This window comes from Scyliorhinus torazame, chromosome 23 (genome assembly GCF_047496885.1).
Source record: "Scyliorhinus torazame isolate Kashiwa2021f chromosome 23, sScyTor2.1, whole genome shotgun sequence".
In the NCBI taxonomy this organism is placed as follows: Eukaryota; Metazoa; Chordata; class Chondrichthyes; order Carcharhiniformes; family Scyliorhinidae; genus Scyliorhinus; species Scyliorhinus torazame.
Window position 1 is genome coordinate 70,930,078 of NC_092729.1, and position 1,115,971 is coordinate 72,046,048.

General features: G+C 50.3%; 2 protein-coding genes and 2 long non-coding RNA genes across 7 annotated transcripts; 2 read left to right on the plus strand and 2 right to left on the minus strand.

The window, feature by feature from the left end:
* Positions 1-381,513: 381,513 nt before the first annotated feature.
* On the plus strand, positions 381,514-406,761 carry LOC140399621 (uncharacterized). Its single transcript, XM_072489156.1, has 8 exons — positions 381,514-381,576; positions 388,427-388,459; positions 389,427-389,717; positions 390,678-391,010; positions 395,646-395,936; positions 396,896-397,228; positions 399,471-399,581; positions 404,087-406,761. Exons 1-8 carry the CDS (start codon positions 381,546-381,548, stop codon positions 404,161-404,163), a joined length of 1,500 nt encoding a protein of 499 aa, XP_072345257.1. The 5' UTR covers positions 381,514-381,545; the 3' UTR covers positions 404,164-406,761.
* Positions 406,762-410,008: 3,247 nt separating this feature from the next.
* On the minus strand, positions 410,009-969,183 carry LOC140399779 (uncharacterized). The gene is made up of 3 exons (XR_011937868.1): positions 969,137-969,183; positions 788,958-789,007; positions 410,009-410,116 (listed from the first exon to the last, which is right to left on the minus strand). It is a non-coding gene; the product is annotated as an uncharacterized lncRNA (long non-coding RNA).
* On the minus strand, positions 811,817-845,955 carry LOC140399778 (probable G-protein coupled receptor 139). Its single transcript, XM_072489264.1, has 3 exons — positions 845,871-845,955; positions 822,170-822,484; positions 811,817-813,944 (listed from the first exon to the last, which is right to left on the minus strand). The coding sequence occupies exons 2-3, from the start codon at positions 822,384-822,386 to the stop codon at positions 813,043-813,045; spliced, it is 1,119 nt and encodes a 372-aa protein (XP_072345365.1). The 5' UTR covers positions 822,387-822,484; positions 845,871-845,955; the 3' UTR covers positions 811,817-813,042.
* On the plus strand, positions 916,449-922,682 carry LOC140399622 (uncharacterized). Of its 4 annotated transcripts, none has more exons than XR_011937772.1 (2): positions 916,449-916,551; positions 922,381-922,682. It is a non-coding gene; the product is annotated as an uncharacterized lncRNA (long non-coding RNA). The 4 variants fall into 4 exon arrangements; XR_011937769.1 differs by lacking the exon at positions 916,449-916,551 and adding an exon at positions 916,558-916,856; XR_011937770.1 differs by lacking the exon at positions 916,449-916,551 and adding an exon at positions 916,852-916,912.
* Positions 969,184-1,115,971: the final 146,788 nt, after the last annotated feature.

A 1,115,971-nucleotide genomic window follows, 5' to 3' on the forward strand; every position in this document is an offset into this window, starting at 1 on the left:
GTGAGACAGTGTGTGATGGGAGAGTGAGACAGTGTGTGAGGAGAGAGAGTAAGACAGTGTGTGAGGAGAGAGAGAGTGAGACAGTGTGTGAGGAGAGTGTGAGACAGTGTGTGAGGAGAGAGTGAGACAGTGTGTGAGGAGAGAGTGAGACAGTGTGTGAGGAGAGAGTGAGACAGTGTGTGAGGGGAGAGAGTGAGACAGTGTGTGAGGAGAGAGAGTGAGACAGTGTGTGAGGAGAGAGAGAGCGACAGTGTGTGAGGCGAGAGAGTGAGACAGTGTGTGAGGCGAGAGTGAGACAGTGTGTGAGGAGAGAGAGTGAGACAGTGTGTGACGAGAGAGTGAGACAGTGTGTGAGGAGTGAGTGAGACACTGTGTGAGGAGAGAGTGAGACAGTGTGTGAGGAGAGAGTGAGACAGTGTGTGACGAGAGAATGAGACAGTGTGTGAGGAGAGAGTGAGACAGTGTGTGAGGAGAGATAGAGTGAGACAGTGTGTGAGGAGTGAGAGTGAGACAGCGTGTGAGGAGAGAGAGGGAGACAGTGTGTGAGGAGAGAGTGAGACAGTGCGTGAGGAGAGAGTGAGACATGGTGTGAGGAGAGAGTGAGACAGTGTGTGAGGAGAGAGTGAGACAGTGTGTGTGAGGAGACAGTGAGACAGTGTGTGAGGAGAGAGGGAGACAGTGTGTGAGGAGAGAGATTGAGACAGTGTGTGAGGAGAGAGAGTGAGACAGTGTGTGAGGAGAGAGTGAGACAGTGTGTGAGGAGAGAGAGAGTGAGACAGTGTGTGAGGGGAGAGAGTGAGACAGTGTGAGGAGAGAGAGTGAGACAGTGTGTGAGGAGCGAGAGTGAGACAGTGTGTGAGGAGAGAGTGAGACAGTGTGAGAGGAGAGAGTGAGACAGTATGTGAGGAGAGAGAGTGAGACAGTGTGAGAGGAGAGAGTGAGACAGTATGTGAGGAGAGAGTGAGACAGTGCGTGAGGGGAGAGTGAGACAGTGTGTGAGGAGAGAGTGAGACAGTGTGTGAGGAGAGAGTGCGACAGTGAGTGAGGAGAGAGTGAGGCAGTGTGTGAGTGGAGATAGTGAGGCAGTGTGGCAGGAGAGAGTGAGACAGTGTGTGAGGAGAGAGTGAGACAGTGTGTAAGGAGAGAGTGAGACAGTGGGTGAGGAGTGAATGAGACAGTGTGTGAGGAGAGAGTGAGGCAGTGTGTGAGGGGAGAGAGTGAGACAGTGTGGGAGGAGAGAGTGAGACAGTGTGTGAGGAGAGAGTGAGACAGTGTGTGAGGGGAGAGAGTGAGACAGTGTGTGAGGGGAGAGTGAGACAGTGTGTGCGGAGAGAGTGAGGCGGTGTGTGAGGAGATAGAGACAGTGTGTGAGGAAAGTGTGAGACAGTGTGTGAGGGGAGAGTGAGACAGTGTGTGAGGAGAGAGAGTGAGACAGTGTGTGAGGAGAGAGTGAGACAGTGTGTGAGGGGAGAGAGTGAGACAGTGTGTGAGGAGAGAGTGAGACAGTGTGTGAGGAGAGAGTGAGATTGTGTGTGAGGAGAGAGTGAGACAGTGTGTGAGGAGAGAGAGTGAGACAGTGTGTGAGGAGAGAGTGAGACAGTGTGTGAGGGGAGAGTGAGACAGTGTGTGTGGAGAGAGTGAGACAGTGTGTGAGGAGAGAGTGAGACAGTGTGTGAGGAGAGAGAGTGAGACAGTGTGTGAGGAGAGAGTGAGACAGTGTGTGAGGGGAGAGAGTGAGACAGTGTGTGAGGAGAGAGTGAGACAGTGTGTGAGGAGAGAGTGAGATTGTGTGTGAGGAGAGAGTGAGACAGTGTGTGAGGAGAGAGTGAGACAGTGTGTGAGGGGAGAGTGAGACAGTGTGTGTGGAGAGAGTGAGACAGTGTGTGAGGAAAGTGTGAGACAGTGTGTGAGGGGAGAGTGAGACAGTGTGTGAGGAGAGAGAGTGAGACAGTGTGTGAGGAGAGAGTGAGACAGTGTGTGAGGAGAGAGTGAGACAGTGTGTGAGGAGAGAGTGAGACAGTGTGTGAGGAGAGAGTGGGACAGTGTGTGAGGAGAGAGTGAGACAGTGTGTGAGGAGAGAGAGAGACAGTGTGTGAGGAGAGAGAGTGAGACAGTATGTGAGGAGAGAGAGTGAGACAGTGTGAGAGGAGAGAGTGAGACAGTATGTGAGGAGAGAGTGAGACAGTGTGTGAGGGGAGAGTGAGACAGTGTGTGTGGAGAGAGTGAGACAGTGTGTGAGGAGAGAGTGAGACAGTGTGTGAGGAGAGAGTGAGGCAGTGTGTGAGGGGAGAGAGTGAGACAGTGTGGGAGGAGAGCGTGAGACAGTGTGTGAGGAGAGAGTGAGACGGTGTGTGAGGAGAGAGAGACAGCGTGTGAGGAGAGTGTGAGACAGTGTGTGAGGGGAGAGTGAGACAGTGTGAGGAGAGAGAGTGAGACAGTGTGTGAGGAGAGAGTGAGACAGTGTGCGAGGAGAGAGTGAGACAGTGTGTGAGGAGAGAGTGAGACAGTGTGTGAGGAGAGAGTGAGACAGTGTGTGAGGAGAGAGTGAGACAGTGTGTGAGGAGACAGAGTGAGACAGTGTGTGAGGAGAGAGTGAGACAGTGTGTGAGGGGATAGTGAGACAGTGTGTGAGGAGAGAGTGAGATTGTGTGTGAGGAGAGAGTGAGACAGTGTGTGAGGAGAGAGAGTGAGACAGTGTGTGAGGAGGGAGTGAGACAGTGTGTGAGGGGAGAGTGAGACAGTGTGTGTGGAGAGAGTGAGACAGTGTGTGAGGAGAGAGTGAGACAGTGTGTGAGGAGAGAGAGTGAGACAGTGTGTGAGGAGAGAGTGAGACAGTGTGTGAGGGGAGAGAGTGAGACAGTGTGTCAGGAGAGAGTGAGACAGTGTGTGAGGAGAGAGTGAGATTGTGTGTGAGGAGAGAGTGAGACAGTGTGTGAGGAGAGAGTGAGACAGTGTGTGAGGGGAGAGTGAGACAGTGTGTGTGGAGAGAGTGAGACAGTGTGTGAGGAGAGAGTGAGACAGTGTGTGAGGAGAGAGAGTGAGACAGTGTGTGAGGAGAGAGTGAGACAGTGTGTGAGGGGAGAGAGTGAGACAGTGTGTGAGGAGAGAGTGAGACAGTGTGTGAGGAGAGAGTGAGATTGTGTGTGAGGAGAGAGTGAGACAGTGTGTGAGGAGAGAGAGTGAGACAGTATGTGAGGAGAGAGTGAGACAGTGTGTGAGGGGAGAGTGAGACAGTGTGTGTGGAGAGAGTGAGACAGTGTGTGAGGAGAGAGTGAGACATTGTGTGAGGAGAGAGAGTGAGACAGTGTGTGAGGAGAGAGTGAGACAGTGTGTGAGGGGAGAGAGTGAGACAGTGTGTGAGGAGAGAGTGAGACTGTGTGTGTGGAGAGAGTGAGACAGTGTGTGAGGAGAGAGTGAGACTGTGTGTGAGGAGAGAGAGTGAGACAGTATGTGAGGAGAGAGTGAGACAGTGTGTGAGGGGAGAGTGAGACAGTGTGTGTGGAGAGAGTGAGACAGTGTGTGAGGAGAGAGTGAGACAGTGTGTGATGGGAGAGTGAGACAGTGTGTGAGGAGAGAGAGTAAGACAGTGTGTGAGGGGAGAGAGTGAGACAGTGTGTGAGGAGAGAGTGAGACAGTGTGTGAGGGGAGAGAGTGAGACAGTGTGTGAGGAGAGAGAGTGAGACAGTGTGTGAGGAGAGAGAGAGCGACAGTGTGTGAGGCGAGAGAGTAAGAGAGTGTGTGAGGCGAGAGTGAGACAGTGTGTGAGGAGAGAGAGTGAGACAGTGTGTGACGAGAGAGTGAGACAGTGTGTGAGGAGTGAGTGAGACACTGTGTGAGGAGAGAGTGAGACAGTGTGTGAGGAGAGAGTGAGACAGTGTGTGACGAGAGAATGAGACAGTGTGTGAGGAGAGAGTGAGACAGTGTGTGAGGAGAGATAGAGTGAGACAGTGTGTGAGGAGTGAGAGTGAGACAGCGTGTGAGGAGAGAGAGGGAGACAGTGTGTGAGGAGAGAGTGAGACAGTGCGTGAGGAGAGAGTGAGACATGGTGTGAGGAGAGAGTGAGACAGTGTGTGAGGAGAGAGTGAGACAGTGTGTGTGAGGAGACAGTGAGACAGTGTGTGAGGAGAGAGGGAGACAGTGTGTGAGGAGAGAGATTGAGACAGTGTGTGAGGAGAGAGAGTGAGACAGTGTGTGAGGAGAGAGTGAGACAGTGTGTGAGGAGAGAGAGAGTGAGACAGTGTGTGAGGGGAGAGAGTGAGACAGTGTGAGGAGAGAGAGTGAGACAGTGTGTGAGGAGCGAGAGTGAGACAGTGTGTGAGGAGAGAGTGAGACAGTGTGAGAGGAGAGAGTGAGACAGTGTGTGAGGAGAGAGAGTGAGACAGTATGTGAGGAGAGAGTGAGACAGTGTGTGAGGGGAGAGTGAGACAGTGTGTGTGGAGAGAGTGAGACAGTGTGTGAGGAGAGAGTGAGACATTGTGTGAGGAGAGAGAGTGAGACAGTGTGTGAGGAGAGAGTGAGACAGTGTGTGAGGGGAGAGAGTGAGACAGTGTGTGAGGAGAGAGTGAGACAGTGTGTGTGGAGAGAGTGAGACAGTGTGTGAGGAGAGAGTGAGACTGTGTGTGAGGAGAGAGAGTGAGACAGTATGTGAGGAGAGAGTGAGACAGTGTGTGAGGGGAGAGTGAGACAGTGTGTGTGGAGAGAGTGAGACAGTGTGTGAGGAGAGAGTGAGACAGTGTGTGATGGGAGAGTGAGACAGTGTGTGAGGAGAGAGAGTAAGACAGTGTGTGAGGGGAGAGAGTGAGACAGTGTGTGAGGAGAGAGTGAGACAGTGTGTGAGGGGAGAGAGTGAGACAGTGTGTGAGGAGAGAGAGTGAGACAGTGTGTGAGGAGAGAGAGAGCGACAGTGTGTGAGGCGAGAGAGTGAGACAGTGTGTGAGGCGAGAGTGAGACAGTGTGTGAGGAGAGAGAGTGAGACAGTGTGTGACGAGAGAGTGAGACAGTGTGTGAGGAGTGAGTGAGACACTGTGTGAGGAGAGAGTGAGACAGTGTGTGAGGAGAGAGTGAGACAGTGTGTGACGAGAGAATGAGACAGTGTGTGAGGAGAGAGTGAGACAGTGTGTGAGGAGAGATAGAGTGAGACAGTGTGTGAGGAGTGAGAGTGAGACAGCGTGTGAGGAGAGAGAGGGAGACAGTGTGTGAGGAGAGAGTGAGACAGTGCGTGAGGAGAGAGTGAGACATGGTGTGAGGAGAGAGTGAGACAGTGTGTGAGGAGAGAGTGAGACAGTGTGTGTGAGGAGACAGTGAGACAGTGTGTGAGGAGAGAGGGAGACAGTGTGTGAGGAGAGAGATTGAGACAGTGTGTGAGGAGAGAGAGTGAGACAGTGTGTGAGGAGAGAGTGAGACAGTGTGTGAGGAGAGAGAGAGTGAGACAGTGTGTGAGGGGAGAGAGTGAGACAGTGTGAGGAGAGAGAGTGAGACAGTGTGTGAGGAGCGAGAGTGAGACAGTGTGTGAGGAGAGAGTGAGACAGTGTGAGAGGAGAGAGTGAGACAGTATGTGAGGAGAGAGAGTGAGACAGTGTGAGAGGAGAGAGTGAGACAGTATGTGAGGAGAGAGTGAGACAGTGCGTGAGGGGAGAGTGAGACAGTGTGTGAGGAGAGAGTGCGACAGTGAGTGAGGAGAGAGTGAGGCAGTGTGTGAGTGGAGAAAGTGAGGCAGTGTGGCAGGAGAGAGTGAGACAGTGTGTGAGGAGAGAGTGAGACAGTGTGTAAGGAGAGAGTGAGACAGTGGGTGAGGAGTGAATGAGACAGTGTGTGAGGAGAGAGTGAGGCAGTGTGTGAGGGGAGAGAGTGAGACAGTGTGGGAGGAGATAGTGAGACAGTGTGTGAGGAGAGAGTGAGACAGTGTGTGAGGGGAGAGAGTGAGACAGTGTGTGAGGGGAGAGTGAGACAGTGTGTGCGGAGAGAGTGAGGCGGTGTGTGAGGAGATAGAGACAGTGTGTGAGGAAAGTGTGAGACAGTGTGTGAGGGGAGAGTGAGACAGTGTGTGAGGAGAGAGAGTGAGACAGTGTGTGAGGAGAGAGTGAGACAGTGTGTGAGGAGAGAGGGAGACAGTGTGTGAGGAGAGAGATTGAGACAGTGTGTGAGGAGAGAGAGTGAGACAGTGTGTGAGGAGAGAGTGAGACAGTGTGTGAGGAGAGAGAGAGTGAGACAGTGTGTGAGGGGAGAGAGTGAGACAGTGTGAGGAGAGAGAGTGAGACAGTGTGTGAGGAGCGAGAGTGAGACAGTGTGTGAGGAGAGAGTGAGACAGTGTGAGAGGAGAGAGTGAGACAGTATGTGAGGAGAGAGAGTGAGACAGTGTGAGAGGAGAGAGTGAGACAGTATGTGAGGAGAGAGTGAGACAGTGCGTGAGGGGAGAGTGAGACAGTGTGTGAGGAGAGAGTGCGACAGTGAGTGAGGAGAGAGTGAGGCAGTGTGTGAGTGGAGAAAGTGAGGCAGTGTGGCAGGAGAGAGTGAGACAGTGTGTGAGGAGAGAGTGAGACAGTGTGTAAGGAGAGAGTGAGACAGTGGGTGAGGAGTGAATGAGACAGTGTGTGAGGAGAGAGTGAGGCAGTGTGTGAGGGGAGAGAGTGAGACAGTGTGGGAGGAGATAGTGAGACAGTGTGTGAGGAGAGAGTGAGACAGTGTGTGAGGGGAGAGAGTGAGACAGTGTGTGAGGGGAGAGTGAGACAGTGTGTGCGGAGAGAGTGAGGCGGTGTGTGAGGAGATAGAGACAGTGTGTGAGGAAAGTGTGAGACAGTGTGTGAGGGGAGAGTGAGACAGTGTGTGAGGAGAGAGAGTGAGACAGTGTGTGAGGAGAGAGTGAGACAGTGTGTGAGGAGAGAGTGAGACAGTGTGTGAGGAGAGAGTGAGACAGTGTGTGAGGAGAGAGTGAGACAGTGTGTGAGGAGAGAGTGAGACAGTGTGTGAGGAGAGAGAGAGACAGTGTGTGAGGAGAGAGAGTGAGACAGTATGTGAGGAGAGAGAGTGAGACAGTGTGAGAGGAGAGAGTGAGACAGTATGTGAGGAGAGAGTGAGACAGTTTGTGAGGGGAGAGTGAGACAGTGTGTGTGGAGAGAGTGAGACAGTGTGTGAGGAGAGAGTGAGACAGTGTGTGAGGAGAGAGTGAGGCAGTGTGTGAGGGGAGAGAGTGAGACAGTGTGGGAGGAGAGCGTGAGACAGTGTGTGAGGAGAGAGTGAGACGGTCTGTGAGGAGAGAGAGACAGCGTGTGAGGAGAGTGTGAGACAGTGTGTGAGGGGAGAGTGAGACAGTGTGTGAGGAGAGAGAGTGAGACAGTGTGTGAGGAGAGAGTGAGACAGTGTGCGAGGAGAGATGGAGACAGTGTGTGAGGAGAGAGTGAGACAGTGTGTGGGGAGAGAGTGAGACAGTGTGTGAGGAGAGAGTGAGACAGTGTGTGAGGAGAGAGAGTGAGACAGTGTGTGAGGAGAGAGTGAGACAGTGTGTGAGGGGAGAGAGTGAGACAGTGTGTGAGGAGAGGGTGAGACAGTGTGTGAGGAGAGAGTGAGATTGTGTGTGAGGAGAGAGTGAGACAGTGTGTGAGGAGAGAGAGTGAGACAGTGTGTGAGGAGAGAGAGAGACAGTGTGTGAGGAGAGAGTGAGACAGTGTGTGATGGGAGAGTGAGACAGTGTGTGAGGAGAGAGAGTGAGACAGTGTGTGACGAGAGAGTGAGACAGTGTGTGAGGAGAGAGAGAGCGACAGTGTGTGAGGCGAGAGAGTGAGACAGTGTGTGAGGCGAGGGTGAGACAGTGTGTGAGGAGAGAGAGTGAGACAGTGTGTGACGAGAGAGTGAGACAGTGTATGAGGAGAGAGTGAGACAGTGTGTGAGGAGAGAATGAGACAGTGTGTGAGGAGAGAGTGAGACAGTGTGTGAGGAGAGATAGAGTGAGACAGTGTGTGAGGAGTGAGAGTGAGACAGCGTGTGAGGAGAGAGAGTGAGACAGTGTGTGAGGAGAGAGTGAGACAGTGTGTGAGGAGAGAGTGAGACATGGTGTGAGGAGAGTGAGACAGTGTGTGAGGAGAGAGTGAGACAGTGTGTGTGAGGAGACAGTGAGACAGTGTGTGAGGAGAGAGAGTGAGACAGTGTGTGAGGAGAGAGAGAGTGAGACAGTGTGTGAGGGGAGAGAGTGAGACAGTGTGAGGAGAGAGAGTGAGACAGTGTGTGAGGAGCGAGAGTGAGACAGTGTGTGAGGAGAGAGTGAGACAGTGTGTGAGGGGAGAGAGTGAGACAGTGTGAGAGGAGAGAGTGAGACAGTGTGTGAGGAGAGAGATTGAGACAGTGTGTGAGGAGAGAGAGTGAGACAGTGTGTGAGGAGAGAGAGAGTGAGACAGTGTGTGAGGGGAGAGAGTGAGACAGTGTGAGGAGAGAGAGTGAGACAGTGTGTGAGGAGCGAGAGTGAGACAGTGTGTGAGGAGAGAGTGAGACAGTGTGTGAGGGGAGAGAGTGAGACAGTGTGTGAGGAGAGAGTGAGACAGTGTGTGAGGAGAGAGATTGAGACAGTGTGTGAGGAGAGAGAGTGAGACAGTGTGTGAGGAGAGAGAGAGTGAGACAGTGTGTGAGGAAAGAGTGAGACAGAGTGTGAAGGGAGAGTGAGACAGTGTGTGAGGAGCGAGAGTTAGACAGTGTGTGAGGAGAGAGTGAGACAGTGTGTGAGGAGAGAGAGTGAGACAGTGTGTGAGGAGAGAGTGAGACAGTGTGTGAGGAGAGAGAGTGAGACAGTGTGTGAGGGGAGAGAGTGAGACAGTGTGTGAGGAGAGAGTGAGACAGTGTGTGAGGAGAGAGAGTGAGACAGTGTGTGAGGAGAGAGTGAGACAGTGTGTGAGGAGAGAGAATGAGACAGTGTGTGAGGGGAGAGAGTGAGACAGTGTGTGAGGAGAGAGTGAGACAGTGTGTGAGGAGAGAGAGTGAGACAGTGTGTGAGGAGAGAGTGAGACAGTGTGTGAGGAGAGAGAATGAGACAGTGTGTGAGGGGAGAGAGTGAGACAGTGTGTGAGGAGAGAGTGAGACAGTGTGTGAGGAGAGAGAGACAGTGTGTGAGAGGAGAGTGAGACAGTGTGTAAGGAGAGAGAGAGACAGTGAGTTAGGAGAGAGTGAGACAGTGTGTGAGGAGAGAGAGTGAGACAGTGTGTGAGGAGAGAGTGAGACAGTGTGTGAGGAGAGAGAGTGAGACAGTGTGTGAGGGGAGAGAGTGAGACAGTGTGTGAGGAGAGAGTGAGACAGTGTGTGAGGAGAGAGAGTGAGACAGTGTGTGAGGAGAGAGTGAGACAGTGTGTGAGGAGAGAGAGTGAGACAGTGTGTGAGGGGAGAGAGTGAGACAATGTGTGAGGAGAGAGTGAGACAGTGTGTGAGGAGAGAGAGAGACAGTGTGTGAGAGGAGAGTGAGACAGTGTGTGAGGAGAGAGAGAGACAGTGAGTTAGGAGAGAGTGAGACAGTGTGTGAGGAGAGAGTGAGACAGTGTGTGAGGAGAGAGTGAGACAGTGTGTGAGGAGAGAGAGAGACAGGGTGTGAGGAGAGAGAGAGACATTGTGTGAGGAAAGAGTGAGACAGAGTGTGAGGAGAGATTGAGACAGTGTGTGAGGAGAGAGTGAGACAGTGTGTGAGGGGAGAGTGAGACAGTGTGTGAGGAGAGAGAGTGAGACTGTGTGTGATGAGAGAGTGAGACAGTGTATGAGGAGAGAGAGAGAGAGACAGTGTGTGACGAGAGAGTGAGACAGTATGTGAGGGGAGAGAGTGAGACAGTGAGTGAGCAGAGAGAGTGAGACAGGTGTGAGGAGAGAGAGAGACATTGTGTGAGGAAAGAGTGAGACAGAGTGTGAGGAGAGATTGAGACAGTGTGTGAGGAGAGAGTGAGACAGTGTGTGAGGGGAGAGTGAGACAGTGTGTGAGGAGAGAGAGAGAGAGACAGTGTGTGAGGAGAGAGTGAGACAGTATGTGAGGGGAGAGAGTGAGACAGTGAGTGAGCAGAGAGAGTGAGACAGTGTGTGAGGAGAGAGTGAGACAGTGTGTGAGGAGAGCGAGAGTGAGACAGTGTGTGAGGAGTTAGTGAGACAGTGTGTGAGAAGAGAGTGAGACAGTGTGTGAGGAGAGAGTGAGACAGTGTGTGAGGAGAGAGAGAGACAGTGAGTGAGGAGAGAGTGAGGCAGTTTGTGAGGGGAGAGAGTGAGACAGTGTGGGAGGAGAGAGTGAGACAGTGTGTGAGGAGAGAGTGAGACAGTGTGTGAGGAGAAAGTGAGACGGTGTGTGAGGAGAGAGAGACAGTGTGTGAGGAGAGTGTGAGACAGTGTGTGAGGGGAGAGTGAGACAGTGTGTGAGGAGAGAGAGTGAGACAGTGTGTGAGGAGAGAGTGAGACAGTGTGTGAGAGACAGTGTGTGAGGAGAGAGTGAGACAGTGTGTGAGGAGAGAGTGAGACAGTGTGTGAGGAGAGAATGAGACAGTGTGTGAGGAGAGATTGAGACAGTGTGTGAGGAGAGAGAGTGAGACAGTGTGTGAGGAGAGAGAGTGAGACAGTGTGTGAGGAGAGAGTGAGACATTGTGTGAGAGACAGTGTGTGAGGAGAGAGTGAGACAGTGTGTGAGGAGAGAGTGAGACAGTGTGTGAGGAGAGAGTGAGACAGTGTGTGAGGGGAGAGAGTGAGACAGTGAGTGAGGAGAGAGTGAGACAGTGTGTGAGGAGACAGTGAGGCAGAGTGTGAAGGGAGAGTGAGACAGTGTGTGAGGAGCGAGAGTGAGACAATGTGTGAGGAGACAGTGAGACAGTGTGTGAGGAGAGAGTGAGACAGTCAGTGAGGAGAGAGAGTGAGACAGTGTGTGAGGAGAGAGTGAGACAGTGTGTGAGGAGAGAGAGACAGTGTGTGAGGAGAGAGTGAGACACTGTGTGAGGAGAGAGTGAGACAGTGTGTGAGGAGAGAGTGAGACAGTGTGTGAGGAGAGAGTGAGACAGTGTGTGAGGAGAGAGAGAGACAGGGTGTGAGGAGAGAGAGAGACATTGTGTGAGGAAAGAGTGAGACAGAGTGTGAAGGGAGAGTGAGACAGTGTGTGAGGAGCGAGAGTGAGACAGTGTGTGAGGAGAGAGAGAGTGAGACAGTGTGTGAGGAGTGAGTGAGACAGTGTGTGAGGAGAGAGTGAGGCAGTGTGTGAGGGGAGAGAGTGAGACAGTGTGGGAGGAGAGAGTGAGACAGTGTGTGAGGGGAGAGAGTAAGACAGTGTGTGAGGGGAGAGTGAGACAGTGTGTGAGGAGAGAGTGAGACAGTGTGTGAGGAGAGAGAGAGAGAGACAGTGTGTGAGGAGAGAGTGAGACAGTATGTGAGGGGAGAGAGTGAGACAGTGAGTGAGCAGAGAGAGTGAGACAGTAGGTGAGGAGAGAGAGTGAGACTGTGTGTGAGGAGAGAGTGAGACAGTGTGTGAGGAGAGAGAGAGACAGTGTGTGTGGAGAGAGTGAGACAGTGTGTGAGCAGAGAGTGAGACAGTGGGCGAGGACAGAGAGTGAGACAATGTGTGAGGAGAGAGTGAGACAGTGTGGGACGAGAGAGTGAGACAGTGTGTGAGCGGAGAGTGAGACAGTGTGTGAGGGGAGAGAGTGAGACAGTGTGTGAGGAGAGAGTGAGACAGTGTTTGAGGGGAGAGTGAGACAATGTGTGAGGGGAGAGAGTGAGACAGTGTGTGAGGAGAGAGTGAGACAGTGTTTGAGGGGAGAGTGAGACAGTGTGTGAGGAGAGAGTGAGAGTGTGTGAGGAGAGAGAGAGACAGTGTGCGAGGAGAGAGTGAGACAGTGTGCGATGAGAGAGTGAGACAGTGTGTGAGGAGAGAGTGAGACAGTGTGTGAGGAGAGAGTGAGACAGTGTGTGAGGAGAGCGAGAGTGAGACAGTGTGTGAGGAGTTAGTGAGACAGTGTGTGAGAAGAGAGTGAGACAGTGTGTGAGGAGAGAGTGAGACAGTGTGTGAGGAGAGAGAGAGACAGTGAGTGAGGAGAGAGTGAGGCAGTTTGTGAGGGGAGAGAGTGAGACAGTGTGGGAGGAGAGAGTGAGACAGTGTGTGAGGAGAGAGTGAGACAGTGTGTGAGGAGAAAGTGAGACGGTGTGTGAGGAGAGAGAGACAGTGTGTGAGGAGAGTGTGAGACAGTGTGTGAGGGGAGAGTGAGACAGTGTGTGAGGAGAGAGAGTGAGACAGTGTGTGAGGAGAGAGTGAGACAGTGTGTGAGAGACAGTGTGTGAGGAGAGAGTGAGACAGTGTGTGAGGAGAGAGTGAGACAGTGTGTGAGGAGAGAATGAGACAGTGTGTGAGGAGAGATTGAGACAGTGTGTGAGGAGAGAGAGTGAGACAGTGTGTGAGGAGAGAGAGTGAGACAGTGTGTGAGGAGAGAGTGAGACATTGTGTGAGAGACAGTGTGTGAGGAGAGAGTGAGACAGTGTGTGAGGAGAGAGTGAGACAGTGTGTGAGGAGAGAGTGAGACAGTGTGTGAGGGGAGAGAGTGAGACAGTGAGTGAGGAGAGAGTGAGACAGTGTGTGAGGAGACAGTGAGACAGAGTGTGAAGGGAGAGTGAGACAGTGTGTGAGGAGCGAGAGTGAGACAATGTGTGAGGAGACAGTGAGACAGTGTGTGAGGAGAGAGTGAGACAGTGTTTGAGGGGAGAGTGAGACAATGTGTGAGGGGAGAGAGTGAGACAGTGTGTGAGGAGAGAGTGAGACAGTGTTTGAGGGGAGAGTGAGACAGTGTGTGAGGAGAGAGTGAGTGTGTGAGGAGAGAGAGAGACAGTGTGCGAGGAGAGAGTGAGACAGTGTGCGATGAGAGAGTGAGACAGTGTGTGAGGAGAGAGTGAGACAGTGTGTGAGGAGAGAGTGAGACAGTGTGTGAGGAGAGCGAGAGTGAGACAGTGTGTGAGGAGTTAGTGAGACAGTGTGTGAGAAGAGAGTGAGACAGTGTGTGAGGAGAGAGTGAGACAGTGTGTGAGGAGAGAGAGAGACAGTGAGTGAGGAGAGAGTGAGGCAGTTTGTGAGGGGAGAGAGTGAGACAGTGTGGGAGGAGAGAGTGAGACAGTGTGTGAGGAGAGAGTGAGACAGTGTGTGAGGAGAAAGTGAGACGGTGTGTGAGGAGAGAGAGACAGTGTGTGAGGAGAGTGTGAGACAGTGTGTGAGGGGAGAGTGAGACAGTGTGTGAGGAGAGAGAGTGAGACAGTGTGTGAGGAGAGAGTGAGACAGTGTGTGAGAGACAGTGTGTGAGGAGAGAGTGAGACAGTGTGTGAGGAGAGAGTGAGACAGTGTGTGAGGAGAGAATGAGACAGTGTGTGAGGAGAGATTGAGACAGTGTGTGAGGAGAGAGAGTGAGACAGTGTGTGAGGAGAGAGAGTGAGACAGTGTGTGAGGAGAGAGTGAGACATTGTGTGAGAGACAGTGTGTGAGGAGAGAGTGAGACAGTGTGTGAGGAGAGAGTGAGACAGTGTGTGAGGAGAGAGTGAGACAGTGTGTGAGGGGAGAGAGTGAGACAGTGAGTGAGGAGAGAGTGAGACAGTGTGTGAGGAGACAGTGAGGCAGAGTGTGAAGGGAGAGTGAGACAGTGTGTGAGGAGCGAGAGTGAGACAATGTGTGAGGAGACAGTGAGACAGTGTGTGAGGAGAGAGTGAGACAGTCAGTGAGGAGAGAGAGTGAGACAGTGTGTGAGGAGAGAGTGAGACAGTGTGTGAGGAGAGAGAGACAGTGTGTGAGGAGAGAGTGAGACACTGTGTGAGGAGAGAGTGAGACAGTGTGTGAGGAGAGAGTGAGACAGTGTGTGAGGAGAGAGTGAGACAGTGTGTGAGGAGAGAGAGAGACAGGGTGTGAGGAGAGAGAGAGACATTGTGTGAGGAAAGAGTGAGACAGAGTGTGAAGGGAGAGTGAGACAGTGTGTGAGGAGCGAGAGTGAGACAGTGTGTGAGGAGAGAGAGAGTGAGACAGTGTGTGAGGAGTGAGTGAGACAGTGTGTGAGGAGAGAGTGAGGCAGTGTGTGAGGGGAGAGAGTGAGACAGTGTGGGAGGAGAGAGTGAGACAGTGTGTGAGGGGAGAGAGTAAGACAGTGTGTGAGGGGAGAGTGAGACAGTGTGTGAGGAGAGAGTGAGACAGTGTGTGAGGAGAGAGTGAGACAGTGTGTGAGGAGAGCGAGAGACAGTGAGTGAGGAGAGAGTGAGACAGTGTGTGAGGAGAGAGTGAGACAGTGTGTGAGGAGAGAGTGAGTGAGACAGTGAGTGAGGGGAGAGAGTGAGACAGTGTGTGAGGAGCGAGAGTGAGAAGTGTGTGAGGAGAGAGTGAGACAGTGTGTGAGGAGAGAGTGAGACAGTGTGTGAGGAGAGAGAGAGTGAGACAGTGTGTGAGGGGAGAGAGTGAGACAGTGTGTGAGGAGCGAGAGTGAGAAGTGTGTGAGGAGAGAGTGAGACAGTGTGTGAGGAGAGAGTGAGACAGTGTGTGAGGAGAGCGAGTGAGACAGTGTGTGAGGAGAGAGTGAGACAGTGTGTGAGGAGAGAGTAGGACAGTGTGTGAGGAGAGAGTGAGACTGTGTGTGAGGCGAGAGAGAAACAGCGAGTGAGGAGAGAGTGAGACAGTGTGTGAGGAGACAGTGAGACAGTGTGTGAGGAGAGAGAGAGTGAGACAGTGTGTGAGGAGCGAGAGTGAGACAGTGTGTGAGGAGCGAGAGTGAGACAGTGTGTGAGGAGAGAGTGAGACAGAGTGTGAGGAGAGAGTGAGACAGTGTGTGAGGAGAGAGTGAGACAGTGTGTGAGGAGAGCGAGAGACAGTGAGTGAGGAGAGAGTGAGACAGTGTGTGAGGAGAGAGTGAGACAGTGTGTGAGGAGAGAGTGAGACAGTGTGTGAGGAGAGAGAGAGACATTGTGTGAGGAGAGAGAGAGACATTGTGTGAGGAAAGAGTGAGACAGAGTGTGAAGGGAGAGTGGGACAGTGTGTGAGGAGCGAGAGTGAGAAAGTGTGTGAAGAGAGAGTGAGACAGAGTGTGAGGAGAGAGTGAGACAGTGTGTGAGGAGAGAGTGAGACAGTGTGTGAGGAGAGAGAGAGACAGTGAGTGAGGAGAGAGTGAGACAGTATGTGAGGAGACAGTGAGACAGTGTGTGAGGAGAGAGAGAGTGAGACAGTGTGTGAGGAGAGAGAGTGAGACAGTGTGTGAGGAGAGATTGAGACAGTGTGTGAGGAGAGAGTGAGAGAGTGTGTGAGGAGACACTGAGACAGTGCATGAGGGGAGAGAGAGAGACAGTGTGTGAGGAGAGAGAGTGAGACAGTGTGAGAGGAGAGAGTGAGACAGTGTGTGAGGAGGGAGTGAGACAGTGTGTGAGGAGAGAGTGAGACAGTGTGTGAGGAGAGAGTGAGACAGTGTGTGAGGAGATAGAGAGACAAGGTGTGAGGAGAGAGAGAGACATTGTGTGAGGAGAGAGTGAGACAGATTGTGAGGGGGGAGGGAGACAGTGTGTGAAAAGAGAGAGTGAGGCAGTGTGTGAGGAGAGAGAGAGACAGTGTGTGAGAGGAGAGTGAGACAGTGTGTGAGGAGAGAGAGAGACAGTGAGTTAGGAGAGAGTGAGACAGTGTGTGAGGAGAGAGTGAGACAGTGTGTGAGGAGAGAGTGAGACAGTGTGTGAGGAGAGAGAGAGACAGGGTGTGAGGAGAGAGAGAGACATTGTGTGAGGAAAGAGTGAGACAGAGTGTGAGGAGAGATTGAGACAGTGTGTGAGGAGAGAGTGAGACAGTGTGTGAGGGGAGAGTGAGACAGTGTGTGAGGAGAGAGAGTGAGACTGTGTGTGATGAGAGAGTGAGACAGTGTATGAGGAGAGAGAGAGAGAGACAGTGTGTGACGAGAGAGTGAGACAGTATGTGAGGGGAGAGAGTGAGACAGTGAGTGAGCAGAGAGAGTGAGACAGGTGTGAGGAGAGAGAGAGACATTGTGTGAGGAAAGAGTGAGACAGAGTGTGAGGAGAGATTGAGACAGTGTGTGAGGAGAGAGTGAGACAGTGTGTGAGGGGAGAGTGAGACAGTGTGTGAGGAGAGAGAGTGAGACTGTGTGTGATGAGAGAGTGAGACAGTGTGTGAGGAGAGAGAGAGAGAGACAGTGTGTGAGGAGAGAGTGAGACAGTATGTGAGGGGAGAGAGTGAGACAGTGAGTGAGCAGAGAGAGTGAGACAGTGTGTGAGGAGAGAGTGAGACAGTGTGTGAGGAGAGCGAGAGTGAGACAGTGTGTGAGGAGTTAGTGAGACAGTGTGTGAGAAGAGAGTGAGACAGTGTGTGAGGAGAGAGTGAGACAGTGTGTGAGGAGAGAGAGAGACAGTGAGTGAGGAGAGAGTGAGGCAGTTTGTGAGGGGAGAGAGTGAGACAGTGTGGGAGGAGAGAGTGAGACAGTGTGTGAGGAGAGAGTGAGACAGTGTGTGAGGAGAAAGTGAGACGGTGTGTGAGGAGAGAGAGACAGTGTGTGAGGAGAGTGTGAGACAGTGTGTGAGGGGAGAGTGAGACAGTGTGTGAGGAGAGAGAGTGAGACAGTGTGTGAGGAGAGAGTGAGACAGTGTGTGAGAGACAGTGTGTGAGGAGAGAGTGAGACAGTGTGTGAGGAGAGAGTGAGACAGTGTGTGAGGAGAGAATGAGACAGTGTGTGAGGAGAGATTGAGACAGTGTGTGAGGAGAGAGAGTGAGACAGTGTGTGAGGAGAGAGAGTGAGACAGTGTGTGAGGAGAGAGTGAGACATTGTGTGAGAGACAGTGTGTGAGGAGAGAGTGAGACAGTGTGTGAGGAGAGAGTGAGACAGTGTGTGAGGAGAGAGTGAGACAGTGTGTGAGGGGAGAGAGTGAGACAGTGAGTGAGGAGAGAGTGAGACAGTGTGTGAGGAGACAGTGAGGCAGAGTGTGAAGGGAGAGTGAGACAGTGTGTGAGGAGCGAGAGTGAGACAATGTGTGAGGAGACAGTGAGACAGTGTGTGAGGAGAGAGTGAGACAGTCAGTGAGGAGAGAGAGTGAGACAGTGTGTGAGGAGAGAGTGAGACAGTGTGTGAGGAGAGAGAGACAGTGTGTGAGGAGAGAGTGAGACACTGTGTGAGGAGAGAGTGAGACAGTGTGTGAGGAGAGAGTGAGACAGTGTGTGAGGAGAGAGTGAGACAGTGTGTGAGGAGAGAGTGAGACAGTGTGTGAGGAGAGAGAGAGACAGGGTGTGAGGAGAGAGAGAGACATTGTGTGAGGAAAGAGTGAGACAGAGTGTGAGGAGAGATTGAGACAGTGTGTGAGGAGAGAGTGAGACAGTGTGTGAGGGGAGAGTGAGACAGTGTGTGAGGAGAGAGAGTGAGACTGTGTGTGATGAGAGAGTGAGACAGTGTATGAGGAGAGAGAGAGAGAGACAGTGTGTGACGAGAGAGTGAGACAGTATGTGAGGGGAGAGAGTGAGACAGTGAGTGAGCAGAGAGAGTGAGACAGGTGTGAGGAGAGAGAGAGACATTGTGTGAGGAAAGAGTGAGACAGAGTGTGAGGAGAGATTGAGACAGTGTGTGAGGAGAGAGTGAGACAGTGTGTGAGGGGAGAGTGAGACAGTGTGTGAGGAGAGAGAGTGAGACTGTGTGTGATGAGAGAGTGAGACAGTGTGTGAGGAGAGAGAGAGAGAGACAGTGTGTGAGGAGAGAGTGAGACAGTATGTGAGGGGAGAGAGTGAGACAGTGAGTGAGCAGAGAGAGTGAGACAGTGTGTGAGGAGAGAGTGAGACAGTGTGTGAGGAGAGCGAGAGTGAGACAGTGTGTGAGGAGTTAGTGAGACAGTGTGTGAGAAGAGAGTGAGACAGTGTGTGAGGAGAGAGTGAGACAGTGTGTGAGGAGAGAGAGAGACAGTGAGTGAGGAGAGAGTGAGGCAGTTTGTGAGGGGAGAGAGTGAGACAGTGTGGGAGGAGAGAGTGAGACAGTGTGTGAGGAGAGAGTGAGACAGTGTGTGAGGAGAAAGTGAGACGGTGTGTGAGGAGAGAGAGACAGTGTGTGAGGAGAGTGTGAGACAGTGTGTGAGGGGAGAGTGAGACAGTGTGTGAGGAGAGAGAGTGAGACAGTGTGTGAGGAGAGAGTGAGACAGTGTGTGAGAGACAGTGTGTGAGGAGAGAGTGAGACAGTGTGTGAGGAGAGAGTGAGACAGTGTGTGAGGAGAGAATGAGACAGTGTGTGAGGAGAGATTGAGACAGTGTGTGAGGAGAGAGAGTGAGACAGTGTGTGAGGAGAGAGAGTGAGACAGTGTGTGAGGAGAGAGTGAGACATTGTGTGAGAGACAGTGTGTGAGGAGAGAGTGAGACAGTGTGTGAGGAGAGAGTGAGACAGTGTGTGAGGAGAGAGTGAGACAGTGTGTGAGGGGAGAGAGTGAGACAGTGAGTGAGGAGAGAGTGAGACAGTGTGTGAGGAGACAGTGAGGCAGAGTGTGAAGGGAGAGTGAGACAGTGTGTGAGGAGCGAGAGTGAGACAATGTGTGAGGAGACAGTGAGACAGTGTGTGAGGAGAGAGTGAGACAGTCAGTGAGGAGAGAGAGTGAGACAGTGTGTGAGGAGAGAGTGAGACAGTGTGTGAGGAGAGAGAGACAGTGTGTGAGGAGAGAGTGAGACACTGTGTGAGGAGAGAGTGAGACAGTGTGTGAGGAGAGAGTGAGACAGTGTGTGAGGAGAGAGTGAGACAGTGTGTGAGGAGAGAGAGAGACAGGGTGTGAGGAGAGAGAGAGACATTGTGTGAGGAAAGAGTGAGACAGAGTGTGAAGGGAGAGTGAGACAGTGTGTGAGGAGCGAGAGTGAGACAGTGTGTGAGGAGAGAGAGAGTGAGACAGTGTGTGAGGAGTGAGTGAGACAGTGTGTGAGGAGAGAGTGAGGCAGTGTGTGAGGGGAGAGAGTGAGACAGTGTGGGAGGAGAGAGTGAGACAGTGTGTGAGGGGAGAGAGTAAGACAGTGTGTGAGGGGAGAGTGAGACAGTGTGTGAGGAGAGAGTGAGACAGTGTGTGAGGAGAGAGAGAGAGAGACAGTGTGTGAGGAGAGAGTGAGACAGTATGTGAGGGGAGAGAGTGAGACAGTGAGTGAGCAGAGAGAGTGAGACAGTAGGTGAGGAGAGAGAGTGAGACTGTGTGTGAGGAGAGAGTGAGACAGTGTGTGAGGAGAGAGAGAGACAGTGTGTGTGGAGAGAGTGAGACAGTGTGTGAGCAGAGAGTGAGACAGTGGGCGAGGACAGAGAGTGAGACAATGTGTGAGGAGAGAGTGAGACAGTGTGGGACGAGAGAGTGAGACAGTGTGTGAGCGGAGAGTGAGACAGTGTGTGAGGGGAGAGAGTGAGACAGTGTGTGAGGAGAGAGTGAGACAGTGTTTGAGGGGAGAGTGAGACAATGTGTGAGGGGAGAGAGTGAGACAGTGTGTGAGGAGAGAGTGAGACAGTGTTTGAGGGGAGAGTGAGACAGTGTGTGAGGAGAGAGTGAGAGTGTGTGAGGAGAGAGAGAGACAGTGTGCGAGGAGAGAGTGAGACAGTGTGCGATGAGAGAGTGAGACAGTGTGTGAGGAGAGAGTGAGACAGTGTGTGAGGAGAGAGTGAGACAGTGTGTGAGGAGAGCGAGAGTGAGACAGTGTGTGAGGAGTTAGTGAGACAGTGTGTGAGAAGAGAGTGAGACAGTGTGTGAGGAGAGAGTGAGACAGTGTGTGAGGAGAGAGAGAGACAGTGAGTGAGGAGAGAGTGAGGCAGTTTGTGAGGGGAGAGAGTGAGACAGTGTGGGAGGAGAGAGTGAGACAGTGTGTGAGGAGAGAGTGAGACAGTGTGTGAGGAGAAAGTGAGACGGTGTGTGAGGAGAGAGAGACAGTGTGTGAGGAGAGTGTGAGACAGTGTGTGAGGGGAGAGTGAGACAGTGTGTGAGGAGAGAGAGTGAGACAGTGTGTGAGGAGAGAGTGAGACAGTGTGTGAGAGACAGTGTGTGAGGAGAGAGTGAGACAGTGTGTGAGGAGAGAGTGAGACAGTGTGTGAGGAGAGAATGAGACAGTGTGTGAGGAGAGATTGAGACAGTGTGTGAGGAGAGAGAGTGAGACAGTGTGTGAGGAGAGAGAGTGAGACAGTGTGTGAGGAGAGAGTGAGACATTGTGTGAGAGACAGTGTGTGAGGAGAGAGTGAGACAGTGTGTGAGGAGAGAGTGAGACAGTGTGTGAGGAGAGAGTGAGACAGTGTGTGAGGGGAGAGAGTGAGACAGTGAGTGAGGAGAGAGTGAGACAGTGTGTGAGGAGACAGTGAGACAGAGTGTGAAGGGAGAGTGAGACAGTGTGTGAGGAGCGAGAGTGAGACAATGTGTGAGGAGACAGTGAGACAGTGTGTGAGGAGAGAGTGAGACAGTGTTTGAGGGGAGAGTGAGACAATGTGTGAGGGGAGAGAGTGAGACAGTGTGTGAGGAGAGAGTGAGACAGTGTTTGAGGGGAGAGTGAGACAGTGTGTGAGGAGAGAGTGAGTGTGTGAGGAGAGAGAGAGACAGTGTGCGAGGAGAGAGTGAGACAGTGTGCGATGAGAGAGTGAGACAGTGTGTGAGGAGAGAGTGAGACAGTGTGTGAGGAGAGAGTGAGACAGTGTGTGAGGAGAGCGAGAGTGAGACAGTGTGTGAGGAGTTAGTGAGACAGTGTGTGAGAAGAGAGTGAGACAGTGTGTGAGGAGAGAGTGAGACAGTGTGTGAGGAGAGAGAGAGACAGTGAGTGAGGAGAGAGTGAGGCAGTTTGTGAGGGGAGAGAGTGAGACAGTGTGGGAGGAGAGAGTGAGACAGTGTGTGAGGAGAGAGTGAGACAGTGTGTGAGGAGAAAGTGAGACGGTGTGTGAGGAGAGAGAGACAGTGTGTGAGGAGAGTGTGAGACAGTGTGTGAGGGGAGAGTGAGACAGTGTGTGAGGAGAGAGAGTGAGACAGTGTGTGAGGAGAGAGTGAGACAGTGTGTGAGAGACAGTGTGTGAGGAGAGAGTGAGACAGTGTGTGAGGAGAGAGTGAGACAGTGTGTGAGGAGAGAATGAGACAGTGTGTGAGGAGAGATTGAGACAGTGTGTGAGGAGAGAGAGTGAGACAGTGTGTGAGGAGAGAGAGTGAGACAGTGTGTGAGGAGAGAGTGAGACATTGTGTGAGAGACAGTGTGTGAGGAGAGAGTGAGACAGTGTGTGAGGAGAGAGTGAGACAGTGTGTGAGGAGAGAGTGAGACAGTGTGTGAGGGGAGAGAGTGAGACAGTGAGTGAGGAGAGAGTGAGACAGTGTGTGAGGAGACAGTGAGGCAGAGTGTGAAGGGAGAGTGAGACAGTGTGTGAGGAGCGAGAGTGAGACAATGTGTGAGGAGACAGTGAGACAGTGTGTGAGGAGAGAGTGAGACAGTCAGTGAGGAGAGAGAGTGAGACAGTGTGTGAGGAGAGAGTGAGACAGTGTGTGAGGAGAGAGAGACAGTGTGTGAGGAGAGAGTGAGACACTGTGTGAGGAGAGAGTGAGACAGTGTGTGAGGAGAGAGTGAGACAGTGTGTGAGGAGAGAGTGAGACAGTGTGTGAGGAGAGAGAGAGACAGGGTGTGAGGAGAGAGAGAGACATTGTGTGAGGAAAGAGTGAGACAGAGTGTGAAGGGAGAGTGAGACAGTGTGTGAGGAGCGAGAGTGAGACAGTGTGTGAGGAGAGAGAGAGTGAGACAGTGTGTGAGGAGTGAGTGAGACAGTGTGTGAGGAGAGAGTGAGGCAGTGTGTGAGGGGAGAGAGTGAGACAGTGTGGGAGGAGAGAGTGAGACAGTGTGTGAGGGGAGAGAGTAAGACAGTGTGTGAGGGGAGAGTGAGACAGTGTGTGAGGAGAGAGTGAGACAGTGTGTGAGGAGAGAGTGAGACAGTGTGTGAGGAGAGCGAGAGACAGTGAGTGAGGAGAGAGTGAGACAGTGTGTGAGGAGAGAGTGAGACAGTGTGTGAGGAGAGAGTGAGTGAGACAGTGAGTGAGGGGAGAGAGTGAGACAGTGTGTGAGGAGCGAGAGTGAGAAGTGTGTGAGGAGAGAGTGAGACAGTGTGTGAGGAGAGAGTGAGACAGTGTGTGAGGAGAGAGAGAGTGAGACAGTGTGTGAGGGGAGAGAGTGAGACAGTGTGTGAGGAGCGAGAGTGAGAAGTGTGTGAGGAGAGAGTGAGACAGTGTGTGAGGAGAGAGTGAGACAGTGTGTGAGGAGAGCGAGTGAGACAGTGTGTGAGGAGAGAGTGAGACAGTGTGTGAGGAGAGAGTAGGACAGTGTGTGAGGAGAGAGTGAGACTGTGTGTGAGGCGAGAGAGAAACAGCGAGTGAGGAGAGAGTGAGACAGTGTGTGAGGAGACAGTGAGACAGTGTGTGAGGAGAGAGAGAGTGAGACAGTGTGTGAGGAGCGAGAGTGAGACAGTGTGTGAGGAGCGAGAGTGAGACAGTGTGTGAGGAGAGAGTGAGACAGAGTGTGAGGAGAGAGTGAGACAGTGTGTGAGGAGAGAGTGAGACAGTGTGTGAGGAGAGCGAGAGACAGTGAGTGAGGAGAGAGTGAGACAGTGTGTGAGGAGAGAGTGAGACAGTGTGTGAGGAGAGAGTGAGACAGTGTGTGAGGAGAGAGAGAGACATTGTGTGAGGAGAGAGAGAGACATTGTGTGAGGAAAGAGTGAGACAGAGTGTGAAGGGAGAGTGGGACAGTGTGTGAGGAGCGAGAGTGAGAAAGTGTGTGAAGAGAGAGTGAGACAGAGTGTGAGGAGAGAGTGAGACAGTGTGTGAGGAGAGAGTGAGACAGTGTGTGAGGAGAGAGAGAGACAGTGAGTGAGGAGAGAGTGAGACAGTATGTGAGGAGACAGTGAGACAGTGTGTGAGGAGAGAGAGAGTGAGACAGTGTGTGAGGAGAGAGAGTGAGACAGTGTGTGAGGAGAGATTGAGACAGTGTGTGAGGAGAGAGTGAGAGAGTGTGTGAGGAGACACTGAGACAGTGCATGAGGGGAGAGAGAGAGACAGTGTGTGAGGAGAGAGAGTGAGACAGTGTGAGAGGAGAGAGTGAGACAGTGTGTGAGGAGGGAGTGAGACAGTGTGTGAGGAGAGAGTGAGACAGTGTGTGAGGAGAGAGTGAGACAGTGTGTGAGGAGATAGAGAGACAAGGTGTGAGGAGAGAGAGAGACATTGTGTGAGGAGAGAGTGAGACAGATTGTGAGGGGGGAGGGAGACAGTGTGTGAAAAGAGAGAGTGAGGCAGTGTGTGAGGAGAGAGAGAGACATTGTGTGAGGAGAGAGAGAGAGACAGTGTGTGAGGAGAGAGAGTGAGACAGTGAGTGAGGTGAGAGTGAGACAGTGTGCGAGGAGAGAGTGAGAAATTGTGTGAGGAGAGAGATAGTGAGTGAGGAGAGAGTGAGACAGTGTGTGAGGAGACAGTGAGACAGTGTGTGAGGAAAGAGAGAGTGAGACAGTGTGTGAGGAAAGAGTGAGACAGTGTGTGAGGAGAGAGTGAGACAGTGTGTGAGGAGAGAGTGAGACAGTGTGTGAGGAGAGAGCGAGACAGGGTGTGAGGAGAGAGAGAGACATTGCGTGTGGAAAGAGTGAGACAGAGTGTGAAGGGAGAGTGAGACAGTGTGTGAGGAGCGAGAGTGAGACAGTGTGTGAGGAGAGAGTGAGACAGTGTGTGAGGAGAGAGAGTGAGACAGTGTGTGAGGAGAGAGTGAGACAGTGTGTGAGGAGAGAGAGTGAGACAGTGTGTGAGGGGAGAGAGTGAGACAGTGTGTGAGGAGAGAGTGAGACAGTGTGTGAGGAGAGAGAGTGAGACAGTGTGTGAGGAGAGAGTGAGACAGTGTGTGAGGAGAGAGAATGAGACAGTGTGTGAGGGGAGAGAGTGAGACAGTGTGTGAGGAGAGAGGGAGACAGTGTGTGAGGAGAGAGAGTGAGACAGTGTGTGAGGAGAGAGTGAGACAGTGTGTGAGGAGAGAGAATGAGACAGTGTGTGAGGGGAGAGAGTGAGACAGTGTGTGAGGAGAGAGTGAGACAGTGTGTGAGGAGAGAGAGACAGTGTGTGAGAGGAGAGTGAGACAGTGTGTGAGGAGAGAGAGAGACAGTGAGTTAGGAGAGAGTGAGACAGTGTGTGAAGAGAGAGAGTGAGACAGTGTGTGAGGAGAGAGTGAGACAGTGTGTGAGGAGAGAGAGTGAGACAGTGTGTGAGGGGAGAGAGTGAGACAGTGTGTGAGGAGAGAGTGAGACAGTGTGTGAGGAGAGAGAGTGAGACAGTGTGTGAGGAGAGAGTGAGACAGTGTGTGAGGAGACAGAGTGAGACAGTGTGTGAGGGGAGAGAGTGAGACAGTGTGTGAGGAGAGAGTGAGACAGTGTGTGAGGAGAGAGAGAGACAGTGTGTGAGAGGAGAGTGAGACAGTGTGTGAGGAGAGAGAGAGAGACAGTGAGTTAGGAGAGAGTGAGACAGTGTGTGAGGAGAGAGTGAGACAGTGTGTGAGGAGAGAGTGAGACAGTGTGTGAGGAGAGAGAGAGACAGGGTGTGAGGAGAGAGAGAGACATTGTGTGAGGAAAGAGTGAGACAGAGTGTGAGGAGAGATTGAGACAGTGTGTGAGGAGAGAGTGAGACAGTGTGTGAGGGGAGAGTGAGACAGTGTGTGAGGAGAGAGAGTGAGACTGTGTGTGATGAGAGAGTGAGACAGTGTGTGAGGAGAGAGAGAGAGAGACAGTGTGTGAGGAGAGAGTGAGACAGTATGTGAGGGGAGAGAGTGAGACAGTGAGTGAGCAGAGAGAGTGAGACAGTAGGTGAGGAGAGAGAGTGAGACAGTGTGTGAGGAGAGAGTGAGACAGTGTGTGAGGAGAGAGAGAGACAGTGTGTGTGGAGAGAGTGAGACAGTGTGTGAGGAGAGAGAGTGAGACAGTGTGTGAGCAGAGAGTGAGACAGTGGGCGAGGACAGAGAGTGAGACAGTGTGTGAGGAGAGAGTGAGACAGTGTGGGACGAGAGAGTGAGACAGTGTGTGAGCGGAGACTGAGACAGTGTGTGAGGGGAGAGAGTGAGACAGTGTGTGAGGAGAGAGTGAGACAGTGTTTGAGGGGAGAGTGAGACAGTGTGTGAGGGGAGAGAGTGAGACAGTGTGTGAGGAGAGAGTGAGACAGTGTTTGAGGGGAGAGTGAGACAGTGTGTGAGGAGAGAGTGAGAGTGTGTGAGGAGGGAGAGAGACAGTGTGCGAGGAGAGAGTGAGACAGTGTGCGATGAGAGAGTGAGACAGTGTGTGAGGAGAGAGTGAGACAGTGTGTGAGGAGAGAGTGAGACAGTGTGTGAGGAGAGCGAGAGTGAGACAGTGTGTGAGGAGTTAGTGAGACAGTGTGTGAGAAGAGAGTGAGACAGTGTGTGAGGAGAGAGTGAGACAGTGTGTGAGGAGAGAGAGAGACAGTGAGTGAGGAGAGAGTGAGACAGTGTGGGAGGAGACAGTGAGACAGTGTGTGAGGAGAGAGAGAGTGAGACAGTGTGTGAGGAGAGAGAGAGAGACAGTTTGTGAGGAGAGAGTGAGGCAGTTTGTGAGGGGAGAGAGTGAGACAGTGTGGGAGGAGAGAGTGAGACAGTGTGTGAGGAGAGAGTGAGACAGTGTGTGAGGGGAGAGTGAGACAGTGTGTGAGGAGAGAGAGACAGTGTGTGAGGAGAGTGTGAGACAGTGTGTGAGTGGATAGTGAGACAGTGTGTGAGGAGAGAGAGTGAGACAGTGTGTGAGGAGAGAGTGAGACAGTGTGTGAGAGACAGTGTGTGAGGAGAGAGTGAGACAGTGTGTGAGGAGAGAGTGAGACAGTGTGTGAGGAGAGAGAGTGAGACAGTGTGTGAGGAGAGAGTGAGACAGTGTGTGAGGAGAGAGAATGAGACAGTGTGTGAGGGGAGAGAGTGAGACAGTGTGTGAGGAGAGAGTGAGACAGTGTGTGAGGAGAGAGAGACAGTGTGTGAGAGGAGAGTGAGACAGTGTGTGAGGAGAGAGAGAGACAGTGAGTTAGGAGAGAGTGAGACAGTGTGTGAAGAGAGAGAGTGAGACAGTGTGTGAGGAGAGAGTGAGACAGTGTGTGAGGAGAGAGAGTGAGACAGTGTGTGAGGGGAGAGAGTGAGACAGTGTGTGAGGAGAGAGTGAGACAGTGTGAGGAGAGAGAGTGAGACAGTGTGTGAGGAGAGAGTGAGACAGTGTGTGAGGAGAGAGAGTGAGACAGTGTGTGAGGGGAGAGAGTGAGACAGTGTGTGAGGAGAGAGTGAGACAGTGTGTGAGGAGAGAGAGACAGTGTGTGAGAGGAGAGTGAGACAGTGTGTGAGGAGAGAGAGAGACAGTGAGTTAGGAGAGAGTGAGATAGTGTGTGAGGAGAGAGTGAGACAGTGTGTGAGGAGAGAGTGAGACAGTGTGTGAGGAGAGAGAGAGACAGGGTGTGAGGAGAGAGAGAGACATTGTGTGAGGAAAGAGTGAGACAGAGTGTGAGGAGAGATTGAGACAGTGTGTGAGGAGAGAGTGAGACAGTGTGTGAGGGGAGAGTGAGACAGTGTGTGAGGAGAGAGAGTGAGACTGTGTGTGATGAGAGAGTGAGACAGTGTGTGAGGAGAGAGAGAGAGAGACAGTGTGAGAGGAGAGAGTGAGACAGTATGTGAGGGGAGAGAGTGAGACAGTGAGTGAGCAGAGAGAGTGAGACAGGTGTGAGGAGAGAGAGAGACATTGTGTGAGGAAAGAGTGAGACAGAGTGTGAGGAGAGATTGAGACAGTGTGTGAGGAGAGAGTGAGACAGTGTGTGAGGGGAGAGTGAGACAGTGTGTGAGGAGAGAGAGTGAGACTGTGTGTGATGAGAGAGTGAGACAGTGTGTGACGAGAGAGAGAGAGAGACAGTGTGTGAGGAGAGTGTGAGACAGTATGTGAGGGGAGAGAGTGAGACAGTGAGTGAGCAGAGAGAGTGAGACAGTAGGTGAGGAGAGAGAGTGAGACAGTGTGTGAGGAGAGAGTGAGACAGTGTGTGAGGAGAGAGAGAGACAGTGTGTGTGGAGAGAGTGAGACAGTGTGTGAGGAGAGAGAGTGAGACAGTGTGTGAGCAGAGAGTGAGACAGTGGGCGAGGACAGAGAGTGAGACAGTGTGTGAGGAGAGAGTGAGACAGTGTGGGACGAGAGAGTGAGACAGTGTGTGAGCGGAGACTGAGACAGTGTGTGAGGGGAGAGAGTGAGACAGTGTGTGAGGAGAGAGTGAGACAGTGTTTGAGGGGAGAGTGAGACAGTGTGTGAGGGGAGAGAGTGAGACAGTGTGTGAGGAGAGAGTGAGACAGTGTTTGAGGGGAGAGTGAGACAGTGTGTGAGGAGAGAGTGAGAGTGTGTGAGGAGAGAGAGAGACAGTGTGCGAGGAGAGAGTGAGACAGTGTGCGATGAGAGAGTGAGACAGTGTGTGAGGAGAGAGTGAGGCAGTGTGTGAGGAGGGAGTGAGACAGTGTGTGAGGAGAGCGAGAGTGAGACAGTGTGTGAGGAGTTAGTGAGACAGTGTGTGAGAAGAGAGTGAGACAGTGTGTGAGGAGAGAGTGAGACAGTGTGTGAGGAGAGAGAGAGACAGTGAGTGAGGAGAGAGTGAGACAGTGTGGGAGGAGACAGTGAGACAGTGTGTGAGGAGAGAGAGAGTGAGACAGTGTGTGAGGAGAGAGAGAGAGACAGTTTGTGAGGAGAGAGTGAGGCAGTTTGTGAGGGGAGAGAGTGAGACAGTGTGGGAGGAGAGAGTGAGACAGTGTGTGAGGAGAGAGTGAGACAGTGTGTGAGGAGAAAGTGAGACGGTGTGTGAGGAGAGAGAGACAGTGTGTGAGGAGAGTGTGAGACAGTGTGTGAGGAGAGAGTGAGACAGTGTGTGAGGAGAGAATGAGACAGTGTGTGAGGAGAGATTGAGACAGTGTGTGAGGAGAGAGAGTGAGACAGTGTGTGAGGAGAGAGTTAGACAGTGTGTGAGGGGAGAGAGTGAGACAGTGTGTGAGGAGAGAGTGAGACAGTGTGTGAGGAGAGAGTGAGACAGTGTGTGAGGAGAGAATGAGACAGTGTGTGAGGAGAGATTGAGACAGTGTGTGAGGAGAGAGAGTGAGACAGTGTATGAGGAGAGAGTGAGGCAGTGTGTGAGGGGAGAGAGTGAGACAGTGTGTGAGGAGAGAGTGAGACAGTGTTGGAGGAGAGAGTGAGAGTGTGTGAGGAGAGAGAGAGACAGTGTGCGAGGAGAGAGTGAGACAGTGTGCGATGAGAGAGTGAGACAGTTTGTGAGGAGAGAGAGTGAGACAGTGAGTGAGGAGAGAGTGAGACAGTGTGCGAGGAGAGAGTGAGACAGTGTGTGAGAGACAGTGTGTGAGGAGAGAGTGAGACAGTGTGTGAGGAGAGAGTGAGACAGTGTGTGAGGAGAGAATGAGACAGTGTGTGAGGAGAGATTGAGACAGTGTGTGAGGAGAGAGAGTGAGACAGTGTGTGAGGAGAGAGTGAGACAGTGTGTGAGGGGTTGAGAGTGAGACAGTGTGTGAGGAGAGAGTGAGACAGTGTGTGAGGAGAGAGTGAGACAGTGTGTGAGGAGAGCGAGAGTGAGACAGTGTGTGAGGAGTTAGTGAGACAGTGTGTGAGGAGAGAGTGAGACAGTGTGTGAGGAGAGAGAGAGACAGTGTGTGAGGAGAGAGAGTGAGACAGTGTGTGAGGAGAGAGTGAGACAGTGAGTGAGGAGAGAGAGTGAGACAGTGTGTGAGGAGAGAGAGTGAGACAGTGTGTGAGGAGAGGGAGACAGTGTGTGAGTAGAGAGAGTGAGACAGTGTGTGAGGAGAGAATGAGACAGTGTGTGAGGAGAGAGAGAGACAGTGTGTGAGGAGAGAGAGTGAGACAGTGGGCGAGGAAAGAGAGTGAGACAGTGTGTGAGGAGAGAGTGAGACAATGTGTGAGCGGAGAGTGAGACAGTGTGTGAGGAGAGAGTGAGACAGTGTGTGAGGGGAGAGTGAGACAGTGTGTGAGGAGAGAGTGAGACAGTGTGCGAGTAGAGAGTAAGACAGTGTGCGAGGAGAGAGTGACACAGTGTGTGAGGAGAGAGTGAGACAGTGTGTGAGGTGAGAGGGAGAGACAGTGTGTGAGGAGAGAGTGAGACAGTATGTGAGGGGAGAGAGTGAGACAGTCAGTGAGGAGAGAGAGTGAGACAGTGTGTGAGGAGAGAGTGAGACAGTGTGTGAGGAGAGAGAGACAGTGTGTGAGGAGAGAGAGAGACAGGGTGGGAGGAGAGAGAGAGACATTGTGTGAGGAGAGAGTGAGACAGTGTGGGAGGAGAGAGTGAGACAGTGTGTGAGGGGAGAGTGAGACAGTGTGTGAGGAGAGAGAGTGAGACTGTGTGTGAGGAGAGAGTGAGACAGTGTGTGAGGAGAGAGAGAGAGAGACAGTGTGTGAGGATAGAGTGAGACAGTATGTTAGGGGAGAGAGTGAGACAGTGAGTGAGGAGAGAGAGTGAGACAGTAGGTGAGGAGAGAGAGTGAGACAGTGTGTGAGGAGAGAGTGAGACAGTGTGTGAGGAGAGAGAGAGACAGTGTGTGTGGAGAGAGTGAGACAGTGTGTGAGCAGAGAGTGAGACAGTGGGCGAGGACAGAGAGTGAGACAGTGTGGGACGAGAGAGTGAGACAGTGTGTGAGCGGAGAGTGAGACAGTGTGTGAGGAGAGAGTGAGACAGTGTGTGAGGGGAGAGTGAGACAGTGTGTGAGGAGAGAGTGAGAGTGTGTGAGGAGAGAGAGAGACAGTTTGCGAGGAGAGAGTGAGACAGTGTGCGATGAGAGAGTGAGACAGTGTGTGAGGAGAGAGTGAGACAGTGTGTGAGGAGAGAGTGAGACAGTGTGTGAGGAGAGCGAGAGTGAGACAGTGTGTGAGCAGGGAGTGAGACAGTGGGCGAGGACAGAGAGTGAGACAGTGTGTGAGGAGAGAGTGAGACAGTGTGTGAGCGGAGAGTGAGACAGTGTGTGAGGAGAGAGTGAGACAGTGTGTGAGGGGAGAGTGAGACAGTGTTGGAGGAGAGAGTGAGAGTGTGTGAGGAGAGAGAGAGACAGTGTGCGAGGAGAGAGTGAGACAGTGTGCGATGAGAGAGTGAGACAGTTTGTGAGGAGAGAGAGTGAGACAGTGAGTGAGGAGAGAGTGAGACAGTGTGCGAGGAGAGAGTGAGACAGTGTGTGAGGAAAGAGTGAGACAGTGTGTGAGGAGAGAGACAGTGTGTGAGGAGAGTGAGAGTGAGACAGTGTGTGAGGAGTTAGTGAGACAGTGTGTGAGGAGAGAGAGAGACAGTGAGTGAGGAGAGAGTGAGAAATTGTGTGAGGAGAGAGAGAGACAGTGAGTGAGGAGAGAGTGAGACAGAGTGTGAGGAGACAGTGAGACAGTGTGTGAGGAAAGAGAGAGTGAGACAGTGTGTGAGGAGAGAGAGTGAGACAGTTTGTGAGGAGAGAGTGAGACAGTGTGTGAGGAGAGAGTGAGACAGTGTGTGAGGAGAGAGTGAGACTGTGTGAGGAGAGAGTGAGACAGTGTGTGAGGAGAGAGTGAGACAGTGTGTGAGGAGAGAGTGAGACTGTGTGAGGAGAGAGTGAGACAGTGTGTGAGGAGAGAGAGAGACAGGGTGTGAAGGGAGAGTGAGACAGTGTGTGAGGAGAGAGTGAGACAGTGTGTGAGGAGAGAGTGAGACTGTGTGAGGAGAGAGTGAGACAGTGTGTGAGGAGAGAGAGAGACAGGGTGTGAAGGGAGAGTGAGACAGTGTGTGAGAAGAGAGTGAGACAGTGTGCGAGGAGAGAGTGAGACTGTGTGAGGAGAGAGTGAGACAGTGTGTGAGGAGAGAGTGAGACAGGGTGTGAAGGGAGAGTGAGACAGTGTGTGAGAAGAGAGAGTGAGGCAGTGTGTGAGGAGAGAGAGAGACATTGTGTGAGGAGAGAGAGTGAGACAGTGTGTGAGGAGAGAGAGAGACAGTGTGTGAGGAGAGAGAGAGACAGTGTGTGCGGAGAGAGAGTGAGACAGTGTGTGAGGAGAGAGTGAGACAGTGAGTGAGGAGAGAGAGTGAGACAGTGTGTGAGGAGAGAGAGTGAGACAGTGTGTGAGGAGAGAGTGAGACAGTGTGTGAGGAGAGAGTGAGACTGTGTGAGGAGAGAGTGAGACAGTGTGTGAGGAGAGAGAGAGACAGGGTGTGAAGGGAGAGTGAGACAGTGTGTGAGAAGAGAGTGAGACAGTGTGTGAGGAGAGAGAGAGACAGGGTGTGAAGGGAGAGTGAGACAGTGTGTGAGAAGAGAGAGTGAGGCAGTGTGTGAGGAGAGAGAGAGACATTGTGTGAGGAGAGAGAGTGAGACAGTGTGTGAGGAGAGAGAGAGACAGTGTGTGAGGAGAGAGAGTGAGACAGTGTGTGAAGAGAGAGTGAGACAGTGAGTGAGGAGAGAGAGTGAGACAGTGTGTGAGGAGAGAGAGTGAGACAGTGTGTGAGGAGAGAATGAGACAGTGTGTGAGGAGAGAGAGAGACAGTGTGTGAGGAGAGAGAGTGAGACAGTGGGTGAGGAAAGAGAGTGAGACAGTGTGTGAGGAGAGAGTCAGACAGTGTGTGAGGGGAGAGTGAGACAGTGTGTGAGCGGTGAGTGAGACAGTGTGAGAGGAGAGAGTGAGACAGTGTGTGAGGGGAGAGTGAGACAGTGTGTGAGCAGAGAGTGAGACAGTGTGCGAGGAGAGAGTGAGACAGTGTGCGAGGAGAGAGTGACACAGTGTGTGAGGAGAGAGTGAGACAGTGTGTGAGGTGAGAGGGAGAGACAGTGTGTGAGGAGAGAGTGAGACAGTATGTGAGGGGAGAGAGTGAGACAGTCAGTGAGGAGAGAGAGTGAGACAGTGTGTGAGGAGAGAGTGAGACAGTGTGTGAGGAGAGAGAGACAGTGTGTGAGGAGAGAGTGAGACAGTGTGTGAGCAGGGAGTGAGACAGTGGGCGAGGACAGAGAGTGAGACAGTGTGTGAGGAGAGAGTGAGACAGTGTGTGAGCGGAGAGTGAGACAGTGTGTGAGGAGAGAGTGAGACAGTGTGTGAGGGGAGAGTGAGACAGTGTTGGAGGAGAGAGTGAGAGTGTGTGAGGAGAGAGAGAGACAGTGTGCGAGGAGAGAGTGAGACAGTGTGCGATGAGAGAGTGAGACAGTTTGTGAGGAGAGAGAGTGAGACAGTGAGTGAGGAGAGAGTGAGACAGTGTGCGAGGAGAGAGTGAGACAGTGTGTGAGGAAAGAGTGAGACAGTGTGTGAGGAGAGAGTGAGACAGTGTGTGAGGAGAGTGAGAGTGAGACAGTGTGTGAGGAGTTAGTGAGACAGTGTGTGAGGAGAGAGAGAGACAGTGAGTGAGGAGAGAGTGAGAAATTGTGTGAGGAGAGAGAGAGACAGTGAGTGAGGAGAGAGTGAGACAGAGTGTGAGGAGACAGTGAGACAGTGTGTGAGGAAAGAGAGAGTGAGACAGTGTGTGAGGAGAGAGAGTGAGACAGTTTGTGAGGAGAGAGTGAGACAGTGTGTGAGGAGAGAGTGAGACAGTGTGTGAGGAGAGAGTGAGACTGTGTGAGGAGAGAGTGAGACAGTGTGTGAGGAGAGAGTGAGACAGTGTGTGAGGAGAGAGTGAGACTGTGTGAGGAGAGAGTGAGACAGTGTGTGAGGAGAGAGAGAGACAGGGTGTGAAGGGAGAGTGAGACAGTGTGTGAGGAGAGAGTGAGACAGTGTGTGAGGAGAGAGTGAGACTGTGTGAGGAGAGAGTGAGACAGTGTGTGAGGAGAGAGAGAGACAGGGTGTGAAGGGAGAGTGAGACAGTGTGTGAGAAAAGAGTGAGACAGTGTGCGAGGAGAGAGTGAGACTGTGTGAGGAGAGAGTGAGACAGTGTGTGAGGAGAGAGTGAGACAGGGTGTGAAGGGAGAGTGAGACAGTGTGTGAGAAGAGAGAGTGAGGCAGTGTGTGAGGAGAGAGAGAGACATTGTGTGAGGAGAGAGAGTGAGACAGTGTGTGAGGAGAGAGAGAGACAGTGTGTGAGGAGAGAGAGAGACAGTGTGTGAGGAGAGAGAGTGAGACAGTGTGTGAGGAGAGAGTGAGACAGTGAGTGAGGAGAGAGAGTGAGACAGTGTGTGAGGAGAGAGAGTGAGACAGTGTGTGAGGAGAGAGTGAGACAGTGTGTGAGGAGAGAGTGAGACTGTGTGAGGAGAGAGTGAGACAGTGTGTGAGGAGAGAGAGAGACAGGGTGTGAAGGGAGAGTGAGACAGTGTGTGAGAAGAGAGTGAGACAGTGTGTGAGGAGAGAGAGAGACAGGGTGTGAAGGGAGAGTGAGACAGTGTGTGAGAAGAGAGAGTGAGGCAGTGTGTGAGGAGAGAGAGAGACATTGTGTGAGGAGAGAGAGTGAGACAGTGTGTGAGGAGAGAGAGAGACAGTGTGTGAGGAGAGAGAGTGAGACAGTGTGTGAAGAGAGAGTGAGACAGTGAGTGAGGAGAGAGAGTGAGACAGTGTGTGAGGAGAGAGAGTGAGACAGTGTGTGAGGAGAGAATGAGACAGTGTGTGAGAAGAGAGTGAGACAGTGTGTGAGGAGAGAGTGAGACAGTGTGTGAGAAGAGAGTGAGACAGTGTGTGAGGAGAGAGAGAGACAGTGTGTGAGGAGAGAGAGTGAGACAGTGGGTGAGGAGAGAGAGTGAGACAGTGGGTGAGGAGAGAGTCAGACAGTGTGTGAGGGGAGAGTGAGACAGTGTGTGAGGAGAGAGTGAGACAGTGTGTGAGGAGAGAGAGAGACAGTGTGTGAGGAGAGAGAGTGAGACAGTGGGTGAGGAAAGAGAGTGAGACAGTGTGTGAGGAGAGAGTCAGACAGTGTGTGAGGGGAGAGTGAGACAGTGTGTGAGCGGTGAGTGAGACAGTGTGAGAGGAGAGAGTGAGACAGTGTGTGAGGGGAGAGTGAGACAGTGTGTGAGCAGAGAGTGAGACAGTGTGCGAGGAGAGAGTGAGACAGTGTGCGAGGAGAGAGTGACACAGTGTGTGAGGAGAGAGTGAGACAGTGTGTGAGGTGAGAGGGAGAGACAGTGTGTGAGGAGAGAGTGAGACAGTATGTGAGGGGAGAGAGTGAGACAGTCAGTGAGGAGAGAGAGTGAGACAGTGTGTGAGGAGAGAGTGAGACAGTGTGTGAGGAGAGAGAGACTGTGTGTGAGGAGAGAGTGAGACAGTGTGTGAGGAGAGAGTGAGACTGTGTGTGAGGAGAGATTGAGACAGTGTGTGAGGAGAGAGAGACAGGGTAGGAGGAGAGAGTGAGACAGTGTGTGAGGGGAGAGTGAGACAGTGTGTGAGGAGAGAGAGTGAAACTGTGTGTGAGGAGAGAGTGAGACAGTGTGTGAGGAGAGAGAGAGACAGACAGTGTGTGAGGAGAGAGTGAGACAGTGTGTGAGGGGAGAGAGTGAGACAGTGAGTGAGGAGAGAGAGTGAGACAGTAGGTGAGGAGAGAGAGTGAGACAGTGTGTGACGAGAGAGTGAGACAGTGTGTGAGGAGAGAGAGAGAGAGACAGTGTGTGTGGAGATAGTGAGACAGTGTGTGAGCAGAGAGTGAGACAGTGTGTGAGCGGAGAGTGAGACAGTGTGGGACGAGAGAGTGAGACAGTGTGTGAGCGGAGAGTGAGACAGTGTGTGAGGAGAGAGTGAGACAGTGTTTGAGGGGAGAGTGAGACAGTGTGTGAGGAGAGAGTGAGAGTGTGTGAGGAGAGAGAGAGACAGTGTGCGAGGAGAGAGTGAGACAGTGTGCGATGAGAGAGTGAGACAGTGTGTGAGGAGAGAGTGAGACAATGTGTGAGGAGAGAGTGAGACAGTGTGTGAGGAGAGAGTGAGACAGTGTGTGAGGGGAGAATGAGACAGTGTGTGAGGAGAGAGAGAGACAGTGAGTGAGGAGAGAGTGAGACAGTGTGGGAGGAGACAGTGAGACAGTGTGTGAGGAGAGAGAGAGTGAGACAGTGTGTGAGGAGAGAGAGTGAGACAGTTTGTGAGGAGAGAGTGAGGCAGTTTGTGAGGGGAGAGAGTGAGACAGTGTGGGAGGAGAGAGTGAGACAGTGTGTGAGGAGAGAGAGTGAGACAGTGTGTGAGGAGAGAGTGAGACAGTGTGTGAGGGGTTGAGAGTGAGACAGTGTGTGAGGAGAGAGTGAGACAGTGTGTGAGGAGAGAGTGAGACAGTGTGTGAGGAGAGCGAGAGTGAGACAGTGTGTGAGGAGTTAGTGAGACAGTGTGTGAGGAGAGAGTGAGACAGTGTGTGAGGAGAGAGAGAGACAGTGTGTGAGGAGAGAGAGTGAGACAGTGTGTGAGGAGAGAGTGAGACAGTGAGTGAGGAGAGAGAGTGAGACAGTGTGTGAGGAGAGAGAGTGAGACAGTGTGTGAGGAGAGGGAGACAGTGTGTGAGTAGAGAGAGTGAGACAGTGTGTGAGGAGAGAATGAGACAGTGTGTGAGGAGAGAGAGAGACAGTGTGTGAGGAGAGAGAGTGAGACAGTGGGCGAGGAAAGAGAGTGAGACAGTGTGTGAGGAGAGAGTGAGACAATGTGTGAGCGGAGAGTGAGACAGTGTGTGAGGAGAGAGTGAGACAGTGTGTGAGGGGAGAGTGAGACAGTGTGTGAGGAGAGAGTGAGACAGTGTGCGAGTAGAGAGTAAGACAGTGTGCGAGGAGAGAGTGACACAGTGTGTGAGGAGAGAGTGAGACAGTGTGTGAGGTGAGAGGGAGAGACAGTGTGTGAGGAGAGAGTGAGACAGTATGTGAGGGGAGAGAGTGAGACAGTCAGTGAGGAGAGAGAGTGAGACAGTGTGTGAGGAGAGAGTGAGACAGTGTGTGAGGAGAGAGAGACAGTGTGTGAGGAGAGAGAGAGACAGGGTGGGAGGAGAGAGAGAGACATTGTGTGAGGAGAGAGTGAGACAGTGTGGGAGGAGAGAGTGAGACAGTGTGTGAGGGGAGAGTGAGACAGTGTGTGAGGAGAGAGAGTGAGACTGTGTGTGAGGAGAGAGTGAGACAGTGTGTGAGGAGAGAGAGAGAGAGACAGTGTGTGAGGAGAGAGTGAGACAGTATGTTAGGGGAGAGAGTGAGACAGTGAGTGAGGAGAGAGAGTGAGACAGTAGGTGAGGAGAGAGAGTGAGACAGTGTGTGAGGAGAGAGTGAGACAGTGTGTGAGGAGAGAGAGAGACAGTGTGTGTGGAGAGAGTGAGACAGTGTGTGAGCAGAGAGTGAGACAGTGGGCGAGGACAGAGAGTGAGACAGTGTGGGACGAGAGAGTGAGACAGTGTGTGAGCGGAGAGTGAGACAGTGTGTGAGGAGAGAGTGAGACAGTGTGTGAGGGGAGAGTGAGACAGTGTGTGAGGAGAGAGTGAGAGTGTGTGTGGAGAGAGAGAGACAGTTTGCGAGGAGAGAGTGAGACAGTGTGCGATGAGAGAGTGAGACAGTGTGTGAGGAGAGAGTGAGACAGTGTGTGAGGAGAGAGTGAGACAGTGTGTGAGGAGAGCGAGAGTGAGACAGTGTGTGAGGAGAGAGAGAGACAGTGTGTGAGGAGAGAGTGAGACAGTGTGTGAGCAGGGAGTGAGACAGTGGGCGAGGACAGAGAGTGAGACAGTGTGTGAGGAGAGAGTGAGAGTGTGTGAGGAGAGAGAGAGACAGTGTGCGAGGAGAGAGTGAGACAGTGTGCGATGAGAGAGTGAGACAGTTTGTGAGGAGAGAGAGTGAGACAGTGAGTGAGGAGAGAGTGAGACAGTGTGCGAGGAGAGAGTGAGACAGTGTGCGAGGAGAGAGTGAGACAGTGTGTGAGGAGAGAGTGAGACAGTGTGTGAGGAGAGTGAGAGTGAGACAGTGTGTGAGGAGTTAGTGAGACAGTGTGTGAGGAGAGAGAGAGACAGTGAGTGAGGAGAGAGTGAGAAATTGTGTGAGGAGAGAGAGAGACAGTGAGTGAGGAGAGAGTGAGACAGAGTGTGAGGAGACAGTGAGACAGTGTGTGAGGAAAGAGAGAGTGAGACAGTGTGTGAGGAGAGAGAGTGAGACAGTTTGTGAGGAGAGAGTGAGACAGTGTGTGAGGAGAGAGTGAGACAGTGTGTGAGGAGAGAGTGAGACTGTGTGAGGAGAGAGTGAGACAGTGTGTGAGGAGAGAGTGAGACAGTGTGTGAGGAGAGAGTGAGACTGTGTGAGGAGAGAGTGAGACAGTGTGTGAGGAGAGAGAGAGACAGGGTGTGAAGGGAGAGTGAGACAGTGTGTGAGGAGAGAGTGAGACAGTGTGTGAGGAGAGAGTGAGACTGTGTGAGGAGAGAGTGAGACAGTGTGTGAGGAGAGAGAGAGACAGGGTGTGAAGGGAGAGTGAGACAGTGTGTGAGAAGAGAGTGAGACAGTGTGCGAGGAGAGAGTGAGACTGTGTGAGGAGAGAGTGAGACAGTGTGTGAGGAGAGAGTGAGACAGGGTGTGAAGGGAGAGTGAGACAGTGTGTGAGAAGAGAGAGTGAGGCAGTGTGTGAGGAGAGAGAGAGACATTGTGTGAGGAGAGAGAGTGAGACAGTGTGTGAGGAGAGAGAGAGACAGTGTGTGAGGAGAGAGAGAGACAGTGTGTGAGGAGAGAGAGTGAGACAGTGTGTGAGGAGAGAGTGAGACAGTGAGTGAGGAGAGAGAGTGAGACAGTGTGTGAGGAGAGAGAGTGAGACAGTGTGTGAGGAGAGAGTGAGACAGTGTGTGAGGAGAGAGTGAGACTGTGTGAGGAGAGAGTGAGACAGTGTGTGAGGAGAGAGAGAGACAGGGTGTGAAGGGAGAGTGAGACAGTGTGTGAGAAGAGAGTGAGACAGTGTGTGAGGAGAGAGAGAGACAGGGTGTGAAGGGAGAGTGAGACAGTGTGTGAGAAGAGAGAGTGAGGCAGTGTGTGAGGAGAGAGAGAGACATTGTGTGAGGAGAGAGAGTGAGACAGTGTGTGAGGAGAGAGAGAGACAGTGTGTGAGGAGAGAGAGTGAGACAGTGTGTGAAGAGAGAGTGAGACAGTGAGTGAGGAGAGAGAGTGAGACAGTGTGTGAGGAGAGAGAGTGAGACAGTGTGTGAGGAGAGAATGAGACAGTGTGTGAGGAGAGAGAGAGACAGTGTGTGAGGAGAGAGAGTGAGACAGTGGGTGAGGAAAGAGAGTGAGACAGTGTGTGAGGAGAGAGTGAGACAGTGTGTGAGGGGAGAGTGAGACAGTGTGTGAGCGGTGAGTGAGACAGTGTGAGAGGAGAGAGTGAGACAGTGTGTGAGGGGAGAGTGAGACAGTGTGTGAGCAGAGAGTGAGACAGTGTGCGAGGAGAGATTGAGACAGTGTGCGAGGAGAGAGTGACACAGTGTGTGAGGAGAGAGTGAGACAGTGTGTGAGGTGAGAGGGAGAGACAGTGTGTGAGGAGAGAGTGAGACAGTATGTGAGGGGAGAGAGTGAGACAGTCAGTGAGGAGAGAGAGTGAGACAGTGTGTGAGGAGAGAGTGAGACAGTGTGTGAGGAGAGAGAGACAGTGTGTGAGGAGAGAGTGAGACAGTGTGTGAGGAGAGAGTGAGACTGTGTGTGAGGAGAGATTGAGACAGTGTGTAAGGAGAGAGAGACAGGGTAGGAGGAGAGAGTGAGACAGTGTGTGAGGGGAGAGTGAGACAGTGTGTGAGGAGAGAGAGTGAAACTGTGTGTGAGGAGAGAGTGAGACAGTGTGTGAGGAGAGAGAGAGACAGACAGTGTGTGAGGAGAGAGTGAGACAGTGTGTGAGGGGAGAGAGTGAGACAGTGAGTGAGGAGAGAGAGTGAGACAGTAGGTGAGGAGAGAGAGTGAGACAGTGTGTGACGAGAGAGTGAGACAGTGTGTGAGGAGAGAGAGAGAGAGACAGTGTGTGTGGAGATAGTGAGACAGTGTGTGAGCAGAGAGTGAGACAGTGTGTGAGCGGAGAGTGAGACAGTGTGGGACGAGAGAGTGAGACAGTGTGTGAGCGGAGAGTGAGACAGTGTGTGAGGAGAGAGTGAGACAGTGTTTGAGGGGAGAGTGAGACAGTGTGTGAGGAGAGAGTGAGAGTGTGTGAGGAGAGAGAGAGACAGTGTGCGAGGAGAGAGTGAGACAGTGTGCGATGAGAGAGTGAGACAGTGTGTGAGGAGAGAGTGAGACAATGTGTGAGGAGAGAGTGAGACAGTGTGTGAGGAGAGAGTGAGACAGTGTGTGAGGGGAGAGTGAGACAGTGTGTGAGGAGAGAGAGAGACAGTGAGTGAGGAGAGAGTGAGACAGTGTGGGAGGAGACAGTGAGACAGTGTGTGAGGAGAGAGAGAGTGAGACAGTGTGTGAGGAGAGAGAGTGAGACAGTTTGTGAGGAGAGAGTGAGGCAGTTTGTGAGGGGAGAGAGTGAGACAGTGTGGGAGGAGAGAGTGAGACAGTGTGTGAGGAGAGAGTGAGACAGTGTGTGAGGAGAAAGTGAGACGGTGTGTGAGGAGAGAGAGACAGTGTGTGAGGAGAGTGTGAGACAGTGTGTGAGGGGAGAGTGAGACAGTGTGTGAGGAGAGAGAGTGAGACAGTGTGTGAGGAGAGAGTGAGACAGTGTGTGAGGAGAGAGTGAGACAGTGTGTGAGGAGAGAGTGAGACAGTGTGTGAGGAGAGAGTGAGACAGTGTGTGAGGAGAGATTGAGACAGTGTGTGAGGAGAGAGAGTGAGACAGTGTGTGGGGGGAGAGAGTGAGACAGTGTGTGAGGAGAGAGTGAGACAGTGTGTGAGGAGAGAGTGAGACAGTGTGTGAGGAGAGCGAGAGTGAGACAGTGTGTGAGGAGTTAGTGAGACTGTGTGTGAGGAGAGAGTGAGACAGTGTGTGAGGAGAGAGAGAGACAGTGTGTGAGGAGAGAGAGTGAGACAGTGTGTCAGGAGAGAGTGAGACAGTGAGTGAGGAGAGGGAGTGAGACAGTGTGTGAGGAGAGAGAGTGAGACAGTGTGTGAGGAGAGGGAGACAGTGTGTGAGGAGAGAGAGTGAGACAGTGTGTGAGGAGAGAATGAGACAGTGTGTGAGGAGAGAGAGAGACAGTGTGTGAGGAGAGAGAGTGAGACAGTGGGCGAGGAAAGAGAGTGAGACAGTGTGTGAGGAGAGAGTGAGACAGTGTGTGAGCGGAGAGTGAGACAGTGTGTGAGGAGAGAGTGAGTCAGTGTGTGAGGGGAGAGTGAGACAGTATGTGAGGAGAGAGTGAGACATTGTGCGAGGAGAGAGTGAGACAGTGTGCGAGGAGAGAGTGACACAGTGTGTGAGGAGAGAGTGAGACAGTGTGTGAGGTGAGAGGGAGAGACAGTGTGTGAGGAGAGAGTGAGACAGTATGTGAGGGGAGAGAGACAGTGTGTGAGGAGAGAGTGAGACAGTGTGTGAGGAGAGAGTGAGACAGTGTGTGAGGAGAGAGTGAGACAGTGTGTGAGGAGACATTGAGACAGTGTGTGAGGAGAGAGAGAGACAGGGTGGGAGGAGAGAGAGAGACATTGTGTGAGGAGAGAGTGAGACAGTGTGGGAGGAGAGAGTGAGACAGTGTGTGAGGGGAGAGTGAGACAGTGTGTGAGGAGAGAGAGTGAGACAGTGTGTGAGGAGAGAGAGAGAGAGACAGTGTGTGAGGAGAGAGTGAGACAGTATGTGAGGGGAGAGAGTGAGACAGTGAGTGAGGAGAGAGAGTGAGACAGTAGGTGAGGAGAGAGAGTGAGACAGTGTGAGCAGAGAGTGAGACAGTGTGTGAGGACAGAGAGTGAGACAGTGTGGGACGAGAGAGTGAGACAGTGTGTGAGCGGAGAGTGAGACAGTGTGTGAGGAGAGAGTGAGACAGTGTGTGAGGGGAGAGTGAGACAGTGTGTGAGGAGAGAGTGAGAGTGTGTGAGGAGAGAGAGAGACAGTGTGCGAGGAGAGAGTGAAACAGAGTGCGATGAGAGAGTGAGACAGTGTGTGAGGAGAGAGTGAGACAGTGTGTGAGGAGAGAGTGAGACAGTGTGTGAGGAGAGCGAGAGTGAGACAGTGTGTGAGGAGAGAGAGAGACAGTGAGTGAGGAGAGAGTGAGACAGTGTGTGAGGAGAGAGAGAGACAGTGAGTGAGGAGAGAGTGAGACAGTGTGGGAGGAGACAGTGAGACAGTGTGTGAGGAGAGAGAGAGTGAGACAGTGTGTGAGGAGAGAGAGTGAGACAGTTTGTGAGGAGAGAGAGACAGTGAGTGAGGAGAGAGTGAGACAGTGTGTGAGGAGTTAGTGAGACAGTGTGTGAGGAGAGAGTGAGACAGTGTGTGAGGAGAGAGTGAGACAGTGTGTGAGGAGAGAGAGAGACAGTGAGTGAGGAGAGAGTGAGACAGTGTGTGAGGGGAGAGTGAGGCAGTGTGGGAGGAGACAGTGAGACAGTGTGTGAGGAGAGAGAGAGTGAGACAGTGTGTGAGGAGAGAGAGTGAGACAGTTTGTGAGGAGAGAGTGAGGCAGTTTGTGAGGGGAGAGAGTGAGACAGTGTGGGAGGAGAGAGTGAGAGAGTGTGTGAGGAGAGAGTGTGACAGTGTGTGAGGAGAAAGTGAGACGGTGTGTGAGGAGAGAGAGACAGTGTGTGAGGAGAGTGTGAGACAGTGTGTGAGGGGAGAGTGAGACAGTGAGTAGGAAAGAGAGAGTGAGACAGTGTGTGATGAGAGAGTGAGACAGTGTGTGAGGAGAGAGTGAGACAGTGTGTGAGGAGAGAGTGAGACAGTGTGTGAGGAGAGAGTGAGACAGTGTGTGAGGAGAGAGTGAGACAGTGTGTGAGGAGAGAGAGAGACAGTGAGTGAGGAGAGAGTGAGACAGTGTGGGAGGAGACAGTGAGACAGTGTGTGAGGAGAGAGAGAGTGAGACAGTGTGTGAGGAGAGAGAGTGAGACAGTTTGTGAGGAGAGAGTGAGGCAGTTTGTGAGGGGAGAGAGTGAGACAGTGTGGGAGGAGAGAGTGAGAGAGTGTGTGAGGAGAGAGTGAGACAGTGTGTGAGGAGAAAGTGAGACGGTGTGTGAGGAGAGAGAGACAGTGTGTGAGGAGAGTGTGAGACAGTGTGTGAGGGGAGAGTGAGACAGTGAGTGAGGAGAGAGAGTGAGACAGTGTGTGATGAGAGAGTGAGACTGTGTGAGGAGAGAGTGAGACAGTGTGTGAGGAGAGAGTGAGACAGTGTGTGAGGAGAGAATGAGACAGTGAGTGAGGAGAGCGAGAGTGAGACCGTGTGTGAGGAGTTAGTGAGACAGTGTGTGAGGAGAGAGTGAGACAGTGTGTGAGGAGAGAGTGAGACAGTGTGTGAGGAGAGAGAGAGTGAGACAGTGTGTGAGGAGAGAGAGTGAGACAGTGTGGGAGGAGAGAGTGAGACAGTGTGTGAGGAGAGAGTGAGACAGTGTGTGAGGAGAAAGTGAGACGGTGTGTGAGGAGAGAGAGACAGTGTGTGAGGAGTGTGTGAGGAGTGTGAGACAGTGTTTGTGTGGAGAGTGAGACAGTGTGTGAGGAGAGAGTGTGAGACAGTGTGTGAGGAGAGAGTGAGACAGTGTGTGAGGAGAGAGTGAGACAGTGTGTGAGGAGAGAGTGAGACAGTGTGTGAGGAGAGAGTGAGACAGTGTGTGAGGAGAGATTGAGACAGTGTGTGAGGAGAGAGAGTGAGACAGTGTGTGAGGAGAGTGTGAGACAGTGTGTGAGGGGCGAGAGTGAGACAGTGTGTGAGGAGAGAGTGAGACAGTGTGTGAGGAGAGAGTGAGACAGTGTGTGAGGAGAGCGAGAGTGAGACAGTGTGTGAGGAGTTAGTGAGACAGTGTGTGAGGAGAGAGTGAGACAGTGTGTGAGGAGAGAGAGTGAAACTGTGTGTGAGGAGAGAGTGAGACAGTGTGTGAGGAGAGAGAGAGACAGACAGTGTGTGAGGAGAGAGTGAGACAGTGTGTGAGGGGAGAGAGTGAGACAGTGAGTGAGGAGAGAGAGTGAGACAGTAGGTGAGGAGAGAGAGTGAGACAGTGTGTGACGAGAGAGTGAGACAGTGTGTGAGGAGAGAGAGAGAGAGACAGTGTGTGTGGAGATAGTGAGACAGTGTGTGAGCAGAGAGTGAGACAGTGTGTGAGCGGAGAGTGAGACAGTGTGGGACGAGAGAGTGAGACAGTGTGTGAGCGGAGAGTGAGACAGTGTGTGAGGAGAGAGTGAGACAGTGTTTGAGGGGAGAGTGAGACAGTGTGTGAGGAGAGAGTGAGAGTGTGTGAGGAGAGAGAGAGACAGTGTGCGAGGAGAGAGTGAGACAGTGTGCGATGAGAGAGTGAGACAGTGTGTGAGGAGAGAGTGAGACAATGTGTGAGGAGAGAGTGAGACAGTGTGTGAGGAGAGAGTGAGACAGTGTGTGAGGGGAGAGTGAGACAGTGTGTGAGGAGAGAGAGAGACAGTGAGTGAGGAGAGAGTGAGACAGTGTGGGAGGAGACAGTGAGACAGTGTGTGAGGAGAGAGAGAGTGAGACAGTGTGTGAGGAGAGAGAGTGAGACAGTTTGTGAGGAGAGAGTGAGGCAGTTTGTGAGGGGAGAGAGTGAGACAGTGTGGGAGGAGAGAGTGAGACAGTGTGTGAGGAGAGAGTGAGACAGTGTGTGAGGAGAAAGTGAGACGGTGTGTGAGGAGAGAGAGACAGTGTGTGAGGAGAGTGTGAGACAGTGTGTGAGGGGAGAGTGAGACAGTGTGTGAGGAGAGAGAGTGAGACAGTGTGTGAGGAGAGAGTGAGACAGTGTGTGAGGAGAGAGTGAGACAGTGTGTGAGGAGAGAGTGAGACAGTGTGTGAGGAGAGAGTGAGACAGTGTGTGAGGAGAGATTGAGACAGTGTGTGAGGAGAGAGAGTGAGACAGTGTGTGGGGGGAGAGAGTGAGACAGTGTGTGAGGAGAGAGTGAGACAGTGTGTGAGGAGAGAGTGAGACAGTGTGTGAGGAGAGCGAGAGTGAGACAGTGTGTGAGGAGTTAGTGAGACTGTGTGTGAGGAGAGAGTGAGACAGTGTGTGAGGAGAGAGAGAGACAGTGTGTGAGGAGAGAGAGTGAGACAGTGTGTCAGGAGAGAGTGAGACAGTGAGTGAGGAGAGGGAGTGAGACAGTGTGTGAGGAGAGAGAGTGAGACAGTGTGTGAGGAGAGCGAGACAGTGTGTGAGGAGAGAGAGTGAGACAGTGTGTGAGGAGAGAATGAGACAGTGTGTGAGGAGAGAGAGAGACAGTGTGTGAGGAGAGAGAGTGAGACAGTGGGCGAGGAAAGAGAGTGAGACAGTGTGTGAGGAGAGAGTGAGTCAGTGTGTGAGGGGAGAGTGAGACAGTATGTGAGGAGAGAGTGAGACATTGTGCGAGGAGAGAGTGAGACAGTGTGCGAGGAGAGAGTGACACAGTGTGTGAGGAGAGAGTGAGACAGTGTGTGAGGTGAGAGGGAGAGACAGTGTGTGAGGAGAGAGTGAGACAGTATGTGAGGGGAGAGAGACAGTGTGTGAGGAGAGAGTGAGACAGTGTGTGAGGAGAGAGTGAGACAGTGTGTGAGGAGAGAGTGAGACAGTGTGTGAGGAGACATTGAGACAGTGTGTGAGGAGAGAGAGAGACAGGGTGGGAGGAGAGAGAGAGACATTGTGTGAGGAGAGAGTGAGACAGTGTGGGAGGAGAGAGTGAGACAGTGTGTGAGGGGAGAGTGAGACAGTGTGTGAGGAGAGAGAGTGAGACAGTGTGTGAGGAGAGAGAGAGAGAGACAGTGTGTGAGGAGAGAGTGAGACAGTATGTGAGGGGAGAGAGTGAGACAGTGAGTGAGGAGAGAGAGTGAGACAGTAGGTGAGGAGAGAGAGTGAGACAGTGTGAGCAGAGAGTGAGACAGTGTGTGAGGACAGAGAGTGAGACAGTGTGGGACGAGAGAGTGAGACAGTGTGTGAGCGGAGAGTGAGACAGTGTGTGAGGAGAGAGTGAGACAGTGTGTGAGGGGAGAGTGAGACAGTGTGTGAGGAGAGAGTGAGAGTGTGTGAGGAGAGAGAGAGACAGTGTGCGAGGAGAGAGTGAAACAGAGTGCGATGAGAGAGTGAGACAGTGTGTGAGGAGAGAGTGAGACAGTGTGTGAGGAGAGAGTGAGACAGTGTGTGAGGAGAGCGAGAGTGAGACAGTGTGTGAGGAGAGAGAGAGACAGTGAGTGAGGAGAGAGTGAGACAGTGTGTGAGGAGAGAGAGAGACAGTGAGTGAGGAGAGAGAGTGAGACAGTGTGTGATGAGAGAGTGAGACTGTGTGAGGAGAGAGTGAGACAGTGTGTGAGGAGAGAGTGAGACAGTGTGTGAGGAGAGAATGAGACAGTGAGTGAGGAGAGCGAGAGTGAGACCGTGTGTGAGGAGTTAGTGAGACAGTGTGTGAGGAGAGAGTGAGACAGTGTGTGAGGAGAGAGTGAGACAGTGTGTGAGGAGAGAGAGAGTGAGACAGTGTGTGAGGAGAGAGAGTGAGACAGTGTGGGAGGAGAGAGTGAGACAGTGTGTGAGGAGAGAGTGAGACAGTGTGTGAGGAGAAAGTGAGACGGTGTGTGAGGAGAGAGAGACAGTGTGTGAGGAGTGTGTGAGGAGTGTGAGACAGTGTTTGTGTGGAGAGTGAGACAGTGTGTGAGGAGAGAGTGTGAGACAGTGTGTGAGGAGAGAGTGAGACAGTGTGTGAGGAGAGAGTGAGACAGTGTGTGAGGAGAGAGTGAGACAGTGTGTGAGGAGAGAGTGAGACAGTGTGTGAGGAGAGATTGAGACAGTGTGTGAGGAGAGAGAGTGAGACAGTGTGTGAGGAGAGTGTGAGACAGTGTGTGAGGGGCGAGAGTGAGACAGTGTGTGAGGAGAGAGTGAGACAGTGTGTGAGGAGAGAGTGAGACAGTGTGTGAGGAGAGCGAGAGTGAGACAGTGTGTGAGGAGTTAGTGAGACAGTGTGTGAGGAGAGAGTGAGACAGTGTGTGAGGAGAGAGAGTGAAACTGTGTGTGAGGAGAGAGTGAGACAGTGTGTGAGGAGAGAGAGAGACAGACAGTGTGTGAGGAGAGAGTGAGACAGTGTGTGAGGGGAGAGAGTGAGACAGTGATTGAGGAGAGAGAGTGAGACAGTAGGTGAGGAGAGAGAGTGAGACAGTGTGTGACGAGAGAGTGAGACAGTGTGTGAGGAGAGAGAGAGAGAGACAGTGTGTGTGGAGATAGTGAGACAGTGTGTGAGCAGAGAGTGAGACAGTGTGTGAGCGGAGAGTGAGACAGTGTGGGACGAGAGAGTGAGACAGTGTGTGAGCGGAGAGTGAGACAGTGTGTGAGGAGAGAGTGAGACAGTGTTTGAGGGGAGAGTGAGACAGTGTGTGAGGAGAGAGTGAGAGTGTGTGAGGAGAGAGAGAGACAGTGTGCGAGGAGAGAGTGAGACAGTGTGCGATGAGAGAGTGAGACAGTGTGTGAGGAGAGAGTGAGACAATGTGTGAGGAGAGAGTGAGACAGTGTGTGAGGAGAGAGTGAGACAGTGTGTGAGGGGAGAGTGAGACAGTGTGTGAGGAGAGAGAGAGACAGTGAGTGAGGAGAGAGTGAGACAGTGTGGGAGGAGACAGTGAGACAGTGTGTGAGGAGAGAGAGAGTGAGACAGTGTGTGAGGAGAGAGAGTGAGACAGTTTGTGAGGAGAGAGTGAGGCAGTTTGTGAGGGGAGAGAGTGAGACAGTGTGGGAGGAGAGAGTGAGACAGTGTGTGAGGAGAGAGTGAGACAGTGTGTGAGGAGAAAGTGAGACGGTGTGTGAGGAGAGAGAGACAGTGTGTGAGGAGAGTGTGAGACAGTGTGTGAGGGGAGAGTGAGACAGTGTGTGAGGAGAGAGAGTGAGACAGTGTGTGAGGAGAGAGTGAGACAGTGTGTGAGGAGAGAGTGAGACAGTGTGTGAGGAGAGAGTGAGACAGTGTGTGAGGAGAGAGTGAGACAGTGTGTGAGGAGAGATTGAGACAGTGTGTGAGGAGAGAGAGTGAGACAGTGTGTGGGGGGAGAGAGTGAGACAGTGTGTGAGGAGAGAGTGAGACAGTGTGTGAGGAGAGAGTGAGACAGTGTGTGAGGAGAGCGAGAGTGAGACAGTGTGTGAGGAGTTAGTGAGACTGTGTGTGAGGAGAGAGTGAGACAGTGTGTGAGGAGAGAGAGAGACAGTGTGTGAGGAGAGAGAGTGAGACAGTGTGTCAGGAGAGAGTGAGACAGTGAGTGAGGAGAGGGAGTGAGACAGTGTGTGAGGAGAGAGAGTGAGACAGTGTGTGAGGAGAGCGAGACAGTGTGTGAGGAGAGAGAGTGAGACAGTGTGTGAGGAGAGAATGAGACAGTGTGTGAGGAGAGAGAGAGACAGTGTGTGAGGAGAGAGAGTGAGACAGTGGGCGAGGAAAGAGATTGAGACAGTGTGTGAGGAGAGAGTGAGTCAGTGTGTGAGGGGAGAGTGAGACAGTATGTGAGGAGAGAGTGAGACATTGTGCGAGGAGAGAGTGAGACAGTGTGCGAGGAGAGAGTGACACAGTGTGTGAGGAGAGAGTGAGACAGTGTGTGAGGTGAGAGGGAGAGACAGTGTGTGAGGAGAGAGTGAGACAGTATGTGAGGGGAGAGAGACAGTGTGTGAGGAGAGAGTGAGACAGTGTGTGAGGAGAGAGTGAGACAGTGTGTGAGGAGAGAGTGAGACAGTGTGTGAGGAGACATTGAGACAGTGTGTGAGGAGAGAGAGAGACAGGGTGGGAGGAGAGAGAGAGACATTGTGTGAGGAGAGAGTGAGACAGTGTGGGAGGAGAGAGTGAGACAGTGTGTGAGGGGAGAGTGAGACAGTGTGTGAGGAGAGAGAGTGAGACAGTGTGTGAGGAGAGAGAGAGAGAGACAGTGTGTGAGGAGAGAGTGAGACAGTATGTGAGGGGAGAGAGTGAGACAGTGAGTGAGGAGAGAGAGTGAGACAGTAGGTGAGGAGAGAGAGTGAGACAGTGTGAGCAGAGAGTGAGACAGTGTGTGAGGACAGAGAGTGAGACAGTGTGGGACGAGAGAGTGAGACAGTGTGTGAGCGGAGAGTGAGACAGTGTGTGAGGAGAGAGTGAGACAGTGTGTGAGGGGAGAGTGAGACAGTGTGTGAGGAGAGAGTGAGAGTGTGTGAGGAGAGAGAGAGACAGTGTGCGAGGAGAGAGTGAAACAGAGTGCGATGAGAGAGTGAGACAGTGTGTGAGGAGAGAGTGAGACAGTGTGTGAGGAGAGAGTGAGACAGTGTGTGAGGAGAGCGAGAGTGAGACAGTGTGTGAGGAGAGAGAGAGACAGTGAGTGAGGAGAGAGTGAGACAGTGTGTGAGGAGAGAGAGAGACAGTGAGTGAGGAGAGAGTGAGACAGTGTGGGAGGAGACAGTGAGACAGTGTGTGAGGAGAGAGAGAGTGAGACAGTGTGTGAGGAGAGAGAGTGAGACAGTTTGTGAGGAGAGAGAGACAGTGAGTGAGGAGAGAGTGAGACAGTGTGTGAGGAGTTAGTGAGACAGTGTGTGAGGAGAGAGTGAGACAGTGTGTGAGGAGAGAGTGAGACAGTGTGTGAGGAGAGAGAGAGACAGTGAGTGAGGAGAGAGTGAGACAGTGTGTGAGGGGAGAGTGAGGCAGTGTGGGAGGAGACAGTGAGACAGCGTGTGAGGAGAGAGAGAGTGAGACAGTGTGTGAGGAGAGAGAGTGAGACAGTTTGTGAGGAGAGAGTGAGGCAGTTTGTGAGGGGAGAGAGTGAGACAGTGTGGGAGGAGAGAGTGAGAGAGTGTGTGTGGAGAGAGTGTGACAGTGTGTGAGGAGAAAGTGAGACGGTGTGTGAGGAGAGAGAGACAGTGTGTGAGGAGAGTGTGAGACAGTGTGTGAGGGGAGAGTGAGACAGTGAGTAGGAAAGAGAGAGTGAGACAGTGTGTGATGAGAGAGTGAGACAGTGTGTGAGGAGAGAGTGAGACAGTGTGTGAGGAGAGAGTGAGACAGTGTGTGAGGAGAGAGTGAGACAGTGTGTGAGGAGAGAGTGAGACAGTGTGTGAGGAGAGAGAGAGACAGTGAGTGAGGAGAGAGTGAGACAGTGTGGGAGGAGACAGTGAGACAGTGTGTGAGGAGAGAGAGAGTGAGACAGTGTGTGAGGAGAGAGAGTGAGACAGTTTGTGAGGAGAGAGTGAGGCAGTTTGTGAGGGGAGAGAGTGAGACAGTGTGGGAGGAGAGAGTGAGAGAGTGTGTGAGGAGAGAGTGAGACAGTGTGTGAGGAGAAAGTGAGACGGTGTGTGAGGAGAGAGAGACAGTGTGTGAGGAGAGTGTGAGACAGTGTGTGAGGGGAGAGTGAGACAGTGAGTGAGGAGAGAGAGTGAGACAGTGTGTGATGAGAGAGTGAGACTGTGTGAGGAGAGAGTGAGACAGTGTGTGAGGAGAGAGTGAGACAGTGTGTGAGGAGAGAATGAGACAGTGAGTGAGGAGAGCGAGAGTGAGACCGTGTGTGAGGAGTTAGTGAGACAGTGTGTGAGGAGAGAGTGAGACAGTGTGTGAGGAGAGAGTGAGACAGTGTGTGAGGAGAGAGAGAGTGAGACAGTGTGTGAGGAGAGAGAGTGAGACAGTGTGGGAGGAGAGAGTGAGACAGTGTGTGAGGAGAGAGTGAGACAGTGTGTGAGGAGAAAGTGAGACGGTGTGTGAGGAGAGAGAGACAGTGTGTGAGGAGTGTGTGAGGAGTGTGAGACAGTGTTTGAGTGGAGAGTGAGACAGTGTGTGAGGAGAGAGTGTGAGACAGTGTGTGAGGAGAGAGTGAGACAGTGTGTGAGGAGAGAGTGAGACAGTGTGTGAGGAGAGAGTGAGACAGTGTGTGAGGAGAGAGTGAGACAGTGTGTGAGGAGAGATTGAGACAGTGTGTGAGGAGAGAGAGTGAGACAGTGTGTGAGGAGAGTGTGAGACAGTGTGTGAGGGGCGAGAGTGAGACAGTGTGTGAGGAGAGAGTGAGACAGTGTGTGAGGAGAGAGTGAGACAGTGTGTGAGGAGAGCGAGAGTGAGACAGTGTGTGAGGAGTTAGTGAGACAGTGTGTGAGGAGAGAGCGAGACAGTGTGTGAGGAGAGAGAGAGACAGTGTGTGAGGAGAGAGAGTGAGACAGTGTGTGAGGAGAGAGTGAGACAGTGAGTGAGGAGAGAGAGTGAGACAGTGTGTGAGGAGAGAGAGTGAGACAGTGTGTGAGGAGAGGGAGACAGTGTGTGAGGAGAGAGAGTGAGACAGTGTGTGAGGAGAGAATGAGACAGTGTGTGAGGAGAGAGAGACACAGTGTGTGAGGAGAGAGAGTGAGACAGTGGGCGAGGAAAGAAAGTGAGACAGTGTGTGAGGAGAGAGAGTGAGACAGTGTGGGACGAGAGAGTGAGACAGTGTGTGAGCGGAGAGTGAGACAGTGTGTGAGGAGAGAGTGAGACAGTGTGTGAGGGGAGAGTGAGACAGTGTGTGAGGAGAGAGTGAGACTGTGTGAGGAGAGAGTGAGACAGTGTGTGAGGAGAGAGAGAGACAGGGTGTGAAGGGAGAGTGAGACAGTGTGTGAGAAGAGAGAGTGAGGCAGTGTGTGAGGAGAGAGAGAGACATTGTGTGAGGAGAGAGAGTGAGACATTGTGTGAGGAGAGAGAGAGACAGTGTGTGAGGAGAGAGAGTGAGACAGTGTGTGAGGAGAGAGTGAGACAGTGAGTGAGGAGAGAGAGTGAGACAGTGTGTGAGGAGAGAGAGTGAGACAGTGTGTGAGGAGAGAATGAGACAGTGTGTGAGGAGAGAGAGAGACAGTGTGTGAGGAGAGAGTGAGACAGTGTGTGAGGGGAGAGTGAGACAGTGTGTGAGGAGAGAGTGAGACAGTTTGCGAGGAGAGAGTGAGACAGTGTGCGAGGAGAGAGTGACACAGTGTGTGAGGAGAGAGTGAGAGAGTGTGTGAGGTGAGAGGGAGAGACAGTGTGTGAGGAGAGAGTGAGACAGTATGTGAGGGGAGAGAGTGAGACAGTCAGTGAGGAGAGAGAGTGAGACAGTGTGTGAGGAGAGAGTGAGACAGTGTGTGAGGAGAGAGAGACAGTGTGTGAGGAGAGAGTGAGACAGTGTGTGAGGAGAGAGTGAGACAGTGTGTGAGGAGAGATTGAGACAGTGTGTGATGAGAGAGAGAGACAGGGTGGGAGGAGAGAGAGAGACATTGTGTGAGGAGAGAGTGAGACAGTGTGGGAGGAGAGAGTGAGACAGTGTGTGAGGGGAGAGTGAGACAGTGTGTGAGGAGAGAGAGAGACAGACAGTGTGTGAGGAGAGAGTGAGACAGTGTGTGAGGGGAGAGAGTGAGACAGTGAGTGAGGAGAGAGAGTGAGACAGTAGGTGAGGAGAGAGAGTGAGACAGTGTGTGAGGAGAGAGTGAGACAGTGTGTGAGGAGAGAGAGAGAGAGACAGTGTGTGTGGAGATAGTGAGACAGTGTGTGAGCAGAGAGTGAGACAGTGTGTGAGGAGAGAGTGAGACAGTGTTTGAGGGGAGAGTGAGACAGTGTGTGAGGAGAGAGTGAGATTGTGTGAGGAGAGAGAGAGACAGTGTGCGAGGAGAGAGTGAGACAGTGTGCGATGAGAGAGTGAGACAGTGTGTGAGGAGAGAGTGAGACAATGTGTGAGGAGAGAGTGAGACAGTGTGTGAGGAGAGCGAGAGTGAGACAGTGTGTGAGGAGTTAGTGAGACAGTTTGTGAGGAGAGAGTGAGACAGTGTGTGAGGGGAGAGTGAGACAGTGTGTGAGGAGAGAGAGAGACAGTGAGTGAGGAGAGAGTGAGACAGTGTGGGAGGAGACAGTGAGACAGTGTGTGAGGAGAGAGAGAGTGAGACAGTGTGTGAGGAGAGAGAGTGAGACAGTTTGTGAGGAGAGAGTGAGGCAGTTTGTGAGGGGAGAGAGTGAGACAGTGTGGGAGGAGAGAGTGAGACAGTGTGTGAGGAGAGAGTGAGACAGTGTGTGAGGAGAAAGTGAGACGGTGTGTGAGGAGAGAGAGACAGTGTGTGAGGAGAGTGTGAGACAGTGTGTGAGGGGAGAGTGAGACAGTGTGTGAAGAGAGAGTGAGACAGTGTGTGAGGAGAGAGTGAGACAGTGTGTGAGGAGAGAGTGAGACAGTGTGTGAGGAGAGATTGAGACAGTGTGTGAGGAGAGAGTGAGACAGTGTGTGAGGGGAGAGAGTGAGACAGTGTGTGAGGAGAGAGTGAGACAGTGTGTGAGGAGAGAGTGAGACAGTGTGTGAGGAGAGCGAGAGTGAGACAGTGTGTGAGGAGTTAGTGAGACAGTGTGTGAGGAGAGAGTGAGACAGTGTGTGAGGAGAGAGAGAGACAGTGTGTGAGGAGAGAGAGTGAGACAGTGTGTGAGGAGAGAGTGAGACAGTGAGTGAGGAGAGAGAGTGAGACAGTGTGTGAGGAGAGAGAGTGAGACAGTGTGTGAGGAGAGGGAGACAGTGTGTGAGGAGAGAGAGTGAGACATGTGTGAGGAGAGAATGAGACAGTGTGTGAGGAGAGAGAGAGACAGTGTGTGAGGAGAGAGAGTGAGACAGTGGGCGAGGAAAGAGAGTGAGACAGTGTGTGAGGAGAGAGTGAGACAGTGTGTGAGCGGAGAGTGAGACAGTGTGTGAGGAGAGAGTGAGACAGTGTGTGAGGGGAGAGTGAGACAGTATGTGAGGAGAGAGTGAGACATTGTGCGAGGAGAGAGTGAGACAGTGTGCGAGGAGAGAGTGACACAGTGTGTGAGGAGAGAGTGAGACAGTGTGTGAGGTGAGAGGGAGAGACAGTGTGTGAGGAGAGAGTGAGACAGTATGTGAGGGGAGAGAGTGAGACAGTCAGTGAGGAGAGAGAGTGAGACAGTGTGTGAGGAGAGAGTGAGACAGTGTGTGAGGAGAGAGAGACAGTGTGTGAGGAGAGAGTGAGACAGTGTGTGAGGAGAGAGTGAGACAGTGTGTGAGGACAGATTGAGACAGTGTGTGAGGAGAGAGTGAGACAGTGTGTGAGGAGAGAGAGAGACAGGGTGGGAGGAGAGAGAGAGACATTGTGTGAGGAGAGAGTGAGACAGTGTGGGAGGAGAGAGTGAGACAGTGTGTGAGGGGAGAGTGAGACAGTGTGTGAGGAGAGAGAGTGAGACAGCGTGTGAGGAGAGAGAGAGAGAGACAGTGTGTGAGGAGAGAGTGAGACAGTATGTGAGGGGAGAGAGTGAGACAGTGAGTGAGGAGAGAGAGTGAGACAGTAGGTGAGGAGAGAGAGTGAGACAGTGTGTGAGCAGAGAGTGAGACAGTGTGTGAGGACAGAGAGTGAGACAGTGTGGGACGAGAGAGTGAGACAGTGTGTGAGCGGAGAGTGAGACAGTGTGTGAGGAGAGAGTGAGACAGTGTGTGAGGGGAGAGTGAGACAGTGTGTGAGGAGAGAGTGAGAGTGTGTGAGGAGAGAGAGAGACAGTGTGCGAGGAGAGAGTGAGACAGAGTGCGATGAGAGAGTGAGACAGTGTGTGAGGAGAGATTGAGACAATGTGTGAGGAGAGAGTGAGACAGTGTGTGAGGAGAGCGAGAGTGAGACAGTGTGTGAGGAGAGAGAGAGACAGTGAGTGAGGAGAGAGTGAGACAGTGTGTGAGGAGAGAGAGAGACATTGAGTGAGGAGAGAGTGAGACAGTGTGGGAGGAGACAGTGAGACAGTGTGTGAGGAGAGAGAGAGTGAGACAGTGTGTGAGGAGAGAGTGAGACAGTGTGTGAGGAGTTAGTGAGACAGTGTGTGAGGAGAGAGTGAGACAGTGTGTGAGGAGAGTGAGACAGTGTGTGGGGAGAGAGAGAGACAGTGTGTGAGGAGAGAGAGAGTGAGACAGTGTGTGAGGAGAGAGAGTGAGACAGTTTGTGAGGAGAGAGTGAGGCAGTTTGTGAGGGGAGAGAGTGAGACAGTGTGGGAGGAGAGAGTGAGACAGTGTGTGAGGAGAGAGTGAGACAGTGTGTGAGGAGAAAGTGAGACGGTGTGTGAGGAGAGAGAGACAGTGTGTGAGGAGAGTGTGAGACAGTGTGTGAGGGGAGAGTGAGACAGTGTGTGAGGAGAGAGAGTGAGACAGTGTGTGAGGAGAGAGTGAGACAGTGTGTGAGGAGAGAGTGAGACAGTGTGTGAGGGGAGAGTGAGACAGTGTGTGAGGAGAGAGAGTGAGACAGTGTGTGAGGAGAGAGTGAGACAGTGTGTGAGGAGAGAGAGAGACAGTGTGTGAGGAGAGAGAGTGAGACAGTGTGTGAGGAGAGAGTGAGACAGTGAGTGAGGAGAGAGAGTGAGACAGTGTGTGAGGAGAGAGAGTGAGACAGTGTGTGAGGAGAGGGAGACAGTGTGTGAGGAGAGAGAGTGAGACATGTGTGAGGAGAGAATGAGACAGTGTGTGAGGAGAGAGAGAGACAGTGTGTGAGGAGAGAGAGTGAGACAGTGGGCGAGGAAAGAGAGTGAGACAGTGTGTGAGGAGAGAGTGAGACAGTGTGTGAGCGGAGAGTGAGACAGTGTGTGAGGAGAGAGTGAGACAGTGTGTGAGGGGAGAGTGAGACAGTATGTGAGGAGAGAGAGAGACATTGTGCGAGGAGAGAGTGAGACAGTGTGCGAGAAGAGAGTGACACAGTGTGTGAGGAGAGAGTGAGACAGTGTGTGAGGTGAGAGGGAGAGACAGTGTGTGAGGAGAGAGTGAGACAGTATGTGAGGGGAGAGAGTGAGACAGTCAGTGAGGAGAGAGAGTGAGACAGTGTGTGAGGAGAGAGTGAGACAGTGTGTGAGGAGAGAGAGACAGTGTGTGAGGAGAGAGTGAGACAGTGTGTGAGGAGAGAGTGAGACAGTGTGTGAGGACAGATTGAGACAGTGTGTGAGGAGAGAGTGAGACAGTGTGTGAGGAGAGAGAGAGACAGGGTGGGAGGAGAGAGAGAGACATTGTGTGAGGAGAGAGTGAGACAGTGTGGGAGGAGAGAGTGAGACAGTGTGTGAGGGGAGAGTGAGACAGTGTGTGAGGAGAGAGAGTGAGACAGCGTGTGAGGAGAGAGAGAGAGAGACAGTGTGTGAGGAGAGAGTGAGACAGTATGTGAGGGGAGAGAGTGAGACAGTGAGTGAGGAGAGAGAGTGAGACAGTAGGTGAGGAGAGAGAGTGAGACAGTGTGTGAGCAGAGAGTGAGACAGTGTGTGAGGACAGAGAGTGAGACAGTGTGGGACGAGAGAGTGAGACAGTGTGTGAGCGGAGAGTGAGACAGTGTGTGAGGAGAGAGTGAGACAGTGTGTGAGGGGAGAGTGAGACAGTGTGTGAGGAGAGAGTGAGAGTGTGTGAGGAGAGAGAGAGACAGTGTGCGAGGAGAGAGTGAGACAGAGTGCGATGAGAGAGTGAGACAGTGTGTGAGGAGAGATTGAGACAATGTGTGAGGAGAGAGTGAGACAGTGTGTGAGGAGAGCGAGAGTGAGACAGTGTGTGAGGAGAGAGAGGGACAGTGAGTGAGGAGAGAGTGAGACAGTGTGTGAGGAGAGAGAGAGACATTGAGTGAGGAGAGAGTGAGACAGTGTGGGAGGAGACAGTGAGACAGTGTGTGAGGAGAGAGAGAGTGAGACAGTGTGTGAGGAGAGAGTGAGACAGTTTGTGAGGAGAGAGAGAGACAGTGAGTGAGGAGAGAGTGAGACAGTGTGTGAGGAGTTAGTGAGACAGTGTGTGAGGAGAGAGTGAGACAGTGTGTGAGGAGAGAGTGAGACAGTGTGTGAGGAGAGAGAGAGACAGTGTGTGAGGAGAGAGAGAGTGAGACAGTGTGTGAGGAGAGAGAGTGAGACAGTTTGTGAGGAGAGAGTGAGGCAGTTTGTGAGGGGAGAGAGTGAGACAGTGTGGGAGGAGAGAGTGAGACAGTGTGTGAGGAGAGAGTGAGACAGTGTGTGAGGAGAAAGTGAGACGGTGTGTGAGGAGAGAGAGACAGTGTGTGAGGAGAGTGTGAGACAGTGTGTGAGGGGAGAGTGAGACATTGTGTGAGGAGAGAGAGTGAGACAGTGTGTGAGGAGAGTGTGAGACAGTGTGTGAGGAGAGAGTGAGACAGTGTGTGAGGAGAGAGTGAGACAGTGTGTGAGGAGAGAGTGAGACAGTGTGTGAGGAGAGCGAGAGTGAGACAGTGTGTGAGGAGTTAGTGAGACAGTGTGTCAGGAGAGAGTGAGACAGTGTGTGAGGAGAGAGTGAGACAGTGTGTGAGGAGAGAGAGAGTGAGACAGTGTGTGAGGAGAGAGAGTGAGACAGTTTGTGAGGAGAGAGTGAGGCAGTTTGTGAGGGGAGAGAGTGAGACAGTGTGGGAGGAGAGAGTGAGACAGTGTGTGAGGAGAGAGTGAGACAGTGTGTGAGGAGAAAGTGAGACGGTGTGTGAGGAGAGAGAGACAGTGTGTGAGGAGTGTGTGAGGAGAGTGTGAGACAGTGTGTGAGTGGAGAGTGAGACAGTGTGTGAGGAGAGAGAGTGAGACAGTGTGTGAGGAGAGAGTGAGACAGTGTGTGAGGAGAGAGTGAGACAGTGTGTGAGGAGAGAGTGAGACAGTGTGTGAGGAGAGAGTGAGACAGTGTGTGAGGAGAGATTGAGACAGTGTGTGAGGAGAGAGAGTGAGACAGTGTGTGAGGAGAGTGTGAGACAGTGTGTGAGGGGAGAGAGTGAGACAGTATGTGAGGAGAGAGTGAGACAGTGTGTGAGGAGAGAGTGAGACAGTGTGTGAGGAGAGCGAGAGTGAGACAGTGTGTGAGGAGTTAGTGAGACAGTGTGTGAGGAGAGAGTGAGACAGTGTGTGAGGAGAGAGAGAGACAGTGTGTGAGGAGAGAGAGTGAGACAGTGTGTGAGGAGAGAGTGAGACAGTGAGTGAGGAGAGAGAGTGAGACAGTGTGTGAGGAGAGAGAGTGAGACAGTGTGTGAGGAGAGGGAGACAGTGTGTAAGGAGAGAGAGTGAGACAGTGTGTGAGGAGAGAATGAGACAGTGTGTGAGGAGAGAGAGACACAGTGTGTGAGGAGAGAGAGTGAGACAGTGGGCGAGGAAAGAGAGTGAGACAGTGTGTGAGGAGAGAGTGAGACAGTGTGTGAGCGGAGAGTGAGACAGTGTGTGAGGAGAGAGTGAGACAGTGTGTGAGGGGAGAGTGAGACAGTGTGTGAGGAGAGAGTGAGACAGTGTGCGAGGAGAGAGTGAGACAGTGTGCGAGGAGAGAGTGACACAGTGTGTGAGGAGAGAGTGAGACAGTGTGTGAGGTGAGAGGGAGAGACAGTGTGTGAGGAGAGAGTGAGACAGTATGTGAGGGGAGAGAGTGAGACAGTCAGTGAGGAGAGAGAGTGAGACAGTGTGTGAGGAGAGAGTGAGACAGTGTGTGAGGAGAGAGAGACAGTGTGTGAGGAGAGAGTGAGACAGTGTGTGAGGAGAGAGTGAGACAGTGTGTGAGGAGAGATTGAGACAGTGTGTGAGGAGAGAGAGAGACAGGGTGGGAGGAGAGAGAGAGACATTGTGTGAGGAGAGAGTGAGACAGTGTGGGAGGAGAGAGTGAGACAGTGTGTGAGGGGAGAGTGAGACAGTGTGTGAGGAGAGAGAGTGAGACAGTGAGTGAGCAGAGAGAGTGAGACAGTAGGTGAGGAGAGAGAGTGAGACAGTGTGTGAGGAGAGAGTGAGACAGTGTGTGAGGAGAGAGACAGACAGTGTGTGTGGAGAGAGTGAGACAGTGTGTGAGCAGAGAGTGAGATAGTGTGTGAGGGGAGAGTGAGACAGTGTGTGAGGAGAGAGTGAGAGTGTGTGAGGAGAGAGAGAGACAGTGTGCGAGGAGAGAGTGAGACAGTGTGTGAGGGGAGAGTGAGACAGTGTGTGAGGAGAGAGTGAGAGTGTGTGAGGAGAGAGAGAGACAGTGTGCGAGGAGAGAGTGAGACAGTGTGGGACGAGAGAGTGAGACAGTGTGTGAGCGGAGAGTGAGACAGTGTGTGAGGAGAGAGTGAGACAGTGTGTGAGGGGAGAGTGAGACAGTGTGTGAGGAGAGAGTGAGAGTGTGTGAGGAGAGAGAGAGACAGTGTGCGAGGAGAGAGTGAGACAGTGTGCGATGAGAGAGTGAGACAGTGTGTGAGGAGAGAGTGAGACAGTGTGTGAGGAGAGAGTGAGACAGTGTGTGAGGAGAGCGAGGATGAGACAGTGTGTGAGGAGTTAGTGAGACAGTGTGTGAGGAGAGAGTGAGACAGTGTGTGAGGAGAGAGTGAGACAGTGTGTGAGGAGAGAGAGAGACAGTGAGTGAGGAGAGAGTGAGACAGTGTGGGAGGAGACAGTGAGACAGTGTGTGAGGAGAGAGAGAGTGAGACAGTGTGTGAGGAGAGAGAGTGAGACAGTTTGTGAGGAGAGAGTGAGGCAGTTTGTGAGGGGAGAGAGTGAGACAGTGTGGGAGGAGAGAGTGAGACAGTGTGTGAGGAGAGAGTGAGACAGTGTGTGAGGAGAAAGTGAGACGGTGTGTGAGGAGAGAGAGACAGTGTGTGAGGAGAGTGTGAGACAGTGTGTGAGGGGAGAGTGAGACAGTGTGTGAGGAGAGAGAGTGAGACAGTGTGTGAGGAGAGAGTTAGACAGTGTGTGAGGAGAGAGTGAGACAGTGTGTGAGGAGAGAGAGAGACAGTGTGTGAGGAGAGAGAGTGAGACAGTGGGCGAGGAAAGAGAGTGAGACAGTGTGTGAGGAGAGAGTGAGACAGTGTGTGAGCGGATAGTGAGACATTGTGTGAGGAGAGAGTGAGACAGTGTGTGAGGGGAGAGTGAGACAGTGTGTGAGGAGAGAGTGAGACAGTGTGCGAGGAGAGAGTGAGACAGTGTGCGAGGAGAGAGTGACACAGTGTGTGAGAAGAGAGTGAGACAGTGTGTGAGGAGAGAGTGAGACAGTGTGTGAGGAGAGAGAGAGTGAGACAGTGTGTGAGGAGAGAGAGTGAGACAGTTTGTGAGGAGAGAGTGAGGCAGTTTGTGAGGGGAGAGAGTGAGACAGTGTGGGAGGAGAGAGTGAGACAGTGAGTGAGGAGAGAGTGAGACAGTGTGTGAGGAGAAAGTGAGACGGTGTGTGAGGAGAGAGAGACAGTGTGTGAGGAGTGTGTGAGGAGAGTGTGAGACAGTGTGTGAGGGGAGAGTGAGACAGTGTGTGAGGAGAGAGAGTGAGACAGTGTGTGAAGAGAGAGTGAGACAGTGTGTGAGGAGAGAGAGTGAGACAGTGTGTGAGGAGAGAGTGAGACAGTGTGTGAGGAGAGATTGAGACAGTGTGTGAGGAGAGAGAGTGAGACATTGTGTGAGGAGAGTGTGAGACAGTGTGTGAGGGGAGAGAGTGAGACAGTGTGTGAGGAGAGAGTGAGACAGTGTGTGAGGAGAGAGTGAGACAGTGTGTGAGGAGAGCGAGAGTGAGACAGTGTGTGAGGAGTTAGTGAGACAGTGTGTGAGGAGAGAGTGAGACAGTGTGTGAGGAGAGAGAGAGACAGTGTGTGAGGAGAGAGAGTGAGACAGTGTGTGAGGAGAGAGTGAGACAGTGAGTGAGGAGAGAGAGTGAGACAGTGTGTGAGGAGATAGAGTGAGACAGTGTGTGAGGAGAGGGAGACAGTGTGTGAGGAGAGAGAGTGAGACAGTGAGTGAGGAGAGAATGAGACAGTGTGTGAGGAGAGAGAGACACAGTGTGTGAGGAGAGAGAGTGAGACAGTGGGCGAGGAAAGAGAGTGAGACAGTGTGTGAGGAGAGAGTGAGACAGTGTGTGAGCGGAGAGTGAGACAGTGTGTGAGGAGAGAGTGAGACAGTGTGTGAGGGGAGAGTGAGACAGTGTGTGAGGAGAGAGTGAGACAGTGTGCGAGGAGAGAGTGAGACAGTGTGCGAGGAGAGAGTGACACAGTGTGTGAGGAGAGAGTGAGACAGTGTGGGAGGGGAGAGAGTGAGACAGTATGTGAGGGGAGAGAGTGAGACAGTCAGTGAGGAGAGAGAGTGAGACAGTGTGTGAGGAGAGAGTGAGACAGTGTGTGAGGAGAGAGAGAAAGTGTGTGAGGAGAGAGTGAGACAGTATGTGAGGGGAGAGAGTGAGACAGTCAGTGAGGAGAGAGAGTGAGACAGTGTGTGAGGAGAGAGTGAGACAGTGTGTGAGGAGAGAGAGAAAGTGTGTGAGGAGAGAGTGAGACAGTGTGTGAGGAGAGAGTGAGACAGTGTGTGAGGAGAGATTGAGACAGTGTGTGAGGAGAGAGAGAGACAGGGTGGGAGGAGAGAGAGAGACATCGTGTGAGGAGAGAGTGAGACAGTGTGGGAGGAGAGAGTGAGACAGTGTGTGAGGGGAGAGTGAGACAGTGTGTGAGGAGAGAGAGTGAGACTGTGTGTGAGGAGAGAGTGAGACAGTGTGTGAGGAGAGAGAGAGAGAGACAGTGTGTGAGGAGAGAGTGAGACAGTATGTGAGGGGAGAGAGTGAGACAGTGAGTGAGCAGAGAGAGTGAGACAGTGTGTGAGGAGAGAGAGAGAGAGACAGTGTGTGAGGAGAGAGAGTGAGACTGTGTGTGAGGAGAGAGTGAGACAGTGTGTGAGGAGAGAGAGAGAGAGACAGTGTGTGAGGAGAGAGTGAGACAGTATGTGAGGGGAGAGAGTGAGACAGTGAGTGAGCAGAGAGAGTGAGACAGTGTGTGAGGAGAGAGAGAGAGAGAGACAGTGTGTGAGGAGAGAGTGAGACAGTATGTGAGGGGAGAGAGTGAGACAGTGAGTGAGCAGAGAGAGTGAGACAGTAGGTGAGGAGAGAGAGTGAGACAGTGTGTGAGGAGAGAGTGAGACAGAGTGTGAGGAGAGAGTGAGACAGTGTGTGTGGAGAGAGTGAGACAGTGTGTGAGCAGAGAGTGAGACAGTGTGGGACGAGAGAGTGAGACAGTGTGTGAGCGGAGAGTGAGACAGTGTGTGAGGAGAGAGTGAGACAGTGTGTGAGGGGAGAGTGAGACAGTGTGAGAGGAGAGAGTGAGAGTGTGTGAGGAGAGAGAGAGACAGTGTGCGAGGAGAGAGTGAGACAGTGTGCGATGAGAGAGTGAGACAGTGTGTGAGGAGATAGTGAGACAGTGTGTGAGGAGAGAGTGAGACAGTGTGTGAGGAGAGCGAGAGTGAGACAGTGTGTGAGGAGTTAGTGAGACAGTGTGTGAGGAGAGAGTGAGACAGTGTGTGAGGAGAGAGTGAGACAGTGTGTGAGGAGAGAGAGAGACAGTGAGTGAGGAGAGAGTGAGACAGTGTGGGAGGAGACAGTGAGACAGTGTGTGAGGAGAGAGAGAGTGAGACAGTGTGTGAGGAGAGAGAGTGAGACAGTTTGTGAGGAGAGAGTGAGGCAGTTTGTGAGGGGAGAGAGTGAGACAGTGTGGGAGGAGCGAGTGAGACAGTGTGTGAGGAGAGAGTGAGACAGTGTGAGGAGAAAGTGAGACGGTGTGTGAGGAGAGAAAGACAGTGTGTGAGGAGAGTGTGAGACAGTGTGTGAGGGGAGAGTGAGACAGTGTGTGAGGAGAGACAGTGAGACAGTGTGTGAGGAGAGAGTTAGACAGTGTGTGAGGAGAGAGTGAGACAGTGTGTGAGGAGAGAGAGAGACAGTGTGCGAGGAGAGAGTGAGACAGTGTGTGAGGAGAGAGTGAGACAGTGTGTGAGGTGAGAGGGAGAGACAGTGTGTGAGGAGAGAGAGAGACAGTGTGTGAGGAGCGAGAGTGAGACAGTGGGCGAGGAAAGAGAGTGAGACAGTGTGTGAGGAGAGAGCGAGACAGTGTGTGAGCGGAGAGTGAGACAGTGTGTGAGGAGAGAGTGAGACAGTGTGTGAGGGGAGAGTGAGACAGTGTGTGAGGAGAGAGTGAGACAGTGTGCGAGGAGAGAGTGAGACAGTGTGTGAGGAGAGAGTGAGACAGTGTGTGAGGTGAGAGGGAGAGACAGTGTGTGAGGAGAGAGTGAGACAGTATGTGAGGGGAGAGAGTGAGACAGTCAGTGAGCAGAGAGAGAGTGAGACAGTGTGTGAGGAGAGAGTGAGACAGTGTGTGAGGAGAGAGAGACAGTGTGTGAGGAGAGAGTGAGACAGTGTGTGAGGAGAGAGTGAGACAGTGTGTGAGGAGAGATTGAGACAGTGTGTGAGGAGAGAGAGAGACAGGGTGGGAGGAGAGAGAGAGACATTGTGTGAGGAGAGAGTGAGACAGTGTGGGAGGAGAGAGTGAGACAGTGTGTGAGGGGAGAGTGAGACAGTGTGTGAGGAGAGAGAGTGAGACTGTGTGTGAGGAGAGAGTGAGATGGTGTGTGAGGAGAGAGTGAGACAGTATGTGAGGGGAGAGAGTGAGACAGTGAGTGAGCAGAGAGAGTGAGACAGTAGGTGAGGAGAGAGAGTGAGACAGTGTGTGAGGAGAGAGTGAGACAGTGTGTGAGGAGAGAGACAGACAGTGTGTGTGGTGAGAGTGAGACAGTGTGTGAGCAGAGAGTGAGACAGTGGGCGAGGACAGAGAGTGAGACAGTGTGGGACGAGAGAGTGAGACAGTGTGTGAGCGGAGAGTGAGACAGTGTGTGAGGAGAGAGTGAGAGTGTGTGAGGAGAGAGAGAGACAGTGTGCGAGGAGAGTGTGAGACAGTGTGCGATGAGAGAGTGAGACAGTGTGTGAGGAGAGAGTGAGACAGTGTGTGAGGAGAGAGTGAGACCATGTGTGAGGAGAGCGAGAGTGAGACAGTGTGTGAGGAGTTAGTGAGACAGTGTGTGAGGAGAGAGTGAGACAGTGTGTGAGGAGAGAGTGAGACAGTGTGTGAGGAGAGAGAGAGACAGTGAGTGAGGAGAGAGTGAGACAGTGTGGGAGGAGACAGTGAGACAGTGTGTGAGGAGAGAGAGAGTGAGACAGTGTGTGAGGAGAGAGAGTGAGACAGTTTGTGAGGAGAGAGTGAGGCAGTTTGTGAGGGGAGAGAGTGAGACAGTGTGGGAGGAGAGAGTGAGACAGTGTGTGAGGAGAGAGTGAGACGGTGTGTGAGGAGAAAGTGAGACGGTGTGTGAGGAGAGAGAGACAGTGTGTGAGGAGAGTGTGAGACAGTGTGTGAGGGGAGATTGAGACAGTGTGTGAGGAGAGAGAGTGAGACAGTGTGTGAGGAGAGAGTGAGACAGTGTGTGAGGAGAGAGTGAGACAGTGTGTGAGGAGAGAGTGAGACAGTGTGTGAGGAGAGAGTGAGACAGTGTGTGAGGAGAGATTGAGACAGTGTGTGAGGAGAGAGAGTGAGACAGTGTGTGAGGGGAGAGAGTGAGACAGTGTGTGAGGAGAGAGTGAGACAGTGTGTGAGGAGAGAGTGAGACAGTGTGTGAGGAGAGCGAGAGTGAGACAGTGTGTGAGGAGTTAGTGAGACAGTGTGTGAGGAGAGAGTGAGACAGTGTGTGAGGAGAGAGTGAGACAGTGTGTGAGGAGAGAGAGAGACAGTGAGTGAGGAGAGAGTGAGACAGTGAGACAGTGTGGGAGGAGACAGTGAGACAGTGTGTGAGGAGAGAGAGAGTGAGACAGTGTGTGAGGAGAGAGAGTGAGACAGTTTGTGAGGAGAGAGTGAGGCAGTTTGTGAGGGGTGAGAGTGAGACAGTGTGGGAGGGGAGAGTGAGACAGTGTGTGAGGAGAGAGTGAGACAGTGTGTGAGGAGAGAGTGAGACAGTGTGTGAGGAGAGTGTGAGACAGTGTGTGAGGGGAGAGTGAGACAGTGTGTGAGGAGAGACAGTGAGACAGTGTGTGAGGAGAGAGTTAGACAGTGTGTGAGGAGAGAGTGAGACAGTGTGTGAGGAGAGAGAGAGACAGTGTGCGAGGAGAGAGTGAGACAGTGTGTGAGGAGAGAGTGAGACAGTGTGTGAGGTGAGAGGGAGAGACAGTGTGTGAGGAGAGAGAGAGACAGTGTGTGAGGAGCGAGAGTGAGACAGTGGGCGAGGAAAGAGAGTGAGACAGTGTGTGAGGAGAGAGCGAGACAGTGTGTGAGCGGAGAGTGAGACAGTGTGTGAGGAGAGAGTGAGACAGTGTGTGAGGGGAGAGTGAGACAGTGTGTGAGGAGAGAGTGAGACAGTGTGCGAGGAGAGAGTGAGACAGTGTGTGAGGAGAGAGTGAGACAGTGTGTGAGGTGAGAGGGAGAGACAGTGTGTGAGGAGAGAGTGAGACAGTATGTGAGGGGAGAGAGTGAGACAGTCAGTGAGCAGAGAGAGAGTGAGACAGTGTGTGAGGAGAGAGTGAGACAGTGTGTGAGGAGAGAGAGACAGTGTGTGAGGAGAGAGTGAGACAGTGTGTGAGGAGAGAGTGAGACAGTGTGTGAGGAGAGATTGAGACAGTGTGTGAGGAGAGAGAGAGACAGGGTGGGAGGAGAGAGAGAGACATTGTGTGAGGAGAGAGTGAGACAGTGTGGGAGGAGAGAGTGAGACAGTGTGTGAGGGGAGAGTGAGACAGTGTGTGAGGAGAGAGAGTGAGACTGTGTGTGAGGAGAGAGTGAGATGGTGTGTGAGGAGAGAGTGAGACAGTATGTGAGGGGAGAGAGTGAGACAGTGAGTGAGCAGAGAGAGTGAGACAGTAGGTGAGGAGAGAGAGTGAGACAGTGTGTGAGGAGAGAGTGAGACAGTGTGTGAGGAGAGAAACAGACAGTGTGTGTGGTGAGAGTGAGACAGTGTGTGAGCAGAGAGTGAGACAGTGGGCGAGGACAGAGAGTGAGACAGTGTGGGACGAGAGAGTGAGACAGTGTGTGAGCGGAGAGTGAGACAGTGTGTGAGGAGAGAGTGAGAGTGTGTGAGGAGAGAGAGAGACAGTGTGCGAGGAGAGTGTGAGACAGTGTGCGATGAGAGAGTGAGACAGTGTGTGAGGAGAGAGTGAGACAGTGTGTGAGGAGAGAGTGAGACCGTGTGTGAGGAGAGCGAGAGTGAGACAGTGTGTGAGGAGTTAGTGAGACAGTGTGTGAGGAGAGAGTGAGACAGTGTGTGAGGGGAGAGTGAGACAGTGTGTGAGGAGAGAGAGTGAGACAGTGTGTGAGGAGAGAGTTAGACAGTGTGTGAGGAGAGAGTGAGACAGTGTGTGAGGAGAGAGAGAGACAGTGTGTGAGGAGAGAGAGTGAGACAGTGGGCGAGGAAAGAGAGTGAGACAGTGTGTGAGGAGAGAGTGAGACAGTGTGTGAGCGGATAGTGAGACATTGTGTGAGGAGAGAGTGAGACAGTGTGTGAGGGGAGAGTGAGACAGTGTGTGAGGAGAGAGTGAGACAGTGTGCGAGGAGAGAGTGAGACAGTGTGCGAGGAGAGAGTGACACAGTGTGTGAGAAGAGAGTGAGACAGTGTGTGAGGAGAGAGTGAGACAGTGTGTGAGGAGAGAGAGAGTGAGACAGTGTGTGAGGAGAGAGAGTGAGACAGTTTGTGAGGAGAGAGTGAGGCAGTTTGTGAGGGGAGAGAGTGAGACAGTGTGGGAGGAGAGAGTGAGACAGTGAGTGAGGAGAGAGTGAGACAGTGTGTGAGGAGAAAGTGAGACGGTGTGTGAGGAGAGAGAGACAGTGTGTGAGGAGTGTGTGAGGAGAGTGTGAGACAGTGTGTGAGGGGAGAGTGAGACAGTGTGTGAGGAGAGAGAGTGAGACAGTGTGTGAAGAGAGAGTGAGACAGTGTGTGAGGAGAGAGAGTGAGACAGTGTGTGAGGAGAGAGTGAGACAGTGTGTGAGGAGAGATTGAGACAGTGTGTGAGGAGAGAGAGTGAGACATTGTGTGAGGAGAGTGTGAGACAGTGTGTGAGGGGAGAGAGTGAGACAGTGTGTGAGGAGAGAGTGAGACAGTGTGTGAGGAGAGAGTGAGACAGTGTGTGAGGAGAGCGAGAGTGAGACAGTGTGTGAGGAGTTAGTGAGACAGTGTGTGAGGAGAGAGTGAGACAGTGTGTGAGGAGAGAGAGAGACAGTGTGTGAGGAGAGAGAGTGAGACAGTGTGTGAGGAGAGAGTGAGACAGTGAGTGAGGAGAGAGAGTGAGACAGTGTGTGAGGAGATAGAGTGAGACAGTGTGTGAGGAGAGGGAGACAGTGTGTGAGGAGAGAGAGTGAGACAGTGAGTGAGGAGAGAATGAGACAGTGTGTGAGGAGAGAGAGACACAGTGTGTGAGGAGAGAGAGTGAGACAGTGGGCGAGGAAAGAGAGTGAGACAGTGTGTGAGGAGAGAGTGAGACAGTGTGTGAGCGGAGAGTGAGACAGTGTGTGAGGAGAGAGTGAGACAGTGTGTGAGGGGAGAGTGAGACAGTGTGTGAGGAGAGAGTGAGACAGTGTGCGAGGAGAGAGTGAGACAGTGTGCGAGGAGAGAGTGACACAGTGTGTGAGGAGAGAGTGAGACAGTGTGGGAGGGGAGAGAGTGAGACAGTATGTGAGGGGAGAGAGTGAGACAGTCAGTGAGGAGAGAGAGTGAGACAGTGTGTGAGGAGAGAGTGAGACAGTGTGTGAGGAGAGAGAGAAAGTGTGAGAGGAGAGAGTGAGACAGTATGTGAGGGGAGAGAGTGAGACAGTCAGTGAGGAGAGAGAGTGAGACAGTGTGTGAGGAGAGAGTGAGACAGTGTGTGAGGAGAGAGAGAAAGTGTGTGAGGAGAGAGTGAGACAGTGTGTGAGGAGAGAGTGAGACAGTGTGTGAGGAGAGATTGAGACAGTGTGTGAGGAGAGAGAGAGACAGGGTGGGAGGAGAGAGAGAGACATCGTGTGAGGAGAGAGTGAGACAGTGTGGGAGGAGAGAGTGAGACAGTGTGTGAGGGGAGAGTGAGACAGTGTGTGAGGAGAGAGAGTGAGACTGTGTGTGAGGAGAGAGTGAGACAGTGTGTGAGGAGAGAGAGAGAGAGACAGTGTGTGAGGAGAGAGTGAGACAGTATGTGAGGGGAGAGAGTGAGACAGTGAGTGAGCAGAGAGAGTGAGACAGTGTGTGAGGAGAGAGAGAGAGAGACAGTGTGTGAGGAGAGAGAGTGAGACTGTGTGTGAGGAGAGAGTGAGACAGTGTGTGAGGAGAGAGAGAGAGAGACAGTGTGTGAGGAGAGAGTGAGACAGTATGTGAGGGGAGAGAGTGAGACAGTGAGTGAGCAGAGAGAGTGAGACAGTGTGTGAGGAGAGAGAGAGAGAGAGACAGTGTGTGAGGAGAGAGTGAGACAGTATGTGAGGGGAGAGAGTGAGACAGTGAGTGAGCAGAGAGAGTGAGACAGTAGGTGAGGAGAGAGAGTGAGACAGTGTGTGAGGAGAGAGTGAGACAGAGTGTGAGGAGAGAGTGAGACAGTGTGTGTGGAGAGAGTGAGACAGTGTGTGAGCAGAGAGTGAGACAGTGTGGGACGAGAGAGTGAGACAGTGTGTGAGCGGAGAGTGAGACAGTGTGTGAGGAGAGAGTGAGACAGTGTGTGACGGGAGAGTGAGACAGTGTGAGAGGAGAGAGTGAGAGTGTGTGAGGAGAGAGAGAGACAGTGTGCGAGGAGAGAGTGAGACAGTGTGGGATGAGAGAGTGAGACAGTGTGTGAGGAGATAGTGAGACAGTGTGTGAGGAGAGAGTGAGACAGTGTGTGAGGAGAGCGAGAGTGAGACAGTGTGTGAGGAGTTAGTGAGACAGTGTGTGAGGAGAGAGTGAGACAGTGTGTGAGGAGAGAGTGAGACAGTGTGTGAGGAGAGAGAGAGACAGTGAGTGAGGAGAGAGTGAGACAGTGTGGGAGGAGACAGTGAGACAGTGTGTGAGGAGAGAGAGAGTGAGACAGTGTGTGAGGAGAGAGAGTGAGACAGTTTGTGAGGAGAGAGTGAGGCAGTTTGTGAGGGGAGAGAGTGAGACAGTGTGGGAGGAGCGAGTGAGACAGTGTGTGAGGAGAGAGTGAGACAGTGTGAGGAGAAAGTGAGACGGTGTGTGAGGAGAGAGAGACAGTGTGTGAGGAGAGTGTGAGACAGTGTGTGAGGGGAGAGTGAGACAGTGTGTGAGGAGAGACAGTGAGACAGTGTGTGAGGAGAGAGTTAGACAGTGTGTGAGGAGAGAGTGAGACAGTGTGTGAGGAGAGAGAGAGACAGTGTGCGAGGAGAGAGTGAGACAGTGTGTGAGGAGAGAGTGAGACAGTGTGTGAGGTGAGAGGGAGAGACAGTGTGTGAGGAGAGAGAGAGACAGTGTGTGAGGAGCGAGAGTGAGACAGTGGGCGAGGAAAGAGAGTGAGACAGTGTGTGAGGAGAGAGCGAGACAGTGTGTGAGCGGAGAGTGAGACAGTGTGTGAGGAGAGAGTGAGACAGTGTGTGAGGGGAGAGTGAGACAGTGTGTGAGGAGAGAGTGAGACAGTGTGCGAGGAGAGAGTGAGACAGTGTGTGAGGAGAGAGTGAGACAGTGTGTGAGGTGAGAGGGAGAGACAGTGTGTGAGGAGAGAGTGAGACAGTATGTGAGGGGAGAGAGTGAGACAGTCAGTGAGCAGAGAGAGAGTGAGACAGTGTGTGAGGAGAGAGTGAGACAGTGTGTGAGGAGAGAGAGACAGTGTGTGAGGAGAGAGTGAGACAGTGTGTGAGGAGAGAGTGAGACAGTGTGTGAGGAGAGATTGAGACAGTGTGTGAGGAGAGAGAGAGACAGGGTGGGAGGAGAGAGAGAGACATTGTGTGAGGAGAGAGTGAGACAGTGTGGGAGGAGAGAGTGAGACAGTGTGTGAGGGGAGAGTGAGACAGTGTGTGAGGAGAGAGAGTGAGACTGTGTGTGAGGAGAGAGTGAGATGGTGTGTGAGGAGAGAGTGAGACAGTATGTGAGGGGAGAGAGTGAGACAGTGAGTGAGCAGAGAGAGTGAGACAGTAGGTGAGGAGAGAGAGTGAGACAGTGTGTGAGGAGAGAGTGAGACAGTGTGTGAGGAGAGAGACAGACAGTGTGTGTGGTGAGAGTGAGACAGTGTGTGAGCAGAGAGTGAGACAGTGGGCGAGGACAGAGAGTGAGACAGTGTGGGACGAGAGAGTGAGACAGTGTGTGAGCGGAGAGTGAGACAGTGTGTGAGGAGAGAGTGAGAGTGTGTGAGGAGAGAGAGAGACAGTGTGCGAGGAGAGTGTGAGACAGTGTGCGATGAGAGAGTGAGACAGTGTGTGAGGAGAGAGTGAGACAGTGTGTGAGGAGAGAGTGAGACCGTGTGTGAGGAGAGCGAGAGTGAGACAGTGTGTGAGGAGTTAGTGAGACAGTGTGTGAGGAGAGAGTGAGACAGTGTGTGAGGAGAGAGTGAGACAGTGTGTGAGGAGAGAGAGAGACAGTGAGTGAGGAGAGAGTGAGACAGTGTGGGAGGAGACAGTGAGACAGTGTGTGAGGAGAGAGAGAGTGAGACAGTGTGTGAGGAGAGAGAGTGAGACAGTTTGTGAGGAGAGAGTGAGGCAGTTTGTGAGGGGAGAGAGTGAGACAGTGTGGGAGGAGAGAGTGAGACAGTGTGTGAGGAGAGAGTGAGACGGTGTGTGAGGAGAAAGTGAGACGGTGTGTGAGGAGAGAGAGACAGTGTGTGAGGAGAGTGTGAGACAGTGTGTGAGGGGAGATTGAGACAGTGTGTGAGGAGAGAGAGTGAGACAGTGTGTGAGGAGAGAGTGAGACAGTGTGTGAGGAGAGAGTGAGACAGTGTGTGAGGAGAGAGTGAGACAGTGTGTGAGGAGAGAGTGAGACAGTGTGTGAGGAGAGATTGAGACAGTGTGTGAGGAGAGAGAGTGAGACAGTGTGTGAGGGGAGAGAGTGAGACAGTGTGTGAGGAGAGAGTGAGACAGTGTGTGAGGAGAGAGTGAGACAGTGTGTGAGGAGAGCGAGAGTGAGACAGTGTGTGAGGAGTTAGTGAGACAGTGTGTGAGGAGAGAGTGAGACAGTGTGTGAGGAGAGAGTGAGACAGTGTGTGAGGAGAGAGAGAGACAGTGAGTGAGGAGAGAGTGAGACAGTGAGACAGTGTGGGAGGAGACAGTGAGACAGTGTGTGAGGAGAGAGAGAGTGAGACAGTGTGTGAGGAGAGAGAGTGAGACAGTTTGTGAGGAGAGAGTGAGGCAGTTTGTGAGGGGTGAGAGTGAGACAGTGTGGGAGGGGAGAGTGAGACAGTGTGTGAGGAGAGAGTGAGACAGTGTGTGAGGAGAGAGTGAGACAGTGTGTGAGGAGAGTGTGAGACAGTGTGTGAGGGGAGAGTGAGACAGTGTGTGAGGAGAGACAGTGAGACAGTGTGTGAGGAGAGAGTTAGACAGTGTGTGAGGAGAGAGTGAGACAGTGTGTGAGGAGAGAGAGAGACAGTGTGCGAGGAGAGAGTGAGACAGTGTGTGAGGAGAGAGTGAGACAGTGTGTGAGGTGAGAGGGAGAGACAGTGTGTGAGGAGAGAGAGAGACAGTGTGTGAGGAGCGAGAGTGAGACAGTGGGCGAGGAAAGAGAGTGAGACAGTGTGTGAGGAGAGAGCGAGACAGTGTGTGAGCGGAGAGTGAGACAGTGTGTGAGGAGAGAGTGAGACAGTGTGTGAGGGGAGAGTGAGACAGTGTGTGAGGAGAGAGTGAGACAGTGTGCGAGGAGAGAGTGAGACAGTGTGTGAGGAGAGAGTGAGACAGTGTGTGAGGTGAGAGGGAGAGACAGTGTGTGAGGAGAGAGTGAGACAGTATGTGAGGGGAGAGAGTGAGACAGTCAGTGAGCAGAGAGAGAGTGAGACAGTGTGTGAGGAGAGAGTGAGACAGTGTGTGAGGAGAGAGAGACAGTGTGTGAGGAGAGAGTGAGACAGTGTGTGAGGAGAGAGTGAGACAGTGTGTGAGGAGAGATTGAGACAGTGTGTGAGGAGAGAGAGAGACAGGGTGGGAGGAGAGAGAGAGACATTGTGTGAGGAGAGAGTGAGACAGTGTGGGAGGAGAGAGTGAGACAGTGTGTGAGGGGAGAGTGAGACAGTGTGTGAGGAGAGAGAGTGAGACTGTGTGTGAGGAGAGAGTGAGATGGTGTGTGAGGAGAGAGTGAGACAGTATGTGAGGGGAGAGAGTGAGACAGTGAGTGAGCAGAGAGAGTGAGACAGTAGGTGAGGAGAGAGAGTGAGACAGTGTGTGAGGAGAGAGTGAGACAGTGTGTGAGGAGAGAAACAGACAGTGTGTGTGGTGAGAGTGAGACAGTGTGTGAGCAGAGAGTGAGACAGTGGGCGAGGACAGAGAGTGAGACAGTGTGGGACGAGAGAGTGAGACAGTGTGTGAGCGGAGAGTGAGACAGTGTGTGAGGAGAGAGTGAGAGTGTGTGAGGAGAGAGAGAGACAGTGTGCGAGGAGAGTGTGAGACAGTGTGCGATGAGAGAGTGAGACAGTGTGTGAGGAGAGAGTGAGACAGTGTGTGAGGAGAGAGTGAGACCGTGTGTGAGGAGAGCGAGAGTGAGACAGTGTGTGAGGAGTTAGTGAGATAGTGTGTGAGGAGAGAGTGAGACAGTGTGTGAGGAGAGAGTGAGACAGTGTGTGAGGAGAGAGAGAGACAGTGAGTGAGGAGAGAGTGAGACAGTGTGGGAGGAGACAGTGAGACAGTGTGTGAGGAGAGAGAGAGTGAGACAGTGTGTGAGGAGAGAGAGTGAGACAGTTTGTGAGGAGAGAGTGAGGCAGTTTGTGAGGGGAGAGAGTGAGACAGTGTGGGAGGAGAGAGTGAGACAGTGTGTGAGGAGAGAGTGAGACGGTGTGTGAGGAGAAAGTGAGACGGTGTGTGAGGAGAGAGAGACAGTGTGTGAGGAGAGTGTGAGACAGTGTGTGAGGGGAGATTGAGACAGTGTGTGAGGAGAGAGAGTGAGACAGTGTGTGAGGAGAGAGTGAGACAGTGTGTGAGGAGAGAGTGAGACAGTGTGTGAGGAGAGAGTGAGACAGTGTGTGAGGAGAGAGTGAGACAGTGTGTGAGGAGAGATTGAGACAGTGTGTGAGGAGAGAGAGTGAGACAGTGTGTGAGGGGAGAGAGTGAGACAGTGTGTGAGGAGAGAGTGAGACAGTGTGTGAGGAGAGAGTGAGACAGTGTGTGAGGAGAGCGAGAGTGAGACAGTGTGTGAGGAGTTAGTGAGACAGTGTGTGAGGAGAGAGTGAGACAGTGTGTGAGGAGAGAGTGAGACAGTGTGTGAGGAGAGAGAGAGACAGTGAGTGAGGAGAGAGTGAGACAGTGAGACAGTGTGGGAGGAGACAGTGAGACAGTGTGTGAGGAGAGAGAGAGTGAGACAGTGTGTGAGGAGAGAGAGTGAGACAGTTTGTGAGGAGAGAGTGAGGCAGTTTGTGAGGGGTGAGAGTGAGACAGTGTGGGAGGGGAGAGTGAGACAATGTGTGAGGAGAGAGTGAGACAGTGTGTGAGGAGAGAGTGAGACAGTGTGTGAGGAGAGAGTGAGACAGTGTGTGAGGAGAGAGTGAGACAGTGTGTGAGGAGAGAGTGAGACAGTGTGTGAGGAGAGATTGAGACAGTGTGTGAGGAGAGAGTGAGACAGTGTGTGAGGAGAGAGTGAGACAGTGTGTGAGGGGAGAGAGTAAGACAGTGTGTGAGGAGAGAGTGAGACAGTGTGTAAGGAGAGAGTGAGACAGTGTGTGAGGAGAGAGTGAGGCAGTGTGTGAGGGGAGAGTGAGATAGTGTGAGAGGAGAGAGAGTGAGACAGTGTGTGATGAGAGAGTGAGACAGTGTGTGAGGAGAGAGTGAGACAGTGTGTGAGGAGCGAGTAAGACAGTTTGTGAGGAGAGAGTGAGACAGTGTGTGAGGAGAGAGTGTGAGACAGTGTGTGAGGAGAGAGTGAGACAGTGTGTGAGGAGAGAGTGAGACAGTGTGTGAGGAGAGAGTGAGACAGTGTGAGAAGAGAGAGAGTGAGACAGTGTGTGAGGAGACAGTGAGACAGTGTGTGAGGAGAGAGTGAGACAGTGTGTGAGGAGAGAGTGAGACAGTGTGTGAGGAGAGAGAGTGAGACAGTGTGTGAAGAGAGAGTGAGACAGTGTGTGAGGGGAGAGAGTGAGACAGTGTGTGAGGAGAGAGTGAGACAGTGTGTGAGGAGAGAGTGAAACAGTGTGTGAGGAGAGCGAGAGTGGGACAGTGTGTGCGGAGTTAGTGAGACAGTGTGTGCGGAGAGAGTGAGACAGTGTGTGAGGAGAGAGTGAGACAGTGTTTGAGGAGAGAGAGAGACAGTGAGTGAGGAGAGAGTGAGACAGTGTGGGAGGAGACAGTGAGACAGTGTGTGAGGAGAGAGAGAGTGAGACAGTGTGTGAGGAGAGAGAGTGAGACAGTTTGTGAGGAGAGAGTGAGGCAGTTTGTGAGGGGAGAGAGTGAGACAGTGTGGGAGGAGAGAGTGAGACAGTGTGTGAGGAGAGAGTGAGACAGTGTGTGAGGAGAAAGTGAGACGGTGTGTGAGGAGAGAGAGACAGTGTGTGAGGAGAGTGTGAGACAGTGTGTGAGGGGAGAGTGAGACAGTGTGTGAGGAGAGAGTGAGACAGTGTGTGAGGAGAGAGTGAGACAGTGTGTGAGGAGAGATTGAGACAGTGTGTGAGGAGAGAGAGTGAGACAGTGTGTGAGGAGAGAGTGAGACAGTGTGTGAGGGGAGAGATTAAGACAGTGTGTGAGGAGAGAGTGAGACAGTGTGTAAGGAGAGAGTGAGACAGTGTGAGAGGAGAGAGTGAGGCAGTGTGTGAGGGGAGAGTGAGATAGTGTGAGAGGAGAGAGAGTGAGACAGTGTGTGATGAGAGAGTGAGACAGTGTGTGAGGAGAGAGTGAGACAGTGTGTGCGGAGCGAGTAAGACAGTTTGTGAGGAGAGAGTGAGACAGTGTGTGAGGAGAGAGTGTGAGACAGTGTGTGAGGAGAGAGTGAGACAGTGTGTGAGGAGAGAGTGAGACAGTGTGTGAGGAGAGAGTGAGACAGTGTGAGAAAAGAGAGAATGAGACAGTGTGTGAGGAGACAGTGAGACAGTGTGTGAGGAGAGAGTGAGACAGTGTGTGAGGAGAGAATGAGACAGTGTGTGAAGAGAGAGAGTGAGACAGAGTGTGAGGAGAGAGTGAGACAGTGTGTGAGGAGAGAGTGAGACGGTGTGTGAGGAGAGAGTGAGACGGTGTCTGAGGAGAGAGAGACAGTGTGTGAGGAGAGTGTGAGACGGTGTGTGAGGGGAGAGTGAGACAATGTGTGAGGAGAGAGAGTGAGACAATGTGTGAGGAGAGAGTGAGACAGTGTGTGAGGAGAGAGTGAGACAGTGTGTAAGGTGAGAGTGAGACAGTGTGTGAGGAGAGAGTGAGACAGTGTGTGAGGAGAGAGTGAGACAGTGTGTGAGGAGAGAGACCGACAGTGTGTGTGGAGAGAGTGAGACAGTGTGCGAGCAGAGAGAGTGAGACAGTAGGTGAGGAGAGAGAGTGAGACAGTGAGTGAGCAGACAGAGTGAGACATTAGGTGAGGAGAGAGAGTGAGACAGTGTGTGAGGAGAGAGTGAGACAGTGTGTGAGGAGAGAGACAGACAGTGTGTGTGGAGAGAGTGAGACAGTGTGTGAGCAGAGAGTGAGACAGTGGGCGAGGACAGAGAGTGAGACAGTGTGGGACGAGAGAGTGAGACAGTGTGTGAGCGGAGAGTGAGACAGTGTGTGAGGAGAGAGTGAGACAGTGTGTGAGGGGAGAGTGAGACAGTGTGTGAGGAGAGAGTGAGAGTGTGTGAGGAGAGAGAGAGACAGTGTGCGAGGAGAGAGTGAGACAGTGTGCGATGAGAGAGTGAGACAGTGTGTGAGGAGAGAGTGAGACAGTGTGTGAGGAGAGAGTGAGACAGTGTGTGAGGAGAGCGAGAGTGAGACAGTGTGTGAGGAGTTAGTGAGACAGTGTGTGAGGAGAGAGTGAGACAGTGTGTGAGGGGAGAGTGAGACAGTGTGTGAGGAGAGACAGTGTGTGAGGAGAGAGTTAGACAGTGTGTGAGGAGAGAGTGAGACAGTGTGTGAGGAGAGAGAGAGACAGTGTGCGAGGAGAGAGTGAGACAGTGTGTGAGGAGAGAGTGAGACAGTGTGTGAGGTGAGAGGGAGAGACAGTGTGTGAGGAGAGAGAGAGACAGTGTGTGAGGAGAGAGAGTGAGACAGTGGGCGAGGAAAGAGAGTGAGACAGTGTGTGAGGAGAGAGCGAGACAGTGTGTGAGCGGAGAGTGAGACAGTGTGTGAGGAGAGAGTGAGACAGTGTGTGAGGGGAGAGTGAGACAGTGTGTGAGGAGAGAGTGAGACAGTGTGCGAGGAGAGAGTGAGACAGTGTGTGAGGAGAGAGTGAGACAGTGTCTGAGGTGAGAGGGAGAGACAGTGTGTGAGGAGAGAGTGAGACAGTATGTGAGGGGAGAGAGTGAGACAGTCAGTGAGGAGAGAGAGTGAGACAGTGTGTGAGGAGAGAGTGAGACAGTGTGTGAGCGGAGAGTGAGACAGTGTGTGAGGAGAGCGAGAGTGAGACAGTGTGTGAGGAGTTAGTGAGACAGTGTGTGAGGAGAGAGTGAGACAGTGTGTGAGGAGAGCGAGAGTGAGACAGTGTGTGAGGAGTTAGTGAGACAGTGTGTGAGGAGAGAGTGAGACAGTGTGTGAGGAGAGCGAGAGTGAGACAGTGTGTGAGGAGACAGTGAGACAGTGTGTGAGGAGAGAGAGAGTGAGACAGTGTGTGAGGAGAGAGAGTGAGACAGTTTGTGAGGAGAGAGTGAGGCAGTTTGTGAGGGGAGAGAGTGAGACAGTGTGGGAGGAGAGAGTGAGACAGTGTGTGAGGAGAGAGTGAGACGGTGTGTGAGGAGAAAGTGAGACGGTGTGTGAGGAGAGAGAGACAGTGTGTGAGAAGAGTGTGAGACAGTGTGTGAGGGGAGATTGAGACAGTGTGTGAGGAGAGAGAGTGAGACAGTGTGTGAGGAGAGAGTGAGACAGTGTGTGAGGAGAGAGTGAGACAGTGTGTGAGGAGAGAGTGAGACAGTGTGTGAGGAGAGAGTGAGACAGTGTGTGAGGAGAGATTGAGACAGTGTGTGAGGAGAGAGAGTGAGACAGTGTGTGAGGGGAGAGAGTGAGACAGTGTGTGAGGAGAGAGTGAGACAGTGTGTGAGGAGAGAGTGAGACAGTGTGTGAGGAGAGCGAGAGTGAGACAGTGTGTGAGGAGTTAGTGAGACAGTGTGTGAGGAGAGAGTGAGACAGTGTGTGAGGAGAGAGTGAGACAGTGTGTGAGGAGAGAGAGAGACAGTGAGTGAGGAGAGAGTGAGACAGTGAGACAGTGTGGGAGGAGACAGTGAGACAGTGTGTGAGGAGAGAGAGAGTGAGACAGTGTGTGAGGAGAGAGAGTGAGACAGTTTGTGAGGAGAGAGTGAGGCAGTTTGTGAGGGGTGAGAGTGAGACAGTGTGGGAGGGGAGAGTGAGACAGTGTGTGAGGAGAGAGTGAGACAGTGTGTGAGGAGAGAGTGAGACAGTGTGTGAGGAGAGAGTGAGACAGTGTGTGAGGAGAGAGTGAGACAGTGTGTGAGGAGAGAGTGAGACAGTGTGTGAGGAGAGATTGAGACAGTGTGTGAGGAGAGAGTGAGACAGTGTGTGAGGAGAGAGTGAGACAGTGTGTGAGGGGAGAGAGTAAGACAGTGTGTGAGGAGAGAGTGAGACAGTGTGTAAGGAGAGAGTGAGACAGTGTGTGAGGAGAGAGTGAGGCAGTGTGTGAGGGGAGAGTGAGATAGTGTGAGAGGAGAGAGAGTGAGACAGTGTGTGATGAGAGAGTGAGACAGTGTGTGAGGAGAGAGTGAGACAGTGTGTGAGGAGCGAGTAAGACAGTTTGTGAGGAGAGAGTGAGACAGTGTGTGAGGAGAGAGTGTGAGACAGTGTGTGAGGAGAGAGTGAGACAGTGTGTGAGGAGAGAGTGAGACAGTGTGTGAGGAGAGAGTGAGACAGTGTGAGAAGAGAGAGAGTGAGACAGTGTGTGAGGAGACAGTGAGACAGTGTGTGAGGAGAGAGTGAGACAGTGTGTGAGGAGAGAGTGAGACAGTGTGTGAGGAGAGAGAGTGAGACAGTGTGTGAAGAGAGAGTGAGACAGTGTGTGAGGGGAGAGAGTGAGACAGTGTGTGAGGAGAGAGTGAGACAGTGTGTGAGGAGAGAGTGAAACAGTGTGTGAGGAGAGCGAGAGTGGGACAGTGTGTGCGGAGTTAGTGAGACAGTGTGTGCGGAGAGAGTGAGACAGTGTGTGAGGAGAGAGTGAGACAGTGTGTGAGGAGAGAGAGAGACAGTGAGTGAGGAGAGAGTGAGACAGTGTGGGAGGAGACAGTGAGACAGTGTGTGAGGAGAGAGAGAGTGAGACAGTGTGTGAGGAGAGAGAGTGAGACAGTTTGTGAGGAGAGAGTGAGGCAGTTTGTGAGGGGAGAGAGTGAGACAGTGTGGGAGGAGAGAGTGAGACAGTGTGTGAGGAGAGAGTGAGACAGTGTGTGAGGAGAAAGTGAGACGGTGTGTGAGGAGAGAGAGACAGTGTGTGAGGAGAGTGTGAGACAGTGTGTGAGGGGAGAGTGAGACAGTGTGTGAGGAGAGAGTGAGACAGTATGTGAGGAGAGAGTGAGACAGTGTGTGAGGAGAGATTGAGACAGTGTGTGAGGAGAGAGAGTGAGACAGTGTGTGAGGAGAGAGTGAGACAGTGTGTGAGGGGAGAGAGTAAGACAGTGTGTGAGGAGAGAGTGAGACAGTGTGTAAGGAGAGAGTGAGACAGTGTGAGAGGAGAGAGTGAGGCAGTGTGTGAGGGGAGAGTGAGATAGTGTGTGAGGAGAGAGAGTGAGACAGTGTGTGATGAGAGAGTGAGAGAGTGTGTGAGGAGAGAGTGAGACAGTGTGTGCGGAGCGAGTAAGACAGTTTGTGAGGAGAGAGTGAGACAGTGTGTGAGGAGAGAGTGTGAGACAGTGTGTGAGGAGAGAGTGAGACAGTGTGTGAGGAGAGAGTGAGACAGTGTGTGAGGAGAGAGTGAGACAGTGTGAGAAGAGAGAGAGTGAGACAGTGTGTGAGGAGACAGTGAGACAGTGTGTGAGGAGAGAGTGAGACAGTGTGTGAGGAGAGAATGAGACAGTGTGTGAAGAGAGAGAGTGAGACAGAGTGTGAGGAGAGAGTGAGACAGTGTGTGAGGAGAGAGTGAGACAGTGTGTGAGGAGAGAGTGAGACGGTGTCTGAGGAGAGAGAGACAGTGTGTGAGGAGAGTGTGAGACGGTGTGTGAGGGGAGAGTGAGACAATGTGTGAGGAGAGAGAGTGAGACAATGTGTGAGGAGAGAGTGAGACAGTGTGTGAGGAGAGAGTGAGACAGTGTGTAAGGTGAGAGTGAGACAGTGTGTGAGGAGAGAGTGAGACAGTGTGTGAGGAGAGAGTGAGACAGTGTGTGAGGAGAGAGACCGACAGTGTGTGTGGAGAGAGTGAGACAGTGTGCGAGCAGAGAGAGTGAGACAGTAGGTGAGGAGAGAGAGTGAGACAGTGAGTGAGCAGACAGAGTGAGACATTAGGTGAGGAGAGAGAGTGAGACAGTGTGTGAGGAGAGAGTGAGACAGTGTGTGAGGAGAGAGACAGACAGTGTGTGTGGAGAGAGTGAGACAGTGTGTGAGCAGAGAGTGAGACAGTGGGCGAGGACAGAGAGTGAGACAGTGTGGGACGAGAGAGTGAGACAGTGTGTGAGCGGAGAGTGAGACAGTGTGTGAGGAGAGAGTGAGACAGTGTGTGAGGGGAGAGTGAGACAGTGTGTGAGGAGAGAGTGAGAGTGTGTGAGGAGAGAGAGAGACAGTGTGCGAGGAGAGAGTGAGACAGTGTGCGATGAGAGAGTGAGACAGTGTGTGAGGAGAGAGTGAGACAGTGTGTGAGGAGAGAGTGAGACAGTGTGTGAGGGGAGAGTGAGACAGTGTGTGAGGAGAGACAGTGAGACAGTGTGTGAGGAGAGAGTTAGACAGTGTGTGAGGAGAGAGTGAGACAGTGTGTGAGGAGAGAGAGAGACAGTGTGCGAGGAGAGAGTGAGACAGTGTGTGAGGAGAGAGTGAGACAGTGGGTGAGGTGAGAGGGAGAGACAGTGTGTGAGGAGAGAGAGAGACAGTGTGTGAGGAGAGAGAGTGAGACAGTGGGCGAGGAAAGAGAGTGAGACAGTGTGTGAGGAGAGAGCGAGACAGTGTGTGAGCGGAGAGTGAGACAGTGTGTGAGGAGAGAGTGAGACAGTGTGTGAGGGGAGAGTGAGACAGTGTGTGAGGAGAGAGTGAGACAGTGTGCGAGGAGAGAGTGAGACAGTGTGTGAGGAGAGAGTGAGACAGTGTCTGAGGTGAGAGGGAGAGACAGTGTGTGAGGAGAGAGTGAGACAGTATGTGAGGGGAGAGAGTGAGACAGTCAGTGAGGAGAGAGAGTGAGACAGTGTGTGAGGAGAGAGTGAGACAGTGTGTGAGCGGAGAGTGAGACAGTGTGTGAGGAGAGAGTGAGACAGTGTGCAAGGAGAGAGTGAGACAGTGTGCGATGAGAGAGTGAGACAGTGTGTGAGGAGAGAGTGAGACAGTGTGTGAGGAGAGAGTGAGACAGTGTGTGAGGAGAGAGAGTGAGACAGTGTGTGAGGAGAGAGAGAGACAGTGTGCAAGGAGAGAGTGAGACAGTGTGCGATGAGAGAGTGAGACAGTGTGTGAGGAGAGAGTGAGACAGTGTGTGAGGAGAGAGTGAGACAGTGTGTGAGGAGAGCGAGAGTGAGACAGTGTGTGAGGAGTTAGTGAGACAGTGTGTGAGGAGAGAGTGAGACAGTGTGTGAGGAGAGCGAGAGTGAGACAGTGTGTGAGGAGACAGTGAGACAGTGTGTGAGGAGAGAGAGAGTGAGACAGTGTGTGAGGAGAGAGAGTGAGACAGTTTGTGAGGAGAGAGTGAGGCAGTTTGTGAGGGGAGAGAGTGAGACAGTGTGGGAGGAGAGAGTGAGACAGTGTGTGAGGAGAGAGTGAGACGGTGTGTGAGGAGAAAGTGAGACGGTGTGTGAGGAGAGAGAGACAGTGTGTGAGGAGAGTGTGAGACAGTGTGTGAGGGGAGATTGAGACAGTGTGTGAGGAGAGAGAGTGAGACACTGTGTGAGGAGAGAGTGAGACAGTGTGTGAGGAGAGAGTGAGACAGTGTGTGAGGAGAGAGTGAGACAGTGTGTGAGGAGAGAGTGAGACAGTGTGTGAGGAGAGAGCGTGAGACAGTGTGTGAGGAGAGAGTGAGACAGTGTGTGAGGAGAGATTGAGACAGTGTGTGAGGAGAGAGAGTGAGACAGTGTGTGAGGGGAGAGAGTGAGACAGTGTGTGAGGAGAGAGTGAGACAGTGTGTGAGGAGAGAGTGAGACAGTGTGTGAGGAGAGCGAGAGTGAGACAGTGTGTGAGGAGTTAGTGAGACAGTGTGTGAGGAGAGAGTGAGACAGTGTGTGAGGAGAGAGTGAGACAGTGTGTGAGGAGAGAGAGAGACAGTGAGTGAGGAGAGAGTGAGACAGTGAGACAGTGTGGGAGGAGACAGTGAGACAGTGTGTGAGGAGAGAGAGAGTGAGACAGTGTGTGAGGAGAGAGAGTGAGACAGTTTGTGAGGAGAGAGTGAGGCAGTTTGTGAGGGGTGAGAGTGAGACAGTGTGGGAGGGGAGAGTGAGACAGTGTGTGAGGAGAGAGTGAGACAGTGTGTGAGGAGAGAGTGAGACAGTGTGTGAGGAGAGAGTGAGACAGTGTGTGAGGAGAGAGTGAGACAGTGTGTGAGGAGAGAGTGAGACAGTGTGTGAGGAGAGATTGAGACAGTGTGTGAGGAGAGAGTGAGACAGTGTGTGAGGAGAGAGTGAGACAGTGTGTGAGGGGAGAGAGTAAGACAGTGTGTGAGGAGAGAGTGAGACAGTGTGTAAGGAGAGAGTGAGACAGTGTGTGAGGAGAGAGTGAGGCAGTGTGTGAGGGGAGAGTGAGATAGTGTGAGAGGAGAGAGAGTGAGACAGTGTGTGATGAGAGAGTGAGACAGTGTGTGAGGAGAGAGTGAGACAGTGTGTGAGGAGCGAGTAAGACAGTTTGTGAGGAGAGAGTGAGACAGTGTGTGAGGAGAGAGTGTGAGACAGTGTGTGAGGAGAGAGTGAGACAGTGTGTGAGGAGAGAGTGAGACAGTGTGTGAGGAGAGAGTGAGACAGTGTGAGAAGAGAGAGAGTGAGACAGTGTGTGAGGAGACAGTGAGACAGTGTGTGAGGAGAGAGTGAGACAGTGTGTGAGGAGAGAGTGAGACAGTGTGTGAGGAGAGAGAGTGAGACAGTGTGTGAAGAGAGAGTGAGACAGTGTGTGAGGGGAGAGAGTGAGACAGTGTGTGAGGAGAGAGTGAGACAGTGTGTGAGGAGAGAGTGAAACAGTGTGTGAGGAGAGCGAGAGTGGGACAGTGTGTGCGGAGTTAGTGAGACAGTGTGTGCGGAGAGAGTGAGACAGTGTGTGAGGAGAGAGTGAGACAGTGTGTGAGGAGAGAGAGAGACAGTGAGTGAGGAGAGAGTGAGACAGTGTGGGAGGAGACAGTGAGACAGTGTGTGAGGAGAGAGAGAGTGAGACAGTGTGTGAGGAGAGAGAGTGAGACAGTTTGTGAGGAGAGAGTGAGGCAGTTTGTGAGGGGAGAGAGTGAGACAGTGTGGGAGGAGAGAGTGAGACAGTGTGTGAGGAGAGAGTGAGACAGTGTGTGAGGAGAAAGTGAGACGGTGTGTGAGGAGAGAGAGACAGTGTGTGAGGAGAGTGTGAGACAGTGTGTGAGGGGAGAGTGAGACAGTGTGTGAGGAGAGAGTGAGACAGTGTGTGAGGAGAGAGTGAGACAGTGTGTGAGGAGAGATTGAGACAGTGTGTGAGGAGAGAGAGTGAGACAGTGTGTGAGGAGAGAGTGAGACAGTGTGTGAGGGGAGAGAGTAAGACAGTGTGTGAGGAGAGAGTGAGACAGTGTGTAAGGAGAGAGTGAGACAGTGTGAGAGGAGAGAGTGAGGCAGTGTGTGAGGGGAGAGTGAGATAGTGTGAGAGGAGAGAGAGTGAGACAGTGTGTGATGAGAGAGTGAGACAGTGTGTGAGGAGAGAGTGAGACAGTGTGTGCGGAGCGAGTAAGACAGTTTGTGAGGAGAGAGTGAGACAGTGTGTGAGGAGAGAGTGTGAGACAGTGTGTGAGGAGAGAGTGAGACAGTGTGTGAGGAGAGAGTGAGACAGTGTGTGAGGAGAGAGTGAGACAGTGTGAGAAGAGAGAGAGTGAGACAGTGTGTGAGGAGACAGTGAGACAGTGTGTGAGGAGAGAGTGAGACAGTGTGTGAGGAGAGAATGAGACAGTGTGTGAAGAGAGAGAGTGAGACAGAGTGTGAGGAGAGAGTGAGACAGTGTGTGAGGAGAGAGTGAGACAGTGTGTGAGGAGAGAGTGAGACGGTGTCTGAGGAGAGAGAGACAGTGTGTGAGGAGATTGTGAGACGGTGTGTGAGGGGAGAGTGAGACAATGTGTGAGGAGAGAGAGTGAGACAATGTGTGAGGAGAGAGTGAGACAGTGTGTGAGGAGAGAGTGAGACAGTGTGTAAGGTAAGAGTGAGACAGTGTGTGAGGAGAGAGTGAGACAGTGTGTGAGGAGAGAGTGAGACAGTGTGTGAGGAGAGAGACCGACAGTGTGTGTGGAGAGAGTGAGACAGTGTGCGAGCAGAGAGAGTGAGACAGTAGGTGAGGAGAGAGAGTGAGACAGTGAGTGAGCAGACAGAGTGAGACATTAGGTGAGGAGAGAGAGTGAGACAGTGTGTGAGGAGAGAGTGAGACAGTGTGTGAGGAGAGAGACAGACAGTGTGTGTGGAGAGAGTGAGACAGTGTGTGAGCAGAGAGTGAGACAGTGGGCGAGGACAGAGAGTGAGACAGTGTGGGACGAGAGAGTGAGACAGAGTGTGAGCGGAGAGTGAGACAGTGTGTGAGGAGAGAGTGAGACAGTGTGTGAGGGGAGAGTGAGACAGTGTGTGAGGAGAGAGTGAGAGTGTGTGAGGAGAGAGAGAGACAGTGTGCGAGGAGAGAGTGAGACAGTGTGCGATGAGAGAGTGAGACAGTGTGTGAGGAGAGAGTGAGACAGTGTGTGAGGAGAGAGTGAGACAGTGTGTGAGGAGAGCGAGAGTGAGACAGTGTGTGAGGAGTTAGTGAGACAGTGTGTGAGGAGAGAGTGAGACAGTGTGTGAGGGGAGAGTGAGACAGTGTGTGAGGAGAGACAGTGAGACAGTGTGTGAGGAGAGAGTTAGACAGTGTGTGAGGAGAGAGTGAGACAGTGTGTGAGGAGAGAGAGAGACAGTGTGCGAGGAGAGAGTGAGACAGTGTGTGAGGAGAGAGTGAGACAGTGTGTGAGGTAAGAGGGAGAGACAGTGTGTGAGGAGAGAGAGAGACAGTGTGTGAGGAGAGAGAGTGAGACAGTGGGCGAGGAAAGAGAGTGAGACAGTGTGTGAGGAGAGAGCGAGACAGTGTGTGAGCGGAGAGTGAGACAGTGTGTGAGGAGAGAGTGAGACAGTGTGTGAGGGGAGAGTGAGACAGTGTGTGAGGAGAGAGTGAGACAGTGTGCGAGGAGAGAGTGAGACAGTGTGTGAGGAGAGAGTGAGACAGTGTCTGAGGTGAGAGGGAGAGACAGTGTGTGAGGAGAGAGTGAGACAGTATGTGAGGGGAGAGAGTGAGACAGTCAGTGAGGAGAGAGAGTGAGACAGTGTGTGAGGAGAGAGTGAGACAGTGTGTGAGCGGAGAGTGAGACAGTGTGTGAGGAGAGAGTGAGAGTGTGTGAGGAGAGAGAGAGACAGTGTGCGAGGAGAGAGTGAGACAGTGTGCGATGAGAGAGTGAGACAGTGTGTGAGGAGAGAGTGAGACAGTGTGTGAGGAGAGAGTGAGACAGTGTGTGAGGAGAGCGAGAGTGAGACAGTGTGTGAGGAGTTAGTGAGACAGTGTGTGAGGAGAGAGTGAGACAGTGTGTGAGGAGAGAGAGAGACAGTGAGTGAGGAGAGAGTGAGACAGTGTGGGAGGAGACAGTGAGACAGTGTGTGAGGAGAGAGTGAGACAGTGTGTGAGGAGAGCGAGTGAGACAGTGTGTGAGGAGAGAGTGAGACAGTGTGTGAGGAGAGAGTGAGACAGTGTGTGAGGAGAGCGAGAGTGAGACAGTGTGTGAGGAGTTAGTGAGACAGTGTGTGAGGAGAGAGTGAGACAGTGTGTGAGGAGAGAGTGAGACAGTGTGTGAGGAGAGAGAGAGACAGTGTGTGAGGAGAGAGAGAGTGAGACAGTGTGTGAGGAGAGAGAGTGAGACAGTTTGTGAGGAGAGAGTGAGGCAGTTTGTGAGGGGAGAGAGTGAGACAGTGTGGGAGGAGAGAGTGAGACAGTGTGTGAGGAGAGAGTGAGACAGTGTGTGAGGAGAAAGTGAGACGGTGTGTGAGGAGAGAGAGACAGTGTGTGAGGAGAGTGTGAGACAGTGTGTGAGGGGAGAGTGAGACAGTGTGTGAGGAGAGAGAGTGAGACAGTGTGTGAGGAGAGAGTGAGACAGTGTGTGAGGAGAGAGTGAGACAGTGTGTGAGGAGAGAGTGAGACAGTGTGTGAGGAGAGAGTGAGACAGTGTGTGAGGAGAGCGAGAGTGAGACAGTTTGTGAGGAGTTAGTGAGACAGTGTGTCAGGAGAGAGTGAGACAGTGTGTGAGGAGAGAGTGAGACAGTGTGTGAGGAGAGAGAGAGTGAGACAGTGTGTGAGGAGAGAGAGTGAGACAGTTTGTGAGGAGAGAGTGAGGCAGTTTGTGAGGGGAGAGAGTGAGACAGTGTGGGAGGAGAGAGTGAGACAGTGTGTGAGGAGAGAGTGAGACAGTGTGTGAGGAGAAAGTGAGACGGTGTGTGAGGAGAGAGAGACAGTGTGTGAGGAGTGGGTGAGGAGAGTGTGAGACAGTGTGTGAGTGGAGAGTGAGAGTGTGTGAGGAGAGAGAGTGAGACAGTGTGTGAGGAGAGAGTGAGACAGTGTGTGAGGAGAGAGTGAGACAGTGTGTGAGGAGAGAGTGAGACAGTGTGTGAGGAGAGAGTGAGACAGTGTGTGAGGAGAGATTGAGACAGTGTGTGAGGAGAGAGAGTGAGACAGTGTGTGAGGAGAGTGTGAGACAGTGTGTGAGGGGAGAGAGTGAGACAGTATGTGAGGAGAGAGTGAGACAGTGTGTGAGGAGAGAGTGAGACAGTGTGTGAGGAGAGCGAGAGTGAGACAGTGTGTGAGGAGTTAGTGAGACAGCGTGTGAGGAGAGAGTGAGACAGTGTGTGAGGAGAGAGAGAGACAGTGTGTGAGGAGAGAGAGTGAGACAGTGTGTGAGGAGAGAGTGAGACAGTGAGTGAGGAGAGAGAGTGAGACAGTGTGTGAGGAGAGAGAGTGAGACAGTGTGTGAGGAGAGGGAGACAGTGTGTAAGGAGAGAGAGTGAGACAGTGTGTGAGGAGAGAATGAGACAGTGTGTGAGGAGAGAGAGACACAGTGTGTGAGGAGAGAGAGTGAGACAGTGGGCGAGGAAAGAGAGTGAGACAGTGTGTGAGGAGAGAGTGAGACAGTGTGTGAGCGGAGAGTGAGACAGTGTGTGAGGAGAGAGTGAGACAGTGTGTGAGGGGAGAGTGAGACAGTGTGTGAGGAGAGAGTGAGACAGTGTGCGAGGAGAGAGTGCGACAGTGTGCGAGGAGAGAGTGACACAGTGTGTGAGGAGAGAGTGAGACAGTGTGTGAGGTGAGAGGGAGAGACAGTGTGTGAGGAGAGAGTGAGACAGTATGTGAGGGGAGAGAGTGAGACAGTCAGTGAGGAGAGAGAGTGAGACAGTGTGTGAGGAGAGAGTGAGACAGTGTGTGAGGAGAGAGAGACAGTGTGTGAGGAGAGAGTGAGAAAGTGTGTGAGGAGAGAGTGAGACAGTGTGTGAGGAGAGATTGAGACAGTGTGAGGAGAGAGAGAGACAGGGTGGGAGGAGAGAGAGAGACATTGTGTGAGGAGAGAGTGAGACAGTGTGGGAGGAGAGAGTGAGACAGTGTGTGAGGGGAGAGTGAGACAGTGTGTGAGGAGAGAGAGTGAGACAGTGAGTGAGCAGAGAGAGTGAGACAGTAGGTGAGGAGAGAGAGTGAGACAGTGTGTGAGGAGAGAGTGAGACAGTGTGTGAGGAGAGAGACAGACAGTGTGTGTGGAGAGAGTGAGACAGTGTGTGAGCAGAGAGTGAGATAGTGTGTGAGGGGAGAGTGAGACAGTGTGTGAGGAGAGAGTGAGAGTGTGTGAGGAGAGAGAGAGACAGTGTGCGAGGAGAGAGTGAGACAGTGTGTGAGGGGAGAGTGAGACAGTGTGTGAGGAGAGAGTGAGAGTGTGTGAGGAGAGAGAGAGACAGTGTGCGAGGAGAGAGTGAGACAGTGTGGGACGAGAGAGTGAGACAGTGTGTGAGCGGAGAGTGAGACAGTGTGTGAGGAGAGAGTGAGACAGTGTGTGAGGGGAGAGTGAGACAGTGTGTGAGGAGAGAGTGAGAGTGTGTGAGGAGAGAGAGAGACAGTGTGCGAGGAGAGAGTGAGACAGTGTGCGATGAGAGAGTGAGACAGTGTGTGAGGAGAGAGTGAGACAGTGTGTGAGGAGAGAATGAGACAGTGTGTGAGGAGAGCGAGAGTGAGACAGTGTGTGAGGAGTTAGTGAGACAGTGTGTGAGAAGAGAGTGAGACAGTGTGTGAGGAGAGAGTGAGACAGTGTGTGAGGAGAGAGAGAGACAGTGAGTGAGGTGAGAGTGAGACAGTGTGGGAGGAGACAGTGAGACAGTGTGTGAGGAGAGAGAGAGTGAGACAGTGTGTGAGGAGAGAGAGTGAGACAGTTTGTGAGGAGAGAGTGAGGCAGTTTGTGAGGGGAGAGAGTGAGACAGTGTGGGAGGAGAGAGTGAGACAGTGTGTGAGGAGAGAGTGAGACAGTGTGTGAGGAGAAAGTGAGACGGTGTGTGAGGAGAGAGAGACAGTGTGTGAGGAGAGTGTGAGACAGTGTGTGAGGGGAGAGTGAGACAGTGTGTGAGGAGAGAGAGTGAGACAGTGTGTGAGGAGAGAGTTAGACAGTGTGTGAGGAGAGAGTGAGACAGTGTGTGAGGAGAGAGAGAGACAGTGTGTGAGGAGAGAGAGTGAGACAGTGGGCGAGGAAAGAGAGTGAGACAGTGTGTGAGGAGAGAGTGAGACAGTGTGTGAGCGGATAGTGAGACATTGTGTGAGGAGAGAGTGAGACAGTGTGTGAGGGGAGAGTGAGACAGTGTGTGAGGAGAGAGTGAGACAGTGTGCGAGGAGAGAGTGAGACAGTGTGCGAGGAGAGAGTGACACAGTGTGTGAGAAGAGAGTGAGACAGTGTGTGAGGAGAGAGTGAGACAGTGTGTGAGGAGAGAGAGAGTGAGACAGTGTGTGAGGAGAGAGAGTGAGACAGTTTGTGAGGAGAGAGTGAGGCAGTTTGTGAGGGGAGAGAGTGAGACAGTGTGGGAGGAGAGAGTGAGACAGTGAGTGAGGAGAGAGTGAGACAGTGTGTGAGGAGAAAGTGAGACGGTGTGTGAGGAGAGAGAGACAGTGTGTGAGGAGTGTGTGAGGAGAGTGTGAGACAGTGTGTGAGGGGAGAGTGAGACAGTGTGTGAGGAGAGAGAGTGAGACAGTGTGTGAAGAGAGAGTGAGACAGTGTGTGAGGAGAGAGAGTGAGACAGTGTGTGAGGAGAGAGTGAGACAGTGTGTGAGGAGAGATTGAGACAGTGTGTGAGGAGAGAGAGTGAGACATTGTGTGAGGAGAGTGTGAGACAGTGTGTGAGGGGAGAGAGTGAGACAGTGTGTGAGGAGAGAGTGAGACAGTGTGTGAGGAGAGAGTGAGACAGTGTGTGAGGAGAGCGAGAGTGAGACAGTGTGTGAGGAGTTAGTGAGACAGTGTGTGAGGAGAGAGTGAGACAGTGTGTGAGGAGAGAGAGAGACAGTGTGTGAGGAGAGAGAGTGAGACAGTGTGTGAGGAGAGAGTGAGACAGTGAGTGAGGAGAGAGAGTGAGACAGTGTGTGAGGAGAGAGAGTGAGACAGTGTGTGAGGAGAGGGAGACAGTGTGTGAGGAGAGAGAGTGAGACAGTGAGTGAGGAGAGAATGAGACAGTGTGTGAGGAGAGAGAGACACAGTGTGTGAGGAGAGAGAGTGAGACAGTGGGCGAGGAAAGAGAGTGAGACAGTGTGTGAGGAGAGAGTGAGACAGTGTGTGAGCGGAGAGTGAGACAGTGTGTGAGGAGAGAGTGAGACAGTGTGTGAGGGGAGAGTGAGACAGTGTGTGAGGAGAGAGTGAGACAGTGTGCGAGGAGAGAGTGAGACAGTGTGCGAGGAGAGAGTGACACAGTGTGTGAGGAGAGAGTGAGACAGTGTGTGAGGGGAGAGAGTGAGACAGTATGTGAGGGGAGAGAGTGAGACAGTCAGTGAGGAGAGAGAGTGAGACAGTGTGTGAGGAGAGAGTGAGACAGTGTGTGAGGAGAGAGAGAAAGTGTGTGAGGAGAGAGTGAGACAGTATGTGAGGGGAGAGAGTGAGACAGTCAGTGAGGAGAGAGAGTGAGACAGTGTGTGAGGAGAGAGTGAGACAGTGTGTGAGGAGAGAGAGAAAGTGTGTGAGGAGAGAGTGAGACAGTGTGTGAGGAGAGAGTGAGACAGTGTGTGAGGAGAGATTGAGACAGTGTGTGAGGAGAGAGAGAGACAGGGTGGGAGGAGAGGGAGAGACATTGTGTGAGGAGAGAGTGAGACAGTGTGGGAGGAGAGAGTGAGACAGTGTGTGAGGGGAGAGTGAGACAGTGTGTGAGGAGAGAGAGTGAGACTGTGTGTGAGGAGAGAGTGAGACAGTGTGTGAGGAGAGAGAGAGAGACAGTGTGTGAGGAGAGAGTGAGACAGTATGTGAGGGGAGAGAGTGAGACAGTGAGTGAGCAGAGAGAGTGAGACAGTGTGTGAGGAGAGAGAGAGAGAGACAGTGTGTGAGGAGAGAGAGTGAGACTGTGTGTGAGGAGAGAGTGAGACAGTGTGTGAGGAGAGAGAGAGAGAGACAGTGTGTGAGGAGAGAGTGAGACAGTATGTGAGGGGAGAGAGTGAGACAGTGAGTGAGCAGAGAGAGTGAGACAGTGTGTGAGGAGAGAGAGAGAGAGAGACAGTGTGTGAGGAGAGAGTGAGACAGTATGTGAGGGGAGAGAGTGAGACAGTGAGTGAGCAGAGAGAGTGAGACAGTAGGTGAGGAGAGAGAGTGAGACAGTGTGTGAGGAGAGAGTGAGACAGTGTGTGAGGAGAGAGTGAGACAGTGTGTGTGGAGAGAGTGAGACAGTGTGTGAGCAGAGAGTGAGACAGTGTGGGACGAGAGAGTGAGACAGTGTGTGAGCGGAGAGTGAGACAGTGTGTGAGGAGAGAGTGAGACAGTGTGTGAGGGGAGAGTGAGACAGTGTTAGAGGAGAGAGTGAGAGTGTGTGAGGAGAGAGAGAGACAGTGTGCGAGGAGAGAGTGAGACAGTGTGCGATGAGAGAGTGAGACAGTGTGTGAGGAGATAGTGAGACAGTGTGTGAGGAGAGAGTGAGACAGTGTGTGAGGAGAGCGAGAGTGAGACAGTGTGTGAGGAGAGAGTGAGACAGTGTGTGAGGAGAGAGAGAGACAGTGTGTGAGGAGAGAGTGAGACAGTGTGTGAGGAGAGAGAGAGACAGTGAGTGAGGAGAGAGTGAGACAGTGTGGGAGGAGACAGTGAGACAGTGTGTGAGGAGAGAGAGAGTGAGACAGTGTGTGAGGAGAGAGAGTGAGACAGTTTGTGAGGAGAGAGTGAGGCAGTTTGTGAGGGGAGAGAGTGAGACAGTGTGGGAGGAGCGAGTGAGACAGTGTGTGAGGAGAGAGTGAGACAGTGTGTGAGGAGAAAGTGAGACGGTGTGTGAGGAGAGAGAGACAGTGTGTGAGGAGAGTGTGAGACAGTGTGTGAGGGGAGAGTGAGACAGTGTGTGAGGAGAGACAGTGAGACAGTGTGTGAGGAGAGAGTTAGACAGTGTGTGAGGAGAGAGTGAGACAGTGTGTGAGGAGAGAGAGAGACAGTGTGCGAGGAGAGAGTGAGACAGTGTGTGAGGAGAGAGTGAGACAGTGTGTGAGGTGAGAGGGAGAGACAGTGTGTGAGGAGAGAGAGAGACAGTGTGTGAGGAGCGAGAGTGAGACAGTGGGCGAGGAAAGAGAGTGAGACAGTGTGTGAGGAGAGAGCGAGACAGTGTGTGAGCGGAGAGTGAGACAGTGTGTGAGGAGAGAGTGAGACAGTGTGTGAGGGGAGAGTGAGACAGTGTGTGAGGAGAGAGTGAGACAGTGTGCGAGGAGAGAGTGAGACAGTGTGTGAGGAGAGAGTGAGACAGTGTGTGAGGTGAGAGGGAGAGACAGTGTGTGAGGAGAGAGTGAGACAGTATGTGAGGGGAGAGAGTGAGACAGTCAGTGAGGAGAGAGAGTGAGACAGTGTGTGAGGAGAGAGTGAGACAGTGTGTGAGGAGAGAGAGACAGTGTGTGAGGAGAGAGTGAGACAGTGTGTGAGGAGAGAGTGAGACAGTGTGTGAGGAGAGATTGAGACAGTGTGTGAGGAGAGAGAGACAGGGTGGGAGGAGAGAGAGAGACATTGTGTGAGGAGAGAGTGAGACAGTGTGGGAGGAGAGAGTGAGACAGTGTGTGAGGGGAGAGTGAGACAGTGTGTGAGGAGAGAGAGTGAGACTGTGTGTGAGGAGACAGTGAGACGGTGTGTGAGGAGAGAGTGAGACAGTATGTGAGGGGAGAGAGTGAGACAGTGAGTGAGCAGAGAGAGTGAGACAGTAGGTGAGGAGAGAGAGTGAGACAGTGTGTGAGGAGAGAGTGAGACAGTGTGTGAGGAGAGAGACAGACAGTGTGTGTGGAGAGAGTGAGACAGTGTGTGAGCAGAGAGTGAGACAGTGGGCGAGGACAGAGAGTGAGACAGTGTGGGACGAGAGAGTGAGACAGTGTGTGAGCGGAGAGTGAGACAGTGTGTGAGGAGAGAGTGAGAGTGTGTGAGGAGAGAGAGAGACAGTGTGCGAGGAGAGTGTGAGACAGTGTGCGATGAGAGAGTGAGACAGTGTGTGAGGAGAGAGTGAGACAGTGTGTGAGGAGAGAGTGAGAGTGTGTGAGGAGAGAGAGAGACAGTGTGCGAGGAGAGTGTGAGACAGTGTGCGATGAGAGAGTGAGACAGTGTGTGAGGAGTTAGTGAGACAGTGTGTGAGGAGAGAGTGAGACAGTGTGTGAGGAGAGAGTGAGACAGTGTGTGAGGAGAGAGAGAGACAGTGAGTGAGGAGAGAGTGAGACAGTGTGGGAGGAGACAGTGAGACAGTGTGTGAGGAGAGAGAGAGTGAGACAGTGTGTGAGGAGAGAGAGTGAGACAGTTTGTGAGGAGAGAGTGAGGCAGTTTGTGAGGGGAGAGAGTGAGACAGTGTGGGAGGAGAGAGTGAGACATTGTGTGAGGAGAGAGTGAGAATGTGTGTGAGGAGAAAGTGAGACGGTGTGTGAGGAGAGAGAGACAGTGTGTGAGGAGAGTGTGAGACAGTGTGTGAGGGGAGATTGAGACAGTGTGTGAGGAGAGAGAGTGAGACAGTGTGTGAGGAGAGAGTGAGACAGTGTGTGAGGAGAGAGTGAGACAGTGTGTGAGGAGAGAGTGAGACAGTGTGTGAGGAGAGAGTGAGACAGTGTGTGAGGAGAGATTGAGACAGTGTGTGAGGAGAGAGAGTGAGACAGTGTGTGAGGGGAGAGAGTGAGACAGTGTGTGAGGAGAGAGTGAGACAGTGTGTGAGGAGAGAGTGAGACAGTGTGTGAGGAGAGCGAGAGTGAGACAGTGTGTGAGGAGTTAGTGAGACAGTGTGTGAGGAGAGAGTGAGACAGTGTGTGAGGAGAGAGTGAGACAGTGTGTGAGGAGAGAGAGAGACAGTGATTGAGGAGAGAGTGAGACAGTGAGACAGTGTGGGAGGAGACAGTGAGACAGTGTGTGAGGAGAGAGAGAGTGAGACAGTGTGTGAGGAGAGAGAGTGAGACAGTTTGTGAGGAGAGAGTGAGGCAGTTTGTGAGGGGTGAGAGTGAGACAGTGTGGGAGGGGAGAGTGAGACAGTGTGTGAGGAGAGAGTGAGACAGTGTGTGAGGAGAGAGTGAGACAGTGTGTGAGGAGAGAGTGAGACAGTGTGTGAGGAGAGAGTGAGACAGTGTGTGAGGAGAGAGTGAGACAGTGTGTGAGGAGAGATTGAGACAGTGTGTGAGGAGAGAGTGAGACAGTGTGTGAGGAGAGAGTGAGACAGTGTGTGAGGGGAGAGAGTAAGACAGTGTGTGAGGAGAGAGTGAGACAGTGTGTAAGGAGAGAGTGAGACAGTGTGTGAGGAGAGAGTGAGGCAGTGTGTGAGGGGAGAGTGAGATAGTGTGAGAGGAGAGAGAGTGAGACAGTGTGTGATGAGAGAGTGAGACAGTGTGTGAGGAGAGAGTGAGACAGTGTGTGAGGAGCGAGTAAGACAGTTTGTGAGGAGAGAGTGAGACAGTGTGTGAGGAGAGAGTGTGAGACAGTGTGTGAGGAGAGAGTGAGACAGTGTGTGAGGAGAGAGTGAGACAGTGTGTGAGGAGAGAGTGAGACAGTGTGAGAAGAGAGAGAGTGAGACAGTGTGTGAGGAGACAGTGAGACAGTGTGTGAGGAGAGAGTGAGACAGTGTGTGAGGAGAGAGTGAGACAGTGTGTGAGGAGAGAGAGTGAGACAGTGTGTGAAGAGAGAGTGAGACAGTGTGTGAGGGGAGAGAGTGAGACAGTGTGTGAGGAGAGAGTGAGACAGTGTGTGAGGAGAGAGTGAAACAGTGTGTGAGGAGAGCGAGAGTGGGACAGTGTGTGCGGAGTTAGTGAGACAGTGTGTGAGGAGAGAGTGAGACAGTGTGTGAGGAGAGAGTGAGACAGTGTGTGAGGAGAGAGAGAGACAGTGAGTGAGGAGAGAGTGAGACAGTGTGGGAGGAGACAGTGAGACAGTGTGTGAGGAGAGAGAGAGTGAGACAGTGTGTGAGGAGAGAGAGTGAGACAGTTTGTGAGGAGAGAGTGAGGCAGTTTGTGAGGGGAGAGAGTGAGACAGTGTGGGAGGAGAGAGTGAGACAGTGTGTGAGGAGAGAGTGAGACAGTGTGTGAGGAGAAAGTGAGACGGTGTGTGAGGAGAGAGAGACAGTGTGTGAGGAGAGTGTGAGACAGTGTGTGAGGGGAGAGTGAGACAGTGTGTGAGGAGAGAGTGAGACAGTGTGTGAGGAGAGAGTGAGACAGTGTGTGAGGAGAGATTGAGACAGTGTGTGAGGAGAGAGAGTGAGACAGTGTGTGAGGAGAGAGTGAGACAGTGTGTGAGGGGAGAGAGTAAGACAGTGTGTGAGGAGAGAGTGAGACAGTGTGTAAGGAGAGAGTGAGACAGTGTGAGAGGAGAGAGTGAGGCAGTGTGTGAGGGGAGAGTGAGATAGTGTGAGAGGAGAGAGAGTGAGACAGTGTGTGATGAGAGAGTGAGACAGTGTGTGAGGAGAGAGTGAGACAGTGTGTGCGGAGCGAGTAAGACAGTTTGTGAGGAGAGAGTGAGACAGTGTGTGAGGAGAGAGTGTGAGACAGTGTGTGAGGAGAGACTGAGACAGTGTGTGAGGAGAGAGTGAGACAGTGTGTGAGGAGAGAGTGAGACAGTGTGAGAAGAGAGAGAGTGAGACAGTGTGTGAGGAGACAGTGAGACAGTGTGTGAGGAGAGAGTGAGACAGTGTGTGAGGAGAGAATGAGACAGTGTGTGAAGAGAGAGAGTGAGACAGAGTGTGAGGAGAGAGTGAGACAGTGTGTGAGGAGAGAGTGAGACAGTGTGTGAGGAGAGAGTGAGACGGTGTCTGAGGAGAGAGAGACAGTGTGTGAGGAGAGTGTGAGACGGTGTGTGAGGGGAGAGTGAGACAATGTGTGAGGAGAGAGAGTGAGACAATGTGTGAGGAGAGAGTGAGACAGTGTGTGAGGAGAGAGTGAGACAGTGTGTAAGGTGAGAGTGAGACAGTGTGTGAGGAGAGAGTGAGACAGTGTGTGAGGAGAGAGTGAGACAGTGTGTGAGGAGAGAGACAGACAGTGTGTGTGGAGAGAGTGAGACAGTGTGCGAGCAGAGAGAGTGAGACAGTAGGTGAGGAGAGAGAGTGAGACAGTGAGTGAGCAGAGAGAGTGAGACATTAGGTGAGGAGAGAGAGTGAGACAGTGTGTGAGGAGAGAGTGAGACAGTGTGTGAGGAGAGAGTGAGACAGTGTGTGAGGAGAGAGTGAGACAGTGGGCGAGGACAGAGAGTGAGACAGTGTGGGACGAGAGAGTGAGAAGTGTGTGAGGGGAGAGTGAGACAGTGTGTGAGGAGAGAGTGAGAGTGTGTGAGGAGAGAGAGAGACAGTGTGCGAGGAGAGAGTGAGACAGTGTGCGATGAGAGAGTGAGACAGTGTGTGAGGAGAGAGTGAGACAGTGTGTGAGGAGAGAGTGAGACAGTGTGTGAGGAGAGCGAGAGTGAGACAGTGTGTGAGGAGTTAGTGAGACAGTGTGTGAGGAGAGAGTGAGACAGTGTGTGAGGGGAGAGTGAGACAGTGTGTGAGGAGAGACAGTGAGACAGTGTGTGAGGAGAGAGTTAGACAGTGTGTGAGGAGAGAGTGAGACAGTGTGTGAGGAGAGAGAGAGACAGTGTGCGAGGAGAGAGTGAGACAGTGTGTGAGGAGAGAGTGAGACAGTGTGTGAGGTGAGAGGGAGAGACAGTGTGTGAGGAGAGAGAGAGACAGTGTGTGAGGAGAGAGAGTGAGACAGTGGGCGAGGAAAGAGAGTGAGACAGTGTGTGAGGAGAGAGCGAGACAGTGTGTGAGCGGAGAGTGAGACAGTGTGTGAGGAGAGAGTGAGACAGTGTGTGAGGGGAGAGTGAGACAGTGTGTGAGGAGAGAGTGAGACAGTGTGCGAGGAGAGAGTGAGACAGTGTGTGAGGAGAGAGTGAGACAGTGTCTGAGGTGAGAGGGAGAGACAGTGTGTGAGGAGAGAGTGAGACAGTATGTGAGGGGAGAGAGTGAGACAGTCAGTGAGGAGAGAGAGTGAGACAGTGTGTGAGGAGAGAGTGAGACAGTGTGTGAGCGGAGAGTGAGACAGTGTGTGAGGAGAGAGTGAGAGTGTGTGAGGAGAGAGAGAGACAGTGTGCGAGGAGAGAGTGAGACAGTGTGCGATGAGAGAGTGAGACAGTGTGTGAGGAGAGAGTGAGACAGTGTGTGAGGAGAGAGTGAGACAGTGTGTGAGGAGAGCGAGAGTGAGACAGTGTGTGAGGAGTTAGTGAGACAGTGTGTGAGGAGAGAGTGAGACAGTGTGTGAGGAGAGAGAGAGACAGTGAGTGAGGAGAGAGTGAGACAGTGTGGGAGGAGACAGTGAGACAGTGTGTGAGGAGAGAGTGAGACAGTGTGTGAGGAGAGCGAGTGAGACAGTGTGTGAGGAGAGAGTGAGACAGTGTGTGAGGAGAGAGTGAGACAGTGTGTGAGGAGAGCGAGAGTGAGACAGTGTGTGAGGAGTTAGTGAGACAGTGTGTGAGGAGAGAGTGAGACAGTGTGTGAGGAGAGAGTGAGACAGTGTGTGAGGAGAGAGAGAGACAGTGAGTGAGGAGAGAGTGAGACAGTGAGACAGTGTGGGAGGAGACAGTGAGACAGTTTGTGAGGAGAGAGAGAGTGAGACAGTGTGTGAGGAGAGAGAGTGAGACAGTTTGTGAGGAGAGAGTGAGGCAGTTTGTGAGGGGTGAGAGTGAGACAGTGTGGGAGGAGAGAGTGAGACAGTGTGTGAGGAGAGAGTGAGACAGTGTGTGAGGAGAAAGTGAGACGGTGTGTGAGGAGAGAGAGACAGTGTGTGAGGAGAGTGTGAGACAGTGTGTGAGGGGAGAGTGAGACAGTGTGTGAGGAGAGAGAGTGAGACAGTGTGTGAGGAGAGAGTGAGACAGTGTGTGAGGAGAGAGTGAGACAGTGTGTGAGGAGAGCGTGAGACAGTGTGTGAGGAGAGAGTGAGACAGTGTGTGAGGAGAGATTGAGACAGTGTGTGAGGAGAGAGTGAGACAGTGTGTGAGGAGAGAGTGAGACAGTGTGTGAGGGGAGAGAGTAAGACAGTGTGTGAGGAGAGAGTGAGACAGTGTGTAAGGAGAGAGTGAGACAGTGTGTGAGGAGAGAGTGAGGCAGTGTGTGAGGGTAGAGAGTGAGACAGTGTGTGAGGAGAGAGTGAGACAGTGTGTGAGGAGTGAGAGTGAGATAGTGTGAGAGGAGAGAGAGTGAGACAGTGTGTGATGAGAGAGTGAGACAGTGTGTGAGGAGAGAGTGAGACAGTGTGTGAGGAGCGAGTAAGACAGTTTGTGAGGAGAGAGTGAGACAGTGTGTGAGGAGAGAGTGTGAGACAGTGTGTGAGGAGAGAGTGAGACAGTGTGTGAGGAGAGAGTGAGACAGTGTGTGAGGAGAGAGTGAGACAGTGTGAGAAGAGAGAGAGTGAGACAGTGTGTGAGGAGACAGTGAGACAGTGTGTGAGGAGAGAGTGAGACAGTGTGTGAGGAGAGAGTGAGACAGTGTGTGAGGAGAGAGAGTGAGACAGTGTGTGAAGAGAGAGTGAGACAGTGTGAGAGGGGAGGGAGTGAGACAGTGTGTGAGGAGAGAGTGAGACAGTGTGTGAGGAGAGAGTGAAACAGTGTGTGAGGAGAGCGAGAGTGAGACAGTGTGTGCGGAGTTAGTGAGACAGTGTGTGAGGAGAGAGTGAGACAGTGTGTGAGGAGAGAGTGAGACAGTGTGTGAGGAGAGAGAGAGTGAGACAGTGTGTGAGGAGAGAGAGTGAGACAGTTTGTGAGGAGAGAGTGAGGCAGATTGTGAGGGGAGAGAGTGAGACAGTGTGGGAGGAGAGAGTGAGACAGTGTGTGAGGAGAGAGTGAGACAGTGTGTGAGGAGAAAGTGAGACGGTGTGTGAGGAGAGATTGAGACAGTGTGTGAGGAGAGAGTGAGACAGTGTGTGAGGAGAGAGAGTAAGACAGTGTGTGAGGAGAGAGTGAGACAGTGTGTAAGGAGAGAGTGAGACAGTGTGTGAGGAGAGAGTGAGGCAGTGTGTGAGGGTAGAGTGAGATAGTGTGAGAGGAGAGAGAGTGAGACAGTGTGTGATGAGAGAGTGAGACAGTGTGTGAGGAGAGAGTGAGACAGTGTGTGAGGAGCGAGTAAGACAGTTTGTGAGGAGAGAGTGAGACAGTGTGTGAGGAGAGAGTGTGAGACAGTGTGTGAGGAGAGAGTGAGACAGTGTGTGAGGAGAGAGTGAGACAGTGTGTGAGGAGAGAGTGAGACAGTGTGAGAAGAGAGAGAGTGAGACAGTGTGTGAGGAGACAGTGAGACAGTGTGTGAGGAGAGAGTGAGACAGTGTGTGAGGAGAGAGTGAGACAGTGTGTGAGGAGAGAGAGTGAGACAGTGTGTGAAGAGAGAGTGAGACAGTGTGAGAGGGGAGGGAGTGAGACAGTGTGTGAGGAGAGAGTGAGACAGTGTGTGAGGAGAGAGTGAAACAGTGTGTGAGGAGAGCGAGAGTGAGACAGTGTGTGCGGAGTTAGTGAGACAGTGTGTGAGGAGAGAGTGAGACAGTGTGTGAGGAGAGAGTGAGACAGTGTGTGAGGAGAGAGAGAGTGAGACAGTGTGTGAGGAGAGAGAGTGAGACAGTTTGTGAGGAGAGAGTGAGGCAGATTGTGAGGGGAGAGAGTGAGACAGTGTGGGAGGAGAGAGTGAGACAGTGTGTGAGGAGAGAGTGAGACAGTGTGTGAGGAGAAAGTGAGACGGTGTGTGAGGAGAGAGTGAGACAGTGTGTGAGGAGAGAGTGAGACAGTGTGTGAGGAGAAAGTGAGACGGTGTGTGAGGAGAGAGAGACAGTGTGTGAGGAGAGTGTGAGACAGTGTGTGAGGGGAGAGTGAGACAGTGTGTGAGGAGAGAGTGAGACAGTGTGTGAGGAGAGAGTGAGACAGTGTGTGAGGAGAGATTGAGACAGTGTGTGAGGAGAGAGAGTGAGACAGTGTGTGAGGAGAGAGTGAGACAGTGTGTGAGGGGAGAGAGTAAGACAGTGTGTGAGGAGAGAGTGAGACAGTGTGTAAGGAGAGAGTGAGACAGTGTGAGAGGAGAGAGTGAGGCAGTGTGTGAGGGGAGAGTGAGATAGTGTGAGAGGAGAGAGAGTGAGACAGTGTATGATGAGAGAGTGAGACAGTGTGTGAGGAGAGAGTGAGACAGTGTGTGCGGAGCGAGTAAGACAGTTTGTGAGGAGAGAGTGAGACAGTGTGTGAGGAGAGAGTGTGAGACAGTGTGTGAGGAGAGAGTGAGACAGTGTGTGAGGAGAGAGTGAGACAGTGTGTGAGGAGAGAGTGAGACAGTGTGAGAAGAGAGAGAGTGAGACAGTGTGTGAGGAGACAGTGAGACAGTGTGTGAGGAGACAGTGAGACAGTGTGTGAGGAGAGAGTGAGACAGTGTGTGAGGAGAGAGTGAGACAGTGTGTGAAGAGAGAGAGTGAGACAGTGTGTGAGGAGAGAGTGAGACAGTGTGTGAGGAGAGAGTGAGACAGTGTGTGAGGAGAGAGTGAGATGGTGTCTGAGGAGAGAGAGACAGTGTGTGAGGAGAGTGTGAGACAGTGTGTGAGGGGAGAGTGAGACAATGTGTGAGGAGAGAGAGTGAGACAATGTGTGAGGAGAGAGTGAGACAGTGTGAGAAGAGAGAGAGTGAGACAGTGTGTGAGGAGACAGTGAGACAGTGTGTGAGGAGAGAGTGAGACAGTGTGTAAGGTGAGAGTGAGACAGTGTGTGAGGAGAGAGTGAGACAGTGTGTGAGGAGAGAGTGAGACAGTGTGTGAGGAGAGAGAATGAAACAGTGTGTGAGGAGAGACAGTGAGACAGTGTGTGAGGAGAGAGTTAGACAGTGTGTGAGGAGAGAGTGAGACAGTGTGTGAGGAGAGAGAGAGACAGTGTGTGAGGAGAGAGAGTGAGACAGTGGGCGAGGAAAGGGAGTGAGACAGTGTGTGAGGAGAAAGCGAGACAGTGTGTGAGCGGAGAGTGAGACAGTGTGTGAGGAGAGAGTGAGACAGTGTGTGAGGGGAGAGTGAGACAGTGTGTGAGGAGAGAGTGAGACAGTGTGCGAGGAGAGAGTGAGACAGTGTGCGAGGAGAGAGTGACACAGTGTGTGAGGAGAGAGTGAGACAGTGTGTGAGGTGAGAGGGAGAGACAGTGTGTGAGGAGAGAGTGAGACAGTATGTGAGGGGAGAGAGTGAGACAGTCAGTGAGGAGAGAGAGTGAGACAGTGTGTGAGGAGAGAGTGAGACAGTGTGTGAGGAGAGAGAGACAGTGTGTGAGGAGAGAGTGAGACAGTGTGTGAGGAGAGAGTGAGACAGTGTGTGGGGAGAGAGTGAGACATTGTGTGAGGAGAGAGTGAGACAGTGTGGGAGGAGAGAGTGAGACAGTGTGTGAGGGGAGAGTGAGACAGTGTGTGAGGAGAGAGAGTGAGACTGTGTGTGAGGAGAGAGTGAGACAGTGTGTGAGGAGAGAGAGAGAGAGAGAGACAGTGTGTGAGGAGAGAGTGAGACAGTATGTGAGGGGAGAGAGTGAGACAGTGATTGAGCAGAGAGAGTGAGACAGTAGGTGAGGAGAGAGAGTGAGACAGTGTGTGAGGAGAGAGTGAGACAGTGTGTGAGGAGAGAGACAGACAGTGTGTGTGGTGAGAGTGAGACAGTGTGTGAGCAGAGAGTGAGACAGTGGGCGAGGACAGAGAGTGAGACAGTGTGGGACGAGAGAGTGAGACAGTGTGTGAGCGGAGAGTGAGACAGTGTGTGAGGAGAGAGTGAGACAGTGTGTGAGGGGAGAGTGAGACAGTGTGTGAGGAGAGAGTGAGAGTGTGTGAGGAGAGAGAGAGACAGTGTGCGAGGAGAGAGTGAGACAGTGTGCGATGAGAGAGTGAGACAGTGTGTGAGGAGAGAGTGAGACAGTGTGTGAGGAGAGAGTGAGACAGTGTGTGAGGGGAGAGAGTGAGACAGTGTGTGAGGAGTTAGTGAGACAGTGTGTGAGGAGAGAGTGAGACAGTGTGTGAGGAGAGAGTGAGACAGTGTGTGAGGAGAGAGAGAGACAGTGAGTGAGGAGAGAGTGAGACAGTGTGGGAGGAGACAGTGAGGCAGTGTGTGAGGAGAGAGAGAGTGAGACAGTGTGTGAGGAGAGAGAGTGAGACAGTTTGTGAGGAGAGAGTGAGGCAGTTTGTGAGGGGAGAGAGTGAGACAGTGTGGGAGGAGAGAGTGAGACAGTGTGTGAGGAGAGAGTGAGACAGTGTGTGAGGAGAAAGTGAGACGGTGTGTGAGGAGAGAGAGACAGTGTGTGAGGAGAGTGTGAGACAGTGTGTGAGGGGAGAGTGAGACAGTGTGTGAGGAGAGAGAGTGAGAAAGTGTGTGAGGAGAGAGTGAGACAGTGTGTGAGGAGAGAGTGAGACAGTGTGTGAGGAGAGAGTGAGACAGTGTGTGAGGAGAGAGTGAGACAGTGTGTGAGGAGAGAGTGAGACAGTGTGTGAGGAGAAAGTGAGACGGTGTGTGAGGAGAGAGAGACAGTGTGTGAGGAGAGTGTGAGACAGTGTGTGAGGAGAGAGAGTGAGACAGTGTGTGAGGAGAGAGTGAGACAGTGTGTGAGGAGAGAGTGAGACAGTGTGTGAGGAGAGAGAGTGAGACAGTGTGTGAGGAGAGAGTGAGACAGTGTGTGAGGAGAGAGTGAGACAGTGTGTGAGGAGAGAGTGAGACAGTGTGTGAGGAGAGAGTGAGACAGTGTGTGAGGAGAGATTGAGACAGTGTGTGAGGAGAGAGAGTGAGACAGTGTGTGAGGAGAAAGTGAGACAGTGTGTGAGGGGAGAGAGTGAGACAGTGTGTGAGGAGAGAGTGAGACAGTGTGTGAGGAGGGAGTGAGACAGTGTGTGAGGAGAGAGTGAGACAGTGTGTGAGGAGAGAGTGAGACAGTGTGTGAGGAGAGAGAGAGACAGTGAGTGAGGAGAGAGTGAGACAGTGTGGGAGGAGACAGTGAGACAGTGTGTGAGGAGAGAGAGAGTGAGACAGTGTGTGAGGAGAGAGAGTGAGACAGTTTGTGAGGAGAGAGTGAGGCAGTTTGTGAGGGGTGAGAGTGAGACAGTGTGGGAGGAGAGAGTGAGACAGTGTGTGAGGAGAGAGTGAGACAGTGTGTGAGGAGAAAGTGAGACGGTGTGTGAGGAGAGAGAGACAGTGTGTGAGGAGAGTGTGAGACAGTGTGTGAGGGGAGAGTGAGACAGTGTGTGAGGAGAGAGAGTGAGAAAGTGTGTGAGGAGAGAGTGAGACAGTGTGTGAGGAGAGAGTGAGACAGTGTGTGAGGAGAGAGTGAGACAGTGTGTGAGGAGAGAGTGAGACAGTGTGTGAGGAGAGAGTGAGACAGTGTGTGAGGAGAAAGTGAGACGGTGTGTGAGGAGAGAGAGACAGTGTGTGAGGAGAGTGTGAGACAGTGTGTGAGGAGAGAGAGTGAGACAGTGTGTGAGGAGAGAGTGAGACAGTGTGTGAGGAGAGAGTGAGACAGTGTGTGAGGAGAGAGAGTGAGACAGTGTGTGAGGAGAGAGTGAGACAGTGTGTGAGGAGAGAGTGAGACAGTGTGTGAGGAGAGAGTGAGACAGTGTGTGAGGAGAGAGTGAGACAGTGTGTGAGGAGAGATTGAGACAGTGTGTGAGGAGAGAGAGTGAGACAGTATGTGAGGAGAAAGTGAGACAGTGTGTGAGGGGAGAGAGTGAGACAGTGTGTGAGGAGAGAGTGAGACAGTGTGTGAGGAGGGAGTGAGACAGTGTGTGAGGAGAGAGTGAGACAGTGTGTGAGGAGAGAGTGAGACAGTGTGTGAGGAGAGAGAGAGACAGTGAGTGAGGAGAGAGTGAGACAGTGTGGGAGGAGACAGTGAGACAGTGTGTGAGGAGAGAGAGAGTGAGACAGTGTGTGAGGAGAGAGAGTGAGACAGTTTGTGAGGAGAGAGTGAGGCAGTTTGTGAGGGGTGAGAGTGAGACAGTGTGGGAGGAGAGAGTGAGACAGTGTGTGAGGAGAGAGTGAGACAGTGTGTGAGGAGAAAGTGAGACGGTGTGTGAGGAGAGAGAGACAGTGTGTCAGGAGAGTGTGAGACAGTGTGTGAGGGGAGAGTGAGACAGTGTGTGAGGAGAGAGAGTGAGACAGTGTGTGAGGAGAGAGTGAGACAGTGTGTGAGGAGAGAGTGAGACAGTGTGTGAGGAGAGAGTGAGACAGTGTGTGAGGAGAGAGTGAGACAGTGTGTGAGGAGAGATTGAGACAGTGTGTGAGGAGAGAGAGTGAGACAGTGTGTGAGGAGAGAGTGAGACAGTGTGTGAGGAGAGAGTGAGACAGTGTGTGAGGAGAGATTGAGACAGTGTGTGAGGAGAGAGAGTGAGACAGTGTGTGAGGAGAGAGTGAGACAGTGTGTGAGGGGAGAGAGTAAGACAGTGTGTGAGGAGAGAGTGAGACAGTGTGTAAGGAGAGAGTGAGACAGTGTGAGAGGAGAGAGTGAGGCAGTGTGTGAGGGGAGAGTGAGATAGTGTGAGAGGAGAGAGAGTGAGACAGTGTATGATGAGAGAGTGAGACAGTGTGTGAGGAGAGAGTGAGACAGTGTGTGCGGAGCGAGTAAGACAGTTTGTGAGGAGAGAGTGAGACAGTGTGTGAGGAGAGAGTGTGAGACAGTGTGTGAGGAGAGAGTGAGACAGTGTGTGAGGAGAGAGTGAGACAGTGTGTGAGGAGAGAGTGAGACAGTGTGAGAAGAGAGAGAGTGAGACAGTGTGTGAGGAGACAGTGAGACAGTGTGTGAGGAGAGAGTGAGACAGTGTGTGAGGAGAGAGTGAGACAGTGTGTGAAGAGAGAGAGTGAGACAGTGTGTGAGGAGAGAGTGAGACAGTGTGTGAGGAGAGAGTGAGACAGTGTGTGAGGAGAGAGTGAGATGGTGTCTGAGGAGAGAGAGACAGTGTGTGAGGACAGTGTGAGACAGTGTGTGAGGGGAGAGTGAGACAGTGTGAGAAGAGAGAGAGTGAGACAATGTGTGAGGAGAGAGAGTGAGACAATGTGTGAGGAGAGAGTGAGACAGTGTGAGAAGAGAGAGAGTGAGACAGTGTGTGAGGAGACAGTGAGACAGTGTGTGAGGAGAGAGTGAGACAGTGTGTAAGGTGAGAGTGAGACAGTGTGTGAGGAGAGAGTGAGACAGTGTGTGAGGAGAGAGTGAGACAGTGTGTGAGGAGAGAGAATGAAACAGTGTGTGAGGAGAGACAGTGAGACAGTGTGTGAGGAGAGAGTTAGACAGTGTGTGAGGAGAGAGTGAGACAGTGTGTGAGGAGAGAGAGAGACAGTGTGTGAGGAGAGAGAGTGAGACAGTGGGCGAGGAAAGAGAGTGAGACAGTATGTGAGGAGAAAGCGAGACAGTGTGTGAGCGGAGAGTGAGACAGTGTGTGAGGAGAGAGTGAGACAGTGTGTGAGGGGAGAGTGAGACAGTGTGTGAGGAGAGAGTGAGACAGTGTGCGAGGAGAGAGTGAGACAGTGTGCGAGGAGAGAGTGACACAGTGTGTGAGGAGAGAGTGAGACAGTGTGTGAGGTGAGAGGGAGAGACAGTGTGTGAGGAGAGAGTGAGACAGTATGTGAGGGGAGAGAGTGAGACAGTCAGTGAGGAGAGAGAGTGAGACAGTGTGTGAGGAGAGAGTGAGACAGTGTGTGAGGAGAGAGAGACAGTGTGTGAGGAGAGAGTGAGACAGTGTGTGAGGAGAGAGTGAGACAGTGTGTGGGGAGAGAGTGAGACATTGTGTGAGGAGAGAGTGAGACAGTGTGGGAGGAGAGAGTGAGACAGTGTGTGAGGGGAGAGTGAGACAGTGTGTGAGGAGAGAGAGTGAGACTGTGTGTGAGGAGAGAGTGAGACAGTGTGTGAGGAGAGAGAGAGAGAGAGAGACAGTGTGTGAGGAGAGAGTGAGACAGTATGTGAGGGGAGAGAGTGAGACAGTGAGTGAGCAGAGAGAGTGAGACAGTAGGTGAGGAGAGAGAGTGAGACAGTGTGTGAGGAGAGAGTGAGACAGTGTGTGAGGAGAGAGACAGACAGTGTGTGTGGTGAGAGTGAGACAGTGTGTGAGCAGAGAGTGAGACAGTGGGCGAGGACAGAGAGTGAGACAGTGTGGGACGAGAGAGTGAGACAGTGTGTGAGCGGAGAGTGAGACAGTGTGTGAGGAGAGAGTGAGACAGTGTGTGAGGGGAGAGTGAGACAGTGTGTGAGGAGAGAGTGAGAGTGTGTGAGGAGAGAGAGAGACAGTGTGCGAGGAGAGAGTGAGACAGTGTGCGATGAGAGACTGAGACAGTGTGTGAGGAGAGAGTGAGACAGTGTGTGAGGGGAGAGAGTGAGACAGTGTGTGAGGAGTTAGTGAGACAGTGTGTGAGGAGAGAGTGAGACAGTGTGTGAGGAGAGAGTGAGACAGTGTGTGAGGAGAGAGAGAGACAGTGAGTGAGGAGAGAGTGAGACAGTGTGGGAGGAGACAGTGAGGCAGTGTGTGAGGAGAGAGAGAGTGAGACAGTGTGTGAGGAGAGAGAGTGAGACAGTTTGTGAGGAGAGAGTGAGGCAGTTTGTGAGGGGAGAGAGTGAGACAGTGTGGGAGGAGAGAGTGAGACAGTGTGTGAGGAGAGAGTGAGACAGTGTGTGAGGAGAAAGTGAGACGGTGTGTGAGGAGAGAGAGACAGTGTGTGAGGAGAGTGTGAGACAGTGTGTGAGGGGAGAGTGAGACAGTGTGTGAGGAGAGAGAGTGAGAAAGTGTGTGAGGAGAGAGTGAGACAGTGTGTGAGGAGAGAGTGAGACAGTGTGTGAGGAGAGAGTGAGACAGTGTGTGAGGAGAGAGTGAGACAGTGTGTGAGGAGAAAGTGAGACGGTGTGTGAGGAGAGAGAGACAGTGTGTGAGGAGAGTGTGAGACAGTGTGTGAGGGGAGAGTGAGACAGTGTGTGAGGAGAGAGAGTGAGACAGTGTGTGAGGAGAGAGTGAGACAGTGTGTGAGGAGAGAGTGAGACAGTGTGTGAGGAGAGAGTGAGACAGTGTGTGAGGAGAGAGTGAGACAGTGTGTGAGGAGAGATTGAGACAGTGTGTGAGGAGAGAGAGTGAGACAGTGTGTGAGGAGAAAGTGAGACAGTGTGTGAGGGGAGAGAGTGAGACAGTGTGTGAGGAGAGAGTGAGACAGTGTGTGAGGAGAGAGTGAGACAGTGTGGGAGGAGACAGTGAGACAGTGTGTGAGGAGAGAGAGAGTGAGACAGTGTGTGAGGAGAGAGAGTGAGACAGTTTGTGAGGAGAGAGTGAGGCAGTTTGTGAGGGGTGAGAGTGAGACAGTGTGGGAGGAGAGAGTGAGACAGTTTGTGAGGAGAGAGTGAGACAGTGTGTGAGGAGAAAGTGAGACGGTGTGTGAGGAGAGAGAGACAGTGTGTCAGGAGAGTGTGAGACAGTGTGTGAGGGGAGAGTGAGACAGTGTGTGAGGAGAGAGAGTGAGACAGTGTGTGAGGAGAGAGTGAGACAGTGTGTGAGGAGAGAGTGAGACAGTGTGTGAGGAGAGAGTGAGACAGTGTGTGAGGAGAGAGTGAGACAGTGTGTGAGGAGAGATTGAGACAGTGTGTGAGGAGAGAGAGTGAGACAGTGTGTGAGGAGAGAGTGAGACAGTGTGTGAGGGGAGAGAGTAAGACAGTGTGTGAGGAGAGAGTGAGACAGTGTGTGAGGAGAGAGACAGACAGTGTGTGTGGTGAGAGTGAGACAGTGTGTGAGCAGAGAGTGAGACAGTGGGCGAGGACAGAGAGTGAGACAGTGTGGGACGAGAGAGTGAGACAGTGTGTGAGCGGAGAGTGAGACAGTGTGTGAGGAGAGAGTGAGACAGTGTGTGAGGGGAGAGTGAGACAGTGTGTGAGGAGAGAGTGAGAGTGTGTGAGGAGAGAGAGAGACAGTGTGCGAGGAGAGAGTGAGACAGTGTGCGATGAGAGACTGAGACAGTGTGTGAGGAGAGAGTGAGACAGTGTGTGAGGGGAGAGAGTGAGACAGTGTGTGAGGAGTTAGTGAGACAGTGTGTGAGGAGAGAGTGAGACAGTGTGTGAGGAGAGAGTGAGACAGTGTGTGAGGAGAGAGAGAGACAGTGAGTGAGGAGAGAGTGAGACAGTGTGGGAGGAGACAGGGAGGCAGTGTGTGAGGAGAGAGACAGTGAGACAGTGTGTGAGGAGAGAGAGTGAGACAGTTTGTGAGGAGAGAGTGAGGCAGTTTGTGAGGGGAGAGAGTGAGACAGTGTGGGAGGAGAGAGTGAGACAGTGTGTGAGGAGAGAGTGAGACAGTGTGTGAGGAGAAAGTGAGACGGTGTGTGAGGAGAGAGAGACAGTGTGTGAGGAGAGTGTGAGACAGTGTGTGAGGGGAGAGTGAGACAGTGTGTGAGGAGAGAGAGTGAGAAAGTGTGTGAGGAGAGAGTGAGACAGTGTGTGAGGAGAGAGTGAGACAGTGTGTGAGGAGAGAGTGAGACAGTGTGTGAGGAGAGAGTGAGACAGTGTGTGAGGAGAGAGTGAGACAGTGTGTGAGGAGAAAGTGAGACGGTGTGTGAGGAGAGAGAGACAGTGTGTGAGGAGAGTGTGAGACAGTGTGTGAGGGGAGAGTGAGACAGTGTGTGAGGAGAGAGAGTGAGACAGTGTGTGAGGAGAGAGTGAGACAGTGTGTGAGGAGAGAGTGAGACAGTGTGTGAGGAGAGAGTGAGACAGTGTGTGAGGAGAGAGTGAGACAGTGTGTGAGGAGAGATTGAGACAGTGTGTGAGGAGAGAGAGTGAGACAGTGTGTGAGGAGAAAGTGAGACAGTGTGTGAGGGGAGAGAGTGAGACAGTGTGTGAGGAGAGAGTGAGACAGTGTGTGAGGAGAGAGTGAGACAGTGTGGGAGGAGACAGTGAGACAGTGTGTGAGGAGAGAGAGAGTGAGACAGTGTGTGAGGAGAGAGAGTGAGACAGTTTGTGAGGAGAGAGTGAGGCAGTTTGTGAGGGGTGAGAGTGAGACAGTGTGGGAGGAGAGAGTGAGACAGTGTGTGAGGAGAGAGTGAGACAGTGTGTGAGGAGAAAGTGAGACGGTGTGTGAGGAGAGAGAGACAGTGTGTCAGGAGAGTGTGAGACAGTGTGTGAGGGGAGAGTGAGACAGTGTGTGAGGAGAGAGAGTGAGACAGTGTGTGAGGAGAGAGTGAGACAGTGTGTGAGGAGAGAGTGAGACAGTGTGTGAGGAGAGAGTGAGACAGTGTGTGAGGAGAGAGTGAGACAGTGTGTGAGGAGAGATTGAGACAGTGTGTGAGGAGAGAGAGTGAGACAGTGTGTGAGGAGACAGTGAGACAGTGTGTGAGGGGAGAGAGTAAGACAGTGTGTGAGGAGAGAGTGAGACAGTGTGTAAGGAGAGAGTGAGACAGTGTGTGAGGAGAGAGTGAGGCAGTGTGTGAGGGGAGAGTGAGACAGTGTGTGAGGAGCGAGTAAGACAGTTTGTGAGGAGAGAGTGAGACAGTGTGTGGAGAGAATGTGAGACAGTGTGTGAGGAGAGAGTGAGACAGTGTGTGAGGAGAGAGTGAGACAGTGTGTGAGGAGAGAGTGAGACAGTGTGAGAAGAGAGAGGGTGAGACAGTGTGTGAGGAGACAGTGAGACAGTGTGTGAGGAGAGAGTGAGGCAGTGTGTGAGGAGAGAGTGAGACAGTGTGTGAGGAGAGAGAGTGAGACAGTGTGTGAGGAGAGAGTGAGACAGTGTGTGAGGGGAGAGAGTGAGACAGTGTGTGAGGAGAGAGTGAGACAGTGTGTGAGGAGAGCGAGAGTGAGACAGTGTGTGAGGAGTTAGTGAGACAGTGTGTGAGGAGAGAGTGAGACAGTGTGTGAGGAGAGAGTGAGACAGTGTGTGAGGAGAGAGAGAGACAGTGAGTGAGGAGAGAGTGAGACAGTGTGGGAGGAGACAGTGAGACAGTGTGTGAGGAGAGAGAGAGTGAGACAGTGTGTAAGGAGAGAGAGTGAGACAGTTTGTGAGGAGAGAGTGAGACAGTGTGTGAGGGGAGAGAGTGAGACAGTCTGTGAGGAGAGAGTGAGACAGTGTGTGAGGAGAGAGAGTGAGACAGTGTGTGAGGAGAGAGAGAGTGAGACAGTGTGTGAGGGGAGAGAGTGAGGCAGTGTGTGAGGGGAGAGATTGAGACAGTGAGTGAGGAGAGAGTGAGACAGTGTGTGAGGAGAGAGTGAGACAGTGTGTGAGGAGAGAGAGTGAGACATTGTGTGACGAGAGACTGAGACAGTGTGTGAGGAGTGAGTGAGACAGTGTGTGAGGAGAGAGTGAGACAGTGTGTGAGGAGAGAGTGAGACAGTGTGTGAGGAGAGAATGAGACAGTGTGTGAGGAGAGAGTGAGACAGTGTGTGAGGAGAGATAGAGTGAGACAGTGTGTGAGGAGTGAGAGCGAGACAGTGTGCGAGGAGAGAGAGTGAGACAGTGTGTGAGGAGAGAGTGAGACAGTGTGTGAGGAGAGATTGAGACATGGTGTGAGGAGAGAGTGAGACAGTGTGTGAGGAGAGAGTGAGACAGTGTGTGTGAGGAGGCAGTGAGACAGTGTGTGAGGAGAGAGTGAGACAGTGTGCGAGGAGAGAGAGTGAGACAGTGTGTGAGGAGAGAGAGTGAGACAGTGCGTGAGGAGAGAGTGAGACAGTGTGTGAGGAGAGAGTGAGACAGTGCGTGAGGAGAGAGAGAGTGAGACAGTGTGTGAGGGGAGAGAGTGAGACAGTGTGAGGAGAGAGAATGAGACAGTGTGTGAGGAGCGAGAGTGAGACATTGTGTGACGAGAGACTGAGACAGTGTGTGAGGAGTGAGTGAGACAGTGTGTGAGGAGAGAGTGAGACAGTGTGTGAGGAGAGAGTGAGACAGTGTGTGAGGAGAGAATGAGACAGTGTGTGAGGAGAGAGTGAGACAGTGTGTGAGGAGAGATAGAGTGAGACAGTGTGTGAGGAGTGAGAGCGAGACAGTGTGCGAGGAGAGAGAGTGAGACAGTGTGTGAGGAGAGAGTGAGACAGTGTGTGAGGAGAGATTGAGACATGGTGTGAGGAGAGAGTGAGACAGTGTGTGAGGAGAGAGTGAGACAGTGTGTGTGAGGAGGCAGTGAGACAGTGTGTGAGGAGAGAGTGAGACAGTGTGCGAGGAGAGAGAGTGAGACAGTGTGTGAGGAGAGAGAGTGAGACAGTGCGTGAGGAGAGAGTGAGACAGTGTGTGAGGAGAGAGTGAGACAGTGCGTGAGGAGAGAGAGAGTGAGACAGTGTGTGAGGGGAGAGAGTGAGACAGTGTGAGGAGAGAGAATGAGACAGTGTGTGAGGAGCGAGAGTGAGACAGTGTGTGAGGAGAGAGTGAGACAGTGTGTGAGGGGAGAGTGAGACAGTGTGTGAGGAGAGAGTGAGACAGTGTGTGAGGAGAGAGTGAGACAGTGTGTGAGGAGAGAGTGAGACAGTGTGTGAGGAGAGAGAGTGAGACAGTGTGTGAGGAGAGAGTGAGACAGTGTGTGAGGTGAGAGAGTAAGACAGTGTGTGAGGAGAGAGTGAGACAGTGTGTAAGGAGAGAGTGAGACAGTGTGTGAGGAGAGAGTGAGACAGTGTGTGAGGGGAGAGTGAGATAGTGTGAGAGGAGAGAGAGTGAGACAGTGTGTGAGGAGAGAGTGAGACAGTGTGTGAGGAGAGAGTGAGACAGTGTGTGAGGAGAGAGTGAGACAGTGTGTGAGGAGCGAGTGAGACAGTTTGTGAGGAGAGAGTGAGACAGTGTGTGTGGAGAGAGAGTGAGACAGTGTGTGAGGAGAGAGTGAGACAGTGTGTGAGGAGAGAGTGAGACAGTGTGTGAGGAGAGAGTGAGACAGTGTGAGAAGAGAGAGAGTGAGACAGTGTGTGAGGAGACAGTGAGACAGTGTGTGAGGAGAGAGTGAGACAGTGTGTGAGGAAAGAGTGAGACAGTGTGTGAGGAGAGAGAGTGAGACAGTGTGTGAGGAGAGAGAGTGAGACAGTGTGTGAGGAGAGAGTGAGACAGTGTGTGAGGGGAGAGAGTGAGACAGTGTGAGGAGAGAAAGTGAGACAGTGTGTGAGGAGCGAGAGTGAGACAGTGTGTGAGGAGAGAGTGTGACAGTGTGTGAGGGGAGAGAGTGAGACAGTGTGAGAGAAGAGAGTGAGACAGTGTGTGAGGAGAGAGTGAGGCAGTGTGTGAGGGGAGAGAGTGAAACAGTGTGGGAGGAGAGAGTGAGACAGTGTGTGAGGAGAGAGTGAGACAGTGTGTGAGGAGAGAGTGAGACAGTGTGTGAGGAGAGAGTGAGACAGTGAGTGTGGAGAGAGTGAGGCAGTGTGTGAGGGGAGAGTGAGACAGTGTGTGAGGAGTGAGTGAGATAGTGTGTGAGGAGAGAGTGAAACAGTGTGTGAGGAGAGAGTGAGACAGTGTGTGAGGAGACAGTGAGACAGTGTGTGAGGGGAGAGTGAGACAGTGTGTGAGGAGAGAGTGAGACAGTGTGTGAGGAGAGAGTGAGACAGTGTGTGAGGAGAGAGTGAGACAGTGTGTGAGGAGAGAGAGTGAGACAGTGTGTGAGGAGAGAGTGAGACAGTGTGTGAGGAGAGAGTGAGACAGTGTGTGAAGAGAGAGAGAGTGAGACAGTGTGTGAGGGGAGAGAGTGAGACAGTGTGTGAGGAGCGAGAGTGAGAAGTGTGTGAGGAGAGAGTGAGACAGTGTGTGAGGAGAGAGTGAGACAGTGTGTGAGGAGAGCGAGTGAGACAGTGTGTGAGGAGAGAGAGAAACAGCGAGTGAGGAGAGAGTGAGACAGTGTGTGAGGAGAGAGAGAAACAGCGAGTGAGGAGAGTGAGACAGTGTGTGAGGAGACAGTGAGACAGTGTGTGAGGAGAGAGAGAGTGAGACAGTGTGTGAGGAGCGAGAGTGAGACAGTGTGTGAGGAGAGAGTGAGACAGTGTGTGAGGAGTGAGTGAGACAGTGTGTGAGTAGGGAGTGAGACAGTGTGTGAGGAGAGAGAGTGGCAGTGAGTGAGGAGAGCGTGAGACAGTGTGTGAGGAGACAGTGAGACAGTGTGTGAGGAGAGATAGAGTGAGACAGTGTGTGAGGAGTGAGAGTGAGACAGTGTGTGAGGAGAGAGAGTGAGACAGTGTGTGAGGAGAGAGTGAGACAGTGTGTGAGGAGAGAGTGAGACACGGTGTGAGGAGAGAGTGAGACACGGTGTGAGGAGAGAGTGAGACAGTGTGTGAGGGGAGAGAGTGAGACAGTGTGTGAGGAGTTAGTGAGACAGTGTGTGAGGAGAGAGTGAGACAGTGTGTGAGGAGAGAGTGAGACAGTGTGTGAGGAGAGAGAGAGACAGTGAGTGAGGAGAGAGTGAGACAGTGTGGGAGGAGACAGTGAGACAGTGTGTGAGGAGAGAGAGAGTGAGACAGTGTGTGAGGAGAGAGAGTGAGACAGTTTGTGAGGAGAGAGTGAGGCAGTTTGTGAGGGGAGAGAGTGAGACAGTGTGGGAGGAGAGAGTGAGACAGTGTGTGAGGAGAGAGTGAGACAGTGTGTGAGGAGAAAGTGAGACGGTGTGTGAGGAGAGAGAGACAGTGTGTGAGGAGAGTGTGAGACAGTGTGTGAGGGGAGAGTGAGACAGTGTGTGAGGAGAGAGAGTGAGACAGTGTGTGAGGAGAGAGTGAGACAGTGTGTGAGGAGAGAGTGAGACAGTGTGTGAGGAGAGAGTGAGACAGCGTGTGAGGAGAGAGTGAGACAGTGTGTGAGGAGAGAGTGAGACAGTGTGTGAGGAGAAAGTGAGACGGTGTGTGAGGAGAGAGAGACAGTGTGTGAGGAGAGTGTGAGACAGTGTGTGAGGGGAGAGTGAGACAGTGTGTGAGGAGAGAGAGTGAGACAGTGTGTGAGGAGAGAGTGAGACAGTGTGTGAGGAGAGAGTGAGACAGTGTGTGAGGAGAGAGTGAGACAGTGTGTGAGGAGAGAGTGAGACAGTGTGTGAGGAGAGAGTGAGACAGTGTGTGAGGAGAGAGTGAGACAGTGTGTGAGGAGAGAGTGAGACAGTGTGTGAGGAGAGATTGAGACAGTGTGTGAGGAGAGAGAGTGAGACAGTGTGTGAGGAGAGAGTGAGACAGTGTGTGAGGAGAGTGTGAGACAGTGTGTGAGGAGAGAGTGAGACAGTGTGTGAGGAGAGAGTGAGACAGTGTGTCAGGAGAGATTGAGACAGTGTGTGAGGAGAGAGAGTGAGACAGTGTGTGAGGAGAGAGTGAGACCGTGTGTGAGGGGAGAGAGTAAGACAGTGTGTGAGGAGAGAGTGAGACAGTGTGTAAGGAGAGAGTGAGACAGTGTGTGAGGAGAGAGTGAGGCAGTGTGTGAGGGGAGAGTGAGACAGTGTGTGAGGAGCGAGTAAGACAGTTTGTGAGGAGAGAGTGAGACAGTGTGTGAGGAGAGAATGTGAGACAGTGTGTGAGGAGAGAGTGAGACAGTGTGTGAGGAGAGAGTGAGACAGTGTGTGAGGAGAGAGTGAGACAGTGTGAGAAGAGAGAGGGTGAGACAGTGTGTGAGGAGACAGTGAGACAGTGTGTGAGGAGAGAGTGAGACAGTGTGTGAGGAGAGAGTGAGACAGTGTGTGAGGAGAGAGAGTGAGACAGTGTGTGAGGAGAGAGTGAGACAGTGTGTGAGGGGAGAGAGTGAGACAGTGTGTGAGGAGAGAGTGAGACAGTGTGTGAGGAGAGCGAGAGTGAGACAGTGTGTGAGGAGTTAGTGAGACAGTGTGTGAGGAGAGAGTGAGACAGTGTGTGAGGAGAGAGAGAGACAGTGAGTGAGGAGAGAGTGAGACAGTGTGGGAGGAGACAGTGAGACAGTGTGTGAGGAGAGAGAGAGTGAGACAGTGTGTGAGGAGAGAGAGTGAGACAGTTTGTGAGGAGAGAGTGAGACAGTGTGTGAGGGGAGAGAGTGAGACAGTCTGTGAGGAGAGAGTGAGACAGTGTGTGAGGAGAGAGAGTGAGACAGTGTGTGAGGAGAGAGAGAGTGAGACAGTGTGTGAGGGGAGAGAGTGAGGCAGTGTGTGAGGGGAGAGATTGAGACAGTGAGTGAGGAGAGAGTGAGACAGTGTGTGAGGAGAGAGTGAGACAGTGTGTGATGGGAGAGTGAGACAGAGTGTGAGGAGAGAGAGAGCGACAGTGTGTGAGGAGAGAGAGTGAGACAGTGTGTGAGGCGAGAGTGAGACAGTGTGTGAGGAGAGAGAGTGAGACATTGTGTGACGAGAGACTGAGACAGTGTGTGAGGAGTGAGTGAGACAGTGTGTGAGGAGAGAGTGAGACAGTGTGTGAGGAGAGAGTGAGACAGTGTGTGACGAGAGAATGAGACAGTGTGTGAGGAGAGAGTGAGACAGTGTGTGAGGAGAGATAGAGTGAGACAGTGTGTGAGGAGTGAGAGCGAGACAGTATGCGAGGAGAGAGAGTGAGACAGTGTGTGAGGAGAGAGTGAGACAGTGTGTGAGGAGAGATTGAGACATGGTGTGAGGAGAGAGTGAGACAGTGTGTGAGGAGAGAGTGAGACAGTGTGTGTGAGGAGGCAGTGAGACAGTGTGTGAGGAGAGAGTGAGACAGTGTGCGAGGAGAGAGAGTGAGACAGTGTGTGAGGAGAGAGAGTGAGACAGTGCGTGAGGAGAGAGTGAGACAGTGTGTGAGGAGAGAGTGAGACAGTGCGTGAGGAGAGAGAGAGTGAGACAGTGTGTGAGGGGAGAGAGTGAGACAGTGTGAGGAGAGAGAATGAGACAGTGTGTGAGGAGCGAGAGTGAGACAGTGTGTGAGGAGAGAGTGAGACAGTGTGTGAGGGGAGAGTGAGACAGTGTGTGAGGAGAGAGTGAGACAGTGTGTGAGGAGAGAGTGAGACAGTGTGTGAGGAGAGAGTGAGACAGTGTGTGAGGAGAGAGAGTGAGACAGTGTGTGAGGAGAGAGTGAGACAGTGTGTGAGGTGAGAGAGTAAGACAGTGTGTGAGGAGAGAGTGAGACAGTGTGTAAGGAGAGAGTGAGACAGTGTGTGAGGAGAGAGTGAGACAGTGTGTGAGGGGAGAGTGAGATAGTGTGAGAGGAGAGAGAGTGAGACAGTGTGTGAGGAGAGAGTGAGACAGTGTGTGAGGAGAGAGTGAGACAGTGTGTGAGGAGAGAGTGAGACAGTGTGTGAGGAGCGAGTGAGACAGTTTGTGAGGAGAGAGTGAGACAGTGTGTGTGGAGAGAGAGTGAGACAGTGTGTGAGGAGAGAGTGAGACAGTGTGTGAGGAGAGAGTGAGACAGTGTGTGAGGAGAGAGTGAGACAGTGTGAGAAGAGAGAGAGTGATACAGTGTGTGAGGAGACAGTGAGACAGTGTGTGAGGAGAGAGTGAGACAGTGTGTGAGGAAAGAGTGAGACAGTGTGTGAGGAGAGAGAGTGAGACAGTGTGTGAGGAGAGAGAGTGAGACAGTGTGTGAGGAGAGAGTGAGACAGTGTGTGAGGGGAGAGAGTGAGACAGTGTGAGGAGAGAGAGTGAGACAGTGTGTGAGGAGCGAGAGTGAGACATTGTGTGAGGAGAGAGTGTGACAGTGTGTGAGGGGAGAGAGTGAGACAGTGTGAGAGAAGAGAGTGAGATAGTGTGTGAGGAGAGAGTGAGGCAGTGTGTGAGGGGAGAGAGTGAAACAGTGTGGGAGGAGAGAGTGAGACAGTGTGTGAGGAGAGAGTGAGACAGTGTGTGACGAGAGAGTGAGACAGTGTGTGAGGAGAGAGTGAGACAGTGAGTGTGGAGAGAGTGAGGCAGTGTGTGAGGGGAGAGTGAGACGGTGTGTGAGGAGTGAGTGAGATAGAGTGTGAGGAGAGAGTGAAACAGTGTGTGAGGAGAGAGTGAGACAGTGTGTGAGGAGACAGTGAGACAGTGTGTGAGGGGAGAGTGAGACAGTGTGTGAGGAGAGAGTGAGACAGTGTGTGAGGAGAGAGTGAGACAGTGTGTGAGGAGAGAGTGAGACAGTGTGTGAGGAGAGAGAGTGAGACAGTGTGTGAGGAGAGAGTGAGACAGTGTGTGAGGAGAGAGTGAGACAGTGTGTGAAGAGAGAGAGAGTGAGACAGTGTGTGAGGGGAGAGAGTGAGACAGTGTGTGAGGAGCGAGAGTGAGAAGTGTGTGAGGAGAGAGTGAGACAGTGTGTGAGGAGAGAGTGAGACAGTGTGTGAGGAGAGCGAGTGAGACAGTGTGTGAGGAGAGAGAGAAACAGCGAGTGAGGAGAGAGTGAGACAGTGTGTGAGGAGAGAGAGAAACAGCGAGTGAGGAGAGTGAGACAGTGTGTGAGGAGACAGTGAGACAGTGTGTGAGGAGAGAGAGAGTGAGACAGTGTGTGAGGAGCGAGAGTGAGACAGTGTGTGAGGAGAGAGTGAGACAGTGTGTGAGGAGTGAGTGAGACAGTGTGTGAGTAGGGAGTGAGACAGTGTGTGAGGAGAGAGAGTGGCAGTGAGTGAGGAGAGAGTGAGACAGTGTGTGAGGAGACAGTGAGACAGTGTGTGAGGAGAGATAGAGTGAGACAGTGTGTGAGGAGTGAGAGTGAGACAGTGTGTGAGGAGAGAGAGTGAGACAGTGTGTGAGGAGAGAGTGAGACAGTGTGTGAGGAGAGAGTGAGACACGGTGTGAGGAGAGAGTGAGACACGGTGTGAGGAGAGAGTGAGACAGTGTGTGAGGGGAGAGAGTGAGACAGTGTGTGAGGAGTTAGTGAGACAGTGTGTGAGGAGAGAGTGAGACAGTGTGTGAGGAGAGAGTGAGACAGTGTGTGAGGAGAGAGAGAGACAGTGAGTGAGGAGAGAGTGAGACAGTGTGGGAGGAGACAGTGAGACAGTGTGTGAGGAGAGAGAGAGTGAGACAGTGTGTGAGGAGAGAGAGTGAGACAGTTTGTGAGGAGAGAGTGAGGCAGTTTGTGAGGGGAGAGAGTGAGACAGTGTGGGAGGAGAGAGTGAGACAGTGTGTGAGGAGAGAGTGAGACAGTGTGTGAGGAGAAAGTGAGACGGTGTGTGAGGAGAGAGAGACAGTGTGTGAGGAGAGTGTGAGACAGTGTGAGGGGAGAGTGAGACAGTGTGTGAGGAGAGAGAGTGAGACAGTGTGTGAGGAGAGAGTGAGACAGTGTGTGAGGAGAGAGTGAGACTGTGTGTGAGGAGAGAGTGAGACAGTGTGTGAGGAGAGAGTGAGACAGTGTGTGAGGAGAGAGTGAGACAGTGTGTGAGGAGAAAGTGAGACGGTGTGTGAGGAGAGAGAGACAGTGTGTGAGGAGAGTGTGAGACAGTGTGTGAGGGGAGAGTGAGACAGTGTGTGAGGAGAGAGAGTGAGACAGTGTGTGAGGAGAGAGTGAGACAGTGTGTGAGGAGAGAGTGAGACAGTGTGTGAGGAGAGAGTGAGACAGTGTGTGAGGAGAGAGTGAGACAGTGTGTGAGGAGAGATTGAGACAGTGTGTGAGGAGAGAGAGTGAGACAGTGTGTGAGGAGAAAGTGAGACAGTGTGTGAGGGGAGAGAGTGAGACAGTGTGTGAGGAGAGAGTGAGACAGTGTGTGAGGAGGGAGTGAGACAGTGTGTGAGGAGAGAGTGAGACAGTGTGTGAGGAGAGAGTGAGACAGTGTGTGAGGAGAGAGAGAGACAGTGAGTGAGGAGAGAGTGAGACAGTGTGGGAGGAGACAGTGAGACAGTGTGTGAGGAGAGAGAGAGTGAGACAGTGTGTGAGGAGAGAGAGTGAGACAGCTTGTGAGGAGAGAGTGAGGCAGTTTGTGAGGGGTGAGAGTGAGACAGTGTGGGAGGAGAGAGTGAGACAGTGTGTGAGGAGAGAGTGAGACAGTGTGTGAGGAGAAAGTGAGACGGTGTGTGAGGAGAGAGAGACAGTGTGTCAGGAGAGTGTGAGACAGTGTGTGAGGGGAGAGTGAGACAGTGTGTGAGGAGAGAGAGTGAGACAGTGTGTGAGGAGAGAGTGAGACAGTGTGTGAGGAGAGAGTGAGACAGTGTGTGAGGAGAGAGTGAGACAGTGTGTGAGGAGAGAGTGAGACAGTGTGTGAGGAGAGATTGAGACAGTGTGTGAGGAGAGAGAGTGAGACAGTGTGTGAGGAGAGAGTGAGACAGTGTGTGAGGGGAGAGAGTAAGACAGTGTGTGAGGAGAGAGTGAGACAGTGTGTAAGGAGAGAGTGAGACAGTGTGTGAGGAGAGAGTGAGGCAGTGTGTGAGGGGAGAGTGAGACAGTGTGTGAGGAGCGAGTAAGACAGTTTGTGAGGAGAGAGTGAGACAGTGTGTGAGGATAGAATGTGAGACAGTGTGTGAGGAGAGAGTGAGACAGTGTGTGAGGAGAGAGTGAGACAGTGTGTGAGGAGAGAGTGAGACAGTGTGAGAAGAGAGAGGGTGAGACAGTGTGTGAGGAGACAGTGAGACAGTGTGTGAGGAGAGAGTGAGACAGTGTGTGAGGAGAGAGTGAGACAGTGTGTGAGGAGAGAGAGTGAGACAGTGTGTGAGGAGAGAGTGAGACAGTGTGAGGGGAGAGAGTGAGACAGTGTGTGAGGAGAGAGTGAGACAGTGTGTGAGGAGAGCGAGAGTGAGACAGTGTGTGAGGAGTTAGTGAGACAGTGTGTGAGGAGAGAGTGAGACAGTGTGTGAGGAGAGAGTGAGACAGTGTGTGAGGAGAGAGAGAGACAGTGAGTGAGGAGAGAGTGAGACAGTGTGGGAGGAGACAGTGAGACAGTGTGTGAGGAGAGAGAGAGTGAGACAGTGTGTGAGGAGAGAGAGTGAGACAGTTTGTGAGGAGAGAGTGAGACAGTGTGTGAGGGGAGAGAGTGAGACAGTCTGTGAGGAGAGAGTGAGACAGTGTGTGAGGAGAGAGAGTGAGACAGTGTGTGAGGAGAGAGAGAGTGAGACAGCGTGTGAGGGGAGAGAGTGAGGCAGTGTGTGAGGGGAGAGATTGAGACAGTGAGTGAGGAGAGAGTGAGACAGTGTGTGAGGAGAGAGTGAGACAGTGTGTGATGGGAGAGTGAGACAGAGTGTGAGGAGAGAGAGAGCGACAGTGTGTGAGGAGAGAGAGTGAGACAGTGTGTGAGGCGAGAGTGAGACAGTGTGTGAGGAGAGAGAGTGAGACATTGTGTGACGAGAGACTGAGACAGTGTGTGAGGAGTGAGTGAGACAGTGTGTGAGGAGAGAGTGAGACAGTGTGTGAGGAGAGAGTGAGACAGTGTGTGAGGAGAGAATGAGACAGTGTGTGAGGAGAGAGTGAGACAGTGTGTGAGGAGAGATAGAGTGAGACAGTGTGTGAGGAGTGAGAGCGAGACAGTGTGCGAGGAGAGAGAGTGAGACAGTGTGTGAGGAGAGAGTGAGACAGTGTGTGAGGAGAGATTGAGACATGGTGTGAGGAGAGAGTGAGACAGTGTGTGAGGAGAGAGTGAGACAGTGTGTGTGAGGAGGCAGTGAGACAGTGTGTGAGGAGAGAGTGAGACAGTGTGCGAGGAGAGAGAGTGAGACAGTGTGTGAGGAGAGAGAGTGAGACAGTGCGTGAGGAGAGAGAGTGAGACAGTGTGTGAGGAGAGAGTGAGACAGTGTGTGAGGGGAGAGTGAGACAGTGTGTGAGGAGAGAGTGAGACAGTGTGTGAGGAGAGAGTGAGACAGTGTGTGAGGAGAGAGTGAGACAGTGTGTGAGGAGAGAGAGTGAGACAGTGTGTGAGGAGAGAGTGAGACAGTGTGTGAGGTGAGAGAGTGAGACAGTGTGTGAGGAGACAGTGAGACAGTGTGTGAGGAGAGAGTGAGACAGTGTGTGAGGAAAGAGTGAGACAGTGTGTGAGGAGAGAGAGTGAGACAGTGTGTGAGGAGAGAGAGTGAGACAGTGTGTGAGGAGAGAGTGAGACAGTGTGTGAGGGGACAGAGTGAGACAGTGTGAGGAGAGAGAGTGAGACAGTGTGTGAGGAGCGAGAGTGAAACAGTGTGTGAGGAGAGAGTGTGACAGTGTGTGAGGGGAGAGAGTGAGACAGTGTGAGAGAAGAGAGTGAGACAGTGTGTGAGGAGAGAGTGAGGCAGTGTGTGAGGGGAGAGAGTGAAACAGTGTGGGAGGAGAGAGTGAGACAGTGTGTGAGGAGAGAGTGAGACAGTGTGTGAGGAGAGAGTGAGACAGTGTGTGAGGAGAGAGTGAGACAGTGAGTGTGGAGAGAGTGAGGCAGTGTGTGAGGGGAGAGTGAGACAGTGTGTGAGGAGTGAGTGAGATAGTGTGTGAGGAGAGAGTGAAACAGTGTGTGAGGAGAGAGTGAGACAGTGTGTGAGGAGACAGTGAGACAGTGTGTGAGGGGAGAGTGAGACAGTGTGTGAGGAGAGAGTGAGACAGTGTGTGAGGAGAGAGTGAGACAGTGTGTGAGGAGAGAGTGAGACAGTGTGTGAGGAGAGAGAGTGAGACAGTGTGTGAGGAGAGATTGAGACAGTGTGTGAGGAGAGAGTGAGACAGTGTGTGAAGAGAGAGAGAGTGAGACAGTGTGTGAGGGGAGAGAGTGAGACAGTGTGTGAGGAGCGAGAGTGAGAAGTGTGTGAGGAGAGAGTGAGACAGTGTGTGAGGAGAGAGTGAGACAGTGTGTGAGGAGAGCGAGTGAGACAGTGTGTGAGGAGAGAGAGAAACAGCGAGTGAGGAGAGCGAGAGTGAGACAGTGTGTGAGGAGTTAGTGAGACAGTGTGTGAGGAGAGAGTGAGACAGTGTGTGAGGAGAGAGTGAGACAGTGTGTGAGGAGAGATTGAGACAGTGTGTGAGGAGAGAGAGTGATACAGTGTGTGAGGAGAGAGTGAGACAGTGTGTGAGGGGAGAGAGTAAGACAGTGTGTGAGGAGAGAGTGAGACAGTGTGTAAGGAGAGAGTGAGACAGTGTGTGAGGAGAGAGTGAGGCAGTGTGTGAGGGGAGAGTGAGACAGTGTGTGAGGAGCGAGTAAGACAGTTTGTGAGGAGAGAGTGAGACAGTGTGTGAGGAGAGAATGTGAGACAGTGTGTGAGGAGAGAGTGAGACAGTGTGTGAGGAGAGAGTGAGACAGTGTGTGAGGAGAGAGTGAGACAGTGTGAGAAGAGAGAGGGTGAGACAGTGTGTGAGGAGACAGTGAGACAGTGTGTGAGGAGAGAGTGAGACAGTGTGTGAGGAGAGAGTGAGGCAGTGTGTGAGGAGAGAGAGTGAGACAGTGTGTGAGGAGAGAGTGAGACAGTGTGTGAGGGGAGAGAGTGAGACAGTGTGTGAGGAGAGAGTGAGACAGTGTGTGAGGAGAGCGAGAGTGAGACAGTGTGTGAGGAGTTAGTGAGACAGTGTGTGAGGAGAGAGTGAGACAGTGTGTGAGGAGAGAGTGAGACAGTGTGTGAGGAGAGAGAGAGACAGTGAGTGAGGAGAGAGTGAGACAGTGTGGGAGGAGACAGTGAGACAGTGTGTGAGGAGAGAGAGAGTGAGACAGTGTGTGAGGAGAGAGAGTGAGACAGTTTGTGAGGAGAGAGTGAGACAGTGTGTGAGGGGAGAGAGTGAGACAGTCTGTGAGGAGAGAGTGAGACAGTGTGTGAGGAGAGAGAGTGAGACAGTGTGTGAGGAGAGAGAGAGTGAGACAGTGTGTGAGGGGAGAGAGTGAGGCAGTGTGTGAGGGGAGAGATTGAGACAGTGAGTGAGGAGAGAGTGAGACAGTGTGTGAGGAGAGAGTGAGACAGTGTGTGATGGGAGAGTGAGACAGAGTGTGAGGAGAGAGAGAGCGACAGTGTGTGAGGAGAGAGAGTGAGACAGTGTGTGAGGCGAGAGTGAGACAGTGTGTGAGGAGAGAGAGTGAGACATTGTGTGACGAGAGACTGAGACAGTGTGTGAGGAGTGAGTGAGACAGTGTGTGAGGAGAGAGTGAGACAGTGTGTGAGGAGAGAGTGAGACAGTGTGTGAGGAGAGAATGAGACAGTGTGTGAGGAGAGAGTGAGACAGTGTGTGAGGAGAGATAGAGTGAGACAGTGTGTGAGGAGTGAGAGCGAGACAGTGTGCGAGGAGAGAGAGTGAGACAGTGTGTGAGGAGAGAGTGAGACAGTGTGTGAGGAGAGATTGAGACATGGTGTGAGGAGAGAGTGAGACAGTGTGTGAGGAGAGAGTGAGACAGTGTGTGTGAGGAGGCAGTGAGACAGTGTGTGAGGAGAGAGTGAGACAGTGTGCGAGGAGAGAGAGTGAGACAGTGTGTGAGGAGAGAGAGTGAGACAGTGCGTGAGGAGAGAGAGTGAGACAGTGTGTGAGGAGAGAGTGAGACAGTGTGTGAGGGGAGAGTGAGACAGTGTGTGAGGAGAGAGTGAGACAGTGTGTGAGGAGAGAGTGAGACAGTGTGTGAGGAGAGAGTGAGACAGTGTGTGAGGAGAGAGAGTGAGACAGTGTGTGAGGAGAGAGTGAGACAGTGTGTGAGGTGAGAGAGTAAGACAGTGTGTGAGGAGAGAGTGAGACAGTGTGTAAGGAGAGAGTGAGACAGTGTGTGAGGAGAGAGTGAGACAGTGTGTGAGGGGAGAGTGAGATAGTGTGAGAGGAGAGAGAGTGAGACAGTGTGTGAGGAGAGAGTGAGACAGTGTGTGAGGAGAGAGTGAGACAGTGTGTGAGGAGAGAGTGAGACAGTGTGAGAAGAGAGAGAGTGAGACAGTGTGTGAGGAGACAGTGAGACAGTGTGTGAGGAGAGAGTGAGACAGTGTGTGAGGAAAGAGTGAGACAGTGTGTGAGGAGAGAGAGTGAGACAGTGTGTGAGGAGAGAGAGTGAGACAGTGTGTGAGGAGAGAGTGAGACAGTGTGTGAGGGGAGAGAGTGAGACAGTGTGAGGAGAGAGAGTGAGACAGTGTGTGAGGAGCGAGAGTGAGACAGTGTGTGAGGAGAGAGTGTGACAGTGTGTGAGGGGAGAGAGTGAGACAGTGTGAGAGAAGAGAGTGAGACAGTGTGTGAGGAGAGAGTGAGGCAGTGTGTGAGGGGAGAGAGTGAAACAGTGTGGGAGGAGAGAGTGAGACAGTGTGTGAGGAGAGAGTGAGACAGTGTGTGAGGAGAGAGTGAGACAGTGTGTGAGGAGAGAGTGAGACAGTGAGTGTGGAGAGAGTGAGGCAGTGTGTGAGGGGAGAGTGAGACAGTGTGTGAGGAGTGAGTGAGATAGTGTGTGAGGAGAGAGTGAAACAGTGTGTGAGGAGAGAGTGAGACAGTGTGTGAGGAGACAGTGAGACAGTGTGTGAGGGGAGAGTGAGACAGTGTGTGAGGAGAGAGTGAGACAGTGTGTGAGGAGAGAGTGAGACAGTGTGTGAGGAGAGAGTGAGACAGTGTGTGAGGAGAGAGAGTGAGACAGTGTGTGAGGAGAGAGTGAGACAGTGTGTGAGGAGAGAGTGAGACAGTGTGTGAAGAGAGAGAGAGTGAGACAGTGTGTGAGGGGAGAGAGTGAGACAGTGTGTGAGGAGCGAGAGTGAGAAGTGTGTGAGGAGAGAGTGAGACAGTGTGTGAGGAGAGAGTGAGACAGTGTGTGAGGAGAGTGAGTGAGACAGTGTGTGAGGAGAGAGAGAAACAGCGAGTGAGGAGAGAGTGAGACAGTGTGTGAGGAGAGAGAGAAACAGCGAGTGAGGAGAGTGAGACAGTGTGTGAGGAGACAGTGAGACAGTGCGTGAGGAGAGTGAGAGTGAGACAGTGTGTGAGGGGAGAGAGTGAGACAGTGTGAGGAGAGAGAATGAGACAGTGTGTGAGGAGCGAGAGTGAGACAGTGTGTGAGGAGAGAGTGAGACAGTGTGTGAGGGGAGAGTGAGACAGTGTGTGAGGAGAGAGTGAGACAGTGTGTGAGGAGAGAGTGAGACAGTGTGTGAGGAGAGAGTGAGACAGTGTGTGAGGAGAGAGAGTGAGACAGTGTGTGAGGAGAGAGTGAGACAGTGTGTGAGGTGAGAGAGTAAGACAGTGTGTGAGGAGAGAGTGAGACAGTGTGTAAGGAGAGAGTGAGACAGTGTGTGAGGAGAGAGTGAGACAGTGTGTGAGGGGAGAGTGAGATAGTGTGAGAGGAGAGAGAGTGAGACAGTGTGTGAGGAGAGAGTGAGACAGTGTGTGAGGAGAGAGTGAGACAGTGTGTGAGGAGAGAGTGAGACAGTGTGTGAGGAGCGAGTGAGACAGTTTGTGAGGAGAGAGTGAGACAGTGTGTGTGGAGAGAGAGTGAGAAAGTGTGTGAGGAGAGAGTGAGACAGTGTGTGAGGAGAGAGTGAGACAGTGTGTGAGGAGAGAGTGAGACAGTGTGAGAAGAGAGAGAGTGAGACAGTGTGTGAGGAGACAGTGAGACAGTGTGTGAGGAGAGAGTGAGACAGTGTGTGAGGAAAGAGTGAGACAGTGTGTGAGGAGAGAGAGTGAGACAGTGTGTGAGGAGAGAGAGTGAGACAGTGTGTGAGGAGAGAGTGAGACAGTGTGTGAGGGGAGAGAGTGAGACAGTGTGAGGAGAGAGAGTGAGACAGTGTGTGAGGAGCGAGAGTGAGACAGTGTGTGAGGAGAGAGTGTGACAGTGTGTGAGGGGAGAGAGTGAGACAGTGTGAGAGAAGAGAGTGAGACAGTGTGTGAGGAGAGAGTGAGGCAGTGTGTGAGGGGAGAGAGTGAAACAGTGTGGGAGGAGAGAGTGAGACAGTGTGTGAGGAGAGAGTGAGACAGTGTGTGAGGAGAGAGTGAGACAGTGTGTGAGGAGAGAGTGAGACAGTGAGTGTGGAGAGAGTGAGGCAGTGTGTGAGGGGAGAGTGAGACAGTGTGTGAGGAGTGAGTGAGATAGTGTGTGAGGAGAGAGTGAAACAATGTGTGAGGAGAGAGTGAGACAGTGTGTGAGGAGACAGTGAGACAGTGTGTGAGGGGAGAGTGAGACAGTGTGTGAGGAGAGAGTGAGACAGTGTGTGAGGAGAGAGTGAGACAGTGTGTGAGGAGAGAGTGAGACAGTGTGTGAGGAGAGAGAGTGAGACAGTGTGTGAGGAGAGAGTGAGACAGTGTGTGAGGAGAGAGTGAGACAGTGTGTGAAGAGAGAGAGAGTGAGACAGTGTGTGAGGGGAGAGAGTGAGACAGTGTGTGAGGAGCGAGAGTGAGAAGTGTGTGAGGAGAGAGTGAGACAGTGTGTGAGGAGAGAGTGAGACAGTGTGTGAGGAGAGCGAGTGAGACAGTGTGTGAGGAGAGAGAGAAACAGCGAGTGAGGAGAGTGAGACAGTGTGTGAGGAGACAGTGAGACAGTGTGTGAGGAGAGAGAGAGTGAGACAGTGTGTGAGGAGCGAGAGTGAGACAGTGTGTGAGGAGAGAGTGAGACAGTGTGTGAGGAGTGAGTGAGACAGTGTGTGAGTAGGGAGTGAGACAGTGTGTGAGGAGACAGAGTGGCAGTGAGTGAGGAGAGAGTGAGACAGTGTGTGAGGAGACAGTGAGACAGTGTGTGAGGAGAGATAGAGTGAGACAGTGTGTGAGGAGTGAGAGTGAGACAGTGTGTGAGGAGAGAGAGTGAGACAGTGTGTGAGGAGAGAGTGAGACAGTGTGTGAAGAGAGAGTGAGACACGGTGTGAGGAGAGAGTGAGACAGCGTGTGAGGAGAGAGTGAGACAGTGTGTGTGAGGAGACAGTGAGACAGTGTGTGAGGAGAGAGTGAGACAGTATGTGAGGAGAGAGAGTGAGACAGTGTGTGAGGAGAGAGAGTGAGACAGTGTGTGAGGAGAGAGTGAGACAGTGTGTGAGGGGAGAGAGTGAGACAGTGTGAGAGGAGAGAGTGAGACAGTATGTGAGGAGCGAGAGTGAGACAGTGTGTGAGGAGAGAGTGAGACATTGTGTGAGGAGAGAGTGAGACAGTGTGTGAGGAGAGAGTGAGACAGTGTGTGAGGGGAGAGAGTGAGACAGTGTGAGAGGAGAGAGTGAGACAGTATGTGAGGAGCGAGAGTGAGACAGTGTGTGAGGAGAGAGTGAGACAGTGTGTGAGGGGAGAGAGTGAGACAGTGTGAGAGGAGAGAGTGAGACAGTATGTGAGGAGAGATAGTGAGACAGTGTGAGAGGAGAGAGTGAGACAGTATGTGAGGAGAGAGTGAGACACTGTGTGAGGGGAGAGTGAGACAGTGTGTGAGGAGAGAGTGAGACAGTGTGTGAGTAGAGAGTGAGACAGTGAGTGAGGAGAGAGTGATGCAGTGTGTGAGGGGAGAGAGTGAGACAGTGTGGGAGGAGAGAGTAAGACAGTGTGTGAGGAGAGAGTGAGACAGTGTGTGAGGAGAGAGTGAGACAGTGTGTGAGGAGTGAGTGAGACAGTGTGTGAGGAGAGAGTGAGGCAGTGTGTGAGGGGATAGAGTGAGACAGTGTGGGAGGAGGGAGTGAGACAGTGTGTGAGGGGAGAGTGAGACAGTGTGTGAGGGGAGAGTGAGACAGTGTGTGAGGAGAGAGTGAGATAGTGTGCGAGGAGAGAGTGAAACAGTGTGTGAGGAGAGAGTGAGACAGTGTGTGAGGAGAGAGTGAGACAGTGTGTGAGGAGAGAGAGACAGTGTGTGAGGAGAGAGTGAGACAGTGTGTGAGGAGACAGTGAGACAGTGTGTGAGGGGAGAGTGAGACAGTGTGTGAGGAGAGAGTGAGACAGTGTGTGAGGAGGGACAGGAATGGATGTTGCAGGTTCCGGGGTTTAGGTGTTTTAGTAAGCTCAGAGAAGGAGGCAAAAGAGGGGGAGGTGTGGCGCTGCTAGTCAAGAGCAGTATTACGGTGGCGGAGAGGATGCTAGATGGGGACTCTTCTTCCGAGGTAGTATTGGCTGAAGTTAGAAACAGGAAAGGAGAGGTCATTCTGTTGGGAGTTTTTTATAGGCCTCCTAATAGTTCTAGGGATGTAGAGGAAAGGATGGTGAAGATGATTCTGGATATGAGCGAAAGTAACAGGGTAGTTATTATGGGAGACTTTAACTTTCCAAATATTGACTGGAAAATATATAGTTCGAGTACAATAGATGGGTCGTTTTTTGTACAGTGTGTGCAGGAGGGTTTCCTGAAACAATATGTTGACAGGCCAACAAGAGGCGAGGCCACGTTGGATTTGGTTTTGGGTAATGAACCAGGCCAGGTGTTGGATTTGGAGGTAGGAGAGCACTTTGGGGACAGTGACCACAATTCGGTGACGTTTACGTTAATGATGGAAAGGGATAAGTATACACCGCAGGGCAAGAGTTATAGCTGGGGGAAGGGCAATTATGATGCCATTAGACGTGACTTGGGGGGGGGATAAGGTGAAGAAGTAGGCTGCAAGTGTTGGGCACACTGGATAAGTGGGGCTTGTTCAAGGATCAGCTACTGCGTGTTCTTGATAAGTATGTACCGGTCAGACAGGGAGGAAGGCGTCGAGCGAGGGAACCGTGGTTTACCAGGGAAGTGGAATCTCTTGTTAAGAGGAAGAAGAAGGCCTATGTGAAGATGAAGTGTGAAGTTTCGGTTGGGGCGATGGATAGTTACAAGGTAGCGAGGAAGGATCTAAAGAGAGAGCTAAGACGAGCAAGGAGGGGACATGAGAAGTATTTGGCAGGAAGGATCAAGGAAAACCCAAAAGCTTTCTATAGGTATGTCAGGAATAAGCGAATGACTAGGGAAAGAGTAGGACCAGTCAAGGACAGGGATGGGAAATTGTGTGTGGAGTCTGAAGAGATAGGCGAGATACTAAATGAATATTTTTCGTCAGTATTCACTCAGGAAAAAGATAATGTTGTGGAGGAGAATGCTGAGCCCCAGGCGAATAGAATAGATGGCATTGAGGTACGTAGGGAAGAGGTGTTGGCAATTCTGGACAGGCTGAAAATAGATAAGTCCCCGGGACCTGATGGGATTTATCCTAGGATTCTATGGGAGGCCAGGGAAGAGATTGCTGGACCTTTGGCTTTGATTTTTATGTCATCATTGGCTACAGGAATAGTGCCAGAGGACTGGAGGACAGCAAATGTGGTCCCTTTGTTCAAAAAGGGGAGCAGAGACAACCCCGGCAACTATAGACCGGTGAGCCTCACGTCTGTAGTGGGTAAAGTCTTGGAGGGGATTATAAGGGACAAGATTTATAATCATCTAGATAGGAATAATATGATCAGGGATAGTCAGCATGGCTTTGTGAAGGGTAGGTCATGCCTCACAAACCTTATTGAGTTCTTTGAGAAGGTGACTGAACAGGTAGACGAGGGTAGAGCAGTTGATGTGGTGTATATGGATCTCAGCAAAGCGTTTGATAAGGTTCCCCACGGTAGGCTATTGCAAAAAATACGGAGGCTGGGGATTGAGGGTGATTTAGAGATGTGGATCAGAAATTGGCTAGCTGAAAGAAGACAGAGGGTGGTGGTTGATGGGAAATGTTCAGAATGGAGTACAGTCACAAGTGGAGTACCACAAGGATCTGTTCTGGGGCCGTTGCTGTTTGTCATTTTTATCAATGACCTAGAGGAAGGCACATTAGGGTGGGTGAGTAAATTTGCAGACGATACTAAAGTCGGTGGTGTTGTCGATAGTGTGGAAGGATGTAGCAGGTTACAGAGGGATATAGATAAGCTGCAGAGCTGGGCTGAGAGGTGGCAAATGGAGTTTAATGTAGAGAAGTGTGAGGTGATTCACTTTGGAAGGAATAACAGGAATGCGGAATATTTGGCTAATGGTAAAGTTCTTGAAAGTGTGGCTGAGCAGAGGGATCTAGGTGTCCATGTACATAGATCCCTGAAAGTTGCCACCCAGGTTGATAGGGTTGTGAAGAAGGCCTATAGAGTGTTGGCCTTTATTGGTAGAGGGATTGAGTTCCGGAGTCGGGAGGTCATGTTGCAGCTGTACAGAACTCTGGTCCGGCCGCATTTGGAGTATTGCGTACAGTTCTGGTCACCGCATTATAGGAAGGACGTGGAGGCTTTGGAGCGGGTGCAGAGGAGATTTACCAGGATGTTGCCTGGTATGGAGGGAAAATCTTATGAGGAAAGGCTGACGGACTTGAGGTTGTTTTCGTTGGAGAGAAGAAGGTTAAGAGGGGACTTAATAGAGGCATACAAAATGATCAGGGGGTTGGATAGGGTGGACAGTGAGAGCCTTCTCCCGCGGATGGATATGGCTGGCACGAGGGGACATAACTTTAAACTGAGGGGTAATAGATATAGGACAGAGGTCAGAGGTAGGTTCTTTACGCAAAGAGTAGTGAGGCCGTGGAATGCCCTACCTGCTACAGTAGTGAACTCCCCAACATTGAGGGCATTTAAAAGTTTATTGGATAAACATATGGATGATAATGGCATAGTGTAGGTTAGATGGCTTTTGTTTCGGTGCAACATCGTGGGCCGAAGGGCCTGTACTGCGCTGTATTGTTCTATGTTCTATGTTCTAGAGTGAAATAGTGTGTGAGGAGAGAGTGAGACAGTGTGTGAGGAGAGAGAGTGAGACAGTGTGTGAGGAGAGAGTGAGACAGTGTGTGAGGAGAGAGTGAGAAAGTGTGTGAAGAGAGAGAGAGTGAGTCAGTGTGTGAGGCGAGAGAGTGAGACAGTGTGTGAGGAGCGAGAGTGAGAAGTGTGTGAGGAGAGAGTGAGACAGTGTGTGAGGAGAGAGTGAGACAGTGTGTGAGGAGAGCGAGTGAGACAGTGTGTGAGGAGAGAGTGAGACAGTGTGTGAGGAGAGAGTAGGACAGTGTGTGAGGAGAGAGTGAGACAGTGTGTGAGGAGAGAGAGAAACAGCGAGTGAGGAGAGAGTGAGACAGTGTGTGAGGAGACAGTGAGACAGTGTGTGAGGAGAGAGAGAGTGAGACAGTGTGTGAGGAGAGAGTGAGACAGTGTGTGAGGAGAGAGTGAGACAGTGTGTGAGGAGAGTGAGAGGCAGTGAGTGAGGAGAGAGTGAGACAGTGTGTGAGGAGACAGTGAGACAGTGTGCGAGGAGAGAGAGAGTGAGACAGTGTGTGAGGAGAGAGAGTGAGACAGTGTGTGAGGAGAATGTGAGACAGTGTGTGAGGAGACAGTGAGACAGTGTATGAGGGGAGAGAGAGAGACAGTGTGTGAGGAGAGAGAGTGAAACAGTGTGTGAGGAGAGAGTGAGACAGTGTGTGAGGAGAGAGTGAGACAGTGTGTGAGGAGAGAGTGAGACAGTGTGTGAGGAGAGAGTGAAACAGTGTGGGAGGAGAGAGAGAGACAGGGTGTGAGGAGAGAGAGAGAGACATTGTGTGAGTAGAGAGTGAGACAGAGTGTGAGGGGAGAGTGTGACAGTGTGTGAGAAGAGAGAGTGAGGCAGTGTGTGAGGAGAGAGAGAGACATTGTGTGAGGAGAGAGAGAGAGACAGTGTGTGAGGAGAGAGTGAGACAGTATGTGAGGGGAGAGAGTGACACAGTGTGTGAGGAGAGAGAGTGAGACAGTGAGTGAGGAGAGAGTGAGACAGTGTGCGAGGAGAGAGTGAGACAGTGTTTGAGGAGATAGAGAGACAGTGAGTGAGGAGAGAGTGAGACAGTGTGTGAGGAGACAGTGAGACAGTGTGTGAGGAGAGAGAGAGTGAGACAGTGTGTGAAGAGAGAGAGTGAGACAGTGTGTGAGGAGAGAGTGAGACAGTGTGTGAGGAGAGAGTGAGACAGTGTGTGAGGAGAGAGTGAGACAGTGTGTGAGGAGAGAGAGAGACAGGGTGTGAGGAGAGAGAGAGACATTGTGTGAGGAAAGAGTGAGACAGAGTGTGAAGGGAGAGTGAGACAGTGTGTGAGGAGCGAGAGTGAGAGAGTGTGTGAGGAGAGAGTGAGACAGTGTGTGAGGAGCGAGTGAGACAGTGTGTGAGGAGAGAGAGAGACAGTGAGTGAGGAGAGAGTGAGACAGTGTGTGAGGAGACAGTGAGACAGTGTGTGAGGAGAGAGAGAGTGAGACAGTGTGTGAGGAGACAGTGAGACAGTGTATGAGGGGAGAGAGAGAGAGACAGTGTGTGAGGAGAGAGAGTGAGACAGTGTGTGAGGAGAGAGTGAGAAAGTGTGTGAGGAGGGAGTGAGACAGTGTGTGAGGAGAGAGTGAGACAGTGTGTGAGGAGAGAGTGAGACAGTGTGTGAGGAGAGAGAAAGACAGGGTGTGAGGAGAGAGAGAGACATTGTGTGAGGAGAGAGTGAGACAGATTGTGAGGGGAGAGTGAGACAGTGTGTGAGAAGAGAGAATGAGACAGTGTTTGAGGAGAGAGAGTGAGACAGTGTGTGAGGAGAGAGTGAGACAGTGTGCGAGGAGAGAGTGAGAAATTGTGTGAGGAGAGAGAGAGACAGTGAGTGAGGAGAGAGTGAGACAGTGTGTGAGGAGACAGTGAGACAGTGTGTGAGGAAAGAAAGAGTGAGACAGTGTGTGAGGAGAGAGAGTGAGACAGTGTGTGAGGAGAGAGTGAGACAGTGAGTGAGGAGAGAGAGAGACAGTGTGTGAGGAGAGAGAGTGAGACAGTGCGTGAGGAGACAGTGAGACAGTGTGTGAGGAAAGAGAGAGTGAGACAGTGTGTGAGGAGAGAGAGTGAGACAGTGTGTGAGGAGAGAGTGAGACAGTGTGTGAGGAGAGAGTGAGACTGTGTGAGGAGAGAGTGAGACAGTGTGTGAGGAGAGAGTGAGACTGTGTGAGGAGAGAGAGAGACAGGATGTGAGGAACAAAGAACAAAGAACAAAGAAATGTACAGCACAGGAACAGGCCCTTCGGCCCTCCAAGCCCGTGCCGACCATGCTGCCCGACTAAACTACAATCTTCTACACTTCCTGGGTCCGTATCCTTCTATTCCCATCCTATTCATATATTTGTCAAGATGCCCCTTAAATGTCCCTATCGTCCCTGCTTCCACCACCTCCTCCGGTAGTGAGTTCCAGGCACCCACTACCCTCTGCGTAAAAAACTTGCCTCGTACATCTACTCTAAACCTTGCCCCTCTCACCTTAAACCTATGCCCCCTAGTAATTGACCCCTCTACCCTGGGGAAAAGCCTCTGACTATCCACTCTGTCTATGCCCCTCATAATTTTGTATACCTCTATCAGGTCTCCCCTCAACCTCCTTCGTTCCAGTGAGAACAAACCGAGTTTATTCAATCGCTCCTCATAGCTTATGCCCTCCATACCAGGCAACATTCTGGTAAATCTCTTCTGCACCCTCTCTAAAGCCTCCACATCCTTCTGGTAGTGTGGCGACCAGAATTGAACACTATACTCCAAGTGTGGCCTAACTAAGGTTCTATACAGCTGCAACATGACTTGCCAATTCTTATACTCAATGCCCCGGCCAATGCAGGCAAGCATGCCGTATGCCTTCTTGACTACCTTCTCCACCTGTGTTGCCCCTTTCAATGACCTGTGGACCTGTACTCCTAGATCTCTTTGACTTTCAATACTCTTGAGGGTTCTACCATTCACTGTATATTCCCTACCTGCATTAGCCCTTCCAAAATGCATTACCTCACATTTGTCCGGATTAAACTCCATCTGCCATCTCTCCGCCCAAGTCTCCAGACAATCTAAATCCTGCTGTATCCTCAGACAGTCCTCATCGCTATCCGCAATTCCACCAACCTTTGTGTCGTCTGCAAACTTACTAATCAGACCAATTACATTTTCCTCCAAATCATTTATATATACTACAAAGAGCAAAGGTCCCAGCACTGATCCCTGTGGAACACCACTGGTCACAGCCCTCCAATTAGAAAAGCATCCCTCCATTGCTACCCTCTGCCTTCTATGGCCTAGCCAGTTCTGTATCCACCTTGCCAGTTCACCCCTGATCCCGTGTGACTTCACCTTTTGTACTAGTCTACCATGAGGGACCTTGTCAAAGGCCTTACTGAAGTCCATATAGACAACATCTACTGCCCTACCTGCATCAATCATCTTAGTGACCTCCTCGAAAAACTCTATCAAGTTAGTGAGACACGACCTCCCCTTCACAAAACCGTGCTGCCTCTCACTAATACGTCCATTTGCTTCCAAATGGGAGTAGATCCTGTCTCGAAGAATTCTCTCCAGTAATTTCCCTACCACTGAAGTAAGGCTCACCGGCCTGTAGTTCCCGGGATTATCCTTGCTACCCTTCTTAAACAGAGGAACAACATTGGCTATTCTCCAGTCCTCCGGGACATCCCCTGAAGACAGCGAGGATCCAAAGATTTCTGTCAAGGCTTCAGCAATTTCCTCTCCAGCCTTCTTCAGTATTCTGGGGTAGATCCCATCAGGCCCTGGGGACTTATCTACCTTAATATTTTTTAAGACACCCAACACCTCGTCTTTTTGGATGACAATGTGACCCAGGCTATCTACACCCCCTTCTCCAGACTCAACATCTACCAATTCCTTCTCTTTGGTGAATACTGATGCAAAGTATTCATTTAGTACCTCGCCCATTTCCTCTGGCTCCACACGTAGATTCCCTTGCCTATCCTTCAGTGGGCCAACCCTTTCCCTGGCTACCCTCTTGCTTTTTATGTCCGTGGACAGGAGAGAGAGAGACATTGTGTGAGGAGAGAGTGAGACAGAGTGTGAGGGGAGAGTGAGACAGTGTGTGAGAAGAGAGTGAGACAGTGTGTGAGGAGAGAGTGAGACAGTGTGTGAGGAGAGAGTGAGACAGTGTGTGAGGAGAGAGTGAGACAGTATGTGAGGAGAGAGTGAGACAGTGTGTGAGGAGAGAGTGAGACCGTGTGTGAGGAGAGAGTGAGACAGTGTGTGAAGAGAGAGAGAGTGAGACAGTGTGTGAGGTGAGAGAGTGAGACAGTGTGTGAGGAGCGAGAGTGAGAAGTGTGTGAGGAGAGAGTGAGACAGTGTGTGAGGAGAGCGAGGGAGACAGTGTGTGAGGAGAGAGTGAGACAGTGTGTGAGGAGAGAGTAGGACAGTGTGTGAGGAGAGAGTGAGACAGTGTGTGAGGAGAGAGAGAAACAGCGAGTGAGGAGAGAGTGAGACAGTGTGTGAGGAGAGAGTGAGACAGTGTGTGAGGAGAGAGAGAGTGAGACAGTGTGTGAGGAGCGAGAGTGAGACAGTGTGTGAGGAGAGAGTGAGACAGTGTGTGAGGAGAGAGTGAGACAGTGTGTGAGGAGAGAGTGAGACAGTGTGTGAGGAGAGAGTGAGACAGTGTGTGTGAGGAGACAGTGAGACAGTGTGTGAGGAGAGAGTGAGACAGTATGTGAGGAGAGAGAGTGAGACAGTGTGTGAGGAGTGAGAGTGAGACAGTGTGTGAGGAGCGAGAGTGAGACAGTGTGTGAGGAGAGAGTGAGACAGTGTGTGAGGAGAGAGTGAGACACGGTGTGAGGAGAGAGTGAGGCAGTGTGTGAGGAGAGAGTGAGACAGTGTGTGTGAGGAGACAGTGAGACAGTGTGTGAGGAGAGAGTGAGACAGTATGTGAGGAGAGAGAGTGAGACAGTGTGTGAGGAGAGAGAGTGAGACAGTGTGTGAGGAGAGAGTGAGACAGTGTGTGAGGAGAGAGTGAGACAGTGTGTGAGGAGAGAGAGAGGCAGTGAGTGAGGAGAGTGAGACAGTGTGTGAGGAGACAGTGAGACAGTGTGTGAGGAGAGATAGAGTGAGACAGTGTGTGAGGAGTGAGAGTGAGACAGTGTGTGAGGAGAGAGAGTGAGACAGTGTGTGAGGAGAGAGTGAGACAGTGTGTGAGGAGAGAGTGAGACACGGTGTGAGGAGAGAGTGAGGCAGTGTGTGAGGAGAGAGAGTGAGACAGTGTGTGAGGAGAGAGTGAGACAGTGTGTGAGGAGAGAGTGAGACAGTGTGTGAGGAGAGAGAGAGGCAGTGTGTGAGGAGAGAGTGAGACAGTGTGTGTGAGGAGACAGTGAGACAGTGTGTGAGGAGAGAGTGAGACAGTATGTGAGGAGAGAGATTGAGACAGTGTGTGAGGAGAGAGAGTGAGACAGTGTGTGAGGAGAGAGTGAGACAGTGTGTGAGGAGAGAGTGAGACAGTGTGTGAGGAGAGAGAGAGGCAGTGAGTGAGGAGAGCGAGACAGTGTGTGAGGAGACAGTGAGACAGTGTGTGAGGAGAGATAGAGTGAGACAGTGTGTGAGGAGTGAGAGTGAGACAGTGTGTGAGGAGAGAGAGTGAGACAGTGTGTGAGGAGAGAGTGAGACAGTGTGTGAGGAGAGAGTGAGACACGGTGTGAGGAGAGAGTGAGGCAGTGTGTGAGGAGAGAGTGAGACAGTGTGTGTGAGGAGACAGTGAGACAGTGTGTGAGGAGAGAGTGAGACAGTATGTGAGGAGTGAGAGTGAGACAGTGTGTGAGGAGAGAGAGTGAGACAGTGTGTGAGGAGAGAGTGAGACAGTGTGTGAGGAGAGAGTGAGACAGTGTGTGAGGAGAGAGAGAGTGAGACAGTGTGTGAGGGGAGAGAGTGAGACAGTGTGAGGAGAGAGAGTGAGACAGTTTGTGAGGAGCGAGAGTGAGACAGTGTATGAGGAGAGAGTGAGACAGTGTGTGAGGGGAGAGAGTGAGACAGTGTGAGAGGAGAGAGTGAGACAGTATGTGAGGAGAGAGAGTGAGACAGTGTGAGAGGAGAGAGTGAGACAGTATGTGAGGAGAGAGTGAGACACTGTGTGAGGGGAGAGTGAGACAGTGTGTGAGGAGAGAGTGAGACAGTGTGTGAGGAGAGAGTGAGACAGTGTGTGAGGAGAGAGTGAGACAGTGTGTGAGGGGAGAGTGAGACAGTGTGTGAGGAGAGAGTGAGATAGTGTGTGAGGAGACAGTGAGACAGTGTGTGAGGGGAGAGTGAGACAGTGTGTGAGGAGAGAGTGAGACAGTGTGTGAGGAGAGAGAGAGACAGAGTGTGAGGAGAGAGTGAGACAGTGTATGAGGAGAGAGTGAGACAGTGTGTGAAGAGAGAGAGAGTGAGACAGTGTGTAAGGAGAGAGTGAGTCAGTGTGTGAGGAAAGAGTGAGATAGTGTGTGAGGAGAGAGTGAGACAGTGTGTGAGGAGAGAGAGTGAGACAGTGTGTGAGGAGAGAGTGAGACAGTGTGTGAGGAGAGAGTGAGACAGTGTATGAGGAGAGAGTGAGACAGTGTGTGAAGAGAGAGAGAGTGAGTCAGTGTGTGAGGCGAGAGAGTGAGACAGTGTGTGAGGAGCGAGAGTGAGAAGTGTGTGAGGAGAGAGTGAGACAGTGTGTGAGGAGAGAGTGAGACAGTATGTGAGGAGAGCGAGTGAGACAGTGTGTGAGGAGAGAGTGAGACAGTGTGTGAGGAGAGAGTAGGACAGTGTGTGAGGAGAGAGTGAGACAGTGTGTGAGGAGAGAGAGAAACAGCGAGTGAGGAGAGAGTGAGACAGTGTGTGAGGAGACAGTGAGACAGTGTGTGAGGAGAGAGAGAGTGAGACAGTGTGTGAGGAGCGAGAGTGAGACAGTGTGTGAGGAGAGAGTGAGACAGTGTCTGAGGAGAGAGTGAGACAGTGTGTGAGGAGAGAGTGAGACAGTGTGTGAGGAGAGAGAGAGGCAGTGAGTGAGGAGAGTGTGAGACAGTGTGTGAGGAGACAGTGAGACAGTGTGTGAGGAGAGAGAGAGTGAGACAGTGTGTGAGGAGAGAGAGTGAGACAGTGTGTGAGGAGAGAGTGAGACAGTGTGTGAGGAGACAGTGAGACAGTGTATGAGGGGAGAGAGAGAGACAGTGTGTGAGGAGAGAGAGTGAGACAGTGTGTGAGGAGAGAGTGAGACAGTGTGTGAGGAGAGAGTGAGACAGTGTGTGAGGAGAGAGTGAGACAGTGTGTGAGGAGAGAGTGAAACAGTGTGTGAGGAGAGAGAGAGAGACATTGTGTGAGGAGAGAGTGAGACAGAGTGTGAGGGGAGAGTGAGACAGTGTGTGAGAAGAGAGAGTGAGGCAGTGTGTGAGGAGACAGTGAGACAGTGTGCGAGGAGAGAGAGAGTGAGACAGTGTGTGAGGAGAGAGAGTGAGACAGTGTGTGAGGAGAATGTGAGACAGTGTGTGAGGAGACAGTGAGACAGTGTATGAGGGGAGAGAGAGAGACAGTGTGTGAGGAGAGAGAGTGAAACAGTGTGTGAGGAGAGAGTGAGACAGTGTGTGAGGAGAGAGTGAGACAGTGTGTGAGGAGAGAGTGAGACAGTGTGTGAGGAGAGAGTGAAACAGTGTGGGAGGAGAGAGAGAGACAGGGTGTGAGGAGAGAGAGAGAGACATTGTGTGAGTAGAGAGTGAGACAGAGTGTGAGGGGAGAGTGTGACAGTGTGTGAGAAGAGAGAGTGAGGCAGTGTGTGAGGAGAGAGAGAGACATTGTGTGAGGAGAGAGAGAGAGACAGTGTGTGAGGAGAGAGTGAGACAGTATGTGAGGGGAGAGAGTGACACAGTGTGTGAGGAGAGAGAGTGAGACAGTGAGTGAGGAGAGAGTGAGACAGTGTGCGAGGAGAGAGTGAGACAGTGTTTGAGGAGATAGAGAGACAGTGAGTGAGGAGAGAGTGAGACAGTGTGTGAGGAGACAGTGAGACAGTGTGTGAGGAGAGAGAGAGTGAGACAGTGTGTGAAGAGAGAGAGTGAGACAGTGTGTGAGGAGAGAGTGAGACAGTGTGTGAGGAGAGAGTGAGACAGTGTGTGAGGAGAGAGTGAGACAGTGTGTGAGGAGAGAGAGAGACAGGGTGTGAGGAGAGAGAGAGACATTGTGTGAGGAAAGAGTGAGACAGAGTGTGAAGGGAGAGTGAGACAGTGTGTGAGGAGCGAGAGTGAGAGAGTGTGTGAGGAGAGAGTGAGACAGTGTGTGAGGAGCGAGTGAGACAGTGTGTGAGGAGAGAGAGAGACAGTGAGTGAGGAGAGAGTGAGACAGTGTGTGAGGAGACAGTGAGACAGTGTGTGAGGAGAGAGAGAGTGAGACAGTGTGTGAGGAGACAGTGAGACAGTGTATGAGGGGAGAGAGAGAGAGACAGTGTGTGAGGAGAGAGAGTGAGACAGTGTGTGAGGAGAGAGTGAGAAAGTGTGTGAGGAGGGAGTGAGACAGTGCGTGAGGAGAGAGTGAGACAGTGTGTGAGGAGAGAGTGAGACAGTGTGTGAGGAGAGAGAAAGACAGGGTGTGAGGAGAGAGAAAGACAGGGTGTGAGGAGAGAGTGAGACAGATTGTGAGGGGAGAGTGAGACAGTGTGTGAGAAGAGAGAATGAGACAGTGTTTGAGGAGAGAGAGTGAGACAGTGTGTGAGGAGAGAGTGAGACAGTGTGCGAGGAGAGAGTGAGAAATTGTGTGAGGAGAGAGAGAGACAGTGAGTGAGGAGAGAGTGAGACAGTGTGTGAGGAGACAGTGAGACAGTGTGTGAGGAAAGAAAGAGTGAGACAGTGTGTGAGGAGAGAGAGTGAGACAGTGTGTGAGGAGAGAGTGAGACAGTGAGTGAGGAGAGAGAGAGACAGTGTGTGAGGAGAGAGAGTGAGACAGTGCGTGAGGAGACAGTGAGACAGTGTGTGAGGAAAGAGAGAGTGAGACAGTGTGTGAGGAGAGAGAGTGAGACAGTGTGTGAGGAGAGAGTGAGACAGTGTGTGAGGAGAGAGTGAGACTGTGTGAGGAGAGAGTGAGACAGTGTGTGAGGAGAGAGTGAGACTGTGTGAGGAGAGAGAGAGACAGGATGTGAGGAACAAAGAACAAAGAACAAAGAAATGTACAGCACAGGAACAGGCCCTTCGGCCCTCCAAGCCCGTGCCGACCATGCTGCCCGACTAAACTACAATCTTCTACACTTCCTGGGTCCGTATCCTTCTATTCCCATCCTATTCATATATTTGTCAAGATGCCCCTTAAATGTCCCTATCGTCCCTGCTTCCACCACCTCCTCCGGTAGTGAGTTCCAGGCACCCACTACCCTCTGCGTAAAAAACTTGCCTCGTACATCTACTCTAAACCTTGCCCCTCTCACCTTAAACCTATGCCCCCTAGTAATTGACCCCTCTACCCTGGGGAAAAGCCTCTGACTATCCACTCTGTCTATGCCCCTCATAATTTTGTATACCTCTATCAGGTCTCCCCTCAACCTCCTTCGTTCCAGTGAGAACAAACCGAGTTTATTCAATCGCTCCTCATAGCTTATGCCCTCCATACCAGGCAACATTCTGGTAAATCTCTTCTGCACCCTCTCTAAAGCCTCCACATCCTTCTGGTAGTGTGGCGACCAGAATTGAACACTATACTCCAAGTGTGGCCTAACTAAGGTTCTATACAGCTGCAACATGACTTGCCAATTCTTATACTCAATGCCCCGGCCAATGCAGGCAAGCATGCCGTATGCCTTCTTGACTACCTTCTCCACCTGTGTTGCCCCTTTCAATGACCTGTGGACCTGTACTCCTAGATCTCTTTGACTTTCAATACTCTTGAGGGTTCTACCATTCACTGTATATTCCCTACCTGCATTAGCCCTTCCAAAATGCATTACCTCACATTTGTCCGGATTAAACTCCATCTGCCATCTCTCCGCCCAAGTCTCCAGACAATCTAAATCCTGCTGTATCCTCAGACAGTCCTCATCGCTATCCGCAATTCCACCAACCTTTGTGTCGTCTGCAAACTTACTAATCAGACCAATTACATTTTCCTCCAAATCATTTATATATACTACAAAGAGCAAAGGTCCCAGCACTGATCCCTGTGGAACACCACTGGTCACAGCCCTCCAATTAGAAAAGCATCCCTCCATTGCTACCCTCTGCCTTCTATGGCCTAGCCAGTTCTGTATCCACCTTGCCAGTTCACCCCTGATCCCGTGTGACTTCACCTTTTGTACTAGTCTACCATGAGGGACCTTGTCAAAGGCCTTACTGAAGTCCATATAGACAACATCTACTGCCCTACCTGCATCAATCATCTTAGTGACCTCCTCGAAAAACTCTATCAAGTTAGTGAGACACGACCTCCCCTTCACAAAACCGTGCTGCCTCTCACTAATACGTCCATTTGCTTCCAAATGGGAGTAGATCCTGTCTCGAAGAATTCTCTCCAGTAATTTCCCTACCACTGAAGTAAGGCTCACCGGCCTGTAGTTCCCGGGATTATCCTTGCAACCCTTCTTAAACAGAGGAACAACATTGGCTATTCTCCAGTCCTCCGGGACATCCCCTGAAGACAGCGAGGATCCAAAGATTTCTGTCAAGGCCTCAGCAATTTCCTCTCCAGCCTTCTTCAGTATTCTGGGGTAGATCCCATCAGGCCCTGGGGACTTATCTACCTTAATATTTTTTAAGACACCCAACACCTCGTCTTTTTGGATGACAATGTGACCCAGGCTATCTACACCCCCTTCTCCAGACTCAACATCTACCAATTCCTTCTCTTTGGTGAATACTGATGCAAAGTATTCATTTAGTACCTCGCCCATTTCCTCTGGCTCCACACATAGATTCCCTTGCCTATCCTTCAGTGGGCCAACCCTTTCCCTGGCTACCCTCTTGCTTTTTATGTACGTGGACAGGAGAGAGAGAGACATTGTGTGAGGAGAGAGTGAGACAGAGTGTGAGGGGAGAGTGAGACAGTGTGTGAGAAGAGAGTGAGACAGTGTGTGAGGAGAGAGTGAGACAGTGTGTGAGGAGAGAGTGAGACAGTGTGTGAGGAGAGAGTGAGACAGTATGTGAGGAGAGAGTGAGACAGTGTGTGAGGAGAGAGTGAGACCGTGTGTGAGGAGAGAGTGAGACAGTGTGTGAAGAGAGAGAGAGTGAGACAGTGTGTGAGGTGAGAGAGTGAGACAGTGTGTGAGGAGAGAGTGAGACAGTGTGTGAGGAGAGAGTAGGACAGTGTGTGAGGAGAGAGTGAGACAGTGTGTGAGGAGAGAGAGAAACAGCGAGTGAGGAGAGAGTGAGACAGTGTGTGAGGAGAGAGTGAGACAGTGTGTGAGGAGAGAGAGAGTGAGACAGTGTGTGAGGAGCGAGAGTGAGACAGTGTGTGAGGAGAGAGTGAGACAGTGTGTGAGGAGAGAGTGAGACAGTGTGTGAGGAGAGAGTGAGACAGTGTGTGAGGAGAGAGTGAGACAGTGTGTGTGAGGAGACAGTGAGACAGTGTGTGAGGAGAGAGTGAGACAGTATGTGAGGAGAGAGAGTGAGACAGTGTGTGAGGAGTGAGAGTGAGACAGTGTGTGAGGAGCGAGAGTGAGACAGTGTGTGAGGAGAGAGTGAGACAGTGTGTGAGGAGAGAGTGAGACACGGTGTGAGGAGAGAGTGAGGCAGTGTGTGAGGAGAGAGTGAGACAGTGTGTGTGAGGAGACAGTGAGACAGTGTGTGAGGAGAGAGTGAGACAGTATGCGAGGAGAGAGAGTGAGACAGTGTGTGAGGAGAGAGAGTGAGACAGTGTGTGAGGAGAGAGTGAGACAGTGTGTGAGGAGAGAGTGAGACAGTGTGTGAGGAGAGAGAGAGGCAGTGAGTGAGGAGAGTGAGACAGTGTGTGAGGAGACAGTGAGACAGTGTGTGAGGAGAGATAGAGTGAGACAGTGTGTGAGGAGTGAGAGTGAGACAGTGTGTGAGGAGAGAGAGTGAGACAGTGTGTGAGGAGAGAGTGAGACAGTGTGTGAGGAGAGAGTGAGACACGGTGTGAGGAGAGAGTGAGGCAGTGTGTGAGGAGAGAGAGTGAGACAGTGTGTGAGGAGAGAGTGAGACAGTGTGTGAGGAGAGAGTGAGACAGTGTGTGAGGAGAGAGAGAGGCAGTGTGTGAGGAGAGAGTGAGACAGTGTGTGTGAGGAGACAGTGAGACAGTGTGTGAGGAGAGAGTGAGACAGTATGTGAGGAGAGAGAGTGAGACAGTGTGTGAGGAGAGAGAGTGAGACAGTGTGTGAGGAGAGAGTGAGACAGTGTGTGAGGAGAGAGTGAGACAGTGTGTGAGGAGAGAGAGAGGCAGTGAGTGAGGAGAGTGAGACAGTGTGTGAGGAGACAGTGAGACAGTGTGTGAGGAGAGATAGAGTGAGACAGTGTGTGAGGAGTGAGAGTGAGACAGTGTGTGAGGAGAGAGAGTGAGACAGTGTGTGAGGAGAGAGTGAGACAGTGTATGAGGAGAGAGTGAGACAGTGTGTGAAGAGAGAGAGAGTGAGTCAGTGTGTGAGGCGAGAGAGTGAGACAGTGTGTGAGGAGCGAGAGTGAGAAGTGTGTGAGGAGAGAGAGAGTGAGACAGTGTGTAAGGAGAGAGTGAGTCAGTGTGTGAGGAAAGAGTGAGATAGTGTGTGAGGAGAGAGTGAGACAGTGTGTGAGGAGAGAGAGTGAGACAGTGTGTGAGGAGAGAGTGAGACAGTGTATGAGGAGAGAGTGAGACAGTGTGTGAAGAGAGAGAGAGTGAGTCAGTGTGTGAGGCGAGAGAGTGAGACAGTGTGTGAGGAGCGAGAGTGAGAAGTGTGTGAGGAGAGAGTGAGACAGTGTGTGAGGAGAGAGTGAGACAGTATGTGAGGAGAGCGAGTGAGACAGTGTGTGAGGAGAGAGTGAGACAGTGTGTGAGGAGAGAGTAGGACAGTGTGTGAGGAGAGAGTGAGACAGTGTGTGAGGAGAGAGAGAAACAGCGAGTGAGGAGAGAGTGAGACAGTGTGTGAGGAGACAGTGAGACAGTGTGTGAGGAGAGAGAGAGTGAGACAGTGTGTGAGGAGAGAGTGAGACAGTGTGTGAGGAGAGAGTAGGACAGTGTGTGAGGAGAGAGTGAGACAGTGTGTGAGGAGAGAGAGAAACAGCGAGTGAGGAGAGAGTGAGACAGTGTGTGAGGAGACAGTGAGACAGTGTGTGAGGAGAGAGAGAGTGAGACAGTGTGTGAGGAGCGAGAGTGAGACAGTGTGTGAGGAGAGAGTGAGACAGTGTCTGAGGAGAGAGTGAGACAGTGTGTGAGGAGAGAGTGAGACAGTGTGTGAGGAGAGAGAGAGGCAGTGAGTGAGGAGAGTGTGAGACAGTGTGTGAGGAGACAGTGAGACAGTGTGTGAGGAGAGAGAGAGTGAGACAGTGTGTGAGGAGAGAGAGTGAGACAGTGTGTGAGGAGAGAGTGAGACAGTGTGTGAGGAGACAGTGAGACAGTGTATGAGGGGAGAGAGAGAGACAGTGTGTGAGGAGAGAGAGTGAGACAGTGTGTGAGGAGAGAGTGAGACAGTGTGTGAGGAGAGAGTGAGACAGTGTGTGAGGAGAGAGTGAGACAGTGTGTGAGGAGAGAGTGAAACAGTGTGTGAGGAGAGAGAGAGAGACATTGTGTGAGGAGAGAGTGAGACAGAGTGTGAGGGGAGAGTGAGACAGTGTGTGAGAAGAGAGAGTGAGGCAGTGTGTGAGGAGACAGTGAGACAGTGTGCGAGGAGAGAGAGAGTGAGACAGTGTGTGAGGAGAGAGAGTGAGACAGTGTGTGAGGAGAATGTGAGACAGTGTGTGAGGAGACAGTGAGACAGTGTATGAGGGGAGAGAGAGAGACAGTGTGTGAGGAGAGAGAGTGAAACAGTGTGTGAGGAGAGAGTGAGACAGTGTGTGAGGAGAGAGTGAGACAGTGTGTGAGGAGAGAGTGAGACAGTGTGTGAGGAGAGAGTGAAACAGTGTGGGAGGAGAGAGAGAGACAGGGTGTGAGGAGAGAGAGAGAGACATTGTGTGAGTAGAGAGTGAGACAGAGTGTGAGGGGAGAGTGTGACAGTGTGTGAGAAGAGAGAGTGAGGCAGTGTGTGAGGAGAGAGAGAGACATTGTGTGAGGAGAGAGAGAGAGACAGTGTGTGAGGAGAGAGTGAGACAGTATGTGAGGGGAGAGAGTGACACAGTGTGTGAGGAGAGAGAGTGAGACAGTGAGTGAGGAGAGAGTGAGACAGTGTGCGAGGAGAGAGTGAGACAGTGTTTGAGGAGATAGAGAGACAGTGAGTGAGGAGAGAGTGAGACAGTGTGTGAGGAGACAGTGAGACAGTGTGTGAGGAGAGAGAGAGTGAGACAGTGTGTGAAGAGAGAGAGTGAGACAGTGTGTGAGGAGAGAGTGAGACAGTGTGTGAGGAGAGAGTGAGACAGTGTGTGAGGAGAGAGTGAGACAGTGTGTGAGGAGAGAGAGAGACAGGGTGTGAGGAGAGAGAGAGACATTGTGTGAGGAAAGAGTGAGACAGAGTGTGAAGGGAGAGTGAGACAGTGTGTGAGGAGCGAGAGTGAGAGAGTGTGTGAGGAGAGAGTGAGACAGTGTGTGAGGAGCGAGTGAGACAGTGTGTGAGGAGAGAGAGAGACAGTGAGTGAGGAGAGAGTGAGACAGTGTGTGAGGAGACAGTGAGACAGTGTGTGAGGAGAGAGAGAGTGAGACAGTGTGTGAGGAGACAGTGAGACAGTGTATGAGGGGAGAGAGAGAGAGACAGTGTGTGAGGAGAGAGAGTGAGACAGTGTGTGAGGAGAGAGTGAGAAAGTGTGTGAGGAGGGAGTGAGACAGTGCGTGAGGAGAGAGTGAGACAGTGTGTGAGGAGAGAGTGAGACAGTGTGTGAGGAGAGAGAAAGACAGGGTGTGAGGAGAGAGAAAGACAGGGTGTGAGGAGAGAGTGAGACAGATTGTGAGGGGAGAGTGAGACAGTGTGTGAGAAGAGAGAATGAGACAGTGTTTGAGGAGAGAGAGTGAGACAGTGTGTGAGGAGAGAGTGAGACAGTGTGCGAGGAGAGAGTGAGAAATTGTGTGAGGAGAGAGAGAGACAGTGAGTGAGGAGAGAGTGAGACAGTGTGTGAGGAGACAGTGAGACAGTGTGTGAGGAAAGAAAGAGTGAGACAGTGTGTGAGGAGAGAGAGTGAGACAGTGTGTGAGGAGAGAGTGAGACAGTGAGTGAGGAGAGAGAGAGACAGTGTGTGAGGAGAGAGAGTGAGACAGTGCGTGAGGAGACAGTGAGACAGTGTGTGAGGAAAGAGAGAGTGAGACAGTGTGTGAGGAGAGAGAGTGAGACAGTGTGTGAGGAGAGAGTGAGACAGTGTGTGAGGAGAGAGTGAGACTGTGTGAGGAGAGAGTGAGACAGTGTGTGAGGAGAGAGTGAGACTGTGTGAGGAGAGAGAGAGACAGGATGTGAGGAACAAAGAACAAAGAACAAAGAAATGTACAGCACAGGAACAGGCCCTTCGGCCCTCCAAGCCCGTGCCGACCATGCTGCCCGACTAAACTACAATCTTCTACACTTCCTGGGTCCGTATCCTTCTATTCCCATCCTATTCATATATTTGTCAAGATGCCCCTTAAATGTCCCTATCGTCCCTGCTTCCACCACCTCCTCCGGTAGTGAGTTCCAGGCACCCACTACCCTCTGCGTAAAAAACTTGCCTCGTACATCTACTCTAAACCTTGCCCCTCTCACCTTAAACCTATGCCCCCTAGTAATTGACCCCTCTACCCTGGGGAAAAGCCTCTGACTATCCACTCTGTCTATGCCCCTCATAATTTTGTATACCTCTATCAGGTCTCCCCTCAACCTCCTTCGTTCCAGTGAGAACAAACCGAGTTTATTCAATCGCTCCTCATAGCTTATGCCCTCCATACCAGGCAACATTCTGGTAAATCTCTTCTGCACCCTCTCTAAAGCCTCCACATCCTTCTGGTAGTGTGGCGACCAGAATTGAACACTATACTCCAAGTGTGGCCTAACTAAGGTTCTATACAGCTGCAACATGACTTGCCAATTCTTATACTCAATGCCCCGGCCAATGCAGGCAAGCATGCCGTATGCCTTCTTGACTACCTTCTCCACCTGTGTTGCCCCTTTCAATGACCTGTGGACCTGTACTCCTAGATCTCTTTGACTTTCAATACTCTTGAGGGTTCTACCATTCACTGTATATTCCCTACCTGCATTAGCCCTTCCAAAATGCATTACCTCACATTTGTCCGGATTAAACTCCATCTGCCATCTCTCCGCCCAAGTCTCCAGACAATCTAAATCCTGCTGTATCCTCAGACAGTCCTCATCGCTATCCGCAATTCCACCAACCTTTGTGTCGTCTGCAAACTTACTAATCAGACCAATTACATTTTCCTCCAAATCATTTATATATACTACAAAGAGCAAAGGTCCCAGCACTGATCCCTGTGGAACACCACTGGTCACAGCCCTCCAATTAGAAAAGCATCCCTCCATTGCTACCCTCTGCCTTCTATGGCCTAGCCAGTTCTGTATCCACCTTGCCAGTTCACCCCTGATCCCGTGTGACTTCACCTTTTGTACTAGTCTACCATGAGGGACCTTGTCAAAGGCCTTACTGAAGTCCATATAGACAACATCTACTGCCCTACCTGCATCAATCATCTTAGTGACCTCCTCGAAAAACTCTATCAAGTTAGTGAGACACGACCTCCCCTTCACAAAACCGTGCTGCCTCTCACTAATACGTCCATTTGCTTCCAAATGGGAGTAGATCCTGTCTCGAAGAATTCTCTCCAGTAATTTCCCTACCACTGAAGTAAGGCTCACCGGCCTGTAGTTCCCGGGATTATCCTTGCAACCCTTCTTAAACAGAGGAACAACATTGGCTATTCTCCAGTCCTCCGGGACATCCCCTGAAGACAGCGAGGATCCAAAGATTTCTGTCAAGGCCTCAGCAATTTCCTCTCCAGCCTTCTTCAGTATTCTGGGGTAGATCCCATCAGGCCCTGGGGACTTATCTACCTTAATATTTTTTAAGACACCCAACACCTCGTCTTTTTGGATGACAATGTGACCCAGGCTATCTACACCCCCTTCTCCAGACTCAACATCTACCAATTCCTTCTCTTTGGTGAATACTGATGCAAAGTATTCATTTAGTACCTCGCCCATTTCCTCTGGCTCCACACATAGATTCCCTTGCCTATCCTTCAGTGGGCCAACCCTTTCCCTGGCTACCCTCTTGCTTTTTATGTACGTGGACAGGAGAGAGAGAGACATTGTGTGAGGAGAGAGTGAGACAGAGTGTGAGGGGAGAGTGAGACAGTGTGTGAGAAGAGAGTGAGACAGTGTGTGAGGAGAGAGTGAGACAGTGTGTGAGGAGAGAGTGAGACAGTGTGTGAGGAGAGAGTGAGACAGTATGTGAGGAGAGAGTGAGACAGTGTGTGAGGAGAGAGTGAGACCGTGTGTGAGGAGAGAGTGAGACAGTGTGTGAAGAGAGAGAGAGTGAGACAGTGTGTGAGGTGAGAGAGTGAGACAGTGTGTGAGGAGCGAGAGTGAGAAGTGTGTGAGGAGAGAGTGAGACAGTGTGTGAGGAGAGCGAGGGAGACAGTGTGTGAGGAGAGAGTGAGACAGTGTGTGAGGAGAGAGTAGGACAGTGTGTGAGGAGAGAGTGAGACAGTGTGTGAGGAGAGAGAGAAACAGCGAGTGAGGAGAGAGTGAGACAGTGTGTGAGGAGAGAGTGAGACAGTGTGTGAGGAGAGAGAGAGTGAGACAGTGTGTGAGGAGCGAGAGTGAGACAGTGTGTGAGGAGAGAGTGAGACAGTGTGTGAGGAGAGAGTGAGACAGTGTGTGAGGAGAGAGTGAGACAGTGTGTGAGGAGAGAGTGAGACAGTGTGTGTGAGGAGACAGTGAGACAGTGTGTGAGGAGAGAGTGAGACAGTATGTGAGGAGAGAGAGTGAGACAGTGTGTGAGGAGTGAGAGTGAGACAGTGTGTGAGGAGCGAGAGTGAGACAGTGTGTGAGGAGAGAGTGAGACAGTGTGTGAGGAGAGAGTGAGACACGGTGTGAGGAGAGAGTGAGGCAGTGTGTGAGGAGAGAGTGAGACAGTGTGTGTGAGGAGACAGTGAGACAGTGTGTGAGGAGAGAGTGAGACAGTATGCGAGGAGAGAGAGTGAGACAGTGTGTGAGGAGAGAGAGTGAGACAGTGTGTGAGGAGAGAGTGAGACAGTGTGTGAGGAGAGAGTGAGACAGTGTGTGAGGAGAGAGAGAGGCAGTGAGTGAGGAGAGTGAGACAGTGTGTGAGGAGACAGTGAGACAGTGTGTGAGGAGAGATAGAGTGAGACAGTGTGTGAGGAGTGAGAGTGAGACAGTGTGTGAGGAGAGAGAGTGAGACAGTGTGTGAGGAGAGAGTGAGACAGTGTGTGAGGAGAGAGTGAGACACGGTGTGAGGAGAGAGTGAGGCAGTGTGTGAGGAGAGAGAGTGAGACAGTGTGTGAGGAGAGAGTGAGACAGTGTGTGAGGAGAGAGTGAGACAGTGTGTGAGGAGACAGTGAGACAGTGTGTGAGGAGAGAGTGAGACAGTATGTGAGGAGAGAGAGTGAGACAGTGTGTGAGGAGAGAGAGTGAGACAGTGTGTGAGGAGAGAGTGAGACAGTGTGTGAGGAGAGAGTGAGACAGTGTGTGAGGAGAGAGAGAGGCAGTGAGTGAGGAGAGTGAGACAGTGTGTGAGGAGACAGTGAGACAGTGTGTGAGGAGAGATAGAGTGAGACAGTGTGTGAGGAGTGAGAGTGAGACAGTGTGTGAGGAGAGAGAGTGAGACAGTGTGTGAGGAGAGAGTGAGACAGTGTATGAGGAGAGAGTGAGACAGTGTGTGAAGAGAGAGAGAGTGAGTCAGTGTGTGAGGCGAGAGAGTGAGACAGTGTGTGAGGAGCGAGAGTGAGAAGTGTGTGAGGAGAGAGAGAGTGAGACAGTGTGTAAGGAGAGAGTGAGTCAGTGTGTGAGGAAAGAGTGAGATAGTGTGTGAGGAGAGAGTGAGACAGTGTGTGAGGAGAGAGAGTGAGACAGTGTGTGAGGAGAGAGTGAGACAGTGTATGAGGAGAGAGTGAGACAGTGTGTGAAGAGAGAGAGAGTGAGTCAGTGTGTGAGGCGAGAGAGTGAGACAGTGTGTGAGGCGAGAGAGTGAGACAGTGTGTGAGGAGTGAGAGTGAGACAGTGTGTGAGGAGAGAGTGAGACAGTGTGTGAGGAGAGAGTGAGACAGTATGTGAGGAGAGCGAGTGAGACAGTGTGTGAGGAGAGAGTGAGACAGTGTGTGAGGAGAGAGTAGGACAGTGTGTGAGGAGAGAGTGAGACAGTGTGTGAGGAGAGAGAGAAACAGCGAGTGAGGAGAGAGTGAGACAGTGTGTGAGGAGACAGTGAGACAGTGTGTGAGGAGAGAGAGAGTGAGACAGTGTGTGAGGAGCGAGAGTGAGACAGTGTGTGAGGAGAGAGTGAGACAGTGTCTGAGGAGAGAGTGAGACAGTGTGTGAGGAGAGAGTGAGACAGTGTGTGAGGAGAGAGAGAGGCAGTGAGTGAGGAGAGTGTGAGACAGTGTGTGAGGAGACAGTGAGACAGTGTGTGAGGAGAGAGAGAGTGAGACAGTGTGTGAGGAGAGAGAGTGAGACAGTGTGTGAGGAGAGAGTGAGACAGTGTGTGAGGAGACAGTGAGACAGTGTATGAGGGGAGAGAGAGAGACAGTGTGTGAGGAGAGAGAGTGAGACAGTGTGTGAGGAGAGAGTGAGACAGTGTGTGAGGAGAGAGTGAGACAGTGTGTGAGGAGAGAGTGAGACAGTGTGTGAGGAGAGAGTGAAACAGTGTGTGAGGAGAGAGAGAGAGACATTGTGTGAGGAGAGAGTGAGACAGAGTGTGAGGGGAGAGTGAGACAGTGTGTGAGAAGAGAGAGTGAGGCAGTGTGTGAGGAGACAGTGAGACAGTGTGCGAGGAGAGAGAGAGTGAGACAGTGTGTGAGGAGAGAGAGTGAGACAGTGTGTGAGGAGAATGTGAGACAGTGTGTGAGGAGACAGTGAGACAGTGTATGAGGGGAGAGAGAGAGACAGTGTGTGAGGAGAGAGAGTGAAACAGTGTGTGAGGAGAGAGTGAGACAGTGTGTGAGGAGAGAGTGAGACAGTGTGTGAGGAGAGAGTGAGACAGTGTGTGAGGAGAGAGTGAAACAGTGTGGGAGGAGAGAGAGAGACAGGGTGTGAGGAGAGAGAGAGAGACATTGTGTGAGTAGAGAGTGAGACAGAGTGTGAGGGGAGAGTGTGACAGTGTGTGAGAAGAGAGAGTGAGGCAGTGTGTGAGGAGAGAGAGAGACATTGTGTGAGGAGAGAGAGAGAGACAGTGTGTGAGGAGAGAGTGAGACAGTATGTGAGGGGAGAGAGTGACACAGTGTGTGAGGAGAGAGAGTGAGACAGTGAGTGAGGAGAGAGTGAGACAGTGTGCGAGGAGAGAGTGAGACAGTGTTTGAGGAGATAGAGAGACAGTGAGTGAGGAGAGAGTGAGACAGTGTGTGAGGAGACAGTGAGACAGTGTGTGAGGAGAGAGAGAGTGAGACAGTGTGTGAAGAGAGAGAGTGAGACAGTGTGTGAGGAGAGAGTGAGACAGTGTGTGAGGAGAGAGTGAGACAGTGTGTGAGGAGAGAGTGAGACAGTGTGTGAGGAGAGAGAGAGACAGGGTGTGAGGAGAGAGAGAGACATTGTGTGAGGAAAGAGTGAGACAGAGTGTGAAGGGAGAGTGAGACAGTGTGTGAGGAGCGAGAGTGAGAGAGTGTGTGAGGAGAGAGTGAGACAGTGTGTGAGGAGCGAGTGAGACAGTGTGTGAGGAGAGAGAGAGACAGTGAGTGAGGAGAGAGTGAGACAGTGTGTGAGGAGACAGTGAGACAGTGTGTGAGGAGAGAGAGAGTGAGACAGTGTGTGAGGAGACAGTGAGACAGTGTATGAGGGGAGAGAGAGAGAGACAGTGTGTGAGGAGAGAGAGTGAGACAGTGTGTGAGGAGAGAGTGAGAAAGTGTGTGAGGAGGGAGTGAGACAGTGCGTGAGGAGAGAGTGAGACAGTGTGTGAGGAGAGAGTGAGACAGTGTGTGAGGAGAGAGAAAGACAGGGTGTGAGGAGAGAGAAAGACAGGGTGTGAGGAGAGAGTGAGACAGATTGTGAGGGGAGAGTGAGACAGTGTGTGAGAAGAGAGAATGAGACAGTGTTTGAGGAGAGAGAGTGAGACAGTGTGTGAGGAGAGAGTGAGACAGTGTGCGAGGAGAGAGTGAGAAATTGTGTGAGGAGAGAGAGAGACAGTGAGTGAGGAGAGAGTGAGACAGTGTGTGAGGAGACAGTGAGACAGTGTGTGAGGAAAGAAAGAGTGAGACAGTGTGTGAGGAGAGAGAGTGAGACAGTGTGTGAGGAGAGAGTGAGACAGTGAGTGAGGAGAGAGAGAGACAGTGTGTGAGGAGAGAGAGTGAGACAGTGCGTGAGGAGACAGTGAGACAGTGTGTGAGGAAAGAGAGAGTGAGACAGTGTGTGAGGAGAGAGAGTGAGACAGTGTGTGAGGAGAGAGTGAGACAGTGTGTGAGGAGAGAGTGAGACTGTGTGAGGAGAGAGTGAGACAGTGTGTGAGGAGAGAGTGAGACTGTGTGAGGAGAGAGAGAGACAGGATGTGAGGAACAAAGAACAAAGAACAAAGAAATGTACAGCACAGGAACAGGCCCTTCGGCCCTCCAAGCCCGTGCCGACCATGCTGCCCGACTAAACTACAATCTTCTACACTTCCTGGGTCCGTATCCTTCTATTCCCATCCTATTCATATATTTGTCAAGATGCCCCTTAAATGTCCCTATCGTCCCTGCTTCCACCACCTCCTCCGGTAGTGAGTTCCAGGCACCCACTACCCTCTGCGTAAAAAACTTGCCTCGTACATCTACTCTAAACCTTGCCCCTCTCACCTTAAACCTATGCCCCCTAGTAATTGACCCCTCTACCCTGGGGAAAAGCCTCTGACTATCCACTCTGTCTATGCCCCTCATAATTTTGTATACCTCTATCAGGTCTCCCCTCAACCTCCTTCGTTCCAGTGAGAACAAACCGAGTTTATTCAATCGCTCCTCATAGCTTATGCCCTCCATACCAGGCAACATTCTGGTAAATCTCTTCTGCACCCTCTCTAAAGCCTCCACATCCTTCTGGTAGTGTGGCGACCAGAATTGAACACTATACTCCAAGTGTGGCCTAACTAAGGTTCTATACAGCTGCAACATGACTTGCCAATTCTTATACTCAATGCCCCGGCCAATGCAGGCAAGCATGCCGTATGCCTTCTTGACTACCTTCTCCACCTGTGTTGCCCCTTTCAATGACCTGTGGACCTGTACTCCTAGATCTCTTTGACTTTCAATACTCTTGAGGGTTCTACCATTCACTGTATATTCCCTACCTGCATTAGCCCTTCCAAAATGCATTACCTCACATTTGTCCGGATTAAACTCCATCTGCCATCTCTCCGCCCAAGTCTCCAGACAATCTAAATCCTGCTGTATCCTCAGACAGTCCTCATCGCTATCCGCAATTCCACCAACCTTTGTGTCGTCTGCAAACTTACTAATCAGACCAATTACATTTTCCTCCAAATCATTTATATATACTACAAAGAGCAAAGGTCCCAGCACTGATCCCTGTGGAACACCACTGGTCACAGCCCTCCAATTAGAAAAGCATCCCTCCATTGCTACCCTCTGCCTTCTATGGCCTAGCCAGTTCTGTATCCACCTTGCCAGTTCACCCCTGATCCCGTGTGACTTCACCTTTTGTACTAGTCTACCATGAGGGACCTTGTCAAAGGCCTTACTGAAGTCCATATAGACAACATCTACTGCCCTACCTGCATCAATCATCTTAGTGACCTCCTCGAAAAACTCTATCAAGTTAGTGAGACACGACCTCCCCTTCACAAAACCGTGCTGCCTCTCACTAATACGTCCATTTGCTTCCAAATGGGAGTAGATCCTGTCTCGAAGAATTCTCTCCAGTAATTTCCCTACCACTGAAGTAAGGCTCACCGGCCTGTAGTTCCCGGGATTATCCTTGCAACCCTTCTTAAACAGAGGAACAACATTGGCTATTCTCCAGTCCTCCGGGACATCCCCTGAAGACAGCGAGGATCCAAAGATTTCTGTCAAGGCCTCAGCAATTTCCTCTCCAGCCTTCTTCAGTATTCTGGGGTAGATCCCATCAGGCCCTGGGGACTTATCTACCTTAATATTTTTTAAGACACCCAACACCTCGTCTTTTTGGATGACAATGTGACCCAGGCTATCTACACCCCCTTCTCCAGACTCAACATCTACCAATTCCTTCTCTTTGGTGAATACTGATGCAAAGTATTCATTTAGTACCTCGCCCATTTCCTCTGGCTCCACACATAGATTCCCTTGCCTATCCTTCAGTGGGCCAACCCTTTCCCTGGCTACCCTCTTGCTTTTTATGTACGTGGACAGGAGAGAGAGAGACATTGTGTGAGGAGAGAGTGAGACAGAGTGTGAGGGGAGAGTGAGACAGTGTGTGAGAAGAGAGTGAGACAGTGTGTGAGGAGAGAGTGAGACAGTGTGTGAGGAGAGAGTGAGACAGTGTGTGAGGAGAGAGTGAGACAGTATGTGAGGAGAGAGTGAGACAGTGTGTGAGGAGAGAGTGAGACCGTGTGTGAGGAGAGAGTGAGACAGTGTGTGAAGAGAGAGAGAGTGAGACAGTGTGTGAGGTGAGAGAGTGAGACAGTGTGTGAGGAGCGAGAGTGAGAAGTGTGTGAGGAGAGAGTGAGACAGTGTGTGAGGAGAGCGAGGGAGACAGTGTGTGAGGAGAGAGTGAGACAGTGTGTGAGGAGAGAGTAGGACAGTGTGTGAGGAGAGAGTGAGACAGTGTGTGAGGAGAGAGAGAAACAGCGAGTGAGGAGAGAGTGAGACAGTGTGTGAGGAGAGAGTGAGACAGTGTGTGAGGAGAGAGAGAGTGAGACAGTGTGTGAGGAGCGAGAGTGAGACAGTGTGTGAGGAGAGAGTGAGACAGTGTGTGAGGAGAGAGTGAGACAGTGTGTGAGGAGAGAGTGAGACAGTGTGTGAGGAGAGAGTGAGACAGTGTGTGTGAGGAGACAGTGAGACAGTGTGTGAGGAGAGAGTGAGACACGGTGTGAGGAGAGAGTGAGGCAGTGTGTGAGGAGAGAGTGAGACAGTGTGTGTGAGGAGACAGTGAGACAGTGTGTGAGGAGAGAGTGAGACAGTATGCGAGGAGAGAGAGTGAGATAGTGTGTGAGGAGAGAGAGTGAGACAGTGTGTGAGGAGAGAGTGAGACACGGTGTGAGGAGCGAGAGTGAGACAGTGTGTGAGGAGAGAGTGAGACAGTGTGTGAGGAGAGAGTGAGACACGGTGTGAGGAGAGAGTGAGGCAGTGTGTGAGGAGAGAGTGAGACAGTGTGTGTGAGGAGACAGTGAGACAGTGTGTGAGGAGAGAGTGAGACAGTATGCGAGGAGAGAGAGTGAGACAGTGTGTGAGGAGAGAGAGTGAGACAGTGTGTGAGGAGAGAGTGAGACAGTGTGTGAGGAGAGAGTGAGACAGTGTGTGAGGAGAGAGAGAGGCAGTGAGTGAGGAGAGTGAGACAGTGTGTGAGGAGACAGTGAGACAGTGTGTGAGGAGAGATAGAGTGAGACAGTGTGTGAGGAGTGAGAGTGAGACAGTGTGTGAGGAGAGAGAGTGAGACAGTGTGTGAGGAGAGAGTGAGACAGTGTGTGAGGAGAGAGTGAGACACGGTGTGAGGAGAGAGTGAGGCAGTGTGTGAGGAGAGAGAGTGAGACAGTGTGTGAGGAGAGAGTGAGACAGTGTGTGAGGAGAGAGTGAGACAGTGTGTGAGGAGAGAGAGAGGCAGTGTGTGAGGAGAGAGTGAGACAGTGTGTGTGAGGAGACAGTGAGACAGTGTGTGAGGAGAGAGTGAGACAGTATGTGAGGAGAGAGAGTGAGACAGTGTGTGAGGAGAGAGAGTGAGACAGTGTGTGAGGAGAGAGTGAGACAGTGTGTGAGGAGAGAGTGAGACAGTGTGTGAGGAGAGAGAGAGGCAGTGAGTGAGGAGAGTGAGACAGTGTGTGAGGAGACAGTGAGACAGTGTGTGAGGAGAGATAGAGTGAGACAGTGTGTGAGGAGTGAGAGTGAGACAGTGTGTGAGGAGAGAGAGTGAGACAGTGTGTGAGGAGAGAGTGAGACAGTGTATGAGGAGAGAGTGAGACAGTGTGTGAAGAGAGAGAGAGTGAGTCAGTGTGTGAGGCGAGAGAGTGAGACAGTGTGTGAGGAGCGAGAGTGAGAAGTGTGTGAGGAGAGAGAGAGTGAGACAGTGTGTAAGGAGAGAGTGAGTCAGTGTGTGAGGAAAGAGTGAGATAGTGTGTGAGGAGAGAGTGAGACAGTGTGTGAGGAGAGAGAGTGAGACAGTGTGTGAGGAGAGAGTGAGACAGTGTATGAGGAGAGAGTGAGACAGTGTGTGAAGAGAGAGAGAGTGAGTCAGTGTGTGAGGCGAGAGAGTGAGACAGTGTGTGAGGAGCGAGAGTGAGAAGTGTGTGAGGAGAGAGTGAGACAGTGTGTGAGGAGAGAGTGAGACAGTATGTGAGGAGAGCGAGTGAGACAGTGTGTGAGGAGAGAGTGAGACAGTGTGTGAGGAGAGAGTAGGACAGTGTGTGAGGAGAGAGTGAGACAGTGTGTGAGGAGAGAGAGAAACAGCGAGTGAGGAGAGAGTGAGACAGTGTGTGAGGAGACAGTGAGACAGTGTGTGAGGAGAGAGAGAGTGAGACAGTGTGTGAGGAGCGAGAGTGAGACAGTGTGTGAGGAGAGAGTGAGACAGTGTCTGAGGAGAGAGTGAGACAGTGTGTGAGGAGAGAGTGAGACAGTGTGTGAGGAGAGAGAGAGGCAGTGAGTGAGGAGAGTGTGAGACAGTGTGTGAGGAGACAGTGAGACAGTGTGTGAGGAGAGAGAGAGTGAGACAGTGTGTGAGGAGAGAGAGTGAGACAGTGTGTGAGGAGAGAGTGAGACAGTGTGTGAGGAGACAGTGAGACAGTGTATGAGGGGAGAGAGAGAGACAGTGTGTGAGGAGAGAGAGTGAGACAGTGTGTGAGGAGAGAGTGAGACAGTGTGTGAGGAGAGAGTGAGACAGTGTGTGAGGAGAGAGTGAGACAGTGTGTGAGGAGAGAGTGAAACAGTGTGTGAGGAGAGAGAGAGAGACATTGTGTGAGGAGAGAGTGAGACAGAGTGTGAGGGGAGAGTGAGACAGTGTGTGAGAAGAGAGAGTGAGGCAGTGTGTGAGGAGACAGTGAGACAGTGTGCGAGGAGAGAGAGAGTGAGACAGTGTGTGAGGAGAGAGAGTGAGACAGTGTGTGAGGAGAATGTGAGACAGTGTGTGAGGAGACAGTGAGACAGTGTATGAGGGGAGAGAGAGAGACAGTGTGTGAGGAGAGAGAGTGAAACAGTGTGTGAGGAGAGAGTGAGACAGTGTGTGAGGAGAGAGTGAGACAGTGTGTGAGGAGAGAGTGAGACAGTGTGTGAGGAGAGAGTGAAACAGTGTGGGAGGAGAGAGAGAGACAGGGTGTGAGGAGAGAGAGAGAGACATTGTGTGAGTAGAGAGTGAGACAGAGTGTGAGGGGAGAGTGTGACAGTGTGTGAGAAGAGAGAGTGAGGCAGTGTGTGAGGAGAGAGAGAGACATTGTGTGAGGAGAGAGAGAGAGACAGTGTGTGAGGAGAGAGTGAGACAGTATGCGAGGAGAGAGAGTGAGACAGTGTGTGAGGAGAGAGAGTGAGACAGTGTGTGAGGAGAGAGTGAGACAGTGTGTGAGGAGAGAGTGAGACAGTGTGTGAGGAGAGAGAGAGGCAGTGAGTGAGGAGAGTGAGACAGTGTGTGAGGAGACAGTGAGACAGTGTGTGAGGAGAGATAGAGTGAGACAGTGTGTGAGGAGTGAGAGTGAGACAGTGTGTGAGGAGAGAGAGTGAGACAGTGTGTGAGGAGAGAGTGAGACAGTGTGTGAGGAGAGAGTGAGACACGGTGTGAGGAGAGAGTGAGGCAGTGTGTGAGGAGAGAGAGTGAGACAGTGTGTGAGGAGAGAGTGAGACAGTGTGTGAGGAGAGAGTGAGACAGTGTGTGAGGAGAGAGAGAGGCAGTGTGTGAGGAGAGAGTGAGACAGTGTGTGTGAGGAGACAGTGAGACAGTGTGTGAGGAGAGAGTGAGACAGTATGTGAGGAGAGAGAGTGAGACAGTGTGTGAGGAGAGAGAGTGAGACAGTGTGTGAGGAGAGAGTGAGACAGTGTGTGAGGAGAGAGTGAGACAGTGTGTGAGGAGAGAGAGAGGCAGTGAGTGAGGAGAGTGAGACAGTGTGTGAGGAGACAGTGAGACAGTGTGTGAGGAGAGATAGAGTGAGACAGTGTGTGAGGAGTGAGAGTGAGACAGTGTGTGAGGAGAGAGAGTGAGACAGTGTGTGAGGAGAGAGTGAGACAGTGTGTGAGGAGAGAGTGAGACACGGTGTGAGGAGAGAGTGAGGCAGTGTGTGAGGAGAGAGTGAGACAGTGTGTGTGAGGAGACAGTGAGACAGTGTGTGAGGAGAGAGTGAGACAGTATGTGAGGAGAGAGAGTGAGACAGTGTGTGAGGAGAGAGAGTGAGACAGTGTGTGAGGAGAGAGTGAGACAGTGTGTGAGGAGAGAGTGAGACAGTGTGTGAGGAGAGAGAGAGTGAGACAGTGTGTGAGGGGAGAGAGTGAGACAGTGTGAGGAGAGAGAGTGAGACAGTTTGTGAGGAGCGAGAGTGAGACAGTGTGTGAGGAGAGAGTGAGACAGTGTGTGAGGGGAGAGAGTGAGACAGTGTGAGAGGAGAGAGTGAGACAGTATGTGAGGAGAGAGAGTGAGACAGTGTGAGAGGAGAGAGTGAGACAGTATGTGAGGAGAGAGTGAGACACTGTGTGAGGGGAGAGTGAGACAGTGTGTGAGGAGAGAGTGAGACAGTGTGTGAGGAGAGAGTGAGACAGTGTGTGAGGAGAGAGTGAGACAGTGTGTGAGGGGAGAGTGAGACAGTGTGTGAGGAGAGAGTGAGATAGTGTGTGAGGAGACAGTGAGACAGTGTGTGAGGGGAGAGTGAGACAGTGTGTGAGGAGAGAGTGAGACAGTGTGTGAGGAGAGAGAGAGACAGAGTGTGAGGAGAGAGTGAGACAGTGTATGAGGAGAGAGTGAGACAGTGTGTGAAGAGAGAGAGAGTGAGACAGTGTGTAAGGAGAGAGTGAGTCAGTGTGTGAGGAAAGAGTGAGATAGTGTGTGAGGAGAGAGTGAGACAGTGTGTGAGGAGAGAGAGTGAGACAGTGTGTGAGGAGAGAGTGAGACAGTGTATGAGGAGAGAGTGAGACAGTGTGTGAAGAGAGAGAGAGTGAGTCAGTGTGTGAGGCGAGAGAGTGAGACAGTGTGTGAGGAGCGAGAGTGAGAAGTGTGTGAGGAGAGAGTGAGACAGTGTGTGAGGAGAGAGTGAGACAGTATGTGAGGAGAGCGAGTGAGACAGTGTGTGAGGAGAGAGTGAGACAGTGTGTGAGGAGAGAGTAGGACAGTGTGTGAGGAGAGAGTGAGACAGTGTGTGAGGAGAGAGAGAAACAGCGAGTGAGGAGAGAGTGAGACAGTGTGTGAGGAGACAGTGAGACAGTGTGTGAGGAGAGAGAGAGTGAGACAGTGTGTGAGGAGCGAGAGTGAGACAGTGTGTGAGGAGAGAGTGAGACAGTGTCTGAGGAGAGAGTGAGACAGTGTGTGAGGAGAGAGTGAGACAGTGTGTGAGGAGAGAGAGAGGCAGTGAGTGAGGAGAGTGTGAGACAGTGTGTGAGGAGACAGTGAGACAGTGTGTGAGGAGAGAGAGAGTGAGACAGTGTGTGAGGAGAGAGAGTGAGACAGTGTGTGAGGAGAGAGTGAGACAGTGTGTGAGGAGACAGTGAGACAGTGTATGAGGGGAGAGAGAGACAGTGTGTGAGGAGAGAGAGTGAGACAGTGTGTGAGGAGAGAGTGAGACAGTGTGTGAGGAGAGAGTGAGACAGTGTGTGAGGAGAGAGTGAGACAGTGTGTGAGGAGAGAGTGAAACAGTGTGTGAGGAGAGAGAGAGAGACATTGTGTGAGGAGAGAGTGAGACAGAGTGTGAGGGGAGAGTGAGACAGTGTGTGAGAAGAGAGAGTGAGGCAGTGTGTGAGGAGAGAGAGAGACATTGTGTGAGGAGAGAGAGAGACAGTGTGTGAGGAGAGAGTGAGACAGTATGTGAGGGGAGAGAGTGAGACAGTGAGTGAGGAGAGAGTGAGACAGTGTGCGAGGAGAGAGTGAGACAGTGTTTGAGGAGAGAGAGAGACAGTGAGTGAGGAGAGAGTGAGACAGTGTTTGAGGAGACAGTGAGACAGTTTGTGAGGAGAGAGACAGTGAGAGAGTGTGTGAAGAGAGAGTGTGTGACAGTGTGTGAGGAGACAGTGAGACAGTGTGTGAGGGGAGAGTGAGACAGTGTGTGAGGAGAGAGTGAGACAGTGTGTGAGGAGAGAGTGAGATAGTGTGTGAGGAGAGAGTGAGACAGTGTGTGAGGAGAGAGAGTGAGACAGTGTGTGAGGAGAGAGTGAGACAGTGTGTGAGGAGAGAGTGAGACAGTGTGTGAAGAGAGAGAGAGTGAGTCAGTGTGTGAGGCGAGAGAGTGAGACAGTGTTTGAGGAGCGAGAGTGAGAAGTGTGTGAGGAGAGAGTGAGACAGTGTGTGAGGAGAGAGTGAGACAGTGTGTGAGGAGAGCGAGTGAGACAGTGTGTGAGGAGAGAGTGAGACAGTGTGTGAGGAGAGAGTAGGACAGTGTGTGAGGAGAGAGTGAGACAGTGTGTGAGGAGAGAGAGAAACAGCGAGTGAGGAGAGAGTGAGACAGTGTGTGAGGAGACAGTGAGACAGTGTGTGAGGAGAGAGAGAGTGAGACAGTGTGTGAGGAGCGAGAGTGAGACAGTGTGTGAGGAGAGAGTGAGACAGTGTGTGAGGAGAGAGTGAGACAGTGTGTGAGGAGAGAGTGAGACAGTGTGTGAGGAGAGAGAGAGGCAGTGAGTGAGGAGAGAGTGAGACAGTGTGTGAGGAGAGAGTGAGACAGTGTGTGAGGAGAGAGTGAGACAGTGTGTGAGGAGAGAGTGAGACAGTGTGTGAGGAGAGAGTGAGACAGTGTGTGTGAGGAGACAGTGAGACAGTGTGTGAGGAGAGAGTGAGACAGTATGTGAGGAGAGTGAGTGAGACAGTGTGTGAGGAGTGAGAGTGAGACAGTGTGTGAGGAGCGAGAGTGAGACAGTGTGTGAGGAGAGAGTGAGACAGTGTGTGAGGAGAGAGTGAGACACGGTGTGAGGAGAGAGTGAGGCAGTGTGTGAGGAGAGAGTGAGACAGTGTGTGTGAGGAGACAGTGAGACAGTGTGTGAGGAGAGAGTGAGACAGTATGTGAGGAGAGAGAGTGAGACAGTGTGTGAGGAGAGAGAGTGAGACAGTGTGTGAGGAGAGAGTGAGACAGTGTGTGAGGAGAGAGTGAGACAGTGTGTGAGGAGAGAGAGAGGCAGTGAGTGAGGAGAGTGAGACAGTGTGTGAGGAGACAATGAGACAGTGTGTGAGGAGAGATAGAGTGAGACAGTGTGTGAGGAGTGAGAGTGAGACAGTGTGTGAGGAGAGAGAGTGAGACAGTGTGTGAGGAGAGAGTGAGACAGTGTGTGAGGAGAGAGTGAGACACGGTGTGAGGAGAGAGTGAGGCAGTGTGTGAGGAGAGAGTGAGACAGTGTGTGTGAGGAGACAGTGAGACAGTGTGTGAGGAGAGAGTGAGACAGTATGTGAGGAGAGAGAGTGAGACAGTGTGTGAGGAGAGAGAGTGAGACAGTGTGTGAGGAGAGAGTGAGACAGTGTGTGAGGAGAGAGTGAGACAGTGTGTGAGGAGAGAGAGAGTGAGACAGTGTGTGAGGGGAGAGAGTGAGACAGTGTGAGGAGAGAGAGTGAGACAGTTTGTGAGGAGCGAGAGTGAGACAGTGTGTGAGGAGAGAGTGAGGCAGTGTGTGAGGGGAGAGAGTGAGACAGTGTGAGAGGAGAGAGTGAGACAGTATGTGAGGAGTGAGAGTGAGACAGTGTGAGAGGAGAGAGTGAGACAGTATGTGAGGAGAGAGTGAGACACTGTGTGAGGGGAGAGTGAGACAGTGTGTGAGGAGAGAGTGAGACAGTGTGTGAGGAGAGAGTGAGACAGTGTGTGAGGAGAGAGTGAGACAGTGTGTGAGGGGAGAGTGAGACAGTGTGTGAGGAGAGAGTGAGATAGTGTGTGAGGAGACAGTGAGACAGTGTGTGAGGGGAGAGTGAGACAGTGTGTGAGGGGAGAGTGAGACAGTGTGTGAGGAGAGAGAGAGACAGAGTGTGAGGAGAGAGTGAGACAGTGTATGAGGAGAGAGTGAGACAGTGTGTGAAGAGAGAGAGAGTGAGACAGTGTGGAAGGAGAGAGTGAGTCAGTGTGTGAGGAAAGAGTGAGATAGTGTGTGAGGAGAGAGTGAGACAGTGTGTGAGGAGAGAGAGTGAGACAGTGTGTGAGGAAAGAGTGAGCCAGTGTATGAGGAGAGAGTGAGACAGTGTGTGGAGAGAGTGAGACAGTGAGTGAAGAGAGAGAGAGTGAGTCAGTGTGTGAGGCGAGAGAGTGAGACAGTGTGTGAGGAGCGAGAGTGAGAAGTGTGTGAGGAGAGAGTGAGACAGTGTGTGAGGAGAGAGTGAGACAGTATGTGAGGAGAGCGAGTGAGACAGTGTGTGAGGAGAGAGTGAGACAGTGTGTGAGGAGAGAGTAGGACAGTGTGTGAGGAGAGAGTGAGACAGTGTGTGAGGAGAGAGAGAAACAGCGAGTGAGGAGAGAGTGAGACAGTGTGTGAGGAGACAGTGAGACAGTGTGTGAGGAGAGAGAGAGTGAGACAGTGTGTGAGGAGCGAGAGTGAGACAGTGTCTGAGGAGAGAGTGAGACAGTGTGTGAGGAGAGAGTGAGACAGTGTGTGAGGAGAGAGAGAGGCAGTGAGTGAGGAGAGTGTGAGACAGTGTGTGAGGAGACAGTGAGACAGTGTGTGAGGAGAGAGAGAGTGAGACAGTGTGTGAGGAGAGAGAGTGAGACAGTGTGTGAGGAGAGAGTGAGACAGTGTGTGAGGAGACAGTGAGACAGTGTATGAGGGGAGAGAGAGAGACAGTGTGTGAGGAGAGAGAGTGAGACAGTGTGTGAGGAGAGAGTGAGACAGTGTGTGAGGAGAGAGTGAGACAGTGTGTGAGGAGAGAGTGAGACAGTGTGTGAGGAGAGAGTGAAACAGTGTGTGAGGAGAGAGAGAGAGACATTGTGTGAGGAGAGAGTGAGACAGAGTGTGAGGGGAGAGTGAGACAGTGTGTGAGAAGGGAGAGTGAGGCAGTGTGTGAGGAGAGAGAGAGATATTGTGTGAGGAGAGAGAGAGACAGTGTGTGAGGAGAGAGTGAGACAGTATGTGAGGGGAGAGAGTGAGACAGTGAGTGAGGAGAGAGTGAGACAGTGTGCGAGGAGAGAGTGAGACAGTGTTTGAGGAGAGAGAGAGACAGTGAGTGAGGAGAGAGTGAGACAGTGTTTGAGGAGACAGTGAGACAGTGTGTGAGGAGAGAGACAGTGAGAGAGTGTGTGAAGAGAGAGTGTGAGACAGTGTGTGAGGAGACAGTGAGACAGTGTGTGAGGGGAGAGTGAGACAGTGTGTGAGGAGAGAGTGAGACAGTGTGTGAGAAGAGAATGAGATAGTGTGTGAGGAGAGAGTGAGACAGTGTGTGAGGAGAGAGAGTGAGACAGTGTGTGAGGAGAGAGTGAGACAGTGTGTGAGGAGAGAGTGAGACAGTGTGTGAAGAGAGAGAGAGTGAGTCAGTGTGTGAGGCGAGAGAGTGAGACAGTGTTTGAGGAGCGAGAGTGAGAAGTGTGTGAGGAGAGAGTGAGACAGTGTGTGAGGAGACAGTGAGACAGTGTGTGAGGAGAGAGTGAGACAGTATGTGAGGAGAGTGAGTGAGACAGTGTGTGAGGAGTGAGAGTGAGACAGTGTGTGAGGAGCGAGAGTGAGACAGTGTGTGAGGAGAGAGTGAGACAGTGTGTGAGGAGAGAGTGAGACACGGTGTGAGGAGAGAGTGAGGCAGTGTGTGAGGAGAGAGTGAGACAGTGTGTGTGAGGAGACAGTGAGACAGTGTGTGAGGAGAGAGTGAGACAGTATGTGAGGAGAGAGAGTGAGACAGTGTGTGAGGAGAGAGAGTGAGACAGTGTGTGAGGAGAGAGTGAGACAGTGTGTGAGGAGAGAGTGAGACAGTGTGTGAGGAGAGAGAGAGGCAGTGAGTGAGGAGAGTGAGACAGTGTGTGAGGAGACAGTGAGAAAGTGTGTGAGGAGAGATAGAGTGAGACAGTGTGTGAGGAGTGAGAGTGAGACAGTGTGTGAGGAGAGAGAGTGAGACAGTGTGTGAGGAGAGAGTGAGACAGTGTGTGAGGAGAGAGTGAGACACGGTGTGAGGAGAGAGTGAGGCAGTGTGTGAGGAGAGAGTGAGACAGTGTGTGTGAGGAGACAGTGAGACAGTGTGTGAGGAGAGAGTGAGACAGTATGTGAGGAGAGAGAGTGAGACAGTGTGTGAGGAGAGAGAGTGAGACAGTGTGTGAGGAGAGAGTGAGACAGTGTGTGAGGAGAGAGTGAGACAGTGTGTGAGGAGAGAGAGAGTGAGACAGTGTGTGAGGGGAGAGAGTGAGACAGTGTGAGGAGAGAGAGTGAGACAGTTTTTGAGGAGCGAGAGTGAGACAGTGTGTGAGGAGAGAGTGAGGCAGTGTGTGAGGGGAGAGAGTGAGACAGTGTGAGAGGAGAGAGTGAGACAGTATGTGAGGAGTGAGAGTGAGACAGTGTGAGAGGAGAGAGTGAGACAGTATGTGAGGAGAGAGTGAGACACTGTGTGAGGGGAGAGTGAGACAGTGTGTGAGGAGAGAGTGAGACAGTGTGTGAGGAGAGAGTGAGACAGTGTGTGAGGAGAGAGTGAGACAGTGTGTGAGGGGAGAGTGAGACAGTGTGTGAGGAGAGAGTGAGATAGTGTGTGAGGAGACAGTGAGACAGTGTGTGAGGGGAGAGTGAGACAGTGTGTGAGGAGAGAGTGAGACAGTGTGTGAGGAGAGAGAGAGACAGAGTGTGAGGAGAGAGTGAGACAGTGTATGAGGAGAGAGTGAGACAGTGTGTGAAGAGAGAGAGAGTGAGACAGTGTGTAAGGAGAGAGTGAGTCAGTGTGTGAGGAAAGAGTGAGATAGTGTGTGAGGAGAGAGTGAGACAGTGTGTGAGGAGAGAGAGTGAGACAGTGTGTGAGGAGAGAGTGAGACAGTGTATGAGGAGAGAGTGAGACAGTGTGTGGAGAGAGTGAGACAGTGAGTGAAGAGAGAGAGAGTGAGTCAGTGTGTGAGGCGAGAGAGTGAGACAGTGTGTGAGGAGCGAGAGTGAGAAGTGTGTGAGGAGAGAGTGAGACAGTGTGTGAGGAGAGAGTGAGACAGTATGTGAGGAGAGCGAGTGAGACAGTGTGTGAGGAGAGAGTGAGACAGTGTGTGAGGAGAGAGTAGGACAGTGTGTGAGGAGAGAGTGAGACAGTGTGTGAGGAGAGAGAGAAACAGCGAGTGAGGAGAGAGTGAGACAGTGTGTGAGGGGAGAGTGAGACAGTATGTGAGGAGAGTGAGTGAGACAGTGTGTGAGGAGTGAGAGTGAGACAGTGTGTGAGGAGAGTGAGTGAGACAGTGTGTGAGGAGTGAGAGTGAGACAGTGTGTGAGGCGAGAGAGTGAGACAGTGTGTGAGGAGCGAGAGTGAGAAGTGTGTGAGGAGAGAGTGAGACAGTGTGTGAGGAGAGAGTGAGACAGTATGTGAGGAGAGCGAGTGAGACAGTGTGTGAGGAGAGAGTGAGACAGTGTGTGAGGAGAGAGTAGGACAGTGTGTGAGGAGAGAGTGAGACAGTGTGTGAGGAGAGAGAGAAACAGCGAGTGAGGAGAGAGTGAGACAGTGTGTGAGGGGAGAGTGAGACAGTATGTGAGGAGAGTGAGTGAGACAGTGTGTGAGGAGTGAGAGTGAGACAGTGTGTGAGGAGAGTGAGTGAGACAGTGTGTGAGGAGTGAGAGTGAGACAGTGTGTGAGGAGACAGTGAGACAGTGTGTGAGGAGAGAGTGAGACAGTATGTGAGGAGAGTGAGTGAGACAGTGTGTGAGGAGTGAGAGTGAGACAGTGTGTGAGGAGCGAGAGTGAGACAGTGTGTGAGGAGAGAGTGAGACAGTGTGTGAGGAGAGAGTGAGACACGGTGTGAGGAGAGAGTGAGGCAGTGTGTGAGGAGAGAGTGAGACAGTGTGTGTGAGGAGACAGTGAGACAGTGTGTGAGGAGAGAGTGAGACAGTATGTGAGGAGAGAGAGTGAGACAGTGTGTGAGGAGAGAGAGTGAGACAGTGTGTGAGGAGAGAGTGAGACAGTGTGTGAGGAGAGAGTGAGACAGTGTGTGAGGAGAGAGAGAGGCAGTGAGTGAGGAGAGTGAGACAGTGTGTGAGGAGACAGTGAGACAGTGTGTGAGGAGAGATAGAGTGAGACAGTGTGTGAGGAGTGAGAGTGAGACAGTGTGTGAGGTGAGAGAGTGAGACAGTGTGTGAGGAGAGAGTGAGACAGTGTGTGAGGAGAGAGTGAGACACGGTGTGAGGAGAGAGTGAGGCAGTGTGTGAGGAGAGAGTGAGACAGTGTGTGTGAGGAGACAGTGAGACAGTGTGTGAGGAGAGAGTGAGACAGTATGTGAGGAGAGAGAGTGAGACAGTGTGTGAGGAGAGAGAGTGAGACAGTGTGTGAGGAGAGAGTGAGACAGTGTGTGAGGAGAGAGTGAGACAGTGTGTGAGGAGAGAGAGAGTGAGACAGTGTGTGAGGGGAGAGAGTGAGACAGTGTGAGGAGAGAGAGTGAGACAGTTTGTGAGGAGCGAGAGTGAGACAGTGTGTGAGGGGAGAGAGTGAGACAGTGTGAGAGGAGAGAGTGAGACAGTATGTGAGGAGTGAGAGTGAGACAGTGTGAGAGGAGAGAGTGAGACAGTATGTGAGGAGAGAGTGAGACACTGTGTGAGGGGAGAGTGAGACAGTGTGTGAGGAGAGAGTGAGACAGTGTGTGAGGAGAGAGTGAGACAGTGTGTGAGGAGAGAGTGAGACAGTGTGTGAGGGGAGAGTGAGACAGTGTGTGAGGAGAAAGTGAGATAGTGTGTGAGGAGACAGTGAGACAGTGTGTGAGGGGAGAGTGAGACAGTGTGTGAGGAGAGAGTGAGACAGTGTGTGAGGAGAGAGAGAGACAGAGTGTGAGGAGAGAGTGAGACAGTGTATGAGGAGAGAGTGAGACAGTGTGTGAAGAGAGAGAGAGTGAGACAGTGTGTAAGGAGAGAGTGAGTCAGTGTGTGAGGAAAGAGTGAGATAGTGTGTGAGGAGAGAGTGAGACAGTGTGTGAGGAGAGAGAGTGAGACAGTGTGTGAGGAGAGAGTGAGACAGTGTATGAGGAGAGAGTGAGACAGTGTGTGGAGAGAGTGAGACAGTGAGTGAAGAGAGAGAGAGTGAGTCAGTGTGTGAGGCGAGAGAGTGAGACAGTGTGTGAGGAGCGAGAGTGAGAAGTGTGTGAGGAGAGAGTGAGACAGTGTGTGAGGAGAGAGTGAGACAGTATGTGAGGAGAGCGAGTGAGACAGTGTGTGAGGAGAGAGTGAGACAGTGTGTGAGGAGAGAGTAGGACAGTGTGTGAGGAGAGAGTGAGACAGTGTGTGAGGAGAGAGAGAAACAGCGAGTGAGGAGAGAGTGAGACAGTGTGTGAGGAGACAGTGAGACAGTGTGTGAGGAGAGAGAGAGTGAGACAGTGTGTGAGGAGCGAGAGTGAGACAGTGTGTGAGGAGAGAGTGAGACAGTGTCTGAGGAGAGAGTGAGACAGTGTGTGAGGAGAGAGTGAGACAGTGTGTGAGGAGAGAGAGAGGCAGTGAGTGAGGAGAGTGTGAGACAGTGTGTGAGGAGACAGTGAGACAGTGTGTGAGGAGAGAGAGAGTGAGACAGTGTGTGAGGAGAGAGAGTGAGACAGTGTGTGAGGAGAGAGTGAGACAGTGTGTGAGGAGACAGTGAGACAGTGTATGAGGGGAGAGAGAGAGACAGTGTGTGAGGAGAGAGAGTGAGACAGTGTGTGAGGAGAGAGTGAGACAGTGTGTGAGGAGAGAGTGAGACAGTGTGTGAGGAGAGAGTGAGACAGTGTGTGAGGAGAGAGTGAAACAGTGTGTGAGGAGAGAGAGAGAGACATTGTGTGAGGAGAGAGTGAGACAGAGTGTGAGGGGAGAGTGAGACAGTGTGTGAGAAGGGAGAGTGAGGCAGTGTGTGAGGAGAGAGAGAGATATTGTGTGAGGAGAGAGAGAGACAGTGTGTGAGGAGAGAGTGAGACAGTATGTGAGGGGAGAGAGTGAGACAGTGAGTGAGGAGAGAGTGAGACAGTGTGCGAGGAGAGAGTGAGACAGTGTTTGAGGAGAGAGAGAGACAGTGAGTGAGGAGAGAGTGAGACAGTGTTTGAGGAGACAGTGAGACAGTGTGTGAGGAGAGAGACAGTGAGAGAGTGTGTGAAGAGAGAGTGTGAGACAGTGTGTGAGGAGACAGTGAGACAGTGTGTGAGGGGAGAGTGAGACAGTGTGTGAGGAGAGAGTGAGACAGTGTGTGAGAAGAGAATGAGATAGTGTGTGAGGAGAGAGTGAGACCGTGTGTGAGGAGAGAGAGTGAGACAGTGTGTGAGGAGAGAGTGAGACAGTGTGTGAGGAGAGAGTGAGACAGTGTGTGAAGAGAGAGAGAGTGAGTCAGTGTGTGAGGCGAGAGAGTGAGACAGTGTTTGAGGAGCGAGAGTGAGAAGTGTGTGAGGAGAGAGTGAGACAGTGTGTGAGGAGAGAGTGAGACAGTGTGTGAGGAGAGCGAGTGAGACAGTGTGTGAGGAGAGAGTGAGACAGTGTGTGAGGAGAGAGTAGGACAGTGTGTGAGGAGAGAGTGAGACAGTGTGTGAGGAGAGAGAGAAACAGCGAGTGAGGAGAGAGTGAGACAGTGTGTGAGGAGACAGTGAGACAGTGTGTGAGGAGAGAGAGAGTGAGACAGTGTGTGAGGAGAGAGAGTGAGACAGTGTGTGAGGAGAGAGTGAGACAGTGTGTGAGGAGAGAGTGAGACAGTGTGTGAGGAGAGAGAGAGACAGAGTGTGAGGAGAGAGTGAGACAGTGTATGAGGAGAGAGTGAGACAGTGTGTGAAGAGAGAGAGAGTGAGACAGTGTGTAAGGAGAGAGTGAGTCAGTGTGTGAGGAAAGAGTGAGATAGTGTGTGAGGAGAGAGTGAGACAGTGTGTGAGGAGAGAGAGTGAGACAGTGTGTGAGGAGAGAGTGAGACAGTGTATGAGGAGAGAGTGAGACAGTGTGTGAAGAGAGAGAGAGTGAGTCAGTGTGTGAGGCGAGAGAGTGAGACAGTGTGTGAGGAGCGAGAGTGAGAAGTGTGTGAGGAGAGAGTGAGACAGTGTGTGAGGAGAGAGTGAGACAGTATGTGAGGAGAGCGAGTGAGACAGTGAGTGAGGAGAGAGTGAGACAGTGTGTGAGGAGAGAGTAGGACAGTGTGTGAGGAGAGAGTGAGACAGTGTGTGAGGAGAGAGAGAAACAGCGAGTGAGGAGAGAGTGAGACAGTGTGTGAGGAGACAGTGAGACAGTGTGTGAGGAGAGAGAGAGTGAGACAGTGTGTGAGGAGCGAGAGTGAGACAGTGTGTGAGGAGAGAGTGAGACAATGTCTGAGGAGAGAGTGAGACAGTGTGTGAGGAGAGAGTGAGACAGTGTGTGAGGAGAGAGAGAGGCAGTGAGTGAGGAGAGTGTGAGACAGTGTGTGAGCAGACAGTGAGACAGTGTGTGAGGAGAGAGAGAGTGAGACAGTGTGTGAGGAGAGAGAGTGAGACAGTGTGTGAGGAGAGAGTGAGACAGTGTGTGAGGAGACAGTGAGACAGTGTGTGAGGAGAGAGTGAGACAGTGTGTGAGGAGAGAGTGAAACAGTGTGTGAGGAGAGAGTGAGACAGTGTGTGAGGAGAGAGTGAGACAGTGTGTGAGGAGAGAGTGAAACAGTGTGTGAGGAGAGAGAGAGAGACATTGTGTGAGGAGAGAGTGAGACAGAGTGTGAGGGGAGAGTGAGACAGTGTGTGAGAAGAGAGAGTGAGGCAGTGTGTGAGGAGAGAGAGAGACATTGTGTGAGGAGAGAGAGAGACAGTGTGTGAGGAGAGAGTGAGACAGTGTGTGAGGAGAGAGTGAGACAGTGTGTGAGGAGAGAGTGAAACAGTGTGTGAGGAGAGAGAGAGAGACAGTGTGTGAGGAGAGAGTGAGACAGAGTGTGAGGGGAGAGTGAGACAGTGTGTGAGAAGAGAGAGTGAGGCAGTGTGTGAGGAGAGAGAGAGACATTGTGTGAGGAGAGAGAGAGACAGTGTGTGAGGAGAGAGTGAGACAGTATGTGAGGGGAGAGAGTGAGACAGTGAGTGAGGAGAGAGTGAGACAGTGTGCGAGGAGAGAGTGAGACAGTGTTTGAGGAGAGAGAGAGACAGTGAGTGAGGAGAGAGTGAGACAGTGTTTGAGGAGACAGTGAGACAGTTTGTGAGGAGAGAGACAGTGAGAGAGTGTGTGAAGAGAGAGTGTGTGACAGTGTGTGAGGAGACAGTGAGACAGTGTGTGAGGGGAGAGTGAGACAGTGTGTGAGGAGAGAGTGAGACAGTGTGTGAGGAGAGAGTGAGATAGTGTGTGAGGAGAGAGTGAGACAGTGTGTGAGGAGAGAGAGTGAGACAGTGTGTGAGGAGAGAGTGAGACAGTGTGTGAGGAGAGAGTGAGACAGTGTGTGAAGAGAGAGAGAGTGAGTCAGTGTGTGAGGCGAGAGAGTGAGACAGTGTTTGAGGAGCGAGAGTGAGAAGTGTGTGAGGAGAGAGTGAGACAGTGTGTGAGGAGAGAGTGAGACAGTGTGTGAGGAGAGCGAGTGAGACAGTGTGTGAGGAGAGAGTGAGACAGTGTGTGAGGAGAGAGTAGGACAGTGTGTGAGGAGAGAGTGAGACAGTGTGTGAGGAGAGAGAGAAACAGCGAGTGAGGAGAGAGTGAGACAGTGTGTGAGGAGACAGTGAGACAGTGTGTGAGGAGAGAGAGAGTGAGACAGTGTGTGAGGAGCGAGAGTGAGACAGTGTGTGAGGAGAGAGTGAGACAGTGTGTGAGGAGAGAGTGAGACAGTGTGTGAGGAGAGAGTGAGACAGTGTGTGAGGAGAGAGAGAGGCAGTGAGTGAGGAGAGAGTGAGACAGTGTGTGAGGAGAGAGTGAGACAGTGTGTGAGGAGAGAGTGAGACAGTGTGTGAGGAGAGAGTGAGACAGTGTGTGAGGAGAGAGTGAGACAGTGTGTGTGAGGAGACAGTGAGACAGTGTGTGAGGAGAGAGTGAGACAGTATGTGTGGAGAGAGAGTGAGACAGTGTGTGAGGAGTGAGAGTGAGACAGTGTGTGAGGAGCGAGAGTGAGACAGTGTGTGAGGAGAGAGTGAGACAGTGTGTGAGGAGAGAGTGAGACACGGTGTGAGGAGAGAGTGAGGCAGTGTGTGAGGAGAGAGTGAGACAGTGTGTGTGAGGAGACAGTGAGACAGTGTGTGAGGAGAGAGTGAGACAGTATGTGAGGAGAGAGAGTGAGACAGTGTGTGAGGAGAGAGAGTGAGACAGTGTGTGAGGAGAGAGTGAGACAGTGTGTGAGGAGAGAGTGAGACAGTGTGTGAGGAGAGAGAGAGGCAGTGAGTGAGGAGAGTGAGACAGTGTGTGAGGAGACAGTGAGACATTGTGTGAGGAGAGATAGAGTGAGACAGTGTGTGAGGAGTGAGAGTGAGACAGTGTGTGAGGAGAGAGAGTGAGACAGTGTGTGAGGAGAGAGTGAGACAGTGTGTGAGGAGAGAGTGAGACACGGTGTGAGGAGAGAGTGAGGCAGTGTGTGAGGAGAGAGTGAGACAGTGTGTGTGAGGAGACAGTGAGACAGTGTGTGAGGAGAGAGTGAGACAGTATGTGAGGAGAGAGAGTGAGACAGTGTGTGAGGAGAGAGAGTGAGACAGTGTGTGAGGAGAGAGTGAGACAGTGTGTGAGGAGAGAGTGAGACAGTGTGTGAGGAGAGAGAGAGTGAGACAGTGTGTGAGGGGAGAGAGTGAGACAGTGTGAGGAGAGAGAGTGAGACAGTTTGTGAGGAGCGAGAGTGAGACAGTGTGTGAGGAGAGAGTGAGGCAGTGTGTGAGGGGAGAGAGTGAGACAGTGTGAGAGGAGAGAGTGAGACAGTATGTGAGGAGAGAGAGTGAGACAGTGTGAGAGGAGAGAGTGAGACAGTATGTGAGGAGAGAGTGAGACACTGTGTGAGGGGAGAGTGAGACAGTGTGTGAGGAGAGAGTGAGACAGTGTGTGAGGAGAGAGTGAGACAGTGTGTGAGGAGAGAGTGAGACAGTGTGTGAGGGAAGAGTGAGACAGTGTGTGAGGAGAGAGTGAGATAGTGTGTGAGGAGACAGTGAGACAGTGTGTGAGGGGAGAGTGAGACAGTGTGTGAGGAGAGAGTGAGACAGTGTGTGAGGAGAGAGAGAGACAGAGTGTGAGGAGAGAGTGAGACAGTGTATGAGGAGAGAGTGAGACAGTGTGTGAAGAGAGAGAGAGTGAGACAGTGTGTAAGGAGAGAGTGAGTCAGTGTGTGAGGAAAGAGTGAGATAGTGTGTGAGGAGAGAGTGAGACAGTGTGTGAGGAGAGAGAGTGAGACAGTGTGTGAGGAGAGAGTGAGACAGTGTATGAGGAGAGAGTGAGACAGTGTGTGAAGAGAGAGAGAGTGAGTCAGTGTGTGAGGCGAGAGAGTGAGACAGTGTGTGAGGAGCGAGAGTGAGAAGTGTGTGAGGAGAGAGTGAGACAGTGTGTGAGGAGAGAGTGAGACAGTATGTGAGGAGAGCGAGTGAGACAGTGTGTGAGGAGAGAGTGAGACAGTGTGTGAGGAGAGAGTAGGACAGTGTGTGAGGAGAGAGTGAGACAGTGTGTGAGGAGAGAGAGAAACAGCGAGTGAGGAGAGAGTGAGACAGTGTGTGAGGAGACAGTGAGACAGTGTGTGAGGAGAGAGAGAGTGAGACAGTGTGTGAGGAGCGAGAGTGAGACAGTGTGTGAGGAGAGAGTGAGACAGTGTCTGAGGAGAGAGTGAGACAGTGTGTGAGGAGAGAGTGAGACAGTGTGTGAGGAGAGAGAGAGGCAGTGAGTGAGGAGAGTGTGAGACAGTGTGTGAGGAGACAGTGAGACAGTGTGTGAGGAGAGAGAGAGTGAGACAGTGTGTGAGGAGAGAGAGTGAGACAGTGTGTGAGGAGAGAGTGAGACAGTGTGTGAGGAGACAGTGAGACAGTGTATGAGGGGAGAGAGAGAGACAGTGTGTGAGGAGAGAGAGTGAGACAGTGTGTGAGGAGAGAGTGAGACAGTGTGTGAGGAGAGAGTGAGACAGTGTGTGAGGAGAGAGTGAGACAGTGTGTGAGGAGAGAGTGAAACAGTGTGTGAGGAGAGAGAGAGAGACATTGTGTGAGGAGAGAGTGAGACAGAGTGTGAGGGGAGAGTGAGACAGTGTGTGAGAAGAGAGAGTGAGGCAGTGTGTGAGGAGAGAGAGAGACATTGTGTGAGGAGAGAGAGAGACAGTGTGTGAGGAGAGAGTGAGACAGTATGTGAGGGGAGAGAGTGAGACAGTGAGTGAGGAGAGAGTGAGACAGTGTGCGAGGAGAGAGTGAGACAGTGTTTGAGGAGAGAGAGAGACAGTGAGTGAGGAGAGAGTGAGACAGTGTTTGAGGAGACAGTGAGACAGTGTGTGAGGAGAGAGACAGTGAGAGAGTGTGTGAAGAGAGAGTGTGAGACAGTGTGTGAGGAGACAGTGAGACAGTGTGTGAGGGGAGAGTGAGACAGTGTGTGAGGAGAGAGTGAGACAGTGTGTGAGAAGAGAGTGAGATAGTGTGTGAGGAGAGAGTGAGACAGTGTGTGAGGAGAGAGAGTGAGACAGTGTGTGAGGAGAGAGTGAGACAGTGTGTGAGGAGAGAGTGAGACAGTGTGTGAAGAGAGAGAGAGTGAGTCAGTGTGTGAGGCGAGAGAGTGAGACAGTGTTTGAGGAGCGAGAGTGAGAAGTGTGTGAGGAGAGAGTGAGACAGTGTGTGAGGAGAGAGTGAGACAGTGTGTGAGGAGAGCGAGTGAGACAGTGTGTGAGGAGAGAGTGAGACAGTGTGTGAGGAGAGAGTAGGACAGTGTGTGAGGAGAGAGTGAGACAGTGTGTGAGGAGAGAGAGAAACAGCGAGTGAGGAGAGAGTGAGACAGTGTGTGAGGAGACAGTGAGACAGTTTGTGAGGAGAGAGAGAGTGAGACAGTGTGTGAGGAGCGAGAGTGAGACAGTGTGTGAGGAGAGAGTGAGACAGTGTGTGAGGAGAGAGTGAGACAGTGTGTGAGGAGAGAGTGAGACAGTGTGTGAGGAGAGAGAGAGGCAGTGAGTGAGGAGAGAGTGAGACAGTGTGTGAGGAGACAGTGAGACAGTGTGTGAGGAGAGAGAGAGTGAGACAGTGTGTGAGGAGAGAGAGTGAGACAGTGTGTGAGGAGAGAGTGAGACAGTGTGTGAGGAGACAGTGAGACAGTGTATGAGGGGAGAGAGAGAGACAGTGTGTGAGGAGAGAGAGTGAGACAGTGTGTGAGGAGAGAGTGAGACAGTGTGTGAGGAGAGAGTGAGGCAGTGTGTGAGGAGAGAGTGAGACAGTGTGTGAGGAGAGAGTGAAACAGTGTGTGAGGAGAGAGAGAGACAGGGTGTGAGGAGAGAGAGAGAGACATTGTGTGAGGAGAGAGTGAGGCAGTGTGTGAGGAGAGAGTGAGACAGTGTGTGAGGAGAGAGTGAAACAGTGTGTGAGGAGAGAGAGAGACAGGGTGTGAGGAGAGAGAGAGAGACATTGTGCGAGGAGAGAGTGAGACAGTGTTTGAGGAGAGAGAGAGACAGTGAGTGAGGAGAGAGTGAGACAGTGTGTGAGGAGACAGTGAGACAGTGTGTGAGGAGAGAGAGATTGAGACAGTGTGTGAAGAGAGAGTGTGAGACAGTGTGTGAGGAGACAGTGAGACAGTGTGTGAGGGGAGAGTGAGACAGTGTGAGGAGAGAGTGAGTCAGTGTGTGAGGAGAGAGTGAGATAGTGTGTGAGGAGAGAGTGAGACAGTGTGTGAGGAGAGAGAGTGAGACAGTGTGTGAGGAGAGAGTGAGACAGTGTGTGAGGAGAGAGTGAGACAGTGTGTGAAGAGAGAGAGAGTGAGTCAGTGTGTGAGGCGAGAAAGTGAGACAGTGTTTGAGGAGCGAGAGTGAAAAGTGTGTGAGGAGAGAGTGAGACAGTGTGTGAGGAGAGAGTGAGACAGTGTGTGAGGAGAGCGAGTGAGACAGTGTATGAGGAGAGAGTGAGACAGTGTGTGAGGAGAGAGTGAGACAGTGTGTGAGGAGAGAGAGAAACAGCGAGTGAGGAGAGAGTGAGACAGTGTGTGAGGAGAGAGAGAGTGAGACAGTGTGTGAGGAGCGAGAGTGAGACAGTGTGTGCGGAGAGAGTGAGACAGTGTGTGAGGAGAGAGTGAGACAGTGTGTGAGGAGAGAGTGAGACAGTGTGTGAGGAGAGAGAGAGGCAGTGAGTGAGGAGAGAATGAGACAGTGTGTGAGGAGACAGTGAGACAGTGTGCGAGGAGAGAGTGAGACAGTGTGTGAGGAGAGAGTGAGACAGTGTGTGAGGAGAGAGTGAGACAGTGTGTGAGGAGAGAGTGAGACAGTGTGTGAGGAGAGAGTGAGACAGTGTGTGAGGAGAGCGAGTGAGACAGTGTGTGAGGAGAGAGTGAGACAGTGTGTGAGGAGAGAGTGAGACAGTGTGTGAGGAGAGAGAGAAACAGCGAGTGAGGAGAGAGTGAGACAGTGTGTGAGGAGACAGTGAGACAGTGTGTGAGGAGAGAGAGAGTGAGACAGTGTGTGAGGAGAGAGAGTGAGACAGTGTATGAGGAGAGAGTGAGACAGTGTGTGAGGAGACAGTGAGACAGTGTATGAGGGGAGAGAGAGAGACAGTGTGTGAGGAGAGAGAGTGAGACAGTGTGTGAGGAGAGAGTGAGACAGTGTGTGAGGAGAGAGTGAGGCAGTGTGTGAGGAGAGAGTGAGACAGTGTGTGAGGAGAGAGTGAAACAGTGTGTGAGGAGAGAGAGAGACAGGGTGTGAGGAGAGAGAGAGAGACATTGTGTGAGGAGAGAGTGAGGCAGTGTGTGAGGAGAGAGTGAGACAGTGTGTGAGGAGAGAGTGAAACAGTGTGTGAGGAGAGAGAGAGACAGGGTGTGAGGAGAGAGAGAGAGACATTGTGCGAGGAGAGAGTGAGACAGTGTTTGAGGAGAGAGAGAGACAGTGAGTGAGGAGAGAGTGAGACAGTGTGTGAGGAGACAGTGAGACAGTGTGTGAGGAGAGAGAGATTGAGACAGTGTGTGAAGAGAGAGTGTGAGACAGTGTGTGAGGAGACAGTGAGACAGTGTGTGAGGGGAGAGTGAGACAGTGTGAGGAGAGAGTGAGTCAGTGTGTGAGGAGAGAGTGAGATAGTGTGTGAGGAGAGAGTGAGACAGTGTGTGAGGAGAGAGAGTGAGACAGTGTGTGAGGAGAGAGTGAGACAGTGTGTGAGGAGAGAGTGAGACAGTGTGTGAAGAGAGAGAGAGTGAGTCAGTGTGTGAGGCGAGAGAGTGAGACAGTGTTTGAGGAGCGAGAGTGAAAAGTGTGTGAGGAGAGAGTGAGACAGTGTGTGAGGAGAGAGTGAGACAGTGTGTGAGGAGAGCGAGTGAGACAGTGTGTGAGGAGAGAGTGAGACAGTGTGTGAGGAGAGAGTGAGACAGTGTGTGAGGAGAGAGAGAAACAGCGAGTGAGGAGAGAGTGAGACAGTGTGTGAGGAGAGAGAGAGTGAGACAGTGTGTGAGGAGCGAGAGTGAGACAGTGTGTGCGGAGAGAGTGAGACAGTGTGTGAGGAGAGAGTGAGACAGTGTGTGAGGAGAGAGTGAGACAGTGTGTGAGGAGAGAGAGAGGCAGTGAGTGAGGAGAGAATGAGACAGTGTGTGAGGAGACAGTGAGACAGTGTGCGAGGAGAGAGTGAGACAGTGTGTGAGGAGAGAGTGAGACAGTGTGTGAGGAGAGAGTGAGACAGTGTGTGAGGAGAGAGTGAGACAGTGTGTGAGGAGAGAGTGAGACAGTGTGTGAGGAGAGCGAGTGAGACAGTGTGTGAGGAGAGAGTGAGACAGTGTGTGAGGAGAGAGTGAGACAGTGTGTGAGGAGAGAGAGAAACAGCGAGTGAGGAGAGAGTGAGACAGTGTGTGAGGAGAGAGAGAGTGAGACAGTGTGTGAGGAGCGAGAGTGAGACAGTGTGTGCGGAGAGAGTGAGACAGTGTGTGAGGAGAGAGTGAGACAGTGTGTGAGGAGAGAGTGAGACAGTGTGTGAGGAGAGAGAGAGGCAGTGAGTGAGGAGAGAATGAGACAGTGTATGAGGAGACAGTGAGACAGTGTGCGAGGAGAGAGTGAGACAGTGTGTGAGGAGACAGTGAGACAGTGTATGAGGGGAGAGAGAGAGACAATGTGTTAGGAGAGAGAGTGAGACAGTGTGTGAGGAGTGATTGAGAAAGTGTGTGAGGAGAGAGTGAGGCAGTGTGTGAGGGGATAGAGTGAGACAGTGTGGGAGGAGAGAGTGAGACAGTGTGTGAGGAGAGAGTGAGACAGTGTGTGAGGGGAGAGTGAGACAGTGTGTGAGGAGAGAGTGAGATAGTGTGTGAGGAGAGAGTGAAACAGTGTGTGAGGAGAGAGTGAGACAGTGTGTGAGGAGACAGTGAGACAGTGTGTGAGGGGAGAGTGAGACAGTGTGTGAGGAGAGAGTGAGACAGTGTGTGAGGAGAGAGAGAGACAGAGTGTGAGGAGAGAGTGAGACAGTGTATGAGGAGAGAGTGAGACAGTGTGTGAAGAGAGAGAGAGTGAGACAGTGTGTAAGGAGAGAGTGAGTCAGTGTGTGAGGAAAGAGTGAGATAGTGTGTGAGGAGAGAGTGAGACAGTGTGTGAGGAGAGAGAGTGAGACAGTGTGTGAGGAGAGAGTGAGACAGTGTATGAGGAGAGAGTGAGACAGTGTGTGAAGAGAGTGAGAGTGAGTCAGTGTGTGAGGCGAGAGAGTGAGACAGTGTGTGAGGAGCGAGAGTGAGAAGTGTGTGAGGAGAGAGTGAGACAGTGTGTGAGTAGAGAGTGAGACAGTATGTGAGGAGAGCGAGTGAGACAGTGTGTGAGGAGAGAGTGAGACAGTGTGTGAGGAGAGAGTAGGGCAGTGTGTGATTAGAGAGTGAGACAGTGTGTGAGGAGAGAGAGAAACAGCGAGTGAGGAGAGAGTGAGACAGTGTGTGAGGAGACAGTGAGACAGTGTGTGAGGAGAGAGAGAGTGAGACAGTGTGTGAGGAGCGAGAGTGAGACAGTGTGTGAGGAGAGAGTGAGACAGTGTCTGAGGAGAGAGTGAGACAGTGTGTGAGGAGAGAGTGAGACAGTGTGTGAGGAGAGAGAGAGGCAGTGAGTGAGGAGAGTGTGAGACAGTGTGTGAGGAGATAGTGAGACAGTGTGTGAGGAGAGAGAGAGTGAGACAGTGTGTGAGGAGAGAGAGTGAGACAGTGTGTGAGGAGAGAGTGAGACAGTGTGTGAGGAGACAGTGAGACAGTGTATGAGGGGAGAGAGAGAGACTGTGTGTGAGGAGAGAGAGTGAGACAGTGTGTGAGGAGAGAGTGAGACAGTGTGTGAGGAGAGAGTGAGACAGTGTGTGAGGAGAGAGTGAGACAGTGTGTGAGGAGAGAGTGAAACAGTGTGTGAGGAGAGAGAGAGAGACATTGTGTGAGGAGAGAGTGAGACATAGTGTGAGGGGAGAGTGAGACAGTGTGTGAGAAGAGAGAGTGAGGCAGTGTGTGAGGAGAGAGAGAGACATTGTGTGAGGAGAGAGAGAGAGACAGTGTGTGAGGAGAGAGTGAGACAGTATGTGAGGGGAGAGAGTGAGACAGTGAGTGAGGAGAGAGTGAGACAGTGTGCGAGGAGAGAGTGAGACAGTGTTTGAGGAGAGAGAGAGACAGTGAGTGAGGAGAGAGTGAGACAGTGTGTGAGGAGACAGTGAGACAGTGTGTGAGGAGAGAGAGAGTGAGACAGTGTGTGAAGAGAGAGTGTGAGACAGTGTGTGAGGAGACAGTGAGACAGTGTGTGAGGGAGAGTGAGACAGTGTGTGAGGGGAGAGTGAGACAGTGTGTGAGGAGAGAGTGAGATAGTGTGTGAGGAGAGAGTGAGACAGTGTGTGAGGAGAGAGAGTGAGACAGTGTGTGAGGAGAGAGTGAGACAGTGTGTGAGGAGAGAGTGAGACAGTGTGTGAAGAGAGAGAGAGTGAGTCAGTGTGTGAGGCGAGAGAGTGAGACAGTGTTTGAGGAGCGAGAGTGAGAAGTGTGTGAGGAGAGAGTGAGACAGTGTGTGAGGAGAGAGTGAGACAGTGTGTGAGGAGAGCGAGTGAGACAGTGTGTGAGGAGAGAGTGAGACAGTGTGTGAGGAGAGTGTAGGACAGTGTGTAAGGAGAGAGTGAGACAGTGTGTGAGGAGAGAGAGAAACAGCGAGTGAGGAGAGAGTGAGACAGTGTGTGAGGAGACAGTGAGACAGTGTGTGAGGAGAGAGAGAGTGAGGCAGTGTGTGAGGAGCGAGAGTGAGACAGTGTGTTAGGAGAGAGTGAGACAGTGTGTGAGGAGAGAGTGAGACAGTGTGTGAGGAGAGAGTGAGACAGTGTGTGAGGAGACAGTGAGACAGTGTGTGAGGAGAGAGAGAGTGAGACAGTGTGTGAGGAGAGAGAGTGAGACAGTGTGTGAGGAGAGAGTGAGACAGTGTGTGAGGAGACAGTGAGACAGTGTATGAGGGGAGAGAGAGAGACAGTGTGTGAGGAGAGAGAGTGAGACAGTGTGTGAGGAGAGAGTGAGACAGTGTGTGAGGAGAGAGTGAGGCAGTGTGTGAGGAGAGAGTGAGACAGTGTGTGAGGAGAGAGTGAAACAGTGTGTGAGGAGAGAGAGAGACAGGGTGTGAGGAGAGAGAGAGAGACATTGTGTGAGGAGAGAGTGAGACAGAGTGTGAGGGGAGAGTGAGACAGTGTGTGAGAAGAGAGAGTGAGGCAGTGTGTGAGGAGAGAGAGAGACATTGTGTGAGGAGAGAGAGAGAGACAGTGTGTGAGGAGAGAGTGAGACAGTATGTGAGGGGAGAGAGTGAGACAGTATGTGAGGAGAGAGAGTGAGACAGTGAGTGAGGAGAGAGTGAGACAGTGTGCGAGGAGAGAGTGAGACAGTGTTTGAGGAGAGAGAGAGACAGTGAGTGAGGAGAGAGTGAGACAGTGTGTGAGGAGACAGTGAGACAGTGTGTGAGGAGAGAGAGATTGAGACAGTTTGTGAAGAGAGAGTGTGAGACAGTGTGTGAGGAGACAGTGAGACAGTGTGTGAGGGGAGAGTGAGACAGTGTGAGGAGAGAGTGAGTCAGTGTGTGAGGAGAGAGTGAGATAGTGTGTGAGGAGAGAGTGAGACAGTGTGTGAGGAGAGAGAGTGAGACAGTGTGTGAGGAGAGAGTGAGACAGTGTGTGAGGAGAGAGTGAGACAGTGTGTGAAGAGAGAGAGTGTGAGTCAGTGTGTGAGGCGAGAGAGTGAGACAGTGTTTGAGGAGCGAGAGTGAAAAGTGTGTGAGGAGAGAGTGAGACAGTGTGTGAGGAGAGAGTGAGATAGTGTGTGAGGAGAGAGTGAGACAGTGTGTGAGGAGAGAGAGTGAGACAGTGTGTGAGGAGAGAGTGAGACAGTGTGTGAGGAGAGAGTGAGACAGTGTGTGAAGAGAGAGAGAGTGAGTCAGTGTGTGAGGCGAGAGAGTGAGACAGTGTTTGAGGAGCGAGAGTGAGAAGTGTGTGAGGAGAGAGTGAGACAGTGTGTGAGGAGAGAGTGAGACAGTGTGTGAGGAGAGCGAGTGAGACAGTGTGTGAGGAGAGAGTGAGACAGTGTGTGAGGAGAGAGTAGGACAGTGTGTAAGGAGAGAGTGAGACAGTGTGTGAGGAGAGAGAGAAACAGCGAGTGAGGAGAGAGTGAGACAGTGTGTGAGGAGACAGTGAGACAGTGTGTGAGGAGAGAGAGAGTGAGGCAGTGTGTGAGGAGCGAGAGTGAGACAGTGTGTTAGGAGAGAGTGAGACAGTGTGTGAGGAGAGAGTGAGACAGTGTGTGAGGAGAGAGTGAGACAGTGTGTGAGGAGACAGTGAGACAGTGTGTGAGGAGAGAGAGAGTGAGACAGTGTGTGAGGAGAGAGAGTGAGACAGTGTGTGAGGAGAGAGTGAGACAGTGTGTGAGGAGACAGTGAGACAGTGTATGAGGGGAGAGAGAGAGACAGTGTGTGAGGAGAGAGAGTGAGACAGTGTGTGAGGAGAGAGTGAGACAGTGTGTGAGGAGAGAGTGAGGCAGTGTGTGAGGAGAGAGTGAGACAGTGTGTGAGGAGAGAGTGAAACAGTGTGTGAGGAGAGAGAGAGACAGGGTGTGAGGAGAGAGAGAGAGACATTGTGTGAGGAGAGAGTGAGACAGAGTGTGAGGGGAGAGTGAGACAGTGTGTGAGAAGAGAGAGTGAGGCAGTGTGTGAGGAGAGAGAGAGACATTGTGTGAGGAGAGAGAGAGAGACAGTGTGTGAGGAGAGAGTGAGACAGTATGTGAGGGGAGAGAGTGAGACAGTATGTGAGGAGAGAGAGTGAGACAGTGAGTGAGGAGAGAGTGAGACAGTGTGCGAGGAGAGAGTGAGACAGTGTTTGAGGAGAGAGAGAGACAGTGAGTGAGGAGAGAGTGAGACAGTGTGTGAGGAGACAGTGAGACAGTGTGTGAGGAGAGAGAGATTGAGACAGTTTGTGAAGAGAGAGTGTGAGACAGTGTGTGAGGAGACAGTGAGACAGTGTGTGAGGGGAGAGTGAGACAGTGTGAGGAGAGAGTGAGTCAGTGTGTGAGGAGAGAGTGAGATAGTGTGTGAGGAGAGAGTGAGACAGTGTGTGAGGAGAGAGAGTGAGACAGTGTGTGAGGAGAGAGTGAGACAGTGTGTGAGGAGAGAGTGAGACAGTGTGTGAAGAGAGAGAGTGTGAGTCAGTGTGTGAGGCGAGAGAGTGAGACAGTGTTTGAGGAGCGAGAGTGAAAAGTGTGTGAGGAGAGAGTGAGACAGTGTGTGAGGAGAGAGTGAGACAGTGTGTGAGGAGAGCGAGTGAGACAGTGTGTGAGGAGAGAGTGAGACAGTGTGTGAGGAGAGAGTAGGACAGTGTGTGAGGAGAGAGTGAGACAGTGTGTGAGGAGAGAGAGAAACAGCGAGTGAGGAGAGAGTGAGACAGTGTGTGAGGAGAGAGAGAGTGAGACAGTGTGTGAGGAGCGAGAGTGAGACAGTGTGTGCGGAGAGAGTGAGACAGTGTGTGAGGAGAGAGTGAGACAGTGTGTGAGGAGAGAGTGAGACAGTGTGTGAGGAGAGAGAGAGGCAGTGAGTGAGGAGAGAATGAGACAGTGTGTGAGGAGACAGTGAGACAGTGTGCGAGGAGAGAGTGAGACAGTGTGTGAGGAGACAGTGAGACAGTGTATGAGGGGAGAGAGAGAGACAATGTGTGAGGAGAGAGAGTGAGACAGTGTGTGAGGAGAGAGTGAGACAGTGTGTGAGGAGAGAGTGAGACAGGGTGTGAGGAGAGAGTGAGACAGTGTGTGAGGAGAGAGTAGGACAGTGTGTGAGGAGAGAGTGAGACAGTGTGTGAGGAGAGAGAGAAACAGCGAGTGAGGAGAGAGTGAGACAGTGTGTGAGAAGACAGTGAGACAGTGTGTGAGGAGAGAGAGAGTGAGACAGTGTGTGAGGAGCGAGAGTGAGACAGTGTGTGAGGAGAGAGTGAGAAAGTGTGCGAGGAGAGAGAGAGGCAGTGAGTGATGAGAGAGTGAGACAGTGTGTGAGGAGACAGTGAGACAGTCTGTGAGGAGAGAGAGAGTGAGACAGTGTGTGAGGAGCGAGAGTGAGACAGTGTGTGAGGAGAAATTGAGACAGTGTATGAGGGGAGAGAGAGAGACAGTGTGTGAGGAGAGAGTGAGACAGTGTGTGAGGAGAGCGAGTGAGACAGTGTGTGAGGAGAGAGTGAGACAGTGTGTGAGGAGAGAGTAGGACAGTGTGTGAGGAGAGAGTGAGACAGTGTGTGAGGAGAGAGAGAAACAGCGAGTGAAGAGAGACTGAGACAGTGTGTGAGGAGACAGTGAGTGAGGAGAGAGTGAGACAGTGTGTGAGGAGACAGTGAGACAGTGTGTGAGGAGAGAGAGAGTGAGACAGTGTGTGAGGAGAGAGAGTGAGACAGTGTGTGAGGAGAGAGTGAGACAGTGTGTGAGGAGAGAGTGAGACAGTGTGTGAGGAGACAGTGAAACAGTGTATGAGGGGAGAGAGAGAGACAGTGTGTGAGGAGAGAGAGTGAGACAGTGTGTGAGGAGAGAGTGAGACAGTGTGTGAGGAGAGAGAGAGTGAGACAGTGTGTGAGGAGCGAGAGTGAGACAGTGTGTGCGGAGAGAGTGAGACAGTGTGTGAGGAGAGAGTGAGACAGTGTGTGAGGAGAGAGTGAGACAGTGTGTGAGGAGAGAGAGAGGCAGTGAGTGAGGAGAGAATGAGACAGTGTGTGAGGAGACAGTGAGACAGTGTGCGAGGAGAGAGTGAGACAGTGTGTGAGGAGACAGTGAGACAGTGTATGAGGGGAGAGAGAGAGACAATGTGTGAGGAGAGAGAGTGAGACAGTGTGTGAGGAGAGAGTGAGACAGTGTGTGAGGAGAGAGTGAGACAGGGTGTGAGGAGAGAGTGAGACAGTGTGTGAGGAGAGAGTAGGACAGTGTGTGAGGAGAGAGTGAGACAGTGTGTGAGGAGAGAGAGAAACAGCGAGTGAGGAGAGAGTGAGACAGTGTGTGAGAAGACAGTGAGACAGTGTGTGAGGAGAGAGAGAGTGAGACAGTGTGTGAGGAGCGAGAGTGAGACAGTGTGTGAGGAGAGAGTGAGAAAGTGTGCGAGGAGAGAGAGAGGCAGTGAGTGAGGAGAGAGTGAGACAGTGTGTGAGGAGACAGTGAGACAGTCTGTGAGGAGAGAGAGAGTGAGACAGTGTGTGAGGAGCGAGAGTGAGACAGTGTGTGAGGAGACATTGAGACAGTGTATGAGGGGAGAGAGAGAGACAGTGTGTGAGGAGAGAGTGAGACAGTGTGTGAGGAGAGCGAGTGAGACAGTGTGTGAGGAGAGAGTGAGACAGTGTGTGAGGAGAGAGTAGGACAGTGTGTGAGGAGAGAGTGAGACAGTGTGTGAGGAGAGAGAGAAACAGCGAGTGAAGAGAGACTGAGACAGTGTGTGAGGAGACAGTGAGTGAGGAGAGAGTGAGACAGTGTGTGAGGAGACAGTGAGACAGTGTGTGAGGAGAGAGAGAGTGAGACAGTGTGTGAGGAGAGAGAGTGAGACAGTGTGTGAGGAGAGAGTGAGACAGTGTGTGAGGAGAGAGTGAGACAGTGTGTGAGGAGACAGTGAAACAGTGTATGAGGGGAGAGAGAGAGACAGTGTGTGAGGAGAGAGAGTGAGACAGTGTGTGAGGAGAGAGTGAGACAGTGTGTGAGGAGGGAGTGAGACAGTGTGTGAGGAGAGGGTGAGACAGTGTGTGAGGAGAGAGTGAGGCAGTGTGTGAGGGGAGAGAAAGACAGGGTGTGAGGAGAGAGAGAGACATTGTGTGAGGAGAGAGTGAGACAGATTGTGAGGGGAGAGTGAGACAGTGTGTGAGAAGAGAGAGTGAGGCAGTGTGTGAGGAGAGAGAGAGACATTGTGTGAGGAGAGAGAGAGAGACAGTGTGTGAGGAGAGAGAGTGAGAGTGTGTGAGGAGAGAGTGAGACAGTATGTGAGGGGAGAGAATGAGACAGTGTGTGAGGAGAGAGAGTGAGACAGTGAGTGAGGAGAGAGTGAGACAGTGTGCGAGGAGAGAGTGAGAAATTGTGTGAGGAGAGAGAGAGACAGTGAGTGAGGAGAGAGTGAGACAGTGTGTGAGGAGACAGTAAGACAGTGTGTGAGGAAAGAGAGTGAGACTGTGTGAGGAGAGAGAGTGAGACAGTGTGTGAGGAGAGAGAGTGAGACAGTGTGTGAGGAGAGAGTGAGACAGTGTATGAGGAGAGAGTGAGACAGTGTGTGAAGAGAGTGAGAGTGAGTCAGTGTGTGAGGCGAGAGAGTGAGACAGTGCGTGAGGAGCGAGAGTGAGACAGTGTGTGAGGAGAGAGTGAGACAGTGTGTGAGGAGAGAGTGAGACAGTATGTGAGGAGAGCGAGTGAGACAGTGTGTGAGGAGAGAGTGAGACAGTGTGTGAGGAGAGAGTAGGACAGTGTGTGATTAGAGAGTGAGACAGTGTGTGAGGAGAGAGAGAAACAGCGAGTGAGGAGAGAGTGAGACAGTGTGTGAGGAGACAGTGAGACAGTGTGTGAGGAGAGAGAGAGTGAGACAGTGTGTGAGGAGCGAGAGTGAGACAGTGTGTGAGGAGAGAGTGAGACAGTGTCTGAGGAGAGAGTGAGACAGTGTGTGAGGAGAGAGTGAGACAGTGTGTGAGGAGAGAGAGAGGCAGTGAGTGAGGAGAGTGTGAGACAGTGTGTGAGGAGACAGTGAGACAGTGTGTGAGGAGAGAGAGAGTGAGACAGTGTGTGAGGAGAGAGAGTGGGACAGTGTGTGAGGAGAGAGTGAGACAGTGTGTGAGGAGACAGTGAGACAGTGTATGAGGGGAGAGAGAGAGACTGTGTGTGAGGAGAGAGAGTGAGACAGTGTGTGAGGAGAGAGTGAGACAGTGTGTGAGGAGAGAGTGAGACAGTGTGTGAGGAGAGAGTGAAACAGTGTGTGAGGAGAGAGAGAGAGACATTGTGTGAGGAGAGAGTGAGACAGAGTGTGAGGGGAGAGTGAGACAGTGTGTGAGAAGAGAGAGTGAGGCAGTGTGTGAGGAGAGAGAGAGACATTGTGTGAGGAGAGAGAGAGAGACAGTGTGTGAGGAGAGAGTGAGACAGTATGTGAGGGGAGAGAGTGAGACAGTGAGTGAGGAGAGAGTGAGACAGTGTGCGAGGAGAGAGTGAGACAGTGTTTGAGGAGAGAGAGAGACAGTGAGTGAGGAGAGAGTGAGACAGTGTGTGAGGAGACAGTGAGACAGTGTGTGAGGAGAGAGAGAGTGAGACAGTGTGTGAAGAGAGAGTGTGAGACAGTGTGTGAGGAGACAGTGAGACAGTGTGTGAGGGGAGAGTGAGACAGTGTGTGAGGAGAGAGTGAGACAGTGTGTGAGGAGAGAGTGAGATAGTGTGTGAGGAGAGAGTGAGACAGTGTGTGAGGAGAGAGAGTGAGACAGTGTGTGAGGAGAGAGTGAGACAGTGTGTGAGGAGAGAGTGAGACAGTGTGTGAAGAGAGAGAGAGTGAGTCAGTGTGTGAGGCGAGAGAGTGAGACAGTGTTTGAGGAGCGAGAGTGAGAAGTGTGTGAGGAGAGAGTGAGACAGTGTGTGAGGAGAGAGTGAGACAGTGTGTGAGGAGAGCGAGTGAGACAGTGTGTGAGGAGAGAGTGAGACAGTGTGTGAGGAGAGAGTAGGACAGTGTGTAAGGAGAGAGTGAGACAGTGTGTGAGGAGAGAGAGAAACAGCGAGTGAGGAGAGAGTGAGACAGTGTGTGAGGAGACAGTGAGACAGTGTGTGAGGAGAGAGAGAGTGAGGCAGTGTGTGAGGAGCGAGAGTGAGACATTGTGTGAGGAGAGAGTGAGACAGTGTGTGAGGAGAGAGTGAGACAGTGTGTGAGGAGAGACTGAGACAGTGTGTGAGGAGAGAGAGAGGCAGTGAGTGAGGAGAGAGTGAGACAGTGTGTGAGGAGACAGTGAGACAGTGTGTGAGGAGAGAGAGAGTGAGACAGTGTGTGAGGAGAGAGAGTGAGACAGTGTGTGAGGAGAGAGTGAGACAGTGTGTGAGGAGACAGTGAGACAGTGTATGAGGGGAGAGAGAGAGACAGTGTGTGAGGAGAGAGAGTGAGACAGTGTGTGAGGAGAGAGTGAGACAGTGTGTGAGGAGAGAGTGAGGCAGTGTGTGAGGAGAGAGTGAGACAGTGTGTGAGGAGAGAGTGAAACAGTGTGTGAGGAGAGAGAGAGACAGGGTGTGAGGAGAGAGAGAGAGACATTGTGTGAGGAGAGAGTGAGACAGTGTGTGAGGAGAGAGTGAGACAGTATGTGAGGAGAGCGAGTGAGACAGTGTGTGAGGAGAGAGTGAGACAGTGTGTGAGGAGAGAGTTGGACAGTGTGTGATTAGAGAGTGAGACAGTGTGTGAGGAGAGAGAGAAACAGCGAGTGAGGAGAGAGTGAGACAGTGTGTGAGGAGACAGTGAGACAGTGTGTGAGGAGAGAGAGAGTGAGACAGTGTGTGAGGAGCGAGAGTGAGACAGTGTGTGAGGAGAGAGTGAGACAGTGTCTGAGGAGAGAGTGAGACAGTGTGTGAGGAGAGAGTGAGACAGTGTGTGAGGAGAGAGAGAGGCAGTGAGTGAGGAGAGTGTGAGACAGTGTGTGAGGAGACAGTGAGACAGTGTGTGAGGAGAGAGAGAGTGAGACAGTGTGTGAGGAGAGAGAGTGAGACAGTGTGTGAGGAGAGAGTGAGACAGTGTGTGAGGAGACAGTGAGACAGTGTATGAGGGGAGAGAGAGAGACTGTGTGTGAGGAGAGAGAGTGAGACAGTGTGTGAGGAGAGAGTGAGACAGTGTGTGAGGAGAGAGTGAGACAGTGTGTGAGGAGAGAGTGAGACAGTGTGTGAGGAGAGAGTGAAACAGTGTGTGAGGAGAGAGAGAGAGACATTGTGTGAGGAGAGAGTGAGACAGAGTGTGAGGGGAGATTGAGACAGTGTGTGAGGAGAGAGTGAGACAGTGTGTGAGGAGACAGTGAGACAGTGTATGAGGGGAGAGAGAGAGACTGTGTGTGAGGAGAGAGAGTGAGACAGTGTGTGAGGAGAGAGTGAGACAGTGTGTGAGGAGAGAGTGAGACAGTGTGTGAGGAGAGAGTGAGACAGTGTGTGAGGAGAGAGTGAAACAGTGTGTGAGGAGAGAGAGAGAGACATTGTGTGAGGAGAGAGTGAGACAGAGTGTGAGGGGAGAGTGAGACAGTGTGTGAGAAGAGAGAGTGAGGCAGTGTGTGAGGAGAGAGAGAGACATTGTGTGAGGAGAGAGAGAGAGACAGTGTGTGAGGAGAGAGTGAGACAGTATGTGAGGGGAGAGAGTGAGACAGTGAGTGAGGAGAGAGTGAGACAGTGTGCGAGGAGAGAGTGAGACAGTGTTTGAGGAGAGAGAGAGACAGTGAGTGAGGAGAGAGTGAGACAGTGTGTGAGGAGACAGTGAGACAGTGTGTGAGGAGAGAGAGAGTGAGACAGTGTGTGAAGAGAGAGTGTGAGACAGTGTGTGAGGAGACAGTGAGACAGTGTGTGAGGGGAGAGTGAGACAGTGTGTGAGGAGAGAGTGAGACAGTGTGTGAGGAGAGAGTGAGATAGTGTGTGAGGAGAGAGTGAGACAGTGTGTGAGGAGAGAGAGTGAGACAGTGTGTGAGGAGAGAGTGAGACAGTGTGTGAGGAGAGAGTGAGACAGTGTGTGAAGAGAGAGAGAGTGAGTCAGTGTGTTAGGCGAGAGAGTGAGACAGTGTTTGAGGAGCGAGAGTGAGAAGTGTGTGAGGAGAGAGTGAGACAGTGTGTAAGGAGAGAGTGAGACAGTGTGTGAGGAGAGCGAGTGAGACAGTGTGTGAGGAGAGAGTGAGACAGTGTGTGAGGAGAGAGTAGGACAGTGTGTAAGGAGAGAGTGAGACAGTGTGTGAGGAGAGAGAGAAACAGCGAGTGAGGAGAGAGTGAGACAGTGTGTGAGGAGACAGTGAGACAGTGTGTGAGGAGAGAGAGAGTGAGGCAGTGTGTGAGGAGCGAGAGTGAGACAGTGTGTGAGGAGAGAGTGAGACAGTGTGTGAGGAGAGAGTGAGACAGTGTGTGAGGAGAGAGTGAGACAGTGTGTGAGGAGAGAGAGAGGCAGTGAGTGAGGAGAGAGTGAGACAGTGTGTGAGGAGACAGTGAGACAGTGTGTGAGGAGAGAGAGAGTGAGACAGTGTGTGAGGAGAGAGAGTGAGACAGTGTGTGAGGAGAGAGTGAGACAGTGTGTGAGGAGACAGTGAGACAGTGTATGAGGGGAGAGAGAGAGACAGTGTGTGAGGAGAGAGAGTGAGACAGTGTGTGAGGAGAGAGTGAGACAGTGTGTGAGGAGAGAGTGAGGCAGTGTGTGAGGAGAGAGTGAGACAGTGTGTGAGGAGAGAGTGAAACAGTGTGTGAGGAGAGAGAGAGACAGGGTGTGAGGAGAGAGAGAGAGACATTGTGTGAGGAGAGAGTGAGACAGAGTGTGAGGGGAGAGTGAGACAGTGTGTGAGAAGAGAGAGTGAGGCAGTGTGTGAGGAGAGAGAGAGACATTGTGTGAGGAGAGAGAGAGAGACAGTGTGTGAGGAGAGAGTGAGACAGTATGTGAGGGGAGAGAGTGAGACAGTGTGTGAGGAGAGAGAGTGAGACAGTGAGTGAGGAGAGAGTGAGACAGTGTGCGAGGAGAGAGTGAGACAGTGTTTGAGGAGAGAGAGAGACAGTGAGTGAGGAGAGAGTGAGACAGTGTGTGAGGAGACAGTGAGACAGTGTGTGAGGAGAGAGAGATTGAGACAGTGTGTGAAGAGAGAGTGTGAGACAGTGTGTGAGGAGACAGTGAGACAGTGTGTGAGGGGAGAGTGAGACAGTGTGAGGAGAGAGTGAGTCAGTGTGTGAGGAGAGAGTGAGATAGTGTGTGAGGAGAGAGTGAGACAGTGTGTGAGGAGAGAGAGTGAGACAGTGTGTGAGGAGAGAGTGAGACAGCGTGTGAGGAGAGAGTGAGACAGTGTGTGAAGAGAGAGAGAGTGAGTCAGTGTGTGAGGCGAGAGAGTGAGATAGTGTTTGAGGAGCGAGAGTGAAAAGTGTGTGAGGAGAGAGTGAGACAGTGTGTGAGGAGAGAGTGAGACAGTGTGTGAGGAGAGCGAGTGAGACAGTGTGTGAGGAGAGAGTGAGACAGTGTGTGAGGAGAGAGTAGGACAGTGTGTGAGGAGAGAGTGAGACAGTGTGTGAGGAGAGAGAGAAACAGCGAGTGAGGAGAGAGTGAGACAGTGTGTGAGGAGAGAGAGAGTGAGACAGTGTGTGAGGAGCGAGAGTGAGACAGTGTGTGCGGAGAGAGTGAGACAGTGTGTGAGGAGAGAGTGAGACAGTGTGTGAGGAGAGAGTGAGACAGTGTGTGAGGAGAGAGAGAGGCAGGGAGTGAGGAGAGAATGAGACAGTGTGTGAGGAGACAGTGAGACAGTGTGCGAGGAGAGAGTGAGACAGTGTGTGAGGAGAGAGTGAGACAGTGTGTGAGGAGAGAGTGAGACAGTGTGTGAGGAGACAGTGAGATAGTGTATGAGGGGAGAGAGAGAGACAATGTGTGAGGAGAGAGAGTGAGACAGTGTGTGTGGAGAGAGTGAGACAGTGTGTGAGGAGAGAGTGAGACAGGGTGTGAGGAGAGAGTGAGACAGTGTGTGAGGAGAGAGTAGGACAGTGTGTGAGGAGAGAGTGAGACAGTGTGTGAGGAGAGAGAGAAACAGCGAGTGAGGAGAGAGTGAGACAGTGTGTGAGGAGACAGTGAGACAGTGTGTGAGGAGAGAGAGAGTGAGACAGTGTGTGAGGAGCGAGAGTGAGACAGTGTGTGAGGAGAGAGTGAGAAAGTGTGTGAGGAGAGAGAGAGGCAGTGAGTGAGGAGAGAGTGAGACAGTGTGTGAGGAGACAGTGAGACAGTCTGTGAGGAGAGAGAGAGTGAGACAGTGTGTGAGGAGCGAGAGTGAGACAGTGTGTGAGGAGACATTGAGACAGTGTATGAGGGGAGAGAGAGAGACAGTGTGTGAGGAGAGATTGAGACAGTGTGTGAGGAGAGCGAGTGAGACAGTGTGTGAGGAGAGAGTGAGACAGTGTGTGAGGAGAGAGTAGGACAGTGTGTGAGGAGAGAGTGAGACAGTGTGTGAGGAGAGAGAGAAACAGCGAGTGAAGAGAGACTGAGACAGTGTGTGAGGAGACAGTGAGTGAGGAGAGAGTGAGACAGTGTGTGAGGAGACAGTGAGACAGTGTGTGAGGAGAGAGAGAGTGAGACAGTGTGTGAGGAGAGAGAGTGAGACAGTGTGTGAGGAGAGAGTGAGACAGTGTGTGAGGAGAGAGTGAGACAGTGTGTGAGGAGACAGTGAAACAGTGTATGAGGGGAGAGAGAGAGACAGTGTGTGAGGAGAGAGAGTGAGACAGTGTGTGAGGAGAGAGTGAGACAGTGTGTGAGGAGGGAGTGAGACAGTGTGTGAGGAGAGGGTGAGACAGTGTGTGAGGAGAGAGTGAGGCAGTGTGTGAGGAGAGAGAAAGACAGGGTGTGAGGAGAGAGAGAGACATTGTGTGAGGAGAGAGTGAGAGAGTGTGAGGGGAGAGAGAGTGAGACAGTGTGTGAGGAGCGAGAGTGAGACATTGTGTGAGGAGAGAGTGAGACAGATTGTGAGGGGAGAGTGAGGCAGTGTGTGAGGAGAGAGAGAGACATTGTGTGAGGAGAGAGAGAGAGACAGTGTGTGAGGAGAGAGAGTGAGACAGTGAGTGAGGAGAGAGAGTGAGACAGTGTGTGAGGAGAGAGTGAGACAGTATGTGAGGGGAGAGAATGAGACAGTGTGTGAGGAGAGAGAGTGAGACAGTGTGTGAGGAGAGAGAGTGAGACAGTGAGTGAGGAGAGAGTGAGACAGTGTGTGAGGAGAGAGAGTGAGACAGTATGTGAGGGGAGAGAATGAGACAGTGTGTGAGGAGAGAGAGTGAGATAGTGAGTGAGGAGAGAGTGAGACAGTGTGCGAGGAGAGAGTGAGAAATTGTGTGAGGAGAGAGAGAGACAGTGAGTGAGGAGAGAGTGAGACAGTGTGTGAGGAGACAGTAAGACAGTGTGTGAGGAGAGAGTGAGACAGTGTGTGAGGAGAGAATGAGACTGTGTGAGGAGAGAGTGAGACAGTGTGTGAGGAGAGAGAGAGACAGGATGTGAGGAGAGAGAGAGACATTGTGTGAGGAGAGAGTGAGAGAGTGTGAGGGGAGAGTGAGACAGTGTGTGAGAAGAGAGAGTGAGACAGTGTGTGAGGAGAGAGTGAGACAGCGTGTGAGGAGAGAGTGAGACAGTGTGTGAAGAGAGAGAGAGTGAGTCAGTGTGTGAGGCGAGAGAGTGAGATAGTGTTTGAGGAGCGAGAGTGAAAAGTGTGTGAGGAGAGAGTGAGACAGTGTGTGAGGAGAGAGTGAGACAGTGTGTGAGGAGAGCGAGTGAGACAGTGTGTGAGGAGAGAGTGAGACAGTGTGTGAGGAGAGAGTAGGACAGTGTGTGAGGAGAGAGTGAGACAGTGTGTGAGGAGAGAGAGAAACAGCGAGTGAGGAGAGAGTGAGACAGTGTGTGAGGAGAGAGAGAGTGAGACAGTGTGTGAGGAGCGAGAGTGAGACAGTGTGTGCGGAGAGAGTGAGACAGTGTGTGAGGAGAGAGTGAGACAGTGTGTGAGGAGAGAGTGAGACAGTGTGTGAGGAGAGAGAGAGGCAGGGAGTGAGGAGAGAATGAGACAGTGTGTGAGGAGACAGTGAGACAGTGTGCGAGGAGAGAGTGAGACAGTGTGTGAGGAGACAGTGAGATAGTGTTTGAGGGGAGAGAGAGAGACAATGTGTGAGGAGAGAGAGTGAGACAGTGTGTGAGGAGAGAGTGAGACAGTGTGTGAGGAGAGAGTGAGACAGGGTGTGAGGAGAGAGTGAGACAGTGTGTGAGGAGAGAGTAGGACAGTGTGTGAGGAGAGAGTGAGACAGTGTGTGAGGAGAGAGAGAAACAGCGAGTGAGGAGAGAGTGAGACAGTGTGTGAGGAGACAGTGAGACAGTGTGTGAGGAGAGAGAGAGTGAGACAGTGTGTGAGGAGCGAGAGTGAGACAGTGTGTGAGGAGAGAGTGAGAAAGTGTGTGAGGAGAGAGAGAGGCAGTGAGTGAGGAGAGAGTGAGACAGTGTGTGAGGAGACAGTGAGACAGTCTGTGAGGAGAGAGAGAGTGAGACAGTGTGTGAGGAGCGAGAGTGAGACAGTGTGTGAGGAGACATTGAGACAGTGTATGAGGGGAGAGAGAGAGACAGTGTGTGAGGAGAGATTGAGACAGTGTGTGAGGAGAGCGAGTGAGACAGTGTGTGAGGAGAGAGTGAGACAGTGTGTGAGGAGAGAGTAGGACAGTGTGTGAGGAGAGAGTGAGACAGTGTGTGAGGAGAGAGAGAAACAGCGAGTGAAGAGAGACTGAGACAGTGTGTGAGGAGACAGTGAGTGAGGAGAGAGTGAGACAGTGTGTGAGGAGACAGTGAGACAGTGTGTGAGGAGAGAGAGAGTGAGACAGTGTGTGAGGAGAGAGAGTGAGACAGTGTGTGAGGAGAGAGTGAGACAGTGTGTGAGGAGAGAGTGAGACAGTGTGTGAGGAGACAGTGAAACAGTGTATGAGGGGAGAGAGAGAGACAGTGTGTGAGGAGAGAGAGTGAGACAGTGTGTGAGGAGAGAGTGAGACAGTGTGTGAGGAGGGAGTGAGACAGTGTGTGAGGAGAGGGTGAGACAGTGTGTGAGGAGAGAGTGAGGCAGTGTGTGAGGAGAGAGAAAGACAGGGTGTGAGGAGAGAGAGAGACATTGTGTGAGGAGAGAGTGAGAGAGTGTGAGGGGAGAGAGAGTGAGACAGTGTGTGAGGAGCGAGAGTGAGACATTGTGTGAGGAGAGAGTGAGACAGATTGTGAGGGGAGAGTGAGGCAGTGTGTGAGGAGAGAGAGAGACATTGTGTGAGGAGAGAGAGAGAGACAGTGTGTGAGGAGAGAGAGTGAGACAGTGAGTGAGGAGAGAGAGTGAGACAGTGTGTGAGGAGAGAGTGAGACAGTATGTGAGGGGAGAGAATGAGACAGTGTGTGAGGAGAGAGAGTGAGACAGTGTGTGAGGAGAGAGAGTGAGACAGTGAGTGAGGAGAGAGTGAGACAGTGTGTGAGGAGAGAGAGTGAGACAGTATGTGAGGGGAGAGAATGAGACAGTGTGTGAGGAGAGAGAGTGAGACAGTGAGTGAGGAGAGAGTGAGACAGTGTGCGAGGAGAGAGTGAGAAATTGTGTGAGGAGAGAGAGAGACAGTGAGTGAGGAGAGAGTGAGACAGTGTGTGAGGAGACAGTAAGACAGTGTGTGAGGAGAGAGTGAGACAGTGTGTGAGGAGAGAATGAGACTGTGTGAGGAGAGAGTGAGACAGTGTGTGAGGAGAGAGAGAGACAGGATGTGAGGAGAGAGAGAGACATTGTGTGAGGAGAGAGTGAGAGAGTGTGAGGGGAGAGTGAGACAGTGTGTGAGAAGAGAGTGAGACAGTGTGTGAGGAGAGAGTGAGACAGTGTGTGAGGAGAGAGTGAGACAGTGTGTGAGGAGAGAGTGAGACAGTGTGTGAGGAGAGAGAGAGTGAGACAGTGTGTGAGGAGAGAGAGTGAGACAGTGTGTGAGGAGAGAGTGAGACAGTGTGTGAGGAGAGAGTGAGACAGTGTGTGAGGAGAGAGAGTGAGACAGTGTGTGAGGAGAGAGAGTGAGACAGTGTGTGAGGGGAGAGAGAGTGAGACAGTGTGTGAGGGGAGAGAGTGAGACAGTGTGTGAGGAGCGAGAGTGAGAAGTGTGTGAGGAGAGAGTGAGACAATGTGTGAGGAGAGAGTGAGACAGTGTGTGAGGAGAGAGAGAAACAGCGAGTGAGGAGAGAGTGAGACAGTGTGTGAGGAGAGAGAGAGGCAGTGAGTGAGGAGAAAGTGAGACAGTGTGTGAGGAGTGAGAGTGAGACAGTGTGTGAGGAGAGAGAGTGAGACAGTGTGTGAGGAGAGAGAGTGAGACAGTGTGTGAGGAGAGAGTGAGACAGTGTGTGCGGTGAGAGTGAGACAGTGTGTGAGGAGAGAGTGAGACAGTGTGTGTGAGGAGACAGTGAGACAGTGTGTGAGGAGAGAGAGAGTGAGACAGTGTGTGAGGAGCGAGAGTGAGACAGTGTGAGGGGAGAGAGTGAGACAGTGTGTGAGGAGACAGTGAGACAGTGTGTGAGGAGAGATAGAGTGAGACAGTGTGTGAGGAGTGAGAGTGAGACAGTGTGTGAGGAGAGAGAGTGAGACAGTGTGTGAGGAGAGAGTGAGACAGTGTGTGAGGAGAGAGTGAGACAGTGTGTGAGGAGAGAGTGAGACAGTGTGTGAGGAGAGAGAGAGACAGTGTGTGAGGAGAGAGAGAGTGAGACAGTGTGTGAGGAGCGAGAGTGAGACAGTGTGTGAGGAGAGAATGAGGCAGTGTTTGAGGAGAGAGTGAGACAGTGTGTGAGGAGAGAGTGAGACAGTGTGTGAGGAGAGAGAGAGGCAGTGAGTGAGGAGAAAGTGAGACAGTGTGTGAGGAGACAGTGAGACAGTGTGTGAGGAGAGAGAGACAGTGTGTGAGGAGAGATAGAGTGAGACAGTGTGTGAGGAGTGAGAGTGAGACAGTGTGTGAGGAGAGAGAGTGAGACAGTGTGTGAGGAGAGAGTGAGACAGTGTGTGAGGAGAGAGTGAGACACGGTGTGAGGAGAGAGTGAGACAGTGTGTGAGGAGAGAGTGAGACAGTGTGTGTGAGGAGACAGTGAGACAGTGTGTGAGGAGAGACTGAGACAGTCTGTGAGGAGAGAGAGAGTGAGACAGTGTGTGAGGAGAGAGAGTGAGACAGTGTGTGAGGAGAGAGTGAGACAGTGTGTGAGGAGAGAGTGAGACAGTGTGTGAGGAGAGAGTGAGATAGTGTGTGAGGAGAGAGTGAGACAGTGTGTGAGGAGAGAGAGTGAGACAGTGTGTGAGGAGAGAGTGAGACAGTGTGTGAGGAGAGAGTGAGACAGTGTGTGAAGAGAGAGAGAGTGAGTCAGTGTGTGAGGCGAGAGAGTGAGACAGTGTTTGAGGAGCGAGAGTGAGACGTGTGTGAGGAGAGAGTGAGACAGTGTGTGAGGAGAGAGTGAGACAGTGTGTGAGGAGAGCGAGTGAGACAGTGTGTGAGGAGAGAGTGAGACAGTGTGTGAGGAGAGAGTAGGACAGTGTGTGAGGAGAGAGTGAGACAGTGTGTGAGGAGAGAGAGAAACAGCGAGTGAGGAGAGAGTGAGACAGTGTGTGAGGAGACAGTGAGACAGTGTGTGAGGAGAGAGAGAGTGAGACAGTGAGTGAGGAGCGAGAGTTAGACAGTGTGTGAGGAGAGAGTGAGACAGTGTGTGAGGAGAGAGTGAGACAGTGTGTGAGGAGAGAGTGAGACAGTGTGTGAGGAGAGAGAGAGGCAGTGAGTGAGGAGAGAGTGAGACAGTGTGTGAGGAGAGAGAGTGAGACAGTGTGTGAGGAGAGAGTGAGACAGTGTGTGAGGAGAGAGTGAGACAGTGTGTGAGGAGAGAGTGAGATAGTGTGTGAGGAGAGAGTGAGACAGTGTGTGAGGAGAGAGAGTGAGACAGTGTGTGAGGAGAGAGTGAGACAGTGTGTGAGGAGAGAGTGAGACAGTGTGTGAAGAGAGAGAGAGTGAGTCAGTGTGTGAGGCGAGAGAGTGAGACAGTGTTTGAGGAGCGAGAGTGAGAAGTGTGTGAGGAGAGAGTGAGACAGTGTGTGAGGAGAGAGTGAGACAGTGTGTGAGGAGAGCGAGTGAGACAGTGTGTGAGGAGAGAGTGAGACAGTGTGTGAGGAGAGAGTAGGACAGTGTGTGAGGAGAGAGTGAGACAGTGTGTGAGGAGAGAGAGAAACAGCGAGTGAGGAGAGAGTGAGACAGTGTGTGAGGAGACAGTGAGACAGTGTGTGAGGAGAGAGAGAGTGAGAGTGAGTGAGGAGCGAGAGTTAGACAGTGTGTGAGGAGAGAGTGAGACAGTGTGTGAGGAGAGAGTGAGACAGTGTGTGAGGAGAGAGTGAGACAGTGTGTGAGGAGAGAGAGAGTGAGAAAGTGTGTGAGGAGAGAGAGTGAGACAGTGTGTGAGGAGAGAGTGAGACAGTGTGTGAGGAGACAGTGAGACAGTGTATGAGGGGAGAGAGAGAGACAGTGTGTGAGGAGAGAGAGTGAGACAGTGTGTGAGGAGAGAGTGAGACAGTGTGTGAGGAGAGAGTGAGGCAGTGTGTGAGGAGAGAGTGAGACAGTGTGTGAGGAGAGAGAGTGAGACATTGTGTGAGGAGAGAGTGAGACAGTGTGTGAGGAGAGAGTGAGACAGTGTGTGAGGAGAGAGTGAAACAGTGTGTGAGGAGAGAGAGAGACAGGGTGTGAGGAGAGAGAGAGAGACATTGTGTGAGGAGAGAGTGAGACAGAGTGTGAGGGGAGAGTGAGACAGTGTGTGGAGAAGAGAGAGTGAGGCAGTGTGTGAGGAGAGAGAGAGACATTGTGTGAGGAGAGAGAGAGAGACAGTGTGTGAGGAGAGAGTGAGACAGTATGTGAGGGGAAAGAGTGAGACAGTGTGTGAGGAGAGAGAGTGAGACAGTGAGTGAGGAGAGAGTGAGACAGTGTGCGAGGAGAGAGTGAGACAGTGTTTGAGGAGAGAGAGAGACAGTGAGTGAGGAGAGAGTGAGACAGTGTGTGAGGAGACAGTGAGACAGTGTGTGAGGAGAGAGAGATTGAGACAGTGTGTGAAGAGAGAATGTGAGACAGTGTGTGAGGAGACAGTGAGACAGTGTGTGAGGGGAGAGTGAGACAGTGTGTGAGGAGAGAGTGAGTCAGTGTGTGAGGAGAGAGTGAGATAGTGTGTGAGGAGAGAGTGAGACAGTGTGTGAGGAGAGAGAGTGAGACAGTGTGTGAGGAGAGAGTGAGACAGTGTGTGAGGAGAGAGTGAGACAGTGTGTGAAGAGAGAGAGAGTGAGTCAGTGTGTGAGGAGAGAGAGTGAGACAGTGTGTGAGGAGAGAGTGAGACAGTGTGTGAGGAGACAGTGAGACAGTGTATGAGGGGAGAGAGAGAGACAGTGTGTGAGGAGAGAGAGTGAGACAGTGTGTGAGGAGAGAGTGAGACAGTGTGTGAGGAGAGAGTGAGACAGTGTGTGAGGAGAGAGTGAGACAGTGTGTGAGGAGAGAGTGAAACAGTGTGTGAGGAGAGAGAGAGATACATTGTGTGAGGAGAGAGTGAGACAGAGTGTGAGGGGAGAGTGAGACAGTGTGTGAGAAGAGAGAGTGAGGCAGTGTGTGAGTAGAGAGAGAGACATTGTGTGAGGAGAGAGAGAGAGACAGTGTGTGAGGAGAGAGTGAGACAGTATGTGAGGGGAGAGAGTGAGACAGGGTGTGAGGAGAGAGAGTGAGACAGTGAGTGAGGAGAGAGTGAGACAGTGTGCGAGGAGAGAGTGAGACAGTGTTTGAGGAGAGAGAGAGACAATGAGTGAGGAGAGAGTGAGACAGTGTGTGAGGAGACAGTGAGACAGTGTGTGAGGAGAGAGAGAGTGAGACAGTGTGTGAAGAGAGAATGTGAGACAGTGTGTGAGGAGACAGTGAGACAGTGTGTGAGGGGAGAGTGAGACAGTGTGTGAGGAGAGAGTGAGACAGTGTGTGAGGAGAGAGTGAGATAGTGTGTGAGGAGAGAGTGAGACAGTGTGTGAGGAGAGAGAGTGAGACAGTGTGTGAGGAGAGAGTGAGACAGTGTGTGAGGAGAGAGTGAGACAGTGTGTGAAGAGAGAGAGAGTGAGTCAGTGTGTGAGGCGAGAGAGTGAGACAGTGTTTGAGGAGCGAGAGTGAGAAGTGTGTGAGGAGAGAGTGAGACAGTGTGTGAGGAGAGAATGAGACAGTGTGTGAGGAGAGCGAGTGAGACAGTGTGTGAGGAGAGAGTGAGACAGTGTGTGAGGAGAGAGTAGGACAGTGTGTGAGGAGAGAGTGAGACAGTGTGTGAGGAGAGAGAGAAACAGCGAGTGAGGAGAGAGTGAGACAGTGTGTGAGGAGACAGTGAGACAGTGTGTGAGGAGAGAGAGAGTGAGACAGTGAGTGAGGAGCGAGAGTTAGACAGTGTGTGAGGAGAGAGTGAGACAGTGTGTGAGGAGAGAGTGAGACAGTGTGTGAGGAGAGAGTGAGACAGTGTGTGAGGAGAGAGAGAGGCAGTGAGTGAGGAGAGAGTGAGACAGTGTGTGAGGAGACAGTGAGACAGCGTGTGAGGAGAGAGAGAGTGAGAAAGTGTGTGAGGAGAGAGAGTGAGACAGTGTGTGAGGAGTGAGACAGTGTGTGAGGAGACAGTGAGACAGTGTATGAGGGGAGAGAGAGAGACAGTGTGTGAGGAGAGAGAGTGAGACAGTGTGTGAGGAGAGAGTGAGACAGTGTGTGAGGAGAGAGTGAGGCAGTGTGTGAGGAGAGAGTGAGACAGTGTGTGAGGAGAGAGTGAAACAGTGTGTGAGGAGAGAGAGAGACAGGGTGTGAGGAGAGAGAGAGAGACATTGTGTGAGGAGAGAGTGAGACAGAGTGTGAGGGGAGAGTGAGACAGTGTGTGGAGAAGAGAGAGTGAGGCAGTGTGTGAGGAGAGAGAGAGACATTGTGTGAGGAGAGAGAGAGAGACAGTGTGTGAGGAGAGAGTGAGACAGTATGTGAGGGGAAAGAGTGAGACAGTGTGTGAGGAGAGAGAGTGAGACAGTGAGTGAGGAGAGAGTGAGACAGTGTGCGAGGAGAGAGTGAGACAGTGTTTGAGGAGAGAGAGAGACAGTGAGTGAGGAGAGAGTGAGACAGTGTGTGAGGAGACAGTGAGACAGTGTGTGAGGAGAGAGAGATTGAGACAGTGTGTGAAGAGAGAGTGTGAGACAGTGTGTGAGGAGACAGTGAGACAGTGTGTGAGGGGAGAGTGAGACAGTGTGTGAGGAGAGAGTGAGTCAGTGTGTGAGGAGAGAGTGAGATAGTGTGTGAGGAGAGAGTGAGACAGTGTGTGAGGAGAGAGAGTGAGACAGTGTGTGAGGAGAGAGTGAGACAGTGTGTGAGGAGAGAGTGAGACAGTGTGTGAAGAGAGAGAGAGTGAGTCAGTGTGTGAGGAGAGAGAGTGAGACAGTGTGTGAGGAGAGAGTGAGACAGTGTGTGAGGAGACAGTGAGACAGTGTATGAGGGGAGAGAGAGAGACAGTGTGTGAGGAGAGAGAGTGAGACAGTGTGTGAGGAGAGAGTGAGACAGTGTGTGAGGAGAGAGTGAGACAGTGTGTGAGGAGAGAGTGAGACAGTGTGTGAGGAGAGAGTGAAACAGTGTGTGAGGAGAGAGAGAGATACATTGTGTGAGGAGAGAGTGAGACAGAGTGTGAGGGGAGAGTGAGACAGTGTGTGAGAAGAGAGAGTGAGACAGTGTGTGAGTAGAGAGAGAGACATTTTGTGAGGAGAGAGAGAGAGACAGTGTGTGAGGAGAGAGTGAGACAGTATGTGAGGGGAGAGAGTGAGACAGTGTGTGAGGAGAGAGAGTGAGACAGTGAGTGAGGAGAGAGTGAGACAGTGTGCGAGGAGAGAGTGAGACAGTGTTTGAGGAGAGAGAGAGACAGTGAGTGAGGAGAGAGTGAGACAGTGTGTGAGGAGACAGTGTGAGACAGTGTGTGAGGAGACAGTGAGACAGTGTGTGAGGGGAGAGTGAGACAGTGTGTGAGGAGAGAGTGAGACAGTGTGCGAGGAGAGAGTGAGATAGTGTGTGAGGAGAGAGTGAGACAGTGTGTGAGGAGAGAGAGTGAGACAGTGTGTGAGGAGAGAGTGAGACAGTGTGTGAGGAGAGAGTGAGACAGTGTGTGAAGAGAGAGAGAGTGAGTCAGTGTGTGAGGCGAGAGAGTGAGACAGTGTTTGAGGAGCGAGAGTGAGAAGTGTGTGAGGAGAGAGTGAGACAGTGTGTGAGGAGAGAGTGAGACAGTGTGTGAGGAGAGCGAGTGAGACAGTGTGTGAGGAGAGAGTAGGACAGTGTGTGAGGAGAGAGTGAGACAGTGTGTGAGGAAAGAGAGAAACAGCGAGTGAGGAGAGAGTGAGACAGTGTGTGAGGAGAGAGTAGGACAGTGTGTGAGGAGAGAGTGAGACAGTGTGTGAGGAAAGAGAGAAACAGCGAGTGAGGAGAGAGTGAGACAGTGTGTGAGGAGACAGTGAGACAGTGTGTGAGGAGAGAGAGAGCGAGACAGTGTGTGAGGAGCGAGAGTGAGACAGTGTGTGAGGAGAGAGTGAGACACTGTGTGAGGAGAGAGGGAGACAGTGTGTGAGGAGAGAGTGAGACAGTGTGTGAGGAGAGAGAGAGGCAGTGAGTGAGGAGAGAGTGAGACAGTGTGTGAGGAGACAGTGAGACAGTGTGTGAGGAGAGAGAGAGTGAGAAAGTGGGTGAGGAGAGAGAGTGAGACAGTGTGTGAGGAGAGAGTGAGACAGTGTGTGAGGAGACAGTGAGACAGTGTATGAGGGGAGAGAGAGAGACAGTGTGTGAGGAGAGAGAGTGAGACAGTGTGTGAGGAGAGAGTGAGACAGTGTGTGAGGAGAGAGTGAGGCAGTGTGTGAGGAGAGAGTGAGACAGTGTGTGAGGAGAGAGTGAAACAGTGTGTGAGGAGAGAGAGAGACAGGGTGTGAGGAGAGAGAGAGAGACATTGTGTGAGGAGAGAGTGAGACAGAGTGTGAGGGGAGAGTGAGACAGTGTGTGGAGAAGAGAGAGTGAGGCAGTGTGTGAGGAGAGAGAGAGACATTGTGTGAGGAGAGAGAGAGAGACAGTGTGTGAGGAGAGAGTGAGACAGTATGTGAGGGGAAAGAGTGAGACAGTGTGTGAGGAGAGAGAGTGAGACAGTGAGTGAGGAGAGAGTGAGACAGTGTGCGAGGAGAGAGTGAGACAGTGTTTGAGGAGAGAGAGAGACAGTGAGTGAGGAGAGAGTGAGACAGTGTCTGAGGAGACAGTGAGACAGTGTGTGAGGAGAGAGAGATTGAGACAGTGTGTGAAGAGAGAGTGTGAGACAGTGTGTGAGGAGACAGTGAGACAGTGAGTGAGGGGAGAGTGAGACAGTGTGTGAGGAGAGAGTGAGTCAGTGTGTGAGGAGAGAGTGAGATAGTGTGTGAGGAGAGAGTGAGACAGTGTGTGAGGAGAGAGAGTGAGACAGTGTGTGAGGAGAGAGTGAGACAGTGTGTGAGGAGAGAGTGAGACAGTGTGTGAAGAGAGAGAGAGTGAGTCAGTGTGTGAGGCGAGAGAGTGAGACAGTGTTTGAGGAGCGAGAGTGAAAAGTGTGTGATGATAGAGTGAGACAGTGTGTGAGGAGAGAGTGAGACAGTGTGTGAGGAGAGCGAGTGAGACGGTGTGTGAGGAGAGAGTGAGACAGTGTGTGAGGAGAGAGTAGGACAGTGTGTGAGGAGAGAGTGAGACAGTGTGTGAGGAGAGAGAGAAACAGCGAGTGAGGAGAGAGTGAGACAGTGTGTGAGGAGAGAGAGAGTGAGACAGTGTGTGAGGAGCGAGAGTGAGACAGTGTATGCGGAGAGAGTGAGACAGTGTGTGAGGAGAGAGTGAGACAGTGTGTGAGGAGAGAGTGAGACAGTGTGTGAGGAGAGAGAGAGGCAGTGAGTGAGGAGAGAATGAGACAGTGTGTGAGGAGACAGTGAGACAGTGTGCGAGGAGAGAGTGAGGCAGTGTGTGAGGAGAGAGAGAGACATTGTGTGAGGAGAGAGAGAGAGACAGTGTGTGAGGAGAGAGTGAGACAGTATGTGAGGGGAAAGAGTGAGACAGTGTGTGAGGAGAGAGAGTGAGACAGTGAGTGAGGAGAGAGTGAGACAGTGTGCGAGGAGAGAGTGAGACAGTGTTTGAGGAGAGAGAGAGACAGTGAGTGAGGAGAGAGTGAGACAGTGTGTGAGGAGACAGTGAGACAGTGTGTGAGGAGAGAGAGATTGAGACAGTGTGTGAAGAGAGAGTGTGAGACAGTGTGTGAGGAGACAGTGAGACAGTGTGTGAGGGGAGAGTGAGACAGTGTGTGAGGAGAGAGTGAGTCAGTGTGTGAGGAGAGAGTGAGATAGTGTGTGAGGAGAGAGTGAGACAGTGTGTGAGGAGAGAGAGTGAGACAGTGTGTGAGGAGAGAGTGAGACAGTGTGTGAGGAGAGAGTGAGACAGTGTGTGAAGAGAGAGAGAGTGAGTCAGTGTGTGAGGCGAGAGAGTGAGACAGTGTTTGAGGAGCGAGAGTGAAAAGTGTGTGATGAGAGAGTGAGACAGTGTGTGAGGAGAGAGTGAGACAGTGTGTGAGGAGAGCGAGTGAGACGGTGTGTGAGGAGAGAGTGAGACAGTGTGTGAGGAGAGAGTAGGACAGTGTGTGAGGAGAGAGTGAGACAGTGTGTGAGGAGAGAGAGAAACAGCGAGTGAGGAGAGAGTGAGACAGTGTGTGAGGAGAGAGAGAGTGAGACAGTGTGTGAGGAGCGAGAGTGAGACAGTGTATGCGGAGAGAGTGAGACAGTGTGTGAGGAGAGAGTGAGACAGTGTGTGAGGAGAGAGTGAGACAGTGTGTGAGGAGAGAGAGAGGCAGTGAGTGAGGAGAGAATGAGACAGTGTGTGAGGAGACAGTGAGACAGTGTGCGAGGAGAGAGTGAGACAGCGTGTGAGGAGACAGTGAGACAGTGTATGAGGGGAGAGAGAGAGACAGTGTGTGAGGAGAGAGAGTGAGACAGTGTGTGAGGAGAGAGTGAGACAGTGTGTGAGGAGAGAGTGAGGCAGTGTGTGAGGAGAGAGTAGGACAGTGTGTGAGGAGAGAGTGAGACAGTGTGTGAGGAGAGAGAGAAACAGCGAGTGAGGAGAGAGTGAGACAGTGTGTGAGGAGACAGTGAGACAGTATGTGAGGAGAGAGAGAGTGAGACAGTGTGTGAGGAGCGAGAGTGAGACAGTGTGTGAGGAGAGAGTGAGAAAGTGTGTGAGGAGAGAGAGAGTCAGTGAGTGAGGAGAGAGTGAGACAGTGTGTGAGGAGACAGTGAGACAGTGTGTGAGGAGAGAGTGAGACAGTGTGTGAGGAGCGAGAGTGAGACAGTGTGTGAGGAGACATTGAGACAGTGTATGAGGGGAGAGAGAGAGAGACAGTGTGTGAGGAGAGAGTGAGACAGTGTGTGAGGAGAGCGAGTGAGACAGTGTGTGAGGAGAGAGTGAGACAGAGTGTGAGGAGAGAGTAGGACAGTGTGTGAGGAGAGAGTGAGACAGTGTTTGAGGAGAGAGAGAGACAGTGAGTGAGGAGAGAGTGAGACAGTGTGTGAGGAGACAGTGAGACAGTGTGTGAGGAGAGAGAGATTGAGACAGTGTGTGAAGAGAGAGTGTGAGACAGTGTGTGAGGAGACAGTGAGACAGTGTGTGAGGGGAGAGTGAGACAGTGTGTGAGGAGAGAGTGAGTCAGTGTGTGAGGAGAGAGTGAGATAGTGTGTGAGGAGAGAGTGAGACAGTGTGTGAGGAGAGAGAGTGAGACAGTGTGTGAGGAGAGAGTGAGACAGTGTGTGAGGAGAGAGTGAGACAGTGTGTGAAGAGAGAGAGAGTGAGTCAGTGTGTGAGGAGAGAGAGTGAGACAGTGTGTGAGGAGAGAGTGAGACAGTGTGTGAGGAGACAGTGAGACAGTGTATGAGGGGAGAGAGAGAGACAGTGTGTGAGGAGAGAGAGTGAGACAGTGTGTGAGGAGAGAGTGAGACAGTGTGTGAGGAGAGAGTGAGACAGTGTGTGAGGAGAGAGTGAGACAGTGTGTGAGGAGAGAGTGAAACAGTGTGTGAGGAGAGAGAGAGATACATTGTGTGAGGAGAGAGTGAGACAGAGTGTGAGGGGAGAGTGAGACAGTGTGTGAGAAGAGAGAGTGAGACAGTGTGTGAGTAGAGAGAGAGACATTGTGTGAGGAGAGAGAGAGAGACAGTGTGTGAGGAGAGAGTGAGACAGTATGTGAGGGGAGAGAGTGAGACAGTGTGTGAGGAGAGAGAGTGAGACAGTGAGTGAGGAGAGAGTGAGACAGTGTGCGAGGAGAGAGTGAGACAGTGTTTGAGGAGAGAGAGAGACAGTGAGTGAGGAGAGAGTGAGACAGTGTGTGAGGAGACAGTGTGAGACAGTGTGTGAGGAGACAGTGAGACAGTGTGTGAGGGGAGAGTGAGACAGTGTGTGAGGAGAGAGTGAGACAGTGTGCGAGGAGAGAGTGAGATAGTGTGTGAGGAGAGAGTGAGACAGTGTGTGAGGAGAGAGAGTGAGACAGTGTGTGAGGAGAGAGTGAGACAGTGTGTGAGGAGAGAGTGAGACAGTGTGTGAAGAGAGAGAGAGTGAGTCAGTGTGTGAGGCGAGAGAGTGAGACAGTGTTTGAGGAGCGAGAGTGAGAAGTGTGTGAGGAGAGAGTGAGACAGTGTGTGAGGAGAGAGTGAGACAGTGTGTGAGGAGAGCGAGTGAGACAGTGTGTGAGGAGAGAGTAGGACAGTGTGTGAGGAGAGAGTGAGACAGTGTGTGAGGAAAGAGAGAAACAGCGAGTGAGGAGAGAGTGAGACAGTGTGTGAGGAGAGAGTAGGACAGTGTGTGAGGAGAGAGTGAGACAGTGTGTGAGGAAAGAGAGAAACAGCGAGTGAGGAGAGAGTGAGACAGTGTGTGAGGAGACAGTGAGACAGTGTGTGAGGAGAGAGAGAGCGAGACAGTGTGTGAGGAGCGAGAGTGAGACAGTGTGTGAGGAGAGAGTGAGACACTGTGTGAGGAGAGAGGGAGACAGTGTGTGAGGAGAGAGTGAGACAGTGTGTGAGGAGAGAGAGAGGCAGTGAGTGAGGAGAGAGTGAGACAGTGTGTGAGGAGACAGTGAGACAGTGTGTGAGGAGAGAGAGAGTGAGAAAGTGGGTGAGGAGAGAGAGTGAGACAGTGTGTGAGGAGAGAGTGAGACAGTGTGTGAGGAGACAGTGAGACAGTGTATGAGGGGAGAGAGAGAGACAGTGTGTGAGGAGAGAGAGTGAGACAGTGTGTGAGGAGAGAGTGAGACAGTGTGTGAGGAGAGAGTGAGGCAGTGTGTGAGGAGAGAGTGAGACAGTGTGTGAGGAGAGAGTGAAACAGTGTGTGAGGAGAGAGAGAGACAGGGTGTGAGGAGAGAGAGAGAGACATTGTGTGAGGAGAGAGTGAGACAGAGTGTGAGGGGAGAGTGAGACAGTGTGTGGAGAAGAGAGAGTGAGGCAGTGTGTGATGAGAGCGAGTGAGACGGTGTGTGAGGAGAGAGTGAGACAGTGTGTGAGGAGAGAGTAGGACAGTGTGTGAGGAGAGAGTGAGACAGTGTGTGAGGAGAGAGAGAAACAGCGAGTGAGGAGAGAGTGAGACAGTGTGTGAGGAGAGAGAGAGTGAGACAGTGTGTGAGGAGCGAGAGTGAGACAGTGTATGCGGAGAGAGTGAGACAGTGTGTGAGGAGAGAGTGAGACAGTGTGTGAGGAGAGAGTGAGACAGTGTGTGAGGAGAGAGAGAGGCAGTGAGTGAGGAGAGAATGAGACAGTGTGTGAGGAGACAGTGAGACAGTGTGCGAGGAGAGAGTGAGGCAGTGTGTGAGGAGAGAGAGAGACATTGTGTGAGGAGAGAGAGAGAGACAGTGTGTGAGGAGAGAGTGAGACAGTATGTGAGGGGAAAGAGTGAGACAGTGTGTGAGGAGAGAGAGTGAGACAGTGAGTGAGGAGAGAGTGAGACAGTGTGCGAGGAGAGAGTGAGACAGTGTTTGAGGAGAGAGAGAGACAGTGAGTGAGGAGAGAGTGAGACAGTGTGTGAGGAGACAGTGAGACAGTGTGTGAGGAGAGAGAGATTGAGACAGTGTGTGAAGAGAGAGTGTGAGACAGTGTGTGAGGAGACAGTGAGACAGTGTGTGAGGGGAGAGTGAGACAGTGTGTGAGGAGAGAGTGAGTCAGTGTGTGAGGAGAGAGTGAGATAGTGTGTGAGGAGAGAGTGAGACAGTGTGTGAGGAGAGAGAGTGAGACAGTGTGTGAGGAGAGAGTGAGACAGTGTGTGAGGAGAGAGTGAGACAGTGTGTGAAGAGAGAGAGAGTGAGTCAGTGTGTGAGGCGAGAGAGTGAGACAGTGTTTGAGGAGCGAGAGTGAAAAGTGTGTGATGAGAGAGTGAGACAGTGTGTGAGGAGAGAGTGAGACAGTGTGTGAGGAGAGCGAGTGAGACGGTGTGTGAGGAGAGAGTGAGACAGTGTGTGAGGAGAGAGTAGGACAGTGTGTGAGGAGAGAGTGAGACAGTGTGTGAGGAGAGAGAGAAACAGCGAGTGAGGAGAGAGTGAGACAGTGTGTGAGGAGAGAGAGAGTGAGACAGTGTGTGAGGAGCGAGAGGGAGACAGTGTATGCGGAGAGAGTGAGACAGTGTGTGAGGAGAGAGTGAGACAGTGTGTGAGGAGAGAGTGAGACAGTGTGTGAGGAGAGAGAGAGGCAGTGAGTGAGGAGAGAATGAGACAGTGTGTGAGGAGACAGTGAGACAGTGTGCGAGGAGAGAGTGAGACAGCGTGTGAGGAGACAGTGAGACAGTGTATGAGGGGAGAGAGAGAGACAGTGTGTGAGGAGAGAGAGTGAGACAGTGTGTGAGGAGAGAGTGAGACAGTGTGTGAGGAGAGAGTGAGGCAGTGTGTGAGGAGAGAGTAGGACAGTGTGTGAGGAGAGAGTGAGACAGTGTGTGAGGAGAGAGAGAAACAGCGAGTGAGGAGAGAGTGAGACAGTGTGTGAGGAGAGAGAGAGTGAGACAGTGTGTGAGGAGCGAGAGTGAGACAGTGTGTGAGGAGAGAGTGAGAAAGTGTGTGAGGAGAGAGAGAGTCAGTGAGTGAGGAGAGAGTGAGACAGTGTGTGAGGAGACAGTGAGACAGTGTGTGAGGAGAGAGTGAGACAGTGTGTGAGGAGCGAGAGTGAGACAGTGTGTGAGGAGACATTGAGACAGTGTATGAGGGGAGAGAGAGAGAGACAGTGTGTGAGGAGAGAGTGAGACAGTGTGTGAGGAGAGCGAGTGAGACAGTGTGTGAGGAGAGAGTGAGACAGAGTGTGAGGAGAGAGTAGGACAGTGTGTGAGGAGAGAGTGAGACAGTGTGTGAGGAGAGAGAGAGAGACAGTGTGTGAGGAGAGAGTGAGACAGTATGTGAGGGGAAAGAGTGAGACAGTGTGTGAGGAGAGAGAGTGAGACAGTGAGTGAGGAGAGAGTGAGACAGTGTGCGAGGAGAGAGTGAGACAGTGTTTGAGGAGAGAGAGAGACAGTGAGTGAGGAGAGAGTGAGACAGTGTGTGAGGAGACAGTGAGACAGTGTGTGAGGAGAGAGAGATTGAGACAGTGTGTGAAGAGAGAGTGTGAGACAGTGTGTGAGGAGACAGTGAGATAGTGTGTGAGGGGAGAGTGAGACAGTGTGTGAGGAGAGAGTGAGTCAGTGTGTGAGGAGAGAGTGAGGTAGTGTGTGAGGAGAGAGTGAGACAGTGTGTGAGGAGAGAGAGTGAGACAGTGTGTGAGGAGAGAGTGAGACAGTGTGTGAGGAGAGAGTGAGACAGTCTGTGAAGAGAGAGAGAGTGAGTCAGTGTGTGAGGCGAGAGAGTGAGACAGTGTTTGTGGAGCGAGAGTGAAAAGTGTGTGAGGAGAGAGTGAGACAGTGTGTGAGGAGAGAGTGAGACAGTGTGTGAGGAGAGCGAGTGAGACAGTGTGTGAGGAGAGAGTGAGACAGTGTGTGAGGAGAGAGTAGGACAGTGTGTGAGGAGAGAGTGAGACAGTGTTTGAGGAGAGAGAGAAACAGCGAGTGAGGAGAGAGTGAGACAGTGTGTGAGGAGAGAGAGAGTGAGACAGTGTGTGAGGAGCGAGAGTGAGACAGTGTGTGCGGAGAGAGTGAGACAGTGTGTGAGGAGAGAGTGAGACAGTGTGTGAGGTGAGAGTGAGACAGTGTGTGAGGAGAGAGAGAGGCAGTGAGTGAGGAGTGAATGAAACAGTGTGTGAGGAGACAGTGAGACAGTGTGCGAGGAGAGAGTGAGACAGTGTGTGAGGAGACAGTGAGACAGTGTATGAGGGGAGAGAGAGAGACAGTGTGTGAGGAGAGAGAGTGAGACAGTGTGTGAGGAGAGAGTGAGACAGTGTGTGAGGAGAGAGTGAGACAGTGTGTGAGGAGAGAGTGAGACAGTGTGTGAGGAGAGAGTAGGACAGTGTGTGAGGAGAGAGTGAGACAGTGTGTGAGGAGAGAGAGAAACAGCGAGTGAGGAGAGAGTGAGACAGTGTGTGAGGAGACAGTTATACAGTGTGTGAGGAGAGAGAGAGTGAGACAGTGTGTGAGGAGCGAGAGTGAGACAGTGTGTGAGGAGAGAGTGAGAAAGTGTGTGAGGAGAGAGAGAGACAGTGTGTGAGGAGAGCGAGTGAGACAGTGTGTGAGGAGAGAGTGAGACAGAGTGTGAGGAGAGAGTAGGACAGTGAGTGAGGAGAGAGTGAGACAGTGTGTGAGGAGAGAGAGAAACAGCGAGTGAGGAGAGAGTGAGACAGTGTGTGAGGAGACAGTGAGTGAGGAGAGAGTGAGACAGTGTGTGATGAGACAGTGAGACAGTGTGTGAGGAGAGAGAGAGTGAGACAGTGTGTGAGGAGAGAGAGTGAGACAGTGTGTGAGGAGAGAGTGAGACAGTGTGTGAGAAGACAGTGAAACAGTGTATGAGGGGAGAGAGAGAGACAGTGTGTGAGGAGAGAGAGTGAGACAGTGTGTGAGGAGAGAGTGAGACAGTGTGTGAGGAGGGAGTGAGACAGTGTGTGAGGAGAGGGTGAGACAGCGTGTGAGGAGAGAGTGAGACAGTGTGTGAGGAGAGAGAAAGACAGGGTGTGAGGAGAGAGAGAGACATTGTGTGAGGAGAGAGTGAGACAGATTGTGAGGGGAGAGTGAGACAGTGTGTGAGAAGAGAGAGTGAGGCAGTGTGTGAGGAGAGAGAGAGACATTGTGTGAGGAGAGAGAGAGAGACAGTGTGTGAGGAGAGAGAGTGAGACAGTGTATGAGGAGAGAGTGAGACAGTATGTGAGGGGAGAGAATGAGACAGTGTGTGAGGAGAGAGAGTGAGACAGTGAGTGAGGAGAGAGTGAGACAGTGTGCGAGGAGAGAGTGAGAAATTGTGTGAGGAGAGAGAGAGACAGTGAGTGAGGAGACAGTGAGACAGTGTGTGAGGAGACAGTGAGACAGTGTGTGAGGAAAGAGAGTGAGACAGTGTGTGAGGAGAGAGAGTGAGACAGTGTGTGAGGAGAGAGTGAGACAGTGTGTGAGGAGAGAATGAGACTGTGTGAGGAGAGAGTGAGACAGTGTGTGAGGAGAGAGAGAGACAGGATGTCAGGAGAGAGAGAGACATTGTGTGAGGAGAGAGTGAGAGAGTGTGAGGGGAGAGTGAGACAGTGTGTGAGAAGAGAGTGAGACAGTGTGTGAGGAGAGAGAGTGAGACAGTGTGTGAGGAGAGAGTGAGACAGTGTGTGAGGAGAGAGAGTGAGACAGTGTGTGAGGAGAGAGTGAGACAGTGTGTGAGGCGAGCGTGAGATAGTGTGTGAAGAGAGAGAGAGTGAGACATTGTGTGAGGGGAGAGTGAGACAGTGTGTGAGGAGAACGAGTGAGATATTGTGTGAGGAGAGGGTGAGACAGTGTGTGAGGAGAGAGAGTGAGAAGTGTGTGAGGAGAGAGTGAGACAATGTGTGAGGAGAGAGTGAGACAGTGTGTGAGGAGAACGAGTGAGATATTGTGTGAGGAGAGGGTGAGACAGTGTGTGAGGAGAGAGTAGGACAGTGTGTGAGGAGAGAGTGAGGCAGTGTGTGAGGAGAGAGAGAAACAGCGAGTGAGGAGAGAGTGAGACAGTGTGTGAGGAGACAGTGAGACAGTGTGTGAGGAGAGAGAGAGTGAGACAGTGTGTGAGGAGCGAGAGTGAGACAGTGTGTGAGGAGAGAGTGAGACAGTGTGTGAGGAGAGAGTGAGACAGTGTGTGAGGAGAGAGTGAGACAGTGTGTGAGGAGAGAGAGAGGCAGTGAGTGAGGAGAAAGTGAGACAGTGTGTGAGGAGACAGTGAGACAGTGTGTGAGGAGAGATAGAGTGAGACAGTGTGTGAGGAGTGAGAGTGAGACAGTGTGTGAGGAGAGAGTGAGACAGTGTGTGAGGAGAGAGTGAGACAGTGTGTGAGGAGAGAGTGAGACACGGTGTGAGGAGAGAGTGAGACAGTGTGTGAGGAGAGAGTGAGACAGTGTGTGAGGAGAGAGTGAGACAGTCTGGGAGGAGAGAGAGAGTGAGACAGTGTGTGAGGAGAGAGAGTGAGACAGTGTGTGAGGAGAGAGTGAGACAGTGTGTGAGGAGAGAGTGAGACAGTGTGTGAGGAGAGAGAGAGTGAGACAGTGTGTGAGGGGAGAGAGTGAGACAGTGTGAGGAGAGAGAGTGAGACAGTGTGTGAGGAGCGAGAGTGAGACAGTGTGTGAGGAGAGAGTGAGACAATGTGTGAGGAGAGAGAGTGAGACAATGTGTGAGGAGAGAGTGAGACAGTGTGTGAGGAGAGAGAGAGACAGTGTGTGAGGGGAGAGAGTGAGACAGTGTGAGGAGAGAGAGTGAAAAGTGTGTGAGGAGAGAGTGAGACACTGTGTGAGGGGAGAGTGAGACAGTGTGTGAGGAGACAGTGAAGCAGTGTATGAGGGGAGAGAGAGAGACAGTGTGTGAGGAGAGAGAATGAGACAGTGTGTGAGGAGAGAGAGTGAGACAGTGAGTGAGGAGAGAGTGAGACAGTGTGCGAGGAGAGAGTGAGAAATTGTGTGAGGAGAGAGAGAGACAGTGTGTGAGGAGACAGTGAGACAGTGTGTGAGGAGACAGTGAGACAGTGTGTGAGGAAAGAGAGTGAGACAGTGTGTGAGGAGAGAGAGTGAGACAGTGTGTGAGGAGAGAGTGAGACAGTGTGTGAGGAGAGAATGAGACTGTGTGAGGAGAGAGTGAGACAGTGTGTGAGGAGAGAGAGAGACAGGATGTCAGGAGAGAGAGAGACATTGTGTGAGGAGAGAGTGAGAGAGTGTGAGGGGAGAGTGAGACAGTGTGTGAGAAGAGAGTGAGACAGTGTGTGAGGAGAGAGAGTGATACAGTGTGTGAGGAGAGAGTGAGACAGTGTGTGAGGAGAGAGAGTGAGACAGTGTGTGAGGAGAGAGTGAGACAGTGTGTGAGGCGAGCGTGAGATAGTGTGTGAAGAGAGAGAGAGTGAGACATTGTGTGAGGGGAGAGTGAGACAGTGTGTGAGGAGAACGAGTGAGATATTGTGTGAGGAGAGGGTGAGACAGTGTGTGAGGAGAGAGAGTGAGAAGTGTGTGAGGAGAGAGTGAGACAATGTGTGAGGAGAGAGTGAGACAGTGTGTGAGGAGAACGAGTGAGATATTGTGTGAGGAGAGGGTGAGACAGTGTGTGAGGAGAGAGTAGGACAGTGTGTGAGGAGAGAGTGAGGCAGTGTGTGAGGAGAGAGAGAAACAGCGAGTGAGGAGAGAGTGAGACAGTGTGTGAGGAGACAGTGAGACAGTGTGTGAGGAGAGAGAGAGTGAGACAGTGTGTGAGGAGCGAGAGTGAGACAGTGTGTGAGGAGAGAGTGAGACAGTGTGTGAGGAGAGAGTGAGACAGTGTGTGAGGAGAGAGTGAGACAGGGTGTGAGGAGAGAGAGAGGCAGTGAGTGAGGAGAAAGTGAGACAGTGTGTGAGGAGACAGTGAGACAGTGTGTGAGGAGAGATAGAGTGAGACAGTGTGTGAGGAGTGAGAGTGAGACAGTGTGTGAGGAGAGAGTGAGACAGTGTGTGAGGAGAGAGTGAGACAGTGTGTGAGGAGAGAGTGAGACACGGTGTGAGGAGAGAGTGAGACAGTGTGTGAGGAGAGAGTGAGACAGTGTGTGAGGAGAGAGTGAGACAGTCTGGGAGGAGAGAGAGAGTGAGACAGTGTGTGAGGAGAGAGAGTGAGACAGTGTGTGAGGAGAGAGTGAGACAGTGTGTGAGGAGAGAGTGAGACAGTGTGTGAGGAGAGAGAGAGTGAGACAGTGTGTGAGGGGAGAGAGTGAGACAGTGTGAGGAGAGAGAGTGAGACAGTGTGTGAGGAGCGAGAGTGAGACAGTGTGTGAGGAGAGAGTGAGACAATGTGTGAGGAGAGAGAGTGAGACAATGTGTGAGGAGAGAGTGAGACAGTGTGTGAGGAGAGAGAGAGACAGTGTGTGAGGGGAGAGAGTGAGACAGTGTGAGGAGAGAGAGTGAAAAGTGTGTGAGGAGAGAGTGAGACACTGTGTGAGGGGAGAGTGAGACAGTGTGTGAGGAGACAGTGAAGCAGTGTATGAGGGGAGAGAGAGAGACAGTGTGTGAGGAGAGAGAGTGAGACAGTGTGTGAGGAGAGAGTGAGACAGTGTGTGAGGAGAGAGAGAGACAGTGTGTGAGGGGAGAGAGTGAGACAGTGTGAGGAGAGAGTGAGACAGTGTGTGAGGGGAGAGAGTGAGACAGTGTGAGAGGAGAGAGTGAGACAGTATGTGAGGAGAGAGAGTGAGACAGTGTGAGAGGAGAGAGTGAGACAGTATGTGAGGAGAGAGTGAGACACTGTGTGAGGGGAGAGTGAGACAGTGTGTGAGGAGAGAGTGAGACAGTGTGTGAGGAGAGAGTGAGACCGTGTGTGAGGAGAGAGTGAGACAGTGTGTGAGGAGAGAGAGAGGCAGTGAGTGAGGAGAGAGAGAGAGACAGTGTGTGAGGAGAGAGAGTGAGACAGTGTGTGAGGAGAGAGTGAGACAGTGTGTGAGGAGAGAGTGAGACAGTGTGTGAGGAGAGAGTGAGACAGTGTGTGAGGAGAGAGTGAAACAGTGTGTGAGGAGAGAGAGAGACAGGGTGTGAGGAGAGAGAGAGACATTGTGTGAGGAGAGAGTGAGACAGAGTGTGAGGGGAGAGTGAGACAGTGTGTGAGAAGAGAGAGTGAGGCAGTGTGTGAGGAGAGAGAAAGACATTGTGTGAGGAGAGCGAGAGAGACAGTGTGTGAGGAGAGAGTGAGACAGTGTGTGAGGAGAGAGTGAGACAGTGTGTGAGGAGAGAGAGTGAGACTGTGTGTGAGGAGAGAGTGAGACAGTGTGTGAGGAGAGAGAGTGAGACAGTGAGTGAGGAGAGAGTGAGACAGTGTGCGAGGAGAGAGTGAGACAGTGTTTGAGGAGAGAGAGAGACAGTGAGTGAGGAGAGAGTGAGACAGTGTGTGAGGAGAGAGTGAGACAGTGTGTGAGGAGAGAGAGAGTGAGACAGTGTGTGAAGAGAGAGAGTGAGACAGTGTGTGAGGAGAGAGTGAGACAGTGTGTGAGAAGAGAGTGAGACAGTGTGTGAGGAGAGAGTGAGACAGTGTGTGAGGAGAGAGAGAGACAGGGTGTGAGGAGAGAGAGAGACATTGTGTGAGGAAAGAGTGAGACAGAGTGTGAAGGGAGAGTGAGACAGTGTGTGAGGAGCGAGAGTGAGACAGTGTGTGAGGAGAGAGTGAGACAGTGTGTGAGGAGAGAGTGAGACAGTGTGTGAGGAGAGAGTGAGACAGTGTGTGAGGAGAGAGAGAGAGACAGTGAGTGAGGAGAGAGTGAGACAGTGTGTGAGGAGACAGTGAGACAGTGTGTGAGGAGAGAGAGAGTGAGACAGTGTGTGAGGAGAGAGAGTGAGACAGTGTGTGAGGAGAGAGTGAGACAGTGTGTGAGGAGAGAGTGAGACAGTGTGCGAGGAGAGAGTGAGACAGTGTGTGAGGAGAGAGAGTGAGACAGTGTGTGAGGAGAGAGTGAGACAGTGTGTGAGGAGAGAGTGAGACAGTGTGTGAGGAGAGAGTGAGACAGTGTGTGTGGAGAGAGAAAGACAGGGTGGGAGGAGAGAGAGAGACATTGTGTGAGGAGAGAGTGAGACAGATTGTGAGGGGAGAGTGAGACTGTGTGTGAGAAGAGAGAGTGAGGCAGTGTGTGAGGAGAGAGAGAGACATTGTGTGAGGAGAAAGAGAGAGACAGTGTGTGAGGAGAGAGTGAGAGAGTATGTGAGGGGAGAGAGAGAGACAGTGTGTGAGGAGAGAGTGAGACAGTATGTGAGGGGAGAGAGTGAGACAGTGTGTGAGGAGAGAGAGTGAGACAGTGTGTGAGGAGAGAGTGAGACAGTGTGTGAGGAGAGCGAGTGAGACAGTGTGTGAGGAGAGAGTGAGACAGTGTGTGAGGAGAGAGTAGGACAGTGTGTGAGGAGAGAGTGAGACAGTGTGTGAGGAGAGAGAGAAACAGCGAGTGAAGAGAGACTGAGACAGTGTGTGAGGAGACAGTGAGTGAGGAGAGAGTGAGACAGTGTGTGAGGAGACAGTGAGACAGTGTGTGAGGAGAGAGAGAGTGAGACAGTGTGTGAGGAGAGAGAGTGAGACAGTGTGTGAGGAGAGAGTGAGACAGTGTGTGAGGAGAGAGTGAGACAGTGTGTGAGGAGACAGTGAAACAGTGTATGAGGGGAGAGAGAGAGACAGTGTGTGAGGAGAGAGAGTGAGACAGTGTGTGAGGAGAGAGTGAGACAGTGTGTGAGGAGGGAGTGAGACAGTGTGTGAGGAGAGGGTGAGACAGTGTGTGAGGAGAGAGTGAGGCAGTGTGTGAGGAGAGAGAAAGACAGGGTGTGAGGAGAGAGAGAGACATTGTGTGAGGAGAGAGTGAGACAGATTGTGAGGGGAGAGTGAGACAGTGTGTGAGAAGAGAGAGTGAGGCAGTGTGTGAGGAGAGAGAGGGACATTGTGTGAGGAGAGAGAGAGAGACAGTGTGTGAGGAGAGAGAGTGAGACAGTGTGTGAGGAGAGAGTGAGACAGTATGTGAGGGGAGAGAATGAGACAGTGTGTGAGGAGAGAGAGTGAGACAGTGAGTGAGGAGAGAGTGAGACAGTGTGCGAGGAGAGAGTGAGAAATTGTGTGAGGAGAGAGAGAGACAGTGAGTGAGGAGAGAGTGAGACAGTGTGTGAGGAGACAGTAAGACAGTGTGTGAGGAAAGAGAGTGAGACAGTGTGTGAGGAGAGAGAGTGAGACAGTGTGTGAGGAGAGAATGAGACTGTGTGAGGAGAGAGTGAGACAGTGTGTGAGGAGAGAGAGAGACAGGATGTGAGGAGAGAGAGAGACATTGTGTGAGGAGAGAGTGAGAGAGTGTGAGGGGAGAGTGAGACAGTGTGTGAGAAGAGAGTGAGACAGTGTGTGAGGAGAGAGTGAGACAGTGTGTGAGGAGAGAGAGAGACAGGATGTGAGGAGAGAGAGAGACATTGTGTGAGGAGAGAGTGAGAGAGTGTGAGGGGAGAGTGAGACAGTGTGTGAGAAGAGAGTGAGACAGTGTGTGAGGAGAGAGTGAGACAGTGTGTGAGGAGAGAGAGTGAGACAGTGTGTGAGGAGAGAGTGAGACAGTGTGTGAGGAGAGAGTGAGACAGTGTGTGAAGAGAGAGAGAGTGAGACAGTGTGTGAGGGGAGAGAGTGAGACAGTGTGTGAGGAGCGAGAGTGAGAAGTGTGTGAGGAGAGAGTGAGACAATGTGTGAGGAGAGAGTGAGACAGTGTGTGAGGAGAACGAGTGAGATATTGTGTGAGGAGAGGGTGAGACAGTGTGTGAGGAGAGAGTAGGACAGTGTGTGAGGAGAGAGTGAGGCAGTGTGTGAGGAGAGAGAGAAACAGCGAGTGAGGAGAGAGTGAGACAGTGTGTGAGGAGACAGTGAGAGTGTGTGAGGAGAGAGAGAGTGAGACAGTGTGTGAGGAGCGAGAGTGAGACAGTGTGTGAGGAGAGAGTGAGGCAGTGTGTGAGGAGAGAGTGAGACAGTGTGTGAGGAGAGAGTGAGACAGTGTGTGAGGAGAGAGAGAGGCAGTGAGTGAGGAGAAAGTGAGACAGTGTGTGAGGAGACAGTGAGACAGTGTGTGAGGAGAGATAGAGTGAGACAGTGTGTGAGGAGTGAGAGTGAGACAGTGTGTGAGGAGAGAGAGTGAGACAGTGTGTGAGGAGAGAGTGAGACAGTGTGTGAGGAGAGAGTGAGACACGGTGTGAGGAGAGAGTGAGACAGTGTGTGAGGAGAGAGTGAGACAGTGTGTGTGAGGAGACAGTGAGACAGTGTGTGAGGAGAGAGTGAGACAGTCTGTGAGGAGAGAGAGAGTGAGACAGTGTGTGAGGAGAGAGAGTGAGACAGTGTGTGAGGAGAGAGTGAGACAGTGTGTGAGGAGAGAGTGAGACAGTGTGTGAGGAGAGAGAGTGTGAGACAGTGTGTGAGGGGAGAGAGTGAGACAGTATGTGAGGAGAGAGTGAGACACTGTGTGAGGGGAGAGTGAGACAGTGTGTGAGGAGAGAGTGAGACAGTGTGTGAGGAGAGAGTGAGACAGTGAGTGAGGAGAGAGTGAGGCAGTGTGTGAGGGGAGAGAGTGAGACAGTGTGGGAGGAGAGAGTGAGACAGTGTGTGAGGAGAGAGTGAGACAGTGTGTGAGGAGAGAGTGAGACAGTGTGTGAGGAGTGATTGAGAAAGTGTGTGAGGAGAGAGTGAGGCAGTGTGTGAGGGGATAGAGTGAGACAGTGTGGGAGGAGAGAGTGAGACAGTGTGTGAGGGGAGAGTGAGACAGTGTGTGAGGAGAGAGTGAGATAGTGTGTGAGGAGAGAGTGAAACTGTGTGAGGAGAGAGTGAGACAGTGTGTGAGGAGACAGTGAGACAGTGTGTGAGGGGAGAGTGAGACACTGTGTGAGGAGAGAGTGAGACAGTGTGTGAGGAAAGAGTGAGATAGTGTGTGAGGAGAGAGTGAGACAGTGTGTGAGGAGAGAGAGTGAGACAGTGTGTGAGGAGAGAGTGAGACAGTGTATGAGGAGTGAGTGAGACAGTGTGTGAAGAGAGAGAGAGTGAGTCAGTGTGTGAGGAGAGAGTGAGACAGTGTGTGAGGAGCGAGAGTGAGAAGTGTGTGAGGAGAGAGTGAGACAGTGTGTGAGGAGAGAGTGAGACAGTATGTGAGGAGAACGAGTGAGACAGTGTGTGAGGAGAGAGTGAGACAGTGTGTGAGGAGAGAGTAGGACAGTGTGTGAGGAGAGAGTGAGACAGTGTGTGAGGAGAGAGAGAAACAGCGAGTGAGGAGAGAGTGAGACAGTGTGTGAGGAGACAGTGAGACAGTGTGTGAGGAGAGAGAGAGTGAGACAGTGTGTGAGGAGCGAGAGTGAGACTGTGTGAGGAGAGAGTGAGACAGTGTCTGAGGAGAGAGTGAGACAGTGTGTGAGGAGAGAGTGAGACAGTGTGTGAGGAGAGAGAGAGGCAGTGAGTGAGGAGAGTGTGAGACAGTGTGTGAGGAGACAGTGAGACAGTGTGTGAGGAGAGAGAGAGTGAGACAGTGTGTGAGGAGAGAGAGTGAGACAGTGTGTGAGGAGAGAGTGAGACAGTGTGTGAGGAGACAGTGAGACAGTGTATGAGGGGAGAGAGAGAGACAGTGTGTGAGGAGAGAGAGTGAGACAGTGTGTGAGGAGAGAGTGAGACAGTGTGTGAGGAGAGAGTGAGACAGTGTGTGAGGAGAGAGTGAGACAGTGTGTGAGGAGAGAGTGAAACAGTGTGTGAGGAGAGAGAGAGATACATTGTGTGAGGAGAGAGTGAGACAGTATGTGAGGGGAGAGAGTGAGACAGTGTGTGAGGAGAGAGAGTGAGACAGTGAGTGAGGAGAGAGTGAGACAGTGTGCGAGGAGAGAGTGAGACAGTGTTTGAGGAGAGAGAGAGACAGTGAGTGAGGAGAGAGTGAGACAGTGTGTGAGGAGACAGTGAGACAGTGTGTGAGGAGAGAGAGAGTGAGACAGTGTGTGAAGAGAGAGTGTGAGACAGTGTGTGAGGAGACAGTGAGACAGTGTGTGAGGGGAGAGTGAGACAGTGTGTGAGGAGAGAGAGTGAGACAGTGTGTGAGGAGAGAGTGAGACAGTGTGTGAGGAGAGAGTGAGACAGTGTGTGAAGAGAGAGAGAGTGAGTCAGTGTGTGAGGCGAGAGAGTGAGACAGTGTGTGAGGAGAGAGTGAGACAGTGTGTGAGGAGAGAGTGAGATAGTGTGTGAGGAGAGAGTGAGACAGTGTGTGAGGAGAGAGAGTGAGACAGTGTGTGAGGAGAGAGTGAGACAGTGTGTGAGGAGAGAGTGAGACAGTGTGTGAAGAGAGAGAGAGTGAGTCAGTGTGTGAGGCGAGAGAGTGAGACAGTGTTTGAGGAGCGAGAGTGAGAAGTGTGTGAGGAGAGAGTGAGACAGTGTGTGAGGAGAGAGTGAGACAGTGTGTGAGGAGAGCGAGTGAGACAGTGTGTGAGGAGAGAGTGAGACAGTGTGTGAGGAGAGAGTAGGACAGTGTGTGAGGAGAGAGTGAGACAGTGTGTGAGGAGAGAGAGAAACAGCGAGTGAGGAGAGAGTGAGACAGTGTGTGAGGAGACAGTGAGACAGTGTGTGAGGAGAGAGAGAGTGAGACAGTGTGTGAGGAGCGAGAGTGAGACAGTGTGTGAGGAGAGAGTGAGACAGTGTGTGAGGAGAGAGTGAGACAGTGTGTGAGGAGAGAGTGAGACAGTGTGTGAGGAGAGAGAGAGGCAGTGAGTGAGGAGAGAGTGAGACAGTGTGTGAGGAGACAGTGAGACAGTGTGTGAGGAGAGAGAGAGTGAGAAAGTGTGTGAGGAGAGAGAGTGAGACAGTGTGTGAGGAGAGAGTGAGACAGTGTGTGAGGAGACAGTGAGACAGTGTATGAGGGGAGAGAGAGAGACAGTGTGTGAGGAGAGAGAGTGAGACAGTGTGTGAGGAGAGAGTGAGACAGTGTGTGAGGAGAGAGTGAGGCAGTGTGTGAGGAGAGAGTGAGACAGTGTGTGAGGAGAGAGTGAAACAGTGTGTGAGGAGAGAGAGAGACAGGGTGTGAGGAGAGAGAGAGACATTGTGTGAGGAGAGAGTGAGACAGAGTGTGAGGGGAGAGTGAGACAGTGTGTGGAGAAGAGAGAGTGAGGCAGTGTGTGAGGAGAGAGAGAGACATTGTGTGAGGAGAGAGAGAGACAGTGTGTGAGGAGAGAGAGTGAGACAGTGAGTGAGGAGAGAGTGAGACAGTGTGCGAGGAGAGAGTGAGACAGTGTTTGAGGAGAGAGTGAGACAGTGTGTGAGGAGAGAGAGAGCGAGACAGTGTGTGAGGAGAGAGTGAGACAGTGTGCGAGGAGAGAGTGAGACAGTGTTTGAGGAGAGAGAGAGTCAGTGAGTGAGGAGAGAGTGAGACAGTGTGTGAGGAGACAGTGAGACAGTGTGTGAGGAGAGAGAGATTGAGACAGTGTGTGAAGAGAGAGTGTGAGACAGTGTGTGAGGAGACAGTGAGACAGTGTGTGAGGGGAGAGTGAGACAGTGTGTGAGGAGAGAGTGAGTCAGTGTGTGAGGAGAGAGTGAGATAGTGTGTGAGGAGAGAGTGAGACAGTGTGTGAGGAGAGAGAGTGAGACAGTGTGTGAGGAGAGAGTGAGACAGTGTGTGAGGAGAGAGTGAGACAGTGTGTGAAGAGAGAGAGAGTGAGTCAGTGTGTGAGGCGAGAGAGTGAGACAGTGTTTGAGGAGCGAGAGTGAAAAGTGTGTGAGGAGATAGTGAGACAGTGTGTGAGGAGAGAGTGAGACAGTATGTGAGGAGAGCGAGTGAGACAGTGTGTGAGGAGAGAGTGAGAGAGTGTGTGAGGAGAGAGTAGGACAGTGTGTGAGGAGAGAGTGAGACAGTGTGTGAGGAGAGAGAGAAACAGCGAGTGAGGAGAGAGTGAGACAGTGTGTGAGGAGAGAGAGAGTGAGACAGTGTGTGAGGAGCGAGAGTGAGACAGTGTGTGCGGAGAGAGTGAGACAGTGTGTGAGGAGAGAGTGAGACAGTGTGTGAGGAGAGAGTGAGACAGTGTGTGAGGAGAGAGAGAGGCAGTGAGTGAGGAGAGAATGTGACAGTGTGTGAGGAGACAGTGAGACAGTGTGCGAGGAGAGAGTGAGACAGTGTGTGAGGAGACAGTGAGACAGTGTATGAGGGGAGAGAGAGAGACAGTGTGTGAGGAGAGAGAGTGAGACAGTGTGTGAGGAGAGAGTGAGACAGTGTGTGAGGAGAGAGTGAGACAGTGTGTGAGGAGAGAGTAGGACAGTGTGTGAGGAGAGAGTGAGACAGTGTGTGAGGAGAGAGAGAAACAGCGAGTGAGGAGAGAGTGAGACAGTGTGTGAGGAGACAGTGAGACAGTGTGTGAGGAGAGAGAGAGTGAGACAGTGTGTGAGGAGCGAGAGTGAGACAGTGTGTGAGGAGAGAGTGAGAAAGTGTGTGAGGAGAGAGAGAGGCAGTGAGTGAGGAGAGAGTGAGACAGTGTGTGAGGAGACAGTGAGACAGTGTGTGAGGAGAGAGAGAGTGAGACAGTGTGTGAGGAGCGAGAGTGAGACAGTGTGTGAGGAGACATTGAGACAGTGTATGAGGGGAGAGAGAGAGACAGTGTGTGAGGAGAGAGTGAGACAGTGTGTGAGGAGAGCGAGTGAGACAGTGTGTGAGGAGAGAGTGAGACAGAGTGTGAGGAGAGAGTAGGACAGTGTGTGAGGAGAGAGTGAGACAGTGTGTGAGGAGAGAGAGAGAGACAGTGTGTGAGGAGAGAGTGAGACAGTATGTGAGGGGAAAGAGTGAGACAGTGTGTGAGGAGAGAGAGTGAGACAGTGAGTGAGGAGAGAGTGAGACAGTGTGCGAGGAGAGAGCGAGACAGTGTTTTAGGAGAGAGAGAGACAGTGAGTGAGGAGAGAGTGAGACAGTGTGTGAGGAGACAGTGAGACAGTGTGTGAGGAGAGAGAGATTGAGACAGTGTGTGAAGAGAGAGTGTGAGACAGTGTGTGAGGAGACAGTGAGACAGTGTGTGAGGGGAGAGTGAGACAGTGTGTGAGGAGAGAGTGAGTCAGTGTGTGAGGAGAGAGTGAGGTAGTGTGTGAGGAGAGAGTGAGACAGTGTGTGAGGAGAGAGAGTGAGACAGTGTGTGAGGAGAGAGTGAGACAGTGTGTGAGGAGAGAGTGAGACAGTGTGTGAAGAGAGAGAGAGTGAGTCAGTGTGTAAGGCGAGAGAGTGAGACAGTGTTTGAGGAGCGAGAGTGAAAAGTGTGTGAGGAGAGAGTGAGACAGTGTGTGAGGAGAGAGTGAGACAGTGTGTGAGGAGAGCGAGTGAGACAGTGTGTGAGGAGAGAGTGAGACAGTGTGTGAGGAGAGAGTAGGACAGTGTGTGAGGAGAGAGTGAGACAGTGTTTGAGGAGAGAGAGAAACAGCGAGTGAGGAGAGAGTGAGACAGTGTGTGAGGAGAGAGAGAGTGAGACAGTGTGTGAGGAGCGAGAGTGAGACAGTGTGTGCGGAGAGAGTGAGACAGTGTGTGAGGAGAGAGTGAGACAGTGTGTGAGGAGAGAGTGAGACAGTGTGTGAGGAGAGAGAGAGGCAGTGTGTGAGGAGAGAGAGAGGCAGTGAGTGAGGAGAGAGAGAGGCAGTGAGTGAGGAGAGAATGAGAGTGTGTGAGGAGACAGTGAGACAGTGTGCGAGGAGAGAGTGAGACAGTGTGTGAGGAGACAGTGAGACAGTGTATGAGGAGAGAGAGAGTGAGACAGTGTGTGAGGAGAGAGAGTGAGACAGTGTGTGAGGAGAGAGTGAGACATTGTGTGAGGAGAGAGTGAGACAGTGTGTGAGGAGTGAGAGTGAGACAGTGTGTGCGGAGAGAGTGAGACAGTGTGTGAGGAGAGAGTGAGACATTGTGTGAGGAGAGAGTGAGACAGTGTGTGAGGAGAGAGAGAGGCAGTGAGTGAGGAGAGAATGAAACAGTGTGTGAGGAGACAGTGAGACAGTGTGCGAGGAGAGAGTGAGACAGTGTGTGAGGAGACAGTGAGACAGTGTATGAGGGGAGAGAGAGAGACAGTGTGTGAGGAGAGAGAGTGAGACAGTGTGTGAGGAGAGAGTGAGACAGTGTGTGAGGAGAGAGTGAGACAGTGTGTGAGGAGAGAGTGAGACAGTGTGTGAGGAGAGAGAGAAACAGCGAGTGAGGAGAGAGTGAGACAGTGTGTGAGGAGACAGTTATACAGTGTGTGAGGAGAGAGATAGTGAGACAGTGTGTGAGGAGCGAGAGTGAGACAGTGTGTGAGGAGAGAGTGAGAAAGTGTGTGAGGAGAGAGAGAGGCAGTGAGTGAGGAGAGAGTGAGACAGTGTGTGAGGAGACAGTGAGACAGTGTGTGAGGAGAGAGAGAGTGAGACAGTGTGTGAGGAGCGAGAGTGAGACAGTGTGTGAGGAGACATTGAGACAGTGTATGAGGGGAGAGAGAGAGACAGTGTGTGAGGAGAGAGTGAGACAGTGTGTGAGGAGAGCGAGTGAGACAGTGTGTGAGGAGAGAGTGAGACAGAGTGTGAGGAGAGAGTAGGACAGTGTGTGAGGAGAGAGTGAGACAGTGTGTGAGGAGAGAGAGAAACAGCGAGTGAGGAGAGAGTGAGACAGTGTGTGAGGAGACAGTGAGTGAGGAGAGAGTGAGACAGTGTGTGAGGAGACAGTGAGACAGTGTGTGAGGAGAGAGAGAGTGAGACAGTGTGTGAGGAGAGAGAGTGAGACAGTGTGTGAGGAGAGAGTGAGACAGTGTGTGAGGAGAGAGTGAGACAGTGTGTGAGGAGACAGTGAAACAGTGTATGAGGGGAGAGAGAGACAGTGTGTGAGGAGAGAGAGTGAGACAGTGTGTGAGGAGAGAGTGAGACAGTGTGTGAGGAGGGAGTGAGACAGTGTGTGAGGAGAGGGTGAGACAGTGTGTGAGGAGAGAGTGAGACAGTGTGTGAGGAGAGAGAAAGACAGGCTGTGAGGAGAGAGAGAGACATTGTGTGAGGAGAGAGTGAGACAGATTGTGAGGGGAGAGTGAGACAGTGTGTGAGAAGAGAGAGTGAGGCAGTGTGTGAGGAGAGAGAGAGACATTGTGTGAGGAGAGAGAGAGAGACAGTGTGTGAGGAGAGAGAGTGAGACAGTGTATGAGGAGAGAGTGAGACAGTATGTGAGGGGAGAGAGTGAGACAGTGAGTGAGGAGAGAGTGAGACAGTGTGCGAGGAGAGAGTGAGAAATTGTGTGAGGAGAGAGAGAGACAGTGAGTGAGGAGACAGTGAGACAGTGTGTGAGGAAAGAGAGTGAGACAGTGTGTGAGGAGAGAGAGTGAGACAGTGTGTGAGGAGAGAGTGAGACAGTGTGTGAGGAGAGAATGAGACTGTGTGAGGAGAGAGTGAGACAGTGTGTGAGGAGAGAGAGAGACAGGATGTCAGGAGAGAGAGAGACATTGTGTGAGGAGAGAGTTAGAGAGTGTGAGGGGAGAGTGAGACAGTGTGTGAGAAGAGAGTGAGACAGTGTGTGAGGAGAGAGTGAGACAGTGTGTGAGGAGAGAGAGTGAGACAGTGTGTGAGGAGAGAGTGAGACAGTGTGTGAGGCGAGCGTGAGACAGTGTGTGAAGAGAGAGAGAGTGAGACATTGTGTGAGGGGAGAGAGTGAGACAGTGTGTGAGGAGCGAGAGTGAGAAGTGCGTGAGGAGAGAGTGAGACAATGTGTGAGGAGAGAGTGAGACAGTGTGTGAGGAGAACGAGTGAGATATTGTGTGAGGAGAGGGTGAGACAGTGTGTGAGGAGAGAGTAGGACAGTGTGTGAGGAGAGAGTGAGGCAGTGTGTGAGGAGAGAGTGAAACAGCGAGTGAGGAGAGAGTGAGACAGTGTGTGAGGAGACAGTGAGACAGTGTGTGAGGAGAGAGAGAGTGAGACAGTGTGTGAGGAGCGAGAGTGAGACAGTGTGTGAGGAGAGAGTGAGACAGTGTGTGAGGAGAGAGTGAGACAGTGTGTGAGGAGAGAGTGAGACAGTGTGTGAGGAGAGAGAGAGGCAGTGAGTGAGGATAAAGTGAGACAGTGTGTGAGGAGACAGTGAGACAGTGTGTGAGGAGAGATAGAGTGAGACAGTGTGTGAGGAGTGAGAGTGAGACAGTGTGTGAGGAGAGAGTGAGACAGTGTGTGAGGAGAGAGTGAGACAGTGTGTGAGGAGAGAGTGAGACACGGTGTGAGGAGAGAGTGAGACAGTGTGTGAGGAGAGAGTGAGACAGTGTGTGTGAGGAGACAGTGAGACAGTGTGTGAGGAGAGAGTGAGACAGTCTGGGAGGAGAGAGAGAGTGAGACAGTGTGTGAGGAGAGAGAGTGAGACAGTGTGTGAGGAGAGAGTGAGACAGTGTGTGAGGATAGAGTGAGACAGAGTGTGAGGAGAGAGAGAGTGAGACAGAGTGTGAGGGGAGAGAGTGAGACAGTGTGAGGAGAGAGAGTGAGACAGTGTGTGAGGAGCGAGAGTGAGACAGTGTGTGAGGAGAGAGTGAGACAGTGTGTGAGGAGAGAGAGTGAGACAGTGTGTGAGGAGAGAGTGAGACAGTATGTGAGGAGAGAGTGAGACACTGTGTGAGGGGAGAGTGAGAAAGTGTGTGAGGAGACAGTGAAACAGTGTATGAGGGGAGAGAGAGAGACAGTGTGTGAGGAGAGAGAGTGAGACAGTGTGTGAGGAGAGAGTGAGATAGTGTGTGAGGAGAGAGAGAGACAGTGTGTGAGGGGAGAGAGTGAGACAGTGTGAGGAGAGAGTGAGACAGTGTGTGAGGGGAGAGAGTGAGACAGTGTGAGAGGAGAGAGTGAGACAGTATGTGAGGAGAGAGAGTGAGACAGTGTGAGAGGAGAGAGTGAGACAGTATGTGAGGAGAGAGTGAGACACTGTGTGAGGGGATAGTGAGACAGTGTGTGAGGAGAGAGTGAGACAGTGTGTGAGGAGAGAGTGAGACCGTGTGTGAGGAGAGAGTGAGACAGTGTGTGAGGAGAGAGAGAGGCAGTGAGTGAGGAGAGAGAGAGAGACAGTGTGTGAGGAGAGAGAGTGAGACAGTGTGTGAGGAGAGAGTGAGACAGTGTGTGAGGAGAGAGTGAGACAGTGTGTGAGGAGAGAGTGAGACAGTGTGTGAGGAGAGAGTGAAACAGTGTGTGAGGAGAGAGAGAGACAGGGTGTGAGGAGAGAGAGAGACATTGTGTGAGGAGAGAGTGAGACAGAGTGTGAGGGGAGAGTGAGACAGTGTGTGAGAAGAGAGAGTGAGGCAGTGTGTGAGGAGAGAGAGAGACATTGTGTGAGGAGAGAGAGAGAGACAGTGTGTGAGGAGAGAGTGAGACAGTATGTGAGGGGAGAGAGTGAGACTGTGTGTGAGGAGAGAGAGTGAGACAGTGAGTGAGGAGAGAGTGAGACAGTGTGCGAGGAGAGAGTGAGACAGTGTTTGAGGAGAGAGAGAGACAGTGAGTGAGGAGAGAGTGAGACAGTGTGTGAGGAGAGAGTGAGACAGTGTGTGAGGAGAGAGAGAGTGAGACAGTGTGTGAAGAGAGAGAGTGAGACAGTGTGTGAGGAGAGAGTGAGACAGTGTGTGAGAAGAGAGTGAGACAGTGTGTGAGGAGAGAGTGAGACAGTGTGTGAGGAGAGAGAGAGACAGGGTGTGAGGAGAGAGAGAGACATTGTGTGAGGAAAGAGTGAGACAGAGTGTGAAGGGAGAGTGAGACAGTGTGTGAGGAGCGAGAGTGAGACAGTGTGTGAGGAGAGAGTGAGACAGTGTGTGAGGAGAGAGTGAGACAGTGTGTGAGGAGAGAGTGAGACAGTGTGTGAGGAGAGAGAGAGAGACAGTGAGTGAGGAGAGAGTGAGACAGTGTGTGAGGAGACAGTGAGACAGTGTGTGAGGAGAGAGAGAGTGAGACAGTGTGTGAGGAGAGAGAGTGAGACAGTGTGTGAGGAGAGAGTGAGACAGTGTGTGAGGAGAGAGTGAGACAGTGTGCGAGGAGAGAGTGAGACAGTGTGTGAGGAGAGAGTGAGACAGTGTGTGAGGAGAGAGAGAGAGACAGTGAGTGAGGAGAGAGTGAGACAGTGTGTGAGGAGACAGTGAGACAGTGTGTGAGGAGAGAGAGAGTGAGACAGTGTGTGAGGAGAGAGAGTGAGACAGTGTGTGAGGAGAGAGTGAGACAGTGTGTGAGGAGAGAGTGAGACAGTGTGTGAGGAGAGAGTGAGACAGTGTGTGAGGAGAGAGTGAGACAGTGTGTGTGGAGAGAGAAAGACAGGGTGGGAGGAGAGAGAGAGACATTGTGTGAGGAGAGAGTGAGACAGATTGTGAGGGGAGAGTGAGACAGTGTGTGAGAAGAGAGAGTGAGGCAGTGTGTGAGGAGAGAGAGAGACATTGTGTGAGGAGAGAGAGAGAGACAGTGTGTGAGGAGAGAGTGAGAGAGTATGTGAGGGGAGAGAGAGAGACAGTGTGTGAGGAGAGAGTGAGACAGTATGTGAGGGGAGAGAGTGAGACAGTGTGTGAGGAGAGAGAGTGAGACAGTGTGTGAGGAGAGAGTGAGACAGTGTGTGAGGAGAGAGAGAGGCAGTGAGTGAGGAGAGAGAGAGAGACAGTGTGTGAGGAGAGAGAGTGAGACAGTATGTGAGGAGAGAGTGAGACAGTGTGTGAGGAGAGAGTGAGACAGTGTGTGAGGAGAGAGTGAGACAGTGTGTGAAGAGAGAGTGAAACAGTGTGTGAGGAGAGAGAGAGACAGGGTGTGAGGAGAGAGAGAGAGACATTGTGTGAGGAGAGAGTGAGACAGAGTGTGAGGGGAGAGTGAGACAGCGAGTGAGGAGAGAGTGAGACAGTGTGTGAGGAGACAGTGAGACAGTGTGTGAGGAGAGAGAGAGTGAGACAGTGTGTGAGGAGCGAGAGTGAGACAGTGTGTGAGGAGAGAGTGAGACAGTGTGTGAGGAGAGAGTGAGACAGTGTGTGAGGAGAGAGTGAGACAGTGTGTGAGGAGAGAGAGAGGCAGTGAGTGAGGAGAAAGTGAGACAGTGTGTGAGGAGACAGTGAGACAGTGTGTGAGGAGAGATAGAGTGAGACAGTGTGTGAGGAGTGAGAGTGAGACAGTGTGTGAGGAGAGAGTGAGACAGTGTGTGAGGAGAGAGTGAGACACGGTGTGAGGCGAGAGTGAGACAGTGTATGAGGAGAGATAGAGTGAGACAGTGTGTGAGGAGTGAGAGTGAGACAGTGTGTGAGGAGAGAGTGAGACTGTGCGAGGAGAGAGTGAGACAGTGTGTGAGGAGAGAGTGAGACACGGTGTGAGGAGAGAGTGAGACAGTCTGGGAGGAGAGAGAGAGTGAGACAGTGTGTGTGAGGAGAGAGAGTGAGACAGTGTGTGAGGAGAGAGTGAGACAGTGTGTGAGGAGAGAGTGAGACAGTGTGTGAGGAGAGAGAGAGTGAGACAGTGTGTGAGGGGAGAGAGTGAGACAGTGTGAGGAGAGAGAGTGAGACAGTGTGTGAGGAGCGAGAGTGAGACAGTGTGTGAGGAGAGAGTGAGACACTGTGTGAGGAGAGAGAGTGAGACAGTGTGTGAGGAGAGAGTGAGACAGTATGTGAGGAGAGAGTGAGACACTGTGTGAGGGGAGAGTGAGACAGTGTGTGAGGAGACAGTGAAACAGTGTATGAGGGGAGAGAGAGAGACAGTGTGTGAGGAGAGAGAGTGAGACAGTGTGTGAGGAGAGAGTGAGACAGTGTGTGAGGAGAGAGAGAGACAGTGTGTGAGGGGAGAGAGTGAGACAGTGTGAGGAGAGAGTGAGACAGTGTGTGAGGGGAGAGAGTGAGACAGTGTGAGAGGAGAGAGTGAGACAGTATGTGAGGAGAGAGAGTGAGACAGTGTGAGAGGAGAGAGTGAGACAGTATGTGAGGAGAGAGTGAGACACTGTGTGAGGGGAGAGTGAGACAGTGTGTGAGGAGAGAGTGAGACAGTGTGTGAGGAGAGAGTGAGACCGTGTGTGAGGAGAGAGTGAGACAGTGTGTGAGGAGAGAGAGAGGCAGTGAGTGAGGAGAGAGAGAGAGACAGTGTGTGAGGAGAGAGAGTGAGACAGTGTGTGAGGAGAGAGTGAGACAGTGTGTGAGGAGAGAGTGAGACAGTGTGTGAGGAGAGAGTGAGACAGTGTGTGAGGAGAGAGTGAAACAGTGTGTGAGGAGAGAGAGAGACAGGGTGTGAGGAGAGAGAGAGACATTGTGTGAGGAGAGAGTGAGACAGAGTGTGAGGGGAGAGTGAGACAGTGTGTGAGAAGAGAGAGTGAGGCAGTGTGTGAGGAGAGAGAGAGACATTGTGTGAGGAGAGAGAGACAGACAGTGTGTGAGGAGAGAGTGAGACAGTATGTGAGGGGAGAGAGTGAGACAGTGTGTGAGGAGAGAGAGTGAGACAGTGAGTGAGGAGAGAGTGAGACAGTGTGCGAGGAGAGAGTGAGACAGTGTTTGAGGAGAGAGAGAGACAGTGAGTGAGGAGAGAGTGAGACAGTGTGTGAGGAGAGAGTGAGACAGTGTGTGAGGAGAGAGAGAGTGAGACAGTGTGTGAAGAGAGAGAGTGAGACAGTGTGTGAGGAGAGAGTGAGACAGTGTGTGAGAAGAGAGTTAGACAGTGTGTGAGGAGAGAGTGAGACAGTGTGTGAGGAGAGAGAGAGACAGGGTGTGAGGAGAGAGAGAGACATTGTGTGAGGAAAGAGTGAGACAGTGTGTGAGGAGAGAGTGAGACAGTGTGTGAGGAGACAGTGAGACAGTGTGTGAGGAGAGAGAGTGAGACAGTGTGTGAGGAGAGAGAGTGAGACAGTGTGTGAGGAGAGAGAGAGTGAGACAGTGTGTGAGGAGAGAGAGTGAGACAGTGTGTGAGGAGAGAGTGAGACAGTGTGTGAGGAGAGAGTGAGACAGTGTGCGAGGAGAGAGTGAGACAGTGTGTGAGGAGAGAGAGTCAGACAGTGTGTGAGGAGAGAGTGAGACAGTGTGTGAGGAGAGAGTGAGACAGTGTGTGAGGAGAGAGTGAGACAGTGTGTGTGGAGAGAGAAAGACAGGGTGGGAGGAGAGAGAGAGACATTGTGTGAGGAGAGAGTGAGACAGATTGTGAGGGGAGAGTGAGACAGTGTGTGAGAAGAGAGAGTGAGGCAGTGTGTGAGGAGAGAGAGAGACATTGTGTGAGGAGAGAGAGAGAGACAGTGTGTGAGGAGAGAGTGAGAGAGTATGTGAGGGGAGAGAGAGAGACAGTGTGTGAGGAGAGAGTGAGACAGTATGTGAGGGGAGAGAGTGAGACAGTGTGTGAGGAGAGAGAGTGAGACAGTGTGTGAGGAGAGAGTGAGACAGTGTGTGAGGAGAGAGAGAGGCAGTGAGTGAGGAGAGAGAGAGAGACAGTGTGTGAGGAGAGAGAGTGAGACAGTGTGTGAGGAGAGAGTGAGACAGTGTGTGAGGAGAGAGTGAGACAGTGTGTGAGGAGAGAGTGAGACAGTGTGTGAGGAGAGAGTGAAACAGTGTGTGAGGAGAGAGAGAGACAGGGTGTGAGGAGAGAGAGAGAGAGACATTGTGTGAGGAGAGAGTGAGACAGAGTGTGAGGGGAGAGTGAGACAGTGTGTGAGAAGAGAGAGTGAGGCAGTGTGTGAGGAGAGAGAGAGACATTGTGTGAGGAGAGAGAGAGAGAGACAGTGTGTGAGGAGAGAGTGAGACAGTATGTGAGGGGAGAGAGTGAGACAGTGTGTGAGGAGAGAGAGTGAGACAGTGAGTGAGGAGAGAGTGAGACAGTGTGCGAGGAGAGAGTGAGACACTGTTTGAGGAGAGAGAGACAGTGAGTGAGGAGAGAGTGAGACAGTGTGTGAGGAGAGAGTGAGACAGTGTGTGAGGAGAGAGATAGTGAGACAGTGTGTGAAGAGAGAGAGTGAGACAGTGTGTGAGGAGAGAGTGAGACAGTGTGTGAGGAGAGAGTGAGACAGTGTGTGAGGAGAGAGTGAGACAGTGTGTGAGGAGAGAGAGAGACAGGGTGTGAGGAGAGAGAGAGACATTGTGTGAGGAAAGAGTGAGACAGAGTGTCAAGGGAGAGTGAGACAGTGTGTGAGGAGCGAGAGTGAGACAGTGTGTGAGGAGAGAGTGAGACAGTGTGTGAGGAGAGAGTGAGACAGTGTGTGAGGAGAGAGTGAGACAGTGTGTGAGGAGAGAGAGAGAGACAGTGAGTGAGGAGAGAGTGAGACAGTGTGTGAGGAGACAGTGAGACAGTGTGTGAGGAGAGAGAGAGTGAGACAGTGTGTGAGGAGAGAGAGTGAGACAGTGTGTGAGGAGAGAGTGAGACAGTGTGTGAGGAGAGAGTGAGACAGTGTGCGAGGAGAGAGTGAGACAGTGTGTGAGGAGAGAGTGAGACAGTGTGTGAGGAGAGAGAGAGTGAGAGTGTGTGAAGAGAGAGTGTGAGACAGTGTGTGAGGAGACAGTGAGACAGTGTGTGAGGGGAGAGTGAGACAGTGTGTGAGGAGAGAGTGAGACAGTGTGTGAGGAGAGAGTGAGATAGTGTGTGAGGAGAGAGTGAGACAGTGTGTGAGGAGAGAGAGTGAGACAGTGTGTGAGGAGAGAGTGAGACAGTGTGTGAGGAGAGAGTGAGACAGTGTGTGAAGAGAGAGAGAGTGAGTCAGTGTGTGAGGCGAGAGAGTGAGACAGTGTTTGAGGAGCGAGAGTGAGAAGTGTGTGAGGAGAGAGTGAGACAGTGTGTGAGGAGAGAGTGAGACAGTGTGTGAGGAGAGCGAGTGAGACAGTGTGTGAGGAGAGAGTGAGACAGTGTGTGAGGAGAGAGTAGGACAGTGTGTGAGGAGAGAGTGAGACAGTGTGTGAGGAGAGAGAGAAACAGCGAGTGAGGAGAGAGTGAGACAGTGTGTGAGGAGACAGTGAGACAGTGTGTGAGGAGAGAGAGAGTGAGACAGTGTGTGAGGAGCGAGAGTGAGACAGTGTGTGAGGAGAGAGTGAGACAGTGTGTGAGGAGAGAGTGAGACAGTGTGTGAGGAGAGAGTGAGACAGTGTGTGAGGAGAGAGAGAGGCAGTGAGTGAGGAGAGAGTGAGACAGTGTGTGAGGAGACAGTGAGACAGTGTGTGAGGAGAGAGAGAGTGAGAAAGTGTGTGAGGAGAGAGAGTGAGACAGTGTGTGAGGAGAGAGTGAGACAGTGTGTGAGGAGACAGTGAGACAGTGTATGAGGGGAGAGAGAGAGACAGTGTGAGAGGAGAGAGAGTGAGACAGTGTGTGAGGAGAGAGTGAGACAGTGTGTGAGGAGAGAGTGAGGCAGTGTGTGAGGAGAGAGTGAGACAGTGTGTGAGGAGAGAGTGACACAGTGTGTGAGGAGAGAGAGAGACAGGGTGTGAGGAGAGAGAGAGAGACATTGTGTGAGGAGAGAGTGAGACAGAGTGTGAGGGGAGAGTGAGACAGTGTGTGGAGAAGAGAGAGTGAGGCAGTGTGTGAGGAGAGAGTGAGACAGTGTGTGAGGAGAGAGAGAGTGAGACAGTGTGTGAAGAGAGAGAGTGAGACAGTGTGTGAGGAGAGAGTGAGACAGTGTGTGAGAAGAGAGTTAGACAGTGTGTGAGGAGAGAGTGAGACAGTGTGTGAGGAGAGAGAGAGACAGGGTGTGAGGAGAGAGAGAGACATTTTGTGAGGAAAGAGTGAGACAGTGTGTGAGGAGAGAGTGAGACAGTGTGTGAGGAGACAGTGAGACAGTGTGTGAGGAGAGAGAGTGAGACAGTGTGTGAGGAGAGAGAGTGAGACAGTGTGTGAGGAGAGAGAGAGTGAGACAGTGTGTGAGGAGAGAGAGAGACAGTGTGTGAGGAGAGAGTGAGACAGTGTGTGAGGAGAGAGTGAGACAGTGTGCGAGGAGAGAGTGAGACAGTGTGTGAGGAGAGAGAGTCAGACAGTGTGTGAGGAGAGAGTGAGACAGTGTGTGAGGAGAGAGTGAGACAGTGTGTGAGGAGAGAGTGAGACAGTGTGTGTGGAGAGAGAAAGACAGGGTGGGAGGAGAGAGAGAGACATTGTGTGAGGAGAGAGTGAGACAGATTGTGAGGGGAGAGTGAGACAGTGTGTGAGAAGAGAGAGTGAGGCAGTGTGTGAGGAGAGAGAGAGACATTGTGTGAGGAGAGAGAGAGAGACAGTGTGTGAGGAGAGAGTGAGAGAGTATGTGAGGGGAGAGAGAGAGACAGTGTGTGAGGAGAGAGTGAGACAGTATGTGAGGGGAGAGAGTGAGACAGTGTGTGAGGAGAGAGAGTGAGACAGTGTGTGAGGAGAGAGTGAGACAGTGTGTGAGGAGAGAGAGAGGCAGTGAGTGAGGAGAGAGAGAGAGACAGTGTGTGAGGAGAGAGAGTGAGACAGTGTGTGAGGAGAGAGTGAGACAGTGTGTGAGGAGAGAGTGAGACAGTGTGTGAGGAGAGAGTGAGACAGTGTGTGAGGAGAGAGTGAAACAGTGTGTGAGGAGAGAGAGAGACAGGGTGTGAAGAGAGAGAGAGAGAGACATTGTGTGAGGAGAGAGTGAGACAGATTGTGAGGGGAGAGTGAGACAGTGTGTGAGAAGAGAGAGTGAGGCAGTGTGTGAGGAGAGAGAGAGACATTGTGTGAGGAGAGAGAGAGAGACAGTGTGTGAGGAGAGAGTGAGACAGTATGTGAGGGGAGAGAGTGAGACAGTGTGTGAGGAGAGAGAGTGAGACAGTGAGTGAGGAGAGAGTGAGACAGTGTGCGAGGAGAGAGTGAGACAGTGTTTGAGGAGAGAGAGACAGTGAGTGAGGAGAGAGTGAGACAGTGTGTGAGGAGAGAGTGAGACAGTGTGTGAGGAGAGAGATAGTGAGACAGTGTGTGAAGAGAGAGAGTGAGACAGTGTGTGAGGAGAGAGTGAGACAGTGTGTGAGGAGAGAGTGAGACAGTGTGTGAGGAGAGAGTGAGACAGTGTGTGAGGAGAGAGAGAGACAGGGTGTGAGGAGAGAGAGAGACATTGTGTGAGGAAAGAGTGAGACAGAGTGTCAAGGGAGAGTGAGACAGTGTGTGAGGAGCGAGAGTGAGACAGTGTGTGAGGAGAGAGTGAGACAGTGTGTGAGGAGAGAGTGAGACAGTGTGTGAGGAGAGAGTGAGACAGTGTGTGAGGAGAGAGAGAGAGACAGTGAGTGAGGAGAGAGTGAGACAGTGTGTGAGGAGACAGTGAGACAGTGTGTGAGGAGAGAGAGAGTGAGACAGTGTGTGAGGAGAGAGAGTGAGACAGTGTGTGAGGAGAGAGTGAGACAGTGTGTGAGGAGAGAGTGAGACAGTGTGCGAGGAGAGAGTGAGACAGTGTGTGAGGAGAGAGTGAGACAGTGTGTGAGGAGAGAGAGAGTGAGAGTGTGTGAAGAGAGAGTGTGAGACAGTGTGTGAGGAGACAGTGAGACAGTGTGTGAGGGGAGAGTGAGACAGTGTGTGAGGAGAGAGTGAGACAGTGTGTGAGGAGAGAGTGAGATAGTGTGTGAGGAGAGAGTGAGACAGTGTGTGAGGAGAGAGAGTGAGACAGTGTGTGAGGAGAGAGTGAGACAGTGTGTGAGGAGAGAGTGAGACAGTGTGTGAAGAGAGAGAGAGTGAGTCAGTGTGTGAGGCGAGAGAGTGAGACAGTGTTTGAGGAGCGAGAGTGAGAAGTGTGTGAGGAGAGAGTGAGACAGTGTGTGAGGAGAGAGTGAGACAGTGTGTGAGGAGAGCGAGTGAGACAGTGTGTGAGGAGAGAGTGAGACAGTGTGTGAGGAGAGAGTAGGACAGTGTGTGAGGAGAGAGTGAGACAGTGTGTGAGGAGAGAGAGAAACAGCGAGTGAGGAGAGAGTGAGACAGTGTGTGAGGAGACAGTGAGACAGTGTGTGAGGAGAGAGAGAGTGAGACAGTGTGTGAGGAGCGAGAGTGAGACAGTGTGTGAGGAGAGAGTGAGACAGTGTGTGAGGAGAGAGTGAGACAGTGTGTGAGGAGAGAGTGAGACAGTGTGTGAGGAGAGAGAGAGGCAGTGAGTGAGGAGAGAGTGAGACAGTGTGTGAGGAGACAGTGAGACAGTGTGTGAGGAGAGAGAGAGTGAGAAAGTGTGTGAGGAGAGAGAGTGAGACAGTGTGTGAGGAGAGAGTGAGACAGTGTGTGAGGAGACAGTGAGACAGTGTATGAGGGGAGAGAGAGAGACAGTGTGTGAGGAGAGAGAGTGAGACAGTGTGTGAGGAGAGAGTGAGACAGTGTGTGAGGAGAGAGTGAGGCAGTGTGTGAGGAGAGAGTGAGACAGTGTGTGAGGAGAGAGTGAAACAGTGTGTGAGGAGAGAGAGAGACAGGGTGTGAGGAGAGAGAGAGAGACATTGTGTGAGGAGAGAGTGAGACAGAGTGTGAGGGGAGAGTGAGACAGTGTGTGGAGAAGAGAGTGAGGCAGTGTGTGAGGAGAGAGTGAGACAGTATGTGAGGGGAAAGAGTGAGACAGTGTGCGAGGAGAGAGAGTGAGACAGTGAGTGAGGAGAGAGTGAGACAGTGTGCGAGGAGAGAGTGAGACAGTGTTTGAGGAGAGAGAGAGACAGTGAGTGAGGAGAGAGTGAGACTGTGTGTGAGGAGACAGTGAGACAGTGTGTGAGGAGAGAGAGATTGAGACAGTGTGTGAAGAGAGAGTGTGAGACAGTGTGTGAGGAGACAGTGAGACAGTGTGTGAGGGGAGAGTGAGACAGTGTGTGAGGAGAGAGTGAGTCAGTGTGTGAGGAGAGAGTGAGACAGTGTGTGAGGAGACAGTGAGACAGTGTGTGAGGAGAGAGTAGGACAGTGTGTGAGGAGAGAGTGAGACAGTGTGTGAGGAGAGAGAGAAACAGCGAGTGAGGAGAGAGTGAGACAGTGTGTGAGGAGAGAGAGAGTGAGACAGTGTGTGAGGAGCGAGAGTGAGACAGTGTGTGCGGAGAGAGTGAGACAGTGTGTGAGGAGAGAGTGAGACAGTGTGTGAGGAGAGAGTGAGACAGTGTGTGAGGAGAGAGAGAGGCAGTGAGTGAGGAGAGAATGAGACAGCGTGTGAGGAGACAGTGAGACAGTGTGCGAGGAGAGAGTGAGACAGTGTGTGAGGAGACAGTGAGACAGTGTATGAGGGGAGAGAGAGAGACAGTGTGTGAGGAGAGAGAGTGAGACAGTGTGTGAGGAGAGAGTGAGACAGTGTGTGAGGAGAGAGTGAGACAGTGTGTGAGGAGAGAGTAGGACAGTGTGTGAGGAGAGAGTGAGACAGTGTGTGAGGAGAGAGAGAAACAGCGAGTGAGGAGAGAGTGAGACAGTGTGTGAGGAGACAGTGAGACAGTGTGTGAGGAGAGAGAGAGTGAGACAGTGTGTGAGGAGCGAGAGTGAGACAGTGTGTGAGGAGAGAGTGAGAAAGTGTGTGAGGAGAGAGAGAGGCAGTGAGTGAGGAGAGAGTGAGACAGTGTGTGAGGAGACAGTGAGACAGTGTGTGAGGAGAGAGAGAGTGAGACAGTGTGTGAGGAGCGAGAGTGAGACAGTGTGTGAGGAGACATTGAGACAGTGTATGAGGGGAGAGAGAGAGACAGTGTGTGAGGAGAGAGTGAGACAGTGTGTGAGGAGAGCGAGTGAGACAGTGTGTGAGGAGAGAGTGAGACAGAGTGTGAGGAGAGAGTAGGACAGTGTGTGAGGAGAGAGTGAGACAGTGTGTGAGGAGAGAGAGAGAGACAGTGTGTGAGGAGAGAGTGAGACAGTATGTGAGGGGAAAGAGTGAGACAGTGTGTGAGGAGAGAGAGTGAGACAGTGAGTGAGGAGAGAGTGAGACAGTGTGCGAGGAGAGAGTGGGACAGTGTGTGAGGAGACAGTGAGACAGTGTGTGAGGAGAGAGAGATTGGGACAGTGTGTGAAGAGAGAGTGTGAGACAGTGTGTGAGGAGACAGTGAGACAGTGTGTGAGGGGAGAGTGAGACAGTATGTGAGGAGAGAGTGAGACAGTGTGTGAGGAGGAGAGAGAGAGACAGTGTGTGAGGAGAGAGAGTGACACAGTGTGTGAGGAGAGAGTGAGTCAGTGTGTGAGGAGAGAGAGAGAGACAGTGTGTGAGGAGAGAGTGAGACAGTGTGTGAGGAGAGAGTGAGACAGTGTGTGAGGACAGAGAGTGAGACAGTGTGTGAGGAGAGAGTGAGACAGTGTGTGAGGAGAGAGTGAGACAGTGTGTGAAGAGAGAGAGAGTGAGTCAGTGTGTGAGGCGAAAGAGTGAGACAGTGTTTGAGGAGCGAGAGTGAAAAGTGTGTGAGGAGAGAGTGAGACAGTGTGTGAGGAGAGAGTGAGACAGTGTGTGAGGAGAGCGAGTGAGACAGTGTGTGAGGAGAGAGTGAGACAGTGTGTGAGGAGAGAGGAGGACAGTGTGTGAGGAGAGAGTGAGACAGTGTTTGAGGAGAGAGAGAAACAGCGAGTGAGGAGAGAGTGAGACAGTGTGTGAGGAGAGAGAGAGTGAGACAGTGTGTGAGGAGCGAGAGTGAGACAGTGTGTGAGGAGACATTGAGACAGTGTATGAGGGGAGAGAGAGAGACAGTGTGTGAGGAGAGAGTGAGACAGTGTGTGAGGAGAGCGAGTGAGACAGTGTGTGAGGAGAGAGTGAGACAGAGTGTGAGGAGAGAGTAGGACAGTGTGTGAGGAGAGAGTGAGACAGTGTGTGAGGAGAGAGAGAGAGACAGTGTGTGAGGAGAGAGTGAGACAGTATGTGAGGGGAAAGAGTGAGACAGTGTGTGAGGAGAGAGAGTGAGACAGTGAGTGAGGAGAGAGTGAGACAGTGTGTGAGGAGAGAGTGAGACAGTGTTTGAGGAGAGAGAGAGACAGTGAGTGAGGAGAGAGTGAGACAGTGTGTGAGGAGACAGTGAGACAGTGTGTGAGGAGAGAGAGATTGGGACAGTGTGTGAAGAGAGAGTGTGAGACAGTGTGTGAGGAGACAGTGAGACAGTGTGTGAGGGGAGAGTGAGACAGTGTGTGAGGAGAGAGAGAAACAGCGAGTGAGGAGAGAGTGAGACAGTGTGTGAGGAGACAGTGAGACAGTGTGTGAGGAGAGAGAGAGTGAGACAGTGTGTGAGGAGCGAGAGTGAGACAGTGTGTGAGGAGAGAGTGAGACAGTGTGTGAGGAGAGAGAGAAACAGCGAGTGAGGAGAGAGTGAGACAGTGTGTGAGGAGACAGTGAGACAGTGTGTGAGGAGAGAGAGAGTGAGACAGTGTGTGAGGAGCGAGAGTGAGACAGTGTGTGAGGAGAGAGTGAGAAAGTGTGTGAGGAGAGAGAGAGGCAGTGAGTGAGGAGAGAGTGAGACAGTGTGTGAGGAGACAGTGAGACAGTGTGTGAGGAGAGAGAGAGTGAGACAGTGTGTGAGGAGCGAGAGTGAGACAGTGTGTGAGGAGACATTGAGACAGTGTATGAGGGGAGAGAGAGAGACAGTGTGTGAGGAGAGAGTGAGACAGTGTGTGAGGAGAGCGAGTGAGACAGTGTGTGAGGAGAGAGTGAGACAGAGTGTGAGGAGAGAGTAGGACAGTGTGTGAGGAGAGAGTGAGACAGTGTGTGAGGAGAGAGAGAGAGACAGTGTGTGAGGAGAGAGTGAGACAGTATGTGAGGGGAAAGAGTGAGACAGTGTGTGAGGAGAGAGAGTGAGACAGTGAGTGAGGAGAGAGTGAGACAGTGTGCGAGGAGAGAGTGGGACAGTGTGTGAGGAGACAGTGAGACAGTGTGTGAGGAGAGAGAGATTGGGACAGTGTGTGAAGAGAGAGTGTGAGACAGTGTGTGAGGAGACAGTGAGACAGTGTGTGAGGGGAGAGTGAGACAGTATGTGAGGAGAGAGTGAGACAGTGTGTGAGGAGGAGAGAGAGAGACAGTGTGTGAGGAGAGAGAGTGACACAGTGTGTGAGGAGAGAGTGAGTCAGTGTGTGAGGAGAGAGAGAGAGACAGTGTGTGAGGAGAGAGTGAGACAGTGTGTGAGGAGAGAGTGAGACAGTGTGTGAGGACAGAGAGTGAGACAGTGTGTGAGGAGAGAGTGAGACAGTGTGTGAGGAGAGAGTGAGACAGTGTGTGAAGAGAGAGAGAGTGAGTCAGTGTGTGAGGCGAAAGAGTGAGACAGTGTTTGAGGAGCGAGAGTGAAAAGTGTGTGAGGAGAGAGTGAGACAGTGTGTGAGGAGAGAGTGAGACAGTGTGTGAGGAGAGCGAGTGAGACAGTGTGTGAGGAGAGAGTGAGACAGTGTGTGAGGAGAGAGGAGGACAGTGTGTGAGGAGAGAGTGAGACAGTGTTTGAGGAGAGAGAGAAACAGCGAGTGAGGAGAGAGTGAGACAGTGTGTGAGGAGAGAGAGAGTGAGACAGTGTGTGAGGAGCGAGAGTGAGACAGTGTGTGAGGAGACATTGAGACAGTGTATGAGGGGAGAGAGAGAGACAGTGTGTGAGGAGAGAGTGAGACAGTGTGTGAGGAGAGCGAGTGAGACAGTGTGTGAGGAGAGAGTGAGACAGAGTGTGAGGAGAGAGTAGGACAGTGTGTGAGGAGAGAGTGAGACAGTGTGTGAGGAGAGAGAGAGAGACAGTGTGTGAGGAGAGAGTGAGACAGTATGTGAGGGGAAAGAGTGAGACAGTGTGTGAGGAGAGAGAGTGAGACAGTGAGTGAGGAGAGAGTGAGACAGTGTGTGAGGAGAGAGTGAGACAGTGTTTGAGGAGAGAGAGAGACAGTGAGTGAGGAGAGAGTGAGACAGTGTGTGAGGAGACAGTGAGACAGTGTGTGAGGAGAGAGAGATTGGGACAGTGTGTGAAGAGAGAGTGTGAGACAGTGTGTGAGGAGACAGTGAGACAGTGTGTGAGGGGAGAGTGAGACAGTGTGTGAGGAGAGAGTGAGTCAGTGTGTGAGGAGAGAGTGAGGTAGTGTGTGAGGAGAGAGTGAGACAGTGTGTGAGGAGAGAGAGTGAGACAGTGTGTGAGGAGAGAGTGAGACAGTGTGTGAGGAGAGAGTGAGACAGTGTGTGAGGAGAGAGAGATTGGGACAGTGTGTGAAGAGACAGTGTGAGACAGTGTGTGAGGAGACAGTGAGACAGTGTGTGAGGGGAGAGTGAGACAGTGTGTGAGGAGACAGTGAGACAGTGTGTGAGGAGAGAGAGATTGGGACAGTGTGTGAAGAGAGAGTGTGAGACAGTGTGTGAGGAGACAGTGAGACAGTGTGTGAGGGGAGAGTGAGACAGTGTGTGAGGAGTGAGTGAGTCAGTGTGTGAGGAGAGAGTGAGGTAGTGTGCGAGGAGACAGTGGGACAGTGTTTGAGGAGAGAGAGAGACAGTGAGTGAGGAGAGAGTGAGACAGTGTGTGAGGAGACAGTGAGACAGTGTGTGAGGAGAGAGAGATTGGGACAGTGTGTGAAGAGAGAGTGTGAGACAGTGTGTGAGGAGACAGTGAGACAGTGTGTGAGGGGAGAGTGAGACAGTGTGTGAGGAGAGAGTGAGTCAGTGTGTGAGGAGAGAGTGAGGTAGTGTGTGAGGAGAGAGTGAGACAGTGTGTGAGGAGAGAGAGTGAGACAGTGTGTGAGGAGAGAGTGAGACAGTGTGTGAGGAGAGAGTGAGAGAGTATGTGAGGGGAGAGAGAGAGACAGTGTGTGAGGAGAGAGTGAGACAGTATGTGAGGGGAGAGAGTGAGACAGTGTGTGAGGAGACAGAGTGAGACAGTGTGTGAGGAGAGAGTGAGACAGTGTGTGAGGAGAGAGAGAGGCAGTGAGTGAGGAGAGAGAGAGAGACAGTGTGTGAGGAGAGAGAGTGAGACAGTGTGTGAGGAGAGAGTGAGACAGTGTGTGAGGAGAGAGTGAGACAGTGTGTGAGGAGAGAGTGAGACAGTGTGTGAGGAGAGAGTGAAACAGTGTGTGAGGAGAGAGAGAGACAGGGTGTGAAGAGAGAGAGAGAGAGACATTGTGTGAGGAGAGAGTGAGACAGAGTGTGAGGGGAGAGTGAGACAGTGTGTGAGAAGAGAGAGTGAGGCAGTGTGTGAGGAGAGAGAGAGACATTGTGTGAGGAGAGAGAGAGAGACAGTGTGTGAGGAGAGAGTGAGACAGTATGTGAGGGGAGAGAGTGAGACAGTGTGTGAGGAGAGAGAGTGAGACAGTGAGTGAGGAGAGAGTGAGACAGTGTGTGAGGAGAGAGTGAGACAGTGTGTGAGGAGAGAGTGAGACAGTGTGTGAGGAGAGAGTGAGACAGTGTGTGAGGAGAGAGAGAGACAGGGTGTGAGGAGAGAGAGAGACAGTGTGTGAGGAGAGAGTGAGACAGTGTGTGAGGAGAGAGATAGTGAGACAGTGTGTGAAGAGAGAGAGTGAGACAGTGTGTGAGGAGAGAGTGAGACAGTGTGTGAGGAGAGAGTGAGACAGTGTGTGAGGAGAGAGTGAGACAGTGTGTGAGGAGAGAGAGAGACAGGGTGTGAGGAGAGAGAGAGACATTGTGTGAGGAAAGAGTGAGACAGAGTGTCAAGGGAGAGTGAGACAGTGTGTGAGGAGCGAGAGTGAGACAGTGTGTGAGGAGAGAGTGAGACAGTGTGTGAGGAGAGAGTGAGACAGTGTGTGAGGAGAGAGTGAGACAGTGTGTGAGGAGAGAGAGAGAGACAGTGAGTGAGGAGAGAGTGAGACAGTGTGTGAGGAGACAGTGAGACAGTGTGTGAGGAGAGAGAGAGTGAGACAGTGTGTGAGGAGAGAGAGTGAGACAGTGTGTGAGGAGAGAGTGAGACAGTGTGTGAGGAGAGAGTGAGACAGTGTGCGAGGAGAGAGTGAGACAGTGTGTGAGGAGAGAGTGAGACAGTGTGTGAGGAGAGAGAGAGTGAGAGTGTGTGAAGAGAGAGTGTGAGACAGTGTGTGAGGAGACAGTGAGACAGTGTGTGAGGGGAGAGTGAGACAGTGTGTGAGGAGAGAGTGAGACAGTGTGTGAGGAGAGAGTGAGATAGTGTGTGAGGAGAGAGTGAGACAGTGTGTGAGGAGAGAGAGTGAGACAGTGTGTGAGGAGAGAGTGAGACAGTGTGTGAGGAGAGAGTGAGACAGTGTGTGAAGAGAGAGAGAGTGAGTCAGTGTGTGAGGCGAGAGAGTGAGACAGTGTTTGAGGAGCGAGAGTGAGAAGTGTGTGAGGAGAGAGTGAGACAGTGTGTGAGGAGAGAGTGAGACAGTGTGTGAGGAGAGCGAGTGAGACAGTGTGTGAGGAGAGAGTGAGACAGTGTGTGAGGAGAGAGTAGGACAGTGTGTGAGGAGAGAGTGAGACAGTGTGTGAGGAGAGAGAGAAACAGCGAGTGAGGAGAGAGTGAGACAGTGTGTGAGGAGACAGTGAGACAGTGTGTGAGGAGAGAGAGAGTGAGACAGTGTGTGAGGAGCGAGAGTGAGACAGTGTGTGAGGAGAGAGTGAGACAGTGTGTGAGGAGAGAGTGAGACAGTGTGTGAGGAGAGAGTGAGACAGTGTGTGAGGAGAGAGAGAGGCAGTGAGTGAGGAGAGAGTGAGACAGTGTGTGAGGAGACAGTGAGACAGTGTGTGAGGAGAGAGAGAGTGAGAAAGTGTGTGAGGAGAGAGAGTGAGACAGTGTGTGAGGAGAGAGTGAGACAGTGTGTGAGGAGACAGTGAGACAGTGTATGAGGGGAGAGAGAGAGACAGTGTGTGAGGAGAGAGAGTGAGACAGTGTGTGAGGAGAGAGTGAGACAGTGTGTGAGGAGAGAGTGAGGCAGTGTGTGAGGAGAGAGTGAGACAGTGTGTGAGGAGAGAGTGAAACAGTGTGTGAGGAGAGAGAGAGACAGGGTGTGAGGAGAGAGAGAGAGACATTGTGTGAGGAGAGAGTGAGACAGAGTGTGAGGGGAGAGTGAGACAGTGTGTGGAGAAGAGAGTGAGGCAGTGTGTGAGGAGAGAGTGAGACAGTATGTGAGGGGAAAGAGTGAGACAGTGTGTGAGGAGAGAGAGTGAGACAGTGAGTGAGGAGAGAGTGAGACAGTGTGCGAGGAGAGAGTGAGACAGTGTTTGAGGAGAGAGAGAGACAGTGAGTGAGGAGAGAGTGAGACTGTGTGTGAGGAGACAGTGAGACAGTGTGTGAGGAGAGAGAGATTGAGACAGTGTGTGAAGAGAGAGTGTGAGACAGTGTGTGAGGAGACAGTGAGACAGTGTGTGAGGGGAGAGTGAGACAGTGTGTGAGGAGAGAGTGAGTCAGTGTGTGAGGAGAGAGTGAGACAGTGTGTGAGGAGACAGTGAGACAGTGTGTGAGGAGAGAGTAGGACAGTGTGTGAGGAGAGAGTGAGACAGTGTGTGAGGAGAGAGAGAAACAGCGAGTGAGGAGAGAGTGAGACAGTGTGTGAGGAGAGAGAGAGTGAGACAGTGTGTGAGGAGCGAGAGTGAGACAGTGTGTGCGGAGAGAGTGAGACAGTGTGTGAGGAGAGAGTGAGACAGTGTGTGAGGAGAGAGTGAGACAGTGTGTGAGGAGAGAGAGAGGCAGTGAGTGAGGAGAGAATGAGACAGCGTGTGAGGAGACAGTGAGACAGTGTGCGAGGAGAGAGTGAGACAGTGTGTGAGGAGACAGTGAGACAGTGTATGAGGGGAGAGAGAGAGACAGTGTGTGAGGAGAGAGAGTGAGACAGTGTGTGAGGAGAGAGTGAGACAGTGTGTGAGGAGAGAGTGAGACAGTGTGTGAGGAGAGAGTGAGACAGTGTGTGAGGAGAGAGAGTGAGACAGTGTGTGAGGAGAGAGAGACAGTGTGTGAGGAGAGAGAGACAGTGTGTGAGGAGTGAGAGTGAGACAGTGTGTGAGGAGAGAGTGAGACAGTGTGTGAGGAGAGAGAGACAGTGTGTGAGGAGTGAGAGTGAGACAGTGTGTGAGGAGAGAGTGAGACAGTGTGTGAGGAGAGAGTAGGACAGTGTGTGAGGGGAGAGAGAGAGACAGTGTGTGAGGGGAGAGAGTGAGACAGTGTGTGAGGGGAGAGTGAGACAGTGTGTGAGGAGAGAGTGAGACAGTGTGTGAGGAGAGAGAGAAACAGCGAGTGAGGAGAGAGTGAGACAGTGTGTGAGGAGACAGTGAGACAGTGTGTGAGGAGAGAGAGAGTGAGACAGTGTGTGAGGAGCGAGAGTGAGACAGTGTGTGAGGAGAGAGTGAGAAAGTGTGTGAGGAGAGAGAGAGGCAGTGAGTGAGGAGAGAGTGAGACAGTGTGTGAGGAGACAGTGAGACAGTGTGTGAGGAGAGAGAGAGTGAGACAGTGTGTGAGGAGCGAGAGTGAGACAGTGTGTGAGGAGACATTGAGACAGTGTATGAGGGGAGAGAGAGAGACAGTGTGTGAGGAGAGAGTGAGACAGTGTGTGAGGAGAGCGAGTGAGACAGTGTGTGAGGAGAGAGTGAGACAGAGTGTGAGGAGAGAGTAGGACAGTGTGTGAGGAGAGAGTGAGACAGTGTGTGAGGAGAGAGAGAGAGACAGTGTGTGAGGAGAGAGTGAGACAGTATGTGAGGGGAAAGAGTGAGACAGTGTGTGAGGAGAGAGAGTGAGACAGTGAGTGAGGAGAGAGTGAGACAGTGTGCGAGGAGAGAGTGGGACAGTGTGTGAGGAGACAGTGAGACAGTGTGTGAGGAGAGAGAGATTGGGACAGTGTGTGAAGAGAGAGTGTGAGACAGTGTGTGAGGAGACAGTGAGACAGTGTGTGAGGGGAGAGTGAGACAGTATGTGAGGAGAGAGTGAGACAGTGTGTGAGGAGGAGAGAGAGAGACAGTGTGTGAGGAGAGAGAGTGACACAGTGTGTGAGGAGAGAGTGAGTCAGTGTGTGAGGAGAGAGAGAGAGACAGTGTGTGAGGAGAGAGTGAGACAGTGTGTGAGGAGAGAGTGAGACAGTGTGTGAGGAGAGAGAGTGAGACAGTGTGTGAGGAGAGAGTGAGACAGTGTGTGAGGAGAGAGTGAGACAGTGTGTGAAGAGAGAGAGAGTGAGTCAGTGTGTGAGGCGAAAGAGTGAGACAGTGTTTGAGGAGCGAGAGTGAAAAGTGTGTGAGGAGAGAGTGAGACAGTGTGTGAGGAGAGAGTGAGACAGTGTGTGAGGAGAGCGAGTGAGACAGTGTGTGAGGAGAGAGTGAGACAGTGTGTGAGGAGAGAGTAGGACAGTGTGTGAGGAGAGAGTGAGACAGTGTTTGAGGAGAGAGAGAAACAGCGAGTGAGGAGAGAGTGAGACAGTGTGTGAGGAGAGAGAGAGTGAGACAGTGTGTGAGGAGCGTGAGTGAGACAGTGTGTGAGGAGACATTGAGACAGTGTATGAGGGGAGAGAGAGAGACAGTGTGTGAGGAGAGAGTGAGACAGTGTGTGAGGAGAGCGAGTGAGACAGTGTGTGAGGAGAGAGTGAGACAGAGTGTGAGGAGAGAGTAGGACAGTGTGTGAGGAGAGAGTGAGACAGTGTGTGAGGAGAGAGAGAGAGACAGTGTGTGAGGAGAGAGTGAGACAGTATGTGAGGGGAAAGAGTGAGACAGTGTGTGAGGAGAGAGAGTGAGACAGTGAGTGAGGAGAGAGTGAGACAGTGTGCGAGGAGAGAGTGAGACAGTGTTTGAGGAGAGAGAGAGACAGTGAGTGAGGAGAGAGTGAGACAGTGTGTGAGGAGACAGTGAGACAGTGTGTGAGGAGAGAGAGATTGGGACAGTGTGTGAAGAGAGAGTGTGAGACAGTGTGTGAGGAGACAGTGAGACAGTGTGTGAGGGGAGAGTGAGACAGTGTGTGAGGAGAGAGTGAGTCAGTGTGTGAGGAGAGAGTGAGGTAGTGTGTGAGGAGAGAGTGAGACAGTGTGTGAGGAGAGAGAGTGAGACAGTGTGTGAGGAGAGAGTGAGACAGTGTGTGAGGAGAGAGTGAGACAGTGTGTGAGGAGAGAGAGATTGGGACAGTGTGTGAAGAGACAGTGTGAGACAGTGTGTGAGGAGACAGTGAGACAGTGTGTGAGGGGAGAGTGAGACAGTGTGTGAGGAGACAGTGAGACAGTGTGTGAGGAGAGAGAGATTGGGACAGTGTGTGAAGAGAGAGTGTGAGACAGTGTGTGAGGAGACAGTGAGACAGTGTGTGAGGGGAGAGTGAGACAGTGTGTGAGGAGTGAGTGAGTCAGTGTGTGAGGAGAGAGTGAGGTAGTGTGCGAGGAGACAGTGGGACAGTGTTTGAGGAGAGAGAGAGACAGTGAGTGAGGAGAGAGTGAGACAGTGTGTGAGGAGACAGTGAGACAGTGTGTGAGGAGAGAGAGATTGGGACAGTGTGTGAAGAGAGAGTGTGAGACAGTGTGTGAGGAGACAGTGAGACAGTGTGTGAGGGGAGAGTGAGACAGTGTGTGAGGAGAGAGTGAGTCAGTGTGTGAGGAGAGAGTGAGGTAGTGTGTGAGGAGAGAGTGAGACAGTGTGTGAGGAGAGAGAGTGAGACAGTGTGTGAGGAGAGAGTGAGACAGTGTGTGAGGAGAGAGTGAGACAGTGTGTGAAGAGAGAGAGAGTGAGTCAGTGTGTGAGGCGAAAGAGTGAGACAGTGTTTGAGGAGCGAGAGTGAAAAGTGTGTGAGGAGAGAGTGAGACAGTGTGTGAGGAGAGAGTGAGACAGTGTGTGAGGAGAGCGAGTGAGACAGTGTGTGAGGAGAGAGTGAGACAGTGTGTGAGGAGAGAGTAGGACAGTGTGTGAGGAGAGAGTGAGACAGTGTTTGAGGAGAGAGAGAAACAGCGAGTGAGGAGAGAGTGAGACAGTGTGTGAGGAGAGAGAGAGTGAGACAGTGTGTGAGGAGCGAGAGTGAGACAGTGTGTGAGGAGACATTGAGACAGTGTATGAGGGGAGAGAGAGAGACAGTGTGTGAGGAGAGAGTGAGACAGTGTGTGAGGAGAGCGAGTGAGACAGTGTGTGAGGAGAGAGTGAGACAGAGTGTGAGGAGAGAGTAGGACAGTGTGTGAGGAGAGAGTGAGACAGTGTGTGAGGAGAGAGAGAGAGACAGTGTGTGAGGAGAGAGTGAGACAGTATGTGAGGGGAAAGAGTGAGACAGTGTGTGAGGAGAGAGAGTGAGACAGTGAGTGAGGAGAGAGTGAGACAGTGTGCGAGGAGAGAGTGAGACAGTGTTTGAGGAGAGAGAGAGACAGTGAGTGAGGAGAGAGTTTGACAGTGTGTGAGGAGACAGTGAGACAGTGTGTGAGGAGAGAGAGATTGGGACAGTGTGTGAAGAGAGAGTGTGAGACAGTGTGTGAGGAGACAGTGAGACAGTGTGTGAGGGGAGAGTGAGACAGTGTGTGAGGAGAGAGTGAGTCAGTGTGTGAGGAGAGAGTGAGGTAGTGTGTGAGGAGAGAGTGAGACAGTGTGTGAGGAGAGAGAGTGAGACAGTGTGTGAGGAGAGAGTGAGACAGTGTGTGAGGAGAGAGTGAGACAGTGTGTGAAGAGAGAGAGAGTGAGTCAGTGTGTGAGGCGAAAGAGTGAGACAGTGTTTGAGGAGCGAGAGTGAAAAGTGTGTGAGGAGAGAGTGAGACAGTGTGTGAGGAGAGAGTGAGACAGTGTGTGAGGAGAGCGAGTGAGACAGTGTGTGAGGAGAGAGTGAGACAGTGTGTGAGGAGAGAGTAGGACAGTGTGTGAGGAGAGAGTGAGACAGTGTTTGAGGAGAGAGAGAAACAGCGAGTGAGGAGAGAGTGAGACAGTGTGTGAGGAGAGAGAGAGTGAGACAGTGTGTGAGGAGCGAGTGAGACAGTGTGTGAGGAGAGAGTGAGACAGTGTGTGAGGAGAGAGAGAGGCAGTGAGTGAGGAGAGAATGAAACAGTGTGTGAGGAGACAGTGAGACAGTGTGCGAGGAGAGAGTGAGACAGTGTGTGAGGAGGCAGTGAGACAGTGTATGAGGGGAGAGAGAGAGACAGTGTGTGAGGAGAGAGAGTGAGACAGTGTGTGAGGAGAGAGTGAGACAGTGTGTGAGGAGAGAGTGAGACAGTGTGTGAGGAGAGAGTGAGACAGTGTGTGAGGAGAGAGTAGGACAGTGTGTGAGGAGAGAGTGAGACAGTGTGTGAGGAGAGAGAGAAACAGTGAGTGAGGAGAGAGTGAGACAGTGTGTGAGGAGACAGTTATACAGTGTGTGAGGAGAGAGAGAGTGAGACAGTGTGTGAGGAGCGAGAGTGAGACAGTGTGTGAGGAGAGAGTGAGAAAGTGTGTGAGGAGAGAGAGAGGCAGTGATTGAGGAGAGAGTGAGACAGTGTGTGAGGAGACAGTGAGACAGTGTGTGAGGAGAGAGAGAGTGAGAAAGTGTGTGAGGAGCGAGAGTGAGACAGTGTGTGAGGAGACATTGAGACAGTGTATGAGGGGAGAGAGAGAGACAGTGTGTGAGGAGAGAGTGAGACAGTGTGTGAGGAGAGCGAGTGAGACAGTGTGTGAGGAGAGAGTGAGACAGAGTGTGAGGAGAGAGTAGGACAGTGTGTGAGGAGAGAGTGAGACAGTGTGTGAGGAGAGAGAGAAACAGCGAGTGAGGAGAGAGTGAGACAGTGTGTGAGGAGACAATGAGTGAGGAGAGAGTGAGACAGTGTGTGAGGAGACAGTGAGACAGTGTGTGAGGAGAGAGAGAGTGAGACAGTGTGTGAGGAGAGAGAGTGAGACAGTGTGTGAGGAGAGAGTGAGACAGTGTGTGAGGAGAGAGTGAGACAGTGTGTGAGGAGACAGTGAAACAGTGTGTGAGGGGAGAGTGAGACAGTGTGTGAGGAGAGAGTGAGACAGTGTGTGAGGAGAGAGTGAGACAGTGTGTGAGGAGAGAGAGAGACAGTGTGTGAGGAGAGAGAGTGAGACAGTGTGTGAGGAGGGAGTGAGACAGTGTGTGAGGAGAGGGTGAGACAGTGTGTGAGGAGAGAGTGAGACAGTGTGTGAGGAGGGAGTGAGACAGTGTGTGAGGAGAGGGTGAGACAGTGTGTGAGGAGGGAGTGAGACAGTGTGTGAGGAGAGGGTGAGACAGTGTGTGAGGAGAGAGTGAGACAGTGTGTGAGGAGAGAGAAAGACTGGGTGTGAGGAGAGAGAGAGACATTGTGTGAGGAGAGAGTGAGACAGATTGTGAGGGGAGAGTGAGACAGTGTGTGAGAAGAGAGAGTGAGGCAGTGTGTGAGGAGAGAGAGAGACATTGTGTGAGGAGAGAGAGAGAGACAGTGTGTGAGGAGAGAGAGTGAGACAGTGTATGAGGAGAGAGTGAGACAGTATGTGAGGGGAGAGAATGAGACAGTGTGTGAGGAGAGAGAGTGAGACAGTGAGTGAGGAGAGAGTGAGACAGTGTGCGAGGAGAGAGTGAGAAATTGTGTGAGGAGAGAGAGAGACAGTGAGTGAGGAGACAGTGAGACAGTGTGTGAGGAGACAGTGAGACAGTGTGTGAGGAAAGAGACTGAGACAGTGTGTGAGGAGAGAGAGTGAGACAGTGTGTGAGGAGAGAGTGAGACAGTGTGTGAGGAGAGAATGAGACTGTGTGAGGAGAGAGTGAGACAGTGTGTGAGGGGAGAGAGAGACAGGATGTCAGGAGAGAGAGAGACATTGTGTGAGGAGAGAGTGAGAGAGTGTGAGGGGAGAGTGAGACAGTGTGTGAGAAGAGAGTGAGACAGTGTGTGAGGAGAGAGTGAGACAGTGTGTGAGGAGAGAGAGTGAGACAGTGTGTGAGGAGAGAGTGAGACAGTGTGTGAGGAGAGAGTGAGACAGTGTGTGAGGAGAGAGAGTGAGACAGTGTGTGAGGAGAGAGTGAGACAGTGTGTGAGGAGAGAGTGAGACAGTGAGTGAGGAGAGAGTGAGACAGTGTGTGAGGAGAGAGTGAGACACGGTGTGAGGAGAGAGTGAGACAGTGTGTGAGGAGAGAGTGAGACACGGTGTGAGGAGAGAGTAGGACAGTGTGTGAGGAGAGAGTGAGGCAGTGTGTGAGGAGAGAGAGAAACAGCGAGTGAGGAGAGAGTGAGACAATGTGTGAGGAGACAGTGAGACAGTGTGTGAGGAGAGAGAGAGTGAGACAGTGTGTGAGGAGAGAGAGAGTGAGACATTGTGTGAGGGGAGAGAGTGAGACAGTGTGTGAGGAGCGAGAGTGAGACAGTGTGTGAGGAGAACGAGTGAGATATTGTGTGAGGAGAGGGTGAGACAGTGTGTGAGGAGAGAGAGAAACAGCGAGTGAGGAGAGAGTGAGACAGTGTGTGAGGAGACAGTGAGACAGTGTGTGAGGAGAGAGAGAGTGAGACAGTGTGTGAGGAGCGAGAGTGAGACAGTGTGTGAGGAGAGAGTGAGACAGTGTGTGAGGAGAGAGTGAGACACGGTGTGAGGAGAGAGTGAGACAGTGTGTGAGGAGAGAGTGAGACACGGTGTGAGGAGAGAGTAGGACAGTGTGTGAGGAGAGAGTGAGGCAGTGTGTGAGGAGAGAAAGAAACAGCGAGTGAGGAGAGAGTGAGACAGTGTGTGAGGAGACAGTGAGACAGTGTGTGAGGAGAGAGAGAGTGAGACAGTGTGTGAGGAGCGAGAGTGAGACAGTGTGTGAGGAGAGAGTGAGACAGTGTGTGAGGAGAGAGTGAGACAGTGTGTGAGGAGAGAGAGAGGCAGTGAGTGAGGAGAAAGTGAGACAGTGTGTGAGGAGACAGTGAGACAGTGTGTGAGGAGAGAGTGAGACAGTGTGTGAGGAGAGAGTGAGACACGGTGTGAGGAGAGAGTGAGACACGGTGTGAGGAGAGAGTGAGACAGTGTGTGAGGAGAGAGTGAGACAGTGTGTGTGAGGAGACAGTGAGACAGTGTGTGAGGAGAGAGTGAGACAGTCTGGGAGGAGAGAGAGAGTGAGACAGTGTGTGAGGAGAGAGTGAGACAGTGTGTGAGGAGAGAGTAGGACAGTGTGTGAGGAGAGAGTGAGACAGTGTTTGAGGAGAGAGAGAAACAGCGAGTGAGGAGAGAGTGAGACAGTGTGTGAGGAGAGAGAGAGTGAGACAGTGTGTGAGGAGCGAGAGTGAGACAGTGTGTGAGGAGACATTGAGACAGTGTATGAGGGGAGAGAGAGAGACAGTGTGTGAGGAGAGAGTGAGACAGTGTGTGAGGAGAGCGAGTGAGACAGTGTGTGAGGAGAGAGTGAGACAGAGTGTGAGGAGAGAGTAGGACAGTGTGTGAGGAGAGAGTGAGACAGTGTGTGAGGAGAGAGAGAGAGACAGTGTGTGAGGAGAGAGTGAGACAGTATGTGAGGGGAAAGAGTGAGACAGTGTGTGAGGAGAGAGAGTGAGACAGTGAGTGAGGAGAGAGTGAGACAGTGTGCGAGGAGAGAGTGAGACAGTGTTTGAGGAGAGAGAGAGACAGTGAGTGAGGAGAGAGTGAGACAGTGTGTGAGGAGACAGTGAGACAGTGTGTGAGGAGAGAGAGATTGGGACAGTGTGTGAAGAGAGAGTGTGAGACAGTGTGTGAGGAGACAGTGAGACAGAGTGTGAGGGGAGAGTGAGACAGTGTGTGAGGAGAGAGTGAGTCAGTGTGTGAGGAGAGAGTGAGGTAGTGTGTGAGGAGAGAGTGAGACAGTGTGTGAGGAGAGAGAGTGAGACAGTGTGTGAGGAGAGAGTGAGACAGTGTGTGAGGAGAGAGTGAGACAGTGTGTGAGGAGAGAGAGATTGGGACAGTGTGTGAAGAGACAGTGTGAGACAGTGTGTGAGGAGACAGTGAGACAGTGTGTGAGGGGAGAGTGAGACAGTGTGTGAGGAGACAGTGAGACAGTGTGTGAGGAGAGAGAGATTGGGACAGTGTGTGAAGAGAGAGTGTGAGACAGTGTGTGAGGAGACAGTGAGACAGTGTGTGAGGGGAGAGTGAGACAGTGTGTGAGGAGAGAGTGAGTCAGTGTGTGAGGAGAGAGTGAGGTAGTGTGCGAGGAGAGAGTGGGACAGTGTTTGAGGAGAGAGAGAGACAGTGAGTGAGGAGAGAGTGAGACAGTGTGTGAGGAGACAGTGAGACAGTGTGTGAGGAGAGAGAGATTGGGACAGTGTGTGAAGAGAGAGTGTGAGACAGTGTGTGAGGAGACAGTGAGACAGTGTGTGAGGGGAGAGTGAGACAGTGTGTGAGGAGAGAGTGAGTCAGTGTGTGAGGAGAGAGTGAGGTAGTGTGTGAGGAGAGAGTGAGACAGTGTGTGAGGAGAGAGAGTGAGACAGTGTGTGAGGAGAGAGTGAGACAGTGTGTGAGGAGAGAGTGAGACAGTGTGTGAAGAGAGAGAGAGTGAGTCAGTGTGTGAGGCGAAAGAGTGAGACAGTGTTTGAGGAGCGAGAGTGAAAAGTGTGTGAGGAGAGAGTGAGACAGTGTGTGAGGAGAGAGTGAGACAGTGTGTGAGGAGAGCGAGTGAGACAGTGTGTGAGGAGAGAGTGAGACAGTGTGTGAGGAGAGAGTAGGACAGTGTGTGAGGAGAGAGTGAGACAGTGTTTGAGGAGAGAGAGAAACAGCGAGTGAGGAGAGAGTGAGACAGTGTGTGAGGAGAGAGAGAGTGAGACAGTGTGTGAGGAGCGAGAGTGAGACAGTGTGTGAGGAGACATTGAGACAGTGTATGAGGGGAGAGAGAGAGACAGTGTGTGAGGAGAGAGTGAGACAGTGTGTGAGGAGAGCGAGTGAGACAGTGTGTGAGGAGAGAGTGAGACAGAGTGTGAGGAGAGAGTAGGACAGTGTGTGAGGAGAGAGTGAGACAGTGTGTGAGGAGAGAGAGAGAGACAGTGTGTGAGGAGAGAGTGAGACAGTATGTGAGGGGAAAGAGTGAGACAGTGTGTGAGGAGAGAGAGTGAGACAGTGAGTGAGGAGAGAGTGAGACAGTGTGCGAGGAGAGAGTGAGACAGTGTTTGAGGAGAGAGAGAGACAGTGAGTGAGGAGAGAGTGAGACAGTGTGTGAGGAGACAGTGAGACAGTGTGTGAGGCGAGAGAGATTGGGACAGTGTGTGAAGAGAGAGTGAGACAGTGTGTGAGGGGAGAGAGTGAGAAAGAGTGAGGAGAGAGTGAGACAATGTGTGAGGAGATAGAGAGTGAGACAGTGTGTGAGGGGAGAGAGTGAGACAGTGGGTGAGGAGAGAGTGAGACAGTGTGTGAGGGGAGAGAGTGAGACAGAGTGAGGAGAGAGTGAGACAGTGTGTGAGGAGAGAGAGAGTGAGACAGTGTGTGAGGGGAGAGAGTGAGACAGTGGGTGAGGGGAGAGAGTGAGACAGAGTGTGAGGAGAGAGTGAGACAGTGTGTGAGGAGAAAGAGAGTTAGACAGTGTGTGAGGGGAGAGAGTGAGACAGTGTGTGAGGGGAGAGAGTGAGACAGTGTGTGAGGGGAGAGAGTGAGACAGTGGGTGAGGGGAGAGAGTGAGACAGAGTGTGAGGAGAGAGTGAGACAGTGTGTGAGGAGAGAGAGAGTGAGACAGTGTGTGAGGGGAGAGAGTGAGACAGTGTGTGAGGAGAGAGAGTGAGACAGTGTGTGAGGAGAGAGTAAGACAGCGTGTGAGGAGAGAGAGTGAGACAGTGTGTGAGAGGAGAAAGAGTGAGACAGTGTGTGAGGAGAGAGTGAGACAGTGTGTGAGGAGAGAGTGAGACAGTGAGTGAGGGGAGAGAGTGAGACAGAGTGTGAGGAGTGAGTGAGACAGTGTGTGAGGAGAGAGAGAGTGAGACAGTGTGTGAGGGGAGAGAATGAGACAGTGGGTGAGGGGAGAGAGTGAGACAGAGTGTGAGGAGAGAGTGAGACAGTGCGTGAGGAGAAAGAGAGTTAGACAATGTGTGAGGGGAGAGAGTGAGACAGTGTGTGAGGAGAGAGTGAGACAGTATGTGAGGACAGAGTGAGACAGTGTGTGAGGAGAGAGTGAGACAGCGTGTGAGGAGAGAGTGAGACAGTGTGTGAGAGGAGAGAGAGTGAGACAATGTGTGAGGAGAGAGTGAGACAGTGTGTGACGAGAGTGAGACAGTGTGAGGAGAGAGTGAGACAGTGTGTGAGGAGATAGAGAGTGAGACAGTGTGTGAGGGGAGAGAGTGAGACAGTGGGTGAGGAGAGAGTGAGACAGTGTGTGAGGGGAGAGAGTGAGACAGAGTGAGGAGAGAGTGAGACAGTGTGTGAGGAGAGAGTGAGACAGAGTGTGAGGAGAGAGTGAGACAGTGTGTGAGGAGAGAGAGAGTGAGACAGTGTGTGAGGGGAGAGAGTGAGGCAGTGTGTGAGGAGAGAGAGTGAGACAGTGTGTGAGGAGAGCGAAAGACAGCGTGTGAGGAGTGAGACTGAGACAGTGTGTGAGAGGAGAGAGAGTGAGAAAGTGTGTGAGGAGAGAGTGTGACAGTGTGTGAGGGGAGAAGTGAGACAGAGTGTGAGTAGAGAGTGAGACAGTGTGTGAGGAGAGAGTGAGTGAGACAGTCTGAGGGGAGAGAATGAGACATGTGTGAGCAGAGAGTGAGACAGTGTGTGAGGAGAGAGAGAGTGAGACAGTGTGTGAGGGGAGAGAGTGAGACAGTGGGTGAGGTGAGAGAGTGAGACAGTGTGTGAGGAGAGAGTAAGACAGCGTGTCAGGAGAGAGAGTGAGACAGGGTGTGAGAGGAGAGAGAGTGAGACAGTGTGTGAGGAGAGAGTGAGACAGTGTGTGAGGAGAGAGTGAGACAGTGAGTGAGGAGAGAGAGTGAGACAGTGTGAGGGGAGAGAGTGAGACAGAGTGTGAGGAGTGAGTGAGACAGTGGGTGAGGAGAGAGAGTGAGACAGTGTGTGAGGAGAGAGTGAGACAGTGTGTGAGGTGAGAGGGTGAGACAGTGTGAGGGGAGAGAGCGAGACAGTGTGAGGAGAGAGTGACACAGTGTGTGAGGAGAGAGTAAGACAACGTGTGAGGTGAGAGAGTGAGACAGTGTGCGAGAGGAGAGAGAGTGAGACAGCGTGTGAGGAGAGAGAGTGAGACAGTGTGCGAGAGGAGAGAGAGTGAGACAATGTGTGAGGAGAGAGTGAGACAGTGTGTGACGAGAGAGTGAGGCAGTGTGTGAGGAGAGAGTGAGACAGTGTGTGAGGGGAGAGAGTGAGACAGAGTGAGGAGAGAGTGAGACAGTGTGTGAGGAGATAGAGAGTGAGACAGTGTGTGAGGGGAGAGAGTGAGACAGTGGGTGAGGGGAGAGAGTGTGACAGAGTGTGAGGAGAGAGTGAGACAGTGTGTGAGGAGAAAGAGAGTTAGACAGTGTGTGAGGGGAGAGTGTGAGAGAGTGTGTGAGCAGAGAGAGTCAGACTGTGTGTGAGGGAGAGTAAGACAGCGTGTGCGGAGAGAGAGTGAGACAGTGTGTGAGAGGAGAGAGAGTGAGACAGTGTGTGAGGAGAGAGTGAGACAGTGTGTCAGGAGAGAGTGAGACAGTGGGTGAGGGGAGAGAGTGAGACAGAGTGTGAGGAGAGAGTGAGACAGTGTGTGAGGAGAGAGAGAGTGAGACAGTGTGTGAGGGGAGAGAGTGAGACAGTGGGTGAGGGGAGAGAGTGAGACAGAGTGTGAGGAGAGAGTTAGACAGTGTGTGAGGAGAGAGAGAGTGAGACAGTGTGTGAGGGGAGAGAGTGAGACAGTGTATGAGAGGAGAGAGAGTGAGACAGTGTGTGAGGAGATAGTGAGACTGTGTAAGGAGAGAGTGAGACAGTGTGTGAGGAGAGAGAGTGAGACAGTGTGTGAGGAGAGAGTGAGACAGTGTGTGAGAGAGTGAGACAGTGTGTGAGGGGAGAGAGTGAGACAGTGAGAGGAGAGAGTGAGACAGTATGTGAGGAGAGAGTGAGACAGTGTGTGATGAGAGAGAGAGAGACAGTGTGTGGGGAGAGAGTGAGACAGTGTGTGAGGAGAGAGTAAGACAGTGTGTGAGGAGAGAGTGAGACAATGTGTGAGGGGAGAGAGTGGGACAGTGTGTGAGGGGAGAGAGAGAGACAGTGTGTGAGGAGAGATTGAGACAGTGTGTGAGGAGAGAGTGAGACAGTGTGTGAGGAGAGAGAGTGAGACAGTGTGTGAGGAGAGAGTGAGACAGTGTGTGAGGAGAGAGTGAGACAGTGTGTGAGGAGAGAGTGAGACGATATGTGAGGAGAGAGTGAGACAGTGTGTGAGGAGAGAGTGAGACACTGTGAGGAGAGAGTGAGACAGTATGTGAGGAGAGAGAGAGACAGTGTGTGAGGGGAGAGAGTGAGACAGAGTGTGAGGAGAGAGTGAGATAGTGTGTGAGAGGAGAAAGAATGAGACTGTGTGTGAGGAGAGAGTGAGACAGTGTGTGAGGAGAGAGTGAGACAGAGTGTGAGGAGAGAGTGAGACAGTGTGTGAGGAGAGAGAGTGAGACAGTGTGTGAGGAGAGCGAAAGACAGCGTGTGAGGAGTGAGACTGAGACAGTGTGTGAGAGGAGAGAGAGTGAGAAAGTGTGTGAGGAGAGAGTGTGACAGTGTGTGAGGGGAGAGAGTGAGACAGAGTGTGAGGAGAGAGTGAGACAGTGTGTGAGGAGAGAGTGAGTGAGACAGTGTGAGGTGAGAGAATGAGACATGTGTGAGCAGAGAGTGAGACAGTGTGTGAGGAGAGAGAGAGTGAGACAGTGTGTGAGGGGAGAGAGTGAGACAGTGGGTGAGGTGAGAGAGTGAGACAGTGTGTGAGGAGAGAGTAAGACAGCGTGTGAGGAGAGAGAGTGAGACAGGGTGTGAGAGGAGAGTGAGACAGTGTGTGAGGAGAGAGTGAGACAGTGTGTGAGGAGAGAGTGAGACAGTGAGTGAGGAGAGAGAGTGAGACAGTGTGAGGGGAGAGAGTGAGACAGAGTGTGAGGAGAGAGTGAGACAGTGTGTGAGGAGAGAGAGAGTGAGAGAGTGGGTGAGGAGAGAGAGTGAGACAGTGTGTGAGGAGAGAGTGAGACAGTGTGTGAGGGGAGAGGGTGAGACAGTGTGAGGGGAGAGAGCGAGACAGTGTGAGGAGAGAGCGAGACAGTGTGTGAGGAGAGAGTAAGACAGCGTGTGAGGTGAGAGAGTGAGACAGTGTGCGAGAGGAGAGAGAGTGAGACAGTGTGAGGAGTGAGTGAGACAGCGTGTGAGGAGAGAGAGTGAGACAGTGTGCGAGAGGAGAGAGAGTGAGACAATGTGTGAGGAGAGAGTGAGACAGCGTGTGAGGAGAGAGAGTGAGACAGTGTGCGAGAGGAGAGAGAGTGAGACAATGTGTGAGGAGAGAGTGAGACAGTGTGTGACGAGAGAGTGAGACAGTGTGTGAGGAGAGAGTGAGACAGTGTGTGAGGTGATAGAGAGTGAGACAGTGTGTGAGGGGAGAGAGTGAGACAGTGGGTGAGGGGAGAGAGTGCGACAGAGTGTGAGGAGAGAGTGAGACAGTGTGTGAGGAGAAAGAGAGTTAGACAGTGTGTGAGGGGAGAGTGTGAGAGAGTGTGTGAGCAGAGAGAGTCAGACAGTGTGTGAGGGAGAGTAAGACAGCGTGTGCGGAGAGAGTGAGACAGTGTGTGAGAGGAGAGAGAGTGAGACAGTGTGTGAGGAGAGAGTGAGACAGTGTGTCAGGAGAGAGTGAGACAGTGGGTGAGGGGAGAGAGTGAGACAGAGTGTGAGGAGAGAGTGAGACAGTGTGTGAGGAGAGAGAGAGTGAGACAGTGTGTGAGGGGAGAGAGTGAGACAGTGGGTGAGGGGAGAGAGTGAGACAGAGTGTGAGGAGAGAGTTAGACAGTGTGTGAGGAGAGAGAGAGTGAGACAGTGTGTGAGGGGAGAGAGTGAGACAGTGTGTGAGGAGAGAGAGTTAGACAGTGTGTGAGGAGAGAGTAAGACAGCGTGTGAGGAGAGAGAGTGAGACAGTGTGCGAGAGGAGAGAGAGTGAGACAGTGTGAGGAGAGAGTGAGACAGTGTGTGAGGAGAGAGTGAGACAGTGTGTGAGGAGAGAGAGTGAGACAGTGTGTGAGGAGAGAGTGAGACAGTGTATGAGGGGAGAGAGTGAGACAGTGTGTGAGGAGAGAGTGAGACAGTGTGTGAGGAGAGAGAGAGACAGTGTGCCAGGGGAGAGAGAGTGAGACAGAGTGTGGGGAGAGAGAGGGCGAGAGATATTGTGTGAGGGGAGAGAGTGAGACATTGTGTGAGGAGAGAGTGAGACAGTGTGCGAAGGGAGAGAGAGAGACAGTGTGTGAGGAGAGAGAGAGACGGTGAGCGAGGAGAGAGAGAGCGAGACAGTGTGTGAGGGGAGAGACTGAGACAGTGTGTGAGGGGAGAGAGTGAGACAGTGTGTGAGGAGAGAGTGAGACAGTATGTGAGGACAGAGTGAGACAGTGTGTGAGGAGAGAGTGAGACAGCGTGTGAGGAGAGAGTGAGACAGTGTGTGAGAGGAGAGAGAGTGAGACAATGTGTGAGGAGAGAGTGAGACAGTGTGTGACGAGAGAGTGAGACCGTGTGAGGAGAGAGTGAGACAGTGTGTGAGGGGAGAGAGTGAGAAAGAGTGAGGAGAGAGTGAGACAATGTGTGAGGAGATAGAGAGTGAGACAGTGTGTGAGGGGAGAGAGTGAGACAGTGGGTGAGGAGAGAGTGAGACAGTGTGTGAGGGGAGAGAGTGAGACAGAGTGAGGAGAGAGTGAGACAGTGTGTGAGGAGAGAGAGAGTGAGACAGTGTGTGAGGGGAGAGAGTGAGACAGTGGGTGAGGGGAGAGAGTGAGACAGAGTGTGAGGAGAGAGTGAGACAGTGTGTGAGGAGAAAGAGAGTTAGACAGTGTGTGAGGGGAGAGAGTGAGACAGTGTGTGAGGGGAGAGAGTGAGACAGTGTGTGAGGGGAGAGAGTGAGACAGTGGGTGAGGGGAGAGAGTGAGACAGAGTGTGAGGAGAGAGTGAGACAGTGTGTGAGGAGAGAGAGAGTGAGACAGTGTGTGAGGGGAGAGAGTGAGACAGTGTGTGAGGAGAGAGAGTGAGACAGTGTGTGAGGAGAGAGTAAGACAGCGTGTGAGGAGAGAGAGTGAGACAGTGTGTGAGAGGAGAAAGAGTGAGACAGTGTGTGAGGAGAGAGTGAGACAGTGTGTGAGGAGAGAGTGAGACAGTGTGTGAGGAGAGAGAGAGACAGTGTGTGAGGGGAGAGAGTGAGACAGAGTGTGAGGAGAGAGTGAGATAGTGTGTGAGAGGAGAAAGAATGAGAGTGTGTGTGAGGAGAGAGTGAGACAGTGTGTGAGGAGAGAGTGAGACAGTGTGTGAGGAGAGAGTGAGACAGTGTGTGAGAGGAGAAAAAGTGAGACAGTGTGTGAGGAGAGAGTGAGACAGTGTGTGAGGAGAGAGTGAGACAGTTTGTGAGGAGAGAGTGAGAGTGTGTGAGGGGAGAGAGTGAGACAGTGTGAGGAGAGAGTGAGACAGTGTGTGAGGAGGGAGAGAGTGAGACATTGTGTGAGGGGAGAGAGTGAGACAGTGTGTGAGGAGAGAGTGAGACAGTGTGTGAGGAGAGAGTAAGACAGCGTGTGAGGAGAGAGTGAGACAGTGTGTGAGGAGAGAGAGTGAGACAGTGTGTGAGGAGAGAGTGAGACAGTGTGTGAGAGTGAGACAGTGTGTGAGGGGAGAGAGTGAGACAGTGAGAGGAGAGAGTGAGACAGTATGTGAGGAGAGAGTGAGACAGTGTGTGAGGAGAGAGAGAGAGACAGTGTGTGGGGAGAGAGTGAGACAGTGTGTGAGGAGAGAGTAAGACAGTGTGTGAGGAGAGAGAGTGAGACAGTGTGTGAGGGGAGAGAGTGAGACAGTGTGAGGGGAGAGAGTGAGACAGTGTGTGAGGAGAGAGTGAGACAGTTTGTGAGGAGAGAGTGAGACAGTTTGTGAGGAGAGAGAGTGAGACAGTGTGTGAGGAGAGAGTGAGACAGTGTGTGAGGAGAGAGTGAGACAGTGTGTGAGGAGAGAGTGAGACGATATGTGAGGAGAGAGTGAGACAGTGTGTGAGGAGAGAGTGAGACACTGTGAGGAGAGAGTGAGACAGTATGTGAGGAGAGAGTGAGACAGTGTGTGAGGAGAGAGTGAGACAGTGTGTGAGGAGAGTGTGAGACAGAGTGTGAGGAGAGAGTGAGACAATGTGTGAGGGGTAGAGTGAGACAGTGTCTGAGGAGAGAGAGTGAGACAGTGTGTGAGGAGAGAGAGTGAGACAGTTTGTGAGGAGAGAGTGAGACAGTGTAGAGGAGAGAGTGAGACAGTGTGTGAGGAGAGAGAGTGAGACAGTGTAGAGGAGAGAGTGAGACAGTGTGTGAGGAGAGAGTGAGACAGTGAGTGAGGAGAGAGAGAGTGAGACAGTGTGTGAGGAGAGAGTGAGACAGTGAGTGAGGAGAGAGAGTGAGACAGTGTGTGAGGAGAGAGAGTGAGACAGTGTAGAGGAGAGAGTGAGACAGTGTGTGAGGAGAGAGTGAGACAGTGTGTGAGGAGAGAGTGAGACAGTGTGTGAGGAGAGAGTGAGACAGTGTGTGAGGAGAGAGTGAGACAGTGTGTGAGGGGAGAGTGAGACAGTGTGTGAGGAGAGAGTGAGACAGTGTGTGAGGAGAGAGTGAGGCAGTGTGTCACGAGAGAGTGAGACAGTGTGTGAGGGGAGAGACAGAGTGTGAGGAGAGAGAGTGAGGCAGTGTGTGTAGAAGCCAAGTATTTCAAATACAACTAGTATAGGTAAAAGATAGCTGTTTAAGCATAAATGTTGAGCCCCAGTTTTAAATACCCATTTATACAGCATAATTCACTTTTACTGAAGTCCGTTGTTCTGGCAAATGCATATTTTCAAGATAATTTGACAATGCTTGTGCTAATTGTCAAGATGTGGAGATGCCGGCGTTGGACTGGGGTGAGCACAGTACGAAGTCTTACAACACCAGGTTAAAGTCCAACAGGTTTGTTTCGATGTCACTAGCTTTCGGAGCGTTGCTCCTTCCTCAGGTGAATGAAGATGTCTGTTCCAGAAACACATATATAGACAAATTCAAAGATGCCAAACAATGCTCGGAATGCGACCATTAGCAGGTGATTAAATCCTTACAGATCCAGAGATGGGGTAACCCCAGGTTAAAGAGGTGTGAATTGTATCAAGCCAGGACAGTTGGTAGGATTTTGCAGGCCAGATGGTGGGGGATGAATGTAATGCGACATGAATCCCAGGTCCCGGTTGAGGCCGCACTCATGTGTGCAGAACTTGGCTATAAGTTTCTGCTCGGCGATTCTGCGTTGTCGCGGGTCCTGAAGGCCGCCTTGGAGAACGCTTACCCGGAGATCAGAGGCTGAATACCCTTGACTGCTGAAGTGTTCCCCGACTGGAAGGGAACATTCCTGCCTGGTGATTGTTGCGCGATGTCCGTTCATTCGTTGTCGCAGCGTCTGCATGGTCTCGCCAATGTACCACGCTTCGGGACATCCTTTCCTGCAGCGTATGAGGTAGACAACGTTGGCCGAGTCGCACGAGTATGTACCGCGTCCCTGGTGGGTGGTGTTCTCACGTGTAATAGTGGTATCCATGTCGATGATCTGGCACGTCTTGCAGAGATTGCCATGACAGGGTTGTGTGCTGTTGTGGTCACTGTTCTGAAGACTGGGTAGTTTGCTGCAAACAATGGTTCGTTTGAGGTTGCGCGGTTGTTTGAAGGCAAGTAGTGGGGGTGTGGGGATGACCTTGGCAAGATGTTCATCGTCATCAATGACGTGTTGAAGGCTGTGAAGACGATGACGTAGTTTCTCCGCTCCGGGGAAGTACTGGACGGCGAAGGGTATTCTGTCGGTTGTGTCCCATGTTTGTCTTCTGAGGAGGTCGGTCCGGTTTTTCGCTGTGGCGCGTTGGAACTGTCGATCGATGAGTCGAGTGCCATATCCCGTTCGTACGAGGGCATCTTTCAACGTCTGTAGATGTCTGTTACGCTCCTCCTCGTCTGAGCAGATCCTGTGTATACGGAGCGCTTGTCCATAGGGGATGGCTTCTTTAATGTGTTTAGGGTGGAAGCTGGAGAAGTGGAGCATCATGAGGTTATCCGTGGGTTTGCGGTAAAGCGAAGTGCTGAGGTGACCGTCCTTGATGGAGACGAGTGTGTCCAAGAATGCAACTGATTTTGGAGAGTAGTCCATGGTGAGTCTGATGGTTGGATGGAACTTATTAATGTCATTGTGTAGTCGTTTCAGTGATTCTTCGCCGTGGGTCCAAAAGAAAAAAATGTCATCGATGTATCTGGTGTATAACGTCGGTTGAAGGTCCTGTGCGGTGAGTAGGTCCTGTTCAAACTTGTGCATGAAGATGTTGGCGTATTGGGGTGCGGATTTGGTCCCCATGGCTGTTCCGTGCGTCTGGATGAAGAACTTGTTGTCGAAGGTGAAGACGTTGTGATCCAGAATGAAGCGGATGAGTTGCAGAATTGGGTCTGGAGATTGGCAGTTGTCGGTGTTGAGTACTGAGGCTGTTGCAGCAATGCTGTCGTCATGGGGGATGCTGGTGTAGAGTGCCGAGACGTCCATTGTGACGAGGAATGTTCCTGGTTCAACTTGTCCATGGGTGCTGAGTTTCTGTAGGAAGTCCGTCGTGTCACGACAGAAGCTGGGTGTACCTTGTACGATGGGTTTCAAGATGCCCTCGATGTAAATAGAGTCTATGTAAAGAGTGCCTTACAGTAAATATTGTTCATGTAAACCGTACACTGCTGTATATGTAAATTGTGTCCAACTGTAAACTGTGTTTATGTAAAATGTAAACTACTGTAAACTACTGTAAATATGAACAGTGCCCTACAATAACCAGTATTTATGTGAACCGTACACCGCTGTAAACAACTCTATGTGAACTATCGTTTCAGGCAATGGGACCCTGTGTGAGAACCTCTCTGGCTACATCGAGGGCATCTTGAAACCCATCGTACAAGGTACAGCCAGCTTCTGTCGCGACACGACGGACTTCCTACAGAAACTCAGCACCCATGGACAAGTTGAACCAGGAACATTCCTCGTCACAATGGACGTCTCGGCACTCTACACCAGCATCCCCCATGACGACGGCATTGCTGCAACAGCCTCAGTACTCAACACCGACAACTGCCAATCTCCAGACGCAATTCTGCAACTCATCTGCTTCATTCTGGATCACAACGTCTTCACCTTCGACAACAAGTTCTTCATCCAGACGCACGGAACAGCCATGGGGACCAATTTCGCACCCCAATACGCCAACATCTTCATGCACAAGTTTGAACAGGACCTACTCACCGCACAGGACCTTCAACCGACGTTATACACCAGATACATCGATGACATTTTTTTCCTTTGGACCCACGGCGAAGAATCACTGAAACGACTACACAATGACATTAATAAGTTCCATCCAACCATCAGACTCACCATGGACTACCCTCCAAAATCAGTTGCATTCTTGGACACACTCGTCTCCATCAAGGACGGTCACCTCAGCACTTCGCTTTACCGCAAACCCACGGATAACCTCATGATGCTCCACTTCTCCAGCTTCCACCCTAAACACATTAAAGAAGCCATCCCCTATGGACAAGCGCTCTGTATACACAGGATCTGCTCAGATGAGGAGGAGCGTAACAGACATCTACAGACGTTGAAAGATGCCCTCGTACGAACGGGATATGGCACTCGACTCATCGATCGACAGTTCCAATGCGCCACAGCGAAAAACCGGACAGACCTCCTCAGAAGACAAACATGGGACACAACCGACAGAATACCCTTTGTCGTCCAGTACTTCCCCGGAGCGGAGAAACTACGTCATCTTCTTCACAGCCTTCAACACGTCATTGATGACGATGAACATCTTGCCAAGGTCATCCCCATACCCCCACTACTTGCCTTCAAACAACCGCGCAACCTCAAACAAACCATTGTTTGCAGCAAACTACCCAGTCTTCAGAACAGTGACCACGACACCACACAACACTGCCATGGCAATCTCTGCAAGACGTGCCAGATCATCGACATGGATACCACTATTACACGTGAGAACACCACCCACCAGGTACGCGGTACATACTCGTGCGACTCGGCCAACGTTGTCTACCTCATACGCTGCAGGAAAGGATGTCCCGAAGCGTGGTACATTGGCGAGACCATGCAGACGCTGCGACAACGAATGAACGGACATCACGCAACAATCACCAGGCAGGAATGTTCCCTTCCAGTCGGGGAACACTTCAGCAGTCAAGGGCATTCAGCCTCTGATCTCCGGGTAAGCGTTCTCCAAGGCGGCCTTCAGGACCCGCGACAACGCAGACTCGCCGAGCAGAAACTTATAGCCAAGTTCTGCACACATGAGTGCGGCCTCAACCGGGACCTGGGATTCATGTCGCATTACATTCATCCCCCACCATCTGGCCTGCGAAATCCTACCAACTGTCCTGGCTTGATACAATTCACACCTCTTTAACCTGGGGTTACCCCATCTCTGGATCTGTAAGGATTTAATCACCTGCTAATGGTCGCATTCCTAGCATTGTTTGGCATCTTTGAATTTGTCTATATATGTGTTTCTGGAACAGACATCTTCATTCACCTGAGGAAGGAGCAGCGCTCCGAAAGCTAGTGACATCGAAACAAACCTGTTGGACTTTAACCTGGTGTTGTAAGACTTCGTACTAATTGTCAAGGACAGGGACTGACTACACGGCAACATGAAGGCACCATTGTTCACAATGCAGATAACAGCTAGGTCAGAAAAGCTGATGTTGCACATTGAAGATGGACGGCTTGCCATCAAATCAAATGTGTTGGAGTCTAACCCAAACCAATTAGGATTATATTGGGATGTGATTAGATGACTTAAGACAGATATGAAAGTGTATAACTGAAAAGTTTCCCCCGCCAATTTAGTTTTTCGTGTGTTGTCTGTGGTTTTTAGTCTTTGAAAGTGTGTTGTCTGTGGTGTATTGTCTTTGGGGGTGTGTTGTGCTGTGTTGTCTTTCTGTTAGTTTAGTGTTTTTTTTTGCCTTTGATTCTCGTCTCCATTTTAGTTTATGTCTTTTGGGGGTTGTCAGTTTAACAGTCTGTGTCAGTGATGTTAGTCCACTTTTGACTTTGAGTTTGAGTTTAGCTGAAGATTAGCTCTCTCTCTTTCTCTCTCTTCATGTTTCATTGCCAGACTTTGACCTTTTAAAAGTTACTTTCGAGCTGTCTGCCTAAGCAAAGAAAGATAATGTCTGTAATTCTCTGAAAGCTTCGAATTGTCTACGAATTGCCTTTTAAATGACTTTCAAATTGTAATCAAGCGACTACAAATAAAACAATTCTTTTTGGCACCTGAGGAGTTTATACTGCAAATTTCTGCTGAGTTCCAGTATTCGCAAAGTGCTACTGATAACCGAATAGCAGAGATGATATAAATTCCTTCAACTATACACAGTCGAATAATACAAGGAATCGAACAACTTAACACAGTCTACAAATATTACAAATCTTACAACTTGTCGTATTGCGCCAGGACTTGATTCATCAACTAATCTTCCCCCAAACTTGGCGTAGTTCGACAGGTTAAGATCCCCATAATTTAAAGTTTCCTTCATTTTGGTGTAAAAGATTCCTTCATTTTGGCGTAGGAGACAGGTTAAGAATCTCTATAAATTATAGTTTCCTTTAATTGGCGAGCCAGCCAGGAGTCGAACCTAGAATCTTCTGATTACAAGTCATTCATTTTGGCGTAGTCAGTCAGTGGGGGGGAGTACTGAGGACGACCTTCGGAGGCCCAGGTGACGACGGAAAGCTTCGAAGATAATCGGAGGAGGTCGGGAACCTTCGGGAAGCTTTGGAGATAATCGGAGGAGGCCGAGAAGACAGCCGGAACCCACGGCTAGACTAGGGTAAGAAATATCTTTTTCACCCATTAAAAGTCTTAAAGCCGCATCAATCAGTACTTCGACCCTTGAAAAGAACATTTTTTATAGACTGTGTTAAATAAATCAAGTGCCAGTCGGTCAGACTATTAGACGTGACTGGAAGATTAGTCACTGCAGTAACTAAAATAAAACGGCAGTCAGCGATCAAGAAAAGTTATGGCTGATCCAATTCAAAGTGTAGATTCAGAGCCTTTAGCAGACAGAAAATTACTCCCCACTACATCCAAGGGGGGTGCTGGAATACCAGATGTTTCTGTTGAAGATATGTTGGGGGATTGTAGATCTTTCACTCGTAGACATTTTAACCTATGTGAAACCTGAAAAAAAATTGAATCAAAGTATGATATCCCCAGAGGACAGTGTTCCTTCAATAATATCAAGAGAGCATGGGAAAAATGCACACGATTACACGGTGCAGAACGTGTAAAATGGTCCCTGGTAATTACGGGACAGATACACAGTCAGCAAGAGATCATTGTTAAAAATAAAAGTGATCATCAGCTTCAGTCCACTAAAGACCAACTAAGTGCAGTTCTTGAAGATTTGCAAGATGCAAAATCCAAACTTGAGCATTATGATGAAATTAGAACAGATTTGCAAAATAAAACCTCTGAACTCCAGCAGTTATCTGTTCAAATCGGAGAATTTCAAAATCAAGTTTTTAAAGTGGAGTCAAAATACCAACAGTTGCAATTAAATACTGAACCAAGTGATGATGAGTATAGGTCTACTAAAAGGCAACTAATTGCAGTTGTTGAAGAATTGCAAGATGCAAAATCCAAACTTGAAACAGATTTGCAAGATGCAAAATCCAAACTTGAGCATTCTGATGAAATTATAACAGATTTGCAAGTTGCAAAATCCAAACTTGAGCATTATGATGAAATTAAAACAGTATTGCAAGATGCAAAATCCAAACTTGAAACAGAATTGCAAGATGCAAAATCCAAACTTGAGCATTCTGATGAAATTAAAACAGGTTTGCAAGTTGCAAAATCCAAACTTGAGCATTATGATGAAATTAAAACAGATTTACGAGTTGCAAAATCCAAACTTGAGCATTATGCTGAAATTAAAACAGATTTGCAAAACAAAACCTCTGAACTCCAGCAGTTATCTTTTCAAATAACAGAATTCCAAAATCAAGTCTTTGAAGTGGAGTCAAAATACCGACAATTGCAATTAAAAACTGAGCGAATTGAACTTGAAAATTGCAAGTTAGTGAAAGAAAGATGTGTTTTAGAAAGAAATATAACCAGCGTGACTGAACATTGCAATTCTTTGACAAACATGCTTTCTGTACAAAAGATTGAACAAACTCAGAAAGCATTCCAAGCCACCACCCAAGCCACCCACCTAGTGGCACAATCGGCAATTGCACAGCCGAGATCAATCGTTAAACATAAATCATTTTCTCTGTCGGATGAATCAGACGAAGATAGTGTTCCTACAATACAAAATACTAAAGCAATTCGACTAGCCCCTTTAAAACACAAACGGGTTAGAGTTGGAAGCAAAAAAATAGAAGAAGATGGTGAAACTATCACTGGAAACATATTTGACCACCAATGGGTTCATGAACAAATTGATCCTTCTAAAATTGACGAATGGTCCAAGGGTCTTCCACACCCTAAAAAGGGTGGTAAGACCACATGGGATGGAATTCACAGATTACAAGCCATTTACAGTCTCCACCCATTTGATGGAGTACAAATTCTGACTATCATGCTAGGTACTCGTATAAGTTCAACCCTTAAAAATGAAGTAGAAGTTGCCCTTGGAGACGATTTGCAAAATTTAGAAGCTGGTTGGCTAACAATCAAGAATTGGCTATTACAATTTCGCCCCCCGAGGACCAATTGGTCTAAGATCACAGCTTGCTTTCAAAAAAATGATGAAGATATTCAGGATTTTGAGGAAAGATTTTTACGTACTTGGATGGAATATTCAGGGATGACACTCGACCAGGAAAATGACACATGGGATGCAAGCACTTTAAGTCCATTAAAAACGGCTTTTATAGCTGGTGTTAAACCTGGAGTTTCTGCTGCCTTGAATTTGGTTTTACCAGCTTGGGCCACAGCTGGCACATACCGAGACATAGTTGACCGATGCATTCAGATAGATCGTGGTTTGCACAATCAGGCAACTTTTAACACTGCAGCTGCTCAAATGCAGCCTATTGCTCAAATCCAGCCCATGTTACCTGCTGCTCCAGCGGCGGCTGTTGCAGCACCTGCAGGAATATCAGCAGTAACTACAATTTCACCACCAGCGCTAGAACAAACATGTACCCTTGCTCCATTAAAATCACGTAAGAAAATACCACAATGTCTTTCCTGTGGTCGAGTAGGACACTGGATGGCAAAATGCTATCAAAAACAACGGATAGATTCAAGAGTTGATAATGAAGTAGACAATGTTCACTACAATACATCTCCGCCTCGTGGTCAACCATGGAACACGTACCAACAAGACACACCCAGTATGTCTTCTGGTCAGCAACACTGGCTAAGCAACTACAACCATGGTTTGCTTTTACAGTTAATCAACAACAGTATCATAATAGCCCAACTGTTTACACATGGCTTTACAGAATCATCTCAGGCAACTGCCTGTTCGGCCTGCCACCATTATCCAATATGAAGATTATGTTCTGATAACCTCCATCAATAAAGATGATCATGACAAAGACTTACGGGTGGTCTTGAACCATCTCAGTACTAACAGTCACAAAGCTAGCTTTCACAAAGCACAAATTGCCCAGAAAGATGTTTACTTGGGACAGAACATTTCCAAACGAGAAAGGGAACTTACTCAGAAGAGAACGGCTGCCATCAAAGCAGCTAAAGAACCCTCAATGTATCGCTAAAAAGTTGCCAAGAACTGTCAACTTAAGAAAACTGTCATTTTTCTGAACGTTGCTTTATTAATTTAAAGAAATTAACATATCTTGTTAGCTGTGTTTCCTTTAACAGAATCGACAAATTCATCTACAGAAAATCAAGATACAGCACAAGATTGGTTCAGTTATATATTTAATAAGTTATTGTATTTGATATTTTAAAATAAATGTTTAAAATTAGCCTGGAAATTAAAACTTCAAACAATGTGGAAGCTGGTTTTTAAAAAAAAAAACCAACAATCTTTGATTAAAAGCCAAAAGAACATATCGTTCAAAGAAATTTGAAAACGGGAATTTGGCAGCAATCCAACTTTTACTCCCAGTCCATTTGAGTGACAAAAAAAAGTTTAAAGATGCGAATGGCATCATTCCAAGCTTTACGCCTCTTTTTGTCTCTGTAAGAAAATTAACCCTTTCAACAAGCTTTTGTGTATTGTCCAGAAGATGTCAAAGACTTGACATCAATTTTGATAATCATTTTACCATTTATTACTAGATCATATGTTCAACTTTTTTTGTATAATCATTTTACAAGAAGTTATTATTAATTACCAATGTGATCAAATTTGATTAATTTATTAATTATAATAATTATTTTGAAATGCCTGTTGCAATGTTAATTCCATTTTATTGTTTAAAACTGCAATGATTCTTTGCGCTTTTACCTATCCTATCGCATTAATGATGTATTTTAATCTTTTCTGATATATCTCAATTTTTCGATTTATCAAAGGGCCGACTGTAGAAGCCAAGTATTTCAAATACAACTCGTATAGGTAAAAGATAGCTGTTTAAGCATAAATGTTGAGCCCCAGTTTTAAATACCCATTTATACAGCATAATTCACTTTTACTGAAGTCCGTTGTTCTGGCAAATGCATATTTTCAAGATAATTTGACACTGCTTGTGCTAATTGTCAAGGACAGGGACTGACTACACGGCAACATGAAGGCACCATTGTTCACAATGCAGATAATAGTTGGGTCAGAAAAGCTGATGTTGCTCATTGAAGATGGACGGCTTGCCATCAAATCAAATGTGTTGGAGTCTAACCCAAACCAATTAGGATTATATTGGGATGTGATTAGATGACTTAAGACAGATATGAAAGTGTATAACTGAAAAGTTTCCCCCGCCATTTTAGTTTTTCGTGTGTTGTCTGTGGTTTTTAGTCTTTGAAAGTGTGTTGTCTGTGGTGTATTGTCTTTGGGGGTGTGTTGTGCTGTGTTGTCTTTCTGTTAGTTTAGTGTTTTTTTTTTGCCTTTGATTCTAGTCTCCATTTTAGTTTATGTCTTTTGGGGGTTGTCAGTTTAACAGTCTGTGTCAGTGATGTTAGTCCACTTTTGACTTTGAGTTTGAGTTTAGCTGAAGATTAGCTTTCTCTCTCTTCATGTTTCATTGCCAGACTTTGACCTTTTAAAAGTTACTTTCGAGCTGTCTGCCTAAGCAAAGAAAGATAATGTCTGTAATTCTCTGAAAGCTTCGAATTGTCTACGAATTGCCTTTTAAATGACTTTCCAATTGTAATCAAGCGACTACAAATAAAACAATTCTTTTTGGCACCTGAGGAGTTTATACTGCAAATTTCTGCTGAGTTCCAGTATTCGCAAAGTGCTACTGATAACCGAATAGCAGAGATGATATAAATTCCTTCAACTATACACAGTCGAATAATACAAGGAATCGAACAACTTAACACAGTCTACAAATATTACAAATCTTACAACTTGTCGTATTGCGCCAGGACTTGATTCATCAACTAATCTTCCACCAAACTTGGCGTAGTTCGACAGGTTAAGATCTCCATAATTGAAAGTTTCCTTCATTTTGGCGTAAAAGATTCCTTCAGTGTGTGAGAGGAGAGAGAGTGAGACAGTGTTAAGAGAGAGAGTGAGACAGTGTGCGAGGAGAGGTGAGACAGTGTGTGAGGAGAGAGAGAGACACTGTGTGAGGACAGAGAGTGAGACAGTGTGTGAGGAGAGAGAGACAGTGTGCGAGGAGAGAGAGTGAGACAGTGTAGAGGGGAGAGAGTGAGACAGTTTGTGAGGAGAGAGTGAGACAGTGTAGAGGAGAGAGTGAGACAGTGTGTGAGGAGAGAGAGTGAGACAGTGTAGAGGAGAGAGTGAGACAGTGTGTGAGGAGAGAGTGAGACAGTGAGTGAGGAGAGAGAGAGTGAGACAGTGTGTGAGGAGAGAGTGAGACAGTGAGTGAGGAGAGAGAGTGAGACAGTGTGTGAGGAGAGAGAGTGAGACAGTGTAGAGGAGAGAGTGAGACAGTGTGTGAGGAGAGAGTGAGACAGTGAGTGAGGAGAGAGAGAGTGAGACAGTGTGTGAGGAGAGAGTGAGACAGTGTGTGAGGGGAGAGTGAGACAGTGTGTGAGGAGAGAGTGAGACAGTGTGTGAGGAGAGAGTGAGGCAGTGTGTGAGGAGAGAGTGAGACAGTGTGTGAGGGGAGAGACAGAGTGTGAGGAGAGAGAGTGAGACAGTGTGTGTAGAAGCCAAGTATTTCAAATACAACTAGTATAGGTAAAAGATAGCTGTTTAAGCATAAATGTTGAGCCCCAGTTTTAAATGCCCATTTATACAGCATAATTCACTTTTACTGAAGTCCGTTGTTCTGGCAAATGCATATTTTCAAGATAATTTGACACTGCTTGTGCTAATTGTCAAGGACAGGGATTGACTACACGGCAACATGAAGGCACCATTGTTCACAATGCAGATAACAGCTAGGTCAGAAAAGCTGATGTTGCACATTGAAGATGGACGGCTTGCCATCAAATCAAATGTGTTGGAGTCTAACCCAAACCAATTAGGATTATATTGGGATGTGATTAGATGACTTAAGACAGATATGAAAGTGTATAACTGAAAAGTTTCCCCCGCCATTTTAGTTTTTCGTGTGTTGTCTGTGGTTTTTAGTCTTTGAAAGTGTGTTGTCTGTGGTGTATTGTCTTTGGGGGTGTGTTGTGCTGTGTTGTCTTTCTGTTAGTTTAGTGTTTTTTTTTGCCTTTGATTCTAGTCTCCATTTTAGTTTATGTCTTTTGGGGGTTGTCAGTTTAACAGTCTGTGTCAGTGATGTTAGTCCACTTTTGACTTTGAGTTTGAGTTTAGCTGAAGATTAGCTTTCTCTCTCTCTCTCTCTCTTCATGTTTCATTGCCAGACTTTGACCTTTTAAAAGTTATTTTCGAGCTGTCTGCCTAAGCAAAGAAAGATAATGTCTGTAATTCTCTGAAAGCTTCGAATTGTCTTCGAATTGCCTTTTAAATGACTTTCCAATTGTAATCAAGCGACTACAAATAAAACAATTCTTTTTGGCACCTGAGCAGTTTATACTGCAAATTTCTGCTGAGTTCCAGTATTCGCAAAGTGCTACTGATAACCGAATAGCAGAGATGATATAAATTCCTTCAACTATACACAGTCGAATAATACAAGGAATCGAACAACTTAACACAGTCTACAAATATTACAAATCTTACAACTTGTCGTATTGCGCCAGGACTTGATTCATCAACTAATCTTCCACCAAACTTGGCGTAGTTCGACAGGTTAAGATCTCCATAATTGAAAGTTTCCTTCATTTTGGCGTAAAAGATTCCTTCAGTGTGTGAGAGGAGAGAGAGTGAGACAGTGTTAAGAGAGAGAGTGAGACAGTGTGCGAGGAGAGAGTGAGACAGTGTGTGAGGAGAGAGAGAGAGACACTGTGTGAGGACAGAGAGTGAGACAGTGTGTGAGGAGAGAGAGACAGTGTGCGAGGAGAGAGAGTGAGACAGTGTAGAGGGGAGAGAGTCAGACAGTGTGTGAGTAGAGAGAGAGACAGTGTGCCAGGGGAGAGAGAGTGAGACAGAGTGTGGGGAGAGAGAGGGAGAGAGATATTGTGTGAGGGGAGAGAGTGAGACATTGTGTGAGGAGAGAGTGAGACAGTGTGCGAAGGGAGAGAGAGACAGTGTGTGAGGAGAGAGAGAGACAGTGTGCGAGGAGAGAGAGAGTGAGACAGTGTGTGAGGGGAGAGAGTGAGACAGTGTGTGAGGGGAGAGAGTGAGAGAGTGTGTGAGGAGAGAGTGAGACAGTGTGTGAGGACTGAGTGAGACAGTGTGTGAGGAGAGAGTGAGACAGCGTGTGAGGAGAGAGAGTGAGACAGTGTGTGAGAGGAGAGAGAGCGAGACAGTGTGTGAGGAGAGAGTGAGACAGTGTGTGATGAGAGAGTGAGACAGTGAGTGAGGAGAGAGAGTGAGACAGTGTGTGAGGAGAGAGTGAGACAGTGTGTGAGGAGAGAGTGAGACAGTGTGTGAGGGGAGAGAGTGAGACAGAGTGTGAGGAGAGAGTGACAGTGTGTGAGGAGAGAGAGACAGTGTGCGAGGAGAGAGAGTGAGACAGTGTGTGAGGGGAGAGAGTGAGATAGTGGGTGAGGAGAGAGAGTGAGACAGTGTGTGAGGAGAGAGTGAGACAGTGTGTGAGGGGAGAGTGAGACAGTGTGTGAGAGGAGAGAGTGAGGCAGAGTGTGAGGAGAGAGTGAGACAGTGTGTGAGAGGAGAGAGTGAGACAGTGTGTGAGGAGAGAGTGAGACAGTGTGTGAGGGGAGAGCGTGAGGCAGTGGGTGAAGGGAGAGAGAGACAGTGTGTGAGGAGAGAGAGAGACAGTGTGCGAGGAGAGAGAGAGTGAGACAGTGTGTGAGGGGAGAGAGTGAGACAGTGTGTGATGGGAGAGAGTGAGAGAGTGTGTGAGGAGTGAATGAGACAGTGTGTGAGGACTGAGTGAGACAGTGTGTGAGGAGAGAGTGAGACAGCGTGTGAGGAGAGAGAGTGAGACAGTGTGTGAGAGGAGAGAGAGTGAGACAGTGTGTGAGGAGAGAGTGAGACAGTGTGTGACGAGAGAGTGAGACAGTGAGTGAGGAGAGAGAGTGAGACAGTGTGTGAGGAGAGAGTGAGACAGTGTGTGACGAGAGAGTGAGACAGTGAGTGAGGAGAGAGAGTGAGACAGTGTGTGAGGAGAGAGTGAGACAGTGTGTGAGGAGAGAGTGAGACAGTGTGTGAGGGGAGAGAGTGAGACAGAGTGTGAGGAGAGAGTGAGACAGTGTGTGAGGGGAGAGAGTGAGATAGTGGATGAGGAGAGAGAGTGAGACAGTGTGTGAGGAGAGAGTGAGACAGTGTGTGAGGGGAGAGTGAGACAGTGTGTGAGAGGAGAGAGTGAGACAGAGTGTGAGGAGAGAGTGAGACAGTGTGTGAGAGGAGAGAGTGAGACAGAGTGTGAGGAGAGAGTGAGACAGTGTGTGAGGGGAGAGAGTGAGGCAGTGGGTGAAGGGAGAGAGAGACAGTGTGTGACGAGAGAGAGAGACAGTGTGCGAGGAGAGAGAGAGTGAGACAGTGTGTGAGGGGAGAGAGTGAGACAGTGTGTGAGGGGAGAGAGTGAGATAGTGGATGAGGAGAGAGAGTGAGACAGTGTGTGAGGAGAGAGTGAGACAGTGTGTGAGGGGAGAGTGAGACAGTGTGTGAGAGGAGAGAGTGAGACAGTGTGAGGAGAGAGTGAGACAGTGTGTGAGAGGAGAGAGTGAGACAGAGTGTGAGGAGAGAGTGAGACAGTGTGTGAGGGGAGAGAGTGAGGCAGTGGGTGAAGGGACAGAGAGACAGTGTGTGAGGAGAGAGAGAGACAGTGTGCGAGGAGAGAGAGAGTGAGACAGTGTGTGAGGGGAGAGAGTGAGACAGTGTGTGAGGGGAGAGAGTGAGAGAGTGTGTGAGGAGAGAGTGAGACAGTGTGTGAGGACTGAGTGAGACAGTGTGTGAGGAGAGAGTGAGACAGCGTGTGAGGAGAGAGAGTGAGACAGTGTGTGAGAGGAGAGAGAGTGAGACAGTGTGTGAGGAGAGAGTGAGACAGTGTGTGACGAGAGAGTGAGACAGTGAGTGAGGAGAGAGAGTGAGACAGTGTGTGAGGAGAGAGTGAGACAGTGTGTGAGGAGAGAGTGAGACAGTGTGTGAGGGGAGAGAGTGAGACAAAGTGTGAGGAGAGAGTGAGACAGTGTGTGAGGAGAGAGAGACAGTGTGCGAGGAGAGAGAGTGAGACAGTGTGTGAGGGGAGAGAGTGAGATAGTGGGTGAGGAGAGAGAGTGAGACAGTGTGTGAGGAGAGAGTGAGACAGTGTGTGAGGGGAGAGTGAGACAGTGTGTGAGAGGAGAGAGTGAGACAGAGTGTGAGGAGAGAATGAGACAGTGTGTGAGGAGAGAGAGTGAGACAGTGTGTGAGGGGAGAGAGTGAGACAGTGTGTGAGGAGAGAGAGTGAGACAGTGTGTGAGGAGAGAGAGACAGTGTGCGAGGAGAGGGAGTGAGACAGTGGGTGAGGAGAGAAAGTGAGACAGTGTGTGAGGAGAGAGTGAGACCGTGTGTGAGGGGAGAGAGTGAGACAGAGTGTGAGGAGAGAGTGAGACAGTGTGTGAGGAGAGAGAGAGTGAGACAGTGTGTGAGGAGAGAGTAAGACAGCGTGTGAGGAGAGAGAGTGAGACAGTGTGTGAGGAGAGAGAGTGAGACAGTGTAGAGGAGAGAGTGAGACAGTGTGTGAGGAGAGAGTGAGACAGTGAGTGAGGAGAGAGAGAGTGAGACAGTGTGTGAGGAGAGAGTGAGACAGTGTGTGAGGGGAGAGTGAGACAGTGTGTGAGGAGAGAGTGAGACAGTGTGTGAGGAGAGAGTGAGGCAGTGTGTGAGGAGAGAGTGAGACAGTGTGTGAGGAGACAGTGAGACAGTGTGTGAGGAGAGAGTGAGGCAGTGTGTGAGGAGAGAGTGAGACAGTGTGTGAGGGGAGAGACAGAGTGTGAGGAGAGAGAGTGAGACAGTGTGTGTAGAAGCCAAGTATTTCAAATACAACTAGTATAGGTAAAAGATAGCTGTTTAAGCATAAATGTTGAGCCCCAGTTTTAAATACCCATTTATACAGCATAATTCACTTTTACTGAAGTCCGTTGTTCTGGCAAATGCATATTTTCAAGATAATTTGACACTGCTTGTGCTAATTGTCAAGGACAGGGACTGACTACACGGCAACATGAAGGCACCATTGTTCACAATGCAGATAACAGCTAGGTCAGAAAAGCTGATGTTGCTCATTGAAGATGGACGGCTTGCCATCAAATCAAATGTGTTGGAGTCTAACCCAAACCAATTAGGATTATATTGGGATGTGATTAGATGACTTAAGACAGATATGAAAGTGTATAACTGAAAAGTTTCCCCCGCCATTTTAGTTTTTCGTGTGTTGTCTGTGGTTTTTAGTCTTTGAAAGTGTGTTGTCTGTGGTGTATTGTCTTTGGGGGTGTGTTGTGCTGTGTTGTCTTTCTGTTAGTTTAGTGTTTTTTTTTGCCTTTGATTCTAGTCTCCATTTTAGTTTATGCCTTTTGGGGGTTGTCAGTCTCACAGTCTGTGTCAGTGATGTTAGTCCACTTTTGACTTTGAGTTTGAGTTTAGCTGAAGATTAGCTTTCTCTCTCTCTCTCTCTCTTCATGTTTCATTGCCAGACTTTGACCTTTTAAAAGTTATTTTCGAGCTGTCTGCCTAAGCAAAGAAAGATAATGTCTGTAATTCTCTGAAAGCTTCGAATTGTCTCCGAATTGCCTTTTAAATGACTTTCCAATTGTAATCAAGCGACTACAAATAAAACAATTCTTTTTGGCACCTGAGGAGTTTATACTGCAAATTTCTGCTGAGTTCCAGTATTCGCAAAGTGCTACTGATAACCGAATAGCAGAGATGATATAAATTCCTTCATCTATACACAGTCGAATAATACAAGGAATCGAACAACTTAACACAGTCTACAAATATTACAAATCTTACAACTTGTCGTATTGCGCCAGGATTTGATTCATCAACTAATCTTCCACCAAACTTGGCGTAGTTCGACAGGTTAAGATCTCCATAATTGAAAGTTTCCTTCATTTTGGCGTAAAAGATTCCTTCAGTGTGTGAGAGGAGAGAGAGTGAGACAGTGTTAAGAGAGAGAGTGAGACAGTGTGCGAGGAGAGAGTGAGACAGTGTGTGAGGAGAGAGAGAGAGACACTGTGTGAGGACAGAGAGTGAGACAGTGTGTGAGGAGAGAGAGACAGTGTGCGAGGAGAGAGAGTGAGACAGTGTAGAGGGGAGAGAGTCAGACAGTGTGTGAGTAGAGAGAGAGACAGTGTGCCAGGGGAGAGAGAGTGAGACAGAGTGTGGGGAGAGAGAGGGAGAGAGATATTGTGTGAGGGGAGAGAGTGAGACATTGTGTGAGGAGAGAGTGAGACAGTGTGCGAAGGGAGAGAGAGACAGTGTGTGAGGAGAGAGAGACAGTGTGCGAGGAGAGAGAGAGTGAGACAGTGTGTGAGGGGAGAGAGTGAGACAGTGTGTGAGGGGAGAGAGTGAGAGAGTGTGTGAGGAGAGAGTGAGACAGTGTGTGAGGACTGAGTGAGACAGTGTGTGAGGAGAGAGTGAGACAGCGTGTGAGGAGAGAGAGTGAGACAGTGTGTGAGAGGAGAGAGAGCGAGACAGTGTGTGAGGAGAGAGTGAGACAGTGTGTGACGAGAGAGTGAGACAGTGAGTGAGGAGAGAGAGTGAGACAGTGTGTGAGGAGAGAGTGAGACAGTGTGTGAGGAGAGAGTGAGACAGTGTGTGAGGGGAGAGAGTGAGACAGAGTGTGAGGAGAGAGTGACAGTGTGTGAGGAGAGAGAGACAGTGTGCGAGGAGAGAGAGTGAGACAGTGTGTGAGGGGAGAGAGTGAGATAGTGGGTGAGGAGAGAGAGTGAGACAGTGTGTGAGGAGAGAGTGAGACAGTGTGTGAGGGGAGAGTGAGACAGTGTGTGAGAGGAGAGAGTGAGGCAGAGTGTGAGGAGAGAGTGAGACAGTGTGTGAGAGGAGAGAGTGAGACAGAGTGTGAGGAGAGAGTGAGACAGTGTGTGAGGGGAGAGCGTGAGGCAGTGGGTGAAGGGAGAGAGAGACAGTGTGTGAGGAGAGAGAGAGACAGTGTGCGAGGAGAGAGAGAGTGAGACAGTGTGTGAGGGGAGAGAGTGAGACAGTGTGTGAGGGGAGAGAGTGAGAGAGTGTGTGAGGAGTGAGTGAGACAGTGTGTGAGGACTGAGTGAGACAGTGTGTGAGGAGAGAGTGAGACAGCGTGTGAGGAGAGAGAGTGAGACAGTGTGTGAGAGGAGAGAGAGTGAGACAGTGTGTGAGGAGAGAGTGAGACAGTGTGTGACGAGAGAGTGAGACAGTGAGTGAGGAGAGAGAGTGAGACAGTGTGTGAGGAGAGAGTGAGACAGTGTGTGACGAGAGAGTGAGACAGTGAGTGAGGAGAGAGAGTGAGACAGTGTGTGAGGAGAGAGTGAGACAGTGTGTGAGGAGAGAGTGAGACAGTGTGTGAGGGGAGAGAGTGAGACAGAGTGTGAGGAGAGAGTGACAGTGTGTGAGGAGAGAGAGACAGTGTGCGAGGAGAGAGAGTGAGACAGTGTAGAGGGGAGAGAGTCAGACAGTGTGTGAGTAGAGAGAGAGACAGTGTGCCAGGGGAGAGAGAGTGAGACAGAGTGTGGGGAGAGAGAGGGAGAGAGATATTGTGTGAGGGGAGAGAGTGAGACATGTTTGAGGAGAGAGTGAGACAGTGTGCGAAGGGAGAGAGAGACAGTGTGTGAGGAGAGAGAGAGACAGTGTGCGAGGAGAGAGAGAGTGAGACAGTGTGTGAGGGGAGAGAGTGAGACAGTGTGTGAGGGGAGAGAGTGAGAGAGTGTGTGAGGAGAGAGTGAGACAGTGTGTGAGGACTGAGTGAGACAGTGTGTGAGGAGAGAGTGAGACAGCGTGTGAGGAGAGAGAGTGAGACAGTGTGTGAGAGGAGAGAGAGCGAGACAGTGTGTGAGGAGAGAGTGAGACAGTGTGTGACGAGAGAGTGAGACAGTGAGTGAGGAGAGAGAGTGAGACAGTGTGTGAGGAGAGAGTGAGACAGTGTGTGAGGAGAGAGTGAGACAGTGTGTGAGGGGAGAGAGTGAGACAGAGTGTGAGGAGAGAGTGACAGTGTGTGAGGAGAGAGAGACAGTGTGCGAGGAGAGAGAGTGAGACAGTGTGTGAGGGGAGAGAGTGAGATAGTGGGTGAGGAGAGAGAGTGAGACAGTGTGTGAGGAGAGAGTGAGACAGTGTGTGAGGGGAGAGTGAGACAGTGTGTGAGAGGAGAGAGTGAGGCAGAGTGTGAGGAGAGAGTGAGACAGTGTGTGAGAGGAGAGAGTGAGACAGAGTGTGAGGAGAGAGTGAGACAGTGTGTGAGGGGAGAGCGTGAGGCAGTGGGTGAAGGGAGAGAGAGACAGTGTGTGAGGAGAGAGAGAGACAGTGTGCGAGGAGAGAGAGAGTGAGACAGTGTGTGAGGAGAGAGAGTGAGACAGTGTGTGAGAGGAGAGAGAGTGAGACAGTGTGTGAGGAGAGAGTGAGACAGTGTGTGACGAGAGAGTGAGACAGTGAGTGAGGAGAGAGAGTGAGACAGTGTGTGAGGAGAGAGTGAGACAGTGTGTGACGAGAGAGTGAGACAGTGAGTGAGGAGAGAGAGTGAGACAGTGTGTGAGGAGAGAGTGAGACAGTGTGTGAGGAGAGAGTGAGACAGTGTGTGAGGGGAGAGAGTGAGACAGAGTGTGAGGAGAGAGTGACAGTGTGTGAGGAGAGAGAGACAGTGTGCGAGGAGAGAGAGTGAGACAGTGTGTGAGGGGAGAGAGTGAGATAGTGGGTGAGGAGAGAGAGTGAGACAGTGTGTGAGGAGAGAGTGAGACAGTGTGTGAGGGGAGAGTGAGACAGTGTGTGAGAGGAGAGAGTGAGACAGAGTGTGAGGAGAGAGTGAGACAGTGTGTGAGAGTAGAGAGTGAGACAGAGTGTGAGGAGAGAGTGAGACAGTGTGTGAGGGGAGAGAGTGAGGCAGTGGGTGAAGGGAGAGAGAGACAGTGTGTGAGGAGAGAGAGAGACAGTGTGCGAGGAGAGAGAGAGTGAGACAGTGTGTGAGGGGAGAGAGTGAGACAGTGTGTGAGGGGAGAGAGTGAGAGAGTGTGTGAGGAGAGAGTGAGACAGTGTGTGAGGACTGAGTGAGACAGTGTGTGAGGAGAGAGTGAGACAGCGTGTGAGGAGAGAGAGTGAGACAGTGTGTGAGAGGAGAGAGAGTGAGACAGTGTGTGAGGAGAGAGTGAGACAGTGTGTGACGAGAGAGTGAGACAGTGAGTGAGGAGAGAGAGTGAGACAGTGTGTGAGGAGAGAGTGAGACAGTGTGTGAGGAGAGAGTGAGACAGTGTGTGAGGGGAGAGAGTGAGACAGAGTGTGAGGAGAGAGTGAGACAGTGTGTGAGGAGAGAGAGACAGTGTGCGAGGAGAGAGAGTGAGACAGTGTGTGAGGAGAGAGAGTGAGACAGTGTGTGAGGGGAGAGAGACAGTGTGCGAGGAGAGGGAGTGAGACAGTGGTTGAGGAGAGAAAGTGAGACAGTGTGTGAGGAGAGAGTGAGACAGTGTGTGAGGGGAGAGAGTGAGACAGAGTGTGAGGAGAGAGTGAGACAGTGTGTGAGGAGAGAGAGAGTGAGACAGTGTGTGAGGAGAGAGTAAGACAGCGTGTGAGGAGAGAGAGTGAGACAGTGTGTGAGAGGAGAGAGAGTGAGACAGTGTGTGAGGAGAGAGTGAGACAGTGTGTGAGGATAGTGAGACAGTGAGTGAGGAGAGAGAGTGAGACAGTGTGTGAGGAGAGAGTGAGACAGTGTGTGAGGAGAGAGAGAGTGAGAGACAGTGTGTGAGGAGAGAGTGAGACAGTGTGTGAGGGGAGAGTGAGGCAGTGTGTGAGGAGAGAGTGAGACAGCGTGTGAGGAGAGAGAGAGACAGTGTGTGAGGAGAGAGTGAGACAGTGTGTGAGGTGAGAGAGTGAGACAGTGTGTGAGGAGAGAGTGAGACAGTGTGTGAGGAGAGAGACAGAGTGTGAGGAGAGAGAGTGAGAGTCTGTGGGGAGAGAGAGTTAGACAGTGTGTGAGGAGAGAGAGGGAGAGAGATATTGTGTGAGGGGAGAGAGTGAGACATTGTGTGAGGAGAGAGTGAGACAGTGTGCGAAGGGAGAGAGAGACAGTGTGTGAGGAGAGAGAGACAGTGTGCGAGGAGAGAGAGAGTGAGACAGTGTGTGAGGGGAGAGAGTGAGACAGTGTGTGAGGGGAGAGAGTGAGAGAGTGTGTGAGGAGAGAGTGAGACAGTGTGTGAGGACTGAGTGAGACAGTGTGTGAGGAGAGAGTGAGACAGCGTGTGAGGAGAGAGAGTGAGACAGTGTGTGAGAGGAGAGAGAGCGAGACAGTGTGTGAGGAGAGAGTGAGACAGTGTGTGACGAGAGAGTGAGACAGTGAGTGAGGAGAGAGAGTGAGACAGTGTGTGAGGAGAGAGTGAGACAGTGTGTGAGGAGAGAGTGAGACAGTGTGTGAGGGGAGAGAGTGAGACAGAGTGTGAGGAGAGAGTGACAGTGTGTGAGGAGAGAGAGACAGTGTGCGAGGAGAGAGAGTGAGACAGTGTGTGAGGGGAGAGAGTGAGATAGTGGGTGAGGAGAGAGAGTGAGACAGTGTGTGAGGAGAGAGTGAGACAGTGTGTGAGGGGAGAGTGAGACAGTGTGTGAGAGGAGAGAGTGAGGCAGAGTGTGAGGAGAGAGTGAGACAGTGTGTGAGAGGAGAGAGTGAGACAGAGTGTGAGGAGAGAGTGAGACAGTGTGTGAGGGGAGAGCGTGAGGCAGTGGGTGAAGGGAGAGAGAGACAGTGTGTGAGGAGAGAGAGAGACAGTGTGCGAGGAGAGAGAGAGTGAGACAGTGTGTGAGGGGAGAGAGTGAGACAGTGTGTGAGGGGAGAGAGTGAGAGAGTGTGTGAGGAGTGAGTGAGACAGTGTGTGAGGACTGAGTGAGACAGTGTGTGAGGAGAGAGTGAGACAGCGTGTGAGGAGAGAGAGTGAGACAGTGTGTGAGAGGAGAGAGAGTGAGACAGTGTGTGAGGAGAGAGTGAGACAGTGTGTGACGAGAGAGTGAGACAGTGAGTGAGGAGAGAGAGTGAGACAGTGTGTGAGGAGAGAGTGAGACAGTGTGTGACGAGAGAGTGAGACAGTGAGTGAGGAGAGAGAGTGAGACAGTGTGTGAGGAGAGAGTGAGACAGTGTGTGAGGAGAGAGTGAGACAGTGTGTGAGGGGAGAGAGTGAGACAGAGTGTGAGGAGAGAGTGACAGTGTGTGAGGAGAGAGAGACAGTGTGCGAGGAGAGAGAGTGAGACAGTGTAGAGGGGAGAGAGTCAGACAGTGTGTGACGAGAGAGTGAGACAGTGAGTGAGGAGAGAGAGTGAGACAGTGTGTGAGGAGAGAGTGAGACAGTGTGTGAGGAGAGAGTGAGACAGTGTGTGAGGGGAGAGAGTGAGACAGAGTGTGAGGAGAGAGTGACAGTGTGTGAGGAGAGAGAGACAGTGTGCGAGGAGAGAGAGTGAGACAGTGTGTGAGGGGAGAGAGTGAGATAGTGGGTGAGGAGAGAGAGTGAGACAGAGTGTGGGGAGAGAGAGGGAGAGAGATATTGTGTGAGGGGAGAGAGTGAGACATGTTTGAGGAGAGAGTGAGACAGTGTGCGAAGGGAGAGAGAGACAGTGTGTGAGGAGAGAGAGAGACAGTGTGCGAGGAGAGAGAGAGTGAGACAGTGTGTGAGGGGAGAGAGTGAGACAGTGTGTGAGGGGAGAGAGTGAGAGAGTGTGTGAGGAGAGAGTGAGACAGTGTGTGAGGACTGAGTGAGACAGTGTGTGAGGAGAGAGTGAGACAGCGTGTGAGGAGAGAGAGTGAGACAGTGTGTGAGAGGAGAGAGAGCGAGACAGTGTGTGAGGAGAGAGTGAGACAGTGTGTGACGAGAGAGTGAGACAGTGAGTGAGGAGAGAGAGTGAGACAGTGTGTGAGGAGAGAGTGAGACAGTGTGTGAGGAGAGAGTGAGACAGTGTGTGAGGGGAGAGAGTGAGACAGAGTGTGAGGAGAGAGTGACAGTGTGTGAGGAGAGAGAGACAGTGTGCGAGGAGAGAGAGTGAGACAGTGTGTGAGGGGAGAGAGTGAGATAGTGGGTGAGGAGAGAGAGTGAGACAGTGTGTGAGGAGAGAGTGAGACAGTGTGTGAGGGGAGAGTGAGACAGTGTGTGAGAGGAGAGAGTGAGGCAGAGTGTGAGGAGAGAGTGAGACAGTGTGTGAGAGGAGAGAGTGAGACAGAGTGTGAGGAGAGAGTGAGACAGTGTGTGAGGGGAGAGCGTGAGGCAGTGGGTGAAGGGAGAGAGAGACAGTGTGTGAGGAGAGAGAGAGACAGTGTGCGAGGAGAGAGAGAGTGAGACAGTGTGTGAGGGGAGAGAGTGAGACAGTGTGTGAGGGGAGAGAGTGAGAGAGTGTGTGAGGAGTGAGTGAGACAGTGTGTGAGGACTGAGTGAGACAGTGTGTGAGGAGAGAGTGAGACAGCGTGTGAGGAGAGAGAGTGAGACAGTGTGTGAGAGGAGAGAGAGTGAGACAGTGTGTGAGGGGAGAGTGAGACAGTGTGTGAGGAGAGAGTGAGACAGTGTGTGAGGAGAGAGAGAGAGAGTGTGTGAGGAGAGAGTGAGACAGTGAGTGAGGAGAGAGAGTGAGACAGTGTGTGAGGAGAGAGTGAGACAGTGTGTGACGAGAGAGTGAGACAGTGTGTGACGAGAGAGTGAGACAGTGAGTGAGGAGAGAGAGTGAGACAGTGTGTGAGGAGAGAGTGAGACAGTGTGTGACGAGAGAGTGAGACAGTGAGTGAGGAGAGAGAGTGAGACAGTGTGTGAGGAGAGAGTGAGACAGTGTGTGAGGAGAGAGTGAGACAGTGTGTGAGGGGAGAGAGTGAGACAGAGTGTGAGGAGAGAGTGACAGTGTGTGAGGAGAGAGAGACAGTGTGCGAGGAGAGAGAGTGAGACAGTGTGTGAGGGGAGAGAGTGAGATAGTGGGTGAGGAGAGAGAGTGAGACAGTGTGTGAGGAGAGAGTGAGACAGTGTGTGAGGGGAGAGTGAGACAGTGTGTGAGAGGAGAGAGTGAGACAGAGTGTGAGGAGAGAGTGAGACAGTGTGTGAGAGTAGAGAGTGAGACAGAGTGTGAGGAGAGAGTGAGACAGTGTGTGAGGGGAGAGAGTGAGGCAGTGGGTGAAGGGAGAGAGAGACAGTGTGTGAGGAGAGAGAGAGACAGTGTGCGAGGAGAGAGAGAGTGAGACAGTGTGTGAGGGGAGAGAGTGAGACAGTGTGTGAGGGGAGAGAGTGAGAGAGTGTGTGAGGAGAGAGTGAGACAGTGTGTGAGGACTGAGTGAGACAGTGTGTGAGGAGAGAGTGAGACAGCGTGTGAGGAGAGAGAGTGAGACAGTGTGTGAGAGGAGAGAGAGTGAGACAGTGTGTGAGGAGAGAGTGAGACAGTGTGTGACGAGAGAGTGAGACAGTGAGTGAGGAGAGAGAGTGAGACAGTGTGTGAGGAGAGAGTGAGACAGTGTGTGAGGAGAGAGTGAGACAGTGTGTGAGGGGAGAGAGTGAGACAGAGTGTGAGGAGAGAGTGAGACAGTGTGTGAGGAGAGAGAGACAGTGTGCGAGGAGAGAGAGTGAGACAGTGTGTGAGGGGAGAGAGTGAGATAGTGGGTGAGGAGAGAGAGTGAGACAGTGTGTGAGGAGAGAGTGAGACAGTGTGTGAGGGGAGAGTGAGACAGTGTGTGAGAGGAGAGAGTGAGACAGAGTGTGAGGAGAGAGTGAGACAGTGTGTGAGGAGAGAGAGTGAGACAGTGTGTGAGGGGAGAGAGTGAGACAGTGTGTGAGGAGAGAGAGTGAGACAGTGTGTGAGGGGAGAGAGACAGTGTGCGAGGAGAGGGAGTGAGACAGTGGTTGAGGAGAGAAAGTGAGACAGTGTGTGAGGAGAGAGTGAGACAGTGTGTGAGGGGAGAGAGTGAGACAGAGTGTGAGGAGAGAGTGAGACAGTGTGTGAGGAGAGAGAGAGTGAGACAGTGTGTGAGGAGAGAGTAAGACAGCGTGTGAGGAGAGAGAGTGAGACAGTGTGTGAGAGGAGAGAGAGTGAGACAGTGTGTGAGGAGAGAGTGAGACAGTGTGTGAGGATAGTGAGACAGTGAGTGAGGAGAGAGAGTGAGACAGTGTGTGAGGAGAGAGTGAGACAGTGTGTGAGGAGAGAGAGAGTGAGAGACAGTGTGTGAGGAGAGAGTGAGACAGTGTGTGAGGGGAGAGTGAGACAGTGTGTGAGGAGAGAGTGAGACAGCGTGTGAGGAGAGAGAGAGACAGTGTGTGAGGAGAGAGTGAGACAGTGTGTGAGGTGAGAGAGTGAGACAGTGTGTGAGGAGAGAGTGAGACAGTGTGTGAGGAGAGAGACAGAGTGTGAGGAGAGAGAGTGAGAGTCTGTGGGGAGAGAGAGTTAGACAGTGTGTGAGAGGAGAAAGAGTGAGACAGTGTTATGAGAGAGAGTGAGTCAGTGTGCGAGGAGAGAGTGAGACAGCGTGTGAGGAGAGAGAGAGGCAGTGTGTGAGGAGAGAGAGTGAGACAGTGTGTGAGGAGAGAGAGACAGTGTGCGAGGAGAGAGAGTGAGACAGTGTAGAGGGGAGAGAGTGAGACAGCGTAGAGGGGAGAGAGTGAGACAGTGTGTGAGGAGAGAGAGAGGCAGTGTGCGAGGGGAGAGAGAGTGAGACAGAGTGCGGGGTGAGAGAGGGAGAAAGATATTGTGTGAGGGGAGAGAGTGAGACAGTGTGTGAGGACAGAGTGAGACAGCGTGTGAGGAGAGAGAGTGAGACAGTGTGTGAGGAGAGAGATACAGTGTGCGAGGAGAGGGAGTGAGACAGTGGGTGAGGAGAGAAAGTGAGACAGTGTGTGAGGAGAGAGTGAGACAGTGTGTGAGGAGAGAGAGTGAGACAGAGTGTGAGGAGAGAGTGAGACCGTGTGTGAGGAGAGCGAGAGTGAGACAGTGTGTGAGGAGAGAGTAAGACAGCGTGTGAGGAGAGAGAGTGAGACAGTGTGTGAGGAGAGAGAGTGAGACAGTGTAGAGGAGAGAGTGAGACAGTGTGTGAGGAGAGAGTGAGACAGTGAGTGAGGAGAGAGAGAGTGAGACAGTGTGTGAGGAGAGAGTGAGACAGTGTGTGAGGGGAGAGTGAGACAGTGTGTGAGGAGAGAGTGAGACAGTGTGTGAGGAGAGAGTGAGGCAGTGTGTGAGGAGAGAGTGAGACAGTGTGTGAGGGGAGAGTGAGACAGTGTGTGAGGAGAGAGTGAGGCAGTGTGTGAGGAGAGAGTGAGACAGTGTGTGAGGGGAGAGACAGAGTGTGAGGAGAGAGAGTGAGACAGTGTGTGTAGAAGCCAAGTATTTCAAATACAACTAGTATAGGTAAAAGATAGCTGTTTAAGCATAAATGTTGAGCCCCAGTTTTAAATACCCATTTATACAGCATAATTCACTTTTACTGAAGTCCGTTGTTCTGGCAAATGCATATTTTCAAGATAATTTGACACTGCTTGTGCTAATTGTCAAGGACAGGGACTGACTACACGGCAACATGAAGGCACCATTGTTCACAATGCAGATAACAGCTAGGTCAGAAAAGCTGATGTTGCACATTGAAGATGGACGGCTTGCCATCAAATCAAATGTGTTGGTGTCTAACCCAAACCAATTAGGATTATATTGGGATGTGATTAGATGACTTAAGACAGATATGAAAGTGTATAACTGAAAAGTTTCCCCCGCCAATTTAGTTTTTCGTGTGTTGTCTGTGGTTTTTAGTCTTTGAAAGTGTGTTGTCTGTGGTGTATTGTCTTTGGGGGTGTGTTGTGCTGTGTTGTCTTTCTGTTAGTTTAGTGTTTTTTTTTGCCTTTGATTCTAGTCTCCATTTTAGTTTATGTCTTTTGGGGGTTGTCAGTCTCACAGTCTGTGTCAGTGATGTTAGTCCACTTTTGACTTTGAGTTTGAGTTTAGCTGAAGATTAGCTTTCTCTCTCTCTCTCTCTCTTCATGTTTCATTGCCAGACTTTGACCTTTTAAAAGTTATTTTTGAGCTGTCTGCCTAAGCAAAGAAAGATAATGTCTGTAATTCTCTGAAAGCTTCGAATTGTCCACGAATTGCCTTTTAAATGACTTTCCAATTGTAATCAAGCGACTACAAATAAAACAATTCTTTTTGGCACCTGAGGAGTTTATACTGCAAATTTCTGCTGAGTTCCAGTATTCGCAAAGTGCTACTGATAACCGAATAGCAGAGATGATATAAATTCCTTCAACTATACACAGTCGAATAATACAAGGAATCGAACAACTTAACACAGTCTACAAATATTACAAATCTTACAACTTGTCGTATTGCGCCAGGACTTGATTCATCAACTAATCTTCCACCAAACTTGGCGTAGTTCGACAGGTTAAGATCTCCATAATTGAAAGTTTCCTTCATTTTGGCGTAAAAGATTCCTTCAGTGTGTGAGAGGAGAGAGAGTGAGACAGTGTTAAGAGAGAGAGTGAGACAGTGTGCGAGGAGAGAGTGAGACAGTGTGTGAGGAGAGAGAGAGAGACACTGTGTGAGGACAGAGAGTGAGACAGTGTGTGAGGAGAGAGAGACAGTGTGCGAGGAGAGAGAGTGAGACAGTGTAGAGGGGAGAGAGTCAGACAGTGTGTGAGTAGAGAGAGAGACAGTGTGCCAGGGGAGAGAGAGTGAGACAGAGTGTGGGGAGAGAGAGGGAGAGAGATATTGTGTGAGGGGAGAGAGTGAGACATTGTGTGAGGAGACAGTGAGACAGTGTGCGAAGGGAGAGAGAGACAGTGTGTGAGGAGAGAGAGAGACAGTGTGCGAGGAGAGAGAGAGTGAGACAGTGTGTGAGGGGAGAGAGTGAGACAGTGTGTGAGGGGAGAGAGTGAGAGAGTGTGTGAGGAGAGAGTGAGACAGTGTGTGAGGACTGAGTGACACAGTGTGTGAGGAGAGAGTGAGACAGCGTGTGAGGAGAGAGAGTGAGACAGTGTGTGAGAGGAGAGAGAGCGAGACAGTGTGTGAGGAGAGAGTGAGACAGTGTGTGACGAGAGAGTGAGACAGTGAGTGAGGAGAGAGAGTGAGACAGTGTGTGAGGAGAGAGTGAGACAGTGTGTGAGGAGAGAGTGAGACAGTGTGTGAGGGGAGAGAGACAGTGTGCGAGGAGAGAGAGTGAGACAGTGTAGAGGGGAGAGAGTCAGACAGTGTGTGACGAGAGAGTGAGACAGTGAGTGAGGAGAGAGAGTGAGACAGTGTGTGAGGAGAGAGTGAGACAGTGTGTGAGGAGAGAGTGAGACAGTGTGTGAGGGGAGAGAGTGAGACAGAGTGTGAGGAGAGAGTGACAGTGTGTGAGGAGAGAGAGACAGTGTGCGAGGAGAGAGAGTGAGACAGTGTGTGAGGGGAGAGAGTGAGATAGTGGGTGAGGAGAGAGAGTGAGACAGAGTGTGGGGAGAGAGAGGGAGAGAGATATTGTGTGAGGGGAGAGAGTGAGACATGTTTGAGGAGAGAGTGAGACAGTGTGCGAAGGGAGAGAGAGACAGTGTGTGAGGAGAGAGAGAGACAGTGTGCGAGGAGAGAGAGAGTGAGACAGTGTGTGAGGGGAGAGAGTGAGACAGTGTGTGAGGGGAGAGAGTGAGAGAGTGTGTGAGGAGAGAGTGAGACAGTGTGTGAGGACTGAGTGAGACAGTGTGTGAGGAGAGAGTGAGACAGCGTGTGAGGAGAGAGAGTGAGACAGTGTGTGAGAGGAGAGAGAGCGAGACAGTGTGTGAGGAGAGAGTGAGACAGTGTGTGACGAGAGAGTGAGACAGTGAGTGAGGAGAGAGAGTGAGACAGTGTGTGAGGAGAGAGTGAGACAGTGTGTGAGGAGAGAGTGAGACAGTGTGTGAGGGGAGAGAGTGAGACAGAGTGTGAGGAGAGAGTGACAGTGTGTGAGGAGAGAGAGACAGTGTGCGAGGAGAGAGAGTGAGACAGTGTGTGAGGGGAGAGAGTGAGATAGTGGGTGAGGAGAGAGAGTGAGACAGTGTGTGAGGAGAGAGTGAGACAGTGTGTGAGGGGAGAGTGAGACAGTGTGTGAGAGGAGAGAGTGAGGCAGAGTGTGAGGAGAGAGTGAGACAGTGTGTGAGAGGAGAGAGTGAGACAGAGTGTGAGGAGAGAGTGAGACAGTGTGTGAGGGGAGAGCGTGAGGCAGTGGGTGAAGGGAGAGAGAGACAGTGTGTGAGGAGAGAGAGAGACAGTGTGCGAGGAGAGAGAGAGTGAGACAGTGTGTGAGGGGAGAGAGTGAGACAGTGTGTGAGGGGAGAGAGTGAGAGAGTGTGTGAGGAGTGAGTGAGACAGTGTGTGAGGACTGAGTGAGACAGTGTGTGAGGAGAGAGTGAGACAGCGTGTGAGGAGAGAGAGTGAGACAGTGTGTGAGAGGAGAGAGAGTGAGACAGTGTGTGAGGGGAGAGTGAGACAGTGTGTGAGGAGAGAGTGAGACAGTGTGTGAGGAGAGAGAGAGAGAGTGTGTGAGGAGAGAGTGAGACAGTGAGTGAGGAGAGAGAGTGAGACAGTGTGTGAGGAGAGAGTGAGACAGTGTGTGACGAGAGAGTGAGACAGTGTGTGACGAGAGAGTGAGACAGTGAGTGAGGAGAGAGAGTGAGACAGTGTGTGAGGAGAGAGTGAGACAGTGTGTGACGAGAGAGTGAGACAGTGAGTGAGGAGAGAGAGTGAGACAGTGTGTGAGGAGAGAGTGAGACAGTGTGTGAGGAGAGAGTGAGACAGTGTGTGAGGGGAGAGAGTGAGACAGAGTGTGAGGAGAGAGTGACAGTGTGTGAGGAGAGAGAGACAGTGTGCGAGGAGAGAGAGTGAGACAGTGTGTGAGGGGAGAGAGTGAGATAGTGGGTGAGGAGAGAGAGTGAGACAGTGTGTGAGGAGAGAGTGAGACAGTGTGTGAGGGGAGAGTGAGACAGTGTGTGAGAGGAGAGAGTGAGACAGAGTGTGAGGAGAGAGTGAGACAGTGTGTGAGAGTAGAGAGTGAGACAGAGTGTGAGGAGAGAGTGAGACAGTGTGTGAGGGGAGAGAGTGAGGCAGTGGGTGAAGGGAGAGAGAGACAGTGTGTGAGGAGAGAGAGAGACAGTGTGCGAGGAGAGAGAGAGTGAGACAGTGTGTGAGGGGAGAGAGTGAGACAGTGTGTGAGGGGAGAGAGTGAGAGAGTGTGTGAGGAGAGAGTGAGACAGTGTGTGAGGACTGAGTGAGACAGTGTGTGAGGAGAGAGTGAGACAGCGTGTGAGGAGAGAGAGTGAGACAGTGTGTGAGAGGAGAGAGAGTGAGACAGTGTGTGAGGAGAGAGTGAGACAGTGTGTGACGAGAGAGTGAGACAGTGAGTGAGGAGAGAGAGTGAGACAGTGTGTGAGGAGAGAGTGAGACAGTGTGTGAGGAGAGAGTGAGACAGTGTGTGAGGGGAGAGAGTGAGACAGAGTGTGAGGAGAGAGTGAGACAGTGTGTGAGGAGAGAGAGACAGTGTGCGAGGAGAGAGAGTGAGACAGTGTGTGAGGGGAGAGAGTGAGATAGTGGGTGAGGAGAGAGAGTGAGACAGTGTGTGAGGAGAGAGTGAGACAGTGTGTGAGGGGAGAGTGAGACAGTGTGTGAGAGGAGAGAGTGAGACAGAGTGTGAGGAGAGAGTGAGACAGTGTGTGAGGAGAGAGAGTGAGACAGTGTGTGAGGGGAGAGAGTGAGACAGTGTGTGAGGAGAGAGAGTGAGACAGTGTGTGAGGGGAGAGAGACAGTGTGCGAGGAGAGGGAGTGAGACAGTGGTTGAGGAGAGAAAGTGAGACAGTGTGTGAGGAGAGAGTGAGACAGTGTGTGAGGGGAGAGAGTGAGACAGAGTGTGAGGAGAGAGTGAGACAGTGTGTGAGGAGAGAGAGAGTGAGACAGTGTGTGAGGAGAGAGTAAGACAGCGTGTGAGGAGAGAGAGTGAGACAGTGTGTGAGAGGAGAGAGAGTGAGACAGTGTGTGAGGAGAGAGTGAGACAGTGTGTGAGGATAGTGAGACAGTGAGTGAGGAGAGAGAGTGAGACAGTGTGTGAGGAGAGAGTGAGACAGTGTGTGAGGAGAGAGAGAGTGAGAGACAGTGTGTGAGGAGAGAGTGAGACAGTGTGTGAGGGGAGAGTGAGACAGTGTGTGAGGAGAGAGTGAGACAGCGTGTGAGGAGAGAGAGAGACAGTGTGTGAGGAGAGAGTGAGACAGTGTGTGAGGTGAGAGAGTGAGACAGTGTGTGAGGAGAGAGTGAGACAGTGTGTGAGGAGAGAGACAGAGTGTGAGGAGAGAGAGTGAGAGTCTGTGGGGAGAGAGAGTTAGACAGTGTGTGAGAGGAGAAAGAGTGAGACAGTGTTATGAGAGAGAGTGAGTCAGTGTGCGAGGAGAGAGTGAGACAGCGTGTGAGGAGAGAGAGAGGCAGTGTGTGAGGAGAGAGAGTGAGACAGTGTGTGAGGAGAGAGAGACAGTGTGCGAGGAGAGAGAGTGAGACAGTGTAGAGGGGAGAGAGTGAGACAGCGTAGAGGGGAGAGAGTGAGACAGTGTGTGAGGAGAGAGAGAGGCAGTGTGCGAGGGGAGAGAGAGTGAGACAGAGTGCGGGGTGAGAGAGGGAGAAAGATATTGTGTGAGGGGAGAGAGTGAGACAGTGTGTGAGGACAGAGTGAGACAGCGTGTGAGGAGAGAGAGTGAGACAGTGTGTGAGGAGAGAGATACAGTGTGCGAGGAGAGGGAGTGAGACAGTGGGTGAGGAGAGAAAGTGAGACAGTGTGTGAGGAGAGAGTGAGACAGTGTGTGAGGAGAGAGAGTGAGACAGAGTGTGAGGAGAGAGTGAGACCGTGTGTGAGGAGAGCGAGAGTGAGACAGTGTGTGAGGAGAGAGTAAGACAGCGTGTGAGGAGAGAGAGTGAGACAGTGTGTGAGGAGAGAGAGTGAGACAGTGTAGAGGAGAGAGTGAGACAGTGTGTGAGGAGAGAGTGAGACAGTGAGTGAGGAGAGAGAGAGTGAGACAGTGTGTGAGGAGAGAGTGAGACAGTGTGTGAGGGGAGAGTGAGACAGTGTGTGAGGAGAGAGTGAGACAGTGTGTGAGGAGAGAGTGAGGCAGTGTGTGAGGAGAGAGTGAGACAGTGTGTGAGGGGAGAGTGAGACAGTGTGTGAGGAGAGAGTGAGGCAGTGTGTGAGGAGAGAGTGAGACAGTGTGTGAGGGGAGAGACAGAGTGTGAGGAGAGAGAGTGAGACAGTGTGTGTAGAAGCCAAGTATTTCAAATACAACTAGTATAGGTAAAAGATAGCTGTTTAAGCATAAATGTTGAGCCCCAGTTTTAAATACCCATTTATACAGCATAATTCACTTTTACTGAAGTCCGTTGTTCTGGCAAATGCATATTTTCAAGATAATTTGACACTGCTTGTGCTAATTGTCAAGGACAGGGACTGACTACACGGCAACATGAAGGCACCATTGTTCACAATGCAGATAACAGCTAGGTCAGAAAAGCTGATGTTGCACATTGAAGATGGACGGCTTGCCATCAAATCAAATGTGTTGGTGTCTAACCCAAACCAATTAGGATTATATTGGGATGTGATTAGATGACTTAAGACAGATATGAAAGTGTATAACTGAAAAGTTTCCCCCGCCAATTTAGTTTTTCGTGTGTTGTCTGTGGTTTTTAGTCTTTGAAAGTGTGTTGTCTGTGGTGTATTGTCTTTGGGGGTGTGTTGTGCTGTGTTGTCTTTCTGTTAGTTTAGTGTTTTTTTTTGCCTTTGATTCTAGTCTCCATTTTAGTTTATGTCTTTTGGGGGTTGTCAGTCTCACAGTCTGTGTCAGTGATGTTAGTCCACTTTTGACTTTGAGTTTGAGTTTAGCTGAAGATTAGCTTTCTCTCTCTCTCTCTCTCTTCATGTTTCATTGCCAGACTTTGACCTTTTAAAAGTTATTTTTGAGCTGTCTGCCTAAGCAAAGAAAGATAATGTCTGTAATTCTCTGAAAGCTTCGAATTGTCCACGAATTGCCTTTTAAATGACTTTCCAATTGTAATCAAGCGACTACAAATAAAACAATTCTTTTTGGCACCTGAGGAGTTTATACTGCAAATTTCTGCTGAGTTCCAGTATTCGCAAAGTGCTACTGATAACCGAATAGCAGAGATGATATAAATTCCTTCAACTATACACAGTCGAATAATACAAGGAATCGAACAACTTAACACAGTCTACAAATATTACAAATCTTACAACTTGTCGTATTGCGCCAGGACTTGATTCATCAACTAATCTTCCACCAAACTTGGCGTAGTTCGACAGGTTAAGATCTCCATAATTGAAAGTTTCCTTCATTTTGGCGTAAAAGATTCCTTCAGTGTGTGAGAGGAGAGAGAGTGAGACAGTGTTAAGAGAGAGAGTGAGACAGTGTGCGAGGAGAGAGTGAGACAGTGTGTGAGGAGAGAGAGAGAGACACTGTGTGAGGACAGAGAGTGAGACAGTGTGTGAGGAGAGAGAGACAGTGTGCGAGGAGAGAGAGTGAGACAGTGTAGAGGGGAGAGAGTCAGACAGTGTGTGAGTAGAGAGAGAGACAGTGTGCCAGGGGAGAGAGAGTGAGACAGAGTGTGGGGAGAGAGAGGGAGAGAGATATTGTGTGAGGGGAGAGAGTGAGACATTGTGTGAGGAGACAGTGAGACAGTGTGCGAAGGGAGAGAGAGACAGTGTGTGAGGAGAGAGAGAGACAGTGTGCGAGGAGAGAGAGAGTGAGACAGTGTGTGAGGGGAGAGAGTGAGACAGTGTGTGAGGGGAGAGAGTGAGAGAGTGTGTGAGGAGAGAGTGAGACAGTGTGTGAGGACTGAGTGACACAGTGTGTGAGGAGAGAGTGAGACAGCGTGTGAGGAGAGAGAGTGAGACAGTGTGTGAGAGGAGAGAGAGCGAGACAGTGTGTGAGGAGAGAGTGAGACAGTGTGTGACGAGAGAGTGAGACAGTGAGTGAGGAGAGAGAGTGAGACAGTGTGTGAGGAGAGAGTGAGACAGTGTGTGAGGAGAGAGTGAGACAGTGTGTGAGGGGAGAGAGTGAGACAGAGTGTGAGGAGAGAGTGACAGTGTGTGAGGAGAGAGAGACAGTGTGCGAGGAGAGAGAGTGAGACAGTGTGTGAGGGGAGAGAGTGAGATAGTGGGTGAGGAGAGAGAGTGAGACAGTGTGTGAGGAGAGAGTGAGACAGTGTGTGAGGGGAGAGTGATACAGTGTGTGAGAGGAGAGAGTGAGACAGAGTGTGAGGAGAGAGTGAGACAGTGTGTGAGAGGAGAGAGTGAGACAGAGTGTGAGGAGAGAGTGAGACAGTGTGTGAGGGGAGAGCGTGAGGCAGTGGGTGAAGGGAGAGAGAGACAGTGTGTGAGGAGAGAGAGAGACAGTGTGCGAGGAGAGAGAGAGTGAGACAGTGTGTGAGGGGAGAGAGTGAGACAGTGTGTGAGGGGAGAGAGTGAGAGAGTGTGTGAGGAGTGAGTGAGACAGTGTGTGAGGACTGAGTGAGACAGTGTGTGAGGAGAGAGTGAGACAGCGTGTGAGGAGAGAGAGTGAGACAGTGTGTGAGAGGAGAGAGAGTGAGACAGTGTGTGAGGAGAGAGTGAGACAGTGTGTGACGAGAGAGTGAGACAGTGAGTGAGGAGAGAGAGTGAGACAGTGTGTGAGGAGAGAGTGAGACAGTGTGTGACGAGAGAGTGAGACAGTGAGTGAGGAGAGAGAGTGAGACAGTGTGTGAGGAGAGAGTGAGACAGTGTGTGAGGAGAGAGTGAGACAGTGTGTGAGGGGAGAGAGTGAGACAGAGTGTGAGGAGAGAGTGACAGTGTGTGAGGAGAGAGAGACAGTGTGCGAGGAGAGTGAGTGAGACAGTGTGTGAGGGGAGAGAGTGAGATAGTGGGTGAGGAGAGAGAGTGAGACAGTGTGTGAGGAGAGAGTGAGACAGTGTGTGAGGGGAGAGAGTGAGACAGAGTGTGAGGAGAGAGTGAGACAGTGTGTGAGAGTAGAGAGTGAGACAGAGTGTGAGGAGAGAGTGAGACAGTGTGTGAGGGGAGAGAGTGAGGCAGTGGGTGAAGGGAGAGAGAGACAGTGTGTGAGGAGAGAGAGAGACAGTGTGCGAGGAGAGAGAGAGTGAGACAGTGTGTGAGGAGAGAGTGAGACAGTGTGTGAGGACTGAGTGAGACAGTGTGTGAGGAGAGAGTGAGACAGCGTGTGAGGAGAGAGAGTGAGACAGTGTGTGAGAGGAGAGAGAGTGAGACAGTGTGTGAGGAGAGAGTGAGACAGTGTGTGACGAGAGAGTGAGACAGTGAGTGAGGAGAGAGAGTGAGACAGTGTGTGAGGAGAGAGTGAGACAGTGTGTGAGCAGAGAGTGAGACAGTGTGTGAGGGGAGAGAGTGAGACAGAGTGTGAGGAGAGACAGTGAGACAGTGTGTGAGGAGAGAGAGTGAGACAGTGTGTGAGGAGAGAGTGAGTCAGTGTGTGAGGATAGTGAGACAGTGAGTGAGGAGTGAGAGTGAGACAGTGTGTGAGGAGAGAGTGAGACAGTGTGTGAGGAGAGAGAGAGTGAGACAGTGTGTGAGGAGAGAGTGAGACAGTGTGTGAGGGGAGAGTGAGACAGTGTGTGAGGAGAGAGTGAGACAGCGTGTGAGGAGAGAGAGAGAGACAGTGTGTGAGGAGAGAGTGAGACAGTGTGTGAGGTGAGAGAGTGAGACAGTGTGTGAGGAGAGAGACAGAGTGTGAGGAGAGAGAGTGAGAGTGTGTGAGGAGAGAGAGTTAGACAGTGTGTGAGAGGAGAGAGAGTGAGACAGTGTTAAGAGATAGTGAGTCAGTGTGCGAGGAGAGAGTGAGACAGCGTGTGAGGAGAGAGAGAGAGAGAGACAGTGTGTGAGGAGAGAGAGTGAGACAGTGTGTGAGGAGAGAGAGACAGTGTGCGAGGAGAGAGAGTGAGACAGTGTAGAGGGGAGAGAGTGAGACAGTGTGTGAGGAGAGAGAGGGAGAAAGATATTGTGTGAGGGGAGAGAGTGAGACATTGTGTGAGGAGAGTGAGACAGTGTGCGAAGGGAGAGAGAGACAGTGTGTGAGGAGAGAGAGAGACAGTGTGTGAGGAGAAAGAGTGAGACAGTGTGTGAGGAGAGAGTGAGAGTGAGACTGTGTGAGGAGATAGAGAGAAAACGTCTGTGAGGAGAGAGTGAGACAGTGTGTGAGTAGAGAGAGTGAGACAGTGTGTGAGGAGAGAGAGACAGTGTGCGAGGAGAGAGAGAGACAGTGTTTGAGGAGAGAGAGAGACAGAGACTGAGGAGAGAGAGAGAGACAGAGTGTGAGGAGAGAGTGAGACAGTGTGTGAGGAGAGAGAGAGACATGGTGTGAGGGGAGAGAGTGAGGTAGTGTGTGAGGGGAGAGAGAGTGAGACAGTGTGTGAGGAGAGACAGTGAGACAGTGTGTGAGGAGAGACAGTGAGACAGTGTGTGAGGAGAGAGTGAGACAGTGTCTGAGGAAAGACAGTGAGACAGTGTGTGAGGAGAGAGAGTGAGACAGTGTGTGAGGAGAGAGTGAGACAGTGTGTGAGGAGAGAGTGAGACAGTGTGTGAGGGGAGAGTGAGACAGTGTGTGAGGAGAGAGTGAGACAGTGTGTGAGGAGAGAGTGAGACAGTGTGTGAGGGGAGAGAGTGAGACAGTGTGTGAGGAGAGCCAGTGAGACAGTGTGTGAGGAGAGAGAGTGAGACAGTGTGTGAGGAGAGAGTGAGACAGTGTGTGAGGAGAGAGTGGGACAGTGCGTGAGGGGAGTGTGAGACAGTGTGTGAGGAGAGAGTGAGACAGTGTGTGAGGAGAGAGTGAGACAGTGTGAGGAGAGAGACAGAGGCTGAGGAGAGAGAGAGAGACAGAGTGTGAGGAGAGAGTGAGACAGTGTGTGAGGAGAGTGAGAGACAGTGTGTGAGGAGGGTGTGAGACATGGTGTGAGGGGAGAGAGTGAGGCAGTGTGTGAGGGGAGAGAGAGTGAGACAGTGTGTGAGGAATGAGAGTGAGATAGTGTGTGAGGAGAGACATTGAGATAGTGTGTGAGGAGAGAGTGAGACAGTGTGTGAGGAGAGACAGTGAGACAGTGTGTGAGGAGAGAGAGACACAGTGTTTGAGGAGACTGAGACTGAGGAGAGAGAGAGAGACAGTGTGAGGAGAGAGAGACAGTGTGTGAGGAGAGAGTGAGACATGGTGTGAGGGGAGAGAGTGAGGCATTGTGTGAGGGGAGAGAGAGTGAGACAGTGTGTGAGGAGAGAGAGTGAGATAGTGTGTGAGGAGAGACAGTGAGACAGTGTGTGAGGAGAGAGTGAGACAGTGTGTGAGGAGAGACAGTGAGACAGTGTGTAAGGAGAGAGAGTGAGAGAGTGTGTGAGGAGAGAGTGAGACAGTATGTGAGGAGAGAGTGAGACAGTGTATGAGGGGAGAGTGAGACAGTGTGTGAGGGGAGAGTGAGAAAGTGTGTGAGGAGAGAGAGACAGAGGCTGAGGAGAGAGAGAGAGACAGAGTGTGAGGAGAGAGTGAGATTATGTGAGGAGATAGTGAGACATGGTGTGAGGGGAGAGATTGAGGCAGTGTGTGAGGGGAGAGAGAGTGAGACAGTGTGTGAGGAGAGAGAGTGAGATAGTGTGCGAGGAGAGAGAGTGAGACAGTGTGTGAGGAGAGAGTGAGACAGTGTGTGAGGAGAGAGAGAGACAGTGTTTGAGGAGACAGGGCCTGAGGAGAGAGAGAGAGACAGTGTGAGGAGAGAGAGACAGTGTGTGAGGAGAGAGTGAGACATGGTGTGAGGGGAGAGAGTGAGGCACTGTGTGAGGGGAGAGAGAGTGAGACTGTGTGAGGAGGGAGAGTGAGATACTGTGTGAGGAGAGACAGTGAGACAGTGTGAGGAGAGAGTGAGACAGTGTGTGAGGAGAGACAGTGAGACAGTGTGTGAGGAGAGAGAGTGAGACAGTGTGTGAGGAGAGAGTGAGTCAGTGTGTGAGGATAGTGAGACAGTGAGTGAGGAGAGAGAGTGAGACAGTGTGTGAGGAGAGAGTGAGACAGTGTGTGAGGAGAGAGAGAGTGAGACAGTGTGTGAGGAGAGAGTGAGACAGTGTGTGAGGGGAGAGTGAGACAGTGTGTGAGGAGAGAGTGAGACAGCGTGTGAGGAGAGAGAGAGAGACAGTGTGTGAGGAGAGAGTGAGACAGTGTGTGAGGTGAGAGAGTGAGACAGTGTGTGAGGAGAGAGACAGAGTGTGAGGAGAGAGAGTGAGAGTGTGTGAGGAGAGAGAGTTAGACAGTGTGTGAGAGGAGAGAGGGTGAGACAGTGTTAAGAGATAGAGTGAGTCAGTGTGCGAGGAGAGAGTGAGACAGCGTGTGAGGAGAGAGAGAGAGAGAGAGACAGTGTGTGAGGAGAGAGAGTGAGACAGTGTGTGAGGAGAGAGAGACAGTGTGCGAGGAGAGAGAGTGAGACAGTGTAGAGGGGAGAGAGTGAGACAGTGTGTGAGGAGAGAGAGGGAGAAAGATATTGTGTGAGGGGAGAGAGTGAGACATTGTGTGAGGAGAGAGTGAGACAGTGTGCGAAGGGAGAGAGAGACAGTGTGTGAGGAGAGAGAGAGACAGTGTGTGAGGAGAAAGAGTGAGACAGTGTGTGAGGAGAGAGTGAGAGTGAGACTGTGTGAGGAGATAGAGAGAAAACGTCTGTGAGGAGAGAGTGAGACAGTGTGTGAGTAGAGAGAGTGAGACAGTGTGTGAGGAGAGAGAGACAGTGTGCGAGGAGAGAGAGAGACAGTGTTTGAGGAGAGAGAGAGACAGAGACTGAGGAGAGAGAGAGAGACAGAGTGTGAGGAGAGAGTGAGACAGTGTGTGAGGAGAGAGAGAGACATGGTGTGAGGGGAGAGAGTGAGGTAGTGTGTGAGGGGAGAGGGAGTGAGACAGTGTGTGAGGAGAGACAGTGAGACAGTGTGTGAGGAGAGACAGTGAGACAGAGTGTGAGGAGAGAGTGAGACAGTGTCTGAGGAGAGACAGTGAGACAGTGTGTGAGGAGAGAGAGTGAGACAGTGTGTGAGGAGAGAGTGAGACGGTGTGTGAGGAGAGAGTGAGACAGTGTGTGAGGGGAGAGTGAGACAGTGTGTGAGGAGAGAGTGAGACAGTGTGTGAGGAGAGAGTGAGACAGTGTGTGAGGGGAGAGAGTGAGACAGTGTGTGAGGAGAGCCAGTGAGACAGTGTGTGAGGAGAGAGAGAGAGACAGTGTGAGGAGAGAGAGACAGTGTGTGAGGAGAGAGTGAGACATGGTGTGAGGGGAGAGAGTGAGGCATTGTGTGAGGGGAGAGAGAGTGAGACAGTGTGTGAGGAGAGAGAGTGAGATAGTGTGTGAGGAGAGACAGTGAGACAGTGTGTGAGGAGAGAGTGAGACAGTGTGTGAGGAGAGACAGTGAGACAGTGTGTAAGGAGAGAGAGTGAGAGAGTGTGTGAGGAGAGAGTGAGACAGTATGTGAGGAGAGAGTGAGACAGTGTATGAGGGGAGAGTGAGACAGTGTGTGAGGGGAGAGTGAGAAAGTGTGTGAGGAGAGAGAGACAGAGGCTGAGGAGAGAGAGAGAGACAGAGTGTGAGGAGAGAGTGAGATTATCTGAGGAGAAAGTGAGACATGGTGTGAGGGGAGAGATTGAGGCAGTGTGTGAGGGGAGAGAGAGTGAGACAGTGTGTGAGGAGAGAGAGTGAGATAGTGTGCGAGGAGAGAGAGTGAGACAGTGTGTGAGGAGAGAGTGAGACAGTGTGTGAGGAGAGAGAGTGAGACAGTGTGTGAGGAGAGAGAGACAATGTGCGAGGAGAGAGAGAGACAGTGTTTGAGGAGAGAGAGACAGAGACTGAGGAGATAGAGAGAGACAGAGTGTGAGGAGAGAGTGAGACAGCGTGTGAGGGGAGAGAGTGAGGCAGTGTGTGATGGGAGAGAGAGTGAGATAGTGTGCGAGGAGAGAGAGTGAGACAGTGTGTGAGGAGAGAGTGAGACAGTGTGTGAGGAGAGAGAGTGAGACAGTGTGTGAGGAGAGAGAGACAATGTGCGAGGAGTGAGAGAGACAGTGTTTGAGGAGAGAGAGACAGAGACTGAGGAGATAGAGAGATACAGAGTGTGAGGAGAGAGTGAGACAGCGTGTGAGGAGAGAGAGAGACAGTGTGTGAGGAGAGAGTGAGACATGGTGTGAGGGGAGAGAGTAAGGCAGTGTGTGAGGGGAGAGAGAGTGAGACAGTGTGTGAGGAAGGAGAGTGAGATAGTGTGTGAGGAGAGAGTGAGACAGTGTGTGAGGAGAGAGAGTGAGACAGTGTGTGAGGAGAGAGAGACAATGTGCGAGGAGTGAGAGAGACAGTGTTTGAGGAGAGAGAGACAGAGACTGAGGAGATAGAGAGATACAGAGTGTGAGGAGAGAGTGAGACAGCGTGTGAGGAGAGAGAGAGACAGTGTGTGAGGAGAGAGTGAGACATGGTGTGAGGGGAGAGAGTAAGGCAGTGTGTGAGGGGAGAGAGAGTGAGACAGTGTGTGATGGGAGAGAGAGTGAGATAGTGTGCGAGGAGAGAGAGTGAGACAGTGTGTGAGTAGAGAGTGAGACAGTGTGTGAGGAGAGAGAGTGAGGCAGTGTGTGATGGGAGAGAGAGTGAGATAGTGTGCGAGGAGAGAGAGTGAGACAGTGTGTGAGGAGAGAGTGAGACAGTGTGTGAGGAGAGAGAGTGAGACAGTGTGTGAGGAGAGAGAGACAATGTGCGAGGAGTGAGAGAGACAGTGTTTGAGGAGAGAGAGACAGAGACTGAGGAGATAGAGAGATACAGAGTGTGAGGAGAGAGTGAGACAGCGTGTGAGGAGAGAGCGAGACAGTGTGTGAGGAGAGAGTGAGACATGGTGTGAGGGGAGAGAGTAAGGCAGTGTGTGAGGGGAGAGAGAGTGAGACAGTGTGTGAGGAATGAGAGTGAGATAGTGTGTGAGGAGAGACATTGAGATTATGTGTGAGGAGAGAGTGAGACAGTGTGTGAGGAGAGACAGTGAGACAGTGTGTGAGGAGAGAGAGAGACAGTGTTTGAGGAGACTGAGACTGAGGAGAGAGAGAGAGACAGTGTGAGGAGAGAGAGACAGTGTGTGAGGAGAGAGTGAGACATGGTGTGAGGAGAGAGAGTGAGGCAGTGTGTGAGGGGAGAGAGAGTGAGACTGTGTGAGGAGAGAGAGACAGTGTGTGAGGAGAGAGTGAGACATGGTGTGAGGGGAGAGAGTGAGGCAGTGTGTGAGGGGAGAGAGAGTGAGACTGTGAGGAGGGAGAGTGAGATAGTGTGTGAGGAGAGAGAGTGAGACAGTGTGTGAGGAGAGAGTAAGACTGTGTGAGGAGAGACAGTGAGACAGTGTGTGAGGAGAGAGAGTGAGACAGTGTGTGAGGAGAGAGTGAGACAGTGTGTGAGGAGAGAGTGAGACAGTGTGTGAGGGGAGAGTGAGATAGGGTGTGAGGAGAGAGAGAGACAGTGTGTGAGGAGAGAGTGAGAGTTGGTGTGAGGGGAGAGAGTGAGGCATTGTGTGAGTGGAGAGAGAGTGAGACAGTGTGTGAGGAGAGAGAGTGAGATAGTGTGTGAGGAGAGACAGTGAGACAGTGTGTGAGGAGAGAGTGAGACAGTGTGTGAGGAGAGACAGTGAGACAGTGTGTGAGGAGAGAGAGTGAGACAGTGTGTGAGGAGAGAGTGAGACAGTGTGTGAGGAGAGAGTGAGACAGTGTGTGAGGGGAGAGTGGGACAGTGTGTGAGGGGAGAGTGGGACAGTGTGTGAGGGGAGAGTGAGAAAGTGTGTGAGGAGAGATAGACAGAGGGTGAGGAGAGAGAGTGAGACAGTGTGTGAGGAGAGAGAGTGAGATAGTGTGCGAGGTAGAGAGTGAGACAGTGTGTGAGGAGAGAGTGAGACAGTGTGTGAGGAGAGAGAGTGAGACAGTGTGTGAGGAGAGACAGTGAGACAGTGTGTGAGGAGAGAGAGAGACAGTGTTTGAGGAGACTGAGACTGAGGAGAGAGAGAGAGACAGTGTGAGGAGAGAGAGACAGTGTGTGAGGAGAGAGTGAGACATGGTGTGAGGGGAGAGAGTGAGGCATTGTGTGAGGGGAGAGAGAGTGAGACAGTGTGTGAGGAGAGAGAGTGAGATAGTGTGTGAGGAGAGACAGTGAGACAGTGTGTGAGGAGAGAGTGAGACAGTGTGTGAGGAGAGACAGTGAGACAGTGTGTAAGGAGAGAGAGTGAGAGAGTGTGTAAGGAGAGAGTGGGACAGTATGTGAGGAGAGAGTGAGACAGTGTATGAGGGGAGAGTGAGACAGTGTGTGAGGGGAGAGTGAGAATGTGTGTGAGGAGAGAGAGACAGAGGCTGTGGAGAGAGAGAGAGACAGAGTGTGAGGAGAGAGTGAGATTATGTGAGGAGATAGTGAGACATGGTGTGAGGGGAGAGATTGAGTCAGTGTGTGAGGGGAGAGAGAGTGAGACAGTGTGTGAGGAGAGAGAGTGAGATAGTGTGCGAGGAAAGAGAGTGAGACAGTGTGTGAGGAGAGAGTGAGACAGTGTGTGAGGAGAGAGAGTGAGACAGTGTGTGAGGAGAGAGAGACAATGTGCGAGGAGAGAGAGAGACAGTGTTTGAGGAGAGAGAGACAGAGACTGAGGAGATAGAGAGAGACAGAGTGTGAGGAGAGAGAGACAGCGTGTGAGGGGAGAGAGTGAGGCAGTGTGTGATGGGAGAGAGAGTGAGATAGTGTGCGAGGAGAGAGAGTGAGACAGTGTGTGAGGAGAGAGTGAGACAGTGTGTGAGGAGAGAGAGTGAGACAGTGTGTGAGGAGAGAGAGACAATGTGCGAGGAGTGAGAGAGACAGTGTTTGAGGAGAGAGAGAGACAGAGACTGAGGAGATAGAGAGATACAGAGTGTGAGGAGAGAGTGAGACAGCGTGTGAGGAGAGAGAGAGACTGTGTGAGGAGAGAGTGAGACATGGTGTGAGGAGAGAGTGAGACATGGTGTGAGGGGAGAGAGTAAGGCAGTGTGTGAGGGGAGAGAGAGTGAGACAGTGTGTGAGGAATGAGAGTGAGATAGTGTGTGAGGAGAGAGTGAGACAGTGTGTGAGGAGAGAGAGTGAGACAGTGTGTGAGGAGAGAGAGACAATGTGCGAGGAGTGAGAGAGACAGTGTTTGAGGAGAGAGAGACAGAGACTGAGGAGATAGAGAGATACAGAGTGTGAGGAGAGAGTGAGACAGTGTGTGAGGAGAGAGTGAGACAGTGTGTGAGGAGAGAGTGAGACATGGTGTGAGGGGAGAGAGTAAGGCAGTGTGTGAGGGGAGAGAGAGTGAGACAGTGTGTGATGGGAGAGAGAGTGAGATAGTGTGCGAGGAGAGAGAGTGAGGCAGTGTGTGAGGAGAGAGTGAGACAGTGTGTGAGGAGAGAGAGTGAGGCAGTGTGTGATGGGAGAGAGAGTGAGATAGTGTGCGAGGAGAGAGAGTGAGACAGTGTGTGAGGAGAGAGTGAGACAGTGTGTGAGGAGAGAGAGTGAGACAGTGTGTGAGGAGAGAGAGACAATGTGCGAGGAGTGAGAGAGACAGTGTTTGAGGAGAGAGAGACAGAGACTGAGGAGATAGAGAGATACAGAGTGTGAGGAGAGAGTGAGACAGCGTGTGAGGAGAGAGAGAGACAGTGTGTGAGGAGAGAGTGAGACATGGTGTGAGGGGAGAGAGTAAGGCAGTGTGTGAGGGGAGAGAGAGTGAGACAGTGTGTGAGGAATGAGAGTGAGATAGTGTGTGAGGAGAGACATTGAGATTATGTGTGAGGAGAGAGTGAGACAGTGTGTGAGGAGAGAGAGAGACAGTGTTTGAGGAGACTGAGACTGAGGAGAGAGAGAGAGACAGTGTGAGGAGAGAGAGACAGTGTGTGAGGAGAGAGTGAGATATGGTGTGAGGAGAGAGAGTGAGGCAGTGTGTGAGGGGAGAGAGAGTGAGACTGTGTGAGGAGAGAGAGACAGTGTGTGAGGAGAGAGTGAGACATGGTGTGAGGGGAGAGAGTGAGGCAGTGTGTGAGGGGAGAGAGAGTGAGACTGTGTGAGGAGGGAGAGTGAGATAGTGTGTGAGGAGAGACAGTGAGACAGTGTGTGAGGAGAGAGTAAGACACTGTGTGAGGAGAGACAGTGAGACAGTGTGTGAGGAGAGAGAGAGAGACAGTGTGTGAGGAGAGAGTGAGACAGTGTGAGGAGAGAGTGAGAAGTGTGTGAGGGGAGAGTGAGATAGGGTGTGAGGAGAGAGAGAGACAGTGTGTGAGGAGAGAGTGAGAGTTGGTGTGAGGGGAGAGAGTGAGGCATTGTGTGAGTGGAGAGAGAGTGAGACAGTGTGTGAGGAGAGAGAGTGAGATAGTGTGTGAGGAGAGACAGTGAGACAGTGTGTGAGGAGAGAGTGAGACAGTGTGTGAGGAGAGACAGTGAGACAGTTTGTGAGGAGAGAGAGTGAGACAGTGTGTGAGGAGAGAGTGAGACAGTGTGTGAGGGGAGAGTGAGACAGTGTGTGAGGGGAGAGTGAGAAAGTGTGTGAGGAGAGATAGACAGAGGGTGAGGAGAGAGAGAGAGACAGAGTGTGAGGAAAGAGTGAGAGTATGTGAGGAGAGAGTGAGACATGGTGTGAGGGGAGAGATTGAGGCAGTGTGTGAGGGGAGAGAGAGTGAGACAGTGTGTGAGGAGAGAGAGTGAGATAGTGTGCGAGGTAGAGAGTGAGACTGTGTGAGGAGAGAGTGAGACAGTGTGTGAGGAGAGAGAGTGAGACAGTGTGTGAGGAGAGAGAGACAATGTGCGAGGAGTGAGAGAGACAGTGTTTGAGGAGAGAGAGACAGAGACTGAGGAGATAGAGAGAGACAGAGTGTGAGGAGAGAGTGAGACAGCGTGTGAGGAGAGAGAGAGACAGTGTGCGAGGAGAGAGTGAGACATGGTGTGAGGGGAGAGAGTGAGGCAGTGTGTGATGGGAGAGAGAGTGAGATAGTGTGCGAGGAGAGAGAGTGAGACAGTGTGTGAGGAGAGAGTGAGACAGTGTGTGAGGAGAGAGTGAGACAGTGTGTGAGGGGAGAGTGAGACAGTGTGTGAGGGGAGAGTCAGACAGTGTGAGGAGAGAGTGAGACAGTGTGTGAGGAGAGAGTGAGACAGTGTGTGAGGGGAGAGTGAGATAGGGTGTGAGGAGAGAGAGAGACAGTGTGTGAGGAGAGAGTGAGAGATGGTGCGAGGAGAGAGAGAGAGACAGTGTGTGAGGGGACAGATTGAGACAGTGTGTGAGGAGAGAGAGTGAGACAGTGTGTGAGGAGAGAGTGAGACAGTGTGTGAGGGGAGAGTGAGACAGGGTGTGAGGAGAGAGAGAGACAGTGTGTGAGGAGAGAGTGAGACATGGTGTGAGGGGAGAGAGTGAGGTATTGTGTGAGGGGAGAGAGAGTGAGACAGTGTGAGGAGAGCGAGTGAGATAGTGTGTGAGGAGAGACAGTGAGACAGTGTGTGAGTAGAGAGTGAGACAGTGTGTGAGGAGAGAGAGTGAGAGTGTGTGAGGAGAGAGAGTGAGACATTGTGTGAGGAGAGAGTGAGACAGTGTGTGAGAAGAGAGTGAGACAGTGTGTGAGGGGAGAGTGAGACAGTGTGTGAGGAGAGAGTGAGACAGTGTGTGAGGAAAGAGAGAGACAGTGTGCGAGGAGAGAGAGAGAGATAGTGTGTGAGGGGAGAGAGTGAGACAGTGTGTGAGGAGAGAGAGTGAGACAGTGTGTGAGGAGAGAGTGAGACAGTGTGTGAGGGGACAGTGAGACAGGGTGTGAGGAGAGAGTGAGACAGAGTGTGAGGAGAGAGTGAGACAGAGTGTGAGGAGAGTGAGAGTGAGACAGAGTGTGAGGAGAGAGTGAGACAGTGTGAGGAGAGAGTGAGACAGAGTGTGAGGAGAGAGAGAGTGAGACAGTGTGTGAGGGGAGAGAGTGAGACAGTGTGTGAGGAGAGAGAGTGAGACAGTCTGTGAGGAGAGAGAGACAGTGTGCGAGGAGAGAGATTCAGACAGTGTGTGAGGAGAGAGAGAGACAGTGTTTGAGGAGACAGAGCCTGAGGAGAGAGAGAGAGACAGTGTGAGGAGAGAGAGAGAGACAGTGTGTGAGGAGAGAGTGAGACATGGTGTGAGGGGAGAGAGTGAGGCACTGTGTGAGCGGAGAGAGAGTGAGACTGTGTGAGGAGGGAGAGTGAGATAGTGTGTGAGGAGAGACAGTGAGACAGTGTGTGAGGAGAGAGTGAGACAGTGTGTGAGGAGAGACAGTGAGACAGTGTGTGAGGAGAGAGAGTGAGACAGTGTGTGAGGAGAGAGTGAGACAGTGTGTGAGGATGGTGAGACAGTGAGTGAGGAGAGAGAGTGAGACAGTGTGTGAGGAGAGAGTGAGACAGTGTGTGAGGAGAGAGAGAGTGAGACAGTGTGTGAGGAGAGAGTGAGACAGTGTGTGAGGGGAGAGTGAGACAGTGTGTGAGGAGAGAGTGAGACAGCGTGTGAGGAGAGAGAGAGAGACAGTGTGTGAGGAGAGAGTGAGAGTGTGTGAGGAGAGAGAGTTAGACAGTGTGTGAGAGGAGAGAGAGTGAGACAGTGTTAAGAGATAGAGTGAGTCAGTGTGCGAGGAGAGAGTGAGACAGCGTGTGAGGACAGAGAGAGAGAGAGACAGTGTGTGAGGAGAGAGAGTGAGACTGTGTGAGGAGAGAGAGACAGTGTGCGAGGAGAGAGAGTGAGATAGTGAAGAGGGGAGAGAGTGAGACAGTGTGTGAGGAGAGAGAGGGAGAAAGATATTGTGTGAGGGGAGAGAGTGAGACATTGTGTGAGGAGAGAGTGAGACAGTGTGCGAAGGGAGAGAGAGACAGTGTGTGAGGAGAGAGTGAGACAGTGTGTGAGGAGAGAGTGAGAGTGAGACTGTTGAGGAGATAGAGAAAAAACGTGTGTGAGGAGAGAGTGAGACAGTGTGTGAGGAGAGAGAGTGAGACAGTGTGTGAGGAGAGAGAGACAGTGTGCGAGGAGAGAGAGACAGTGTTTGAGGAGAGAGAGAGACAGAGACTGAGGAGAGAGAGAGAGACAGAGTGTGAGGAGAGAGTGAGACAGTGTGTGAGGAGAGAGAGACGCATGGTGTGAGGGGAGAGAGTGAGGTAGTGCGTGAGGGGAGAGAGAGTGAGACAGTGTGTGAGGAGAAAGAGTGAGATAGTGTGTGAGGAGAGACAGTGAGACAGTGTGTGAGGAGAGAGTGAGACAGTGTGTGCGGGGAGAGTGAGACAGTGTGTGAGGAGAGAGTGAGACAGTGTGTGAGGAGAGAGTGAGACAGTGTGTGAGCGGAGAGAGTGAGACAGTGTGTGAGGAGAGAGTGAGACAGTGTGTGAGGAGAGCCAGTGAGACAGTGTGTGAGGAGAGAGAGTGAGACAGTGTGTGAGGAGAGAGTGAGACAGTGTGTGAGGAGAGAGTGAGACAGTGTGTGAGGAGAGAGACAGAGGCTGAGGAGAGAGAGAGAGACAGTGTGAGGAAAGAGTGAGACAGTGTGTGAGGAGAGTGAGAGACAGTGTGTGAGGAGGCTGTGAGACATGGTGTGAGGGGAGAGAGTGAGGCAGTGTGGGAGGGGAGAGAGAGTGAGACAGTGTCTGAATAATGAGAGTGAGATAGTGTGTGAGGAGAGACATTGAGATAGTGTGTGACGAGAGAGTGAGACAGTGTGTGAGGAGAGAGAGAGTGAGACTGTGTGAGGAGAGAGAGACAGTGTGTGAGGAGAGAGTGAGACATGGTGTGAGGGGAGAGAGTGAGGCAGTGTGTGAGGGGAGAGAGAGTGAGACTGTGTGAGGAGGGAGAGTGAGATAGTGTGTGAGGAGAGACAGTGAGACAGTGTGTGAGGAGAGAGTAAGACACTGTGTGAGGAGAGACAGTGAGACAGTGTGTGAGGAGAGAGAGTGAGACAGTGTGTGAGGAGAGAGTGAGACAGTGTGAGGAGAGAGTGAGACAGTGTGTGAGGGGAGAGTGAGATAGGGTGTGAGGAGAGAGAGAGACAGTGTGTGAGGAGAGAGTGAGAGTTGGTGTGAGGGGAGAGAGTGAGGCATTGTGTGAGTGGAGAGAGAGTGAGACAGTGTGTGAGGAGAGAGAGTGAGATAGTGTGTGAGGAGAGACAGTGAGACAGTGTGTGAGGAGAGAGTGAGACAGTGTGTGAGGAGAGACAGTGAGACAGTTTGTGAGGAGAGAGAGTGAGACAGTGTGTGAGGAGAGAGTGAGACTGTGTGTGAGGAGAGAGTGAGACAGTGTGTGAGGGGAGAGTGAGACAGTGTGTGAGGGGAGAGTGAGAAAGTGTGTGAGGAGAGATAGACAGAGGGTGAGGAGAGAGAGAGAGACAGAGTGTGGGGAAAGAGTGAGAGTATGTGAGGAGAGAGTGAGACATGGTGTGAGGGGAGAGATTGAGGCAGTGTGTGAGGGGAGAGAGAGTGAGACAGTGTGTGAGGAGAGAGAGTGAGATAGTGTGCGAGGTAGAGAGTGAGACTGTGTGAGGAGAGAGTGAGACAGTGTGTGAGGAGAGAGAGTGAGACAGTGTGTGAGGAGAGAGAGACAATGTGCGAGGAGTGAGAGAGACAGTGTTTGAGGAGAGAGAGACAGAGACTGAGGAGATAGAGAGAGACAGAGTGTGAGGAGAGAGTGAGACAGCGTGTGAGGAGAGAGAGAGACAGTGTGCGAGGAGAGAGTGAGACATGGTGTAAGGGGAGAGAGTGAGGCAGTGTGTGATGGGAGAGAGAGTGAGATAGTGTGCGAGGAGAGAGAGTGAGACAGTGTGTGAGGAGAGAGTGAGACAGTGTGTGAGGAGAGAGTGAGACAGTGTGTGAGGGGAGAGTGAGACAGTGTGTGAGGGGAGAGTCAGACAGTGTGAGGAGAGAGTGAGACAGTGTGTGAGGAGAGAGTGAGACAGTGTGTGAGGGGAGAGTGAGATAGGGTGTGAGGAGAGAGAGAGACAGTGTGTGAGGAGAGAGTGAGAGATGGTGCGAGGAGAGAGAGAGAGACAGTGTGTGAGGGGACAGATTGAGACAGTGTGTGAGGAGAGAGAGTGAGACAGTGTGTGAGGAGAGAGTGAGACAGTGTGTGAGGGGAGAGTGAGACAGGGTGTGAGGAGAGAGAGAGACAGTGTGTGAGGAGAGAGTGAGACATGGTGTGAGGGGAGAGAGTGAGGTATTGTGTGAGGGGAGAGAGAGTGAGACAGTGTGAGGAGAGCGAGTGAGATAGTGTGTGAGGAGAGACAGTGAGACATTGTGTGAGTAGAGAGTGAGACAGTGTGTGAGGAGAGAGAGTGAGAGTGTGTGAGGAGAGAGAGTGAGACATTGTGTGAGGAGAGAGTGAGACAGTGTGTGAGAAGAGAGTGAGACAGTGTGTGAGGGGAGAGTGAGACAGTGTGTGAGGAGAGAGTGAGACAGTGTGTGAGGAAAGAGAGAGACAGTGTGCGAGGAGAGAGAGAGAGATAGTGTGTGAGGGGAGAGAGTGAGACAGTGTGTGAGGAGAGAGAGTGAGACAGTGTGTGAGGAGAGAGTGAGACAGTGTGTGAGGGGACAGTGAGACAGGGTGTGAGGAGAGAGTGAGACAGAGTGTGAGGAGAGAGTGAGACAGAGTGTGAGGAGAGTGAGAGTGAGACAGAGTGTGAGGAGAGAGTGAGACAGTGTGAGGAGAGAGTGAGACAGAGTGTGAGGAGAGAGAGAGTGAGACAGTGTGTGAGGGGAGAGAGTGAGACAGTGTGTGAGGAGAGAGAGTGAGACAGTCTGTGAGGAGAGAGAGACAGTGTGCGAGGAGAGAGATTCAGACAGTGTGTGAGGAGAGAGAGAGACAGTGTTTGAGGAGACAGAGCCTGAGGAGAGAGAGAGAGACAGTGTGAGGAGAGAGAGAGAGACAGTGTGTGAGGAGAGAGTGAGACATGGTGTGAGGGGAGAGAGTGAGGCACTGTGTGAGGGGAGAGAGAGTGAGACTGTGTGAGGAGGGAGAGTGAGATAGTGTGTGAGGAGAGACAGTGAGACAGTGTGTGAGGAGAGAGTGAGACAGTGTGTGAGGAGAGACAGTGAGACAGTGTGTGAGGAGAGAGAGTGAGACAGTGTGTGAGGAGAGAGTGAGACAGTGTGTGAGGATGGTGAGACAGTGAGTGAGGAGAGAGAGTGAGACAGTGTGTGAGGAGAGAGTGAGACAGTGTGTGAGGAGAGAGAGAGTGAGACAGTGTGTGAGGAGAGAGTGAGACAGTGTGTGAGGGGAGAGTGAGACAGTGTGTGAGGAGAGAGTGAGACAGCGTGTGAGGAGAGAGAGACAGTGTGTGAGGAGAGAGTGAGACAGTGTGTGAGGTGAGAGAGTGAGACAGTGTGTGAGGAGAGACACAGAGTGTGAGGAGAGAGAGTGAGAGTGTGTGAGGAGAGAGAGTTAGACAGTGTGTGAGAGGAGAGAGAGTGAGACAGTGTTAAGAGATAGAGTGAGTCAGTGTGCGAGGAGAGAGTGAGACAGCGTGTGAGGACAGAGAGAGAGAGAGACAGTGTGTGAGGAGAGAGAGTGAGACTGTGTGAGGAGAGAGAGACAGTGTGCGAGGAGAGAGAGTGAGACAGTGAAGAGGGGAGAGAGTGAGACAGTGTGTGAGGAGAGAGAGGGAGAAAGATATTGTGTGAGGGGAGAGAGTGAGACATTGTGTGAGGAGAGAGTGAGACAGTGTGCGAAGGGAGAGAGAGACAGTGTGTGAGGAGAGAGTGAGACAGTGTGTGAGGAGAGAGTGAGAGTGAGACTGTTGAGGAGATAGAGAAAAAACGTGTGTGAGGAGAGAGTGAGACAGTGTGTGAGGAGAGAGAGTGAGACAGTGTGTGAGGAGAGAGAGACAGTGTGCGAGGAGAGAGAGACAGTGTTTGAGGAGAGAGAGAGACAGAGACTGAGGAGAGAGAGAGAGACAGAGTGTGAGGAGAGAGTGAGACAGTGTGTGAGGAGAGAGAGAGGCATGGTGTGAGGGGAGAGAGTGAGGTAGTGCGTGAGGGGAGAGAGAGTGAGACAGTGTGTGAGGAGAAAGAGTGAGATAGTGTGTGAGGAGAGACAGTGAGACAGTGTGTGAGGAGAGAGTGAGACAGTGTCTGAGGAGAGACAGTGAGACAGTGTGTGAGGAGAGAGAGTGAGACAGTGTGTGAGGAGAGAGTGAGACAGTGTGTGAGGAGAGAGTGAGACAGTGTGTGCGGGGAGAGTGAGACAGTGTGTGAGGAGAGAGTGAGACAGTGTGTGAGGAGAGAGTGAGACAGTGTGTGAGCGGAGAGAGTGAGACAGTGTGTGAGGGGAGAGAGTAAGGCAGTGTGTGAGGGGAGAGAGAGTGAGACAGTGTGTGATGGGAGAGAGAGTGAGATAGTGTACGAGGAGAGAGAGTGAGACAGTGTGTGAGGAGAGAGTGAGACAGTGTGTGAGGAGAGAGAGTGAGGCAGTGTGTGATGGGAGAGAGAGTGAGATAGTGTGCGAGGAGAGAGAGTGAGACAGTGTGTGAGGAGAGAGTGAGACAGTGTGTGAGGAGAGAGAGTGAGACAGTGTGTGAGGAGAGAGAGACAATGTGCGAGGAGTGAGAGAGACAGTGTTTGAGGAGAGAGAGACAGAGACTGAGGAGATAGAGAGATACAGAGTGTGAGGAGAGAGTGAGACAGCGTGTGAGGAGAGAGCGAGACAGTGTGTGAGGAGAGAGTGAGACATGGTGTGAGGGGAGAGAGTAAGGCAGTGTGTGAGGGGAGAGAGAGTGAGACAGTGTGTGAGGAATGAGAGTGAGATAGTGTGTGAGGAGAGACATTGAGATTATGTGTGAGGAGAGAGTGAGACAGTGTGTGAGGAGAGACAGTGAGACAGTGTGTGAGGAGAGAGAGAGACAGTGTTTGAGGAGACTGAGACTGAGGAGAGAGAGAGAGACAGTGTGAGGAGAGAGAGACAGTGTGTGAGGAGAGAGTGAGACATGGTGTGAGGAGAGAGAGTGAGGCAGTGTGTGAGGGGAGAGAGAGTGAGACTGTGTGAGGAGAGAGAGACAGTGTGTGAGGAGAGAGTGAGACATGGTGTGAGGGGAGAGAGTGAGGCAGTGTGTGAGGGGAGAGAGAGTGAGACTGTGAGGAGGGAGAGTGAGATAGTGTGTGAGGAGAGAGAGTGAGACAGTGTGTGAGGAGAGAGTAAGACTGTGTGAGGAGAGACAGTGAGACAGTGTGTGAGGAGAGAGAGTGAGACAGTGTGTGAGGAGAGAGTGAGACAGTGTGTGAGGAGAGAGTGAGACAGTGTGTGAGGGGAGAGTGAGATAGGGTGTGAGGAGAGAGAGAGACAGTGTGTGAGGAGAGAGTGAGAGTTGGTATGAGGGGAGAGAGTGAGGCATTGTGTGAGTGGAGAGAGAGTGAGACAGTGTGTGAGGAGAGAGAGTGAGATAGTGTGTGAGGAGAGACAGTGAGACAGTGTGTGAGGAGAGAGTGAGACAGTGTGTGAGGAGAGACAGTGAGACAGTGTGTGAGGAGAGAGAGTGAGACAGTGTGTGAGGAGAGAGTGAGACAGTGTGTGAGGAGAGAGTGAGACAGTGTGTGAGGGGAGAGTGGGACAGTGTGTGAGGGGAGAGTGAGAAAGTGTGTGAGGAGAGATAGACAGAGGGTGAGGAGAGAGAGAGAGACAGAGTGTGAGGAAAGAGTGAGACAGTGTGTGAGGGGAGAGTGAGACAGTGTGTGAGGGGAGAGTGGGACAGTGTGTGAGGGGAGAGTGAGAAAGTGTGTGAGGAGAGATAGACAGAGGGTGAGGAGAGAGAGTGAGACAGTGTGTGAGGAGAGAGAGTGAGATAGTGTGCGAGGTAGAGAGTGAGACAGTGTGTGAGGAGAGAGTGAGACAGTGTGTGAGGAGAGACAGTGAGACAGTGTGTGAGGAGAGAGAGAGACAGTGTTTGAGGAGACTGAGACTGAGGAGAGAGAGAGAGACAGTGTGAGGAGAGAGAGACAGTGTGTGAGGAGAGAGTGAGACATGGTGTGAGGGGAGAGAGTGAGGCATTGTGTGAGGGGAGAGAGAGTGAGACAGTGTGTGAGGAGAGAGAGTGAGATAGTGTGTGAGGAGAGACAGTGAGACAGTGTGTGAGGAGAGAGTGAGACAGTGTGTGAGGAGAGACAGTGAGACAGTGTGTAAGGAGAGAGAGTGAGAGAGTGTGTGAGGAGAGAGTGGGACAGTATGTGAGGAGAGAGTGAGACAGTGTATGAGGGGAGAGTGAGACAGTGTGTGAGGGGAGAGTGAGAAAGTGTGTGAGGAGAGAGAGACAGAGGCTGTGGAGAGAGAGAGAGACAGAGTGTGAGGAGAGAGTGAGATTATGTGAGGAGATAGTGAGACATGGTGTGAGGGGAGAGATTGAGTCAGTGTGTGAGGGGAGAGAGAGTGAGACAGTGTGTGAGGAGAGAGAGTGAGATAGTGTGCGAGGAAAGAGAGTGAGACAGTGTGTGAGGAGAGAGTGAGACAGTGTGTGAGGAGAGAGAGTGAGACAGTGTGTGAGGAGAGAGAGACAATGTGCGAGGAGAGAGAGAGACAGTGTTTGAGGAGAGAGAGACAGAGACTGAGGAGATAGAGAGAGACAGAGTGTGAGGAGAGAGAGACAGCGTGTGAGGGGAGAGAGTGAGGCAGTGTGTGATGGGAGAGAGAGTGAGATAGTGTGCGAGGAGAGAGAGTGAGACAGTGTGTGAGGAGAGAGTGAGACAGTGTGTGAGGAGAGAGAGTGAGACAGTGTGTGAGGAGAGAGAGACAATGTGCGAGGAGTGAGAGAGACAGTGTTTGAGGAGAGAGAGACAGAGACTGAGGAGATAGAGAGATACAGAGTGTGAGGAGAGAGTGAGACAGCGTGTGAGGAGAGAGAGAGACAGTGTGTGAGTAGATAGTGAGACATGGTGTGAGGAGAGAGTGAGACATGGTGTGAGGGGAGAGAGTAAGGCAGTGTGTGAGGGGAGAGAGAGTGAGACAGTGTGTGAGGAATGAGAGTGAGATAGTGTGTGAGGAGAGAGTGAGACAGTGTGTGAGGAGAGAGAGTGAGACAGTGTGTGAGGAGAGAGAGACAATGTGCGAGGAGTGAGAGAGACAGTGTTTGAGGAGAGAGAGACAGAGACTGAGGAGATAGAGAGATACAGAGTGTGAGGAGAGAGTGAGACAGTGTGTGAGGAGAGAGTGAGACAGTGTGTGAGGAGAGAGTGAGACATGGTGTGAGGGGAGAGAGTAAGGCAGTGTGTGAGGGGAGAGAGAGTGAGACAGTGTGTGATGGGAGAGAGAGTGAGATAGTGTGCGAGGAGAGAGAGTGAGGCAGTGTGTGAGGAGAGAGTGAGACAGTGTGTGAGGAGAGAGAGTGAGGCAGTGTGTGATGGGAGAGAGAGTGAGATAGTGTGCGAGGAGAGAGAGTGAGACAGTGTGTGAGGAGAGAGTGAGACAGCGTGTGAGGAGAGAGAGAGACAGTGTGTGAGGAGAGAGTGAGACATGGTGTGAGGGGAGAGAGTAAGGCAGTGTGTGAGGGGAGAGAGAGTGAGACAGTGTGTGAGGAATGAGAGTGAAATAGTGTGTGAGGAGAGACATTGAGATTATGTGTGAGGAGAGAGTGAGACAGTGTGTGAGGAGAGAGAGAGACAGTGTTTGAGGAGACTGAGACTGAGGAGAGAGAGAGAGACAGTGTGAGGAGAGAGACAGTGTGTGAGGAGAGAGTGAGATATGGTGTGAGGAGAGAGAGTGAGGCAGTGTGTGAGGGGAGAGAGAGTGAGACTGTGTGAGGAGAGAGAGACAGTGTGTGAGGAGAGAGTGAGACATGGTGTGAGGGGAGAGAGTGAGGCAGTGTGTGAGGGGAGAGAGAGTGAGACTGTGTGAGGAGGGAGAGTGAGATAGTGTGTGAGGAGAGACAGTGAGACAGTGTGTGAGGAGAGAGTAAGACACTGTGTGAGGAGAGACAGTGAGACAGTGTGTGAGGAGAGAGAGTGAGACAGTGTGTGAGGAGAGAGTGAGACAGTGTGAGGAGAGAGTGAGAAGTGTGTGAGGGGAGAGTGAGATAGGGTGTGAGGAGAGAGAGAGACAGTGTGTGAGGAGAGAGTGAGAGTTGGTGTGAGGGGAGAGAGTGAGGCATTGTGTGAGTGGAGAGAGAGTGAGACAGTGTGTGAGGAGAGAGAGTGAGATAGTGTGTGAGGAGAGACAGTGAGACAGTGTGTGAGGAGAGAGTGAGACAGTGTGTGAGGAGAGACAGTGAGACAGTTTGTGAGGAGAGAGAGTGAGACAGTGTGTGAGGAGAGAGTGAGACAGTGTGTGAGGGGAGAGTGAGACAGTGTGTGAGGGGAGAGTGAGAAAGTGTGTGAGGAGAGATAGACAGAGGGTGAGGAGAGAGAGAGAGACAGAGTGTGAGGAAAGAGTGAGAGTATGTGAGGAGAGAGTGAGACATGGTGTGAGGGGAGAGATTGAGGCAGTGTGTGAGGGGAGAGAGAGTGAGACAGTGTGTGAGGAGAGAGAGTGAGATAGTGTGCGAGGTAGAGAGTGAGACTGTGTGAGGAGAGAGTGAGACAGTGTGTGAGGAGAGAGAGTGAGACAGTGTGTGAGGAGAGAGAGACAATGTGCGAGGAGTGAGAGAGACAGTGTTTGAGGAGAGAGAGACAGAGACTGAGGAGATAGAGAGAGACAGAGTGTGAGGAGAGAGTGAGACAGCGTGTGAGGAGAGAGAGAGACAGTGTGCGAGGAGAGAGTGAGACATGGTGTGAGGGGAGAGAGTGAGGCAGTGTGTGATGGGAGAGAGAGTGAGATAGTGTGCGAGGAGAGAGAGTGAGACAGTGTGTGAGGAGAGAGTGAGACAGTGTGTGAGGAGAGAGTGAGACAGTGTGTGAGGGGAGAGTGAGACAGTGTGTGAGGGGAGAGTCAGACAGTGTGAGGAGAGAGTGAGACAGTGTGTGAGGAGAGAGTGAGACAGTGTGTGAGGGGAGAGTGAGATAGGGTGTGAGGAGAGAGAGAGACAGTGTGTGAGGAGAGAGTGAGAGATGGTGCGAGGAGAGAGAGAGAGACAGTGTGTGAGGGGACAGATTGAGACAGTGTGTGAGGAGAGAGAGTGAGACAGTGTGTGAGGAGAGAGTGAGACAGTGTGTGAGGGGAGAGTGAGACAGGGTGTGAGGAGAGAGAGAGACAGTGTGTGAGGAGAGAGTGAGACATGGTGTGAGGGGAGAGAGTGAGGTATTGTGTGAGGGGAGAGAGAGTGAGACAGTGTGAGGAGAGCGAGTGAGATAGTGTGTGAGGAGAGACAGTGAGACAGTGTGTGAGTAGAGAGTGAGACAGTGTGTGAGGAGAGAGAGTGAGAGTGTGTGAGGAGAGAGAGTGAGACATTGTGTGAGGAGAGAGTGAGACAGTGTGTGAGAAGAGAGTGAGACAGTGTGTGAGGGGAGAGTGAGACAGTGTGTGAGGAGAGAGTGAGACAGTGTGTGAGGAAAGAGAGAGACAGTGTGCGAGGAGAGAGAGAGAGATAGTGTGTGAGGGGAGAGAGTGAGACAGTGTGTGAGGAGAGAGAGTGAGACAGTGTGTGAGGAGAGAGTGAGACAGTGTGTGAGGGGACAGTGAGACAGGGTGTGAGGAGAGAGTGAGACAGAGTGTGAGGAGAGAGTGAGACAGAGTGTGAGGAGAGTGAGAGTGAGACAGAGTGTGAGGAGAGAGTGAGACAGTGTGAGGAGAGAGTGAGACAGAGTGTGAGGAGAGAGAGAGTGAGACAGTGTGTGAGGGGAGAGAGTGAGACAGTGTGTGAGGAGAGAGAGTGAGACAGTCTGTGAGGAGAGAGAGACAGTGTGCGAGGAGAGAGATTCAGACAGTGTGTGAGGAGAGAGAGAGACAGTGTTTGAGGAGACAGAGCCTGAGGAGAGAGAGAGAGACAGTGTGAGGAGAGAGAGAGAGACAGTGTGTGAGGAGAGAGTGAGACATGGTGTGAGGGGAGAGAGTGAGGCACTGTGTGAGGGGAGAGAGAGTGAGACTGTGTGAGGAGGGAGAGTGAGATAGTGTGTGAGGAGAGACAGTGAGACAGTGTGTGAGGAGAGAGTGAGACAGTGTGTGAGGAGAGACAGTGAGACAGTGTGTGAGGAGAGAGAGTGAGACAGTGTGTGAGGAGAGAGTGAGACAGTGTGTGAGGATGGTGAGACAGTGTGTGAGGAGAGAGTGAGACAGTGTGTGAGGAGAGAGAGAGTGACACAGTGTGTGAGGAGAGAGTGAGACAGTGTGTGAGGGGAGAGTGAGACAGTGTGTGAGGAGAGAGTGAGACAGCGTGTGAGGAGAGAGAGAGAGACTGTGTGAGGAGAGAGTGAGACAGTGTGTGAGGTGAGAGAGTGAGACAGTGTGTGAGGAGAGACACAGAGTGTGAGGAGAGAGAGTGAGAGTGTGTGAGGAGAGAGAGTTAGACAGTGTGTGAGAGGAGAGAGAGTGAGACAGTGTTAAGAGATAGAGTGAGTCAGTGTGCGAGGAGAGAGTGAGACAGCGTGTGAGGACAGAGAGAGAGAGAGACAGTGTGTGAGGAGAGAGAGTGAGACTGTGTGAGGAGAGAGAGACAGTGTGCGAGGAGAGAGAGTGAGACAGTGAAGAGGGGAGAGAGTGAGACAGTGTGTGAGGAGAGAGAGGGAGAAAGATATTGTGTGAGGGGAGAGAGTGAGACATTGTGTGAGGAGAGAGTGAGACAGTGTGCGAAGGGAGAGAGAGACAGTGTGTGAGGAGAGAGTGAGACAGTGTGTGAGGAGAGAGTGAGAGTGAGACTGTTGAGGAGATAGAGAAAAAACGTGTGAGAGGAGAGAGTGAGACAGTGTGTGAGGAGAGAGAGTGAGACAGTGTGTGAGGAGAGAGAGACAGTGTGCGAGGAGAGAGAGACAGTGTTTGAGGAGAGAGAGAGACAGAGACTGAGGAGAGAGAGAGAGACAGAGTGTGAGGAGAGAGTGAGACAGTGTGTGAGGAGAGAGAGAGGCATGGTGTGAGGGGAGAGAGTGAGGTAGTGCGTGAGGGGAGAGAGAGTGAGACAGTGTGTGAGGAGAAAGAGTGAGATAGTGTGTGAGGAGAGACAGTGAGACAGTGTGTGAGGAGAGAGTGAGACAGTGTCTGAGGAGAGACAGTGAGACAGTGTGTGAGGAGAGAGAGTGAGACAGTGTGTGAGGAGAGAGTGAGACAGTGTGTGAGCAGAGAGTGAGACAGTGTGTGCGGGGAGAGTGAGACAGTGTGTGAGGAGAGAGTGAGACAGTGTGTGAGGAGAGAGTGAGACAGTGTGTGAGCGGAGAGAGTGAGACAGTGTGTGAGGAGAGAGTGAGACAGTGTGTGAGGAGAGCCAGTGAGACAGTGTGTGAGGAGAGAGAGTGAGACAGTGTGTGAGGAGAGAGTGAGACAGTGTGTGAGGAGAGAGTGAGACAGTGTGTGAGGAGAGAGTGAGACAGTGTGTGAGGAGAGAGACAGAGGCTGAGGAGAGAGAGAGAGACAGTGTGAGGACAGAGTGAGACAGTGTGTGAGGAGAGTGAGAGACAGTGTGTGAGGAGGCTGTGAGACATGGTGTGAGGGGAGAGAGTGAGGCAGTGTGGGAGGGGAGAGAGAGTGAGACAGTGTCTGAATAATGAGAGTGAGATAGTGTGTGAGGAGAGACATTGAGATAGTGTGTGACGAGAGAGTGAGACAGTGTGTGAGGAGAGAGAGAGTGAGACTGTGTGAGGAGAGAGAGACAGTGTGTGAGGAGAGAGTGAGACATGGTGTGAGGGGAGAGAGTGAGGCAGTGTGTGAGGGGAGAGAGAGTGAGACTGTGTGAGGAGGGAGAGTGAGATAGTGTGTGAGGAGAGACAGTGAGACAGTGTGTGAGGAGAGAGTAAGACACTGTGTGAGGAGAGACAGTGAGACAGTGTGTGAGGAGAGAGAGTGAGACAGTGTGTGAGGAGAGAGTGAGACAGTGTGAGGAGAGAGTGAGACAGTGTGTGAGGGGAGAGTGAGATAGGGTGTGAGGAGAGAGAGAGACAGTGTGTGAGGAGAGAGTGAGAGTTGGTGTGAGGGGAGAGAGTGAGGCATTGTGTGAGTGGAGAGAGAGTGAGACAGTGTGTGAGGAGAGAGAGTGAGATAGTGTGTGAGGAGAGACAGTGAGACAGTGTGTGAGGAGAGAGTGAGACAGTGTGTGAGGAGAGACAGTGAGACAGTGTGTGAGGAGAGACAGTGAGACAGTTTGTGAGGAGAGAGAGTGAGACAGTGTGTGAGGAGAGAGTGAGACAGTGTGTGAGGAGAGAGTGAGACAGTGTGTGAGGGGAGAGTGAGACAGTGTGTGAGGGGAGAGTGAGAAAGTGTGTGAGGAGAGATAGACAGAGGGTGAGGAGAGAGAGAGAGACAGAGTGTGAGGAAAGAGTGAGAGTATGTGAGGAGAGAGTGAGACATGGTGTGAGGGGAGAGATTGAGGCAGTGTGTGAGGGGAGAGAGAGTGAGACAGTGTGTGAGGAGAGAGAGTGAGATAGTGTGCGAGGTAGAGAGTGAGACTGTGTGAGGAGAGAGTGAGACAGTGTGTGAGGAGAGAGAGTGAGACAGTGTGTGAGGAGAGAGAGACAATGTGCGAGGAGTGAGAGAGACAGTGTTTGAGGAGAGAGAGACAGAGACTGAGGAGATAGAGAGAGACAGAGTGTGAGGAGAGAGTGAGACAGCGTGTGAGGAGAGAGAGAGACAGTGTGCGAGGAGAGAGTGAGACATGGTGTGAGGGGAGAGAGTGAGGCAGTGTGTGATGGGAGAGAGAGTGAGATAGTGTGCGAGGAGAGAGAGTGAGACAGTGTGTGAGGAGAGAGTGAGACAGTGTGTGAGGAGAGAGTGAGACAGTGTGTGAGGGGAGAGTGAGACAGTGTGTGAGGGGAGAGTCAGACAGTGTGAGGAGAGAGTGAGACAGTGTGTGAGGAGAGAGTGAGACAGTGTGTGAGGGGAGAGTGAGATAGGGTGTGAGGAGAGAGAGAGACAGTGTGTGAGGAGAGAGTGAGAGATGGTGCGAGGAGAGAGAGAGAGACAGTGTGTGAGGGGACAGATTGAGACAGTGTGTGAGGAGAGAGAGTGAGACAGTGTGTGAGGAGAGAGTGAGACAGTGTGTGAGGGGAGAGTGAGACAGGGTGTGAGGAGAGAGAGAGACAGTGTGTGAGGAGAGAGTGAGACATGGTGTGAGGGGAGAGAGTGAGGTATTGTGTGAGGGGAGAGAGAGTGAGACAGTGTGAGGAGAGCGAGTGAGATACTGTGTGAGGAGAGACAGTGAGACATTGTGTGAGTAGAGAGTGAGACAGTGTGTGAGGAGAGAGAGTGAGAGTGTGTGAGGAGAGAGAGTGAGACATTGTGTGAGGAGAGAGTGAGACAGTGTGTGAGAAGAGAGTGAGACAGTGTGTGAGGGGAGAGTGAGACAGTGTGTGAGGAGAGAGTGAGACAGTGTGTGAGGAAAGAGAGAGACAGTGTGCGAGGAGAGAGAGAGAGATAGTGTGTGAGGGGAGAGAGTGAGACAGTGTGTGAGGAGAGAGAGTGAGACAGTGTGTGAGGAGAGAGTGAGACAGTGTGTGAGGGGACAGTGAGACAGGGTGTGAGGAGAGAGTGAGACAGAGTGTGAGGAGAGAGTGAGACAGAGTGTGAGGAGAGTGAGAGTGAGACAGAGTGTGAGGAGAGAGTGAGACAGTGTGAGGAGAGAGTGAGACAGAGTGTGAGGAGAGAGAGAGTGAGACAGTGTGTGAGGGGAGAGAGTGAGACAGTGTGTGAGGAGAGAGAGTGAGACAGTCTGTGAGGAGAGAGAGACAGTGTGCGAGGAGAGAGATTCAGACAGTGTGTGAGGAGAGAGAGAGACAGTGTTTGAGGAGACAGAGCCTGAGGAGAGAGAGAGAGACAGTGTGAGGAGAGAGAGAGAGACAGTGTGTGAGGAGAGAGTGAGACATGGTGTGAGGGGAGAGAGTGAGGCACTGTGTGAGGGGAGAGAGAGTGAGACTGTGTGAGGAGGGAGAGTGAGATAGTGTGTGAGGAGAGACAGTGAGACAGTGTGTGAGGAGAGAGTGAGACAGTGTGTGAGGAGAGACAGTGAGACAGTGTGTGAGGAGAGAGAGTGAGACAGTGTGTGAGGAGAGAGTGAGACAGTGTGTGAGGATGGTGAGACAGTGAGTGAGGAGAGAGAGTGAGACAGTGTGTGAGGAGAGAGTGAGACAGTGTGTGAGGAGAGAGAGAGTGAGACAGTGTGTGAGGAGAGAGTGAGACAGTGTGTGAGGGGAGAGTGAGACAGTGTGTGAGGAGAGAGTGAGACAGCGTGTGAGGAGAGAGAGAGACAGTGTGTGAGGAGAGAGTGAGACAGTGTGTGAGGTGAGAGAGTGAGACAGTGTGTGAGGAGAGACACAGAGTGTGAGGAGAGAGAGTGAGAGTGTGTGAGGAGAGAGAGTTAGACAGTGTGTGAGAGGAGAGAGAGTGAGACAGTGTTAAGAGATAGAGTGAGTCAGTGTGCGAGGAGAGAGTGAGACAGCGTGTGAGGACAGAGAGAGAGAGAGACAGTGTGTGAGGAGAGAGAGTGAGACTGTGTGAGGAGAGAGAGACAGTGTGCGAGGAGAGAGAGTGAGACAGTGAAGAGGGGAGAGAGTGAGACAGTGTGTGAGGAGAGAGAGGGAGAAAGATATTGTGTGAGGGGAGAGAGTGAGACATTGTGTGAGGAGAGAGTGAGACAGTGTGCGAAGGGAGAGAGAGACAGTGTGTGAGGAGAGAGTGAGACAGTGTGTGAGGAGAGAGTGAGAGTGAGACTGTTGAGGAGATAGAGAAAAAACGTGTGTGAGGAGAGAGTGAGACAGTGTGTGAGGAGAGAGAGTGAGACAGTGTGTGAGGAGAGAGAGACAGTGTGCGAGGAGAGAGAGACAGTGTTTGAGGAGAGAGAGAGACAGAGACTGAGGAGAGAGAGAGAGACAGAGTGTGAGGAGAGAGTGAGACAGTGTGTGAGGAGAGAGAGAGGCATGGTGTGAGGGGAGAGAGTGAGGTAGTGCGTGAGGGGAGAGAGAGTGAGACAGTGTGTGAGGAGAAAGAGTGAGATAGTGTGTGAGGAGAGACAGTGAGACAGTGTGTGAGGAGAGAGTGAGACAGTGTCTGAGGAGAGACAGTGAGACAGTGTGTGAGGAGAGAGAGTGAGACAGTGTGTGAGGAGAGAGTGAGACAGTGTGTGAGGAGAGAGTGAGACAGTGTGTGCGGGGAGAGTGAGACAGTGTGTGAGGAGAGAGTGAGACAGTGTGTGAGGAGAGAGTGAGACAGTGTGTGAGCGGAGAGAGTGAGACAGTGTGTGAGGAGAGAGTGAGACAGTGTGTGAGGAGAGCCAGTGAGACAGTGTGTGAGGAGAGAGAGTGAGACAGTGTGTGAGGAGAGAGTGAGACAGTGTGTGAGGAGAGAGTGAGACAGTGTGTGAGGAGAGAGTGAGACAGTGTGTGAGGAGAGAGACAGAGGCTGAGGAGAGAGAGAGAGACAGTGTGAGGACAGAGTGAGACAGTGTGTGAGGAGAGTGAGAGACAGTGTGTGAGGAGGCTGTGAGACATGGTGTGAGGGGAGAGAGTGAGGCAGTGTGGGAGGGGAGAGAGAGTGAGACAGTGTCTGAATAATGAGAGTGAGATAGTGTGTGAGGAGAGACATTGAGATAGTGTGTGACGAGAGAGTGAGACAGTGTGTGAGGAGAGACAGTGAGACAGTGTGTGAGGAGAGAGAGAGACAGTGTTTGAGGAGACTGAGACTGAGGAGAGAGAGACAGTGTGTGAGGAGAGAGTGAGACATGGTGTGAGGGGAGAGAGTGAGGCAGTGTGTGAGGGGAGAGAGAGTGAGACTGTGTGAGGAGGGAGAGTGAGATAGTGTGTGAGGAGAGATAGTGAGACAGTGTGTGAGGAGAGAGTGAGACAGTGTGTGAGGAGAGACAGTGAGACAGTGTGTGAGGAGAGAGAGTGAGACAGTGTGTGAGGAGAGAGTGAGACAGTGTGTGAGGAGAGAGTGAGACAGTGTGTGAGGGGAGAGTGAGATAGGGTGTGAGGAGAGAGAGAGACAGTGTGTGAGGAGAGCGTGAGAGATGGTGTGAGGGGAGAGAGTGAGGCATTGTGTGATGGGAGAGAGAGTGAGACAGTGTGTGAGGAGAGAGAGTGAGATAGTGTGTGAGGAGAGACAGTGAGACAGTGTGTGAGGAGAGAGTGAGACAGTGTGTGAGGAGAGACAGTGAGACAGTGTGTGAGGAGAGAGAGTGAGACAGTGTGTGAGGAGAGAGTGAGACAGTGTGTGAGGAGAGAGTGAGACATTGTGTGAGGGGAGACAGTGAGACAGTGTGTGAGGAGAGAGAGTGAGGTATTGTGTGAGGGGAGAGAGAGTGAGACAGTGTGAGGAGAGCGAGTGAGATAGTGTGTGAGGAGAGACAGTGAGACAGTGTGTGAGGAGAGAGTGAGACAGTGTGTGAGGAGAGAGAGTGAGTGTGTGAGGAGAGAGAGTGAGACATTGTGTGAGGAGAGAGTGAGACAGTGTGTGAGGAGAGAGTGAGACAGTGTGTGAGGGGAGAGTGAGACAGTGTGTGAGGAGAGAGAGAGACAGTGTGTGAGGAGAGAGAGAGACAGTGTGCGAGGAGAGAGAGAGAGATAGTGTGTGAGGGGAGAGAGTGAGAAAGTGAGTGAGGAGAGAGAGTTAGACAGTGTGTGAGGAGAGAGTGAGACAGTGTGTGAGGGGAGAGTGAGACAGGGTGTGAGGAGAGAGTGAGACAGAGTGTGAGGAGAGAGTGAGACAGAGTGTGAGGAGAGTGGGAGTGAGACAGAGTGTGAGGAGAGAGTGAGACAGAGTGTGAGGAGAGAGTTAGACAGAGTGTGAGGAGAGAGAGAGTGAGACAGTGTGTGAGGGGAGAGAGTGAGACAGTGTGTGAGGAGAGAGAGTGAGACAGTCTGTGAGGAGAGAGAGACAGTGTGCGAGGAGAGAGATTCAGACAGTTTGTGAGGAGAGAGAGAGACAGTGTTTGATGAGACAGAGCCTGAGGAGAGAGAGAGAGACAGTGTGAGGAGAGAGAGAGAGACAGTGTGTGAGGAGAGAGTGAGACATGGTGTGAGGGGAGAGAGTGAGGCACTGTGTGAGGGGAGAGATAGTGAGACTGTGTGAGGGGGGAGAGTGAGATAGTGTGTGAGGAGAGACAGTGAGACAGTGTGTGAGGAGAGAGTGAGACAGTGTGTGAGGAGAGACAGTGAGACCGTGTGTGAGGAGAGAGAGTGAGACAGTGTGTGAGGAGAGAGTGAGACAGTGTGTGAGGATAGTGAGACAGTGAGTGAGGAGAGAGAGTGAGACAGTGTGTGAGGAGAGAGTGAGACAGTGTGTGAGGAGAGAGAGAGTGAGACAGTGTGCGAGGAGAGAGTGAGACAGTGTCTGAGGGGAGAGTGAGACAGTGTGTGAGGAGAGAGTGAGACAGCGTGTGAGGAGAGAGAGAGAGACAGTGTGTGAGGAGAGAGTGAGACAGTGTGTGAGGTGAGAGAGTGAGACAGTGTGTGAGGAGAGAGACAGAGTGTGAGGAGAGGGATTGAGAGTGTGTGAGGAGAGAGAGTTAGACAGTGTGTGAGAGGAGAGAGAGTGAGACAGTGTTAAGAGATAGAGTGAGTCAGTGTGCGAGGAGAGAGTGAGACAGCGTGTGAGGACAGAGAGAGAGAGAGACAGTGTGTGAGGAGAGAGAGTGAGACTGTGTGAGGAGAGAGAGACAGTGTGCGAGGAGAGAGAGTGAGACAGTGAAGAGGGGAGAGAGTGAGACAGTGTGTGAGGAGAGAGAGGGAGAAAGATATTGTGTGAGGGGAGAGAGTGAGACATTGTGTGAGGAGAGAGTGAGACAGTGTGCGAAGGGAGAGAGAGACAGTGTGTGAGGAGAGAGAGAGACAGTGTGTGAGGAGAAAGAGTGAGACAGTGTGTGAGGAGAGAGTGAGAGTGAGACTGTTGAGGAGATAGAGAGAAAACGTGTGTGAGGAGAGAGTGAGACAGTGTGTGAGGAGAGAGAGTGAGACAGTGTGTGAGGAGAGAGAGACAGTGTGCGAGGAGAGAGAGAGACAGTGTTTGAGGAGAGAGAGAGACAGAGACTGAGGAGAGTGAGAGAGACAGAGTGTGAGGAGAGAGTGAGACAGTGTGTGAGGAGAGAGAGAGGCATGGTGTGAGGGGAGAGAGTGAGGTAGTGTGTGAGGGGAGAGAGAGTGAGACAGTGTGTGAGGAGAGAGAGTGAGATAGTGTGTGAGGAGAGACAGTGAGACAGTGTGTGAGGAGAGAGTGAGACAGTGTCTGAGGAGAGACAGTGAGACAGTGTGTGAGGAGAGAGAGTGAGACAGTGTGTGAGGAGAGAGTGAGACAGTGTGTGAGGAGAGAGTGAGACAGTGTGTGAGGGGAGAGTGAGACAGTGTGGGAGGAGAGAGTGAGACAGTGTGTGAGGAGAGAGTGAGACAGTGTGTGAGGGGAGAGAGTGAGACAGTGTGTGAGGAGAGAGTGAGACGGTGTGTGAGGAGAGCCAGTGAGACAGTGTGTGAGGAGAGAGAGTGAGACAGTGTGTGAGGAGAGAGTGAGACAGTGTGTGAGGAGAGAGTGGGACAGTGCGTGAGGGGAGAGTGAGCCAGTGTGTGAAGAGAGAGTGAGACAGTGTGTGAGGAGAGATTGAGACAGTGTGGGAGGAGAGAGACAGAGGCTGAGGAGAGAGAGAGAGACAGAGTGTGAGGAGAGAGTGAGACAGTGTGTGAGGAGAGTGAGAGACAGTGTGTGAGGAGGGTGTGAGACATGGTGTGAGGGGAGAGAGTGAGGAAGTGTGGGAGGGGAGAGAGAGTGAGACAGTGTGTGAGGAATGAGAGTGAGATAGTGTGTGAGGAGAGACATTGAGATAGTGTGTGACGAGAGAGTGAGACAGTGTGTGAGGAGAGACAGTGACACAGTGTGTGAGGAGAGACAGAGAGACAGTGTTTGAGGAGACTGAGACTGAGGAGAGAGAGAGAGACAGTGTGTGAGGAGAGAGTGAGACATGGTGTGAGGGGAGAGAGTGAGGCAGTGTGTGAGGGGAGAGAGAGTGAGACTGTGTGAGGAGGGAGAGTGAGATAGTGTGTGAGGAGAGATAGTGAGACAGTGTGTGAGGAGAGAGTGAGACAGTGTGTGAGGAGAGACAGTGAGACAGTGTGTGAGGAGAGAGAGTGAGACAGTGTGTGAGGAGAGAGTGAGACAGTGTGTGAGGAGAGAGTGAGACAGTGTGTGAGGGGAGAGTGAGATAGGGTGTGAGGAGAGAGAGAGACAGTGTGTGAGGAGAGAGTGAGAGATGGTGTGAGGGGAGAGAGTGAGGCATTGTGTGAGGGGAGAGAGAGTGAGACAGTGTGTGAGGAGAGAGAGTGAGATAGTGTGTGAGGAGAGACAGTGAGACAGTGTGTGAGGAGAGAGTGAGACAGTGTGTGAGGAGAGAGAGTGAGACAGTGTGTGAGGAGAGAGAGTGAGACAGTGTTTGAGGAGAGAGTGAGACAGTGTGTGAGGAGAGAGTGAGACAGTGTGTGAGGGGAGAGTGTGACAGTGTGTGAGGGGAGAGTGAGAAAGTGTGTGAGGAGAGAGAGACAGAGGCTGAGGAGAGAGAGAGAGACAGAGTGTGAGGAGAGAGTGAGAGTATGTGAGGAGAGAGTGAGACATGGTGTGAGGGGAGAGATTGAGGCAGTGTGTGAGGGGAGGAAGAGTGAGACAGTGTGTGAGGAGAGAGAGTGAGATAGTGTGCGAGGAGAGAGAGTGAGACAGTGTGTGAGGAGAGAGTGAGACAGTGTGTGAGGACAGAGAGTGAGACAGTGTGTGAGGAGAGACAATGTGCGAGGAGAGAGTGAGAGACAGTGTTTGAGGAGAGAGAGACAGAGACTGAGGAGATAGAGAGAGACAGAGTGTGAGGAGAGAGTGAGACCGTGTGTGAGGAGAGACAGTGAGACAGTGTGTGAGGAGAGAGAGTGAGACAGTGTGTGAGGAGAGAGTGAGACAGTGCGTGGGGAGAGAGTGGGACAGTGCGTGAGGGGAGAGTGAGAGAGTGTGTGAGGAGAGAGTGAGACAGTGTGTGAGGAGAGAGTGAGACAGTGTGTGAGGAGAGAGATAGTGAGACAGTGTGTGAGGAGAGAGTGAGACAGTGTGTGAGGGGAGAGTGAGACAGTGTGTGAGGGGAGAGTGAGACAGTGTGTGAGGAGAGAGTTAGACAGTGTGTGAGGAGAGAGTTAGACAGTGTGTGAGGAGAGAGAGACAGAGGCTGAGGAGAGAGAGAGAGACAGAGTGTGAGGAGAGAGTGAGACAGTGTGTGAGGAATGTGAGAGACAGTGTGTGAGGGGAGAGAGTGAGACATGGTGTGAGGGGAGAGGGTGAGGTAGTGTGTGAGGGGAGAGAGACTGAGACAGTGTGTGAGGAGAGAGAGTGAGATAGTGTGTGAGGAGAGACATTGAGACAGTGTGTGAGGAGAGAGTGAGACAGTGTGTGAGGAGAGACAGTGAGACAGTGTGTGAGGAGAGAGAGAGACAGTGTGTGAGGGGAGAGAGTGAGGCATTGTGTGAGGAGAGAGAGAGACAGTGTGTGAGGAGAGAATGAGACAGTGTGTGAGGAGAGAGTGAGACAGTGTGTGAGGGGAGTGAGTGAGAGTGTGTGAGGAGAGAGAGTGAGAGTGTGTGAGGACAGAGTGAGACAGTGTGTGAGGAGAGACAGTGAGACAGTGTGTGAGGAGAGAGTGAGACAGTGAGTGAGGAGAGAGTGAGACAGTGTGTGAGGAGAGAGAGTGAGACATTGTGTGAGGAGAGAGTGAGACAGTGTGTGAGGGGAGAGTGAGACAGTGTGTGAGGGGAGAGTCAGACAGTGTGAGTAGAGAGTGAGACAGTGTGTGAGGAGAGAGAGAGACAGTGTGCGAGGAGAGAGAGAGAGACAGTGTGTGAGGGGAGAGAGTGAGACAGTGTGTGAGGAGAGAGAGTGAGACAGTGTGTGAGGAGAGAGTGAGACAGTGTGTGAGGGGAGAGTGAGACAGGGTCTGAGGAGAGAGAGAGACAGTGTGTGAGGAGAGAGTGAGACATGGTGTGAGGGGAGAGAGTGAGGCATTGTGTGAGGGGAGAGAGAGTGAGACAGTGTGAGGAGAGCGAGTGAGATAGTGTGTGAGGAGAGAGTGAGACAGTGTGTGAGGAGAGAGTGAGACAGTGTGTGAGGGGAGAGTGAGACAGTGTGTGAGGAGAGAGTGAGACAGTGTGTGAGGAGAGAGAGAGACAGTGTGCGAGGAGAGAGAGAGAGACAGTGTGTGAGGGGAGAGAGTGAGACAGTGTGTGAGGAGAGAGAGTGAGACAGTGTATGAGGAGAGAGTGAGACAGTGTGTGAGGGGAGAGTGAGACAGGGTGTGAGGAGAGAGTGAGGCAGTGTGTGAGGAGAGAGTGAGACAGTGTGTGAGGAGAGAGAGAGACAGTGTGTGGGGGAGAGAGTGAGGCAGTGTGTGATGGGAGAGAGAGTGAGATAGTGTGCGAGGAGAGAGAGTGAGACAGTGTGTGAGGAGAGAGTGAGACAGTGTGTGAGGAGAGAGAGTGAGACAGTGTGTGAGGAGAGAGAGACAATGCGCGAGGAGTGAGAGAGACAGTGTTTGAGGAGAGAGAGACAGAGACTGAGGAGATAGAGAGAGACAGAGTGTGAGGAGAGAGTGAGACAGCGTGTGAGGAGAGAGAGAGACAGTGTGTGAGGGGAGAGAGTGAGACAGTGTGTGAGGAGAGAGTAAGACAGTGTGTGAGGAGAGAGTGAGACATGGTGTGAGGGGAGAGAGTGAGGCAGTGTGTGAGGGGAGAGGGAGTGAGACAGTGTGTGAGGAATGAGAGTGAGATAGTGTGTGAGGAGAGACATTGAGATAGTGTGTGAGGAGAGAGTGAGACAGTGTGTGAGGAGAGACAGTGAGACAGTGTGTGAGGAGAGAGAGAGACAGTGTTTGAGGAGACTGAGACTGAGGAGAGAGAGAGAGACAGTGTGAGGAGAGAGAGACAGTGTGTGAGGAGAGAGTGAGACATGGTGTGAGGGGAGAGAGTGAGGCAGTGTGTGAGGGGAGAGAGAGTGAGACTGTGTGAGGAGGGAGAGTGAGATAGTGTGTGAGGAGAGACAGTGAGACAGTGTGTGAGGAGAGAGTGAGACAGTGTGTGAGGAGAGACAGTGAGACAGTGTGTGAGGAGAGAGAGTGAGACAGTGTGTGAGGAGAGAGTGAGACAGTGTGTGAGGAGAGAGTGAGACAGTGTGTGAGGGGAGAGTGAGATAGGGTGTGAGGAGAGAGAGAGACAGTGTGTGAGGAGAGAGTGAGAGATGGTGTGAGGGGAGAGAGTGAGGCATTGTGTGAGGGGAGAGAGAGTGAGAAAGTGTGTGAGGAGAGAGAGTGAGATAGTGTGTGAGGAGAGACAGTGAGACAGTGTGTGAGCAGAGAGTGAGACAGTGTGTGAGGAGAGACAGTGAGACAGTGTGTGAGGAGAGAGAGACAGTGTGTGAGGAGTGAGAGTGAGACAGTGTGTGAGGAGCGAGAGTGAGACAGTGTGTGAGGAGAGAGTGAGACAGTGTGTGAGGAGAGAGTGAGACAGTGTGTGAGGGGAGAGTGAGACAGTGTGTGAGGGGAGAGTGAGAAAGTGTGTGAGGAGAGAGAGACAGAGGCTGAGGAGAGAGAGAGAGACAGAGTGTGAGGAGAGAGTGAGAGTATGTGAGGAGAGAGTGAGACATGGTGTGAGGGGAGAGATTGAGGCAGTGTGTGGGGGAGAGAGAGTGAGATAGTGTGCGAGGAGAGAGAGTGAGACAGTGTGTGAGGAGAGAGTGAGACAGTGTGTGAGGAGAGAGAGTGAGACAGTGTGTGAGGAGAGAGAGACAATGTGCGAGGAGTGAGAGAGACAGTGTGTGAGGAGTGAGAGTGAGACAGTGTGTGAGGAGCGAGAGTGAGACAGTGTGTGAGGAGAGAGTGATACAGTGTGTGAGGAGAGAGTGAGACAGTGTGTGAGGGGAGAGTGAGACAGTGTGTGAGGGGAGAGTGAGAAAGTGTGTGAGGAGAGAGAGACAGAGGCTGAGGAGAGAGAGAGAGACAGAGTGTGAGGAGAGAGTGAGAGTATGTGAGGAGAGAGTGAGACATGGTGTGAGGGGAGAGATTGAGGCAGTGTGTGGGGGAGAGAGAGTGAGATAGTGTGCGAGGAGAGAGAGTGAGACAGTGTGTGAGGAGAGAGTGAGACAGTGTGTGAGGAGAGAGAGTGAGACAGTGTGTGAGGAGAGAGAGACAATGTGCGAGGAGTGAGAGAGACAGTGTTTGAGGAGAGAGAGACAGAGACTGAGGAGATAGAGAGAGACAGAGTGTGAGGAGAGAGTGAGACAGCGTGTGAGGAGAGAGAGAGACAGTGTGTGAGGAGAGAGTGAGACATGGTGTGAGGGGAGAGAGTGAGGCAGTGTGTGAGGTGAGAGAGAGTGAGACAGTGTGTAAGGAGAGAGAGTGAGATAGTGAGTGAGGAGAGACAGTGAGACAGTGTGTGAGGAGAGAGTGAGACCGTGTGTGAGGAGAGACAGTGAGACAGTGTGTGAGGAGAGAGAGTGAGACAGTGTGTGAGGAGAGAGTGAGACAGTGTGTGAGGGGAGAGTGAGACAGTGTGTGAGGGGAGAGTGAGACAGTGTGTGAGGAGAGAGTTAGACAGTGTGTGAGGAGAGAGTTAGACAGTGTGTGAGGAGAGAGAGACAGAGGCTGAGGAGAGAGAGAGAGACAGAGTGTGAGGAGAGAGTGAGACAGTGTGTGAGGAATGTGAGAGACAGTGTGTGAGGGGAGAGAGTGAGACATGGTGTGAGGGGAGAGGGTGAGGTAGTGTGTGAGGGGAGAGAGACTGAGACAGTGTGTGAGGAGAGAGAGTGAGATAGTGTGTGAGGAGAGACATTGAGACAGTGTCTGAGGAGAGAGTGAGACAGTGTGTGAGGAGAGACAGTGAGACAGTGTGTGAGGAGAGAGAGAGACAGTGTGTGAGGGGAGAGAGTGAGGCATTGTGTGAGGAGAGAGAGAGACAGTGTGTGAGGAGAGAATGAGACAGTGTGTGAGGAGAGAGTGAGACATTGTGTGAGGGGAGTGAGTGAGAGTGTGTGAGGAGAGAGAGTGAGAGTGTGTGAGGACAGAGTGAGACAGTGTGTGAGGAGAGACAGTGAGACAGTGTGTGAGGAGAGAGTGAGACAGTGAGTGAGGAGAGAGTGAGACAGTGTGTGAGGAGAGAGAGTGAGACATTGTGTGAGGAGAGAGTGAGACAGTGTGTGAGGGGAGAGTGAGACAGTGTGTGAGGGGAGAGTCAGACAGTGTGAGGAGAGAGTGAGACAGTGTGTGAGGAGAGAGAGAGACAGTGTGCGAGGAGAGAGAGAGAGACAGTGTGTGAGGGGAGAGAGTGAGACAGTGTGTGAGGAGAGAGAGTGAGACAGTGTGTGAGGAGAGAGTGAGACAGTGTGTGAGGGGAGAGTGAGACAGGGTCTGAGGAGAGAGAGAGACAGTGTGTGAGGAGAGAGTGAGACATGGTGTGAGGGGAGAGAGTGAGGCATTGTGTGAGGGGAGAGAGAGTGAGACAGTGTGAGGAGAGCGAGTGAGATAGTGTGTGAGGAGAGAGTGAGACAGTGTGTGAGGAGAGAGTGAGACAGTGTGTGAGGGGAGAGTGAGACAGTGTGTGAGGAGAGAGTGAGACAGTGTGTGAGGAGAGAGAGAGACAGTGTGCGAGGAGAGAGAGAGAGACAGTGTGTGAGGGGAGAGAGTGAGACAGTGTGTGAGGAGAGAGAGTGAGACAGTGTGTGAGGAGAGAGTGAGACACTGTGTGAGGGGAGAGTGAGACAGGGTGTGAGGAGAGAGTGAGGCAGTGTGTGAGGAGAGAGTGAGACAGTGTGTGAGGAGAGAGAGAGACAATGTGTGGGGGAGAGAGTGAGGCAGTGTGTGATGGGAGAGAGAGTGAGATAGTGTGCGAGGAGAGAGAGTGAGACAGTGTGTGAGGAGAGAGTGAGACAGTGTGTGAGGAGAGAGAGTGAGACAGTGTGTGAGGAGAGAGAGACAATGCGCGAGGAGTGAGAGAGACAGTGTTTGAGGAGAGAGAGACAGAGACTGAGGAGATAGAGAGAGACAGAGTGTGAGGAGAGAGTGAGACAGCGTGTGAGGAGAGAGAGAGACAGTGTGTGAGGGGAGAGAGTGAGACAGTGTGTGAGGAGAGAGTAAGACAGTGTGTGAGGAGAGAGTGAGACATGGTGTGAGGGGAGAGAGTGAGGCAGTGTGTGAGGGGAGAGAGAGTGAGACAGTGTGTGAGGAATGAGAGTGAGATAGTGTGTGAGGAGAGACATTGAGATAGTGTGTGAGGAGAGTGAGACAGTGTGTGAGGAGAGACAGTGAGACAGTGTGTGAGGAGAGAGAGAGACAGTGTTTGAGGAGACTGAGACTGAGGAGAGAGAGAGAGACAGTGTGAGGAGAGAGAGACAGTGTGTGAGGAGAGAGTGAGACATGGTGTGAGGGGAGAGAGTGAGGCAGTGTGTGAGGGGAGAGAGAGTGAGACTGTGTGAGGAGGGAGAGTGAGATAGTGTGTGAGGAGAGACAGTGAGACAGTGTGTGAGGAGAGAGTGAGACAGTGTGTGAGGAGAGACAGTGAGACAGTGTGTGAGGAGAGAGAGTGAGACAGTGTGTGAGGAGAGAGTGAGACAGTGTGTGAGGAGAGAGTGAGACAGTGTGTGAGGGGAGAGTGAGATAGGGTGTGAGGAGAGAGAGAGACAGTGTGTGAGGAGAGAGTGAGAGATGGTGTGAGGGGAGAGAGTGAGGCATTGTGTGAGGGGAGAGAGAGTGAGAAAGTGTGTGAGGAGAGAGAGTGAGATAGTGTGTGAGGAGAGACAGTGAGACAGTGTGTGAGGAGAGAGTGAGACAGTGTGTGAGGAGAGACAGTGAGACAGTGTGTGAGGAGCGAGAGTGAGACAGTGTGTGAGGAGAGAGTGAGACAGTGTGTGAGGAGAGAGTGAGACAGTGTGTGAGGGGAGAGTGAGACAGTGTGTGAGGGGAGAGTGAGAAAGTGTGTGAGGAGAGAGAGACAGAGGCTGAGGAGAGAGAGAGAGACAGAGTGTGAGGAGAGAGTGAGAGTATGTGAGGAGAGAGTGAGACATGGTGTGAGGGGAGAGATTGAGGCAGTGTGTGGGGGAGAGAGAGTGAGACAGTGTGTGAGGAGAGAGAGTGAGATAGTGTTCAAGGAGAGAGGGTGAGACAGTGTGTGAGGAGAGAGTGAGACAGTGTGTGAGGAGAGTGAGACAGTGTGTGAGGAGAGAGATAGAATGTGCGAGGAGATAGAGAGACAGTGTTTGAGGAGAGAGAGACAGAGACTGAGGAGATAGAGAGAGACGGAGTGTGAGGAGAGAGTGAGACAGCGTGTGAGGAGAGAGAGAGACAGTGTGCGAGGAGAGAGTGAGACATGGTGTGAGGGGAGAGAGTGAGGCAGTGTGTGATGGGAGAGAGAGTGAGATAGTGTGCGAGGAGAGAGAGTGAGACAGTGTGTGAGGAGAGAGTGAGACAGTGTGTGAGGAGAGAGAGTGAGACAGTGTGTGAGGAGAGAGAGACAATGTGCGAGGAGTGAGAGAGACAGTGTTTGAGGAGAGAGAGACAGAGACTGAGGAGATAGAGAGAGACAGAGTGTGAGGAGAGAGTGAGACAGCGTGTGAGGAGAGAGAGAGGCAGTGTGTGAGGAGAGAGTGAGTCATGGTGTGAGGGGAGAGAGTGAGGCAATGTGTGAGGGGAGAGAGAGTGAGACAGTGTGTAAGGAGAGAGAGTGAGATAGTGTGTGAGGAGAGACAGTGAGACAGTGTGTGAGGAGAGAGTGAGACCGTGTGTGAGGGGAGAGTGAGACAGTGTGTGAGGGGAGAGTGAGAAAGTGTGTGTGGAGAGAGAGACAGAGGCTGAGGAGAGAGAGAGAGACAGAGTGTGAGGTGAGAGTGAGAGTATGTGAGGAGAGAGTGAGACATGTTGTGAGGGGAGAGATTGAGGCAGTGTGTGAGGGGAGAGAGAGTGAGACAGTGTGTGAGGAGAGAGAGTGAGATAGTGTGCGAGGAGAGAGAGTGAGACAGTGTGTGAGGAGAGAGTGAGACAGTGTGTGAGGAGAGAGAGTGAGACAGTGTGTGAGGAGAGAGACAATGTGCGAGGAGAGAGAGAGACAGTGTTTGAGGAGAGAGAGACAGAGACTGAGGAGATAGAGAGAGACGGAGTGTGAGGAGAGAGTGAGACATGGTGTGAGGGGAGAGAGTGAGGCAGTGTGTGATGGGAGAGAGAGTGAGATAGTGTGCGAGGAGAGAGAGTGAGACAGTGTGTGAGGAGAGACAGTGAGACAGTGTGTGAGGAGAGAGTGAGACAGTGTGTGAGGAGAGACAGTGAGACAGTGTGTGAGGAGAGAGAGTGAGACAGTGTGTGAGGAGAGAGTGAGACAGTGTGTGAGGAGAGTGAGACAGTGTGTGAGGGGAGAGTGAGACAGTGTGTGAGGGGAGAGTGAGAAAGTGTGTGAGGAGAGAGAGACAGAGGCTGAGGAGAGAGAGAGAGACAGAGTGTGAGGAGAGAGTGAGAGTATGTGAGGAGAGAGTGAGACATGGTGTGAGGGGAGAGATTGAGGCAGTGTGTGAGGGGAGAGAGAGTGAGACAGTGTGTGAGGAGAGAGAGTGAGATAGTGTGCGAGGAGAGAGAGTGAGACAGTGTGTGAGGAGAGAGTGAGACAGTGTGTGAGGAGAGAGAGTGAGACAGTGTGTGAGGAGAGAGAAACAATGTGCGACGAGAGAGAGAGACAGTGTTTGAGGAGAGAGAGACAGAGACTGAGTAGATAGAGAGAGACGGAGTGTGAGGAGAGAGTGAGACAGCGTGTGAGGAGAGAGAGAGACAGTGTGCGAGGAGAGAGTGAGACATGGTGTGAGGGGAGAGAGTGAGGCAGTGTGTGATGGGAGAGAGAGTGAGATAGTGTGCGAGGAGAGAGAGTGAGACAGTGTGTGAGGAGAGAGTGAGACAGTGTGTGAGGAGAGAGAGTGAGACAGTGTGTGAGGAGAGAGAGACAATGTGCGAGGAGTGAGATAGACAGTGTTTGAGGAGAGAGAGACAGAGACTGAGGAGATAGAGAGAGACAGAGTGTGAGGAGAGAGTGAGACAGCGTGTGAGGAGAGAGAGAGAGTGTGTGAGGAGAGAGTGAGACATGGTGTGAGGGGAGAGAGTGAGATAGTGTGTGAGGAGAGACAGTGAGACAGTGTGTGAGGAGAGAGTGAGAGCGTGTGTGAGGAGAGACAGTGAGACAGTGTGTGAGGAGAGAGAGTGAGACAGTGTGTGAGGAGAGAGTGAGACAGTGCGTGAGGAGAGAGAGTGAGACAGTGTGTGAGGAGAGACAGTGAGACAGTGTGTGAGGAGAGAGTGAGACCGTGTGTGAGGAGAGACAGTGAGACAGTGTGTGAGGAGAGAGAGTGAGACAGTGTGTGAGAAGAGAGAGAGAGAGACAGTGTGTGAGGGGAGAGTGAGACAGTGTGTGAGGAGAGACAGTGAGACAGTGTGTGAGGAGAGAGTGAGACCGTGTGTGAGGAGACAGTGAGACAGTGTGTGAGGAGAGAGAGTGAGACAGTGTGTGAGGAGAGAGTGAGACAGTGCGTGAGGAGAGAGTGGGACAGTGCGTGAGGGGAGAGTGAGACAGTGTGTGAGGAGAGAGTGAGACAGTGTGTGAGGAGAGAGTGAGACAGTGTGTGAGGGGAGAGAGTGAGACAGTGTGTGAGAAGAGAGAGAGAGAGACAGTGTGTGAGGGGAGAGTGAGACAGTGTGTGAGGGGAGAGTGAGACAGTGTGTGAGGAGGGAGTGAGACAGTGTGTGAGGAGAGAGAGACAGAGGCTAAGGAGAGAGAGAGAGACAGAGTGTGAGGAGAGAGTGAGACAGTGTGTGAGGAATGTGAGAGACAGTGTGTGAGGGGAGAGAGTGAGACATGGTGTGAGAGGAGAGAGTGAGGCAGTGTGTGAGGGGAGAGAGACTGAGACAGTGTGTGAGGAGAGAGAGTGATATAGTGTGTGAGGAGAGACATTGAGACAGTGTGTGAGGAGAGAGTGAGACAGTGTGTGAGGAGAGACAGTGAGACAGTGTGTGAGGAGAGAGAGAGACAGTGTTTGAGGGGAGAGAGTGAGACATTGTGTGAGGAGAGAGAGAGACAGTGTGTGAGGAGAGAGTGAGACAGTGTGTGAGGAGAGAGTGAGACAGTGTGTGAGGAGAGAGAGTGAGACAGTGTGTGAGGAGAGAGAGTGAGACAGTGTGTGAGGACAGAGTGAGACATTGTGTGAGGAGAGACAGTGAGACAGTGTGTGAGGAGAGAGTGAGACAGTGTGTGAGGAGAGAGTGAGACAGTGTGTGAGGAGAGAGAGTGAGACATTGTGTGAGGAGAGAGTGAGACAGTGTGTGAGGAGAGAGTGAGACAGTGTGTGAGGGGAAGTGAGACAGTGTGTGAGGGGAGAGTCAGACAGTGTGAGGAGAGAGTGAGACAGTGTGTGAGGAGAGAGAGAGACAGTGTGCGAGGAAAGAGAGAGAGACAGTGTGTGAGGGGAGAGAGTGAGACAGTGAGTGAGGAGAGAGAGTGAGGCAGTGTGTGAGGAGAGAGTGAGACAGTGTGTGAGGGGAGAGTGAGACAGGGTGTGAGGAGAGAGAGAGACAGTGTGTGAGGAGAGAGTGAGACATGGGGTGAGGGGAGAGAGTGAGGCATTGTGTGAGGGGAGAGAGAGTGAGACAGTGTGAGGCGAGCGAGTGAGATAGTGTGTGAGGAGAGAGAGTGAGACTTGTGTGAGGAGAGAGTGAGACAGTGTGTGAGGAGAGAGTGAGACAGTGTGTGAGGGGAGAGTGAGACAGTGTGTGAGGAGAGAGTGAGACAGTGTGTGAGGAGAGAGAGAGACAGTGTGCGAGGAGAGAGAGAGAGACAGTGTGTGAGGGGAGAGAATGAGACAGTGTGTGAGGAGAGAGAGTGAGACAGTGTGTGAGGAGAGAGTGAGACAGTGTGTGAGGGGAGAGTGAGACAGGGTGTGAGGAGAGAGTGAGGCAGAGTGTGAGGAGAGTGAGAGTGAGTCAGAGTGTGAGGAGAGAGTGAGACAGAGTGTGAGGAGAGAGTGAGACAGAGTGTGAGGAGAGAGAGAGTGAGACAGTGTGTGAGGGGAGAGAGTGAGACAGTGTGTGAGGAGAGAGAGTGAGACAGTCTGTGAAGAGAGAGAGACAGTGTGCGAGGAGAGAGATTGAGACAGTGTGTGAGGAGAGAGAGAGACAGTGTTTGAGGAGACAGAGCCTGAGGAGAGAGAGAGAGACAGTGTGAGGAGAGAGAGATAGACAGTGTGTGAGGAGAGAGTGTGACATGGTGTGAGGGGAGAGTGAGGCACTGTGTGAGGGGAGAGAGAGTGAGACTGTGTGAGGAGGGAGAGTGAGATAGTGTGTGAGGAGAGAGTGAGACAGTGTGTGAGGAGAGAGTGAGACAGGGTGTGAGGAGAGAGTGAGACAGGGTGTGAGGAGAGACATTGAGACAGTGTGTGAGGAGAGAGAGTGAGACAGTGTGTGAGGAGAGAGTGAGGCAGTGTGTGAGGATAGTGAGACAGTGAGTGAGGAGAGAGTGAGACAGTGTGTGAGGAGAGAGAGAGTGAGACAGTGTGTGAGGAGAGAGTGAGACAGTGTGTGAGGTGAGAGAGTGAGACAGTGTGTGAGGAGAGAGTGAGACAGCGTGTGAGGAGAGAGAGAGAGACAGTGTGTGAGGAGAGAGTGAGACAGTGTGTGAGGTGAGAGAGTGAGACAGTGTGTGAGGAGAGAGTGAGACAGTGTGTGAGGGGAGAGTGAGACAGTGTGTGAGGAGAGAGTGAGACAGCGTGTGAGGAGAGAGAGAGAGACAGTGTGTGAGGAGAGAGTGAGACAGTGTGTGAGGTGAGAGAGTGAGACAGTGTGTGAGGAGAGTGAGACAGTGTGTGAGGAGAGAGTGAGACAGCGTGTGAGGAGAGAGAGAGAGACAGTGAGTGAGGAGAGAGTGAGACAGTGTGTGAGGTGAGAGAGTGAGACAGTGTGTGAGGAGAGAGTGAGACAGTGTGTGAGGGGAGAGACAGAGTGTGAGGAGAGAGAGTGAGAGTGTGTGAGGAGAGAGAGTTAGACAGTGTGTGAGAGGAGAGAGAGTGAGACAGTGTTAAGAGATAGAGTGAGTCAGTGTGCGAGGAGAGAGTGAGACAGCGTGTGAGGAGAGAGAGAGAGAGAGACAGTGTGTGAGGAGAGAGAGTGAGACTGTGTGAGGAGAGAGAGACAGTGTGCGAGGAGAGAGAGTGTGACAGTGAAGAGGGGAGAGAGTGAGACAGTGTGTGAGGAGAGAGAGGGAGAAAGATATTGTGTGAGGGGAGAGAGTGAGACATTGTGTGAGGAGAGAGTAAGACAGTGTGCGAAGGAAGAGAGAGACATTGTGTGAGGAGAGAGAGAGACAGTGTGTGAGGAGAAAGAGTGAGACAGTGTGTGAGGAGAGAGTGAGAGTGAGACTGTTGAGGAGATAGAGAGAAAACGTGTGTGAGGAGAGAGTGAGACAGTGTGTGAGGAGAGAGTGACAGTGTGCGAGGAGAGAGAGAGACAGTGTTTGAGGAGAGAGAGAGACAGAGTCTGAGGAAAGAGAGAGAGACAGAGTGTGAGGAGAGAGTGAGACAGTGTGTGAGGAGAGAGAGAGGCATGGTGTGAGGGGAGAGAGTGAGGTAGTGTGTGAGGGGAGAGAGAGTGAGACAGTGTGTGAGGAGAGAGAGTGAGACAGTGTGTGAGGAGAGACAGTGAGACAGTGTGTGAGGAGAGAGTGAGACCGTGTCTGAGGAGAGACAGTGAGACAGTGTGTGAGGAGAGAGAGTGAGACAGTGTGTGAAGAAAGAGTGAGACAGTGTGTGAGGAGAGAGTGAGACAGTGTGTGAGGGGAGAGTGAGACAGTGTGTGAGGGGAGAGAGTGAGACAGTGTGTGAGGAGAGAGTGAGACAGTGTGTGAGGAGAGCCAGTGAGACAGTGTGTGAGGAGAGAGAGTGAGACAGTGTGTGAGGAGAGAGTGAGACAGTGTGTGAGGAGAGAGTGGGACAGTGCGTGAGGGGAGAGTGAGACAGTGTGTGAGGAGAGAGTGAGACAGTGTGTGAGGAGAGAGTGAGACAGTGTGTGAGGAGAGAGACAGAGGCTGAGGAGAGAGAGAGAGACAGAGTGTGAGGAGTGAGTGAGACAGTGTGTGAGGAGAGTGAGAGACAGTGTGTGAGGAGGGTGTGAGACATGGTGTGAGGGGAGAGAGTGAGGCAGTGTGGGAGGGGAGAGAGTGAGACAGTGTGTGAGGAATGAGAGTGAGATAGTGTGTGAGGAGAGACATTGAGATAGTGTGTGACGAGAGAGTGAGACAGTGTGTGAGGAGAGACAGTGAGACAGTGTGTGAGGAGAGAGAGAGACAGTGTTTGAGGAGACTGAGACTGAGGAGAGAGAGAGAGACAGTGTGAGGAGAGAGAGACAGTGTGTGAGGAGAGAGTGAGACATGGTGTGAGGGGAGAGAGTGAGGCAGTGTGTGAGGAGAGAGTGAGACAATGTGTGAGGAGAGACAGTGAGACAGTGTGTGAGGAGAGAGTGAGAGATGGTGTGAGGGGAGAGAGTGAGGTATTGTGTGAGGGGAGAGAGACTGAGACAGTGTGTGAGGAGAGAGAGTGAGATAGTGTGTGAGGAGAGACAGTGAGACAGTGTGTTAGGAGAGAGTGAGACAGTGTGTGAGGAGAGACAGTGAGACAGTGTGTGAGGAGAGAGAGTGAGACAGTGTGTGAGGAGAGAGTGAGACAGTGTGTGAGGAGAGAGTGAGACAGTGTGTGAGGGGAGAGTGAGACAGTGTGTGAGGGGAGAGTGAGAAAGTGTGTGAGGAGAGAGAGACAGAGGCTGAGGAGAGAGAGAGAGACAGAGTGTGAGGAGAGAGTGAGAGTATGTGAGGAGAGCGTGAGACATGGTGTGAGGGGAGAGATTGAGGCAGTGTGTGAGGGGAGAGAGAGTGAGACAGTGTGAGGAGAGAGAGTGAGATAGTGTGCGAGGAGAGAGAGTGAGACAGTGTGTGAGGAGAGAGAGAGACAGTGTGTGAGGAGAGAGAGTGACACAGTGTGTGAGGAGAGAGAGACAATGTGCGAGGAGAGAGAGAGACAGTGTTTGAGGAGAGAGAGACAGAGACTGAGGAGATAGACAGAGACAGAGTGTGAGGAGAGAGTGAGACAGCGTGTGAGGAGAAAGAGAGACAGTGTGCGAGGAGAGAGTGAGACATGGTGTGAGGGGAGAGAGTGAGGCAGTGTGTGATGGGAGAGAGAGTGAGATAGTGTGCGAGGAGAGAGAGTGAGACAGTGTGTGAGGAGAGAGTGAGACAGTGTGTGAGGAGAGAGAGTGAGACAGTGTGTGAGGAGAGAGAGACAATGTGCGAGGAGTGAGAGAGACAGTGTTTGAGGAGAGAGAGACAGAGACTGAGGAGATAGAGAGAGACAGAGTGTGAGGAGAGAGTGAGACAGCGTGTGAGGAGAGAGAGAGACAGTGTGTGAGGAGAGAGTGAGACATGGTGTGAGGGGAGAGAGTGAGGCAGTGTGTGAGGGGAGAGAGAGTGAGACAGTGTGTAAGGAGAGAGAGTGAGATAGTGTGTGAGGAGAGACAGTGAGACAGTGTGTGAGGAGAGAGTGAGACCGTGTGTGAGGAGAGACAGTGAGACAGTGTGTGAGGAGAGAGAGTGAGACAGTGTGTGAGGAGAGAGTGAGACAGTGCGTGAGGAGAGAGTGGGACAGTTCGTGAGGGAAGAGTGAGACAGTGTGTGAGGAGAGAGTGAGACAGTGTGTGAGGAGAGAGTGAGACAGTGTGTGAGGAGAGAGTGAGACAGTGTGTGAGGGGAGAGAGTGAGACAGTGTGTGAGAAGAGAGCGAGAGAGACAGTGTGTGAGGAGAGAGTGAGACAGTGTGTGAGGAGAGAGTGAGACAGTGTGTGAGGGGAGAGAGTGAGACAGTGTGTGAGGAGAGAGAGTGAGACAGTGTGTGAGGACAGAGTGAGACATTGTGTGAGGAGAGACAGTGAGACAGTGTGTGAGGAGAGAGTGAGACAGTGTGTGAGGAGAGAGTGAGACAGTGTGTGAGGAGAGAGAGTGAGACATTGTGTGAGGAGAGAGTGCGACAGTGTGTGAGGAGAGAGTGAGACAGTGTGTGAGGGGAAGTGAGACAGTGGGTGAGGGGAGAGTCAGACAGTGTGAGGAGAGAGTGAGACAGTGTGTGAGGAGAGAGAGAGGCAGTGTGCGAGGAAAGAGAGAGAGACAGTGTGTGAGGGGAGAGAGTGAGACAGTGAGTGAGGAGAGAGAGTGAGGCAGTGTGTGAGGAGAGAGTGAGACAGTGTGTGAGGGGAGAGTGAGACAGGGTGTGAGGAGAGAGAGAGACAGTGTGTGAGGAGAGAGTGAGACATGGGGTGAGGGGAGAGAGTGAGGCATTGTGTGAGGGGAGAGAGAGTGAGACAGTGTGAGGCGAGCGAGTGAGATAGTGTGTGAGGAGAGAGAGTGAGACTTGTGTGAGGAGAGAGTGAGACAGTGTGTGAGGAGAGAGTGAGACAGTGTGTGAGGGGAGAGTGAGACAGTGTGTGAGGAGAGAGTGAGACAGTGTGTGAGGAGAGAGAGAGACAGTGTGCGAGGAGAGAGAGAGAGACAGTGTGTGAGGGGAGAGAATGAGACAGTGTGTGAGGAGAGAGAGTGAGACAGTGTGTGAGGAGAGAGTGAGACAGTGTGTGAGGGGAGAGTGAGACAGGGTGTGAGGAGAGAGTGAGGCAGAGTGTGAGGAGAGAGTGAGACAGAGTGTGAGGAGAGAGTGAGACAGAGTGTGAGGAGAGAGAGAGTGAGACAGTGTGTGAGGGGAGAGAGTGAGACAGTGTGTGAGGAGAGAGAGTGAGACAGTCTGTGAGGAGAGAGAGACAGTGTGCGAGGAGAGAGATTGAGACAGTGTGTGAGGAGAGAGAGAGACAGTGTTTGAGGAGACAGAGCCTGAGGAGAGAGAGAGAGACAGTGTGAGGAGAGAGAGATAGACAGTGTGTGAGGAGAGAGTGTGACATGGTGTGAGGGGAGAGTGAGGCACTGTGTGAGGGGAGAGAGAGTGAGACTGTGTGAGGAGGGAGAGTGAGATAGTGTGTGAGGAGAGACAGTGAGACAGTGTGTGAGGAGAGAGTGAGACAGTGTGTGAGGAGAGACATTGAGACAGTGTGTGAGGAGAGAGAGTGAGACAGTGTGTGAGGAGAGAGTGAGGCAGTGTGTTAGGATAGTGAGACAGTGAGTGAGGAGAGAGTGAGACAGTGTGTGAGGAGAGAGAGAGAGACAGTGTGTGAGGAGAGAGTGAGACAGTGTGTGAGGAGAGAGAGAGAGACAGTGTGAGGAGAGAGTGAGGCAGTGTGTTAGGATAGTGAGACAGTGTGCGAGGAGAGAGTGAGACAGTGTGTGAGGAGAGAGTGAGACAGTGTGTGAGTAGAGAGTGAGACAGTGTGTGAGGGGAGAGTGAGACTGTGTGTGAGGAGAGAGTGAGACAGCGTGTGAGGAGAGAGAGAGAGACAGTGTGTGAGGAGAGAGTGAGACAGTGTGTGAGGTGAGAGAGTGAGACAGTGTGTGAGGAGAGTGAGACAGTGTGTGAGGAGAGAGTGAGACAGCGTGTGAGGAGAGAGAGAGAGACAGTGAGTGAGGAGAGAGTGAGACAGTGTGTGAGGTGAGAGAGTGAGACAGTGTGTGAGGAGAGAGTGAGACAGTGTGTGAGGGGAGAGACAGAGTGTGAGGAGAGAGAGTGAGAGTGTGTGAGGAGAGAGAGTTAGACAGTGTGTGAGAGGAGAGAGAGTGAGACAGTGTTAAGAGATAGAGTGAGTCAGTGTGCGAGGAGAGAGTGAGACAGCGTGTGAGGAGAGAGAGAGAGAGAGACAGTGTGTGAGGAGAGAGAGTGAGACTGTGTGAGGAGAGAGAGACAGTGTGCGAGGTGAGAGAGTGTGACAGTGAAGAGGGGAGAGAGTGAGAGAGTGTGTGAGGAGAGAGAGGGAGAAAGACATTGTGTGAGGGGAGAGAGTGAGACATTGTGTGAGGAGAGAGTGAGACAGTGTGCGAAGGAAGAGAGAGACATTGTGTGAGGAGAGAGAGAGACAGTGTGTGAGGAGAAAGAGTGAGACAGTGTGTGAGGAGAGAGTGAGAGTGAGACTGTTGAGGAGATAGAGAGAAAACGTGTGTGAGGAGAGAGTGAGACAGTGTGTGAGGAGAGAGAGTGAGACAGTGTGTGAGGAGAGAGAGACAGTGTGCGAGGAGAGAGAGAGACAGTGTTTGAGGAGAGAGAGATACAGAGTCTGAGGAAAGAGAGAGAGACAGAGTGTGAGGAGAGAGTGAGACAGTGTGTGAGGAGAGAGAGAGGCATGGTGTGAGGGGAGAGAGTGAGGTAGTGTGTGAGGGGAGAGAGAGTGAGACAGTGTGTGAGGAGAGAGAGTGAGACAGTGTGTGAGGAGAGACAGTGAGACAGTGTGTGAGGAGAGAGTGAGACAGTGTCTGAGGAGAGACAGTGAGACAGTGTGTGAGGAGAGAGAGTGAGACAGTGTGTGAGGAAAGAGTGAGACAGTGTGTGAGGAGAGAGTGAGACAGTGTGTGAGGGGAGAGTGAGACAGTGTGTGAGGGGAGAGAGTGAGACAGTGTGTGAGGAGAGAGTGAGACAGTGTGTGAGGAGAGCCAGTGAGACAGTGTGTGAGGAGAGAGAGTGAGACAGTGTGTGAGGAGAGAGTGAGACAGTGTGTGAGGAGAGAGTGGGACAGTGCGTGAGGGGAGAGTGAGACAGTGTGTGAGGAGAGAGTGAGACAGTGTGTGAGGAGAGAGTGAGACAGTGTGTGAGGAGAGAGACAGAGGCTGAGGAGAGAGAGAGAGACAGAGTGTGAGGAGTGAGTGAGACAGTGTGTGAGGAGAGTGAGAGACAGTGTGTGAGGAGGGTGTGAGACATGGTGTGATGGGAGAGAGTGAGGCAGTGTGGGAGGGGAGAGAGTGAGACAGTGTGTGAGGAATGAGAGTGAGATAGTGTGTGAGGAGAGACATTGAGATAGTGTGTGACGAGAGAGTGAGACAGTGTGTGAGGAGAGACAGTGAGACAGTGTGTGAGGAGAGAGACAGACAGTGTTTGAGGAGACTGAGACTGAGGAGAGAGAGAGAGACAGTGTGAGGAGAGAGAGACAGTGTGTGAGGAGAGAGTGAGACATGGTGTGAGGGGAGAGAGTGAGGCAGTGTGTGAGGAGAGAGTGAGACAATGTGTGAGGAGAGACAGTGAGACAGTGTGTGAGGAGAGAGAGTGAGACAGTGTGTGAGGAGAGAGTGAGACAGTGTGTGAGGAGAGAGTGAGACAGTGTGTGAGGGGAGAGTGAGATAGGGTGTGAGGAGAGAGAGAGACAGTGTGTGAGGAGAGAGTGAGAGATGGTGTGAGGGGAGAGAGTGAGGTATTGTGTGAGGGGAGAGAGACTGAGACAGTGTGTGAGGAGAGAGAGTGAGATAGTGTGTGAGGAGAGACAGTGAGACAGTGTGTTAGGAGAGAGTGAGACAGTGTGTGAGGAGAGACAGTGAGACAGTGTGTGAGGAGAGAGAGTGAGACAGTGTGTGAGGAGAGAGTGAGACAGTGTGTGAGGAGAGAGTGAGACAGTGTGTGAGGGGAGAGTGAGAAAGTGTGTGAGGGGAGAGTGAGAAAGTGTGTGAGGAGAGTGAGACAGAGGCTGAGGAGAGAGAGAGAGACAGAGTGTGAGGAGAGAGTGAGAGTATGTGAGGAGAGAGTGAGACATGGTGTGAGGGGAGAGATTGAGGCAGTGTGTGAGGGGAGAGAGAGTGAGACAGTGTGAGGAGAGAGAGTGAGATAGTGTGCGAGGAGAGAGAGTGAGACAGTGTGTGAGGAGAGAGTGAGACAGTGTGTGAGGAGAGAGAGTGACACAGTGTGTGAGGAGAGAGAGACAATGTGCGAGGAGAGAGAGAGACAGTGTTTGAGGAGAGAGAGACAGAGACTGAGGAGATAGACAGAGACAGAGTGTGAGGAGATGGTGAGACAGCTTGTGAGGAGAAAGAGAGACAGTGTGCGAGGAGAGAGTGAGACATGGTGTGAGGGGAGAGAGTGAGGCAGTGTGTGATGGGAGAGAGAGTGAGATAGTGTGCGAGGAGAGAGAGTGAGACAGTGTGTGAGGAGAGAGTGAGACAGTGTGTGAGGAGAGAGAGTGAGACAGTGTGTGAGGAGAGAGAGACAATGTGCGAGGAGTGAGAGAGACAGTGTTTGAGGAGAGAGAGACAGAGACTGAGGAGATAGAGAGAGACAGAGTGTGAGGAGAGAGTGAGACAGCGTGTGAGGAGAGAGAGAGACAGTGTGTGAGGAGAGAGTGAGACATGGTGTGAGGGGAGAGAGTGAGGCAGTGTGTGAGGGGAGAGAGAGTGAGACAGTGTGTAAGGAGAGAGAGTGAGATAGTGTGTGAGGAGAGACAGTGAGACAGTGTGTGAGGAGAGAGTGAGACCGTGTGTGAGGAGAGACAGTGAGACAGTGTGTGAGGAGAGAGAGTGAGACAGTGTGTGAGGAGAGAGTGAGACAGTGCGTGAGGAGAGAGTGGGACAGTTCGTGAGGGGAGAGTGAGACAGTGTGTGAGGAGAGAGTGAGACAGTGTGTGAGGAGAGAGTGAGACAGTGTGTGAGGAGAGAGTGAGACAGTGTGTGAGGGGAGAGAGTGAGACAGTGTGTGAGAAGAGAGCGAGAGAGACAGTGTGTGAGGAGAGAGTGAGACAGTGTGTGAGGAGAGAGTGAGACAGTGTGTGAGGGGAGAGAGTGAGACAGTGTGTGAGGAGAGAGAGTGAGACAGTGTGTGAGGACAGAGTGAGACATTGTGTGAGGAGAGACAGTGAGACAGTGTGTGAGGAGAGAGTGAGACAGTGTGTGAGGAGAGAGTGAGACAGTGTGTGAGGAGAGAGAGTGAGACATTGTGTGAGGAGAGAGTGCGACAGTGTGTGAGGAGAGAGTGAGACAGTGTGTGAGGGGAAGTGAGACAGTGTGTGAGGGGAGAGTCAGACAGTGTGAGGAGAGAGTGAGACAGTGTGTGAGGAGAGAGAGAGGCAGTGTGCGAGGAAAGAGAGAGAGACAGTGTGTGAGGGGAGAGAGTGAGACAGTGAGTGAGGAGAGAGAGTGAGGCAGTGTGTGAGGAGAGAGTGAGACAGTGTGTGAGGGGAGAGTGAGACAGGGTGTGAGGAGAGAGAGAGACAGTGTGTGAGGAGAGAGTGAGACATGGGGTGAGGGGAGAGAGTGAGGCATTGTGTGAGGGGAGAGAGAGTGAGACAGTGTGAGGCGAGCGAGTGAGATAGTGTGTGAGGAGAGAGAGTGAGACTTGTGTGAGGAGAGAGTGAGACAGTGTGTGAGGAGAGAGTGAGACAGTGTGTGAGGGGAGAGTGAGACAGTGTGTGAGGAGAGAGTGAGACAGTATGTGAGGAGAGAGTGAGATAGTGTGTGAGGAGAGAGAGTGAGACTTGTGTGAGGAGAGAGTGAGACAGTGTGTGAGGAGAGAGTGAGACAGTGTGTGAGGGGAGAGTGAGACAGGGTGTGAGGAGAGAGTGAGGCAGAGTGTGAGGAGAGAGTGAGACAGAGTGTGAGGAGAGTGAGAGTGAGTCAGAGTGTGAGGAGAGAGTGAGACAGAGTGTGAGGAGAGAGTGAGACAGAGTGTGAGGAGAGAGAGAGTGAGACAGTGTGTGAGGGGAGAGAGTGAGACAGTGTGTGAGGAGAGAGAGTGAGACAGTCTGTGAGGAGAGAGAGACAGTGTGCGAGGAGAGAGATTGAGACAGTGTGTGAGGAGAGAGAGAGACAGTGTTTGAGGAGACAGAGCCTGAGGAGAGAGAGAGAGACAGTGTGAGGAGAGAGAGATAGACAGTGTGTGAGGAGAGAGTGTGACATGGTGTGAGGGGAGAGTGAGGCACTGTGTGAGGGGAGAGAGAGTGAGACTGTGTGAGGAGGGAGAGTGAGATAGTGTGTGAGGAGAGACAGTGAGACAGTGTGTGAGGAGAGAGTGAGACAGTGTGTGAGGAGAGAGTGAGACAGTGTGTGAGGAGAGAGTGAGACAGTGTGTGAGGAGAGACATTGAGACAGTGTGTGAGGAGAGAGAGTGAGACAGTGTGAGGAGAGAGAGATAGACAGTGTGTGAGGAGAGAGTGTGACATGGTGTGAGGGGAGAGTGAGGCACTGTGTGAGGGGAGAGAGAGTGAGACTGTGTGAGGAGGGAGAGTGAGATAGTGTGTGAGGAGAGACAGTGAGACAGTGTGTGAGGAGAGAGTGAGACAGTGTGTGAGGAGAGAGTGAGACAGTGTGTGAGGAGAGTGAGACAGTGTGTGAGGAGAGAGTGAGACAGCGTGTGAGGAGAGAGAGAGAGACAGTGAGTGAGGAGAGAGTGAGACAGTGTGTGAGGTGAGAGAGTGAGACAGTGTGTGAGGAGAGAGTGAGACAGTGTGTGAGGGGAGAGACAGAGTGTGAGGAGAGAGAGTGAGAGTGTGTGAGGAGAGAGAGTTAGACAGTGTGTGAGAGGAGAGAGAGTGAGACAGTGTTAAGAGATAGAGTGAGTCAGTGTGCGAGGAGAGAGTGAGACAGCGTGTGAGGAGAGAGAGAGAGAGAGACAGTGTGTGAGGAGAGAGAGTGAGACTGTGTGAGGAGAGAGAGACAGTGTGCGAGGAGAGAGAGTGTGACAGTGAAGAGGGGAGAGAGTGAGACAGTGTGTGAGGAGAGAGAGGGAGAAAGATATTGTGTGAGGGGAGAGAGTGAGACATTGTGTGAGGAGAGAGTGAGACAGTGTGCGAAGGAAGAGAGAGACATTGTGTGAGGAGAGAGAGAGACAGTGTGTGAGGAGAAAGAGTGAGACAGTGTGTGAGGAGAGAGTGAGAGTGAGTCTGTTGAGGAGATAGAGAGAAAACGTGTGTGAGGAGAGAGTGAGACAGTGTGTGAGGAGAGAGAGTGAGACAGTGTGTGAGGAGAGAGAGACAGTGTGCGAGGAGAGAGAGAGACAGTGTTTGAGGAGAGAGAGAGAGACAGAGTCTGAGGAAAGAGAGAGAGACAGAGTGTGAGGAGAGAGTGAGACAGTGTGTGAGGAGAGAGAAAGGCATGGTGTGAGGGGAGAGAGTGAGGTAGTGTGTGAGGGGAGAGAGAGTGAGACAGTGTGTGAGGAGAGAGAGTGAGACAGTGTGTGAGGAGAGACAGTGAGACAGTGTGTGAGGAGAGAGTGAGACAGTGTGTGAGGGGAGAGTGAGACAGGGTGTGAGGAGAGAGAGAGACAGTGTGTGAGGAGAGAGAGAGTGAGACAGTGTGTGAGGAGAGAGTGAGACAGTGTGTGAGGGGAGAGTGAGACAGTGTGTGAGGAGAGAGTGAGACAGCGTGTGAGGAGAGAGAGAGAGACAGTGTGTGAGGAGAGAGTGAGACAGTGTGTGAGGTGAGAGAGTGAGACAGTGTGTGAGGAGAGTGAGACAGTGTGTGAGGAGAGAGTGAGACATGGGGTGAGGGGAGAGAGTGAGGCATTGTGTGAGGGGAGAGAGAGTGAGACAGTGTGAGGCGAGCGAGTGAGATAGTGTGTGAGGAGAGAGAGTGAGACTTGTGTGAGGAGAGAGTGAGACAGTGTGTGAGGAGAGAGTGAGACAGTGTGTGAGGGGAGAGTGAGACAGTGTGTGAGGAGAGAGTGAGACAGTGTGTGAGGAGAGAGTGAGATAGTGTGTGAGGAGAGAGAGTGAGACTTGTGTGAGGAGAGAGTGAGACAGTGTGTGAGGAGAGAGTGAGACAGTGTGTGAGGGGAGAGTGAGACAGGGTGTGAGGAGAGAGTGAGGCAGAGTGTGAGGAGAGAGTGAGACAGAGTGTGAGGAGAGTGAGAGTGAGTCAGAGTGTGAGGAGAGAGTGAGACAGAGTGTGAGGAGAGAGTGAGACAGAGTGTGAGGAGAGAGAGAGTGAGACAGTGTGTGAGGGGAGAGAGTGAGACAGTGTGTGAGGAGAGAGAGTGAGACAGTCTGTGAGGAGAGAGAGACAGTGTGCGAGGAGAGAGATTGAGACAGTGTGTGAGGAGAGAGAGAGACAGTGTTTGAGGAGACAGAGCCTGAGGAGAGAGAGAGAGACAGTGTGAGGAGAGAGAGATAGACAGTGTGTGAGGAGAGAGTGTGACATGGTGTGAGGGGAGAGTGAGGCACTGTGTGAGGGGAGAGAGAGTGAGACTGTGTGAGGAGGGAGAGTGAGATAGTGTGTGAGGAGAGACAGTGAGACAGTGTGTGAGGAGAGAGTGAGACAGTGTGTGAGGAGAGAGTGAGACAGTGTGTGAGGAGAGAGTGAGACAGTGTGTGAGGAGAGACATTGAGACAGTGTGTGAGGAGAGAGAGTGAGACAGTGTGAGGAGAGAGAGATAGACAGTGTGTGAGGAGAGAGTGTGACATGGTGTGAGGGGAGAGTGAGGCACTGTGTGAGGGGAGAGAGAGTGAGACTGTGTGAGGAGGGAGAGTGAGATAGTGTGTGAGGAGAGACAGTGAGACAGTGTGTGAGGAGAGAGTGAGACAGTGTGTGAGGAGAGAGTGAGACAGTGTGTGAGGAGAGTGAGACAGTGTGTGAGGAGAGAGTGAGACAGCGTGTGAGGAGAGAGAGAGAGACAGTGAGTGAGGAGAGAGTGAGACAGTGTGTGAGGTGAGAGAGTGAGACAGTGTGTGAGGAGAGAGTGAGACAGTGTGTGAGGGGAGAGACAGAGTGTGAGGAGAGAGAGTGAGAGTGTGTGAGGAGAGAGAGTTAGACAGTGTGTGAGAGGAGAGAGAGTGAGACAGTGTTAAGAGATAGAGTGAGTCAGTGTGCGAGGAGAGAGTGAGACAGCGTGTGAGGAGAGAGAGAGAGAGAGACAGTGTGTGAGGAGAGAGAGTGAGACTGTGTGAGGAGAGAGAGACAGTGTGCGAGGAGAGAGAGTGTGACAGTGAAGAGGGGAGAGAGTGAGACAGTGTGTGAGGAGAGAGAGGGAGAAAGATATTGTGTGAGGGGAGAGAGTGAGACATTGTGTGAGGGGAGAGTGAGATAGGGTGTGAGGAGAGAGAGAGACAGTGTGTGAGGAGAGAGTGAGAGATGGTGTGAGGGGAGAGAGTGAGGCATTGTGTGAGGGGAGAGAGACTGAGACAGTGTGTGAGGAGAGAGAGTGAGATAGTGTGTGAGGAGAGACAGTGAGACAGTGTGTTAGGAGAGAGTGAGACAGTGTGTGAGGAGAGACAGTGAGACAGTGTGTGAGGAGAGAGAGTGAGACAGTGTGTGAGGAGAGAGTGAGACAGTGTGTGAGGAGAGAGTGAGAAAGTGTGTGAGGAGAGAGAGAGACAGAGGCTGAGGAGAGAGAGAGAGACAGAGTGTGAGGAGAGAGTGAGAGTATGTGAGGAGAGAGTGAGACATGGTGTGAGGGTAGAGATTGAGGCAGTGTGTGAGGGGAGAGAGAGTGAGACAGTGTGAGGAGAGAGAGTGAGATAGTGTGCCAGGAGAGAGAGTGAGACAGTGTGTGAGGAGAGAGTGAGACAGTGTGTGAGGAGAGAGAGTGACACAGTGTGTGAGGAGAGAGAGACAATGTGCGAGGAGAGAGAGAGACAGTGTTTGAGGAGAGAGAGACAGAGACTGAGGAGATAGACAGAGACAGAGTGTGAGGAGAGAGTGAGACAGCGTGTGAGGAGAAAGAGAGACAGTGTGCGAGGAGAGAGTGAGACATGGTGTGAGGGGAGAGAGTGAGGCAGTGTGTGATGGGAGAGAGAGTGAGATAGTGTGCGAGGAGAGAGAGTGAGACAGTGTGTGAGGAGAGAGTGAGACAGTGTGTGAGGAGAGAGAGTGAGACAGTGTGTGAGGAGAGAGAGACCATGTGCGAGGAGTGAGAGAGACAGTGTTTGAGGAGAGAGAGACAGAGACTGAGGAGATAGAGAGAGACAGAGTGTGAGGAGAGAGTGAGACAGCGTGTGAGGAGAGAGAGAGACAGTGTGTGAGGAGAGAGTGAGACATGGTGTGAGGGGAGAGAGTGAGGCAGTGTGTGAGGGGAGAGAGAGTGAGACAGTGTGTAAGGAGAGAGAGTGAGATAGTGTGTGAGGAGAGACAGTGAGACAGTGTGTGAGGAGAGAGTGAGACCGTGTGTGAGGAGAGACAGTGAGACAGTGTGTGAGGAGAGAGAGTGAGACAGTGTGTGAGGAGAGAGTGAGACAGTGCGTGAGGAGAGAGTGGGACAGTTCGTGAGGGGAGAGTGAGACAGTGTGTGAGGAGAGAGTGAGACAGTGTGTGAGGAGAGAGTGAGACAGTGTGTGAGGAGAGAGTGAGACAGTGTGTGAGGGGAGAGAGTGAGACAGTGTGTGAGAAGAGAGCGAGAGAGACAGTGTGTGAGGGGAGAGTGAGACAGTGTGTGAGGAGAGACTGTGAGACAGTGTGTGAGGAGAGAGTGAGACAGTGTGTGAGGAGAGAGATAGTGAGACAGTGTGTGAGGAGAGAGTGAGACAGTGTGTGAGGGGAGAGTGAGACAGTGTGTGAGGGGAGAGTGAGACAGTGTGTGATGAGAGAGTGAGACATTGTGTGAGGAGAGAGAGACAGAGGCTGAGGAGAGAGAGAGAGACAGAGTGTGAGGAGAGAGTGAGACAGTGTGTGAGGAATGTGAGAGACAGTGTGTGAGGGGAGAGAGTGAGACATGGTGTGAGGGGAGAGAGTGAGGCAGTGTGTGAGGGGAGAGAGACTGAGACAGTGTGTGAGGAGAGAGAGTGAGATAGTGTGTGAGGAGAGACATTGAGACAGTGTGTGAGGAGAGAGTGAGACAGTGTGTGAGGAGAGACAGTGAGACAGTGTGTGAGGAGAGAGAGAGACAATGTGTGAGGGGAGAGAGTGAGACATTGTGTGAGGAGAGAGAGAGACAGTGTGTGAGGAGAGAGTGAGACAGTGTGTGAGGAGAGAGTGAGACAGTGTGTGAGGGGAGAGAGTGAGAGTGTGTGAGGAGAGAGAGTGAGACAGTGTGTGAGGACAGAGTGAGACAGTATGTGAGGAGAGACAGTGAGACAGTGTGTGAGGAGAGAGTGAGTCAGTGTGTGAGGAGAGAGTGAGACAGTGTGTGAGGAGAGAGAGTGAGACATTGTGTGAGGAGAGAGCGAGACAGTGTGTGAGGAGAGAGTGAGACAGTGTGTGAGGGGAGAGTGAGACAGTGTGTGAGGGGAGAGTCAGACAGTGTGAGGAGAGAGTGAGACAGTGTGTGAGGAGAGAGAGAGACAGTGTGCGAGGAGAGAGAGAGAGACAGTGTGTGTGAGGAGAGAGTGAGACAGTGTGCGAGGAGAGAGTGAGACAGTGTGTGAGGAGGGACAGTGAGACAGTGTGTGAGGAGAGAGAGAGACAGTGTGTGAGGAGAGAGAGTGAGACAGTGTGTGAGGGGAGAGTGAGACAGGGTGTGAGGAGAGAGAGAGACAGTGTGTGAGGAGAGAGAGAGTGAGACAGTGTGTGAGGAGAGAGTGAGACAGTGTGTGAGGGGAGAGTGAGACAGTGTGTGAGGAGAGAGTGAGACAGCGTGTGAGGAGAGAGAGAGAGACAGTGTGTGAGGAGAGAGTGAGACAGTGTGTGAGGTGAGAGAGTGAGACAGTGTGTGAGGAGAGTGAGACAGTGTGTGAGGAGAGAGTGAGACAGCGTGTGAGGAGAGAGAGAGAGACAGTGAGTGAGGAGAGAGTGAGACAGTGTGTGAGGTGAGAGAGTGAGACAGTGTGTGAGGAGAGAGTGAGACAGTGTGTGAGGGGAGAGACAGAGTGTGAGGAGAGAGAGTGAGAGTGTGTGAGGAGAGAGAGTTAGACAGTGTGTGAGAGGAGAGAGAGTGAGACAGTGTTAAGAGATAGAGTGAGTCAGTGTGCGAGGAGAGAGAGAGAGAGAGACAGTGTGTGAGGAGAGAGAGTGAGACTGTGTGAGGAGAGAGAGACAGTGTGCGAGGAGAGAGAGTGTGACAGTGAAGAGGGGAGAGAGTGAGACAGTGTGTGAGGAGAGAGAGGGAGAAAGATATTGTGTGAGGGGAGAGAGTGAGACATTGTGTGAGGAGAGAGTGAGACAGTGTGCGAAGGAAGAGAGAGACATTGTGTGAGGAGAGAGAGAGACAGTGTGTGAGGAGAAAGAGTGAGACAGTGTGTGAGGAGAGAGTGAGAGTGAGTCTGTTGAGGAGATAGAGAGAAAACGTGTGTGAGGAGAGAGTGAGACAGTGTGTGAGGAGAGAGAGTGAGACAGTGTGTGAGGAGAGAGAGACAGTGTGCGAGGAGAGAGAGAGACAGTGTTTGAGGAGAGAGAGAGACAGAGTCTGAGGAAAGAGAGAGAGACAGAGTGTGAGGAGAGAGTGAGACAGTGTGTGAGGAGAGAGAAAGGCATGGTGTGAGGGGAGAGAGTGAGGTAGTGTGTGAGGGGAGAGAGAGTGAGACAGTGTGTGAGGAGAGAGAGTGAGACAGTGTGTGAGGAGAGACAGTGAGACAGTGTGTGAGGAGAGAGTGAGACAGTGTCTGAGGAGAGACAGTGAGACAGTGTGTGAGGAGAGAGAGTGAGACAGTGTGTGAGGAAAGAGTGAGACAGTGTGTGAGGAGAGAGTGAGACAGTGTGTGAGGGGAGAGTGAGACAGTGTGTGAGGGGAGAGAGTGAGACAGTGTGTGAGGAGAGAGTGAGACAGTGTGTGAGGAGAACCAGTGAGACAGTGTGTGAGGAGAGAGAGTGAGACAGTGTGTGAGGAGAGAGTGAGACAGTGTGTGAGGAGAGAGTGGGACAGTGCGTGAGGGGAGAGTGAGACAGTGTGTGAGGAGAGAGTGAGACAGTGTGTGAGGAGAGAGTGAGACAGTGTGTGAGGAGAGAGACAGAGGCTGAGGAGAGAGAGAGAGACAGAGTGTGAGGAGTGAGTGAGACAGTGTGTGAGGAGAGTGAGAGACAGTGTGTGAGGAGGGTGTGAGACATGGTGTGAGGGGAGAGAGTGAGGCAGTGTGGGAGGGGAGAGAGTGAGACAGTGTGTGAGGAATGAGAGTGAGATAGTGTGTGAGGAGAGACATTGAGATAGTGTGTGACGAGAGAGTGAGACAGTGTGTGAGGAGAGACAGTGAGACAGTGTGTGAGGAGAGAGAGAGACAGTGTTTGAGGAGACTGAGACTGAGGAGAGAGAGAGAGACAGTGTGAGGAGAGAGAGACAGTGTGTGAGGAGAGAGTGAGACATGGTGTGAGGGGAGAGAGTGAGGCAGTGTGTGAGGAGAGAGTGAGACAATGTGTGAGGAGAGACAGTGAGACAGTGTGTGAGGAGAGAGAGTGAGACAGTGTGTGAGGAGAGAGTGAGACAGTGTGTGAGGAGAGAGTGAGACAGTGTGTGAGGGGAGAGTGAGATAGGGTGTGAGGAGAGAGAGAGACAGTGTGTGAGGAGAGAGTGAGAGATGGTGTGAGGGGAGAGAGTGAGGCATTGTGTGAGGGGAGAGAGACTGAGACAGTGTGTGAGGAGAGAGAGTGACACAGTGTGTGAGGAGAGAGAGACAATGTGCGAGGAGAGAGAGAGACAGTGTTTGAGGAGAGAGAGACAGAGACTGAGGAGATAGACAGAGACAGAGTGTGAGGAGAGAGTGAGACAGCGTGTGAGGAGAAAGAGAGACAGTGTGCGAGGAGAGAGTGAGACATGGTGTGAGGGGAGAGAGTGAGGCAGTGTGTGATGGGAGAGAGAGTGAGATAGTGTGCGAGGAGAGAGAGTGAGACAGTGTGTGAGGAGAGAGTGAGACAGTGTGTGAGGAGAGAGAGTGAGACAGTGTGTGAGTAGAGAGAGACCATGTGCGAGGAGTGAGAGAGACAGTGTTTGAGGAGAGAGAGACAGAGACTGAGGAGATAGAGAGAGACAGAGTGTGAGGAGAGAGTGAGACAGCGTGTGAGGAGAGAGAGAGACAGTGTGTGAGGAGAGAGTGAGACATGGTGTGAGGGGAGAGAGTGAGGCAGTGTGTGAGGGGAGAGAGAGTGAGACAGTGTGTAAGGAGAGAGAGTGAGATAGTGTGTGAGGAGAGACAGTGAGACAGTGTGTGAGGAGAGAGTGAGACCGTGTGTGAGGAGAGACAGTGAGACAGTGTGTGAGGAGAGAGAGTGAGACAGTGTGTGAGGAGAGAGTGAGACAGTGCGTGAGGAGAGAGTGGGACAGTTCGTGAGGGGAGAGTGAGACAGTGTGTGAGGAGAGAGTGAGACAGTGTGTGAGGAGAGAGTGAGACAGTGTGTGAGGAGAGAGTGAGACAGTGTGTGAGGGGAGAGAGTGAGACAGTGTGTGAGAAGAGAGCGAGAGAGACAGTGTGTGAGGGGAGAGTGAGACAGTGTGTGAGGAGAGACTGTGAGACAGTGTGTGAGGAGAGAGTGAGACAGTGTGTGAGGAGAGAGATAGTGAGACAGTGTGTGAGGAGAGAGTGAGACAGTGTGTGAGGGGAGAGTGAGACAGTGTGTGAGGGGAGAGTGAGACAGTGTGTGATGAGAGAGTGAGACATTGTGTGAGGAGAGAGAGACAGAGGCTGAGGAGAGAGAGAGAGACAGAGTGTGAGGAGAGAGTGAGACAGTGTGTGAGGAATGTGAGAGACAGTGTGTGAGGGGAGAGAGTGAGACATGGTGTGAGGGGAGAGAGTGAGGCAGTGTGTGAGGGGAGAGAGACTGAGACAGTGTGTGAGGAGAGAGAGTGAGATAGTGTGTGAGGAGAGACATTGAGACAGTGTGTGAGGAGAGAGTGAGACAGTGTGTGAGGAGAGACAGTGAGACAGTGTGTGAGGGGAGAGAGAGACAATGTGTGAGGGGAGAGAGTGAGACATTGTGTGAGGAGAGAGAGAGACAGTGTGTGAGGAGAGAGTGAGACAGTGTGTGAGGAGAGAGTGAGACAGTGTGTGAGGGGAGAGAGTGAGAGTGTGTGAGGAGAGAGAGTGAGACAGTGTGTGAGGACAGAGTGAGACAGTATGTGAGGAGAGACAGTGAGACAGTGTGTGAGGAGAGAGTGAGTCAGTGTGTGAGGAGAGACTGAGACAGTGTGTGAGGAGAGAGAGTGAGACATTGTGTGAGGAGAGAGCGAGACAGTGTGTGAGGAGAGAGTGAGACAGTGTGTGAGGGGAGAGTGAGACAGTGTGTGAGGGGAGAGTCAGACAGTGTGAGGAGAGAGTGAGACAGTGTGTGAGGAGAGAGAGAGACAGTGTGCGAGGAGAGAGAGAGAGACAGTGTGTGTGAGGAGAGAGTGAGACAGTGTGCGAGGAGAGAGTGAGACAGTGTGTGAGGAGAGACAGTGAGACAGTGTGTGAGGAGAGAGAGAGACAGTGTGTGAGGAGAGAGAGTGAGACAGTGTGTGAGGGGAGAGTGCGACAGGGTGTGAGGAGAGAGAGAGACAGTGTGTGAGGAGAGTGTGAGACAGTGTGTGAGGAGAGAGTGAGACAGTGTGTGAGGGGAGAGTGAGACAGGGTGTGAGGAGAGAGAGAGACAGTGTGTGAGGAGAGAGTGAGACATGGTGTGAGGGGAGAGAGTGAGGCATTGTGTGTGAGGAGAGACAGTGAGACAGTGTGTGAGGAGAGAGTGAGACAGTGTGTGAGGAGAGAGAGTGAGAGTGTGTGAGGAGAGAGAGTGAGACAGTGTGTGAGGAGAGAGTAAGAGACAGTGTGCGAGGGGAGAGAGGGAGAGCGATATTGTGTGAGTGGAGAGAGTGAGACATTGTGTGAGGAGAGAGAGTGAGACAGAGTGTGAGGAGTGCCTGACCGGTACGCCTCAGGTTCAGATGTAGGCCATCCTGTCTGTAGAGGTCCCACCTTCCTCAGAAAGAGCCCCAGTTATCCAGAAATCTGAATCCCTCCCGCCTGCACCATCCCTGTAGCCACGTGTTTAATTGCTCTCTCTCCCTATTCCTCATCTCATTATCACGTGGCACGGGCAACAACCCAGAGATAACAACTCTGTTTTTTCTCGTTCTGAGCTTCCATCCTAGCTCCCTGAAAGCCTGCCTGACATCCTTGTCCCCTTTCCTACCTATGTCGTTCGTGCCAATGTGGACTACGACTTGGGGCTGCTCCCCCTCCCCCTTAAGAACCCGGAAAACACGATCCGAGACATCACGTACCCTTACACCTGGGAGGCAACATACCAAACGTGAGTCTCTCTCGCTCCCACAAAATCTTCTATCTGTGCCCCTGACTATCGAGTCCCCAATTACTAATGCTCTACTCCTCTCCCCCTTCCCTTCTGAGCAACAGGGACAGACTCCGTGCCAGAGGCCCGTACCCCATGGCTTACCCCTGGGGTAATTGCTTCACAGCTCCAGGGTCCCAGGTTCGATTCCGGCTTGGATCACTGTCTGTGCGGAGTCTGCACATCCTCCCCATGTGTGCGTGGGTTTCCTCCGGGTGCTCCGGTTTCCTCCCACAGTCCAAAGATGTGCAGGTTAGGTGGATTGGCCATGATACATTGCCCTACGTGTCCAAAATTACCCTTAATGTTGGGTGGGGTTACTGGGTTATGGGGATAGGGTGGAGGTGTTGACCTTGGGTAGGGTGCTCTTTCCAAGAGCCGGTGCAGATTCGATGGGCCGAATGGCCTCCTTCTGCACTCTAAATTCTATGATCTATGTGAACAGTGGCCATCAGTGAACAGAGTGAAAATAAACCGTACGCAACTGTAAACAGAGCCGCTGTAAATAGTGCCCTACAGTAAACAGAGTGAAAGTAAACCGAACTACTGTAAACAGAGTCTAGGTAAACAGTGCCCTCCAGTAAACAGTGTCTGTGCAAACCATACAATACTGTAAAGATGGTCTATGTAAACAATGCCCTACAGTAAACAGAAACAGAAATAAATTTAACCATGCTTTGCTTTAATCAGAGTCCATGCAAAATGTTCCTACAGTAAAACGTGTGTATAAAAGCCGTAGCCTGCTGTACACAGAGTCTATGTATATAGTGCCTTACAGTAAATATTGTTCATGTAAACCGTACACTACTGTAAATAGAGTCTATGTAAAGAGTGCCTTACAGTAAATATTGTTCATGTAAACCGTACACTGCTGTATATGTAAATTGTGTCCAACTGTAAACTGTGTTTATGTAAAATGTAAACTACTGTAAACTACTGTAAATATGGTACGAAGTCTTACAACACCAGGTTAAAGTCCAACAGGTTTGTTTCGATGTCACTAGCTTTCGGAGCGCTGCTCCTTCCTCAGGTGAATGAAGATGTCTGTTCCAGAAACACATATATAGACAAATTCAAAGATGCCAAACAATGCTAGGAATGCTTGAATTTGTCTATATATGTGTTTCTGGAACAGACCTCTTCATTCACCTGAGGAAGGAGCAGCGCTCCGAAAGCTAGTGACATCGAAACAAACCTGTTGGACTTTAACCTGGTGTTGTAAGACTTCGTACTGTGCTCACCCCAGTCCAACGCCGGCATCTCCACATCATGACTGTAAATATGAACAGTGCCCTTCAATAACCAGTATTTATGTGAACCGTACACCGCTGTAAACAACTCTATGTGAACAGTGCCCTAAATTAAACAGAGTTTATTCAATCGCATTGGAGATCTCTACTGCCTCCCCAAAATACACAAGGCCAACACACCAGGCCATCCTATCGTTTCAGGCAATGGGACCCTGTGTGAGAACCTCTCTGGCTATATCGGGGGCATCTTGAAACCCATTGTGCAAGGTACGCCCAGCTTCTGTCATGACACGACGGACTTCCTACAGAAACTCAGCACCCATGCACCAGTTGAACCAGGAACATTCCTCGTCACAGTGGACGTCTCGGCACTTTACACTAGCATTCCCCATGACGAGGGCATTGCTGCAACAGCTTCAGTACTCAACACCGACAACTGCCAATCTCCAGACGCAATTCAGCAACTCCTCCGCTTCATTCTGGATCACAATGTCTTCACCTTCGACAGCAAGTTCTTCATCCAGACGCACAGAACAACCATGGGGACCAAATTCACACCCCAATACGCCAACATCTTCATGCACAAGTTTGAACAGGACCTACTCACCGCACAGGACCTTCAACCGACGTTATACACCAGATACATCGATGACATTTTTGCCTTTGGACCCACGGCGAAGAATCACTGAAACGACTACATGTCACACCAATAATTTCCATCCCACCATCAGACTCACCATGGACTACTCTCCAAAATCAGTTGCATTCTTGGACACACTCGTCTCCATCAACGACGGTCACTTCAGCACTTCGCTTTACCGCAAACCCACGGATAACCTCATGATGCTCCACTTCTCCAGCTTCCACCCTAAACACATTAAAGAAGCCATCCCCTATGGACAAGCCCTCCGTATACACAGGATCTGCTCAGACGAGGAGGAGGGTAACAGACATCTACAGACGCTGAAAGATGCGACTCTGCGACAACGAATGAACGGACATCGTGCAACAATCACCAGGCAGGAATGTTCCCTTCCAGTCGGGGAACACTTCAGCAGTCAAGGGCATTCAGCCTCTGATCTCCGGGTAAGCGTTCTCCAAGGCGGCCTTCAGGACCCGCGACAACGCAGAATCGCTGAGCATAAACTTATAGCCAAGTTCCGCACACATGAGTGCGGCCTCAACCGGGACCTGGGATTCATGTCGCATTACATTTATCCCTCACCATCTGGCCTGGGCTTGCGAAATCCTACCAACTGTCCTGGCTTGAGACAATTCACACCTCTGTAACCTGGGGTTACCCCAATCTCTGGATCAGTAAACACTTAATTAACTGCAAATGCTCGCATTCTAAGCATTGTCTTGCATCTTTGAATCTGTCTATATATATGTTTCTGGAACATACCTCTTCATTCACCTGAGGAAGGTGCAGCGCTCCGAAAGCTAGTGTTTGAAAAAAACCTGTTGGACTTTAACCTGGTGTTGTAAGACTTTTTACTGTGCTGTAAACAAAGTCCATGTAAACACTGCCCGACAGTAAACAGTAAACCGGACACCACGGCAAACAGCGTTTATATGAACAGCGCCTTACATTAAACAGTGCCGTCGTAAACCGTACTCTGCTGTAAATATAGTATGAGCAAACAGTGTCCTGCAGTAAACAGTGTCTGTGAAAACCGTAACCTGCTGTAATAAGAGTCTTATGTAAACTGTGAACTACAGGAAGCAGTGTTTATGTGAACCCTGTTGTAAACAGAGTCTATGCAAACAATGTCCTACATTTATATACACCGCACACTGCTGTCACCAGAGTCTATGTGAACAATGCCGTGCAGTAAACAGAATGAAAGTAAACCGTGCACTAATGTAAACATATCTGTGTAAACAGAGCCCTACAGGAAGCAGTGTTTACGTAAACTGTACACAACTGTTAAAAGAGTGTGCAAACAATGTTGTACAGTAAACCGTGCTTATTAAAATGTACACTGCTGTAAACAGAGACTATGTAAACAGTGCACTACAGTAAACAAAATTTAAACAGTGCCCTACAGTTAACAGAGTCTATATAAAAAGTGCCAAACAGTAACCAGTATTTAAGCAATGCCCTACAGTAAACAGTCTAATTAAACAGTGGCAACAGCAAACAGTGCTAATGTGAACCATACACTGATGAGAGCCCTACGGTAAACAGCGTTTACGTTATCCGTACACTGCTGCAAACCGAGTATTTGTAATCAGTGACCTACTGGAAAGAGTTGTTATGTAAAAAGTACACTGCTGTCCTGAGCAGTGCTCCAAAAGCTAGTCATTTGAAACAAAGCTGTTGGACTTCTTACTCCGCTCACCCCAGTCCAACGCCGGCATCTCCACATTATGTAAACAGTGCCCTAGAGTAAACAGTGTGTATGTAAAATGTACACTGCTGTAAGGAAAGTCGGTGAAAACAGTGCCTTACAGTAAACAGAGAAATTAAACCGTACACTACTGGAAACAGTCTATGTAAAAGTGCCCTCCAGTAAACAGTATTTAAACAGCACCATACAGTAAACAGAGTGAAAGTAATCCTTACACTAATGTAAACAGACCCTTTTTAAACAGTGCCTTCTGGTTAAAAAGTGTTAATGTAAACCGGACAGTGCTGTAACAAGAGTCTATGTAATGGGTGCCCTCCAATAGCCAGTGTTTCTGCAAATTGTACTCTTTGTAAACAATGTCTGTGTAATCTGTGCCCGACACTAAACAGTGTTTATATAAACCATACACTGATGTAAACAGAGTCTACGTAAACAGGGCCCTGAAGTAAACATAGTGAAAACAAACCGTACACTAATGTCAACAGAGTCAGTGTAAACAGAACCTTACAGGAAGCAGTGTTTACGTAAACTGTGCACAACTGTAAACAGAGTCTGTGCAAACAGTGCCCTACAGTAAACCGTGCATATGCAAAATGTACACTGCTATAAACAAAGACTATGTACACAGTGCACTACAGTAAACACAATTTAAACTGTGCCCTACAGTAATAGAGTCTATGGAAACAGTGCCCTACAGCAAACAGGGTGCAAGTAAACCATATACGTCTGTAAACAGAATCGATGTAAACAGTGTCCTACAGTAAACAGTGTTTCAGTAAATCGTACACAGCTGTAAACAGAGTATATGTAAATTGAGTCCTACTGTAAACAGTGTTTATGTAAAATGTAAACTACTGTAAACAGAGTGAATGTAAACAGTGCCCTACAATAACCAGTACTTATGTGAACCGTACACCGCAGTAAACAACTCTACGAGAACAGTGCCCTCAATTAAACAGAGTTTATTAAGTCGTATGCTGCTGGAAACAAAGTCCATGTAACCACTGCCCTGCAGTAAACTGTGTTAATGTAAACCGGAGACCACGGCAAACAGCGTTTATGTAAACAGTGCCGTGCAGTAAAAAGTGCAGACGTAAACCATCCTCTGCTGTAAAAAGATTCTGTGTAAACAGTGTCCTGCAGTAAACAGTGTCTGTGAAAACCGTGCACTGCTGTAAGCGGAGTCTATGTAAGCAGCGCCCTGCAGCAAAACGTTTTTGAAAACAGTAACCTGCTGTAATAAGAGTCTATATAAACAATGCACTACAGTAAGCAGTGGTTATGTAAACCGCATTCTGTTGTAAACAGAGTCTATGTAAACAATGTCCTACATTTAGATACACCGTACATGGCTGTAACCAGAGTCTATGTAAACAATGCCCTGCAGTAAACAGAATGAAAGTAAACCGTGTACTAATCTAAACAGAGTCTGTCTAAACAGAGCCTTACAGGCAGCAGTGTTTACGTAAACTGTTACCAACTGTTAAAAGAATCTGTGTAAACAATGCCGTACAGTAAACCGTGCTTATGTAAAATGTACACTGCTGTAAACAGCGACTATGTAAACAGTGCGCTACAGTGAACAAAATTTAAACTGTGCCCTACAGTAAACAGTGTCTATGTAAACAGTGCCCTACAGTAAACAGGGTGAAATTAAACCATACACAACTGTAAACAGAGTCTATGTAAACAGTGCCCGACAGTAATCAGTGTTTCTGTAAATCGTACACTGCTGTAAACAGTGACTATGTAAACAGTGCCCTACACTAAACAGTCTATGTAAACAGTGCGCAACTGTAAACAATATTTATGTAAACCGTACACTACTGCAAACTGAGTCTTTGTACACAGTGCTCTGTAGTAAACAATGTTAAAGTAAATCATACACTACTGTAAACAGAGTCTTTGTAAATATAGCACTACAGCAAACAGTGTAAACGGTATACTGCTGGAAACAGATTCTATATAAACCGTGCTGTACAGTAAACAGATTTTATTTAAAATATTTATTGCTGTAAACAGGGTCTATTTAAACAGTGACCTACAGTAAACAGTGGTTACGTCAACCGTACAATACGGTAAACCTGGTCGATGTAAACAGTGCCCTCGAGTAAACAGAGAGAAAGTTAACCATGCACTGCTGTAAAAAAAGTCCACGTAAACAATTCCCTCCAGTAAACAGTGTTTATATAAGCCATACCCTGCTCTCAATCGAGTCTATGTAACAGTGCCCAATAGTAAATAATTTTTATGTAAACCGTACACTACTGTAAACTGTCTAGGTAAACAGTGCCCTCCAGTAAACAGTGTGTTTGTGATATCACAACATAATGTTTGATATCAACTTGGGCATTGTAGGTAAACGTCTCTTGCTTTGACCCTAGTAATCCAACATATAAAGGGATCTGTTTTACACCGCCCCTTACTAAATCTGTTTCGGGACCTCTCCAGTAGCTGTGCACATTTTAAAAGAGTAACATGGCTTCTACAGAGCCACGATAGCTCTCCTGGGTTCCATTGTTGGTCTAATTGTGCACCTTGTGTAATATGGTCTGGTTTGTATTTCCTGTCCATAGAGCTGAACGAATGGGGCAGTCTCTCTTTCAAATTACTGACCGGTTCCATTAACGCCTCATCCTTTTTATTGCACTGTGCCGCGAACACACTATCCCTGTAGCCGAATGTATTTAGAACCTTATACAACTCAATATTTCCTTCCTGAACTTAGTTCGGGATGTTATCAAAATACACCAGTAACCTCTCGCTCAAGGTTGGCTTATTCTTTAATCAAGCTCGTTAATGAGGCCTTTCCCAGTTAATACAATTTTGTCTCCTGACTTCAGTTCATACGTTTAACTATAATCTCAGTCTCTTGTTCTGTTATAGAGCTCGAGGTCAAGCCCTGAAGCTCTTTGGGACTTTCTTTCGTGCTGAAGGGATCTTCTCTGCTCTTTTCTGCAGTCCTAGTGACTTTTTTTAAAATCATGAACATTTTTTAATTCAGCTTTGTTCATATAACTTCACTTTCGATTCCTAAATACCAGCTATGCTTCAATATTACATCGCGACAGCACCATTCTGCCCCATTTGGTTATCCTATGGAGGTCTGGCCTCCGAACTGTTTAGAACTAGGCCTGACATTGTCAACGTGACTTCAACTACTGTCTGTCTCCGAGCCTCGGCCGCCTGCGCAATTTCCAGCCAGTCTAGCCCATATAAATGGCTCTGCAATCTATCCATTTGCCTTCTGTTGTGAGTTCTACTCTACAGACTTTTATGATACTTGACCAGACCGGCCTCAGGCAAGCTTGCAGCACTAAGAATGTTTGGTAAATAAATGATGCGCTCCCTTTGTGCAGAGCCAGTCCGACGATTCAATAAGAGTATCCTGCCGACTACATTAAATTGCTGTGGATGAATTCCAGAAATTAATCATTGAAGACTTGGGTACTGGTTTAGACTGCAGAATTCTTCCAGCCAGTAGGGAGAGTTCAAATCCAGAGAAGGATCCGATATGGCACTCTGCACATTTTAATATCTGACTATATTTATACAGCTAAAGTCATACATCCAGCACATTGCTGTCATTCCGAAAATTTTCACATCTAGGCTAAGCAGACGACTTTATCCAACCAACCGGTATTGTTTGTTTTTCACTGATCTCATGGAGCACACCTTACTTCTGCCTCCATATTTAACTTGTTGATGTATTGATCTGTTATGACTGAGTGCTGTCTTTAGGCTGACTAAGGCACTGGAGGAATGCACAGTTTTGGAAGGCAACTCGCCCTATTGATGTGTTTCCTGCAGGTTCACACGATTCAATTGATGTGCAGATAACTGGCAACATAAGCAAATCAGTTTTCTGGACAAGTTGGCCATAACTCTGTCTGATAAATATGGGAGCTCTCCTCCCTTGAATACAATGATTTTATGTAAACTCCCAATGCTGCCACCTGCATAAGCCAGCACAAATTTTAAACGACGCATACACCTCCTGAAATCTGTCATCTTGCCCCATTCTTTCTTTGTGAAACAGGTAAATATTGGAAACCTGTAAATCATTGTGTTCATTATGATGTACCAGGGCGTTTGTAGAAATAATCATCTGCTCCTATGTTGGAAATGTCATGTTGTATTCTTCACCTTCGTAAAATATATTCCATGATGTTTAAAACATTTCTGAGATATGATTGAATGCTGACAGTTTCTGAAGGACTACTGTCATCATCGACTCTCCGGAAGAGCGCCCTACATTAGGGCCCTATCCCCATAAACAACGCAACTTTGGACATAAAGGGACAATTTACCCTGGCCAATCCTCCGAAACCGCATGCCTTTGGCGTCTAGCGGCAATTTATCATGGCAAGTCAATCTAGCCTGCACATCTTTGGACTGTGGGAGGACACGGAGCACCCGGAGGAAACCCGCGCAGACACAAGGAGACCATGTAAACTCTAAACAGGCGGTCACCCAAAGCCACATTCGAAAGCGTGTCGCTGGCGCTGAGAGGCAGAAGTGCTAACCAATGTGTCGTCATGCTAATCTCGCATTATGAATTGAGTGTGCTGCAAATTATAGCTTGCAGTACTGGCTTGGGGATCTCTCCCACATTGACGACGTGCCGACGCAGCCTGATGAATTCAGGACAATTTTTTACCCCAAAAATAATACCCATATAAGTCCCAAGATGAAATAATTGTTGATGGCGGCAAACAGCCTCCATCAGCTGATGATTTCGTGAAACAAGGTTTATTTCAGAAAGATCCGGATCGAAAGTGTTTTATATATATATATATATATATTTGTGTTTGTGTGTGTGTTTTGCTAATTGCCGAATGAAGCATTGGTGTTCATTGTTCAGTCTCTTTACATATATGTGAGACAGAAAATGTAACGTGGCATTAGGATTGCTGTTTACTTGACCCGAAACTGCGGACTTTCAGTAATGAAGCCTGTTTAATCGCAATGACCACAACGAACTTCCCCATTGTGGGTTTGGATGAGTCTGTTTCCTTTCCCATCAGATAACTCCACTGACAGCAGGATGCAGTGGGCACGGTTGTCAGGTTGGGCAATACAAAGAGTGAAGTGAAACATGCAATCAAACGAGAAACTAGGCAACATACTGAGGTCTTGACATTAAGTTTCTGGACTGCCTGGTTGGCTATCTCTACAGTCAGTTCCACGCTAATCACGCACTGAAGACAGGCATTCGACTTTGCTAAGATGTGTTTCCAAGTTGTACCACGTTTCCCGATAATGTGTAATTTTGGAAAGAAATGGGAAGGGGACGTTGGCAGACTGACGGAATCATACGATTGCTATGGTGCAGAAGGTGGCCATTGGGCCATCGTCTTTTCAACTGCTCCTCAAATAGCATTCTGACTCAATGCCATTCCTGTCTTGTCCCTGCATTCCTTCATATTATTTATATTCCAGTAATTGTCGAATGCCGTCTAGAATGTTTCGACTGTATTCCGTCCCCACCTTCCAGGCAGAGCATTCCAGAACCAAACAATTGGTCCTGTCAATAAAGCACTTCTTGTTCTCCTCACATCACATTTGCTTCTTTTGCAAATATGCTTCAGTCTGACCCCCTCTGTTCTCAACCCCTTCACCGATGGGAACAGTGTTTCCATATCTACTCTTTCCAGCTCCCTCGTGATTTTGAACATCACCATCCAACAGGAATACAGGACCGGCATGTTCCTGTGAGGAAGAAAGATAAATACGGCAATTTTCGGGAACCTTGGATGACGAGTGATATTGTAGGCCTCGTCAAAAAGAAAAAGGAGGCATTTGTCAGGGCTAAAAGGCTGGGAACAGACGAAGCCTGCGTGGAATATAAGGAAAGTAGGAAGGAACTTAAGCAAGGAGTCAGGAGGGCTAGAAGGGGTCACGAAAAGTCATTGGCAAATAGGGTTAAGGAAAATCCCAAGGCTTTTTACACGTACATAAAAACCAAGAGGGTAGCCAGGGAAAGGGTTGGCCCACTGAAGGATAGGCAAGGGAATCTATGTGTGGAGCCAGAGGAAATGGGCGAGGTACTAAATGAATACTTTGCATCAGTATTCACCAAAGAGAAGGAATTGGTAGATGTTGAGCCTGGAGAAGGGGGTTTAAGATAGCCTGGGTCACATTGTGATCCAAAAAGACGAGGTGTTGAGTGTCTTAAAAAATATTAAGGTAGATAAGTCCCCAGGGCCTGATGGGATCTACCCCAGAATACTGAAGGAGGCTGGAGAGGAAATTGCTGAGGCCTTGACAGAAATCTTTGCATCCTCGCTGTCTTCAGGGGATATCCCGGAGGACTGGAGAATAGCCAATGTTGTTCCTCTGTTTAAGAAGGGTAGCAAGGATAATCCCGGGAACTACAGGCCGGTGAGCCTTACTTCAGTGGTAGGGAAATTACTGGAGAGAATTCTTCGAGACAGGATCTACTCCCATTTGGAAGCAAATAGACGTATTAGTGAGAGGCAGCACGGTTTTGTGAAGGGGAGGTCGTGTCTCACTAACTTGATAGAGTTTTTCGAGGAGGTCACTAAGATGATTGATGCAGGTAGGGCAGTAGATGTTGTCTATATGGACTTCAGTAAGGCCTTTGACAAGGTCCCTCATGGTAGACTAGTACAAAAGGTGAAGTCACACGGGATCAGGGGTGAGCTGGCAAGGTAGATACAGAACTGGCTAGGCCATAGAAGGCAGAGAGTAGCAATGGAGGGATGCTTTTCTAATTGGAGGGCTGTGACCAGTGGTGTTCCACAGGGATCAGTGCTGGGACCTTTGCTCTTTGTAGTATATATAAATGATTTGGAGGAAAATGTAACTGGTCTGATTAGTAAGTTTGCAGACGACACAAAAGGTTGGTGGAATTGCGGATAGCGATGAGGACTGTCGGAGGATACAGCAGGATTTAGATTGTCTCGAGACTTGGGCGGAGAGATGGCAGATGGAGTTTAATCCGGACAAATGTGAGGTAATGCATTTTGGAAGGTCTAATGCAGGTAGGGAATATACAGTGAATGGTAGAACCCTCAAGAGTATTGAAAGTCAAAGAGTTCTAGGAGTACAGGTCCACAGGTCATTGAAAGGGGCAACACAGGTGGAGAAGGTAGTCAAGAAGGCATACGGCATGCTTGCCTTCATTGGCCGGGGCATTGAGTATAAGAATTGGCAAGACATGTTGCAGCTGTATAGAACCTTAGTTAGGCCGCACTTGGAGTATAGTGTTCAATTCTGGTCGCCACGCTACCAGAAGGATGTGGAGGCTTTAGAGAGGGTGCAGAAGAGATTTACCAGAATGTTGCCTGGTATGGAGGGCATTAGCTATGAGGAGCGGTTGAATAAACTCGGTTTGCTCTCACTGGAACGAAGGAGGTTGAGGGGAGACCTGATAGAGGTCTACAAAATTATGAGGGGCATAGACAGAGTGGATAGTCAGAGGCTTTTCCCCAGGGTAGAGGGGTCAATTACTAGGGGACATAGGTTTAAGGTGAGAGGGGCAAGGTTTAGAGTAGATGTACGAGGCAAGTTTTTTACGCAGAGGGTAGTGGGTGCCTGGAACTCGCTACCGGAGGAGGTAGTGGAAGCAGGGACGATAGTGACATTTAAGGGGCATCTTGACAAATACATGAATAGGATGGGAATAGAGGGATACGGACCCAGGAAGTGTAGACGATTGTAGTTTAGTCGGGCAGCATGGGCGGCACGGGCTTGGAGGGCCGAAGGGCCTGTTCCTGTGCTGTACATTTCTTTGTTCTTTGTTCCTCTGAACGTTTATTTCTCCAAGCTCAACAGTCCCAACTTCGACAACTATACCTCATAACTGAAGTTTGTCATCGCAGGAACCATTCTTGTGAACCTCTTCTCTCTCGCCCCAATGAGTTCACATCCTTGCTATAGTGTCGCACCCAGATATGTACATAATACTCCAGCTGAGGTCCAACAGGTGTTTTTCGTAAATTCACCATAACTTCCTTGCTTTTGTACTCTCTCCACAGGTCCTGCCACCCTCAATGATCTCTGCACAGATGCACCCAGATCCCTTTGTTCTTCAAACGCTTTTATTATTCTACACCTTGTTCTACATTGTCGTTCCATTTTCTTCCCAAAATGTATGATTTTCCACGTATTCGCATCCATAGGATCGCTAGAGTGCAGATGGAGGCTATTCAGGTAATCGATTCTCCTCCTATCCTCTAAAAAAGCCTTGGCCCATAACTCCACCTAAACTTTTGGACAAAAATTGGCACATTTTCATGGTCAATGCGCCTCAACTGCACATCCTTGGATTGTCGGAGGAAACCGGAGCACTCGGAGAAACCCCACACAGGCAGGGGGAGAACGTGCGAACACCAGATCGGGAGTCACCCAAGGCCGAATTGAGCTGGGGCTTCTGGCGTTGTGAGACAGCAGTGCTATCCACTATGTCACCGTCTGTATGCATTCAACTTCATCTGCCACCTATCGGTCTGCTCCATCAACGTCGCTATGTCATTTTGCAGTGTACTTTTGGGCAATTAATGCTGACCCAGCGAGCGACCCCGAAATCCTAGAATTAATTAAAAAGCTACATCTTCAGATGTTGAAGCAAACATTGTGCTGATTCCTCTCGACGTAGACAATGTTAAGGCAACGTTTTGACCGTTGCACACAATGTTCTGGCTGCAGACCAAACAGGCAAACGTCACATCCATGTCGAGGAGGAATATACAACCAGTTCCTCTCGATTTCGAAAGTATCGGAATCGTGAGTTTCCCAAATACAACAAGGGAATTCAACGACAACGCGGGTGGTTAGGTAAGAAGCATTTAAAAAGCATTTAGACAGTTATATGGGAAAAATGGATATTGGATGGGTTTTGAGGGATATGACCCAATGCAGGCGATTGGGAAAAGCTTAGTGGTAAAAACTGTACGGCATGGTGAAGTTGGGCCGAAGGGCCTGTTTTCATGCTGTGAACCTCTTTGATGCCATATGACAAGCTTGCCTTCAATGAGAGGGGCAATACGTATAAAAATGACAAGTTATGCCGCAGCTGCAGAGAACCTTAGTTCGAACATGCTTGGACGATTGCGCACAATTCTGATCGCCACACTACCAGAAGTTGAGGCGACTTTGGAAAGGTTACTGATGAGTTTCCCTAGAATGTTGCCTGATTATGCATGGTATTAGCTATTATGAGAGGTTGGATTAACTCGAATTGTTCGAGATTCACAAATTATCAGTGGCCTGGACGGACTGCATAGTCAGGCTCATTTCCCAGAGTGGAAGAGTCAATTACGAGGGAACGCAGATTTAAGGTGCGAGGGTGTTGAGTGCCTGAAACTCGCTGCTGGTGAAGTGGTGGAAGCAGGAAAGACAGCAACGTTTAAGCGGCATCTTGACGAGGACATGCATAGAATGGGAGTCGAGGCTACCTGACCCCAGAAGCGCAGGTGGTTTTAGTTTCGAGAGGCATCATGTTCGAGGCACATTTGGAGGGCCGAAGGGCCTGTTGCTGTGCTGTATTATTCCTTGTATTCTTTGAATAGTAAAGTGGGAAACGTAGAAATTAGGAACAAGGGAATTCCATTTGACCCTTCGAGCCTGCTCCGTCTCTGAGCCTCTATGTCAACACCATGCTCCGGTGCTCTCCGCATACCCGTCGATACCTTTAGAATCTAGAACACTATCTATTTCCTTCTTAAATATATTGAGTGATTGCTTCTCCAAAACCTGCGGTGGGGCATTGTAGAGGAAAACCACAGCTCTTAGTGAAGAAATTCCTCCGTCTCTCGGCCAGGAAAGGCATACGACCTAGACTGTGGCCCCTTGTTCAAGACCCGCCAAACAGAAGCAAACTCTTTGATGCCTCTAGTCTCTCTCGACCTGTCTCAATTCCAATCAGGTCCCCTCTCATTCTTCTTAATTCCAGTTTATAGCGACCCCGTTGACCCCATCTGTCCTCATACAACAACCCTGTTATCCAGGTACTAGTCTTGTGAACTTTCGCTGCACTCCATCTCTGGCAAGAATATTGTTCTCTTCAGTAAGGACACCAGTCATTCCCATAATATTCCAGATGTGGTCTCCCCAGGGTACTGTCCGGCTGCAGAAAGCCACCATTTCTGCTGTACTGAAGTCTTCTCGCAATGAAGGTCAACATTCAATGTGTCATCCGAACTGTCTGTTGTACTTGTACGCTTGCTTTCAATAACTGGTGCACTGGGACATCAAGGACCGTTCTGCGGAAGAGATTCCCAAATCAACATTTATTTTATACTCTGCCATACTCTTTCTCCGGACAAAGTGGAGAACTTCACATTTATCCACGTTGTCTTTCAGGTGTTATCCCATTTACCCAGGGTCAAATGGTTCACACTTTTACATCACAGTGCCAGGGACCCGGGTTCAATTTCAGCATTGGATCTATGTCTATGTGGAGTTTACAAAGTCTCCCCCTCTCTCCGAGGCCTCCGGTTTCTTCCAACAGTCCAAATATGTTCAGGTGAGTTGAATTGGCCATGTTCCATTGCTCCTTAGTAATGTAAGGTTGAGATGGTTTTTCGGTGTTTGGGAGAAGGATGGACAGAGGTAGCATGCTCTTGTTGAGCCAAGTAGCCTTCTTCTGGATTCTATGTGTTGTATCTTTTAAAGCTTGAAGTCTCTCACCTTGCTCACCACACACATTCCGACCAATTTCAGTGTCAACATGAAACTTGAAAATGCTACATTTGGGTCTCCCATCTAAATAGTTGATGGAAATTACAAGGCTGTGGGACGGTCGAAAGTGATCTGCCATCCAATTAGATGATGGTGGATAATCTTACCTGAAAGCACCTTTCTCAGAATGTCATGTCATGCACATGAAGTTGCCCATAACTTTATTGACTATGCTCATTGACGCAACTTCCACAGCCCCGGGCATGAGGAAATTCCAAAGATTCAGCAAAACTGTTGGTGAAGATATCTGAAATGGCTTTCTCCTTATTGTGGGAAGCTTAGTCCCCTGGTTCGAAATCACCTACCGTCCGCAATCTCTCCCCGGGTCAGAATAGTTCAAGAAGGGTGGGTCAGTAAATTTGCTGATGACACCAAGATTGGTGGAGTAGTGGATGTAGTCGGGGGCTGTTGTAGGATGCAAAGAGACATTGATAGGATGCAGAGCTGGGCCGAAAATGGCAGGTGGAGTTAAACCCTGATATGTGCGAGATGATTCATTTTGGTAGCAAAAATTTGAATGCGGATTGCAGAGTCAATGGCATTGTTCTTATGAATGTGGAGGAACAGAGAGATCTTGGGGTTCATGTCCACAGATCTCTGAAAGTTGCCACACAAGTGGATAGATCCGTGAAGAAGGCCTTTAGTGTGTCAGCGTTTATTAACAGAGGGTTTGAGGTTAAGAGCCGCGGGGTTAGGCAGTAACTGTACATGACCCTTGTGAGACCACATTAGGAGTATTGTGTGCAGTTCTAGTCACCTCACTTTCGGAAGGATGTGGAAGCATTGGAAAGGGTGCAAAGGAGATTTACCAGGATGCTGCCTGGTTTGCAGGATAGGTCTTATGAGGAACGTTTGAAGGAGCTAGGGCTTTTCTCTTTGGAGCGGAGGAGGATGAGAGGCGACTTAATAGAGGCTTATAAGATGATGAGGGCAATAGATAGAGTGGACGTTCAGAGGCTATTTCCTCGGGTGGATGTAGCTGTTACAAGGGGCATAACTATAATGTTCAGGGTGGGAGATATAGGAGGGATGACCGAGGTAGGTTCTTTACTCAGATAGTTCTTAGGGGGTGGCATGGACTGCCTGCTGTGATACTGGCGTCGGACGCCTTAGGAACCTTCAAGCGGTTCTTGGATAGGCACATAGAGCACACCAGAATGACAAGGAGTGAGATGCTTGATCTTGGTTGCGGACAAATCTTGGCACAACATTGAGGGCCGAAGGGCATGTTCTGTGCTGCGCTGTTCTATGTTCATTGTTCCATGCATTGTGACCACCTCTTCTTCTTGGAAACTGTGCAGATTTCAGGGCCTGTTTTCGCAATCAAATCTGATAGCACAATCCCACCATCCCACGGTTGTTTCTTGAAATCCCGCTGTACTACCCCCGCCTGGCAAGAGTCGCGATCTTTTAACGAGGGATGAGAGGGAGGGGAAAGGCGCAAAGCCGGGCACAATATTCCAGGTGCGGTCGCACCGAGGATCAATACAATTAAAACATATATCGTTGTACTTAAAACCCCATGAGACCATTTCCATCATCCCATTCCCATTAATACAATATGGCTGCACCTACATGATAGCTTCTGGTTATTCGCGATCACAGAGAGACGTTCATTTGCTTCCCAAGAGTTCATCGCGTCAGAAATACCATCCCGTTTTCCGCGAAAGGACACTGACAAAGACCATTAGCCATAAGACATCGGAGCAGAATTAGGCCACTCGGCCCATCGAGTCTGCTCCACCATTCAATCATAGCTGATATTTTTCCCATCCCCATTCTCCCGCCTTTGCCCTATAAACCCTGAGTCCCTTATTAATCACGAACATATCTATCTCTGCCTCAAAGACACTCAGCGAATTGGCCTCCACAGCCTTCTGCGACAAAGAGTTCCACAGATTCTCCACACTGTGCCTAAAAAAAATCCTCCTCATCTCTGTTTTAAAGGATCGTCCCTTTAATCTGAGAAGGTGTCCTCCGGTTCTCGTTTTTCCTACAAGTGGAAAACTTGTCAGTGTTTTCCTACTTGTTTTCCTACAAGTGGAAAATTCCACGTCCACTCTATCCAGGCCTCGCAGTATCCTGTACTTTTCAATAAGATCCCCTCTCACCCTTCTAAACTCCAACGGGTGCAGACCCAGAGTCCTCAAACGTTCCTCATACGAAAGGTTCTTCATTCCAGGGACCATTCGTGTGAATTTCCTCTGGACCCTTCCCAAGGGGAGCATATCCTTGCTTAGATATGGGGCCCAAAACTGCTCACAATTCTCCAAATGGGATCTGACCAGATCCTTATACAGCCTCAGAAGTACATCCCTGGTCTTGTATTTTAGCCCTCTTGACATGAATGCTAACATTAAATTTGCTTTCTTAACTGCCGACTGAACCAGCACATTAACCTTAAAAGAATCGTAAACGACTCCCAAGTCCCTTTGTGCTTTCCGAAGCTTTTCCCCATTTCGCAAACAGTCCATGCCGAATTTCCTCCTTTCAAAGTGCATAACCTCACACTTTTCCACATTGTATTTCATTTGCCACCTCATTGCCCACTCTCCTAGCCTGTCTAAGCCCTTCTGTAGCCCCCTTGCTTCCTCAATACTACCTGTCCCTCTACAGATCTTTGTGTCATCTGCAAACTTAGCAACAGTGCCTTCAGTACCTTCTTCCAGATCATTGATGTATATTGTGAAAAGTTGTGGTCCCAGCACAGACCCCTGAGGCGCGCCACTACTCATAGGCTGCCATCCTGAAAAAAATCCCTTTATCCCCACTCTTTGCCTTCTGCCAGTCAGCCAATCCTTTATCCATGGCAGGATCTTACCCTTAACACCACAGGCTTTTAAATTATTTAACAGTCTCCTATGCGGCGCCTTGTCAAGGGCCTTCTGGAAATGTCCTTTGTCTCACTTGCTTGTTACCTCCTCAAAGAACTCGAACAGATTTTTTAGGCACGACCCCCTTTTGACAAAGCCGTGCTGACTCAGTCCTATTTTGCCATGCATTTCCAAGTGGTTCGCGATTTCATTTTAATAACAGACTCTAAGGGCAGCACCATGGCGCAGTGGGTTAGCACTGCAGTCTCACGACGCCGAGGTCCCAAGTTCGATCCCGGCTCTGCGTCACTGTCCGTGTGGAGTTTGCACATTCGCCCCGTGTCTGCGTGGGTTTCACGCGCACAACCCAAAGATGTGCAAGGTAGGTGGATTGGTCACGCTAAATTGCCCCTCAATTGAAAAAAATGAATTGGGTACTCTAAATTTAAAAAAAAAGTTAAATAAAATAACAGACTCTAAAATCTTACCAATCACAGGAGTCAGGCTAACCGGCATAAACTTTCCGGTCTTCTGCCTCCCTCCGTCTTAAACAGTGGTGTTGCATCAGCTACTTTCCAGCCCTCTGGGAACCTTCCTGCCTCCAGTGATTCCTGAAAGATCATCACTAATGCCTCCACAATGACCTCAGCTATATCTTTTAGGACCCTGCGGTGTCGTCCATCCGGTCCAGGTGACTTATTCACCTTCAGACCTTTCAGTTTCCCCAGAACCTTCTCCTTAGGTCACTGCACTCACCTCTGCCCCTTGGTTCTCCTGGAGCTCTGTCATCCCATTGGTGTCTTCCATCATGAAGACTGATGCAAAGTAACGAGTCAGTTCGTCTGCTATTTCTTTGTTTTCTATTTTTACTTCTCCAGCCACATTTTCTATTTTTGCCTCTCTCTTACCTTTTATATATTGAAGAAATCTCTTCCTATCTTCCTTTATATTACTAAATAGCTTGCACTCATATTTCATCTTCTCCCCCCCATATTGCTTTTTTAGCTGTCCTCTGCTCGCTTTTAATGGCTTCCCATCCTCTGGTTTCCCACTATTCCTCGCCACTTTATATGTTGTTTCCTCAGCCTTTATGCTGTCCTTGACATCCCTCGTCAGCCATGGATTCCTTGTCCTCCCCTTAGCTTGTTTCCACCTCCTTGGGATAAATTTCTGTTGTGCTCCCCGAATAATCCCCAAATACCCTTGCCATTGCTTTCCACTGTCTTCCCTGCTTGGTTCCTTCTCAAATCAACTCTGGCCAGCTCCTCCCTCATGTCTTTGTAGTTACCCTTGTTTAATTGTAATACTGTTACATCTGATTGCAGCATCTCCCTCTTTAACCGCAGGGTAATTTATATCATATTGTGGTCACTGCTCCCTCAGGGTTCCTTCACCTTAAGTTCCCTAATCAAGTCTGCCTCATTACACATCACCAAACCAATAATTGTCTGTTCCCTAGTAGGCTCTGTCACAAGCTGCACCAAAAAAACATCTCATAGACATTCTACAGATTCCATTTCTTTGGATCCACTACCAACCTGATTTTCACAGTCCACCTGCATATTGAAGTCCCCCATGAGGATTGTAATATTGCCTTTTTTACATACCTTTTCTATCTCCGATTTATTTTCTGCCCCACATCCTGACTACTGCTGGGGGGGCATGTACATAACTCCCATCAGGGTCTTTTTACCTTTGCGATTCCTCAACTCTACCCACAGATATGCTATGCCTTCTGATCCTATATCGCTCCGTGCTATCGATTAAACTTAATTCCTTACTAACAATGCAACCCTGCCCACTTTGCCCATCTGAATGCCCTTTCGATAGGACATGTGTCCTTGGATATTTAGATCCCAGCCCTGATCCCCTTGGAGCCACGTCTCTGTGGTGCGAACAACATCGTACCAGCCAATTTCAATGTGCGGAACAAGCACACTTACCTTGTTCCGTATACTGCGTGCATTTCGGTACAACGCCCTCAATCCTGCATTGGCCACGTCCCTTTTCACACTCTCCTCAGTCACTGTACCCTGTACTGTGGCTCTCTTTACTTTTTGTCTCTGGCTTCTCTGTCTTTCACTTTCCCCCTTACTGCTTTTTGTTTCTGGCCCCGTTTTACTTCCCTTCGACTTCCGACATTGGATCCCATCCCCCTGCCTCATTAGTTGACTAACATCAAGCTTATTTGCAATAAATATAATCATTCATCTTCTGACCCATTCACTTCAGCTGCCCACGTCGCAGGGAAACGTAACAGCATTTTGGACACAGCGTAGACCCCGAGCTAGTTTTCGGTCCTCAATACGCTTTGAAAAAGTGCATTTAGTCCCATCATCTAACACGCAACAAGTTTTGTCCCCAATTGTTTATTCCGGCACCTCATCATGAACAGAACGCAATTTGGGCTTGTTTATTGCGAGTTCGCAAACCACAGCCGTATGTAACCCGAAGACCGACCAAAGGCCAAATCTACCATCTACTGTGAACGTTATCAGAAGCCTCGTTAAAGTTCCTTTCACAAACTCTTGCTGTTTCTTTCCAATCTTATCAGTGTTTCCCAAATGCTTTCATTTCCTGACATTTGTAACAAATTTGAAGAATTATCCAACTGCAGAAAGATATCTGGCCTGTTTCCCGCTACAGGAACTGCGGTTTCCGTTCCAACATTCCTATCTTAAAGGAGCTTTCTGAACTCCACAGAATTTTAAATGACATTCGAAATGCAGCACTTATCTCAATAGCTAACCCTCTCTTCGCACATTACTTAATCGTAACAGGGTCGGGGGTCGTATAAACATCAATACATTATTTTGTCGAGAATTACTTCATTATTGGTGCAAATTTCCTTCAGGTGCTTTATCTCACAAGTCACTTGGTCGCAAATCCTGCATTTTTAACTGTGGTGGACAGATTGATCGACAGAAGATAAATCGATGGACAGACCGACAGAGACCGACGGGCAGGGAAGAAGAGATCGATAGGTAGACAGATAGACATATAAATAGATAGATAGATGATAGGTAGATACATAGCTTGATAGATAGACAGATAGACAGACAGATGGATAGATAGATAGATAGACAGATAGATAGACAGACAGATAGATAGATAGATAGATAGATAGATAGATAGATAGATAGATAGACAGATAGATAGATAGACAGATAGATAGATAGACAGATAGACAGATAGATAGACAGATAGATAGACAGATAGATAGATATACAGAGAGGCAGGAAGACACTGGAGGTGGAGGCATCACGAATATCCCCATCCTCAGTGATGGATGAGCCGAACACTTTTGTACAGAAGACAAGGCTGAGGCATTCTCAACAATCTTCAGCCACAAGTACCCAATGGATGAAGCATCTCGGTCTCCTCCGGCGATCCCCAGCATCATAGATGCCTATCTTCAGGCGGTATCATTCACTCCACGTGATATGAAGAAACGGCTGAATGCACTGGATAAAGCAAAGACCATGGGCGATGACAAAATTCCGGGAATAGGACTGAATACTTGTTCTCCAGGACTTACCACACAGCTAGTCAAACAGGTTTCAGTACAGCTAACTCACTGGCATCTTCCCAGCAATGTGTAAAATTGCCCAGCTGTGATCTGTACACAAGAATCAGGACAAATGCACCCAGCCAATGACCTTAGTCTCCTCGCTATCATCAGCAAAGCCATGGAAGAGTCATCAACAGTGGTATCAAGTGGCACTTACACAGCAATATCCTGCTCACGGACGCTCAGTTCAAGTTCTGCCAGAGTCACTTAGCCCGTGACCTCTTTACAGCCTTCATTAAAACAGGGACAAAAGAGCTGAACACCAGAGGTGAGGTGAGAGTGACTGCCCTTGACATCAAGGCAGCATTTGACCGAGTGTGGCATCGAGGAGCCCGAGCTAAACTGGAGTCAATGGGAATCAGGGGAAAACTCTCCGCTAGTTGATCATACCTGGCACAAAGAAATTGGTTGTGGTGGTTGGAGGTCAATCATCTCAGCTCCAGGACATCATTGCAGGAGCTCCTCAGGATAGTGTCCTCGGCCCAACCATCTTCAGCTGCTTCATCAGTGACCTGTTTTCCATCATACGGTCAGAAGTGGGGATGTTAGCGGATGCACAATGTGCAGCACCATTCGCGACTCCTCAGAAAATGAAGCAGTCCATGTCCAAATGCAGCAAGGCCTGGACAATATCCAGGCTTGGGCTGACAAGTGGCAACACAAGTGCCAGGCAATAACCATATCCTCCAAGAGAGAATTTAACTACCACCCTTTGGCATTAACTGACTTTATCATCGTTGAATCCCCCACAATCAATATTCTGTTGATTAGCATTGATCAGAAACGGAACTGGGCTGCCCATATTACTACTGTGGCAACCAGAGCAGAACAAAGACTGGTAATCCTGCGGCGATTAATTTGCCTCGTAACCCCCCAAAGCTGGTCTGCCGTCAACAACGCAAAAGCCACGATGTATTGGAATTTCTGTCACTTGCCTGGATGAGTGCAGCTCCAACAGCACTCAGGAAGCCCAACACCATCCACGAAAAAGCACCGTTGACTGAACAAAGAACAATGAATAATTGAACACAGGGACAGGCCCTTCGGCTCTCCAAGACTGTAGCAGTCATGATATCAACTTTGGCCAAAATACTCAGCACTTCCTAGTGCAGTATCCCGATATAACCATCGTATCCATGTATTTGTCAAGATGCCTTTCGAATGCCGTTAATGTATCAGCTTCCAAAACCTCCCCTGGCAACGGGTTCCATTTACTCACCATCCTCTGCGTAAAAAAACTGCCACGCACATCTCCACTAAACTTTGCCCCACGGACCTTAAACCTATTCCCCCTAGTGACTAACCTCTGCATCCTGTGAAAGAGTGCCTGCCCATGCAGGCTATCCCATGCCCCATATAATCTTGTACACCTCTGTCAGGTCACCCCCAAACCTCCGTGGTTCGAATGAAAACAGTCCGAGTCTATTCAGCCTCTCCAAAGCTAACACCTTCCAGACCAGGCAACATCCTGATAAACCTCCTCTGTACCCTCTCCAAAGCCTGCACATCCTTCTGGTGTGTGACGACAAGAATTATGCCCAATATTCCAAGTGTGGCCTTACTACGGTTCAATACAACTGTAGCATGACTTGGCAGTTTTTGTACTCCATCCCCCGTCATATGAAGGCAAGCATTCCAAATGCTTTCTGGACTAATTTGTCCACTTTTGTTGCCACCTTCAAAGATCTGTGGACATCTCTGACTTTCTATATTCGTAAGAGTTTTGCCATTTGCGGTATATTTCCCCTCAATTTTTGACCTACCAAAATGTATTAATGCACAGTTGTGTGCATTAAAGTCCGTTTGCCATTTCTCTGCCCAGGTCTCCAACCTGCAGCACGGTAGCACAAGTGGAAAGCACTGTGGGTTCGATTCCCCGCTGGGTCACTGACTGTGTGGAGTCTGCACATTCTCCCCATGTTTGCATGGGTTTTCTCCGAGTGATCCGGTTTCCTCCCACAGGCGGTTAGGTGGATTGGGCATGATAAATTGTCCTTCGTGGACAAAAAGGTTAGGAGGGGTTATTGGGTTCCGGAGATAAGGACGAAGTGAGGGCTTAAGTTGGTTGGTGCAGACTCGATGGGCCAAATGAGCGCCTTCTGCACTGTATGTTCTTTGTTCTATCTATGTCCTGCTATATCCTCTGTCAATCTTCAACACTATTTGCCACTCCACCAACCTTGGTGTCATCCGTGAACTTGCTAATCAGAACAGCCACATTTTCATCCAAATCGTTTGTGTATACTACAAACAAAATGACCCCAGCACAGATCCCTGTGGAACACCACGAGTCACAACCTTCCAGTCAGAAAAACATCCTTCTACTGCTACCCTGCCTTTTATGGCCGAGCAAGTTCTGTATCAATCTTCCTACTCACATCTGATCCCGTTGAACGTCACCGTGTGTACAAGTCTGCCATGAGACACCTGTTAAAGACTTGACTGAAGTCTATGTAAACAACATACACTGCCCTCCCCTCATCTATCATCTTTGTCGCCTCCTCAAAAAATTTGACAAAGTTACTGAGGCACAACCTCCCCTTCACAAAAACATGCTGTCTATCGCTAATGAGTCCATTTGTTTCCAAATGGGTATAAATCCTGTCCCTAAGAATTCTCTCCTATAATTTACCTGCTGCAGACGTAAGGCTCAACGGCCTACACTTCCCTTGACTATGGCTGCTACCTCTCTCAAACAGCGGTTCCATATTAACTATTCTCCAGTCCTCTGGGAACTCAGCTCTTGCCAATGAATATTCAAAGGCGGCACGGAAGGACATGGTAAGCATGGTTGCACAGTGGTTGGTACTATTGCTTCACAGCACCAGGGTCCCAGGTTAGATTCCCGGTATCTCATTCCCCTTGTGTCTGCGTGAGTTTCCTCCGGGTAATCCGGCTTTCTCCCACAAGTCCCGAAGGTCGGGTTGTTAGGAAATTTGGACATTCTGAATTCACCCTCAGTGTACCCGAACACGTGCTACACTGTGGCGACGTGGATTTTCACAGTACCCTCAATGCAGTGCTAAGGTTCGCCTACTTGTGACAATAAAGATTATTATTTTTAAGATATCAGCCAAAGCTCACAGGATTTCCTCCCTTGCTTCCGTCACAATTCTGGGGAAAATCCTATCTACCCCTGGAAACTTATCAACCTTAATATAGTTTAAAAGACCCAATGCCTCCTCCTTTTCGATGTGAACATGATCATGCTCAGTCCACACACCCTACCCAAGAATGATCTTCCACGAAATCCTTTTGATTGGTGAACACTGATGCAAAGTACTCATTTAGTACCACGTACATTTCATCTGGCTCAACACATAGATTCCTCCCCACTCTCCTTAAGTCGTCCGATCCTTTCCCTGGCCACCCTTTTGCTTCTCACAGCAGAATAAAAAGCTTCGGGATTCACCTTAATCCTACTTACCAAAAACCTTTTCCAGCCCTCGTAATTTCCCGCTTATGTACCATCCTACTTTATTTATACTCCTCAAGGGTTTCGACTGTCCCACCCTTCTAAAACGTACAAAAGTCTCCTTTTTCTTTTTGACGAGTTTCACAATATCCCTCGTTTTCCAAGGCTCCTCCAATCCCCAACATTCAAACCCACCTTTACTGACGAACAGTGGCAGCCATGTGTACCAACTACACAGTGCACTACAGAAACTCACCAAGGATCCTTCGACAGCACCTTCCAATCCCACGACCACTGCCATCTAGAAGGACAAGAGCAGAAGATACCTGGAATCCCACCATCAGGAGGTCCCCGCCAAGTCACTCAACACCCTGACTTGGAAACATATCGCTGTTCTTTCACTGTCGCTGGGGCAAAATCCTGGAAATCCCTCCCTAACAGCACAGTGGGAGTGCCTACACGTGAAGTACTGCAGCGGTTCAAGAAGGGAACTCATCATCACCTTCTGAAGGACAACTAAGTATGGTCAATAAATGCTGGCCCACACTGCGACGCCCACATCTCATAAAATATGTTTTAATGATCGTATAATAAAGTCAGTATGTATTTAACATGCACAAGACTAACTCCCAAAAACAAGACATGTTCGTGTTAGTAGGGCACAGCGATTAGCTATGCTCCCTCACAGCACCTGTGGCCCGTGTTCAATTCCTGCCTTGTTTGACTGTGTGGGGTATGCACTTTCTCCCCGTGTCTGCATGTGTTCCCTCCGAGTTCCCCAGTTCCCTCCCAGAGCCCAAACATATGCACGTCAGTTGGACAGCCCATGCTAAATTGCCCTGCTAAAAACAAAGAAGATATTTTGTCCTCAGTAACTTATCAGAGAACATTGAGCAGGCGCCAGTTTTTTAATGTAATTATTTCCTTGATGTGGGTTCCCCTTAGTATCCAAAGATGTGCAGGTTATGTAGATTGCCCCTGCTTAATGTCCATTAGTGTCCAAATATGTGCTAGTTATATGGATTGGCCATGTTACAATGTCCCTTAGTGTCCAAAGATGTGCAGGTTAAGTGCATTGGCCATGCTAGAATTGCGCCTTAGTGTACAAAGACGTGCAGGTTAGGTAGGGTTAAGGTCTAGGACTTTCTTAGGTGGGCTGCTCTGTCGTTGAGTCAGTGCATGGCTATAAGAGGGTCGTGCAGGTGGAGGACCCTGGTACAGGCAGTAACGGTTCTTCAGTAACCACTTCAGAATCTAGCACATTACTGTGGATACAGATGTGGTCGTTGTTGGATTAGGCCAGCTCCTTCCACCAATTGACACGTGCTCCAGAGTTATCATCAGACTTTCAGTTCCAGATTTTTTTTATTGAATTCCTAATTTACTGTTTGGTATTCGAACGCATGTCCCCAGATACTTTGCGTGACGAGTGCAGTGAAAATGTCAGAATGCCACCGCCTCCTAGTACATGCATTTGTTCCACAGATGTCCCAGATTACCTCATTGCCTCGATTACTACATTTTCCAAACTGATAGGTTTGGCATGTTACATTCAAGTTCAGAAATAATGGCAATAAATTTTGTACCGAGCACAGATTGTGTATGATGAAGCTTTGGAGGATTATCGGGAAAGTAGGACAAATCTCAAACGCGCAATAAAGAGGGCTAAAAGAGATCATGAAATATCTCTGGCTAACAGGGTTAAGGAAAATCCCAAAGCCTTTTATTCGTATATAAGGAGCAAGAGGATAACAAGAGAAAGGATTGGCCCACTCAAAGACAAAAGAGGGAATTTATGCGTGAAGGCAAGGAAATGGGTGAGACTCTTAATGAGGACTTTGCATCGGAATTCACCAAGGAGAGGGACATGACGGATGTTGAGGCTAGGGATGGATGTGGAAATACTCTAGGTCAAGTCGGCATAAGGAAGGGGGAAGTTTGGGGTATTTTAAAAGGCATTAATGTGGACAAGTCCCCAGGCCCGGATGGGGCCTATCCCAGGTTACTGAGGGAAGCGAGGGACGAAATAGCTGGGGCCTTAACAGATATCTTTGCAGCATTCTTGAGCAGGGGTGAGGTCCCGGAGGACTGGAGAATTGCTAAAGTTGTCCCTTTGTTTAAGAAGGGTAGCAGGGATAATCCAGGGAATTGTAGATCTGTGAGCTTGACGTCAGTGGTAGGCAAACTGTTGGAGAATAAACTGAGGGATAGGATCTATTCACATTTGGAAGAAAATAGACTTATCAGTGATAGGCAGCATGCTTTTCTGCAGGGCAGGTCATGTCTCACAAACCTAAAGGAATTAGTTGAGGGTCACAAAGTTAATTGATGAGGGAAGGGCTGTAGATGCCATATACATGGACGTCAGTAAGTCGTTTGATAAAGCTTCCCATGGTAGGTTGATGGAAAAAGTGAAGTCGTATGGGGTTCAGGGTGTACTAGCTAGATGGATAAAGATCTGGCTGGGCAACAGGAGATAGAAAGTCGTGGTGGAAAGGAGCATCTCAAAATGGAGAAAGGTGACTAGTGGTGCTCCACAGGGATCCGTGCTGGGACCACTTTGTTTGTGATATACATAAATGATCTGGACGAAGGTATAGGTGGTCTGATTAGCACGTTTGCAGATGATATTAAGATTGGTGGAGTTGCAGATAATAAGAACGACTGTCAGAGGATACAGCAAAATATAGATAGATTGGAAAGTTGGGCAGAGAAATGGCAGATGGAGTTCAATCCAGGCAAATGCTAGGTGATGCATTTTGGAAGATCTAATTCAAGAGCGGACTATACGGTTAATGGAAGAGTCCTGTGGAAAATTGATGTACAGAGAGATCTGGGGGTTCAGGTCCATTGTACCCTGAAGGTGGCAACGCAGGTCGATAGAGTGGTCAAGAAGGCATAAAGAATGCTTGCCTTCATCGGACGGGGTATTGAGTTCAAGAGTCGGCAGGTCATGTTACAGTTGTATCGGATTTTGATTTGGCCACATTTGGAATACTGCGTGCAGTTCTGTTCGCCACATTACCAGAAGGATGTGGATGCTTTAGAGACAGTGCAGAGGAGGTTCACCAGGATGTTGCCTGGTATGGAGGGTGTTGGCTATGAAGAAATGTTGAGTAGATTAAGATTGTTTTCGTTGGAAAGACGGAGGCTGAGGGGGACCTGATTGAGGTCCACAGCATTATGAGAGGTATGGACAAGGTGGAAAGCAACAAGCTTTTTCCAAGAGTGAAGGTGTCAATTATAAGGGGTCACGATTTCAAGGTGAGAGGGGGAAAGTTCAAGGGAGATGTGCGTGGAAAGATTTTTACGCAGAGGGTGGTGGGTGCCTGGAACGCTTTGCCAGTGGAGGTGGTAGAGGCGGGCACGATAGCATCATTTAAGATGCACCTAGACAGATATATGAACGGGCTGGGAACAGAGGGAAGTAGATCCTTGGAAAATAGGCGACAGGTTTAGATAAATGATCTGGATCGGTGTAGGCTGGGAGGGCCGAAGGGCCTGTTCCAGTGTTGTAATTTTCTTTGTTCTTTGTTCTTTGAGTGATGTTGCTGACTGGAAGTTGCTGATCAAGTTGTCACGCGTTACATGGTCAATTGGTGAATTTGGCGAAGGAGTTATCTTGTGTTAAAATCTTAGTTTCCAGGGCAACCGACTCGTCATATCCGTTAGACAAAAAAATATTAGGAATACATCTAGGAACATCTAAGAAGTAGACACTTTGGAAACCCAATCACCGTGTGTGACCCTGACTGGAAAATGTTTACGACGTTAATATTCCTTCCAATCGGTGAGTACATATTGTGCATATTAGCTTCAACGTCCCAAGGATTGTGGTTGTAATTGAGGAACTGTGTAAAACTGAGGAACTGCATCAACAGATGTAAGCCTGCATGTTTTTTTTGAATGCCCACTTCCTATATTTTGCAACTGAAAATATGAGACCGTGCAAGGAATTGTTTGCCTGATTTGCAACATAGAAGTCCTGCAGTGCAGAATGAAGCCATCGAGTTTGTAACAACCCACAGAAAGAGCACCCTACATAGGCTGACCCTACCCACCTGTGGATTAGCGTCACCGAACGGCATACCTTGGGACAAAAAGGCGGTGATCAATCCATCAATCCATCGATCCTGCAGCTATTTGGACCGTGGGGTAAACCGGGGCACCGGGAGGAAACCCCCGCAGACTCGGGGAGAAAGTAAAATTCCACCCAGACAGTCACCCAAGGTCGGATTAGAACCCGGGTCCCAGGCGCAATGCTAACCACTGTGCTCCCGTGCTGCCCTCTGTTCTTAAACTATGCGAAAATGTCACAGAGCATTTTGGTAAAAAGTCCGATCAAGGTAGAAAGTACACAATACCAACATCTGGAGGAGAGTGCGGGAATAGGGCCGTGGGGCAGTTTTTCGTCATAAGGTAGAAAGGATGCGGGCGAGGACCCTGGTGCAGGCAGTCAGCATCGCACAGAGCGACTACAGCCGGCGGGCCCTGCTGTAGACAGTCAGCATCACCAGGGTCCTCCACCTGCACGACCCTCTTGGTGTTGCTGACAGCTGCGCCAGGGTCGTCAACCTACACTCCCATCTTCGTGTTTCTGACTGCCTGCCCAGCGTCCTGAACCAACAACATCAAGTGGATCTTTCAGGTAGAGGACCATGATGCAGGCAGTCAAAGAACAAAGAAAAGTACAGTACAGGAACAGGCCCTTCGGCCCTCCAAGCCCGTGCCGACCATGCTGCCCGCCAAAACTACAATTTTCTACAATTCCGGGGTCCGTATCCCTCTATTCCCATCCTAGTCATGTGTTTGTCAAGATGCCCCTTAAATGTCACTATCGTCCCTGCTTCCACCACCTCCTCCGGTAGCGAGTTCCAGGTACCCACTACCCTCTGTGTAAAAAACCTGCCTCGTACATCTCCTCTAAACCTTGCCCCTCGCACTTTAAACCTATATCCCCTAGTAATTGACCCTTTTACCCCGGGGAAAAGCCTCTGACTAGCCACTCTGTCTATGCCCCTCATAATTTTGTAGACCTCTATCAGGTGGCCGCTCAACCTCCTTCGTTCCAGTGAGAATAAACCGAGTTTATTCAATGCTCCTCATAGCTAATGCCCTCCATACCAGGCAACATTCTGGTAAATCTCTTCTGCACCCTCTCTAAAGCCTCCACATCCTTCTGCTAGTGTGGCGACCAGAATTGAACACTATACTCCAAGTCAGCTACAGCAAGTGGATCTTTCAGGTAGAGGACCATGATGCAGGCAGTCAGCTACACCAAGTGGATCTTTCAGGTAGACGACCATGATGCAGGCAGTCAGCTACACCAAGTGGATCTTTCAGGTAAAGGACACTGGTACAGGACCCTGGTACAGGCAGTCAGCTACACCAAGGTAAGTCGTGCAGGTGGAGGACCCTGGTACAGGCAGTCAGCTACACGACGAGGGTCGCGCAGGTAGAGGACCCTGGTACATTGCAGCCAGAAACACCAAGTGGATCTTTCAACTGGAGGGCCCTGGTGTAGGCAGTCAGCTACACAAAGTGGATCATTCTTGTGGAGGGCCTTAATGCAGGCAGTCAGCTACACCAAGTGGATCTTTCAGGTGGAGGACGCTGTGCATGCAGTCAGCTACACCAAGTGGATCTTTCAGGTAGAGGACCCTGGTACAGGCAGCCAGCTAAACTAAGTGGATCTTTCAAGTTGAGGACCCAGATTCAGGCAGTCAGCTACACCAAGTGGATCGTTCAGGTGGAGGACCCTGGTACAGGCAGTCAGCTACACCAAGAGGGTCGTGCAGGTGGAGGATTATGATGCAGGCAGTCAGCTACACCAAATGGAGCTTTCAAGTAGAGGACGCTGGTATAGGCAGTCAGCTACATCAAGAGGGCCGTGCAGGTTCTGGACCCTGGTACAGGCAGTCAGCTACAACAAGGGTGGTCGTGCAGGTGGAGGACTCTGATGCAGACATTCAGCTACACCAAGAGGGTCGTGCAGGTTGAGGACTGTGCAGGCAGTCAGCTATAAGAGGGTCGTGCAGTTGGAGGACCCTGGTACAGGCAGTCAGATACAACAAGGGTGGTCGTGCAGCTTGTGGACCCTGGTACATGCAGTCAACCACAACAAGGGTGGTCGTGCAGGTGGAGAAACCTGATGCAGGCATTCAGCTGCACCAAGGGTTGTCCTGCAGGTGGTGGATGATGATGCAGCCACTGGAGAGAAAGGCTTCTAACGAGCAGAAACTTATATCCAAGTTCTGCACACATGAGAAATGGCCTCAACGGGGACCTTGGATTCTTGTCGCATTACATTCGACATGAGGCAGCACGGTGGCATAGTGGTTAGCACAATTGGTTTTCTGCTCCAGAGTCCCGGGTTCGATTCCCGGCTGGGTCACTGTCTGTGTGGAGTCTGCATGTTCTCCCCGCGTGTGCGTGGGTTTCCTCCGGGTGCTCCGGTTTCCTCCCACAGTTCAAGGATGTGCAGGTTAGGTGGATTGGCCATGCTAAATTACCCTCAGGGTCCAAAATTGCCCTTAGTGTTGGTTGAATGGGGTTACTGGGTTATGGGTGGTGTTTGCTTGGGTTGGGTGCTCTTTCCAAGAACCGGTGCAGACTCGATGGGCCGAATTGCCTCCTTATGCACTGCAAATTCTATGAAATTCTATGAAATTCAACCCCCACCATCTGGCCTGGTCTTGCGAAATCCTACCAACTGTCCTGGCTTTGGACAATTCACACCTCTATTTTATGTGATTATCTCTCTACAGTGGCTCCGTCTGGATCTGTAGACTTAAGTACCTGGAAAGATTCGCATGCAAAGTATCGTCTTCCATTTTTGACTTTGTCTATTTTTATGTTTGTGGAACCTACCTCTTCATTCACCTGAGGGAGGAGCAGTGCTCCGAAAGCTAGTGCTTGAAACAAACCTGTTGGCCTTTAACCTCGTGCTGTAAGACTTCTTACTGTGCTCATCCAAGTCCAACGCCAGCATTTCCACCAAGTAAATTGTGGAAGGCAGACGTTTACAAATTTGGGAGATGAGCTAGCAAGAGTGTATTGGTTCCAGCTATTGGAATGTTCTCTGTAAAACTATTTCAAAGCAGTAGGAGGCATTCAGAAGTGAAATTGTACAAGTGGCAGCCCAAGCAGGTGGCCAGAAATGATGAGGGCAATTCTGCCAAACTAGAGTCATGCGGTTACCCAGACGAGCGCAAATTCGGGGTCGAATGGCTGGACGTCTGGTTCCTGATACCGATTGACCCCAACTAAACGGGTTCAAATTCCATGAATGAATTATTCATGAAGGCCTAGAATTCAGCCATACCCCTCGCCTGAGGTGTGGCGCCCTCCTGTTCAGTCATCAGTTCTCAGCTTTCTTCGAAAAGAGGAGAGCAGTCGCGGGGAATATACAAACGTTAATTTCTAATGTCAAAACGAAACAAAATGTTAGTTCATTGCGGTCACAAAATGCGCAATAGTGTGGAAAGACTGGAGCATAATAGAAAGTACTGCGGTGAAGTCAAAATGTAAATTCGGAAAGGAAAGTGGCAATAGAAACATTACTGGCAGTAGAATCAAGAGATCCGAACATGTTTTCCAGAAAATTAAGAGCAAGTGAGGGAGGTCCTCTGGATTTATATATAACTTTGATGAGGCCATAGCTGGAGCACTATGTGTAATTCTGATCCACACATCATAGGAAGGATGTGATTGTACTGAAGGGGATGTAGAAGTGATACGCCAGGATGGTGTCTGGGAGAGAATTGTAAAGTCATGGAGAGATGTTATCCAGAGAGGCTTCCGGTAATTTCACTGGAACAGAAAAGACTGAGGGGTTACCTGGTTATGGTATCCAAGATTATGATGGGCATGGACGGAGTAGATATGGAGCAGGTATTCCCCTTCGTTGAAAGGTCAGTCACGAGGCGACACAGGTTCAAGGTGAGGGTCAGAAGAATTTGGGGAGATTTGAAGGAAACCTTCTTACCCAGAGGGCGGTCCAGGATTGGAATTCACCTCCTGGGACGGTGATCGAGGCGCGTTGCCTTTATAAAGCACCTGGATGAGTACTTGGCATCTCGTAACATTCAATGCTATTTGCAAAGTGCTCGCAAAGGGATTAGATAGGCAGGTCACGTGTTTTCCATGTGTTGGTGCAGGTTTATTGTACCAAATGACATCTTTTGCATTGTATTATTCTGAGATTCGGTGAAAATCTAAGCACATTAGCGGCCCAATCCATACATGTTTAGGTCAATCGGCCTTACTAAATTGCCACTTAGTGTCCAGAGAAATGTAAATTAGGTGGCTTTGTCATGTCAAATTATCCCTCACGGTCCAAAGATTAGCTGGGGCTGTGGGGATATGGTGGGGAAGTGGGCCTTTGTTGGTGCTCTTTCAGAACGTCGGTACAGAGTCCGTAGGCAGAATGACCTTCCGCACAACAGGAGCCTATATCTCGATGACACCCCTCTGTTTCTATTGGGGCAAAGCAGGATTGGGCTATTATTTTGGATGATCTGCCATGATCATAATGGATGTTGGACCAGACTCGAAGGAGCGAATAACCTCCTCCTGCTACTGTTTTCTATGTTTCTAAGTGCAGAGCCCCCTATTTTGTTGCTGCTTTCAGGCATTCGTCCATATCGAGCCTTCTGATGTGTCCCAACCAGAGCAGCGCCCAACGTCACTGGGAATAGAGATGAGCTACTTGCCAGACTGCTCCAATGACGTGTGTCACATAAATCTGGGTCTGAGGTTTTAGCGTGGAGGCTACAAACCTTTACAGCCATGAACCCCCCCCCCCCCCCCTCAACCCCATTCAGACTGAAAAGGTCGCGTAGAATTATTAAATCTTGACGTCAATGGACGTATTTATCATTAGATTAACACCGATCGTATCTTCCTGATCTTCCAATTTTCCAAGATTGACACAGCACGGTAGCATTGTGGCTAGCACAATTGCTTCACAGCTCCAGGGTCCCAGGTTCGATTCCGGCTTGGGTCACTGTCTGTGCGGAGTCTGCACATACTCCCCGTGTGTGCGTGGGATTCCTCCGGGTGCTCCGGTTTCCTCCCACAGTCCAAAGATGTGCAGGTTAGGTGGATTGGCCATGATAAATTGCCCTTAGTGTCCACAATTGCCCTTAGTGTTGGGTGGGGTTACTGGGTTATGGGGTTAGGGTGGAGGTGTTGACCTTGGGTAGGGTGCTCTTTCCAAGAGCCGGTGCAGACTCGATGGGCCGAATGGCCTCCTTCTGCACTGTAAATTCTATGATCTATGAACTCCCAACAACCAACTCAACCCAACCAACTCCCTACCCTGTGGAGCAAGTGATCAGAATGTTCGCAATAGGAAGATAATTTGTGGTGTGGTAGATTCGATTTAGATTTATTGTCACGTCACCGAGGTACAGTGTAGAGTACAGACCAGACAGTAAATAACGAGGACGAAAGCCTTAGAATCCAGGACTATATAAATGAGATGGTGAGATTGACTGTGAAAAATGGAATTTTACCCTGAGATGTGCGAGGTGCTGAATTTTGGGAGGACTAACGAGGCAAAGGAATACTGAATGAACGGCAGGACGCTGTGCATTACAATGGAGCAGAGGTACCTTGTGGTGCATGTCCATAGATCCTTGTAGGAAGGCGGCGAAAGCATATGGGATGCCTCCCTGAATTAGCTCAATCATTAGATGTAAGCACATGCTTTAACAAGCACACTTCAAACCACATCTAGAGCTCTGTGCAATTTTGGCCGCCACATTCTGGGAAGAATTTGATTGCACCAAAAACGATCCAGAAGGGATTCACCTGCAGGTTGCCTGGGCTGGAGTGTTTCAGCTATGAAGAGAGGGTGGATAGTCTGTGATGGCTTTCCTAGGAGCAGAGGACGCTGGTGGTGGACGTTGCTGAGGTGCACAAAACTATGAGGGACGGAGAGACGGTACCTCGAAAGAAACTTTTACCCTTCGCGGAGGGTAATTAACCATGTGGGGGAGGGACGCAGGTTTAAGGTAAGGGGCAGGACGGTGGCGCAGTGGTTAGCATGTTTCCTCAGGGCGCCGTGGACCCAGGTTCGCTCCCGGCTTCGAGTCATTATCCATGTGGAGTTTGCACATTCTTGCCGTGTCTGCGTGCGTCTCACCCCTTCAACCAGAACAGAATGTGCAAGGTAGGTGGATTGACCGCGCTAAATTACCCTTTAATTGCAAAAAATAAATAAATTGAGTACTCTAAATTCATAGACAAAAGGACAGGGGCAGGAGATTGGAGACGCGGTTGAGGAAGAACCATTGACCCAGCGGGTGTTGTCGATCTGGAAACCACTGCCTAAAACGTTGAGAGAGCCGAGAACCCACATAATTTCAAACTCTACAGAATACAAGACTACGGACACACGGGCTGGAAAATGAGATTGGAAAGATAGGTGCATGATTGCCAGTGGAGACAGAATGGACCGAAGGCCACTCTATGTGCTGAAAGCTAAATGTCTCTTAAACCCCAGCGGTCTGAGGCTCTGGAAATCATTTGAGTTTCTATCTCCACATTCTGTTATTTGCGATGTGTGGAAAGAGTGCACGGAATGATGCACATTCTAGGTTTTTTTTTAACATTGTCACTCCTTTTCTTTTTAGTTCATTTCGGCTGGCTTCTCGGAATGGACATATGTGAGTAACCGATTTTAAAACTGAATACAATAATTGCAGTTTCTGGGCTAACGTGTCACCATTTAACTGTTTTCAGTCTTGGTGAGGAGATTAAAACAAGGTGGAAATAATCTGCTGCATGAATCAGTGTGCAACGTTCCTCTAATGCTTGAGCAATGTTTGCTGCTCTCAGACTTTCCTCCAATTGTGTATTGTGTTCGGAGCAGTGATTGCGACCTGCCCACTTCTTGTAGATTCTATTTGGCAGCAACATTCAGAACTAACGACAGTGTTTAACGTTGAAACAGTTGAACGAGTTATGTTGCAGAGAAGATAGCACACCCGTTGTCAAACTCCAGGAGGGAAGTGGAAAGCAGAGATGGTATACTAGGCAGAACTCCGTTCCCACTATGTCAATCTGTTCTCAGCTCCTAGTTGCATTTTCTATCCTGCTTACATTTGTTGTGCAATTAACATTTTCTAAATTATTGATGTGCCACGGTCAGCATCCTCATTCGCCATAATCACCCGCATTTACATTCCTTTTGTCTTTCTGTCCAGGATATCTTTGTCAATTTCCACACATGGCACGCTTCCTGTCCAGAGGTGCTGCCCCAATTCCCCCGCCCACATATTTATACATTTGGCGCTATTTCCAGTTCTCTCCAGCTTTGACAAATCCATCCAGACTTGAAACGTTAGCTCATGTCATTCTCAAGATGTTGGGATTGCCAAGTATCTTCTGATTTTGGAACCAGTTCTGTTGTAAGAACGTTTACGAAGCTTTACTCTCTATCGTTAATAAAACATAGTACATTTATACAGCAAAGTATATTCATTGCAAAGTTAAAAGCTGTGATCAAGCAACATTGCAACCCTTATGTTATTTCAATGTGTGACTACTTAATGGTTAACCAATAATGAGGTCTGCGCTGATTGGCACGCCGATTGGAGAAATGTATTTAATGTGTGATCTGTTTGACTTCAGTTGATTTACCGATGCCAGACTTAACTTCGTTCCCGCCTTACGGACACTTTTTTACCGGAGAGAATATAACTTTGAATTGTCGTTGCCACTGTCCTGCCGTAAGGATCCAATATTATCACAACCGGAATCCTACAAATCGAAGGGATTATGACGAAGGACAGTGCAAGACGCACCTTGAATATAACGACACCGTGGTCATTGGAGGAATCTACAGTTGTGAATGCTTGGATTGGAGCGAAAAGGGCTGGAGGAGGTCAAATCTGAGCAATCCCATTTCGATAAATATTGGAGGTAGCTTATCAAAATAATTTATCTGAGCCATTAGACGACATTGCTATTGTTTAGGGATAGGGCATGCGTTCGAGCCCAAAAATATTTTTTTACGACTCTGGACAGACCGCAACGGTATCTGCGATACCATAAGGATTGTTCTATTAATTGGTAAGGCAGTCAGGAAAGGATATCTCGCTCCAGGGGGAATTTCACGGAGAGTAAGGATACGGTACATTAAAACAAACTTTATTGCGAACACAGTATTAAAATGTAATTGACATTACAAAAGAAAATAGCTTACAACTACTCCTTAAACAATTCTAATCAATGTAGTGACACAATAACCCTTAACTGGTACCTTCCCTTCCACTCAAACAGCAAAGCTATCTCGGGTCACAATCCACGTTTAAATACAGTTCGCAGACTCACAAGTATTTGCTGCATAGAGATGACTTGAATACTCTACTTTGAGAAAGAGAGATATTTTGAGACTGCTTGAAAGAGAGAGACCTGGCACATTGTGAGAATAATGCAGATATTTCGGCTGAGCTTCTTCAGAAACATGATCAGTTCCCTTTCCTGCCAATGACTAACGTTGGAAACCTCAACAGCTGACTACTTGGAGCCCTGGCTCCTCCCATTAGCTACTTCATCTTACTCATCTGATCACAATATCTCTAATTCACGACCCTGAAAGGAACCCTCTTAATAAAATGCAGATCCATTTACCAAGCGTTTACGATGCTTTAATCGCCCCCTCTCTCCAAAAACGCCTATGCTATATTTCAAATCAGGAGTTTTAAAAACGCTACTGCAACAGTGAAACACACACTAACCTATACCTTGAAGCCTTACTGCACTAACCACATAGACTACAATGTATCTGAAATTCCAACATTCATCAACATTGTTTGCACGCAAGATTCTTTATTTGTCATTGTGCTTCAAAACGTTCCAGATTTTTCCCCCCTGTTGCAGATCGACTTTCTCAACCGACTATCAACAAATTCAAAAATGTCGGACTTACTGGAAGCGGCGAAATTGTTCTTATTTCCTGCAATGGGGACATTCGCTCCTCCGGGGGCATGTTCCACTTGCACAGAAACCGGAGCGTGGAACCTGTACAATCTCATCACATGAATGGCGATCAGCGAACTGCGATCTTCAAAGTCAACGTTACGGGAAGTGATTCTCTGGGAGGTTATGGCTGCCGGTATCAAACAGATGTTTTAGGAAATTGGACGGATTCTCCATGGAGCAAAGATGTTGTGGTGACTGAGAATGATCAGGAACTGCGTATGGCAATGCCAGGTACGTTTCTTTATACCAATGTCTTTCCCATTGTTTCAACTGTAGTCAAATAGAAGATTGATTTAGTTTTAAAATTAGCTAACTTTTACTGAATATCTGCAAGGAACAATTGCGGGTGGGCGACTGTGTTGCCTTCTCATTTGCATGCATATTTAATTGCCAGTAGCAATTTGATTCCCTCATTCGTCATCTTCAAATAATGACGGCATAGTTAATAAGGGGGAAAAAATGAGTTCAAATACAAGTCACATGCATGGCTACCAATGAGGCAGTATGGCCACCTAATAGCAAACGTTGGAACGTGTATTGTCGTATTCAATTTATATGCCGCTAACTTTCAGGGAATTCCTGAATTCAACTTCCTTCGCTGTCCGACCTTGAATCGCCGCGTCATTGTTTTGAAGGTAGAGTTCATAGCAGGTAATGACTGGATTAACCCATTCTACGCTGCTCAACGGGGATAGATGAAACTTGCTATTTCATTTCCAGCATTGAATACATTCGGTGAATCGGCCACAATATATAAACAACAATTATTTTGAATTCAATCGGAGTTCGGCACAGTTTCCATCGAAGAAGCGATTCATCCCTCACAAAACAATAGTAAAAACAATTGTACTCTGTTGAAACTTTGGAGATGGTGGAATGAGGTGCAGCAAACTGCGCCCACGCAAGTATATAAACGATTGAACATTTGCCCGTTTAGCAGGGCTCTGACCTTTAGATTAGATTTTTAAAAATAGATGAATCGGATAGAAGGGGAACATCCCAATCCAGAGAAACTTACCCTGAGCTATCTCTTTCAACTTCTGGAAAATGGTAGCCCTCGATTCACAATATGGGTGACAGTGAGAAAATTAGCATTTAAACAGGGAAGTCCAAATATTCGACGAACACAGTGATCTGGAAAAGCTGCAGGTTGTAGATAAAGTTTCTGGAAGGATTGCTTTACTTATGTATTATGACTGACTTGATTACTGTTCAGGGGGAATGATTTCTAAGCTAACTGAATTTTGCAGAATAGTGAATCATTGAAAATTGGGAGGAGGACTGACCAGAGGCTGAAATCTACACTGACAACTTAGTCTCGTGAACAGATAGGTGGCGGGTGAATTTCAATGCAGAGTCGTGTATTTAGGTTGCCAGAATATGAACAGACGACATAAGCTAAGAGCTGCAATGTTTGGGGCTGTGCAGGAGCGAATTGACTTGGGTGCATAAGTGTACTGATCATTGAGGTTAGCAGGAAAGGTTGAGAGAAAGTATAACTTAGAGTATAGTGTTCTGGGCTTTATTACGAATGGCATAGAGTACAAGCGGAAGTGAGTTATGCGGAACATATATGAGACCCGAGTTTGATCTCAGGAGGAATACTCTGTTCAGTTCTGTTTGCTGCAGTACAGGGACTGCAGAAGGGATTCACAAGAATGGTTCCAGGGACAAGAAACGTCAGTTATGAGGTTAGATTGGAGGCTGATTTGGAGAAAACTGTCTAAGAGGAGACTTGACTTCTGTGCACAATATCAGAAGAGGGCTGGACAGAGCCTATAAGCATACACAGAACCACACATAGCAAATAGATGCAGTTGGAGGCCATTCGGCCCTTTTGAACCTGCTCCATCTTTCACTGCGATCATGGCTGATCATAAATGGCGTGTCCTGGTCCTACCTTCCTTCGAGAATCCTTGATCCCTTTTGTCCCAAGAGCTCTTTCTAATTCCTTCCTGAAGTTACACAACGTTTTCGCCTCAAATATTCCACAGATTGATCATGCTCTCGGTAAAGACAATTCTGCTCATCTAAGACATAAATCTGTATGCTCAAACTATGGCCCACCAGTTTTGGGCTGCCCCACAACTGGAACCATTGATTCTGATTCTACCCGGTCTAATCTTCAGTATTTTCTGTTTCTATTGCCTTCATTGGCCGGGGCATTGAGTATAAGAATTGGCAAGTCATGTTGCAGCTGTATAGAACCTTAGTTAGGCCACACTTGGAGTACAGTGTTCAATTCTGGTCGCCACACTACCAGAAGAATGTGGAGGCTTTAGAGAGGGTGCAGAAGAGATTTACCAGAATGTTGCCTGGTATGGAGGGCATTAGCTATGAGGAGCGGTTGAATAAACTCGGTTTGTTCTCACTGGAACGAAGGAGGTTGAGGAGCGACCTGATAGAGGTCTGCAAAATTATGAGGGACATAGACAGAGTGGATAGTCAGAGGCTTTTCCCCGGGGTAGAGGGGTCAATTACTAGGGGGCATAGGTTTAAGGTGAGAGGGGCAAGGTTTAGAGTAGATGTACGAGGCAGGTTTTTTACGCAGAGTGTAGTGGGTGCCTTGAACTCGCTACCGGAGGAGGTGGTGGAAGCAGGGACGATAGTGACATTTAAGGGGCATCTTGACAAATACATGAATAGGATGGGAATAGAGGGATACGGACACAGGAAGTGTAGAAGATTGTGGTTTAGTCGGGCAGCATGGTCGGCACGGGCTTGGAGGGCCGAAGGGCCTGTTCCTGTGCTGTACATTTTTTTGTTCTTTGTTCTATAATATCCCCCATCACTCTTCTAGCGCCGATCAATATAATACCAACTGACTTAATCCCTCCACATCTATCATCCCAGGAATCAACCTAGTAAACTGTCGTGCACTCGCTCGATAGCAATAACATCTTCCCTCACATAAAGGCACCACCATTGCACACAATGCTCCAAGTGTGGCCTCACCGATGCGCGATACAATTACAGTAAAACATCCCTATTCCTGTACTCAAATTCTCTCACTTTGAAGGCCGACATGTCATGTGACTTCTTTATTGCCTGCTGTACCTGCGCGCTTACTTTCAGCGACAGTTATACGAGGAGACCAATGTCTCGTCGAGGAGTAGCTCACAAAACGAACGAGACGAGGGGGCACAGATTACAAGGCGAATCGCAGACATGGCGATTGTGAAAAACAGCATTATCAAAGAGAGTGGTTCGGGGTCTGCAATGCACTTCCTGGAAGTGTGGGGGAGGCAGGTACAATCGAAGCATTCAGGAGGCCACTGGATGGCGCTACGCATAGAAGCAATATACAGATGTGCGGGTGAAAGGCAGCGGATATGCACGGTGTGATGGTTCGAATTTAGGGGGCCGTTGTCGACACGCTGGGCAAAATGGTCTTCATTAATGCCGGAAAAAGTATGTGATGCTATAACATAGCAGCTAGACCACTGCAGGCACGTCAGTGTGTGAGGCAGAAATGACACCGATTGCAGATGCGCAATCCCATCAGATTCCTGGTAAGGAAGTGAGGTATTGGAATGAAACGTTATATTTCAAGTTAAGGTCTAACAGCACGACAACCCAATTTTGCTCTGCACTAAATGCATCATCCAACGACATGTAAGTTTTTCTACATCGAGTGAGCGCAAGGCTGGCACCTAACTGTGAGAGTGCTGTCCAATCAAGAACACAATGGAAATGCCTGCTGCCTTAATGACCTGATCGGCTTTGCTCATCTCGGGAACCAGAGGGAAGGCGAGTAGATTTCCAAGAAAGTGACAGGACAAAGCTTTCCCGGGATAGTGTGGATCAGAGTAAAATCCCGGGTTTAAGAGAAAATTCAAAGTGGTGGAATTGCAATTATTCCACCAGGAAGACCCAACGACATCCGAGATTTAATGTAACAGATATTGTTTTAAATAAGCATTTGGTATCGCCACACTCGGCATACATATATGTACAGTGCCCATTGGATTGAGGGGCATGTCTATAAGCTACAGTTGTTCATCAACTCAAAATTGATCCGCATTATTTTTCATCTATTTAATGCAATGTCCTTGAGTTAAAAACGCAACCTGATTGGTACATATTTGGTACAAGTACATTTTAAAGATTTGCAGCGTCGTTAACGCACACAGGGGATATCTGCTTCCCCAGGCCTGTGTTTCGCGGTGGCGCACCGTTCGCTAGAGGATTCCCTCGTCCCGTCGCCAGTAACTGAGATTTTTCCATTGTAGCCACCCCACACCGACGATGACAAACATGCAAACGGCCGGTTCGCCATGGGGCGGGATTCTCCGTCCCACTGCACCAGTTTCCTGGTACTCTGCAATGCCAGCCAGCAGCAGGATTCCCCGTCCCACCAGCCGGCTAAAGTGGTGGTGGATCTTGCTGAGGTGCACAATCACCCGCGTTTACATTCCTTTTGTCTTTCTGTCCAGGATATCTTTGTCAATTTCTCCACATGGGACGCTTCCTGTCCAGAGGCGCTGCTCCAATTCCCCCGCCCACATATTTATACATTTGGCGCTATTTCCAGTTCTCTCCAGCTTTGACAAAGCCATCCAGACTAGAAACGTTAGCTCATGTCATTCTCAAGATGTTGGGATTGCCAAGTATCTTCTGATTTTGGAACCAGTTCTGTTGTAAGAACGTTTACGAAGCTTTACTCTCTATCGTCAATAAAACATAGTCCATTTATTACAGCAAAGTATATTCATTGCAATGGTAAAAGCTGTGATCAAGCAACATTGCAACCCTTATGTTATTTCAATGTGAGGCTACTTAATGGTTAACCAATAATGAGGTCTGCTGTGTGATTGGCACGCCGATTGGAGAAATGTATTTAATGTGTGATCTGTTTGACTTCAGTTGATTTACCGATGCCAGACTTAACTTCGTTCCCGCCTTACGGCCACTTTTTTACCGGAGAGAATATAACTTTGAATTGTCGTTGCCAATGTCCTGCCGTAAGCATCCAATATTATCACAACCGGAATCCTACAAATCGAAGGGATTATGACGAAGGACAGTGCAAGACGCACCTTGAATATAACGACACCGTGGTCATTGGAGGAATCTACAGTTGTGAATGCTTGGATTGGAGCGAAAAGGGCTGGAGGAGGTCAAATCTGAGCAATCCCATTTCGATAAATATTGGAGGTAGCTTATCAAAATAATTTATCTGAGCCATTAGACGACATTGCTATTGTTTAGGAATACGGCATGCGTTCGAGCGCAAAAATATTTTATTACGCCTCTGGACAGACCACAACGGTATCTGCGATACCATAAGGATTGTTCTATTAATTGGTAAGGCAGTGAGGAAAGGATATTTCGCTCCTGGGGAATTTCACGAAGAGTAAGGATACGGTACATTAAAACAAACGTTATTGCGAACACAATGTTAAAATGTAATTGACATTACAAAAGAAAATAGCTTGCAACTACTCCTTAAACAATTCTAATCAATGTAGTGGCACAATAACCCTTAACCTGTACCTTCACTTCCACTCAAACAGCAAAGCTATCTCGGGTCACAATCCACGTTTAAATACAGTTCGCAGACTCACAAGTATTTGCTGCATAGAGATGTCTTGAATACTCTACTTTGAGAAAGAGAGACATTTTGAGACTGCTTGAAAGAGAGAGACCTGGCACATTGTGAGAGTGATGCAGATATTTCGGCTGAGTTTCTTCAGAAACATGATCAGTTCCCTTTCCTGCCAATGACTAATGTTGGAAACCTCAACAGCTGACTACTTGGAGCCCTGGCTCCTCCCATTAGCTACTTCATCTTACTCACCTGATCACAATATCTCTAATTCACGACCCTGAAAGGAACCCTCATAATAAAATGCAGATCCATTTACCTGCGTTTACGATGCTTTAATCGCCCCCTCTCTCCAAAAACGCCTATGCTATATTTCAAATCAGGAGTTTTAAAAACACTACTGCAACAGTGAAACACACACTAACCTATACCATGAAGCCTTACTGCACTAACCACATAGACTACAATGTATCTGATATTCCAACATTCATCAACACTGTTTGCACGCAAGATTCTTTATTTGTCATTGTGCTTCAAAACGTTCCAGATTTTTTTTCCCCTGTTGCAGATCGACTTTCTCAACCGACTATCAACAAATTCAAAAATGTCGGACTTACTGGAAGCGGCGAAATTGTTCTTATTTACTGCAATGGGGACATTCGCTCCTCCGGGGGCATGTTCCACTTGTACAGAAACCGGAGCGTGGAACCTGTACAATCTCATCACATGAATGGCGATCAGCGAACTGCGATCTTCAAAGTCAACGTTACCGGAAGTGATTCTCTGGGAAGTTATGGCTGCCGGTATCAAACAGATGTTTTAGGAAATTGGACGGATTCTCCATGGAGCAAAGATGTTGTGGTGACTGAGAATGATCAGGAACTGCGTATGGCAATGCCAGGTACGTTTCTTTATATCAATGTCTTTCCCATTGTTTCAACTGTAGTCAAATAGAAGATTGATTTAGTTTTAAAATGATCTAACTTTTAGTGAATATCTGCAAGGAACAATTGCGGGTGGGCGACTGTGTTGCCTTATCATTTGCATGCATATTTAATTGTCAGTAGCAATTTGACTCCCTCATCCGTCATCTTCAAATAATGACGGCATAGTTAATAAGGGGGGAAAAATGAGTTCAAATACAAGTCACATGCATGGCTACCAACGAGGCAGTATGGCCACCTAATAGCAAACGTTGGAACGTGTATTGTCGTATTCAATTTATATGCCGCTAACTTCCAGGGAATTCCTGAATTCAACTTCCTTTGCTGTCCGACCTTGAATCGCCGCGTCATTGTTTTGAAGGTAGAGTTCATAGCAGGTAATGACTGGATGAACCCATTCTACGCTGCTGAACGGGGAGAGATGAAACTTGCCATTTCATTTCCAGCATTGAATACATTCGGTGAATCGGCCACAATATATAAACAACAATTATTTTGAATTCAATCGGAGTTCGGCACAGTTTCCATCGAAGAAGCGATTTATCCATCACAAAACAATAGTAAAAACAATTGTACTCTGTTGAAACTTTGGAGATGGTGGAATGAGGTGCAGCAAACTGCGCCCACGCAAGTATATAAACGATTGAACCTTTGCCCGTTTAGCAGGGCTCTGAACTTTAGATTAGATTTTTAAAAATAGATGAATCGGATAGAAGGGGAACATCCCAATGCAGAGAAACTTACCTCTTTCAACTTCTGGAAAATGGTAGCCCTCGATTCACAATATGGGTGACAGTCAGAAAATGAGCATTTAAACAGGGAAGTCCAAATATTCGACGAACACAGTGATCTGGAAAAGCTGCAGGTTGTAGATAAAGTTTCTGGAAGGATTGCTTTCCTTATGTATTACGACTGACTTTATTACTGTTCAGGGGGAATGATTTCTAAGCTAACTGAATTTTGCAGAACAGTGAATCATTGAAAATTGGGAGGAGGACTGACCAGAGGCTGAAATGTACACTGATAACTTAGTCTCGTGAACAGATAGGTGGCGGGCGAATTCCAATGCAGAGTCGTGTATTTAGGTTGCCAGAATATGGACAGACGACTAAGCTAAGAGCTGCAATGTTTGAGGCTGTGCAGGAGCAAATTGACTTGGGTGCATAAGTGTACTGATCATTGAGGTTAGCAGGAAAGGTTGAGAGAAAGTATAATTTAGAGTATAGTGTTCTGGGCTTTATTACGAATGGCATAGAGTACAAGCGGAAGTGAGTTATGCGGAACGTATATAAGACTCGAGTTTGATCTCAGGTGGAATACCCTGTTCAGTTCTGTTTGCTGCAGTACAGGGACTGCAGAAGGGATTCACAAGAATGGTTCCAGGGACAAGAAACGTCAGTTATGAGGTTAGATTGGAGGCTGATTTTGAGGAAACTGTCTAAGAGGAGACTTGACTTCTGTGCACAATATCAGAAGAGGGCTGGGCAGAGCCTATAAGCATACACAGAACCACACATAGGAAACAGATGCAGTTGGAGGCCATTCGGCCCTTTGAACCTGCTCCATCTTTCACTGCGATCATGGCTGATCATAAATGGCGTGTCCTGGTCCTACCTTCCTTCCAGAATCCTTGATCCTTTTTGTCCCAAGAGCTCTTTCTAATTCCTTCTTGAAGTTAGACAACGTTTTCGCCTCAAATATTCCACAGATTGATCATGCTCTCGATAAAGACATTTCTGCTCATCTCAGACATAAATCTGTATGCTCAAACTATGGCCCACCAGTTTAGGGCTGCCCCACAACTGGAACCATTGATTCTGATTCTACCCTGTCTAATCATCAGTATTTTCTGTTTCTATAATATCCCCCATCACTCTTCTTAGCGCCGATCAATATAATACCAACGTTCCAGAGCATTCCGTTGCCCAGATTTCATTCTGTCAGATAGTCAGTGGTCACTTCCAGGTGCTTCCCGATACTGACATCCAGCAAATAACCCTGCACCATTGAACCGAGCGTTCAACCACGCCGAGTATGACACAATTAATTCGGTACACCACTTGTTTTTCATACAGTTGAACTGTCAGTAGCCTTCCAATGCCTGAAATAGATGAGGGAATCGATGTGTCAGCGTTACTCCCATTTTCCGGGGATGGCTGGGACAAACGAAAATAAACCCTTTTTATTCTCCTTTCATAGACATCCCTCCCACCTCGCTGCCCTTGGTGAGGCATTGCCTGAGTGTCTTGTTGCTCGTTGGTATGGTGCTAATCATCGTTGAACACAAAGTAAACGACTTATCACAAAAAGGTACGACTATGAAGTTATTCTGCTGCCCTCTACAAAATCAGTAATGTCTATACAAATACTCAATAGCATTCAGCCACGCAGAATGTACAACACAGACGGTCAGCCGGCCACCGAACTTAATGCCCTAGTATCCTTCTCTGGTTCAGGGGTGGAACCTGCACCTACCGTGCATATTGAGGCTATTCTTACCACCGAGTGTGCACCGACATTCTGAAAGAGCACCTACCAAGACCAACTTCCCCAGCGCATCCGCCTAACCTGCACGCCTCGGGACACTAAGGGACAATTTAGCATAGCGCATCCACCTAACCTGCACATCGTCCGACGATAAGGGGCATATTAGCATGGCCAGTCCACCTAACTTGCACATCCTGGGACCCTCAGGGGCAATTTAGAATGGCCAATCCACCTAACCTGCACATCCTGGGGCGGTTAGGGGCAATTTAGCATGGGCAATCCAATTACCCTCCAGGGGACTCTCGGAATCTGACACATCTTAATTCAAGATTCTTTTATTTTTCTGCGTTCGCAGATAATTCTGGCACTGTCTTTTTCACACACACCCTCTGCCCGCCGCCAATACCCCGACACCCTCCCTCCCGAAAGACCCTCCTTTCTCCTCTCTCCCCACCACACCCCCTTCATTTACCTTCTATTTGTCCAGAGGCGAGGGTATCTGGTCTCCAGCGCAAAGTTTAGTGCGTGTTCCATTTGTTTTTGTAGATATGTGTGTGGACTGTTTTAATAATGAGAGTATCATATCCCCCCCCCCCCCCCGTACGTTGGTACTGAGGGGAAGGTTCCCTCTTTCTCCAATACAAAATTAGTGTTTGTACCGTTTGACCTTACATATATTTTTTACTGTTTTAATGAAAAGATATCGCCAATCCAACTAACCTGCACATCTTTGGGCACTAAATGGCAATTCAGCTGGGGGACTCCCGGAATCTGGCACATCATAAATTATTTTGTTTTTCTGCCTCCGTAGATAGTTCAGGCAATGGCCCATTGGGAGCTCTCCACCACCCCCCTTGCCCGTCTCTCCCCACCAGAACCCTCTCTTTCCCTTCTGTTGGTACAGGGCGAGGTATCTCGTCTCTCCAGCGCAAAGTTTAGTGCTTGTACGGATTTTTTTTGTACATCTGTATTGTGAACTGTTTTAATAATCAGAGTATCCTACACCCTCCCCTCCTCGTACGTTGGTACAGAGGGGAGCGTACCCTGTTTCTCCAATACAAAATTAGTGTTTGTACCGTTTGGCCTTGTATACATTTTTTTCCTTTTTTAATAAAAAGAAATGGCAAGTCCACCTTACCTGCACAGGTGTGGACTGTTGCCTGTAACCGGACACCCGGAGGCAACCCGCGAAGACACGGGCCGAAGCGCAAAATCCACACGGTTACCCAGAGTGGGAATTGAACCCAGCAAAGTGAGGCAGCGGGACTAACCCAATTTGCGAATGTGCCGCTCATTCTCTCCTGAATGCAAACCTATTCCTCTGGTTCTACTATTGGAATAGTAATTTCACGCAGCACATCAGCGGCCTCTCAAAAAATGTCTCAATTGCGTTGAAAGGCAATTATTTCAGTCTGTTCATCTTTTCATGTTTGGCACAGACTCCCAATTCTTCAATGATACTCTTTCTCCCACACTTTGGATAAGGCCAGTCCCTATTTCTGTAACATGCAAACTGAAAATACCCAAAGTGTGGCTTCACCTGGCTTCCATATAATTTGTCTATTATTTCTGTGCGTTTCAATGCACTCCACCGACACTGAAACCAAAGTTTGTTAATTAATTTATTGTGCCTTATGGATCTCACTGAATTGGACCAGTCAGTTGTTTTTGTATCCTTGCTCCGGGATTCCATCTTTCCTTGTTCCTTTTTTAAATTGTCATGTAATTTGAATTCTATTTTATTGAACAATACGAATTTCGTCAACAGTATCTGTGCAATATTTTATTTCCATGCCAATTCTTAAATAGCTATATGGATTATGATTCAACAAATGCAATCATCCTTTCAAATGATGCCATTTCACCCAAATTCTTTTCATCACTGAATTTACAAATTGTGTTTTGATTCAAAATAAGGCCATGAGACGTCGGACCAGAGGTAGGCCGTAGGGCCCACCGAGATAGCTCCGCCACTTATTGAGATAATAAGTCACCTGCTAATGCTCGCATTCCTAGCATTGTTTGGCATCTTTGAATTCGTCTTTATATGTGTTTCTGGAACAGACCTCTGCATTCACCTGAGGAAGGAGCAGCGCTCCGAAAGCTAGTGACATCGAAACAAACCTGTTGGACTTTAACCTGGTGTTGTAAGACATCGTACTGTGCTCACCCCAGTCCAACGCCGGCATCTCCACATATTGAGATAATGGCTGCCCAGAATTTATTATCCTCAACTCCACGTTTCCGCCTTATCTCCATTATCCACGATTCCCTTTCAGATTAAAAATGTGCCGATCTCAGCGTTGAACACAGTTAACTACCCAGACTCTACAGCTCTCTGTGGTAAAGAACTCCACAGATTCACTGCCCTCTGTGAGAAGATATTGCTGCTCATCTCTGTTCCAATTGGGCGCCACGTTACTCAGAGATGATGCCTTCAAGTCTTAGTCAGTCACACAAGAGCAAATATTCTCTCAGCAGCTACCCTGTCAAACCCCCTGATAATCCAATATGTCGCAATAAGGTCGCCTCTCATTCTTCTTCACTCCATTGAATACAGGCCCTCTCCTTATGGGAAACCACTCCATACCCGGGATCGTTGTCAGAAATTGACAGGTCGTGTGCTAGCAATGCAAGTCATAAGTTCTTGGTCTCAAATCACCCTCCCTCCTGGTTCTCCACATCCACTTAACCCTGTGTGCTATCAATCAGGAATATATCGACATCCATCTAGAAACTATTTAATAACACAGACTACACCGCACTATGAGCAACGAGTTCCACAAATTCCCATCCTCTGCGAAAAGTTATTCCTCCTCTTCTAACTATAAATCTACCACCTCTCAACCTATATCTGTGACCCCGCGCTGCAGATTTCCCCCAAGGGGAACAATTTGACGACATTGATTTCATTCATCCCTCCTAATATTTTGTAGACCTCCATCGGCTCTCTGTTATTCTTATGAGCGCCAGCGAGTAGATGCGTAACTTGATTCCTATAGGGCTTACCAACAGACATGGCAAAGGCAGTTTCCGAACGGATGGTGAGGCTAATAACTAATGCCCAATATCTCAGAATGTGTGTCGACCATTCAGGTACGAGATGAGGGGACATTCAATGACCCAAGCGGCATATACGTCAGGGAATACAGGTGTGATAGTCTCGGCGACAATCTATTGACCAATCAAGTTGCCCATGCGAAAAGTGGGGTTGAACCGCAATATTGAACACCTGCATTTCCTGTAATGTCAGAACAACGTTGCTGTCAAACTGACTGCAGGATTTAGATTAGGATTAGCTTTTATTTAACTGTAATGCATTACGCCGAATGTTGGTGAGGGGCAGAATAGTGAAGGTCCGCTTTCAATATGGGAAGTCACTTTCCAGATTGTATGAAATGACATTGTCCTCCTGGTCACATGTTTTATGATGAGCCGGATTGTCCAGTGATGCATTTCTCTTATCTCCATTCTCATTTTCCCAATAGCAGACGTAGTTGAAATCCTGATGATGTTGAATGTCTTGCGCATTCCAAGTTGGAAGGCCGACCTGTACCATTTACATGAAACCTGTTTTCCTTTTTCTAAATGTCCACTCTATTTCCTGTTCAATCGCAATTGGGTAGTTCAGCACCTTGTCATTACGTTCACTCAGTGCTCAGGTTTTCAGAACGCTCCCTTCAAGTATTGGTTCTATTTGCGTGTGTATCCATCAACATATGTATGTACACACATATATTATAAATATATACATGTTTGTGTGTCTGTTCTGTGTGTGTGTGTTGCGTACATGGGTATGTATGCGTATGAGCACGTTGTATGTGTCTATGTGTTTGCTATATTTGCGTGCACAGGTGTGAGGTGTATGTTCTGTGTGGGTATGTGTACATGGTTTTGTGCGTAGATGTGCGTGTTAAATATGTGTGTGAATGTGTGTGTAGATGTATACGTGTGTTTGTGTGTGTGGTGTGTGCCATGTGTGCGTGCGTATGTTTGTGTGCGTGCATGTACGTTTTTTGGTATGCACACATGTTTGCGTATATGTGTGGGTGTTTCTGCGTGTAAATGTGTGCATTCGTGTGTGTGCGTGCTTCAGTGTATGTTTATGTCAATCTGTATGACACTTTCTATGAAGACGTTCAGGATCATTTTTCGCCTCCGAGAACGGGGTTTGGAAAACCCCGGAAGGTGAGCGAGACGTGCTCCTCATTCAGAGGACACATTCAGAATGTGAGGAAAAGTTACACAGGAGAGGAAAACACCTTGCTCATCTCAATTGTAATATTCTAACACATGACAGTGAATTCATGTTTTGTTATTGCCTCCAGGTAGGATACCATTGAACACCAGAGGCTCTGCGGTGTTTTGCAACAGGGACAAATCAGTCCATATATCACTTGGTTAATTCGCTGTTTCAAGAGTGGCTTCTGCATAGGGCATGTTGCAAGTGTGTGCAATTTAAGCATTTGTTTCTGAGTGCTTTATAACAGCTGCTGGAAGATGTCTCCACTTTTAAAGTGCTGTCTCATAGAACCATAGAACTTACAGTGCAGAGGGAGGCCATTCGGCCCATCTAATCTGCAGAGGCCCCTGGAAAGAGCACCCTACTTATACCCACTCATCCACCTTACACCCGTAACCCATTAGCCCCTAAACCGTTTTGGACACTAAGAGCAATTTATCATGGCCAATCCACCTAAGCCGCACATCTTTGGACAGTGGGATGAAATCTGAGCATCCGGAGGAAACCAACGCAGACACGAGGAGAACGTGCAGACAGTGACCCAAGCCGGGAATCGAACTTTGGGCCCTGGAGCTGTGACGCCACAGTGCTAACCACTGTGCCACCGTGCCGCCGACATACCAAGGTGACTGCAGTCGCTACTGACACCTATGTGTGAGAATCATAGGTTTGTTCCCGGATGGATGAACGCAATCTATGAGAGGTGGGAGAAGCAGGAGTATGGCGGGTGAGGGATCTATTTTTAGGGGAACAGTTTGCAGGTTTGGCGGTGCTGAAGAAGTTTGAGTTACCGCAGGGTAGCGAGTTCCGATATCTGCAGTTTCGGGTTTGGCGTGGTAGGAGCTGCCTACTTTCTCCAAATACTGCTGGATAAGCTGTTAGCGCCAGACATGGTGCGGAAGGAGGATCTGTGATATTTATACCTGGTTGTGAGAGGAAGAGGCGATGTGAGTGCAAAGGTTCAAGGGCAGGAGGGGAGAAGAAGTGGGGACCGAGGTAGTTTGAGGGGATAGAGTAAGATATAGTACTGGGTTAATGCGGAGTCCTCATTTGCGAGGCCGCACGGTGGCACGGTGGTAAGCATTGCTTCCGCACAGCGCCAAGGAATCAAATTCAATTCGCACTTCCGGTCACTGTCTGTGCGGAGTCTGCACGTTCACCCCGTGTCTGCGTGGCTTCCCTCCGGGTTCACGGTTTCTTACCACAGTCCATAGATTTGCAGGTTAGGTGGGTTGGCCATGTTAAATCTCGCTTGGTCTCTAATATGCTTACGTGGGGATATTGGGTTGCGAGGATAGGGGTCTTAGGCAGCGTGCACTTTGAAATGATCCATGCACACTCAATATTCCGAATGGCCTCCTTCTGCACTGCAGCGAGTCTCTTCTATTCTATGATGTTCAATCTAAGGGGGTGCATAGGGAACATATGACATATGCTCTAATGAGGATGATCTTTCCAGGAATTGAACATCCCAATGAGCAGTGTGGGCGGATTCCGGCGAACCACGCCCAACTTGTCTGAGGTGTGAGAAAATGGAGATTATGGGGTAATATGTTCCAGACGATGCGCAATGGCTGGGTTAGCACAGTGGGATAAATAGCTGACTTGTAATGCAGAACAAGGCCAGCAGCGCGAGTTCAATTCCCGCACACGGCCTCCCCGAGCAGGTGACGGAATGTCGCGACTCGGGGCTTTTATAGTAACGTCATTGAAGCCTACTTGTGACAATAAATTATTGTTATTATTAATGATTGTTTTTGTGGGTGTTTTTTGCAACACAATCTTGTTTGTGTTTGCAATAAAATATATGTTTTAAAATGGTCACTGTAATCATTCTGGAGGATGAGGTCCACATTAGTTCGTCAGAACACGTGGTAAAAAATCGAAATAGTTCTGGTCGTTTTGTAAATGAAACATGTTTCAGTCCTGTCAGGGGAATGTTTTACTGAGAAAAAAGCCATATCGGAGCTTTAAAAAAGCTCATCATCCTTATATTGACATCTAGTTCCGGAAATGCAGGTAGAGTTAATTGTTTGAGTGCAGCTGATAGTTTTATGATCATAACGGAAGAAACTATAAAACATGTTTAATTGGATGCAGAGTTTGATTCCTGGATCTGTAAACCCTCCAATAACGGCTTTCAGAGATCATTTTAAATTCTGGAAGTTCGAATTAAATTTATTTAAACATACTCAGTAGGCTTTTGTGCATACCAAAAAACGATAAGCTGTTAAAGCAGCTCAGCGTAATCAAGCTGAAGGTTAAACAGTTTAGACGTACACTCTCGAGAGTTTAGAAGAACGAGGGAACATTTAACTAAGGAATATAAAATGAGTATAATCTTTAATTGTCACAAGTAGGCTTACATTGTGAAAAGGGGATTTTTGGAGAAAGTTGAAAATAAACCATATTGCATAACTCTGATAGTTTAGAACCAAACTATTATGTTCATGCACTTGCTCTGTTGAAGCCACAGAAAGAAAGTTTGAGTTGTGTTAAATCTTGTGGTGCAGTGCTAAAGGTTGAAATAAGCTGTACAGTTTAATCATGAAATGACGATGCTTTCGAACAGTGGATCATCAACATGTAATCTCACCTTGGCTCAAGTGTCATCAATCAATTCTTTTTCTTTTTTGTGTTGTTTAATTGAGAATAATGATGGCAGTTGAAGATATTTTATTCACTGTATTGGTTCGCATTGCTTAAGCGAAAATTACAAGTTATATTATTCTGTCGTGTTAAAGACATTTTGATGCTGTGTTGTAATAAAGTTTGTTTTCATATACCATATCTCTATTTATTGATGCATTTATTACCGGAGTGAGGTATCCTTTACTCACAGTCTTACGAAATTGAAATCCAATACTGGGGTTTCTCTGCAGTGTGTTCGCCAATGCTGGGGCCTGGTGTTGGATCAGAATGTGCGGAAGGAGGATCTGTGATATTTACCATATCTGGCCTGCTTTTTTTCAACCACAGTGTTGATACGGCTGGTCCAATGAAGCCTTTGGTCAATTGGAGCCCGGGAGATGTTCATTAAATTCTGACTGGGACAATCGTGCCATTTATTACGATCATGATGTGCAGATGCAGGTGTTGGGCTGGGGTGAACACAGTGAGAAGTCTGACAACACCAGGTTAAAGTCCAACAGGTTTGTTTGGAATCAGTAGCTTTCATAGCATAGCTCCTTCATCAGACCTTCCATTACGATCATGGATTAGACACAAACAATGGCTAAGATACTGGACACGAACGCCAATAATTTGTTTTAATTTTCGAAGACTGTAAGGAAAGTCTACCTGTCCTCGGGGGCTATCTCAGCAAACGGAGGACGTGGCACATTGGAATAATAATCCAGAAACCGAGGGCAGTTCTCTGGGGCCCAAGTGCGAATCCCACCACGGCAGATTGTGATATTTGATTTCAATAATAATCTGCCATTAAAAGTCTAATGACGACAATAAAACCATTGACGATTGTCGCGAAACCCCCATTTGGTCCACTAATGTCCTTTAGGGATGGAAATCTGCCGTCCTCACATGGCCTGGCCGACATGTGACTCCAGAGTTACAGCAATGTGGTTGACTCTGACAATACTCTTTGAAATGGACGAGCAGATTACTCAGTGAAAGGGCAATTCGCGATGGTAAATCAATACTGGTCCAACCAGCGAAGTCCAGATCCCATGAATGAATAAAAAAGGAATAAAATGTATTACCAACACAATTTCTTTCATATAACACAAGAAAATAAAGTACAATTCCCGTTTCAACATTGCTAATTAATAGAGTGACACAATAATCCTGAACTATGATCTTTATTTTCACTCAAGCAGCAAGATTATCTCAGATTCCAAAGGACATTAAACTGCTGTTAGCGTTCAGGAATATTGTTGTGTTGAGATATATCGAACACTCCACTTTCAAGAGATCTTTTGAGACTGTGGAAAGAAATGATCTGACACCCTGCTAGAACAATGCAGAATATCTAAATGTTCAAATATTCAAATGTTCAGAAACCTTACCAGCTCACCTTCCAGCTAAAAGTAACTTTCTTGAAGCCGGTAACAACTGACTGCTTCAACTCTTGGGTTGAACTTTATAATATTATTAAAGTGAACACCTTGTCTCTAATTAACTGCTCCACCGGAACGCTTTTAAAATACATAAAACCCATTAGCCCAAACCTATACAATGTTTTAATTAGACTCTCGGAGCAACAAGCTTAGCTGCCATGCATCCAGGGTGTTTAAAACACTACTGCAGCAATCAAGCAAACACTAAACCAGACATTTACCCCTTACTGCACCAAATGCCTATAATACAATGTAGGTGAAATGTCTACGTTCATCACACCTTCCCTGAACAATGATCTAGCAATATACAACGTTGACGTCATTTTTTAAAGTCTTTCAACTGTATATATTTCCCATTACTTAACACAACTAATGCTCGTTAAGGTGCGTATATTACATTTAAGCATGCAAGTTAAACATGAGTATCTCAATTTCACTCTTTGTTCTCCTCCTTCGAACATTCCAATCTTCTCCATATCAGATTCGTGATGCAGCATCTGCAATCCCATTTTCTCTTCCTGATTAATGTATAGATCATAGAACATCATATATTATCATAGAATTTACAGTGCAGAAGGAGGCCATTCGGCCCATCGAGTCTGCACCGGCTCTTGGAAAGAGCACCCTGCCCAAGGTCAACACCTCCACCCTATCCCCATAACCCAGTAACCCCACCCAACACTAAGGGCAATTTTGGACACTAACGGCCATTGTTCCTCTGACTTAGTGGGCGCCCGAAGCTAATTATAGGGTTTAGCAGTAGTGCTGGTTTAGTCTGTAGTATTTCGTGCATGAGTCGATATTACTGTGTGTGTAAATAAATAATATTGACTTTGAATTAACTAACTGGTGTACCGACTCTTTGATCAGTATTCGGGTTTGAAAGTTGTGGCGGTATCAAAAGATACCTGGATACTCTAGAGCAAACATAATTAGGATTAAGGAAGGCGACCACATTGACCGTCAGATTCAGAGTCAACCAAAGAGAGCAACACCTGCTAATGTTGCGACAGTGACAGTGAGTCCCCCGACTTTTTTCCCATGGGAGTACTTCTGGTCCGCTCTCTCCCAACGACAGCGATGGGAAAATTGAAACAAGCAATTAATTTCTCCAAATTGTCAATTGCTCATTTCTGTACATCTCTGAATGCATCGAAAAATCGAAACAAATGGATATTTCAGTACATTCATCAACTGCACCCTGAAAATAGTTTGGGTCACGGCATAAATACAAGTGTTTGTGCAGCAGCTCAGAAGCTGCAACATGAAGCCAATTTCCAGAACAACATCACTCATCAATGCAGAATCATCTATCAAATAATATGTCCGTCTCCATATAGAATACACCATTAAAACTGTCCATAACAGGATGAAATTCAACGAGATAACGAACAGCAATAAGATTGATTTTGTTCGACTCTCCATCTCTGGGTCTCTGGAACTCTTCGCAGCATTGTTTGCCCGAAGTCGGCTGCGGGCTTTACTGCTCACCACTATGTGTCTGATGGTTGCAACATTAAGCAACAGAATCAGGACGAATGGGACACACGGGGTCACAATATGATGCAGGAACTCGATGGATATCCAAACAGGAGATACTTGTTTGGCGAATGTTAGAATACAAAAGAAGGGTTTGTTACGAATCGAGTACGAGTCTGACAACATGAAGTACCAAAAAATGTTTTTGAAACAGCTCAGCACAGCCACGGTTCCGAGAACCACAGCCGCCACTTTCTCAGTGCAATGTCTATTGCTCAGCTTCTGGCAACAAATGGCCACAAATCGATCAATGGTGAAAGACACAGTAAACCAGACAGAACAGTCCGTAGCTGCATAAAGAAAGGCAGCATGGATATTACACACAGGGATAAACCACAGGAAATAAAACCGCTCACAGTAAACAATCGGGATGTGTCTGAATATTAGATCGATAATAATGACCAGTAGATCTGCTGCTGCCATGGCCAGCAGGTAGCGAGTGACACATCTGGAGAGTCCACAATTCCGAAGAGTCAGGGTCACAATCGTAGCTACATTAGCTGGAGGGAAGCAAAATAAACAGTGAAATTCTGCATCTGGATGGAGAGAAAACCGTTAGTTTGACAGAATGATGATTGATCCGTTTCATATATTAGGTCGGCACGGTATACAGTGGTTGTTGTTGTTCTTTCACAGCTCCAGGCCCAGGTTCGATTCCCGGCTTGGGTCACTGTCTGTGCGGAGTCTTGATGTTCTCTCCGTGTCAGCATGGGTCTTTTCTCCGTGTGCTGCGCGTTCCTCCCACAGTTCAAAGATGTGCAGGTTCGGTGTATTGGCCATTCTAAGTTCCCCATAATGTCCAAAATGGTTTTGTGGGGTTACTGGGTTACGGGGATAGGGTGAAGGCGTGGGCCCGGGTAGCGTGCTCTTTCCAAGGCCGGTGCAGAGTGATGGACTAAATGGCCTCCTTCTGCACAGTGAATTCTTTGATTGTATGAATAACGGCTCTTCGGGGGGTTTAAACTAATTTGTCAAGGAGAAGGGAAACGAGCTGTAGTCCAGAAGCCAGTGTTAAGAGTAGTGAGGTACTGAGGAGGGTATCAAGAGCGCATGACAGAAAGGTGGGTTGAAGTGTGTCTCCTTGAATGCAAGGAGCATCCAGAATAAGATGGGTCAACATGGAGCGTGGATTGGTACGTGTGACTACGATGTTGTAGCCATTACGGAGACATGGTTAGAACAGGGACAGGAATGGTTGTTGGAAGTTCCGGTGTATAGAAGTTTCAGTAAGAGTGGGGAAGGTGGTAAAAGAGGTGGAGGACTGGCATTGTTAATCAAGGATAATTTAACGGCTGCAGAAATGCAGTTCGAAGGTGATCTGCCTACTGACTTAATATGGGCCGAAGTTCGAAACAGGAAAGGAGCGGTCACGTTGTCAGCTGTTTTCTATATGCCCCCAAATAGTAATCGAGATGTGGAGGAAGAAATTGCAAAACAGATAATGGATAGGTGTGGAGGTCTCAGGGTAGTTGTCATGGGTGACTTTAACTTTCCAAATATTGATTGGAACCTCTATAGGTCGAACAGTTCGGATGGGCAAGTGCTTGTACATTGTGTGCAGGAGGGTTTCCTGGCACAATATGTGGATAGGCCGACAAGAGGGGGAGGGGGGGGGGTATATTGGATTTGGTACTGGGCAATGAACCGGGCCAAGTGTTAGATTTTTTTGTGGGAGAGCACTTTGGATATAGTGACCAAAATTCGGTGACTTTCACTACTGCAATGGAGAGGGATAGGGACATACGGCAAGGCAAGGTTTATAATTGGGGGAGGGGTAATTATGATGCGATTATGCAAGAATTAGGGAGCATAAGATGGGAAAGACATTGTCAAGGAAAGAAACAAATGAAAACTGGAGCTTGTTCAAGGAACAAATACTGTGTGTCCTTGATTATGTATGTCCCTGTCCGGCAGGGAGGAATGACCGTGTGAGGGAATTCTTTGGGAGACAGGGGGTGAGATTTCAGAGCCTTTGCTTTGATCATTGGGTCCTCACGGTCCACGGAGATAGTGCCAAAGGCCTGGAGAGTGGCGAATGTTGTTCCTCTGTTCAAGAAAATGGTAATTATAGGTTGGTTAGCCTTACTTCGATTGTCAGTAAGTTAATGGAAAAGGCCCTGAAGGATAGGATTTATGACCATTTGGAAAGATTCAGCTTAATTCGGGATAGTCAGCACGGATTCGTGAAGGGAAGGCCTGCCTCACAAATTTGATTGAATTCTTTGAGGAGGTAACTAGGTGCGTAGATGAAGGTAGAGCAGTTGATGTCGTATACATACATTTTAGTCAGGCGTTTGATAAGGTTCCCCATGGTCGGCTTATGAAGAACGTAAGGAGGTGTGGGATAGAGGAAATGTGGCCAATTGGATAAGTATCTGGTTATCACATAGAAGACAAATGGTGGTGGTTAATGGAAAATTGTCAGACAGAAGACCAGTTACCAGAGGTGTACCACAGGTACACAGGTGCTGGGTCCTCTGCTATTTGTGATTTTATCAATGACTTGGAGGAGGGGGCTGAAGGGTGGGTCAGTATATTTGCTGATGACACCAAGATTGATGGAGTAGTAGATGAGGTGGAGGGCTGTTGTTGGCTGCAATGATACATTGATAGGATGCAGAGCTGGGCAGAAAAATGGCAGATATAGTTTAACCCTGATAAGTGCGAGGTGATTCATTTTGGTAGAAAAAATGTGAATGCTGATTACAGGGTCAACGTCAGGATTATGAGGAATGTGGAGCAACAGATAGATCTTGGGGTTCGTGTCCACAGATCTCCGAAAGTTGCCACTCAAGTGGATAGAGTCGTGAAGAAGGCCTATAGTGTGTTAGCGTTTATTAACAGGGGGCTTTAGTTTAAGAGCCGCGGGGTTATGCTGCAACTGTACATGGCCGTGGTGAAACCACATTTGGAGTATTGTGTGCAGTTCTGGTCACCTCACTATAGGAAGGACGTGGAAGCATTGCAAGGGTGCAAACGAGATTTACCAGGACGCTGCCTCGTTTGCAGGATAGGTCTTATGAGGAAAGGTTGAGAAAGCTCGGGCTTTTTTCTTTGGTGTATAGATGATGAGGGGAATAGATAGAGTGGACGTTCAGAGAATATTTCCTCGGGTGGATGTAGCTGTTACAAAGGTGCGGAACTATAATGCTCAGGGTGGGAGATATAGGAGGGATGTCCGAGGTAGGTTCTATACTCTGAGAGTGGTTAGGGTGTGGAATGGACTGCCTGCTGTGATAGTGGAGTCGGGCACTTTAGGAATTTTCAAGCGATTATTGGATAGGCACATGGAGCACACAAGAATGAAAGGGAGTGGGATACCTTGATCTTGTTTTCGGACAACGGCTCCGCACAACATCGAGGGCCGATGGGCCTGTTCTGTGCTCGACCGTTTTATGCTCTATGTTCTATATGTCACCGAATCCAGTAACATTCTTAGGTGATTGCTTCGGAAAGGACACAGATGCTATTGGCTGATGGGAATCCTTTATGATGAAAACCTCAATACTTTATAGAAGAGTATACAGAAAGTAGGAAGGTGATCAAGATGGAAATTAAGAGGTCCGGGAATGACCATGACATCTCCTTGGCAAGGAAGATTAAGGTGAATCCCAAAGCATCTTATTCGGACGTAAAACAACATAAGGGTGAGCAGCGAAAAAATTGGACCAGTTAAGGTGAGTGGGGGTATCTATATGTTGAATCAGAGGAGGTGAAGAGTACTAAGTAAATACTTTTCATTAGTGTTCACCAAAGAAAATAACTTTGTGGAAGCCGATTCTTGGGTAGGGTGTGTGGATAATCTGGGTCATGTTGAAATCAAAAAGGAGGAAGTATTGGGTATTTTATATTATATTAAAGTTGATCCCAGTCTCCTTGGCCGGATGGGCTAACCCCAGAATACTGAGGGAAGCAAGGGAGCAAATAGCTAGCGCCTTAACTGGCATCTTTGTATCCTCATTGACTTCAGGTTAGATACCACAGCAGTGGAGAATAGCTGACGTGGTACCTCTATTTAAGAAAAGCAGCAGCGATAATGAAGGAAATTATACGTTGAGCCTCGCAAAGGCAGGGGATAAATTATTGGACAGTACGTTCAGGGACAGGATTGATCCCCATTTGTAAAGAAATTGGCTCATTTGTGATAGACAGCATGGTTTTATGAAGGAGAGGTCACGCCTCACTAACTTGATCGAGTTTTTGAGGAGGTGACAAAGATGATTCATGAGGGGAGGGCAGTGAATGTTGTTTCCATGAATTTCCGTAAAACCTTTGACAAAGGACAGCACGGTGGCACAGTGATTAGCATTACCGCCTCACGATGCCGAGGTCCCAGGTTCGATCCCGGCTCTCGGACTCTCTGTGTGGAGTTCGCACATACATCCCGTGTTTGCGTGGGTTTTGCCCCCCAAACCAAAAGATTGCAGGGTAGGTGAATTGGCCATGCTAAATTGCCGCTTAGTTGGAAAAAAATGTATTCGTGTTTTAAATTTATTTTTAAAAAACATTTGACCGAGTGCCTCATGGCAGGCTGGTACAAAAGGTGAAGTCACACGGGATCTGAGGTCTGGTGGTAAGATAGATACAAAACTGGCTCGGTCACGGATGACAGAGGGTAGCAGTGAAAGGGTTTTTTTCCTGTCTGGAAGGCAATGACCCGCGGTGTTCCACAGGGAATTGTGCTGGGACCTCTGTTGTTTGGAGTATCTATGAACGATTTGGGGGAAAATGTAGCTGGTCTGATTAGTAATTTTGTGGATGACACCAAGTTTGGTGAAGTGGCAGATAGTGTTGAGGATTGTCAGAGGATACAGCAGGACAGATATAGATTGGTGACATGGATAGGGAAATGGTAAATGGGTTTTATTCAGGATAAATGCGAATTAATGCATTTTGGTAGGTCTAACATAGAGTGGAAATATGCCGTAAATAGCAAAACCTCGGAATATAGAAAATCCGAGAGAACTGGGCATACATCCAGAGATCTTTGAAAGTGGCAACACAGGTGGACAACGTAATGAAGAAATCATACAGAATGCTTGCCTTAATTGGACGTGGCATTTAGTATAAAAATTAGCAAGTCACGGATAGAACCTTGGTAAGGCTGCAATTGGAATATTGCACACAATTCTGGATGCCACATTACAGAACGGTATGGAGATTTTGGACAGGGTGCAGAGGAGGTTTGCCAGGATATTTCCTGGTCTGAAGGGCCTTAGCTATGCGGAGATGCTGAATAGACTGTTTTTATTAGAAAGGCGGAGTTTAGGGATGACCTGATAGAGCTCCACAATATCATGGGGGGCAGAGATAGCGTAGATGGGCACGCACTCTTTCCCATGGTGGACGGGTCAGGCACCATGGGACATAGGTTTAAGGTCCGTGGGGCAACGTGCAGAGGATATGTGCAAAGCAGGTTTTTTACGCAGATGGTGGTGAGTGCCTGGAACGCGTTGTCAGGGGACGTTGCCCAAATATGTCCGACTGATTTGTTTTTCGCTTAGACGATTTTCTTGCGCACTCTGCTTTTCACACATTCTGACCTCCTTCATTAATCTCTGGTAACAATGTGCCTCATCCACAGCATTTGCTCCCCCAGTCACCTAACATTTTTTCCCGTGTCCTCCCGGCTTCCCAGCGGATAGACTCGCCCAGACTGTTATTTCTATTAATTTCTACCTTCTCTTCACATGCTGACCTGCTGTTCTGGTTCCCATTAACCATTATACGTCTTGTAGTTTTACCATTCCCTTCCCCCTATTTGCTAGTTTAAAGTCCTTGTGACCACTTTATTTACTCCTTCCCGCTGGAACAATGTTCCCAGTCCAATTAAGGTGGACGCCATCCAACGGAACATATCCGTCTTGTCAACATACTGATACCAGTTCCGCATGAAATGGAACGCCACCTGCACCGCTCGTTTAGCCGCGTGTTTACCTCCCTAATTTTATCATTCCTGTGCCCATTTGCAGATGCCTCGGGCAGTAATCCAGAGAATATAACTCTTGAGGACCTGTTCGATTCTTTTGTTCCTAGTTCATGATAATTCACAAACAGGTCCTCTTTCCTTGTCTTTACTATGTTGTCCGTATCAATGTGGGCCACTAAAACTGGATCCTCCCCCTCCCACTCCAATATAACTTCACGCCAGTTAGAGATGTCCGTCACCGTGGCACCGGGCAGCCAACTTACCATGTGGCACTGTTGGTCCTGCTTATAAAGGATGATCTTTGTCTCCCGAATCATTGAATCCACTGCTGCTACCACTTGTCGTTTTGCTTACACGCTTGAATGACCTCCAGTACCACGGCACAGTGGTCAGCTAACTCATCCTCCCTACAGTCCTTGTCCCCATCAACAATTGAGCAAGTACGTCGTATCTGTTGGAAAAGGTCAAGAGCTGAGACACCTCCATGACTGAAGTTAGATACTCTCGACCTGCCTCAATAGCAGCCACATGCTCCTGTCTGTCCCTGACCACTGGCTCAATTCAAGGTAGTATGTCTCGGTGGTGTGACTACATTCTGGAACACAGTGTCTGGGTACCTCTCCCCCTCCTTGATCTGTCGCAACGTCCGAAGCTCAGAATCCAACTCATCACATCTGAGCCGGAGTTCCTCAAGCAACCAACACTTACTACAGATGTGGTCACTAGGAACCTCAATGGGGCCCATCAGCTCTTACATCATGCAGGAAGAACACACCACGCGTCCCTCAATCTCTAGTTTTTTAAATTAGATTTTAATTTTTTTAACTTTTAAAACATTTTTAATATTCCCCCACTACTTCAACATGAACGCAATTTATAACAGGAAATTTAAAATGGATTTTCAAATTTGAACAGATTCCTTATTCGCCAAGAAAATCACATCTTCCTGTGATGACACTCTTCATCCCCCCGTCCCCCAAGTCGGAACACTGTGTCAGTGAATCATGAAACCGCTTTCCATTCCCTGGATCTGTTCGATCATCTCCTGCTCAGCTCTGCGTCCGATACTTCCGTTTCCCCGTCTGCCAATTTCACCCAACTCCGTGTTTTCCACCCAACTGCAAAGCACGCTCCTGTCTTGCCAAGTAGCTCTCACAGTGCAGAAAAACAGTACTGCCAAACAGTGCAGACAAACAATACCGACTGTCTTCCCTGTTTAGCGGCCTCAAAATCCAATGCTCTGGAAACAGAATTAAACCAGTTGCACAATCCAACAGGTACAGTTGAGTGTAACTCAGCTGCATCCTGTTTCAGCAATACAACTCGCCAAACGATTAGTTTTCTATTACCCGATTTGAGGGCTCATTTAGCTTTCAATTGAAGATCAGTTTAATTACTAGTTACCCCCTTATAACCCGTTAGAACTCACCACTTGAACTCGCTGTTTTTTACCCAGCTCGAAAGCACTCACGTCCAGCCACGTAACAGTCTCAGCGCATTCTCTTGGTGACAGAGAGCGCCGGAGATTGCGACAAAGAAGATATATATATAAAAGTAAATTAACTTCAAAAAGGGATTGGGAACAGCCGTAAGTGGATAGATGTTGCAGAAATATGGAAAAAGTCAATGAGCAGCGCGAAAGGGAATACATGTGCGTCTGCTTGCATCAGAATGAAATCTTACGACACCAGATTAAAGTCCAACCGGTTTGTTTCGAATCACTATCTTTCGGCCCACAGCTCCTTCATCAGGTGAGGAAGGACCAGAGGAAGGAGCTGCGCTCCGAAAGCTAGTGATTCGAGACAAACCTGTTGGACTTTACCCTGGTGCTGTAAGATTCCTTACTATGCCCACCCCAGTCCAAATCATGCATCAGAATGGTGATTGAACTGATCTTCTGTGATATGCAGTTCAGATTACAGAGGTATGGATGTTCTGTGCGTTACAAAGTTTGGTAATCTGAAGTGTTTCGCTGATGACATTGGAGCTCTCGAGTTTACATTTTGACAATAGGTGAGGAGTTTTCGACGGCAGAATTGGGGAAGTGATATTTTGGAGGTGATAGAAGACAGGTTTGGTACTGGAGATGATGTGGGAACGGAAATCACCTCAACGTTAAAGCAATTGCAGAGATTGTGAACTGTCTTTTCTTAAGGCTCAGACATTGGACAGATCAGTGACATCGAGGGCCAACATTGAGGGCATTTAAAAGTTTATTGGATAAACATATGGATGATAATGGCATAGTGTAGGTTAGATAGCTTTTGTTTCGGTGCAACATCGTGGGCCGAAGGGCCTGTACTGCGCTGTATTGTTCTATGTTCTATGTTCTATTACATTGATGGAGAGGTAAAGGTGTTTCAGATTGAACTTCACAAAATGCATTTTCACATCCAAATATAAATGACAGCAAAATACCGTGGTTAACAATGGATTGGAGCATTAAAGACATAAAGTTTCTTACCAGGGACACCGAAACCAGCAAGGAAGGGATAGTAACCCGCCTGAATAACTTGGAGTGTCCAATAGATCCGTTTTTCCAATGACATCCATTTACAAAATGTAGAAAGTTGGTAAAGCGCAGCCAAAAAACCCTTGTTTGCTGTTGGAACATTCCAGTCATTTGTTCTCAGATTATGATCAACCATTATTGTTTTCAGATTCTCATCCATTGATGGAACATTCCTACCCACAGTTGTCAGATTCTGAAACATTGTTGTATCATTCCAATCCATTGTTCTCACATTCACAGCCATTGTTGGAACATGCCAGGTTGTGAATGTCAGATTTCAATCTCTCCACTCGCACCCTCTGGAGCCGCTGATCTCTTTCAGTTGCCAAAGCGATGCTGCCGAAGAGGCAATGGGAGAACACCTTGAAATGAGTCTCGTTTTAAAGAAAGTTGAATCCCCCAAGGGAAACAATTTGGCTCCAAGGAGGCTGATCCGATTTCCATTATCTGAAAAAAGCAGTTGGTCGTAATTCAGGGACCCAGGGTAATGCTCTGTGGTCCTGGTTTTGAATGCAATCAGGGCATTTGGAGGGACTGAATCCAGTAAATATAAAGAATTAAATTCCGAATGGTGAATATGAAACCATTTTCGATTGTCATAAAAACCCAGATGGTTCACTAATGTCCTTCAGGGAATAATAACAAACTGAGCAGTGAAAAAGCAGGTGCAGTGAACTGTTTTCAATGAGACAGGACTTGCATCAGACATTGACTAAAATCTAACAATCAGCCATGGATATCACAGTGACGCCGAGGAATTGAGGTTTGTACATTGAACAAGATGAACACGAAAGGAGAGACTGATAATCATTGTAGCAATCTCTGTAATAAAAGCTGTGGGTGAGTTTCGAGAGATCAAAACTCGGAACAAAATGATTTCTTCTGACAAGACATGCGCACCACAAATGATACCAGATTGACTAATGCGTTCGTCTCACATGCAGCCCAAAATGGCCAGAAAGCTTGGGAATCTGTTGATCCTCCCGATTCAACACACCCTGCGACATGGATCCTCCACCGTTTAACCCGAGCACGGCGAAGGGAAACTCAGGCCACGGGGACCCCCAAAATGGCAATATTGTGTTGCTTCAACTCAGGGATACTGGGCAATCTGGGAAAATGACGGTGGGCACAGAGAGATACGAATAAAACTACTTTCCCCTCCTTATCACGAGAGACCCGTTCCAGATAAGAGGCATGGTGAACCCACAAACAGGACACATCCCGCGCTACCGACCAGACCAGGACTAGCGTCAACCGGCCGGTGTTATAATTGTGACCAACTACTTTCCAAGAATCTTGCGAACCTTAACATTATTCACAGGGGGCTGAGAAAACTCTCCAACCATTGCACGGGCCTGGAAGAACTCGGATGCACCAATATGCAGGAAAGAATCATCTCTGTAGTTTTGAGGGGCGCACGCTCCTGACTCATCTACCCACGCTCCGTTATGTAATCAATGACGGTGTCAGGCCTTTGCAGAATGGTCCTGCAGCGTGAAATGTGAGAATACAGGTCGCCTGCTAGCTAGCGGTTGGGGAGGAGGCATCCAGTCAAATGCCGGTGATACTGGAGGTCACGCACCACATTTAACACCAGCAGCTCACCCCGAATTGAATGGTGCAATCAAAGGGAAATCATGTTGAGCGGTTTCAAGGGCCACATGTGATATGGTGGAGAAACTCACCCTTTAGAGTTTAGACTGGAAGTCATATTGATTTTCCATTCTGCTATCTTGAGTGATTCTTCCCGAGGACAGAACACATCCTTGGCTTCGAGCGAATGTGAAAGTTTAGTTCATTCTTTGGCATACAAAATTGCTTGACAAATTGATGGAGAGTTAAAGACATCATCCCCGATCTGTGTGTGAAATACTTGGACAAAATGTGTACCGTGTGCAAACTGTGCGTTCAGAAAGACAAAATGTCAGGGGGCCCATTAGTGCAACATGTGCTCTGGAATCGAGATCCGGTTTCAGCCCAACTCAAATCTGTTAGCGGCATATTGTCAGAGGTTGGTGGTTGATGGGAAATGTTCAGCCTGGAGTTCAGTTACTAGTGGTGTACCACAAGGATGTGTTTTGGGGACCATGCTGTTTGTCATTTTTATAAATGACCTGGAGGAGGGCGTAGAAGGATGGGTGAGTAAATTTGCAGATCACACTAAAGTCGGTGAGTTGTGGACAGTGCGGAAGGATGTTGCAGGTTACAGAGGGACATAGATATGCTCTAGAGCTGGGCTGAGAGGTAGCAAATGGAGTTTAATGCAGAAAAGTGTGAGGTGATTCATTTTGGAAGGAGTAACGGGAATACAGAGTACTGGGCTAATGGTAAGATTCTTGGTAGTGTGAATCAGCAGAGAGATCTCGGTGGCCATGTGCATAGATCCCTGAAAGTTGCCACCCAGGTTGATAGGGTTGTTAAGAAGGCACACGGTGTGTTAGCTTTTATTGGTAGAGGGATTGAGTTTCGGAGCCATGAAGTCATATTGCAGCTGTACAAAGCTCTCGTGCGGCCGCAATTGGAGTATTGCATGCAATTCTGGTCGCCGCATTAAAGGAAGGATGTGGAAGCATTGGGAAAGGTGCAGAGGAGATTTACAAGGATGTTGCCTGATATGGAGCGAAGATCTTATGAGGAAAGTCTGAGGAACTTAAGGCTGTTTTCGTTAGAGAGAAGAAGGTTCAGAGGTGACTTAATTGAGGCATACACGATGATCAGAGGATTAGATAGGGTGGACAGTGAGAGCCGTTTTCCTAGGATGGTGATGTCTAGCACAAGTGGGTCATAGCTTTAAATTGAGGGGAGAGAGATATAGAACAGATGTCAGAGGTAGGTTCTTTACTCAGAGAGTAGTAAGGGCGTGGAATGCCCTGCCTGCAGCAGTGGTGGACTCACCAAAATTAAGGGCATTTAAATGGCCATTGGATAAACATATGGATGATAAGGGTTAGATTGGCTTTAGAGTGGTTTCACCGGTCGGCGCAACATTAAAGACCGAAGGGCCTGTACTGCGCAGTAATGTTATGTGTTCTAGAGGTTGCTATAGAGGGGCTGGAACCAACCTCAGAAATAATATGCGTTCCCCAAGCTATCAGAAGAAAATGTGCCGAACGTGATTACCGGATTAGTGGGGTAGGGAGTCCTACTCCCGTAGTCTCAGCAAATAATTCCCCTATCTGGTCAGTAAAGAAGCCGGATGCAACTTTGCTATTAAGTATCGACTACCGAATATTGAATCAAACAACCGCTTTGGCCTGCCCCACGGTGGTGATCAGTCCCGAGATATTAATATAACGAACAACACACGCCCGAAATATTACTGTTTTAGATATCAGTAATATATGTTGGTCCGTTTCCTTAAGAACGGAACGCCAATACAAATCCCCTTCGCCTTCCTGGGCCGTCAGTCCAGCTGCACATGTTTACCGCAGGGATTTCACAATATTCCCATATTCCAAACCAAAAATGTTAATTCATAGAACATATAACGATATAGCGCAGAACAGGCCCTTCGGCCCACGATGTTGCCCCGAAACAAAAGCCATCTAACCTACACTATGCCATTATCATCCATATGCTTATCCAATAAACTTTTAAATGCCCTCAATGTCGGCGAGTTCACTACTGTTGCAGGTAGGGCATTCCACGGCCCCACCACTCTTTGCGTAAAGAACCTTCCTCTGACCTCTGTCCTATATCTATTACCCCTCAGTTTAAAGCTATGTCCCCTCGCGCTTGCCATTTCCATCCGCGGGAGAAGGCTCTCACTGTCCACCCTATCTAACCACCTGATCATTTTGTATGCCTCTATTAAATCTCCTCTTAACCTTCTTCTCTCTAACGAAAACAACCTCAAGTCCATCAGCCTTTCCTCATATGATTTTCCCTCCATACCAGGCAACATCCTGGTAAATCTCCTCTGCACCCGCTCCAAAGCTTCCACATCCTTCCTATAATGTGGTGACCAGAACTGTACGCAATACTCCAAATGCGGCCGTACCAGAGTTTTGTACAGCTGCAACATGACCTCATGACTCCGGAACTCAATCCCTCTACCAATAAAGGCCAACACTCCATAGGCCTTCTTCACAATCCTTTCAACCTGGGTGGCAACTTTTAGGGATCTATGTACATGGACACCTAGATCCCTCTGCTCATCCACACTTCCAAGAACTTTACCATTAGCCAAATATTCCGCATTCCTGTTATTCCTTCCAAAGTGAATCACCTCACACTTCTCTACATTAAACTCCATTTGCCACCTCTCAGCACAGCTATGCAGCTTATTTATGACCCTCTGTAACCCGCTACATCCTTCCGCACTGTCGACAACACCAGCGACTTTAGTGTCATCTGCAAATTTACTCACCCACCCTTCTGCGCCCTCCTCTAGGTCATTGATAAAAATGACAAACAGCAACGGCCCCAGAACAGATCCTTGTGGTACGCCACTTGTAACTGAACTCCATTCTGAACATTTCCCATCAACCACCACCTGTCTTCTTTCAGCTAGCCATTTTCTGATCCACATCTCTAAATCACCCTCAATCCCCAGCCTCCGTATTTTCTGCAATATTCAGCATGTAGATGGCCTTATCCTCCAAAACGTACCGAGAGAGGAACACTGAAATGTCCGCGATGATTTGCTAGGCCTGCTCGCCATCCTGGGACAGAACGTTAACCCAAAACGCTTGTATTATGAGAAGCCGGGTCACTAACTATGGTGACCTGGACGAATCGCGACATAGAAAGCAAAAGGCCACCTGCCAATTCTCTTTACCCTCGATTAAAAATTCTTACAATTCGTTTTTAGGATTGTTACGATATTGCTGGAACCACTTTAGAGCTAGCTGATATGCATGACCTTATTCAATAACCGTCACTCCTCGGTGCCCAGCGAGGTTACATACATGACCCGTATTCTGTGTGTCCAATTTCCGCAGCTAGCTCATATTAATGATATGTCTTCTATTGCAGTGTCTCCAAGTTCTCTGGTTATGTACTTTTCAAAGAGTATTATATTTAATTTCAATGATTTCGGACCTTTGCTTACATCGTTTCCTCGAAGCGAGCTCCTGTAGAACAATGAACACAAAGATGACCTTCGGTCCTCCAATGCTTTCACGGTCATGATACCACACTTAGCACTTCCTCGTGCCGCATCCACCTATATCCATCTTATCCATGTATTTGTTGTTGACTATTTTGAACGCCGTTAATATATCTGATTCCACAACCTCATCTGATAATGCGTTCCAGCACTCACCACCCTGTGCAATAAAACCTGCCTCGCACATCTCGAAAATTTGCCTCACTGACCTTAAACCTATGCCCCCTGGTGGCTGACATCCACTCAAGAGAAAAGTGCCTGCTCACCCACTCTATGCATGCTCCTCATAATCCTTTAGGCCTTACAGCGGTTCCAAATACATGAAGGATGACTTTTTGTACTGATATTCATCGGACTTAGTCATCATCCTCCGGGGTTCTGATAAAAACAGTCCGGGTCTATTGAGACTCTTTGCATAGCTAGCACCCGGCAGACCAGGCAACATCCTGGTAACCCTACTCTGAACCCTCTCCCAAAGCCTCTCCATCCTTCTGGGGACTACAATCGTGCTCAATATTCGAAGTGCGGCCTAACATAGCTTCGAAACAACTGTAGCACGGAGTGCCAGTTTGTATGCTGACATACATCAGCGTTATTCTTTAAGTTGGCTCGCCACTTACCCAGCGAGCTGATATAATGGCCCTTATTCTCTAACTGTCTCCCAGTTCACCTGCGAGCTTATATACATGAACTTTATTCTGGAACTGTGTGCCCCATTTCCGCAGCTAGCTCTTATTAATGTCATGTTTTCTATTGCAGTGTCTCCAAGTTCTATGGCTATGTATTTTAATGGAAGTATTGTATGTATTTTCAATTATTTCATAGCTTTGGTTATACTGTTTCCTCTAAGTTGTCATCCAAAATTAGGTCCAAAAAATTATATTTCTTAACGTTATTTAAACTTAGTCTGAGCTTCCCTCACCCTGACATCGATGTCCAATAGGGAAATACACTCAGAAGATCACCAGCAACTCTTGCAAATAATTCAAATCTAGAAGGTATATTTGCAAGTTGACACAGCAGCCTTAGTTACAGAGACAGCCTTTTAGAGATAATATCCTCTGCAGATGAGAATTCGCAGCGTTCAGGGGTAGAGAATTCAGAACATCCAAAACCTCTGAATGAAATAATATGCCCCTTTTTACAGACTTCAGTGGCTGCCCCTTGTTCCGAGTCTGTATCTTGCAGTATCCGTCTGCCGGGTTAGTGTCTGTACAGAAACGTGGATAAGTCGCTGAAATAGCAACAGTTGCCGCGTTTAGGTAAAACAAAATTAGAGCAGAATGACTGTGTCTAGCTTACGATATTATTAATTTTGTTTGTACAGACACACACAAAACGTTTGAAGAATAGATTAAATGACGCCAGCCACAAATTGAACTTCCGTGTGACAACATGGCAGCCATGATATAATCGTGGATGCAGGATTGTCACAGTTGTAAACAGTGACAAAGCAAGAGTAAAGTACAAATAAATAGAGCATGGAACTAAAATCGCAAGGAATCATCACAGGGAGCGTTTGAAATTAATTATGAAAAGGAGAGCCGTCACATGGAATGTCATCCTTTTTTAACTGTTGATGGTGTATTTGCCAATTAAAATAAGGACATGACAAACATGCCTTTAATGACTTGGTTTCAGTATTTACAAGAGAGGAAGAGTTCAAAATGCCAGCGATACAAGGAGACAAATAATTGAATCCGGAGCAGGGACTGGGCAAAATTCAGATATCGAGGAAACCCACTACTTGGTGATTTCCCCTCCAAGTCACTCACCACCCTGACTTGGAAATATAGCCACAGTCTGTAACAGTTTCTACTATTTCCCAACAAGCTTCACTTAATGACCCGTGCTGCACCTGTGTCTCCGTTAAAAATCTTGTGTATTGACATTGCCCACACGATGTAACTGTGTCTCCCATTTCCCTCGCCAGCCTATAGACATGGCTCTTCATTCAGTCATGGTATCTCCATATGCCCATATAACGTAAATACCTGAACATCATTCGGTAACTGAGTCTCCATGTTCCAAAGCTAGCTTAGATACATGAACCTTATTCTGTAATCGTATCGCCTTGTTTCCCAGCGAGCTGTGATACATGACCCTTGATTTGTAACCATGTCTCATTGTTCCACAGAAGCTCACTTGGAAACAATGAACACGAAGAGGACCTTCTCCTCCAAGCCTTTCACGGCCATGATACCACACTTAGCCAAAACCCTCGGCACTTCCTAGTGCCGTATCCCTCTATATCCACCTTATCCATGTAGTTGTCGAGATCCCTTTTGATCGTCGTTAATAGATCTGCTTTCACAACCTCATCTGATAACACGTTCCAGCCACTCATCATCCTGTGTAATAAAACTTGCCTCGCACATCTCCACTAAACTTTTCCCCACTGACCTTAAATCTATGGCCTCTGGTGGCTGACTTCTCAACCCAAGGGTAGTTTGCCTGATCCTAATTGTACGTAATATGGGCCAAATGCCAGCTGGCATATATACACGAACCTTATTCGTCACTGCACCTCCTCTTCCACAGTGCGATTATTTACATGGCCCCTATTTCCGAGTCAGTCTAAGTGACGTGAATGAAGATCGTTCTTTCGACCTAATTTTGGTGAACAATTTAGAGGAAAATTTGGAAGCACTGCTCTGAACTAATTGAAGATAAATCAAATAATCATGGCAAAATACATAGCCGGAGAACTTGGAAACACAAGATTGGAACAAAGTCATTGATCTGAGCTAGCTACGGAACTACGAGTACAGTTACAAATAAGGGTCAGGTGTATAAGCTCACTGAGGACCAAGGAAACACAGTTCCAGAGGAATAATCATGTTTCCAACTAACTGGAACTAGGAGACACTGTTACAGAATAAGGATTATGGATATATCCTCGCTGGGTAACCAGGAGGTACAACTAGGGAATAATATACCGAGCTAGCTGGGGAACTAGGAGACATAGGTACATACAGAGGGTAATGTATATAAACTTGCTCAGGACCTGGCTGACACATTACTGAAAATGGTTCATGTATATAAGCTACCTTGGGAAGCAGGAGATACAGTTACACAATAGACCTCATGTATATAAGTTAGTTGGAGAACTACGAGTCGCAGTTACAGAATATAGATCATGTGTATAAGCTTTTGGGGAACCAAGACAGACAGTTGCAGAATAAGGATCATTTATTTAGAACTAGGAGACAAAATTACACAATGAGGCTCATGTATGTTAGCGAGCTGTGCAAGTGCGAGACACGGTTGAAGAATAACGGTCATGTATATAATGTCGCGGAGGATCTGGGAGTCAATAACAGAATCATATTTATTAATTTAATGTCGCTGGAGAACTCTGAGACACCGTTAGATAATGAGGGTCACAATATAAAGCTCTCAGTGAACTGGGATAAAGTTGCAGAATAAGCGAAATGCACAAAATATGGCGGGGGAACTGGGAGATACAATTACATAATAAGGGCCATGTGTATCACAAGCGGGGAAATTGGAAGTGGCAGGTGGAGAATAACTGTTAGGTATACAAGCCAGCTGGGAAATGGGAGACACAGTTACAGAATCGTGATCATGCGTGTAGGTTAGATGTTGAACTAAGATACACCGTTACAGAGTAATGGTCATGTACATAAGCTCGCTGGAGAACTCGGAGGCACAGTTCCAGAATGAGTTTTATACATGTTTGTTACCTGGGGAACTGTGAGACACTATTACAGAATAAGAGTATGCATGTACGTTGGCTGGGGAACAGGGTGACAGTTGCAGTGAGAGTCATGTATACATTCGCGCTGGAGAAGGCGGAGACACAGTAACAGAATACTGGCCATGTAGAGAAGCTACCTGCAGAACGAGGAGACAAAGTTACAGAATTAGAGTTATGTATGGTAACTAGCTGTGAAACTAGGAGACACAGTTACGGAAATGGGACATGTATATTAGCTCGCTGATGAACTGGAAGAGACAGTTAGAGAATAAGCGTCATGTGTATCTAGCTATCTGGGGAACTTGGAGACACAGATACACAATGAGGGTCGTATAAAATCTCCCTCCGCAACTGTCTGGACAGTTACAAAATAAGGACCATGGATATCACTAGCTGGGGAACCAGGATATATAGTTACAGAATAAGGGTCATGTATATGAGCTATCTGGGCAGCGGGAGACACAGTTACAAAATCAGCGTCATATATATAAGCTAGCCGGAGAACTCAGGGTCGCAGTTATAGAACATGTGTAAGGCGTATAAGCACAATGGTGAATTGGGAGACACCGTTACACAATAAGAGTTATGCATATTCACTTGCTGTAGAACCGAACTGGGGGGTCAGCGAGCAGGTTATTACTGAGAGTAAGTGTCACTTGGTCGCACTGTCAGTGGGTGGCACAGGAACACATTGGTTAGCACTGTTTCTTCACACGCCAGGGTCACAGGGTCGATTCCTGGCTTCGGTCACTGTCTGTGCGGAGTCTGTATGTTCTCCCAACGTCTGCGTGGGTTTCCTCCGCGAGCTTCGGCTTTCTCCCACGGTCCGGGGATGTGCAGGTTAGGTGGAGTGGCCATACTAAATTGCCCTTTATGCCCAAAAAAGTTTGGGTGGGATTACTGGGTTGCGGGGATAGGGTGTACTTAAAGTAGGGTGATCTTTCTAAGGGCCGGTGCAGGCTCGATGGGCCAAATGGTCTCCCTCAGCACTGTGAATTCTATGAACTTGGAGGCACAGTTAACATCGCGTGTTTCATCTCTATCAGCTGGCTGGGGGACTGTGAGTCACAGTTCCAGAATAAGAGTATGTATGTAAGCTCGCTGGGGAACTGGGTGCAGTTTCAGAATAAGGGCCACGTATGCATTGTCACTGGAGAACATGGATACACTAGGGGACATAGGTACATACTGAGGGTCATGTATATCTGCAAGTGGGGAAATTGGGAGTCACGGGTACATAATAAGGGTTAGTTAAACATGCTAGCTGGGAATGGGAGACACAGGTGCAGAATGAGGGCCGTGTATATAAACCAGCTGGAAAACGAGGCGATACAGGCACAGAATATGGGTCATGTTTAAATGTTAGATGGGAACTAGCAGACACAGTTACAGAATAAACCTTATGTATGTAAGTTAACTGGTGAACTAGGCAATACAGGTCCAGCATAAGGGTCATGGACGTAAATTAGCTGGGGAACTGGGAGACAAAGTTACAGAATGACAAGGAGCCAGCTATAGAATAAGGGTCATGTATATAAGCCAGGTGGTTATAGAAGATACAGTTACAGAAAACATGTATATAATCTACCTGGAGAACTAGCAGACAATGTGGCAGATTAAGGATCTTGTATAGATATTAGTTGGGGTACAAAGAGGCAAATGGACAGATAATCGAGCTGAGGAACATCTATACAGCTACAGGATGAGTATCATGTATATTAGCTAGCTGGGAAACTAGGAGACAGATTTTTAAAACTATAATCATGCATATTATCTAACTGTTACCAGAAGACACAGTTGCAGGAGCAGGGTCATTTATATAACCTTGTTGAGGACCTCTGAGACAGTTACAAAGTAAGGGTTATGTGTATAAGTCCTATAGAGAACCAGGCGACATAGTTACAGAATAAGGGACAGGGATACTATGTGTGTGGGGAACGAGGAGCCACAGTTCAGAATGAGGGTCATGCATATAATTCAGCTGGGGAATTAGGAGACACAATTACAGATCAATGGTCTGAATCTCAGCTATCTGGGTTCAACTGATTTCAGGAACCTGCAGTGTTTCCATCTCCCTCCTTGAAGACCCTGAAATGGGAAGGGTCTGTTGGTGGGAATCTGTCACATTCGAACGCTATTAATTTCACCATTAGTGATACCCCGACTGTGATTTTTATTTCAGTCTCTGCTCCTCTTCAATAAGTTATCTTGGGCTCTCTGACATGGAAACCACGCCCTCAATGGTGAATACTGTAACACATTCATCCTACAGCATGTTTTTCATCTATTGATTTTTATTGAGAACAGAACCATTTTGAATCAATAAGGATCCACATTCCCTCCGACCACTCTCCTTTTCCACAAATCACTACACATTTTCTGTGAATATTTTGTTTTCACTTGCGAGTTTATTTTAATACTCCATTTTTACGGGTTATTCTACCTAATTTGTCACCGTTTACACTTGCAACCATCTTCAGACATGTGTCTGTTATGGCTGCCATGTTGCAACCCCAAGTTGAATTTGAGGCTGGGTTCATTAAATGTTTTCTTCATACTCGATGAGTTTAGATCAGGAACAATGTTGATGCTGTAACCTGTAAAGTATTCACCTCGAATGCATTACCCAAATGTTTAATATTCATCTAACAACGGCATATGCACCCGTTTTTGTACACTATGCGGGGAGACCGATATAAGGTGATACCGTCTCAGTATGAAGGGCAGGCACCAAAGACTGAACCGGGGGAATATTATTTTTATCATATGATTTTGGATCTTTAAAATCTTCTACTCCATAAGTCTGTGGATGTCCAGCCGCAGAGACTATAATCTTTGACAGGCTGTCTCTGTAACTGAGGCTGATGTGTCAACTTGCAAATGTATCTTGTGGATTTGAATAGTTTGCAAGTGTTTCTGCTGATCTGCTGAGAGTATTTCACTGTTCGACATAAGAACGCAATAAAAACATAAGACCTAGAGAGAGGAGTAGGCCATCTGGCCCCTCGAGCTGCTCCGCCATTCAATAAGATCATGACTGATCTTTTTGTGGACTCATCTCCACTTACCCTCCCGCTCACCATAAACCTTAATTCCTTTACTGTTCAAAGATATATCTATCTTTGTCTTAAAAACAGATGCAACGAGGCAGCAACAACTGCTTCACTGGGCAGGGAATTCCACAGGTTCACAACCCTTTGGGTGAACAAGTTGCTCCTAAACTCAGTCCTAAATCTGCTAACACTGATTTTGAGGCTATGCCTTCTGGTTCTAGAATCACCCGGCAGTGAAAACAACCTCCCTGCTTCTATTCTATCCATTCCCGTCATATGTTTCCACAAGGTACCACCTCATTCTTCTAAATTCCAACCAGTATAGTCACAGTCTACTCAGTCTCTCGTCATAAGACAAACGTCTCAACTCCGGAATAAACCTGCTGAATCTCCTCTGCACCCCTCCAATGTCAACACATCCTTTCTCAAGGAAGGAGACCTAAACTGTGCACAGTAGTCCAGGTGTGGGCTCACCAGCATCTTTTACAGCTGCAACATAACCTTACTGTTCTTGAAATTCCATCCCTCTGGCAATGAACGACAACATATAATTTGCCACCTTAATCACCTGCTGAACCTGCAAGCTAACATTTTGCGATTCATGCACATGGAAACCCAGGTCCCTCTGCACAGCAGCATGCTGCAATTTTTTACCATTTAAATCATAGTCCATTTTGCTTTATTCCTACCAAATATAGATTGACTCACATTTACCAAACATGTACTCCACCTGCCAGATCCTTACCTACTGACTTAAACTATCTACAACCTTCTGCAGGCTATCAGTGTCCTCTGTAAACTTTGCTACAACACTCATCTTAGTGACATCTGCGAACTTTGACGCATTACAATTGGTCCTAAACTCCAAATTACCTATGTAAATTATAAACAATTGCGATCTCAACACTGATCCACGAGGAACACAACTAGCCAATGATCACCAACACGAAAAAAAACTGTTTTCCCCACTCTTTGCTTTCTTTCAGTTAACCAATCCTCTATTCAGGCTAATATATTGGGACAAATTCGATCCAGATGTTTCTGTATTTCTTCCTTGATAATAGATTCAAGCATTTCCACTAATCCCACCATTCAACTGAAATCCTCCATCCCTGACAACACCATTAAATATCCTTTGTTTTGTCTCCAAGATCCTCACACCCTTTTGTATATTTAGCGGCAGATTAAGAAGCAATTCCTCAGCTATGGTCCTATCTATAAACCTGGTTATAACTCTGTAGGCTATTGGCAAAGTATTAGAAAGTGGGATTCAAATACTCAGGTGGTTGTTTTTGACCTGCCCAGTCCAGATGGGCCGAATGGCCTTTCTGTGCTCTGGACCTCGATGACTCTATGATCCTAACATCCTTCTTTTCGGAGTCTCCGCCTCTATTGATCAAGTTAAATATCTTCTGAGGTTTTTCCAATCTTATCACCTTGACCTTCCAGTGCAAAGTGTGGACATGTCCCCGCTCCCTTCCTGTACACTTTTTAAACTTGTCCCGTTTAGTTTATATTTCCTGTCCTCTGCCCTCCTCCCTAATGCATCACCCACACGACAGTGATTTAAATTTACTTTCCCCGTGACCCTCCCTTACACAGATCTGGGAACATGCTGCTGAAGATTGCTGCTACCCTGCTCACTGTGTCATTGCTCAGTGTCTGTCATTTGTGAATGTTGAAATTCTTTCCATTGAAGCCTATCGCAGTGAATTGTATCTTGAAGAGCAATTGTCCTCATGTGGACCCCGAGTGAACATCAGTGTCTCCCCCCTCCTGTCTGAATAACTATCATTCACCGCTTCTCTCTGCTTTCTGTTTCTTAGCCAATATCACATTCTCACTGTCACAGACCCTTTAATCCACGGCTTTGGGACTCGAGAACAACTCTAATAAATGACATTTGATCACAATATGTCCCAGTACATAAATTCATATCAGTTCCCTCATTAATCCTGCAGTTATTTTGAAATATAACTGCAATAACAACATGCGATGTGATTTCCCACGAATATCGCCGTGTTTCTGGTCACATAACACCATTTCCTCGCGAAGGAGCAATATTCCTGTTGCCCAGTCTGACCCTAGAAATGTCCTGGTGACTAACATTATACTGACTGCTCTGTCACTCCAGGGTTTATCCCTCTCTCTCCTTTTATAAACAGGATGGGGCAGTGAAAATGCCCCAGTCCCCTGGAACCACTCAGATATCAATGAGGATTGAGTATCAGGGTCAGTGTGTCCACTATTTCCACACTCCATCCCTCAGTCACTGTCACACAGCCAATCCAGACCCGGCTAATCTTCTCTTTCATTGCGATAGAAAAAGTATTGGATTGAAAGGGGTTAACTGAGCCTGTTTGTTTAGTGACTGGGATTAATGTCAGTCTCTATGGATCTAACCGTGTCACTGGAGGGTTTGTCTCTGCTATTAATCAGCGAATCCTTTCATTGTGTTATCCCAAACTGTCAGCGGGAGCGTCAATTCCAACACTGCCAGAGATCAGCGGCTCCAGAGAGACCGAGAGGAGGGATCAGAATCTGGGAACTACCCACAGGAACGTTACAGCAATGGATCAGAATCTGGGAACTATCCACAGGAACGTTACAGCAATGGATCAGAATCTGGGAACTATCCACAGGAACGTTACAGCAATGGATCAGAATCTGGGAACTATCCACAGGAACGTTACAGCAATGGATCAGAATCTGGGAACTGCTCACAGGAACGTTACAGCAATGGATCAGAATCTGGGAACTATCCACAGGAACGTTACAGCAAAGGATCAGAATCTGGGAACTATCCACAGGATCGTTACAGCAATGGATCAGAATCTGGGAACTATCCACAGGAACGTTCCAGCAATGGACAGGAGTTTATCCTGGGGTATTGACTATATGTCTGACCAGTCTTTACCATTGCGGATCTACGGCGCACTGATGATAATTCAAGCGGGTTACTATCCCCTCCTGGCTGTTGTCGGTGTCCCTGGTAAGTCTTCCTGTCCAGTTATTTATTGTATAAACCACTTTAAGTGTATTATTGCTCTGGTCATTTGCATCTTGGAAAGATTGAATCCAGATTCTTCAGTTCAGAAGTTTGTAAGTTTTCAGGTCCAGGAGCAGAATGAGGCTATTTGGCCACTCGCGTCTGCTCCGTCATTCGGTCTTGGCTGATCTCATCCTCGGCTTAACGCCGCCGCCCTGCCCATTGTCCAAAATTCTCAAACCATTCCCAATTCAAAATCTATCTAACTGCTCCTTAAATGTACTCACTGTCCCAGCATGCCCCGCACTCTGGATAGCGAATTCCACAGGTTCCCATCCCATTGGGAGAAGTCGTTTCTCCTCAGCTCTGATTCCCATTTGCTGCCTGTTATCCTGAGATTCTGACCTCTCGTTCTAGAACGCCCCACAAGAGGAAGCATCCGCTCCACTTCCACTTTACCCACACCTTTTATCATCTTATAAACCACAATTGGATCTCTACTCCTTCTTAACAACTCTCTTGATAAGACAAAGCCCTCATCTCTGCGGTCACTCTAGTCAACCTCCTCTGAACTGCCTCTAAAGCCCCTACATCTTTCCTCAAATCAGGGGCCAGAACTGTGCAATACTCCAGGTGCGGTCTGACCAACATCTGGAATAGTGGGAATAACACTTCCTTACCTTGAAGCTCTGTGCCTTTAGCTATAAATATCAACACCGATTCCAATCACTGAGGTCATTCCCTATCCAGTGGCTCCACTCGCTCTCTGGTTAATATCGGAGGCTGTTCACAATCCCTGCTCTCCCTTTGACAGTAAAGTTATTATAGCCAGACACTCTCGCCATTCCCAATCCTGCTCACTTGCCATCGCCACCTCTGCTTCATCTCAGCTGCAGAATAAATCATCATCTGTGTCTTTGTTAAATCCACACTCGACTAATCCAATGATATTCTGTCACACAATTTCTGATACAAATCTTCATGAAGCGCAGCTCATCTCCAACTCTGCTGCCATATCCTAACCCTCACCCAATCCCAGTCCCCTATCATCCCTGTGCTCACTGCTGTAGATTGGTTCCCAGTCTGGGTCCTAACCCTCACCCAATCCCAGTCACCCATCATCCCTGTGCTCACTGCTGTAGATTGGTTCCCAGTCTGGGTCCAAACCCTCACCCAATCCCAGTCAACTATCATCCCTATGCTCACTGCTGTACATTGGTTCCCAGTCTGGTAGCATCCCACTATCTGAATTCTCATTCAGTGATTGAAATTCTCCACAGTCTCAATCAATCAAATTAGACCAAGCCCATGTCCATTTTCAATGAATGTGGAAATGAGTTATTTTTCATTACTTTTACAATTCTGTTATTGGGAGGTGAGTGAAGAGGTTGAGAATGGGTTTCTGCAGGTTGTATTATTGGAAGGTTAGTGGAGATGCTGAGGATGGGGTTCTGCAGGTTGTGTTATTGGAAGGTGGTGGAGATTCTGAGGATGGGTTTCTGCAGCTTGTGTTATTGGGAGGTGAGTGGAGATGCTGAGGATGGGTTTCTGCAGGTCGTGTTATTGGAAGGTGAGTGGAGATGCTGAGAATGGGTTTCTGCAGGTTATGTTATTGGGAGGCGAGGGGAGATGCTGAGGATGGGTTTCTGCAGGTTGTGTTATTGGGAGGTGAGTGAAGATGCTGAGGATGGGTTTCTGCAGTTTGTGTTATTGGGAGGTGAATGGAGATGCTGAGGATGGGTTTCTGCAGGTTGTGTTATTGGGAGGTGAGTGGAGATTCTGAGGATGGGTTTCTGCATGTTGTGTCATTGGGGGGTGAGTGGAGATGCTGAGGATGGGTTTCTGCAGGTTGTGTTATTGGGAGGTGAGTGGAGATGCTGAGAATGGGTTTCTGCAGATTGTGTTATTGGGAGGTGAGTGGAGATGCTGAGGATGGGTTTCTGCAGGTTGTGTTATTGGGAGGTGAGTGAAGATGCTGAGGATGGGTTTCTGCAGGTTGTGTTATTGGGAGGTTAGTGAAGATGCTGAGAATGGGTATCTGCAGGTTGTGTTATTGGGAGGTGAGTGGAAATGCTGAGGATGGGTTTCTGCAGTTTGTGTTAGTGGGAGGTGAGTGGAGATGCTGAGGATGGGTTTCTGCAGGTTGTGTTATTGGGAGGTGAGTGGAGATGCTGAGGATGGGCTTCTGCAGGTTGTGTTATTGGAAGGTGAGTGAAGATGCTGAGGATGGGGTACTGCAGGTTGTGTTATTGGAAGGTGAGTGAAGATGCTGAGGATGGGTTTCTGCAGGTTGTGTTATTGGAAGGTCAGTGAAGATGCTGAGGATGGGTTTCTGCAGGTTGTGTTCTTGCGAGGTTAGGGAAGATGCTGCGGATGGGTTTCTACAGGTTGTGTTATTGGAAGGTTACTGAAGATGTTGAGGATGGGTTTCTACAGATTGCGTTATTGGGAGGCGAGTGAAGATGCTGAGGATGGGGTTCTGCAGGTTGTGTTATTGGAAGGTTAGGGGAGATGCTGAGGATGGGTTTCTACAGGTTGTGTTATTGGAAGGTTAGGGAAGATGCTGAGGATGGGTTTCTGCAGGTTGTGTTATTGGGAGGTGACTGGAGATGCTGAGGATTTGTTTCTGCAGGTTGTGTTACTGGGAGGTGAGTGGAGATACTGAGGATGGGTTTCTGCAGGTTGTGTTATTGGAAGTTTAGTGAAGATGCTGAGGATGGGAGCCTGCAGGATGTGGTATTGGGAGGTGAGAGGAAATTCTGAGGACGGGTTTCTGCAGGTTGTGTTATTGGGAGGTGAGTGGAAATGCTGAGAATGGGTTTCTACGGTTGTGTTATCGGGAGGTGAGTGGAGATGCTGAGGATGGGTTTCTGCAGGTTGTTTTATTGGGAGGTGAGTGAAGATGCTGAGGATGGGTTTCTGCAGGTTTTGTTTTTGGAGGTGAGTGAAGAGTGAGGATGGGTTTCTGCAGGTTGTGTTATTGGGAGGTGATGGAGATGCTGAGGATGGGCTTCTGCAGGTTGTGTTATTGGGAGGTGAGTAGAAATGCTGAGAATGGGTTTCTGCAGGTTGTGTTATTGGGAGGTGAGTGAAATGCTGAAAATGGGTTTCTGCAGGTTGTGTTATTGGGAGATGAGTGGAAATGCTGAGAATGGGTTTCTGCAGGTTGTGTTGTTGGGAGGTGAGTGGAGATGCTGAGGATGGGTTTCTGCAGGTTGTGTTATTGGAAGGTTGGTGAAGATGCTGAGGATGGTTTGCTGCAGGTTGTGTTATTGGGAGGTGAGTGGAGATGCTGAGGATGGGTTTCTGCCGGTTGTGTTGTTGGAAGGTTGGGGAAGATGCTGAGGATGGTTTTCTGCAGATTGTGTTATTGGAAGGTTAGTGAAGATGCTGAGGAGGTGTTTCTGCAGGTTGTGCTATTGGGAGGTGAGTGGAGATGCTGAGGATGGGTTTCTGCAGGTTGTGTTATTGGAAGGTTAGTGAAGATGCTGAGAATGGGTTGCTGCAGGGTGTGTTATTGGGAGGTGAGTGGAGATGCTGAGGATGGGTTTCTGCAGGTTGTGTTATGGGAAGGTGAGTGGAGATGCTGAGGATAGGTTTCTGCAGGTTGTGTTATTGGGAGGTGAGTGGAGATGCTGAGGATGGGTTTCTGCAGGTTGTGTTATTGGGAGGTGAGTGGAGATGCTGAGGATGGGTTTCTGCAGGTTGTGTTGTTGGAAGGTTGGGGAAGATGCTGAGGATGGTTTTCTGCAGATTGTGTTATTGGAAGGTTAGTGAAGATGTTGAGGATGTATTTCTGCAGGTTGTGTTATTGGGAGGTGAGTGAAGATGCTGAGGATGTGTTTCTGCAGGGTGTGTTATTGGGAGGTGAGTGGAGATGCTGAGGATGGGTTGCTGCAGGTTGTGATATTGGAAGGTGAGTGAAGATGCTGAGGATGGGTTTCTGCAGGTTGTGTTATTGGGAGGTGAGTGGAGATGCTGAGGATGGGTTTCTGCAGGTTGTGTTATTGGAAGGTTAGTGAAGATTCTGAGGATGTGTTTCTGCAGGTTGTGTTATTGGGAGGTGAGTGGAGATGCTGAGGATGGGTTTCTGCAGGTTGTGTTATTGGGAGGTGAGTGGAGATGCTGAGGATGGGTTTCTGCAGGTTGTGTTATTGGAAGGTTAGTGAAGATTCTGAGGATGTGTTTCTGCAGGTTGCTTTATTGGGAGGTGAGTGGAGATGCTGAGGAAGGGTTTCTGCAGGTTGTGTTATTGTGAGGTGATTGGAGATGCTGAGGATGGGTTTCTGCAGGTTGTGTTATTGGGAGGTGAGTGGAGATGCTGAGGATGGGTTTCTGCGGTTGTGTTATTGGGAGGTGAGTGGAGATGCTGAGGATGGGTTTCTGCAGGTTGTGTTATTGGGAGATGAGTGGAAATGCTGAGAATGGGTTTCTGCAGGTTGTGTTGTTGGGAGGTGAGTGGAGATGCTGAGGATGGGTTTCTGCAGGTTGTGTTATTGGAAGGTTGGTGAAGATGCTGAGGATGGTTTGCTGCAGGTTGTGTTATTGGGAGGTGAGTGGAGATGCTGAGGATGGGTTTCTGCCGGTTGTGTTGTTGGAAGGTTGGGGAAGATGCTGAGGATGGTTTTCTGCAGATTGTGTTATTGGAAGGTTAGTGAAGATGCTGAGGATGTGTTTCTGCAGGTTGTGCTATTGGGAGGTGAGTGGAGATGCTGAGAATGGGTTGCTGCAGGTTGTGTTATTGGGAGGTGAGTGGAGATGCTGAGGATGGGTTTCTGCAGGTTGTGTTATTGGGAGGTGAGTGGAGATGCTGAGGATGGGTTTCTGCAGGTTGTGTTATGGGAGGTGAGTGAAGATGCTGAGGATGGGTTTCTGCAGGTTGTATTATTGGGAGGTGAGTGGAGATGCTGAGGATGGGTTTCTGCAGGTTGTGTTGTTGGAAGGTTGGGGAAGATGCTGAGGATGGTTTTCTGCAGATTGTGTTATTGGAAGGTTAGTGAAGATGTTGAGGATTTGTTTCTGCAGGTTGTGTTATTGGGAGATGAGTGGAGATGCTGAGGATGGGTTTCTCCAGGTTGTGTTATTGGAAGGTTAGTGAAGATGCTGAGAATGGGTTGCTGCAGGTTGTGTTATTGGGAGGTGAGTGAAGATGCTGAGGTTGTGTTTCTGCTGGTTGTGTTATTGGGAGGTGAGTGGAGATGCTGAGGATGGGTTTCTGCAGGTTGTGTTATTGGAAGGTTAGTGAAGATTCTGAGGATGTGTTTCTGCAGGTTGTGTTATTGGGAGGTGAGTGGAGATGCTGAGAATGGGTTTCTGCAGGTTGTGTTATTGGGAGGTGAGTGGAGATGCTGAGGATGGGTTTCTGCAGGTTGTGTTATTGGAAGGTTAGTGAAAATTCTGAGGATGTGTTTCTGCAGGTTGTGTTATTGGGAGGTGAGTGGAGATGCTGAGGAAGGGTTTCTGCAGGTTGTGTTATTGTGAGGTGATTGGAGATGCTGAGGATGGGTTTCTGCAGGTTGTGTTATTGGGAGGTGAGTGGAGATGCTGAGGATGGGTTTCTGCAGGTTGTGTTATTGGAAGGTTAGTGAAGATGCTGAGGATGTGTTTCTGCAGGTTGTGTTATTGGGAGGTGAGTGAAGATGCTGAGTATGGGTTTCTGCAGGTTGTGTTATTGTGAGGTGATTGGAGGTGCTGAGGATGGGTTTCTGCAGGTTGTGTTATTGGGAGGTCAGTGGAGATGCTGAGGATGGGTTTCTGAAGGTTGTGTTATTGGGAGGTGAGTGGAGATGCTGAGAATGCGTTTCTGCAGGTTGTGTTATTGGAAGGTGAGTGGAGATGCTGCGGATGAGTTTCTGCAGTTTGTGTCATTGGAAGGTGAGTGAAGATGCTGAGGATGGTTTTCTGCAGGCTGTGTTATTGGGAGGTGAGTGGAGATGCTGAGGATGGGTTTCTGCAGGTTGTGTTATTGGGAGGTGAGTGGAGATGCTGAGGATCGGTTTCTGCAGGTTGTGTTATTGGAAGGTTAGTGAAGATTCTGAGGATGGTTTCTGCAGGTTGAGTTATTGGGAGGTGAGTGCAGATGCTGAGGATGGGTTTCTGCAGGTTGTGTTATTGGGAGGTGAGTTAAAATGCTGAGGATGGGTTTCTGCAGATTGTGTTTTTGGAAGGTTATGGAAAATGCTGAGGATGGGTTTCTGCAGTTTGTGTTATTGGGAGGTGAGTGGGGATGCTGAGGATGGGTTTCTGCAGGTTGTGTTATTGGGAGGTGAGTGAAGATGCTGAGGATGGGTTTCTGCAGTTTTTGTTATTGGGAGGTGAGTGGAGATGCTGAGGATGGGTTTCTGCAGATTGTGTTATTGGGAGGTGAGTGGAGATGCTGAGGATGGGCTTCTGCAGGTTGTGGTATTGGAAGGTGAGTGAAGATGCTGAGGATGGGGTTCTGCAGGTTGTGTTATTGGAAGGTCAGTGAAGATGCTGAGGATCGGTTTCTGCAGGTTGTGTTCTTGCAAGGTTAGGGAAGATGCTGCGGATGGATTTCTACAGGTTGTGTTATTGGAAGGTTAGTGAAGATGCTGAGGATGGGTTTCTACAGATTGCGTTATTGGAAGGTTAGGGGAGATGCTGAGGATGGGTTTCTACAGGTTGTGTTATTGGAAGGTTAGGGAAGATGCTGAGGATGGGTTACTGCAGGTTGTGTTATTGGGAGGTGAGTGGAGATGCTGAGGATTTGTTTCTGCAGGTTGTGTTACTGGGAGGTGAGTGGAGATACTGAGGATGGGTTTCTGCATGTTGTGTTATTGGAAATTTAGTGAAGATGCTGAGGATGGGATTCGGCAGGATGTGGTATTGGGATGTGAGAGGAAATTCTGAGGACGGGTTTCTGCAGGTTGTGTTATTGGGAGGTGAGTGGAAATGTTGAGAATGGGTTTCTGCAGGTTGTGTTATTGGGAGGTGAGTGGAGATGCTGAGGATGGGCTTCTGCAGGTTGTGTTATTGGAAGGTGAGTGAAGATGCTGAGGATGGGTTTCTGCAGGTTGTGTTATTGGAAGGTCAGTGAAGATGCTGAGGATCGGTTTCTGCAGGTTGTGTTCTTGCAAGGTTAGGGAAGATGCTGCGGATGGATTTCTACAGGTTGTGTTATTGGAAGGTTAGTGAAGATGCTGAGGATGGGTTTCTACAGATTGCGTTATTGGGAGGCGAGTGAAGATGCTGAGGATGGGGTTCTGCAGGTTGTGTTCTTGCAAGGTTAGGGAAGATGCTGCGGATGGATTTCTACAGGTTGTGTTATTGGAAGGTTAGTGAAGATGCTGAGGATGGGTTTCTACAGATTGCGTTATTGGGAGGCGAGTGAAGATGCTGAGGATGGGGTTCTGCAGGTTGTGTTATTGGGAGGTGAGTGAAGATGCTGAGGATGCGCTTCTGCAGGTTGTGTTATGGGAAGGTTAGGGAAGATGCTCAGGATGGGTTTATGCATATTGTGTTGTTGGGAGGTGAGTGGAGATGCTGAGGATGGATTTCTGCAGTTTGTGTTACCGGAAGGTTGGGGAATATGCTGAGGATGGTTTGCTGCAGGTTGTGTTATTGGGAGATGAGTGGAGATGCTGAGGATCGGTTTCTGCCGGTTGTGTTGTTGGAAGGTTGGGGAAGATGCTGAGGATGGTTTTCTGCAGATTGTGTTATTGGAAGGTTAGTGAAGATGCTGAGGATGTTTTTCTGCAGATTGTGTTATTGGAAGGTTAGTGAAGATGCTGAGGATGTGTTTCTGCAGGTTGTGCTATTGGGAGGTGAGTGGAGATGCTGAGGATGGGTTTCTGCAGGTTGTGTTATTGGAAGGTTAGTGAAGATGCTGAGAATGGGTTGCTGCACGTTGTGTTATTGGGAGGTGAGTGAAGATGCTGAGGATGTGTTTCTGCAGGTTGTGTTATTGGGAGGTGAGTGGAGATGCTGAGGATGGGTTTCTGCAGGTTGTGTTATTGGAAGGTGAGTGAAGATTCTGAGGATGTGTTTCTGCAGGTTGTGTTATAGGGAGGTGAGTGGAGATGCTGAGAATGGGTTTCTGCATGTTGTGTTATTGGAAGGTTAGTGAAGATTCTGAGGATGTGTTTCTGCAGGTTGTGTTATTGGGAGGAGAGTGGAGATGCTAAGGAAGGGTTTCTGCAGGTTGTGTTATTGTGAGGTGATTGGAGATGCTGAGGATGGGTTTCTGCAGGTTGTGTTATTGGGAGGTGAGTGGAGATGCTGAGGATGGGTTTCTGCAGGTTGTGTTATTGGAAGGTTAGTGAAGATGCTGAGGATGTGTTTCTGCAGGTTGTGTTATTGGGAGGTGAGTGAAGATGCTGAGTATGGGTTTCTGCAAGTTGTGTTATTGTGAGGTGATTAGAGGTGCTGAGGATGGGTTTCTGCAGGTTGTGTTATTGGGAGGTGAGTGGAGATGCTGAGGATGGGTTTCTGAAGGTTGTGTTATTGGGAGGTGAGTGGAGATGCTGAGAATGCGTTTCTGCAGGTTGTGTTATTGGAAGGTGAGTGGAGATGCTGCGGATGAGTTTCTGCAGTTTGTGTCATTGGGAGGTGAGTGGAGATGCTGAGGATGGGTTTCTGCAGGTTGTGTTATTGGAAGGTTAGTGAAGATTCTGAGGATGGTTACTGCAGGTTGAGTTATTGGGAGGTGAGTGCAGATGCTGAGGATGGGTTTCTGCAGGTTGTGTTATTGGGAGGTGAGTTAAAATGCTGAGGATGGGTTTCTCCAGATTGTGTTATTGGAAGGTTAGGGAAAATGCTGAGGATGGGTTTCTGCAGTTTGTGTTATTGGGAGGTGAGTGGGGATGCTGAGGATGGGTTTCTGCAGGTTGTGTTATTGGGAGGTGAGTGAAGATGCTGAGGATGGTTTCTGCAGTTTGTGTTATTGGGAGGTGAGTGGAGATGCTGAGGATGGGTTTCTGCAGGTTGTGATATTGGGAGGTGAGTGGAGATGCTGAGGATGGGCTTCTGCAGGTTGTGTTATTGGAAGGTTAGGGGAGATGCTGAGGATGGGTTTCAACAGGTTGTGTTATTGGAAGGTTAGGGAAGATGCTGAGGATGGGTTACTGCAAGTTGTGTTATTGGGAGGTGAGCGGAGTTGCTGATGATTTGTTTCTGCAGGTTGTGTTACTGGGAGGTGAGTGGAGATACTGAGGATGGGTTTCTGCAGGTTGTGTTATTGGGAGTTTAGTGAAGATGCTGAGGATGGGATTCTGCCGGATGTGGTATTGGGATGTGAGAGGAAATTCTGAGGACGGGTTTCTGCAGGTTGTGTTATTGAGAGGTGAGTGGAAATGTTGAGAATGGGTTTCTGCGGTTGTGTTATTGGGAGGTGAGTGGAGATGCTGAGGATGGGTTTCTGCAGGTTGTTTTATTGGGAGTTGAGTGAAGGTGCTGAGGATGGGTTTCTGCAGGTTTTGTTTTTGGAGGTGAGTGGAAACGCTGAGAATGGATTTCTGCAGGTTGTGTTATTGGGAGGTGAGTGGAGATGCTGAGAATGGGTTTCTGCAGGTTGTGTTATTGGGAGATGAGTGGAAATGATGAGAATGGGTTTCTGCAGGTTGTGTTATTGGGAGGTGAGTGAAGATGCTGAGGATGCGCTTCTGCAGGTTGTGTTTTGGGAAGGTTAGGGAAGATGCTCAGGATGGGTTTATGCAGATTGTGTTGTTGGGAGGTGAGTGGAGATGCTGAGGATGGATTTCTGCAGGTTGTGTTACCGGAAGGTTGGGGAATATGCTGAGGATGGTTTGCTGCAGGTTGTGTTATTGGGAGATGAGTGGAGATGCTGAGGATGGGTTTCTGCCGGTTGTGTTGTTGGAAGGTTGGGGAAGATGCTGAGGATGGTTTTCTGCAGATTGTGTTATTGGAAGGTTAGTGAAGATGCTGAGGATGTGTTTCTCCAGGTTGTGCTATTGGGAGGTGAGTGGAGATGCTGAGGATGGGTTTCTGCAGGTTGTGTTATTGGAAGGTTAGTGAAGATTCTGAGAATGGGTTGCTGCAGGTTGTGTTATGGGAAGGTTAGTGAAGATGCTGAGGATGTGTTTCTGCATGTTGTGCTATTGGGAGGTGAGTGGAGATGCTGAGGATGTGTTTCTGCAGGTTGTGTTATTGGAAGGTTAGTGAAGATGCTGAGAATGGGTTGCTGCAGGTTGAGTTATGGGAAGGTGAGTGGAGATGCTGAGGATGGGTTTCTGCAGGTTGTGTTATTGGGAGGTGAGTGAAGATGCTGAGGATGGGTTTCTGCAGGTTGTGTTATTGGAAGGTTGGGGAAGATGCTGAGGATGGTTTTCTGCAGATTGTGTTATTGGAAGGTTAATGAAGATGCTGAGGATGTGTTTCTGCAGGTTGTGCTATTGGGAGGTTAGTGAAGATGCTGAGAATGGGTTGCTGCAGGTTGTGTTATGGGAAGGTGAGTGGAGATTCTGAGGATTGGTTTCTGCAGTTTGTGTTATTGGGAGGTGAGTGAAGATGCTGAGGATGGGTTTCTGCAGGTTGTGTTATTGGGAGGTGAGTGAAGATTCTGAGGATGTGTTTCTGCAGGTTGTGTTATTGGGAGGTGAGTGGAGATGCTGAGGAAGGGTTTCTGTAGGTTGTGTTATTGTGAGGTGATTGGAGATGCTGAGGATGGGTTTCTGCAGGTTGTGTTATTGGGAGGTGAGTGGAGATGCTGAGGATGGGTTTCTGCAGGTTGTGTTATTGGAAGGTTAGTGAAGATGCTGAGTATGTGTTTCTGCAGGTTGTGTTATTGGGAGGTGAGTGAAGATGCTGCGGATGAGTTTCTGCAGTTTGTGTCATTGGAAGGTGAGTGAAGATGCTGAGAATGGGTTTCTGCAGGTTGTGTTATTGGAAGGTTAGGGAAAGATGCTGAGGATGGTTTTCTGCAGGTTGTGTTATTGGGAGGTGAGTGGAGATGCTGAGGATGGGTTTCTGCAGGTTGAGTTATTGGGAGGTGAGTGGAGATGTTGAGGATGGGTTTCGGCAGGTTGTGTTATTGGAAGGTGAGTGAAGATGCTGAGGATGGGTTTCTGCAGGTTGTGTTATTGGAAGGTGAGTGGAGATGCTGCGGATGAGTTTCTGCAGTTTGTGTCATTGGGAGGTGAGTGGAGATGCTGAGGATGGGTTTCTGCAGGTTGTGTTATTGGGAGGTGAGTGGAGATGCTGCGGATGGGTTTCTGCAGGTTGTGTTATTGGAAGGTTAGTGAAGATTCTGAGGATGGTTACTGCAGGTTGAGTTATTGGGAGGTGAGTGCAGATGCTGAGGATGGGTTTCTGCAGGTTGTGTTATTGGGAGGTGAGTTAAAATGCTGAGGATGGGTTTCTCCAGATTGTGTTATTGGAAGGTTAGGGAAAATGCTGAGGATGGGTTTCTGCAGTTTGTGTTATTGGGAGGTGAGTGGGGATGCTGAGGATGGGTTTCTGCAGGTTGTGTTATTGGGAGGTGAGTGAAGATGCTGAGGATGGTTTCTGCAGTTTGTGTTATTGGGAGGTGAGTAGAGATGCTGAGGATGGGTTTCTGCAGGTTGTGATATTGGGAGGTGAGTGGAGATGCTGAGGATGGGCTTCTGCAGGTTGTGTTATTGGAAGGTTAGGGGAGATGCTGAGGATGGGTTTCAACAGGTTGTGTTATTGGAAGGTTAGGGAAGATGCTGAGGATGGGTTACTGCAAGTTGTGTTATTGGGAGGTGAGCGGAGTTGCTGATGATTTGTTTCTGCAGGTTGTGTTACTGGGAGGTGAGTGGAGATACTGAGGATGGGTTTCTGCAGGTTGTGTTATTGGGAGTTTAGTGAAGATGCTGAGGATGGGATTCTGCAGGATGTGGTATTGGGATGTGAGAGGAAATTCTGAGGACGGGTTTCTGCAGGTTGTGTTATTGAGAGGTGAGTGGAAATGTTGAGAATGGGTTTCTGCGGTTGTGTTATTGGGAGGTGAGTGGAGATGCTGAGGATGGGTTTCTGCAGGTTGTTTTATTGGGAGTTGAGTGAAGGTGCTGAGGATGGGTTTCTGCAGGTTTTGTTTTTGGAGGTGAGTGGAAACGCTGAGAATGGATTTCTGCAGGTTGTGTTATTGGGAGGTGAGTGGAGATGCTGAGAATGGGTTTCTGCAGGTTGTGTTATTGGGAGATGAGTGGAAATGATGAGAATGGGTTTCTGCAGGTTGTGTTATTGGGAGGTGAGTGAAGATGCTGAGGATGCGCTTCTGCAGGTTGTGTTATGGGAAGGTTAGGGAAGATGCTCAGGATGGGTTTATGCAGATTGTGTTGTTGGGAGGTGAGTGGAGATGCTGAGGATGGATTTCTGCAGGTTGTGTTACCGGAAGGTTGGGGAATATGCTGAGGATGGTTTGCTGCAGGTTGTGTTATTGGGAGATGAGTGGAGATGCTGAGGATGGGTTTCTGCCGGTTGTGTTGTTGGAAGGTTGGGGAAGATGCTGAGGATGGTTTTCTGCAGATTGTGTTATTGGAAGGTTAGTGAAGATGCTGAGGATGTGTTTCTCCAGGTTGTGCTATTGGGAGGTGAGTGGAGATGCTGAGGATGGGTTTCTGCAGGTTGTGTTATTGGAAGGTTAGTGAAGATTCTGAGAATGGGTTGCTGCAGGTTGTGTTATGGGAAGGTTAGTGAAGATGCTGAGGATGTGTTTCTGCATGTTGTGCTATTGGGAGGTGAGTGGAGATGCTGAGGATGTGTTTCTGCAGGTTGTGTTATTGGAAGGTTAGTGAAGATGCTGAGAATGGGTTGCTGCAGGTTGAGTTATGGGAAGGTGAGTGGAGATGCTGAGGATGGGTTTCTGCAGGTTGTGTTATTGGGAGGTGAGTGAAGATTCTGAGGATGGTTTCTGCAGTTTGTGTTATTGGGAGGTGAGTGGAGATGCTGAGGATGGGTTTCTGCAGGTTGTGATATTGGGAGGTGAGTGGAGATGCTGAGGATGGGCTTCTGCAGGTTGTGTTATTGGAAGGTTAGGGGAGATGCTGAGGATGGGTTTCAACAGGTTGTGTTATTGGAAGGTTAGGGAAGATGCTGAGGATGGGTTACTGCAAGTTGTGTTATTGGGAGGTGAGCGGAGTTGCTGATGATTTGTTTCTGCAGGTTGTGTTACTGGGAGGTGAGTGGAGATACTGACGATGGGTTTCTGCAGGTTGTGTTATTGGGAGTTTAGTGAAGATGCTGAGGATGGGATTCTGCAGGATGTGGTATTGGGATGTGAGAGGAAATTCTGAGGACGGGTTTCTGCAGGTTGTGTTATTGAGAGGTGAGTGGAAATGTTGAGAATGGGTTTCTGCGGTTGTGTTATTGGGAGGTGAGTGGAGATGCTGAGGATGGGTTTCTGCAGGTTGTTTTATTGGGAGTTGAGTGAAGGTGCTGAGGATGGGTTTCTGCAGGTTTTGTTTTTGGAGGTGAGTGGAAACGCTGAGAATGGATTTCTGCAGGTTGTGTTATTGGGAGGTGAGTGGAGATGCTGAGAATGGGTTTCTGCAGGTTGTGTTATTGGGAGATGAGTGGAAATGATGAGAATGGGTTTCTGCAGGTTGTATTATTGGGAGGTGAGTGAAGATGCTGAGGATGCGCTTCTGCAGGTTGTGTTATGGGAAGGTTAGGGAAGATGCTCAGGATGGGTTTATGCAGATTGTGTTGTTGGGAGGTGAGTGGAGATGCTGAGGATGGATTTCTGCAGGTTGTGTTACCGGAAGGTTGGGGAATATGCTGAGGATGGTTTGCTGCAGGTTGTGTTATTGGGAGATGAGTGGAGATGCTGAGGATGGGTTTCTGCCGGTTGTGTTGTTGGAAGGTTGGGGAAGATGCTGAGGATGGTTTTCTGCAGATTGTGTTATTGGAAGGTTAGTGAAGATGCTGAGGATGTGTTTCTCCAGGTTGTGCTATTGGGAGGTGAGTGGAGATGCTGAGGATGGGTTTCTGCAGGTTGTGTTATTGGAAGGTTAGTGAAGATTCTGAGAATGGGTTGCTGCAGGTTGTGTTATGGGAAGGTTAGTGAAGATGCTGAGGATGTGTTTCTGCATGTTGTGCTATTGGGAGGTGAGTGGAGATGCTGAGGATGTGTTTCTGCAGGTTGTGTTATTGGAAGGTTAGTGAAGATGCTGAGAATGGGTTGCTGCAGGTTGAGTTATGGGAAGGTGAGTGGAGATGCTGAGGATGGGTTTCTGCAGGTTGTGTTATTGGGAGGTGAGTGAAGATGCTGAGGATGGGTTTCTGCAGGTTGTGTTATTGGAAGGTTGGGGAAGATGCTGAGGATGGTTTTCTGCAGATTGTGTTATTGGAAGGTTAATGAAGATGCTGAGGATGTGTTTCTGCAGGTTGTGCTATTGGGAGGTTAGTGAAGATGCTGAGAATGGGTTGCTGCAGGTTGTGTTATGGGAAGGTGAGTGGAGATTCTGAGGATTGGTTTCTGCAGTTTGTGTTATTGGGAGGTGAGTGAAGATGCTGAGGATGGGTTTCTGCAGGTTGTGTTATTGGGAGGTGAGTGAAGATTCTGAGGATGTGTTTCTGCAGGTTGTGTTATTGGGAGGTGAGTGGAGATGCTGAGGAAGGGTTTCTGTAGGTTGTGTTATTGTGAGGTGATTGGAGATGCTGAGGATGGGTTTCTGCAGGTTGTGTTATTGGGAGGTGAGTGGAGATGCTGAGGACGGGTTTCTGCAGGTTGTGTTATTGGAAGGTTAGTGAAGATGCTGAGTATGTGTTTCTGCAGGTTGTGTTATTGGGAGGTGAGTGAAGATGCTGCGGATGAGTTTCTGCAGTTTGTGTCATTGGAAGGTGAGTGAAGATGCTGAGAATGGGTTTCTGCAGGTTGTGTTATTGGAAGGTTAGGGAAAGATGCTGAGGATGGTTTTCTGCAGGTTGTGTTATTGGGAGGTAAGTGGAGATGCTGAGGATGGGTTTCTGCAGGTTGAGTTATTGGGAGGTGAGTGGAGATGCTGAGGATGGGTTTCGGCAGGTTGTGTTATTGGAAGGTGAGTGAAGATGCTGAGGATGGGTTTCTGCAGGTTGTGTTATTGGAAGGTGAGTGGAGATGCTGCGGATGAGTTTCTGCAGTTTGTGTCATTGGGAGGTGAGTGGAGATGCTGAGGATGGGTTTCTGCAGGTTGTGTTATTGGGAGGTGAGTGGAGATGCTGCGGATGGGTTTCTGCAGGTTGTGTTATTGGAAGGTGAGTGAAGATTCTGCGGATGGTTACTGCAGGTTGAGTTATTGGGAGGTGAGTGCAGATGCTGAGGATGGGTTTCTGCAGGTTGTGTTATTGGGAGGTGAGTTAAAATGCTGAGGATGGGTTTCTCCAGATTGTGTTATTGGAAGGTTAGGGAAAATGCTGAGGAGGGGTTTCTGCAGTTTGTGTTATTGGGAGGTGAGTGGGGATGCTGAGGATGGGTTTCTGCAGGTTGTGTTATTGGGAGGTGAGTGAAGATGCTGAGGATGGGTTTCTGCAGTTCGTGTTATTGGGAGGTGAGTGGAGATGCTGAGGATGGGTTTCTGCACGTTGTGTTATTGGGAGGTGAGTGGAGATGCTGAGGATGGGCTTCTGCAGGTTGTGTTATTGGAAGGTTAGGGGACATGCTGAGGATGGGTTTCTACAGGTTGTGTTATTGGAAGGTTAGGGAAGATGCTGAGGATGGGTTACTGCAAGTTGTGTTATTGGGAGGTGAGTGGAGATGCTGATGATTTGTTTCTGCAGGTTGTGTTACTGGGAGGTGAGTGGAGATACTGAAGATGGGTTTCTGCAGGTTGTGTTATTGGAAGTTTAGTGAAGATGCTGAGGATGGGATTCTGCAGGATGTGGTATTGGGATGTGAGAGGAAATTCTGAGGACGTGTTTCTGCAGGTTGTGTTATTGAGAGGTGAGTGGAAATGTTGAGAATGGGTTTCTGCGGTTGTGTTATTGGGAGGTGAGTGGAGATGCTGAGGATGGGTTTCTGCAGGTTGTTTTATTGGGAGTTGAGTGAAGGTGCTGAGGATGGGTTTCTGCAGGTTTTGTTTTTGGAGGTGAGTGGAAATGCTGAGAATGGATTTCTGCAGGTTGTGTTATTGGGAGGTGAGTGGAGATGCTGAGAATGGGTTTCTGCAGGTTGTGTTATTGGGAGATGAGTGGAAATGCTGAGAATGGGTTTCTGCAGGTTGTGTTATTGGGAGGTGAGTGAAGATGCTGAGGATGCGCTTCTGCAGGTTGTGTTATGGGAAGGTTAGGGAAGATGCTCAGGATGGGTTTATGCAGATTGTGTTGTTGGGAGGTGAGTGGAGATGCTGAGGATGGATTTCTGCAGGTTGTGTTACCGGAAGGTTGGGGAATATGCTGAGGATGGTTTGCTGCAGGTTGTGTTATTGGGAGATGAGTGGAGATGCTGAGGATGGGTTTCTGCCGGTTGTGTTGTTGGAAGGTTGGGGAAGATTCTGAGGATGTGTTTCTGCAGGTTGTGTTATTGGGAGGTGAGTGGAGATGCTGAGAATGGGTTTCTGCAGGTTGTGTTATTGGGAGGTGAGTGGAGATGCTGAGGATGGGTTTCTGCAGGTTGTGTTATTGGAAGGTTAGTGAAAATTCTGAGGATGTGTTTCTGCAGGTTGTGTTATTGGGAGGTGAGTGGAGATGCTGAGGAAGGGTTTCTGCAGGTTGTGTTATTGTGAGGTGATTGGAGATGCTGAGGATGGGTTTCTGCAGGTTGTGTTATTGGGAGGTGAGTGGAGATGCTGAGGATGGGTTTCTGCAGGTTGTGTTATTGGAAGGTTAGTGAAGATGCTGAGGATGTGTTTCTGCAGGTTGTGTTATTGGGAGGTGAGTGAAGATGCTGAGTATGGGTTTCTGCAGGTTGTGTTATTGTGAGGTGATTGGAGGTGCTGAGGATGGGTTTCTGCAGGTTGTGTTATTGGGAGGTCAGTGGAGATGCTGAGGATGGGTTTCTGAAGGTTGTGTTATTGGGAGGTGAGTGGAGATGCTGAGAATGCGTTTCTGCAGGTTGTGTTATTGGAAGGTGAGTGGAGATGCTGCGGATGAGTTTCTGCAGTTTGTGTCATTGGAAGGTGAGTGAAGATGCTGAGGATGGTTTTCTGCAGACTGTGTTATTGGGAGGTGAGTGGAGATGCTGAGGATGGGTTTCTGCAGGTTGTGTTATTGGGAGGTGAGTGGAGATGCTGAGGATGGGTTTCTGCAGGTTGTGTTATTGGAAGGTTAGTGAAGATTCTGAGGATGGTTTCTGCAGGTTGAGTTATTGGGAGGTGAGTGCAGATGCTGAGGATGGGTTTCTGCAGGTTGTGTTATTGGGAGGTGAGTTAAAATGCTGAGGATGGGTTTCTGCAGATTGTGTTTTTGGAAGGTTATGGAAAATGCTGAGGATGGGTTTCTGCAGTTTGTGTTATTGGGAGGTGAGTGGGGATGCTGAGGATGGGTTTCTGCAGGTTGTGTTATTGGGAGGTGAGTGAAGATGCTGAGGATGGGTTTCTGCAGTTTTTGTTATTGGGAGGTGAGTGGAGATGCTGAGGATGGGTTTCTGCAGATTGTGTTATTGGGAGGTGAGTGGAGATGCTGAGGATGGGCTTCTGCAGGTTGTGGTATTGGAAGGTGAGTGAAGATGCTGAGGATGGGGTTCTGCAGGTTGTGTTATTGGAAGGTCAGTGAAGATGCTGAGGATCGGTTTCTGCAGGTTGTGTTCTTGCAAGGTTAGGGAAGATGCTGCGGATGGATTTCTACAGGTTGTGTTATTGGAAGGTTAGTGAAGATGCTGAGGATGGGATTCTACAGATTGCGTTATTGGAAGGTTAGGGGAGATGCTGAGGATGGGTTTCTACAGGTTGTGTTATTGGAAGGTTAGGGAAGATGCTGAGGATGGGTTACTGCAGGTTGTGTTATTGGGAGGTGAGTGGAGATGCTGAGGATTTGTTTCTGCAGGTTGTGTTACTGGGAGGTGAGTGGAGATACTGAGGATGGGTTTCTGCATGTTGTGTTATTGGAAATTTAGTGAAGATGCTGAGGATGGGATTCTGCAGGATGTGGTATTGGGATGTGAGAGGAAATTCTGAGGACGGGTTTCTGCAGGTTGTGTTATTGGGAGGTGAGTGGAAATGTTGAGAATGGGTTTCTGCAGGTTGTGTTATTGGGAGGTGAGTGGAGATGCTGAGGATGGGCTTCTGCAGGTTGTGTTATTGGAAGGTGAGTGAAGATGCTGAGGATGGGTTTCTGCAGGTTGTGTTATTGGAAGGTCAGTGAAGATGCTGAGGATCGGTTTCTGCAGGTTGTGTTCTTGCAAGGTTAGGGAAGATGCTGCGGATGGATTTCTACAGGTTGTGTTATTGGAAGGTTAGTGAAGATGCTGAGGATGGGTTTCTACAGATTGCGTTATTGGGAGGCGAGTGAAGATGCTGAGGATGGGGTTCTGCAGGTTGTGTTATTGGAAGGTTAGGGGAGATGCTGAGGATGGGTTTCTACAGGTTGTGTTATTGGAAGGTTCGGGAAGATGCTGAGGATGGGTTACTGCAGGTTGTGTTATTGGGAGGTGAGTGGAGATGCTGAGGATTTGTTTCTGCAGGTTGTGTTACTGGGAGGTGAGTGGAGATACTGAGGATGGGTTTCTGCAGGTTGTGTTATTGGAAGTTTAGTGAAAATGCTGAGGATGGGATTCTGCAGGATGTGGTATTGGGATGTGAGAGGAAATTCTGAGGACGGGTTTCTGCAGGTTGTGTTATTGGGAGGTGAGTGGAAATGTTGAGAATGGGTTTCTGCGGTTGTGTTATTGGGAGGTGAGTGGAGATGCTTAGGATGGGTTTCTGCAGGTTGTTTTATTGGGAGGTGAGCGAAGGTGCTGAGGATGGGTTTCTGCAGGTTTTGTTTTTGGAGTTGAGTGGAAATGCTGAGAATGGGTTTCTGCAGGTTGTGTTATTGGGAGGTGAGTGGAGATGCTGAGAATGGGTTTCTGCAGGTTGTGTTATTGGGAGATGAGTGGAAATGCTGAGAATGGGTTTCTGCAGGTTGTGTTATTGGGAGGTGAGTGAAGATGCTGAGGATGCGCTTCTGCAGGTTGTGTTATGGGAAGGTTAGGGAAGATGCTCAGGATGGGTTTATGCATATTGTGTTGTTGGGAGGTGAGTGGAGTTGCTGAGGATGGATTTCTGCAGTTTGTGTTACCGGAAGGTTGGGGAATATGCTGAGGATGGTTTGCTGCAGGTTGTGTTATTGGGAGATGAGTGGAGATGCTGAGGATGGGTTTCTGCCGGTTGTGTTGTTGGAAGGTTGGGGAAGATGCTGAGGATGGTTTTCTGCAGTTTGTGTTATTGGAAGGTTAGTGAAGATGCTGAGGATGTTTTTCTGCAGATTGTGTTATTGGAAGGTTAGTGAAGATGCTGAGGATGTGTTTCTGCAGGTTGTGCTATTGGGAGGTGAGTGGAGATGCTGAGGATGGGTTTCTGCAGGTTGTGTTATTGGAAGGTTAGTGAAGATGCTGAGAATGGGTTGCTGCACGTTGTGTTATTGGGAGGTGAGTGAAGATGCTGAGGATGTGTTTCTGCAGGTTGTGTTATTGGGAGGTGAGTGGAGATGCTGAGGATGGGTTTCTGCAGGTTGTGTTATTGGAAGGTGAGTGAAGATTCTGAGGATGTGTTTCTGCAGGTTGTGTTATAGGGAGGTGAGTGGAGATGCTGAGAATGGGTTTCTGCATGTTGTGTTATTGGAAGGTTAGTGAAGATTCTGAGGATGTGTTTCTGCAGGTTGTGTTATTGGGAGGAGAGTGGAGATGCTAAGGAAGGGTGTCTGCAGGTTGTGTTATTGTGAGGTGATTGGAGATGCTGAGGATGGGTTTCTGCAGGTTGTGTTATTGGGAGGTGAGTGGAGATGCTGAGGATGGGTTTCTGCAGGTTGTGTTATTGGAAGGTTAGTGAAGATGCTGAGGATGTGTTTCTGCAGGTTGTGTTATTGGGAGGTGAGTGAAGATGCTGAGTATGGGTTTCTGCAAGTTGTATTATTGTGAGGTGATTAGAGGTGCTGAGGATGGGTTTCTGCAGGTTGTGTTATTGGGAGGTGAGTGGAGATGCTGAGGATGGGTTTCTGAAGGTTGTGTTATTGGGAGGTGAGTGGAGATGCTGAGAATGCGTTTCTGCAGGTTGTGTTATTGGAAGGTGAGTGGAGATGCTGCGGATGAGTTTCTGCAGTTTGTGTCATTGGGAGGTGAGTGGAGATGCTGAGGATGGGTTTCTGCAGGTTGTGTTATTGGAAGGTTAGTGAAGATTCTGAGGATGGTTACTGCAGGTTGAGTTATTGGGAGGTGAGTGCAGATGCTGAGGATGGGTTTCTGCAGGTTGTGTTATTGGGAGGTGAGTTAAAATGCTGAGGATGGGTTTCTCCAGATTGTGTTATTGGAAGGTTAGGGAAAATGCTGAGGATGGGTTTCTGCAGTTTGTGTTATTGGGAGGTGAGTGGGGATGCTGAGGATGGGTTTCTGCAGGTTGTGTTATTGGGAGGTGAGTGAAGATGCTGAGGATGGTTTCTGCAGTTTGTGTTATTGGGAGGTGAGTGGAGATGCTGAGGATGGGTTTCTGCAGGTTGTGATATTGGGAGGTGAGTGGAGATGCTGAGGATGGGCTTCTGCAGGTTGTGTTATTGGAAGGTTAGGGGAGATGCTGAGGATGGGTTTCAACAGGTTGTGTTATTGGAAGGTTAGGGAAGATGCTGAGGATGGGTTACTGCAAGTTGTGTTATTGGGAGGTGAGCGGAGATGCTGATGATTTGTTTCTGCAGGTTGTGTTACTGGGAGGTGAGTGGAGATACTGAGGATGGGTTTCTGCAGGTTGTGTTATTGGGAGTTTAGTGAAGATGCTGAGGATGGGATTCTGCAGGATGTAGTATTGGGATGTGAGAGGAAATTCTGAGGACGGGTTTCTGCAGGTTGTGTTATTGAGAGGTGAGTGGAAATGTTGAGAATGGGTTTCTGCGGTTGTGTTATTGGGAGGTGAGTGGAGATGCTGAGGATGGGTTTCTGCAGGTTGTTTTATTGGGAGTTGAGTGAAGGTGCTGAGGATGGGTTTCTGCAGGTTTTGTTTTTGGAGGTGAGTGGAAACGCTGAGAATGGATTTCTGCAGGTTGTGTTATTGGGAGGTGAGTGGAGATGCTGAGAATGGGTTTCTGCAGGTTGTGTTATTGGGAGATGAGTGGAAATGATGAGAATGGGTTTCTGCAGGTTGTGTTATTGGGAGGTGAGTGAAGATGCTGAGGATGCGCTTCTGCAGGTTGTGTTATGGGAAGGTTAGGGAAGATGCTCATGATGGGTTTATGCAGATTGTGTTGTTGGGAGGTGAGTGGAGATGCTGAGGATGGATTTCTGCAGGTTGTGTTACCGGAAGGTTGGGGAATATGCTGAGGATGGTTTGCTGCAGGTTGTGTTATTGGGAGATGAGTGGAGATGCTGAGGATGGGTTTCTGCCGGTTGTGTTGTTGGAAGGTTGGGGAAGATGCTGAGGATGGTTTTCTGCAGATTGTGTTATTGGAAGGTTAGTGAAGATGCTGAGGATGTGTTTCTCCAGGTTGTGCTATTGGGAGGTGAGTGGAGATGCTGAGGATGGGTTTCTGCAGGTTGTGTTATTGGAAGGTTAGTGAAGATTCTGAGAATGGGTTGCTGCAGGTTGTGTTATGGGAAGGTTAGTGAAGATGCTGAGGATGTGTTTCTGCATGTTGTGCTATTGGGAGGTGAGTGGAGATGCTGAGGATGTGTTTCTGCAGGTTGTGTTATTGGAAGGTTAGTGAAGATGCTGAGAATGGGTTGCTGCAGGTTGAGTTATGGGAAGGTGAGTGGAGATGCTGAGGATGGGTTTCTGCAGGTTGTGTTATTGGGAGGTGAGTGAAGATGCTGAGGATGGGTTTCTGCAGGTTGTGTTATTGGGAGGTGAGTGGAGATGCTGAGGATGGGTTTCTGCAGGTTGTGTTGTTGGAAGGTTGGGGAAGATGCTGAGGATGGTTTTCTGCAGATTGTGTTATTGGAAGGTTAATGAAGATGCTGAGGATGTGTTTCTGCAGGTTGTGCTATTGGGAGGTTAGTGAAGATGCTGAGAATGGGTTGCTGCAGGTTGTGTTATGGGAAGGTGAGTGGAGATTCTGAGGATTGGTTTCTGCAGTTTGTGTTATTGGGAGGTGAGTGAAGATGCTGAGGATGGGTTTCTGCAGGTTGTGTTATTGGGAGGTGAGTGAAGATTCTGAGGATGTGTTTCTGCAGGTTGTGTTATTGGGAGGTGAGTGGAGATGCTGAGGAAGGGTTTCTGTAGGTTGTGTTATTGTGAGGTGATTGGAGATGCTGAGGATGGGTTTCTGCAGGTTGTGTTATTGGGAGGTGAGTGGAGATGCTGAGGATGGGTTTCTGCAGGTTGTGTTATTGGAAGGTTAGTGAAGATGCTGAGTATGTGTTTCTGCAGGTTGTGTTATTGGGAGGTGAGTGAAGATGCTGCGGATGAGTTTCTGCAGTTTGTGTCATTGGAAGGTGAGTGAAGATGCTGAGAATGGGTTTCTGCAGGTTGTGTTATTGGAAGGTTAGGGAAAGATGCTGAGGATGGTTTTCTGCAGGTTGTGTTATTGGGAGGTGAGTGGAGATGCTGAGGATGGGTTTCTGCAGGTTGAGTTATTGGGAGGTGAGTGGAGATGCTGAGGATGGGTTTCGGCAGGTTGTGTTATTGGAAGGTGAGTGAAGATGCTGAGGATGGGTTTCTGCAGGTTGTGTTATTGGAAGGTGAGTGGAGATGCTGCGGATGAGTTTCTGCAGTTTGTGTCATTGGGAGGTGAGTGGAGATGCTGAGGATGGGTTTCTGCAGGTTGTGTTATTGGGAGGTGAGTGGAGATGCTGCGGATGGGTTTCTGCAGGTTGTGTTATTGGAAGGTTAGTGAAGATTCTGAGGATGGTTACTGCAGGTTGAGTTATTGGGAGGTGAGTGCAGATGCTGAGGATGGGTTTCTGCAGGTTGTGTTATTGGGAGGTGAGTTAAAATGCTGAGGATGGGTTTCTCCAGATTGTGTTATTGGAAGGTTAGGGAAAATGCTGAGGATGGGTTTCTGCAGTTTGTGTTATTGGGAGGTGAGTGGGGATGCTGAGGATGGGTTTCTGCAGGTTGTGTTATTGGGAGGTGAGTGAAGATGCTGAGGATGGGTTTCTGCAGTTCGTGTTATTGGGAGGTGAGTGGAGATGCTGAGGATGGGTTTCTGCAGGTTGTGTTATTGGGAGGTGAGTGGAGATGCTGAGGATGGGCTTCTGCAGGTTGTGTTATTGGAAGGTTAGGGGACATGCTGAGGATGGGTTTCTACAGGTTGTGTTATTGGAAGGTTAGGGAAGATGCTGAGGATGGGTTACTGCAAGTTGTGTTATTGGGAGGTGAGTGGAGATGCTGATGATTTGTTTCTGCAGGTTGTGTTACTGGGAGGTGAGTGGAGATACTGAAGATGGGTTTCTGCAGGTTGTGTTATTGGAAGTTTAGTGAAGATGCTGAGGATGGGATTCTGCAGGATGTGGTATTGGGATGTGAGAGGAAATTCTGAGGACGTGTTTCTGCAGGTTGTGTTATTGAGAGGTGAGTGGAAATGTTGAGAATGGGTTTCTGCGGTTGTGTTATTGGGAGGTGAGTGGAGATGCTGAGGATGGGTTTCTGCAGGTTGTTTTATTGGGAGTTGAGTGAAGGTGCTGAGGATGGGTTTCTGCAGGTTTTGTTTTTGGAGGTGAGTGGAAATGCTGAGAATGGATTTCTGCAGGTTGTGTTATTGGGAGGTGAGTGGAGATGCTGAGAATGGGTTTCTGCAGGTTGTGTTATTGGGAGGTGAGTGAAGATGCTGAGGATGCGCTTCTGCAGGTTGTGTTATGGGAAGGTTAGGGAAGATGCTCAGGATGGGTTTATTCAGATTGTGTTGTTGGGAGGTGAGTGGAGATGCTGAGGATGGATTTCTGCAGATTGTGTTACCGGAAGGTTGGGGAATATGCTGAGGATGGTTTGCTGCAGGTTGTGTTATTGGGAGATGAGTGGAGATGCTGAGGATGGGTTTCTGCCGGTTGTGTTGTTGGAAGGTTGGGGAAGATGCTGAGGATGGTTTTCTGCAGTTTGTGTCATTGGAAGGTGAGTGAAGATGCTGAGAATGGGTTTCTGCAGGTTGTGTTATTGGAAGGTTAGGGAAGATGCTGAGGATGGTTTTCTGCAGGTTGTGTTATTGGGAGGTGAGTGGAGATGCTGAGGATGGGTTTCTGCAGGTTGAGTTATTGGGAGGTGAGTGGAGATGCTGAGGATGGGTTTCGGCAGGTTGTGTTATTGGAAGGTGAGTGAAGATGCTGAGGATGGGTTTCTGCAGGTTGTGTTATTGGAAGGTGAGTGGAGATGCTGCGGATGAGTTTCTGCAGTTTGTGTCATTGGGAGGTGAGTGGAGATGCTGAGGATGGGTTTCTGCAGGTTGTGTTATTGGGAGGTGAGTGGAGATGCTGAGGATGGGTTTCTGCAGGTTGTGTTATTGGAAGGTTAGTGAAGATTCTGAGGATGGTTACTGCAGGTTGAGTTATTGGGAGGTGAGTGCAGATGCTGAGGATGGGTTTCTGCAGGTTGTGTTATTGGGAGGTGAGTTAAAATGCTGAGGATGGGTTTCTCCAGATTGTGTTATTGGAAGGTTAGGGAAAATGCTGAGGATGGGTTTCTGCAGTTTGTGTTATTGGGAGGTGAGTGGGGATGCTGAGGATGGGTTTCTGCAGGTTGTGTTATTGGGAGGTGAGTGAAGATGCTGAGGATGGGTTTCTGCAGTTCGTGTTATTGGGAGGTGAGTGGAGATGCTGAGGATGGGTTTCTGCAGGTTGTGTTATTGGGAGGTGAGTGGAGATGCTGAGGATGGGCTTCTGCAGGTTGTGTTATTGGAAGGTTAGGGGAGATGCTGAGGATGGGTTTCTACAGGTTGTGTTATTGGAAGTTTAGGGAAGATGCTGAGGATGGGTTACTGCAAGTTGTGTTATTGGGAGGTGAGTGGAGATGCTGATGATTTGTTTCTGCAGGTTGTGATACTGCGAGGTGAGTGGAGATACTGAGGATGGGTTTCTGCAGGTTGTGTTATTGGAAGTTTAGTGAAGATGCTGAGGATGGGATTCTGCAGGATGTGGTATTGGGATGTGAGAGGAAATTCTGAGGACGTGTTTCTGCAGGTTGTGTTATTGAGAGGTGAGTGGAAATGTTGAGAATGGGTTTCTGCGGTTGTGTTATTGGGAGGTGAGTGGAGATGCTGAGGATGGGTTTCTGCAGGTTGTTTTATTGGGAGTTGAGTGAAGGTGCTGAGGATGGGTTTCTGCAGGTTTTGTTTTTGGAGGTGAGTGGAAATGCTGAGAATGGATTTCTGCAGGTTGTGTTATTGGGAGGAGAGTGGAGATGCTGAGAATGGGTTTCTGCAGGTTGTGTTATTGGGAGATGAGTGGAAATGCTGAGAATGGGTTTCTGCAGGTTGTGTTATTGGGAGGTGAGTGAAGATGCTGAGGATGCGCTTCTGCAGGTTGTGTTATGGGAAGGTTAGGGAAGATGCTCAGGATGGGTTTATGCAGATTGTGTTGTTGGGAGGTGAGTGGAGATGCTGAGGATGGATTTCTGCAGGTTGTGTTACCGGAAGGTTGGGGAATATGCTGAGGATGGTTTGCTGCAGGTTGTGTTATTGGGAGATGAGTGGAGATGCTGAGGATGGGTTTCTGCCGGTTGTGTTGTTGGAAGGTTGGGGAAGATGCTGAGGATGGTTTTCTGCAGATTGTGTTATTGGAAGGTTAGTGAAGATGCTGAGGATGTGTTTCTGCAGGTTGTGCTATTGGGAGGTGAGTGGAGATGCTGAGGATGGGTTTCTGCAGGTTGTGTTATTGGAAGGTTAGTGAAGATTCTGAGAATGGGTTGCTGCAGGTTGTGTTATGGGAAGGTTAGTGAAGATGCTGAGGATGTGTTTCTGCATGTTGTGCTATTGGGAGGTGAGTGGAGATGCTGAGGATGTGTTTCTGCAGGTTGTGTTATTGGAAGGTTAGTGAAGATGCTGAGAATGGATTGCGGCAGGTTGAGTTATGGGAAGGTGAGTGGAGATGCTGTGGATGGGTTTCTGCAGGTGGTGTTATTGGGAGGTGAGTGAAGATGCTGAGGATGGGTTTCTGCAGGTTGTGTTATTGGGAGGTGAGTGGAGATGCTGAGGATGGGTTTCTGCAGGTTGTGTTGTTGGAAGGTTGGGGAAGATGCTGAGGATGGTTTTCTGCAGATTGTGTTATTGGAAGGTTAGTGAAGATGCTGAGGATGTGTTTCTGCAGGTTGTGCTTTTGGGAGGTGAGTGGAGATGCTGAGGATGGGTTTCTGCAGATTGTGTTATTGGAAGGTTAATGAAGATGCTGAGGATGTGTTTCTGCAGGTTGTGCTATTGGGAGGTTAGTGAAGATGCTGAGAATGGGCTGCTGCAGGTTGTGTTATGGGAAGGTGAGTGGAGATTCTGAGGATAGGTTTCTGCAGTTTGTGTTATTGGGAGGTGAGTGAAGATGCTGAGGATGGGTTTCTGCAGGTTGTGTTATTGGGAGGTGAGTGAAGATTCTGAGGATGTGTTTCTGCAGGTTGTGTTCTTGGGAGGTGAGTGGAGATGCTGAGGAAGGGCTTCTGCAGGTTGTGTTATTGTGAGGTGATTGGAGATGCTGAGGATGGGTTTCTGCAGGTTGTGTTATTGGGAGGTGAGTGGAGATGCTGAGGATGGGTTTCTGCAGGTTGTGTTATTGGAAGGTTAGTGAAGATGCTGAGTATGTGTTTCTGCAGGTTGTGTAATTGGAAGGTGAGTGAAGATGCTGAGGATGGGTTTCTGCAGGTTGTGTTATTGTGAGGTGATTGGAGGGGCTGAGGATGGGTTTCTGCAGGTTGTGATATTGGGAGGTGCGTGGAGATGCTGAGGATGGGTTTCTGAAGGTTGTGTTATTGGGAGGTGAGTGGAGATGCTGAGAATGCGTTTCTGCAGGTTGTGTTATTGGAAGGTGAGTGGAGATGCTGCGGATGTGTTTCTGCAGTTTGTGTCATTGGAAGGTGAGTGAAGATGCTGAGAATGGGTTTCTGCAGGTTGTGTTATTGGAAGGTTAGGGAAGATGCTGAGGATGATTTTCTGCAGGTTGTGTTATTGGGAGGTGAGTGGAGATGCTGAGGATGGGTTTCTGCAGGTTGAGTTATTGGGAGGTGAGTGGAGATGCTGAGGATGGGTTTCGGCAGGTTGTGTTATTGGAAGGTGAGTGAAGTTGCTGAGGATGGGTTTCTGCAGGTTGTGTTATTGGAAGATTAGGGAAGATGCTGAGGATGGTTTTCTGCAGATTGTGTTATTCGAAGGTTAGTGAAGATTCTGAGGATGGGTTCTGCAGGTTGAGTTATTGGGAGGTGAGTGTAGATGCTGAGGATGGGTTTCTGCAGGTTGTGTTATTGGGAGGTGAGTGAAGATTCTGAGGATGTGTTTCTGCAGGTTGTGTTATTGGGAGGTGAGTGGAGATGCTGAGGAAGGGTTTCTGCAGGTTGTGTTATTGTGAGGTGATTGGAGATGCTGAGGATGGGTTTCTGCAGGTTGTGTTTTTGGGAGGTGAGTGGAGATGCTGAGGATGGGTTTCTGCAGGTTGTGTTATTGGAAGGTTAGTGAAGATGCTGAGTATGTGTTTCTGCAGGTTGTGTTATTGGGAGGTGAGTGAAGATGCTGAGGATGGTTTTCTGCAGGTTGTGTTATTGGGAGGTGAGTGGAGATGCTGAGGATGAGTTTCTGCAGGTTGAGTGATTGGGAGGTGAGTGGAGATGCTGAGGATGGGTTTCGGCAGGTTGTGTTATTGGAAGGTGAGTGAAGATGCTGAGGATGGGTTTCTGCAGGTTGTGTTATTGGAAGGTTAGGGAAGATGCTGAGGATGGTTTTCTGCAGATTGTGTTATTGGAAAGTTAGTGAAGATTCTGAGGATGGGTTCTGCAGGTTGAGTTATTGGGAGGTGAGTGTAGATGCTGAGGATGGGTTTCTGCAGGTTGTGTTATTGGGAGGTGAGTGAAGATGCTGAGGATGGGTTTCTGCAGGTTGTGTTATTGGAAGGTTAGGGAAGATGCTGAGGATGGGTTTCTGCAGGTTAATTATTGGGAGGTGAGTGTAGATGCTGAGGATGGGTTTCTGCAGGTTGTGTTATTGGAATGTTAGTGAAGATTCTGAGGATGGGTTCTGCAGGTTGTGTTACTGGGAGGTGAGTTGAGATGCTGAGGATGGGTTTCTGCAGGTTGGGTTGTTGGAAGGTTAGTGAAGATGCTGAGGATGGGTTCTGCAGGCTGTGTTATTGGGAGGTGAGTGGAGATGCTGAGGATGGGTTTCTGCAGGTTAATTATTGGGAGGTGAGTGAAGATGCTGAGGATACGTTTCTGAAGGTTGTGTTATTGGAAGCTGAGTGGAGAAGCTGAGGATGGGTTTCTGCAGGCTGTGTTATTGGAAGGTTAGTGAAGATGCTCAGGATGGGTTTATGCAGATTGTGTTATTGGGAGGTGAGTGGAGATGCTGAGGATGGGTTTCTGCAGGTTGTGTTATTGGGAGGTGGGTGGAGATGCTGAGGATGGGTTTCTGCAGGTTGTGTTATTGGGAGGTGAGTGGAGATGCTGAGGATGGGTTTTTGCAGGTTGTGTTATTGGAAGGTTAGTGAAGATGCTGAGGATGTGTTTCTGCAGGTTGTGTTATTGGGAGGTGAGTGAAGATGCTGTGGATGGGTTTCTGCAGGTTGTGTTATTGTGAGGTGATTGGAGGTGCTGAGGATGGGTTTCTGCAGGTTGTGTTATTGGGAGGTGAGTGGAGATGCTGAGGATGGGTTTCTGCAGGTTGTGTTATTGGGAGGTGAGTGAAGAAGCTGAGGATGGGTTTCTGCAGATTGTGTTATTGGGAGGTGAGTGAAGATGCTGAGGATGTATTTCTGCAGATTGTGTTATTGGAAAGTTAGTGAAGATTCTGAGGATGGGTTCTGCAGGTTGAGTTATTGGGAGGTGAGTGTAGATGCTGAGGATGGGTTTCTGCAGGTTGTGTTATTGGGAGGTGAGTGAAGATGCTGAGGATGGGTTTCTGCAGGTTGTGTTATTGGAAGGTTAGGGAAGATGCTGAGGATGGTTTTCTGCAGATTGTGTTATTGGAATGTTAGTGAAGATTCTGAGGATGGGTTCTGCAGGTTGTGTTACTGGGAGGTGAGTTGAGATGCTGAGGATGGGTTTCTGCAGGTTGGGTTGTTGGAAGGTTAGTGAAGATGCTGAGGATGGGTTCTGCAGGCTGTGTTATTGGGAGGTGAGTGGAGATGCTGAGGATGGGTTTCTGCAGGTTAATTATTGGGAGGTGAGTGAAGATGCTGAGGATACGTTTCTGAAGGTTGTGTTATTGGAAGCTGAGTGGAGAAGCTGAGGATGGGTTTCTGCAGGCTGTGTTATTGGAAGGTTAGTGAAGATGCTCAGGATGGGTTTATGCAGATTGTGTTATTGGGAGGTGAGTGGAGATGCTGAGGATGGGTTTCTGCAGGTTGTGTTATTGGGAGGTGGGTGGAGATGCTGAGGATGGGTTTCTGCAGGTTGTGTTATTGGGAGGTGAGTGGAGATGCTGAGGATGGGTTTTTGCAGGTTGTGTTATTGGAAGGTTAGTGAAGATGCTGAGGATGTGTTTCTGCAGGTTGTGTTATTGGGAGGTGAGTGAAGATGCTGTGGATGGGTTTCTGCAGGTTGTGTTATTGTGAGGTGATTGGAGGTGCTGAGGATGGGTTTCTGCAGGTTGTGTTATTGGGAGGTGAGTGGAGATGCTGAGGATGGGTTTCTGCAGGTTGTGTTATTGGGAGGTGAGTGAAGAAGCTGAGGATGGGTTTCTGCAGATTGTGTTATTGGGAGGTGAGTGAAGATGCTGAGGATGTATTTCTGCAGGTTGTGTTATTGGGAGGTGAGTGAAGATGCTGAGGATGTGTTTCTGCAGGTTGTGTTATTGGGAGGTGAGTGAAGATGCTGAGGGTGGGTTTCTGCAGATTGTGTTATTGGAAGGTTAGGGAAATTGCTGAGGATGGTTTTCTGCATGTTGTGTTATTGGGAAGTGAGTGGAGATGCTGAAGATGTGTTTCTGCATGTTGTGTTCTTGGAAGGTTAGGGAAGATGCTGAGGATGGTTTTCTGCAGATTGTGTTATTGGAAGGTTACTGAAGATTCTGAGGATGGGTTCTGCAGGTTGTGTTATTGGGAGGTGAGTGGAGATGCTGAGGATGGGTTTCTGCAGGTTGTGTCATTGGAAGGTCAGTGGAGATGGTGAGAATGTGTTTCTGCAGGTTGTGCTATTGGGAGCAGAGTGGAGATGCTGCGGATGTGTTTATGCAGGTTGTTTTATTTGGAGGCGAGTGAAGATGCTGAGGATGGGTTTCTGCAGCTTGTGTCTTTGGAAGGTCAGTAGAGATGCGGAGGATGGGTTTCTGCAGGTTGTGTTATTGTGAGGTGATTGGAGATGCTGAGGATGGGTTTCTGCAGGTTGTGTTATTGGGAGGTGAGTGTCGATGCTGAGGATGGGTTTCTGCAGGTGGTGTTATTGGAAGGTGATTAGAGATGCTGAGAATGGGTTTCTGCAGGTTGTGTTATTGGGAGGTGACTGGAGATGCTGAGTTTGGGTTTCAGCAGGTTGTGTTATTGGGAGGTACGTGGAGATGCTGAGGATGGGTTTCGGCAGGTTGTGTTATTGGAAGGTGAGTGAAGATGCTGAGGATGGGTTTCTGCAGGTTGCGTTATTGGGAGGTGAGTGAAGATGCTGAGGATTGTTTTCTGCAGGTTGTATTATTGGGAGGTACGTGGAGATGCAAAGGATGGGTTTCTGCAGGTCGTGTTATTTGAAGGTGAGTGGAGATGCTGAGGATGCGTTTCTGCAGGTTGTGTTATTGGGAGGTGAGTGAAGATGCTGAGGATTGATTTCTGCAGGTTGTGTTATTGGGAGGTCAGTGGAGATGCTGAGGATGGGTTTTTGCAGGTTGTGTTATTGGGAGGTAAGTGGAGATGCTGAGGATGGGTTTCTGCATGTCGTGTTATTGGGAGGTGATGGAGATGCTGAGGATGGGTTTCTGCAGGTTGTGTTATTGGGTGCTGAGTGGAGATGTTGTGGATCGGTTGCTGCTGTTTGCGTTATTGTAAGGATAGTGGCGATGCGGAGGATGGGTTTCTGCAGGTCGTGTTATTGGAAGGTTAGTGAAGATGCTAAGGATGGGTTTCTGCAGGTTGTGTTATGGGAATGTCAGTGAATATGTTGTGCATGGGTTTCTGCAGGTTGTGTTATTGGAAAGTTAGTGAAGATGCTGAGGATGGGTTTCTGCAGGTTGTGTTATTGGGAGGTAAGTGGACATGCTGAGGATGGGTTCCGCAGGTTGTGTTATTGGAAGGTGAGTGGAGATGCTGAGGATGGGTTTCTGCAGCTTGTGTTATAGGAAGGCGAGTGGAGATGCTGAGGATGGGTTTCTGCAGGTTGTGCTATTGGAAGGTGAGTGGAGATGCTGAGGATGGGTTTCTGCAGGTTGTGTTATTGGGAGGTGAGTGGAGATGCTGAGGATGGGTTTATGCAGATTGTGTTATTGGGAGGTGAGTGGAGATGCTGAGGATGGGTTTCTGCAGGTTGTGTTATTGGGAGGTGAGAGGAGATGCTGAGGATGGGTTTCTGCAGGTTGTGTTATTGGAAAGTTAGGGAAGATGCTGAGGATGGTTTTCTGCAGGTTGTGTTATTGGGAGGGGAGTGGAGATGCTGAGGATGGTTTTCTGCAGACAGTGTTATTGGAAGGTTAGTGAAGATTCTGAGGATGGGTTTCTGCAGGTTGTGATATTAGGAGGTGAGTGGAGATGCTGAGGATGGGTCTCTGCAGGTTGTGTTACTGGGAGGTGAGTAGAGATGCTGAGGATGGGTTTCTGCAGGTTGTGTTATTGGAAGGTTAGTGAAGATGCTTAGAATGGGTCTCTGCAGGTTGTGTTATTGGGAGGTGAGTGAAGATGCTGAGAATGGGTTTCTGCTGGTTGTGTTATTGGGAGGTGAGTGGAGATGTTGAGGCTGAATTTCTGCAGGTTTTTTTATTGGGAGGTACGTGGAGATGCTGAGGATGGGTTTCGGCAGGTTGTGTTCTTGGAAGGTGAGTGAAGATGCTGAGGATGGGTTTCTGCAGGTTGCGTTATTGGGAGGTGAGTGAAGATGCTGAGGATTGTTTTCTGCAGGTTGTATTATTGGGAGGTACGTGGAGATGCAAAGGATGGGTTTCTGCAGGTCGTGTTATTTGAAGGTGAGTGGAGATGCTGAGGATGCGTTTCTGCAGGTTGTGTTATTGGGAGGTGAGTGAAGATGCTGAGGATTGATTTCTGCAGGTTGTGTTATTGGGAGGTCAGTGGAGATGCTGAGGATGGCTTTTTGCAGGTTGTGTTATTGGGAGGTAAGTGGAGATGCTGAGGATGGGTTTCTGCATGTCGTGTTATTGGGAGGTGATGTAGATGCTGAGGATGGGTTTCTGCAGGTTGTGTTATTGGGTGCTGAGTGGAGATGTTGTGGATCGGTTGCTGCTGTTTGCGTTATTGTAAGGATAGTGGCGATGCGGAGGATGGGTTTCTGCAGGTCGTGTTATTGTAAGGTTAGTGAAGATGCTAAGGATGGGTTTCTGCAGGTTGTGTTATGGGAAGGTCAGTGAATATGTTGTGCATGGGTTTCAGCAGGTTGTGTTATTGGGAGGTACGTGGAGATGCTGAGGATGGGTTTCGGCAGGTTGTGTTATTGGAAGGTGAGTGAAGATGCTGAGGATGGGTTTCTGCAGGTTGCGTTATTGGGAGGTGAGTGAAGATGCTGAGGATTGTTTTCTGCAGGTTGTATTATTGGGAGGTACGTGGAGATGCAAAGGATGGGTTTCTGCAGGTCGTGTTATTTGAAGGTGAGTGGAGATGCTGAGGATGCGTTTCTGCAGGTTGTGTTATTGGGAGGTGAGTGAAGATGCTGAGGATTGATTTCTGCAGGTTGTGTTATTGGGAGGTAAGTGGAGATGCTGAGCATGGGTTTCTGCATGTCGTGTTATTGGGAGGTGATGGAGATGCTGAGGATGGGTTTCTGCAGGTTGTGTTATTGGGTGCTGAGTGGAGATGTTGTGGATCGGTTGCTGCTGTTTGCGTTATTGTAAGGATAGTGGCGATGCGGAGGATGGGTTTCTGCAGGTCGTGTTATTGGAAGGTTAGTGAAGATGCTAAGGATGGGTTTCTGCAGGTTGTGTTATGGGAAGGTCAGTGAATATGTTGTGCATGGGTTTCTGCAGGTTGTGTTATTGGAAAGTTAGTGAAGATGCTGAGGATGGGTTTCTGCAGGTTGTGTTATTGGGAGGTAAGTGGACATGCTGAGGATGGGTTCCGCAGGTTGTGTTATTGGAAGGTGAGTGGAGATGCTGAGGATGGGTTTCTGCAGCTTGTGTTATAGGAAGGCGAGTGGAGATGCTGAGGATGAGTTTCTGCAGGTTGTGCTATTGGAAGGTGAGTGGAGATGCTGAGGATGGGTTTCTGCAGGTTGTGTTATTGGGAGGTGAGTGGAGATGCTGAGGATGGGTTTATGCAGATTGTGTTATTGGGAGGTGAGTGGAGATGCTGAGGATGGGTTTCTGCAGGTTGTGTTATTGGGAGGTGAGAGGAGATGCTGAGGATGGGTTTCTGCAGGTTGTGTTATTGGAAAGTTAGGGAAGATGCTGAGGATGGTTTTCTGCAGGTTGTGTTATTGGGAGGGGAGTGGAGATGCTGACGATGGTTTTCTGCAGACAGTGTTATTGGAAGGTTAGTGAAGATTCTGAGGATGGGTTTCTGCAGGTTGTGATATTAGGAGGTGAGTGGAGATGCTGAGGATGGGTCTCTGCAGGTTGTGTTACTGGGAGGTGAGTAGAGATGCTGAGAATGGGTTTCTGCAGGTTGTGTTATTGGAAGGTTAGTGAAGATGCTTAGAATGGGTCTCTGCAGGTTGTGTTATTGGGAGGTGAGTGAAGATGCTGAGAATGGGTTTCTGCAGGTTGTGTTATTGGGAGGTCAGTGGAGATGTTGAGGCTGAATTTCTGCAGGTTTTTTTATTGGGAGGTGAGTGACGATGCTGAGGATGGATTTCTGCAGGTTGTGTTATTGGGAGGTGAGTGAAGATGCGGAGGATGTGTTTCTGCAGGTTGTGTTATTGGAAGGTGAGTGAAGAGGCTGAGGATGGGTTTCTGCAGGTTGTTTTATTGGAAGGTGAGTGAAGATGCTGAGGATTGTTTTCTGTAGGTTGTGTTATTGGGAGGTAAGTGGAGATGCTCACAATGGATTCTGCAGGTTGTGTTATTGGAAGGTTATTGAAGATGCTGAGGAGGGTTTCTGCAGGTTGTGTTTTTGGAAGGTTAGTGAAGATTCTGAGGATGGGTTCTACAGGTTGTGTTACTGCGAGGTGAGTTGAGATGCTGAGGATGGGTTTCTGCAGGTTGTGTTATTGGAAGGTTAGTGAAGATGCTGAGAATGGGTTTCTGCAGGTTGTGTTATTGGGAGGTGAGTGAAGATGCTGAGAATGGGTTTCTGCAGGTTGTGTTATTGGGAGGTGAGTGGAGATGCTCACAATGGATTCTGCAGGTTGTGTTATTGGAAGGTTATTGAAGATGCTGAGGAGGGTTTCTGCAGGTTGTGTTTTTGGAAGGTGAGTGACGATGCTGAGGATGGATTTCTGCAGGTTTTGTTATTGGAAGGTTATTGAAGATGCTGAAGAGGGTTTGTGCAGGTTCTGTTATTGGAAGGTGAGTGGAGATGCTGAGGATGGGTTTCTGCAGGTTGTGTTATTGGAAGGTTAGTGAAGATGCTGAGGATGGGTTTCTGCAGGTTGTGTTATTCGGAGGTTAGTGAAGATGCTGAGAATGCGTTTCTGCAGGTTGTGTTATTGGAAGGTCAGTAGAGATGCTGAGAATTGGGTTCTGCAGATTGTGTTATTGGGAGGTGAGTGAAGATGCTGAGGATATGTTTCTGCAGGTTGTGTTATTGTGAGGTGAGTGGCGATGCTGAGGATTGGTTTCTGAAGGTTGTGTTATTGGGAGGTGAGTGAAGATGCTGAGAATGCGTTTCTGCAGGTTCTGTTATTGGAAGGTGAGTGAAGAGGCTGAGGATGGGTTTCTGCAGGTTGTTTTATTGGAAGGTGAGTGAAGATGCTGAGGATTGTTTTCTGCAGGTTTTGTTATTGGGAGGTAAGTGGAGATGCTGAGGCTGGGTTCTGCAGGTTGTGTTATTGGAAGATTAGTGAAGATGATGAGGATGGGTTTCTGCAGGTTGTGTTATTGGGTGTTGAGTGGAGATGTTGAGGATCGGTTTCTGCTGTCTGTGTTATTGGGAGGATAGTGGAGATGCGGAGGATGGGTTTCTGCAGGTCGTGTTATTGGGAGGTGAGTGGAGGTGCTGAGGATGGTTTTCTGCAGGTCGTGTTATTGGAAGGTGACTGAGGAAGCGGAGGATGAGTTTCCGCAGGTTGTGTTATTGGGAGGTGAGTGGAGATGCTGAGGATGGGTTTCTGCAGGTTGTGTTATTGGAAGGTTAGTGACGATGCTGAGGATGGGGTTCTGCAGTTTTTGTTATTGGAAGGTTAGTGAATATGTTGTGGATGGGTTTCTGCAGGTTGTGTTATTGGAAGGTTAGTGAAGATGCTGAGGATGGGTTTCTGCAGGTTGTGTTATTGGGAGGTAAGTGGAGATGCTGAGGATGGGTTCTGCAGGTTGTGTTATTGGAATAAGAGTGGAGATGCTGAGGATGGGTTTCTGCAGGTTGTGGTATTGGGAGGTGAGTGGAGATGCTGAGGATGGGTTTCTGCAGGTTGTGTTATTGGGAGGCGAGTGGAGATGTTGAGGATCGGTTTCTGCTGTTTGTGTTATTGGAAGGATAGTGGAGATGCGGAGGATGGGTTTCTGCAGGTCGTGTTATTGGGAGGTGAGTGGAGGTGCTGAGGATGGTTTTCTGCAGGTCGTGTTATTGGACGGTGACTGGGGATGCTGAGGATGAGTTTCCGCAGGTTGTGTTATTGGGAGGTGAGTGGAGATGCTGAGGATGGGTTTCTGCAGGTTGTGTTATTGGGAGGTGAGTGGAGATGCTGAGGATGGGTTTCTGCAGGTTGTGTTATTGGAAGGTTAGTGACGATGCTGAGGATGGGGTTCTGCAGTTTTTGTTATTGGAAGGTTAGTGAATATGTTGTGGATGGGTTTCTGCAGGTTGTGTTATTGGAAGGTTAGTGAAGATGCTGAGGATGGGTTTCTGCAGGCTGTGTTATTGGGGGGTAAGTTGAGATGCTGAGGATGGGTTCTGCAGGTTGTGTTATTGGAATAAGAGTGGAGATGCTGAGGATGGGTTTCTGCAGGTTGTGTTATTGGAAGGTGAGTGGAGATGCTGAGGATGGGTTTCTGCAGGTTGTGTTATTGGAATAAGAGTGGAGATGCTGAGGATGGGTTTCTGCAGGTTGTGTTATTGGGAAGTAAGTGGAAATGCTGAGGATTGGTTCTGCAGGCTGTGTTATTGGAAGATTGGCGAAGATGCTGAGGATGGTTTTCTGCAGGTTGTTTTATTGGGAGGTGAGTGGAGACGTTGAGGATCGGTTTCTGCAGATTGTGTTATTGGGAGCTGAGTGGAGATGCTGAGGATGGGTTTCTGCAGGTTGTGTTATTGGGAGATGAGTGAAGATGCTGAGAATGGGTTTCTGCAGGTTGTGTTATTGTGAGGTGATTGGAGATGCTGAGGATGGGTTTCTGCAGGTTGTGTTATGGGAGGTGAGTGGAGATGCTGTGGATGGGTTTCTGCAGTTTGTGTTATTGTGAGGTGAGTGGAGATGCTGGGGATGGGTTTCTGCAGGTTGTGATATCGGGGGGTGAGTGGAGATGCTGAGGATGGGTTTCTGCAGGTTGTGTTATTGGGAGGTGTGTGGAGATGCTGAGGATGGGTTTCTGCAGGTTGTGTTATTGGAAGGTGATTGGAGATGCTGAGGATGGGTTTCTGCAGGTTGTGTTATTGGGAGGTGAGTGGAGATGCTGAGGATGGGTTTCTGCAGGTTGTGTTATTGGAAGGTGAGTGGAGATGCTGAGGATGGGTTTCTGCAGGTTGTGTTATTGGAAGGTGAGTGGAGATGCTGAGCATGGGTTTCTGCAGATTGAGTTTTGGAAGGATAGTGGAGATGCGGAGGATGGATTTCTGCAGGTTGTGTTATTGGGAGGTGAGTGGAGGTGCTGAGGATGGGTTTCTGCAGGTCGTGTTATTGGAAGGTTAGTGAATATGTTGTGGACGGGTTCTGCAGGTTGTCTTATTGGAAGGTGAGTGGAGATGCTGAGGATGGGTTTCTGCAGGTTGTGTTATTGGGAGTTATGTGGAAATGCTGACGATGCGTTCTGCAGGTTGTGTTATTGGAAGGTGAGTGAAGATGCTGAGGATGGGTTTCTGCAGGTTGTGTTATTGGAAGGTGAGTGGAGATGCGGAGGATGGGTTTCTGCAGGTTGTGTTATTGGGAGGTGAGTGAAGATGCTGAGAATGGGTTTCTGCAGGTTGTGTTATTGGGAGGTTAGGGAAGATGCTGAGGATTGCTTTCTGCAGGTTGTGTTATTGGGACGTAAGTGGAAATGCTGAGGATTGGTTCTGCAGGCTGTGTTATTGGAGGATTGGTGAAGATGCTGAGGATGGGTTTCTGCAGGTTGTGTTATTGGGAGATGAGTGAAGATGCTGAGGATGGGTTTCTGCAGGTTGTGTTATTGGGAGGTGAGTGGAGCTGCTGTGGATGGGTTTCTGCAGTTTGTGTTATTGTGAGGTGAGTGGAGATGCTGGGGATGGGTTTCTGCAGGTTGTGTTGTCGGGGGGTGAGTGGAGATGCTGAGGATGGGTTTCTGCAGGTTGTGTTATTGGGAGGTGAGTGGAGATGCTGATGATGGGTTTCTGCAGGTTGTGTTATTGGAAGGTGAGTGAAGATGCTGAGGATGGGGTTCTGCAGGTTTTGTTATTGGATGGTTAGTGTAGATGCTGAGAATGGGTCTCTGCAGGTTGTGTTATTGGGAGGTGAGTGGAGATGCTGAGGATGGGTTTCTGCAGGTTGTGTTATTGAGAGGTGAGTGTAGATGCTGAGGATGGGTTTCTGCGGGTTGTGTTATTGGGAGATGAGTGGTAATGCTGAGAATGTGTATCTGCAGGTTGTGTTCTTGGGAGGTGAGTGGAGATGCTGAGGATGGATTTCTGTAGGTTGTGTTATTGGGAGGTTAGTGGAGATGCTGAGGATGGGTTCCTGCAGGTTGCTTTTTTGGAAGGTGAGTGGAGATGCTGTGGATGGGTTTCTGCAGGTTGTGTTATTGGAAGGTGAGTGGAGATGCTGAGGATGGGTTTCTGCAGGTTGTGTTATTGGGAGGTGAGTGGAGATGCTGAGGATGGGTTTCTGCAGGTTGTGTTATTGGAAGGTGATTGGAGATGCTGAGGATGGGTTTCTGCAGGTTGTGTTATTGGGAGGTGAGTGGAGATGCTGCGGATGGGTTTCTGCAGGTTGTGTTATTGGAAGGTGAGTGGAGATGCTGAGGATGGGTTTCTGCAGGTTGTGTTATTGGAAGGTGAGTGGAGATGCTGAGCATGGGTTTCTGCAGATTGAGTTATTGGAAGGATAGTGGAGATGCGGAGGATGGATTTCTGCAGGTTGTGTTATTGAGAGGTGAGTGGAGGTGCTGAGGATGGGTTTCTGCAGGTCGTGTTATTGGAAGGTTAGTGAATATGTTGTGGATGGGTTCTGCAGGTTGTGTTATTGGAAGGTGAGTGGAGATGCTGAGGATGGGTTTCTGCAGGTTGTGTTATTGGGAGTTATGTGGAAATGCTGACGATGCGTTCTGCAGGTTGTGTTATTGGAAGGTGAGTGAAGATGCTGGGAATGGGTTTCTGCAGGTTGTGTTATTGGAAGGTGAGTGGAGATGCGGAGGATGGGTTTCTGCAGGTTGTGTTATTGGAAGGTGAGTGGAGATGCGGAGGATGGGTTTCTGCAGGTTGTGTTATTGGGAGGTGAGTGGAGATGCTGAGGATCGGTTTCTGCAGGTTGTGTTATTGGGAGGTTAGTGAAGAAGCTGAGGATGGATTTCTGCAGGTTGTGTTATTGGAAGGTGAGTGGAGATGCGGAGGATGGGTTTCTGCAGGTTGTGTTATTGGGAGGTGAGTGAAGATGCTGAGGATGGGTTTCTGCAGGTTGTGTTATTGGGAGGTGAGTGAAGATGCAGAGGGTCGGTTTCTGCAGGTTGTGGTTTTGGAAGGTGAGTGGAGATGCGGAGGATGGGTTTCTGCAGGTTGTGTTATTGGAAGGTGAGTGGAGATGCTGAGGATGGGTTTCTGCAGGTTGTGTTATTGGGAGGTGAGTGAAGATGCAGAGGATGGGTTTCTGCAGGTTTTGTTATTGGAAGAATAGTGAAGATGCTGAGGATGGGTTTCTGCAGGTTGTGTTATTGGGAGGCGAGGGGAGATGCTGAGGATGGTTTTCTGCAGGTTGTGTTATTGGGAGGTGAGTGGAGATGCGGAGGATGGGTTTCTGCAGGTTGTGTTATTGGGAGGTGAGTGAAGATGCTGAGGATGGGTTTCTGCAGATTGTGTTATTGGAAGGTGAGTGTAGATGCTGAGGATGGTTTTCTGCAGGTTGTGTTATTGGGAGGTGAGTGTAGATGCTGAGGATGGGTTTCAGCAGGTTGTGTTATTGGAAGGTGAGTGAAGATGCTGAGGATGGGTTTCTGCAGGTTGTGTTATTGGGAGGTGAGTGGAGATGTTGAGGATGGGTTTCTGCAGGTTGTATTATTGGGAGGTGAGTGGAGATGCTGAGGATGGGTTTCTGCAGATTCTGTTATTAGAAGGTGATTGGAGATGCTGAGGATGGGTTTCTGCAGGTCGTGTTATTGGAAGGTTAGTGAATATGTTGTGGATGGGTTCTGCAGGTTGTGTTATTGGAAGGTGAGTGGAGATGCTGAGGATGGGTTTCTGCAGGTTGTGTTATTGGGAGTTATGTGGAAATGCTGACGATGGGTTCTGGAGGTTGTGTTATTGGAAGGTGAGTGAAGATGCTGAGAATGGGTTTCTGCAGGTTGTGTTATTGGAAGGTGAGTGGAGATGCGGAGGATGGGTTTCTGCAGGTTGTGTTATTGGAAGGTGAGTGGAGATGCGGAGGATGGGTTTCTGCCGGTTCTGTTATTGGGAGGTGAGTGGAGGTGCTGAGGATGGGTTTCTGCAGGTCGTGTTATTGGAAGGTTAGTGAATATGTTGTGGATGGGTTCTGCAGGTTGTGTTATTGGAAGGTGAGTGGAGACGCTGAGAATGGGTTTCTGCAGGTTGTGTTATTGGGAGGTGAGTGAAGATGCTGAGAATGGGTTTCAGCAGGTTGTGTTATTGGAAGATGAGTGGAGATGCTGAGGATGGGTTTCTGCAGGTTGTGTTATTGGGAGGTGAGTGAAGATGCTGAGAATGGGTTTCTGCAGGTTGTGTTATTGGGAGGTGAGTGAAGATGCTGAGAATGGGTTTCTGCAGGTTGTGTTATTGGAAGATGAGTGGAGATGCTGAGGATGGGTTTCTGCAGGTTGTGTTATTGGGAGGTGAGTGAAGATGCTGAGGATTGCTTTCTGCAGGTTGTGTTATTGGGACGTAAGTGGAAATGCTGAGGATTGGTTCTGCAGGCTGTGTTATTGGAAGATTGGTGAAGATGCTGAGGATGGTTTTCTGCAGGTTGTTTTATTGGGAGGTGAGTGGAGATGTTGAGGATCGGTTTCTGCAGATTGTGTTATTGGGAGGTGAGTGGAGATACTGAGGATGGGTTTCTGCAGGTTGTGTTATTGGGAGATGAGTGAAGATGCTGAGGATGGGTTTCTGCAGGTTGTGTTATTGTGAGGTGATTGGAGATGCTGAAGATGGGTTTCTGCAGGTTGTGTTATTGGGAGTTGAGTGGAGATGCTGAGGATGGGTGTCTGCAGGTTGTGTTCTTGGAAGGTGAGTGAAGATGCTGAGGATGGGGTTCTGCAGGTTTTGTTATTGGAAGGTTAGTGAAGATGCTGAGAATGGGTCTCTGCAGGTTGTGTTATTGGAAGGTGAGTTGAGATGCTGAGGATGGGTTTCTGCAGGTTGTGTTATTGAGAGGTGAGTGTAGATGCTGAGGATGGGTTTCTGCAGGTTGTGTTATTGGGACATGAGTGGTAATGCGGAGAATGTGTATCTGCAGGTTGTGTTCTTGGGAGGTGAGTGGAGATGCTGAGGATGGATTTCTGTAGGTTGTGTTATTGGGAGGTTAGTGAAGATGCTGAGGATGGGTTCCTGCAGGTTGTGTTATTGGGAGGTGAGTGGAGAGGCGGAGGATGGGTTTCTGCCGGTTGTGTTATTGGGAGGTGAGTGGAGGTGCTGAGGATGGGTTTCTGCAGGTCGTGTTATTGGAAGGTTAGTGAATATGTTGTGGATGGGTTCTGCAGGTTGTGTTATTGGGAGGTGAGTGAAGATGCTGAGAATGGGTTTCAGCAGGTTGTGTTATTGGAAGATGAGTGGAGATGCTGAGGATGGGTTTCTGCAGGTTGTGTTATTGGGAGGTGAGTGAAGATGCTGAGAATGGGTTTCTGCAGGTTGTGTTATTGGGAGGTTAGGGAAGATGCTGAGGATTGCTTTCTGCAGGTTGTGTTATTGGGACGTAAGTGGAAATGCTGAGGATTGGTTCTGCAGGCTGTGTTATTGGAAGATTGGTGAAGATGCTGAGGATGGTTTTCTGCAGGTTGTTTTATTGGGAGGTGAGTGGAGATGTTGAGGATCGGTTTCTGCAGATTGTGTTATTGGGAGGTGAGTGGAGATGCTGAGGATGGGTTTCTGCAGGTTGTGTTATTGGGAGATGAGTGAAGATGCTGAGGATGGGTTTCTGCAGGTTGTGTTATTGTGAGGTGATTGGAGATGCTGAAGATGGGTTTCTGCAGGTTGTGTTATTGGGAGTTGAGTGGAGATGCTGAGGATGGGTGTCTGCAGGTTGTGTTCTTGGAAGGTGAGTGAAGATGCTGAGGATGGGGTTCTGCAGGTTTTGTTATTGGAAGGTTAGTGAAGATGCTGAGAATGGGTCTCTGCAGGTTGTGTTATTGGAAGGTGAGTTGAGATGCTGAGGATGGGTTTCTGCAGGTTGTGTTATTGAGAGGTGAGTGTAGATGCTGAGGATGGGTTTCTGCAGGTTGTGTTATTGGGACATGAGTGGTAATGCGGAGAATGTGTATCTGCAGGTTGTGTTCTTGGGAGGTGAGTGGAGATGCTGAGGATGGATTTCTGTAGGTTGTGTTATTGGGAGGTTAGTGAAGATGCTGAGGATGGGTTCCTGCAGGTTGTGTTATTGGGAGGTGAGTGGAGAGGCGGAGGATGGGTTTCTGCCGGTTGTGTTATTGGGAGGTGAGTGGAGGTGCTGAGGATGGGTTTCTGCAGGTCGTGTTATTGGAAGGTTAGTGAATATGTTGTGGATGGGTTCTGCAGGTTGTGTTATTGGAAGGTTATTGGAGATGCTGAGGATGGGTTTCTGCAGGTTGTGTTATTGGGAGTTATGTGGAAATGCTGACGATGGGTTCTGCAGGATGTGTTATTGGAAGGTGAGTGAAGATGCTGAGAATGGGTTTCTGCAGGTTGTGTTATTGAAAGGTGAGTGGAGATGCGGAGGATGGGTTTCTGCAGGTTGTGTTATTGGAAGGTGAGTGGAGATGCGGAGGATGGGTTTCTGCAGGTTGTGTTATTGGGAGGTGAGTGGAGGTGCTGAGGATTGGTTTCTGCACGTTGTGTTATTGGGAGGTTAGTGAAGATGCTGAGGATGGTTTTCTGCTGGTTGTGTTATTGGAAGGTGAGTGGAGATGCGGAGGATGGGTTTCTGCAGGTTGTGTTATTGGGAGGTGAGTGGAGATGCTGAGGATGGGTTTCTGCAGGTTGTGTTATTGGGAGGTGAGTGAAGATGCAGAGGATGGGTTTCTGCAGGTTGTGTTATTGGAAGATTTGTGAAGATGATGAGGATGGGTTTCTGCAGATTGTGTTATTGGAAGATTTGTGAAGATGATGAGGATGGGTTTCAGCAGGTGGTGTTATTGGGAGGTGAGTGGAGATGCTGAGGATGGGTTTCTGCAGGTTGTGTTATTGGGAGGTTAGTGAAGATGTAGGGGATGGGTTTCTGCAGGTTGTGTTATTGGAAGGTTAGTGAAGATGCTGAGGATGGGTTTCTGCATGTTGTGTTATTGGGAGGTGAGTGGAGATGCTGAGGATGGGATTCTGCAGGTTGTGTTATTGGGAGGTTAGTGAACAAGTTGGGGATGGGTTTCTGCAGTTTGTGTTATTGGGAGGTGAGTGAAGATGCTGAGGATGGGTTTCTGCAGGTGGTGTTATTGGAAGGTGAGTGGAGATGCTGTGGATGGGTTTCTGCAGTTTGTGTTATTGGGAGGTGAGTGGAGATGCTGAGGATGGGTTTCTGCAGGTTGTGTTATTGGAAGGTGAGTGGAGATGCTGAGGATGGGTTTCTGCAGTTTGTGTTATTGGGAGGTGAGTGGAGATGCTGAGGATGGGTTTCTGCAGGTTGTGTTATTGGGGGATGAGTGAAGATGCTGAGGATGGGTTTCTGCAGGTTGTGTTATTGTGAGGTGATTGGAGATGCTGATGATGGGTTTCTGCAGGTTGTTTTATTGGGAGGTGAGTGTAGATGCTGTGGATGGGTTTCTGCAGTTTGTGTTATTGGGAGGTGAGTGGAGATGCTGGGGATGGGTTTCTGCAGGTTGTGTTATCGGGGGATGAGTGGAGATGCTGAGGAGGGGTTTCTGCAGGTTGTGTTATTGGGAGGTGAGTGGAGATGCTGAGGATGGGTTTCTGCAGGTTGTGTTATTGGAAGGTGAGTGAAGATGCTGAGGATGGGTTTCTGCAGGTTTTGTTATTGGAAGGTTAGTGAAGATGCTGAGAATGGGTCTCTGCAGGTTGTGTTATTGGGAGGTGAGTGGAGATGTTGAGGATGGGTTTCTGCAGGTTGTGTTATTGAGAGGTGAGTGTAGATGCTGAGGATGGGTTTCTGCAGGTTGTGTTATTGGGAGATTAGTGAAGATGCTGAGGATGGGTTTCTGCAGGTTGTGTTATTGTGAGCTGATTGGAGATGCTGAGGATGGGTTTCTGCAGGTTGTCTTATTGGGAGGTGAGTGGAAATGCTGTGTCTGGGTTTCTGCAGTTTGAGTTATTGGGAGGTGAGTGGAGATGCTGAGGATGTGTTTCTGCAGGTTGTGTTATTGGGGGGTGAGTGGAGATGCTGAGGATGGGTTTCTGCAGGTTGTGTTATTGGAAGGTGAGTGAAGATGCTGAGGATGGGTTTCTGCAGGTTTTGTTATTGGAAGGTTAGTGAAGATGCTGAGAATGGGTCTCTGCAGGTTGTGTTATTGGGAGGTGAGTGGAGATGCTGAGGATGGATTTCTGCAGGTTGTGTTATTGAGAGGTGAGTGTAGATGCTGAGGATGGGTTTCTGCAGGTTGTGTTATTGGGAGATGAGTGGTAATGCTGAGAATGTGTATCTGCAGGTTGTGTTATTGGGAGGTTAGGGAAGATGCTGAGAATGGGTTTCTGCAGGTTGTGTTATTGGGAGGTGAGTGGAGATGCTGAGGATGGATTTCTGCAGGTTGTGTTACTGGGAGGTGAGTGGAGATGCTGAGGATGGGTTTCTGCAGGTTGCGTTTTTGGGAGGTGAGTGAAGATGCTGAGGATGGGTTCCTACAGTTTGTGTTATTCGGAGGTGTGTGGAGATGCTGAGGATGGGCTTCTGCAGGTGGAGATAATGAGGATGGGTTTCTGCAGGTTGTGTTATTGGGAGGAGATGGAGATGTTGAGGCTGGGTTTCTGCAGTTTGTGTTATTGGGAGGTGAGTGGAGATGCTGAGGATGGTTTTCTGCAGGTTGAGTTATTGGGAGGTGAGTGGAGATGCTGAGGATGGGCTTCTGCAGGTGGAGATAATGAGGATGGGTTTCTGCAGGTTGTGTTATTGGGAGGTGAGTGGAGATGCTGAGAATGAGTTTCAGCAGGTTGTGTTATTGGGAGGTGAGTGGAGATGCTGAGGATGGGTTTCTGCAGGTTGTGTTATTGGGAGGTTAGTGAAGATGTTGGGGATGGGTTTCTGCAGGTTGTGTTATTGGAAGGTTAGTGACGATGCAGAGGATGGGTATCTGCAGTTTGTGTTATTGGGAGGTGAGTGGAGATGCTGAGGATGGGATTCTGCAGGTTGTGTTATTGGGAGGTTAGTGAAGATGCTGAGAATGGGTTTCTGCAGGTTGTGTTATTGGAAGGTGGTGGAGATGCTGAGGATGGGTTTCTGCAGGTTGGGTTATTGTGAGGTGAGTGGAGATGCTGAGGATGGGTTTCTGCAGGTTGTGTTATTGGAAGGTGAGTGAAGATGCTGAGGATGGGTTTCTGCAGGTTTTGTTATTGGAAGGTTAGTGAAGATGCTGAGAATGGGTCTCTGCAGGTTGTGTTATTGGGAGGTGAGTGGAGATGTTGAGGATGGGTTTCTGCAGGTTGTGTTATTGAGAGGTGAGTGTAGATGCTGAGGATGGGTTTCTGCAGGTTGTGTTATTGGGAGATTAGTGAAGATGCTGAGGATGGGTTTCTGCAGGTTGTGTTATTGTGAGCTGATTGGAGATGCTGAGGATGGGTTTCTGCAGGTTGTCTTATTGGGAGGTGAGTGGAGATGCTGAGGATGTGTTTCTGCAGGTTGTGTTATTGGGGGGTGAGTGGAGATGCTGAGGATGGGTTTCTGCAGGTTGTGTTATTGGAAGGTGAGTGAAGATGCTGAGGATGGGTTTCTGCAGGTTTTGTTATTGGAAGGTTAGTGAAGATGCTGAGAATGGGTCTCTGCAGGTTGTGTTATTGGGAGGTGAGTGGAGATGCTGAGGATGGATTTCTGCAGGTTGTGTTATTGAGAGGTGAGTGTAGATGCTGAGGATGGGTTTCTGCAGGTTGTGTTATTGGGAGATGAGTGGTAATGCTGAGAATGTGTATCTGCAGGTTGTGTTATTGGGAGGTTAGGGAAGATGCTGAGAATGGGTTTCTGCAGGTTGTGTTATTGGGAGGTGAGTGGAGATGCTGAGGATGGATTTCTGCAGGTTGTGTTACTGGGAGGTGAGTGGAGATGCTGTGGATGGGTTTCTGCAGGTTGCGTTTTTGGGAGGTGAGTGAAGATGCTGAGGATGGGTTCCTACAGTTTGTGTTATTCGGAGGTGTGTGGAGATGCTGAGGATGGGCTTCTGCAGGTGGAGATAATGAGGATGGGTTTCTGCAGGTTGTGTTATTGGGAGGAGATGGAGATGTTGAGGCTGGGTTTCTGCAGTTTGTGTTATTGGGAGGTGAGTGGAGATGCTGAGGATGGTTTTCTGCAGGTTGAGTTATTGGGAGGTGAGTGGAGATGCTGAGGATGGGCTTCTGCAGGTGGAGATAATGAGGATGGGTTTCTGCAGGTTGTGTTATTGGGAGGTGAGTGGAGATGCTGAGGATGGGTTTCTGCAGGTTGTGTTATGGTGAGGTGAGTGGAGATGCTGAGGATGGGTTTCTGCAGGTTGTGTTATTGGGAGGTTAGTGAAGATGTTGGGGATGGGTTTCTGCAGGTTGTGTTATTGGAAGGTTAGTGACGATGCAGAGGATGGGTATCTGCAGTTTGTGTTATTGGGAGGTGAGTGGAGATGCTGAGGATGGGATTCTGCAGGTTGTGTTATTGGGAGGTTAGTGAAGATGCTGAGAATGGGTTTCTGCAGGTTGTGTTATTGGAAGGTGGTGGAGATGCTGAGGATGGGTTTCTGCAGGTTGGGTTATTGTGAGGTGAGTGGAGATGCTGAGGATGGGTTTCTGCAGGTTGTGTTATTGGAAGGTGAGTGGAGATGCTGAGGATGGGTTTCTGCAGGTTGTGTTATTGGAAGGTGAGTGGAGATGCTGAGGATGGGTTCCTGCAGGTTGCGTTATTGGAAGGTGAGTGGAGATGCTGTGGATGGGTTACTGCAGGTTGTGTTATTGGAAGGTGAGTGAAGATGCTGTGGATGGGTTTCTGCAGTTTGTGTTATTGGGAGGTGAGTGGAGTTGCTGAGGATGGGTTTCTGCAGGTTGTGTTATTGGGAGATTAGTGAAGATGCTGAGGATGGGTTTCTGCAGGTTGTGTTATTGTGAGGTGATTGGAGATGCTGAGGATGGGTTTCTGCAGGTTGTGTTATTGGGGCGTGAGTGGAAATGCTGTGGATGGGGTTCTGCAGTTTGTGTTATTGGGAGGTGAGTGGAGATGCTGAGGATGTGTTTCTGCAGGTTGTGTTATTGGGGGATGAGTGGAGATGCTGAGGATGGGTTTCTGCAGGTTGTGTTATTGGAAGGTGAGTGAAGATGCTGAGGATGGGTTTCTGCAGGTTTTGTTATTGGAAGGTTAGTGAAGATGCTGAGAATGGGTCTCTGCAGGTTGTGTTATTGGGAGGTGAGTGGAGATGCTGAGGATGGGTTTCTGCAGGTTGTGTTATTGAGAGGTGAGTGTTGATGCTGAGGATGGGTTTCTGCAGGTTGTGTTATTGGGAGATGAGTGGTAATGCTGAGAATGTGTATCTGCAGGTTGTGTTATTGGGAGGTTAGGGAAGATTCTGAGAATGGGTTTCTGCAGGTTGTGTTACTGGGAGGTGAGTGGCGATGCTGAGGATGGATTTCTGCATGTTGTGTTACTGGGAGGTGAGTGGAGATGCTGAGGATGGGATTCTGCAGGTTGTGTTATTGGGAGGTGAGTGAAGATGCTGAGGATGTGTTCCTACAGTTTGTGTTATTGGGAGGTGTGTGGAGATGCTGAGGATGGGTTTCTGCAGGTTATGCTATTGGAAGGAGATGGAGATGCTGAGGCTGGGTTTCTGCAGGTTGTGTTATTGGAAGGTGAGTGGAGATGCTGAGGATGGGCTTCTGCAGGTGGAGATAATGAGGATGGGTTTCTGCAGGTTGTGTTATTGGGAGTAGATGGAGATGTTGAGGCTGGGTTTCTGCAGTTTGTGTTATTGGGAGGTGAGTGGAGATGCTGAGGATGGGTTTCTGCAGGTTGTGTTATTAGGAGGTGAGTGGAGATGCTGAGGATGGGCTTCTGCAGGTGGAGATAATGAGGATGGGTTTCTGCAGGTTGTGTTATTGGGAGGTGAGTGGAGATGCTGAGGATGGGTTTCTGCAGGTTGTGTTATTGGGAGGTTAGTGAAGATGCTGAGGATGGGATTCTGCAGGTTGTGTTATTGGGAGGTGAGTGGAAATGCTGAGGATGGGTTTCTGCAGGTTGCGTTATTGGGGGATGAGTGAAGATGCTGAGGATGGGTTTCTGCAGGTTGTGTTATTGTGAGGTGATTGGAGATGCTGAGGATGGGTTTCTGCAGGTTGTGTTATTGGGAGGTGAGTGGAGATGCTGTGGATGGGTTTCTGCAGTTTGTGTTATTTGGAGGTGAGTGGAGATGCTGGGGATGGGTTTCTGCAGGTTGTGTTATCGGGGGCTGTGTGGAGATGCTGAGGAGGGGTTTCTGCAGGTTGTGTTATTGGGAGGTGAGTGGAGATGCTGGGGATGGGTTTCTGCAGGTTGTGTTATCGGGGGCTGTGTGGAGATGCTGAGGAGGGGTTTCTGCAGGTTGTGTTATTGGGAGGTGAGTGGAGATGCTGAGGATGGGTTTCTGCAGGTTGTGTTATTGGAAGGTGAGTGAAGATGCTGCGGATGGGTTTCTGCAGGTTTTGTTATTGGAAGGTTAGTGAAGATGCTGAGAATGGGTCTCTGCAGGTTGTGTTATTGGGAGGTGAGTGGAGATGTTGAGGATGGGTTTCTGCAGGTTGTGTTATTGAGAGGTGAGTGTAGATGCTGAGGATGGGTTTCTGCAGGTTGTGTTATTGGGAGATGAGTGGTAATGCTGAGAATGTGTATCTGCAGGTTGTGTTCTTGGGAGGTGAGTGGAGATGCTGAGGATGGATTTCTGTAGGTTGTGTTATTGGGAGGTTAGTGGAGATGCTGAGGATGGGTTTCTGCAGGTTGTGTTATTGGGAAGTGAGTGGAGATGCTGAGGATGGGTTCATGCAGGTTGTGTTACTGGGAGGTGAGTGGAGATGCTGAGAATGGGTTTCTGCAGGTTGTGTTATTGGGAGGTGAGTGAAGATGCTGAGAATGGGTTTCAGCAGGTTGTGTTATTGGAAGATGAGTGGAGATGCTGAGGACGGGTTTCTGCAGGTTGTGTTATTGGGAGGTGAGTGAAGATGCTGAGAATGGGTTTCTGCAGGTTGTGTTATTGGGAGGTCAGGGAAGATGCTGAGGATTGCTTTCTGCAGGTTGTGTTATTGGGACGGAAGTGGAAATGCTGAGGATTGGTTCTGCAGGCTGTGTTATTGGAAGATTGGTGAAGATGCTGAGGATGGTTTTCTGCAGGTTGTTTTATTGGGAGGTGAGTGGAGATGTTGAGGATCGGTTTCTGCAGATTGTGTTATTGGGAGATGAGTGAAGATGCTGAGGATGGGTTTCTGCAAGTTGTGTTATTGTGAGGTGATTGGAGTTGCTGAGGATGGGTTTCTGCAGGTTGTGTTCTTGGGAGGTGAGTGGAGATGCTGAGGATGGATTTCTGTAGGTTGTGTTATTGGGAGGTTAGTGAAGATGCTGAGGATGGGTTTCTGCAGGTTGTGTTATTGGGAGGTGAGTGAAGTTGCTGAGAATGGGTTTCAGCAGGTTGTGTTATTGGAAGATGAGTGGAGATGCTGAGGACGGGTTTCTGCAGGTTGTGTTATTGGGAGGTGAGTGAAGATGCTGAGAATGAATTTCTGCAGGTTGTGTTATTGGGAGGTTAGGGAAGATGCTGAGGATTGCTTTCTGCAGGTTGTGTTATTGGGACGTAAGTGGAAATGCTGAGGATTGGTTCTGCAGGATTTGTTTTTGGAAGATTGGTGAAGATGCTGAGGATGGTTTTCTACAGGTTGTTTTATTGGGAGGTGAGTGGAGATGTTGAGGATCGGTTTCTGCAGATTGTGTTATTGGGAGGTGAGTGGAGATGCTGAGGATGGGTTTCTGCAGGTTGTGTTATTGGGAGATGAGTGAAGATGCTGAGGATGGGTTTCTGCAGGTTGTGTTATTGCGAGGTGAGTGGTGATGTTGAGGATGGGTTTCTGCAGGTTGTGTTATTGGGAGGTGAGTGGAGATGCTGAGGATGGGTTTCTGCAGGTTGTGTTATTGGGAGATGAGTGAAGATGCTGAGGATGGGTTTCTGCAGGTTGTGTTATTGCGAGGTGATTGGAGATGCTGAGGATGGGTTTCTGCAGGTTGTGTTATTGGGAGGTGAGTGGAGATGCTGAGGATGGATTTCTGTAGGTTGTGTTATTGGGAGGTTAGTGAAGATGCTGAGGATGGGTTTCTGCAGGTTGTGTTATTGGGAGGTGAGTGGAGATGCGGAGGATGGGTTTCTGCCGGTTGTTTTATTGGGAGGTGAGTGGAGGTGCTGAGGATGGGTTTCTGCAGGTCGTGTTATTGGAAGGTTAGTGAATATGTTGTGGATGGGTCTCTGCAGGATGTGTTATTGGGAGGTGAGTGGAGATGCTGAGGATGGATTTCTGCAGGTTGTGTTATTGAGAGGTGAGTGTAGATGCTGAGGATGGGTTTCTGCAGGTTGTGTTATTGGGAGATGAGTGGTAATGCTGTGAATGTGTATCTGCAGGTTGTGTTATTGGGAGGTTAGGGAAGATGCTGAGAATGGATTTCTGCAGGTTGTGTTACTGGGAGGTGAGTGGAGATGCTGAGGATGGGTTTCTGCAGGTTGTGTTATTGGGAGGTGAGTGAAGATGCTGAGGATGGGTTCCTACAGTTTGTGTTATTGGGAGGTGTGTGGAGATGCTGAGGATGGGCTTCTGCAGGTGGAGATAATGGGGATGGGTATCTGCAGGTTGTGTTGTTGGGAGGAGATGGAGATGTTGAGGCTGGGTTTCTGCAGTTTGTGTTATTGGGAGGTGAGTGGAGATGCTGAGGATGGGCTTCTGCAGGTGGAGATAATGAGGATCGGTTTCTGCAGGTTGTGTTATTGGGAGGTGAGTGGAGATGCTGAGGATGGGTTTCTGCAGGTTGTGTTATTGGAAGATTTGTGAAGATGCTGAGGATGGGTTTCTGCAGATTGTGTAACTGGGAGGTGAGTGGAGATGCTGAGGATGGGTTTCTGCAGGTTATGTTCTTTGGAGGTAAGTGGACATGCTGAGGATGGGTTCCGCAGGTTGTGTTATTGGAAGGTGAGTGCAGATGCTGAGGATGGGTTTCTGCAGCTTGTGTTATAGGAAGGCGAGTGGAGATGCTGAGGATGGGTTTCTGCAGGTTGTGCTATTGGAAGGTGAGTGGAGATGCTGAGGATGGGTTTCTGCAGGTTGTGTTATTGGGAGGTGAGTGGAGATGCTGAGGATGGGTTTATGCAGATTGTGTTATTGGGAGGTGAGTGGAGATGCTGAGAATGGGTTTCTGCAGGTTGTGTTATTGGGAGGTGAGTGGAGATGCTGAGGATGGGTTTCTGCAGGTTGTGTTATTGGAAAGTTAGGGAAGATGCTGAGGATGGTTTTCTGCAGGTCGTGTTATTGGGAGGGGAGTGGAGATGCTGAGGATGGGTTTCTGCAGGTTGTGTTATTGGGAGGTGAGTGAAGATGCTGAGAATGGGTTTCTGCAGGTTGTGTTATTGGGAGGTGAGTGGAGATGCTGAGGATGGGTCTCTTCAGTTTGTGTTACTAAGAGGTGAGTAGAGATGCTGAGGATGGGTTTCTGCAGGTTGTGTTATTGGAAGGTTAGTGAAGATGCTTAGAATGGGTTTCTGCAGGTTGTATGATTGGGAGGTGAGTGATGATGCTGAGGATGGATTTCTGCAGGTTGTGTTATTGGGAGGTGAGTGAAGATGCGGAGGATGTGTTTCTGCAGGTTGTGTTATTGGAAGGTGAGTGAAGAGGCTGAGGATGCGTTTCTGCAGGTTGTTTTTTTGGAAGGTGAGTGAAGATGCTGAGGATTGTTTTTTGCAGGTTGTGTTATTGGGAGGTAAGTGGAGATGCTCACAATGGATTCTGCAGGTTGTGTTATTGGAAGGTTATTGAAGATGCTGAGGAGGGATTCTGCAGGTTGTGTTATTGGAAGGTGAGTGACGATGCTGAGGATGGATTTCTGCAGGTTGTGTTATTGGGAGGTGAGTGAAGATGCTGAGAATGCGTTTCTGCAGGTTGTGTTATTGGAAGGTTAGTGAAGATTCTGAGGATGGGTTCTGCAGGTTGTGTTACTGGGAGGTGAGTTGAGATGCTGAGGATGGGTTTCTGCAGGTTGTGTTATTGGAAGGTTAGTGAAGATGCTGAGAATGGGTTTCTGCAGGTTGTGCTATTGGGAGGTGGGTGAAGATGCTGAGAATGGGTTTCTGCAGTTTGTGTGATTGGGAGGTGAGTGGAGATGCTGAGGAAGGGTTTCTGCAGGTTGTGTTATTGGGAGGTGAGTGAAGATGCTGAGGATGGGTTCCTACGGTTTGTGTTATTGGGAGGTGTGTGGAGATGCTGAGGATGGGTTTCTGCAGGTTATGTTATTGGAAGGAGATGGAGATGCTGAGGCTGGGTTTCTGCAGGTTGTGTTATTGGAAGGTGAGTGGAGATGCTGAGGATGGGTTTCTGCAGATTATGTTATTGGGAGGTGAGTGGAGATGCTGAGGATGGGTTTCTGTAGGTTGTGTTTTTGGGAGATGAGTGAAGATGCTGAGGATGGGTTTCTGCAGGTTGTGTTATTGGGAGGTGAGTGAAGATGCTGAGAATGGGTTTCTGCAGGTTGTGTTATTGGGAGGTGAGTGGAGATGCTGAGGATGGGTCTCTGCAGTTTGTGTTACTAAGAGGTGAGTAGAGATGCTGAGGATGGGTTTCTGCAGGTTGTGTTATTGGAAGGTTAGTGAAGATGCTTAGAATGGGTTTCTGCAGGTTGTGTGATTGGGAGGTGAGTGACGATGCTGAGGATGGATTTCTGCAGGTTGTGTTATTGGGAGGTGAGTGAAGATGCGGAGGATGTGTTTCTGCAGGTTGTGTTATTGGAAGGTGAGTGAAGAGGCTGAGGATGGGTTTCTGCAGGTTGTTTTTTTGGAAGGTCAGTGAAGATGCTGAGGATTGTTTTTTGCAGTTTGTGTTATTGGGAGGTAAGTGGAGATGCTCACAATGGATTCTGCAGGTTGTGTTATTGGAATGTTATTGAAGATGCTGAGGAGGGATTCTGCAGGTTGTGTTATTGGAAGGTGAGTGACGATGCTGAGGATGGATTTCTGCAGGTTGTGTTATTGGGAGGTGAGAGAAGATGCTGAGAATGCGTTTCTGCAGGTTGTGTTATTGGAAGGTTAGTGAAGATTCTGAGGATGGGTTCTGCAGGTTGTGTTACTGGGAGGTGAGTTGAGCTGCTGAGGATGGGTTTCTGCAGTTTGTGTTATTGGAAGGTTAGTGAAGATGCTGAGAATGGGTTTCTGCAGGTTGTGCTATTGGGAGGTGGGTGAAGATGCTGAGAATGGGTTTCTGCAGTTTGTGTGATTGGGAGGTGAGTGGAGATGCTGAGGAAGGGTTTCTGCAGGTTGTGTTATTGGGAGGTGAGTGAAGATGCTGAGGATGGGTTCCTACGGTTTGTGTTATTGGGAGGTGTGTGGAGATGCTGAGGATGGGTTTCTGCAGGTTATGTTATTGGAAGGAGATGGAGATGCTGAGGCTGGGTTTCTGCAGGTTGTGTTATTGGAAGGTGAGTGGAGATGCTGAGGATGGGTTTCTGCAGGTTATGTTATTGGGAGGTGAGTGGAGATGCTGAGGATGGGTTTCTGCAGGTTGTGTTATTGGGAGATGAGTGAAGATGCTGAGGATGGGTTTCTGCATGTTGTGTTATTGTGAGGTGATTGGAGATGCTGAGGATTGATTTCTGCAGGTTGTGTTATTGGGAGGTGAGTGGAGATGCTGTGGATGGGTTTCTGCAGTTTGTGTTATTGGGAGGTGAGTGGAGATGCTGGGGATGGGTTTCTGCAGGTTGTGTTATCGGGTGGGGGGGGGGGTGGAGATGCTGAGGATGGGTTTCTGCAGGTTGTGTTATTGGGAGGTGAGTGGAGATGCTGAGAATAGGTTTCTGCAGGTTGTGTTATTGGAAGGTGAGTGACGATGCTGAGGATGGATTTCTGCAGGTTGTGTTATTGGGAGGTGAGTGAAGATGCTGAGAATGCGTTTCTGCAGGTTGTGTTATTGGAATGTTAGTGAAGATTCTGAGGATGCGTTCTGCAGGTTGTGTTACTGGGAGGTGAGTTGAGCTGCTGAGGATGGGTTTATGCATGTTGTGTTATTGGAAGGTTAGTGAAGATGCTGAGAATGGGTTTCTGCAGGTTGTGCTATTGGGAGGTGGGTGAAGATGCTGAGAATGGGTTTCTGCAGTTTGTGTGATTGGGAGGTGGGAGGAGATGCTGAGGAAGGGTTTCTGCAGGTTGTGTTATTGGGAGGTGAGTGAAGATGCTGAGGATGGGTTCCTACGGTTTGTGTTATTGGGAGGTGTGTGGAGATGCTGAGGATGGGTTTCTGCAGGTTATGTTATTGGAAGGATATGGAGATGCTGAGGCTGGGTTTCTGCAGGTTGTGTTATTGGAAGGTGAGTGGAGATGCTGAGGATGGGTTTCTGCAGATTATGTTATTGGGAGGTGAGTGGAGATGCTGAGGATGGGTTTCTGCAGGTTGTGTTATTGGGAGATGAGTGAAGATGCTGAGGATGGGTTTCTGCATGTTGTGTTATTGTGAGGTGATTGGAGATGCTGAGGATTGATTTCTGCAGGTTGTGTTATTGGGAGGTGAGTGGAGATGCTGTGGATGGGTTTCTGCAGTTTGTGTTATTGGGAGGTGAGTGGAGATGCTGGGGATGGGTTTCTGCAGGTTGTGTTATCGGGGGGGGGGGTGGAGATGCTGAGGATGGGTTTCTGCAGGTTGTGTTATTGGGAGGTGAGTGGAGATGCTGAGAATAGGTTTCTGCAGGTTGTGTTATTGGAAGGTGAGTGAAGATGCTGGGGTTGGGTTTCTGCAGGTTTTGTTATTGGAAGGTTAGTGAAGATGCTGAGAATGGGTCTCTGCAGGTTGTGTTATTGGGAGGTCAGTGGAGATGCTGAGGATGGGTTTCTGCAGGGTGTGTTATTGAGAGGTGAGTGTAGATGCTGAGGATGGGTTTCTGCAGGTTGTGTTATTGGGAGATGAGTGGTAATGCTGAGAATGTGCATCTGCAGGTTGTGTTCTTGGGAGGTGAGTGGAGATGCTGAGGATGGATTTCTGTAGGTTGTGTTATTGGGAGGTTAGTGAAGATGCTGAGTATGGGTTTCTGCAGGTTGTGTTATGGGAAGGTCAGTGAATATGTTGTGCATGGGTTTCTGCAGGTTGTGTTATTGGAAGGTTAGTGAAGATGCTGAGGATGGGTTTCTGCAGGTTGTGTTCTTGGTAGGTAAGTGGACATGCTGAGGATGGGTTCCGCAGGTTGTGTTATTGGAAGGTGAGTGGAGATGCTGAGGATGGGTTTCTGCAGCTTGTGTTATAGGAAGGCGAGTGGAGATGCTGAGGATGGGATTCTGCAGGTTGTGCTATTGGAAGGTGAGTGGAGATGCTGAGGATGGGTTTCTGCAGGTTGTGTTATTGCGTGCTGAGTGGAGATGTTGTGGATCGGTTGCTACTGTTTGTGTATTTGGAAGGAGAGTGGCGATGCGGAGGATGGGTTTCTGCAGGTCGTGTTATTGGAAGGCTAGTGAAGATGCTGAGGATGGGTTTCTGCAGGTTGTGTTATGGGAAGGTCAGTGAATATGTTGTGCATGGGTTTCTGCAGGTTGTGTTATTGGAAGGTTAGTGAAGATGCTGAGGATGGGTTTCTGCAGGTTGTGTTCTTGGTAGGTAAGTGGACATGCTGAGGATGGGTTCCGCAGGTTGTGTTATTGGAAGGTGAGTGGAGATGCTGAGGATGGGTTTCTGCAGCTTGTGTTATAGGAAGGCGAGTGGAGATGCTGAGGATGGGTTTCTGCAGGTTGTGCTATTGGAAGGTGAGTGGAGATGCTGAGGATGGGTTTCTGCAGGTTGTGTTATTGGGAGGTGAGTGGAGATGCTGAGGATGGGTTTATGCAGATTGTGTTATTGGGAGGTGAGTGGAGATGCTGAGGATGGGTTTCTGCAGGTTGTGTTATTGGGAGGTGAGTGGAGATGCTGAGGATGGGTTTCTGCAGATTGTGTTATTGGAAAGTTAGGGAAGATGCTGAGGATGGTTTTCTGCAGGTCGTGTTATTGGGAGGGGAGTGGAGATGCTGAGGATGGGTTTCTGCAGGTTGTGTTATTGGGAGGTGAGTGAAGATGCTGAGAATGGGTTTCTGCAGGTTGTGTTATTGGGAGGTGAGTGGAGATGCTGAGGATGGGTCTCTGCAGGTTGTGTTACTGGGAGGTGAGTAGAGATGCTGAGGATGGGTTTCTGCAGGTTGTGTTATTGGATGGTTAGTGAAGATGCTTAGAATGGGTTTCTGCAGGTTGTGTTATTGGGAGGTGAGTGACGATGCTGAGGATGGATTTCTGCAGGTTGTGTTATTGGGAGGTGAGTGAAGATGCGGAGGATGTGTTTCTGCAGGTTGTGTTATTGGAAGGTGAGTGAAGAGGCTGAGGATGGGTTTCTGCAGGTTGTTTTTTTGGAAGGTGAGTGAAGATGCTGAGGATTGTTTTCTGCAGGTTGTGTTATTGGGAGGTAAGTGGAGATGCTCACAATGGATTCTGCAGGTTGTGTTATTGGAAGGTTATTGAAGATGCTGAGGAGGGATTCTGCAGGTTGTGTTATTGGAAGGTGAGTGACGATCCTGAGGATGGATTTCTGCAGGTTGTGTTATTGGGAGGTGAGTGAAGATGCTGTGAATGCGTTTCTGCAGGTTGTGTTATTGGAAGGTTAGTGAAGATTCTGAGGATGGGTTCTGCAGGTTGTGTTACTGGGAGGTGAGTTGAGATGCTGAGGATGGGTTTCTGCAGGTTGTGTTATTGGAAGGTTAGTGAAGATGGTGAGAATGGGTTTCTGCAGGTTGTGCTATTGGGAGGTGAGTGAAGATGCTGAGAATGGGTTTCTGCAGTTTGTGTTATTGGGTGGTGAGTGGAGATGTTGAGGATGAATTCCTGCAGGTTTTGTTATTGGAAGTTTATTGAAGATGCTGAGGAGGGTTTCTGCAGGTTCTGTTTTTGGAAGGTGAGTGGAGATGCTGAGGATGGGTTTCTGCAGGTTGTATTATTGGAAGGTTAATGAAGATGCTGAGGATGGGTTTCTGCAGGTTGTTTTATTTGGAACTTAGTGAAGATGCTGAGAATGCGTTTCTGCAGGTTGTGTTATTTGAAGGTCAGTCGAGATGCTGAGAATTGGGTTCTGCAGGTTGTGTTATTGGGAGGTGAGTGAAGATGCTGAGGAGAGGTTTGTGCAGGTTGTTTTATTGTGAGGTGAGTGGCGATGCTGAGGATGGGTTTCTGAAGGTTGTGTTATTGGGAGGTGAGTGAAGATGCTGAGGATGGGGTTCTGCAATTTTTGTTATTGGAAGGTTAGTGAATATGTTGTGGATCGGTTTCTGCAGGTTGTGTTATTGGAATGTTAGTGAAGATGCTGAGGATGGGTTTCTGCAGGTTGTGTTATTGGGAGGTAAGTGGAGATGCTGAGGATGGGTTCTGCAGGTTGTGTTATTGGAATGAGAGTGGAGATGCTGAGGATGGGTTTCTGCAGGTTGTGTTATTGGGAGGTGAGTGGAGATCCAGAGGATGGGTTTCTGCAGGTTGTGTTATTGGGAGGTTAGTGAAGATGCTGAGTATGGGTTTCTGCAGGTTGTGTTATTGAGAGGTAAGTGGAGATGCTGAGGATGGGTTTCTGCAGGCCGTGTTATTGGGAGGTGATGGAGATGCTGAGGATGGGTTTCTGCAGGTTGTGTTATTGGGTGCTGAGTGGAGATGTTGTGGATCGGTTGCTACTGTTTGTGTTTTTGGAAGGAGAGTGGCGATGCGGAGGATGGGTTTCTGCAGGTCGTGTTATTGGAAGGTTAGTGAAGATGCTGAGGATGGGTTTCTGCAGGTTGTGTTATGGGAAGGTCAGTGAATATGTTGTGCATGGGTTTCTGCAGGTTGTGTTATTGGAAGGTTAGTGAAGATGCTGAGGATGGGTTTCTGCAGGTTGTGTTCTTGGGAGGTAAGTGGACATGCTGAGGATGGGTTCCGCAGGTTGTGTTATTGGAAGGTGAGTGGAGATGCTGAGGATGGGTTTCTGCAGCTTGTGTTATAGGAAGGCGAGTGGAGATGCTGAGGATGGGTTTCTGCAGGTTGTGCTATTGGAAGGTGAGTGGAGATGCTGAGGATGGGTTTCTGCAGGTTGTGTTATTGGGAGGTGAGTGGAGATGCTGAGGATGGGTTTATGCAGATTGTGTTATTGGGAGGTGAGTGGAGATGCTGAGGATGGGTTTCTGCAGGTTGTGTTATTGGGAGGTGAGTGGAGATGCTGAGGATGGGTTTCTGCAGGTTGTGTTATTGGAAAGTTAGGGAAGATGCTGAGGATGGTTTTCTGCAGGTCGTGTTATTGGGAGGGGAGTGGAGATGCTGAGGATGGGTTTCTGCAGGTTGTGTTATTGGGAGGTGAGTGAAGATGCTGAGAATGGGTTTCTGCAGGTTGTGTTATTGGGAGGTGAGTGGAGATGCTGAGGATGGGTCTCTGCAGTTTGTGTTACTAAGAGGTGAGTAGAGATGCTGAGGATGGGTTTCTGCAGGTTGTGTTATTGGAAGGTTAGTGAAGATGCTTAGAATGGGTTTCTGCAGGTTGTGTGATTGGGAGGTGAGTGACGATGCTGAGGATGGATTTCTGCAGGTTGTGTTATTGGGAGGTGAGTGAAGATGCGGAGGATGTGTTTCTGCAGGTTGTGTTATTGGAAGGTGAGTGAAGAGGCTGAGGATGGGTTTCTGCAGGTTGTTTTTTTGGAAGGTGAGTGAAGATGCTGAGGATTGTTTTCTGCAGGTTGTGTTATTGGGAGGTAAGTGGAGATGCTCACAATGGATTCTGCAGGTTGTGTTATTGGAAGGTTATTGAAGATGCTGAGGAGGGATTCTGCAGGTTGTGTTATTGGAAGGTGAGTGACGATGCTGAGGATGGATTTCTGCAGGTTGTGTTATTGGGAGGTGAGTGAAGATGCTGAGAATGCGTTTCTGCAGGTTGTGTTATTGGAAGGTTAGTGAAGATTCTGAGGATGGGTTCTGCAGGTTGTGTTACTGGGAGGTGAGTTGAGATGCTGAGGATGGGTTTCTGCAGGTTGTGTTATTGGAAGGTTAGTGAAGATGCTGAGAATGGGTTTCTGCAGGTTGTGCTATTGGGAGGTGAGTGAAGATGCTGAGAATGGGTTTCTGCAGTTTGTGTTATTGGGAGGTGAGTGGAGATGCTGAGGATGGGTTTCTGCAGGTTGTGTTATTGGGAGGTGAGTGAAGATGCTGAGGATGGGTTCCTACGGGTTGTGTTATTGGGAGGTGTGTGGAGATGCTGAGGATGGGTTTCTGCAGGATATGTTATTGGAATGAGATGGAGATGCTGAGGCTGGGTTTCTGCAGGTTGTGTTATTGGAAGGTGAGTGGAGATGCTGAGGATAGGTTTCTGCAGATTGTGTTATTGGGAGGTGAGTGGAGATGCTGAGGATGGGTTTCTGCAGGTTGTGTTATTGGGAGATGAGTGAAGATGCTGAGGATGGGTTTCTGCAGGTTGTGTTATTGTGAGGTGATTGGAGATGCTGAGGATTGATTTCTGCAGGTTGTGTTATTGGGAGGTGAGTGGAGATGCTGTGGATGGGTTTCTGCAGTTTGTGTTATTGGGAGGTGAGTGGAGATGCTGGGGATGGGTTTCTGCAGGTTGTGATATCGGGGGGGGGGGGGTGGAGATGCTGAGGATGGGTTTCTGCAGGTTGTGTTATTGGGAGGTGAGTGGAGATGCTGAGAATAGGTTTCTGCAGGTTGTGTTATTGGAAGGTGAGTGAAGATGCTGGGGTTGGGTTTCTGCAGGTTTTGTTATTGGAAGGTTAGTGAAGATGCTGAGAATGGGTCTCTGCAGGTTGTGTTATTGGGAGGTGAGTGGAGATGCTGAGGATGGGTTTCTGCAGGGTGTGTTATTGAGAGGTGAGTGTAGATGCTGAGGATGGGTTTCTGCAGGTTGTGTTATTGGGAGATGAGTGGTAATGCTGAGAATGTGTACCTGCAGGTTGTGTTCTTGGGAGGTGAGTGGAGATGCTGAGGATGGATTTCTGTAGGTTGTGTTATTGGGAGGTTAGTGAAGATGCTGAGTATGGGTTTCTGCAGGTTGTGTTATTGGGAGGTAAGTGGAGATGCTGAGGATGGGTTTCTGCAGGTCGTGTTATTGGGAGGTGATGGAGATGCTGAGGATCGGTTTCTGCAGGTTGTGTTATTGGGTGCTGAGTGGAGATGTTTTGGATCGGTTGCTACTGTTTGTGTTTTTGGAAGGAGAGTGGCGATGCGGAGGATGGGTTTCTGCAGGTCGTGTTATTGGAAGGCTAGTGAAGATGCTGAGGATGGGTTTCTGCAGGTTGTGTTATGGGAAGGTCAGTGAATATGTTGTGCATGGGTTTCTGCAGCTTGTGTTATTGGAAGGTTAGTGAAGATGCTGAGGATGGGTTTCTGCAGGTTGTGTTCTTGGGAGGTAAGTGGACATGCTGAGGATGGGTTCCGCAGGTTGTGTTATTGGAAGGTGAGTGGAGATGCTGAGGATGGGTTTCTGCAGCTTGTGTTATAGGAAGGCGAGTGCAGATGCTGAGGATGGGTTTTTGCAGGTTGTGCTATTGGAAGGTGAGTGGAGATGCTGAGGATGGGTTTCTGCAGGTTGTGTTATTGGGAGGTGAGTGGAGATGCTGAGGATGGGTTTATGCAGATTGTGTTATTGGGAGGTGAGTGGAGATGCTGAGGATGGGTTTCTGCAGGTTGTGTTATTGGGAGGTGAGTGGAGATGCTGAGGATGGGTTTCTGCAGGTCGTGTTATTGGGAGGGGAGTGGAGATGCTGAGGATGGGTTTCTGCAGGTTGTGTTATTGGGAGGTGAGTGACGATGCTGAGGATGGATTTCTGCAGGTTGTGTTATTGGGAGGTGAGTGAAGATGCGGAGGATGTGTTTCTGCAGGTTGTGTTATTGGAAGGTGAGTGAAGAGGCTGAGGATGGGTTTCTGCAGGTTGTTTTTTTGGAAGGTGAGTGAAGATGCTGAGGATTGTTTTCTGCAGGTTGTGTTATTGGGAGGTAAGTGGAGATGCTCACAATGTATTCTGCAGGTTGTGTTATTGGAAGGTTATTGAAGATGCTGAGGAGGGATTCTGCAGGTTGTGTTATTGGAAGGTGAGTGACGATGCTGAGGATGGATTTCTGCAGGTTGTGTTATTGGGAGGTGAGTGAAGATGCTGTGAATGCGTTTATGCAGGTTGTGTTATTGGAAGGTTAGTGAAGATTCTGAGGATGGGTTCTGCAGGTTGTGTTACTGGGAGGTGAGTTGAGATGCTGAGGATGGGTTTCTGCAGGTTGTGTTATTGGAAGGTTAGTGAAGATGCTGAGAATGGGTTTCTGCAGGTTGTGCTATTGGGAGGTGAGTGAAGATGCTGAGAATGGGTTTCTGCAGTTTGTGTTATTGGGAGGTGAGTGGAGATGTTGAGGATGAATTCCTGCAGGTTTTGTTATTGGAAGGTTATTGAAGATGCTGAGGAGGGTTTCTGCAGGTTCTGTTTTTGGAAGGTGAGTGGAGATGCTGAGGATGGGTTTCTGCAGGTTGTGTTATTGGAAGGTTAATGAAGATGCTGAGGATGGGTTTCTGCAGGTTGTTTTATTTGGAAGTTAGTGAAGATGCTGAGAATGCGTTTCTGCAGGTTGTGTTATTTGAAGGTCAGTCGAGATGCTGAGAATTGGGTTCTGCAGGTTGTGTTATTGGGAGGTGAGTGAAGATGCTGAGGAGAGGTTTGTGCAGGTTGTGTTATTGTGAGGTGAGTGGCGATGCTGAGGATGGGTTTCTGAAGGTTGTGTTATTGGGAGGTGAGTGAAGATGCTGAGGATGGGGTTCTGCAATTTTTGTTATTGGAAGGTTAGTGAATATGTTGTGGATCGGTTTCTGCAGGTTGTGTTATTGGAATGTTAGTGAAGATGCTGAGGATGGGTTTCTGCAGGTTGTGTTATTGGGAGGTAAGTGGAGATGCTGAGGATGGGTTCTGCAGGTTGTGTTATTGGAATGAGAGTGGAGATGCTGAGGATGGGTTTCTGCAGGTTGTGTTATTGGGAGGCCAGTGGAAATGCTGCGGATGGGTTTCTGCAGGTCGTGTTATTGGGAGGTGATGGAGATGCTGAGGATGGGTTTCTGCAGGTTGTGTTATTGGGTGCTGAGTGGAGATGTTGTGGATCGGTTGCTACTGTTTGTGTTTTTGGAAGGAGAGTGGCGATGCGGAGGATGGGTTTCTGCAGGTCGTGTTATTGGAAGGTTAGTGAAGATGCTGAGGATGGGTTTCTGCAGGTTGTGTTATGGGAAGGTCAGTGAATATGTTGTGCATGGGTTTCTGCAGGTTGTGTTATTGGAAGGTTAGTGAAGATGCTGAGGATGGGTTTCTGCAGGTTGTGTTCTTGGGAGGTAAGTGGACATGCTGAGGATGGGTTCCGCAGGATGTGTTATTGGAAGGTGAGTGGAGATGCTGAGGATGGGTTTCTGCAGCTTGTGTTATAGGAAGGCGAGTGGAGATGCTGAGGATGGGTTTCTGCAGGTTGTGCTATTGGAAGGTGAGTGGAGATGCTGAGGATGGGTTTCTGCAGGTTGTGTTATTGGGAGGTGAGTGGAGATGCTGAGGATGGGTTTATGCAGATTGTGTTATTGGGAGGTGAGTGGAGATGCTGAGGATGGGTTTCTGCAGGTTGGGTTATTGGGAGGTGAGTGGAGATGCTGAGGATGGGTTTCTGCAGGTTGTGTTATTGGAAAGTTAGGGAAGATGCTGAGGATGGTTTTCTGCAGGTCGTGTTATTGGGAGGGGAGTGGAGATGCTGAGGATGGGTTTCTGCAGGTTGTGATATTGGGAGGTGAGTGAAGATGCTGAGAATGGGTTTCTGCAGGTTGTGTTATTGGGAGGTGAGTGGAGATGCTGAGGTTGGGTCTCTGCAGTTTGTGTTACTAAGAGGTGAGTAGAGATGCTGAGGATGGGTTTCTGCAGGTTGTGTTATTGGAAGGTTAGTGAAGATGCTTAGAATGGGTTTCTGCAGGTTGTGTGATTGGGAGGTGAGTGACGATGCTGAGGATGGATTTCTGCAGGTTGTGTTATTGGGAGGTGAGTGAAGATGCGGAGGATGTGTTTCTGCAGGTTGTGTTATTGGAAGGTGAGTGAAGAGGCTGAGGATGGGTTTCTGCAGGTTGTTTTTTTGGAAGGTGAGTGAAGATGCTGAGGATTGTTTTCTGCAGGTTGTGTTATTGGGAGGTAAGTGGAGATGCTCACAATGGATTCTGCAGGTTGTGTTATTGGAAGGTTATTGAAGATGCTGAGGAGGGATTCTGCAGGTTGTGTTAGTGGAAGGTGAGTGACGATGCTGAGGATGGATTTCTGCAGGTTGTGTTACTGGGAGGTGCGTGAAGATGCTGAGAATGGGTTTCTGCAGTTTGTGTTATTGGGAGGTGAGTGGAGATGCTGAGGATGGGTTTCTGCAGGTTGTGTTATTGGGAGGTGAGTGAAGATGCTGAGGATGGGTTCCTACGGTTTGTGTTATTGGGAGGTGTGTGGAGATGCTGAGGATGGGTTTCTGCAGGTTATGTTATTGGAAGGAGATGGAGATGCTGAGGCTGGGTTTCTGCAGGTTGTGTTATTGGAAGGTGAGTGGAGATGCTGAGGATGGGTTTCTGCAGATTGTGTTATTGGGAGGTGAGTGGAGATGCTGAGGATGGTTTCTGCAGGTTGTGTTATTGGGAGATGAGTGAAGATGCTGAGGATGGGTTTCTGCAGGTTGTGTTATTGTGAGGTGATTGGAGATGCTGAGGATTGATTTCTGCAGGTTGTGTTATTGGGAGGTGAGTGGAGATGCTGTGGATGGGTTTCTGCAGTTTGTGTTATTGGGAGGTGAGTGGAGATGCTGGGGATGGGTTTCTGCAGGTTGTGTTATCGGGGGGGGGGGTGGAGATGCTGAGGATGGGTTTCTGCAGGTTGTGTTATTGGGAGGTGAGTGGAGATGCTGAGAATAGGTTTCTGCAGGTTGTGTTATTGGAAGGTGAGTGAAGATGCTGGGGTTGGGTTTCTGCAGGTTTTGTTATTGGAAGGTTAGTGAAGATGCTGAGAATGGGTCTCTGCAGGTTGTGTTATTGGGAGGTGAGTGGAGATGCTGAGGATGGGTTTCTGCAGGGTGTGTTATTGAGAGGTGAGTGTAGATGCTGAGGATGGGTTTCTGCAGGTTGTGTTATTGGGAGATGAGTGGTAATGCTGAGAATGTGTATCTGCAGGTTGTGTTCTTGGGAGGTGAGTGGAGATGCTGAGGATGGATTTCTGTAGGTTGTGTTATTGGGAGGTTAGTGAAGATGCTGAGTATGGGTTTCTGCAGGTTGTGTTATTGGGAGGTAAGTGGAGATGCTGAGGATGGGTTTCTGCAGGTCGTGTTATTGGGAGGTGATGGAGATGCTGAGGATGGGTTTCTGCAGGTTGTGTTATTGGGTGCTGAGTGGAGATGTTGTGGATCGGTTGCTACTGTTTGTGTTTTTGGAAGGAGAGTGGCGATGCGGAGGATGGGTTTCTGCAGGTCGTGTTATTGGAAAGTTAGGGAAGATGCTGAGGATGGTTTTCTGCAGGTCGTGTTATTGGGAGGGGAGTGGAGATGCTGAGGATGGGTTTCTGCAGGTTGTGTTATTGGGAGGTGAGTGAAGATGCTGAGAATGGGTTTCTGAAGGTTGTGTTATTGGGAGGTGAGTGGAGATGCTGAGGATGGGTCTCTGCAGTTTGTGTTACTAAGAGGTGAGTAGAGATGCTGAGGATGGGTTTCTGCAGGTTGTGTTATTGGAAGGTTAGTGAAGATGCTTAGAATGGGTTTCTGCAGGTTGTGTGATTGGGAGGTGAGTGACGATGCTGAGGATGGATTTCTGCAGGTTGTGTTATTGGGAGGTGAGTGAAGATGCGGAGGATGTGTTTCTGCAGGTTGTGTTATTGGAAGGTGAGTGAAGAGGCTGAGGATGGGTTTCTGCAGGTTGTTTTTTTGGAAGGTGAGTGAAGATGCTGAGGATTGTTTTCTGCAGGTTGTGTTATTGGGAGGTAAGTGGAGATGCTCACAATGGATTCTGCAGGTTGTGTTATTGGAAGGTTATTGAAGATGCTGAGGAGGGATTCTGCAGGTTGTGTTATTGGAAGGTGAGTGACGATGCTGAGGATGGATTTCTGCAGGTTGTGTTATTGGGAGGTGAGTGAAGATGCTGAGAATGCGTTTCTGCAGGTTGTGTTATTGGAAGGTTAGTGAAGATTCTGAGGATGGGTTCTGCAGGTTGTGTTACTGGGAGGTGAGTTGAGATGCTGAGGATGGGTTTCTGCAGGTTGTGTTATTGGAAGGTTAGTGAAGATGCTGAGAATGGGTTTCTGCAGGTTGTGCTATTGGGAGGTGAGTGAAGATGCTGAGAATGGGTTTCTGCAGTTTGTGTTATTGGGAGGTGAGTGGAGATGCTGAGGATGGGTTTCTGCAGGTTGTGTTATTGGGAGGTGAGTGAAGATGCTGAGGATGGGTTCCTACGGGTTGTGTTATTGGGAGGTGTGTGGAGATGCTGAGGATGGGTTTCTGCAGGATATGTTATTGGAATGAGATGGAGATGCTGAGGCTGGGTTTCTGCAGGTTGTGTTATTGGAAGGTGAGTGGAGATGCTGAGGATAGGTTTCTGCAGATTGTGTTATTGGGAGGTGAGTGGAGATGCAGAGGATGGGTTTCTGCAGGTTGTGTTATTGGGAGATGAGTGAAGATGCTGAGGATGGGTTTCTGCAGGTTGTGTTATTGTGAGGTGATTGGAGATGCTGAGGATTGATTTCTGCAGGTTGTGTTATTGGGAGGTGAGTGGAGATGCTGTGGATGGGTTTCTGCAGTTTGTGTTATTGGGAGGTGAGTGGAGATGCTGGGGATGGGTTTCTGCAGGTTGTGATATCGGGGGGGGGGGGTGGAGATGCTGAGGATGGGTTTCTGCAGGTTGTGTTATTGGGAGGTGAGTGGAGATGCTGAGAATAGGTTTCTGCAGGTTGTGTTATTGGAAGGTGAGTGAAGATGCTGGGGTTGGGTTTCTGCAGGTTTTGTTATTGGAAGGTTAGTGAAGATGCTGAGAATGGGTCTCTGCAGGTTGTGTTATTGGGAGGTGAGTGGAGATGCTGAGGATGGGTTTCTGCAGGGTGTGTTATTGAGAGGTGAGTGTAGATGCTGAGGATGGGTTTCTGCAGGTTGTGTTATTGGGAGATGAGTGGTAATGCTGAGAATGTGTACCTGCAGGTTGTGTTCTTGGGAGGTGAGTGGAGATGCTGAGGATGGATTTCTGTAGGTTGTGTTATTGGGAGGTTAGTGAAGATGCTGAGTATGGGTTTCTGCAGGTTGTGTTATTGGGAGGTAAGTGGAGATGCTGAGGATGGGTTTCTGCAGGTCGTGTTATTGGGAGGTGATGGAGATGCTGAGGATCGGTTTCTGCAGGTTGTGTTATTGGGTGCTGAGTGGAGATGTTTTGGATCGGTTGCTACTGTTTGTGTTTTTGGAAGGAGAGTGGCGATGCGGAGGATGGGTTTCTGCAGGTCGTGTTATTGGAAGGCTAGTGAAGATGCTGAGGATGGGTTTCTGCAGGTTGTGTTATGGGAAGGTCAGTGAATATGTTGTGCATGGGTTTCTGCAGCTTGTGTTATTGGAAGGTTAGTGAAGATGCTGAGGATGGGTTTCTGCAGGTTGTGTTCTTGGGAGGTAAGTGGACATGCTGAGGATGGGTTCCGCAGGTTGTGTTATTGGGAGGTAAGTGGAGATGCTCACAATGGATTCTGCAGGTTGTGTTATTGGAAGGTTATTGAAGATGCTGAGGAGGGATTCTGCAGGTTGTGTTATTGGAAGGTGAGTGACGATGCTGAGGATGGATTTCTGCAGGTTGTGTTATTGGGAGGTGAGTGAAGATGCTGAGAATGCGTTTCTGCAGGTTGTGTTATTGGAAGGTTAGTGAAGATTCTGAGGATGGGTTCTGCAGGTTGTGTTACTGGGAGGTGAGTTGAGATGCTGAGGATGGGTTTCTGCAGGTTGTGTTATTGGAAGGTTAGTGAAGATGCTGAGAATGGGTTTCTGCAGGTTGTGCTATTGGGAGGTGAGTGAAGATGCTGAGAATGGGTTTCTGCAGTTTGTGTTATTGGGAGGTGAGTGGAGATGCTGAGGATGGGTTTCTGCAGGTTGTGTTATTGGGAGGTGAGTGAAGATGCTGAGGATGGGTTCCTACGGGTTGTGTTATTGGGAGGTGTGTGGAGATGCTGAGGATGGGTTTCTGCAGGATATGTTATTGGAATGAGATGGAGATGCTGAGGCTGGGTTTCTGCAGGTTGTGTTATTGGAAGGTGAGTGGAGATGCTGAGGATAGGTTTCTGCAGATTGTGTTATTGGGAGGTGAGTGGAGATGCAGAGGATGGGTTTCTGCAGGTTGTGTTATTGGGAGATGAGTGAAGATGCTGAGGATGGGTTTCTGCAGGTTGTGTTATTGTGAGGTGATTGGAGATGCTGAGGATTGATTTCTGCAGGTTGTGTTATTGGGAGGTGAGTGGAGATGCTGTGGATGGGTTTCTGCAGTTTGTGTTATTGGGAGGTGAGTGGAGATGCTGGGGATGGGTTTCTGCAGGTTGTGATATCGGGGGGGGGGGTGGAGATGCTGAGGATGGGTTTCTGCAGGTTGTGTTATTGGGAGGTGAGTGGAGATGCTGAGAATAGGTTTCTGCAGGTTGTGTTATTGGAAGGTGAGTGAAGATGCTGGGGTTGGGTTTCTGCAGGTTTTGTTATTGGAAGGTTAGTGAAGATGCTGAGAATGGGTCTCTGCAGGTTGTGTTATTGGGAGGTGAGTGGAGATGCTGAGGATGGGTTTCTGCAGGGTGTGTTATTGAGAGGTGAGTGTAGATGCTGAGGATGGGTTTCTGCAGGTTGTGTTATTGGGAGATGAGTGGTAATGCTGAGAATGTGTACCTGCAGGTTGTGTTCTTGGGAGGTGAGTGGAGATGCTGAGGATGGATTTCTGTAGGTTGTGTTATTGGGAGGTTAGTGAAGATGCTGAGTATGGGTTTCTGCAGGTTGTGTTATTGGGAGGTAAGTGGAGATGCTGAGGATGGGTTTCTGCAGGTCGTGTTATTGGGAGGTGATGGAGATGCTGAGGATCGGTTTCTGCAGGTTGTGTTATTGGGTGCTGAGTGGAGATGTTTTGGATCGGTTGCTACTGTTTGTGTTTTTGGAAGGAGAGTGGCGATGCGGAGGATGGGTTTCTGCAGGTCGTGTTATTGGAAGGCTAGTGAAGATGCTGAGGATGGGTTTCTGCAGGTTGTGTTATGGGAAGGTCAGTGAATATGTTGTGCATGGGTTTCTGCAGCTTGTGTTATTGGAAGGTTAGTGAAGATTCTGAGGATGGGTTTCTGCAGGTTGTGTTCTTGGGAGGTAAGTGGACATGCTGAGGATGGGTTCCGCAGGTTGTGTTATTGGAAGGTGAGTGGAGATGCTGAGGATGGGTTTCTGCAGCTTGTGTTATAGGAAGCCGAGTGGAGATGCTGAGGATGGGTTTTTGCAGGTTGTGCTATTGGAAGGTGAGTGGAGATGCTGAGGATGGGTTTCTGCAGGTTGTGTTATTGGGAGGTGAGTGGAGATGCTGAGGATGGGTTTATGCAGATTGTGTTATTGGGAGGTGAGTGGAGATGCTGAGGATGGGTTTCTGCAGGTTGTGTTATTGGGAGGTGAGTGGAAATGCTGAGGATGGGTTTCTGCAGGTTGTGTTATTGGAAAGTTAGGGAAGATGCTGAGGATGGTTTTCTGCAGGTCGTGTTATTGGGAGGGGAGTGGAGATGCTGAGGATGGGTTTCTGCAGGTTGTGTTATTGGGAGGTGAGTGACGATGCTGAGGATGGATTTCTGCAGGTTGTGTTATTGGGAGGTGAGTGAAGATGCGGAGGATGTGTTTCTGCAGGTTGTGTTATTGGAAGGTGAGTGAAGAGGCTGAGGATGGGTTTCTGCAGGTTGTTTTTTTGGAAGGTGAGTGAAGATGCTGAGGATTGTTTTCTGCAGGTTGTGTTATTGGGAGGTAAGTGGAGATGCTCACAATGGATTCTGCAGGTTGTGTTATTGGAAGGTTATTGAAGATGCTGAGGAGGGATTCTGCAGGTTGTGTTATTGGAAGGTGAGTGAAGATGCTGTGAATGCGTTTATGCAGGTTGTGTTATTGGAAGGTTAGTGAAGATTCTGAGGATGGGTTCTGCAGGTTGTGTTACTGGGAGGTGAGTTGAGATGCTGAGGATGGGTTTCTGCAGGTTGTGTTATTGGAAGGTTAGTGAAGATGCTGAGAATGGGTTTCTGCAGGTTGTGCTATTGGGAGGTGAGTGAAGATGCTGAGAATGGGTTTCTGCAGTTTGTGTTATTGGGAGGTGAGTGGAGATGTTGAGGATGAATTCCTGCAGGTTTTGTTATTGGAAGGTTATTGAAGATGCTGAGGAGGGTTTCTGCAGGTTCTGTTTTTGCAAGGTGAGTGGAGATGCTGAGGATGGGTTTCTGCAGGTTGTGTTATTGGAAGGTTAATGAAGATGCTGAGGATGGGTTTCTGCAGGTTGTTTTATTTGGAAGTTAGTGAAGATGCTGAGAATGCGTTTCTGCAGGTTGTGTTATTTGAAGGTCAGTCGAGATGCTGAGAATTGGGTTCTCCAGGTTGTGTTATTGGGAGGTGAGTGAAGATGCTGAGGAGAGGTTTGTGCAGGTTGTGTTATTGTGAGGTGAGTGGCGATGCTGAGGATGGGTTTCTGAAGGTTGTGTTATTGGGAGGTGAGTGAAGATGCTGAGGATGGGGTTCTGCAATTTTTGTTATTGGAAGGTTAGTGAATATGTTGTGGATCGGTTTCTGCAGTTTGTGTTATTGGAATGTTAGTGAAGATGCTGAGGATGGGTTTCTGCAGGTTGTGTTATTGGGAGGTAAGTGGAGATGCTGAGGATGGGTTCTGCAGGTTGTGTTATTGGAATGAGAGTGGAGATGCTGAGGATGGGTTTCTGCAGGTTGTGTTATTGGGAGGCGAGTGGAAATTCTGCGGATGGGTATCTCCAGGTTGCGCGATTGTTAGATTAGAGGAGATGAGTGAAGATGCTGAGGATGGGGTTCTGCAATTTTTGTTATTGGAAGGTTAGTGAATATGTTGTGGATCGGTTTCTGCAGTTTGTGTTATTGGAATGTTAGTGAATATGTTGTGGATCGGTTTCTGCAGTTTGTGTTATTGGAATGTTAGTGAAGATGCTGAGGATGGGTTTCTGCAGGTTGTGTTATTGGAAGGTGAGTGGAGATGCTGAGGATGGGTTTCTGCAGATTGTGTTATTGGGAGGTGAGTGGAGATGCTGAGGATGGGTTTCTGCAGGTTGTGTCATTGGAAGGTCAGTAGAGATACTGAGAATGGGGTTCTGCAGGTTGTGTTATTGGGAGGTGAGTGAAGATGCTGAGAATGGGTTTCTGCATGTTGTGTTATTGGGAGTTATGTGGAAATGCTGAGGATGGGTTCTGCAGGTTGTGTTATTGGAAGAATAGTGAAGATGCTGAGGATGGGTTTCTGCAGGTTGTGTTATTGGAAGGTGAGTGAAGATGCTGAGGATGGGTTTCTGCAGGTCGTGCTATTGGAAGGATAGTGGAGATGCGGAGGATGGGTTTCTGCAGGTTGTGTTATTGGGAGGTGAGTGGAGGTGCTGAGGATGGGTTTCTGCAGGTCGTGTTATTGGAAGGTTAGTGAATATGTTGTGGATGGGTTCTGCAGGTTGTGTTATTGGAAGGTGAGTGGAGATGCTGAGGATGGGTTTCTGCAGGTTGTGTTATTGGAAGGTGAGTGGACATGCGGAGGATGGGTTTCTGCAGGTTGTGTTATTGGAAGGTGAGTGGAGATGCGGAGGATGGGTTTCTGCAGGCTGTGTTATTGGGAGGTGAGTGGAGGTGCTGAGGATGGGTTTCTGCAGGTTGTGTTATTGGGAGGTTAGTGAAGATGCTGAGGATGGTTTTCTGCAGGTTGTGTTATTGGAAGGTGAGTAGGAGATGCTGAGGATGGGTTTCTGCAGGTTGTGTTATTGGGAGGTGAGTGAAGATGCTGAGGATGGGTTTCTGCAGGATGTGTTATTGGAAGGTGAGTGGAGATGCAGAGGATGGGTTTCTGCAGGTTGTGTTATTGGGAGGTGAGTGAAGATGGAGAGGATGGGTTTCTGCAGGTTGTGTTATTGGAAGAATAGTGAAGATGCGGAGAATGGGTTTCTGCAGGTTGTGTTATTGGGTGGTGAGTGGAGATGCTGAGGATGGGTTTCTGCAGGTTGCGTTATTGGAAGGATAGTGGAGATGCGGAGGATGGGTTTCTGCAGATTGTGTTATTGGGAGGTGAGTGAAGATGCTGAGGATGGGTTTCTGCAGATTGTGTTATTGGAAGGTGAGTGGATATGCTGAGGATGGGTTTCTGCAGGTTGTGTTATTGGGAGGTGAGTGGAGATGTTGAGGATGGGTTTCTGCAGGTTGTGTTATTGGGAGGTGATTGGAGATGCTGAGGATGGGTTTCTGCAGATTGTGTTATTAGAAGGTTATTGGAGATGCTGAGGATGGGTTTCTGCAGGTTGTGTCATTGGGAGGTGAGTGAAGATGCTGAGGATGGGATTCTGCAGATTGTGTTATTAGAAGGTGATTGGAGATGCTGAGGATGGGTTTCTGCAGGTTGTGTTATTGGAAGGTGAGTGGAGATGCTGAGGATGGGTTTCTGCAGGTTGTGTTATTGGGAGGTGAGTGGAGATGCTGAGGATGGGTTTCTGCAGGTTGTGTTATTGGGAGGTGAGTGGAGATGCTGAGGATGGGTTTCTGCAGGTTGTGTTATTGGAAGGTGAGTGGAGATGCTGAGGATGGGTTTCTGCAGTTTGTGTTATTGGGAGGTGAGTGGAGATGCTGAGGATGGGTTTCTGCAGGTCGTGTTATTGGAAGGTTAGTGAATATGTTGTTGATGGGTTCTGCAGGTTGTGTTATTGGAAGGTGAGTGGAGATGCTGAGGATGGGTTTCTGCAGGTTGTGTTATTGGGAGTTATGTGGAAATGCTGACGATGGGTTCTGCAGGTTGTGTTATTGGAAGGTGAGTGAAGATGCTGAGAATGGGTTTCTGCAGGTTGTGTTATTGGAAGGTGAGTGGAGATGCGGAGGATGGGTTTCTGCAGCTTGTGTTATTGGAAGGTGAGTGGAGATGCGGAGGATGGGTTTCTGCAGGTTTTTTTATTGGGAGGTGAGTGGAGGTGCTGAGGATGGGTTTCTGCAGCTCGTGTTATTGGAAGGTTCGTGAATATGTTGTGGATAGGTTCTGCAGGTTGTGTTATTGGAAGGTGAGTGGAGATGATGAGGATGGGTTTCTGCAGGTTGTGTTATTGGGAGTTATGTGGAAATGCTGACGATGGGTTTCTGCAGGTTGTGTTATTGGAAGGTGAGTGGAGATGCTGAGGATGGGTTTCTGAAGGTTGTGTTATTGGGAGCTGAGTGGACATGCTGAGAATGGGTTTCTGCAGGTTGTGTTATTGGAAGGTGAGTGGAGATGCTGAGGATGGGTTTCTGCAGTTTGTGTTATTGGGAGGTGAGTGGAGATGCTGAGGATGGGTTTCTGCAGGTCGTGTTATTGGAAGGTTAGTGAATATGTTGTTGATGGGTTCTGCAGGTTGTGTTATTGGAAGGTGAGTGGAGATGCTGAGGATGGGTTTCTGCAGGTTGTGTTATTGCGAGTTATGTGGAAATGCTGACGATGGGTTCTGCAGGTTGTGTTATTGGAAGGTGAGTGAAGATGCTGAGAATGGGTTTCTGCAGGTTGTGTTAATGGAAGGTGAGTGGAGATGCGGAGGATGGGTTTCTGCAGGTTGTGTTATTGGAAGGTGAGTGGAGATGCGGAGGATGGGTTTCTGCAGGTTGTGTTATTGGGAGGTGAGTGGATGTGCTGAGAATGGGCTTCTGCAGGTCGTGTTATTGGAAGGTTCGTGAATATGTTGTGGATGGGTTCTGCAGGTTGTGTTATTGGAAGGTGAGTGGAGATGCGGAGGATGGGTTTCTGCAGGTTGTGTTATTGGAAGGTGAGTGGAGATGCGGAGGATGGGTTTCTGCAGGTTGTGTTATTGGAAGAATAGTGAAGATGCGGAGAATGGGTTTCTGCAGGTTGTGTTATTGGAAGAATAGTGAAGATGCGGAGAATGGGTTTCTGCAGGTTGTGTTATTGGGTGGTGAGTGGAGGTGCTGAGAATGGGCTTCTGCAGGTCGTGTTATTGGAAGGTTCGTGAATATGTTGTGGATGGGTTCTGCAGGTTGTGTTAATGGAAGGTGAGTGGAGATGCGGAGGATGGGTTTCTGCAGGTTGTGTTATTGGAAGGTGAGTGGAGATGCTGAGGATGGGTTTCTGCAGGTTGTGTTATTGGGAGTTATGTGGAAATGCTGACGATGGGTTCTGCAGGTTGTGTTATTGGAAGGTGAGTGAAGATGCTGAGAATGGGTTTCTGCAGGTTGTGTTATTGGAAGGTGAGTGGAGATGCGGAGGATGGGTTTCTGCAGGTTGTGTTATTGGAAGAATAGTGAAGATGCGGAGAATGGGTTTCTGCAGGTTGTGTTATTGGGTGGTGAGTGGAGATGCTGAGGATGGGTTTCTGCAGGTTGCGTTATTGGAAGGATAGTGGAGATGCGGAGGATGGGTTTCTGCAGGTTGTGTTATTGGGAGGTGAGTGAAGATGCTGAGGATGGGTTTCTGCAGATTGTGTTATTGGAAGGTGAGTGGTTATGCTGAGGATGGGTTTCTGCAGGTTGTGTTATTGGGAGGTGAGTGGAGATGTTGAGCATGGGTTTCTGCAGGTTGTGTTATTGGGAGGTGATTGGAGATGCTGAGGATGGGTTTCTGCAGATTGTGTTATTAGAAGGTTATCGGAGATGCTGAGGATGGGTTTCTGCAGGTTGTGTCATTGGGAGGTGAGTGAAGATGCTGAGGATGGGATTCTGCAGATTGTGTTATTAGAAGGTGATTGGAGATGCTGAGAATGGGTTTCTGCAGGTTGTGTTATTGGAAGGTGAGTGGAGATGCTGAGGATGGGTTTCTGCAGATTGTGTTATTGGGAGGTGAGTGGAGATGCTGAGGATGGGTTTCTGCAGGTTGTGTTATTGGGAGGTGAGTGGAGATGCTGAGGATGGGTTTCTGCAGGTTGTGTTATTGGAAGGTGAGTGGAGATGCTGAGAATGGGTTTCTGCAGTTTGTATTATTGGGAGGTGAGTGGAGATGCTGAGGATGGGTTTCTGCAGGTCGTGTTATTGGAAGGTTAGTGAATATGTTGTTGATTGTTTCTGCAGGTTGTGTTATTGGAAGGTGAGTGGAGATGCTGAGGATGGGTTTCTGCAGGTTGTGTTATGGGGAGTTATGTGGAAATGCTGACGATGGGTTTTGCAGGTTGTGTTATTGGAAGGTGAGTGAAGATGCTGAGAATGGGTTTATGCAGGTTGTGTTATTGGAAGTTGAGTGGAGATGCGGAGGATGGGTTTCTGCAGCTTGCGTTATTGGAAGGTGAGTGGAGATGCGGAGGATGGGTTTCTGCAGGTTTTGTTATTGGGAGGTGAGTGGAGGTGCTGAGGGTGGGTTTCTGCAGCTCGTGTTATTGGAAGGTTCGTGAATATGTTGTGGATGGGTTCTGCAGGTTGTGTTATTGGAAGGTGAGTGGAGATGCTGAGGATGGGTTTCTGCAGGTTGTGTTATTGGGAGTTATGTGGAAATGCTGACGATGGGTTTCTGCAGGTTGTGTTATTGGAAGGTGAGTGGAGATGCTGAGGATGGGTTTCTGCAGGTTGTGTTATTGGGAGGTGAGTGGACATGCTGAGGATGGGTTTCTGCAGGTTGTGTTATTGGAAGGTGAGTGGAGATGCTGAGGATGGGTTTCTGCAGTTTGTGTTATTGGGAGGTGAGTGGAGATGCTGAGGATGGGTTTCTGCAGGTCGTGTTATTGGAAGGTTAGTGAATATGTTGTTGATGGGTTCTGCAGGTTGTGTTATTGGAAGGTGAGTGGAGATGCTGAGGATGGTTTCTGCAGGTTGTGTTATTGCGAGTTATGTGGAAATGCTGACGATGGGTTCTGCAGGTTGTGTTATTGGAAGGTGAGTGAAGATGCTGAGAATGGGTTTCTGCAGGTTGTGTTATTGGAAGGTGAGTGGAGATGCGGAGGATGGGTTTCTGCAGGTTGTGTTATTGGAAGGTGAGTGGAGATGCGGAGGATGGGTTTCTGCAGGTTGTGTTATTGGGAGGTGAGTGGAGGTGCTGAGGATGGGCTTCTGCAGGTCGTGTTATTGGAAGGTTCGTGAATATGTTGTGGATGGGTTCTGCAGGTTGTGTTATTGGAAGGTGAGTGGAGATGCTGAGGATGGGTTTCTGCAGGTTGTGTTATTGGAAGATTTGTGAAGATGATGAGGATGGGTTTCTGGAGATTGTGTTACTGGGAGGTGAGTGGAGATGCTGAGGATGGGTTTCAGCAGGTTGTGTTATTGGGAGGTGAGTGGAGATGCTCAGGATGGGTTTCTGCAGGTTGTGTTATTGGGAGGTTAGTGAAGATGTAGGGGATGGTTTCTGCAGGTTGTGTTATTGGAAGGTTAGTGAAGATGCTGAGGATGGGTTTCTGCAGGTTGTGTTATTGGGAGGTGAGTGGAGATGCTGAGGATGGGATTCTGCAGGCTGTGTTATTGGGAGGTTAGTGAAGATGTTGGGGATGGGTTTCTGCAGTTTGTGTTATTGGGAGGTGAGTGTAGATGCTGAAGATGGGTTTCTGCAGGTTGTGTTATTGGAAGGTGAGTGGAGATGCTGTGGATGGGTTTCTGCAGTTTGTGTTATTGGGAGGTGAGTGGAGATGCTGAGGATGGGTTTCTGCAGGTTGTGTTATTGGAAGGTGAGTGGAGATGCTGAGGATGGGTTTCTGCAGTTTGTGTTATTGGGAGGTGAGTGGAATGCTGAGGATGGGTTTCTGCAGGTTGTGTTATTGGGAGATGAGTGAAGATGCTGAGGATGGGTTTCTGCAGGTTGTGTTATTGTGAGGTGATTGGAGATGCTGAGGATGGGTTTCTGCAGGTTGTTTTATTGGGAGGTGAGTGGAGATGCTGTGGATGGGTTTCTGCAGTTTGTGTTATTGGGAGGTGAGTGGAGATGCTGGGGATGGGTTTCTGCAGGTTGTGTTATCGGGTGGTGAGTGGAGATGCTGAGGATGTGTTTCTGCAGGTTGTGTTATTGGGAGGTGAGTGGAGATGCTGAGGATGGGTTTCAGCAGGTTGTGTTATTGGAAGGTGAGTGAAGATGCTGAGGATTGGTTCTGCAGGGTTTGTTATTGGAAGGTAAGTGAAGATGCTGAGAATGGGTCTTTGCAGGTTGTGTTATTGGGAGGTGAGTGGAGATGCTGAGGATGGGATTCTGCAGGTTGCGTTATTAAGAGATGAGTGTAGATGCTGAGGATGGGTTTCTGCAGGTTGTGTTATTAGGAGATGAGTGGTAATGCTGAGAATGTGTATCTGCAGGTTGTGTTCTTGGGAGGTGAGTGGAGATGCTGAGGATGGATTTCTGTAGGTTGTGTTATTGGGAGGTTAGTGAAGATGCTGAGGATGGGTTTCTGCAGGTTGTGTTATTGGCAGGTGAGTGAAGATGCTGAGAATGGGTTTCTGCAGGTTGTGTTATTGGGAGGTGAGTGAAGATGCTGAGAATGGGTTTCTGCAGGTTGTGTTATTGGAAGGTGAGTGGAAATGCTGAGGATGGGTTTCTGCAGGTTGTTTTATTGGGAGGTGAGTGAAGATGCTGAGAATGGGTTTCTGCAGGTTGTGTTATTGGGAGGTGAGTGGAGATGCTGAGAATGGGTTTCTGCAGGTTGTGTTATTGGGAGGTGAGTGAAGATGCTGAGAATGGGTTTCTGCAGGTTGTGTTATTGGAAGGTGAGTGGAAATGCTGAGGATGGGTTTCTGCAGGTTGTGTTATTGGGAGGTGAGTGAAGATGCTGAGAATGGGTTTCTGCAGGTTGTGTCATTGGGAGGTTAGTGAAGATGCTGAGGCTTGCTTTCTGCAGGTTGTGTTATTGGGAGGTGAGTGGAGATGCTGAGGATGGGTTTCTGCAGGTTGTGTTATTGGAAGGTTAGTGAAGATGCTGAGGATGGGGTTCTGCAGCTTTTGTTATTGGAAGGTTAGTGAAGATGCTGAGAATGGGTCTCTGCAGGTTGTGTTATTGGGAGGTGAGTGGAGATGCTGAGGATGGTTTTCTGCAGGTTGTTTTATTGGGAGGTGAGTGGAGATGTTGAGGATGGGTTTCTGCAGATTGAGTTATTGGAAGGATAGTGGAGATGTGGAGGATGGGTTTCTGCAGTTTGTGTTATTGGGAGGTGAGTGGAGGTGCTGAGGATGGGATTCTGCAGGTCGTGTTATTGGAAGGTTAGTGAATATGTTGTGGATGGGTTTCTGCAGGTTGTGTTATTGGAAGATTAGTGAAGGTGCTGAGGATGGGTTCTGCAGGTTGTATTATTTGAAGGTGAGTGGAGATGCTGAGGATGGGTTTCTGCAGGTTGTGTTATTGGGAGGTGAGTGGAGATGCTGAGGATGGGTTTCTGCAGGTCGTGTTATTGGAAGGTTAGTGAATATGTTGTTGATGGGTTCTGCAGGTTGTGTTATTGGAAGGTGAGTGGAGATGCTGAGGATGGATTTCTGCAGGTTGTGTTATTGGGAGTTATGTGGAAATGCTGACGATGGGTTCTGCAGGTTGTGTTATTGGAACGTGAGTGAAGATGCTGAGAATGGGTTTCTGCAGGTTGTGTTATTGGAAGGTGAGTGGAGATGCGGAGGTTGGGTTTCTGCAGGTTTTGTTATTGGGAGGTGAGTGGAGGTGCTGAGGATGGGTTTCTGCAGGTCGTGTTATTGGAAGGTTCGTGAATATGTTGTGGATGGGTTCTGCAGGTTGTGTTATTGGGAGGTGAGTGGAGATGCTGAGGATGGGTTTCTGCAGGTTGTGTTATTGGAAGGTGAGTGGAGATGCTGAGGATGGGTTTCTGCAGTTTGTGTTATTGGGAGGTGAGTGGAGATGCTGAGGATGGGTTTCTGCAGGTCGTGTTATTGGAAGGTTAGTGAATATGTTGTTGATGGGTTCTGCAGGTTGTGTTATTGGAAGGTGAGTGGAGATGCTGAGGATGGGTTTCTGCAGGTTGGGTTATTGGGAGTTATGTGGAAATGCTGACGATGGGTTCTGCAGGTTGTGTTATTGGAAGGTGAGTGAAGATGCTGAGAATGGGTTTCTGCAGGTTGTGTTATTGGAAGGTGAGTGGAGATGCGGAGGATGGGTTTCTGCAGGTTGATTTATTGAAAGGTGAGTGGAGATGCGGAGGATGGGTTTCTGCAGGTCGTGTTATTGGAAGGTTCGTGAATATGTTGTGGATGGGTTCTGCAGGTTGTGTTATTGGAAGGTGAGTGGAGATGCTGAGGATGGGTTTCTGCAGGTTGTGTTATTGGGAGTTATGTGGAAATGCTGACGATGGGTTCTGCAGGTTGTGTTATTGGAAGGTGAGTGAAGATGCTGAGAATGGGTTTCTGCAGGTTGTGTTATTGGAAGGTGAGTGGAGATGCGGAGGGTGGGTTTCTGCAGGTTGTGTTATTGGAAGGTGAGTGGAGATGCGGAGGATGGGTTTCTGCAGGTTGTGTTATTGGGAGGTGAGTGGAGGTGCTGAGGATGGGTTTCTGCAGGTTGTGTTATTGGGAGGTGAGTGTAGATGCTGAGGATGGGTTTCTGCAGGTTGTGTTATTGGGAGGTGAGTGAAGATGCAGAGGATGGGTTTCTGCAGGTTGTGTTATTGGAAGATTTGAGAAGATGATGAGGATGGGTTTCTGCAGATTGTGTTACTGGGAGGTGAGTAGAAATGCTGAGGATGGGTTTCAGCAGGTTATGTTATTGGGAGGTGAGTGGAGATGCTGAGGATGGGTTTCTGCAGGTTGTGTTATTGGGAGGTTAGTGAAGATGTAGGGGATGGGTTTCTGCAGGTTGTGTTATTGGAAGGTTAGTGAAGATGCTGAGGATGGGTTTCTGCAGGTTGTGTTATTGGGAGGTGAGTGGAGATGCTGAGGATGGGATTCTGCAGGTTGTGTTCTTGGGAGGTTAGTGAAGATGTTGGGGATGGGTTTCTGCAGTTTGTGTTATTGGGAGGTGAGTGAAGATGCTGAGGATGGGTTTCTGCAGGTTGTGTTATTGGAATGTGAGTGGAGATGCTGTGGATGGGTTTCTGCAGTTTGTGTTATTGGGAGGTGAGTGGAGATGCTGAGGATGGGTTTCTGCAGGTTGTGTTATTGGAAGGTGAGTGGAGATGCTGAGGATGGGTTTCTGCAGTTTGTGTTATTGGGAGGTGAGTGGAGATGCTGAGGATGGGTTTCTGCCGGTTGTGTTATTGGGAGATGAGTGAAGATGCTGAGGATGGGTTTCTGCAGGTTGTGTTATTGTGAGGTGATTGGAGATGCTGAGGATGGGTTTCTGCAGGTTGTGTTATTGGGAGGTGAGTGGAGATGCTGTGGATGGGTTTCTGCAGTTTGTGTTATTGGGAGGTGAGTGGAGATGCTGGGGATGGGTTTCTGCAGGTTGTGTTATCGGGGGGTGAGTGGAGATGCTGAGGATGTGTTTCTGCAGGTTGTGTTATTGGGAGGTGAGTGGAGATGCTGAGGATGGGTTTCTGCAGGTTGTGTTATTGGAAGGTGAGTGAAGATGCTGAGGATGGGATTCTGCAGGGTTTGTTATTGGAAGGTAAGTGAAGATGCTGAGAATGGGTCTCTGCAGGTTGTGTTATTGGGAGGTGAGTGGAGATGCTGAGGATGGGATTCTGCAGGTTGCGTTATTGAGAGGTGAGTGGAGATGCTGAGGATGGGTTTCTGCAGGTTGTGTTATTGGGAGATGAGTGGTAATGCTGAGAATGTGTATCTGCAGGTTGTGTTCTTGGGAGGTGAGTGGAGATGCTGAGGATGGATTTCTGTAGGTTGTGTTATTGGGAGGTTAGTGAAGATGCTGAGGATGGGTTTCTGCAGGTTGTGTTATTGGGAGGTGAGTGAAGATGCTGAGAATGGGTTTCTGCAGGTTGTGTTATTGGGAGGTGAGTGAAGATGCTGAGAATGGGTTTCTGCAGGTTGTGTTATTGGAAGGTGAGTGGAAATGCTGAGGATGGGTTTCTGCAGGTTGTGTTATTGGGAGGTGAGTGAAGATGCTGAGAATGGGTTTCTGCAGGTTGTGTTATTGGGAGGTGAGTGGAGATGCTGAGAATGGGTTTCTGCAGGTTGTGTTATTGGGAGGTGAGTTAAAATGCTGAGAATGGGTTTCTGCAGGTTGTGTTATTGGGAGGTTAGGGAAGATGCTGAGGCTTGCTTTCTGCAGGTTGTGTTATTGGGACGTAAGTGGAAATGCTGAGGATTGGTTCTGCAGGCTGTGTTATTTGTAGATTGGTGAAGATGCTGAGGATGGTTTTCTGCAGGTTGTTTTATTGGGAGGTCAGTGAAGATGCTGAGGATGGGTCTCTGCAGGTTGTTTTATTGGGAGGTGAGTGGAGATGTTGAGGATCGGTTTCTGCAGATTGTGTTATTGGGAGGTGAGTGGAGATGCTGAGGATGGGTTTCTGCAGGTTGTGTTATTGGGAGATGAGTGAAGATGCTGAGGATGGGTTTCTGCAGGTTGTGTTATTGTGAGGTGATTGGAGATGCTGAGGATGGGTTTCTGCTGGTTGTGTTATTGGCAGGTGAGTGGAGATGCTGTGGATGGGTTTCTGCAGTGTGTGTTATTGGGAGGTGAGTGGAGATGCTGGGGATGGGTTTCTGCAGGTTGTGTTATCGGGGGGTGAGTGGAAATGCTGAGGATGGGTTTCTGCAGGTTGTGTTATTGGGAGGTGAGTGGAGATGCTGAGGATGGGTTTCTGCAGGTTGTGTTATTGGAAGGTTAGTGAAGATGCTGAGGATGAGGTTCTGCAGGTTTTGTTATTGGAAGGTTAGTGAAGATGCTGAGAATGGGTCTCTGCAGGTTGTGTTATTGGGAGGTGAGTGGAGATGCTGAGGATGGGATTCTGCAGGTTGCGTTATTGAGAGGTGAGTGGAGATGCTGAGGATGGGTTTCTGCAGGTTGTGTTATTGGGAGATGAGTGGTAATGCTGAGAATGTGTATCTGCAGGTTGTGTTCTTGGGAGGTGAGTGGAGATGCTGAGGATGGATTTCTGTAGGTTGTGTTATTGGGAGGTTAGTGAAGATGCTGAGGATGGGTTTCTGCAGGTTGTGTTATTGGGAGGTGAGTGAAGATGCTGAGAATGGGTTTCTGCAGGTTGTGTTATTGGGAGGTGAGTGAAGATGCTGAGAATGGGTTTCTGCAGGTTGTGTTATTGGAAGGTGAGTGGAAATGCTGAGGATGGGTTTCTGCAGGTTGTGTTATTGGGAGGTGAGTGAAGATGCTGAGAATGGGTTTCTGCAGGTTGTGTTATTGGGAGGTGAGTGGAGATGCTGAGAATGGGTTTCTGCAGGTTGTGTTATTGGGAGGTGAGTTAAAATGCTGAGAATGGGTTTCTGCAGGTTGTGTTATTGGGAGGTTAGGGAAGATGCTGAGGCTTGCTTTCTGCAGGTTGTGTTATTGGGACGTAAGTGGAAATGCTGAGGATTGGTTCTGCAGGCTGTGTTATTTGTAGATTGGTGAAGATGCTGAGGATGGTTTTCTGCAGGTTGTTTTATTGGGAGGTCAGTGAAGATGCTGAGGATGGGTCTCTGCAGGTTGTTTTATTGGGAGGTGAGTGGAGATGTTGAGGATCGGTTTCTGCAGATTGTGTTATTGGGAGGTGAGTGGAGATGCTGAGGATGGGTTTCTGCAGGTTGTGTTATTGGGAGATGAGTGAAGATGCTGAGGATGGGTTTCTGCAGGTTGTGTTATTGTGAGGTGATTGGAGATGCTGAGGATGGGTTTCTGCTGGTTGTGTTATTGGCAGGTGAGTGGAGATGCTGTGGATGGGTTTCTGCAGTGTGTGTTATTGGGAGGTGAGTGGAGATGCTGGGGATGGGTTTCTGCAGGTTGTGTTATCGGGGGGTGAGTGGAAATGCTGAGGATGGGTTTCTGCAGGTTGTGTTATTGGGAGGTGAGTGGAGATGCTGAGGATGGGTTTCTGCAGGTTGTGTTATTGGAAGGTTAGTGAAGATGCTGAGGATGAGGTTCTGCAGGTTTTGTTATTGGAAGGTTAGTGAAGATGCTGAGAATGGGTCTCTGCAGGTTGTGTTATTGGGAGGTGAGTGGAGATGCTGAGGATGGGTTTCTGCAGGTTGTGTTATTGAGAGGTGAGTGTAGATGCTGAGGATGGGTTTCTGCAGGTTGTGTTTTTGGAAGATGAGTGGTAATGCTGAAAATGTGTATCTGCAGGTTGTGTTCTTGGGAGGTGAGTGGAGATGCTGAGGATGGATTTCTGTAGGTTCTGTTATTGGGAGGTTAGTGAAGATGCTGAGGATGGGTTTCTGCAGGTTGTGTTATTGGGAGGTGAGTGAAGATGCTGAGAATGGATTTCTGCAGGTTGTGTTATTGGGAGGTGAGTGAAGATGCTGAGAATGGGTTTCTGCAGGTTGTGTTATTGGAAGGTGAGTGGAGATGCTGAGGATGGGTTTCTGAAGGTTGTGTTATTGGGAGGTGAGTGAAGATGCTGAGAATGGGTTTCTGCAGGTTGTGTTATTGGGAGGTTAGGGAAGATGCTGAGGATTGCTTTCTGCAGGTTGTGGTATTGGGACGTAAGTGGAAATGCTGAGGATTGGTTCTGCAGGTTGTGTTATTGGAAGATTGGTGAAGATGCTGAGGATGGTTTTCTGCAGGTTGTTTTATTGGGAGGTGAGTGGAGATGTTGAGGATCGGTTTCTGCAGATTGAGTTATTGGAAGGATAGTGGAGATGTGGAGGATGGGTTTCTGCAGTTTGTGTTATTGGGAGGTGAGTGGAGGTGCTGAGGATGGGTTTCTGCAGGCCGTGTTATTGGAAGGTTAGTGAATATGTTGTGGATGGGTTTCTGCAGGTTGTGTTATTGGAAGATTAGTGAAGGTGCTGAGGATGGGTTCTGCAGGTTGTGTTATTTGAAGGTGAGTGGAGATGCTGAGGATGGGTTTCTGCAGGTTGTGTTATTGGGATGTGAGTGGAATGCTGAGGATGGGTTTCTGCAGGTTGTGTTATTGGAAGATTTCTGAAGATGCTGAGGATGGGTTTCTGCAGATTGTGTTACTGGGAGGTGAGTGGAGATGCTGAGGATGTGTTTCAGCAGGTTGTGTTATTGGGAGGTGAGTGGAGATGCTGAGGATGGGTTTCTGCAGGTTGTGTTATTGGGAGGTTAGTGAAGATGATGGGGATGGATTTCTGCAGGTTGTGTTATTGGAAGGTTAGTGAAGATGTAGGGGATGGGTTTCTGCAGGTTGTGTTATTGGAAGGTTAGTGAAGATGCTGAGGATGGGTTTCTGCAGGTTGTGTTATTGGGAGGTGAGTGGAGATGCTGAGGATGGGATTCTGCAGGTGGTGTTATTGGGAGGTTAGTGAAGATGTTGGGGATGGGTTTCTGCATTTTGTGTTATTGGGAGGTGAGTGAAGATGCTGAGGATGGGTTTCTGCAGGTTGTGTTATTGGAATGTGAGTGGAGATGCTGTGGATGGGTTTCTGCAGTTTGTGTTATTGGGAGGTGAGTGGAGATGCTGAGGATGGGTTTCTGCAGGTTGTGTTATTGGAAGGTGAGTGGAGATGCTGAGGATGGGTTTCTGCAGTTTGTGTTAATGGGAGGTGAGTGGAGATGCTGAGGATGGGTTTCTGCAGGTTGTGTTATTGGGAGATGAGTGAAGATGCTGAGGATGGGTTTCTGCAGGTTGTGTTATTGTGAGGTGATTAGAGATGCTGAGGATGGGTTTCTGCAGGTTGTGTTATTGGGAGGTGAGTGGAGATGCTGAGGATGTGTTTCTGCAGGTTGTGTTATTGGGAGGTGAGTGGAGATGCTGAAGATGGGTTTCTGCAGGTTGTGTTATTGGAAGGTGAGTGAAGATGCTGAGGATGGGTTTCTGCAGGTTGTGTTATTGGGAGGTGAGTGGAGATGCTGAGGATGGGATTCTGCAGGTGGTGTTATTGGGAGGTTAGTGAAGATGTTGGGGATGGGTTTCTGCATTTTGTGTTATTGGGAGGTGAGTGAAGATGCTGAGGATGGGTTTCTGCAGGTTGTGTTATTGGAATGTGAGTGGAGATGCTGTGGATGGGTTCCTGCAGTTTGTGTTATTGGGAGGTGAGTGGAGATGCTGAGGATGGGTTTCTGCAGGTTGTGTTATTGGAAGGTGAGTGGAGATGCTGAGGATGGGTTTCTGCAGTTTGTGTTAATGGGAGGTGAGTGGAGATGCTGAGGATGGGTTTCTGCAGGTTGTGTTATTGGGAGATGAGTGAAGATGCTGAGGATGGGTTTCTGCAGGTTGTGTTATTGTGAGGTGATTAGAGATGCTGAGGATGGGTTTCTGCAGGTTGTGTTATTGGGAGGTGAGTGGAGATGCTGAGGATGTGTTTCTGCAGGTTGTGTTATTGGGAGGTGAGTGGAGATGCTGAAGATGGGTTTCTGCAGGTTGTGTTATTGGAAGGTGAGTGAAGATGCTGAGGATGGGATTCTGCAGGGTTTGTTATTGGAAGGTAAGTGAAGATGCTGAGAATGGGTCTCTGCAGGTTGTGTTATTGGGAGGTGAGTGGAGATGCTGAGGATCGGATTCTGCAGGTTGCGTTATTGAGAGGTGAGTGTAGATGCTGAGGATGGGTTTCTGCATGTTGTGTTATTTGGAGATGAGTGGTAATGCTGAGAATGTGTATCTGCAGGTTGTGTTCTTGGGAGGTGAGTGGAGATGCTGAGGATGGATTTCTGTAGGTTGTGTTATTGGGAGGTTAGTGAAGATGCTGAGAATGGGTTTCTGCAGGTTGTGTTATTGGGAGGTGAGTGAAGATGCTGAGAATGGGTTTCTGCAGGTTGTGTTATTGGAAGGTGAGTGGAAATGCTGAGGATGGGTTTCTGCAGGTTGTGTTATTGGGAGGTGAGTGAAGATGCTGAGAATGGGTTTCTGCAGGTTGTGTTATTGGGAGGTGAGTGGAGATGCTGAGAATGGGTTTCTGCAGGTTGTGTTATTGGGAGGTGAGTGAAGATGCTGAGAATGGGTTTCTGCAGGTTGTGTTATTGGAAGGTGGGTGGAGATGCTGAGGATGGGTTTCTGAAGATTGTGTTATTGGGAGGTAAGTGAAGATGCTGAGAATGGGTTTCTGCAGGTTGTGTTATTGGGAGGTTAGGGAAGATGCTGAGGATTGCTTTCTGCAGGTTGTGGTATTGGGACGGAAGTGGAAATGCTGAGGATTGGTTCTGCAGGTTGTGTTATTGGAAGATTGGTGAAGATGCTGAGGATGGTTTTCTGCAGGTTGTTTTATTGGAAGGTGAGTGGAGGTGTTGAGGATCGGTTTCTGCAGATTGAGTTATTGGAAGGATAGTGGAGATGTGGAGGATGGGTTTCTGCAGTTTGTGTTATTGGGAGGTGAGTGGAGGTGCTGAGGATGGGTTTCTGCAGGTCGTGTTATTGGAAGGTTAGTGAATATGTTGTGGATGGGTTTCTGCAGGTTGTGTTATTGGAAGATTAGTGAAGGTGCAGAGGATGGGTTCTGCAGGTTGTGTTATTTGAAGGTGAGTGGAGATGCTGAGGATGGGTTTCTGCAGGTTGTGTTATTGGGATGTGAGTGGAGATGCTGAGGATGGTTTTCTGCAGGTTGTGTTATTGGAAGATTTCTGAAGATGCTGAGGATGGGTTTCTGCAGATTGTGTTACTGGGAGGTGAGTGGAGATGCTGAGGATGTGTTTCAGCAGGTTGTGTTTTTGGGAGGTGAGTGGAGATGCTGAGGATGGGTTTCTGCAGGTTGTGTTATTGGGAGGTTAGTGAAGATGATGGGGATGGGTTTCTGCAGGTTGTGTTATTGGAAGGTTAGTGAAGATGCAGAGGATGGGTTTCTGCAGGTTGTGTTATTGGGAGGTGAGTGGAGATGCTGAGGATGGGATTCTGCAGGTTGTGTTATTGGGAGGTTAGTGAAGATGTTGGGGATGGGTTTCTGCAGGTTGTGTTATTGGAAGGTTAGTGAAGATGCTGAGGATGGGTTTCTGCAGGTTATGTTATTGGAAGGTGGTGGAGATGCTGAGGATGGGTTTCTGCAGGTTGGGTTATTGTGAGGTGAGTGGAGATGCTGAGGATGGGTTTCTGCAGGTTGTGTTATTGGAAGGTGAGTGGAGATGCTGAGGATGGGTTTCTGCAGGTTGTGTTATTGGAAGGTGAGTGGAGATGCTGAGGATGGGTTCCTGCAGGTTGCGTTATTGGAAGGTGAGTGGAGATGCTGTGGATGGGTTACTGCAGGTTGTGTTATTGAAATGTGAGTGGATATGCTGTGGATGGGTTTCTGCAGTTTGTGTTATTGGGAGGTGAGTGGAGATGCTGAGGATGGGTTTCTGCAGGTTGTGTTATTGGGAGATTAGTGAAGATGCTGAGGATGGGTTTCTGCAGGTTGTGTTATTGTGAGGTGATTGGAGATGCTGAGGATGGGTTTCTGCAGGTTGTGTTATTGGGAGGTGAGTGGAAATGCTGTGTATGGGTTTCTGCAGTTTGTGTTATTGGGAGGTGAGTGGAGATGCTGAGGATGTGTTTCTGCAGGTTGTGTTATTGGGGGGTGAGTGGAGATGCTGAGGATGGGTTTCTGCAGGTTTTGTTATTGGAAGGTGAGTGAAGATGCTGAGGATGGGTTTCTGCAGGTTTTGTTATTGGAAGGTTAGTGAAGATGCTGAGAATGGGTCTCTGCAGGTTGTGTTATTGGGAGGTGAGTGGAGATGCTGAGGATGGGTTTCTGCAGGTTGTGTTATTGGGAGATGAGTGGTACTGCTGAGAATGTGTATCTGCAGGTTGTGTTATTGAGAGGTTAGGGAATATGCTGAGAATGGGTTTCTGCAGGTTGTGTTATTGGGAGGTGAGTGGAGATGCTGAGGAAGGATTTCTGCAGGTTGTGTTACTGGGAGGTGAGTGGAGATGCTGAGGATGGGTTACTGCATGTTGTGTTATTGGGAGGTGAGTGAAGATGCTGAGGATGGGTTCCTACAGTTTGTGTTATTGGGAGGTGTGTGGAGATGCTGAGGATTGGTTTCTGCAGGTTATGTTATTGGAAGGAGATGGAGATGTTGAGGCTGGGTTTCTGCAGGTTGTGTTATTGGGAGGTGAGTGGAGATGCTGAGGATGGGTTTATGCAGGTTGTGTTATTTGGAGGTGAGTGGAGATGCTGAGGATGGACTTCTGCAGGTGGAGATAATGAGGATGGGTTTCTGCAGGTTGTGTTATTGGGAGGTGAGTGGAGATGCTGAGGATGGGTTTCTGCAGGTTGTGTTATTGGAAGATTTGTGAAGAGCTGAGGATGGGTTTCTGCAGATTGTGTTACTGGGAGGTGAGTGGAGATGCTGAGGATGAGTTTCAGCAGGTTGTGTTATTGGGAGGTGAGTGGAGATGCTGAGGATGGGTTTCTGCAGGTTGTGTTATTGGGAGGTTAGTGAAGAGGTTGGGGATGGGTTTCTGCAGGTTGTGTTATTGGAAGGTTAGTGACGATGCAGAGCATGGGTTTCTACAGGTTGTGTTATTGGGGGGTGAGTGGAGATGCTGAGGATGGGTTTCTGCAGGTTGTGTTATTGGAAGGTGAGTGGAGATGCTGAGGATGGGTTTCTGCAGGTTGTGTTGTTGGAAGGTGAGTGGAGATGCTGAGGATGGGTTCCTGCAGGTTGCTTTATTGGAAGGTGAGTGGAGATGCTGTGGTTGGGTTACTGCAGGTTGTGTTATTGGAAGGTGAGTGGAGATGCTGTGGATGGGTTTCTGCAGTTTGTGTTATTGGCAGGTGAGTGGAGAAGCTGAGGATGGGTTTCTGCAGGTTGTGTTATCGGGAGATTAGTGAAGATGCTGAGGATGGGTTTCTGCAGGTTGTGTTATTGTGAGGTGATTGGTGATGCTGAGGATGGGTTTCTGCAGGTTGTGTTATTGGGAGGTGAGTGGAACTGCTGTGGATGGGTTTCTGCAGTTTGTGTTATTGGGAGGTGAGTGGAGATGCTGAGGATGTGTTTCTGCAGGTTGTGTTATTGGGGGATGAGTGGAGATGCTGAGGATGGGTTTCTGCAGGTTGTGTTATTGGAAGGTGAGTGAAGATGCTGAGGATGGGTTTCTGCAGGTTTTGTTATTGGAAGGTTAGTGAAGATGCTGAGAATGGGTCTCTGCAGGTTGTGTTATTGGCAGGTGAGTGGAGATGCTGAGGATGGGTTTCTGCAGTTTGTGTTATAGGGAGGTGAGTGGAGATGCTGAGGATGGGTTTCTGCAGGTTGTGTTATTGGGAGATGAGTGAAGATGCTGAGGATGGGTTTCTGCAGGTTGTGTTATTGTGAGGTGATTGGAGATGCTGAGGATGGGATTCTGCAGGTTGTGTTATTGGGAGGTGAGTGGAGATGCTGTGGATGGGTTTCTGCAGTTTGTGTTATTGGGAGGTGAGTGGAGATGCTGGGAATGGGTTTCTGCAGGTTGTGTTATCGGGGGGTGGGTGGAGATGCTGAGGATGGGTTTCTGCAGGTTGTGTTATTGGGAGGTGTGTGGCGATGCTGAGAATGGGTTTCTGCAGGTTGTGTTATTGGAAGGTGAGTGAAGGTGCTGAGGTTGGGTTTCTGCAGGTTTTGTTATTGGAAGGTTAGTGAAGATGCTGAGAATGGGTCTCTGCAGGTTGTGTCATTGGGAGGTGAGTGGAGATGCTGAGGATGGGTTTCTGCAGGTTGTGTTATTGAGAGGTGAGTGTAGATGCTGAGGATGGGTTTCTGCAGGTTGTGTTATTGGGAGATGAGTGGTAATGCTGAGAATGTGTATCTGCAGGTTGTGTTCTTGGGATGTGAGTGGAGATGCTGAGGATGGATTTCTGTGGTTGTGTTATTGGGAGGTTAGTGAAGATGCTGAGTATGGGTTTCTGCAGGTTGTGTTATTGGGAGGTGAGTGAAGATGCTGAGAATGGGTTTCTGCAGGCTGTGTTATTGGGAGGTGAGTGAAGATGCTGAGAATGGGTTTCTGCAGGTTGTGTCATTGGAAGGTGAGTGGAGATGCTGAGGATGGGTTTCTGCAGGTTGTGTTATTGGGAGGTGAGTGAAGATGCTGAGAATGGGTTTCTGCAGGTTGTGTTATTGGGAGGTTATGGAAGATGCTGAGGATTGCTTTCTGCAGGTTGTGTTATTGGAAAATTGGTGAAGATGCTGAGGATGGTTTTCTGCAGGTTGTTTTATTGGGAGGTGAGTGGAGATGTTGAGGATCGGTTTCTGCAGATTGTGTTATTGTGAGGTGACTGGAGATGCTGAGGATGGGTTTCTGCAGGTTGTGTTATTGGGAGATGAGTGAAGATCCTGAGGATGGGTTTCTGCAGGTTGTGTTATTGTGAGGTCATTGGAGATGCTGAGGATGGGTTTCTGCAGGTTGTGTTATTGGGAGGTGAGTGGAGATGCTGTGGATGGGTTTCTGCAGTTTGTGTTATTGGTAGGTGAGTGGAGATGCTGGGGATGGGTTTCTGCAGGTTGTGTTATCGGGGGGTGAGTGGAGACGCTGAGTAGGGTTTCTGCAGGTTGTGTTATTGGGAGGTGAGTGGAGATGCTGAGGATGGGTTTCTGCAGGTTGTGTTTTTGGAAGGTGAGTGAATATGCTGAGGATGGGTTTCTGCAGGTTTTGTTATTGGAAGGTTAGTGAAGATGCTGAGAATGGGTCTCTGCAGGTTGTGTTATTGGGAGGTGAGTGGAGATGATGAGGATGGGTTTCTGCAGGTTGTGTTATTGAGAGGTGAGTGTAGATGCTGAGGATGGGTTTCTGCAGGTGGTGTTATTGGGAGATGAGTGGTAATGCTGAGAATGTGTATCTGCAGGTTGTGTTCTTGGGAGGTGAGTGGAGATGCTGAGGATGGATTTCTGCAGGTTATGTTATTGGGAGGTTAGTGAAGATGCTGAGGATGGGTTTCTGCAGGTTGTGTTATTGGGAGGTGAGTGAAGATGCTGAGAATGGGTTTCTGCAGGTTGTGTTATTGGGAGGTTAGGGAAGATGCTGAGGATTGCTTTCTGCAGGTTGTGGTATTGGGACGTAAGTGGAAATGCTGAGGATTGGTTCTGCAGGTTGTGTTATTGGAAGATTGGTGAAGATGCTGAGGATGGTTTTCTGCAGGTTGTGTTATTGGGAGGTGACTGGAGGTGCTGAGGATGGGTTTCTGCAGGTCGTGTTATTGGAAGGTTAGTGAATATGTTGTGGATGGGTTTCTGCAGGTTGTGTTATTGGAAGATTAGTGAAGGTGCTGAGGATGGGTTCTGCAGGTTGTGTTATTTGAAGGTGAGTGGAGATGCTGAGGATGGGTTTCTGCAGGTTGTGTTATTGGGAGGTGAGTGGAGATGCTGAGGATGGGTTTCTGCAGGTTGTGTTATTGGAAGATTTCTGAAGATGCTGAGGATGGGTTTCTGCAGATTGTGTTACTGGGAGGTGAGTGGAGATGCTGAGGATGGGTTTCAGCAGGTTGTGTTATTGGGAGATGAGTGGTAATGCTGAGAATGTGTATCTGCAGGTTGTGTTATTGGGAGGTGAGTGGAGATGCTGAGAATGGGTTTCTGCAGGTTGTGTTATTGGGAGGTTAGTGAAGATGCTGAGTATGGGTTTCTGCAGGTTGTGTTATTGGGAGGTGAGTGAAGATGCTGAGAATGGGTTTCTGCAGGTTGTGTTATTGGGAGGTGAGTGAAGATGCTGAGAATGGGTTTCTGCAGGTTGTGTCATTGGAAGGTGAGTGGAGATGCTGAGGATGGGTTTCTGCAGGTTGTGTTATTGGGAGGTGAGTGAAGATGCTGAGAATGGGTTTCTGCAGGTTGTGTTATTGGGAGGTTATGGAAGATGCTGAGGATTGCTTTCTGCAGGTTGTGTTATTGGGACGTAAGTGGAAATGCTGAGGATTGCTTCTGCAGGTTGTGTTATTGGAAAATTGGTGAAGATGCTGAGGATGGTTTTCTGCAGGTTGTTTTATTGGGAGGTGAGTGGAGATGTTGAGGATCGGTTTCTGCAGATTGTGTTATTGGGAGGTGACTGGAGATGCTGAGGATGGGTTTCTGCAGGTTGTGTTATTGGGAGATGAGTGAAGATCCTGAGGATGGGTTTCTGCAGGTTGTGTTATTGTGAGGTCATTGGAGATGCTGAGGATGGGTTTCTGCAGGTTGTGTTATTGGGAGGTGAGTGGAGATGCTGTGGATGGGTTTCTGCAGTTTGTGTTATTGGTAGGTGAGTGGAGATGCTGGGGATGGGTTTCTGCAGGTTGTGTTATCGGGGGGTGAGTGGAGACGCGGAGTAGGGTTTCTGCAGGTTGTGTTATTGGGAGGTGAGTGGAGATGCTGAGGATGGGTTTCTGCAGGTTGTGTTTTTGGAAGGTGAGTGAATATGCTGAGGATGGGTTTCTGCAGGTTTTGTTATTGGAAGGTTAGTGAAGATGCTGAGAATGGGTCTCTGCAGGTTGTGTTATTGGGAGGTGAGTGGAGATGATGAGGATGGGTTTCTGCAGGTTGTGTTATTGAGAGGTGAGTGTAGATGCTGAGGATGGGTTTCTGCAGGTGGTGTTATTGGGAGATGAGTGGTAATGCTGAGAATGTGTATCTGCAGGTTGTGTTCTTGGGAGGTGAGTGGAGATGCTGAGGATGGATTTCTGCAGGTTATGTTATTGGGAGGTTAGTGAAGATGCTGAGGATGGGTTTCTGCAGGTTGTGTTATTGGGAGGTGAGTGAAGATGCTGAGAATGGGTTTCTGCAGGTTGTGTTATTGGGAGGTTAGGGAAGATGCTGAGGATTGCTTTCTGCAGGTTGTGGTATTGGGACGTAAGTGGAAATGCTGAGGATTGGTTCTGCAGGTTGTGTTATTGGAAGATTGGTGAAGATGCTGAGGATGGTTTTCTGCAGGTTGTGTTATTGGGAGGTGACTGGAGGTGCTGAGGATGGGTTTCTGCAGGTCGTGTTATTGGAAGGTTAGTGAATATGTTGTGGATGGGTTTCTGCAGGTTGTGTTATTGGAAGATTAGTGAATGTGCTGAGGATGGGTTCTGCAGGTTGTGTTATTTGAAGGTGAGTGGAGTTGCTGAGGATGGGTTTCTGCAGGTTGTGTTATTGGGAGGTGAGTGGAGATGCTGAGGATGGGTTTCTGCAGGTTGTGTTATTGGAAGATTTCTGAAGATGCTGAGGATGGGTTTCTGCAGATTGTGTTACTGGGAGGTGAGTGGAGATGCTGAGGATGGGTTTCAGCAGGTTGTCTTATTGGGAGGTGAGTGGAGATGCTGAGGATGGGTTTCTGCAGGTTGTGTTATTGGGAGGTTAGTGAAGATGTTGGGGATGGGTTTCTGCAGGTTGTGTTATTGGAAGGTTAGTGAAGATGCAGAGGATGGGTTTCTGCAGGTTGTGTTATTGGGAGGTGAGTGGAGATGTTGAGGATGGGATTCTGCAGGTTGTGTTATTGGAAGGTGGTGGAGACGCTGAGGATGGGTTTCTGCAGGTTGGGTTATTATGAGGTGAGTGGAGATACTGAGGATGGGTTTCTGCAGGTTGTGTTATTGGAAGGTGAGTGGAGATGCTGAGGATGGCATTCTGCAAGTTGTGTTATTGGAACATGAGTGTAGACGCTGAGGATGGGTTCCTGCAGGTTGCGCTATTGGAAGTTGAGTGGAAATGCTGTGGATGGGTTACTGCAGGTTGTGTTATTGGAAGGTGAGTGGAGATGCTGTGGATGGGTTTCTGCAGTTTGTGTTATTGGGAGATGAGTGGTAATGCTGAGAATGTGTATCTGCAGGTTGTGTTATTGTGAGGTTAGGGAAGATGCTGAGAATGGGTTTCTGCAGGTTGTGTTATTGGGAGGTGAGTGGAGATGCTGAGGATGGATTTCTGCAGGTTGTGTTACTGGGAGGTGAGTGGAGATGCTGAGGATGGGTTTCTGCAGGTTGTGTTATTGGGAGGTGAGTGAGGATGCTGAGGATGGGTTCCTGCAGTTTGTGATATTGGGAGGTGTGTGGAGATGCTGAGGATGGGTTTCTGCAGGTTATGTTATTGGAAGGAGATGGAGATGCTGAGGCTGGGTCTCTGCAGGTTGTGTTATTGGAAGGTGAGTGGAGATGCTGAGGATGGGTTTCTGCAGTTTGTGTTATTGGGAGGTGAGTGGAGATGCTGAGGATGGGTTTCTGCAGGTTGTGTTATTGGGAGATGAGTGAAGATGCTGAGGATGGGTTTCTGCAGGTTGTGTTATTGTGAGTTGATTGGAGATGCTGAGGATGGGATTCTGCAGGTTGTGTTATTGGGAGGTGAGTGGAGATGCTGTGGATGGGTTTCTGCAGTTTGTGTTATTGGGAGGTGAGTGGAGATGCTGGAGATGGGTTTCTGCAGGTTGTGTTATCGGGGGGTGGGTGGAGATGCTGAGGATGGGTTTCTGCAGGTTGTGTTATTGGGAGGTGTGTGGCGATGCTGAGAATGGGTTTCTGCAGGTTGTGTTATTGGGAGGTGAGTGGAGATGCAGAGGATGGGTTTCTGCAGGTTGTGTTTTTGGAAGGTGAGTGAATATGCTGAGGATGGGTTTCTGCAGGTTTTGTTATTGGAAGGTTAGTGAAGATGCTGAGAATGGGTCTCTGCAGGTTGTGTTATTGGGAGGTGAGTGGAGATGATGAGGATGGGTTTCTGCAGGTTGTGTTATTGAGAGGTGAGTGTAGATGCTGAGGATGGGTTTCTGCAGGTGGTGTTATTGGGAGATGAGTGGTAATGCTGAGAATGTGTATCTGCAGGTTGTGTTCTTGGGAGGTGAGTGGAGATGCTGAGGATGGATTTCTGCAGGTTATGTTATTGGGAGGTTAGTGAAGATGCTGAGGATGGGTTTCTGCAGGTTGTGTTATTGGGAGGTGAGTGAAGATGCTGAGAATGGGTTTCTGCAGGTTGTGTTATTGGGAGGTTAGGGAAGATGCTGAGGATTGCTTTCTGCAGGTTGTGGTATTGGGACGTAAGTGGAAATGCTGAGGATTGGTTCTGCAGGTTGTGTTATTGGAAGATTGGTGAAGATGCTGAGGATGGTTTTCTGCAGGTTGTGTTATTGGGAGGTGACTGGAGGTGCTGAGGATGGGTTTCTGCAGGTCGTGTTATTGGAAGGTTAGTGAATATGTTGTGGATGGGTTTCTGCAGGTTGTGTTATTGGAAGATTAGTGAAGGTGCTGAGGATGGGTTCTGCAGGTTGTGTTATTTGAAGGTGAGTGGAGATGCTGAGGATGGGTTTCTGCAGGTTGTGTTATTGGGAGGTGAGTGGAGATGCTGAGGATGGGTTTCTGCAGGTTGTGTTATTGGAAGATTTCTGAAGATGCTGAGGATGGGTTTCTGCAGATTGTGTTACTGGGAGGTGAGTGGAGATGCTGAGGATGGGTTTCAGCAGGTTGTCTTATTGGGAGGTGAGTGGAGATGCTGAGGATGGGTTTCTGCAGGTTGTGTTATTGGGAGGTTAGTGAAGATTTTGGGGATGGGTTTCTGCAGGTTGTGTTATTGGAAGGTTAGTGAAGATGCAGAGGATGGGTTTCTGCAGGTTGTGTTATTGGGAGGTGAGTGGAGATGTTGAGGATGGGATTCTGCAGGTTGTGTTATTGGAAGGTGGTGGAGACGCTGAGGATGGGTTTCTGCAGGTTGGGTTATTATGAGGTGAGTGGAGATACTGAGGATGGGTTTCTGCAGGTTGTGTTATTGGAAGGTGAGTGGAGATGCTGAGGATGGCATTCTGCAAGTTGTGTTATTGGAACATGAGTGGAGACGCTGAGGATGGGTTCCTGCAGGTTGCGCTATTGGAAGTTGAGTGGAAATGCTGTGGATGGGTTACTGCAGGTTGTGTTATTGGAAGGTGAGTGGAGATGCTGTGGATGGGTTTCTGCAGTTTGTGTTGTTGGGAGATGAGTGGTAATGCTGAGAATGTGTATCTGCAGGTTGTGTTATTGTGAGGTTAGGGAAGATGCTGAGAATGGGTTTCTGCAGGTTGTTTTATTGGGAGGTGAGTGGAGATGCTGAGGATGGATTTCTGCAGGTTGTGTTACTGGGAGGTGAGTGGAGATGCTGAGGATGGGTTTCTGCAGGTTGTGTTATTGGGAGGTGAGTGAGGATGCTGAGGATGGGTTCCTGCAGTTTGTGATATTGGGAGGTGTGTGGAGATGCTGAGGATGGGTTTCTGCAGGTTATGTTATTGGAAGGAGATGGAGATGCTGAGGCTGGGTCTCTGCAGGTTGTGTTATTGGAAGGTGAGTGGAGATGCTGAGGATGGGTTTCTGCAGTTTGTGTTATTGGGAGGTGAGTGGAGATGCTGAGGATGGGTTTCTGCAGGTTGTGTTATTGGGAGATGAGTGAAGATGCTGAGGATGGGTTTCTGCAGGTTGTGTTATTGTGAGGTGATTGGAGATGCTGAGGATGGGATTCTGCAGGTTGTGTTATTGGGAGGTGAGTGGAGATGCTGTGGATGGGTTTCTGCAGTTTGTGTTATTGGGAGGTGAGTGGAGATGCTGGGGATGGGTTTCTGCAGGTTGTGTTATCGGGGGGGTGGGTGGAGATGCTGAGGATGGGTTTCTGCAGGTTGTGTTATTGGGAGGTGTGTGGCGATGCTGAGAATGGGTTTCTGCAGGTTGTGTTATTGGAAGGTGAGTGAAGGTGCTGAGGTTGGGTTTCTGCAGGTTTTGTTATTGGAAGGTTAGTGAAGATGCTGAGAATGGGTCTCTGCAGGTTGTGTCATTGGGAGGTGAGTGGAGATGCTGAGGATGGGTTTCTGCAGGTTGTGTTATTGAGAGGTGAGTGTAGATGCTGAGGATGGGTTTCTGCAGGTTGTGTTATTGGGAGATGAGTGGTAATGCTGAGAATGTGTATCTGCAGGTTGTGTTCTTGGGATGTGAGTGGAGATGCTGGGGATGGATCTCTGTGGTTGTGTTATTGGGAGGTTAGTGAAGATGCTGAGTATGGGTTTCTGCAGGTTGTGTTATTGGGAGGTGAGTGAAGATGCTGAGAATGGGTTTCTGCAGGTTGTGTTATTGGGAGGTGAGTGAAGATGCTGAGAATGGGTTTCTGCAGGTTGTGTCATTGGAAGGTGAGTGGAGATGCTGAGGATGGGTTACTGCAGGTTTTGTTATTGGGAGGTGAGTGAAGATGCTGAGAATGGGTTTCTGCAGGTTGTGTTATTGGGAGGTTAGGGAAGATGCTGAGGATGGGTTTCTGCAAGTTGTGTTATTGGGACGTAAGTGGAAATGCTGAGGAATGCTTCTGCAGGTTGTGTTATTGGAAAATTGGTGAAGATGCTGAGGATGGTTTTCTGCAGGTTGTTTTATTGGGAGGTGAGTGGAGATGTTGAGGATCGGTTTCTGCAGATTGTGTTATTGGGAGGTGAGTGGAGATGCTGTGGATGGGTTTCTGCAGTTTGTGTTACTGCAAGGTGAGTGGAGATGCTATGGATGGGTTTCTTCAGGTTGTGTTATTGGGGGGTGAGTGGAGATGCTGAGGATGGGTTTCTGCAGGTTATGTTATTGGACGGTGAGTGGAGATGCTGAGGATGGGTTTCTGCAGGTTGTGTTATTGGGAGGTGAGTGGAGATGCTGAGGATGGGTTTCTGCAGGCTGTGTTATTGGGAGGTGAGTGGAGATGCTGAGGATGGGTTTCTGCAGGTTGTGTTATTGGGAGGTGAGTAAAGATGCTGAGGATGGGTTCCTGCAGCTTGTGTTATTGGGTGGTAAGTGGAGATGCTGCGGATGAGTTTCTGCAATTTGTGTTATTGGGAGGTTAGTGGAGTTGCTGAGGATGGGTTTCTGCAGGTTGTGTTATTGGGAGGTTAGTGGAGATGCTGAGGATGGGTTTCTGCAGGTTGTGTTATTGGGAGTTGAGTGAAGATGCTGGGGTTGTGTTTCCGCAGGTTGTGTTATTGGAAGGTGAGTGGAGATGCTGAGGATGGGTTTCTGCAGGTTGTGTTATTGGAAGGTGAGTGGAGATGCTGAGGATGGGTTTCTGCAGCTTGCGTTATTGGGAGGTGAGTGGAGATGCTGAGGATGGGTTTCTGCAGGTTGTGTTATTGGAAGGTGAGTGACGATGTGGAGGGTGGGTTTCTGAAGGTTGCGTTATTGGGAGGTGAGTGGAGATGTGGAGGGTGGGTTTCTGCAGGTTGCGTTATTGGGAGGTGAGTGAAGATGCAGAGGATGGGTTTCTGCAGGTTGTGTTATTGGAAGGTGAGTGGAGATGCTGAGGATGGGTTTCTGCAGGTTGTGTTATTGGGAGGTGAGTGGAGATGCTGAGGATGGGTTTCTGCAGGCTGTGTTATTGGGAGGTGAGTGGAGATGCTGAGGATGGGTTTCTGCAGGTTGTGTTATTGGGAGGTGAGTAAAGATGCTGAGGATGGGTTCCTGCAGCTTGTGTTATTGGAAGTGAGTGGAGATGCTGCGGATGAGTTTCTGCAATTTGTGTTATTGGGAGGTTAGTGGAGTTGCTGAGGATGGGTTTCTGCAGGTTGTGTTATTGGGAGGTTAGTGGAGTTGCTGAGGATGGGTTTCTGCAGGTTGTGTTATTGGGAGGTGAGTGAAGATGCTGGGGTTGGAGTTTCTGCAAGTTGTGTTATTGGAAGGTGAGTGGAGATGCTGAGGATGGGTTTCTGCAGGTTGTGTTATTGGAAGGTGAGTGGAGATGCTGAGGAAGGGTTTCTGCAGCTTGCGTTATTGGGAGGTGAGTGGAGATGCTGAGGATGGGTTTCTGCAGATTGTGTTATTGGAAGGTGAGTGACGATGTGGAGGGTGGGTTTCTGCAGGTTGCGTTATTGGGAGGTGACTGGAGATGTGGAGGGTGGGTTTCTGCAGGTTGCGTTATTGGGAGGTGAGTGAAGATGCAGAGGATGGGTTTCTGCAGGTTGTGTTATTGGAAGGTGAGTGAAGATGCTGAGGATGAGTTTCTGAAGTTTGTGTTATTGGAAGGTGAGTGAAGATGCTGAGAATGGGTTTCTGCATGTTGTGTTATTGGGAGGTGAGTGAAGACGCTGAGGATGGGTTTCTGCAGGTTGTGTTACTGGAAGGTGAGTGGAGATGCTATGGATGGGTTTCTTCAGGTTGTGTTATTGGGAGGGGAGTGGAGATGCTGAGGATGGATTTCTGCAGGTTGTGTTATTGGAAGGTTAGTGGAGATGCTGAGGATGGGTTTCTGCAGGTTGTGTTATTGGAAGGTGAGTGGAGATGCTGAGGATGGGTGTATAGAACATAGAACATATAACAATACAGCGCAGTACAGGCCCTTCGGCCCACGATGTTGCACCGAAGCAAACGCCATCTAACCTACACTATGCCATTATCATCCATATGTTTATCCAATAAACTTTTAAATGCCCTCAATGTTGGCGAGTTCACTATTGTAGCAGGTAGGGCATTCCACGGCCTCACTACTCTTTGCGTAACGAACCTACCTCTGAACTCTGTCCTATATCTATTACCCCTCAGTTTAAAGTTATGTCCCCTCGTGCCAGCCATTTCCATCCGCGGGAGAAGGCTCTCACTGTCCACCATATCCAACCCCCTGATCATTTTGTATGCCTCTATTAAGTCTCCTCTCAACCTTCTTCTCTCCAACGAAAACAACCTCAAGCCCATCAGCCTTTCCTCATAAGATTTTCCCTCCATACCAGGCAACATCCTGGTAAATCTCCTCTGCACCCGCTCCAAAGCCTCCACGTCCTTCCTATAATGCGGTGACCAGAACTGTACGCAATACTCCATATGCGGCCGAGCAAGAGTTCTGTACAGCTGCAACATGACCTCCTGACTCCGGAACTCAATCCCTCTACCAATAAAGGCCAACACTCCATAGGCCTTCTTCACAACCCTATCAACCAGGGTGGCAACTTTCAGGGATCTATGTACATGGACACCTAGATCCCTCTGCTCATCCACACTTTCAAGATCTTTACCATCAGCCAAATATTCCGCATTCCTGTTATTCCTTCCAAAGTGAATCACCTCACACTTCTCTACATTAAACTCCATTTGCCACCTCTCAGCCCAGCTCTGCAGCTTATCTATATCTCTCTGTAACCTGCTACATCCTTCCACACTATCGACAACACCACCGACTTGAGTATCGTCTGCAAATTTACTCACCCACCCTTCTGCGCCTTCCTCTAGGTCATTCATAAAAATGACAAACAGCAACGGCCCCAGAACAGATCCTTGTGGTACTCCACTTGTGACTGAACTCCATTCTGAACATTTCCCATCAAGCGCCACCCTCTGGTTGTGTTATTGGAAGGTTAGTGGAGATGCTGAGGATGGGTTTCTATAGGTTGTGTTATTGGAAGGTTAGTGAAGATGCTGAGGATGGGTTTCTACAGGTTGTGTTATTGGAAGGTGAGTGAAAATGCTGAGGATGGGTTTCTGCAGCTTGTGTTATTGGACGGTGAGTGGAGATGCTGAGAATGGGTTTCTACAGATTGTGTTATTGGAAGGTGAGAGGAGCTGCTATGGATGGGTTTCTTCAGGATGTGTTATTGGGGGGTGAGTGGAGATGCTGAGGATGGGTTTCTGCAGGTTGTGTTATTGGGAGGTGAGTGAAGACGCTGAGGATGGGTTTCTGCAGGTTGTGTTATTGGACGGTGAATGGAGATGCTGAGGATGGATTTCTACAGGTTGTGTTACTGCAAGGTGAGTGGAGATGCTATGGATGGGTTTCTTCAGGTTGTGTTATTGGGGGGTGAGTGGAGATGTTGAGGATGGGTTTCTGCAGGTTATGTTATTGGACGGTGAGTGGAGATGCTGAGGATGGGTTTCTGCAGGTTGTGTTATTGGGAGGTGAGTGGAGATGCTGAGGATGGGTTTCTGCAGGCTGTGTTATTGGGAGGTGAGTGGAGATGCTGAGGATGGGTTTCTGCAGGTTGTGTTATTGGAAGGTGAGTGACGATGTGGAGGGTGGGTTTCTGCAGGTTGCGTTATTGGGAGGTGAGTGGAGATGTGGAGGGTGGGTTTCTGCAGGTTGCGTTATTGGGAGGTGAGTGAAGATGCAGAGGATGGGTTTCTGCAGGTTGTGTTATTGGAAGGTGAGTGAAGATGCTGAGGATGAGTTTCTGCAGTTTGTGTTATTGGAAGGTGAGTGAAGATGCTGAGAATGGGTTTCTGCATGTTGTGTTATTGGGAGGTGAGTGAAGACGCTGAGGATGGGTTTCTGCAGGTTGTGTTACTGGAAGGTGAGTGGAGATGCTATGGATGGGTTTCTTCAGGTTGTGTTATTGGGAGGGGAGTGGAGATGCTGAGGATGGATTTCTGCAGGTTGTGTTACTGGGAGTTGAGTGGAGATGCTGAGGATGGGTTTCTGCAGGTTGTGTTATTGGGAGGTGAGTGAAGATGCTGAGGATGGGTCCCTAAAGTTTGTGTTATTGGGAGGTGTGTGGAGATGCTGAGGATGGGTTTCTGCAGGTTATGTTATTGGAAGGAGATGGAGATGCTGAGGCTGGGTTTCTGCAGGTTGTGTTATTGGGAGGTGAGTGGAGATGCTGAGGATGGGTTTCTGCAGGTTGTGTTATTAGGAGGTGAGTGGAGATGCTGAGGATGGGCTTCTGCAGGTGGAGATAATGAGGATGGGTTTCTGCAGGTTGTGTTATTGGAAGGTGAGTGAAGATGCTGAGGATGGGTTTCTGCAGGTTGTGTTATTGGAAGGTGAGTGGAGATGCTGTGGATGGGTTTCTGCAGGTTGTGTTATTGGGATATTAGTGAAGATGCTGAGGATGGGTTTCTGCAGGTTGTGTTATTCGAAGGTGAGTGGAGATGCTGAGGATGGGTTTCTGCAGGTTGTGTTATTGGAAGGTGAGTGGAGATTCTGAGGATGGGTTTCTGCAGGTTGTGTTATTGGAAGGTTAGTGGAGATGCTGAGGATGGGTTTCTGCAGGTTGTGTTATTGGAAGGTGAGTGGAGATGCTGAGGATGGGTTTATAGAACATAGAACATATAACAATACAGCGCAGTACAGGCCCTTCGGCCCACGATGTTGCACCGAAGCAAAAGCCATCCAACCTACACTATGCCATTATCATCCATATGTTTATCCAATAAACTTTTAAATGCCCTCAATGTTGGCGAGTTCACTACTGTAGCAGGTAGGGCATTCCACGGCCTCACTCCTCTTTGCGTAAAGAACCTACCTCTGAACTCTGTCCTATATCTATTACCCCTCAGTTTAAAGTTATGTCCCCTCGTGCCAGCCATTTCCATCCGCGGGAGAAGGCTCTCACTGTCCACCATATCCAACCCCCTGATCATTTTGTATGCCTCTATTAAGTCTCCTCTCAACCTTCTTCTCTCCAACGAAAACAACCTCAAGTCCATCAGCCTTTCCTCATAAGATTTTCCCTCCATACCAGGCAACATCCAGGTAAATCTCCTCTGCACTCGCTCCAAAGCCTCCACGTCCTTCCTATAATGCGGTGACCAGAACTGTAAGCAATACTCCATATGCGGCCGAGCAAGAGTTCTGTACAGCTGCAACATGACCTCCTGACTCCGGAACTCAATCCCTCTACCAATAAAGGCCAACACTCCATAGGCCTTCTTCACAACCCTATCAACCAGGGTGGCAACTTTCAGGGATCTATGTACAGGACACCTAGATCCCTCTGCTCATCCACACTTTCAAGATCTTTACCATCAGCCAAATATTCCGCATTCCTGTTATTCCTTCCAAAGTGAATCACCTCACACTTCTCTACATGAAACTCCATTTGCCACCTCTCAGCCCAGCTCTGCAGCTTATCTATATCTCTCTGTAACCTGCTACATCCTTCCACACTATCGACAACACCACCGACTTGAGTATCGTCTGCAAATTTACTCACCCACCCTTCTGCGCCTTCCTCTAGGTCATTCATAAAAATGACAAACAGCAACGGCCCCAGAACAGATCCTTGTGGTACTCCACTTGTGACTGAACTCCATTCTGAACATTTCCCATCAAGCGCCACCCTCTGGTTGTGTTATTGGAAGGTTAGTGGAGATGCTGAGGATGGGTTTCTATAGGTTGTGTTATTGGAAGGTTAGTGAAGATGCTGAGGATGGGTTTCTACAGGTTGTGTTATTGGAAGGTGAGTGAAAATGCTGAGGATGGGTTTCTGCAGGTTGTGTTATTGGACGGTGAGTGGAGATGCTGAGAATGGGTTTCTACAGATTGTGTTATTGGAAGGTGAGAGGAGCTGCTATGGATGGGTTTCTTCAGGATGTGTTATTGGGGGTGAGTGGAGATGCTGAGGATGGGTTTCTGCAGGTTGTGTTATTGGGAGGTGAGTGAAGACGCTGAGGATGGGTTTCTGCAGGTTGTGTTATTGGACGGTGAATGGAGATGCTGAGGATGGATTTCTACAGGTTGTGTTACTGCAAGGTGAGTGGAGATGCTATGGATGGGTTTCTTCAGGTTGTGTTATTGGGGGGTGAGTGGAGATGTTGAGGATGGGTTTCTGCAGGTTATGTTATTGGACGGTGAGTGGAGATGCTGAGGATGGGTTTCTGCAGGTTGTGTCATTGGGAGGTGAGTGGAGATGCTGAGGATGGGTTTCTGCAGGCTGAGTTATTGAGAGGTGAGTGGAGATGCTGAGGATGGGTTTCTGCAGGTTGTGTTATTGGGAGGTGAGTAAAGATGCTGAGGATCGGTTCCTGCAGCTTGTGTTATTGGGAGGTGAGTGGAGATGCTGCGGATGAGTTTCTGCAATTTGTGTTATTGGGAGGTTAGTGGAGTTGCTGAGGATGTGTTTCTGCAGGTTGTGTTATTGGGAGGTTAGTGGAGTTGCTGAGGATGGGTTTCTGCAGGTTGTGTTATTGGGAGGTGAGTGAAGATGCTGGGGTTGGGTTTCTGCAGGTTGTGTTATTGGAAGGTGAGTGGAGATGCTGAGGATGGGTTTCTGCAGGTTGTGTTATTGGAAGGTGAGTGGAGATGCTGAGGATGGGTTTCTGCAGCTTGCGTTATTGGGAGGTGAGTGGAGATGCTGAGGATGGGTTTCTGCAGGTTGTGTTATTGGAAGGTGAGTGACGATGTGGAGGGTGGGTTTCTGCAGGTTGCGTTATTGGGAGGTGAGTGGAGATGTGGAGGGTGGGTTTCTGCAGGTTGCATTATTGGGAGGTGAGTGAAGATGCAGAGGATGGGTTTCTGCAGGTTGTGTTATTGGAAGGTGAGTGGAGATGCTGAGGATGGGTTTCTGCAGGTTGTGTTATTGGGAGGTGAGTGGAGATGCTGAGGATGGGTTTCTGCAGCCTGTGTTATTGGGAGGTGAGTGGAGATGCTGAGGATGGGTTTCTGCAGGTTGTGTTATTGGGAGGTGAGTAAAGATGCTGAGGATGGGTTCCTGCAGCTTGTGTTATTGGGAGTTGAGTGGAGATGCTGCGGATGAGTTTCTGCAATTTGTGTTATTGGGAGGTTAGTGGAGTTGCTGAGGATGGGTTTCTGCAGGTTGTGTTATTGGGAGGTTAGTGGAGTTGCTGAGGATGGGTTTCTGCAGGTTGTGTTATTGGGAGGTGAGTGAAGATGCTGGGGTTGGAGTTTCTGCAGGTTGTGTTATTGGAAGGTGAGTGGAGATGCTGAGGATGGGTTTCTGCAGGTTGTGTTATTGGAAGGTGAGTGGAGATGCTGAGGATGGGTTTCTGCAGCTTGCGTTATTGGGAGGTGAGTGGAGATGCTGAGGATGGGTTTCTGCAGGTTGTGTTATTGGAAGGTGAGTGACGATGTGGAGGGTGGGTTTCTGCAGGTTGCGTTATTGGGAGGTGAGTGGAGATGTGGAGGGTGGGTTTCTGCAGGTTGCGTTATTGGGAGGTGAGTGAAGATGCAGAGGATGGGTTTCTGCAGGTTGTGTTATTGAAAGGTGAGTGAAGATGCTGAGGATGAGTTTCTGCAGTTTGTGTTATTGGAAGGTGAGTGAAGATGCTGAGAATGGGTTTCTGCATGTTGTGTTATTGGGAGGTGAGTGAAGACGCTGAGGATGGGTTTCTGCAGGTTGTGTTACTGGAAGGTGAGTGGAGATGCTATGGATGGGTTTCTTCAGGTTGTGTTATTGGGAGGGGAGTGGAGATGCTGAGGATGGATTTCTGCAGGTTGTGTTACTGGGAGTTGAGTGGAGATGCTGAGGATGGGTTTCTGCAGGTTGTGTTATTGGGAGGTGAGTGAAGATGCTGAGGATGGGTCCCTAAAGTTTGTGTTATTGGGAGGTGTGTGGAGATGCTGACGATGGGTTTCTGCAGGTTATGTTATTGGAAGGAGATGGAGATGCTGAGGCTGGGTTTCTGCAGGTTGTGTTATTGGGAGGTGAGTGGAGATGCTGAGGATGGGTTTCTGCAGGTTGTGTTATTAGGAGGTGAGTGGAGATGCTGAGGATGGGCTTCTGCAGGTGGAGATAATGAGGATGGGTTTCTGCAGGTTGTGTTATTGGAAGGTGAGTGAAGATGCTGAGGATGGGTTTCTGCAGGTTGTGTTATTGGAAGGTGAGTGGAGATGCTGTGGATGGGTTTCTGCAGGTTGTGTTATTGGGATATTAGTGAAGATGCTGAGGATGGGTTTCTGCAGGTTGTGTTATTCGAAGGTGAGTGGAGATGCTGAGGATGGGTTTCTGCAGGTTGTGTTATTGGAAGGTGAGTGGAGATTCTGAGGATGGGTTTCTGCAGGTTGTGTTATTGGAAGGTTAGTGGAGATGCTGAGGATGGGTTTCTGCAGGTTGTGTTATTGGAAGGTGAGTGGAGATGCTGAGGATGGGTTTATAGAACATAGAACATATAACAATACAGCGCAGTACAGGCCCTTCGGCCCACGATGTTGCACCGAAGCAAAAGCCATCTAACCTACACTATGCCATTATCATCCATATGTTTATCCAATAAACTTTTAAATGCCCTCAATGTTGGCGAGTTCACTACTGTAGCAGGTAGGGCATTCCACGGCCTCACTACTCTTTGCGTAAAGAACCTACCTCTGAACTCTGTCCGATATCTATTACCCCTCAGTTTAAAGTTATGACCCTCATGCCAGCCATTTCCATCCGCGGGAGAAGGCTCTCACTGTCCACCATATCCAACCCCCTGATCATTTTGTATGCCTCTATTAAGTCTCCTCTCAACCTTCTTCTCTCCAACGAAAACAACCTCAAGTCCATCAGCCTTTCCTCATAAGATTTTCCCTCCATACCAGGCAACATCCTGGTAAATCTCCTCTGCACCCGCTCCAAAGCCTCCACGTCCTTCCTATAATGCGGTGACCAGAACTGTACGCAATATTCCATATGCGGCCGAGCAAGAGTTCTGTACAGCTGCAACATGACCTCCTGACTCCGGAACTCAATCCCTCTACCAATAAAGGCCAACACTCCATAGGCCTTCTTCACAACCCTATCAACCAGGGTGGCAACTTTCAGGGATCTATGTACATGGACACCTAGATCCCTCTGCTCATCCACACTTTCAAGATCTTTACCATTAGCCAAATATTCCGCATTCCTATTATTCTTTCCAAAGTGACTCACCTCACACGTCTCTACATTAAACTCCATTTGCCACCTCTCAGCCCAGCTCTGCAGCTTATCTATATCTCTCTGTAACCTGCTACATCCTTCCACACTATCGACAACACCACCGACTTGAGTATCGTCTGCAAATTTACTCACCCACCCTTCTGCGCCTTCCTCTAGGTCATTCATAAAAATGACAAACAGCAACGGCCCCAGAACAGATCCTTGTGGTACTCCACTTGTGACTGAACTCCATTCTGAACATTTCCCATCAACCGCCATCCTCTGGTTGTTTTATTGGAAGGTTAGTGGAGATGCTGAGGATGGGTTTCTATAGGTTGTGTTATTGGGAGGTTAGTGGAGTTGCTGAGGATGGGTTTCTGCAGGTTGTGTTATTGGGAGGTGAGTGAAGATGCTGGGGTTGGAGTTTCTGCAGGTTGTGTTATTGGAAGGTGAGTGGAGATGCTGAGGATGGGTTTCTGCAGGTTGTGTTATTGGAAGGTGAGTGGAGATGCTGAGGATGGGTTTCTGCAGCTTGCGTTATTGGGAGGTGAGTGGAGATGCTGAGGATGGGTTTCTGCAGGTTGTGTTATTGGAAGGTGAGTGACGATGTGGAGGGTGGGTTTCTGCAGGTTGCGTTATTGGGAGGTGAGTGGAGATGTGGAGGGTGGGTTTCCGCAGGTTGCGTTATTGGGAGGTGAGTGAAGATGCAGAGGATGGGTTTCTGCAGGTTGTGTTATTGGAAGGTGAGTGAAGATGCTGAGGATGAGTTTCTGCAGTTTGTGTTATTGGAAGGTGAGTGAAGATGCTGAGAATGGGTTTCTGCATGTTGTGTTATTGGGAGGTGAGTGAAGACGCTGAGGATGGGTTTCTGCAGGTTGTGTTACTGGAAGGTGAGTGGAGATGCTATGGATGGGTTTCTTCAGGTTGTGTTATTGGGAGGGGAGTGGAGATGCTGAGGATGGATTTCTGCAGGTTGTGTTACTGGGAGTTGAGTGAAGATGCTGAGGATGGGTTTCTGCAGGTTGTGTTATTGGGAGGTGAGTGAAGATGCTGAGGATAGGTCCCTAAAGTTTGTGTTATTGGGAGGTGTGTGGAGATGCTGAGGATGGGTTTCTGCAGGTTATGTTATTGGAAGGAGATGGAGATGCTGAGGCTGGGTTTCTGCAGGTTGTGTTATTGGGAGGTGAGTGGAGATGCTGAGGATGGGTTTCTGCAGTTGTGTTATTAGGAGGTGAGTGGAGATGCTGAGGATGGGCTTCTGCAGGTGGAGATAATGAGGATGGGTTTCTGCAGGTTGTGTTATTGGAAGGAGAGTGAAGATGCTGAGGATGGGTTTCTGCAGGTTGTGTTATTCGAAGGTGAGTGGAGATGCTGAGGATGGGTTTCTGCAGGTTGTGTTATTGGAAGGTGAGTGGAGATTCTGAGGATGGGTTTCTGCAGGTTGTGTTATTGGAAGGTTAGTGGAGATGCTGAGGATGGGTTTCTGCAGGTTGTGTTATTGGAAGGTGAGTGGAGATGCTGAGGATGGGTTTATAGAACATAGAACATATAACAATACAGCGCAGTACAGGCCCTTCGGCCCACGATGTTGCACCGAAGCAAAAGCCATCTAACCTACACTATGCCATTATCATCCATATGTTTATCCAATAAACTTTTAAATGCCCTCAATGTTGGCGAGTTCACTACTGTAGCAGGTAGGGCATTCCACGGCCTCACTACTCTTTGCGTAAAGAACCTACCTCTGAACTCTGTCCTATATCTATTACCCCTCAGTTTAAAGTTATGTCCCCTCGTGCCAGCTATTTCCATCCGCGGGAGAAGGCTCTCACTGTCCACCATATCCAACCCCCTGATCATTTTGTATGCCTCTATTAAGTCTCCTCTCAACCTTCTTCTCTCCAACGAAAACAACCTCAAGTCCATCAGCCTTTCCTCATAAGATTTTCCCTCCATACCAGGCAACATCCTGGTAAATCTCCTCTGCACCCGCTCCAAAGCCTCCACGTCCTTCCTATAATGCGGTGACCAGAACTGTACGCAATATTCCATATGCGGCCGAGCAAGAGTTCTGTACAGCTGCAACATGACCTCCTGACTCCGGAACTCAATCCCTCTACCAATAAAGGCCAACACTCCATAGGCCTTCTTCACAACCCTATCAACCAGGGTGGCAACTTTCAGGGATCTATGTACATGGACACCTAGATCCCTCTGCTCATCCACACTTTCAAGATCTTTACCATTAGCCAAATATTCCGCATTCCTGTTATTCTTTCCAAAGTGAATCACCTCACACTTCTCTACATTAAACTCCATTTGCCACCTCTCAGCCCAGCTCTGCAGCTTATCTATATCTCTCTGTAACCTGCTACATCCTTCCACACTATCGACAACACCACCGACTTGAGTATCGTCTGCAAATTTACTCACCCACCCTTCTGCGCCTTCCTCTAGGTCATTCATAAAAATGACAAACAGCAACGGCCCCAGAACAGATCCTTGTGGTACTCCACTTGTGACTGAACTCCATTCTGAACATTTCCCATCAACCGCCACCCTCTGGTTGTTTTATTGGAAGGTTAGTGGAGATGCTGAGGATGGGTTTCTATAGGTTGTGTTATTGGAAGGTTAGTGAAGATGCTGAGGATGGGTTTCTACAGGTTGTGTTATTGGAAGGTGAGTGAAAATGCTGAGGAATGGTTTCTGCAGGTTGTGTTATTGGACGGTGAGTGGAGATGCTGAGGATGGGTTTCTACAGGTTGTGTTATTGGAAGGCGAGAGGAGATGCTATGGATGGGTTTCTTCAGGATTGGTTATTGGGGGGTGAGTGGAGATGCTGAGGATGGGTTTCTGCAGGTTGTGTTATTGGGAGGTGAGTGAAGACGCTGAGGATGGGTTTCTGCAGGTTGTGTTATTGGACGGTGAATGGAGATGCTGAGGATGGATTTCTACAGGTTGTGTTACTGGAAGGTGAGTGGAGATGCTATGGATGGGTTTCTTCAGGTTGTGTTATTGGGGGGTGAGTGGAGATGCTGAGGATGGGTTTCTGCAGGTTATGTTATTGGACGGTGAGTGGAGATGCTGAGGATGGGTTTCTGCAGGTTGTGTTATTGGGAGGTGAGTGGAGATGCTGAGGATGGGTTTCTGCAGGTTGTGCTATTGGAAGGTGAGTGGAGATGCTGAGGATGGGTTTCTGCAGGTTGTGTTATTGGGATGTGAGTGAAGACGCTGAGGATGGGTTTCTGCAGGTTGTGTTATTGGACGGTGAATGGAGATGCTGAGGATGGATTTCTACAGGTTGTGTTACTGGAAGGTGAGTGGAGATGCTATGGATGGGTTTCTTCAGGTTGTGTTATTGGGGGGTGAGTGGAGATGCTGAGGATGGGTTTCTGCAGGTTATGTTATTGGACGGTGAGTGGAGATGCTGAGGATGGGTTTCTGCAGGTTGTGTTATTGGGAGGTGAGTGGAGATGCTGAGGATGGGTTTCTGCAGGTTGTGCTATTGGAAGGTGAGTGGAGATGCTGAGGATGGGTTTCTGCAGGTTGTGTTATTGGGAGGTGAGTGGAGATGCTGAGGATGGGTTTCTGCAGGCTGTGTTATTGGAGGTGAGTGGAGATGCTGAGGATGGGTTTCTGCAGGTTGTGTTATTGGGAGGTGAGTAAAGATGCTGAGGATGGGTTTCTGCAGCTTGTGTTATTGGGAGGTGAGTGGAGATGCTGCGGATGAGTTACTGCAATTTGTGTTATTGGGAGGTTAGTGGAGTTAATGAGGATGGGTTTCTGCAGGTTGTGTTATTGGGAAGTTAGTGGAGTTGCTGAGGATGGGTTTCTGCAGGTTGTGTTATTGGGAGTTGAGTGAAGATGCTGGGGTTGGGTTTCTGCAGGTTGTGTTAATGGAAGGTGAGTGGAGATGCTGAGGATGGGTTTCTGCAGGTTGTGTTATTGGAAGGTGAGTGGAGATGCTGAGGATGGGTTTCTGCAGGTTGCGTTATTGGGAGGTGAGTGGAGATGCTGAGGATGGGTTTCTGCAGGTTGTGTTATTGGAAGGTGAGTGAAGAGGTGGAGGGTGGGTTTCTGCAGGTTGCGTTATTGGGAGGTGAGTGGAGATGTGGAGGGTGGGTTTCTGCAGGTTGCGTTATTGGGAGGTGAGTGAAGATGTGGAGGGTGGGTTTCTGCAGGTAGCGTTATTGGAAGGTGAGTGAATATGTGGAGGGTGGGTTTCTGCAGGTTGCGTTATTGGGGGTGAGTGAAGATGCTGAGGATGAGTTTCTGCAGTTTGTGTTAGTGGAAGGTGAGTGAAGATGCAGAGGATGGGTTTCTGCAGGTTGTGTTATTGGAAGGTGAGTGAAGATGCTGAGGATGAGTTTCTGCAGTTTGTGTTATTGGAAGGTGAGTGAAGATGCTGAGAATGGGTTTCTTCAGGTTGTGTTATTGGGAGGGGAGTGGAGATGCTGAGGCTGGATTTCTGCAGGTTGTGTTACTGGGAGTTGAGTGGAGATGCTGAGGATGGGTTCTGCAGTTTGTGTTATTGGAATGTGAGTGAAGATGCAGAGGATGGGTTTCTGCAGGTTGTGTTATTGGAAGGTGAGTGAAGATGCTGAGGATGAGTTTCTGCAGTTTGTGTTATTGGAAGGTGAGTGAAGATGCTGAGAATGGGTTTCTTCAGGTTGTGTTATTGGGAGGGGAGTGGAGATGCTGAGGATGGATTTCTGCAGGTTGTGTTACTGGGAATTGAGTGGAGATGCTGAGGATGGGTTTCTGCAGGTTGTGTTATTGGGAGGTGAGTGCAGATGCTGAGGATGGGTCCCTAAAGTTTGTGTTATTGGGAGGTGTGTGGAGATGCTGAGGATGGGTTTCTGCAGGTTATGTTATTGGAAGGAGATGGAGATGCTGAGTCTGGGTTTCTGCAGGTTGTGTTATTGGGAGTTGAGTGGAGATGCTGAGGATGTGTTTCTGCAGGTTGTGTTATTAGGAGGTGAGTGGAGATGCTGAGGATGGGCTTCTGCAGGTGGAGATAATGAGGATGGGTTTCTGCAGGTTGTGTTATTGGAAGGTGAGTGAAGATGCTGAGGATGGGTTTCTGCAGGTTGTGTTATTGGAAGGTGAGTGGAGATGCTGTGGATGGGTTTCTGCAGGTTGTGTTATTGGGATATTAGTGAAGATGCTGAGGATGGGTTTCTGCAGGTTGTGTTATTCGAAGGTGAGTGGAGATGCTGAGGATGGGTTTCTGCAGGTTGTGTTATTGGAAGGTGAGTGGAGATTCTGAGGATGGGTTTCTGCAGGTTGTGTTATTGGAAGGTTAGTGGAGATGCTGAGGATGGGTTTCTGCAGGTTGTGTTAATGGAAGGTTAGTGGAGATGCTGAGGATGGGTTTATAGAACATAGAACATATAACAATACAGCGCAGTACAGGCCCTTCGGCCCACGATGTTGCACCGAAGCAAAAGCCATCTAACCTACACTATGCCGTTATCATCCATATGTTTATCCAATAAACTTTTAAATGCCCTCAATGTTGGCGAGTTCACTACTGTAGCAGGTAGGGCATTCCACGGCCTCACTACTCTTTGCGTAAAGAACCTACCTCTGAACTCTGTCCTATATCTATTACCCCTCAGTTTAAAGTTATGTCCCCTCGTGCCAGCCATTTCCATCCGCGGGAGAAGGCTCTCACTGTCCACCATATCCAACCCCCTGATCATTTTGTATGCCTCTATTAAGTCTCCTCTCAACCTTCTTCTCTCCAACGAAAACAACCTCAAGTCCATCAGCCTTTCCTCATAAGATTTTCCCTACATACCAGGCAACATCCTGGTAAATCTCCTCTGCACCCGCTCCAAAGCCTCCACGTCCTTCCTATAATGCGGTGACCAGAACTGTACGCAATATTCCATATGCGGCCGAGCAAGAGTTCTGTACAGCTGCAACATGACCTCCTGACTCCGGAACTCAATCCCTCTACCAATAAAGGCCAACACTCCATAGGCCTTCTTCACAACCCTATCAACCAGGGTGGCAACTTTCAGGGATCTATGTACATGGACACCTAGATCCCTCTGCTCATCCACACTTTCAAGATCTTTACCATTCGCCAAATATTCCGCATTCCTGTTATTCTTTCCAAAGTGAATCACCTCACACTTCTCTACATTAAACTCCATTTGCCACCTCTCAGCCCAGCTCTGCAGCTTATCTATATCTCTCTGTAACCTGCTACATCCTTCCACACTATCGACAACACCACCGACTTGAGTATCGTCTGCAAATTTACTCACCCACCCTTCTGCGCCTTCCTCTAGGTCATTCATAAAAATGACAAACAGCAACGGCCCCAGAACAGACCCTTGTGGTACTCCACTTGTGACTGAACTCCATTCTGAACATTTCCCATCAACCGCCACCCTCTGGTTGTTTTATTGGAAGGTTAGTGGAGATGCTGAGGATGGGTTTCTATAGGTTGTGTTATTGGAAGGTTAGTGAAGATGCTGAGGATGGGTTTCTACAGGTTGTGTTATTGGAAGGTGAGTGAAAATGCTGAGGATGGGTTTCTGCAGGTTGTGTTATTGGACGGTGAGTGGAGATGCTGAGGATGGGTTTCTACAGGTTGTGTTATTGGAAGGTGAGAGGAGATGTTATGGATGGGTTTCTTCAGGATGTGTTATTGGGGGGTGAGTGGAGATGCTGAGGATGGGTTTCTGCAGGTTGTGTTATTGGGAGGTGAGTGAAGACGCTGAGGATGGGTTTCTGCAGGTTGTGTTATTGGACGGTGAATGGAGATGCTGAGGATGGATTTCTACAGGTTGTGTTACTGGAAGGTGAGTGGAGATGCGATGGATGGGTTTCTTCAGGTTGTGTTATTGGGGGGTGAGTGGAGATGCTGAGGATGGGTTTCTGCAGGTTATGTTATTGGACGGTGAGTGGAGATGCTGAGGATGGGTTTCTGCAGGTTGTGTTATTGGGAGGTGAGTGGAGATGCTGAGGATGGGTTTCTGCAGGTTGTGCTATTGGAAGGTTAGTGGAGATGCTGAGGATGGGTTTCTGCAGGTTGTGTTATTGGAAGGTGAGTGGAGATGCTGAGGATGGGTTTATAGAACATAGAACATATAACAATACAGCGCAGTACAGGCCCTTCGGCCCACGATGTTGCACCGAAGCAAAAGCCATCTAACCTACACTATGCCATTATCATCCATATGTTTATCCAATAAACTTTTAAATGCCCTCAATGTTGGCGAGTTCACTACTGTAGCAGGTAGGGCATTCCACGGCCTCACTACTCTTTGCGTAAAGAACCTACCTCTGAACTCTGTCCTATATCTATTACCCCTCAGTTTAAAGTTATGTCCCCTCGTGCCAGCTATTTCCATCCGCGGGAGAAGGCTCTCACTGTCCACCATATCCAACCCCCTGATCATTTTGTATGCCTCTATTAAGTCTCCTCTCAACCTTCTTCTCTCCAACGAAAACAACCTCAAGTCCATCAGCCTTTCCTCATAAGATTTTCCCTCCATACCAGGCAACATCCTGGTAAATCTCCTCTGCACCCGCTCCAAAGCCTCCACGTCCTTCCTATAATGCGGTGACCAGAACTGTACGCAATATTCCATATGCGGCCGAGCAAGAGTTCTGTACAGCTGCAACATGACCTCCTGACTCCGGAACTCAATCCCTCTACCAATAAAGGCCAACACTCCATAGGCCTTCTTCACAACCCTATCAACCAGGGTGGCAACTTTCAGGGATCTATGTACATGGACACCTAGATCCCTCTGCTCATCCACACTTTCAAGATCTTTACCATTAGCCAAATATTCCGCATTCCTGTTATTCTTTCCAAAGTGAATCACCTCACACTTCTCTACATTAAACTCCATTTGCCACCTCTCAGCCCAGCTCTGCAGCTTATCTATATCTCTCTGTAACCTGCTACATCCTTCCACACTATCGACAACACCACCGACTTGAGTATCGTCTGCAAATTTACTCACCCACCCTTCTGCGCCTTCCTCTAGGTCATTCATAAAAATGACAAACAGCAACGGCCCCAGAACAGATCCTTGTGGTACTCCACTTGTGACTGAACTCCATTCTGAACATTTCCCATCAACCGCCACCCTCTGGTTGTTTTATTGGAAGGTTAGTGGAGATGCTGAGGATGGGTTTCTATAGGTTGTGTTATTGGAAGGTTAGTGAAGATGCTGAGGATGGGTTTCTACAGGTTGTGTTATTGGAAGGTGAGTGAAAATGCTGAGGAATGGTTTCTGCAGGTTGTGTTATTGGACGGTGAGTGGAGATGCTGAGGATGGGTTTCTACAGGTTGTGTTATTGGAAGGCGAGAGGAGATGCTATGGATGGGTTTCTTCAGGATTGGTTATTGGGGGGTGAGTGGAGATGCTGAGGATGGGTTTCTGCAGGTTGTGTTATTGGGAGGTGAGTGAAGACGCTGAGGATGGGTTTCTGCAGGTTGTGTTATTGGACGGTGAATGGAGATGCTGAGGATGGATTTCTACAGGTTGTGTTACTGGAAGGTGAGTGGAGATGTTATGGATGGGTTTCTTCAGGTTGTGTTATTGGGGGGTGAGTGGAGATGCTGAGGATGGGTTTCTGCAGGTTATGTTATTGGACGGTGAGTGGAGATGCTGAGGATGGGTTTCTGCAGGTTGTGTTATTGGGAGGTGAGTGGAGATGCTGAGGATGGGTTTCTGCAGGTTGTGCTATTGGAAGGTGAGTGGAGATGCTGAGGATGGGTTTCTGCAGGTTGTGTTATTGGGATGTGAGTGAAGACGCTGAGGATGGGTTTCTGCAGGTTGTGTTATTGGACGGTGAATGGAGATGCTGAGGATGGATTTCTACAGGTTGTGTTACTGGAAGGTGAGTGGAGATGCTATGGATGGGTTTCTTCAGGTTGTGTTATTGGGGGGTGAGTGGAGATGCTGAGGATGGGTTTCTGCAGGTTATGTTATTGGACGGTGAGTGGAGATGCTGAGGATGGGTTTCTGCAGGTTGTGTTATTGGGAGGTGAGTGGAGATGCTGAGGATGGGTTTCTGCAGGTTGTGCTATTGGAAGGTGAGTGGAGATGCTGAGGATGGGTTTCTGCAGGTTGTGTTATTGGGAGGTGAGTGGAGATGCTGAGGATGGGTTTCTGCAGGCTGTGTTATTGGAGGTGAGTGGAGATGCTGAGGATGGGTTTCTGCAGGTTGTGTTATTGGGAGGTGAGTAAAGATGTTGAGGATGGGTTTCTGCAGCTTGTGTTATTGGGAGGTGAGTGGAGATGCTGCGGATGAGTTACTGCAATTTGTGTTATTGGGAGGTTAGTGGAGTTAATGAGGATGGGTTTCTGCAGGTTGTGTTATTGGGAAGTTAGTGGAGTTGCTGAGGATGGGTTTCTGCAGGTTGTGTTATTGGGAGTTGAGTGAAGATGCTGGGGTTGGGTTTCTGCAGGTTGTGTTAATGGAAGGTGAGTGGAGATGCTGAGGATGGGTTTCTGCAGGTTGTGTTATTGGAAGGTGAGTGGAGATGCTGAGGATGGGTTTCTGCAGGTTGCGTTATTGGGAGGTGAGTGGAGATGCTGAGGATGGGTTTCTGCAGGTTGTGTTATTGGAAGGTGAGTGAAGAGGTGGAGGGTGGGTTTCTGCAGGTTGCGTTATTGGGAGGTGAGTGGAGATGTGGAGGGTGGGTTTCTGCAGGTTGCGTTATTGGGAGGTGAGTGAAGATGTGGAGGGTGGGTTTCTGCAGGTAGCGTTATTGGAAGGTGAGTGAATATGTGGAGGGTGGGTTTCTGCAGGTTGCGTTATTGGGGGTGAGTGAAGATGCTGAGGATGAGTTTCTGCAGTTTGTGTTAGTGGAAGGTGAGTGAAGATGCAGAGGATGGGTTTCTGCAGGTTGTGTTATTGGAAGGTGAGTGAAGATGCTGAGGATGAGTTTCTGCAGTTTGTGTTATTGGAAGGTGAGTGAAGATGCTGAGAATGGGTTTCTTCAGGTTGTGTTATTGGGAGGGGAGTGGAGATGCTGAGGCTGGATTTCTGCAGGTTGTGTTACTGGGAGTTGAGTGGAGATGCTGAGGATGGGTTCTGCAGTTTGTGTTATTGGAATGTGAGTGAAGATGCAGAGGATGGGTTTCTGCAGGTTGTGTTATTGGAAGGTGAGTGAAGATGCTGAGGATGAGTTTCTGCAGTTTGTGTTATTGGAAGGTGAGTGAAGATGCTGAGAATGGGTTTCTTCAGGTTGTGTTATTGGGAGGGGAGTGGAGATGCTGAGGATGGATTTCTGCAGGTTGTGTTACTGGGAATTGAGTGGAGATGCTGAGGATGGGTTTCTGCAGGTTGTGTTATTGGGAGGTGAGTGAAGATGCTGAGGATGGGTCCCTAAAGTTTGTGTTATTGGGAGGTGTGTGGAGATGCTGAGGATGGGTTTCTGCAGGTTATGTTATTGGAAGGAGATGGAGATGCTGAGTCTGGGTTTCTGCAGGTTGTGTTATTGGGAGTTGAGTGGAGATGCTGAGGATGGGTTTCTGCAGGTTGTGTTATTAGGAGGTGAGTGGAGATGCTGAGGATGGGCTTCTGCAGGTGGAGATAATGAGGATGGGTTTCTGCAGGTTGTGTTATTGGAAGGTGAGTGAAGATGCTGAGGATGGGTTTCTGCAGGTAGTGTTATTGGAAGGTGAGTGGAGATGCTGTGGATGGGTTTCTGCAGGTTGTGTTATTGGGATATTAGTGAAGATGCTGAGGATGGGTTTCTGCAGGTTGTGTTATTCGAAGGTGAGTGGAGATGCTGAGGATGGGTTTCTGCAGGTTGTGTTATTGGAAGGTGAGTGGAGATTCTGAGGATGGGTTTCTGCAGGTTGTGTTATTGGAAGGTTAGTGGAGATGCTGAGGATGGGTTTCTGCAGGTTGTGTTAATGGAAGGTTAGTGGAGATGCTGAGGATGGGTTTATAGAACATAGAACATATAACAATACAGCGCAGTACAGGCCCTTCGGCCCACGATGTTGCACCGAAGCAAAAGCCATCTAACCTACACTATGCCGTTATCATCCATATGTTTATCCAATAAACTTTTAAATGCCCTCAATGTTGGCGAGTTCACTACTGTAGCAGGTAGGGCATTCCACGGCCTCACTACTCTTTGCGTAAAGAACCTACCTCTGAACTCTGTCCTATATCTATTACCCCTCAGTTTAAAGTTATGTCCCCTCGTGCCAGCCATTTCCATCCGCGGGAGAAGGCTCTCACTGTCCACCATATCCAACCCCCTGATCATTTTGTATGCCTCTATTAAGTCTCCTCTCAACCTTCTTCTCTCCAACGAAAACAACCTCAAGTCCATCAGCCTTTCCTCATAAGATTTTCCCTACATACCAGGCAACATCCTGGTAAATCTCCTCTGCACCCGCTCCAAAGCCTCCACGTCCTTCCTATAATGCGGTGACCAGAACTGTACGCAATATTCCATATGCGGCCGAGCAAGAGTTCTGTACAGCTGCAACATGACCTCCTGACTCCGGAACTCAATCCCTCTACCAATAAAGGCCAACACTCCATAGGCCTTCTTCACAACCCTATCAACCAGGGTGGCAACTTTCAGGGATCTATGTACATGGACACCTAGATCCCTCTGCTCATCCACACTTTCAAGATCTTTACCATTCGCCAAATATTCCGCATTCCTGTTATTCTTTCCAAAGTGAATCACCTCACACTTCTCTACATTAAACTCCATTTGCCACCTCTCAGCCCAGCTCTGCAGCTTATCTATATCTCTCTGTAACCTGCTACATCCTTCCACACTATCGACAACACCACCGACTTGAGTATCGTCTGCAAATTTACTCACCCACCCTTCTGCGCCTTCCTCTAGGTCATTCATAAAAATGACAAACAGCAACGGCCCCAGAACAGATCCTTGTGGTACTCCACTTGTGACTGAACTCCATTCTGAACATTTCCCATCAACCGCCACCCTCTGGTTGTTTTATTGGAAGGTTAGTGGAGATGCTGAGGATGGGTTTCTATAGGTTGTGTTATTGGAAGGTTAGTGAAGATGCTGAGGATGGGTTTCTACAGGTTGTGTTATTGGAAGGTGAGTGAAAATGCTGAGGATGGGTTTCTGCAGGTTGTGTTATTGGACGGTGAGTGGAGATGCTGAGGATGGGTTTCTACAGGTTGTGTTATTGGAAGGTGAGAGGAGATGCTATGGATGGGTTTCTTCAGGATGTGTTATTGGGGGGTGAGTGGAGATGCTGAGGATGGGTTTCTGCAGGTTGTGTTATTGGGAGGTGAGTGAAGACGCTGAGGATGGGTTTCTGCAGGTTGTGTTATTGGACGGTGAATGGAGATGCTGAGGATGGATTTCTACAGGTTGTGTTACTGGAAGGTGAGTGGAGATGCGATGGATGGGTTTCTTCAGGTTGTGTTATTGGGGGGTGAGTGGAGATGCTGAGGATGGGTTTCTGCAGGTTATGTTATTGGACGGTGAGTGGAGATGCTGAGGATGGGTTTCTGCAGGTTGTGTTATTGGGAGGTGAGTGGAGATGCTGAGGATGGGTTTCTGCAGGTTGTGCTATTGGAAGGTGAGTGGAGATGCTGAGGATGGGTTTCTTCAGGTTGTGTTATTGGGAGGGGAGTGGAGATGCTGAGGATGGATTTCTGCAGGTTGTGTTACTGGGAGTTGAGTGGAGATGCTGAGGATGGGTTTCCGCAGGTTGTGTTATTGGGAGGTGAGTGAAGATGCTGAGGATGGGTCCCTAAAGTTTGTGTTATTGGGAGGTGTGTGGAGATGCTGAGGATGGGTTTCTGCAGGTTATTTTATTGGAAGGAGATGGAGATGCTGAGGCTGGGTTTCTGCAGGTTGTGTTATTGGGAGGTGAGTGGAGATGCTGAGGATGGGTTTCTGCAGGTTGTGTTCTTAGGAGGTGAGTGGAGATGCTGAGGATGGGCTTCTGCAGGTGGAGATAACGAGGATGGGTTTCTGCAGGTTGTGTTATTGGAAGGTGAGTGAAGATGCTGAGGATGGGTTTCTGCAGGTTGTGTTATTGGAAGGTGAGTGGAGATGCTGTGGATGGGTTTCTGCAGGTTGTGTTATTGGGATATTAGTGAAGATGCTGAGGATGGGTTTCTGCAGGTTGTGTTATTCGAAGGTGAGTGGAGATGCTGAGGATGGGTTTCTGCAGGTTGTGTTATTGGAAGGTGAGTGGAGATTCTGAGGATGGGTTTCTGCAGGTTGTGTTATTGGAAGGTTAGTGGAGATGCTGAGGGTGGGTTTCTGCAGGTTGTGTTATTGGAAGGTGAGTGGAGATGCTGAGGATGGGTTTATAGAACATAGAACATATAACAATACAGCGCAGTACAGGCCCTTCGGCCCACGATGTTGCACCGAAGCAAAAGCCATCTAACCTACACTATGCCATTATCATCCATATGTTTATCCAATAAACTTTTAAATGCCCTCAATGTTGGCGAGTTCACTACTGTAGCAGGTAGGGCATTCCACGGCCTCACTACTCTTTGCGTAAAGAACCTACCTCTGAACTCTGTCCTATATCTATTACCCCTCAGTTTAAAGTTATGTCCCCTCGTGCCAGCCATTTCCATCCGCGGGAGAAGGCTCTCACTGTCCACCATATCCAACCCCCTGATCATTTTGTATGCCTCTATTAAGTCTCCTCTCAACCTTCTTCTCTCCAACGAAAACAACCTCAAGTCCATCAGCCTTTCCTCATAAGATTTTCCCTCCATACCAGGCAACATCCTGGTAAATCTCCTCTGCACCCGCTCCAAAGCCTCCACGTCCTTCCTGTAATGCGGTGACCAGAACTGTACGCAATATTCCATATGCGGCCGAGCAAGAGTTCTGTACAGCTGCAACATGACCTCCTGACTCCGGAACTCAATCCCTCTACCAATAAAGGCCAACACTCCATAGGCCTTCTTCACAACCCTATCAACCAGGGTGGCAACTTTCAGGGATCTATGTACATGGACACCTAGATCCCTCTGCTCATCCACACTTTCAAGATCTTTACCATTAGCCAAATATTCCGCATTCCTGTTATTCTTTCCAAAGTGAATCACCTCACACTTCTCTACATTAAACTCCATTTGCCACCTCTCAGCCCAGCTCTGCAGCTTATCTATATCTCTCTGTAACCTGCTACATCCTTCCACACTATCGACAACACCACCGACTTGAGTATCGTCTGCAAATTTACTCACCCACCATTCTGCGCCTTCCTCTAGGTCATTCATAAAAATGACAAACAGCAACGGCCCCAGAACAGATCCTTGTGGTACTCCACTTGTGACTGAACTCCATTCTGAACATTTCCCATCAACCGCCACCCTCTGGTTGTTTTATTGGAAGGTTAGTGGAGATGCTGAGGATGGGTTTCTATAGGTTGTGTTATTGGGAGGTTAGTGGAGTTGCTGAGGATGGGTTTCTGCAGGTTGTGTTATTGGGAGGTGAGTGAAGATGCTGGGGTTGGAGTTTCTGCAGGTTGTGTTATTGGAAGGTGAGTGGAGATGCTGAGGATGGGTTTCTGCAGGTTGTGTTATTGGAAGGTGAGTGGAGATGCTGAGGATGGGTTTCTGCAGCTTGCGTTATTGGGAGGTGAGTGGAGATGCTGAGGATGGGTTTCTGCAGGTTGTGTTATTGGAAGGTGAGTGACGATGTGGAGGGTGGGTTTCTGCAGGTTGCGTTATTGGGAGGTGAGTGGAGATGTGGAGGGTGGGTTTCTGCAGGTTGCGTTATTGGGAGGTGTGTTAAGATGCAGAGGATGGGTTTCTGCAGGTTGTGTTATTGGAAGGTGAGTGAAGATGCTGAGGATGAGTTTCTGCAGTTTGTGTTATTGGAAGGTGAGTGAAGATGCTGAGAATGGGTTTCTGCATGTTGTGTTATTGGGAGGTGAGTGAAGACGCTGAGGATGGGTTTCTGCAGGTTGTGTTACTGGAAGGTGAGTGGAGATGCTATGGATGGGTTTCTTCAGGTTGTGTTATTGGGAGGGGAGTGGAGATGCTGAGGATGGATTTCTGCAGGTTGTGTTACTGGGAGTTGAGTGAAGATGCTGAGGATGGGTTTCTGCAGGTTGTGTTATTGGGAGGTGAGTGAAGATGCTGAGGATGGGTCCCTAAAGTTTGTGTTATTGGGAGGTGTGTGGAGATGCTGAGGATGGGTTTCTGCAGGTTATGTTATTGGAAGGAGATGGAGATGCTGAGGCTGGGTTTCTGCAGGTTGTGTTATTGGGAGGTGAGTGGAGATGCTGAGGATGGGTTTCTGCAGGTTGTGTTATTAGGAGGTGAGTGGAGATGCTGAGGATGGGCTTCTGCAGGTGGAGATAATGAGGATGGGTTTCTGCAGGTTGTGTTATTGGAAGGTGAGTGAAGATGCTGAGGATGGGTTTCTGCAGGTTGTGTTATTGGAAGGTGAGTGGAGATGCTGTGGATGGGTTTCTGCAGGTTGTGTTATTGGGATATTAGTGAAGATGCTGAGGATGGGTTTCTGCAGGTTGTGTTATTCGAAGATGAGTGGAGATGCTGAGGATGGGTTTCTGCAGGTTGTGTTATTGGAAGGTGAGTGGAGATTCTGAGGATGGGTTTCTGCAGGTTGTGTTATTGGAAGGTTAGTGGAGATGCTGAGGATGGGTTTCTGCAGGTTGTGTTATTGGAAGGTGAGTGGAGATGCTGAGGATGGGTTTATAGAACATAGAACATATAACAATACAGCGCAGTACAGGCCCTTCGGCCCACGATGTTGCACCGAAGCAAAAGCCATCTAACCTACACTATGCCATTATCATCCATATGTTTATCCAATAAACTTTTAAATGCCCTCAATGTTGGCGAGTTCACTACTGTAGCAGGTAGGGAATTCCACGGCCTCACTACTCTTTGCGTAAAGAACCTACCTCTGAACTCTGTCCTATATCTATTACCCCTCAGTTTAAAGTTATGTCCCCTCGTGCCAGCCATTTCCATCCGCGGGAGAAGGCTCTCACTGTCCACCATATCCAACCCCCTGATCATTTTGTATGCCTCTATTAAGTCTCCTCTCAACCTTCTTCTCTCCAACGAAAACAACCTCAAGTCCATCAGCCTTTCCTCATAAGATTTTCCCTCCATACCAGGCAACATCCTGGTAAATCTCCTCTGCACCCGCTCCAAAGCCTCCACGTCCTTCCTATAATGCGGTGACCAGAACTGTACGCAATATTCCATATGCGGCCGAGCAAGAGTTCTGTACAGCTGCAACATGACCTCCTGACTCCGGAACTCAATCCCTCTACCAATAAAGGCCAACACTCCATAGGCCTTCTTCACAACCCTATCAACCAGGGTGGCAACTTTCAGGGATCTATGTACATGGACACCTAGATCCCTCTGCTCATCCACACTTTCAAGATCTTTACCATTAGCCAAATATTCCGCATTCCTGTTATTCTTTCCAAAGTGAATCACCTCACACTTCTCTACATTAAACTCCATTTGCCACCTCTCAGCCCAGCTCTGCAGCTTATCTATATCTCTCTGTAACCTGCTACATCCTTCCACACTATCGACAACACCACCGACTTGAGTATTGTCTGCAAATTTACTCACCCACCCTTCTGCGCCTTCCTCTAGGTCATTCATAAAAATGACAAACAGCAACGGCCCCAGAACAGATCCTTGTGGTACTCCACTTGTGACTGAACTCCATTCTGAACATTTCCCATCAACCGCCACCCTCTGGTTGTTTTATTGGAAGGTTAGTGGAGATGCTGAGGATGGGTTTCTATAGGTTGTGTTATTGGGAGGTTAGTGGAGTTGCTGAGGATGGGTTTCTGCAGGTTGTGTTACTGGGAGGTGAGTGAAGATGCTGGGGTTGGAGTTTCTGCAGGTTGTGTTATTGGAAGGTGAGTGGAGATTCTGAGGATGGGTTTCTGCAGGTTGTGTTATTGGAAGGTGAGTGGAGATGCTGAGGATGGGTTTCTGCAGCTTGCGTTATTGGGAGGTGAGTGAAGTTGCTGAGGATGGGTTTCTGCAGGTTGTGATATTGGAAGGTGAGTGACGATGTGGAGGGTGGGTTTCTGCAGGTTGCGTTATTGGGAGGTGAGTGGAGATGTGGAGGGTGGGTTTCTGCAGGTTGCGTTATTGGAAGGTGAGTGAAGATGCTGAGGATGAGTTTCTGCAGTTTGTGTTATTGGAAGGTGAGTGAAGATGCTGAGAATGGGTTTCTGCATGTTGTGTTATTGGGAGGTGGGTGAAGACGCTGAGGATGGGTTTCTGCAGGTTGTGTTACTGGAAGGTGAGTGGAGATGCTATGGATGGGTTTCTTCAGGTTGTGTTATTGGGAGGGGAGTGGAGATGCTGAGGATGGATTTCTGCAGGTTGTGTTACTGGGAGTTGAGTGAAGATGCTGAGGATGGGTTTCTGCAGGTTGTGTTATTGGGAGGTGAGTGAAGATGCTGAGGATGGGTCCCTAAAGTTTGTGTTATTGGGAGGTGTGTGGAGATGCTGATGATGGGTTTCTGCAGGTTATGTTATTGGAAGGAGATGGAGATGCTGAGGCTGGGTTTCTGCAGGTTGTGTTATTGGGAGGTGAGTGGAGATGCTGAGGATGGGTTTCTGCAGGTTGTGTTATTAGGAGGTGAGTGGAGATGCTGAGGATGGGCTTCTGCAGGTGGAGATAATGAGGATGGGTTTCTGCAGGTTGTGTTATTGGAAGGTGAGTGAAGATGCTGAGGATGGGTTTCTGCAGGTTGTGTTATTGGAAGGTGAGTGGAGATGCTGTGGATGGGTTTCTGCAGGTTGTGTTATTGGGATATTAGTGAAGATGCTGAGGATGGGTTTCTGCAGGTTGTGTTATTCGAAGGTGAGTGGAGATGCTGAGGATGGGTTTCTGCAGGTTGTGTTATTGGAAGGTGAGTGGAGATTCTGAGGATTGGTTTCTGCAGGTTGTGTTATTGGAAGGTTAGTGGAGATGCTGAGGATGGGTTTCTGCAGGTTGTGTTAATGGAAGGTTAGTGGAGATGCTGAGGATGGGTTTATAGAACATAGAACATATAACAATACAGCGCAGTACAGGCCCTTCGGCCCACGATGTTGCACCGAAGCAAAAGCCATCTAACCTACACTATGCCATTATCATCCATATGGTTATCCAATAAACTTTTAAATGCCCTCAATGTTGGCGAGTTCACTACTGTAGCAGGTAGGGCATTCCACGGCCTCACTACTCTTTGCGTAAAGAACCTACCTCTGAACTCTGTCCTATATCTATTACCCCTCAGTTTAAAGTTATGTCCCCTCGTGCCAGCCATTTCCATCCGCGGGAGAAGGCTCTCACTGTCCACCATATCCAACCCCCTGATCATTTTGTATGCCTCTATTAAGTCTCCTCTCAACCTTCTTCTCTCCAACGAAAACAACCTCAAGTCCATCAGCCTTTCCTCATAAGATTTTCCCTCCATACCAGGCAACATCCTGGTAAATCTCCTCTGCACCCGCTCCAAAGCCTCCACGTCCGTCCTATAATGCGGTGACCAGAACTGTACGCAATATTCCATATGCGGCCGAGCAAGAGTTCTGTACAGCTGGAACATGACCTCCTGACTCCGGAACTCAATCCCTCTACCAATAAAGGCCAACACTCCATAGGCCGTCTTCACAACCCTATCAACCAGGGTGGCAACTTTCAGGGATCTATGTACATGGACACCTAGATCCCTCTGCTCATCCACACTTTCAAGATCTTTACCATTAGCCAAATATTCCGCATTCCTGTTATTCTTTCCAAAGTGAATCACCTCACACTTCTCTACATTAAACTCCATTTGCCACCTCTCAGCCCAGCTCTGCAGCTTATCTATATCTCTCTGTAACCTGCTACATCCTTCCACACTATCGACAACACCACCGACTTGAGTATCGTCTGCAAATTTACTCACCCACCCTTCTGCGCCTTCCTCTAGGTCATTCATAAAAATGACAAACAGCAACGGCCCCAGAACAGATCCTTGTGGTACTCCACTTGTGACTGAACTCCATTCTGAACATTTCCCATCAACCGCCACCCTCTGGTTGTTTTATTGGAAGGTTAGTGGAGATGCTGAGGATGGGTTTCTATAGGTTGTGTTATTGGAAGGTTAGTGAAGATGCTGAGGATGGGTTTCTACAGGTTGTGTTATTGGAAGGTGAGTGAAAATGCTGAGGATGGGTTTCTGCAGGTTGTGTTATTGGACGGTGAGTGGAGATGCTGAGGATGTGTTTCTACAGGTTGTGTTATTGGAAGGTGAGAGGAGATGCTATGGATGGGTTTCTTCAGGATGTGTTATTGGGGGGTGAGTGGAGATGCTGAGGATGGGTTTCTGCAGGTTGTGTTATTGGGAGATGAGTGAAGACGCTGAGGATGGGTTTCTGCAGGTTGTGTTATTGGACGGTGAATGGAGATGCTGAGGATGGATTTCTACAGGTTGTGTTACTGGAAGGTGAGTGGAGATGCTATGGATGGGTTTCTTCAGGTTGTGTTATTGGGGGGTGAGTGGAGATGCTGAGGATGGGTTTCTGCAGGTTATGTTATTGGACGGTGAGTGGAGATGCTGAGGATGGGTTTCTGCAGGTTGTGTTATTGGGAGGTGAGTGGAGATGCTGAGGATGGGTTTCTGCAGGTTGTGCTATTGGAAGGTGAGTGGAGATGCTGAGGATGGGTTTCTGCAGGTTGTGTTATTGGGAGGTGAGTGGAGATGCTGAGGATGGGTTTCTGCAGGCTGTGTTATTGGGAGGTGAGTGGAGATGCTGAGGATGGGTTTCTGCAGGTTGTGTTATTGGGAGGTGAGTAAAGATGCTGAGGATGGGTTTCTGCAGCTTGTGTTATTGGGAGGTGAGTGGAGATGCTGCGGATGAGTTTCTGCAATTTGTGTTATTGGGAGGTTAGTGGAGTTAATGAGGATGGGTTTCTTCAGGTTGTGTTATTGGGAGGTTAGTGGAGTTGCTGAGGATGGGTTTCTGCAGGTTATGTTATTGGGAAGTGAGTGAAGATGCTGGGGTTGGGTTTCTGCAGGTTGTGTTATTGGAAGGTGAGTGGAGATGCTGAGGATGGGTTTCTGCAGGTTGTGTTATTGGAAGGTGAGTGGAGATGCTGAGGATGGGTTTCTTCAGGTTGCGTTATTGGGAGGTGAGTGGAGATGCTGAGGATGGGTTTCTGCAGGTTGTGTTATTGGAAGGTGAGTGAAGAGGTGGAGGGAGGGTTTCTGCAGGTTGCGTTATTGGGAGGTGAGTGGAGATGTGGAGGGTGCGTTTCTGCAGGTTGCGTTATTGGGAGGTGAGTGAAGATGTGGAGGGTGGGTTTCTGCAGGTAGCGTTATTGGAAGGTGAGTGAATATGTGGAGGGTGGGTTTCTGCAGGTTGCGTTATTGGGGGGTGAGTGAAGATGCTGAGGATGAGTTTCTGCAGTTTGTGTTATTGGAAGATGAGTGAAGATGCTGAGAATGGGTTTCTGCATGTTGTGTTATTGGGAGGTGAGTGAAGTAGCTGAGGATGGGTTTCTGCAGGGTGTGTTATTGGCCGGTGAGTGGAGATGCTATGGATGGGTTTCTTCAGGTTGTGTTATTGGGGGGTGAGTGGAAATGCTGAGGATGGGTTTCTGCAGGTTGTGTTATTGGGGGGTGAGTGGAGATGCTGAGAATGCGCTTCTGCAGGTTGTGTTATTGGACGGTGAGTGGAGATGCTGAGGATGGGGTTCTGCAGGTTGTGTTATTGGGAGGTGAGTGAAGACGCTGAGGATGGGTTTCTGCAGGTTGTGTTATTGGACGGTGAGTGGAGATGCTGAGGATGGATTTCTACAGGTTGTGTTACTGGAAGGTGAGTGGAGATGCTATGGATGGGTTTCTTCAGGTTGTGTTATTGGGGGGTGAGTGGAGATGCTGAGGATGGGTTTCTGCAGGTTGTGTTATTGGGAGGTGAGTGAAGACGCTGAGGACGGGTTTTTGCAGGTTGTGTTATTGGACGATGAGTGGAGATGCTGAGGATGGATTTCTACAGGTTGTGTTACTGGAAGGTGAGTGGAGATGCTAAGGATGGGTTTCTTCAGGTTGTGTTATTGGGGGTGAGTGGAGATGCTGAAGATTGGTTTCTGCAAATTGTGTTATTGCAAGGTTAGTGAAGATGCTGAGGATGGGTTTCTGCAGATTGTGTTATTGGAAGGTGAGTGGAGATGCTGAGGATGGGTTTCTGCAGGTTATGTTATTGGGAGGTGAGTCAAGATGCTGAGGATGGGTTTCTGTAAGTTGTGTTATTGGAAGGTGAGTGAAGATGCTGAGGATGGGTTTCTGCAGGTTGTGTTATTGGAAGGTGAGTGGAAATGCTGAGGATGGGTTTCTGCAGGTTGTGTTATTGGGAGGTGAGTGAAGATGCTGAGGATGGGTTCCTAAAGTTTGTGTTATTGGGAGGTGTGTGGAGATGCTGAGGATGGGTTTCTGCAGGTTATGTTATTGGAAGGAGATGGAGATGCTGAGGCTGGGTTTCTGCAGGTTGTGTTATTGGGAGGTAATTGGAGATGCTGAGGATGGGTTTCTGCAGGTTGTGTTATTAGGAGGTGAGTCGAGATGCTGAGGATTGTCTTCTGCAGGTGGAGATAATGAGGATGGGTTTCTGCAGGTTGTGTTATTGGGATATTAGTGAAGATGCTGAGGATGGGTTTCTGCAGGTTGTGTTATTCGAAGGTGAGTGGAGATGCTGAGGATGGGTTTCTGCAGGTTGTGTTATTGGAAGGTGAGTGGAGATTCTGAGGATGGGTTTCTGCAGGTTGTGTTATTGGGAGGTGAGTGGAGATGCTGAGGATGGGTTTCTGCAGGTTATGTTATTGGAAGGAGATGGAGATGCTGAGGCTGGGTTTCTGCAGGTTGTGTTATTGGGAGGTGAGTGAAGATGCTGAGGATGGGTCCCTAAAGTTTGTGTTATTGGGAGGTGTGTGGAGATGCTGAGGATGGGTTTCTGCAGGTTATGTTATTGGAAGGAGATGGAGATGCTGAGGCTGGGTTTCTGCAGGTTGTGTTATTGGGAGGTGAGTGGAGATGCTGAGGATGGGTTTCTGAAGGTTGTGTTATTAGGAGGTGAGTGGAGATGCTGAGGATGGGCTTCTGCAGGTGGAGATAATGAGGATGGGTTTCTGCAGGTTGTGTTATTGGAAGGTGAGTGAAGATGCTGAGGGTGGGTTTCTGCAGGTTGTGTTATTGGAAGGTGAGTGGAGATGCTGTGGATGGGTTTCTGCAGGTTGTGTTATTGGGATATTAGTGAAGATGCTGAGGATGGGTTTCTGCAGGTTGTGTTATTCGAAGGTGAGTGGAGATGCTGAGGATGGGTTTCTGCAGGTTGTGTTATTGGAAGGTGAGTGGAGATTCTGAGGATGGGTTTCTGCAGGTTGTGTTATTGGAAGGTTAGTGGAGATGCTGAGGATGGGTTTCTGCAGGTTGTGTTATTGGCATGTGAGTGGAGATGCTGAGGATGGGTTTATAGAACATAGAACATATAACAATACAGCGCAGTACAGGCCCTTCGGCCCACGATGTTGCACCGAAGCAAAAGCCATCTAACCTACACTATGCCATTATCATCCCTATGTTTATCCAATAAACTTTTAAATGCCCTCAATGTTGGCGAGTTCACTACTGTAGCAGGTAGGGCATTCCACGGCCTCACTACTCTTTGCGTAAAAAACCTACCTCTGAACTCTGTCCTATATCTATTACCCCTCAGTTTAAAGTTATGTCCCCTCGTGCCAGCCATTTCCATCCGCGGGAGAAGGCTCTCACTGTCCACCATATCCAACCCCCTGATCATTTTGTATGCCTCTATTAAGTCTCCTCTCAACCTTCTTCTCTCCAACGAAAACAACCTCAAGTCCATCAGCCTTTCCTCATAAGATTTTCCCTCCATATCAGGCAACATCCTCGTAAATCTCCTCTGCACCCGCTCCAAAGCCTCCACGTCCTTCCTATAATGCGGTGACCCGAACTGTACGCAATATTCCATATGCGGCCGAGCAAGAGTTCTGTACAGCTACAACATGACCTCCTGACTCCGGAACTCAATCCCTCTACCAATAAAGGCCAACACTCCATAGGCCTTCTTCACAACCCTATCAACCAGGGTGGCAACTTTCAGGGATCTATGTACATGGACACCTAGATCCCTCTGCTCATCCACACTTTCAAGATCTTTACCATTAGCCAAATATTCCGCATTCCTGTTATTCCTTCCAAAGTGAATCACCTCACACTTCTCTACATTAAACTCCATTTGCCACCTCTCAGCCGAGCTCTGCAGCTTATCTATATCTCTCTGTAACCTGCTACATCCTTCCACACTATCGACAACACCAACGACTTGAGTATCGTCTGCAAATTTACTCACCCACCCTTCTGCGCCTTCCTCTAGGTCATTCATAAAAATGACAAACAGCAACGGCCCCCGAACAGATCCTTGTGGTACTCCACTTGTGACTGAACTCCATTCTGAACATTTCCCATCAACCGCCACCCTCTGGTTGTGTTATTGGAAGGTTAGTGGAGATGCTGAGGATGGGTTTCTATAGGTTGTGTTATTGGAAGGTTAGTGAAGATGCTGAGGATGGGTTTCTACAGGTTGTGTTATTGGAAGGTGAGTGAAAATGCTGAGGATGGGTTTCTGCAGGTTGTGTTATTGGACGGTGAGTGGAGATGCTGAGGATGGGTTTCTACAGGTTATGTTATTGGACGGTGAGTGGAGATGCTGAGGATGGGTTTCTGCAGGTTGTGTTATTGGGAGGTGAGTGAAGACGCTGAGGATGGGTTTCTGCAGGTTGTGTTATTGGACGGTGAACGGAGATGCTGAGGATGGATTTCTACAGGTTGTGTTACTGGAAGGTGAGTGGAGATGCTATGGATGGGTTTCTTCAGGTTGTGTTATTGGGGGGTGAGTGGAGATGCTGAGGATGGGTTTCTGCAAGTTATGTTATTGGACGGTGAGTGGAGATGCTGAGGATGGGTTTCTGCAGGTTGTGTTATTGGGAGGTGAGTGGAGATGCTGAGGATGGGTTTCTGCAGGTTGTGCTATTGGAAGGTGAGTGGACATGCTGAGGATGGGTTTCTGCAGGTTGTGTTATTGGGAGGTGAGTGGAGATGCTGTGGATGTGTTTCTGCAGGCTGTGTTATTGGGAGGTGAGTGGAGATGCTGAGGATGGGTTTCTGCAGGTTGTGTTCTTGGGAGGTGAGTAAAGATGCTGAGGATGGGTTTCTGCAGCTTGTGTTATTGGGAGGTGAGTGGAGATGCTGCGGATGAGTTTCTGCAATTTGTGTTATTGAGAGGTTAGTGGAGTTGCTGAGGATGGGTTTCTGCAGGTTGTGTTATTGGGAGGTGAGTGAAGATGCTGGGGTTGGGTTTCTGCAGATTGTGTTATTGGAAGGTGAGTGGAGATGCTGAGGATGGGTTTCTGCAGGTTGTGTTATTGGAAGGTGAGTGAAGATGTGGAGGGTGGGTTTCTGCCGGTTGCGTTATTGGGAGGTGAGTGGAGATGTGGAGGGTGGGTTTCTGCAGGTTGCGTTATTGGGAGGTGAGTGAAGATGTGGAGGGTGGGTTTCTGCAGGTTGCGTTATTGGAAGGTGAGTGAAGATGTGGAGGGTGGGTTTCTGCAGGTTGCGTTATTGGGGGGTGAGTGAAGATGCTGAGGATGAGTTTCTGCAGTTTGTGTTATTGGAAGGTGAGTGAAGATGCTGAGAATGGGTTTCTGCATGTTGTGTTATTGGGAGGTGAGTGAAGACGCTGAGGATGGGTTTCTGCAGGGTGTGTCATTGGACGGTGAGTGGAGATGCTATGGATGGGTTTCTTCAGGTTGTGTTATTGGGGGGTGAGTGGAAATGCTGAGGATGGGGTTCTGCAGGTTGTGTTATTGGGGGGTGAGTGGAGATGCTGAGAATGCGCTTCTGCAGGTTGTGTTATTGGACGGTGAGTGGAGATGCTGAGTATGGGGTTCTGCAGTTTGTGTTATTGGGAGGTGAGTGAAGACGCTGAGGATGGGTTTCTGCAGGTTGTGTTACTGGAAGGTGAGTGGAGATGCTATGGATGGGTTTCTTCAGGTTGTGTTATTGGGGGGTGAGTGGAGATGCTGAGGATGGGTTTCTGCAGGTTGTGTTATTGGGAGGTGAGTGAAGACGCTGAGGATGGGTTTTTGCAGGTTGTGTTATTGGACGGTGAGTGGAGATGCTGAGGATGGATTTCTACAGGTTGTGTTACTGGAAGGTGAGTGGAGATGCTAAGGATGGGTTTCTTCAGGTTGTGTTATTGGGGGGTGAGTGGAGATGCTGAGGATTGGTTTCTGCAAATTGTGTTATTGCAAGGTTAGTGAAGATGCTGAGGATGGGTTTCTGCAGGTTGTGTTATTGGAAGGTGAGTGGAGATGCTGAGGATGGGTTTCTGCAGGTTGTGTTATTGGGAGGTGAGTGAAGATGCTGAGGATGGGTTTCTGCAAGTTGTGTTATTGGAAGGTGAGTGAAGATGCTGAGGATGGTTTTCTGCAGGTTGTGTTATTGGAAGGTGAGTGGAGATGCTGAGGATGGGTTTCTGCAGGTTGTGTTATTGGGAGGTGAGTGAAGATGCTGAGGATGGGTTCCTAAAATTTGTGTTATTGGGAGGTGTGTGGAGATGCTGAGGATGGGTTTCTGCAGGTTATGTTATTGGAAGGAGATGGAGATGCTGAGGCTGGGTTTCTTCAGGTTGTGTTATTGGGAGGTGATTGGAGATGCTGAGGATGGGTTTCTGCAGGTTGTGTTATTAGGAGGTGAGTGGAGATGCTGAGGATGGGCTTCTGCAGGTGGAGATAATGAGGATGGGTTTCTGCAGGTTGTGTTATTGGAAGGTGAGTGAAGATGCTGAGGATGGGTTTCTGCAGGTTGTGTTATTGGAAGGTGAGTGGAGATGCTGTGGATGTGTTTCTGCAGGTTGTGTTATTGGGATATTAGTGAAGATGCTGAGGATGGGTTTCTACAGGTTGTGTTATTCGAAGGTGAGTGGAGATGCTGAGGATGGGTTTCTGCAGGTTGTGTTATTGGAAGGTGAGTGGAGATTCTGAAGATGGATTTCTGCAGGTTGTGTTATTGGAAGGTTAGTGGAGATGCTGAGGATGGGTTTCTGCAGGTTGTGTTGTTGGAAGGTGAGTGGAGATGCTGAGGATGGGTTTATAGAACATAGAACATAGAACAATACAGCGCAGTACAGGCCCTTCGGCCCACGATGTTGCACCGAAGCAAAAGCCATCTAACCTACACTATGCCATTATCATCCATATGTTTATCCAATAAACTTTTAAATGCCCTCAATGTTGGCGAGTTCACTACTGTAGCAGGTAGGGCATTCCACGGCCTCACTACTCTTTGCGTAAAAAACCTACCTCTGAACTCTGTCCTATATCTATTACCCCTCAGTTTAAAGTTATGTCCCCTCGTGCCAGGCATTTCCATCCGCGGGAGAAGGCTCTCACTGTCCACCATATCCAACCCCCTGATCATTTTGTATGCCTCTATTAAGTCTCCTCTCAACCTTCTTCTCTCCAACGAAAACAACCTCAAGTCCATCAGCCTTTCCTCATAAGATTTTCCCTCCATATCAGGCAACATCCTGGTAAATCTCCTCTGCACCCGCTCCAAAGCCTCCACGTCCTTCCTATAATGCGGTGACCCGAACTGTACGCAATATTCCATATGCGGCCGAGCAAGAGTTCTGTACAGCTGCAACATGACCTCCTGACTCCGGAACTCAATCCCTCTACCAATAAAGGCCAACACTCCATAGGCCTTCTTCACAACCCTATCAACCAGGGTGGCAACTTTCAGGGATCTATGTACATGGACACCTAGATCCCTCTGCTCATCCACACTTTCAAGATCTTTACCATTATCCAAATATTCCGCATTCCTGTTATTCTTTCCAAAGTGAATCACCTCACACTTCTCTACATTAAACTCCATTTGCCACCTCTCAGCCCAGCTCTGCAGCTTATCTATATCTCTCTGTAACCTGCTACATCCTTCCACACTATCGACAACACCACCGACTTGAGTATCGTCTGCAAATTTACTCACCCACCCTTCTGCGCCTTCCTCTCGGTCATTCATAAAAATGACAAACAGCAACGGCCCCAGAACAGATCCTTGTGGTACTCCACTTGTGACTGAACTCCATTCTGAACATTTCCCATCAAGCGCCAACCTCTGGTTTTGTTATTGGAAGGTTAGTGGAGATGCTGAGGATGGGTTTCTATAGGTTGTGTTATTGGAAGGTTAGTGAAGATGCTGAGGATGGGTTTCTACAGGTTGTGTTATTGGAAGGTTAGTGGAGATGCTGAGGATGGGTTTCTGCAGGTTGTGTTGTTGGAAGGTGAGTGGAGATGCTGAGGATGGGTTTATAGAACATAGAACATAGAACAATACAGCGCAGTACAGGCCCTTCGGCCCACGATGTTACACCGAAGCAAAAGCCATCTAACCTACACTATGCCATTATCATCCATATGTTTATCCAATAAACTTTTAAATGCCCTCAATGTTGGCGAGTTCACTACTGTAGCAGGTAGGGCATTCCACGGCCTCACTACTCTTTGCGTAAAAAACCTACCTCTGAACTCTGTCCTATATCTATTACCCCTCAGTTTAAAGTTATGTCCCCTCGTGCCAGCCATTTCCATCCGCGGGAGAAGGCTCTCACTGTCCACCATATCCAACCCCCTGATCATTTTGTATGCCTCTATTAAGTCTCCTCTCAACCTTCTTCTCTCCAACGAAAACAACCTCAAGTCCATCAGCCTTTCCTCATAAGATTTTCCCTCCATATCAGGCAACATCCTGGTAAATCTCCTCTGCACCCGCTCCAAAGCCTCCACGTCCTTCCTATAATGCGGTGACCCGAACTGTACGCAATATTCCATATGCGGCCGAGCAAGAGTTCTGTACAGCTGCAACATGACCTCCTGACTCCGGAACTCAATCCCTCTACCAATAAAGGCCAACACTCCATAGGCCTTCTTCACAACCCTATCAACCAGGGTGGCAACTTTCAGGGATCTATGTACATGGACACCTAGATCCCTCTGCTCATCCACACTTTCAAGATCTTTACCATTATCCAAATATTCCGCATTCCTGTTATTCTTTCCAAAGTGAATCACCTCACACTTCTCTACATTAAACTCCATTTGCCACCTCTCAGCCCAGCTCTGCAGCTTATCTATATCTCTCTGTAACCTGCTACATCCTTCCACAATATCGACAACACCACCGACTTGAGTATCGTCTGCAAATTTACTCACCCACCCTTCTGCGCCTTCCTCTAGGTCATTCATAAAAATGACAAACAGCAACGACCCCCGAACAGATCCTTGTGGTACTCCACTTGTGACTGAACTCCATTCTGAACATTTCCCATCAAGCGCCACCCTCTGGTTGTGTTATTGGAAGGTTAGTGGAGATGCTGAGGATGGGTTTCTATAGGTTGTGTTATTGGAAGGTTAGTGAAGATGCTGAGGATGGGTTTCTACAGGTTGTGTTATTGGAAGGTGAGTGAAAATGCTGAGGATGGGTTTCTGCAGGTTGTGTTATTGGACGGTGAGTGGAGATGCTGAGGATGGGTTTCTACAGGTTATGTTATTGGACGGTGAGTGGAGATGCTGAGGATGGGTTTCTGCAGGTTGTGTTATTGGGAGGTGAGTGAAGACGCTGAGGATGGGTTTCTGCAGGTTGTGTTATTGGACGGTGAACGGAGATGCTGAGGATGGATTTCTACAGGTTGTGTTACTGGAAGGTGAGTGGAGATGCTATGGATGGGTTTCTTCAGGTTGTGTTATTGGGGGGTGAGTGGAGATGCTGAGGATGGGTTTCTGCAGGTTATGTTATTGGACGGTGAGTGGAGATGCTGAGGATGGGTTTCTGCAGGTTGTGTTATTGGGAGGTGAGTGGAGATGCTGAGGATGGGTTTCTGCAGGTTGTGCTATTGGAAGGTGAGTGGACATGCTGAGGATGGGTTTCTGCAGGTTGTGTTATTGGGAGGTGAGTGGAGATGCTGTGGATGGGTTTCTGCAGGCTGTGTTATTGGGAGGTGAGTGGAGATGCTGAGGATGGGTTTCTGCAGGTTGTGTTCTTGGGAGGTGAGTAAAGATGCTGAGGATGGGTTTCTGCAGCTTGTGTTATTGGGAGGTGAGTGGAGATGCTGCGGATGAGTTTCTGCAATTTGTGTTATTGAGAGGTTAATGGAGTTGCTGAGGATGGGTTTCTGTAGGTTGTGTTATTGGGAGGTGAGTGAAGATGCTGGGGTTGGATTTCTGCAGATTGTGTTATTGGAAGGTGAGTGGAGATGCTGAGGATGGGTTTCTGCAGGTTGTGTTATTGGAAGGTGAGTGGAGATGCTGAGGATGGGTTTCTGCAGGTTGCGTTATTGGGAGGTGAGTGGAGATGCTGAGGATGGGTTTCTGCAGGTTGTGTTATTGGAAGGTGAGTGAAGATGTGGAGGGTGGGTTTCTGCAGGTTGCGTTATTGGGAGGTGAGTGGAGATGTGGAGGGTGGGTTTCTGCAGGTTGCGTTATTGGGAGGTGAGTGAAGATGTGGAGGGTGGGTTTCTGCAGGTTGCGTTATTGGAAGGTGAGTGAAGATGTGGAGGGTGGGTTTCTGCAGGTTGCGTTATTGGGGGGTGAGTGAAGATGCTGAGGATGAGTTTCTGCAGTTTGTGTTATTGGAAGGTGAGTGAAGATGCTGAGAATGGGTTTCTGCATGTTGTGTTATTGGGAGGTGAGTGAAGACGCTGAGGATGGGTTTCTGCAGGGTGTGTTATTGGAAGGTGAGTGGAGATGCTGAGGATGGGTTTCTGCAGGTTGTGTTATTGGAAGGTGAGTGGAGATGCTGAGGATGGGTTTCTACAGGTTGCGTTATTGGGAGGTGAGTGGAGATGCTGAGGATGGGTTTCTGCAGGTTGTGTTATTGGAAGGTGAGTGAAGATGTGGAGGGTGGGTTTCTGCAGGTTGCGTTATTGGGAAGTGAGTGGAGATGTGGAGGGTGGGTTTCTGCAGGTTGCGTTATTGGGAGGTAACTGAAGATGTGGAGGGTGGGTTTCTGCAGGTTGCGTTATTGGAAGGTGAGTGAAGATGTGGAGGGTGCGTTTCTGCAGGTTGCGTTATTGGGGGGTGAGTGAAGATGCTGAGGATGAGTTTCTGAAGTTTGTGTTATTGGAAGGTGAGTTAAGATGCTGAGAATGGGTTTCTGCATGTTGTGTTATTGGGAGGTGAGTGAAGACGCTGAGGATGGGTTTCTGCAGGGTGTGTTATTGGACGGTGAGTGGAGATGCTATGGATGGGTTTCTTCAGGTTGTGTTATTGGAAGGTGAGAGGAGATGCTATGGATGGGTTTCTTCAGGATGTGTTATTGGGGGGTGAGTGGAGATGCTGAGGATGGGTGTCTGTAGGTTGTGTTATTGGGAGGTGAGTGAAGACGCTGAGGATGGGTTTCTGCAGGTTGTGTTATTGGACGGTGAATGGAGATGCTGAGGATGGATTTCTACAGGTTGTGTTACTGGAAGGTGAGTGGAGATGCTATGGATGGGTTTCTTCAGGTTGTGTTATTGGGGGGTGAGTGGAGATGCTGAGGTAGGGTTTCTGCAGGTTATGTTATTGGACGGTGAGTGGAGATGCTGAGGATGGGTTTCTGCAGGTTGTGTTATTGGGAGGTGAGTGGAGATGCTGAGGATGGGTTTCTGCAGGTTGTGCTATTGGAAGGTGAGTGGAGATGCTGAGGATGGGTTTCTGCAGGTTGTGTTATTGGGAGGTGAGTGGAGATGCTGAGGATGGGTTTCTGCAGCTTGTGTTATTGGGAGGTGAGTGGAGATGCTGCGGATGAATTTCCGCAATTGGTGTTATTGGGAGGTTAGTGGAGTTGCTGAGCATGGGTTTCTGCAGGTTGTGTTATTGGGAGGTTAGTGGAGTTGCTGAGGATGGGTTTCTGCAGGTTGTGTTATTGGGAGGTGAGTGAAGATGCTGGGGTTGGATTTCTGCAGGTTGTGTTATTGGAAGGTGAGTGGAGATGCTGAGAATGGGTTTCTGCAGGTTGTGTTATTGGAAGGTGATTGGAGATGCTGAGGATGGGTTTCTGCAGGTTGCGTTATTGGGAGGTGAGTGGAGATGCTGAGGATGGGTTTCTGCAGGTTGTGTTATTGGAAGGTGAGTGAAGATGTGGAGGGAGGGTTTCTGCAGGTTGCGTTATTGGGAGGTGAGTGGAGATGTGGAGGGTGGGTTTCTGCAGGTTGCGTTATTGGAAGGTGAGTGAAGATGTGGAGGGTGGGTTTCTGCAGGTTGCGTTATTGGGGGGTGAGTGAAGATGCTGAGTATGAGTTTATGCAGTTTGTGTTATTGGAAGGTGAGTGAAGATGCTGAGAATGGGTTTCTGCATGTTGTGTTATTGGGAGGTGAGTGGAGAAGCTGAGGATGGGTTTCTGCAGGGTGTGTTATTGGACGGTGAGTGGAGATGCTATGGATGGTTTTCTTCAGGTTGTGTTATTGGGGGGTGAGTGGAAATGCTGAGGATGGGTTTCTGCAGGTTGTGTTATTGGGGGGTGAGTGGAGATGCTGAGAATGCGCTTCTGCAGGTTGTGTTATTGGACGGTGAGTGGAGATGCTGAGGATGGGGTTCTGCAGGTTGTGTTATTGGGAGGTGAGTGAAGACGCTGAGGATGGGTTTCTGCAGGTTGTGTTATTGGACGGTGAGTGGAGATGCTGAGGATGGATTTCTACAGGTTGTGTTACTGGAAGGTGAGTGGAGACGCTATGGATGGGTTTCTTCAGGTTGTGTTATTGGGGGGTGAGTGGAGATGCTGAGGATGGGTTTCTGCAGGTTGTGTTATTGGGAGGTGAGTGAAGACGCTGAGGGTGGGTTTTTGCAGGTTGTGTTATTGGACGGTGAGTGGAGATGCTGAGGATGGATTTCTACAGGTTGTGTTACTGGAAGGTGAGTGGAGATGCTAAGGATGGGTTTCTTCAGGTTGTGTTATTGGGGGGTGAGTGGAGATGCTGAGGATTGGTTTCTGCAAATTGTGTTATTGCAAGGTTAGTGAAGATGCTGAGGATGGGTTTCTACAGGTTGTGTTATTGGAAGGTGAGTGGAGATGCTGAGGATGGGTTTCTGCAGGTTGTGTTATTGGGAGGTGAGTGAAGATGCTGAGGATGGGTTTCTGCAAGTTGTGTTATTGGAAGGTGAGTGAAGATGCTGAGGATGGGTTTCTGCAGGTTGTGTTATTGGAAGGTGAGTGGAGATGCTGAGGATGGGTTTCTGCAGGTTGTGTTATTGGGAGGTGAGTGAAGACGCTGAGGATGGGTTTTTGCAGGTTGTGTTATTGGACGGTGAGTGGAGATCCTGAGGATGGGTTTCTGCAGGTTGTGTTATTGGGAGGTGAGTGAAGATGCTGAGGATGGGTTCCTAAAATTTGTGTTATTGGGAGGTGTGTGGAGATGCTGAGGATGGGTTTCTGCAGGTTATGTTATTGGAAGGAGATGGAGATGCTGAGGCTGGGTTTCTGCAGGTTGTGTTATTGGGAGGTGATTGGAGATGCTGAGGATGGGTTTCTGCAGGTTGTGTTATTAGGAGCTGAGTGGAGATGCTGAGGATGGGCTTCTGCAGGTGGAGATAATGAGGATGGGTTTCTGCAGGTTGTGTTATTGGAAGGTGAGTGAAGATGCTGAGGATGGGTTTCTGCAGGTTGTGTTATTGGAAGGTGAGTGGAGATGCTGTGGATGGGTTTCTGCAGGTTGTGTTATTGGGATATTAGTGAAGATGCTGAGGATGGGTTTCTACAGGTTGTGTTATTCGAAGGTGAGTGGAGATGCTGAGGATGGGTTTCTGCAGGTTGTGTTATTGGAAGGTGAGTGGAGATTCTGAAGATGGATTTCTGCAGGTTGTGTTATTGGAAGGTGAGTGGAGATGCTGAGGATGGGTTTATAGAACATAGAACATAGAACAATACAGCGCAGTACAGTCCCTTCGGCCCACGATGTTGCACCGAAGCAAAAGCCATCTAACCTACACTATGCCATTATCATCCATATGTTTATCCAATAAACTTTTAAATGCCCTCAATGTTGGCGAGTTCACTACTGTAGCAGGTAGGGCATTCCACGGCCTCACTACTCTTTGCGTAAAAAACCTACCTCTGAACTCTGTCCTATATCTATTACCCCTCAGTTTAAAGTTATGTCCCCTCGTGCCAGCCATTTCCATCCGCGGGAGAAGGCTCTCACTGTCCACCATATCCAACCCCCTGATCATTTTGTATGCCTCTATTAAGTCTCCTCTCAACCTTCTTCTCTCCAACGAAAACAACCTCAAGTCCATCAGCCTTTCCTCATAAGATTTTCCCTCCATATCAGGCAACATCCTGGTAAATCTCCTCTGCACCCGCTCCAAAGCCTCCACGTCCTTCCTATAATGCGGTGACCCGAACTGTACGCAATATTCCATATGCGGCCGAGCAAGAGTTCTGTACAGCTGCAACATGACCTCCTGACTCCGGAACTCAATCCCTCTACCAATAAAGGCCAACACTCCATAGGCCTTCTTCACAACCCTATCAACCAGGGTGGCAACTTTCAGGGATCTATGTACATGGACACCTAGATCCCTCTGCTCATCCACACTTTCAAGATCTTTACCATTATCCAAATATTCCGCATTCCTGTTATTCTTTCCAAAGTGAATCACCTCACACTTCTCTACATTAAACTCCATTTGCCACCTCTCAGCCCAGCTCTGCAGCTTATCTATATCTCTCTGTAACCTGCTACATCCTTCCACAATATCGACAACACCACCGACTTGAGTATCGTCTGCAAATTTACTCACCCACCCTTCTGCGCCTTCCTCTAGGTCATTCATAAAAATGACAAACAGCAACGACCCCCGAACAGATCCTTGTGGTACTCCACTTGTGACTGAACTCCATTCTGAACATTTCTCATCAAGCGCCACCCTCTGGTTGTGTTATTGGAAGGTTAGTGGAGATGCTGAGGATGGGTTTCTATAGGTTGTGTTATTGGAAGGTTAGTGAAGATGCTGAGGATGGGTTTCTACAGGTTGTGTTATTGGAAGGTGAGTGAAAATGCTGAGGATGGGTTTCTGCAGGTTGTGTTATTGGACGGTGAGTGGAGATGCTGAGGATGGGTTTCTACAGGTTATGTTATTGGACGGTGAGTGGAGATGCTGAGGATGGGTTTCTGCAGGTTGTGTTATTGGGAGGTGAGTGAAGACGCTGAGGATGGGTTTCTGCAGGTTGTGTTATTGGACGGTGAACGGAGATGCTGAGGATGGATTTCTACAGGTTGTGTTACTGGAAGGTGAGTGGAGATGCTATGGATGGGTTTCTTCAGGTTGTGTTATTGGGGGGTGAGTGGAGATGCTGAGGATGGGTTTCTGCAGGTTATGTTATTGGACGGTGAGTGGAGATGCTGAGGATGGGTTTCTGCAGTTTGTGTTATTGGGAGGTGAGTGGAGATGCTGAGGATGGGTTTCTGCAGGTTGTGCTATTGGAAGGTGAGTGGACATGCTGAGGATGGGTTTCTGCAGGTTGTGTTATTGGGAGGTGAGTGGAGATGCTGTGGATGGGTTTCTGCAGGCTGTGTTATTGGGAGGTGAGTGGAGATGCTGAGGATGGGTTTCTGCAGGTTGTGTTCTTGGGAGGTGAGTAAAGATGCTGAGGATGGGTTTCTGCAGCTTGTGTTATTGGGAGGTGAGTGGAGATGCTGGGGTTGGATTTCTGCAGATTGTGTTATTGGAAGGTGAGTGGAGATGCTGAGGATGGGTTTCTGCAGGTTGTGTTATTGGAAGGTGAGTGGAGATGCTGAGGATGGGTTTCTGCAGGTTGCGTTATTGGGAGGTGAGTGGAGATGCTGAGGATGGGTTTCTGCAGGTTGTGTTATTGGAAGGTGAGTGAAGATGTGGAGGGTGGGTTTCTGCAGGTTGCGTTATTGGGAGGTGAGTGGAGATGTGGAGTGTGGGTTTCTGCAGGTTGCGTTATTGGGAGGTGAGTGAAGATGTGGAGGGTGGGTTTCTGCAGGTTGCGTTATTGGAAGGTGAGTGAAGATGTGGAGGGTGGGTTTCAGCAGGTTGCGTTATTGGGGGGTGAGTGAAGATGCTGAGGATGAGTTTCTGCAGTTTGTGTTATTGGAAGGTGAGTGAAGATGCTGAGAATGGGTTTCTGCATGTTGTGTTATTGGGAGGTGAGTGAAGACGCTGAGGATGGGTTTCTGCAGGGTGTGTTATTGGAAGGTGAGTGGAGATGCTGAGGATGGGTTTCTGCAGGTTGTGTTATTGGAAGGTGAGTGGAGATGCTGAGGATGGGTTTCTACAGGTTGCGTTATTGGGAGGTGAGTGGAGATGCTGAGGATGGGTTTCTGCAGGTTGTGTTATTGGAAGGTGAGTGAAGATGTGGAGGGTGGGTTTCTGCAGGTTGCGTTATTGGGAAGTGAGTGGAGATGTGGAGGGTGGGTTTCTGCAGGTTGCGTTATTGGGAGGTAACTGAAGATGTGGAGGGTGGGTTTCTGCAGGTTGCGTTATTGGAAGGTGAGTGAAGATGTGGAGGGTGCGTTTCTGCAGGTTGCGTTATTGGGGGGTGAGTGAAGATGTTGAGGATGAGTTTCTGCAGTTTGTGTTATTGGAAGGTGAGTTAAGATGCTGAGAATGGGTTTCTGCATGTTGTGTTATTGGGAGGTGAGTGAAGACGCTGAGGATGGGTTTCTGCAGGGTGTGTTATTGGACGGTGAGTGGAGATGCTATGGATGGGTTTCTTCAGGTTGTGTTATTGGGGGTTGAGTGGAAATGCTGAGGATGGGTTTCTGCAGGTTGTGTTATTGGGGGGTGAGTGGAGATGCTGAGAATGCGCTTCTGCAGGTTGTGTTATTGGACGGTGAGTGGAGATGCTGAGGATGGGTTTCTACAGGTTGTGTTATTGGAAGGTGAGTGAAAATGCTGAGGATGGGTTTCTGCAGGTTGTGTTATTGGACGGTGAGTGGAGATGCTGAGGATGGGTTTCTACAGGTTATGTTATTGGACGGTGAGTGGAGATGCTGAGGATGGGTTTCTGCAGGTTGTGTTATTGGGAGGTGAGTGAAGACGCTGAGGATGGGTTTCTGCAGGTTGTGTTATTGGACGGTGAACGGAGATGCTGAGGATGGATTTCTACAGGTTGTGTTACTGGAAGGTGAGTGGAGATGCTATGGATGGGTTTCTTCAGGTTGTGTTATTGGGGGGTGAGTGGAGATGCTGAGGATGGGTTTCTGCAGGTTATGTTATTGGACGGTGAGTGGAGATGCTGAGGATGGGTTTCTGCAGGTTGTGTTATTGGGAGGTGAGTGGAGATGCTGAGGATGGGTTTCTGCAGGTTGTGCTATTGGAAGGTGAGTGGACATGCTGAGGATGGGTTTCTGCAGGTTGTGTTATTGGGAGGTGAGTGGAGATGCTGTGGATGGGTTTCCGCAGGCTGTGTTATTGGGAGGTGAGTGGAGATGCTGAGGATGGGTTTCTGCAGGTTGTGTTCTTGGGAGGTGAGTAAAGATGCTGAGGATGGGTTTCTGCAGCTTGTGTTATTGGGAAGTGAGTGGAGATGCTGCGGATGAGTTTCTGCAATTTGTGTTATTGAGAGGTTAGTGGAGTTGCTGAGGATGGGTTTCTGTAGGTTGTGTTATTGGGAGGTGAGTGAAGATGCTGGGGTTGGGTTTCTGCAGATTGTGTTATTGGAAGGTGAGTGGAGATGCTGAGGATGGGTTTCTGCAGGTTGTGTTATTGGAAGGTGAGTGGAGATGCTGAGGATGGGTTTCTGCAGGTTGCGTTATTGGGAGGTGAGTGGAGATGCTGAGGATGGGTTTCTGCAGGTTGTGTTATTGGAAGGTGAGTGAAGATGTGGAGGGTGGGTTTCTGCAGGTTGCGTTATTGGGAGGTGAGTGGAGATGTGGAGGGTGGGTTTCTGCAGGTTGCGTTATTGGGAGGTGAGTGAAGATGTGGAGGGTGGGTTTCTGCAGGTTGCGTTATTGGAAGGTGAGTGAAGATGTGGAGGGTGGGTTTCTGCAGGTTGCGTTATTGGGGCGTGAGTGAAGATGCTGAGGATGAGTTTCTGCAGTTTGTGTTATTGGAAGGTGAGTGAAGATGCTGAGAATGGGTTTCTGCATGTTGTGTTATTGGGAGGTGAGTGAAGACGCTGAGGATGGGTTTCTGCAGGGTGTGTTATTGGACGGTGAGTGGAAATGCTGAGGATGGGTTTCTGCAGGTTGTGTTATTGGGGGGGTGAGTGGAGATGCTGAGAATGCGCTTCTGCAGGTTGTGTTATTGGACGGTGAGTGGAGATGCTGAGTATGGGGTTCTGCAGGTTGTGTTATTGGGAGATGAGTGAAGACGCTGAGGATGGGTTTCTGCAGGTTGTGTTACTGGAAGGTGAGTGGAGATGCTATGGATGGGTTTCTTCAGGTTGTGTTATTGGGGGGTGAGTGGAGATGCTGAGGATGGGTTTCTGCAGGTTGTGTTATTGGGAGGTGAGTGAAGACGCTGAGGATGGATTTTTGCAGGTTGTGTTATTGGACGGTGAGTGGAGATGCTGAGGATGGATTTCTACAGGTTGTGTTACTGGAAGGTGAGTGGAGAAGCTAAGGATGGGTTTCTTCAGGTTGTGTTATTGGGGGGTGAGTGGAGATGCTGAGGATTGGTTTCTGCAAATTGTGTTATTGCAAGGTTAGTGAAGATGCTGAGGATGGGTTTCTGCAGGTTGTGTTATTGGAAGGTGAGTGGAGATGCTGAGGATGGGTTTCTGCAGGTTGTGTTATTGGGAGGTGAGTGAAGATGCTGAGGATGGGTTTCTGCAAGTTGTGTTATTGGAAGGTGAGTGAAGATGCTGAGGATGGTTTTCTGCAGGTTGTGTTATTGGAAGGTGAGTGGAGATGCTGAGGATGGGTTTCTGCAGGTTGTGTTATTGGGAGGTGAGTGAAGATGCTGAGGATGGGTTCCTAAAGTTTGTGTTATTGGGAGGAGTGTGGAGATGCTGAGGATGTGTTTCTGCAGGTTATGTTATTGGAAGGAGATGGAGATGCTGAGGCTGGGTTTCTGCAGGTTGTGTTATTGGGAGGTGATTGGAGATGCTGAGGATGGGTTTCTGCAGGTTGTGTTATTAGGAGGTGAGTGGAGATGCTGAGGATGGGCTTCTGCAGGTGGAGATAATGAGGATGGGTTTCTGCAGGTTGTGTTATTGGAAGGTGAGTGAAGATGCTGAGGATGGGTTTCTGCAGGTTGTGTTATTGGAAGGTGAGTGGAGATGCTGTGGATGGGTTTCTGCAGGTTGTGTTATTGGGATATTAGTGAAGATGCTGAGGATGGGTTTCTACAGGTTGTGTTATTCGAAGGTGAGTGGAGATGCTGAGGATGGGTTTCTGCAGGTTGTGTTATTGGAAGGTGAGTGGAGATTCTGAAGATGGATTTCTGCAGGTTGTGTTATTGGAAGGTTAGTGGAGATGCTGAGGATGGGTTTCTGCAGGTTGTGTTATTGGAAGGTGAGTGGAGATGCTGAGGATGGGTTTATAGAACATAGAACATAGAACAATACAGCGCATTACAGGCCCTTCGGCCCACGATGTTGCACCGAAGCAAAAGCCATCTAACCTACACTATGCCATTATCATCCATATGTTTATCCAATAAACTTTTAAATGCCCTCAATGTTGGCGAGTTCACTACTGTAGCAGGTAGGGCATTCCATGGCCTCACTACTCTTTGCGTAAAGAACCTACCTCTGAAATCTGTCCTATATCTATTACCCCTCAGTTTAAAGTTATGTCCCCCCGTGCCAGCCATTTCCATCCGCGGGAGAAGGCTCTCACTGTCCACCATATCCAACCCCCTGATCATTTTGTATGCCTCTATTAAGTCTCCTCTCAACCTTCTTCTCTCCAACGAAAACAACCTCAAGTCCATCAGCCTTTCCTCATAAGATTTTCCCTCCATACCAGGCAACATCCTGGTAAATCTCCGCTGCACCCGCTCCAAAGCCTCCACGTCCTTCCTATAATGCGGTGACCAGAACTGTACGCAATACTCCATATGCGGCCGAGCAAGAGTTCTGTACAGCTGCAACATGACCTCATGACTCCGGAACTCAATCCCTCTACCAATAAAGGCCAACACTCCATAGGCCTTCTTCACAACCCTATCAACCAGGGTGGCAACTTTCAGGGATCTATGTACATGGACACCTAGATCCCTCTGCTCATCCACACTTTCAAGATCTTTACCATTAGCCAAATATTCCGCATTCCTGTTATTCCTTCCAAAGTGAATCACCTCACACTTCTCTACATTAAACTCCATTTGCCACCTCTCAGCCCAGCTCTGCAGCTTATCTATATCTCTCTGTAACCTGCTACATCCTTCCACACTATCGACAACACCACCGACTTGAGTATCGTCTGCAAATTTACTCACCCACCCTTCTGCGCCTTCCTCTAGGTCATTCATAAAAATGACAAACAGCAACGGCCCCAGAACAGATCCTTGTGGTACTCCACTTGTGACTGAACTCCATTCTGAACATTTCCCATCAACCGCCACCCTCTGGTTGTGTTATTGGAAGGTTAGTGGAGATGCTGAGGATGGGTTTCTATAGGTTGTGTTATTGGAAGGTTAGTGAAGATGCTGAGGATGGGTTTCTACAGGTTGTGTTATTGGAAGGTGAGTGAAAATGCTGAGGATGGGTTTCTGCAGGTTGTGTTATTGGACGGTGAGTGGAGATGCTGAGGATGGGTTTCTACAGGTTGTGTTATTGGAAGGTGAATGGAGATGCTATGGATGGGTTTCTTCAGGATGTGTTATTGGGGGGTGAGTGGAGATGCTGAGGATGGGTGTCTGTAGGTTGTGTTATTGGGAGGTGAGTGAAGACGCTGAGGATGGGTTTCTGCAGGTTGTGTTATTGGACGGTGAATGGAGATGCTGAGGATGGATTTCTACAGGTTGTGTTACTGGAAGGTGAGTGGAGATGCTATGGATGGGTTTCTTCAGGTTGTGTTATTGGGGGGTGAGTGGAGATGCTGAGGTAGGGTTTATGCAGGTTATGTTATTGGACGGTGAGTGGAGATGCTGAGGATGGGTTTCTGCAGGTTGTGTTATTGGGAGGTGAGTGGAGATGCTGAGGATGGGTTTCTGCAGGTTGTTCTATTGGAAGGTGAGTAGAGATGCTGAGGATGGGTTTCTGCAGGTTGTGTTATTGGGAGGTGAGTGGAGATGCTGAGGATGGGTTTCTGCAGCTTGTGTTATTGGGAGGTGAGTGGAGATGCTGCGGATGAGTTTCCGCAATTTGTGTGATTGGGAGGTTAGTGGAGTTGCTGAGCATGGGTTTCTGCAGGTTGTGTTATTGGGAGGTTAGTGGAGTTGCTGAGGATGGGTTTCTGCAGGTTGTGTTATTGGGAGGTGAGTGAAGATGCTGGGGTTGGGTTTCTGCAGGTTGTGTTATTGGAAGGTGAGTGGAGATGCTGAGGATGGGTTTCTGCAAGTTGTGTTATTGGAAGGTGATTGGAGATGCTGAGGATGGGTTTCTGCAGGTTGCGTTATTGGGAGGTGAGTGGAGATGCTGAGGATGGGTTTCCGCAGGTTGTGTTATTGGAAGGTGAGTGAAGATGTGGAGGGTGGGTTTCTGCAGGTTGCGTTATTGGGAGGTGAGTGGAGATGTGGAGGGTGGGTTTCTGCAGGTTGCGTTATTGGGAGGTGGTTGAAGATGTGGAGGGTGGGTTTCTGCAGGTTGCGTTATTGGAAGGTGAGTGAAGATGTGGAGGGTGGGATTCTGCAGGTTGCGTTATTGGGGGGTGAGTGAAGATGCTGAGTATGAGTTTATGCAGTTTGTGTTATTGGAAGGTGAGTGAAGATGCTGAGAATGGGTTTCTGCATGTTGTGTTATTGGGAGGTGAGTGGAGAAGCTGAGGATGGGTTTCTGCAGGGTGTGTTATTGGACGGTGAGTGGAGATGCTATGGATGGTTTTCTTCAGGTTGTGTTATTGGGGGGTGAGTGGAAATGCTGAGGATGGGTTTCTGCAGGTTGTGTTATTGGGGGGTGAGTGGACATGCTGAGAATGCGCTTCTGCAGGTTGTGTTATTGGACGGTGAGTGGAGATGCTGAGGATGGGGTTCTGCAGGTTGTGTTATTGGGAGGTGAGTGAAGACGCTGAGGATGGGTTTCTGCAGGTTGTGTTATTGGACGGTGAGTGGAGATGCTGAGGATGGATTTCTACAGGTTGTGTTACTGGAAGGTGAGTGGAGATGCTATGGATGGGTTTCTTCAGGTTGTGTTATTGGGGGGTGAGTGGAGACGCTGAGGGTGGGTTTTTGCAGGTTGTGTTATTGGGGGGTGAGTGGAGATGCTGAGGATGGATTTCTACAGGTTGTGTTACTGGAAGGTGAGTGGAGATGCTAAGGATGGGTTTCTTCAGGTTGTGTTATTGGGGGGTGAGTGGAGATGCTGAGGATGGGTTTCTGCAGGTTGTGTTATTGGGAGGTGAGTGGAGATGCTGAGGATGGGTTTCTGCAGCTTGTGTTATTGGGAGGTGAGTGGAGATGCTGCGGATGAGTTTCCGCAATTTGTGTGATTGGGAGGTTAGTGGAGTTGCTGAGCATGGGTTTCTGCAGGTTGTGTTATTGGGAGGTTAGTGGAGTTGCTGAGGATGGGTTTCTGCAGGTTGTGTTATTGGGGGGTGAGTGGAGATGCTGAGGTAGGGTTTATGCAGGTTATGTTATTGGACGGTGAGTGGAGATGCTGAGGATGGGTTTCTGCAGGTTGTGTTATTGGGAGGTGAGTGGAGATGCTGAGGATGGGTTTCTGCAGGTTGTTCTATTGGAAGGTGAGTGGAGATGCTGAGGATGGGTTTCTGCAGGTTGTGTTATTGGGAGGTGAGTGGAGATGCTGAGGATGGGTTTCTGCAGCTTGTGTTATTGGGAGGTGAGTGGAGATGCTGCGGATGAGTTTCCGCAATTTGTGTGATTGGGAGGTTAGTGGAGTTGCTGAGCATGGGTTTCTGCAGGTTGTGTTATTGGGAGGTTAGTGGAGTTGCTGAGGATGGGTTTCTGCAGGTTGTGTTATTGGGAGGTGAGTGAAGATGCTGGGGTTGGGTTTCTGCAGGTTATGTTATTGGAAGGTGAGTGGAGATGCTGAGGATGGGTTTCTGCAGGTTGTGTTATTGGAAGGTGATTGGAGATGCTGAGGATGGGTTTCTGCAGGTTGCGTTATTGGGAGGTGAGTGGAGATGCTGAGGATGGGTTTCCGCAGGTTGTGTTATTGGAAGGTGAGTGAAGATGTGGAGGGTGGGTTTCTGCAGGTTGCGTTATTGGGAGGTGAGTGGAGATGTGGAGGGTGGGTTTCTGCAGGTTGCGTTATTGGGAGGTGGTTGAAGATGTGGATGGTGGGTTTCTGCAGGTTGCGTTATTGGAAGGTGAGTGAAGATGTGGAGGGTGGGATTCTGCAGGTTGCGTTATTGGGGGGTGAGTGAAGATGCTGAGTATGAGTTTATGCAGTTTGTGTTATTGGAAGGTGAGTGAAGATGCTGAGAATGGGTTTCTGCATGTTGTGTTATTGGGAGGTGAGTGGAGAAGCTGAGGATGGGTTTCTGCAGGGTGTGTTATTGGACGGTGAGTGGAGATGCTATGGATGGTTTTCTTCAGGTTGTGTTATTGGGGGGTGAGTGGAAATGCTGAGGATGGGTTTCTGCAGGTTGTGTTATTGGGGGGTGAGTGGAGATGCTGAGAATGCGCTTCTGCAGGTTGTGTTATTGGACGGTGAGTGGAGATGCTGAGGATGGGGTTCTGCAGGTTGTGTTATTGGGAGGTGAGTGAAGACGCTGAGGATGGGTTTCTGCAGGTTGTTCTATTGGAAGGTGAGTGGAGATGCTGAGGATGGGTTTCTGCAGGTTGTGTTATTGGGAGGTGAGTGGAGATGCTGAGGATGGGTTTCTGCAGCTTGTGTTATTGGGAGGTGAGTGGAGATGCTGCGGATGAGTTTCCGCAATTTGTGTGATTGGGAGGTTAGTGGAGTTGCTGAGCATGGGTTTCTGCAGGTTGTGTTATTGGGAGGTTAGTGGAGTTGCTGAGGATGGGTTTCTGCAGGTTGTGTTATTGGGAGGTGAGTGAAGATGCTGGGGTTGGGTTTCTGCAGGTTGTGTTATTGGAAGGTGAGTGGAGATGCTGAGAATGGGTTTCTGCAGGTTGTGTTATTGGAAGGTGATTGGAGATGCTGAGGATGGGTTTCTGCAGGTTGCGTTATTGGGAGGTGAGTGGAGATGCTGAGGATGGGTTTCCGCAGGTTGTGTTATTGGAAGGTGAGTGAAGATGTGGAGGGTGGGTTTCTGCAGGTTGCGTTATTGGGAGGTGAGTGGAGATGTGGAGGGTGGGTTTCTGCAGGTTGCGTTATTGGGAGGTGGTTGAAGATGTGGATGGTGGGTTTCTGCAGGTTGCGTTATTGGAAGGTGAGTGAAGATGTGGAGGGTGGGATTCTGCAGGTTGCGTTATTGGGGGGTGAGTGAAGATGCTGAGTATGAGTTTATGCAGTTTGTGTTATTGGAAGGTGAGTTAAGATGCTGAGAATGGGTTTCTGCATGTTGTGTTATTGGGAGGTGAGTGGAGAAGCTGAGGATGGGTTTCTGCAGGGTGTGTTATTGGACGGTGAGTGGAGATGCTATGGATGGTTTTCTTCAGGTTGTGTTATTGGGGGGTGAGTGGAAATGCTGAGGATGGGTTTCTGCAGGTTGTGTTATTGGGGGGTGAGTGGAGATGCTGAGAATGCGCTTCTGCAGGTTGTGTTATTGGACGGTGAGTGGAGATGCTGAGGATGGGGTTCTGCAGGTTGTGTTATTGGGAGGTGAGTGAAGACGCTGAGGATGGGTTTCTGCAGGTTGTGTTATTGGACGGTGAGTGGAGATGCTGAGGATGGATTTCTACAGGTTGTGTTACTGGAAGGTGAGTGGAGATGCTATGGATGGGTTTCTTCAGGTTGTGTTATTGGGGGGTGAGTGGAGATGCTGAGGATGGGTTTCTGTAGGTTGTGTTATTGGGAGGTGAGTGAAGACGCTGAGGGTGGGTTTTTGCAGGTTGTGTTATTGGACGGTGAGTGGAGATGCTGAGGATGGATTTCTACAGGTTGTGTTACTGGAAGGTGAGTGGAGATGCTAAGGATGGGTTTCTTCAGGTTGTGTTATTGGGGGGTGAGTGGAGATGCTGAGGATTTGTTTCTGCAAATTGTGTTATTGCAAGGTTAGTGAAGATGCTTAGGATGGGTTTCTGCAGGTTGTGTTATTGGGAGGTGAGTGAAGATGCTGAGGATGGGTTCCTAAAGTTTGTGTTATTGGGAGGTGTGTGGAGATGCTGAGGATGGGTTTCTGCAGGTTATGTTATTGGAAGGAGATGGAGATGCTGAGGCTGGGTTTCTGCAGGTTGTTTTATTGGGAGGTGATTGGAGATGCTGAGGATGGGTTTCTGCAGGTTGTGTTATTAGGAGGTGACTGGAGATGCTGAGGATGGGCTTCTGAAGGTGGAGATAATGAGGATGGGTTTCTGCAGGTTGTGTTATTGGAAGGTGAGTGAAGATGCTGAGGATGGGTTTCTGCAGGTTGTGTTATTGGAAGGTGAGTGGAGATGCTGTGGATGGGTTTCTGCAGGTTGTGTTATTGGGATATTAGTAAAGATGCTGAGGATGGGTTTCTGCAGGTTGTGTTATTCGAAGGTGAGTGGAGATGCTGAGGATGGGTTTCTGCAGGTTGTGTTATTGGAAGGTGAGTGGAGATTCTGAGGATGGGTTTCTGCAGGTTGTGTTATTGGAAGGTTTGTGGAGATGCTGAGGATGGGTTTCTGCAGGATGTGTTATTGGAAGGTGAGTGGAGATGCTGAGGATGTGTTTATAGAACATAGAACATAGAACAATACAGCGCAGTACAGGCCCTTCGGCCCACGATGTTGCACCGAAGCAAAAGCCATCTAACCTACACTATGCCATTATCATCCATATGTTTATCCAATAAACTTTTAAATGCCCTCAATGTTGGCGAGTTCACTACTGTAGCAGGTAGGGCATTCCACGGCCTCACTACTCTTTGCGTAAAGAACCTACCTCTGAACTCTGTCCTATATCTATTACCCCTCAGTTTAAAGTTATGTCCCCTCGTGCCAGCCATTTCCATCCGCGGGAGAAGGCTCTCACTGTCCACCATATCCAACCCCCTGATCATTTTGTATGCCTCTATTAAGTCTCCTCTCAACCTTCTTCTCTCCAACGAAAACAACCTCAAGTCCATCAGCCTTTCCTCATAAGATTTTCCCTCCATGCCAGGCAACATCCTGGCAAATCTCCTCTGCACCCGCTCCAAAGCCTCCACGTTCTTCCTATAATGCGGTTACCAGAACTGTACGCAATACTCCATATGCGGCCGAGCAAGAGTTCTGTACAGCTGCAACATGACCTCCTGACTCCGGAACTCAATCCCTCTAACAATAAAGGCCAACACTCCATAGGCCTTCTTCACAAACCTATCAACCAGGGTGGCAACTTTCAGGGATCTATGTACATGGACACCTAGATCCCTCTGCTCATCCACACTTTCAAGATCTTTACCATTAGCCAAATATTCCGCATTCCTGTTATTCCTTCCAAAGTGAATCACCTCACACTTCTCTACATTAAACTCCATTTGCCACCTCTCAGCCGAGCTCTGCAGCTTATCTATATCTCTCTGTAACCTGCTACATCCTTCCACACTATCGACAACACCAACGACTTGAGTATCGTCTGCAAATTTACTCACCCACCCTTCTGCGCCTTCCTCTAGGTCATTCATAAAAATGACAAACAGCAACGGCCCCAGAACAGATCCTTGTGGTACTCCACTTGTGACTGAACTCCATTCTGAACATTTCCCATCAACCGCCACCCTCTGGTTGTGTTATTGGAAGGTTAGTGGAGATGCTGAGGATGGGTTTCTATAGGTTGTGTTATTGGAAGGTTAGTGAAGATGCTGGGATGGGTTTCTACAGGTTGTGTTATTGGAAGGTGAGTGAAAATGCTGAGGATGGGTTTCTGCAGGTTGTGTTATTGGACGGTGAGTGGAGATGCTGAGGATGGGTTTCTACAGGTTGTGTTATTGGAAGGTGAGAGGAGATGCTATGGATGGATTTCTACAGGTTGTGTTACTGGAAGGTGAGTGGAGATGCTATGGATGGGTTTCTTCAGGTTGTGTTATTGGGGGGTGAGTGGAGATGCTGAGGATGGGTTTCTGCAGGTTATGTTATTGGACGGTGAGTGGAGATGCTGAGGATGGGTTTCTGCAGGTTGTGTTATTGGGAGGTGAGTGGAGATGCTGAGGATGGGTTTCTGCAGGTTGTGCTATTGGAAGGTGAGTGGAGATGCTGAGGATGGGTCTCTGCAGGTTGTGTTATTGGGAGGTGAGTGGAGATGCTGAGGATGGGTATCTGCAGGCTGTGTTATTGGGAGGTGAGTGGAGATGCTGAGGTTGGGTTTCTGCAGGTTGTGTTATTGGGAGGTGAGTAAAGATGCTGAGGATTGGTTTCTGCAGCTTGTGTTATTGGGAGGTGAGTGGAGATGCTGCGGATGAGTTTCTGCAATTTGTGTTATTGGGAGGTTAGTGGAGTTGCTGCGGATGGGTTTCTGCAGGTTGTGTTATTGGGAGGTTAGTGGAGCTGCTGAGGATGGGTTTCTGCAGGTTGTGTTATTTGGAGGTGAGTGAAAATGCTGGGGTTGGGTTTCTGCAGGTTGTGTTATTGGAAGGTGAGTGTAGATGCTTAGGATGGGTTTCTGTAGGTTGCGTTATTGGGAGGTGAGTGGAGATGCTGAGGATGGGTTTCTGCAGGTTGTGTTATTGGAAGGTGAGTGAAGATGTGGAGGGTGGGTTTCTGCAGGTTGCGTTATTGGGAGGTGAGTGGAGATGTGGAGGGTGGGTTTCTGCAGGTTGCGTTATTGGGAGGTGAGTGAAGATGCAGAGGATTGGTTTCTGCAGGTTGTGTTATTGGAAGGTGAGTGAAGATGCTGATGATGAGTTTCTGCAGTTTGTGTTATTGGAAGGTGAGTGAAGATGCTGAGAATGGGTTTGTGCATGTTGTGTTATTGGGAGGTGAATGAAGACGCTGAGGATGGGTTTCTGCAGGGTGTGTTATTGGACGGTGAGTGGAGATGCTATGGATGGGTTTCTTCAGGTTGTGTTATTGGGGGGTGAGTGGAGATGCTGAGGATGGGTTTCTTTAGGTTGTGTTATTGGGAGGTGAGTGAAGACGCTGAGGGTGGGTTTTTGCAGGTTGTGTTATTGGACGGTGAGTGGAGATGCTGAGGATGGATTTCTACAGGTTGTGTTACTGGAAGGTGAGTGGAGATGCTAAGGATGGGTTTCTTCAGGTTGTGTTATTGGGGGGTGAGTGGAGATGCTGAGGATGGGTTTCTGCAGGTTGTGTTATTGGGAGGTGAGTGGAGATGCTGAGGATGGGTTTCTGCAGCTTGTGTTATTGGGAGGTGAGTGGAGATGCTGCGGATGAGTTTCCGCAATTTGTGTGATTGGGAGGTTAGTGGAGTTGCTGAGCATGGGTTTCTGCAGGTTGTGTTATTGGGAGGTTAGTGGAGTTGCTGAGGATGGGTTTCTGCAGGTTGTGTTATTGGGGGGTGAGTGGAGATGCTGAGGTAGGGTTTATGCAGGTTATGTTATTGGACGGTGAGTGGAGATGCTGAGGATGGGTTTCTGCAGGTTGTGTTATTGGGAGGTGAGTGGAGATGCTGAGGATGGGTTTCTGCAGGTTGTTCTATTGGAAGGTGAGTGGAGATGCTGAGGATGGGTTTCTGCAGGTTGTGTTATTGGGAGGTGAGTGGAGATGCTGAGGATGGGTTTCTGCAGCTTGTGTTATTGGGAGGTGAGTGGAGATGCTGCGGATGAGTTTCCGCAATTTGTGTGATTGGGAGGTTAGTGGAGTTGCTGAGCATGGGTTTCTGCAGGTTGTGTTATTGGGAGGTTAGTGGAGTTGCTGAGGATGGGTTTCTGCAGGTTGTGTTATTGGGAGGTGAGTGAAGATGCTGGGGTTGGGTTTCTGCAGGTTGTGTTATTGGAAGGTGAGTGGAGATGCTGAGGATGGGTTTCTGCAGGTTGTGTTATTGGAAGGTGATTGGAGATGCTGAGGATGGGTTTCTGCAGGTTGCGTTATTGGGAGGAGAGTGGAGATGCTGAGGATGGGTTTCCGCAGGTTGTGTTATTGGAAGGTGAGTGAAGATGTGGAGGGTGGGTTTCTGCAGGTTGCGTTATTGGGAGGTGAGTGGAGATGTGGAGGGTGGGTTTCTGCAGGTTGCGTTATTGGGAGGTGGTTGAAGATGTGGAGGGTGGGTTTCTGCAGGTTGCGTTATTGGAAGGTGAGTGAAGATGTGGAGGGTGGGATTCTGCAGGTTGCGTTATTGGGGGGTGAGTGAAGATGCTGAGTATGAGTTTATGCAGTTTGTGTTATTGGAAGGTGAGTGAAGATGCTGAGAATGGGTTTCTGCATGTTGTGTTATTGGGAGGTGAGTGGAGAAGCTGAGGATGGGTTTCTGCAGGGTGTGTTATTGGACGGTGAGTGGAGATGCTATGGATGGTTTTCTTCAGGTTGTGTTATTGGGGGGTGAGTGGAAATGCTGAGGATGGGTTTCTGCAGGTTGTGTTATTGGGGGGTGAGTGGAGATGCTGAGAATGCGCTTCTGCAGGTTGTGTTATTGGACGGTGAGTGGAGATGCTGAGGATGGGGTTCTGCAGGTTGTGTTATTGGGAGGTGAGTGAAGACGCTGAGGATGGGTTTCTGCAGGTTGTGTTATTGGACGGTGAGTGGAGATGCTGAGGATGGATTTCTACAGGTTGTGTTACTGGAAGGTGAGTGGAGATGCTATGGATGGGTTTCTTCAGGTTGTGTTATTGGGGGGTGAGTGGAGATGCTGAGGATGGGTTTCTGTAGGTTGTGTTATTGGGAGGTGAGTGAAGACGCTGAGGGTGGGTTTTTGCAGGTTGTGTTATTGGACGGTGAGTGGAGATGCTGAGGATGGATTTCTACAGGTTGTGTTACTGGAAGGTGAGTGGAGATGCTAAGGATGGGTTTCTTCAGGTTGTGTTATTGGGGGGTGAGTGGAGATGCTGAGGATTTGTTTCTGCAAATTGTGTTATTGCAAGGTTAGTGAAGATGCTGAGGATGGGTTTCTGCAGGTTGTGTCATTGGAAGGTGAGTGGAGATGCTGAGGATGGGTTTCTGCAGGTTGTGTTATTGGGAGGTGAGTGAAGATGCTGAGAATGGGTTTCTGCAAGTTGTGTTATTGGAAGGTGAGTGAAGATGCTGAGGATGGGTTTCTGCAGGTTGTGTTATTGGAAGGTGAGTGGAGATGCTGAGGATGGGTTTCTGCAGGTTGTGTTATTGGGAGGTGAGTGAAGATGCTGAGGATGGGTTCCTAAAGTTTGTGTTATTGGGAGGTGTGTGGAGATGCTGAGGATGGGTTTCTGCAGGTTATGTTATTGGAAGGAGATGGAGATGCTGAGGCTGGGTTTCTGCAGGTTGTGTTATTAGGAGGTGACTGGAGATGCTGAGGATGGGCTTCTGAAGGTGGAGATAATGAGGATGGGTTTCTGCAGGTTGTGTTATTGGAAGGTGAGTGAAGATGCTGAGGATGGGTTTCTGCAGGTTGTGTTATTGGAAGGTGAGTGGAGATGCTGTGGATGGGTTTCTGCAGGTTGTGTTATTGGGATATTAGTAAAGATGCTGAGGATGGGTTTCTGCAGGTTGTGTTATTCGAAGGTGAGTGGAGATGCTGAGGATGGGTTTCTGCAGGTTGTGTTATTGGAAGGTGAGTGGAGATTCTGAGGATGGGTTTCTGCAGGTTGTGTTATTGGAAGGTTTGTGGAGATGCTGAGGATGGGTTTCTGCAGGATGTGTTATTGGAAGGTGAGTGGAGATGCTGAGGATGGGTTTATAGAACATAGAACATAGAACAATACAGCGCAGTACAGGCCCTTCGGCCCACGATGTTGCACCGAAGCAAAAGCCATCTAACCTACACGATGCCATTATCATCCATATGTTTATCCAATAAACTTTTAAATGCCCTCAATGTTGGCGAGTTCACTACTGTAGCAGGTAGGGCATTCCACGGCCTCACTACTCTTTGCGTAAAGAACCTACCTCTGAACTCTGTCCTATATCTATTACCCCTCAGTTTAAAGTTATGTCCCCTCGTGCCAGCCATTTCCATCCGCGGGAGAAGGCTCTCACTGTCCACCATATCCAACCCCCTGATCATTTTGTATGCCTCTATTAAGTCTCCTCTCAACCTTCTTCTCTCCAACGAAAACAACCTCAAGTCCATCAGCCTTTCCTCATAAGATTTTCCCTCCATGCCAGGCAACATCCTGGCAAATCTCCTCTGCACCCGCTCCAAAGCCTCCACGTTCTTCCTATAATGCGGTGACCAGAACTGTACGCAATACTCCATATGCGGCCGAGCAAGAGTTCTGTACAGCTGCAACATGACCTCCTGACTCCGGAACTCAATCCCTCTAACAATAAAGGCCAACACTCCATAGGCCTTCTTCACAAACCTATCAACCAGGGTGGCAACTTTCAGGGATCTATGTACATGGACACCTAGATCCCTCTGCTCATCCACACTTTCAAGATCTTTACCATTAGCCAAATATTCCGCATTCCTGTTATTCCTTCCAAAGTGAATCACCTCACACTTCTCTACATTAAACTCCATTTGCCACCTCTCAGCCGAGCTCTGCAGCTTATCTATATCTCTCTGTAACCTGCTACATCCTTCCACACTATCGACAACACCAACGACTTGAGTATCGTCTGCAAATTTACTCACCCACCCTTCTGCGCCTTCCTCTAGGTCATTCATAAAAATGACAAACAGCAACGGCCCCCGAACAGATCCTTGTGGTACTCCACTTGTGACTGAACTCCATTCTGAACATTTCCCATCAACCGCCACCCTCTGGTTGTGTTATTGGAAGGTTAGTGGAGATGCTGAGGATGGGTTTCTATAGGTTGTGTTATTGGAAGGTTAGTGAAGATGCTGAGGATGGGTTTCTACAGGTTGTGTTATTGGAAGGTGAGTGAAAATGCTGAGGATGGGTTTCTGCAGGTTGTGTTATTGGACGGTGAGTGGAGATGCTGAGGATGGGTTTCTACAGGTTGTGTTATTGGAAGGTGAGAGGAGATGCTATGGATGGATTTCTACAGGTTGTGTTACTGGAAGGTGAGCGGAGATGCTATGGATGGGTTTCTTCAGGTTGTGTTATTGGGGGGTGAGTGGAGATGCTGAGGATGGGTTTCTGCAGGTTATGTTATTGGACGGTGAGTGGAGATGCTGAGGATGGGTTTCTGCAGGTTGTGTTATTGGGAGGTGAGTGGAGATGCTGAGGATGGGTTTCTGCAGGTTGTGCTATTGGAAGGTGAGTGGAGATGCTGAGGATGGGTCTCTGCAGGTTGTGTTATTGGGAGGTGAGTGGAGATGCTGAGGATGGGTATCTGCAGGCTGTGTTATTGGGAGGTGAGTGGAGATGCTGAGGTTGGGTTTCTGCAGGTTGTGTTATTGGGAGGTGAGTAAAGATGCTGAGGATTGGTTTATGCAGCTTGGTTTATTGGGAGGTGAGTGGAGATGCTGCGGATGAGTTTCTGCAATTTGTGTTATTGGGAGGTTAGTGGAGTTGCTGAGGATGGGTTTCTGCAGGTTGTGTTATTGGGAGGTTAGTGGAGCTGCTGAGGATGGGTTTCTGCAGGTTGTGTTATTTGGAGGTGAGTGAAAATGCTGGGGTTGGGTTTCTGCAGGTTGTGTTATTGGAAGGTGAGTGGAGATGCTGAGGATGGGTTTCTGCAGGTTGCGTTATTGGGAGGTGAGTGGAGATGCTGAGGATGGGATCTGCAGGTTGTGTTATTGGAAGGTGAGTGAAGATGTGGAGGGTGGGTTTCTGCAGGTTGCGTTATTGGGAGGTGAGTGGAGATGCTGAGAATGGGTTTGTGCATGTTGTGTTATTGGGAGGTGAATGAAGACGCTGAGGATGGGTTTCTGCAGGGTGTGTTATTGGACGGTGAGTGGAGATGCTATGGATGGGTTTCTTCAGGTTGTGTTATTGGGGGGTGAGTGGAAATGCTGGGGATGGGTTTCTGCAGGTTGTGTTATTGGGGAGTGAGTGTAGATGCTGAGAATGCGCTTCTGCAGGTTGTGTTATTGGACGGTGAGTGGAGATGCTGAGGATGGGCTTCTGCAGGTTGTGTTATTGGGAGGTGAGTGAAGACGCTGAGGATGGGTTTCTGCAGGTTGTGTTATTGGACGGTGAGTGGAGATGCTGAGGATGGATTTCTACAGGTTGTGTTACTGGAAGGTGAGTCGAGATGCTATGGATGGGTTTCTTCAGGTTGTGTTATTGGGGGGTGAGTGGAGATGCTGAGGATGGGTTTCTGCAGGTTGTGTTATTGGGAGGTGAGTGAAGACGCTGAGGATGGGTTTCTGCAGGTTGTGTTATTGGACGGTGAGTGGAGATGCTGAGGATGGATTTCTACAGGTTGTGTTACTGGAAGGTGAGTGGAGATGCTAAGGATGGGTTTCTTCAGGTTGTGTTATTGGGGGGTGATTGGAGATGCTGAGGATGGGTTTCTGCAAATTGTGTTATTGCAAGGTTAGTGAAGATGCTGAGGATGGGTTTCTGCAGGTTGTGTTATTGGAAGGTGAGTGGAGATGCTGAGGATGGGTTTCTGCAGGTTGTGTTATTGGGAGGTGAGTGAAGATGCTGAGGATGGGTTTCTGCAGGTTGTGTTATTGGAAGGTGAGTGGAGATGCTGAGGATGGGTTTCTGCAGGTTGTGTTATTGGGGGGTGAGTGGAGATGCTGAGGATGGGTTTCTGCAGGTTATGTTATTTGACGGTGAGTGGAGATGCTGAGGATGGGTTTCTGCAGGTTGTGTTATTGGGATGTGAGTGGAGATGCTGAGGATGGGTTTCTGCAGGTTGTGCTATTGGAAGGTGAGTGGAGATGCTGAGTATGGGTCTCTGCAGGTTGTGTTATTGGGAGGTGAGTGGAGATGCTGAGGATGGGTATCTGCAGGCTTTGTTATTGGGAGGTGAGTGAAGATGCTGAAGATGTGTTTCTACAGGTTGTGTTATTGGAAGGTGAGTGAAAATGCTGAGGATGGGTTTCTGCAGGTTGTGTTATTGGACGGTGAGTGGAGATGCTGAGGATGGGTTTCTACAGGTTGTGTTATTGGAAGGTGAGAAGAGATGCTATGGATGGATTTCTACAGGTTGTGTTATTGGAAGGTGAGTGGAGATGCTATGGATGGGTTTCTTCAGGTTGTGTTATTGGAGGGTGAGTGGAGATGCTGAGGATGGGTTTCTGCAGGTTATGTTATTGGACGGTGAGTTGAGATGCTGAGGATGGGTTTCTGCAGGTTGTGTTATTGGAAGGTGAGTGAAGATGTGGAGGGTGGGTTTCTGCAGGTTGCGTTATTGGGAGGTGAGTGGAGATGTGGAGGGTGGGTTTCTGCAGGTTGCGTTATTGGGAGGTGAGTGAAGATGCAGAGGGTTGGTTTCTGCAGGTTGTGTTATTGGAAGGTGAGTGAAGATGCTGATGATGAGTTTCTGCAGTTTGTGTTATTGGAAGGTGAGTGAAGATGCTGAGAATGGGTTTGTGCATGTTGTGTTATTGGGAGGTGAATGAAGACGCTGAGGATGGGTTTCTGCAGGGTGTGTTATTGGACGGTGAGTGGAGATGCTATGGATGGGTTTCTTCAGGTTGTGTTATTGGGGGGTGAGTGGAAATGCTGGGGATGGGTTTCTGCAGGTTGTGTTATTGGGGGGTGAGTGGAGATGCTGAGAATGCGTTTCTGCAGGTTGTGTTATTGGACGGTGAGTGGAGATGCTGAGGATGGGCTTCTGCAGGTTGTGTTATTGGGGGGTGAGTGGAGATGCTGAGGATGGGTTTCTGCAGGTTGTGTTATTGGGAGGTGAGTGAAGACGCTGAGGATGGGTTTCTGCAGGTTGTGTTATTGGACGGTGAGTGGAGATGCTGAGGATGGATTTCTACAGGTTGTGTTACTGGAAGGTGAGTGGAGATGCTAAGGATGGGTTTCTTCAGGTTGTGTTATTGGGGGGTGATTGGAGATGCTGAGGATGGGTTTCTGCAGGTTGTGTTATTGGAAGGTGAGTGGAGATGCTGAGGATGGGTTTCTGCAGGTTGTGTTATTGGGAGGTGAGTGAAGATGCTGAGGATGGGTTTCTGCAGGTTGTGTTATTGGAAGGTGAGTGGAGATGCTGAGGATGGGTTTCTGCAGGTTGTGTTATTGGGGGGTGAGTGGAGATGCTGAGGATGGGTTTCTGCAGGTTATGTTATTTGACGGTGAGTGGAGATGCTGAGGATGGGTTTCTGCAGGTTGTGTTATTGGGATGTGAGTGGAGATGCTGAGGGTGGGTTTCTGCAGGTTGTGCTATTGGAAGGTGAGTGGAGATGCTGAGTATGGGTCTCTGCAGGTTGTGTTATTGGAAGGTGAGTGGAGATGCTGAGGATGGGTTTCTGCAGGTTGTGTTATTGGGGGGTGAGTGGAGATGCTGAGGATGGGTTTCTGCAGGTTATGTTATTTAACGGTGAGTGGAGATGCTGAGCATGGGTTTCTGCAGGTTGTGTTATTGGGATGTGAGTGGAGATGCTGAGGGTGGGTTTCTGCAGGTTGTGCTATTGGAAGGTGAGTGGAGATGCTGAGTATGGGTCTCTGCAGGTTGTGTTATTGGGAGGTGAGTGGAGATGCTGAGGATGGGTATCTGCAGGCTGTGTTATTGGGAGGTGAGTGAAGATGCTGAAGATGGGTTTCTACAGGTTGTGTTATTGGAAGGTGAGTGAAAATGCTGAGGATGGGTTTCTGCAGGTTGTGTTATTGGACGGTGAGTGGAGATGCTGAGGATGGGTTTCTACAGGTTGTGTTATTGGAAGGTGAGAGGAGATGCTATGGATGGATTTCTACAGGTTGTGTTATTGGAAGGTGAGTGGAGATGCTATGGATGGGTTTCTTCAGGTTGTGTTATTGGGGGGTGAGTGGAGATGCTGTGGATGGGTTTCTGCAGGTTATGTTATTGGACGGTGAGTTGAGATGCTGAGGATGGGTTTCTGCGGGTTGTGTTATTCGTAGGTGAGTGGAGATGCTGAGGATGGGTTTCTGCATGTTGTGCTATTGGAAGGTGAGTGGAGATGCTGAGGATGGGTATCTGCAGGCTGTGTTATTGGGAGGTGAGTGGAGATGCTGAGGTTGGGTTTCTGCAGGTTGTGTTATTGGGAGGTGAGTAAAGATGCTGAGGATGGGTTTCTGCAGCTTGTGTTATTGGGATGTGAGTGGAGATGCTGCGGATGAGTTTCTGCAATTTGTGTTATTGGGAGGTTAGTGGAGTTGCTGAGGATGGGTTTCTGCAGGTTGTGTTATTGGGAGGTTAGTGGAGTTGCTGAGGATGGGTTTCTGCAGGTTGTGTTTTTGGGAGGTGAGTGAAAATGCTGGGGTTGGGTTTCTGCAGGTTGTGTTATTGGAAGGTGAGTGGAGATGGTGAGGATGGGTTTCTGCAGGTTGTGTTATTGGAAGGTGAGTGGAGATGCTGAGGATGGGTTTCTGCAGGTTGTGTTATTGGGGGGTGAGTGGAGATGCTGAGGATGGGTTTCTGCAGGTTATGTTATTTGACGGTGAGTGGAGATGCTGAGGATGGGTTTCTGCAGGTTGTGTTATTGGGATGTGAGTGGAGATGCTGAGGATGGGTTTCTGCAGGTTGTGCTATTGGAAGGTGAGTGGAGATGCTGAGTATGGGTCTCTGCAGGTTGTGTTATTGGGAGGTGAGTGGAGATGCTGAGGATGGGTATCTGCAGGCTGTGTTATTGGGAGGTGAGTGAAGATGCTGAGGATGGGTTTCTACAGGTTGTGTTATTGGAAGGTGAGTAAAAATGCTGAGGATGGGTTTCTGCAGGTTGTGTTATTGGACGGTGAGTGGAGATGCTGAGGATGGGTTTCTACAGGTTGTGTTATTGGAAGGTGAGAGGAGATGCTATGGTTGGATTTCTACAGGTTGTGTTATTGGAAGGTGAGTGGAGATGCTATGGATGGGTTTCTTCAGGTTGTGTTATTGGGGGGTGAGCGGAGATGCTGAGGATGGGTTTCTGCAGGTTATGTTATTGGACGGTGAGTTGAGATGCTGAGGATGGGTTTCTGCAGGTTGTGTTATTGGGAGGTGAGTGGAGATGCTGAGGATGGGTTTCTGCATGTTGTGCTATTGGAAGGTGAGTGGAGATGCTGAGGATGGGTCTCTGCTGGTTGTGTTATTGGGAGGTGAGTGGAGATGCTGAGGATGGGTATCTGCAGGCTGTGTTATTGGGAGGTGAGTGGAGATGCTGAGGTTGGGTTTCTGCAGGTTGTGTTATTGGGAGGTGAGTAAAGATGCTGAGGATGGGTTTCTGCAGCTTGTGTTATTGGGAGGTGAGTGGAGATGCTGCGGATGAGTTTCTGCAATTTGTGTTATTGGGAGGTTAGTGGAGTTGCTGAGGATGGGTTTCTGCAGGTTGTGTTATTGGGAGGTTAGTGGAGTTGCTGAGGATGGGTTTCTGCAGGTTGTGTTTTTGGGAGGTGAGTGAAAATTCTGGGGTTGGGTTTCTGCAGGTTGTGTTATTGGAAGGTGAGTGGAGATGCTGAGGATGGGTTTCTGCTGGTTGCGTTATTGGGAGGTGAGTGGAGATGCTGAGGATGGGTTTCTGCAGGTTGTGTTATTGGAAGGTGAGTGAAGATGTGGAGGGTGGGTTTCTGCAGGTTGCGTTATTGGGAGGTGAGTGGAGATGTGGAGGGAGTTTTTCTGCAGGTTGCGTTATTGGGAGGTGAGTGAAGATGCAGAGGATGGGTTTCTGCAGGTTGTGTTATTGGAAGGTGAGTGAAGATGCTGAGGATGAGTTTCTGCAGTTTGTGTTATTGGAACGTGAGTGAAGATGCTGAGAATGGGTTTCTGCATGTTGTGTTATTGGGAGGTGAGTGAAGACGCTGAGGATGGGTTTCTGCAGGTTGTGTTATTGGACGGTGAGTGGAGATGCTGAGGATGGATTTCTACAGGTTGTGTTACTGGAAGGTGAGTGGAGATGCTATGGATGGGTTTCTTCAGGTTGTGTTATTGGGGTTGAGTGGAGATGCTGAGGATGGGTTTCTGCAGGTTGTGTTATTGGGAGGTGAGTGAAGACGCTGAGGATGGGTTTCTGCAGGTTGTGTTATTGGACGGTGAGTGGAGATGCTGAGGATGGATTTCTACAGGTTGTGTTACTGGAAGGTGAGTGGAGATGCTAAGGATGGGTTTCTTCAGGTTGTGTTATTGGGGGGTGAGTGGAGATGCTGAGGAAGGGTTTCTGCAAATTGTGTTATTGCAAGGTTAGTGAAGATGCTGAGGATGGGTTTCTGCAGGTTGTGTTATTGGAAGGTGAGTGGAGATGCTGAGGATGGGTTTCTGCAGGTTGTGTTATTGGGAGGTGAGTGAAGATGCTGAGGATGGGTTTCTGCAAGTTGTGTTATTGGAAGGCGAGTGAAGATGCTGAGGATGGGTTTCTGCAGGTTGTGTTATTGGAAGGTGAGTGGAGATGCTGAGGATGGGTTTCTGCAGGTTGTGTTATTGGGGGGTGAGTAGAGATGCTGAGGATGGGTCTCTGCAGGTTATGTTATTGGACGGTGAGTGGAGATGCTGAGGATGGGTTTCTGCAGGTGGTGTTATTGGGATGTGAGTGGAGATGCTGAGGATGGGTTTCTGCAGGTTGTGCTATTGGAAGGTGAGTGGAGATGCTGAGGATGGGTCTCTGCAGGTTGTGTTATTGGGAGGTGAGTGGAGATGCTGAGGATGGGTATCTGCAGGCTGTGTTATTGGGAGGTGAGTGGAGATGCTGAGGATGGGTTTCTGCAGGTTGTGTTATTGGGAGGTGAGGAAAGATGCTGAGGATGGGTTTCTGCAGCTTGTGTTATTGGGAGGTGAGTGGAGATGCTGCGGATGAGTTTCTGCAATTTGTGTTATTGGGAGGTTAGTGGAGTTGCTGAGGATGGGTTTCTGCAGGTTGTGTTATTGGGAGGTTAGTGGAGTTGCTGAGGATGGGTTTCTGCAGGTTGTGTTATTGGGAGGTGAGTGAAGATGCTGGGGTTGGGTTTCTGCAGGTTGTGTTATTGGAAGGTGAGTGGAGATGCTGAGGATGGGTTTCTGTAGGTTGCGTTGTTGGGAGGTGAGTGGAGATGCTGAGGATGGGTTTCTGCAGGTTGTGCTATTTGAAGATGAGTGAAGATGTGGAGGGTGGGTTTCTGCAGGTTGTGTTATTGGAAGGTTAGTGAAGATGCTTAGGATGGGTTTCTGCAGGTTGTGTTATTGGGAGGTTAGTGGAGTTGCTGAGGATGGGTTTCTGCAGGTTGTGTTATTAGGAGGTTAGTGGAGTTGCTGAGGATGGGTTTCTGCAGGTTGTGTAATTGGGAGGTGAGTGAAGATGCTGGGGTTGGGTTTCTGCAGGTTGTGTTATTGGAAAGCGAGTGGAGATGCTGAGGATGGGTTTCTGCAGGTTGTGTTATTGGAAGGTGAGTGGAGATGCTGAGGATGGGTTTCTGCAGGTTGCGTTATTGGGAGGTGAGTGGAGAGGCTGAGGATGGGTTTCTGCAGGTTGTGTTATTGGAAGCTGAGTGAAGATGTGGAGGGTGGGTTTCTGCAGGTTGCGTTATTGGGAGGTGAGTGGAGATGTGGAGGGTGGGTTTCTGCAGGTTGCGTTATTGGGAGGTGAGTGAAGATGCAGAGGATGGGTTTCTGCAGGTTATGTTATTGGAAGGTGAGTGAAGATGCTGAGGATGAGTTTCTGCAGTTTGTGTTATTGGAAGGTGAGTGAAGATGCTGAGAATGGGTTTCTGCATGTTGTGTTATTGGGAGGTGAGTGAAGACGCTGAGGATGGGTTTCTGCAGGGTGTGTTATTGGACGGTGACTGGAGATGCTGAGGATGGATTTCTACAGGTTGTGTTACTGGAAGGTGAGTGGAGATGCTATGGATGGGTTTCTTCAGGTTGTGTTATTGGGGGGTGAGTGGAAATGCTGAGGATGGGTTTCTGCAGGTTGTGTTATTGGGGGGTGAGTGCAGATGCTGAGAATGCGCTTCTGCAGGTTGTGTTATTAGACGGTGAGTGGAGATGCTGAGGATGGGGTTCTGCAGGTTGTGTTATTGGGAGGTGAGTGAAGACGCTGAGGATGGGTTTCTGCAGTTTGTGTTATTGGACGGTGAGTGGAGATGCTGAGTATGGATTTCTACAGGTTGTGTTACTGGAAGGTGAGTGGAGATGCTATGGATGGGTTTCTTCAGGTTGTGTTATTGGGGGGTGAGTGGAGATGCTGAGGATGGGTTTCTGCAGGTTGTGTTATTGGGAGGTGAGTGAAGACGCTGAGGATGGGTTTCTGCAGGTTGCGGTATTGGGAGGTGAGTGGAGATGCTGAGGATGGGTTTCTGCAGGGTGTGTTATTGGACGGTGAGTGGAGATGCTATGGATGGGTTTCTTCAGGTTGTGTTATTGGTGGGTGAGTGGAAATGCTGAGGATGGGTTTCTGCAGGTTGTGTTATTGGGGGGTGAGTGGAGATGCTGAGGATGGGTTTCTTCAGGTTGTGTTATTGGGAGGTGAGTGACGATGCTGAGGATGGGTTTCTGCATGTTGTGATATTGGGAGGTGAGTGAAGACGCTGAGGATGGGTTTCTGCAGGGTGTGTTATTGGACGGTGAGTGGAGATGCCGAGGATGGGTTTCTTCAGGTTGTGTTATTGGGGGGTGAGTGGAAATGCTGAGGATGGGTTTCTGCAGGTTGTGTTATTGGGGGGTGAGTGGAGATGCTGAGAATGCGCTTCTGCAGGTTGTGTTATTGGACGGTGAGTGGAGATGCTGAGGATGGGCTGCTGCAGGTTGTGTTATTGGGAGGTGAGTGAAGACGCTGAGGATGGATTCTACAGGTTGTGTTACTGGAAGGTGAGTGGAGATGCTAAGGATGGGTTTCTGCAAATTGTGTTATTGCAAGGTTAGTGAAGATGCTGAGGATGGGTTTCTGCAGGTTGTGTTATTGGAAGGTGAGTGGAGATGCTGAGGATGGGTTTCTGCAGGTTGTGTTATTGGGAGGTGAGTGAAGATGCTGAGGATGGGTTTTGCAAGTTGTGTTATTGGAAGGTGAGTGAAGATGCTGAGGATGGGTTTCTGCAGGTTGTGTTATTGGAAGGTGAGTGGAGATGCTGAGGATGGGTTTCTGCAGGTTGTGTTATTGGGGGGTGAGTGGAGATGCTGAGGATGTGTTTCTGCAGGTTATGGCATTGGACGGTGAGTGGAGATGCTGAGGATGCGTTTCTGCAGGTTGTGTTATTGGGATGTGAGTGGAGATGCTGAGGATGGGTTTCTGCAGGTTGTGCTATTGGAAGGTGAGTGGAGATGCTGAAGATGTGTCTCTGCAGGTTGTGTTATTGGGAGGTGAGTGGAGATGCTGAGGATGGGTTTCTGCAGGTTGTGTTATTGGGAGGTGAGTAAAGATGCTGAGGATGGGTTTCTGCAGCTTGTGTTATTGGGAGGTGAGTGGAGATGCTGCGGATGAGTTTCTGCAATTTGTGTTATTGGGAGGTTAGTGGAGTTGCTGAGGATGGGTTCCTGCAGGTTGTGTTATTGGGAGGTTAGTGGAGTTGCCGAGGATGGGTTTCTGCAGGTTGTGGTATTGCGAGGTGTGTGAAGATGCTGGGGTTGGGTTTCTGCAGGTTGTGTTATTGGAAGGTGAGTGGAGATGCTGAGGATGGGTTTCTGTAGGTTGCGTTATTGGGAGGCGAGTGGAGATGCTGAGGATGGGTTTCTGCAGGTTGTGTTATTTGAAGGTGAGTGAAGATGTGGAGGGTGGGTTTCTGCAGGTTGTGTTATTGGAAGGTTAGTGAAGATGCTTAGGATGGGTTTCTGCAGGTTGTGTTATTGGGAGGTTAGTGGAGTTGCTGAGGATGGGTTTCTGCAGGTTGTGTTATTAGGAGGGTAGTGGAGTTGCTGAGGATGGGTTTCTGCAGGTTGTGTAATTGGGAGGTGAGTGAAGATGCTGGTGTTGGGTTTCTGCAGGTTGTGTTATTGGAAGGTGAGTGGAGATGCTGAGGATGGGTTTCTGCAGGTTGTGTTATTGGAAGGTGAGTGGAGAGGCTGAGGATGGGTTTCTGCAGGTTGTGTTATTGGAAGCTGAGTGAAGATGTGGAGGGTGGGTTTCTGCAGGTTGCGTTATTGGGAGGTGAGTGAAGATGCAGTGGATGGGTTTCTGCAGGTTGTGTTGTTGGAAGGTGAGTGAAGATGCTGAGGATGAGTTTCTGCAGTTTGTGTTATTGGAAGGTGAGTAAAGATGCTGAGAATGGGTTTCTGCATGTTGTGTTATTGGGAGGTGAGTGAAGACGCTGAGGATGGGTTTCTGCAGGGTGTGTTATTGGACGGTGAGTGGAGATGCTGAGGATGGATTTCTGCAGGTTGTGTTACTGGAAGGTGAGTGGAGATGCTATGGATGGGTTTCTTCAGGTTGTGTTATTGGGGGGTGAGTGGAAATGCTGAGGATGGGTTTCTGCAGGTTGTGGTATTGGGAGGTGAGTGAAGACGCTGAGGATGGGTTTCTGCAGGTTGTGGTATTGGGAGGTGAGTGGAGATCCTGAGGATGGGTTTCTGCAGGTTGTGGTATTGGGAGGTGAGTGGAGATGCTGAGGATGGGTTTCTTCAGGTTGTGTTATTGGGAGGTGAGTGACGATGCTGAGGATGGGTTTCTGCATGTTGTGATATTGGGAGGTGAGTGAAGACGCTGAGGATGGGTTTCTGCAGGGTGTGTTATTGGACGGTGAGTGGAGATGCTATGGATGGGTTTCTTCAGGTTGTGTTATTGGGGGGTGAGTGGAAATGCTGAGGATGGGTTTCTGCAGGTTGTGTTATTGGGGGGTGAGTGGAGATGCTGAGAATGCGCTTCTGCAGGTTGTGTTATTGGACGGTGAGTGGAGATGCTGAGGATGGGCTTCTGCAGGTTGTGTTATTGGGAGGTGAGTGAAGACGCTGAGGATGGGTTTCCGCAGGTTGTGTCATTGGACGGTGAGTGGAGATGCTGAGGATGGATTTCTACAGGTTGTGTTACTGGAAGGTGAGTGGAGATGCTATGGATGGGTTTCTTCAGGTTGTGTTATTGGGGGGTGAGTGGAGATGCTGAGGATGGGTTTCTGCAGGATGTGTTATTGGGAGGTGAGTGAAGACGCTGAGGATGGGTTTCTGCAGGTTGTGTTATTGGACGGTGAGTGGAGATGCTGAGGATGGATTTCTACAGGTTGTGTTACTGGAAGGTGAGTGGAGATGCTCAGGATGGGTTTCTTCATGTTGTGTTATTGGGTGGTGAGTGGAGATGCTGAGGATGGGTTTCTGAAAATTGTGTTATTGCAAGGTTAGTGAAGATGCTGAGGATGGGTTTCTGCAGGTTGTGTTATTGGAAGGTGAGTGGAGATGCTGAAGAAGGGTTTCTGCAGGTTGTGTTATTGGATGGTGAGTGAAGATGATGAGGATGGGTTTCTGCAAGTTGTGTTATTGGAAGGTGAGTGAAGATGCTGAGGATGGGTTTCTGCAGGTTGTGTTATTAGAAGGTGAGTGGAGATGCTGAGGATGGGTTTCTGCAGGTTGTGTTATTGGGGGGTGAGTGGAGATGCTGAGGATGGGTTTCTGCAGGTTATGTTATTGGACGGTGAGTGGAGATGCTGAGGATGGGTTTCTGCAGGTTGTGTTATTGGGATGTGAGTGGAGATGCTGAGGATGGGTTTCTGCAGGTTGTGCTATTGGAAGGTGAGTGGAGATGCTGAGGATGGGTCTCTGCAGGTTGTGTTATTGGGAGGTGAGTGGAGATGCTGAGGATGGATATCTGCAGGCTGTGTTATTGGGAGGTGAGTGGAGATGCTGAGGATGGGTTTCTGAAGGTTGTGTTATTGGGAGGTGAGTAAAGATGCTGAGGATGGGTTTCTGCAGCTTGTGTTATTGGGAGGTGAGTGGAGATGCTGCGGATGAGTTTCTGCAATTTGTGTCATTGGGAGGTTAGTGGAGTTGCTGAGGATGGGTTTCTGCAGGTTGTGTTATTGGGAGGTGAGTGAAGATGTGGAGGGTGGGTTTCTGCAGGTTGCGTTATTGGGAGGTTAGTGGAGATGCTGAGGATGGGTTTCTGCAGGTTGTGTTATTGGGAGGTGAGTGGAAATGCTGAGAATGGGTTTCTGCAGGTTGTGTTATTGGGAGGTGAGTGAAGATGCTGAGGATGGGTTTCTGCAGGTTGTGTTATTGGTAGGGGAGTGGAGATGCTGAGGATGGGTTTCTGCAGGTTGTGTTATTGGAAGGTTAGTGAAGATGCTTAGGATGGGTTTCTGCAGGTTGTGTTATTGGGAGGTTAGTGGAGTTGCTGAGGATGGGTTTCTGCAGGTTGTGTTATTAGGAGGTTAGTGGAGTTGCTGAGGATGGGTTTCTGCAGGTTGTGTAATTGGGAGGTGAGTGAAGATGCTGGGGTTGGTTTTCTGCAGGTTGTGTTATTGGAAGGTGAGTGGAGATGCTGAGGATGGGTTTCTGCAGGTTGTGTTATTGGAAGGTGAGTGGAGATGCTGAGGATGGGTTTCTGCAGGTTGCGTTATTGGGAGGTGAGTGGAGATGCTGAGGATGGGTTTCTGCAGGTTGTGTTATTGGAAGGTGAGTGAAGATGTGGAGGGTGGGTTTCTGCAGGTTGCGTTATTGAGAGGTGAGTGGAGATGTGGAGGGTGGGTTTCTGCAGGTTGCGTTATTGGGAGGTGAGTGAAGATGCAGAGGATGGGTTTCTGCAGGTTGTGTTATTGGAAGGTGAGTGAAGATGCTGAGGATGAGTTTCTGCAGTTTGTGTTATTGGAAGGTGAGTGAAGATGCTGAGAATGGGTTTCTACATGTTGTGTTATTGGGAGGTGAGTGAAGACGCTGAGGATGGGTTTCTGCGGGGTGTGTTATTGGACGGTGAGTGGAGATGCTGAGGATGGATTTCTACAGGTTGTGTTACTGGAAGGTGAGTGGAGATGCTATGGATAGGTTTCTTCAGGTTGTGTTATTGGGGGGTGAGTGGAGATGCTGAGGATGGCTTTCTGCAGGTTGTGTTATTGGGAGGTGAGTGAAGACGCTGAGGATGGGTTTCTGCAGGTTGTGTTATTGGACGGTGAGTGGAGATGCTGAGGATGGATTTCTACAGGTTGTGTTACTGGAAGGTGAGTGGAGATGCTAAGGATGGGTTTCTTCAGGTTGTGTTATTGGGGGGTGAGTGGAGATGCTGAGGATGGGTTTCTGCAAATTGTGTTATTGCAAGGTTAGTGAAGATGCTGAGGATGGGTTTCTGCAGGTTGTGTTATTGGAAGGTGAGTGGAGATGCTGAGGATGAGTTTCTGCAGTTTGTGTTATTGGAAGGTGAGTGAAGATACTGAGAATGGGTTTCTACATGTTGTGTTATTGGGAGGTGAGTGAAGACGCTGAGGATGGGTTTCTGCAGGGTGTGTTATTGGACGGTGAGTGGAGATGCTGAGGATGGATTTCTACAGGTTGTGTTACTGGAAGGTGAGTGGAGATGCTATGGATAGGTTTCTTCAGGTTGTGTTATTGGGGGGTGAGTGGAGATGCTGAGGATGGGTTTCTGCAGGTTGTGTTATTGGGAGGTGAGTGAAGACGCTGAGGATGGGTTTCTGCAGGTTGTGTTATTGGACGGTGAGTGGAGATGCTGAGGATGGATTTCTACAGGTTGTGTTACTGGAAGGTGAGTGGAGATGCTAAGGATGGGTTTCTTCAGGTTGTGTTATTGGGGGGTGAGTGGAGATGCTGAGGATGGGTTTCTGCAAATTGTGTTATTGCAAGGTTAGTGAAGATGCTGAGGATGGGTTTCTGCAGGTTGTGTTATTGGAAGGTGAGTGGAGATGCTGAGGATGGGTTTCTGCAGGTTGTGTTATTGGGAGGTGAGTGAAGATGCTGAGGATGGGTTTCTGCAAGTTGTGTTATTGGAAGGTGAGTGAAGATGCTGAGGTTGGGTTTCTGCAGGTTGTGTTATTGGAAGGTGAGTGGAGATGCTGAGGATGGGTTTCTGCAGGTTGTGTTATTGGGAGGTGAGTGGAGATGCTGAGGATGGGTTTCTGCAGGTTGTGCTTTTGGGAGGTGAGTGGAAATGCTGAGAATGGGTTTCTGCAGGTTGTGTTATTGGGAGGTGAGTGAAGATGCTGAGGATGGGTTTCTGCAGGTTGTGTTATTGGCAGGGGAGTGGAGATGCTGAGGATGGGTTTCTGCAGGTTGTGTTATTGGAAGGTGAGTGGAGATGCTGAGGATGGGTTTCTGCAGGTTGTGTTATTGGAAGCTGAGTGAAGATGCTGAGGATGGGTTTCTGCAGGTTGTGGTATTGTGAGGTGAGTGGAGATGCTGACGATGGGTTTCTGCAGGTTGTGTTATTGGAAGGTGAGTAGGAGATGCTGAGGATGGGTTTCTGCAGGTTGTGTTATTGGGAGGTGAGTGGAGATGCTGAGGTTGGGTTTCTGCAGGTTGTGTTATTGGGAGGTGAGTGGAGATGCTGAGGATGGGTTTCTGCAGGTTGTGTTATTGGAAGGTGAGTGAAGATGCTGAGGATGGGTTTCTGCAGGTTGTGTTATGGGAAGGTGAGTGGAGATGTTGAGGATGGGTTTCTGCAGGTTGTGTTATTGGGAGGTGAGTGAAGATGCTGAGGATGGTTTTCTGCAGGTTGTGTTATTGGGAGGTGAGTGTCGATGCTGAGGATGGGTTTCAGCAGGTTGTGTTATTGGAAGGTGAGTGAAGATGCTGAGGATGGGTTTCTGCAAGTTGTGTTATTGGGAGGTGAGTGGAGATGCTGAGGATGGGTTTCTGCAGGTTGTGGTATTGGGAGGTGAGTGGAGATGCTGAGGATGGGTTTCTTCAGGTTGTGTTATTGGGAGGTGAGTGACGATGCTGAGGATGGGTTTCTGCATGTTGTGATATTGGGAGGTTAGTGGAGATGCTGAGGATGGATTTCAGCAGGTTGTGTTATTGGGAGGTGAGTGGAGATGCTGAGGATGGGTTTCTGCAGGTTGTGTAATTGGGAGGTGAGTGAAGATGCTGAGGATGGGTTTCTGCAAATTGTGTTATGGGGAGGTGAGTGGAGATGCTGAGGATGGGTTTCTGCAAGTTGTGTTATTGGGAGGTGAGTGCAAATGCTGAGGATGGGTTTCTGCAGGTTGTGATATTGGGAGGTGAGTGGAGATGTTGGGGATGTGTTTCTGCAGCTTGTGATATTGGGAGGTGAGTGGAGATGCTGAGGATGGGTTTCTGCAGGTTGTGTTATTGGGAGGTGAGTGGAGATGCTGAGGATGGGTTTCTGCAGGTGGTGTTATTGGAAGGTGAGTGGAGATGCTGAGGATGGGTTTCTGCAGGTTCTGTTATTGGGAGGTGAGTGAAGAAGCTGAGGATGGGTTTCTGCAGGTTGTGTTATTGGGAGGTGAGTGGAGATGCTGAGGATGGGTTTCTGCAGGTTGTGTTATTGGGAGGCTAGTGAAGATGCTGAGGATGGGTTTCTGCAGGTTGTGTTATTGGGAGGTGAGTGGAGATGCTGAGGATGGGTTTCTGCAAGTTGTGTTATTGGGAGGCGAGTGGAGATGCTGAGGATGGGTTTCTGCAGGTTGTGTTATTGGAAGGTGAGTGAAGACGCTGAGGATGGGTTTCTGCAGTTTGTGTTATTGGGGGGTGAGTGGAGATGCTGAGGATGGGTTTCTGCAGGTTGTGTTATTGGGAGGTGAGTGAAGACGCTGAGGATGGGTTTCTGCAGGTTGTGTTATTGGACGGTGAGTGGAGATGCTGAGGATGGATTTCTACAGGTTGTGTTACTGGAAGGTGAGTGGAGATGCTAAGGATGGGTTTCTTCAGGTTGTGTTATTGGGGGGTGAGTGGAGATGCTGAGGATGGGTTTCTGCAAATTGTGTTATTGCAAGGTTAGTGAAGATGCTGAGGATGGGTTTCTGCAGGTTGTGTTATTGGAAGGTGAGTGGAGATGCTGAGGATGGGTTTCTGCAGGTTGTGTTATTGGGAGGTGAGTGAAGATGCTGAGGAAGGGTTTCTGCAAGTTGTGTTATTGGAAGGTGAGTGAAGATGCTGAGGTTGGGTTTCTGCAGGTTGTGTTATTGGAAGGTGAGTGGAGATGCTGAGGATGGGTATCTGCAGGTTGTGTTATTGGGAGGTGAGTGGAGATGCTGAGGATGGGTTTCTGCAGGTTGTGTTATTGGGAGGTGAGTGGAAATGCTGAGAATGGGTTTCTGCAGGTTGTGTTATTGGGAGGTGAGTGAAGATGCTGAGGATGGGTTTCTGCAGGTTGTGTTATTGGAAGGTGAGTGGAGATGCTGAGGATGGGTTTCTGCAGGTTGTGTTATTGGAAGCTGAGTGAAGATGCTGAGGATGGGTTTCTGCAGGTTGTGGTATTGTGAGGTGAGTGGAGATGCTGACGATGGGTTTCTGCAGGTTGTGTTATTGGAAGGTGAGTAGGAGATGCTGAGGATGGGTTTCTGCAGGTTGTGTTATTGGGAGGTGAGTGGAGATGCTGAGGTTGGGTTTCTGCAGGTTGTGTTATTGGGAGGTGAGTGGAGATGTTGAGGATGGGTTTCTGCAGGTTGTGTTATTGGAAGGTGAGTGAAGATGCTGAGGATGGGTTTCTGCAGGTTGTGTTATGGGAAGGTGAGTGGAGATGTTGAGGATGGGTTTCTGCAGGTTGTGTTATTGGGAGGTGAGTGAAGATGCTGAGGATGGTTTTCTGCAGGTTGTGTTATTGGGAGGTGAGTGTCGATGCTGAGGATGGGTTTCAGCAGGTTGTGTTATTGGAAGGTGAGTGAAGATGCTGAGGATGGGTTTCTGCAAGTTGTGTTATTGGGAGGTGAGTGGAGATGCTGAGGATGGTTTTCTGCAGATTGTGGTATTGGGAGGTGAGTGGAGATGCTGAGGATGGGTTTCTTCAGGTGGTGTTATTGGGAGGTGAGTGACGATGCTGAGGATGGGTTTCTGCATGTTGTGATATTGGGAGGTTAGTGGAGATGCTGAGGATGGGTTTCAGAAGGTTGTGTTATTGGGAGGTGAGTGGAGATGCTGAGGATGGGTTTCTGCAGGTTGTGTAATTGGGAGGTGAGTGAAGATGCTGAGGATGGGTTTCTGCAAATTGTGTTATGGGGAGGTGAGTGGAGATGCTGAGGATGGGTTTCTGCAGGTTGTGTTATTGGGAGGTGAGTGCAAATGCTGAGGATGGTTTTCTGCAGGTTGTGATATTGGGAGGTGAGTGGAGATGTTGGGGATGTGTTTCTGCAGGTTTTAATATTGTGAGGTGAGTGGAGATGCTGAGGATGGGCTTCTGCAGGTTGTGTTATTGGGAGGTGAGTGGAGATGCTGAGGATGGGTTTCTGCAGGTGGTGTTATTGGATGGTGAGTGGAGATGCCGAGGATGGGTTTCTGCAGGTTGTGTTATTGGGAGGTGAGTGAAGATGCTGAGGATGGGTTTCTGCAGGTTGTGTTATTGGGAGGTGAGTGGAGATGCTGAGGATGGGTTTCTGCAGGTTGTGTTATTGGGAGGCTAGTGAAGATGCTGAGGATGGGTTTCTGCAAGTTGTGTTATTGGGAGGTGAGTGGAGATGCTGAGGATGGGTTTCTGCAAGTTGTGTTATTGGGAGGCGAGTGGAGATGCTGAGGATGGGTTTCTGCAGGTTGTGTTATTGGAAGGTGAGTGAAGATGCTGAGGATGGGTTTCTGCAGGTTGTGTTATTGGAAGGTGACTGGAGATGCTGAGGATGGGTTTCTGCAGGTTGTGATATTGGGAGGTGAGTGAAGATGCTGAGGATGGGTTTCTGCAGGTTGTGTTAATGGGAGGTGAGTGGAGAAGCTGAGGATGGGTTTCTGCAGGTTGTGTTATTGGGAGGTGAGTGGAGATGCTGAGGATGGGTTTCTGCAGGTGGTGTTATTGGAAGGTGAGTGGAGATGCTGAGGATGGGTTTCTGCAGGTTGTGTTATTGGGAGGTGAGTGAAGATGCTGAGGATTGGTTTCTGCAGGTTGTGTTATTGGGAGGTGAGTGGAGATGCTGAGGATGGGTTTCTGCAGGTTGTGTTATTGGGAGGCTAGTGAAGATGCTGAGGATATGTTTCTGCAGGTTGTGTTATTGGAAGGTGACTGGAGATGCTGAGGATGGGTTTCTGCAGGTTGTGTTATTGGGAGGTGAGTGGAGATGCTGAGGATGGGTTTCTGCAGGTGGTGTTATTGGGAGGCTAGTGAAGATGCTGAGGATATGTTTCTGCAGGTTGTGTTATTGGAAGGTGACTGGAGATGCTGAGGATGGATTTGTGCAGGTTGTGATATTGGGAGGTGAGTGAAGATGCTGAGAATGGGTTTCTGCAGGTTGTGTTATTGGGAGGTGAGTGGAGATGCTGAGGATGGGTTTCTGCAGGTTGTGTTATTGGGAGGTGAGTGGAGATGCTGAGGATGGGTTTCTGCAGGTTGTGTTATTGGGAGGTGAGTGGAGATGTTGGGGATGGGTTTCTGAAGGATGTGTTATTGGGAGGTTAGTGGAGATGTTGAGGATGGGTTTCTGCAGGTTGTGTTATTGGGAGGTTAGTGGAGATGCTGAGTATGGGTTTCTGGTTGTGTTATTGGGAGGTGAGTGGAGATGTTGGGGATGGGTTTCTGGAGGTTGTGATATTGGGAGGTGAGTGGAGATGCTGAGGATGGGTTTCTGCAGATTGTGATATTGGGAGGTGAGTGGAGATGCTGAGGATGGGTTTCTGCAGTTTGTGATATTGGGAGGTGAGTGGAGATACTGAGGATGGGTTTCTGCAGGTTGTGTTATTGGGAGGTGAGTGGGGATGCTGAGGATGGGTTTCTGCAGGTTGTGTTATTGGAAGGTGAGTGGAGATGCTGAGGATGGGTTTCTGCAGGTTGTGTTATTGGGAGGTGAGTGAAGATGCTGAGGATGGGTTTCTGCAGGTTGTGTTATTGGGAGGTGAGTGGAGATGTTGGGGATGTGTTTCTGCAGGATCTGATATTGGGAGGTGAGTGGAGGTGCTCAGGATGGGTTTCTGCAGGTTGTGATATTGGTAGGTGAGTGGAGATGCTGAGGATGGGTTTCTGCAGGTTGTGTTATTGGGAGGTGAGTGGAGATGCTGAGGATGGGTTTCTGCAGGTTGTGTTATTGGAAGGTGAGTGATGATGCTGAGGATGGGTTTCTGCAGGTTGTGTTATTGGGAGGTGAGTGGAGATGCTGAGGATGTGTTTCTGCAGGTTGTATTATTGGGAGGTGAGTGGAGATGCTGAGGATGGGTTTCTGCAGGTTGTGTTATTGGGAGGTGAGTGGAGATGCTGAGGATGGGTTTCTGCAGGTTGTGTTGTTGGGAGGTTAGTGGAGATGCTGAGGATGGGTTTCTGCAGGTTGTGTTATTGGGAGGTGAGTGAAGATGCTGAGGATGGGCTTCTGCAGGTTGTGTTGTGAGCTGTTGCAGACATTAAGGGAGAATAGATAATTTGTTGACCCAGCTCTGAACGAGATCTGGGGCTGTAGTTACCCAGAATGTGGGTCCGGAACATGACCAACAAATGGAGCAAAGGCTGCAGAGAGGGAAGAGCCGAACAGATAGAGGAGAATGGTCTCTGTACCAACATCTTGGGGAATTTCAAGGAGACTTTACCAACCTGCTCCACACCCAGAATCAAATTGTGAGGCAAATCTGATATAACAAGGAGCTGGTTACAGAACGGTGTCGCCTACTTCAGCACGGCCTGGAGCCTGACACCAGGCTGTGGATGGTCCTGTCAAATCTGATACAACAAGGTGCTGGTTACAGAACGGTGTCACCTCCTTCAGCACGGCCTGGAGCCTGACACCAGGCTGTGGATGGTCCTGTCAAATCTGATATAACACGGAGCTGGTTACAGAACGGTGTCGCCTCCTTCAGCACGGCCTGGAGCCTGACAACAGGCTGTGGTTGGTCCTGTCAAATCTGATATAACACGGTGCTGGTTACAGAAAGGTGTCGCCTCCTTCAGCACGGCCTGGAGCCTGACACCAGGCTGTGGAAGTCCTGTCAAATCTGATATAACAAGGAGCTGGTTACAGAACGGTGTCACCTCCTTCAGCACGGCCTGGAGCCTGACACCAGGCTGTGGATGGTCCTGTCAAATCTGATATAACAAAGAGCTTATTACAGAACGGTGTCACCTCCTTCAGCAAGGCCTGGAGCCTGACATCAGGCTGTGGATGGTCCTGTCAAATCTGATACAAAAAGGAGCTGGTTACAGAACGGTGTCGCCTCCTTCAGCACGGCCTGGAGCCTGACACCAGGCTGTGGATGGTCCTGTCAAATCTGATATAACAAGGAGCTGGTTACAGAACAGTGTCGCCTCCTTCAGCACAGCCTGGAGCCTGACACCAGGCTGTGGATGGTCCTGTCAAATCTGATATAACAAGGAGCTGGTTACAGAACGGTGTCGCCTCCTTCAGCACGGCCTGGAGCCTGACACCAGGCTGTGGATGGTCCTGTCAAATCTGATATAACAAGGAGCTGGTTACAGAACGGTGTCGCCTCCTTCATCACGGCCTGGAGCCTGACACCAGGTTGTGGATGGTCCTGTCAAATCTGATATAACAAGGAGCTGGTTACAGAATGGTGTCGCCTCCTTCAGCACAGCCTGGAGACTGACACCAGGCTGTGGATGGTCCTGTCAAATCTGATATAACAAGGAGCTGGTTACAGAACGGTGTCGCCTCCTTCAGCACGGCCTGGAGCCTGAGACCAGGCTGTGGATGGTCCTGTCAAATCTGATATAATAAGGTGCTGGTTACAGAACGGTGTCGCCTCCTTCAGCAAGGCCTGGAGCCTGACACCAGGCTGTGGATGGTCCTGTCAAATCTGATATAACAAGGAGCTGGTTACAGAACGGTGTCGCCTCCTTCAGCACGGCCTGGAGCCTGACACCAGGCTGTGGATGGTCCTGTCAAATCTGATACAACAAGGTGCTGGTTACAGAACGGTGTCGCCTCCTTCAGCACGGCCTGGAGCCTGACACCAGGCTGTGGATGGTCCTGTCAAATCTGATAGAACAAGGAGCTGGTTACAGAACGGTGTCACCTCCTTCAGCACGGCCTGGAGCCTGACACCAGGCTGTGGATGGTCCTGTCAAATCTGATATAACAAGGAGCTGGTTACAGAACGGTGTCGCCTCCTTCAGCACGGCCTGGAGCCTGACACCAGGCTGTGGATGGTCCTGTCAAATCTGATACAACAAGGAGCTTGTTACAGAACGGTGTCTCCTCCATCAGCACGGCCTGGAGCCTGACACCAGGCTGTGGATGGTCCTGTCAAATCTGATACAACAAGGAGCTGGTTCCAGAACGGTGTCGCCTCCTTCAGCACGGCCTGGAGTTTGACACCAGGCTGTGGAAGGTCCTGTCAAATCTGATATAACAAGTTGCTGGTTACAGAACGGTGTCACCTCCTTCAGCACGGCCTCGAGCCTGACACCAGGCTGTGGATGGTCCTGTCAAATCTGATATAACAAGGAGCTGGTTACAGAACGGTGTCGCCTCCTTCAGCACGGCCTGGAGCCTGACACCAGGCTGTGGATTGTCCTGTCAAATCTGATATTACAAGTAGCTGGTTACAGAACGGTGTCGCCTCCTTCAGCACGGCCTGGAGCCTGACACCAGGCTGTGGTTGGGCCTGTCAAATCTGATATAACATGTTGCTGGTTACAGAACGGTGTCGCCTCCTTCAGCAAGGCCTGAAGCTTGACACCAGGCTGTGGATGGCCCTGTCAAATCTGAAATAACAAGGAGCTGGTTACAGAAAGGTGTCAGCTCCTTCAGCACGGCCTGGAGCCTGGCACCAGGCTGTGGATGGTCCTGTCAAATCTGATATAACAAGGAGCTGGTTACAGATCGGTGTCGCCTCCTTCAGCACGGCCTGGAGCCTGACACCAGGCTGTGGATGGTCCTGTCAAATCTGATATAACAAGGAGCTGGATACAGAACGGTGTCGCCTCCTTCAGCACGGCCTGGAGCCTGACACCAGGCTGTGGATAGTCCTGTCAAATCTGACATAACAAGGAGCTGGTTACAGAACGGTGTCGCCTCCTTCAGCACGGCCTGGAGCCTGACACCAGGCTGTGGATAGTCCTGTCAAATCTGATATAACAAGGAGCTGGTTACAGAACGGTGTCGCCTCCTTCAGCACGGCCTGGAGCCTGACATCAGGCTGTGGATGGTCCTGTCAAATCTGATATAACAAGGAGCTGGTTACAGAACGGTGTCGCCTCCTTCAGCACGGCCTGGTGCCTGACACCAGGCTGTGGATGGTCCTGTCAAATCTGATACAACAAGGAGCTGGTTACAGAACGGTGTCGCCTCCTTCAGCACGGCCTGGAGCCTGACACCAGGCTGTGGATGGTCCTGTCAAATCTGATATAACAAGGAGCTGGTTACAGAACGGTGTCGCCTCCTTCAGCACGGCCTGGAGCCTGACACCAGGTTGTGGATGGTCCTGTCAAATCTGATATAACAAGGAGCTGGTTACAGAAAGGTGTCGCCTCCTTCAGCACAGCCTGGAGCCTGACACCAGGCTGTGGATTGTCCTGTCAAATCTGATATAACAAGGAGCTGGTTACAGAACGGTGTCGCCTCCTTCAGCACGGCCTGTAGCCTGACACCAGGCTGCGGATGGTCCTGTCAAATCTGATACAACAAGGAGCTGGTTACAGAACGGTGTCGCCTCCTTCAGCACGGCCTGGAGCCTGACACCAGGCTGTGGATGGTCCTGTCAAATCTGATATAAATCGGAGCTGGTTACAGAACGGTGTCGCCTCCTTCAGCACGGCCTGGAGCCTGACACCTGGCTGTGGATGGTCCTGTCAAATCTGATACAACAAGGAGCTGGTTACAGAACGGTGTCGCCTACTTCAGCACGGCCTGGAGCCTGACACCAGGCTGTGGATGGCCCTGTCAAATCTGATACAACAAGGAGCTGGTTACAGAACGGTGTCGCCTCCTTCAGCACGGCCTGGAGCCTGACATCTCCACTCACCTTCCCATAACACAACCTGCAGAAACCCATCCTCAGCATCTTCACTCACCTTCCAATAACACAACCTGCAGAAACCCATCCTCAGTATCTCCACTCACCTCCCAATAACACAACCTGCAGAAACCCAACCTCAGCATCTCCACTCACCTCCCAATAACACAACCTGCAGAAACCCATTCTCAGCATCTCCTACTCACCTTCCAATAACACAACCTGCAGAAACCCATCGTCAGCATCTCCACTCACCTCACAATACCACAACCCGCAGAAACCCATCCTCAGCATCTTCACTCAGCTTCCAATAACACAACCTGCAGAAACCCATCCTCAGCATCTCCACTCACCTTCCAATAACACAACCTGCAGAAACCCATCCTCAGCATCTTCACTCACCTCCCAATAACACAACCTGCAGAAACCCATTCTCAGCATTTCCACTCACCTCCCAATAACACAACCTGCAGAAACCCATCCTCAGCATCTCCACTCACCTCCCAATACCACAACCTGCATAAACCCTTCCTCAGCATCTTCACTCACCTCCCAATAACATAACCTGCAGAAACCCATCCTCAGCATCTCCACTCACCTTCCAATAACACAACCTGCAGAAACCCATCCTCAGCATCTCCACTCACCGTCCAATAACACAACCTGCAGAAACCCATCCTCAGCGTCTTCACTCACCTCCCAATAACACAACCTGCAGAAACCCATCCTCAGCATCTCCACTCACCCCCCAATAACACAAACTGCAGAAACCCATCCTCAGCGTCTTCACTCACCTTCCAATAACACAACCTGCAGAAACCCATCCTCAGCATCTCCACTCGCCTCCCAATAACACAACTTGCAGAAACCCATCCTCAGCATCTCCACTCACCTCCCAATAACACAACCTGCAGAAACCCATCCTCAGCATCTTCACTAGCCTCCCAATAACACAACCTGCAGAAACCCATCATCAGCATCTCCACTCACCTCCCAATAACACAACCTGCAGAAACCCATCCTCAGCTTCTTCACTCACCTCCCAATAACAGAACCTGCAGAAACCCATCCTCAGCATCTCCACTCACCTTCCAATAACACCACCTGCAGAAACCCATCCTCAGCATCTCCACTCAACACAACCTGCAGAAACCCATCCTCAGCATCTCCACTCACCTCCCAATATCACAACCTGCAGAAACACATCCCCAACATCTCCACTCACCTCACAATATGACAACCTGCAGAAACCCATCCTCAGCATTTGCACTCACCTCCCAATAACACAACCTGCAGAAACCCATCCTCAGCATCTCCACTCACCTCCCCATAACACAATTTGCAGAAACCCATCCTCAGCATCTTCACTCACCTCCCAATTACACAACCTGCAGAAACCCATCCTCAGCATCTCCACTCACCTCCCAATAACACAACCTGTTGAAACCCATCCTCAGCATCTCCACTAACCTCCCAATATCACAACATGCAGAAACCCATCCTCAGCATCGTCACTCACCTCCCAATAACACAACCTGAAGAAACCCATCCTCAGCATCTCCACTCACCTCCCAATACCACAACCTGCAGAAACCCATCCTCAGCATCTCCACTCACCTCCCAATAACACAACTTGCAGAAACCCATCCTCAGCATCTTCACTCACCTTCCAATAACACAACCTTCTGAAACCCATCCTCAGCATCGACACTCACCTCCCAATAACACAACCTGCAGAAAACCATCCTCAGCATCTTCACTCACCTCCCAATAACACAACCTGCAGAAACCCATCCTCAACATCTCCACTCACCTTCCCATAACACAACCTGCAGAAACCCATCCTCAGCATCTTCACTCACCTTCCAATAACACAACCTGCAGAAACCCATCCTCAGCATCTCCACTCACCTCCCAATAACACAACCTGCAGAAACCCAACCTCAGCATCTCCACTCACCTCCCAATAACACAACCTGCAGAAACCCATCCTCAGCATCTCCTACTCACCTTCCAATAACACAACCTGCAGAAACCCATCGTCAGCATCTCCACTCACCTCACAATACCACAACCTGCAGAAACCCATCCTCAGCATCTTCACTCAGCTTCCAATAACACAACCTGCAGAAACCCATCCTCAGCATCTCCACTCACCTTCCAATAACACAACCTGCAGAAACCCATCCTCAGCATCTCCACTCCACTGCCAATAACACAACCTGCAGAAACCCATCCTCAGCATCTTCACTCACCTCCCAATAACACAACCTGCAGAAACCCATTCTCAGCATTTCCACTCACCTCCCAATAACACAACCTGCAGAAACCCATCCTCAGCATCTCCACTCACCTCCCAATAACACAACCTGCAGAAACCCATCCTCAGCATCTCCACTCACCTTCCAATAACACAACCTGCAGAAACCCAACCTCAGCATCTTCACTCACCTTCCAATAACACAACTTGCAGAAACCCATCCTCAGCATCTTCACTCACCTCCCAATAACACAACCTGCAGAAACCCATCCTCAGCATCTCCACTCACCTTCCAATAACACAACCTGCAGAAACCCATCCTCAGCATCTTCACTAACCTTGCAATAACACAATTTGCAGAAACCCATCCTCAGCATCTCCACTCACCCCCCAATAACACAACCTGAAGAAACCCATCCTTAGCATCTCCACTCACCTTCCAGTAACACAACCTGTAGAAATCCATCCTCAGCATCTCCACTCACCGTCCAATAACACAACCTGCAGAAACCCATCCTCAGCGTCTTCACTCACCTCCCAATAACACAACCTGCAGAAACCCATCCTCAGCATCTCCACTCACCCCCCAATAACACAACCTGAAGAAACCTATCCATAGCATCTCCACTCACCTTCCAGTAACACAACCTGTAGAAATCCATCCTCAGCATCTCCACTCACCGTCGAATAACACAACCTGCAGAAGCGCATTCTCAGCATCTCCACTCACCCCCCAATAAAACAACCCGCAGAAACCCATCCTCAGCATTTCCACTCACCCCCCAATAACACAACCTGAAGAAACCCATCCATAGCATCTCCACTCACCTTCCAGTAACACAACCTGTAGAAATCCAACCTCAGCATCTCCACTCACCGTCCAATAACACACCCTGCAGAAACCCATCCTCAGCGTCTTCACTCACCTCCCAATAACACAACATGCAGAAACCCATTCTCAGCATCTTCACTCACCTTCCAATAACACAAACTGCAGAAACTAATCCTCAGCATCTTCACTCACCTTCCAAATCTGATATAACAAGGAGCTGGTTACAGAACGGCGTCGCCTCCTTCAGCACGGCCTGGAGCCTGACACCAGGCTGATGATGGTCCTGTCAAATCTGATATAACAAGGTGCTGGTTACAGAACGGTGTCGTCTCCTTCAGCACGGCCTGGAGCCTGACACCAGACTGTGGATGGTCCTGTCAAATCTGATATAACATGGAGCTGGTTACAGAACGGTGTCGCCTCCTTCATCACGGCCAGGAGCCTGACACCAGGCTGTGGATGGTCCTGTCAAATCTGATATAACACGGAGCTGGTTACAGAACGGTGTCGCCTCCTTCAGCACGGCCTGGAGCCTGACACCAGTCTGTGGATGGTCCTGTCAAATCTGATATAACACGGAGCTGGTTACAGAACGGTGTCGCCTCCTTCAGCACGGCCTGGAGCCTGACACCAGGCTGTGGATGGTCCTGTCAAAACTGATATAACAAGGAGCTGGTTACAGAACTTTGTCGCTTCCTTCGGCACGGCCTGGAGCCTGACACCAGGCTGTGGTTGGTCCTGTCAAATCTGATATAACACGGTGCTGGTTACAGAAAGGTGTCGCCTCCTTCAGCACGGCCTGGAGCCTGACACCAGGCTGTGGAAGTCCTGTCAAATCTGATATAACAAGGAGCTGGTTACAGAACGGTGTCACCTCCTTCAGCACGGCCTGGAGCCTGACACCAGGCTGTGGATGGTCCTGTCAAATCTGATATAACAAAGAGCTTATTACAGAACGGTGTCACCTCCTTCAGCAAGGCCTGGAGCCTGACATCAGGCTGTGGATGGTCCTGTCAAATCTGATACAACAAGGAGCTGGTTACAGAACGGTGTCGCCTCCTTCAGCACGGCCTGGAGCCTGACACCAGGCTGTGGATGGTCCTGTCAAATCTGATATAACAAGGAGCTGGTTACAGAACAGTGTCGCCTCCTTCAGCACGGCCTGGAGCCTGACACCAGGCTGTGGATGGTCCTGTCAAATCTGATATAACAAGGAGCTGGTTACAGAACGGTGTCGCCTCCTTCAGCACGGCCTGGAGCCTGACACCAGGCTGTGGATGGTCCTGTCAAATCTGATATAACAAGTAGCTGGTTACAGAACGGTGTCGCCTCCTTCAGCACGGCCTGGAGCCTGACACCAGGTTGTGGATGGTCCTGTCAAATCTGATATAACAAGGAGCTGGTTACAGAATGGTGTCGCCTCCTTCAGCACAGCCTGGAGACTGACACCAGGCTGTGGATGGTCCTGTCAAATCTGATATAACAAGGAGCTGGTTACAGAACGGTGTCGCCTCCTTCAGCACGGCCTGGAGCCTGAGACCAGGCTGTGGATGGTCCTGTCAAATCTGATATAATAAGGTGCTGGTTACAGAACGGTGTCGCCTCCTTCAGCAAGGCCTGGAGCCTGACACCAGGCTGTGGATGGTCCTGTCTAATCTGATATAACAAGGAGCTGGTTACAGAACGGTGTCGCCTCCTTCAGCACGGCCTGGAGCCTGACACCAGGCTGTGGATGGTCCTGTCAAATCTGATACAACAAGGTGCTGGTTACAGAACGGTGTCGCCTCCTTCAGCACGGCCTGGAGCCTGACACCAGGCTGTGGATGGTCCTGTCAAATCTGATAGAACAAGGAGCTGGTTACAGAACGGTGTCACCTCCTTCAGCACGGCCTGGAGCCTGACACCAGGCTGTGGATGGTCCTGTCAAATCTGATATAACAAGGAGCTGGTTACAGAACGGTGTCGCCTCCTTCAGCACGGCCTGGAGCCTGACACCAGGCTGTGGATGGTCCTGTCAAATCTGATACAACAAGGAGCTTGTTACAGAACGTTGTCTCCTCCATCAGCACGGCCTGGAGCCTGACACCAGGCTGTGGATGGTCCTGTCAAATCTGATACAACAAGGAGCTTGTTACAGAACGGTGTCGCCTCCTTCAGCACGGCCTGGAGCCTGACACCAGGCTGTGGATGGCCCTGTCAAATCTGATATAACAAGTTGCTGGTTACAGAACGGTGTCACCTCCTTCAGCACGGCCTCGAGCCTGACACCAGGCTGTGGATGGTCCTGTCAAATCTGATATAACAAGGAGCTGGTTACAGAACGGTGTCGCCTCCTTGAGCACGGCCTGGAGCCTGACACCAGGCTGTGGATAGTCCTGTCAAATCTGATATGACAAGGAGCTGGTTACAGAACGGTGTCGCCTCCTTCAGCACGGCCTGGAGTCTGACACCAGGCTGTGGATGGGCCTGTCAATTCTGATATAACAAGGAGCAGGTTACAGAACGGTGTCGCCTCCTTCAGCACGGCCTGTAGCCTGACACCAGGCTATGGATGGTCCTGTCAAATCTGATACAACAAGGAGCTGGTTACAGAACGGTGTCGCCTCCTTCAGCACGGCCTGGAGCCTGACACCAGGCTGTGGATGGTCCTGTCAAATCTGATACAACAAGGAGCTGGTTACAGAACGGTGTCGCCTCCTTCAGCACGGCCTGGAGCCTGACACCAGGCTGTGGATGGTCCTGTCAAATCTGATATTACAAGGAGCTGGTTACAGAACGGTATCGCCTCCTTCAGCACGGCCTGGAGCCTGACAACAGGCTGTGGATGGTCCTGTCAAATCTGACATAACAAGGAGCTGGTTACAGAACGGTGTCGCCTCCTTCAGCACGGCCTGGAGCCTGACACCAGGCTGTGGATGGTCCTGTCAAATCTGATATAACAAGGAGCTGGTTACAGAACGGTATCGCCTCCTTCAGCACGGCCTGGAGCCTGACACCAGGCTGTGGATGGTCCTGTCAAATCGGATATAACAAGGTGCTGGTTACAGAACGGTGTCGCCTCCTTCAGCACGGCCTGGAGCCTGACACCAGGCTGTGGATGGTCCTGTCAAATCTGATATAACAAGGAGCTGGTTACAGAACGGTGGCACCTCCTTCAGCACGGCCTGGAGCCTGACACCAGGCTGTGGATGGTCCTGTCAAACCTGATATAACAAGGAGCTGGTTACAGAACGGTGTCGCCTCCTTCAGCACGGCCTGGAGCCTGACACCAGGCTGTGGATGGTCCTGTCAAATCTGATATTACAAGGAGCTGGTTACAGAACGGTGGCACCTCCTTCAGCACGGCCTGGAGCCTGACACCAGGCTGTGGATGGTCCTGTCAAATCTGATATAACAAGGAGCTGGTTACAGAACGGCGTCGCCTCCTTCAGCACGGCCTGGAGCCTGACACCAGGCTGTGGATGGTCCTGTCAAATCTGATATAACAAGGTGCTGGTTACAGAACGGTGTCACCTCCTTCAGCACGGCCTGGAGCCTGACACCAGGCTGTGGATGGTCCTGTCAAATCTGATATAACAAGGTGCTGGTTACAGAACGGTGTCGCCTCCTTCAGCACGGCCTGGAGCCTGACACCAGGCTGTGGATGGTCCTGTCAAATCTGATATAACAAGGAGCTGGTTACAGAACGGTATCGCCTCCTTCTGCACGGCCTGGAGCCTGACACCAGGCTGTGGATGGTCCTGTCAAATCTGATATAACAAGAGCTGGTTACAAAACGGTGTCACCTCCTTCAGCACGGCCTGGAGCCTGACACCAGGCTGTGGATGGTCCTGTCAAATCTGATATAACAAGGAGCTGGTTACAGAACGGTGTCACCTCCTTCAGCACGGCCTGGAGCCTGACACCAGGCTGTGGATGGTTCTGTCAAATCTTATATAACAAGGTGCTGGTTACAGAACGGTGTCACCTCCTTCAGCACGGCCTGGAGCCTAACACCAGGCTGTGGATGGTCCTGTCAAATCTGATATAACAAGGAGCTGGTTACAGAACGATGTCACCTCCTTCAGTCCGGCCTCGAGCCTGACACCAGGCTGTGGATGGTCCTGTCAAATCTGATAGAACAAGGAGCTGGTTACAGAACGGTGTCGCCTCCTTCAGCACGGCATGGAGCCTGACACCAGGCTGTGGATAGTCCTGTCAAATCTGATATAACAATGAGTTGGTTACAGAACGTTGTCGCCTCCTTCAGCACGGCCTGGAGCCTGACAGCAGGCTGTGGATGGTCCTGTCAAAGCTGATACAACAAGGAGCTGGTTACAGAACGGTGTCGCCTCCTTCAGCACGGCCTGGAGCCTGACACCAGGCTGTGGATGGTCCTGTCAAATCTGATATAACAAGGAGCTGGTTACAGAACGGTGTCGCCTCCTTCAGCACGGCCTGGAGCCTGACACCAGGCTGTGGATGGTCCTGTCAAATCTGATATAACAAGGTGCTGGTTACAGAACGGTGTCACCTCCTTCAGCACGGCCTGGAGCCTGACACCAGGCTGTGGATAGTCCTGTCAAATCTGATATAACAAGAGCTGGTTACAGAACGGTGTCACCTCCTTCAGCACGGCCTGGAGCCTGACACCAGGCTGTGGATGGTCCTGTCAAATCTGATACAACAAGGTGCTGGTTACAGAACGGAGTCGCCTCCTTCAGCACGGCCTGGAGCCTGACACCAGGCTGTGGATGGTCCTGTCAAATCTGATAGAACAAGGAGCTGGTTACAGAACGGTGTCACCTCCTTCAGCACGGCCTGGAGCCTGACACCAGGCTGTGGATGGTCCTGTCAAATCTGATATAACAAGGAGCTGGTTACAGAACGGTGTCGCCTCCTTCAGCACGGCCTGGAGCCTGACACCAGGCTGTGGATGGTCCTGTCAAATCTGATACAACAAGGAGCTTGTTACAGAACGTTGTCTCCTACATCAGCACGGCCTGGAGCCTGACACCAGGCTGTGGATGGTCCTGTCAAATCTGATACAACAAGGAGCTGGTTACAGAACGGTGTCGCCTCCTTCAGCACGGCCTGGAGCCTGACACCAGGCTGTGGATGGTCCTGTCAAATCTGATATAACAAGTTGCTGGTTACAGAACGGTGTCACCTCCTTCAGCACGGCCTCGAGCCTGACACCAGGCTGTGGATGGTCCTGTCAAATCTGATATAACAAGGAGCTGGTTACAGAACGGTGTCGCCTCCTTGAGCACGGCCTGGAGCCTGACACCAGGCTGTGGATAGTCCTGTCAAATCTGATATGACAAGGAGCTGGTTACAGAACGGTGTCGCCTCCTTCAGCACGGCCTGGAGTCTGACACCAGGCTGTGGATGGGCCTGTCAAATCTGATATAACAAGGAGCAGGTTACAGAACGGTGTCGCCTCCTTCAGCACGGCCTGGAGCCTGACACCAGGCTGTGGATGGTCCTGTCAAATCTGATACAACAAGGAGCTGGTTACAGAACGGTGTCGCCTCCTTCAGCACGGCCTGGAGCCTGACACCAGGCTGTGGATGGTCCTGTCAAATCTGATACAACAAGGAGCTGGTTACAGAACGGTGTCGCCTCCTTCAGCACGGCCTGGAGCCTGACACCAGGCTGTGGATGGTCCTGTCAAATCTGATATAACAAGGAGCTGGTTACAGAACGGTATCGCCTCCTTCAGCACGGCCTGGAGCCTGACAACAGGCTGTGGATGGTCCTGTCAAATCTGACATAACAAGGTGCTGGTTACAGAACGGTGTCGCCTCCTTCAGCACGGCCTGGAGCCTGACACCAGGCTGTGGATGGTCCTGTCAAATCTGATATAACAAGGAGCTGGTTACAGAACGGTATCGCCTCCTTCAGCACGGCCTGGAGCCTGACACCAGGCTGTGGATGGTCCTGTCAAATCGGATATAACAAGGTGCTGGTTACAGAACGGTGTCGCCTCCTTCAGCACGGCCTGGAGCCTGACACCAGGCTGTGGATGGTCCTGTCAAATCTGATATAACAAGGAGCTGGTTACAGAACGGTGGCACCTCCTTCAGCACGGCCTGGAGCCTGACACCAGGCTGTGGATGGTCCTGTCAAATCTGATATAACAAGGAGCTGGTTACAGAACGGTGTCGCCTCCTTCAGCACGGCCTGGAGCCTGACACCAGGCTGTGGATGGTCCTGTCAAATCTGATATTACAAGGAGCTGGTTACAGAACGGTGGCACCTCCTTCAGCACGGCCTGGAGCCTGACACCAGGCTGTGGATGGTCCTGTCAAATTTGATATAGCAAGGAGCTGGTTACAGAACGGCGTCGCCTCCTTCAGCACGGCCTGGAGCCTGACACCAGGCTGTGGATGGTCCTGTCAAATCTGATATAACAAGGTGCTGGTTACAGAACGGTGTCACCTCCTTCAGCACGGCCTGGAGCCTGACACCAGGCTGTGGATGGTCCTGTCAAATCTGATATAACAAGGAGCTGGTTACAGAACGGTATCGCCTCCTTCTGCACGGCCTGGAGCCTGACACCAGGCTGTGGATGGTCCTGTCAAATCTGATATAACAAGAGCTGGTTACAAAACGGTGTCACCTCCTTCAGCACGGCCTGGAGCCTGACACCAGGCTGTGGATGGTCCTGTCAAATCTGATATAACAAGGAGCTGGTTACAGAACGGTGTCACCTCCTTCAGCACGGCCTGGAGCCTGACACCAGGCTGTGGATGGTTCTGTCAAATCTTATATAACAAGGTGCTGGTTACAGAACGGTGTCAGCTCCTTCAGCACGGCCTGGAGCCTAACACCAGGCTGTGGATGGTCCTGTCAAATCTGATATAACAAGGAGCTGGTTACAGAACGATGTCACCTCCTTCAGTCCGGCCTCGAGCCTGACACCAGGCTGTGGATGGTCCTGTCAAATCTGATAGAACAAGGAGCTGGTTACAGAACGGTGTCGCCTCCTTCAGCACGGCATGGAGCCTGACACCAGGCTGTGGATAGTCCTGTCAAATCTGATATAACAATGAGTTGGTTACAGAACGTTGTCGCCTCCTTCAGCACGGCCTGGAGCCTGACACCAGGCTGTGGATGGTCCTGTCAAACCTGATATAACAAGGAGCTGGTTACAGAACGGTGTCACCTCCTTCAGCACGGCCTGGAGCCTGACACCAGGCTGTGGATGGTCCTGTCAAAGCTGATACAACAAGGAGCTGGTTACAGAACGGTGTCGCCTCCTTCAGCACGGCCTGGAGCCTGACACCAGGCTGTGGATGGTCCTGTCAAATCTGATATAACAAGGAGCTGGTTACAGAACGGTGTCGCCTCCTTCAGCACGGCCTGGAGCCTGACACCAGGCTGTGGATGGTCCTGTCAAATCTGATATAACAAGGTGCTGGTTACAGAACGGTGTCACCTCCTTCAGCACGGCCTGGAGCCTGACACCAGGCTGTGGATAGTCCTGTCAAATCTGATATAACAAGAGCTGGTTACAGAACGGTGTCACCTCCTTCAGCACGGCCTGGAGCCTGACACCAGGCTGTGGATGGTCCTGTCAAATCTGATATAACAAGGAGCAGGTTACAGAACGGTGACACCTCCTTCAGCACGTCCTGGAGCCTGACACCAGGCTGTGGATGGTCCTGTCAAATCTGACATAACAAGGTGCTGGTTACAGAACGGTGTCACCTCCTTCAGCACGGCCTGGAGCCTAACACCAGGCTGTGGATGGTCCTGTCAAATCTGATATAACAAGGAGCTTGTTACAGAACGGTGTCGCCTCCTTCAGCACGCCCTGCAGCCTGACACCAGGCTGTGGATGGTCCTGTCAAATCTGATACAACAAGGAGCTGGTTACAGAACGGTGTCGCCTCCTTCAGCACGGCCTGGAGCCTGACACCAGGCTGTGGATGGTCCTGTCAAATCTGATATAACAAGAGCTGGTTACAGAACGGTGTCACCTCCTTCAGCACGGCCTGGAGCCTGACACCAGGCTGTGGATGGTCCTGTCAAATCTGATCTAACAAGGAGCTGGTTACAGAACGGTGGCACCTCCTTCAGCACGGCCTGGAGCCTGACACCAGGCTGTGGATGGTCCTGTCAAATCTGATATAACAAGGAGCTGGTTACAGAATGGTGTCGCCTCCTTCAGCACGGCCTGGAGCCTGACACCAGGCTGTGGATGGTCCTGTCAAATCTGATATAACAAGGTGCTGATTACAGAACGGTGTCACCTCCTTCAGCACGGCCTGGAGCCTGACACCAGGCTGTGGATGGTCCTGTCAAATCTGATATAACAAGGTGCTGGTTACAGAACAGTGTCGCCTCCTTCAGCACGGCCTGGAGCCTGACACCAAGCTGTGGATGGTCCTGTCAAATCAGATATAACAAGAGCTGGTTACTGAACGGTGTCACCTCCTTCACCACGGCCTGGAGCCTGACACCAGGCTGTGGATGGTCCTGTCAAATCTGATATAACAATGAGCTGGTTACAGAACGGTGGCACCTCCTTCAGCACGGCCTGGAGCCTGACACCAGGCTGTGGATGGTCCTGTCAAATCTGATATAACAAGGTGCTGGTTACAGAACGGTGTCGCCTCCTTCAGCACGGCCTGGAGCCTGACACCAGGCTGTGGATGGTCCTGTCAAATCTGATATAACAATGAGCTGGTTACAGAACGGTGTCGCCTCCTGCAACACGGCCTGGAGCCTGACACCAGGCTGCGGGTGGTCCTGTCATATCTGATATAACAAGGAACTGGTTACAGAACGGTGTCGCCTCCTTCAGCACGGCCTGGAGCCTGACACCAGGCTGCGGGTGGTCCTGTCATATCTGATATAACAAGGAACTGGTTACAGAACGGTGTCGCCTCCTTCAGCACGGCCTGGAGCCTGACACCAGGCTGTGGATGGTCCTGTCAAATCTGATATAACAAGGAGCTGGTTACAGAACGGTATCACCTCCTTCAGCACGGTCTCGAGCCTGACACCAGGCTGTGGATGGTCCTGTCAAATCTGATAAAACCAGGAGCTGGTTACAGAACGGTGTCGCCTCCTTCAGCACGGCCTGGAGCCTGACACCAGGCTGTGGAAGGTCCTGTCAAATCTGATATAACAAGGTGCTGGTTAAAGAACGGTTTCGCCTCCTTCAGCACGGCCTGGAGCCTGACACCAGGCTGTGGATGGTCCTGTCAAATCTGATACAACAAGGAGCTGGTTACAGAACGGTATCGCCTCCTTCAGCACGGCCTGGAGCCTGACACCAGGCTGTGGATGGTCCTGTCAAATCTGATATAACAAGGAGCTGGTTACAGAACGGTATCGCCTCCTTCAGCACGGCCTGGAGCCTGACACCAGGCTGTGGATGGTCCTGTCAAGTCTGATACAACAAGGGGCTGGTTACAGAACGGTGTCGCCTCCTTCAGCACGGCCTGGAGCCTGACACCAGGCTGTGGATGGCCCTGTCAAATCTGATATAACAAGGTGCTGGTTACAGAACGGTGTCGCCTCCTTCAGCACGGCCTGGAGCCTGACACCAGGCTGTGGATGGTCCTGTCAAATCTGATATAACAAGGAGCTGGTTACAGAACGGTGTCGTCTCCTTCAGCACGGCCTGGAGCCTGACACCAGGCTGTGGATGGTCCTGTCAAAGCTGATATAACAAGGTGCTGGTTACAGAACGGTGTCGCCTCCTTCAGCACGGCCTGGAGCATGACACCAGGCTGTGGATGGTCCTGTCAAATCTGATATAACAATGAGCTGGTTACAGAACGGTGTCGCCTCCTTCAGCACGGCCTCGAGCCTGACACCAGGCTGCGGGTGGTCCTGTCAAATCTGATACAACAAGGAGCTGGTTACAGAACAGTGTCGCCTCCTTCAGCACTGCCTGGAACCTGACACCAGGCTGTGGATGGTCCTGTCAAATCTGATACAACAAGGAGCTGGGTACAGAACGGTGTCGCCTCCTTCAGCACGGCCAGGAGCCTGACACCAGGCTTTGGATGGTCCTGTCAAGTCTGATATAACAAGGAGCTGGTTACAGAACGGTGTCGCTTCCTTCAGCACGGCCTGGAGCCTGACACCAGGCTGTGGATGGTCCTGTCAAATCTGATACAACAAGGGGCTGGTTACAGAACGGTGTCGCCTCCTTCAGCACGGCCTGGAGCCTGACACCAGGCTGTGGATGGCCCTGTCAAATCTGATATAACAAGGTGCTGGTTACAGACCGGTGTCGCCTCCTTCAGCACGGCCTGGAGCCTGACACCAGGCTGTGGATGGTCCTGTCAAATCTGATATAACAAGGAGCTGGTTACAGAACGGTATCGCCTCCTTCAGCACGGCCTGGAGCCTGACACCAGGCTGTGGATGGTCCTGTCAAGTCTGATACAACAAGGGGCTGGTTACAGAACGGTGTCGCCTCCTTCAGCACGGCCTGGAGCCTGACACCAGGCTGTGGATGGCCCTGTCAAATCTGATATAACAAGGTGCTGGTTACAGAACGGTGTCGCCTCCTTCAGCACGGCCTGGAGCCTGACACCAGGCTGTGGATGGTCCTGTCAAATCTGATATAACAAGGAGCTGGTTACAGAACGGTGTCGTCTCCTTCAGCACGGCCTGGAGCCTGACACCAGGCTGTGGATGGTCCTGTCAAAGCTGATATAACAAGGTGCTGGTTACAGAACGGTGTCGCCTCCTTCAGCACGGCCTGGAGCCTGACACCAGGCTGTGGATGGTCCTGTCAAATCTGATATAACAATGAGCTGGTTACAGAACGGTGTCGCCTCCTTCAGCACGGCCTGGAGCCTGACACCAGGCTGCGGGTGGTCCTGTCAAATCTGATACAACAAGGAGCTGGTTACAGAACAGTGTCGCCTCCTTCAGCACTGCCTGGAGCCTGACACCAGGCTGTGGATGGTCCTGTCAAATCTGATACAACAAGGAGCTGGGTACAGAACGGTGTCGCCTCCTTCAGCACGGCCATGAGCCTGACACCAGGCTTTGGATGGTCCTGTCAAGTCTGATATAACAAGGAGCTGGTTACAGAACGGTGTCGCTTCCTTCAGCACGGCCTGGAGCCTGACACCAGGCTGTGGATGGTCCTGTCAAATCTGATACAACAAGGGGCTGGTTACAGAACGGTGTCGCCTCCTTCAGCACGGCCTGGAGCCTGACACCAGGCTGTGGATGGCCCTGTCAAATCTGATATAACAAGGTGCTGGTTACAGACCGGTGTCGCCTCCTTCAGCACGGCCTGGAGCCTGACACCAGGCTGTGGATGGTCCTGTCAAATCTGATATAACAAGGAGCTGGTTACAGAACGGTGTCGTCTCCTTCAGCACGGCCTGGAGCCTGACACCAGGCTGTGGATGGTCCTGTCAAATCTGACATAACAAGGTGCTGGTTACAGAACGGTGTCGCCTCCTTCAGCACTGCCTGGAGCCTGACACCAGGCTGTGAATGGTCCTGTCAAATCTGATATAACAAGGAGCTGGTTACAGAATGGTGTCGCCTCCTTCAGCGCGGCCTGGAGCCTGACACCAGGCTGTGGTTGGTCCTCTCAAATCTGATATAACAAGGTGCTGGTTACAGAACGGTGTCACCTCCTTCAGCACGGTCTGGGGCCTGACATCAGGCTGTGGATGGTCCTGTCAAATCTGATATAACAAGGAGCTGGTTACAGTACGGTGTCGCCTCCTTCAGCACGGCCTGGAGCCTGACACCAGGCTGTGGAAGGTCCTGTCAAATCTGATATAACATGGTGCTGGTTTCCGAACGGTGTCGCCTCCTTCAGCACGGCCTGGAGCCTGACACCAGGCTGTTAATGGTCCTGTCAATTCTGGTATAACAAGAGCTGGTTACAGAACTCTGTCGCCTCCTTCAGCACGGCCTGGAGCCTGACACCAAGCTGTGGATGGTCCTGTCAAATCTGATATAACAAGGTGCTTGTTACAGAACGGTGTCTACTCCTTCAGCACGGCCTGGAGCCTGACACCAGATTGTGGATGGTCCTGTCAAATCTGATATAACAAGGTGCTGGTTCCAGAACGGTGTCACCTCCTTCAGCACGGCCTGGAGCCTGACACCAGGCTGTTGATGGTCCTGTCAAATCTGATATAACAAGGAGCTGGTTACAGAACGGTGTCGCCTCCTTCAGCACGGCCTGGAGCCTGACACCAGGCTGTGGATGGTCCTGTCAAATATGATATAACAAGGAGCTGGTTACAGAACGGTGTCGCCTCCTTCAGCACTGTCTGGAGCCTGACACCAGGCTGTGAATGGTCCTGTCAAATCTGATATAACAATGAGCTGGTTACAGAACGGTGTCGCCTCCTTCACACGGCCTGGAGCCTGACACCAGGCTGTGGATGGCCTGTCAAATCTGATATAACAAGGAGCTGGTTACAGAAGGAGGCGCCTCCTTCTGCGCGGCCTGGAGCCTGACACCAGACTCTGGATGGTCCTGTCAAATCTGATATAACAAGGTGCTGGTTAAAGAACGGTGTCGCCTCCTTCAGCACGGCCTGGACCCTTACACCAGGCTGTGGATGGTCCTGTCAAATCTGATATAACAAGGAGCTGGTTACAGAACGGTGTCGCCTCCTTCAGCACGGCCTGGACCTAACACCAGGCTGTTGATGGTCCTGTCAAATCTGATACAGCAAGGTGCTGGTTACAGAACGGTGTCGCCTACTTCAGCACGGCCTGGAGCCTGGCACCAGGCTGTGGATGGTCCTGTCTAATCTGATATAACAAGGAGCTGGTTACAGAACGGAGTCACCTGCTTCAGCACGGCCTGGAGCCTGACACCAGGCTGTGGATGATCCTGTCAAATCTGATATAACAAGGAGCTGGTTACAGAACGGTGTCGCCTCCTTCAGCACGGCCTGGCGCCTGACACCAGGCTGTGGATGTTCCTCTCAAATCTGATCTTACAAGGTGCTGGTTACAGAACGGTGTCACCTCCTTCAGCACGGCCTGGAGCCTGACACCAGGCTGTGTATGGTCCTGTCAAATCTGATATAACAAGGAGCTGGTTACAGAACGGTGCCGCCTCCTTCAGCACGGCCTGGAGCCTGACACCAGGCTGTGGATGGTCCTGTCAAATCTGATATAACAAAGAGCTGGTTACAGAACGGTGTCACTTCCTTCAGCACGGCCTGGAGCCTGACACCAGGCTGTGGATGGTACTGTCAAATCTGATATAACAACGTGCTGATTACAGAACGGTGTCGCCTCCTTCAGCAATGCCTGGAGCCTGTCACCAGGCTGTGGATGGTCCTGTCAAATCTGATAAAACAAGGAGCTGGTTACAGAACGATGTCGCCTCCTACAGCACAGCCTGGAGCATGACACCAGGCTGTGGATGGTCCTGTCAATTCTGATATAACAAGGAGCTGATTACAGAACGGTGTCGCCTCCTTCAGCACGGCCTGGAGCCTGACACCAGGCTGTGGATGGTCCTGTCAAATCTGATATAACAAGGAGCTGGTTACAGAACGGTGTTGCCTCCTTCAGCGCGGTCTGGAGCCTGACACCAGGCTGTGGGTGGTCCTGTCAAATCTGATACAACAAGGAGCTGGTTACAGAACGGTGTCGCCTCCTTCAGCACGGCCTGGAGCCTGACACCAGGCTGTGGATGGTCCTGTCAAATCTGATATAACAAGGTGCTGGTTACAGAACGGTGTCGCCTCCTTCAGCGCGGCCTGGAGCCTGACACCAGGCTGTGGATGGTTAAGTCAAATCTGATATAACAAGGTGCTGGTTACAGAACGGTGTCGCCTCCTTCAGCACGGCCTGGAGCCTGACACCAGGCTGTGGATGGTCCTGTCAAATCTGATATAACAAGGAGCTGGTTACAGAACGGTGTCGCCTCCTTCAGCACGGCCTGGAGCCTGACCCCAGGCTGTGGATGGTCCTGTCAAAATTGATATAGCAAGGTGCTGGTTACAGAACCGTGTCGCCTCCTTCAGCCCGGCCTGGAGCCTGGCACCAGGCTGTGGATGGTCCTGTCAAATCTGATATAACAAGGAGCTGGTTACAGAAAGGTGTCGCCTCCTTCAGCACGGCCTGGAGCCTGACACCAGTCTGTGGATGGTCCTGTCAAATCTGATGTAACAAGGAGCCGGTTACAGAACGGTGTCGCCTCCTTCAGCACGGCCTGGAGCCTGACACCAGGCTGTGGATGGTCCTGTCAAATCTGATGTAACAAGGAGCTGGTTACAGAACGGTGTCACCTCCTTCAGCACGGCCTGGAGCCTGACACCAGGCTGTGGATGGTCCTGTCAAATCAGATGTAACAAGGAGCTGGTTACAGAACGGTGTCGCCTCCTTCAGCGCGGCCTGGAGCCTGACACCAGGCTGTGGATGGTTCTGTCAAATCTGATATAACAAGGAGCTGGTTACAGAACGGTGTCACCTCCTTCAGCACGGCCTGGAGCCAGAGACCAGGCTGTGGATGGTCCTGTCAAATCTTATATAACAAGGAGCTGGTTACTGAACGGTGTCGCCTCCTTCAGCACGGCCTGGAGCCTGACACCAGGCTGTGGGTGGTCCTGTCAATTCAGATACAACACGGAGCTGGTTACAGACCGGTGTCGCCTCCTTCAGCACGGCCTGGAGCCTGAAACCAGGCTGTGGATGGTCCTGTCACATATGATATAACAAGGTGCTGGTTACACAACGGTGTCGCCTCCTTCAGCACGGCCTGGAGCCTGACACCAGGCTGTGGATGGTACTGTCAAATCTGATATAACAACGTGCTGGTTACAGAACGGTGTCGCCTCCTTCAGCAAGGCCTGGAGCCTGTCACCAGGCTGTGGATGGTCCTGTCAAATCTGATATAACAAGGAGCTGGTTACAGAACGGTGTCGCCTCCTTCAGCACAGTCTGGAGCCTGACACCAGGCTGTGGATGGTCCTGTCAATTCTGATATAACAAGGAGCTGGTTACAGAACGGTGGCGCCTCCTTCAGCACGGCCTGGAGCCTGACACCAGGCTGTGGATGGTCCTGTCAAACCTGATATAACAAGGAGCCGGTTACAGAACGGTGTTGCCTCCTTCCGCACGGCCTGGAGCCTGACACCAGGCTGTGGATGATCCTGTCAAATCTGATATAACAAGGAGCTGGTTACAGAACGGTGTCGCCACCTTCAGCACGGCCTGGCGCCTGACACCAGGCTGTGGATGTTCCTCTCAAATCTGATCTTACAAGGTGCTGGTTACAGAACGGTGTCACCTCCTTCAGCACGGCCTGGAGCCTGACACCAGGCTGTGGATGGTCCTGTCAAATCTGATATAACAAGGAGCTGGTTACAGAACGGTGTCGCCTCCTTCAGCACGGCCTGGAGCCTGACACCAGGCTGTGGATGGTCCTGTCAAATCTGATATAACAAAGAGCTGGTTACAGAACGGTGTCAACTCCTTCGGCACGGCCTGGAGCCTGACACCAGGCTGTGGATGGTCCTGTCAATTCTGATACAACAAGGAGTTGGTTACAGAACGGTGTCGCCTCCTTCAGCACGGCCTGGAGCCTGACACCAGGCTGTGGATGGTACTGTCAAATCTGATATAACAACGTGCTGGTTACAGAACGGTGTCGCCTCCTTCAGCAAGGCCTGGAGCCTGTCACCAGGCTGTGGATGGTCCTGTCAAATCTGATAAAACAAGGAGCTGGTTACAGAACGGTGTCGCCTCCTTCAGCACAGCCTGGAGCCTGACACCAGGCTGTGGATGGTCCTGTCAATTCTGATATAACAAGGAGCTGGTTACAGAACGGTGTCGCCTCCTTCAGCACGGCCTGGAGCCTGACACCAGGCTGTGGATGGTCCTGTCAAATCTGATATAACAAGGAGCTGGTTACAGAACGGTGTTGCCTCCTTCAGCGCGGTCTGGAGCCTGACACCAGGCTGTGGGTGGTCCTGTCAAATCTGATACAACAAGGAGCTGGTTACAGAACGGTGTCGCCTCCATCAGCACGGCCTGGAGCCTGACACCAGGCTGTGGATGGTCCTGTCAAATCTGATATAACAAGGTGCTGGTTACAGAACGGTGTCGCCTCCTTCAGCGCGGCCTGGAGCCTGACACCAGGCTGTGGATGGTCCTGTCAAATCTGATATAACAAGGTGCTGGTTACAGAACGGTGTCGCCTCCTTCAGCACGGCCTGGAGCCTGACACCAGGCTGTGGATGGTCCTGTCAAATCTGATATAACAAGGAGCTGGTTACAGAACGGTGTCGCCTCCTTCAGCACGGCCTGGAGCCTGATACCAGGCTGTGGATGGTCCTGTCAAATCTGATATAGCAAGGTGCTGGTTACAGAACGGTGTCGCCTCCTTCAACCCGGCCTGGAGCCTGGCACCAGGCTGTGGATGGTCCTGTCAAATCTGATATAACAAGGAGCTGGTTACAGAAAGGTGTCGCCTCCTTCAGCACGGCCTGGAGCCTGACACCAGTCTGTGGATGGTCCTGTCAAATCTGATGTAACAAGGAGCCGGTTACAGAACGGTGTCGCCTCCTTCAGCACGGCCTGGAGCCTGACACCAGGCTGTGGATGGTCCTGTCAAATCTGATGTAACAAGGAGCTGGTTACAGAACGGTGTCACCTCCTTCAGCACGGCCTGGAGCCTGACACCAGGCTGTGGATGGTCCTGTCAAATCTGATGTAACAAGGAGCTGGTTACAGAACGGTGTCGCCTCCTTCAGCGCGGCCTGGAGCCTGACACCAGGCTGTGGATGGTTCTGTCAAATCTGATATAACAAGGAGCTGGTTACAGACCGGTGTCGCCTCCTTCAGCACGGCCTGGAGCCTGAAACCAGGCTGTGGATGGTCCTGTCACATATGATATAACAAGGTGCTGGTTACACAACGGTGTCGCCTCCTTCAGCACGGCCTGGAGCCTGACACCAGGCTGTGGATGGTCCTGTCCAATCTGAAGTAACAAGGAGCTGGTTACAGCACGGTGTCGCCTCCTTCAGCACGGCCTGAAGCCTGACACCAGGCTGTGGATCGTCCTGTCAAATCTGATATAACAAGGAGCTGTTTACAGAACGGTGTCGCCTCCTTCAGCACGGCCTGGAGCCTGACACCAGGCTCTGGATGGTCCTGTCAAATCTGATATAACAACGTGCTGGTTACAGAACGGTGTCGCCTCCTTCAGCAAGGCCTGGAGCCTGTCACAAGGCTGTGGACGGTCCTGTCAAATCTGATATAACAAGGAGCTGGTTACAGAACGGTGTCGCCTCCTTCAGCACAGCCTGGAGCCTGACACCAGGCTGTGGATGGTCCTGTCAATTCTGATATAACAAGGAGCTGGTTACAGAACGGTGTCGCCTCCTTCAGCACGGCCTGGAGCCTGACACCAGTCTGTGGATGGTCCTGTCAAATCTGATATAACAAGGAGCTGGTTACAGAACGGTGTTGCCTCCTTCCGCACGGTCTGGAGCCTGACACCAGGCTGTGGGTGGTCCTGTCAAATCAGATACAACACGGAGCTGGTTCCAGAACGGTGTCGCCTCCTTCAGCACTGCCTGGAGCCTGACACCAGGCTGTGGATGGTCCTGTCAAATCTGATACAGCAAGGAGCTGGTTACAGAACGGTGTCGCCTCCTTCAGCACGGCCTGGAGCCTGACACCAGGCTGTGGATGGTCCTGTCAAATCTGATATAACAAGGTGCTGGTTACAGAACGGTGTCGCCTCCTTCAGCGCGGCCTGGAGCCTGACACCAGGCTGTGGATGGTCCTGTCAAATCTGATATAACAAGGTGCTGGTTACAGAACGGTGTCGCCTCCTTCAGCACGGCCTGGAGCCTGACACCAGGCTGTGGATGGTCCTGTCAAAACTGATATAACAAGGAGCTGGTTACAGAACGGTGTCGCCTCCTTCAGCACGGCCTGGAGCCTGACACCAGGCTGTGGATGGTCCTGTCAAATCTGATATAGCAAGGTGCTGGTTACAGAACGGTGTCGCCTCCTTCAGCCCGGGCTGGAGCCTGGCACCAGGCTGTGGATGGTCCTGTCAAATCTGATATAACAAGGAGCTGGTTACAGAAAGGTGTCGCCTCCTTCAGCACGGCCTGGAGCCTGACACCAGTCTGTGGATGGTCCTGTCAAATCTGATGTAACAAGGAGCCGGTTACAGTACGGTGTCGCCTCCTTCAGCACGGCCTGGAGCCTGACACCAGGCTGTGGATGGTCCTGTCAAATCTGATGTAACAAGGAGCTGGTTACAGAACGTTGTCACCTCCTTCAGCATGGCCTGGAGCCTGACACCAGGCTGTGGATGGTCCTGTCAAATCTGATGTAACAAGGAGCTGGTTACAGAACGGTGTCGCCTCCTTTAGCACTGCCTGGAGCCAGACACCAGGCTGTGGATGGTCCTGTCAAATCTGATATAACAAGGAGCTGGTTACAGAACGGTGTCGCCTCCTTCAGCGCGGCCTGGAGCCTGACACCAGGCTGTGGGTGGTCCTGTCAAATCTGATATAACAAGTAGCTGGTTACAGAACGGTGTCGCCTCCTTCAGCACGGCCAGGAGCCTGAGACCAGACTGTGGATGGTCCTGTCAAATATGATATAACAAGGTGCTGGTTACACAACGGTGTCGCCTCCTTCAGCACGGCCTGGAGCCTGACACCAGGCTGTGGGTGGTCCTGTCAATTCCGATACAACACGGAGCTGGTTACAGACCGGTGTCGCCTCCTTCAGCACGGCCTGGAGCCTGAAACCAGGCTGTGGATGGTCCTGTCAAATATGATATAACAAGGTGCTGGTTACACAACGGTGTCGCCTCCTTCAGCACGGCCTGGAGCCTGTCACCAGGCTGTGGATGGTCCTGTCAAATATGATATAACAAGGAGCTGGTTACAGAACGGTGTCGCCTCCTTCAGCACGGCCTGGAGCCTGACACCAGGCTGTGGATGGTCCTGTCAAATCTGATATAACAAGTAGCTCGTTACAGAACGGTGTCGCCTCCTTCAGCACGGCCTGGAGCCTGACACCAGGTTGTGGATGGTCCTGTCAAATCTGATACAGCAAGGTGCTGGTTACAGACCGATGTCGCCTCCTTCAGCACGGCCTGGAGCCTGACACCAGGCTGTGGATGGTCCTGTCAAATCTGATATAACAAGGAGCTGGTTGCAGAACGGTGTCGCCTCCTTCAGCATGGCCTGGAGCCTGACACCAGGCTGTGGATGGTCCTGTCAATTCTGATACAACAAGGAGCTGGTTACAGAACGTTGTCGCCTCCTTCAGCACGGCCTGGAGCCTGTCACCAGGCTGTGGATGGTCCTGTCAAATCTGATATAGCAAGGAGCTGGTTACAGAACGGTGTCGCCTCCTTCAGCACGGCCTGGAGCCTGACACCAGGCTGTGGATGGTCCTGTCAAACCTGATATAACAAGGAGCTGGATACAGAACGGTGTCGCCTCATTCAGCGCGGCCTCGAGCCTGACACCAGGCTATGGATGGTCCTGTCAAATCGGATACAACAAGGAGCTGGTTACAGAACGGTGTCACCACCTTCAGCACGGCCTGCACCCTGTCACCAGGCTGTGGATGGTCCTGTCAAATCTGATATAACAAGGAGCTGGTTACAGAACGGTGTCGCCTCCTTCAGCACGGCCTGGAGCCTGACACCAGGCTGTGGATGGTCCTGTCAAATCTGATATAACAAGTAGCTCGTTACAGAACGGTGTCGCCTCCTTCCGCACGGCCTGGAGCCTGACACCAGGTTGTGGATGGTCCTGTCAAATCTGATACAGCAAGGTGCTGGTTACAGAACGATGTCGCCTCCTTCAGCACGGCCTGGAGCCTGACACCAGGCTGTGGATGGTCCTGTCAAATCTGATATAACAAGGAGCTGGTTGCAGAACGGTGTCGCCTCCTTCAGCATGGCCTGGAGCCTGACACCAGGCTGTGGATGGTCCTGTCAAATCTGATACAACAAGGAGCTGGTTACAGAACGGTGTCGCCTCCTTCAGCACGGCCTCGAGCCTGACACCAGGCTGTGGATGGTCCTGCCAAATCTGATATAACAAGGAGCTGTTTACAGATCTGTGTCACCTCCTTCAGCACGGCGTGGAGCCTGACACCAGGCTGTGGATGGTCCTGTCATATCTGATACAACAAGGAGCTGGTTACAGAACGGTGTCGCCTCCTTCAGCACGGCCTGGAGCCTGTCACCAGGCTGTGGTTGGTCCTGTCAAATCTGATATTACAAGGAGCTGGTTACCGAACGGTGTGACCACCTTCAGCACAGCCTGGAGCCTGACACCAGGCTGTGGATGGTCCTGTCAAATCTGATATAACAAAGAGCTGGTTACAGAAAGGTTTCACCTCCTTCAGCACGGCCTGGAGCCTGACACCAGGCTGTGGATGGTCCTGTCAATTCTGATACAACAAGGAGCTGGTTACAGAACGTTGTCGCCTCCTTCAGCACGGCCTGGAGCCTGTCACCAGGCTGTGGATGGTCCTGTCAAATCTGATATAGCAAGGAGCTGGTTACAGAACGGTGTCGCCTCCTTCAGCACGGCCTGGATCCTGACACCAGGCTGTGGATGGTCCTGTCAAATATTTTACAAGGAGCTGGTTACAGAACGGTATCACCTCCTTCAGCACGGCCTTGAGCCTGACACCAGGCTGTGGATGGTCCTGTCAAATCTGATATAACAAGGAGCTGGTTACAGAATGGTGTCGCCTCCTTCAGCACGGCCTGGAGCCTGACACCAGGCTGTGGATGGTCCTGTCAAATCTGATATAACAAGGAGCTGTTTACAGATCTGTGTCACCTCCTTCAGCACGGCGTGGAGCCTGACACCAGGCTGTGGATGGTCCTGTCAAATCTTATACAACAAGGAGCTGGTTACAGAACGGTGTCACCACCTTCAGCACGGCCTGGAGCCTGACACCAGGCTGTGGTTGGTCCTGTCAAATCTGATATAACAAGGAGCTGGTTACAGAACGGTGTGACCACCTTCAGAACAGCCTGGAGCCTGACACCAGGCTGTGGATGGTCCTGTCAAATCTGATATAACAAGGAGCTGGTAACAGAACAGTGTCACCTCCTTCAGCACGGCCTGGAGCCTGAGACCAGACTGTGGATGGTCCTGTCAAATATGATATAACAAGGTGTTGGTTACACAACGGTGTCGCCTCCTTCAGCACGGCCTGGAGCCTGACACCAGGCTGTGGGTGGTCCTGTCAAATCTGATATAACAAGGAGCTGGTTACAGAACGGTGTCGCCTCCTTCGGCACGGCATGGAGCCTGACACCAGGCTGTGGAAGGTCCTGTCAAATCAGATATAACAAGGTGCTGGTTACAGAACGGTGTCGCCTCCTTCAGCCCGGCCTGGAGCCTGACACCAGGCTGTGAATGGTCCTGTCAAATCTGGTATAACAAGGAGCTGGTTACAGAACGGTGTCGCCTCCTTCAGCACGGCCTGGAGCCTGACACCAGGCTGTGGATGGTCCTGTCAAATCTGATATAACAAGGTGCTTTTTACAGAACGGTGTCACCTCCTTCAGCACGGCCTGGAGCCTGACACCAGGCTGTGGATGGTCCTGTCAAATCTGATATAACAAGGAGCTGGTTACAGAACGGTGTCGCCTCCTTGAGCACGGCCTGGAGCCTGACACCAGATTGTGGATGGTCCTGTCAAATCTGATATAACAAGGTGCTGGTTCCAGAACGGTGTCACCTCCTTCAGCACGGCCTGGAGCCTAACACCAGGCTGTGGATGGTCCTGTCAAATCTGATATAACAAGGAGCTGGTTACAGAACGATGTCCCCTCCTTCAGTACGGCGTGGAGCCTGACACCAGGCTGTGGATGGTCCTGTCAAATCTGATAGAACAAGGAGCTGGTTACAGAACGGTGTCGCCTCCTTCAGCACGGCATGGAGCCTGACTGCAGGCTGTGGATGGTCCTGTCAAATCTGATATAACAATGAGTTGGTTACAGAACGGTACCGCCATCTTCAGCACGGCCTGGAGCCTGACAGCAGGCTGTGGATGGTCCTGTCAAATCTGATATAACAAGGAGCTTGTTACAGAACGGTGTCGCCTCCTTCAGCACGCCCTGGAGCCTGACACCAGGCTGTGGATGGTCCTGTCAAATCTGATATAACAAGGAGCTGGTTACAGAACGGTGTCGCCTCCTTCAGCACGGCCTGGAGCCTGACACCAGGCTGTGGATGGTCCTGTCAAATCTGATATAACAAGTAGCTCGTTACAGAACGGTGTCGCCTCCTTCCGCACGGCCTGGAGCCTGACACCAGGTTGTGGATGGTCCTGTCAAATCTGATACAGCAAGGTGCTGGTTACAGAACGATGTCGCCTCCTTCAGCACGGCCTGGAGCCTGACACCAGGCTGTGGATGGTCCTGTCAAATCTGATATAACAAGGAGCTGGTTGCAGAACGGTGTCGCCTCCTTCAGCATGGCCTGGAGCCTGACACCAGGCTGTGGATGGTCCTGTCAAATCTGATACAACAAGGAGCTGGTTACAGAACGGTGTCGCCTCCTTCAGCACGGCCTCGAGCCTGACACCAGGCTGTGGATGGTCCTGTCAAATCTGATATAACAAGGAGCTGTTTACAGATCTGTGTCACCTCCTTCAGCACGGCGTGGAGCCTGACACCAGGCTGTGGATGGTCCTGTCATATCTGATACAACAAGGAGCTGGTTACAGAACGGTGTCGCCTCCTTCAGCACGGCCTGGAGCCTGTCACCAGGCTGTGGTTGGTCCTGTCAAATCTGATATTACAAGGAGCTGGTTACCGAACGGTGTGACCACCTTCAGCACAGCCTGGAGCCTGACACCAGGCTGTGGATGGTCCTGTCAAATCTGATATAACAAAGAGCTGGTTACAGAAAGGTTTCACCTCCTTCAGCACGGCCTGGAGCCTGACACCAGGCTGTGGATGGTCCTGTCAATTCTGATACAACAAGGAGCTGGTTAGAGAACGTTGTCGCCTCCTTCAGCACGGCCTGGAGCCTGTCACCAGGCTGTGGATGGTCCTGTCAAATCTGATATAGCAAGGAGCTGGTTACAGAACGGTGTCGCCTCCTTCAGCACGGCCTGGAGCCTGACACCAGGCTGTGGATGGTCCTGTCAAATATGATACAAGGAGCTGGTTACAGAACGGTATCACCTCCTTCAGCACGGCCTTGAGCCTGACACCAGGCTGTGGATGGTCCTGTCAAATCTGATATAACAAGGAGCTGGTTACAGAATGGTGTCGCCTCCTTCAGCACGGCCTGGAGCCTGACACCAGGCTGTGGATGGTCCTGTCAAATCTGATATAACAAGGAGCTGTTTACAGATCTGTGTCACCTCCTTCAGCACGGCGTGGAGCCTGACACCAGGCTGTGGATGGTCCTGTCAAATCTTATACAACAAGGAGCTGGTTACAGAACGGTGTCACCACCTTCAGCACGGCCTGGAGCCTGACACCAGGCTGTGGTTGGTCCTGTCAAATCTGATATAACAAGGAGCTGGTTACAGAACGGTGTGACCACCTTCAGAACAGCCTGGAGCCTGACACCAGGCTGTGGATGGTCCTGTCAAATCTGATATAACAAGGAGCTGGTAACAGAACAGTGTCACCTCCTTCAGCACGGCCTGGAGCCTGAGACCAGACTGTGGATGGTCCTGTCAAATATGATATAACAAGGTGTTGGTTACACAACGGTGTCGCCTCCTTCAGCACGGCCTGGAGCCTGACACCAGGCTGTGGGTGGTCCTGTCAAATCTGATATAACAAGGAGCTGGTTACAGAACGGTGTCGCCTCCTTCAGCAAGGCATGGAGCCTGACACCAGGCTGTGGAAGGTCCTGTCAAATCAGATATAACAAGGTGCTGGTTACAGAACGGTGTCGCCTCCTTCAGCACGGCCTGGAGCCTGACACCAGGCTGTGAATGGTCCTGTCAAATCTGGTATAACAAGGAGCTGGTTACAGAACGGTGTCGCCTCCTTCAGCACGGCCTGGAGCCTGACACCAGGCTGTGGATAGTCCTGTCAAATCTGATATAACAAGGTGCTTTTTACAGAACGGTGTCACCTCCTTCAGCACGGCCTGGAGCCTGACACCAGGCTGTGGATGGTCCTGTCAAATCTGATATAACAAGGAGCTGGTTACAGAACGGTGTCGCCTCCTTCAGCACGGCCTGGAGCCTGACACCAGTTTGTGGATGGTCCTGTCAAATCTGATATAACAAGGTGCTGGTTCCAGAACGGTGTCACCTCCTTCAGCACGGCCTGGAGCCTAACACCAGGCTGTGGATGGTCCTGTCAAATCTGATATAACAAGGAGCTGGTTACAGAACGATGTCCCCTCCTTCAGTACGGCGTGGAGCCTGACACCAGGCTGTGGATGGTCCTGTCAAATCTGATAGAACAAGGAGCTGGTTACAGAACGGTGTCGCCTCCTTCAGCACGGCATGGAGCCTGACTGCAGGCTGTGGATGGTCCTGTCAAATCTGATATAACAATGAGTTGGTTACAGAACGGTACCGCCATCTTCAGCACGGCCTGGAGCCTGACAGCAGGCTGTGGATGGTCCTGTCAAATCTGATATAACAAGGAGCTTGTTACAGAACGGTGTCGCCTCCTTCAGCACGCCCTGGAGCCTGACACCAGGCTGTGGATGGTCCTGTCAAATCTGATACAACAAGAAGCTGGTTACAGAACGGTGTCGCCTCCCTCAGCACGGCCTGGAGCCTGACACCAGGCTGTGGATGGTCCTGTCAAATCTGATACAACAAGGAGCTGGTTACAGAACGGTGTTGCCTCCTTCAGCACGGCCTGGAGCCTTCACACCAGGCTGTGGATGGTCATGTCAAATCTGATATAACAACGAGCAGGTTACAGAACGGTGTCTCCTCCTTCAGCACGGCCTGGAGCCTGACACCAGGCTGTGGATGGTCCTGTCAAATCTGATACAACAAGGAGCTGGTTACAGAACAGTGTCGCCTCCTTCAGCACTGCCTGGAGCCTGACACCAGGCTGTGGATGGTCCTGTCAAATCTTATACAACAAGGAGCTGGTCACAGAACGGTGTCACCACCTTCAGCACGGCCTGGAGCCTGACACCAGGCTGTGGTTGGTCCTGTCAAATCTGATATAACAAGGAGCTGGTTACAGAACGGTGTGACCACCTTCAGAACAGCCTGGAGCCTGACACCAGGCTGTGGATGGTCCTGTCAAATCTGATATAACAAGGAGCTGGTTACAGAACAGTGTCACCTCCTTCAGCACGGCCTGGAGCCTGAGACCAGACTGTGGATGGTCCTGTCAAATATGATATAACAAGGTGTTGGTTACACAACGGTGTCGCCTCCTTCAGCACGGCCTGGAGCCTGACACCAGGCTGTGGGTGGTCCTGTCAAATCTGATATAACAAGGAGCTGGTTACAGAACGGTGTCGCCCCCTTCAGCACGGCATGGAGCCTGACACCAGGCTGTGGAAGGTCCTGTCAAATCAGATATAAGAAGGTGCTGGTTACAGAACGGTGTCGCCTCCTTCAGCACGGCCTGGAGCCTGACACCAGGCTGTGAATGGTCCTGTCAAATCTGGTGTAACAAGGAGCTGGTTACAGAACGGTGTCGCCTCCTTCAGCACGGCCTGGAGCCTGACACCAGGCTGTGGATGGTCCTGTCAAATCTGATATAACAAGGTGCTTTTTACAGAACGGTGTCACCTCCTTCAGCACGGCCTGGAGCCTGACACCAGGCTGTGGATGGTCCTGTCAAATCTGATATAACAAGGAGCTGGTTACAGAACGGTGTCGCCTCCTTCAGCACGGCCTGGAGCCTGACACCAGGCTGTGAATGGTCCTGTCAAATCTGATATAACAAGGAGCTGGTTACAGAATGTTGTCGCCTCCTTCAGCGCGGCCTGGAGCCTGACACCAGGCTGTGGATGGTCCTCTCAAATCTGATATAACAAGGTGCTGGTTACAGAACGGTGTCACCTCCTTCAGCACGTTCTGGGGCCTGACATCAGGCTGTGGATGGTCCTGTCAAATCTGATATAACAAGGAGCTGGTTACAGAACGGTGTCGCCTCCTTCAGCACGGCATGGAGCCTGACACCAGGCTGTGGAAGGTCCTGTCAAATCTGATATAACATGGTGCTGGTTACAGAACGGTGTCGCCTCCTTCAGCACGGCCTGGAGCCTGACACCAGGCTGTGAATGGTCCTGTCAAATCTGGTATAACAAGGAGCTGGTTACAGAACTCTGTCGCCTCCTTCAGCACGGCCTGGAGCCTGACACCAAGCTGTGGATGGTCCTGTCAAATCTGATATATCAAGGTGCTTGTTACAGAACGGTGTCACCTCCTTCAGCACGGCCTGGAGCCTGACACCAGATTGTGGATGGTCCTGTCAAATCTGATATAACAAGGTGCTGGTTCCAGAACGGTGTCACCTCCTTCAGCACGGCCTGGAGCCTGACACCAGGCTGTTGATGGTCCTGTCAAATCTGATATAACAAGGAGCTGGTTACAGAACGGTGTCGCCTCCTTCAGCACGGCCTGGAGCCTGACACCAGGCTGTGGATGGTCCTGTCAAATCTGATATAACAAGGAGCTGGTTACAGAACGGTGTCGCCTCCTTCAGCACGGCCTGGAGCCTGACACCAGGCTGTGGATGGTCCTGTCAAATATGATATAACAAGGAGCTGGTTACAGAACGGTGTCGCCTCCTTCAGCACTGTCTGGAGCCTGACACCAGGCTGTGAATGGTCCTGTCAAATCTGATATAACAATGAGCTGGTTACAGAACGGTGTCGCCTCCTTCACACGGCCTGGAGCCTGACACCAGGCTGTGGATGGCCTGTCAAATCTGATATAACAAGGAGCTGGTTACAGAAGGAGGCGCCTCCTTCTGCGCGGCCTGGAGCCTGACACCAGACTCTGGATGGTCCTTTCAAATCTGATATAACAAGGTGCTGGTTAAAGAACGGTGTCGCCTCCTTCAGCGCGGCCTCGAGCCTGACACCAGGCTATGGATGGTCCTGTCAAATCGGATACAACAAGGAGCTGGTTACAGAACGGTGTCACCACCTTCAGCACGGCCTGGAGCCTGTCACCAGGCTGTGGATGGTCCTGTCAAATCTGATATAACAAGGAGCTGGTTGCAGAACGGTGTCGCCTCCTTCAGCATGGCCTGGAGCCTGACACCAGGCTGTGGATGGTCCTGTCAATTCTGATACAACAAGGAGCTGGTTACAGAACGTTGTCGCCTCCTTCAGCACGGCCTGGAGCATGTCACCAGGCTGTGGATGGTCCTGTCAAATCTGATATAGCAAGGAGCTGGTTGCAGAAAGGTGTCGCCTCCTTCAGCACGGCCTGGAGCCTGACACCAGGCTGTGGATGGTCCTGTCAAATCTGATATAACAAGGAGCTGGATACAGAACGGTGTCGCCTCATTCAGCGCGGCCTCGAGCCTGACACCAGGCTATGGATGGTCCTGTCAAATCTGATACAGCAAGGTGCTGGTTACAGAACGATGTCGCCTCCTTCAGCACGGCCTGGAGCCTGACACCAGGCTGTGGATGGTCCTGTCAAATCTGATATAACAAGGAGCTGGTTGCAGAACGGTGTCGCCTCCTTCAGCATGGCCTGGAGCCTGACACCAGGCTGTGGATGGTCCTGTCAAATCTGATACAACAAGGAGCTGGTTACAGAACGGTGTCGCCTCCTTCAGCACGTCCTCGAGCCTGACACCAGGCTGTGGATGGTCCTGTCAAATCTGATATAACAAGGAGCTGTTGACAGATCTGTGTCACCTCCTTCAGCACGGCGTGGAGCCTGACACCAGGCTGTGGATGGTCCTGTCATATCTGATACAACAAGGAGCTGGTTACAGAACGGTGTCGCCTCCTTCAGCACGGCCTGGAGCCTGTCACCAGGCTGTGGTTGGTCCTGTCAAATCTGATATTACAAGGAGCTGGTTACAGAACGGTGTGACCACCTTCAGCACAGCCTGGAGCCTGACACCAGGCTGTGGATGGTCCTGTCAAATCTGATATAACAAAGAGCTGGTTACAGAAAGGTTTCACCTCCTTCAGCACGGCCTGGAGCCTGACACCAGGCTGTGGATGGTCCTGTCAATTCTGATACAACAAGGAGCTGGTTACAGAACGTTGTCGCCTCCTTCAGCACGGCCTGGAGCCTGTCACCAGGCTGTGGATGGTCCTGTCAAATCTGATATAGCAAGGAGCTGATTACAGAACGGTGTCGCCTCCTTCAGCACGGCCTGGAGCCTGACACCAAGCTGTGGATGGTCCTGTCAAATATGATACAAGGAGCTGGTTACAGAACGGTGTCACCTCCTTCAGCACGGCCTTGAGCCTGACACCAGGCTGTGGATGGTCCTGTCAAATCTGATATAACAAGGAGCTGGTTACAGAATGGTGTCGCCTCCTTCAGCACGGCCTGGAGCCTGACACCAGGCTGTGGATGGTCCTGTCAAACCTGATATAACAAGGAGCTGGTTACAGAACGGTGTCGCCTCCTTCAGCACGGCCTGGAGCCTGACACCAGGCTGTGGGTGGTCCTGTCAAATCTGATGTAACAAGGAGCTGGTTACAGAACGGTGTCGCCTTCTTCAGCACGGCCTGGAGCCTGACACCAGGCTGTGGATGGTCCTGTCAAATCTGATATAACAAGGAGCTGTTTACAGATCTGTGTCACCTCCTTCAGCACGGCGTGGAGCCTGACACCAGGCTGTGGATGGTCCTGTCAAATCTTATACAACAAGGAGCTGGTTACAGAACGGTTTCACCACCTTCAGCACGGCCTGGAGCCTGACACCAGGCTGTGGTTGGTCCTGTCAAATCTGATATAACAAGGAGCTGGTTACAGAACGGTGTGACCACCTTCAGAACAGCCTGGAGCCTGACACCAGGCTGTGGATGGTCCTGTCAAATCTGATATAACAAGGAGCTGGTTACAGAACAGTGTCACCTCCTTCAGCACGGCCTGGAGCCTGAGACCAGACTGTGGATGGTCCTGTCAAATATGATATAACAAGGTGTTGGTTACACAACGGTGTCGCCTCCTTCAGCACGGCCTGGAGCCTGACACCAGGTTGTGGGTGGTCCTGTCAATTCAGATACAACACGGAGCTGGTTACAGAACGGTGTCGCCTCCTTCAGCACGGCCTGGAGCCTGACACCAGGCTGTGAATGGTCCTGTCAAATCTGATATAACAATGAGCTGGTTACAGAATGGTGTCGCCTCCTTCAGCGCGGCCTGGAGCCTGACACCAGGCTGTGGATGGTCCTCTCAAATCTGATATAACAAGGTGCTGGTTACAGAACGGTGTCACCTCCTTCAGCACGGTCTGGAGCCTGACACCAGGCTGTGGATGGTCCTGTCAAATCTGATATAACAAGGAGCTGGTTACAGAACGGTGTCGCCTCCTTCAGCACGGCCTGGAGCCTGACACCAGGCTGTGGAAGGTCCTGTCAAATCTGATATAACAAGGTGCTGGTTACAGAAAGGTGTCGCCTCCTTCAGCACGGCCTGGAGCCTGTCACCAGGCTGTGAATGGTCCTGTCAAATCTGGTACAACAAGGAGCTGGTTACAGAACGCTGTCGCCTCCTTCAGCACGGCCTGGAGCCTGACACCAGGCTGTGGATGGTCCTGTCAAATCTGATATAACAGGGTGCTTGTTACAGAACGGTGTCACCTCCTTCAGCACGGCCTGGAGCCTGAAACCAGGCTGTGGATGGTCCTGTCAAATCTGATATAACAAGGAGCTGGTTACAGAACGGTGTCGCCTCCATCAGCACGGCTTGGAGCCTTACACCAGACTTTGGATGGTCCTGTCAAATCTGATATAACAAGGAGCTGGTTACAGAACGGTGTCGCCTCCTTCAGCACGGCCTGGAGCCTGACGCCAGGCTGTGAATGGTCCTGTCAAATCTGATATAACAATGAGCTGGTTACAGAATGGTGTCGCCTCCTTCAGCGCGGCCTGGAGCCTGACACCAGGCTGTAGATGGTCCTCTCAAATCTGATATAACAAGGTGCTGGTTACAGAACGGTGTCACCTCCTTCAGCACGGTCTGGAGCCTGACACCAGGCTGTGGATGGTCCTGTCAAATCTGATATAATAAGGAGCTGGTTACAGAACGGTGTCGCCTCCTTCAGCACGGCATGGAGCCTGACACCAGGCTGTGGAAGGTCCTGTCAAATCAGATATAACAAGGTGCTGGTTACAGAACGGTGTCGCCTCCCTCAGCACGGTCTGGAGCCTGACACCAGGCTGTGGATGGTCCTGTCAAATCTGATATAACACGGTGCTGGTTACTGAACGGTGTCGCCTCCTTCAGCACGGCCTGGAGCCTGACACCAGGCTGTGGATGGTCCTGTCAAATCTGATATAACAAGGTGCTTTTTACAGAACGGTGTCACCTCCTTCAGCACGGCCTGGAGCCTGACACCAGGCTGTGGATGGTCCTGTCAAATCTGATATAACAAGGAGCTGGTTACAGAACGGTGTCGCCTCCTTCAGCACGGCCTGGAGCCTGACACCAGATTGTGGATGGTCCTGTCAAATCTGATATAACAAGGTGCTGGTTCCAGAACGGTGTCACCTCCTTCAGCACGGCCTGGAGCCTGACACCAGGCTGTGGATGGTCCTGTCAATTCTGATACAACAAGGAGCTGGTTACAGAACGTTGTCGCCTCCTTCAGCACGGCCTGGAGCCTGTCACCAGGCTGTGGATGGTCCTGTCAAATCTGATATAGCAAGGAGCTGGTTACAGAACGGTGTCGCCTCCTTCAGCACGGCCTGGAGCCTGACACCAGGCTGTGGATGGTCCTGTCAAATATGATACAAGGAGCTGGTTACAGAACGGTGTCACCTCCTTCAGCACGGCCTTGAGCCTGACACCAGGCTGTGGATGGTCCTGTCAAATCTGATATAACAAGGAGCTGGTTACAGAATGGTGTCGCCTCCTTCAGCACGGCCTGGAGCCTGACACTAGGCTGTGGATGGTCCTGTCAAACCTGATAAAACAAGGAGCTGGTTACAGAACGGTGTCGCCTCCTTCAGCACGGCCTGGAGCCTGACACCAGGCTGTGGGTGGTCCTGTCAAATCTGATGTAACAAGGAGCTGGTTACAGAACGGTGTCGCCTTCTTCAGCACGGCCTGGAGCCTGACACCAGGCTGTGGATGGTCCTGTCAAATCTGATATAACAAGGAGCTGTTTACAGATCTGTGTCACCTCCTTCAGCACGGCGTGGAGCCTGACACCAGGCTGTGGATGGTCCTGTCAAATCTTATACAACAAGGAGCTGGTTACAGAACGGTGTCACCACCTTCAGCACGGCCTGGAGCCTGACACCAGGCTGTGGTTGGTCCTGTCAAATCTGATATAACAAGGAGCTGGTTACAGAACGGTGTGACCACCTTCAGAACAGCCTGGAGCCTGACACCAGGCTGTGGATGGTCCTGTCAAATCTGATATAACAAGGAGCTGGTTACAGAACAGTGTCACCTCCTTCAGCACGGCCTGGAGCCTGAGACCAGACTGTGGATGGTCCTGTCAAATCTGATATAACAAGGAGCTGGTTACAGAACGGTGTGACCACCTTCAGAACAGCCTGGAGCCTGACACCAGGCTGTGAATGGTCCTGTCAAATCTGATATAACAATGAGCTGGTTACAGAATGGTGTCGCCTCCTTCAGCGCGGCCTGGAGCCTGACACCAGGCTGTGGATGGTCCTCTCAAATCTGATATAACAAGGTGCTGGTTACAGAACGGTGTCACCTCCTTCAGCACGGTCTGGAGCCTGACACCAGGCTGTGGATGGTCCTGTCAAATCTGATATAACAAGGAGCTGGTTACAGAACGGTGTCGCCTCCTTCAGCACGGCCTGGAGCCTGACACCAGGCTGTGGAAGGTCCTGTCAAATCTGATATAACAAGGTGCTGGTTACAGAAAGGTGTCGCCTCCTTCAGCACGGCCTGGAGCCTGTCACCAGGCTGTGAATGGTCCTGTCAAATCTGGTACAACAAGGAGCTGGTTACAGAACGCTGTCGCCTCCTTCAGCACGGCCTGGAGCCTGACACCAGGCTGTGGATGGTCCTGTCAAATCTGATATAACAGGGTGCTTGTTACAGAACGGTGTCACCTCCTTCAGCACGGCCTGGAGCCTGAAACCAGGCTGTGGATGGTCCTGTCAAATCTGATATAACAAGGAGCTGGTTACAGAACGGTGTCGCCTCCATCAGCACGGCTTGGAGACTTACACCAGACTTTGGATGGTCCTGTCAAATCTGATATAACAAGGAGCTGGTTACAGAACGGTGTCGCCTCCTTCAGCACGGCCTGGAGCCTGACACCAGGCTGTGAATGGTCCTGTCAAATCTGATATAACAATGAGCTGGTTACAGAATGGTGTCGCCTCCTTCAGCGCGGCCTGGAGCCTGACACCAGGCTGTAGATGGTCCTCTCAAATCTGATATAACAAGGTGCTGGTTACAGAACGGTGTCACCTCCTTCAGCACGGTCTGGAGCCTGACACCAGGCTGTGGATGGTCCTGTCAAATCTGATATAACAAGGAGCTGGTTACAGAACGGTGTCGCCTCCTTCAGCACGGCATGGAGCCTGACACCAGGCTGTGGAAGGTCCTGTCAAATCAGATATAACAAGGTGCTGGTTACAGAACGGTGTCGCCTCCCTCAGCACGGTCTGGAGTCTGACACCAGGCTGTGGATGGTCCTGTCAAATCTGATATAACACGGTGCTGGTTACTGAACGGTTTCGCCTCCTTCAGCACGGCCTGGAGCCTGACACCAGGCTGTGGATGGTCCTGTCAAATCTGATATAACAAGGTGCTTTTTACAGAACGGTGTCACCTCCTTCAGCACGGCCTGGAGCCTGACACCAGGCTGTGGATGGTCCTGTCAAATCTGATATAACAAGGAGCTGGTTACAGAACGGTGTCGCCTCCTTCAGCACGGCCTGGAGCCTTACACCAGATTGTGGATGGTCCTGTCAAATCTGATATAACAAGGTGCTGGTTCCAGAACGGTGTCACCTCCTTCAGCACGGCCTGGAGCCTGACACCAGGCTGTGGATGGTCCTGTCAATTCTGATACAACAAGGAGCTGGTTACAGAACGTTGTCGCCTCCTTCAGCACGGCCTGGAGCCTGTCACCAGGCTGTGGATGGTCCTGTCAAATCTGATATAGCAAGGAGCTGGTTACAGAACGGTGTCGCCTCCTTCAGCACGGCCTGGAGCCTGACACCAGGCTGTGGATGGTCCTGTCAAATATGATACAAGGAGCTGGTTACAGAACGGTGTCACCTCCTTCAGCACGGCCTTGAGCCTGACACCAGGCTGTGGATGGTCCTGTCAAATCTGATATAACAAGGAGCTGGTTACAGAATGGTGTCGCCTCCTTCAGCACGGCCTGGAGCCTGACACTAGGCTGTGGATGGTCCTGTCAAACCTGATAAAACAAGGAGCTGGTTACAGAACGGTGTCGCCTCCTTCAGCACGGCCTGGAGCCTGACACCAGGCTGTGGGTGGTCCTGTCAAATCTGATGTAACAAGGAGCTGGTTACAGAACGGTGTCGCCTTCTTCAGCACGGCCTGGAGCCTGACACCAGGCTGTGGATGGTCCTGTCAAATCTGATATAACAAGGAGCTGTTTACAGATCTGTGTCACCTCCTTCAGCACGGCGTGGAGCCTGACACCAGGCTGTGGATGGTCCTGTCAAATCTTATACAACAAGGAGCTGGTTACAGAACGGTGTGACCACCTTCAGAACAGCCTGGAGCCTGACACCAGGCTGTGGATGGTCCTGTCAAATCTGATATAACAAGGAGCTGGTTACAGAACAGTGTCACCTCCTTCAGCACGGCCTGGAGCCTGAGACCAGACTGTGGATGGTCCTGTCAAATATGATATAACAAGGTGTTGGTTACACAACGGTGTCGCCTCCTTCAGCACGGCCTGGAGCCTGACACCAGGTTGTGGGTGGTCCTGTCAAATCTGATATAACAAGGAGCTGGTTACAGAACGGTGTGACCACCTTCAGAACAGCCTGGAGCCTGACACCAGGCTGTGGATGGTCCTGTCAAATCTGATATAACAAGGAGCTGGTTACAGAACAGTGTCACCTCCTTCAGCACGGCCTGGAGCCTGAGACCAGACTGTGGATGGTCCTGTCAAATCTGATATAACAAGGAGCTGGTTACAGAACGGTGTGACCACCTTCAGAACAGCCTGGAGCCTGACACCAGGCTGTGAATGGTCCTGTCAAATCTGATATAACAATGAGCTGGTTACAGAATGGTGTCGCCTCCTTCAGCGCGGCCTGGAGCCTGACACCAGGCTGTGGATGGTCCTTTCAAATCTGATATAACAAGGTGCTGGTTACAGAACGGTGTCACCTCCTTCAGCACGGTCTGGAGCCTGACACCAGGCTGTGGATGGTCCTGTCAAATCTGATATAACAAGGAGCTGGTTACAGAACGGTGTCGCCTCCTTCAGCACGGCCTGGAGCCTGACACCAGGCTGTGGAAGGTCCTGTCAAATCTGATATAACAAGGTGCTGGTTACAGAAAGGTGTCGCCTCCTTCAGCACGGCCTGGAGCCTGTCACCAGGCTGTGAATGGTCCTGTCAAATCTGGTACAACAAGGAGCTGGTTACAGAACGCTGTCGCCTCCTTCAGCACGGCCTGGAGCCTGACACCAGGCTGTGGATGGTCCTGTCAAATCTGATATAACAGGGTGCTTGTTACAGAACGGTGTCACCTCCTTCAGCACGGCCTGGAGCCTGAAACCAGGCTGTGGATGGTCCTGTCAAATCTGATATAACAAGGAGCTGGTTACAGAACGGTGTCGCCTCCATCAGCACGGCTTGGAGACTTACACCAGACTTTGGATGGTCCTGTCAAATCTGATATAACAAGGAGCTGGTTACAGAACGGTGTCGCCTCCTTCAGCACGGCCTGGAGCCTGACACCAGGCTGTGAATGGTCCTGTCAAATCTGATATAACAATGAGCTGGTTACAGAATGGTGTCGCCTCCTTCAGCGCGGCCTGGAGCCTGACACCAGGCTGTAGATGGTCCTCTCAAATCTGATATAACAAGGTGCTGGTTACAGAACGGTGTCACCTCGTTCAGCACGGTCTGGAGCCTGACACCAGGCTGTGGATGGTCCTGTCAAATCTGATATAACAAGGAGCTGGTTACAGAACGGTGTCGCCTCCTTCAGCACGGCATGGAGCCTGACACCAGGCTGTGGAAGGTCCTGTCAAATCAGATATAACAAGGTGCTGGTTACAGAACGGTGTCGCCTCCCTCAGCACGGTCTGGAGCCTGACACCAGGCTGTGGATGGTCCTGTCAAATCTGATATAACACGGTGCTGGTTACTGAACGGTTTCGCCTCCTTCAGCACGGCCTGGAGCCTGACACCAGGCTGTGGATGGTCCTGTCAAATCTGATATAACAAGGTGCTTTTTACAGAACGGTGTCACCTCCTTCAGCACGGCCTGGAGCCTGACACCAGGCTGTGGATGGTCCTGTCAAATCTGATATAACAAGGAGCTGGTTACAGAACGGTGTCGCCTCCTTCAGCACGGCCTGGAGCCTTACACCAGATTGTGGATGGTCCTGTCAAATCTGATATAACAAGGTGCTGGTTCCAGAACGGTGTCACCTCCTTCAGCACGGCCTGGAGCCTGACACCAGGCTGTGGATGGTCCTGTCAATTCTGATACAACAAGGAGCTGGTTACAGAACGTTGTCGCCTCCTTCAGCACGGCCTGGAGCCTGTCACCAGGCTGTGGATGGTCCTGTCAAATCTGATATAGCAAGGAGCTGGTTACAGAACGGTGTCGCCTCCTTCAGCACGGCCTGGAGCCTGACACCAGGCTGTGGATGGTCCTGTCAAATATGATACAAGGAGCTGGTTACAGAACGGTGTCACCTCCTTCAGCACGGCCTTGAGCCTGACACCAGGCTGTGGATGGTCCTGTCAAATCTGATATAACAAGGAGCTGGTTACAGAATGGTGTCGCCTCCTTCAGCACGGCCTGGAGCCTGACACTAGGCTGTGGATGGTCCTGTCAAACCTGATAAAACAAGGAGCTGGTTACAGAACGGTGTCGCCTCCTTCAGCACGGCCTGGAGCCTGACACCAGGCTGTGGGTGGTCCTGTCAAATCTGATGTAACAAGGAGCTGGTTACAGAACGGTGTCGCCTTCTTCAGCACGGCCTGGAGCCTGACACCAGGCTGTGGATGGTCCTGTCAAATCTGATATAACAAGGAGCTGTTTACAGATCTGTGTCACCTCCTTCAGCACGGCGTGGAGCCTGACACCAGGCTGTGGATGGTCCTGTCAAATCTTATACAACAAGGAGCTGGTTACAGAACGGTGTGACCACCTTCAGAACAGCCTGGAGCCTGACACCAGGCTGTGGATGGTCCTGTCAAATCTGATATAACAAGGAGCTGGTTACAGAACAGTGTCACCTCCTTCAGCACGGCCTGGAGCCTGAGACCAGACTGTGGATGGTCCTGTCAAATATGATATAACAAGGTGTTGGTTACACAACGGTGTCGCCTCCTTCAGCACGGCCTGGAGCCTGACACCAGGTTGTGGGTGGTCCTGTCAATTCAGATACAACATGGAGCTGGTTACAGAACGGTGTCGCCTCCTTCAGCACGGCCTGGAGCCTGACACCAGGCTGTGAATGGTCCTGTCAAATCTGATATAACAATGAGCTGGTTACAGAATGGTGTCGCCTCCTTCAGCGCGGCCTGGAGCCTGACACCAGGCTGTGGATGGTCCTCTCAAATCTGATATAACAAGGTGCTGGTTACAGAACGGTGTCACCTCCTTCAGCACGGTCTGGAGCCTGACACCAGGCTGTGGATGGTCCTGTCAAATCTGATATAACAAGGAGCTGGTTACAGAACGGTGTCGCCTCCTTCAGCACGGCCTGGAGCCTGACACTAGGCTGTGGAAGGTCCTGTCAAATCTGATATAACAAGGTGCTGGTTACAGAAAGGTGTCGCCTCCTTCAGCACGTCCCGGAGCCTGTCACCAGGCTGTGAATGGTCCTGTCAAATCTGGTACAACAAGGAGCTGGTTACAGAACGCTGTCGCCTCCTTCAGCACGGCCTGGAGCCTGACACCAGGCTGTGGATGGTCCTGTCAAATCTGATATAACAGGGTGCTTGTTACAGAACGGTGTCACCTCCTTCAGCACGGCCTGGAGCCTGAAACCAGGCTGTGGATGGTCCTGTCAAATCTGATATAACAAGGAGCTGGTTACAGAACGGTGTCGCCTCCATCAGCACGGCCTGGAGCCTGACACCAGACTTTGGATGGTCCTGTCAAATCTGATATAACAAGGAGCTGGTTACAGAACGGTGTCGCCTCCTTCAGCACGGCCTGGAGCCTGACACCAGGCTGTGAATGGTCCTGTCAAATCTGATATAACAATGAGCTGGTTACAGAATGGTGTCGCCTCCTTCAGCGCGGCCTGGAGCCTGACACCAGGCTGTAGATGGTCCTCTCAAATCTGATATAACAAGGTGCTGGTTACAGAATGGTGTCACCTCCTTCAGCACGGTCTGGAGCCTGACACCAGGCTGTGGATGGTCCTGTCAAATATGATATAACAAGGTGTTGGTTACACAACGGTGCCGCCTCCTTCAGCACGGCCTGGAGCCTGACACCAGGTTGTGGGTGGTCCTGTCAATTCAGATACAACACGGAGCTGGTTACAGAACGGTGTCGCCTCCTTCAGCACGGCCTGGAGCCTGACACCAGGCTGTGAATGGTCCTGTCAAATCTGATATAACAATGAGCTGGTTACAGAATGGTGTCGCCTCCTTCAGCGCGGCCTGGAGCCTGACACCAGGCTGTGGATGGTCCTCTCAAATCTGATATAACAAGGTGCTGGTTACAGAACGGTGTCACCTCCTTCAGCACGGTCTGGAGCCTGACACCAGGCTGTGGATGGTCCTGTCAAATCTGATATAACAAGGAGCTGGTTACAGAACGGTGTCGCCTCCTTCAGCACGGCCTGGAGCCTGACACCAGGCTGTGGAAGGTCCTGTCAAATCTGATATAACAAGGTGCTGGTTACAGAAAGGTGTCGCCTCCTTCAGCACGGCCTGGAGCCTGTCACCAGGCTGTGAATGGTCCTGTCAAATCTGGTACAACAAGGAGCTGGTTACAGAACGCTGTCGCCTCCTTCAGCACGGCCTGGAGCCTGACACCAGGCTGTGGATGGTCCTGTGATATCTGATATAACAGGGTGCTTGTTACAGAACGGTGTCACCTCCTTCAGCACGGCCTGGAGCCTGAAACCAGGCTGTGGATGGTCCTGTCAAATCTGATATAACAAGGAGCTGGTTACAGAACGGTGTCGCCTCCATCAGCACGGCCTGGAGCCTTACACCAGACTTTGGATGGTCCTGTCAAATCTGATATAACAAGGAGCTGGTTACAGAACGGTGTCGCCTCCTTCAGCACGGCCTGGAGCCTGACACCAGGCTGTGAATGGTCCTGTCAAATCTGATATAACAATGAGCTGGTTACAGAATGGTGTCGCCTCCTTCAGCGCGGCCTGGAGCCTGACACCAGGCTGTAGATGGTCCTCTCAAATCTGATATAACAAGGTGCTGGTTACAGAACGGTGTCACCTCCTTCAGCACGGTCTGGAGCCTGACACCAGGCTGTGGATGGTCCTGTCAAATCTGATATAACAAGGAGCTGGTTACAGAACGGTGTCGCCTCCTTCAGCACGGCATGGAGCCTGACACCAGGCTGTGGAAGGTCCTGTCAAATCAGATATAACAAGGTGCTGGTTACAGAACGGTGTCGCCTCCTTCAGCACGGTCTGGAGCCTGACACCAGGCTGTGGATGGTCCTGTCAAATCTGATATAACACGGTGCTGGTTACTGAACGGTGTCGCCTCCTTCAGCACGGCCTGGAGCCTGACACCAGGCTGTGGATGGTCCTGTCAAATCTGATATAACAAGGTGCTTTTTACAGAACGGTGTCACCTCCTTCAGCACGGCCTGGAGCCTGACACCAGGCTGTGGATGGTCCTGTCAAATCTGATATAACAAGGAGCTGGTTACAGAACGGTGTCGCCTCCTTCAGCACGGCCTGGAGCCTGACACCAGATTGTGGATGGTCCTGTCAAATCTGATATAACAAGGTGCTGGTTCCAGAACGGTGTCACCTCCTTCAGCACGGCCTGGAGCCTGACACCAGGCTGTGGATGGTCCTGTCAATTCTGATACAACAAGGAGCTGGTTACAGAACGGTGTCGCCTCCTTCAGCACGGCCTGGAGCCTGTCACCAGGCTGTGGATGGTCCTGTCAAATCTGATATAGCAAGGAGCTGGTTACAGAACGGTGTCGCCTCCTTCAGCACGGCCTGGAGCCTGACACCAGGCTGTGGATGGTCCTGTCAAATATGATACAAGGAGCTGGTTACAGAACGGTGTCACCTCCTTCAGCACGGCCTTGAGCCTGACACCAGGCTGTGGATGGTCCTGTCAAATCTGATATAACAAGGAGCTGGTTACAGAATGGTGTCGCCTCCTTCAGCACGGCCTGGAGCCTGACACCAGGCTGTGGATGGTCCTGTCAAACCTGATATAACAAGGAGCTGGTTACAGAACGGTGTCGCCTCCTTCAGCACGGCCTGGAGCCTGACACCAGGCTGTGGGTGGTCCTGTCAAATCTGATGTAACAAGGAGCTGGTTACAGAACGGTGTCGCCTTCTTCAGCACGGCCTGGAGCCTGACACCAGGCTGTGGATGGTCCTGTCAAATCTGATATAACAAGGAGCTGTTTACAGATCTGTGTCACCTCCTTCAGCACGGCGTGGAGCCTGACACCAGGCTGTGGATGGTCCTGTCAAATCTTATACAACAAGGAGCTGGTTACAGAACGGTGTCACCACCTTCAGCACGGCCTGGAGCCTGACACCAGGCTGTGGTTGGTCCTGTCAAATCTGATATAACAAGGAGCTGGTTACAGAACGGTGTGACCACCTTCAGAACAGCCTGGAGCCTGACACCAGGCTGTGGATGGTCCTGTCAAATCTGATATAACAAGGAGCTGGTTACAGAACAGTGTCACCTCCTTCAGCACGGCCTGGAGCCTGAGACCAGACTGTGGATGGTCCTGTCAAATATGATATAACAAGGTGTTGGTTACACAACGGTGTCGCCTCCTTCAGCACGGCCTGGAGCCTGACACCAGGTTGTGGGTGGTCCTGTCAATTCAGATACAACACGGAGCTGGTTACAGAACGGTGTCGCCTCCTTCAGCACGGCCTGGAGCCTGACACCAGGCTGTGAATGGTCCTGTCAAATCTGATATAACAATGAGCTGGTTACAGAATGGTGTCGCCTCCTTCAGCGCGGCCTGGAGCCTGACACCAGGCTGTGGATGGTCCTCTCAAATCTGATATAACAAGGTGCTGGTTACAGAACGGTGTCACCTCCTTCAGCACGGTCTGGAGCCTGACACCAGGCTGTGGATGGTCCTGTCAAATCTGATATAACAAGGAGCTGGTTACAGAACGGTGTCGCCTCCTTCAGCACGGCCTGGAGCCTGACACCAGGCTGTGGAAGGTCCTGTCAAATCTGATATAACAAGGTACTGGTTACAGAAAGGTGTCGCCTCCTTCAGCACGGCCTGGAGCCTGTCACCAGGCTGTGAATGGTCCTGTCAAATCTGGTACAACAAGGAGCTGGTTACAGAACGCTGTCGCCTCCTTCAGCACGGCCTGGAGCCTGACACCAGGCTGTGGATGGTCCTGTCAAATCTGATATAACAGGGTGCTTGTTACAGAACGGTGTCACCTCCTTCAGCACGGCCTGGAGCCTGAAACCAGGCTGTGGATGGTCCTGTCAAATCTGATATAACAAGGAGCTGGTTACAGAACGGTGTCGCCTCCATCAGCACGGCCTGGAGCCTGACACCAGACTTTGGATGGTCCTGTCAAATCTGATATAACAAGGAGCTGGTTACAGAACGGTGTCGCCTCCTTCAGCACGGCCTGGAGCCTGACACCAGGCTGTGAATGGTCCTGTCAAATCTGATATAACAATGAGCTGGTTACAGAATGGTGTCGCCTCCTTCAGCGCGGCCTGGAGCCTGACACCAGGCTGTAGATGGTCCTCTCAAATCTGATATAACAAGGTGCTGGTTACAGAATGGTGTCACCTCCTTCAGCACGGTCTGGAGCCTGACACCAGGCTGTGGATGGTCCTGTCAAATCTGATATAACAAGGAGCTGGTTACAGAACGGTGTCGCCTCCTTCAGCACGGCATGGAGCCTGACACCAGGCTGTGGAAGGTCCTGTCAAATCAGATATAACAAGGTGCTGGTTACAGAACGGTGTCGCCTCCTTCAGCACGGTCTGGAGCCTGACACCAGGCTGTGGATGGTCCTGTCAAATCTGATATAACACGGTGCTGGTTACTGAACGGTGTCGCCTCCTTCAGCACGGCCTGGAGCCTGACACCAGGCTGTGGATGGTCCTGTCAAATCTGATATAACAAGGTGCTTTTTACAGAACGGTGTCACCTCCTTCAGCACGGCCTGGAGCCTGACACCAGGCTGTGGATGGTCCTGTCAAATCTGATATAACAAGGAGCTGGTTACAGAACGGTGTCGCCTCCTTCAGCACGGCCTGGAGCCTGACACCAGATTGTGGATGGTCCTGTCAAATCTGATATAACAAGGTGCTGGTTCCAGAACGGTGTCACCTCCTTCAGCACGGCCTGGAGCCTAACACCAGGCTATGGATGGTCCTGTCAAATCTGATATAACAAGGAGCTGGTTACAGAACGATGTCCCCTCCTTCAGTACGGCGTGGAGCCTGACACCAGGCTGTGGATGGTCCTGTCAAATCTGATAGAACAAGGAGCTGGTTAGAGAACGGTGTCGCCTCCTTCAGCACGGCATGGAGCCTGACACCAGGCTGTGGATGGTCCTGTCAAATCTGATATAACAATGAGTTGGTTACAGAACGGTATCGCCATCTTCAGCACGGCCTGGAGCCTGACAGCAGGCTGTGGATGGTCCTGTCAAATCTGATATAACAAGGAGCTTGTTACAGAACGGTGTCGCCTCCTTCAGCACGCCCTGGAGCCTGACACCAGGCTGTGGATGGTCCTGTCAAATCTGATACAACAAGAAGCTGGTTACAGAACGGTGTCGCCTCCCTCAGCACGGCCTGGAGCCTGACACCAGGCTGTGGATGGTCCTGTCAAATCTGATACAACAAGGAGCTGGTTACAGAACGGTGTTGCCTCCTTCAGCACGGCCTGGAGCCTTCACACCAGGCTGTGGATGGTCATGTCAAATCTGATATAACAACGAGCAGGTTACAGAACGGTGTCTCCTCCTTCAGCACGGCCTGGAGCCTGACACCAGGCTGTGGATGGTCCTGTCAAATCTGATACAACAAGGAGCTGGTTACAGAACAGTGTCGCCTCCTTCAGCACTGCCTGGAGCCTGACACCAGGCTGTGGATGGTCCTGTCAAATCTGATACAACAAGGAGCTGGGTACAGATCGGTGTCGCCTCCTTCAGCACGGCCTGGAGCCTGACACCAGGCTTTGGATGGTCCTGTCAAGTCTGATATAACAAGGAGCTGGTTACAGAACGGTGTCGCTTCCTTCAGCACGGCCTGGAGCCTGACACCAGGCTGTGGATGGTCCTGTCAAATCTGATACAACAAGGGGCTGGTTACAGAACGGTGTCGCCTCCTTCAGCACGGCCTGGAGCCAGACACCAGGCTGTGGATGGCCCTGTCAAATCTGATATAACAAGGTGCTGGTTACAGAAAAGTGTCGCCTCCTTCAGCACGGCCTGGAGCCTGACACCAGGCTGTGGATGGTCCTGTCAAATCTGATATAACAAGGAGCTGGTTACAGAACGGTGTCGTCTCCTTCAGCACGGCCTGGAGCCTGACACCAGGCTGTGGATGGTCCTGTCAAATCTGACATAACAAGGTGCTGGTTCCAGAACGGTGTCGCCTCCTTCAGCACGGCCTGGAGCCTGACACCAGGCTGTGGATGGTCCTGTCAAATCTGATATAACAATGAGCTGGTTACAGAACGGTGTCGCCTCCTTCAGCACGGCCTGGAGCCTGACACCAGGCTGCGGGTGGTCCTGTCAAATCTGATACAACAAGAAGCTGGTTACAGAACGGTGTCGCCTCCCTCAGCAGGGCATGGAGCCTGACACCAGGCTGTGGATGGTCCTGTCAAATCTGATACAACAAGGAGCTGGTTACAGAACGGTGTTGCCTCCTTCAGCACGGCCTGGAGCCTTCACACCAGGCTGTGGATGGTCATGTCAAATCTGATATAACAACGAGCAGGTTACAGAACGGTGTCTCCTCCTTCAGCACGGCCTGGAGCCTGACACCAGGCTGTGGATGGTCCTGTCAAATCTGATACAACAAGGAGCTGGTTACAGAACAGTGTCGACTCCTTCAGCACTGCCTGGAGCCTGACACCAGGCTGTGGATGGTCCTGTCAAATCTGATACAACAAGGAGCTGGGTACAGAACGGTGTCGCCTCCTTCAGCACGGCCTGGAGCCTGACACCAGGCTTTGGATGGTCCTGTCAAGTCTGATATAACAAGGAGCTGGTTACAGAACGGTGTCGCTTCCTTCAGCACGGCCTGGAGCCTGACACCAGGCTGTGGATGGTCCTGTCAAATCTGATACAACAAGGGGCTGGTTACAGAACGCTGTCGCCTCCTTCAGCACGGCCTGGACCCTGACACCAGGCTGTGGATGGCCCTGTCAAATCTGATATAACAAGGTGCTGGTTACAGAACGATGTCGCCTCCTTCAGCACGGCCTGGAGCCTGACACCAGGCTGTGGATGGTCCTGTCAAATCTGATATAACAAGGAGCTGGTTACAGAACGGTGTCGCCTCCTTCAGCACGGCCTGGAGCCTGACACCAGGCTGTGGATGATCCTGTCAAATCTGACATAACAAGGTGCTGGTTACAGAACGGTGTCGCCTCCTTCAGGACGGCCTGGAGCCTGACACCAGGCTGTGGATGGTCCTGTCAAATCTGATATAACAATGAGCTGGTTACAGAACGGTGTCGTCTCCTTCAGCACGGCCTGGAGCCTGACACCAGGCTGCGGGTGGTCCTGTCATATCTGATATAACAAGGAACTGGTTACAGAACGGTGTCGCCTCCTTCAGCACGGCCTGGTGCCTGGCACCAGGCTGTGAATGGTCCTGTCAAATCTGATATAACAAGGAGCTGGTTACAGAATGGTGTCGCCTCCTTCAGCACGGCCTGGAGCCTGACACCAGGCTGTGGATGGTCCTGTCAAATCTGATATAACAGGGTGCTTGTTACAGAACGGTGTCACCTCCTTCAGCACGGCCTGGAGCCTGACACCAGACTTTGGATGGTCCTGTCAAATCTGATATAACAAGGAGCTGGTTACAGAACGGTGTCGCCTACTTCAGCACGGCCTGGAGCCTGACACCAGGCTGTGGATGGTCCTGTCAAATCTGATATAACAAGGTGCTGGTTACAGAACGGTGTCACCTCCTTCATCACGGCCTGGAGCCTGACACCAGATTGTGGATGGTCCTGTCAAATCTGATATAACAAGGTGCTGGTTCCAGAACGGTGTCACCTCCTTCAGCACGGCCTGGAGCCTGCCACCAGGCTGTTGATGGTCCTTTCAAATCTGATATAACAAGGAGCTGGTTACAGAACGGTGTCGCCTCCTTCAGCACGGCCTGGAGCCTGACACCAGGCTGTGGATGGTCCTGTCAAATCTGATATAACAAGGAGCTGGTTACAGAACGGTGTCGCCTCCTTCAGCACGGCCTGGAGCCTGACACCAGGCTGTGGATGGTCCTGTCAAATATGATATAACAAGGAGCTGGTTACAGAACGGTGTCGCCTCCTTCAGCACTGTCTGGAGCCTGACACCAGGCTGTGAATGGTCCTGTCAAATCTGATATAACAATGAGCTGGTTACAGAACGGTGTCGCCTCCTTCACACGGCCTGGAGCCTGACACCAGGCTGTGGATGGCCTGTCAAATCTGATATAACAAGGAGCTGGTTACAGAAGGAGGCGCCTCCTTCTGCGCGGCCTGGAGCCTGACACCAGACTCTGGATGGTCCTGTCAAATCTGATATAACAAGGTGCTGGTTAAAGAACGGTGTCGCCTCCTTCAGCGCGGCCTCGAGCCTGACACCAGGCTATGGATGGTCCTGTCAAATCGGATACAACAAGGAGCTGGTTACAGAACGGTGTCACCACCTTCAGCACGGCCTGGAGCCTGTCACCAGGCTGTGGATGGTCCTGTCAAATCTGATATAACAAGGAGCTGGTTACAGAACGGTGTCGCCTCCTTCAGCACGGCCTGGAGCCTGACACCAGGCTGTGGATGGTCCTGTCAAATCTGATATAACAAGTAGCTCGTTACAGAACGGTGTCGCCTCCTTCAGCACGGCCTGGAGCCTGACACCAGGTTGTGGATGGTCCTGTCAAATCTGATACAGCAAGGTGCTGGTTACAGAACGATGTCGCCTCCTTCAGCACGGCCTGGAGCCTGACACCAGGCTGTGGATGGTCCTGTCAAATCTGATATAACAAGGAGCTGGTTGCAGAACGGTGTCGCCTCCTTCAGCATGGCCTGGAGCCTGACACCAGGCTGTGGATGGTCCTGTCAATTCTGATACAACAAGGAGCTGGTTACAGAACGTTGTCGCCTCCTTCAGCACGGCCTGGAGCATGTCACCAGGCTGTGGATGGTCCTGTCAAATCTGATATAGCAAGGAACTGGTTGCAGAACGGTGTCGCCTCCTTCAGCACGGCCTGGAGCCTGACACCAGGCTGTGGATGGTCCTGTCAAATCTGATATAACAAGGAGCTGGATACAGAACGGTGTCGCCTCATTCAGCGCGGCCTCGAGCCTGACACCAGGCTATGGATGGTCCTGTCAAATCGGATACAACAAGGAGCTGGTTACAGAACGGTGTCACCACCTTCAGCACGGCCTGGAGCCTGTCACCAGGCTGTGGATGGTCCTGTCAAATCTGATATAACAAGGAGCTGGTTACAGAACGGTGTCGCCTCCTTCAGCACGGCCTGGAGCCTGACACCAGGCTGTGGATGGTCCTGTCAAATCTGATATAACAAGTAGCTCGTTACAGAACGGTGTCGCCTCCTTCAGCACGGCCTGGAGCCTGACACCAGGTTGTGGATGGTCCTGTCAAATCTGATACAGCAAGGTGCTGGTTACAGAACGATGTCGCCTCCTTCAGCACGGCCTGGAGCCTGACACCAGGCTGTGGGTGGTCCTGTCAAATCTGATATAACAAGGAGCTGGTTGCAGAACGGTGTCGCCTCCTTCAGCATGGCCTGGAGCCTGACACCAGGCTGTGGATGGTCCTGTCAAATCTGATACAACAAGGAGCTGGTTACAGAACGGTGTCGCCTCCTTCAGCACGGCCTCGAGCCTGACACCAGGCTGTGGATGGTCCTGTCAAATCTGATATAACAAGGAGCTGTTGACAGATCTGTGTCACCTCCTTCAGCACGGCGTGGAGCCTGACACCAGGCTGTGGATGGTCCTGTCATATCTGATACAACAAGGAGCTGGTTACAGAACGGTGTCGCCTCCTTCAGCACGGCCTGGAGCCTGTCACCAGGCTGTGGATGGTCCTGTCAAATCTGATATAGCAAGGAGCTGGTTACAGAACGGTGTCGCCTCCATCAGCACGGCCTTGAGCCTGACACCAGGCTGTGGATGGTCCTGTCAAATCTGATATAACAAAGAGCTGGTTACAGAAAGGTTTCACCTCCTTCAGCACGGCCTGGAGCCTGACACCAGGCTGTGGATGGTCCTGTCAATTCTGATACAACAAGGAGCTGGTTACAGAACGTTGTCGCCTCCTTCAGCACGGCCTGGAGCCTGTCACCAGGCTGTGGATGGTCCTGTCAAATATGATACAAGGAGCTGGTTACAGAACGGTGTCACCTCCTTCAGCACGGCCTTGAGCCTGACACCAGGCTGTGGATGGTCCTGTCAAATCTGATATAACAAGGAGCTGGTTACAGAATGGTGTCGCCTCCTTCAGCACGGCCTGGAGCCTGACACCAGGCTGTGGATGGTCCTGTCAAACCTGATATAACAAGGAGCTGGTTACAGAACGGTGTCGCCTCCTTCAGCACGGCCTGGAGGATGACACCAGGCTGTGGGTGGTCCGGTCAAATCTGATGTAACAAGGAGCTGGTTACAGAACGGTGTCGCCTTCTTCAGCACGGCCTGGAGCCTGACACCAGGCTGTGGATGGTCCTGTCAAATCTGATATAACAAGGAGCTGTTTACAGATCTGTGTCACCTCCTTCAGCACGGCGTGGAGCCTGACACCAGGCTGTGGATGGTCCTGTCAAATCTTATACAACAAGGAGCTGGTTACAGAACGGTGTCACCACCTTCAGCACGGCCTGGAGCCTGACACCAGGCTGTGGTTGGTCCTGTCAAATCTGATATAACAAGGAGCTGGTTACAGAACGGTGTGACCACCTTCAGAACAGCCTGGAGCCTGACACGAGGCTGTGGATGGTCCTGTCAAATCTGATATAACAAGGAGCTGGTTACAGAACAGTGTCACCTCCTTCAGCACGGCCTGGAGCCTGACACCAGGCTGTGGTTGGTCCTGTCAAATCTGATATAACAAGGAGCTGGTTACAGAACGGTGTGACCACCTTCAGAACAGCCTGGAGCCTGACACGAGGCTGTGGATGGTCCTGTCAAATCTGATATAACAAGGAGCTGGTTACAGAACAGTGTCACCTCCTTCAGCACGGCCTGGAGCCTGAGACCAGACTGTGGATGGTCCTGTCAAATCTGATATAACAAGGAGCTGGATACAGAACGGTGTCGCCTCATTCAGCGCGGCCTCGAGCCTGACACCTGGCTATGGATGGTCCTGTCAAATCGGATACAACAAGGAGCTGGTTACAGAACTGTGTCACCACCTTCAGCACGGCCTGGAGCCTGTCACCAGGCTGTGGATGGTCCTGTCAAATCTGATATAACAAGGAGCTGGTTACAGAACGGTGTCGCCTCCTTCAGCACGGCCTGGAGCCTGACACCAGGCTGTGGATGGTCCTGTCAAATCTGATATAACAAGTAGCTCGTTACAGAACGGTGTCGCCTCCTTCAGCACGGCCTGGAGCCTGACACCAGGTTGTGGATGGTCCTGTCAAATCTGATACAGCAAGGTGCTGGTTACCGAACGATGTCGCCTCCTTCAGCACGGCCTGGAGCCTGACACCAGGCTGTGGGTGGTCCTGTCAAATCTGATATAACAAGGAGCTGGTTGCAGAACGGTGTCGCCTCCTTCAGCATGGCCTGGAGCCTGACACCAGGCTGTGGATGGTCCTGTCAAATCTGATACAACAAGGAGCTGGTTACAGAACGGTGTCGCCTCCTTCAGCACGGCCTGGAGCCTGACACCAGGCTGTGGATGGTCCTGTCAAATCTGATATAACAAGTAGCTCGTTACAGAACGGTGTCGCCTCCTTCAGCACGGCCTGGAGCCTGACACCAGGTTGTGGATGGTCCTGTCAAATCTGATACAGCAAGGTGCTGGTTACCGAACGATGTCGCCTCCTTCAGCACGGCCTGGAGCCTGACACCAGGCTGTGGGTGGTCCTGTCAAATCTGATATAACAAGGAGCTGGTTGCAGAACGGTGTCGCCTCCTTCAGCATGGCCTGGAGCCTGACACCAGGCTGTGGATGGTCCTGTCAAATCTGATACAACAAGGAGCTGGTTACAGAACGGTGTCGCCTCCTTCAGCACGGCCTCGAGCCTGACACCAGGCTGTGGATGGTCCTGTCAAATCTGATATAACAAGGAGCTGTTGACAGATCTGTGTCACCTCCTTCAGCACGGCGTGGAGCCTGACACCAGGCTGTGGATGGTCCTGTCATATCTGATACAACAAGGAGCTGGTTACAGAACGGTGTCGCCTCCTTCAGCACGGCCTGGAGCCTGTCACCAGGCTGTGGATGGTCCTGTCAAATCTGATATAGCAAGGAGCTGGTTACAGAACGGTGTCGCCTCCATCAGCACGGCCTTGAGCCTGACACCAGGCTGTGGATGGTCCTGTCAAATCTGATATAACAAAGAGCTGGTTACAGAAAGGTTTCACCTCCTTCAGCACGGCCTGGAGCCTGACACCAGGCTGTGGATGGTCCTGTCAATTCTGATACAACAAGGAGCTGGTTACAGAACGTTGTCGCCTCCTTCAGCACGGCCTGGAGCCTGTCACCAGGCTGTGGATGGTCCTGTCAAATATGATACAAGGAGCTGGTTACAGAACGGTGTCACCTCCTTCAGCACGGCCTTGAGCCTGACACCAGGCTGTGGATGGTCCTGTCAAATCTGATATAACAAGGAGCTGGTTACAGAATGGTGTCGCCTCCTTCAGCACGGCCTGGAGCCTGACACCAGGCTGTGGATGGTCCTGTCAAACCTGATATAACAAGGAGCTGGTTACAGAACGGTGTCGCCTCCTTCAGCACGGCCTGGAGGATGACACCAGGCTGTGGGTGGTCCGGTCAAATCTGATGTAACAAGGAGCTGGTTACAGAACGGTGTCGCCTTCTTCAGCACGGCCTGGAGCCTGACACCAGGCTGTGGATGGTCCTGTCAAATCTGATATAACAAGGAGCTGTTTACAGATCTGTGTCACCTCCTTCAGCACGGCGTGGAGCCTGACACCAGGCTGTGGATGGTCCTGTCAAATCTTATACAACAAGGAGCTGGTTACAGAACGGTGTCACCACCTTCAGCACGGCCTGGAGCCTGACACCAGGCTGTGGTTGGTCCTGTCAAATCTGATATAACAAGGAGCTGGTTACAGAACGGTGTGACCACCTTCAGAACAGCCTGGAGCCTGACACGAGGCTGTGGATGGTCCTGTCAAATCTGATATAACAAGGAGCTGGTTACAGAACAGTGTCACCTCCTTCAGCACGGCCTGGAGCCTGAGACCAGACTGTGGATGGTCCTGTCAAATATGATATAACAAGGTGTTGGTTACACAACGGTGTCGCCTCCTTCAGCACGGCCTGGAGCCTGACACCAGGTTGTGGGTGGTCCTGTCAATTCAGATACAACACGGAGCTGGTTACAGAACGGTGTCGCCTCCTTCAGCACGGCCTGGAGCCTGACACCAGGCTGTGAATGGTCCTGTCAAATCTGATATAACAATGAGCTGGTTACAGAATGGTGTCGCCTCCTTCAGCGCGGCCTGGAGCCTGACACCAGGCTGTGGATGGTCCTCTCAAATCTGATATAACAAGGTGCTGGTTACAGAACGGTGTCACCTCCTTCAGCACGGTCTGGAGCCTGACACCAGGCTGTGGATGGTCCTGTCAAATCTGATATAACAAGGAGCTGGTTACAGAACGGTGTCGCCTCCTTCAGCACGGCCTGGAGCCTGACACCAGGCTGTGGAAGGTCCTGTCAAATCTGATATAACAAGGTGCTGGTTACAGAAAGGTGTCGCCTCCTTCAGCACGGCCTGGAGCCTGTCACCAGGCTGTGAATGGTCCTGTAAAATCTGGTACAACAAGGAGCTGGTTACAGAACGCTGTCGCCTCCTTCAGCACGGCCTGGAGCCTGACACCAGGCTGTGGATGGTCCTGTCAAATCTGATATAACAGGGTGCTTGTTACAGAACGGTGTCACCTCCTTCAGCACGGCCTGGAGCCTGAAACCAGGCTGTGGATGGTCCTGTCAAATCTGATATAACAAGGAGCTGGTTACAGAACGGTGTCGCCTCCATCAGCACGGCCTGGAGCCTGACACCAGACTTTGGATGGTCCTGTCAAATCTGATATAACAAGGAGCTGGTTACAGAACGGTGTCGCCTCCTTCAGCACGGCCTGGAGCCTGACACCAGGCTGTGAATGGTCCTGTCAAATCTGATATAACAATGAGCTGGTTACAGAATGGTGTCGCCTCCTTCAGCGCGGCCTGGAGCCTGACACCAGGCTGTAGATGGTCCTCTCAAATCTGATATAACAAGGTGCTGTTACAGAATGGTGTCACCTCCTTCAGCACGGTCTGGAGCCTGACACCAGGCTGTGGATGGTCCTGTCAAATCTGATATAACAAGGAGCTGGTTACAGAACGGTGTCGCCTCCTTCAGCACGGCATGGAGCCTGACACCAGGCTGTGGAAGGTCCTGTCAAATCAGATATAACAAGGTGCTGGTTACAGAACGGTGTCGCCTCCTTCAGCACGGTCTGGAGCCTGACACCAGGCTGTGGATGGTCCTGTCAAATCTGATACAACAAGGAGCTGGTTACAGAACGGTGTTGCCTCCTTCAGCACGGCCTGGAGCCTTCACACCAGGCTGTGGATGGTCATGTCAAATCTGATATAACAACGAGCAGGTTACAGAACGGTGTCTCCTCCTTCAGCACGGCCTGGAGCCTGACACCAGGCTGTGGATGGTCCCGTCAAATCTGATACAACAAGGAGCTGGTTACAGAACAGTGTCGCCTCCTTCAGCACTGCCTGGAGCCTGACACCAGGCTGTGGATGGTCCTGTCAAATCTGATACAACAAGGAGCTGGGTACAGAACGGTGTCGCCTCCTTCAGCACGGCCTGGAGCCTGACACCAGGCTTTGGATGGTCCTGTCAAGTCTGATATAACAAGGAGCTGGTTACAGAACGGTGTCGCTTCCTTCAGCACGGCCTGGAGCCTGACACCAGGCTGTGGATGGTCCTGTCAAATCTGATACAACAAGGGGGTTGGTTACAGAACGGTGTCGCCTCCTTCAGCACGGCCTGGAGCCTGACACCAGGCTGTGGATGGCCCTGTCAAATCTGATATAACAAGGTGCTGGTTACAGAACGGTGTCGCCTCCTTCAGCACGGCCTGGAGCCTGACACCAGGCTGTGGATGGTCCTGTCAAATCTGATATAACAAGGAGCTGGTTACAGAACGGTGTCGTCTCCTTCAGCACGGCCTGGAGCCTGACACCAGGCTGTGGATGGTCCTGTCAAATCTGACATAACAAGGTGCTGGTTACAGAACGGTTTAGCCTCCTTCAGCACGGCCTGGAGCATGACACCAGGCTGTGGATGGTCCTGTCAAATCTGATATAACAATGAGCTGGTTACAGAACGGTGTCGCCTCCTTCAGCACGGCCTGGAGCCTGACACCAGGCTGCGGGTGGTCCTGTCATATCTGATATAACAAGGAACTGGTTACAGAACGGTGTCGCCTCCTTCAGCACGGCCTGGTGCCTGGCACCAGGCTGTGAATGGTCCTGTCAAATCTGATATAACAAGGAGCTGGTTACAGAATGGTGTCGCCTCCTTCAGCACGGCCTGGAGCCTGACACCAGGCTGTGGATGGTCCTGTCAAATCTGATATAACAGGGTGCTTGTTACAGAACGGTGTCACCTCCTTCAGCACGGCCTGGAGCCTGACACCAGACTTTGGATGGTCCTGTCAAATCTGATATAACAAGGAGCTGGTTACAGAACGGTGTCGCCTCCTTCAGCACGGCCTGGAGCCTGACACCAGGCTGTGAATGGTCCTGTCAAATCTGATATAACAAGGAGCTGGTTACAGAATGGTGTCGCCTCCTTCAGCGCGGCCTGGAGCCTGACACCAGGCTGTGGATGGTCCTCTCAAATCTGATATAACAAGGTGCTGGTTACAGAACGGTGTCACCTCCTTCAGCACGGTCTGGGGCCTGACATCAGGCTGTGGATGGTCCTGTCAAATCTGATATAACAAGGAGCTGGTTACAGAACGGTGTCGCCTCCTTCAGCACGGCCTGGAGCCTGACACCAGGCTGTGGAAGGTCCTGTCAAATCTGATATAACATGGTGCTGGTTACAGAACGGTGTCGCCTCCTTCAGCACGGCCTGGAGCCTGACACCAGGCTGTGAATGGTCCTGTCAAATCTGGTATAACAAGGAGCTGGTTACAGAACTCTGTCGCCTCCTTCAGCACGGCCTGGAGCCTGACACCAAGCTGTGGATGGTCCTGTCTAATCTGATATAACAAGGTGCTTGTTACAGAACGGTGTCACCTCCTTCAGCACGGCCTGGAGCCTGACACCAGATTGTGGATGGTCCTGTCAAATCTGATATAACAAGGTGCTGGTTCCAGAACGGTGTCACCCCCTTCAGCACGGCCTGGAGCCTGACACCAGGCTGTTGATGGTCCTGTCAAATCTGATATAACAAGGAGCTGGTTACAGAACGGTGTCGCCTCCTTCAGCACGGCCTGGAGCCTGACACCAGGCTGTGGATGGTCCTGTCAAATCTGATATAACAAGGAGCTGGTTACAGAACGGTGTCGCCTCCTTCAGCACGGCCTGGAGCCTGACACCAGGCTGTGGATGGTCCTGTCAAATCTGATATAACAAGGTGCTGGTTACAGAACGGTGTCGCCTCCTTCAGCGCGGCCTGGAGCCTGACACCAGGCTGTGGATGGTCCTGTCAAATCTGATAGAACAAGTTGCTGGTTACAGAACGGTGTCGCCTCCTTCAGCACGGCCTGGAGCCTGACACCAGGCTGTGGATGGTCCTGTCAAATCTGATATAACAAGGAGCTGGTTACAGAACGGTGTCGCCTCCTTCAGCACGGCCTGGAGCCTGACCCCAGGCTGTGGATGGTCCTGTCAAATCTGATATAGCAAGGTGCTGGTTACAGAACGGTGTCGCCTCCTTCAGCCCGGCCTGGAGCCTGGCACCAGGCTGTGGATGGTCCTGTCAAATCTGATATAACAAGGAGCTGGTTACAGAAAGGTGTCGCCTCCTTCAGCACGGCCTGGAGCCTGACACCAGTCTGTGGATGGTCCTGTCAAATCTGATGTAACAAGGAGCCGGTTACAGAACGGTGTCGCCTCCTTCAGCACGGCCTGGAGCCTGACACCAGGCTGTGGATGGTCCTGTCAAATCTGATGTAACAAGGAGCTGGTTACAGAACGGTGTCACCTCCTTCAGCACGGCCTGGAGCCTGACACCAGGCTGTGGATGGTCCTGTCAAATCTGATGTAACAAGGAGCTGGTTACAGAACGGTGTCGCCTCCTTCAGCGCGGCCTGGAGCCTGACACCAGGCTGTGGATGGTTCTGTCAAATCTGATATAACAAGGAGCTGGTTACAGAACGGTGTCACCTCCTTCAGCACGGCCTGGAGCCAGAGACCAGGCTGTGGATGGTCCTGTCAAATCTTATATAACAAGGAGCTGGTTACTGAACGGTGTCGCCTCCTTCAGCACGGCCTGGAGCCTGACACCAGGCTGTGGGTGGTCCTGTCAATTCATATACAACACGGAGCTGGTTACAGACCGGTGTCGCCTCCTTCAGCACGGCCTGGAGCCTGAAACCAGGCTGTGGATGGTCCTGTCAAATCTGATATAGCAAGGAGCTGGTTACAGAACGGTGTCGCCTCCTTCAGCACGGCCTGGAGCCTGACACCAGGCTGTGGATGGTCCTGTCAAATCTGATATAACAAGGAGCTGGTTACAGAATGGTGTCGCCTCCTTCAGCACGGCCTGGAGCCTGACACCAGGCTGTGGATGGTCCTGTCAAATCTGATATAACAAGGAGCTGTTTACAGATCTGTGTCACCTCCTTCAGCACGGCGTGGAGCCTGACACCAGGCAGTGGATGGTCCTGTCAAATCTTATACAACAAGGAGCTGGTTACAGAACGGTGTGACCACCTTCAGAACAGCCTGGAGCCTGACACCAGGCTGTGGATGGTCCTGTCAAATCTGATACAACAAGGAGCTGGTTACAGAACGGTGTCGCCTCCTTCAGCACGGCCTGGATTCTGACACCAGGCTGTGGGTGGTCCTGTCAAATCTGATACAAGGAGCTGGTTACAGAACGGTGTCACCTCCTTCAGCACGGCGTGGAGCCTCACACCAGGCTGTGGATGGTCCTGTGAAATCTGATATATCACGGTGCTGGTTACAGAACGGTGTCGCCTCCTTCAGCACGGCCTGGAGCCTGACACCAGGCTGTTGGTGGCCCTGTCAAATCTGATAAAACAAGGAGCTGGTTACAGAACGGTGTCGCCTCCTTCAGCACGGCCTGGAGCCTGACACCAGGCTGTGGATGGTCCTGTCAAATCTGATATAACAAGGAGCTGGTTACAGAACGGCGTCGCCTCCTTCAGCACGGCCTGGAGCCTGACACCAGGCTGTGGATTGTCCTGTCAAATCTGATATAACAAGGTGCTGGTTACAGAACGGTGTCACCTCCTTCAGCACGGCCTGGAGCCTGACACCAGGCTGTGGATGGTCCTGACAAATCTGATATAACACGGAGCTGCTTACAGAACGGTGTCGCCTCCTTCAGCACGGCCTGGAGCCTGACACCAGTCTGTGGATGGTCCTGTCAAATCTGATGTAACAAGGAGCTGCTTACAGAACGGTGTCGCCTCCTTCAGCACGGCCTGGAGCCTGTCACCAGGCTGTGGATGGTCCTGTCAAATCTGATGTAACAAGGAGCTGCTTACAGAACGGTGTCGCCTCCTTCAGCACGGCCTGGAGCCTGTCACCAGTCTGTGGATGGTCCTGTCAAATCTGATATAACAAGGAGCTGGTTACAGAACGGTGTCGCCTCCTTCAGCACGGCCTGGAGCCTGACACCAGGCTGTGGATGGCCCTGTCAAATATGATACAAGGAGCTGGTTGCAGAACGGTGTCACCTCCTTCAGCACGGCCTGGAGCCTGACACCAGTCTGTGGATGGTCCTGTCAAATCTGATGTAACAAGGAGCTGCTTACAGAACGGTGTCGCCTCCTTCAACACGGCCTGGAGCCTGTCACCAGGCTGTGGATGGTCCTGTCAAATCTGATATAGCAAGGAGCTGGTTACAGAACGGTGTCGCCTCCTTCAGCACGGCCTGGAGCCTGACACCAGGCTGTGGATGGCCCTGTCAAATATGATACAAGGAGCTGGTTGCAGAACGGTGTCACCTCCTTCAGCACGGCCTGGAGCCTGACACCAGGCTGTGGATGGTCCTGTCAAATCTGATATAACAAGGAGCTGGTTACAGAATGGTGTCGCTTCCTTCAGCACGGCCTGGAGCCTGACACCAGGCTGTGGATGGTCCTGTCAAATCTGATATAACAAGGAGCTGTTTACAGATCTGTGTCACCTCCTTCAGCACGGCGTGGAGCCTGACACCAGGCTGTGGATGGTCCTGTCAAATCTTATACAACAAGGAGCTGGTTACAGAACGGTGTGACCACCTTCAGAACAGCCTGGAGCCTGACACCAGGCTGTGGATGGTCCTGTCAAATCTGATACAACAAGGAGCTGGTTACAGAACGGTGTCGCCTCCTTCAGCACGGCCTGGAGCCTGTCACCAGGCTGTGGATGGTCCTGTCAAATCTGATACAACAAGGAGCTGGTTACAGAACGGTGTCGCCTCCTTCAGCACGGCCTGGAGCCTGTCACCAGGCTGTGGATGGTCCTGTCAAATCTGATATAGCAATGAGCTGGTTACAGAATGGTGTCGCCTCCTTCAGCACGGCCTGGAGCCTGACACCAGGCTGTGGATGGTCCTGTCAAATATGATACAAGAAGCTGGTTACAGAACGATGTCACCTCCTTCAGCACGGCCTGGAGCCTGACACCAGGCTGTGGATGGTACTGTCAAATCTGATATAACACGGTGCTGGTTACAGAACGGTGTCGCCTCCTTCAGCACGGCCTGGAGTCTGACACCAGGCTGTGGGTGGTCCTGTCAAATCTGATACAAGGAGCTGGTTACAGAACGGTGTCACCTCCTTCAGCACGGCCTGGAGCCTGACACCAGGCTGTGGATGGTCCTGTCAAATCTGATATATCACGGTGCTGGTTACAGAACGGTGTCGCCTCCTTCAGCACGGCCTGGAGCCTGACACCAGGCTGTTGGTGGCCCTGTCAAATCTGATATAACAAGGAGCTGGTTACAGAACGGTGTCGCCTCCTTCAGCACGGCTTGGAGTCTGACACCAGGCTGTGGATGGTCCTGTCAAATCTGATATAACAAGGAGCTGGTTACAGAACGGTGTCGCCTCCTTCAGCACGGCCTGGAGCCTGACACCAGGCTGTGGATTGTCCTTTCAAATCTGATATAACAAGGTGCTGGTTACAGAACGGTGTCACCTCCTTCAGCACGGCCTGGAGCCTGACACCAGGCTTTGGAAGGTCCTGACAAATCTGATATAACACGGAGCTGCTTACAGAACGGTGTCGCCTCCTTCAGCACGGCCTGGAGCCTGACACCAGTCTGTGGATGGTCCTGTCAAATCTGATGTAACAAGGAGCTGCTTACAGAACGGTGTCGCCTCCTTCAGCATGGCCTGGAGCCTGACACCAGGTTGTGGGTGGTCCTGTCAAATCTGATATAACAAGGTGCTGGTTACAGAACGGTGTCGCCTCCTTCAGCACTGCCTGGAGCCTGACACCAGGCTGTGGATGGTCCTGTCAAATCTGATATAACACGGTGCTGGTTACTGAACGGTGTCGCCTCCTTCAGCACGGCCTGGAGCCTGACACCAGGCTGTGGATGGTCCTGTCTAATCTGATATAACAAGGAGCTGGTTACAGAACGGTGTCGCCTCCTTCAGCACGGCCTGGAGCCTGACACCAGGCGGTGGATGGTCCTGTCTAATCTGATATAAGAAGGAGCTGGTTACAGAACGGTGTCACCACCTTCAGCACGGCCTGGAGCCTGACACCAGGCTGTGGTTGGTCCTGTCAAATCTGATATAACAAGGAGCTGGTTACAGAACGGTGTGACCACCTTCAGAACAGCCTGGAGCCTGACACCAGGCTGTGGATGGTCCTGTCAAATCTGATATAACAAGGAGCTGGTGACAGAACGGTGTCACCTCCTTCAGCACGGCCTGGAGCCTGAGACCAGACTGTGGATGGTCCTGTCAAATATGATATAACAAGGTGTTGGTTACACAACGGTGTCGCCTCCTTCAGCACGGCCTGGAGCCTGACACCAGGCTGTGGGTGGTCCTGTCAATTCAGATACAACACGGAGCTGGTTACAGACCGGTGTCGCCTCCTTCAGCACGGCCTGGAGCCTGAAACCAGGCTGTGGATGGTCCTGTCAAATATGATATAACAAGGTGCTGGTTACACAACGGTGTCGCCTCCTTCAGCACGGCCTGGAGCCTGACACCAGGCTGTGGATGGTCCTGTCCAATCTGAAGTAACAAGGAGCTGGTTACAGAACGGTGTCGCCTCCTTCAGCACGGCCTGGAGCCTGACACCAGGCTGTGGATGGTCCTGTCAAATCTGATATAACAAGGAGCTGTTTACAGAACGGTGTCGCCTCTTTCAGCGCGGCCTGGAGCCTGACACCAGGCTGTGGATGGTCCTGTCAAATCTGATATAACAAGGAGCTGGATACAGAACGATGTCGCCTCCTTCAGCGCGGCCTCGAGCCTGACACCAGGCTATGGATGGTCCTGTCAAATCTGATACAACAAGGAGCTGGTTACAGAACGGTGTCACCACCTTCAGCACGGCCTGGAGCCTGTCACCAGGCTGTGGATGGTCCTGTCAAATCTGATATAACAAGGAGCTGGTTACAGAACGGTGTCGCCTCCTTCAGCACGGCCTGGAGCCTGACACCAGGCTGTGGATGGTCCTGTCAAATCTGATATAACAAGTACCTCGTTACAGAACGGTTTCGCCTCCTTCAGCACGGCCTGGAGCCTGACACCAGGCTGTGGATGGTCCTGTCAAATCTGATACAGCAAGGTGCTGGTTACAGAACGGTGTCGCCTCCTTCCGCACGGCCTGGAGCCTGACACCAGGCTGTGGATGGTCCTGTCAAATCTGATATAACAAGGAGCTGGTTACAGAACGGTGTCGCCTCCTTCAGCATGGCCTGGAGCCTGACACCAGGCTGTGGATGGTCCTGTCAAATCTGATACAACAAGGAGCTGGTTACAGAACGGTGTCGCCTCCTTCAGCACGGCCTCGAGCCTGACACCAGGCTGTGGATGGTCCTGTCAAATCGGATACAACAAGGAGCTGGTTACAGAACGGTGTCACCTCCTTCAGCACGGCCTGGAGCCTGACACCAGGCTGTGGATGGTCCTGTCAAATCTGATATAACAAGGAGCTGTTTACAGATCTGTGTCACCTCCTTCAGCACGGCGTGGAGCCTGACACCAGGCTGTGGATGGTCCTGTCTTCTCTGATACAACAAGGAGCTGGTTACAGAACGGTGTCGCCTCCTTCAGCACGGCCTGGAGCCTGTCACCAGGCTGTGGTTGGTCCTGTCAAATCTGATATAACAAGGAGCTGGTTACAGAACGGTGTGACCACCTTCAGCACAGCCTGGAGCCTGACACCAGGCTGTGGATGGTCCTGTCAAATCTGATATAACAAAGAGCTGGTTACAGAACGGTTTCACCTCCTTCAGCACGGCCTGGAGCCTGACACCAGGCTGTGGATGGTCCTGTCAATTCTGATACAACAAGGAGCTGGTTACAGAACGGTGTCGCCTCCTACAGCACGGCCTGGAGCCTGTCACCAGGCTGTGGATGGTCCTGTCAAATCTGATATAGCAAGGAGCTGGTTACAGAACGGTGTCGCCTCCTTCAGCACGGCCTGGAGCCTGACACCAGGCTGTGGATGGTCCGGTCAAATATGATACAAGGAGCTGGTTATAGAACGGTGTCACCTCCTTCAGCACGGCCTGGAGCCTGACACCAGGCTGTGGATGGTCCTGTCAAATCTGATATAACAAGGAGCTGGTTACAGAATGGTGTCGCCTCCTTCAGCACGGCCTGGAGCCTGACACCAGGCTGTGGATGGTCCTGTCAAATCTGATATAACAAGGAGCTGTTTACAGATCTGTGTCACCTCCTTCAGCACGGCGTGGAGCCTGACACCAGGCTGTGGATGGTCCTGTCAAATCTTATACAACAAGGAGCTGGTTACAGAACGGTGTGACCACCTTCAGAACAGCCTGGAGCCTGACACCAGGCTGTGGATGGTCCTGTCAAATTTGATACAACAAGGAGCTGGTTACAGAACGGTGTCGCCTCCTTCTGCACGGCCTGGAGCCTGTCACCAGGCTGTGGATGGTCCTGTCAAATCTGATATAACAAGGAGCTGTTTACAGATCTGTGTCACCTCCTTCAGCACGGCGTGGAGCCTGACACCAGGCTGTGGATGGTCCTGTCAAATCTTATACAACAAGGAGCTGGTTACAGAACGGTGTCACCACCTTCAGCACGGCCTGGAGCCTGACACCAGGCTGTGGTTGGTCCTGTCAAATCTGATATAACAAGGAGCTGGTTACAGAACGGTGTGACCACCTTCAGAACAGCCTGGAGCCTGACACGAGGCTGTGGATGGTCCTGTCAAATCTGATATAACAAGGAGCTGGTTACAGAACAGTGTCACCTCCTTCAGCACGGCCTGGAGCCTGAGACCAGACTGTGGATGGTCCTGTCAAATATGATATAACAAGGTGTTGGTTACACAACGGTGTCGCCTCCTTCAGCACGGCCTGGAGCCTGACACCAGGTTGTGGGTGGTCCTGTCAATTCAGATACAACACGGAGCTGGTTACAGAACGGTGTCGCCTCCTTCAGCACGGCCTGGAGCCTGACACCAGGCTGTGAATGGTCCTGTCAAATCTGATATAACAATGAGCTGGTTACAGAATGGTGTCGCCTCCTTCAGCGCGGCCTGGAGCCTGACACCAGGCTGTGGATGGTCCTCTCAAATCTGATATAACAAGGTGCTGGTTACAGAACGGTGTCACCTCCTTCAGCACGGTCTGGAGCCTGACACCAGGCTGTGGATGGTCCTGTCAAATCTGATATAACAAGGAGCTGGTTACAGAACGGTGTCGCCTCCTTCAGCACGGCCTGGAGCCTGACACCAGGCTGTGGAAGGTCCTGTCAAATCTGATATAACAAGGTGCTGGTTACAGAAAGGTGTCGCCTCCTTCAGCACGGCCTGGAGCCTGTCACCAGGCTGTGAATGGTCCTGTCAAATCTGGTACAACAAGGAGCTGGTTACAGAACGCTGTCGCCTCCTTCAGCACGGCCTGGAGCCTGACACCAGGCTGTGGATGGTCCTGTCAAATCTGATATAACAGGGTGCTTGTTACAGAACGGTGTCACCTCCTTCAGCACGGCCTGGAGCCTGAAACCAGGCTGTGGATGGTCCTGTCAAATCTGATATAACAAGGAGCTGGTTACAGAACGGTGTCGCCTCCATCAGCACGGCCTGGAGCCTGACACCAGACTTTGGATGGTCCTGTCAAATCTGATATAACAAGGAGCTGGTTACAGAACGGTGTCGCCTCCTTCAGCACGGCCTGGAGCCTGACACCAGGCTGTGAATGGTCCTGTCAAATCTGATATAACAATGAGCTGGTTACAGAATGGTGTCGCCTCCTTCAGCGCGGCCTGGAGCCTGACACCAGGCTGTAGATGGTCCTCTCAAATCTGATATAACAAGGTGCTGTTACAGAATGGTGTCACCTCCTTCAGCACGGTCTGGAGCCTGACACCAGGCTGTGGATGGTCCTGTCAAATCTGATATAACAAGGAGCTGGTTACAGAACGGTGTCGCCTCCTTCAGCACGGCATGGAGCCTGACTCCAGGCTGTGGAAGGTCCTGTCAAATCAGATATAACAAGGTGCTGGTTACAGAACGGTGTCGCCTCCTTCAGCACGGTCTGGAGCCTGACACCAGGCTGTGGATGGTCCTGTCAAATCTGATACAACAAGGAGCTGGTTACAGAACGGTGTTGCCTCCTTCAGCACGGCCTGGAGCCTTCACACCAGGCTGTGGATGGTCATGTCAAATCTGATATAACAACGAGCAGGTTACAGAACGGTGTCTCCTCCTTCAGCACGGCCTGGAGCCTGACACCAGGCTGTGGATGGTCCCGTCAAATCTGATACAACAAGGAGCTGGTTACAGAACAGTGTCGCCTCCTTCAGCACTGCCTGGAGCCTGACACCAGGCTGTGGATGGTCCTGTCAAATCTGATACAACAAGGAGCTGGGTACAGAACGGTGTCGCCTCCTTCAGCACGGCCTGGAGCCTGACACCAGGCTTTGGATGGTCCTGTCAAGTCTGATATAACAAGGAGCTGGTTACAGAACGGTGTCGCTTCCTTCAGCACGGCCTGGAGCCTGACACCAGGCTGTGGATGGTCCTGTCAAATCTGATACAACAAGGGGGTTGGTTACAGAACGGTGTCGCCTCCTTCAGCACGGCCTGGAGCCTGACACCAGGCTGTGGATGGCCCTGTCAAATCTGATATAACAAGGTGCTGGTTACAGAACGGTGTCGCCTCCTTCAGCACGGCCTGGAGCCTGACACCAGGCTGTGGATGGTCCTGTCAAATCTGATATAACAAGGAGCTGGTTACAGAACGGTGTCGTCTCCTTCAGCACGGCCTGGAGCCTGACACCAGGCTGTGGATGGTCCTGTCAAATCTGACATAACAAGGTGCTGGTTACAGAACGGTGTAGCCTCCTTCAGCACGGCCTGGAGCATGACACCAGGCTGTGGATGGTCCTGTCAAATCTGATATAACAATGAGCTGGTTACAGAACGGTGTCGCCTCCTTCAGCACGGCCTGGAGCCTGACACCAGGCTGCGGGTGGTCCTGTCATATCTGATATAACAAGGAACTGGTTACAGAACGGTGTCGCCTCCTTCAGCACGGCCTGGTGCCTGGCACCAGGCTGTGAATGGTCCTGTCAAATCTGATATAACAAGGAGCTGGTTACAGAATGGTGTCGCCTCCTTCAGCACGGCCTGGAGCCTGACACCAGGCTGTGGATGGTCCTGTCAAATCTGATATAACAGGGTGCTTGTTACAGAACGGTGTCACCTCCTTCAGCACGGCCTGGAGCCTGACACCAGACTTTGGATGGTCCTGTCAAATCTGATATAACAAGGAGCTGGTTACAGAACGGTGTCGCCTCCTTCAGCACGGCCTGGAGCCTGACACCAGGCTGTGAATGGTCCTGTCAAATCTGATATAACAAGGAGCTGGTTACAGAATGGTGTCGCCTCCTTCAGCGCGGCCTGGAGCCTGACACCAGGCTGTGGATGGTCCTCTCAAATCTGATATAACAAGGTGCTGGTTACAGAACGGTGTCACCTCCTTCAGCACGGTCTGGGGCCTGACATCAGGCTGTGGATGGTCCTGTCAAATCTGATATAACAAGGAGCTGGTTACAGAACGGTGTCGCCTCCTTCAGCACGGCCTGGAGCCTGACACCAGGCTGTGGAAGGTCCTGTCAAATCTGATATAACATGGTGCTGGTTACAGAACGGTGTCGCCTCCTTCAGCACGGCCTGGAGCCTGACACCAGGCTGTGAATGGTCCTGTCAAATCTGGTATAACAAGGAGCTGGTTACAGAACTCTGTCGCCTCCTTCAGCACGGCCTGGAGCCTGACACCAAGCTGTGGATGGTCCTGTCTAATCTGATATAACAAGGTGCTTGTTACAGAACGGTGTCACCTCCTTCAGCACGGCCTGGAGCCTGACACCAGATTGTGGATGGTCCTGTCAAATCTGATATAACAAGGTGCTGGTTCCAGAACGGTGTCACCCCCTTCAGCACGGCCTGGAGCCTGACACCAGGCTGTTGATGGTCCTGTCAAATCTGATATAACAAGGAGCTGGTTACAGAACGGTGTCGCCTCCTTCAGCACGGCCTGGAGCCTGACACCAGGCTGTGGATGGTCCTGTCAAATCTGATATAACAAGGAGCTGGTTACAGAACGGTGTCGCCTCCTTCAGCACGGCCTGGAGCCTGACACCAGGCTGTGGATGGTCCTGTCAAATCTGATATAACAAGGTGCTGGTTACAGAACGGTGTCGCCTCCTTCAGCGCGGCCTGGAGCCTGACACCAGGCTGTGGATGGTCCTGTCAAATCTGATAGAACAAGTTGCTGGTTACAGAACGGTGTCGCCTCCTTCAGCACGGCCTGGAGCCTGACACCAGGCTGTGGATGGTCCTGTCAAATCTGATATAACAAGGAGCTGGTTACAGAACGGTGTCGCCTCCTTCAGCACGGCCTGGAGCCTGACCCCAGGCTGTGGATGGTCCTGTCAAATCTGATATAGCAAGGTGCTGGTTACAGAACGGTGTCGCCTCCTTCAGCCCGGCCTCGAGCCTGGCACCAGGCTGTGGATGGTCCTGTCAAATCTGATATAACAAGGAGCTGGTTACAGAAAGGTGTCGCCTCCTTCAGCACGGCCTGGAGCCTGACACCAGTCTGTGGATGGTCCTGTCAAATCTGATGTAACAAGGAGCCGGTTACAGAACGGTGTCGCCTCCTTCAGCACGGCCTGGAGCCTGACACCAGGCTGTGGATGGTCCTGTCAAATCTGATGTAACAAGGAGCTGGTTACAGAACGGTGTCACCTCCTTCAGCACGGCCTGGAGCCTGACACCAGGCTGTGGATGGTCCTGTCAAATCTGATGTAACAAGGAGCTGGTTACAGAACGGTGTCGCCTCCTTCAGCGCGGCCTGGAGCCTGACACCAGGCTGTGGATGGTTCTGTCAAATCTGATATAACAAGGAGCTGGTTACAGAACGGTGTCACCTCCTTCAGCACGGCCTGGAGCCAGAGACCAGGCTGTGGATGGTCCTGTCAAATCTTATATAACAAGGAGCTGGTTACTGAACGGTGTCGCCTCCTTCAGCACGGCCTGGAGCCTGACACCAGGCTGTGGGTGGTCCTGTCAATTCAGATACAACACGGAGCTGGTTACAGACCGGTGTCGCCTCCTTCAGCACGGCCTGGAGCCTGAAACCAGGCTGTGGATGGTCCTGTCAAATCTGATATAGCAAGGAGCTGGTTACAGAACGGTGTCGCCTCCTTCAGCACGGCCTGGAGCCTGACACCAGGCTGTGGATGGTCCTGTCAAATCTGATATAACAAGGAGCTGGTTACAGAATGGTGTCGCCTCCTTCAGCACGGCCTGGAGCCTGACACCAGGCTGTGGATGGTCCTGTCAAATCTGATATAACAAGGAGCTGTTTACAGATCTGTGTCACCTCCTTCAGCACGGCGTGGAGCCTGACACCAGGCAGTGGATGGTCCTGTCAAATCTTATACAACAAGGAGCTGGTTACAGAACGGTGTGACCACCTTCAGAACAGCCTGGAGCCTGACACCAGGCTGTGGATGGTCCTGTCAAATCTGATACAACAAGGAGCTGGTTACAGAACGGTGTCGCCTCCTTCAGCACGGCCTGGATTCTGACACCAGGCTGTGGGTGGTCCTGTCAAATCTGATACAAGGAGCTGGTTACAGAACGGTGTCACCTCCTTCAGCACGGCCTGGAGCCTCACACCAGGCTGTGGATGGTCCTGTGAAATCTGATATATCACGGTGCTGGTTACAGAACGGTGTCGCCTCCTTCAGCACGGCCTGGAGCCTGACACCAGGCTGTTGGTGGCCCTGTCAAATCTGATAAAACAAGGAGCTGGTTACAGAACGGTGTCGCCTCCTTCAGCACGGCCTGGAGCCTGACACCAGGCTGTGGATGGTCCTGTCAAATCTGATATAACAAGGAGCTGGTTACAGAACGGCGTCGCCTCCTTCAGCACGGCCTGGAGCCTGACACCAGGCTGTGGATTGTCCTGTCAAATCTGATATAACAAGGTGCTGGTTACAGAACGGTGTCACCTCCTTCAGCACGGCCTGGAGCCTGACACCAGGCTGTGGATGGTCCTGACAAATCTGATATAACACGGAGCTGCTTACAGAACGGTGTCGCCTCCTTCAGCACGGCCTGGAGCCTGACACCAGTCTGTGGATGGTCCTGTCAAATCTGATGTAACAAGGAGCTGCTTACAGAACGGTGTCGCCTCCTTCAGCACGGCCTGGAGCCTGTCACCAGGCTGTGGATGGTCCTGTCAAATCTGATGTAACAAGGAGCTGCTTACAGAACGGTGTCGCCTCCTTCAGCACGGCCTGGAGCCTGTCACCAGGCTGTGGATGGTCCTGTCAAATCTGATATAGCAAGGAGCTGGTTACAGAACGGTGTCGCCTCCTTCAGCACGGCCTGGAGCCTGACACCAGGCTGTGGATGGCCCTGTCAAATATGATACAAGGAGCTGGTTGCAGAACGGTGTCACCTCCTTCAGCACGGCCTGGAGCCTGACACCAGTCTGTGGATGGTCCTGTCAAATCTGATGTAACAAGGAGCTGCTTACAGAACGGTGTCGCCTCCTTCAGCACGGCCTGGAGCCTGTCACCAGGCTGTGGATGGTCCTGTCAAATCTGATATAGCAAGGAGCTGGTTACAGAACGGTGTCGCCTCCTTCAGCACGGCCTGGAGCCTGACACCAGGCTGTGGATGGCCCTGTCAAATATGATACAAGGAGCTGGTTGCAGAACGGTGTCACCTCCTTCAGCACGGCCTGGAGCCTGACACCAGGCTGTGGATGGTCCTGTCAAATCTGATATAACAAGGAGCTGGTTACAGAATGGTGTCGCCTCCTTCAGCACGGCCTGGAGCCTGACACCAGGCTGTGGATGGTCCTGTCAAATCTGATATAACAAGGAGCTGTTTACAGATCTGTGTCACCTCCTTCAGCACGGCGTGGAGCCTGACACCAGGCTGTGGATGGTCCTGTCAAATCTTATACAACAAGGAGCTGGTTACAGAACGGTGTGACCACCTTCAGAACAGCCTGGAGCCTGACACCAGGCTGTGGATGGTCCTGTCAAATCTGATACAACAAGGAGCTGGTTACAGAACGGTGTCGCCTCCTTCAGCACGGCCTGGAGCCTGTCACCAGGCTGTGGATGGTCCTGTCAAATCTGATACAACAAGGAGCTGGTTACAGAACGGTGTCGCCTCCTTCAGCACGGCCTGGAGCCTGTCACCAGGCTGTGGATGGTCCTGTCAAATCTGATATAGCAATGAGCTGGTTACAGAATGGTGTCGCCTCCTTCAGCACGGCCTGGAGCCTGACACCAGGCTGTGGATGGTCCTGTCAAATATGATACAAGAAGCTGGTTACAGAACGATGTCACCTCCTTCAGCACGGCCTGGAGCCTGACACCAGGCTGTGGATGGTACTGTCAAATCTGATATAACACGGTGCTGGTTACAGAACGGTGTCGCCTCCTTCAGCACGGCCTGGAGTCTGACACCAGGCTGTGGGTGGTCCTGTCAAATCTGATACAAGGAGCTGGTTACAGAACGGTGTCACCTCCTTCAGCACGGCCTGGAGCCTGACACCAGGCTGTGGATGGTCCTGTCAAATCTGATATATCACGGTGCTGGTTACAGAACGGTGTCGCCTCCTTCAGCACGGCCTGGAGCCTGACACCAGGCTGTTGGTGGCCCTGTCAAATCTGATATAACAAGGAGCTGGTTACAGAACGGTGTCGCCTCCTTCAGCACGGCTTGGAGTCTGACACCAGGCTGTGGATGGTCCTGTCAAATCTGATATAACAAGGAGCTGGTTACAGAACGGTGTCGCCTCCTTCAGCACGGCCTGGAGCCTGACACCAGGCTGTGGATTGTCCTTTCAAATCTGATATAACAAGGTGCTGGTTACAGAACGGTGTCACCTCCTTCAGCACGGCCTGGAGCCTGACACCAGGCTTTGGAAGGTCCTGACAAATCTGATATAACACGGAGCTGCTTACAGAACGGTGTCGCCTCCTTCAGCACGGCCTGGAGCCTGACACCAGTCTGTGGATGGTCCTGTCAAATCTGATGTAACAAGGAGCTGCTTACAGAACGGTGTCGCCTCCTTCAGCATGGCCTGGAGCCTGACACCAGGTTGTGGGTGGTCCTGTCAAATCTGATATAACAAGGTGCTGGTTACAGAACGGTGTCGCCTCCTTCAGCACTGCCTGGAGCCTGACACCAGGCTGTGGATGGTCCTGTCAAATCTGATATAACACGGTGCTGGTTACTGAACGGTGTCGCCTCCTTCAGCACGGCCTGGAGCCTGACACCAGGCTGTGGATGGTCCTGTCTAATCTGATATAACAAGGAGCTGGTTACAGAACGGTGTCGCCTCCTTCAGCACGGCCTGGAGCCTGACACCAGGCGGTGGATGGTCCTGTCTAATCTGATATAAGAAGGAGCTGGTTACAGAACGGTGTCACCACCTTCAGCACGGCCTGGAGCCTGACACCAGGCTGTGGTTGGTCCTGTCAAATCTGATATAACAAGGAGCTGGTTACAGAACGGTGTGACCACCTTCAGAACAGCCTGGAGCCTGACACCAGGCTGTGGATGGTCCTGTCAAATCTGATATAACAAGGAGCTGGTTACAGAACGGTGTCACCTCCTTCAGCACGGCCTGGAGCCTGAGACCAGACTGTGGATGGTCCTGTCAAATATGATATAACAAGGTGTTGGTTACACAACGGTGTCGCCTCCTTCAGCACGGCCTGGAGCCTGACACCAGGCTGTGGGTGGTCCTGTCAATTCAGATACAACACGGAGCTGGTTACAGACCGGTGTCGCCTCCTTCAGCACGGCCTGGAGCCTGAAACCAGGCTGTGGATGGTCCTGTCAAATATGATATAACAAGGTGCTGGTTACACAACGGTGTCGCCTCCTTCAGCACGGCCTGGAGCCTGACACCAGGCTGTGGATGGTCCTGTCCAATCTGAAGTAACAAGGAGCTGGTTACAGAACGGTGTCGCCTCCTTCAGCACGGCCTGGAGCCTGACACCAGGCTGTGGATGGTCCTGTCAAATCTGATATAACAAGGAGCTGTTTACAGAACGGTGTCGCCTCTTTCAGCGCGGCCTGGAGCCTGACACCAGGCTGTGGATGGTCCTGTCAAATCTGATATAACAAGGAGCTGGATACAGAACGGTGTCGCCTCCTTCAGCGCGGCCTCGAGCCTGACACCAGGCTATGGATGGTCCTGTCAAATCTGATACAACAAGGAGCTGGTTACAGAACGGTGTCACCACCTTCAGCACGGCCTGGAGCCTGTCACCAGGCTGTGGATGGTCCTGTCAAATCTGATATAACAAGGAGCTGGTTACAGAACGGTGTCGCCTCCTTCAGCACGGCCTGGAGCCTGACACCAGGCTGTGGATGGTCCTGTCAAATCTGATATAACAAGTACCTCGTTACAGAACGGTTTCGCCTCCTTCAGCACGGCCTGGAGCCTGACACCAGGCTGTGGATGGTCCTGTCAAATCTGATACAGCAAGGTGCTGGTTACAGAACGGTGTCGCCTCCTTCCGCACGGCCTGGAGCCTGACACCAGGCTGTGGATGGTCCTGTCAAATCTGATATAACAAGGAGCTGGTTACAGAACGGTGTCGCCTCCTTCAGCATGGCCTGGAGCCTGACACCAGGCTGTGGATGGTCCTGTCAAATCTGATACAACAAGGAGCTGGTTACAGAACGGTGTCGCCTCCTTCAGCACGGCCTCGAGCCTGACACCAGGCTGTGGATGGTCCTGTCAAATCGGATACAACAAGGAGCTGGTTACAGAACGGTGTCACCTCCTTCAGCACGGCCTGGAGCCTGACACCAGGCTGTGGATGGTCCTGTCAAATCTGATATAACAAGGAGCTGTTTACAGATCTGTGTCACCTCCTTCAGCACGGCGTGGAGCCTGACACCAGGCTGTGGATGGTCCTGTCTTCTCTGATACAACAAGGAGCTGGTTACAGAACGGTGTCGCCTCCTTCAGCACGGCCTGGAGCCTGTCACCAGGCTGTGGTTGGTCCTGTCAAATCTGATATAACAAGGAGCTGGTTACAGAACGGTGTGACCACCTTCAGCACAGCCTGGAGCCTGACACCAGGCTGTGGATGGTCCTGTCAAATCTGATATAACAAAGAGCTGGTTACAGAACGGTTTCACCTCCTTCAGCACGGCCTGGAGCCTGACACCAGGCTGTGGATGGTCCTGTCAATTCTGATACAACAAGGAGCTGGTTACAGAACGGTGTCGCCTCCTACAGCACGGCCTGGAGCCTGTCACCAGGCTGTGGATGGTCCTGTCAAATCTGATATAGCAAGGAGCTGGTTACAGAACGGTGTCGCCTCCTTCAGCACGGCCTGGAGCCTGACACCAGGCTGTGGATGGTCCGGTCAAATATGATACAAGGAGCTGGTTATAGAACGGTGTCACCTCCTTCAGCACGGCCTGGAGCCTGACACCAGGCTGTGGATGGTCCTGTCAAATCTGATATAACAAGGAGCTGGTTACAGAATGGTGTCGCCTCCTTCAGCACGGCCTGGAGCCTGACACCAGGCTGTGGATGGTCCTGTCAAATCTGATATAACAAGGAGCTGTTTACAGATCTGTGTCACCTCCTTCAGCACGGCGTGGAGCCTGACACCAGGCTGTGGATGGTCCTGTCAAATCTTATACAACAAGGAGCTGGTTACAGAACGGTGTGACCACCTTCAGAACAGCCTGGAGCCTGACACCAGGCTGTGGATGGTCCTGTCAAATTTGATACAACAAGGAGCTGGTTACAGAACGGTGTCGCCTCCTTCTGCACGGCCTGGAGCCTGTCACCAGGCTGTGGATGGTCCTGTCAAATCTGATACAACAAGGAGCTGGTTACAGAACGGTGTCGCCTCCTTCAGCACGGCCTGGAGCCTGTCACCAGGCTGTGGATGGTCCTGTCAAATCTGATATAGCAATGAGCTGGTTACAGAACGGTGTCACCACCTTCAGCACGGCCTGGAGCCTGTCACCAGGCTGTGGATGGTCCTGTCAAATCTGATATAACAAGGAGCTGGTTACAGAACGGTGTCGCCTCCTTCAGCACGGCCTGGAGCCTGACACCAGGCTGTGGATGGTCCTGTCAAATCTGATATAACAAGTACCTCGTTACAGAACGGTTTCGCCTCCTTCAGCACGGCCTGGAGCCTGACACCAGGCTGTGGATGGTCCTGTCAAATCTGATACAGCAAGGTGCTGGTTACAGAACGGTGTCGCCTCCTTCCGCACGGCCTGGAGCCTGACACCAGGCTGTGGATGGTCCTGTCAAATCTGATATAACAAGGAGCTGGTTACAGAACGGTGTCGCCTCCTTCAGCATGGCCTGGAGCCTGACACCAGGCTGTGGATGGTCCTGTCAAATCTGATACAACAAGGAGCTGGTTAAAGAACGGTGTCGCCTCCTTCAGCACGGCCTCGAGCCTGACACCAGGCTGTGGATGGTCCTGTCAAATCGGATACAACAAGGAGCTGGTTACAGAACGGTGTCACCTCCTTCAGCACGGCCTGGAGCCTGACACCAGGCTGTGGATGGTCCTGTCAAATCTGATATAACAAGGAGCTGTTTACAGATCTGTGTCATCTCCTTCAGCACGGCGTGGAGCCTGACACCAGGCTGTGGATGGTCCTGTCATATCTGATACAACAAGGAGCTGGTTACAGAACGGTGTCGCCTCCTTCAGCACGGCCTGGAGCCTGTCACCCGGCTGTGGTTGGTCCTGTCAAATCTGATATAACAAGGAGCTGGTTACAGAACGGTGTGACCACCTTCAGCACAGCCTGGAGCCTGACACCAGGCTGTGGATGGTCCTGTCAAATCTGATATAACAAAGAGCTGGTTACAGAACGGTTTCACCTCCTTCAGCACGGCCTGGAGCCTGACACCAGGCTGTGGATGGTCCTGTCAATTCTGATACAACAAGGAGCTGGTTACAGAACGGTGTCGCCTCCTACAGCACGGCCTGGAGCCTGTCACCAGGCTGTGGATGGTCCTGTCAAATCTGATATAGCAAGGAGCTGGTTACAGAACGGTGTCGCCTCCTTCAGCACGGCCTGGAGCCTGACACCAGGCTGTGGATGGTCCTGTCAAATATGATACAAGGAGCTGGTTATAGAACGGTGTCACCTCCTTCAGCACGGCCTGGAGCCTGACACCAGGCTGTGGATGGTCCTGTCAAATCTGATATAACAAGGAGCTGGTTACAGAATGGTGTCGCCTCCTTCAGCACGGCCTGGAGCCTGACACCAGGCTGTGGATGGTCCTGTCAAATCTGATATAACAAGGAGCTGTTTACAGATCTGTGTCACCTCCTTCAGCACGGCGTGGAGCCTGACACCAGGCTGTGGATGGTCCTGTCAAATCTTATACAACAAGGAGCTGGTTACAGAACGGTGTGACCACCTTCAGAACAGCCTGGAGACTGACACCAGGCTGTGGATGGTCCTGTCAAATTTGATACAACAAGGAGCTGGTTACAGAACGGTGTCGCCTCCTTCAGCACGGCCTGGAGCCTGTCACCAGGCTGTGGATGGTCCTGTCAAATCTGATACAACAAGGAGCTGGTTACAGAACGGTGTCGCCTCCTTCAGCACGGCCTGGAGCCTGTCACCAGGCTGTGGATGTTCCTGTCAAATCTGATATAGCAATGAGCTGGTTACAGAATGATGTCGCCTCCTTCAGCACGGCCTGGAGCCTGACACCAGTCTGTGGATGGTCCTGGCAAATATGATACAAGGAGCTGGTTACAGAACGGTGTCACCTCTTTCAGCACTGCCTGGAGTCTGACACCAGGCTGTGGATGGTCCTGTCAAATCTGATATATCACGGTGCTGGTTACAGAACGGTGTCGCCTCCTTCAGCACGGCCTGGAGCCTGACACCAGGCTGTTGGTGGCCCTGTCAAATCTGATATAACAAGGAGCTGGTTACAGAACGGTGTCGCCTCCTTCAGCACGGCCTGGAGCCTGACACCAGGCTGTGGATGGTCCTGTCAAATCTGATATAACAAGGAGCTGGTTACAGAACGGTGTCGCCTCCTTCAGCACGGCCTGGAGCCTGACACCAGGCTGTGGATTGTCCTGTCAAATCTGATATAACAAGGTGCTGGTTACAGAACGGTGTCACCTCCTTCAGCACGGCCTGGAACCTGACACCAGGCTGTGGATGGTCCTGACAAATCTGATATAACACGGAGCTGCTTACAGAACGGTGTCGCCTCCTTCAGCACGGCCTGGAGCCTGACACCAGTCTGTGGATGGTCCTGTCAAATCTGATGTAACAAGGAGCTGCTTACAGAACGGTGTCGCCTCCTTCAGCACGGCCTGGAGCCTGTCACCAGGCTGTGGATGGTCCTGTCAAATCTGATATAGCAAGGAACTGGTTACAGAACGGTGTCGCCTCCTTCAGCACGGCCTGGAGCCTGACACCAGGCTGTGGATGGTCCTGTCAAATATGATACAAGGAGCTGGTTACAGAACGGTGTCACCTCCTTCAGCACGGCCTGGAGCCTGACACCAGGCTGTGGATGGTCCTGTCAAATCTGATATAACAAGGAGCTGGTTACAGAATGGTGTCGCCTCCTTCAGCACGGCCTGGAGCCTGACACCAGGCTGTGGATGGTCCTGTCAAATCTGATATAACAAGGAGCTGTTTACAGATCTGTGTCACCTCCTTCAGCACGGCGTGGAGCCTGACACCAGGCTGTGGATGGTCCTGTCAAATCTTATGCAACAAGGAGCTGGTTACAGAACGGTGTGACCACCTTCAGAACAGCCTGGAGCCTGACACCAGGCTGTGGATGGTCCTGTCAAATCTGATATAACAAGGAGCTGGTTACAGAACGGTGTCGCCTCCTTCAGCACGGCCTGAAGCCTGACACCAGGCTGTGGAAGGTCCTGTCAAATCTGGTATAACAAGGAGCTGGTTACAGAACTCTGTCGCCTCCTTCAGCACGGCCTGGAGCCTGACACCAAGCTGTGGATGGTCCTGTCTAATCTGATATAACAAGGTGCTTGTTACAGAACGGTGTCACCTCCTTCAGCACGGCCTGGAGCCTGACACCAGATTGTGGATGGTCCTGTCAAATCTGATATAACAAGGTGCTGGTTCCAGAACGGTGTCACCCCCTTCAGCACGGCCTGGAGCCTGACACCAGGCTGTTGATGGTCCTGTCAAATCTGATATAACAAGGAGCTGGTTACAGAACGGTGTCGCCTCCTTCAGCACGGCCTGGAGCCTGACACCAGGCTGTGGATGGTCCTGTCAAATCTGATATAACAAGGAGCTGGTTACAGAACGGTGTCGCCTCCTTCAGCACGGCCTGGAGCCTGACACCAGGCTGTGGATGGTCCTGTCAAATATGATATAACAAGGAGCTGGTTACAGAACGGTGTCGCCTCCTTCAGCACTGTCTGGAGCCTGACACCAGGCTGTGAATGGTCCTGTCAAATCTGATATAACAGTGAGCTGGCTACAGAACGGTGTCGCCTCCTTCACACGGCCTGGAGCCTGACACCAGGCTGTGGATGGCCTGTCAAATCTGATATAACAAGGAGCTGGTTACAGAAGGAGGCGCCTCCTTCTGCGCGGCCTGGAGCCTGACACCAGACTCTGGATGGTCCTGTCAAATCTGATATAACAAGGTGCTGGTTAAAGAACGGTGTCGCCTCCTTCAGCACGGCCTGGACCCTAACACCAGGCTGTGGATGGTCCTGTCAAATCTGATATAACAAGTACCTCGTTACAGAACGGTTTCGCCTCCTTCAGCACGGCCTGGAGCCTGACACCAGGCTGTGGATGGTCCTGTCAAATCTGATACAGCAAGGTGCCGGTTACAGAACGGTGTCGCCTCCTTCCGCACGGCCTGGAGCCTGACACCAGGCTGTGGATGGTCCTGTCAAATCTGATATAACAAGGAGCTGGTTACAGAACGGTGTCGCCTCCTTCAGCATGGCCTGGAGCCTGACACCAGGCTGTGGATGGTCCTGTCAAATCTGATACAACAAGGAGCTGGTTACAGAACGGTGTCGCCTCCTTCAGCACGGCCTCGAGCCTGACACCAGGCTGTGGATGGTCCTGTCAAATCGGATACAACAAGGAGCTGGTTACAGAACGGTGTCACCTCCTTCAGCACGGCCTGGAGCCTGACACCAGGCTGTGGATGGTCCTGTCAAATCTGATATAACAAGGAGCTGTTTACAGATCTGTGTCACCTCCTTCAGCACGGCGTGGAGCCTGACACCAGGCTGTGGATGGTCCTGTCATATCTGATACAACAAGGAGCTGGTTACAGAACGGTGTCGCCTCCTTCAGCACGGCCTGGAGCCTGTCACCAGGCTGTGGTTGGTCCTGTCAAATCTGATATAACAAGGAGCTGGTTACAGAACGGTGTGACCACCTTCAGCACAGCCTGGAGCCTGACACCAGGCTGTGGATGGTCCTGTCAAATCTGATATAACAAAGAGCTGGTGACAGAACGGTTTCACCTCCTTCAGCACGGCCTGGAGCCTGACACCAGGCTGTGGATGGTCCTGTCAATTCTGATACAACAAGGAGCTGGTTACAGAACGGTGTCGCCTCCTACAGCACGGCCTGGAGCCTGTCACCAGGCTGTGGATGGTCCTGTCAAATCTGATATAGCAAGGAGCTGGTTACAGAACGGTGTCGCCTCCTTCAGCACGGCCTGGAGCCTGACACCAGGCTGTGGATGGTCCTGTCAAATATGATACAAGGAGCTGGTTATAGAACGGTGTCACCTCCTTCAGCACGGCCTGGAGCCTGACACCAGGCTGTGGATGGTCCTGTCAAATCTGATATAACAAGGAGCTGGTTACAGAATGGTGTCGCCTCCTTCAGCACGGCCTGGAGCCTGACACCAGGCTGTGGATGGTCCTGTCAAATCTGATATAACAAGGAGCTGTTTACAGATCTGTGTCACCTCCTTCAGCACGGCGTGGAGCCTGACACCAGGCTGTGGATGGTCCTGTCAAATCTTACACAACAAGGAGCTGGTTACAGAACGGTGTGACCACCTTCAGAACAGCCTGGAGCCTGACACCAGGCTGTGGATGGTCCTGTCAAATTTGATACAACAAGGAGCTGGTTACAGAACGGTGTCGCCTCCTTCAGCACGGCCTGGAGCCTGTCACCAGGCTGTGGATGGTCCTGTCAAATCTGATACAACAAGGAGCTGGTTACAGAACGGTGTCGCCTCCTTCAGCACGGCCTGGAGCCTGTCACCAGGCTGTGGATGGTCCTGTCAAATCTGATATAGCAATGAGCTGGTTACAGAATGATGTCGCCTCCTTCAGCACGGCCTGGAGCCTGACACCAGTCTGTGGATGGTCCTGGCAAATATGATACAAGGAGCTGGTTACAGAACGGTGTCACCTCCTTCAGCACTGCCTGGAGTCTGACACCAGGCTGTGGATGGTCCTGTCAAATCTGATATATCACGGTGCTGGTTACAGAACGGTGTCGCCTCCTTCAGCACGGCCTGGAGCCTGACACCAGGCTGTTGGTGGCCCTGTCAAATCTGATATAACAAGGAGCTGGTTACAGAACGGTGTCGCCTCCTTCAGCACGGCCTGGAGCCTGACACCAGGCTGTGGATGGTCCTGTCAAATCTGATATAACAAGGAGCTGGTTACAGAACGGTGTCGCCTCCTTCAGCACGGCCTGGAGCCTGACACCAGGCTGTGGATTGTCCTGTCAAATCTGATATAACAAGGTGCTGGTTACAGAACGGTGTCACCTCCTTCAGCACGGCCTGGAACCTGACACCAGGCTGTGGATGGTCCTGACAAATCTGATATAACACGGAGCTGCTTACAGAACGGTGTCGCCTCCTTCAGCACGGCCTGGAGCCTGACACCAGTCTGTGGATGGTCCTGTCAAATCTGATGTAACAAGGAGCTGCTTACAGAACGGTGTCGCCTCCTTCAGCACGGCCTGGAGCCTGTCACCAGGCTATGGATGGTCCTGTCAAATCTGATATAGCAAGGAACTGGTTACAGAACGGTGTCGCCTCCTTCAGCACGGCCTGGAGCCTGACACCAGGCTGTGATGGTCCTGTCAAATATGATACAACAAGGAGCTGGTTACAGAACGGTGTCGCCTCCTACAGCACGGCCTGGAGCCTGTCACCAGGCTGTGGATGGTCCTGTCAAATCTGATATAGCAAGGAGCTGGTTACAGAACGGTGTCGCCTCCTTCAGCACGGCCTGGAGCCTGACACCAGGCTGTGGATGGTCCTGTCAAATATGATACAAGGAGCTGGTTATAGAACGGTGTCACCTCCTTCAGCACGGCCTGGAGCCTGACACCAGGCTGTGGATGGTCCTGTCAAATCTGATATAACAAGGAGCTGGTTACAGAATGGTGTCGCCTCCTTCAGCACGGCCTGGAGCCTGACACCAGGCTGTGGATGGTCCTGTCAAATCTGATATAACAAGGAGCTGTTTACAGATCTGTGTCACCTCCTTCAGCACGGCGTGGAGCCTGACACCAGGCTGTGGATGGTCCTGTCAAATCTTATACAGCAAGGAGCTGGTTACAGAACGGTGTGACCACCTTCAGAACAGCCTGGAGCCTGACACCAGGCTGTGGATGGTCCTGTCAAATTTGATACAACAAGGAGCTGGTTACAGAACGGTGTCGCCTCCTTCAGCACGGCCTGGAGCCTGTCACCAGGCTGTGGATGGTCCTGTCAAATCTGATACAACAAGGAGCTGGTTACAGAACGGTGTCGCCTCCTTCAGCACGGCCTGGAGCCTGTCACCAGGCTGTGGATGGTCCTGTCAAATCTGATATAGCAATGAGCTGGTTACAGAATGATGTCGCCTCCTTCAGCACGGCCTGGAGCCTGACACCAGTCTGTGGATGGTCCTGGCAAATATGATACAAGGAGCTGGTTACAGAACGGTGTCACCTCCTTCAGCACTGCCTGGAGTCTGACACCAGGCTGTGGATGGTCCTGTCAAATCTGATATATCACGGTGCTGGTTACAGAACGGTGCCGCCTCCTTCAGCACGGCCTGGAGCCTGACACCAGGCTGTTGGTGGCCCTGTCAAATCTGATATAACAAGGAGCTGGTTACAGAACGGTGTCGCCTCCTTCAGCACGTCCTGGAGCCTGACACCAGGCTGTGGATGGTCCTGTCAAATCTGATATAACAAGGAGCTGGTTACAGAACGGTGTCGCCTCCTTCAGCACGGCCTGGAGCCTGACACCAGGCTGTGGATTGTCCTGTCAAATCTGATATAACAAGGTGCTGGTTACAGAACGGTGTCACCTCCTTCAGCACGGCCTGGAACCTGACACCAGGCTGTGGATGGTCCTGACAAATCTGATATAACACGGAGCTGCTTACAGAACGGTGTCGCCTCCTTCAGCACGGCCTGGAGCCTGACACCAGTCTGTGGATGGTCCTGTCAAATCTGATGTAACAAGGAGCTGCTTACAGAACGGTGTCGCCTCCTTCAGCACGGCCTGGAGCCTGTCACCAGGCTGTGGATGGTCCTGTCAAATCTGATATAGCAAGGAACTGGTTACAGAACGGTGTCGCCTCCTTCAGCACGGCCTGGAGCCTGACACCAGGCTGTGGATGGTCCTGTCAAATATGATACAAGGAGCTGGTTACAGAACGGTGTCACCTCCTTCAGCACGGCCTGGAGCCTGACACCAGGCTGTGGATGGTCCTGTCAAATCTGATATAACAAGGAGCTGGTTACAGAATGGTGTCGCCTCCTTCAGCACGGCCTGGAGCCTGACACCAGGCTGTGGATGGTCCTGTCAAATCTGATATAACAAGGAGCTGTTTACAGATCTGTGTCACCTCCTTCAGCACGGCGTGGAGCCTGACACCAGGCTGTGGATGGTCCTGTCAAATCTTATGCAACAAGGAGCTGGTTACAGAACGGTGTGACCACCTTCAGAACAGCCTGGAGCCTGACACCAAGCTGTGGATGGTCCTGTCTAATCTGATATAACAAGGTGCTTGTTACAGAACGGTGTCACCTCCATCAGCACGGCCTGGAGCCTGACACCAGATTGTGGATGGTCCTGTCAAATCTGATATAACAAGGTGCTGGTTCCAGAACGGTGTCACCCCCTTCAGCACGGCCTGGAGCCTGACACCAGGCTGTTGATGGTCCTGTCAAATCTGATATAACAAGGAGCTGGTTACAGAACGGTGTCGCCTCCTTCAGCACGGCCTGGAGCCTGACACCAGGCTGTGGATGGTCCTGTCAAATCTGATATAACAAGGAGCTGGTTACAGAACGGTGTCGCCTCCTTCAGCACGGCCTGGAGCCTGACACCAGGCTGTGGATGGTCCTGTCAAATATGATATAACAAGGAGCTGGTTACAGAACGGTTTCGCCTCCTTCAGCACTGTCTGGAGCCTGACACCAGGCTGTGAATGGTCCTGTCAAATCTGATATAACAATGAGCTGGCTACAGAACGGTGTCGCCTCCTTCACACGGCCTGGAGCCTGACACCAGGCTGTGGATGGCCTGTCAAATCTGATATAACAAGGAGCTGGTTACAGAAGGAGGCGCCTCCTTCTGCGCGGCCTGGAGCCTGACACCAGACTCTGGATGGTCCTGTCAAATCTGATATAACAAGGTGCTGGTTAAAGAACGGTGTCGCCTCCTTCAGCACGGCCTGGACCCTAACACCAGGCTGTGGATGGTCCTGTCAAATCTGATATAACAAGGAGCTGGTTACAGAACGGAGTCACCTGCTTCAGCACGGCCTGGAGCCTGACACCAGGCTGTGGATGATCCTGTCAAATCTGATATAACAAGGAGCTGGTTACAGAACGGTGTCGCCTCCTTCAGCACGGCCTGGCGCCTGACACCAGGCTGTGGATGGTCCTGTCAAATCTGATATAACAAAGAGCTGGTTACAGAACGGTGTCACCTCCTTCAACACGGCCTGGAGCCTGACACCAGGCTGTGGATGGTCCTGTCAAATCTGATACAACAAGGAGTTGGTTACAGAACGGTGTCGCCTCCTTCAGCACGGCCTGGAGCCTGACACCAGGCTGTGGATGGTCCTGTCAAATCTGATATAACAAGGAGCTGTTTACAGATCTGTGTCACCTCCTTCAGCAAGGCGTGGAACCTGACACCAGGCTGTGGATGGTCCTGTCAAATCTTATACAACAATGAGCTGGCTACAGAACGGTGTCGCCTCCTTCACACGGCCTGGAGCCTGACACCAGGCTGTGGATGGCCTGTCAAATCTGATATAACAAGGAGCTGGTTACAGAAGGAGGCGCCTCCTTCTGCGCGGCCTGGAGCCTGACACCAGACTCTGGATGGTCCTGTCAAATCTGATATAACAAGGTGCTGGTTAAAGAACGGTGTCGCCTCCTTCAGCACGGCCTGGACCCTAACACCAGGCTGTGGATGGTCCTGTCAAATCTGATATAACAAGGAGCTGGTTACAGAACGGTGTCGCCTCCTTCAGCACGGCCTGGACCTAACACCAGGCTGTTGATGGTCCTGTCAAATCTGATACAGCAAGGTGCTGGTTACAGAACGGTGTCGCCTACTTCAGCACGGCCTGGAGCCTGGCACCAGGCTGTGGATGGTCCTGTCAAATCTGATATAACAAGGAGCTGGTTACAGAACGGAGTCACCTGCTTCAGCACGGCCTGGAGCCTGACACCAGGCTGTGGATGATCCTGTCAAATCTGATATAACAAGGAGCTGGTTACAGAACGGTGTCGCCTCCTTCAGCACGGCCTGGCGCCTGACACCAGGCTGTGGATGGTCCTGTCAAATCTGATATAACAAAGAGCTGGTTACAGAACGGTGTCACCTCCTTCAACACGGCCTGGAGCCTGACACCAGGCTGTGGATGGTCCTGTCAAATCTGATACAACAAGGAGTTGGTTACAGAACGGTGTCGCCTCCTTCAGCACGGCCTGGAGCCTGACACCAGGCTGTGGATGGTACTGTCAAATCTGATATAACAACGTGCTGGTTACAGAACGGTGTCGCCTCCTTCAGCAATGCCTGGAGCCTGTCACCAGGCTATGGATGGTCCTGTCAAATCTGATAAAACAAGGAGCTGGATACAGAACGGTGTCGCCTCCTTCAGCACAGCCTGGAGCCTGACACCAGGCTGTGGATGGTCCTGTCAATTCTGATATAACAAGGAGCTGGTTACAGAATGGTGTGGCCTCCTTCAGCACGGCCTGGAGCCTGACACCAGGCTGTGGATGGTCCTGTCAAATCTGATATAACAAGGAGCTGGTTACAGAACGGTGTTGCCTCCTTCAGCGCGGTCTGGAGCCTGACACCAGGCTGTGGGTGGTCCTGTCAAATCTGATACAACAAGGAGCTGGTTACAGAACGGTGTCGCCTCCTTCAGCACGGCCTGGAGCCTGACACCAGGCTGTGGATGGTCCTGTCAAATCTGATATAACAAGGTGCTGGTTACAGAACGGTGTCGCCTCCTTCAGCGCGGCCTGGAGCCTGACACCAGGCTGTGGATGGTCCTGTCAAATCTGATAGAACAAGTTGCTGGTTACAGAACGGTGTCGCCTCCTTCAGCACGGCCTGGAGCCTGACACCAGGCTGTGGATGGTCCTGTCAAATCTGATATAACAAGGAGCTGGTTACAGAACGGTGTCGCCTCCTTCAGCACGGTCTGGAGCCTGACCCCAGGCTGTGGATGGTCCTGTCAAATCTGATATAGCAAGGTGCTGGTTACAGAACGGTGTCGCCTCCTTCAGCCCGGCCTGGAGCCTGGCACCAGGCTGTGGATGGTCCTGTCAAATCTGATATAACAAGGAGCTGGTTACAGAAAGGTGTCGCCTCCTTCAGCACGGCCTGGAGCCTGACACCAGTCTGTGGATGGTCCTGTCAAATCTGATGTAACAAGGAGCCGGTTACAGAACGGTGTCGCCTCCTTCAGCACGGCCTGGAGCCTGACACCAGGCTGTGGATGGTCCTGTCAAATCTGATGTAACAAGGAGCTGGTTACAGAACGGTGTCACCTCCTTCAGCACGGCGTGGAGCCTGACACCAGGCTGTGGATGGTCCTGTCAAATCTGATGTAACAAGGAGCTGGTTACAGAACGGTGTCGCCTCCTTCAGCGCGGCCTGGAGCCTGACACCAGGCTGTGGATGGTTCTGTCAAATCTGATATAACAAGGAGCTGGTTACAGAACGGTGTCACCTCCTTCAGCACGGCCTGGAGCCAGAGACCAGGCTGTGGATGGTCCTGTCAAATCTTATATAACAAGGAGCTGGTTACTGAACGGTGTCGCCTCCTTCAGCACGGCCTGGAGCCTGACACCAGGCTGTGGGTGGTCCTGTCAATTCAGATACAACACGGAGCTGGTTACAGACCGGTGTCGCCTCCTTCAGCACGGCCTGGAGCCTGAAACCAGGCTGTGGATGGTCCTGTCAAATCTGATATAGCAAGGAGCTGGTTACAGAACGGTGTCGCCTCCTTCAGCACGGCCTGGAGCCTGACACCAGGCTGTGGATGGTCCTGTCAAATCTGATATAACAAGGTGCTGGTTACAGAACGGTGTCGCCTCCTTCAGCGCGGCCTGGAGCCTGACACCAGGCTGTGGATGGTCCTGTCAAATCTGATAGAACAAGTTGCTGGTTACAGAACGGTGTCGCCTCCTTCAGCACGGCCTGGAGCCTGACACCAGGCTGTGGATGGTCCTGTCAAATCTGATATAACAAGGAGCTGGTTACAGAACGGTGTCGCCTCCTTCAGCACGGCCTGGAGCCTGACCCCAGGCTGTGGATGGTCCTGTCAAATCTGATATAGCAAGGTGCTGGTTACAGAACGGTGTCGACTCCTTCAGCCCGGCCTGGAGCCTGGCACCAGGCTGTGGATGGTCCTGTCAAATCTGATATAACAAGGAGCTGGTTACAGAAAGGTGTCGCCTCCTTCAGCACGGCCTGGAGCCTGACACCAGTCTGTGGATGGTCCTGTCAAATCTGATGTAACAAGGAGCCGGTTACAGAACGGTGTCGCCTCCTTCAGCACGGCCTGGAGCCTGACACCAGGCTGTGGATGGTCCTGTCAAATCTGATGTAACAAGGAGCTGGTTACAGAACGGTGTCACCTCCTTCAGCACGGCCTGGAGCCTGACACCAGGCTGTGGATGGTCCTGTCAAATCTGATGTAACAAGGAGCTGGTTACAGAACGGTGTCGCCTCCTTCAGCACGGCCTGGAGCCTGACACCAGGCTGTGGATGGTCCTGTCAAATCTGATGTAACAAGGAGCTGGTTACAGAACGGTGTCACCTCCTTCAGCACGGCCTGGAGCCTGACACCAGGCTGTGGATGGTCCTGTCAAATCTGATATAACAAGGAGCTGGTTACAGAACGGTGTCACCTCCTTCAGCACGGCCTGGAGCCAGAGACCAGGCTGTGGATGGTCCTGTCAAATCTTATATAACAAGGAGCTGGTTACTGAACGGTGTCGCCTCCTTCAGCACGGCCTGGAGCCTGACACCAGGCTGTGGGTGGTCCTGTCAATTCAGATACAACACGGAGCTGGTTACAGACCGGTGTCGCCTCCTTCAGCACGGCCTGGAGCCTGAAACCAGGCTGTGGATGGTCCTGTCAAATCTGATATAGCAAGGAGCTGGTTACAGAACGGTGTCGCCTCCTTCAGCACGGCCTGGAGCCTGACACCAGGCTGTGGATGGTCCTGTCAAATCTGATATAACAAGGAGCTGGTTACAGAATGGTGTCGCCTCCTTCAGCACGGCGTGGAGCCTGACACCAGGCAGTGGATGGTCCTGTCAAATCTTACACAACAAGGAGCTGGTTACAGAACGGTGTGACCACCTTCAGAACAGCCTGGAGCCTGACACCAGGCTGTGGATGGTCCTGTCAAATCTGATACAACAAGGAGCTGGTTACAGAACGGTGTCGCCTGCTTCAGCACGGCCTGGATTCTGACACCAGGCTGTGGGTGGTCCTGTCAAATCTGATACAAGGAGCTGGTTACAGAACGGTGTCACCTCCTTCAGCACGGCCTGGAGCCTCACACCAGGCTGTGGATGGTCCTGTGAAATCTGATATATCACGGTGCTGGTTACAGAACGGTGTCGCCTCCTTCAGCACGGCCTGGAGCCTGACACCAGGCTGTTGGTGGCCCTGTCAAATCTGATAAAACAAGGAGCTGGTTACAGAACGGTGTCGCCTCCTTCAGCACGGCCTGGAGCCTGACACCAGGCTGTGGATGGTCCTGTCAAATCTGATATAACAAGGAGCTGGTTACAGAACGGCGTCGCCTCCTTCAGCACGGCCTGGAGCCTGACACCAGGCTGTGGATTGTCCTGTCAAATCTGATATAACAAGGTGCTGGTTACAGAACGGTGTCACCTCCTTCAGCACGGCCTGGAGCCTGACACCAGGCTGTGGATGGTCCTGACAAATCTGATATAACACGGAGCTGCTTACAGAACGGTGTCGCCTCCTTCAGCACGGCCTGGAGCCTGACACCAGTCTGTGGATGGTCCTGTCAAATCTGATGTAACAAGGAGCTGCTTACAGAACGGTGTCGCCTCCTTCAGCACGGCCTGGAGCCTGTCACCAGGCTGTGGATGGTCCTGTCAAATCTGATGTAACAAGGAGCTGCTTACAGAACGGTGTCGCCTCCTTCAGCACGGCCTGGAGCCTGTCACCAGGCTGTGGATGGTCCTGTCAAATCTGATATAGCAAGGAGCTGGTTACAGAACGGTGTCGCCTCCTTCAGCACGGATGGAGCCTGACACCAGGCTGTGGATGGCCCTGTCAAATATGATACAAGGAGCTGGTTGCAGAACGGTGTCACCTCCTTCAGCACGGCCTGGAGCCTGACACCAGTCTGTGGATGGTCCTGTCAAATCTGATGTAACAAGGAGCTGCTTACAGAACGGTGTCGCCTCCTTCAGCACGGCCTGGAGCCTGTCACCAGGCTGTGGATGGTCCTGTCAAATCTGATATAGCAAGGAGCTGGTTACAGAACGGTGTCGCCTCCTTCAGCACGGCCTGGAGCCTGACACCAGGCTGTGGATGGCCCTGTCAAATATGATACAAGCAGCTGGTTGCAGAACGGTGTCACCTCCTTCAGCACGGCCTGGAGTCTGACACCAGGCTGTGGATGGTCCTGTCAAATCTGATATAACAAGGAGCTGGTTACAGAATGGTGTCGCCTCCTTCAGCACGGCCTGGAGCCTGACACCAGGCTGTGGATGGTCCTGTCAAATCTGATATAACAAGGAGCTGTTTACAGATCTGTGTCACCTCCTTCAGCACGGCGTGGAGCCTGACACCAGGCTGTGGATGGTCCTGTCAAATCTTATACAACAAGGAGCTGGTTACAGAACGGTGTGACCACCTTCAGAACAGCCTGGAGCCTGACACCAGGCTGTGGATGGTCCTGTCAAATCTGATACAACAAGGAGCTGGTTACAGAAAGGTGTCGCCACCTTCAGCACGGCCTGGAGCCTGTCACCAGGCTGTGGATGGTCCTGTCAAATCTGATACAACAAGGAGCTGGTTACAGAACGGTGTCGCCTCCTTCAGCACGGCCTGGAGCCTGTCACCAGGCTGTGGATGGTCCTGTCAAATCTGATATAGCAATGAGCTGGTTACAGAATGGTGTCGCCTCCTTCAGCACGGCCTGGAGCCTGACACCAGGCTGTGGATGGTCCTGTCAAATATGATACAAGAAGCTGGTTACAGAACGATGTCACCTCCTTCAGCACGGCCTGGAGCCTGACACCAGGCTGTGGATGGTACTGTCAAATCTGATATAACACGGTGCTGGTTACAGAACGGTGTCGCCTCCTTCAGCACGGCCTGGAGTCTGACACCAGGCTGTGGGTGGTCCTGTCAAATCTGATACAAGGAGCTGGTTACAGAACGGTGTCACCTCCTTCAGCACGGCCTGGAGCCTGACACCAGGCTGTGGATGGTCCTGTCAAATCTGATATATCACGGTGCTGGTTACAGAACGGTGTCGCCTCCTTCAGCACGGCCTGGAGCCTGACACCAGGCTGTTGGTGGCCCTGTCAAATCTGATATAACAAGGAGCTGGTTACAGAACGGTGTCACCTCCTTCAGCACGGCCTGGAGCCTGACACCACGCTTTGGAAGGTCCTGACAAATCTGATATAACACAGAGCTGCTTACAGAACGGTGTCGCCTCCTTCAGCACGGCCTGGAGCCTGACACCAGTCTGTGGATGGTCCTGTCAAATCTGATGTAACAAGGAGCTGCTTACAGAACGGTGTCGCCTCCTTCAGCATGGCCTGGAGCCTGACACCAGGTTGTGGGTGGTCCTGTCAAATCTGATATAACAAGGTGCTGGTTACAGAACGGTGTCGCCTCCTTCAGCACTGCCTGGAGCCTGACACCAGGCTGTGGATGGTCCTGTCAAATCTGATATAACACGGTGCTGGTTACTGAACGGTGTCGCCTCCTTCAGCACGGCCTGGAGCCTGACACCAGGCTGTGGATGGTCCTGTCTAATCTGATATAACAAGGAGCTGGTTACAGAACGGTGTCGCCTCCTTCAGCACGGCCTGGAGCCTGACACCAGGCTGTGGATGGTCCTGTCTAATCTGATATAACAAGGAGCTGGTTACAGAACGGTGTCACCACCTTCAGCACGGCCTGGAGCCTGACACCAGGCTGTGGTTGGTCCTGTCAAATCTGATATAACAAGGAGCTGGTTACAGAACGGTGTGACCACCTTCAGAACAGCCTGGAGCCTGACACCAGGCTGTGGATGGTCCTGTCAAATCTGATATAACAAGGAGCTGGTTACAGAACGGTGTCACCTCCTTCAGCACTGCCTGGAGCCTGACACCAGGCTGTGGATGGTCCTGTCAAATCTGATATAACACGGTGCTGGTTACTGAACGGTGTCGCCTCCTTCAGCACGGCCTGGAGCCTGACACCAGGCTGTGGATGGTCCTGTCATATATGATATAACAAGGTGTTGGTTACACAACGGTGTCGCCTCCTTCAGCACGGCTTGGAGCCTGACACCAGGCTGTGGGTGGTCCTGTCAATTCAGATACAACACGGAGCTGGTTACAGACCGGTGTCGCCTCCTTCAGCATGGCCTGGAGCCTGAAACCAGGCTGTGGATGGTCCTGTCAAATATGATATAACAAGGTGCTGGTTACACAACGGTGTCGCCTCCTTCAGCACGGCCTGGAGCCTGACACCAGGCTGTGGATGGTCCTGTCCAATCTGAAGTAACAAGGAGCTGGTTACAGAACGGTGTCGCCTCCTTCAGCACGGCCTGGAGCCTGACACCAGGCTGTGGATGGTCCTGTCAAATCTGATATAACAAGGAGCTGTTTACAGAACGGTGTCGCCTCCTTCAGCGCGGCCTGGAGCCTGACACCAGGCTGTGGATGGTCCTGTCAAATCTGATATAACAAGGAGCTGGATACAGAACGGTGTCGCCTCCTTCAGCGCGGCCTCGAGCCTGACACCAGGCTATGGATGGTCCTGTCAAATCTGATACAACAAGGAGCTGGTTACAGAACGGTGTCACCTCCTTCAGCACGGCCTGGAGCCTGTCACCAGGCTGTGGATGGTCCTGTCAAATCTGATATAACAAGGAGCTGGTTACAGAACGGTGTCGCCTCCTTCAGCACGGCCTGGAGCCTGACACCAGGCTGTGGATGGTCCTGTCAAATCTGATATAACAAGTACCTCGTTACAGAACGGTTTCGCCTCCTTCAGCACGGCCTGGAGCCTGACACCAGGCTGTGGATGGTCCTGTCAAATCTGATACAGCAAGGTGCTGGTTACAGAACGGTGTCGCCTCCTTCCGCACGGCCTGGAGCCTGACACCAGGCTGTGGATGGTCCTGTCAAATCTGATATAACAAGGAGCTGGTTACAGAACGGTGTCGCCTCCTTCAGCATGGCCTGGAGCCTGACACCAGGCTGTGGATGGTCCTGTCAAATCTGATACAACAAGGAGCTGGTTACAGAACGGTGTCGCCTCCTTCAGCACGGCCTCGAGCCTGACACCAGGCTGTGGATGGTCCTGTCAAATCGGATACAACAAGGAGCTGGTTACAGAACGGTGTCACCTCCTTCAGCACGGCCTGGAGCCTGACACCAGGCTGTGGATGGTCCTGTCAAATCTGATATAACAAGGAGCTGTTTACAGATCTGTGTCACCTCCTTCAGCACGGCGTGGAGCCTGACACCAGGCTGTGGATGGTCCTGTCATATCTGATACAACAAGGAGCTGGTTACAGAACGGTGTCGCCTCCTTCAGCACGGCCTGGAGCCTGTCACCAGGCTGTGGTTGGTCCTGTCAAATCTGATATAACAAGGAGCTGGTTACAGAACGGTGTGACCACCTTCAGCACAGCCTGGAGCCTGACACCAGGCTGTGGATGGTCCTGTCAAATCTGATATAACAAAGAGCTGGTTACAGAACGGTTTCACCTCCTTCAGCACGGCCTGGAGCCTGACACCAGGCTGTGGATGGTCCTGTCAATTCTGATACAACAAGGAGCTGGTTACAGAACGGTGTCGCCTCCTACAGCACGGCCTGTAGCCTGTCACCAGGCTGTGGATGGTCCTGTCAAATCTGATATAGCAAGGAGCTGGTTACAGAACGGTGTCGCCTCCTTCAGCACGGCCTGGAGCCTGACACCAGGCTGTGGATGGTCCTGTCAAATATGATACAAGGAGCTGGTTATAGAACGGTGTCACCTCCGTCAGCACGGCCTGGAGCCTGACACCAGGCTGTGGATGGTCCTGTCAAATCTGATATAACAAGGAGCTGGTTACAGAATGGTGTCGCCTCCTTCAGCACGGCCTGGAGCCTGACACCAGGCTGTGGATGGTCCTGTCAAATCTGATATAACAAGGAGCTGTTTACAGATCTGTGTCACCTCCTTCAGCACGGCGTGGAGCCTGACACCAGGCTGTGGATGGTCCTGTCAAATCTTATACAACAAGGAGCTGGTTACAGAACGGTGTGACCACCTTCAGAACAGCCTGGAGCCTGACACCAGGCTGTGGATGGTCCTGTCAAATTTGATACAACAAGGAGCTGGTTACAGAACGGTGTCGCCTCCTTCAGCACGGCCTGGAGCCTGTCACCAGGCTGTGGATGGTCCTGTCAAATCTGATACAACAAGGAGCTGGTTACAGAACGGTGTCGCCTCCTTCAGCACGGCCTGGAGCCTGTCACCAGGCTGTGGATGGTCCTGTCAAATCTGATATAGCAATGAGCTGGTTACAGAATGATGTCGCCTCCTTCAGCACGGCCTGGAGCCTGACACCAGTCTGTGGATGGTCCTGGCAAATATGATACAAGGAGCTGGTTACAGAACGGTGTCACCTCCTTCAGCACTGCCTGGAGTCTGACACCAGGCTGTGGATGGTCCTGTCAAATCTGATATATCACGGTGCTGGTTACAGAACGGTGTCGCCTCCTTCAGCACGGCCTGGAGCCTGACACCAGGCTGTTGGTGGCCCTGTCAAATCTGATATAACAAGGAGCTGGTTACAGAACGGTGTCGCCTCCTTCAGCACGGCCTGGAGCCTGACACCAGGCTGTGGATGGTCCTGTCAAATCTGATATAACAAGGAGCTGGTTACAGAACGGTGTCGCCTCCTTCAGCACGGCCTGGAGCCTGACACCAGGCTGTGGATTGTCCTGTCAAATCTGATATAACAAGGTGCTGGTTACAGAACGGTGTCACCTCCTTCAGCACTGCCTGGAACCTGACACCAGGCTGTGGATGGTCCTGACAAATCTGATATAACACGGAGCTGCTTACAGAACGGTGTCGCCTCCTTCAGCACGGCCTGGAGCCTGACACCAGTCTGTGGATGGTCCTGTCAAATCTGATGTAACAAGGAGCTGCTTACAGAACGGTGTCGCCTCCTTCAGCACGGCCTGGAGCCTGTCACCAGGCTGTGGATGGTCCTGTCAACTCTGATATAGCAAGGAACTGGTTACAGAACGGTGTCGCCTCCTTCAGCACGGCCTGGAGCCTGACACCAGGCTGTGGATGGTCCTGTCAAATATGATACAAGGAGCTGGTTACAGAACGGTGTCACCTCCTTCAGCACGGCCTGGAGCCTGACACCAGGCTGTGGATGGTCCTGTCAAATCTGATATAACAAGGAGCTGGTTACAGAATGGTGTCGCCTCCTTCAGCACGGCCTGGAGCCTGACACCAGGCTGTGGATGGTCCTGTCAAATCTGATATAACAAGGAGCTGTTTACAGATCTGTGTCACCTCCTTCAGCACGGCGTGGAGCCTGACACCAGGCTGTGGATGGTCCTGTCAAATCTTATGCAACAAGGAGCTGGTTACAGAACGGTGTGACCACCTTCAGAACAGCCTGGAGCCTGACACCAGGCTGTGGATGGTCCTGTCAAATCTGATATAACAAGGAGCTGGTTACAGAACGGTGTCGCCTCCTTCAGCACGACCTGGAGCCTGTCACCAGGCTGTGGATGGTCCTGTCAAATCTGATACAACAAGGATCTGGTTACAGAACGGTGTCGCCTCCTTCAGCACGGCCTGGAGCCTGTCACCAGGCTGTGGATGGTCCTGTCAAATCTGATATAGCAATGAGCTGGTTACAGAATGGTGTCGCCTCCTTCAGCACGGCCTGGAGCCTGACACCAGGCTGTGGATGGTCCTGTCAAATATGATACAAGGAGCTGGTTACAGAACGGTGTCACCTCCTTCAGCACGGCCTGGAGCCTGACACCAGGCTGTGGATGGTACTGTCAAATCTGATATAACACGGTGCTGGTTACAGAACGGTGTCGCCTCCTTCAGCACGGCCTGGAGTCTGACACCAGGCTGTGGGTGGTCCTGTCAAATCTGATACAAGGAGCTGGTTACAGAACGGTGTCACCTCCTTCAGCACGGCCTGGAGCCTGACACCAGGCTGTGGATGGTCCTGTCAAATCTGATATATCACGGTGCTGGTTCCAGAACGGTGTCGCCTCCTTCAGCACGGCCTGGAGCCTGACACCAGGCTGTTGGTGGCCCTGTCAAATCTGATATAACAAGGAGCTGGTTACAGAACGGTGTCGCCCCCTTCAGCACGGCTTGGAGTCTGACACCAGGCTGTGGATGGTCCTGTCAAATCTGATATAACAAGGAGCTGGTTACAGAACGGTGTCGCCTCCTTCAGCACGGCCTGGAGCCTGACACCAGGCTGTGGATTGTCCTTTCAAATCTGATATAACAAGGTGCTGGTTACAGAACGGTGTCACCTCCTTCAGCACGGCCTGGAGCCTGACACCAGGCTGTGGATGGTCCTGACAAATCTGATATAACACGGAGCTGCTTACAGAACGGTGTCGCCTCCTTCAGCACGGCCTGGAGCCTGACACCAGTCTGTGGATGGTCCTGTCAAATCTGATGTAACAAGGAGCTGCTTACAGAACGGTGTCGCCTCCTTCAGCACGGCCTGGAGCCTGACACCAGGCTGTGGGTGGTCCTGTCAAATCTGATATAACAAGGTGCTGGTTACAGAACGGTGTCGCTTCCTTCAGCACTGCCTGGAGCCTGACACCAGGCTGTGGATGGTCCTGTCAAATCTGATATAACACGGTGCTGGTTACTGAACGGTGTCGCCTCCTTCAGCACGGCCTGGAGCCTGACACCAGGCTGTGGATGGTCCTGTCTAATCTGATATAACAAGGAGCTGGTTACAGAACGGTGTCGCCTCCTTCAGCACGGCCTGGAGCCTGACACCAGGCTGTGGATGGTCCTGTCTAATCTGATATAACAAGGAGCTGGTTACAGAACGGTGTCGCCTCCTTCAGCACGGCCTGGAGCCTGACACCAGGCTCTGGATGGTCCTGTCAAATCTGATACAACAAGGAGCTGGTTACAGAACGGTGTCGCCTCCTTCAGCACAGCCTGGAGCCTGACACCAGGCTGTGGATGGTCCTGTCAAATCTGATATAACAAGGAGCTGGTTACAGAACGGTGTCACCACCTTCAGCACAGTTAGTGTCTGTGTGTGTGTTACTGTCTCTGTGTGTGTGTGTGTGTTAGTGTCTGTGTGTGTGTGTTACTGTCTGTGTGTGTGTGAGTGTATTACTGTCTGTGTGTGAGTGTGTTAGTGAGTGTGTTAGTGTCTGTGTGTGTGTGTTACTGTCTGTGTGTGAGTGTGTTAGTGTCTGTGTGTGTGTATTAATGTCTGTGTGTGTGTGTGAGTGTGTTAGTGTCTGTGTGTGTGTATTACTGTCTGTGTGTGTGTGTGAGTGTGTTAGTGTCTGTGTGTGTGTATTACTGTCTCTGTGTGTGTGTGAGTGTATTACTGTCTGTGTGTGAGTGTGTTAGTGAGTGTGTTAGTGTCTGTGTGTGTGTGTTACTGTCTGTGTGTGAGTGTGTTAGTGTCTGTGTGTGTGTGTGTTACTGTCTGTGTGTGAGTGTATTACTGTCTGTGTGTGAGTGTGTTAGTGAGTGTGTTAGTGTCTGTGTGTGTGTGTTACTGTCTGTGTGTGAGTGTGTTAGTGTCTGTGTGTGTGTGTATTACTGTCTGTGTGTGTGTGTGTGTTAGTGTCTGTGTGTGTGTATTACTGTCTCTGTGTGTGTGTGAGTGTGTTAGTGTCTGTGTGTGTGTGTTACTGTCTGTTTGTGAGTGTATTACTGTCTGTGTGTGAGTGTGTTAGTGAGTGTGTTAGTGACTGTGTGTATGTATTACTGTCTGTGTGTGTGTGTTAGTGAGTGTGTTAGTGTCTGTCTGTGTGTGTTACTGTCTGTGTGTGTGTGAGTGTTTTACTGTCTGTGTGTGAGTGTGTTAGTGAGTGTGTTAGTGTCTGTGTGTGTGTGTTACTGTCTCTGTGTGTGTGTGTGTGTATTACTGTCTGTGTGTGAGTGTGTTAGTGTCTGTGTGTGTGTTAGTGTCTGTGTTTGTGTGAGTGTGGAAGTGTATGTGTGTGTGTGTACTAATGTCTATGGGTTAGTGTGTGTGTGTTAGTGTGTGTCTGTGTGTGTGTGTGTTAGTGTCTGTGTGTGTGTCTTACTGTCTGTGTGTGAGTGTGTTAGTGTCTGTGTGTGTGTCTTACTGTCTGTGTGTGTTAGTGAGTGTGAATGTGTTAGTGTGTGTGTATGTTACTGTCTCTGTATGTGGGTGTGTGTGTGAGAGAGTGTGTCAGTGTCTGTGTGTGTGTGTTACTGTCTGTGTGTGTGAGAGTGTGTGTGTGTTAGTGTCTCTATGTGTGTGAGTGTGTTGCTGTCTCTGTGTGAGTGTGTTAGTGTGTGTGCATTACTGTCTCTGTATGTGTATGTGTGTGTGTGTGTGTGTTACTGTCTCTGTGTGTGTGAGTGTGTGTATTAGTATATATTTATTTCACTCCCTCAACACCACGCCGACCATACTTGTGCTGTCTTTCCCAGGCTGATGTATAATTTCATTGTGTATTTCCCTTCCTCACAGTGAACCTCATCACAATTGTGGTCCTGAAGAGAAGAAACTGTGGGCTGTCCAAATGTGTGACTTGTTACCTGTTGGCCATGGCAGTGGGGGATCTCCTGGTCGTTATTCTCGACCTGATATTCAGACACATTCCCATTGTTTTTAGGGAACAGTTTTATTTCCTGCAGTCCATCCCCGTGTGTAATATCCACGCCGCCCTGCTTTATGCAGCCACTGACTGTTCTGTCTGGTTCACCGTCACTTTCACCTTTGATCGATTTGTGGCCATTTGTTGCCCGAGGCTGAAAAGTAAATATTGCAGCGAGAAAACGGCGGCTGTGGTTCTGGGAACAGTGGCTTTGCTGAGCTGTTTGAAGGACATTTCCTGGGGGGTGATGCAGTCCGGTGGGTATTGGCTGCTGAACGCCCCCTGGTTTTGTGTTGTCACACTGGGTGTTGTGTTGTCTCCGGTCTGGGGACCAATCGAGTTCCTCCACCACATTCTAACCCCGTGTGTTCCATTCGCGGTGATTCTGCTGCTCAATGTTCTCACCGTCAGACACATTGTCCTGAGCAGCAGGGCCCGCAGGAGACTCCGGGCTCACAGCAGTGGGCACAGTGCCAGAGACCCAGAGATGGAGAGTCGGAGCAAATCCATCATGTTACTCTTCGTTATCTCCGCCAATTTCATCCTGTTATGGTCAACGTTAATGTTTTATTCTATATGGAGCCGGATGATGTGGCTGGGGTATGAGTCTATATGGTTAGATTTTTATGTTCAGGAATTGGGCTTCATGCTGCAGCTCCTGAGTTGCTGCACAAACACTGCGATTTACGTCGTGACACAGACGCAGTTCAGGCAGCAGTTGAAAAATGTGCTGAAAGTTCCCTTTCGTTCAATTCTTCAATTCATTAAACACTGAGAGGAAACCCCACCCACTCGGCATCTCTCTCCTCGCACTGCCGGTAAACTGACCCACCCCAGCCAGCCTCACTCTGACTTACCTGCAAGACCAGGACTATCGGTGGGTGGGTGTGACTCCCCCCATTGCCGATCAGCTGGGTCTGTCCTTTCCCCGCATTGCCGATCAGCTGGGTGTGTGCTTACCCGCATTGCCGATCAGCTGGGTGTGTGCTTCCCCGCATTGCCAATCAGCTGGGGGTGTGCTTCCCCCCATTGCCGATCAGCTGGGTGTGTGCTTCCCCCCATTGCTGATCAGCTGGGTGTGTGCTTCCCCCCATTGCCGATCAGCTGGGTGTGTGCATCCCCCCCATTGCCGATCAGCTGTGTGTGTGCTTCCCCCCATTGCCGATCAGCTGGGTGTGTGCTTCCCCCCCATTGCCGATCAGCTGGGTGTGCCTCCCCCCATTGCCGATCAGCTGGGTGTGTGCTTCCCCCCATTGCCGATCAGCTGGGTGTGTCCTTCCAACCATTGCCGATCAGCTGGGAGTGTGCTTCCCCGCATTGCCGATCAGCTGGGTCTGTCCTTCCCCCCATTGCCGATCAGCTGGGTCTGTCCTTCCCCCCATTGCCGATCAGTTGGGTCTGTCCTTCCCCCCATTGCCGATCAGCTGGGTGTGTGCTTCCCCGCATTGCCGATCAGCTGGCTTTGTGCTTCCCCCCATTGCCGATCAGCTGGCTGTGTGCTTCCCACCATTGCCGATCAGCTGGGTCTGTCCTTCGCCCCATTGCCGATCAGCTGAGTGTGTGCTTCCCCCCATTGCCGATCAGCTGGGTGTGTGCTTCCCCATTGCCGATCAGCTGGGTCTGTCCTTCCCCCCATTGCCGATCAGCTGGGTGTGTGCTTCCCCCCATTGCCGATCAGCTGGGCGTGTCCTTCCCCCCATTGCCGATCAGCTGGGTGTGTGCTTCCCCCCATTGCCGATCAGCTGGGTGTGTGCTTCCCCCCATTGCCGATCAGCTGGGTGTGTGCTTCCCCCCATTGCCGATCAGCTGGGTCTGTCCTTCCCCCCATTGCCGCTCAGCTGGGTGTGTGCTTCCCCCATTGCCGATCAGCTGGGGTGTCCTTCCCCCCATTGCCGATCAGCTGGGTGTGTGCTTTCCCCCATTGCCGATCAGCTGGGTGTGTGCTTCCCCCGATTGCCGATTAGCTGGGTGTGTGCTACCCCCCATTGCCGATCAGCTGGGAGTGTGCTTCCCCGCATTGCCGATCAGCTGGGAGTGTGCCTCCCCCATTGCCGATCAGCTGGGTGTGTGCTTCCCCCCATTGCCGATCAGCTGGGTGTGTACTTCCCCCCTTTGCCGATCAGCTGGGCGTGTCCTCCCCCCCATTGCCGATCAGCTGGGTGTGTGCTTCCCCCCATTGCCGATCAGCTGGGTGTGTGCTTCCCCCCATTGCCGATCAGCTGGATGTGTGCTACCCCCCATTGCCGATCAGCTGGGAGTGTGCTTCCCCGCATTGCCGATCAGCTGGGAATCAGCCTCCCCCCCATTGCCGATCAGCTGGGTGTGTGCTTCCACCCATTGCCGATCAGCTGGGTGTGTCCTTCCCCCCATTGCCGATCAGCTGGGAGTGTGCTTCCCCGCATAGCCGATCAGCTGGCTTTGTGCTTCCCCCCATTGCCGATCAGCTGGCTGTGTGCTTCCCCCCATTGCCGATCAGCTGGGTCTGTCCTTCCCCCCATTGCTGATAAGCTGGGGGTGTCCTTCCCCCCATTGCCGATCAGCTGGGTCTGTCCTTCCCCCCAATGCCGATCAGCTGGGTGTGTGCTTCCCCCCATTGCCGATCAGCTGGGTGTGTGCTTCCCCCCATTGCCGATCAGCTGCTTGTGTGATTCCCCCCATTGCCGATCAGCTGGGTGTGTGCTTCCCCCATTGCCGATCAGCTGGATGTGTGCTTCCCCCCATTGCCGATCAGCTGGGAGTGTGCTTCCCCCATTGCCGATCAGCTGGGCGTGTCCTTCCCCCCCATTGCCGATCAGCTGGGTGTGTGCTTCCCCCCATTGCCGATCAGCTGGGTGTGTGCCTCCCCTCATTGCCGATCAGCTGGGTGTGTGCCACCCCCCATTGCCGATCAGTTGGGCGCGTGCTTCCCCCCATTGCCGATCAACTGGGAGTGTGCTTCCCCCCATTGCCGATCAGCTGGGTGTGCGTTTCTCCCCATTGCCGATCAGCTGGGTGTGTGCTTCCCCCCATTGCCGATCAGCTGGGTGTGTGCATTCCCCGCATTGCCGATCAGCTGGGTGTGTGCTTCCCCCCATTGCCGATCAGCTGGGTGTGTGCCTCCCCCCATTGCCGATCAGCTGGGTGTGTCCTTCCCCCCATTGCCGATCAGCTGGGCGTGTGCTTCCCCCCATTGCCGATCAGCTGGGAGTGTGCTTCCCCGCATTGCCGATCAGCTGGGTGTGAGCTTCCCCGCATTGCCGATCAGCTGGGTGTGTGCTTCCCCGCATTGCCGATCAGCTGGGTGTGTGCTTCCCCGCATTGACGATCAGCTGGGTGTGTCCTTCCCCCCATGGCCGATCAGCTGGGTGTATCCTTCCCCGCATTGCCGATCAGCTGGGTGTGTGCTTCCCCCCATTGCCGATCAGCTGTGTGTGTGCTTCCCCCCATTGCCGATCAGCTGGGTGTGTGCTTCCCCCATTGCCGATCAGCTGGGTGGGTGCTTCCCCGCATTGCCGATCAGCTGGGTGTGTGCTTCCCCCCATTGCCGATCAGCTGGGTGTGTGCCTCACACTTAAACACAGTCTGTGCAGCAGAATGTGACACAGACAGAGACACAGATAGAGACACAGACAGAGACACAGACTCAGACACAGACACAGACCGTGACACAGACACACAGACAGAGACACAGACACAGAGAGACAGACACAGAGACACAGAGACACAGACACAGACACAGACACAGAGACACAGAGACACAGAGATACAGAGACACAGACACAGACACAGAGACAGAGACACAGAGACACAGAGACAGAGACACAGACACAGACAGAGATACAGGCAGAGACAGAGACACAGACAGAGACAGAGACACAGACACAGACACAGACACACAGACACAGACACAGACAGAGACTCAGACATAGACACAGAGACACAGACACAGAGAAACAGAGACAGAGACAGAGACACAGACACAGACACAGACACAGAGACAGACACAGCCACAGAGACACACACACAGGCACAGAGACACAGAGACACAGACACAGAGACACAGAGACAGAGACACAGAGACACAGAGACAGAGACAGAGACACAGACACAGACAGAGACACAGACACAGAGACACAGACACAGAGACACAGACATCGACACAGACAGAGACAGAGACACAGAGACACAGAGACACAGAGACACAGAGACACAGAGACAGAGACGGAGACAGAGACACAGACAGAGACACAGACACAGTGACACAGACACAGAGACACAGACACAGAGACACAGACACAGAGACACAGGCACAGACACAGACACAGACTCAGAAGGAGACAGAGACAGAAACACAGACAGACACAGACCGAGAGAGAGAAAAAGACACAGGCAGAGACACAGACAGAAACGCAGTAAGATTCAGAGACACAGGCAGAGACCCGGGCTGAGACACAGACAGTTACAGGGACACAGGCAGACACAGAGACACAGACACCAACACAGACAGAGACAGGGACACAGACAGATATACAGACAGAGACAGAGACACAGGCAGACACAGCGACGCAGACAAAGACAGTGACACAGACAGAGAAACAGGCACAGACGGAGAAAGAGACACAGACAGAAACACAGACAGACACAGACCGAGAGAGAGAAAAAGACACAGGCAGAGACACAGACAGAAACGCAGTCAGATTCAGAGACACAGACAGATACAGGGACACAGGCAGACACAGAGACACAGACACCGACACAGGCACCGACACAGGCACAGACAGAGACACAGACAGAGACACAGGCAGAGACACAGACAGCGGCAGAGACTGCGACAGAGACAGCCACAGACGGATACACAGACAGAGGCATAGACACAGACAGAGACACAGACAGAGACAGGGACACAGGCACAGACAGAGACACAGGCACATATATAGACAGAGACAGAGACATAGACAGAGAAACAGACAGAAACAGCGACAGAGACACAGACACAGACACAGGCAGAGATACAGACACAGGCATAGACACAGACACAGACAGAGACACAGACAGAGACACAGACACAGACAGAGACACAGACACAGACAGAGAAAGAGACACAGACAGGAACACAGACAGACACAGACCGAGAGAGAGAAAAGACACAGGCAGAGACACAGACAGAAACACAGACAGACACAGACCGAGAGAGAGAAAAAGACACAGGCAGAGACACAGACAGAAACGCAGTCATATTCAGAGACACAGACCCGGGCTGAGACACAGGCAGTGACACAGGCAGACACAGAAACACAGACACCAACAAAGACAGAGACAGGGACACAGACAGATATACAGACAGAGGCAGAGACACAAGCAGACACAGCGACGCAGACAGAGACAGCGACACAGACAGAGACACAGACAGAAACACAGACAGACACAGACCGAGAGAGAGAAAAAGACACATGCAGAGACACAGACAGAAACGCAGTCAGATTCAGGGACACAGGCAGACACAGAGACACCGACGCCAACACAGACACCGAGACAGAGACAGAGCCAGAGACACAGACACAGGCAGAGACACAGGCAGAGACACAGACAGAGACACAGACAGAGACAGAGTCAGCGACACAGACGGAGACACAGACAGAGACACAGACAGAGACACAGACAGAGACAGGGACACAGACACAGACAGAGACACAGACAGAGACAGGGACACAGACAGAGACAGGGACACAGACAGAGACAGAGACACAGACAGAGTCAGCGACACAGACAGAGTCAGCGACACAGACAGAGGCATAGACACAGGTACAGGCACAGACACAGACAGGGACACAGGCACAGACAGAGAAACAGACAGAAACACAGACAGAGAGAAAATTGGACACATACAGGCAGAGACACAGGCAGAGATTTACCATTCTGCATTACCAGGAGAGACTGTCGGTGGGTGGGTGTGACTCCCCTATGGCCGATCAGCTGGGTCAGTGTGACTCCCCCATGGCCGATCAGCTGGGACAGTGTGACTCCCCCAATGCCGATCAGCTGGGTCAGTGTGACTCTCCCATGGCCGATCAGCTGGTTCAGTGTGACTCTCCCATGGCCGATGAGCTGGGTCAGTGTGACTCTCCCATGGCCGATCAGCTGGTTCAGTGTGACTCCCCCATGGCCGCTCAGCTGGTTCAGTGTGACTCCCCCATGGCCCATCAGCTGTGTGTGTGCTTCCCCCATTGCCGATCAGCTGGGATGTGCTTCCCCCCATTGCCGATCAGCTGGGTGTGTGCTTCCCCCCATTGCCGATCAGCTGGGTGTGTGCTTCACCCCCATTGCCGATCAGCTGGGTCAGTGTGACTCCCCCATTGCCGATCAGCTGGATGTGTGCCTCTCACCATTGCCGATCAGCTGGGTATGTGCCTCCACCATGGCCGATCAGCTGGGTGTGTGTGACTCCCCCAATGCCGATCAGCTGGGTGGGTGCCTCACACCTAAACACAGTCTGTGCAGCAGAATGTGCCCCAGACAGAGACAGAGACTGAGACACAGACAGACACAGAGACACAGACAGAGACAGAGACAGAGACACAGACAGACACGAAGATACAGACAGAGACAGAGAGTGAGACACAGACACCGACAGACACACAGACAGACACAGAGACACAGACAGAGACACAGACAGAGACACAGACACAGACAGACACAGAGACACAGGCAGAGAAAGACAGAGACAGGGACACAGACAGAGACACAGACAGAGACAGGAACACAGAGAGAGACAGGGACAGAGACACACACACAGACAGAGACAGAGACAGGGACAGAGACAGAGACAGGGACAGGGACAGGGACAGGGACAGGGACAGAGACAGAGACAGAGACAGAGACAGAGACACAGACACAGACCGAGTGTGGGGGGAGCACTGCCAGTGCTGGCTGTGTGGGGGAGCACTGCCAGTGCTGGGTGTGTGGTGGGAGCACGGACAGTGCTGGCTGTGTGGTGGCGCACTGACAGTGCTGGCTGTGTGGTGGGAGCACTAATAGTGCTGGCTGTGTGGTGGGAGCACTGACAGTGCTGGCTGTGTGGGGGGAGCACTAACATGCTGACTGTGTGGGGGAGCACTGACAGTGCTGGCTGTGTGGGGGGAGCACTGACAGTGCTGGCTGTGTGGTGTGAGCACTGACAGTGCTGGCTGTGTGGGGGGATCACTGACAGTGCTGGCTGTGTGGTGGGAGCACTGACAGTGCTGGCTGTGTGGTGGGAGCACTGACAGTGCAGGCTGTGTGGGGAGCACTGACAGTACTGGCTGTGTGGGGGAGCACTGACAGTGCTAGCTGTGTGGGGGGGGGGAGCACTGAGAGTGCTGGCTGTGTGGTGGGAGCACGGACAGTGCTGGCTGTGTGGGGGAGCCCTGACAGTGTTGGCTGTGTGGGGAGCACAGACAGTGCTGGCTGTGCGGGGGGAGCACTGACAGTGCTGGGTTTGTGTGGGGAGCACTGACAGTGCTGGCTGTGTGGTGGGAGCACTGACAGTGCTAGCTGTGTGGTGGGAGCACTGACAGTGCTGGCTGTGTGGTGGGAGCACTGACAGTGCTGGCTGTGTGGGGGGAGCACTGACAGTGCTGGCTGTGTGGGGGAGCACTGACAGTGCTGGCTGTGTGGGGAGCACTGACAGTGCTGGCTGTGTGGTGGGAGCACTGCCAGTGCTGGCTGTGTGGGGGAGCACTGACAGTGCTAGCTGTGTGGGGGGTGCACTGACAGGGCTGACTGTGTGGGGGAGCACAGACAGTGCTGACTGTGTGGGGGAGCACTGACAGTGCTGGCTGTGTGGGGGAGCACTGACAGTGCTGGCTGTGTGGGGGAGCACTGACAGCGCTGGCAGTGTGGGGGGTGCACTGACAGTGCTGGCAGTATGGGTGAGCACAGACAGTGCTGGCTCTGGGGGGGGGGAGTGCCCTGGCAGTGCTGGCTCTGTGGGTGGGGAGTGCACTGGCAGTGCTGGCTGTGGGGGGGGGGGGTGGAAGTGCACTGGCACTGCTGGCTGTGGGGGGGGGGGAGCACTGACAGTGTTGGCTGAGTGGCGGAGCACTGACAATGCTGGCTGTGAGGGGGAGCACTGACAGTGCTGGCTGTGGGGGAGCACTGACAGTGCTGCCTGTGTGGGGAGCACTGGCAATGCTGGCTGTGGGGGGGGGGGAATGCACTGGCAGTGCTGGCTCTGTGGGGGGTGGGAGGTGCACTGGCAGTGCTGGCTGTGGGGGGGGGAAGTGCAATGGCAGTGCTGGCTGTGGGGGAGCACTGACAGTGCTGCCTGTGTCGGGAGCACTGACAGTGCTGGCTCTGTGGGGGGGGAAGAGCACTGGCAGTGCTGGCTGTGCGGGGGGAGCTCTGACAGTGCTGGCTGTGAGGAAGAGCACTGACAATGCTGGCTGTGTGGGGGGGCACTGACTGTGCTGGCTGTGTAGTGGGAGCACTGCCAGTGCTGGCTGTGTGGGGAAGCACTGACGGTGCTGGCTGTGAGGTGGGAGCACAGACAGTGCTGGCAGTGTGGGGGAGCACTGACAGTGCTGCCTGTGTCGGGGGAGCACTGACAGTGCTGGCTGTGTGGGGGGGGGGGGGGGTTGCACTGGCAGTTCTTGCTGTGTGTCGAGGGAGCACTTACAGTGCTGGCTCTGTGGGGGAGCACTGACAGTGCTGGCTGTGTGGGGGGAGCTCTGACAGTGCTGGCTGTGAGGGAGAGCACTGACAATGCTGGCTGTGTGGGGGGGCACTGACTGTGCTGGCTGTGAAGTGGGAGCACTGCCAGTGCTGGCTGTGTGGGGAAGCACTGACGGTGCTGGCTGTGAGGTGGGAGCACAGACAGTGCTGGCAGTGTGGGGGAGCACTGACAGTGCTGCCTGTGTCGGGGGAGCACTGACAGTGCTGGCTGTGTTGGGGGGGGGGGGTTGCACTGGCAGTTCTGGCTGTGTGTATAGGGAGCACTTACAGTGCTGGCTCTGTGGGGGAGCACTGACAGTGCTGGCTGTGTGGGGGGAGCACTGACGGTGCTGGCTGTGTGGTGGGAGCACTGACGGTGCTGGCTATGTGGGGGGGCACTGACAGTGCCAGCTGTGTGCGGGGGGGGGGGGGCACTGACAGTGCTGCCTGTGTGGGGGAGCACTGACAGTGCTGGCTGTGTGGTGGGAGCACTGAGTGCTGGCTGTGTGGGGAGCACTGACAGTGCTGGCTGTGTGGGGGGAGCACCTACAGTGCTGGCTGTGTGGGGGAGCACTGACAGTGCTGGCTGTGTGGGGAGCACTGACAGTGCTGGCTGTGTGGGGGGTGCACTGGCAGAGCTGACTGTGTGGGGGAGCACAGACAGTGCTGACTGTGTGGGGGAGCACTGACAGTGCTGGCTGTGTGGGGGGAGCACTGACAGTGCTGGCTGTGTGGGGGAGCACTGACAGTGCTGGCAGTGTGGGGGGTGCACTGACAGTGCTGGCAGTGTGGGTGAGCACAGACAGTGCTGGCTCTGGGGGGGAGTGCCCTGGCAGTGCTGGCTCTGTGGGTGGGGAGTGCACTGGCAGTGCTGGCTGTGGGGGGGGGGGAGTGCACTGGCAGTGCTGGCTGTGGGGGGGAGCACTGACAGTGTTGGCTGTGTGGGGGAGCACTGACAATGCTGGCTGTGTGGGGGAGCACTGACAGTGCTGTCTGTGTGGGGAGCACTGGCAATGCTGGCTGTGGGGGGGGGGGAATGCACTGGCAGTGCTGGCTCTCTGGGGTTGGGAGGTGCACTGGCAGTGCTGGCTGTGGGGGGGGGGGGAAGTGCAATGGCAGTGCTGGCTGTGGGGGGGGGTAACTGACAGTGCTGCCTGTGTCGGGAGCACTGACAGTGCTGGCTCTGTGGGGGGGGGGGAGAGCACTGGCAGTGCTGGCTGTGCGGGGGGAGCTCTGACAGTGCTGGCTGTGAGGGGGAGCACTGACAATGCTGGCTGTGTGTGGGGGCACTGACTGTGCTGGCTGTGTAGTGGGAGCACTGCCAGTGCTGGCTGTGTGGGGAAGCACTGACGGTGCTGGCTGTGTGGTGGGAGCACTGACGGTGCTGGCAGTGTGGGGGGGCACTGACAGTGCCAGCTGTGTGCGGGGGGGGGGGCACTGACAGTGCTGCCTGTGTGGGGGAGCACTGACAGTGCTGGCTGTGTGGTGGGAGCACTGAGTGCTGGCTGTGTGGGGAGCACTGACAGTGCTGGCTGTGTGGGGGAGAACTGACAGTGCTGGCTGTGTGGGTGGATGACTGACAGTGCTGGCTGTGTGGGTGAGCACTGACAGTGCTGGCAGTGTGACGGAGCACTGACAGTGCTGGCTGTGTGGCGGGGCACTGACAGTGCTGCCTGTGTGGGGAGCACTGACAGTGCTGGCTGTGTGGTGGGAGCACTGACAGTGCTGGCTGTGTGGGTGGATCACTGACAGTGCTGGCTGTAGGGAGGGAGCACTGACAGTGCTGACTGTGTGGGGGGCGCACTGACAGTGCTGGCTGTGTGTGGGAGCACTGACAGTGTTGGCTGTGTGGGGGAGCACTGACAATGCTGGCTGTGTCGTGGGAGCACTGACAGTGCTGGTTGTGTGGGGGGAGCACTGACAGTGCTGGCTGTGTGGTGGGAGCACTGACAGTGCTGGCTGTGTGGGGGAGCACTGACAGTGCTGTCTGTGTGGGGGAGCACTGACAGTGTTAGCTGTGTGGGAAGTACTGGCAGTGCTGGCTCTGTGGGGGGGGGGGGGGTGCACTGGCAGTGCTGGCTGTGTGGGGGAGCACTGACAGTGCTGTCTGTGTGGGGGAGCACTGACAGTGCTGGCTGTGTGGGGGGAGCACTAACAGTGCTGGCTGTGTGGGGGAGCGCTGGCAGTGCTGGCTGTGTGAGGGAGCCCTGACAGTGCTGGCTCTGTGGTGGGAGCACTGACAGTGCTGGCTGTATGGGGGGAGCACTGACAGTGCTGACTGTGTGGGGGGAGCACAGACAGTGCTGGCTGTGTGGTGGGAGCACAGACAGTGCTGGCTGTGTGGTGGGAGCACAGACAGTGCTGGCTGTATGGTGGGAGCACAGACAGTGCTGGCTGTGTGGTGGGAGCACTGACAGTGCTGGCTGTGTGTGTGGGAGCATTGACAGTGCTGGCTGTGTGGCGGGAGCACTGACAGTGCTGGCTGTGTGGTGGGAGCACTGAGAGTGCTGGCTGTGTGGTGGGAGCACTGATAGTGCTGGCTGTGTGGGCGGTTCACTGACAGTGCTGGCTGTGTGGTGGGAGCACTGGCAGTGCTGGCTGTGTGAGGGGAGCACTGATAGCGCTGGCTGTGTGCGGGAGCACTGACAGTGCTGGCTGTGTTGTGGGAGCACTGACAGTGCAGGCTGTGTGGTGGGAGCACTGACAGTGCTGGCTGTGTGGTGGGAGCACTGACAGTGCTGGCTGTGTGGTGGGAGCACTGACAGTGCTGGCTGTGTTGTGGGAGCACTGACAGTGCAGGCTGTGTGGTGGGAACACTGACAGTGCTGGCTGTGTGGTGGGAGCACTGACAGTGCTGGCTGTGTGGTGGGAGCACTGACAGTGCTGGCTGTGTGGGGGAGCATTGACAGTGCTGACTGTGTGGGGGAGCACTGACAGCGCTAGCTGTGTGCTGGGAGCACTGACAGTGCTGGCTGTGTGGGGTGGGTGCAGTGACAGTGCTGGCTGTGTGGGGGGAGCACTGTCAGTGCTGGCTGTGTGGGGGAGCACTGACAGTGTTGGCTGTGTGGGGGGAGCACAGACAGTGCTGGCTGTGTGGTGAGAGCACTGACAGTGCTGGCTGTGTGGGGGAGCACTGGCAGTGCTGGCTGTGGGATGGCTGAAAATTGCCAGAAATGGTTGCCGTGACATAAAAAGGCTGCCGTGAACTGACGTAAAATGGCCACCGTGAACTGACATATAATGGCCACAGTGCTGGCTGTGTTGTGGGAGCACTGACAGTGCAGGCTGACATAAAATGGCCACCGTGAACTGACATATAATGGCCACCGTGAACTGACATAAAATGGCTGCCGTGAACTGACATAAAATGGCCAACGTGAACTGACATAAAATGGCCACCGTGAACTGACTTAAAATGGCCACCGTGAACTGACATAAAATGGACCCCTTCAACCGACATTAAATGACCACCGTGAACTGACATAAAATGGCTGCCGTGATCCGACATAAAATGGCCACCGTAAATGAACATAAAATGGCTGCCGTGAGCTCACATAAAATAGCCACCGTGACCTGACATAAAATGGCCTCCGTGAACTGACATACAATGGCCACCGTGAACTGACATAAAATGGCAACCGTGTACTGACATTAAATGGCCCCATCGACTGAATAAAATGCCCCCCGTGAACTGACATAAAATGGCCACTGTGAACTGAGATAAAATGGCTACCATGAACTGACATAAAATGGCCCCCGTGAACTGAATTAAAATGGCCACCGTGAACTGACATAAAATGGCCCCCGTGAACCAACATGAACTGGCCACCGCAACTGAGATTAAATGGCCATTGCAAACTGACATAAAATGGCCATTGTGATCTGACATACAATGGCCACCGTGAACTGACATAAAATGGCCATTGTGAACTGACATAAAATGGCCACCGTGAACTGACATAAAATGGACCCCGTGAACTGACATAAAATGGCCATTGTGAACTGACATACAATGGCCACCATGAACTGACATAAAATGGCCATTGTGAACTGACATACAATGGCGAACGTGAATTGACATAAAATGGCCACTGTGAACTGACATAAAATGGCCATTGTGAACTGACATAAAATGGCCACCGTGAACTGACATTAAATGGACCCCGTGAACAGACATAAAATGGCCATCGTGAACCGACATACAATGGCCACCATGAACTGACATAAAATGTCCATTGTGAACTGATATACAATGGCTACCGTGAATTAACATAAAATGGCCACTGTGAACGGACATAAAATGGCCATTGAGAACTGACATACAATGGCCATTGTGAACTGACATACAATGGCCCCCGTAAACTGACATAAACTGTCCATTGTGAACTGACAAACAATGGACGCCATGAACTGACATACAATGGCCACCGTGAACTGACATAAAAATGCCATTGCGAGCTGACATAAAATGGCCCCCGTCAACCGACATAAAATGACCACCGTGAACTGACATAAAATGGCCACCAAGGTACTGACATAAAATGGCCCCCATCGACTGAATAAAATGGCCCCCGTGAACTAACATAAAATGGCCACTTTGAACTGAGATAAAATGGCCACCGTAAACTGACATAAAATGACAAATGTGTACTGACATACAATAGCCACCATGAACTGACATAAAATGGCCCCCGTGAACTGACATAAAATGGCCACCGTGAACTGACATCACATGGCCCCCGTGAACCAACATGAACTGGCCACCGCAACTGAGATAAAATGGCCATTGCAAACTGACATACAATGGCCATTGTGAACTCACATACAATGGCCACCGTGAACTGACACAACATGGCCACCGTCAACTGAGAAAAAATGGCCATTGCAAACTGACATAAAATGGCCATTGTGAACTGACATAAAATGGCCCCCGTGAACTGACATAAAATGGCCAATGTGAACTGACATAAAATGGCCCCCGTGAACTGACATAAAATGTCCATTGCGACCTGACATAAAATGGCTACCGTGAACTGACATAAAATGGCCATTGAGAACTGACATACAATGGCCATTGTGAACTGACATACAATGGCCCCCGTGAACTGACATAAACTGTCCATTGTGAACTGACATACAATGGACGCCATGAACTGACATACAATGGCCACCGTGAACTGACATAAAATGGCCATTGCGAGCTGACATGAAATGGCCCCCGTCAACCGACATAAAATGACCACCGTGAACTGACATAAAATGGCCACCATGTACTGGCATAAAATGGCCCCCATCGACTGAATAAAATGGCCCCCGTGAACTGACATAAAATGGCCACTGTGAACTGAGATAAAATGGCCACCGTGAACTGACATAAAATGGCCACCGTGAACTGACAGAACATGGCCCCCGTGAACCAACATGAACTGGTCACCGCAACTGAGATAAAATGGCCATTGCAAACTGACATAAAATGGCCATTGTGAACTCACATACAATGGCCACTGTGAACTGACACAAAATGGCCATCGTGAACTGACACAAAATGGCCACCGTCAACTGAGAAAAAATGGCCATTGCAAACTGTCATAAAATGGCCATTGTGAACTGACATACAATGGCCATTGTGAACTGACATGAAAGGGCCCCCGTGAACTGACATAAACTGTCCATTGTGAACTGACATAAAATGGCCATTGTGAACTGACATAAAATGGCCATTGTGAACTGACATTAAATGGACCCCGTGAACTGACATAAAATGGCCACTGTGAACTGACATAACATGGCCCCCGTGAACCAAACATGAACTGACCACCGCAACTAAGATAAAATGGCATTGCAAACTGACATAAATTGGCCATTGTGAACTGACATACAATGGCCAATGTGAACTGACATACAATGGCCACCATGAACTGACATAAAATGGTCATTGTGAACTGACTTACAATGGCCACCGTGATCTGACATAAAATTGCCATTGTGAACTGACATAAAATGGCCATTGTGAACTGACATAAAATGGACCCCGTGAACTGACATAAAATGGCCATTGTGAACTGACATACAATGGCCCCCGTGAACTGACATAAAATGGCCAATGTGAACTGACATAAAATGGCCCCCGTGAATTGACATAAAATGGCCATTGCGAACAGACATAAAATGGCTACCGTGAACTGACATAAAATGGCCATTGCGACCTGACATAAAAAGTCCCCCGTGAACTGACATAAAATGGCCATTCTGAACTGACATACAATGGCCTTTGCGACCTGACATAAAAAGGCCCCCGTGAACTGACATAAAATGGCCATTCAGAACTGACATACAATGGCCATTGCGACCTGACATAAAATGGCCCCCGTGAACTGACATAAACTGTCCATTGTGAACTGACATGCAATGGCCTTTGCGACCTGACATAAAAAGGCCCCCATGAACAGACATAAACTGTCCATTCTGAACTGACATACAATGGTTATTGCGACCTGACATAAAATGGCCCCCGTGAACTGACATAAAATGGCCATTGTGAACTGACATAAACTGTCCATTCTGAACTGACATACAATGGTTATTGCAACCTGACATAAAATGGCCCCGTGAACTGACATAAACTGTCCATTATGAACTGACATAAAATGGCCATTGCGACCTGACATAAAATGGCCCCCGTGAACTGACATAAAATGGCCACCGTGAGCTGACATAAAATGGCCACCGTGAAATGAGATAAAATGGCCCCCGTGACCGACATAAACTGTCCATTGAAAATTGACATAAAATGGCCATTCTGAACTGACATACAATGGCCACCGTGAACTGACATAAAATGGCCATAGCAAATTGACATAAAATGACTATTGTGAACTGACATAAAATGGCCATTGTGAACTGACATAAAATGGCCATTGTGAACTGATATACAATGGCCAACATGAACTGACATAAATTGGCCGTTGTGAACTGACATAAAATGGCCATTGTGAACTGACATACAATGGCCACCGTGAACTGATATAAAATGGCCATTGCGACCTGACCTAAAAAGGCCCCCGTGAACTGACATGAACTGTCCATTGTTAACTGACATAAAATGGCTATTGTGAACTGACATAAAATGGCTCCCGTGAACCGACATAAAATGGCCACCGTGAACTGACATACAATGGCCATTGTGAACTGACATACTAATGGCTATCGCGAAGTGATGTAAAATGGCCACCGTGAACTGACATAAAATGGCTCCGGTGAACTGACAGAAAATGGCCGACTGCTGATTGTGGATTTTGTTTTGGCAGAGTCCCAGAGAGAGACGGAGAGACGCAGAGACCGAGAGAGATGGAGAGGGGAGAACACCCTGCCCCCCCCCCCCCCCCACCGAGAGAGATGGAGAAGGGGACCCCCCCCACAGAGAGAGATGGAGTGGGTGGAACCCCCCTCCCCCCACCGAGAGAGATGGAGAAGGAGACCCCCCACAAAGCGTGATGGAGAAGGGGGAACCCCCCCCACCGAGAGAGAGATGGAGAGGGTGGAACCACCCCCGCCCCCCACCGGGAGAGATGGAGAGGGGGTCCCGCCCACCAAGAGAGATGGAGAGGGGGGAACCCTGCCCCCACCGAGAGAGATGGAGAGGGGAGAACTCCCCCTCCACCGAGAGAGATGGAGAGGGTGGACCCCCCCCCCCCGCCGAGAGAGATGGAGACGGGGTCCCCCCCACCGAGAGAGATGGAGAGAGGGGACCCCCCACCGAGTGAGATGGAGAGGGGGGACCCCCCACCGAGAGAGATGGAGAGGGGGACTCCCCAAGCGAGAGAGATGGAGAGGGGGGACCCCCCCACCGAGAGAGATAGAGAGGCGGGAATCCCGCACCCACCGAGAGAGATGGAGAGGGGGGAACTCCCCCTCCACAGAGAGAGATGGAGTGGGTGGAACCCCCCTTCCCCACCGAGAGAGATGGAGAAGGAGACCCCCCACAAAGCGTGATGGAGAAGGGGGAACCCCCACCGAGAGAGAGATGGAGAGGGTGGAACCACCCCCCCCCGCCGGGAGAGATGGAGAGGGTGGAACCACCACCCCCCCCCCCACCGGGAGAGATGGAGAGGGGGTCCCGCCCACCAAGAGAGATGGAGAGAGGGGACCCCCCACCGAGAGAGATGGAGAGGGTGGACCCCCCCGCCGAGAGAGATGGAGAGAGAGGACCCCCCACCGAGAGAGATGGAGAGGGTGGACCCCGCCCCCCCCCCGCCGAGAGAGATGGAGACGGGGTCCCCCCCACCGAGAGAGATGGAGAGAGGGGACCCCCCACCGAGAGAGATGGAGAGGGTGGACCCCCCCCCCGCCGAGAGAGATGGAGAGACGGGACCCCCACCGAGAGAGATGGAGAGGGGGGACCCACCCCAAACGAGAGAGATAGAGAGAGGGGACCCCCCACCGAGAGAGATGGAGAGGGGGGAACTCCCCCTCCACCGAGAGAGATGGAGAGGGTGGACCCCCCACTGAGAGAGATGGAGAGGAGGGACACCCCACCGAGAGAGATGGAGAGGGGGGACCCACCCCAATGAGAGAGATGTAGAGGGGGGACCCCCCACTGAGAGTTGGAGAGGGGGGACCCCCACTGAGAGAGATGGAGAAGGGGGACCCTCCCCCCACCGAGTGAGATGGAGAAGGAGATCCCCCACAAAGCGTGATGGAGAAGGGGGAACCCCCCCCCACCGAGAGAGAGATGGAGAGGGTGGAACCACGCCCCCCCCCACCGGGAGAGATGGAGATGGGGGAACTCCCCCTCCACCGAGAGAGATGGAGAGAGGGGACCCCCCACCGAGTGAGAGGGAGAGGGGGGACTCCCCCAGCGAGAGAGATGGAGAGGGGGGACCACCCCACCGAGAGGGGTAGAGAGGCGGGAACCCCCCCACCCACCGAGAGAGATGGAGAGGGGGGACCCCCCACTGAGAGAGATGGAGAAGGGGGACCCTCCCCCCACCGAGTGAGATGGAGAAGGAGATCCCCCACAAAGCGTGATGGAGAAGGGGGAACCCCCCCCCCCCCCCACCGAGAGAGAGATGGAGAGGGTGGAACCACGCCACCCCCCACCGGGAGAGATGGAGATGGGGGAACTCCCCCTCCACCGAGAGAGATGGAGAGAGGGGACCCCCCACCGAGTGAGAGGGAGAGGGGGGACTCCCCCAGCGAGAGAGATGGAGAGGGGGGACCACCCCACCGAGAGAGATAGAGAGGCGGGAACCCCCCACCCACCGAGAGAGATGGAGAGGGGGGAACACCCCCTCCACCGAGAGAGATGGAGAGAGGGGACCCCCCACCGAGTGAGATGGAGAGGGGGGACTCCCCCAGCGAGAGAGATGGAGAGGGGGGACCACCCCACCGAGAGAGATAGAGAGGCGGGAACCCCCCACCCACCGAGAGAGATGGAGAGGGTGGACCCCCCCCCCCCGCCGAGAGAGATGGAGGGGGGTCCCCCCCTCCAGCGAGAGATGGAGAGGGGGGAACCCTGCCCCCACCGAGAGAGATGGAGAGGGGGGAACTCCCCCTCCACCGAGAGAGATGGAGAGGGTGGACCCCCCCCCCCGCCGAGAGAGATGGAGGGGGGTCCCCCCCTCCAGCGAGAGAGATGGAGAGGGGGGAACCCTGCCCCCACCGAGAGAGATGGAGAGGGTGGACCCACCCCAACGAGAGAGATGTAGAGGGGGACCCCCCACCGAGAGAGATTGAGAGGGGGGACTCCCCCACCGAGAGAGATGGAGAGGGGGGACCCTTCCCCCCACCCCCACCGAGACGGAGAGGAAAACTGCAGGGGATGGGCACAATGGAAATGTGGAGCTTGTTCAAGGAACAGCTACTGCGTGTCCTTGATAAGTATGTACCTGTCAGGCAGGGAGGAAGTGGTCGAGCAAGGGAACCGTGGTTTACTAAGGCAGTTGAAACACTTGTCTAGAGGAAGAAGGAAGGAGGCTTATGTAAAGATGAGACATGAAGGTTCAGTAAGGGCACTCGAGAGTTACAAGTTAGCTAGGAAGGACCTAAAGAGAGAGCTAAGAAGAGCCAGGAGGGGACATGAGAAGTCTTTGGAAGGTAGGATCAAGGATAACCCTAAAGCTTTCTATAGATATGTCAGGAATAAAAGGATGACAAGGGTAAGAGTAGGGCCAGTCAAGGACAGTAGTGGGAAGTTGTGCTTGGAGTCCGAGGAGATAGGCGAGGTGCTATATGAATATTTTTCATCACTATTCACACAGCAAAAAGACAATGTTGACGAGGAGAATACTGAGATTCAGGCTACTATACTAGAAGGGCTTGAGGTTCATAAGGAGGAGGTGTTAACTATTCTGGAAAGGGTGAAAATTGATAAGTCCCCTGGGCCAGATACGATTTATCCTAGGATTCTCTGGGAAGTTAAGGAGGAGATTACAGAGCCTTTGGCTTTGATCTTTAAGTCATCTTTGTCAACAGGAATAGTGCCAGAAGACTGGAGGATAGCAAATGTTGTCCCATTGTTCAAGAAGGAGAGTAGAGACAACCCCGGTAAATATAGACCAGTGAGCCTAACTTCTGTTGTGGGCAAAATCTTTGAAAGGTTTAGATGATGTTATAGTCAACATCTTTTCCCAAAGGTAGGGGAGTCTAAAACTAGAGGGCATAGGTTTAAGGTGAGAGGGGAGAGATTCAGAAGGGCCCAGAGGGGCAATTTCTTCACTCAGAGGGTAGTGAGTGTCTGGAATGGGCTGCCAGAGGTAGTAGTAGAGGCGGGTACAATTGTGTCTTTTAAAAAGCATTTAGAGGACTTCCGGGTGCGGCGATGACCAGCTAAGTCGCACGTTTCGGCAGCTCCCGGTGGAACGGACTTTTGGGCTCTTGATAGGAGCCCCAACGGCAATTTTAACGGCTAAAAACACCGTGCGGTAAACCAGAAGGGTGTTCCCCCTGGACACGGATGGAAAAAGGAGAGGAAAGTGGCCGGATTGCAGCGGATCCTTTGGAACAACGGCAAGGAAGGCAAGCAGAAACTAAGATGGCGTCGGAAGGTGGCAGTTTCATATGGGGCCCTGAACAACAAGAGTTTTTGAAACGCTGCGTGGAAGAGATAAAAAAGGAAATGAAGAAAGAGTTGTTGGCCCCGATATTACAGGCGATTGAAGGGCTGAAAGAGGAACAAAAGACCCAGGAGCAGGAGCTTCGGGTCGTGAAGGCGAAAGCAGCAGAGAATGAGAACGATATACAGGACCTGGTGGTGAAGTCGGAGATACAGGAGGCACACCAGAAACGATCTGTGGAGAGGTTGGAGGCACTGGAAAACAACGCAAGGAGGAACAACTTGAGGATTCTTGGCCTTCCTGAAGGTGTGGAGGGGGCGGACGTCGGGGCATATGTGAGCACGATGCTGCACTCGTTAATGGGAGTGGAGGCACCGACGGGTCCGTTGGAGGTGGAGGGAGCATACCGAGTTATGGTGCGAGGATCGAGAGCAGGAGAAACTCCCAGAGCCATAGTGGTGAGATTTCTCCGTTTTAAGGATAGAGAAATGGTCCTTAGATGGGCGAAGAAAACTCGGTGTAGTAAATGGGAGAACGCGGTGATCCGCGTCTATCAAGACTGGAGTGCGGAGGTGGCGAGAAGGAGGGCGAGCTTTAATCGGGCCAAAGCGGTACTTCACAAAAAGAAGATAAAATTTGGAATGCTGCAACCGGCAAGACTGTGGGTCACATATCAAGGGAGGCACCACTACTTTGAGACGGCGGATGAAGCGTGGACTTTTATTGTGGAAGAAAAATTGGAATGATTGGACTACGAAAAAGAACGTTTGGCCAAAGTGGTGGGACGAGTGGGGGGGGGGGGGGGCGAAGGGGGGTTTTATGATTTAATCCTGCGGTATGGTAACTTTTCTTTCTCCCACAGGTGGTGATGGGGGGAGGTGGGGAGGGAGAGGAGATGGGGCGTTGGCCATGGGAGGCGGGGCCGAGGGAGAGGCGCGGGCTTGGTTCCCGCGCGATGATAATTATGGCGGGAATAGAGAAGCAGGAAGGAGGGGGCGTCGCACGGTGCGAGCCGTGATCACGGGGGGAAGCCGAGGTCAGCCAGAGTTTGCTGACTTCTGGGAGCAACATGGGGGGAGTAATTACGCTAGCGGGGGGTCTAGCGGGGGGGGGGGAGGGGGGAATTACTGGGTTGCTGCTGCTGGGGAAAGGGGGGAGTGGGTACGGGAAAGGATGGGCGGGGGGGCACCGTCTGGGAGAAATACAGCTGCGTGGGAACTGGGTGAGAAGCTGGAAAAAGATGATGGCTAACCGGCAAGGGGGGGGGGGGGTGGGAAGCCCCCCAACTCGGCTGATCACGTGGAACGTGAGGGGGCTTAACGGGCCGATAAAGAGGGCACGAGTACTCGCACACCTTAAGAAACTTAAAGCAGATGTGGTTATGTTACAGGAAACGCACCTGAAATTGATAGACCAGGTTAGGTTGCGCAAAGGATGGGTAGGGCAGGTGTTCCATTCGGGGCTGGATGCGAAAAACAGGGGGGTGGCTATATTAGTGGGGAAGCGGGTAATGTTCGAGGCAAAGACTATAGTGGCGGATAACGGGGGCAGATACGTGATGGCGAGTGGCAAATTACAGGGAGAGATGGTGGTTTTGGTAAACGTGTATGCCCCGAACTGGGACGATGCCAATTTTATGAGGCGAATGCTAGGACGCATCCCAGACCTAGAGACCGGAAAGTTGATAATGGGGGGAGACTTCAACACGGTGTTGGAACCAAGGCTGGATAGGTCGAAGTCCAGGACTGGTAGGAGGCCGGCAGCAGCCAAGGTGCTTAAGGATTTTATGGAGCAGATGGGAGGGGTGGACCCGTGGAGATTCAGTAGACCTAGGAGTAAGGAGTTCTCGTTTTTCTCCTATGTCCATAAAGTCTATTCACGCATAGACTTTTTTGTGTTGGGTAGGGCATTGATCCCGAGGGTGAGGGGAACGGAATATACGGCTATAGCCATTTCGGATCATGCCCCACACTGGGTAGACTTGGAGATAGGGGAGGAAACAAGAGGGCGTCCACCCTGGAGAATGGACATGGGACTAATGGCGGATGAGGGGGTGTGCCTAAGGGTGAGGGGATGCATTGAAAAGTACTTGGAACTCAATGACAATGGGGAGGTTCAGGTGGGAGTGGTCTGGGAGGCGTTGAAGGCGGTGGTTAGGGGGGAGCTGATATCAATAAGGACACATAAAGGGAAGCAGGAGAGTAAGGAACGGGAGCGGTTGCTGCAAGAACTTTTGAGGGTGGACAGACAATATGCGGAAGCACCGGAGGAGGGACTGTATAGGGAAAGGCAAAGGCTGCATGTGGAATTTGACTTGCTGACCACAGGCACTGCAGAGGCACAATGGAGGAAGGTGCAGGGTGTACAGTATGAATATGGAGAGAAGGCGAGCAGATTGCTGGCACACCAATTGAGGAAAAGGGGAGCAGTGAGAGACGAAGATGGAGAGACGGAGCGGGGAGCGGAGAGAGTGAATGAAGTGTTCAAGACATTTTATAAAAAATTGTATGAAGCTCAACCCCCGGATGGGAGGGAGAGAATGATGGATTTTTTGGATCGGCTGGAAATTCCCAAGGTGGAAGAGCAGGAAAGGATGGGACTGGGAGCACAGATCACGGTAGAAGAAGCGGTGAAAGGAATTAGGAACATGCAGACGGGAAAGGCCCCGGGACCGGACGGATTCCCAGTTGAATTTTACAGAAAATATTTGGACTTGCTCGCCCCGCTACTGACGAGGACCTTTAACGAGGCAAAGGAAAGGGGACAACTGCCCCCGACTATGTCAGAAGCAACGATATCGCTTCTTTTAAAGAAGGAAAAGGATCCGCTACAATGCGGGTCCTACAGACCAATTTCCCTCCTCAATGTGGATGCCAAGGTCCTGGCCAAGGTAATGGCAATGAGAATAGAGGAATGTGTCCCGGGGGTGGTTCATGAGGACCAAACTGGGTTTGTGAAGGGGAGACAGCTGAACACGAACATACGGAGGTTGTTAGGGGTAATGATGATAGCCCCACCATAGGGTGAAACGGAGATAGTAGTGGCGATGGATGCCGAGAAAGCATTTGATAGAGTGGAATGGGATTATCTGTGGGAGGTGTTGAGGAGATTTGGGTTCGGAGAGGGGTATGTTAGATGGGTGCAGCTGTTGTATAGGGCCCCAGTGGCGAGTGTGGTCACGAATGGACGGGGATCGGCATATTTTCGGCTCCATAGAGGGACAAGGCAGGGATGTCCTCTGTCCCCATTACTGTTTGCACTGGCGATTGAGCCCCTGGCGATAGCGCTGAGAGGTTCCAAGAGATGGAGGGGAATACTTAGGGGAGGAGAAGAACACCGGGTATCTTTATATGCGGATGATCTGCTGCTATATGTGGCGGATCCAGCGGAGGGGATGCCAGAAATAATGCGGATACTTGGGGAGTTTGGGGATTTTTCAGGGTATAAATTGAATATGGGGAAGAGTGAGCTGTTTGTGGTGCATCCAGGGGAGCAGAGTAGAGAAATAGAAGACCTACCGTTGAGGAAGGTAACAAGAGACTTTCGTTACCTGGGGATCCAGATAGCTACGAATTGGGGCACATTGCACAGGCTAAATTTGACGCGGTTGGTGGAACAGATGGAGGAAGATTTCAAGAGATGGGATATGGTAGCATTGTCAATGGCAGGGAGGGTGCAGGCGGTTAAGATGGTGGTCCTCCCGAGATTCCTCTTTGTGTTTCAGTGCCTCCCGGTGGTGATCACGAAGGCTTTCTTCAAAAGGATAGAAAAGAGTATCATGGGTTTTGTCTGGGCCGGGAAGACTCCGAGAGTGAGGAAGGGATTCTTACAGCGTAGTAGGGATAGGGGGGGGCTGGCACTGCCGAGCCTAAGTGAGTATTATTGGGCCGCTAATATTTCAATGGTGAGTAAGTGGATGGGAGAGGAGGAAGGAGCGGCGTGGAAGAGATTAGAGAGGGCGTCCTGTAGGGGGACCAGCCTGCAGGCTATGGTGACAGCCCCATTGCCGTTCTCACCAAGGAACTATACCACGAGTCCGGTGGTGGTAACTACACTGAAGATTTGGGGACAGTGGAGACGACATAGGGGAAAGACCGGAGCACTGGGGGGGGGGGGTCCCCGATAAGAAACAACCATAGGTTTGCCCCGGGGGGAATGGACGGGGGATATGGAATGTGGCAAAGAGCAGGTATAACGCAATTGAAAGATCTATTTGTGGATGGGAAGTTCGCGAGTCTGGGAGCGCTGACCGAGAAATATGGGTTGCCCCAAGGGAATGCATTCAGGTACATGCAATTGAGGGCTTTTGCGAGGCAACAGGTGAGGGAATTCCCGCAGCTCCCGACACAAGAGGTGCAGGACAAAGTCATCTCAAAGAAATGGATGGGGGACGGTAAGGTGTCGGATATATATAGGGAAATGAAAGACGAAGGGGAGACTATGATGGACGAACTAAAAGGGAAATGGGAAGAAGAGCTGGGGGAGGAGATCGAGGAGGGGATGTGGGCAGATGCCCTAAACAGGGTAAACTCGTCGTCCTCGTGCGCCAGGCTAAGCCTGATTCAGTTTAAGGTATTACACAGGGCACATATGACTGGAACACGGCTCAGTAAATTTTTTGGGGTGGAGGATAGGTGTGCGAGGTGCTCGAGAAGCCCAGCGAATCATACCCATATGTTTTGATCATGCCCGGCACTACAGGGGTTTTGGATAAGGGTGACAAAGGTGCTTTCGAAAGTAGTAGGAGTCCGGGTCGAACCAAGCTGGGGGTTGGCTATATTTGGGGTTGCACAAGAGCCGGGAGTGCAGGAGGCAAAAGAGGCCGATGTTTTGGCCTTTGCGTCCCTAGTAGCCCGGCGCAGAATATTGCTAATGTGGAAAGAAGCCAAGCCCCCGGGGGTGGAGAACTGGATAAATGATATGGCGGGGTTCATAAAGTTAGAGCGGATTAAGTTCGTCCTAAGGGGGTCGGCTCAATGGTTTACTAGGCGGTGGCAACCGTCCGTCGAATATCTTGCGGAAAGATAGATGGGGGAAAACAAAGAAGGCAGCAGCAGCGGCCCAGGACTTGGGGGGGGGGGGGAGGGATGGGGGTTGGGGGGGGGGGTGGCCTGAGACAAGGCAGTTGCCAATTAGGGCTAGTTTTTATTTTTGTTATTTAACATTTATTTATTTGTTGTTGTTTTTGTTTAAATAAAAAAGGTCATTATTATTTGTATTGTTACAATGTTGTGTAAAGGATGCACAATGTACTGTGTTGGTTGACCAAAAATTTTCAATAAAATATTATTTAAAAAAATAAATAAAAAGCATTTAGATAGTTACATGGGTAAGATGGGTATAGAGGGTTATGGGCCAAGTGCGGGCAACTGGGACTAGCTTAATGGTAAAAACTGGGCGGCATGGACTGGTTGGGCCGAAGGGCCTGTTTCCATGCTGTAAACTTCTATGATTCGATGATTCTATAAGAGATAGGGTGTATAATCATCTGGAAAGGAATAATTTGATTAGACATAGTCAACACGGTTTCGTGAAGGGTCGGTTGTGCCTCACAAACCATATAGAGTTCTTTGAGAAGGTGAGAAACAGGTGGATGAGGGTAAAGCAGTTGATGTGGTGTATATGGATTTCAGTAAAGTGTTTGACAAGGTTCCCCACGGTAGGCAACTGCAGAAAATACGGAAGCATGGGATTCAGGGAGATTTAGCAGTTTGGATCAGAAATTGGCTAGCTGGAAGAAGACAAAGGGTGGTGGTTGATGGGAAGTGTTCAGACTGGAGTCCAGTTACTAGTGGTGTACCACAAGGATTTGTTTTGGGTCCACTGCTGTTTGTCATTTTTATAAATGACCTGGAGGAGGGCGTAGAAGGATGGGTGAGTAAATTTGCAGATGACACTAAAGTCGGTGGAGTTGTGGACAGTGCGGAAGGATGTTACAAGTTACAGAGGGGCTAGATAAGCTGCAGCGCTGGGCTGAGAGGTGGCAAATGAAGTTTAATGCAGAAAAGTGTGAGGTGATTCATTTCGGAAGGAATAACAGGAAGACAGAGTACTGGGCTAATGGTAAGATTCTTGGCAGTGTGGATGAGCAGAGAGATCTCGGTGTCCATATACATAGATCCCTGAAAGTTGCCACTCAGGTTGAGAGGGTTGTTAAGAAGGCGTACGGTGTGTTAGCTTTTATTGGTAGAGTGTCTGAGTTTCGGAGCCATGAGGTCATGTTGCAGCTGTACAAAACTCTGGTGCGGCCGCATTTGGAGAATTGCGTACAGTTCTGGTCGCCGCATTATAGGAAGGATGTGGAAGCATTGGAAAGGGTGCAGAGGAGATTTACCAGAATGTTGCCTGGTATGGAGGGGAGATCTTATGAGGAAAGGCTGAGGGACTTGAGGCTGTTTTCGATAGAGAGAAGAAGGTTAAGAGGTGACTTAATTGAGGCATACAAGATGATCAGAGGATTGGATAGGGTGGACAGTGAGAGCCTTTTCCCTTGGACGGTGATGTCTAGCACGAGGGGAAATAGCTTTAAATTGAGGGGAGATAGACATAAGACAGATGTCAGAGGTACGTTCTTTACTCAGAGAGTAGTAAGGGTGTGGAATGCCCTGCTGCAACAGTAGTGGACTCGCCAACACTAAGAGCATTCAAATGGTCTTTGGATAGACATATGGGCGATAAGGGAATAGTGTAGATGGGCTTTAGAGTGGTTTCACAGGTCGGCTCAACATCAAGGGCCGAAGGGCCTGTAATGCGCCGTAATGTTCTATGAGAGAGATGGAGAGGGGGTAACAACCCCCCCCCCCCCACTGAGAGTGATGGAGAGGGGGGACCCCCCACCGAGAGAGACGGAGAGGGGGGACCCCCCCCCACCGAGAGGGATGGAGAGAGGGGAACCCCCACCCCACCGAGAGATATGGAGAGGGGGGACCCTCCCCCACCGAGAGAGATGGAGAGGGGGAATCCACCCACACCGAGAGAGATGGAGAGGGGCAACCACCACCCCCACCGAGAGGGATGGAGTGGGGGAAACCCAACCAACCGAGAGGGATGGAGAGGGGGAACCACCCCCCACCGAGAGAGATGGAGAGGGGGGATCCCCTCTACCGAGAGGGATGGCGAGGGGGGATCCCCCCTACCGAGAGGGATGGAGAGGGGGAGCCCCACTGAGACGGATGGAGAGGGGGAACCCCCCCCCCCACCGAGAAAGATGGAGAGGGGGGAACCACCTCCCACAGAGAGGGATGGAGAGGGGGGCCGCCCCCCCCACCGAGAGAGATGGAGAGGGGGAACCCCCCCCACCGAGTGAGATGGAGAGGGGGAAACCCCCCCACCGGGAGGGATGGAGAGGGGGAACCCCCACCCCCACCGAGAGAGATGGAGAGGGGGAACCACCACCCCCACCGAGAGGGATGGAGTGGGGGGAACCCCCCCCCCCGAGAGGGATGGAGAGGGGGGATCCCCCCTACCGAGAGGGATGGAGAGGGGGAAATCCCCCCCCACTGAGAGGGATGGAGAGGGGGAACCCCCCCCCACCGAGAAAGATGGAGGGGGAACCACCTCCCACAGAGAGGGTTGGAGAGGGGGGCCGCCCCCCAACCGAGAGAGATGGAGAGGGGGGACCCCCCCACCGAGTGAGATGGAGAGGGGGAAACCCCCCCACCGGGAGGGATGGAGAGGGGGAACCCCCCCCCCCCCCACCGAGATGGATGGAGTGGGGGGAACCCCCCCACCGAAAGGGATGGAGAGGGGGAAACCCCCCACCGAGAAGGATGGAGAGGGGGAACCACCCCCCACCGAGAGAGATGGTGGGGGGATCCCCTCTACCGAGAGGGATGGCGAGGGGGGATCCTCCCTACCGAGAGGGATGGAGAGGGGGAAACCCCCCCACTGAGAGGGATGGAAAGGGGGAACCCCCCCCACCGAGAAAGATGGAGAGGGTGGAACCACCTCCCACAGAGAGGGATGGAGAGGGGGGAACCCCCCCCCCACCGAGAGAGATGGAGAGAGGGGAACCCCCCCCCCACCGAGTGAGATGGAGAGGGGGAAACCCGCCCACCGAGAGGGATGGAGAGGGGGGAACCCCCACCCCACCGAGGGAGATGGAGAGGGGGAACCCCCGCACACCGAGAGAGATGGAGGGGGGAATCCCCCACCCACCGAGAGTTGTGGAGAGGGGGGAGCCCCCCCCACTGAGAGGGATGGAGAGGGTGACCCCCCCTTCACCGAGAGAGATTGAGGGGGGACCCCACCCACACCGAGAGGCATGGAGAGGGGGAAGTCACCGCCCCACCGAGAGTTGTGGAGAGGGGGGAACCCCCCCCCCCACCGAGAGGGATAGAGAGGGGGGACCCCCCCTCCACCGAGAGAGAATAAGAGGGGGGACCCCCCACCGAGAGGGATGGAGAGGGGGGAACCCCCACCCCCACCGAGAGAAATGGAGAGGGGGAACCCCCACCCCCACCGAGAGGGTTGGAGAGGGGGAAACCCCCCACCGAGAGAGATGGAGAGGGGGGATCCCCCCTACCGAGAGGGATGGAGAGGGGGGAACACCCACCCCGACCGAGAGTGATGGAGAGGGGGGAACCCCCACCCCGATCGAGAGAGATGGAGAGGGGGAACCCCCACCCCCACCGAGAGAGATGGAGAGGGGGGACCCCCCACCGAGAGTGATGGAGAGGGGGGACCCCCCACCGAGAGAGATGGAGAGGGGGGACCCCCCACCATGAGGGATGGAGAGGGGGGACCCCCCCACCGAGAGGGATGGAGAGGGGGGGAACCCCCCCACCGAGAGAGATGGAGAGGGGGGAACCCCCCCCCCACCGAGAGAGATGGAGAGGGGGAACCCCCCCCCCCACCGAGAGAGATGGAGAGGGGGGACCCCCCACCGAGAGTGATGGAGAGGGGGGACCCCCCACCGAGAGAGATGGAGAGGGGGGAACCCCACCATGAGGGATGGAGAGGGGGGAACCCCCCACCGAAAGGGTTGGAGAGGGGGGAACCCCCCACCGAGAGGGATGGAGAGGGGGGAACCCACCCCACCGAGAGAGATGGAGAGAGGTGAACCCCCCCCCCCCCACCGAGAGAGATGGAGAGGGGGATCCCCCACCGAGAGGGATGGAGAGGGGGGAACCCCCACCCCACCGAGAGAGATGGAGAGGGGTGAACCCCCCCCCCCCCCCACCGAGAGAGATGGAGAGGGCCCCCCCCCCACCGAGAGAGATGGAGAAGGGGACCCCTCCCCCCACCGAGAGAGATGGGGAGGCGGGAACCCCCCCAATCCACTGAAAGAACACGGCTGAAACCGATGGAGGGAGAAAAGAAAGGGGGGGTTAGGGGGTAAACAAGGAGCAGGGGGTCACACACCAGGTCGGCCAGGAAGGGCATCACGGAGGGTCTGCGGGGGAGAGAGGGGAAGGGTTAGGGAAAGGGGGGTTGGGGGGGGGGGGCAGACACGCCAAACTGAACGGCAACAGTTTGTAACGATAGAAACGTAAGAGAAAGCCTTTTCACTCTCTGAGAAATGTAAACTAGCCGCAATGCACAGAATTGTGGAAACGGCAATAAAAAGATTTTTTCAATAAATTCAGAGCCCTGTTCAGTTTTTCCAATTCAGGGGCAATTTAGCGTGGCCAATCCACCTGCCCTGCACATCTTTGGGTTGTGGGGGTGAAACCGAGGCTAACACGGGGAGAATGTGCAAACTCCACACGGACAGTGACCCAGAGCCGGGACTGAACAGTGGTTAGCACTGCTGCCTCACAGCTACAGGGTCCCAGGTTCGATTCCCGGCTTAGGTCACTGTCTGTGCGGAGTCTGGACGTTCTCCCCGTGTGTGCGTGGGTTTCCTCCGGGCGCTCCGGTTTCCTCCCACCGTCCAAAGACGTGCAGGTTAGGTGGGTTGGCCAAGATAAATCAAAATTGCCCACTGTATCTAAAGATGTTCAGGTTAGGTGGGGTGACAGCGACGGGGTAGGGGAGTGGGCCTAGGTACGGCGCTCTCTTCAGGGTTCACACTGTCTCTGTCATTATTGTTTACACCTACAATGCTGCCAAACTTTCAATCAAACTTTCTATCTCATTATCTTCAATCAGTACTAAACAAAGTCAAACTGAGACACACAGATACACGCACACACGCACACACGCACACACACAGATACACACACACACACACACAGACACACACACAGGCACACACACAGGCACACGCACAGGCACACGCACAGGCACACACACACACACAGGCGCACACACACAGTCACACACACAGTCACACACTGCAATGAAGTTACTGAGAAAAGTCCCTAGTCGCCAAACTCTGGCGCCTGTTCGGGTACACTGAGGGAGAATACATAACGTCCAATTCACCAAACAGCACGTCCTTCGGGACGTCAGGGGGGAAACCGGAGCACCCGGGAGAAACCCACGCGGACAAGGGGAGAACGTGCAGACTCCGCACAGACTGTGACCCAAGCCGGGATTCGAACCTGGGACCCTGGAGCTGTGAGGCCGCAGTGCTACCCACTGTGCTACCGTGTAACTTCCAGTGCCGCGTAAAGAATGCCACACACAAACGCCCCCCCCCCCCCCCCCCCAACACACAAACACGTGTACAAAAAAACAGAAACTCAAACTCAGACAGACTGGGTCAATACATCTTTCAAATGGAGACAAATCTTTAACTTGGAGAGGTGTATCTGACCTGTGTGTGACCCAAGACACACACTGACTCTGAACATCCTCACAGCGGCTTGGGGACAGACTTTTCTAAAGCACTTATCATAACATTTGGGTATCACAAACTGCTTCACAGGCAATGGAGCCCTTTTGAAAGGTGGTAATTTAGGAAATGGACCAGCTAATTTCAGCGAGAGAGAGAAAGACACAGAAACAGGATGAGATTGTGCTGTACAAGTTTCAGAGCTGTCACTGAGACACACACGAGATGTACAACATCAATTATTATTCTGAAGCATTTTGATTAAATCAGCCCTGAGACTGAATTCCAGTGTTTCAGAGTAAAGCTTCATCTACACTGTCCACCAAACACTCACAACCCAAATACTGTTTGGGGTTAAATACAGAGTCAAAATCCCTCTGTCCTGTCCAAGAAATTTTTCATTGCAGATAGTTATTTTTATTTTTTGGAAAAGCAGAACTCAAATTGCACCGAATCCCAGGGTGGACTCTTGTTTATTTCAGCCCTTCACATTTAAACGTGAAGTTTAAGCTCCGATTACAGGTGTCTGCTTGTCTCTGTCTGTATATTCAATGCTCCTGTAGCTTAGTCACTTGTCTGAAGTATTTGAATAATAGGCCTTTCTCAATCCTTTCTCACAGCTCATGGAAGTTGTGAATCTTCAAGGCTCTCAGTCTGATGTAGTTAAAAAACAACTGCTTCCTTTGATCGTCAATCCATTTCCCAACCCTAAATAGATCTCACACATTTCCATAATGCAGGAATATCTCCATCAAAACTTCTAATCAGTTCCCCATACACTTGTTAAACTTGCCTGTGTGAAGTAAATTCCACTGACAGATTCCGAAAGCTGCACAGAAAAATGACTGGTTATTTTAAACTTTGAAATGGAACTATTTGAACTTGTCCATCAGTCCTATTAAACAGAAATATTGTCCCTGTGTGCTGACAGTTTCTCAACAAGATTAAAACATTGAGGGACCCCACGTCCTGCATTTGACAACATTTGTGGCACTTCCACAATCTACGACACATTGCTGTCTGTATTGTGTGAATCCAGCTGTGAAATATCTGTCCAGTTTAAACTTCCACTGTGTCCGCCTTCTCATCATTGATAAAGATCACGGTTTGATCACCCCTCTGCCTGAGGTGGGAGTGGGACCATCCAGGGCTGCAGACCCGGCCTCCTGTCCTCCCACCCCTCTGCCTGAGATGGGAGTGGGACCATCCAGGGCTGCAGGCCCGGCCTCCTGTCCTCCCACCCCTCTGCCTGAGGTGGGAGTGGGACCATCCAGGGCTGCAGGCCCGGCCTCCTGTCGCCCACCCCTCTGTCTCAGGTGGGAGTGGGACCATCCAGGGCTGCAGGCCCGGCCTCCTGTCCTCCCACCCCTCTGCCTGAGGTGGGACTGGGACCATCCAGGGCTGCAGGCCCAGCCTCCTGTCCTCCCACCCCTCTGCCTGAGGTCGGCGTGGGACCATCCAGGGCTGCAGGCCCGGCCTCCTGTCCTCCCACCCCTCTGCCTGAGGTGGGAGTGTGACCATCCAGGGCTGCAGGCCCAGCCTCCTGTCCTCCCACCCCTCTGCCTGAGGTGGGACTGTGACCATCCAGGGCTGCAGGCCCAGACTCCTGTCCTCCCACCCCTCTGCCTGAGGTGGGAGTGGGACCATCCAGAGCTGCAGGCCCGGCCTCCTGTCCTCCCACCCCTCTGCCTGAGGTGGGTGGGACCATCCAGGCTGCAGGCCCAGCCTCCTGTCCTCCCACCCCTCTGCCTGAGGTGGGAGTGGGACCATCCAGGGCTGCAGGCCCGGCCTCCTGTCCTCCCACCCCTCTGCCTGAGTTGCGACTGGGGCCATCCAGGGCTGCAGGCCCATCATCCTGTCCTCCGAACCCTCTGCCTGAGGTGGGAGTGGGACCATCCAGAGCTGCAGGCCCGGCCTCCTGTCCTCCCACCCCTCTGCCTGAGGTGGGAGTGTGACCATCCAGGCTGCAGGCCAGCCTCCTGTCCTCCCACCCCTCTGCCTGAGGTGGGAGTGGGACCATCCAGGCTGCAGGCCCGGCCTCCTGTCCTCCCACCCCTCTGCATGAGGTGGGAGTGGGACCAGCCAGGGCTGCAGGCCCGGCCTCCTGTCCTCCCACCCCTCTGCCTGAGGTGGGACTGGGGCCATCCAGGGCTGCAGGCCCATCATCCTGTCCTCCGAACCCTCTGCCTGAGGTGGGAGTGGGACCATCCAGGGCTGCAGGCCCGGCCTCCTGTCCTCCCACCCCTCTGCCTGAGGTGGGAGTGGGACCATCCAGGGCTGCAGACCCAGCCTCCTGTCCTCCCATCCCTCTGCCTGAGGTGGGACTGTGACCAGCCAGGGCTGCAGGCCCGGCCTCCTGTCCTCCCACCCCTCTGCCTGAGGTGGGAGTGGGACCATCCAGGCTGCAGGCCCGGCCTCCTGTCCTTCCACATCTCTGACTGAGGTGGGAGTGGGACCAACCAGGGCTGCAGGCCCGGCCTCCTGTCCTCCCACCCCTCTGCCTGAGGTGGGAGTGTGACCACCTAGGACTGCAGGCCCGGCCTCCTGTCCTCCCACCCCTCTGCCTGAGGTGGGAGTGGGACTATCCAGGGCTGCAGGCCCAGCCTCATGTCCTCCCACCCCTCTGCCTGAGGTGGGAGTGGGACCATTCAGGGCTGCAGGCCCAGCCTCCTGTCCTCCCACCCCTCTGCCTGAGGTGGGAGTGTGACCACCCAGGACTGCAGGCCCGGCCTCCTGTCCTCCCACCCCTCTGCCTGAGGTGGGACTGGGACCATCCAGAGCTGCAGGCCCGGCCTCCTGTCCTCCCACCCCTATGCCTGAGGTGGAATTGGGACCATCCAGGGCTGCAGGCCCAGCCTCCTGTCCTCCCACCCCTTTCCATGAGGTGTGAGTGGGACCATCCAGGATTGCAGGCCCAGTCTCCTGTCCTCCCACCCCTCTGCCTGAGGTGGGAGTGGGACCATCCAGGGCTGCAGGCCCGGCCTCCTGCCCTCCCACCCCTCTGCCTGAGGTGGGACTGGGACCACCCAGGACTGCAGGCCCGGCCTCCTGATCTCCCACCCCTCTGCCTGAGGTGGGACTGGGACCACCCAGTGCTGCAGGCCCGGCCTCCTGTTCTCCCACCCCTCGCCTGAGTTGGGACTGGGACCATCCAGAGCTGCAGGCCCGGCCTCCTGTCGTCCCACCCCTCTGACCGAGGTGGGACTGGGTCCATCCAGAGCTGCAGGCCCGGCCTCCTGTCCTCCCACCCCTCTGCCTGAGGTGGGAGTGGGACCATCCAGAGCTGCAGGCCCGGCCTCCTGTCCTCCCACCCCTCTGTCTGAGGTGGGAGTGGGACCATTGGGGACTGCGGACCCTGTCCTCCCACCCCTCTGTCTGAGGTGGGAGTGGGACCATCCAAGGCTGCAGGCCCAGCCTCCTGTCACCCAGCCCTCTGCCTGAGGTGGGAGTGGGACCATCCAGGGCTGCAGGCCCAGCCTCCTGTCCTCCCACCCCTCTGCCTGAGGTGGGACCATCCAGGGCTGCAGGCCCGGCCTCCTGTCCTCCCACCCCTCTGCCTGAGGTGGGAGTGGGACCATCCAGGGTTGCAGGCCCAGCCTCCTGTCCTCCCACCCCTCTGCCTGAGGTGGGAGTGGGACCATTGGGGACTGCGGACCCTGTCCTCCCACCCCTCTGCCTGAGGTGGGACTGGGACCATCCAGGCTGCAGGCCCGGCCTCCTGTCCTCCCACCCCTCTGCCTGAGGTGGGAGTGGGACCATCCAGTCTGCAGGCACGGCCTCCTCTCCTCCCCCCCCTCTGTCTGAGGTGGGACTGGGACCATCCAGGCTGCAGGCCCAGCCTCCTGTCCTCCCACCCCTCTGCCTGAGGTGGGAGTGGGACCATCCAGGATGCATGCCCGGCCTCCTGTCCTCCCACCCCTCTGCCTTTGGTGGGAGTGGGACCATCCAGGGTTGCAGGCCCAGCCTCCTGTCCTCCCACCCCTCTGCCTGAGGTGGGAGTGGGACCATTGGGGACTGCGGACCCTGTCCTCCCACCCCTCTGCCTGAGGTGGGACTGGGACTATCCAGGGCTGCAGGCCGAGCCTCCTGCCCTCCCACCCCTCTGCCTGTGGTGGGACTGGGACCATCCAGGGCTGCAGGCCCGGCCTCCTGATCTCCCACCCCTCTGCCTGAGGTGGGACTGGGACCATCCAGAGCTGCAGGCCCGGCCTCCTGTTCTCCCACCCCTCTGCCTGAGGTGGGAGTGGGACCATCCAGGGCTGCAGGCCCGGCCTCCTGTCCTCCCACCCCTCTGCCTGAGGTGGGACTGGGAACATCCAGAGCTGCAGGCCCGGCCTCCTGTCTCCCACCCCTCTGCCTGAGGTGGGACTGGGACCATCCAGAGCTGCAGGCCCGGCCTCTTGTCCTCCCACCCCTATGCCTGAGGTGGGATTGGGACCATCCAGGGCTGCAGGCCCAGCCTCCTGTCCTCCCACCCCTCTGCCTGAGGTGGGAGTGGGACCATCCAGGATTGCAGGCCCAGTCTCCTGTCCTCCCACCCCTCTGCCTGAGGTGGGAGTGGGACCATCCAGGGCTGCAGGCCCGGCCTCCTGCCCTCCCACCCCTCTGCCTGAGGTGGGACTGGGACCACCCAGGACTGCAGGCCCGGCCTCCTGATCTCCCACCCCTCTGCCTGAGGTGGGACTGGGAACATCCAGAGCTGCAGGCCCGGCCTCCTGTTCTCCCACCCCTCGCCTGAGGTGGGACTGGGACCATCCAGAGCTGCAGGCCCGGCCTCCTGTCCTCCCACCCCTCTGCCTGAGGTTGGACTGGGTCCATCCAGAGCTGCAGGCCCGGCCTCCTGTCCTCCCACCCCTCTGCCTGAGGTGGGAGTGGGACCATCCAGGGCTGCAGGCCCAGCCTCTTGTCCCCCACACCTCTGCCTGAGGTGGGAGTGGGACCATCCAGGGCTGCAGGCCCAGCCTCCTGTCCTCCCACCCCTCTGCCTGAGGTGGGAGTGTGGCCATCCAGGGTTGCAGGCCCGGCCTCCTGTCCTCCAATCCCTCCGCCTGAGGTGGGACTGTGACCATCCAGGGCTGCAGGCCCAGCCTCCTGTCCTCCCACCCCTCTGCCTGAGGTGGGAGTGGGGCCATCCAGGGCTGCAGGCCCGGCCTCCTGTCCTCCCACCCCTCTGTCTGAGGTGGGAGTGGGACCATTGGGGACTGCGGACCCTGTCCTCCCACCCCTCTGCCTGAGGTGGGAGTGTCGCCATCCAGGGTTGCAGGCCCGGCCTCCTGTCTTCCAATCCCTCCGCCTGAGGTGGGACTGTGACCATCCAGGGCTGCAGGCCCAGCCTCCTGTCCTCCCACCCCTCTGCCTGAGGTGGGAGTGGGGCCATCGATGGCTGCAGGCCCAGCCTCCTGTCCCCCACCCCTCTGCCTGAGGTGGGAGTGGGACCATCCAGGGCTGCAGGCCCGGCCTCCTGTCCTCCCACCCCTCTGCCTGAGGTGGGGCCATCCAGGGCTGCAGGCCCGGCCTCCTGTCCTCCCACCCCTCTGCCTGAGGTGGGAGTTGGACCATTGGGGACTGCGGACCCTGTCCTCCCACCCCTCTGCCTGAGGTGGGACTGGGACCATCCAGGCTGCAGGCCCGGCCTCCTGTCCTCCCACCCCTCTGCCTGAGGTGGGAGTGGGACCATCCAGTCGGCAGGCCCGGCCTCCTCTCCTCCCCCCCCTCTGTCTGAGGTGGGACTGTGACCATCCAGGCTGCAGGCCCAGCCTCCTGTCCTCCCACCCCTCTGCCTGAGGTGGGACTGGGACCATCCAGGCTGCAGGCCCAGCCTCCTGTCCTCCCACCCCTCTGCCTGAGGTGGGAGCGGGACCATCCAGGGCTGCAGGCCCAGCCTCCTGTCCTCCCACCCCTCTGCCTGAGGTGGGACTGGGACCATCCGGGCTGCAGGCCCAGCCTCCTGTCCTCCCACCCCTCTGCCTGAGGTGGGAGTGGGACCATCCAGGGCTGCAGGCCCGGCCTCCTGTCCTCCCACCCCTCTGCCTGCTCTTGGCTCCGCCCGGGCCTATGTCAGAGAGGCCCGGGAGTTCGATCAAGACCAGTAGGAGCAGCACCAAGCTGCTCAGTTCCTTGTGGGACTCCTGAGGGAATGGATGGGGCAGTACACCCACTCTGAGCGCTGAAGGTGATGGATAACTATTGCTGCTGACATGGAGATAACCATGGCCAACCTCAACATCAACGGCAGCAGCCACGCAAACCACCGGTTCCAGTTCCTGTCTATCCTCCGGGACGGAAAGTACGGGGTGTGCTTCCTGCAGGAAACCCAGGCCATCCGGGTGACGAAGCTCAGTGGACCCTGGAGGGGCAAGGAGGAGTCTTCATGAATCACCTGGCCCCACGTTCGGGCAGGGTGGCTATCTTGTTGGCTCCACGGGGGGGGGGGGGGGTGTCAAGGAGCCGGTGCCAGTCCATCTGCTGCACCTAAAGGCCCGTTTCGGGGCAGCGGTGATTCACTTTGTAAATGTATCCGCTCCCGTGGCCGGACCGCAGCAGGCGACTTTCTTCCAAAAGGTGTCCACTCTTCCAGGCACCATCCCGGTGGGCGAGTGCATCGTCCTCGGAGGGGATTTCAACTGCACCCTCCGGGACAAGGACCGCATCGGAGTCCAGCGCGGCCTGGCTGCGGTGGTGGAGTTGATGGACATGGTTAGGTCCTTTGACTTGGTGGATGTCTGGCGGACTCTCCATCCTGAATTGCGGGTGCGCACCTCTGTGCGGCCCCAGTTCGGAGCGTCCAGAATCGACCGTCTTTACATTTCCAAGACATACTTGCCCAGAGCTCCGACGGCCTCCATGGAGCAGGTGCCGAGCTCGGATCACCACCTGGTGTGGGCGGGTCTCGCCCCGTCCCGCGCTCAGACACGATCCGCGTACTCGCACTTTAACAACCTGCTGCTGGAGGACGAGCGGTTCCTGGACTCGTTCTGCCGTTTCTGGGCCGGCTGGAGAAGGGAGCGGGGTGGCTTCCCCTCCTTGAGGCTGCGGTGGGATGTGGGCAAGGCCCAGATCCGTGCCTTCTGTCAGGGGTACACGAAGGGGTCTTCGGCGGGGCGGAACTCCACGATCGCCAACCTGGCTGAGGAACTCGTCGATCTGGAGTCACGTCTCGCTCAGCCCGATGAGGCCCGGCCCTGGGGCTGGTGAACTGGGAGAAGAGGGGCGCACTGCGGGGCCTGCAACTCGCCGGGTCCCGCGGCGTGTACGTGAGGTCGCGGATCCGTCTCCTAACGGATATGGACCGCGGCTCCCGCTTCTTCTACTCGCTGGAAAGAGGACGCGGGGCCCGTCGGCAGATTTCTACGCTGCTGGCCGACGACCGGCCCCTCGTCTCGGATCCGGAGGGGGTCAGGACCCTGATCAGGGATTTTTACTCCGACCTCTTCTCTCCGGGTCCGTCCAGCGAGGACGCTTGCAGAGTTCTGTGGGAGGACCTGCCGCAGGTGGGCCCGGAGGGCGCCGGGAAGCTCGATAATGCCATCAACCTCCAAGAGCTGACCGGCGCCCTGGACAGCCTCTCACAGGGCAAATCCCCAGGGCTGGACGGGCTGACCGTGGAGTTCTTCAGGGCGTGCTGGGACGGCCTGGGGAGCGACTATGCGGGGGTCCTGGGGGAATGTACCTCGACCGGGGAGATGCCCCTTTCGGGGCGCAGGGCCGTCATTGCCCTGCTGCCCAAGAAGGGGGATCTCCGCCGACTTAAGAACTGGCGACCGGTCTCCCTCCTCAGCACGGACTATAAAATCTTCGCCAAGGTGCTGTGTTTACGCCTTGGCCCCGTGCCTGACCACATGATCCACCCTGACCAGTCCTACACAGTCCCGGACTGCACAATCTATGACAATATCCACCTGGCCCGGGACATTACTCATTTTACCCAGAGGACTGGTATGTCGAGCGCCTTCCTGTCTCTTGACCAGGAGAAGGCGTTCGACAGGGTGGGGCCCGGGGATTTGCTCGGGACTCTGCGAGCTTTTGGGTTCGGGTGGTATTTTGTCGCCCGAATCCGATTACTGTCTGCCGCCTCGGAGAGTCTGATTAAGGTTAACGGGTCTCTGACGGCGCCCCTTCGCTTTGGGAGAGGAGTGCGTCAGGGCTGCCCCCTGCCCGGTCAACATTATTCCCTCTGGGTGGAGCCTTTCCTGTGCCTCCTGCGGAGGAGGTTCACGGGGCTGGTTCTGCGCGAGCCGGACGGGGGGGTGGTCCTCTCGGCGGGCGCTGATGACGTGTTCCTCATGGTCACTGACCCCGGGGACCTGCGGAGGATGCGAGAGAGCCAAGCTGTCTACTCCGCCGCGTCTTCCGCACGGATCAACTGGGCTAAATGTTCCGGACTCCTGGTCGGTCCGTGGCAGGTGGACCCCCCTCCCAGAGGAGCTCGGGCCCTTCAGCTGGAGTCGGACCAACAGCCTCGACCTGGGAGTCCATCTTTGCCCGGCAGAGGGAGCCTGGCCGGCGAACGGGCAGGAGCTGGAGACCAACGTCACCGCTGGCCTGGGACGCTGGACAGGACGGCTCCGAGAGCTGTCCCACAGGGGCCAAGTTCTCATCATAAACCAGCTGATCGCCTCCATGCTGTGGTCCCGGCTGGTCACTGACTCCTCCCCCTGGCTTTGTCCCACCATCCAGAGAGCCCAGCTTCGGTTCCTCTGGGACAATCGACTGCACTGGGTCGCTGCGGAGGTCTGGAGTCTCCCGATTGCGGAGGGCGGTCAGGCGCTGGTGTGCCTCCGCACCCAGGCTGCCACTTTCCACCCTCAGACTCTGCAGCGTTACCTGTACGCTGAGCCTCCTCCACGGTGGGGCACTGGCGACGGGTTTCTTCCCCCAGGGGCTCGGCCTGAACTACGACGTGCAGCTCCTGTCTGAGGACCAGCAGGGTCTTCGGAAATCTCTGTTGGCGCTGCCCGTCTTGTACCAGGACGTCCTCAAAGTCTGGAACACGGTCTCCACCCGCCGCAGCTCTCCCCCGTCAGGAGTGGCGGCTGTCGTAAGGGAGACGCTGCTCAGGAATCCGCACCTCCGCCAATCTCCATTCGGGTGGCTGGCGGAGCGGAGGGCTGTGGGTGCCGTGGGAAGGGCTGGGTGGCGGAGGGCCGGGCTGTGGGTGCCGTGGGAAGGGCTGGGTGGCGGAGGGCTGTGGGTGCCGTGGGAAGGGCTGGGTGGCAGAGGGCCGGGCTGTGGGTGCCGTGGGAAGGGCTGGGTGGCGGAGGGCCGGGCTGTGGGTGCCGTGGGAAGGACTGGGTGGCGGAGGGCTGTGGGTGCCGTGGGAAGGGCTGGGTGGCAGAGGGCCGGGCTGTGGGTGCCGTGGGAAGGGCTGGGTGGCGGAGGGCCGGGCTGTGGGTGCCGTGGGAAGGGCTGGGAGGCGGAGGGCTGTGGGTGCCGTGGGAAGGGCTGGGTGGCGGAGGGCCGGGCTGTGGGTGCCGTGGGAAGGGCTGGGTGGCGGAGGGCCGGGCTGTGGATGCCGTGGGAAGGGCTGGGTGGCGGAGGGACGGGCTGTTGGTGCCGTGGGAAGGGTTGGGTGGGGGAGGGCTGTGGGTGCCGTGGGAAGGGCTGGGTGGGGAGGGCCGGGCTGTGGGTGCCGTGGGAAGGACTGGGTGGCGGAGGGTTGGGCTGTGGGTGCCGTGGGAAGGGCTGGGTGGCGGAGGGCCGGGTTGTGGGTGCCGTGGAAAGGGCTGGGTTTCGGAGGACCGGGTTGTGGGTGCCGTGGGAAGGGCTGGGTGGCGGAGAGCCGGGCTGTGGGTGTCGTGGGAAGGGCTGGGTGGCGGAGGGCCGGGCTGTGGATGCCGTGGGAACGGCTGGGTGGCGGAGGGCCGGGCTGTGGGTGCCGTGGGAAGGGCTGGGTGGCGGTGGGCCGGGCTGTGGGTGCCGTGGCAAGGGCTGGGTGGCGGAGGGCCGGGCTGTGGAGGCCGTGGGAAGGGCTGGGTGGCGGAGGGCTGTGGGTGCCGTGGGAAGGGCTGGGTGGCGGAGGGCCGGGCTGTGGGTGCCGTGGGAAGGGCTGGGTGGTGGAGGGCCGGGCGGTGGGTGCCGGGGAAGGGCTGGGTGGCGGGGGGCTGTGGGTGCCGTGGGAAGGGCTGGGTGGCGGAGGGCCGGGCTGTGGGTGCCGTGGGAAGGGCTGGGTGGCGCAGAGCCGGGCTGTGGGTGCCGTGGGAAGGGCTGGGTGGCGGAGGGCCGGGCTGTGGATGCCGTGGGAAGGGCTGGGTGGCGGAGGGCCGGGCTGTGGGTGCCGTGGGAAGGGTTGGGTGGGGGAGGGCTGTGGGTGCCGTGGGAAGGGCTGGGTGGGGAGGGCCGGGCTGTGGGTGCCGTGGGAAGGACTGAGTGGTGGAGGGTTGTGCTGTGGGTGCCGTGGGAAGGGCTGGGTGGCGGAGGGCCGGGTTGTGGGTGCCGTGGAAAGGGCTGGGTGTCGGAGGACCGGGTTGTGGGTGCCGTGGGAAGGGCTGGGTGGCGGAGAGCCGGGCTGTGGGTGCCGTGGGAAGGGCTGCGTGGCGGAGGGCCGGGCTGTGGATGCCGTGGGAACGGCTGGGTGGCGGAGGGCCGGGATGTGGGTGCCGTGGGATGGGCTGGGTGGCGGAGGGCCGGGCTGTGGGTGCCGTGGCAAGGGCTGGGTGGCGGAGGGCCGGGCTGTGGATGCCGTGGGAAGGGCTGGGTGGCGGAGGGCTGTGGGTGCCGTGGGAAGGGCTGGGTGGCGGAGGGCCGGGCTGTGGGTGCCGTGGGAAGGGCTGGGTGGTGGAGGGCCGGGCTGTGGGTGCCGGGGAAGGGCTGGGTGGCGGGGGGCCGGGCTGTGGGTGCCGTGGGAAGGGCTGGGTGGCGGAGGGCCGGGCTGTGGGTGCCGTGGGAAGGGCTAGGTGGCGGAGGGCCGGTCTGTGGATGCCGTGGGAAGGGCTGGGTGGCGGAGGGCCGGGCTGTGGGTGCCGTGGGAAGGGCTGGGTGGCGGAGGGTCGGGCTGTGGGTGCCGTGGGAAGGGCTGGGTGGCGGAGGGCTGTGGACACCGTGGGAAGGGCTGGGTGGCGGAGGGCCGGGCTGTGGGTGCCGTGGGAAGGGCAGGGTGGCGGAGGGCTGTAGGTGCCGTGGGAAGGGCTAGGTGGCGGAGGGCCGGGCTGTGGGTGCCGTGGGAAGGGCTGGGTGGCGCAGGGCCGGGCTGTGGGTGCCGTGGGAAGGGCTGGGTGGCGGAGGGCTGTGGACACCGTGGAGCGTGTCCATGTTGTCTGTCCTCGGCTGCTCTCCCGCTTTGATTTCTTGACCACGTTGTTGTTGAGGTTTTCTTTGCACTTCAGCCCCACGCTCCTGATCTACGGACACCCGGTGCGGCGGGGGGGGGGGGGGGGGGGGGGCGGGGAAGGCGGAGGGTCTCCCCGTGAACCTGCTCCTGGTCCGGGCCAAACTTCCCATTTCTAGGTCCAGGCAGCGGGCGACTAAGGGGGCCGTCCGGCCCGGCTGTCTGCCCCTCTCCCGCGGCCTGCTTGGCGGCCGGGGGCCCCTGGAGCGGGAGCAGGCGGTGACCACGGGCACACGCGAGTTGTTCCGTGCACGGTGGGCACCGCAGGGGGTGGGCTGCCTTATTGGTCCCGATCTTTGCACTTTGATTTGACAGGGAATTTGATAAGGTTTTGTTGCCTTTCCTGTTCTGTTTGGGCCGTGCTCCACCCGTTGTTTTGGGGCACCCCCCACATTTGTTTCTTATCCCTTAGTTATTTCTGTTCTGTTTGCTAAGTTTCACGACATGGTACCAGCGCCACGCCGATTAGTGGCGGGCGCTACTTTAACCCTGCACGCACCAAAAAAGTACGTGCAGGCCACACACAAAAAAACACAAAACACATTGAATAAAAAGGAACAAAAAGTAACATCAAACAGTTCAACCTTATAAAAGGTGGAGTGTGTGTGGGCTGGCCGGGAGTGGCCTGGAGTGTGTGTGTGGGCTGGCTGGGAGTGGCCTGGAGTGTGTGTGGGCTGTCCGGAAGTGGCCGGGCGTGTATGTGTGGGCTGGCCGGGGGTGGCCTGGAGTGTGTGTGTGGGCTGGCCGGGAGTGGTCTGGAGTGTGTGTGTGGGCTGGCCAGGTGTGGCCTGGAGTGTGTGTATGGGCTGGCCGGGAGTGGCCGGGAGTGTGTGTGTGGGCTGGCCGGGGGTGGCCTGGAGTGTGTGTGTGGGCTGGCCAGGTGTGGCCTGGAGTGTGTGTATGGGCTGGCCGGGAGTGGCCGGGAGTGTGTGTGTGGGCTGGCCGGGGGTGGCCTGGAGTGTGTGTTTGGGCTGGCCGGGAGTGGCCTGGAGTATGTGTGTGTGGGCTGGCCGGGAGTGACCTGGAGTGTGTGTGTGGGCTGGCCGGGAGTGGTCTGGAGTGTGTGTGTGGGCTGGCCAGGTGTGGCCTGGAGTGTGTGTATGGGCTGGCCGGGAGTGGCCGGGAGTGTGTGTGCGGGCTGGCCGGGGGTGGCCTGGAGTGTGTGTTTGGGCTGGCCGGGAGTGGCCTGGAGTATGTGTGTGTGGGCTGGCCGGGAGTGGCCTGGAGTGTGTGTGTGGGCTCGCCGGGGGGTGGCCTGGAGTGTGTGTGTGTGGGCTGGCCGGGTGTGGCCTGGAGTCTGTGTGTGGGCTGGCCGGGAGTAGCCTGGAGTGTGTGTGTGGGCTGGCCGGGAGTGGCCTGGAGTGTGTGTGTGGGCTGGCCGGAGGTGGCCTGGCCTGGATCATGTGTGTGGGCTGGCCGGGAGTGGCTGGAGTGTGTGTGTGGGCTGGCCGGGAGTGGCCTGGAGTGTGTGTGTGGGCTGGCCGGGAGTGGCCTGGAGTGTGTGTGTGGGCTGACCGGGAGTGGCCTGGAGTGTGTGTGTGGGCTGGCCGGGAGTGGTCTGGAGTGTGTGTGTAGGCTGTCCAGGAGTGGCCTGGAGTGTGTGTGTGGGCTGGCCCGGAATGGCCTGGAGTGTGTGTGTGGGCTGCCCAGTAGTGGCCTCGAGTGTATGTGTGGGCTGGCCGGGAGTGGCCTGGAGTGTATGCGTGGGCTGGCCGGGAATAGCCTGGAGTGTGTGTGTGGACTGGCCGGGAGTGGCCTGGAGTGTATGTGTGGGCTGGCCGGGAGTAGCCTGGAGTGTATGTGTGGGCTAGCCGGGAGTGCCCTTGAGTGTATGTGGACTGGCCGGGAGTGGCCTGGAGTGTGTGTGGGGTGGGCGGGAGTAGCCTGGTAGTCAGCGCGCAGGGAGAGTTATTCGCGCAGGAGGCCTCCTCCAGTCAGACCTAGTCCACCTCCAGCTCCCTTAGACATCCCTTCACCCTCTCCTCGCTGGCTGCCCAGTGATACAACAGAAGATTCGGCAGGGCCAGGCCTCCCACCTGCCCCCTCATTGTAGAATCGACTTGCGTATTCTCGAAACTCCCTCCATTTCTTACAGTTTTTCCAGGGAATAATTTACAGTGGTCCCTGGGGAGTATATCATTATTTACAGTGGTCTCTGGCTAGTATATCATTATATACAGTGGTCTCTGGCTAGTATATCATTATATACAGTGGTCCCTGGGGAGTATATCATTATATACAGTGGGTAGTATATCATTATATACAGTGGTCTCTGGATAGTCTTTCATTAGTTACAGTGATCCCTGGGCAGTATATCATTATTTACAGTGGTCCCTGGATAGTGTATCATTATTTACAGTAATCCCAGGGTAGATTATTATCATTTGCAGTGGTCCTTTGGTAGTATAGCATTTTCTCCACGGGTCCCTGAGTAGTATCTCATGATTTACAGTGGTCCCTGGGAAGCATATCGTTATTTACAGTGGTCACTGTGTAGTATATCATTATGCACAGTGGTCCCTGGGTGGAATAACATTATATACAGAGGTCCCTGGTTAGCAAATCATTAGTTACAGTCGTCCCTGGATAGTATACCATTATTTACTGTGGCCTTGGTAGGTATCATCATTTACAGTGGTCACTGGATAGTAATTCATTATTTACAGTGATCCCTGGGTAGAATAACATTATATACAGAGGTCCCTGGTTAGTAAATCATTATTTACAGTCGTCCCTGGATAGTATACCATTATTTACAGTGGCCTTGGGTAGGTATCATCATTTACAGTGGTCACTGGATAGTAATTCATTATTTACAGTGGTCCCTGGGTAGAATATCATTATTTGCAGTGGTCCCTGGTTAGAATATCATTATTTACAGTGGTCCCTGGATAGTATATCATTATTTACAGTGCTCCCTGGTTAGAATATCATTATTTACAGTGTTCCCTGGATAGAATATCATTATATTCAGCGGTACCTGGGTGGTAAATCATTATTTACAGTGGTCCCTGCGTAGTTTATCATTATGTACTGTGGTCCCTGTGTAGTATAACATTATTTACACTGGTAACTGGGTTGTATACCATTATATATAGTGGCATTGTGTAGTTATCATTATTTACAGTGGTGACTGGGTAGTATTTCATTAGTGACAGTGGTCCCTGGGTAATATATCCATATTTACTGTGGTTCCTGGGCAGTATAACATTATTTACAGTGGTTCATGGGCAGTATATCATTATTTACAGTGGTCCCTGGGTAGAATATCATTATTTACTGTGGTTCCTGGGCAGTATATCATTATTTACAGTGGTCCCTGGATAGTATTCATTATCGACAGTGGTCTCTGGGCAACGTATCATTATTTACAGTGGTCCCTGGGTAGTATATCATTATTTACAGTGGTCTCTGTGCAATGTATTTTATTTACAGTGGTCCCTGGGTAGAATATCATTATTTGCAGTGGTCCCTGGGTAGAATATCGTAATGTACAGTGATTCCAGGGTAGTATAGCATTTTTTACAGTAGTCCCTGGGTAGACTATCATTATTTACAGTGGTCCCTGGGTAGTATCTCATTATTTGCAGTGGTCCCTGGGTAGTATAGCATTTCTAACAGTGGTCCCTGGTAGCATATCATTATTTACAGTGGTCCCAGGGTAGTATAGCATTGTTTACAGTGGTTCCTGGGTGGCATATCATTACTTACAGGCGTCCTTGGGTAGTATTTCGTCACGCACAGTTATCCCTGTGCAGGATATAATTATTTACACTAGTGCCTGGGTAGTATCTCATTATTTACAGTGGTCCCTGGGGAGTATATCATTATTTACAGTGGACCCTGGGTAGGATATCATTATTTGCAGTGGGCCCTGGGTAGTGTTTAATTATTAAAGTGGTCCCTGGGGAGTATATCATTATTTACAGTGGTCCCAGTGTAGTATATCATTATTTACAACGGTCCCTGGGCAGGATATCATAATTTACAGTGGTCCCTGGGGAGTATATCATTATATACAGTGACCCTCGGTAGTATATCATTATTTCCAGTGGTCCCTGGGTTGTATATCATTATTTACAGAGGTCCCAGGGCAGTATATCATTAGTGACAGTGGTCCCTGGGCAGTATATCATTAGATACAGTGGTCCCTGGGCAGTATATCATTATTTACAGTTGTCCCTAGGTATTATGTCATTACTTACAGTGGTCACTGGGTTGTATATCATTATTTACAGTGGTCCCTGGATAGTGTATCATTATTTACAGTAATCCCAGGGTAGATTATTATCATTTGCAGTGGTCCTTTGGTAGTATAGCATTTTCTCCACGTGTCCCTGAGTAGTATCTCATTATTTACAGTGGTCCCTGGGAAGCATATCGTTATTTACAGTGGTCCCTGTGTAGTATATCATTATGCACAGTGGTCCCTGGGTAGGATATCATTATTTGCAGTGGGCCCTGGATAGTAATTCATTATTTACAGTAATCCCAGGGTAGATTATTATCATTTGCAGTGGTCCTTTGGTAGTATAGCATTTTCTCCACGTGTCCCTGAGTAGTATCTCATTATTTACAGTGGTCCCTGGGAAGCATATCGTTATTTACAGTGGTCCCTGTGTAGTATATCATTATGCACAGTGGTCCCTGGGTAGGATATCATTATTTGCAGTGGGCCCTGGATAGTAATTCATTATTTACAGTGGTCCCTGGATAGTATACCATAATTTACAGTGGCCTTGGGTAGGTATCATCATTTCCAGTGAATGCTAGTGACATCGAAACAAACCTGTTGGACTTTAACCTGGTGTTGTAAGACTTCGTACTGCAATCAACAACAATGCAGCGCTCCCACAATGCTGAGCTCCATGTATTAGGCAGGGATACCAATCAACAACAATGCAGCGCTCCCACAATGCTGAGCTCCCTGTATTAGGCAGGGATACCAATCAACAACAATGCAGCGCTCCCGCAGTGCTGAGCTCCGTGTATTTGACTGGGACATCAATCAACAACAATGCAGCGCTCCCGCAGTGCTGAGCTCCGTGTTTTAGACTGTGTCATCAATCCACAACAATACCGCGCTCCGGCAGTGCTGAGCTCCGTGTATTTGACTGGGACATCAATCCACAACAATGCAGCGCTCCCGCAGTGCTGAGCCCCATGTATTAGACTGGGACATCAATCCACAACAATACCGCGCTCTCGCAGTGCTGAGCTCCGTGTATTTGACTGGGACATCAATCCACAACAATGCAGCGCTCCCGCAGTGCTGAGCTCCGTGTTTTAGACTGGGGCATCAATCCAAAACAATACCGCGCTCCGGCAGTGCTGAGCTCCGTGTATTTGACTGGGACATCAATCCACAACAATGCAGCGCTCCCGCAGTGCTGGGCTCCGAGTCCTGGAGGGGGCATTTGGTTAAACAGTGCTGCACTCTGGAAGTGCTGAACGTCATGTACTGGAGTGGAGCATTAACACACATCAGTGCAGCACTCGCGCAGTGCTGAGCTTCATGTACTGGAGTGGAGCATTAACACACATCAGTGCAGCACTCGCGCAGTGCTGAGCTTCATGTACTGGAGTGGACATTAACCCACAACAGTGCAGCGTTCGCCCGATGCTGAGCTCCAAGTATTTGAGTGAAACATCAATATACAACAGTGCGGCATTCCCGCAGTGCTCAGCTCCATGTACTGGTGCGGGACATCAAACCACAATAGTGCGGCATTCCCGCAGTGCTCAGCTACATGTACTGGTGCGGGACATCAAACCACAATAGTGCAGCATCCCCGTAGTGCTGAGCTCCATGTACTGGACTGGGACATCAACCAGAACAGTGGAGCATTCCCGCAGTGCTCAGCTGGGCTGTGACCTCAACCCGCAAACATTTATCAACTCCCAATTTAGACAAAGACTGGCCCCAGTTATTGACAACGAATCATTTCACCCCTTGTCATATTTATATAATCCACCTTCTCACACCCCACATTATTATGAAAGGGGCAGTGTTAATCCAGCTGAATGCATCTGGTTCAATCTATTTTCATCGCTCTACACGTTGATATTTTTCTTTTTGCTTTATTCTTCCGTGTGATATGGGCATTGTTGGGAGGGCTTCAGGTATTTGGATAATTGGAGCGCATTCTGGGGAAGGTGGGACCTGTACAAGCAGGACGGGTTGCATCTGAACCAGAGGGGCACCAATATCCTGGCAGGGAGGATTTCTAGTACTCTTCGGGAGGGTTTAAACTAATTTGGCTGGGGAATGGGAACCAAATTTGTAGTCCAGCAACTAAGGTAGCCGATATTCAGGACGCCAAAGCGTGTAATGAGGCAGTGGGGAAGGGAACACTGACAAAGGAGCGTACTTGCAGGCAATGAGATGGGTTGAAGTGTGTATACTTCAACGCAAGAAGCATCAGGAATAAGGTGGGTGAACTTAAGGCATGGATCGGTACTTGGGACTACGGTGAGGTGGCCATTACGGAAACTTGGATGGAAGAGGGGCAGAAATGGTTGTTGGAGGTCCCTGGTTATAGATGTTTCAATAAGATTAGGGAGGGTGGTAAAAGAGGCGGGGAGGTGGCATTGTTAATTAGAGATAGTATAACAGCTGCAGAAAGGCAGTTCGAGGAGTATCACCCTAATGAGGTAGTATGGGTTGAAGTCAGAAATAGAAAAGGAGCAGTCACCTTGTTAGGAGTTTTCTATAGGCCCCCAAATAGTAGCAGAGATGTGGAGGAACAGATTGGGAAACAGATTTTGGAAAGGTGCAGAAGTCACAGGGTAGTAGTCATGGGTGACTTTAACTTCCCAAATATTGAGTGGAAACTCTTTAGATCAAATAGTTTGGATGGGGTGGTGTTTGTGCAGTGTGTCCAGGAAGCTTTTCTAACACAGTATGTAGATTGTCCGACCAGAGGAGGGGCAATATTGGATTTAGTACTTGATAATGAGCCAGGGCATGTGATAGATTTGTTAGTGGGGGAGCATTTTGGAGATAGTGACCACAATTCTGTGACTTTCACTTTAGTAATGGAGAGGGATAGGTGCGTGCAACAGGGCAAGGTTTACAATTGGGGGAAGGGTAAATACGATGTTGTCAGACAAGAATTGAAGTGCATAAGTTGGGAACATAGGCTGTCAGGGAAGGACACAAGTGAAATGTGGAACTTGTTCAAGGAACAGGTACTACGTGTCCTTGATTTGCATGTCCCTGTCAGGCAGGGAAGAGCTGGTCGAGTGACGGAACCATGGTTGACAAGAGAGGTTGAATGTCTTGTTACGAGGAAAAAGAAGACTTGTGTAAGGCTGAGGAAACAAGGTTCAGACAGGGCATTGGAGGGATACAAGATAGCCAGGAGGGAACTGAAGAAAGGGATTAGGAGAGCTAAGAGAGGGCATGAACAATCTTTGGCGGGTAGGATCAAGGAAACCCCCAAGGCCTTTTACACATATGTGAGAAATATGAGAATGACTAGAGCGAGGGTAGGTCCGATCAAGGACAGTAGCGGGAGATTGTGTATTGAGTCTGAAGAGATTGGAGAGGTCTTGAACGAGTACTTTTCTTCTGTATTTACAAATGAGAGGGGCGATATTGTTGGAGAGGACAGTGTGAAACAGACTGGTAAGCTCGAGGAAATACTTGTTAGGAAGGAAGATGTGTTGGGCATTTTGAAAAACTTGAGGATAGACAAGTCCCCCGGGCCTGACGGGATATATCCAAGGATTCTATGGGAAGCAAGAGATGAAATTGCACAGTCGTTGGCAATTATCTTTTCGTCCTCACTGTCAACAGGGGTGGTACCAGGGGATTGGAGAGGCAAAGTAATGGAAAGGGTACTGAAGGATAGGATTTCTGAGCATCTGGACAGACACTGCTTGATTAGGGATAGTCAGCACGGATTTGTGAGGGGTAGGTCTTGCCTTACAAATCTTATTGAATTCTTTGAGGAGGTGACCAAGCATGTGGATGAGGGCAAAGCAGTGGATGTAGTGTACATGGATTTTAGTAAGGCATTTGATAAGGTTCCCCATGTTAGGCTTCTGCACAAAGTAAGGAGGCATGGGATAGTGGGAAATTTGGCCAGTTGGATAACGAACTGGCTGACCGATAGAAGTCAGAGAGTGGTGGTGGATGGCAAATATTCAGCCTGGATCCCAGTTGTCAGTGGCGTACAAACGTGATCAGTTCTGGGTCCTCTGCTGTTTGTGATTTTCATTAATGACTTGGATGAGGGAGTTGAAGGGTGGGTCAGTAAATTTGCAGACGATACGAAGATTGGTGGAGTTGTGGATAGTAAGGAGGGCTGTTGTCGGCTGCAAAGAGTCATAGATAGAATGCAGAGCTGGGCTGAGAAATGGCAGATGGAGTTTAACCCTGAAAAGTGTGAGGTTGTCCATTTTGGAAGGACAAATATGAATGCGGAATACAGGGTTAACGGTAGAGTTCTTGGCAATGTGGAGGAGCAGAGAGATCTTGGGGTCTATGTTCATACGTCTTTGAAAGTTTCCACTTTTCCACTCAAGTGGATAGAGCTGTGAAGAAGGCCTATGGTGTGCTCGCGTTCATTAACAGAGGGATTGAATTTAAGAGCCGTGAGGTGATGATGCAGCTGTACAAAACTTTGGTAAGGCCACATTTGGAGTAGTGTGTACAGTTCTGGTCACCTCATTTTAGGAAGGATGTGGAAGCTTTGGAAAAGGTGCAAAGAAGATTTACCAGGATGTTACCTGGAATGGAGAGTAGATCTTACGAGGAAAGTTTGAGGGTGCTAGGCCTTTTCTCATTAGAACGGAGAAGGATGAGGGGCGACTTGATAGAGGTTTATAAGATGATCAGGTGAATAGATAGAGTAGACAGTCAGAGGATGTTTCCCCGGGTGGAACAAACCATTACAAGGGGACATAAATTCAGGGTGAATGGTGGAAGATATAGGTGGCATTTCAGAGATAGGTTCTTTACCCAGAGAGTAGTGGGGGCATGGAATGGACTGCCTGTTGAGTTTGTTGAGTCGGAAACATTAGGGACCTCCAAGCGGCTATTGGATAGGTACATGGATTATGCTAGAATGAGGGGATGTAGATTAATTTGTTCTTAATCTAGGACAAAAGTTCGGCACAACATCGTGGGCCGAAGGGCCTGTTCTGAGCTGTATTTTTCTTCGTTCTATGTTCTATCTCTTTTAGCACTCTGGGATGCATTCCATCAGGGCCGGGAAACTTGTCTACCTTTTGCCCCATTACCAACTCCTTCGTGATAACAATCACCACCTCCCATCACTACCTCCTTAGTGATAACAATCCTCTCAATGTCCTTACTTGTCACAGCCTTATTTCCATCAGCCACAGGCATGTTATTTGTGTCTTCCACTGTGAAGACCGAGCCAAAGAACCTCTTCAGTTCCTCAGCCATTTCCTCATCTCCCATGATTAAATCTCCCTTCTCAGCCTCTCAAGGACCAATATTTCATTTGCCACTCTTTTTTGTTGTATATATTTGTAGAAACTTTTACTGTCTGTTTTTATATTCTGAGCAAGTTTACTCTCAGAATCTATCTTTCTCTTCTTTATAGCTTTTTTAGTAGCTTTCTGTTGCCCCCTAAAGATTTCCCAGTCCTCTATTCTCCCACTGATCTTTGCCACTTTGTATGCTTTTTCTTTCAATTTGATACTCTCCCTTATTTCCTTCGATATCCTCGGTCGATTTTCCCTCTTTCTACCGTTCTTCATTTTTGTTGGTGTAAACCTCTGCTGGGCACTGTGAAAAATCGCTTGGAAGGTTCTCCACTGTTCCTCAACTGTTTCACCATAAAGTCTTTGCTCCCAGTCTACCTTAGCTAGCTGTTCCCTCATCCCATTGTAATCTCCTTTGTTTAAGCACAAAACACTATTATTTGATTTATTATGGGGACGGACATTCTATTTTCTTTGAAATAGATTTAAAGTACCCAATTCTTTTGTTTTCTAAGTAAGAGGTAATTTATAATGGCCAATCCACATTAAAAAGCAAAGAAAAGTACAACACAGGAACAGGCCCTTCGGCCCTCCAAGCCTGTGCCGGTCATGATGCCCTAACTAAAAAACAAAACCTTCTGCCCTTACTCGGTCCGTATCCCTCTATTTCCCCCCTTTTCATGGATCCATCCAGGTACCTCTTAAATGTTGCTAATGTGCTGCTTCCACTACATCCTCTGGCAGCGCGTTACAGTCACCCACCAATCGCTGTTTGAAAAACTTACCCACACATCTCCCTTAAACTTTCCCCCTCTTACCTTGAACCTGTGCCCCCTTGTAATTGACACTTCCAGACTTGGAAAAGCCTCTGACTGTCCACCCTGTCTGTGCCTCTCAGAATTCTGCCCACCTCTATCAGGTCTCACCTCAGCCTCCGTCTTTCCAGTGAAAACAATCCTAGTTTATTCAACCTCTCCTCATAGCCAACCCGCCAGACCAAGCAACATCCTGGTGAACCTTCTTTGCACTCTCTCCAAATCGTCCACGTCCTTCTGATAATGCGGTGACCAGAACTGCACGCAATACTCAATGCGCCGGCTGATGAAGGCAAGCATGCCATATGTCTTCTTTATCACCTTGCCCACCTGTGTTGGCACTTTTAGGGAACTGTGGACCTGCGTGCCCAGATCCATCTGTGTGTTAATGTTCCTGAGGATTCTGCCATTTACAGTATAATTTGTACCTACATTTGATCCTCCAAAATGCATCACCTCGCATTTGTCTGGTTTCGGGCAGCACGGTAGCATTGTGGATAGCACAATTGCTTCACAGCTGCAGGGTCCCAGGTTCGATTCCAGCTTGGGTCACTGTCTGTGCGGAGTCTGCACATCCTCCCCGTGTGTGCGTGGGTTTCCTCCGGGTGCTCCGGTTTCCTCCCACAGTCCAAAGATGGTCAGGTCAGGTGGATTGGCCATGATAAATTGCCCTTAGTGTCCAATATTGCCCTTAGTGTTGGGTGGGGTTCCTGGGTTATGGGGATAGGGTGGAGGTGTTGGCCTTGGGTAGGGTGCTCTTTCCAAGAGCCGGGGCAGATTCGCTGGGTCGAATGGCCTCCTTCTGCACTGTAAATTCTATGATAATCTATGAAATTCTATGAAAAACTGCATCTGCCATTTCTGTTCCCAATTCTCCAATCTATCTATATCCTATTGCACCCTCTGACAATCCTCGGCACTATCAGCAACTCCACCAACCTTCGTGTCATCCGCATACTTACTAATCAGACCACCCATATTTTCCTTCAGATCATTTATATATACTACAAACAATCGGTCCCAGTTCTGATCCCTGCGGAACACCACTAGTTACAGATCTCCAGTCTGAAAAACACCCTTCCACCGCTACCCTCTGTCTTCTATAACCAATCCAGTTCTGTACCAGCTAGCCATCCCACCCCCAATCCCATGTGATTTTAGTTTTTGTACCAGTCTGCCATAAGGGACCTTGTTAAATACCTTATTAAAGTCCATATAAGCTACATTCACAGCCCTCATTTAATTTATTTTGTCACCTCTTCAAAAAACTCAATCAAGTTGATGAGACCTGACCTTCCCGTACAAACCTGCCGGTCACTAACTAGTCCAAATGTGGATATATCCTGTCCTTCAATATCTTTTCCAAAAGCGCCTCACCTCGGATGTCAGCCTCACCGGCAATAATTTGTTGGATTATCCCTGCTTTCTTTCTTAAACAAGTGATCATCATTGGCTATTCTCCACTCCTCTGGAACCTCGCCTGTGGTCAAAGAGGATGTGAAGATATCTGTTAAGTCCCCAGCTATTTCTTCCCTTGTCCTTTTTTATAATCTGTCATGGGAGGTGGGCATCGCAGGCTGTGCCAGCATTTATTGCCCATCCCTAATTGCCCTTGACGGGGCAGTTAAGAGTCAACTACATTGCTGTTGGTCTGGAGCCACATGTAGGCCAGATCGGATAAGGACGGCAGATTTCCTTCCCTAACCAGCTGGTTTTTCTGACAATCGGCAATGGTTTCATGATCACCTTTAGACTTTTAATTCCAGACATTTTATTTAGTTTAAATTGCGGCTATTTCCAGTTATTGTCAGGCTTGAATATTCTTCTTGAGGAGATAATAACATGTAGTTCTGAATGTCCTGGTAGTGCAGTAACAACTTGGATGCATTTTGAACGGTTATTTCGGACATACTCAAGTTGTTACAATGTGTTGTAATGTGACGGGCAATGTCTAATGAAGGGTTCAAGCAAACTGAGAATTCATCCATTTTTGCAGCAAAGAAATAGAGGGTCAATAGCGAATTTGGTGTACAATTATAAAGAGAACTGAGGAAAAGAAATACCGAAGTGCATACGTGGATAATTCATTAAATGGGGGAGTACAGGTTAGTAAAGAATACCGCACATTAAGCTTTATTAATAAGAACGTGGAACAAAAGAGCAAGACAATAATGTTTAACTTCTCCAGGACACAGGTTCGCCCTCGCAGGTGTACAGTGGGGGTCGCAGCTGAGAATCACAGAATCATAGAACTTACAGTGCAGAAGGAGGACATTTGATCTATCGAGTCTCCATCTGCCGTTGGAAAGACCACCCGACTTAATCCTACTTAAACCCACAACTCTACACTATCCCATAACCCAGTAACGCCATCTAATCTATTTGGACACTAACGGCATTTTAGCATGGTCAATCCACATCTTTGGAATGTGGATGGAAACCGGAGCACCCGGAAGAAACATATGCAGACACGGGGAGCACATGCAGACTCCGCACAGACAGTGAACGAAGCCGGGAATCGAACCTGGGACCCTGGTGCCATGAAGCCCCAGTGCTAACCGCTGTGCTACCGTACCGCCCCTCCACTGTGCTACATGTCGTCTCATGAGGCATGATATGAAGGCGGGTGCCGAACATATTGCTCGCCACGGTTCCAGAAATCAGACAGTTCAGTTCAGATGTACGGCTGGAGAAGCTGGAGTGTTTTCCTTTCAGAGAAAGCACGAAGATTTGAACAAAAAAAAGTATTGAAAGCCATGAGAAGGCTGTATAGAAAAGGTAAGGGGAAAATGTTCCTCTTTGTGGAAGGTCGATAGAGATAACATAACCTGGCAGCAAATTTGAAAAGAAGGAAGCGTTACATCCGCGAAACCTGTTTTTCACACAGTGAAATAACCGTTCCCAATGCAAGAAAGTGAGTGATGAAGCACGGAAGAGCATCGCTTGAGAATGGTCCACATGAAGATTGATATCAACCATTTTAAAGGGCGTTTGACAGGCATTTATTGAGAGAGAATGAGCAGAAGGCGGGACATTATCAGCAAGTGAATGACTCATTCAGAGAGCTACCGCAGATACGATGGCTAGACCTGCCTCAAGTTGCGTACGAGCACTGCACGTCCATTACTTCTCTTTCCAGGGACACTGTACTCTCACCATCTGAATGTTTCCCATGCATTGCCGCTATAATTGGCAAGGCAGAACTAGAGTTCCACAACTATAATTGTATGTCGTTTTCTCAGCGCCCAAGTCCTTCCTCAAACCACCAACAAGTGGCATGACATCATGCCGCTGGGATGTTGTGAATCTACGGATTTTGAACACCAGAGCACATTATGGTTGGTCAATAAATTTTAACTGTCCTCAGCGAACAGCTGAATCGCTTGTGAATCTGTGCGGGGAAAAGGCGTCGATGCTGTTGACAGAATGTTCTACTGTTCCCCAGAGCTTGAAGAGTCATTTTTAGTATTAAGGCATTCTTGGATTGTCGGAGATCTCGGTTTAGATAAAAGAACAATCATTGCAAAACGCCATGGTTGCCTCGATAACATCAGACAATTGAAATGTGTTGGATAAGGTATCAGTCCGACCTGGGCCTGATGCTGAGACAACAGAGAGGGTTGGCTTGTCTCATTGACTGCGGCCACTAAATATCAACACGTGGGTTTTTCTGGTTGCTTAACGCGTTGTCTTTGATAAAGTGAAGCTGCCAGAACAGAATAATATAGGATCATGTAAATATAAGAATTAAGAGCAGTGTTGCCCATTGAGTCCCGAGAACCAACTCCGCTAATCAGAAATGTAATGGCTGATTGAGTTTAACTCCCACCTACCTGGGAGTTTCACCCCTTTGTTGATTTTGAAGCTATGTACCTCTTACTTTAAAATCTCCAAAGACCCAGTGTCTGCTGAGGGAGAGAGTTCCAACGAATCACTACCCTCTGAGAGAAAAATGAAACTTCCCCATCACTGTCTAAAATGTTATGGAGTTCTATATTCTACTACAAGCAATACTATGCTCTCCACATCTATCCCATCAAGACGCCTTGGAATATTTACGTTTCCGATCAAATAACCTCTCAGTTTCTTAACTCTGTCCACACTTACCTAAACAGAACATGCTAATCTTTTGTACTCCTCTCGTAAACTTTCGCTAAACTCACATTCAACCAGATCTATCTCAACATCTACGCTCCGAAATTTCTTTCTATTTGTAGGATATGCTTTATTGCAATTCTTCCAGTAAAATTGTCCATAAATAGGACACTTGCTAGATTTTTCTCCACTCACTTAACCGTCCTCACTCCCGTTCTACTCTCTTCACAACTAACTTTCCGAGCGAACATTGTAACGTCACCACATTTCGGAACTAGACCTTCAGTCCCATTGATCCCTATCATCTGATTGGATGGAATGGTTGTCATTCACCAGACAAAGTTCACGGATCGGCTGAAGCGGCTGTCAGCCAACGGGTAGGACGAGCTTGTTGGTGACTGCAGCTTGCAGTCATATCGCAAGATTAATGACTGACTGAGATGTTTGTAGGTTGAAATTTGAAGCTCCTTGCATGGAAATGGCATTGGTCAGTCAGGAGGCAAAGCTCTACGACTGGCGAATGTAACTGACCATTTCCGCGTGAATCCGGGGAGTAGATAAAGCGGCTCTCTGACCAAATGTTAATTTCTCCAATTGGATTCACTGCTGTCGGTCACCGCACTTTAACTGTTATTGGTTGATACTGCTGATTCAGTTAACTGTTTGATACAGCTGTCAGTTTATTCACCAACTGAACAGTTGATATTACCGTGGATTTCAGTGCCTGCTTGAGCTGCTCTCTGAACTTAGACTGAGTCAACACATAAATAAATGTATTTGTGCAGCAATTTAAATTCCGCAGCATCCATCCGACATAATGAACAACAACTTCGAACTCCGTGGAATTAACTATTCGTCTAATCTTAGAATAAAGAAAATTTCCAACATTTACCAACCACAAAAGTATGAAGCTGCCTGATATTGCGAGGAGTAAAATAATAGACTTCCTTCTACTCTCCATTTCCGGGTCACTGCTATTCTGTTCGTTACTCTTGCCCCTCAGACCTTGACGGATTCGGCTTGTCACTAAAATATATCGGACCGTCAGAGCGTTGAGCAGCAGAACTAAAGCGAATGGGAGCAACGGTGTTAGAACCTTTTCAAACCAGCTAAATCCCAGCCATGTGGGATCAGTTAAAGTGTTTACCTTTGTATTACAGAGCCACGGGACATTGTTTATTATTACATAAGGTTCAAATGTGAAGTACCAGGGGATGTTTTTTAAATAGAGAAGGATGCCCGTTGTCGTTAGAACCACAACCGCAGTTTTGCCTGTGCAATATTTTGTTCTCAGTTTCTGGCAGCAGATAGCCACAAATCTATCAAAGGAGAAAGTGACAGTGAACCAGACAGAGCAGTCTCTGGCTGCACACACCAGCACACTCTGAGCACTGCACACAACGGTGAGATGCAAAAAACACAATGGGAAATAATAATAATTGATCTGATTCAGTATGACGTCAGCGATAATGAGCAGAAGATCCGCCGTTGCCATGGCCACCAGATAGCGTGTTGTGCAGGACGAGAGACCACACTTTCCCCGGCACAGGACGATAATTCCCAATAAATTAACTGTAAGAGAAAGAAGGGATATATTTAGAAGAATTAAAATCACATATTCTCATTGACTGAAACGGGCTGCAAGGAGAGGATTTCAGGATCAAAATGGGGAGGTGGAGGGGAGTGTGTGTCGTCAAGGGTCTAAGTGGAAGTGTTAAAGTTTCAAATTACACGATGGGAACTGTCAAACTCAACCCCATATTGAATGATGATTTAGAGAGAAGACTGAGAAATGGAGGTATATTGTTCTGCAGGCAGTCGGAGGGAAATACTTTGTATCTCCTAGAAAACACGTGTTGGTGAAGAAGACGAAAATAATTATATTATTGTATCGAACCATCATGGCTGTATGAAAGGGAAATCATGTTTGAAAAACCTTTTGGAAATTTTTGCGGATGTCATTTTACATACACACTTAGTCACACAGAAAATAGAAACAGGGATTAGTCCATTCGGCCCTTCGAGTCTGCTCCGCAATTCATTATAATTGTGGCTGATCAAGTTCAATACTCTGATCCCGCCTTCCCCCTATCATTGATCCTTTAGCATCCATTGCTATATATAATCACTTCTTGATATCAGACAGCGTTTTCGCCTAAACTACGTTCTGTGGTTCTAAATTCCACAGAGTCACCACCCAATGTATGAAGAAATGTATCCTCACCTCAGTCCTAAAAAACCCTATCTTTAAACCATGATCCCTCGTTCTGACCTCCCCCAATATCTGGAACACTGTTTCTGAGTCTACTCTGTCTAACCCAGTTTACATTTTACACCTTTCTATGAGATAACCTCTCACTCTTCTAAACTCCAATTAATATACTCCTAACCGACGCAATCGCTCTCCCGCCATCCCTTACCTCATTTTGGTAAATCCTCGCGACACTCCCTCCAAAGCAAGAATATCCTTCCTCAGACAAGGATAGCAAAACTACAGACAGTTTTCCGGGTGTGGCCTCCTTGGGTCCCTGAATAACTGCAGTAAAACACCTACATTTCTCTACTCAAATAGCCCAGATAAAAGCAGAAATTGAGGAAGTGGCGCTTTTGGATTTAAAAAAAACTTTTAAATAATGTCTCACACCTGCTGTTGGGAAATAGCTTCAGAACACACGAATAGGGCATAATATGCTGGAATTTATTGAGAAGTGGTTAACAGGCATATCCAGAGTCATGAACGGAGTCACAGCCATTTCTTCCTTTAGCATATCCTTCAGCCACAGCTCCTCACAAGCTACATAGATAAGTTGGATGTGGGAATTGAATGTGGGAACGTCAGTTTTGGTAACGGCACAGTATTGGTAGGTGAGGAGGTTTCAATGAGGCTTGACGCTAATTGGACCAGGCGAAAAAAACTTTTATGAACAGGTCTTTCATAAGTTGAATTGTGGATTGGTGAGGACGCAACTGAAGATATCTGTACAGTTAGGCTTCCTTACCTCAAGACGCCTCTATTTAACACTGATGGGAATGCACCGTGGATTCACTGGCGAGGATGGCCGCTTTGTATTACAGCAGGTTTTGAGGAAACTGAGAGTGTATTAGATGCGTCTAAGAATGAGTGTATTATCTCATCGAGCCTTCAAAATTCCTTCACGGCTTCGCGAAGTAGATGTTAATGAGGTGCCTCATCGGACAGTTAACATAAGGCAAAATGTGAAAAGCATCAGAATAAAGTTTTAGGAGATTTCTAACATGGATCAGGAGAACTTCGTCTCACAAAGGTGTTGGATTGTTAGAGCTTTCTACTGATAAGCTTGCGCAAGATCAATGCCTGAGCATTTCCATTCAGAAACCGATAGATTTATGTTTATTCATGAGAGAAATATTCATGCAGAGAACTGGTCATGCTGGTCAAAATTGTGTAAGAGTTAAATGATCAAGAACGAAAGGTTTGAAAGGTGGACTAATTTCGACTACGCCTGTTCGTAATTCCGATGATCCTAAATAACTCCACCCGGACCCGAACCAAAGCCCTACCAGGTACAGATTACCACCCTGCCACCCGCCACATCTAGGATCAGACACCCCAGAGGAAATAACACACATTGCCAGGGTCAACCTTTCGGTCATGTGATCACAGACTTTCAAAATTCAAACTGGAACTCCGGCTTGGAAGACAGATCTTGCAGACTGATTACCTCCAGGAGTACCTCCCTATTCCGTATTGGGTCATATTCACGATCAAGCATCGCGTGGTTGGGTTCCCACAGCATCGCCCCATCCCCACCCCCAGGATTAGAACACAGCCTCAGAATTACATCACCACTCCGAATCAATGCTCGATCGAGGTCTGACCGCCATTATAACATGATTGGCCTGAGGATTGTTCCCCCTTCCCACACATCCAATGTCAGAATCCCCTGGGCGTTAGTTGCACATCAAAATACCGCTCCTCCACCCACAGATTCCGGCTCCCTTCAGCATTAACTCACCAGAATCTAATAGCTTCAGTTTACGAGCTCCTTCACGGTTAGCATCCATATTGCATTAGTGTCCATTTGCATCACCGCACTTTGATCCCCATAAGGATCCGTCACAAATTCCCATGTAAAAACCTCCGTCGCTAGGTTCAGTGCCCTCCCCGGCATCATACGTATCAGCAGATTTCAACTTGAACCTTCGAGCATGTATCCCCGAGGACTGTCCGTCTCTTCCCTGCTGTTGAAAAAGGAGAAGGACCCGGCGGAGTGTGTTACGCATCGGTGCAGATCCCTATTAAAGGTGGATACCAGGTTATTGGCGAAGTTGCTGGCGGCAAGGTTGGAGCAGTGCCTGCAGAAGGTGATATGAGAGGACCAGACGGGGTTCGTGAAGGGGAGGCGGCTGTTCTGGAATGTTAGAAGGTTGTGAAACGTCATCATGACGCCGACTGATGGGAAGGACGTGGAGGTGGAGGTGGCGCTAAATGCGGAGAAGGCTTTTGATCGGGAAGCGTGGGGATACTTGATGGCGTTCCTGGAAAGATTAGTTATTGGTCCCATCTTTACGGCGTGGCTGCGGATGCTCTCTAGTGCGCCGAAGGCGTGTGTTCGGGATACGTTGCTCTGCACTGAGGCACTAGGCAGGAGTGTTCCATGTACCCCACACCCTTGCTCTTTGCAGTAGCGATAGCGCCATTGTCCAAGGGTTTCCGGCGTTCGTGGTTGTAGAAGGAGATAGTGGGAGGGAAGTTGGAACACTGATATCCATGTATATGAACGATGTACTGCGCTACGCTTCAGAGCCGAGTACGTCAGTGGGGAATATAATGGGGCTGCGTCAAAGATCCGGGCCGTTTCTGGTGGTATAAATAGAGCCGAGGTAAGAGTGAGTATTTTATGATGTGCCATTTCGTAGGGCAGCACACCACTTCAGGTTATTGGGGTAGCAGGTTCCGCGGGATTGGGGTGGGCTCCGAAGGTATAATTGTACTAGCTTGGTCGGGAGGGTGAATGCCCATTTGGGAAGGTGTGACAACTTCCCTCTGCTGTCAGAAGGCCGGGCGCAGGTACTTAAAATCAAGGTGTTACCGCAACGCCTGTTCCTATTTCAGTGCATTTCGGTCATCTCGTTTATTTGCGGGAGGATGGGGGTAGCCAGTCCTTTAGAGAGGGCGACAGGCTGGCAGCTGGCTCTCCCAAATATAGTATATTATTACTGTGCGGCGAATGCGGAGAAGGTGCGGGGTTGGCTCTTCGTGGTGCGGAGTGGGGGGGGGGGGTCCCGGTGGGTTAAAATGAAGGCATCCATTCAAACTCCAATGGGTAAAGACTCAGAGTCCTCAACACTCATTATCTGACAAAGCCTTCATTCGCGGTTTTATTCTTGTGAACCTCCTCTGGACACTCATGAAATCCATCTCATTCTTCGTTAGATATGGGGTCCAAAAGTGCTGACAATATTATAATTATCCTGAGCAGAGCCACAGTACTGCATTCCTGCTCTTCTGTTCCATCCCGCTTGAACTGAATGCTAACTTTGCGTCTGCCTTCCTGATTGCCAACTGAACCTGTACGTTAATGTTAAGTGAATCCTGAACTGGGACTCCAAAGTCCCTTTATGCTTTTGATTTCCGATGTCATTTGCCGCCTCAAAGAATTCTAAGAGCGTTATCAGGCATGAGCTCTCCTTGACGAATCTGTGCTGAGTGATTTCTGTTTTACCATTCCTTTCCAAATCCTCCGCAATTTCATCCTTAATAATAAACCCTAAAATCTTACCAAAGAAACATTCGGGCGAACTGCTCCATAATTTCCGTGTTCTGGCTCCCTTCCTTTTTTAAACAGATGGGTTCCATTCGCCTTTATTTTTCAATCCTCTGCGACCCTTCCTGTCTCCAGTGATTTCATAGATTATCATAGAATTTACAGTGCAGAAGGAGGCCATTCAGCCCATCGAGTCTGCACCGGCTCTTGGAAAGAGCACCCTACCCAAGGTCAACACCGCCACCCTATCCTCATAACCCAGTAACCCCACCCAACACTAAGGGCAATTTTGGTCATGGCCAATCCACCTAACCTGCACATCTTTGGACTGTGGGAGGAAACCGGAGCACCCGCACGAAACCCACGCACACACGGGGAGGATGTGCAGACTCCGCACAGGCAGTGACCCAAGCTGGAATCGAACCTGGGACCCTGGAGCTGTGAAGCAATTGTGCTATCCACAAGGCTACCGTGCTGCCCCACGAGCCTCTGAGAGGTCACCCAAATACCTCCACATCCTCCTCAGATGTCTCCGTCGGAAACCTGGGATCTGGTCCATTTGGTCGGTGTGATTTATCCACATGAAGACTTTCAGCGTCGTCAATATCTTCTGCCCCTGAACTCGCCTCTGCCTCCTGACTGTGGTGACGTTCTGGTATGTCACTGGTGTCTTGCAGTGCGAATCTTCATACAAAGCACCTATTCAGGTTTTGTTCTCCATTACTACTTCTCCATCTCATTTTCGATTCTTACGTCTCTCTTACGTCTTATGCATCGAACAAAACTTTCGCAATCTTCATTCAGATTAATATCTACGTTGTGCTCATATTTAATCGTTTCACCTCCTCCCCATTATATTTTTTATTGTTGTCCTCTGCTTGATTTTAAAGGCTTTACAATCCTCTGTAATCTGCCACTCAAAAGCTCCTCAGCACTTTTTATGTATTTAGAATTTGACTTTCATGCTGTACCTGACTTCTCCCATCAGCCATGGTTGCATCCGCCATCCCTGGGCATATTTCTTAGTCCTATTTGGGCTGAATTTCTGTTTTGAATAACCCCGGAAACCTCTTGCATTGCTGTTAGACCGTCTCCCCTGCTACGCCCCCCTTCCAATCAAATCTGGCCTTCTCCTCCCGCATGTATTTGCAGTTAGCTGTACTCAGTTGTGATAGCATTGCATTTTCTTTCAGTTTATCCCTCTCAAACTGCAGGGTGAAATCTATTATATTATGGTAACTACCGCCTCAGAGTGCCTTCACGTTAAGTTGCCTAGTTACGCCTGTCTCGTTCCACATCACAGAATGTCCTGTTCCCTGGTGGGCGCGTCCACAAGCTGCTACAAATAATCATCTCGTGGACATTTCGCGAATTCATTTTCCTGGGACCCGCGATCATCCTGATTTCCCCAGTCTATCTGCATATTGATGTGCACCATAATTATGGTAGTACTGCCTTCCCGACTTGCCTTTTCTGCCTCTTTATTTTTTTTCTCCACATCTTGCTTACCGGTAGGGTACCTATACATAACTCCCATTGGAGTATTTTGTCTGTAGCGATTCCTCAACTGTACCTGCACAGACAGTCCGCCTTCTGACCCTACATCGCATCATGAACGATTAAATGTAATTCGCTAAAAATCCAACACCGCCCATTCTCCAATTATCTGTCCTTTCGATATGCCACGTATCCATGGGTTTTAGATCCCAGTGCTGATCACGTTGCAGCCATATCTCTGTGAGGTCCAGAACATCGGCACCGCCAATTTCACTAGACGCTACACACACACTTCCTTGTTTCATATACTGCGCGCATCCTTCCGCTCTGTGTTGACCACAGTCCCCTTATCATAGTTGTCCCCTTATCTGTTGTGACTGACTTTAGATTCCTGTTGCTTTCTATACTCGCTGTTCTAGTTCTTATTTTGGAAAAATTACTAACTTCTCCTGAGCCGTTCCCCTCCCCTCCCCCTGAGGAGCTTCCAGTGCTCATCATTAATCTGCCCTCATTACTTCGCCTTTAACTTTGTTTTTCATATTTTCCGTACAATTGCACTCTCCCACGCATGATTTAGCTTAAATCCGTGTCTGCGGCCCTAGTGATGCGATTCGCAAAGACTCTGGTGCCAGCATGATTCAGTTGAAGTTTGTCCTGTCGGAAAAGCTCCTTCCTTCACCAGCAAAGGGGCCAATATCCCATGAACACATTTCTCCCACACCAATCTTTGAGTCACCCATTTACCTCTAAGAGTTGACAACAACATTCTTTCAGTAGGGTCGCATTTACCAGCGACATTTAATTGTTTGAATAACTATCTACCGTATCAAACGTACAATATATGCCAGGCATTTTGATGCAATAAGCATTGGTTGCGAACTACAATTTCAAATATTGACTTATAATGTTAGAGCAAATGGAGTAGGAAATTCCTGGGAATGGGTAGCAAGCTGGTTACAAAAGTGAAAGCGAGTAGAGATAAATGGATTTATTCAGATTGGTGAAAGCTGCTGTGTTGCGTTGCACAAACATCAACTCAGTGATCAATGCTCGTCATCAGTTTTACAGGGAATGGACTTGGAAGAGGAAAGACTGTGTTCGAAATTGGAAGGACACCAAGGAAACACGCAACAAAACACCTAACATTGTGTTACCAATTAATACAAATCTACATTGCACCTTTTGCTGTTAACTTAAAATCATTAAAGCGAAGCGTCAGGTACGAGGTTATCTTTCGATCTGGTCCTTCTGTTGAATAAGAAACAGAGAAATATCGAACATTTCCAACTTATTCAAACGTCCTGAAACATCGTCGGCAAAAGCAATACTTTTCCACTCTATTGCTTTTGTAAAACGCAAAGACATTCAACCGAACGAAATAAAATCCCCAAATATATTATTATTAATGATGACATTAAACACGACTAAAACTGCAACCGATATCAATTCTTCTAGATAGTGTCCATACTAAGGACGAAGGACAGGCATGGACGCCCAATGGAATATGATTACTGTGGTCATGAGTCAATTCTCTCCAGTTAACCATATACAGCACAATTCAACACGGACAGACATTCCCGGTAACATACAGTCGCTGGGTTCAGCTACTCCAGTTTGTTTAGTGACATTCACATCTTAAAATTCTGCACTGACAGATACTCCCAGTAATATGTCCTTACTCGCTGTTAGGTATAGAACTTTGTTTAGTGAGTTATACCCGATACGAGGGGTCAGGAGTTCCAGTATATTAGATGATCCAGATTGAGGGAGATTTTAGCAAGTCTCCCAATAATAACTGCCTTGTATAAATTTACCTTCACTCCGTTCTGATATGACATTGCACGATATCCCACGAAGTGCAAAAACTTGATAATCCAGAGAGCCAATGCTACAGAACCAGGTTCATTATAAATTGAGGAAGTGTAAAATAAAACCCTTCATAGAACAAGAAATATAATCTAAGCAAAGGCTGTCACTGTTGCAGTGTCTGTGTAATGAATATCCAATAAATCAGCGTGTGATACTATCAGTAACAGAGGAAAGGCAGAAAGAAGCTCAGATAGATGTTTACATAATTTCAATCGCCGCTTACCAGGAACACCAATTATGGCAAGAATCACATAGAATATTTTAGCGATCATATGATACATTTCCAGCATTTTCTGTGCACGGCTATCAGTCCCGTGGAGCTCCGATCAATCTCCCTGAATTGAACCCTGAGGTGATACAATTTCAGAAACCTTTATTTATATCTCGTAGGATCATCCCCAGAGTATTTACGATGAGATATTGTTGAGGTGGTTTGTTTCTCAGTTGAACAGATTGTGACACCGATTTGAAAGACAGACAATGAATATTTTTGAGATCTATTAACATATTTAAAAAATGGTCAATTCTAATCACAATGATTAGAAAAATAAATGACAAGCTGTAATCTCCAACAAATGGAGTTGCCCACTGGAGCTGAGCAGTCGCGCCTGCAGAGTTCCTGTTGGTTTTGCCTCGTCCTTCTCAAGAACCATTACAAATTAAATTACAAATGTTACTCTGGGATATTCTACTGCACTCAGAAATACAGCTGCGGTTTCTCGATTGTACAATAAGGAAAGTGATTAAATCTGTCCTTGGATTGCCACCTTATCCTTGTGGAGAGGTGTATTTGATCCGTTGTTCGCAAGAGCAATGCCACCTGGAGTGTTAAACTCCTGGCTGGGTTATGATGACGTTACGGTCGCGGCAGAGGAACCAGACAAAGCGGAACAGAAAAGAACACCTTAACGGAAGATCAAGCGTAGAACAGTCGCATGTCATCAATGGCTGCGATGGCGGATGAAGGCTGCAGCAGCAGGGCCAGCCCCAGTGATGGATGTTCCTTTGCCAATGGAAGTGTACCCACCCGCTCTGCCTGCTGATGTGCAAACCAACGTTAGAAGTTGGACCACGCCAGGCGTCTACCCGTGGGAAACCGGCACAACCCCCACACTGGCGAGCCCTGAAGCCATCTCTGAGAGGTAACGGGGACAGGACTGCCATATCTGAAAGACACTAGCTTCGGACCAGAACGTAGGAGTTGCAGCTTTATTCTGTCGTCTCGATCTTGGAATCGGAGCAGAAGAGTGTTTGGGCTGTTATCGTGCCGACTAAGCAACCCTCTTCAGCATACACTCTGCGGCCGACGCAAGGGGAAAGGGCTAGAAATTATCCGCTTACCAGAAACACCAATTATGGCAAGAATCACATAGAATATGCCCTAAAATTATACAGTTCCGTCCCTAACATGGCTGAAAAACAGACTTCAGCAGTTGCATTTACCTGAGGTCAGAACATCTAAGTTCAACTGAATTTCGGTACCTGGAATGTTCACCCCCACCGGGATAATGAGCAATGGGCCGGAACGGAAAACTGGTTTCCGTGAACCCAGGCACTTCAACATTGACGTCGCTGCTCTGCACCAATCCGATGTGCAGACGAAGGGTAGCCGAGGAAAGATGGTGGTGGTTACACATTCCTCTGGCGAGGAAAAGCCAAGGATCAGTCTAGGACACATAGAATGGTATTAGCATCAAGAACGGAATAATCAACTGACTCTCAGGGCTCCCAATCGGCATTAATGAGCGCCTCATAATCGTCTGTCCCAAACATTCCAAGAAGCAGCAGACAAGAATCATGAGATCATGTGCCCTAATCCTCGATACCAATGATGACCGAAAAGGCGGCTTCTACTCCACTATGGCCAAGAGATTGCCCAACATTACCAAGGAAAAGAAGACCATATTCCTTCGGCATTTCAACGCCAGGGCTTGATAGGATTCCGATATCTGGAAAGGAACAGTGGGAAAAGAAGCGGTTGAGAATTGCAACTTCAACGTGGTTCGCCTGCTCTCCAAATACACAGGACATCAGCTTGTCATCACTAGCGCTTTCTTCCGCCAAAATCACAAGTGTAACACTTCCTGGAGACATCCATGATGGGAACATGGGGAAATGATCGTCTTTGTCATCGTCCGGTCCTGAGATCGAAAGGATGTCCTCACGATCAAGCGATGACAAGTGCAACTGACAGCAGGCAAAACCACGGGTCCATCCAGTACCCTCTGTCCATCAAATTCTACCAGAAGCAGCTGAGGGTGAAGAAACAGCTGGGAAACAAGAGAAAAGTTGAGTACTTTCAAGAACAAAGCATGCACGCAAACTTCCACCAGCGTCTTCTCCAAAATCTCCACAGGTTTCTTACTGGGGGGGGGGGGGGGGCTGCAACTCCTCAGTGACAAGCATGACAACCAGGGCTTGTTCAGTGCAACAAGACAATACATTGAGCCAATACCCAAGGATTTAAACGGAGGACTTCGCCACCAAATATGATTTTTGACTCCCACCAAGAGTGGACGCAGTCAAAGCCGCCATTTCCGTCATGAATAGAACAGCCACAGGAGTGGGCGGGATCCCAAAGAGCATTTTCATGCTTGGAGGACGTGAGATCACCCAGAATGTCCATCAGCTGTTGCTGAAAATCTGGGACGGAGAGGAAATTCCTGCCCATTTCCGGGAACCCATCACCGTCAGCATCTTCAAGAAAGGAGACAAAGCGGAATCTCCAATCAGTGGGAAGTTCATCGTCTGAATGATCGATAGCTGCCTTCTCAAAGTCTCTGAAGATTCTGTCCAGAAAGTCAGGGCTGCTTCCAACCAAACTATTGAATAGAGGACCCGAGTTTCACTGCTCGGCCGCTTCAAGATACACTTCAGGATTCTTTATCGATGCCAGGAGGAGAGATGATGGGAAATGAGGAGAGAGAGAATTAGAGAGCGGAGAGAGAGACAATGTGAAAGGAGCAGAGAGAGAATGGGTAAGGGGGAGAGGGAGAATGGGAAAGGTGAAGACGGAGAACAGGAACGAGGAGAGAGACAAAGGAGCAGGGAGACAATGGGAAAGGAGGCGACAGAGAGAATGTAAAGGGGGAGAGAGAAATGGTAAGGGGAGAGAGAGAGATAGCGAGAGAGAGAGATGCAGAGTGTGTGTGTGAGAGAGAGATACAGAGAGAGATAGAGTGAGAGAGATGGGAGAGAGAGACAATTCCACTATCAGAAACTGTGAACTCAATTTTAAAAGCGTAACCATTGTTCGGATGTCCCGATGCAAAAACTGCCTGCAGAATTCCCCAAATTAACAACAGTGGGGTCACTTAAAAATCAGTCCATTGACTGTAAAATGATATTGATGGCCGGGAATTGATGCCTATTTACTTAAAGCGGATATAATGCTGGAATAGAGCCTGTGTTTTACACCGAGACTTCAATATCAGGGTGAAATGAAGTTCATCGGGGGCCATTTGAATTCAGATTGCTGGGATTATGATTGTTCCCTTTCCCATCTCCGGGAATGCCAGAAAGAGGGAGAGGACAAAAAGAGTGCGTTTGGGAGAATGGAAAGAGAAGAGAAAGGAAGGGAGAGAAACATAGAGAGACGGTGGAGAAAGAGAGAGATAGTGAAAAAGAGAATGGGAGACAGAAAGGCGAGGGGCTGGGGAAAGCGGGGAAGATAAAGCCAAGTAGAACAGGTGTGGGCAAAGGGTCTGGGGGTGGGGGTCTGTGGGCGGGGGCCAAGGGTGCAGTCACTGCCCAGATACATTTTTTTAGAATGTGCGAGTTGGACCAAACTACAATCCTGAGACAGTCGATTTGAAGCTGTCTCCCGAGGGAATGACCGCTCCCCAGAGAGAAAGAGACAGATCTGAGGGGGTGAGGGAGAATTTGAAATGAAAAAAAAACACCAGTATGATTTGTCGTTGTACGAATTTGGAAGATGGAGGAGGGGGAGTTGAGCGGGATTTGTGTGTGCTGGAGTGGGTTTGGGGAGTTTGTTAAGACAGACACAAGATCGAGGCTGCTCTCCCGTGGCCATATCGCTCATGAGGTTGTTTCTGGGATCCTGCTGTGCACTGCAACATGTAAACATGACCGGATCGACATTCATAACGTTGCCGAGGTCCTGAAAATGAATTTCTAAATGCGAGACTCTGTAAAGGATTGTTTATAATTCCAGAATATCTCCTGCGCTGAAGACTGGGTGATTAACAGGACTGGTCAGTGGTATTGGTGATGGGAAGGAGTAGCCTATAGGGTGAGGGGGAGGGGGGGCGGTGGTAATTCAGCCTCATTGATTTCTCTAAAGTCTTCAAGCTTTCCCCCAGCACCCACACCCCAAAGTGAGTTTTAAAGAGCGACTTTCATTCAATTTAGTTTAGACATTTTTCCAATTTTATAGTGGCCGTGTTTTACTGTCATTCATGTCACGGTTCCATGTAAAAGCCCAGGGGACCGTTTGAAGTGACTTTTACTGAGTTTCTGCTTGCAACATTCTCAGTCTCTGTCTTTTTCACCATCGTACCAGGTGGAGTTTAGTTGGTGTGTCAAATGCGTGTGGGGAGGGCACAGTATCTGGGGGTATTCAGTGACAAGTCAGTACCCAGTTTCCAGTCTCAGTGGGGGGCGTGGGCGCCTCTGTCACACTTTTCTCGGGATTTACTGAAATGGGAAATAATTAGGAATATATGCAAGGAGGGCGATCTTAAAAAGTCTGCTTATAGAATGGGCAGCTGGTTTCCAAGTCTAAATTGGGGATTTTATCTATTTCTGGGGGCAATCCAGGAGGAGAGGGTGTAGATGAGGGTAGGGAACTGGTAATTAGTATGACACCAGGCAGGGGAAGGAATGTGCATCTCCCACCACCGCACCCGGATTGGATCACATTGCTGTCAGTGGGATCCTGCTGTGTACCAATGACCTTCAACCTTCCCTGAACTGTCAGCTTAATGACCACATTTAATGTTATCTAGGTCATTAGCTGTAAAGCATTTGTGTGGAGGGGTTGGGGCTTTGTTAGGGGTTTGAGGGAGTGAATTGGTCCCGGCCTGGGGCCTGGGTTACCAGGGTGATGGGTTCATTTTTCGATCCGGGCGGTGAGATTTGGATGCTTTATGAAAGGGGTGGGAGGGTGTGCGGAAGTGGTAGTTCTCATTCCCCTCTGACTTATTTCAAGACCTGTGTTTGTCTCTTGGTATAGAGGGGTCGTTGAGGGTCAGTTCTGGACGAAACGTATTGTTCAATTTAACTGGGGAGGTATGTGTAGCGGGGCCTGTTCTCTGTCCCCTGGTGTTCAATACAGCCTATCTTTCCAAATGCCCGTTCATTATTACTATTCACAGATTAACAATTAAAAATCTGGAAAACTCCTCCTTTAATTTAGTAACTTGTCTATCTGTGTTCAAGCTATGTCAGATATTTGGGCCAGTTCTGTCTCCTTTCTCACGTGTATATTTACGGGTAATTTCTTGACTCGATGGTGAAATCATCATTTGCTTTGTCTTGGGAAATGTCATCATAATTGTTCCATTCAACCGCCGTCCTCACCACAAGCTCTCTCTCTGACAGAAAATTCCCTTCCCTCGTTTCATACTAATTTATGCTATTGTCTCCCGGACTTTCTCACCTGCCTTGAATATAGTATTAGCCTCCACTACTTACACAAAAGACTCATTTGCAATATGTACGACTTGCTCCACATCGTACCAAACGATGATGCTTCCCTGCAATATGCTCCTGAAATGTATTCATTATCCAGTAACCCAGGTTCCCCTCCACAGTGTTTGAAGGGACACTCTGCCAGGTTCAGTCAATCGGCCGTGTTCCTGGTTCCGTTCCTTCCCCACATGGCTGAAATAATGCGAAATCCCCCTTGGCTTCACCTTGATGCAGCAAAATTGCAAATACAAGGTGTCAATTTCTTCCATTTCAAACTGAACCACTTCAGTACCTCCATTGCAGTTCTGTGGATGATCCCTCTGGGACAGCGTAAAGCTTTAAAGGGACATTGAATTATAATATGGATTCCATGCATTGAGATGTCCACTTATTCAAATATATTATTCTCCCCTTATTTCTTCAATCTCAACAATTCGAACAAGATCTTCAGCCCTTTTTACCACTGAAATAATCCTGCATTATCTTACGACTACATATTTGAGTTTGAACTAAAAATAAATCTTCTCCCATCGTCTGTTTACTCATTTAGGAATGACAAGGACTTTCATACTTAATTACATGTTGTATGGTCCACCTGTCCCAGATCGGTTTTCTTCTGCCCAGTGTCAGATTTAATATCGTTAAATACTTTCTCAGTTACGAGAGAAAACACAATACAAAACGTGATGAATGTAGGAAATGTATATATATATTGTATTATGCGTATGTGTATTTTGCAGTAATGCTATTTCAAAAATTAGGTGAATCTATTCAGATGATAAGTCGTCTTAATCTGTGACAAATTAGTTAACAGCTCGGCAGTCTGTCATGTCAACTACGGGATGGCTGGGTCTGCTTTTGTAGTTCAGTTGCCAGCCCTGCCCTGTGCCTGTTGTCTTTAGTTTCGTGTCACAGTTCTGCTTTGGGTTCAGAAGAAAGTAGTTGTGTTTCCCAGACAGACTTCTGATAGCGTCTCTCCCAAGGACTTGCTGCACTCAAATTTTATAGGTAGATAGGGAAGAGCTCACAGACCGCTCTTTATTATTATAAAAACTGCTTAACGGTTCACCAAATCTGATCTTTTTTATTTTGTTTGAATGCTAACAGAGTTAATCGTGTGTTCAAAATAAAGATTTTTTAAGTAACCATAAAACCCTACTTGTCAGAAGAATCCTTTCTGGGAGTGAAGCATCATTTCCTCACAGTTTACAAATTGAACCGATTGTTGGGATTTCTTACCCGATTTCCTAATATAAACTGGGGGCCTGGTCTGGTCTGGTGCTGTAACAAACAAGTCCCGAAAATGTACAACGTTCAGCTCCACTACATGTATTACATGCTACTAAATGGAATAAACATTTTACATTGTATTGTGAACACTCCTCAATCATACCCAACATCCGCTTGTCTTCATGTTACTGTGCAATACATGCAACACCTGTCCCTGCAGGTAGCCACGCTTCACTTTCCACCCACTTCCAAACATCTATATTATTGCTCACCCTTACACAGACTCACACCCATACATTCCATCGCTCACAGACTTACAGACTCACAGCGTCCGCGGTCATGTAAACTAGTTCACTCAAACACACACCTGTGCTCATTTGAATTTAGAATAATCAGCGGCGTCCTTATTGAGACATATGGGATGGACGGGAGGCTCTACATGGTGGATACTGAGAGTCTGTTTACAATTGTGCGAGAGTCTAGGTCCTCGGGTCATATTCTCAGTATATGTGGTCACGCATTTCGGACAGAGATGAGGAGGAATTTCTCCTCACAGAGGTTAGTATTTACTGGAAAGAATTGTATGGGTTATGTCGCTAAGTATGTTCAAGGTTAACAATACATTATTTTACTCAGTAAGGGTTCAAGGCTTTTGGCGATAAGGTGGGAGAGTAAAGTTGAGGATTATCAGAGACGCCGCATCTCACTGGATGGCGGAGCAGTATCGATGGGCCGAATGACGGTCTTTTGCTCCTGTGGCGTATGGCTTAATGGTCCAGTCTCTGCCTCACAAGCTTGAAGCAGTAACAAAGTTTCACAGCCCCACAATCTCAGTGATAAACGTAGGAAGTTGTTACACTTTATATGTAATATTTGTTGCCGTAACGGTCTTAAAAACTCCGGTTTAACACAGACATAATGTCTGCTAATGCTCTGATTAACGGCTGGATACCGCGTGTCATTATTGCTTTCAACCATTTACTTGTTTGCTGATAGGTCGTTATCATAGAATTTACAATGCAGACGGAGGCCATTCGGCCCATCGAGTCTGCACCGGCTCTTGGAAAGAGCACCCTACCCAAGGTCCACACCTCCACCCTATCCCAGTAACCCCACCCTACACTAAGGGCAATTTTGGACACTATGGGCAATTTAGCATGGCCTAATCCACACATCTTTGGACTGTGGGAGGAAACCGGAGCACCCGGAGGAAACCCACGCACACACGGGGAGGATGTGCAGACTCTGCACAGACAGTGACCCAAGCCGGAATTGAACCTGGGACCCTGGAGCTGTGAAGCATTTGTGCTATCCGTTAATGAAACGGTTTTTATTTTGAAGGATCCCTGCTGTGGAGGTAGTGTTGTGACGGATGGTCTTTAATCCTGAATACACAAGGCATGGGACGTGTCAGAGAGAAGAGACAGAAGAATGTTTTCTGACGTAATTAAGGGGTGGAGCCAGGTCTGTCTGTAGTTTTGCAGCTTTCAATAGGTCCGCCTCTTGAGCCGAATCCTGGAATGTTCTCACCATGGTTTCTGCATACTTTCTGTGGAGCTGAGTAACTGCCTTGTACCCCAACTTCATTTTTCCTCTTGACTTTTCTGATACTTGTCGTCTAAACTCACACGTGCTGAAATGAGCCATGAATGTGTTTTATTTTGAATACCGAAGGTGTTTTTTGAAATTAAAATGCTGTGCTCTATCTTACAAATCTAATATATAATTCCTCATAGTTATTCGAATATTTCAGTTTCTTATGGTTGTTGTTGGACTTTGCATTGACTACTGTTTATAATTAGTGGGAGCCATTGGCATAGTGGTATTGTCACTGGACAAGTAAACCAGATATTCAGAAAAATGCTCTGGGTACCAGGATGAAATTCCACTGCTGCACATGAAATTTGAATTTAATACAAATCTAGATTTAAAAGTCTAACGATGACCATGGAACCATTGTCAATGGTCGGAATGATCCATGTGCTTCCCTGTAGGGAAGGGAATCTGCCGTCCTTACCTGGTCTCACAAAATGTGCCTCCACACCCACAGCAATGTGGTTAACTCCTCACTGCTCCCTCGCGGGCAATTAGGGATGGCCAATAAATGCGGGCACAGCCTGCGATGCTCCACAGCCCCTGAATGAATGTAAAAAAATACTATTCTGCATTTCCAATTGATTTATTTGCTATTATGTTTTGCTTCAATTGTTCGTTTAAAAACTGACATTGCTTAAAGTGGTCTATAATTAGTGTTCTACATTCTGTTTGAAGTAAATGTATAAGATTCGCTTCCGAGTAGGATGAGTGCCACCATTCCTTGTTGGATTCTGTGACATATTATCGGTAGGCAGTGGAAGGCAGACATGTTAGCATTATTTTTTATTTGATTTGCATTTGATTTGATTTATTATTATCACATGTATTAGTATACAGTGAACAGTATTGTTTCCTGTATGCTATGCAGACAACACATACCGTACACAGGGAATAAAAGGGAGACTACAGAATCTGTATGGACTAAACGGGAAGAGGAACCTCGACAACACGTTCATTTTCATCGGCCGCACTCTTCGCGCCAGGGAGGATCGGAGTGCGTCCCACCTCTGTAGGTGTTTTTACATTTCCTCCTGCACCAGGCTGGTAAGGTTCCATTCGTGGATCTGTGTCCAACCTCTGGTCATCTGAATCCCCAGTTATCGGGATCTGTTCTGGGCTATTTTGAACAGGTCCCTCTAGCCCTGTCCCTCCCCAATTTGAGTTCACTGGGAATGCCGCGCCTTTGCTCAGGTTGAGTTTGTAACCCGAGAAGGTTCCGAACTCTTTTAGGATCTGCAACTGTTTTGTCCCCGCGTCTCCGTCGGGAGGGGTTCGGAGGTGTGCAGTGCTCAGTAGAAGATCTCAAATGCTTGGTTGACCTCTTTTTGTTCCGCTCCTTGTCTGCCTCTTTTATCCTTTACATGCGCTCTTTCCCTCGTGCCTGCCTGCTTTCTCAGCTGGTGAGCCAATAGGCGGCCAGCCTTTTCTCTGTGTTCGTAAAAGAACATGTGTGTCCATTTAAAGAGAACTCCTGTGTCTTGTCGAATTGGCACACTGCTTTCCTGGTGGATAGCAGGTTAATGTCCATTTGCAGCTTTTTCTTCTCCGCCAGCAGCTCTACGGATTAGGCCTCGGAGTATTGTCTGTCTACCTGCAAGATGGCATCGACCAGCTGTTGCCTTGCCGCCCTCTCTTGCAGCAACCCAGGGAGAGAGGGGGGGTCTCTTTCGGGGGGGTGGTATATGGGTGGGCGGGGAAGGGGTTTTTCCTAGGGGCACTTGAAAAAGGAAAAACATAAACATGTGGGAAAGTCAATATGTGCGGGAGGAACCCATTGTACAAATTCTGTATTATGTTGGATGTATATGTTTATGTCTTGTTCTGTTACTTTTCTTTTCTTTTTTTTGTTACGGGGGGGGGGGGCTTGAATGGTTGAAAATCTTTGTTGAAAAATTCTGAATAAACATATATTTTTTAAAAAAGGTTAGGTGGATTGGCCATGCTAAATTGTCTCAAAAGGTTAGGAGGGGTTATTGAGTTACGGGGATAGGGTGGAAGTGAGGGCTTAAGTGGTTTGGTGCAGACTCGATGGGCTGAATGGTCTCCTTCTGCACTGTATATTCTATGTTCTAACGTTGAAATAAAAATTGATAATGCTGGGTAAACAGCAGGCCTGGTACCAGCTGTGGAGGGAAGAAATAGAGCTCATTTGACCCTTCCACAGAGCTGAAGATGAATAGAAATGTAATAATTACAGAGGTGGGTGGGGCAGAATGGAAGGCCAGAGCTGAGGAGAGATTGACAAAGATGTCATGGTCATGAGACAATTGGGGTGTTAATGGTGCCATCGAGGACGGGACGGGACGGGGGGGGGAGAAGTGTTAATAGCGGCATAAAGTTGAGAGATATCAGAATGCGTTAATAGGAGAACAGAGGTCAGTGCTCAGTGGGAGCACTGTGGGGAGGGGTGGGGTTGTACTGGGACAAGCGAGGGGAACCGAGTAAACAAAAAAAGGTATTTTGAAAAGTTGGAAGAGATATCTGTGAATGCCAGACACGCATCATCATCATGAGGGAAAAGGCATGCACAGTAATGGAGTAAAGAAATCAGTCAGAAGAAGGACATGAAATAAACATCCCAGAATGGAGGTGCAGGAAACAGGCAAAGTAGAAATAAAGAGAAAATAACTTGGTTGAATTCTGAATTATAAGAGAAAATGCTGGAAACACACAGCAGACACAAAGGGAACAAAACAACCCACACTCCGCAGTGTCCCTATACCTCAATTCCTCCTCCCTGAAGCTGACAGGACTGCCAAATGCATCCCGAACACGCCTATTTTTAATAGCACAGCACGAGTGGTTAGAATCTGCAATGCACTGCCTGAGAGTTTCAACAATAAGAAGTCTGACAACACCAGGTCAAAGTCCAACAGGTTTGTTTCAAATCAGTAGCTTTCAGAACACTGCTCCTTCCAAACCTGTTGGACTTTAACCTGGTGTTGTAAGATTTCTTACTGTGCCCACCCCAGTCCAACGCCGGCATCTCCACATCATGAGAGTTCCAAGCCTGCCTTTCAAAAGGGTAATTATCTAAAGGGGAAATATTTGCAGGGCTATGGAAAAAGGCAGGGCGAGTGGCACCCTGCGAGTTCGTTCCCTCTGCTGCTGCTCATTCAAGTGTTTTCAAAAGCTTGCTCTGCAGCAGCTGCCTGTGACAGTGACGTGCTTGTGGATAGGCACCGCCCTCTCCCATCTGATTGGTGGCGTACTCCTCATCTACATAGATGTCATGCGGTCTGGCTGAAAAAGGGGGAAAGAGGCAAGCTCTGTAAATATGAATCTACTGTTCCAATGAGAAAGGCCAGGAGCAATAAGCCAAGAGTGAAAGTCTCAGTGTTTACATCGGAAAGTCTTTGAATGCTGTCAGTCTGCTGTAAAAGAGGGAAGGCACCTGGCACTTGGGCAGCTCAAGATAATTGGGTATCGCTTCTCGGCCTTTTCTTGGACACGAGGGGGAAATTTAGCAGAACCATTCCACCTAGCCTGCACATCTTTGGATTGTGGAAGGAAACCGGAGCACCCGGAGTAAACCCACGCACACACAGGGAGAAACTGCCAACTCTACATAATCAGACACACAATGCCAGAATTTAACACTGGTCACTGGCACTGTGAGGCAGCAGTGCTAACCACTGTGCCACAGTCAAACCAATCTCTCCTTGGAGGACAGTCCGGCAACCTCCCTATCAGCCGATTGACCCTCTGCTGCACTCCCTCTCTGGCAACTATATCCTTTCTATGTTAGGGAGAGCGAAACTGTACACAATACTCCAGGTGTGGTCTCACCAAGGCCTTGTGTAACTGCAGGAAGACATCTCCACTTCTGAACTCAAACCCCGCTTGCAATAAAGGCCAACATATCATTGGCTTTCGTAACTGCTTGCTACACCCCTCTCTCCACTTTCAGTGACTGGTGTACAAGGACAGCCAGCTCCCTTTCTACATCCACATTCCCCAACAAATCACTGTTTAAATCAGACATTTTCCATCAGGATTTTGATATACCAACGTGTACAAATGTCAGAAATGAATGTGCTGTGCTCACCTAAAATGGCCACCATTAAGTAACTTAAAATGGCTGACTGCTGATCGTGGATTTTCTTTTGACATTATTCCCAGACAGACAGAGAAGCACAAACAGACAGATGGAGAAACTAATAGAAGACATTTATTTGGGATTTTGAAACTCCGTCAAAAGCTACCAGAAAAGGTATATTATCATGGGATTAGACACAAATTCCTCTACACTGTCCCTGGCAAACACTCCCAGGACAGGTACATCACGGGGTTAGATATAGAGTAAAGCCCCCTCGACACTGTCCCCATCAAACACTTCCAGGACAGTTACAGTACGAGGTTAGATATAGAGTAAAGCCCCCTCGACACTGTCCCCGTCAAACATTCCCAGTACAGGTACAGCACGTGGTTAGATATAGAGTAAAGCTCCCTCTACACTGTCCCCATCAAACACTCCCAGGACAGGTACAGCACGGGGTTTGATGTAGAGTAAAGCTCCCTCTACACTGTCCCCATCAAATAATCCTAGGACTAGTACAGTACGAGGTTAAATATAGAGTAAAGCCCCCTCGACACTGTCCTCATCAAACACTCCCAGGACAGGTACAGCACGGGGTTAGATTACTCTGTAGTAAAGCTCCATCTACACTGTCCCCATTAAACACACCCAGGACAGGTACAGCACGGGGTTAGTTACAGAGTAAAGCTCCTTCTACACTGTCCCATTAAACACTCTCAGGACAGGTACAGCACGGGGTCAGATATCGATCAGGGCAGTCTCTACACAGTCCCCATTAAACACATCAGGACAGGTACAGCACGAGGTTAGATAAAGAGTAAAGCTCCCTCTACACTGTCCCCATTAAACATTCCCAGGGCAGATACAGCACGGGGTTATATACAGAGTAAAGCTGCCTCTACACTGTTCCCATCTAACATTCCCAGAACAGATACAGCACGGTGTTACATCCAGAATAAAGCTCCCTCTACATTGTGCCCATCAAACACTCCCAGGACAAATACAGCACGGGGTTAGATATAGAGTGAAGCTCCCTCTACACTATCCCCATCAAACACTCCCAGGACAGGTACAGCACGGGGTTAGATACAGAGTAAAGCTCCCTCTACAATGTCCCCATCAAACAGTCCCAGGACAGGAACAGCACGGGGTTAGATACGGAGTAAAGCTCCCTCTACACTGTTCCCATCAAACACACTCAGGACAAGTACAGCACGGGGTGTGATACCGAGCAGGGTTCTCTCTACACTGTCCCTCTGAAACACTCCCAAGACAGGTACAACAGGGGGTCATATATCGAGAAGGGCTCTCTCTACACTGTTCCCATCAAACACTCCCACGACAGGTACAGCACGGGGTGTGATACCGAGCAGGTCTCTCTCTACACTATCCCCATCAAACACTCCCAGGACAGGTACAGCACGGGGTGTGATACCGAGCAGGGCTCTCTCTACACTATACTGTTTCCATTTTCTCACATATATTTGCTTATTTTCCAATTCACTTTCACTCTGTGCCATCTCGTTCTTGAGCTTCTTAATAGTGGGAACAGTTTCTCCCTATCTACTCTGTCCGGCACCCCCAAGAATTTGATCACCTCTATCTAATCTCCTCTTGGCCATTTCTCTCCATGGAGAACAGACCCAACCTCTCCAATCTATCCTCATCACTGAAGTTTCTCATCCCTGACCCATTCTTGTGAACCTCCTCTGCACTCGCTCCAGTGTGTTCACACCCTTCCTATTGTGTGACGCCCAGAACTGTCCACAATATTCCAGCTGAGGTCTAACTAGTGTCTTGTATAAGTTCAGCCTTACCTCCTCGCTCTTGTACCAATGCGGGAAATACTGAGCAGGTCAGGCAGCATCTGTGGAGAGAGAAACAGAATCTTGGACCAGGGCGACTGGCAGATAGACTGATAGAGAAACGTCCACACACACAGTAACACACTTACCCTCACACAGACACCCTGCTCTAAACAGATAGAAAATGCGGCAGATCACTTGTCCATCAGTAAATGGAAGCGGAATGGGTACAGGTGGTGCAATACCGAGTAAGGGGGCTAGTTTGCAGACTTCCGCTACGGCCCCACTCCCATTTCCCCCGGGGAGGTTTACACAAAGCCCGGTGCTGGCATCTTCCTTCAACATCTGGAGAAAGCGAAGACGCCATTTTGCTTTGGTTAACTTGACGGTGCGAGCCCCTATTTACGGAAACCACCGATTCACCCCGGCGGCAAGACTGGATACAATATTTAAACAGTGGCATAAAGCTAGGCTGAGGCAGGTTACAGACTTGTTGTTGGAAAGTAGATTTGAAGAATTGAGGGAGAAACATAAAATGCAGAGGGAGGTGAAGTTTAATTATCTTCAAAGATGGAACTTGGTGAACAAGGAGTTGTCCTCTTTCGTTGCCTACCAGAGAACAAGCTGCTGGGTAAATTGCTCCTCCCAGCTGAGTTGGTGATGGGAGAATTACTAACATTTACAGGTGGCTGATGGACAGAAAGAAAGCAGCGATTGAAGAGATGAAAGAAAAGTGGAAGGGAGAGTTGGACGTGGCGTTGGAATGAGGACTGTGGAGTGAGGTTGTACACAGGGTCAATGCGACATCTTCATGCGCCCGGATGGGCTTGATACAATTCAAGGATGTACACAGGGGCTATATGACACAGGGACGAACGAGCAGATCCTTCACAGAGGAACAAGATAAATGTGAGAGTGTAAAGGAGGACCAGTGAACCACGTCCACAGCTTCTGGTCACGTCCACGATTATTGGGCTTCCGGCTCTCGCTATTTAAAACACGAACACAAGTTGTGGAGGTGGAAATATTACTGGGACCACATGAGGCAATTTCTGGGGTGTCGGAAGTACCGGGACTAATAGATGAGGACAGGGCCGATGTGGTGGCCTTTGCCACATTGATCGCCCAGAGGCTAATTTTATTGGAAGGGAAGTCAGAAGATCCGCCAAAAATATCGACATGGTTGAGGGATATTGCGGAATTCCTTAATCTTGAGAAACTAAAGTTAGCCCTTTGTGGCTCAGATGGGGATTTCTGGACGAGATGGAAGCTGTTCTTGTCTGTTTTTACAGATCTGTTTGTTGCCAGTGGGTAAGGGGAGGGAAGAGGGGAAGGGTTTAATGGAAATTAAGGAATAAATGTCAAATGAGGAGAATAGTATTTTGTTTGTGTTGTGACTGACTGATTGTTTGTATGTTGTTATGTTGTTCTGTCGTCCTCATCGGAATGAAAATATTTTCAAAAAACACAGCAACAGCAACAATCGAGGTTTTATGTGTTGGGCTGAGAATAAAAAGGGACAGAAATACTACTGGGAATATACTACGGACCCCCCAAATAGTGAAATGTAGATACAAGAGTAAATATGTAGGCAGTTCTCTGCCTATAAGAACACGAAGGCAATAATTAGAGGAAACCTTGACTCTCCTAATGTCAACTGGGATTCCAACAATATAAGGGGCACTGAGGGAGAAAGATTAATGTAGTATGTCCAGGGATTTTTTTCAACCTATTCGTGACAAACCAAAGACAGATGCAATAGTAGACCTAGTCTCGGGAAAAAAGAAGGTCAAGTGTGTGAAATGACAATTGACGACCATATCTGGCATACTGATCACAATTCAAATAGGTTTCGTACTACGATGGAAAACAACAGATATAAAGCAGGAGTAAAAATGTTGAACTTGCGGAAGGCAGCTGTTGCAGAAATGAGAAGGGACTTGGCAGAGGTGGATTAGACAGCACTGCCAGAGGATAAATAAGTGGAAAAGCAGTGGGAAGCATTAGAACAGGGTGATCCTAAATGTAGAAAGTATAAATGTCCCCTCCAAAGATTGGTTTTTAAAACATATTTTTATTAAGGTATGTGAATTTGCTGATAAACATAACATAGACAATGACATCAACATGGTATGGTAAACATCCCCCCCCCCCCCATCTCAACCTTCACACACCCTAACCATACAAGAACAATCCGGCCCTTCCAGCCCGCCCCACCCCTTCCCCCCCCATCACTTTGGAATACTGCACCTGCTGTCATTTTAATTTTCCCTCCAAAGATTGTTTCTGCCAAATCTAGAACTTCTGGATGCAGAAACTGTGGGGACGGGTTTAAATTACATGCTGTCTCCATATTTACAATAGAAATGTGTGATGCAAATATATCAGTACAGGAGAAGCACTGTGACATATTGGATGTGATAATCATAAAGAGAGATTAAGTACTATTAGATGCTCTGAGGATGATTTTGCAATCTTCACCAGACGAAGGGAGGTACAGGAGGACTGGAGAAATTAAAATGTATTTCAATTGTTATAAAGGGATCAAAGGAAATGCCAAACTATTCCAGACCACTTAGTATTGCGTCGGCGGTGGGCAAATTAGTAGAATCAATCCTGAGAGCGAGGAGTAACTTTCACATAGAAAGGCCTGGACTAGTCAAGAAAGATAAGCATGGATTTTGGAAAGGAAATCGGTGCCTGAAAAATTTGATAGAAATCTTCGAGGCAGTTGCAAGAGGAATTGTCGAATCTGGTGTGGTGCATTTGGTACCCATGAATTTTAGCAAGGCGTTTGGCAAGGCCTCGTATGGCAGATAGGGCAACAAAGAAGCCCATAGGATACAGAGTAATGTGGAAAACGGAATAAAATGTTGGCTTAGTGACAGAAAATATGGCCGAGCGTTGCCCTTTCGAATGGAAAGCTGTTTCAAGTGATAATCCAAGGGCACGGTTCCGGGGCGCTTACTGTTTGTGTTATATTCTAACGATTTGGACGTGAACGTGATTGGGACATTTTCGGACGACACAAAGATTTGCCGAATAGGGGATAGTGTAAACGATAGAGATGGATGGTGGGGTGAGCTGTAACGTGACAGATGGATTTTCGCACAGAAGTGTGAGATCATGCATTAAGGTAGGCCAAACAGTTATAGAGAGTACATAATAAATGGAAATATATTGAGAATTGTTGATAAAGTGAGAAATCTTTGTGTACAAGTGCACAGGTCCCTAAAGGTAGCAGTCCAAGTAGGCAATGTTCCAAAGAAGGCATATAGATACATACATAGATACATAGAAGATAGGAGCGGGAGGATGCCTTTTGGCCCTTCGAGCCTGCTCCGCCATTCATCACGATCATGGCTGATCATCCAACTCAATAGCCTCATCCTGCTTTCTCCCCATAGCCTTTGATCCTATTCTCCCCAAGTGCTATATCCAGCTGCCTCTTCAATATATTCACAGCTTTAGCATCAACTACTTCCTGTGGTAATGATTTCCACAGGCTCACCACTCTTTGTGTGAAGAAGTGACTCCTTATCTCTGTCCGAACTGGTTTACCCTGAATCCTCAGACTGTGACCCCGGTTCTGGACAAACCTATCATTGCTAACATATTCCCTGCATCTACCCTGTCTAGTCCTGTTCGAATTTTATAAGTCTATATGAGATTCTCCCCCCCCCCCCTCATTCTTATGAACTCCAACAAGAACAATCCCAACACAGTCAATCTCTCCTCATATGGCAGTCCCGCCATCCCTGGAATCAGTCTGGTAAACCTTCGCTGCACTCCCCCGAGAGCAAGAACATCCTTCCTCAGAGAAGGTGACCAAAACTGCACACAACACTCCAAGTGTGGCCTCACCAAGGCCCTGTACAATTACAGCAACACATCCTGCTTCTATACTCGAAACCTCCTGCAATGAAGGTCAATATACGTCTTCTTTATCGCCTGCTGCACCTGCATGTTTACCTTCAACGAATGGTGCGCAAGGACACCCAAGTCCCACTACGCACTCCCCTCTCCCAAATTACAACCATTCAGGTAGTAATCTGCCTTCCTGTTTTTGTTTCCAAAATGAATAACCTCACACTTAGCCAAATTATATTTAATCTGCCATTGGTTTGCCCACTCGCCCAACCTGTCCAGATCGTGCTGTAGGATCCCTGCATCCTCGTCACAATTCATCCTCCCACCTAATTTGGTATCATCTGCAAACTTTGAGATGAGGCATTTTGTTCCCTCATCCAAATTATTAATATTTCTTGTGAATAGCTGGGGTCCCAGCACCGATCCATGTAGTACCCGACTGGTTACTAACTACCAATACAGAAGGTTCCATTAATCCCTTCTCTTTATTTCGTCTCTGCCAACCAGTATTCTATCCACCTCAATACATTTCCCCCAGTCCCATGCTATTTAAATAGATAGATATGGAATACTTTCCTTCATTGGCAAGGATATAGAATTAATAAAAAATAAGGATATAATTGTAAACGACACTGGTGAGAATACAATTGCAGCATTGTGTACAGTTCTGGGCACCACGTTATAGGAAGGGTGTAATTGTACTGGAGAGAGCGCAGAGGACATTTATAAAAATGTTGCCAGGGCTAGATCAATGCAGTTACGTGGAGAGATTGGATAGGTTAGGGTTCCTTTCCCTGGAACAAAGAAGGTTGAGCGTTGACTTTATTGAAGTGTGCACAATTATGAGGAGAAGAGATAGTGTAGCTAGAATAACATTGTTTCCCTTGATGGAGAATTCTGTACCAATGGGCATAGATTCAGGACAAGTGGCAGAATGTGCAGAGGGGGCATGAGGCAGATTTGCTTTAAGCAGAGGATAGTAGGTGTCAGGAATTACCTGCCCGCGTAGGTAGTGGAGGAAGAGGCGTTCAAACTCTTCTTCAATGTACCGCTTTCTGCACCTTAATTGCTTTACGCTGTAGGGCTATGGGCCAGATGTAGGAAGGTGGGATTAGAACATAGAGCATAGACCATATAACATTACAGCACAGTACAGGCCCATCGGCCCTCGATGTTGCGCCGATCTGTGAAACCACTCTAAAGCCCATCTATTCCCTTATCGTCCATATTAGATAGGAAACCTGGGTCTCATCGGGCCGGCATGAGCAAGACGGGTCAAATGGCCTCCTTCTGTGCTGTACCTTTTCTGTGGTTCTATCCCCTACACCCTGTCTGCCCGAGGAAATTCCCGCAAGAGAATAATTAGATTAACCGTCATGTTTCTCCCAACTGCGGAACGCACTGCATTGAGTATTCCAGACATCAATGCGAGCCTTCAAATGTAGTCACATGTTTTGAAAGATATTCCATATCATTCTGTACAAGGTTTTGAATCAAATCAGGGGAATAATTCATGCATTTGCTTCGAATGTATGTTTGTTCATGGAACTAAGTATGTTAAGAACACATATATTTGTAATTTCAGAGACACATTGGTCGCCTTATGTCCAAACAGGGCAACATTGGATTGGTTAACCCACTGCACCCCTATAAAGCTCTCTCCACATTTGATTTTATTAAATGCGTTGACGTGTGGTGTATAGTGTTTGCTGTCAATTACAAACTGCAAGCGTTGTAAGCACATATTATTAAAATGTTAATTATACTGGCCGCTCTTACCTGATCAATTGCAACCTGAAATGCCTTGTGTTATTCTTACCTCTCTGCGTCCTATTGGTTTAAATGTTTCTCAAAATGGATTCCATATGCACACTCAGGACGGTATTTACATTGTCATGTTCTTTGTCTAGAATTCACGCGCCTGATTGTGATATAATTCGGTATATAGAACATAGAACATAGAAAATACAGCACAGAACAGACCCTTCGGCCAACGACGTTGTGCCGAACCTTTGTCCTAGATTAATATGCTGCCGAATTCCAAATCTGGACCATTAGTGAAAACACCACGACAACAGAGACTGTCACAGTGAGTTTGTAGAGGTGTAGTTTAAAGAGTTCACTCCCTTTTCAATGAAGGCAATGAGATACGGAGAAACATAGAAGTTAGGAGCACGGATAGGCTATTCGGCCCTTTGAGCCCGCTACTCCATTCAGTATGATCAGGCCTGATCCTCGATGTCAATATCATATTCCTGCGTTCCCCCATAACCCTCGATTCCAGTAAAATGTAAAATAAATACCAACTGCTTTTGTACATTCCGTTTCCTTTGCCCCCACAGCTTTTTGTGGCAGCTAATTCAATGGGTTCAATACCGTTTGAGTAAAGAAATCTTTCCTCATCTCAGTCCTAAATTGTCAATCCCGTATCCAGAGAATGATTCGCCAACCAGGGAAAACATCCTCCTTGCATCCAGTCTGCCCAGCCCTGTTAGAATTGTATACCTTGCAACCCGATCTCATTTCATCCTTCCAAACTGAAGTGAGTACAAGCCCAGTCGAACCGATCTCTCCTCAGAAAAGAGTCCCGCCAACCGTATTATCAGCCCAGTGAACCTCCGCTGCACTCCCGCTACGGAAAGTATATACTTCCTGCAAATTTCCACCTCATACCCCAGCTCTGGTCTCACCAAGGCCTTGTATTACTGAAGTACACATTCCTACTTCTGAACGCAAATCCTTTTGCAATGAAGGCCAACATATCATTTGTTTTCCTAGTTCATGCTCCATCTCCCTCTCTAACAGAGGACAGTTCCATAGCAACCTGAATGCCAACGGAGCACAACCTCATTCCACTTGTTCATCGGAGACTTAACGTTCTGTTCGTATTTGATTATTTTTGTGGTGATACGAATGTAGGAGAGTACGGCGAATTAATTTTGCTAACGTTTTGGTGTTCAATTTAGTTATTGCTGTTAGATTGGGAGGGACAGTTAATTGATACAGCGATCTCCCAAAACGAAAATTTCCGAGATCATCTGTGATGACCCAAGATTTCCACACAGAAAGGCGAGCGAATGTTCTCGGTAACTGAGGACAGAACGTATTGATCCGGAGGATCTGTCATTGTGATGGAAGGGAATATATCTGGTGTAACAATGCTTACAGAATATGTGCCTCAGCGAGGGGTAGAGCTGGGAGCATGGGGACAAATATCGAGGCGGAGGGAAATGCCAGTTAATATCCCTGTCAACAACTCTGTACTTTTAGTAAACTGATCACAGTTACTTTGAATAATTCTGCTCCTGGGAGCATGCTTTTCCTAACTACCAAATTATTAGTTTCTCTCACTTCCTTACTGACAATCACACCGTCCACAACGGTACTTCTGCTGTGAATTCCATTTTTCTCCATTGTGTATTCTCTTCCACCAGGAGTGTCGCACATCCAATGCTTAATTTCCACAGCATAGAGCTGTAATCTCTCTCATTCGCATCCCTGTCTTCACCGTGGTAATATTTTCATTCTCCGTAAAATACAAATCAAAAGCCTCCATTTTCAGGCCTCATTATTTGCATCTGCCGCTATATTCTATGCTGTGGAGATGCCGGCGTTGGACTGGGGTGAGCACAGTAAGAAGTCTTACAACACCAGGTTAAAGTCCAACAGGTTTGTTTCGATGTCACTAGCTTTCGGAGCGCTGCTCCTTCCTCAGGTGAATGAAGAGGTATGTTCCAGAAACACATATATAGACAAATTCAAAGATGCCAAACAATGCTTGGAATGCGACCATGAGCAGGTGATTAAATCTTTCCAGAGATGGGGTAACCCCAGGTTAAAGAGGTGTGAATTGCATCAAGCCAGGACAGTTAGTAGGATTTCGCAGGCCAGATGGTGGGGGATGAATGTAATGCGACATGAATCCCACGTCCCGGTTCAGGCCGCACTCATGTGTGCGGAACTTGGCTATAAGTTTCTGCTCGGCGATTCTGCGTTGTCGCGCATCCTGAAGGCCGCCTTGGAGAACGCTTACCAGAGGCTGAATGCACTTGACTGCTGAAGTGTTCCCCGACTGGAAGGGAACATTCCTGCCTGGTGATTGTTGCGCGATGTCCGTTCATTCGTTGTCGCAGCGTCTGCATGGTCTCGCCAATGTACCATGCTTCGGGACATCCTTTCCTGCAGCGTATGAGGTAGACAACGTTGGTATCGTGGTCACTGTTCTGAAGACTGGGTAGTTTGCTGCAAACAATGGTTCGTTTGAGGTTGCGCGGTTGTTTGAAGGCAAGTAGTGGGGGTGTGGAGATGACCTTGGCAAGATGTTCATCGTCATCAATGACGTGTTGAAGGCTGTGAAGAAGATGACGTAGTTTCTCCGCTCCGGGAAGTACTGGACGGCGAAGGGTATTCTGTCGGTTGTGTCCCATGTTTGTCTTCTGAGGAGGTCGGTCCGGTTTTTCGCTGTGGCGCGTTGGAACTGTCGATCGATGAGTCGAGTGCCATATCCCGTTCCCACGAGGGCATCTTTCAATGTCTGTAGTTGGCTGTTACGCTCCTCCTCGTCTGAGCAGATCCTGTGTATACGGAGCGCTTGTCCATAGGGGATGGCTTCTTTAATGTGTTTAGGGTGGAAGCTGGAGAAGTGGAGCATCATGAGGTTATCCGTGGGTTTGCGGTAAAGCAAAGTGCTGAGGTGACCGTCCTTGATGGAGACGAGTGTGTCCAAGAATGCAACTGATTTTGGAGAGTAGTCCATGGTGAGTCTGATGGTTGGATGGAACTTATTAATGTCATTGTGTAGTCGTTTCAGTGATTCTTCGCCGTGGGTCCAAAGGAAAAAAATGTCATCGATGTATCTGGTGTATAACATCGGTTGAAGGTCCTGTGCGGTGAGTAGGTCCTGTTCTAACTTGTGCATGAAGATATTGGCGTATTGGGGTGCGAATTTGGCTGTTCCGCGCGTCTGGATGAAGAACTTGTTGTCGAAGGTGAAGACGTTGTGATCCAGAATGAAGCGGATGAGTTGCAGAATTGCGTCTGGAGATTGGCAGTTATCGGTGTTGAGTACTGAGGCTGTTGCAGCAATGCCGTCGTCATGGGAGATGCTGGTGTAGAGTGCCGAGACGTCCATCGTGACGAGGAATGTTCCTGGTTCAACTGGTCCATGGGTGCTGAGTTTCTGTAGGAAGTCCGTCGTGTCGCGACAGAAGCTGGGCGTACCTTGTACGATGGCTTTCAAGATGCCCTCGATGTCGCCAGGGAGGTTCTCACACAAGGTCCCATTGCCTGAAACGATAGCGCGGCCTGGTGCGTTGGCCTTATGTATTTTCGGGAGGCAGTAGAGATCTCCAATGCGGGGAGTACGTGGAATGAGAGCACGTAGGGTGCTCTGAAGATCTGGATCCAAGGTCTTGATCAGTCTGTTAAGTTGGCGGATGTGTTCCTTGGTCGGATCTGCGGGTAACTGTCTGTAGTGTTCTTGGTTGTTCAGTTGTCGGTATACTTCTTTGCAGTTGTCCGTTCTGTTCAGTACGACAGTGGCCCCTCCTTTGTCTGCTGGTTTGATGACGATGCTGCGGTTGGTCTTGAGAGTGCGGATGGCATTGCGTTGTGCTTGGGTGACGGGCGGGGCTGTCTTGTGAATGCGACTGGTGAATCTGGCATTGACGCGACTCCTGACGGCTTGAGCATCCATGTCGAGTCTAAGGCAGCGGCCTTCCGGAGGGGCCCAATTCGACTCTTTCCTCTTCGGCTGCCGCATCGGTCTGCTGTTCCGGTTCATTGGTAGTCTGCTTGGGTTTGCTGTTGGCCTCTTGGGGTCTGTGGAAGATATATTCTATGCTATATTCTGTGGCTATATTCTATGCAATGCTACCAGACATATACTCACCGCTTCCCTACTTTTAGAATTTGGCGCACAACCTTCCCTCCTCGAGATCTGCGCCATTATTGCCGCATGAAGAACACGCTCTTATCATTCAAGGACACATTTGTTTGAAGTGGCGGATGTGCAGCAGCTGCGCTTTCACGTTCTCTCTCTGACCTGTCAGTTCCGTCAACCCGCCATCCAAAATAAAATCGTCCACTATTTGTAACTGCTAATTTATTTATATGCACGATGCGGAATGTTAAACAAATCATCACATTGTTTGCTGAGACGCTCTGTTATCTCCGGGTGTGAGACTGAGCTCCCAGTCAGTTCACAATCCAACTTTCTGTCCTGCACCACCACTGATCTTTCTCTCTCCTCCGCCTGGGACTCCATGAAGTGCAACGAAATCCGGAATTTAATGACCTCATTTTTGATCAGATAAGTTAAAACTGCTCTTTATTTAGTCACTGCTGCTGATCACCTTAAGGCGGCTCGGTGGCAGAGTGGTAAGCACTGCGGCCCGAGTGGTAAGCACTGCGGCCCCAGAGCTCGAGGGACACTTCCAGCCTTGTCTGTGTGGAGTTTTCACGTTCTCCCCATGATATTATAAGGAAACATGATCAGACAGGGAGGCTCTCAGCGAGATCAGAACATGCTGATACATTGAATCGTAATAACGAAATATGGAATTGTTGAACTGCAGCGGGAGGGAGTGCAATGTGTTCACTGTTAACAAGAAGGACTTTCCTCTTGGGTTTCCTCCGGGTTTCCTGGTTTCCTCCACAATGCAAAGATGTGCAGGTGAGGTGGATCGACCATTCTAAATTGTCCATTAGTGTCCATATACCGGTTATGGGGTCAGGGATTTAGCTCGCAGTGGATCTAGGTGGAGAGCTCTTTCGGAGGCTCACAGGAGCTTCGATGGGCCAAATAGCCTCATTTTGTACTGTCCGGATTCTAAGAGTTTCTCTTCAGTCCTTTTAACCTATTGCGTCAATTCCCCTTTCAATGTCTCTGTGAGAATGCAAATTGCGAGAACATCAATTTTCATGTTCTAATAAAAAGTCACGTGGCTGATCATATAATCCGTTTGCCTTTCTGTGAATGGCGTTTGGCCTTACCCGTATTTGCAGCATTGTCAGTTCATATTTCAAATTTGCAGCATTCACAACATGAATTTTCCTTTTAGCTAAGTAAATACCATTGGCAAAAAGAAAGCGGTCAGGATGTGACTGACGTTATTTAAAAGAAACTAGAACATATCAGTTACAATTGTGGAGAAACTGGAGAATGGGTTTTCCCGAGAGTAGCAAAGGGGCCTCCTTGTTTTAAGTCTTTACCAAATGCGGCACTGAAGTCTGAGCTCTCACTGTCAATTTCGTTCTGTATGTAAACAGCAATGAAGGGATCTTTTTATTTTACAAACACAGATTTATGAGCTGATTACTGAGCTGAAGACTTTATGATCTCCAGCTGCGAGCAGTGTTGCAGAACGACATACCATATATAGGTGATATGGCTTGCAAAATATTATAAGGAAATATGATCAGGTAGTGACTCCCAGCAAGATCAGAACATATGGCTACATTGAATGTTAATAACGAAATATGGAATTTTACACTTGTTGAACTTTAGCGGGCGGGAGGCAATGCGTTCACTGCTAACAAGAAGGAATTTGCTTTCTGGCAAGGCATTGCTTGCAATCAAGAAAGACGCCCACACGCCCAGTATGAGAAAAACAGCTCGCAGTGTGCAGAGGCTCAGAACTGTCACTGTATGTTTTGCTGTTGTCTGAAGGAACAGGAAACACCTGGCTGTGTGGGCATTTCCATGCTCATGTTCGGTTTGTTGCTCCCTTGCAACGTGGCTATCTGAATATTTCACTGCGAATTTTATTTTCACTGCATTAATCAACCCATAAACCATCACATTGCAATATTCCTGGGAAGTTCATTAGTTCAATCGCAATGCAACATAGCTGCGTATATATACATGGATGTCTCCTCACCACAAATACCGAATCACAGTACACAATTCTCATAATCTCATAGTCCGTGTACATTTCCCAATACGGCAAACACAAAATATCAACAAATCTGGTTAAATTGTATGTAGTCAACCCAATCAGGAAAGTCAGATGCCCCAGGAGCACAAATTATCCGGATTAAATTGAATGGCAATGTCAGCATCCGTCAGATGCACGGCGTTTCCTGTCTGTATAAAAGTAAATCTAACATTCAGGCTGTTAGTGATCATAAACAATCAGCAGTAATGTTGTGTGAATGTGAAATGTCGGCTTACTCTTTTGCAGTTAGGGGAATGCATCCTAAGAAAATATGTCAATGATTAACAAACTGCCCTTCGATCGGAACAAATCATTTTAATATCAGCCGATCTCGTTGACAATTAAGATATGCAGAATAAGGGGAGACTGAGGATTCCTCTCAGATAAATACATCAAGTTATCCGTGGTCGATATATAAGTTCATCAGATATATTGGAGCAGAATTCGGCCATTCAGCCCGTCGAGTCTGCTCCGCCATCATATCATGGCTGATATGTTCCTCATGTTCTACCTCCAGTGCTCCAGGCCAAGAGCTGGATGGCGAAATCAGCCAGAGCATCTCCTCCCTAGAACACATGACCTAGAAGCGGGAGTAGGCAATTTAACCCCCCGAGCCTAACACCCTTAATGTGATCATGGCTGATCCCATCCTGACCTCAACTCCACCGTCCCGCCCGTTCTCTATAACCCTTTACCAATTTAATCCTTTAATCCTTTACCAATATAATCCTTTACCAATTAAAAATCTGTCTAACTCCTTTTTAAAGTAACTCACTGTCCCAGCATCCACCTCACTCTGGGGTAAAAAACTCCACAGTTTAACAACCCTTTGGGAGTAGTTTTTCCTCAACTCCCTTTCAAATTTACTGCCGGGCACTGTTTTTATAGACTGTTTATAGTGGTGTAAGGTTTAATACTGTTTACTCTAGAGAACTGTTTACAAAGACCCTGTTTACAGCAATGTCCAGTTGATATAGACTGTTTTCTGTACGACACTGTTTATATAGACTCTTTTTACAATCGTGTATTGTTTTGGTAAACACTGTTTATTGTCGGGCTCTGTTTGCATCGACTCTGTTTACAATAGTGTACTGTTTAGATAAACACTGTTTACTGTCGGGCTCTGTTTACATAGACTCTTTTTACAATCGTGTACTGTTTAGGTAAACACAGTTTACTGTCAGGCTCTGTTTAAATAGACTATGTTTACAATAGTGTACTCTTTAGAAAAACACTGTTTACTGTTGGGCTCTGTTTACATAGACTCTGTTTACAATAGTGTACGGTTTAGATAAACACTGTTTACTGTCGGGCACTTTCAACATAGACTGTGCAGAAATATACTTTTCATTGCACCTCAGTACACGTGACAATACACACTGTTTTACATAGCCTCTGTTTATTGTAGTGCACTGTTTACAAAAACTATTTACAGTAGGACACGATTTACATCGCTTGTTTACTGTTTTGACACTGTTTACATCGACTCTAATTGCTGTTGGGAACTGTTTACATTGACTGTTTACTGTAGTGCACAGTTTACATCGACTCTTTAATGTAGGACAGTGTTAACATCGACTGTTTTAATGCGGTGCACGATTTACATATAAACACTGGTTGCTCTACAGCTCTTTTTGAATACAGTCTGATTCCTATAGTGCACTGCTTAATTAGGCTGTTTATTTTAGGCATCCGTTTATGTCGACGTTGTTTACTGCAGAGCACTGTAAAGTTTAGTTTATTGTTTAAATACACGACTGTCGGGAGTGGTGTTTATGATCTGTTTCCTGCAGGGAGGCTGTTTAAATAGACTCGGTTTTCTTTATCGAGCTGTGCAATTGGACCCAATTTACTGCAGGGCTTTGTTTAAATAGATTCAATTTGCGGCAGTTGACTTTTTAAACAGACTGTGTGCTGCAGGGCACTGTTTACACAGACTGATTACTTTAGGGCATGATTACCTCGATTCAATTTTCTGTAGGTGACTGTTTAAATAGACTTTGTTAACTTTTTCGCAACGTTTAAATACATTAACTAGGATCACGGTTTTTCGGGAACACTCGACGGCAAGAGGAGGTCCGGAAAAAGGAAATCCACAAAGCAATTCCCGCGACCAGTATTCAAGGGCCAATCCCAACTTTTAAAAACAGCTGCCAAGTGAGTGATTTAAGTTGATGATCGAGGATCGGGCGCATCAATGACACAAGAACCCAGAGAACCCGGGGCCAGCGAACCCGTATATCTTAGTCGGACAATCTCCCGGAGAGTGAGTGTGCACCACATTCTATCCATTATCCTTCCTACAATGGAATTAACAGCCTCATGTTAAGCCATTGCTAAAGTAATCTCCTCTGACTTCAAACTCACTTTATGTAGTAAGTCTTAAAACACCAGATTAAAGTCCAACAAGTTTGTTTCAAACACTAGCTATCGGAGCACTGCTCTTCCCTCAGGTGAATGAAGAGGTGGATTGGAGAATCATATATATATATAGACCAAGTCAAAGATGCAAGACGATACTTTGAATGCGAGCATTTGCAGGTAATTAAGTCTTTACAGAGCCATAGTGAGGGGTAGTCCCAGGTCAAAGAGGTGCGAATTGTCTCAAGCCAGGACAGTTGGTAGGATTTGGTAAGCCCAGGCCAGATGGTGGGAGGGTGAATGTAATGCGACATGAATCCAAGGTCCCAGTTGAGGCCGTACTTATATGTGCGGAACTGGACTATAAGTTGTGCTCGGCGATTCTGCGTTGTCTCGCGTCCTGAAGGTCGACTTGGAGAACGCTTACCCGAAGATCAGAGGCTGAATGCCCTTGACTGCTGACATGTTCCCCAACTGGAAGGGAACATTCCTGCCTGGCGAGAGTCGCGCGATGTCCGTTCATCCATATCGCAGCCGTCTGCAATATATATAAATCTTTTAAATATAAATCAGTTTCGTTTTATTTTATTTTCCTTTATATATATTGATAAATGTAAACAATAATAATATAAATCATTAACCGACGGCTTCTTCAAGTCGATAATCAGTTCCTTGGTCTTTCCAGCATTTGGAGAGAGATTGTGTTCAGTACACCATGTAACCAAGTGATCTATCTCCTTTCTGTATTCTGATTCATAGTTGTTTGAGATAAGACCAACCACAGTCGCACCATCAGCCAAGTTATAGATTGAATTGGAATTGAATCTCGCAACAAGTCGTGTGTGTACAGGGAGTACAGTGGAGGACTGAGCACACATGCTTGTGTGGCCCCGATGTTGAGGACTATTGTGGAGAAGGTGTTGTTACTTAAACTGACATATTGCGGTCAGTTGGTGAGGAAGTCAAGGATCCAGCTGCACAGGGAGGGGTCAAGTCCAAGGTTGCAGAGTTTGGTTATTCGTCTTTTGGGATAATGGTGTTGAAGACAGAGCTGTAGTCTATGAACAGCAGTGCGACGTAGGTGTCCTTGTTGTCGAGATGTTCAAGAGTTGATTGTAGGGCCAGAGAGATAGCATTTGCTATGGATCGGTTGCCACGGTAGGCAACCTGCAATAGACCGAGACCGTCTGGGATGTTGCCGTTGATCCATCTCATGACTTTCCGCTCGAAGCATTTCATGATAATAGACGTTAGGGCCACCGGTCAGTATTCATTGACGCACGCTACCATGTTCTTCTGATCAATCTATTTAAATGGTGTCCTGCTGTAAATGAAATCTCTTTGAACAGGGCCCTGGAGTATACAGATTGTTTTTAAACAGTGACTTACGGGCATAAGAGTGTATTGAAACATTGCCCTAAAGTAAACAGTGTAATTAAACAATGACCTGCAGTAAATTTACTTGAAGGAGGGCCCAATGGAAAACGATTGTATGTAAACATAGCACGACAATAAACAGTGTTTATGTATACCATAACTACTGTAAACAACATCTATGGAAACAGTAACATACAGTAAACTCTAACTACAGAAACGATACCCTACAGTATTACTTTACTCATAGCAATCATTTTTTAAAAACAGAACCCTCAAACAGATTTCTTAGCAGCGCCCGACGGTGAATAGAATGTATTTAAACAGTGCTCTACAGGACAAATACAGTAGAATGAAGCCGTATCCTACAGTCGACAGTTCCTCTTTAAACATTATCCCACAGTAAAAGAAGTATTTTTAAATAATGTCCTTTGTTAACATAGTCGACATCAACAGTGCCCCAGATTAAACGGTCTAAAGAATGACCTATAGAATTCAGAGTATATTTTAACAGTCCTCTACTGTCAACGGACTCCGTTTAAAACGTGGCCGACATGAAAAAATCCGACTGTAATTAACCAGAGTCTTCTGGTAAACACAATCCTGTAAATAAGTTAATTACAGTAAGCAGCGTCTATTTCGATGATCTGAATTGATTTTTTACCGTGCCCTAAAGAAAACAGAATATATTTAAACAGTATTGTACAGTAAATAGAGTCTATTTGAACCGGGTCCAACTGTTAACGGCCTTAAGTAGCTCTCTAACGTTTACACAGTCTAAAAAAGCCCTCTTCTTGGATAGAAGAGGGGCAGAAATGGTTGTTGGAGGTCCCTGGTTATAGATGTTTCAATAAGATTAGGGAGGGTGGTAAAAGAGGTGGGGGGTGGCATTATTAATTAGAGATAGTATAACAGCTGCAGAAAGGCAGTTCGAGGAATATCACCCTATTGAGGTAGTATGGGTTGAAGTCAGAAATAGGAAAGGAGCAGTCACTTTGTTAGGAGTTTTCTATAGGCCCCCCAATAGTAACAGAGATGTGGAGGAACAGATTGGGAAACAGATTTTGGAAAGGTGCAGAAGTCATAGGGTAGTAGTCATGGGCGACTTTAACGTCCCAAATATTGAGTGGAAACTCTTTAGATCAAATAGTTTGGATGGGATGGTGTTTGTGCAGTGTGTCCAGGAAGCTTTTCTAACACAGTATGTAGATTGTCCGACCAGAGGAGGGGCAATATTAGATTTAGTACTGGGTAATGAACCAGGGCAAGTGATAGATTTGTTAGTGGGGGAGCATTTTGGAGATAGTGACCACAATTCTGTGACTTTCACTTTAGTAATGGAGAGGGATAGGTACGTGCAACAGGGCAAGGTTTACAATTGGGGGAAGGGTAAATACCATGTTGTCAGACAAGAATTGAAGTGCATAAGTTGGGAACATAGGCTGGCAGGGAAGGACACAAGTGAAATGTGGAACTTGTTCAAGGAGCAGGTGCTACGTGTCCTTGATATGTATGTCCCTGTCAGGCAGGGAAGAGATGGTCGAGTGAGGGAACCATGGTTGACAAGAGAGGTTGAATGTCTTGTTAAGAGGAAAAAGGTGACTGATGTAAGGCTGAGGAAACAAGGTTCAGACAGGGCATTGGAGGGATACAAGATAGCCAGGAGGGAACTGAAGAAAGGGATTAGGAGAGCTAAGAGAGGGCATGAACAATCTTTGGCGGGTAGGATCAAGGAAAACCCCAAGGCCTTTTACACATATGTGAGAAATATGAGAATGACTAGAGCGAGGGTAGGTCCGATCAAGGACAGTAGCGGGAGATTGTGTATTGAGTCTGAAGAGATAGGAGAGGTCTTGAACGAGTACTTTTCTTCTATATTTACAAATGAGAGGGGCGATATTGTTGGAGAGGACAGTGTGAAACAGATTGGTAAGCTCGAGGAAATACTTGTCAGGAAGGAAGATGTGTTGGGCATTTTGAAAAACTTGAGGATAGACAAGTCCCCCGGGCCTGACGGGATATAGCCAAGGATTCTATGGGAAGCAAGAGATGAAATTGCAGAGCCGTTGGCAATGATCTTTTCGTCCTCACTGTCAACAGGGGTGGTACCAGGGGATTGGAGAGTGGCGAATGTCGTGCCCCTGTTCAAAAAAGGAACCAGGGATAACCCTGGGAATTACAGGCCAGTTAGTCTTACTTCGGTGGTAGGCAAAGTAATGGAAAGGGTACTGAAGGATAGGATTCCTGAGCATCTGGAAAGACACTGCTTGATTAGGGATAGTCAGCACGGATTTGTGAGGGGTAGGTCTTGCCTTACAAATCTTATTGAATTCTTTGAGGAGGTGACCAAGCATGTGGATGAAGGTAAAGCAGTGGGTGTAGTGTACATGGATTTTAGTAAGGCATTTGATAAAGTTCCCCATGGTAGGCTTATGCAGAAAGTAAGGAGGCATGGGATAGTGGGAAATTTGGCCAATTGGATAATGAACTGGCTAACCGAGAGAAGTCAGAGAGTGGTGGTGGATGGCAAATATTCAGCCTGGATCCCAGTTACCAGTGGCGTACCGCAGGGATCAGTTCTGGGTCCACTGCTGTTTGTGATTTTCATTAATGACTTGGATGAGGGAGTTGAAGGGTGGGTCAGTAAATTTGCAGACGAAGCAATGCGAAGATTGGTGGAGTTGTGGATAGTAAGGAGGGCTGTTGTCGGCTGCAAAGAGACATAGATAGGATGCAGAGCTGGGCTGAGAAGTGGCAGATGGAGTTTAACCCTGAAAAGTGTGAGGTTGTCCATTTTGGAAGGACACATATGAATGCGGAATATAGGGTTAACGGTAGAGTTCTTGGCAATGTGGAGGAGCAGAGAGATCTTGGGGTCTATGTTCATACATCTTTGAAAGTTGCCACTCAAGTGGAAAGAGCTGTGAAGAAGGCCTATGGTGTGCTCGCGTTCATTAACAGAGGGATTGAATTCAAGAGCCGTGAGGTGATGATGCAGCTGTACAAAACTTTGGTAAGGCCACATTTGGAGTACTGTGTACAGTTCTGGTCGCCTCATTTTAGGAAGGATGTGGAAGCTCTGGAAAAGGTGCAAAGAAGATTTACCAGGATGTTGCCTGGAATGGAGAGTAGGTCTTACGAGGAAAGGTTGAGGGTGCTAGGCCTTTTCTCATTAGAGCGGAGAAGGATGAGGGGCGACTTGATAGAGGTTTATAAGATGATCAGGGGAATAGATAGAGTAGACAGTCAGAGACTTTTTCCCCGGGTGGAACACACCATTACAAGGGGACATAAATTTAAGGTGAAAGGTGGAAGATATAGGAGGGATATCAGAGGTAGTTTCTTTACCCAGAGAGTAGTGGGGGCATGGAATGCACTGCCTGTGGAGGTAGTTGAGTCGCAAACATTAGGGACCTTCAAGCAGCTATTGGATAGGTACATGGATTACGGTAAAATAATATAGTGTAGATTTATTTGTTCTTAAGGGCAGCACGGTAGCATTGTGGATAGCACAATTGCTTCACAGCTCCATGGTCCCAGGTTCGATTCCGGCATGGGTCATTGTCTGTGCGGAATCTGCACGTCCTCCCCGTGTCTGCGTGGGTTTCCTCCGGGTGCTCCGGTTTCCTCCCACAGTCCAAAGATGTGCGGGTTAGGTGAATTAGCCAATGATAAATTGCCCTTAATGTCCAAATTGCCCTTGGTGTTGGGTGGAGTTGTTGAGTTTGGGTGTGCTGCTCTTTCCAAGAGCCGGTGCAGACTCGGGGGGCCGAATGGCCTCCTTCTGCACTGTAAATTCAATGATAATCTATGATTAATCTAGGACAAAGGTTCGGCACAACATCGTGGGCCGAAGGGCCTGTTCTGTGCTGTATTTTCTATGTTCTATGTTCTATGTTCCACTCAAGTATTTAAATCGTGTCATTCTGTAAACAATGTCTATTTAAACAGCTCCCTATAATTAACAGTGTGTATTTAAACAGGGCCCTATAGTAAACGGGATGACTTCAACAGATTCCTTCAGGAAAAATGATCTGGAACTTTCTCTCCAGCCAGCGACTTAAGTGACTGGTGTGCCGCACATACACAGCGTGACCTCCCGTAAGTGCGGGCGTACTGGCATGGGCATTCAAATACCCGGACGCAGCAATAGACGCAGGAGGAGCAATCAAGCGAGGCTGCTTTGTCCTGGATGGTGTCGAGTTTATTGAGTGTTGTTGGAGCTGCACTCATCCCGGCAAGTGGAGAGTATTCCATTACAATCCTGACTTGTGACTTGTAGGTGATAGACTGGCTTTGGGGGGAGGGGGAGGGTTGGGGGCAGGAGGTGAGTTACGCGCCGTAGGATTCCTGGCTTTTGACCTGCCCTTGAAGCCACAATATTCATGTGGCTAGTCCAATTCAATTTCTGATCAATGGTAACCCCCAGAATGTTGACAATGGTTGATTCAGCGATGGTAATGCAATTTAATATCAAAGGGATATGATACCAACCATTCTTGTAGGAGATCGTCATTGCCTGACACTTGTGTGGTGTGAATAACTCAGCCCAAGCCTGGATATTTTCCAGGTCTTGCTGCATTTGGACACGGACTGCTTCATTATCTGAGGAGTTGTGAATGGTGCTGATCATTATACAGTCATTCGCAAATATCTCCTGATCTCATGATGGAAGGCAGGTCATTAATGAAGCAGCTGAAGATGGTTAGGCCGGGGAGACTACCCGGAGGAACTCCTCCAGTGATGTCCTTGTGCTGAGATGATTGACCTCCAATCACCACAACCACCTTCCTTTGTGCCAGGTATGACTCTAACCAGGGGAGAGTCGTCCACTGATTCCCATTGTCTCCAGTTTAGCTAGGGCTCTTTGATGCCTTACTCGGTCAAATGCTGCGTTGATGTCAAGGGCAGTCACTCACGCCTCACCTCTGCAATTCAGAACTTTTATCCAGGTTTGAACCAAGGCTGTAATGAGGTCAGCAGCTGAGTGAACCTGTCGGAACGCCAACTGAGCGTCCGTGAGCAGGTTATTGCTGAGTGACTGGCGCTTGATAGCACCGTGCTATAACTTTGCTGACGATGGAGAATAGACTGATAGGACGGGAATTGGCTGCTTTGTTTCTTTATCTCACGACGCACCTGGGCAATTTTCCACATTGCCGGGTAGATGCCAGTGTTATAGCCGTCCTGGAACAGCTTGTCTCGGGATCGAGCAAGTTCTGGAGCACAAGTCTTCAGTGCTATAACTCATGAAGACCCACGGTATCCAACATGGTTGGACAGCTCTCTACCACCCTGCTTCCAATCGACCTGCTGTTAGAGACGTTCAAGGCGATCATGAAAATGCAGGCCTATGCCACTTTGAGACTCAGACCATTGGAAAGATGGGCCACTACGCTGCCTACTGTCGAGCGGTTCAACCGATGGATCCTACACATCGCCGACAACCTCGCAGACACGTCAGGACCGTCCAGCCAAATGACACAGATGACCAAGATGCCTTCCGGGTTTCAGTCATTGATGTGAACAGGGTCAACACCATCAATCCGGCCGATGAATGGAGTGCCACACTGACGGTCAACCCGAATTCGTCGCACACCTACTAGATTGGACTTATGAGGCTGTTCACACGTTAAAGTTGAAACACTAATGTATTGTAACATATTACTGTTTTATCATTCCAGATATCATTTGACCGGACCACACTTCAATGTTTTTCGTCTTCCTGTTTTGTTATGGTACAACCTCGTTAGCATGACACACCCGACATAGCCCCATGTATATAGTTATGCCACATGCACCTGCTGTAAATATCACGCACACATACTTTTAAATGCACTCACGACACATTCGTATTTATAACCACGTAGGCACATAATTTTGTAAAAAAGGGAAGATGTCATGATATTCAAACACACACATCATGATAGACACACCAACAGACAAATCAGCACACACAACACGACAACCAACCATAGACAAGGACAGAGACAGTATAAGAGAAGAAACACGACACCTGGTGGCCAGTAGATCTGAAGACCAGGACAAGGACAGGACCTGATTAACATCACACACAGGGAGTCACCACGTGCAGAGTATCAAGACAGAACTGTAAATACCAAGTTGAAATAAAACAGCGTTGTACCAAATACAACCGTGTTGGTTCATCTGTACATCAGAACACCCAACACTACAGATACTGTCGGTGAACTCTGCCCCCCCCCCCAGTTCATCCGGGACACTGTCGGTGGACTTTGTCCCTCAGTTCTCCCCTACTTCCCATTTGATACGAACACTGTCGGTGAACACTAACCGTCATTCCCCCCAGCCACCGCCTGTTTATCAAGTGCAAGGTGAATGACGAATAGCATGTGTCATATAACCCACAGAACATTCTCCAAATACGTAAGACACAAGGAGAGACTCTGTAGATACAAACAAAATAAGCACCATTATAGGAAGTAAAGTGAGCAACAGCTTCTGCATGCCATCGGTCTGTGGAATTCCCAACAGCAGTAAATTGTACAGACCTGTCGGTGGGGAGGAAACAAGAGAATCCTCTATTAGCACTAAAGTGTATTTGTAAGCCCTACTTACATGAAAATAATGTGTCCCATTTCCTGTCCCTCGGGTGATGACTTGTCAAACATGTTGGTCAGTTTTCAGAAAAGGTGGTGGTAGATTTATAGGGAGAGGATTCAGGTGCCGATGGTAAATTGGTTGGTACCACCCTGAAAAGTTAGTCAATGGGTAACCTGCAGACCTCCACCACTGAGCCTTCCTTATCACTTAGGCAAGGATTTTTGTTCCCCTATGTGTATTGGCTACCTATCGAACTTGAGAAAAACGGGCGATGCTTTGGAAAATGGGCCATTCTGCTGATTCAGAAATACAAAAAGTAACTGAATAAAAATATTGATCAAATAATACAGAAACTGGTCAGAACAAAGCGAAAAGCACAAACATTAATTCATAACAAAGTATAAATAAATCACTTTTAAACAAAAAGAAATCCATAGATGTTTCAAGAATTCGGAATAAACCATCGCCCACGAGGTCTTATTTTTGAGGGAATCCATATCTAAGCTCTAATCCCTCTCATTGGCTTCGAATAGCCAGTTGAAACCTCCTGCTTCGTTCAAATGGATATCTTTACCTAGAGGATGATTTATTGATGAAACATAGGCCGATGCTTATGATTGACAGATGACCATCAAGGTTAGTTCAGCGTAATCTCAGCAGAATTCACACCATTTCTCACGCGGCGCCTGAACACAGACCGTGATGTAACAAATTAAATTGACACATTTTATTACTAAGTTCCCCAAATACAAGTCTTTCAATTTTTGAAAAACGTTCATTGTCATATTATGCTCTAGTCAATTAATTACGTGAAACATTCTGTGAAAAAATGTCTGCACAGCCATGACACCAAAGTTGAATAGTTGAAACAATTACTGTGTTGCCACAGTCATTGTCTTCTTAAATCATTTCAGCTTTTCACCCATGCATTCAATTAGTACTCAAACCCATGAATAAATACATAAATAAATCAAGAACATATCACAGGGACACTGTCGGTGAATTCTGTTCGTAATCCATAGCCCTCCCCCCCACACACACATTTTATCTGGGACATTGTCGGTGAACGCTGTGCTTTTATCTCCAACCCCCGTCGATCAGGGACACTATCGCTGAACTCTGTCCCTCATTCACCCAACCTCCCGTTTCTCAGGGACACTGTCGCTGAACTCTGTCTCTCATCCCACCAACACCCATTTATCAAGCGCACTGTTGGTGAACTGTATCCATCACCCCTCAGCCATCCACCCACCGTTTATCAGGGAAACTCCTCGAGTGCAGGGCATGATCTCAGGCTGCAATTAGTAAATGTGGGGGTAGTTATCAGAAGTTAATCCTATTCAGAATGCGCGTTCGTGGAATCTTTGCTGAAACTCTTTCATTCCCTGACACATTCTAAATGTTGTTGCTGTTTTTCATTAAATGGCTGAGAAGGGAAATATCTTCATTTCACAAACTTGGCTCTGTGAATATGTTTGGAAACATCAACAGAATATTTCTGTTAGTGGATAAATTTATTTTGAGATGTCTTCCAGTCTTTTCCCCATTGTGGCTGTCGTTGTTCCTCCTCTTCCTTCTCCTCTCGTGCCGCCAGGGGCCGCTACAGTTCTCGCTGCGTCGGCTGCTACTCCTCTCGGAGTCACCCCTTGGCAACGCACACCTGACAGCGCCTCCCACACGCACAGAGAGCGCAAGACACGACGACCAACTCTCCGGCAACGCAAGATGACTTCCTACTGTATCTCCAGCAATGCAAGATGGCCGCCGACTATCTCCCCCCACAATGCAAGATGGACCCCGACCGACTCCTCGGCAACCAACATGATCATGCCCTTCTTGCAACGCAAAATGGCCGCCCACTGATTCCCCTGGCCACGCAGGGTGGCAAATCAGGGTGAGGATGGCTGTCGATGGGCAGTTTCACCGGCAGTGAGGTGTGGGAGTGGGTGAGAGAGTGTGTGTGTCTTTTCTTCTCAGGATTTAATGAATTGAAGAATTGTATTAAAGGGTAATTTCAGCACATTCTTCAACTGCTGTCTGAACTGAGTCTGTGACACGGCGTAAATCGCAGTGTTTGTACAGCAGCTCAGGAGCTCCAACATGAATCCTAATTCCATAACATAATAATCTAACTTTATAGTTTTATACCCCAGATAATCCATCCGGCACCATATAGAATAAAACATTAACAATGACCATAACAGGATGAAATTGGCCGATATAACAAACAGTAAAATTATGGATTTCCTACGACTCTCCATCTCTGGGTCTCTGGGACTCTCCCCACTGCCGTGGTCCCGGAGTCTCCTGCGGGCCCTGCTGCTCACGGCAATGTGCCTGACGGTGAAAACATTGAACAGCAAAATCAGGACAAATGGAACACACGGGGTTAGAATGTTGTGAATGAATTCGATCGCTCCCCAGACCGGAGAGTACTGAACATCCATTGTAACTTCACAAAACCAGGGATTGTTCCCCAACCTATAGTCATCTGTAAACATAAAATACCAAAGAATGTTCTTCAAACAGCTCAGCACAGTCACTGTTCCCAGAACCACAGCCGCCGTTTTCTCGCTGCAATATTTACTTTTCAGCTTCGGGCAACAAATGGCCACAAATCGATCAAAGGTGAAAGTGACGGTGAACCAGACAGAACAGTCAGTGGCTGCATAAAGCAGGACGGCGTGGATATTACACACGGGGAAGTCCCACAGGAACTGAAAACTTCCAGCAAAAACAAGGGGAATGTGTCTCAATATCAGGTCGAGAATCACGACTAGTAGATCCCCTACTGCCATGGCCACGAGGTAACAAGTGACACATTCGGACAGTCCGCAGTTCTTTCTCTTCAGGATCACAATTGTGATGAGGTTCGCTGAAAGGAAGGGAAATAAACAATGAAATTATACATCAGGCTGGGGAAAAAGTTACCAGGTTGATTGAGGTGGGGCTGTCAAAGACAAAAATATACAGACAAATTAAGACACAAATAGATTCACACACATACACACACTCACAGACACGTAGTAACACAAATATGCACACTGACGGACACAGAGTCACAAATACACGCACTCACAGAAACACAGGGACACAATTCAGAAACTCACAGATATACAGAGGCACAAATATATTTTTATTGACACACAGAGACACAAGTATCAGAAGCAGAGAGGCACAAATACGCACGCACTCTCAAGGACACAGAATACACACACTCACAGGGACAGAAAAACGCACACTGACAGAGACAGTGAAACTAATACACACACTCGCAGACACAGCCACAAATGCACACACTCACAGGCACAGCAACACAAATGCACACTCACAGTCACACAATGCACCCACTTAGAAAGACGGAGACACATCCCAGCACATTCACAGCAACAGCGACACAAATGCACAGTCACAGATACACAGGGACACTAATACATACACTCACAGACATAGAGGGACACAAATACCAAACTAACAGACGGACAGAGAAAGAAATACACAAACTCCCAGGCAGAAATACACACACACACAGAAACAGAGATGCAAATGCACGCGTTCACATATATTGAGACACAAATACACACATTCACAGACGCAAAGTGACACAAAAGTCACACTCGCAGGCACAGGAAAATAAATACACAAACTCACAGACACTCAGAGACAGAAATACACAGACTCACAAATACACACACTCACAGAGACACAAAGGGATAGCAGAGACACATAACACACACTGACAAGAACAGAGACACAAATAAAAACACTCACAGATACAAGTACACACTCAGAGACACACAATGCAGACACTTGCAAAGACAAAGACACAAATAAACACATTCACAATTACACAGAGACTGATACATATAATCACATACACAGAGACACTATGACACACTCAGACTCAGAGACAAAAATACAGAAACTCGCAGACACAGAGAGACAGAAAGACACATACTCAGAGATACATAATGAGACAAATATGCCCTCTTACAGACACAGGGACACAAATACACAGACTCCCAGACACAAATACACAACACTCAAAACAGATGGCAACACAGACACAGATACTCACAGTCTCAGACAAACAGACACAGGAAAATTAATACACACGCACAGAGAGACACAAGCACACACACATGGAAACAGAAAGGCGCTCACTCAAAGCGAAACAGAAATACACTCACGCATCCAAAAGCTCATATACACAGATACGCACACATACTGACAAATCCAAACATACACACGCCCACACCTAGGCAAGCAGCCGCACACACATCTAGACATGAGCACTCACTCACACACACACCGCCATAAAGACTCACAAACACTCTGTCTCAAACATATGCGCAACCACACACACAAGCAGTCAGACAGCCACACACTCAGACACACACAAAAGCACACATACTCACACGCACACAGGCATCCACACAAATACATCCACACACTCACCTAAACACACAGCTACAATGCACATCTAACTGTACGTGCAGACACACAAACATTCACTCACACAAACACACACACACAACACATACGCAAGCCCAGATATGCACACGCACATGCCTGCACAAACCCCCACCAACACAAACCCATTCAAATACACCCGCACACATACCTAGCATACACACACGAATACGCTCACACACAGAAACATACATACTCACCCACACGCATATGCTCATAGGCCCTCTCACACTTCGCCACGCAGACTTACACGTACATAATCAGATGCACACACATGCACCCACATTCACTCACACTCATCCACACTCACACACACGCAAACAGCCCCACACACACCCTTACGCACACACACGCATCCACACACACCAGCCGCCACAATGCAGGATACCCACACGCACTCCGACACACACACAAAATCCCACACGCACAAACTTCCACACTCCCAGAGTCAGAAAATTACAAAGAAAATTGGCATACACATCCATAAACAATCTCTCACACACATGTAAATACACACACATAGGCACACACACTCACATATTCACTCTCACATGCGCACACACACCACACACACATACTCACACACACTTAGATAATCACTCTCAAACGCACACACGCACTCATACACATAGAATTGCTCCAAAATATTCTCCCACAAAACCACACGCTTATACACAGACACACACTCACATGGACACTCACAGACATCCACTTACTGACACACAGCCAGGCACACACACTTGTACACACTCACGCATACAGGCACACACCCATAAGCACACACGCATACTGACTCACCAACAAACACACCCACATAGACGCACGCACACTCATAACCACAAACACACGGAATCGACCCACACACATATTCACACAGACAAACACACCCACATGCACATGCAAAGCTAATGAACACACACACAAACATATGCACACCCACATTAGCACCCACGCACCCAGAGCCACACACACCCAGGCACTGACACAAACACATGCCCAGAGACACGCACCTCTACACAAACTAACAAACACACGGAGACTCACAGGAACTCACATCCACCCATACGCAGGTGACACACACATACGCAGAGGCACAAAAGCTCATAGACTCACATACGCACAGATACTGATAGACAAACACACATACAGGAGGAAGCAGTCAGTACAGGGATCTCCTGTGGTCGTTCCCCTGAGTAACAAGTGAACCGCTTTGGATACTGGTAGGAACGACACCAGATTGTTGCCTGGTATGGAGGGCATTAGTTATGAGGAGCGGTTGAATAAACTCGGTTTGTTCTCACTGGAAAGAAGGAGGTTGAGGGGCGACCTGATAGAAGTCTACAAAATTATGAGGGGCATAGACAGAGTGGATAGTCAGAGGCTTTTCCCCGGGGTAGAGGGGTCAATTACTAAGGGGCATAGGTTTAAGGTGAGAGGGGCAAGGTTTAGAGTAGATGTACGAGGCAAGTTTTTTACGCAGAGGGTAGTGGGTGCCTGGAACTCGCTACCGGAGGAGGTGGTGGAAGCAGGGATGATAGGGACATTTAAGGGGCATCTGGACAAATATATGAATAGGATGGGAATAGAGGGATACGGACCCAGGAAGTGTAGAAGATTGTAGTTTAGTCGGGCAGCATGGTCGGCACGGGCTTGGAGGGCCGAAGGGCCTGTTCCTGTGCTGTACATTTCTTTGTTCTTTGTTCTTTGTTCAATTTGCCTAACGACCTTCTCTCGTATCACACAACCCCCACCGCGCTCCTACCAAATCTTATACCATCTGGAATCAACTAGCAGAGCGAAGGAACATAATTTTCCCAATATGGCGGGGAGACTGGAGGTGCAGCAGGTCTTTCAAAAGACGCAGCAGGACTTGTTTAAAGGAGACGTCATTTAAAGTGGGTGGCCAAGTCTTTGTTATACATTTTGTTTCAGGCGCACTTTGGTTTTAGAATTGTGGTGATCTGGCCCACCCTCATATATGGTGGGCCTGCAAGACAGCCGGTGGCCATGTAAGGAGCTCTGAGGCCACACACCAATGGCTGAACAGTTGGAACCATCTGGCATCACATTGCCCTCGCATCAGATGCGGAAAGGAGCAATTGGAGGGTTCAAAAGCGGACTCACCGTTGACCCCTGAGGGAGTTGTCGAGGGGGGCAACCAAATGTAGTGGTCGGACCCTCCAGGTAAATTCCTGCTGCTGGCAATGCCACTCTTCATTGCTGGAGAAGCCGGGTAGCGGACTGAGGCGAGCAACCGAGGCTTAGAAAATCCTGACAGATTAACCCTCTGAAAGAATGTTCTGGACTGCCTGATTTTCATGTCTCAACCTTTCCTTGTACACTGTAAATGACCCACGTTGTTTGCATGTGACAGAGGAACGTTAGGCGATAACGTGATAGCGCTGCTACTTTAACGGGTGACCTCTTTCTGCTCACGTAACCAGCTCAGGCCATATCATGTGTGAATATACTAACCCCGACGAATAGAACATAGAACATAGAAAATACAGCACAGAACTAGCCCTTCGGCCCACGATGTTGTGCCGAACATTTGCCTAGATTATCATTGAATTTAAAGTGCAGAAGGAGGCCATTCGGCCCCCTGAGTCTGCACCGGCTCTTGGAAAGAGCACCCCACCGAAACTCAACACCTCCACCCAACACCAAGGGCAATTTTGGACACTAAGGGCAATTTATCATGGCCAATCCACCTATCCTGCACATCTTTGGACTGTGGGAGGAAACCGGAGCACCCGGAGGAAACCCACGCAGACACGGGGAGGATGTGCAGACTCCGCACAGACAGTGACCCAAGCCGGAATCGAACCTGGGACCCTGGAGCTGTGAAGCAATTGAGCTATCCACAATGCTACCGTGCTGCCCTTCAGAACAAATAAATCTACACTATATCATTTTACCATAATCCATGTACCTATCCAATAGCTGCTTGAAGGTCCCTAATGTTTCCGACTCAACTACTTCCACAGGCAGTGCATTCCATGCCCCCACTACTCTCTTGGTAAAGAACCTACCTTTGATATCCCTCCTATATCTTCCACCTTTCACCTTAAATTTATGTCCCATTGTAATGGTTTGTTCCATCCGGGGAAAAAGTCTCTGACTGTCTACTCTATCTATTCCCCTGATCATCTTATAAACCTCTATCAAGTCGCCCCTCGTCCTTCTCCGTTCTAATGAGAAAAGGCCTAGCACCCTCAACCTTTCCTCGTAAGACCTACTCTCCATTCCAGGTAACATCCTGGTAAATCTTCTTTTCACCTTTTCCAAAGCTTCCACATCCTTCCTAAAATGAGGTGACCAGAACTGTACACAGTACTCCAAATGTGGCCTTACCAAAGTTTTGTACAGCTGCATCATCACCTCACGGCTCTTAAATTCAATCCCTCTGTTAATGAACGCGAGCACACCATAGGCCTTCTTCACAGCTCTACCCACTTGAGTGGCAACTTTCAAAGATGTATGAACGTAGACCCCAAGATCTCTCTGCTCCTCCACATTGCCAAGAACTCTACCGTTAACCCTGTCTTCCACATTCATATTTGTCCTTCCAAAATGGACAACCTCACACTTTTCAGGGTTAAACTCCATCTTCCACTTCTCAGCCCAGCTCTGCATCCTATCTATGTCTCTTTGCAGCCGACAACAGCCGTCCTTACTATCCACAACTCCACCAATCTTCGTATTGCTTCGTCTGCAAATTTACTGACCCACCCTTCAACTCCCTCATCCAAGTCATTAATGAAAATCACAAACAGCAGTGGACCCAGAACTGATCCCTGCGGTACGCCACTGGTAACTGGGATCCAGGCTGAATATTTGCCATCCACCACCACTCTCTGAATTCTATCGGTTAGCCAGTTCGTTATCCAACTGGCCAAATTTCCCACTATCCCATGCCTCCTTACTTTCTGCAGAAGCCTACCATGGGGAATCTTATCAAATGCCTTACTAAAATCCATGTACACTACACCCACTGCTTTACCTTCATCCACATGCTTGGTCACCTCCTCAAAGAATTCAATAAGATTTGTAAGGCAAGACCTACCCTTTACAAATCCGTGCTGACTATCCCTAATCAAGCAGTGTCTTTCCAGATGCTCAGAAACCTTATCCTTCAGTACCCTTTCCATTACTTTGCCTGCCACCGAAGTAAGACTAACTGGCCTGTAATTCCCAGGGTTATCCCTAGTCCATTTTTTGAACAGGGGCACGACATTCGCCACTCTCCCATCCCCTGGTACCACCCCTGTTGACAGTGAGGACGAAAAGATCATTGCCAACGGCTCTGCAATTTCATCTCTTGCTTCCCATAGAATCCTTGGATATATCCGGTCAGACCCGGGGGACTTGTCTATCCTCAAGTTTTTCAAAATGCCCAACACATCTTCCTTCCTAACAAGTATTTCCTCGAGCTTACCAGTCTGTTTCACACTGTCCTCTCCAACAATATTGCCCCTCTCATTTGTAAATACAGAAGAAATGTACTCGTTCAAGACCTCTCCTATCTCTTCAGACTCAATACACAATCTCCCGCTACTGTCCTTGATCGGACCTACCCTCGCTCTAGTCATTCTCATATTTCTCATATATGTGTAAAAGGCCTTGGGGTTTTCCATTATCCTACCCGCCAAAGATTGTTCATGCCCTCTCTTAGCTCTCCAAATCCCTTTCTTCAGTTCCCTCCTGGCTACCTTGTATCCCTCCAATGCCCTGTCGGAACCTTGTTTCATCAGCCTTACATAAGTCTCCTTTTTCCTCTTAACAAGACATTCAACCTCTCTTGTCAACCATGGTTCCCTCACTCGACCATCTCTTCCCTGCCTGACAGGGACAGACATATCAAGGACACGTAGTACCTGTTCCTTGAACAAGTTCCACATTTCACTTGTGTCCTTCCCTGACAGCCTATGTTCCCAACTTATGCACTTCAATTCTTGTCTGACAACATCGTATTTACCCTTCCCCCAATTGTAAACCTTGCCCTGTTGCACGCACCTCTCCCTCTCCATTACTAAAGTGAAAGTCACAGAATTGTGGTCACTATCTCCAAAATGCTCCCCCACTAACAAATCTATCACTTGCCCTGGTTCATTACCAAGTACTAAATCCAATATTGCCCCTCCTCTGGTTGGACAATCTACATACTGTGTTAGAAAAGCTTCCTGGACACACTGCACACACACCACCCCATCCAAACTATTTGATCTAAAGAGTTTCCTCTCAATATTTGGCAAGTTAAAGTCACCCATGACTACTACCCTGTGACTTCTGCACCTTTCCAAAATCTGTTTCCCAATCTGTTCCTCCACATCTCTGCTACTATTGGGGGGCCTATAGAAAACTCCTAACAAGGTGACTGCTCCTTTCCTATTTCTGACTTCAACCAATACTACCTCATTAGGGTGAATGGTGAACAAGTGTGTGTGTGTGTGGGAGGGGGGGGGGGGGGGCGGGGGAGAACGGGAGGGGCAACGTGGTCTCGGCAGCTGTGGAGTGAACACCTGTTTCTGAGCCCCCCTTGCTTGTATATTGTTCACCCTTTCCTTGTTCTCAATAAACCAGTTTTGTTATACAATAATCCTCCATAATGCTACCGTAGTTCCATCGTCACCATGGCAGAGACGAGCTTCTACATTGTGGAAAAAGAGAAGGTCAATGCAGCAGTCACATACACGAACACTGGCAACACCATCCTCACCCTGAGTGAGACTCCAGCTCGTACTGAAGGCGGTGACACAGCGCTGTGACAATCTCCTGGTTGAATCAGGGTCGCCACATACTCTGCACCTGGTCTACGTGTGGGCTAAAGTGTAAAAGTGTTCTTGTGAAAACCGGGTTGTTAGGACAGAGCCCCCTCCACGTCTCTCTACACAGAGCTCCCCCTCTTTGAAGCCTTTGCTCCATGTGTTAGTCATGTTCCAGATCCAGATACAAGGTAACTACAGTCCCCATACCTCTTCCAAAGCTGTGTCATCAAATCCTCTGACCTCCCTGAATATAAGCAGCAGCACGCAATAAAACCTCCAGAAACTCCACTAACGTTTCAGTTACACAACTGGACAAGTAATGAACATTAACTCATTTCACATTCATTGGAAATTGACATGGGAATGGTATAAATTGGTGGGAGAGAATTTCAATCACCGAATGACATTATTTATATTGGAACATTGCTAGACTGGGAACCAATGTAAATGAGTGAGCACAGGGATTATAGGTAGCAGGGTGGGAAGTAGGATATGGACAGCTGAGTGGAGTATTAGCTGGGCTTCATGAAGTTTTGAAACATTAATTGTGTGCGTAGAATATCATTGGAATAGTCGAATCCGGATTTAAGCCGTGTTAAGAATGAGGTGGCGATAGCAAGTTGTAGGGTTGGAATGTAGAGACGATTTGGATATAAATCATTTCAGTGTCAATGAGAGGGTGAAGGTTAGAACCAGCCTCCAACATCAATCCGAGAGCGGAATGAAAAGACAGCACAGGAAATTACATTAGTGACTGGAACTGAAGAACACGGATTCAATCTTTCCAAGAAGTAAATGACGACAGCAATAATCCACTTAATGTGGTTCATACAATGAATAACTGTGCAAGGAGACTTACCAGGGACGCCAACAATAGCCAGGAGGGGATAATAACCCTTTTGAATTCTAATAAGAATGTCCATGATCCTCCATGCTAAAGGGATATAACCTTGAGTGTAAAAGAGGAAACCCAGGGCTAAACTCCCGTCTATTGTTGGAAGGTTCCATTCGAGTGTTCTCAGCTTTTGATCCATTGTTGCAACGCTCCCATCGATTCTTGACAGGTTTTGATCCATTGCTGCAACGTTCCGATCGATTATTCTCAGATTCTGCTCCCTCCTCTCGGTCTCTCTGGAGCGGCTGATCTCTGTCAGTGTTGGGGTTGATGCTCCTGCTGACAGTTTGCAATAACACATTGAAAGGAATCCCTTATTAATGGAAGAGGGAAACCCTCCAGTGACACGGTTAGGATCCATAGAGACTGACATTAATTACAGTCACTGAACAAACAGGGCAGGTTAACCCCTTTCAATCCAACACATTTACATCGTTTTGGGTGCTGTTAGGGGGAGGGGGGACCTACAAGGGCAACGTCTTTGCGGCCAGGTGTCTGTCACTGAGACTGGCTCTGTGACTCAGAAGGGAAGGGGAGAGAATAGAAAACCGATAGTGATAGGAGACTCAATGGTTCGGAGAACGATAGTAGATTCTGTGGTCGGGAAACGAGACTCCCGGGTGCGAGGGTCAGGGATGTCTTGGATCGAGTATACTGGATGCTTAACGCGGGGGCAGGAGGGGGTGCGGGGGGGGGGGGGAGCAACATGAAGTCGTGGTGCACATTGGCACCAAAGACATAGCTAAGAATGGGGTTGCGGATCTAAAAAGTGATTTTAGGGAGTTAGGTTGGAAGCTAAAGAGCAGGACCAGCAGAGTAGTAATCTCAGGATTGCTGCCGGTGCCCCGTGCTAGTGTGGCAAGGAACAGAGAGCGAGTGCAGCTGAAAGCGTGGCTACAGAGCTGGTGCAGGAGGGAAGGCTTCAGATATGTCGATCATTGGGATACATTCTGGGGAAGGTGAGACTTGTTAATGAAGGACGGGTTGCACCTAAACTGAAGGTGCACCAATACCCTCTCCGGGAGATTTGCTGCAGATCTTCGGGAGGGTTTGAACTAGTTTGGCAGCGGTATGGGAACCAGAGATACGGATCCGATGATAGGGTAGCTATTGAACGGGCAGCAGTAATAATCAGCGAGTCTGTGAGAAACGATGGATAGTTGATAGGGCAAAGTTGCACTCAGTGGGATGGGTTAAAGTGTGTCTGTTTCAATTCAAGGAGTGTCAAGAATAAGGAGATTAACATAGAGCATGGATCAGTACTTGGAACCACCATGCTGTGGTAATTACGGAGTCATGGGTTTCACAGGGGCAGGAATGGTTGTTAGATGTTCCGGGGTTTAGATGTTTTAAGAAGAACCGTGAGGGAGGTTAAAGAGGAGGGGGAGTGGCACTGTTAATTAGGGAGTGCATCACAGTTGCAGAAAAGGAGGTAGTCTAAGAGGTTTTGTTTACTGAGTCAGTATGGGTGGAAGTCAGAAACACGAAAGGAGTAGTCACTTTTTTTGGATATTTCCATAGACCCCCAATTGCAGCAGAGACATGGAGGAACCTCCTTCGTGCAAATGGTTTGGATGGAGCAGATTTTGTGAGCTGCGAACAGGAAGGATTCCTGACTCAATATGTAGATAGGCCACCATGGCGGAAGGGCATATTGGATTTGGTACATGGCAACGAACCAGGCCAGGTGTCAGATGTCTCGGCGGGATAGCATTTCAGTGACAGTGACCACATCTCCTTCACCATTACCATAGTCATGGAGAGGGATAGGAACTGACAGTATGGGAATGTATTTAATTGGGGGGGGGGGGGGGGGCGGGTAAATTATATTACTACTAGAATGGAGCTGAGTAGCATACATTGGGAACAAATGTTCTCAGGGAAATGCACAACAGCGATGTGGGGGTGTTTAAGGAGCGCTTGCTGCGGCTGCTGGATAGTTGTGTCCCACTCAGACATGGAAGCAATGGTAAGGTGAAGGAACCTCAGGCAACAAGAGAAGTGGAGCTTATAGTCAAGGGGAAGAAATAAGCTTACGTAAGGTTGAGGAAGAAATTATCTGGAACGGCTCGAGAAAGTTACAAGGGAGACAGGAAGGAACTCAAAAATGGACTTAGGAGAGCTAGAAGAGGGCATGAAAAAGCCTTAGTGGGAAGGATTAGGGAAAAACCCAAGGCATTCTACAATTATGTGAGAAATATGAGGGCGATCAGAATGAGAGTAGGGCAGGAATGGTTGTTAGATGTTCAAGGATGCTCAGGGATAGTGGAGGGAGCTTGTGTCTAGTGTCTGAGTAGGTTCGGGATCCCAAAATGAATATTTTGATTCAGTGGTCACGAAATAGAAGAACAAAGAATAAAGAACAAAGAAAATTACAGCACAGGAACAGGCCATTCGACCCTCCCAGCCTGCGCCGATCCAGATCCTTTATCTAAACCTGTCACCTATTTTCCAAGGATCTTCTTCCCTCTGTTCCCCGCCCGTTCGCATATCTTAAATGATGCTATCGGGCACGCCTCTACCATCTCCGCTGGCAAAGCGTTCCAGGCACCCACCACCCTCTGCATAAAACATCTTTCCACGCAAATCTCCCTTATACTTGCCCCCTCTCACCTTGAAATCGTGACCCCTTGTAATTTACACCCCGACTCTTGGAAAAAGCTTGTTGCTATCCATTCTGTCCATACCTCTCATAATTTTGTAGACCTCAATCAGGTGCCCCCCTCAACCTCCGTCTTTCCAACGAAGACAATCCTAATCTACTCAACCTTTCTTCATAGCAAGCACCCTCCATACCAGGCAACATCCTGGTGAATCTCCTCTGCACCCTCTCTAAAGCATCCACATACTTCTGGTAATGTGGCGACCAGAACTGCATGCCGTATTCCAAATGTGGCCTAACCTAAGTCCTATACAACTGCAACATGACCTGTCGACTCCTGTACTCAATACCCCGTCCGATGAAGGCAAGCATACTGTATGCCTTCTTGACCACTCTATCGACCTGCGTTGCCACCTTCAGGGTACAATGGACCTGAACTTCCAGATCTCTCTGTACATCAATTTTCCCCAGGATTCTTCCATTGACCGTATAGTCCGCTCTTGAACTACATCTTCCAAAATGCATCACCTCGCATTTGCCTGGATTGAACTCCATCTGCCATTTCTCTGCCCAACTCTCCAATCTATCTATTTTTACTGTATTCTCTGACAGTCCTCCTCGCTATCTGCAACTCCACCAATCTTAGTATCATCTGCAAACTTTCTAATCGGACCACCTATACATTCGTCCAGATCATTTATGTATATCACAATCAACAGTGGTCCGAGCGCGGATCCCGGTGGAACACCACTGGTCACCTTTCTCCATTTTGAGACACTCCCTTCCACCACTCCTCTCTGTCTCCTGTTCCCCAGCCAGTTCTTTATCCATCTAGCTAGTACACGCTGAACCCCATACGACTTCACTTTTTCCATCAACCTGCCATGAGAAACTTTATCAAACGCCTTACTGAAGTCCATGTATATGACATCTACAACCCTTCCCTGATTAATTAACTTTGTCAATTCCTCAAAGAATTCTATTAGGTTTGGAAGACATGACCTTCCCTGCACAAAACCATGCTGCCTATCACTGATAAGTCTATTTTCTTCCAAATGTGAATAGATCCTATCCCTCAGTATCTTCTCCAAAAGTTTGCCTACCATTGACATCAAGCTCACAGGTCTATAATTCCCTGGATCATCCCTGCTACCCTTCTTAAACAGAGGGACAACATTAGCAATTCTCCAGTCCTCCGAGACCTCACCCGTGCTCAAGGATGCTGTAAAGATATTTGTTAAGGCCCCAGCTATTTCGTCCCTCGCTTCCCTCCGTAACCTGGGATAGATCCCATCCGACCCTGGAGACTTGTCCACCTTAATACCTTTTAGAAGGACCTTGTTGCTAGTGAGAACAGTGTGAATCAGGTCAGTAGGTTCGAACAGTTTGATATTGAGAAGGAAGATGTACGTGGAATTTTGAAAAGCATCAAGATAGATATGTCCCCTGGGCCAGGTGGGATTTACCCAAGTTTACTACGGGAAGCGAGGGAGGAGATTGCTGCGCCGTTGGCGATGATCTTTGCGTCTTCACTCTCCACTGGAGTAGTACCGGAGAATTGGAGGGATGCGAATGTTGTTCCCCTGTTCAAGAAATGGAATAGGAAAATCCCTGTGAATTACAGACCATTCAGTCTTACGTCCATGGCGGGCAAAATACTGGAAAGTATTCAGAGAGGCAGGCTTTATCATTATTTAGAAATAAAACATAGTTTGATTAGAGATAGCCAGCATAGCTTTGTGAGGGGAAGGACATGCCTCACAAGCCTCGTTGAATTATTTTAGGCTGTGACCAGATACATTGATGAAGTTCGGGCATTGGATGTGGCATATATGGATTTCAGTAAGGCATTTGTTAAGGTTCCCCATGGGAGGCTCAGTCAGAAAGTCAGGGGGCATGGGATACACGGAAATTTGACTGTCTGAATACAGAATTGTCTGGCCGTAAGTGAACAGCGAGTGGAAGTGGGTGGAAAGTATTCCGCCTGGAGGTCGTTGACCAGTGGTGTCCCTCAGGGATCTGTTCTAGAACCTCTGCTCCTTGTAAATGACTTGGATGAGGATGTTGAAGAGTGGATTAGTATGTTTGCCGATAACACTGAGGTTGATGGAGTTGTAGATAGCGTCGAGGGCTGTTACAGGTTACAACAGGACAATGACAGGATGCAGAGTAGGGCTCATAAGTGAAAGATGGAGTTCAACAGAGATAAACGTTAAGTGATCCATTTTGGAAGATCTAATTTCATAATTTACAGTGGTCCCTGGGTAGTATAACATTATTTCAGGAGGACCAGAAGGGGTCACGGTAAACTCATTGGCAAATAGGTTTAAGGAAAATCCCAAAGCTTTTTATACGTACATAAAAAGCAAGAGGGCAGCCAGGGAAAGGTTTGGCCCACGAAGGATAGGCAAGGGAGTCTATGTGTGGAGCGAGAGGAAATGGGCGAGGTACTAAATGAATACTTCGCATCAGTATTCACCAAAGAGAAGGAATTGGTGGACGTTGAGTCCGGAGAAGGGTGTGTAGATAGCCTGGGTCACATCGAGATACAAAAAGACGAGGTGTTGGGCGTCTTGAAAAATATTAAGGTAGCTAAGTCCCCAGGTCCTGATGGGATCTACCCCAGAATACTGAAGGAGGCTATAGAGGAAATTGCTGAGGCCTTGACAGAATTCTTTGCATCCTCACTGTCTTCAGGTGATGTCCCGGAGGACTGGAGAATTGCCAATGCTGTTCCTTTGTTTCAGAAGGGTAGCAAGGTTAATCCAGAGAACTACAGGCCGCTGAGCCTTACTTCAGTGGTAGGGAAATTACTGAAGAGAATTGGCTAGGTGATAGAAGGCAGAGAGTAGCAATTGAAGGATGCTTTTCTAATTGGAGGGCTGTGACCAGTGGTGTTCCAGAGGGATCAGTGCTGGGACCTTTGCTGTTTGTAGTATATATAAAGGATTTGGAGGAAAATGTAACTGGTCTGATTAGTAAGTTTGCAGACGACACAAAGGTTGCTGGAATTCCGGATAGCGATGAGGACTGTCAGAGGATACAGCGGGATTTAGATTGTTTGGAGACTTGGGCGGAGAGATGGCAGATGGAGTTTAATCCGGACAAATGTGAGGTAATGCATTTTGGAAGGTCTAATGCAGGTAGGGAATAGACAGTGAATTGTAGAACCCTCAAGAGTATTGAAAGTTAGAGAGATCTAGGAGTACAAGTCCACAGGTCACTGAAAGGGGCAACACAGGTGAAGAAGGTAGTGAAGAAGGCATACGGCATGCTTGCCTTCATTGGCCAGGGCATTGAGTATAAGAATTGGCAAGTCATGTTGCAGCTGTGTAGAACCTTAGTTAGGCCTCACTTGGAGTATAGTGTTCAATTCTGGTCGCCACGCTACCAGAAAGATGTGGAGGCTTTAGAGAGGGTGCAGAAGAGATTTACCAGAATGCTACCTGGTATGGAGGGCATTAGCTATGAGGAGCGGTTGAATACATTCGTTTTTTTTCTCACTGGAACGACGGAGGTTGAGGGGTGTCCTGATAGAGGTCTACAAAATTATGAGGGGCATAGACAGTGGATAGTCAGAGGCTTTTCCCCGGGGTAGAGTGGTCAATTACTAGGGGGCATAGGTTTAAGGTGAGAGGGGCAAGGTTTAGAGTAGATGTACGAGACATGTTTTTTTTACAGAGAGGGTAGTGGGTGCTGGAACTCGCTGCCGGAGGAGTTGGTGGAAGCAGGGACGATAGTGACATTTAAGGGGCATCTTGACAAATACATGACAAGGATGGGAATAGAGGGATACGGACCCAGGAAGTGTAGAAGATTGTAGTTTAGACGGGCAGCATGGTCGGCACGGCCTTGGAGGGCCGAATGGCCTGTTCCTGTGCTGTACATTTTTTTGTTCTTTGTTGTTCTAAAGCGGGGACATTTGGAATGACTTTCGTAGATCTAATCCCCCCACGATCTTAATGTTAAATAAAGGACATTTGGCCAAAACTCGAAGGGCTGACTATTGGCGTAGTCGTTGCAGTTTCCCTAATTTAACGGGAAGTCAACCCCGAAACGAATCTCTAAACAGGACTCTCTCAGCTGGAGGGGAGGGAGCCATAGCGCGACCCCAGCTGAAAGGGGGGTCTGCGGCTCGGCAGCTTTAATTACTGGCCAGGTGTCTCATGCTAGGAGAGCTATCTTAATTAATAAATTAATGATAGCTGAATGAGAAGAACAAAGGTGCCTTAGAGACTAAAAATAAACCTGAACAATCAGCAGGCTTCAAGATTCGCAAAAGGACTAACACGGGTGAGCGCTCCTTGTAGTTTTTGTTAATAATTTACCGCGGCCCTTGCTGTTATATGTGTATGCTTTAAAATATTTTTCAGAAGTCACGATGAGCCAAAAACTCGGATGCCCCCTGACAGGTCACCCCGAAGTCACGGTACAGACGTTCGGGGCAATAAAGATGCCGGACGCTGCAAAGGAGACGGATAAGTGAGTGAAAATGAGTAAGATACCAGGACAGCGGATAACAACAATCGTGAGGCAACGGAGAAATATAGGACATCCCCTCATCCCGTCGGGATCACCAACTGACACTGTGATAAGAGAAACCGGAGACCTTCGATACGCGGTAACATTCAGTAGCGATTTGTATGAGTGGTCCCACGGCGCATGGCCGTAGGGGGTTTTAAATTACCGCTGATTGAAACATGGGAAGAGATGGGAGTGGAGACCCTAATTGGGATTCTAATTATATGCTGTGGTGCTTTCAGACATGGAAGGAAGTGGCTAGGAGGCACCAGCCCCCAAAGATCAAATGTACGAATAGCGAAGTGAGTAAAGATACAGTGAAGGATGAGAACCCAAAGATCAAATGTAAGAATGGTGGAGAGAGTAAAGATACAGTAAAGAATGAGAATGACAATAAACAGACAGAGACGGCACAGCAGCAGGGCTATATCCTAAAGATTTAAGTGAGGCATCTGCACCGTCAGAAGAATGCAACACACTTTTACTGATGGCAGCTGCAATGAGAGCACAGCAGCCAGTGGGGGGGGGGGGGGGGGGAGGGGGGCAGGCCTGGCAGCCGGTGATAAGGAGTAATGCACAGAGCAGTTTGCCACATGATCAGCTTGATGTAGCCGCCGCCCCTGCAGGGGAGGTAGAATCGGCGGCCTCCGGACAGTTCTCCCATAGGGGTATGACTTTGCCCAACAGTACAGTGCCCGACAGACAGCTTCGGTCAGCAGGACCTGTTAGTCAGCACCCCAAGATAATAATAGGAGATGTACCTGTCCTAAAACCTTGGACCCCTGCTGAAGTAAGGGCTATGGATCATGAGACTCCGCACCCAATAAAGAAACCTCTCGCATTCCACAACTGGTTACAGCGAATGTGTGCTATTTATAGACCCTCCCAGGGGTTGTTTTGCTGCTTTTAAAATACCCTTTTGGTGCATGTTGGCCAGCTTTAAAAAACAGGATCGCGGTCCCATCTGGTATAAACGGAGGATGGGCTCACAATGATGACCATTTAAATGAAGGTAATGAGTCCCTTGAACACTGGTTAGCAAATAGGGAGAAAGAGGCTATCATGCAAAGGGCCAAGAAGCATAGTGACATAGGCGAGGTGACATGGTGTTTGCAGAAGAAGGGTGAGAGGCTGCCCCAATTTGAGGTCAGATTTAAGAATTGTTGGGAGGAACATGCCTGTGTTGCATTAGAAGACAATTGCCCTTTAGCAGTGCAGACATTGTTGAATTGCATGCGACCAGAGGATGCACAAAGTTACAAATTGATTAATCTCACCTGGCAAAGACAGCCATGGAAGGCAGTGGGAACCTCCTTGGTAAACATGGACATAGAGGGACTGTTCATATCCCCAAAAGATCAAAAGCATAGAATCACAGGGCAATTCTACCAAGGAAAGACAGGGCAGGGCCGGGGTCGGCAGGCCAGCAGAGGGAAGAGAGGTAGGGGTAGAGGCAGTGGACATTAGCAAAGGAGGGATAAATCCCACGCTCAATGTAGAAGATGCGGGGCAAAGTGACATTGGGCTCATGAATATAACTTTAACCCACAGGAAGGAGACGTCCCACTTGGACACATGCCCTCTCCCCCGCCTCCCTTTACGTAATCTGACCCGGACCCTGATCAAAACCAATAAGGGTGCCACGGAGAAAAGGTGGTACAAGCGGCCACGATCAGACTGTCCAACTCAGTAAGAGACGAACCTATGACAACGGCTAAAATAGGAGTTCATTAGGTGGACCTTCTGGTCGATACCGGCGCTACTATGTCGTCCGTGGAACTAACTCCCAGCGAGTCCTCTGTTGTCACTGTGGGGAGTAGCCGGCATTCCCATGACGGAGCCTGTATCACGCCGACTAACCTGGAAATTGATTATATCCCCCTGGTCGATACTATGATTATTTCAAAAACTACATAGTGCCATATCATATTATTATATTATTAGCATTGTGCAGGTCAAGGATCGGAGGTGGAGGAGCAGTCTTTGTCAGCGAGAGAACCTGAGAACATCTCAGACACTCAGAAGGTAAGTAAGTGATTTTTACTTTTATACCTTTTTTCAAATTGTGTGTGTCAGGGGGGAAACTGAAGTGACATCACAGAAAAGCTGTGACCTGAGTGGCTGGTTGGGATTCGAACCTCAATGAAAAAAAAAAAAAATTGAGTATTTGGGAACTAATTAAACATCATAACTTAATTATAATTTAGAGGATATCTAAGCCAGAGATCGGAGAGTATTATAGTTAGCTATCGCATTTCTATTAGAAATCTAGTGCTAGGAAACAGATAGTTGACAGTATCTTTGCAATTTAAAAAAAAAAGTATTAAAAAAAAAGACACATTTTAATTTTAATGAATTGACGCAATGTCAGTTAGAGGGGTGCTGTGCTCTGACTGTGAGATGTGGCAGGTCCGGGAGGCTTCCAGCTTCCCGGATGGCTTCATCTGCAGAAAGTGTACCCAACTGCAGCTCCTCACAGACCGCATGGTTCGGTTGGAGCAGCAATTGGATGCACTTAGGAGCATGCAGGTGGCGGAAAGCGTCATAGATCGCAGTTATGTAAATGTGGTCACACCCAAGGTGCAGGCAGAGAAATGGGTGACCACCAGAAAGGGCAGGCAGTCAGTGCAGGAATCCCCTGTGGTTGTCCCCCTCTCGAACAGGTATACCCCTTTGGATACTGTCGGGGGGGATAGCCTATCAGGGGAAAACAGCAGCAGCCAGAGCAGTGGCACCACGGCTGGCTCTGATGTTCAGAAGGGAGGGTCAAAGCGCAGAAGAGTAATAGTAATAGGGGACTCTATAGTCAGGGGCACAGATAGGCGCTTCTGTGGACGTGAAAGAGACTCCAAGATGGTATGTTGCCTCCCTGGTGCCAGGGTCCAGGATGTCTCCGAACGGGTAGAGGGAATCCTGAAGGGGGAGGGCAAACAGGCAGAGGTCGTTGTACATATTGGTACTAACGACATAGGCAGGAAGGGGCATGAGGTCCTGCAGCAGGAGTTCAGGGAGCTAGGCAGAAAGTTAAAAGACAGGACCTCGAGGGTTGTAATCTCGGGATTACTCCCTGTGCCACGTGCCAGTGAGGTTAGAAATAGGAAGATAGAGCAGACAAACACGTGGCTAAACAGCTGGTGTAGGAGGGAGGGTTTCCGTTATCTGGACCACTGGGAGCTCTTCCGGGGCAGGTGTGACCTGTATAAGATGGACGGGTTGCATCTAAACCGGAGAGGCATAAATATCCTGGCCGCGAGGTTTGCTAGTGTCACACGGGAGGGTTTAAACTAGTATGGCAGGGGGGTGGGCACGGGAGCAATAGGTCAGAAGGTGAGAGCATTGAGGGAGAACTAGGGAATAGGGACAGTGTGGCTCTGAGGCAGAGCAGACGGGGAGAAGTTGCTGAACACAGCGGGTCTGGTGGCCTGAAGTGCATATGTTTTAATGCAAGGAGCATTACGGGTAAGGCAGATGAACTTAGAGCTTGGATTACTACTTGGAACTATGATGTTGTTGCCATTACAGAGACCTGGTTGAGGGAAGGGCAGGATTGGCAGCTAAACGTTCCAGGATTTAGATGTTTCAGGCGGGATAGAGGGGGATGTAAAAGGGGAGGCGGAGTTGCGCTACTTGTTCGGGAGAATATCACAGCTATACTGCGAGAGGACACCTCAGAGGGCAGTGAGGCTATATGGGTAGAGATCAGGAATAAGAAGGGTGCAGTCACAATGTTGGGGGTATACTACAGGCCTCCCAACAGCCAGCGGGAGATAGAGGAGCAGATAGGTAGACAGATTTTGGAAAAGAGTAAAAACAACAGGGTTGTGGTGATGGGAGACTTCAACTTCCCCAATATTGACTGGGACTCACTTCGTGCCAGGGGCTTAGACGGGGCGGAGTTTGTAAGGAGCATCCAGGAGGGCTTCTTAAAACAATATGTAAACAGTCCAACTAGGGAAGGGGCGGTACTGGACCTGGTATTGGGGAATGAGCCCGGCCAGGTGGTAGATGTTTCAGTAGGGGAGCATTTCGGTAAGAGTGACCACAATTCAGTAAGTTTTAAAGTACTGGTGGACAAGGTTAAGAGTGGTCCGAGGATGAATGTGCTAAATTGGGGGAAGGCTAATTATAACAATATTAGGAGGGAACTGAAGAACATAGATTGGGGGCGGATGTTTGAGGGCAAATCAACATCTGACATGTGGGAGGCTTTCAAGTGTCAGTTGAAAGGACAGGCATGTTCCTGTGAGGAAGAAAGATAAATACGGCAATTTTCGGGAACCTTGGATGACGAGTGATATTGTAGGCCTCGTCAAAAAGAAAAAGGAGGCATTTGTCAGGGCTAAAAGGCTGGGAACAGACGAAGCCTGTGTGGCATATAAGGAAAGTAGGAAGGAACTTAAGCAAGGAGTCAGGAGGGCTAGAAGGGGTCATGAAAAGTCATTGGCAAATAGGGTTAAGGAAAATCCCAAGGCTTTTTACACGTACATAAAAAGCAAGAGGGTAGCCAGGGAAAGGGTTGGCCCACTGAAGGATAGGCAAGGGAATCTATGTGTGGAGCCAGAGGAAATGGGCGAGGTACTAAATGAATACTTTGCATCAGTATTCACCAAAGAGAAGGAATTGGTAGATGTTGAGTCTGGAGAAGGGGGTGTAGATAACCTGGGTCACATTGTGATCCAAAAAGACGAGGTGTTGGGTGTCTTAAAAAATATTAAGGTAGATAAGTCCCCAGGGCCTGATGGGATCTACCCCAGAATACTGAAGGAGGCTGGAGAGGAAATTGCTGAGGCCTTGACAGAAATCTTTGGATCCTCGCTGTCTTCAGGGGATGTCCCGGAGGACTGGAGAATAGCCAATGTTGTTCCTCTGTTTAAGAAGGGTAGCAAGGATAATCCCGGGAACTACAGGCCTGTGAGCCTTACTTCAGTGGTAGGGAAATTACTGAAGAGAATTCTTCGAGACAGGATCTACTCCCATTTGGAAGCAAATGGATGTATTAGTGAGAGGCAGCACGGTTTTGTGAAGGGGAGGTCGTGTCTCACTAACTTGATAGAGTTTTTCGAGGAGGTCACTAAGATGATTGATGCAGGTAGGGCAGTAGATGTTGTCTATATGGACTTCAGTAAGGCCTTTGACAAGGTCCCTCATGGTAGACTAGTACAAAAGGTGAAGTCACACGGGATCAGGGGTGAACTGGCAAGGTGGATACAGAACTGGCTAGGCCATAGAAGGCAGAGGGTAGGAATGGAGGGATGCTTTTCTAATTGGAGGGCTGTGACCAGTGGTGTTCCACGGGGATCAGTGTTGGGACCTTTGCTGTTTGTAGTATATATAAATGATTTGGAGGAAAATGTAACTGGTCTGATTAGTAAGTTTGCAGACGACACAAAGGTTGGTGGAAATGCGGATAGCGATGAGGACTGTCTGAGGATACAGCAGGATTTAGATTGTCTGGAGACTTGGGCGGAGAGATGGCGGATGGAGTTTAATCCGGACAAATGTGAGGTAATGCATTTTGGAAGGGCTAATGCAGGTAGGGAATATACAGTGAATGGTAGAACCCTCAAGAGTATTGAAAGTCAAAGAGATCGAGGAGTACAGGTCCACAGGTCATTGAAAGGGGCAACACAGGTGGAGAAGGTAGTCAAGAAGGCATACGGCATGCTTGCCTTCATTGGCCGGGGCATTGAGTATAAGAATTGGCAAGTCATGTTGCAGCTGTATAGAACCTTAGTTAGGCCACACTTGGAGTATAGTGTTCAATTCTGGTCGCCACACTACCAGAAGGATGTGGAGGCTTTAGAGAGGGTGCAGAAGAGATTTACCAGAATGTTGCCTGGTATGGAGGGCATAAGCTATGAGGAGCGATTGAATAAACTCGGTTTGTTCTCACTGGAACGAAGGAGGTTGAGGGGCGAACTGATAGAGGTATACAAAATTATGAGGGGCATAGACAGAGTGGATAGTCAGAGGCTTTTCACCAGGGTAGAGGGGTCAATTACTAGGGGGCATAGGTTTAAGGTGAGAGGGGCAAGGTTTAGAGTAGATGTACGAGGCAAGTTTTTTACGCAGAGGGTAGTGGGTGCCTGGAACTCATTACCGGAGGAGGTAGTGGAAGCAGGGACGATGGGGACATTTAAGGGGCATCTTGACAAATATATGAATAGGATGGGAATAGAAGGATACGGACCCAGGAAGTGCAGAATATTGTAATTTAGTCGGGCAGTATGGTCGGCACGGGCTTGGAGGGCCGAAGGGCCTGTTCCTGTGCTGTACATTTCTTTGTTCTTTGTTCTTTGTACACCTCCCCCTCTGCTTGGCAGACAGACACTCTGAAAATTGGGGGCAATAATACTTTGCACTAACAGTGGCTTGTTTATGGAACTACCTGAGATACGAGCTCATCAGTTATTACATTTAATAGCTTCTGACCAAGAGCCAGATCGCTCTGTGTCTGTGTTATATTGCTGGCAGCTGGGCATTAACCTTTACAGCACCATCGTTAAACAACTACAGGAAGCCGTACAAAAGCTTACCGACCCTTGGGCGCAACTATTAAAATACCTGATAGATACCAGCCGAGAGAGCAGAGTGGCCCACTGTACGGCTTGGTCTGCTCGTGAGAATGAGCCCGCACACAATTTACAAGCGCAACGTCACCTAGGAAGGCAGACAACATTGCATGTCACCCCATTTCTTTTTCTGGTGTTTTGGGATTAGGAATGTTCGTACAGTTGACCAATAGTCAGAGGGACCTCTTTAGGATGGGATTAACTTCAGAACCCCATTTAACATTGGCCGTCAGACATCCCGCTAAGGCAAAGTAAATGGGAGTACTGATGAAAGGGGTCAGAAAGAAAAAAGTCATACATCAGGTTGATGTTGAAATAGACGGACGAAATTGCCTGGTAGAGTTTTATGGCAAACAGGAGGGAAGAGTGACTTGGAAAGATGAACAATGGCCCGCTGCACTTGAAAGACAACAAACGCCCCGAGAGAGCCATCATTTACTCCCTTCAATCCTGGCCCAGGTACTGGCACATCTACGGGCCCAGCATAAAAATCATGGTGGAAATGTACATTCTGCCCTAGTGCACAGGGTGCAGTTACAGAAGAACGTTGCCCTGCCCTGCTTAAAACTATACAGGTTGGCACCGGAAGCAGAAAAAGGGATAGAGGGAGTGACCAATGCACTATTACAGCAAGGGGTGCTGAAGAGAACACAAAGCCCCCGTAACACCCCTATGCTCCCCATTCCAAAAGTAGGAAGACCAACGAGTGGCGATTTGTGCAAGATCTCAGAGCCGTCAATAAAATTGTTATCCCAATTGCCCCATTGCTGCTGGACACAAACGTTATTTTATCTTCTATACCACCAACAGCAGACACCTTCTCTGTCATAGATTTATGCTCAGCCTTTTTCTCCATACCATTGCACCCGGACAGTCAATATCTATTTGCTTTTACTCATCGGAATCAGCAGTACACTTCGTCGCGCCTCCCGCAGAGCTACACAGAAAGCCCGGTAGTATTTGCTGCGGCGGTTGAAAGAGACTTGGGTGAGTGCCAGTTGTCGTCCGGCTCAATGCTGTTACAATAGGATTTCTAATTGGAATCAGAGAAGGGTTTAACTTGCCAACAGGATACCCTTTTGTTATTGTCACATCTGGCAGAAAGAGGGCATAGGACCTCAATGGACAAGCTGCAATTCTGTCAGGAGACAGTTCAGTATTTGGGATTTCAGCTTCACCAAGGGCAGCGGAGGCTTGGGTCTGAAAGAATACAGGCTGCAGCAAGGGTTGCAATTCAGCGTACGAAAAAGAAAATCCTCACCTTGCTCGGCATGATAGGCTATTGCAGGCAGTGGATACAGGATTATAGAGAGATGGACGCAGTACTGCGCAAGGCTACCCAACAGGATGCCCCTTCAGTTGTGACCTGGACCCCAGAGAGGGAGCAAGCATTTTGTAACTTGATAGTCAGCACGGTTTTGTGAATGGTAGGTCGTGCCTCACAAACCGTATTGAGTTCTTTGAGAAGGTGACCAAACAGGTGGATGAGGGTAAAGCAGTTGATGTGGTGTATATGGATTTCAGTAAAACGTTTGATAAGGTTCCCCACGGTAGGCTACTGCAGAAAATACGGAGGCATGAGATTCAGGGTGATCAGTTTGGATCAGAAATTGGCTAGCTGGAAAAAGACAATTGATGGTGCTTGATGTGAAATGTTCAGACTGGAGTCCAGTTACTAGTGGTGTGCCACAAGGATCTGTTTTGGGGCCATGCTGATTGTAATTTTTATCAATGACCTGGAGGAGGGTGTAGAAGGATTGGTGAGTAAATTTGCAGATGACACTAAAGTCGGTGGAGTTGTGGACAGTGCGGAAGGATGCTACAAGTTTCGGAGGGACATAGATAAGCTGCAGCGCTGGGCTGAGAGGTGGCAAATAGAGTTTAATTCAGAAAAGTGTGAGGTGATTCATTTTGGAAGGAATAACAGGAAGACAGAGCACTGGGTTAATGGTAAGATTCTTGGCAGTGTGGCTGAGCAGAGAGAGCTCGGTGTCCATGTACATAGATCCCTGAAAGTTGCCACCCAGGTTGAGAGGGTTGTTAAGAAGGCGTACGGTGTGTTAGCTTTTATTGGTAGAGGGATTGAGTTTCGGAGCCATGAGGTCATGTTGCAGCTGTACAAAACTCTGGTGCGGTCGCATTTCGAGTATTGCGTGCAATTCTGGTCGCCGCATTATAGGAAGGATGTGGAAGCATTGGAAAGGGTGCAGGGGAGATTTACTAGAATGTTGACAGGTATGGAGGGAAGATCTTACGAAGAAAGGCTGAGGGACTTGAGACTGTTTTCGTTAGAGTGAAAAGGGTTAAAAGGTGACTTAATTAAGGCATACAAGATGATCAGAGGATTGGATATGTTGGACGGTGAGACCCTTTTTCCTCGGATGGTGATGTCTAGCACGAGGGGACATAGCTATAAATTGAGGGGAGATAGATACAGGGCAGATGTCAGAGGTAGGTTCTTTACTCAGAGAGTAGTAAGGTCTTGGAATGCCCTGCCTGCAACAGTAGTGGACTCGCCTACACTAAGGGCATTCAAATGGCCATTGGATAGACATATGGACAATAAGGGAATAGTGTAGATGGGCTTTAGAGTGGTTTCACAGTTCGGCGCAACATCGAGGGCCGAAGGGCCTGTACTGCGCTGTAATGTTCTATGTTCAATGTTCTAAGCCATGATTAACGCCACTGCTTTGGGACTTCCTAATTTCACCAAGCCCTTTACTTTATATGTGAATGAAGCAGGGGATTTGCAAAAGGGGTCCTGGTGCACGAGCATGGAGGAGTGAAACGACCCTTTGCCTATTACTCGGTGGCCCTATGTGCTATGGTAATGAGTATGCCGAGTTGCTGAAGAGCATTAGCAGCCACAGCGGCCAGAGTTGAAGAAAATCAGTTCTGCTGCTGCTTAATTCACTCGCAACACAGCATTCTACTGCGGCTCGACAGACAGGGTACGAAGTAATCCTCGCTAAAACCAACTTTACCTACACGCGAGCGCCAGCTGTCAACTCTGCTGCACTCTTGCCCGCGCCCTCGGAAGCAGAACGTATATGTGGTCATGACTGTTTACAATTCGTTGAAGCCACCTCGACCCGATTTATTGAGTCACCCACTAGAAAATCCAGACATCATCTTTCTCACAAATGGGTCAGCAAACCGACCAAATGATATGACCCTCCTGGCCGGCTACGCAATCGTAACTCCATTCAAGATAGTGGAACCTTTTGCTCTGCCTCCGGGAACGTCTGCTCAAGCGGCCAAATAGTTTGCCCTTACTAAACCATGTATTCTCGCTAAAAATAAAAGTCAATATTTATACTGATTCCCGATCCGCTTTTGGGGTAGAACATGATTTTGGACAATTATGGAAAAACAGAAGATTCATAACTTCCTCCAGCCAACCTATTAAACATGCTAAATTGGTTTTAAATTTACTAGGTGCTGTTCAGCTACCCAGCAATATGGCCATTTTAAAGTGTGAGGCGCATACTACCGCAGACGCGAAGTCTCATGCGGCAATAGATTTGCTGATAAAATGGCAAAGGAATTGGCTCTCAAAAAGCAGCCACAACTGCAACCGGCTGCAGTTGAACTTCCACCGACCATAACAGAACCAAAGTTAAAACAGGCACAGGAGCAAGCCTCTCTACAGGAGCATCGCTCTTGGCTAAAAGCAGGTTGCTATCAAGACAATCATCAAATCTGGATCCACCCAGATACCCGCGCAGTATGCCCCAGAAGTCTGTTTTTGCCACTGTGTCGCCTTGCCCATGGGTAGGCTCATGTGGGCAAAGGAGGAATGGCAAATGCCATATGTCAACAATGCTATGCTCGAGGTATTACGGTAACAATTTGAAAAGTAGCCCACACATGTTTGATTTGTCAAAGGAATGATCGGTGATAGTGGACATGTTTTCACGGTCGGTAGAGGCTTTTCCAACCAAAAGAGATGATGCTAGAACAGTGGTAAATATTATGTTAAAGGAAATAATACCTAGGTTTGGGATACAAATGGTTATTGACAGTGGCAGGGGAACTCATTTCACTTGCAAATTGACCAAACCCTAACAGAAGCCATGGATTTGATTGCAAATTCCGTACACCATATCAGCCACAAGCCTGAGGAATGGTGGAAAGGGCGGGTGGAATAATTACAATTGCAGTTACAAAAGTGTGTCAACAAAATGGGCTGCTATGGCCAGATGCCATACCCATAGTAATGCATGCACTGAGAAATCAGAAAAATCGTAATACGGGTTGAACCCCGTTTGAAAAATTAATGGAACGTCCCATGACAACTGGAACAAATCCCGCAATGACTCCAGCGGCAGCAGCCTTAATATGGGCAGATGAGACATCACTAAAATATGCCCAGCTGTTTTTGAAAACTCACCACTATTCTTTGAAGTCCCCCTATACCAAAAAGGGCCGACATTCTAAATGATGATCAGGGATTCTCACTCCCCGACTCGGATGCAAGCTTCAGTGGGTGCTATTCAGGTCAAACTATATTTTCAAGTTATCCCCTGGTATAACCCATACCTTCATCGAAGATTTCATCTACTTACTACTTAGTAGCATCGATCCTGGGTCCCGCATTGCTAAGTAAGTAAAGTAGACTAATAACCACTGTTTCAGGTTAACACTTTTAAGTTATTTTATTATTATTTTTTTTTCTCTTTTTCTAAAAGATGCAATCACTGCCTTTACAGAAAAGTAAAAAGATCTTGCTTCTGGATCCTTCTGGTTGGTTGAAGGGACCTTCAGGCCCAACGTGACAATCAATCTTCTTTTTAAAATCTGGTCTTCTTTAAATGTATTCGCTGATGAGCTCATTTGCTGTGACCTATCTTTCCCATGGACCGAGCTGTGAGAGCTATCTCTGAGCTGAATCTGCCTACTCTTTAAATTCTAGTCTTCCTTAGATGTACTTAGCTATTTTAGCTCGGCTGCTCTGCCCTGTCTCTTTCCCATGACCGAGCTGACTGTATTCTGTCTGGCTGCTTCTCTCCTCTCTCTCTCTCCCTGAGTTCTGGTTCTGGGTAGTTCCTGCTCTGGTCTCGAGGTTTATATTTGCTTTCTAACAATTAAGTTTTTATGATGTTATTGTGAAGTAACTCTTATTTTCTTTGATTGTAAAATGTTTCTTTGATCTAAACCTTTTAATCCAACTCAGTGTTCATTTTGACATGACTTCATCTCATAGATCTGAGTACATTGTTTCCTTTGTGATGTTCAAAATGCTTTGACTTCAAGAGGTTTTACTTTTAATACCCGTCATTTCTATAGTTTTATTTTCCAATTGTCCTCAGCTCAATTTTGACTTTGATATTGGCTTTGAATTAAGTTTCTCTTCGACTGATAATCTCCAGTTTTCTTTAATTTACCTGGTATTAGCAAATTTTCACACCTAGAATTATCACCAAATTCAACTGAACCTCATCCATGCTTTTCCAGATCCTTACTAAGATAGTTACTTTCAATGAAGGTGTGAGCCATTGTTTTTGGCTTCATTCAAAGTCCTGTTTGTCTTGTTTGCTAAGATCGCTTGACCAAGGATATCTGCATTTTACAATCCTTCCCTGGCAGCTGCTGTTAACCCTTTGTGGGATCGTTCCCTGTATTCTCTCATGTTTCTCTCAGACCAGATATTGCCAGACTTCCATGTTTCCAATTACACATCTTTCCATATTTTCAATAACACAGGCCATGTGTGAAACCGCTGAAAAAAAAATGAAAAGGTGCGACAGGCCTCAGATGCATCCAAAATAGGTAAATATACACCCTTTACACCTGGAGATCAAGTGGATGTGAAAGCACTAAACAAAGATTATTTTTCTCCTAGGTGGAATATACCCTACCAAGTGCTGCTAACAACCCGAACAGCCGTTAAATTAAAGAAAAGCCAGATAGGATCCACGCAACTCGTGTAAACTATATCATAAGGAACTTTGAGAGTACTAGTGAGACGCTAACTTGAAGAGAATGACGGTGTTGATGTTTTTATATTATCATATTAATCCAACATCATGTAAAGGGTAAACTGCATACTAACACCTTAATATACATGTCTCACTCATACGCAGAGAGGGTAAACAAATTTAGTTGTTGGGTTTGTACACAAACTCCCAGATGCTTGGGCGAGAGCTTCCCTGTGCGACCTATCCCATTCACCTGCTAAGAAATAGGAGAAAGGGCTCTAGGACAAAATAGTACAAGACATGGTAACGATACACAGAATATGTTAGATTGGAGATTAGCTGGATACGATATGAACAGCTGTGAGGAATGGTGGGGGCCTACGTTTAATGTAACACGTCAACCGCCCTGGTTGATCCTTCCCAATTATACTGGAGTCCCAAAAGGAAGTATATGCTTTAAGAATCATAAAACATATGGGACCCACTCAGCAGCACGAGTCAGTGTGATCAGACTTTGAATTGGCAACCCCCTATGTTCAACCTTACACCTAAAGGACTATTCATCTTTGATTGTTCGGGAATTGAAAATCAAACTAGTGGATGCTCCTGGGAGGGGATCGATTAGACGAATGATGACTGATAGTAAAGGAAACCTGACCGCATATAACGGCACGTATTTTATCTGTGGCCTTACCAGAACGTTTTGGGAAGGCTCCTGCTATTTGACATAGGTAGTCCCTTATGTGCATCGCATTCAGCAATTGCAGGACCATCCCCATCACAGGACGACACAATGTATTATGACATTGGCACAAATGCTGGGAATAGTGATTCCACTTTAGGAATTGCCACTAATACATACGAACTACGCGAACTGTGAGACATCCTTGAGCAGGTAGCTAATGACACTGCAAAACCTGTTAACCAGATAGAAACTGAGATGTTTGCTACAAGAGTGGTTGCCCTGCAGAATAGAAGGGCTCTTGAGTTCTTGTTAGCTGAAAAGGGAGGCACTTGTGCCCTGATTGGAATTGACTGTTGCACATACATCTCAGATAACTCAGAAAAAAATGATAATCTGGTGGATTACATTCGTAGAGAGATGACAAGATTACATGAAAAGGCGGGATGGGACTTTGGCTTTGGGTGGTGAGGATCGTCAGGGCAGAGGATTGTATTCTGGATTATAATCACCATTGTAATATTGCTTGTCGTATGGTTACAGTTTTAATGTTGCTCAAGATATTTTTATTGTACGATGGCCTTGCCTCCCTGCTACCAGGCTCAAAGCACGCGAGGAACTGTCATACGTCAGTTCCCCTTACATTATAACCCACCCTATACGATAATTTACTAAAAGGTGTTGATCAAAAGATCAACAAGGAGGGAATTGTGGAAGGGAAATTAATGAGTTGCCAATTTAGAAGCATGCTGAGAAATACTTGACTATAGTTCAACACTGCCTTTGAATTAAAATAAGTAGGTCAAGTAACATAAATGAAATACTGCTTAATATTATGATCTCGGCCTTATTATGAAAACACATTGTCCTCCGAAAGATAACAAAATGTGTACTCGAGTCGTTTTAGCCAAGGGCAATAACATGCGTACTATGTATTTCATCTTACGTGCTTTCCAAGGTCTCTTTAATATAAACTTGCCTGTTTATGTCAAGCTGTTATTTCAGACTACACAAATATGCTGTCTTCAATCGAATCTCAGAGTGCAGTGCACTGGCTTTGCAGCTGGAACACTCTTTCTGCAAATATATTTGTGTAAATAAATTACCTTAATTCGAACCTCGAGGAATTTGTCCTTATTATGATTTCATCGACACCCTCACACACACCCACAAACCCACAAGCACGCCCACGCACACATACCCTCACACACATGCACACGCAATTCCACATACAGCCACCCACTCGCTCACACACAACCAGACACACCCACAGACATGCCCATACACAGACCCATACCCACATACATGCAGTCACACAGCCACATAGACTCACACCCACACCCATCATCCATCCTCACAACCGCGCACACACAGCGGTACACACACACACCTCTTCTGACCAACACACTTGCAAACCGACTCACTCACACGCACGTATACACACGCCCAAACACAGCCTCACAGCCTAACACACACCCACACAAATACACTCGCGCAAATATGTCAGGCACAGTCCCTCGCACACACGCACACACCTCCCACATACACCCAGCCACTCAGCGACAGAGCCACACATTTCCCTGCACAGACCCATACTCAGAGACATGCAGTCACACATCCACCCATACTCACATACATCCACACAGACTCAACAAACACAGAACACAAATTCCCCGCCTCAAACACACAGACCCGTACGCCCAAAAATATTCCCCCAAAATACACAACTAAATTTGAAACCATGCAACCACACTTACACAAACATGCCCTCACACGGGCACGCCCACAAACACACACTCACACACACAAATATACCCGCTCATGCAGACACGCCCTCAAAAACACATCCTGACACCCACAGTACCCCCCACTCAAATACAGCCATAAATGCACCCACATACATCCGTCAACGCAGACACATTTCCCCATACACAAGCACACACACACGAACACATACAGACACACGCACCCACACACGCCCTCACAAATAACTCCCAAACATTCTCACCCACACATACCAACACTCACACACCACGAACAATCTTACACCCACACGCCCACACAAAGACGCAGACACCCTCCTTGAAACGCATACCCACTCACACACACACCCACACACAGCAACATATATAAACAAAAATTCACACACAAAGAAGTATGCACACATCACACACAAGCCTACCCACACATACACACACATGCACCACTACGCATACACACACTCTCATACAGTCACACGGACACATTGGATGAAAACAACCCCCAACACAGACAGGACACAAGCCCACAGAATCAAACCAACACTACAAACCAACATACACCCTCACAGATGCACAGCCAATCACAAAGACGCAGACACACACACACTCATACCCACATACACACCCACAGGCTTTCCCACAAACACACCCACAAAAATATGCATACACTTCCTCAGACACATATACAAACACACACTCGCACCCACAGACACCCACGCACACACACACACACATATATCGTGCAAACATTCTCACATATACCCACCCACCCACATGCACACAAACCCACACCCATACTCTCAGACACACATATCCAAACGCATGCTCGCCCACATTCCAACACAGGTTTCCTGCCTTACGCACACACCCACACCCAAGCTTTGCTCAGGTGAAGAAGACACATCCTGAGGGAGTGAGACACAGCCAAGGTGGGAATTGGAACTTGGTAATGTGGGCAGTGTGGTCATTGAACAGTTAAGAGGAAAGTGGCGAATTGAAATCTTCAAAACTGTTTTTCAGTTTTTCAGCTAAAAGGTCAGTGTGCAGCTCAGTGTCTGATTTGCTGAAGCTGCCCCAACACTAATTGCTGAGAGGCAGCTATCTGTCAGTCACCCGAGGTCTGTTTAGTGGCACAATTGTGCACATTGTATTCTTCTGTTTGAAGCTTACATAGTGTGACTCATCTTGTTGAGCTGACTCCTCGATAAAAGACAGACAGAAAACTCACGCAGTAAGCTTTGCGCAGGTGAAGGCGAGACACCCTGAGTGAGTGAGACACAGCCAGAGTGGGAATTGGAACTTGTTAATTTGGGCAGTGTGATCATTCGGCACGGAGTGGGAGGAGGTGCTGTTTCCCTTTTTGTTCTGTTTCCATCGTTTGGCTTTGTAACTGGTAATCAACAGGGAGAGATCCATAATGCATTCCGGGAAGCAGGGAGAAAACCAGGGAGCACCCTGGGAAGGTAGGTGATATATAATCTCACCCCCAGGTTCCAGCGGCCTTCATTTTCGGGAGCGGGAGAGAGAGCTAGAGCGAGAGAGAGAGAGAGCGAGAGAGAGATAGCCGGGGAGAAGCTTGGGAACAGGTGAGTGATATAAATTCTTACCCCTCGGTTCCAGCGGCCTTCGTTTCCGGGAGCAGGAGAGAGAGAGAGAGAGAGAGAGAGAGCCGGGGATATTCTGCTGTTCTGAGTGATCTGACTGGGAGTGGGAGGGGGTGGGTTCTGAAAAGTGACGTCACCGGAAAGCTGTGACCTGATTGGCTGGTAGGGAATCTGCAATAAATTTAAAAATTAAACATTGTTAAAATAATTAAACATAATTAATTAATTACGTAATCATAAATTAGATGGGTATCTAAGCCAGAGACCGGAGAGTACTGTATTTAGCTTTTACATTTTTAGTAGAAATCTAATGCTCGGAAACAGATAAACAGGAAACATAGAGTTAACAGTAACATTTAAAAAAAGTATTTTGTAATTAATTAACGTAATGTCAGGGGTGCAGTGCTCTGACTGTGAGATGTGGCAGGTCCGAAAAGCTTCCAGCGTCCCGGATCGATTCATCTGCAGAAAGTGCACCCAACTGGGGCTCCTTTCAGACCGCATGCCTCGGTTGGAGCAGCATTTCGATGCACATAGAAGCAGGCAGGTGGCGGAAAGCGTCATAGATAGCAGTTCTAGAAATGTGGTCGCACCCAATGTGCAGGCATAGAGATGGGTGACCAGCAGAAGAGGCAGGCAGCCAGTGTAGGAGTTCCCCTCTCGATCAGGTATATCCCTTTTAATATTGTCGGGGGAAATAGCCTATCAGGGAAAACAGCAGCAGCCAGTGCAGTGGCACCACGGCTGTCCCTGATGTACAGTAGGGACAGTCAAAGCGCAGATTAGCAATAGTCATAGGGGACTCTATAGTTAGGGGCTCAGATAGGCGTTTCTGTGGACATGAAAGAGACTCCAGGATGGTATGTTGCTTCCATGGTGCCAGGGTCCAGGATGTCTCAGAACGGGTAGCAGGCATCCTGATGGGGGAAGACAAACAGACAGAGGTCGTGGTCCATATTGGTAGTGACTACATAGGCAGACAAGGGGATGAGGTCATGCAGCCAGAGTTCAGAGAGCTGGGCAGAGAGTTAAAAGAAAGGACCTTAAGGGTTGTCGTCTCGGGATTACTCTCTGTGCCACGTGCCAGTGAGGCTAGGAATAGTAAGATCGAGCAGCTAAACACGTGGCTAAACAGCTGGCATTGGAGCGATGGTTTCAGTTATCTGCACCAATGGGACCTCTTTTGGGGCAGGTGTGACCTGTATAAGGACGGGTTGCATCTAAACTGTAGAGGCATAAATATCGTGGCCGTGAGGTTTACTAGTGTCACACGGGATGGGTTAAACTAGTGTGCAGGGGGGAGGGGGTGCCGGAGCAATAGGTCAGAAGGTGAAAAGATTGGGGGAGAGCAAGGAAATAAGGCCACTATGGCACTGAGGAAGAGCAGACAGGGAAAATAGTCGGAGCAGACAGGGAAAATAGTGCATATGTTTTAATGCAAGAAGTATAACAGGAAATGTTGGTGAACTCAGAGCTTGGATTAGTACTTGGAACTATGCTGTTGCCGCCATTTCAGAGACCTGGTTGAGGGAATGCTAGGATTGGCAGCTAAATATTCCAGGATTTAGATGTTTCAGGCGTTATAGAGGTGGATGCAAAAAGGGTGGAGGAGTTGCGCGACTGGTTCAGGAGAGTATCAGACCTGTACTGCGGGACGTTACCTCAGAGAGCAGCGAGGCTATGTGGGTAGAGATCAGGAATATGAAGGGTGCAGTGACAATGTTGGGGGTTTACTACAGGCGGCCCAAAAGCCAGCGGGAGATAGAGGAGCAGATAGGTAGACAGATTTTAGAAAGGACTAAAAGCAACAGGACTGTTGTGATGGGAGACCTCAACTTCCCCAATATTGACTGGGACTCACTTAGTGCTAAGGGGGTGGATGGCGTTGAGTTTCTAAGGAGCATCCAGGAGGGCCTCTTGAAACAATATATAAATAGTCCAACTAGGGGCGGGGCTGTACAGGAGCTAGGATTGGGGAATGAACCCTGCCAGGTGCAGAAGTTTCAGTCGGAGAGCATTTCGGGAACAGTGACCACAATTCAGTAAGTTTTAAAGTGCTGCTGGACAAGCATACGAGTGGTCCTAGGGTGAATGTGCTAAATTGGGGGAAAGACTAATTATAACAATATTAGGCGAGATCTGAATAAAATAGATTGTGGCGGATGTTTGGGGGTAAATCAACATCAGACACGTGGGAGGCTTTCAAATGTCAGGTAAAAGGAATTCAGGACCGGCATGTTCCTGTGGGGAATAGGGATAAATATGGCAAATTTCGGGATTCTTGGGTTACGAGAGATATTGTAGACCTCGTGAAATGAAAAATGAGGCATTTATCAGGGCTAGAAGGCTGGGAACAGAAGTCTCTGTGGAATATAAGGAAAGTAGAAAGGAACTCAGCAAGGAGTCAGGAGCGCTAAAAGGGGTCACGAAAAGTCATTCGGAAATAGGGATGAGGGAAATCCCAAGGCTTTTTACACGTACATAAAAAGCAAAAGGGTAGCTCGGGAAAGGATTGACTCACTGATGGACAGGGTGGGGGGGGGAGTAATCTATGTGTGGAGCAAGAGGAAATAGGCGAGGTTCTAAATAAATACTCTGCATCAGTATTCACCAAAGAGAAGGAATTGGTGGATGTTGAGTCTGGAGAAGGGTGTGTAGATATCCTGGTCACATTGAGATCCAAAAAGACGAGGTGTTGGGTGTCTTAAAAAATATTAAGGTAGATAAGTCCCAACGGCCTGATGGGATCTACCCCAGAATACTGAAGGAGGCAGGAGAGGAAATTGCTGAGGCCTTGACAGAAATCTTTGGATGCTCACTGTCTTCAGGTGATGTCCCGGAGGACTGGAGATTAGCCAATGCTGTTCCTCTGTTTAAGAAGGGTAGCAAGGATAATCCAGGGACCTACAGGTTGGTGAGCCTTACGTCAATGGTAAGGAAAATACTGGAGTGGATTCTTCGAGACAGGATCTACTCCCATTTTGAAGCCAGTGGTTATATTATCGAGAGGCAGCACGGTTTTGTGAAGGGGAGGTCGTGTCTCATTAACTTGACAGAGTTTTTCGAGGAGGCCACAAAGTTGTTTAATGCAAGTAGGGCAGTGTTTGTTGTCTATATGGACTTCAGTAAGACCTTTGACAAGGTCCCTCATGGCAGACTGGTACAAAAGGTGAAGTCACACGGGATCAGGGGTGAGCTGGCATGATGGATATTGAAAGACTATGTCATAGAAGGCAGAGAGTATTCATGGAAGGGTGCTTTTCTGATTGGAGGGCTGTGACAAGTGGTGTTCCGCAGGGATCAGTGGAATCTTTGCTGTTCTTAGTATATAAGAATGAATTGGAGGAAAATGTAAATGGTCTGATTAGTAAGTTTGCGGACGACACAAAAGTTGGTGGAATTGCGGATAGCGATGAGGACTGCCAGAGGAGACAGCAGTATGTAGATCGTTTGGAGGCTTGGGCGGCGAGATGGCAGATGGAGTTTAATCCGGGCAAATGTGAGCGACTGCATTTTGGAAGGTTAAATGCAGGGCTGGAATATATAGTGAACGGCAGAACCCTGAAGAGTGGTGACGGTCAGAGAGATCTTGGTGTACAGGGCGTGGGTGTGTGTGGGTGCGTGTGTGCGGGAAGTAGTCTGTGTGTGTGGTTGTGTATTGGTGTGAGTGTGTGTGTGTGTGATTGTGTGTTTCTCTGAGTGCGGGAAGGTGGCACTCTGTGTGGCTGTGTGTGGGGGATATGTGCGTGAATGTTTGCGTGGCTGCATTTGGGTGTGTTTTTGGGCGCATGTTTGTGTGTGCGTTAGTGTTTGTGGAGGTATGTGGGAGAGTCTGCGGGTGCTTTTGTGGGGTAAGAACAGTTTATGTGTCGGTGTATGTTTTTGTTGCGATGTGTTTGTGAGCGTGCTTGTGAGTGTGCTTGTAAGTATGGGTGTTTCTACAAGTATGCGTGTGAGCGTTATTTTGTGTGTTTATGTATGGGAATGTATGTTTGAGTCTGTGTATATGTGGGTGTGTGCTTGAGTGTGTGTTTCGCTATGGGTGTGTGTGTGCGTGAAGTAATCTGTGTGTGTTTTGTGTGAGTCAGTGTGTGTGTCTGTGTTTGTGTATGTGTGGGTGTGCGGATCTGTAAGTGCGTGTGTGTGTGGCTATGCGCCGGAGATTTTTTTTTGTCGTTATGGATAGGTGTATGTTTCGGTGTCTTAATGGGTGTGTAGGAGTGTTTGAGGGTGTGTGCATGTGCCTGTGAGTATTTGTCTGTCTATTCTGGTGTGTGTAGTTGTGAGGGTACGTCTTTGAGTGGCTATGTGTGTTTGTGGTTTTATGGATTCGCGTGTGGCGATACTGTGGGGGGGGGGGCATTTTTTGTGGGTACGGTGCGTGTGTGTGAGTATGCGTGTGTTTGTGTGCGTGTATGGGTGAGTGTGTGTGTGGTTGTGTGTTTGGTTGAGTGTGTGTGGGTGTGTTACTGCACGTGTTTGGGTGTGGTTGAGTGTGTGAATGGGTATCACAGTGGGTGGATGTATGTGGGAGTATGTGTGCACACCAACATGTGCGTGTATGTGTGTGGCTGTGACAGTGTGTGTATGTGGGTGGTGGCATGTGTGGATTTTGTGTGAGCGGTTGCGTGGGGGGCAATGTGTTCGTGGAAATGTGTGTGCGCGTGTGCGTTTGTGTGTGTGTGTGTGTGTGTTGATGGGGTTTTGGGTGGGAGGAAAATGGAAGTGGGTGTAAGTAAGTGGGAGTATATGCGTGCGCGAATGTGTGAGGGTATGTTTGTGGCTCTGTGTGTGTGGCCTGTTTTTATAGTTGTGTGTAGGGTAATGTGAGGGTGTGTGGGGGTGTTTGTGTTATTGGGTGTGTGGGTGTGAGGGTGTATCTGTGAGTGTATGTGCCTGTGTGTGTGTGTGTGTGTGTGGTTGTATATATTCATGTGCGTCGGCCATGTGGGGTATGTTTTTGTGGATTTGGGTCTGTTCGGCTGAATGTGTGTGGACCTGTGAGGGTGTGTCTGAGACGATGGGTTTATGTGGGAGTTGTGTGTGCGGGACGGCAGGTGTGTGGCTGTGTTTGTGGATGTGTGTGTGAGTGTGTAGATGTGTGTGAGGATGTGTGTGGTAGGATGGGTGCGTGTGAGGTTGTGCGTGGTTTTGTGTGTAGGTGGGTGCATGTGATGGTGTTTTTTGTGGCTGTATGCGTGCGATTGTATGTGATTTTGTGGGTGGGTGTATTCGTGAGTGTTAGAGAGTTGGTTTGTGATTGTGTCTGTATGTGGGTCGGTGTGTTTCTGTGTGACTGTGTGTGGGTGGATGTCCGTGACAGTGTGTGAGAGTTTGCATGTGTATGTGAGGCTGTGTGTATTTGTGTCTGTGGGGGGGGGGGGGGGGTGAGGGTGTGGGCGTGTTTTTGTGAGAGGTTGTGCGTGGGTCAATGTATGTGGGCGTGGTTTTCAGCAGTTGTATTTATGTCTCGCTGTGCCTGTAAGTGTGTGTATTTGTTTTTCTGTGTCTGTGAGAGTGTGTATTTGCGTCTCTGTGTGCCTGTGATTGTGTATATTTGTATTTCTGTCTGTCCGTGAGTGTGTCTGTGTGCGCCTCTGTCTGTGAGTGTTTATATTTGTGTCTGTGTATGCCTGTGTGTGTATCTGTGCCTCTGTGTGTATGTGAGCGTCTATTCGTGTCTCTGTGCCTGTCCGTGTGTATTTTTGTCTCTGTGTATCAGTGAGTGTGTGTATTTGTGATTCTGTCTATGCTTGTGTGTATTTGTGCCATGTGTGTGCCTGTGAGCGCCAGTAATTGTGTCCCTGTCTATGAGTGTCTATTTGTGCCCCGGTGTGCCTGTTTAATTGTTACTCTGTGTCTGTGAGCGTGTGTATTTGTCCCTCTTCCTGTGAGTGTGGATTTGTTCCACAGTTTGTTTGTGAGTATGTGTATTAGTGTATCTGTATCTGTGAGTGTGTGTTCGTGTTTATTTGTTTGACGTTGTTAACACCACCTCAATCAAACTGGTAATGACTTACCAAGCCTGATGTTTAATTTCAGTGTTTATTTCCTTTCCTTTCAGTGAACGTCATCACAATTGTGACCCTGAAGAGAAACATCTGTGGACTGACCAAAAGTGGCACTTGTTACCTGGTGGCTATGGCCGTGGGGGATCTACCGGTCGTTATTCTCGACCTGATATTACATAAGAACATAAGAAATGGAACAGGAGTAGGCCATCTGGCCCCTCGAGCCTGCTCCGCCATTTAATGAGATCATGTCTGATCATTGTGGACTCAGCTCCACTATCCGGCCCGTACACCATATCCCCGAATCCCTTTATTCTTTAGAAAGGCAGCTATCTTTTTCTTAAAAACGTTTAAAGAAGGAGCCTCAACTGCTTCACTGGGCAAGGAATTCCAGAGATTCACAACCCTTTGGGTGAAGAAGTTCCTCCTACACTCCGTCCTAAATCTACCTCCCCTTATTTTGAGGCTATGCACCCTAGTTCTGCTTTCCTCGACCAGTGGAAACAACCTGCCGCATCTATCCTATCTATTCCCTTCATAATTTTATATGTCTCAATAAGATCCCCCCCCCCCCCCCCCCCCCCCCCCCCGCATCCTTCTAAACTCCAATGAGTACAGTCCCAGTCTACTCAACCTCTCGTCATAATCTAATCCCCTCACCTCTGGGGTCAACCTAGTGAATCTCCTCTGCACTCCCTCCAGTTCCAATATGTCATTTCTCAGGTAAGGAGACCAAAACTGAACACAATACTCCAGATGCGGCCTCACCAACACCCGAGACAATTGCAGCATAACCTCACTAGTCTTGAACTCCATCCCCCTAGCAATGAAAGACAAGACTCGATGAGCCTTCTTAATCACCTGTTGCACCTGCACACCAACTTTTTGCGACTCGTACACCAGCACACCCAGGTCCCTCTGCACAGCAGCATGTTTTAACATCTTACCGTTTAAATAATAATCCATTCTGCTGTTATTCCTCCCAAAACGGATAGCCTCACACTTGGCAACATTGAATTCCATCAGCAAGACCCTAGCCGATTCACCTAACCTATCCAAATCCTTCTGCAGACTTCAGGTATCCTCTGCACTTTTTGCTTTACCACTCATCTTAGTGTCGTCTGCAAACTTTGACACATTGCACTTGGTCCCCAACTCCAAATCGTCTATGTAAATTGTGAACAACTGCGGGCCCAACACTGATCCTTGAGGGACCCCACTAGTTACTAGTTGCCAACCAGAGAAACACCCATTTATCCCCACTCTCTGCTTTCTGTTAGTTAACCAATCCTCTACCCATGCTACCACTTTACCCTCAATGCCATACATCTTTAGTTTATCCAGCAACATTTTGTGTGGCACCTTGTCAAAGGCTTTCTGGAAATCCAGATGTACCACATCCATTGGCTCCCCGTTATCTACTGCACGGCCTCAAAAAATTCTACCAAATTAGTCAGACACGACCTACCCTTTGTGAACCCATGCTGCGTCTGCCCAATGGGACAATTTCCCTCCTCCAGGAGCCCCGCTACTTCCTCCTTAATGATAGATTCCAGCATTTTCCCTACAACCGAAGTTAAGCTTACCGGCCTATAATTACTCGCTTTCTGCCGACCTCCTTTTTTAAACAGTGGTGTCACGTTTGCTACTTTCCAATCCTCTGGGACCACCCCAGAGTCTAGTGAATTTTGATAAATTATCACTAGTGCGTTTACAATTTCCCTAGCCATCTCTTTTTACACTCTGGGATGCATCCCATCAGTGCCAGGAGACCTGTCTACCTTTAGCCCCATTAGCTTGCCCAATACTGCCTCCTTAGTGATTACAATGATCTCAAGGTCCTCACCGATCATATCTTTATTTCCATCAGTCACTGGCATGTTATGTGTGTCCTCCACTGTGAAGACTGACCCAAAAAACCTGTTCAGCTCCTCAGTCATTTCCCCGTCTCCTATTATTAAATCTCCCTTCTCATCTTCCAAAGGACCAATATTTATCTTAGCCACTCTTTTTTGTCTTATATATTTGGAAGTTTTTACTATCTGCTTTTATGTTCTGAGCCAATTTACTTTCATCGTCTACCTTACTCTTCTTTATGGCTTTTTTAGTAGCTTTCTGTTGTCCCCTAAAGAGTTCCCATTCCTCTAGTCTCCCACTAATTTTTGCCACTTTGTATGTTTTTTCCTTCAATTTGATACTCTCCCTCACCTCCTTAGATATCCACGGTCGATTTTTCCCCTTTCTACCGTCTTTCTTTTTTGTCGGTATGAACCTTTTCTGAACACTGTGAAAGATCGCTCGGAACGTTCTCCACTGTTCCTCAACTGCTTCACCATGAAGTCTTTGCTCCCAGTCTACCTTAGCTAGTTCTTCTCTCATCCCATTGTAATCGCATTTGTTTAAGCACAAAACACTAGTGTTTGATTCTACCTTGTCATTCTCCAACTGTATTTTAAATTCCACCATATTGTGGTCGCTCCTTCCAAGAGGATCCCGAACTATAAGATCATTAATCAATCCTGCCTCATTACACAGGACCAGATCTAGGACCGCTTGTTCCTTTGTAGGTTCCATTACATACTGTTCCATATTGAGACACATTCCCATTGTTTTTAAAGGAACAGTTTTATTTCCTGTGGTCCATCCGCGTGTCGCCCTGCTTTATGCATCCACAGACTGTTCTGTCTGGTTCACCGTCACTTTCACATTTGATCGATGTGTGGCTATTTCGTGCTGAAAGCTGAAAAGCAAATATTGTAGCGAGAAAACGGCGGCTGTGGTTCTGGGGACAGTGACTGTGCTGAGCTGTTTGAAGAACATTTTCTGGTATTTTATGTTGTCAGGTCGGTATTGGCTGGAGAATGCCGCCTGGTTTTGCGATTCATATGGGATGTTATGGAATATCCGTCCTGGGCAGCAATCGACTTCCTCCACAACATTCTAACCGCGTGTGTTCCATTTGTTCTGATTCTGCTCCTCAATGTTTTCACCGTCAGACACAGTGTCGTGAACAGGAGACACCGGGCTCGCAGCAGTGGGGCCAGTCCCAGAGACCGAGAGATGGAGAGTCGGAGGAAATCCATCATTCTACTGTTTATTATCTCGGCCAATTTTATCCTGTTATAATCAGTGTTCATGGTTTATTCTATATGGAACCGGATGGGCTCTCTGGAGCATCGGTCTGTGTGGTTAGATGTTTATGTTCTGCAATTAGGCTTCATGTTGCAGCTCTTGAGTTGTTGCACAAACACTGCTATTTACGCCGTGACACAGACCCAGTTCACACAGCAGTTGAAGAATGTGCTGAAATTTCCCTTTAATTCTCTTCTTCAATTCATTCAATGCTGAGAAGCAAACCCACCAACACGGCATCTCTCGCCTTACACTGCCAGTGAAACTGCTCATCACCAGCCAGCCTCACCCTGATATGCCATCCTGGTATGACAAGGAGAGACGGTCGGCGGCCACCTTGCGTTATGTGTGTGTGTGTGTAGACAGGGTGAGGTGGGGGGGGGGGGGAAGGCCGGGCCGGGCCGGGCCGGGCAGGGCCGGGGGTGCGGGGCCAAGAGGTGACACCAGGAGGAGCAGCAGCCACCGCAGAGAGAATTGTTGCGGCGTCTGGCGACCGGGAGGAGGAGGAACGCCAGCAGCCAGAGTGGCGCAGTAGACTGGAAAAGGACTCAAAATTAATAAATCCACTGACACAGCATTTGTTTTACTTTTATCAAAAATATTCAAACACCGAAGTTTACGAATTGGATTTGGATTTGTTTATTGTCACGTGTACCGAATACAGTGAAAAGTATTTTTCTACGAGCAGCTCAACAGATCATTAAGTGCATGAAAAGAAAAGGAAATAAAAGAAAATAAATAATAGGGCAACACAAGGTACAGAATGGAACTACATAATTGCGGCATCGGGTGAAGCATACAGGGGTGTAGCGTTAATCGGGCCAGTCCAAAAGAGAGTCGTTTAGGAGTCTGGTATCTGCGGAGAAGAAGCTGTTTTTTAGTCTGTTTGTGCGTGTTCTCGGAGTTTTGTATCTCCTGCCCGATGGAAGAAGTTGGAAGAGTGAGTAAGCCGGATGGGAGGGGTCTTTGATTATGCAGCCCGCTTTCTCCAGGCAGCGGCAGGTGTAGACCGAGTCAATGGATGGGAGACAGATTCGTGTGGTGGACTGGGCGGTGTTCACGACTCTCTGAAGTGTCTTGCGGTCTTGGTCCGAGCAGTTTCAATACCAGGCTGTGATGCAACAAGATAGGATGCTCTCTCTGGTGAATCTGTAAATGTTCGTAAGAGTTAATGTGGACATGCCGAATTTCGTTAACTTCCTGAGGAAGTATAGGCGCTGTTGTGCGTTATTCGTGGTAGCATCAACGGGGGTTGCCCAGGACAGATTTTTGGTGATGTGGACGCCTTAGAATTTGACACGGTTAACCATCTCCACCGTGGCCCCAGGGTGTGTACAGTACTTTGCTTCCTGAAGTCAATGACCAGCTCTTTAGTTTTGCTGGCATTGAGGGATAGATTATTGTCGCTGCACTACTCCACGAGGTTCTCTACGTCCCTGCGGTATTCTAATTCGCCATTGTTCGAGATTCTGCCCACGATGGCCGCATCGTCAGCAAAACTGTAGATGGAGTTGGAACCAAATTTTGTTACGCAGTCATGTGTGTACAGGGAGTATAGTACGGGCTAAGTAAGCAGCCTTGCAGCGTCACGGTATTGAGTACTATTATGGAGGTGGTGTTGTTGTTCATTCCTACTGATTGTGGTCTGTGGGTCAGAAAGTCGAGGATCCAGGTGAAGAGTGAGGATCCAAGTCCTAGGTTTTGGAGCTTTGATATGAACTTGGCTGGGATTATGGTGTTAAAGGCGGAGCTGTCGTCAGTCAAAAGGAGTCTGATGTAGTAGTCCTTGTCGATATGCTCCAGGGATGAGTGTAGGGCTAGGGAGATGGCGTCAACTATGGACTAATTGCGGTAGTATGCAAATTGCAGTCGATCAAGGCGTTCTGGGCATTTCGAGGTGATGCGCTTCATGACCAACCGCTCAAAGCACTTCATTACGACTTAATTCAGCGCCACCAGACGGTAATCATTGAGGCACGTTGCCTGGTTCTTCTCTGGCACTGGTATGATGGTGGTCTTCTTGAAGCAGGTGTGGGATTCGGAGCAGCATAGGGACAGGTTAAAGATATCCGCGAACACATCTGCCAGCTGGTCCATGCACGTTCTGAGTGCACGACCAAGGATCGCCTTCCGAGGGTTCACTTTCTGGAAGGCCGATCTGACTTCGGAAGCTATGATGGTGGCTATGGGTGTGTTATGGGCCGCTGGGGAACTCGACAGCGATCATTGGTTTCCTGGTCGAACTGAGCATCGAATGAATTGAGTTCAGTGGGGAGGGGTGCGCTGCTCCTGGTGATACCGCTTCGCTTCGCTTTGTGTCCCGTTATGTTGTTGAGGCCAGGAGAGATGGAGAGATGGAGAAATGGAGAGACGGAGAAATGGAGAGATGGAGAAATGGAGAATTGGAGAAAGATGGAGAGAGATGGAGAGAGAGGCGGGGCGAGGCGGTGCGAGGCGGGGAGTGGCGAGGAGAGGCGGGTGGAGGTGGGGAGAGGCGGGGGGACGCGGGGAGAGGCGGGGAGAGGCGGGAAGATGCTGGGAGAGGCGGGGAGAGGCGGAACATCTGAACATCAGAACATCAGAACCAGCCGTGGTGCCACTGATGTGGCTGCTGTTGTTTTCCCCTGATAGGCTATAGCCCCAACAGTATTCAAAGCGTTTACATGTTCGAGAGGGGGACAACCACAGGGGATTCCTGCACTGACTGTCTGCCCCTTCAGGTAGTCACACATCTCTCTGCCTGTACCCTGGGTGTGACCACGTCTCTATAACTCCTATCAGTGACACTTGCCGCCACCTGCATGACCCTAAGTGCATCCAATTGCTGCTTCAACCGAACCATGCGGTCTGTGACGAGCTGACATTGGTTACACTCGCTGCAGAAGTAGTCGGCCGGAACGCTGGAAGCGTGACGTGTCTGCCACATGTCAAAGTCGGAGCACTGCACCCCGCTGAGTGACATTTAAGCACTAATTAATTCATTTAAAATAAATACTTGAATTATTGTTACAAATAACTATTTGGCCCTGCCGCTAGATGATCTTTACTGTAAACTTAAATGCTAAATATCGACCACTGCCCGCAGGCTTAGTTACTCCACTATCTAGTTAATCAATTAGATTTATTGGCGATCATTCTTTTTCAAATTTAACAGATTCCCAACCAGCCAATCAGGTCACAGCTTTACGTGATCCCACACAATTTGAAAAGGAAATAAGAATCACTTAGCTTCTCAGGATGCTCTCTGGTTCCCTCCCTGCAGATTAACAGTGACAAGCCAGGGGAAGGGGAACAAAACATAGAACATAGAATATAGAACAATACAGCGCAGTACAGGCCCTTCAGCCCACAATGTTGCACCGAAACAAAAGCCATCTAACCTACACTATGCCATTATCATCCATATGTTTATCCAATAAACTTTTAAATGCCCTCAATGTTGGCGAGTAGGGAAAAAGCACCTTCTCCCACTCCGCACCGAATTACCTTACTGCACCAAATTACCAAGTTCGAATTCCCACTCTGGATGTGTCTCACTCACTCAGGAGATGTCTCCTTAGCCTGCGCAAAGCTTACTGAGTGCGCTTTCAGTCTGTCTTTTATACAGACCCCAGCTAACCAGGGTGACTCACATTGCTTAAGCTTCAAACAGAAGAATACAATGTATACCCTTGTGCCACTAAACAGGACTCAGGTGACTGACAGAGAACTGCCTCTCAGCAATTAGGGTGAGGGCAGTTTCAGCAAATCAGACACTAAGCTACACACTGCACTTTAAATGAAATATAGCAAAATTAGACTTACCACTTACCTTTCCTGATTCCCTCACTGCACCAAATTATCAAGTTCCAATTACCACTCTGGGTGTGCCTCATTCAGGATGTGTCTCCTTCACCTCCGCAAAGCTTACTAAGTGCGCTTTCTGTCTGTCGTTTATACAGACATCAGCTAACCAGGGTGACTCACACCGTACACTGCTGTAAACCGAGTAAATGTATACACTGCCCTACAGTAAGCAGTGATGATGTGAACCGTACACTGCTGTAAACAGGGTCTATGTAGACAGTGCCCGACAGTAAGCAGCGTTTATGGAAAACGTGCTCTGCCGTCAATAGAGTTTATATAAATAGCGCTACAGTAAACAGTGTTTATGTAACACGTACACTGCTGTCAACAGAGTCTATGTAAACAGCGTCCTACAGTAAACACTGTTTTTGTAAACCGTACACTGCCGTGAACAGAGTCTATGCAAAGAGTGCCCTAAAGTAAATAGTGTTTATATAAACCATTAACTGCTGTAAACAGAGTCTATATAAGCAGTGTCCTCCAGTAAACGGTGTTTATATAAACCGTACACAGTTGCAAACTTAATTTATGTAAACAGTCTCCTATAGTAGCAGTGCTTATGAAAATCGCGCACAACTATAAACAGATTTTATTTAAAAAGTGAGCTACAGTAAACAGTGTCTATGTCAACAGTGTCTTAGAGTAAACAATGTTTACGTGAACCGTGCACTGCTGTAAATAGTGTCTATGTAAACAGTTTCCTACAGTGAACAGTGACTGTGTAAACATTACACTGCTGCATTGTCTCTGTATACTGTAGCCTGCTGTAACAGAGTTTATGTAAACGGTACCCGACAGTAAACATATTTTTTAAAAACCGTGCACCACTGTCAACAAAGTCTATGTAAACAATGCCCTGCAGTTAACAGTGTTTGTGTAAACCGATCCTCCTTTAAACTGAGTGTATGAAAACAGTGCCCGATAGTAAGCAGTCAACCATACTCTGCTGGTAATAGTGTTTATTTAAAAAGCGCTGTAGTAAGGAGTCTGTTTCATCAGTGCCCTCGTAATGAGTCTGTTAGAGTTGAAAATATTCACACGTACGCCTTTTTGAGTGAGTAAAGAAGCAGTTTATTATATCAGATCTGGGAGACTGGCCTGCGGCTCCGCATTATTTAGAAACCACTCTTCCTCACTATAGCTAAGTTCGCACGGGGTTAATACACAGATTCTAAAGCGAAATCAGATGGTAATCTCATTTTCATACAGCCAATCACCTTTATTAGCGTCACAATTCATTACATGCAACTAATTAATCCTCCATAATCTCAGCCCATGCCATAAATGGTTATTAGTATGTAATCTGCAGCCTTTTCCTGCTGTTCCTAATTCTTCAGCTTACATTTAGCCGGGCAGGCACAAATAACTTAAGGCATTCAGACCTTGGGCAAAGTTTGTTAATCGTCCATTATCTTTGAGTGTGCACCTGGCGATGAGTCATTTGTTTTGCACACAGGGCTGCTATTACAGGAGCAGACACAGAAAGTACACCGAACTGCAGCGTTAGATATAATGTGCAACATTGTTAAGAATTAGGTATATATTGTAAAAAGCTGAATTGTCCCACATGAATGTACCACAATCATATAATGTGAGAGACAGAATTGTCAACCAAATTCCCTCCTGTTGGCCATGGAAGATGTTTACCAAATCGCACATGACCACAATGAGTCAATATGAGGGCTGCAGGGTGTGTTTTAAAGATATACGGCCTTTGGGGCATGTAACCTCCCAGTTGTTCCGTACATTCACCGTGTATGTGATTCAAAGATCACCCCTCAAACGAACCCATGTATGTCACATTTAATGCCTTGATATCAATCATCCCTGCCTCCCTGATTAACTCTGCTGTCTGTCAGTAAATGCTGCCATTCATTCCAGTTTTCAAGTAAACTAATCTAACAGTCCCACACTCTCTGCCACCAACTTTCACTCCGAAGTAGATCCTCTGTGTGTTTTGTTTTCATAGCAGGTTACAAACTCAATCTGGGCAGAAGGGAGGCATTCCCAGTGAAACCCAAACCGGAGTGGGGGGGTGGGGGGGGCGGGGCTGGAGGGACCCGTTCAAAATAGCACAAAACTGATTCCGGAACCTGGGGATCCAGATAACAGTGCCACAAATGGAACATTACCAGCCTGGTGGAGGAGGAACTGTAAAAAGATGTACAGAGGTGGGACTCATTCTCACCCTACCTGGCAGGGAGAGTGCGGACGATGAAAATGAACGTGCTGTCGAGGTTCCCCTTCCTGCTTAGGTCCTTACACATTTTCATCCCCAAGGCCATCTTCCAGAACCTAGACAGCTTAATTGAAACCTTTTCTCTGTGTGTCTATGTTCAGGGTGGGAGTGGAGGAGGCAAAAATCCAAGAGTGCTCAAATCATTACTGCAAATTAAAGCCGAAAGAGTGCGGGGATGGTTGCACGAGCACAACTCGTAGTGGGTACAGATGGAGGAGGCCTCCTGCAAGGGAACGATACTCCGGGACCTAGCCACGGCAGCACTCCAATCCTCCTCGGCATAATAGACATCGAGCCCAGTGGTAGCAGCCATACTGAAAACGTGGGGCCAGCGAAGACAACATTTCGGGCGAACTGGTATGTTCCTCCATGGCCCCCATCTGTGGTAACCACAGATTCCCACCAGCTATGCTGGACGCAACGTTTAAATAATGGAGACAGGAGGGAGGAACGCTGGCAGTTAGGGACTTCCACGTAGGGCACAGACTAGCGACGATAAATGAACTGACGGAGGAATGGTTGTTGACAAAACGACTGGATATTACAAATAAATCATTTTCTCGGCAGAAACAGTAGGATACCCCAGGCCTCCGGAGACTGCACTATTCGAGGACCTGATGACCACGGACAGTAAGGAGGGGGAATTATGTGCGAAAATATATGGTCAGTTACGGGACAGAGCCCGAACACCACTGGTCGAGACCAGACGGAAATGGGAGGACCAACTGGGAACAGACGCGGGGTCGGCACTCTGGAGTGAAGCACTGATAAGGGCAACCTTCACCTCCTCCTGCGCAAGGCTCAGCCTCATGCAGTTCAATGTCGCACACAGAGAACGCTTGACCAGAACCCGAATGAACAGCTTCTTCCCGGTGGTGGTGGATAAATGTGAACTGTGCCAAAAGGGGCAGACCAACCATACCCACATGTTCTGGGTTTGTCCCGAAATTGTGGCTTCTGGACAGCCTTCTCGGAGGCAATGTCCAATGTTGTGGGGGTAAGGGTGAAGCCATGCCCAATAGTGGCGATCTTTGGTGTATCGGAGCAGCCTGCGTTACACATGGGGAAGAGGGCCGACGCCCTCGCTTTTACTTCCCTAATCGCACGCCGGAGAATCCTGCTTGGCTGGCGATCAGCAGCACCACCCACAGCTGCAGACTGGCTCGCTGACCTCTCGGTATTTCTCCACCTGGAGAATATCAAATACGCCAACCGAGGGTCAGAGTAAGACTTCCTGACTGCATGGGGGCAATTTGTCTGTCTGTTCCAAAACGTGTTTGTGGCCAACAACAACCAAGAGAGTGAGAACTGGAAAGATTAGAGGGAAATGTTGCTAACTTTTGGTGGCTTAAATTTGGCGGTTAATAATGTCGCACGTTGCATCTTTACTGAATTCGCTCTGTTTTATAACCTTTGCTCTAGAGTCGCCAGGTATCTTTATGATACCACCAATAGGTTCAAGTTCAAATGCTGATCAATAACTCAATACACCAGTTAGTAAGTTTCAAATCAAAACACATTTATTATACACAGGCAATCACTACTCATGCATAAAACTCTACTTACTAGACTATCTCTAACACTAAAGGACTATACTTATCTTTGGAACTGGCCCACCAGGTCAGGGGAACAAATGGCCTTTCGTTTGATTCTGAGGCTGCAGGCTTCCAAGCTGGTATAGACTGGTAGCGAGGAGCGCCTATCTCGTAGCGTGCGTTGACTGGAGACTTACTTGGCTGTAGCAGGTCACGTTCAAGGGTTGATTTGAGCTGCTGAGACACCCTGCCAAGAAGGGCGAATTGAACTTGGAGACTCTATTTTATAGTTCCCAGGGGCTTTGCGCCCTTTTGGGCGGACCCCGCACCTGGTTCCAAGTGATTGGACTGACTTCTGATCACTTGGATCGATTTCTCCAATACTGGAGCTGTTCCCTGATCACTGGGCTGTCCCAAAGTGTCCGTTGGCCTTCCCTTGTCTTGGCTCCTGCTGGCGCTGAGGAGTCTGGCTTGGCCTTGTTTACCTTAAATGTTTCCAATTGTTCCCGGAGATCGCTCATTAATATGTAGATGGTTTTTGGTTTCAGTGCTGTCTGGGTTCCTGCAGATTCTGATAAACAGGAAACTTTGCACCTGCTTGTTTTCCTGCGCCTGACTGAATTTTCCTGCATTCTGAGAGGATCTCCATTTTAAGTCGGGAAGTTGCCAACGCAGGTGGCTACACTTCATCCTTGTGATCCCTAACGCAAAGCGTGAAGGATCACAGAACTGCGTCGTCTTCACTCCCTGACCCAGCGAGCACTCTTCCATGGCCTCTACACTGACCATAAGTATGCACAAATTTTTTTAACTGACAGTTCTAAGTGGCGCTATGTCACAACAGAGACATGCACTCCAACATAAAAAAAACGGTACGTCTAACTATCGTCCATAAACTACACTCACTTAAACATCCAATCATAATAAATTCCTAACAATACAAACATAATAGCAGCATTCACATTTTCCTCTGGCTTGGCGGTCACGCACAGAATTGTACAATCTTTCAGTTGCAAAATGAGACATAGTTCTTAATTTACAAATGACGCAAAACGAATGTCCTTCATTGTAGATCAAGGGGTTCGGGGACCTGGTGGAAACCGAAAATAGGGGATCTCATCCTGTATACCGGGGTGTGAGAGCGGTAGGCTCTCCTTCGCCATTTACTCATGCGGATAGTCTGCACGATGCTCCAGAATATCGCCAATGCTAAAAGGGATTCAATTACGTATGAAAGGGAGTACCACGTTATAAAGCTATCACACCATGATGGTGTGTTGTTACTTGTCACTGGGCTCTGGGTGCTATGGGGAAGTGAATCATTGACGGCCGGGGGGGGGGGGGGGGGGGGGGGGGGGGGGGGCAGGTGGTTCGCGTTCACGCGTAACCGAATACAAATCACAATGATAACGAAAGGCACGTATGGTGTCTTCATTGTTCTCATCTTCCTTCTCTCTTCCTTTTCGTCTCTTCTCTCTTCCTGGAGCTTCTGGAATACTGTGAATCAAGCATAGTTTCTGTTACTATCTTGTTTAATATCTTGTACGTTAGCATTTCTGTCTTTTAGTGCCAATTTCCCTTTATAATTGGTCACCATGTGTGACTCCCTCATTTTTTTTTAACCGAATATTTGAACTAGACATCTAAGAAAATACTTCCGTACTGCGAGCCGTCTCGCCAGTGTTTGAGGATGTAAATAGCAGAGGGAAGCAACCATAGGTTGCCAAAACCAAACAAAATAATTTTGAACGAAAGAAGCCAAAATGGGGTCCCTATGGACCGCGGCGGGTAAGATTTGGATGGAATCCCCCGGCAGGATGGTGATCAATGCCTTATGTGCTCTACCCGAGCGTAGCTGACCAGAGTGGGGTCCTCAGGCAGGATCGGGACCAATGCCGTTTCTCCACTGCCAGAGCAACCGGCAAGAACGGGTGAGAATGTGGTCGTCATGGGTGGCTGCCTCTCGAATTTCGGAGAACAGCTAAGAGTCGAGTTCAGTGGACAGACTAGTTCCTCTGAACTATTGTCTGGGACAAACTAGATCCTCTAACAGTCATTGGCCGTCAAAGAGGGTGGTGACGTGGGGCCGTGAAAAAACTTTCCAAGTTTACACACAACATTTAACGATAACACTAACGAACAAACATTCAAAAAACATGGTGCAGTTCCATCAGAAAGGACACCGTATCTTTCCATCGGTTCCTTTTGTTCTCCATCACCTGGGCACCTCAGTTATCAGCTGCGAACAGGGTCGCAAAGGGGTTCTCGTTTTGGGAGTCAGACTCGATGTCATCACCTTCTCCCGGTTGCCATACTCTTGAATGGATGAGGATTGCTAAAGCTGCATGGTGTGACTTAGGGTCCATCTCGTCGTTTCGGACGAGCCTGTACGAATTGTCACGGTGCCAAATAGTGGTGTCTAATTCTGTGGGGATGGAGTCGGGGTCGTCATCGTAGGGCGGTGGTCTTTGGTGAGGTTTGTTAAGGCATGTGATCAGGAAGGGATCACTCGAATCGTGTTCAGATTCGCTGGATCTGGGGCCTGTTGCATGGGGATAGTAGGGAGGCATGTGGCTACCGTCTGTGTCACAGTCGCTGTCGCTGCTGTTGCTGTCTGTGGGCGTTCCGGGGCGGAGTCTAGATTTCGGGGGTGGAGTCGAGGACGAGTCCGTGGATGGGGTGGGCGTGTTGTGGGAGGGGAGGGATACGTTGACTGTGGGCGGGGCGTGGTCTGATGCGTCGAGCATGACGTGGTGTGCGTGGTTGGACTGCGAGCCATATGCCTTGACCTGGTTAATATGAAACCACGCGGTCTTCCCGTTGGGGTACTTAATCTTATAAACGGAGTGGCTTACTTTGTTCGCAATGGAGTACGGACCCGAATACTTAGGTGACATGAACGTGCTAGGGTTGTAAATGGAGAGCACAACCAGCTGTCCTACATCAAATTCAGTCGCATGCACTGTCTTGTCAAAACAGACCCTGCTCTGTTTCTTTCTGGTGCCCAATTTTACTGCGGCTGCTAGCTGAGCCGTTTTTACATTCTTTACTAATTGATTCACTGCCTTCTCGTGTGTGAGGGCCGTCACTTCTGGGCTGGTCAAGTCAAGTCTTAATTAAACTTCTGTGCCTTTCATGGGGCGTCCGGTCATGAGAGCGTGTAGGGTGTATCCTGTGGATGTCGAAACAGTGTTACACAAAAAGATTAGTGCAAAAGGGAGGACTGAATCCCAAGTGGTGCTGTTTTGTTGGACCATCTTCCTGAGGGTTGCTTTTAGGGTCAGATTCATTCGCTCCACGATAGCACTTGACTGGGGGTGGTATGCGATGTGGAATTTTTGGGTAATAACAAATATCGTGAGGATGTTCTTTATGACACGTAAAATGGGAACCTTGGTCGGATTCAATGCTGCGGGGGAGTCCCCGTCTCGGAAAGATGTGGTGGGTTAAGATCTTGGTTATGGTCTTTGCCGTGTTAGTTCTGGATGGGAATGCCTCTACCCATTTCGTAAAAGTGTCTATGACGACTAATACGTACTTGTAACGATTCCTGCAAGGGGGCAATGGTCCTATAAAATCAATCTGGAGGTTAGTCCAGGGGCCATTAACGGGGCGGGTGTGGCTAAGTTGAGATTTCTTTGCGGATTGTCCGGATTGTTTTGGGACAGATAAGGCAATTCTCAACGTAGTGCGTTACGTCTTCTTTTTAAATTGGCCACCAACAGAGCTGCCTGAGGTGGGCAGTAGTGGGATCAATTCCCTCATGACCATGGCTATCATGGAACAAACAAATAAGCTGATTCCTGTCCTGTTCAGGAACCACAGAAAGGGTGTATTTTAGGACCACACCGTCATGTGTTGTTAGTGCGTTTTTAAATCTATCTTCAGTTGCTGGAAATGTTTCTTTCAAAATCTCCCTGAGATTGCTATCTTGCTTCTGGGCCTGTACTAAATCCTCGACATTAGTCTGTGAGACCTGAACTGCATTCACTGGGGCGCTTTCGGGAGGTGTCCAAATATATACATGCCTGGAACCTGCTTTAGCCAGTGCGTCGGCTTTTACATGTCCAGGTGGGGAGGAACGCTGGTGACTTCGAACTTTAACAATTCCAAATGTCCTGCCCTGTGCTTTCTCGAAAATGTGGCGGAGCAATGGGGCTGAAGGGAGGGGTTTTCCATCTGCGGAAACAAATCCTCTTGCTTTACACACGGGTAGGAATTCTGTAAGGCTGTTGCAGACATGGAGGCTGTTCAAGTATATGTCTGCTGGGCTGGGGAAGGAATCTGGGTGATCCACAATGTATGCCGCCTGCGTGCCTAAATGTCCTCGTAGTTTTAATGAGACCTCTTCTAGGGCGCGTACCTGCGCGTCCTCAACATAGATGCCGCGTCCTGTAATACGCTTCCCGTCTAATACAATGGAAGAACCATCCACATATATCATTAAGGATTCGCACATGTCTGTGCGCTGGGGGCTCTGGGGTGAACTACCTATTTTTTGGGGGCGTGTTGTTGCGATAAAGTGGCCTGTGTTGTGGTGCGGTGAGATGATTTCACATTCGTTGGGAGGGGGGGGGGGGGGGTGCCTGGGTATTGAAGGTTGTCGGCTAGTAAAGTGTGGGTCTTGGTCCTTTTTACAGTGATGTCCCGTCCCAGCAAAAGCAGGGTCCACGTGGCTGCTCTAATCTGGCTTACGATACCGTCCTTAAGTCCGCCTAGTAAACGTTGTGTGGGCGGGGGTGTTCCGTGAGGATTGTGATGGGGTTTAGTCCGGTTATGTAGGAAAAATACTGAACCGCCCAGAAAACTGTGAGCAGGTGCCTTTCACAGGCCGAAAATCTAAAACTCTGGAGGCGTAGGCCACGGGTCTTAACTGTTCGTGCCGTTCCTGGAGGAGCACGGCCGAAAGGGTACGGTCTGTGCTAGCTATCTCTATAGCATAGGGAGAAAGCGGGTCTGCAACCTGTAGTGCGGGGGCTGCAATGAGGGCTCTTTTCAAAGCATCCACAGCATCCGTATGCTGCGGAAGCCATTCCCAAGGGGCTCCTTTCTTTAGGAGGTCTGAGAGGGGTGCTGCCTTGGTGGCGAAACCGTCAATATGGATTCGGCAGTAGCCAACCAGTCCTAAAATCGACCGGAGTGCTGAAACATTCTGGGGAAGGGGCAATTTGACAAGCGAGTCAATTATTTTATGCTCGATCTCACGTTTACCATGCGTGATAATCGTACCCAAATACTTCACTTTGTTTTCCAAAATGTGGGCCTTTTGGGGGTTCACTTTGCATCCAATTTGCTGTTGGAGTTCCAGGAGTTCGGACAGAAGCTCGATGTGCTCTGCCTTGGTGGCTGTCTGCAGTAATAGGTCGTCCATATACTGGACCAGACATTCGGGGAGAGAAAAGTTTGATAATCCATTTGCCAGCTGTCGGTGGAAAATGGAGGGGGTTGTGGAATCCTTGTGGAAGGCATGTCCACGTGTGCTGCTGACCTTAAAAGTGAAGGCAAACTTGTATTGGCACGCTTTTGTCAATGGAATGGACCAGAATCCGTTACTGACGTCCAAAACCGTAAAACATCGTGAATTGAGTCCCTGTTTCAGCATGGTCTCGGGACTTGTGGCTACAGTGGGGGATTGTGCGAGGGGGACTTTGTTGAGTTCCCGGTAATGGATGGTCAGTCGCCATGATCCATCGGGCTTTCTCACTGGCCAAATCGGGGCATTATTAGTAGGCGCTACCGATCTAAGTACGCCCGACTCGAATAAGCTTTCGATAACTTTGGAGATTTTCCCCTCTGCCTCTTCGGGACATCCGTATTGCTTTTGGGGTCTAGGGTCAGGTCCTGTGATTTGAACGGAACCAGTCATCCTGCCACAGTCGTGTTTGTGGGTCGCGAATGCTGTCCTGTGCTTCTGCAGAACTGCCCTAACCTCCTTGTCTGTGATAATCGTGGTCGGGTCAAACCAGAAATCGCCGACTGCGCGAATCTTGTTTGCATGCTCACCTACTGTGAGCGTTGCGGGGGCTCTTGCGGATTTTTGCCATTTTCCAGACTCATTGGTTTACTGGATCAAATGAAAGGTGGTGGGAGTTCATAAAATCAATGCCCAAAATGTGTTCTGCTGTGTGGGGTAGATCGACTAAAACTATGGCGCACCTTGTCGTAATATTGCCAATTTGAATGGGTACAGGGCTGTGATGTGTCCCTGCTGTGAGTGGCCTGTGAAGCCGCTGAGGTTGATTGTGGATGTAGTGGGCCACGTGTCTTTTTGGAATATGGTGGAGGAATTTATTGTGGTCCGAACCCTCCTGTGTCCCAGAGAAATTCGATGGGCTGTCCCCGTACTTTTGTTGCAACTACTGGTTGGCCGGACCTATCCCAAAGTGTGTCGCAGACCCAGGTGCCGAAGCCCTAGCACCTTCAGTCAGTCCCGTTCATGTCTGTCTGGTCTGAACGGGTGCTCAAACTATGTATGGGCTCTGTCCTATTCTTATTCAGAGTGACTGCCCGTTGGGCTGTCTGTGGCTTTCGTGGGGCATTGCATTCTCGTGCAAAGTGTCCTAATTGTCCACAGTTGTAACACTCCTGTGGCTTTTGTCGGGGGCTGTTCATGCCTTCGTTCACCCATGCGGGGTTCTGGTGCGTCTTAACTGCGTGGATATCTGCCTCTGTCTGCTGTTCTTCGGGTTACTTAATTACGGGTTTGTTTTGGACAGATTGGTCCCAGGCACGGGATAGTCTTTTTAAAACCAACTTTTCATTGTGCGCTTCTTCTGAGGGGTCATAGTTTGTATAGGCCTTCTGTCCTGCCTCTGTGGCATGGGAGATAAGGGCGCGGATCCATTTGGCCATACCGTCTTGGGACAAATGGGCGCGGTCTAAATTGCCGAAATCTGCTGTAAAATGGATCCACAGGCGACCAGCAAACGCTGTGGGGTGTTCTGTCTTTTTCTGCCTGCACTTATTCAGGCCTTCAATAGGGTCACCTCTGTTGTAACTGATCGGTTCTAGGATCGCTGTGTGCATCTCTGCAAGGGTGCCTCCTCCTACATTCTGTGGGTCGGGAAGGGCTGCTACGACCGAAGGGTCTAAACTCAAAACTGTGAGCTTCACTTGCTCACGCTCATCCAGGCCGTACATGGTCGCCTGCTGCTTCACCCTAGCAAAGAGGTGGTGGGGGTCTGAGGTGGGGAGTTAGCTTGGTTAACTTCAGGTCCATTACCTTGCTTTCTTGCTGCAAACTGCAAAACACAGACACACACCCAGCTCTTTTCAAAACTGGCTTCTCCCTTCAGGCTACTCACAGCAAACCAGAACTTCTCAAGCTGCTGCCTCAAACTGGTTTTCTCCTTTTAAACAGCTCACAGCAAAACAGCCAGGCACTTTGAAGCTGCTCTCAGCAAAACCAGCCGGACACTTTTTTAAACTGAAACTTCAAAACTAAACTGCAAAACCAAACTACAAAATGGCTGAACTGAGCTGAGCTCCACCCACTCTCTGACATCACTGTTTTCTTAAAGGTACATTGCTTACACATTCATTTCTTAAAGGTACTCTCACATGACAGTTTGGTCAGAAAGCGAAGGAGTGAGTGCAGCTGAAGTGGGAAATGGTTCAGGAGGGCACTTGGCACAGAAGATGGTAGCCTGACACATATGATGGAGACACAGAGAATAAAGCAGACATAACTGATGCCTGGAACCCAGCGGGGTGCCAGTGGGACAGATAGGAACAGATCCAGGACAAAGGGAGCCAGACAGAAAGATTAAGAAATACATAAATGCGGGACACCGCTTGAATAAAGCTGACTTCAGCCAAGGTGTACACAATGATATGCTAATACGAATGTCTTGGGCCATTTCCTAAAACAAAGGGACAATCGATACTACCTTCCTGCTGCTGCCTGTAACCTGTAAAACCTCTTTGACTATAACCATGTGTAAATGGCAAAACGCTTACAAATAGCGATGTACAATCTATAAAATGTATAAAGATAACAAGGTGATAATTGTTTTGTATCTGGGCTCATTGTGAACCCAAAGTATAAAATGAATGAATGCCATTCAAACCACGAGAAAGGTTGGCTACCGTACCGCGGGGGTACGTACGCTTTCTCCCGAAGCTTCGTGTAACAATAAACAGCACTGATTGAACACAACAAGTCTGACTCCCGAAGTGGTTGATTTTCCCACAACACAGCTTTTAACACAGAGACACGGTTAATGGACTCCACATTGCCGCAACAATGGCAGAGTTCCGGGGAGTCGGCGAACATGTACAATCAATGGCTGTACAACACTGCCACATGCAACACCCTCCACCCCAGGATCCGTATGATGTGTGAGGGTAAGGAAGTGACGTTCTTGCGGCAGCAGCCGGTCCATGAAACCACTTCGTGCAGGCCAGAAACCATGGAGGGCATTTCTGCGAGACAGCCAGGATTGTGGAGCACCAGCCCCGAGGGAGGAGGGAAGTGGTATTCCCTACTCTCCACCCAGAAAGTTAGCGGAGTAGCGAGGACAGGGAGGGGAGACAGAGCAAGGGACACGGCGGGAGGAGGAGGATGGCTCACAGGAGGGTGGGACATGTGGCTTGGATAGAGCCGGTGACTGGAGACTCCTGTCCAGCTGGTGGACGGGAGGATAGGGGAACAAAAGTAGATGTTCAGCAAGGAAGGGGCCGAGCAGATAGACGGTCCGGACTTCCTCTCTAGGACGACTACACCAATGAAAAGCATAGGCCCTCACCATGCACAGGATCAACTGGTGTGCGACGTTCTCAGCCCGGAAGGGAATCAGAAAACACACTGTCTACCAGATCCCCACCCGGGAGCAAGCACATCTGACAGAATAACAACAAATGCTTCCTCCTCGCTGAAAGGCAGTTGTTGATTGTTGGGGGGGGGGGGGGGGTTGCGGGCCGTGCAGGACCATCAGCTGGGAGGTTCCCATCAAATAAGCAGTTCCGCGGGCTTGCTCCCTTCACGGCCTTGAAAGTATCCCTCTTCTACTTCTCTCTTTCCATCTCTCCTCCCCCATTCTGCAGTCAGGCAGTCAGCACAGCACCAAACATGTTATGGGAACAGGCACCACCAATATGAGCAGGAGCAGTCAGAGACAGAGTGACTGAGAGAGAGAAAGGGAGAGAAAGAAAGAGAGATAGAGAGCGCGCGAGAGAGAGAGAAGCATAACAGAGGGGGAGAGAGAGACAGTAACAGAGGGAGAGAGAGCGAGAAACAGTAACAGAGAGAGAGAGAGAGAGAGAAAACAGTAACAGAGGGAGAGAGAGAGACAAAGAGAGAGGGGAGAAGCAGTAACAGAGGGACAAATAGAGAAACAGAGAGAAAGAGAGAGAGAAGTAGTAACCAGTGGGCAGCACGGTAGCACAGTGGTTAGCACAGTTGCTTCACAGCTCAAGGGTCCAGGGATTGATTCCAGGCTTGGGTCACTGTCTGTGCGGAGTCTGCACGTTCTCCCCGTGTGTGCGTGGGTTTCCTCAGGGTGCTCCGGTTTCCTCCCACAGTCCAAAGCTGTGCAGGTTAGGTGGATTGGCGATGCAAAACTTGCCCTTATGGTCCAAAAAAGGTTAGGTGGGGTGACAGGAATAGGGTGGAGGTGTGGGGATAAGGAGAAGGTATGGGCTTAGTTAAGGTGCTCTTTCAAAGGACAAGTGCAGACTCTATGGGCCGAATGGCCTCCTTCTGCACTGTAAATTCTATGGTAACATAGAGAGAGGAACAGAGAAAGAGGTAACCAATTCTTATATTTATCACAGTAGTAAATTTCACGATGCATGTTTTGTAAATGTAGCCATTCTGCTAATACCCAGTTGAAGGGTGGCTTTTATGCTACTCACTGCTGAGTTCGAATTAGCGTTTGCGAAGTTTATATTGTGGAACAATGTGACATAATGCAGAGAAAAAGACAGACGCACCAATAGGACGTGCTTGCATGTGTCCGTCATTTGCTAACAGAAACCTCGTCCATTATTCAATGGCAATATGTGGGGCCTGGTTCGTAAGTCCAGCTACCTGCTCAATCAGATATCTGTTATCCCTCTATTAAATAAAAATAATTATCAATCGAAGATTTGAAAATGGCAATCATCCTCGCGTCAAGAGCCAGTGAGGAAATAATTTCCAATCCTCCACCATCCATTCTGTATAAAAGCTTTATTGTAGCTTCATTTATGGAAGATCCAACTCAACAATATTAGTATGTTCATCTCGTCCAATTGGAGAAACTGCGGTAGTTCTCCTGAGAGCCGAGATAGTTAAGGGTGGATTTGATGGTGGAGTCGAATATCAGGAAGTGTTTGAATAGAGAAAATAATTAAAGTCTGTCCTCAGTCGCTGAATGTTTCTGAGTTACTAGCGGGCATTGATTTATTTAAATTTAATTAAGGGGCAATTTAGCGTGGTCAATCCACCGACCCTGCACACCTTTGGGGTGTGGGGGCGAAACCTATGTAGACACGGGGAGAATGTGCAAACTCCACACGGGTAGTGATTCAGAGCCGGGATCGATCCTGGGACCTTGGTGCAGTGAGTCAGCAGTGCTATCCACTGGGCCACCGTGCCGGCCTATATGACACTGAATTCAGGATTTGTGAAGGATCGAATTCAATGTTTCACAGGTTGCAGTAATCTGGACCGCTCTCTGATATGCAAGTGGGAGCAGCTTAAATTGCAATTTTCTATTTGATTTGGATAAATGCTTGTTTGGGGGTGAACAGAGGACATCTGAAATAGTTATGATGGACCGGAAGGTCTCTGCTCTGCATTATTCTACAACACAGTAAATTATATCAAGGCCTATGTGTGTACAATTATCGAATTCACATGTTCTTTTCTCAGTGGTTTATGAGTTCGACAAAGCATTTCACAAGTTCAGAACTGATACTTCTCTGGCCCTGTGTAAATTAATGAATTCGGATAGGCAATAATGTAAGCTATTAAATCAATTAGTTTAATGTTATGAACATTAATTTGATTTATTTAACCCGTCGTGCTGTGACATTGATCGGTGCAATGCAGTTTTATATCCGAGTCTGGTGAACATATGACATTTAGTTTATATTTTGTAATTGTGTCCACTTCAAATCACTGTTGAGGCTTTTGAAGGTACATTCGGTTTTAAAGGTAGCCCCGAACCAATTGTCGATTCAGTGGCACAATTTATTTTCTTTCATGGGATTAGCTGTTAGCCCTTTTTGACTGCCCGCATGTTCCCAGGAACTGCAATTGTAATGGCCAATGCGATGCCAATTAAAATTGTGTGGACATGGAGTCACTGGTAGAACACAGCAAACAAACATGGCAGAATCCACCTCCATTCTGCGGCTAATCCTCCCCCCCCCCCCCACCCTCCCCCGCCATCTGGAAAATCGCTATCTGAGGACAAACGATGCCCGTTGCCATCGTAACTCTTATTGAGACTCGCTTTCAATTCCACATTTATTAATTTAATGTATATTGCACAGGCTTCCATATTCCCCATAGCATAAACCTGGGCCGCTGGATCTGTGCGATATTTTCCCCACTGCACCATCTAGACGTGTAGACATCTGTATTTTTGTTTCCGACACAAGCTCACTGTGGCACATACGCCATTCGATTTAAATATGGCTGACTGTTCTGGATCTTCATCCCATTGATACAAATTGTATCATATATTTTAACACAGTTTTGATGGTGGAGGTGGAGCGTGGATGAACGGGATAGAAGCGTATGAGATAGAGGTGGGATGGAGGGGATGGAATTGGATAGAATCGAAGGGGATAGGATGGGAAGTGTCACTCCTCTGTCAGCATGGAGTGTGGATGTTCGCAGTGACATCACCACTGACAGTTTATCTCTCTCTAGCCTGAGTAATTGCTCAGTGCGAGTCTTATTGTGAATCTGTGTTTTATGCGCGCCACAGCCAACATATCCGTCTTGAGCTGCATTTACCCGCATTGTTTTCAGAGTCACAATCATCCAGGCAAGCGGTGAATATTCCTCAAACACTTGGTGTGTGTCCATGAAGCTGATCGACAGGGTTTGGCGAGCCAAAAAATGTGAAACTCTCTCCAGATTTCATTATATCTGGCCTGCTTTTTTTCAACTACAGTGTTGATACGGCTGGTCCAATGAAGCCTTTGGTCAATTGGAGCCCGGGGGATGTTCATGAAATTCTGACTGGGACAATCGTGCCATTTATTACGATCATGATGTGCAGGTGCAGGTGTTGGACTGGGGTGAACACAGTGAGAAGTCTGACAACACCAGGTTATAGTCCAACAGGTTTGTTTGGCATCAGTAGCTTTCATAGCATAGCTCCTTCATCAGACCTTCCATTACGATCATGGACTAGACACAAACAATGGCTAAGATACTGGACACGAACGCCAATAATTTGTTTTAATTTTCTAAGACTGTAAGGAAAGTCTACCTGTCCTCGGGGGCTTTCTCAGCAAACGGAGGACGTGGCACATTGGAATAATAATCCAGAAACCGAGGGTAGTTCTCTGGGGCCCAAGTGCGAATCCCACCACGGCAGATGGTGATATTTGATTTCAATAATAATCTGCCATTAAAAGTCTAATGATGACAATGAAACCATTGACGATTGTCGCAAAACCCCCATTTGCTTCACAAATGTATTTTAGGGAAGAAATCTGCCGTCCTCACATGGTCTGGCCTACATGTGACTCCAGAGTAACAGCAATGTGGTTGACTCTGTCGTCTTTTAAAATCTTTCCTACATCAAGACTGCGAAGAAAACAACTTTACAACTCTGTTTCGAAATAAATAACTTTGTCTTTATTGACCAAAGTCTGCATGCAGATGGCTACAGGTTAGAGAGAGAGAGAGCTGTTCAGGTAAACCTGCTCACTCTTTCTCAAGCTCGCAAAGACATGGAGAAAACGTTCAATATTTATACACAAGCTGTATCATTTTACAAAAACAGACCTTGTTCAAAAATGTCAATACAGTCATAACTTCTGATCGAACATGTTGTCATGGAAAGACCCTGACTCGGCTTATTTGCAGTAGTTTGTCTTTAGAAGATTTAAGACGTGGTCCTATTTTGTTTTTACCTCTGCCCTCATGATGCCTTGACGCAGATGGACCTAGGTCATGAGGAAGTTGTGTTATTAGGACATTCCTAGATCGTGGCTTTGTTATCAGGTTTTAATAAGGTCAGGCACTATCTTCCCTCTTCTGGCCTTGTATGATACAATTATGTGGATTCTTAGCTTTGTCTAGTTTGTCAGGGTCTGATCTTGGCCCTTAGCTGACACAGCTGTCTCACACTTGGTTACATAAGTTGGCTATTTTTCCCATCATGCTATTGCTGAGTTTGTACACTTTCACATTCCCTCCTGTTGTCCCATCAGGACAACCACTCAATTTGTTCAAATAGGGATATTCAGGAGACGGGTGTAAATACATTGACACAAGCATCCAAGCAATCCTATTGCTAACAGTAATAATATGAAGGCTTTAAAGGTCCAATCGAACAATCCGTGTCCCAGCCAACCTAACCAACCTGGTGGGTTATAATTGTGAAATTCTTGGCCAATTTCTTGAAGTTGATCCGCCTGTCTTCTTATATGGTCAGCTAGGTTGGTAATATTTTCAGGGGAATCTGGGATATCAGTACAGCATTCCTGACCTATAATGGCACACGTTCCTCCCTGCGAGGCTAACAGATAATCCAGAGCCATTCGATTTTGTAATGCCACAGTCCGGACAGCCACCAGCTCAGCCGAGACCTCGGCTAGTGCCCGTCCGGTTGCCCTGGATTCTGCTGCCGTTATGTTCGACAGTTGTTCCAATGCCGAGGCCATAAGGATCAGTTTGTTTGCTGCCTTGCCTGTTCCGTATTGTGGAAAGGCGATCATAAAGAACTCCTCGGTTTTACTAATGGTCCTCTTGATTCGTGAGGAGTTTAAGGGAGAGTAGGTGGTGCATGCAGGGTACGACCTATCCTAGAAAACAGGACCCTGTCCAATTTCTGGGAAGCCAGGAGTATGCTTTAGTGCCACATATGAAATAGGTCCCGTTATAGGCCGTAAAATTCTCAGCCATTGTCATCCAGGGTACCTGGGAATTTTGCGTCCATGAGCTATTTGATGTTTTATTCCACACCCTGGACCAATCAAGAACAAACATACCCTTGTTCGAGAGGTTTGGCATCGGTCCCTGCCATTCAGTTGTAAGATTACACCTACTCTGCCCCATTGATGGTCCTTCTCCTGATTTACTAAAACATAGGGATCCTTGCGCAGTGCTCGATGGGATGGTAAGGGCAGGGGGATTCGAGACATGGGGATATCCAGGTTGATACCAGGCTGAAAATCTAGTCATCCCATAGCCAGCCGATTTCCAAATTTTCATATCTCCACCGAACCCCTGTGTTCGGTTTTGACACAGTATCCACTCAACTGTTTCTGCTAAGTGGAATGGGAGTGATTGGAGAGGTAGCCCCTCCTTGGAATGGATGGGGATACGGGTACAAACGCAACAGTTACTTACATTCAATCTGTCAGCATAAATATATGACATATATAGAAAGCTATTAGCACGCAGCTCTTTGTCAGTTTGTTCGCCTACTGTCGAATGGCCATTAAGACCAATTAGTCCAAATAGTCCAAATGTGATCATGAAGATCCTCATTCTGCGTCCTCGTTGGGGCTGAAACCAATCTTCTTACAATCCGATAGGTGTACCCAACTCGAACGTCCTTCGAGTTTAACGGCAGTCGCTGTAGTCAGCAATACTTGAAAAGGGCCGCTCCAGCGTTGCCCTAACTTCTCTCTGTCCCAATTCTTTATCAGCACGTAGTCTCCTGGTTTGACTACTGGATATCGAGGGATCTTTGTTCCGGCTGCTGCTGGGAGATGGGCCTGTTTTACCTGCGAGTGGAGAAACTTTAAAGAAAATGTTAATTGCTTCAAATAACTCAGCATTTTATCTCCCATAACGTGGAGGTCTACTCCCTCTAGGGGTTCTTCATGGGCATCCCAGGGAGTCCTCATTGGCCGACCGTAGACTATCTCTGCAGCTGACAGTCCGGACCGCGATTGTGGAATAACCCTCATGTGAAACAGTGCCAAAGGCAATACCTTTAGCCAATTTAATCCAGTTTCTTCGGTCAATTTAGATAATTTTTCTTTTAAGGTCCCATTTGCTCTCTCTACAATTCCTGCTGCCTGTGGATGATACGCGCAGTGCGGTTGTTGTTTAATTTTGAGTGCTTCGCATAATTCAGAATTGATTCGAGCCACAAAATGTGTTCCATTATCTGAGCTCATCATTCTGGGAATCCCAAATCGGGGAATAATTTCTGGCAATAGTAATTTTACCACCGTATGTGCAGTACAGTTGGTGGTGGGGAAGGCTTCAATCCATTTACTAAATACATCAATGATCACTAAACAATATTTATAGCATTGTACTTTAGGTAATTCAATAAAATCAAGCTGTATGCAGGCAAAAGGACCATCTGGCAAGGGGGTTGTTCCGGGAGGGCATTTAATGCCTTTACCCTTATTATTTTTCATGCAAATAAGACATCGATCCAGCCGCATTTGTGCTGCTGTATTCAGATCTGGGTGCCACCAAGTTTTCAAAAGTAGCTGTACCATTCCCTCCTTGCCAAGATGTGTACAAGAATGCAAATAATCAATAAGTATCGGCAATAACGAATCTGGAACACAAACTTGACCTACTGGGGTAAGCCAGAGATTTTGTGTCAACGAGTGCGAACACCCCATTGACTTCCATAGTGTGCGCTCCAAATCAGAGGCGTCCCTCTGTAACCTTTGAATTTCAGCTAACTCTGGCATGCCCTTTTTTGCTAGAATAGGTAGCTGATTTAAAGCCTGTGTACCCCCTGCGGGAACAATCATAGGGGCTGATGCAGACGCTGCCTTAGCGGCTGAATCAGCACGGGCGTTTCCTAATTGCACAGGAGTGTCCCCGGAAGAGTGCGCAGCACATTTAATGATAGCCAATTGACGAGGAAGTTGAATAGCAACGAGGAGATTTTTAACCCAAAGAGCATTTAGAATGGGAGAGCTTGCAGAGGTAAGGAATCCACGTTGCTGCCAGAGAAGGCCAAAATCGTGGGTGACACCAAAAGCATACCTAGAGTCTGTGTACACCTTCGCACTTTGGTCTTTGGCCAGAACACAAGCTCTAGTAAGGGCGAATAGCTCAGCTTTCTGCGCTGAGACTGGAATATGGAAAGCAGCTGCTTCCAGAATGTCAGTGTCTGTAACAATGGCATATCCCGATTGCGGGACACCCATTTGGGAAATAGAATAACTGCCATCAACATAAAAAGTGAGATCAGGATTATCAAGAGGGTGGTCAGTTAAATCGGGACGAGGTGCGGTAAGGAAGTGATTCCTAAGCAAACAATCATGTGGTGGATCAACAAGTACATCAGGGGGATGTTCGAGGAATGCTGCGGGATTTAAAGTGGAACAGTAATGGAAAGACAGATATGGGTTCTGTAATAGTGAGACCTCATATCGGCTCAAGCGGGCCTGTGTCAGATGCTGGGTCTGCTGAGATGTAAGGAGAGCCACAACAGAGTGTGAGGTATACACATGCACGGGCTGATGAAGGGTTAGATTAGAGGCTGCCTGAGCTAACACATGTACAGCAGTGAGAATTTGAGTGCAGGGGGGCAAACCACAAGCTACTGGATCCAATTTAGTAGAATAATAGGCAACCGGACGGCGTTGGTCACCATGTTCCTGTGTCAAGACACCCGTGGCACATAGGTCAAGAACATTAACATACAACTGGAAGGGCCTGTCATAAAGAGGTCGTCCTACAACCGGGGTGGAAGCCAGCGGAGTAACAAAAGATTGCTGTGCTAAATCGGGTAGTTCAAACTTAAGGGGTGAATTCTGGGAGGAATAAGGAGTAAGCTCCTTGGTATGAGCAGTAACATTCGGAATCCATTGTCTGCAAAAGTTCACTAAACCTAAAAAGGCTCTCATCTGCTTTGGCGAGGTAGGAAGTGCGGTTTGCAAAATGGGAGTAATACGATCCTGCGTAAGGGAACGTTCAGTAGCGCTTATCAGAACGCCCAGAAATTTAACCTGCCTCTGTCCTTTGTGTACTTTATTAGGTGGTATTACATATCCCCAGGAATGGAGACGGGTGAGCAGATAAATGGAGTCGCATTCGTTAGAAGCAAAGTCAGGGCTAGCAAGGAGTAAGTCATCGACATACTGTATAATAGTAGATCCCCCCCGGGGGTGTCAAAGTAGCTAATTGGGAGTGCAGTGCCTGTGAGAAGAGTGTCGGTGAATGAATGAAACCTTGTGGTAGCCTAGTCCAAGTGTACTGGTGCCCTTTGAATGGGAAGGCAAACAAATACTGGGATTCAGCAGCAAGGGGTATCGCAAAAAAGGCGTGTTGTAAGTCCACAAGGGTAAAGACAGCTGCCTCAGGCGGGATATTACTGAGGATTGTAGCCGGGTTAGGGACCAGGGGATGCAAGGGTTCAACGATCTGATTGATGCGGCGGAGGTCCTGGACCAAACGCCATTCAGACGGCCGCCCAACCTTAGGAACCGGAAGAATAGGGGTGTTACAGGGCGATTGGCACGGAACCAAAATTCCCTGTTGAAGGAAGGACTGTATCATGCTGGAGATTCCTTCCTCAGCGTCAGGGCGAATAGGGCACTGAGAAATGGAGGGCAGGGGCACACCGGACTTAACCTTAATGAGAACTGGAGGCACATTGGTAAGACCAACTTCGTGTTTGGATGCAGCCCATAAGTCTGCTGGAATCTCTGGGGATGGGGAACGGTTGGTCCGATGGTGGTTCAATGTACCATCAACACAAAAGGGCTGTGAAAAATACTGTAACGTGCCTTCAGGGAAGGTCTGTCGTCCAGTATAAAAAGGATCACATTTTCCTTGGAGGGTAGCAACCAGAAAGCCCAGTGACCTGGCACTGTAGCCTGCATTGACAGTGAGGGTAACGTGAGGTGCCACTAGTCCAGACTATTTCCAGAATACGAGGGGCACTTCAACAAGAAATGCAGAGCCCTCTTTTCCCTCAGCATGAGCGATGAAAGTAACCGCCACCGTGGACCCGAGGGAGTCCTGGTAGATGGTCTCCAAATCGGGCGAGCACCCCGTGTGGTCATAGCAAAGGGTCACGTGTGGATGAGGAACATGCAAGGGAGGTGAAAAATTGGAGGGATCAAAATCAACGGACCACCATTGGGGAGTGAAAAAAGGGGTAAATTTCGAGGCTGGACTTGTTGAGCCGTGGAGATCGTGACGCCATCGTCAAGGCAAACAATCTCAACTTGTAAGGGACATAACAGATCACGGCCAGCAAGATTAACACCGAGGGTACGCGTGACAGTGAAGGGAATACAACATTGACGGTCATTAAATTGAACCAGAAGGGGTTTCGTGAGTTGGTATGTAGCCCTCTCACCCATAAAACCAGAAAGTTCCGCATATTCGTCTGAGAGAGGAAAACAATACTGTTTAACTAACGTCAAATTCAACGTAGAAGCAGTTGCCCCTGTATCAATGAGGAAGGGGACGGGAATACCCTCAATGTGAATTGTAGCTGTGGGTTCCTCAGAGTGGTCGCCAGAGAGAACCGGGAAATTGGAGCGGGCCAGTCAATAGGGGTGGGAGTCAGTGAAGGGAGCATACCGCCGTGGAGGGGGTGCCCTGTCTCTGCGTGATGCAAGACAATCCCTAGCGTAGTGACCCGTCCGTCTGCAATTAAAGCAAGTGACACTGTCTCGGGTTGGAGGACAAGGCCGGGGAAGGCCTTGGTGACGTTCATAAGGTGGGGGGTTCCTGCGAGGGGGTCGCTGGTCAAACTCCGACTTTATTTTGGGTGTAGGAGGGTCCCTTCCGAAAGCTTCTCTGTCACGGCCATTGCTCCAGTAATAAGAGATAGCACGTCGCATGTGGGATTTGGAGCTATCAGACCAATCCATATTATTAGTTTTAATACTGGCCGCTATGCGGTCAGGCACGACCTGCATAAGCAGCGCATTGAACTGGGGAGATTTCAAGCCCGCATTAAAAGTCTCATCACCGGAATAAAGAGTGTAAATTCCACAAACGCGGTCAAAAAATTCAGGACCCTCCTCCTTAGGAGTGGGTGTACAATCAAGAATTTTGGAGATATCTACAGGTTTACGGAGAACACGCTTAAGTGCTGGGAACATTAAAGCGAGTTGAGCCTCACCTGATCGATTGTTGGTTTTAAATGCATCCCATGTGGTTCCATGATCCCCTAATTCTCGTTTCCATTTCTCACCTAAATCTGGGGGAAGGGATGAAAAAATAAGGGAATACTGATTCCTAGGGGTAGCACCATACACAGTCGCAGTTCTCCTCAGATATTCAGTAAAGCCCTCTGGGTCCGTTTTATGTGACGGACAGTGAGCCATGATCAAACAGAGGTTTAAAAGCCTGCCATGTCTCAATAAATTGGTTGTCGTCATCAGTCGCTCGAGGGTTAACGAGACGTCGGATTGGAAAATTTGCAGGGGGAGGCGGTGGTGTAAAAGGCTCCTCTACCGGTGCTGTGCTGATAGTTAATTCTTGGAAAGCCTGATTAACAGAGGTAACGGGCTGATCGAGGAAGGTGGTTGGTGCTTTTGAGCGAGTGCGTGTTGCAATGGGAGTAATAGGAGCAGGGAGATTATCGGCAGCAAGATTGTTACCAGGGGGAGGGTGAGAACGGGGCTGCCGCACCGTGGAGCTGGGAAGAGGTGGCCATGGGGGCATCGTGGGATTTAGTTCCTCCTCCTCCTCCTCTGTATCAATCAAATAGGGAAACAACGGCATGCCAGAGGTAGTGGGAGGATCCTCCTGATTTTTAATCTGATGGACTATTCCGACCTGCTTAACACCCGGTGCAGTATTATCCCCCCCCCCCCCCCCCCTTGATTCTTAGGATCTTTCCTGTCCCATAGTTCACATTCGAATTTCAACGTTTCCCAGTCTTTGGTTTCTCCGTCTTTATAATCAGCAATCCCTCTCCTACGTGCATTGTCCCTCCAACTCATTAACAAGGACAGTTTGTGTCGTCTGTCTGATTCTTTTTGCCATTTGGTAATTAATTTCTTCCATTTGGCTCCGGCATTCCGAGACCAAATGGCTGTCTCTGCCGCGGTGCAGTTTTCTAAATTCCAGGTACCACCTAGTGGCCAAATTTCAGATCCGAATTTCTTATTTAAAGCTGAAGACAAGAGGCGTAAATTGCGTTCCTTATCAGGGAACATGGTGCACATAAAAAGCAAGGGAGAATTGTCCTCCGTTTTGTCCAGGCTCTAGCCCATGACTTTTAAGGAGTGGAAAAAAAATTAAAAGAGAGAGAGAAGAGAAATAAAATGGGGAAAAACTGCCTTGTAAATTTAAAAGTCAAAAATTCAAATCTGGTCCCTGACCTAGCCAAGCCTGTGTATCCCTGTCCTGGGAAAAAAAACAAGAGCAGGTGGTCCCTGACCTTAGGCTTTGAACGACAACCGGGTCCCAGACCCTAAGAACATTACTCACAGTCAAATTTAGATTCGGACACCGTCACCTGTCAGCGTTATCCGTCAGGGACGAGGGGTCACAGCACCGATCCGAGAGAGAGACCAAGGTTAAAGCTTACCTTGTTGCGCCGTCCGTCTCCGCTCTCCGGGTTCGTGCTCGATCACTTGTTCGGTCCCCCACGGAAGCCACTCAGGGTATTGGTGAGGGCTCGCAGCGTCACTGTCGTCTTTTAAAATCTTTCCTACTTCAAAACTGTGAAGAAAACAACTTTACAACTCTGTTTCGAAATAAATAACTTTGTCTTTATTGACCAAAGTCTGCATGCAGATGGCCACAGGTTAGAGAGAGAGCTGTTAAGGTAAACCTGTTCACACTTTCTCAAGCTCGCAAAGACATGGAGAAAACGTTCAATATTTATACACAATCTGTATCATTTTACAAAAACAGACCTTGTTCAAAAATGTCAAAACAGTCATAACTTCTGATCCAACATGTTGTCATGGAAAGACCCTGACTCGGCTTATTTGCAGTAGTTTGTCTTTAGATGATTTAAGACGTGGTCCTATTTTGTTTTTACCTCTGCCCTCATGATGCCTTGACGCAGATGGACCTAGGTCATGAGGAAGTTGTGTTATTAGGACATTCCTAGATCGTGGCTTTGTTATCAGGTTTTAATAAGGTCAGGCACTATCTTCCCTCTTCTGGCCTTGTATGATACAATTATGTGGATTCTTCGCTTTGTCTAGTTTGTCAGGGTCTGATCTTGGCCCTTAGCTGACACAGCTGTCTCACACTTGGTTACATAAGTTGGCTATTTTTCCCATCATGCTATTGCTGAGTTTGTACACTTTCACAACTCTGACAAACTCTTTGAAATGGCCGAGCAGATTACTCAGTGAAAGGGCAATTTGCGATGGTCAATCAATACTGGTCCAACCAGCGAAGTCCAGATCCCATGCATGAATAAATAAAGAATAAAATGCATTACGAACACAATTTCTTTCATATAATACAAGAAAATAAAGTACAATTCCCGTTTAAACATTGCTAATTAATACAGTGTCACAGTAATCCTGAACTATGATCTTTATTTTCACTCAAGCAGCAAGAGCATCTCAGATTCCAAAGGACATTAAACTGCAGTTAGCGTTCAGGAATATTGTTGTGTTGAGATATATCGAACACTCCACTTTGAAGAGATCTTTTGAGACTGTGGAAAGGAATGATCTGACACACTGCCAGAATAATGCAGAATATGCAGCTGTTCAAATATTCAGAAACCTTACCAGCTCACCTTCCAACTAAAAGTAACTTTCTTGAAGCCGGGAACAACTGACTGCTTCAACTCTTGGGTTGAACTATATAATATTATTAAAGTCAACACCTTGTCTCTAATTAACTGCTCCACGGGGAACCCTTTTAAAATACATAAAACCCATTAGCCCAAACCTATACAATGTTTTAATTAGACTTCCGGATCAACAAGCTTAGCTGCCATGCATCCAGGATGTTTAAAACACTACTGCAGCAATCAAGCAAACACTAACCCAGACATTTACCCCTTACTGCACCAAATGCCTATCATACAATATGGGTGAAATGTCCACGTTCATCACACCTTCCCTTAACAATGATCTAGAAATATAAAACGTTGACTTCATTTTTTAAAGTCTTTCAACTGTATATATGTCCCATTACTTAACACAACTAATGCTAGTTAAGGTGCATATATTACATTTAAGCATTCAAGTTAAACATGAGTATCTCAATTTCAGTCTTTGTTCTCCTCCTTCGAACATTCCAATCTTCTCCATATCAAATCCGTGATGCAGCATCTACAGTCCCATTTTCTCTTCCTGATTAATGTATAGAACATAGAACATCATAGATTATCATAGAATTTACAGCGCAAAAGGAGGCCATTCGGCCCATCGAGTCTGCACCGGCTCTTGGAAAGAGCACCCTGCCCAAGGTCAACACCTCCACCCTATTCCCATAACCCAGTAACCCCACCCAACACTAAGGGCAATTTTGGACACTAAGGGCAACTTAGCATGGCCAATCCACCACACCTGCACGTCTTTGGAATGTGGGAGGAAACCGGAGCACCCGGAGGAAACCCACGCAGACACGGGGAGAACGTGCAGACTCCGCACAGACTGTGACCGAGCGGGGTATCGAATCTGGGGCCCTGGCGTTGTGAAGTCACAGTGCTAACCACTTGTGCTACCGTGCTGCCCGTTTCAAGTGTTAAAATATAATTTGTCAGTTGAATGATTGCAGCAATAATCTCTATCTAAACAGTATTGGATTTCTGAGTGCTGAATTTGGTGCATTTTGAGTGCTATAGTAAGAGTTTGGTGACCGAGGGAGTACAAGGCTTCATTTTTATCTAAAGTTTAGTCTTTCTTTTATTAGTTAATTAACTTAAAAGTTGCTGTTTGGTTTAGAAGAAGGTGAATTTTCAATCAGCTTTCAACAAGCTTCGACTTGTAGGCACTTGCAGCTGGAGCTTGTTAATTAGTTAATTGGATTAGGCCAGTTTTCAGAGGGGAGATTCACAGTATAAAAGTGATCCCCGACAGTGCAGACTTTGTTTGCAATGAGTGCTGAATTTGGTGCATTTTGAGTGCTATAGTAAGAGTTTGGTGACCGAGGGAGTGCTGAATTTGGTGCATTTTGAGTGCTATAGTAAGAGTTTGGTGACCGAGGGAGTGCTGAATTTGGTGCATTTTGAGTGCTATAGTAAGAGTTTGGTGACCGAGGGAGTTCGGTGAGGAGGGAGTAAGGTGCTCCTTTCATTTTGTTTCCGACATTTCCGCAAATAGTGAGAAGAGAGCCAGGAGTTTACAGAAAGTGTAGCTGACTGGGAGCAGAGTCGGAGGGCGGAGATCTAGTTAGTCCACAGTGCAGCTATATTCTGTCAGGTAAGAGGGGATGGAGGCTAGACCAGTTGCATGCTCCTCCTGTAGGCTGTGGGTGGTGAGGGATACCACCGGTGTCCCCGCTGACTATACCTGCGGGAAGTGCACACAACTTCAGCTCCTCAAAGACCGTGTTAGGGAACTGGAGCTGAAGATGGATGAACTTCGGATCATCCGGGAGGCAGAGGGGGTGATTGAGAAGAGTTACAGGGAGGTAACCACACCCAAGGTACAGGACAAGAATAGCTGGGTTACAGTCAGGGGGAAAAAAACAAACAGGCAGACAGTGCAGGGATCCCTCGTGGCCGTTCCCCTTCAAAACAAGTATACCGTTTTGGATGCTTTTGGGGGGGGGGGGGGATGACCTACCGGGGGAAGGCCCTAGCGGCCAGGTCTCTGGCACTGAGTCTGGCTCTGGGGCTCAGAAGGGAAGGGGGGAGAATAGAAAAACAATAATTGTAGGCGATTCAATGGTTAGGGGAATAGTTAGGAGATTCTGTGATCGCGAGCAAGACTCCCGGAAGGTATGTTGCCTCCCGGGTGCCAGGGCCAGGGATGTCTCGGATCGTGTCTTCAGGATCCTTAAGGGGGAGGGGGAGCAGTCAGAAGTCGTGGTGCACATTGGTACCAACGACATAGGTAGGAAAAGGGGTGTGGAGGTAATAAACAAGTTTAGGGAGTTAGGCTGGAAGTTAAAAGCCAGGACAGACAGAGTTGTCATCTCTGGTTTGTTGCCGGTGCCACGTGATAGCGAGGCGAGGAATAGAAAGAGAGTGCAGTTGAACACGTGGCTGCAGGAATGGTGTAGGAGGGAGGGCTTCAGGTATTTGGATAATTGGAGCGCATTCTGGGGAAGGTGGGACCTGTACAAGCAGGACGGGTTGCATCTGAACCAGAGGGGCACCAATATCCTGGGAGGGAGGTTTTCTAGTACTCTTCGGGAGGGTTTAAACTAATTTGGCAGGGGAATGGGAACCGGATTTGTAGTCCAGCAACGAAGGTAGCCGATATTCAGGACGCCAAAGCGTGTAGTGAGGCAGTGGGAAAGGGAACACTGACAAAGGAGAGTACTTGCAGGCACGGAGAGGGGTTGAAGTGCGTATACTTCAACGCAAGAAACATCAGGAATAAGGTGGGTGAACTTAAGGCATGGATCGGTACTTGGGACTACGATGTGGTGGCCATCACGGAAACTTGGATAGAAGAGGGGCAGAAATGGTTGTTGGAGGTCCCTGGTTATAGATATTTCAATAAGATTAGGGAGGGTGGTAAAAGAGGTGGGGGGTGGGTGGCATTATTAATTAGAGATAGTATAACAGCTGCAGAAAGGCAGTTCGAGGAGTATCACCCTATTGAGGTAGTATGGGTTGAAGTCAGAAATAGGAAAGGAGCAGTCACCTTGTTAGGAGTTTTCTATAGGCCCCCCAAATGAAGGAGAGATGTGGAGGAACAGATTGGGAAACAGGTTTTGGAAAGGTGCAGAAGTCATAGGGTAGTAGTCATGGGCGACATTAACTTCCCAAATATTGAGTGGAAACTCTTTAGATCAAATAGTTTGGATGGGGTGGTGTTTGTGCAGTGTGTCCAGGAAGCTTTTCTAACACAGTATGTAGATTGTCCGACCAGAGGAGGTGCAATATTGGATTTAGTACTGGGTAATGAACCAGGGCAAGTGATAGATTTGTTAGTGGGGGAGCATTTTGGAGATAGTGACCACAATCTGTGACTTTCACTTTAGTAATGGAGAGGGCTAGATACGTGCAACAGGGCAAGGTTTACAATTGGGGGAAGGGTAAATACGATGTTGTCAGACAAGAATTGAAGTGCATAAGTTGGGAACATAGGCTGGCAGGGAAGGACACAAGTGAAATGTGGAACTTGTTCAAGGAACAGGTGCTACGTGTCCTTGATATGTATGTCCCTGTCAGGCAGGGAAGAGATGGTCGAGTGAGGGAACCATGGTTGACAAGAGAGGTTGAATGTCTTGTTAAGAGGAAAAAGGTGACTTATGTAAGGCTGAGGAAACAAGGTTCAGACAGGGCATTGGAGGGATACAAGATAGCCAGGAGGGAACTGAAGAAAGGGATTAGGACAGCTAAGAGAGGGCATGAACAATCTTTGGCGGGTAGGATTAAGGAAAACCCCAGGGCCTTTTACACATATGTGAGAAATATGAGAATGACTAGAGCGAGGGTAGGTCCGATCAAGGACAGTAGCGGGAGATTGTGTATTGAGTCTGACGAGATAGGAGAGGTCTTGAACGAGTACTTTTCTTCTGTATTTACAAATGAGAGGGGCGATATTGTTGGAGAGGACAGTGTGAAACAGATTGGTAAGCTCGAGGAAATACTTGTAAGGAAGGAAGATGTGTTGGGCATTTTGAAAAACTTGAGGATAAACAAGATTCCCGGGCCTGACGGAATATATCCAAGGATTCTATGGGAAGCAAGAGATGAAATTGCAGAGCCGTTGGCAATGATCTTTTCGTCCTCACTGTCAACAGGGGTGGTACCAGGGGATTGGAGAGTGGCGAATGTCGTGCCCTTGTTCAAAAAAGGGACTAGGGATAACCCTGGGAATTACAGGCCAGTTAGTCTTACTTCGGTGGTAGGCAAAGTAATGCAAAGGGTACTGAAGGATAGGATTTCTGAGCATCTGGAAAGACACTGCTTGATTAGGGATAGTCAGCACGGATTTGTGAGGGGTAGGTCTTGCCTTACAAGTCTTATTGAATTATTTGAGGAGGTGACCAAGCATGTGAATGAAGGTAAAGCAGTGGATGTAGTGTACATGGATTTTAGTAAGGCATTTGATACATTTCCCCATGGTAGGCTTATGCAGAAAGTAAGGAGGCGTGGGATAGTGGGAAATTTGGCCAGTTGGATAACAAACTGGCTAACCGATAGAAGTCAGAGAGTGGTGGTGGATGGCAAATATTCAGCCTGGATCCCAGTTACCAGTGGCGTGCCGCAGGGGTCAGTTCTGGGCCCTCTGCTGTTTGTGATTTTCATTAATGACTTGGATGAGGGAGTTGAAGGGTGGGTCAGTAAATTTGCAGACGATACGAAGATTGGTGGAGTTGTGGATAGTAAGGAGGGCTGTTGTCGGCTGCAAAGAGACATAGATAGGATGCAGAGCTGGGCTGAGAAGTGGCAGATGGAGTTTAACCCTGAAAAGTGTGAGGTTGTCCATTTTGGAAGGACAAATATGAATGCGGAATACAGGGTTAACGGTTGAGTTCTTGGCATTGTGGAGGAGCAGAGAGACCTTGGGGTCTATGTTCATACATCTTTGAAAGTTGCCACTCAAGTGGATAGAGCTGTGAAGAAGGCCTATGGTGTGCTCGCGTTCATTAACAGAGTGATTGAATTTAAGAGCCGTGAGGTGATGATGCAGCTGTACAAAACTTTGGTAAGGCCACATTTGGAGTACTGTGTACAGTTTTGGTCGCCTCATTTTAGGAAGGATGTGGAAGCTTTGGAAAAGGTGCAAAGAGGATTTCCCAGGATGTTGCCTGGAATGGAGAGTAGGTCTTACGAGGAAAGGTTGAGGGTGCTAGGCCTTTTCTCATTAGAACGGAGAAGGATGAGGGGCGACTTGATAGAGGTTTATAAGATGATCAGGGGAATAGATAGAGTAGACAGTCAGAGACTTTTTCCCCGGGTGAAACAAACCATTACAAGGGGCCATAAATTTAAGGTGAAAGGTGGAAGATATAGGATGGATATCAGAGGTAGGTTCTTTACCCAGAGAGTAGTGGGGGCATGGAATGCACTGCCTGTGGAAGTAGTTGAGTCGGAAACATTAGGGACCTTCAAGCAGCTATTGGATAGGTACATGGATTACGGTTAAATGATATAGTGTAGATTTATTTGTTCTCAAGGGCACCACGGTAGCATTGTGGATAGCACAATTGCTTCACAGCTCCAGGGTCCCAGGTTCGATTCCGGCTTGGGTCACTGTCTGTGTGGAGTCTGCACATCCTCCCCGTGTCTGCGTGGGTTTCCTCCGGGTGCTCCGGTTTCCTCCCACAGTCCAAAGATGTGCGGGTTAGGTGAATTGGCCAATGATGAATTGCCCTTAATGTCCAAATTGCCTTTTGTGTTGGGTGGAGGTGTTGAGTTTGGGTGGGGTGCTCTTTCCAAGAGCCGGTGCAGACTCAGGGGGCCGAATGGCCTCCTTCTGCACTGTAAATTCAATGATAATCTATGATTAATCTAGGACAAAGGTTCGGCACAACATCGTGGGCCGAAGGGCCTGTTCTGTGCTGTATTTTCTATGTTCTATGTTACTGGCAGGTAGCTTTATTCGAATGGGCTTTCATGATTCCAGATGTTATAAACCAATTCAAAGTTATGCCATTTGGCATGAAAGACGCCCCAGTCACATTTCAATGGTTAACGAACAGTCATTTCAGGATTACCCAATTGTGCAGCATACATCAACAATCTGGTAATTTTCAGTCTGACATGGAAAGAACATATAAAGCATCTGATGAGTTATTCAAGCGACTTCAGGAGGCGGATTTGGAGGTAAACCTAACCAAAAGTGAATTTGGAAAAACCCAAGTCACTTTCCTTGGCCATACAATCGGACAGGGTCAAATGGTCCCACGGGATGTGAAAGCAAACGTTATTGGGGAGTTTTCAATACCCTCGACACGAAGGGAAATAATGCGATTTCTTTGCGTGAGTGGATTTTATCGGAAATTTGTGTCGAATTATAGCAGTGTGGTCCCTCTACTAACGGACTTTCTAAAGAAGCGTCGCACATTTCAGTGGACATCGGTGTGTCAATAGGCATTTGATGGCCTGAAGCTGTTTTAACCAATGCACCTGTGTTGATAATTACAAGGGGCCTTCTGATCGGATTGAACTAAAGTATCTGACCTTATAGAGGAATGCCGAGGCGCAGAGAAATGCATGGATCGTGCAGAGACCTTCTTGTCCAAAAAGACTGTCAATCAAGAGGAATTTCAGTTGGAGGAAGAACAACTGTGGATTTATAAAACTGTTTACTGGATTCATAGAATAAACATTGTTTTGTTTTAAAAGTACTTTAAATCTCTGTTGTATCACACCTGTAAAGTGGGCCCTTGTGCTCCCCACACCAGAATCTATTAAAAGTTGTGGGTCAGGGGAACTCCATGATATACTTTGGTGTTCTCTAAGCCCTGGCCCAGAACAGGATGGAGACATTCAATCTATTTCTCATGCTCTGTGTGTTTGTGTAAAGAACATTAATAACGCCATAAGCTGTGCACTGTCCTTCTGCATTATTTTGTTTATTACCCAAACGATAACTATTCGTATTTCAGTGACTTGTCCGTACATGGAATATTGAGCACAACTGTAGTCTCCAGAAGGATGGGGAGGCTTTGGAGATGGTGCAGAGACGGTTTACCAGGGTGTTGCCTGGTCTGCAGGGTGTTAGCTATGCGAAAAGGCTGAATAGACCCGCAATGTTTTTATCAGAACAGGGAGGTTGATGAATAAGGCTGATGAATATCGTACAAAACGTCATCCTCCATTTGCTTGGAAGCACTGTTAGGCCTAAACGATTATGAGGGGCGTGCACAGAGTGGATGAGCATGCAAACTATACTTGGGTTGAGGAGTCAGCCACTAAGGGGTATAGGTTTAAGGTCAGTGGGGAAACGTTTAGTGGAGATGTGCGAGGCAAGTTTTATTACACAGGATGGTGAGTGGCTGGAACGTGTTATCAGTTGTGGTTGTGAAAGCAGATATATTAACGACGCTCAAAAGGGATCTCGACAAATACATGGATAAGGTGGATATAGAGGGATTACGGCACTACGAAGTGCTGAGGGTTTTGGCTACGTGTGGTATCATGACCGTGATAAGCTTGGAGGAGAAGGTCCTCTTCGTGTTCATTGTTTCCAAGTGAGCTTCTGTGGAACAATGAGACATGGTTACAAATCAAGGGTCATGTATCAAAGCTAGCTGGGGAACAAGGAGACACAGTTACAGAATACAGATCATTAAGATAAGCTTGCTGGGGAACTTGGAGAAACTTCCAGAATTAGGTAATGTAAATACGCGAGCTGGAGAACCAGGAGACACAGGTGCAGAATAAGTCTCAAGTATAAAAAGTAACTATGGACCTAGTAGAGACGGTTAAGAAGGAAGTTTGACGAGATAAGTTAAAAGGGGAACTCGGAGGAACAGGGACAGAATCACGGTCATGTGCACAGATTAGATGAAGAAGTAGGCGGCACAAGACCTGAATAAGGGACAGGTAGATAATTGAGTTGGGGAACAGAGACATGTGCAGGGTCAGGTTGATGTGTATTAGCCAACTGAGAAGCTGAGAGGCCCATCCTTTCCTTTGAGATATTTTCTGATCTGTTCTTCCCATACGGGACACTCTCCTACTCTTCTGGTCGCTGCGACCTCGAATTCTTATGGGTTCATAAGGCGTTCCATTGCCTTCGTTGCCATTTTCTTTCTATCTCTGGGTTTCTCTACTGAACTTGGAACAGGGGGTGATTAAAGTGGTGATGTAAACACGGGTACTGCTTACACTATTTTCCGGCCTACAAAGTTCCCGACAGTTTAACGCAACAAAATCTCTCAGGTTTACCTTATATCGCTATTAGTACGCATGCATTAACACACTTCCGAATCTCGGAGGTTTGATCAGTATCGTTCTCACACTTGTGGTTTTTCTATTTGCAATTGGAATCCAATTCAAATTTGGGTTCTCTCGGAGTGACTAGGCCACTTCTAGGTCGAGTCCCGGCGGAGTCGCCAGTAAATGTTGCTAAATGTTTTCTGTCTTTCGTTGGCTCTGAATATGGCGGTCAATATGGTCGCCTTCCTTAATTCTAATTACGTTGACTTGAGAGACGCCAGGTATCGATTGAAACCACCACACCGTTCAAACCGAATGGTGATCAAAGACTCCGTATACCAGTTAGTTAGTTCAATGTCAAATGCTTATTTATTTACACACACAGTTAAATCTACTCATGCACAAATACTACAGACTAAACTATCACTACTGCTAAAGCCTATAGTTAGCTTCGGGCGCCCACTCAGTCAGAGGAACAATGGCCGTTGTTCGGTTCTGTGGCTGCCGGGGTCGAAGTGGTGAAGGGAAACAGCTAAGGTCGCCCGTCTGGTAGCGAGCGTTGAACTTGGACAAACTTGTTCTGGTGCAGCTGTTGGATAGGTCTCTCCTCGGTGAGAGCCGGAGCCAAGAGAAATATTCTCTCTTGGGGGCTCTTTCTTATCCCCAAAGGGGCTGCACACTTTTTTGTGCGAGCGTTGAACTTGGCCCCAATCAATTGGGCCGTTTCTCGATCGTTCCTATCGATTTCATCCAATAAAGGGGTGGGTGCCCTGATTGCTGGGCGTGTCCTAGGTGGCCGTTGGCCTGCTTTGTTCTGGTCTCCTCTGGCGCCGGGGTGTCTACCTTAAGGTTACTCAAATGTCACTCGTTTGATCCCGGAGATGGGCCATTAGTATGCTAATGGACGTACAGTTTTTGGTCTTGTCTGGGAGCTGCGGCTCAAATCAACAGACAAACACTGAACCTGTTTGTTTTCTCAGTTTTGTCCATTTTCCCTGCAATCCTTGCAAAGTGTCCATGTTGTAATCGGAAAGTGGCCATCCCAGATGGCGACAGTGCCACACTTAGCACTTCCTGGCGCCTTATCCCTCTATATCCATCTTATCCATGTATTTGTCGTTAACCCTTTTGAACGCCGTTAATATATCTGCTTCGACAAACTCATCTGATAATGCGTTCCTGGCAATCACCACCCAATCTAATAAAACCTGACTCGCACATCTCCTCTAAACATTTCCCCACTGACCATAAATGCTCCTGGTGCCTGACTCCTCCACCCAACAGTAGAGTGCCTGCTCATCTACTCTCTGCACGCACCTCAAAATATTTTATGCCTTACATCGGTTCCAAATAAAATGAAAGATGACTTTTTACACTGATATTCTCCAGCCTTATTCATCAACCTCCGGCGTTCTGATAAAAACAGTCCGGGTGTTTTCAGCCTTTTCCCATAGCTAACACCCGGCAGACCAGACAACATGCTGGTAAACCTCCTCTGCACCCTCTCTCAAAGCCTCCCCATCCTTCTGTGGACAAAAATCGTGCTCAATGATTCAAGTGCGGCCACACATAGGTTGGAAACAACTGCAGCATGAATTGGCAGTTCCGATGCTGACATACAACAGCGTTATTCTTTAAGTTGGCTCGCCACTTACCCAGAGAGCTTATATTCATGGCCCTTTTCTGTAACTGTGTCTCCCAGTTCACCAGCGAGCTTATATACCTGAGCTATAATTCTGTAACTGTGTGCCCCATTTCCGCAGCTAGCTCTTATTAATCTCATGTGTTCTATTGCAGTGTCTCCAAGATCTATGGCTATGTATTTTTATGGAAGTATTATATTTATTTTCAATTATTTCATAACTTTGGTTATATCGTTTCCTCTAAGTTGTCATCCAAAATTAGGTCCAAAAATTATATTTCTTAACGTTATTTAAACTTAGTCTGAACTTCGCTCACCCTGACCCCGATGTCCAAAAGGGAAATACACTCAGAAAATCACCAGAAACTCTTGCAAATAATTCAAATCTAGAAGGTATATTTGCAAGTTGACACAGCAGCCTCATTCACAGAGACAGCCTTTTAAAGATAATATCCTCTGCAGCTGAAAATTCACAGCGTTCTGGGGTAGAGAATTCAGAACATCCCAAAACCTCTGAAATAAATAATATGCCCCTTTTTACAGACGTCAGTTGCTGCCAATTATTTCGAGACTGTATCTTCCAGGACCCGGGATAGTGTCTGTACAAAAACGTGGATAAGTCACTGAAATAGCAATAGTTAACAAACAAAATTAGAGCAGAAAGACTGTCTAGCTTCCGGCATTATTAATCTTGTTTGTACATATCCTGAGTATAAATAATAGATTAAATGACTCCAGCCACAAAATCTAGCTTGCGGGTTACAAGATGGCAGCCATGACAGAATCATGAATGCAAGATTGTCACAGTTGTAAATGGTGACAAAGCAAGAGTAAAATACAAATAAATGGAGCATGAAAATAAACTCGCAATACTAAAATCATCACAGGGAGCTTTTGCAATTAATTATGAAAATGAGAGTGGTCACATGGAAGGTCGTCCCTTGTTAACAGTTGATGGTGCATTTGTCAATTAAAATAAGGAAACGACAAACGTGCTTTTTAATGACTGTGTTTCAGTATTTACAAGAGAGGAAGAGTTCAAAATGCCAGCGATACGAGGCGACATATTATTGAAACAGGAGCAGGGTCTGGGCAAAATTCAGATATCTAGGAACCCCACTACCGGGTGATTTCCCTCCAAGTCACTCACCACCCTGACTTGGAAATATAGCCACAGTCTGTAACTGTTTCTACTATTTCCCAACAAGCTTCACTTAATGACCCGTGCTGTGGCTGTGTCTCCAAGTTAAAAAGCTTGCGTATTCACATTGCCCACACGATATAACTGTGTCTCCTATTTTCATAGCCAGCCTAGAGACATGGCTCTTCATTCAGTAATGGTATCTCTATGTCCCCATATAACTTAAGTACCTGAACATCATTCGATAACTGAGTCTCCTAGTTCCCAAGCTAGCTGAGATACATGAAATTATTCTGTATCCGTACCTCCTTGTTTCCCAGGGAGCATATATAGAACAAAAAACAATATAGCACAGGAACAGGACATTTGGCCCTGCAAGCTTGTACCGGTAATGATACCATTCTTGGCCAAAATCCATAGCACTCCCTAGTGCTGAATCGTTCTATACCCAACCTAGCCATGTTTTGTCGACATGTCCTTTGAACGCCATGAAAGTACCTGCTTCTACGACCTCACCATGCTGTGTATAATTAACCCGCCTCGCAGATCTCCTCTACACTTTTCCCCACTGACCTTAAATACATGACCCCTGGTGACAGACACCAACTTGGAATAGTGTTCCGGCCCATCCACTCTATCTATGCCCCTCACAATCTTGTAGACCTCTATCAGTTCGCCCCTCAACCTCCGGGGTTCTAATGAAAACAGTCCTTGTCTATTCATCCTCTCCACAGAACTAACATCCTCCTGACCAGGCAACATCCTGATAACCGTCCTCTTCACACGCTACATCATTCTGGCAGTGGTCGGCCAGAATTGTGCGCAATAATCCAAGTGCGGCATTACAACTGTTCCATACAAATGAAGGATGACTTGCCAATTTGTATACTGATATTCATCAGCCTTATTCATAACGTTGGTCCGTCACTTCGTCAGAGAGCTGGTATACATGACCCTTATTCTGTTACAATGCCTCCTAGTTCACCAGCTAGCTGATATTCATGACCTTATTCAATAACCGTCACTCCTCGGTGCCCTGCGAGGTTACATACATGACCCGTATTCTGTGTGTCCAATTTCCGCAGCTAGCTCATATTAATGATATGTCTTCTATTGCAGTGTCTCCAAGTTCTCTGGTTATGTACTTTTCAAAGAGTATTATATTTAATTTCAATGATTTCGAACCTTTGTTTACATTGTTTCCTCGAAGCGAGCTCCTGTAGAACAATGAACACGAAGATGACCTTCGGTCCTCCAATGCTTTCACGGTCATGATACCACACTTAGCACTGCCTCGTGCCGCATCCACCTATATCCATCTTATCCATGTATTTGTTGTTGACTATTTTGAACGCCGTTAATATATCTGATTCCACAACCTCATCTGATAATGCTTTCCAGCACTCACCACCCTGTGCAATAAAACCTGCCTCGCACATCTCGAAACTTTGCCTCACTGACCTTAAACCTATGCCCCCTGGTGGCTGACATCCACTCAAGAGTAAAGTGCCTGCTCACCCACTCTATGCATGCTCCTCATAATCCTTTAGGCCTTACAGCGGTTCCAAACACATGAAGGATGACTTTTTGTACTGATATTCATCGGACTTAGTCATCATCCTCCGGGGTTCTGATAAAAACAGTCCGGGTCTATTGAGACTCTTTGCATAGCTAGCACCCTGCAGACCAGGCAACATCCTGGTAACCCTACTCTGAACCCTCTCCCAAAGCCTCTCCATCCTTCTGGGGACTACAGTCGTGCTCAATATTCCAAGTGCGGCCTAACATAGCTTCGAAACAACTGTAGCACGAAGTGCCAATTTGTATGCTGACATACATCAGCGTTATTCTTTAAGTTGGCTCGCCACTTACCCAGCGAGCTTATATAATGGCCCTTATTCTCTAACTGTGTCTCCCAGTTCACCTGCGAGCTTATATACATGAACTTTATTCTGGAACTGTGTGCCCCATTTCCGCAGCTCTTATTAATGTCATGTTTTCTATTGCAGTGTCTCCAAGTTCTATGGCTATGTATTTTAATGGAAGTATTGTATGTATTTTCAATTATTTCATAGCTTTGGTTATACTGTTTCCTCTAAGTTGTCATCCAAAATTAGGTCCAAAAAATTATATTTCTTAACGTTATTTAAACTTAGTCTGAGCTTCCCTCACCCTGACCTCGATGTCCAATAGGGAAATACACTCAGAAGATCACCAGCAACTCTTGCAAATAATTCAAATCTAGAAGGTATATTTGCAAGTTGACACAGCAGCCTTAGTTACAGAGACAGCCTTTTCGAGATAATATCCTCTGCAGATGAGAATTCGCAGCATTCAGGGGTAGAGAATTCAGAACATCCCAAAACCTCTGAATGAAATAATATGCCCCTTTTTACAGACTTCAGTGGCTGCCCCTTGTTCCGAGTCTGTATCTTGCAGTCTCCGTCTCCCGGGTTAGTGTCTGTACAGAAACGTGGATAAGTCGCTGAAATAGCAACAGTGACTGCCTTTGGGTAAAACAAAATTAGAGCAGAATGACTGTGTCTAGCTTACGATATTATTAATTTTGTTTGTCCAGACACACACAAAACGTTTGAAGAATAGATTAAATGACGCCAGCCACAAATTGACCTTCCGTGTGACAACATGGCAGCCATGATAGAATCGTGGATGCAGGATTGTCACAGTTGTAAACAGTGACAAAGCAAGAGTAAAGTACAAATAAATAGAGCATGGAACTAAAATCGCAAGGAATCATCACAGGGAGCGTTTGAAATTAATTATGAAAAGGAGAGCCGTCACATGTAATATCGTCCTTTTTTAACTGTTGATGGTGTATTTGCCAATTAAAATAAGGACATGACAAACATGCATTTAATGACTTGGTTTCAGTATTTGCAAGAGAGGGAGAGTTCAAAATGCCAGCGATACAAGGAGACAAATAATTGAATCCGGAGCAGGGACTGGGCAAAATTCAGATATCGAGGAAACCCACTACTTGGTGATTTCCCCTCCAGGTCACTCACCACCCTGACTTGGAAATATAGCCACAGTCTGTAACAGTTTCTACTATTTCCCAACAAGCTTCACTTAATGACCCGTGCTGCACCTGAGTCTCCAAGTTAAAAATCTTGTGTATTGACATTGCCCACACGATGTAACTGTGTCTCCCATTTCCCTAGCCAGCCTATAGACATGGCTCTTCATTCAGTAATGGTATCTCCATATGCCCATATAACGTAAATACCTGAACGTCATTCGGGAACTGAGTCTCCATGTTCCAAAGCTAGCTTAGATACATGAACCTTATTCTGTAATCGTATCGCCTTGTTTCCCAGCGAGCTTATATAGAACAAAAAACAATATAGCACAGGAACAGGACATTTGGCCCTGCAAGCTTGTACCGGTGATGATACCATACTTGGCCTATATCCATAGCCCTTCCTCGTGCTGTATCGCTTCATACCCAACTGATCCATGTATTTGCGACATGCCTTTTCAACGCCGCAAAAGTACGTGTTTCTACAACCTCCCCTGGCAACATGTTCCAGCCAGTCTATAAGCTGTGTGTAATAAAACTGCCTCGCAGATCTCCTCTAAAAATTTCCCGTCTGACCTTAGGTCCATGACCCCTGGTGGTAGACACCACCTTGGGATAGGGTGCCTGCCCATCCATTCTATCCATGCCCCTCATAATCTTGTAGACCTCTATCAGTTCGCCCCTCAACCTCCGGGGTTCTAATGAAAACAGTCCGAGTCTATTCATCCTCTCCACATAACTAACATCCTCCTAACCGGGCACCATCCTGATAACTGTCCTCTTCACACTCTACATCACTCTGGCAGTGTGGCGACCAGAATTGTGCACAATAATCCAAATGCGGCTTTACAACTGTTCCATATAAATGAAGGATGACTTGCCAATTTGTATACTGCTATTCATCAGCCTTATTCATAATGTTGGTCCGTCACTTCACCAGCGAGCTTATATACATGACCCTTATTCTGGTACTGTACCTCCCAGTTCACTAGCTAGCTGATATGCACGACCTTACCGTGTCTCCTCGCTCCCCATAGAGGTTACATACATGACTCGTATTCTGTAACTGTGTGCCCAATTTCCCCAGCTAGCTCATATTAATGTATGTCTTCTATTGCAGTGTCTCCAGGTTCTTTGGTTATGTATTTTCCAAAGAGTATTATATTTAATTTCAATTACTTCGGAACTTTGGTTACATAGGTTACGCCATGTTTTCATGTAAAATTAGGTCTAAAAACATATTTCGTCACGTTATTAAAACTTACTCTGAGCCTCCCGGACCCCAGGGATGAATGTCCAATAGGGAAATACACTCTGAAGATCAAAGAACAAAGAACAAAGAAATGTACAGCACAGGAACAGGCCCTTCGGCCCTCCAAGCCCGACTAAACTACAATCTTCTACACTTCCTGGGTCCGTATCCTTCTATTCCCATCCTATTCATATATTTGTCAAGATGCCCCTTAAATGTCCCTATCGTCCCTGCTTCCACTACCTCCTCCGGTAGCGAGTTCCAGGCACCCACTACCCTCTGCGTAAAAAACTTGCCTCGTACATCTACTCAAAACCTTGCCCCTCTCACCTTAAACCTATGCCCCCTAGTAATTGACCCCTCTACCCTGGGGAAAAGCCTCTGACTATCCACTCTGTCTATGCCCCTCATAATTTTGTATACCTCTATCAGGTCGCCCCTCAACCTCCTTCGTTCCAGTGAGAACAAACCGAGTTTATTCAATCGCTCCTCATAGCTTATGCCCTCCATACCAGGCAACATTCTGGTAAATCTCTTCTGCACCCTCTCTAAAGCCTCCACATCCTTCTGGTAGTGTGGCGACCAGAATTGAACACTATACTCCAAGTGTGGCCTAACTAAGGTGCAATACAGCTGCAACATGACTTGCCAATTCTTATACTCAATGCCCCGGCCAATGAAGGCAAGCATGCCGTATGCCTTCTTGACTACCTTCCCCACCTGTGTTGCCCCTTTCAATGACCTGTGGACCTGTACTCCTAGATCTCTTTGACTTTCAATACTCTTGAGGGTTCTACCATTCACTGTATATTCCCTACCTGCATTAGCCCTTCCAAAATGCATTACCTCACATTTGTCCGGATTGAACTCCATCTGCCATCTCTCCGCCCAAGCCTCCAGACAATCTAAATCCTGCTGTATCCTCAGACAGTCCTCATCGCTATCCGCAATTCCACCAACCTTTGTGTCGTCTGCAAACTTACTAATCAGACCAGTTACATTTTCCTCCAAATCATTTATATATACTACAAAGAGCAAAGGTCCCAGCACTGATCCCTGTGGAACACCACTGGTCACAGCCCTCCAATTAGAAAAGCATCCCTCCATTGCTACCCTCTGCCTTCTATGGCCTAGCCAGTTCTGTATCCACCTTGCCAGTTCACCCCTGATCCCGTGTGACTTCACCTTTTGTACTAGTCTACCATGAGGGACCTTGTCAAAGGCCTTACTGAAGTCCATATAGACAACATCTACTGCCTACCTGCATCAATCATCTTAGTGACCTCCTCGAAAAACTCTATCAAGTTAGTGAGACACGACCTCCCCTTCACAAAACCGTGCTGCCTCTCACTAATACGTCCATTTGCTTCCAAATGGGAGTAGATCCTGTCTCGAAGAATTCTCTCCAGTAATTTCCCTACCACTGAAGTAAGGCTCACCGGCCTGTAGTTCCCGGGATTATCCTTGCTACCCTTCTTAAACAGAGGAACAACATTGGCTATTCTCCAGTCCTCCGGGACATCCCCTGAAGACAGCGAGGATCCAAAGATTTCTGTCAAGGCCTCAGCAATTTCCTCTCCAGCCTCCTTCAGTATTCTGGGGTAGATCCCATCAGGCCCTGGGGACTTATCTACCTTAATATTTTTTAAGACACCCAACACCTCGTCTTTTTGGATCACAATGTGACCCAGGCTATCTACACCCCCTTCTCCAGATTCAACATCTACCAATTCCTTCTCTTTGGTGAATACTGATGCAAAGTATTCATTTAGTACCTCGCCCATTTCCTCTGGCTCCGCACATAGATTCCCTTGCCGATCCTTCAGTGGGCCAACCCTTTCCCTGGCTACCCTCTTGCTTTTTATGTACGTGTAAAAAGCCTTGGGATTCTCCTTAACCCTATTTGCCAATGACTTTTCATGACCCTTTCTAGCCCTCCTGACTCCTTGCTTAAGTTCCTTCCTACTTTCCTTATATGCCACACAGGCTTCGTCTGTTCCCAGCCTTTTAGCCCTGACAAATGCCTCCTTTTTCTTTTGACGAGGCCTACAATATCACTCGTCATCCAAGGTTCCCAAAAATTGCCGTATTTATCTTTCTTCCTCACAGGAACATGCCTGTCCTGTATTCCTTTCAACTGACACTTGAAAGCCTCCCACATGTCAGATGTTGATATGCCCTCAAACATCCGCCCCCAATCTATGTTCTTCAGTTCTCGCCTAATATTGTTATAATTAGCCTTCCCCCAATTTAGCACATTCATCCTCGGACCACTCTTATCCTTGTCCACCAGTACTTTAAAACTTGCTGAATTGTGGTCACTGTTACCAAAATGCTCCCCTACTGAAACATCTACCAGCTGGCCGGGCTCATTCCCCAATACCAGGTCCAGTACCGCCCCTTCCCTAGTTGGACTGTTTACATATTGTTTTAAGAAGCCCTCCTGGATGCTCCTTACAAACTCCGCCCCGTCTAAACCCCTGGCACTAAGTGAGTCCCAGTCAATATTGGGGAAGTTGAAGTCTCCCATCACCACTACCCTGTTGTTTTTACTCTTTTCCAAAATCTGTCTACCTATCTGCTCCTCTATCTCCCGCTGGCTGTTGGGAGGCCTGTAGTATACCCCCAACATTGTGACTGCACCCTTCTTATTCCTGATCTCTACCCATATAGCCTCACTGCCCTCTGAGGTGTCCTCTCGCAGGAGAGCTGTGATATTCTCCCGAACAAGTAGCGCAACTCCGCCTCCCCTTTTACATCCCCCTCTATCCCGCCTGAAACATCTAAATCCTGGAACGTTTAGCTGCCAATCCTGCCCTTCCCTCAACCAGATCTCTGTAATGGCAACAACATCATAGTTCCAAGTAGTAATCCAAGCTCTAAGTTCATCTGCCTTACCCGTAATGCTCCTTGCATTAAAACATATGCACTTCAGGCCACCAGACCCGCTGTGTTCAGCAACTTCTCCCCGTCTGCTCTGCCTCAGAGCCACACTGTCCCCATTCCCTAGTTCTCCCTCAATGCTCTCACCTTCTGACCTATTGCTCCCGTGCCCACCCCCCCTGCCATACTAGTTTAAACCCTCCCGTGTGACACTAGCCAGGATATTTATGCCTCTCCGGTTTAGATGCAACCCGTCCATCTTATACAGGTCACACCTGCCCCGGAAGAGCTCCCAGTGGTCCAGATAACGGAAACCCTCCCTCCTACACCAGCTGTTTAGCCACGTGTTTGTCTGCTCTATCTTCCTATTTCTAGCCTCACTGGCACGTGGCACAGGGAGCAATCCCGAGATTACAACCCTCGAGGTCCTGTCTTTTAACTTTCTGCCTAGCTCCCTGAACTCCTGCTGCAGGACCTCATGCCCCTTCCTGCCTATGTCGTTAGTACCAATATGATGTCGTTAGTACCAATATCAGCAGAAACAATTGCAAATTATTCAAATCTATAAGATATATTTGAAAGTTGACACAGAAGCCTCAGTCACAGAGACAGCCTGTTAAAGGTAATATCCTCTGCTGCAGAAAATTCACAGAGTTCTGGGGTAGAAAATTCAAAAGATACCAAATCCTCTGAAATAAGTAATATGCCCCTTTTTACAGACTTTACTGGCTGCCCCTTATTCCGAGACTGTACCTCCCAGGAACCTGATTATCTAGTTTCCAGACATGACCCTAAATGTGTAAATGCATTTCCCAGTTCCCAGCTAGCTTATATATAAGGCCTTGATTCTGTAATTTCTTTTCTGCTACTTCTCCAGTCAGCGATACACATTATCCTTATTCTGTAACCGTTTGCATGCATGACTCTTATTCTGAACATAGGCCTCTCAGCTTCTCAGTTGGCTAATAAACATCAACCTGACCCTGCGCATGTCTCTGTTCCCCAACTCAATTATCTACCTATCCCTTATTCTGATCTTGTGCCTCATAATTCTTCATCTAATCTGTACACATGACAGTGATTCTGTCTCTGCACCTCCGAGTTCCCCTTTGAACTTATCTCGCCAACCTTCGTTCTTAACCGTCTTTACTCGGTCCATCGTTACTTTTGAAACTTGAGACTTATTCTGCACCCGTGCCTCCTGGTTCTCCAGCTAGCGTATTTACATTACCTAATTCTGGAAGTTTCTCCAAGTTCCCCAGCAAGCTTATCTTAATGATCCATATTCTGTAACTGTGTCTCCTTGTTCCCCAGCTAGCTTTGATACATGACCCTTGATTTGTAACCATGTCTCATTGTTCCACAGAAGCTCACTTGGAAACAATGAACACGAAGAGGACCTTCTCCTCCAAGCCTTTCACGGCCATGATACCACACTTAGCCAAAACCCTCGGCACTTCCTAGTGCCGTATCCCTCTATATCCACCTTATCCATGTACTTGTCGAGATCCATTTTGAGCGTCGTTAATAGATCTGCTTTCACAACCTCATCTGATAACACGTTCCAGCCACTCATCATCCTGTGTAATAAAACTTGCCTCGCACATCTCCACTAAACTTTTCCCCACTGACCTTAAACCTATGGCCTCTGGTGGCTGACTTCTCAACCCAAGGGTAGTTTGCCTGATCCTAATTGTACATAATATGGGCCATATGCCAGCTGGCATATATACACGAACCTTATTCGTCACTGCACTTCCTCTTCCACAGTGCGATTATTTACATGGCCCCTATTTCCGAGTCAGTCTAAGTGACGTGAATGAAGATCGTTCTTTCGACCTAATTTTGGTGAACAATTTAGAGGAAAATTTGGAAGCACTGCTCTGAACTAATTGAAGATAAATCAAATAATCATGGCAAAATACATAGCCGGAGAACTTGGAAACACAAGATTGGAACAAAGTCATTGATCTGAGCTAGCTACGGAACTACGAGTACAGTTACAAATAAGGGTCAGGTGTATAAGCTCACTGAGGACCAAGGAAACACAGTTACAGAGGAAGAATCATGTTTCCAACTAACTGGAACTAGGAGACACTGTTACAGAATAAGGATTATGGATATATCCTCGTTGGGTAACCAGGAGATACAACTAGGGAATAATATACCGAGCTAGTTGGGGAACTGGGAGACATAGGTACATACAGAGGGTAATGTATATAAACTTGCTCAGGAACTGGCTGACACATTACTGAAAATGGTTCATGTATATAAGTTACCTTGGGAAGCAGGAGATACAGTTACACAATAGACCTCATGTATATAAGTTAGTTGGAGAAATACGAGTCGCAGTTACAGAATATAGATCATGTGTATAAGCTTTTGGGGAACCAAGACAGACAGTTGCAGAATAAGGGTCATTTATTTAGAACTAGGAGACAAAATTACACAATGAGGCTCATGTATGTTAGCGAGCTGTGCAAGTGCGAGACACGGTTGAAGAATAACGGTCATGTATATAATGTCGCGGAGGATCTGGGAGTCAATAACAGAATCATATTTATTAATTTAATGTCGCTGGAGAACTCTGAGACACCGTTAGATAATGAGGGTCACAATATAAAGCTCTCAGTGAACTGGGATAAAGTTGCAGAATAAGAGAAATGCACAAAATCTAGCTGGTGAACTGGGAGATACAATTTCATAATAAGGGTCATGTGTATCACAAACGGGGAAATTGGAAGTGGCAGGTGGAGAATAACTGTTAGGTATACAAGCCAGCTGGGAAATGGGAGACACAGTTACAGAATCGTGATCATGCATGTAGGTTAGATGTTGAACTAAGAGACACCGTTACAGAGTAATGGTCATGTACATAAGCTCGCTGGAGAACTTGGAGGCACAGTTCCAGAATGAGTTTTATACATGTTTGTTACCTGGGGAACTGTGAGACACTATTACAGAATAAGAGTATGCATGTACGTTGGCTGGGGAACAGGGTGACAGTTGCAGTGAGAGTCATGTATACATTCGCGCTGGAGAAGGCGGAGACACAGTAACAGAACACTGGCCATGTAGAGAAGCTACCTGCAGAACGAGGAGACAAAGTTACAGAATTAGAGTTATGTATGGTAACTAGCTGTGAAACTAGGAGACACAGTTACGGAAATGGGACATGTATATTAGCTCGCTGATGAACTGGAAGAGACAGTTAGAGAATAAGGGTCATGTGTACCTAGCTATCTGGGGAACTAGGAGACACAGATACACAATGAGGGTCGTATAAAATCGCCCTCAGCAACTGTCTGGACAGTTACAAAATAAGGACCATGGATATCACTAGCTGGGGAACCAGGATATATAGTTACAGAATAAGGGTCATGTATATGAGCTATCTGGGCAGCGGGAGACACAGTTACAAAATCAGCGTCATATATATAAGCTAGCCGGAGAACTCAGGGTCGCAGTTATAGAACATGTGTAAGGCGTATAAGCACAATGGTGAATTGGGAGACACCGTTACACAATAAGAGTTATGCATATTCACTTGCTGTAGAACCGAACTGGGGGTCAGCGAGCAGGTTATTACTGAGAGTAAGTGTCACTTGGTCGCACTGTCAGTGGGTGGCACAGGAACACGTTGGTTAGCACTGTTTCTTCACACGCCAGGGTCACAGGGTCGATTCCTGGCTTCGGTCACTGTCTGTGCGGAGTCTGCATGTTCTCCCAACGTCTGCGTGGGTTTCCTCCGGGAGCTTCGGCTTTCTCCCACGGTCCGGGGATGTGCAGGTTAGGTGGAGTGGCCATGCTGAATTGCCCATTATGTCCAAAAAGGTTTGGGTGGGGATACTGGGTTGCGGGGAGAAGGTGGACTTAAAGTAGGGTGATCTTTCTAACGGCCTGTGCAGGCTCGATGGGCCAACTGGTCTCCCTCTGCACTGTGAATTCTATGAACTTGGAGGCACAGTTAACATCGCGTGTTTCATCTCTATAAGCTAGCTGCGGGACTGTGAGACACAGTTGCAGAATAAGAGTATGTATGCAAGTTCGCTGGGAAACTGGGTGACAGTTTCAGAATAAGTGCCACGTATTCATGGTCGCTGGAGAACATAGAGACACTAGGGGACATAGGTACACACTAAGGGTCATGTATATACGCAAATGGGGAAATTGGGAGTCACGGGTACATAATAAGGGTTAGTTAAACATGCTAGCTGGGGAATGGGAGACACGAGTACAAAATGAGGGTCCTGTATATAAACTAGCTGGGAAACGAGGCACGACAGGCACAGAATAAGGGTCTTGTCTAAAAGGTAGATGGGAACTAGCAGACACAGTTACAGAGTAAACCTTACCTATGTAAGTTAACTGGGGAACTAGGCGATACAGGTACGGAGTAAGGGTCATGTACGTAAGTTAGCTGGGGAACTAGGAGACAAAGTTACAGAATGACAAGGAGCCAGCTATAGAATAAGGGTCATGTATATAAGCCAGGTGGTTATAGAAGATACAGTTACAGAAAACATGTATATACTCTACCTGGAGAACAAGCAGACAATGTTGCAGAATAAGAATCCTGTAGAAAAATTAGTTGGGGTACAAAGAGGCAAATTTACAGATAATCGAGCTGGGGAAAGTCTATACACGTTACAGGATGGGTGTCATTTTTATTAGCGAGGTGGGAAACTAGGAGACAGATTTTAAAAAAATATAATCATGCATATTACCTAACTGTTACCAGAAGACACAGTTGCAGAAACTGGGTCATTTGAATAACCTAGTTGGGGACCTCTGAGACAGTTACAGAATAAGGGTTATATGTATAAGTCATACAGAGAGCCAGGCGACATAGTTACAAAATAAGGGACAGGTATACTATGTGTATGTGGAACTAGGAGCCACATTTCAGAATGAGGGTCATGCATATAATTCAGCTGGGGAATTAGGAGACACAATTATAGAACAATGGCCTGTATCTCAGGTATCTGGGTTCTACTGATTTCAGGAATCTGCAGTGTTTGTATCTCCCCCCTTGAAGACCCTGAAATGGGAACGGTCTGTTGGTGGGGAGTTTTCACGTTCGAACACTATTAATTTCACCATTAGTGACACCCCGACTGAATTTTTTTCAGTCCCTGCTCCTGTTCAATAATAGTTTCTTAGGCTCCCTGACATGGAAACCGCGCCCTCAATGGTGAAAACTGTAACACATTCATCCTACATGTTTTTCATCACTTTATTTTCATTGAGAACAGAACCATTTTGAATTTACAAGGAGCCACATACTCTCCGACCACTCTCCTTTTCCACATAAAACTACACATTTTCTGTGAATGTTTTGTTTTCCCTTGCGAGTTTATTTCAATACTCCATTTTTACGGATTACACTATCTACTTTGTCACCCTTTACAGTTGCAACCATCTCCAGACATGTCTTTTCTGGCTGCCATGTTGCAACCCCAAGTTGAATTTGAGGCTGGGTTCATGAAAAGTTTTCTTCATACTCCATCAGTTTATATCAGGAACAGTGTTGATACTGTAAACTGCAAAGTGTTCATCTTTAATACATTACCCAAATGTTTAATATTCATCTTAAAGTGGCATATCCACCCGTTTCTGTACACTATGCGGGGAGACCGATATGAGGTGATACAATCTCAGTGTAAGGGGCAGGCACTAAAGACTAAACCGAGGGGAATATTATTTATTTCAGATGATTTTGGATCTTTTAAATGTTCTACCCCATATGTCTGTGCATGTCCAGCCGCAGAGACTATAACCTTTGACAGGACGTCTCTGTAACTGAGGCTGATGTGTCAACTTGCAAATGTATCGAGTGTATTTGAATAGTTTGCAAGTGTTTCTGCTGATCTGCTGAGAGTATTTCACTGTTCGACATAAGAACACAATAAAAACATAAGACCCAGAGAGAGGAGTAGGCCATCTGGCCGCTCGAGCAGCTCCGCCATTCAATTAGATCGTGGGTGATCTTTTTGTGGACTCATCTCCACTTACCCTCCCGCTCACCATAAATCTTAATTCCTTTACTGTTCAAAGATATATCTATCTTTGTCTTAAAAACAGATTCAACGAGGCAGCAATAACTGCTTCACTGGGCAGGGATTTCCACAGATTCACAACCCTTCGGGTGAAGAAGTTCCTCCTAAACTCAGTCTTAAATCTGCTGTCCCATATTTTTAGGCTATGCCTTCTAGTCCTAGATTCACTCAGCGGTGAAAACAACCTCCCTGCATCTATCCTATCTATTCCCGTCATTTGTTTCCAGAAGGTCCCACCTCATTCTTCCAAATTCCAATCAGTATAGTCACAGTCTACTCAGTCTCTCGTCAAAAGACAAGCGTTTCAACTCCGGAATAAACCTGCTGAATCTCCTCTGCACCCCTCCAGTGTCAGCACATCCTTTCTCAAGGATGGACACCAAAACTGTGCACAGTAGTCCAGGTGTGGCCTCACCAGCACCTTGAACAGCTGCAACATAACCTTACTGTTCTTTAAATTCCATCCCTTTGGCAATGAACGACAACATATCATTTGCCGCCTTAATCACCTGCTGAACCTGCAAGCTAACATTTTGCGATTCATGCACATGGAAACCCAGGTCCCTCTGCACAGCAGCAAGCTGACATTTTTTACCATTTAAATCATAGTCCATTTTGCTTTATTCCTACCAAAATAGATTGACTCACATTTACCAAACATGTACTCTACCTGCCAGATCCTTACCTACTGACTTAAACTATCTACAACCTTCTGCAGACATTCAGTGTCCTGTAAACTTTGCTCCAACACTCATCTTAGTGACATCTGCGAACTTTGACACGTTACAATTGGTCCCAAACTCCAAATTATCTATGTAAATTGTAAACAATTGCGATCTCAACACTGATCCACGAGGAACACAACTAGCCAATGATCACCAACAAGAAAAAAACTGTTTTCCCCACTCTTTGCTTTCTTTCAGTTAACCAATCCTCTATATATTCTACTGTATTACCCGTAACAATTTACACCTTTAACTGATGTAGCAGCCTTTCGTGCGGTACCTTGTCGAATGTCTTCTGGAAATTCAGATTCCTCACATCCGCGAGTTCCCCGTTGTCTACCGAGCTAGTAATGCCCTCATAGAATTCCAGACAATTAGTGAAGCATGACCGTCCTTTCATGAACCCATGCTGCGTCTGCCTATTGGGACACATTCGATCCAGATGTCTCGGTATTTCTTCCTTGATGATAAATTCTAGCATTTCCCCCACTACAGAAGTTAAGCTAACTGGCCTTTTGTCTCCCTCCTTTTTAAATCAGTGGCGTCATGTTTGCTGTTTTCCAATCTGCCAGAATCGCCCCAGGTTCCAGCGACATTTGGTAAACTACCACGAGTGCATTTGCTATTTCCGCCGCCATCTCTTTTAGTTCCCTGGGATGCATTCCATCATGGCCAGGAGACGTGTGTACCTGTAGCCCCAATAGCTTACCCAACACTATCTCATTAGTAATAATGATCGTTTCTAGGTCCTTACCTGCCATAGCCTCCTTGCCTTTAATTATTGGCATGCTGTTTGTGGCTTATACTGTGAAGACCGACACAAAATATTCGTTCACTCCATCGCCATTTCCTCAATTCCCATTATTAAATCCCGTTCTCATACTCGAAAGGAACAATGTTGACCCTAGCCACTCCTTTTCATTTATACTCTCAGCTACTTTAGTCTCTTAATCTATCTTCCTTTTCTTTATTGCTTTTTTCGTGGCTTTCTATTGACTTGCAAAGGTTTCCAAATGCTCTAGTTTCCCACTAATCTTTGCCACTTTGTTTAGATTTTTATTCACGTTTTCCCTTCGATATCCATGGCTGATTATCCCTTTTCCTCCACTCCTTCACTTTCACTGCAACATACCTTTGCGGAGCACTATGAATAAACTCTGAATGTACTCCACGTTTCGTCAATTGTCCAACCATGAAGTCTTTGCTCCCAGTCTACATTAGCCAACTCCTCCCTCAGTGTCGTCTCCTTTGCTTAAGCAGATGAAGCTGCAATAGGATTTTAACTTCTTACCCTCCATCTGTATTTTAAATTCAACCATACTGTGACCGCTCCTTCCGAAAGGATGTCTACCTGTGAGATCTTTAATTATTCACCAGATCCGTCGGTGAGGCAAAATCCGAGTCAGTTTAAATAACGTGAAGGAAGATCATTATTGAGGCCAAAGTTTGCAAGAAAATTTAGACGGAAATATAGAAGCAAAGGTCGGAAAAAATTGGACATGAATATTAAAACCATTGAAAATTTCATAGGCAGCGACCTAGGAGAAACAGCAATTGAACAAGTGACATTTAAATGATGTCGCTATAGAACTAGGAGACAACGTTGCAGAATAACGATCATTTTTACAAACTACCTGTTAACTGGGAGACACAGTTACAGAGTAAGGATCATGTGTGCACACTGCCTGTTAACCAGGAGATACAGTTACAGAACAAACGTCATGTGTGTCAGCTCCCTGTGGAACTGGCGGGCCCAGTTACAGAACAAGAGTACTGTAAGGAAGCTTGCTTGAGAATTTGGTGACAGTTACATGAAATATATTACGTGCATACACCTCTGGGTGACTGAGAAACACGGTTACAGATTAATGGTCATGTACATAAGCTCGCTGGAGAACTAAGACTCACATTTACAGCATGAGGATTATGCATACGAGCTCACTAGTTGAACTCGGAGACACAGTTCCAGAATAAGGGTCATGTTCATTGCTAGCACGGTTACTCGTCATTTCAGGAATCTGCAATGTTCCCAACTCCTTCCTTAAAACCCCTGGAATGGGAAGGGCCTATTCCTTGGTATCTGTCACATTCCAACACTAGTAATTTCTCCAATAGTGATGCGCAGACTGTGTGAATTTTAATAAATCCCTGCTCCTGTTTAATAATATTGTCCTTGAGACCTCTGGCATGCCAATCTCTTCCTCTATTGTAAATATTGAAAGCAATCCATCCTTCAGCATATCTGTCACCACCTTCTTTTAATTGAAAACAGCTCAATTTCAGTTTAAAAGGGCCCACATATCTTCTAACTTTTCTCATTTTCCTTAAAAATTGTAAATGTTTCCTGTGATGCCGATGTTTTCACTTGCGAGGTTGCTTTCAGGCACCGTTTTTGTGGATTTTATTAGCTGTTTGGTCAGCCTTTCTAGTTGTGAGCATCTTGCAGTCATGTCTCTGTCATGTCTGCCATGTTGTGACAGCCAAGTTGACTTTGTAGCTGAGATAATTCAATCTGTTCTTTACACTCTGTGTGCCTGTATAAGGAAGACTATTTATACCATAAACTGTACACTGTCCTTCTGCTCTCATGTCTCACTCAAATACCTACTCCGCATCGCGATATATCCACCCGTATCTGTGGACACTAACCGGTCAATCTGGATAGGGGAGACGCAGTCTCAGGGGCCGCCACTGAAGACTGAAACGAGGTGAACAATATTTATCTCAGAGGATTTTGGATCTTTTGAATTCTGTTTTCCCAAACCCTGTGGATATTCAGCCGCTGAGGGTATTCTCTTTGACACTCTGTCTCTGTAACTGAGGCAGCTGTGTCAAATTGTAGACGTATCTTACAGATTTTAACATTTGGCAAATGTTGCTCCTGATATTCCGAGTGTATTCCCCTATTGAACATCGATCCCTGGAGTGAGGGAGGATCCTAGTTAATTTAAACAATATGAAGAAAGATAATTTTTTAGACCTAATTTTGGAAGACAATTCAGTGGAATATAGGTAATATAAGGTCGGAAATAATTAAGACATAAATAAGAGTTATGGAATTCAAGATACGAGTCATGTATATATGATTACATATGGTTACAAAAAATGGGACATGAATATAACCTAGCTGAGGAAATAAGAGACACGTAACATAAGAAGGGTGATGTGGGGAGAGGGATGAGATCCAGGTGGAGGAGTCCAGGAGGTAGAGTTACAGGATCCTCAGCCCATGTCCATCTCCAAAAAGTTTGACATTCTTTCCACCTGATTGGGTGGAATCGGGGACTGGAGAGAGGATGACCAAATTGACCATGGTACAGGGATCGGTTAAAGTGTGTGTGGGGAGCGGGGCGGCGGAGAAAGAAATGGAGGCGTCATCGGGGAGAGTACAGTTACCGGCATTGGTATTATTTACTGTAACCAAGATCGATAATCTCGCAGGTTCTGGTGCTGTCTGGGGCAGGGGTTTGGCCATCTCATCTGGGGTGAAGACGAACAAAGAAAGGTTCAGCACATGAACAGGCCCTTCGGCTCTACAAGCCTGAGCTGACCAATTTAACCCTCCCTTCCCCAGACACATCATTCCTCAAGTCGTTCTCTGTGGTGAATGCTGATGCAAAGTACTCATTCAGTACCTCTCCGATTTCCTCTGGTTCCAAGCAGATATTCCCTCCGCTGTCCTTCACTTGGCCAACCCTTTACCTGGCTCATCTCTTGCTCATTATATATGTCTAATAGACTTGGGCTTTTATTTAATCCTGTTTGCCGATGACGTTTTTCATGACCCTTTAAGCCCTGACTCCTAGCGTATGTTCCTTCCTGGTTTCTTTATATTCCTCACAGGCTTTGTGTGTTCCCAGCCATCCAGCCCTTACACATGCTTCATTTTACTTTGAACCAGGCTCACAATATCCCTCATTATCCAAGGTTCCCAAAACTTGTCCTTCTTATTCTTCCTCACAGGATCATCCCGGTCCTGACTTCCTTTCAACTGACATTAGAAACCGTTCCGCATGCTAGATGTTGATATACTCCCAAACATCCGCCTCCCCCCCCCCCCCCCCCCCCCCCCCCCCACGTCTCCCAATCTGGACTGTTCAGTTCCTGCCGAATATTGTTATAATCAGCCTTCCACCAAATTAGCACCTTCACCCGAGGACAACTCTTGTCTTTGTCTAACAGTACCTTAACACAAAATAGATTATGGTCACTCTTCATGAAATGTTCCCCAACAGAAATGTCGAAAGCCTGGCCATGGTCATTCCGCTGGGCCAGACCCAGTGCGGACCCTTTCCTAGTTGGACTATCTACATATTGTTTCAAGATGCCCACATGGATGCTCCGTACAAGTTCTATAGATCCAAACCCCTGGAAATAAATGCGTCCCAGCCAACCGGGCAGCACGGTAGCATAGTGGATAGCACAATTGCTTCACAGCTCCAGGGTCCCAGGTTCGATTCCGGCTTGGGTCACTGTCTGTGCGGAGTCTGCACGTCCTCCCCGTGTGTGCGTGGGTTTCCTCCGGGTGCTCCGGTTTCCTCCCGCAGCCCAAAGATGTGCAGGTTAGGTGGATTGGCCATGTTAAATTGTCCTTAGTGTCCAGAATCGCCCTTAGCATTGGGTGGGGTTACTGGGTTATGGGATAAAAACTCCAAGTTTTTATTTAAAAATATGTTTTGTTAAGAATTTTTCAACAAAATTTTCACCCATATAACCCCCCCCCCCTAACAGAAAGAAAAGAAAAGTCACCGAGCAAGACATACACATATCAAATCGACATAATACAGAACTTTGTACATTCGATTCCTCCCGCACAGATTAACTTTCCTGAACATTTATGTATTTTCTTGCTCAAGTGCCCCCAGGAAAACCCCCTTCCCCGTCCAGCCTCCCCCCCCCCCCCCCCCCCCGAAAGAGATAGATGTCCCCCCTCCCCCGGGTTGCTGCTGCTGCTGCTAACCGATCTTCATCTAACGCTCCGCGAGATAGTCTAGGAACGGTTGCCACCGCCTGGAGAACCCCTGCACTGACCCTCTCAAGGCAAACTTTATCCTCTCCAACTTGATAAACCCTGCCATGTCATTTATCCAGGCTTCCACACTGGGGGGCTTCGCATCTTTCCACACTAACAAGATCCTCCGCCGGGCTACCAGGGACGCAAAGGCCAGAATGCCGGCCTCTTTCGCCTCCTGCACACCCGGCTCGTCCGCCACTCCAAATAGTGCTAGCCCCCAACTTGGCTTGACCTGGACTTTCACCACCTTAGATATAGTTCTCGCAACCCCCCTCCAGAACCCATCCAGTGCCGGGCGCGACCCGAACATATGGGCGTGGTTTAGAAACTCCAAGTTAAAGGAGAAGGTAGAAGCGCAGGTTAATGGAGAAGACTTTAATTTAATTAAAGGGGCCGAGGCCTCCAGAAAGGATAGTAACATTTCCAGAACACCGAGTACAACAGGAGAAGGTGGCAGGAATCCAACTTCAGCTAAAGCAAAAGAGGGGACAAATATGATGACGGAGTGGGGCGGTGGTGGCGGTCTATTCTGGAATTAGGGGGTTGCACCTAAATGCGTGCGTTATACGAAACAAGGTGAATAAGGTGGTCGCGCAAATTGAAATTTGGCCGGTACGATGTTGGGGGCATCACAGACTCGTGGCAGCAAGGGGATCAGGGCTGGCATTTAAATGGCCAATGATATATGCCCTCCAGAAAGGACACGCAGCTGGGACGAGTGAGCGTGGTTGCATTGTTAGTAAGGAAATGAATTCAATTTATAGTCAGAAGCGATATAGGGTTGGAAGGCAGAGAATCTGCGTGGGTAGAGTTGAGGAGCAGAAAGGGGAAAAAGCCTGATGGGAGTTAGGTACAGACCCCCAGGCAGTAGTCGGGATGTGGGACAGAGATAAAGAAAGGAATATAAGAAAGTCATCATGAAATACACAAAGATGATGTTCCACTGTGAGTCAATGGGAATCAGGGGGAAAACTCTCCGCTGGTTGGAGTCATACCTGGCAGAAGGTACGATGGTTGGACATCGCTGCAGGAGTTCCTCAGGATATTGCCGGGGGCCCAACCATCTACAGCTGTATTGTGCGGGTGGGTTTAAACTAATCTGGCAGGGGTGGGAATCAGGACAGTACGCCAGCAAGTGTAGAGACTGGGGATGAGCATGGTACCAGGGTCAGCCAGGATAACAGGAAGGGTAGGCTGAGGGAGGTCGAACTCAGTGGGCCTGGAGGTCTGGAGTGTATCTGCTTCAATGCACGGAGTACAACAAGTAAGACAGATAGCATACAAGCAAACCTCCCAGTCAGGATATTGGTGCCCCTCTAGTTCAGGTGTAACCTGCCCTTCTTGTAAGGCCTCGCCTTCCGTGGAAGACATCCCAGTGATCAAACAAATTGAAGCCCTCCCTTCTGCACTAGTTCTTTAGCCACGTGTTCATCTGCACTATATCGCTGTTGCTAGCCTTGCGAGTACATGGCACCTGGAGTATTCCTGAGATTACTACCCTAGAGGATTTGCTTTTTAATATTGTACCGAGCTGCGTAAATTGCAGTTACAGGACCTCGCTACTGCTTCTCCTATGTCATTGGTGCCAATGTGGGCAATGACCTCTGTCTGATTTCCTCCCGTTTGAAGATGCTCTGTAGCCGCTCAGAGACATCCAGGACCTTGGCATCAGGGAGGCAAACTACCAACCTGGAGTCCTTTCGCGGCCACAGAAGCGCCTTTCAGACGGGCAGCAAAGTGGCTGCAGTCTTGAAGGGCCGAAGGGCCTGCTCTTGTGCTGTAATTTGCTTTGCTCTTCTTTTCCTTCATTGTGACGTGATGCATTTTAACAAAAGTGCGAGGCAGGGACGACACGGAAATAATGTCTCCGGTCTGAAGAGTGCTGGGATACAGTGTCCGGACCTACATGTGGATAGGCATCTGAAGGTGGCCTTACACAACGCGACAGGGTCTAAGATACAGATGTGCTTCACAAAAAAGGACGTTCGTCCAAATTCAGGGGTTTTGATGAACATTTTTACAGGCACTATGTCTGTATATGCACTCTAAGCACAGCTTCATTTCGGAGGGAGAGGCTGTCAGCAAGAGGAACACATCATGTGGAACACTAGCGAGGTACACTGCTGTCCCCTTTAGATTTTTAAACTAAACAGCTGTGTGGATCTGGCTTTGCTCAAGGCGACATTCATGGAAATAAGGCAGCATTAAGGAAAACAGTTTCCAATGATATCACCAGGAAGCAGACACGCCCGCTCGTGGGATTATAAAAGCAGCAACACTCCGCGATTAGATAGAGAGCAGATCTACACCAGCATTCTGACCGTAACTCTGACAGACCCCAGTGAAGATGCAGAAAGCGCTGTTCCTGGTGCTTGTACTTCTCGTGCTGACTCAGTGCAATCCTACTGGAGCGAGACCAGGTATTATGGAAGGAAGGAAGAATCTCTGAACGTTCTCCAACACTAAAGCCGCTGGGGTTCATGCAGATTAATTTTAAATCGATTGTATTTGCTTTGAATGCAATGGTTTGATAGGTTAAGAGATGTGGATTGTGAGATTCTAAAACAAACTGAAGAATTCAGGATAAACAATCTCCATTGGTAAATCTCTGATATTTTAGTCACTATCGGAGTGTTTCGCGGGGCTTGTTGGTTTTGTGAGCTGGTCCACACGGATCAATAATGAAACCACAGGTTACTGGGCGGGGCACGTTGCTGGGTCAAAGTGGGATCATTGATCCGGATAGCAAACTCTGTCATTGTCCTTATTGCAGAATTCAGTTACTGTTCCTGGTCACTGACACTGCTACAGATTGTGAGAGTGTGGACTGTGTGTGAAGACAGGATCAGCATCTCCATCAGCTATTTCTCCCCATTTAATTTTCACTGTACTTCGGTACAGGAGGTAGAGGGAGGTAGTGAGTTTGTACAGACTAGGAGGAGGGAGGGAGTGTGTTGATGTAGACCAGGAGGTAGAGGGACGGAGTGACTTTGTGCAGACCAGGAGGTTGAGGGTGTGAATTTGTAAAGACCAGGAGGTGGAGGGAGTGAGTTTGTACAGACCAGGAGCTGGAGGGTGTGAGTTTGTACAGACCAGGAGGTGGAGGGAGTCAGTTTGTGCAGACCAGGAGTTGGAGGGAGGGAGTTTCTACAGACCAGGAGGTGGAGGGAGGGAGTTTGTACTGACCAGGAGGTGGAGGTAGGGAGTTTGTACAGACCAGGAGGTGGAGGGAGGGAGTTTTTACAGACCAGGAGGTGGAGGGAGTGAATTTGTACAGACCAGGAGGTGGAGGGAGGGAGTGAGTTTGTACAGACCAGGAGGTGGAGGGAGATAGTTTGTACAGACCAGGAGGTGGAGGGAGTGAGTATGTGAAGACCAGGAGGAGGAGGGAGTGAGGGAGTTTGTACAGACCAGGAAGTGGAGGGAGTGAGTTTGTACAGACCAGGAGGTTGAGGGAGTGACTTTGTACAGACCAGGAGGTGGAGGGCGTGAGTTTGTACAGACCAGGAGGTGGAGGGAGGGAGTTGGCACAGTCCAGGAGGTGGAGGCAGTGAGTTTGTACAGACCAGGAGGTGGAAGGAGTACGTTTGTGTAGACCAGGAGTTGGAGGGAGGGAGGGAGTTTGTACAGACCAGGAGGTGGAGGGAGGGAGTTTGTCAAGACCAGGAGGTGGAGGGAGGGAAGGAGTTTGTACAGACCAGGAGGTGGAGGGAGTGAGTTTGTAAACACCAGGAGGTGGAGGGAGGGAGTTTGTACAGACCAGGAGGTGGAGGGAGGGAGTTTGTACGGACCAGGAGGTGGAGGGAGAGAGGGAGTTTGTACAGACCCAGAGGTGGAGGGAGGGAGTTTGTACAGATCAGGAGGTGGAGGGAGTGAGTTTGTACAGATCAGGATGTGGAGGGAGTGAGTTTGTACAGACCAGGAGGTGGAGGGAGTGAGTTTGTACAGACCAGGAGGTGGAGGGAGGGAGTTTGTACTGACCAGGAGGTGGAGGTAGGGAGTTTGTACAGACCAGGAGGTGGAGGGAGGGAGTTTTTACAGACCAGGAGGTGGAGGGAGTGAGTTTGTAAACACCAGGAGGTGGAGGGAGTGTGTTTGTCCAGACCAGGAGGTGGAGGGAGGGAGTTTGTACAGACCAGGAGGTGGAAGAGGGAGGGAGTTTGTACAGACAAGGAGGTGGAGGGAGGGAGTTTGTACAGACCAGAGGGTGGAGGGAGTGCGTTTGTACAGACCAGGATGTGGAGGGAGTGAGTTTGTACAGAGCAGGAGGTGGAGGGAGGGAGTTTGTGCTGACCAGGAGGTGGAGGGAGGGGGTTTGTGCAGACCAGGAGGTGGAGTGAGTGAGTCCGTACAGACCAGGAAGTGGAGGGCTGGAGTCTATTTGTACAGACCAGGAGGCGGAGGGAGGGCGTGATTTTTTATAGACCAGGAGTTGGACGGTGTGCGTTTGTACAGAGCAGGATTTGGAGGGAGGGCATGTGTTTGTCCAGACCAGGAGGTGGAGGGAATGTGTTTGTACAGACCTGGAGGTGGAGGGAGGGAGGGAGTTTGTACAGACCAGGAGGTGGATGGAGGAAGTGAGTTTGTACAGACCAGGAGGTGGTGGGAGGGAGTGAGCTTGTACAGATGAGGAGGAGGGGGGAGTGAGATTGTACAGTCCAGGAGGTGGAGGGAGTGTGTTTGTGCAGACCAGGAGGTGGAATGAGTGAGTTTGTACAGACCAGGAGGTGGTGGGAGGGAGTTTGTACAGACCAGTAGGTGGAGGGTGTGAGTTTGTGCAGACCAGGAGGTGGAGTGAGTGAGTTTGTGCAGACCAGGAGGTGGACGGAGTGAGTTTGTACAGACCAGGATGTGGAGGGAGTGAGTTTGTGCAGACCAGGAGGTGGAGTGAGTGAGTTTGTACAGACCAGGAAGTGGAGGGAGGGAGTCTATTTGTACAGACCAGGAAGTGGAGGGAGTGAGTGAGTTTGTACAGACAAGGAGTTGGAGGGTGTGCGTTTTTACAGAGCAGGATATGGAGGGAGGGCATGTGTTTGTCCAGACCAGGAGGTGGAGGGAATGTGTTTGTACAGACCAGGAGGTGGAGGGAGGGCATGTGTTTGTCCAGACCAGGAGGTGGAGGGAATGTGTTTGTACAGACCAGGAGGTGGAGGGAGGGCGGGAGTTTGTACAGACCAGGCGGTGGATGGAGAAAGTGAGTTTGTACAGACCAGGAGGTGGTGGGAGGGAGTGAGTTTGTACAGATGTCGGAGGGGGAGTGAGATTGTACAGACCAGGAGGTGGATGGAGGAAGTGAGTTTGTACAGACCAGGAGGTGGAGGGCGTCAGTTTGTACAGACGAGGAGGAGAGGGAGTGAGATTGTACAGACCAGGAGGTGGAGGGAGGGAGTTTGTACAGACCAGGATGTGGAGGGTGTGAGTTTGTACAGACCAGGAGGTGGAGTGAGTTAGTTTGTACAGACGAGGTTGTGGAGGGAGTGAGTTTGTACAGACAGGAGGTGGAGGGTGTGAGTTTGTACAGACCAGGATGTGGAGGGAGGGAGTTTGTACAGATCAGGCGGTGGATGGAGAAAGTGAGTTTGTACAGACCAGGAGGTGGAGGGCGTGAGTTTGTGCAGACCAGGAGGTGGTGGGTGTGAGTTTGTCCAGACCAGGAGGTGGAGGGAGTGAGTTTGTGCAGACCAGGAGGTGGAGGGAGTGAGTTTGTACAGACCAGGAAGTGGAGGGAGTGAGTGAGTTTGTACAGACCAGGAGTTGGAGGGTGTGCGTTTTTACAGAGCAGGATGTGGAGGATGGGCATGTGTTTGTCCGGAACAGGAGGTGGAGGGAATGTGTTTGTACAGACCAGGAGGTGGTGGGAGGGAGAGAGTTTGTACAGACCAGGCGGTGGATGGAGGAAGTGAGTTTGTGCAGACCAGGAGGTGAAGGGCGTGAGTTTGTACAGACCAGGAGGTGGGGCGAGGGAGTTTGTACAGACCAGGAGGTGGAGGGAGGTAGTTTGTACAGACCAGGAGATGGAGTGAGTGAGTTTGTACAGACCAGGAAGTGGAGGGAGATTGTCTATTTGTACAGACCAGGAAGTGGAGGGAGTGAGTGAGTTTGTACAGACCAGGAGTTGGAGGGTGTCATGATATTCAAACACACACATCATGATAGACACACCAACAGACAAATCAGAACACACAACACCACAACCAATGACAGAAAGATATAAAAGCACAGACACGACCCCCGGTAGTCAGTATTAGCTGCAGAGGAGAACCAGGACACATCTGTTACCAAACACACTCAGGGAGACAGCACGTGCAGAGTATCCAGAACGAACTGTATTATAAGAGTTATAATAAAATAGAGTTGTACCACATACAACTGTGTTGGCTCATCTGTGCACCAGAGCACCCAACACCACAGAGGGTGTGCGTTTTTACAGAGCAGGATGTGGAGGACGGGCATGTGTTTGTCCGGAACAGGAGGTGGAGGGAATGTGTTTGTACAGACCAGGAGGTGGTGGGAGGGAGAGAGTTTGTACAGACCAGGCGGTGGATGGAGGAAGTGAGTTTGTGCAGACCAGGAGGTGAAGGGCGTGAGTTTGTACAGACCAGGAGGTTGGGCGAGGGAGTTTGTACAGACCAGGAGGTGGAGGGAGTGAGTTTGTACAGAACGGGAGGGTGAGGGAGGGAATTTGCACTGAACAGGAGGTGGAGGCAGTGGGTTTGTACAGACCAGGAGGTGGGAGGGTGTGAGTTTGTGCAGACCAGGAGGTGGAGGGAGTGAGTTTGTACAGACCAGGAGGTGGAGGGAGTGAGTTTGTACAGACCAGGAGGTGGAGGGAGTGAGTTTGTGCAGACCAGGAGGTGGAGGGAGTGAGTTTGTACAGACCAGGAGGTGGAGGGAGTGAGTTTGTACAGACCAGCAAGTGGAGGGAGGGAGGGAGTTTGTACAGACCAGGAGGTGGAGGGAGTGAGTTTGTGCAGACCAGGAGGTGGCGGGTGTGAGTTTGTACAGACCAGCAAGTGGAGGGAGGGAGGGAGTTTGTACAGACCAGGAGGTGGAGGGAGTGAATTTGTACATACCAGGAGGTGGAGGGAGGGAGTTTGTACATACCAGGAGGTGGAGGGAGGGAGTTTGTACAGACCAGCAGGTGGAGGGAGGGAGGGGGTTTGTACAGACCAGGAGGTGGAGGGAGTGAGTTTGTACATACCAGGAGGTGGAGGGAGTGAGTTTGTACAGACCAGGAGGTGGAGGGAGTGAATTTGTACAGACCAGGAGGTGGAGGGAGGGAGTTTGTACAGACCAGGAGGTGGAGGGAGGGAGGTAGTTTGTACACACCAGCAGGTGGAGGGAGGGAGGGAGTTTGTACAGACCAGGAGATGGAGGGAGGGAGTTTGTACAGACCAGGAGGTGGAGGGAGGTAGTTTGTACACACCAGCAGGTGGAGGGAGGGAGGGAGTTTGTACAGACCAGGAGATGGAAGGAGGGAGTGAATTTGTACAGACCAGGAGGTGGAGGGAGGGAGTGAGTTTGTACAGACCAGGAGGTGGAGGGCGGGAGTTTGTACAGACCAGCAGGTGGAGGGAGGGAGGGAGTTTGTACAGACCAGGAGGTGGAGGGCGGGAGTTTGTGCAGACCAGCAGGTGGAGGGAGGGAGGGAGTTTGTACAGACCAGGAGGTGGAGGGAGTGTGTTTGTACAGACCAGCAGGTGGAGGGAGGGAATGAGTTTGTTCCGACCAGGAGGTGGGGAGACGGAGTGGGTTTATACAAGTCTGGGAGTGGGAGGCTGTAAACTGTGGAATATTATTATATACAACAAACCTAATGTTGCTGCTTTGTGCCGAGTGTGTCCCTGTCAGGCTGAGAGATTCTGCTTTCTGTTTTCTCATTGTTCTCCATCAGGCTGAACAACCCGTAATTAATTCCTTCATCATGTTTTCTTTTACTCTTAGACGGTTATAAATCAAAAACTCCGATGTTGGAGGCCAGAATCAGTGATCCGTCAGTCACTGAGAAGATTGCACGTGACTTTCTCCCTTCCCAAAACGATGATGGGTCAAATTCGGATTGAAGGTAAAGATGAATGATCCAGTGAGGGGCGACCATCAACCCGGGATCTCCATGTTCTCTCTGAATGGAAGCTTCTTTCCTGGACAACAGGCTAATTTATTACTTCACTCCTCTAACACCTGACCTTGTATTCCTGCTGTCTGGATAATGGCCTGTAATCAGAAATAAAACTTACTGCATTGGTCACTGCTTCATGTCTTGTTAACCCTCAGGATCAGGCTGTCTGTAGCGAAGGTGTCCGGTTTGAATTGAGGCTGGGAACAGATGTGTACATTCCAGAGAAAGGGGAGGGGAGGTCGATGCAAATGGTCTGAGATAAGATAGGGGGCCACAATATCAGCTCTCTGACCACTTACATGTGAGGATGTCTCAAGTACTGGGGAGAACGAGCTAGGGGTCTGGAAGTGATAGAAGGTAACCATGGAAATGGTTCTGGAGCTCGGCAATTGATTCAGAAAATAGGGGAGGGATTTAGTGGGTGAGTAAGAGGATGGTGAAGTGATTCAGAGGATGGTGCAGGAGATCAGAGTGTGGAGGAAATGTTCAGTGGGTGCTGAGGTTTGCTTTCATTTTTCAGGGCACCCCGGATGTTTTCAGAACACCACAAAAGTTTTCCCGGAACCGTTAACGGTTTCTCGGCGCAGCGAACTGCATTGAGGCGCCATGGAGGGGTTCAAGGCACGGTGAAGTGTTTCTGAACGCCATGGAGTGTTTCAGAACACAGTTCCGGGTTTCTAGGTGCCATGGAACTGTTCGGAACACCGTGAAGCGTCTCCAGTCGCCATGGAGGGGTTCAGGGCACCTTGCAAGGTTTCTAGGCGCCATGGAGGGGTTCACGGATGAAGGGTCTCTAGTCGCCATGGAGGGGTTCACGGATGAAGGGTCTCTAGTCGCCATGGAGGGGTTCACGGATGAAGGGTCTCTAGTCGCCATGGAGGGGTTCACGGATGAAGGGTCTCTAGTCGCCATGGAGGGGTTCCGGACACGGTGCGGGGTTGGCGGTTACCGGAAAGGATATTAGAGGACTGTGAAAGATTTTAGCGCAAGGAATGAAATTCCTGCTGGAGGGGAGGAGTTTTCTGCGTCACAGATGGATTGATCTTGCTACAAGATATTTGAACGGTCGGAGGGAGAAGAATAGTGAGGGGAATTTCCAGGGAGTGCAGATGGTGCTGGGAAACGTTTCAGTGGATAGGAAAGCGGTGGTGACGGGGGTCAAGGGAACTTAAATAATTTCAATGGGTGGGGAGGGAATGAGGGGCTAAGGAAGATTTTCAGTGTGTTTAGAAAGGATTCAGAGAGATGGGAATGACTGTCACTGGGTGCGGAAGGCAAAGAGAGGATGGGGAGGAGATTCGGTAAGCAACAAAAGTTATCAGGAATAGATGTAGAGGGGAGGCGGTGGCGTAGTGGTATTTCCATTGGACGAGTTAACCAAAGATTCAGAGACCCTAAGCACTGCTCTGGGGACGCAGGTTCAAGTCCCACCATGGCAGATGGTGACATTTGAATTCACTGAAAGTTTGATGGTGACCATGAAACAATTGTCGTAAAAACCCATCTGGTTCACAAATGTCCTTTCGGGAGGAAATCTGCCGCCTTTACCTGGTCCGGCCGACATGTGACGTCAGACCCACAGCTATGTTGTTGACTCTTAACAATCCATTTCGGATTGGCAGAAAATTCTGGCACAGACTGCGACGCCCACATCCCATGAACAAATTTTTAAAAGGTCCTTTGAATGAGTGTCCTACATGAAGCTAACATTAGAAACATATCCTTTTAAAAAATAGTTTATTTAACCTGTGTCCTGAATTTAACAGAGACTATTTAAGCCGTGTACAATATTAAATACAAACTACTTAAATAATGTGAGGTCATTAGAACATTTTCGTACATTAAATAGACCAATTAAACCGTTTCCGACAGAAAACCGCGTTGATTTAAATACCGTTCTGCATTCAAAAGAGAGTATTGAAAAAGTGTCCTCCTTTCAACAGAGAGAACTAAAATAGTGCCCTGGACCTACATTAAACGTAGAACATTTAAATAGTGACCTCCAGTCAACACAGATTATTTAAAAAGGTTCCTACGTTAAAGAGCCGATTTAAATAGTACTCTCCACGCAAAAATGGCCATTTAAACAGTTTCTTATATTAAACAGAGACCATTTGAACAGTATACACACAAAAATCAAAGATAATTAAAACAATGTCCAACATTAAACAGGGACCATTAAAACATTATACACAAGAAAACAGCTATTAAGGCAGAGAAAGAGCAGGAAGGCAATGCAGGTGTCCCCTGCGGTCATCTCCCTCCAAAAAAGGGTAACAGAGCGGGGCTTGATCTCCCAACTAGGGGAGGGGACGCCTTCCAGCCCGTCAATCTCGCCTCCGAGCCATCGACTAGGTGAAAGACGTCCCGTTTCCGACCCCCCGTATACAACGCCAGGTGAGTCGGTGGCCAAGGCTCCAGATCGCTACCAAGACCCCTGACATGGCGTTAAAGAGGGGATCAGGGATCTGACAAGTTTAGAGCAAAACCAGAAGGCAGGATACCCCGCACCTCAAAACTAACATATGCACATATCCCCCACCCCTGAGGAAAATACCACTCATCCTTGCCCTGGTCAAGGCCGCCCTGTGCACCATCTTCAACCGGATCAAGATGAGCTGAGTGCAGGGGAAGAACATAAGAACTAGGAACAGGAGTAGGCCATCTGGCCCCTCGAGCCTGCTCCGACATTTAATGAGATCATGGCTGATCTTTTGTGGACTCAGCTCCACTCTCCGGCCCGTACACCATATCCCCGAATCCCTTTATTCTTTAGAACACCAGACGCTGCGACAACGAATGAACGGACATCGCGTAACAATCACCAGGCAGGAATGTTCCCTTCCAGTCGGGGAATATTTCAGCAGTCAAGGGCATTCAGCCTCTGATCTCCGGGTAAGGGTTCTCCAAGGCGGCCTTCAGGACCAGCGACAACGCAGAATCGCCGAGCAGAAACTTATAGCCAAGTTCCGCACACATGAGTGCGGCCTCACCCGGGACCTGGGATTCATGTCGCATTACATTCATCCCCCACCATCTGGCCTGCAAAATCCTACCAACTGTCCTGGCTTGATTTCATAGAATTTCATTGAATTTACAGTGCAGAAGGAGGCCATTCGGCCCATCGAGTCTGCACCGGCTCTTGGAAAGAGCACCCTACCAAAGGTCAACACCTCCATCTCATCCCCATAACCCAGTAACCCCACTCAACACTATGGGCAATTTGGACACTAAGGGCAATTTATCATGGGCAATCCACCTAACCTGCACATCTTTGGACTGTGGGAGGAAACCGGAGCACCCGGAGGAAACCCACGCAGACACGGGGAGAACGTGCAGACTCCGCACAGACAGTGACCCAAGCCGGGAATCGAACCTGGGACCCTTGAGCTGTGAAGCAATTGGGCTCACCACCATGCTACCGTGCTGCCCTAATTGATACAATTCACACCTCTTTAACCTGGAGTTACCCCATCTCTGGATCTGTAAAGATTTAATCACCTGCTAATGCTCGCATTCCTAGCATTGTTTGGCATATTTGAATTTGTCTATATGTGTGTTTCTGGAACAGACCTCTTCATTCACCTGAGGAAGGAGCAGCGCTCCGAAAGCTAGTGACATCGAAACAAACTTGTTGGACTTTAACCTGGTGCTGTAAGACTTCATACTATGAAAATAGGAGACACAGTTACATTGTGTGGGCAATGTAAATACACAAGATTTTTAACTTGGAGACACAGCACTTAAATGAAGGGTCATTAAGTGAAGCTTGTTGGGAAATAGTAGAAACTGTTACAGACTGTGGCTATATTTCCAAGTCAGGGTGGTGAGTGACTTGGAGGGAAATCACCCGGTAGTGGGGTTCTGAGATATCTGAATTTTGCCCAGAACCTGCTCCTGTTTCAATAATATGTCTCCTCGTATCGCTGGCATTTTGAACTCTTCCTCTCTTGTAAATACTGAAACACAGTCATTAAAAAGCACGTTTGTCATTTCCTTATTTTAATTGACAAATGCACCATCAACTGTTAACAAGGGACGACCTTCCATGTGACCACTCTCATTTTCATAATTAATTGCAAAAGCTCCCTGTGATGATTTTAGTATTGCGAGTTTATTTTCATACTCCATTTATTTGTATTTTACTCTTGCTTTGTCACCATTTACAACTGTGACAATCTTGCATTCATGATTCTGTCATGGCTGCCATCTTGTAACCCGCACGCTAGATTTTGTGGCTGGAGTCATTTAATCTATTATTTATACTCAGGATGTGTACAAACAAGATTAATAATGCCGGAAGCTAGACACAGTCTTTCTGCTCTAATTTTGTTTGTTAACTATTGCTATTTCAGTGACTTATCCACGTTTTTGTACAGACACTAACCCGGGTACTGGAAGATACAGTCTCGAAATAATTGGCAGCAACTGACGCCTGTAAAAAGGGGCATATTATTTATTTCAGAGGTTTTGGGATGTTCTGAATTCTCTACCCCAGAACGCTGTGAATTTTCAGCTGCAGAGGATATTATCTCGAAAAGGCTGTCTCTGTGAATGAGGCTGCTGTGTCAACTTGCAAATATACCTTCTAGATTTGAATTATTTGCAAGAGTTGCTGGTGATCTTCTGAGTGTATTTCCCTATTGGACATCGAGGTCAGGGTGAGCGAAGCTCAGACTAAGTTTAAATAACATTAAGAAATATAATTTTTGGACCTAATTTTGGATGACAACTTAGAGGAAACAGTATAACCAAAGTTATGAAACAATTGAAAATAAATATAATACTTCCATAAAAATACAAAGCCATAGAACTTGGAGACACTGCAATAGAACGCATGTTCTATTCAATAGACATTAATCAGAGCTAGCTGCGGAAATGGGGCACACAGTTACAGAATTATAGCTCAGGTATATAAGCTCGCTGGTGAACTGGGAGACACAGTTACAGAAAAGGGCCATGAATATAAGCTCTCTGGGTAAGTGGCGAGCCAACTTAAAGAATAACGCTGTTGTATGTCAGCATAGGAACTGCCAATTCATGCTGCAGTTGTTTCCAACCTATGTGTGGCCGCACTTGAATCATTGAGCACGATTTTTGTCCACAGAAGGATGGGGAGGCTTTGAGAGAGGGTGCAGAGGAGGTTTACCAGCATGTTGTCTGGTCTGCAGGGTGTTAGCTATGGGAAAAGGCTGAAAACACCCGGACTGTTTTGATCAGAACGCCGGAGGTTGATGAATAAGGCTGGAGAATATCAGTATAAAATGTCGTCTTTCATTTTTTTGGAACCGATGTAAGGCATAAAATATTTTGAGGTGCGTGCATATAGTAGATGAGCAGGCACTCTACTGTTGGGTGGAGGAGTCAGGCACCAGGAGGATTTATGGTCAGTGGGGAAATGTTTAGAGGAGATGTGCGAGACAGGTTTTATTAGATTGGGTGGTGATTGCCAGGAAAGCATTATCAGAATAGTTTGTCGAAGCAGATATATTAACGGCGTTCAAAGGGGTTAACGACAAATACATGGATAAGATGGATATAGAGGGATACGGCGCCAGGAAGTACTAAGTGTGGTATTGTAGCCATCTGGGATGGCCACTTCCCGATTACAAAATGGACACTTTGTGAGGATTGCAGGGAAAATGGACAAAACTGATCAAACAAGCAGGTTCAGGGTTTGTCCGTTGATTGGAGCCGCAGCTCCCAGACAAGACCAAAAACTGTAGGTCCATTAGCATACTAATGGCCCATCTCCGGGATCAAAAGAGGAACATTTGAGTAACCGATACTAAGGCAGACACCCCGGCACCAGAGGAGACCAGAACAAAGCAGGCCAACAGCCACCTAGGACACGCCCAGCAATCAGGGCACCCACCCCTTTATTGGATGAAATCGATAGGAACCATCGAGAAACGGACCAATTGATTGGGGCCAAGTTCAAGGCTCACCCAAAAAAGCGTGCAGCCCCTTCACAGAGAGCGAGGGAGGCACAGAGAGCGAGGGACACACAGAGCGAGGGGCACACAGAGAGCGAGGGACGCACAGAGAGCGAGGGACGCACAGAGAGCGAGGGAAACACAGAGAGCGAGGGGCAAACAGAGCGAGGGACACACAGAGCGAGGGGCACACAGAGAGCGAGGGACGCACAGAGCGAGGGACACACAGAGAGAGCGAGGGACACACAGAGCGAGGGGCACACAGAGAGCGAGGGACACACAGAGCGAGGGGCACACAGAGAGAGCGAGGGACACACAGAGCGAGGGACACACAGAGAGCGAGGGACGCACAGAGAGCGAGGGACGCACAGAGTGAGGGAAACACAGAGAGCGAGGGGCAAACAGAGCGAGGGACACACAGAGCGAGGGGCACACAGAGAGCGAGGGACGCACAGAGAGCGAGGGAAACACAGAGAGCGAGGGACACACAGAGCGAGGGGCACACAGAGAACGAGGGACGCACAGAGAGCGAGGGACGAACATAGAGCGAGGGGCAAACAGAGCGAGGAACACACAGATAGCGAGGGACGCACAGAGCGAGGGGCACACAGAGAGCGAGGGACGCACAGAGCGAGGGACACACAGAGCGAGGGACGCACAGAGCGAGGGACACACACACAGAGCGAGGGACACACAGAGAGCGAGGGACACACACCGAGAGCGAGGGACACACAGAGAGAGCGAGGGACACACAGAGAGCGAGGGAGGCACAGAGAGCGAGGGACACACAGAGCGAGGGGCACACAGAGAGCGAGGGACGCACAGAGAGCGAGGGACGCACAGAGAGCGAGGGAAACACAGAGAGCGAGGGACACACAGAGCGAGGGGCACACAGAGAGCGAGGGACGCACAGAGCGAGGGACACACACACAGAGCGAGGGACACACAGAGAGCGAGGGACACACACCGAGAGCGAGGGACACACAGAGAGAGCGAGGGACACACAGAGAGCGAGGGGCACACAGAGAGCGAGGGACGCACAGAGCGAGGGACACACAGAGAGTGAGGGACACACAGTGAGCGAGGGACACACAGAGAGCGAGGGATGCACAGAGCGAGGGACACACAGAGAGAGCGAGGGACACACAAAGAGCGAGGGTCACACAGAGAGCGAGGGACACACAGAGCGAGGGGCACACACACAGAGCGAGGGATAGACAGGGACCGAGGGGGACACAGAGAGCGAGGGACACACAGAGAGCGAGGGACACACAGAGAGCGAGGGGCACACAGAGAGCGAGGGACGCACAGAGAGCGAGGGACGCACAGAGCGACGGACACACACAGAGAGCGAGGGACACACACAGAGAGCGAGGGACACACAAACAGCGAGGGACACACAGAGAGCGAGGGACACACAGAGCGACGGACACACACAGAGAGCGAGGGACACACAGAGAGCGAGGGACATACAGAGAGCGAGGGACACACAGAGCGAGGGATACACACAGAGAGCGAGGGACACACAGAGAGCGAGGGACACACAGAGGAGGGACACACACAGAGAGCGAGGGACACACACAGAGAGCGAGGGACACACAGAGCGAGGGACTCACAGAGCGAGGGACACACACAGAGAGCGAGGGACACACAAAGAGCGAGGGACACACAGAGGGCGAGGGACACACAGAGCGAGGGACACTCACAGAGAGCGAGGGACACACAGAGAGCGAGGGATACACAGAGCGAGGGACACTCACAGAGAGCGAGGGACACACAGAGAGCGAGGGATACACAGAGCGAGGGACACACACAGAGCGAGGGACACACACACAGAGCGAGGGACACACAGAGCGAGGGACACACAAAGAGCGAGGGACACACTGAGAGCGAGGGACACACAGAGCGAGGGACACACACAGAGAGCGAGGGACACACAGGGAGCGAGGGACTCACAGAGAGCGAGGGACACACAGAGCGAGGGACACACACAGAGAGCGAGGGACAGACAGAGAGCGAGGGACGCACAGAGAGCGAGGTACGCACAGAAAGCGAGGGAGACACAGAGAGCGAGGGAGACACAGAGAGCTAGGGATACACAGAGAGCGAGGGACACACAGAGAGCGAGGGACGCACAGAGAGCGAGGGACTACAGAGAGCGAGGGACACACGGAGAGCGAGGGACACACAGAGCGAGGGACACACAGAGCGAGGGATACACAGAGAGCGAGGGACACTCAGAGAGAGAGAGGGACACACAGAGAGCGAGGGACACACAGAGAGCGAGGGACACACAGAGAGCGAGGGACACACAAAGAGCGAGGGACACACAGAGAGCAAGGGACACACAGAGCGAGGGACACACAGAGAGCGAGGGACACATAGAGAGCGAGGGACATACAGACAGCGGCGGACGCACAGAGAGCGATCACAGTTTATCAGAGACTTTAAAGTGCAGAAGGAGGCCATTCGGCCCGTCGAGCCTGTACCAGATCTTGGAAAGAGCACCTTATCCAAGCCCACACCTCCACCCTATCCCCATAATCCAGCAACCCCACCCAACACTAAGGGCAATTTTGACACTAAGGGCAATTTATCAAGGCCAATCCACCTAACCTGCACATCTTTGGACTGTGGGAGGAAACCGGAGCACCCGGAGGAAACACACGCACACACGGGGAGGATGTGCAGACTCCGCACAGACAGTGACCCAATCCGGAATCGAACCTGGGACCCGGAGCTGTGAAGCAATTGTGCTATCCACAATGATACCGTGCGCTTGGGCGCACACAGAGCGAGGGACGCACAGAGAGAGGGACACAGAGAGCGAGGGACACACACAGAGAGCGAGGGACACACAGAGAGCGAGGGACACACACAGAGAGCGAGGGACACACAGAGAGCGAGGGACACACAGAGAGCGAGGGACACACACAGAGAGCGAGGGACACACAGAGAGCGAGGGACGCACAGAGAGCTAGGGACACACAGAGAGCGAGGGACACACAGAGAGCGAGGAACGCACAGAGCGAGGAGCACACACAGAGAGCGAGGGACGCACAGAGAGCGAGGGACACACAGAGAGCGAGGGACGCACAGAGAGAGCGAGGGACGCACAGAGCGAGGGACACACAGAGAGCGAGGGACACCCAGAGCGAGGGACACACAGAGCGAGGGACACACAGAGCGAGGGACGCACAGAGAGCGAGGGACGCACAGAGAGCGAGGGACGCACAGAGCGAGGGACACACAGAGCGAGGGACACACAGAGAGAGAGGGACTCACAATGAGCGAGGGACACACAAAGAGCGAGGGACGCACAGAGAGCGAGGGACGCACAGAGCGAGGGACGCACAGAGCGAGGGACACACACAGAGAGCGAGGGGCACACAGAGAGCGAGGGACGCACAGAGAGCGAGGGACGCACAGAGCGAGGGACACACACAGAGAGCGAGGGAGGCACAGAGTGAGGGACACACACAGAGAGCGGGGGACACACAGAGTGCGAGGGACACACAGAGAGCGAGGGACACACAGAGAGCGAGGGACACATACAGAGAGCGGGGGACACACAGAGAGCGAGGGACACACAGAGAGCGAGGGACGCACAGAGAGCGAGGGACACACAGAGAGCGAAGGACACAGAGAGGAAGGGGTGCACAGAGAGCGAGACACACACACACAAAGCGAGGGACACACAGAGTGCGAGGAACACACAGAGAGCGAGGAACTCACAGAGAGCAAGGGACACACAGAGAGCGAGGGACACACAGAGAGCGAGGGGCGCACAGAGAGCGAGGGACACACAGAGAGCGAGGGACGCAGAGAGAGCGAGGGGCACACAGAGAGCGAATTACACAGAGAGCGAGGGGTGCACAGAGAGCGAGGAACACACACAGAGAGCGAGGGTACACACACAGAGAGCGAGGGACACACAGAGACTGAGGGACACACAGAGTGAGGTACACACAGAGAGCGACGAACACACAGAGAGCGAGGGACACACAGAGAGCGAGGGACACACAGAGAGCGAGGGACACAGAGAGCAAGGGACACACAGAGAGCGAGGGACGCACAGAGATCGAGGAAAACACAGAGAGCTAGGGACGCACAGAGAGCGAGGGACACAGAGAGAGCTAGGGACACACACAGAGAGCGAGGGACACACAGAGAGCGAGGGACACACACAGAGAGCGAGGGACACACAGAGAGCGAGGAACACACACTGAGGGCGAGGGACACACACAGAGCGAGGGACACACAGAGAGCGAGGGACACACAGAGAGCGAGTGTCACACAGAGAGCGAGGGACACACACAGAGAGCGAGGGATACACAGAGAGCGAGGGACACACACAGAGAGCGAGGGACACACAGAGAGCAAGTAACACACACACAGAGCGAGGGACACACACAGAGAGCGAGGGACACACAGAGAGCGAGGGACACGCACAGAGAGCGAGGGGTGCTCAGAGAGCGAATGATGCACAGAGAGCGAGGAACACACAGAGAGCGAGGGACACACAGAGAGTGAGGGACACACAGAGAGCGAGGTGTGCTCAGAGAGCGAGGGACGCACAGAGAGCGAGGGACACACAGGGAGTGAGGGACACACACAGAGAGCGACGGACACACAGATATCGAGGGATACACAGAGAGCGAGGGACACACAGAGAGCGAGGGACACACAGAGCGAGGGACTCACAGAGCGAGGGACACACACAGAGCGAGGGATACACACAATGAACGAGGGACACACAGAGAGCGATGGACACACAGAGAGCGAGAGACCCACAGAGAGCGAGGGTCACACAGAGAGCGAGGGACACACAGAGCTTATACACATGACCCTTATTCTATAGCTGGCTCCTTGTCATTCTGTAACTTTGTCTCCTAGTTCCCCAGCTAACTTACGTACATGACCCTTACTCTGTACCTGTATCGCCTAGTTTCCCAGCTAACTTACATAGGTAAGGTTTACTCTGTAACTGTGTCTGCTAGTTCCCATCTACCTTTTATACAAGACCCTTATTCTGTGCCTGTCGTGCCTTGTTTCCCAGCTAGTTTATATACAGGACCCTCATTTTGTACTCGTGTCTCCCATTCCCCAGCTAGCATGTTTAACTAACCCTTATTATGTACCCGTGACTCCCAATTTCCCCATTTGCGTATATACATGACCCTTAGTGTGTACCTATGTCCCCTAGTGTCTCTATGTTCTCCAGCCACCATGAATACGTGGCACTTATTCTGAAACTGTCACCCAGTTCCCCAGCGAACTTACATACATACTCTTATTCTGCAACTGTGTCTCACAGTCCCGCAGCTAGCTTATAGAGATGAAACACGCGATGTTAACTGTGCCTCCAAGTTCATAGAATTCACAGTGCAGAGGGAGGCCATTTGGCCCATCGAGCCTGCACAGGCCGTTAGAAAAATCACCCTACTTTAAGTCCACCTTCTCCCCGCAACCCAGTAACCCCTCCCAAACCTTTTTGGACATAATGGGCAATTTAGCATGGCCACTCCACCTAACCTGCACATCCCCGGACCGTGGGAGAAAGCCGAAGCTCCCGGAGGAAACCCACGCAGACGTTGGGAGAACATGCAGACTCCGCACAGACAGTGACCGAAGCCAGGAATCGACCCTGTGACCCTGGCGTGTGAAGAAACAGTGCTAACCAATGTGTTCCTGTGCCACCCACTGACAGTGCGACCAAGTGACACTTACTCTCAGTAATAACCTGCTCGCTGACCCCCAGTTCGGTTCTACAGCAAGTGAATATGCATAACTCTCATTGTGTAACGGTGTCTCCCAATTCACCATTGTGCTTATACGCCTTACACATGTTCTATAACTGCGACCCTGAGTTCTCCGGCTAGCTTATATATATGACGCTGATTTTGTAACTGTGTCTCCCGCTGCCCAGATAGCTCATATACATGACCCTTATTCTGTAACTATATATCCTGGTTCCCCAGCTAGTGATATCCATGGTCCTTATTTTGTAACTGTCCAGACAGTTGCTGAGGGCGATTTTATACGACCCTCATTGTGTATCTGTGTCTCCTAGTTCCCCAGATAGCTAGGTACACATGACCCTTATTCTCTAACTGTCTCTTCCAGTTCATCAGCGAGCTAATATACATGTCCCATTTCCGTAACTGTGTCTCCTAGTTTCACAGCTAGTTACCATACATAACTCTAATTCTGTAACTTTGTCTCCTCGTTCTGCAGGTAGCTTCTCTACATGGCCAGTGTTCTGTTACTGTGTCTCCGCCTTCTCCAGCGCGAATGTATACATGACTCTCACTGCAACTGTCACCCTGTTCCCCAGCCAACGTACATGCATACTCTTATTCTGTAATAGTGTCTCACAGTTCCCCAGGTAACAAACATGTATAAAACTCATTCTGGAACTGTGCCTCCGAGTTCTCCAGCGAGCTGATGTACATGACCATTACTCTGTAACGGTGTCTCTTAGTTCAACATCTAACCTACACGCATGATCACGATTCTGTAACTGTGTCTCCCATTTCCCAGCTGGCTTGTATACCTAACAGTTATTCTCCACCTGCCACTTCCAATTTCGCCGCTTGTGATGCACATGACCCTTATTATGTAATTGTATCTCCCTGTTCCCCAGCTAGATTTTGTGCATTTCTCTTATTCTGCAACTTTATCCCAGTTCACTGAGAGCTTTATATTGTGACCCTCATTATCTAACGGTGTCTCAGAGTTCTCCAGCGACATTAAATTAATAAATATGATTCTGTTGTTGACTCCCAGATCCTCCGCGACATTATATACATGACCGTTATTCTTCAACCGTGTCTCGCACTTGCACAGCTCGCTAACATACATGAGCCTCAATGTGTAATTTTGTCTCCTAGTTCTAAATAAATGACCCTTATTCTGAAACTGTCTGTCTTGGTTCCCCAAAAGCTTATACACATGATCTATATTCTGTAACTGCGACTCGTAGTTCTCCAACTAACTTATATACATGAGGTCTATTGTGTAACTGTATCTCCTGCTTCCCAAGGTAGCTTATATACATGAACCATTTTCAGTAATGTGTCAGCCAGTTCCAGAGCAAGTTTATATACATTACCCTCTGTATGTACCTATGTCTCCCAGTTCCCCAACTAGCTCGGTATATTATTCCCTAGTTGTATCTCCTGGTTACCCAACGAGGATATATCCATAATCCTTATTCTGTAACAGTGTCTCCTAGTTCCAGTTAGTTGGAAACATGATTCTTCCTCTGTAACTGTGTTTCCTTGGTCCTCAGTGAGCTTATACACCTGGCCCTTATTTGTAACTGTACTCGTAGTTCCGTAGCTAGCTCAGATCAATGACTTTGTTCCAATCTTGTGTTTCCAAGTTCTCCGGCTATGTATTTTGCCATGATTATTTGATTTATCTTCAATTAGTTCAGAGCAGTGCTTCCAAATTTTCCTCTAAATTGTTCACCAAAATTAGGTTGAAAGAACGATCTTCATTCACGTCACTTCGACTGACTTGGAAATAGGGGCCATGTAAATAATCGCACTGTGGAAGAGGAGGTGCAGTGACGAATAAGGTTCGTGTATAGATGCCAGCTGGCATATGGCCCATATTATGTACAATTAGGATCAGGCAAACTACCCTTGGGTTGAGAAGTCAGCCACCAGAGGCCATAGGTTTAAGGTCAGTGGGGAAAAGTTTAGTGGAGATGTGCGAGGCAAGTTTTATTACACAGGATGATGAGTGGCTGGAACGTGTTATCAGATGAGGTTGTGAAAGCAGATCTATTAACGACGCTCAAAATGGATCTCGACAAATACATGGATAAGGTGGATATAGAGGGATACGGCACTAGGAAGTGCCGAGGGTTTTGGCTAAGTGTGGTATCATGGCCGTGAAAGGCTTGGAGGAGAAGGTCCTCTTCGTGTTCATTGTTTCCAAGTGAGCTTCTGTGGAACAATGAGACATGGTTACAAATCAAGGGTCATGTATCAAAGCTAGCTGGGGAACAAGGAGACACAGTTACAGAATATGGATCATTAAGATAAGCTTGCTGGGGAACTTGGAGAAACTTCCAGAATTAGGTAATGTAAATACGCTAGCTGGAGAACCAGGAGGCACGGGTGCAGAATAAGTCTCAAGTTTCAAAAGTAACGATGGACCGAGTAAAGACGGTTAAGAAGGAAGGTTGGCGAGATAAGTTCAAAGGGGAACTCGGAGGTACAGAGACAGAATCACGGTCATGTGTACAGATTTGATGAAGAATTAGGAGGCACAAGATCAGAATAAGGGACAGGTAGATAATTGAGTTGGGGAACAGAGACATGCGCAGGGTCAGGTTGATGTGTATTAGCCAACTGAGAATCTGAGAGGCCTATGTTCAGAATAAGAGTCATGCATGCAAACGGATACAGAATAAGGATAATGTGTATCGCTGACTGGAGAAGTAGCAGAAAAAAAATTACAGAACCAAGGCCTTATATATAAGCCAGCTGGGAACTGGGAAATGCATTTACACATTTCGGGTCATGTCTGGAAACTAGACAATCAGGTTCCTGGGAGGTACAGTCTCGGAATAAGGGGCAGCCAGTAAAGTCTGTAAAAAGGGGCATATTACTGATTTCAGAGGATTTGGTATCTTTTGAATTTTCTACCCCAGAACTCTGTGAATTTTCTGCAGCAGAGGATATTACCTTTAACAGGCTGTCTCTGTGACTGAGGCTTCTGTGCCAACTTGCAAATATATCTTATAGATTTGAATAATTTGCAATTGTTTCTGCTGATCTTCAGAGTGTATTTCCCTTTTGGACATTCATCCCTGGGGTCCGGGAGGCTCAGAGTAAGTTTTAATAACGTGACGAAATATGTTTTTAGACCTAATTTTACATGAAAACATAGAGTAACCTATGTAACCAAAGTTCCGAAGTAGTTGAAATTAAATATAATACTCTTTGAAAAATATATAACCAAAGAACCTGGAGACACTGCAATAGAAGACATACATTAATATGAGCTAGCTGGGAAAATTGGGCACACAGTTACAGAATACGAGTCATGTATGTAACCTCTATGGGGAGCGAGGAGACACGGTTATTGAATAAGGTCGTGCATATCAGCTAGCTGGTGAACTGGGAGGTACAGTAACAGAATAAGGGTCATGTATATAAGCTCGCTGGTGAAGTGACGGACCAACATTATGAATAAGGCTGATGAATAGCAGTATACAAATTGGCAAGTAATCCTTCATTTATATGGAACAGTTGTAAAGCCGCACTTGGATTATTGTGCACAATTCTGGTCGCCACACTGCCAGAATGATGTAGAGTGTGAGGAGGACAGTTATAAGGATGGTGCCCGGTTAGGAGGATGTTAGTTATGTGGAGAGGATGAATAGACTCGGACTGTTTTCATTAGAACCCCGGAGGTTGAGGGGCGAACTGATAGAGGTCTACAAGATTATGAGGGGCATGGATAGAATGGATGGGCAGGCACCCTATCCCAAGGTGGTGGCTACCACCAGGGGTCATGGACCTAAGGTCAGACGGGAAATTTTTAGAGGAGATCTGCGAGGCAGGTTTATTACACACAGCGTATAGAGTGGATGGAACACGTTGCCAGGGGAGGTTGCAGAAACACATACTTTTGCGGCGTTGAAAAGGCATGTCGCAAATACATGGATCAGTTGAGTATGAAGCGATACAGCACGAGGAAGGGCTATGGATATAGGCCAAGTATGGTATCATCACCGGTACAAGCTTGCAGGGCCAAATGTCCTGTTCCTGTGCTATATTGTTTTTTGTTCTATATAAGCTCGCTGGGAAACAAGGCGATACGATTACAGAATAAGGTTCATGTATCTAAGCTAGCTTTGGAACATGGAGACTCAGTTACCGAATTATGTTCAGGTATTTACGTTATATGGGCATATGGAGATACCATTACTGAATGAAGAGCCATGTCCAGAGGCTGGCTAGGGAAATGGGAGACACAGTTACATCGTGTGGGCAATGTCAATACACAAGATTTTTAACTTAGAGACACAGGTGCAGCACGGGTCATTAAGTGAAGCTTGGGAAATAGTAGAAACTGTTACAGACTGTGGCTATATTTCCAAGTCAGGGTGGTGAGTGACTTGGAGGGAAATCACCCGGTAGTGGGGTTCCTCGCTATCTGAATTTTGCCCAGTCCCTGCTCCGGATTCAATTATTTGTCTCCTCGTATCGCTGGCATTTTGAACTCTTCCTCTCTTGTAAATATTGAAACCAAGTCATTAAAGGCATGTTTGTCATGTCCTTATTTTAATTGGCAAATACACCATCAACAGTTAAAAAAGGACAACATTACATGTGACGGCTCTCCTTTTCATAATTAATTTCAAACGCTCCCTGTGATGATTCCTTGCGATTTTAGTTCCCTGCTCTATTTATTTGTACTTTACTCTTGCTTGTTCACTGTTTACAACTGTGACAATCCTGCATCCACGATTCTATCATGGCTGCCATGTTGTCACACGGAAGTTCAATTTGTGGCTGGCGTCATTTAATCTATTCTTCAAACGTTTTGTGTGTGTCTGTACAAACAAAATTAATAATATCGTAAGCTAGACACAGTCATTCTGCTCTAATTTTGTTTTACCCAAACGCGGTAACTGTTGCTATTTCAGTGACTTATCCACGTTTCTGTACAGACACTAACCCGGGAGACGGATACTGCAAGATACAGACTCGGAACAAGGGGCAGCCACTGAACTCTGTAAAAAGGGGCATATTATTTCATTCAGAGGTTTTGGGATGTTCTGAATTCTCTACCCCAGAACGCTGCGAATTCTCATCTGCAGAGGATATTATCTCTAAAAGGCTGTCTCTGTAACTAAGGCTGCTGTGTCAACTTGCAAATATACCTTCTAGATTTGAATTATTTGCAAAAGTTGCTGGTGATCTTCTGATTGTATTTCCCTATTGGACATCGATGTCAGGGTGAGGGAAGCTCAGACTAAGTTTAAATAACGTTAAGAAATATAATCTTTTGGACCTAATTTTGGATGACAACTTAGAGGAAACAGCAAAGCTATGAAATTATTGAAAATACATACAATACTTCCATTAAAATACATAGCCATAGAAGTTGGAGACACTGCAATAGAAAACATGACATTAATAAGAGCTAGCTGCGGAAATGGGGCACACAGTTCCAGAATAAAGTTCATGTATATAAGCTCGCAGGTGAACTGGGAGACACAGTTAGAGAATAAGGGCCATTATATCAGCTCGCTGGGTAAGTGGCGAGCCAACTTAAAGAATAACGCTGATGTATGTCAGCATACAAACTGGCACTTCGTGCTACTGTTGTTTCAAAGCTATGTTAGGCCGCACTTGGAATATTGAGCACGATTGTAGTCCCCAGAACATAGAACATAGAACATCGAAAAATACAGCACAGAACAGGCCCTTCGGCCCACGATGTTGTGCCGAACCTTTGTCCTAGATTAATCATAGATTATCATTGAATTTACAGTGCAGAAGGAGGCCACTCGGCCCCTTGAGTCTGCACCGGCTCTTGGAAAAACTCAACACTTCCACCCAACACCAAGGGCAATTTGGACATTAAGGGCAATTTATCATTGGCCAATTCACCTAACCCGCACATCTTAGGACTGCGGGAGGAAACCAGAGCACCCGGAGGATGGAGAGGCTTTGGGAGAGGGTTCAGAGTCGGGTGACCAGGATGTTGCCTGGTCTGCAGGATGCTAGCTATGCAAAGAGTCTCAATAGACCCGGACTGTTTTTATCAGGACCACGGAGGATGAAGACGAAGTCCGATGAATATCAGTACAAAAAGTCATCCTTCATGTGTTTGGAACCGCTGTAAGGCCTAAAGGATTATGAGGAGCATGCATAGAGTGGGTGAGCAGGCACTTTACTCTTGAGTGGATGTCAGCCACCAGGGGGCATAGGTTTAAGGTCAGTGAGGCAAAGTTTTGAGATGTGCGAGGCAGGTTTTATTGCACAGGGTGGTGAGTGCTGGAACGCATTATCAGATGAGGTTGTGGAATCAGATATATTAACGGCGTTCAAAATAGTCAACAACAAATACATGGATAAGATGGATATAGGTGGATGCGGCACGAGGAAGTGCTAAGTGTGGTATCATGACCGTGAAAGCATTGGAGGACCGAAGGTCATCTTCGTGTTCATTGTTCTACAGGAGCTCGCTTCGAGGAAACGATGTAAACAAAGGTTCGAAATCATTGAAATTAAATATAATACTCTTTGAAAAGTACATAACCAGAGAACTTGGTGACACTGCAATAGAAGACATATCATTAATATGAGCTAGCTGCGGAAATTGGACACACAGAATACGGGTCATGTATGTAACCTCGCAGGGCACCGAGGAGTGACGGTGATTGAATAAGGTCATGAATATCAGCTAGCTGGTGAACTAGGAGGCATTGTAACAAAAAAGGGTCATGTATACCAGCTCTCTGATGAAGTGACGGACCAACGTTATGAATAAGGCTGATGAATATCAGTATAAAAATTGGCAAGTCATCCTTCATTTATATGGAACAGTTGTAATGCCGCACTTGGATTATTGCGCACAATTCTGGCCGACCACTGCCAGAATGATGTTGCGTGTGAAGAGGACGGTTATCAGGATGTTGCCTGGTCAGGAGGATGTTAGTTCTGTGGAGAGGATGAATAGACTAGGACTGTTTTCATTAGAACCCCGGAGGTTGAGGGGCGAACTGATAGAGGTTTACAAGATTATGAGGGGCATAGATAGAGTGGATGGGCAGGAACTCTATTCCAAGTTGGTGTCTGTCACCAGGGGTCATGTATTTAAGGTCAGTGGGGAAAAGTGTAGAGGAGATCTGCGAGGCTGGTTTATTACACACAGCATGGTGAGGTCGTAGAAGCAGGTACTTTCATGGCGTTCAAAAGGCATGTCGACAAAACATGGCTAGATTGGGTATAGAACGATTCAGCACGAGGGAGTGCTATGGATTTTGGCCAAGAATGGTATCATCACCGGTACAAGCTTGCAGGGCCAAATGTCCTGTTCCTGTGCTATATTGTTTTTTGTTCTATATAAGCTCGCTGGGAAACAAGGAGGTACGGATACAGAATAATGTTCATGTATCTCAGCTAGCTTGGGAACTGGGAGACTCAGTTATCGAATGATGTTCAGGTACTTAAGTTATATGGGGACATGGAGATACCATTACTGTATGAAGAGGCTGGCTATGAAAATAGGAGACACAGTTACATTGTGTGGGCAATGTAAACACACAAGATTTTTAACTTGGAGACACAGCCACAGCACGGGTTATTGAGTGAAGCTTGTTGGGAAATAGTAGAAAAAGTTACAGACTGTGGCTATATTTCCAAGTCAGGGTGGTGAGTGACTTGGAGGGAAATCACCCGGTAGTGGGGTTCCTAGATATCTGAATTTTGCCCAGACCCTGCTCCTGTTTAATAATATGTCTCCTCGTATCGCTGGCATTTTGAACTCTTCCTCTCTTGTAAATACTGAAACACAGTCATTAAAAAGCACGTTTGTCATTTCCTTATTTTAATTGACAAATGCACCATCAACTGTTAACAAGGGACGACCTTCCATGTGACCACTCTCATTTTCATAATTAATTGCAAAAGCTCCCTGTGATGATTTTAGTATTGCGAGTTTATTTTCATGCTCCATTTATTTGTATTTTACTCTTGCTTTGTCACCATTTACAACTGTGACAATTTGCATTCATGATTCTGTCATGGCTGCCATCTTGTAACCCGCAAGCTAAATATTGTGGCTGGAGTCATTTAATCTATTATTTATACTCAGGATATGTACAAACAAGATTAATAATGCCGGAAGCTAGACACAGTCTTTCTGCTCTAATTTTGTTTGTTAACTATTGCTATTTCAGTGACTTATCCACGTTTTTGTACAGACACTAACCCGGGTACTGGAAGATACACTCTCGAAATACAGTTTCAGAGGTTTTGGGATGTTCTGAATTCTCTACCCCAGAACGCTGTGAATTTTCAGCTGCAGAGGATATTATCTTTAAAAGGCTGTCTCTGTGAATGAGGCTGCTGTGTCAACTTGCAAATATACCTTCTAGATTTGAATTATTTGCAAGAGTTGCTGGTGATCTTCTGAGTGTATTTCCCTATTGGACATCGAGGTCAGGGTGAGGGAAGCTCAGACTAAGTTTAAATAACATTAAGAAATATAATTTTTGTACCTAATTTTGGATGACAACTTAGAGGAAACGATATAACCAAAGTTATGAAATAATTGAAAATAAATATAATACTTCCATAAAAATACAAAGCCATAGAACTTGGAGACACTGCAATAGAACACATGTTCTATTCAATAGACATTAATCAGAGCTAGCTGCGGAAATGGGGCACACAGTTACAGAATTATAGCTCAGGTATATAAGCCCGTTGGTGAACTGGGAGACACAGTTACAGAAAAGGGCCATGAATTTAAGCTCTCTGGGTAAGTGGCGAGCCAACTTAAAGAATAACGCTGTTGTATGTCAGCATAGGAACTGCCAATTCATGCTGCAGTTGTTTCCAACCTATGTGTGGCCGCACTTGAATCATTGAGCACGATTTTTGTCCACAGAAGGATGGGGAGGCTTTGAGAGAGGGTGCAGAGGAGGTTTACCAGCATGTTGTCTGGTCTGTAGGGTGTTAGCTATGGGAAAAGGCTGAAAACACCCGGACTGTTTTTATCAGAACGCCGGAGGTTGATGAATAAGGCTGGAGAATATCAGTATAAAAAGTCATCTTTCATTTTTTTGGAACCGATGTAAGGCATAAAATATTTTGAGATGCGTGCAGAGAGTATATGAGCAGGCACTCTACTGTTGGGTGGAGGAGTCAGGCACCAGGAGGATTTATGGTCAGTGGGGAAATGTTTTGAGGAGATGTGCGAGACAGGTTTTATTAGATTGGGTGGTGATTGCCAGGAAAGCATTATCAGAATAGTTTGTTGAAGCAGATATATTAATGGCGTTCAAAGGGGTTAACGACAAATACATGGATAAGATGGATATAGAGGGATACGGCGCCAGGAAGTACTAAGTGTGGGATTGTAGCCATCTGGGATGGCCACTTCCCGATTACAAAATGGACACTTTGTAAGGATTGCAGGGAAAATGGACAATACTGAGAAAACAAGCAGGTTCAGGGTTTGTCTGTTGATTTGAGCCGCAGCTCCCAGACAAGACCAAAAACTGTAGGTCCATTAGCATACTAATGGCCCATCTCCGGGATCAAAAGAGTAACATTTGATTAACCGATACTAAGGCAGACACCCCGGCGCCAGAGGAGTCCAGAACAAAGCAGGCCAACGGCCACCTAGGACACGCCCAGCAATCAGGGCACCCACCCCTTTATTGGATGAAATCGATAGGAACCATCGAGAAACGGCCCAATTGATTGGGGCCAAGTTCAAGGCTCGCCCAAAAAAGCGTGCAGCCCCTTCACAGAGAGCGAGGGAGGCACAGAGAGCGAGGGACACACAGAGCGAGGGGCACACAGAGAGCGAGGGATGCACAGAGCGAGGGACACACACACAGAGCGAGGGACGCACAGAGAGCGAGGGACGCACAGAGCGAGGGACACACACAGAGAGCGAGGGGCGCACAGAGCGAGGGACACACAGAGAGCGAAGGACACACAGAGATCGAGGGACACACAGAGCGACGGACACACACTGAGAGCAAGGGACACATAGAGAGCGAGGGACATACAGAGAGCGAGGGACACACAGAGAGCGAGGGACACACACAGAGCGAGGGACACACACAGAGAGCGAGGGACACACAAAGAGCGAAGGACACACAGAGAGCGAGGGACACACAGAGCGACGGACACACACTGAGAGCGAGGGACACACAGAGAGCGAGGGACATACAGAGAGCGAGGGACACACAGAGAGCGAGGGACACACAGTGAGCGAGGGACACACAGAGAGCGAGGGACACACAGAGCGAGGGACACACAGAGAGCGAGGGGCACACAGAGGGAGGGACACACACAGAGAGCGAGGGACACACAGTGAGCGAGGGACACACAGAGAGCGAGGGACACGCAGAGAGCGAGGGACTCACAGAGCGAGGGACACACACAGAGAGCGAGGGACACACAAAGAGCGAGGGACACACAGAGAGCGAGGGACACACAGAGAGCGAGGGACACACACAGAGAGCGAGGGACACACAGAGAGCGAGGGATACACAGAGCGAGGGACACACACACAGAGCGAGGGACACACACAGAGAGCGAGGGACACACACAGAGAGCGAGGGACACACAGAGCGAGGTACACACACAGTGAGCGAGGGACACACAAAGAGCGAGGGACACACTGAGAGCGAGGGACACACAGAGCGAGGGACACACACAGAGAGCGAGGGACACACAGGGAGTGAGGGACAGACAGAGACCGAGGGACGCACAGAGAGCGAGGGAGGCACAGATCGAGGGACACACACACAGAGAGCGAGGGACACACAAAGAGCGAAGGACACACAGAGAGCGAGGGACACACAGAGCGAGGGACACACAGAGCGACAGACACACACAGAGAGTGAGGGACACACAGAGAGCAAGGGACACACAGAGAGCGAGGGACATAACGAGAGCGAGGGACACACAGAGAGCGAGGGACACACAGAGCGAGGGACACACACAGAGAGCAAGGGACACACAGAGGGAGGGACACACACAGAGAGCGAGGGACACACACAGAGAGCGAGGGACACACAGAGAGCCAGGGACTCACAGAGCGAGGGACAAACACAGAGAACGAGGGACACACAAAGAGCGAGGGACACACAGAGAGCAAGGGACACACAGAGCGAGTGACACACACAGAGAGCGAGGGACACACAGAGAGCGAGGGGTACACAGAGCGAGGGACATACACACATAGCGAGGGACACACACAGAGAGCGAGGGGCACACAGAGCGAGGGACACACACAGAGAGCGAGGGACACACAAAGAGCGAGGGACACACTGAGAGCGAGGGACACACAGAGCGAGGGACACACACAGAGAGCGAGGGACACACAGGGAGCGAGGGACACACAGAGAGCGAGGGACACACAGAGAGCGAGGGACAGACAGAGAGCGAGGGACGCACAGAGAGCGAGGGACGCACAGAGAGCGAGGGAGACACAGAGAGCGAGGGATACACAGAGAGCTAGGGATACACAGAGAGTGAGGGACACACAGAGAGCGAGGGACGCACAGAAAGCGAGGGACTACAGAGAGCGAGGGACACACAGAGAGCGAGGGACACACAGAGCGAGGGACACACAGAGCGAGGGATACACAGAGAGCGAGGGACACTCAGAGAGAGCGAGGGACACACAGAGAGCGAGGGACACAGAGAGAGCGAGGGACACACAAAGTGCGAGGGACACACAGAGAGCGAGGGACACACAGAGCGAGGGACACACAGAGAGCGAGGGACACATTTAGAGCGAGGGACATACAGACAGCGGCGGACGCACAGAGAGCGATCACAGTTTATCAGAGAATTTAAAGTGCAGAAGGAGGCCATTCGGTCCGTCGAGTCTGTACCAGATCTTGGAAAGAGGACCCTATCCAAGCCCACACCCCCACCCTATCCCCATAACCCAGCAGCCCCACCCAACACTAAGGGCAATTTTGGACACTAAGGGCAATTTATCAAGGCCAATCCACCTAACCTGCACATCTTTGGACTGTGGGGGGAAACCGGAGCACCCGGAGGAAACCCACGCACACACGGGGAGGATGTGCAGACTCCGCACAGACAGTGACCCAATCCGGAATCGAACCTGGGACCCTGGAGCTGTGAAGCAATTGTGCTATCCACAATGATACCGTGCGCATGGGCGCACACAGAGCGAGTGACGCACAGAGCGAGGGATGCACAGAGAGCGAGGGATACACAGAGAGCGAGGGACACACACAGAGAGCGAGGGACACACAGAGAGCGAGGGACACACAGAGCGAGGGACACACACAGAGAGCGAGTGACACACAGAGAGCGAGGGATACACAGAGCGAGGGACATACACACAGAGCGAGGGACACACACAGAGAGCGAGGGACACACAGAGAGCGAGGGACACATAAAGAGCGAGGGACACATAAAGAGCGAGGGACACACTGAGAGCGAGAGACACACAGAGCGAGGGACACACACAGAGAGCGAGGGACACACAGGGAGCGAGGGACACACAGAGAGTGAGGGACACACAGAGCGAGGGACACACACAGAGAGCGAGGGACAGACAGAGAGCGAGGCACGCACAGAGAGCGAGGGACGCACAGAGAGCGAGGGAGACACAGAGAGCGAGGGAGACACAGAGAGCTAGGGATACACAGAGAGCGAGGGACACATAGAGAGCGAGGGACGCACAGAGAGCGAGGGACTACAGAGAGCGAGGGACACACAGAGAGCGAGGGACACACAGAGCGAGGGACACACAGAACGAGGGATACACAGAGAGCGAGGGACACTCAGAGAGAGCGAGGGACACACAAAGGGCGAGGGACACACAGAGAGCGAGGGACACACAGAGCGAGGGACACACAGAGAGTGAGGGACACATAGAGAGCGAGGGACATCCAGACAGCGGCGGACGAACAGAGAGCGATCACAGTTTATCAGAGAATTTAAAGTGCAGAAGGAGGCCATTCGGTCCGTCGAGTCTGTACCAGATCTTGGAAAGAGCACCCTATCCAAGCCCACACCCCCACCCTATCCCCATAACCCAGCAACCCCACCCAACACTAAGGGCAATTTTGGACACTAAGGGCAATTTATCAAGGCCAATCCACCTAACCTGCACATCTTTGGACTGTGGGAGGAAACCGGAGCACCCGGAGGAAACCCACGCACACACGGGGAGGATGTGCAGACTCCGCACAGACAGTGACCCAATCCGGAATCGAACCTGGGACCCTGGCGCTGTGAAGCAATTGTGCTATCCACAATGATACCGTGCGCATGGGCGCACACTGAGCGAGGGACGCATGGAGCGAGGGACGCACAGAGAGCGAGGGACACACAGAGAGCGAGGGACACACACACAGAGCGAGGGACACACAGAGAGTGAGGGACACACACAGAGAGCGAGGGACACACAGAGGGCGAGGGACACACAGAGATCGAGGAACGCACAGAGCGAGGGGCACACACAGAGAGCGAGGGACGCACAGAGAGCGAGGGACGCACAGAGAGCGAGGGACGCACAGAGAGAGCGAGGGACGCACAGAGCGAGGGACACACAGAGAGCGAGGGACACACAGAGCGAGGGGCACACAGAGAGCGAGGGGCGCACAGAGAGCAAGGGACGCACAGAGAGCGAGGGACGCACAGAGAGCGAGGGACGCACAGAGCGAGAGACACACAGAGCGATTGACACACAGAGAGCGAGGGGCACACAAAGAGCGAGGGACACACAAAGAGCGAGGGACGCACAGAGAGCGAGGGACACACAGAGCGAGGGACACACACAGAGAGCGAGGGGCACACAGAGAGCGAGGGACGCACAGAGAGCGAGGGACGCACAGAGAGCGAGGGACGCACAGAGCGAGGGACACACACAGAGAGCAAGGGAGGCACAGAGTGAGGGACACACACAGAGAGCGAGGGACGCACAGAGAGCGAGGGACGCACAGAGCGAGGGACACACAGAGTGCGAGGGACACACACAGAGAGCGGGGGACACACAGAGAGCGAGGGACACACAGGGTGCGAGGGACACACAGAGAGCGAGGGACACACACAGAGAGCGGGGGACACACAGAGAGCGAGGGACACACAGAGAGCGAGGGACGTACAGAGAGCGAGGGACACACAGAGAGCGAAGGACACAGAGAGCGAGGGGGTCACAGAGATCGAGACACACACACACAGAGCGAGGGACACACAGAGTGCGAGGAACACACAGAGAGCGAGGGACTCACAGAGAGCGAGGGACACACAGAGAGCGAGGGACACACAGAGAGCGAGGGACACACAGAGAGCGAGGGACGCACAGAGAGCGAGGGACACACAGAGAGCGAATTACACAGAGAGCGAGGGGTGCACAGAGAGCGAGGAACACACACAGAGAGCGAGGGACACACACAGAGAGCGAGGGGCACACAGAGAGTGAGGGACACACGGAGAGTGAGGTACACACAGAGAGCGAAGAACACACAGAGAGCGAGGGACACACAGAGAGCGAGGGACACACAGAGAGCGAGGGACACAGAGAGCAAGGGACACACAGAGAGCGAGGGACGCACAGAGAGCGAGGAACACACAGAGAGCGAGGGTCACACAGAGAGCGAGGGAAACACACAGAGAGCGAGGGACACACAGAGAGCAAGGAACACACACAGAGAGCGAGGGACTCACAGAGAGCGAGGGATGCACAGAGAGCGAGGGACACACAGAGAGCGAGGGACACACACAGAGAGAGCGAGTGACACACAGAGAGCGAGGAACACACACAGAGAGCGAGGGACACACACAGAGCGAGGGACACACACAGAGAACGAGGGACACACAGAGAGCGAGGGACACACAGAGAGCGAGGGTCACACAGAGAGCGAGGGACACACAGAGAGAGCGAGTGACACACAGAGAGCGAGGAACACACACAGAGAGCGAGGGACACACACAGAGCGAGGGACACACACAGAGAACGAGGGACACGCAGAGAGCGATGGACACACAGAGAGCGAGGGTCACACAGAGAGCGAGGGACACACACAGAGAGCGAGGGACACACAGAGAGCAAGGAACACACACAGAGAGCGAGGGACTCACAGAGAGCGAGGGATGCACAGAGAGCGAGGGACACACACAGAGAGCGAGGGACACACACAGAGAGCGAGGGACACACTGAGAGCGAGGGACACACAGAGAGCAAGGAAGACACAGAGAGCGAGGGACACACAGAGAGCGAGGGACACACAGAGAGCGAGGGACACACAGAGAGCGAGGAACACACACAGAGAGGGAGGGACGCACAGAGAGCGAGGGACACACACAGAGAGTGAGGGACACACAGAGAGTGATGGACACACAGAGAGCGAGGGACACACAGAGTGTGAGGGATACACAGAGAGCGAGGAACACACAGAGAGCAAGGGACACACAGAGAGCGAGGGACACACAGAGCGAGGGACACACAGAGCGAGGGACACACACAGAGCGAGGGAGACACACAGAGAACGAGGGACACACAGAGAGCGATGGACACACAGAGAGCGAGGGACACACAGAGAGCGAGGGTCACACAGAGAGCGAGGGACACACAGAGCGAGGGACACACAGAGAGCGAGGGACTCACAGAGAGAGAGGAATGCACAGATAGCGAGGGACACACACAGAGAGCGAGGGACACACAGAGATCAAGGAACACACACACAGAGCGAGGGACACACACAGAGAGCGAGGGAAACACTGAGAGCGAGGGACACACAGAGAGCAAGGAACACACACAGAGAGCGAGGGACTCACAGAGAGCGAGGGATGCACAGAGAGCGAGGGACACACACAGAGAGCGAGGGACACACACAGAGAGCGAGGGACACACTGAGAGCGAGGGACACACAGAGAGCAAGGAACACACAGAGAGCGAGGGACACACAGAGAGCGAGGGACACACAGAGAGCGAGGGACACACACAGAGAGGGAGGGACGCACAGAGAGCGAGGGACACACACAGAGAGCGAGGGACACACAGAGAGCGAGGGACACACAGAGAGTGAGGGATACACAGAGAGCGAGGAACACACAGAGAGCAAGGGACACACAGAGAGCGAGGGACACACAGAGCGAGGGACACACAGAGCGAGGGACACACACAGAGCGAGGGACACACACAGAGAACGAGGGACACACAGAGAGCGATGGACACACAGAGAACGAGGGACACACAGAGAGCGAGGGTCACACAGAGAGCGAGGGACACACAGAGCGAGGGACACACAGAGAGCGAGGGACTCACAGAGAGAGAGGAATGCACAGATAGCGAGGGACACACACAGAGAGCGAGGGACACACAGAGAGCAAGGAACACACACACAGAGCGAGGGACACACACAGAGAGCGAGGGACACACTGAGAGCGAGGGACACACAGAGAGCAAGGAACACACAGAGAGCGAGGGACACACAGAGAGCGAGGGACACACAGAGAGTGAGGGACGCACAGAGAGCGAGGGACGCACAATGAGCGAGGGACGCACAGAGAGTGAGGGGTACACAGAGAGTGAGGGGCACACAGAGAGTGAGGGGTACACAGAGAGCGAGGGACTCAGTGAGAGCGAGAGACACAGCGAGAGCGAGGGACACAGCGAGAGCGACAACACAGCAAGGTCGAGAGACACAGCGAGAGAAGGAGAGTGAGCGATAGAGTGATAGAAAGAGAGAGAGATGTACAAAGTGATAGATAGTGGGACAAAGAGAAAGAGGGATAGCGATAGAGGGAGAGGGAGAGAGGGAGACAGAGAGAGGGGGATACAGAAAGGGAGAGGGCGACAGGGAGAGTGACACAGAGAGAAAGAGGTAGACAGTGAAAGAGAGGAATAGAGCGAGAGGACACTTTGAGAGCAACAGGGACACAGAGGGAGAGAGGGACAGAGAGAGGTGGGCACACGGAGAGAGTGAGGGACACACACAGAGAAAGAGGTACACAGCGGGTCAGGATCTGAGGTTTCGGGGACGTGAGTGGGTCAGGATGTGAGGGTTAGGGGACATGAGGGTGTGATGGTGTGAGGGTGCCAGGACGTGAGGCAGTCAGGACATTAGGGTTATCAAACTGACCGTTTTCATTCAATCCAAATTGTTTCTTTATAAATTCTAATCTCAGGAATTAACATCAGAAGATTTCAGTGAAAAATCTGTCCGTGAACAACAAGTAAAATATGAAGTGAAACTTTGCAATGAGCTTTGTTTGTCTGGCCAGGAATCTTCTCTCTAAATGGAAGCAGGAATGAAGTTGTGTTTAACTCACATTCTGTGATTTCTTGCTGGTTTTTACTCATTCTATGGAAAGCCTTCCTAAGGCGACAGACGAATAGTTATTCCCAACAGGTCAGAAATTAAGAGGGAACAAATGTCAAACAAAGACAGAAATAAGGACAGGACATTGTGAATCTGTGGCTGTCTGCTGAATTAACATAACCATAGACAGGACAAGTGTTACCTTTGCAGACACAGGAAACACACCGAGGGGGACATTCCTGACAGAAAGCCGGGGGTGGGGACTGCACACAGGTCACTGAGGAGATCTCAGTCCAAACTGTTTCTAATCATTTCCCAAATGTTTCACAGCATTTGTGGCTCTTCCAAAATTTAAGATACTTTGCTGTCTGTATTCTGTGAATCCAGCTGTGAAATATCTTCACTTCAATGTCTTTTCCCCAACACTATCCCCATGTCCCTTTATGTCATTGGGATTTAGAAATCAGTCAATCTCTGCTTTAAACTTGGTCAATATCTTTCCATCTTTGAGAGTGGAGAAATCACCAGGAATGTGGGATTAGATCTCCAGGGTTAGGTTGGAGAAACAGGGCTCGTTCGGGTCCTATTGAACCAATCTCTCCTCCTAGGACAGTCCGGCAATCTCCCTATCAGCCGATTGACCCTCCGCTGCACTCCCTCTCTGGCAACTATATCCTTTCTATGTTAGGGAGACCGAAACTGTACGCAATACTCCAGGTGTGGTCTCACCAAGGGCTTGTGTAACTGCAGTAAGACATCTCCACTTCTGAACTCAAATCCCTCTTTCAATGAAGGCCAACATATCATTGGTCTTCTTAACTGCTTGCTGCACCCCCCTCTCCACTTTCAGTGACTGGTGTACAAGCTCCATTTGTACATCCACATTGCCCAACATATCACCATTTAAATTTGACTCTTTCCTTCAGTTTTTGTTTGACACTAACTTGGACAACTGTCCGAATTGTCTCAGTGTTGTGCTCACATAAAATGGCCACCGTTCAGTAACTTAAAATGGCTGACTGCTGATCGTGGATTTGTTTAGACAGATTCCCAGAGAGAGAGAGAGAGAGAGATGCAGAGACAGAGAAGATGGGGAGAATAACAGAATACATTAATTCAATATTCAGAATCTCCATCTCTGTGTATAGTCTGCACAGCGCTGTTGGAATGTAATAATCAGAGCTCACAGAATCATAGAATATACATTGCAGGAGTAGCCCATTTGGCCCATCGAGCCTGCACTGGCCCTCGGAGAGAGCACCCTACCCAAGCCCACGCCTCCCCCCTATCCAAATAACCCCAGTAACACCACCTAACCTTTGGGCCACAAAGGGGCAATTTAGCACGGCCAACATCTCCTCACATCCTTCTAGGCCCTAGTGAATACAGGCACAATCATAGAATCCCTACAATGCAGAAGGAGGCCATTCTGCCCATCGAATCGACACCAACCCTCTGACACAGCATTCTATGTAAGCTCAGCCACCCGCCCTATCCCAATAACTCCTTAACCTAATCTAAACAATCTTTCTTGGGCACTAAGGGGTAATTTAGCAGGACCATTCCACCTAGCCTGCACATCTTTGGACTGTGGAAGGAAACCGGAGCACCCGGAGGAAACCCACGCACACACGGGGAGAAACTGCCAAATCCACGTAATCAGTCACACAAGGCCGGAATTTATCCCGGGTCACTGGCACAGTGAGGCAGCAGTGCTAACCACTGTGCCACAGTCAAACCAATCTCTCCTTGTAGGACAGTCCGGCAACCTCCCTATCAGCCGATTCACCTTCCGCTGCACTCCCTCTCTGGCAACTCTATCCTTTCTTAGTTAGGGAGACCGAAACTGGACGCAATACTCCAGGTGTGGTCTCACCAAGGCCTTGTGTAACTGCAGTAAGACATCTCCACTTCTGAACTCAAATCCCTCTTTCAATGAAGGCCAACATATCATTGGCCTTCTTAACTGCTTGCTGCACCCCCCTCTCCACTTTCAGTGACTGGTGTACAAGGACAGCCAGCTCCCTTTCTACATCCACATTCCCCAACAAATCGCTGTTTAAATCAGACACTTTCCATCAGGATTTTGTCATACCAACGTGTACAAATGTCAGAAATGACTGTGCTGTGCTCACCTAAAATGGCCACCATTAAGTAACTTAAAATGGCTGACTGCTGATCGTGGATTTTGTTCTGACAATATTCCCAGACAGACAGAGAGAGAAGCAGAAACAGAGGGATGGAGAAACTAATAGAAGACATATATTTGAGATTTTGAAACTCAGTCAAACACGACCAGCAAATGTACATCATGGGGTTAGACACAGATTCCTCTACACTGTCCCTGGCAAACACTCCCAGGACAGGTACATCACGGGGTTAGATATCGAGCAAGGCTCTCTCTACACTGTGCCCATCAAACACTCCCAGGACAGGTACATCACGGGGTTAGATATCGAGCAAGGCTCTCTCTACACTGTGCCCATCAAACACTCCCAGGACAGGTTTATATATAGAATAACAGATACCCGGGAGTGAGTTACAGACTGGAATCTAATCGAGGGGTCCAGGATGGGTTATATATAGAATAAAGATACCCGGGAATGAGTTACACACTGGAATCTAATCGAGGGGTTCGGGATAGATTATATATCGAATAACAGATACCCGGGAGTGAGTTACAGACTGGAATCTAATCGAGGGGTTCAGGGTGGTTTATATATAGAATAACAGATACCCGGGAGTGAGTTACAGACTGGAATCTAATCGAGGGGTTCGGGATAGTTTATATATAGAATAACAGATACCCGGGAGTGAGTTACAGACTGGAATCTAATCGTGGGGTTCAGGATGGTTTATATATAGAATAACAGATACCTGGGAGTGAGTTACAGACTGGAATCTAATCGAGGGGCCCAGGATGGTTTATATATAGAATAACAGATACCCGGGAGTGAGTTACACACTGGAATCTAATCGAGGGGTTCAGGATAGTTTATATATAGAAAAACAGATACCCGGGAGTGAGTTACAGACTGGAATCTCATCGAGGGCTTCAGGATCGTTTATATATAGAATAACAGATACCCGGGAGTGAGTTACAGACTGGAATCTAATCGAGGGGTTCAGGATGGTTTATATATAGAATAACAGATACCGGGAGTGAGTTACAGACTGGAATCTAATCGAGGGGTTCAGGGTGGTTTATATATAGAATAACAGATACCCGGGAGTGAGTTACAGACTGGAATCTAATCGAGGGGTTGAGGATGGTTTATATATAGAATAACAGATACCCGGGAGTCAGTTACAGACTGGAATCTAATCGAGAGCTTCAGGATCGTTTATATATAGAATAACAGATACCCGGGAGTGAGTTACAGACTGGAATCTAATCAAGGGGTTCAGGATCGTTTATATATAGAATAACAGATACCCGGGAGTGAGTTACAGACTGGAATCTAATCGAGGGGTTGTGGATGGTTTATCTATAGAATAACAGATACCCGGGAGGGAGTTACAGACTGGAATCTAATCAAGGGGTTCAGGATCGTTTATATATAGAATAACAGATACCCGGGAATGAGTTACAGACTGGAATCTAATCGAGGGGTTCGGGATAGTTTATATATAGAATAACAGATACCCGGGAGTGAGTTACAGACTGGAATCTAATCGAGGGGTTCAGGGTGGTTTATATATAGAATAACAGATACCCGGGAGTGAGTTACAGACTGGAATCTTAGCGAGGGGTTGTGGATGGTTTATCTATAGAATAACAGATACCCGAGAGTGAGTTACAGACTGGAATCTAATCAAGGTGTTCGGGGTGGTTTATATATAGAATAACAGAGAGCCGGGAGTGAGTTACAGACTGGAATCTAATCGAGGGGTTGTGGATGGTTTATCTATAGAATAACAGATACCCGGGAGTGAGTTACAGACTGGAATCTAATCGAGGGGTTCGGGGTGGTTTACATATTGAATAACAGATACTCGGGAGTGAGTTACAGACTGGAATCTAATCGAGGTGTTCGGGGTGGTTTATATACAGAATAACAGATATCCAGGAGTGAGTTACAGACTGGAATCAAATTGTGGGATTCAGGGTGGTTTATATATAGAATAACAGATACCCGGGAGTGAGTTACAGACTGGAATCTAATCGAGGGGTCCAGGATGGTTTATATATAGAATAAAGATACCCGGGAATGAGTTACACACTGGAATCTAATCGAGGGGTTCGGGATAGTTTATATATAGAATAACAGATACCCGGGAGTGAGTTACAGACTGGAATCTAATCGAGGGGTTCAGGGTGGTTTATATATAGAATAACAGATACCCGGGAGTGAGTTACAGACTGGAATCTAATCGAGGGGTTCGGGATAGTTTATATATAGAATAACAGATACCCGGGAGGGAGTTACAGACTGGAATCTAATCGAGGGGTTCAGGATAGTTTACATATAGAATAACAGATACCCGAGAGTGAGTTACAGACTGGAATCTAATCGAGGGGTCCAGAATGGTTTATATATAGAATAACAGATACCCGGGAGTGAGTTACACACTGGAATCTAATCGAGGGGTTCAGGATAGTTTATATATAGAATAACAGATACCCGGGAGTGAGTTACAGACTGGAATCTCATCGAGGGCTTCAGGATCGTTTATATATAGAATAACAGATTCCCGGGAGTGAGTTACAGACTGGAATCTAATCGAGGTGTTCAGGATGGTTTATATATAGAATAACAGATACCGGGAGTGAGTTACAGACTGGAATCTAATCGAGGGGTTCAGGGTGGTTTATATATAGAATAACAGATACCCGGGAGTGAGTTACAGACTGGAATCTAATCGAGGGGTTCAGGATGGTTTATATATAGAATAACAGATACCCGGGAGTCAGTTACAGACTGGAATCTAATCGAGAGCTTCAGGATCGTTTATATATCGAATAACAGATACCCGGGAGTGAGTTACAGACTGGAATCTAATCGAGGGGTTCGGGGTGGTTTATATATAGAATAACAGATACCCGGGAGTGAGTTACAGACTGGAATCTAATCGAGGGGTTCGGGATAGTTTATATATAGAATAACAGATACCCGGGAGTGAGTTACAGACTGGAATCTAATCGAGGTTCGGGGATGTTTATTTAACGAATGAGTGCGTTACAGAGTGGAATCAAATCGAGGGGTTAGATTTAACTCACTCTTACACACTCACTCACTAACACACACTATTGCGCATATAATAACTAACTGACTCTTACACACCCTGACTTACACGAACAGAGAGCGAGGGACGCACAGAGATCGAGGGACACACAGAGAGCGATGGACACGCAGAGAGCGACGGACGCCCAGACAGCGAGGGACGCACAGAGAGCGAGGGGCGCACAGAGAGCGAAGGACGTACAGAGAGCGAGGGACACACAGAGAGCGAGGGGCACACAGAGAGCGAGGGAGACAGAGAGCGAGGGAGACAGAGAGCGAGGGACACAGAGAGAGCGAGGGACACACAGAGAGAGCGAGGGATACACAGAGAGCGAGGGATACACAGAGAGCGAGGGACACACACAGAGCGAGGGACACACACAGAGCGAGGGACACACACAGAGCGAGGGACACACAGAGAGCGAATGACACACAGAGAGCGAGGGGCGCACAGAGAGAGGGACACAAAGAGCGAGGGATACAGAGAGCGAGGGACACAGAGAGCGAGGGACACATACAGCGAGGGACACAGAGAGCGAGGAACACAGAGAGCGAGGGACACACAGAGAGCGAGGGACGCACAGAGCAAGGGATACAGAGAGCGAGGGACACAGACAGCGAGGCACACAGACAGCGAGGGACATAGACAGCGAGGGACACAGAGCGAGGAACACAGACAGCGAGGGACACAGAGAGCGAGGAACACAGAGAGCGAGGGACACACAGAGAGCGAGGGACGCACAGAGAGCGAGGGATACACAGAGAGCGAGGAACACACAGAGAGCGAGGGAGCGAATGACACAACGAGCGAGGGACACACAGCGAGGGCCACAGAGAACGAGGGACACACAGAGCGAGGGACACAGAGAACGAGAGACACAGAGAGCGAGGGACACATAGGGTGAGGCACACAGAGAGCGAGGGACACAGACAGCGAGGGACACACAGAGAACGAGGGACGCACAGAGAGCGAGGGACACACACAGAGCGAGGGACACACACAGAGCGAGGGACACACAGAGAGCGAATGACACACAGAGAGCGAGGGACACAGAAAGAGAGAGGGGCACACAGAGATTGAGGGACGCACAGAGCAAGGGGCGCACAGAGAGAGGGACACAAAGAACGAGGGATACAGAGAGTGAGGGACTCAGACAGCGAAGGAATACAGACAGTGAGGGACAGAGTGCACGAGGAACACAGAGAGCGAGGGACACACAGAGAGCGAGGGACGCACAGAGAGCGAGGGACACACAGAGAGCGAGGGGCACACAGAGAGCGAGGGACACACAGAGATCGAGGGACGCACAGAGAGCGAGGGGTGCACAGGGACAAAAAGAGCTAGGGATACAGAGCGAGGGACATAGACAGCGAGGGACACAGAGAGCGAGGAACACAGAGAGCGAGGGACACACAGAGAGCGAGGGACGCACAGAGAGCGAGGGACACACAGAGAGCGAGGGGCACACAGAGAGCGAGGGACTCACAGAGAGCGAGGGACGCACAGAGAGCGAGGGACACACAGAGAGCGAGGGACACACAGAGAGCGAGGGACGCACAGAGATCGAGGGACACACAGAGAGCGATGGTCACACAGAGAGCGAGGGACACACAGAGAGCGAGGGACACACAGAGAGCGAGGGACACAGAGAGCGAGGAACACAGAGAGCGAGGGACACACAGAGAGCGAGGGACGCACAGAGAGCGAGGGACGCACAGAGAGCGAGGGACACAGAGAGAGCGAGGGACACACAGAGAGCGGGGGACAGACAGAGAGCGAGGGACGCACAGAGAGCGAGTGACGCACAGAGAGCGAGGGACCCACAGAGAGAGAGGGACGCACAGAGAGCAAAGGACGCACAGAGAGCGATGGACACACAGAGAGCGAGGGAGACAGAGAGCGAGGGGCACAGTGAGAGCGAGGGATACACAGAGAGAGCGAGGGATACACAGAGAGCAAGGGACACACAGTGAGCGAGGGACACACACAGAGCGAGGGACACACACAGATCTAGGGACAGAGAGAGAGAGACGGACACAAAGAGCGAGGGATACAGAGAGCGAGGGACACAGAGAGCGAGGGACACATACAGCGAGGGACACAGAGAGCGAGGAACACAGAGAGCGAGGAACACAGAGAGCGAGGGACACACAGAGAGCGAGGGACGCACAGAGAGCGAGGGACACAGAGAGAGCGAGGGACACACAGAGAGCGAGTGACGCACAGAGAGCGAGGGACGCACAGTGAGCGAGGGATACACAGAGAACGAGGGACGCAGAGTGCGGGGGACACACAGAGAGCAGGTGACACACAGAGAGCGCGGGACACACAGAGAGCGGGGGACACATAGAGAGCGGGAGACGCACAGAGAGCGAGGGACACACAGAGAGCGAGGGACACACAGAGAGCGAGGGACGCACAGAGAGTGAGGGATGCACAGAGAGCGAGGGACACACAGAGAGCGAGGGGCACACAGAGAGCGAGGGACACTCAGAGAGCGAGGGACACACAGAGAGCGAGGGACGCACAGAGAGCAATGGACGCACAGAGATCGAGGGACACACAGAGAGCGATGGACACACAGAGAGCGAGGGACACACAGAGAGCGAGGGAGACACAGAGAGCGAGGGACACACAGAGAGCGAGGGACACACAGAGAGCGAGGGACACACAGAGACCGAGGGACACACAGAGAGCGAGGGACACACAGAGAGCGAGGGACACACAGAGGGAGGGACACACAGACAGCGAGGGACACACAGAGACGAAGGGCACACAGAGAGCAAGGGACGCACAGAGAGCGAAGAACACATAGAGAGCGAGGGACACACACAGAGCAAGGGACGCACAGAGAGCGAGGGACACACAGACCGAGGGACACACATAGAGGGACAGACAGAGCGAGGGACGCACAGAGAGCGAGGGACGCACAGAGAGCGAGGGACGCACAGAGAGCGGGGGACACACAGAGCGAGGGGCACACAGAGAGCGAGGGACACACAGAGGTTGAGGGACGCACAGAGCGAGGGACGCACAGAGACAGGGACACAAAGAGCGAGGGGTGCAGAGAGAGAGGGACACAGACAACGAGGGACACAGACAGCGAGGGACACAGAAAGCGAGGGACACTCAGAGAGCGAGGGACTCAAAGAGAGCGAGGCACACACAGAGAGCGAGGGACACACAGAGCGAGGGACACACATAGAGGGACAGAGAGAGCGAGGAATGCACAGAGAGCGAGGGACGCACAGAGAGCGAGGGAAGCACAGAGAGCGAGGGACACAGAGAGCGAGGGACACAAAGAGCGAGGGACGCACAGAGAGCAAGGGACACAGAGAGCGAGGGACACACAGAGAGCGAGGGACACACAGAGAGCGAGCGACACACAGAGAGCGAGGGACACAGAGAGCGATGGACGCACAGAGCGAGGGACACACAGAGCGAGGGACACAAAGAGCGAGGGACGCACAGAGAGCGAGGGATACACAGAGATCGAGGGACACACAGAGAGCGAGGGAAACTAAGAGCGAGGAACACACAGAGAGCGAGGGACACACAGAGAGCGAGCGACACACAGAGAGCGAGGGACACACAGAGAGCGAGGGACACACAGAGGGAGGGACACACAGACAGCGGCGGACGCACAGAGAGCGAGGGACACACAGAGAGCGAGGGACGCAGAGAGAGCGAGGGACACACAGAGAGCGAGGGACACACAGAGAGGGACGGACACACAGAGAGCGAGGGACACACAGCGAGCGAGGGACACACAGAGAGCGAGCGACACACACAGAGCGAGGGACACACAGAGAGCGAGGGATGCACAGAGAGCGAGGGACTCACAGAGAGCGAGGGTTGCACAGAGAGTGAGGGACACACACAGACAGCGGCGGACGCACAGAGAGCGAGGGACACACAGAGAGCGAGGGACGCAGAGAGAGCGAGGGACACACAGAGAGCGAGGGACACACAGAGGGACGGACACACAGAGAGCGAGGGACACACAGACAGCGGCGGACACACAGAGAGCGATCACAGGTTATCATAGCATTTAAAGTGCAGAAGGGGGCCATTCGGCCCGTCAAGTCTGCACCGGCTCTTGGAAAGAGCAGCCTATCCAAGCAACACCCCCACCCTATCCCCATAACCCAGCAGCCCCACCCAACACTAAGGGCAATTTTGGACACTAAGGGCAATTTATCAAGGCCCATCCACCTAACCTGCACATCTTTGGACTGTGGGAGGAAACCGGATCACTCGGAGGAAACCCGCCCACACACGGTGAGGATTTGCAGACTCCGCACACACCGTGACACAATCCGGAATCGAACCTGGGACCCTGGAGCTGTGAAGCAATTGTGCTATCCACAATGATACCGTGCGCATGGGCGCACACAGAGCGAGGGGCACACAGAGAGCGAGGGGCACACAGAGAGCGAGGGACACACAGAGAGCGAGAGACACACAGAGAGCGAGGGACACACAGAGAGCGAGGGACACACACAGAGAGCGAGGGGCACACACAGAGCGAGGGACACACACAGAGCGAGGGACACACAGAGAGCGAAGGACACACAGAGAGCGAGGGACACACAGAGAGCGAGGGACACACAGGGACGAGGGGCACACAGAGAGCGAGGGACACAGAGAGCGAGAGACGCAGAGAGCGAGGGACACACAGAGAGCGGGGGACACACAGAGAGCAGGGGACACACAGAGAGCGCGGGACACACAGAGAGCGAGGGACACACAGAGAGCGAGGGACACACACAGAGCGAGGGACACACACAGAGCGAAGGACACACAGAGAGCGAGGGACACACACAGAGCGAGGGACACACAGGGACGAGGGGCACACAGAGAGCAAGGGACGCACAGAGAGCGAAGGACACACACAGAGCGAGGGACACACAGAGTGCGGGGGACACACAGAGAGCGAAGGACACACACAGAGCGAGGGACACACAGAGTGCGGGGGACACACAGAGAGCGAGGGACACACAGAGAGAGGGACACACAGACAGCGAGGGATACACAGAGACGAGGGGCACACAGAGAGCAAGGGATGCACAGAGAGCGAAGGACACATAGAGAGCGAGGGACACACACAGAGCGAGGGACGCACAGAGAGCGAGGGACACACAGACCGAGGGACACACATAGAGGGACAGACAGAGCGAGGGACGCACAGAGAGCGAGGGACGCACAGAGAGCGAGGGACGCACAGAGAGCGGGGGACACACAGAGCGAGGGACACACAGAGAGCGAGGGACACACAGAGAGCGAGGGACACACAGAGAGCGAGGGACACACAGAGATTGAGGGACGCACAGAGCGAGGGACGCACAGAGAGAGGGACACAAAGAGCGAGGGGTACAGAGAGCGAGGGACACAGACAGCGAGGGACACAGACAGCGAGGGACACAGAAAGCGAGGGACATAGGCAGCGAGGGACACTGCGAACCTGCGCACCTGGAGCTGTGAAGCAATTGTGCTATCCAAAATGATACCGTGCGCATGGGCACACACAGAGCGAGGGGCACACAGAGAGCGAGGGATGCACAGAGAGCGAGGGACGCACAAAGCGAGGGACACACACAGAGAGCGAGGGACACACAGAGAGCGAGGGACACACAGAGAGCGAGGGGCACACAGAGAGCGAGGGACACACAGAGAGCGAGGGACACACAGACAGCGAGGGACACACAGAGAGCGGGGGAGTCACAGAGAGCGAGGGACACACTGAGAGCGAGGGACACACAGAGAGCGGGGGACACACAGAGAGCGAGGGACACACAGAGAGTGAGGGAAATACAGAGAGCGAGGGACACACAGAGAGTGAGGGACACACAGAGCGAGGGGTGCACAGAGAGAGAGGGACACACACACAGAGCGAGGGACACACAGATGGCGAGGGACACACAGAGTGTGAGGGACACACAGAGAGCGAGGAAAACGCTCAGAGAGCGAGGGACACACACACAGAGCGAGGGCCACACACAGAGAGCGAGGGACGCACACAGAGAGCGAGGGACCCACAGAGAGCGAGGGACACACAGAGAGCGAGGTTCACACAGAGAGCGAGGGACACACAGAGAGCGAGGGACACAGAGAGCGAGGGACACACAGAGAGCAAGGGACTCACAGAGAGCGAGGGATGCACATAGAGCGAGGAACTCACAGGGAGCGAGGGATGCACAGAGAGCGAGGAACACACATGGAGAGCGAGGGACATACACACAGAGAGCGAGTGACACACAGAGAGCGAGGGACACACAGAGAGCGAGGGACACACACAGAGAGCGAGGGACACAAACAGAGATCGAGGGACACAGAGAGCGAGGGACACGGAGATAGCAAGGGACGTACAGACAGTGAGGGACGCACAGTGAGCGAGGGACACACAGAGAGCGAGGGACGCACAGAGTGTGAGGGACGCACAGAGAGTGAGGGGTACACAGAGAGTGAGGGCAACAGAGAGTGAGGGGTACACAGAGAGCGAGGGACTCAGCAAGAGCGAGACCGAGGGACACACAGAGAGCGAAGGACAAACAGAGAGCGACGGAAAGACAGAGAGCGAGGGACAGACAGAGAGCTAGGGACACACAGAGCGAGGGACGCAGAGAGAGAGGGACACAAAGAGCGAGGGGTATAGAGAGCGAGGAACACAGACAGCGAGGGACACAGACAGCGAGGGACACAGAGAACGAGGGACACAGAGAGCGAGGGACACAGAGTGCGAGGGACACACAGAGAGCGAGGGACACACAGAGAGCAAGGGACACACAGAGAGCGAGGGACACACAGAGCGAGGGACGCACAGAGAGCGAGGGACACACAGAGAGCGAGGGCCACACAGAGAGCGGGGGACACACAGAGAGCGAGGGACACACAGAGAGTGAGGGAAACACAGAGTGCAAGGGAGACACAGAATGCGAGGGACACACTGAGCGAGGGGTGCACAAAAAGAGAGCGACACACAAAGAGAGCGAGGGACACACAGAGAGCGAGGGACACACAGAGAGAGAGGGACACACACAGAGAGCGAGGGACACACAGAGAGCGAGGAACACACAGAGAGAGCAAGGGACATACACACAGAGAGCGAGTGACACACAGAGAGCGAGGGACACACAGAGAGCGAGGGACACCCACAGAGAGCGAGGGACACAAACAGAGATCGAGGGACACAGAGAGCGAGGGACACGGAGATAGCAAGGGACGTACAGACAGTGAGGGACGCACAGTGAGCGAGGGACACACAGAGAGCGAGGGACGCACAGAGGGCGAGGGACGCACAGAGAGTGAGGGGTACACAGAGAGTGAGGGGCACACAGAGTGTGAGGGGTACACAGAGAGCGAGGGACTCAGCAAGAGCGAGGGACACAGCGAGACCGAGGGACACACACAGAGCGAAGGACAAACAGAGAGCAACGGAAACACAGAGAGCGAGGGACAGACAGAGAGCGAGGGACACGCAGAGCGAGGGACGGAGAGAGACAGGGACACAAAGAGCGAGGGGTACAGAGAGCGAGGCACACAGACAGCGAGGGACACAGACAGCGAGGGACACAGAGAACGAGGGACACAGAGAGCGAGGAACACAGAGTGCGTGGGACACACAGAGAGCGAGGGACACAAAGAGAGCGAGGGACACACAGAGAGCGAGGGACACACAGAGAGCGAGGGACACACAGAGCGAGGGACGCACAGAGAGCGAGGGACACACAGAGAGCGAGTGACACACAGAGATCGGGGGACACACAGAGAGCGAGGGACACACAGAGAGCGAGGGACACACAGAGAGCGGGGGACACACAGAGAGCGAGGGACACACAGAGAGTGAGGGAAACACAGAGTGCAAGGGAGACACAGAATGCGAGGGACACACTGAGCGAGGGGTGCACAAAAATCGAAGGACACACAAAGAGAGCGAGGGACACACAGAGAGCGAGGGACACACAGACAGCGAGGGACACAAAGAGTGCGAGGGACATACAGAGAGTGAGGGACACACAGAGAGCGAGGGACACACAGAGAGCGAGGGACACACAGAGCGAGGGACACACACAGAGAGCGAGGGACGCACAGAGGGCGAGGGACACACAGAGGGCGAGGGACACACAGACCGAGGGACACACAGAGAGCGAGGGACACACAGAGCGAGGGGTGTACAGAGAGAGAGGGACACACACAGAGAGCGAGGGACACACAGAGGGCGTGGGACACACAGAGAGCGTGGAACACACAGAGAGCGAGGGACACACACACAGAGCGAGGGACACACACAGAGAGCGAGGGACACACAGAGAGCGAGGGACACACAGAGAGCAAGGTTCACACAGAGAGCGAGGGACACACAGAGAGCGAGGGACACAAAGAGTGCGAGGGACACACAGAGAGCGAGGGACTCACAGAGAGCGAGGGATGCACAGAGAGCGAGGGACTCACAGAGAGCGAGGGTTGCACAGAGAGTGAGGGACACACACACAGAGCGAGGGACACACACAGAGAGCGAGGGACACACAGAGAGCGAGGAACACACACACAGAGCGAGGGGCACACACACAGAGCGAGGGACACACAGAGAGCGAGGGACACACAGAGAGCGGGGGACACACACAGAGAGCGAGGGACACACAGAGAGAGCGAGGCACACAGAGAGCGAGGGTCACGGAGAGATCGAGGGACGCACAGAGTGCGAGGGACGCACAGACAGTGAGGGACGAACAGAGAGCGAGGGATGCACAGAGAGTGAGGGGTACACAGAGAGTGAGGGGCACACAGAGAGTGAGGGGTACACAGAGACCGAAGGACACAGCGAGAGCGAGAGATACAGCAAGAGTGAGGGACACTGCGAGAGAAGGAGAGTGAGAGATAGAGTGATAAAAAGAGAGTGAGTTGTACACAGTGAGAGAGTGGGACAAAGAGAGAGAGTGTAGAGATAGAGGGAGAGGGAGAGAGGGGGACAGAGAGAGGGGGATACAGAAAGGGAGAGGGCGACAGGGAGAGTGACACAGAGAGAAAGAGGTAGACGGTGAAAGAGAGGCATAGAGTGAGAGGACACTTTGAGAGCAACAGGGACACAGAGGGAGAGAGGGACAGAGAGAGGTGGGCACACGGAGAGAGTGAGGGACACACACAGAGAAAGAGGTACACAGCGGGTCAGGATCTGAGGTATCGGGGACGGGAGTGGGTCAGGATGTGAGGGTTAGGGGACATGAGGGTGTGATGGTGTGAGGGTGCCAGGACGTGAGGCAGTCAGGACATTAGGGTTATCAAACTGACCGTTTTCATTCAATCCAAATTGTTTCTTTATAAATTCTAATCTCAGGAATTAACATCAGAAGATTTCAGTGAAAAATCTGTCCGTGAACAACAAGTAAAATATGAAGTGAAACTTTGCAATGAGCTTTGTTTGTCTGGCCAGGAATCTTCTCTCTAAATGGAAGCAGGAATGAAGTTGTGTTTAACTCACATTCTGTGATTTCTTGCTAGTTTTTACTCATTCTATGGAAAGCCTTCCTAAGGCGACAGACGAATGGTCATTCCCAACAGGTCAGAAATTCAGAGGGAACAAATGTTAAACAAAGACAGAAATAAGGACAGGACATTGTGAATCTGTGGCTGTCTGCTGAATTAACATAACCATAGACAGGACAAGTGCTACCTTTGCAGACCCAGGAAACACACCGAGGGGAACATTCCTGACAGAAAGACGGGGGTGGGGACAGCACACAGGTCACTGAGGAGATCTCAGTCCAAACTGTTTCTAATCATTTCCCAAATGTTTCACAACATTTGTGGCACTTCCAAAATTTAAGATACTTTGCTGTCTGTATTCTGTGAATCCAGCTGTGAAATATCTTCACTTCAATGTCTTTTCCCCAACACTATCCCCATGTCCCTTTATGTCATTGGGATTTAGAAAGCTGTCAATTTCTGCTTTAAACTTGGTCAATATCTTTCCATCTTTGAGAGTGGAGACATCACCAGGAATGTGGGATTAGATCTCCAGGGTTAGGTTGGAGAAACAGGGCTCGTTCGGGTCCTATTGAACCAATCTCTCCTCCTAGGACAGTCCGGCAATCTCCCTATCAGCCGATTGTCCCTCCGCTGCACTCCCTCTCTGGCAACTATATCCTTTCTATGTTAGGGAGACCGAAACTGTACACAGTACTCCAGGTGTGGTCTCACCAAGGGCTTGTATAACTGCAGTAAGACATCTGCACTTCTGAATTCAAATCCCTCTTTCAATGAAGGCCAACATATCATTGGTCTTCTTAACTGCTTGCTGCACCCCCCTCTCCACTTTCAGTGACTGGTGTACAAGCTCCATTTGTACATCCACATTGCCCAACATATCACCATTTAAATTTGACTCTTTCCTTCAGTTTTTGTTTGACACTAACTTGGACAACTGTCCGAATTGTCTCAGTGTTGTGCTCACATAAAATGGCCACCGTTCAGTAACTTAAAATGGCAGACTGCTGATCGTGGATTTGTTTAGACAGATTCCCAGAGAGAGAGATAGAGAGGTGCAGAGACAGAGAAGATGGGGAGAATAACAGAATACATTAATTCAATATTCAGAATCTCCATCTCTGTGTATACTCTGCACAGCGCTGTTGGAATGTAATACATTTCAATCAGAGCTCACAGAATCATAGAATATACATTGCAGGAGTAGCCTATTTGGCCCATCGAGTCTGCACTGGCCCTCGGAGAGAGCACCCTACCCAGGCCCATGCCTCCACCCTATCCAAATAACCCCAGTAACACCACCTAACCTTTGGGCCACAAAGGGGCAATTGAGCACAGCAAACATCTCCTCACATCCTTCTAGGCCCTAGTGAATACAGGCACAATCATAGAATCCCTACAATGCAGAAGGAGGCCATTCTGCCCATCGAATCGACACCAACCCTCTGACACAGCATTCTATGTAAGCTCAGTCACCCGCCCTATCCCAATAGCTCCTTAACCTAATCTAAACAATCTTTCTTGGACACTAAGGGGTAATTTAGCAGGACCATTCCACCTAGCCTGCACATCTTTGGACTGTGGAAGGAAACCGGAGCACCCGGAGGAAACCCACGCACACACGGGGAGAAACTGTCAACTCCACGTAATCAGTCACACAAAGCCGGAATTTATCCCGGGTCACTGGCACGGTGAGGCAGCAGTGCTAACCACTGTGCCACAGTCAAACCAATCTCTCCTTGTAGGACAGTCCGGCAACCTCCCTATCAGCCGATTGACCCTCCGCTGCACTCCCTCTCTGGCAACTCTATCCTTTCTTAGTTAGGGAGACCGAAACTGTACACAGTACTCCAGGTGTGGTCTCGCCAAGGCCTTGTGTAACTGCAGTAAGACATCTCCACTTCTGAACTCAAATCCCTCTTTCAATGAAGGCCAACATATCATTGGCCTTCTTAACTGCTTGCTGCACCCCCCTCTCCACATTCAGTGACTGGTGTACAAGGACAGCCAGCTCCCTTTCTACATCCACATTCCCCAACAAATCACTGTTTAAATCAGACACTTTCCATCAGGATTTTGTTATACCAACGTGTACAAATGTCAGAAATGACTGTGCTGTGCTCACCTAAAATGGCCACCATTAAGTAACTTAAAATGGCTGACTGCTGATCGTGGATTTTGTTCTGACAATATTCCCAGACAGACAGAGAGGGAAGCAGAAACAGAGGGATGGAGAAACTAATAGAAGACATTTATTTGAGATTTTGAAACTCCGTCAAACACTCCCAGGATAGGTACAGCACGGGGTTAGATACAGAGTAAAGCTCCCTCTACACTGTCCCCATCAAACACTCCCAGGACAGGTACAGCACGGGGTTAGATACAGAGTAAAGCTCCCTCTGCATTTTTCCTCTCAAACACTCCCAGGAGAGGTACAGCACGGGGTGTGATACCGAGCAGGGCTCTCTCTACACTGTCCCCATCAAACACTCCCAGGACAGGTACAGCACGGGGTGTGATACCGAGCAGGGCTCTCTCTACACTATACTGTTTCCATTTTCTCACAAATATTTGCTTCTTTTCCAATTCACTTTAATTCTGTGCCATCTCGTTCTTGAGCTTCTTAATAGTGGGAACAGTTTCTCCCTGTCTACTCTGTCCGGCACCCCCAAGAATTTGATCACCTCTATCTAATCTCCTCTTGGACATTTCTCTCCGTGGAGAACAGACCCAACCTCTCCAATCTATCCTCATCACTGAAGTTTCTCATCCCTGAACCATTCTTGTGAACCTCCTCTGCACTCGCTCCAGTGTGTTCACATCCTTCCTATAGTGTGGCGCCCAGAACTGTCCACAATATTCCAGCTGAGGTCTAACTAGTGTCTTGTATAAGTTCAGCCTTACCTCCTCGCTCTTGTACCAATGCGGGAAAATACTGAGCAGGTCAGGCAGCATCTGTGGAGAGAGAAATAGAATCTTGGACCAGGGAGACTGGCAGATAGACAGATAGAGAAAAGTCCACACACAAAGTAACACACTTACCCTCACACAGACACCCTGCTCTAAACAGATAGAAAATGCGGCAGATCACTTCTCCATCAGTAAATGGAAGGAGATTTTGGATTTCTCTTCAAAAGGACCAGCACACATTTAAAAAGAATGGGTGGGTGGGAGGGTTGGTGCTTCCCAATCTTTTGTATTATTATTGGGCGGTGAATTTGGAGAAGATTCGGCAATGGTGGGGAGAGGAAGAAGCGGAATGGGGACAGGTGGAGTAAGCATCGTGTAAGGGGGCGAGTTTGCAGACTTTCGCTGCGACCCCACTCCCATTTCCCCCGGGAGGGTTTACACAAAGCACGGTGCTGGCATCTTCCTTCAACATCTGGAGCAAGTGGAGACGCCATTTTGCTTTGGTAAACTTGACGGCGCGAGCCCCTATTTATGGAAACCCCCGATTCACCCCGGCGGCAAGACTGGATACAATATTTAAACAGTGGCATAAAGCTGGGCTGAGACAGGTTACAGACTTGTTGTTGGAAAGTAGATTTGAAGAATTGAGGGAGAAACATAAAATGCAGAGGGAGGTGAAGTTTAATTATCTTCAAAGATGAAACTTGGTGAAAAAGGAGTTGTCCTCTTTCGTTGCCTACCAGAGAACAAGCTGCTGGATAAATTGCTCCTCCCAGCTGAGTTGGTGATGGGAGAGTTACTAACATTTACAGCTGGCTGATGGACAGAAAGAAAGCAGCAATTGAGGAAATAAAACAAAAAAAGAAGAAAGAACAAAGAAATGTACAGCACAGGATCAGGCCCTTCGGCCCTCCAAACCCGTGCCGACCATGCTGCCCGACTAAACTACAATCTTCTACACTTCCTGGGTCCGTATCCTTCTATTCCCATCCTATTCATATATTTGTCAAGATGCCCCTTAAATGTCCCTATCGTCCCTGCTTCCACTACCTCCTCCGGTAGCGAGTTCCAGGCATCCACTACCCTCTGCGTAAAAAACTTGCCTCGTACATCTACTCTAAACCTTGCCCCTCTCACCTTAAACCTATGCCCCCTAGTAATTGACCCCTCTACCCTGGGGAAAAGCCTCTGACTATCCACTCTGTCTATGCCCCTCATAATTTTGTATACCTCTATCAGGTCTCCCCTCAACCTCCTTCGTTCCAGTGAGAACAAACCGAGTTTATTCAACCGCTCCTCATAGCTAATGCCCTCCATACCAGGCAACATTCTGGTAAATCTCTTCTGCACCCTCTCTAAAGCCTCCACATCCTTCTGCTAGTGTGGCGACCAGAATTGAACACTATACTCCAAGTGTGGCCTAACTAAGGTTTTATACAGCTGCAACAGGACTTGCCAATTCTTATACTCAATGCCCGGCCAATGAAGGCAAGCATGCCGTATGCCTTCTTGACTACCTTCTCCACCTGTGTTGCCCCTTTCAATGACCTGTGGACCTGTACTCCTAGATCTCTTTGACTTTCAATACTCTTGAGGGTTCTACCATTCACTGTATATTCCCTACCTGCATTAGACCTTCCAAAATGCATTACCTCACATTTGTCCGGATTAAACTCCATCTGCCATCTCTCCGCCCAAGTCTCCAGACAATCTAAATCCTGCTGTATCCTCCGACAGTCCTCATCGCTGTCCGCAATTCCACCAACCTTTGTGTCGTCTGCAAACTTACTAATCAGACCAGTTACATTTTCCTCCAAATCATTTATATATACTACAAAGAGCAAAGGTCCCAGCACTGATCCCTGTGGAACACCACTGGTCACAGCCATCCAATTAGAAAAGCATCCCTCCATTGCTACTCTCTGGAAGGAAGAGTTGGGTGTGGCGTTGGAATGGGGACTATGGAGTGAGGTTATACACAGGGTCAATGCGACATCTTCACGTGCTCGGATGGGCTTGATACAATTCAAGGATGTACACAGGGGCTATATGACACAGAGACGAACGAGCAGCTCCTTCACAGAGGAAGAAGATAAATGTGAGAGTGTAAAGGAGGACCAGTGAACCACGTCCACATCTTCTGGTCACTTCCACGATTATTGGGCTTCTGGCTCTCGCTATTTAAAACAGTAACAGAAGTTGTGGAGGTGGAAATATTACTGGGACCACATGAGGCAATTTCTGGGGTGTCGGAAGTACCGGGACTAATAGATGGGGACGGGGCCGATGTGGTGGCCTTTGCCACATTGATCGTCCGGAGGCTAATATTATTGGAAGGGAAGTCAGAAGATCCGCCAAAAATATCGACATGGTTGAGGGATATTGCGGAATTCCTTAAACTTGAGAAACTAAAGTAAGCCCTTTGTGGCTCAGGTGGGGGGTTCTGGACGAGATGGAAGCTGTTCTTGTCTCTATTTACAGATCTGTTTGTTGCCAGTGGGTAAGGGGAGGGAAGAGGGGAAAGGTTTAATGGAAATAAAGGAATAAATCTCAAATGAGGAGAATAGTATTTTGTTTGTGTTGTGACTGATTGTTTGTATTTTGTTATGTCCGTCCTCATCGGAATGAAAATATTTTCAAAAAACACAGCAATAATGACCACATTTTTAAAAAAGTAGCTCACGGACTGCAAAATGGGTTTGAAGGTCTTGAGTTAAAAGTCTTAAACTTAAAGGTGGGAATGAGGGAGTTAATTCATCCTTTCCACAGGGGACGTGGGGGAATTGTCCACCATGATCACATTTCTGATTGTGGAATCTTACTGTGCAATCAATATGCCTGCTGTCAGTTTGTACAGGTTCAAGTAGAAAGAGAGAAATAAATCCATCTTCAGAGACTCTGAACTTAATTTTGAAAGTGCCACCATTTTTGCGCTCTTCCTGTGCACAAGCAAAAAATGAAATTGAATCCAAATTTCTCAAGCAGCTCATTAAATAAATCTGTCCGTGAACAACAAGCAAAATATGACGTGAAACTTTGCAATGAGCTTTGTTTGTCTGGCCAGGAATCTTCTCTCTAAATGGAAGCAGGAATGAAGTTGTGTTTAACTCACATTCTGTGATTTCTTGCTGGTTTTTACTCATTCTATGGAAAGCCTTCCTAAGGCGACAGACGAATGGTCATTCCCAACATGTCAGAAATTCAGAGGGAACAAATGTTAAACAAAGACAGAAATAACGACAGGACATTGTTGAATCTGTTGTTATCTGCTGAATTAACATAACCATAGACAGGACAAGTGTTACCTTTGCAGACACAGGAAACACACCGAGGGGGACATTCCTGACAGAAAGTCGGGGGTGGGGACAGCACACAGGTCACTGAGGAGATCTCAGTCCAAACTGTTTCTAATCATTTCCCAAATGTTTCACAACATTTGTGGCTCTTCCAAAATTTAAGATACTTTGCTGTCTGTATTCTGTGAATCCAGCTGTGAAATATCTTCACTTCAATGTCTTTTCCCCAACACTATCCCCATGTCCCTTTATGTCAATGGGATTTAGAAATCAGTCAATCTCTGCTTTAAACTTGGTCAATATCTTTCCATCTTTGAGAGTGGAGACATCACCAGGAATGTGGGATTAGATCTCCAGGGTTAGGTTGGAGAAACAGGGCTCGTTCGGGTCCTATTGAACCAATCTCTCCTCCTAGGACAGTCCGGCAATCTCCCTGTCAGCCGATTGACCCTCCGCTGCACACCCTCTCTGGGAACTATATCCTTTCTATGTTAGGGAGACCACAAACTGTACACAGTACTCCAGGTGTGGTCTCACCAAGGGCTTGTGTAACTGCAGTAAGACATCTCCAATTCTGAATTCAAATCCCTCTTGCAATGAAGGCCAACACATCATTGGTCTTCTTAACTGTTTGCTGCACCCCCCTCTCCACTTTCAGTGACTGGTGTACAAGCTCCATTTGTACATCCACATTGCCCAACATATCACCATTTAAATTTGACTCTTTCCTTCAGTTTTTGTTTGACACTAACTTGAACAACTGTCCGAAATGTCTCAGTGTTGTGCTCACATAAAATGGCCACCGTTCAGTAACATAAAATGGCTGACTGCTGATCGTGGATTTGTTTAGACAGATTCCCAGAGAGAGAGATAGAGAGATGCTGAGACAGAGAAGATGGGGAGAATAACAGAATACATTAATTCAAGATTCTGAATCGCTAGACATCATGGGGTTAGATTCAGCTATCACATCCCTCTACACTGTCCCCATCAAACACTCCCAGGACAGGTACAGCACGGGGTTAGATAGAGAGTAAAGCTCCCTCTACACTTTCCCAAGGGACACACAGAGAGTGAGGGACACACAGAGAGCGAGGGACACACAGAGAGCGAGGGACACACAGAGAGCGAGGAACGCACAGAGAGATTGGGACGCACAGAGAGCGAGGGACACACAAAGAGCGAGGGGCGCACAGAGAGCGAGGGACACACAGAGAGCAAAGGACACACACAGAGCGTGGGACAGACAGAGATCGAGGGACGCACAGAGAGAGGGACGCACCGAGCGAGGGACACAGAGCGAGGGACACAGAGAGCGAGGGACACATATAGCGAGGCACACACAGAGCGAGGGACAGACAGAGCGAGGGACACACAGAGAGCGAGGGACACACAGAGAGCGAGGGACACACAGAGCGAGGGGCACCCTTAGAGCGAGGGACACAGAGAGCGAGGATCACACACAGAGCGAGGGAAACACAGAGAGCGAGGGACAGGCACAGAGAGCAAGGGACACACACAGTGCGAGGGACACACACAGAGAGCGAGGGACACACAGAGACCGAGAGACACACAGAGAGTGAGGGACACACAGAGAGCGAGGGACACACAGAGAGCGAGGAACACACACAGAGAGTGAGGGACACACACAGAGAGCGAGGGACACACACAGAGAGCGAGGGACACACACAGAGAGCGAGGGACACACAGAGAGCGAGGAACACACACAGAGAGCGAGGGACACACACAGAGAGCGAGGGGCACACACAGAGAGCGAGGGACACACAGAGAGCGAGGGACACACAGAGTGAGGGACACACAGAGAGCGAGGTACACACAGAGAGCGAGGGACACACAGAGAGCGAGGGACACACAGAGAGCGAGGGACACACAGAGAGCAAAGGACACACACAGAGCGTGGGACACACAGAGATCGAGGGACGCACAGAGAGAGGGACGCCCAGAGCGAGGGACACAGAGCAAGGGACACAGTGAGCGAGGGACACATAGAGCGAGGCACACAGAGAGCGAGGGACACACAGAGAGCGAGGGACACACAGAGAGAGAAGGACGCACAGAGAGCGAGGGTCACACAGAGGGCGAGGGACACAGAGAGCGAGGGACGCACAGAGAGCGAGGGACACACAGAGGGCGAGGGACACAGAGAGCGAGGGGTGCACAGAGAGCGAGGGACACACACAGAGAGCGAGGGACGCACAGAGAGCTAGGGACACACAAGGAGCGAGGAACACACACAGAGAGTGAGGGACACACAGAGCGCGAGGGACACAGAGAGTGAGGAGTGCACAGAGAGCGAGGGACACGCACAGAGCGAGGGAAACACAGAGAGCGAGGGACGCAGAGGGAGCGAGTGGCGCACAGAGAGCGAGGGACGCACAGAGAGCGAGGGACGCACAGAGAGCGAGGGACGCATAGAACGAGGGACACACAGAGAGCGAGGGACACACAGAGAGCGAGGGACGCACAGAGAGCGAGGGACGTACAGCGAGCGAGGGACGCACAGAGAGCGAGGGACACACAGAGAGCGAGGGACACACAGAGAGCGAGGGACACACAGAACGAGGGACACACAGAGAGCGAGGGACACACAGAGAGCGAGGGACACACAGAGAGCAAGGAACACACAGAGAGCAAAGGACACACACAGAGCGTGGGACACACAGAGATCGAGGGACGCACAGAGAGAGGGACGCACCGAGCGAGGGACACAGAGCGAGGGACACAGAGAGCGAGGGACACATAGAGCGAGGCACACACAGAGCGAGGGACAGACAGAGCGAGGGACAGACAGAGCGAGGGACAGACAGAGCGAGGGACACACAGAGAGCGAGGGACACACAGAGAGCGAGGGACACACAGAGAGCGAGGGACACACACAGAGCAAGGGACACACAGAGACCGAGGGACACAGAGAGCGAGGGACACAGAGAGAGAGAGGGAAACACAGAGAGCGAGGGACACACAGAGAGTTGGGACACAGAGAGCGAGGGACACACAGAGAGCGAGGGACACACACAGAGAGCGAGGGACACACACAGAGAGCGAGGGACACACAGAGAGCGAGGGACACACACAGAGAGCGAGGGACACACAGAGAGCGAGGGACACACAGAGAGCGAGGGACACACACAGAGAGCGAGGGACACACAGAGAGCGAGGGGCACAAAGAGATTTGGGACAGAGAGAGAGCGAGGGACACACAGAGAGCGAGGGACACACAGAGAGCGAGGGGCACAAAGAGAGCGAGGGACACACAGAGAGCGAGGGACACAGAGAGCGAGGGGCACACAGAGAGCGAGGGACACACAGAGAGCGAGGGACACACAGAGAGCGAGGGATGCACATAGCGAGGGACACACACAGAGAGCGAGGGACACACAGAGAGCGAGGGACGCACAGAGAGCTAGAGACACACAGAGAGCGAGGGGCGCTCAGAGAGCGAGGGACGCACAGAGAGCGAGGGACGCGCAGAGAGCGAGGGACACACCGAGTGAGGGACACACAGAGAGCAAGGGGCGCACAGAGACCGAGGGACACACAGAGAGTGAGGGACACAGAGAGCGAGGGACACACAGAGAGCGAGGGACGCACAGTGAGCGAGTGACACACAGAGCGAGGGACACACAGAGCGAGGGGCGCACAGAGAGTGAGTGACACAAAACAGAGAGCGAGGGACGCACAGAGGGCGAGGGACACACAGAGCGAGGGACACACAGAGAGCGAGGGACACACAGAGCGAGTGTTGCACAGAGAGCGGGGACACACACAGAGAGCGAGGGACACACTGAGAGCGAGTGGTGCACAGAGTGCGAGGGACACACACAGAGAGCGAGGGACACACAGAGAGCGAGAGACACACAGAGAGCGAGGGGGACACAGAGAGCGAGGGACGCACAGAGAGCGAGGGACGCACAGAGAGCGTGGGACGCACAGACAGCGAGGGGCACACAGAGAGCGAGGGACACACAGAGAGCGAGGAACACACAGAGAGCGAGGGACGCACAGACAGTTAGAGGGACGCACAGTGAGCAAAAGATGCACAGAGAGCGAGGGACACACAGAGAGCGAGGGACACACAGAGTGCGAGGGACACACAGAGAGCGAGGAACACACACAGAGAGTGAGGGACAAACACAGAGAGCGAGGGACACACACAGAGAGCGAGGGACACACAGAGAGCGAGGAACACACACAGAGAGCGAAGGACACACACAGAGAGCGAGGGACACACACAGAGAGCGAGGGACACACAGAGAGCGAGCGACACACACAGAGCAAGGGACGCACAGAGAAAGGGACGCACAGAGCGAGGGACACAGAGCGAGGGACACAGAGAGCGAGGGACACATAGAGCGAGCTACACAGAGAGCGAGGGACAGAGAGAGCGAGGGACACACAGAGAGCGAAGGACGCACAGAGAGCGAGGGACACACAGAGGGCGAGGGACACAGAGAGCGAGGGACGCGCAGAGAGCGAGGGACACACAGAGGGCGAGGGACACAGAGAGCGAGGGGTGCACAGAGAGCGAGGGACACACACAGAAAGCGAGGGATGCACAGAGAGCTAGGGACACACAAGGAGCGAGGAACACAAACAGAGAGTGAGGGACACACAGAGCGCGAGGGACACACAAAGAGCGAGGGACACACAGAGAGCTGGGACACAGAGAGCGAGGGACACACAGAGAGCGAGGGACACACACAGAGAGCGAGGGACACACAGAGAGCGAGGGACACACAGAGAGCGAGGGACAGACACAGAGAGCGAGGGACACACAGAGAGCGAGGGACACACAGAGAGCGAGGGACACACAGAGAGCGAGGGGCACAAAGAGATTTGGGACACACAGAGAGCGAGGGACACACAGAGAGCGAGGGGCACAAAGAGAGCGAGGGACACACAGAGAGCGAGGGGCACACAGAGAGCGAGGGACACACAGAGAGCGAGGGACACACAGAGAGCGAGGGGCACACAGAGCGAGGGACACACACAGAGAGCGAAGGACACAGAGAGCGAGGGACGCACAGAGAGCTAGAGACACACAGGGAGCCAGGGGCGCACAGACAGCGAGGGACGCACAGAGAGCGAGGGACGCGCAGAGAGCGAGGGACATACAGAGTGAGGGACACACAGAGAGCAAGTAGGCGCACAGAGACCGAGGGACACACAGAGAGCGAGGGACACAGAGAGCGAGGGACACACAGAGAGCGAGGGACGCACAGTGAGCAAGTGACACACAGAGCGAGGAACACACAGAGCGAGGGGCGCACAGAGAGTGAGTGACACACACAGAGAGCGAGGGACGCACAGAGGGCGAGGGACACACAGAGCGAGGGACACACAGAGAGCGAGGGAAACACAGAGCGAGTGTTGCACAGAGAGCGGGGACACACACAGAGAGCGAGGGACACACTGAGAGCGAGGGGCACACAACAGAGCGAGGGACGCAGAGAGAGCGAGAGACGCACAGAGAAAGAGGGACGCAGAGAGCGAGGGACACATAGAGTGCGAGGGACACACAGAGAGCGAGGGACACACAGAGAGCGAGGGACACACAGAGAGCGAGGGACGCACAGAGAGCGAGGGGTGCACAGAGAGCGAGGGACACACAGAGAGCGAGGGATACAAAGAGCGAGGGACACAGAGCGAGGGACACAGAGCGAGGGACACACAGAAAGCGAGGGACACACAGACAGCGAGGGACACACAGAGTGCGAGGGACACACAGAGAGCGAGGGACACACAGAGAGCGAGGGACACACAGAGAGCTGGGACAGAGAGATCGAGGGACACACAGAGAGCGAGGGACACACACAGAGAGCGAGGGACACACACAGAGAGCGAGGGACACACAGAGAGCGAGGGACACAAAGAGCGAGGGACACAAAGAGCGAGGGACACAGAGCGAGGGACACACAGAGAGCGAGGGACACACAGACAGCGAGGGACACACAGAGAGCGAGGGACACAGAGAGAGCGAGGGACACAATGAGCGTGGGACACCCAGCGAGCGAGGGACACACACAGAGCGAGGGACACACAGAGAGCAAAGGATGCACAGAGAGCGAGGGACACACAGAGAGCGAGGGACTCAAAGAGAGCGAGGGACACACAGAGAGCGAGGAACGCACAAAGAGCGAGGGACACACACAGAGAGCGAGGGACACACACAGAGCGAGGGACTCAAAGAGCGAGGGACACCCACCGAGCGAGGGACAAACACAAAGCGAGGGACACACGGAGAGCGAGGGACGCACAGAGAGCGAGGGACACACAGAGAGCGAGGGTCACACAGAGAGCGAGGGGCACACAGAGAGCGAGGGACGCACAAAGAGCGAGGGACGCACAGAGAGCGAGGGACACACAGAGAGATTGGGACGCACAGAGAGCGAGGGGCACACAGAGAGCGAGAGACACACAGAGAGCGAGAGACACACAGAGAGCGAGGGGCACATAGAGAGCGAGGGACGCACAAAGAGCGAGGGATGCACAGAGAGCGAGGGACACACAGAGAGCGAGGGACACACAGAGTGCGCGGGACACACAGAGAGCGAGGGACACACACAGAGCGAGGGGTGCACAGAGAGCGAGGGACACACAGAGAGCGAGGGACACAAAGAGCGAGGGACACAGAGCGAGGGATACACAGAGAGTGAGGGACACACAGAGAGCGAGGGACACACAGAGACCGAGGGGTGCACAGAGAGCGAGGGACACACAGAGAGAGAGGGACACAAAGAGCGAGGGACACAGAGCGAGGGACACACAGAGAGCGAGGGACACACAGAGAGCGTGGGGCGCACAGAGAGCGAGGGACACACAGAGAGCGATGGACAAAAAGAGCGAGGGACACCCAGCGAGCGAGGGACACACACAGAGCATGGGGCACACAGAGAGCGAGGGACACACAGAGAGCGAGGGACACACAGAGGGCGAGGGGCACACAGAGAGCGAGGGACGCACAGACAGCGAGGGACACACAGAGAGTGAGGGACACACAGAGAGTGAGGGACACACACAGAGCGAGGTGTGCACAGAGAGCGAGGGACACACAGAGAGCGAGGGACACACAGAGAGCGAGGGACACAAAGAGCGAGGGACACAAAGAGCGAGGGACACAGAGCGAGGGACACACAGAGAGCGAGGGGTGCACAGAGAGCGAGGGACACAGAGAGAGAGAGGGGCACAAAGAGCGAGGCACACAGAACGAGGGACACACAGAGAGCGTGGGACACACAGAGAGCGAGGGACACACAGAGAACGAGGGACAAAAAGAGCGAGGGACACCCAGCGAGCGAGGGACACACACAGAGCGAGGGACACACAGAGAGCGAGGGACGCACAGAGAGCGAGACGCACAGAGAGCGAGGGACACACAGAGAGCAAAGGACGCACAGAGATCGAGGGACACACACAGAGCGAGTGACACAGAGAGAGCGAAGGACACACAGAGAGCGAGGGACACGCAGAGAGCGAGGGACACGCAGAGATTGAGGGATGCACAGAGCGAGGGACGCACAGAGAGAGGGACACAAAGAGCGACGGCTACAGAGAGCGAGGGACACAGACACCGAGGGACACAGAGAGCGAGGAACACAGAGAGCGAGGGACACAGAGAGCGAGGGAGACGCACAATGCGAGGGACACACAGAGAGCGAGGGACGCACAGAGAGCGAGGGACGCACAGAGAGCGAGGGACACACAGAGAGCGAGGGACACACACAGAGCGAGTGACACAGAGAGAGCGAAGGACACACAGAGATCGAGGGACACACACAGAGCGAGTGACACAGAGAGAGGGAGGGACACACAGAGAGCGAGCGATGCACAGAGAGCGAGGAACGCACAGAGAGCGAAGGAAGCACAGAGAGCGAGGGACGCACAGAGAGAGGGACACAAAGAGCGAGGGGTACAGAGAGCGAGGGACACAGAGAGCGAGGGACGCACATAGAGAGAGGGACACACAGAGAGCGAGGGACACACAGAGAGCGAAGGACGCACAGAGAGCGAGGGACGCACAGAGAGCGAGGGACGCACAATGAGCGAGGGTCGCACAGAGAGCGAGGGACACACACAGGGCGAGGGACACACACAGGGCGAGGGACACACACAGAACGAAGGACAAACAGAGAGCGAAGGACAGACAGAGAGTGAGGGACACGCAGAGCGAGGGACGCACAGAGAGAGGGGCACAAAGAGCGATTGGTACAGAGAGCGAGGGACACAGACAACGAGGGACACAAGACAGCGAGGGACACAATACAGCGAGGGACACAGAGAGCGAGGGACACAGAGAGCGAGGGACACAGAGAGAGCGAGGGACAGACAGAGAGCGAGGGACGCACAGAGAGCGAGGGACGCACAGAGAGCGAGGGACACACAGACAGCGAGGGGCACACAGAGAGTGAGAGACGCACAGAGAGCGAGGGACACACAGAGAGCGAGGGACACACAGAGAGCGAGGGACACACAGACAGCGAGGGGCACACAGAGAGTGAGAGACGCACAGAGAGCGAGGGGCGCACAGAGAGCGAGGGACACACAGAGATCTAGGGGCACACAGAGAACGATGGACACACAGAGAGCGTGGGACGCACAGAGAACGAAGGACGCACAGAGAGCGAGCGACGCACAGAGAGCGAGGGACGCACAGAGAGCGAGGGGCACACAGAGAGCGAGGGACACACACAGAGAGCGAGGGACACACAGAGAGCGAGGGACACACAGAGAGAGCGAGGGACACACACAGAGAGCGAGGGACACACACAGAGAGCGAGGTACACAAAGAGAGCGAGGGACACACAGAGAGCGAGGGACACACAGAGTGCGAGGGTCACACAGAGCGAGGGATACACAGAGAGTGAGGGGCACACAGAGAGCGAGGGACACACAGAGAGCGAGGGGTGCACAGAGAGTGAGGGACACAGAGAGAGAGAGGGACACAAATAGCGAGGGACACAGAGCGAGGGACACACAGAGAGCGAGGGACACACAGAGAGCGTGGGACACATAGAGACCGTGGGACACACAGAGAGCGACGGACAAAAAGAGCGAGGGACAAAAAGAGCGAGGGACACCGAGCGAGCGAGGGACACACACAGAGCGTGGGGCGCACAGAGAGCGAGGGACACACAGAGAGCGAGGGACACACAGAGAGCGAGGGGCACACAGACAGTTAGAGGGACGCACAGAGAGCAAAGGACGCAAAGAGAGCGAGGGACACACAGAGAGCGAGGGACACACAGAGAGCGAGGGACACACAGAGAGCGAGGGGTGCACAGAGAGCGAGGGACACAGAGAGAGAGAGGGGCACAAAGAGCGAGGGACACACAGAGAGCGAGGGACACACAGAGAGCGTGGGACACACAGAGAGCGAGGGACACACAGAGAGCGAGGGACACACAGAGAGCGTGGGACACACAGAGAGCGAGGGACAAAACGAGCGAGGGACACCCAGCGAGCGAGGGACACACACAGAGCGAGGGACACACAGAGAGCGAGAGACACACAGAGAGCGAGGGACAAAAAGAGCGAGGGACACCCAGCGAGCGAGGGACACACACAGAGCGAGGGACACACACAGAGCGAGGGACACACACAGAGCGAGGGACGCACAGAGAGCCAGTGACACACAGAGAGCGAGGGACACAGAGAGCGAGGGACGCACAGAGCGAGGGACACCCAGCGAGCGAGGGACACACAGAGAGCGAGGGACACAGAGAGCGAGGGACGCACAGAGCGAGGGACGCACAGAGCGAGGGACACACAGAGAGCGAGGGATACACAGAGAGCGAGGGACACACAGAGAGCGAGGGACACACAAAGAGCGAGGGACACACAGAGCGAGGGACACACAGAGCGAGGGATACACTTAGAGCGAGGGACACACAGAGAGCGAGGGACGCACAGAGAGCGAGGGATACACAGAGAGCGAGGGGCGTACAGAGAGCGAGGGACACACAGAGAGCAAGGGACACACAGAGCAAGGGACACACAGAGCAAGGGACACACAGAGAGCGAGGGACACACAGAGAGCGAGGGACACACAGAGAGCGAGCGACACACAGTGAGCGAGGGACACACAGTGAGCGAGGGACGCACAGAGAGCGAGGCACACACAGAGCAAGGGGCACACAGAGAGCGAGCGACACACAGACAGCGGCGGACGCACAGAGAGCGATCACAGTTTATCAGAGAATTTAAAGTGCAGAAGGAGGCCATTCGGCCCGTCGTGTCTGCACCGGCTCTTGGAAAGAGCTCCCTATCCAAACCCACACCCCCACCCTATCCCCATAACCCAGCAACCCCACCCAACACTAAGGGCAATTTTGGACACTAAGGGCAATTTATCAAGGCCAATCCACCTAACCTGCACATCTTTGGACTGTGGGAGGAAACCGGAGCACCCGGAGGAAACCCACGCACACACGGGGAGGACACACAGAGAGCGAGGGACACACAGAGAGCGAGGGACATACAGAGAGCGAGGGACACACAGAGAACGAGGGACACATGAGAGCGAGGGACACACAGAGAGCAAGGGTCGCACAGAGCGAGGGACACAAACAGAGAGAGAGGGACTCACAGAGAGCGAGGGACACACAGGTATTGAGTGACACACAGAGCGAGGGACACAATTAGCGAGGGACACACAGAGCGAGGGACACAGAGAGCGAGGGACGCACAGAGCGAGGGACACACAGAGAGCGAGGGAGACAGAGAGCGAGGGACACAGAGAGCAAGGGACGCACAGAGCGAGAGACAAACAGAGAGCGAGTGACACACAGAGAGCGAGGGACACAGAGAGCGAGTGACGCACAGAGCGAGGGACGCACAGAGCGAGGGACGCACAGAGCGAGGGACACACAGAGAGCGAGGGATACACAGAGAGCGAGGGACACATAGAGCGAGGGACACACAGAGAGCGAGGGACACACAAAGAGCGAGGGACACACAGAGAGCGAGGGACACATAGAGCGAGGGACACAGAGAGCGAGGGACACACAGAGAGCGAGGGACACACAGAGCGAGGGACACAGACAGCGAGGAACACAGAGAGCGAGGGACATACAGAGAGCGAGGGACGCACAGAGAGCGAGGGACGCACAGAGAGCGAGGGACGCACAGAGAGCGAGGGACGCACAGAGAGCGAGGGACACACAGAGCGAGGGACACACAGAGAGCGAGGGACCCACGAGAGCGAGCGACACACTGAGAGCGAGGGACACACAGACAGCGGCGGACGCACAGAGAGCGATCACAGTTTATCATAGCATTTAAAGTGCAGAAGGAGGCGATTCGGCCCGTCGAGTCTGCACCTGCTCTTGGAAAGAGCACCCTATCCAAGCCTGGGACGCAGCGAGTGCGAGGGACGCAGCGAGAGCGAGGGACGCAGCGAGAGAGAGGGACGCAGCGAGAGCGAGGGGCGCAGCAAGAGAGAGGGACGCAGCGAGGGAGAGGGACGCAGCGAGAGAGAGGGACGCAGCGAGAGAGAGGGGCGCAGCGAGAGAGAGGGACGCTGCGAGGGAGAGGGACGCAGCGAGAGAGAGGGACGCAGCGAGAGCGAGGGGCGCAGCGAGAGCGAGGGATGCTGCGAGGGAGAGGGACGCAGCGAGGGAGAGGGACGCAGCGAGATCGAGGGGCGCAGCGAGAGCGAGTGGCGCAGCAAGAGCGAGGGACGCTGCGAGGGAGAGGGACGCAGCGAAGGAGAGGGACGCAGCGAGATCGAGGGATGCAGCGAGAGCGAGGGACGCAGCGAGAGAGAGGGACGCAGCGAGAGAGAGGGGCGCAGCGAGAGAGAGGGACGCAGCGAGAGAGAGGGACGCAGCGAGGGCGAGGGACGCAGTGAGAGAGAGGGACGCAGCGAGAGAGGGACACAGCGAGGGAGAGGGACGCAGCGAGGGAGAGGGACGCAGCGAGAGCGAGGGACGCAGCGAGAGAGAGGGACGCAGCGAGAGCGAGGGACGCAGCGAGGGCGAGGGACGCAGCGAGAGCGAGGGACGCAGCGAGAGAGAGGGACGCAGCGAGAGAGAGGGACGCAGCGAGGGCGAGGGGCGCAGCGAGAGCGAGGGTCGCAGCGAGAGAGAGGGACGCAGCGAGGGCGAGGGGCGCAGTGAGAGCGAGGGGCGCTGCGAGAGCGAGGGACGCAGCGAGAGAGAGGGACGCAGCGAGAGCGAGGGACGCAGCGAGGGCGAGGGACGCAGCGAGAGCGAGGGACGCAGTGAGAGAGAGGGACGCAGCGAGAGAGAGGGACGCAGCGAGGGCGAGGGGCGCAGCGAGATCGAGGGACTCAGCGAGGGCGAGGGACGCAGCGAGAGCGAGGGACGCAGCGAGAGAGAGGGGCGCAGCGAGAGAGAGGGACGCAGCGAGGGCGAGGGGCGCAGCGAGAGCGAGGGACGCAGTGAGAGAGAGGGACGCAGCGAGAGCGAGGGACGCAGTGAGAGAGAGGGACGCAGCGAGAGAGAGGGACGCAGCGAGGGCGAGGGACGCAGCGAGAGAGAGGGACGCAGCGAGAGCGAGGGACGCAGCGAGGGAGAGGGACGCAGCGAGAGCGAGGGACGCAGCGAGAGAGAGGGACGCAGCGAGAGAGAGGGACGCAGCGAGGGCGAGGGGCGCAGCGAGAGCGAGGGTCGCAGCGAGAGAGAGGGACGCAGCGAGGGCGAGGGTCTCAGCGTGGCCGAGGGGCGCAGTGAAAGCGAGGGGTGCAGTGAGGGAGAGGGACGCAGCGAGAGCGAGGGGCGCAGCGAGGGCGAGGGGCGCGAGAGCGAGGGGCGCAGCGAGAGCGAGGGGCGAAGCGAGAGCGAGGGACACAGCGAGAGCGAGGGTCACAGCGAGGGCGAGGTACGCAGCGAGTGCGAGGGACGCAGCGAGGGAGAGGGACACAGCAAGGGCGAGGGACGCAGCGAGGGCGAGAGGCGCAGCGAGAGCGAGGGGCACAACGAGGGAGAGGGACGCAGCGAGAGCGAGGGGCGCAGCGAGGGAGAGGGACGCAGCGAGAGCGAGGGGCGCAGCGAGAGTGAGGGACACAGCGAGAGCGAGGGGCGCAGTGAGAGCGAGGGGCGCAGCGAGAGCGAGGGGCGCAGCGAGAGCGAGGGGCGCAGCGAGAGCGAGGGACGCAGCGAGATGCGAGGGACGCAGCAAGAGCGAGGGGCGCAGCGAGAGCGAGGGGCGCAGCAAGGGCGAGGGTCGCAGTGAGGGAGAGGGACGCAGCGAGAGAGAGGGACGCAGCGAGGGCAAGGGTCGCGTCCACATCTTCTGGTCACGTTCACGATTATTGGGCTTCTGGCTCTCGCTATTTAAAACAGGAACTAAAGTTGTGGAGGTGGAAATATTACTGTGACCACTGTGGTGTTGGGTGCTCTGGTGCACAGATGAGCCAACACAGTTGTATGTGGTACAACTCTATTTTATTTTAACTCTTATAATACAGTTCGTTCTGGATACTCTGCACGTGCTGTCTCCCTGAGTGTGTTTGGTAACAGATCTGTCCTGGTCCTCCTCTGCAGCTAATACTGACCACCGGGGGTCGTGTCTGTGCTTTTATATCTTTCTGTCATTGGTTGTGGTGTTGTGTGTTCTGATTTGTCTGTTGGTGTGTCTATCATGATGTGTGTGTTTGAATATCATGACATCCCCCCTTTTTACAAAGATATGTGCCTACGTGGTTATAAATATAATTGTGTCGTGAGTGCATCTAAGAGTATGTGTGTGTGTTGTGTACAGCGTGTGTATAATGACGTAACTATTTACATGGGGCGATGTCGGATGCGTCACACTAACAAGGTTGTACCATAACAAAACTTGGATGCGAGAGAAAAAAAAACTTGAACATTGGTCTGGTCAGACGATATCTGGAACAATAAACAACAACAGGTTATAATACAGAAGTGTTTGACTTTTTGAACGTATGAACAGCGTTATAAGTCCAGTCTAATGGGTGACCGCCTCAAGAATGGGCTGGTCCTCAAGCCGGTTCAGCTGTGGAGATTTGGGGTCACACTGGTTCACCTTGGACTGTTGGAGGTGATGCTGTTGCCGAAGTCTCTACTTTACCATTTGTTGTACTTCGTGCAGTGCTTGGTTTTTTCATTCGTGCAAATATAACATTCAACATCTTTGTTAGTGGTGCCTTGGCTGTGGTTTGGTTCTGGTGGCGATGGAAGGGGCATGATCCGTGGCATCTCCACGAAGTCATCCTTGGGAACCAGTGGAGGATCCGGCGTGTGCGTACGGTTCAGTTGCGAGCGTGGAAGGCGGCGCAAAGCTCGCTGATTGCGCCTACGCACCAATCCATCCGCCCTGCATGCCAGGAACAAGGTGGAATTTGTCCACGAGCTTGCTGTGGAAGCTTGTGACACTGGAGTCACTTCTGGTTCATGCGAGGACTGCACTCTGGAGTCTTGCATGTCTTCTTTCATAGAGTCGGGAACGTTGAGCGGGACGTGAACCACGCTCTGTGTGGCAGCAGGGCGCTCTCCGTGTGCTTGCACCGCTCCCTGTCTGTTAATGTCAGGCTGCAGCATCATCCGGTACTGATAAGTTGGAACGTCATATCTGCTGGATTGAAGATCCTCAAATCCGAAAAATGAATCCGCATCTGCGTCGGATTCAATGTGGGGGCCGCCAATGTGCAACACGAAAGGTTCGTCCGAGTCATAGTCGAATAGGACCATGGAGCTATCATTGGGCTTGCGAGGTCCGGAAACACTGTAAAGATCGTCATCGAAGTATTCGAGGTCGGAATCATCGGCTTGTGAATAGGTAACTGCTTGTCGGAGGGTTCTTCGGAGGTCAAATTCATCTCCTGGGTCAATTTGCGGCAATGTGCTGTCATTCCAGGTGAGGGAAGGTTGTTTTACAGCTTTAACAGATTTTTGTTTTTTTGATTTGGGACGTTTCCCTTTTAAATTGAATTTGGGACATTTCCCCTTTAAATTGGTGCGGTCTGGGGCCTCTGACATCCTGACGCTCGGTATGTAGCACGTAGGAAGCGACTGCGCATGCGCAGATCGCTGTTCCTTTACCGATGGCCGTTTTCTTGACTGCGCATGCGCAGCATCTCGTGCATGCGCAAACGAAACTTCCGGTTCTGCGCACTGCTCGCGCAACTGTGCTAGCGTGATACCTTTAGCAAGATGGCCGCCGACCTCGACCCAGCCCTCTCTCAGGCCCGGGATTTCGGCCTCTGGGAATTCGGGCTCCGGGATCCCAGCCACGAGGTGAGTACTGCAGCTTTTCTTACCTTTACTTGCCGATTGGATTGCGTTTTCTTCACAGTACTTGGAGAATTTGTCCAGGACTGCCTGGTAATCGTACCTTTGCTGCCTCCTGAAGAACCTGAACCTTGTGAATATTTCTCTTGCCCTTGCACCGGCGATGGTGAGGAGAAATTCAATTTTTTCGCTATCATCCAGGTCTTGGAGTTCAGCTGTCACCAGGAACAATTCGAACACTTGCCGGAATCGTCGCCAGTTACCGCGGAGATCGCCGTGGCAGTGGAGCGGCTGCGGAACCGGGAGCTCGTACATCATGCCTGGGCACTGCTGGTTGTCTCTGTACACTGAGGTATGCCGGCAGGTATCGATCAACTCCTGTACCATGTGGTGTTGGGTGCTCTGGTGCACAGATGAGCCAACACAGTTGTATGTGGTACAACTCTATTTTATTTTCACTCTTATAATACAGTTCGTTCTGGATACTCTGCACGTGCTGTCTCCCTGAGTGTGTTGGGTAGCAGATGTGTCCTGGTCCTCCTCTGCAGCTAATACTGACCACCGGGGGTCGTGTCTGTGCTTTTATATCTTTCTGTCATTGGTTGTGGTGTTGTGTGTTCTGATTTGTCTGTTGGTGTGTCTATCATGATGTGTGTGTTTGAATATCATGACACCTCGCTCTCTGTGTGTCCGTCGCTCTCTATGTCACTCGGTCTCTGTGTGTCCCTCGCTCTCTGTGTGTCCCTCACTCTCTGTGTGTGTCCCTTGCTCTGTGTGTGTCCCTCGCTCTCTGTGTGTGTCCCTCGCTCTGTGTGTGTTCCTCGCTCTCTATGTGTGTCCCTCGCTCTCTGCGTATCCCTCGCTCTCTGTGTTGCCCTCGCTCTCTGTGTGTCCATCGCTCTCTGTGTGTCCCTCGCTTGCTGTGTGTTCCTCGCTCTCTGTGTGTCCCTCGCTCTCTGTGTGTCCCTCGCTCTCTGTGTGTTCCTCGCTCTCTGTGTGTCCCTCGCTCTCTGTGTGTCCCTCGCTCTCTGTGTGTGTCCCTCGCTCTCTGTGTGTGTCAATCGTTCTCTGTGTGTCCCTCGCTCTCTGTGTGTGTCCCTCGCTCTCTGTGCGTCCCTCGCTCTCTGTGCGCCGCTCGCTCTCTTTTTGAGTTCCTCGCTCTCTGTGTGTGTCCCTCGCTCTCTGTGTGTGTCCCTCGCTCTCTGTGTGTCCGTCGCTCTCTGTGTGTGTCCCTCGCTCTCTGTGCACACCTCGCTCTCTGTCTACCACGCTCTCTGTGTCTCCCTCGCTCTCTGTGCGTCCCTCGCTCTCTGTGTGTCCATCGCTCTCTGTGTGTCCCTCGCTCTATGTGCGCCCCTCGCTCTCTGTGTCCCACGCTCTCTGTGTGTGTCCCTTGCTCTCTGTGTGTTCCTCGCTCTCTGTGTGTCACTCGCTCCCTGTGTGTGTCCCTTGGTCTCTGTGCACCCCGCTCACTGTGTGTCCCTCGCTCTCTGTGTGACCCTCGCTCTCTGTGTGTTCCTCGCTCTCTGTGTGTTCCTCGCTCTCTATGTGTGCCCCTCGCTCTCTGTGCGTCCCTCGCTCTCTGTGTGTCCCTCGCTCTCTGTGCATCCCTCGCTCTCTGTGTGTCCCTCGCTCTCTGTGTGTCCCTCGCTCTCTGTGCATCCCTCGCTCTCTGTGTATCCCTCGCTCTCTGTGTTTCCCTGGCTCTCTTTGTCCCTCGCTCTCTGTGCGTCCCTCGCTCTCTGTGTGTCCCTCGCTCTCTGTGTGTCCCTCGCTCTCTGTGCGTCCCTCGCTCTCTGTGTGTCCCTCGCTCTCTGTGCATCCCTCGCTCTCTGTGTGTCCTTCTCTGTGTGTCCCTCGCTCTCTGTGTGTCCCTCGATCTCTGTGTGTCCCTCGCTCTCTGTGTGTCCCTCGCTCTCTTTGTGTCCCTCGTTCTCTGTGTGTCCCTCGCTTTCTGTGTGTCCCAAGCACTCTGTGTCACTCGCTCTCTGTGCATCCCTCGCTCTCTGTGTGTCCCTCGTTCTCTGTGTGTCCCTCGTTCTCTGTATGTGTCCCTCGTTCTCTGTGTGTGTCCCTCGTTCTCTGTGTGTGTCCCTCGTTCTCTGTGTGTGTCCCTCGTTCTCTCTGTGTGTCCCTCGCTCTGTGTGTGTCCCTCGCTCTCTGTGTGTCCCTCGCTCTCTGTGTGTGTCCCTCGTTCTCTGTGTGTGTCCCTCGTTCTGTGTGTGTCACTCGCTCTCTGTGTGTCCCTCGCTCTCGGTGTGTCCCTCGCTCTCGGTGTGTCCCTCGCTCTCTGTGTGTCCCTCGCTCTCTATGTATCCCTCGATCTCTGTGTGTCCCTCGCTCTCTGTGCGTCCCTCGCTCTCTGTGTGTCCCTCGCTCTCTGTGTGTCCCTCGCTCTCTATGTGTCCCTCGCTCTCTGTGTGTCCCTCGCTCTCTGTTTGTCCCTCGCACTCTGTTTGTCCCTCGCTCTCTGTGCGTCGCTCGCTCTCTGTGCGTCCCTCGCTCTCTGTGCGCCACTCGCTCTCTCTACGTCCCTCGCTCTCTGTGTGTCCCTCGTTCTGTGCGTCCCTCGCTCTCTGTGCGTCCCTCGCTCTCTGTGTGTCCCTCGCTCTGTGCGTGTCCCTCGCTCTCTGTGCACCCTCACTCTCTGTGTCCCTCGCTCTCTCTGTGTCCCACGCTCTCTGTGTGTGTCCCTTGCTCTCTGTGTGTTCCTCGCTCTCTGTGTGTCACTTGCTCCCTGTGTGTGTCCCTTGGTCTCTGTGCACCCCGCTCACTGTGTGTCCCTCGCTCTCTGTGTGACCCTCGCTCTCTGTGTGTTCCTCGCTCTCTATGTGTGCCCCTCGCTCTCTGTGCGTCCCTCGCTCTCTGTGTGTCCCTCGCTCTCTGTGCATCCCTCGCTCTCTGTGTGTCCCTCGCTCTCTGTGTGTCCCTCGCTCTCTGTGTGTCCCTCGCTCTCTGTGCATCCCTCGCTCTCTGTGTATCCCTCGCTCTCTGTGTTTCCCAGGCTCTCTGTGTCCCTCGCTCTCTGTGCGTCCCTCGCTCTCTGTGTGTCCCTCGCTCTCTGTGTGTCCCTCGCTCTCTGTGCGTCCCTCGCTCTCTGTGCATCCCTCGCTCTCTGTGTGTCCTTCTCTGTGTGTCCCTCGCTCTCTGTGTGTCCCTCGATCTCTGTGTGTCCCTCGCTCTCTGTGTGTCCCTCGCTCTCTGTGTGTCCCTCGTTCTCTGTGTGTCCCTCGCTTTCTGTGTGTCCCAAGCACTCTGTGTCACTCGCTCTCTGTGCATCCCTCGCTCTCTGTGTGTCCCTCGTTCTCTGTGTGTCCCTCGTTCTCTGTATGTGTCCCTCGTTCTCTGTGTGTGTCCCTCGTTCTCTGTGTGTGTCCCTCGTTCTCTCTGTGTGTCCCTCGCTCTGTGTGTGTCCCTCGCTCTCTGTGTGTCCCTCGTTCTCTGTGTGTGTCCCTCGTTCTCTGTGTGTGTCCCTTGTTCTGTGTGTGTCCCTCGCTCTCTGTGTGTCCCTCGCTCTCGGTGTGTCCCTCGCTCTCGGTGTGTCCCTCGCTCTCTGTGTGTCCCTCGCTCGCTATGTATCCCTCGATCTCTGTGTGTCCCTCGCTCTCTGTGCGTCCCTCGCTCTCTGTGTGTCCCTCGCTCTCTGTGTGTCCCTCGCTCTCTATGTCTCCCTCGCTCTCTGTGTGTCCCTCGCTCTCTGTTTGTCCCTCGCACTCTGTTTGTCCCTCACTCTCTGTGCGTCGCTCGCTCTCTGTGCGTCCCTCACTCTCTGTGCGCCACTCGCTCTCTCTACGTCCCTCGCTCTCTGTGTGTCCCTCGTTCTGTGCGTCCCTCGCTCTCTGTGCGTCCCTCGCTCTCTGTGTGTACCTCGCTCTGTGCGTGTCCCTCGCTCTCTGTGCACCCTCACTCTCTGTGTCCCTCGCTCTCTGTGTGTCCTTCACTCTCTGTGTGTGTTCCTCGCTCCTTGTGTGTCCCATGCTCTCTGTGCGTCCCTCGCTCTCTGTGTGTGTCCCTCGCTCTCTGTGTGTCCGTCGCTCTCTATGTCACTCGCTCTCTGTGTGTCCCTCGCTCTCTGTGTGTCCCTCGCTCTCTGTTTGTCCCTCGCACTCTGTTTGTCCCTCGCTCTCTGTGGGTCCCTCGCTCTCTGTGGGTCCCTCGCTCTCTATGAGTGTCCCTCGCTCTCTGCGTGTCCCTCGCTCTCTGTGTTGCCCTCGCTCTCTGTGTGTCCCTCGCTCTCTGTGTGTCCCTCGCTTGCTGTGTGTTCCTCGCTCTCTGTGTGTCCCTCGCTCTCTGTGTGTCCCTCGCTCTCTGTGTGTGTCCCTCGCTCTCTGTGTGTGTCAATCGTTCTCTGTGTGTCCCTCGCTCTCTGTGTGTGTCCCTCGTTCTCTGTGTGTGTCCCTCGTTCTGTGTGTGTCCCTCGCTCTCTGTGTGTCCCTCGCTCTCTGTGTGTCCCTCGCTCTCGGTGTGTCCCTCGCTCTCTGTGTGTCCCTCGCTCTCTATGTATCCCTCGATCTCTGTGTGTCCGTCGCTCTCTGTGCGTCCCTCGCTCTCTGTGTGTCCCTCGCTCTCTGTGTGTCCCTCGCTCTCTGTGTGTGCCTCGCTCTCTGTGTGTGCCTCGCTCTCTGTTTGTCCCTCGCTCTCTGTTTGTCCCTCGCTCTCTGTGCGTCCCTCGCTCTCTGTGCATCCCTCGCTCTCTGTGCGCCACTCGCTCTCTCTGCATCCCTCGCTCTCTGTGTGTCCCTCGTTCTGTGCGTCCCTCGCTCTCTGTGCGTCCCTCGCTCTCTGTGTGTCCCTCGCTCTGTGCGTGTCCCTCGCTCTCTGTGCACCTTCACTCTCTGTGTCCCTCGCTCTCTGTGTGTCCTTCACTCTCTGTGTGTGTTCCTCGCTCCTTGTGTGTCCCTTGCTCTCTGTGTGTCCCTCGCTCTCTGTGTGTCCCTCGCTCTCTGTGTGTCCCTCGCTCTCTGTTTGTCCCTCGCAATCTGTTTGTCCCTCGCTCTCTGTGGGTCCCACGCTCTCTGTGCGTCCCTCGCTCTCTGTGCGCCACTCGCTCTCTGCGTCCCTCGCTCTCTGTGTGTCCCTCGTTCTGTGCGCCCCTCGCTCTCGGTGCGTCCCTCGCTCTCTGTGTGTCCCTCGCTCTGTGCGTCTCCCTCGCTCTCTGTGCACCCTCACTCTCTGTGTCCCTCGCTCTCTGTGTGTCCTTCACTCTCTGTGTGTGTTCCTCGCTCCTTGTGTGTCCCATGATCTCTGTGCGTCCCTCGCTCTCTGTGTGTGTCCCTCGCTCTCTGCGTGTCCGTCGCTCTCTATGTCACTCGGTCTCTGTGTGTCCCTCGCTCTCTGTGTGTCCCTCACTCTCTGTGTGTGTCCCTTGCTCTGTGTGTGTCCCTCGCTCTCTGTGTGTGTCCCTCGCTCTGTGTGTGTTCCTCGCTCTCTATGTGTGTCCCTCGCTCTCTGCGTGTCCCTCGCTCTCTGTGTTGCCCTCGCTCTCTGTGTGTCCCTCGCACTCTGTGTGTCCCTCGCTTGCTGTGTGTTCCTCGCTCTCTGTGTGTCCCTCGCTCTCTGTCTGTCCCTCACTCTCTGTGTGTGTCAATCGTTCTCTGTGTGTCCCTCGCTCTCTGTGTGTGTCCCTCGCTCTCTGTTTGAGTTCCTCGCTCTCTGCGTGTGTCCCTTGCTCTCTGTGTGTGTCCCTCGCTCTCTGTGTGTCCGTCGCTCTCTGTGTGTGTCCCTCGCTCTCTGTGCACACCTCGCTCTCTGTCTACCACGCTCTCTGTGTCTCCCTCGCTCTCTGTGCGTCCCTCGCTCTCTGTGTGTCCATCGCTCTCTGTGTGTCCCTCGCTCTATGTGCGCCCCTCGCTCTCTCTGTGTCCCACGCTCTCTGTGTGTGGCCCTTGCTCTCTGTGTGTTCCTCGCTCTCTGTGTGTCACTCGCTCCCTGTGTGTCTCCCTAGGTCTCTGTGCACCCCGCTCACTGTGTGTCCCTCGCTCTCTGTGTGACCCTCGCTCTCTGTGTGTTCCTCGCTCTCTATGTGTGCCCCTCGCTCTCTGTGTGCCCCTTGCTCTCTGTGCGTCCCTCGCTCTCTGTGTTCCCTCGCTCTCTGTGAATCCCTCGCTCTCTGTGTGTCCCTTGCTCTCTGTGCGTCCCTCGCTCTCTGTGTGTCCCTCGCTCTCTGTGCATCCCTCGCTCTCTGTGTGTCCCTCGCTCTCTGTGCATCCCTCGCTCTCTGTGTATCCCTCGCTCTCTGTGCGTCCCTCGCTCTCTGTGTGTCCCTCGCTCTCTGTGTGTCCCTCGCTCTCTGTGCATCCCTCGCTCTCTGTGTGTCCCTCGCTCTCTGTGCATCCCTCGCTCTCTGTGTCCCTCGCTCTCTGTGCGTCCCTCGCTCTCTGTGTGTCCCTCGCTCTCTGTGTGTCCCTCGCTCTCTGTGTGTGTCCCTCGCTCTGTGTGTGTTCCTCGCTCTCTATGAGTGTCCCTCGCTCTCTGCGTGTCCCTCGCTCTCTGTGTTGCCCTCGCTCTCTGTGTGTCCCTCGCTCTCTGTGTGTCCCTCGCTTGCTGTGTGTTCCTCGCTCTCTGTGTGTCCCTCGCTCTCTGTGTGTCCCTCGCTCTCTGTGTGTGTCCCTCGCTCTCTGTGTGTGTCAATCGTTCTCTGTGTGTCCCTCGCTCTCTGTGTGTGTCCCTCGTTCTCTGTGTGTGTCCCTCGTTCTGTGTGTGTCCCTCGCTCTCTGTGTGTCCCTCGCTCTTTGTGTGTCCCTCGCTCTCGGTGTGTCCCTCGCTCTCTGTGTGTCCCTCGCTCTCTATGTATCCCTCGATCTCTGTGTGTCCGTCGCTCTATGTGCGTCCCTCGCTCTCTGTGTGTCCCTCGCTCTCTGTGTGTCCCTCGCTCTCTGTGTGTGCCTTGCTCTCTGTGCGTCCCTCGCTCTCTGTTTGTCCCTCGCACTCTGTTTGTCCCTCGCTCTCTGTGCGTCCCTCGCTCTCTGTGCATCCCTCGCTCTCTGTGCGCCACTCGCTCTCTCTGCATCCCTCGCTCTCTGTGTGACCCTCGTTCTGTGCGTCCCTCGCTCTCTGTGCGTCCCTCGCTCTCTGTGTGTCCCTCGCTCTGTGCGTGTCCCTCGCTCTCTGTGCACCTTCACTCTCTGTGTCCCTCGCTCTCTGTGTGTCCTTCGCTCTCTGTGTGTGTTCCTCGCTCCTTGTGTGTCCCTTGCTCTCTGTGTGTCCCTCGCTCTCTGTGTGTCCCTCGCTCTCTGTGTGTCCCTCGCTCTCTGTTTGTCCCTCGCACTCTGTTTGTCCCTCGCTCTCTGTGGGTCCCTCGCTCTCTGTGCGTCCCTCGCTCTCTGTGTGTCCCTCGCTCTGTGCGTGTCCCTCGCTCTCTGTGCACCTTCACTCTCTGTGTCCCTCGCTCTCTGTGTGTCTTTCACTCTCTGTGTGTGTTCCTCGCTCCTTGTGTGTCCCTTGCTCTCTGTGTGTCCTTCGCTCTCTGTGTGTCCCTCGCTCTCTGTGTGTCCCTCGCTCTCTGTTTGTCCCTCGCACTCTGTTTGTCCCTCGCTCTCTGTGGGTCCCTCGCTCTCTGTGTGTCCCTCGCTCTCTGTGCGCCACTCGCTCTCTGCGTCCCTCGCTCTCTGTGTGTCCCTCGTTCTGTGCGTTCCTCGCTCTCGGTGCGTCCCTCGCTCTCTGTGTGTCCCTCGCTCTGTGCGTGTCCCTCGCTCTCTGTGCACCCTCACTCTCTGTGGGTCCCTCGCTCTCTGTGCGTCCCTCGCTCTCTGTGTGTCCCTCGGTCTGTGCGTGTCCCTCGCTCTCTGTGCACCTTCACTCTCTGTGTTCCTCGCTCTCTGTGTGTCTTTCACTCTCTGTGTGTGTTCCTCGCTCCTTGTGTGTCCCTTGCTCTCTGTGTGTCCTTCGCTCTCTGTGTGTCCCTCGCTCTCTGTGTGTCCCTCGCTCTCTGTTTGTCCCTCGCACTCTGTTTGTCCCTCGCTCTCTGTGGGTCCCTCGCTCTCTGTGTGTCCCTCGCTCTCTGTGCGCCACTCGCTCTCTGCGTCCCTCGCTCTCTGTGTGTCCCTCGTTCTGTGCGTTCCTCGCTCTCGGTGCGTCCCTCGCTCTCTGTGTGTCCCTCGCTCTGTGCGTGTCCCTCGCTCTCTGTGCACCCTCACTCTCTGTGTCCCTCGCTCTCTGTGTGTCCTTCACTCTCTGTGTGTGTTCCTCGCTCCTTGTGTGTCCCATGATCTCTGTGCGTCCCTCGCTCTCTGTGTGTGTCCCTCGCTCTCTGTGTGTCCGTCGCTCTCTATGTCACTCGGTCTCTGTGTGTCCCTCGCTCTCTGTGTGTCCCTCACTCTCTGTGTGTGTCCCTTGCTCTGTGTGTGTCCCTCGCTCTCTGTGTGTGTGTCCCTCGCTCTGTGTGTGTTCCTCGCTCTCTATGTGTGTCCTTCGCTCTCTGCGTGTCCCTCGCTCTCTGTGTTGCCCTCGCTCTCTGTGTGTCCCTCGCACTCTGTGTGTCCCTCGCTTGCTGTGTGTTCCTCGCTCTCTGTGTGTCCCTCGCTCTCTGTCTGTCCCTCACTCTCTGTGTGTGTCCCTCGCTCTCTGTGTGTGTCAATCGTTCTCTGTGTGTCCCTCGCTCTCTGTGTGTGTCCCTCGCTCTCTGTTTGAGTTCCTCGCTCTCTGTGTGTGTCCCTCGCTCTCTGTGTGTGTCCCTCGCTCTCTGTGTGTCCGTCGCTCTCTGTGTGTGTCCCTCGCTCTCTGTGCACACCTCGCTCTCTGTCTACCACGCTCTCTGTGTCTCCCTCGCTCTCTGTGCGTCCCTCGCTCTCTGTGTGTCCATCGCTCTCTGTGTGTCCCTCGCTCTATGTGCGCCCCTCGCTCTCTCTGTGTCCCACGTTCTCTGTGTGTGTCCCTTGCTCTCTGTGTGTTCCTCGCTCCTTGTGTGTCCCTTGCTCTCTGTGTGTCCCTCGCTCTCTGTGTGTCCCTCGCTCTCTGTGTGTCCCTCGCTCTCTGTTTGTCCCTCGCAATCTGTTTGTCCTTCACTCTCTGTGTGTGTTCCTCGCTCCTTGTGTGTCCCTTGCTCTCTGTGTGTCCCTCGCTCTCTGTGTGTCCCTCGCTCTCTGTGTGTCCCTCGCTCTCTGTTTGTCCCTCGCAATCTGTTTGTCCCTCGCTCTCTGTGGGTCCCACGCTCTCTGTGCGTCCCTCGCTCTCTGTGCGCCACTCGCTCTCTGCGTCCCTCGCTCTCTGTGTGTCCCTCGTTCTGTGCGTCCCTCGCTCTCGGTGCGTCCCTCGCTCTCTGTGTGTCCCTCGCTCTGTGCGTCTCCCTCGCTCTCTGTGCACCCTCACTCTCTGTGTCCCTCGCTCTCTGTGTGTCCTTCACTCTCTGTGTGTGTTCCTCGCTCCTTGTGTGTCCCATGATCTCTGTGCGTCCCTCGCTCTCTGTGTGTGTCCCTCGCTCTCTGCGTGTCCGTCGCTCTCTATGTCACTCGGTCTCTGTGTGTCCCTCGCTCTCTGTGTGTCCCTCACTCTCTGTGTGTGTCCCTTGCTCTGTGTGTGTCCCTTGCTCTCTGTGTGTGTCCCTCGCTCTGTGTGTGTTCCTCGCTCTCTATGTGTGTCCCTTGCTCTCTGCGTGTCCCTCGCTCTCTGTGTTGCCCTCGCTCTCTGTGTGTCCCTCGCACTCTGTGTGTCCCTCGCTTGCTGTGTGTTCCTCGCTCTCTGTGTGTCCCTCGCTCTCTGTCTGTCCCTCACTCTCTGTGTGTGTCCCTCGCTCTCTGTGTGTGTCAATCGTTCTCTGTGTGTCCCTCGCTCTCTGTGTGTGTCCCTCGCTCTCTGTTTGAGTTCCTCGCTCTCTGCGTGTGTCCCTTGCTCTCTGTGTGTGTCCCTCGCTCTCTGTGTGTCCGTCGCTCTCTGTGTGTGTCCCTCGCTCTCTGTGCACACCTCGCTCTCTGTCTACCACGCTCTCTGTGTCTCCCTCGCTCTCTGTGCGTCCCTCGCTCTCTGTGTGTCCATCGCTCTCTGTGTGTCCCTCGCTCTATGTGCGCCCCTCGCTCTCTCTGTGTCCCACGCTCTCTGTGTGTGGCCCTTGCTCTCTGTTTGTTCCTCGCTCTCTGTGTGTCACTCGCTCCCTGTGTGTCTCCCTTGGTCTCTGTGCACCCCGCTCACTGTGTGTCCCTCGCTCTCTGTGTGACCCTCGCTCTCTGTGTGTTCCTCGCTCTCTATGTGTGCCCCTCGCTCTCTGTGTGCCCCTTGCTCTCTGTGCGTCCCTCGCTCTCTGTGTTCCCTCGCTCTCTGTGCGTCCCTCGCTCTCTGTGTGTCCCTCGCTCTGTGCGTCTCCCTCGCTCTCTGTGCACCCTCACTCTCTGTGTCCCTCGCTCTCTGTGTGTCCTTCACTCTCTGTGTGTGTTCCTCGCTCCTTGTGTGTCCCATGATCTCTGTGCGTCCCTCGCTCTCTGTGTGTGTCCCTCGCTCTCTGCGTGTCCGTCGCTCTCTATGTCACTCGGTCTCTGTGTGTCCCTCGCTCTCTGTGTGTCCCTCACTCTCTGTGTGTGTCCCTTGCTCTGTGTGTGTCCCTCGCTCTCTGTGTGTGTCCCTCGCTCTGTGTGTGTTCCTCGCTCTCTATGTGTGTCCCTCGCTCTCTGCGTGTCCCTCGCTCTCTGTGTTGCCCTCGCTCTCTGTGTGTCCCTCGCACTCTGTGTGTCCCTCGCTTGCTGTGTGTTCCTCGCTCTCTGTGTGTCCCTCGCTCTCTGTCTGTCCCTCACTCTCTGTGTGTGTCCCTCGCTCTCTGTGTGTGTCAATCGTTCTCTGTGTGTCCCTCGCTCTCTGTGTGTGTCCCTCGCTCTCTGTTTGAGTTCCTCGCTCTCTGCGTGTGTCCCTAGCTCTCTGTGTGTGTCCCTCGCTCTTTGTGTGTCCGTCGCTCTCTGTGTGTGTCCCTCGCTCTCTGTGCACACCTCGCTCTCTGTCTACCACGCACTATGTGTCTCCCTCGCTCTCTGTGCGTCCCTCGCTCTCTGTGTGTCCATCGCTCTCTGTGTGTCCCTCGCTCTATGTGCGCCCCTCGCTCTCTCTGTGTCCCACGCTCTCTGTGTGTGGCCCTTGCTCTCTGTGTGTTCCTCGCTCTCTGTGTGTCACTCGCTCCCTGTGTGTCTCCCTTGGTCTCTGTGCACCCCGCTCACTGTGTGTCCCTCGCTCTCTGTGTGACCCTCGCTCTCTGTGTGTTCCTCGCTCTCTATGTGTGCCCCTCGCTCTCTGTGTGCCCCTTGCTCTCTGTGCGTCCCTCGCTCTCTGTGTTCCCTCGCTCTCTGTGAATCCCTCGCTCTCTGTGTGTCCCTTGCTCTCTGTGCGTCCCTCGCTCTGTGTGTCCCTCGCTCTCTGTGCATCCCTCGCTCTCTGTGTGTCCCTCGCTCTCTGTGCATCCCTCGCTCTCTGTGTATCCCTCGCTCTCTGTGCGTCCCTCGCTCTCTGTGTGTCCCTCGCTCTCTGTGTGTCCCTCGCTCTCTGTGCATCCCTCGCTCTCTGTGTGTCCCTCGCTCTCTGTGCATCCCTCGCTCTCTGTGTCCCTCGCTCTCTGTGCGTCCCTCGCTCTCTGTGTGTCCCTCGCTCTCTGTGTGTCCCTCGCTCTCTGTGTGTGTCCCTCGCTCTGTGTGTGTTCCTCGCTCTCTATGAGTGTCCCTCGCTCTCTGCGTGTCCCTCGCTCTCTGTGTTGCCCTCGCTCTCTGTGTGTCCCTCGCTCTCTGTGTGTCCCTCGCTTGCTGTGTGTTCCTCGCTCTCTGTGTGTCCCTCGCTCTCTGTGTGTCCCTCGCTCTCTGTGTGTTCCTCGCTCTCTGTGTGTGTCAATCGTTCTCTGTGTGTCCCTCGCTCTCTGTGTGTGTCCCTCGTTCTCTGTGTGTGTCCCTCGTTCTGTGTGTGTCCCTCGTTCTCTGTGTGTCCCTCGCTCTTTGTGTGTCCCTCGCTCTCGGTGTGTCCCTCGCTCTCTGTGTGTCCCTCGCTCTCTATGTATCCCTCGATCTCTGTGTGTCCGTCGCTCTATGTGCGTCCCTCGCTCTCTGTGTGTCCCTCGCTCTCTGTGTGTCCCTCGCTCTCTGTGTGTGCCTTGCTCTCTGTGCGTCCCTCGCTCTCTGTTTGTCCCTCGCACTCTGTTTGTCCCTCGCTCTCTGTGCGTCCCTCGCTCTCTGTGCATCCCTCGCTCTCTGTGCGCCACTCACTCTCTCTGCATCCCTCGCTCTCTGTGTGACCCTCGTTCTGTGCGTCCCTCGCTCTCTGTGCGTCCCTCGCTCTCTGTGTGTCCGTCGCTCTATGTGCGTCCCTCGCTCTCTGTGTGTCCCTCGCTCTCTGTGTGTCCCTCGCTCTCTGTGTGTGCCTTGCTCTCTGTGCGTCCCTCGCTCTCTGTTTGTCCCTCGCACTCTGTTTGTCCCTCGCTCTCTGTGCGTCCCTCACTCTGTGTGTCCCTCGCTCTCTGTGCGCCACTCGCTCTCTCTGCATCCCTCGCTCTCTGTGTGACCCTCGTTCTGTGCGTCCCTCGCTCTCTGTGCGTCCCTCGCTCTCTGTGTGTCCCTCGCTCTGTGCGTGTCCCTCGCTCTCTGTGCACCTTCACTCTCTGTGTCCCTCGCTCTCTGTGTGTCCTTCGCTCTCTGTGTGTGTTCCTCGCTCCTTGTGTGTCCCTTGCTCTCTGTGTGTCCCTCGCTCTCTGTGTGTCCCTCGCTCTCTGTGTGTCCCTCGCTCTCTGTTTGTCCCTCGCACTCTGTTTGTCCCTCGCTCTCTGTGGGTCCCTCGCTCTCTGTGCGTCCCTCGCTCTCTGTGTGTCCCTCGCTCTGTGCGTGTCCCTCGCTCTCTGTGCACCTTCACTCTCTGTGTCCCTCGCTCTCTGTGTGTCTTTCACTCTCTGTGTGTGTTCCTCGCTCCTTGTGTGTCCCTTGCTCTCTGTGTGTCCTTCGCTCTCTGTGTGTCCCTCGCTCTCTGTGTGTCCCTCGCTCTCTGTTTGTCCCTCGCACTCTGTTTGTCCCTCGCTCTCTGTGGGTCCCTCGCTCTCTGTGTGTCCCTCGCTCTCTGTGCGCCACTCGCTCTCTGCGTCCCTCGCTCTCTGTGTGTCCCTCGTTCTGTGCGTTCCTCGCTCTCGGTGCGTCCCTCGCTCTCTGTGTGTCCCTCGCTCTGTGCGTGTCCCTCGCTCTCTGTGCACCCTCACTCTCTGTGTCCCTCGCTCTCTGTGTGTCCTTCACTCTCTGTGTGTGTTCCTCGCTCCTTGTGTGTCCCATGATCTCTGTGCGTCCCTCGCTCTCTGTGTGTGTCCCTCGCTCTCTGTGTGTCCGTCGCTCTCTATGTCACTCGGTCTCTGTGTGTCCCTCGCTCTCTGTGTGTCCCTCACTCTCTGTGTGTGTCCCTTGCTCTGTGTGTGTCCCTCGCTCTCTGTGTGTGTGTCCCTCGCTCTGTGTGTGTTCCTCGCTCTCTATGTGTCCCTCGCTCTCTGCGTGTCCCTCGCTCTCTGTGTTGCCCTCGCTCTCTGTGTGTCCCTCGCACTCTGTGTGTCCCTCGCTTGCTGTGTGTTCCTCGCTCTCTGTGTGTCCCTCGCTCTCTGTCTGTCCCTCACTCTCTGTGTGTGTCCCTCGCTCTCTGTGTGTGTCAATCGTTCTCTGTGTGTCCCTCGCTCTCTGTGTGTGTCCCTCGCTCTCTGTTTGAGTTCCTCGCTCTCTGTGTGTGTCCCTCGCTCTCTGTGTGTGTCCCTCGCTCTCTGTGTGTCCGTCGCTCTCTGTGTGTGTCCCTCGCTCTCTGTGCACACCTCGCTCTCTGTCTACCACGCTCTCTGTGTCTCCCTCGCTCTCTGTGCGTCCCTCGCTCTCTGTGTGTCCATCGCTCTCTGTGTGTCCCTCGCTCTATGTGCGCCCCTCGCTCTCTCTGTGTCCCACGTTCTCTGTGTGTGTCCCTTGCTCTCTGTGTATTCCTCGCTCTCTGTGTGTCACTCGCTCCCTGTGTGTCTCCCTTGGTCTCTGTGCACCCCGCTCACTGTGTGTCCCTCGCTCTCTGTGTGACCCTCGCTCTCTGTGTGTTCCTCGCTCTCTATGTGTGCCCCTCGCTCTCTGTGTGCCCCTTGCTCTCTGTGCGTCCCTCGCTCTCTGTGTTCCCTCGCTCTCTGTGCATCCCTCGCTCTCTGTGTGTCCCTCGCTCTCTGTGCGTCCCTCGCTCTCTGTGTGTCCCTCGCTCTCTGTGCATCCCTCGCTCTCTGTGTGTCCCTCGCTCTCTGTGCATCCCTCGCTCTCTGTGTATCCCTCGCTCTCTGTGTTTCCCTGGCTCTCTGTGTCCCTCGCTCTCTGTGTGTCCCTCGCTCTCTGTGTGTCCCTCGCTCTCTGTGTGTCCCTCGCTCTCTGTGCGTCCCTCGCTCTCTGTGTGTCCCTCGCTCTCTGTGCATCCCTCGCTCTCTGTGTGTCCTTCTCTGTGTGTCCCTCGCTCTCTGTGTGTCCCTCGATCTCTGTGTGTCCCTCGCTCTCTGTGTGTCCCTCGCTCTCTGTGTGTCCCTCGTTCTCTGTGTGTCCCTCGCTTTCTGTGTGTCCCAAGCACTCTGTGTCACTCGCTCTCTGTGCATCCCTCGCTCTCTGTGTGTCCCTCGTTCTCTGTGTGTCCCTCGTTCTCTGTATGTGTCCCTCGTTCTCTGTGTGTGTCCCTCGTTCTCTGTGTGTGTCCCTAGTTCTCTCTGTGTGTCCCTCACTCTGTGTGTGTCCCTCGCTCTCTGTGTGTCCCTAGTTCTCTGTGTGTGTCCCTCGTTCACTGTGTGTGTCCCTCGTTCTGTGTGTTTCCCTCGCTCTCTGTGTGTCCCTCGCTCTCTGTGTGTCCCTCACTCTCTGTGTGTGTCCCTTGCTCTGTGTGTGTCCCTCGCTCTCTGTGTGTGTCCCTCGCTCTGTGTGTGTTCCTCGCTCTCTATGTGTGTCCCTCGCTCTCTGCGTGTCCCTCGCTCTCTGTGTTGCCCTCGCTCTCTGTGTGTCCCTCGCACTCTGTGTGTCCCTCGCTTGCTGTGTGTTCCTCGCTCTCTGTGTGTCCCTCGCTCTCTGTCTGTCCCTTACTCTCTGTGTGTGTCCCTCGCTCTCTGTGTGTGTCAATCGTTCTCTGTGTGTCCCTCGCTCTCTGTGTGTGTCCCTCGCTCTCTGTTTGAGTTCCTCGCTCTCTGCGTGTGTCCCTTGCTCTCTGTGTGTGTCCCTCGCTCTCTGTGTGTCCGTCGCTCTCTGTGTGAGTCCCTCGCTCTCTGTGCACACCTCGCTCTCTGTCTACCACGCTCTCTGTGTCTCCCTCGCTCTCTGTGCGTCCCTCGCTCTCTGTGTGTCCATCGCTCTCTGTGTGTCCCTCGCTCTATGTGCGCCCCTCGCTCTCTCTGTGTCCCACGCTCTCTGTGTGTGGCCCTTGCTCTCTGTGTGTTCCTCGCTCTCTGTGTGTCACTCGCTCCCTGTGTGTCTCCCTTGGTCTCTGTGCACCCCGCTCACTGTGTGTCCCTCGCTCTCTGTGTGACCCTCGCTCTCTGTGTGTTCCTCGCTCTCTATGTGTGCCCCTCGCTCTCTGTGTGCCCCTTGCTCTCTGTGCGTCCCTCGCTCTCTGTGTTCCCTCGCTCTCTGTGCGTCCCTCGCTCTCTGTGTGTCCCTCGCTCTGTGCGTCTCCCTCGCTCTCTGTGCACCCTCACTCTCTGTGTCCCTCGCTCTCTGTGTGTCCTTCACTCTCTGTGTGTGTTCCTCGCTCCTTGTGTGTCCCATGATCTCTGTGCGTCCCTCGCTCTGTGTGTGTGTCCCTCGCTCTCTGCGTGTCCGTCGCTCTCTATGTCACTCGGTCTCTGTGTGTCCCTCGCTCTCTGTGTGTCCCTCACTCTCTGTGTGTGTCCCTTGCTCTGTGTGTGTCCCTCGCTCTCTGTGTGTGTGTCCCTCGCTCTGTGTGTGTTCCTCGCTCTCTATGTGTGTCCCTCGCTCTCTGCGTGTCCCTCGCTCTCTGTGTTGCCCTCGCTCTCTGTGTGTCCCTCGCACTCTGTGTGTCCCTCGCTTGCTGTGTGTTCCTCGCTCTCTGTGTGTCCCTCGCTCTCTGTCTGTCCCTCACTCTCTGTGTGTGTCCCTCGCTCTCTGTGTGTGTCAATCGTTCTCTGTGTGTCCCTCGCTCTCTGTGTGTGTCCCTCGCTCTCTGTTTGAGTTCCTCGCTCTCTGCGTGTGTCCCTTGCTCTCTGTGTGTGTCCCTCGCTCTCTGTGTGTCCGTCGCTCTCTGTGTGTGTCCCTCGCTCTCTGTGCACACCTCGCTCTCTGTCTACCACGCTCTATGTGTCTCCCTCGCTCTCTGTGCGTCCCTCGCTCTCTGTGTGTCCATCGCTCTCTGTGTGTCCCTCGCTCTATGTGCGCCCCTCGCTCTCTCTGTGTCCCACGCTCTCTGTGTGTGGCCCTTGCTCTCTGTGTGTTCCTCGCTCTCTGTGTGTCACTCGCTCCCTGTGTGTCTCCCTTGGTCTCTGTGCACCCCGCTCACTGTGTGTCCCTCGCTCTCTGTGTGACCCTCGCTCTCTGTGTGTTCCTCGCTCTCTATGTGTGCCCCTCGCTCTCTGTGTGCCCCTTGCTCTCTGTGCGTCCCTCGCTCTCTGTGTTCCCTCGCTCTCTGTGAATCCCTCGCTCTCTGTGTGTCCCTCGCTCTCTGTGCGTCCCTCGCTCTCTGTGTGTCCCTCGCTCTCTGTGCATCCCTCGCTCTCTGTGTGTCCCTCGCTCTCTGTGCATCCCTCGCTCTCTGTGTATCCCTCGCTCTCTGTGCGTCCCTCGCTCTCTGTGTGTCCCTCGCTCTCAGTGTGTCCCTCGCTCTCTGTGCATCCCTCGCTCTCTGTGTGTCCCTCGCTCTCTGTGCATCCCTCGCTCTCTGTGTCCCTCGCTCTCTGTGCGTCCCTCGCTCTCTGTGTGTCCCTCGCTCTCTGTGTGTCCCTCGCTCTCTGTGTGTGTCCCTCGCTCTGTGTGTGTTCCTCGCTCTCTATGAGTGTCCCTCGCTCTCTGCGTGTCCCTCGCTCTCTGTGTTGCCCTCGCCCTCTGTGTGTCCCTCGCTCTCTGTGTGTCCCTCGCTTGCTGTGTGTTCCTCGCTCTCTGTGTGTCCCTCGCTCTCTGTGTGTCCCTCGCTCTCTGTGTGTGTCCCTCGCTCTCTGTGTGTGTCAATTGTTCTCTGTGTGTCCCTCGCTCTCTGTGTGTGTCCCTCGTTCTCTGTGTGTGTCCCTCGTTCTGTGTGTGTCCCTCGCTCTCTGTGTGTCCCTCGCTCTTTGTGTGTCCCTCGCTCTCGGTGTGTCCCTCGCTCTCTGTGTGTCCCTCGCTCTCTATGTATCCCTCGATCTCTGTGTGTCCGTCGCTCTATGTGCGTCCCTCGCTCTCTGTGTGTCCCTCGCTCTCTGTGTGTCCCTCGCTCTCTGTGTGTGCCTCGCTCTCTGTGCGTCCCTCGCTCTCTGTTTGTCCCTCGCACTCTGTTTGTCCCTCGCTCTCTGTGCGTCCCTCGCTCTCTGTGCATCCCTCGCTCTCTGTGCGCCACTCGCTCTCTCTGCATCCCTCGCTCTCTGTGTGACCCTCGTTCTGTGCGTCCCTCGCTCTCTGTGCGTCCCTCGCTCTCTGTGTGTCCCTCGCTCTCTGCGTGTCCCTCGCTCTCTGTGCACCTTCACTCTCTGTGTCCCTCGTTCTCTGTGTGTCCTTCACTCTCTGTGTGTGTTCCTCGCTCCTTGTGTGTCCCTTGCTCTCTGTGTGTCCCTCGCTCTCTGTGTGTCCCTCGCTCTCTGTGTGTCCCTCGCTCTCTGTTTGTCCCTCGCACTCTGTTTGTCCCTCGCTCTCTGTGGGTCCCTCGCTCTCTGTGCGTCCCTCGCTCTCTGTGTGTCCCTTGCTCTGTGCGTGTCCCTCGCTCTCTGTGCACCTTCACTCTCTGTGTCCCTCGCTCTCTGTGTGTCTTTCACTCTCTGTGTGTGTTCCTCGCTCCTTGTGTGTCCCTTGCTCTCTGTGTGTCCTTCGCTCTCTGTGTGTCCCTCGCTCTCTGTGTGTCCCTCGCTCTCTGTTTGTCCCTCGCACTCTGTTTGTCCCTCGCTCTCTGTGGGTCCCTCGCTCTCTGTGTGTCCCTCGCTCTCTGTGCGCCACTCGCTCTCTGCGTCCCTCGCTCTCTGTGTGTCCCTCGTTCTGTGCGTTCCTCGCTCTCGGTGCGTCCCTCGCTCTCTGTGTGTCCCTCGCTCTGTGCGTGTCCCTCGCTCTCTGTGCACCCTCACTCTCTGTGGGTCCCTCGCTCTCTGTGCGTCCCTCGCTCTCTGTGTGTCCCTCGCTCTGTGCGTGTCCCTCGCCCTCTGTGCACCTTCACTCTCTGTGTCCCTCGCTCTCTGTGTGTCTTTCACTCTCTGTGTGTGTTCCTCGCTCCTTGTGTGTCCCTTGCTCTCTGTGTGTCCTTCGCTCTCTGTGTGTCCCTCGCTCTCTGTGTGTCCCTCGCTCTCTGTTTGTCCCTCGCACTCTGTTTGTCCGTCGCTCTCTGTGGGTCCCTCGCTCTCTGTGTGTCCCTCGCTCTCTGTGCGCCACTCGCTCTCTGCGTCCCTCGCTCTCTGTGTGTCCCTCGTTCTGTGCGTTCCTCGCTCTCGGTGCGTCCCTCGCTCTCTGTGTGTCCCTCGCTCTGTGCGTGTCCCTCGCTCTCTGTGCACCCTCACTCTCTGTGTCCCTCGCTCTCTGTGTGTCCTTCACTCTCTGTGTGTGTTCCTCGCTCCTTGTGTGTCCCATGATCTCTGTGCGTCCCTCGCTCTCTGTGTGTGTCCCTCGCTCTCTGTGTGTCCGTCGCTCTCTATGTCACTCGGTCTCTGTGTGTCCCTCGCTCTCTGTGTGTCCCTCACTCTCTGTGTGTGTCCCTTGCTCTGTGTGTGTCCCTCGCTCTCTGTGTGTGTGTCCCTCGCTCTGTGTGTGTTCCTCGCTCTCTATGTGTGTCCCTCGCTCTCTGCGTGTCCCTCGCTCTCTGTGTTGCCCTCGCTCTCTGTGTGTCCCTCGCACTCTGTGTGTCCCTCGCTTGCTGTGTGTTCCTCGCTCTCTGTGTGTCCCTCGCTCTCTGTCTGTCCCTCACTCTCTGTGTGTGTCCCTCGCTCTCTGTGTGTGTCAATCGTTCTCTGTGTGTCCCTCGCTCTCTGTGTGTGTCCCTCGCTCTCTGTTTGAGTTCCTCGCTCTCTGTGTGTGTCCCTCGCTCTCTGTGTGTGTCCCTCGCTCTCTGTGTGTCCGTCGCTCTCTGTGTGTGTCCCTCGCTCTCTGTGCACACCTCGCTCTCTGTCTACCACGCTCTCTGTGTCTCCCTCGCTCTCTGTGCGTCCCTCGCTCTCTGTGTGTCCCTCGCTCTCTGTGTGTGTCCCTCGCTCTCTGTTTGAGTTCCTCGCTCTCTGTGTGTGTCCCTCGCTCTCTGTGTGTGTCCCTCGCTCTCTGTGTGTCCGTCGCCCTCTGTGTGTGTCCCTCGCTCTCTGTGCACACCTCGCTCTCTGTCTACCACGCTCTCTGTGTCTCCCTCGCTCTCTGTGCGTCCCTCGCTCTCTGTGTGTCCATCGCTCTCTGTGTGTCCCTCGCTCTATGTGCGCCCCTCGCTCTCTCTGTGTCCCACGCTCTCTGTGTTTGTCCCTTGCTCTCTGTGTATTCCTCGCTCTCTGTGTGTCACTCGCTCCCTGTGTGTCTCCCTTGGTCTCTGTGCACCCCGCTCACTGTGTGTCCCTCGCTCTCTGTGTGACCCTCGCTCTCTGTGTGTTCCTCGCTCTCTATGTGTGCCCCTCGCTCTCTGTGTGCCCCTTGCTCTCTGTGCGTCCCTCGCTCTCTGTGTTCCCTCGCTCTCTGTGCATCCCTCGCTCTCTGTGTGTCCCTCGCTCTCTGTGCGTCCCTCGCTCTCTGTGTGTCCCTCGCTCTCTGTGCATCCCTCGCTCTCTGTGTGTCCCTCGCTCTCTGTGCATCCCTCGCTCTCTGTGTATCCCTCGCTCTCTGTGTTTCCCTGGCTCTCTGTGTCCCTCGCTCTCTGTGTGTCCCTCGCTCTCTGTGTGTCCCTCGCTCTCTGTGTGTCCCTCGCTCTCTGTGCGTCCCTCGCTCTCTGTGTGTCCCTCGCTCTCTGTGCATCCCTCGCTCTCTGTGTGTCCTTCTCTGTGTGTCCCTCGCTCTCTGTGTGTCCCTCGATCTCTGTGTGTCCCTCGCTCTCTGTGTGTCCCTCGCTCTCTGTGTGTCCCTCGTTCTCTGTGTGTCCCTCGCTTTCTGTGTGTCCCAAGCACTCTGTGTCACTCGCTCTCTGTGCATCCCTCGCTCTCTGTGTGTCCCTCGTTCTCTGTGTGTCCCTCGTTCTCTGTATGTGTCCCTCGTTCTCTGTGTGTGTCCCTCGTTCTCTGTGTGTGTCCCTAGTTCTCTCTGTGTGTCCCTCACTCTGTGTGTGTCCCTCGCTCTCTGTGTGTCCCTAGTTCTCTGTGTGTGTCCCTCGTTCACTGTGTGTGTCCCTCGTTCTGTGTGTTTCCCTCGCTCTCTGTGTGTCCCTCGCTCTATGTGTGTCCCTCGCTCTCTGTGTGTGTCCCTCGCTCTCTGTGTGTCCCTCGCTCTCTGTGTGTGTCCCTTGCTCTGTGTGTGTCACTCGCTCTCTGTGTGTGTCCCTCGCTCTGTGTGTGTCCCTCGCTCTGTCTTTCCCTCGCTCTCTGTGTGTCCCTCGCTCTCTGTGTGTCCCTCGCTCTCTGTGTGTCTCTCGCTCTCTGTGAGTCCCTCACTCTCTGTGTGTCCCTCGCTCTCTTTGTGTCCCAGCTCTCTGTGTGTCCCTCCCTCTCTGTGTGCGCCTCGCTCTCTGTGTGTCCCACGCTTTCTGTGTGTCCCAACTCTCTGTGTGTCCCTCGCTCTCTCTGTGTCCCTTGCTCTCTGTGTGTGTTCCTCACTCTCTGTGTGTACCTCGCTCTCTGTGTGTCCCTCGCTCTCTGTGTGACCCTCGTTCTCTGTTTGTCCCAGCTCTCTGTGTGTCCCTCGCTCTCTGTGTGTCCCTCGCTCTCTGTGTGTGTCCCTCGCTCTCTGTGTGTCCCTTGCTCTCTGTGTCCCTCGGTCTCTGTGTGTCCCTTGCCCTGTGTGTGTCCCTCGCTCTGTGTGTGTCCCTCGCTCTCTGTGTGTCCCTCGATCTGTTTGTCCCTCGCTCTCTGTGTGCCCCTCGCTCTCTGTGTGTCCCGCGTTCTCTATGTTTAGAGTAGATGTACGAGGCAAGTTTTTTACGCAGAGGGTCGTGGGTGCCTGGAACTCGCTACCGGAGGAGGTGGTGGAAGCAGGGACGATAGTGACATTTAAGGGGCATCTTGACAAATACATGAATAGGATGGGAATAGAGGGATACGGACCCAGGAAGTGTAGAAGATTTTAGTTTAGTCGGGCAGTATGGTCGGCACGGGCTTGGAGGGCCGAAGGGCCTGTTCCTGTGCTGTACATTTCTTTGTTCTTTGATAAAAGAAAATTTCATATAAAATGAAACTAGGAGAATCAACATGAAATACACTTACAATAGAAGTGTTCACACTCATAAGGGAGGTTGGACAGGGCAGATAGGAAGAAAATGTTCCCCCTCATAAGAAGACTGGGAGGTGCAGTGATCTGTTAATTATTATATTGAAAAATAAACTTAGAGTACCCAATTCATTTTTTCCAATTAAGGGACCATTGTTCTGCCTCCGCAGATGTTTTAGGCAGTATCCTTTTGCACCCCCCCCTCCACCCTGCCTCCCTCCTTCCCCACCACCCTCCTTTCCCCTCTCTCCCAACATCACCCTTTCCTGATTCTGTTGGTACAGAGGCGAGGCTGTCTGGTCTCTCCCGCGCAAAGTTTACTGCTTGTGCCATTTTCTTTTTGCAAAAATGTGTTGTGAACTGTTTTAACAATCAGAGTATCCTACGCCCCTCCCCGTACGTTGGTACTGAGGGGAGGGTATCCTGTTCCTCCAACACAAAATTAGTCTTTATACCGTTTGGCATTGTATATATTTCCTACTGTTTAATAAAAGGATGTGGCCAGTCCACCTACCCTGCACATCTTGGGGCTGTGGGGGCGAATCCTAAGCAAACACGGGAATAATGTGGAAACGCCACTCGGGCAGTGACCCAGAGTCGGGATCGAACCTCGTCAGGTAGCAGTGCTAACCACTGTCCCACAGTGCTGCCCTGGTCCTCAGCACCATGAGGCAGCAGTGCTAAACACAGACCCACCGTGCTGCCCGGGTCCTCAGCACCATGAGGCAGCAGTGCTAACCACTGTCCCACCGTGCTGCCCGGGTCCTCAGCACCGTGAGGCAGCAGTGCTAACCACTGTCCCACCGTGCTGCCCAGGTCCTGAGCACCACGAGGCCGCAGTGCTAACCACTGTCCCACCGTGCTGCCCTGGTACACAGCACCATGAGGCAGCAGTGCTAACCACTGACCCACCGTGCTGCCCCGGTCCTCAGTGTGGTGTTGGGTGCTCTGGTGCACAGATGAGCCAACACAGTTGTATGTGGTACAACTCTATTTTATTTTAACTCTTATAATACAGTTCGTTCTGGATACTCTGCACGTGCTGTCTCCCTGAGTGTGTCGTGTAGTAGGTCTGTCCTGGTCCTCCTCTGCAGCTAATACTGACCACCAGGTGTTGTGTTTGTGCTTTTATATCTTTCTGTCATTGGTTGTGGTGTTGTGTGTTCGGATTTGTCTGTTGGTGTGTCTATCATGATGTGTGTGTTTGAATATCATGACATCCCCCCTTTTTACAAAGATATGTCCCTACGTGGTTATAAATATAATTGTGTCGTGAGTGCATCTAAGAGTGTGTGTGTGTGTTGTGTACAGCGTGTGTATATGACGTAACTATTTACATGGGGCGATGTCGGGTGCGTCACACTAACAAGGTTGTACCATAACAAAACATGGATGCGAGAGAAAAAAAACTTGAACAGTGGTCCGGTCAGACGATATCTGGAACAATAAACAACAACAGGTTATAATACAGAAGTGTTTGACTTTTTGAACGTATGAACAGCGTTATAAGTCCAGTCTAATGGGTGACCGCCTCAAGAATGGGCTGGTCCTCAAGCCGGTTCAGCTGTGGAGATTTGGGGTCACACTGGTTCACCTTGGACTGTTGGAGGTGATGCTGTTGCCGAAGTCTCTACTTTACCATTTGTTGTACTTCGTGCAGTGCTTGGTTTTTCATTCGTGCAAATATAACATTCAACATCTTTGTTAGTGGTGCCTTGGCTGTGGTTTGGTTCTGGTGGCGATGGAAGGGGCATGATCCGTGGCATCTCCACGAAGTCATCCTTGGGAACCAGTGGAGGATCCGGCGTGTGCGTACGGTTCGGTTGCGAGCGTGGAAGGCGGCGCAAAGCTCGCTGATTGCTCCTATGCACCAATCCATCCGCCCTGCATGCCAGGAACAAGGTGGAGTTTTTTTCTTTTTATGTTTGTGGTGGACGGCATCTTGTAGCCGATGGGTCGTTGCCATCGAAGTAGCACCATCACTAATATCATGCAAGGCGATGACTGTGCCAGATGTGGAAGTTGGCCAAGACCGTGCACGTTGGTTCCGGCCACCTGCTGTGCCGGAAGGGCGACTCCGCAGAGAAACGTCGAAGCATGTCGCCTTGGAGAGAGAATTGTTGCTCACATCAACGTCTGGCGATGGTGCGAATTGGTGTGTCCATCTTGGACCGCCGGTGCTGGTTGCCACTGCTGACCCAGTGGGACTGCCACGCGATCCATTCCCTGTCACCGTGGCATCCGCCGTCACCCTGAGCGTGCCATCACCGAGGCCGCGACACCGCCCGTCCGGAGCAAGGTCTGGCGTGCGCAAATCAGAGTCGGTGCTTGGCTGCTCCCCATCTGGAGTCCGGTCTGCCTTCCGTCGATGCCCCCTGTCCGGAGTCCCAACAGGTTCACTGGAGGCAGCCGAGATTCCCTGAAGCTGCACTTCTGGAGTCGGAACATGCAGGAATGCACCAACCAGTGGAGAGGGTCGAGCCATCGAGGGTGGAAGCGGTGCGCTGCCACCGCATTCGTCAGTGGTCCCACCGTGATCGTCGAGTGCCTCGGTACGCACTAGGCGAGGTCTGTCACCTTGCACCTTTTGCATGAGAAGTGGAATGCTGTCGTCACTCGTCTCACATCCCGTGGTGAGATCCTCATTAGCAGCTTGCTGTTCACTAGGGTTGGGTAAATTGTCAGAGTTTTCATCTGGTGGTGCACACCATGTCGGTGGACTGTCATTGTCTTGCCGTTGTCCTTCATTTGGGCTTTTCTTCTTTGGAATTTTAAATCTTCCCCCAGACATTGCAGAACCTTGTTTATTACCCCCAAATTCTCCCATATGTATGGTCTCGAATATAGGATCCAATGTTTCTATCGACATTGTACTATTTTCCAAAGAACATTCCGTTTCACTTTTCTTCTCAGGTACCTCCTATGTATCTTTGTCTAATGTATATGCCTTCATGGTCTCTGGGTCTGATTTTGCTGGGACTGGCATGGTCACAGTCTCTCTTTTACTGTTCTCAATTGCCCACATTATACTCCCCATACATAACTGCTTAATCACTGGGGTTAGTGTGGTACAATGGATAATCGGGTCGACCTTATCTGCATCTTCACCATTAGTGGAAAGCACACTTGGTTCACTTGAAACTGCTGTGGGTTTTAAATTCGTTATCTGGCTACTCGATGTCGGTGTCCTCAGGATTCTTGCTCCAATGTTCTGCTCATTTATCAGTGGAGTGTGTATAGGTTCAATGCAATTAATGTTCCCCTCAAGGTTTGAAGAGTCATTACTGACTAACTGCTGGTCTCCGAAGTTGGGATTTTGCGGCGTTGTGTTGAAGGGAGACATTTGTCCCTGCTGTAGATATGATTCGGGTTGTGTTATTTCCATTACCTGAGGATCAATGTCTTGTCCATTTTTTCGATCCGTACTAAAACACTGGCAATTCTCAGTCTGCTCCTTGCAAGTTAAACATTCAATTAATTTCGTTAGCAAATCCTCAGCATCCTTCTGTGGCCGTGCAGCATTATTAATCTCTGTTCGGCTATAATGATCCTGAAGGTCAGCGCATAAACCTGTTTTCTTCGGGCTTGGACGAGGCGATTCCTTTGGCTTGTCTTCAGTTGGGCTTGAACAGTCTTCAGCGCTGTGCCCTTCATTGTAGCATGAGAGACCGTCATGGTCATGCTGCTGTGTAGTGGAGCATGGTAGGCTGTTATAGCCTTCTTGCTGTTCACGTGAGCATGGCAGACTTGCATCGTCTGCCGCTGGTTGGTCAGGAGAGGTTGCTAGACCCTCATGGTCTTGTTCCTGCAAGGACTGCACATTGGAGTCTTGCGTTGCTTCTATCGTGGAGGCTGTCCACGAGCTCCCTGTGGAGGCTTGTGACTCTGGAGTCACTTCCTGTTCATGCAAGGACTGCGCTCTGGAGTCTTGTGTTGCTTCTATCGTGGAGGCTGGCCACGAGCTCTCTGTGGAGGCTTGTGACACTGGAGTCACTTCTTGTTCGTGCAAGGACTGCGCTCTGGAGTCTTGCGTTTCTGCAATTGTGGAGTCTGTCCACGAGTTTGCTGTGGAGGCTTGTGACACTGGAGTCACTTCTGGTTCATGCGAGGACTGCGCTCTGGAGTCTTGCATGTCTTCTTTCATAGAGTCAGGAACGTTGAGCGGGACGTGGACCACGCTCTGTGTGGCAGCAGGGTGCTCTCCGTGTGCTTGCACCGCTCTCTGTCTGTTAATGTCAGGCTGCAGCATCATCCGTTACTGATAAGTTGGGACGTCATATCTGCTGGATTGAAGATCCTCAAATCCGAAAAATGAATCCGCATCTGCGTCGGATTCAATGTGGGGGCCGCCAATGTGCAACACGAAATGTTCGTCCGAGTCATAGTCGTATAGGACCACGGAGCTATCATTGGGCTCGCGAGGTCCGGAAACACTGTAAAGATCGTCATCGAAGTATTCGAGGTCGGACTCATCGGCTTGTGCGTAGGTAACTGCTTGTTGGAGGGTTCTTCGGAGGTCAAATTCATCTCCTGGGTCAATTTGCGGCAATGTGCTGTCATTCCAGGTGAGGGAAGGTTGTTTTACAGCTTTAACAGATTTTTGTTTTTTTGATTTGGGACGTTTCCCCTTTAAATTGGTGCGGTCTGGGGCCTCTGACATCCTGACGCTCGGTATGTAGCACGTAGGAAGCGACTGCGCATGCTCAGATCGCTGTTCCTTTACCGATGGCCGTTTTCTTGACTGCGCATGCGCAGCATCTCGCGCATGCGCAAACGAAACTTCCGGTTCTGCGCACTGCTCGCGCAACTGTGCTAGCGTGATACCTTTAGCAAGATGGCCGCCGACCTCGACCCAGCCCTCTCTCAGGCCCGGGATTTCGTCCTCTGGGAATTCGGGCTCCGGGATCCCGGCCACGAGGTGAGTACTGCAGTTTTCCTTACCTTTACTTGCCGATTGGAGTGCGTTTTCTTCACAGTACTTGGAGAATTTGTCCAGGACTGCCTGGTAATCGTACCTTTGCTGCCTCCTGAAGAACCTGAACCTTGTGAATATTTCTCTTGCCCTTGCACCGGCGATGGTGAGGAGAAATTCAATTTTTTCATTATCATCCAGGTCTTGGAGTTCAGCTGCCACCAGGAACAATTCGAACACTTGCCGGAATCGTCGCCAGTTACCGCGGAGATCGCCGTAGCACTGGAGCGGCTGCGGAACCGGGAGCTCTATCATTTTGCCTGGGCACTGCTGGTTGTCTGTGTACACTGAGGTATGCCGGCAGGTATCGATCCACTCCTGTACCATGTGGTGTTGGGTGCTCTGGTGCACAGATGAGCCAACACAGTTGTATGTGGTACAACTCTATTTTATTTTAACTCTTATAATACAGTTCTGGATACTCTGCACGTGCTGTCTCCCTGAGTGTGTCGTGTAGTAGGTCTGTCCTGGTCCTCCTCTGCAGCTAATACTGACCACCGGGGGTCGTGTCTGTGCTTTTATATCTTTCTGTCATTGGTTGTGGTGTTGTGTGTTCTGATTTGTCTGTTAGTGTGTCCATCATGATGTGTGTGTTTGAATATCATGACACTCAGCACCGTGAGGCAGCAGTGCTAACCACTGTCCCGCCGTGCTGTCTGACAATAGATTCCAAATGGTGGTACTCGAACACCCAGAAACAGATGCCAAAGAATTTATTATCCTCCACGGACCAAAGAGCTCCTGCGGCCCAACAACGCTGATCTGACAACAGAACTGCTCTAATTGACACTAATTCCCCAGCCCAGTGGGCCCATAGCTTTGAATGTTTTGACAGTTCGAGTGTTCATCCAAGTGCTTTGAATGGTTAGTTTGTCTGCACCAATTACTCTCCCAGACAGGGCTCTCCAGATTCTCACTTCCCTCAGATAAATTATTTTTCTTCAGAATCACCTCCTTCCTCTTTTGGGAACATCATCACCTTGAGTTCTTTCTGCAACCTGTCCTGATGTGAACCTTTTCTGGCTACTCTCCTTCACTGTGTAAAAGTCTAAAACATGCTTCCTAACAGCACTGCTGACACAATGACGTGATGCTGATTGCAGCGGTTAAAATAGGGTCGGACCGAAACTCCGAGCCCAGGGCAATGATGGATTGCCAATAAATCACAAACTAACAGTGATGTACAACTAATGAAAAAAGAAACCCGTGTGATGTATTCCAGGCAGTACGGATGGTATCTGCAGAACTAAGACAGGGGCATGAGCGGGACCTCAGACTAAATCAGGAGTTCAGGCCAAATGAAAGGCAACAGCACTGTAACTGTCTCTTTGCGTCTGCAGGAATTCACCGGCTAATATATGAAGTTACGTTTATGTCTGATGTCTCAGCTAATTTACTTTCTATGATCATTTAATTTGCTTCATAAGTAGAATGAATGGATATTTCATCATATTCTTCAACTGTTCTCTGAATTTAGTCTGTGAAATGGCATAAATCACAGTGTTTGTGCAGCAACTCAGCAACTGTAGCATGAATCCCAATTCTTGCACACATGTAGGTAGCGGTATAGGTTCAATCAATAACCCGTATATTCGGTTAACTATAAAGTATACCATATATATTGCCCATAACAAAACAAAATTCAACGAGATAATGAAGAGTAAAATGATGGATTTCCTCCGACTCTCCATCTCTGGATCTCTGGGACTGTGCCCACTGCTGTGAGCCCGGAGTCTCCTGCGGGCCCTGCTGCTTAGGACAATGTGTCTGACGGTGAGAACATTGAGCAGCAGAATCAGGACAAATGGAGTCGCTGGTGTTATAATATAATGGATGAATTCGACGGTTCCCCAGATGATTGATTGCTTTTTTTAAATTGAAACGTCACAAAACCAAGGTGTGTTTCCGAGCATATAACCAGGATCAAACATAAAATACCAGAAAATGTTCTTCAGACAGCTCAGCACAGCCACTGTCCCCAGAACCACAGCCGCCGTTTTCTCGCTGCAATATTTACTTTTCAGCTTCGGGCAACAAATGGCCACAAATCGATCGAAGGTGAAAGTGACTGTGAACCAGACAGAGCAGTCAGTGACTGCATAAAGCAGGACGGCGTGGATATTACACAACTCGAGCCCAATCATAGCATCAAAGAATTGCTCATAAACAATTGGAATGTGTCTCAATATCAGGTCGAAGATCACTATCAGCAGGTCAGCTGCTGCCATGGCCAGCAAATAGCGAGTGACACATTTGGAGAGGCCGCAGTTCCCCTTTGAAATTACCACAATTGTTGCTACGTTAGCTGCAAGGAAGGGAAATAAATAGCGAAGGTAGGTCAGGTCGTGAGCAACTGTACAGTTTGGAATAAGTATTTATTCAGATAATCACAGCCAGTGAATCATTGAAAAAGTTGCCTATCGCAGCGTCATTTCTGGAGACGTCGATGTTCATTGAACAATAAATATGTGGGCAGCACGGTAGCCTTGTGGATAGCACAATTGCTTCACAGCTCCAGGGTCCCAGGTTCGATTCCGGCTTGGGTCACTGTCTGCGCTGAGTCTGCACATCCTCCCCGTGTGTGCGTGGGTTTCCTCCGGGTGCTCCGGTTTCCTCCCACAGTCCAAAGATGTGCAGGTTAGGTGGATTGGCCGTGATAAATTGCCCATCGTGTCCAAAATTGCCCTTAGTGTTGGGTGGGGCTGCTGGGTTATGGGGATAGGGTGGCGGTGTTGACCTTGGGTGGGGTGCTCTTTCCAAGAGCCGGTACAGACGCGATGGGCCGAATGGCCTCCTTCTGCACTGTAAATACTATGATCTATGACCTATGATCAGTTTCGGGAATTAATGTTCACCTGGAACATCGGTTCATCAGAGATCACATCCAGTCTACTTATTTCACGTTCCAGGGCTAATGGCTGAATTTTGCAGCAAATCGTGGAAGCTGCAAGTTTCACCGACACCTGAGAAAGATAGAAATGCGTTCACACTCCATTGGTTACTCTGAAGCATTCAGAGCAGCTTACGGTTCCTCACCTTTATAATACTCACACAGGGTATTTGTGAAGATGACCCAGGCTTACTGCTCCTTGCCCAAACACAGTGGAGGACCATGGGCATTGTGACAACGTGGGGATGGGAGCACAGATCGTTGGGAATCAAGGTTGGGAATCACGGAGGCTGGGGATTGAGGGTGATTTAGAGATGTGGATCAGAAATTGGCTAGCTGAAAGAAGACAGAGGGTGATGGTTGATGGGAAATGTTCAGACTGGAGTACAGTCACAAGTGGAGTACCACAAGGATCTGTTCTGGGGCCGTTGCTGTTTGTCATTTTTATCAATGACCTAGAGGAGGGCGCAGAAGGGTGGGTGAGTAAATTTGCAGACGACACTAAAGTCGGTGGTGTTGTCGACAGTGTGGAAGGATGTAGCAGGTTACAGAGGGATATAGATAAGCTGCAGAGCTGGGCTGAGAGGTGGCAAATGGAGTTTAATGTAGAGAAGTGTGAGGTGATTCACTTTGGAAGGAATAACAGGAATGCGGAATATTTGGCTAATGGTAAAATTCTTGGAAGTGTGGATGAGCAGAGGGATTTAGGTGTCCATGTACATAGATCCCTGAAAGTTGCCACCCAGTTTGATAGGGTTGTGAAGAAGGCCTATGGAGTGTTGGCCTTTATTGGTAGAGGGATTGAGTTCCGGAGTCAGGAGGTCATGTTGCAGCTGTACAAAACTCTGGTGCGGCCGCATTTGGAGTATTGCGTACAGTTCTGGTCACCGCATTATAGGAAGCACGTGGAGGCTTTGGAGCGGGTGCAGAGGAGATTTACCAGAATGTTGCCTGGTATGGAGGGAAAATCTTATGAGGAAAGGCTGATGGACTTGAGGTTGTTTTCGTTGGAGAGAAGAAGGTTAAGAGGAGACTTAATAGAGGCATACAAAATGATCAGGGGGTTAGATAGGGTGGACAGTGAGAGCCTTCTCCCGCGGATGGAAATGGCTGGCACGAGGGGACATAACTTTAAACTGAGGGGTAATAGATATAGGACAGAGGTCAGAGGTAGGTTCATTACGCAAAGAGTAGTGAGGCCGTGGAATGCCCCACCTGCAACAGTAGTGAACTCGCCAACATTGAGGGCATTTAAAAGTTTATTGGATAAGCATATGGATGATAATGGCACAGTGTAGGTTAGATGGCTTTTGTTTCGGTGCAACATCGTGGGCCGAAGGGCCTGTACTGCGCTGTATTGTTCTATGTTCTATGTTCTATATACCACGGAGACCCACCGCTTTTAATTCACTTCCAAACTTCAAACGGCAGAAGATTTGGAGATGTCGTCAGAGGAAGAATGGCAACAGTTTTCAGGAGGATAGAGAGAAGCTGCATTATCTGGCGGCGGGATCCTCTGACAGCGCACTCACACCCGTGGCTAATGGTCCACGTGGCGATTAGGCTTTAGGCCCTGTGCTTGCATTTGGTGCCTGTGGTGCACATTTCTGCCGCTATGCGGAAGAATGTCTCTTCCGGCTTGCGGGGTTGTCCTGTAGCAGAATACGAATCTCGCTAGGCAGGTCTCCCTGGACCCCTGTGTTTGTTTTTTCAGGCCGTGCTGAAAGGTTTGCACCACATTATCAGTATTCTCTCCATCATCAGCAAAATGATGGAAGTGCTATCAAGCAGCAGTTACTCAGCAATAACCAGCTTACGGACACTCACTCTGGGCTCTGCCAGGATCATCAGCCCCTGACCTCATTACAGCCTCGGTTCAAACATGGACGAAAGAGCTGAATGTCAGAGGTGAGGGGAGAGTGACTGCCCTCGACATTAAGACAGTTTTTGACCGAGTGTGGCATCAGGGAGCCCGCGCGAAACTGGAGTCAATAGGAATCAGGGGGAAAACTCTCCGCTGGTTGGAGTCATACCCGGCACAAAGGAAGATGGTTGTGGTGGTTGGAGGTCAGTCAGCTCAGCTACAGGACACCACTGCAGGAGTTCCTCAGGGGAGTGTCCTCGGCCCCAACCATCTTCAGCTGCATCATCAATGACCTCCCTTCCATCATAAGGTCAGAAGTGGGGATGTTAGCAGATGACTGCACAATGATCAGCACCATTCGCAACTCCTCAGATACTGAAGCAGTCCCTGTCCAAATGCAGCAAGACCTGGACAATATCCAGGTTTGGTTGGACAAGTGGCAAGCTACATTCACGCCACACAACTGCCAGGCAATGACCATCTCCTACAAGAGAGGATCTGACCAGAGCCCCTTGACATTGAAAGATATTGTCATCGCTGAATCCCCCACAGTCAACATCCTGGGAGTAACCATTGCTCAGAAACTGAACTGGACTCGCTACATTTACACTGTGGCTACCAAGGCACGTCAAAGGCTAGGAATCCTACAGCGTGAACTCAACTCCTGGCTCCACAAAGCCTGGCCACCATCTACAAGGCACAAGTCAGGAGTGTGATGGCATACTCTCCATTTGCCTGGATGAAAAAGCTCAACACCATCCAGGACATAGCAGCCCGGTTGATTGCTCCCCATTCCACAAACATTCAAACCCTCCACCACCGATGAATAGTCGCAGCCGTGTGTACCATCTACAAGATGCACTGCAGGAACTCGCCAAGTTTCCTTAGGCAGTACCTTCCAAACCCACGGCCAATACAATCTAGAAGAACAAAAACAGCAGATACGTGGGAACCCTAGCATTCTGTAGGGTGTACCTTCACCTCAGGAACTGCAGCAGTTCAAGAAGGCAACACCACCGCCTTCGAGAACAACTAGTAATAGGCACTAAATGCTGGACGAACCAGTGACGCCCACCGTAAATACACTTATAAAAAGAACAGCTGGGGTCCCAGCACCGATCCCTGTGGTACCCCATTAGTCACTGCCTGCCATTTGAAAAAGGAATTAGGGCAGCACGGCCGACAATGGTTATCACAGTTGCTTCACAGCTCCAGTGTCCCAGGTTCGATTCCCAGCTGCGTCACTATCTGTGCGGAGTCTGTGTGTTTGCGTGCGTTTCCTCCAGATGCTCCGGTTTCCTCACAGTGTCCAAATATGTGCAGGTTAGGTGGATTGACCAAGCTAAATTGCCCTTAATATCCAAGAAGTTTAAGTGGCGGTTTCAGAGTTACGGGGACAGGGTAGATACGTGGGCGAGTCGGGTGCTCTTTGCAAAGGCCAGTGCAGTCCCGAAGGGCCAAATGGTCTATTTCTGCACTGTAAATTCGGTGAGCTATGACTCGTTAATTCCAACTCTTTGTTTCCTGTCTGCCAACCAGTTTTCTATCCATTCAATCGAAATCCCCCAATCCCATGCAACAAAAAAAAATAAGTTGATGGGAGCTATGAAAAAGTGGCTATCAGGCAGAATAGCTGGGTTTCAAACGGAACACAATAGACAGCAGCAGTGAAACTAATGAATCACGAGGTACCTCCGAGTGACTAACATAGTTAATGATAGGACAGAGAGACTTACCAAAAACACCAGCAATCGCCAGGATTGGGTAGTAAAAGAATTCTATAGCTTGAAGAGTGTACATGATCTGCATGCTTACTGACCTCCAACCAATGCCTTCAGAAAGATATTGAATGGGGATGGATAAGAGGACAGGCCCTCCCCCGAGTATCCGAGCTAATGGTGGACTAGTCCACTCTTCAGCAGTCAGGCTGGGATCTGTTGTTGTCAGATTCCCATCGATTGTCCGTGTGTTCGTATCCATTGCTGCAGCATTCCAGTGTCTCTCTGCCAGATTCCGATCCAGCTGCTAATCCCCTGCTCATGCGGGAGAAGATGCTCACATTCTGAGCAAACAATTGAATATACTCACTTATTAACCCAAGAGGGAAAGCCCCGGGTGGCGCGTTTCACATCCCTGCAGACTGAGATTAAATCGAGCCACTTAACAAACAACTTGAGTTAACTGTTTGTGAGCCCGTTCTTTTTACACCCTGAGCAGGAGGGCATTCACTACATTACAGTGAGGGGTGTACCAACATTCAGCATGACAGCAGTGGCACCATACCACCTGATGTTACTCCCGACACCTTCCGTCCAAAGATGGAAAGTGGTTCGTGATTCTCTTTTGTTTAGATGGGTGCAAGGAGGTTACTGAACAGGTCCTCAGGATTCAGACCATGAAGATGATAGAGAACAATAAACGAGAACAGGCAAAATAGTTGAAACTGTTCTTGTGGAGTTTGCACATCCTCCCCGTGCCTGCATGGGTTTCGCACTCATAATCCGTGTGGAGTTTGCACATTCTCACCGTGTCTGTCTCGGGTTTGCTCCCACAATCCGTGTGGAGTTTGCACATTCTCACCGTGTCTGTCTCGGGTTTGCTCCCACAATCCGTGTGGAGTTTGCACATTCTCACCGTGTCTGCATGGGTTTCGCACTCATAATCTGTGTGAAGTTTGCACAATCTCTCCGTGTCTGCGTGGGTTTCCTCTCGCAATCCGTGTGGGGTATACACATTCTCACCGTGTCTGTGTGTGTTTCACACTCACAATCCATATGGAGTTTCCAAATTCTCATCGTGTGTGTTTGGGTTTCACCCCCACAATCCGAGTGGAGTTTGTACATTCTCACCGTGTCTGTCTCGGGTTTCCTCTCGCAATCCGTGTGGAGTTATTCATTCTCACCGTGTCTGTGTAGGTTTAACCCCTCACAATCCGTGTGGGGTTTACACATTCTCACCGTGTCTGTGTGTGTTTCACACTCACAATCCATATGGAGTTTCCAAATTCTCATCGTGTGTGTGTGGGTTTCACCACAATCCGAGTGGAGTTTGCACATTCTCACCATGTCTGTGTGGGATTCGCACTCACAATCCGTGTGGAGTTTGTACATTCTCACGGTGTCTGTGTTGGGTTTCGCACTCACAATCCATGTGGAATTTGCACATCCTAACAGTGTCTGCGTGGGTTTCGCACTCACAAACCGTGTGGAGTTTACACATTCTCACCGTGTGTGTGAGGGTTTAGCACCCACAATCCATGTGGAGTTTGCACATTCTCACCGTGTGTGTGTGGGATTCACACTCACAAACCGTGTGGAGTTTGCACATTCTCACCGTGTCTGCGTGGGTTTCGCACTCACAATCCGAGTGGAGTTTGCACATTCTCACCGTGTCTGCGTGGGTTTCACTCTCACAATCCGTGTGGAGTTTGCACATTCTCACCATGTCTGCGTTGGTTTCGCACTAACAATCCATGTGGAGTTTGCACATTCTCACCGTGTCTGCGTGAGTTTCACTCCCACAATCCGTGTGGAGTTACACATTCTAACCGTGTCTGCATGGGTTTCGCACTCACAAGCCGTGTGGTGTTTGCACATTCTCACCGTGTGTGGATGTGACTCACACTCACAATCCATGTGGGGTTTGCACATTCTCACCGTGTGTGCATGTGATTCGCACTCACAATCCGTTTGGAGTTTGCACATCCTCATCGTGTGGGTGAGGGTTTCGCACTCACAATCCGTGTGGAGTTTGCACATTCTCACCGTGTCTGTGTGGGTTTCACACTCACAATCCGTGTGGAATTTGCACATTCTCACCGTGTCTGTGTGGGTTATGCTCTCACAATCCGTGTGGAGTTTGCACATTCTCACCGTGTCTGTGTGGGTTTAACACTCACAACCAGTGTTGTGTTTGCACATTCTCACCGTGTCTGCGTGAGTTTCACTCCCACAATCCGTGTGGAGTTTCCACATTCTCACCGTGTCTGCATGTGATTCGCACTCACAATCCGTGTGGAGCTTGCACATTCTCACCGTGTCTGCGTGGGATTGACCTCCACAATCCATGTGGGGTTTGCACATTCTCACCGTGTGTGCATGTGATTCGCACTCACAATCCGTGTGGAGTTTGCACATCCTCATCGTGTGGGTTAGGGTTTCACACTCACAATCCGTGTGGAGTTTGCACATTCTCACAGTGTCTGCGTTGTTTTCTCACTCACAATCCGTGTGGAGTTTGCACATTCTCACCGTGTCTGTGTGGGTTATGCTCTCACAATCCGTGTGGAGTTTGCACATTCTCACCGTGTGTGTGTCTGTTTCACACTCACAATCCGTGTGGAGTTTGCACATTCTCACCGTGTCTGTGTGGGCTATGCTCTCACAATCCGTGTGGAGTTTGCACATTCTCACCGTGTCTGTGTGGGTTTCACACTCACAACCAGTGTGGAGTTTGCACAGTCTCACCATCTCTGCGTGGGTTTCACACTCACAATCCATGTGGAATTTGCACATCCACACCATGTGTGAGAGGGTTTCGCACTCACAATCTGTGTGGAGTTTGCACATTCTCACCGTGTGGGTGAGGGTTTTGCACTCACAACCCGTGTGGAGTTTGCACATTCTCACCGTGTGTGTGAGGGTTTCGCACACACAATCCGTGTGGAATTTGCACATCCACATCATGTGTGTGTGTGGGTTTCACACTCACAATCCGTGTGGAGTTTACACATTCTCACTGTGACTGCGTTGGTTTCGCACTCACAGTCCGTGTGGAGTTTGCGCATTCTCACCGTGTGGGTGTGGGATTCTCACTCACAATCCGAGTGGAGTTTGCGCATTCTCACCATGTGGGTGTGGGATTCTCACTCACAATCCATGTGGAGTTTACACATTCTCACTATGTCTGCGTTGGTTTCTCACGCACAATCCGAGTGGAATTTGCACATTCTCACCGTATGTGTGTGGGTTTTGCCCTCACAATCCGTGTGTAGTTTGCACATTCTCACCGTGTCTGCGTGGGTTTCACACTCATAATCCGTGTGGAGTTTGAACATCCTACCTGTGTCTGTGTGGGATTCTCTCTCACAATCCGTGTGGAGTTTGCACATTCTCAGCGTGTCTGTGTGGGTTTCGCACTCACAACCCATGTGGAGTTTACACATTCTCACCGTGTGGGTGAGGGTTTCACACTCAAAATCCGTGTGGAGTTTGCACATTCTCACCGTGTCTGCATGGGTTTCGCACTCACAATCCGTGTGGAGTTTGTACAGTCTCACCTTGTATGTGTGGGTTTCGCTCTCACAATCCGTGTGGAGTTTGCACATTCTCACCGTGTCTGCGTGGGTTTCGCACTCATAATCCGTGTGGAGTTTGCACATTCTCACCGTGTCTGCGTGGGATTGACACTCACAATCCGTGTGGGGTTTGCACATTCTCACCGTGTGTGCATGTGATTTGCACTCACAATCCGTGTGGAGCTTGCACATCCTCATCGTCTGGGTGAGGGTTTCGCACTCACAATCCGTATGGAGTTTGCACATTCTCACCGTGTCTGTGTGGGATTGACCCCCACAATCCATGTGGGGTTTGCACATTCTCACCGTATGTGCATGTGATTCGCACTCACAATCCGTGTGAAGTTTGCACATCCTCATCGTGTGGGTGAGGGTTTCACACTCACAATCCGTGTGGAGTTTGCACATTCTCACAGTGTCTGCGTTGTTTTCTCACTCACAATCCGTGTGGGGTTTGCACATTCTCACCATGTGGGTGAGGGTTTCGCACTCACAATCCGTGTGGAGTTTGCACATCCTAACCGTGTCTGCGTTGTTTTCTCACTCACAATCCGTGTGGGGTTTGCACATTCTCACCATGTGTGTGTGTGGGTTTCGCACTCACAATCCGTGTGGAGTTTGCACATTCTCACCGTGTCTGTGTCGGTTTCACACTCACAATCCGTGTGGAGTTTGCACAGTCTCACCGTGTCTGTGTCGGTTTCACACTCACAACCAGTGTGGAGTTTGCACAGTCTCACCATCTCTGCGTGGGTTTCACACTCACAATCCATGTGGAATTTGCACATCCACACGATGTGTGAGAGGGTTTCACACTCACAATCCGTGTGGAGTTTGCACATTCTCACCGTGTGTGTGTGGGTTTCGCACTCACAACCCGTGTGGAGTTTGCACATACTCACGATGTGTGTGTGGGTTTCACACTCACAATCCATGTGGAGTTTGCACATTCTCACCGTGTGTGTGTGGGTTTCGCACTCACAACCCATGTGGAGTTTCCACATTCTCACCGTGTGTGTGTGGGTTTCGCACTCACAATCCGTGTGGAGTTTCCACATTCTCACTCTGTGTGTGTGGGTTTCACACTCACAGTCCGTGTGGAGTTTACACATTCTCACCGTGTGTGTGAGGGTTTCGCACTCACAATCCGTGTGGAATTTCCACATTCTTACCGTGTTTGCGTGGGTTTCGCACTCACAAACCGTGTGGAATTTCCACATTCTTACCGTGTTTGCGTGGGTTTCGCACTCACAAACCGTGTGGAGTTTGCACAGTCTCACCGTGTGGGTGAGGGTTTCGCACTCACAATCCGTGTGGAGTTTGCACAGTCTCACCGTGTGGGTGAGGGTTTCGCACTCACAATCCGTGTGGAGTTTGCACATTCTCACCGTTTGGGTGAGGGATTCTCACTCACAATCCGTGTGGAGTTTGCACAGTCTCACCGTGTGTGTGTGGGTTTCGCACTCACAATCCGTGTGGAGTTTGCACATTCTCACCGTTTGGGTGAGGGATTCTCACTCACAATCCGTGTGGAGTTTGCACATTCTCACCGTGTGTGTGTGGGTTTCGCACTCACAATCCGTGTGGAGTTTACACATTCTCACCGTGTGGGTGAGGGTTTCACACTCACAATCCGTGTGGAGTTTGCACATTCTCACCGTGTCTGCATGGGTTTCGCACTCACAATCCGTGTGGAGTTTGCACAGTCTCACCTTGTCTCTGAGGGTTTCGCTCTCACAATCCGTGTGGAGTTTGCACATTCTCACCGTGTCTGCGTGGGATACACACTCACAATCCGTGTGGGGTTTGCGCATTCTCACCGTGTGTGCATGTGATTTGCACTCACAATCTGTGTGGAGCTTGCACATCCTCATCGTCTGGGTGAGGGTTTCGCACTCACAATCCGTGTGGAGCTTGCACATTCTCACCGTGTCTGCGTGGGATTGACCCGCACAATCCATGTGGGGTTTGCACATTCTCACCGTGTGTGCATGTGATTCGCACTCACAATCCGTGTGGAGTTTGCACATCCTCATCGTGTGGGTGAGGGTTTCACACTCACAATCCGTGTGGAGTTTGCACATTCTCACCGTGTCTGTGTGGGTTACGCTCTCACAATCCGTGTGGAGTTTGCACATTCTCACCGTGTCTGTGTCGGTTTCACACTCACAACCAGTGTGGAGTTTGCACATTCTCACCGTGTGTGTGTGGGTTTCGCACTCACAATCCGTGTGGAGTTTCCACATTCTCACTATGTGTGTGTGGGTTTCAGACTCACAATCCGTGTGGAGTTTGCACATTCTCACCGTGTGTGTGTGGGTTTCGCACTCTCAATCCGTGTGGAATTTCCACATTCTCACCGTGTCTGCATGGTTTTCGCACTCACAAACCGTGTGGCGTTTGCACATTCTCACCGTGTGGGTGAGGGTTTCGCACTCACAATCCGTGTGGAGTTTGCACAGTCTCACCTTGTCTGTGTGGGTTTCTCAAACACAATCCGTGTGGAGTTTACACATTCTCACCGTGTGGGTGAGGGTTTCACACTCACAATCCGTGTGGAATTTCCACATTCTCACCGTGTCTGCATGGGTTTCGCACTCACAAACCGTGTGGCGTTTGCACATTCTCACCGTGTGGGTGAGGGTTTCGCACTCACAATCCGTGTGGAGTTTGCACAGTCTCACCTTGTCTGTGTGGGTTTCACACACACAATCCGTGTGGAGTTTGCACATTCTCACCATGTGGGTGAGGGTTTCGCACTCACAATCCGTGTGGAGTTTGCACATTCTCACCGTGTGGGTGAGGGATTCTCACTCACAATCCGTGTGGAGTTTGCACATTCTCACCGTGTGTGTGAGGGTTTCGCTCTCACAATCCGTGTGGAGTTTACACATTCTCACCGTGTGGGTGAGGGTTTCACACTCACAATCCGTGTGGAGTTTGCACATTCTCACCGTGTCTGCATGGGTTTCGCACTCACAATCCGTGTGGAGTTTGCACAGTCTCACCGTGTCTGTGTGGGTTTCGCTCTCACAATCCGTGTGGAGTTTGCACATTCTCACCGTGTCTGCATGGGTTTCACACTCACAATCCGTGTGGAGTTTGCACAGTCTCACCGTGTCTGTGTGGGTTTCGCTCTCACAATCCGTGTGGAGTTTGCACATTCTCACCGTGTCTGCATGGGTTTCACACTCACAATCCGTGTGGAGTTTGCACAGTCTCACCATCTCTGCGTGGGTTTCACACTCACAATCCATGTGGAATTTGCACATCCACACCATGTGTGAGAGGGTTTCGCACTCACAATCTGTGTGGAGTTTGCACATTCTCACCGTGTGGGTGAGGGTTTTGCACTCACAACCCGTGTGGAGTTTGCACATTCTCACCGTGTGTGTGAGGGTTTCGCACACACAATCCGTGTGGAATTTGCACATCCACATCATGTGTGTGTGTGGGTTTCACACTCACAATCCGTGTGGAGTTTACACATTCTCACTGTGACTGCGTTGGTTTCGCACTCACAGTCCGTGTGGAGTTTGCGCATTCTCACCGTGTGGGTGTGGGATTCTCACTCACAATCCGAGTGGAGTTTGCGCATTCTCACCATGTGGGTGTGGGATTCTCACTCACAATCCATGTGGAGTTTACACATTCTCACTATGTCTGCGTTGGTTTCTCACGCACAATCCGAGTGGAATTTGCACATTCTCACCGTATGTGTGTGGGTTTTGCCCTCACAATCCGTGTGTAGTTTGCACATTCTCACCGTGTCTGCGTGGGTTTCACACTCATAATCCGTGTGGAGTTTGAACATCCTACCTGTGTCTGTGTGGGATTCTCTCTCACAATCCGTGTGGAGTTTGCACATTCTCAGCGTGTCTGTGTGGGTTTCGCACTCACAACCCATGTGGAGTTTACACATTCTCACCGTGTGGGTGAGGGTTTCACACTCAAAATCCGTGTGGAGTTTGCACATTCTCACCGTGTCTGCATGGGTTTCGCACTCACAATCCGTGTGGAGTTTGTACAGTCTCACCTTGTATGTGTGGGTTTCGCTCTCACAATCCGTGTGGAGTTTGCACATTCTCACCGTGTCTGCGTGGGTTTCGCACTCATAATCCGTGTGGAGTTTGCACATTCTCACCGTGTCTGCGTGGGATTGACACTCACAATCCGTGTGGGGTTTGCACATTCTCACCGTGTGTGCATGTGATTTGCACTCACAATCCGTGTGGAGCTTGCACATCCTCATCGTCTGGGTGAGGGTTTCGCACTCACAATCCGTATGGAGTTTGCACATTCTCACCGTGTCTGTGTGGGATTGACCCCCACAATCCATGTGGGGTTTGCACATTCTCACCGTATGTGCATGTGATTCGCACTCACAATCCGTGTGAAGTTTGCACATCCTCATCGTGTGGGTGAGGGTTTCACACTCACAATCCGTGTGGAGTTTGCACATTCTCACAGTGTCTGCGTTGTTTTCTCACTCACAATCCGTGTGGGGTTTGCACATTCTCACCATGTGGGTGAGGGTTTCGCACTCACAATCCGTGTGGAGTTTGCACATCCTAACCGTGTCTGCGTTGTTTTCTCACTCACAATCCGTGTGGGGTTTGCACATTCTCACCATGTGTGTGTGTGGGTTTCGCACTCACAATCCGTGTGGAGTTTGCACATTCTCACCGTGTCTGTGTCGGTTTCACACTCACAATCCGTGTGGAGTTTGCACAGTCTCACCGTGTCTGTGTCGGTTTCACACTCACAACCAGTGTGGAGTTTGCACAGTCTCACCATCTCTGCGTGGGTTTCACACTCACAATCCATGTGGAATTTGCACATCCACACGATGTGTGAGAGGGTTTCACACTCACAATCCGTGTGGAGTTTGCACATTCTCACCGTGTGTGTGTGGGTTTCGCACTCACAACCCGTGTGGAGTTTGCACATACTCACGATGTGTGTGTGGGTTTCACACTCACAATCCATGTGGAGTTTGCACATTCTCACCGTGTGTGTGTGGGTTTCGCACTCACAACCCATGTGGAGTTTCCACATTCTCACCGTGTGTGTGTGGGTTTCGCACTCACAATCCGTGTGGAGTTTCCACATTCTCACTCTGTGTGTGTGGGTTTCACACTCACAGTCCGTGTGGAGTTTACACATTCTCACCGTGTGTGTGAGGGTTTCGCACTCACAATCCGTGTGGAATTTCCACATTCTTACCGTGTTTGCGTGGGTTTCGCACTCACAAACCGTGTGGAATTTCCACATTCTTACCGTGTTTGCGTGGGTTTCGCACTCACAAACCGTGTGGAGTTTGCACAGTCTCACCGTGTGGGTGAGGGTTTCGCACTCACAATCCGTGTGGAGTTTGCACAGTCTCACCGTGTGGGTGAGGGTTTCGCACTCACAATCCGTGTGGAGTTTGCACATTCTCACCGTTTGGGTGAGGGATTCTCACTCACAATCCGTGTGGAGTTTGCACAGTCTCACCGTGTGTGTGTGGGTTTCGCACTCACAATCCGTGTGGAGTTTGCACATTCTCACCGTTTGGGTGAGGGATTCTCACTCACAATCCGTGTGGAGTTTGCACATTCTCACCGTGTGTGTGTGGGTTTCGCACTCACAATCCGTGTGGAGTTTACACATTCTCACCGTGTGGGTGAGGGTTTCACACTCACAATCCGTGTGGAGTTTGCACATTCTCACCGTGTCTGCATGGGTTTCGCACTCACAATCCGTGTGGAGTTTGCACAGTCTCACCTTGTCTCTGAGGGTTTCGCTCTCACAATCCGTGTGGAGTTTGCACATTCTCACCGTGTCTGCGTGGGATACACACTCACAATCCGTGTGGGGTTTGCGCATTCTCACCGTGTGTGCATGTGATTTGCACTCACAATCTGTGTGGAGCTTGCACATCCTCATCGTCTGGGTGAGGGTTTCGCACTCACAATCCGTGTGGAGCTTGCACATTCTCACCGTGTCTGCGTGGGATTGACCCGCACAATCCATGTGGGGTTTGCACATTCTCACCGTGTGTGCATGTGATTCGCACTCACAATCCGTGTGGAGTTTGCACATCCTCATCGTGTGGGTGAGGGTTTCACACTCACAATCCGTGTGGAGTTTGCACATTCTCACCGTGTCTGTGTGGGTTACGCTCTCACAATCCGTGTGGAGTTTGCACATTCTCACCGTGTCTGTGTCGGTTTCACACTCACAACCAGTGTGGAGTTTGCACATTCTCACCGTGTGTGTGTGGGTTTCGCACTCACAATCCGTGTGGAGTTTCCACATTCTCACTATGTGTGTGTGGGTTTCAGACTCACAATCCGTGTGGAGTTTGCACATTCTCACCGTGTGTGTGTGGGTTTCGCACTCTCAATCCGTGTGGAATTTCCACATTCTCACCGTGTCTGCATGGTTTTCGCACTCACAAACCGTGTGGCGTTTGCACATTCTCACCGTGTGGGTGAGGGTTTCGCACTCACAATCCGTGTGGAGTTTGCACAGTCTCACCTTGTCTGTGTGGGTTTCTCAAACACAATCCGTGTGGAGTTTACACATTCTCACCGTGTGGGTGAGGGTTTCACACTCACAATCCGTGTGGAATTTCCACATTCTCACCGTGTCTGCATGGGTTTCGCACTCACAAACCGTGTGGCGTTTGCACATTCTCACCGTGTGGGTGAGGGTTTCGCACTCACAATCCGTGTGGAGTTTGCACAGTCTCACCTTGTCTGTGTGGGTTTCACACACACAATCCGTGTGGAGTTTGCACATTCTCACCATGTGGGTGAGGGTTTCGCACTCACAATCCGTGTGGAGTTTGCACATTCTCACCGTGTGGGTGAGGGATTCTCACTCACAATCCGTGTGGAGTTTGCACATTCTCACCGTGTGTGTGAGGGTTTCGCTCTCACAATCCGTGTGGAGTTTACACATTCTCACCGTGTGGGTGAGGGTTTCACACTCACAATCCGTGTGGAGTTTGCACATTCTCACCGTGTCTGCATGGGTTTCGCACTCACAATCCGTGTGGAGTTTGCACAGTCTCACCGTGTCTGTGTGGGTTTCGCTCTCACAATCCGTGTGGAGTTTGCACATTCTCACCGTGTCTGCATGGGTTTCACACTCACAATCCGTGTGGAGTTTGCACAGTCTCACCGTGTCTGTGTGGGTTTCGCTCTCACAATCCGTGTGGAGTTTGCACATTCTCACCGTGTCTGCATGGGTTTCACACTCACAATCCGTGTGGAGTTTGCACAGTCTCACCGTGTCTACGTGGGTTGCGCACTCATAATCCGTGTGGAGTTTGCACATTCTCACCGTGTCTGCGTGGGATTCACACTCACAATCCGTGTGGGGTTTGCACATTCTCACCGTGTGTGCATGTGATTTGCACTCACAATCCGTGTGTAGCTTGCACATCCTCATCGTCTGGGTGAGGGTTTCGCACTCACAATCCGTATGGAGTTTGCACATTCTCACCGTGTCTGCGTGGGATTGACTCCCACAATCCATGTGGGGTTTGCACATTCTCACCGTGTGTGCATGTGATTCGCACTCACAATCCGTGTGGAGTTTGCACATCCTCATCGTGTGGGTGAGGGTTTCACACTCACAATCCGTGTGGAGTTTGCACATTCTCACAGTGTCTGCATTGTTTTCTCACTCACAATCCGTGGAGTTTGCACATTCTCACCGTGTCTGTGTGGGTTATGCTCTCACAATCCGTGTGGAGTTTGCACATTCTCACCGTGTCTGTGTCGGTTTCACACTCACAACCTGTGTGGAGTTTGCACAGTCTCACCATCTCTGCGTGGGTTTCACACTCACAATCCATGTGGAATTTGCACATCCACACCATGTGTGAGAGGGTTTCGCACTCACAATCTGTGTGGAGTTTGCACATTCTCACCGTGTGTGGGTGAGGGTTTTGCACACACAATCCGTGTGGAATTTGCACATCCACATCGTGTGTGTGTGTGGGTGTCACACTCACAATCCGTGTGGAGTTTGCACATTCTCACAGTGTGTGTGTGGGTTTCACACTCACAGTCCGTGTGGAGTTTACACATTCTCACCGTGTGGGTGAGGGTTTCGCACTCACAATCCGTGTGGAATTTCCACATTCTTACCGTGTTTGCGTGGGTTTCGCACTCACAAACCGTGTGGAATTTCCACATTCTTACCGTGTTTGCGTGGGTTTCGCACTCACAATCCGTGTGGAGTTTGCACAGTCTCACCATGTGGGTGAGGGTTTCGCACTCACAATCCGTGTGGAGTTTGCACATTCTCACCGTTTGGGTGAGGGATTCTCACTCACAATCCGTGTGGAGTTTGCACATTCTCACCGTGTGTGTGTGGGTTTCGCACTCACAATCCGTGTGGAGTTTACACATTCTCACCGTGTGGGTGAGGGTTTCACACTCACAATCCGTGTGGAGTTTGCACATTCTCACCGTGTCTGCATGGGTTTCGCACTCACAATCCGTGTGGAGTTTGCACAGTCTCACCTTGTCTCTGAGGGTTTCGCTCTCACAATCCGTGTGGAGTTTGCACATTCTCACCGTGTCTGCGTGGGATACACACTCACAATCCGTGTGGGGTTTGCGCATTCTCACCGTGTGTGCATGTGATTTGCACTCACAATCTGTGTGGAGCTTGCACATCCTCATCGTCTGGGTGAGGGTTTCGCACTCACAATCCGTGTGGAGCTTGCACATTCTCACCGTGTCTGCGTGGGATTGACCCGCACAATCCATGTGGGGTTTGCACATTCTCACCGTGTGTGCATGTGATTCGCACTCACAATCCGTGTGGAGTTTGCACATCCTCATCGTGTGGGTGAGGGTTTCACACTCACAATCCGTGTGGAGTTTGCACATTCTCACCTTGTCTCTGAGGGTTTCGCTCTCACAATCCGTGTGGAGTTTGCACATTCTCACCGTGTCTGTGTGGGATTGACCCCCACAATCCATGTGGGGTTTGCACATTCTCACCGTATGTGCATGTGATTCGCACTCACAATCCGTGTGGAGTTTGCACATCCTCATCGTGTGGGTGAGGGTTTCACACTCACAATCCGTGTGGAGTTTGCACATTCTCACCATGTGGGTGAGGGTTTCGCACTCACAATCCGTGTGGAGTTTGCACATCCTAACCGTGTCTGCGTTGTTTTCTCACTCACAATCCGTGTGGGGTTTGCACATTCTCACCATGTGTGTGTGTGGGTTTCGCACTCACAATCCGTGTGGAGTTTGCACATTCTCACCGTGTCTGTGTCGGTTTCACACTCACAATCCGTGTGGAGTTTGCACAGTCTCACCGTGTCTGTGTCGGTTTCACACTCACAACCAGTGTGGAGTTTGCACAGTCTCACCATCTCTGCGTGGGTTTCACACTCACAATCCATGTGGAATTTGCACATCCACACGATGTGTGAGAGGGTTTCACACTCACAATCCGTGTGGAGTTTGCACATTCTCACCGTGTGTGTGTGGGTTTCGCACTCACAACCCGTGTGGAGTTTGCACATACTCACGATGTGTGTGTGGGTTTCACACTCACAATCCATGTGGAGTTTGCACATTCTCACCGTGTGTGTGTGGGTTTCGCACTCACAACCCATGTGGAGTTTCCACATTCTCACCGTGTGTGTGTGGGTTTCGCACTCACAATCCGTGTGGAGTTTCCACATTCTCACTCTGTGTGTGTGGGTTTCACACTCACAGTCCGTGTGGAGTTTACACATTCTCACCGTGTGTGTGAGGGTTTCGCACTCACAATCCGTGTGGAATTTCCACATTCTTACCGTGTTTGCGTGGGTTTCGCACTCACAAACCGTGTGGAATTTCCACATTCTTACCGTGTTTGCGTGGGTTTCGCACTCACAAACCGTGTGGAGTTTGCACAGTCTCACCGTGTGGGTGAGGGTTTCGCACTCACAATCCGTGTGGAGTTTGCACAGTCTCACCGTGTGGGTGAGGGTTTCGCACTCACAATCCGTGTGGAGTTTGCACATTCTCACCGTTTGGGTGAGGGATTCTCACTCACAATCCGTGTGGAGTTTGCACAGTCTCACCGTGTGTGTGTGGGTTTCGCACTCACAATCCGTGTGGAGTTTGCACATTCTCACCGTTTGGGTGAGGGATTCTCACTCACAATCCGTGTGGAGTTTGCACATTCTCACCGTGTGTGTGTGGGTTTCGCACTCACAATCCGTGTGGAGTTTACACATTCTCACCGTGTGGGTGAGGGTTTCACACTCACAATCCGTGTGGAGTTTGCACATTCTCACCGTGTCTGCATGGGTTTCGCACTCACAATCCGTGTGGAGTTTGCACAGTCTCACCTTGTCTCTGAGGGTTTCGCTCTCACAATCCGTGTGGAGTTTGCACATTCTCACCGTGTCTGCGTGGGATACACACTCACAATCCGTGTGGGGTTTGCGCATTCTCACCGTGTGTGCATGTGATTTGCACTCACAATCTGTGTGGAGCTTGCACATCCTCATCGTCTGGGTGAGGGTTTCGCACTCACAATCCGTGTGGAGCTTGCACATTCTCACCGTGTCTGCGTGGGATTGACCCGCACAATCCATGTGGGGTTTGCACATTCTCACCGTGTGTGCATGTGATTCGCACTCACAATCCGTGTGGAGTTTGCACATCCTCATCGTGTGGGTGAGGGTTTCACACTCACAATCCGTGTGGAGTTTGCACATTCTCACCGTGTCTGTGTGGGTTACGCTCTCACAATCCGTGTGGAGTTTGCACATTCTCACCGTGTCTGTGTCGGTTTCACACTCACAACCAGTGTGGAGTTTGCACATTCTCACCGTGTGTGTGTGGGTTTCGCACTCACAATCCGTGTGGAGTTTCCACATTCTCACTATGTGTGTGTGGGTTTCAGACTCACAATCCGTGTGGAGTTTGCACATTCTCACCGTGTGTGTGTGGGTTTCGCACTCTCAATCCGTGTGGAATTTCCACATTCTCACCGTGTCTGCATGGTTTTCGCACTCACAAACCGTGTGGCGTTTGCACATTCTCACCGTGTGGGTGAGGGTTTCGCACTCACAATCCGTGTGGAGTTTGCACAGTCTCACCTTGTCTGTGTGGGTTTCTCAAACACAATCCGTGTGGAGTTTACACATTCTCACCGTGTGGGTGAGGGTTTCACACTCACAATCCGTGTGGAATTTCCACATTCTCACCGTGTCTGCATGGGTTTCGCACTCACAAACCGTGTGGCGTTTGCACATTCTCACCGTGTGGGTGAGGGTTTCGCACTCACAATCCGTGTGGAGTTTGCACAGTCTCACCTTGTCTGTGTGGGTTTCCCACACACAATCCGTGTGGAGTTTGCACATTCTCACCATGTGGGTGAGGGTTTCGCACTCACAATCCGTGTGGAGTTTGCACATTCTCACCGTGTGGGTGAGGGATTCTCACTCACAATCCGTGTGGAGTTTGCACATTCTCACCGTGTGTGTGAGGGTTTCGCTCTCACAATCCGTGTGGAGTTTACACATTCTCACCGTGTGGGTGAGGGTTTCACACTCACAATCCGTGTGGAGTTTGCACATTCTCACCGTGTCTGCATGGGTTTCGCACTCACAATCCGTGTGGAGTTTGCACAGTCTCACCGTGTCTGTGTGGGTTTCGCTCTCACAATCCGTGTGGAGTTTGCACATTCTCACCGTGTCTGCATGGGTTTCACACTCACAATCCGTGTGGAGTTTGCACAGTCTCACCGTGTCTGTGTGGGTTTCGCTCTCACAATCCGTGTGGAGTTTGCACATTCTCACCGTGTCTGCATGGGTTTCACACTCACAATCCGTGTGGAGTTTGCACAGTCTCACCGTGTCTACGTGGGTTGCGCACTCATAATCCGTGTGGAGTTTGCACATTCTCACCGTGTCTGCGTGGGATTCACACTCACAATCCGTGTGGGGTTTGCACATTCTCACCGTGTGTGCATGTGATTTGCACTCACAATCCGTGTGTAGCTTGCACATCCTCATCGTCTGGGTGAGGGTTTCGCACTCACAATCCGTATGGAGTTTGCACATTCTCACCGTGTCTGCGTGGGATTGACTCCCACAATCCATGTGGGGTTTGCACATTCTCACCGTGTGTGCATGTGATTCGCACTCACAATCCGTGTGGAGTTTGCACATCCTCATCGTGTGGGTGAGGGTTTCACACTCACAATCCGTGTGGAGTTTGCGCATTCTCACAGTGTCTGCATTGTTTTCTCACTCACAATCCGTGGAGTTTGCACATTCTCACCGTGTCTGTGTGGGTTATGCTCTCACAATCCGTGTGGAGTTTGCACATTCTCACCGTGTCTGTGTCGGTTTCACACTCACAACCTGTGTGGAGTTTGCACAGTCTCACCATCTCTGCGTGGGTTTCACACTCACAATCCATGTGGAATTTGCACATCCACACCATGTGTGAGAGGGTTTCGCACTCACAATCTGTGTGGAGTTTGCACATTCTCACCGTGTGTGGGTGAGGGTTTTGCACACACAATCCGTGTGGAATTTGCACATCCACATCGTGTGTGTGTGTGGGTGTCACACTCACAATCCGTGTGGAGTTTGCACATTCTCACAGTGTGTGTGTGGGTTTCACACTCACAGTCCGTGTGGAGTTTACACATTCTCACCATGTGGGTGAGGGTTTCGCACTCACAATCCGTGTGGAATTTCCACATTCTTACCGTGTTTGCGTGGGTTTCGCACTCACAAACCGTGTGGAATTTCCACATTCTTACCGTGTTTGCGTGGGTTTCGCACTCACAATCCGTGTGGAGTTTGCACAGTCTCACCATGTGGGTGAGGGTTTCGCACTCACAATCCGTGTGGAGTTTGCACATTCTCACCGTTTGGGTGAGGGATTCTCACTCACAATCCGTGTGGAGTTTGCACATTCTCACCGTGTGTGTGTGGGTTTCGCACTCACAATCCGTGTGGAGTTTACACATTCTCACCGTGTGGGTGAGGGTTTCACACTCACAATCCGTGTGGAGTTTGCACATTCTCACCGTGTCTGCATGGGTTTCGCACTCACAATCCGTGTGGAGTTTGCACAGTCTCACCTTGTCTCTGAGGTTTTCGCTCTCACAATCCGTGTGGAGTTTGCACATTCTCACCGTGTCTGCGTGGGATACACACTCACAATCCGTGTGGGGTTTGCGCATTCTCACCGTGTGTGCATGTGATTTGCACTCACAATCTGTGTGGAGCTTGCACATCCTCATCGTCTGGGTGAGGGTTTCGCACTCACAATCCGTGTGGAGCTTGCACATTCTCACCGTGTCTGCGTGGGATTGACCCGCACAATCCATGTGGGGTTTGCACATTCTCACCGTGTGTGCATGTGATTCGCACTCACAATCCGTGTGGAGTTTGCACATCCTCATCGTGTGGGTGAGGGTTTCACACTCACAATCCGTGTGGAGTTTGCACATTCTCACCGTGTCTGTGTGGGTTACGCTCTCACAATCCGTGTGGAGTTTGCACATTCTCACCGTGTCTGTGTCGGTTTCACACTCACAACCAGTGTGGAGTTTGCACATTCTCACCGTGTGTGTGTGGGTTTCGCACTCACAATCCGTGTGGAGTTTCCACATTCTCACTATGTGTGTGTGGGTTTCACACTCACAATCCGTGTGGAGTTTGCACATTCTCACCGTGTGTGTGTGGGTTTCGCACTCTCAATCCGTGTGGAATTTCCACATTCTCACCGTGTCTGCATGGTTTTCGCACTCACAAACCGTGTGGCGTTTGCACATTCTCACCGTGTGGGTGAGGGTTTCGCACTCACAATCCGTGTGGAGTTTGCACAGTCTCACCTTGTCTGTGTGGGTTTCTCAAACACAATCCGTGTGGAGTTTACACATTCTCACCGTGTGGGTGAGGGTTTCACACTCACAATCCGTGTGGAATTTCCACATTCTCACCGTGTCTGCATGGGTTTCGCACTCACAAACCGTGTGGCGTTTGCACATTCTCACTGTGTGGGTGAGGGTTTCGCACTCACAATCCGTGTGGAGTTTGCACAGTCTCACCTTGTCTGTGTGGGTTTCACACACACAATCCGTGTGGAGTTTGCACATTCTCACCATGTGGGTGAGGGTTTCGCACTCACAATCCGTGTGGAGTTTGCACATTCTCACCGTGTGGGTGAGGGATTCTCACTCACAATCCGTGTGGAGTTTGCACATTCTCACCGTGTGTGTGAGGGTTTCGCTCTCACAATCCGTGTGGAGTTTACACATTCTCACCGTGTGGGTGAGGGTTTCACACTCACAATCCGTGTGGAGTTTGCACATTCTCACCGTGTCTGCATGGGTTTCGCACTCACAATCCGTGTGGAGTTTGCACAGTCTCACCGTGTCTGTGTGGGTTTCGCTCTCACAATCCGTGTGGAGTTTGCACATTCTCACCGTGTCTGCATGGGTTTCACACTCACAATCCGTGTGGAGTTTGCACAGTCTCACCGTGTCTGTGTGGGTTTCGCTCTCACAATCCGTGTGGAGTTTGCACATTCTCACCGTGTCTGCATGGGTTTCACACTCACAATCCGTGTGGAGTTTGCACAGTCTCACCGTGTCTACGTGGGTTGCGCACTCATAATCCGTGTGGAGTTTGCACATTCTCACCGTGTCTGCGTGGGATTCACACTCACAATCCGTGTGGGGTTTGCACATTCTCACCGTGTGTGCATGTGATTTGCACTCACAATCCGTGTGTAGCTTGCACATCCTCATCGTCTGGGTGAGGGTTTCGCACTCACAATCCGTATGGAGTTTGCACATTCTCACCGTGTCTGCGTGGGATTGACTCCCACAATCCATGTGGGGTTTGCACATTCTCACCGTGTGTGCATGTGATTCGCACTCACAATCCGTGTGGAGTTTGCACATCCTCATCGTGTGGGTGAGGGTTTCACACTCACAATCCGTGTGGAGTTTGCACATTCTCACAGTGTCTGCATTGTTTTCTCACTCACAATCCGTGGAGTTTGCACATTCTCACCGTGTCTGTGTGGGTTATGCTCTCACAATCCGTGCGGAGTTTGCACATTCTCACCGTGTCTGTGTCGGTTTCACACTCACAACCTGTGTGGAGTTTGCACAGTCTCACCATCTCTGCGTGGGTTTCACACTCACAATCCATGTGGAATTTTCACATCCACACCATGTGTGAGAGGGTTTCGCACTCACAATCTGTGTGGAGTTTGCACATTCTCACTGTGTGGGTGAGGGTTTTGCACACACAATCCGTGTGGAATTTGCACATCCACATCATGTGTGTTTGTGGGTGTCACACTCACAATCCGTGTGGAGTTTACACATTCTCACCGTGTCTGCATGGGTTTCGCACTCACAATCCATGTGGAGTTTGCACAGTCTCACCTTGTCTGTGTGGGTTTCACACACACAATCCGTGTGGAGTTTGCACATTCTCACCATGTGGGTGAGGGTTTCGCACTCACAATCCGTGTGGAGTTTGCACAGTCTCACCATCTCTGCGTGGGTTTCACACTCACAATCCATGTGGAATTTCTACATTCTCACCATGTGTGAGAGGGTTTCGCACTCACAATCCGTGTGGAGTTTGCACATTCTCACCGGGTCTGCGTGGGTTTTGCACTCACAATCCGTGTGGAGTTTGCAAATTCTCACCATGTGGGTGAGGGTTTCGCTCTCACAATCCATGTGGAGTTTGCACATTCTCACCGTGTGGCTGAGGGTTTCGCACACACAATCCGTGTGGAGTTTGCACATTTTCACCGTGTGGCTGAGGGTTTCGCACTCACAACCAGTGTGGCGTTTACACATTGTCACCGTGTCTGCGTGGGTTTCACACTCACAATCCGTGTGGAGTTTGCACATTTTCACCGTGTGGGTGAGGGTTTCGCACTCACAACCAGTGTGGCGTTTACACATTGTCACCGTGTCTGTGTGGGATTCGCTCTCACAATCCGTCTGGAGTTCGCACATTCTCACCATGTTGGTGAGGGTTTCGCCCTCACAATCCGTGTGGATTTTGCACATTCTCACCGTGTGTGTGGGATTCTCACTCACAATCCGTGTGGAGTTTGCACATTCTCACTGTGACTGTGTTGGTTTCGCACTCACAATCCGTGTGGAGTTTGCACATTCTCACCGTGTCTGCATGGGTTTCGCACTCACAATCCGTGTGGAGTTTGCACAGTCTCACCTTGTCTGTGTGGGATTCACACTCACAATCCGTGTGGGGTTTGCACATTCTCACCGTGTGTGCATGTGATTCGCACTCACAATCCGTGTGGAGCTTGCACATTCTCACCGTGTCTGCATGGGATTGACCACCACAATCCATGTGGGGTTTGCACATTCTCACCGTGTGTGCATGTGATTCGCACTCACAATCCGTGTGGAGTTTGCACATCCTCATCGTGTGGGTGAGGGTTTCACACTCACAATCCGTGTGGAGTTTGCACATTCTCACAGTGTCTGCGTTTTTTTTCTCACTCACAATCCGTGTGGAGTTTGCACATTCTCACCGTGTCTGTGTGGGTTATGCTCTCACAATCCGTGTGGAGTTTGCACATTCTCACCGTGTGTGTGTCTGTTTCACACTCACAATCCGTGTGGAGTTTGCACATTCTCACCGTGTCTGTGTGGGCTATGCTCTCACAATCCGTGTGGAGTTTGCACATTCTCACCGTGTCTGTGTGGGTTTCACACTCACAACCAGTGTGGAGTTTGCACAGTCTCTGCGTGGGTTTCACACACACAATCCATGTGGAATTTGCACATCCACACCATGTGTGAGAGGGTTTCGCACTCACAATTTGTGTGGAGTTTGCACATTCTCACCGTGTGGGTGAGGGTTGTGCACTCACAACCCGTGTGGAGTTTGCACATTCTCACCGTGTGTGTGAGGGTTTCACACTCACAATCCGTGTGGAGTTTACACATTCTCACTGTGACTGCGTTCGTTTCGCACTCACAATCCGTGTGGAGTTTGCACATTCTCACCGTGTGTGTGTGGGTTTCGCACTCACAATCCGTGTGGAGTTTGCACATTCTTACTATGAGTGTGTGGGTTTCACACTAACAATCCATGTGGAGTTTGCACATTCTCACCGTGTGTGTGTGGGTTTCGCACTCACAAACCATGTGGAGTTTGCACATTCTCACCGTGTGGGTGAGGGTTTCGCACTCACAATGCGTGTGGAATTTCCACGTTCTCACCATGTCTGCATGGGTTTCGCACTCACAATCCGTGTGGAGATTGCACATTCTCACCGTGTGGGTGAGGGTTTCGCACTCACAACCCTTGTGGAGTTGGCACATTCTCACCATGTGGGTGAGGGTTTCACCACCACAATCCGTGTGGAGTTTGCACATTCTCACCGTGTGGGTGAGGGATTCGCACTCACAATCCGTGTGGAGTTGGCACATTCTCACCATGTGGGTGAGGGTTTCACCACCACAATCCGTGTGGAGTTTGCACATTCTCACCGTGTCTGTGTGGGTTTCACACTCACAACCAGTGTGGAGTTTGCACAGTCTCACCATCTCTGCGTGGGTTTCACACTCACAATCCATGTGGAATTTGCACATGCACACCATGTGTGAGAGGGTTTCGCACTCACAATCCGTGTGGAGTTTGCACATTCTCACCGGGTCTGCGTGGGTTTTCCACTCACAATCCGTGTGGAGTTCGCACATTCTCAGCATGTGGGTGAGGGTTTCACACTCACAATCCGTGTGGAGTTCGCACATTCTCACCGTGTCTGTGTGGGTTTCACACTCACAACCAGTGTGGAGTTTGCACAGTCTCACCATCTCTGCGTGGGTTTCACACTCACAATCCATGTGGAATTTGCACATGCACACCATGTGTGAGAGGGTTTCGCACTCACAATCCGTGTGGAGTTTGCACATTCTCACCGGGTCTGCGTGGGTTTTCCACTCACAATCCGTGTGGAGTTCGCACATTCTCAGCATGTGGGTGAGGGTTTCACACTCACAATCCGTGTGGAGTTCGCACATTCTCACCATGTGGGTGAGGGTTTCACACTAACAATCCGTGTGGAGTTTGCACATTCTCACTGTGACTGCGTTGGTTTCGCACTCACAATCCGTGTGGAGTTTGCATATTCTCACCGTGTCTGTATGGGTTTCGCACTCACAATCCGTGTGAAGTTTGCACATTCTCACCATGTGGGTGAGGGTTTCACACTCACAATCCTTGTGGAGTTTGCACATTCTCACCGTGTCTGTATGGGTTTCGCACTCACAATCCGTGTGGAGTTTGCACATTCTCACCCTGTCTGCGTGGGTTTCACTCTCACAATCCGTGTGGAGTTTGCACATTCTCACCCTGTCTGCATGGGTTTCACACTCACAATCCGTGTGGAGTTTGCACATTCTCACTGTGACTGCGTTGATTTCGCACTCAAAATCCGTGTGGAGTTTGCACATTCTCACCGTGTCTGTGTGGGTTTCGCACTCACAATCCGTGTGGAGTTTGCACAGTCTCACCTCGTCTGTGTGGGTTTTACCCCTCACAAACCGTGTGGCGTTTGCACATTCTCACCATGTTTGTGAGGGTTTCGCACTCACAATCCATGTGGAGTTTGCACAGTCTCACCTTGTCTGTGTGGGTTTCACCCCTCACAATCCGTGTGGAGTTTGCACATCCACACCATGTGTGTGTGTGTGGGTTTCACACTCACAATCCGTGTGGAGTTCGCACATTCTCACCGTGTGGGTGAGGGTTTCGCACTCACAAACCGAGTGGAGTTTGCACATTCTCACCGTGTGGGTGAGGGTTTCACACTCACAATCCATGTGGAGTTGGCACATTCTCACCGTGTGTGTGTGGGTTTCACACTCACAATCCGTGTGGAGTTTGTACATTCTCATCCTGTCTGCGTGGGTTTCACTCTCACAATCCGTGTGGAATTTGCACATCCACACCATGTGTGTGTGTGGGTTTCACACTCACAATCCGTGTGGACTTCGCACATTCTCACCGTGTGTGTGTGGGTTTCGCACTCACAATCCGTGTGGAGTTTGCACATTCTCACCGTGTGTGTGTGGGTTTCGCACTCACAATCCGTGTGGAGTTTGTACATTCTCACTGTGACTGCGTTGGTTTCGCACTCAGAATCCGTGTGGAGTTTACACATTCTCACCGCGTGTGTGTGGGTTTCGCACTCACAATCCGTGTGGAGTTTGCACATTCTCACCGTGTGTGTGTGGGTTTCGCACTCACAATCCGTGTGGAGTTTGCACATTCTCACTTTGACTGCTTTGGTTTCGCACTCACAATCCGTGTGGAGTTTGCACATTCTCACTGTGACTGCGTTGGTTTCGCTCTCACAATCCGTGTGGAGTTTGCACATTCTCACAGTGTCTGCATGGGTTTCGCACTCACAATCCGTGTGGAGTTTGCACAGTCTCACTTTTCTGTGTGGGTTTCGCACTCATAATCCGTGTGGAGTTTGCATATTCTCACCGTGTCTGCGTGGGTTTCGCACTCACAATCCGTGTCGAGTTCGCACATTCTCACCGTGTGTGTGTGGGTTTCGCACTCACAATCCGTGTGGAGTTTGCACATTCTCACCGTGTGTGTGTGGGTTTCGCACTCACAATCCGTGTGGAGTTTGCACATTCTCACCGTGTGTGTGTGGGTTTCGCACTCACAATCCGTGTGGAGTTTGCACATTCTCACTGTGACTGCGTTGGTTTCGCACTCACAATCCGTGTGGAGTTTGCACATTCTCACTGTGACTGCGTTGGTTTCGCACTCACAATCCGTGTGGAGTTTGCACATTCTCACTGTGACTGCGTTGGTTTCGCACTCACAATCCGAGTGGAGTTTGCACATTCTCACAGTGTCTGCATGGGTTTCGCACTCACAATCCGTGTGGAGTTTGCACAGTCTCACTTTTCTGTGTGGGTTTCGCACTCATAATCCGTGTGGAGTTTGCACATTCTCACCGTGTCTGCGTGGGTTTCGCACTCACAATCCGTGTGGAGTTTGCACATTCTCACGATGTGTGTGTGGGTTTCACACTCACAATCCGTGTGGAGTTTGCACATTCTCACCGTGTCTGCATGGATTTCGCACTCACAATCCGTGTGGAATTTGCACATTCTCACGATGTGTGTGTGGATTTCACACTCACAATCCGTGTGGCGTTTGCACATTCTCACCGTGTCTGTGTGGGTTTCGCACTCATAATCCGTGTGGAGTTTGCACATTCTCACCGTGTCTGCATGGATTTCGCACTCACAATCCATGTGGAGTTTGCACATTCTCAAGGTGACTGCATGGATTTCGCACTCACAATCCGTGTGGAGTTTGCACATTCTCACCGTGTCTGCATGGATTTCGCACTCACAATCCGTGTGGAGTTTGCACAGTCTCACCTTGTCTGTGTGGGTTTCACCCCTCACAATCCGTGTGGGATTTGCACATTCTCACCGTGTCTGCGTGGGTTTTGCAATCACAATCCGTGTGGAGTTTGCACATTCTCACCATGTGGGTGAGGGTTTCGCACTCACAATCCGTGTGGAGTTTGCACATTCTCACCATGTGTGTGTGGGTTTCACACTCACAATCCGTGTGGGGTTTGCACATTCTCACCGTGTCTGCGTGGGATTCACACTCACAATCCGTGTGGCGTTTGCACATTCTCACCGTGTGTGCATGTGATTCGCACTCACAATCCGTGTGAAGTTTGCACATCCTCATCGTATGGGTGAGGGTTTCGCACTCACAATCCGTGTGGAGTTTGCACATTCTCACAGTGTCTGCGTGGGATTGACCCCCACAATCCATGTGGAGTTTGCACATTCTCACCGTGTCTGCGTTGTTTTCTCACTCACAATCCGTGTGGAGTTTGCACATTCTCACCGTATCTGTGTGGGTTATGCTCTCACGATCCGTGTGGAGTTTGCACATTCTCACCGCGTGTGTGTTTGTTTCACACTCACAATCCGTGTGGAGTTTGCACATTCTCACCGTGTCGGTGTGGGTTATGCTCTCACAATCCGTGTGGAGTTTGCACATTCTCACCGTGTGTGTGTGGGTTTCGCACTCACAAACCATGTGGAGTTTGCACATTCTCACCGTGTGGGTGAGGGTTTCGCACTCACAATGCGTGTGGAATTTCCACGTTCTCACCGTGTCTGCATGGGTTTCGCACTCACAATCCGTGTGGAGATTGCACATTCTCACCGTGTGGGTGAGGGTTTCGCACTCACAACCCGTGTGGAGTTGGCACATTCTCACCATGTGGGTGAGGGTTTCACCACCACAATCCGTGTGGAGTTTGCACATTCTCACCGTGTGGGTGAGGGATTCGCACTCACAATCCGTGTGGAGTTGGCACATTCTCACCATGTGGGTGAGGGTTTCACCACCACAATCCGTGTGGAGTTTGCACATTCTCACCGTGTCTGTGTGGGTTTCACACTCACAATCAGTGTGGAGTTTGCACAGTCTCACCATCTCTGCGTGGGTTTCACACTCACAATCCATGTGGAATTTGCACATCCACACCATGTGTGAGAGGGTTTCGCACTCACAATCCGTGTGGAGTTTGCACATTCTCACCGGGTCTGCGTGGGTTTTCCACTCACAATCCGTGTGGAGTTCGCACATTCTCAGCATGTGGGTGAGGGTTTCACACTCACAATCCGTGTGGAGTTCGCAACTTCTCACCATGTGGGTGAGGGTTTCACACTAACAATCCGTGTGGTGTTTGCACATTCTCACTGTGACTGCGTTGGTTTCGCACTCACAATCCGTGTGGAGTTTGCATATTCTCACCGTGTCTGTATGGGTTTCGCACTCACAATCCGTGTGAAGTTTGCACATTCTCACCATGTGGGTGAGTGTTTCACACTCACAATCCTTGTGGAGTTTGCACATTCTCACCGTGTCTGTATGGGTTTCGCACTCACAATCCGTGTGGAGTTTGCACATTCTCACTGTGACTGCGTTGATTTCGCACTCAAAATCCGTGTGGAGTTTGCACATTCTTACCTTGTCTGCATGGGTTTCGCACTCAAAATCCGTGTGGAGTTTGCACATTCTCACCGTGTCTGTGTGGGTTTCGCACTCACAATCAGTGTGGAGTTTGCACAGTCTCACCTCGTCTGTGTGGGTTTTACCCCTCACAAACCGTGTGGCGTTTGCACATTCTCACCATGTTTGTGAGGGTTTCGCACTCACAATCCATGTGGAGTTTGCACATTCTCACCATGTTTGTGAGGGTTTCGCACTCACAATCCGTGTGGAGTTTGCACATTCTCACCGTGTCTGTGTGGGTTTCGCACTCACAATCAGTGTGGAGTTTGCACAGTCTCACCTTGTCTGTGTGGGTTTCACCCCTCACAATCCGTGTGGAGTTTGCACATCCACACCATGTGTGTGTGTGGGTTTCACCCCTCACAATCCGTGTGGAGTTCGCACATTCTCACCGTGTGGGTGAGGGTTTCGCACTCACAAACCGTGTGGAGTTTGCACATTCTCACCGTGTGGGTGAGGGTTTCACACTCACAATCCATGTGGAGTTCGCACATTCTCACCGTGTGTGTGTGGGTTTCACACTCACAATCCGTGTGGAGTTTGTACATTCTCACCCTGTCTGCGTGGGTTTCACTCTCACAATCCGTGTGGAATTTGCACATCCACACCATGTGTGTGTGTGGGTTTCACACTCACAATCCGTGTGGACTTCGCACATTCTCACCGTGTGTGTGTGGGTTTCGCACTCACAATCCGTGTGGAGTTTGCACATTCTCACCGTGTGTGTGTGGGTTTCGCACTCACAATCCGTGTGGAGTTTGCACATTCTCACTGTGACTGCGTTGGTTTCGCACTCAGAATCCGTGTGGAGTTTACACATTCTCACCGTGTGTGTGTGGGTTTCGCACTCACAATCCGTGTGGAGTTTGCACATTCTCACCGTGTGTGTGTGGGTTTCGCACTCACAATCCGTGTGGAGTTTGCACATTCTCACTTTGACTGCGTTGGTTTCGCACTCACAATCCGTGTGGAGTTTGCACATTCTCACTGTGACTGCGTTGGTTTCGCTCTCACAATCCGTGTGGAGTTTGCACATTCTCACAGTGTCTGCATGGGTTTCGCACTCACAATCCGTGTGGAGTTTGCACAGTCTCACTTTTCTGTGTGGGTTTCGCACTCATAATCCGTGTGGAGTTTGCACATTCTCACCGTGTCTGCGTGGGTTTCGCACTCACAATCCGTGTGGAGTTCGCACATTCTCACCGTGTGTGTGTGGGTTTCGCACTCACAATCCGTGTGGAGTTTGCACATTCTCACCGTGTGTGTGTGGGTTTCGCACTCACAATCCGTGTGGAGTTTGCACATTCTCACCGTGTGTGTGTGGGTTTCGCACTCACAATCCGTGTGGAGTTTGCACATTCTCACTGTGACTGCGTTGGTTTCGCACTCACAATCCGTGTGGAGTTTGCACATTCTCACTGTGACTGCGTTGGTTTCGCACTCACAATCCGTGTGGAGTTTGCACATTCTCACTGTGACTGCGTTGGTTTCGCACTCACAATCCGAGTGGAGTTTGCACATTCTCACAGTGTCTGCATGGGTTTCGCACTCACAATCCGTGTGGAGTTTGCACATTCTCACCGTGTGTGTGTGGGTTTCGCACTCACAATCCGTGTGGAGTTTGCACATTCTCACCGTGTGTGTGTGGGTTTCGCACTCACAATCCGTGTGGAGTTTGCACATTCTCACCGTGTGTGTGTGGGTTTCGCACTCACAATCCGTGTGGAGTTTGTACATTCTCACTGTGACTGCGTTGGTTTCGCACTCAGAATCCGTGTGGAGTTTACACATTCTCACCGCGTGTGTGTGGGTTTCGCACTCACAATCCGTGTGGAGTTTGCACATTCTCACCGTGTGTGTGTGGGTTTCGCACTCACAATCCGTGTGGAGTTTGCACATTCTCACTTTGACTGCTTTGGTTTCGCACTCACAATCCGTGTGGAGTTTGCACATTCTCACTGTGACTGCGTTGGTTTCGCTCTCACAATCCGTGTGGAGTTTGCACATTCTCACAGTGTCTGCATGGGTTTCGCACTCACAATCCGTGTGGAGTTTGCACAGTCTCACTTTTCTGTGTGGGTTTCGCACTCATAATCCGTGTGGAGTTTGCATATTCTCACCGTGTCTGCGTGGGTTTCGCACTCACAATCCGTGTCGAGTTCGCACATTCTCACCGTGTGTGTGTGGGTTTCGCACTCACAATCCGTGTGGAGTTTGCACATTCTCACCGTGTGTGTGTGGGTTTCGCACTCACAATCCGTGTGGAGTTTGCACATTCTCACCGTGTGTGTGTGGGTTTCGCACTCACAATCCGTGTGGAGTTTGCACATTCTCACTGTGACTGCGTTGGTTTCGCACTCACAATCCGTGTGGAGTTTGCACATTCTCACTGTGACTGCGTTGGTTTCGCACTCACAATCCGTGTGGAGTTTGCACATTCTCACTGTGACTGCGTTGGTTTCGCACTCACAATCCGAGTGGAGTTTGCACATTCTCACAGTGTCTGCATGGGTTTCGCACTCACAATCCGTGTGGAGTTTGCACAGTCTCACTTTTCTGTGTGGGTTTCGCACTCATAATCCGTGTGGAGTTTGCACATTCTCACCGTGTCTGCGTGGGTTTCGCACTCACAATCCGTGTGGAGTTTGCACATTCTCACGATGTGTGTGTGGGTTTCACACTCACAATCCGTGTGGAGTTTGCACATTCTCACCGTGTCTGCATGGATTTCGCACTCACAATCCGTGTGGAATTTGCACATTCTCACGATGTGTGTGTGGATTTCACACTCACAATCCGTGTGGCGTTTGCACATTCTCACCGTGTCTGTGTGGGTTTCGCACTCATAATCCGTGTGGAGTTTGCACATTCTCACCGTGTCTGCATGGATTTCGCACTCACAATCCATGTGGAGTTTGCACATTCTCAAGGTGACTGCATGGATTTCGCACTCACAATCCGTGTGGAGTTTGCACATTCTCACCGTGTCTGCATGGATTTCGCACTCACAATCCGTGTGGAGTTTGCACAGTCTCACCTTGTCTGTGTGGGTTTCACCCCTCACAATCCGTGTGGGATTTGCACATTCTCACCGTGTCTGCGTGGGTTTTGCAATCACAATCCGTGTGGAGTTTGCACATTCTCACCATGTGGGTGAGGGTTTCGCACTCACAATCCGTGTGGAGTTTGCACATTCTCACCATGTGTGTGTGGGTTTCACACTCACAATCCGTGTGGGGTTTGCACATTCTCACCGTGTCTGCGTGGGATTCACACTCACAATCCGTGTGGCGTTTGCACATTCTCACCGTGTGTGCATGTGATTCGCACTCACAATCCGTGTGAAGTTTGCACATCCTCATCGTATGGGTGAGGGTTTCGCACTCACAATCCGTGTGGAGTTTGCACATTCTCACAGTGTCTGCGTGGGATTGACCCCCACAATCCATGTGGAGTTTGCACATTCTCACCGTGTCTGCGTTGTTTTCTCACTCACAATCCGTGTGGAGTTTGCACATTCTCACCGTATCTGTGTGGGTTATGCTCTCACGATCCGTGTGGAGTTTGCACATTCTCACCGCGTGTGTGTTTGTTTCACACTCACAATCCGTGTGGAGTTTGCACATTCTCACCGTGTCGGTGTGGGTTATGCTCTCACAATCCGTGTGGAGTTTGCACATTCTCACCGTGTGTGTGTGGGTTTCGCACTCACAAACCATGTGGAGTTTGCACATTCTCACCGTGTGGGTGAGGGTTTCGCACTCACAATGCGTGTGGAATTTCCACGTTCTCACCGTGTCTGCATGGGTTTCGCACTCACAATCCGTGTGGAGATTGCACATTCTCACCGTGTGGGTGAGGGTTTCGCACTCACAACCCGTGTGGAGTTGGCACATTCTCACCATGTGGGTGAGGGTTTCACCACCACAATCCGTGTGGAGTTTGCACATTCTCACCGTGTGGGTGAGGGATTCGCACTCACAATCCGTGTGGAGTTGGCACATTCTCACCATGTGGGTGAGGGTTTCACCACCACAATCCGTGTGGAGTTTGCACATTCTCACCGTGTCTGTGTGGGTTTCACACTCACAATCAGTGTGGAGTTTGCACAGTCTCACCATCTCTGCGTGGGTTTCACACTCACAATCCATGTGGAATTTGCACATCCACACCATGTGTGAGAGGGTTTCGCACTCACAATCCGTGTGGAGTTTGCACATTCTCACCGGGTCTGCGTGGGTTTTCCACTCACAATCCGTGTGGAGTTCGCACATTCTCAGCATGTGGGTGAGGGTTTCACACTCACAATCCGTGTGGAGTTCGCACCTTCTCACCATGTGGGTGAGGGTTTCACACTAACAATCCGTGTGGTGTTTGCACATTCTCACTGTGACTGCGTTGGTTTCGCACTCACAATCCGTGTGGAGTTTGCATATTCTCACCGTGTCTGTATGGGTTTCGCACTCACAATCCGTGTGAAGTTTGCACATTCTCACCATGTGGGTGAGTGTTTCACACTCACAATCCTTGTGGAGTTTGCACATTCTCACCGTGTCTGTATGGGTTTCGCACTCACAATCCGTGTGGAGTTTGCACATTCTCACTGTGACTGCGTTGATTTCGCACTCAAAATCCGTGTGGAGTTTGCACATTCTTACCTTGTCTGCATGGGTTTCGCACTCAAAATCCGTGTGGAGTTTGCACATTCTCACCGTGTCTGTGTGGGTTTCGCACTCACAATCAGTGTGGAGTTTGCACAGTCTCACCTCGTCTGTGTGGGTTTTACCCCTCACAAACCGTGTGGCGTTTGCACATTCTCACCATGTTTGTGAGGGTTTCGCACTCACAATCCATGTGGAGTTTGCACAGTCTCACCTTGTCTGTGTGGGTTTCACCCCTCACAATCCGTGTGGAGTTTGCACATCCACACCATGTGTGTGTGTGGGTTTCACCCCTCACAATCCGTGTGGAGTTCGCACATTCTCACCGTGTGGGTGAGGGTTTCGCACTCACAAACCGTGTGGAGTTTGCACATTCTCACCGTGTGGGTGAGGGTTTCACACTCACAATCCATGTGGAGTTCGCACATTCTCACCGTGTGTGTGTGGGTTTCACACTCACAATCCGTGTGGAGTTTGTACATTCTCACCCTGTCTGCGTGGGTTTCACTCTCACAATCCGTGTGGAATTTGCACATCCACACCATGTGTGTGTGTGGGTTTCACACTCACAATCCGTGTGGACTTCGCACATTCTCACCGTGTGTGTGTGGGTTTCGCACTCACAATCCGTGTGGAGTTTGCACATTCTCACCGTGTGTGTGTGGGTTTCGCACTCACAATCCGTGTGGAGTTTGCACATTCTCACCGTGTGTGTGTGGGTTTCGCACTCACAATCCGTGTGGAGTTTGCACATTCTCACTGTGACTGCGTTGGTTTCGCACTCAGAATCCGTGTGGAGTTTACACATTCTCACCGTGTGTGTGTGGGTTTCGCACTCACAATCCGTGTGGAGTTTGCACATTCTCACCGTGTGTGTGTGGGTTTCGCACTCACAATCCGTGTGGAGTTTGCACATTCTCACTTTGACTGCGTTGGTTTCGCACTCACAATCCGTGTGGAGTTTGCACATTCTCACTGTGACTGCGTTGGTTTCGCTCTCACAATCCGTGTGGAGTTTGCACATTCTCACAGTGTCTGCATGGGTTTCGCACTCACAATCCGTGTGGAGTTTGCACAGTCTCACTTTTCTGTGTGGGTTTCGCACTCATAATCCGTGTGGAGTTTGCACATTCTCACCGTGTCTGCGTGGGTTTCGCACTCACAATCCGTGTGGAGTTCGCACATTCTCACCGTGTGTGGGTTTCGCACTCACAATCCGTGTGGAGTTTGCACATTCTCACCGTGTGTGTGTGGGTTTCGCACTCACAATCCATGTGGAGTTTGCACATTCTCACCGTGTGTGTGTGGGTTTCGCACTCACAATCCGTGTGGAGTTTGCACATTCTCACTGTGACTGCGTTGGTTTCGCACTCACAATCCGTGTGGAGTTTGCACATTCTCACTGTGACTGCGTTGGTTTCGCACTCACAATCCGTGTGGAGTTTGCACATTCTCACTGTGACTGCGTTGGTTTCGCACTCACAATCCGAGTGGAGTTTGCACATTCTCACAGTGTCTGCATGGGTTTCGCACTCACAATCCGTGTGGAGTTTGCACAGTCTCACTTTTCTGTGTGGGTTTCGCACTCATAATCCGTGTGGAGTTTGCACATTCTCACCGTGTCTGCGTGGGTTTCGCACTCACAATCCGTGTGGAGTTTGCACATTCTCACGATGTGTGTGTGGGTTTCACACTCACAATCCGTGTGGAGTTTGCACATTCTCACCGTGTCTGCATGGATTTCGCACTCACAATCCGTGTGGAATTTGCACATTCTCACGATGTGTGTGTGGGTTTCACACTCACAATCCGTGTGGAGTTTGCACATTCTCACCGTGTGGGTGAGGGTTTCGCACTCACAATCCATGTGGAGTTTGCACATTCTCACCGTGACTGCATGGATTTCACACTCACAATCCGTGTGGAGTTTGCACAGTCTCACCTTGTCTGTGTGGGTTTCGCACTCATAATCCGTGTGGAGTTTGCACATTCTCACCGTGTCTGCATGGATTTCGCACTCACAATCCATGTGGAGTTTGCACATTCTCACCGTGACTGCATGGATTTCGCACTCACAATCCGTGTGGAGTTTGCACATTCTCACCGTGTCTGCATGGATTTCGCACTCACAATCCGTGTGGAGTTTGCACAGTCTCACCTTGTCTGTGTGGGTTTCACCCCTCACAATCCGTGTGGGATTTGCACATTCTCACCGTGTCTGCGTGGGTTTTGCAATCACAATCCGTGTGGAGTTTGCACATTCTCACCATGTGGGTGAGGGTTTCGCACTCACAATCCGTGTGGAGTTTGCACATTCTCACCATGTGTGTGTGGGTTTCACACTCACAATCCGTGTGGGGTTTGCACATTCTCACCGTGTCTGCGTGGGATTCACACTCACAATCCGTGTGGGGTTTGCACATTCTCACCGTGTGTGCATGTGATTCGCACTCACAATCCGTGTGAAGTTTGCACATCCTCATCGTATGGGTGAGGGTTTCGCACTCACAATCCGTGTGGAGTTTGCACATTCTCACAGTGTCTGCGTGGGATTGACCCCCACAATCCATGTGGAGTTTGCACATTCTCACCGTGTCTGCGTTGTTTTCTCACTCACAATCCATGTGGAGTTTGCACATTCTCACCGTATCTGTGTGGGTTATGCTCTCACGATCCGTGTGGAGTTTGCACATTCTCACCGCGTGTGTGTTTGTTTCACACTCACAATCCGTGTGGAGTTTGCACATTCTCACCGTGTCGGTGTGGGTTATGCTCTCACAATCCGTGTGGAGTTTGCACATTCTCACCGTGTCTGTGTGGGTTTCGCACTCACAACCAGTGTGGAGTTTGCACAGTCTCACCATCTCTCCGTTGGTTTCACACTCACAATCCATGTGGAATTTGCACATCCACATCATGTGTGAGAGGGTTTCGCACTCACAATCTGTGTGGAGTTTGCACATTCTCACTGTGTGGGTGAGGGTTTTGCACTCACAACCGTGTGGAGTTTGCACATTCTCACCGTGTGTGTGAGGGTTTCGCACACACAATCCGTGTGGAATTTGCACATCCACATCATGTGTGTGTGTGGGTTTCACACTCACAATCCGTGTGGAGTTTACACATTCTCACTGTGACTGCGTTGGTTTCACACTCACAATCCGTGTGGAGTTTGCACATTCTCACCGTGTGTGTGTGGGTTTCGCACTCACAATCCGTGTGGAGTTTGCACATTCTCACTATGTGTGTGTGGGTTTCACACTCACAATCCATGTGGAGTATGCACATTCTCACTGTGTGGTTGAGGGTTTCGCACTCACAAACCGTGTGGAATTTCCACATTCTCCCCGTGTCTGCGTGAGTTTCACTCCCACAATCCGTGTGGAGTTTGCACATTCTCACCGTGTCTGTGTGGGTTTTACACTCACAACCAGTGTGGAGTTTGCACAGTCTCACCATCTCTGCGTGGGTTTCACACTCACAATCCATGTGGAATTTGCACATCCACACCATGTGTGAGAGGGTTTCGCACTCACAATCCATGTGGAGTTTGCACATTCTCACCGGGTCTGCGTGGGTTTTGCACTCACAATCCGTGTGGAATTTGCACATTCTCACCGTGTCTGTGTGGGTTTCACACTCACAATCCGTGTGGAGTTTGCAAATTCTCACCATGTGGGTGAGGGTTTCGCCCTCACAATCCGTGTGGAGTTTGCACATTCTCACCGTTTCTGCATGAGTTTCACTCCCACAATCCGTGTGGAATTTGCACATTCTCACCGTGTGGGTGAGGGTTTCGCACTCACAACCAGTGTGGATTTTGCACATTCTCACCCTGTCTGCGTGAGTTTCACTCCCACAATCCGTGTGGAGTTTGCACATTCTCACCGTGTCTGCGTGAGTTTCACTCCCACAATCCAAGTGGAATTTGCACATCCACACCATGTGTGTGAGGGTTTAGCACTCACAATCCGTGTGGATTTTGCACATTCTCAGCGTGTGTGTGGGTTTTGCCCTCACAATCCATGTGGAGTTTGCACATTCTCACCATGTGTGTGTGGGTTTCACACTCACAATCCGTGTGGGGTTTGCACATTCTCACCGTGTCTGCGTGGGATTCACACTCACAATCCGTGTGGGGTTTGCACATTCTCACCGTGTGTGCATGTGATTTGCACTCACAATCCGTGTGAAGTTTGCACATCCTCATCGTATGGGTGAGGGTTTCGCACTCACAATCCGTGTGGAGTTTGCACATTCTCACAGTGTCTGCGTGGGATTGACCCCCACAATCCATGTGGAGTTTGCACATTCTCACCGTGTCTGCGTTGTTTTCTCACTCACAATCCATGTGGAGTTTGCACATTCTCACCGTATCTGTGTGGGTTATGCTCTCACGATCCGTGTGGAGTTTGCACATTCTCACCGCGTGTGTGTTTGTTTCACACTCACAATCCGTGTGGAGTTTGCACATTCTCACCGTGTCGGTGTGGGTTATGCTCTCACAATCGGTGTGGAGTTTGCACAGTCTCACCGTGTCTGTGTGGGTTTCGCACTCACAACCAGTGTGGAGTTTGCACAGTCTCACCATCTCTCCGTTGGTTTCACACTCACAATCCATGTGGAATTTGCACATCCACACCATGTGTGAGAGGGTTTCGCACTCACAATCTGTGTGGAGTTTGCACATTCTCACTGTGTGGGTGAGGGTTTTGCACTCACAACCGTGTGGAGTTTGCACATTCTCACCGTGTGTGTGAGGGTTTCGCACACACAATCCGTGTGGAATTTGCACATCCACATCATGTGTGTGTGTGGGTTTCACACTCACAATCCATGTGGAGTTTACACATTCTCACTGTGACTGCGTTGGTTTCACACTCACAATCCGTGTGGAGTTTGCACATTCTCACCGTGTGTGTGTGGGTTTCGCACTCACAATCCGTGTGGAGTTTGCACATTCTCACTATGTGTGTGTGGGTTTCACACTCACAATCCATGTGGAGTTTGCACATTCTCACTGTGTGGTTGAGGGTTTCGCACTCACAAACCGTGTGGAATTTCCACATTCTCACCGTGTCTGCGTGAGTTTCACTCCCACAATCCGTGTGGAGTTTGCACATTCTCACCGTGTCTGTGTGGGTTTCACACTCACAACCAGTGTGGAGTTTGCACAGTCTCACCATCTCTGCGTGGGTTTCACACTCACAATCCATGTGGAATTTGCACATCCACACCATGTGTGAGAGGGTTTCGCACTCACAATCCATGTGGAGTTTGCACATTCTCACCGGGTCTGCGTGGGTTTTGCACTCACAATCCGTGTGGAATTTGCACATTCTCACCGTGTCTGTGTGGGTTTCACACTCACAATCCGTGTGGAGTTTGCAAATTCTCACCATGTGGGTGAGGGTTTCGCCCTCACAATCCGTGTGGAGTTTGCACATTCTCACCGTTTCTGCATGAGTTTCACTCCCACAATCCGTGTGGAATTTGCACATTCTCACCGTGTGGGTGAGGGTTTCGCACTCACAACCAGTGTGGATTTTGCACATTCTCACCCTGTCTGCGTGAGTTTCACTCCCACAATCCGTGTGGAGTTTGCACATTCTCACCGTGTCTGCGTGAGTTTCACTCCCACAATCCAAGTGGAATTTGCACATCCACACCATGTGTGTGAGGGTTTAGCACTCACAATCCGTGTGGATTTTGCACATTCTCAGCGTGTGTGTGGGTTTTGCCCTCACAATCCATGTGGAGTTTGCACATTCTCACCGTGCCTGAGTGGGTTTCGCTATCAAAACCCATGTGGAGTTTCCAGATTTTCACTGTGTCTGTGTGGGTTTCGCACTCACAATCCGCGTGGAGTTTGCACATTCTCACCATGTGGGTGAGGGTTTCGCACTCACAATCCGTGTGCAGTTTGCACATTCTCACCGTGTGTGTGTGTGTGATTTGCACTCACAATCCGTGTGGAGTTTGAACGTTCTCACCGTGTCTGCGTTGGTTTCGCACTCACAACCCTTGTGGGGTTTGCACATTCTCACCGTGTCTGCGTTGGTTTCGCACTCACAACCCGTGTGGGGTTTGCACATTCTCAACATGTGGGTGAGGGTTTCGCACTCACAATCCGTGTGGAGTTTGAACATTGTCACCGTGTCTGTGTGGGATTGACCCTCACAATCCGAGTGGAGTTTGAACATTCTCACAGTGTCTGCGTTGTTTTCTGACTCACAATCCGAGTGGAATTTGCAGACCCTCACCGTGTCTGTGTGGGATTTGCACTCACAATCCGTGTGAATTTTGAACATTCTCCACGTGTGTGTGGGATTTGAACTCACAATCCGTGTGAATTTTGAACATTCTCCACGTGTGTGTGGATTTTGCCCTCACAATCCGTGTGGAGTTTGCACATTCTCACCGTGCCTGCGTGGGTTTCGCTCTCAAAACCCATGTGGAGTTTCCAGATATTCACTGTGTCTGTGTGGGAGTCACCCCCACAATCCGTGTGGAGTTTGCACATTCTCACCGTGTCTGTGTGGGTTTCGCACTCACAACCAGTGTGGGGTTTGCACATTCTCACCGTATGGGTGAGGGTTTCGCACTCACAACCAGTGTGGAGTTTGCACAGTCTCACCGTGTCTGCATGAGTTTCACTCCCACAATCCGTGTGGAGTTTGCACATTCTCACCCTGTCTGCGTGAGTTTCACTCCCACAATCCGTGTGGAGTTTGAACATTCTCACCGTGTCTGCGTGAGTTTCACTCCCACAAACCAAGTTGAATTTGCACATCCACACCATGTGTGTGAGGGTTTAGCACTCACAATCCGTGTGGATTTTGCACATTCTCACCGTGTGTGTGAGGGTTTCGCACTCACAATCCATGTGGAGTTTACACATTCTCACTATGTCTGCGTTGGTTTCGCACTCACAATCCGTGTGGAGTTTGCGCATTCTCACCATGTGGGTGTGGGATTCTCACTCACAATCCGTGTGGAGTTTACACATTCTCACTATGTCTGCGTTGGTTTCGCACTCACAATCCGTGTGGAGTTTGCGCATTCTCACCATGTGGGTGTGGGATTCTCACTCACAATCCGAGTGTAGTTTCCGCATTCTCACCATGTGGGTGTGGGATTCTCACCACAATCCGTGTGGAGTTTACACATTCTCACTATGTCTGCGTTGGTTTCTCACTCGCAATCCGAGTGGAATTTGTACATTCTCACCGTATGTGTGTGGGTTCTGCCCTCACAATCCGTGTGTAGTTTGCACATCCTCACCGTGTCTGCGTGGGTTTCGCACTCACAATCCGTTTGAAGTTTGCACATTCTCACCGTGCCTGCGTGGGTTTCGCTCTCAAAACCCATGTGGAGTTTCCAGATTTTCACTGTGTCTGTGTGGGTTTCGCACTCACAACCCGTGTGGAGTTTGCACATTCTCACCATGTGGGTGAGGGTTTCGCACTCACAATCCGTGTGCAGTTTGGACATTCTCACCGTGTGTGTGTGTGATTTGCACTCACAATCCGTGTGGAGTTTGCACATTCTCACCGTGTCTGCGTGGGCATCGCACTCACAACCCGTGTGGGGTTTGCATATTCTCACCGTGTCTGCGTTGGTTTCGCACTCACAACCCCTGTGGTGTTTGCACATTCTCAACATGTGGGTGAGGGTTTCGCACTCACAATCCGTGTGGAGTTTGAACATTGTCACCGTGTCTGCGTGGGATTGACCCTCACAATCCGAGTGGAGTTTGAACATTCTCACAGTGTCTGCGTTGTTTTCTCACTCACAATCCGAGTGGAATTTGCAGACCCTCACCGTGTCTGTGTGGGATTTGCACTCACAATCCGTGTGAATTTTGAACATTCTCCACGTGTGTGTGGGATTTGCACTCACAATCCATGTGGAGTTTGCACATTCTCATTGTGTGTGTGTGGGATTCACACTCATAATCCATGTGAATTTTGAACATTCTCCACGTGTGTGTGGGATTTGCACTCACAATCCGTGTGGAGTTTGCACATTCTCATTGTGTGTGTGTGGGGTGCGCACCCACAATCCGTGTGGAATTTGTCCATTCTCACCTTGTCAGCGTGGTTTGGAACTCACATTCCGTATGGAATTTGCACATTCTCACCGTGTCCGTGTGGGGGTTTCGCACTCACAATCGATGTGGAGTTTGCACATTCTCACCGTGTCTGTGTGGGATTCGCACTCACAATCTGTGTGAATTTTGAACATTCTCCACGTGTGTGTGAGATTCGCACTCACAATCCATGTGGAGATTGCCCATTCTCACAGTGTGTGTGTGGGATTTGCACTCACAATCCGTGTGGAGTTTGAACATTCTCCACGTGTGTGTGGGTTTCGCACTCACAATCCGTGTGGAGTTTGCACATTCTCATTGTGTGTTTGTGATTCACACTCATAATCCGTGTGAATTTTGAACATTCTCCACGTGTGTGTGGGATTTGCACACACAATCCGTGTGGAGTTTGCACATTCTCATTGTGTGTGTGTGGGATTCGCACCCACAATCCGTGTGGAGTTTGCACATTCTCACCGTGTCTGCGTGGGTTTCGCACTCACAATCTGTGTGGAGTTTGCACATTCTCATTGTGTGTGCGTGGGATTCGCACCCACAATCCGTGTGGAGTTTGCAAATTCTCATTGTGTGCGTGTGGGATTCGCACCCACAATCCGTGTGGAGTTTGCACATTCTCACCATGTCTGCGTGGGTTTCACACTAACAATCCGTGTGGAGTTTGCACATTCTCACCGTGTGTGTGTGGGTTTCACACTCACAATCCGTGTGGAGTTTGCACATTCTCATTGTGTGGGTGAGGGTTTCGCACTCACAATCCGTGTGGAGTTTGCACATTCTCACCGTGTCTGTGTGGGTTTCACACTCACAATCCGTGTGGAGTTTGCACATTCTCACCGTGTGTGTGTGGGTTTCACACTCACAATCCGTGTGGAGTTTGCACATTCTCACCGTGTGGGTGAGGGTTTCGCACTCACAATCCGTGTGGAGTTTGCACATTCTCACCGTGACTGCATGGATTTTGCACTCACAATCCGTGTGGAGTTTGCACATTCTCACCGTGTCTGCATGGATTTCGCACTCACAATCCGTGTGGAGTTTGCACAGTCTCACCTTGTCTGTGTGGGTTTCACCCCTCACAATCCGTGTGGGATTTGCACATTCTCACCGTGTCTGCGTGGGTTTTGCAATCACAATCCGTGTGGAGTTTGCACATTCTCACCATGTGGGTGAGGGTTTCGCACTCACAATCCGTGTGGAGTTTGCACATTCTCACCATGTGTGTGTGGGTTTCACACTCACAATCCGTGTGGGGTTTGCACATTCTCACCGTGTCTGCGTGGGATTCACACTCACAATCCGTGTGGGGTTTGCACATTCTCACCGTGTGTGCATGTGATTCGCACTCACAATCCGTGTGAAGTTTGCACATCCTCATCGTATGGGTGAGGGTTTCGCACTCACAATCCGTGTGGAGTTTGCACATTCTCACAGTGTCTGCGTGGGATTGACCCCCACAATCCATGTGGAGTTTGCACATTCTCACCGTGTCTGCGTTGTTTTCTCACTCACAATCCATGTGGAGTTTGCACATTCTCACCGTATCTGTGTGGGTTATGCTCTCACGATCCGTGTGGAGTTTGCACATTCTCACCGCGTGTGTGTTTGTTTCACACTCACAATCCGTGTGGAGTTTGCACATTCTCACCGTGTCGGTGTGGGTTATGCTCTCACAATCCGTGTGGAGTTTGCACATTCTCACCGTGTCTGTGTGGGTTTCGCACTCACAACCAGTGTGGAGTTTGCACAGTCTCACCATCTCTCCGTTGGTTTCACACTCACAATCCATGTGGAATTTGCACATCCACATCATGTGTGAGAGGGTTTCGCACTCACAATCTGTGTGGAGTTTGCACATTCTCACTGTGTGGGTGAGGGTTTTGCACTCACAACCGTGTGGAGTTTGCACATTCTCACCGTGTGTGTGAGGGTTTCGCACACACAATCCGTGTGGAATTTGCACATCCACATCATGTGTGTGTGTGGGTTTCACACTCACAATCCATGTGGAGTTTACACATTCTCACTGTGACTGCGTTGGTTTCACACTCACAATCCGTGTGGAGTTTGCACATTCTCACCGTGTGTGTGTGGGTTTCGCACTCACAATCCGTGTGGAGTTTGCACATTCTCACTATGTGTGTGTGGGTTTCACACTCACAATCCATGTGGAGTATGCACATTCTCACTGTGTGGTTGAGGGTTTCGCACTCACAAACCGTGTGGAATTTCCACATTCTCCCCGTGTCTGCGTGAGTTTCACTCCCACAATCCGTGTGGAGTTTGCACATTCTCACCGTGTCTGTGTGGGTTTTACACTCACAACCAGTGTGGAGTTTGCACAGTCTCACCATCTCTGCGTGGGTTTCACACTCACAATCCATGTGGAATTTGCACATCCACACCATGTGTGAGAGGGTTTCGCACTCACAATCCATGTGGAGTTTGCACATTCTCACCGGGTCTGCGTGGGTTTTGCACTCACAATCCGTGTGGAATTTGCACATTCTCACCGTGTCTGTGTGGGTTTCACACTCACAATCCGTGTGGAGTTTGCAAATTCTCACCATGTGGGTGAGGGTTTCGCCCTCACAATCCGTGTGGAGTTTGCACATTCTCACCGTTTCTGCATGAGTTTCACTCCCACAATCCGTGTGGAATTTGCACATTCTCACCGTGTGGGTGAGGGTTTCGCACTCACAACCAGTGTGGATTTTGCACATTCTCACCCTGTCTGCGTGAGTTTCACTCCCACAATCCGTGTGGAGTTTGCACATTCTCACCGTGTCTGCGTGAGTTTCACTCCCACAATCCAAGTGGAATTTGCACATCCACACCATGTGTGTGAGGGTTTAGCACTCACAATCCGTGTGGATTTTGCACATTCTCAGCGTGTGTGTGGGTTTTGCCCTCACAATCCATGTGGAGTTTGCACATTCTCACCATGTGTGTGTGGGTTTCACACTCACAATCCGTGTGGGGTTTGCACATTCTCACCGTGTCTGCGTGGGATTCACACTCACAATCCGTGTGGGGTTTGCACATTCTCACCGTGTGTGCATGTGATTTGCACTCACAATCCGTGTGAAGTTTGCACATCCTCATCGTATGGGTGAGGGTTTCGCACTCACAATCCGTGTGGAGTTTGCACATTCTCACAGTGTCTGCGTGGGATTGACCCCCACAATCCATGTGGAGTTTGCACATTCTCACCGTGTCTGCGTTGTTTTCTCACTCACAATCCATGTGGAGTTTGCACATTCTCACCGTATCTGTGTGGGTTATGCTCTCACGATCCGTGTGGAGTTTGCACATTCTCACCGCGTGTGTGTTTGTTTCACACTCACAATCCGTGTGGAGTTTGCACATTCTCACCGTGTCGGTGTGGGTTATGCTCTCACAATCGGTGTGGAGTTTGCACAGTCTCACCGTGTCTGTGTGGGTTTCGCACTCACAACCAGTGTGGAGTTTGCACAGTCTCACCATCTCTCCGTTGGTTTCACACTCACAATCCATGTGGAATTTGCACATCCACACCATGTGTGAGAGGGTTTCGCACTCACAATCTGTGTGGAGTTTGCACATTCTCACTGTGTGGGTGAGGGTTTTGCACTCACAACCGTGTGGAGTTTGCACATTCTCACCGTGTGTGTGAGGGTTTCGCACACACAATCCGTGTGGAATTTGCACATCCACATCATGTGTGTGTGTGGGTTTCACACTCACAATCCGTGTGGAGTTTACACATTCTCACTGTGACTGCGTTGGTTTCACACTCACAATCCGTGTGGAGTTTGCACATTCTCACCGTGTGTGTGTGGGTTTCGCACTCACAATCCGTGTGGAGTTTGCACATTCTCACTATGTGTGTGTGGGTTTCACACTCACAATCCATGTGGAGTTTGCACATTCTCACTGTGTGGTTGAGGGTTTCGCACTCACAAACCGTGTGGAATTTCCACATTCTCACCGTGTCTGCGTGAGTTTCACTCCCACAATCCGTGTGGAGTTTGCACATTCTCACCGTGTCTGTGTGGGTTTCACACTCACAACCAGTGTGGAGTTTGCACAGTCTCACCATCTCTGCGTGGGTTTCACACTCACAATCCATGTGGAATTTGCACATCCACACCATGTGTGAGAGGGTTTCGCACTCACAATCCATGTGGAGTTTGCACATTCTCACCGGGTCTGCGTGGGTTTTGCACTCACAATCCGTGTGGAATTTGCACATTCTCACCGTGTCTGTGTGGGTTTCACACTCACAATCCGTGTGGAGTTTGCAAATTCTCACCATGTGGGTGAGGGTTTCGCCCTCACAATCCGTGTGGAGTTTGCACATTCTCACCGTTTCTGCATGAGTTTCACTCCCACAATCCGTGTGGAATTTGCACATTCTCACCGTGTGGGTGAGGGTTTCGCACTCACAACCAGTGTGGATTTTGCACATTCTCACCCTGTCTGCGTGAGTTTCACTCCCACAATCCGTGTGGAGTTTGCACATTCTCACCGTGTCTGCGTGAGTTTCACTCCCACAATCCAAGTGGAATTTGCACATCCACACCATGTGTGTGAGGGTTTAGCACTCACAATCCGTGTGGATTTTGCACATTCTCAGCGTGTGTGTGGGTTTTGCCCTCACAATCCATGTGGAGTTTGCACATTCTCACCGTGCCTGAGTGGGTTTCGCTATCAAAACCCATGTGGAGTTTCCAGATTTTCACTGTGTCTGTGTGGGTTTCGCACTCACAATCCGCGTGGAGTTTGCACATTCTCACCATGTGGTTGAGGGTTTCGCACTCACAATCCGTGTGCAGTTTGCACATTCTCACCGTGTGTGTGTGTGTGATTTGCACTCACAATCCGTGTGGAGTTTGAACGTTCTCACCGTGTCTGCGTTGGTTTCGCACTCACAACCCTTGTGGGGTTTGCACATTCTCACCGTGTCTGCGTTGGTTTCGCACTCACAACCCGTGTGGGGTTTGCACATTCTCAACATGTGGGTGAGGGTTTCGCACTCACAATCCGTGTGGAGTTTGAACATTGTCACCGTGTCTGTGTGGGATTGACCCTCACAATCCGAGTGGAGTTTGAACATTCTCACAGTGTCTGCGTTGTTTTCTGACTCACAATCCGAGTGGAATTTGCAGACCCTCACCGTGTCTGTGTGGGATTTGCACTCACAATCCGTGTGAATTTTGAACATTCTCCACGTGTGTGTGGGATTTGAACTCACAATCCGTGTGAATTTTGAACATTCTCCACGTGTGTGTGGATTTTGCCCTCACAATCCGTGTGGAGTTTGCACATTCTCACCGTGCCTGCGTGGGTTTCGCTCTCAAAACCCATGTGGAGTTTCCAGATATTCACTGTGTCTGTGTGGGAGTCACCCCCACAATCCGTGTGGAGTTTGCACATTCTCACCGTGTCTGTGTGGGTTTCGCACTCACAACCAGTGTGGGGTTTGCACATTCTCACCGTATGGGTGAGGGTTTCGCACTCACAACCAGTGTGGAGTTTGCACAGTCTCACCGTGTCTGCATGAGTTTCACTCCCACAATCCGTGTGGAGTTTGCACATTCTCACCCTGTCTGCGTGAGTTTCACTCCCACAATCCGTGTGGAGTTTGAACATTCTCACCGTGTCTGCGTGAGTTTCACTCCCACAAACCAAGTTGAATTTGCACATCCACACCATGTGTGTGAGGGTTTAGCACTCACAATCCGTGTGGATTTTGCACATTCTCACCGTGTGTGTGAGGGTTTCGCACTCACAATCCATGTGGAGTTTACACATTCTCACTATGTCTGCGTTGGTTTCGCACTCACAATCCGTGTGGAGTTTGCGCATTCTCACCATGTGGGTGTGGGATTCTCACTCACAATCCGTGTGGAGTTTACACATTCTCACTATGTCTGCGTTGGTTTCGCACTCACAATCCGTGTGGAGTTTGCGCATTCTCACCATGTGGGTGTGGGATTCTCACTCACAATCCGAGTGTAGTTTCCGCATTCTCACCATGTGGGTGTGGGATTCTCACCACAATCCGTGTGGAGTTTACACATTCTCACTATGTCTGCGTTGGTTTCTCACTCGCAATCCGAGTGGAATTTGTACATTCTCACCGTATGTGTGTGGGTTCTGCCCTCACAATCCGTGTGTAGTTTGCACATCCTCACCGTGTCTGCGTGGGTTTCGCACTCACAATCCGTTTGAAGTTTGCACATTCTCACCGTGCCTGCGTGGGTTTCGCTCTCAAAACCCATGTGGAGTTTCCAGATTTTCACTGTGTCTGTGTGGGTTTCGCACTCACAACCCGTGTGGAGTTTGCACATTCTCACCATGTGGGTGAGGGTTTCGCACTCACAATCCGTGTGCAGTTTGGACATTCTCACCGTGTGTGTGTGTGATTTGCACTCACAATCCGTGTGGAGTTTGCACATTCTCACCGTGTCTGCGTGGGCATCGCACTCACAACCCGTGTGGGGTTTGCATATTCTCACCGTGTCTGCGTTGGTTTCGCACTCACAACCCCTGTGGTGTTTGCACATTCTCAACATGTGGGTGAGGGTTTCGCACTCACAATCCGTGTGGAGTTTGAACATTGTCACCGTGTCTGCGTGGGATTGACCCTCACAATCCGAGTGGAGTTTGAACATTCTCACAGTGTCTGCGTTGTTTTCTCACTCACAATCCGAGTGGAATTTGCAGACCCTCACCGTGTCTGTGTGGGATTTGCACTCACAATCCGTGTGAATTTTGAACATTCTCCACGTGTGTGTGGGATTTGCACTCACAATCCATGTGGAGTTTGCACATTCTCATTGTGTGTGTGTGGGATTCACACTCATAATCCATGTGAATTTTGAACATTCTCCACGTGTGTGTGGGATTTGCACTCACAATCCGTGTGGAGTTTGCACATTCTCATTGTGTGTGTGTGGGGTGCGCACCCACAATCCGTGTGGAATTTGTCCATTCTCACCTTGTCAGCGTGGTTTGGAACTCACATTCCGTATGGAATTTGCACATTCTCACCGTGTCCGTGTGGGGGTTTCGCACTCACAATCGATGTGGAGTTTGCACATTCTCACCGTGTCTGTGTGGGATTCGCACTCACAATCTGTGTGAATTTTGAACATTCTCCACGTGTGTGTGAGATTCGCACTCACAATCCATGTGGAGATTGCCCATTCTCACAGTGTGTGTGTGGGATTTGCACTCACAATCCGTGTGGAGTTTGAACATTCTCCACGTGTGTGTGGGTTTCGCACTCACAATCCGTGTGGAGTTTGCACATTCTCATTGTGTGTTTGTGATTCACACTCATAATCCGTGTGAATTTTGAACATTCTCCACGTGTGTGTGGGATTTGCACACACAATCCGTGTGGAGTTTGCACATTCTCATTGTGTGTGTGTGGGATTCGCACCCACAATCCGTGTGGAGTTTGCACATTCTCACCGTGTCTGCGTGGGTTTCGCACTCACAATCTGTGTGGAGTTTGCACATTCTCATTGTGTGTGTGTGGGATTCGCACCCACAATCCGTGTGGAGTTTGCAAATTCTCATTGTGTGCGTGTGGGATTCGCACCCACAATCCGTGTGGAGTTTGCACATTCTCACCATGTCTGCGTGGGTTTCACACTAACAATCCGTGTGGAGTTTGCACATTCTCACCGTGTGTGTGTGGGTTTCACACTCACAATCCGTGTGGAGTTTGCACATTCTCATTGTGTGGGTGAGGGTTTCGCACTCACAATCCGTGTGGAGTTTGCACATTCTCACCGTGTCTGTGTGGGTTTCACACTCACAATCCGTGTGGAGTTTGCACATTCTCACCGTGTGTGTGTGGGTTTCACACTCACAATCCGTGTGGAGTTTGCACATTCTCACCGTGTGGGTGAGGGTTTCGCACTCACAATCCGTGTGGAGTTTGCACATTCTCACCGTGACTGCATGGATTTTGCACTCACAATCCGTGTGGAGTTTGCACATTCTCACCGTGTCTGCATGGATTTCGCACTCACAATCCGTGTGGAGTTTGCACAGTCTCACCTTGTCTGTGTGGGTTTCACCCCTCACAATCCGTGTGGGATTTGCACATTCTCACCGTGTCTGCGTGGGTTTTGCAATCACAATCCGTGTGGAGTTTGCACATTCTCACCATGTGGGTGAGGGTTTCGCACTCACAATCCGTGTGGAGTTTGCACATTCTCACCATGTGTGTGTGGGTTTCACACTCACAATCCGTGTGGGGTTTGCACATTCTCACCGTGTCTGCGTGGGATTCACACTCACAATCCGTGTGGGGTTTGCACATTCTCACCGTGTGTGCATGTGATTCGCACTCACAATCCGTGTGAAGTTTGCACATCCTCATCGTATGGGTGAGGGTTTCGCACTCACAATCCGTGTGGAGTTTGCACATTCTCACAGTGTCTGCGTGGGATTGACCCCCACAATCCATGTGGAGTTTGCACATTCTCACCGTGTCTGCGTTGTTTTCTCACTCACAATCCATGTGGAGTTTGCACATTCTCACCGTATCTGTGTGGGTTATGCTCTCACGATCCGTGTGGAGTTTGCACATTCTCACCGCGTGTGTGTTTGTTTCACACTCACAATCCGTGTGGAGTTTGCACATTCTCACCGTGTCGGTGTGGGTTATGCTCTCACAATCCGTGTGGAGTTTGCACATTCTCACCGTGTCTGTGTGGGTTTCGCACTCACAACCAGTGTGGAGTTTGCACAGTCTCACCATCTCTCCGTTGGTTTCACACTCACAATCCATGTGGAATTTGCACATCCACATCATGTGTGAGAGGGTTTCGCACTCACAATCTGTGTGGAGTTTGCACATTCTCACTGTGTGGGTGAGGGTTTTGCACTCACAACCGTGTGGAGTTTGCACATTCTCACCGTGTGTGTGAGGGTTTCGCACACACAATCCGTGTGGAATTTGCACATCCACATCATGTGTGTGTGTGGGTTTCACACTCACAATCCGTGTGGAGTTTACACATTCTCACTGTGACTGCGTTGGTTTCACACTCACAATCCGTGTGGAGTTTGCACATTCTCACCGTGTGTGTGTGGGTTTCGCACTCACAATCCGTGTGGAGTTTGCACATTCTCACTATGTGTGTGTGGGTTTCACACTCACAATCCATGTGGAGTTTGCACATTCTCACTGTGTGGTTGAGGGTTTCGCACTCACAAACCGTGTGGAATTTCCACATTCTCCCCGTGTCTGCGTGAGTTTCACTCCCACAATCCGTGTGGAGTTTGCACATTCTCACCGTGTCTGTGTGGGTTTTACACTCACAACCAGTGTGGAGTTTGCACAGTCTCACCATCTCTGCGTGGGTTTCACACTCACAATCCATGTGGAATTTGCACATCCACACCATGTGTGAGAGGGTTTCGCACTCACAATCCGTGTGGATTTTGCACATTCTCACCGTGTGTGTGAGGGTTTCGCACTCACAATCCATGTGGAGTTTACACATTCTCACTATGTCTGCGTTGGTTTCGCACTCACAATCCGTGTGGAGTTTGCACATTCTCACCGTGTCTGTGTGGGTTTCGCACTCACAACCAGTGTGGGGTTTGCACATTCTCACCGTATGGGTGAGGGTTTCGCACTCACAACCAGTGTGGAGTTTGCACAGTCTCACCGTGTCTGCATGAGTTTCACTCCCACAATCCGTGTGGAGTTTGCACATTCTCACCCTGTCTGCGTGAGTTTCACTCCCACAATCCGTGTGGAGTTTGAACATTCTCACCGTGTCTGCGTGAGTTTCACTCCCACAAACCAAGTTGAATTTGCACATCCACACCATGTGTGTGAGGGTTTAGCACTCACAATCCGTGTGGATTTTGCACATTCTCACCGTGTGTGTGAGGGTTTCGCACTCACAATCCATGTGGAGTTTACACATTCTCACTATGTCTGCGTTGGTTTCGCACTCACAATCCGTGTGGAGTTTGCGCATTCTCACCATGTGGGTGTGGGATTCTCACTCACAATCCGTGTGGAGTTTACACATTCTCACTATGTCTGCGTTGGTTTCGCACTCACAATCCGTGTGGAGTTTGCGCATTCTCACCATGTGGGTGTGGGATTCTCACTCACAATCCGAGTGTAGTTTCCGCATTCTCACCATGTGGGTGTGGGATTCTCACCACAATCCGTGTGGAGTTTACACATTCTCACTATGTCTGCGTTGGTTTCTCACTCGCAATCCGAGTGGAATTTGTACATTCTCACCGTATGTGTGTGGGTTCTGCCCTCACAATCCGTGTGTAGTTTGCACATCCTCACCGTGTCTGCGTGGGTTTCGCACTCACAATCCGTTTGAAGTTTGCACATTCTCACCGTGCCTGCGTGGGTTTCGCTCTCAAAACCCATGTGGAGTTTCCAGATTTTCACTGTGTCTGTGTGGGTTTCGCACTCACAACCCGTGTGGAGTTTGCACATTCTCACCATGTGGGTGAGGGTTTCGCACTCACAATCCGTGTGCAGTTTGGACATTCTCACCGTGTGTGTGTGTGATTTGCACTCACAATCCGTGTGGAGTTTGCACATTCTCACCGTGTCTGCGTGGGCATCGCACTCACAACCCGTGTGGGGTTTGCATATTCTCACCGTGTCTGCGTTGGTTTCGCACTCACAACCCCTGTGGTGTTTGCACATTCTCAACATGTGGGTGAGGGTTTCGCACTCACAATCCGTGTGGAGTTTGAACATTGTCACCGTGTCTGCGTGGGATTGACCCTCACAATCCGAGTGGAGTTTGAACATTCTCACAGTGTCTGCGTTGTTTTCTCACTCACAATCCGAGTGGAATTTGCAGACCCTCACCGTGTCTGTGTGGGATTTGCACTCACAATCCGTGTGAATTTTGAACATTCTCCACGTGTGTGTGGGATTTGCACTCACAATCCATGTGGAGTTTGCACATTCTCATTGTGTGTGTGTGGGATTCACACTCATAATCCATGTGAATTTTGAACATTCTCCACGTGTGTGTGGGATTTGCACTCACAATCCGTGTGGAGTTTGCACATTCTCATTGTGTGTGTGTGGGGTGCGCACCCACAATCCGTGTGGAATTTGTCCATTCTCACCTTGTCAGCGTGGTTTGGAACTCACATTCCGTATGGAATTTGCACATTCTCACCGTGTCCGTGTGGGGGTTTCGCACTCACAATCGATGTGGAGTTTGCACATTCTCACCGTGTCTGTGTGGGATTCGCACTCACAATCTGTGTGAATTTTGAACATTCTCCACGTGTGTGTGAGATTCGCACTCACAATCCATGTGGAGATTGCCCATTCTCACAGTGTGTGTGTGGGATTTGCACTCACAATCCGTGTGGAGTTTGAACATTCTCCACGTGTGTGTGGGTTTCGCACTCACAATCCGTGTGGAGTTTGCACATTCTCATTGTGTGTTTGTGATTCACACTCATAATCCGTGTGAATTTTGAACATTCTCCACGTGTGTGTGGGATTTGCACACACAATCCGTGTGGAGTTTGCACATTCTCATTGTGTGTGTGTGGGATTCGCACCCACAATCCGTGTGGAGTTTGCACATTCTCACCGTGTCTGCGTGGGTTTCGCACTCACAATCTGTGTGGAGTTTGCACATTCTCATTGTGTGTGTGTGGGATTCGCACCCACAATCCGTGTGGAGTTTGCAAATTCTCATTGTGTGCGTGTGGGATTCGCACCCACAATCCGTGTGGAGTTTGCACATTCTCACCATGTCTGCGTGGGTTTCACACTAACAATCCGTGTGGAGTTTGCACATTCTCACCGTGTGTGTGTGGGTTTCACACTCACAATCCGTGTGGAGTTTGCACATTCTCATTGTGTGGGTGAGGGTTTCGCACTCACAATCCGTGTGGAGTTTGCACATTCTCACCGTGTCTGTGTGGGTTTCACACTCACAATCCGTGTGGAGTTTGCACATTCTCACCGTGTGTGTGTGGGTTTCACACTCACAATCCGTGTGGAGTTTGCACATTCTCACCGTGTGGGTGAGGGTTTCGCACTCACAATCCGTGTGGAGTTTGCACATTCTCACCGTGACTGCATGGATTTTGCACTCACAATCCGTGTGGAGTTTGCACATTCTCACCGTGTCTGCATGGATTTCGCACTCACAATCCGTGTGGAGTTTGCACAGTCTCACCTTGTCTGTGTGGGTTTCACCCCTCACAATCCGTGTGGGATTTGCACATTCTCACCGTGTCTGCGTGGGTTTTGCAATCACAATCCGTGTGGAGTTTGCACATTCTCACCATGTGGGTGAGGGTTTCGCACTCACAATCCGTGTGGAGTTTGCACATTCTCACCATGTGTGTGTGGGTTTCACACTCACAATCCGTGTGGGGTTTGCACATTCTCACCGTGTCTGCGTGGGATTCACACTCACAATCCGTGTGGGGTTTGCACATTCTCACCGTGTGTGCATGTGATTCGCACTCACAATCCGTGTGAAGTTTGCACATCCTCATCGTATGGGTGAGGGTTTCGCACTCACAATCCGTGTGGAGTTTGCACATTCTCACAGTGTCTGCGTGGGATTGACCCCCACAATCCATGTGGAGTTTGCACATTCTCACCGTGTCTGCGTTGTTTTCTCACTCACAATCCATGTGGAGTTTGCACATTCTCACCGTATCTGTGTGGGTTATGCTCTCACGATCCGTGTGGAGTTTGCACATTCTCACCGCGTGTGTGTTTGTTTCACACTCACAATCCGTGTGGAGTTTGCACATTCTCACCGTGTCGGTGTGGGTTATGCTCTCACAATCCGTGTGGAGTTTGCACATTCTCACCGTGTCTGTGTGGGTTTCGCACTCACAACCAGTGTGGAGTTTGCACAGTCTCACCATCTCTCCGTTGGTTTCACACTCACAATCCATGTGGAATTTGCACATCCACATCATGTGTGAGAGGGTTTCGCACTCACAATCTGTGTGGAGTTTGCACATTCTCACTGTGTGGGTGAGGGTTTTGCACTCACAACCGTGTGGAGTTTGCACATTCTCACCGTGTGTGTGAGGGTTTCGCACACACAATCCGTGTGGAATTTGCACATCCACATCATGTGTGTGTGTGGGTTTCACACTCACAATCCGTGTGGAGTTTACACATTCTCACTGTGACTGCGTTGGTTTCACACTCACAATCCGTGTGGAGTTTGCACATTCTCACCGTGTGTGTGTGGGTTTCGCACTCACAATCCGTGTGGAGTTTGCACATTCTCACTATGTGTGTGTGGGTTTCACACTCACAATCCATGTGGAGTTTGCACATTCTCACTGTGTGGTTGAGGGTTTCGCACTCACAAACCGTGTGGAATTTCCACATTCTCCCCGTGTCTGCGTGAGTTTCACTCCCACAATCCGTGTGGAGTTTGCACATTCTCACCGTGTCTGTGTGGGTTTTACACTCACAACCAGTGTGGAGTTTGCACAGTCTCACCATCTCTGCGTGGGTTTCACACTCACAATCCATGTGGAATTTGCACATCCACACCATGTGTGAGAGGGTTTCGCACTCACAATCCATGTGGAGTTTGCACATTCTCACCGGGTCTGCGTGGGTTTTGCACTCACAATCCGTGTGGAATTTGCACATTCTCACCGTGTCTGTGTGGGTTTCACACTCACAATCCGTGTGGAGTTTGCAAATTCTCACCATGTGGGTGAGGGTTTCGCCCTCACAATCCGTGTGGAGTTTGCACATTCTCACCGTTTCTGCATGAGTTTCACTCCCACAATCCGTGTGGAATTTGCACATTCTCACCGTGTGGGTGAGGGTTTCGCACTCACAACCAGTGTGGATTTTGCACATTCTCACCCTGTCTGCGTGAGTTTCACTCCCACAATCCGTGTGGAGTTTGCACATTCTCACCGTGTCTGCGTGAGTTTCACTCCCACAATCCAAGTGGAATTTGCACATCCACACCATGTGTGTGAGGGTTTAGCACTCACAATCCGTGTGGATTTTGCACATTCTCAGCGTGTGTGTGGGTTTTGCCCTCACAATCCATGTGGAGTTTGCACATTCTCACCATGTGTGTGTGGGTTTCACACTCACAATCCGTGTGGGGTTTGCACATTCTCACCGTGTCTGCGTGGGATTCACACTCACAATCCGTGTGGGGTTTGCACATTCTCACCGTGTGTGCATGTGATTTGCACTCACAATCCGTGTGAAGTTTGCACATCCTCATCGTATGGGTGAGGGTTTCGCACTCACAATCCGTGTGGAGTTTGCACATTCTCACAGTGTCTGCGTGGGATTGACCCCCACAATCCATGTGGAGTTTGCACATTCTCACCGTGTCTGCGTTGTTTTCTCACTCACAATCCATGTGGAGTTTGCACATTCTCACCGTATCTGTGTGGGTTATGCTCTCACGATCCGTGTGGAGTTTGCACATTCTCACCGCGTGTGTGTTTGTTTCACACTCACAATCCGTGTGGAGTTTGCACATTCTCACCGTGTCGGTGTGGGTTATGCTCTCACAATCGGTGTGGAGTTTGCACAGTCTCACCGTGTCTGTGTGGGTTTCGCACTCACAACCAGTGTGGAGTTTGCACAGTCTCACCATCTCTCCGTTGGTTTCACACTCACAATCCATGTGGAATTTGCACATCCACACCATGTGTGAGAGGGTTTCGCACTCACAATCTGTGTGGAGTTTGCACATTCTCACTGTGTGGGTGAGGGTTTTGCACTCACAACCGTGTGGAGTTTGCACATTCTCACCGTGTGTGTGAGGGTTTCGCACACACAATCCGTGTGGAATTTGCACATCCACATCATGTGTGTGTGTGGGTTTCACACTCACAATCCGTGTGGAGTTTACACATTCTCACTGTGACTGCGTTGGTTTCACACTCACAATCCGTGTGGAGTTTGCACATTCTCACCGTGTGTGTGTGGGTTTCGCACTCACAATCCGTGTGGAGTTTGCACATTCTCACTATGTGTGTGTGGGTTTCACACTCACAATCCATGTGGAGTTTGCACATTCTCACTGTGTGGTTGAGGGTTTCGCACTCACAAACCGTGTGGAATTTCCACATTCTCACCGTGTCTGCGTGAGTTTCACTCCCACAATCCGTGTGGAGTTTGCACATTCTCACCGTGTCTGTGTGGGTTTCACACTCACAACCAGTGTGGAGTTTGCACAGTCTCACCATCTCTGCGTGGGTTTCACACTCACAATCCATGTGGAATTTGCACATCCACACCATGTGTGAGAGGGTTTCGCACTCACAATCCATGTGGAGTTTGCACATTCTCACCGGGTCTGCGTGGGTTTTGCACTCACAATCCGTGTGGAATTTGCACATTCTCACCGTGTCTGTGTGGGTTTCACACTCACAATCCGTGTGGAGTTTGCAAATTCTCACCATGTGGGTGAGGGTTTCGCCCTCACAATCCGTGTGGAGTTTGCACATTCTCACCGTTTCTGCATGAGTTTCACTCCCACAATCCGTGTGGAATTTGCACATTCTCACCGTGTGGGTGAGGGTTTCGCACTCACAACCAGTGTGGATTTTGCACATTCTCACCCTGTCTGCGTGAGTTTCACTCCCACAATCCGTGTGGAGTTTGCACATTCTCACCGTGTCTGCGTGAGTTTCACTCCCACAATCCAAGTGGAATTTGCACATCCACACCATGTGTGTGAGGGTTTAGCACTCACAATCCGTGTGGATTTTGCACATTCTCAGCGTGTGTGTGGGTTTTGCCCTCACAATCCATGTGGAGTTTGCACATTCTCACCGTGCCTGAGTGGGTTTCGCTATCAAAACCCATGTGGAGTTTCCAGATTTTCACTGTGTCTGTGTGGGTTTCGCACTCACAATCCGCGTGGAGTTTGCACATTCTCACCATGTGGGTGAGGGTTTCGCACTCACAATCCGTGTGCAGTTTGCACATTCTCACCGTGTGTGTGTGTGTGATTTGCACTCACAATCCGTGTGGAGTTTGAACGTTCTCACCGTGTCTGCGTTGGTTTCGCACTCACAACCCTTGTGGGGTTTGCACATTCTCACCGTGTCTGCGTTGGTTTCGCACTCACAACCCGTGTGGGGTTTGCACATTCTCAACATGTGGGTGAGGGTTTCGCACTCACAATCCGTGTGGAGTTTGAACATTGTCACCGTGTCTGTGTGGGATTGACCCTCACAATCCGAGTGGAGTTTGAACATTCTCACAGTGTCTGCGTTGTTTTCTGACTCACAATCCGAGTGGAATTTGCAGACCCTCACCGTGTCTGTGTGGGATTTGCACTCACAATCCGTGTGAATTTTGAACATTCTCCACGTGTGTGTGGGATTTGAACTCACAATCCGTGTGAATTTTGAACATTCTCCACGTGTGTGTGGATTTTGCCCTCACAATCCGTGTGGAGTTTGCACATTCTCACCGTGCCTGCGTGGGTTTCGCTCTCAAAACCCATGTGGAGTTTCCAGATATTCACTGTGTCTGTGTGGGAGTCACCCCCACAATCCGTGTGGAGTTTGCACATTCTCACCGTGTCTGTGTGGGTTTCGCACTCACAACCAGTGTGGGGTTTGCACATTCTCACCGTATGGGTGAGGGTTTCGCACTCACAACCAGTGTGGAGTTTGCACAGTCTCACCGTGTCTGCATGAGTTTCACTCCCACAATCCGTGTGGAGTTTGCACATTCTCACCCTGTCTGCGTGAGTTTCACTCCCACAATCCGTGTGGAGTTTGAACATTCTCACCGTGTCTGCGTGAGTTTCACTCCCACAAACCAAGTTGAATTTGCACATCCACACCATGTGTGTGAGGGTTTAGCACTCACAATCCGTGTGGATTTTGCACATTCTCACCGTGTGTGTGAGGGTTTCGCACTCACAATCCATGTGGAGTTTACACATTCTCACTATGTCTGCGTTGGTTTCGCACTCACAATCCGTGTGGAGTTTGCGCATTCTCACCATGTGGGTGTGGGATTCTCACTCACAATCCGTGTGGAGTTTACACATTCTCACTATGTCTGCGTTGGTTTCGCACTCACAATCCGTGTGGAGTTTGCGCATTCTCACCATGTGGGTGTGGGATTCTCACTCACAATCCGAGTGTAGTTTCCGCATTCTCACCATGTGGGTGTGGGATTCTCACCACAATCCGTGTGGAGTTTACACATTCTCACTATGTCTGCGTTGGTTTCTCACTCGCAATCCGAGTGGAATTTGTACATTCTCACCGTATGTGTGTGGGTTCTGCCCTCACAATCCGTGTGTAGTTTGCACATCCTCACCGTGTCTGCGTGGGTTTCGCACTCACAATCCGTTTGAAGTTTGCACATTCTCACCGTGCCTGCGTGGATTTCGCTCTCAAAACCCATGTGGAGTTTCCAGATTTTCACTGTGTCTGTGTGGGTTTCGCACTCACAACCCGTGTGGAGTTTGCACATTCTCACCATGTGGGTGAGGGTTTCGCACTCACAATCCGTGTGCAGTTTGGACATTCTCACCGTGTGTGTGTGTGATTTGCACTCACAATCCGTGTGGAGTTTGCACATTCTCACCGTGTCTGCGTGGGCATCGCACTCACAACCCGTGTGGGGTTTGCATATTCTCACCGTGTCTGCGTTGGTTTCGCACTCACAACCCCTGTGGTGTTTGCACATTCTCAACATGTGGGTGAGGGTTTCGCACTCACAATCCGTGTGGAGTTTGAACATTGTCACCGTGTCTGCGTGGGATTGACCCTCACAATCCGAGTGGAGTTTGAACATTCTCACAGTGTCTGCGTTGTTTTCTCACTCACAATCCGAGTGGAATTTGCAGACCCTCACCGTGTCTGTGTGGGATTTGCACTCACAATCCGTGTGAATTTTGAACATTCTCCACGTGTGTGTGGGATTTGCACTCACAATCCATGTGGAGTTTGCACATTCTCATTGTGTGTGTGTGGGATTCACACTCATAATCCATGTGAATTTTGAACATTCTCCACGTGTGTGTGGGATTTGCACTCACAATCCGTGTGGAGTTTGCACATTCTCATTGTGTGTGTGTGGGGTGCGCACCCACAATCCGTGTGGAATTTGTCCATTCTCACCTTGTCAGCGTGGTTTGGAACTCACATTCCGTATGGAATTTGCACATTCTCACCGTGTCCGTGTGGGGGTTTCGCACTCACAATCGATGTGGAGTTTGCACATTCTCACCGTGTCTGTGTGGGATTCGCACTCACAATCTGTGTGAATTTTGAACATTCTCCACGTGTGTGTGAGATTCGCACTCACAATCCATGTGGAGATTGCCCATTCTCACAGTGTGTGTGTGGGATTTGCACTCACAATCCGTGTGGAGTTTGAACATTCTCCACGTGTGTGTGGGTTTCGCACTCACAATCCGTGTGGAGTTTGCACATTCTCATTGTGTGTGTGTGGGATTAACACTCATAATCCGTGTGAATTTTGAACATTCTCCACGTGTGTGTGGGATTTGCACACACAATCCGTGTGGAGTTTGCACATTCTCATTGTGTGTGTGTGGGATTCGCACCCACAATCCGTGTGGAGTTTGCACATTCTCACCGTGTCTGCGTGGGTTTCGCACTCACAATCTGTGTGGAGTTTGCACATTCTCATTGTGTGTGTGTGGGATTCGCACCCACAATCCGTGTGGAGTTTGCAAATTCTCATTGTGTGCGTGTGGGATTCGCACCCACAATCCGTGTGGAGTTTGCACATTCTCACCATGTCTGCGTGGGTTTCACACTAACAATCCGTGTGGAGTTTGCACATTCTCACCGTGTGTGTGTGGGTTTCACACTCACAATCCGTGTGGAGTTTGCACATTCTCATTGTGTGGGTGAGGGTTTCGCACTCACAATCCGTGTGGAGTTTGCACATTCTCACCGTGTCTGTGTGGGTTTCACACTCACAATCCGTGTGGAGTTTGCACATTCTCACCGTGTGTGTGTGGGTTTCACACTCACAATCCGTGTGGAGTTTGCACATTCTCACCGTGTGGGTGAGGGTTTCGCACTCACAATCCGTGTGGAGTTTGCACATTCTCACCGTGACTGCATGGATTTTGCACTCACAATCCGTGTGGAGTTTGCACATTCTCACCGTGTCTGCGTGTGTCTCGCACTCACAACCCATGTGGAGTTTCCAGATTCTCACCGGGTCTGCGTGTGTTTTGCACTGACAATCCGTGTGGAGTTTGCACATCCTCACCGTGTCTGCGTGGGTTTCGCACTCACAACCCGTGTGGAGTTTGCAAATTCTCACCGTGTCTGCGTGGGTATCACACTCACTTTCCATGTGGAATTTGCATATTCTCACCGTGTCTGCGTGGGTTTCGCACTCACAATCCGTGTGGATTTTACACATTCTCACCGTGTCTGCGTGGGTTTAGCACTCACAATCCGTGTGGAGTTTGCACAATCTCATTGTGTCTGCCTGGGATTCACACTCACAATCCGTGTGGAGTTTGCACATTCTCACCGTGTGTGTATGGTTTTCGCACTCACAAACCGTGTGGAGTTTGCACATTCTCACCATGTGGGTGAGGGAGTCACCCCCACAATCCGTGTGGAGTTTGCACATTCTCACCGTGTCTGCGTGGGTTTCCCCCCCCCCCCCAATCCGAGTGGAGGTTGCACATTCTCACCATGTCTGCGTGGGTCCCCCCCCCCGCCCCCACAATCCGATTGGATGTTGCACATTCTCACCGTGTCTGCGTGGGATTCACACTAACAATCCGTGTGGAGTTTGCACATTCTCACCGTGTGTGTGTGGGTTTCGAACTCACAATCCGTGTGCAGTTTGCACATTCTCACCCTGTCTGTGTGTGGGTTTCGCACTCACAATCGATGTTGAGTTTGCACATTCTCAGTGTATGTGCGTGGGATCCGCACTCACAATCTGTGTGAATTTTGAACATTCTCCACGTGTGTGTGGGATTTGCACTCACAATCCGCGTGGAGATTGCCCATTCTCCCAGTGTGTGTGTGGGATTCGCACTCACAATCCATGTGAATTTTGAACATTCTCATTGTGTGTGTGTGGGATTCGCACCCACAATCCGTGTGGAGTTTGCACATTCTCATTGTGTGTGTGTGGGATTCGCACTCACAATCCGTGTGAATTTTGAACATTCTCCATGTGTGTGTGGGATTCGCACTCACAATCCGTGTGAATTTTGAACATTCTCCATGTGTGTGTGGGATTCGCACTCACAATCCGTGTGGAGTTTGCACATTCTCATTGTGTGTGTGTGGGATTCGCACCACACCATCCGTGTGGAGTTTGCCCATTCTCTACTTGTCAGCGTGGTTTGGAACTCACATTCCGTGTGGAGTTTGCACATTCTAACCCTGCCTGTGTGGGATTCGCTCTCACAATCCATATGGCATTTGCACATCCACACCATGTGTGTGTGGGATTCGCACTCACAACCCGTGTGGAGTTTGTACATTCTCATTGTGTCTGCGTGGAGTCACCCCCACAATCCATGTGGAGGTTTCACATTCTCACCATGTCTGTGTGGGAGTCACCCCCACAATCCGTGTGGAGTTTGCACATTCTCACCGTGTGTGTGTGGGTTTCACACTAACAATCCGTGTGGAGTTTGCACATTCTCACCGTGTGTGTGTGGGTTTCACACTAACAATCCATGTGGAGTTTGCACATTCTCACCGTGTGTGTGTGGGAGTCACCCCCACAATCCGTGTGGAGTTTGCACATTCTCATTGTGTGTGCGTGGGATTCATACTCACAATCATTGTGGAGTTTGCATATTCTCACCATGTCTGCGTGGAATTAACACTCACAATCCGTCTGGAGTTTGCACTTTCTCTGTGAGTGTGTGTGGGTTTCGCACTCACAATCGATGTTGAGTTTGCACATTCTCATTGTGTGTGTGTGTGGGCTTCGCACTCACAATCCGTGTGGAGATTGTACATTCTCATTGCGTGTGTGTGGGCTTCGCACTCACAATCCGTGTGGAGTTTGCACATTCTCATTGCGTGTGTGTGGGCTTCGCACTCACAATCCGCGTGTAGATTGTATTTTCTCATTGTGTGTGTGTGGGATTCACACTCATAATCCGTGTGGAGTTTGTCCATTCTCATTGTGTGTGTTTGGGATTCGCACCCACAATCCGTGTGGAGTTTGTCCATTCTCACCTTCTCAGCGTGGTTTGGAACTCACATTCCGTGTGGAGTTTGCACATTCTCACCGTGTGTGTGTTTGTTTCGCACTCGCAATCCACGTGGTGTTTGCACATTCTAACCGTGTGTGTGTGGGAGTCACACTCACAATGCGTGTGGAGTTTGAACATTCTCACCATGCCTGTGTGGGATTGACCCTCACAATCCGTGTGGAGTTTGCACATTCTCACCATGTGGATGAGGGAGTCACCCCCACAATCCGTGTGGAGTATCCACATTCTCACCATGTCTGTGTGGGTTTCGCACTGATAAACTGCGTGGAGCTCCGTGTCTGCGTGGGTTTCACACTTACAATCGGTGTGGAGTATCCACATTCTCACCGTGTCTGTGTGGGTTTCGCACTGATGAACCGTGTGGAGCTCCGTGTCTGCGTGGGTTTCACACTTACAATCCGTGTGGAGTATCCACATTCTCACCATGTCTGTGTGGGTTTCGCACTGATAAACCGTGTGGAGCTCACCGTGTCTGCCTGAGTTTCGCACTCACAATCCGTGTGGAGTTTGCCCATTCTCACCGTGTGTGTGTGGGAGTCACCCCCAGAATCCGTGTGGAGTTCGCACATTCTCATCGTGTGTTCGTGGGATTCGCACTCACAATCCGTGTGGAGTTTGAACATTCTCACCGTGTCTGCGTGGGATTGACCCTCACAATCCGTGTGGAGTTTGCACATTCTCACAGTGTGGGTGAGGGAGTCACCCCCACAATCCGTGTGGAATTTGCACATTCTCACCGTGTGTGTGTGGGTTTTGCACTCACAAACCGTGTGGAGTTGGCATATTCTCACCGTGTGTGTATGTGCTTAACACTCACAATCCGTGTGAATTTTGAACATTCTCCATGTGTGAACAAAGAACAAAGAAGAAAGAAATGTACAGCACAGGAACCTCCAAGCCCGTGCCGACCATGCTGCCCGACTAAACTGCAATCTTCTACACTTTCTGGATCCGTATCCCTCTATTCCAATCCTGTTCATGTATTTGTCAAGATGCCCCTTAAATTTCACTTTCGTCCCTGCTTCCACCACCTCCTCCGATAGCGAGTTCCAGGCACCCACTACCTCTGCGTAAAAAACTTGCCAAGTACATCTACTCTAAACCTTGCCCCCCTCACCTTAAACCGATGCCCCCCGAGTAATTGACCCCTCTACCCCGGAGAAAAGCCTCTGACTATCCACTCTGTCTATGCCCCTCATAATTTTGTAGACCTCTATCAGGTCGCCCCTCAACCTCCTTCGTTCCAGTGACAACAAACCGAGTTTATTCAATCGCTCCTCATAGCTAATGCCCTCCATACCAGGCAACATTCTGGTAAATCTCTTCTGCACCCTCTCTAAAGCCTCCACATCGTTCTGGTAGTGTGGCGACCAGAATTGAACAATATACTCCAAGTGTGGCCTAACTAAGGTTCTACACAGCTGCAACATGACTTGCCAATACTTATACTCAATGCCCCGGCCAATGAAGGCAAGCATGCCGTATGCCTTCTTGACTACCTTCTCAACCTGTGTTGCCCCTTTCAGAGACCTGTGGATCTGTACTCCTAGACCTCTCTGACTTTCAATACTCTTGAGGGTTCTACCATTCACTGTATATTCCCTACCTGCATTAGACCTTCCAAAATGCATTACCTCACATTTGTCCGGATTAAACTCCATCTGCCATCTCTCCGCCCAAGTCTCCAAACAATCTAAATCCTGCTGTATCCTCTGACAGTCCTCATCGCTATCCGCAATTCCACCAACCTTTGTGTCGTCTGCAAACTTACTAATCAGACCAGTTACATTTCCTCCAAATCATTTATATATACTAGGAACAGCAAAGGTCCCAGCACTGATCCCTGTGGAACACCACTGGTCACAGCCCTCCAATCCAGTCTGTGTGGGTTTCGCACTCACAATCCGCGTGGAGTTTGCACATTCTCACCATGTGGGTGAGGGTTTCGCACTCACAATCCGTGTGCAGTTTGCACATTCTCACCGTGTGTGTGTGTGTGATTTGCACTCACAATCCGTGTGGAGTTTGAACGTTCTCACCGTGTCTGCGTTGGTTTCGCACTCACAACCCTTGTGGGGTTTGCACATTCTCACCGTGTCTGCGTTGGTTTCGCACTCACAACCCGTGTGGGGTTTGCACATTCTCAACATGTGGGTGAGGGTTTCGCACTCACAATCCGTGTGGAGTTTGAACATTGTCACCGTGTCTGTGTGGGATTGACCCTCACAATCCGAGTGGAGTTTGAACATTCTCACAGTGTCTGCGTTGTTTTCTGACTCACAATCCGAGTGGAATTTGCAGACCCTCACCGTGTCTGTGTGGGATTTGCACTCACAATCCGTGTGAATTTTGAACATTCTCCACGTGTGTGTGGGATTTGAACTCACAATCCGTGTGAATTTTGAACATTCTCCACGTGTGTGTGGATTTTGCCCTCACAATCCGTGTGGAGTTTGCACATTCTCACCGTGCCTGCGTGGGTTTCGCTCTCAAAACCCATGTGGAGTTTCCAGATATTCACTGTGTCTGTGTGGGAGTCACCCCCACAATCCGTGTGGAGTTTGCACATTCTCACCGTGTCTGTGTGGGTTTCGCACTCACAACCAGTGTGGGGTTTGCACATTCTCACCGTATGGGTGAGGGTTTCGCACTCACAACCAGTGTGGAGTTTGCACAGTCTCACCGTGTCTGCATGAGTTTCACTCCCACAATCCGTGTGGAGTTTGCACATTCTCACCCTGTCTGCGTGAGTTTCACTCCCACAATCCGTGTGGAGTTTGAACATTCTCACCGTGTCTGCGTGAGTTTCACTCCCACAAACCAAGTTGAATTTGCACATCCACACCATGTGTGTGAGGGTTTAGCACTCACAATCCGTGTGGATTTTGCACATTCTCACCGTGTGTGTGAGGGTTTCGCACTCACAATCCATGTGGAGTTTACACATTCTCACTATGTCTGCGTTGGTTTCGCACTCACAATCCGTGTGGAGTTTGCGCATTCTCACCATGTGGGTGTGGGATTCTCACTCACAATCCGTGTGGAGTTTACACATTCTCACTATGTCTGCGTTGGTTTCGCACTCACAATCCGTGTGGAGTTTGCGCATTCTCACCATGTGGGTGTGGGATTCTCACTCACAATCCGAGTGTAGTTTCCGCATTCTCACCATGTGGGTGTGGGATTCTCACCACAATCCGTGTGGAGTTTACACATTCTCACTATGTCTGCGTTGGTTTCTCACTCGCAATCCGAGTGGAATTTGTACATTCTCACCGTATGTGTGTGGGTTCTGCCCTCACAATCCGTGTGTAGTTTGCACATCCTCACCGTGTCTGCGTGGGTTTCGCACTCACAATCCGTTTGAAGTTTGCACATTCTCACCGTGCCTGCGTGGATTTCGCTCTCAAAACCCATGTGGAGTTTCCAGATTTTCACTGTGTCTGTGTGGGTTTCGCACTCACAACCCGTGTGGAGTTTGCACATTCTCACCATGTGGGTGAGGGTTTCGCACTCACAATCCGTGTGCAGTTTGGACATTCTCACCGTGTGTGTGTGTGATTTGCACTCACAATCCGTGTGGAGTTTGCACATTCTCACCGTGTCTGCGTGGGCATCGCACTCACAACCCGTGTGGGGTTTGCATATTCTCACCGTGTCTGCGTTGGTTTCGCACTCACAACCCCTGTGGTGTTTGCACATTCTCAACATGTGGGTGAGGGTTTCGCACTCACAATCCGTGTGGAGTTTGAACATTGTCACCGTGTCTGCGTGGGATTGACCCTCACAATCCGAGTGGAGTTTGAACATTCTCACAGTGTCTGCGTTGTTTTCTCACTCACAATCCGAGTGGAATTTGCAGACCCTCACCGTGTCTGTGTGGGATTTGCACTCACAATCCGTGTGAATTTTGAACATTCTCCACGTGTGTGTGGGATTTGCACTCACAATCCATGTGGAGTTTGCACATTCTCATTGTGTGTGTGTGGGATTCACACTCATAATCCATGTGAATTTTGAACATTCTCCACGTGTGTGTGGGATTTGCACTCACAATCCGTGTGGAGTTTGCACATTCTCATTGTGTGTGTGTGGGGTGCGCACCCACAATCCGTGTGGAATTTGTCCATTCTCACCTTGTCAGCGTGGTTTGGAACTCACATTCCGTATGGAATTTGCACATTCTCACCGTGTCCGTGTGGGGGTTTCGCACTCACAATCGATGTGGAGTTTGCACATTCTCACCGTGTCTGTGTGGGATTCGCACTCACAATCTGTGTGAATTTTGAACATTCTCCACGTGTGTGTGAGATTCGCACTCACAATCCATGTGGAGATTGCCCATTCTCACAGTGTGTGTGTGGGATTTGCACTCACAATCCGTGTGGAGTTTGAACATTCTCCACGTGTGTGTGGGTTTCGCACTCACAATCCGTGTGGAGTTTGCACATTCTCATTGTGTGTGTGTGGGATTAACACTCATAATCCGTGTGAATTTTGAACATTCTCCACGTGTGTGTGGGATTTGCACACACAATCCGTGTGGAGTTTGCACATTCTCATTGTGTGTGTGTGGGATTCGCACCCACAATCCGTGTGGAGTTTGCACATTCTCACCGTGTCTGCGTGGGTTTCGCACTCACAATCTGTGTGGAGTTTGCACATTCTCATTGTGTGTGTGTGGGATTCGCACCCACAATCCGTGTGGAGTTTGCAAATTCTCATTGTGTGCGTGTGGGATTCGCACCCACAATCCGTGTGGAGTTTGCACATTCTCACCATGTCTGCGTGGGTTTCACACTAACAATCCGTGTGGAGTTTGCACATTCTCACCGTGTGTGTGTGGGTTTCACACTCACAATCCGTGTGGAGTTTGCACATTCTCATTGTGTGGGTGAGGGTTTCGCACTCACAATCCGTGTGGAGTTTGCACATTCTCACCGTGTCTGTGTGGGTTTCACACTCACAATCCGTGTGGAGTTTGCACATTCTCACCGTGTGTGTGTGGGTTTCACACTCACAATCCGTGTGGAGTTTGCACATTCTCACCGTGTGGGTGAGGGTTTCGCACTCACAATCCGTGTGGAGTTTGCACATTCTCACCGTGACTGCATGGATTTTGCACTCACAATCCGTGTGGAGTTTGCACATTCTCACCGTGTCTGCGTGTGTCTCGCACTCACAACCCATGTGGAGTTTCCAGATTCTCACCGGGTCTGCGTGTGTTTTGCACTGACAATCCGTGTGGAGTTTGCACATCCTCACCGTGTCTGCGTGGGTTTCGCACTCACAACCCGTGTGGAGTTTGCAAATTCTCACCGTGTCTGCGTGGGTATCACACTCACTTTCCATGTGGAATTTGCATATTCTCACCGTGTCTGCGTGGGTTTCGCACTCACAATCCGTGTGGATTTTACACATTCTCACCGTGTCTGCGTGGGTTTAGCACTCACAATCCGTGTGGAGTTTGCACAATCTCATTGTGTCTGCCTGGGATTCACACTCACAATCCGTGTGGAGTTTGCACATTCTCACCGTGTGTGTATGGTTTTCGCACTCACAAACCGTGTGGAGTTTGCACATTCTCACCATGTGGGTGAGGGAGTCACCCCCACAATCCGTGTGGAGTTTGCACATTCTCACCGTGTCTGCGTGGGTTTCCCCCCCCCCCCCAATCCGAGTGGAGGTTGCACATTCTCACCATGTCTGCGTGGGTCCCCCCCCCCCGCCCCCACAATCCGATTGGATGTTGCACATTCTCACCGTGTCTGCGTGGGATTCACACTAACAATCCGTGTGGAGTTTGCACATTCTCACCGTGTGTGTGTGGGTTTCGAACTCACAATCCGTGTGCAGTTTGCACATTCTCACCCTGTCTGTGTGTGGGTTTCGCACTCACAATCGATGTTGAGTTTGCACATTCTCAGTGTATGTGCGTGGGATCCGCACTCACAATCTGTGTGAATTTTGAACATTCTCCACGTGTGTGTGGGATTTGCACTCACAATCCGCGTGGAGATTGCCCATTCTCCCAGTGTGTGTGTGGGATTCGCACTCACAATCCATGTGAATTTTGAACATTCTCATTGTGTGTGTGTGGGATTCGCACCCACAATCCGTGTGGAGTTTGCACATTCTCATTGTGTGTGTGTGGGATTCGCACTCACAATCCGTGTGAATTTTGAACATTCTCCATGTGTGTGTGGGATTCGCACTCACAATCCGTGTGAATTTTGAACATTCTCCATGTGTGTGTGGGATTCGCACTCACAATCCGTGTGGAGTTTGCACATTCTCATTGTGTGTGTGTGGGATTCGCACCACACCATCCGTGTGGAGTTTGCCCATTCTCTACTTGTCAGCGTGGTTTGGAACTCACATTCCGTGTGGAGTTTGCACATTCTAACCCTGCCTGTGTGGGATTCGCTCTCACAATCCATATGGCATTTGCACATCCACACCATGTGTGTGTGGGATTCGCACTCACAACCCGTGTGGAGTTTGTACATTCTCATTGTGTCTGCGTGGAGTCACCCCCACAATCCATGTGGAGGTTTCACATTCTCACCATGTCTGTGTGGGAGTCACCCCCACAATCCGTGTGGAGTTTGCACATTCTCACCGTGTGTGTGTGGGTTTCACACTAACAATCCGTGTGGAGTTTGCACATTCTCACCGTGTGTGTGTGGGTTTCACACTAACAATCCATGTGGAGTTTGCACATTCTCACCGTGTGTGTGTGGGAGTCACCCCCACAATCCGTGTGGAGTTTGCACATTCTCATTGTGTGTGCGTGGGATTCATACTCACAATCATTGTGGAGTTTGCATATTCTCACCATGTCTGCGTGGAATTAACACTCACAATCCGTCTGGAGTTTGCACTTTCTCTGTGAGTGTGTGTGGGTTTCGCACTCACAATCGATGTTGAGTTTGCACATTCTCATTGTGTGTGTGTGTGGGCTTCGCACTCACAATCCGTGTGGAGATTGTACATTCTCATTGCGTGTGTGTGGGCTTCGCACTCACAATCCGTGTGGAGTTTGCACATTCTCATTGCGTGTGTGTGGGCTTCGCACTCACAATCCGCGTGTAGATTGTATTTTCTCATTGTGTGTGTGTGGGATTCACACTCATAATCCGTGTGGAGTTTGTCCATTCTCATTGTGTGTGTTTGGGATTCGCACCCACAATCCGTGTGGAGTTTGTCCATTCTCACCTTCTCAGCGTGGTTTGGAACTCACATTCCGTGTGGAGTTTGCACATTCTCACCGTGTGTGTGTTTGTTTCGCACTCGCAATCCACGTGGTGTTTGCACATTCTAACCGTGTGTGTGTGGGAGTCACACTCACAATGCGTGTGGAGTTTGAACATTCTCACCATGCCTGTGTGGGATTGACCCTCACAATCCGTGTGGAGTTTGCCCATTCTCACCGTGTGTGTGTGGGAGTCACCCCCAGAATCCGTGTGGAGTTCGCACATTCTCATCGTGTGTTCGTGGGATTCGCACTCACAATCCGTGTGGAGTTTGAACATTCTCACCGTGTCTGCGTGGGATTGACCCTCACAATCCGTGTGGAGTTTGCACATTCTCACAGTGTGGGTGAGGGAGTCACCCCCACAATCCGTGTGGAATTTGCACATTCTCACCGTGTGTGTGTGGGTTTTGCACTCACAAACCGTGTGGAGTTGGCATATTCTCACCGTGTGTGTATGTGCTTAACACTCACAATCCGTGTGAATTTTGAACATTCTCCATGTGTGAACAAAGAACAAAGAAGAAAGAAATGTACAGCACAGGAACCTCCAAGCCCGTGCCGACCATGCTGCCCGACTAAACTGCAATCTTCTACACTTTCTGGATCCGTATCCCTCTATTCCAATCCTGTTCATGTATTTGTCAAGATGCCCCTTAAATTTCACTTTCGTCCCTGCTTCCACCACCTCCTCCGATAGCGAGTTCCAGGCACCCACTACCTCTGCGTAAAAAACTTGCCAAGTACATCTACTCTAAACCTTGCCCCCCTCACCTTAAACCGATGCCCCCCGAGTAATTGACCCCTCTACCCCGGAGAAAAGCCTCTGACTATCCACTCTGTCTATGCCCCTCATAATTTTGTAGACCTCTATCAGGTCGCCCCTCAACCTCCTTCGTTCCAGTGACAACAAACCGAGTTTATTCAATCGCTCCTCATAGCTAATGCCCTCCATACCAGGCAACATTCTGGTAAATCTCTTCTGCACCCTCTCTAAAGCCTCCACATCGTTCTGGTAGTGTGGCGACCAGAATTGAACAATATACTCCAAGTGTGGCCTAACTAAGGTTCTACACAGCTGCAACATGACTTGCCAATACTTATACTCAATGCCCCGGCCAATGAAGGCAAGCATGCCGTATGCCTTCTTGACTACCTTCTCAACCTGTGTTGCCCCTTTCAGAGACCTGTGGATCTGTACTCCTAGACCTCTCTGACTTTCAATACTCTTGAGGGTTCTACCATTCACTGTATATTCCCTACCTGCATTAGACCTTCCAAAATGCATTACCTCACATTTGTCCGGATTAAACTCCATCTGCCATCTCTCCGCCCAAGTCTCCAAACAATCTAAATCCTGCTGTATCCTCTGACAGTCCTCATCGCTATCCGCAATTCCACCAACCTTTGTGTCGTCTGCAAACTTACTAATCAGACCAGTTACATTTCCTCCAAATCATTTATATATACTAGGAACAGCAAAGGTCCCAGCACTGATCCCTGTGGAACACCACTGGTCACAGCCCTCCAATTAGAAAAGCATCCTTCCGATGCTACTCTCTGCCTTCTATGACCTAGCCCGTTCTGTATCCACCTTGCCAGCTCACCCCTGATCCCGTGTGACTTCACCTTTTGTACTACTCTACCATGAGGGACCTTGTCAAAGGCCTTACTGAAGTCCATATAGACAACATCCACTGCCCTACCTGCATCAATCATCTCAGTGACCTCCACGAAAAACTCTATCAAGTTAGTGAGACACAACCTCCCCTTCACAAAACCATGCTGCCTCTCATGAATACGACCATTTGCTTCCAAATGGGAGTAGATCCTGTGTCGAAGAATTCTCTCCAGTAATTTCCCTACCACTGAGGTAAGGCCTGTAGTTCCCTGGATTATCCTTGCTACCCTTCTTAAACATAGGAACAACATTGGCTATTCTCCAGTCCTCCGGGAGACAGTGAGGATCCAAAGATTTCTGTCAAGGCCTCAGCAATTTCCTCTCCAGCCTCCTTCAGTATTCTGGGGTAGTTCCCATTAGGCCCTGGGGACCTATCTACCTTCATATTTTTTAAGACACCCAACACCTCGACTTTTTGGATCTCAATGTGACCTAGGCTATCTACACACCCTTCTCCAGACTCAACATCTACCAATTTCTTCTCTTTGGTGAATACTGATGCAAAGTATTCATTTAGTACCTCGCCCATTTCCTCTGGCTCCACACATTGATTCCCTTGCCTATCCTTCAGTGGGCCAACCCTTTCCCTGGCTACCCTCTTGCATTTTATGTACGTGTAAAAAGCCTTGGGATTTTCCTTAACCCTATTTGTCAATGACTTTTCATGACCCCTTCTAGCCCTCCTGACTCCTTGCTTAAGTTCCTTCCTACTTTCCTTATATTCCACACAGGCTTCGTCTGTTCCCAGCCTTTTAGCCCTGACAAATGCCTCCTTTTTCTTTTTGACGAGGCCTACAATATCTCTCGTTATCCAAGGTTCCCGAAAATTGACGTATTTCTCCTTCTTCCTCCCAGGAACATGCCGGTCCTGAATTCCTTTCATCTGACACTTGAAAGCCTCCCACATGTCAGATGTTGATTTGCCCTCAAACATCCGCCCCCAATCTATGTTCTTCAGTTCCCGCCTAATATTGTTATAATTAGTATTCCCCCAATTTAGCACATTCATCCTAGGACCACTCTTATCCTTGTCCACCAGCACTTTAAAACTTACTGAATTGTGGTCACTGTTCCCGAAATGCTCCCCGACTGAAACATCTACCACCTGGCCGGGCTCATTCCCCAATACCAGGTCCAGTACCGCCCCTTCCCTAGTTGGACTGTCTACATATTGTTTTAAGAAGCCCTCTTGGATGCTCCTTACAAACTCTGCCCCGTCTAAGCCACTGGCACTAAATGAGTCCCAGTTAATATTGGGGAAGTTGAAGTCTCCCATCACCACAACCCTGTTATTTTTACTCTTTTCCAAAATCTGTCTACCTATCTGCTCCTCTATCTCCCGCTGGCTGTTGGGAGGCCTGTAGTAAACCCCCAACATTGTGACTGCACCCTTCTGGGAGGTAAGTTTTTACTTTAAAAACCCTTACCTTTGCAGGAGCGGCCCTTTGGATTTCGGCGGGAGCGGTGCGCAAGGGCCGTCTGGGAGGTATGTTTTTACTTTAAAAACCCTTACCTTTGCAGGAGCAGCCCTTTGGATTTCGGCGGAAGCGGTGAGCAAGGGCCTTCTGGGAGGTGAGTATTTACTTTAAAAACCCTTACCTTTGCAGGAGCAGGCCTTGGGATTTCGGCGGGAGCGGTGCGCAAGTGATTTCTGGGAGGTAAGTTTCTCCTTTAAAAACACTTACCTTCACAGGAGCAGGCCTTGGGATTTCGGCGGGAGCGGTGCGCAAGTGATTTCTGGGAGGTAAGTTTTTACTTTAAAAACACTTACCGTTGCAGGAGCAGCCCTTTGGATTTCGGCGGGAGCGGCCGCGCAAGGGCCTTCTGGGAGGTACGTTTTTACTGTAAAAACACTTACCTGGTCCCGTTTCTGTTCTTCTTTTTCTGTTTTATTTTTTATATATTTTTTAATATTAGGCAGGAACCGGGTTCGACCGCAGACTTCTGGGAAGGACCCCCCCCCCCCCCCCCGCCCCCCCCCCCCCCCCCCCAACCAATACAGGCTGGTGGAGAGGAAACTCGAGACACTACACGTGTAGTGTCTCCCACCCACCCTCCTCCTCTAACCTAATAATAAGACTCATTGGTGTGAGGTAAGTGCCATATTATTATATATTTTTAAAATTTATTTATTAACCAGATCTTGGTTGGAGGTTAGAGGGATGGCAGGGAAGGTAGTGCAATGTTCCTCCTGCAGGATGTTTGAGGTGAGGGATGTTAGTGTCCCTGCTGATTTTACCTGCAGGAAGTGCAGCCATCTCCAGCTCCTCCAAGACCGAATTAGGGAACTGGAGCTGGAGTTGGATGAACTTCGGATCATTCGGGAGGCAGAGGGGGTCATAGATAGCAGCTTCAGGGAATTAGTTACACCAAAGATTGGAGATAGATGGGTAATTGTAAGAGGGACTGGGAAGAAGCAGTCAGTGCAGTGATCCCCTGCGGTCGTTCCCCTGAGTAACAAGTATACCGCTTTGGATACTTATGGGGGTACGACCTACCAGGGGTAAGCCATGGGGCACGGGCCTCTGGCACAGAGTCTGTCCCTGTTGCTCAGAAGGGAAGGGGGGAGAGGAGCAGAGCATTAGTAATTGGAGACTCGATAGTCAGGGGCACAGAGAGGAGATTTTGTTGGAGCGAGAGAGACTCACGTTGGTATGTTGCCTCCCAGGTGCAAAGGTACGTGATGTCTGGGATCGTGTTTTCCGGGTCCTTAAGGGGGAGGGGGAGCAGGCCCAAGTCGTGGTCCACATTGGCACCAACGACAGAGGTAGGAAAGGGGACAAGGATGTCAGGCAGGCTTTCAGGGAGCTAGGATGGAAGCCCAGAAGGAGAACAAACAGTGTTGTTATCTCTGGGTTGTTGCCAGTGCCACGTGAAAATGAGATGAGGAATAGGGAGAGAGAGCAATTAAACACGTGGCTACAGGGATGGTGCAGGCGGGAGGGATTCAGATTTCTGGATAACTGGCGCTCTTTCTGGGTAAGGTGGGACCTCTACAGACAGCATGGTCTACATCTGAACCTGAGGGGCACAAATATACTGGGGGCGAGATTTGTTAGTGCTCTTGGGGGTGGGGGGGGGGGGGGGTTAAACTAATACAGCAGGGGCATGGGAACCTGGATTGTAGTTTTAGGGTACGAGAGAGTGAAAGTATAGAGGTCAGGAGCACAGAATTGACTTTGCAGGAGGGGGCCAGTGTTCAGGTAGATGGTTTGAAGTGTGTCTACTTCAATGCCAGGAGTATACGAAATAAGGTAGGGGAACTGGCAGCATGGGTTGGTACCTGGGACTTCGATGTTGTGGCCATTTCGGAGACATGGATAGAGCAGGGACAGGAATGGTTGTTGCAGGTTCCGGGGTTTAGGTGTTTTAGTAAGCTCAGAGAAGGAGGCAAAAGAGGGGGAGGCGTGGCGCTGCTAGTCAAAAACAGTATTACGGTGGCGGAGAGGATGCTAGATGGGGACTCTTCTTCCGAGGTAGTAAGGGCTGAGGTTAGAAACAGGAAAGGAGAGGTCACCCTGTTGGGAGTTTTCTATAGGCCTCCAAATAGTTCTAGGGATGTACAGGAAAGGATGGCGAAGATGATTCTGGATAAGAGCGAAAGTAACAGGGTAGTTATTATGGGAGACTTTAACTTTCCAAATATTGACAGGAAAAGATATAGATCGAGTACATTAGATGGGTCATTTTTTGTACAATGTGTGCAGGAGGGTTTCCTGACACAATATGTTGACAAACCAACAAGAGGAGAGGCCACATTGGATTTGGTTTTGGGTAATGAACCAGGCCAGGTGTTAGATTTGGAGGTAGGAGAGCACTTTGGGGACAGTGACCACAATTTGGTGACGTTTACGTTAGGGATGGAAAGGGATAAGTATACCCCGCAGGGCAAGAGTTATAGCTGGGGGAAGGGCAATTATGATGCCATTAGACATGACTTGGGTGGGGGTGGGGATAGGTTGGAGAAGTAGGCTGCAAGTGCTGGGCACACTGGATATGTGGAGCTTGTTTAAGGAACAGCTACTGCGTGTTCTTGATAAGTACGTACCGGTCAGGCAGGGAGGAAGGCGTCGAGCGAGGGAACCGTGGTTTACCAAAGAAGTGGAATCTCTTGTTAAGAGGAAGAAGGAGGCCGATGTGAAGATGAGGAGTGAAGTTTCAGTTGGCGCGCTTGATAGTTACAAGGTAGCGAGGAAGGATCTAAAGAGAGAGCTAAGACGGGCAAGGAAGGGACATGAGAAGTATTTTGCAGGTAGGATCAAGGAAAACCCAAAAGCTTTCTATCGGTATGTCAGGAATAAAAGAATGACTAGGGTAAGAGTAGGGCCAGTCAAGGACTGGGATGGGAAGTTGTGTGTGGAGTCTGAAGAGATAGGCGAGATACTAAATGAATATATTTCGTCAGTATTCACTCAGGAAAAAGAGAATGTTGTGGAGGAGAATGCTGAGACCCAGGCTATTAGAATAGATGGCATTGAGGTACGTAGGGAAGAGGTGTTGGCAATTCTGGACAGGCTGAAAATAGATAAGTCCCCGGGGCCTGATGGGATTTATCCTAGGATTCTCTGGGAAGCCAGGGAAGAGATTGCTGGGCCTTTGGCTTTGATTTTTATGTCATCATTGGCTACAGGAATAGTGCCAGAGGACTGGAGGATAGCAAATGTGGTCCCTTTGTTCTAGAAGGGGAGTAGAGCCAACCCCGGCAACTATATACCAGTGAGCCTCACGTCAGTTGTGCGTAAAGTCTTGGAGGGGGTTATAAGAGACAAGATTTATAATCATCTCGATAGGAATAATATGATTAGGGATAGTCAGCATGTCTTTGTGAGGAGTAGGTCATTCCTCACAAACCTTATCGAGTTCTTTGAGAAGGTGACTGAACAGGTAGACGAGGGTAGAGCAGTTGATGTGGTGTATATGGATTTCAGTAAAGCGTTTGCTAAGGTTCCCCACGGTAGGCCATTGAAGAAAATACGGAGGCTGGGGGTTGAAGGTGATTTCGAGATGTGGATCAGAAATTGGCTAGCTGAAAGAAGACACAGGGTGGTGGTTGATGGGAAATGTTCAGAATGGAGTTTAGGTACAAGTGGCGTACCACAAGGATCTGTTCTGGGGCCGTTGCTGTTTGTCATTGTTATCAATGACCTAGAGGAGGGCGCAGAAGGGTGGGTGAGTAAATTTGCAGACGACACTAAAATCGGTGGTGTTGTCGACAGTGTGGAAGGAAGTAGCAGGTTACAGAGGGATATAGATAAGCTGCAGAGATGGTCTGAGAGGTGGCAAATGGAGTTTAATGTAGAGGTGTGAGGTGATTCACTTTGGAAGGTATAACAGGAATGCGGAATATTTGGCTAATGTAAAGTTCTTGGAAGTGTGGATGAGCAGAGGGATCTAGGTGTCCATGTACATAGATCCCTGAAAGTTGCCACCCAGGTTGGTAGGGTTGTGAAGAAAGCCTATGGAGTGTTGGCCTTTATTGGTAGAGGGATTGAGTTCCGGAGTCATGAGGTCATGTTGCAGCTGTACAAAACTCTGGTCTGGCCGCATTTGGAGTATTCCGTACAGTTCTGGTCACCGCATTATAGGAAGGACGTGGAAGCTTTGGAGCGGGTGCAGAGGAGATTTACCAGGATGTTGCCCGGTATGTAGGGAATATCTCATGAGGAAAGGCTGATGGACTTGAGGTTGTTTTCGTTAGAGAGAAGAAGGTTAAGAGGAGACTTAACAGAGGCATACAAAATGATCAGGGAGTTAGATAGGGTGGACAGTGAGAGCCTTCTCCCGCGGATGGAAATGGCTAGCACGAGGGGACATAGCCTTAAACTGAGGGGTAATAAATATAGGACAGAGGTCAGAGGTAGGTTCTTTACGCAAAGAGTGGTGAGGCCGTGGAATGCCCTACCTGCAACAGTAGTGAACTCGCCAACATTGAGGGCATTTAAAAGTTTATTGGATAAGCATATGGATGATAATGGCACAGTGTAGGTTCGATAGCTTTTGTTTTTTGGCTTCCCATGTCGGTGCATCATTGTGGGCTGAAGGGCCTTTATTGCTCTGTATCGTTCTATGTTCTATGTTCCATAACCTGCACATCTTTGGACTTTGGGAGGGAACAGGATCACGCGATGGAACCCCTCACAGACGCGGAGAAAAACTGTAAACTCTAAACAGGCAGACACCCTAGGTCGAAATGCCAACGTGCCGCCCAGGTATTCGTCAAGGTGTACACAGTGACGGATATTAGTCAGGGTAGGGACCGTTCACAGGGTGGGTAATTAGTCAAGCTATGCTCTGTCCAGAGGCTGGGGGAATTAGTGGATTTGATGGCGTTCTACCGGGAAATTCAATTAGTCAGGGTAGGAGCTGTTCGCAAGGAGGGGGAATTAGTCAGGATAGGGGCTGTTCACAGGGAGGGGGAATTAGTCAGAAAAGGGTCTGTTCACAGGATGAGGAATATAGTCAGGGTTGGGGCTGTTTACAGGGTGGTGAAATTAGTCAGGGAAGGGACTGTTCACAGGGATGGGGAATTAGTCAGGGTCGGTGGCGTTCACAGTGTGGGGTAATTTGTCAGGGTTGAGACTGTTCACAGGAATGGGGATTAGTCAGGTTTGCGACTGATCACAGGGTGGGGAAATTGGTCAGGTTCGGGACTGTTCACAGGGAGATGACATTTGTGAAGGTGTGGGCTGTGAACAGGGACAGGGGAATTAGTCAAGGTTGGGGCTTTTCACAGCGTGATGAAATTAGTCAGGGTAGGGGCTACGAACTGCGACAAGGGGAATTAGTCAGGGTACCGGCTGTTCACAGGGAGCTAGAATACGTCAGGTTAGGGGCTGTGAACAGGGACAGAGGGGATTCGTCAGGGTCGGGTCTTTTCACAGAGAGCGGAAATAGTCAGGTTGGGGACTGTTCACAGCTAGGGGGAATGAGTCAGGGTAGGCGCTGTCCAGAGGGAGGGGGGACTTAATAAGGGTAGGGGTTGAACACAGTGCGGTGTAATTAGTTAGGTTAGGTACTGTTCACAGGGAGGAATAACTAGTCTGTGTCAGAACTCTGCACATGGTATGGACTGTTCACAGGGAGAGGCAATTAGTCAGAGTAGGGTCTGTTTACAGTGACACTGGGAACGAGCCAGGGAAGGGGGGTGTTCACAGAGATAGGGGCAATTAGACAGGGTAGCGGGTGTTCACAGAGACAGATAGAATTAGTAGGGGATGTTTACAGAGACAGGGGCAATTCGTCAGTGTCGGGGATGTTGACAGGTGTAGGGCCAATTACTCAGAGTAGCGGGTTTTCACAGCTACAGTGACAATTAGTCAGGGTAGGAGGTGTTCACAGAGATAGGGGGAATTAGTCAGGGTAGGGGCTGTTTACAGAGCCATGGGGGATTAGTCAGGTAAGGGGCTGTTCACAGGGACAGGAGTAATTAGTCAGGGTAGGGGCTATTCACAGTGGCAGTGGTCATTAGTCAGTTTAGAGATTTTTCACAAGAACAGGGAAATTAGCCAGGGTAGGGGCTGTTCACAGAGAGGTGGGATTAGTCAGGGTAGGGGCAGCTCAAAGGGAGGAGGATTAGTCAGGGTAGGGGCAGTTCACAGGGAGGAGGATTAGTCATGGTTCGGGCATTTAAAGTGACAGGGGCAATTAGTCTGGATAGGAGATATTCACAGAGACAAGGGGAATTACTCAGGTTCGGGGCATTTCACATAGACAGAGAGAGTTATGTAGGTTTGGGGCTCTTCACAGGGAGGTTGTATTATTTTTCCCAGTGACAGTTCACAGGGAACTGGAATTTTGCAGCATTGGGGATAAAGGGAAAGTGGAGTTGAAGTGTGTGGGAGCGTTAGAATAATAGAGCAGTTTGAGGGTGGTGTTTGTGAGGGATGTTCAATGTTAGGTGGAATAAGTGAGTGTTGAAGGGATTCAGAAGGATTTTGCGGGAACAGGATGCTGGAGAGATTTAGGATGTTCAGCAGCTAGCAGAAGATTGGTTAGAGCGAGGAGGTGCCTTTGAGTGATTTAGAAGAGGGGAGTCGGTGTTACAGGAGGAGTGTGTGTTATTTAATTGAGTAGGAGTTAAGGGGGAGAGAAAGTTGTGAAAAGAGATGGAATTATGGAGCACTCGTTCGGGCGAATAGGTGAAAATTTCAGCAAAAGTAAAGTAAATGTTCAAGGAGAAATTAGAACAAACCTTGCGGGGGAGGGATGATGTATGCCAAGGGAAATATCCAGCACGAGGAGAAAAGCTGTTGGGGAGGAATGTGCCATGGAAGGAATCTGGTGGCGGGGCAATGTGGAGGAGGAGGAATTCGGTCGTTTGTGGGGAGGGGTGCTGGCCGGGGTGCAATATTGGTGGACAGCGGAAAGAAAAGGCCGAAACAGACAATGAGAGAAAACAGGACAGAGAGAAAAGGTGTATAGGGAGAAAAGACAGAGAGAGAATTAAGACATGATGAGAGATGGATGGAGATAGAAAAGGACAGAGAGAGGGTAAGCAATACAAGACTAGATAGAGAAAGCGAGGGAAAGAGTGAACTGGAAGAGATAAAGAGCGAAACGAATCGACATGAAGCGTGATCGAATGAGAAAGGTTGAACTTTAATTTTATGAATTTGAGGAGACAATGGGGACTGGATGTCACATCTCAGCTGTTATTCAGAAATCCATCTCATGTTGAATTCTCTCAGAATGTGAAAATGGACCGAGAAGATAGAAGACAGACTCTGCCTGTCAGACTTCCCTTCGAGGAATACACCAAGAAATGAGTGAAAATGCTTCTGCAGACCTGATCCGGTTACTGGTATGTTGAATAGTATGTATTGCCACAGAAAGAAGTTCCACTAAACAACCACCGCTGTAGTTTGCAGGTAAATACTCTCTCTCAGCTTTGCTTGAGGGATGAGTGATCAGGCACCACGATCCAAAAAAACACAAGACAGGCCCATAGGTTATCATGGGGAAAATATGTTGTCTCTGACTGATTGCGATTCTGCCCAGTAGCTCCTCTGGAATCAACGAGCTTAACTGCCGGAACGTAGCGCCATCTGTGCCTCATGGAAAAGCTGAGGGCTGATTGTTTTCTGCATATATTTTGGCATTTATTTGGTCTCTCAACATTTCAGGTCAGAGGTAGGTTCCTTACGCAAAGAGCGGCGAGGCCGTGGAATGCCCTACCTGCAACAGTAGTGAACTCGCCAACATTGAGGGCATTTAAACGTTTATTGGATAAGCATATGGATGATAATGGCATAGTGTAGGTTAGATGGTTTTTGTTTTTTGACTTCCCATGTCGGTGCAACATCGTGGGCCGAAGGGCCTGTACTGCGCTGTATCGTTCTATGTTCTATGTTCACTTCGTATCTACATCTATTTGCATTGAGTTTTTAATTATTTTTCTGTGGAGTTAGTTTCTAATAACCGTACTCTTTCTCTGAATCAGGAAAAGCAGTTTTATTTGTCTCTTTCCAAACAAAAGCTTTCAAAAGTTAACCTCGGGATTGTCGTTCATTTTAAATGACCCTTGCTTCAACCAAACGAGTGTGTTGAATGAGGCACTGTCGACAGCACTTTCCTCCTCACCCAGGACCATAACAAACTTGGGATACTGTTTGGTAATGTAACGATTTAGGACACCTATTCCCAGGACCACTCAGAACACTTGGGCGAACATGGAGAAACTGCATAAAATGGAAGGTAGATGAATAAATCCAGCAAGAGACGAAGGAATGTCGTTGAATAGTGCGACATCTTCAATGAATTTAGAATCCAATATCATGTAATCGGCTGTATTCATAGGGGACAAATTACAGGAGCAAATTTGTTACGTCGAACTAGTAACAATCTTGGCTGGAATATAGCGTCCACTTCCGGGTGCTGCGGTTCAGCAACGAGTTCAAAGTTCCCAGTGCTGAGGAGGTTCAGTTACTCAGTGAGATTGGCGATATATGTGGGTTTTCCTAGGCGTAGTAACGTGTGAGAGGAAATTTGATGGAGGTATTCAGAATCATGATGGTGTGGAGGAGGTAGAGAGAAAGAGGTCCCATTTTTGAAAGAAGTGAGAACGAGCTGCTCTGGTTTGAATGAATGAGTAAATGAAGTAATTATGAGGTAAACGATGCTTCTTTCATACAGCACCAAATGGCCACAAATTGATCGAAGGTGAAAGTGAGGGTGAACCAGACAGAACAGTCTGAGGCTGTAAACTGCAGCACAGCTATAACACTGCACACAGGGGTGAGGTCCAGGAAATTCCAGCGGAAATAATAACGATTGATCTTGTTCAGAATGTGGTTCGTGATAATAGACATCAGATCCGCCGTTGCCATGGCCACCAGGTAGCGAGTGGTGCAGGTGGAGAGGCCACACTTTCGAAACAAAATCATAATTCCCAGTAAATTAACTGCCAGACAGAGAAGGGAGAAGAACCTGGAAATTACTGATGAAACATTTTTTGTAACCATCTGCAAGCTAATTCCACTGCCACGCTCTCTCTCCCCATAGCCCTGGATCAATGCCCAAAGCAATCCCACTCTCTCTCTCTGTTCCGATAGCCGTGTATCAATCACCCAACTAATTCCACTGCCACGCTCTCTCTCCCCATAGCCCTGGATCAATGCCCAAAGCAATCCCACTCTCTCTCTCTGTTCCGATAGCCGTGTATCAATCACCCAACTAATCCCACTGCCACGCTCTCTCTCCCCATAGCCCTGGATCAATGCCCAAAGCAATCCCACTCTCTCTCTCTGTTCCGATAGCCGTGTATCAATCACCCAACTAATCCCACTGCCACGCTCTCTCTCCCCATAGCCCTGGATTAATGCCCAAAGCAATCCCACTCTCTCTCTCTGTTCCGATAGCCGTGTATCAATTACCCAACTAATCCCACTGCCACGCTCTCTCTCCCCATAGCCCTGGATCAATGCCCAAAGCAATCCCACTCTCTCTCTCTGTTCCGATAGCCGTGTATCAATCACCCAACTAATTCCACTGCCACGCTCTCTCTCCCCATAGCCCTGGATCAATGCCCAAAGCAATCCCACTCTCTCTCTCTCTGTTCCGATAGCCGTGTCTCAATCACCCAACTAATCCCACTGCCCCTCTCTCTCTCCCCATAGCCCTGGATCAATGCCCAAAGCAATCCCACTCTCTCTCTCTGTTCCGATAGCCGTGTCTCAATCACCCAACTAATCCCGCTGCCCCTCTCTCTCTCCCCATAGCCCTGGATCAATGCCCAAAGCAATCCCACTCTCTCTCTCTGTTCCGATAGCCGTGTCTCAATCACCCAACTAATTCCACTGCCACGCTCTCTCTCCCCATAGCCCTGGATCAATGCCCAAAGCAATCCCACTCTCACTCTCTGTTCCGATAGCCGTGTCTCAATCACCCAACTAATCCCACTGCCCCTCTCTCTCTCCCCAAAGCCCTGGATCAATGCCCAAAGCAATCCCACTCTCTCTCTCTGTTCCGATAGCCGTGTCTCAATCACCCAACTAATTCCACTGCCACGCTCTCTCTCCCCATAGCCCTGGATCAATGCCCAAAGCAATCCCACTCTCTCTCTCTGTTCCGATAGCCGTGTCTCAATCACCCAACTAATTCCACTGCCACGCTCTCTCTCCCCATAGCCCTGGATCAATGCCCAAAGCAATCCCACTCTCTCTCTATGTTCCGATAGCCGTGTATCAATCACCCAACTAATCCCACTGCCATGCTCTCTCTCCCCATAGGCCTGGATCAATGCCCAAAGCAATCCCACTCTCTCTCTCTGTTCCGATAGCCGTGTATCAATCACCCAACTAATTTCACTGGCACGCTCTCTCTCCCCATAGCCCTGGATCAATGCCCAAAGCAATCCCACTCTCTCTCTCTGTTCCGATAGCCGTGTCTCAATCACCCAACTAATCCCACTGCCCCTCTCTCTCTCCCCATAGCCTTGGATCAATGCCCAAAGCAATCCCACTCTCTCTCTCTGTTCCGATAGCCGTGTCTCAATCACCCAACTAATTCCACTGCCACGCTCTCTCTCCCCATAGCCCTGGATCAATGCCCAAAGCAATCCCACTCTCTCTCTCTGTTCCGATAGCCGTGTATCAATCACCCAACCAATCCCACTGCCACGCTCTCTCTCCCCATAGCCCTGGATCAATGCCCAAAGCAATCCCACTCTCTCTCTCTGTTCCGATAGCCGTGTCTCAATCACCCAACTAATCCCACTGCCCCTCTCTCTCTCCCCAAAGCCCTGAATCAATGCCCAAAGCAATCCCACTCTCTCTCTCTTTTCCGATAGCCGTGTCTCAATCACCCAACTAATTCCACTGCCACGCTCTCTCTCCCCATAGCCCTGGATCAATGCCCAAAGCAATCCCACTCTCTCTCTCTGTTCCGATAGCCGTGTCTCAATCACCCAACTAATCCCACTGCCCCTCTCTCTCTCCCCATAGCCTTGGATCAATGCCCATAGCAATCCCACTCTCTCTCTCTGTTCCGATAGCCGTGTCTCAATCACCCAACTAATTCCACTGCCACGCTCTCTCTCCCCATAGCCCTGGATCAATGCCCAAAGCAATCCCACTCTCTCTCTCTGTTCCGATAGCCGTGTATCAATCACCCAACCAATCCCACTGCCACGCTCTCTCTCCCCATAGCCCTGGATCAATGCCCAAAGCAATCCCACTCTCTCTCTCTGTTCTGATAGCCGTGTCTCAATCACCCAACTAATTCCACTGCCACGCTCTCTCTCCCCATAGCCCTGGATCAATGCCCAAAGCAATCCCACTCTCTCTCTCTGTTCCGATAGCCGTGTCTCAATCACCCAACTAATCCCACTGCCACGCTCTCTCTCCCCATAGCCCTGGATCAATGCCCAAAGCAATCCCACTCTCTCTCTCTTTTCCGATAGCCGTGTCTCAATCACCCAACTAATTCCACTGCCACGCTCTCTCTCCCCATAGCCCTGGATCAATGCCCAGAGCAATCCCACTCTCTCTCTCTGTTCCGATAGCCGTGTATCAATCACCCAACTAATCCCACTGCCACGCTCTCTCTCCCCATAGCCCTGGATCAATGCCCAAAGCAATCCCACTCCCTCTCTGTTCCGATAGCCGTGTCTCAATCACCCAACTAATTCCACTGCCACGCTCTCTCTTCCCATAGCCCTGGATCAATGCCCAAAGCAATCCCACTCTCTCTCTCTGTTCCGATAGCCGTGTATCAATCACCCAACTAATCCCACTGCCACGCTCTCTCTCCCCATAGCCCTGGATCAATGCCCAAAGCAATCCCACTCTCTCTCTCTGTTCCGATAGCCGTGTCTCAATCACCCAACTAATTCCACTGCCACGCTCTCTCTCCCCATAGCCCTGGATCAATGCCCAAAGCAATCCCACTCTCTCTCTGTTCCGATAGCCGTGTCTCAATCACCCAACTAATCCCACTGCCCCTCTCTCTCTCCCCAAAGCCCTGGATCAATGCCCAAAGCAATCCCACTCTCTCTCTCTTTTCCGATAGCCGTGTCTTAATCACCCAACTAATTCCACTGCCACGCTCTCTCTCCCCATAGCCCTGGATCAATGCCCAAAGCAATCCCACTCTCTCTCTCTGTTCCGATAGCCGTGTATCAATCACCCAACTAATCCCACTGCCACGCTCTCTCTCCCCATAGCCCTGGATCAATGCCCAAAGCAATCCCACTCTCTCTCTCTGTTCCGATAGCCGTGTCTCAATCACCCAACTAATTCCACTGCCACGCTCTCTCTTCCCATAGCCCTGGATCAATGCCCAAAGCAATCCCACTCTCTCTCTCTGTTCCGATAGCCGTGTATCAATCACCCAACTAATCCCACTGCCACGCTCTCTCTCCCCATAGCCCTGGATCAATGCCCAAAGCAATCCCACTCTCTCTCTCTGTTCTGATAGCCGTGTCTCCATCACCCAACTAATTCCACTGCCACGCTCTCTCTCCCCATAGCCCTGGATCAATGCCCAAAGCAATCCCACTCTCTCTCTCTGTTCCGATAGCCGTGTCTCAATCACCCAACTAATTCCACTGCCACGCTCTCTCTCCCCATAGCCCTGGATCAATGCCCAAAGCAATCCCACTCTCTCTCTCTGTTCCGATAGCCGTGTATCAATCACCCAACTAATCCCACTGCCACGCTCTCTCTCCCCATAGCCCTGGATCAATGCCCAAAGCAATCCCACTCTCTCTCTCTGTTCCGATAGCCGTGTATCAATCACCCAACTAATCCCACTGCCACGCTCTCTCTCCCCATAGCCCTGGATCAATGCCCAAAGCAGTCCCACTCTCTCTCTCTGTTCCGATAGCCGTGTCTCAATCACGCAACTAATTCCACTGCCACGCTCTCTCTCCCCATAGCCCTGGATCAATGCCCAAAGCAATCCTACTCTCTCTCTATGTTCCGATAGCCGTGTATCAATCACCCAACTAATCCCACTGCCATGCTCTCTCTCCCCATAGCCCTGGATCAATGCCCAAAGCAATCCCACTCTCTCTCTCTCTGTTCCGATAGCCGTGTATCAATCACCCAACTAATTCCACTGCCACGCTCTCTCTCCCCATAGCCCTGGATCAATGCCCAAAGCAATCCCACTATCTCTGTTAGTATAGCCCTGTATCAATCCCCAAATAATTCCCACTACCCCGCTCTCTCCCGGTAGCCCATTTTCAATCACCAATGAATCCCACTGCCATGCTCTCTCTATCCATAGCCCTGTATCAATGTCCAAAGCAATTCCACTCTCTCTCTCTCTGTTAGTATAGCCCTGTATCAATCCACAAATGATTCCCAATGCCCCGCTCTCTCCCGGTAGCCCTGTTTCAATCACCAATGAATCCCACTGCCACGCTCTCTCTATCCATAACCCTGTATCAATGCCCAAAGCAATTCCACTCTCTCTCCCTGTTCGGATAGCCCTGTGTCAATCACCCAACTAATCCCACTGCCATGCTCTCTCCCCATGAACCAATGCCCAAACTAATCTCACTGCCCCTCTCTCTCCCCATAACACTGTATGAATGCACAAACTAATGTCACTGCCTCGGTCTTTCCTTATAGTCTTGTATCAACCATCGCACCAATCACGCCGCCCTTTGCGTTCCCCCGAGCACTGCATCAATCCCTAAACTTATCCCACGACCTCGCTTGTTGCCCAGCGCCCTGGATCGACCCCTAAACTAATTCCACTGACTCAATTCTCCCCAAAGCCCTGCGTCAATTCCATGACGATTCCTACTATCTCGCACTCTCTCCACAGTCCTGGATCAACCGTCAAACTAATATCACTGCCCAGCTCTCCCGGTGGCCCTCTATCAATTGAAAACTAATTGCACTGCTCCGCTGTCTCTCCCATAGTCCTGTATTCCCCCCAAATTAATCCCATCGCCATGCTCTCTTCCCTAAGCCTTGTGTCAATTCCTAACCTAATTCCAGTGCTCTGTTCTCTCCCTATAACTCTGTCTCAAATTCCCAAATTATTACCACTGCCGCGCTCTCTCCTCATTGCTCTTTATCAATCAGCAAACTACTCCCACTGCACCCGAGACGCCGTGTTCTTCCAGGAACGGCACAGGCGCCTCGGCACAATAAGCTAAGCTTCCCGGAATTAACGCAGGCGGATCAAAACTTCTCAGTATGCGAGAAACACCCACTATCGGTGTTGTGGGTAGTCCACCGATTCAGTTATAATGTCGGCCAAACCCCCAGCCCACCCCCGGCAATCCTCGCTAACCATACCCCCAGCCAACTACTGCTGAAACGGAGGATCAAAGACGGCACTGAGAGGCAGAATAGAATAAGCAGATGGACGCTCATGCTCCTGGGCACAGAAATTGCGGTCAAACAAAACCGAGTTCCCACCTCCAGAGAAGACAACCAAACCTGAGGGCGGGAGACGCACGGAAAAAATGTGCCAGTGATAAATGACCCCAAGGGGCCACTCCTGCCAAGGCAAAAGGGGGAATCTCCCAGGACAGCCGCACTTTAAAAACATTTTCAGATGGGCCTTCCATTGTGGAAGAAGGATATCGAAAAACGGGCTGTGATATTTATGTGGAAGACCAGAAAGGCAAGCTCTGAGGGAAATAGCCTGAAAGCCACCCTCCACATGAGTGCCCAGGGTGCAGAGCCACCCCAACCTGTTCCCAGGCTGCAGAGCCGCCCCAACCTGTTCCCAGGCTGCAGAGACACCCCAACCTGTTCCCAGGCTGCAGAGCCGCTCCAACCTGTTCCCAGGCTGGAGAGTCAGCCCAACCTGTTCCCAGGCTGCAGAGACACCCCAACCTGTTCCCAGGCTGCAGAGACACCCCAACCTGTGCCCAGGCTGCAGAGCCACCCGAACCTGTGCCCAGGCTGCAGAGACACCCCAACCTGTTCCCAGGCTGCAGAGCCGCCCCAACCTGTTCCCAGGCTGCAGACCCACGCCAACCTGTTCCCAGGCTGCAGAGCCACCCCAACCTGTTCCCAGGCTGCAGAGCCACCCTAACCTGTTCCCAGGCTGCAGAGACACCCCAACCTGTTCCCAGGCTGCAGAGCCGCCCCAACCTGTTCCCAGGCTGCAGAGCCGCCCCAACCTGTTCCCAGGCTGCAGACCCACGCCAACCTGTTCCCAGGCTGCAGACCCACGCCAACCTGTTCCCAGGCTGCAGACCCACGCCAACCTGTTCCCAGGCTGCAGACCCACGCCAACCTGTTCCCAGGCTGCAGAGCCACCCCAACCTGTTCCCAGGCTGCAGAGCCACCCCAACCTGTTCCCAGGCTGCAGAGCCGCCCCAACCTGTTCCCAGGCTGCAGAGCCACCCCAACCTGTGCCCAGGCTGCAGAGACACCCCAACCTGTTCCCAGGCTGCAGAGACACCCCAACCTGTTCCCAGGCTGCAGAACCGCCCCAACTGGTGCCCAGGCTGCAGAGCCACCCCAACCTGTTCCCAGGCTGCAGAACCGCCCCAACTGGTGCCCAGGCTGCAGAGCCGCCCCAACCTGTTCCCAGGCTGCAGAGCCACGGCAACCAGTTCCCAGGCTGCAGAGCCGCCCCAACCTGTTCCCAGGCTGCAGAGCCACCCCAACCTGTTCCCAGGCTGCAGAGCCACCCCAACCTGTTCCCAGGCTGCAGAGCCACCCCAACCTGTTCCCAGGCTGCAGAGCCGCCCCAACCTGTTCCCAGGCTGCAGAGCCACCCCAACCTGTGCCCAGGCTGCAGAGACACCCCAACCTGTTCCCAGGCTGCAGAGACACCCCAACCTGTTCCCAGGCTGCAGAACCGCCCCAACTGGTGCCCAGGCTGCAGAGCCACCCCAACCTGTTCCCAGGCTGCAGAACCGCCCCAACTGGTGCCCAGGCTGCAGAGCCGCCCCAACCTGTTCCCAGGCTGCAGAGCCACGGCAACCAGTTCCCAGGCTGCAGAGCCGCCCCAACCTGTTCCCAGGCTGCAGAGCCGCCCCAACTTGTTCCCAGGGTGCAGAGCCGCCCCAACCTGTTCCCAGGCTGCAGAGCCGCCCCAACCTGTTCCCAGGCTGCAGAGCCACCCCAACCTGTTCCCAGGCTGCAGAGCCGCCCCAACCTGTTCCCAGGATGCAGAGCCACCCCAACCTGTTCCCAGGCTGCAGAGCCCCCCCAACCTGTTCCCAGCCTGCAGAGCCACCCCAACCTGTTCCCAGGCTGCAGAGCCGCCCCAACCTGTTCCCAGGCTGCAGAGCCACCCCAACCTGTTCCCAGGCTGCAGAGCCGCCCCAACCTGTTCCCAGGCTGCAGAGCCACCCCAACCTGTTCCCAGGCTGCAGAGCCCCCCCAACCTGTTCCCAGCCTGCAGAGCCACCCCAACCTGTTCCCAGGCTGCAGACACCCCAACCTGTTCCCAGGCTGCAGAGCCGCCCCAACCTGTTCCCAGGCTGCAGAGCCGCCCCAACCTGTTCCCAGGCTGCAGAGATACCCCAACCTGTTCCCAGGCTGCAGAGACACCCCAACTTGTTCCCAGGCTGCAGAGCCACGGCAACCTGTTCCCAGCCTGCAGAGCCGCCCTAACCTGTTCCCAGGCTGCAGAGAAACACCAACCAGTTCCCAGGCTGCAGAGACACCCCAACTTGTTCCCAGGCTGCAGAGCCGCCCCAACCTGTTCCCAGGCTGCAGAGCCGCCCCAACCTGTTCCCAGGCTGCACAGCCACCCCAACCTGTTCCCAGGCTGCAGAGCCACGCCAACCTGTTCCCAGGCTGCAGAGCCGCCCCAACCTGCTCCCAGGCTGCAGAGCCCCCCCAACCTGTTCCCAGGCTGCAGAGCCGCCCCAACCTGTTCCCAGGCTGCAGAGCCACCCCAACTTGTTCCCAAGCTGCAGAGCCGCCCCAACCTGTTCCCAGGCTGCAGAGCCGCCCCAACCTGTTCCCAGCCTGCAGAGACACCCCAACTTGTTCCCAGGCTGCAGAGCCGCCCCAACCTGTTCCCAGGCTGCAGAGCCGCCCCAACCTGTTCCCAGGCTGCAGAGCCGCCCCAACCTGTGCCCAGGCTGCAGAGCCACGCCAACCTGTTCCCAGGCTGCAGAGCCGCCCCAACCTGTTCCCAGGCTGCAGAGCCGCCCCAACCTGTGCCCAGGCTGCAGAGACACCCCAACCTGTTCCCAGGCTGCAGAGACGCCCCAACCTGTTCCCAGCCTGCAGAGCCACACCAACCTGTTCCCAGGCTGCAGAGCCGCCCCAACCTGTTCCCAGGCTGCAGAGCCGCCCCAACCTGTTCCCAGGCTGCAGAGCCGCCCCAACCTGTTCCCAGGCTGCAGAGCCACGCCAACCTGTTCCCAGGCTGCAGAGCCGCCCCAACCTGCTCCCAGGCTGCAGAGCCACCCTAACCTGTTCCCAGGCTGCAGGGACACCCCAACCTGTGCCCAGGCTGCAGAGACACCCCGACCTGTTCCCAGGCTGCAGAACCGCCCCAACTGGTGCCGAGGCTGCAGAGCCGCCCCAACATGTTCCCAGGCTGCAGAGACACCCCAACCTGTTCCCAGGCTGCAGAGAAACCCCAACCTGTTCCCAGGCTGCAGAGCCACCCCAACCTGTTCCCAGGCTGCAGAGACACCCCAACCTGTTCCCAGGCAGCAGAGACACCCCAACCTGTTCCCAGGCTGCAGAGAAACCCCAACCTGTTTCCAGGCTGCAGAGCCGCCCCAACCTGTTCCCAGGCTGCAGAGACACCCCAACCTGTTCCCAGGCTGCAGAGACACCCCAACCTGTTCCCAGGCTGCAGAGCCACCCTAACCTGTTCCCAGGCTGGAGAGAAACCCTAACCTGTGCCCAGGCTGCAGAGCCGCCCCAACCTGTTCCCAGGCTGCAGAGCCACCCCAACCTGTTCCCAGGCTGCAGAGCCACCCTAACCTGTTCCCAGGCTGCAGAGCCGCCCCAACCTGTTCCCAGGCTGCAGAGCCACCCCAACCTGTTCCCAGGCTGCAGAACCGCCCCAACTGGTGCCGAGGCTGCAGAGCCACCCCAACCTGTTCCCAGGCTGCAGAGCCGCCCCAAACCTGTTCCCAGGCTGCAGAACCACCCCAACCTGTGCCCAGGCTGCAGAGACACCCCAACCTGTTCCCAGGCTGCAGAACCGACCCAACCTGTTCCCAGGCTGCAGAGCCGCCCCAACCTGTTCCCAGGCTGCAGAGCCGCCCCAACCTGTGCCCAGGCTGCAGAGCTACCCCAACCTGTTCCCAGGCTGCAGAGCCGCCCCAACCTGTTCCCAGGCTGCAGAGCCGCCCCAACCTGTGCCCAGGCTGCAGAGAAACCCCAACCTGTTCCCAGCCTGCAGAGCCGCCCCAACCTGTTCCCAGGCTGCAGAGCCGCCACAACCTGTTCCCAGGCTGCAGAGCCGCCCCAACATTTTCCAGGGCTGCAGAGCCGCCCCAACCTGTTCCCAGGCTGCAGAGCCGCCCCAACCTGTTCCCAGGCTGCAGAGAAACCCCAACCTGTTCCCAGCCTGCAGAGCCGCCCCAACCTGTTCCCAGGCTGCAGAGCCGCCCCAACCTGTGCCCAGGCTGCAGAGCCACCCCAACCTGTTCCAGGGGTGCAAAGCCGCCCCAACCTGTTCCCAGGCTGCAGAGAAACCCCAACCTGTTCCCAGCCTGCAGAGCCGCCCCAACCTGTTCCAGGGCTGCAGAGCCGCCCCAACCTGTTCCCAGGCTGCAGAGGCACCCCAACCTGTTCCCAGGCTGCAGAGCCGCCCCAACCTGTTCCCAGGCTGCAGAGCCGCCCCAACCTGTTCCCAGGCTGCAGAGCCACCCCAACCTGTTCCCAGGCTGCAGAGACACCCCAACCTGTTCCCAGGCTGCAGAGCCACGCCAACCTGTTCCCAGGCTGCAGAGCCGCCCCAAACCTGTTCCCAGGCTGCAGAGCCGCCCCAACCTGTTCCCAGGCTGCAGAGCCGCCCCAAACCTGTTCCCAGGCTGCAGAGCCGCCCCAACCTGTTCCCAGGCTGCAGAGCCGCCCCCAACCTGTTCCCAGGCTGCAGAGCCACCCCAACCTGTTCCCAGGCTGCAGAGCCGCCCCCAACCTGTTCCCAGGCTGCAGAGACCGCCCAACCTGTGCCCAGGCTGCAGAGCCACCCCAACCTGTGCCCAGGCTGCAGAGACACCCCAACCTGTGCCCAGGCTGCAGAGCCACCCCAACCTGTGCCCAGGCTGCAGAGACACCCCAAGCTGTTCCCAGGCTGCAGAGCCGCCCCAACCTGTTCCCAGGCTGCAGAGACACCCCAACCTGTTCCCAGGCTGCAGAGACACCCCAACCTGTTCCCAGGCTGCAGAGCCGCCCCAACCTGTTCCCAGGCTGCAGAGCCACCCCAACCTGTTCCCAGGCTGCAGAGCCGCCCCAACCTGTTCCCAGACTGCAGAGCCGCCCCAACCTGTTCCCAGGCTGCAGAGCCACCCCAACCTGTTCCCAGGCTGCAGAGCCGCCCCAACCTGTTCCCAGGCTGCAGAGCCGCCCCAACCTGTTCCCAGGCTGCAGAGCCACCACAACCTGTTCCCAGGCTGCAGAGCCACCCCAACCTGTTCCCAGGCTGCAGAGCCGCCCCAACCTGTTCCCAGGCTGCAGAGCCAGCCCAACCTGTTCACAGGCTGCAGACCCACGCCAACCTGTTCCCAGGCTGCAGAGCCGCTCCAACCTGTTCCCAGGCTGCAGAGCCGCCCCAACCTGTTCCCAGGGTGCAGAGCCGCCCCAACCTGTTCTCAGGCTGCAGAGCCGCCCCAACCTGTTCCCAGGCTGCAGAGACACCCCAACCTGTTCCCAGGCTGCAGAGCCACCCCAACCTGTTCCCAGGCTGCAGAGACACCCCAACCTGTGCCCAGGCTGCAGAGACACCCCAACCTGTTCCCAGGCTGCAGAGACACCCCAACCTGTTCCCAGGCTGCAGAACCGCCCCAACCTGTTCCCAGGCTGCAGAGCCGCCCCGAGCTGTTCCCAGGCTGCAGAACCGCCCCAACCTGTTCCCAGGCTGCAGAGACACCCCAACCTGTTCCCAGGCTGCAGAGCCGCCCCAACTTGTTACCAAGCTGCAGAGCCACCCCAACCTGTTCCCAGGCTGCAGAGCCGCCCCAAACCTGTTCCCAGGCTGCAGAGCCGCCCCAACCTGTTCCCAGGCTGCAGAGCCGCCCCAACCTGTTCCCAGGCTGCAGAGCCACCCCAACCTGTTCCCAGGCTGCAGAGCCGCCCCAACCTGTTCCCAGACTGCAGAGCCGCCCCAACCTGTTCCCAGGCTGCAGAGCCACCCCAACCTGTTACCAGGCTGCAGAGCCACCGCGACCTGTTCCCAGGCTGCAGAACCGCCCCAACTGGTGCCCAGGCTGCAGAGCCACCCCAACCTGTTCCCAGGCTGCAGAGCCACCCCAACCTGTTACCAGGCTGCAGAGCCACCGCGACCTGTTCCCAGGCTGCAGAACCGCCCCAACTGGTGCCCAGGCTGCAGAGCCACCCCGACCTGTTCCCAGGCTGCAGAGCCGCCCCAACTGGTGCCCAGGCTGCAGAGAAACACAAACCTGTTCCCAGGCTGCAGAGCCGCCCCAACCTGTTCCCAGGCTGCAGAGACACCCCAACCTGTTCCCAGGCTGCAGGGCCACCCCGACCTGTTCCCAGGCTGCAGGGACACCCCAACCTGTTCCCAGGCTGCAGAGCCGCCCCAACCTGTTCCCAGGCTGCAGAGCCGCCCCAACCTGTTCCCAGGCTGCAGAGACACCCCAACCTGTTCCCAGGCTGCAGAGACACCCCAACCTGTTCCCAGGCTTCAGAGACACCCCAACCTGTTCCCAGGCTGCAGAGCCGCCCCGAGCTGTTCCCAGGCTGCAGAACCGCCCCAACTGGTGCCCAGGCTGCAGAGAAACTCCAACCTGTTCCCAGGCTGCAGAGCCGCCCCAACCTGTTCCCAGGCTGCAGAGCCGCCCCAACCTGTTCCCAGGCTGCAGAGCCGCCCCAACCTGTTCCCAGGCTGCAGAACCGCCCCAACTGGTGCCCAGGCTGCAGAGAAACACCAACCTGTTCCCAGGCTGCAGGGCCACCCCAACCTGTTCCCAGGCTGCAGAGCCACCCCAACCTGTTCCCAGGCTGCAGAGCCACCCCAACCTGTTCCCAGGCTGCAGAACCGCCCCAACTGGTGCCCAGGCTGCAGAGAAACACCAACCTGTTCCCAGGCTGCAGGGCCACCCCAACCTGTTCCCAGGCTGCAGAGCCGCCCCAACCTGTTCCCAGGCTGCAGAGACACCCCAACCTGTTCCCAGGCTGCAGAGACACCCCAACCTGTTCCCAGGCTGCAGAGAAACACCAACCTGTTCCCAGGCTGCAGAGCCGCCCCAACCTGTTCCCAGGCTGCAGAGCCGCCCCAACCTGTTCCCAGGCTGCAGAGCCGCCCCAACCTGTTCCCAGGCTGCAGAGCCACCCCACCTGTTCCCAGGCTGCAGAGACACCACAACCTGTTCCCAGGCTGCAGAGCAACGCCACCTCTCTCACTCTCAGTCGCTCTCAACCTCTCAGTCTCTCTCACCCTCTCAGTCTCTCACCCTCTCAGTCTCTCACCTTCTCAGTTTCTCTCACCCTCTCAGCCTCTTTCCCCTCAGTCTCTCTCCATGTCAGTCTCTCTCACCCTCTCAGACTCTCTCCCTCTCAGTCTCTCTCACCCTCTCAGTCTCCCTCACCCTCTCAGCCTCTCTCACCCTCTCAGTCCCTCTCCCTCTCATCCTCTCTCTCTCTCAGTCTCTATCATCCTCTCAGTCTCTCACCCTCTCAGACTCTCTCTCTCACAGTCTCTCTCACCCTCTCAGCCTCTCTCACCCTCTCTGTCTCTCTCACCCTCTCAGTCTCTCTCTCTCTCAGTCTCCCTCTCCGTCTATCTCACCCTCTCAGTCTCTCTCACCCTCTCAGCCTCTCTCCCTCTCAGTCTCCCTCTCAGCCCATCTCTCCCTCTCAGTCTCTTTCACCCTCTCAGTCGCTCACCCTCTCAGTCTGTCTCTCCCTCTCATTCTGTTTCACCCTCTCAGTCTCTCACCCTCTCAGTCTCTCTCACCCTCTCAGTCTCCCTCACCCTCTCAGCCTCTCTCACCCTCTCAGTCCCTCTCCCTCTCATCCTCTCTCTCTCTCAGTCTCTATCATCCTCTCAGTCTATCACCCTCTCAGACTCTCTCTCTCACAGTCTCTCTCACCCTCTCAGCTTCTCTCTCCCCCTCAGTCTCCCTCTCCCTCTCAGTCTCTCTCAACCTCTCAGTCTCTCTCACCCTCTCAGCCTCTCTCCCTCTCAGTCTCCCTCCCAGCCCATCTCTCCCTCTCAGTCTCTTTCACCCTCTCAGTCTCTCACCCTCTCAGTCTCTCTCTCCCTCTCAGTCTCTCTCACCCTCTCAGTCTCTCTCCCTCGCAGTCTCTCTCACCCTCACAGCCTCTCTCACCCTCTCTGTCTCTCTCTCAGTCTCTCTCCCTCTCAGTCTCTCTCACACTCTCAGCCTCTCTCCCTCTCAGTCTCGCATTCTCTCAGCCTCTCTCCCTCTCTCCCTCTCAGTCTCTCTCCCTCTCAGTCTCTCTCCCTCTCAGTCTCTCTCACCCTCTCAGTCTCTCCCTCTCAGTCTCTCTCACCCTCTCAGTCTCTCTCCCTCTCAGTCTCTCTCTCCCTCTCTGTCTCTCTCACCCTCTCAGCCTCTCTCCCTCTCAGTCTCTCTCCCTCTCAGTCTCTCTCACCCTCTCAGCCTCTCTCCCTCTCAGTCTCTCTCACCCTCTCAGTCTCCCTCACCCTCTCAGCCTCTCTCTCCCTCTCACCCTGTCATCTCTCTCCCTCTCCGCCTTTCTCTCTCTCAGTCTCTATCAGCCTCTCAGTCTCTCACCCTCTCAGTCTCTCTCACCCATCACCCTCTCTCCCTCTCAGTCTCTATCCCTCTCAGTCTCTCTCTCCCTCTCAGTCTCTCTCCCTCCCAGTCGCTCTCACCCTCTCAGTCGCTCTCACCCTCTCAGTCTCTCACCCTCTCAGCCTCTCTCTCCCTCACAGTCTCTCTCCCCCTCAGTCGCTCTCACCCTCTCAGCCTCTCTCTCCCTCACAGTCTCTCTCCCTCTCAGTCGCTCTCACCCTCTCAGTGTCTTTCACCCTCTCTGTCTCTCTCCCTCTCAGTCTCTCTCTCCCTCTCAGTCTCTCTCACCCTCTCAGTCTCTCTCCCTCTCAGTCTCTCGCTGCCTCTCAGTCTCTCTCCCTCTCAGTCTCTTTCACCCTCTCAGTCTCTCTCCCTCTAAGTCTCTCTCCCTCTCTGTCTCTCTCCCTCTCAGTCTCTCTCTCCCTCTCAGTCTCTCTCCCTCTCAGTCTCTCGCTGCCTCTCAGTCTCTCTCCCTCTCAGTCTCTTTCACCCTCTCTGTCTCTCTCCCACTCAGTCTCTCTCCCTCTCAGTCTCTCTCTCCCTCTCAGCCTCTCTGCCTCTCAGTCTCTTTCACCCTCTCAGTCTCTCACCTCAGTCTCTCTCTCCCTCTCAGTCTCTTTCACCCTCTCAGTCTCTAACCCTCTCAGTCTCTCTCTCCCTCTCAGTCTCTCTCCCTCTCAGTCTCTCTCTCCCTCTCAGTCTCTCTCCCTCCCAGTCGCTCTCATCCTCTCAGTCGCTCTCACCCTCTCAGTCGCTCTCACACTCTCAGTCTCTCTCTCCCTCACAGTCTCACTCCCTCTCAGTCGCTCTCACCCTCTCAGTCTCTCTCCCTCTCAGGTTCTCACCCTCTCAGCCTCTCTCAGTCATATTCACCCTCTCAGTCTATCTCCCACTAAGGATCAGCTGTTCCCTATCTACTCTGCTCATGCCCCTCATAATGCTTTACACCTCAATCAGGTCGCCCCTCAGTCTTCCCTGTTCCAGTAAAGGCAACCCAAGCCTATCCAACCTCGCTTATAACTTAAATATTCCATCCCAGGCAACATCCCGGTAAAACGCCTCTACACCCACGCCAGTGCCGTCATATCCTTCATATAATATGGCGACCGGAATTACAAACAGTACTCCAGCTGTGATCACCAATGTCTTGTATCTCCACCACGAATTTCTTGCTGGCCTAATTTGTTGCCAAGGAAAGTCCTGAAATCAAAGCCAAAACCAGACACTGTTGCAAATTATCGGACTTCAGAAGTTAACTAAATTTCTCTCCGCTGCCAAGGGGGATACCTGAGCACCTGAGTTCCTCGTTAACAGCCCCGCTTGTTAAGTGGGAGACCCTGGTTCAATTCCCCAACGGGAACTCTGAAGTTGCCCAGGACCTCCACTGGCTGGTTTTCTCACACTGGCACATGGCCTGTCGATTCCAACTGGTGCACATCGCACAAAAGATGAACTCAGCAGCGCGGTCCTGAACATTACTTCAAATCAACTATCACCAAAACCGTTGTCCACTGACTGGGCTATTGATCATCGGACGGGGCACCTCATTTTGTATTCATACAACTCCCCGCGGAAAGTCAAAATCCTGTGCTGCACTCAACATGCAGCGTTTGCCGCAAACAACATTCAGTAGCATAAACACCGCCACAACTTTCCAGATTTTTGAAACGGTCAGGTCTGCCAATGAATTAATTTATCGATAACATCAACCAGGATCGAGCAGTGACGCACGGCTGCTTATTCGGAGCAGAATCACACTTCCAGGTGACCTGCAAACTGTGGCATTCAGCAAATATTAATCAAACTACGATGAATACACAATAAACAGTGGACGGAAATCACAGTGGGCCCGAAATGTCCTGCACCATTCGCAACTTGAGTCGCTAGTGCGCCGCACATCCACGGCGTGACAACACAGGGAGTGCAGGCTGCGCGCTGGAAGTACGCCGCCTTTCACCTCCCGGCCGTGTCTGTTGCCAGCGCTGCACTGGTGCTGTTGCTGCTGACGGAAAATGCAGTAAGGACGTTAACTTGGGCCAATGATCACTCGCTAACCGGCGTGCTTGTCCATCTAAGACACTCCGTGTTACTGGTCACGGGTCACGAGGGCCCTTGCGTAGCCGATGACCCTGATCCTGCAGCTGCACCTTCAGTCACTCACTTGACAATGCTTTCGAAAAGGTGAGATCGATCCCTGGGCGCTACGTCGCGGATTTTCCTTTCTGAGTCTCCTGAACAATATTGTTTACAGAAAACAAGCAAAACTTTATGTTCCACAACTGGCCAGGGAGTCGATACCGCGCCTCAGTTCGTTCAAGTAAACAGGGGAACCAGATTTCAAATATTGGGGAAGATCACGTCCACGGGCAGCACGGTAGCCTTGTGGATAGCACAATTGCTTCACA

Coding starts and splice junctions, on each gene's coding strand:
- LOC140399621 (XM_072489156.1), top strand. CDS start 381,546: ATGTTTACGACGTTAATATTCCTTCCAATCG. Junction 388,460..389,426: donor GCTTCTCGGAATGGACATAT/GTGAGTAACCGA, acceptor GTTTGACTTCAG/TTGATTTACCGATGCCAGAC. Junction 395,937..396,895: donor CATTTCGATAAATATTGGAG/GTAGCTTATCAA, acceptor CCCCTGTTGCAG/ATCGACTTTCTCAACCGACT.
- LOC140399778 (XM_072489264.1), bottom strand. CDS start 822,386: ATGGATCAAAACCTGTCAAGAATCGATGGGAGCGTTGCAACAATGGAT. Junction 813,945..822,169: donor GGCTATTGTTGGCGTCCCTG/GTAAGTCTCCTT, acceptor CCTTCCTTTCAG/CGAACCTCATCACAATTGTG.